This window comes from Temnothorax longispinosus, chromosome 11 (genome assembly GCF_030848805.1).
Source record: "Temnothorax longispinosus isolate EJ_2023e chromosome 11, Tlon_JGU_v1, whole genome shotgun sequence".
Classification (NCBI taxonomy): Eukaryota; Metazoa; Arthropoda; class Insecta; order Hymenoptera; family Formicidae; genus Temnothorax; species Temnothorax longispinosus.
In genome coordinates, this window is record NC_092368.1 from 2,702,028 (window position 1) to 3,745,577 (window position 1,043,550).

The 1,043,550-nt window shown below is 43.2% G+C and overlaps 34 protein-coding genes and 5 long non-coding RNA genes across 100 annotated transcripts; 19 read left to right on the forward strand and 20 right to left on the reverse strand.

The window, feature by feature from the left end:
- Nucleotides 1-62,666: 62,666 nt before the first annotated feature.
- Metro (membrane palmitoylated protein 7-like protein metro) lies at nucleotides 62,667-70,678 on the forward strand. 7 transcript variants are annotated; one of them, XM_071792208.1, is made up of 11 exons: nucleotides 62,668-63,453; nucleotides 64,359-64,645; nucleotides 64,894-65,025; nucleotides 65,491-65,517; nucleotides 66,696-66,863; nucleotides 67,161-67,232; nucleotides 67,309-67,433; nucleotides 67,522-67,658; nucleotides 68,229-68,531; nucleotides 68,868-69,211; nucleotides 69,410-70,678. In XM_071792208.1, the coding sequence occupies exons 1-11, from the start codon at nucleotides 63,411-63,413 to the stop codon at nucleotides 69,584-69,586; spliced, it is 1,815 nt and encodes a 604-aa protein (XP_071648309.1). In that variant the 5' UTR covers nucleotides 62,668-63,410; the 3' UTR covers nucleotides 69,587-70,678. The 7 variants fall into 7 exon arrangements, with proteins under 7 accessions (XP_071648311.1, XP_071648309.1, XP_071648310.1 ...); XM_071792209.1 differs by having other exon boundaries at nucleotides 67,522-67,646; XM_071792212.1 differs by having other exon boundaries at nucleotides 62,670-63,453; nucleotides 68,355-68,531.
- Nucleotides 70,679-72,593: 1,915 nt separating this feature from the next.
- Nucleotides 72,594-93,618, forward strand: LOC139821283 (uncharacterized). 4 transcript variants are annotated; one of them, XM_071792206.1, is made up of 11 exons: nucleotides 74,616-74,733; nucleotides 76,013-76,125; nucleotides 80,783-80,953; nucleotides 82,813-83,191; nucleotides 84,228-84,677; nucleotides 85,657-85,844; nucleotides 89,877-90,006; nucleotides 91,568-91,708; nucleotides 91,916-92,100; nucleotides 92,182-92,393; nucleotides 92,661-93,618. In XM_071792206.1, the coding sequence occupies exons 2-11, from the start codon at nucleotides 76,054-76,056 to the stop codon at nucleotides 92,782-92,784; spliced, it is 2,052 nt and encodes a 683-aa protein (XP_071648307.1). In that variant the 5' UTR covers nucleotides 74,616-74,733; nucleotides 76,013-76,053; the 3' UTR covers nucleotides 92,785-93,618. The 4 variants fall into 4 exon arrangements, with proteins under 4 accessions (XP_071648306.1, XP_071648305.1, XP_071648307.1 ...); XM_071792207.1 differs by having other exon boundaries at nucleotides 74,617-74,733; nucleotides 80,795-80,953; XM_071792205.1 differs by lacking the exons at nucleotides 74,616-74,733; nucleotides 76,013-76,125 and adding an exon at nucleotides 72,594-73,000 and having other exon boundaries at nucleotides 80,795-80,953.
- Nucleotides 93,608-96,171, reverse strand: Wus (TM2 and DnaJ domain-containing protein wurst). Its single transcript, XM_071792216.1, has 5 exons — nucleotides 95,581-96,171; nucleotides 95,119-95,266; nucleotides 94,217-94,581; nucleotides 94,022-94,129; nucleotides 93,608-93,928 (listed from the first exon to the last, which is right to left on the reverse strand). The coding sequence occupies exons 1-5, from the start codon at nucleotides 95,869-95,871 to the stop codon at nucleotides 93,719-93,721; spliced, it is 1,122 nt and encodes a 373-aa protein (XP_071648317.1). The 5' UTR covers nucleotides 95,872-96,171; the 3' UTR covers nucleotides 93,608-93,718.
- Nucleotides 96,172-97,629: 1,458 nt separating this feature from the next.
- Nucleotides 97,630-100,953, forward strand: LOC139822043 (uncharacterized). The gene is made up of 4 exons (XM_071793559.1): nucleotides 97,630-98,336; nucleotides 98,875-99,176; nucleotides 99,485-100,018; nucleotides 100,247-100,953. The coding sequence occupies exons 1-4, from the start codon at nucleotides 97,950-97,952 to the stop codon at nucleotides 100,641-100,643; spliced, it is 1,620 nt and encodes a 539-aa protein (XP_071649660.1). The 5' UTR covers nucleotides 97,630-97,949; the 3' UTR covers nucleotides 100,644-100,953.
- A 250-nt stretch (nucleotides 100,954-101,203) lies between these two features.
- Nucleotides 101,204-103,939, forward strand: LOC139822044 (putative serine protease K12H4.7). Its single transcript, XM_071793560.1, has 10 exons — nucleotides 101,204-101,490; nucleotides 101,571-101,752; nucleotides 101,831-102,014; nucleotides 102,104-102,152; nucleotides 102,214-102,349; nucleotides 102,581-102,647; nucleotides 102,709-102,925; nucleotides 103,014-103,146; nucleotides 103,381-103,550; nucleotides 103,637-103,939. Exons 1-10 carry the CDS (start codon nucleotides 101,296-101,298, stop codon nucleotides 103,744-103,746), a joined length of 1,443 nt encoding a protein of 480 aa, XP_071649661.1. The 5' UTR covers nucleotides 101,204-101,295; the 3' UTR covers nucleotides 103,747-103,939.
- Nucleotides 103,827-111,710, reverse strand: LOC139822046 (alpha-tocopherol transfer protein-like). 2 transcript variants are annotated; one of them, XM_071793562.1, is made up of 7 exons: nucleotides 111,549-111,710; nucleotides 108,403-108,627; nucleotides 107,946-108,105; nucleotides 107,823-107,884; nucleotides 107,325-107,518; nucleotides 104,437-104,650; nucleotides 103,827-104,344 (listed from the first exon to the last, which is right to left on the reverse strand). In XM_071793562.1, exons 2-7 carry the CDS (start codon nucleotides 108,575-108,577, stop codon nucleotides 104,139-104,141), a joined length of 1,011 nt encoding a protein of 336 aa, XP_071649663.1. In that variant the 5' UTR covers nucleotides 108,578-108,627; nucleotides 111,549-111,710; the 3' UTR covers nucleotides 103,827-104,138. The 2 variants fall into 2 exon arrangements, with proteins under 2 accessions (XP_071649663.1, XP_071649662.1); XM_071793561.1 differs by having other exon boundaries at nucleotides 111,450-111,609.
- A 1,270-nt stretch (nucleotides 111,711-112,980) lies between these two features.
- On the reverse strand, nucleotides 112,981-117,121 carry LOC139822263 (uncharacterized). The gene is made up of 3 exons (XM_071793880.1): nucleotides 116,394-117,121; nucleotides 116,029-116,257; nucleotides 112,981-115,704 (listed from the first exon to the last, which is right to left on the reverse strand). Exons 2-3 carry the CDS (start codon nucleotides 116,232-116,234, stop codon nucleotides 114,564-114,566), a joined length of 1,347 nt encoding a protein of 448 aa, XP_071649981.1. The 5' UTR covers nucleotides 116,235-116,257; nucleotides 116,394-117,121; the 3' UTR covers nucleotides 112,981-114,563.
- Nucleotides 117,122-117,320: 199 nt separating this feature from the next.
- LOC139822042 (protein GPR107) lies at nucleotides 117,321-126,236 on the forward strand. Its single transcript, XM_071793558.1, has 10 exons — nucleotides 117,321-117,548; nucleotides 118,236-118,376; nucleotides 119,825-119,982; nucleotides 120,071-120,222; nucleotides 121,627-121,859; nucleotides 121,935-122,068; nucleotides 122,152-122,419; nucleotides 122,868-123,140; nucleotides 123,248-123,420; nucleotides 123,779-126,236. The coding sequence occupies exons 1-10, from the start codon at nucleotides 117,471-117,473 to the stop codon at nucleotides 123,921-123,923; spliced, it is 1,755 nt and encodes a 584-aa protein (XP_071649659.1). The 5' UTR covers nucleotides 117,321-117,470; the 3' UTR covers nucleotides 123,924-126,236.
- On the reverse strand, nucleotides 125,728-209,563 carry LOC139822050 (uncharacterized). Its single transcript, XR_011734431.1, has 3 exons — nucleotides 208,637-209,563; nucleotides 208,053-208,106; nucleotides 125,728-126,632 (listed from the first exon to the last, which is right to left on the reverse strand). It is a non-coding gene; the product is annotated as an uncharacterized lncRNA (long non-coding RNA).
- LOC139822086 (probable G-protein coupled receptor B0563.6) lies at nucleotides 131,086-169,424 on the forward strand. Its single transcript, XM_071793624.1, has 7 exons — nucleotides 131,086-131,464; nucleotides 146,289-146,467; nucleotides 146,665-147,117; nucleotides 165,288-165,437; nucleotides 166,024-166,271; nucleotides 166,650-166,937; nucleotides 167,281-169,424. Exons 3-7 carry the CDS (start codon nucleotides 146,901-146,903, stop codon nucleotides 167,530-167,532), a joined length of 1,155 nt encoding a protein of 384 aa, XP_071649725.1. The 5' UTR covers nucleotides 131,086-131,464; nucleotides 146,289-146,467; nucleotides 146,665-146,900; the 3' UTR covers nucleotides 167,533-169,424.
- On the forward strand, nucleotides 176,760-232,814 carry LOC139822048 (frequenin-2). 6 transcript variants are annotated; one of them, XR_011734430.1, is made up of 9 exons: nucleotides 176,761-176,924; nucleotides 179,704-180,520; nucleotides 204,537-204,561; nucleotides 204,833-204,881; nucleotides 205,128-205,217; nucleotides 205,900-205,978; nucleotides 206,744-206,832; nucleotides 211,884-212,248; nucleotides 229,801-232,814. XR_011734430.1 is itself a non-coding variant. In XM_071793568.1 (9 exons), the coding sequence occupies exons 3-9, from the start codon at nucleotides 180,457-180,459 to the stop codon at nucleotides 212,049-212,051; spliced, it is 564 nt and encodes a 187-aa protein (XP_071649669.1). In that variant the 5' UTR covers nucleotides 176,761-176,924; nucleotides 178,829-179,132; nucleotides 179,704-180,456; the 3' UTR covers nucleotides 212,052-225,147. The 6 variants fall into 6 exon arrangements, 5 of the variants coding, with proteins under 5 accessions (XP_071649667.1, XP_071649668.1, XP_071649669.1 ...); XM_071793568.1 differs by lacking the exon at nucleotides 229,801-232,814 and adding an exon at nucleotides 178,829-179,132 and having other exon boundaries at nucleotides 211,884-225,147; XM_071793566.1 differs by lacking the exon at nucleotides 229,801-232,814 and having other exon boundaries at nucleotides 176,760-177,025; nucleotides 211,884-225,147.
- On the reverse strand, nucleotides 225,717-245,062 carry LOC139822051 (uncharacterized). The gene is made up of 2 exons (XR_011734432.1): nucleotides 244,959-245,062; nucleotides 225,717-227,237 (listed from the first exon to the last, which is right to left on the reverse strand). It is a non-coding gene; the product is annotated as an uncharacterized lncRNA (long non-coding RNA).
- Nucleotides 240,822-247,916, forward strand: LOC139822041 (uncharacterized). The gene is made up of 9 exons (XM_071793557.1): nucleotides 240,822-243,511; nucleotides 243,648-243,755; nucleotides 244,612-245,016; nucleotides 245,195-245,473; nucleotides 245,552-245,676; nucleotides 245,749-245,907; nucleotides 246,049-246,318; nucleotides 246,558-246,809; nucleotides 247,072-247,916. Exons 1-9 carry the CDS (start codon nucleotides 243,403-243,405, stop codon nucleotides 247,408-247,410), a joined length of 2,046 nt encoding a protein of 681 aa, XP_071649658.1. The 5' UTR covers nucleotides 240,822-243,402; the 3' UTR covers nucleotides 247,411-247,916.
- Nucleotides 247,917-248,218: 302 nt separating this feature from the next.
- On the reverse strand, nucleotides 248,219-249,100 carry Hemk2 (HemK methyltransferase 2). Its single transcript, XM_071793563.1, has one exon. The coding sequence runs from the start codon at nucleotides 249,098-249,100 to the stop codon at nucleotides 248,450-248,452; it is 651 nt and encodes a 216-aa protein (XP_071649664.1). The 3' UTR covers nucleotides 248,219-248,449.
- Nucleotides 249,101-249,218: 118 nt separating this feature from the next.
- On the reverse strand, nucleotides 249,219-249,993 carry Snapin (SNAP associated protein). The gene is made up of 2 exons (XM_071793570.1): nucleotides 249,787-249,993; nucleotides 249,219-249,531 (listed from the first exon to the last, which is right to left on the reverse strand). The coding sequence occupies exons 1-2, from the start codon at nucleotides 249,936-249,938 to the stop codon at nucleotides 249,219-249,221; spliced, it is 465 nt and encodes a 154-aa protein (XP_071649671.1). The 5' UTR covers nucleotides 249,939-249,993.
- A 4,416-nt stretch (nucleotides 249,994-254,409) lies between these two features.
- LOC139822487 (uncharacterized) lies at nucleotides 254,410-257,552 on the reverse strand. Its single transcript, XM_071794245.1, has 2 exons — nucleotides 254,970-257,552; nucleotides 254,410-254,839 (listed from the first exon to the last, which is right to left on the reverse strand). Exons 1-2 carry the CDS (start codon nucleotides 255,194-255,196, stop codon nucleotides 254,581-254,583), a joined length of 486 nt encoding a protein of 161 aa, XP_071650346.1. The 5' UTR covers nucleotides 255,197-257,552; the 3' UTR covers nucleotides 254,410-254,580.
- A 134-nt stretch (nucleotides 257,553-257,686) lies between these two features.
- On the reverse strand, nucleotides 257,687-481,285 carry LOC139822486 (peroxisomal membrane protein PMP34). Of its 5 annotated transcripts, none has more exons than XM_071794241.1 (9): nucleotides 265,813-267,651; nucleotides 261,963-262,243; nucleotides 261,815-261,875; nucleotides 260,656-260,722; nucleotides 260,275-260,423; nucleotides 259,739-259,852; nucleotides 258,274-258,521; nucleotides 258,104-258,171; nucleotides 257,687-257,974 (listed from the first exon to the last, which is right to left on the reverse strand). In XM_071794241.1, the coding sequence occupies exons 2-9, from the start codon at nucleotides 262,032-262,034 to the stop codon at nucleotides 257,830-257,832; spliced, it is 924 nt and encodes a 307-aa protein (XP_071650342.1). In that variant the 5' UTR covers nucleotides 262,035-262,243; nucleotides 265,813-267,651; the 3' UTR covers nucleotides 257,687-257,829. The 5 variants fall into 5 exon arrangements, with proteins under 5 accessions (XP_071650342.1, XP_071650341.1, XP_071650343.1 ...); XM_071794240.1 differs by lacking the exon at nucleotides 265,813-267,651 and adding an exon at nucleotides 262,686-263,175; XM_071794242.1 differs by lacking the exon at nucleotides 265,813-267,651 and adding an exon at nucleotides 263,017-263,174.
- On the reverse strand, nucleotides 288,350-289,196 carry LOC139822488 (uncharacterized). Its single transcript, XM_071794246.1, has 3 exons — nucleotides 288,906-289,196; nucleotides 288,666-288,824; nucleotides 288,350-288,524 (listed from the first exon to the last, which is right to left on the reverse strand). Exons 1-3 carry the CDS (start codon nucleotides 288,970-288,972, stop codon nucleotides 288,466-288,468), a joined length of 285 nt encoding a protein of 94 aa, XP_071650347.1. The 5' UTR covers nucleotides 288,973-289,196; the 3' UTR covers nucleotides 288,350-288,465.
- Nucleotides 311,929-472,990, forward strand: LOC139822483 (uncharacterized). 3 transcript variants are annotated; one of them, XM_071794228.1, is made up of 14 exons: nucleotides 311,929-312,073; nucleotides 407,312-407,412; nucleotides 407,504-407,733; nucleotides 409,838-410,031; nucleotides 460,474-460,539; nucleotides 463,401-463,697; nucleotides 463,907-464,262; nucleotides 464,580-464,864; nucleotides 466,551-466,688; nucleotides 466,878-467,061; nucleotides 467,135-467,434; nucleotides 467,567-468,186; nucleotides 468,352-468,867; nucleotides 469,004-472,990. In XM_071794228.1, the coding sequence occupies exons 1-14, from the start codon at nucleotides 312,034-312,036 to the stop codon at nucleotides 469,322-469,324; spliced, it is 3,648 nt and encodes a 1,215-aa protein (XP_071650329.1). In that variant the 5' UTR covers nucleotides 311,929-312,033; the 3' UTR covers nucleotides 469,325-472,990. The 3 variants fall into 3 exon arrangements, with proteins under 3 accessions (XP_071650329.1, XP_071650330.1, XP_071650331.1); XM_071794229.1 differs by having other exon boundaries at nucleotides 311,930-312,073; nucleotides 467,579-468,186; XM_071794230.1 differs by lacking the exons at nucleotides 311,929-312,073; nucleotides 407,312-407,412; nucleotides 407,504-407,733; nucleotides 409,838-410,031 and adding exons at nucleotides 438,578-438,853; nucleotides 445,697-446,122.
- On the reverse strand, nucleotides 473,233-478,715 carry LOC139822484 (G-protein coupled receptor Mth2-like). 8 transcript variants are annotated; one of them, XM_071794239.1, is made up of 7 exons: nucleotides 478,452-478,715; nucleotides 476,081-476,102; nucleotides 475,073-475,989; nucleotides 474,641-474,719; nucleotides 474,397-474,578; nucleotides 474,124-474,289; nucleotides 473,233-473,842 (listed from the first exon to the last, which is right to left on the reverse strand). In XM_071794239.1, exons 3-7 carry the CDS (start codon nucleotides 475,869-475,871, stop codon nucleotides 473,470-473,472), a joined length of 1,599 nt encoding a protein of 532 aa, XP_071650340.1. In that variant the 5' UTR covers nucleotides 475,872-475,989; nucleotides 476,081-476,102; nucleotides 478,452-478,715; the 3' UTR covers nucleotides 473,233-473,469. The 8 variants fall into 8 exon arrangements, with proteins under 8 accessions (XP_071650340.1, XP_071650339.1, XP_071650336.1 ...); XM_071794238.1 differs by lacking the exon at nucleotides 478,452-478,715 and adding an exon at nucleotides 476,720-476,957; XM_071794235.1 differs by lacking the exon at nucleotides 478,452-478,715 and adding an exon at nucleotides 476,652-476,957.
- Nucleotides 481,286-481,331: 46 nt separating the features above from the next.
- LOC139822489 (uncharacterized) lies at nucleotides 481,332-486,933 on the reverse strand. Its single transcript, XR_011734527.1, has 7 exons — nucleotides 486,809-486,933; nucleotides 486,338-486,404; nucleotides 485,595-485,654; nucleotides 485,049-485,135; nucleotides 484,277-484,402; nucleotides 483,982-484,025; nucleotides 481,332-481,423 (listed from the first exon to the last, which is right to left on the reverse strand). It is a non-coding gene; the product is annotated as an uncharacterized lncRNA (long non-coding RNA).
- Nucleotides 486,934-487,679: 746 nt separating this feature from the next.
- Aptx (aprataxin) lies at nucleotides 487,680-489,345 on the forward strand. Of its 2 annotated transcripts, XM_071792448.1 has the most exons (5): nucleotides 487,680-487,840; nucleotides 487,926-488,098; nucleotides 488,177-488,455; nucleotides 488,916-489,049; nucleotides 489,113-489,345. In XM_071792448.1, exons 2-5 carry the CDS (start codon nucleotides 487,989-487,991, stop codon nucleotides 489,271-489,273), a joined length of 684 nt encoding a protein of 227 aa, XP_071648549.1. In that variant the 5' UTR covers nucleotides 487,680-487,840; nucleotides 487,926-487,988; the 3' UTR covers nucleotides 489,274-489,345. The 2 variants fall into 2 exon arrangements, with proteins under 2 accessions (XP_071648549.1, XP_071648550.1); XM_071792449.1 differs by lacking the exon at nucleotides 487,680-487,840 and having other exon boundaries at nucleotides 487,956-488,455.
- Nucleotides 489,346-490,700: 1,355 nt separating this feature from the next.
- Pdk1 (Phosphoinositide-dependent kinase 1) lies at nucleotides 490,701-780,615 on the reverse strand. 3 transcript variants are annotated; one of them, XM_071792447.1, is made up of 5 exons: nucleotides 780,475-780,615; nucleotides 688,428-688,469; nucleotides 495,153-495,392; nucleotides 493,655-495,019; nucleotides 490,701-493,466 (listed from the first exon to the last, which is right to left on the reverse strand). In XM_071792447.1, the coding sequence occupies exons 3-5, from the start codon at nucleotides 495,321-495,323 to the stop codon at nucleotides 493,353-493,355; spliced, it is 1,650 nt and encodes a 549-aa protein (XP_071648548.1). In that variant the 5' UTR covers nucleotides 495,324-495,392; nucleotides 688,428-688,469; nucleotides 780,475-780,615; the 3' UTR covers nucleotides 490,701-493,352. The 3 variants fall into 3 exon arrangements, with proteins under 3 accessions (XP_071648548.1, XP_071648545.1, XP_071648546.1); XM_071792444.1 differs by lacking the exons at nucleotides 688,428-688,469; nucleotides 780,475-780,615 and adding an exon at nucleotides 512,724-512,879; XM_071792445.1 differs by lacking the exons at nucleotides 688,428-688,469; nucleotides 780,475-780,615 and adding an exon at nucleotides 504,756-505,305.
- On the forward strand, nucleotides 676,177-680,328 carry LOC139822364 (uncharacterized). 2 transcript variants are annotated; one of them, XR_011734498.1, is made up of 4 exons: nucleotides 676,177-678,991; nucleotides 679,086-679,350; nucleotides 679,706-679,910; nucleotides 680,035-680,328. It is a non-coding gene; the product is annotated as an uncharacterized lncRNA (long non-coding RNA). The 2 variants fall into 2 exon arrangements; XR_011734497.1 differs by having other exon boundaries at nucleotides 677,174-679,350.
- LOC139822152 (uncharacterized) lies at nucleotides 762,407-773,955 on the forward strand. Of its 3 annotated transcripts, none has more exons than XM_071793755.1 (4): nucleotides 769,390-770,283; nucleotides 770,385-770,586; nucleotides 770,702-770,791; nucleotides 771,185-771,780. In XM_071793755.1, exons 1-4 carry the CDS (start codon nucleotides 770,162-770,164, stop codon nucleotides 771,401-771,403), a joined length of 633 nt encoding a protein of 210 aa, XP_071649856.1. In that variant the 5' UTR covers nucleotides 769,390-770,161; the 3' UTR covers nucleotides 771,404-771,780. The 3 variants fall into 3 exon arrangements, 2 of the variants coding, with proteins under 2 accessions (XP_071649856.1, XP_071649857.1); XM_071793756.1 differs by having other exon boundaries at nucleotides 770,123-770,283; nucleotides 771,680-773,955; XR_011734454.1 differs by lacking the exon at nucleotides 769,390-770,283 and adding an exon at nucleotides 762,407-763,201 and having other exon boundaries at nucleotides 770,385-770,791; nucleotides 771,185-771,243.
- A 1,825-nt stretch (nucleotides 780,616-782,440) lies between the features above and the next one.
- Nucleotides 782,441-783,934, forward strand: LOC139821356 (lysophospholipase-like protein 1). Its single transcript, XM_071792358.1, has 4 exons — nucleotides 782,441-782,708; nucleotides 782,867-782,991; nucleotides 783,194-783,454; nucleotides 783,573-783,934. The coding sequence occupies exons 1-4, from the start codon at nucleotides 782,621-782,623 to the stop codon at nucleotides 783,795-783,797; spliced, it is 699 nt and encodes a 232-aa protein (XP_071648459.1). The 5' UTR covers nucleotides 782,441-782,620; the 3' UTR covers nucleotides 783,798-783,934.
- LOC139821353 (uncharacterized) lies at nucleotides 783,911-794,047 on the forward strand. 10 transcript variants are annotated; one of them, XM_071792348.1, is made up of 7 exons: nucleotides 783,911-784,050; nucleotides 784,897-785,007; nucleotides 785,533-786,915; nucleotides 787,246-788,360; nucleotides 789,610-789,951; nucleotides 790,450-790,684; nucleotides 790,748-794,047. In XM_071792348.1, exons 4-7 carry the CDS (start codon nucleotides 788,282-788,284, stop codon nucleotides 791,562-791,564), a joined length of 1,473 nt encoding a protein of 490 aa, XP_071648449.1. In that variant the 5' UTR covers nucleotides 783,911-784,050; nucleotides 784,897-785,007; nucleotides 785,533-786,915; nucleotides 787,246-788,281; the 3' UTR covers nucleotides 791,565-794,047. The 10 variants fall into 10 exon arrangements, with proteins under 10 accessions (XP_071648449.1, XP_071648453.1, XP_071648448.1 ...); XM_071792352.1 differs by having other exon boundaries at nucleotides 787,275-788,360; XM_071792347.1 differs by having other exon boundaries at nucleotides 785,533-786,507; nucleotides 786,603-788,360.
- LOC139821355 (RRP15-like protein) lies at nucleotides 793,644-795,609 on the reverse strand. The gene is made up of 4 exons (XM_071792357.1): nucleotides 795,480-795,609; nucleotides 794,460-794,931; nucleotides 794,173-794,392; nucleotides 793,644-793,945 (listed from the first exon to the last, which is right to left on the reverse strand). Coding segments are annotated over exons 1-4 (822 nt in total). The 5' UTR covers nucleotides 795,481-795,609; the 3' UTR covers nucleotides 793,644-793,816.
- A 2,112-nt stretch (nucleotides 795,610-797,721) lies between these two features.
- LOC139822457 (uncharacterized) lies at nucleotides 797,722-803,237 on the forward strand. The gene is made up of 3 exons (XM_071794179.1): nucleotides 797,722-798,138; nucleotides 799,587-801,927; nucleotides 802,283-803,237. The coding sequence occupies exons 1-3, from the start codon at nucleotides 797,935-797,937 to the stop codon at nucleotides 802,429-802,431; spliced, it is 2,694 nt and encodes an 897-aa protein (XP_071650280.1). The 5' UTR covers nucleotides 797,722-797,934; the 3' UTR covers nucleotides 802,432-803,237.
- On the reverse strand, nucleotides 801,995-811,334 carry Prp39 (pre-mRNA processing factor 39). 4 transcript variants are annotated; one of them, XM_071794178.1, is made up of 14 exons: nucleotides 811,174-811,334; nucleotides 810,860-810,984; nucleotides 809,958-810,167; nucleotides 809,322-809,855; nucleotides 809,047-809,221; nucleotides 808,721-808,968; nucleotides 808,410-808,535; nucleotides 807,451-807,599; nucleotides 806,776-807,181; nucleotides 806,263-806,427; nucleotides 805,654-806,040; nucleotides 805,270-805,556; nucleotides 804,671-804,937; nucleotides 801,995-804,579 (listed from the first exon to the last, which is right to left on the reverse strand). In XM_071794178.1, exons 1-14 carry the CDS (start codon nucleotides 811,220-811,222, stop codon nucleotides 804,537-804,539), a joined length of 3,171 nt encoding a protein of 1,056 aa, XP_071650279.1. In that variant the 5' UTR covers nucleotides 811,223-811,334; the 3' UTR covers nucleotides 801,995-804,536. The 4 variants fall into 4 exon arrangements, with proteins under 4 accessions (XP_071650279.1, XP_071650277.1, XP_071650276.1 ...); XM_071794176.1 differs by having other exon boundaries at nucleotides 809,331-809,855; nucleotides 810,833-810,984; XM_071794175.1 differs by having other exon boundaries at nucleotides 810,833-810,984.
- Nucleotides 811,335-811,683: 349 nt separating this feature from the next.
- Cog4 (conserved oligomeric Golgi complex subunit 4) lies at nucleotides 811,684-815,140 on the reverse strand. Its single transcript, XM_071794180.1, has 10 exons — nucleotides 814,940-815,140; nucleotides 814,515-814,712; nucleotides 814,049-814,423; nucleotides 813,762-813,970; nucleotides 813,491-813,686; nucleotides 813,179-813,426; nucleotides 812,887-813,109; nucleotides 812,509-812,775; nucleotides 812,257-812,442; nucleotides 811,684-812,083 (listed from the first exon to the last, which is right to left on the reverse strand). The coding sequence occupies exons 1-10, from the start codon at nucleotides 815,000-815,002 to the stop codon at nucleotides 811,826-811,828; spliced, it is 2,223 nt and encodes a 740-aa protein (XP_071650281.1). The 5' UTR covers nucleotides 815,003-815,140; the 3' UTR covers nucleotides 811,684-811,825.
- A 931-nt stretch (nucleotides 815,141-816,071) lies between these two features.
- Nucleotides 816,072-851,776, forward strand: LOC139822234 (uncharacterized). 7 transcript variants are annotated; one of them, XM_071793850.1, is made up of 6 exons: nucleotides 816,072-816,715; nucleotides 817,161-817,355; nucleotides 817,439-817,633; nucleotides 818,092-818,596; nucleotides 818,721-818,780; nucleotides 836,988-841,362. In XM_071793850.1, exons 2-6 carry the CDS (start codon nucleotides 817,170-817,172, stop codon nucleotides 837,416-837,418), a joined length of 1,377 nt encoding a protein of 458 aa, XP_071649951.1. In that variant the 5' UTR covers nucleotides 816,072-816,715; nucleotides 817,161-817,169; the 3' UTR covers nucleotides 837,419-841,362. The 7 variants fall into 7 exon arrangements, with proteins under 7 accessions (XP_071649951.1, XP_071649953.1, XP_071649952.1 ...); XM_071793852.1 differs by lacking the exon at nucleotides 836,988-841,362 and adding an exon at nucleotides 827,982-831,377; XM_071793851.1 differs by lacking the exon at nucleotides 836,988-841,362 and adding an exon at nucleotides 826,989-827,940.
- Nedd8 (Nedd8 ubiquitin like modifier) lies at nucleotides 850,440-852,645 on the reverse strand. Its single transcript, XM_071793861.1, has 4 exons — nucleotides 852,486-852,645; nucleotides 852,367-852,384; nucleotides 851,809-851,921; nucleotides 850,440-851,175 (listed from the first exon to the last, which is right to left on the reverse strand). Exons 1-4 carry the CDS (start codon nucleotides 852,501-852,503, stop codon nucleotides 851,070-851,072), a joined length of 255 nt encoding a protein of 84 aa, XP_071649962.1. The 5' UTR covers nucleotides 852,504-852,645; the 3' UTR covers nucleotides 850,440-851,069.
- A 104-nt stretch (nucleotides 852,646-852,749) lies between these two features.
- Nucleotides 852,750-853,795, reverse strand: E(y)2 (enhancer of yellow 2). The gene is made up of 2 exons (XM_071793860.1): nucleotides 853,554-853,795; nucleotides 852,750-853,320 (listed from the first exon to the last, which is right to left on the reverse strand). The coding sequence occupies exons 1-2, from the start codon at nucleotides 853,598-853,600 to the stop codon at nucleotides 853,080-853,082; spliced, it is 288 nt and encodes a 95-aa protein (XP_071649961.1). The 5' UTR covers nucleotides 853,601-853,795; the 3' UTR covers nucleotides 852,750-853,079.
- Nucleotides 853,796-853,814: 19 nt separating this feature from the next.
- On the forward strand, nucleotides 853,815-855,438 carry LOC139822236 (mitochondrial import inner membrane translocase subunit Tim21). Of its 3 annotated transcripts, none has more exons than XM_071793857.1 (5): nucleotides 853,815-853,974; nucleotides 854,202-854,391; nucleotides 854,466-854,700; nucleotides 854,891-854,990; nucleotides 855,069-855,438. In XM_071793857.1, exons 2-5 carry the CDS (start codon nucleotides 854,205-854,207, stop codon nucleotides 855,216-855,218), a joined length of 672 nt encoding a protein of 223 aa, XP_071649958.1. In that variant the 5' UTR covers nucleotides 853,815-853,974; nucleotides 854,202-854,204; the 3' UTR covers nucleotides 855,219-855,438. The 3 variants fall into 3 exon arrangements, with proteins under 3 accessions (XP_071649958.1, XP_071649959.1, XP_071649960.1); XM_071793858.1 differs by having other exon boundaries at nucleotides 853,819-853,978; XM_071793859.1 differs by having other exon boundaries at nucleotides 853,957-854,082.
- A 656-nt stretch (nucleotides 855,439-856,094) lies between these two features.
- On the forward strand, nucleotides 856,095-869,499 carry Tg (transglutaminase). Of its 5 annotated transcripts, XM_071793843.1 has the most exons (12): nucleotides 856,095-856,564; nucleotides 857,330-857,365; nucleotides 857,500-857,629; nucleotides 864,917-865,266; nucleotides 865,591-865,723; nucleotides 866,138-866,367; nucleotides 866,492-866,805; nucleotides 867,013-867,282; nucleotides 867,366-867,445; nucleotides 867,713-867,857; nucleotides 868,122-868,428; nucleotides 868,532-869,499. In XM_071793843.1, the coding sequence occupies exons 3-12, from the start codon at nucleotides 857,521-857,523 to the stop codon at nucleotides 868,838-868,840; spliced, it is 2,247 nt and encodes a 748-aa protein (XP_071649944.1). In that variant the 5' UTR covers nucleotides 856,095-856,564; nucleotides 857,330-857,365; nucleotides 857,500-857,520; the 3' UTR covers nucleotides 868,841-869,499. The 5 variants fall into 5 exon arrangements, with proteins under 5 accessions (XP_071649944.1, XP_071649943.1, XP_071649946.1 ...); XM_071793842.1 differs by having other exon boundaries at nucleotides 857,330-857,629; XM_071793845.1 differs by lacking the exons at nucleotides 856,095-856,564; nucleotides 857,330-857,365; nucleotides 857,500-857,629 and adding an exon at nucleotides 860,426-860,584.
- A 19,251-nt stretch (nucleotides 869,500-888,750) lies between these two features.
- Nucleotides 888,751-943,959, forward strand: LOC139822233 (uncharacterized). Its single transcript, XM_071793849.1, has 6 exons — nucleotides 888,751-889,630; nucleotides 901,207-901,609; nucleotides 912,225-912,498; nucleotides 923,917-924,084; nucleotides 924,779-924,855; nucleotides 940,962-943,959. The coding sequence occupies exons 1-6, from the start codon at nucleotides 889,447-889,449 to the stop codon at nucleotides 941,449-941,451; spliced, it is 1,596 nt and encodes a 531-aa protein (XP_071649950.1). The 5' UTR covers nucleotides 888,751-889,446; the 3' UTR covers nucleotides 941,452-943,959.
- Nucleotides 943,960-991,060: 47,101 nt separating this feature from the next.
- On the reverse strand, nucleotides 991,061-1,037,612 carry LOC139822232 (uncharacterized). 2 transcript variants are annotated; one of them, XM_071793848.1, is made up of 6 exons: nucleotides 1,036,375-1,037,612; nucleotides 1,017,220-1,017,475; nucleotides 1,012,746-1,013,019; nucleotides 1,009,633-1,009,797; nucleotides 994,002-994,078; nucleotides 991,061-993,612 (listed from the first exon to the last, which is right to left on the reverse strand). In XM_071793848.1, the coding sequence occupies exons 1-6, from the start codon at nucleotides 1,036,862-1,036,864 to the stop codon at nucleotides 993,027-993,029; spliced, it is 1,848 nt and encodes a 615-aa protein (XP_071649949.1). In that variant the 5' UTR covers nucleotides 1,036,865-1,037,612; the 3' UTR covers nucleotides 991,061-993,026. The 2 variants fall into 2 exon arrangements, with proteins under 2 accessions (XP_071649949.1, XP_071649947.1); XM_071793846.1 differs by having other exon boundaries at nucleotides 991,061-993,624.
- Nucleotides 1,037,613-1,042,234: 4,622 nt separating this feature from the next.
- LOC139822312 (uncharacterized) lies at nucleotides 1,042,235-1,043,547 on the reverse strand. Of its 3 annotated transcripts, none has more exons than XR_011734488.1 (4): nucleotides 1,043,500-1,043,547; nucleotides 1,043,276-1,043,385; nucleotides 1,042,901-1,043,026; nucleotides 1,042,235-1,042,644 (listed from the first exon to the last, which is right to left on the reverse strand). It is a non-coding gene; the product is annotated as an uncharacterized lncRNA (long non-coding RNA). The 3 variants fall into 3 exon arrangements; XR_011734487.1 differs by having other exon boundaries at nucleotides 1,043,276-1,043,400; XR_011734486.1 differs by lacking the exon at nucleotides 1,043,500-1,043,547 and having other exon boundaries at nucleotides 1,043,276-1,043,493.
- Nucleotides 1,043,548-1,043,550: the final 3 nt, after the last annotated feature.

Below are 1,043,550 nucleotides of genomic sequence, written 5' to 3' on the forward strand. Positions count from 1 at the left end.
TTATATTCCGAGTATATTGTTCTCGTGGGTTCCCATCCGGAACATAATAAACCGCCATCCGCCCTATCCGTCCATCTATCTACCTATCCGTCTCTCTTTCGCACGGCTGAGTTCTTTTCTTTTTTATTTTTATTTTTTCACTCGGTCTAAAGAGCTTAGCAATGTAATCGGAATATTTTTACGCCCTCCCTTCATTCGCCTATTATTACGCGAACGAATTTCGAATGAATTTTATTTCCGGCTCGCAAGATACTTTTCCGAAGTGGCAAATCTGGCGATCCGCGAACGATATTGGGCGGATCGGATACCGAGAAGCAGAATGACGAGAATCCTCGGAAAAATAAAATACAGTTGTACGCGCATATTTTAAGATCCCTCGCGAGGATTTTAAAATGGCAACGATTTTACTTTCCACGAATTTACGAATATAAAAAATTTGCCGTCTTGTAATCTTTCTCATTTATTTTACTCGCGCAAACATTTTTGCCGTTTGCTAGTTTCGAAGTCTCTACACAATCCAGCGGATACTAAGTTGTGTCGAAACATGAATTTACTTGAAAATACCACGGCGAAATTTTGCCGCGAGTTCCATTCCTACGCGCGCGCTGGATAGCTATTACTTGCGCCTGTCTATATATGCCGGGTAATTTGCGAGAGTAGAACGATTTGTCGAGACAACGTCGCTTATATAAATAATATGTCGTTATGCGCGAAACATAGCGCGCGCGGAGGGGCTCCTCTCGTCCGTGCCGCCGTATTCACGTGTTTTGCCACACACGTTATATAAAGGCATCTTGCGCACGGCTGTATGCGTGCGTGCATACGTTCGCGCGTGTGTGCACGTACGTCCGCGTCTGCGCTCGGCGCATACGCGCCAGAAATAAGCAGTCCGCGACGGCCGTAGGTAGCGCAAGTAAGAATAATGTGTTTATTCGTTAGATTAAATATCGTTCGCGCTTTCTTATTTCTTTTCTTTCTTAATTTTTTCTTCTTAATTTTCTTTCTTTTTCGTACGCGCATCTCGCTAGACTGAAATATATTTTATATGGAAGCTTCCTCGACGAATCTAGATTCGCCACGCTCTAACGTTATTATTTTCGTTGTCTCCCAAATGTCTTTAAAAAAATCGAAATTTGCGAGTACGCCAAACGGCGCGGGTGTGTTTAATCACGCGGCATCCTCGGCGAAGTCGACGTCTTTTTTTTACGATGACACGTGCACTCAATAAATGCATACTGGTGTAATACATACGCACGCGCGTATATTACGAATATCCATAAACGCGGACCGAGAGCCAGCCGCGTTTCGCGCTCGCAGGTGCGCGCGCGGGGCGTATGAATAAAATACGGCTCCGGGCCGAAGATTTCGCCGAGTCGACTCGGTATAACTCGTCTCTGTCGCATTTGCATCCGCATTACGCGAGCGTATACCGCCGGCTTGCGTAATATTATAATCAGCCGCGGGAAAATAAATAACTATGGCGTCTACCTGGCCACCTCTCTACGCGTTTCCTCTCTCTCTCTCTCTCTTCATTTCCCGTCCGCGTCTTCTCTCCCTCTCATTCTTTTTCTTTCTATCTCTCCCCGTCTCTCTCGCCGTCAGATAACTATCTTTCCGTTTCCTGCTGGCGGGCCGCAGTAAATACACATAAGTCGTAGCAACCTACTTGCTATAGTTGAAGAAAAGGAATGAGTCGCGGTCGCGGGAGAAGAAGGGGGGAAGGGAGGAGGACAAAGACAGCGATAACACGTAACTACAACGATTTCCACTTGAATTAAGAGCACCTCGTAAAACGGAATTTATTATTCGCGCTCGGGGGAAAATTTTTGCGGAGCGACCGCTCAGGAAGAAGCTCTTCCCTCGAAAAGGGGAGGAGAAAAAAAAAGAAAGAGAATAAAAGGAAACAAGAAGAGACGGAGAAAGGGAGCGGCAGAAGGCAGAGATCGCGCTGCGGCGTCCGCCTGATTAAATATCATGAGGAACTTGGAGCGAAGATTGCAACGCGCACGGCGGGAAATGATACCCCGTTGTTAAAACCCCGGGAAACGTATAGCGCGAGACTGCTGCCGATTCACGTGAATTCTAGGAATTTCGCCCGAGTTCAGGCCGGAAAAGAGTGCGAGAGTTTTTTAATTGTAGCAGACGCACCCGCACTTCTTTCCTTTTAGTGACCTCTCTCTCTCTCTCTCTCTTCTCAATGTAATTTTTATATAATGAGGCTATAACTTTTATATAATGAGACGTGTTTGTTCAATGTACTTATAAGAGATGCGCTTCTAGGTGCGCTTGTGAGCGCGGCAATATAGAGGTTAACGCACGCGGGAGGGACGCCTTCTCAGGAGCATCAGATGACAAGTCTAGTATAGCCTGAAGGGCGATAAAGGAAGTTCCCGTCCGTATCGCATACACATTTATCAAATGACACGTGATAGATAAAAAAAAATCACACTGCAGCATGACAGGAAGAAATATATCTGATTAGCTAATTAGCTTGAATATATGTTGATAGTAACTGTGTTACAACAATTTAAAGAACTAGTTATAACATTATTTCTTCCGAGAACAGATTTTATCTTTCATCAATAGTCGAATGTATCCTATAAAATTTCAAGTCATTCGTGAAAATTATTAAAAATGTGCCTAATTATTTGTGCAGCCAAGTAAAACGTTACTTATTTCTCACGCCTCCTTAAAGCTTTGTTAGATATGTCCACCTTCGAGACTCTGTTTTAATACGAATATTTTTTCAAATATAATCCTTCCTTCATTTCAAGATGTCCGTATTCCATTATGACGTCCAATTCCCATCGAATTGCCGACTCGGGGATGCGCTTTAAAAAATTCTACCGGCTCGTCCGGCTTTTTCCGGCTAAGTGATGACAATCATTAAACCGGTGAAGCCGTCCGCGCTCCTTCGTTTCGTGGAACCTTGTCAGGTTCGTCCTACTTCGTAGACTTTTCATTAGGGAGGATTCGACTCAGGAATATCATCAGGATACAGCTCTCTCGCATCCAGGCACCTGTTTCTCTCTCTCTCTCTCTCTCTCTCTCTCTCTCTCTCTCTCTCTCTCTCTCTCTCTCTATCTCATATTTTCACCCTCTTTCTCGCTCTCTCTCCCTATTTCTCTTTTGCCGTTTCCCGCACCCTCTCTCCGGCCCTCTCCCTCGTCGCCATATCTATTCCGTGCACTTGCACGCGCTCGCATGCATACGCTCGGCCGCCACGTACGAACGCACAAACGACAAAACACGTATTACGTGTAACTGGAGTCCGCGCTAGAGATCAATACACATAATAGAGGGTATCTATAGCGGGCGCAACCCGTGCTCATTTACTTAATTGTGTTCTATACGGCATAACCGAGGCGTGGTGGTGCAGCTCGTGTAGGTACCCGGCCGCCTCTCTGCTACCCTCCTGCCGTTGCCCCTCGCATTTGCCCCCCTTCCTGCCGCTTCCCCCCTGCCGACCGAGGGAGGAGGAGAAGGAGGAAAGGGGGGAAGGGGGGCCGAGTGTGCGTAATATTCAGACGTATAACGCGCCGGGGCCGCGTAGGTACATTGGCATCAATTTATGGGGGTTGGGAGGGCCGCCCCGCCAGGCTATATATATGCTCCGATAGGGTTGAATATCTCGCGCTTTTGTGCCCCGTCCACATCTCCGCGCTTCCGCCCCTCTGTCTTTTCCATCCTCCCTTTTGCCGCCCTTCGCTCGCCAACGCCGCGCGCCGCTCGCGCTGCTCCTTTCTGATGCGATTGCGTTTCGCGTGTTTTTGTCTCGGCCTCGAAGTTGCGCCTTGCACGATACGAGTGCCATCGAGTGCCTCGCCGAACAAGAACCATTATTTTCCGAGACCGACGAATGCCTCGCTCGAAATGCGCCCTTCGAGCTCATTACGCACAATGCGCGCGACTTCGGAAAAGAGAAGCCGAGTTAGTAAACGCATATTTTACGGTCGGTTAAGGAACTTAATAGATGACTGAACATAAAACTGGGTACGAAAATCTTTCGATTGTCATTTCAAATTATATATAAAAGTCATGTACATATACAGACTAGGAGTTAATTATAACAGTAGATTCTTTAACGAATTTGAAATCGGCTGAAGGAAAAGTTGGAAAGAGATGTTTTGCGTTGCAATTTTTTAAATATCAAATATTTTAATAAAACTCAACGGCTGTGCAGCTATAAGTGTCGTGCAAATCGACCGAGGCAGAATAGCGAATCGCGAATTCGCAAAAATAACGGTCGCGACCGCGACAGCGGACGGGAGTCGGAAGCCGAGCGAGTAAAAGCTCGCGCGACATCGCGAGAATTCGCGCGGCGCGAAAAGGGTCGGAAGCGATCCCGCTTTCGGCGGCGGGCCGGCGGTCGACGACTGCGACGAACAACAAAATGTCGACCGCAATTATGCTGTAATTAACTTGGAAACGTGTGCGCACGTACACGCGCGGCGTACCCCGCACGTACACCGACGGCGCGTCGGCCGGCTTCACAGGTGGTTGGGGATTTTTGTATTTAGCGGTTGGCACCGTCCGACGTTTACACCACGCACCGTCCGGCTGCGTTATATGCATGTTTGCGGTGACGGAAGAGAATTTAAACCAACCACCCCCTTCCGCCTCTCTATAACGCCCGCCGCGCCGCTTCGCAGCCCCCCTCCCCCTCGCGCCGCCGCTACCCCCTCCCCCCGGGGCTGCAAATTCTGATAAACCGTGCCGAAAATTAGTTTGGTCGTTCGCTATCTTATTCCTCTCCATTCGCCGACAGGTGTTAACAACGTGTCGCGGATCGGACGCGGATTATTTTAATCCTTTCGCTGATGTCGACGTATATATCGAGAGTTACGAGCTTATTTCATTTCCGACTTCCTTGACAGATCCACGGCCAATTTCCGAATCGAGAAAGATTCAAGCATATCCGTCGTTGTAGTTATCTAATTATGCATTTCGTACAGTTCTTTCTAATTATAATTTTCTTATTTTACATTAACAGCCTGACTAATAGCTAATCCTTTCCTATTCTTTCACTTGTCTTGAGTGACGTCGTGGAGAAAAGAATATAGAGAAAATGCAAGACAGAGATTTGAATATAATCAATTTATTGTAACTAAAATCGGAGAACGGAAACGCGATTACGGTTATCCAATTACAAGTATTACAGCGAGCCAGTTAATATTATATAATCGAACGTTGAATAACGAAATGTCCCCTTCTTCCTCGTTCTCATTCTTATTCTTCCTTACTCTTATACTGATGGGACAGGAAGACGAGACTGACGTGTTCGCTCTTGGAAAGTAAACAAAGTGCAGTGGTTTACATGTTAAACCGCAGAAAATGGAACGGAAAGAATTTCTCCGACAAATAGCATGAATTTGCTGAGCCATTGGCGTGTACTCCGCGGCAAATAAAGACGCCGCGCCGGAGAAATTCGTAATAAGAGGCTCATTTGGAAAGCACAACGATTTCACGGTCGTACGTCATTGCTTCGTGTACAATATTTCTTCTACCGTCACAGCATGTTAAATATCTAAATATAAGCATCTAAATAAATTTCAATATTTGCTCTACCGTGATAACGGACGAAACTTCATAAAAAGATTATGAACTAAAAAACGAAAATACGAAGAATGTAATAAGTATTGAATTTTTATTTTGCGCGATAATATTAGATACAATATTGAAAGATGCCAACAAATAAAAGCCGATTTAATACTGCTTCTGATTATTTCCTTAATGCAATATTTCTCTGTCCCGCAAAAAATATCAAAATGAGATTTTTCCATAAGAAACGCGATGATTCTTTTAACGCCTCAACAAGAGTCGAAAGCGAGGATGACTAGCGGGTTCAACGCTTCCGAGAGCGGCGGCGGTGGCGGCGAGCGAGCGTTGCTTCCGGTCGGAATTACGGTTTAAATTATGGTTACGACTTGGGCGTTACAATATAATCATATCGCGATTGTGTACGTGGTGTTTATTACATTATTAAATATACATCTCGCTATCATTAGCTATTAAATATATCATTAATACGCGGCGTAATGCCAGAGAGTGGTTCGCAATGCATGCATTCGCTCTGTTTGTCTCTAATATAACTAATATTACTAATATAACTAATGTAATTAGGAACATGGGAGTTGGAAATATCAATAACTTTGCTTATTTAAGACTTAGCAAATAAATGTATTTTGAAAATGTATATAGCTTATTGCAACCTTTTAATACTTATAAGTCACACACACAAACGACAGGATATTTTATTTGAAGATCATTCATTCTTGGTAGCTAAATTTTTATTCAAAATTTACTGAATTTACGTGTTCTTTTAATGTAGGGAAAATATTACATGAAAAATATTTCTTAAAATGTTAATATGCAACTAAAACCTACGATATTCTTATATCCAATCTAAAATTATATGTAATTTACATTGATACTTTTTTTCTCAATAAATGATAGAATGGTAATTACAGATATTAGCAGCAAATACGAATTATAAGATTAAATCTTTATTTTATCTGACATGTAAAATAAAATAAAATGTGTAGCAACTTGAGACAAGACTTTACATAGCTCATTTCGTATAATAATTTAGCTACTTATTTCTTTCATCTATACATACTGTAATTTATTCGGAATAGATATTTATATTCAGAAATAATTAAGTGTCACGTCAAATGTCTCTTAGCTCTTTAAAGGTATTTTAAGTACACTGTGACTTATTTGCCACGTCCGTCCTTAATTTGTGGCGATGAGAAGATCACAAGAACAGCATAAGGTGCATTTTGGTGCTTAAAAGTCGTAACAGAAAGTCAGACGAATATTCTTCTCGTCACGACGAAAGTGTCGACATGCACGAACGATCACATCGGACAGTTGGACACGTCGAGATCGCCACCCCTCCTTCCCCCCCTCGTGTCATGTATACAGGCATGCACGTATACGCGGTCGCGCGCGCACGAGCAGCTCTAGGTTACGCGGATGAACGTCAAATCAAAATGCACAATCCCGGCAAATCATTTCGAATATTTCATAATGGGCGCGAAATATCATTACTCGCCGCCCGTGCAATCCACCCCTTCGTCCAACCGCTACCGCGCAGTCCACCCCTCGCGCAAAGCTCGCGCGAATTCGTCGGTGACCGTGCGTTACGAGCGCACACGAATGAAAGGAGATAGAGGCAGCAGAGACACACACATACACACGCGCGCACACAGTGCAGTGAGAATGGAGAAAGAGGGGAGAGGCATCTATTACGCGTGGAAAGAGGATGGTAGAGGAACGGGGGGATGGGGGGATGGAAGGGCCTCGGTAGGATGAGAGCGGCAGAGGAAGAGAAACGTACGTGGAAACACGCGCGGCGGACGCGAGCTGACGTGAGTATCCGCGGGACGGGGTGGCACGCGGGGCACGCGTGCACGTATACCCGCGTATATCTATATACGTGCGACATACATACGTGCGCGCATACACACGGGGAGAGACACACGCGAACGCGGAGCGGGTACGAGCGAGAGCGCGCGCGATACGGAGTATGCGACCGGGACTAAATTACGTTCCCCGTAACGCGTTTAGCCGCGAATCGCATTGCGAGCGATCCGTATAACCCGAATATCGGCCGCACGCCAGAGATAGGACCGAGGGACTACTCGTCCCCCCCGAAACGAACGAGTATTACATCGCCCGATGCTGATCCAGTCCTCCATTTTGCCGCGGATTCTTCCGGAAACTTCCTACCCCCGAAATTGCTACTTATAGGCACTATTACACGAACCGTCGGGATTAGTTGAGCTGCAGATTAGCGGTTCGCTATCTTTAAAAATTATAACGTGAACAAAGAATTAAGAATTCAATTAAGCGGTAAGCATCATTGCGCTAATCAGATTTAAAAAATCGTTGTTTTTCGTACTAAATTACAATGTTTGAATAAAATAAATATTGGTCTTTTTTAATTAAAATCATAATACGCGTTAATCGATGTTAATAGAAATAATTTTGTAACGTAGACTGAGTTGGTTCGCGCTGACCAACATTGTGACATCAAATTTTAGACGTTACAAGACATAAAGAGGGACTACAGGTCGAGGCTATAAGATATGGAAGGAAGGGAGACACAGAAGGTTGAAACCCTGAAAGCGGGGAGCAACCACTCGAGGATATAGCGCGGTCCGCATTCCAATTCTCTGACACTTGGCCGGAGGTCACTTCTTGCGCATTAAATCAACCTGGGTCGCGATTTCATGAATCGACAATCGAAGTCGCCGAATTCGGATTGCCGGTCGGTCAGACCTGCGCGTATAACAACGATAAGGGTCGGTCCCTCGAATCAATGCGCGTAGAGGGAACAACCAAGAGGCCGAGGCTACCTACATATCTACCTGCCTATCCAGTGCGTACCTACGTACCTACAACCTACAACCATCTCGTTTCTCGGCTGGCGAAATAGCCAGCGGTGGCTGCTGCTGGCGGCAGCAGCAGCACCAGCAGCACCAGCAGTAGGCAGGCAAGCAGCAGCTAGCAACACCGGCTACCTCCTCCACCTCCACCTACTCCATCTCCTCCTGCTGGTTCTCTCCATTTGCCTTCTCCCCCGTGCTATACGGCGCGACCCGTACCCTCCTCCCCTCCTCTCTCCTTCACCGTTCATCTCCTCTCTCGTTCCCTCTGCGCGCGCGTCAACCTCCTCTACATCATCGTCGTTGAAATCACCACCACCATCCAGAGCTACCTACCATACCGCTACCATCACGGCACGGTACACACGGTACACTCCGGGTACTACTCCGGAATCGCATCGCGGCCACTCCAGTTGCATTGCGGGCAGCGCCGAACCGTGCGCGCGTACACACACACACACACACACATACACGCACGAATATGTGTACGCGCGTAGACGATTTCACACACGCGTGTCCACGAAATCCAGACTCGCGGACACGCATATACACTTACGTACTCATACGCCGGTATACGGTCGTACCGAGCGATGCATACGTGCATACGCGTGCGTACACAAGAGCACAACGGCCTAGCGTTGCCCTCTGCCTCCGGCCAGAGATATCGTTAGCATGCCTTGCTAATCACGGACTCGATAATAATACCGTGATTGATAGGACGAACCCCGTCCTCCTCCACCTCCTTCTCTTCCTCCACGTCCTCCTCCTCCGCGGCCACCACCGCCTCGTCCAACCTACCGCCTCCTCGAAACGAGTAACGTTCCACCCCTCGAGAGATCGAGAGGGAGAGAGAGATGAAGGGGGAGAGACAGAGAGAGAAAAAGAGAGAGAGAGAGAGGCCAGCCATTCTCTGTGCCCTTCTGACTTTCTCTCGTCCGTTCTCCTCGTTGATATCCTCCGTCTCTCTTCAGGTTCCTCCAACCACCCGCGCACGATGCCTCTCTCCCCGCGCATACGCGACTTTTTATTTCCTCCTTTATTTCCTTCTCGTCGGCGAGAATGCGTGGCCGCGCGCGACTACGCGAGTCGTGTTCTTACTCAGACGACCCCGTTCACCTAGCGCTCGATCGCGGTTCGCTCGTCAGAGAAAGAGAGAGGAAGAAGGAGCAAGAGAGAGAGTATTTTTATGTAATTCGAACCGATACGCGAGAGAAGCGCGTGAGGTAAGAGCGAGGGAGGGATGATGCACGGCGAATCGTTGATCCGCACTCGAAGACCTCGTGGCCGGCGCGCGTTTTCGTTACATTCCGATCGTTTAATAATCGCGTATCTGCTGCTCGGCAAAAGCTGCCTTTCCTCTCACGCGAGCCGAATCGCATTGGTCGTAATTATATTTCCCCTATTTTTCAACCCCTCGCGCAGGCCCTTAACCCTCTCTCATGTGCTGATTCCATTTTCATCTTACCCAAATGCGGCAAGTAATATAATTTAGCACGATAATCGAATCTCCGTATTATTCGTATATACGGCGTATAATTGAATTGGTGAACAGAATAAGATAAAAAGCTGCGGACGAGTCGAAATATCTGTGTTGTGAAAATTAATCTCCCGATACGGCCTATCAATATTAAATACGCGCGAATTTTTTTTTTCTTAAACAAAGTTGCCGGGTTCTCCGCAATGGCATATGCATGAGAAAGTCAGACTAGATTATAAACGCGACAATCTTAAAAGAGTATCGGGGAGTTAAAGTTAAATCATTCCACTTCTAAAATTTTAAATGAAATGCATTTATGGGTACGTCAAGTTTCAACTTAGGATCTCATTAAAATAATGTCCATTTAAAATTAATTAATGAATAAGATTTTCCCCGTCTATATTTGCATCGCCGAAGCTTCATTCATGAAAACCACGAATAATTCCCGACGTTAAATGGTTTCATAATTAAAATTTTCTCTCGCTTTAAATTTTGCGCCCAGCCCCGCTGCGAATTCGTCGGCCGCGGAGAGTGCACGCGTTTCCACGCGGCACTCGCCTGTTACCGAGTCTTACGAAACACCCCGTGTATTGTTGGAGACCGAATTTTTTCTACGGCGTGCCCTCGATGCCGGGCTATTTCGTTTCTTGCTCGCGATAGCGAGACTTACACACGGCGCGGAATAAGTGGAATACATTTCCTCGCGTATTACTGCATTCTAACTGTTCATCCATTGGATCCCCCGAGCTGCGCTACCTGACTGCGTGTGCGCGAGCGAATCAAGGATCAAGATAGGCGTCCGACGAGCATGTGTGCGGACAAGAGCGTTACGCGCGTACGTATATGTGTGTGTACACGCGCGTGTCTGTGCATGTACGTTTTATACACGGTGGTAGCTGTCTCGTACGAACAACGAGCGCGCGCGCAGGAGAGAGAGAGAGGGAGAGAGAGAGAGAGAGAGAGAACGAGAGTACGAGCCAGCTATGCTGGCTATGATACCATTAGCATCAGTGATTAATGTATGCTGCGGCCTGTTCCACGGCGATGTGCGCGAGTTTCGTGTATACCCAATGATTGACTCGTAGACGAGAGCGGGAGAGAGAAAGAGAGAGACAACGCGAGAACGGCGGAGGATGGGGGAGACGGAGAGAGCGCGCGAGAGAGAACGCAAGGGGAACGGAGATACACTATGAGAAGAGACGCGGCAGCCCCAGGATCGCGGGGCGAAGCTTGCTTCGGACTGTCTCGATAGATCGGCAGGTAATTAATCGCGAAATACCGCGCGCGCGTCATCCGGAAAAAAATCCGCACCGGAAAAAAATTCGCCTCCCGCGAGCTCTCTCCGAGCGAACTCCGCTTCGCATGAAATTAATTTAAAAGTTCAAATATACTTTCGTGAGAATAAAAGTACGTCTGCGGTCAACTATCATTCTTCAGATCGTAATACGGAATTTTCGGGGAATATGTAAAGCTTCGTTTATTTATAATTTAATAAATTTTCTTCGAAACGCGAAAAGAAAGTTAAGTTATTATTTAAAGAGTCGTAAACTTTTCTCTAAATTAACTACGTATATTAAGCATTTAATTTAAGAGAAAGCCTTCCGAATTGCGTAAAGATAAATATTTTAAAATCTTATCAGGGTAAAGATCGCGCTTGAAACACTGAACGCGCGCGGGCATAATCCAAGTAAATAGTTCCAACTAATCCTAACGGTATATAGCAAATCGACTAACTTTATGTTAATTTAAGTTACGTTACTTTACTTTAATTGAACAAATTAACTAACTAATGGCACCAGCGTGTGCCGTTGCATTACCATTATGTCGAGGTAATCTCTTAACATAATATAGCCGAGTATACTAACTCACGTTAACTCTGTATTGTGACATGTTGTTACAAGTGTGGCTTAGATTATCATTCTCAACGCTTCTCGTGCAGCCGGAGAATCGGACGCGAAATCGCCGGCGCATCCAGTAGACGAGCCGGAGTATCCACGCGATGGATTACACGGCGTGTGTGTCCGGCGGAGCGTATAGCGGAGCATTCTGTATTTTAGGCTAACAGAGAGACCGAAGAGCCTTCGGCGACGCGCGCACGGCGCGCGTGGATCGATGCCAGAGAGTTTTGATCTACGATGATCCGGGAGAGATCTTCCCCATGCCGCACGCGCGCGGTGCGCGGCAAGGAACGTGTCCTCGAATAGGTTCCGGCGCGGCGGCGGCGGCGGCGGCGGCGGCCTGGCCGCCCGAGGAGGAGCGGGAATTAATTACCGAGAAACATGCGTTTCCATTAACATGCGCCGCGCGCGCACGAAGAAATTAATAACGCTCCTTTCACGCCGGGGAAAAAGTCAGGCCGCGCTAGATGGATAGGCTTTATGGCTGTCGGTGCTGTATTAACGACTGAGCGTGAACGCACACAGAACGCGAGGAGTATATCTATATGCGGCGCGCGTCGATGCGTATTCGCCTATTCGACCAATCGCGATTACGTCCCACGAGGAGAGAAAAAAAAAGAAACGCCTAACAATAGGCAGACCTACATAGGATTCGAGAACATCGCAGGCTACTTCCGCGATGAGTTCGTAAACATAATTTACAGCGAGATGCCGTTCTAGCGATATACAGAGCGCTCAATTTGCTCCTCTGATGCATCATCTTCTTCATACTATGGATCTTTTTTTTTTAAATTCCGCGAAGAGAGTCAAGAGCCGTTCCCCTTGGTAAAAGTTTTATTGGCTCTTAACTTTTGCACAAATTTTTAACGTTAAACTGCGAGATACATCCCTGCGAGGTAAGATTCGAATTAAAATCGTGTTAAAACAAATTCCAGTTTTAAAGAGCTAAGGAAAGAATAAGATATATATCCAATTTAATTTCATTAAATTTAATTGGTAACAAAAATTTAAGGATCTTATAAAAATTTTTTTAGCATAAATTTACGATATTAGGATTTGCGGTGCGGCGCACGTTGATCACCTCGCGATCATAATATTTCTATAACTCTGTAGCGGTTACGATAATCAGCCGGCGCGTTTTTCCCTCAATAAAAAGAGACGCGGCCTCGTTTAACGCTCAGGTAAAACTGCGGCAGCGTTATAATGCAACGCGCGATTAATACCGAGCCTAATTACGAGATCGGAATGAAGACGCCAAATGATGTCATAAATAATAGGCGCCCAAGCCTACCCTTACTGGGTAAGATATTCGACGTGCCCTCGCGTATCTTCGACGACGGCAATGACGTCAGCGATTAGGTGTCATTTCCAACGTCAAAGTTGTCGTTAATTAATTTGATACCCACCGCGATATCGATTCCGCGTTCGTTACGACACACGCCGGGGAATGCCTTTCCCCGGAAAGGCGCTTTTTCACCGATCTGGCCCGTTCTATAAATCATCCCTTCGACGTGCTTAAAACTGTCTAAACTGTACGTATTTTTAGCCGACGTGGTTCCGATCGATCGTACACGACGCGCTCATAATTCCTCAAACCTCTACGCCACGAATTTTTTTTACACGGATCTTTATTATATTGTCGCGTTTCGTCCGTGATTTCGGTCGCATCTTTGACACCAATTCTGAATGATCCGTTTGCTTTAATACGTGTGCGATCGATGCGGATATTATATTGTCAATTGTGTAACGAAACAACGCAGGGATATACGACAAACGGATTATGCACAATACGCGAATTGTTAATGTATTGTCGCGTATGTCTACAATAATCCGCACGTTAAAATTGATAAAACTGCCGAGATTACTCGGAGATATTTTTCGTCCGCGGCCGCATCGCGTGGGATCGCGTAGAATCCCGAAGGAACCCAGTCCGCGCGGTTCCGACGGGAACGCACGTAAATAATACATAGACCTGGAATTCATGCATTAATATTCAGGAGGCTCAAAGAAGGAGAGAGAGAGACCCCCCGAGCGGCCCCCGCGATCCATAAAAATGTCGGGGCTTCCGAGTGACGGCCGGAAACTGGGAGACGGACAGGGCCAATTGTTTATATTACTCGGTGCAACAACAATGGGGTTCGCCAGTAGCATCGCAACGCCGGTGTGCCGGTAGCGCTCGTATACGCCACGGTGCTTGCATTCCTTTTCCGGCAGTTCGACCGTGCGTCGCTTGACGCGATAATGCCCGACTAATGTCTCTTTTCCCCGTCGCCATTCACGCTCGCCTGATTCTTATCGGGGCCCACCTACGCCACACAGGCCTGGTACACACGGGGGGGACCGGTATACGCGAGATTTCACGTTTTGCCGCGCGCGGCTTGACTCGCGATCCGGCCAAGCTCCAGTGACTTCCACGGCGATCGACTTGCTTTGTTGTAAAACTCCATTTCTTTGAATTCCTGCCGACTTTAAATTGCTGTAGGCATTACGCGTTTGTTTATGGAGAATCGGGGTAATTTCAGAAAATTAATAAACAACATCCGCATCCTATTTTTCTTCCGCAGTCGACATCGCGCTCTTGATATCTTTCTCACGCGAGTCCCCCATTTATACGAAGAATTCATTTGCAATTATTATTAGATTATTATTAGAATAATTAAGATTAAACGTTAATAAAAGAAGCAAACAGTAAACTTGTTTCATATTTGACATAGGTTCTTTGAGTTTCTTAACGACGAATTGATTACGTTGGTAAATGTCATTTAGATTGATATTATCTGAATAGTAAAATTCTGAAGTCAATCTGAACATTAATATAATATCGGTCACGTTGGTATATAATAATTGTGTATAATAATGTATATAGTATATAATAATTGTAAAATGTCCATGCAGTTGCTACGTTGTTATTACTACGCCATAACCTTCCTACGGATCGTTTACTCAAGTAAGGACGGTGCATTCTTCAAGGGATGGACGGAGGACAGGCACGGCCAAAATTTCATTCGTGAAATTTTCACGAGATCGAAAGATCCGACTCAGGGTGAGAAACGAAGGAGACGGAGAGAGGACAAAGGGGTGGAGGAGGGGGGTGGGTAGCCGGAGGGAGAGACAGAGCGAGACGGCGCTACCTTTACGGTAAAGTAAAATCTACAGAGCGCCGGGCGGCTACAAAGCATGGCTGGCCATTACGTATTTATTAACTTTAGAAATTTATAGATGCCTCCTGGGCGCGGGCCCCGTCGGCCCCCCGCGAGTAGCTACGTTCCTGTCCCCCCTTCGTCCCCCGCGCCATCCAACACCCCCCGCGCGCCCACCCCCCGTCACCCTTGCCGCCGTCTCCACGGCGGCGGTCTCCACCCCCGGGGGCGGCCGCCAGCCAGTATTAAAATGAATTATTTAATATTAAACTTGGTAATTTTTAACCGTATTATATCAGAAATTATTTACGCGCCGGCTTCAGCGCGCGGCTATTTCCCGCTCCCTTTACCTCTGCCCTCTTCGGCCCCTCTCTCGTCCCATCTCTTCTTGTATCCGCTATCCCCGCCGTACCCCTCGGCGGCAGCGGGACGCGCCGCCGGTTTTTCAGTAAATCATCCTTCGCACGGTTTCTTCGTGGATAATTATTGCCGCGAGTGCTACCGACGACGCGACGGTCGGTCTTCTTCGCGTCGAGATTTTCTCGAAAACCCGAATTTCACTGTTACTCTCTCGCGCATCTTTCAACTATCCTACCAAGTTAGGACAGAATTTGTTATACATGTGTATTTTTAGCGAGAATGAATTTCTTAAAGTCGTCGATTCACCTCCTTGTAATAATTGATACAGCGCCGATGATATACATTTACAATTCAATTTTCGAACGCGTTCGTAAATTTTTATTCGCGATGTGAGACGTGGGAACGGTTGGAAAATTAATACTTTGCTCTCTTGCAGTTTATTCTGCCGGAGAGCCATCGAATATGCCATGAAAATTGCGCGTGAGGAAAAATAAATTCTGAATTTGTCAATGAATCGGAGGTTTCCGTTACAGCTTGCAAATGGTAAATGGTCTATCCGCCAAATGATTTAACGATTGTGATTGAGATCGCTTCCAGTTCTCAATACTTCAATTGATTACTCTTTACCGCGTGCGGAAATGCAAATTCCTTGATAATACAACAGACAATGTTATTACGCGCTCGGCGACGGAATTATTCTGGCAAATAATAAACAAATAAACGAACGGCCTGCCTATGATCAACCATTGTAGCGCCCGCGATCCCGATGCGTCCCTGTTCAAAGCACGACAGACGCATAAATAGGTTTAAAGATCACAATGGACATACTTTAGGCTAAAAAAAAACATTTCCAGACAATTGAGCATATAATGTAAGAATTGCCATAAAGACAATTCTTAACCGTCAGAATTAAGACAAAAAGTAAATAAATTAAATTTTGACGTGTGTATTCACCGTCACGATATTCACTAAAATTTTTCTCCATTTTAGAACGACATCTTCTTAATTATAATAAAATAAAAAAGGACACGATAGATAATCGTACGAGCGCCATGATGATTACGATAATTACCGTTATCCTTGCTAATATTAATTAAAATCGCCGACAATGTCCAAACTGCCTCTAAACAAATGGGCGAGCACTCGCGGGTCTTGCAGGTCGCGTGATTAGCGCTCGGTAAATATTAGTGCGCACGTACAGACGTGCGCTTACGTACGCGTACGTACACGCCGATCGGAAAATTAGCATTTACGAAGCGTGCACACGCACCAAGGTAAGCGTGCGTGCGTGCGTGCGTACATGCGTACGAGCGCGGAGGCCACACGCTCGGTCGCCCACGTGTATGCGCGCGCGCGAGCCCGCGATATTAATTGTTACGACGGGAAAGGTAAATAATTATTATAATTGTCCGGTATAATAATAGGATTCCGCGTTGGAGTGCCGCTTACATATCGTTCGTCGTAATAAAGCGCCCATGGATTTCGAGCTCTCGTCCATCGATATCAATATACGCGGGGGTGGCGAGGAACGTCGAGGGTTGGTTAACACAGCGTGAGGGAAAGAGAGGGAGAGGGGAGAGAAAGGGTGAGAGCGCCACTCTCGGTGTGCGCGGAACATATATACATATACATACGTGTGTATTCGTATAATTATATATGTATATGTATACACGGGGCGGCTCTCACTACTCGCGCGCGGGTGTATAATGCATATCGAGCGGTTATATTATATGCGCGCGCGCGCGCGCGCACCTAAACGAAAAGCCTAAATATACCGGGCGGCGTGTGGGGATCACGCCTATAGGCGGCTATTTGAGCGATAAACAAGCGTGCACGCGGGTGCGCGCTCGCGCTCGCGGGTTACGCGGGAGGAGGGGGGTACACCCGATGTGTCACACGCGGCGAATGGTAAAATGTACACACATATACCGGGTGGTACGCCTCCATTGTGCAGCCCGCCCCGTCGGTGTATCAATTGTGATTAGGGACAAAGATCCGACGAATTATTCCCGTTCCCGGTCTCTAATCTGATAGCCGTGGCGCTCGTGCGCGCGCACACGTCATTGCATCGATTGTTTCTGCATGTGGGAAATCATAAAGGGCAATGCGTTCCAAGTGTCTTCATTGTGCGATAATAATGAAACGCTAATCAAGTGTATCTGGGCGCCAGCGAGGGCCGTTCCCCCCCCCCCTACCTCGCCGCCCCCGACCCCGCGCTCTCGCCCTGCCCGCCCCTTTCCCGCGACCCCCGCCGACCCGCGGATTAATTACTGGCTTCGCGATGCTTAAATTATTTTCCTCTCGATCGAAACAAACTCACCTATACGTGAAGCGCGAGTAACTCTATCTGCGCGCTAGAGAAATCCCCCTGGATCGTTCATAAATCGAGGACCAATTCATTATGCGAAACGATACGAAACGTACGTACGTACATACGTACTTTCAACCTCTTCCGCTGTAAGCGAGAGATTGAACGTTCGCGATCAGCATTTTGCATTGAAAAATGCGGCTCTTTCCTCTTTCCTCTTTTTTTCTTATCGTGCCGCGCCATCGTCAATCTTGGATGGATCGCCGAAGGTAATTGTGAACGGGGTATCGCAGGGAGTTTTATCTTTTTTTTTATCTCAATCCTTAGATCCTTAGATCATCCGTGTCAAGTTGGACGTAGGATATTCTGACAAATGTCACATAAAAATAAATGACGTGAATAGATAAATTTTATAAATTCCAAACATATTGCGTTGAATTATGCTAAACTGGTTAAATTTAATGATTTATACTTTTTTTTACATAATTTATTATCCATGCTTTAACATTATCATTCGTACTGTTACATATAAATGATGAGATATTTAATAAAATATATTATTGAATTTTTCAAAATTGTATGATATTTTACAACTTGATTAATTGCAAAACTTTTTAAGAACGGAGAAGTACATATTTTTCATTATCGTTAAAATTTTTCAAGATTTATACGATAATTTCAAGATAAAAAAATCTCAAGTTATTAAAAGAAAAACAGTTTTTCAAAGCAAGGCCTACGTTTTATTACCGATTAGCAGGCCTTACCCATCGTCGGGTCGGGAATGGTTATTACTCGCGAACGAGACGAGACCCGCTCGCAAGTGTCTCATAAAAATTCTTAGCCGGTTCACGGAGCCTTTTTACGGCTTCATCGAGCCGTTTCCACGACCGACACCGTAATAGCATTCGGAGGGAGAGAGGGAGAGAGAGAGAGAGAGAGAGAGAGAGAGAGAGAGAGAGAGAAAGAGAGAGGCAGCGAAAGGCGCGCCCCAAAGGCCGAGAATGAAAAACCGAGGGGTAGACGGACGAATCAATCGCAAACACGGGAGGGTTTCGGCGTTTGCAGTGGTGGGTCACGACACTGGGTTACCGGGTGTGTGCACCCTTCATTCGAAGCTGGTGCGCCAGTCCACTCTTCACCCATCGAAATTCGGCGAGGATTCGATGTGCCACTCATGAGAACACGCACACGATCGTGCAACGGTTCGCGCTTGCGGTTTTGCAAATCGAACGGCTTCTACGCTAGTTGTCCCATCTTTTTTGTCGTATTATTTTTATTATGCCAGAATCTCTTGCCAATCTGGACTGATAACTATTTCTCAATTTAAAAAATATTGAAACACCTGTTCCGATGAAAAATAAAAAGGAAGTTCTATAAACGAAGTTTCGATAAAACAAAATAGACGATGGCATCAAATGTTGTCGTTGATTTTAGATTTTACTGATTTTAGTTTGACTAAATTTTAATTTATAGCTTTGCGATGTTATAAAATATATTATAAAAGAAAGTTATAGAGCTTTAGGGAATATTGATTTAAATATGTCAAAGAGTTTACTATTAAATGCCTAGCTACGATAGAAAGACAGCTTTCATAGAAAGAATGCGAGCAGAATACTTTATGAAAGCCCGGCTATTGTCACAGCTGAACATTCTCTTTGGAGAAAAGAATGTTATTTTATTTGTAAGCAACAATGTGCTATTAAAAGAAACTACTTCACACCTACAGAAATAACTGTATAGCGCAGTGAAACATTTCTGATGTATGTGTATAGGAATGATAAAAAAAAATAAAAGAAAAATGCCTGTGTGTATATGCGTATGTGTGTGTGTGTGAAATTTAATAAAATAATTTATAAACTTTAGTATCAATATTCATAGAATACTTGTTCCACGTATCGATTAGATTTGCAAAACAGTACCACGATCCCACTTAAGAACGTACTCACAGCCGATTCTCACGCGGCTTTTGCGTAAGATTCATTTTCATTCCCGCCACGCGGCGGATCAATCGAATCGGCGCGAACCGGTTCGACTCGGCGAGACGCGCGTCGATGCGCGGCGTTGCGTTGCGCGCGGTCTCGGGTCCGCGCGGACCGTAATTTTCCTATCGCGGATTATAAAACCCCGACGATTCTATCCCGCGGGATATTGTTTGTCGAGTAAATATTACCAAAACACTTCTCGCGCGCGGCGCGGCGCGGCGTGCGACCGCGCGCGCGTGGAACCGCCGCGCCGCCGTTATTGCATATGCATCGTATATGCGCGTTGCGCGCGTGGTGGACAAGCTTCCGATATACGAGTTGCGAAACTTTTGGGTTTCCATTTGGCGGCGCGTCCCGATTGGACGAATCGACATTGTCAGAGGGTCACCCTCGGCAGGTCTCCTCGTCCGCCTCCCCGAAAACACGTCACGCACATTCGCGCGGACTTATGGGCATAATTCGTCGGTATTATTTGTGAGAGGGGTCGCACGTGCGGATCGCAGTGGCGTTACCCGGCCGTGTACTGTATTTTCATCCACAACTACGTCATGTTTACCGGCCTATCTTTCCACCCTTTTGTCGCATCCCTTGTTCCACGACGAAATCCCCTCGAGACTCGGTTAAAATTGAAGATCGCCTGGTTCTCAATTCCGGCGAGCTCGGAGGGGGTCAAAGGTGTAGAAATAATAGACTTGTCAAAAGTGAGCGTCAAAATTTATGGGTGCATGTCCATATAATTCAAGTACCTACAAGAAACTGCAGTATAGATTAAAATCTATATAAATCGCATATAGATGTTTGTACAGTTACAATATTCTCAGAATACTTAAGGAAATAATTTTTATTATCCTGACGCAATCGAAGATGGCGGTGGCGGTACTTCCATCATTTAAATAATTTAAAAACATTTTATTCTCTATCGGCATTAATCCTAAATTTTTTTACTGTAGGTATGTAACGCTACGTGGTCGAAATGCCCTTGTTTCATCTCACTCGGCGCATTTAGCAGTCGTCGGGAAGCGACAGTAAGACGTTAGCGTTTCTATTCGTTTTCCAGACTGTTCGCGAACAGACACGGAAACACTGGGCAATTACAAGCATGCGATGCCAGGCAGGAAAGCGACGAGGGAAAAAGAGGGGGATGGAGAAAAAGAAAGAGAAAGGGGATGGTACTCGCAGAAGAAGTGCACAGCCGCCAATCACGAGGTGTCAGCGGCGGCAGGCTGTCATTAGGCGATTAAATTCCCGTAGCAGCCGATCTGTCTTCGTTCGCGTAAATCTTCATCAAGTTTCGATTTTCCGCGCGTTTCGATGCGAGGCGAGGCGAGGCGAGGCGAGGTGATGCGCGAACGGCGCGAAGCGCCGGCGGCGTCTCCGCGCCGAAGGGCAAAAAGCACCGTCACTCCGCGGCGGTGATCAATAATACATCAAAGAATAACGGTGAGAATATCGGGAACGGCTGGCCGAACGTCGCGACGGCTAAAGATAACTCTACGCAGACGTCTCACCTGCGCTGAAAAATACTTTAATGATAAATTCTCTCATGAACTTGGCGCCTATAGAGAAAAATGAATGCCAATTGTCTCGCAATCGTTTCATTTTTCATTGTTACATGCTTCGGTAATCAATTCTGTAATTAACATTTGATTAGAACAGAATCTGATCAAGATCGTTAGTTAAACGGGGTCGTATGTTTACATACATAACTTCTCAATTAAATTTACATAATGTACAAGATTTGCACGAAAAAAAAAAGAAAGAAAGAAATTATATCAGCAAATGATGAGGCGCCAACAAAGCGTAATATTTTAATGCAATTAATAGTTAAAGATAGAAGAAGTCTTTTGTCATTCTGTAATTCGGTAATAATAAAAAAATGCGATGTATGTAGTTATACTTACATCAAAGAATATTGAATGTTCCACGATAATACGGCAGGCTTCGTGTAAAACTTTAAACTTAACGTTATTAAAATATCTTGCGATTGCAACGGGACAAACTATATATTGAATTAATGACGGAAATTACTCGGCGTTATTTACTCAGATAATCGCATAAGCGTTGTTTTACGTTTTACGCACGATGGCGGGTTACGACCTGCATTAATCATTAAATGCGTTATATGCGCATTTAATGATTTATATTGAATCGGCGGAATAGAATTTATACATTGACAATCTGTTTACGCAATAGTACTTATGAATATTTGAATTGTAGACAACCACTCTCAAGGTTGGGCAAGACATTTGCTTTATTATTGTCTAGACTGAAAATTATAATACTGCATTCTTAATTTATGATAATACGGCCATTTTTATCGTATTCAATTTTACTGAATCCACCTTTGACATACTTGTCTGCCATCAAGTTAAGGATACAAATTCCATTTCTGATTGAACGTATAGATTTCATACTGCATACATAGAGGGTGAGCCAATGAGATTTTCCATCACGTTTTTAAATCAGTAACCGACTGATTTTTGCAAAATATCTCGAGGCTGGTAGAAAAATTAAAAAAAAATGTTTTATTAAAATAAATTGCAAATTTTCATTATCTAAATGCGATTTTTCGAAAAAACTGAATTAAAGAAAAAAATACAGTAGCAAAGAAAATTAAAAGATCTCTAAAACGATGTTCTTTAAAAACAAAATTGACGTGTTTCGGTAATTTTGCATAAATCAGTTAGGGTGAAAAGTTTTCATTGGCTCATCCTATATATATATATATACGTGTGCATCTTACAATTAGAAAATTGTCTCCTTCTCGATCATGGTAAATTTGAGATCAATTGTCTCAGCAAAAATTTAATCGCAAACTATCATTATTCTTTTTAAATGTCCAGTATTAAATATCTCGACGATTAAATCTTGCAATTAATTTGCGCGATTATACATATCCAGCCTCTTAACATTTATTAACAAACGAGATTCTTCGCTAGCCCTCTCGAATTTTGATGGTAATCGAATAGTGCGGCATTTTATTCATCGCCACCAACTCCCGAGGCTGTCAGGGTCTCTTCGTTTCTAATAAGCAATAGCGGTTTTAGCTGGAGCGCACGCGTATCTCAGCGGTAATTTACGAGATCCTCCTTCACCGGTCGATCGATCCGTGCCGCGGCGTTGCATCGCGATTCCGCCGCATATAAGCATAAGCGTGCACATACGAGCGTGTTTACGCAGCGGCTGCTTAAAAAGGCGTGTCCTCGGTCGCCGCACGGCAATCACCGCGAAAATTGCGCGGTTTCCAATTGCGCGTATTGAAAACGGCCAACAAACCGTGGACGCTCGGTCGCTCGCTCGCTCGGTCTGTCAAAGAGGGAGGGAGCGAGAAAGAGGGAAAGAGGGAAAGAAAGAAATAGGAGGCCGGGATTCTATAATATTAAAGGTAAATATCCTTGAACGCTCGGTCATTAGAGCGAGCGATGCGTCCCGGCCGGACTCCCGCAATGATACGGTACGGCGTGCGTCTTATGTAAATTTCAAGGCACGCACTTCACCGAGGTAAAGAAAAATTTATGCCTGTCCCGCCGGCCAAGGCCTCGTTTCCTCTTCCTGCGTGTAAAGACGCCCGCGACACGGGTTGGAAAACCCGGAGAAACCTCGTACGCGTAGTATCCCTCTGCGGATTCACGACAACGGGGAGGGGAAGACATTAGTGAGTCCGTCGCCGTTCATTAGGACGTCACGTCTTTCCCCTCTGTCCTCCCCTCCCTTTACTGATAACGGGCTGTTCCGCTTCACGACAATTGTTTTTCTTATGTCTTCATAATTTCACGCGCGGCTATTTTAGCGTGGCTACTATTTCAATGGCTTGGAAGCCGCATAGAGAATAATAGCATTACGTTGCTTCTCGAGCATTTTTATATTCGTTCACTTTGATTCAGTTAATCAAGTAAAATTACCATATAAATCTAGACGCGATAGTCGACGGTGAAAATTAAAGGACATCAATGCAATCAACTCTTTAGATTCTCGTGGAACAAAGAGCACTGTCTACATTCTGTCGATGAATCTCCTTCAAATGCTCCTCGAAACCCTCCGTCCATAATTTCGTCGTTCACGAATGTCCGCGTAATGAGTAATAAGTTTCCATCGTTTTATATGCGGCAGAACTAAACGGAAGAATGAGAAAAGAAGAAAGAGAACGTCCGGCTAAGAGGGAAAGTAATAAAAAGAAAAACACAGAGAGAGAAGAGCGACAGCGGCGGGAAGGAATAGGAGGTGGACCACACGTACATATGACTCGTACGGGACACACACACGTGCATACGCGCGTATACAATCGTCAAGCGAACGTGACCGAGGCGGACCGAGTTCATATTGTAATGCCGAGGTATCCATCCCGCTGCATTATCGTACAGTCCGCGAAAGCAGCCGTGTGCTGCGCTTCCGCGAGCGTGCTTCCCGGCACGGAACGGTCGGTACGTATACTGTGACACGAGCATGCCCCCTCTGTCCCCCTTCGCAAGATGTAACATATATATATTATATATTTCTTCATTGTTCAGAACCCGCGAGAGCAGCAACGAGCTCGAACGCGGAACGCAAGAGGCGAGCTCCTCGGACGCGATCCCTTTCGAACGGCCGAGGGCACACGTGGGGGGGCAAAAGGGATAGCTTTGGGATATGCGAAATATTAAGTCGTAACCCGTCCGTAGCCAGATGGGTGGTCGCGAACGGGTTACATGCACCGTCGCGGGGAAATGCAAAATCGTCGGTACGTGCTCGAGTCCGTCCGTCCGGCGTCCGTCTGTTGGGTCTGTCCGTTCGTACGGGCGCAAAAGTGCATTCGTGTGTGCATGCAGCCGTGCGGCGGATACGGACGACGATTAGAAAACCGGAAATGACGAGCGTGGATCGAGCGAGTCGGCCGGCGCTGGGCCTCGATCGTCTCTCTCCCTCTCTCTCTCTCTCCGTCTCCTTCTTTCTCGACGTGGGATCTCCCATGGTGATCCAGGGGGAGAATGGTAATCAGTCCGGCCGCGACTGTACCGAGATAAACGAATCACGTATTATTATAATGGCCAGTTGCTAAATGGTTTTTTTCAATCCGTCCGTCCATCTCCGTCCGCCTGCGTCGGTCGTTCGTCTCCCATTCTTCTCTACCCCCTCATCCCACCCGTTCGTTCCTTACATAGTCCACCCGACTCGTCCGACCGCCTCGCCATTAATACTTCATTATAACCGTAATGAAAATAATAAGAAAGGCCATTTATCCGAGTCCGTGTAGTTTGCTGTGTTTCTTCCTTTCCTTCTTTCGTTCTCCGTTCGGCTCCGTTTTCTCTTTCTTTCTCTCCCTCCTTCCCCTTTTCGTCCCAGTCGTCCCTTATTACTTTATACATACATTGAATGGGAATCGTGTTCTCGTCCTTGATGAACGACTTGTCCTGTCCCTGATGGAAATCGCGGAACGTTCATTAGACGCAGCGATCGTCTGGATAGTAATAACTTACTAATACTGATAATATTAATAACTTCGTATTTCCGAACGCGATGTTCGCTCGTTCCGTTATTTTTCGATTACCGCCGCTTCAAGTCCGTGTTGCTGCCGTGTTTCCTACGCTATTTATGAATTTCAGAGTATTTTTCAACAAACTTATGCAATACAACGCACAACGTAATCTATTTCACAGAATAATTTTTCCCTCCCTATTTTTCTTTAATGAAGGATATTATGTATTCCGTTTTACAAGTTAGTTTCATACACTTTTCATCTTTTATTTTTGAGAAAATGTATTCATTTTTACTTTGCATTCCATAACACGCTCATTTCTGCGGCGCATTGTTTGAATTCTCGTTTTTCAAGCGTTTGTGTGCAACGCATTCGATTTTAAAATATCATCGTGCGCATCCGTGTAACGCACTCGACTTTGTATCCTTATACATTTTGCCTCTGCGGCATGTTATGATACGTTCAATTTTACATACTGCGCGCCCGCCTGCGTTTGCGCGGCCCGAAGCGTTGTCGTTTCCAGTAATGATCAATGACGACGAGATGGCAACCGAAAAAAATCATCAACCGATGCTCGACAAGGATATCCTGACATTCAACCGGCGCGGCGGAGAAGGCTCAACGAAGAAAGAGAAGGAGAGGGCGGAACGGGGCATTTTCATTAGCATAAGATTCTTTTTAGTAATCTTCGCATAATGCCTCTCTCTCTCCTCTCTGCTGCCCTCCCCACCAGACGGGAAGCGGGAGCGGGCATATGCCAGAGCCTATCATTATAGAGAAGGAATCATTGGATGATCTTAATCATGCGAACCGCTCTCCGTGCCTTCGTGCCGGCCAATCGCGTTGGCTGATTTCGAATAATGGTTTCCAGTGGAGTTGCGCTAAACTCGGAAATGTATATGCTCGGCATCCGAGAAAACTATAACCAACGAACCGTTTCATATCCACGATCGTGCGACTGATCGTCCCAAGTAGAAACTAGAAAGACGTCTTCTGTCGTCTGAGAATAGAAGACCGAAAAAATGTTGTCGATAGTTAGAAAGAAATATTTCCAAACACAAGTAATAAATTGTAACGATAGTTCTATGAGGTCTTATACAATTGTCGCATGTCGCAAAATTAACGTAACGTTGACATATGTAATTAAAGAAATATGAGGAACACTTGAAATAAGAATTTTTTAATATATAGATAGAACTTAATTAAATGATATCATAACACAGGATATTTTTTTCAACTGCACAGAGTCGAACGTTACATCGACTTTAATCCAATGTGGAATACGAAGAAAGCGTATTATCGGGTTCACTTCGATATCGCAGAGGCTTGGATTGCGGGAGAAGAAAACGGATAAGGGAAACAAGTGTCGCGCGATGCGCGGGCAGATACGGTACGACCCCTTTAAAATCAGTCGCGATCCTCTCTCTTTTCTCACTCTCTTTCTCTCTGTCCTTCCCGCAGCCCCTAATCGCGAGAGGTCGAGAGCCTTGACCGTGGCAGCTCGACCTATCTCAATCCGTGGCGCAGGCGAAGGGACGGAGGCCACCGCCGCCGCCGCCGCCGCCGCCGACGTCGCGCCGTAAGGGCTTCCACCCTTAAATTCCGGTCAGGAGCTCTGTGGCCGTTAAGGGGTGGCGTGGATACGGCGCGGCGTGGAGACGGGAAGGAGAAAGGGGGGGCGACGGCGGCGGTGATGCCGGCGGTTTCGCTGCCGTGGAAGTGGAAGTGGCGTGGGACTCCACCACACCGGCCCGACCGCGCGCGTTTCATCCCCGGGAAAACCCGTGAAAACCGCCACTTGTTGCGTTACCTGTTCTCTCTCGGCGTGCCCACGATTGAACGAATATATACGGGGTGAAGTATATACACCGCGTGTATTTGTACACTCGACCATCCCCCTCGTCCCTCCCCCGTCCACCCTCATCACCTGACTCCGCCGAATCGCGCGCTCATATTATATATATAAACGGTCGGCTGGTGTACGATGAAATCGGAACACCGCGAAAAAGTTGAGTTATGTTAATGATGTCATGCGGGTAGGTCGTTTTAATGACCGCCGCGTAATATCGGCTTGCATTTACAAACTTGTTGATCAAACGAGTCGCGCGCTACATTTTTTTTTATTTGCTCCTTTTAGGTTAGAAGCGTAAGCGCCTTCAACCCTGCCTTTGGGTTATATAGCGCAAGTATATAGTTTTAAAGCTGTTATATGATTCTTCCAATCTTCTTGATAAAATTATATATCACACTGATTTTAACCCAATCGTCTCTTCGCGCGCTACATTAATTAAGGGAGGTTTGATTCCTCCTAGATTTGTCCTTGTGAAACACGTGATCTAATAATGAATATAGTATCTATGATCTTTAATAAAAAGAAGAAAAGGACCGAACGGAACGGACGCATGATACGGACGTGACTCAACTGATTGAACGTTATTCATCAGCGTGACTTCACATCTCTTACATATATCGCACGATCGAGAATTCGAGGGTGTCTATTCCCGACCGTGAAGATCGGAAGAGACCTCGAGATTCCAAAAATCGAATCAACGTTCAATGAAAGGGGGACCACGATGCTTTGGCAAAAGAGGTCGAGGGATACGATAGGAAATGAAAAGGGGGGGAGAACGGTAAGCGCGGATTTGCATTCGAAGCGTGCAATTTCTGATATTTTTCGCCCCTTTTTGCGAGGTTCCGAATTTCTCGGCTCGCGTTTTCGATAGGTAGCTCGCGATTCTATTCCCCCCCCTCCCCCCTTGTTCGCCGCCAACCTCCTCCCGCTCGACGTAAGGGGTCCACACCCTACACTTACAATCGGCTAGACGCAAAAAATGTCGACTTCGACGTCGACGTTTCGAGAGTAAAATGCCCTCTCTCTTTCCCTCCGTCTCCTGCTTGTTCACGCTCTCTCGCTCGTCCGCCGTGATTTTCGATATAGGCGCTGATCACGGGGGTAGGTAATATCAGTGCCCCGAGGCCGCCACCGTCCAAACAGCGCGCATATAAGGGCTACGCCGATCATGCTACCGGGTACCGAAGCGCCGAATATCGAAATTACCTCCTTCCTCCCGCCCTTACCGCCCGCCCGCAGAACTAAGTCTCGATCGATATAATCATCGGTCTCTCACCTGCGGCCACGAATCGATACGAGCGCGCGCTCACCGTGTGCTCGTGGAAAAGGTGGCCCATACTCCGCCGAGGGAGCCAAAGCAAGGTTAGGAAGACCAAGGGAGACCACGGCGGGGATGGTGAAGAGGTATCTCGAGAGGAAACCGTTGCCACGAATCCGAATTCCCATTCAGAGAACCAAGTTCCGAATTCCATGATCGAAACTTACCCTTGGAAGATTTATCGACATTTCAAAATTTAAACCTATCTTGGAGCAGTTGAAATTTATGTTACATTTTATTATCTTATGACACATATTTTATTATATACATATATATTATTATATACATATATATTATATATATACATATATATATATATATATATATATATATATATATATAAATACACACATAGTTTTTACGGATTATATCTTTGTAGATTAAAACATATAATATTAGAGCGATTATGATACTTATATTTTTTTACTTTCGTAAATATAGTTAAATATCAGCAGTTCAATTTATTATATAAGTCAAAATCGCAGAGCAATGTAAAATTCACATCTCCCTTCAAATATTGACGCTCGATTAAAAATTAAAATTACATAACGTTGCTTTTAAAAGAATTTACCTTTATGACGATTAAATATTAATGAATTTCATGAAAAATAAAAATCTCGATGTCAGAATTGACAATATCAAGAGGATGGAACTGGACGTCCTACAAAATCCTCATCTCTTATTAACTCTCAGAGACAAGGCGTTGCAATTTTTATCGCTTCTTGTTACAGTATTATCTCATCTATTAGGGATGGCAGACGATAAATAATGTAGCTCCGTACTATTGTAAGCGCGACGGTTCGGTAAATGACGTAAGGAGGTTAATCGAATCCTCGCATCGCGATAAAGAGACTCCGGCTCCTAATGCCTACCAGACTCGATTTCCGAATCGCGACACTTCTGTTATCGATCGGACGTAACACCGATTATTATACACGACGCGGTACACGCGCCTCGCGAGCGTCAAGAGCGTGTACAAACTCGACTTTTCGGCAGCGCATACAAAAAAAATCAGTCCAATTAGTCTGCGATTCATCAGTGCGATAAAAAATAATTTTTCTCGATGCGGATCAGATTTAAAGAACAAAAGACTCGATATAAGTAACTAGAGTTAAATAACTATAGTTAGATAACTCAAACTAGACTTGTATAACTACGGCGGTTTACCGTAATTGAATAACTGCATGTGGTTAACGACCGGCCGCGTGCCTCCGTCTAACTAAACTCTAGCGTCGTGCAATAATTGCGAGCGATACACATTTTACGAACGCGTTGTTCTTAATTATCAACGTCGGAGTCTCCGCGGCGGGAACATTGGCGTGTTTCCGCGATCGCGCTTTGATTCACCGATTATTCAACGGGAATCCGACACACGAATTCTGGGTCAGTCGCGGTTGCATTGTCGACCATAACGAGACAATTGCGACGATACTTGTATACGGTGCAACGCCGCGGCGCACCGCGCGCCCGCGAGCACACAACGTAACCTTCGTTTCATTAAATCCCCGTACGGCCACCAACCGACTTTGTCGGAATAAAAAGTGGGATATTAAAATTGCAAATTAACTTTTGTGGCGATTCCAATCCCTCCTTGCTCGCCCACCACCCCGGCAGCCTCCCTGGCGATTCGCGGTAGAATGTGGTAACGTCGAGAGCCTGAGCCGAGCTTGCGGCGTACACACGCGCGTGCACCTATGGAGCACGCACACGTGCGCGCGGGGCCGCAGAGCACAAAGAGATGTTTTAAAAAGAGCGGCCGTAAAAATTTCATCGTAATAACCTTAGAAATTTTATAGAAATCGTAAATTTGCGGCGCGCTTGCCGTCCGCCCGCGAATACCGGCTGCAATATTTAAACGCCCTTCAGAAATAATTGGCCGACTGGCTGGTTCCGCGGCAAATGGTCCGAATGCGGGAGAGAAGGAGCAAAGGGTTAATTACCGCGTTAAAAAAGAAAGACGAAGAGAGGGAGAGAAAAGAGCTACCTTTGCTACGTTTGCGTCTATGCGCGGGAACTGACGCGAAATAGGGAGGCAAAATTAAAGAGAAAATAGATAAATGGCGGCACATATATTTCGCGTTCTAGAGCGACGATCTCGGGACCGCATTGAGAGACGCAAGATTGCGAGGATAATACAAGGAACACAGGATCGATTCCCTCCCCCCCCCCCAATACGCATCAGGATCGAGGGATAATCCGTCACGATCGAGAGCCACGCTCGAGCCACGATATTCCTCTGGTTGTAAATTCTGCGCGTACGCGCGCGCGCGAACGAAGCGAGAGCGCGAATGCGCGGGATAATGATACGGTATTTCTGGCATTCCGATAATCCACCGCGATAAATCACGCCTAAACGGACGCGCGCGATGCGCCGTAAACACACGTTGCGGAACGCGTCCGTCGGTGCTCCGAAAGTCGACAAGATTGATGATATTTTATAAGTTCGTCGGCGGCGTCGAGGACGGAGGTAACGCGTTTCGCTTCGAAAGGGAATCGGGAGAGCCCGCAACTGGCTCGCGGCTCGATGACTTACTTCGAGAACGAGAATCCCCTTCGGTATCGTTCCGCGAAAGATTATGCGTATATCTTTTACTCCCCCCGCGGCAAAGATCCCTTGTAATTCCTGTTATCGCAAACGGAAAATATGCGAAGACAACGTCAAATGATCCCGTAAGTACAACTTATTTAAATATAATTAAAATATTTTAAAAAGAAAGACTAGACGTTTTTAAATATTTAAATACATAATTCATCTATTCGGAAATATGTACAGAAAATGGGAGATAATATCCATTGTGTTCACTTTGGACATTCTGAATAGATATCGCGATGTTGACAGCTACAGTATAAAATACCGTTTGACGTTCGCACAAAAATGATGCGTTTAGCTACAAGAAAAGAAAAGTCAGCTTACTTGTTATTTATATTATATATATTATATTATATAATACAGTAATTTTGTACATCGCAATGTCTAGAAAAATTTCCAAGACGCAGTTTAAGACTCTTATTCCGTGCGCTGTTTTTCCCTTTTTCGATACGGTCGAACGTAATTTCGAGTGTCCTTACCCTTTGTAAATCGCTCGTAAGGCGCGGAACGAGGAGCGGTCCCGGGACGAAACCTCTTTATCGTTTATGTCGCGGGGATGGAGAATATGTGTGTATATATATATATATATATAATGTTGCGACCGCAAAGACATCGCAGGACATCGAGAACCGACGTCAAACGTCCCGCATTAAATTACATTGCATTTCCATGGCGGATAGACGAGGAACGCGGTGCATATGCATACCTGTCCTTTGTCCGGCGCGATGCACCGAAACGGTGTACCGGGTGGCCCGCCGTGGAATTGTCCGTAGCAGGACTACCACGACTTCAGAAACTATACGGTCGCCAAGGAGGCTAGACGAACGGAAATGACCAACCCTGAACCGAATCAGAATTTTTTTACAACCCAACCAGCTGCATCTGCGAAGGAACGACGATTCGAGGAGATGACGTCCATGTGTTTCGAATACGATTCAAGATGATTCCGAGGTCGTCATGAATCATGCGTTCTCGAAATTTGCACGCACCCTGTAGATCGGGAAGGTATACCGAGAGACGTGCACACGTATACGGGGCGTCTCTGGACACGTGGTAGTTAAATCGAATTCCCCTGCTGTCCTGTCCGCCGGAGACACAAAGCAAAGGTTGCCGGAGTGGATGGGTCGCCCTGGGCGACCATCTAGCAAATTGCGGTATCTAAGTGTCCGCTGGAAACGGTCCGCTTTATCGCTCGGCTCTCGTCGAGAATTTCGAATTTCGGAAAGTCGCTCTCTCGCTCACTCCCGAGGAGCCCGGCTGCGCGCGTGCGGACGGAGGGAAGATTCGCTCTAAATCGTTAGAGTGGCGGAAACCTCAACGGATTTTCATTGCTTGAACCGCGCGTCCCGTCGTAATAATTAATATAAAGTCCCGCAACGTGAGTAGTGGCCAATGACGCCGTGGTGGACGAAATAATTGGATTATTTAATGTGTAATGTTTTTAACAATAAAAAGGAGAGTCAGATGGAGGGTGAAAAAAGATTTTCCCATTTCTCATATTCAGAATATTTGTAAATACAATGGCGCTTAATATATTCCAGTATCTCTAAGAAATATTCTTTAAAATTAGATGGCGTTATCTCGCTTTTTAAATATAGAATTGCTTCTTTGTGTGGTTAATAAAGAAATAATGGCTCCGACGGTGAACATGAATCGAACGCGAGGATGCTCCGTCGGTTTCGTCCCGATACGCTTCCCATCCTGATCCGACAGTGTGTTTAGCATTTAGATGCGAATCGTGCGAGACCCGAGAGTGTGCGGCAAAGGTTTAAAACAACAACTCTTAGCGACAGATCAGGGTGGACGGACCACCGGGCTGGGGTGGGCGAGGGATCATTAGGACAGATTTTCCGCCGCGCGATTCTCTGATTGCCTCACGTACGACGGTTACGCGCGATCATTCGGTTCGATGATAATTCCTCTGGGCACTCCGGCACGTCTGGCTCGGAGACGGGAGTAGGAGGGAAAAGAGGAGGTGGTGGTGGTGGTGGTGGTGCGCTGGTGGTGAACGGGACGGGGCGAGGACCAAGAGGGTGATCTCCTACGATCGCACGCAATTACATGCTGAATCTTTAATGGAACGTTTCGAGCCTGGAATTAGTCGAATGCCATGGAAAGCCATCGCCACGTAATGCAACCGCGCGGTCTCTCTCGCGCAAGAGCGGGCCCTCCTTCTGGGTCTTATGCCTCGGGTACGTGAGCCGTAGACACGGACTACCGTCCATCTCTTATACGAAACCTCTTAGGTGGATGGGAAACCGAACAATGTGGGCGCGGATTCATTGAAACGTCTGACCGAACGTATATTTATTAATCGAGATTTAATTTGAGAGACAACAAGCTATTTTAATCCACTGTTCACATAACTCTATTTATAACTTTACAAATTTCGTATTTTATAGAACTCTATATACGCACTTCTATATTCTTGAGAACTCTTCTTTATTTTTAATAATCTTATATCCTTCTTCTCTGCATCATTTAAATAATTTAAGATTTAAAAGTTTCAATAATACATCATTTCAACTCTTTTACTTTTTTTTCAAAAAAGTAATTTTATCTCCTATACTAATTCATAAATTTCTTCCAAGAGCGTGTAAAGGCAACCACGCGCCGATGAGTAAACGTGTGAAAACGTCGACCGACTCGTGGCCTCGGCCGCCCAATGTACGTCCGCACCTCCTTTTTCTTTCCACGGAGTATTATTCCGGCATTATTCAGAAGATCGGAATGCAGGTGTACAGTTACGGTTACCAGTAAACGCGCCTTACAGGCCCCGCAGTTGACAATGCCGCGACTTCTTGTCACGGGGAGTTCCCCCCCTCCCGCCCCCGTCTTCCTCGATCCTCCTCGCCTTCGTCGTTGTCGTCATCGTCATCCTTTCTCGCCCATTCTTTTTCACGCGCTACTCTCTTTATCCGCGCCAACGTTTCTCCCCCCCCCTACCACGCGACCGCTACACGACGCGCGTGTCTTTAACCTCGTCCACCTTCATTGTCGTGGGTGCGTTTGTAACGTGCGCAACGTGCTCGTACCTAGGACCCACGGCGACAATCGATAACGCCGTCACGATCGCGGAGGACACGCACGCTCCTGTCCCCTTATGTTAATGAGCTCTTAATATTCCGCGCGTCCGACTTCTTCTTCTCCTTCTTCTTCATCTCCCTCATCCGACGCGCTACATCGTCTACACCCTCGTCTTCCGTCCTCCTCGCACGACACGTCTGAGCAATGTTTGCCATTACAAAGCGGGAATTAATTCATCTCTTCTTCGATCGCGTGGCTAAACCCGTTACCAAGTCGTTACCCAACTTTCGGCGGGTTGTCGTTAACGCTTACCAGTCGCGTATAATCGCTTGCGAGAGCTTTCGAGTGAAAGCTCGCGTCTCGAGAGCTTTCAGCTTTCTTATCAAGTTTGATTTTTCATGCTACACTGTTCGTGTATATATGCAGATAAAAATCAACTATTCTTTTCAGGTGAACTAATGCAAAACGAAAGGATAACAATCGCCCCAGGATTACGCAAAAGTTCTTTCGCATAGCGGTCTATGGATTTGACCGATACTTTCTATTCCGAAAACAGAGAGGCCATTCTTCTTGGAAACGAAACGACAAACTTATGTAACAGGCGGGGGCCCGTGATTGCGGCAAATGAAGAATAAAGTTCGCGAAGACAACGAGGAATCACGCGTTCCTGCGTTTAACAGTCTCGATTCCCCGCCTCGCATAAGCCGTTTCTCTCAGCCCTAACTCGCAACGGGCCATTTATCATCGTCCGATAGATCGACCGCCTGCCTCGATCGAAAATTTACCGTCGACGCAATAAATAACGCCGCGAATTACTAGACGTCTTCGCGGCTCGCGAAGTTCAACGCTTCAATGGTTGTCAGCTCGAAATATCTCGAGAGGACAGCCAGCCCCACGAATTCTCATTTGTTTGATCGAAATGTTCGTTAAAGCTTGATTACTTCTGTCGTTTTAAAAAATCTCTCTCTCTCTCTCTCTCTTTCTTTCTCATTGCCAACGCCTATATACAATCTCGCTTGTGGAGGTAAAAATTTAAGCTTTTTTATGTTTTATGTCTCTCTCGTAGAGAAAATATAATTTTATCATTCTCTATTTCCTCTCCACCGCTCTCCTAAATTCGATCGTAATCCTATTTTTGCGAACAGCAATCATCGAAATGCATACGCAAACCATTCTTATAACATGGAAATTTTTGCGGCAATATTTAACAGAGCGCTGTTTATTCAGAAATGCTTCTCAATCAGGAACGAAATGATAACTGACACACTAGTCGGCTTTCGTTCTTCGGGAATCGAAGAGGTTGACAACCGCCATTTGGAGCACGCATACGAGAGAGGGAAAGGGAGAGGGGGGAGAGAGAAAGAGAGAGGGGCAGGCGCGAGGAAATACGCGGGTATAAGTTAGCCGTAAGTAAGTATAAGCGTCGTTCCATCGGATATCTCTCCGGCGCGTTTAAGCCGGTAAGAGACCCGATATCATTAATAATAATTATACAATTACATGTAGGTATACGGTGTATCCAGGCCTCGGTATAGTTTAGTGCCGTGTTATTATCCCGTTCTCGTCTCGAAGGCGGCGCGAGGAGGCACGGCGGAGCAAGGGAGAGGCACCGGCTCTCTGCCCTGGTATAGATATATGTTATTACTTATAATATTTCATCTTCGGAATTGGCGGTTGCGCTTTGTTTATGCCATGGGAACGTCATAGGCGGTTATAACTAAGGGTGGAAAACGAGCCGAGCGCGCTCACCTCGACCGTACCAGTGCCTCACCGCGAAAGGACGAAAGGCGTTGAATCGGGTGCGCGGGTTGCAATGTTGCAAAGCGGGCTGCACCGACCGAGCGACTGACCGACCGAACCAAGCCGTTCTTTTATGCGCGCTGCCCCTTTTGCACCGAGACCGACATTCAAAGAAACGTATTTCTGCGAAGTTATACGAGCGAGGGCTAACGACAGCGGCTTTTTCACCGTTCGCCGTCCGCACGTAGAATTTAATTAAACTTACATACTCTCGTGCGCGCGCGCGGTCAGCCCTGTGCTTTACGTGCGAATTTTTCGTCCAAGAATCGCGCGCGCGCGCGCAACGCGACCGTTTTACAGTTATGCAATCATAATGCACGTAACTAAGCTTTGACTGTCGCTGAATAATGCAGCCAGTTCCACGTACTGCGCTCGCGGCGCAGAAATATTATGTACACAGTACGGCGTCGTGTGTGCAAATAGTAACGCTACGCGCCGTCTTACAATTCGATCGTATCGCCCCACCTTTCCCGGCGAGGATGAAACAGCCGTAACTCCCTTCAATTGTCATTCAGTAATTACTCGGAAAATGTGGAATGAAATGAAGGGCCCCGGGCAGTAACGCGATGAGTCGCACACGAGGGAAAAACCGTGTGAGGCTCGGAACAATGTGTTTATGCTTAGCATAAAGACCATAATTGCAGACGTTCTACGTTGTAACAAAGGTAAAAGAATAATTAGATTGGTTCCACAGTTTTAATATTTTCATGCCGGGAACGAGGGATCCCTTTTTTGTTTCCCACCTTCCCGCGAACGATAATTGTTTCGATTTATATGATTTTCATCGTATACGATTTTACCGAAGAAGTTTGCAGAAATACGAATACCGCGAGGCATTTGAATATGCGAATAGTCATCCGCTGAATGTCTGCACCGCACGAGCACGCGTACGGTATACTTATACAGTGTGTGCCACTTGTACGCGCGTCGCGATACGCTTAGTTTTGCGAACTGACTTTTAAAGAAGTTACTTGTACGCGGCGCGACGCGGGAATGAGATCGGTTCGACGCACGGTGGCAAATTATGGGAATCATCGTGTATTTCCCGCACTTCTGCCCGTCGTAGCGGGGCCCAGGTGTATCATTACTCGCGCGCCGCGATTACCGCGGACTGTCCGGTATCTTTTTGCCGCAATCGGACGCGACGAGTGCGAGAGAGGTGCGCGACGTCAGATACGCGGAAAAATTCGCGGACGTGTGTGCAAGCACGGCCGCAAATGAGACGGCCCCGGTGGTTCGACGAACCGGACAGACGTATATTCGACGGTTTCCACCGGGAAAATTTATAACCCGACTGATTGAATATAGGCGGATGCGTTCCGAGAAGTACTATGCCTGATTAGAAAGCCCGGCATGCACGCGGCAATGCATCTGCAGCCCCGCCCATTCCCGCTCGTACGTTCGCACCCTTTTCTATATGTATATATGAATATATATGCGTTATACAAGGTGGCCCCGGGCGACGCGGCACTCGCGGTATACCGTCGCATATAAAGGTATTTTACGAGATGTAATAAGCCAGCCTCATAAAATTCTTTTGCTCCGAAATTTCGCGTTTTATTTCAGCTTGCACGTGTCCCCGCGCTATCTCGGTGATTACATTCTATATCGACCGTTTTTTTTAGCAATTTTTAGAAACAAGAAGTCAATTGTGTTTTCTTCCTTAATGATTGAACATCGAAACAAACCTTTTCGGATTTTTATCGCGACAGTTACTAAATTTATATCGCCATCTGCGATCGCTAATCAGATTTCTAATATTAATCTCGGCATTACGAAAACAGACACGCAGAAATAGATCACGTTCGATTCAATTGAAAAAATATCAATGTCAGACTCATCGGAAAATCTGACAATCGACGAATGACACGCAGTGTCTAGGACACCCCGTATATACGCGTGCACTCGCGCTCTGGCGAGGGGTGGAAAATGATGGACCTTTCGCGCCGTTCGGAGACTCTTTGAAGTCAATTTCACGGTGGATGTGGAGAAAGAGAAGTCATGGTGTTCGCGCGCGCAAAAGTCGCGCTCTTCCGCGGAGAGTGAGAAAATGACACGCAAAGCCGGTCATATATGCGTGAAAATAAAACATCCTGTTTTCCTCTCTCGCATATTACGACTCGCGAAAACTTCGGAGATGACTCTCATTTTAAGGAGAGGAAAGAATCTCCTATTACTTTGATTACTCTCTACGACTTTCGATTGTCGCGTCTATAAGCTACGTTTTAATTGTCATTAATCTTTTTAATTCAAAGAATAATACTGCTAGATTGAAACATTAACTGATGAATAAGATATTTGGCAGCCATAGGAAAATTAATGTGCTAATATTAATAGGCCAATTTATTGAATATTATTTCTCTGAAATTAAGCATTTAGAACCGCAATTCATCTGTCGCTATAGATGTTCGTCGAGTCAATCGCATGACAGAGCCATCATTCGGAGACATTCGCGCATAGTTTCAACAAACCGGACTGTTGCTTTTGTCGACGTTTAACCTGCCAATTTCTATCGGCAGGGCAAAGGCTAGGAAACGCAGCTAGGTCGATCGAGCTGCATCTAATCGCGCACGTGCGCGCGACAACGACGGCTACCGGCGGCGGCATTTAATCGACAACCAGCGCCGGGGGTTTGCGCGAGTCGCACGATGTAAACTAATTACCCGGCACTTTGCGCACCCTCACCCCCTCTCTGCGTTCTCCGGACATTCTAACTACCCTCGAAATCTTTGGCCGGCGGCTAATTGACGTTGTCGGGTTACTTTTACGAGTGACTGACCGACGCGTTTCCACAAAAGGCGCGATTGCGCGACGCAATTATACATACGTTTAGGTCCGATCGCATACAGCGAGAAACGCAGGATATACCTAACGCTTCTAGCACAAAAGATCTTTTCCTTTGAATTGTGTGTCCTGTCAATTGAAAGTTTACCAAGGAATTCGTGGATAAAGCTGTGCGGAACGCACTGCATCTTATAGAAATTAAGACACCTGTCATTAAAATGTCTTCTAAAAAAAACGATACTTTATTTTATGTGCATCGATTTGGTTCTTAAGTCGAAACATGCAGCTTTCGAAATCTTTCCGTGCATTCTTATTCTACCAAGTATATGCGAGAATGATCTCATTTAATTAATAGCGTAAAAAGATCAAAATAATTGTTTTGTATAATAAGACCATTTACAAAAACGCTGATGTCTTGGGTCAAGTTTGCCCCGCGGGTGTTCGCAGAAGTGGAGATTTTCGACGTATTCTTTTACAATTATACGAATGTTGACACGCATGTTCCGCATGTCCGTCGTTCGAAAAGCGCTCGTAAATAAAGCCGATCGATACAATATTTCACAGCGTGATTATGTAACAATCGCAGTCGTATTCGCGACTATTACGCGCGGCACGATACCCGCGGGTTATCTGAAATCGCTTTACAAGTATACAGCGTCGTTCGGCTTATCGGCGCGCAGCCTCGATAAAATTTGCAGCTCTAAAATCTGAAGCACGCGTTCTCTCTAGTCAACGATTCCGCGTGCGGGGCGCGCGCGCGCGACACCGCAATTCAGAAATCATAAAGATAGCGCCGGACGTCTTCGATCGACGTTTCATGCTTTTTCGAGCGTAAAACACAATGCGGATTGGAATAAAGAGCGGCGACGTGAAAACGGTTTATGGAGGCAAGATTTTTTTGCAAAAATGTAATCTCTGGCTGCATGTCTAGGTGTACGTCTTCTGTGTGCTATTAACTGAATCGTACAAAAATAGTTTTACTAAACTAACTTAATGTGTTTAACAAGTTTGGGAAACAAATGGCTGTATTATGTAAAATTTCCGTCATTTCCCACCCAGAACATTTATATCCACTGTCATAGCTTTCATTCTGCTGTTAATAATTTTTGGAGGACAGACTCTATACATATATATATATATCTCCTTCCTTTGCCATCCTTTTTCTTTGCCTTTTTGTTTTTACCCGGTTGGGCGCGCACACACACGTAGACACACGTATATGTACGTACGCTCGTGCACGATGTACGACGAGGTCTGCGAATTAGGTCAGTTTATCCCGCTAATGGGAAATATAAAGTCGTATGCACAAATACGCGCGTAAATTAAATTTAACAGCCGTCCCGGCGATACGTGTGATTTACCGTTGTGTTTGTGCTTCGCATACAGCCACGAAGTATGTAATAAAATAAACGGCCTCGCGGCGGAGTGGCCGGGGCGTACTTTACAGTTTATCCGGTGAAACCGCGCGGTTACAATAATTTACACGTTTGGCCTCTTTACATTGTGTACGTACTTATGGAAAGAAAGGAGGCGGAACGTCGACAACGACGTAGCAGCAATATCAACGAGGCTGCCGAAAATCACTCTCGAGTCCGCTCGACGAGACGCGATAATTAAAGGTGTCGGTGAAAATGAGGATTCTATATATTCATGAATGTATGCGTATCTCTCTCTTTCTCTCGAATTTCTCAGAACAATCTAAATTTAAATAGGATATAAATTATTAACGGCAAATTATTATTTTCCGCTACTATTTACACACTTTTATCTCTAATGCTTCTAATAGAAGAGATGATAAATATCGCATGCTAAAACTCCCCTTGCTCCCTGGCGCCTTTCGTCGTTTCTTTTTTACTGACGATCGACTGACCAACCGGAAAGAAGCACTACCCCGACGCAGCGCCCTCGTCTCCGAGTGCTCCCATCGCGATTGTTATTGCTCTGCGGGCAGCTGTTGTAATTTCAGGTAATTCGAGCGATCCGGCGGCGGCGGCGGCGGCGGATCGGCCGCGTCGAAGCCGCTCCAGCAGCGAGTTATTTGTTGCTCGGCGAGGTGCGCGCGTAGAACCGATCGAGCGAGCCGCGCCGAGAGGGCGAGCGATAATATTCGCACGGCGAGTGTTATGAGAGAACGCTCATCCGCGTCTGTTATTCTACGAGGAAGTACGCGGACTTGTTCCCGCCGACATCGGCCCACGTCGATTATCACTATGTGATACGTGCGAACGCGCGTATCGATTCTCGCCCTCTACGCGCTTCGCGAAAATATTCAAATTTCTCTGCGGAGGGCAGAGTTCTTCGCCGGGGACTCCGCTGAGAGCGAAGATCCCGACGAGGTGAGAGTACACACGTGATCCGCATATTTTATCGCGCCCGAAAACGCGATGTTATTTAAACAAGAGGAAAAATGGAAACGCTTATTATTTTCTAAAACAACGTACTTTTTAGCAATTAAATCCCTAAATTATGATATATTAATATCATAAATAATTAGAAAGAATTAGATGTAGAAAAAAAATTAAGAACATAATTTTTGCAGTTAGAAGCAATTTCTTAAATTTTGAACAATTATTCAAGTTTAGGGTCATACAGGTTAAAACGCCGATCTGATTTAGAAAGTTTTAAAGCGCCTGAGCTGTTGAAATTTTGAACAATTTTCGTTAATTGCCCAAAGCTGTCTCCAGCTCGAATCTATTTCCATTTCTCCGCCTCTCTTTCTGCTGCTGCCGCATCGTCGTCACGCATCGACGATAATCCGCGATAGAAAATGATCGATAATCCTACGCATGAATATGTCTATACATATATATACATATATACGTCTATATACATACATATATAACTTATGTATATAATTTATATACATAAATAAATTTTATATATATATTATTATATATATATATATATATATATATATATATATATATATATATATATTACGCACGTAATCATTTTCGGCAAGCGTTATCCATTTCAGAAACAGCGACCGGCGAGAATCATTCTATATAATTATATCGCAACGGTGATCATTATATTATTATAACGTCGCAGTGGATACAGCGTTATGTTAATAATAACGATCATTATTATTACAGGGCCATTTCGAAATACGGCACACGATCGTCCTCGCTCGTTCGTGAATGCGCTGCAATGTCTGTTATGTCATTGTCGAGGGACCGGGCGGATAACGCTGTTCATCTTGCTCGCGTATAAACCGAAGTAAGTGCGCACGGGCGCGGGCGCAGGCGGCAGCGGGTGGCGGCGCGTTTCGCCCCGTCGTAAATCGCGAATGATTCCGCTAAATTTCCATCTCGTCGAACGCGAGGTAGGGGACTGCCGGGCGAACCGGCATAGGGGTTGGCTCGTCGATGGTGCCGGTGGATGGATAATGGGCAGGGTGAATGATAATGCCGCGTGCACACCGTGCCTTCCCGCAGCGCATTCCTCTATTTCGGCGTTCGGTTGCGAACGATGCGAGGGCTCGGTCAATCGACTCTACGGGTGATTGAACCATTCGAAATTAGAACAGCTTGAATCTCTTTGGAAAAGAAAATGGAGTAGTGCTCGGAAACTCGGCTCGAGATTTAGAAGGTTAAAAAAATGCGACAGGAAGATATCTACAAGCTATACGTAAAAATGTGTGATTAAAAGGTATTGCAGATACCGCTTCTGGTACTTATGATTTCCGTTAAAAACAATAGTTTTAGAATGCTTATGTAACGCTTCAAGGATCCATAAATGGCACGGATAATAGACGGAATCGCGGAATTAAAGAGATTATCAAGAGCGCTAAGTAAAAATTATGGCCGGCAGTCGTGTATAATTAAATAATAATAGCAGCGTTTATATAAAACCAAGCGCATATACGCTTCTCCGCTGCGTATATACTTATCTCTCTACTCTAAAGAAATCACGCGAAGCGTATCGAACCACCCCGCGCATTTTGATTCTAGGAAGGAAGACGATTTCGCGCAGAAAACACGCCCGATCATAATGTGCCGTTTGCGCGCCTCCTTGCCCTTATGCCGCGTCGGTATAATTTTGATAATTCTGGGTTTCGGATAAGGGCCCGCCTGGAATCCGGCTACCAGTCTTTACTCCGACCGATTTTATTATTCGTACCTTCGGGTCGTACCCGGGCGCATCGATGCATTATCGGCAGCGCGGTAGCCGCATCTTCGGCGATCTGATCGCTCTCTAATTCCCCAACGTCGATCCCTCGATAAGCTCTTCAGACGTTTCGAATCAGACATTTCATATTTATATTTAGTAGAAGTAATGGAGCGCTATAATTATTCGAATATTTAAAATAATAGAATCAGAGTGTATAGAACCGGATTGTAAGATTGCAATCGGTCGATCGTAAAACTACAGTCCGTAATATTTAAAGATTATGCGGAATTATAGAAAACTAGAAGCTTATCTGAGAAATTATTTCGATTACTATTTTTTACGGAAGTCTAACAGATTCGGGTTACTCAAATAAAGACCAAGTAAAATAATTATTCATTTATTCTATTATCCATCACATTATGATCAACTTGGAAGCTCCGAGTAAGTGATTTCTCTTCTTCTTCGTCATCTTCGCGGAAGACGCGCGACATAAACGGGATATAGGGAAGTTAGCAGTCGCTCGTATTATAGAAGAAGTCTATCGAGCACGTAGGAAAATAAACTTTTTGTAGCCATCGGCAGGCGGCGGCGGCGGCGGAACGTATAAAAGTAAGGGATCTTTCAGTAGCCAGTCAGCCACTGCCGCCTTTAAGCTTTCTTTCTTCAATAACTTTCGCCGCGCGAGCATCTTCGCGCACGATATGACGGCGCGGCAAGAGCGTTATCCAGAATGGAGATTTCGTTCGTTTACGGCGAGGGTGACCGATAAATCCCCGAGACATCTCCATCGCGGTCTCCCGTGTACGGACACGACACGTGGAAGACCAGACGCGGGTGTGGATGCGCAAGGGAGAATAAACGAGGGGAGGGCACGGTAAAAGGGATGGGAGATAGGGAAGTAGGGAGAGCGACGAGGAGCGACGCGGTGGATGGAGATCGAGCTGGGTGCACTTAGCCCGCCTTATGCACCGTACCGGTTCTAGCAATGGTCGAGTCGGTCACGAATACCTAATCAATAATTATTACCGCGAAACTCTCTATTTTTGCGAAGAGAAAGAGAGTCGCCCCCCCCTTTTCGCCCGCGCCCGTCCCCTATCACGAAGAGGCCCAGGGACCCCTCTCCTTTAATCTCGCGCTCTCTCTCTTTCTCTCTCTTCCCTCTGCTATCGTCTCGGACTTCTTACCTCCCCAACGCCGTGCACCGTGCCGCCATATTTGCATATTTATAAGGGAATGTAATCGCAGAGCTCGGTTTTCGCCGCTCGTCGCTCGCTGCCATGGAAAGAATTCCCGCAAGATGGCGGAAAGATTCGTGGTAGACATGCGATCCGATTTCCTACTCCACCTCCCCCCTCCCTCCCTTTTCCTCCCTCCCGCCGAGTCTGCACAACCCTCTCCTCTGCGTAACGTATCATCAACCGCGGCCGATCTAGAAGAAACAATCGTCGGTTTGTTGCGAGATCCCGAATTGTGGAGATCCACGGAGGCGGATGAATAAGAATTAGGGATTTTAATGCGTATACCGGACGACTCATTAAACCGAAACTGGAGAATGGCGATCCCGGCGGGGCGGCGAGAGAGACGAGGAGGAGGAGAGAGGAGGATCGCACGGCGCATTAATTTGTTAACGGACCGCCGATAAAGCATAACGCGACGCTACGTTATTCTCTCGTCATCTAGCAACGGTTTATAGACAAATTGATTAATATGCGACTATTACAACGCTAGAAACGCGCGCCCGGTTATTGACGAGATCATTAAGTGCTTGCTCAAGTCCAACAAACTGAATAACGCTTCAAAGTCTATTTTCATAGCATTGCCAAATTTGGAATTATACTTCAAACAAAGGACAACGAAAAATATAATATTGAAATTAGTGACGAAAAAATAAAATGTTAATTATATTTTCAATTCTTCTTAACTTTGATCAAATAAAATCAGCATGTTAATTTTATTCATATTTATAAAATAACAAGACCTTACTCGAAAAAAAAATGCAGCAGTGTGATATAGCGTAAAAGCCTGAAATGTTTATCTTAATTAATAAATAACGCGCAACATCTTTCGTTAAAAATATCAACGGGGCTGTGTTTAATCCCACGACAGATGTAACCTTGCTGCACCGCTGCGTTGTATCAGTATTTGATCGGAATAAGTCCAGCTAACAATGCGCGTATAAATTTATTGAGTCTCAAGCGGATAGACAAAATGCAATGCATTATTCGATGATCTATGGCCTGTGTCACGCCACAATATCGTGACATTTTACCTTATATTGCCATTTGTCTCTGTGAATTACGTTTTCAATGAAAAAAAAAAGCACAAAGTACAAAGTGGGACTCATGAATGAGACCGTCGCACGTCAGGTTCGGGATTCGTCGAGTCTCCTTTTAACACGTTAATTCTACACATCTACCTCAGAAAATATATTTATACGACCCATTAAAAGAGCTCTGCGATATCGTGATACTTGTGCGCGCGCACGTACATAAAACGCAGGATTATACCTTTCTTTACGCTACAATTTACGATACTTTTATAATTAAAATTAATGGTGATGGCTGGGCTAAGAGCTAATGCCATTGGGGGGGGGGGGGGAGAGCGAGAGAGGCCGGGAGCTTCAATTTATCAGACAAGATTACAATTTCGATCGCACAGCGAGAGGAATGCGTAACGAGGACGAGCGCGAACGCGCCCTGTGCCTTCGATATTAATTTATTAATACCCGCGTGACCGAGGATCACGCTAATACGTTATATTATTCGATAATTCGGCGTTAGGGCGCAGATTGAAGTTTGGTTAATACGAATGCCCTCCGCCGCTATATATCGGAGGACATGATTAAAACGTCGGTCGCGCACGGAGATTAGAACGAGTGCCTGTGTGCTTTGATCGTGGACCTATCTTCGTTATCGAATTACCAACACTAATTACTAATATCGACGCTCGTTATTATCGATTAATTTATCTAAATCGTACCTTCCGCTCGATCATTAAGCAAAATGGCGTTTGCTAGCGAAATGCTCATTTTAAGTCATCAATTATGATATATTTTAAGTCATTAACAAATGTAAATTTATATTAAATTTCTCGAAATGAAGAATATAGAGAAGTCAGCGTTATGAAATTCGAACATGAAAGGATTGTACGTTTTCTTCAAGCAAAATTGTATTTTTGTCTGAAAAATACATAAAATTTTTGTCCCACAATACTTCTTAGCCAGTCATCAGTGTATCGGTCTTAAGCAGTATTACGATAGCAGAAATTATTCCACACAACTGGGAAGGTACGAGCACCGGCCAAGAGCAATCTAGCTTGCATCAAGAGACGTGGGCGATTAGCGGCCCCTTCGGTATCGGAGACTCGATGAGGAGGGACTCGACGGGCGACGAGTCTCCTCGTCTCGAGGCTTAACGAGAATCACCCCGTTGACGGTACCGAATCCTCCGACGAGGATCCTTATTTATGCCGGAGTTGTTAGCACATTCTTTTTCACTCGATATATCGACTCGATAAACTTCCCCGTCAATTAGTTAGTCAGTCAGTCAGTCGGTCGCCCGGGTTGGTTAGTCGCTCAGTTGGTCGGACTCGTTCCTTCGTCCGTCTACCGTGGTACTTTCTATCCCCCTATGCGTGTGTCACAATCGATCGCCGGCATCGATCGACCCTGCCTCACGCGTTCGCGTCGTGTGGCGTGTAAACCAGAGAGAGAAAGGAAAACGAGGGGGTGCGTCCGCATCTGTGTATGTACGAGCAGATGCGATAATGGTGTTCGCGGTGCGGGTTATAGTAACATTCAGGAGAAATCAGAAGGAGATTCGAGCGAAAACGTTTATCTGAAGAGCGAAAAATGATCTCGTCAGAACAATCGTAACTGATAATACATCTTAAAAAAAAGTGCCTTATTTTATAATTCTACTAACACATAAATCTTATTCTATTCTGAATTTTCTTCTAGTTTTGTTCTAATCTGTTATTAATTAATTCTTATATGTTATTGTCATTAATGGACTCTAATTAGCTGTAATCAAAACAGTCGATACTCTGAAAAATGAAGAGAGAACCTAAAAAATATGAATAATGTAAGAGAATAAAAAATAATATCAGTTGAAACAAAAATTCAGAGGTACGAAAAGGTGTCCCCATCGAATCGGTATATTATTTTAATATTACACTTTCGTGCCGTAGCCTCTCTCCGCCTTCTCTTCCTTCTCACCGTCTTTATTCGCGCGTGTACGTCTCTAAATCGACTAAATCGCTGGGCCGATTTGGAGGCGAACCGACTCGATAAGTGGCCGCGATAAAGTGGCAGTTCTCTCTCTCTCTCTTTTTCTTTCACTCTCTCTCTATCTCGCCGCTCTCTGAGGGAAGGCTATCCGCCAATGGGACAGCGGATCCCGCTCGCGCCGGCTGCCGCAACAACTCGCGAATAAGCTACTGTATACGAAAGCGGCGAGTCACGATCGGCTCGTTACCGGTTCCCCTCCTTTCTCCTCCGAATCTCCCTCCGATATATCGCGGATCATGAAATCACGAGAATCATCTACCACCGAGAGCCTCCGCCTATCGTTCCCTCCCCGCAGCCCCTCGTCGCCCTCTCGGCTGCCCGCAGCCGCCGCCGCCGCGCCATTCGAGCCGATCATACTGCTTAGCGAGTGCATTCGGCATAATGCATAATTCTATGGCCCGCGGTCTGCGCTTCGACGCCGTTGTTATTGCTATCGGTTGCCGATCGTCCGCGGCGATGATGCCGGTGATTCGCGATTCGCTGGCGAGGGGGGAGAAGGGGGAGGGAAGAGGAGGAGAAGAGGAGGACTTGTCTTCTACTTCGTGAGAGCACCTAGAAGAAGTGGCCGCTCTTTCTTCTCGTATTTATCGTATACGATCACGTACGAATTACCGCGTACCGGTCGACGAGCGCGCGATCCTCCCCCAAAGGGGGAAATCGTGAGAGAGAGATCGTTCCGTACGTTCCGCGAGAAAAATTCGGCCACGATCGACCGCTCGCGGTTTTGCGCGACTCCTTCCTCTCTCTCTCCCTCCTCTCTTCTTGCCCCCCTCGCGAGAATTTTTTTCTTTTTTTTTTTCATCGGTGTAGACGGCGAGTTAGATTCGCGGGTTAGGCTCGGGGTCGAGGAACGTCTCGCTGGAGCGCTTTCGGATGATCACGCGAGGAAAGCTCCTCCCTCGCTCTTTGCACTTTCGCCGAGATGCAGGAATGACTTGTCTTACGGCGCAGCTGCAGCACTATTGCAAATCCAATGCATACAAACGCTTTCTTTTGACAGTTTTGACTCGACAGAATCTCTACGAAAAAAAAGTACTCCTTCAAAGTATTTCTCACATCTGTAATGATCGAAACGTTACGGCTTACACTGAGAAAAAAATATTTTAATCCAAAAAAATATTTATTAGGTGGCTCCTAATAGCATATTTAACAAATAAATGATCATTTTTCAACATTTCGAAATAATTACTATAAGGCTGAGTGCAAAAATATATTAAAAGTATTTCTTAGGCGAAATTGTTGGAACACCTCGGATTTATCATAAATGTACAATTGTGTTATTCTGAATACCGCAATTAACGCGTCACGAATACACAATAGCGTTATAGCAAGCATATATATATTCCGGGAAATTTGGCCAATATCAGGGGGAAACTGCTCCGCTTTCTAGATTCTATTGCGCCGAGTCGCACGAGTCGTTCGGAGCGCGTATGTCGTGCGCGTGCCACGAAATTCACGGTTATCCTTCTAACAACGTGCCCAATCGAATTTCGGCAGGTCCGAGAGCAGCCAGGCACCCCGGGCAGCCAATTCGTACCTCCGGAAATGCGATTTCGATCGACGGCTTGCCCCGTCGCCGCCCGTCGTAATCTAACCTGCAATTCGCAGTAGGCACACTGATTTTTGCTCAGCTGGGGGTCGGCGCTCGGAAGAGGGCTCGAAATCGGCATTCAAAACGTCAACGAGCCCCGGACAAATTGGAGAACAAGTGTCTCGAAAATTATACTTTCGACAGCCAAGTTACGCTTCGTCCAAATCACGGATCGACAAATCGCATTTCACGCGATAAATACTGTTCCAACAGCAATATATTCGTACAATATTAGACAAAATAATATTAATGTGTTATTGGCAAAGTTCGATAAAATTTAATACGTTACAGTTTTTTTTCTTATTAGCATCTATTATCGTCAGTATTAATATAAATATTTAAACAAACGCGAGATTAATATAAGTAAGTGTTGAGATCACAATTCACTTTAGCGTTTAAAAAACATTAAATAATATATAAGCGAGAACAAAAAAATAAACACATATAGTGTACAGAGAAAGAAAAAGAAAAAGAGGCCGCTTTACATCCACAACTGTCGCAAAGTTGTTCTTCAAAAGTCTTTTTTATTTTATTCTTTATTTTGCTTGAAAGCGGATGAAAAATGAGGCATAGGCGACAGAGCGCGAATCTGCAATCGCTAAAACAAACCGTATCCGTAACACGGCAATAAATATTAGTTGGCCCGAAAGTGCCGAAGGGTGTTTCTGGCTTACATCGAGCGGCGCTGGCACTAACGTCGAGGGTGAGGCACAATAGGTGGCGGCGCCGGGGGTGGTCGGCAGGCCCCAGAGATAAAGGGCGATTACTCAGTTAAGAGAGGCGATTACAATATCTATCCCCGATCTAGTTGACCAATAGGAAATTTAGAAAAACCCGCCCGCGGGGCACTCGAGTGGTGGTGCATCTGTCGGGCGAGTCGCAAATTTTCCGGGGGGAACTTTTGGCACTCGCGGCGCAAGCCCTTCATCGCCCGTGGGGTCGCGGACGCGGGGATCCGCTTCTGAGTATCTCGGATAAATTCGATTCCGCGGTGAGAGAGAGAAAGTTGTCGCGGTTTCGCGGCTGGTCGGCTCGACCGAGGCTCGACAAGCTCGAGAAATGCGTAATCGCTCGTAAACCGACGTCGTGAACCTTCTCAACGGATCAATGGAGCCGTGAGGATTGGATACGATATTGCCTTAATAATCCGAGGGCTCTTTGTTCTCGAGTTGCGCGCGTTCATTTTCGATAAAGCGGACTGCCGTGAAGGCACATGTACCTAATGCCTTTACGAAAGCATTGTTTATCCGTGATAAACTATTTTCATCTCCTTCGAAATATAGAATAAAGTCAAATAAATTTTTGGAGAACAATTTTGTGAGAATTGTAAAGCACAGTCCTCTCTCTCTTTCTTTATGTGTATATACTATTTATTTTTTTTATTCTTGCTTATTTTATTTAAATGTTTTTTAATCGTTACATCATGATCTTGTCAACACTTTTAATCTCGTTTTTTTGTAAATATTTATATTCATATTTATGCTAATACTAACTTAAAAAAACTATGTTCTATCTAACAGAAATTTTTTCTACAATTCTTTAGAATTGTATAACTTTAAACTCGCAAGAGCATACTTACAAATATCAAATTGATTTTTTGTCAAATTTAAAGACATAACACGATTAAATTAAAAGAACGCAAAATAAATGATAGAGCACAATACTCTCCGACAGATTTGAAGCTTATTTTAATAAAATTTAAATTAATCAATTTCTATATTAATATTTCTGTGTTAATCTCATCATCAGACATTGACTAAATAATAAATAATAACAAAAATATTCTGTTGTTAGTAACAGCAATAATGTAGGTTACTGAAATCATTATTCTAATCTTAGAGCCAACAATCACAAAACTCTATGAATATCATGTAGATGCTTCCGGTCGTTTCTGTAGTCATAGTGTTGTAACATTACAGCGTTACAGCCTGGAAGGCGCCTCTCTCATCGCTTCTCGGCAATCTCTCTAAGCCAATGAAAAACGCGTCCTCGCTTTTTATGTAAATCAAATAATAATCGTCTTCGCGCATGGAAAGCTAGAAGTGTGTTAACGCCCAGTGTTATGCAAAGGACCGGAGTTCCTATTACTATTTACATACAATCGAATCTATCGCGCATACATTTACATACGGCGTAAATGGGTCGTCTCCGAGCAAGGCTAATGAATATATTATATAAAATATTGTCAAGGGATAAATATATATAACTAGTTCCCTGGCTCTTTTTCTAATTGTCCGAAGCGAAAATCGTCTCCCTCGAAAGGCAATCCGTTCGATCTTTGATCTCACGCTCAAATCGCCTGTCTGATTTTCCCGCGAGATTACTTACTTGCTCGCGAAACATCGTCATCGTGAAACTCCTACCTTTCATGATTTAATCGCCGGCAAGTTACTTTGCTATTTTGTTTTCAGCGTTGAATATTGCTATCGCATTTAGACGTACCTCGTGCGTGTATACAGTGTGTTCCAAATTTACCATCTCTCTCTTTTTATCCAAAATTTGCTCGCAGATTTGTGTTTTAGCACAAATAGTCAAATATGCGCGTCTATCATTTTAGTCTTGAATTTTAAATAAATCTCTAATTTAAACTTCAACCTAAATATTTATTAAAATAATGTATTTATTGCTTGTTTCTCTCTTATTACTTACTTACTAGATTGAATTATCAATAAAATATAACATATTCAAATGTATAAAATAATAATAAAATTTATTGTCCTCTTAAGTTTTTAATTCGCAGCAAGAGCATTGACTGCGAGTTCGACGAATCTATTATTAAAGGGGCAGACGGCGAACCTGGGACAACCCGTATAATTGCTGCTATCTATCAAGAGCGCAACCTGGTAATTTTAAGTAATGTCGCAAGCTAATACGAGTGCTTTGTGCCGCATGAACGTTTCTTATGTCGCGCGGCAACACGGTAATTTCAATAAATTTCAATAATTTTAATTAGTATTCTCGGATAATTGTTATTGCCTGCATGCCACTATGATATTATATGATCTTATGCCGTGACGTACATTCATATGGCAACATTACACCGGCATTGCAGGATTATAATTGCAATAATATTGCATATCTATAGAGTGATATAATATCATAATATCGCGCGCTCTCATTTCTCCACTCGTATGTGCAGTCTGAAAATATTGCTGCAAAACTAAAATTTATAGAAACATGTAATTAACATTTATAAACCACCAGTATTACACAGTTTCTTTATCAAGAATAAAAGTCTTTCCATAAATTTTAAAAAATCATCAATAGGGTAAACTCGGGTAAGATGGCCATACAGGAAAGATGACCAACCCATGTTCATTCGATGTTTCACGGTGAGCTAGATTGAAAGAACATAGGTTGGCCATCTTTCCTGTATGGCCATCTTACCCGAGTTTACCCTATTATGTATAGTTTAACATTCTCCAGAACTACTAGCTTGCAGGTTGCAATATGTTCTAGTGAAAATAAGATAGATTGGCAAATAATAATCGACCGTAAAGAAAACATGCTGTCATCGTTCCCGATTTATTCCTCAGATCCCCGTCAATATATCTTTCGATCTATGAGGATCAACAAGCGGAAATGTCGAGCAGTTTAGGGGAATGGGTGTTCAGTGGATTTGTTTTCGATTGGCTTTTCCGCCGCGAGGCATCACATTGATGGCCAGGAGCGAGAGAAAACGTGAGAGAATGTGACGAGGCGACCGAAAGCGGAGAGGGGTTGGCATAAATATTAATATAATAGCACTGATTGCGCTAGATCGCGGGGATGCGCGCGAGCGTACGACACGTTGCAAATAACGCGCGGCGGTGAGGTGCGGCGAGGAGGGTGGCCCAACGAGTGAGTGGGCGAGAAGAGGAGAGCAAAGGAGAGAGAAGAGCGCGGGTTGGTTATGTCGGTAGCATAGTGACATATCCGAGAGCAACAACGTGATGACGCGGGAGCGAGAGCGTTGGGGTGGCAGGAGGGGGTGGAGGGTCGACGAGAGGAAGAGAGACGAGGCGCGATAAGCGGGGAGGATGAGAGGGAAAGATAGAGAGGGGAAGAGAGCGACGGGAGAAATCGAGAGGGAGACAAACAGATAGACAGATAGATAGAAGAGAGGCATGCCGATGTGGAAGGATGGTGGGAAAGGGAGAGAAAACTGTTCCACGTCGGGCGTCGGGGGAGGGGGGGGGCTTTTCCGGGGGCGGGGATGGCACCACGGGCATTAAATATACACGCTGATTTGTCGTCCGCGGATTGTCACCTCTGATAGCTTTCATTTTGTTGTATATCGGTGCTCGCGCGAGCGCGCGGAGCGCCCACGCTCTCTCGCGCCCCGCCGCGCTTTTCGACGTAATTCGGCCCGCTTGATTGACTTTTGAGCTGGCCTTTATGGCGATATCCGCCTGGTCCCCCTAATCCTCCCCTCGCGGCTCCCTCCTAGGACGAGGACGGCGATTTATCGGACTCACCGCCGCGCTCTCGCTCTCGTTCTGCCCCGCTTTTCGGAACTGAATCCAGGTTCGCCGGGCTCGCGGGTGCCTCTTCGTCAACCAAACGAATGCGACGCCCAGGGCGCGACGTTTTCGGCGACGACACCACGGGGCAAACTGTATATATGTATAGGAGAGCGTGTCAAAATGATCGCGCGAGCAATGCGACCGGCAATGATATTCCCTGGCTTTTTCGGTAAATTTATACTCCAACTCTAACGTCAATCAGTGCAAATCCGGATTATCCGGAAAATACAATTAGCGGCGAATAATGACAGTGTAAACTATTGGTATTCGAGAGAAATTTGCGAGATTGCCCCGTCAATTTTATAGTTGTAGTCGCTATCGTACCAGATTCATGTTAATTTAATGGCAATTTGTTCAACAGTCATGCAGTCGATTTTTTCTTTAACATATACATATATGTATATTTCTTTTTTCGATTTCAATATTCTAACGAGATCCCGAAACGGAAGTTTCGATACGCGCGCACGACGTTTCACGAGCGGGTAATTTCGAAAATCGCAGATGGACTTTGCAAACACAAAACGCTGCTTCGATTCACATAATTACAGAGGCGTTCTGCAAACGAGCATTCGCTGCCATTTGCAATTCATTTACGTGCGGCCGCGTTTCTTTTCTTTTCTCCCCCTTTACCTTTTTTCATTTCATTTCATGAACGGTAAACTCGTTCCGGATTAAATCACGCGGTTCTTATCGGCCTCGCGCGAGCCACCATTTGTTTCCTTAGTTATCCTTATCGCGGCCTGTTTCCACGAGCCGTGCCGCGGTATATTTTATCAACAGCGTCGGTACTCACAATGATTTTGAATAATACGCGGCCGGCCCCCGCCGCATTTGTTGAACGTCCGAAGAATTCCGCTCGTATTGTCCGTCGCCGGAAACATCGCGAGCTGTTTTTCCCCTGCGTTTGTCTTCACGCGAATGACGCGAGCCGCGCACTGTCCGCGGAAATAAATATTCTTAATTGCGCGGAAATTAATCTTGAAACTTTTTTCAAAGCTCTCCGCAAATCTGGGAAATTCAATCGTGCTTTTCACCGGCAGCAGCAATGATTCATCGCCGCTATAATTAAGTCATCAGTCAGCCGACGATGGTTTTGTAAATTTTATATGATTTTTAATTCTCTGATATCTCTCAAGGATGTCTCGAACTTCTCCGCGTTAGTTTCATTTCTCTGAGGAAAGCCGAAAGATCGATTCTTAATTGACCGAGGCATCCGTAGACACCCTGTATATAACTATTATGTATATTTTAGCATTGTATATCGATTATCTCTGCACGTTCGCACGAATAAGAAAATCATCGCTCTTAATTAAATCGTTCGTCAGTCGACTACAACTTTGAAAACTCCATTTTTGTTTGGGTTTTTTTGATAGATATGATTATTGTACATATTTCAGCGTGACATACGTATTATACAATTCTTCCGCGCTTCTATAGAAATGGAAAAATCATCGGCCCTAATTAAATTAGCCCTTAAGTCTATCGATCGGCTATAATTTTAGGAACTTTGCTTTCATCAATATTACTTGACAGTTATGACTATTGTATTATATATTTCAGCATGACACGTCGTGATTCCTCCATGCTTTTACGCGAATAAGAAAATCATCGCGCCTAATTAAATAGCTCGTGAATCGACTGTAATTTCGAGATCTGCCATTGGCTCTTCTTTCAATAAACATGACTTTACATTTTTTATATAAAAGATCGTTCCTCAGACAAAAATATAGACACCATTTTCTAGCTATCGCGTATATAGGTAGAATGACAATTGTAAAGCTAAAAATATAATTACGATTGGCAAAAAATCGCCAGATGAGATGAGCGACTTATGAATAATGCGATTACACGCTGATGAATAACGCGAGAGACTGACATGTCGGCAAACCCCTTCTTCTTTCTTCACGCAATTTAGTCGAGACTGCGGTCTGCGTTAACCCTATCGAGCTCATAATGCTCACTATAACTATCACGTCGCAAAAAAAAAATAAGTTGCCTTCGTTTCAACCCGATGTGGATAATAGCAAAGTAATTTTTTTTTCAGACGACAATTAAATTTATATACTTAGACACCCCTAGATGTCAAATTACTTAACACTCGTAAAATAATACTATCTAATACAAATCGTATCGTATCGTAAAATAGCACTATTTAATACAAATTCATTGAAAACCTTATTGATTTTCGTTAAGATTTCTTTTCTAGAATTTCCAGTATCGTCGATCGTAAAACACCGCCGAGGCTGCGTGAAATTTAATTTTCGTGCAGATCGCACGTCCCGGAGGGGATTTACGCTCGCGAGGCTTTGAACGACGGCGAAACTCTTATCGCGGCGTGTTGCGTCTATGTGAATTACGCGGCGAGTCGCTTTACGTCGCGGCGAGGAACGACCGAGGTAGAGACGGCACGCGAGCCACCACCGGCCACGGCGGCGATAAGCGATTTATTGTTTTGTCATTCTACGCTCCAGATAGCCTGGAATGCGAACTTCATTACTTTGCCATTGTTGCCCGCACGTCGCGCCCGATACGATGTACAAATCGCCATGACCCCTCCGGGTGATCCGCGCTGGTAATTCGCGACAAACTCGTACGCCGCTAATCGTCGAGCTAATCGCCGATATATGCATCTCGCGATCTCGGTCAATCGTTCATTCACCGATTATTTCAAACTACGCATTTGCTACCGCGCGAATTCAGGCGGGAATCTCGACGAGATGATTTCGCATCGGGCACATTGTGTTTCACTTACTAAAACGTAAATCAATCTGGAATGGTACAAAGATTACTCTTTTATACTTTTTCCTATAAGTTTCATAACGTAATAATACTTTATAATATTATGCTTGCCATGCGGCACAAGAAAACGTAGAGCTTATTTTCGTAAACTAATTAAATTGTTCAGAAAATTCACATGTAGAAGTATGTATGAAGATTCTAACGCATTATTATATATTATGTTATCTTATATCTTATGTTATATTAAAAAAAAAAAGATATATATAATGCAAAAAAAGATTGTTATTTATAGATATTTAATACGCAAAGAAATAGTTCACTAGGTCGCAAATTTTGATTTATTTTCATTGAAGACACTGGATCTGAAATCCTTTCATTACTTTGGTGCAAATTTACCCCTGTCGCAGTGCGGTGCATCGCACGCTATTCTTTCGGCTGCCTCTTGGTGAACGGCAGAATAAACGGGGGTGAATTCCAACGAGCGGAAAGTAAGTCAGTCGGGTTTTTAGCCCGAGACACATTTTGTTCCCCACGACCCTGTTGAACGGTCTCTCTGATAACTCTATTTCAAGTGCTAACTCGCGCAAAACAGATAGGGCAAAGTGGCGCGGAGCGGTGACGAGCATCGACGACAATCGACGGAAGCGGACACAAAGGGGGCTGGCTCGGTGTGTCTGAGCCCCCCTTTTGCCATCTCGCGCTGGTCTTATATACGCTCGCCAACGCTCGCGCGGCCGATAGCGCGATAGCGTTGCCGGCGCGGCGCGGTGCCGGTTATTGGAAATAGCCCGGTCGGTCGATCTACCTCGCCGTGAAATACACACAAGTCTAGCGCGCGAGCCTACGTCATACCTTGGCGTGTGTACATTATTCATGGCTATCGGTGAAAAGGGCGCCAGCCGTATTACGTATGCCGCGGGTTATTATGCCCTCTAAATGTTTAATGTGTTTGCCTTCCTTCGCCGGCCACGGACGTGGCTTTATGTTTTAGTAAGTAAATTACTGTTTTTTTTTTATTAGTCCTCCACCGCGTTTATGTTGGTTCAATCGATTCACGGCTCTCTCTCTCTCTCTCTCTCTCTCTCTCTTGCTCTCTCTTTTTTCTATCGCCCCCCTTACCGCGTTCTTTCTCCCCTTTCTCCCCTTTCTCTACATGCGGCGTGTGTATGTGTGCGCGCCGGGGCCAACGTGAATTTTTGTACCGGGGCGCTCGGCGAATATTTAATCGCTCTGTCTTATTCATTTTTAGTGCGTCGTACGCGCCTGCCCCCTTCTTCTCCCCCCTCGCCACGAAATAAGAGCGGCCGCGTACAATGGCGCGCAATGAATTTCAAAGTTCGGCCCTCCTTTCACGGGCCCCGGCCGTACAATGGCGGAAGGAAATAGCGACGATTCGTAATTGTTTTGCAAGTGCCGCCTCTCGCCTGGGTCTCGCCGAGGAAAAATTTCCGTGGCTCGCCCGTGAGATACGCTCTCTCGTAGTTATAACGATACGACAAGCCCTCCTCCACCCCTGCAAGAGAAAACGGTGGCGCGCGAGAGGGACGAAACGACGGAAGGGGTGCTGCGTAAAGTTTCTCGTCGACGCCGGAAGTTCGTTATTTACAAAATTAATATCCGGCAGCTTTTCCTCGGACCTCCGTTAGTCGAAAGGGCGAAGGGGGGGTGGGTCGCGGGTGGGCGATATAAAGTAGGGGGGAGGGGGTCGTTAAAACCGCGATCGCAAAAACGCGCAATGCCGAAACGCGAAGCCAGGCGGAAAGTTTGGAATTTACTGCCCCGACATATTGGCTACGAAAGCACACGAAATTAAGGCTAGTAAAACACTCGCCTGACACGTGCCCAACCCCCCGTGCGTCCCCCTCGCGTGCCTCGCGCTCTGTCACCCCCCCCCTTCCATCCCTTCTCGCCGCGTTGTATCTCGCGAGCGAAATGTTCGATGGTCGCGGGTTTGAACTGTCTTCCGCGCTGGAAAAATTTTCAGCGTGAAATATTTCCGACGACGGACGCGGAAAAAGTCGCGGGGCCGTTTCCGCTAATTCGTCTGAAAGGGCGCCAAAAATGTTTGCCCAGATCTCGATACTCGCCGCCGTGCTCATCCGCGATGAAATAACGGCGACACACCGTGTAAACGCGATTTAATTTTTCACACGACTGTGTGTGTGTGTGTGTCGCGGAGTTTTTTATTTTTCGTTCGCCGCGTCCTTCCTCGTCCGCCGGCAGAAGGGCCGGGGCAGAATGCACCCTTTATTCGCGACGTACGAATGAACCTCCGTTCCGTATACGGTCGGAGCGAACGTCGATATTTTTGTTTGGATTTTAATATCGCGATATTTTCTATAGCAACGCCAGAAACGGACGGCGCATTTTTAACAATGAATCGTGTTTTGCGTATAAATTTGATTTGCCGTACGTTTGAAAGTGTCATCTCTCTTTCGATATCGTCCGACACGGTGCGATGGTCGCCGCCGTAACGCGCTCTGCAAATTTAATATTATCGCTCATCGTCATGCGAAAAAAAACTTGGGTCAATCTATAATATCGAGTTTTTCTTGAAATTTATTCTACTTATATAATCCTGTAAAATTTCCGCAATTATTCTTATCGATTCGGCCGACTCTGGCTACGATATTACTCAATTTAACGACGCGTAAATAATAAATGTTGGAAATCAGTCGGAATTATTAATAATCGTATTGTCTCCAAATTGAATTAATCATAGGGCATTCCGACTTTCCAACAAATGCTCTTGATTTCGAAACACGGAAGCCGAGAGACTGACGCACGTGTTAAGCGGAGACATGGAACCGATGGCGACATCTTTCAGCTGCAGCACGAGCTGCATTTCTGATTCCCGGCGTTGCGCGATAACGCAGACGATCAAACTGTTGCAATCGATTCGCTATCTTTTCGCCGATACAACATTATGAATAAAAAAAAACGAGAAAATGTCACGTTCAAACGTACAAAACAGGCGATTACGGATAAAACTAGAAAATAGGTGCGAGATATGTAATCAATAAATAAGTTGAAAAAAAAAATATTGGAGAAGATAAATAAAATATAATCGGGCTTACCAAAACGATGAGTGAAAAAAGAAGTGGGAGGTGCGAAAATGTGCGAGGAGGCGTCTGTAACAATGGAAAAAGAAAATGTTGTAAATAAAAATGCGGGAAAGTTCGGAGGATGTTCGAGCGAGTAATCAATAACGCCTTATCGATCGTCGAGATGCATACGATTTATTTACAAATGTCACATATTACATTACAGCATTGTCGTGAAAAGTGAGAGGGAAAATTCGCCGTAAAAGAAGGTGGTATTTTCGTAGCCTGTCTTTAAAAGTTTTTTTTGTTTTCTATTTAAAAAAACCGTGAAGCTTAGGAAAAAGCCTGGTGGAAAAATGTGTCGGAATTTTTCATATTATCAATCAGAATTTCTATACGAAAATTTTAAGACTCGGAATTTTTCAGATTTTTTTACGCGAAAGCCAAAATAATGAAATATTTCAGATTTTCAAAATCTGAATAAATATGAAAAAGTCCGCACAATTTGTCAGAAATTCTTACACACAAATACTGAACTATTCCGAAAATCCTCATCCAATTATTTCTGAAAGTATCTGAGAAAGGGGACATATATCTTTTCAGAATTTTTCATAAATCTGAAATATGAGAAATTCTAAGAAAATGTGAGATTTTTTTCACCAGGGAAGAAAGTTAGAAAGTTTCGGAAATAAACCCTGATTTCAATGCGTTCAAAAATAAAAAAAATTAGCGACATTCTTCATATTGATGAAAACTGTTTGAAAGAAACTGAAATTTGCATTTTGTTCGTGTCGGTAATCCGAAAGTTAAGTTGAAGACGCGTAAAAGAAACGTCTTTCTCTCCTTCTTTTTGCATAAAAATTAAGCTATACAAATCACGAAGGACTACGGTATATATCTCACGTTAAAAAAATAAATTATTCTTCTAGCGTGATATATTATCATATTCCTTCATGACCCGCATATATAGCTACGCATATTTACTCACTCTATTCGGTCTGACAAATCTTAATGATTTTCAAACATAGTTACTAACAATTTAAGGACATTAAGACTAATTGGATAAGAACGATTACACTGGTCGATCGTTTCTTCGCCGCCCAGGGTTATTCAGACGAATGAGAAACAGCACTCTTTCTTCGCACGAGAACGTTTTGCGAGGGCGAAACAGCGATCGCCGAGAGACGCGTTTACGCGATCAAAACAAACAGAACCGGCGCCAGGTTTCCCCTCGCACAAAGGCGCTCCTCCGATATTTCGGCGATTTCCGGCTCGCAGAAAATTCTAGATGCGGCCCTGCGCTCCGAACTTGGCGACCGATCCTCTCGGAGAACGTCGCGTCGCGGCGCGGCCTGCGTCGCGGCGTGACGTTTCTTCGTCGTCGTCGTCGGCGTCATCGTCGCCACCGCAAACGCACACGCATTCCTCCGCTCTCTCATTCACGCACGCACCCATACTCTCGCGCGCACGCGCGCGCATCGCGGCGCAACCACTTGTGGATCGCCCGGTCGCACCGACGTGCCGCGTCGGCGGATTGCTGCGAGATTTTTTCGCGGTCGGCGTCCGTCGTCTCTGGATCGGCCGTCGCGGCGACGACGATGACGGCGTCGCCATCGCGCGCGCCCGTCGTCGATCCGGAGACGGACGTCGACGAGCGTCCGTGCGCGCGCGAGAGAGAAAGACATTCGCGAAAATCAGACGGCGTGAGCGCGCGCGCGCGCTCGCGCGTGTGTACGTCAAGCGCACGCCATGTCAAACGCGCGACGGCGGGTTTCGCGGGGCGGAAAGTAGAGTGAAACCGGCGGGCTTACCGAAACTTGGGGGACCGGCACGGATCGGCGAGTCGTGGGAAGCGGCGCCGCGCGATTCGCCGCGCGAGAACTCCCGGGGAAATCAAAACGGGAAGTTGCGGTCTCCCGCGGGAGGCGTGCGGCGAGACGTTTCGCGTACAGACAACTGCATGTACACACGGCGACGGTGGCGCCGCGACGCGGGCGACGCGGCGCGAAGCGCCGCGCGGCGCCGCCGTCGTCGTCGCGATGCCGCGATGCCGCAAGGGAGATTCGGAGAACGGAGAGAGGAGACTGCGGAGTCGCTCTCTCCCTCTCTCTGTCTCGCCTCTCCTCGCAGTCGAGTGCAAACCCAAGCAAGTCTTATGCGCGGATTTTCAGCATCGGCGAAAACGCGCGCAGAAATTTTCGACTCCTGGAGATTTCGCTCGTCCGTCGGGCAGAATATCGCGCGGACGTTTTTACATTTTCATTCATAAAATGGAAAAAAATTAGATTGTTAGACAATAAGATTCATCACACGACGGGACATCTCCTAAACGAGAAATAGAAAGATTGTATCTCGACGGAATACCGACCTTTGCCAGCACAATGGAGCTGATGCGATCAGACATAATCAGATAGCTTTATTTCATTGTGGCGTTAATTAATTTAATTAATATAATGCAATGTTGTTTATTATCGGTTGACGCTTGCTGCGTTACATTCGATTTGGCGAGTCGTTAATAGATGGCGCCACATACCTGATACGATGGCTCGTTCACATTGCCAGAATTGCGCTTGATCGTTCAATTGACAGTTTCGTTTAATAAATATTTTTGTATTTGAGCTCATAAACGAAATTTTTAATCCAAATATATTTCACGCTTTATAGGAACACCCTGCGCTTAAAGAATTCGACTGACTCTATCTCTCTGTATTTCTCCGAATTTTTGTATTCCTTGCTCCGAATTTTGTGTATATATAGTACGTTTCGCTTTAATTTGTAATTGATTGATCACGCAGTTTTGAGATTATTCGTTCAATTCATATTTTTTTACGTTAAAAGTCTTAAACGAGATCACTAATCCAAATACATTTTACGCTCTTTAAAGAATCGGCGAATTCTAACTTATCCTGCATCCACATTTTCTCAATTTATATTTTTTATTAAGGCTTTATGTATGATGTATATTCTCGTATAATTATTATTCTAATCGATCATGCGTTTTAAACGCATTCGTTCAAATAATATTTTTGTGTTAAAGCTTTTAAACGAAATTATTAATATAAATATATTATTATTACGCATTACACGAACGCCATGTGTTTAAAAAAAAACCAGCTTATTTTAAAATAAGCTGAATATAATTATACTACCCTGCATCCGTATTTTTTTAATTTTTATATTTTGTACTTTGCGTATATACGGCACGTTCTGCTCTAATTGTCACAGTAGTCAATTTATATGCATTTATGTTGTCAATTATATACATTATTCGTTCAATTAATATTTTTGTATTGTAGTAAACGAAATTATTATTACGAATACACCTAACGTTTTACATAAGCGTTCTACACATAAAAAATTCACTTGATTTTATCTTATCTACATCCGTATTGTAAAAAACTTCTGTATTTTTTGTTTTACGTACGTAGGGCATGTTCCGCTCTAATTATCGTACTAATCGATCACGCAGTTTTGAATGCATTATTCGTTCAATTAATATTTTCGTGGAAAAGCCCTTAAACAAAATTATTAATACAAATACACTTTACATAAACATTCTGTATTTAAAAAATTCAGCTTAAATTATTCTATCTTATCTACATCCGTATTTTAACATTTAATTTTGCTGATATTTTGTGTACATACATAGGGCATGTTCTGTTCTAATTATCATATCAATCAATTACGTAGTTTTGAGTGAATTATTCGTTCAAGGAACATTTTTGGGACTTATTGCAAAAATTATCCCAGCTGCTATCATATCGATAGAACTTAGCCAGTGCTAACGTGTATTCGTTTATCATTACAAATTGTATTCGAACTAGGAACATTCGAAAATCAGTTCGGCATCCAAAGTCTGGAGAATGACCATGTGGCTCTCGATCGTGTAATTCGCCGTCCCTGCGTGAACGCGAAGATGGGGTCGAGTTTCGACGAGAATCGTCCGTCTCTTTCCGCAAGCCCGCGCAAGACGCAGAAAGAGCGAGACAGAAGCGACGAGGCCGACGAGGCTGTCCGCTCTCGGTCGGGCGTCGGGCCGAGTCGAGTCAGAAACGGAACAGAGGCCGGCGAAGGGTGCGCGGAGCGCATTGTTCGGCGGCGCCTTTCAACATGGCACCGATGCCGGGACGTCGGGAAAACACGAGGGACGTGCGAGCTTCATCGGGGGTGCATTAGTGCCGAGTAGATCATCCACGCGAGGGGGGGAAGAGCTCCTCCGTCAAGCGCGTGAGAGCGCGTCTTCGGCGAGCGCGTCGGATTTCGGATCGGAGTACGCGAAAAAAGGGAGAAAGAGCGAGAGGGAGGAGGGAGAGGGGAGAAAGAGTGGAGAAGAGTGAGGACAGAGGAGATCGTGCCATGTCGAGGAATCGCACGGGGCAGGGACGGCAGGCCAATCCGGTGGCGGTCATCCTACCCCGTGTCGAGTGACAGGCTGCTTACGTAACGGATTATTCTCGCTATGATAACGATACTCCAGACGGCGCGAACGCGACACGTCGACGCGAGGAAGCGGCAGCGACAGCAGCAGCAGCAGCGGCGGGACAGCATCGTCGACGGAAGAAGGGCCGCCGACGCGGCGGCGACGGCGCAGCGCGCGACCCCGACAGAAATACGCCGACCCGGATCCCGATCCCGCTGTCGCCGTCTCTGATACCCGTCGCTCAAACGGACGCCGAGCATCGCGACGCCCGCGTCGTCCTCGCCTCGGGTGCGCGGGGACACGCCTGACCGGGGTGCCGTGCGCGAATTATGACAGCGGCGGTCGTCATGGAAAACGTTAACTGGGACCCCGGTAAGTCGACGGTAACGAGACAGGGAGGAGAAAGCTGCTGAAAACCACCTTCCGAACAATTGAGGGCGATCCGAGATCGTCGAGGGTGTTTTCACGTGCAGCGCGTCGAGAGATAAAAGAGTTATAAGGGACGGTGGGGGTGCTGGAGAGCGGCGCACAGGTGATTTCGACGAAGTTGACTATTGTGCGGCGGCGACGTGTCGATAAGGTTCTCTCCCGTTTGTTTCCGCGCAAGAGACGAGAGTTATTGGAGCGAGTTGTGCGGAGCATAATCCGATACGTGACTGAATAACTCTTCAAAGACATATTAATAAAACGTGTGTCGGCCGCGAGCGTTGTACGTTATAAATATAGAGCGAGGGTAAACCCGAGAGAGAGAGAGAGTAAATAAACGCGACCGCGAGTAATAACGAGGTATTTCAATCGCGACCGCACATTTCCGCGTGCTCCAATTTGTTGAATGGAACGGAGGTCTCTGACGAGTGATCCTACGTTTAAAAATGAATCCGATAGCGATCCGGTATCGATCGGCGCGGTAAATGTCACGAGAAATCCTTATCTTTGAATTAAAATAATTATAGAGACATGTGGCAGAGGAATAGAGTTCATTACACCGTTTCCAATTTTAGCATTTCCGCGTTTAAACGTGGAGAACGTAACTAGCACCATTCGACTCGAATAATGAACGTTTTATACATTTTACGCTGAAGCGTATGTAGCGAAACCTCGAGCGAAACATAATAAAAAAAAAATAATGAAAGATTAAAACGGAGAAATAAAGACGAGAGTTTTTCAAAGTTGCTCCATTTTTAATTTTCTTTATAATCTTACTCGGAGATTGTGCCTTATTTGCCAGCTTTATTTTCTCGTTGCGTTTGTTAGTTTCACTCGCTCCCTTATTCCAGCGTTGTCCAAGTTGCTGAACTCCCTGCAGGAGAACAAGTCGGAAATTCCCAGCTGCACCGAGGAGGAATTCGGATTTCTCAGCGAGCTGCTGCAGTCCAAGGAGCTGAACGCCCTGGTGAACGTTCATAACAAGATCCTCAACAATTTTAAGGACGACAAGTTCTTCCCCGTGCTGTCGAACGCGATGGACATCGACGTCGAGGTGCTCGATCTGCTGTCGACCAAAACGCACGCCTCGGCCGACTACAAGGAGCTATTCCACTTGTTGCAAAAGCCACACATCCAGGTAACGATAGTAATAAGTAAACAACTTTGTATAAGCATATACTTTGCACGATAAGCTGATTTCTTCGAAGGCAATGATATTATTTTAAAAAATCTTGTCTCTCTCTTGTCACAACAAAATGAAACATGATTCCTGGCAAATATTCTTTTCAAATGTCAATTTTTCTTCATGTTTGTAATTTAATAATCGCCTTTGAAGAAATTAATATTTTTTGAGAATGTATATTTTAACAACTTTCTTCATTGAAGGGTCTCCTCTGCGCTCACGATGCGGTGGCGCAAAAGGACTACTATCCAAGGCTGCCGGACATCCCGTTGGAGGTGGACGAGGACGAGGAAACGGTGAAGATCGTTCAGCTGGTCAAGTCGAACGAGCCCCTGGTACGTCAGATCGACCGTTGAGTCGGTCATTTGCAATAACGGTGTCTTTCTGAACGTCTTTCACTCGATTAACCCAAAGAGTGTGAGCATAAGCGTAAGAGGGAGAGAAGGCTTAATTGTCAATTGAGTAGTAGCGTTCGAGTGTACGCGTTTACGTTTTTTGACGAAGCTGTAGGGAAAGAGGGGGAGCAGTCAAAGGTAGATTACTTTTTTTTGCCAGAGCGTTAAAGATTCGTTTTTTTTCCGCCCACACATGGTTGTACATTCGCGTCGCCTTGCATGAGACGCGAAAAACGGTCTCCCCAGTATCGGCGTAGACAGGCGAGTCACGTATCTGCGTAGTTTTCTAACTGTGGATTACTATGAGAAAATCCTCGGGAAGTAACGAGTAGAGCCTCGCGTGTGCGAAGAAAAAGAGTAACCAAGTAATCACGTGTTTCTTTCATCGTCAAACTTGCTTCGAAGGGCGACGCCGGCGTTGAACCGATCGTGGTAAGTCGCCTGAATGCCGTAGAACATGTGCTGAGCACCTGTGATGAACACCTGACTTTACGTCGTACGAAACTGCCCTGTACCTTTGGCCATAATTTCTTTTCGTTTCACCGCTCACTTTAGCGTCAGGATCGGAACCGGTAGAATTTTGTCGCGCGCAACTTTCGTTACTGCGTAGAGGAAACGATAGCGGAAAGTGCGAGCGTTCAGAAACCTTGAATTAATCAAGATCGTTCAGAATTAAACCGGTTTCAATCCTTGCTTCAGCATAAATCTCTAGTCAATTCCTACCTCGTTATCGTGCTGCGATCACAGGACATAGATTCAGCTGTAAATAAAGCGTTTCTCATAAATCTCCATTTCCTTTCCCGCACAAGTTTGGTTGATTTTGCTCTGTTGCCTCTGTTGCGTCCATTGCATACGTCTTGTTTGTGTTGTTCTTTCATGTTTTTGCCTTGTAAATAAAATCTGTTGTATCACTGTATTTGTTGTTATTGTCCCGCATGACTGTATTTTAAGTACATGAAATGGAGTTACCCTTTGGCAAACATTTGGCTTAAAAAAATACGCTCAAATTAGATATTCCCAAATTTAGGCACAAAATTATCTTTTATTTCAAAAGTACGTTCAAAACTATTTATTGTAATTTCCTATTTCTTCTTCGAGCAATTATAATTAAATATTATTACGGGTAACTGCATTTTGCATATATGTTTCTCGAGATGCAATTCAATCTTTGTTAGATTTATTTTGCAGATCATTAAAAATGCCTGTTTCTGTTTATCTCGGGAAACAAAGATAAGAAAGCTCTAAGCAACATGAAATTCCAAAGGAGATTTAAAAGACTCGTCACAGATAATTGATAACTGAGAAAAAACCAAACGTTTTAGATATATTTGCTATACCTTTTGGACATTCATGTTATCGGCGCGCAACGCTCGTCTATTTTTGTGTGCACGATTTCAACGATTCCGATCGGTCGATCGTGGCACGGAAATCGTCGGGCACGCGCTGATCTTAGTATTGCATTTCGCGTCTGCCTTTCCACACATGAGATCCCTTTTATTATTTTTATTTATTTTTTTTTAATAAGAGAAGAAAAAGACGCTCCCTAGTACGCGTTCGTGCGTGAGATGTACAATGCAATGACAATACTAGACTTTATACCTTGATATTAGGGGGCGACCATAAAAACCTGCGAAGAGACTGGCAAGATCGTGATCGCGCGGATAATGCACGGCGGTGCGGCCGACCGATCCGGTCTCATCCACGTGGGCGACGAGGTCTGCGAAGTCAACGGCATCAGCGTCGAGGGAAAGACACCCAGTTTCGTTCTACACATTTTGGTAAGCTAATTTTTCTATCTCGTTACAATAAAATAACGACCAAGTACAAAAAAGTAGTTTAAAGGACTATATACTTCAATCCAAATTTTTAAGTCCGAAGGCCACAAGTAAAGTTGATTGAGAATGTATTCATAAACAATTACTTTCACATTTATTATTTTATAAAATAATATAATTATTATTATTGTATAAAAACATACATTTCGTTATTGACTTGATAAAATATAGCTTTTTTGACTTTTAAATAAACAGATTGTCACTATTGAAAAAAATTTACGTGAATTCGATTTTTTTCAGCAAAACTCAGAAGGGACAATCACTTTTAAAATAGTGCCCGCGGACAGCAAAAGTGGAGTAAGGGAGAGCAAGGTAAAATCTGATGGTCGGAATAACAGTGATAGATTTTTACAATATAAAATTGTGTTAAATATATATAATCATTTAGGTTCGCGTGAGGGCACACTTTTCATATGTGGCGGCTGACGACCCTTATATTCCCTGTAAAGAAGCCGGATTAGATTTCGTCAAGGGTGATGTTCTGCATATTGTCAGTCAAGATGATGCTTATTGGTAAGAATAATTTTTGTTGTTAGCAATTATATGTACATAATCTGAATGCATTTGTGACAAATTATAATGACTCTGGTTATAAATACAGGTGGCAAGCCAGAAGGGAAGGAGATCGAAATATGAGAGCAGGCTTGATCCCCAGCAGAGCTCTTCAAGAACGTAGGATCCTTCTCGAGAGGAAGGAAAAGGAGAAGTCAGACGAAGACAATATAAGTATGTCGATAGGTTTGTTGGTTTGATTAAGTAACTCGCTTGTCTTGATCTCGTCTCGCAATCATTCGTCTCATCGAGTCATCTAACATCATCGAGTGTTTCTCATATTATTAATGTGTTTATATATTGTTATAGCGGCAGATATATATTGATCAATGTTGCACGAAATCCGCAGTTACTGAAGTTGCCGAAGTAGATGCTCGGAGTATATTGACAGAATGTTGCGTTCGGTCACTTTATATATTTCTATCAGAATTAATTTAGATTTATAAAGAACGCATTTGTGTTTAGTTAAACTAAAAGAATCTTAGATTAACATGCAAAATGCCAATATGCTCCGAGAACGCTCTGTTTCTAGGCTGATGTTGTTAATGGAAAGCTTGGCGCTAATATTGGCGTGAAAGTAGCAATGTTGCATAACAAATCGTTCATTAGTGACCACCTCAAGCATACTTTAGGATCAGTCGGTTTTGTGTGCGCGGTAGATTTGTCCCCGAGGTGGTTGCCCCGTTAATTCGGTAAGTCGATCTTGGCTGCGCTTCTTTAACGAATGGATGGCCTGACGACCTAACCGTCGGTTAGGCTTGTGTTCTGTTCCAGTGCCTTTGCCCGCATTGTGCCCCCGTCCCAGTACCTCTTTGCACGCCTCGCCTACAAAGTGCAACTTGCAGGGAACTAAAACTAAAAAAATCATGTATGACGCTGCAGAGAACGACGACTTCGATCGGGAAGAAGTACCGACTTACGAAGAGGTCGCGAAACTCTATCCCAGGCCGGGTCTGTACCGCCCGGTGGTTCTCATCGGGCCACCGGGAGTCGGCAGGAACGAGCTGAAGAGGCGGCTTATGGCAACCGACGCCGAAAAGTACAAGACTCCTGTTCCCTGTAAGTTTATCAAGAAGCTCATTACAACTGATCAAGAAGGGGGAGATTAGCTTGAAGAAAAATTAAATTCACAAATATTGTGGTCACGAATTAAAAACGGAAGAATTATTATATTCAATGAATCTAAAGAATGCCAATAATGAAAGATTTATTAAATCAATGATTGATAAAACACAAGAGCAATTTGCGAAATAAAAGAATTGAATAAAATAGTTTGGTAAATGTATCTTTATATTTAAAATAATTTTAAATATAAAGAGAGAGATATTATAATAGTAAAAAATATTCAATTAATTTATCAATCTAATATTCTTTTTAAACAAATCTTTTTATCAGATACGTCTAGGACACCGCGACCGGGCGAAGTAAACGGCAAGGAGTATCATTTCGTGACTCGGGAGAAAATGGAGGAGGACCTTGAGGCTGGGAAGTTTATTGAGTATGGCGAGTACAAGGGAAATTTATACGGCACCAGTTCTGAGAGCGTCAGCTCGCTCGTAAACGCCGGATACGTGTGTCTTCTGAACCCTCACTATCAAGCCCTCAAGATGCTAAGAACACCGCAATTGAGGCCGTACGTCATATATGTGAAACCGCCGACGTTCGAAGTGCTGAAGGAGACCAGAAACGAAGCCCGAGCGAGGTCGACTTTCGATGAGAACAATTCTCGAGGTTTCACGGCAAGTTGAAAATTTTATATTCACACAAAACGACCAAAAACCATTGTCATTTCTATCATAAATTGAGTTTTTCTCAAATTTAAATAGATCTTTTTTTGCTCGCTGTGTTTTGATGTATTTAACAATAAACATCTTTGCATTTGCAATCTAAGAAAGTACGACAATTGCATTTTATCATCGATCGATATTTTATTACAGGACGAGGAGTTCCACGAGATCCTGCACAGCGCGGAAAGGATAGAGTTCCTGTATTCTCATCTCTTCGACGAGGTGATTGTGAACGCTGACCTTCCCATGGCATTCGAGCAACTAGTCGACGCAATCCATCGAGTGGAATCTGAGCCGCTTTGGGTGCCAGCCTCTTGGGTTCAGTAAAATGATAGTCGTTAAGGTTCGAGGAACAAAACGCCCGGAAGGAAAAACGGAAGAGAAGGGATTTCATTGAAACGCGCGATTACTCGTCGCGGTTTGACGAGATCGAGCGTTTCTCGGCAACGCTCGACGATACTTTAACTCTGTCTCCGCTATAGACGGTTCCCTGAAGAACGCGTGTACTTCTCGTCTATTGTCTCACCGAATTGCAATTTACCATCTAGCGTTATCGCGCCTTTACACTCCTAGAAATTTCGTACCTCGAGCGTTCGCGAGTCTTTATCCGAATTTCGAAAACGAGTTAAATGAAATTTTCTATTATCGGATGCCGTGCGTTCGTTGTTGGTGATCGTTGCCGGTTTCGTACGTGACGATTCACCGATCGCGAAAGAAACGCGACGCGCTTCTCCTCGACTAAATTAAATAATTAAATAGCTAATTGTAAGTATAAAATGTTGAAGTAATTTCGAAGATACGCTCCAAGTGGTTCAAAGTCGTCCAAAGTCCCACAGTTCTTGTTTACCGGGTAACTATCGTAACACTTCAGCGACACTCCGCGCATTCTTAATCTTAGAATCCTTACTGCCAGACGCTTCACCAGCGGCGGGAGATCTCGTATCGCGCAGATCAAAAGGAAGGCGGTAACTTTTCTGATCTCGTCGCGAATCTCTTCTATATTATATATCCTATCGACACGTCGTGAAATTCCAGTTTTGAGACCACAGAAATCTCGCATAACTTGGGATCAATGCTCAAGAAATGGAACTTGTGCCGAGGTTGCTTTGGAAGATGTTCACCAAAGCCAGGAGAGTCACCACCGTGGGACGATCTTTGATCTCGATTGTTGTTAATTGTTGCCAAATAAGTATTGTACCTAGAAACGCGATCGGAATGATCGCACCACTGTACCTACTTATTGTATTTTCCACACTCTTGGTCAGCATTACCACGATATTACTATTTTATGTTACTCTTTTCCATGACAATGGGATGCCAATGAAAGAAAGAGGCTGTACGCTCTATCGAGTTGACGTTGCATAACTCACCCTTGATGTAAACTCTGCATGTTATCGAAATATACCATTAAACTTTGAACGTGTAATTAAGATAACCCGTTTCCTTTCACGTCTTAGATTTAAAGAAGAGAAGAATTAATTATGTACAATTAAACGTTAATCCACACTGCCGTACGTAATATACGTAATACTGTTGCAGGAGGCATGCATTCCCGTGTTTTCCAATCATTCAAGCAAATCATATGAGAAAGCAAATCATCTTTAAATTACAATACCGAGAAAAATATCTTCCGAGAAGCTTCATGCCTGCTGAGTAAAATAGAGAAGGCCTTCGTGCGAGTTTGTTGATAGACAACTGACACGTTTCACGTGCCTTAATTTCGCGTAGTAGTTTCTTTCTGCGCTCATTACTTCCAAGGTCAGTGTCAAATGAGTGACAGGCTGACCCAAAAAAATTACACGGACAATCCAAGTTTTTTGTGCAAAAATAAATGGCCTAGGCACAGTTGTTACCGTCATAGATTTCCGAAACGCATTGTGACACAATTTGACGAAGAAGCGTTTACTCAGTATCTTGTTCTCATCTAAAAAAAAATAGAGAACTGTCGAGTCGATATTTTTTTTACAGCCGAAGTGCTTGTGAACAATTCGATTTAATAGGTTCGATTTAATAGAAATAATATAGAAATCTATATATATAACGAATGAACTTTAAAAAGCTGTTTCATCGATCAGAAATATTCTCTTGTAAATAGCTTCTGACCCTCAGTCGTCCCAGGGTTAATTAATGTGCTGTCCTCATTTTCTTTTTTTGTCGAGAAGTGCAGCGAGAAGCGTAATGAACATCCGTGTCAAAACTGCGACTTACACTTAACCAGCGGGAACTCTTAACAGCCCGTCACGAGCAGGCACGGAAACCACTTTGCTCTTCGCGCCAATGACTTCCTCTCGAAATTACGAGCTCCTTCATTGGAAGCGCCTGCAAATATTGATTCTCGGACGCGGGCGTTCGCGTGCATGAGGAAACTCGCGCTCATACCCGCCGCCGCGCCGCCGAGATTTCAGAATTTCTCGGCCAACTTTTCGCATGCATAAATCGCCGTGTTACTTCACACGTAATGCAATCTCAGGTCGCATGCCTCGTTTTGCGATTCGTTACTGTTGTCTATCACCTTGCCTGCGGCTTTCGTGTATCCGCCTGATTAACATACACGAAATTCGCAAAAATAGCCGCGACGATTGCGGTGCCTGGAATCGAAACTCCAAAGAGAAGATTTTCACCAAAAATTTCATTCTTTGAACATTATATTCATCGTACAATATTCTGTAAAGAAAGCGTGAACTTCTCCGTACTTAAATTTTGTGATTATAATTTTAGATTTCTAAAAATCACCTCAACATTTATTTTAAAAAAATCATTATAAATGATTATAATTAAAATCTAGGTTACATGGTCATGTGATTTAAAATTTATCAGTTATTAAAATTTTTTAGTAAATTTTAACTTTTAATAAAAAATATTTTAATGAATTTAATTTAAATTTTAGTTCAATTTATCAGAGTTGTGTTAAACATATTCAATTAAAATTTATATTAATATCAATGTTATATTAAAATATAAGCATCTCTCCCTCTCTCTCTTTCTCTCTAAAAATACAAATTTCGCTTCCGCAAATAGTACTCAAAACTTACAAAAGGCCGCTGGCAAAGTGTTCCGTGACATTTATTATTATCTCTCGGGAAGGCATAAAATTATCTTCGCGACGGGCCATTGTCATCGTTGTGGCTTGACGACGTGCCATTCGTGGTCGGTCAATCGAAATTTAAAGCTCCGCGGCCCGCGCGGACTCATTACGGAACGAATTTACGCCGCATCGCGCGGCGGCGACACATTTAAACCTTCCTGTCGTCGATGTTTCTCTTAGTTCGACGCGTACCATTGTGCGATCATCGACACGCGCCCACTTTTCACCGGTCGCCTTTATTAATCGCGCCCGATCCGAAGAAATATCCGATCGGCAGAAATCAGAAATAGCATACGCGCTCCTCGCCGGCCGGGACAACACCTTATCGTCCCCGCAGACCCCGCATGAAGCCGCGGCGCTCTCTCCAGATCATCGTTTTAGTACGGGCAGACACAATGCGCGACAATAATTCGGAAGTGATCACCGTTCACGCGAACTACGCGCGTTATATGTGCGCGTTATATTTCCACGATGCGATCACTCGTAACGGCGGATCGAGCGACATCATCGTCTCGACGTTAATGGGCGACTCATCAATCGCGCGGACATCGGGCAACGTTATGTAAATGCTTCTCACCCGACGCACGACAATTCTGGTTAACGATGACACCGATGGCTACTATACGGCGGCTTTTAGCCAGAAATCGATAATCCGGGTAAGTTAAATTTTGGGGATTGGCAAACAACGGGAAACGGTATCTTTGCCAATCGTCTTGCATCCAAGAGAATGCCGAAAAAAAAATCTTAACTAGCGAGAACATAACAAGTTTTCGCTTCCGTCCCTATACATTTACATTCACATTGATTTGAAAATCGAGTACTAAATCACACCTCTGATATAAACGTAAAATAATAAATAATTTGTGTTTGAACGGATATGTTTGTGTATTAAAAAAGAGTATAGTATAAAGTTTAGCAAAAAAAATTCTCAAATAAAGTCTCAATCTCTTTGCTTTTAACGTAATCATACATTTCTCGATGTAAAGAAGATAAAACTGATAAGGATATCAAAAGCACTCCCAGTTTGCAAAAAGCTTTTCGCACCGAAACAACGGAAGCGTCTCCTTGACTAATATCATTGAATTGATTTGCGCTGGATTTACTCAGCTGTCGCGCTTAGAATCAAGCGCGATAACTTCGCTTGCGTGCAATCACGAATCAGGGAGAAGAACCGCGATTCCCGGATTTCGAGAAAATTAAGGTGTTTCAGAAACATTACATTTTCCTATTGCCGACAAGTTTGTTCCGTTCAACGTTAAAAGTTCTCTTAACAGTCCCGACCAAGCATATAATTTTGAAGAAGCGTGAAAGAAGAGTGAAAACGAGTACGAGGGAGAAGGATCTTAATTGTACAGTGGTCACGGATGTTGTATTTTTAGTTGTAGCGGATTCTCTAATTGATCTTGAATCACCGAACGTAGCCGCGAGCACGTGCAACGCGGCGACCGCGTGCCACGTACGACGTAAAAATAGAATGAAAAACGAGAAAATAATTGAGGAGCTTAATTCTGTCTCGCCCGCGCACAATTCCGAACGCGAACGCCGTAATTTCTGCGACCTACTACCGATTTCTGGCCATTGAAGTTCGTAATTGAACACTTTAAAAAGTAGGAATCGGGAAAACGTAGAGACACGAGAAATAAAATTTCCGTACATTGAGAAAAAAAAATAAAGAGCTCCATGACGTCATTTGGCGTAAGGCAGGTACAATCGCGACGATTTCGGATTTCGACTCTTCGACATACGAAAATAATCCACCAACTTGTTCGTGGAGAAAAACGCAAAATTGACGTGAAATTTATTTTTCTATAGGGCTAAAATTAAGTGCGTCAAGATTATAACGATCTCAGTTTCCGTCTGCTGTTAGAACCAGTGCTTTTGTTTTGCTGCCAAATGATGTTGCCCGTTTTAATCAATCTCGAATCCGCCGCGGTCTCGACGTATGTACACGGATACGCGATACCCGCCGTAAATCGCGATGCAATTAGAATACCGCCGCGGGCTTTTACATGTATCTGGGAATGCGACGCGCCGATCCTCGAATTCGCGCGGTAGCACATTCTAATTTTCCATCAGTACGGAGCATCGTAACACCTGGCTGAAATTCGCGCCTGCGTGGACGACGAGGCCTCGCGCTCCAGCCCTCGTGAGAATTGCGAGGGTGCAATTTAAACTTTGGCCCAGTAGCCAATCAACCCCTTGACGAGCGAACGATCCTGAGGGGTCGGCCGGTGGTGGAAAAACGAGCTCGATCATCGCGCGCGTTTCAATATCGCTCGCGCAAATGGTGCGAAGTTCGTCGCCGCCGCCGCGTTGTTTCCGAAGAGAGCCCTCGCGAGCATCGTATTTCGATCGTAACTCAAGAATAGAAGACACCGGTTGCGCAAAGGTAACTGATTTAGAATCAGCCGTGCGCGTTCCGTTCGAATCACCGATCTGTTCACCGACGATCTCCATTTATTTACTTCGATAACGTTCCAAGAGAGTGAATATGGGAATCTTGTTTACTCCTAAGAGATCAGAGCGACGCGATTAATGCACTTTTAAATGTATCACTTTTTATTTGGAATTTGATAACACATTTGTAAACGATAATAACGCTTTGCATAAACGCGCTCCTGGAAGTGATAAGTTCGAGATAACGTTTTATAACTTTTGCGCACGGAGCGGGCGCGTGAAGAATACAAGACTCCACCGCTCTCGTCTAAGGCGCCTAATTATGTGATACGGATTTAGAACACGCATGGCGTACTATCTGGCTCGAGTACAGATACTCGAAAGAATCACGTTTCAGACCGTGACCGAGAGGCGCAACCACCGGGATTAGTCTCTGACAATGAGCCGGAAAGGTCATGTTAAACTTTTCGCGTGACAAAGCCCGCTTTGCGAGTTTCGGTCGCAATTGAATATCCACATATTAACAAATGTGAATAATATGTTTAAGCATTTATAAAAGAATCTTTTTCAATTCATTCATTGACACGTTGTCTGCTCAAAAAGTTTCGTGTGTTTTATCTTGTGCACACCACAATAAAATTTTTATTAAGCATATGACAATAAAATATTGTATACCATGATTAAATAAGGCTATATTCTCTAGGTACTGCATTGAATAACGCATATTTTTACTTTGCATTGTTATCTAGCTATTTACACCATTTAAAATTTTATGTCAGATGACATTTGTTTTCTACAAGCGTTTTAAAAACTTTCGCGCGTCACCAATGATCATCAGGGCGCTGAAGTCAGGCGGTGGTCACGAATGACCTTATCTCATATATGATATTAACAGTCAACGCATTAATATTTAATTAATCGTACAGCACTGTACCATTGTCGTGATCATCCAGTGTGTATCTTGTTAGACAATTAAATACGTTTACATTAATTTGCACGATGCAAATCAACATACAATACAAATTGATTTTCTAGTAAGAGAGAAATAATTTTCAAAGATATAATGTAAAAATATTCAATTACACATGTCGTTGCATGTGAAGTAAATTAAACCTGAAATAAGAAATCTTTCAGAAATTGCTTTTAGGTAAACCTCCGTAACAAAATGTAAATATAAAAAGCTTCAAAAATCTCTATAATAAAATGTAAATAACTGTTAAAGGCGAAGAAGACGTTTGGACAGAATTAAAAATTCAACTGACTTCTTTCAGTATTCCGAAAGAGCCAGATTGCAGCGTGAGCGACCACGGTCATGGTCTTGAGCGGCACGTTTACGGACTCCAGCTTCTTGGCTATCACGCCGTCTAAAATCAAATTTAAACCGGTTAGTAATATGTCTCTTCCGCGAGACACGCTTATATTTATTAAGAGGAGCTTTGAGCTTCGTTAAGACCGCGTGTCGAATCGCGGAGCTGGCTTATTCTCGAGATTACGATCGCGTCTCGAAAATGTCAACGACACGGCGGTGCACGTGACTCTGAAGCGAGCGTCGTTATTATTTCAGCATGATATCGCGTGAGACTCATTAATACTTATTAGTAACTTCGGTGAATAGGCACGTGCGAAGTCTTAATAAGTCGTATCGCGTCCTAGGAAATTATCAATACTTTCCTTCATGCTCGCTATGGCGTGTCGGAATTTGGCCGTCAAATCTGAATTTAATTAGAACTTGCTTACGAAGCCATTAGATAATATTTCACAAATCACTTCTCTTTGTGTATTCTTTTTTTTATTATAAGATATATATATACTGACTCTCTAAGAAGATTATAAGTTTATAATTAAAAATCTTTTTTCTCTCTCCTCCGTGCTGTAGTAATAATTTTATCCTATTAAAACTAATTTTATGTAGAAAGTGAAATAGCGACGTAATTTATGTTATTAATATAAAGAATTAGTATTTAAACTCTTTTTAATATAATTACAAGAGTAAAATACAGTTACTACAGATCATCACAAATGTCATAGTTTAAAGATAAGTAAACGATACAAATAAAATATAAATTAAATTACCAAAGTCCCTTTTTCGTAATACAGAGATCTGTCCGTTTCCCAGGAGTGTCACGAGACTTACGAGTGCAACGTACTCATTTACCCAGTAATTAGCAAATTATATTTTCAAGTGCCCCGAAGGGAGGTAATTCGCGGAAGTTGCGTGCACGAAGGTTTAAAAAAAGAGGAGCGCCTCGCGTTTCTCTCGATGACGCTACGGTCGAATGATTTTCACCGTGAAGTTTTTTTTCACGGGAAGAGGAACCTACATCTTTCTACATTCGAGCTACGTTCCGATGCCGAAATCGTTGGGGGTGCCGACCTTGGCATGAAAAGCATCGCGTCTCTTTTGAGACGGAGCGATTAGAAGCTCGCGTGCTCGGTTTCTGCGCGCCTCACCCTCCCGACGCTCTTATCGGCGCCATATCCCTCTATCATTTGGCGCACGTTCCTCATCCATTTCTCGATCCCCATCAAATACAGTCTTATCTATTCATAAATGTCACTCTTAATCCAAATGACATTTTACACGGTGCAGCATTCCGTAATTGTTTCTCCATACTCCTGAAATATGCATGGCTATCTTCTCGATCATTTAATTTCTCTTGTGGTTAATATCACATTTCGCTTGGAGTAATTAAAAAAACTCAAATTTCCTTTCAGACATTAAAACCCTTTCTCTAACATCTTCCATATATGTAATTTTTATATATAATTTATTACAAACTTAAGTGTTTTATTTCAATTTTATTTTTTTAAACAGATTTCCTCTGTTCGGAAGTTCTAAGAGATTCTGTGCATGTACCGTGAACATAGTAGCGCGTTAAAAATGAAATCCGTTCGATTTCGCATCTTTCGTGAAACGCCAATGGAAACGGCGCGACTAATGACAGATAAGACTTGATCGGCGTTCGAGCTTTCGAGTTACGTATGCCGTAACGTAGTGGCTGCCAGAACGACGGGTTCTCATGCGGTACGGTCAATCAATGTCAGAAGGCACGCACGGCTGAAAGTCAATCAGATGGAGCTTTCGCCTGGCGCTGATCACTGACGTTCCCTCGATGGAGTTACGGCGGCCGAAACGACGCCTGGCGTTTATAAATCAGCGTTACGCGCATCGGATGAGATATCGATCTCGATGTCGAATTGGAGGTCGAGAGTCGGTCTCCCGGCGCATTAAATCCCGGATATTCCTTACGCGAGCCTCGTTAATTCGCAAGTGTACTCGCGGCGCGTCTAAGAGCACACTCCTTCGTTTTTTTGGGTAATTTTAAATATTTATTTCGTCGGGGAGAGAAAGACTTACACTAGGTTACTCAAGTAGGATATATCGCATATCCTGCGTTAAATTTAATAATTGATTAAGAAAACAGAATAATAAATTTCTTTCGCTAGTATAGAATAACAATTCAAGTAATTTCTTTCAATGTTCATGTCGAAAAGACGTTATTTATTGCCAGTCACGGTCGATTTAAAGAAATTACTTGAATTGATTAAGAAAACATTTACGTACTACTTAATGAAGCTATATTACTTTCAAAAAGATTCCAGCTATCATTATAAGAGAGCAGAGAGTCAGTTGTGCGATAATACAGAGAATAATTTTTAAAATGTACGGTATTTATCCGGTTAATATGGGATTAAATGACATTATAGGTGACCACGTGTTCATTCACTCGAGACACGTGCTTTAAGCACCGATGAAACGTGGTAGCTCCCACTGACGTCATATTATTGAAATTCCAGCTGCAATATATGACACCGCAACTAATCTTTCGTCGCGATAGTGTTTCGCTGCTTTGATTAATCAGCTGCTCTTATCATGCCTGCGGTGACGGCGCGGTTGCTGACGGACAAAGGATCGTCCGCGTAAACGAAAACGTCCACCCCGAGAAAATGTCTCACGTAAAATTTGTTGCGCGCAACGAGATCTGCTTTTTTCTCTCCTCTCTCTCTCTCTCTCTCTCTCCCTCTCCCTCTCTCTGTGACAAACGGCGATCGTTCTTCCGGCCATTGATCATCCGGACGGTGGACCGGGGGACAGATGCACGAGCGTCGTATTTTACAGCATCCGATATTGTCCCATACGGCCTGCTCGCGTCGACTCCGACGGAAGCTTTCACGGGAGCGACGCAATTGTTTGGATATGAAACGGTCTATTCAAGGGAAGAGAGAGCAAACACGGCGGAATCGAGCGACGAAAACTCGATAACTGGGGCGATAACTCCGGCGCCCATTTACCATAGTCGGCTCGTGCCAGTTTCGTCCATCCATACGTAACGAGGCGAAATCTCGAGGTCTCTTATATATACATTGGTCGTGTTAACTGTCGTTGCTCTCTCTCTCTCTCTCTCTCTCACGAGAGAGAATCCCCGTCCCAATAAGCTACGCGTAATTGTCGCCAGTTATACTGACCGTGCTTGGCGATTTAGAATTAAACGACCTTTAGGAAAGATATAATCAAGTGTTCTTCCTAGCGATTTTTTTTTTACATTCGAACTTTAAACGCATATTTGTAAAACTACTTAAAATTCTATTTAAAACTAACTTTAAGCGCATTTTTTTGTAATTCTCTTAAAATTATTTAAAATTCTATTTAAAACTCCGTCAGTAGCTATCGGTTATCGAGGTTCATTGAAGTCGGAGAAGAAGAAGTGAAAGAAGACTTAGAATATTGATGACGGAATTTTGGACGTAGCTTACTGCTAAAACTTCTTCTTTATCACATGCTTTCGTCATTCAAAGCCGGTATCGCCGAAAATGTCGAAGGAGATCGATAAGCCGGTGTACATTGGAAAGTTCAAAATATTGGCAGACAGCCAGAAGCTACACGATGACAGGATAATATCGTGCGCTGTTACGACGCCGAAATAACCGCGCGCGCGTTCGGGAGATGAAAGCGCAATTTTATACGGGTACCGTGAAGTTAGATTTAGCGTCGAAATCGTCTCGCTCGCTTTTCACCACGGATTTGGAGAGTAATTTCCGCCAACCGTGAAGTTAACGGCGCGCCGGCGAGTATGAAGGAAAAAAGAGATGGGGACAATTTGATCCGCGAAACGCGCTCTCGTCGGAAGAATTGCAGCATTTGTCTGATTAGAAACCCCGAAAAGGTATACGAATGAAAAGGAAAATTCCTCCTTTTCGAAGGTACGCGCGTCTATTCTGGAAGAACAACCTCTCAAAGAACTCACAATATATTTATTTAAATACCAATTTATTAAATGCCAATTAAAATATTCATATAGTATAATAATAAGGAATAAAATAATAAAAGAGATGGAAAATAATGTAATAAATTATGTAAAAATGTGAGAGAGAGAGAGAGAAAAAGAGAGAGAGAGAGAGAGAGAGAGAGAGATGATAAAAAATGATGAAGCTAAAATAATGAAAGGTAAACACATTATTAATTTTGCGACGAAGCTGCGAATTCAATCTAGAAAGGAATATATTGCGATAATCAATAGAATTTCTCGATCGAACTTTGTCACATGTTGCTCGTAATTTTCAGCGTATGTGTCGATGAGTCGCGGAACAATAAAAAGAAATGTAGGTTGAAGAAGCGATTCCAGCGCGCTTCGGCGGAAATCACGACGTTTGCGTGACAGGAGAACTGATTCGAGTTCCTGGTGATAAAAGTGTGTCTCCCAGTGAGTGCGTTTTAATTTATATATTACAGCCTCCGCAGTGCGCCGTTAGGTTTCTCGGTTTCTCGAGCATAAATCTCGTCCGGGAAAAGAACCTAAACGAATGGCTATCTGTCGGTCCTATTGATAGAATGCTCTTTTCCTTCCTCCCATTGAATTTTACGATCTCTTGAATTATGAACTTCGAAGCACAGAGAAAGGAAAAGTAATTTGAAAATAAATTCCTGATAATTATCGGAGTTCTTTTCTCTCTCTCTCCCTCTCTCTCTCTCGTCTTACATCGAATCTCGCCGCTTCGAGATCGTATTATTATTCCGAGTCATAAAGCGGACTTTCGAATAGCACTTTTTCCAGCCTATCACGGAGACCCGACCTTCGACGATGGTAGGTGGTCGCAGGGTGAAGCATGCGGCGAGCAATGAAACCACCACCACGTCCATGGTCACCGGCGGCGTTACCAATAGGAGCGACAACGTCGTTGTCTCCACTGTACAGCCGACCACCACTCAGCAAGTAAGCTTCTATCTATCTATCTCTCTCTCTCTCTCACTCTCTCCTTCGTCGTGCATCCTCGTTTTCATTACGTCGACGCGCGTATCACGTCGACGTCGACGGGTCGGTCGCGCGACGTCTCGCGGCCTCCGGAGAGCGAAGAGCGCGGTAGTCTATCTCGCGGGATGCGCGACTCCTCCGCAAAGTGTCGCCGCGCGATATCGGACTCTCTCTCGCGCATTCAACGGCCCGCGAAGTTAGACACAACATTGTGAGTTGTGAGCGAGGAAAAAAACTGGCTGATAGGCGGTTTGTGCGGTACACGCGGCGACGCGTATAATAAGCTAGACGCCGCGGCGCGGCGTGGCGCGGCGTCTTCGAGTGAAACGATCTATTATAGATCGATCCCGAAGTAAATTACTCCAGTTTCGATCAATGTTTGGTGCTTAAACGTAATTACGTATATTTAACGTGAGCGGTATTACTATTTTGAGACATTGTTAAATAAGAAAATTTTCCTCTTGTCGCGAACTTGATATCATACTTTAATGTTATTTAATAATAAATTTCAATGGTTTATATAAATATTCACATAATCGCTAGTTATTACGCAGTTGTTAAAGATAGCGTAGAAACTTTTCTTTCATTCAAATAGTAATAGTTTATCGTTTGTTTTGGAAATTCTTAAAAACCGCGCGTTACTTAGAATTTAATTTTTAAAGTACTCGCTGTAGTTACAGACAATTTTAAAATTCAATCGAAAATATTCTATAATTTTTTCATAGAAATTTTCTTATTGCGCAACGAAAACGCTCGTGAACGTATAAGGAAAACGTGAAATGTGACTCGTATATTCGTGCCTTAATAACGCGTGTGTGTATACATACGTGCGCACACGAGGCACCGACCGACGCCGCGAGAGCTTAACTGACATATAAATAGCGCGTTTAAAGAGAGCCGGCTAGAACTTTCCCGCGTGTACGTCTTGCGAACTCGTCAGGAAGGCACGAGTCGCTTTCCGAGGAGGATCGTGCGACTGGAGCGGGTCCAGCGAGCGGATTAGCCGACGCGTGATCGAGGGACGTCACAGATCTCGTGAGAGGAGAATCCCCTTTCGGAGTGCGTGTAATTCGTTAATCTTTTCTTCAGTATTTGCGACGGTATTCGGTGAATAATTCGTGTTGTGAGTGAATAAATTCCTAATATGAACGCGAACTTGGAGTCTCTGTTAACACGGATCACTTATTATGATACGCGTAATTCGTAAATATAACGTCGGTATTCATTACAGTGCGAAGAGAAATTCTGAGCGAACCAAATTGTGCACAACCTTTATAATAGATATCAAGAGAGGAGTTAGATAATGGAGTTTTTGAATTATTTACGCTCAATTTGCAAAGCCTGTTACTAAACAACCCATGTATTATCTAACTCCTCTCTTAATATCTAATTCGAAAATTGTAATGGTGTTTTTGAATTATTTACGCTCAATTTGCAAAGCCTGTTACTAAACAACCCATGTATTATCTAACTCCTCTCTTAATATCTAATTCGAAAATTGTAATATATTAATTTGGCCAGTAGGGTCGAACTAAAACGACTGCTGTTTATTATCAAAGTCATGATTTTGTTAGATTATGTAAAACTAAAATCTTAAAAACTTAGACACAAATTATTTTAATCTTCTTGATAATGAAAGATTTGGAACCTCAAGTTCCATGATAAACAAAAATAAAGTTTATTGGGTAAATTACTGAGTTTACGGATAATCGGGCCGAGTTCTGATCAAGCGAAGTGCGAGGCAGTCGAGGCACCGGTTAATATGTGAATTTCAGTTTCTCTCTCGAGACTAATTTCCGTCGTTTCGTGCGTTTCGGCAGAAAGTCCGGCGGATCTTCGAGGAGCAGGCCAGGTGGCAAGAAAGCGGCCCACGCAGACGCGTGAAATGCACATCATCGGGCACTGCCTATTGCGTAGTTAACAACTACAGCATCGTCGCCTCTAGGGGCGAACTTGCTCGAAATAACCGCGCCGCGAGTGAAACGACGACGACGACCAGCGTCATTACCAAGAGACGAGCGTCGTCGATCGTAAACGGGAGAATCCACAAGGAGGAGACCGCTCGGAGCGGGTTCCTCGCCTCAGAGGAGTCGAGGAAACCGAAGGACGTGCCGAAGGACTCAGCGAGACCGGGAATCTCAAGGGGCATCCAACGAGGTATAATCAAGTCCGCTTCCGTGCCGAAGGATTTGAAGGAAGGTGCGTTGCATAATTTCTAAACTCTCAAATTATACGTCGCCTATTACTCATTAATCTGCTTTATACCCTTTAGTTATCAGTTTTATAACCTCTTTTTATTTTTTTTTAATCAAAATATAATTTTTTTTATAAGAGAAACTCCAACTAATGAGTATCGGTAGACTTTTAATAAATGCACCAATTTTTGCACGGTTATTTTTTATGGTAATATATATCATTTACGTTTTTTGGATACCTAAGCATCGTAAATGTTCGTTCATTCAGGTTGGAAGAAGAGATTATCGTCATCAGCTGTTCTAAATACGTGCCGAAAGCTGCGATAAAATTATTTTCGACGGAAAAGTTAATTTCCTGTACTATCTATATCTCTCTAATGACTACTTGGCTGTGGAAATGCTGACGTGCATGCCGTGATAATTTGTATTTTCGCCCTATTCGCCGCACGCTTTACCTGACGCGAAACAACAATATCTAACGAAAATCACGTATCTTGTAGCTTCTGAATTCTCTATTAGAATCGTAAATGAAACCACACGAGTTATGTAAACACGGTGAACCGGTTTTCGACACGAGACTATAAACAGAACATACTATATTAATTAAAAACTAATAAAATAAGTGTTTCGTTCGATATGAAACAAATCAAGTTAATTATAGTAATCTCTTACTGGAGGATCCAGTAATTCGTTTCAAAGTGAAAGGGGACACCTTTCTATTTATATGATCTAATTTTCTAAGACTCGCGTTTCGTGCACGTCGCAACTTGTCAGCTCAGGCTGGAGCGAAACAAAATAAATGTTTACTTTCGGCCCACGTCGATTCTAACGACGCGCGAAGTTCTGTAAGCACACGCGACGCGATCTACCCCACGATCTGCTTACTTAATATTTTTTATGACAATCAACGATGACGCGAACATCTGCATGCCGCTAAACGGCACCTATTTAAGCCTGCGCTTGCAGGCTGCTGAGGGTACTGCGAGACATCTTGGATAAGAAATAACAGTGGCTATAAGTATAGTGCCGTGACTCCGCAGGTCTTCCAGTGAGGGAAAGAACGTTACAACGGGTACCGGAGGAGGGCATCCTGAAAAGGTCTTCCGCCTTCCTTGCGAGCCTAGCGCATCATCATCATCATCATCATCATCATCCCTCCAGCAAACTCGCCGAGAGGAATTCGCCGGACGACGAGTTAGCTAAGTTTCTCAGGCCGTCGGACGGCTACGAGCTTCGCGGTTCATCCTCGAGATACGCCGGCCCGAAGGGCTATTTCTCGATCTTGACAAACGACGACGACGACGCTGGACTGTGCGCTCTACGGCCGTCACCTAGCGCCCAGACGTTATCGACGAGCTTGAAGAAGAAGGGCGTCGGAGTGAAGAAGTCGGTCTCTTTCAGCTCCGATACCAGCTTCGAGGAAAAACGCGCGCCATACCGGAAGCCTGCCGTCCACGAAGCCAAGGTCTATCGCAAAGGCGTGCTTCAAGGTGAGTTCTGCATTACGTGATGTTTCGCTCGATGACGATTTCGCAAATTTTACACACGGTGTTACAGATAAAATCTTTAACTTACTAATAATAAGAGAATATAAGGCTGTCAAGAATCCAAGCTTGGACCGTATGGCTTTTTGATTCTAATTTGATTGTTTAACTTACTAATTGTAAGTTTTTTAACTTCGACTTTTTTAACTTTATCTTACTAAATTTTTACTATAAATAAAACAACTGTACTTTGTTTTGATAAATAGTTAAATGAAGATTTCATTAGATTAATTCAAATTAAGTTGTTCCTTTTTTTTTTTTCGCTGCTTTATAAATTTTTTAAATAAAAAATAAATTAGTTACTTGAAATTCAATATTACCTTACGTAGCAACGCGATGCAAGATTTTTGGATCATCGCGCTTTTACGCGAGCGACGTTTATTTGCCGACGAGTTTTTATTTGCACAAACTTTTCGCGCTGACATGTACCAACGTCATTTATTAGTGTCGACAAATTGATTCCGACGTGTGACATCACTGATAAAAAGCACCTGATAAGAGAACAACGTTTAAATCTCGATAAATGTTTGTTTCACACTAAAACCTGAAGGTATGTCTTTGATTAATGTGAAAATTGTCGACTAAAAATTCACACAGTAACGTCGCTTTAACGAATTGGAATTTAACAAATTGCGGACACAAAATCGATGAGCAATATATCATCTTCTTTTACGTGAAATAAATGCCGAATAATTTAATACAACGAAAGAGTTCATCTAAAAATATCACAAACTATTAAGCTTGTAATTTATGATCGTGTAATTTATCAATTTCAAAGTATATAGTCTATCGCATAAAATTGGTGTTATTGGTGGTATTATTCAATAATAAACTGTGATATATTGGACAGTTACAATTGCGCAAGTAAGCTAATAATTTATTCGCGATTAGCTTTGAAATATTCAAACAAATATAAATCTTGCAGACCACATACGCAAAGAGACGATCAAACCAAAAGTGCCGCCTTCGTGGGAAATACCCTCTGGGGACCCTACGGCCCTTCTGAGGGCCGCCAGAGAGGCGGACGACACCGGTCTAAAAGAAATTGTCGCGCAGGCGCGGAAAGTAGGCCTGAAAGGTATGGACGTCAACGTGGTCGACAGCAGCGGGAGAGTGAGTACAAAATTTTCTAATTAATTGAATTAGTCTCTAATTGCGCTCCGTAATATAAAAATAGCTTTACAACATTCTCCCTGTCGTTTACTCTCTTAACGCATATAATGTGCGATGCAGGGTGATACGTTTGCGTGTGCTGTGAAAAAATGTGTCTGTAGGTAAAATTATAAAAAATTCAATAGTGCCGCATTATTTGTGGATCGATGGGAAGGAACAGGGAGAAAGCGTGGAAAAAATATGGAAAACGAAAAAATGTACAAAGAACTATTAAACGCGCCGCATATAATGATTGGTTTAACGAATCACGAATTATTTCATCTTTGGATCGGCCTCTGTCTGTCGATCCTATTTGAGATTTCCTTCGAAACTGCATCCTCGGAATGCCAGATCGTGTTTGAGCAAAATGGCTTACGCTAAACGAATTCGACGGATTGGAAAGCCGGCGGCGATCCGTAATTAACAGCGCGCGATTCGCGATCGATGAAAGTGCAATTAAGGCCGAACGAGTCGCGCGCGACGGCAGGAAACAAATTTCGACTCTTCGAATGGGTCTATTTTTAAATCACTCGAGGCTGGGATTCCGCCGATTCGAGGCGCGTGAGTTTCGCTTCTCGCGAGCGTTATGCAAAAATGTATATTACGGCAACTACGGCAACCATCTGCGGGCCGATCGACGATTGATTACGGACGATCGGGAGTTAACAGCGGTGCGAAGTTTCGCGAGATGAACAATTTATTACTCTTCTCACGCATATTACTCTGTTCGTTTCGTTACTTCGATAAAATTAGGAGATAACTATTAATATAAAAGATTTATTATTACAGAAAGATGAAGTACTAAAACACGATTTAATACACATTCGTGAATAGTTTATAACATGAGTAAACAATGTCATATGACTCCTTTGTCGCTTCAAGCGTTTTTCTAAGATCTCTCTGTTAACCTAATGAAAATTTTTAGTGTTTCGTGCTGCTTCGTACTACGATGCATCTCGATCAGATAATCGGCGTAACTGGCATAGTGGAGAACTTTTCTAATTGCTGACGAAACTCTGTATATAATTATACCAGGCTGTTTTCCGGCCAGCCAGCGTGTAAATTAAGCGGCAGGATCGATTCGACGAAACGGATTCGACCGCCAGTCCGTCGCGGATGTCGGCAAAAATTCCACGCTCACGGCTCACGGCGCTTTCATTAGTACCCACGTGCGATCCCCTCGCGCATGTAGCACTTCGTGGAAAAGTACCGAATTGTGTGCCCGTCGGCACCCAAGCTCTGCCCGCTTCTAACGGCAAGCCGGGTGTAAAATCGCGCCGCGAGAGGTACAAGATTGGTTGCGTTCCGAGGGGAAATATATGTATATGATATCGCTCGGGAAAAATGCTGGAACATATATCTCCCCGGTAGATCTAGAATTCATTTTTTTAAATCTTTATTCGCGGTACGCGGAAATTAAACACACACGTTTAGTTAATTTAAGACACTGTATTTTAGAGGTGAGATACATTTTCAAGCTTACCTTCCAATTGAAGTTTGCGGTGAAATAAAGATTGACTGGAGGAAAAATATAAAATATTTAAATGCAATGCATTGCTTGTTACAAGTTTATTTCATAGTGTCATTCTAGGTATAAAAAATCTGAAAAATAAGCTTGACAGAAGTAAACGCGCGCTGAGTGATGGCAGCTCGTGAAGCGATGTGAGATACCGTAATTAACGTCGTTTCGAAGGACGCTCACACGATACGAGAAATTTAACGTCCCGCGATGGTAACACTGCTTACGTTCATTACTATCGAACGATCGCGTTCGAGGACAAGGCCGTGAATTTCGGAGGAGAGAACGCTGTTGTGCAAAGCCTCGCGTTTTTCGAAACCGCGCGCAATTCGGTGCAAATTGGACACGCGCATCTTTTTCCAAACTGACCGATGCCTCATCCTCGCCTCTCGGGATCGATGCGAAAGCACGTGATCTCGATCCCGCGCGGGTGCCTGCGACCGCATTCCGTATATGCAGCGGTGCCGCGTCGCAATTAAAGTCGGGATCGCGCTCCCGTCTCTTCTCCCGTAGATAGAAATGCGGTCGACCTTCGTGGAGTCGCGGCGGACGCCGCCGCGTCTAAGGTCGGGACGAAGGGAACCTAGATGTAGGTGTCCCGTGTAATCGTGACGGACAACCCTGAGGCGCCGGTAACATCGCCGCTCACCAAGGCCACGAGATCGCACGTTACGACGCGCACGTCGCGTCAAGAAATTGCGCTCGCGATCGATCGTTCGCACGCACCGCGAACTTAAAGCGATCGGTTACGTATCAACCCTGATGCGGCATTAGAGAGATATATGTTTACGATTTTCCTTAAGTGACACGAGACAAACGCCGGCGATGATTCAACGAGGCTGGCGGATCAAAGAATTCGCGCGAGGTCAACACGCTACGTGCAGAAATAACTAAAGCGCTGGAAATTATACAGATTTACTTTAATTTACTCATTACTTGTAACAGAATTGTATGATTAGTATTTTTCGATTTTATCTAAATAGTTGAACCTAATCCTGAATTATTTATCAGGATTCAGAATTATATATATGGATTGCCTAAATTCAATTATGGCTTTAGGCAATCATGGATTTAGGAATAAAATTTATATGTAATTTTATTTATACCGTCTAATAATAAAGAAAATGATCTCAGTGGCGATCATACGGCGCAGAGAGATGTGCGCTGTCTAGTGAGCCGGAGGAGTTCAAATCCGACCAAAAATTTCATTTTTTATCGGTTTTTATTCGATTGCCACCTTTCGGAAGCAGGGGATGGCAACCTACCGAGAGTATCTTGTCTAGCTTTCTATATTTAGAGAGGGAACCGATCCCCCAGGTTAGGGGTTAGGCAACAATGAAATAAATCAAACCAATTCCTGATGTAACGATAAGGAGTCCAAAGAAAATTATTTAATATTTTTATAAAACTTTCAAAAAAAGTTCTCATCGTATCAAATATATCCGTATTAGTTTCATTCAATTTTCTGATATTTCCGTCTTTATCTAAATTACGTACGAAGAATTGTACATGTTTCAAGAGATATACAAAATCTAAAATGTAAAATTACAAATAAAATTTTATCCTGAACTTTTTTTTACAAATTATTAAGTAATTGTATCCGTTTAAATAGGCGAAGCCTATACAAATATCCCGGAGTATCAAATATATCATTGAGAAAAGTGTGGACTAACTGTTTAATCGGCAGCTTCTGTTTCGTTTAAAACGAACGAAATAAAACGCGTGGTGTTTGCCGATTTACAATTCACGCGTCGTCTTCAAGGCAAACGCGTCTTCTCCCGAGCATTTGTTGGCATAGTCTGTGTTTCAACGTCTGTTTGTATATCGGCGGGCGCTGACGCAAGTTAAAGCAATAACGTTCAAACGTCAATAGCCACTTAATAAATTGATTCTTAACGGATAGTCCATTGTCCATCTCGATGTCGGGTGGAGGCAGCCAAACAATGCCGAGAATGAGAACGTCTTCCTACGAGATGTCATACTTCTCAACACAATCGCGATATAAAACGCGATATTCAGTCCCTTTTCAATATATTTACACGCGTCAATGGAACGGTGGTAACAATAGGTGAAACGCGGCATTCAAAGATAAATCCGATTAACACAACTCCTATAGGGGATGTAGCGATTTAGCGCAAGGATCGTTTTCTCGATCGGAAAACAATTTTTGTCCAGTCAGCTGACAACGAGATCAGCGAAAATCAGCGAATCCTAATTTAAAACCCGTGTCTCATTCCGCGTTCATATAGTCATCGGCGTGGATTTAAAGGATTACATCCGCGTATAAATGTGTGCCGCGTGGAAACGCGTGGTTTTTTCATGTCACGGTCAAACACGCGTGAAAGAGACATTGACGATACGGCGCGGAGGCCGAGGGGTGAATAATGTTCCGCTCGAAAACGCGAATTTGCGTAATCGGGCGTAAACTTTCGGCGCGGCAAACTAAACCGGGAATTATTTGTTTGCCATTGCAGACGGCCGTAAGTTACATGGCTGGGAACGGCGCGGCGGCGATGCTCGAGCTGGCGCTCTCTTTCGAAGGCGTGGACCCGAATCTGCCCGACAACGAGGGCAACACGCCGCTCCATTTTGCCGCCCAGGCCGGTGAGTGATCGATCACGTATTATGAATATATCAGGTTGCGCGGTTCTGTGAGACCGCGATACGCACGTTGCTGGGAAAATGTGAATGACGCGTTGCGGGAATTCAATATCCCTTTGATCTCTCGCAATTTTCCAGAATCTGGATTTCTGGAATATCCGGTAGTAGAGTCGTGCGAATAATAATGTTAATATAACAGTGTCGCTGCAAACATAAATGTTATCGAGATAAAAGCATCTTAGACTTTGTGAGTTAAATGGCTTAAAGAGATGTTCCCTTCTCTTTCGCTCCTTTCTCTTCTTGGTGCTCGAAATATCGTCTTCGATATAACCGATGTTCCAAAAATGAACTCGGCGAAAATACGCAGAATATAGGATGGCCGCGCTTATTCATAGAGAAAGTGACAAGAATAAGCGTTGCATCAATTGGACGCGCGAACATGGGCGATGGAGTAGGCGTCAAAGGTGTTTTAGTTTTCGCATAGGAATCTCGAAAATGCGTTTATTCGCGCGAGTGAGTTTAGAACATAATTTAGCTCCGTGTTTGCCCCTGTTTCTTTTCCGCTGCGTAATCATCCCCTCTCAGAAGGTGGCAACTGGCCACGTGGCTGCGAAATAACTGTATATACATCCGTCGCAGTCACAGATTAACCATGAACAAAAAAAAATAACAGGATAAAGTGCGGAGGATACTTATTTAGATTTATGACGTGACGTTTAGAGTCTTAAATAAAGTGAGAAAATAACGATTGGGGCCGTATACATATTGAAAGCAAATGATTACGAGATTCGTCCTCTTTGCCTACTTTTCTTCCTTTCACATTTCATAACACTAATTTTTTTTTAATTATATAATTCCTGCAATACAGGATAAAAAAATAGAATATATTAATTTAAAAAATTCATGAAAAACTGATTTAAAAAATTAATTCGTCAAACTAAATCAGGTAATCTCTTGTCTGTCGAACGTAAATGCTCTCTAAGACTTTATATGATCTCGTTATATTTTTATGCAAATGGGGATAATATGCGGGGAATAGCAATAAGTAAGGTAAATGTACCAATGCCTGGGCACGTACCTATGTCTGGACATTTTTATCATTTTAGTCCTTAAATAAGTTATAACGCGAATTAAAATCAAAGAATCAAAGATAAAAATAGTTTTCTTGTATTATGTTTTTATCCTTGATTTTAATTCGCGTTATACTTATTTAAAAACTAAAATGATAAAAGTGTTCAGACATAGGTCTTAAGTGTCCCGGCATTGGTACATTTACCTTACCATAAAAAAATGTTGAAAACGTTATCTTGAGCCCAATGCCAAACCTGCCGGCAGAGTTTTCGCGCCGGCACGAGGATCCCATCGCGTCACATAATCGCCGAAAATAGCGGGAAGCGTCTCGTGCAACAAACAAGCGCAGCTCCGCGATGACGCGTGCCGAAAAATGTTCCGAGCCAAAACACCGCGGGTTATGAAATGTACGAGGGGAAAAACTCGCGAACGCGAAAAAAAAACCGGCACCTATGATGTCAGTACATGTTTTCTGTTACGTATCTGCGGATAGGACAGACCGAGTGCCTCAACATCCTTCTGCAGAGGTGTCCGGACATCGAGGTGGACGCTAGAAATACCTTGGGCTTCACGCCGCTCATGAAGGCCGCCCTTCAAGGTAGAACCAAGTGCGCAAAGATTCTTCTGTTCGCTGGTGAGCAAATAGTTCAGTATAAGTCTTATGTATTTGTTATAAATAAAATAATAATCTGATAATCTAAGATCATAATAGTCTAATATATATTACATATAAATATATAATAATAAATATTTTCAATATTATAAAATATATTATTACGAAGGACCACAAACTATTTCTTAAAATTTACGCCGTTTGAGAATTATTTTCATTAATTTCTAGGCGCAAATCCTACCTTACGCGATCACGGTAGAGGCTTGAGGGCTGAACAATGGGCGAGGTTTTGCGGCAGGTACGTGTGCGCCGAGATGATCGAGAGATTCGCGAGGCATCGTCTGTTGGAGAGAACGACGTCCTGCCGTTGGGGCAGCGAGCCTGAACTGGCTGCAAAAGTCCTGCAGGGAAAGGTACGTAGCGCGATGTCGAGACCTCCTCCTAATCGGATCTCTTTCGTATGCAAGACATAAATCCTACGCAAACTATGCTAGGTAACGCCTATACCCACGACGCCTATGCCGCAACCCTCCGGATTGAAGTCGAAAATAAAGAAAGTTTTCCGCACCACCTCCAGCCCCGATCGAACCTTCTCTCTGGTCTCGCAACTCACCAGCGCGGCTCTCTGCGCGAGCAGTCCGGCTCTGCCGAAGCCCTCACCTGTTGTAAAAAGTCTTCTGCGGCCATTGAGTGTGCCCCAGTTAAGGTACGATACTGATCGAAGAATTAAAACTTCCTGAGTTTCGATCGATACTTTATAATCGCATTTTTTTACGATTGCACAACTTTACAATGCTTCTTAGCAAAATTTGAAACGTTTATTAGAAAATTACGAGCAGTTTAAAAAAATACGTAACATTAAAATGTTAATTTTTGGATATCTTCTTTAAATTACATTTGTCAGATAATAAATATTTCTGATTCTAAGGTAAATGTTAATTCAGACAAGATAAAAGTTTGTGCCATTTTTCAGGGTGACGTTGGTTTCGCAGCAGGACTTCTTGGAGAAGACCTCCGAAAAGTACGGGACGAATTTCACGGACAAGATCGAGAACTCCATCGCGAAGCCACCACGCTCGAAGAAGAAGAGCAAGTAGTCGAACGTAAAGCTTTCGCGGTCACGGGCCGCGTTTAGAACTTCACTTCGCATTGAACACACGCGAGGGGAGATTATTGAAATCTGCTTGACGCTAAAGCAGCAAGACGGACAGAGTGTTTGTGATCTATTCGAGATCATTTACGTGTTATCCGATTCCGTTGTTGCCTGTAACCGGCCGATCGTCGATCCGAAGCCGCGGTCCCTCAAGTAGATAGTAGTTTGTTCGTTTTTACCTCGCCGATAAATATTAGCGATGCATTTCACCCGGAGGACGTTCGCGGAGATCGAAAGGGAGGAAACCTTCGATACTCGATCGCTCCCGCTAAATCACGATTTCCAAGTCGACGGCTGCTGTTGAAGTGTTGTCATGTTTACGGTCCGCGTACTCGAGATTGTTTTCGATGTAAACCGCCGCCGCGGCCGGACGTATAAACATTCGGAACGGTCGAATTTTATTTTTAGTTTGAACTCATAATGGATCGTACGACGTGTGGCGGGACGAGGCGCGGCACGGCGCGCGAGCGCGGTTTACAGGAGATCGTAAAATCACGATCGAAAGATCACGTTGAAGGAGCGTGATGTTCCTCCCGTTGAATGGAATCTCGATTTTTCTTTCCAGGAAACGTGAATGTGTAACTTTAAACAGGCGCCGAAGCAAAGCCTCGGGGGTTTTTATAGATTAAAGTGTTAAAAATGATCGAACGGGCTTGCGATCAATCTATGTCGCAGGTCTCTCTCTCTCTCTAACTTATAATACGCGTTTTACGTACAAGATTTTATATCGATGCAGTTGCTGTCAGATGGTTATTTAAATAAATGTCTTATTAATTAACTATTTGTCTTTTGATTATGGACGATTGAGATACAGAGTTCGGCGTATGCGGAGATTCTTTTGTTCTTTATTAATCCCTCGAATCACAAGCACGCACGGCTCATCTCTCGGAACGGCGATTCCGTCGTTTCCGGCGATTCTTAGCCTGAGACAGGATCTCGTACGCCTGCTGAATCTCCATAAATTTTTCCTGAGCCATGCGCCTTTCTTCGTCCGAACCTTTAACTTTGTCGGGATGATTGTCCCTGGATAGAGTTCGCCATCGCGCCGTGACTTCGTTCTGCGAAGCGGTTTGCGAGAGACCCAGGACCTGCGGAGGATGAGCGAGCGTTAGTGTAAACTAAATACATTTTTTTTTTAAGTAAATTCAAATTTAATAAAATTTCGCGAACGGCTGGCCGACCTTGTAAGCGTTTATCTCGCCTCGAGGATCCGTAAGGTCCACCAGTTGCGCCCACGTTGCCCAGAAGCCTTGATGCTTGGCCTGGTTCCATGTGGCCTCTAGACTCGCCTGTAACAAAAAAAATATTAGTATAAAAAATCTTTTAAGTTTCTTAAAATATAACGCTCTAAAAATTTAACGACCGCGTATACTCACCTTAAGATCCGTCCAGATGGGCGAGGTGAGGAAGTGTCGCACCGCCTCCGACAGCTTTATCTCCTCGCCTTCGCTGTCCGTGACAACCGCGTTGAAGTACAAGTAACTGCCGATGATAGCGAAGAAGAGCATGAGTGCCAAGCCTAAATACGCCATTCGCCGGATGAAGCTTTTTCGTTTCTTCGGTTTCAGCCGCCACTGCTTGCTGAAGGTGTCGAAGCTCAGGCTGGAGGCGATCACCATGACGAAAATCCACATGGTATCGTCCCCGATGTAATACAAGGTTGGATAAAACAGATACGCTGTGGCAAGCGTTATCCATATCGAACCTTGTTCTCTGCCGATATTTCCGACTGTCCATACACCTTTTGAAGTATTAAAACTGAATAAAGGCTTTCGTAAAATGTCTGTGCTTCTAAAATATCCGTTTTCTAATTATTTGCATACGTACATAAATAATAATATATATATAATTATGTATTATTATATATATAAATTTTATAAATAATAAATATATTGTATAATTTATTTTTTTATAATTTATATTTATTTTTATATATTATAATTTAATTATTCATATTACCGTAATATTGATATTCTAAGAATGTAAAGAAAATCTGATTAAGAAATTCTAGATTTAAAGTCTTGAAATGGAAGGTAGAATACTCTGTGTAATCAGACTTGTCAAAAAGCAGGCAAAAAAATCCCTGATATCAGCTTTTCCATAGTTCTTTCCATTTATCACGGATAATATGTTATTTTAACTATCGATATGAGTCACACGTTGTGACCTTAAAGCATTATCTTTCAGAGGAACCTAACACGCGAGAGCGATAAGAAAATACTCGTCGTTAGAATAACGAGTTTTCGAGTTTTCTTTTTCTTTCTAATACGATTCTTACCTAGCGCGATCACGGCCGGTACTAAAATCAGCAAGTGCCTGAAATTAATGCCGTACAATTCCTCCTGCGGAATCGCGCTGTTAAACAGCTCGGCCCATAAGTAGGCGACCGCCGCTTCCGCTGCGAATCGTGTCCCGGCAAACGGCGGCTGTAAAAAAAACAACAAATAAATATAAATCCGATTTCGTCGTCCATTTACAAAATCGTCGGTCGCATTTGCTTCGCCAACGTTCCTTCCATTTAACATCTTTTCCGCAAGACATCGGCAAATAATTTGCGGTTCAATATTTACGTGGGACGCATATAAACGTGCAACATCATCAGTTCTTCGAATAACAACGATGCGGAACAAGGCGCAGCGTGAGCTTGGCGTTAATAAATGTATTTCAAGACTGGCGACGTCAATCGCTTATTCTAAGCCTGCGTTGCGGATTCTACACACGCGCCGAATTATTTATTTACCTTTCGATTAGCTCTGACTTTTCGCTTGAAATCCTCGATGAATGCCGGATCGTCATTCGCTTCGGCCACGTAAGCAGGTATCCTGTAAATGTCCCTGAGAAAACCGCAGCCCACGTAACCGCCGAACGTGGTGATGTATACGAAAGCCTGATCGTCCCTGCCGAGGTACACGTGATGCGCCCCGAAGAGTCCACCGAACAGCCAGAAAAAATAAGCCCAGAACTTGCTTTTCTTCGCACTTTTGTGCTCCCCCTCAGCGCTCAATCCGTTTTCCTTCGCTTTTTCCATCATGTTAGCTTCTGGAGCAACAGGTCACCAACTATCCATTTTGATTCACTATCGATCGATCGCGTGGATGGTCGTCGTGGTCGTAAATTTTACGCACGTGGTAGGAATTTTACGTGTCCTATCCGGATTGTCGCTATCTACGCATCTTCGCGGAGCAAAATAATAGTTTACGCGCAATAATTCTTTACTGTTTTTCTTTTTTTAAACTCAAGTACACTTGTCGGTGGTGTATCGTGGAATGACGGTCATGGTTCCACTGCACCGGTTTCTGGTTCAACGCTCCGCGTCAGGTAACGGTATCAGTTCAGGGACGTAACAAGCAGAAATACGCTGTTCGCGCGCGTATGCCGCGTATGAGTGGGAAGGGGGAAAAGTGGGTGAGAGACTTCTTTTTCTCCTTCTTCTTTTATTAATAAATGGCTATCATGCATCCGCTCAACAATCACGGCCAGGACGACCCAATTGACTTTTGCCGCGTAGCTGCGTAATTTATCCAAAATAGCAAGCCATGGGTGGCTCTTACACAATAAGGTAATGAGTTATGATAACGATGCAGACAAAGAAAGTCGTGATACTTAAGAAAAATTCTCTTCGGGAAAAAACACATTCGACCACGTTCGAGCTCGCCAACCGACTCAGGAGTCAGGAGTCAGGCCTAGATGAGTGGCCTAGACCCTAGACCCTACTAGACTCAGTCTAGACCTAGACAGCGAAGGACCGAAGCACCCATCCGAACCCCGAACTGACCAATCCCGAACAATTGACGATTCACTCTAAATCACTTCCGACAAACGAATGGCAACGCGCCGTAAGTTCCGTGGAGAAGAATACGCCAGGAATGATGAGCCCTTAGCAACGATAGATGAAATAATATACACCAATTAGATTTCGCGATGGTCGGTCATCTTTTGTTTACAAAATCGAATAGCCAAAAAGACCGTGCCGGCGAGAATTACTGAGAACGGTTCAACACAATAATAAGAATATCATGAAGACGCGTGAACGCGAAACTGATACGTCGCGGCGATCCTCTCGATAAATATCGTATTACATCTTACGCTGACGAATAGCATTCTCGACAATTAAATTTCAAGAATAATTTGTCGAGATCAATGCTATTCGTTATAGCGTAAGACGAATATATTATTATATTCTTCAATATTATTCTATTCTGGAACATTTGTATATAATCTCGAACATATATATAGTAATAAAAAAAATTGAGTAATAATCCTGCAATTACTGGGAGGAGAACATAAAATAGCAAATTCAGAAAACGTTCATTAATTTATGAAACTTATAAAAGTATTTATATATTTTATATATAGTCTTTAGTAACAATATTTATTATATAATATAATTACGCGGTTTGTCATGTCAGGCATTCTATGTTAACAATTCTTTTTAAGATGTCTAAAATAATGAGTTTGCTAATCATCATAAGATCATCAATCATATTATATTCCGTAAAGTAAATAACGGAAAGAAACTTTTGTATAACGTTGTTTAAAAATATTCAATTTTTTCGCAGAAATTATTCGTTTGCCGGTAATCTCGATTATTTAAGACATTAAACATTATTGGTTGCATTTGGTCTCGAGTGTTCACTGATGTTTGTGAGCTCTTTTCGTAGATCCTATACAATGATAATTGCCGATATTGGTGATAAAAATGTCATGTATCATTTTTCAACTATATGAAATTCGATTCGCGAATGAACACGGTAGCGCCATCTCTTGGTGTGACTGTGAACGCATTTGCAAATGATATTTTTATTTCCACATACATTATAATTTATATTATAGAAGTCATTTCATATTCAATAACACACAAGTAATATAATATTATCAAATTATCAAATATTCGATAATATCGATATTTAGCAACATGTGTAAACGCTAAATTTAGCATAGAACCATGGTCCCTAAAATAAAAAATTAATACAGAATTTAAAAACTCGTGCACCAAGTGTCGATGTCACAAGTAATATTCTTCGATTAACTTTTATATAATTCTTCAGCATCTTTCCGTTTCAGGACGTGTACCGACGATCACATCATTGATATTGTTTGGAGATCAATATGGCGTCAGACATCGTCGGACCTCGGACATCGTCGTACAACACCAATGTTGATGGTCGGCCGCAGGCTCATTTCAACGTGATCATCTTTGAGTGCTTCGTATGTTGTCGATCGTACTTCGTGCTGTTCCTGAGGATGGAAGAGGGTCGTTCGATAAAGCTCGCTCATAAGGAATGGCGTCGCATCGCGAAGAAGGAGCGTCGCAGGCGTATACGACGGTCAATCGCACAGGAACGTGATGCCAATAAAGAACGTTTGAGGGCAGCACTCGAAAACAATATGGCATATTTGAATTTCTGCGCGGAAGAAGAGAAGCAGAGGCAAGATAAAGAAGCGCAGGAACAAAAGGAACGTGCGGAACGAGAGAGGCTCTGGCTGGAAGAAGAAGTAAATATAATAGTTGTCTTATATCAATTACATATTTTCTTAGCCGATAATTTTTTTATTGGCCTCTAATCTTTTCTTATTATAGCTTCATTAGCTTCTTCGTGTTCAATTTCTAACATCTTGATAATTAAATTTCTGTTATAATAAATATAATTCACTTAGATTCAATGATGAATATTCTTTTTGCATATTTTGGAATTAGGTTAGCCAAAAAGATATAGATCTGTATATGTTTTTATTTTTTATACAATATACCTGAATAACATATATTGTATGGCAATCGATATAACATCTATTGTACGTTTATAATCATTATCTGAAATTCTGAATCATGCGTAAAATTATACCAAATCGCAAAACATTTATTTCTTCAACATGTAAAAATAATAAAAAAATAACTTATGTTTATAAAATAAATAATATAAAACATATATAGTATGAAATAAATATAGAAAAGTATTATTTTTGCAAATAAATAAAGTATTAATATAGTAAGCTTGTAATTCGAATAATTGACTAATGTTTCTTAATTGTCCAGATAAGAGCACAGAAAAAGTGGCAAGTTCTTCAGGAACAGATAGCGAAGGAAGAGCAGGAGAAACGTGAGCAAGAGATGAAGATACGCGAAGAATTCGAGGCAAAGCGTGCGGCATTTTTAAAGAAAAAAGAGGAGGAAAGGAAACAGCACGAGGAGCTACTTCGTAAACAAGAACAATTGCAGAAGGAGATCGACGATTACATCGATAACGGAGTGAAAACGCCCGAAGCTTTGCGCGACGTCGTCGACAATCAGCCTACCAAGATACTCTGCCCATTTTTTACGAAAACAGGTGCTTGCCGGTTAGTACAGATAGAGATATTTACACATGATATGATAATATTATGATTTGTTAATTATTCATAACAATTCTGAATATATTGAAGCGATAAGAATGACTTTATTGTGTCTTTTGCAAGCTTCAAAAATTTTTCGCTTGAAGCTAAAAATTGTTGAAAATTATTAAATTAAAATTAAACTGAACTAAATCAAAATAAATTGGGATTTAGGATTGAAATTTTTATCCAAACTAAAATCAACTTTAGTCAAAATTGTATTTTTATCTTTATTTTCAAAACCCATATTTATCCGTAATTGATTTTTATTTCAGGTATGGAAACGCGTGCTCCAAGAATCATCGTAGAATCTTTTTGAGCAAAGTGATCATGATACCTGGATTTTATTCACACTTTTCTCTCGAGAAGAATTCAGCGGAATACGACACCGACGTGGCGCTCGAGTTCGAGAGTTCGGAAATGCTGCGTCACTATCACGAGTTTTATGAGGATGTGATAGGCGAATTGGAGTCGTTTGGCAGGATTAAGACCCTCAAGTGTTGCCGCAATAGGGAGATTCATTTGCGCGGTAATTTGTACGTTGAATATTACACGGAGAGAGAGGCGGCTAGAGCTTGGAGGAACCTGAAGGGACGTTGGTACGGCGGCAAGCAACTCAACTGCGAGTTCGTCAACATGATATCCTGGAGAAATGCCGTTTGCGGCATACTCGAGTGCCCGAAGGGCAGTAAATTCTGCAATTTTCTTCACACCCTCAAAAATCCGCACAGCAGGTACAACATCAAGAGTTCCCGACGGCCAAAGAACAAACCACAAGACTCGAATAACAGCAAGCGAAGCGAACATAGGTTTGTGTTATTATTTACTCTGTACTAGATATCAAAATCATATCTTGTAGACAAAACTTTCATCTTTATCACATCATATATCATGAAGATAAGGCGTTGATAGAGTTTTTAATTTAACGCGATGCAGAATAATAATTGCGAAAAGACACCGTTAATGTAAAAAAACGGATTAAAAAATAAATTGAATGCAAGTGTCGTTATTTAATTCTATTTTCATTTATTTGTTAGAAGTAAATCCGAATGGGAAGAATCCGATCGAGATGACGGCGAGAAAGATCGCAACTGGAGATGGTCCAAATCGCCAGAGACTGACTTGGATCGCACGAAAGATTCAGAGACGGAACATCCCCATTCCACGAAACGGAAACAATCGCAAAGATTGTCGAGCGATCAAAAACAGAGGAGAAGTGTAAAATCAAGCGTGAGAAGTTCTAAGATCAAAATATCGTCTAAGAAGAAGGGTTACCGATCAGATCGTAAGAGACTTCGTGACAACGAAGATCAGAATAAGGAAGACGCGTCCAACGGTCGCTCTCCTAAAAGGCGTAAAAAGAAATCTCGAAAGAAAGACAAGAAAAGTAAAAAGTCATTAGAAGAAAACACTAAAAAATCAGACGAGATGTAGATCCGAAAGGAAGAAGTATTTAAAGAGATGTTCCCGAAAAAAGAATCCAAAGCTTTTGTGCAGGCTGTAAAGATGTGTCGAGCGGCTGTAATCCTAATACCTAAAAGATAATCTTATCGAAGCGACGATCTCAAATAAACAAAAGGATAATTTTTTATATCATTGCTATCGTTGAATAATGAAGTATTTTTTTACGTAACTATTACGATTCTGTTTGTACAATAGTTCTGACTGAACTGATTCAGTTCCATCTACGAGATGTTGTAGATAAAATATTTTTGTTTGAAATATATGTTACGTAAATCGTGTACTTACTCGTGACACCTCTTATCGCGATATCGATAAGGATACACATCCGTGTTTGCCAAGCAATCAGACGTTTTAATCGATAGACATTCCGTAATCATCGGATTATTTTCGCTCGCAGTTATTTTAATCAAAGTATATTGTTTTCCATTTCCCGTAATAAAAGTAATGCAATAAATGTCGGCATTATCGGTCGTTGATGGGAGATATCGTATCGGTTCGTACCGCTGGTCATGATTGAGGAAAATGGTAAGTATTAATCAGTCACATTTTGGCGTGTATCTAGTGTGCTTTGAAAGATAAACGGAAACGTTCTCTGCTGTGCAATTGCAAAGAGAAACAGGTCATGATCGTATTAAGCGTATTGCTTGTTTTGTGCTCGGTCCATCCCCTCGTAAATGGGGTGGGTTTTCGCGGATTCACTTTTCAAGGCTTGGAGGAGCCAAAGCCGTTAAAAGAATATGCTGATATTATAACTGAGGGTTGGATCACCCAACCCCTTGATCATTTCAACCATCGCGACAATCGCACTTGGTCGATGGTAACTATAATTATTATCGTCAGCCAATCTTGCTTTAAAACATTATTTTTTTTAATTAATACTTGTCCATTGTTCTATAGCGTTACAAAGAAAATTCCGCGTTTCTAAAGAAAGGTGGGCCTATTCTGATTATGATCGGTGGGGAATGGGCGATAACGGACGGGTTTTTGCAAACTGGACTGATGTACGAAATCGGCGTGAAATACCACGGCTTGATGTATTACACCGAACATCGATTCTACGGAGAGAGCAAGCCAACGAAGTATATATTCCATAGCTTTTTCATTGTCTGAAATTTAGAGCCGACTTTCTAAACCGATATTGCACGAAACGAATTTAGGGATACTAGCACGGAGAACTTGCAGTACTTGAACGCCGATCAGGCGCTCGCGGATCTTGCTTATTTCATCGAAACGAAAAAGAAGGAGAAGGATTTAGAAAAGAGTATCGTAATAGTATTCGGTGGTTCTTACGCTGGAAACATGGCGGCGTGGGCACGTCTCAAATACCCTCATCTCATCCAAGTATCGTTTTTGCGCTATATTTTTATTTATATATATTTTTATCTTTAAAAATAGCGGAGAAATAAAATAGAAAAGAATATTTTTCACAGGGCGCCTTAGCCAGCAGCGCTCCGATTCAGGCGAAGGCTGATTTTTACGGTAAATTATTTTATCGACAAATATTTTCTAAGAATATCGGTAAGAACGCTTGATTTCATAGAGTACTACGAGGTCGTGACGAAATCGCTCGGCACGCACAGTGAAAAGTGCACTGAGAGTGTTAAAACTGCATTCGTATCAGTAGAGGAATTATTGGCCAAGCAAGAAGGTCCAGATAAGCTTAAATCTCTTTTCAAGTAAGCTTTAAATTCACGCGTGATTTGTTAATTATTTCCAATAAATTAAATTATAATTATTTCCACAACCAAAAATACATATTAATTATTTCCAATTAATTATTCTATCTATACATTTTTTCTCTTTATTTTATTATACGACCGCGTCGAAGTTAATACTAATTTTATTAATATTAATTGGAAATAATTGTTTATTATTTATTAATTTCTAATTACTAATATCGACTTTAGCTTGTGCGACGTGCCTGACGTAAACTCTGCTGGTGATCTTGGTTACTTCTTGAATACGTTGGCGGAGGTACGTGGATTAATGGGCGTTGCTTTATCTGTCTTGCTATTCATTTTTATTTGAACTTTAGCTGTTTGCCGGAATCGTTCAGTATGACAATATAGAGAACGGTCAAACGAAAATCGCAGCGTTGTGTAACAATATGACGGCGGCGCATTTAGGCAGTCCCCTACAGAGACTGGCGCATGTCTTCTCGACTCAGGACAAGTGTTACGATGTAAATTATAATAATTTCGTGAAGAAGTATCGAGAGATTTCATGGGACTCGCCGGCAGCCACGAGTATCAGTGAGTTGAGATAATTAATAAAAGAATAAATTAAATAGCACATTATATGAGACGCGTTGTACAAGAAGGGATGATTTTTATTGTACAGTGAGACAGTGGTATCATCAGACTTGCACGGAATACGGTTACTATCAGACGACGAGCTCAGATAAATCAATCTTTGGAACGCTGTTTCCGTTAGATTATTACATCAATCTGTGTAACGATTTGTATGGCGATTAGTAAGTACTTAAAAAATGACGACCCAATATCTTTCTCGCTTAAATATTATTTATTTCCATATTCATAATTTGCGCAAATGGTGTGGTGCCTGGTACGCACCAAGATATTTCTTCACAACACGTTCTTCAAATGTGAAACGGTTTTTGTCGTACCAAATTATTTGTCGAAAGAAGTATCGAATTTATTTTTAATTGTTTTTAATTGTGGGAAACGATAACGCTGAGCGATTTTAGCTACAGTGAGGAGACATTAGATTCACGGGTGAGAAGGACGAATATAATGTACGGAGGACAGCTACCGGATTTACACAACGTCATTTTCACGAACGGCGATATCGATCCGTGGCATCCGTTGTCGGTGCTCGAGGATTTAAACGCTTCTTCGCCCGCTATTGTCATTAAAGGTAATTAAGCGATGTATTACAATGCACATTAGAACTTCGTATATTTCTAGCACGAGAAGATAATACGATGTATTACTTTAATGAAGGATCTTCGCACTGCCGCGATATGTACAGCGACGTAGACACGGACACGGATGACTTGAAGAAAGCTAGAGCAAGAGTTCGCGACATAATTGGCAAGTGGATTTCCTCATAAATGTTATTGTCGAACTTCTCACGAGTACGTTCGTTGACGATTCTCAGAACAGGAGGTATAAACCAACGAATAAACGGAGCCACGTTTTTGGCTGTTTATTAATTGTAAGGTATTAACAAAAAAAATTATGTACAACGCTTGATATATGTATATATGTTCATAGTGCAATTATAAATAATACACATCAAACACACACAGCAATACACAGTTATACTGCATTGCGTATTGTTACGTACATAATACAAAAATAAAATTACATCCTTTAAATACCAGGGCTAACCTAAAGTTCCGTGTGATTTCCAAAGTAAATCTGTAACTCGTGATCCCCCGTGCCGCTTATCTCTAGATAGAAAACGTAAGCAAAGAAGTTTAAGTAAGGATTATTTGAAATATCAATCGACCTCGAGTTTCCTGAAAGAACCGCTTATGCCGCACATCGTGGTGTCGTTGGATCCCACGCTGGAACAACCGAATCCTTGCTTCAATGCGGAAACCGCGCCTTCCCGCGCCTTCTCCGAGTATAGCTCGAGGTAGACATTCATCTTATCATTGTTCACTAATGTCGGTTTCAATTTTATTAATTCATCCCGCCATAGATCTGCATCGAAAAGAAAGTTTAGTTCATTATCTTTTTTTTTCGTGACGGAGCAACGTATAATGTTCGAAGAGATTGCAATCTAGGTGAATTACCGATCATCTCCTTCATCGGGATAGTACCGCCGTATTCCTTGGGCAACATGCTCACGTCTAGCTTGCTGTTAATTGCGTCCTCGAGGCTCGTGTATAGCTTCACGCGATTCCTGATCTTCTCGGAGATCAACGACATCCCGAAGTCCAGGGCAAATTTCAGGGAGGGATGCGCGTTGATCCCATGAACTTCTTTGTGTCGCATCGGTACGGTACGCTGGAAGCAAACCATTATTTTTTGTCGTGCTATTTATTTATTATGTTATTTATTAGATTATTTTACTATATATGTATGTACATATATACGATTCCCTCTTCGAGATTGCGGAAACGCGCGATTGAAATACACCGATAAAAACAGACAATTTCCGTATTTCTTGTTTAAAAACGCTGATGATAGAAATTAATTTAAAGTTCTTTTTTTTTATACACTATCGTTCCAATTAGATTCATATTTCGGTTCGTATAGAAAAAAAGAAACACGAGTTTTCTTTTTACTAGCATTGTTATCTCTACCTGATCAATCTATCGAGATATCAATTCTATTTGTATATCCGCGTTTAGTCAGAGATGATCTTTAACAGATAATCAATGTTTAAGAAGAAAAAACTTTTAAATAGCTACACTACACAACAGTAAATATTTAAAAGTGCCCGTGATATCGTTTCTGTATTATTAATTTTGGCAATTCAATTAATTTATTTTTGATAAACTAATTTTCTTCTTTAGTTTATCATGCATAACTTATTATAGTGACAGTGTTATAAATTAAAAGTGTTATAAATTAAAATAAAATTTAAAATAATGATTTATATTTATGTATGTTGCTTAATGTTTATATAGACAGTTTATGAGTTCAAAATTTGATTATACATACACAGAACATATAAAAAAGCGATAAACATTTAATTGATAAGAAATCAAGCTTACATTAAATTTTGTATAAGATTTTACATAATTATATAAAATTGCAAGCTTCAAACAAATAGAGATTAAAGATCAAAGTCGTAATTGTACATTCGTATATAAACACACAAGGCAAGCACTCCATTAAGTTTCACAACTCAGCTACTGTTGAGTTTTGTTGCGTGATTGAATTTTTGTGTTTATCATGTACGTGAACAATGATAATAATTAATAGTGATGTCATCGATACGACAAATTTCTCGTCGAGACGAGACGAGACGAGACGAGACGAGACGAGAATCTCGTCGAGATTTTCGATATATCTGAATAAAAAATGGTTTTTTCTTCATCATTGAAATAAACCCTCGCAGTTTTATAGAAAAAAGGTAAATAAGGGCCACGTAATACTCAAGAAAGCATACACAACTCGAGGAATAACCCTAAACATAAGTAATTTCTTATACAGTCGTTTATTTTAAACAGTTTATTTATTATAAATACTACGCCAATGTCAGAATTCCATAAGGGAATTTCTCTTATGGCTTTCTTGGCTTCAGATTTTTCTGAAGTTGCAACTCCAAATTAACTGCATAACTTTCAATATTATATGGGTCCCATATTATATGAGTAGTAAATATATTTAGATTAGGTAATTATTACATTTATTAATAGAAATAAGGATTAAACGGCAGGAAATTTTATTATCGAATTACGAGATTTTTCGAGACGAGACGAGAATTTGACAAAGTCTCGTCTCGTCCCGTCTCGTCTCGTCTCGTATCGCGGCATCACTAATAATATGAGTACACAGAAAAAAAAGAAATGTTAAATAAAGACTTATATACTTGTATATAAGTAAGAGTCATAACCTTGAAATCAGATATAAATTGCGTTAAACGAAAAAAACTTGTTTGAATAAAGAATATAAAAGAATATAAAAAGATTGTAGATTCTTGAGTATAAATTACGAAATCTGAATTTATTTTCATGAAATCTGTGAAATTTGAATTCATACTTTATAATTTTTTATTATTATTTATAAGTGATATAAGATTTCGAAATATAATTTCACTCGCGGCATAAGTACAAACCGCAGGTACACTTACTAGGACAAACCACAACGTGAACTAAGCACAGTGTATAATGAGCGAATCAACCCAGCATCGCGAAAAAACCAATGAAATTGGATTTAATTTTGTAAAACTTTTCTATATGGTTTTTCTAAGAGGATCTTAGTGTTAGTTAAACAATAAAATATTTATGCGAATGTATGTATATATTTCTATGACTGATTAATTTGCCAGTGCAATTAACAACTTACGTTTCAATAGTTTGTTAGTAGACACTTATTTTCATTCTCTCTGATACTATTTTTCTTATTTAAAAATAAACCTCATTCTGCCTTTCTTAAAAAGACTCTTGAATACAACTTTTAAATAGGCTTTTAACTAGACTCTAATAGACAAAAGTGTCACACTAAAAAACCGGTTTTTATGTTCATATTTTGAGAACGTGATGAAATTTTGTTACGTGACGTCGTCCTTCAGACTCGCAGCTGAATCAATTATGCTTCAATGAAACGAAACGCCGTTTTGCGGCAATTTTAAACATAATCAGTTTCTTGATTAAATAAAATATACAGCAAAAACAAAAAATTATTTGTAGAATACATTAGCATAATTGAAATCAAATGAGGTAAATATCCATGAAGAATTTTAGATGAGATTTTAAAATGACGAAATAATATCAAATATGACGGACAGGCGTAAATATTTAAAGATCTGTATTTGATTTCACAACGTTTAAGTAAATTTATGTAATAGCTGTCCAATTAGAAAGAATTTGCAAGTAAAAAAGCGAATGAGAAATTAATAAGTTTGGATGCTTCCTTTTATTAAATTTATTAATTTAAATCCAAAAATTTTACTTCACCCATTAATTTTCTACTGTTATACATTCATGAATTGCGCAGTATTTAATCTTACCTCGCCGTTCTTCACGATGCGCACTGCTTCTTTGGGAGTGAAAAGCGTCAGATGAGGGAAACTGACGCCGGCACCATCGGCGAAATGCACGAAGCCACGCACTTGATTCTCCTCATCCTCCATCAATGCCTCGTAAGTGATGGCATGGATCTTACACATATCCACGTTCGTGTATTTGTGAGGATCAAATACGCCTTAAACGGAAATTGCATGTACGAGATTAGTAAGTGGGGCAAACGCGACGGAGGGGAAGCGCGCCGAAAATCATTTCGTATAGACCCAGGTATTTCTCATAACAGAATTACGTCATGAAATATCTTTATTACTTTCTAAAGATTTTTGCTCTTGGCAACGAAATAATTATATGATGAATACTCTATTGCAAGAAAACAAATTAACGGAAAACACCCAGAATTTAGGAATTTGCAATTTTTCAATTACTTTATAATAACATATATAATAACATTCAAGCGTACATAAAAAGTAACAAACTTTTACCTGGTCTAGCGATTATAACACGACGGCCTTTCGCATCGCGACCAGGTGCAGCGAAGAGATATCTGAAAGAAGAGATCACAAACGGAGTTCCAGCGTTAACGGAAATAAAAAAAAAATACCCACCCCATTGATAGTAATTCCGCCATATTCGTTTCTGTAATGTCCAAATTATGGAATGCCTGTCGATACACCTGACGGAGCAGCAGGTATCTTTCAATGGCCTCCTGAGCCATCGGGACATTAAATTTTTTGCATCGCAAAAATCTTAGTAAGAATCGTGCATCTAATGAAAGACGATAAATTAGCCAAGCGCCTAATTATCGATACATACCGTATGGAATTGCAGGCTCGATACTGCTCGTTAAAATTTCTACAAGGCGAATCCCTTCGAGTCTTACAAAATCGTGAAGTCATTACGGCTATTTAAAGGCACTTAATTACTATTTTAAAGTAACCGCTGTTTAGTTTAAATATGGTTAGTTAAATTATTGCGGTTTTCATAAATGTTAGATTTGGCAAGACGTAAATTATCTCTACGCGTAATATTCACGTTGATTGTCATTTAATGATATAGCCTCACCGAGACGGCAATTCTGAATGCGCGGATTCATCCTGATCCAATTGCGCATCTGCTCGAGAGCCTGATCTCTGGTGTTCTTGTCCTCCCTAAGCTCTTCCTTCGCTATCTTCTGCGTCTCCGACGAGAGAGTGCACTCATAATTGTCCTCATCGACTGCCCATTCGACTGCTCCCATCTTGCTTTTGTTCGAAAGATGTCAAGTGATTTACTTAAATTTCCAGAGATCTGAAATTTTTTGAGACATTGTGTCATTTTTACATATTCTTCAGAAATTTTGAAACCGTGTGATTTTCGAGTTTTATAAAAATTACATCTCTCAACAGTTATTTCGAAAAGATAAAATACGAATAAGGAAAATAACAAAATATCTGTTTAATTAAAAAAATATAAATTTTTTAATTTGCTGGATATGTTTGTACGTTGTAAATTCTTAATAAAATACATAATGATCCCTCTTTCGGAATTTTGCATTAAGCGTATTTTTAGGTATTTAACGAGAGTTTGTTCCCATTTATCTTCTCGTAATAATTTTCGATTTAATTATGCAAGCGTGACGAGACGTGGTTCACTTTCTTTCAAACCGTCGCGACGCGTCGGACGATACCGTTTAATGACCGGCTAACACAGTTTCCGTTCAAAGTCGCGGTGGACCACGGCGAAGGCGTGAAGACGAAGTGCGCTCGTCTCTTTCACTTCTTTGGAAGAGAGTGTATCGATTACGTCGCCCGGCCGATCGAACGTCGAGAGGTCTCGGACCTTTCGTCAGTTTATGACATAACGATTAGCATCGCGCTTAATCCACGTGCTTGAGTCAGCCTGTGTGTGCACCGGCCCGTTTCGCAATCGCTTTCTCCGATTATGCAATGCGGAGTCAGTTGTTCACCTATCTTTGTTCGCCGAAACAAAATGCCGCGTCGCTCCCGGGAGAATTGTCATTATCATCTCGTCACGTTAATTTACCTGTCCCGCTTCACAATTACGTCGTTTCCAGACATTTATTACAATGGCGAACAACCCCATTTTTCCGCCGTGACGCGAAGCAAGTGGAAAAAAGCCGAGAGAATGAGACGTCTCTAACAAATTGGTATACGCAGTCTGTCTCCTGGCGAGAACCGAGAACCATTTCACAATGGATGTAGCTGTTTGCTTTTTCTCCTCTATGCGTTTACGTTACCGAAAGAAATGTATTTCTTAATTTCTTTCTTGTCTCGATCACTCCCTTCTACTTCTCCAAGCGTGGACCTTCGCATATCGGAGCAAAGGTATATAATTAGGGTTGTATAACTCTGTTGCAATATCACCTTTATGTATCGCAAACTAGATCCACAAAAATCTTAACGTAAAGAATACGTAATATCCGCAATGTTACGTCACCGTTTGAAGAATGGAGTCTGAGATAAAAAGCTTCGGGGCCGGCAAGCATGTGATTGTATCGAGATACACGTCGGATTTCAAGACAGCTCTTAATAAATAAAAAAAAAGAAAAGTGGCAATCACATTGAATCGCCGTATCTTACGTTATATCGGTGTCGTATCCGTGTTCGTCTTACGTCGATGAAACGTAATCGCAACAGCCACGCACAAAGCATGCTGTATTAGGATTATGATAGAGTCGGTTAAGGGTATACTGTGTCTTCCGCGTAGAAAGTGCCACTTATCGCGTTACCGCTCGCGAGCTTTCATCTCTCCGAGCCCCGTCGAGTGCGCGCGTAAGAGCTTCTTTTTTCATACGAGAATATATTACGTTGATTACATCACGCCGGTACTTATATTCATCTTTTCGTTTTCATCTCGGCCCGTAAGAAGAGAGTTTACCGCTCGTTATTACGATACGATCATGTAACCGTTACGGCCTGCCTTCGTGTATTACGAGGATTAGGTCACGGTGTTTACGATCAGTTAATGTTATTGTGTACGTCTAAATGAGCGACGACATGCCGAATCCCGCGCGCTCTTCTTCACGAGCTCGAATTTCCATCAAAATGCCGATTTGCGCCAATGACGATTCCGCGAATGCGTTCCGTATTTTCGACCTTTAGTAACATCGGCCTTTGCGACCAAGGACGGGACAAGATGCTCCGAAGATTGCGATTGAAATTCGCGCGGCGTTAATCGATTCGACAAATTATTCTGGCGAACGTGATTAGAGAACTCGATGCAGACGTCACAGACAATGTCGTTATGTTGTCGCCGTATAATTGATTACTTTCAACCCTTTCGCGTGATATAATTTACGATTATGGCTAAAATGTTAATATTGATATTACATGCGCACGATTTCCATCCTTCAATAAGAGAGAAATTTCACTTATCAACAAAAATGTTCGTGGTTATAAATTTGTAATTTAATATGCGTTAACCCTACATTACTCATGTATAGTTTCTTCAACGTTATATATTCGTATGGGATGTATTTTACACTCCAACATTATATCCCAATTCTTATTGTTCTCTATGACGATTTGCAATTAAATAAAAATTGATAACATTCAATATATCTTTTACATAAAAATAAGTGTAAAAGTTCCTTTTTAATTAGGAACCAATTTGTGCAGTATTTGATTTGTAAAAAAACTTTATTCTGCGAATTTAGTAGATTTCTAAAACTGCGGTATATTTTACACCTCACATGAGTAACGTAGGGTTAAATATAAAAGCCAATGTAAAAGCATCAAACTAAAATGTGCGAAATAAAAGGTAGTCAAATTTTTTGTCAATTTGCATTTTATCTTTTTTTTTACCTTTAAAACAAAATGCCATGGCGTTAAGCGTTCTTGGTTATTAAACAAAAGCGTGTCAGATTCTGATGAAGCAAATTAAAGTGAAATTCTTACCTACTATATTTCCATTTCCAAAACTAAGTTTCTTAAAAGTTTTTATGTTTGCAACTAAAAAAAATTTTTAAATATAGACACTGAAATTTCATTCAGCATCTATGAGAAAAAATAAGCAACCTCTATAGAAAAGACTTGGATTAAGAATAAAATATGCTAAATGTAAGTACGTGCTACGCAAATTAATTCGAAAAATTCTACTTTCACGCTTACTCAATTTGCTTCTTGAGGAACCGCGCGAAATCGAAGCTGCGGAGATCTATGTCTTAAGCACAATCTTATAAAGGTATCCTATAATATGTATAAACGTACTCCGATCGTGGTGCCTCAGGTACACACTTGGAAGCGACTGCCCCACTCTTGCTGGTCAATCGCTCTTTTATAATTTCCAGCGCGTTGCCCTTCCTCCACTCTTTTCCAATCGCGAACGAGCGGTGTCCTCGCGGTTGCCCGCGAGTCCTTCGGGGTACAAGAAGGCGACCTCGCCTTTGTTCCCAACGTACGAATTGAACGTAAAATACAACTTTCCCGTAAACGTCCCGCCGAAGGTAAACTCGTAGACTGTGCTAGTCTCGCTCGTCTTCTACCCTCTTTTATAGATACGTATGCGCGATACTATCGGTTTCGTAATGACCCCCGGTTTGTACCCTCGATCTGGTTCCGGACGCCGATCGTCTTCTCGCCGACTCGATCGTAGGTAGATATATCCGGTTCAACCGGTCGGTTGAAGGTGAATCTCATGCGAAGGTCTTGTACTTCGTACTTTGCAAAGTTTATTTGCTCTAATTGAGATAAATATATGTTTCCGTGCAGCAAAAGTTTTTACAATCAAACCAAAACGTTTTAACGTCTTGCAATAATGTTACACGTGGATGTGCTGCAAAATAAAAAAAAAGTTGCAAAATGCAAAATCAGAAATGAAGTTTACGAGCAGCTTAAAAAAGTTAGTCGGCCGATTGCCTGGAAATAAATTTGCATACAATAGCAAACATTGACCTAAGTGATCACGCTCGAAAAGAGCTCAATTTTATTGTTTCTCGTAGAGCAAAAATACAGAATTAATTTGAAACAAAATTAACTTGATGACGGGAAAAACAGCTATTATCCGTGTCATCTAAACGGATGTAAAAAATAATGTTCGGTAACCAAGCTGAAAATTGTCGAGTCTATCTTCATTCGTCATTCGCGTTTATCTTCGGTGGCACCTCAGCGGCGAAAGGGGCAGCTATCGTGCGTTGGCGTGCGTTGCGCGCAGGATGTCAGTGTCGCCACGATCTTAGCGAATCGTTAAAAAAAAAGTCGAGTCGAGCAAGTACCGTTCCGCGACGAATATAGGAAACGCTCTCCAGGTTCTCCAATTTCGCGGTTTTCACGGGGGAAAGAGCGCCGTAATTGCTATAATAAACTAATCGCGCATTTTCATGAACATATACATACATGAACTTTCTATTTCCCGTCACGGAGAAGCGAAGTAAAGGGGGCGAATTTTGTAAGTGCCGCGATGTAATATACATAGTCTTTGCGTGTTACAGGACGTAACTTCTGACTAGTTGCGTCACATCTCATCGGTGCACGTAAGAGGTAAATGAGAGATACTTTTTTTTTATCCTGCAGACGTAACGTCGCGAAGCGAAAACTCTAACATTGATTGATCCGTCTTTAAGTTGCGTCATGAGGAAATCATAAAATGTGGGCTTAATTAAGGGAAAAATGAGTGGACTGTAACGAAGATTAAGATCAAGTCTTGATGATTAAATAATCTCGTATATTATAGAAAAGTACTAAAAATGCTAATGTGTACAAAGTCATTTATAAAATATTTAATTCATTTCCGCATTCGTCGCCCGCAACTTGCAACATGTAGAAGAATCATTAAATATAAGGGTAATCTCCAGTGATATTGTCACACGCAACTCAGTACTTTAAACGCTTTCTCCCCATCTCTCTATACTTTTACGCCCGAAAACTTTTACTTTACAGAAATATTAAAACTTATTATATTATAATATTATTATAATATTATAATAACGTAATAATCATCCCACATATACCTCGCTTAAGAGATGGAATGCCAATTTTAATGGGTAGTGAAGCTATATAAGGCTTAAAGTGCCAATGGATTAATAATCCGTTTAAGAGAATTATTGCATAGTGAAAATGGTCGAAGGAAAAGAGATTGATTGAAACTATACATATTGGGCTCAGAGTTGTTTGTGTCAAATTACCTTTGAGTAGAAGACACGTAATCTCCCTCAGGACCGAGGGAATTCGAAAAAACCCGCCTGTATTTAAAATGGTCTTAAATATAAAACTATGAATACCGGCCTAAGAGAATTGTATCCTAAAATCAGAAGTTTTATACAAATTGAAGGCACTAAATAAAATCCATTCTGACTATAATCAGATTTATCGGATTTCTAACATAAAATATAAGTAAAATATTCTATAAGTAGTTTTCAAGGCATTTTCAAGATACAATTTGGCACTTAATTCTTTTTCAACTTACTCCTATTTTACTTATTCCTATCCGTTAGAACGGTGACTATACGTAATCGAAAGAAATTCTTTCTTTCACGTCTTGGAAAACATTGGATTTACGTTTACCTAGAAACAATTACTTACAGCTAAGAGGGCGGAAGGAAAAACGCGAAATATAATCGAGCGACTTTTCAGTTGCATAAGATTAATCAGTGGTAACAACGTAACATTTATAGTACGGATATAATATGTCGTTACTTAACGTATGTTAAGTTACTCGCTCACAAATCGTTATGAATCCAAATGCAATTACAGAAAGAAAGTTTCAAAGCCCGCGATATCACATACGTATCGAGAGTCTTAATTCATGTAAGCTCGCTTAATCGCGCGTAACTATATACTGATTACGTGCTTTACCGGACGTAAGCGATATGACATCACATATTATCATCCGCGAAAATCACCGCTCGTCTTCGATATCCACAATCCAGAAGTAATACATACGAAAATTTCATCATGCGCTCGAGCGAACTGTAAACTCATATTCGTGTTCAAGCTGGCTTTCATTAATAAAATTGGCACAGTCCGATCTCTTTAAATTATCGAAATATCGAAATAATTAACCCATTAGAAACGCGTTTCAAAAAATATTCATGCTTAGAAAATATATTCGCTCAAGAGAGAGAGTAGGAACTATCTATATAATCTTAAGATTATCGTAACACATTGTGATCGAAACAGTTACGCGGAGAAGAGATACGTGCTACACAGTCGGGCGTTCGTTAATTCAGTCGTAGAAAGTACAGTAACACTTTATCAGTCTTTATGAGGACCATGTACGATCGTTCTTTATTGTCTACCGTATATCTGAACCTTGTTATAGGCCCTTTTACAACCGGCATTGTTTTGTATCAGACTCCGTTTAACAGCAGCAAATTTATTTTCGGAGAGCGTTAGCCCGCTCTCCACTATTGCATCCATAATGCACATCGATAAGGCGTTCTCGTCCAAAGGAAGATAATAAAAGAATCTGATATCTTTACTAATATTTTCATAGAAAATGTCCTCTATTTTCCTTATACTTGGATATGAACTTACATCAAAATTAAAAACTGCCAGTATGGTCACGAGCTTATCTTTATACGTGTCTTGATACCTTTTAAAAAATTTTGCGACGTCCATCAAATCGCGTTCCTTCAGGTTTTCTATGATAATCAGACCCGGCTGTAAGAAAGGAATATTGAATTCGAACCCAGTCCTGATTGGTGGGAAATACTGTCGAATAGAGTATTTCCTCGGGAAATTTTTCTTTATGATCTCCACCGTGTACGATTTACCAACGCCCGTACCACCGATGAGGGTTATTATCTTCAAGCGAGGTGTATCAGACAGAAGATATTTGCTCAGATCGAATATTAGTGCATCTTGACCATGAATCCGCTTCAATTCGACCACGGCGCTCGCAAAATCACTGCTGTGTTTGCGATCCTGACTCTCACTCATGTATACCGCGAGCGAGAGTACGACTATCACAGTCAATGGTAGAAACATTAAACGTTTGCAGCAAGACATTTTCGACAGATAATTCGAAGAAAACGATCGGATGTTGTCTCTCCTATTTGAACGAATGTTGTCTCTCCTATCTGAACTGACCTTACCTCTCCTATCTGAACTGATGTTGTCTCTCCTATCTGAACTGACGTTGTCTCTCCTATCTGAACTGATGTTGTCTTTCTTATCTGAACTGATGTTGTTCTTCTGATTTGAATCTAATGAGCCCTTCGATTCCTCTACATGCATTTCGCTTCCTTTATTCGCAGCCGAGAATTGTCTTTGTCTCGCATTAGCCTTGTCCAGTATCATGAGGGGAGAAGGCCCCCTTGCCTCTTCAATTTCCATATCCTGATTTTCCATTGGTCTTTTAGCTGATTGTTTACACTGAATGTCGCATAAATTCACAGAGCTGCTGTCGGACATTGAATCTTCACAACTGCAAATGATAATTTCATTTAGCGTTATACCCTTAAGACAAACGCACATTCTAGTCCTCGAATAATCATGTTAACTCTAACTGCGTGTGCGTATGTTCAAATTAAATTCAGTTTCAATTTCACAAGTTTGATTATACATTACTGCTCTAATTAACAGTAAGTTAAATAAGTCGTTAAGAATTAAATTAAAAGAAGCAAAATCAAATCTTTAAAGTAGTCTAAAGTTAGATGTCATTAACGTATCATGCAACAATAAAGCTCTTTTGCTATTCATCTGAGAATTTATTATGATTCCTACTTGAAATAAAAAAAAATATTAGTACCTATAAATCACGGGAAATTCTTCCTTGCTGCGTGTTTTGACTATACTATCCCAATTTTTGTCGTCCAAATTGTCGGATATTCGCACTCGCACTCGGTTGAATTCGTGTCCGTTGAAGGTGTTTGTCCTAGACCACGTGTAATACATCTGCTTCTCGTATTTAGACTCGTTGAAGCCATTCGTGATATTTTCGCAATTCTTTGTCATAATTTAAGAGACCGAAAGATTTCCTGCAAGAGACGATAATCTAACCTAGGATAACCTACAAACCACAATAGCACGTGTTTACAACCCGTCTCTGTTCCACGTCTTTGTCCCGCGCAGATCAAAGTATTCAAAGGAACCTTTAAGAGCCGAGGAGCTTACCTGACTTTCCTTAATTTTCATCGCTCATAAATGGCTAACGCAAAATCGAACGAGTACTCCAGGGTCAGGAATCAGGATGCCAAATGTTCTTTGTTATCGGTGTACAATCGGATCAAGGCGAGCGAGGTGCGGGACGACCAACATTTCTTCAACTCGGCAAATTCGAGACGCAACTGGAGCGGCGAGCTACGCCGACGGCAGCCAGTCGTAAAAACTCTAACCGTCCTAGGCGTTAGACCGATCGTCCTAGACCACTTGGACGACCATGTTCAAATTCCGGATACGCGTACCAGCGACTCGAACCATCATCGATGAGGAAAATGACCAAAAGCTTCGTGAATCCTCGAATCGATATATATTCAGCCTTTAAATAAATTTTTAAAACATGTAAATCAAAATGGGAAGGTCGATGACCTTCTTTCTTTCAAGCTACACTCTCTACACTCTCGTCATTTCCTCCTCTGTCTTTTGAAGCGCGACTCCGTAACTCGACTCTGCTCCGAAATCGAACGGTGCAAACGCGCCCGAAGCGCGAAGCCACGGGGCTATCCGGCCTCGCTGTCCGGTCCTGCGGATGCCACAAAACGGAGTATACCTCACGACCGAGATGCAATCGCGATACAACCTTCAAGACTCGCAGGAAAAAAAAACGAATTGTTTGACGACCGTTTTTCAGGCCGCCGCGACGGCGACCGGAGTAGCCCGCGTTGACGCGTGCGTGCCTCGTGTCGTGACGAAAATTAACGCGTTTACGCGGTCCGATTCGCGCGTTCCCTTGTTTCACAACACCGCAGGTCGCGTTCGGTCTTCGGTGTCAGCACTCAGCAGCAGGCAGCAGCAGCAGCAGCCCAGTCCGGTGGTTCCGACTCCGACCCGACCGCTTCCGGCCGCGCCAGCAGGCCAGCCGGGACCGCCTCACTCCTCAGTTCCTGCTCGCGTATCGACGAGCGAGGGCGAAACGTTTTCCCGACGCGGCGCGCGCCGTTTGCCTCCCTCGGTGATGTGACACCCGGTGGTGGTCGAGCGTAAACGGTGCGGCAGCAGCGTGAGAGAAGCCGAACGAAGGAGAGGACAAAAATGCGGCCGAGCGTTTGCCTGCCGCTTCTGCTGCTGGTGGCCACGGCGAGCGCGAGGATCCACAAGCTGGACATACGGGTTGGTTGCCGTCTCCCACTGTCTCCCAGACGGCGCCCGTCCGTCATTATCGTTATCACGCGCCCGATCGCGCCTTGGGAAAGAGAGCGAGATGCCCGAAAGGCAGCGCGCTCCGAAATGCGTCTACGAGCTCGTCGAATCACCTTATTTATATGAGTCGGCGATTATCGCCGACAAGCGCGGTAGGATAAGATCCTGCGAGAGGAAAGGCGAAAGACGCGCGCGTTACGTTGTTACGCGCGTATCACGGCCATGCGGAATCGACGTGGTGTCATCGGCGATATCGTGCGCGCATCGATAATTGCGGAGCGCGCTACGCCGCTTAACGTCACGAGGCAATTATCGGTCTTATTAATTCTGTTTCTGCGACTGTGACTGGCAGTGACAGTTGACGGACGTCCGGCTGACGCTAACGCGAGGTTCTTTTCGGAGCGAGAATCGTATAGTCCTGGAAAAGATTGTGACGCCGCGCGCAGTCACGGATTATGCTAATTCGCAGGCGGAGCGGTACGTCCCTGGAAAAATTTTCCAGAGAGAGGTGTCGAGGGGATGTCGACCCGGGAGTCGTCGAATCCCTCGCACAAAACCTGTTCCCTTTCGGACGGTTCTTGCCCCAGCTCCTCCTTTCGCATTCTTGAACAGAATATACCTGCTCTCGCTCACGGAAGTGTCGTATTCGTATTTCAGAAAGACGGAAGGCACTACATCACCTTGAGCACATTCGGCTTCTACAAGGGCGGCATCCTGACCGTGAATCTCACCAACTTCAAGTTCGAGCCGACGGACGCCGACAAAAAGTTGACACCGGAAAGCGCGAGCAAGGCCGTGGTGAGTTGCTAATAATATTCGGCTCATAATTTCTTCCGCAAACCACATACGCGTCTTGATGGATTTATGAAGTCGTTAAAGATTTTTTGGGGAAATTTGGAGGCAATGCTTTTTTCAGAAAATTATGGAACAACGAGAATTCCGCGGCAGTAAATGACGAAGGGATCATTCTTTCACATATTTTGATATAAAACATTGCAGCGCTATTTGTAGCGATTGTGTTACGTTAATATCATTATACATATTGGGTAATTTTATAACAAAGTTTTTCTATTAACTTCAGTATAATTATTCATGTTATTTTATGTAAATAGTATTCGTATTATTCTTGTAGGATGATCATCGGAAAGTGAAACTAAATGGCTGTTATTTTCTAACAAATAGACAGGATGAAATGAATTAAGCACTAATCCGCAGAAGAAATCTGTCACTAGCATGTGCAAAAAGAATGTATGAAATTGCAAAAGTAAACACTATAAAAGGCCGTAAACTTGGTTGATTGCATGACTCAATAATATATGTTCAAAAGATTTTGGAGTAAACGGAGTAAGACATTTTCATGAAAAAAGTCTTCAAAGACACACAGTTATTAATATTAGAAAGTGTACTTAATAGTTTCTAAAAGTGCCTCTCGTTATAGCACGAGTTCAACTCGGAGTTGAAACGAATTGTTGCTCCTTTTTTACAACATTTGTTTTTACAAGTGCTCACATGTGTGTCACTTTTTGCACTAACATACTAATAAAAATGATGAGTTTCTTCTACCGTATATTGTTTAATTCATTTCATTATGTTCACCCGTTACAAAATAATAGCTATTTACGTCTAGCAACTTCCCGACGGTGACTATATTCTATAACTAAATTGCTTCGAGTTGTCATTCATAATTTCAATCTGATGTAAAAAGAGAGGTTCGATTCCAAAGTTCACTCTATTTTTACGCTTGATTAAACTTTGATTACGAAGCAGCGACGTTGCAACAATACGTCGTCGCTGTCGTGCAGCAACGGACACCTGTTACCGTCTTCCGCACTCACGAGGAGAACCACCCGCGTTTATAAATAAGCGCGCGGGTATGCGGATGTATCATCGCCTTGTTAGATTCGTGAATGACTTGTTCACGCTTGCAGTGCAGAGCGTGAACTATACTGACGCATGAGACTTATTTATTTGGCGGTGCATGTCATCATTGATTATTATTGTCTCTAAAAGATCCTTTACAAATCGTTATCTATCTTTGCGCGTTATCTATCTAAACCTTACTTCTTATTTACTTAAAACTCTGTGATTTAATTTTATATATCGCTAGAATTTATTAGAATATAATAGAGAACGTCCTTTTTTGGGCAAAATAAAGAAGTCAAGTGTAAACGGCTGTAAAATCATACAATTTATATGAGTTTGTTTTTGTATCGTTCACAATAATGGCATTTTCGTTTTGTTCGCAGTTTGGATTTAGCTTGGGTCGAACGCTCATCGATGCCATTAATCCATATGTGCACAATCATCTGGACAGATGCTTGCTGCAAAATGTTTCGAATCTCAAGACAGAGCAGAAGGATGACAGCTCGATCATCTACTTTACCATGGACTTGAAGAATTTAACGTATGTGTTAGGAAGAATTTAACGTATACGCAATCGCAGGACGTGGCAAATGACGCTGGAGGTTTGCAATTCGATTTTAATATTGCAGAATAGAGGTGAACTGCAGTAGCAACGTATACGCGGCGCACATCTACAGGGATCCCAGCGCGGTGTTAATGTATCGAACAAAGAGGAGTTCGCTGTCAGCGAGATTCAGCGATACCGCGCTCTTCCCACGGAGAAAACGGAACACGTCGCACGGTGAGTCGCGCTCGGCAGTATCGGATCGCGCTCACGAAGCTATTTCTACCCCCCTCGCGCGACGGTAAAACTATGCGAGGTGGCATGTGTCAGCGCGAGAGTAAATATCCGCTAACAAATGTCGGAACGAACGCGTGCGTCTCATCGATTTTTCACGTCAATCCGACGGTATTCCACACGTGTGTAACGTGAGCTGCGTTTATACTTAACAATATTACACAACGTGCGGTACACGTGTCACGGACTTGCAACATTTGGCATATGCTTAACAACGTGATAATTATGCGAGAAGATAGACTGCGACAGATATCTCGTTTAGCTTCCACGCGTTGCACAATCCGGGAGTTGATCTCAGACGTGAGATTTGCCTCGAAAAATTACGATCTAAATGCTATTGCTGTTTGCTATGAATAGAGCAATGAAATCCCTCATCTAAGACATACGCGAAAAACGATGTCTGGTACATGTTATCAGCAATGCGTGTGCTGTATATCGAAAATAAACCATCACGGCATCTGCCAGATATTTTCGACACTTCTCCACCGCCTAATATTAGAAACGCCTAAATTGCAACAGTTAAAAACAGGTGCAAACTGGAGACTTGGCTTATGATCCTGAAACGAGTCATTTGCCGTTAGCCATTAGCAATTATTATTATCCTGACAATTTCATTTCGAGACCCAACAGTCGATTATTATGACACAATATTATGACGCGTCATAGAGATAATAAATATTAATAAATGCGTGATGAAAAGAGATATCTCTTTTAAACATACAATTACTACGATTTCATTATTATGTTTAAAAATGTTTACGAAAGGGCTGAACAACCTCTTTTCGTTCAACAGCTATTGAGATAATTTTATAAGATTTTTAACAGTCTGTATCTCTAAAATGAGGCCAGGCCACTTTGAGACCACATTTTCTTCATAAAACGACCTAAAAAAAAACAACTCGTAAAATATTGGACAGTACCTAAAAAACATGCTATATGAATGCGAACAAATTTAAAGAATTCGGGCGACGAGCGAATTTACGACGATCGAGGCGCATAATCCGCGCATTATTCAGGCGACTGCTTTTAACGATGATCGATGCGGTCACGAGGCGACATCGGTGATCGAACGTCATCGTAGATGAGAGACGCTATAATTAACACAACTCGTCCCCGATCTTATAAATAACGCGAAACTAAGGTATTTTGGAAGACTCGGTTAGGTAACTGTCTCTTTTGCGTATAGTACATCTATCACCGACGATGTCTCGCGTCAGTGCCATTCGCGGACACGCCGACGACTCATCCGAGACAATGACACTTGTTTTCACCATTCGCGCGAGCGGGTTATTACATTCCTTTTTCTTCCAGAAATTCGTCGCTAGATAAAAATTCTTTTCTGCGCAGTGCTCGAGAAGGCCGTCGGTCGCGGCAATGACGGGTCCGGGTCGGACAGCAACGCGTGCTCTCGTCTGAGATTACCGATGACGATGGAGACGACGCCCAAGGGCGAGAGATCGTACAACACGAGCCTCGTCATGTACGTCGCCAGCGAGGAGGAGGAGGGCCTGTACAATCTCTATTTTCACAACTGTCAGAATTATGATAATAACAAGGAACCGCTGCTCGTGGATTTCACGGTGAGATTATCCGGCGAATTGGATTAGGAGATTAAACGATCGTTCGTCACGCTGAAGAAACATTCCTCTCCGTAGGTGGAAATAGCGGAGATTAATAACGACAACTTCCTCAGCGCCGGCGAAATGCCACTGCCGGCTCTGTATTTCACGATGGCGCTACTCTTCTTCTTGTCGGGCTGCTTCTGGGTATTTATTCTTAATAAAAGCAAGTAAGTACAAAACAGCAGAGGAGATATAATAACGAGGCAGCATTAGCAGAACAGAATGTAAACGTGTTACTTTCGCGATGTAGGCATTCTGTATTCAAAATCCACTACTTAATGGCTGTGCTGGTGTACCTGAAGTCCTTCTCACTGTTGTTCCACGGTATAAATTACCACTTCATCCAGACCAAGGGTGAGCACGTCGAGGCGTGGGCGATTTTGTACTATATTACACATCTTCTGAAAGGCGCTGTTCTTTTCATCACTATTGTGCTCATTGGCACGGGCTGGAACTTTATAAAGCACATTCTTTCGGACAAGGAAAAGAAACTCTTCATGCTGGTCATACCATTACAAGTAAACGTCGACGTCTTTTTCTTATTTGTAGTTTAAGTGAAATTTTTTTTTTGATCGATCAATCAGAACCAATCTTTTTTATTAACATGTTATCTGCCCAGTGAGTTTCGTATGTCTTATATGTACACAACAGAATTTTTATCATCTAAGGAATATATTGAGTTATGCACTTTTTGCTTTATATTGTCCAAGAAATTTCTGTTATTCAAAACTTTATGTTAAATAACATTTATTTTAGACGTCGGTCACGGATAATCATTATGGCAGTTGACATCGTTAATATCGATCTCTAAATACATTTCGATTTGAATTAAAATTATTAGTAAACATTCTTCTTTATTATCGAGGCATTAAATGTCAAAATCTAAAAGTGTGCAAATTGTATAATTGTATAATTGTCTGGTACATGATGACCTTAAAGATGTAACAGAAATACATTTCTTCGTAGGTGTTGGCAAATGTGGCTGAGATAATAATCGAGGAAAGCGACGTGGGTAATTTGCGACGCGAGACCTCGCGGGACATGTTCATACTTGTCGATTTGGTGTGTTGTGGCGCAATTCTATTTCCGGTGGTGTGGAGCATCAGGCATTTAGAAGAGGTCGCCCGCACAAACGATAAAGCGGCGATGAACTTGCGCAAGCTCGTGCTATTTAAGCATTTCTATATTATGATAGTCTTCTACATATACTTCACTCGTATTATAATGTACATACTTAAGGTACGTTATTTCGTGATTTACGTTGATTTGCACGTATTAATCTCACAAATATGGTCATAGTCGCAAATCATGAATCCTCCTTTGATGTATTCGGTTTCCCTTCGCAGATTACAGTGCGCTTTGACTATCAATGGCTGGATGAAACGTTCCGAGAGATGGCAACCTATACATTCTTCGTTCTAACAGGCTACAAATTCCGACCAGCGTCCGCAACCACGTATTTTACAGTACCGAGCGATGAAGTAGAGCCAGACGACGAGGACGACAAGACCGACGTCGTGTATGTACCAAATTAATCTGTCACGTGTAAATTCTTATCAATTCTCATTCTCAATTTTTTCCAAGAAAAAAACCCGATAAACTTTATTATATATTTCCAATTTCGAGAGTCCTAAATTATTATTTTATTATATATATATATATATATATATATATAAAATTAGTGCATATTAATACAGCGAAAACGAGAGACTTAACGGGTTCGATGATTCATCGAACGCAGCAAAGTAATATATTTGTGTTTAAAAACAATATTTTGTTCAGGCTTTGAATAATCGCTATGAATAATAACAGCTTCGCTTTGCTCACTTTTTCTTTCTTTGAAATCTTTTTAATATCTCGGTGTTTTTTTTTTTCAGTATTTCCGGTGGTAACGGAATCAACAGGGATTTCAGTACAGTGAGTAAAACACCAAGGGCGGTGAGGTCTGCGACTTCAAAAGTCCCGTCTACTGAGGAGGAGCGGCACGCTCTTTTCCAAAAGTCCTCTCGCGAGTACGACTGAGGATAAATCGTGATAGACCACATCATGCGACGAATGCGCCTATGATTTGCGAATCTCAAGGCTATATTTTGGATTGAAGGGACGAACGAAAGCGCGGCGAAACAAGGGTGAACTGAATGTAAAAATAGAGAGAGAGAGAGAGAGAGAGAGAGAGAGTGAGTGTGTGTGTGTGTGTTTTTCCTATTCTCAAATTTATTTTATATTTTTCAGAGGAGAAAGGAGAAAAAATAAAATATTTTGTATATGTGCCCGCAAATGTACTAGGTTGTTCAAATAGGTGAACAAGAAGTAGGAGTGAGCAAAAGATATGATTAATTGCTGCACAACGCATTACTATTAAATTTTTAGTAAAAAAAATGCAAAATCTTACCGAAATTGATGAAAGACTTAAAAAATAGTTCACAAATGACTGTTTTTCAAGAACCTAGGGTATTTAAATTGTGTAACATATATTTAAACAGAGGACGCAGTAAAAATAAACCACATACTGGCCACTGTACTCGCGAATGTTACTCAACGATAATAGTGTGTGAATCGCGTTAATGATTTATTCAGACAATACACAGGACAATACACGTATAATGGTTCGCAAAATTCAAAATATTTTACAAATTAGTTTTGGCAGTATCGAATCAATTATTCGTGACAACTTAAAATTCAGGAAACTATACACGGCTAAAAAAGTATCACTAATTTGAAATGGGCTTTACTTCTTCACTCTTTATTATTAAAATTTAGCTAGTGATTTTCATCTGTTTTTAAAGCTCGAAACAGACTTAAGTGATCAATGATTCAAAAATAATGTCGAGATTATTAAAAACAAAATTGAATCCATATCCAGCCAGAAAATTTTTTTAAAAAGGATATCAAAAATTTCCACAAATTTGAGAAAAATATCTCGGACTCCAGGGTAAATACGTGAAATAAAAGGTATATTATTTCCCCGAATAAAAGCTCTTTACACTATTAAAAACAAATCAGTCTCATTTATATTTGAACAATCTAATATGTATACCAGTGTGTTGCATACGCGATGAGTAATCGTGTTTACTTATTCACGATCAAGATGCTTCACATTTCGGTTTAACTTTGATTATGCATCTCACTGAACTGCGGATTTCTTGATTCTCTTCCGCTTTCGTTGTCCAGCATTCAATCCAACATTAGTGAGACATTTCTCGTTTAGCTCTTCTTTTCTTTTTACAATTAGTGAGATATTCGATTAGGGTAACTGCTCATCTTAACGTTCCACAATATTACGCAATGTTACAATTCTAACGTGAAAAATGCGAGCGACGATACGAGCGCTTTTTCGACGCGCCTTTTGTAGTCGGTTTTCCGTAGGCATTTAGAGAAACATTTCCATTTTTTTTTCCCATGACAGACGCGCTGAACACTTTCCTGGTACGAGAATCACATCTCGCGCACGATGCGGATACTTTTGTATCGCGATTCGTAATTTTACTTTTAGACAAGCGACCGAATTAAACGGTATACTAAACTTATCTAACAATATGTGTCCTCGCGATATTATGCGATACTATTGTGCTAGAATTAATATAACCGTCAGTGGCGGATCTATTGGTACAATAATGAAGCTTAAGGATTTCTATATAATAATAAGGGTATCAAAAGATTTCTACCACACAGGAATGTGCCGAAACGTATTGTTTCTTAAGTCATGATACGTTTTCAATTTCCTTTTCAGTTTTGTTTATATTAATTATTTTGTTAAATACTAATCAGTTGTCTTAATTACAAATAGAGCTCAAACTATAATATGGACGGACCTTCTTCGTCGAAGAAGAAGAAACTCTGCAAAGATATAGAAGGTTCCTCAGAAGAAACTTCTCTATCTACAACCTCCCCGAAAAAATCCCAAGAAAAATTATCCCCAAGACATTCGGGAAGTTCTTCTCAAGAACAAACTCCCCCAACAGGGACCTCTAGAACAGACCTCCGAATTATATATATATAGATCTGTAAATTCGTTATATATTTGTAAGTCGAATTTTCTTTGAGGCGAGATCTCTGTAGGAATGTTAATCTTTTAGAAACGTCAGAAAACGTCCGCTGGAAATATAGATCCGCGATTGACACTATGGTACTTACTATTACTACATACATTGTACACACACACATTGTCGTTACATTCAGGGTCATGTCTACCTATAAAAACTAGCTGAAATTCCAAAAGACGTTGCCCCATGGAAGGTAAACACGGCCTTGGTTACATCTGTTACTATAACTGTGTCGTATATATCGAATGGGACACGAAGAGAGTTGAAAGAATAAAGCGGATATTTTTATGAATATGCTCCGTTTACTCTGATTTCTTCCCTCTGCTTTATATGTATGCGTTTGTGTATATCATACACGATGAAATATTGTTGGACATATAAAATTTCTTCGCGTCAACAGTCGGACTTAAAAACCCAGAAAGAAAATCATCGATTTAGCAAATCTGTATTTATTTCGAGAAGAAGTCGTGTAAACGATTGAGAATTTTATAGCCGATTCAAGCCGTTTGCTAACGCAAACTTGGCGAAATTTATTTAATAGTCCCTAATACCTACAGCACCGTTATTTTTTCATTTCTTTGCCCGACGTGCACACTTACCCCCTAGATACGTGAGAAATATCCTGATGATGACTGCATCACCAAACTTGCTTCCGACGAGCGGAGGATAATCCTTTCACGTTTCTCGTCTGCAAGAAGAACAAACGTGACGCTCGTTGAGATGAGAGTTTTTCCCCCGTTTCTGGCGAAGAATTGAGATTAATATATATTCCGAAAGAAAGAATCGCCTTTCTCTACCGTCGGACCTTTAAGCCCGTTCGGTGCGTAATAAATTAAATTGGCAACGAGTTAGTCGGCAGCTCGACTCGATCAATTTACATCTTGCGGTGGAAGTGCGGACCGAGGGGCGACAAAGTAGATTTGGAATGACGTCGTTTTCATCGCTTTCTTCGTATACTTACGTACGTTTTTACGATCGCCATAAACGCCGCTTGCGGTTTTGCATTGAAACGCGCGAACGGGGGAATTGTCAGTTCACCTTTGCAAGGCGCGTATAGAGGCGAAAATTAAAGAGATCCTACGAAACCGGGCACTCACCTGCAATTTTCGCAGTGAACATATGGAAAAAGAAAGAAAGAACTTAAGGTGTAGCTGATACAATTTTTACACAGCGGACGTCGTTACAACGTATAGGAGCTGATAAATATTTTATGTTTTGGTTTTGCGACTGATAACTTGTTTTTATAGATCGTATATTTTGTCAATCTACTTATAAAAAAAATATTACTTTTTCGACAAGAGCTATTCGTGTCACGTACGTTTGAGAGGCAAATTTTAGGGGTAAAAAGTACTCAACGAGAAAAGCTAGTAATAATGTCGGGGAAATTAGATGATGTGATTGAACGACGCAATAAATTCCCATTTTAATTCCCATCCCAATTTTAATTAATAAATGTGACGTATATTTCAAGCTGTTTTCCAAAAAAATATTACTTTCACGACATGATATATTTGTGCCAGGGTTAAAGGCAGATCTTAGGGGTACAAAAGCACGATACACCAACGAGGGAAGCCGGTGATAACGTCGAGAGAATTAGGTATCAATGTGATCGAACGACAACATTACACAGTAAATTCTCAAATTTAATTAACAAATGTAGCGAGACTTTCGAGGTTGAATTACAACAGAAGGTGAAGATGGCATCTTCTCCCAGTGTGTCTCGAATTTCGTTTTCGAATTCACCCCAACGTGGCAACGGCTAGCCTTGGTGAGCCCGGGATCGTCTATTAATCCCTAGCTGACTACCCTTTCCTGTCACGCACACATACCTACTGTTCGGCCGCAAACCCTCGCGTACTCGATTATTTCAACGGTCTGTCACAAAATGACAGCAATATTCGACGCGACGGATTTGCGAGTTATTTCGGTCTAATATTGCGGTTGATATTTACATAGCACATTCGCATGTCGAAATAAAACTTGCGAGAGGCGCGCTTTGCGCCTCTTCTTCAGCCTCAGAATTTGCCTGCACCCTCGTAGGCGTCTTGGCGTATGAAATTACATCAATTTTAGGTGGAAAACTACAAGAGAGTAATTAGTTGTTCCTTATAATTCACAGCGGACAGCAGCTCAGTATTTTTCGTCTCGTTAGATTCAATTTCGGTTGAATACCAAGTTAAATTATCCAGTATTATTTTTTGACACTAGAATTACTGACGATTATATGTAATTTCTACTATTTAAAAATACTGTATATATTTTTCTTCATAAAAAAGATGAAAGGATAAAAGTAAATAAATCAATTCAATTATTTGCATATTGTAAAAATCATGAAAAAATTTGAAAATTTAAAAAAAATTATAAGTCAGTCATTTTGATTATTTCATTAGTTCTAGTACATTAGTTCTAGTACAAAGTCGATTTACTCGTATATTTACGCTTTATACTCAGCTTTATAGATATATTATCCTGTCTAAGATCTCTGATCGTAGACTGGTACCGCAATCGACGAGGGACAACTGCAGGATCTCGAAGTCAGGCAGTGCGAAAACGCTGATCAATCTCTTTTCAACACGGCTGACGAAGATAAAGAGGCGTTCTACGATAACGGCCATTTGGATACATGGTTTTGATGCCTTCATGAAACGTATACGACCATTACGATGAAAGAAATATCGATTCTACTTGGGCCTGCAATAGTAACTCATCGTGCCCGGAGACACGTAGAAATCTTTTCGTGGGTTCTCCTCGTCTCTCGTTATCGGCCCCATACTGAGACACGCGGCTTCTTAAGTTCTACTCCCCGTGGATCGAGCACATAATTCTCTCCGCTTTGGCCAAAGTAGCCCTACGTGCCACTCTCGGCGAGATCGAAAATCTTTTCGTGCGAAACACAAATACTACACGGATTCTTGTTGTTACAACGTGTGATAAATAGCGAGCTATGACACGTGTAAGTTAAAATATCTAACAATTATTTTTTTTTAGAGTCAATTGCATATTATCATTACCATTAATTTTTTGCAAACTGTTTCTGTTATTTTATTATATTTCGTTCTCCTTCAGTTGCGGCTAATTGTGAAATACAAAAAAATATATAAAAAGAGGTAAAATTAAACTTAAAAAAAGAGGTAAATTTTACTTGACTATGTTATAGTCAAAGCTTGAAACGCGGCATTTCTAGGATTGACTGGTCAATTCTGCGGAATAACTAGTCAATCCTGTGGAATGACTAAGCGTCTTAAAGCAGTTTCGAGGGATAGACTGGGCGTTAGATTAGTATTTTTATGCGGGGAGGGGCTTTCCCGCCTATTTGTGTATTGTCTATACACACATATCAGCAAACTACTACAAAACTTTGACCAAGACGCTTGGCCGTTCGGCAGAATTGATTAGTCAATCCTAGAATTGCCCGCGGCTTTGACCATAACATATAAACTTATATTTCGAAATAAATATTTCCTTTAAGTAACGTACTTTCTAAACAATTTTTAAATCTGTTAAATTTTGTATGAAGAAAAATGGTAGAAAAATTTAAAAAGATAGTATGAGTCATAAACATCTCGAGAGTTTACAAATGGGGGGCGTCTAGGGATGTCAGAAACATAAACGCACCACTATCACCCCTTCTCTTCATGATCTTATTTCCAACTTTCTCCATTTACGTCATAGTTAGAGCCGCGACTTAGAAAGGGACGTGAAACGCTGAAATTAGCTAATATTCCGAGTTAGAAACTCGCTGGGATTAGTTGATCAAGGCTATCACAGGGGTAGCTGACCCTTTTGTGGAACGCAAGTCGGAATGTGGAAAGTTCGACGGTGGATCATCGAAGAATCTCATGGAAAGCTGCCCTACGCAATTTACCATGCCGATACAGGATGATCCTCTCTCCATGGTCGTTGAGCGAAGGTGGTTACGAGCCATAAATCTCAATCCTTCGCAGTGTAGGGTAACGACGTCTAGCTGTCCAAGTAGCCCAGACGAACATCATTTCGTTCCCCACCTCTCTCTCATTGTAAAAGTTATCGTGTGTCGCGCGATTAAAGTAGATTGCAAGGGCGATCAAACTCGATTGTTAAAGTCTAACACCCTGCGTAAAGTTTTTATCGCAAAACGTCCCGCGCGCGAAATGACACGTTAATTACACGGATAGACGGAATTTCGGGACTTTTAACCGAGATGAGTTTCTTTACAACGATTTTGACGCATTAATTTCCGAGATAAATTGTCTCTTTGCCCTTAGCAGAATGAGAAGGCCACCTATAACTTTGGTATATAACTTGGAGGGTATAACTTGAAATTTATATATATTTTATTCTGGAACGAATTTTCTTGAAATGATATACATTTTATTTCAGAACGGATCCTTGAAATTACATTTTATTCCGAAGCAAAAAAAATTATCTCATACAGTATTCAGCCTTCGATTTTATCTTACTCATCTACTTTTATATGTATGCGGAGCATCTAGAAAAAAGACAGAGATGGCCTTTAAACTTTAGAACCAACTCTCTATTTTTCCTTTTAAAAAAATTTTTTAACTATAAGAAATGGTCCTAAAAAAATTATCCTTCTGTACTTTATTTAAACTACAGATTGGTCACTTAGGACATAATCGCGGAAATTGGAACCAACTACTATGTCGCAAAGCATTCTGCGTAATGAACTCTGTCGAGGAGAGATCTAATTATCATTCTCCCATACTATTTCGCAAGTTTATCCGCGACGCTCTCCGTGATGCGAGGCACTCCCGAGCGTTTCCCAGGCCAGACTGTGGGCGCCGAGCGTATGAATATCAGATAAGAGCTCGCACCGTGAACGAGCGAGTGCAGACGAGGCGATTAGATTAAGGTTTAGTATATTTATAGAACTCGCGGTTCGCGTCGTGATTAGCGTCATCTTGTTATCCCGGCACTTCGTACCGTCATCTCATTAATTTCGCCCCGCCTCGTCGCCGCCGTCGCCACCGATGCCGTTGAGATAAATCCGCACCGATTTTTAGCCGCTCTTGCGTTTTCGCATCTCGGCGAAGGGGACATGTATCTGATCTTTTAACTCCGTACGAGTTTATCTGATTTTACGATCTTCCGGGGGCACTTCCGTATTTCCGATGGTATCGCTGAACATTTCCGCGAGAACCTTAATATCACCAGGAGTGTCGTCCTTTCTTCTATCTTTCTTTCTTCTCCGCCGTGCCGTTTTTCTTGCGAACCTCTGGAGCCGGAGTGCGACGCATGCGTCAGATGGTCGGAACCGTTTGACTCGTGCACTGGCGAAAATTCTCCAGTTGGCGCCGCGACGCGCTCGAAGGAGCTCTCGTTCGTTCGACGAGTATCCCGGGGAAGCGACGACGAACCTGTCGCCTAGTCCCGTCAGTCACGGGGGAAAAAGAAGGGAAAGGTTCTCCAGGAGAAGAGCGAAAGAGAGTACGCGAGAAATTGTTTCCCTCCCCTTTTCGGAAATAGCGCGTGCGATTCAATCGCGAGAGATGCTACAATGCAACCGACACGCATCGCGAGGTAATTATGGCATAATTATTGTTCGGGCCGTTCCGATTCGCCAAATCAATCGGGACGACCCGGACTACAGTTCGGCACGTGTTTTCCAATCGTCGGCGCGCGAAACAATAATGCACATCGTATGCACAGCGTGCGTTTTGCCGCAAAAAGCGATGCAATTTGCCGCAGAGAATGCATGTTAAGCATTTCGCCCTAATTGATGAGAGAAGATTACAGACAATCAATTAATAATGTAGGTTATTAATTAGCAAGCTGCAAGAAAGAGTTTAATTTATTGTTAATTTATTGTTCGTATTAGTGCATGTTTTCTTCCTCGCTCCTTAATTAAGATGATTAAAGACAAACGTGTTAAAAAATTACGATGCGACAACTGTCAGTTAATATCCATTTAATCACATGCCCTTTGTTCCGAATATACAATATATATACGACGATTATTTGTCTCCTGTCATGTAAAAATTCCCGCGGGGACAATTCCATTATCTAAGACCGTCGTCGTTGTCTCGCTTCTATTTTAAACAGATTAATTCGAGTACTACAACGCCCTGTTTCGTCACAGTTTTAATAAATCGAATGAGAAACACCCATTGAAAATATTCGGGCACAGCGCGGAATTTAATTAGCTCTCAACGCGCGTTATTACAAACGACCGCGGCTTGAAATTAATGTTTTAGCCGATATAAAATATTTAAGGGATTACCTCTCCGCACCACGATTGTGTGTCATGTAGCGGGCAAGCGGGTATATGACGCAAATTAAAACGTAACGCGGCTCTCAACGTATGCGGCAGGTCGCACGCGTCCGAATATTCGCGCCGGTGCGGCGCATCCCGCGCCAGCGCGAATATTTATCGTCGTAAAGAAGATTTGCGCGTAAAAATGCATAGCGGCGGTTACTAGAGAGACGTGCGTTGCATCGATGATGCCGCGTAAAATTAGATTCGGCTAAAAGCGCGCCCGACTTTCGGCGAAAATCACTTTTAATAAAATTGCGTGATGTGTATATATATTTAAAATATAATTTAACCACCTGATGTGGTCGCATATAGTTCGAAAATAAAGTTCGACTATCATTCAGCATTGAAGATTGCATGACACAATGAAGTCCATTTTTCTTCATTGATTGACATATCACGATGACAGTTGGGGCGTTGATGTAATAATTGTAATATAAAATCTCTATGAGATCTCTTCTCTCTCTCTCTCTCTCTCTCTCTCTCTCTCTCTCTCTCTCTCTCCTTTTATGCTAACATTGCGTTCCGTAAAGATTGTTAGTGACAATTTACGCTTTATTTGTGCTTTTTCACTTTACGAAGAGAATGCAGTGAAATGTGCACGCTATCTTTTGGCACGCAGAAATGTAACAAATAATTTAGGGATTTAATTTATTGTTCCATTTAAAGATTGAATCCGTTTTCTATGCCTCATTTATTCTGTATCGATTTAAATGCACAATTTCCGGAATGGGATTGTACATTAGGCTACGCGAAAGAGTATTCGATTCCGGAGCGCTATTGTACTTCGTATTAAGTCGAAGCTCTTCACGAGCGATCGAACAGGGACGAAAGAATTTGGGTGATGAATGAAGATTGTTGTCTGGAATAGAGCGAAGAAGGGTCAGGTCGGTATTGCATGTTTCGAAGAGGATTTTCTCGAGTGCGCTTGGCGAGGGGAGATCCTTGTCAGCGCAAGTGCCTCTATTTCGCCAAGTTAAAAAGAAGTTCGCTAGCTTGTCCGTATCATTTGCTGTCCTCGGACGACGATATTTCGAACCCCGTACCATATGAGCTCGTTCGAGGGATGAGACCGCCCGAGAGCGTTCATTTATCAGATACTCGTAAAATATAACGAAGAATGCATGCATCATATTTACTGTTCTAAACGCGGTCCGATATCGAGTACACGGGTCGTCATACTAAACGGATAAATGACGAAAACCGTGGCACACGGATATTGTATACTTGGAGTTACTTTTAATGCAAACGAATGCACAAAATGTAGCACACACCGACACATTTATGTAGTACTACCAGGCTTCAGCTTCGTTCAGCTTGCAGTTATCATCACAATGTTCCGCGTGCTTTCCGATCTCTCGGAAAGCACGACTCGTGTATGGGAGGTCTGCGCTTGTGCACGTACGTGCATACAATAGCGGCATAATAGCGCGGACGAACGATAAGCTAATAAAGTCGGGGTCGGCGCTCGTTAACGTCCCTTTTTTATCGCGAGAACGTGCCCCGCCAAGAGCGTAATTATTACTATCGTGGCGGCGAGACGATTTAATCGTGGCGTCACACTGCAACTTGGACAATCTTACGAGCCGTTCCGATCCTCTCCTGTGTTCCCGTCTGTTCCTCTCTGTACCCCCCCCCCCCCGTGCCGGACTCGCGTTTACGTCTATTCAGAATCCAGCCACGACTCGCGCGGTGGACGAGAAAAAAATTTTTTTTCTCCCCATTTGGTTCTCGCGTCGAACTTAAATTAAAAATGTTGGCAGGTGCGACGTGACGCGAATGAATCCCGCTATACATACACAAATGCGTCAACATGTATTATCTCGATCTGAATAACGACAGACGTTACCGGCAATATTTATACGGTCGAGAGAAAAAAAGAGAAAGAGGTAGAGAGAATAAAGAGAGAGAAAGAAGACATAATAGAAATTCATAACGCTGTCGATGTCGGGGGGCTCCAAGTACGATATCGTGTGCTGAAGAAAAAGGCGGGGAAGCAATAAGGGTTGATTAGATGCCTGGCGGGGGGTTATAATATCTCCGTTCAACGTGACATTATTAATGCATTAAAGACATCGATGAAGAGGTTGAATGTAACAAAAAAAGTCAGTGTGGCGACTGAGAACTTTTTTCCACGAAATGTTATATAATTTCTCTACAAGTTCCCTTACTTTGTAAGTTATATTAGCTTATTTCGCATTGAATAAATTTCTGTCATTTTATTCACCTGTTTTATCGTTCTGTTGTATTTTATAATCCTTTGTCCATTTTTTCTTTCTTATACAAATATTAACAATTTAATTAAATAACGAATGTGGAACAGAGAATAAAAAGAAAGTTTTATACATTTTAATTCTAATTGAAGAATTAAAGTCTTTAACTTTACGTGGCTTTAAAGTAAACGACTACAGAAAGAAATTTTAAAACCAATTTCTTTTTCAGATAATAATATAGAATACACGAAAACAAAATTAATTCCTGTCAATTATTAAAGTTGTTCTTTTTGCGAACTTAAGATTCTGTTCTTTTTTTATTTTAGTATTTAAAATATTAAATTTATTCCATCTGAATTCTGTAACAGATCGATATATATATCTTATCAGTTTGGTAACAACTGTGGTTAGTATTGCGCAACTGGTGCGCGAAATTGTCTTCTCTCGCAAAATCGGGATTTCCCAGACACCTTTTATCAGCGTGAAAAACATTCGTCGTCGTGAAAGCTCACGTAATCACGTTTTAGCCACCATTGAGGATAATTGCTTGGAGCTCTCTAAGCAGATCTAATAAGAAATTCCCGGAGCGCGCCGACCTTGCGTAGCTAATTAAAAACTAAATTTGCTGAAATTTCCCCGCGCCAGCCGGAGTCTTTGCGGACGGTCGTATTCTTGTACGAAATGGAAATGAAAATTCCCCAATTTCCCCGGTCGGAATCTCAACGTCGCAAATATTTCTTATGGAGTCTTCGAACGGAACGACCTCATGATAATTCCAGCAACGAGAAATAATTATACATTATAAAAAATTAGGATCTACATTGGTACTATACAGAACGTGGAATTTGGTAAAAAAATTATTCAATGGATCTTGTGTTACGTAACAACCTTTCCCCATTTACAATATAATTCAATTCGCAGACAGATATGATATATGACACGTATATTTTACGATACACGGAAGCGACATTTTAAAAGGCCTCCCCTCTCAAAAAAATAATTTAGTTTTACATTCGGCACAGATGCGATGAATAGCAGATGTCTTCCGCTGGAAGATGATATTCCGCGGTAAATATACGAGGATGGAGATCGGAGCAGGTGGAACGCCAGGCATCCGATTGATATCCCCGATTCGTGCGGAGGAGGGACAGGATCGAGGAGGGAATGAGAAAACGGTATACCTAGCGTGGAATCTCAAAGCACGGGGAATAAAATCAGCGCCGGGCTACTGCCGCGCGAAAATGCGACTCGCATTCGATTTTTATCACGGCGACCCGAATGTCGATCGATTGAGTTCGAATGTCTTTTCGACGAACGATAGTCCGGATTTAGATCTCAAGATGTTCGAAGAATCGGTCGGGCTCGAGATGACCGATTTGGAATGCCTCAACGTGATGGCCGAATGGCTCGTAATAACGTTTCGACCGAATCTTCTCTCCCCGGCGAATCGTCATCATTATTTCACCCGGTTTCCAGGTCGCTCGTACAAACACGTGATCCCTCTTGAGTTAAGGCATTATCTCTGTGATCATTGGATGTGGAAAGCAATATTCGACGAATATTAGTAACAATACTTCTAGGGAATATTTAAAAAGATACTAGCTAATACTCTAGCTTCTAATTTCTTTTTACGCACTTTGCGTAAATTCTCAATTTTACGCGACACTTCTCAATCAACAATTCACTCGTTTTCGAGCCACGCGCAATTCTTTCTTCGGATAATTCTATGGTTGAAACTTTTGAGGGATATGGGGAGCAAATATTGCGAAAAATGTAACCGCCGTAGTTCACGAGTTCTCGCAAAATGGTAGTCTCCCTCGTTGTTACTCGTACAGTGCGTTGCTCGTATAAAGCATCAACTATGCATTACTCGTTATCATGAAGATGCTGTTTTGGACTAAGGGGATGAGTAACGAACTTCAATGGAAGGGTGAGATGAAGAAAGCTTGGCCTCTCTCTCTCTCTCTCTCTCTCTCTCTCTCTCTCGCCAAAGCTTTATTAATCTCAAAATGCTAACGTATTTAACTTTCCGTGTAACAACAGCATTCTACGGTTGAAAAACGTAAAAGAATCTGTGTGTGTGTGTGTGTGTGTGTGTGTGTGTGTGTGTGATTAAATGTTTCTTTATAAAATATACATAAATTAACGTCAAAAAAGGATTTTTGTAATTCAGCGTTTTCTCCGCATCTCAATGTGTATATTACTAGTTCAAGACCGTCCAATACAATGTCCCCAATACGTGTTCCCGATAGCGGCTTTTAGAATCCATTTATGTCATTTTAACGCTCGCAAGACGGCATCGCTACAATCAGGACGGCAGACGGGCAATAAATTTCATCGCTTTGATGGTAAACCCGCCAGCCGCCGATAATTTTCAACCCCACGTCGCTGTTGAGGTTGGCTCGGAAGTATGACACCATCGGCGGGCTTCTAATTGTAAACAAAACCACCGAGCTATAAATTTGTTTAATTAACACGGCCATGTGACGATGTGACGGTTTAGCTCGCACATACTCCCTCCTATATCTATACCTATAGTCTCCTTCCTCTTTCTCTTCTCGCGTTCTCTCGTACTCTTTCTCTTTCCCGCTCTCTATTCGTCTTTCATCTGACAAAACATACGTGCGGCGGTTCGTTCGTGGAGGCTTTACCGTTCTCAAACCGATTGACACATCAACCCGCTAACGTGTATTTGTTAAATTGATTGGAACGCGATGACAAAGTGTCGCAAATCGTGTCGATTTAACTTTGTAAATAGCCTGCCGAAATTGATGCGATAGCCCCGAATAATACCGAGGAAACGTATAATAACGATCCCGAGCACGTTACATTTCAATAATACGGTACATCTGTTTAAAGAAAGGGAACACTCGGGAGCTTCCTCCCTTTGGGAAAATGAAACTTTACGGCTAAACAAGCGGCAGAAGGAAAAAGAAATAAAGGATCCTTGAAACATAAGTAGGTACGCCTGTTGAATAGACATCGCCCTTTGGAAAAAAATTCCGCTCTCGGATTCCTCTCACTTCTTTACGTTCGAAACTTCGTCTCGAGACGAAAAGAAACGAAGTTGTATTACGGCTAAAATAACACCCTCGAGAGCGCCTTGTTTCCGTTATCCGAACGTTTCTTAAATATGCACGGAAAGTTACGGAAAATTAAAGATTTGTTTTCATGCGCCGGGCATAATGTGACGCCGATAAAACTCGGACGACCGAGCGTCGTCTGAAGATGAAAATTCTCGACGTCGTTGCCGTCGCCAACGCCATCGCCATCGCCACCGCCTCCCTTATTTCGTAAACGTCGCGCTATTTGCCCGGCATTGAAAATTCACCGTTTGCAAGCAACAGCCGGTTTGTCCGACGGTTAAATCGGTTGCCCGATCTCCCCCCTCCCCCCCGAGCCTTGATAAGGATTTTCGCTGTTTCCTCTCCTCTTTACTCTCTTTCTCTCCTCCGGCGTTGGGCGCCCTCGCGAAAATGAGCGCGTCCTTAGCGCCGCCGGCGGGAACGATTCGTTCGTTCAAATGCTCTTAGCATGCAAAACAAAGGGCCAACTTCGTTTCTCCCACACCCTGTAGCGCAATTAGTTCCGCGACGAGGAAGTTGTAATCGCGTTCTCGGCTGTTTGCGAGTTTTGTCCGGGGTCGGCGCAAGTTTTTCCCCGGGATTTGCGGCGCCGCGCCGACCGGGGTATCTCGGCGCACACCCTCCCGCTTCTATTTCTCGTCCTCGCGCGAGTAACGCTCTCATTTTCGAGGCAGGATTATTCTCTGCCGCACGAGGCCGGCGACATGGCCGGGATAGTAGCTCTACTCGCGCGAAAGCTCTACTCCGGGTCGCGAACTTTCGCGGTAACCAGCCGATAATCACTAAGAAACACAAATTTCTCAAATTTCTTCATTATACCGCCTCCCTCTCTTTTTTCGCAAACTCGTGATCGAGTTACTTCCTCCACGGTGTTGCATCCTCCAGTCTTTGCTCGTTAACGGTTCAACGACGGCGATTGGAAGCACATTTTTCTCTTAATTAGCGCTGATCTTAATTATATCGTTTATGAATTATCATTATCTATATTCAAAGATGTTATAACTTTAGAAATTTTTAAATAATAAATTTAAATAAATGCTTATAATTAGATCATAACTATTTATGTTTTAGGTTTCAAAATGTATGTTGCTTTTCCTTTTGATAAAAAAGGAAGTTTTTTAATTTTTCATGTAGGATCCCGTTTTATTATAATATCCTAAATTTGTTTATTTAGCCTATTTGGAAATATTTGAATCTCATAGCAAATGTGACAAGAGACATGCTATCTAAGTTTCCATCGAACAAAATCTCATATTTTAGAACCAATTCCTGAGAATAGAGAGCAGAAAATTCCAATTGCAGCTTTATCAGATTAAGACGCCGACGTTCACGCGCTCGGACAATTTCAGCGTGAAAACCTGACCTCCCGCTTTAATCGGCGTGTCCGCGTCTCAGCCTCGGATGCAACGATTGTCACGACGTCTTAACCGTTTCCACGTCGCGTCGCCTCGTAGCGCCCACCGTTTGCCGTGACGCGTAATCATCCTCCAGTCTCTATCTGGCGCATTATCGATACAAGCGGAGGACAAGTGTTCTCGTTAATTAGCTTCAACGACTTTCCGGTCGACGAACCTCGAGTGGGTCGCGAAATCGCATGCGACGACGCAGCTGCACGCTCGCAAATCCGTCTCGGCGACGTCTTTGCCAATTACGGTCGTGAGGGATTTTACAAGGAATACCGAAAGTCGCGATCTCTATGAGAATTAAAGAGTTAGTAATCGTTATGAGATATACAAGTAGACGTTTCAAGAATCTTGGCGCAATATTCAGAGTAATTTTAAAACATTATAAAATTTATATTATGACTAAAATTCAACTTGTTATCGGCATATTAGTGCATATATTATACTAAAGTACCAAGTGTAAATCTGTTTAAAAAAATCTAAAAAAAAAAAAAAGAATTTATAGGGATTGACATTATTATAGCAAAATGTTAAATAAAAAATGTACGACACAGTATCCAACCGCACTGATGGATTCTGTACAACCGAATGAAAGTACGTTGTCTCTGCTACTTTGGCGCGCATTACATTACTCGCGAGATCGAAAGCGATCCTTTGACAAAGCGACAAGGTGGCGGGTGGCGAGAGAGGCGAAGAAAGGATATCATTATTTGATCGACGTGCAAGCTCGAACACTCTGCTGCGCCAGAGGAGAGATTTTACGATGCGTCTGATATAAAAGAAGATCTCGTTATCCCGTTATCCCCGGTTACTATCGGGGCGACATAATCTTTTCTTCGCTCCCGCCAGCATCACGGTATAAAGTATCACGCGTGATACGGCGCCGTCCATTTCCACATGTCAGACCCAGTGCCCCGTCCCTGTCCATCCCTCTCTTCCGCGCTCATCTCGAGAAAGTGGGACTGTCGCACGTACGATGAAATCGCCAAGTTTTCGCCAGGTAACGTTGTCGTGAAAACTCGCGTCCGCGATATATTCAGGAAGTATCCTCCCCTTCTTTCGAATTCCCTTGACGGATATAACGATCTACGACATTGATAACGCAATCGTTATCAATGAGTGGCAGAGAGTCATGTCGTGAAAGCGCGTTTCGCCGGAAAAAGAGAAGAGACGAAGGATCGTTATTCCCGATTTAACCTGGTTAAGCCTCTTGACTATTGCTCCGTCTCTGTGCGTGCAAGGCGATTATTATGTAACGATGACGAGATGATGAGATTATGAGATTACGAGGGTCCTACCTCTCGCGTAAACCTATTTCCATTTGTTGAGTAAACGAGCACGAGCGACGCTTTATGCGTTGACATCGGTTTTAATTACGCTATCGATAGCTCGATAAGCACCTGCTAAAATATTTTTCCCATATTCCAGCCGCGCCGACCTAATTTCGCGACCGGTGGTAAAGTTTAATTACCACCCGAGAGAGCAGGCAGTTTGAAGGAAATAACGATTAGATAATTTGTTTTTCCAGGGAAAGGGAGAGAGAGAGAAAAAGAGAGAAAGTATTTGATATAAAATAAAAAAAGTTTTAATAAATTTTGAAATAAAAAAGGCTTAATGTAAAATAAAGCTTCAATGTTAACGTCTGCGTTGTACCAAAATCAAGAATCTAAAGGAAAAGTAATAAATAATCGTAATTAACAGACATTTCGATATATGTATACACGGGAATAAATTAAATTTCATCCGCACACGTTCTCCATCGTCTCGCGTACCTTGCGTGATAAATTTTCCTTCCTCGAGACTCCCCGGTACATCGTTCCTCAACTAGCGGAAGATAAATCTCGATCTTTTGTAACACGCGATGTCGCGGTTTATTCATATCACATCGGAGCCAAGCTTTTAGTTTTCAATTATCCGCGACGCCTGTCTGGTCGTTCCACCGAAAGAAACAGCGCGAGAGAGGACGCGCTATCATCGGCGTGGACAGATTTGTTATAAGCAGGCTTTGCCAAGTTTCTCACGATAAACTTCGGTCTAGTATGAGCTTTATGTCGCCTCAAACGACCGTATGAAAGTAATGACGGTACAAGGAAATAAGAGTTGAACGGACTAAAGCCAGAGATTTGCAATAAGCTGCGTGTTTTGAATATACACACAAACACACACATATTTCTTAACTAACCCGTTGTTGGTCTCGCGAGTTTCGTAATGTCTTACTATGTAGGCCACACACAGCAGAATTTTCATTATCACGTAGAATGATATAAATACTGTGCAATATGACTAAATAAGAATTACATTCAATACATTCTAGTCTTATGCACTTATATTTTGTTATCTAGCTATTCATGCCATTCAAAATTTTATATTAAATGCCATGGTATTTATTTTTTCTTACAATTTTAAAAAATTTTGATAACGCTAGTCATTTTGATATTTCTGGTCATGATAATCATCATGGTAGTCAACGTGTTAAATAATGTAAATAATTATTTACATGCAATTGAACATTACATTTACCAAATTAAAGCTGCCGTTAAAATGTAAAATGTTTTTATTACTTTCTAAACATCAAGTATCACTTGATAAGATAAAAATAGGATATGTAGGATCGAGGCACTTATTTTGAAATCACTTTGAATCGCCGAGAGTTTAAGATCAAACACCCTCTACGAGAGAGCATGGAAAGGAGAAGTGTACGAGGAGAGAAGTTTGCAGAGAAAAATGGAGCAAAGTTTCGCGCGGAGAAGCTCGCTAGCGGCAGAGAGTGTTGCAACCTATGCTAACCCAACGAGTGGCGCAAAGACGCGTTGTAAGCGTAAAATCGGCTCGGCTCATTCCCCTGTGCCCCTCACATCGTGCCCTCCCCTCCCCCCATAATGCACACCGACGATTCGGGAGGCGGTGCTCAGTGACGTCCCCGGCGCGGCGGAAGGCGAATGCATAATGCTTGGCATGCCCGAGTTTCCTTCTTTGTCGTTGCGTATTTTAAGTCGCAGCTGCTGCATGGGTTGAGGGAGGGCACGAGGAGGAGGAGGCGAACGAGAAAAGGGGCTAGAGAGGCTCCCTCGGTGCAAAACTTGCGGGAGTTTGTCACCCCGTCACGAAACACGCTCGCGCACGTGGTCGAGGAAATTGCAAAGTTTCCTACGGGACTTTTGCGCCACGTGTCAATTCCACAACGCGGTTGCTTCCCGCCGACGCCCCCCTTTTTCCTCTTACGCTTCCCGTTGTATGTTATGCCAAAATATTAACACATTCGTTGGTGCACAAATGTCGATTTCCGCATTTCCGCGTGTCTCTCGTATTTTTCTAAGTCATCCAGACGATAAATGAAAGCAGCTTCTTTGGAATTTCGAGATGCTTGTTAAGATCTAATAATTCAGTGTGCACATCTTGATCCCTTCGCTACACTCGGTAACTTAGGTACACTTAGGTAATAACCACTGGCTTTGCAACGTAATCGACGAAGAAATGAAAGAGAGAGAAAGGAAAAAAGTGCGAAGGAAAACAAAAAAAGAAGCTGCGAGGTGTCATTTACACGTGTCTATCGTGCGAAATCATATCGATCACAGTTTCATGTTATTTCGTACCTAACTTTCTTTCTCTCACATATGAAGTGCTGTACATTATTAATAAAGTTAAGCCAAGTTAAAAAAATCTGAAGAAAAAAATCGCGCGATCGACGGGAGACGATATCGTATACTGAATTACGCGAGAGAGACCTTCAGACCTTCTCATGAGAAAAAGTGCACTCGGTTTTATTTTTACAACCAGCCCTTCGACTCGCAAACTGATGTTTCACCGGAACAGCTCGTGATTTATCGTCGGAATATTTTTGCAATCCACGTACCGGCCACGCGGACAACAACTGACGCGTGTGTACGCAACGCGGATCGAATTGCGATGTTTTAGCGTATAACGATCGTGCGCGTCACTACGCGATGTACTCCACGCACCACCCACATGCGCATCCTCCGATGCTTTTATACAATTATTACGAACGCGACAATCATAACCATCATAGGAACAATTTCCATCCACGAGATCGTAAACGATCGAGCGGATAAATTCGGCAAAACGGGAAAGGTTGGTCCTCGCGTAAGCGATCGAGAATACCGAGATTTATCACGATTGAATCAAAAGAATGAAAATATGAATCAAAGAGATCAGTTTTGCAAGTAAATTAGGATGAAAAATGCTTTATTCGTCGAAAAAGGAACGGCAGATTTCTTTCAGTTGACAATAACCGGGAGCAATATCGATCTTTGCGAGTTGGGCGCGACGATCGTTCTGACTTGATTGGCAATAACGTGGATAGAGAGCGAAAGCGATTACAAGGGTGAAACTCGAAACGCTTGTCAGGCCACAGACTCGCTCAATCTCATCAGCACGCAAAAAAGTTCTCGCTCTTTCTTTCTCTCCGCCCGTCATCGACTTTTTCTTGATTCTCCGTCAAACAACTCGATTATGGAAACGCGCCGCTCTTCTCAACCTTAAACGGGCACACGTATATTTTTGTTCTACTAGTAAAAACATACCGGAGTACTATTAAAAATTCTAGCTAGTTTTTTTATACAGCTTGATTTGCATTAAGCGTTAAAGTAACAGAACTGACATAAGCACTTTTACTTAAAAAAAAATAATAATAATAAATAAATTGATGTGATTTTTACTAGCATGATATTAGAATTTCAAGCATCTCTCATAAGCATAAGTTTTAGCAATTTTCATCATGCAGATTTCGCAAGATCATAAATTTTTTTAAATATTTCTCTAAAATTATGTTAATAATATTCAAATAGCAATCATACAGTGTAAATTGGTTTTTTGGCGCGGAATAATTCATCCTATCAACCCATTGATTACTCCACAGCTTCTGTTTCGCGCAAATCTCAAAGGTTAACGCGTTCGTAATTTACTTATTAAAAATTTCGTCACGTTTCCGCAAGTTTCGAAAGCGATCTCATCTATCGTCCGGCCCTGTTCCATCAACTCTGAGCCCCGGGCGCAATTTGACGGTCTACCGATCGCGATTTTACAGCTTATAGGTACTCGAGAAGGAGAGTCCATTAAGTTGCGATCATCGTCTCGGTCGCGATTGCACGATCGCGGGGTGAAGAAGGACGTTGTGAAAGGTTCGCCGGGTTGGCGAGGCTAACATATCTCTCTCGGTTAAGTGATCGATAAGCTATCCGTGAAACGGCAGGAAGCACACGCGCGCTGTTGAGCTTATACGATCTTAGAGGGGTGAACGCGCGTGTTCGCGTCGTGAAACGTTTACGAAGCAGAGCGTAAAACGCGCGGATTTACAGGACATTATCCCGAAGTCGGAATCGCAGATTAATCCCGGTGATCGCCGGTATACACGGAAGCTCGAGTAATCTCCGCGCGTTTCGAACGATCTGAGTTCTAGTTGCCATTCTTGCGTTTATTACGACAGGTGGCTAATTATTTCATTTAATATCCCAGTTGACATCATTGTTTTCTACCTCACCAGATGCCTCTTGCAACAAATCGTGTTAGCTCTAATAAAGTTTTGCAAATTAGTTCGTTCTATCTGACAGATATTCGTAATAAACACGCAAATTGTCGTGAAAAACGCGCATTTCCTTTTATCGTCGAAACGGTATATGAAACAAAATGTTTTAAACAAAGTTTTTATGGTTTTTTTTTTGTTTTCTACAACTGTATATTTAGATTTCTCTATCTTCACCCCCATGATGTGTAAAATACCGAAACTTGAAAGATTGAGCAAATTAAATCTCAAACATCCGAATAGACTGTATAATATCTAAAATACGACTTTACTTGAAAAATACGATATAATAAATGAATTCCAATTTATAAAATAACTGTAAACTAAAGATGTTTGCTTTGATTCAGTCTCTGAATGCTTAGAGGAATTCTTAAATCGCTCCTAATCCTAATTGCTTCGTGCGAGTCCAATCTTTCTGATTCTCAGCAGACTAATTTACGGTACGACAGTAAAGCAACTCCCTTACAGTTTCGTTTACGATCCTCAAGGGCTCTACAAGACGCCGGGCACGGTTTGCTACGGGGAAGCAAAGAATAGGCTGCGGACAGCTATCTTTCCGCCTTGGCACTTAGAAAAGGAAATATTTCTTGTCCGACACGAGGATCGATTGCCAGTGTGATAACGATACCGTCACATAATTGCATCCACTTCGCGTTCAATGGCAACATTGTCGTGACACGTTTCGCAATGCTCCGAATATCTCGATACAAATATTTAGACGAAAGAGACAAAATGAGAATGACGCTGCGGCAAAAAGCTATCACACGCGAATAAGAAATTGAAGCGAATATTTTGTTTCCCGGTGTAGAAAATCGATTTGAGGTCAACTCGCGTCGCCCGAAAACTTGGGGGAATACTTTTTGCGGGTGAAGTTCCCGGGGAATCAGGCCAGGAACGTCATCGAAGCGAAACGCGATCGCCGAACTTCAAGTCTTGATCGCAAACTTTGCAAAAATGCACGGTGAATGTGCAAAGTGCACTTCGGTATTTCGTTCCGACGGGCGGATCGGCAAATATACATGTATAGACAGATGCATTAGAGAACGCGTACAGACTGCACAAAGCGTTTCCGTCCGTGGAACTCTGATTTGCGCGAGGACGAGAGACGCGGGGATTATATTCGTTTTTGCGGACGACAGTTGCGCGACAAGTTCCTCCTTCTTTAGGAAAGGGAAATATCTCGCCACGGAAGAAATTGGCGGCGAGACGCGAAACGCCGAAAGCGTCTTGAATATAAACCGGCTGCGGGGGTGTGATTCCGATGCGCGCTGCCTACGAGAAGGCGGTGGTCGCGGAGGCTGGTGGTGAGGGGACAGGAAGTGCTATCCATTTTCGTACGGAATCTGAAATTCAGTCGCGCTTCTTCAGCCGCGAAGTCTCGAAATCTGGAAGTGGAGGAGTCGACCTCTGAATCTAAATCCTCACGTTGCGCTACCGGTAACGATTTCCTTCCTGCGACGAGACGCTTCCTTGGTCGCTCCTCCGCAAGGCAGAGCTACGAAAAATCACGCCCGCGCGAATTCATTAGTGTCCTTTTTGCGACGGGATGTTCGATTTCATTTCCTTATCATACTCCGCATTTTCCCGACTTGGAAACATGGAATTCGCAAAGGGTATACGTGACGAGTTAGACAAGCTTTTCAAATTTACTATATGCACAAAATCCATTTAATCCGTATAATAAAGCATCATTGTGTAACAGGAATAGACTGCGCAATTCATTTTTCAGCCTTTACGCGCGTGTGCTGCTTCGATTAAAATCCTTCGAAGCGCGAGGAGGATAAATATACTCGCTGTGGCGAATGTATCGGATTTGCGGAAATACACACGAACGACCTGTTTGTTTTCAGGATAGCGTGGAACGGCGCAGCTGCCGCACGACGATGGCGGCGTACAAATTGTCAGGAAGAACACGTTCGGATTCCTCGGTGAAATAAGCAACCGCGGATATCGTAAGTGGTAAAGCCGCTTATTCGGGCCGGCGCGGACTTGCTCAGACTTCCTGCAGACTCTTCACGGCGCTACCATGGTAAAATGAAACTCTTGTCGCACCTGTTGCACGACAGGTGTATTTTTGACGGATGCGCGCGCTCTCGACCGGCATGTGATAACCCACTCTCTTGCGACTCGTGCCGTCGAATCGCGACAATCTGACAATCCTGCCCGACAAAAAGGCGTTTCCAATTTTACGCGTTTCGTTTCTAACTTGCTAATCTTGTTCCTAAGTTCGCACGAAGCGTTGTCGCCAGTCACCATCTTGCTCGAAAATCCCGGAAAAACGCGATCGATCTACTGTCTCTCTCTCTACTGATCGGATTAAGTGCAAGTTGCGAGATGAACGCATGGCGAGACTGAACAAATGAGTTCCAAGATGGATCTGCGTGTGCGATGAAACGGGGAAATTTATCGCGAATTGTGAGAGATACTGAAGTGAGAGAGAAAAAAAGCGAGAGAGCGGCAAAATGACGGACCTGCTCAATATAAGCGAGATACAGAATATCTGCCTGCTACCGGAAGACTTGGATATGCTGGAGGATCCTCGAACGCCAACTTTGAGAAGGGTCAGTTACGGTATCGTGTTGCCGGCCATTTGTTGCCTCGGCATCATCGGAAATATCTTGAATCTCGTCGTCCTCACGAGAAGAAATATGCGCGGCACTGCTTACATCTATATGAGAGGTCAGTATCATCAATCTATCTGTTGCTATCTATTCCTTCGCAAAATCTAGTTTTATGTTTCGGTAAATGTTTCCAGGTCGAGAATGTTGTCGCAGATAATAATCAGATCATTATTAAACTGTTGCATAACAATTAAAACTTATAATTTAATATTATCTTACAATATTAATATAAAGTCGCAATTAATTGAAGCAAAATCTTTCTCTGGCGCTTTGTAGCATTAATATAGTATTTATTTGTCACGAAAGCATAGTCATATCTCTTCGAGATTGGAAACAGAATAAAATTATCGACGTCGCGATAAGCATTTTCTCGGCGGTGAGATAGAAACGAGCTTATATAGTAACGAAAAGTAGATCTGAAAGTAGCCTTAACATAATCTTTCTAGACGAGAGAAAAGGGCGAGTTATAGGTGCATTGAAATAAGAGACGACGGGGAGGAGAAAGCGGCGCCGTTAACAGTGTAATACCTTTCAATAGAATTATTCCATGTTTACGTAATATCGGAACTGGAAGCTCGATTGCATTACTTTCAGTGGGGTGCATTATCGGACGCTCAAGAGCGCGCATGTTTCAGTATAGAGAACATCGTTAGCGGCGCGTGTATTTGCGCACGTCGGTCGTCGATTATCCACAATTATTACCTACCGATTATTTTAAACGGAAAACTGAACATCTAAAGAAAAACATTTAAGAAAGAAATGATAAAGATACCTTTGTACATTAAATCATTGTATATACATTAAAGTACAAGGGCCGAGAGAAACCTCATCTTCGCAAGCGCGCGAAGGATGCATTGACAATCTAACGAGGCACGCAATTTCTTTTCTTCTAATATAAATTAAATGGCAATCATTTACGCGCGTTTTTAACGCTAAACTCACTTAAAAAAATTTTGAGCGGAGACCCTTTCTTATTTTAATCTTCCTCTGTTTTGGCAGAAAACATTTTATCCGCAGGAGTAGTTTTCGCTCGCGCCTCATCCTGAAAGCAGCTGTTAGGAAGTAACTTCCGAAACTTCGAAAATTCAACATTATACGCGTGAATTTTTCGTGAAAATTAACTCACATTGGTAGTTAAAGTGTTAAATTGGCGCAGTGAACTTCATGTTAGGTCGAAAATAAACGACGAAATTCTCGATCTCGGTCGATGATTAGACGCACAAGTGAGCTAACTACAAAGAAGCATGTTTATTGTGCGTGAAGATGTGATTTCAGATATATTGAGATGCGCTGCGATTATGCCAATAAAAATCCTACGATCGCGGGTTTCTTGCGGTAACGAGGTGCAAAGAGCACCACCAGCGTTTTGACACAAGGCCAAAGTAATCAGCGGTTTGTTTCCGCCCGAGCCTCCAACCGAGATCCCGAACCACCGTACATATCGCCCTCGACGATCCGGCTCTTTTTTGGCGCCGCGCCATTATTTGTGCTGAACGCCGCCCACGATTTCGACCATTAGCCGCATTTCGCTCTTATTAATAGCCCTTTCATCGTCTCGTGTATTTATAGAAACTTCGAGGAAGGACAATATGTGCTATTGACATTGAACTTGTTGCCACAGCAATCGATATCGACGAATTAATTAGTCGTAAGAAATGGAGAAAAAAATTCATCTACGTAAATTGGAAATGGTATTTAATTTTAACATATATCAATTAAATCTACATATCGGTTGGACTTATTCAATAGCCATACTAGCCATCTCTTCTTCTTTCTATTTTGGTTAAAGATAACTTGATAAGTTAAAATATAAAATATACTCCAAAATATAAAAAAATTCACGTTTTAAAAATGAACACTTTCTTATGCACGTAATATGTATTTTAAGTCTCTACTTTCTACACAAACTTCACTGTCAAAATTGAAACAAACACCGTACAAAATACGTTGCACCTGAAAAACCGTTAATTTATTTTTCAATTTGGAGAGTGGCGGAGATATATCGCGCATACAGAACGCAGTCGCTTTCGGGGAGTAGAACAACGAGGTTCCGGACGGTCGGGTCCGGCTATATGCTTTCATGCACGTTCGCTGCGGCGAGTTGTCTTCCGTAGTTTCCGTCCCCGGAACAGAAGATTCGGCGGTTTTTGCGGCGCCGTCGACGTCCATGCCGGTTACCGGGGCAACGTGGCCAAGCGCATTTGGAGAGGAAATTACTCGGCAATTCGATTTCGGTATTTTCGCCGGGTTGCGCGCGCTGCGTTTCGAATGGAACTGGATTCACGATTCTCGTCCCGGTGGGTCGGCACGTTCCCGAGCCGTGTCTTTATCGCCGAGTCGAGTTCCTTAAGGATTATAGACCCCGGCGCGCCGCGGCCGTAACACGTCTCCGCGTATATGAGGCTTCTTCCTTTCGCTTAACTTAACTCCGCAGCCGCAGTTGTAAAGCTGCGGAATATACGGACAGCCTGGAGCCCTCCACAGGATCGCGCCGCAAGAGCGCAAAGCCGGCTCTAAGTGGTTTACGTTACCGAAGTGCGCTCGCAACACGGAAGCATTGTCTCGCGTGTGCTCAATTTTGCTTAATCTGGTCTCGAGCTAATTTTTTTTCTAAAAAATCCATTTTAGATTACCGTAAATCTAAACTTCTTTACGTGTACATGAACTTTAAAATTCACACATGCAGACGCACTGAGGATAAAAAAAGATCGCACATGTGTGTCGTGCTACATCAGGTATAAATAATAAAAAAAAAGACAAAAATGGTTGGATAATTCTCGGCAAAAAATATCGCGAAATTCGCCATGGAGAATCCAGCCGCTTACAGCTGACATGTTGCTGATTCGATATCGATATCCGGTGGAAATATCCCGATAGGAAGTGTCCGAGTACAAGCGATTGCACGAAATTTCCGATTCACTCGGTTTTCTCGCGCGCGTTGGAAACGCAGTCTTAAGGGGATTTAGAGGATTAGAAGTCGACGAAATAGAGAGAGAGAGAGAGAGAGAGAGAGAGAGAGAGAGACATATAGAGAAGGATATCATGGTGCAACCTTGCTTGTTCCACATCATAGTCGGAGCTTCTTTGCACAGCTCTCTCTCTCTCTCTCTCTCTCTCTCTCTCTCTCTCTCTGGATTCCCTATAGCCGATCTATATCCAGACTTTAATCGCCTTCCTTCGAGCTTCCGCGACGCCGGGCTCAACCGTCCTTGATCCCGGTATCCATCAAGAAACTTGGTATCCGGAGTAGGTGTGCCGACACGTTACTCTTCCGTGAAAATTCTCATCTGCTTTCACCATCAAGCTCATCAAGATTAATGATTTAACTAGCAGTTCGCGAACAACAAACTAATGAAATCTCATTCGAGAGCTCCATAAATAGCACGACAGTCGCCACAAATTACGACTGGCTCGCAGCGCACGCTGAATAACTTCATCTATTACAATCGCTTAGAGTTAGGTAATAGATACGCGTTATATTTTATATGATCGAAATGCACCAAGGCTTTCGTAAGTGTTGCACTTTATTATATAACGGCCCAAGCTAATCGTGCCGATTAAATAATTATAGAAACGGTCGGAGAGAATTTATAAACGATCTTAAGAAATGTTAAATATTAACGTGGCGAAAACATAAAATGTTCACGTGAGAAATGTCTCGCGAGAAGGGACGTTCTGTATGTGTGGCATACAATCCGACTTCATGTATAGGAATGGTGGAATAAAATCCTGAAATCTCATTCCCTCTCGCTGGTGTAATTTGAGTTTCCACTGGTCCACTACTACCCTTGATCTTGTTACCAAGCAAGGAGATACGCAAGATTATCCGCCTACGCACAAAGGAGATACGCAAAGAGACGTGCCTCTCGCGAGATCCGACTCGTCTTTCATCGTTTATCTTATACTGTTGTATAAAGAACATAGAACGCAAGTATATTTTATGGAACCCTCCTGTATACGATGGAAAATATTTTATTTATAGATAAAAATAGTAGGAACAAAAATGTCTAATTATTGACTATCGTAACATTCCCATCAATAATGACATCTGTCAATCATTCTTATTTACATTGTATTACTTCTATTTCCGCTAATTATTTGCTGAAAAAACATTAACATTGCTACTAACTTTTACTAATGTGCTTTTATTAATTACAGTAACTTTTTATTAATAATTTCAAAAGAAATTGTTGAAGATCCTAAATAAATTATTTACGTTGCTACATTTATTTTTCTTATCTTTATTTATTTAAGGACTAACGTTTCCTCGAGCAAACTCATCAAACGCGTTGATCGTCCGTCGGATAAGAATCTTTCGAAAATTGCAGAAATTCGCCAGAGGCATTTCCTGCACGGAGATTTATCGCGCGATAAATAGGATATATCAACGCTATATCAGAAAATTGGGCAGGGAGCGATTTTCGCTATTCTACCAAAATGACAGATAATGGCTTTCGCGTCATCCGTATGCGCATACGTGTTGCACTGTCGTCTTTAGAATTCCGGATAAGTCGGCGCCAATTCCGTTAGATAAGTGAACGCGCGCGTGATGTACTAGCGTCCGTATCCCTGTGCGCGGCCGGAGTGCAGCATCAAAATTCCGGCGGCGTCAAATATCAGAGCGTGGAGCACCGGCGCGGCGGCGGCGGCCGTCACCCGGGCGTGTTGAAGGAGGGGAAAGAAAGACGAGAGTCTTTACGCTCCGTGCACGGCAGCGTCGCGCGCATATACGTGCATTGGCACCGACGCGTATGTAAATAGCGACGTGTTCGTCGCGCGAGGACGAGGATACAGGCAGACAGGATAAGGAGATGCGCGACGCAGGTTGCAACGGGCTACGTGCCTTTGAGCCCGAAAGTAGTGCGAATCGTGGGCTATCAAAATTCCGAAGAATTCGCGGGTGTATGGAGATTCGAGGCGTGCCCCGAAAAAACCGCAAAAAGCCCTCGTCGAAAGATAATCTTCGATTACATCCACGTCACTATCGCGACTCAGAGGGAATCCACTCGCGTCTCGGGCTCCACCATAGATTTTACATCCCGTAACAGCGGGGAAAACATCCGCTGATCGTATACGGAACGACGTCGTTAAACTACGTTGCCGAAAGACGATTGAATAACGGCGCGAGCCATGGCTTCCGCGACTTCCAAGTAGTTTTATCGCGCCACGACCTTTTATCGATACGCCGTTACCATTTTCTCTCCCAAGTTCCGCCGCCGTGACCTATTTCGATTCCGCTGCACTTCGTTTACGAATGCCTCGCACGGCGGGTAAGCGGCCTTCGCTTCTCCTCTCGTTCCGCGCCTATTGTTGTCGCGGCTAACAATAAGTAAAGCCTACAGGCCAGATGAGGTGCAACCTTGCGGCGCGCGAAATTATTTCGAGGTCGAGTGCCAACATCACCGGGCAATTTATTTGGAATGTTCTAAATCTAGAAATCCGAGAACGCGGAAAGGCGTTAAAATGCATGTCTCGTGACGTAGCGACGTAAAAGAAATAAAGAAACCTCTCTCTCTCCAAGTATTTATTGACAGACAAAAGACACCTGTTAACGCGATCTGGTAAAATTCTCTACTTGGAAATTTGCGTTACTCATTTGTAATGTTATAGCGTGAGTCGAAAAAAATCAAACTATGATGGTTCTTTTGTTGAGTAAAAATAACTGGATTTTTCTCGTTTTCTTCGAAAAAATCCTTTGTGATTTGTCCGACGGTTCTATGTTCGATACATCGAGATACAACGAGGGACAAGATAAAAAGGGCCATCTGAGTTTGATTATCCCGCCGAGAAGACAATCAGGTTCCCTACAAGCGTTGATCAAAGGAATTATCCGAAACGGAGAGAGCATCATGTATGTCCGCCTCAAAGTAATTCCTTTAACATGTAACACCTGCGCGCACACGCGTGTGCAGATTTATCGTATTTTTGACACTCCAGGAAACTTCGTTTACACGAATAATGCGACGAGAGTTGAGAGAAAAAGAGAAACGGAGATTCGGCTCCTTGTCACCGCGCGCGTGAAGCAGGCTTATTGCTTTTAACTTTTACGTAAGCGATGGCAATTTAACGGAGGGATTGCGCGTGTCTGGAAAGAAAAGGCAGACGAAATAAAGCGGCACTGACGGTATTACTACGTCGATGTCGAAAGTAAGCATAATAATCTCCTCGCCGATTAATTTAGTCGATGAACGAAGTCTCGCTTTAATAAAATTCTAATGTTCTTCTAAAACGTTTTTTTTATTCTTCGCATTTTATTACCTTTTTCTCAGTCTTCTATAATTCTACCATTTAGAACATTCTAAATAAATCGCCCAGTGACGTTGGTACTCGACCACAAAACAATTTCGCGTAGCGTAAGGTTTTCTCTGAGGCCAAAGTTCATCGAGATCCTCCTATCTTCTTTTATAAAAATATCGAGATTGCGTTCTAATTACAGCAAAGTAATTAGGCAGAGACGTGCGTGACGATTTTACGCGAAAACGGAAAAGATATTTTACTGAGCCACGGTGATTACAAGAGCACCGGGAACGTTATCTCGAGAGACACAGTAAACATTTATAAAGCCGGATAAACCAAAGAGAAACAGAGGGGACAAATAAGGCTTAGCCATCGAACTGCGTGCGCCTGCGTCTCTCAGTCGACAACTCTCCCTTGGAAAAACATTTCATGAATATCAATATTAAAGGAAATCCCCCTTCCCCGATTCTTCGAACAACTCTTCTGACTTCTGGGGCCTGTTGGTCGTGGCGCAAGATCGTTGCCTACTGCAGATTTCTCGCTCGGTTATCACGGAGAAAATCTATTAAATCCACACAGGGGCAGCGGTGTTACAGATCCGAATAACGGCGCGCGGGTTACTTCAGGCTTTATGAATATTAACGATCGCACGTGAGCATTGTCGCCCGCGCTCTCGCCGGAGAGTATTAACCGTCACGTTAAATAACTGGGAGAGCGAGAGCCGCGCGAAATAGCACTCGATGCCGAAATCGATACTGTGAAATCGTTCCAAACGGTCACTATATCGAAACAATCAATTTGCCCGAATGGGAAATACGTGAAGTCGAGAGTTCATGTAAATGTCAATCGAGACAGCTGATTTCGAAATCGTTTCATCACGAATTATGGTGCGTTTCGCGCCGAGTCCACAAGTTGAAGGACGGTCGCGAAATTACCTCGTAATTTGCTATCGTCACGTTAAGATGGATGATGCGTTCACTTTCGCAGGATCAACGTTTAACTTCGCGCGAAAGGTAGGTCAAGACCTGATACCTCTCGTTTCGTAATCCCCTCCGCGTATACACCAATGATGATCGGCCCGATAAGGTAATATCAGAAACTTCGAGCTGTCCTTCTTCATCGTAATATAATCGGACAAGAAGTTGGTAAATCGAGTTAAGGAATCGTAATGAATGCGGAGTATTTGTCACGTAAAAAGCTCTCAGCATTTTAGTGCGGATTCATCTCTGTGAGTATATCTATAATTCGATCACGGAGAAGATTCCTGTACTTTCGCCAGAAAAATTGCAAACTTTTTTGGGTCAAAAACAACTTCGCCGTATTCTTGAACTCGTTATGCGAATAAAATTATCTTCTTCTGTATAACATCTTAAAAATAAAAAAGAAGATACACAAACACAATAACATATCCAGAACTACTTAAACCTAAAAACCGCATTGCTTAATTAAATTACGAAATAAATCAAATGGGGTGTGTAAAATTATACAATTATTACGCAATTATACATTGCGTCTTCGCACACGTATAAAAAAAATGTATCTATTAACAGTACAGTTAACAACAGTCTAATTAAAAAAATTTTGTTAATTCAATATAGTTTTTCATTTTTTAATAAAATGCTATTTATTTCGTTAATACTGTTATAAAATACTGTTATAAAATTAACAAGATTATTTTCAATTAGACTGCTGTTGATACAACATCATTTTTTTCCGCATATAATTCGTCAGATTCACTAACGGGTAATACATTCGGAATCGAGCGACATTAAAAAATGGTTGAAAAAGTAAATCTTAGCTGCTCCTCGGAATCCCAGATCGCAGTAGATTTTGCAATTTATATGCGACGAAGGCCACGTTCGTCTTGGCATCCGGGGGGGGGGGAGGAGGGGGGCTGCCAATAGTCACGTATAGGACAGGTGGCTCGACGTTGAATAACGCAGAATGGATGAGATCGATTCACTCTCCTGGAAATCCGCGTGTCATTTTGACGATGCCCGTTCGCGAGCAGGACAGTCAATTTGACCGGGGAGAAATCTGATGTGGACGAGCACTCTTATCTCGCACCCTTCGATCCGAAGTAACACATCTCTTCTCGAATACGTAGGTGCAATCGTGCGATCGTGTTAGGATCGAAGCGAGAACATTCTTCGCCCATCTTCTTGATAAGAAATATAAGAAGAATAAATTACGCGAATACGCACGGTAACGAGAATCGATCGGGAACAGAATATCTCTACTGAATATGTATCGTCTCACTCGCGGAATTACGCCAGCCGCTGCTGCGTCTCCGCGAAATGATAATAATAATCGATCCGAAATTCATAAATTCATAATGCCTCCCGCAGCGGTGTCGACGTGGATTTAAGGATTCAGTATAGCGCCTGGCGATATATTAAGAAACTGCAGACTACCTGTAGCCCATAAATATTCATGCCCACCCCGACATTACCGCGCAAGATAATAATTAACAATTCAATTTACTTCGTGCCGCTGTCGCGATCGCTTTTTCTTCGCGCCACGGGAGAACCTAATATTGATACGGAAGTTTTCGCACGGAACATCGAAGTTTCTTCTCTTTTTTTTCTTGCAAAAAAACGCACGTTGACCTCGCCTTTATATCTTCAAGGAAAATCAAAGACGTGAGTACGGCTTTGGTTTTCCTTCGTCAAATATCTCGCGCGTTGTATGAACAGCGCAAAGTGTGCATCCCCTATCGCCCAACTTTTGCTAAAAAACGAATCTAGGAAAAACCCTTTGCGCAAACATATTCTCATATCGTCCGACGGCGATAAGAGGTTGGAAAAATTCTCACCGAATCTCTCTCTGACTTTTCCTCTATTCTCTCCTCCACTTTCGCAGTGATAATCCGTTTCAATGCCGTACCCTTTTGCCGCTCTCGTACGATGAAATCGCAGTTATCGCGGGACGATTTATTTGAGGACGCTTATTCACTTTTAAAAGAAAATACGTAATACTTGCTCCCGCGAGTACGATGAAGCATTTCCAGAAGCGGTTAAACAGCAGCGGCGTCGTTCGACGCTTAAGCCGTGCATTTGCATGGCGGCGACATCGCGTTTCAGCCGGCGACTAAGGAGATTCAGTGGCCCCGATCTTAAGGTCGGTCTTAAGGTAAGACAACTCGAGATTACGAGGGACAAACGAATGTTTTACCTTCGTCAGCTCCGTCGTATCCACTGCGCGAGACCTCGCGGATGTAAACGCTGCCAAGCGGGACGCGCTATCGAAAATCCATTAACGTTCACAGACATGCATTGATCGGCACAAAAAAAAAAGATTATCTTAATCCTATCGCGAAGAGTAAAACATGGAGAAATCTTCGCCGTATACGAGAACTCGCATTCCCACTGCTTTCCCGATTTCTATCGCTGAACGCTCGATTCACTCTCGGTCAGATATCGACGTAAGTCACGCGCGGCAAACAAAATTCAGATATGGCACATATTTAACGTTAAATGTGCGGCGAGAATACGGAGTACTCTCTATTCAGGACGTTTCCGGTCTTTACAGTCCCCGATGTATTGCCTCCGTGTGATAATCGAGACCATGCAGACTGCGCCGAGGGACCATTATAGCTTCACTTAACGTTCCACGGCGCGTCATTCCAAGCCACATGCCATACATTTTCACGTACACGGCGAAACCACTGCGCGCAAGTTGCACGTGCGGGTCTTCTTATTTCCGCGCGTATACCGCACATCAAGCCGTCGCGACGTTTATTTACTAACAGAGACTTACCCCGTGAAAGCTCGCGAATTTACACTCTCATTACGCGGATCGCGGAAGGGAAATTACTGGCGGAATTACTTCGAAAGATTCGAAAGATTAAAGCGGCAGAAAACACTCTGCGTTTTTCGCCCGAACAGTAAAATTAAAACAAATGTATTTTTTTTTAATCCAATTGATTTCCAATCGTTTACAGCTCAGGAATTAATCAGAGAATACATGAATAAAAAAAAGAATAAAATACGGAACTATTGTTGGCTATTATTAATTTTCACATATAACTGTTACGATGAAAAGATACGTTCTCCAATTTTAAGCGATCTAAGTTTTCCGACGTGAGATTACACTCGTCTACTTTTTAATTCGATCCGAGTTGATGCTAAGAGGATTAGCGCATTGTTAAAAAGTACGCTACATCTTTCTTGGCGCGGGATACGGTTCAACTTTTCCGAAGCGAAAGAATTCGCGCCACGTTGTCGTAGGACAAGATTCGTCTTCGCCGACGTATACATCCGTCTTGACGTCGTTTAATTTTTTGATATAACGACCAGGAGGAGGGACAGATTTCACGGCGGATATATACGGCGGGCGTCGGTGTCCGATTGCCGGGCGCGATTTAGGACAACGGTTAATCTTCCGGGAAAGTTTCGTCGTGCCGCCCTGACGTTCGCCCAACTTTTCTGACGCCCGACATACTGAAGCGCTCAATCGCGGCTGTCACGTCTTACCGCCGCGCAATTCTTTTTGCTCCGCGAAAATTCCCGCTTTCTCATGGCGAACGACCACGCCGATCGCAATTTTGCGGCGTTGGAACTCATGCACATGGAAACAAGATCGTCCGAAATGCCGGAACTCTCGTCGAAGTAGATAGCGAACGGCTGAAATGACTCGTAACTTAACTTGCGTATATGTTTACGATCGTGGGGGAGGACGAGACTCGACCGTGGGGCTATGAGTTTGCTCGCTGCTGATCTTTCCGGTCGATATTTTCGCCACGAGCTCGTAGGCATATCTGTCGAGGTCGAGTTATTTTGATAAGACCGCCCATAGTTTACCGTTGACGCCGTGTAACTTCATGAAATTACGATTCGGAGAAGAACGGAGGTGAGTAAACTCAGTTTAGTGGCTGGCCAATTACTCGCACGTGGTCATTCGCCGGAAGATTCTGGGAATCAATTTCTTAACATAAAAAATAGAACTAATTTTTGCTGTTTTACTGAAAGAAACACACGTATGAATGACGGTGCGCTGCAAGAAATCTAGATTAATTCTAAACTTCATGGGATATTTTTACTTCCTGGTAAAGGAAAGTTCCAGAGATAAAGATAAAGTGTTCGCACGAAGTTAAATCCATCATCCGGCGCAAGCTTAGCGTCATATCGTCCAGCCGCACCATTATTCGCGCCCTGTCCTGCCTCATGAGTAATAAGGGACAAACGATGCTACACAATATTTCATCAAACTTCGTCTCTATGCAATAAAACGAATCTCACTTCGAAGGGAGGCTTGTAAACCTGCGTATCCGTCAGTAACACGGAGTAAATTGAGCGTCGTAAACGTGGGGAGCGGCGGCGGCGACGGCAGCGGCGTCGACGGCGCGGCGTCCCGGAATCCCGGATATGGATAACGATTTAATTCCTTTCGCACTGGAGTCTATTCCCGGCGGAAGGCCTCGCATTCGCGGAGAGCTCCCCCGGGGGGCGTCGCGCAGTAAAAAGGATAACGAGGGCCGGCGGAGCGGAGAATGCACTTTGTATGCAAACGCACGGAGAACGGTCGTTAATTCCCGAGCACCGAACGAACCGAGCGCGAGCGGCTCGTCTTCTTAGATAACCCCCTCGTTATGTCGAATGACTAGTTAAAACTTCTATATCCGGCCGTCGACTAGCGAGCGTGGCTTAAATCCTACGAGTGGTCGCTCCGACGCACGAATGCGCCAACTCGTTAACGATCCTTTTCTCTCTCATCGTCAGAGGGCGGATCAATTATGTAGTTTTGTGCAAAAAAAAAATTAAAAAAAAAATACTTTCTTGTAATCCCACGTGCGTTTATCCAACCAACAGAAAAATCTATCTCCAAAAGCTTCCCATTGTCTTCTCGATTGTCTCGTACATACATCTTAATCGAATGGATACGAGCATCGAGTCGTTGCACGGCAGATATGTCGTTTCTGCAGACGAGCGCGATGGGAAAGAAAAGAGTTATTGTAATCCCTCGCGCGTCTATCTAAGGACGATTCCTTCGAATGCTCGGAATATCGAGCGATATGCGCGGCAATACTCTCGACGTTATTTCCCCGGAGATGCGTGTCGAGAACACACGCGAATTAAATCTTTCCGCGCGCGCGACGTACACGTATGTACGTCCGGTACGCGAAAGTCGTATATCAACGTATACGCGGTATCGACGTTTGCCTTTTCGCGCGTCGCCGCCGCCGCGACCGCTTGCAATTCCCGAGATCGACGAGCTGGAATCTCTAAACAGTCGCGATCCATCGATCGATTCGTTCCCGATTGATTCGTGCTTTGTGCGAGCCGGAATCCGTCTCCGAGCGAATCTTCGCGTCGCGAAATAGCAATTCGTTCGCTGCGCGAGACATATGCGATTTATCTGTCTGCAAAAAGAGAATCTCGGGGGGGGGGGGGCTAACATACCCCCGTTAATCCGTTAACTTTGTCCGTGTCGTCTGGTGTAAACAGCGATTAAAGAGACGGTGGTGAATCTCGGGGAATCTCGGCGTGAACATCGGTAATGCTCTTTTTTCGTAGTCCCTTGCGCTACGATATTACTGCGGAATGGTTTATTACCGAGTGTGCAATATTGCAGCACTCACCCTCATTCCGCCCGCTACCATTTCTAGTCGTTATGAATTTCCAACGACTGGGTCACTGTCCTGCTTTCACGTATATTAAGCTATCTAAGCCAAATTATCAGAACACAAAAACTTTTGTATGGAATTAATTTTCTAATTATTTGCTATTTTTTGCATTTAAAAGTAATTTTTTTGCTCTAGCTATTAAAAAGTTACGAAGAGCTGGATAGCTTAAGATTAAGCTCTATCCAACTATTATAAAAAAAAACATACACAAGTCAAAGCAAAAAGTTAATAATACCAAAATTATTTGTTATGCAAAAAATGGCAAATAATTAGCAAATTAATTCTATATAAAATTTTTTTTTGTTCTGATAATTTGGCTTAGATAGCTTAATATACCTCCTGCTTTCAACGTTGATTTCTATATCGTTTCAAAAGATCTTATCTACCCGATCTTTTATGCTAATAAATTTTACGGATCGCGGCGAAGAGTGCTATAGATTTTTGTTTACATCCCGTTTACAACAGATCACGATTATTACAACGTTCTATTATACCGTAACGAAAGTTAAATCCAAGACAATATTAACAAAGATTCCGGAGTGTCTAATAACTATTGTTCGGGGATATCCACTTAGAGCAGTTTATTAACTCGAGAATAAATGCAGCGGCTGCACTCGACGGAGATACGAATAAGGTATGGGGCGCGTCGGGCGTCTGCAGAAGTAATGGGAACTTCGTATTACGTGCGTTTTTCAACAGGTGGTGTGAACACCGGCGCGGAGGCGTGGTGAGTACAGCGAGACGTATCGTAAACTGTAGGAAAAAACCCTCCGCTAAATTCAAAGTCTGACTTCTACCGCGCTGCCTCGGATCAAACATCCATTATTTTTTATAAATGCTATACCCAATTTTAACATGAGTCAATAAAATGAAATATCTCTACATTAATTCATACAAATTGTGATCAGATAAATTTGTTTAGAACAATTATGTTTAGGCCTCGATTCGAAGAAGATATGGGATCCAGTCTTAGCCTTCATCCGGGAATAACATCTGGATGCATGTCATGTCGTTGTCATTTATCTGAGAAAATGTTTTTTCTTTCTTATATTATTTCGATCGCAGGACATTGATATTCTATAGATAACACCCGGCCGGTGACATCGGCAGGTTCACCAATATGATAAGCCGCAAGCCGCCTTATCCCATTTTTGAAACTCGCCTACCCCGACCGACCGCGAATCATTCGAGCACGCGTGTACCGTAGCGCTTTTGACATAAATAAATGACGCAATTAACGATCTGCGCGAAAACAGCCGCTTTTATGGAGTTAAAGTATCCGTTCAGGTGCGCGACGTCGTAGTTACGCCGCGGGGATGTTGACAAATGGACGCTACAGCTGGCTTCTCCCTCAGGATTTCGATAAATTAAACATGCCCGGGAGGACGCGATTTGTAAAATGTCGCCGCGGGATGCCGGGCGACAACGTCGCCCGGCGAGACATCGCGACATTTTTCTTCACTATTCCTGTATATTTGTCGGCACACACGCACTCGCTCGGATGCAGGGTGGATGCAAAATATTAACTTCAGACGTGACAACGATGCAGCGTTTTGTACTGCGCGACATGGTATTTGTCAGTTGTAAGAATTTCAGCAATTTGCACGTAATTTGAATGTAACATTATTGAACGAAACGACATTAATTGCATAGAAATATTCGTTCATCAATATTCGCTTCGCTTTATTGAAGGTAATTAACGTGAAATGAATCAAATTGAAATTTTATATCTTTCGAAACTTCATTGAAAAAATACAGTTACCTATCAGCATTTATGTAATCGAATGGATCGATCGTGTACGAGGTCTGACAATAAAATTTGCGAACTCGTCATGGTACAATTGATACATTATTGCTTATCACTATATCCCCAAGTAGTCCCTTTGGGAAGCTACACACTGATGCCAACGCCTTGTCCATCCTTTAAAGCAGTTTTGGAACTGTTGTTGTAAAATGGCCTTCAAAGGTGCCGTCGTGTTACTCTTAATTAATGTCATTAACGTCATAAAGAAGTGCGTTCTTTTCAATGTTTTTTTTATTTTTGAAAATAAAAAGTTACATCGATTCTGGCTCCGTGTGACCCTTTTTTATTTCTAAAGATAAAGGAAACATTGAAAGGAACGCGGTTTAATGACGTTAATGATAATAATTAAAAGTAACCCGACGGCAGGGGCCATTTCACGGTTCCAAAACTGCACTTTGAAGGATGAACAAGACGCTGGCATCGGTGTGTAGCTTCCCAAGGGGACTACTTTGAAGAGGATCACAGTGATAATCAGTAATAAGATATGTAGCAATTGCACCGTGACGAGTTCGTGAACTTTATTGTCAGACCTCGTATTATCTGCGAAATTTAAATACTTCGATTTGTTCGATGATCCGATTAATATAAATACTATTACCATTGAATCTCTACGAAGCACTCAAGACGCTCGTAAAACGTGTCAAACGATAATGCGTTGCTAGCACTTCCATTAGACGCGAAGGAAAAGGGAAAAAAGTTTTAGCCACGTTTTGCAGAACGTAAATCAATGATCTAATACATGACAGCTGTTTCGGGAAAAAAAGATCGGCGTATTTCGTGAGAGTTTCTCGACCTTCGTGTCGCACGCGATAGACAGATGTCTGTGCCAAATGAACTAAATGTGCGTCCTAAGATTTATTTCTGTTCAACGGCTTTATCAATTGAAACTTTATGGATCTGTCACCTCTTTCATCCCCTTTTCTCGTTAGTCAGTTTTCGGTGGACAAATAAGGAAGTGCCAAAATGGGGGAATCGGCCAATCAACGTGATAGGGTTTAGTAAACGAACCGTGGCCCGAAAACAGGTCACTGACACATTAATCCAGTCGCAGCGTCTGCGTGCGTAACGAGCATCGACGCCCACCGACGTCCGCCCGTCGCCTTCCAGAAAAATGGAAAGCACGGACCAGCCGCGGTGGTTTCCGGTAATTGAGGCGCGACGGTCACTTTGAGATGCTGTTCCTCTCATCTTACGCACTTTCAAATTCATTCGTCAAACGGATGTCTCGTTGGACTGGCGACTCTATTCTTCGCACGTAACAAAGGATAAGTCCATGATGATTTTAAGGCTTATTACGACAGCTTATTGCATTAGCTATTGCACATTAGCTTATTACATTATTATATTAATGCGATAAAAGAAACTTCGCGCTTGCGAGAGATTCAGAACGTATAAACTGAAGCAACAATTATTACGTAATTTCTCGATTTTGAAAGTATTTCTGTTACTTCAATTTCAATCAAGAGAGAACGTAACGACTTATATATCATTTTCCGCATAAGTTCAATTTCGTAACTCTGTTCGCGCGTCCCACATAACAAAGGATAAATAATGATACTTTCAAGGCTTATTACGATAGCTTATTACATTAGGTTACATCGCATTATTACATTAATACAATGAAAAAAGAAAATAAGCTTCGCGCACGCAAAAGGTCCAGAGTATAAACTACAGGACAATAATTATAATGCGTATAATTTCTCAATTTTAAAAATTCTATTACTTCAATTTCAATCAAGAGAGAATGCAGTAACTTATTATATACCACTTTCCCCAAATTTAATTTGTCGATAAATAAACGACATTATATAAAGAACTAATGTCGTAACATTATCTGGAGATTGCGTAATTTTAATTAAGTACTCGTCCCTGTTTTGCCAAAGTGGATGCGGTGCTTGACGTCGTATTTGTACACACGTGTTTACTTACGGGTAGAGTTTCGTTCACGCATCAAGAAAGTAATTTGAAGAAAATGACGAAAGCAAGGGAAAGATCCTGGAGGTACTAGACTCTACCCACTCGCCGATTCGCGAAGAGATCGTGAAACCCAATGAAACCTAGCTGGGTTCTTCGTGACTGTTACTGACGGACGGCAAGAAATCGTAATTTAAATGGAAAGATGCAATTTCGCCTTAATGCGACGGCTCCGACGTAAAAGTTTTACGAGCTTCCACGGGCTACGCGTCGCGTAGCCGAGCGGAAAACTCGACTTTCATTCACGCGGCATTAGCCAATTTCCGGGCGATTCTTGCGCGGGCTTTCATACTCCAATGAGCGTGTACCGCATGCTTTAATAAACTTTAGGGAAGAAAAGAAGACCGAGGGAGAACTTTTCTCTCGCAATTAAAGTGTGCCGTTCTACGAACAAAGTGTTTAGGGAAGGCTCTCTATGAGATGGCTGCAGAACGCGAAATGTAGGTCGGTTGGTAACGGAGGCAACGACTGGAGGGGTTGAAACCACCCTTCCTATCCACTGCTCGGTTATCATCGACCACAGGAACGTGCGTTACCAGCAAGCTCGTCGAGCTTATCGGCAGCTGAAAGCTCGAGGGTCGGTACGACAAAGCGAGGGTTGATAAAACTGCCTTGGTGTTGGAGTTCATTCGTCCGTACATTGGTTGAAGATAATTCAGAAATAATTACTGATCTACATTAAACCGAAATAACGCTTATACATTTTTTTTATTCATGTATGTAATTATTAATGATGAAATAATAATTTACTAGAAGTTTTGTCAATTTTATACAAACAACTATTTTAAACAACAAAATGTTTGTTAATGTATCCGAGGAAACTTTCTTTCATCACATTTGTATTCGTATGTGAGCAATTTTCTCTGCAATTTGCGTTGTACGAGGCAGGAGAAGGAGACGTCGACATTTAATTGCGCTCAGGAAATACCGCGGAACGAAACGGTAAATACGAGCGTTAATTGGTCTCAATGGACGGTAAAAGCCCGTAACAGGAGACGAGGAGCAACTAGCGGCGCGGTCGACCGTACGAAAACAGGAAATCAATGAAAATTGGCAAAAAGTGCGTATCCCGTTTCGATTGTCTGAATTCACGAGATATCGATGAAGTTTTAATTTGAGAGTGATACGTGCGGGAAATAAAACTACTGCGCGTTCGTGTGACGCTAACGGTTGAATAACGACTGAGCGAAACGTATGCTATTTTACAAGTGACATTTGGCTAAGAGAACGGAGAATTACGATGAAAGCGTTAACATTTTACGTGACCAGGAACGCGAAGAGTATATAAAACGGTAGAAATGGCTAAGAACATTCAGAGGGATCCCGTAATAGATCCCGAAGAGTGATTTAATCCTATTTCCGTCGTTCTACGCGACGGCTTCCGTGGAGGCGGAATGAAAAATTCTACCACGGTGACAGAATATTTAAAGAAGTTGCGAGAATGATTAAATGAATCGTGCGCAACACTCGCCCGCTGTGTTCCGGGTTTATGAAATCAAGTTAACTCGGTCTCGGGGCCTCCGCTCTCATTTTTCCCTGTCCGATCATCCTCCTTAACTACGAGCTCGGCTCCTTTTTTTTGTTGCAGGTTACTCCGCGGCGGCGCTCCTCGCGATCCTTTTCTGCATTCCTTTCGCGTTGCGGGTGCTCATCCACAAGGAGACTGGGGGATGGAACAGCTGGCTCCAGGCCTTCTACCATGCTCACCTCGAGCTCTTCCTTGGGAACGGCTGCCTGGGTACGCTGAATTTCGCTATCGACGAAAATCCCGCGGAACGTACTGCAAAATTACGCCTGCGAATAGTCCAATCAACTTCCTCTCTCATTCTCTCTCTCTCTCTCTCTGTCTTTTTCTCTTTCTCTCGCTCACTCGCATTTTTTATCTTTCATTAACACTATTCTCGCGGAAACAACTGATCCTCGGGACGGAGGAGAGAATAAATTCATCTGCATTATCCATGCTCTCCGCATCGCTCGTGAAAGAAACAGAAGATCGCTCGTTACGGGAATTCTCGCTCGCGGCGGAAAACTTTTGCTTTCCCGTATCTTGCAACTCTTATAAGTTACAGCGATTATAGCGATTAGAAATTCGCTCTGATGCCAGTACAAAAAAAAAATTAAAAAAAAATAGGGCGCGAAGAGAAAAAGAGCGTTAAACCATTCTGTAGATGATGCGAAACGTGTTGCGAAAATTTTTTGATTGACACTGTAATAGCTATTGTGTGTGTGAAAACGCACAGGTGCCTACGTGACGAAAAGAGCTTTTAAGGCCGACTCGACATAGCACTATATTCGAGAGATATAGGGGTTAATTGTATGCATAGGGGTTGGAGTAATGATGCTTCTGGCATTGACAGTGGAGCGTTACGTAAGCGTCTGTCATCCCGGACACACGCGACCACTCTGCGGACCACCTCACCTAACAGTGGTGCTCATCCCTTTGGTTACATTTCTCGTTTATCTGCCGAGCGTATTTCGAGGTGAAATTACGACCTGCCTGCTGGAACCCGGCGGTCCTCTAATCTACCAGAGGAGAGACAATCAGTCGTTTCTCGACTCGTGGTACTATCAGGTAATCCATATTTCTTTTTCTGCTTGCGAAGTTACCCTTCTCTTCTAACAACAATTTCGAAATAATACTTTAAAGTCGAAAATAACCGAATGTAACGTTATTAATTTGTGTGTCTGTTCATTTATCAATTATTTAAAACATTATTAATACTAGTTATTGTATATGTAGAACGTGCGCCATTCGTCTAAATTCACAAAAGTATCTGATATCCAAAATGAGATCTGACATTTAAATAAAGCAGGTCAGGATTTCTGGAACATTCACAGCGTTATTTAGTTATATTGTGTTTGTGTGTGCGAGCTTAAAATGGTTTACCATCGTATTTAACCTCAAATTCTAATTTTACGGGCCCTTCGTGATCGCGAACATGTATTTCAGGTGTACAAGGTGGTGTTAGAAGTTGTTTTTAAAGTGGCGCCAACGATCCTCCTCGCCGGATTCAATCTGAGAATAATGATAGTGTACAGAAGGTCCTGCGAGCGACGTCGGAGAATGACCTTATCGAGAACCGTCAGCAGCGACGAGGATCCCAGAACTTTCGCCGAAGAACGGAGGCTCATCCTGCTCTTAGGTAGCACCAGCATCCTCTTCCTAGTCTGCGTCAGTCCTATGGTTATCTTGAACGTCACACTCAGCAAAACCAATCTCAGCCATTATCCTTACCAGGTGAGGAGATCCACCCCCAAATATTTTGTACATTGTCTCTCACTTCCGAATGACAATTACCGTTGGAACACATATTCACTCTTGCTTGCAATTTAATATAAATTAACAACGGAGTTGAATTAAAAGTTAATTTACGAAAACAATTCTATTTTTTCTCCAAATTATGTATTTTTGTACTCATCATCGTTTTATTGCTCAGCAAGAATTCTATCAGAATTTATTTTTCCCTACCTTTTCTTTTTTTGAATAATTGATTTAATTATTCCGGCATGTTCTCCCGCCCCTAATACGTGACTTCATCAATTATGAATCCGTCCATTAATTCGCTGCGTTTCGGTTGCAGGTGTTCCGAGCGCTGGCCAATCTGCTGGAAGTGATCAATTACTCGATCACGTTTTACATTTATTGTCTCTTTTCCGAAGACTTTCGGAACACTCTAATTCGTACCCTGCAATGGCCGTGGGTCAAGAGCGACCAAAGCGGTAGGAACCTGCCCATGAAACGTTCCCCGATACCGAGACCAACGACAACCACGACGACCCCGCCAACCACCACAATCGCGACCCCCGGACATCTGGCTCGTGCCAGCGTTTAACACGGATTTTTTGCCATCGATCCTGGCGTCAACCGCTCGGTCGCCAAGCGGTGGAACATAAAGGACTCGAATCTAGCGCGGGAGTCGCGGAACTGACGCACTGTAAATGTCGGGACTGTTTGTGTGTGAGAGCAAAAAATCTGTAAAATAGTCGGGTATCCAAACAACATATACATATGTGTACGCCGATTAAGCACAATTACGTGGGACATTCTCGTTTAGGTGTGCGAGCATAATGGTGATAATAGTAAACTAACGAAAATTTCTTGCGGTGATTAAACAGCTGTTTCTTTGACCGACGAAATAATTACGGCGAAAAGACATTTTATGCCGGACGCTTCCTAACGAATCTTCTTACGAGTCGATCCACAAGAAAGTATTCGAACTATTGTACCGGTGAAGTCCGGAAATAGTTGCAGAGTACCAGAATGGCCACATCTGCGAAACATTCCTGCATACTAACGCGGCTTAAAACCGGGCGTGTCTACATGATTGCTGCTGTTAAATTTGAACGTTTGACCATTCCGGGAACGTCAAATCGACCGACCTGATTAATAGCCGATATCCGATTATCTCTTACTGCGTTGAACGATATGCTCGTTCGGCGATCGCGCGAAAGCGAGCGTGAATACGTGAACGTTGAAATACTCAACTTTGCGAAACAACGATGAAAGTACATAAAGACAAGAAATTCTGCGTAAGCCATCGGGTAAACCCCACAGGACTTTTTCGTGCTTTAAAGTACAAGCTGGAAAAGTTTCTAACGTCATCGACCAAGTTTGCGCGAAAGCGAGGGTTGTGCAAGAGCAGAGAGAAAGATAAAGAGAGAGAGAGACGGAGAGGAAACGAAGTCGCCGCAATGCGTCCGTGTGCATTGCGACGCGAAGAATTTATCAGAATTCGCGCGGAGACGCGGCTACAAGACTTGTGCATCGAGTCGCGAGCGATCGCCGTCGCAGTTGGAAATTAAACGAGAGAGTGCTCGAGGAGCGCCGGGCGAGGCAAGACGAGAAGAAGGAGGACGAGAAAAGGAAAAATCGAATGTGTCAAGTACCTGATCGTACAAGGGAATCGTTCCCACGAGAATCCACGGGAATAACCGAGGCGAAATCGAGGCGCAAGAGACTGCGTTAATTCCGGGATTGCCGGAAACGGAAGGACAAAAGGCGCGCCGAAGAAAGGTGTGCCGCAGCTTCTCCGAACACTTAAAATAACGAATAATGTTGAGAAATATTTTATGCGCGATGAATCATCGTGATTTATTTCCGTGTGAGTGCTATATAATTAAACGCTACCGAGCGCCGATGAGATTACATACGTCTCGTCTTCATTGTGTTATATCGGCATTAATATTTTAACATCGCAATATATCTTCGCCGTCGATAAGCTACGTTCGATTAGACCTAAGCAATTTATGTATAGCGCTCGGTAACGCCGCCCTCGACCCCCCGGGACGGGAATTGAATTTCACAACGAGGAGGATAGCGTATTGAAAGAACAAAAGAGCGTATCGCGATATATACGAGCGAGCGTACGAACCGCTGGCCTCGCCTTACGGATCTAACGAAAGGACCGCAGGCTGATGGCAACGCTAATAATATTCCATCGAACTCTCGCCGAAATAAACCGCTACCTCCTGGTTGCATCGCGTTTCGAAAATAGATGCCGCACTACGGAGAGATATTCTCTCCCCCGGGAAATCGATAATTAAATTCGTCGCAACGGATCCGTCCGTCCGCGCTCGCGGTTCGATGGTAATATTATTTCGCTTATTTGCATACGTAAATCCCAACAAAGTATATTTCGCGACGCGTATCTCCCTTCCCGGACCGGGCGTCTCGTTCGGCAACTTTGACGAAGTGCGCGTGAAGAAATAAATTCGGAGAAACGTCTATTCTGTTTTCAGAATCCCTGGGTCCTCCCCCATCCTTATTATGCAAACGAAACGCGTAAAAGTTGTAGGGAGCACGTATAATTTACCTACAAACTGAGAAACATCGGCTACCCCAAAGTAGTACTTTGATCTTACTTCTTTTATATTCAGCGTTTTTGTCTACTTTATTCTCTGAGAGAGAGAAAAGAGAGAATTACTAATATTTTCTTGGAGCAATTTACCGTTTTTTCGACGATCTGTAAAAATAACCCGTGAGGTGCTTCAGCCAACACGCTCATCACGTCGAATGCGACAGCAACGGCTCGCTGTCGAACCAGATGACGAGTACATGACGAGCGCTCGCTCGGTGTACCTATAGCCTCGCGGAAGAACTCGTGCAAACAGGGCCGCGTCCAATCGTTCCTTTCGATCGATTTTTGCGTCATGCGTCAGTCCGTGAAATTTTGATATTTACCGCGCGCGGATCGATGAGCCATTCTCGCGTGTGAAGCTTCGCGGGGATATAACACGCGCGTTTCCTTGCAATATAGAGCACCGATTAAGCGCGACGTACGGCGGAAGCGCGGCAGGGGAGAATCTCCGGCGGATGGTTTCCGTATTGTTACGGCAAAACCGTTTCCAGCGCAGCGGCCAGCGGAGAAACGTGAAAGGGACTGGAAAGAGGAATCGGCGGGATTTTCGCCGGAGTTAAGTGGAGGCGGTAACCAAACTCCCTCCATCGTTGGTACACCGCTATTTAGAAATAATTTAGACTAATAGCGCGCGCGGTGGTTTGTTTCGACCACTATAAATGTACACGCCCCCGGGTGTGCGAGGTACATCTCACACGTACATACATAATAACGCGCGCGCATAGTAAAATAGATGAATCCTGTCATCGTTTCGGGGGGATAATTTAAGCGCGCGTACGTCCTTCTCGGGAATAACGGAGATACACCACGGCGGGAGAAGTGTGTTACGAGAGCGAATATACTGTATGTCATAATAAAGTTTTGAAATACGTAGGCATCCGAAATATTTACCGTCGACGGTGCCGCAGTGTAAGATACCCGTCAAGTGTCTCTTTTCTGGGAAACAAAGAGAGGAGAAGATACTTCTTCATGCGTCTGGAGAATAAAATCGCCTCGAAAGCAATACTCTACACGATAAAGTGGGGACCGGTCGCTTCGCTGGTAGTGGTTTAATAATGCCTCTATCGTATTTTTTATACGAGGCTGCGGTGATGTGATAAATTTTGCCGCGGGTGATTTATGTGGTTTATTTTTCGATGAGAAAGTCCTACGCCTCGTCCGGCCTCGCCTGTACTATGTAACTTCTTTTGATTCAAAGTTGTCTTATAAATTATGTTTTCCACTTCGTTGTTAGCCATAAATCACCCAAGTTCGAGAAAATATATCTCATTTTGAATGTACGTGACAATTTAAATGCCTGTCTTAATATATTGCAATATCGCGCGACACAAAATTCCGTTCGTTATACGAATCGGGAATGTGCAGATGTGAAAAATCAGTTTGTCAGGGTCGGTTTTATGGATTTGTCAACAACAGTCGCCGCAGATGCGGGACCCACATGCGGAATCTCGTCGGAATCTCTCTGCCGCGGGCAAAAAAGTAGCGGCGACTTGGCGCGCGACGACGCACCGCGCTCCGGAATTTTTAGGCGAAATGGTACCGGTCGCCGGTGGATGGGGTCATCCATGGTGGGGGTTGCTCTTTGGGTGGGCGTCGCTGGGTCGATACAGGGTGGTTTCGTTCGCCGTCGAAGGCACCACGGGGTGAACGAGTACCCTGTCTATCCTTCGGCACCTCTTTCGATTACTGCGAAATCCCGCAAGACTCTTCCTTCCTTCCTGGTGAATTAACTCCTTTAAAAGCGTTTTGCTTATTTATTGTTTGCCAAAGGAGGCATTAATCAAGGATACATTACAAAGGTGGTTTGTCATGTTTATTAATTACATTAATTAATTTTCTTACGAAGGAACGTCTTTTAAAAAGTTCGTAAGAAAAGATAAGCGTCCCTTAAAAAACGAATCTCTAACAAGGTGTCACGAGAGCAGAATTGTTGTCACTTAATTTGTTGAAACTCATAAAAGAATTATAAACGCATAATTAAATTTGAGAAATAATTCGGTGACTAACGATGCGAGTTATTCCGAGCGCACTAATCAAATGAAATTCTATTAATATCGGATATTTGAATACAATTAATTATTCGTATTTTCTTTATAATTAAATGCAGACATCCGTCGCCTCAATTACGAATGTTTATTTTACGTATATATATGTACACGCTTGATTAATAACACAGCTGACAGTACCCATAAACGGACTTACCGTTAAAAATAGTGCTGCTTGAAATTGCGAGACGCGTTCCACGAATAAATTGACGACCAGGTTTAAATCCCGTTGCAGATTGATAAAAGGGAACAAATGGTATCGACGTACATACATGCATAGAATTTCAGGAATGAATATAAAACGACACGACTCGCGTTACGGGTAACGTAATTCGATTGCGCCTCGATATTGCATAATGTAACGCGCGCCGGTAGGGCCGGACGTTCAATAATTATTGTTGGAAATTTATTAGGGTGTAAATGGAACCGCGCCGGCGACCCGGATACAGGCTGCTTATATCGGTGCGCGTACAGCACGGCGCGTGCGAAATTAGCGGTCACGCAAATGGCTCGCGTGTACTTCGCTGCCTGTAGTTAACGACTCTTCCGGTCGGCTGAACCTCTAACGAAGCCGATTTGCTCGTACGCGCCCGCGTTCTCTCGTACGCCGTTGATGATGAAGAACCGACCGCGCCGCTTGGTGGATAGAGACATCCGACCGGAAATAGATCAATAAATCAGAGATCCAGCATCGCCGAAGTGCCATCTGACCCCCGTTCTAATTGCCGCCTGTTGTGAAGACCCGCATGCTAACTCGCAATTGTCCTAACAGTCACGGAACGTAAATGAGATGCATTTACATGCCTTGGAATTGCATATCAGGGATATAGTACATATATTGATTGTATCTATGACGTAATCCGGCCGCCGATCGCTTTTGATTAACAGATAACTAAGAGGGATTAAGGTAAGTAAAAGGATTGATTGTTACTTCTAGCAGAAAAAACGACGCCTAATTGGGAGCTTGCGTTTGACAGGTGCTCGCGAGATACGTAATCTCGCGATTAAATTCACAGGCGAAAAATTAAATTTGCACGTCACGCTTTTTGGAACGCGAGATAAAATTAAATAAAACATACGAAATGAAGTATATAATATAGAAATTATCTTGCTTGCCCTTTACCTTGCCGGGAACTGACCGAGGAGCGTGGAATTTAATGCAAATAAGTGAATTAGTCGGTTAAGCATCGGCAACGCGTGGGTCGTTTGAGTTTGAGAGCTGGTTCTGGAACTCGCGAAATTCGAATCACTCTCGAGCGTGTTTGAAAAGAGACCGACCGCTGCCGTTTGTCTCTCGCTTCGAAGCACGAAGACCAGGCGGACCAGGGCAAACATGGTCAAACAAAGGACCGAACAGACTGCGTAATTCTCGTTAAGTCCCCTAGTTCGACCACGTGTAGCAAGACGAAGATAGTTGGCTGAGTTCTAGCGAAGGCAATTTACCTCGTAATTAACGCGGCTATCGCTAAAGTAAACCGCCGTAGACGCGAGCGCGTCTCCCACGTAAAAGCCAACTGCGGAAAAATTAGACGCGACACGTCGCAGTGACTCGATTCCGCAGGCGCGAAAACTCCCCGCCAGCTGGAAGATCAAATTTTCCTTCGGAGATAGTTAAATGTATTTTTGAGCGACGGGCTAATTCGATTTCTGCGCCAACTTTCGCGCACTTGCGTAATTGCTTTACCTGTTACAGAAATATTCAATAACCGCGACTTTGTTCTCGGCTTAAGCGCTCCGTTTCACAGGACCAGGGAAATACCGGGGTACGGAAATAACGAAAAAAGATAATAATAATAAAATGGAAAATTCAAAACAAGTACATAAATCCGAGCGATGCATCGTGCATGCAGATATTCAGATTGGATACGACGGCGGCGGCGCGGCGCCACAATTCCGACGGTTTCCAGGTGCGGTTCCAGCGCGGATTCCATTTTCCGCTCGGAACACACTCCTCGATTATCGTCTCGCGCTCTCATATCGTCGCCTACCTCGGTTGCTCCCGCAAATAGAATCATATATCTTTCCAAGGAACGGGAGTCACGTTTCCCCGCGATTTATTTCTTCGGCGAATCGAGAAGCTCTTATCGCAATTTTCGCGTGATACTCGGGCGCGGGGAACTTGCCGAAATACCACCGAGATTTTCTTCTGATTTCTTCATCACTTCATACGACAAGAAAAATCCTGTTACCACCGAAATTTTGAATTTCTTGTTGTTTCTCATGGAAAAGAATGACCGCAAAAAGAATTAAGAAGTATTACAATTATGTAACAGCTAAAACTAGCGTATCAACAGATTGTCCTGAAAGAAGAATATAGTAATGTTATTTCGCACGTGGTCGAAGGTATAATCGTATTTAATCGTAGATTTAATTGTGATTCACTAATCCAATATTCCAAGGAACGAAAACATTTGTTATCTTAGAAAGAAAGAAGATTAGAATCGCACATATAGAAATGCGCGTGTGAATATTTATAATTGCTCATAAAGTAAACATATTGCTTCGAGCTTTTGCATTTCTATCCCTTTTCTCGTTAGCGCTCTCCCATCCGGTGGGTCGAAGATACGACTTTAATTTCGTGGAGCGCGCCGAGAGAGCCCTCATTCCCCGCGAGATGCACATTTCACCTTCTTCTCAAATCTTAATAAAGCAGCGACGGGGATGCCATCAAAGATGCATTAAGCAAATAAGAGCGGCGCGTATTAAATAATAAAAAAACTTTCGACGCGGACAAATTGCGGACAGGTAATATAGAAATTAATCTACCGTAAAGCGTGATTCGTGATTCGCACGACATTTGTCACGATACGAAAATATCCTTTTCACGGCGCTGCATCAATTACGGCGAGCGTATTCGCTTTATCAACGTTACTTCTCTCTTGCATGCGCGCGGATCGGGGGACTCGCGCTGAAATTGAGGAATCGTCCTGCAGAGGCGAGCGGAGCGGTCACTCGCTGGGCGAGACGACAAGCGGCAATTATTCATTGTAGGATCGCGATGGCCGTAAACAGTTTGACGAATCGCGCTTTACGCCCGCGCCACCGGCCGGAATGTATATCTGTTATTGTCGCCGACATTGTTGTTGATCGCGGCTCCATTTTCGCGAAGGAGAGGATCATCGACGTTTTTATGTCGAGGACTGCCGACGCGGCGCGGAGGACTGCTGACGTGCTCCACTTTCGTTTACGCTTTGTTCGTTACTGTTCGACGTACGCCATATCGAATACTTTTGTTATTACTCCAGCAGGAGGAGGAGGAAGAGATAGGGGAGAAAAAGGATAATGCTATATTTTCTAGAGACATACATGCTCACGATGATAGCTACTTTCGTGGCTAGTCGATAGAGACAAAATTAAATCAAGTTGCTGCAGTATCTCGACAGTCAGCGAAAAACTACACGAGTTTTGAACGAGGATTTCGCGCAGCGGGCTTGAAGCTATTATCACTAAGAGACAATTAGACGCTGAGAATTTATTACCACGGCGGCACTTGATTGATTACAATTCGCGAAAAAGAGGATTAAAAGTGAAAACATATTACAAAGAAACGTTCCAATCTGTGAGTTACTCTAAAAAGCTGTCAAACATTTTATAATATTTTTTCTAAAATATTATGATTTTCGTTCATCCTAAAATTTCATCTTCCTATTATTATTATATGTTTTTTATTAAATGTAATATTTTATTTATAGCGATTATGTTATAAGTATGGCGTAATGTAAGCAGCCTTTCGAGCATCGGTGATAAAGGTGGAGGTTGAAATAAACCGTTTTTGTCATCGGACCAAGAAATCTGCGGTATCACGCAAACCTTAGTTTCTTTTATTCATGTATCAGCCGGCGAATCCGCGTCGATTGAAATTCATCGCGTTGAATTCATCGTGCAGACTCGGAGAACGATCGACGCGAAAATCCGCTACCGACGCGATATAGGTACCGCGCGAGCATTGGTATCCTCTTCGTCTTCACGTGAGTTCCACTCAATCGAAAAATGTTGTTTCACCGGAGCATCCCTTTTCCCACAAACTCTGCGAATTACGGTAACCGATGGTGTTCTTAAGTGATTGATCTCATCATGATAAAACACCACAGCGAAAAACTGTTGCCGTGTTTCAAAATTGTGCACGTATCACTTTTACGATCCGTATCCTTTCTTGCGCGTATCTCTTTTATTTTGTCGGAATAAAACTATTAATGGGCCGTAGCACGATCGTCTCATTAATCTTTTTCAATTCTCCAGAATATTCTATTTGATAGTGTTTACAGTGATTGATCTCGTATCATCATACATAACCATACCAAAAAAGCTTCTAAAGTTTCGCATTTCTTTATTTTATGCTCGTTGTTCACAGTGTAATATTGTGTATTCTAGTGCAGCATTTATATTTTTCCTTGCCTTTTTCAGTTTATCGGAAATAACAGTAAAAATTCCAAACGCTAAATGACGGACGACCAAAGTAATATTTATTACAGTTCGTGGATAAAGTTGGAAACAAAAACGAACACGACGCCGACAGTGGCGACGATCGTGCAATAAAAGATGATAAATAATAATAAAAACGCGAACTCCTCTCCGAATACGAATATTCGCCCGGGTTAATTTCATAATGGAACTTTACGGGGCGCGCCGGGGCCGAAGTTTCCCCCGAAAGCGCCAAGGGTGCTAACAATATTTGTAAGACTAGAGAGAATTATAGTCAACTGGAAGTGAAGAGGTAAGGGCATCTCGGCGCCGCGGGGAAGGAGACGAAGTGGTAGAAACGGATCCGCGAAAGAGACGGCGGCGCGTGGAGAGATGAAATCAAGGGAGACGGCGCACCACTCGTGCGTGCAGCCGAGACGGAAAAATTTCCAGCGGGGGAAGGAAAAAGAAAAGCGCGGGAGGAAGGAGGACAGGCGGGAGAATTAGTTGAGAAAATCGGGAAAAGAGAGACAAGGGTGAAAACGACGCAGAACGCAATCGACCGAGACGGCGAGAGCGTAGGCACGTACCGAGCGAGAGAGGGAGAGAATGCACGAGAATCGAAGGTGGCGGAATCGGAGGAACCGCTGTGTGGAGGAGAGAACGGGAGGGTTGGATAGTCCGAGCATCCTCCTCGAGGTTCGAGTGGTGCGCTTGCGCCATCGTAACCTCCAATACACTTCCACGTAATGTCATCGCCGAGCCAGTCTGACGCCAGGCGCCGCGACGCTATGACGTCACTGATCCGCGCTTCGCCGACGAACATACCTCGCCTAGCGATTGAGAACTCATGAATGAAATCCTATTTACTATCAAGTATCCGGATAGAGTACTCGCGAGGGAACGCGCCTACGAGCACAGGTTCGCATGAACACCGCGCGAGCGGGACCGTGAGGGGGTTCCATGGTGAACGCCGGGGGGACCAACTGGATACGGTGCTGGTTCGCCAGCTTCCAAGCGCAGTATTATCTGTCCATATTAATCGTGTCAAGTTGCGTGTGACAGAGCCAATCTCCGCGCGAGCCGATTGCTCCGCAATGTAATCGCGCGGCGAATCGATACGGTTCGAATAGTCGAAATACCGATTTACGTCGACAAGCTTATCGTTTGCGAATTATCGGAACGCGATATTCCGGCTATATCTTCATCGGCCTGACCAGTGGTTTAATCTCTCCCAGAGTGAGGGTCCTAAATAGCGATGGTCTGTTGAGAGCGATCACGTTTCGCGAATAACGCGCAAGATTCCCGCCCGCCAGCTGGTTTTCTCGCGCCGTCTTTATTCAGAGCCCCCCCGATGATGTTCTCCACAACCTTATCGACGTTCTGTGCAAAAGTTGTGCGAGTTGTTGGTGCACGCGACGAAAGCTGCGAAGACACGACGCTTTAGTGCACCTCGGAGAGCAGATGTCTCGTCGATATCCGGTTTGTTTTATGAATGGGCTGCTGCGCCAGGAGAGGGCATCTCGATAATCAGGCTTCCGTGGCCTTTCAGCACGAACGTTCTCCAGAGGATTCGCAAGCTGGAGAACGAGAAATTGCTCCCGCGTATTTCCTCGTTTAGCCGCTTTCGCTTCCACTTCACTTTTCACTTGCCCTCGAATCTTTTCTTCACTACCGATCAGCTCGATTATATTACAACGTAATATTATAACGCGTGCTCCAGGAAACGTACGTTCAGGTGTCATACGGCATCAGGTCAAGGGTGCAGCACGACCTCGACCAGAAGTTAATCATTCCACAAGGCTGTCTCTCTCCCTCTCGTCGCGGCCTTCGACGTCCCCGAATTTCGCAGGACCGCCCGTTGCAGTGGCACGTCTCTCATGCAGATCGACTTCCGCAATTTCGTTCGTGCGACGCGGCATGAACAACGCATGAATCAAAATCCCCCCCGGTATCGGGCGCGTTTAAACGAACTTCGCGGGAACGCGACGCGACGAGACACTACGCGCCATCGCGACCGCGACGTGACGCGAATTCGCACCAGCCTGACTGATCTGCATTCGGATTCACGCGGATTCTCCCCGAGAGTGAGATCTCGCTTGGCTGATCGCTCGCTTCCTCCTTTGTCATGCCGCATACGTCATTCAGAAACGAGTGAAATCTCCATGTTAAAGGGAAGAAAAAGGGTGTCCCCAACTTTGCTGTAACTTCATTCCATGACCCGCTCTCTTGCGCGGAGACTGCGCGCGTCCTGTTCGTCCATTGTTATTCCATCCCAAGTTTTTACAAAGTTCCGACGACGACGAACGGCTTCGTGCCGAATCAGCTCGCGGCATGTCGGACAGTATTTTCCATCTTCATTCAATCTCCACGAATCGGGGCTTTTTCCTCTCGGGGCCTTTAGCCGAGAGAATTTTCGTTGGCTTCAATCGCGACTCGATTAATCCGCCCGGACGGTGAGCGCTGAGAAGAGATTGGGGATAGATATAGAAAGCACGGAAAGGGCACAATTCATTATTCACTAGCGCTAATGACGTCGCGATAAATACGCTGATATAATCCTGAATTCACGTTTCTTCTGTCTTATCAATTCGCGCATCGCAAATTAGATTAATAATTACCTCAAGATTTTTTAACAGTAATTTATTGTTTCCCTTGATCATTCCTTACTGCATATTTTAAACGAAGATCTGCCAAACTTTAATTTAATATCTCGCTATTTTGCAAATATTCAAAGAGATTAAATTAAATTCTTTATAGTTAAAAATTCCTTATATCATATAACTTCATAATTTTTTCATACTTTTGTCCTTTTTTATTAATAGTTGAAAAACCTGTAATGACAATAAACGAATAGAGGAGAGGAAAGAGAAACATTGTAATAACAGTTAATCGCTCCCGAGTGACAAACGGCCTGATATATATTCTTTCGTGGCATCCGGAAAACGATAGGATTAAAGGCGGTCGTAGCGGAACAAGGGAATCGTGACAGTGAGAGCTAAGGAAATACATTTAGTGGAAATTCCGTTTAATCTCGGGATAAGGTTGGAGATATCGTAACGCTGTTGGCCTTTAAAGCCCTTCATATAATGGCCCAGAAGGGATTGGCTAGTGCAAGTTACGAAAGTAGTCTGTATCGGTTGTCTGGTCTTACGACCTTTGAAACTTTAATACGCTCGATTTGAAGCGACACTGTATCTTTGCGCGTGACATTCATTTGCATTACACTCGAATATCTCATCATTAGTCTCGAAAGACAAAAATACGCTCATTGTGGGTATTTAACGAGTCCGTTTATTTAGTTTTTAGAGACGAATTTCTCAACTACGTAACCACTTTGATGAACTTTGCAGTAACGTTTCCCAGCCTTCTCCGAGTTCGTCTTAATTTTCCGATACGATCTTTGCGAATTGAAGTTTATCGGCGAATTTTGAAACTTCAGCGAAGAGACCAAACGGTGCGATTAACGATTCCGCAAAACTTATCGCACCGGAAAATTGTCGGTTCTTCCTCTCGACGCTCGCCTACAATTCGCTGTTCAAACGTGATTAAATTTCTAATATCTGGCTCTAATTTTCGCGGTGACGCTTCAAAACGAACGCATCGAGTGTGAAAGAAAAATGGGAAGCTGCAATCCCGTGACTGATTCACGGGAGAGAGCTCGCGTTCTCATTAAAATTCCCCCTTGTCTTCTTCACAGAGAAAGCAATATCATCGAAAAGAAAATCTACGTGAGAAGCATATCAACGAATCGACCCCATTAGCAAGACGGACGCGAGTGATATCGAACATCCCGTGTTGTAATTAAATTGATTATAAAGCGCCCCCCTCGCCTGCCTGCACATCTCGAGCAAATTAAATCAAACTCTATCATTCGAGATTCGGCACCGCCGTGCCCTCGATCGCGACGCAAATTTATCAAGGAGCTCGTGGTTCTTCCCGCGAAGAAAGTTTTCGCCGTTCTGCAAAACACCATCCGCCTTCAGATTGAATTCAGCGAACTTGTCGAAGGCGGGAGGGGAATTGGAAGGAAGACTTCGGCTCAACGGGGGAGGAAGTTGCAGCAGGCGGGGAAACTTATCAAGTGGAATTCGATAGAGTACCTTCGCGGCTACGAAACAGGAGGAGTCGAGAAACTCGGCGGGGAACGGGGAATTCCAGGAAAGACAATTCGCGTGTCTCGCGCCTCGAGAAACTTCATCGTCCAGCAAATCCTTCCTGTCTTCGTGAACCAACGCGGAAACCAGCCGGTCGTACTCCGATCGTTCCCGGTGCATCCGTGAGAACGTAAGCTTCGTTCTGTCGACTGTAATTTAGCGAAATCGGGAGATGCAAGGCGGACGGTGAGAATCCGCAACAAAAGAGATCCAATTTAGAAGCGGAGTCTTGGACTCGGCGAAGAGGAGATTGGTGTAACTCGCGCGCGCGTTAGAACCCGCTCCAAACTACGAAGATGGGTAAGAAGAATAGCAAGCTCAAGCAGGATACCATCGATCGTCTTACCACCGACACGTACTGTAAGTAGCAATAACCTTCTTGGTCGTCGTACTCGCCATATACTATCTCCCTTATCGCATTGTTGTTGTGCAAGTGCGTGCGAAATCGCGTCACGGGCGGATTATATCGCACAACGGAGGCGCGTGTCCCCGATTATCGCGATCATAATAAATTTCCGGACGCGCGCGCGATATTTTCGTGTTCGCCGGTCGTAAACGCCAAGTTAAATCGTCTGGCGCGGTCGTGACGAACGGTTGTGCTCCTTCCAACGTTGCAACTCTTCAAAAAGTGGGTCTTCCGAGTCGCGGATTCTTCCGAGCGAGCTGGCGCGAGGATTGCAGGACCAAAAGATGAACGAGGGGGGAGGGGAGGGCGAGCTTCTCCGGTTTTTCCGACTGACCTACCGCGTTATTTTGGCGATCCAGGTAACCGCGCAGCTTCCAACGTTGAACGACTCACTGTCCCCCTTTTCTCTCTCTCTTTCCCTCTCTCTCCTTATCGGTCTATCGCTTTCTCTCCGCATTCCCTCTGTCTGCACGTTAAACGCGCATCGATCGCATGGTCGTTCAATACGCGCCGCAACGACGACATACCCTCCTTCATTCGATAAAACGCGTTTAATCCATTCCACAAAGTTTGCCTGTCGGAAGCAACGGCACACCGCGCTTCCACGCCACGTGGCTTTGTTTCCGTTGAACGAGAGCTCGATTCGATAGCGAGCGCGACGTCTACAAACCGTGGACTTCTATTTAATCTTTCAGTAAAAAGTTGCGCAATACGGTAACTACATTTACAACCAAGTCTAATATTTACACCATGCGGTTTTACACCAAGCTTGAATAGTCTATAGAACAATCGTGAGAACGGACAGTAACGGCGAAAACCGTTAAAAATCTCGGTAACAAAATGATGAACGCGGGTCCCCAACATTATATAATACGAGTATAATTCTCACGTGAAAATTGTCGCGTCGTTAACGGCTAAATATTCCCGGCCACGGGCGCGCAAAAAATGTACACGGCGGGCGGAGTTCTCGGTGAATTATTCGGGTGAAAATGCAGTGAAGGGCAGGTGCGTTTTTGGTCTGGACATTTCCAAGTGATTACTCTGGCACCAATGATAGCTTTCACGTGAACCCTTATTAGGATTTTCGCCCTCACCGCTGGCAGATCGACGCGACCTCGTGCGCAAAAGCAAATTCAATTAATAAACATCACGGGAACGCGCGGATCGTTCAATAAACGTTTTTGCAAAGCGACAGACCTGACAATGAAATTTTAAGTCAACGTTTTTCTATGTCAGTGCCCTTTCTAAAGCCTCTTGTGACATCGATCGTATCGTGATTAATGATAAGAGGACATCGTCCTTTATGCCCTATTGTTCAGTCATTTGCTCGCATCGTACAGAAAATAATTACTATGATAGATGGGAATATATTAACGCCATAAAGTTTTACATTCATTTCTTAGAATTTATATTATTTTCTCGTTTCGTTTACGATACTTAAAATTTAATAAATACACATTTCTTACAGAAATCTAAAACGCGTACACGCTAAACGAAAACGACATTCCTGTTTCGCACTATTGTGACAGTTTGTAGTTAAACAAAACTTTATCGTGTTATTCAGTTGTTTGCTTGTATCGTACACAGAAAATAATTACTATAATGATGCAAATATATCAGCTCCATAAACGACTATCCTTATTTCTTAAAATTGGCATTGTTTCTTCGTTTTCGTTTACGATATTTAATAGATGTGTACATTTCCTACAGAAATCTGAAACATACGCTAAACGAAAACGACATTCCTGTTTCGCGCCGACAGTTTCTAGTTAGACAATAACTGTGTCAGATATAGACAAAGTGTATGTACAGGATTTCTGATAATCCAGCTGTCATGACTTATTTGTGTCTTTATACTTTGATAACCGTCAATTTATTAACTCGACCGACCGGATGACCTAGTATAATAAAAAGTTGCGTGTACCGAGGAATATCGTCAAGTACACCCGTTGCAAGACCAACTTTATTAAACAAGTATAGCTTCTTGGGTTTGCACCTGCATCAATAATGCGTGCCAACGTATTCTATCACCGAGCCGCACGCATTTAATGTTACACGCCATTGTCGACGTCATCGCGCTTTGATTTCGGGTAAAGTAAATCGTGCCAAACTGAAAGTGGCAACGCTTACGTGAACGCTTACCCCGTTTCTGAATAAGGTACTATCGACGTTGAAATGTTAACTTTGCTCGAACATGGTCGCACAAATATTTATCGACACGCGAGAAAAGTGAGCCAGGTTTCAATCAATTCACGCGCGTGTTTGTTTTGCAATTAATACAAACCCGATAAAGAGCCCTGAAATAACGTTTGCGTCACCACCTTGGTCGTCGGGCACTCCTTGTCGTCGTGATGCAAGAATACGAATTAATTAACCAAAGCGCGACTGTTTGTCGAAATTGATTGAAAGTTAAAAGCGTTTTCAGCCGTTTATGCCGCGCAATGTGTCGAGTCGCGTCGACAAAAAAAATATAATCTCATCCGACAATATTCTCCGGTTTCCCGCTTTTCTTTCAAGCACAAAGAGCGGTTCAACGTGCCGTAAAATTCGTACATCGCGCTCGTTTACCGTCCTGTTTCCGTTATACCCGTGTGTGGGAATAATCCAGGTGCAACTTTACGCAGACCGCCCCTAACGAACATCAAAGCCTTGCTCTGAATTACTTGCAGCTTCTCCAACGACATTCTATTCACTAGCTTGTTCGTAGTGTAAAAAAATAATTTCGACTACTCTTCAATTTGAAATAGTTTATTTTAATTGCCTGCAATCAAATAATTTTTAAACATTGATATTTATAGAATATATAATTCGAGATTTGTTAGACATTCACGAATTTTTATCCAATTTATAATTTTCACCCAAGTTATAAATTCAGAAAAATTTCCATTGTTTCGGAAATATTTATGACATATCCGGTAATTAATACACACACATGAATACACGTTACTTAATAATAATTTATTTGTCAAAATTTATTAGGTTTATAATTCTTCATAAGTAAACCAAATAAATTTCAACAAATAAATTATTATTAAGTATCGTGTATTCATGTGTGTGTATTAATTTTATCAACGCCTTTATAAATATATTATCTGAAATATCTTATAAAAATATAAAAACGTTTTACAATTCTATTAGCTATATAATTACGTACCAGAATACGTAAAGTCAAGATAATAATACCATGTAATCCTTCTTGTCTCGATAAATCAAAATTAATTCTTACAATTACTTTCCTACCAATTTAATATTGTACAAAACGGCTGCTACTATAATGTCAACCTTTATAAGCCCTAAAATAAGATACAAGACACTGGAAAGGATCAGCCAAAAGGTCTAGGCTTGATAGATAGTTTCAATCTTCAGACGCCCGGTCCGAGCCGAGGTCCGAGCTCTTATCTATTAGAGCACCGTTGATACATTTAGAAGGGTCTTTGTCGCGAAGATAGGCACGCCTCGGTGATCAGCTGCGAGGTTGAAAATATCTTCCGCTCTCGCGTCTATTATTCCGCCTGGACGGACAAAACCTTTCAATGATTCGCTCCTTCGATAACTTCCGATTCGTGCACGACTCGTTGTCGGGAGGCGCAACTTCCGAGGGCATTCCAGAGTCCTTTGAGGAAATTCCCATCGCGGAAATTCGCCACGGATTTCGTTATTTATTGCGGTGACGCGTTTTATCGCCGGATTTTTATATTATTTACGCGAAGGAAGAGTCTCTCGCGAAACTTGCTAAACTAGACACGCTCTTGAACTTTAATTGCGATCGTCGAGAGTAGACTTTTAAAGGCACGAATTTAAACTGCGCTTCGCTTTTAGCGTGCTTAACGCGGCGGAAAATACCTGTCTTATCCGAAAACCAATTTCGGAGTCCGCAATTTCTGGACAAGTCGATCGATACGAGAAGGGATTTTCGTGAATATCCCCGTAAAAGTTTCCATGAACGCATGAGTAGCTTCACAGATAGATTGGAGTATGGAAAATGACGGCACTGACTTTATACGAAATTTCATCTGAAATTAGAGAACGACTCAACAATGGATCGTTATGAATCGATTACAAAAATTGGTACAGCGATATCGTCGTCGATAGTTTCTCTAATTGAACGTTAAAAAACAAAATATTGCGAAACAATTGTGCGAAATTAAAACGCTGCTTCGAATTGCGAAACTGGGAAACACATTTAAATGGAAAATATCGATGGAGAAAACATGACATGTAAATTGCAAAACGGGCACGGAACACGAATGCGTGGGATTATAATATTCGTAAAACAAATCGTCACGAGCGGATGGCGCTAGCGGCGCGGTCGGATGTCATCTTGCTGTAACATTTAGTTTAAATTATGCGCTATCGATGCGACATCTCCGCGCCAGCAGCGCACGAACGTCAAGCCCGATGCCTGTCGCGATTTAACGTGATAGCACGAGAGTCCAATAACGGCGATAAATTACTGTCGCGAATTTGTCAGCTGGACGAACATACGAAAGAGAGAGAGAGAGAGAGAGAGGGAGAGAGAGATCCGGTGTTCTCATTACGGAAATAATAACTATGAAATTACAAGTTATTACGGATTACGAGCTCGTTAGAGGCCTGCAGTCACGAGGAATTTCACGCGCGAATGCACCTTTAGCCGGGCATCATCGTCCTTTTGGATTATAAATTCAGACCCGGTTGGTTTAGGTTGATAATCCGATTCACCTTTCGTCGAGCGAGTGAGCGAGCGAGCGAACGACCGGGTTGCACCATGATTGGCGACTGCCTCGCCAATGCCGCAACTATGCTGCGAATAATTAATGATCAGTAAGTATTAATTACGGGAACGGAGAACATGGCATTTCGCGGAAATTGTAGATCCGGCCCCTTGTACATAGGAGGTATAGTAACAATGTTTGAGAGCAGCACACGCACGCGTGGAATCTTTGATAAAATTCAAATTAGCAGGCACCCTTGTGACATAAATGCGAAATACCTAATTGCGGCGTAATGCACCCTTGTTCGCGATTATTAGATTTAGCGCGATCGAATTTACTACAACTTTCTGCTCCCGTGTCACACACTCGCGCAAAAGAAAATTCCGCTAAGCGGATTGCTAAATATAACAAATTATTCCATAGATAAAATTAACCGACAAATTATAAATTGTATGTACATTGCGCGCAAGAAATTTTATCGTCGATTTACAAATATTCTTCCCTCGCCTTCGTGTAATCCTGTAATCCAATAAAATCGCGATGAGTAATGTTAAGCTCGTAACGGCGATCTGATCTTCGCTCTCCGATCCTGTATCACGCATTACGCTACGCGATAACGCGATATCATATATCAGCGACGGTATAAAGAAGTGGCGCATTAACTCTAGTTAACGCTAATGGCTATAAAGCTAATTATATTAGTAATTAAATTTATATAGATTTTAACAAATCGAATTAATTTTAATTCACATTCGAAGCAATCTTAGCTATGTAAATAAGTTTTTATTTTCAAATAAATTTGCCAAAAAAGGATAAGCCGGGTGGGATCGTAGAAACAATCCCACGATTGTCGACGAAAATCCCACCGTTTTCCCGATTAAGCTTCGACATAATCCCGAGCAATAAAAGCGACTTTATTAATGCCACATTTACGAAAAAAGACATTTGAGAGATAACTGTTAATTACCGCGCACAAACATAAAATGAAGTGTGCTACGCAGTATATTGTAATAAAATCGACGATACACACATTTCATAACTGCAATGCACATATAGCTTCGATATAGCTTCCTGAAGCTTCATATACCAAGACAATAGAATTCATCGGTCAACCATGCAATCCTCCTAAAAGAGGGATTCTCACTCCATAGAACAGTCAATATACAAAACACCATAAAATCGCTGGCGCAGCATTATTTTCATTCTGTTATTTATCGATGTCGCTTCGACATTAAATATACATAAAATATTTTTAAGAATAATCAAAAAAAGTTATATTTAAATGAGAGATCGTTTGAACATATTATAGTTTGTATCCGGTAATAATTTCAACTCTATTACTTAACTGCCGCTTATATAAATATTCATTTCGCACATACAAAATACCATTATCTCGTTATACCAGTAGGCTCGTATTTCAAGAAACAATTAAAAATTGATACTTATCCTTTTATTTAACAGTTATCCAAGCATTACCTATTTCATTTCCTATAATAAAACTATCCGATGGCAATTTCGTCCGTAGTTAACATTCGCCCATAAACGCCCGGATACAAACATTTCGCGTCATTACGACCATTGTCGCAAGCTTGAGCACCGTTCACACACTCGCTCAGGAAACTTCCATTTAATCTGCCCATGAAAATCAATAGGCAGTCCGGCGAAACAATGTTTCGCGACTACGTTGCGCTACGAGCGATTACGAGGACCTCGTGCTCGAGTCTCGGCATTCGTTCTCGCAATCGCGTGATACACGCGCCATTATCACAAGCGGCTTATTAATTTATCTGATGCGAGATTACGTCCCTCACTTTTCCTGTCCCGGCTTTATCTCGAGTGTCCCTGATCTACGTTCCTCACGTAGTTTACTGGCGTAGTTTACTTACGCACGCTCGCGAGGTTCAACCGACGACCGGCAAAGTTCTTGCGCGCAATTTGTCTGCGTGTAAACTCGCAGACAAACTGCGCTCGGGTTCTTCGTGATACACGCCCGCGAACCGCGAGGATCTTGCCGATAAACTGCGAAAACTATCATTTATCTTCGGTTTCTCGCGAGATGTTACTCAATTTCTCTTTAGGATCTAGCTAGAGTGCCGCCACGATGGACGATCGGGTATTACGTTACGACAAAGTTTCGCCGTTTTTCCTAGGCAGCCTCCCGCAAGTTCTAACTGATCGACTCACGTATACAGAGGTGTTTATGACCTTATTTAGGAATTTAAAACAAATATCGGGTAAAGCCTCACTGATATTTACTTCATCCCCACCTATTTTACTCCACATCTAACGAGATACCTATAACAAATAAATATCTGAGTTCAGCCGTAAGGGAAAAGAACTTCGCTTTTATCGCCATAGCTCCGACATATCCCTCTGCTTATGGCTTCCTTATATACTCCCTGAGTAGTATTGGATACTTAAATTCGCTTTTATGTCGCGTCACATTACAAAGTCAACGAAAACAATAAATTCGCAGACACTTTTACGGCAGATGTTCGGCTCCGTTCATTTTTCCCGCATCAGCTTTATGTCCGAGCGAAGTCCTTACCCGTCGGACGCGAGAGAAGTAATACTCGGCGAGTTTCGTGCCGACTTCAATCCCCCGGCTTAAATCCCCGCCGTCGAGCGACGGCGAGCAGCGCATCGACCATGAATCATCCAGAAAATTCTCGGAGTCACGTTTCATCCTTCGGGAATCGCGGAAAAGAGAGCTTCGCGTCCGGCAATTTTCCAGGAAGTTCGCGATACTCGCGAAATCGACCGCGGTTTATTTCGGGTCATAGGTATTGAATGTTATTTTCGCTAGTGACCCGGCGCGCTTTTCCTACGAAAGAAACCAGGACGGAAAAATCGAACAAGCGTATCGCGTACAAGTTGACGATACGAAGCTTGGCTCGCGTTGACAAAACGCCTCCGCGACGCGTCGGCGTCGGCGTCGGCGTCGGCGTCGCGCGTTAAAACCGCTGCGATTCGTCGCCGGTGTCCTTTTTTCTTCCCGTCGCGAGAACGGCAGAACGAATACGTTCGCCTGGGTGACCCCCGCCATCCCCCCGCGTCTTTTACCCTCGTCTCCTTCCCTCAGCCCCCTCCGGGATGGAAACGACGATACGTGAAGTTTGCGAACGCTTCCTTTTCCGTCCTTTGCAAACGCGACGTCGACGTCGTCGTCGGTTATTATTCATTTTTACCCGCCGACTATCCCCCCGCCTCGGCACGTCGTCTGTCACGGTGAACGATCGATGCACGTGATGCTTTTTCACTCGCCGCGCACGTCGCCGTCGCCTATGCGCTTGCCAGGGGGTATTATACACGCGTGCGAACTAGACGTCGACGATTATCGGCCGGCCGCATATGTAATCGCTCTGCCTGTCGAGCTTCGCGTTTTGCCGCGAGTTTGTACTCTGTACGCCCGTCAACTTTCCGTTTCGCAATATGAGGTGATTTCTAAATATCTATAAGCTGCGGCCCCGCCTGGATAAAATTAACTTGAAATTTCGCTTTAGCAACATTAATACAGTTGCAGAGCCGCGTTGATATTTACATTGTATTAAAATATTTACATCCACCCACGTATCTAAATAAAGCAAATTTGAAAGTTCCATTTAGTTGATACAAGCAGCTAAATCGAGAGTTCGGAAGCTGTCGGAATGTACGTTCGTGCCATTTCAGTGTACAAATCGACGAGTTCGCCAAATCCGACATGGTCCGTTACGTTCTCTATTTGCATGAGAGAAATACCTGAAGTAATGAAATGACTAAATTGATTAAATTGCAATAGTTTACGTAAGAGATTATAAACTAAAAGTGATGTTTAACAAAGCATCGTTGTCAGACGTTCCATAAGTTGTGCGAATGATATTATATTCCTCCTTATACACCTCCAAAATGAAAATATAACGATTACCGGTCATAAACGTAAAGTATGCTTTATGAAATTGTGTTATACGTGTACAGCCCCGCTGTTCTCTTTCCGAGGAAAATGCTCGCTTCCCTATCACGAAGTGCTCTTATCCTAAATTTTTCAGCCACGTGCGCGAGCGTGCACGGGGTTAATTTAATTTCTCAAAGACATAACAGCCGCGCGGAAAGTGCAAACTCTTGCATGCGCGTCCTTTACACGTCGCTTGTATCCCCGCAGGACGAGTCTTTCGGGGTTACACCTCGTCTACTCTAGGCAACTGACGAGGAGACACGAAATCCCACCGATCAGTTAAGGCAACGATTATTCGAGGATGCACGTAGCGCCAACGAGAGGGCGGGGAACGCCGACGGCAATTATCCCGACGGGAAAATCGAATATCCGTGCGAATAACTACGAGCGGCAACGAGCGAAACACGCTCTCGCGCCGAACGAATCACTTATCGATGCGTGATCCCGCTTAAATGAGCGCTAATTGACTATCGAGCAGTCGTTTCCTTCGCGCCTCGCTCTTCGAACCGGCGAACATGCGGAGGCGCGGCGCAACCAACGCCGAGGAGTTTCGGCCAACTTCTCGCGCGGCAACGGTATATTTCTCCGATGTTAATTTCCAGCCCCTGTAATCTCGTTACAGTCCCGAAACGCTTGGAACTAGAATCTAGGACGGCGCGATAGATACGCGCGCCCGGCTGCTGGGCGGAGGAACCGGATGTACCCCGAGAATCCGCCCTTTGTTCAAACGAGGTTGAATTTATGGGACCGGTTGCCGTAATCCCGCGGGCCCTTGCGCGCACGGTCGTGTACCGAGTGCGCTGATATCGTTCTATTAATGATTCATACATTCAACAGCTCGGCTAGATTAAGCCGTTCGAAGTCTCGGCGTAGCGAAAAAAATAAACGAACGAAAATGAAACGCAGTAGCATAAGAGAGGCATGATTGCTCTTTTCGCATATCGAAACTATGCGAATACAGATATTTCCTTTGTATAGACGCGCGGCTATATAGATTACGCGAAACCGTACGAATATTCGTACGTACATTACTGCACGCGCGCATTTCCATCTCCGATACCTACCGCATGGACGGCAAAGCTATTTCGATGCGCGCGGCTCCGCTCTCTCGCAAAGACCGTTCTATGTACGCTGGAGTACATAAAAGAGATTTACGGTATGCTATATGTGCTTAAGAGACTTTTATTAAACCGAACAAAAATATCATTGTATCTCTGGTAAGTTATAGCGAACGAGTGAAGCTGCATCGGAGAGAGGTAATTGGATTTGAATGGAACTGTCTCGTTTTTGCGCGCGTCCGTGCGCCGCGATACGACGATAAAAATAAAATTATTGCCGGTGTCATTACTACAGCGATAAATCTGCATTTCAATGATACTAAAACAGCGAGATTATCTTATCGGAACCTCAGATTGAGAACACATTGACATTTTTTTTTGTTCGGGTTTTAACATCAGGTTTTAGCATCGACATCGGATGCCGCTATAGGGTAACTTTTTATCCAGAAAGCTGTTTCATGATGAATATTGAGAGATCTGATCCAATAAAGTACATATAACTTTTTCCGATCTGTGGCAAAATAAATGGTACTTGTAACTCAAAGAAAAATATCTGATGGAAATTATACCGTTGTGACTCACGCCGGAAAAAAACAAAAAGATAATTAAGATTTAAAACAGATTGTAAAAATTTTTAACATGGCCTATTTTATTTATACAGCGTAGTTTTGCATATGAGACACAGCAGCGAGATCGCATCTATCTTCATTCATATCTTCGTACGATGTAATACGAACGTAAGAATACACTTATTAGCTTCTCGAAGGAATCCGAAGAATTCCAAGCGCTTTAACGAGCTTAATGAGATCAAAGCGCTCGATTCCTCACGAAGAGAAAAAGTTGGCCTCAGTGCCGTTCGATAGAGGAAATTCGATTACTGAACGTGAATGAGTGGAACGAGTGTATTTCAGGCGAGACGGAGAGAAGAGTCGAGAGCCCAAAGACATCTTCGGGCGTTCGATTTTAATCAAACGATGGCAAAAGCGGTTTCCTTTTATAAGACGTTAGCGTGTTCTTTATATAGAATTATGTTCAATAATGTTAATTAAATATCTATCGAATGTACCAAAAAATCTCAGCTATCTACTGTATATATTCTACAAGTCTGGAAGAGTAATCACTTTATCCATTATCAAACCGCTATATTAAATCGTTTCGCGATGTAAAAAAGGTACAATGGTATCGCGTATTTTTTGCATTTGACTCGGCAGTTATTTCTTTTTCGAACCTTCCACGCCATTTAAAAACCATTAAAAAACGATCGCTCGTTTACACGCGATAAAATTTAGAAATAACAGAAAAAGAGCAGAGCTCTGTTAAAATATATAGTCTTTTAGAATTCGGATAGCTGCTGATCTTCGAGCGATCTTATATCTTATACCTTTGTATGGAAGAAATAAATTAGACAGACGAAACAAAATAAATTATTTCGCGATTAGTGCCGATATCTGTTTGGATGAACGTGAAAGTGATTTTTATTAGCCATAAAATCTAAAATGTCAGGTATTGGCGGACCCGCATGTTCCGTATCGTAATGTTCCGTGGACGAAATGCCGATCACGTTCGATTTTGCGAGCCCCGGTTTCGCAAGGAACATAAAAGCACGATGCACTCGACTGGAATACGAACTGCAAGTCACAAACGATTTAAGGTGGTCGTCGGCGTCGTGGGTCTTTTATCTTTTAGGAAACGCAGAAATGTGCGTAACCGCGGTTATATTTTATCCTGGAATTCCTCCATTTTTACAACCATTTATTTAATATTTAATATCACGCGGCTCTTCCACGACGGACGACATGGAAAATATGATCGATTTTTATTAATGTGTTAATAAAAATGGATAACCCAGTTGTCACCTGAGAGAATTTGTTCTTCATCCCTTTATCGCGAATATTCCCGTGAGTATTTCAAAGAGTAACAATATATCGTTGTTTTGATAAAAATTTTTCAATTTTGCCAATTTTTAAAGGAAACAGACGATTCTGCTTAAAATCTGATGATCTATATGCATGGCGAGAGAATCAAATATTTATAAAATATGCGCTATATAAACAAAAATTATAAATTATTTCGGTAATGCAAAATATTACTAGAAAATGTTACTGAAGTTTTTCTTCAATTTTACAAAATGAGGTCCAAAAGTTTCCGGCTCAAAGGTATTAAAAAAGTGATGAGTAAAATAAAACAACCATTTTTATTTTTCAAAAAATATAATCGCTCTTTATTTCAATGTATTTTTTTAGAACAAGGAATTAATTTTTCTGAACTTTTGAACACTACGGAATCACTTCTTCATCACCCGCCCTATAGCCCCGATTATTTTTTTTATTTTCAAAATTAAAATTTAATTTGCGTGGAAAAAACACCGATGATGAAAAAGTTATTTCCGCAGTATTAAACTATTTCAAGGATAAAAATTTAAAATATATTTTTAGTAATAAATAAAAAAATTAATTTATCGTTCTAAAAAACGTATCGGTACCTATTGAATAAAGATATCGAAAAAAATTGTTTTATATTTTTTATATCCTTGAATCGGAAACTTTTGGATCTTATTACACATATATTTATATATCTCACCTTCTTTCGAAAATTACTTAAAAATCATTGCTATAAAAAGAACGCATTTTTTGTACACATCGACACGATGTTAATTAACATATGCCGCAGAAAATTTCAATATAGATTAATCGTTTTTTTTTAGCCCGCGGTAATAGAAAAATCGCGAGATAGCGTGAATGCGGAATGCATTTATTTTCGGGATGCCAGAGGCAGGGAAAATGGGGCTCGCGTGAAAGGTTTTTTCTAGTTGTTAGAACGTATGCGCCTGCCATACTCGCGTCCTCGAGTGATTTCCAGCAGTAAAATCAGACGACACGGTGCACTCCGGCGTCGATGGAAGGAGCACGATAGCTCCTTATTCTAAGAAAATGGAATACAGATGGGCCGGGCGAAGTCTTTTGCTCGGCGCTGGAGCCGTCTCTTTACTTCTTCTTAGAAATTCCCTTTCCACGCTCCGGCATGACCGCGCAAACACAATTCTCATTTTTATGCCAAGAGTGGAAGATGAAGATAAGGAGAAGAAGGATGACGGACAATCTAATAGAATGAACGAACGAAGGAACGAATGAACGAAAGAAATCGTAGATCTTTTCGCAAAGTTATAGCTATTATTCTTGCTGTGTTTTCCATTCTCTTGAGGTACATTTTTTTTTATAAAAACCGCGTCAAATGCGAGAGGTCTATCGTAGCCGTAAAAATTTTATCGAAAATGTATGAATTTTATCAGAGAATATGGAAATTTTCAATAAGACTCATGCAATATTTTGAGCATGTGCGCATTTTTCAAATGTGGCCATTGACATTCGCCGTCAAATCGCCGATCAGGAACGAATCACATTTTTCTTCGTTCGTTCGTTGCAAACAAAGCATTGCAAACGATAAAACAATTACGTATCAAATCGCGAGTCTTGTAATAATATCAAATCATTGCATAAATAATTATAACTTCACGTTGTGTCAATAATTTGATTTCATGATAACGATACCGTGGTAGTATGTTAATAATTAGGAAAATCATAATAAACAAACTAACTCGATGCCAAATATCTGAAATATCCATACTTGAAGATACTCACACGTATACGAGTCAAGTGAAAAACATGGCCAATTACGCATGTTAATTAATACGCTGGGATTATCCGGTATTTTGTTCGGCGCCTCCCATGCGGCATATTTACACGCACGCTTTCAGCGTGAGTGAAAAATATTAATAAACTCAGATGCAACTCGATACAACAGTTATGCAGGATTACACGCGTTAATTAACGCTACAATAATCACCCTTATATTCTATATTTCACACTCGACATTCTCCGCGTTCAGTCGCAATGCTTACGAACGCGAGAATAATATTACAAATATCAAATCATTTTAATTATAGTGAGTATAAGTGATCGATGTCCCGTGTAACATGTTTCTCGATAAAGTTTTTGTTTCCTATTCATTCGAACCCGGGATTAATTGTAGATTAAAACTGTGGCGTGCCGCTTTTTTTTTTAAATAAATCATGCAGACTCGACCGAAACCTCGATCCATCTCGCTGTCATTAAAAGAGATTGAAAAAAAGAGATTAAAAAAGTTGACTTGGCACTCCGTTTCGTGACACGCTTCTCGCACGTGTGGGATGATATGCGTGCCGCTGTCTTGTCGCGTTTCGAGACAATAGCGATGTGACGATGTCTCGTGTCGCACGGAAGCTTAAACCGCAACGCACACTTCCACCGTCTGTCAAAGCCGCGTTTATGTGTATCCCAGTAATTGGTGGGAGAGCACTTGTGCGCGAGAGAGGTGACGAAGCGGAGCGGAGGTAAGACACAACCGTACGGGAATCAACACGGGCGTAGACGTAGACATAGACATAGATCAACGATTTATCGTCCTGCGAATCTCGCCCGTGTTTGTTCCGCACGCTCGTGCCAAATCGGCAATGGAATTAGTATATTTAACGAGAGATTTTGTGGCTTTCACGACGTACACGCGATCTCGAAATAACACGAACAGTAGCTTGTGCGCAGTTCGATTAATTAACATCATCCGTTATTCATATGCATATATTATTAATAATTAATCGTTTACTATATAGATTGTTATTAACTATTATTCAGCAAATTTCAACAATTACGTTATTGTTTGCAATTACTAAGACTACACTGTAAACTTTGTTAACGATAATAAAAAAATATAGCCGAATCAATATTCCGCAAAAGTAACCAAAGCTTTTTGCGATTTTCCTCGTTTCTCGTTTTTCACTAATAACACGCAGAGATCCAATATACCGCTAGACCGTGCCGCGTACAAGCGCCGACTAGAAATTTAATTTGCCTGACACACCGCATGTAACTGTCACACCATCGCCACGACATTTTATTACGAAATAATATAATAAAATGCATCAGTCGCATTTCCTGTCCGAGCGCAAGTTTACCGCGCGCAAAGATCGCATATAAAACGCGAGAGTCGTCAAAATTTAATTCAATTCGCTTCTATCAACGCGGTGAGATCGTCGTAATTGTGTTACACGATTGCACGAAACACCGTCCCAATTGCGTCCGCGTAAATAGTTCGCACGAGTCGTTACCATATTCTCGCAACGTGTATCGCAATGCGTGCACAATGCGTCCCGTCGGATTCGATCGCGTTACATCCGGGACGGCGCCGTTAATTCAAGCGTTCCATTAAAATGCACTTTGCAACCAGTTGTTTCACGGAAATACACGGAACTGCGAATCTGTTCACATTCAAAATCGATTTACCGAGCGAACTCGATTCAAAGATCGCAACCATTCTTCTTCAATTGACGATGTCGGTGGATTATGCTGAAATTATTCAATTATTTAATTTGTTGAGAAATATTTCAGATTAGAAAAAAAAAAAAAAAAAAACTAAATATTCGGCGAGTAAAGTTTATCCTCAATCAGTAACTACTTTTTCGTTTTAAATTGTTATATGAATTAAAATGTAAATTAAAACATTCCAAGCAAAAGTTGGGCATCACGTGCAATAATATCGCTAAAAAAGTTGCGAGCTACACCGAGCTGTGCTATCTGACGTGAGATAGACTGATGTTACATTTGCTCTTTGCTTAAACCTCTTTGCTTAAACGAGTACGAGATAACGAACCTTGAAAAGTGGAGTTTCTCCTCGGGCTGAGATCGGCCCGCTAATAAGAGGCGTGACTCCACTTTCCCGTCGACGATTTTCCACCATTATCGCCGTCGTTGTTGTCGTAACGGCACGGCGCCGGTTATCGTCGCAAATTGCGGAGGCGTGTTACGCACGTGCACGTGCATCGCATAAGCGAGGCGATCGTGCCGTAAATTGTCGATGCCGATGATAGATAGAAGGCGACGATAGGGTATACTGTAAACGCGCCGGCGACGGATTTGCAGTCTGCATAGCGTAAGAGACGCGGAGGTGCGGATCCTCGATAACGCTCGCGTGGAAATTGAATTCCGCCGGAAACGAAGAGAGACTTGGTTACCCACCGACCAAACTATACACTGTTCGGGCGTCGCATCGGGAGTTGCCAGCGGCGGTGAAACACGATACACGATCAGCGGTGCGCGCGGAATTCCCTGACCGAGAGCCGTTCGTATGTTTTCACGGAGATAAAATTGTACAATTCGCGACCAGCTAGCACTTCCGGGTTTCCCGCGCATAAATGCGGACTAGACTGCATTAATCCCCGGTCACAAAGGATGCGCGCGAGTGTCGAATCCTGCAATGTGCTGCGACAACCCGTGAAAATTTACCGCGCAGTTCGCGCAACGCCGCAGTCCGCATCTCCGACCAGAACACGCGGAACTTCGAAAGTTAACCCTTTACACCCTGCGCTTACTCTGTCCCAATTACGGTGTTCGGAGCGGATGGCGGTGACGTCGTATGCGCAAACTCGTATATATAAACGTAACAACTATCTGTGTATAAATTGTATTTGCACTCGCGTGCATAATGTCCCGAAATTCCTCTCTCTCTGTCTCGCTCTCCCTCCCTCTCTCTCTTTCTCGGTGAAGCTACCGCCGCGTTGCATCGTCGCATCGCCGGGCGAGTCCGTCGTATTTGCGCAATCGTTCACGTTCCCTCGCGTGTGTGCAAACAGAATGCATACCTGTATACACGACAGAGTATGTACAGCCGCGCGACGGATCCGCATTTACGTGCAACCAGGCGTTGTGTATCCCCGCGGAGAAGCTTACGTATCGCGCGTATTACGACGACGCATATTTTGCAGCAACCGAGCATTCTCGTCCGCATTATATCCTTTAAACGAACCACATGCCGCACACCTCCGCGCGTCAATTCTACCGAAAAAAAAAACAGATACAATTTTTTTATCCCCAAAACATTCTATTGTCTCAATACAAAATTGAATCTCTTTTATTTTTATTTTTTAACCATCAGGCAGTACAGTGGGTACGTATAATTTTTACTTAAAAAAACGAGGAAATCTTTCGTTTGCATCCCTCCTGCGCGTATTTTATTGACTTTTCCTCGTCGCTTTTATTTTTGAACTTAATTAGGGAATTAGTTTCTCAAAACAAAAAATATATATATATACATATATATACCCGGATTATATATGTAACTTACGTGGATCATTTTTGAACGCAGGGAACGTCCATCTATTTTTACACGCCCTTTAAATATTTTTTATTGTCAGGTATAAATTACGCATGAGATATAAATAAAGATTTAATCCATTATAAAGCCTCGGAAATCTGGTCTATCAAAAATTTTCGCATAAAAACTGATAAAACAAAAGAGGAGTGATAACCTATATTGCGCGCGTAAATAGTCACATTTAACACGTTAATCGTTAATCCCGGAATAAACGCGCGAATTTTTTCATACGCGATTGCACGAAATGCATTTTACAATCCATTCATAAATCATCATTGTGCATGCTGCATAAAAAAATACATTTTTGTTTCTCTTTTCGTATCAGAGAGATACGCATACAAGGGGACTCTAGTAATTGAGTTACCAGAGTTACAATAACATTCTGAGTTAAGATAGATAAAAGTGGTAATGAAAAATCTTTCATTGTTTAGTATGATCTCTATACCACTATTCTGTGATCATATTTTTTCAAATAATACCAATGCACTTGCAAAATGTAACTGTATCTCTTTTTATGGAATCATATACTCTTTTTAACGTAAATCGATTCTTCTCATTATTCTGCAAATAAAGGTATCAGAATAAAGTAATCGGAAGGTCAATATTTTTCCAAATATTGCATATTTTATATCAAAATTATTTTATTGCATTAAGTGCTGAAATATACCACCGTGACAGTCTAAATATTCTCTTACACATTTTTCTACGGTTTTTATAATATTTTCAAAATGGTCACTAGTTACATTAGAATAAGTTATGGTAATTCGTTCTTTCAAGTTATTCTTTGAAATAAATTGCTGCGAATACAGATTATATCCTTCAAAAACTTTCATAAGAAAAAACTATTCCGATTACCTTACCTTAATATTTTTTGTATGCAGAATAATGAAAAGAATCAATTCACGTTAAGAAAGTATATGATTTTATATAAAAAAAAAAAAAAAAAAAAAAAAAAAAAAACGCAGTTACATCTTTCAAGCGCATAGGTGCATAGTTGGAAAAATTATAATCACCTAACTGAGTTAGAAAGTGAATACAATAAAAAATTTTCCTCTACCAGTTTTTTCAATCTTGATTTAAAAAAGAGCTATAGCCCAGGTCAGTCATTAGAATATCGCAATATTTCGTCGGTCACATCATTGGAACTTGAAATCGTAACATTATCTTCAAGGATAATTCGTTCTAATTAACTGAGAAGCATAACTTATTAATAATTCCGACGACTCAGCACGAAATGGGGGTAATGGTTTTTCGATTATGAGTCTCCGAGACATAAATTACATCTCTCGCAACCGGTCCGGGGGTTAACGAGACTTTAAGGGAGATCGGAGAGACGAGAGACCCGCCGCGCTGTATAGACTTTTAGAGCGATCGCCTTTTGCGTGCGACAACCGTTGACACCGCTCGAAAGTTTTCCCATCTTCATGTCATCGCGCGCATCTCGACCGTGAAGTTTTCGAAAGCTATTCTAATTAACGACCCGACAGCTTCCGGGGACTTCTTAACGCGGTCGAAGAGGACGCAGACTTTTCGGACTTTTACGAGCGATTATCGCAAGGAGGCACGTCACGCGACGGCTAAAAAGTTGCGCAATTATCGCCGGCTGTTCGCCATTTTCGAGTAACGCGTTCGACCGCCCCTCGTCGACACCTTTTAATCGCGCAAAGTTATCCGCGACGGTAACTAATCCACCGCGAAATTTCGCAATGACATTGCGCGAACGCGCGTCCGACATTTGATGGCTTGCAACGACAATCGCTGCTTTTAACAATGCATATTATGGCACGTTCGCAAACGAAACGAACAAACGAAACAACTCACCTCTGACAGTTTTCTGAAATCGAATCGACGACCTCGGAAAACAATTCCGTTGCTTGATCAGAATCACTCGACCGGAACTAGTTCTCCAAGAAAAAAAGTTTTTACGCTTTTTTTTATTTCCGCCACTTCCGCTCGTAAAGAACAGCGCGGTGGCCTGCGAGAAATAACAGCGGAGACAATGGACTCGAGGTCGAAGGAGAAGAGAAAATACCTACGCTATCCTGCATTGGTCGAGATAAAATCACGGGATCGTGAAAAATCGGTCGCTATCAGATCGCATATTTCTTCGCAAATTTGGTTTTTTTTCTCGCTGTTATTCGACCGACAAAGATCAACGAGCTGATTTCGGAGCCACGGGTTGTATTTTATTCGGAAGGATCTGGCCAACCGGTCGATCGGAACTCGGCGCGATGAGTCGACGACGGGGATTCCTCGCCTCCGCCGAGAAAATAAGCAGAGATTACGTTCTCGTGGGATAAAGGCAGTATATATCGAGATGAGTTTTCGGAGCAACTATTTGAAAAGGCGCACTCCTCTTTCCTTCGCCTCTGCTTTTTCTCTTATCTATCGATACTACCACCAGTCCGAATGATTAAATGGAACAACCCCGGAACTCAACGAATTAAAATAGCTCAAGCTAGATAACGCTATTTTTACGAACACTTCTCGTATAAGGTACATTCGTTCGCTCTACACAGTCTACACATAAATCGCGAGGAAAATGGCATAGTTCATAAGAACATCATATTTTTGAAAGCCCTATAAAAATTTCGCTCGTACTCAAATTATCATAAAGTATCAGCTACTCAATTTAATTTTCTTCATTTACGTTAGTAACTTAAAGAGCGACAGGTACAACTGCATGTATATTTTTTATTTCAAGCATATTTTAATAAATTCGGAGCATTCTTTGGAAAATACCGAATTAAAGAATTAAAAACGTATTTATTTAACTAAGTTTTCACACGTGCACGTTGGCATCTAATATATCTCTAATGAGAACTCGAGTTTTGCGAAACCCATAATTTTAGTTCGAACGATGTATTACAGATCGATTACCCTGCGGCGCGCGAAAAATTAAAATTGCAAATAACACATGTCCCGGGAGATTACACAATATATACCGCGCCGCAAACGTACGCGTCCCTAAAATAAGAAGGGTCGTGTTTAAGGCAGTCATTTTGATAAACGCCTCGTACCTACCCGAGACCCGACAGTCAGTTGGCAGGCGCTCCCCTGGTGAAACGGCAAATTTGAATAACGGCGGAGCGTGAGGGAAGCCGAGCTCCGCGCCGGCATTAATTCAAGACACTCCGTGCACCGTACTTACGGCACGCGATTAAACACAGCCTCGTGTCTCGCGTCTCTCGGTACTCAGTGCAACCGCGCAATATCACATGTTTATACATCTGTCCTATATCCTATTTAAAAATTCATCGTACCTCGACGCAAGTTTCCCCCCGATATTTGGCGAACTGCGAACACGAAGCGACTGTGCTTTACGTCGCGTCCATGTACAGATACGAGAAGACCAAAGGATGAGACTACTCTAACCCCCCACCCCCAACACTCTCAACCCCTCTATACCTTATACACCTATCTCTCAAACCCATCCCCCCCCCCCCCCCCATGAAACGAATCGCGAGCAGAAAATATGATATGCGAATACGGAATGTATTTGAAAGCGAAAGAATATCGCGTCAGTTTGCCAAGCACGCGTCGATTGATTCGACAATTTCGACTTTATCGCCAGGACGAGCGCGAACGAAACGGGCGGCCAAAAAAAACGCTAACCTAATTCAACTGCTGGAAAATAGAGCTGAGATTACGTTAGCATGTGGTGACAGAGGTGGTGACAGCAATATCACTGAATTTCTTCGACGGTACCTTTCGACAGTCCTCGACGCTCCCATTTACGAGCGTGCGTCGTTGAGCCGCAGATTAAAAAAACTTGTGCTCGTCGCGACGGAAAACGTGCATGAGTAACTTCCGAGGTTATTATCGAATGCAGAAGAAAGGAGAGACGGGGAAGTGTCTGGATGAGAGAAGCAATGTATGAGGAATATATCTGGAGAAATGGTGGGTGAAAACTTGCAAAAATCTACTGTCCATACAACTTCCTGAACACGTGCGACGGATATATAGCTTTTAACCGAAAGTCTTGAAACCTAAACTACATTGTGCCATCTTCTTACTTTCTTGTGGCAAACGAGAACAGAATAAACGGCATCTTAAAAAATTCCAACTAAGTGGTAGAATAATAATTGTGACAGACGCGTGTTCAATCTAAATATTATTTTTTATTTTGAGCGAATACGATCTTCATTACTTATTCGAGCCCCAACATCTCATAACTCAAAGAAATAAACGACAAGTTTGTTTTTCGTTGATTATTTCTTAGTCTATTTAACTGTTATTTCTTTTTTTTAAGCCATAGTTCATTTTTTTGAAAAATATAAGTGACGCAACTTTTTCATCAAAGCGTCATATTAAAAATTAAATTCGATTTGCTTTTATCGGCTTTTTATAATCTTTAGATCGTTCATTATAGAGTTAATCGCTGATACAAACAGTGCAATATGTAACGCGGCGGCACATGGCCAACAGTATGTTGAATGCTTTACACAGTAGCCTCTAAAATTTGCATTCTCTATTACAATTGATTTTCCCGATATTTCACTGGCACGATTAAATGCGTACGTGCTGCGGTAAAGTAATTTCATATTTAAACGATAAATACCACGGCGGTTTCGGGTGCCGCGGCTAATCCTCGTTCCAAGCGCATTTGTACAAATTAACGCGATAAAGCGGATCATATTATTCAGAGCGGTAAATTTTTTCCCGTTCGAGGAAAAAATTCGCAGCACGGAAGATATCGAGAGATTTACTTAAGGGAAACGTGAAAAAGGCGGAAAATGGAGAATGGTGAACGACGGAGAAAAAGAGCGTTTACATTTTGGTTGGGCGTGCTCTATCTTTTACGCCCAGTAAACCAGTCAGGTTATTAGGTATTAAGTATTAGGTAACTACGTCCAATTAACCATTCTCGGCCTTCAGATCAATTAGCCGATTCGAGTGTATTAACCAAAGAGAGAGTGTAAACTCGCACATTCACGAAAGATAGGTCGTGCATAAGATTTTTTTGTAGCCGGCGCAATATTTTTCTAACTCTGTGGAAATTACTCGTTAAATGAGCCACGAAATGGCTGTTATGCCGCTGGCATATGCGAATAATTGAACGGGCCGCGAGAACCAACGGCGACTCGTATGTCACTCCGAATATCCGCCGCAAATCAATCGCATGAAAAACGAGAGAATTTTCGTTCCCATCGAAGTCGCGTGACCCGTTGCTATGCTATATATATCTCCCAAACTTTCTCGATGAACGATGGTTCCATGTCGGAAATCGCAAAGTGCTCGATGGTGCTCGAGATAAACACGAAACTGATGTCTCCCGAGATACCAGTCGAAACTGGCGGTTAACTGGATAGCCGACCGACGCGAGAGAGGTCCGGTAAGAAGTTGAAAACGGAGCAGCGTACAGAGGATCTCTCAATATTCAGAGGTGTTGCGCATCACGTGCAAAAGGCTATAAATTAATAGTCCGAGTTTAAACAAGTCTTTTTTTGTGGCGTCGCGCACGAAATCCCGGGGAGAATTGTTCCGCCGACAAAACCTCCCACGCGAATCTCATTTGCATAGTTATAGGAATATTTCAGTCGACCATCGCCATCGGGGTCCACCGCCTCGTCAACTCCGAGAAATAACGAACGGTTCGCGAGCTCGTGATCGATCATCGTGACAATCGCCGACGATTTGTCTCGCATAATTACGCGCCTCGACATTCGACGGTTTGTCTAGGGAGTCCAGGTCTCCGCGAGCGGAGATGTCTGACGAAAGAAGGATTTTATTTTCGCGCAGATAAAAATATCCCGCGAAAACAATCTGTCCCGGGAAAAACGCGGTGTCGAGAAACTTCTCGCGCACTTTTATCAGTCCTCCGGGAACGAGAAAAAGTTGCGGAACTACCGCGATCGGAATAATATCCTGATTAGACAAGCGAGAGATCACGTGATATCCGGTACAGTTAGAGTTCTCCTCACACGGAGATGGGGAAGCTTCGCTGCACTGTTTGCGAAAGTTAATAGTATACTTGGGACGACGCAAGATTACCATATAAACCGCAAAACTCTTCATGTTCTCTCGCAGTTCTATCGATCCCGAGCGTTCGCGTCTCCTACGCCCTTTACCCTTTGTCTCTTCCTTCATTTTGCGATAACACATTCGGTTCAGCTGACGTGAGGAGCAAAGCGCTTTGCTTGCGGCACGTGTACTTTAGAGGGTAACCCACCACCTGGTTATCAATTAAGATTGCAATTCCAATAAAACATTTTAGTGAAAAAATAAAATACCTTCGCTTTGGAGTAAACTTCAAAAAAGCATATCGACTACATATCTATTTCCCATGTGTGCAATTTTAGCACGTCGAACCAATATTTTCGCCAAGTTCGCTTTTATCGAAAAATCCCCTTTGACAAACGTGTTCTGCGTGAAATCGAAATTTAGGAAATAAATCGACAAGACGTTTATTAATCTCCCTTCTCAATTTTCCCAATTTTTTTCTTCGACCGTCGCAAAAAAGACCGTTTAATAATCCCTTCGCTTAAATACAGAGGTTCGAAGGGAAACTTTCGTTATTTCAGCAGCGCGCATCCGTCTTGGGGGAACAAACGCCGTTATCGATTGTCTTTCGCGGTGATATCAGTCCCCCCCCCTTCGCGCAAATAAATTCAATCCACCAAACGGATCGCCTCTGCACTGCGACGACCTTTTTCTTTTTTTTTTAATTAGTCAGTTTTAGTTGGGATACATTTTCGTTTCACGTCTGTCCAAGTAAACGTGGAGGAGAGCGTAAAAAAAGAGACGTCCCACTTCTCGTGCGCTGACGTAAAGAGAAACGATTCGGACCCACCCATCCGCGGCGCCGTATAAAAATTTGATCGCTTTCACGGGACAATCGGGTTTTTCAGTGACACGTACCTCCGTACTGAATTTACCGAGTAAATCCGTCGTGCAGTAAATCACACGGCAGTTGATACGAGCTTGGGTGAACACCGGAGAACAATAATTCTCCGCCCCGCTCTCTCAGCGACTCTTTGCGTCGCGCTTTTTCTTACCGGGGGGCACTTTTCACGCGCGGAATAACCCAATTTTGCCCTATACACACGTCGCGCGACCGATAATTAATTACCTCTCCAAATGTTCCTTTTTGTTTCTGTTTCAGTCACCGAGAAGGAGATTCGTCAATGGTAAGGTTCGGCTCTAAGAACGGCAATGGGTTATTTTACGAACTTTCGCTAACTTGGACAGAATGATTAAGGATTCCGCCGACAATCAGAAGAAAATAATTTACGAGAAAACTGATTTAATTTGCCAAATTAAAATAAAAGATTATTCGGACAAGTAAACTTTAAACAATTTTTCCCGTAATTTCCAACCATTAGTAACATTGAAAAATTTTTACGTTAATTTTACTTAAATAAATAATTACTTATACGAGAATTATTATGTATTACGTAGGCACAAAGGATTCCTGAAAGATTGCCCTGATGGATTGCTGACAGAACAGGTATGCATTCTTTATATTAACTGTCTCTTTTCTTTTAATTTAAAAAAAAACCGTTGTTGTCGTGCAAGTAAAACATAAAGTAAAAAATCAAACTGATATACATAACTGAATGAGATACTCAGGACGGAAAGTACATTAATCATATGTCACGTGGCAACAATAACGCAGAAAAGGGTTAATCACCCCACAATAATCAATAGCGAGCAAAAAGCTCGTGATGTACATGGCGCTCGCGTGTGATTTCAGGGCTTCATAAAGATCTACAAGCAGTTCTTCCCCCAGGGTGACCCGTCAAAGTTCGCCTCTCTCGTCTTCAGAGTCTTCGACGAGAACGCCGTGAGTTTCTTGTCACGTGTGTAATGTAAACGTCGTGGTTTTCCGCGCATCCTCATGCTTTTCAAATTCGCGTTCGTCAGCTCGCGTGCAGGAGCGATCACGCGATGTGCTCTCTCGACTATCTTACTCAAATTATTTTCCCTCCCCTTCGCTATACGGCCGCTGCCTCTCGCAACGTCTTTATTTGCCGTTTAACTGCCCGGTTAAGCGTTTATTTAGTCATGACATTAGATAAGAATAGGCTGTTAATTTACATCGCGAGTTGCACGCTGTACAAATTTACGCGCGCGCGCGCGCCAGGACCGAGATAATCCGTATTGATCATCGCGCATGTTTAATCAGCACTGGCCTCGCTTCCCGCAAGCAATCGAGCGAGCATTGACATTCGCATCACGCGTCGAGTATATTTATTGAAAATATTGAGAAATATCGGAGACGGAAATTTTCTTCGGATTTCTCTCATGAGACTATTCGATTTGCGAGCCGGGAGAAAATACGAATACCCAGGAGAGGGAAACCTATTTGCACAACGTATCGGCCGACAGTTGCTCGACTTGCAAACCGATAGCTATCCCGCCTTTAAAGAAACGCGATCGCAAAGTGATCCTCGAATATTCCGCGATCGATAGCGGATAGTGTCTCGCGTGCGACAAAATAAGGATATGTCGAATTGTTGTTTCAGGACGGCACGATAGAGTTCGAGGAGTTCATAAGAGCGCTCTCGGTGACGTCGCGCGGTAACCTGGACGAAAAGCTTCACTGTGAGTATTTCGCCTTTTATCTACCTCGAAAAACGTCCCTCGTATTACCTACTCGAATGTGGGAGAGTTCTCTCGTGCGCTACCTTGTTTACCCATCTACTTTAGGTACCTACGTTGCGGACAATTGCGCCGGGATCGCGCAGCGAATTTTTGATTTACCTAACGTGATTAAGTCTTTAAATTCAACTTTATTTGAGGAAATAAAAAGTTCGCCGCTGATAACTTTGCATAAAAAGAAATCAGACAGCAAAGAAATCAGAATTGGTATCAGAGATGCAGCTCAACTTGTAACTGCTTTTACATTTCGATGAAAATAGATAAAAACTGATAAAATTGCATTCAATTAATATTAAAACGAGATAATCGTTATATTTGATTATCGAGCAATAAATTAATATCCACGTTTCTTCGCAAATTTTATACTTAAGAAGGATTTGCAAATTGCAATCGTTATATAGGTACATAAAATTCGGGACGACCTGAAAGACGATAAAGTCCCTCGATTGAGAAAACTGTTATCAATGAAGGATCACGATCCGAACAAAAGTAAAGAATGAAACATATAGCTGCTTTTCGCCGAGAATGTCGCGATCGGGATATCGTCGGAGAGACAGAACTTACAAGCTCGCGAGAGAATCCTGCGTGAAACGTGAAAGATACTGTTTCTCATCCGAACAAAGCGCACCTTCGGATTTTTGTGTCCTTCCAGAAATTTCAGTAGCAGAAGTCAATCGCATTTTTCTTCCTTTTTCCGTCTCTTTTCAGGGGCCTTCCGTTTGTACGACGTGGATAACGACGGCTTCATCACGAGGGACGAGATGTACAATATTGTCGACGCGATATATCAGATGGTTGTAAGTGCATCCCTTTCAAATTACTTTTCGGCCTGCGAGAAAGCTTTCGAAACGTTTTGTCGTTCGCTTCTCAATTTTGTTGACTCCTACAATGCATCTTCCTATCAATGCCTATCCTGCGATTTTCTCAAAATAACATAACACTATCTCCGCCCTGTTGACGTCATCTGTTACATCTAGTACTGAATTTCACGACAATCACGAATTTGTTAAGTGTTTCTGTCAAGTGTACCTATGTTGTTCGACAAAATGAGAAAATCGTACGATCTATCATCTTAATATTCCATTGCTTATTCGCTTATTCGATACCTATGATTGTTCCGCTTATTTCACGTTTATATCACTGTGTTTCGCCTTACTCGCTATCTATAAGTGAGGTCACGATAGCACAAGATTCCCGTGCTCGCTTAACAACTTGCTAGCTGCGATGCAATCGTATATAATGCATCGCGCGCAACGTGCTCAATATCAAGTCAATATTTTATCCGAATGGGCTCTTTACATGTAACCTAGCGGAAGTTATAATCCTCTTCTGCAGTTTCCGAACGCGGCAGCATGCTACAAGCGAGTTAGCAAACGTAAACTATAATAACGTCACCTTTCCCCCTCGCCGTTGCTCCGGGCGCGACATGTATGCGGCTTCTTTTGAGCTATAATGCATCCTCGTATTATGCAACGCGCACTCTAATCTTTCGTCGGTTGTGACGTCTACCGAAACTTTAAAGCCCGTATTTATTAACCGTTACTCGCGAATCTCGTTTCGAATATCAGCCTGAAATACTCAGGATGACGTTTCATATTTTGGACGTGCCGTAGTTTGATTAGAGGTAAAATGAGAGTGCTTGGATGAGAAGCGAAAACAATTATTCACGTGTGCGAAACCATTAAAGTGTTATACACATTGTTACGATTGTTAGAAGTTTGACACGTTTGCCTCGCAATTATTCGAGGTTATTGATTATTCGATTGGTACGTTATGCACGATTTTATTACGTCATGTTATACTTTGCTTTAATTAATATAACATCAATCTATATTCTATGTAGTAAATAAATTATAAAACTTAAAATAAACGCCGTGTAAAGATAAGTACAATTAGTAATGATTGGCGCTTTTATTAATTCGTTAATTTAATATATCGTGTTCAAATTCAATTCAAAATCTTCTCCTAAGCCCGTTTTTCTCAGCACGAAATGAAAATTAATTAATTCATCACTTACCAATACGATGCGCAGCGGCGAAGTTTTGTGGACTTACGTTGAGACTACGTTGATCTGTAAAATACAGATATAAGATCCAAATTATAGAAACTCCCAAAGTGGCCAAAGTAATTAAGATTTCAAAGAAATAGTTATTGTACAAAATTTCTGTATTCATTTCTCAACTGAATATTCAGTCAAATATAACAATAAATTTATTCATTTATACGCCACTTCTAAAATAAATAAAATTATATATAACAGTAAATTTAATTACTATTACTTCAACAAATAGTATAAATAGGTTAATAATTGCTGTTTCAGTAGAAAAAAATTAGACGTGGCGCCCGTATAATAAATAAGTACCAAATCTGTATATAATTTTCAAAATATCTTCTATAACTTTATAAGATTTTGTGAAAAAAAAATTATTTTCTCTTTTTCAAGTATAAATTATTAAAAAATATAAGATATAAAATCATATGAATAAAAAAATCTCTCTTATTCTTATCTAAATTATCCAAATAAACGAGCCAAATAAACGGGAAACGAGTCAACGATTAAAAGGAAAGATAGATAATATATAAATAATAAATTATACTTACTCCGCAGTTGCTCCGCCGTCGCCCGATGCCTCCCAGGCCTCCTTTCCTCGGTTGCAGTCACAACACTCGCGAAAATACTGTTAATTATGATTTATTAATTAATCGAATATAACAAAGACTACGACACTTCGCGCGAAACTTTTTACGGCACTCTCGAAGTTCAAAAGTCGAGACATGACGCTTACGGCACTTTGCCCATACTTCGAGCCGCACTCTCCAACACATGGAAAGCGTTCACCACGTACGAGCCACTTAACGACTTGTGGCAACGCGGTGTCCGCGCTCCTTTATCAGGATGTCAAATCCTCGAGGGTATCATAAGCCCCCAGCGAGATCGTAATATCTCAGTCGAAAAAAAAAAAGAAAAGGAAAAGAAAACGAGGACCGAGCACGCGACAATTTTGGACAACGAAATATTTAATTATAAAATCCATTAAAAATGTATCGTATTATAGAATTTATTACATTTGAGTGCCGAATATTTCGCTCAGTGTGCACAATTAAGTTAATTATTAATAAATGATCGATAAGTACCTACGGAAAGCGGCGAGTCCCCGTTAATTGAATCGCTCGAGTCGACTGTTCGCAAGCGCGATGCGAGATGAGAGTATGAGAGATGAGATATGATCCGCAAGCGTCGTTAAAGGAGCAATTATTACCCGGAAATGCTCGACGGGACAGCGACTCGCGATCCTCCGCGATCCCCGTTCTTCATAACCTCGATTTCGATTTCAAATCCAACGCGTCGAATAAATCGCGCGATAATTGTTGTCCATAGGCTCGATCACGTGCGAGTCATTAGCCGCCGGAGTTAATTAATCGCTCAAAACGGAAATCGTGCGCGGCAGTAATCGTAACGATCGCGTTTCGAGGGATAATAACGCAGTGACACGCACTACTTACTACCTGTCCGCTTCACTTCAGCGTCGCCGAATGACAACATGGCGGCGCGGCGAGGGGGGGGGGGGGCGTAACAACAAGCGCCAAGGCCGGCCAAGGCCACATACCACAGTGGTCCCAAAACATCTAACGTAAAAAAAACGTTGAAAAACAAACGTGCGTTCCGCTATTTCAAGTTGATTTCGGCAAATATTAATCGCTATAATGTTATCGTCGCGCATTATTTTACGGACTCGTTAGCGTCATTCAAGATAACGATTTCCACTCGATGGGAATTTAATTTTGGAAGCTTATTTGTTATGTTAATTCAGCAAACATGTTGCAATTTATTTAATACATATGCATATTATATATACATGTTAAGTAATTTAATGTGTAATAGTTAAAATTTACTATTGACATGTTTATATTGTTTTTTTCTTTTTTTCAGTAAAAATTTGGACGCTTGATTAAAATTGAATTTGAAAAGAATTCCTAAATTAAAAACAGAAAATTTATCTTTGTTTTAATCAAAGCGATATTCATGTAAATTAATTCGTTATTACTCTTTTCCCAAATATTTACTAGTGAGGATAAAATTATGTAATTTTAATCAATCAAAAATTATGTGATTTATAAATATTGTTATTTTTTAATCGCAAATAAATCAGGATAATGTAAATATTGCTACAAAAAATAATAATTTAATTCGTAATTTAATTTCATATTTACTTCATCCCTCTATTGATTTATTAAAAAATTGGAGAAAAATAATAAAGACAAATTAATGTCCATAAATACTCTTCGATTAAAATAAAAATAAACTTCTCATTCGCTTCAAATGAATATTTGATTGAGATATTGATTGATGTATGTTTATAAAAAGTTAATTTTCAAATAATCGTGATTTGCTCACTGATCGATATGCATGCAATGCGAGAATATTATAGTCCAGCACTATTACTCTACACATAAAAATGAAAATAAAACGATAATAAAAATTAAAAAAAAGTAGTATTCTATAGTCTCTCGTTGCACCAAATTTGCTGAATTCAAATCAACTTGCGTCCATGTAGGTAATCGTGCAATTCTTTATCTGAATATTCATTGAAGTTATTTAAATGCAATTCTTTTCTCCAATCACATTTCTCTTCAGAATTAATTATTAAACCACAAGAACCAAAAAGTTCAGGTTTTATTTTAAGACAAATTTCATTTAAATTTCTCACTTAAGTTTCTCACAATTAAGTTCTTTCTCACTTAAGTTTCTCAGAAACGTTACATTATTAATATTAAATTCTTATAATAGATTTATTAAATTATATTATGTTTCAAGATCGACTTCAGCCGAGAGGATTTCAGCAGAGAAAGAATTATAAATACGCGCGGGTTGAATTTCTTTTTTATCCCCAGACTACACGCCTTAAAGTGCACAGCAAATGCGCATTAGCTTGCAAATTGCAATTTTCTCCGTAATGCTAACTAAATTACCAATACGCACAAAGCCGCGCATGTTCGTGCAGACTACGCACTTGGAGCCGAAACTTTCCACGGAAACTACTTTACTTTCATCGAGACGCGAAAAACTTGCAGAATGTGCAGCGAAAAACCCTTCAAGGGTCCAGTAAAATATCTCCACGCTTTATAGGGCTGTTTTATAGCGGATATTCGCGCCCCGATGCAAATTTTAACGTAAAATTCGATGCGATCGCGGCAAATCCGTCTCGCGACAACGGTTCGCCATTAATCACCTTGAAGTCTCGTTAATATTAATTTCAAAGAGAAATACAGTGACATATAATATTATATGCATACCAGCGGGGCATGCACATGGTAATTCATAAACATGCAGGTAGCGGTCGACAAAGGCGCGCGGAACTGACGGTCGACTTTAGACCAATAAATCCGATCAAGCTGCGTAATACGATTGAATGCAACCGATACAGATCACAATGCAGGCAATTAGCCGATCAACCGATATCAATTAAAACCCACAGGATCAAACGAAAAAATCAATTGAAAAATCAATATCGCAAAGCACCTCGTAATATCGTAAACGACGTAAACCACGGCATTATCAACGATGGATTTTGCGGCAATAAAGCAATAACGTGATAGTTAAATTTTTCGTATCATTTTCCGCGCGTTGTAATGACGATAAAATCTCACGATAATTGGAATTAAATTTCCCATATATATATCACAAGTATAGCATTACGTTTTTAACAACGGACACAAATTCGCTGACAAATTGACGTTTTCCGAAAAACTTTGTTCGGTAATTTCTTTCTAGTTTGAAGAATGACATTAGCAATTTGGTAGTTTTCTCGGCGAAACTCTGAGCGGAGAACAACGTTGAATGTTTCAGGGGCAGCAGCCGCAAGCCGAGGACGAGAATACCCCGCAGAAGAGGGTCGACAAAATCTTCGACCAGATGGACAAGAACCACGACGACAAGCTCACGCTGGAGGAATTCCGGGAGGGTAGCAAGGCCGACCCGAGGATCGTCCAGGCGCTCTCGCTGGGCGGCGAGTAACCCCGATTTTCATCATAGGCGGCGCGCGATCACTTCGAAATCGGGAGTCTCCACGTCGTCGTCGTCGTCGTTATCGTAATTGTCGACGTACGCGAGCTGGGCGAGCCGCTCGTCCTGATAATCGACCGACGAGGAAAAGACCTTGGGAGAGAAGGCAAGTCCACATCCGCGCGGTTTGGCATGCACGTATTTAATAGGTAGGCAATAATGTGTGAGAGCGCGCGAGAGGCGTCAGTTGGTGTTGAGATTTGCGAATATTTTTGGAGAGAGATCTCTCGTCGAAGAGCTAGTACTACTTACTTCTTTTCTACTCTCTCGCCCTATCTCTCTTTCTCTATATACTGTAACTCTCGGAGGAAGATCGGTTCTCGTTCCCCGTTGGTGAACCGATCCCTCCACCTTTGTTAACGATCCGATTTCGAAAATCTCAATGCTAATATAACTGTAGATATACCATAGCGTTTGAACAGTCGTAGCTTTCAAGGAGACTGGACGTGGGCGGATTACATTTTTAGGTAGAGAGCATGCAGAACTTCGATACGAATAAACTGTTAGAAACGATGTATGAACGATGAAGACGTACAAATTACGGAGAGGAGAGAATTCCCGTTCTCGCGGGGGCGTTCTCTCGAAAGCAATCTCTTTTGTCGCGTCGCTCCTCCTCCACGCTTCCGTTATTCCGCTGGCAAAGTAGCGTCACGGTAATACAGGTAACGAGTAAAATTCGAATATACTCGACGCGAGCACGCCGCTCGAATTTCAACGAGGCTCACCGGGGAGGTCATTTCCGATTTGTGCAGCGCGACTCCACATTAGAGAAAATGGGAAGAAAAACGGAAGAGAGAACGGTATAAGTAAAGGGATGGGTAGTGGGTAAATTGCCGCGGGGATAAGCATTCAAATGTGGACAACTGATCGTGCACTGTGCGGCGTTGCATAGCGAATACGACCGCAAACAAAAATTCCAGAGAGTCACAATGAGCTTGTACGTATTTCAATAAAACGTCGAGCGAAAGAATCGAGAGAGATGGGCAAATTTTGCAATGATGAATAGCGCCGTAACAACGGTACTCGGACACTATTCTTCCTCGCCTCTCTTGTTTTCTTCATTTTACGCAACGCGCGCTCTACTGAATTAAGTACCTCGCCATTACGAATTCAATCATCGAACGTAAATATTAATACGGACTTTTATATAACAACTACTTTATGTAACGCTGCCGCCTAGAAGTGTTGCAGATTATTCATTTTCAAATGTCAAAAAGCACCGGCGTCGAGTACTAACGAGCGTTGCGTGCCACTGATAAAATTGCAGTGTCGATTTGACGCCGGACACGGCGTCATTTGCGCGCGATTTCTTAACAAACGGCGGCAACCGTCTCGTAAGAGTATATATCGACTCGCGTTGCGTAACGCGGCGCATTACAACGGCATGGCAAAAATTCGGAGATACGGAGACGATGACTAAGCAAAAGGGGAAGATGAATAATGGTAATCTGCTTTCCGATATTAATGAGCGTTTTACGTCACTTACACGACGAAGTGGCCGGCCTTACAAATCGTCAGCTGCAGCACGCGTATTATCAATGGGAATCTTTGCCGTTTTATAGAATTGCACAGAAGCACGAGAGATGTATTCAAAGTAAATGTGAGAAATAATTATACGTTATTTACTCCTTAATTATAGTTGGAAAAGTTGTGTTATTATTGATTTTACGGTTCTCATAAGAGATCTCCGTCAGAAGCTATGTATCTCAAACAGAATTATACAAGAAAATGGTATTAACAAAAATAATCTTATTAAATACGATTATCGCGTATCATAATATAGCAGTCGATCGTCAAACATTAATGAGCAAAGTTGCATCTGCCTCGTGGATCTCTCGTATTGTTATCCGTGCATCCATTTTTTAATCACAATCTTTTCAATCGCAGTCATTGACGTTCTTGACGCTCCACTTTCGAACTTCAACGACCTAAATCTTCATATTCAAGATGACTCGAGTGGAATAAAGCTAACGATCAATAAAGAAAAGGGTACCCGGCATTTGGAAGTATTTTTACCTAGAATAAAATTACGTGAAAAAGGGACGGAACAGACGGAGGGCAGAAAAAGCGTGGCAATCTACATATTTTGCATAATGGCGATTAATTAATCATTGTAACGTGCCTCCATCGAATATTAAACCGGAGTCGAAGGTAGGAAAAGCGGAAGGGAGAGAAATACCAGATTGAAATGAAGCGTCGAGAGTGATTAAGTTAAAGGAAGCAAAGGTCGCGGTCGGGACGATCTTTACACATCGCGGTAGAAGCGATTAAAACGAACGAGGGGATGATTCACATTGAAAATTCGACTTGATTGACGCAACTGATTTTCTGCAGTCGCACGATATGCGCGGAGGAGACAATAAAGCGAAGCGAGCAGCGAAATACGATAACGACTTGCTTAGTTAGTGAGGACGGCCGCGCGACGTGACATTATTGGTACACGGATTTATCGGAATTTCGGGATCTCCTATTCTCCGATATTAAGGAGAGCGTCAGATGGTCGTCCGATAAGAGCGGGGAAAATCCAATGCGACAGAGCGGGAGCGCCAAGGACGATTAAAGGGAACTAGGTGGGTAGAGGTAGATAGGTAGAGACGCGCCACATCTCGCCGATCGATCCGTTATAACGTTCTGCATTCCGCGGGATACGGTCATACGAATGCGGCGGCTGAGCTTATGCGGAGGAACAAAAGGGAACGCTGGAAGTGCGAGAATCGTCAGGGACGAAGGGGAGGAAAGGACGACGAGAAAAGCAGGACGACAGTTCGCGGCCGACTATGTCGATGGCATCTCTTATAGGTGCGGGATCGCGCGGGGGATGGATTCCTCTCGACGTACAATGAGAAGACTCGGAGGTGCACGATCATAAATCTTGCCACGGTTCGTGACCCTGCACGGAGACCCTTTTTAAAGAATAAACCGACGTTTACACGGGAGCCGGCCAGTTGTCATTGCCGAGGAAATTGGGAAAATATCTCGAGAGGGCAAACGTCGCCCGTGCTCCGGCAGAGATAGCGGCAAGTTAAATAAGCTCCGAAAGGATCGCCCGACGACTTATGAAAAATGCATAGGCACTTGGTCCGGTGCCTCCATGCAATATGTAGCCCGTTGCCACCGAAACTGCATGACGACGCGTCTGGCTTACGCTCTAGCGCGTAAAAATGAAGTTTCCAGGCGAAGCCATCACGGGACAATGGTCCGTTAAGCCCCCCCATTTTCTCTTCAGTAACGCGGCCACCACTTGATTTTGTGTATTACGCGGCGGCGAGAGCGAAGCAATTAAAATTATGAAAACGCAAAAATGAGAAATTAATTTACCCTGTCGGCAAAAAACGAACAAAATAAATAGAAATGCAATCGCGTTAATAAGCGAATTTTAAAATGGGTTTACGACGCGTGCCCCCGCAAGACTTCGCCTGCAGTGGAGAATTAAACATTTTAACGCAAGGATAAAAAGATAAAGTTTGCCGAGGTGAATGAAGAAAGGTCGCCCTTTGGAAGGCTGGAATTCACAGTGCCATTGAATTTTCAAAGCAGCGCCGTATCTCTTTCCATCGCTCCCGCTATCTATTCTCCGATTGGGTGGCTGTAAAGCGAAAGGAGATACGAGTCCCAACCTACATAGGAATGACTCTTTGCGGGGAAAAATGTCGCGTAACCAGCAGCAAAAATTCACAAGCTGAAGCTCGGAATGCCTCTAGAGATGTAAATGCGACGCTGCGAAGCGCATGTTATTACTCTAAATAACGTGCGTAATATATTCGCGTATATTCGCGGGGCGACAAAAATTTCACGCACTGGAAATGGCGCTGGAACTAGAGCGCAAAAATAGACTCGGACATAATAAGCAAATATTAATTTCGCAAGAATGTACTCGCCGTTGCAAGTCCGCGAGAGATAAATCGCCGCTTAAAACCTCACCATTATCTCGCGTGATTTAAGAACCGTTATTCACTTCGCCTCGTGGATATCAAACGTGTGCGGAACAATACAATGAAATTCCATGAATCTTTCCGACCTGTCGTTTTTTCGGGCACTACATTAACATTCGCCGCGGCACTACCCTCTCGTACATCTCGGTATGGCGTGCTCTCACCCCCTTTTTTTTCAGAGCGAACCTGGTACAGCTCAATACAATCTCTCGCACACGGAGAATTATAAATGGCTCGCTCAACATTCGTATTGCAGATAAACAGCACCTTGCCCCGCGCACAGCAACCCCTTTTCACCCGGCGGAAACGAAATAGCGAGCTGTATCGAAATTCTTCGCGAGACACGTTGCGATTCGTCTTTCGTTTGACACTTTTCAGAACGGCTGACGAATTTTTAGCCGCGCCGTAAAAGCCGAGCGCGTACGTCCGGAGTTTAAAATTACGGAATAACGAGAACCAGGCCGGGTCTATATTTCTGCAGTCTTTATCTTTTGTGTGTGTCGCGACACTCCGTGTCATCTCATTTATCCCCGTCGCGCCGCCAAATTCGCAACATCCGACGTCACAAGCATCTGCATCTCGTCTCTCGCCTTTTCTTAATTTTTCAACCGCGCGCGGAACTTGCCGTCGCGTCGTCGTCGGCTCGCCATAAATTCAAAGCGCGCGTGCCTGCACCCTCAACGTCTGCGTTGTATCCAACCCGGCGATTTTACCACCCTCCTTCCTCCGTTCTCGTTTAAGTTCTCACGTGGCAAGAATTTCAGTGACCGTGTGGATAAGTTTATTTCCGGATAAAACTTGAACGACGGCCAGGAGCCTCGACGGTTCTCCAGGCGGTCGATTCGCAAAACTCATTTTCTTCGTAACGTGTGCTCGACGACGACGTTGTTTCCGCTTCCTATTCCTCCGTTAATTTCGTTGCCCGGCAGATTTTCCCGCGAATAAAGATTTACAACCGGCTAAAATTTGTACTATACTTCATCCCTTCCTTTACTTTTCACACGTTTCCATTCGTAAAATTATCGGACATTTTTCGCTACCTTTACCACGAGCATATTTTTCTTTTCACGCTTGCCTTACTTCCACTCTTGTTCCACTCGTTTCCTTATCGAGGGATGCGCCACCGAACGTATACAACGAGCGGCAATGCGGTTAGCGGATTCGAGTTTCGCAGCGAAGTAAAATCGTGGCGATAACAACGGCGCAGCGGAGCGAATTCCGGGATAAATGTTTGCGTACTGCAATACATCAGCAGCCAAGAGCGACGATTAATTACACCCATGATAAACTCGAAAGCCATTACGCCCTCGGCAACTGTGCTCTCGCTCATAGTTCGCAACTGCTTTAAAGACATTTTAAGAATTTGCGTGTACGCGCGACGCTCATTATCCTTTCTGGCATCCTAACGATGCCTCAGGACTTTCATTTATACGATTTCAAAACGCCGTTTGGACAAACAATACCGCCGCAAAGCCGGATCGCGAAATTTGCATCCGGCGACGACGCGCGGTCGCCGCGACCTACTCATAAACAAATATTAACTATTCCTCTCAAACCGGCGAGTCAATCCCTCGAGCGAAACCGAGGTCGCAATCGGCGGCGAAAGGACCAAATACCCGAAATTCGCTGGTAGCGAGGCAACAACGCCCATATGCGCGCGCGCGCGCGACATCGTCACGGTGTGACGTTGGTGTAACTGGTATCAATCACTCGTTACGGATCGGTGCGCCCCATTATTTAGCTACGTCAAATATTTGCCGATACCCATGCGCTTGGACGTGGGGGAGGGGGAGAGTCAGAAAGACACACGCATGCTGCATGTCGGCCTCGGCGAAATGGCGCTGACGTTTTCTCTGCACGCGTGACCGGCATCGCAGAATGACTCCGATATTGGCAAACTTCCCAACGACAATTTTTTTCCCTCCCCTCGCTCTTCTTTTTTTTTGGGTCCAATCGGCATCTCTCTCCAGAGATCAAACTGGAGTAGCGCCATGCGACGATGGAGACGACATTGGCAAATAACGTTCTCCGAGGCACAGCATTAACATTATTACCTGCCATCCATTTCTCCGGAAGCACGAGCTCGCCGCATTCGATCGCGACTATTGGCCGCGATTCTCGTTTACATAATTCGCGGGTCAGGGATTATGATGCATCGTTTCAAGAGAGAGAGATATTTTATCATGTTGCGAGATACGGATTTAAAGTTCCTCGAAAACAACAGTTAACGTCGTCAATCACGGAGAAATGGGAAATTGTTAAACGAGAATTACGAACAAGCAATTCTTTAGCGATGCTTCGATTAATTCGCGACACAATAAAGATGAGTAAACAAAGTTTGGTAAAATGAACGGAATTACCCGTCGCAATAACATCGACTTGTTGACTTCGAGCGTAATTGTGAAAAGCGATGGTGTTTCCGCGACGATATTACCGACGTTAACCTCGCGTCCGTCCCTTAGGATTTATTTGTCATGTTTGCGTCGATCAGGATTTAAGCAAGGACGTAAGCAGATAGTCGCCACGGAACTTCGAGCGCTCTGTAAGGTTCTTAAGTTGAAGTCCCCGACAAGTCGTCCTCCATTCCGTTCAATCATCCCTCGGTCGTTCTCGACTGCGGGTTTCGCGTTCTCGACTCTGTGAGTTTCGCACTCTCGCAGAAGTTAAACCGAAGTGAAGCTTCGAGGTTGTCTAAACCGGTGGTAATCGCGCGCGCGAGCTCAGCCGCGTTGCGTCGGATCGATCCAGAGAATATTTCGTTGCAGCTCCCCTCTGGAAATAACGCTTACGTCTCGGTGGACCGGATACGCGGATGGGAATACCGTATTGGGGGTAAAGGGTATTCAGACCCGCTCTCGATATCCGTTCAATTGAGAGAATTGCTCCGCTAACTTTCGCGACGTTACGAACTTTACAGCGGTGTCAGAGTTTCGCTCCAAATCGTGCCGCGGCATCAAGGAACTCGCGAAGTGCCTGCGGCTGTCAAACTTCAACATTCGAACTACATGTAAACAAATAAATTTCCACGGAGTGCCACATGCAATCTTAATGTTTCGATATCCATCGCTATTTTTCACATTTACGTTTTTTCTGGATCGTCACCTGTCTACGCGACGGACACGCGTACCGCAAATCGATGAAATATAACGTTCCTGTTTCTGCCACTCGCCGCCAACACACGTCTGTCTCTAGCTCTCTCTCCGTGTCTCTCTGCAAAACGACTAGAAACAATATTTATAAACTCAAGGAGATAGTTTGTGCAAAAGCAATAATAGTCGCTTAAAAAACATTTCGAGCGATAGCGCGCGGAGAGAGACGGAAAGTGTTATTCGTGCACAACAAACCACCTCGTCCGCTGACGAGACATAAAGTCGCACAAATGTTGGCGAAACGCCACGTTTTGGTGAAACACGCAATAAGGCGAATCGCTGCCGGGAGAAGCTTTAACGTTTAACTCGAAAGTTGTAACTCGCGGAGCCGCTCTAATTGTCACGCGTGACCCGGCATTTAATCAACCTTAAACAACAAACAACAACGAGGACTTATCCGCAATGTTGGCGCACGCGAATCGCTTCGAGAGCGCGGCGAGTTCCCCTAATACGAATATAAATATTGGCAAAGATCAACACGTGTCGTGCACGCGGGCTGCTCATTAGAACTGCGGAGCTCGCGCAGTCCCGTTTAAATAACGACTATTTCACGACGCGTATATTACACCGGCGAGCAAATTTACCCTACATCCCAGAGTCACGTCGCGAAGATTTATTCGAGAACCTGTCATCGAAAACGTGAAAAAACTCGCTATCATTTCTCGTTTCTTGCACCTCGCTGCTACAAGATGTCGACAATCATTATACAGCCATCAAGGACTCGATCTTTTTTTCATCGCGATTTATCATGCAACATTTAAATTAATGCAAATGTTGTATACTGTAAGTGCGAATAATTGATTCCTCGCTGTAACGTGAAATAAATCAAAATAATAGATAACAATTATAAACGAATTCTTCTTGCGTGAAAATTCTAACAGAATATCATATCCATATATTCTAGAATAATAAATATTCTACTGCGCGCGCGACTTGGATTACAACAGCAAGAAACAATTCGCCTGGGAAGTATGTTCTTCATCGTTCGTACGCGTAGAACTTGTACTTGAGAAATATATTACTGTTACCATCATTGTAGCGCCATAAAAAAAAAATAGTGTCTAGAGAAATATCTTGCGGTTTAAAGGATATTCAACGTTGTCACGGTCGCTTGGATTTACTTGTGCATTTTCAGTCTCTTATACTTTGAAAGTTACTTCGCACGGGGAATTTCCGGACGAATCGTCAGCTCGTTATTTTTATACTTCTACGTTATACGCTAGGGTAAGACTTTAAAAGCTCGACTTCACATTACTATCACTACGTAAGATCTACATTTTTGCTGGTAACACGTACTCTACTCCACGTAAGACTTTACGATATTCTCGATTACATATATATTGCGTAATACGTGCTCACCTCGCGGAACTGTGGACATTGCCCGGTCGGTCGTGAAACACCTTTTTGTATAGCATGCCTCGAACATGATCCTAGTTCTGACAAGCCGGAGTGAGAAACTTTTCGACTTTACGCGACGAGAGGGGCGTATTTTCGCTACCGGGGAAAAATAAGTGCAAACGCGAACGCCGCTGATAGCCGGTTCCGCTCACTCCGGCCTGTCCGAAAGAAATGAATGCAACCGCGTTTATTGCAAAGTCTGCTCCGTAAACGCGGCCTGGATATCACTTGAACCTTAGCAATAATCGTGGAACACTTTGTTACATCGTGGCGGAGGTTTTTAATCGCCGTCGAGCGTTAAGAGCTGGTTGCACCAACATCAATTAACGTAAACCTTAAACGTTTCCTCTCCGTCTTGCGCGCGAAATCTACTGCGAGAGCTCCGCCATGTACTTCGGAAACGCGTACCCTGGATAAAGTTGAAGAATTTTATATTTTTGGCACCGAGTACTTTGGTAACTGTGTCGCGAATTAAGATCTACTTAAGATAAAGCGCGCTCGAGATTAGTTGGAAAATAAATGCTCCGTTATCTTATTTGCACTTGTAAAACTTTACTTTGTCATAACTTTGATTTCATCAGCGTTAATCAAATCCAATCTCCAAATTTATCAAAGGACTCCCATAAGTAGGGATTATAATCCGGCTGAAGATAATGAATCACTGACCTGGAGTTAGTTAAATCAGATTGTCGGTGCAACCCAGTCCAAGTTGCGGACGGCGCGCATACCTAACCCGAGCAGGCTTGGCGACGTGCGAGGGGGATGAATCACTACGGCGAGACGTATGAGACGGTCGAAGAATGCCAACGATGATCTCCCGCGACGGCCACTTCAGTAAAGAGAGCCTCCTTTCCGCAGTTTTTCATTCTTGTCGAGTTATCGCGGCGGTCGAAAATTCTATTTTTCTAACACACGTCCGATTTTGCTTCGACGCAATTCGCAGCGTCATTGCGTCAAAAAATGCAAGACCGGGGGAGCATCGTTGTCGTCGGCCTCGAGCCGGGGGCGAAAGCGATTTTTCGCGATTTTCGTCGCCGGATTTTTATCGCCGGTGTGTCGCGCATCGATCTCTTGGCGGCAACATGTCAGGTGGGAGAAGATTGCGTCAGCAGAGGTAATCATGCGCCACAATAGAGAACGACAGAGAAAGAGAAAAAAAAAGAGGGAGAAAGATTTTAAAAACGTTTAATGAGAAAAAAAAATAATCCATCAGCTTTAACAAGCTTAGCTTTTCCAATATCCGCGGGCACCCCCGTGACCTCTGATTATTTTCTTATAAACGCCGGCTTTAAAACTGTTTCTCTACTCTGGCGCAAATAAGTTAACTCTGCCGATGGGACTCTTGCCCACGACTAACGCGGAGAACGAAAAAATGCGAGGGAAACGGGAAGACAAACGCGCGAGTGTGTATCGGATTAAGTTTTATCGTCGTTAAGGAATTATTAAGTAACAAAAAAAATCGTCTTAAGCAATTTTTACAATTTTCAACGGGAAGCATAAGTGTAAGAGTCGAATCTCGCTTAGTGAAATTTCTAGATGCTTTTCGTGTCAACTGAATTCTCGTAGTGAACGCTTTGTGCGAGCTGAAAGTCTCTCGTAATTCGTGAAGAGGTAGATGAGGCTGATACAGGAGGCCGGAGGAGATAAAAGGCGCGCGACGAAAAGTGCCGGGGAAGGAACACGAAAGGAAATCAAAAAGCTCCAACGTGCCTGCTCCAGGCGATGTTGTCCCATTTTCTCTGCATTTATCTCGGCGCGGCGCGTCTTTTCGCGAGCGGCCATTCAGCGAGGCGTCATTAACGTTGGTAATTAGCGATTAACAGGCACGAGCGTGATCAGAATGATGGAAGTGAGAAAACACCGAGAGTGCGAAAAGTAATCGGCGGCGAAACCCCGGAGGTCATTACGTAACTATCGGCCGGGGATAATTATTCCATTTGTATTCGTTAAGCGGGCTTGCACATTTATTCGAGCGAGATCAGCGCGATATAGAATATCTGTTGCATATCGTTGCGCAGTTTATTCTTTACGATTTAACATAATTTTAACCGCTGGGTCGACTCAATTCCATTTCGATAGCGCTAATGGCTGTGAAATAAGCGTTTTCAATGCAAATATAATCCAGCAAAACAAGTCTCAACGTCGCATTCGTACCTGTGACCGTTTATCGCCGTGTGTATAATGCAACGCGGCAATCGGTTTGAATCCCTTGAAGCGCATTACGATAATTAATTTAAAGCCGCTATACGGTATCGGATTTAATTTCGCCATATTACTGCGCGAACGAGAAATTAGTCATTTCACAGATGGAAGCTTTCCCGTGGACATCTGCACCGCAATCGAGCACGGTATATCCGCCTCCAATTTGCGACAAAGGGCTTTGAGACACGGGTCACAGACACGTCACTGAGGCACAAAGACGCGCTTTCGAGGATAAAGCTGTCGGACGATTGTATCCGCGAGCTGCCGTCCACGCCGGAATTGCGCTTCCCATCACGGCATTCACGGCGGCGGCTGTCACGCGGTCACCGAGATTTGGAATTTTTATCGCGATCTCGCGAACGCGCTCGCGAATCTCACCCGTGGGCCGTGTTTCTCAATGCTCGCGGAAACAAATGGAATGTTTATGGTGATTAGATCCGATCGATTCGAACGCGTACGGCTAGATTTCGATAAGAATTTTCAACATATACGTTCTGTATCTCTGGTCTTCTCGCGTTCGCTTTGATATTCTTATTAATAGCTAGAGATAAATCTCCGTTGCAGCTCTACGTGCCTCGAGAAGGATTGCGAGGCTTAACCTTCTGTAACCTATTTTCCGATTGTTATTGAGCCGCTCTGACTATATTACTCCTCCGGGAAGCGTTGCAGGTTATTTCACAAAGGTACACGAAACGGTATATCTATCGCGGTAGCGTGAAAATAGATATTAGGACGTTATTTCACTGTGAGTTATAGAAGATTGACGTAACAAGAGCGTCTATGCGATTATGTAAAATGTCCAAACCAAAACTGTTACCGTTCCTCTCATTTAACGAATTCTTTAACCATTCTTGAGTCAATTTTTTTCTTAATGAGAATATTCTTAGAGAATTTTCTTAACGAAAACCGTCCTTTTTGAGAAAATGTTTAATTACGGCTTAAAATGACCTTTTAAATTAATATCCACGGGCCGCTAGTCTCATTGACGAAATTCCATTCTTAATTCTACGATAAATTTTAATACAAGGTGTTTAATATTGAACATTAAATAATTTTAAATAAAGATAATATCAGCTATATATTTTTCTTAATGATTAAAACGGTGGAAGAAGTCGTAGATGGAAAAAGTAATGGTTTTGGAACAGTCTCACAATCAGTGTACTAATCCTAAGTTTTACTTATGCGGATTTTAAGTTATAAGCATCCCCGCGTTAAATATACTACTTGGACTGTATTGCGAAATTGCAAAGTGTAAATACGATCGGTCAATACCGTGAATTATTCATATGTTTCCTTCAATAGTCACTTCCGAGGACAAGCGCTCTGGGAGGCGAAAAACCCAACGGAATTGCAATGGAATTGAACAGAGATACGTATTGGGATAAGCGTGAGTTTTTTTTACCGACATTTCTCTCTACAATTACCTTCTCTCACTCACTATTTTTCTCTTACTCTTTCTCTATTTCTCTCACTTGTTTTACGCATCGGCGACCTCGGCGACCTCGAAAAAAGCGGCTTTTTCGATAATAACGTTAACATAAAAAGGAAAAGTATATTCTCTATACTATAGTAAGATATTACTATTCTTAAGCGCTGCGATGCACGAAGGCTATTCTAATGTGTACCGTTATACTTATCGCTACTTGTACCGCTACTATTACCGCTAGTATGTACTCTAACGCTAACTACTGTTACTATATTTGCAGCAACGTGCGAAACTTTTCCGTCTAAATGCATAATACACATTCTCGAGAGACACGCCCATAAACACATACGTATACTGTCCACACGTACACACACGCATACACTGAACATTGCATCCGTTCCGTGCACACGGAAGGAGGAACACGACACGTACACTTAATAAACGTCAACATCATTGTTTTACAAACTTTCTGTGATAATTATTAACAATCACTAAATACGAAGAGAAATACTAAGTACAGAGCGACGAAAATGGAGAAGGAGCGAGATGACGGAAAGTCTAACGAGGGGGAAAGGGGAAAGGCTCGTTTGAACGATAGGCGGGGAGAAGCATGGTGCTCTGATTGAACGAAAGGCGTCTTGTTAGATGATATAAAATTATTGTTCCGTAGTTTGTTGTACAATCGACGATCCGTTGAAATGCTTGTACTTGCTCTGATCCTGCGACAGACAAAAGGAAAAAGAAGAAAAAGCGCGAGAAGAAGAAAGAACAGAAGCAGAGAGAGAGAGCGAATGCAACAAATAACGCGACCTCGAGACGTTGCTCGGTTACCACAAAAATCTAAGCGCATTGTTATTTTGTATGGTCCCATGCGTTTTTTCTAAATGACGACATCGTGACATGCGATATGATGGCGATTAATAAAAATAACTTCAAGCACACATAGCTGTTTCTTTCTTTCGTATTTTTTCGACGCCTGTTCTTCTTGTAAAACCGTCCCAGTTGCCATCCCTTTCTGTAGCGCTATATGATCCTTAAACATGCAGTCTTTGGGCATCCTGTTGATAAAAGTAAAACCTTCCTCACATTATTAAACCTTTAAAATTTATGCGTAGAATATAAGCGCCCTATCTCTAATTAGTATATTTATTTCTAACTCTTTTGTACATTCAGCTCTTAATTTATTCGCACAAAAAGTATTAATTTAGATTTTCTTTAAATCTTAGAATAAACTTTTTCATTTACGTAAACATTAAATTCAAAGGATATTATTTTTAAGAAAACCATAATAAATAAATTTCAAACGTCTAAATAATCAAGAAATGCATTTCGCATGCAATATTGATGCTCTACTCAATACAAAGCGAGTGTGAATATGTCTCTTTAAAAATATTTTCCTTAATCGATTATTTATGTTCGATAAGCAGAAAAACCCTTCGCTTGAACGAGACATCGGATTATCGGGTTTCTCGCAAAAAAAATCGAATGACGCGACTATCGCGTGTAACGAAAAAAAAAAAAAATAAAAATAAAAATAAAAAAAAAATAATGAAACCATTGACTGCGGATGACAGTATCCCGGTGAATGCGCTTTTACACTATCGTGTTCGCGATTCGACCCGGCTTACCGCTTGAGCCGTCGCAAGTGCCAGATGCAACTCGTGCAGCTCGTCCGCGCGCCGAATGTCCTCATTCAGTGCCCGGATCCTGAATCGAATCTCCTGAATAGCCATCTCAGCGATTTTCACTTTCAGCCGCTTCTCCTCGGTCTGCAACATAATCGTACGCTGTAGTCGCGGAATCCCTCGTCCGCGGAATCGCATCGGGGAATCGCATACTTCCAGCCGATGCAGCGTCAACCGGTAATTCAGTTCATCCAGGAGTTCCGATTGGACTGGACCAGCCCCATCCCGATCCCGTAATCGCGCATCTGGAACATACGTTCTAGTGGCGTCATTCGCAGTCCTATCGGAATCATCTCGTTGACTCCGTGACGCCGCATTCTCGCCAGTTTTCGATTCTTCGCGTCTTCCTTTGTGGCACGTCGAGTCCCGAACCGCGTCCCGGATACCAGCGGCAGCGGAATCCTCTTTCGCAAAGTCTTCTTTGGTCGTTAGAGGGATCTTTTTCGCTGATACCGGGCATGAAACTTTGCCGCGGGACGTGAACTTCGATGGCAAAACGGTAGATTCCTCCTTCGCTGGCGCCAATTTCCGGCGTGCTTCAATTGCATTCCTTCGGTTACTAATTACTTCACCGTGATTATCAGTCTGTCGGGGCTGCAGCAAGAAGCAGCGTCCTTTTGCCGTGCCTGCAGCGGTCGAGAAAATGGACTGATCGTCGTCCTTGCGCTTCTTGCTCGACGATGCAGCTGGTGGTTAAACGGGGGAGATGAAATTTTTTGTCGCCAACGACACGCCAACGATTTGTCTGCAATTTCGACTTTCTTTCTTGCGATCTTTTTATTCGGAATATCGCGAAGACGTATTTATTGAAGCAAGAAATAACGTTGATATCTTTCTTCCCGATAAAATGCCATTTTGAATTTCATCGCATAAATTTGATTAAATAAAGAATCTCGCATATGTCATTAACGATCAATAGTAAAAATAAAACTGGATTGCAAAATATAGCGGTGCAGCAACTATTGCTCATTATCATATTGACTTAATGCACAATGTACGGCCGGTCAAAAAAATTGACGTTCAAAAATAAAATTAAATCCTTTCACCTGAAACGACGGAAACGTCGCTTTGAAAAGAGAATCTATCTAGCGACGAGTCGCCCTCGCGTTTTCTTTTCGGATGATTCCTGCTGAAAGGCTCGGGAGTTCTTTCAGGGCAAATCACCGACACAGTCACGCTATTGTCCGAGACGTCAGTGTTAGATACTATCACATCAGTGCCTATTGGTTTCTCTGGTTCACAGTCTATCACACCCGATGACCTTGGTTCTTCGCAAACCTTGCTCGAGAATCTCTTACTCTGCGAAATTTCCGAGCCGGATCGATTCTTTCCAAATGAATCTAAATCTAAAAGTTATAAGCCGTTATAGATGGTCTGTTCTTCTTTTCGACATCCACAGCTTTTTCTATTTTTCTTATATAATGTATTTTCTCAAATTTTATTTTTTCGAAAAATATACAATTTAATGAGAACGATTGTAAATTTCAAATTTCCTAACGACATCGTTTTGCATATGATGTAGATCGAACAAATAAAAATGTCATATATATGTATCGATCGGATAAAGTCGTAAAACGACGGACGACTGCTGGAGAGGTACCCCTTTAATAGCGCGGTTGGTAGTCACGAGGGTCTGAAAGGTCCCCGTGGAGAAAGTCATGACACTCTTTTGATACACTTACGATAAACGAGTAGAATAATAAAAAGAATAAAGAACTCGGCCGCATTATTGAGTCTCGATAAAAGCCGAAACGATTGAGCGAATCTAAAGGGGAAGCTTATCGACTCACGAGTACCTGACAAGTTTAAAGAAGCACGAAATATTCTTTAGAATGACGATAAGCGTGGCGGAGCCGTAATAAGGATAAGGAACGTAATAAAACTTAAGGCTTCTTAAAAACGGCCGAGTATTACCGTGGAAGTGGCTTATCGTCACGAGACACACGCTAAGAAATTGAAAAGTTTAGATATTTTTTCGGAATGTCTTCCATAAAAAAAAACGATGACATTAATGTTAGAGCAGAGTAAAAATCATCATCCCTTTTATGACACATGAACTGTCCATGTAATATGATTTAGTGCTGATAAAAAAAATACTTCCGACGTTCGCGGTTATAATATCACTTTACTTATCATAATTCAGACAATGCATTTTCCGATAGCACCGTGTTAGACCGCCCTAATTTGCGAAAGTGAATAATTACAGGTCGGAAGAGATCATTAGACAGATTAGATGCGTTATTGTCGCGAGGGACCTTTAAAAACAGAGACATTCTCTTAAAGGGGCACAAGATAAGCGAGGAACGTACCGATCGGCGTGGCACTTAATTTCCGGAAGAACGTTTTATTATCCCCATATATCTCACACTGACGACATCCTGGCTCGTCGATGTTCCGTAGCGATGCGTCGAGGCGAGGGGGAACGCAGGGAGCGGTTAGTTCTTTGGCGGTCTTCGTTATTTCGAGATTACCACGCTTTTCGAGAGCTTCCGGATGCGACGCTTCCTCCATCGCGTCTTTCGAAATCGCGCTCGAGTGCTTCTTTACGCCCTGTACAATTTTGCACGAATCGATTTACGAGGAAACGGTGAACTTGTGGTAAGATAACAGCATGATAGAAAACATGAGGAGGAAGATGTAAATGAAGCTTCGAATAACCTTTGGCAAACGTTCAAATATTCTGGCATGAGCATGCCAGCTTGTAACCGTGATTTCAGTACAATATCGCTTTTAAATAAAAATAATTTAAGCGGAAACGATCATCGGACGAAAGTTATCATTCTTTCGCGACATTTAAAGGACCGTTCGATAATATGTCGTACGTCTAACTTATTATCTCACAAATTTATTCTCATCCGTTTCCGGGCGCTTGAGAAATGAGAAATTGAGAGATCTCGAGAGAAAGGGAAAGAGCTGCGATAAGCGAGACAGCCAGACAGCCGAAGACGAGTCCGGAGCCCGAGGGGCCAAGAGGGGAAAAAAAGAAGAGCGTCGTTTAGCGGGCAAATTTCAGGTCGCCCATCGATGCTAATTTCATGGACGAGCGAGAAATCTCCGTGACGGACATATACGGATGTGCCACGCGCGATTTACCGCCTGGGCTCTCCTGCCGTGGTACTTGTAGTTCTGCCAGTACTTCTTCAGCTGCGCCGACGTCTTGCCGATGAAGCCCGCCTGATAGAAGTCCCGCTCGATCGCGCGCCAGATCTCCCGGCGATCAAACACCGACGCGTTCTTGTCGTCCAGCAGTGGCGCGTACTGGCTCATTACGTTCAACAGATGTAGACGTTCGTCCTTGCTGAACTGTTTCCTCCTACGACCGTTGTCCTCTTCCTCCCTCTCCTCCTCCGACAAACGGCACGGCCGCATTCTTGCGAAATCCGCGATCGGCGATACCCCGTCTTTGCCCGGCTGAATTTTCGCACGAATTTTTGCGAACCTCTTCGCGCCTCGACGCCTCTTCCGCGATCCCCGGAGGACTCGCGACTCTCGCGAGTCGCGCAGTCGTCGACCCTAATCTCGGCTTTTGTTTCGACATACAAAACATGCTATCTGCGATGCGCAAATTTTTTTTCCCGTTGCGACGTGCTCGTTATCGGCCGCGTATATGGACGACCGTTTGAAACGCCGCTTGACCCCGCGACGATGGATGGAAGAAGGGAGAGAGCCCCGGCGGCGTTTTATCGATGGTCATATACATCTCCTTCCTTGCGCAATCCCTTCTCGGGATCGTATTTTTACGTTGCGCTCAAATGAAATAATAAGTAGCAACAATTGTAATGATCGTGCCCGCGGGTATTATATAGGCAGGCTATTCATCTCTTCCTCACTTCTTCGTGCTGTATTTATATCCGTATACCTCCGATATTACAGGAGCGTATCGCTGCTATTGTAATTGTATGCCCACAGGACACTAACTTTCTATCGTCCGAACGCGTCTCCAAACGTGATGACTACATCGACGTATCGTTGTTTGCGTAATGTTTGCCGTCCTCGGCTTCCTGAAGAGATCTCGCCGCCGCTGCTACGGGCAAGTAGGAGTTAACGCAATTTACGACAGTTCGGGAAGCAGTTTCGAAAAAAGAGGAGAGAAAAAAAACAGAAAAAGGTTCAGTCAGCTTTGTTTGCACGGGAGAGAAACGGGCATGTAAAACAAATGCAATGAGCGTTCTTTGTCCGTCATTTAAAACGAGAACGATAATTTCTGAGACAATCCTGGGGGGATGTGACGAATCGATCGTCGACATTTCTCGCGGATTTCTTACGTTTACTTCACTCTCGCTTCCTTCTCTTCTTTTTTTTCGCCATGTTCCTTTGTACCGTACGCTATGATCGCAATATCTGTATTCTGTAACCTAGCATCATCCGGTATTCTAAAAGAGCGTCACGAGAAAGTGACAGCGCTCTTTGTGTGCGGCGGTAGTAAGGTCGTAAAGCGTGCGCGGGCTCGCAACCGTCACGACGAGCGGTTCAACAATATATCTGCTGATTAATTACACATTTTCTCCGCGGTCCACCGCCGGCCGGGACTTTGCATAATCTCGGCGAACGACAGGTGGTAACCCAGAAAGCGAATCGATGGACGGATCGGATCCGTTCACGCTTCAGGAACTTCAAAGAAGCCTGCTCGAAAATTCGTCTTTAGAGTCTCTTAGCGCCTCATTCTTTTCCGAGCGAGATTCTCGCCCCCGTGAAATCGAGATATTCTCGTCTCCGTGTGAACCGTATTGCGCAGACCGGAATAATTGGCGCGCGCGAACAATTGCGAGAGAGAGAGAGAGAGAGAGAGAGAGAGAGGGAGAGAGAGACGGCTTGGATATCGGTATTGCGAAATCGCAATCAAACGGATGCCCGAGAATGTGTATGAGATTAACGCACCGAGAAAGTGCGAGGATGTTACAAAGCTCCGTGGTAAACTGACTGCGCCGCGCGAGAGTTTGTATTATACATATCGCGAAATGACGCGAATAAAGCGCCTCGTTGCGAAATTGCGCGTTTTAACATCGCGAAAAATGTTAACTCGCATCGATTTTCAGACAATAAGAACAGCGTCGCAGCACCGCGGAACTTTACGACTTCGTCCTGCTTGCTTGATACGGGTAGTTTCAATCCCGCGCTAATCCCGTTACCGGTTAAAACTCCCTGGATTTTTCTCGTAAATCTTACGGTCTCTATATTCGCACGAGAATAAAAAATCTAAGCGTAAGAACGAGACGTACGAGATTTTTCAAGCGTTGCGGGAAGGCCGCGATTTTAAACGATACAGGAATTTTGCGATTTAAATTAAAGTCATAAATCCACTTTGCTTTATACGCGGAGCGCATGTTACGAAAATAGCATACTGAACATTAATATTGCATTTATCAAAAACATAAAGTTTGACGATTTTTGTTGAATAACATCAATATAAAATATCCGACAAAATAAATCTTACAGAAAAATAAAGTTTAATAAATAACAGGATTTAATAATATGGCGAATGAGATTTCATAAAAATTCCTCGATCGTTCAGAAGTTGACAAACTGACACGAAACGGTAATCCTAAGCGGCGATGAAAGAAATCAGTAAGTGATAAATGAAACTCGGATGAACTGATTAACCTCGCAAAACGATCGATAGAGTTATTTCCATGAAGTAATTACCAGATTTCCGTCGCTGAAAAGTGACAAAAGCCGTCCCGTGGATTTTCGTCGCGAATTAATTCGCGTATCATCCTTCATCGCGATTAGAGAGCAGCCCAGCGAAATTTAACCTACGGGACACGCCGACTAATTCTGAATGAAGACCGCGAATGCGCGATCGCGTTCACACAGCAGGAGGCCAGGAGGCCGCTCCCGAATATCGCGAAGCGAACAATGAGAAATATGATTTCATTAATAACCCACATACGAACGCGTATTTGCAAATCTGCAAATATCGCGTCTGGCAAACTAACCGACGAGCGGAATTACCGCAATGCGATAAAGGCACGCTCTCCAATTGTATTCACTTACAACATAGTACAAACGTGCAAAGTACATGATTAGTTTAAATAAATAGAATTCAATGAGATAGAATATATCGCGGAGATAGAAGCGCTTTCTTCTCTTATCTACTCATCAGTCGGTTGGAGAGCATTTCGCGCGTTTGCAGGTAGCCAGAAATAATTTTCGCGCTTAGCACATTCCAGCGTTCCATATTTGCTCCGGCCCGTGCCGGATGTCGGAAAATTAGACCGGAAGCGATCGGATATTAAGTGCTTGTTAGAACTTGATGATTATCTTGAAACTTGTCCGGAGTGCCGCCGCGCAATTGATAGCAGTTTAGGCACGGCAGCGTCGGTAATTAATAATCTCGGGCAAGGATCGAGAAACGGAGGCGCGCAAGCGAGATCCAATCTCGCCGGCGGCGAGAGTTCGGCTGTGACAGGGACACCGTGTGCATGCAGGGCCCTGTGACGAACGTGATGCGACGTGATTGATGACAAGTGGTTATCACGCGGTGCCGATATGACGCCGCGCGACCGTCGTGCGTTTCGACACGCACCGCGGGACATACGGCGATCCAACCGGATTGTGTAAACGTCCCGGCTGTGTAATGGGCAAGCTAATGCTTTTATCTTACAATTCCGCGCGCACTTTGGTGTGTGAGAACCGTACGTGAGAACCGTAAAATCCGCATGTGCGGCGGAGGCGATCGCGATCGCAGGCGCGGAATAGCGCGGAAAGCGACGGTCCTGAACCGATTCCGTTCGATCGATTCGTTTTTCTGCGACTCTGTATGTATAAACTATAAATATTTACTCTGCAAGATGATCCTAATGTTATTATTGTAAATTAATAATAATTGTTATTATCTCGATCTCGAATAAACATTCTGTACATCTGGATGTCTCGTAATAAATATTGTACATTACAAATTATAATAAATTGAATTTGTTTGCCATGTCGTGTTATTGATCTGTGCGGTTCGCCATAATTTAATGCTAAATGCACCTGTTTAATATCCGTGTCACGAACAACAGTAAACCTTATATAAGAAAAATATATGTATTTATGTATTACAGAAAAAATATATTTGTTTCAACTTTTTTAAAAATTTTGTTATAATTAATTGGCAAGTGACATATGCATTTTTTTGCATTTACTTTTATAAATCACATAAAAAGCAAGATTCAATATAATATATATTTCAAACATATTTCCAGACATTTAGCTACATATATAATACATGTATATATACATTTTTCCCATATAAATCTTTCCTATATATTTTCTATACTAGATTTTATTATCTCCTATTACGTATATACGTAAGACGCATATTTCTTTCCTTCATGCCATCTTTAAATCGTACATTTAAGGTATAATAGCGCGCGAGCCTCACCGACAATTTTTTCTCCGCAGTTCTGCGTGTATGGAGGTAATTGGTGCCAGGGCACGTGATGGTTTTATTATTTGACGTAACGGGGATGCTTGGGAGAGTTATGGTAATGAGGTATAATTATATAGGCACCGGTAATTCGTCGATTATACGATAACGGATACTGTTGCATCTTCAGACCAGCAGCGGGGAACTGTCCCGAAGGGGATAAAATATTGCTGAAATAAAAATATCATTATTCCGAGGAAACCTAACGTGTGTGCAATTTAATTTCGTTATTTAATTTATCCCTGCGTGTAACTTAATTTCCAAACAGAACGCCGCGGCCTTGCATTCGTTGCGCGGCAGGAGAATGAAGCTCATGAAGCGTGAACCCGCGAGTAACCCTAGATTATCTCATTAAATTTATTGAGCGCGCCGGTTGAAACGACGCGACGACGGGGGTTACGAGCCCGATGCGAATTCCGGAAAACGCATGCAGCGGCCGCGATTCCAGACGCGCCAATAAGTACGGAACGTTCCCTCTCGTACGTCCAGTTCCTGGCGGCGATGCGCGTTGCCCAACCGCTAATCACACCGCAGGCCACGGAGAAAATTCTAAACCACGCCGTAAACTTTTTCCCGAACCCGACGTAACAGTGCGCGAACTTTAGTAACGCGCGCACGCGTTTCTCGCGCAAAACCGTCGTGACGTATCGATATACAGCCGCGACGGTTGAGAAGGTTGCAGCGCGCCAAGCGCAGCATCCGATCAACGCACTTTGTCACATTTCGCGAAATTGTTGCATACGCATGCGGTGGAGACCAATGATATTTATCTCCGAAATGCTCTCGCGAAATGCGCCGAAGCGCTAATGACAACTAACGACATATGATGGGCAGTTGCAGCACACAGATGCAGCGATGCACTCACGGTCGCGTTCATCACCCTTGCAAGCGCGATCGGAGGTATTCGCGTGGAAACGCGTTGAATATTTAACGCGACATGATAGCGTGATACCGTGATATTCGGCTGTTAAATTTTTCACGGCACCAGAGAGGCGATTTTTTCGCCACTGCATAATAAAATAAACTTGACAAAATTTAATCGGCAGCCAACGCGCAAAAATACTTTGTCCGACATCGAAATTGGCATGGCTATAAATATATTTTCGTCTGTATTGTTCCTCTGCGTCGGCTTTCTCTTTTATAAAGCCTCCATTCTCTCCTGGTTAAAGGTCAATAAAACCTTAAAATTTGTCACGGTTCTAATCTCCATCAATCCCATACATGGGATGCAAACGTGATTCGCAAATGACACAGGGCCGATTCTCGTAATATCACTTAGCGTTAACTCAATCAATCTGTAATCCTAAGTCGTTTTATACTTCGATCTCTGGAGAAAGCCAGAAAAAGAAATACTAAAAGCTATGTTAACACATATTATTTTAGTCGACTTTAACATATTTTAATATTACATTAAGCAAAGGAAAAGTAACAATAAATTAAAATTGATTATATTATACTAAATCGTTCAAAATTCTCACGCGTTTTGTTTGGCAAGTATCAAAAGAATCTTAGAATGACGTTCATCGTATCAAGCGCATAAGGTGTACAGTTCATTCTTTATTACCTCATTAATTCAAATAACACGGCTGCTATGTGATTACCATAGAATATACCATAGAAAAAGTTTCAAGGCACAATTGCGTAAGAATCGTTATATGATCCATCTGCCGTGTGAATCATAAATGAATTCAGGACGAACGAATTAGGTCTCGTCTGGAAAATTCATTTTCTCCGCAGCAAGAGAAGGCATATCATATTTCACTCGCGCGAAAATATAGGTTCGCCAAATTAGAGATTATGGGTACCCGGAAGAGATCGCGACTCCGTCTTGTCTCCTTGTAAGGGTGACGAATATCCTGGACATAGAAATTCATATATTATCGTCATTATTCCCGAACGTGACTGGTAAAGCGGACTTTCCTCAACACAAATCTCATGAAATGATGTTGGACCGCCGATAATACCGGGCAGATAAATCACTTAACAGTTGTTCATCGATTTTCGTTTATTTCGTGGAGCACTCAAACACTTTTGGAGGATGTGGAATACGCGGAACTATTTTTATACGGAAGGGAATATTCTTGGCCTTTTATTGATGCCCCAAATTACATTTACCTTGCGATGAAAAGTTTTAATATTATTATCTTGAACGGATTAAACTATAAATGAATTAAGTACTGATATACTCTCTCTTGAACTCTATTATTTAGTTCTATATTTTAAAGTAATTAACAATAATATCTTATATATCGTACATAAAATTTCATTTATCTTTTTCATCCCCTTTAGAATGTCTGGTTTACTGTTAAAAACTAACTTCTTTATCGTTATAAAATTGAAATATTTTTACATATTTTTGTCATCATAGCAATATAGATAGAAAAATCATTTTTGTGACTAATTTAATGATTGAAATGGGTAGTTCCGCTTAAATTTTGGCGGAACTTCAAACATGAAATAATTTTGCCTAATGCAATTTCGTCAACAGGTATTTTTTTCATCTCACTGATGATAAAATTACAGCAGACACGGTAAGAGAGATGGCACGCTCTTTCTACAGAGTCTACCTAGGTAAGGGGGTACAATACCTATATAAAGCTTGAATGAAGATGCTCCCAGCTATTCACTCTCACCTTTCTCATAAGCGCGCGCACAACGCAAATCTTCCGGCCGAATCGTGAAGGAAGATCGACTTCAGCCTTGCGGCAATAATTTTCCACGGAAAGGATTTCACTTACAGGTGAGTCCTCAACATACTTATTAAAAATAACGCATACATACATATACACGTTGAAGAAAAAAACTCATACTAATTTATAAATTATTTTATACTCGGTGTTTAAAGAAATCTTAAACATTCCTCATTTATTACTCTTCTTCGTATACACACAACACAATTATCTTATTTTTAAAGTATATTAGTTGCTTTCCATTTACATCAAAACTCAGATAATCCTCACTTGTGATGTCATTCTGTCTTTATTATTCATTAATTGCCAAAAAGGATAGAACGACGTCACAAGTGAGAATTATCCGAGTTTTGATGTAAATAGAAAGCACCTATTGTCAAATTATTTTCATGTTCATAATATGTTAAAATATAAGTCAAAGCGTATTTGTTAACTTTACAGCAGACAGCATTATAAATGTTAAGTAATAAACCGAGATGTTTGCGAGTCATTCCGTGTTTCTTATCCAACAAATCTGACACTAATATTAACAGTATCTTTCATAAGCGGTGCTCGCACGCTTGCACTTTTAAAGATTATTCGTAGATTTCGTTAGGAGAGATCAAGATCTCTGACGTAAACGGATATTTTTTTTAATGAAATTGTTTATTCGTCGCGGCGGTACTTTCCTCGAACATATACGATGTCAAAGCCGCAAACTGCAGTTGAAGGAGAAAAGAGTAGCGAGTGTGAGAATCATTGTGCGAGAGTGAGAGTGAGAAATGATGATTGCTCGTTTTGGTCACCGCATCCTCGAAGAAAGTGAGTACACGTGTGAATATCTACGTATACATATACGTGCGAGCACGGCACGCACCGCACGATGATGGTGCAGAGACTCACTTGTTGCACGCATGTAGATACGCAAATGTCGTGGAGTTCCTCTCTTCTTGTTCCTCAAGTACCTTCGACAACAAACTGTCAAACGCATCGAATATGGGAAAGCAAACAGTAGAATCTTCACCTTTGGCTACAATGCCTACAATAAACACTTCTATTTTTTAAATATCCTAATCAAAGCGCTAAGTAATTTTAACGTAAAGTTAAACTTTGAAAATAAATTTACACAACAAATCATTTCTCTTCTGAAAAAGATCACAAAACATCGCGACATCAAAAACTACGGATAATGACAAATATTCGAATATTCACTTATTAGCTACTGTATCTTTTTACGAAGACCTCGAAACCACCGGAAATAATATTGAAGTTCAAAAGCAAGCGTATTTTATTTTCCATTCGCTACGTGGGAACAAGATAAAATCATATCGCTCGTTCGTACAATAGTAAAAGTTATTTCGCATGTCTTCCGCACAAGCTGACTTCGCGCGGAGATACGGAAGAAAAAAATGATTATTGAAGTTTTCGTTTGCACACGCCTCGTGACATTTATCTTCGCGGATTAGACGTTACGAAACGCAGGAACGGAGGAACAAGAAGAGTTTGCGACATGCTTAGGCTCTATCGTATCTGAATAAAAATATAAACGCAGTGATGCAAGAATGACGAGGTTTTAACCTCTCCAGTATCAAGAGTTATGTCATTATTACTTGTATCAATATAGTAATTATTAATAATAGTTGAAATTGACGCCATTTTTCAGTACATGATGTTCATAATTATAGAATTTGTAATCAAGATTACTACGTCTAAGAAGAAAGAAATTCATCCGACAGTTTATCTCCGTGTTAAGTAACACGATTCGGGAACATAATGGAGTACAAAGAATTGTGAAATACGAGCTATATAAATTCTATAATAAAATTCTTGATGTCGTACGGAATTGATTCGAGAGAGAAATAATAAATAATGACGAAGATATTTCCCAATGCGTTTTCTAATGTGACGTGCACCGTATGGTATCTAATTTAATATTCTAACTACAATTCAACAGATCGCGATGTTACAGAGAAATAAGTTCATCCCTGAAAGAAAATAATTTCGTTTTCATAGAAATCGATGACCTACTTCAAAAATACAACTGCCAACAAAAGATTTTTGACCTAAATGCATCATTTAAATTAAAAGAAGAGCTTTGTGCATGGAGTCATAATTTACGTGTCATCGAAATATATCATTAATGATTTTATTACAAAATAATACAGATATAAATTTTATAGATATTTTTAGATTTCTTTTTTTAAGCAAGAAATTTGAAAATGTTTTCTACAGAGTGAATCGTCAAAATCATCTCGCAATGTTCATAGCATCGTAATTTTGTATCGACATCTTTACGGTATTGACATCCTTTCGCTAGTCACGGTACTTAAAATGCGTTTTCTACAGCACTAGATAATAATAAAGACACGTGTGTGAAGAGCTTGACAAAAAAAGGAGAAAAGAAGGGGACCGCACGGGGAGATGGTAGAGAGAGAAAGAAGGAGAAAGAGATGATTAAACCGTGCTCGTATGTGCGCAAAGAATATATTAAATGTCAATGAACGGGCTTGAAAAACGCGCATGCCTCATCCCAGGAATTTAACACTAAAGTTCACGCTTTCCCAGCCAAGCGTGTACCCAGGGGGCACGTTTTTGCGGTCACTTAAAAAATCGCGATTATATCGTAACGACAAATTATCGCCCGGCGCAGAATCCGCAGCCGAATCTTTTTTTGACGGACGATCGTAAACTTTTTTCTCCAGGACGGCTATTCCTCTTCGAAACGCGAGAGACCGAAAGAGGCTGATAGTGCGTAAATCATTCGGCGAAAGAAAATGTGAAAAACGACGGGGGAAAACGGTGAAAATGTAAGATTCGTCGGTTAACACGGCCAAGGAGTTCCACTCGCGTGACTCTTGCCGTCGCCGAATGTGGCCGTCCGAACGAAAACCCATTTTTTTCCGACTATCGCGCATTATACGGAGTTACGTATTTGGAATTGTCGACTGCTGACATTGTACGGTAGAAATCACGCGCGGACGTCGGTGATTTTTCATGTCGACACGGCCGGTTTCAGCGGCAGGCGGCATTCGCGCGTATGTACGCCGATGTGTATAAGGAAATCGATGTCCCCGTAACCCAGACCTATTGGACGTAACAGTTTTCACTGCGCGAGATCTGAGTCCGGCCACAAACCGCTTGCCTGTAAGTACACTTAAATCGTTTCGTCATTAGCCATTCGTGCCATTAACGTCTAGCATCCGAACAGTTCCCCGCTTGATATCGAATTTAATTTAACATGCTACGAATAATTTCGCGCTCGCCGTCGTTGAAATATTGCGCGTTTCACGGAAAGACGCATCGCCATAGCTTCATCTACCACCTGCTGTTAATACAGTACCGTTGGATAATATCAACTTCATTATATCGTGTATATATACGTATAATATAAAGAATATTTAATTAAAAATCAAATGTGATTTTTGAAGCGAGTTTTAAAATTGATATGTCGCGAGTAGAAGTAGGTCAGATAATAATCTTTCAAAAACATTGTGGAAATAATTATTACTAATATATTAGATTATATTAGACTATACTAATACATTGGAACTTTAATATAAAGAAAATTTCGTTTTATATCATAACAAAATTTAATTTCGTATTCATCTGTTGTGTATGCAACAACCACACAGTGTGAATTATAGTGAGTAATGTAATATTAATTATCTCCAAGTATAAAGCTACATAAAAAATTTTAACATCCTATGTTATATTGGACTTTTATATTAATAGTATTCGTTCGATTCCGGTTATAATCCCTGCCGATAACTAAGCAGTCTACACACATTAAATTTAAAATCAAAATAACTTCGAGTAGCTCAGTTCCACGGCGCGAGACACGGTCCCGCTCGTTACGAAATCTCCATAATAAACGAGTGCTGTCCCGCCTCGTTATTAAAATGCCGACATCGGCAACGAAGCGGCCGGCGATGTGGCGAGACGAAAACCGCAGCATCTCAAGTGCATGCTACACTTGCCTAATCGCGCGACCGCAAACAACAACGTTACGGCTGGACCGCCTGCGCAAAGCTACACGAATTTCGCACGACAATTGCACGATGCGGAGACGCAGACATCAAGGCGGCTGTGTTTCTTTGAGGCACAAATTATGATATCCCAATACGTCGACGGTGTCGGTGAGAATTTCGAAAGAATGCGCCTTCCCCACGCAGCGCCAAAAGAGAGCGCGAGGTAGGGCGGGGTGTTAATTAACGCGTAATTAGTAGCGGCGCGTTAATTTGATTTGCGACGTGACGGGGACCCCAACTAGATCGAGAATATCGTACCGGCGCGGCGCGGCGGTGTACACCACAGCGTGATATTGCGTTCGCCAAATTATAGAAACGAATGGAAAAACTGAAATTGGCGCATAAATCCTCCGCAACGCGCACGCGTCACGAAACCGCAACAATCAACCGTTCGTCGCTCAGCAGTTTAATGATATCGACATAGGTATCAATTACATGTTGCGCGTGTAGCGATTACGTTGAATAGACGCAATTAACAAATGTAATTTTCTCAGACAAGTACGGCAATTGTCGATGAAAATTTACATTCAACCTTAACCCTCAACTAGATGTGGAGTCTCTGATGGGACATCTACTTATTTTACTATGTTTTTTTTCTAGAGAAACAAATAAAGTTAAATTTTGTGCAGAAGGAAACAAGTAGCAAACATAATGAAGAGCTAATATATTATAATTTTTCTTTTTTTTTAAATATAAAAGTATTAAAAGTAGAAATCTTCTTAAGATTTTACAATGTAATGTAATTTATTATTGTGTAATGTACATAGTTAAAGGTTAATTAACTTTGTCTTTTTTTTTTATACTCGAGAATTCGAACTATCGCCACGAGATTAAATTCTTCTCACTGGAATCACATTTTTAAATCGGATTATCTTAACGAGTTTATCTTGCCATCACAGTCTCCACGTGTGTATTCGTAATTTTTATTTGATTAAACCTAATTGGAATCTCTGACTTGTGCAATCGAGTCCAATCCCCTGCTATTATCACAACGAGAATTTCTTTCCCAGCATATACTTATTTTCGTAATGTGTCTATCGTGAGACTCGAGAAAAACTTCACATACACGGTTGCTACAAGGATCTTCGGCTCAAAAGTTTGCGGAATGAGATAAAATCCGCGTGTCAAAAACGTACGTATATTAAAGAAACAGAACTAATCAGAATTCCACGGGGAAATAAATGTTTCTATCTAGCCAATCACAAATATGGAGCTAAAATAAATACTAGAAAATAAAAAATCTGCAACATTATCGATCAACTTAAATGAATAAATGTATAAGGGGAAAAACTCACTGATTTATCTAATTTATCGAACGATAGAGAGATTCCGCGATAAATCTCTCAATGCGTACGTATATGTTTCAACACGTGTAAAAGCAAGCATGCCTGCCGGTATCTGTACGGTCCTCTTAGCCGGCGCGTTGCGACTTTCACCTTTCACCTTGCTCAAGCACGATTCCACTGTTGACTTCTCGATCTTTTACCTTACCGATCCGACGCGGCATCGGCGCTCGGATGCATCAGATCGTACGAGTGCGGGTAGCAACCGAAGGCGGTCGCGTCACGATTCGGTTTCACTGGCGGATCCATGGCATAAAACTAAGGCGATGGAAAGCATCCGCGCGAGGATAGACGATGCTTTCCCGTGTCTCCCATTGGTACAGCATCGGATTAACCGAGAATGACCGTTAGATTTCAAGTTCGTGTAACGAGATAATGACACTCATTTAGGCGCACCTGAAGAAAAAGTTCTTTAACTGAGAAGTCGTGCGAAATCTGCATTTCGTAATGCAAACAAGTAATAATTATCTGTTAAGTCGTGCGGATGATTGAATATCACAATATGTGCACAATATCACGGCTGCAATTATATCGTATTTCAGTAATTATTTTCATACAAGGATTATTATCGCACGAATTGGAATTGTTATTTATTTATTTATTGTTTCTGTTATAATTGCGAATTTGACTGAATTAAATATTAAAATGTTAATAACATCATAATCGTTAATACTGTCTATTTTATTCATACATCAAATTACGAATTTTATTTATGCATCGAGAGAGAGAAAGAGAGAGAAAGAGCGGTTCTGCTCAAATTTTAATTTGTAATAAATATTTTATTTGTTTCATAGGAGACCATATAAAAAAAACGCGACTGTTTACATGCGAACAAAACTCGTACATAAAACTGGATTACAATGTTCCCGAATGCTATAATATTAATTAAGATCACCATGAAAGAATGCTGTGTTACCTACACAAAAGAAACATCCGGATGACCAAAAACACGAGATTAAGTGCTCGTGAACATGACCATAAATTATCCCAACTAGGTAATCTAGAATTATGAGACATGTGAGACAAGAGGGCACGATTATGCCGCTTGTAATCCCTCCTGACGAAACACGCCGCTAACATACACGGCGCAGCACGTGAGAAGAAGCGAACAATAATGGAAACGACCCCAGCTCCAAATTAAAAGATATTCAGCGATCGCGATCCGAGATTAAGGAACGAGCGCCATTACTCGCACGCTAAATTTTCCGCTAAAGCTCTGTTGAAACAATTGCGGTTTCTTACTTTTTTCCCTACGGCGATTAATTTCGCCATGTTCTGGGACCTTGGAGATCATCCAGCCAGTTGCAACTTGGCGGCAGGACAATTATTCTGTACAGTCATCGCGTTGCCGAAATAATCCTTGCCGTTAATCCTTGCGAGAAGGATAAATTTCATTTCGCGTCCGCGATTCGGAACCTTGAGTATATTTCACCGGCAATTACGGTTCCAATTAGAAAACCACCGTAATATATCCTTCGGCGATGCTACTTTCGAAATTCGCGATGGATACGGTCGGACTAACGTAGTCGCTCTTTGTGCAGCTCACGTGCTCCGGCACGCACGTGGAGACCTTGAAGAAACACCTAATGCGCGTCTAAACACATAGATATAACGTGTAAACAGCAATTTTCATAACCGACAACGCAGTTTTTCACGTACGTCGTCCCAGAACACGGAAACCCAGACCTTGAGGAGAAATCACGCACGCGTTCCTCTCTTCTCCCGTTCCTCTTCTCACAATAAGTCATCTCGCTCGCACGGTGACGTCAACTGTCAAAAGCTGCGATCATGGTCATAGATTTCATAATGATCACTTTCTACTTTCGACGGGGAGACCGCCGCATCTACGATTCATCATCCTTGGGTATATACCTTCGTATTCTCTCAGTTGCGAGTCAACGACGCTTGACCCTTCCCAGCATCGAAAGCGATTTCGCGCGGATCACGATTATTTCTATTGAAGCAATTCCGCCCGAAATCGAGAGTATTGACACAGCGACGTGAAGAGAGAACGCGAGTCCTGCCATGTCATTAACTGAAATAAAATTTACAGGCCAAGGATGCGGCTCATCGCGGCGATTCTCGTCGTCGCTCTCTCGGATGCAGCGATGTGCGGTCAAGACTTCGGCGGTCACGCGCTCTTTGTGAGAACCGCGGACGCGGAGCCCGGTAAGAGAAAAAAATTGCGAGAGCATTCTACGAGTCCGCCTTAAGCGCGATCGTCAAAGGAGAAAGAGGAGAGCTAAAGTTGTTGTGGTGATAAATATGAATTTGATCACAAACGAACTGGTTTAACATTCATTAGCACGCTCGAGAGTCCAACGGGCTGCTGCCACGGTATCGCCGGCAGACATGATGGCACAAAATATCCTAGAGTGGATTCACGGCATCTACCAGCAAGGCACACGTAAAAGTAGGTTTCCGAGTTTCGTCGTCGTCGTCGTCGACAGGAAACGGCGCGATGACGGAGCCGTCCCCGTCGGCGTACGCGCAAATTAACGAGTATTCTTTATTCTCATGAATCGAATTTAGCTGTCTAACTTTGCGCGCTGATTTATAGACAGTTCAGTGCCGCTGATGGTCAGAGATGGACGCTAGTACCACGGATATATATTGCGCAAAAGAAAGCTGCAACTATGCGCAGCCGATACCGCCGCACCGATTTAGACGCACAAAATTACTAATCCATAACTTGCCGCGCTACTAATCAATCATTTTAACGTGAAACCTAGACATCACGGAAGTAATGTTCGACGCTGGGATTGGCTTTAATGCACGCTTGCTCCGACCTGCAATATATCGTTTTCTCTTACGAACCACTATTAAATCAATGCACTCTTAATTAACTCCTTAGAACATGCACTTTTCTTTAGCTTCTTGTTTTTCATAATTAACATTCAAAGAGACTAACGAATGCGTATAAACTAAAAGATGTTCACAGACTTCGGTTATTGATAGCTTCAATGAAAACTACTATAAGTATATTTTTTTTAATTTTTATGGCAATCGCTTTCCAATCTTATTTTATCAATTGTAAGCTTCAAACAGTATAATAATTATAATGTAGTTCTCTTAATTTATGTAGTACCTTACTTATTTAGATTTTGTAAATGGTAAATAAATAATTTAAGTAGAAAGAAATCTATTGTCTGTCGTTTAAGAAGTTGGTTTCGCAGTCTTTTAGAATACTTTTCATTGATGCCATCGTTATGTTCATCGAAACTATTACAGTAGATTCTCACTCTCGACAAGCCCACGTATTTTTACAGTTCGCCAGCAATCAGATTCAAATGCGTACTTGCCGCCCTTCAGCACCCAACGACCGCCCGAAAAACCGCGACCCTTCCAGCCAGCTCCTCAACAAAACGATGTAACGGGTTACACTCCTCAGCGGCCGTCGTCGGTCTACACTCCGCCGATTATCGGTTACTCATCCGGGCAACCTTCCACGCCATTTTCTACACCGAGACCAAGCCAACAACCCTCATCGACATACGTGCCGCAAGGCTTCAGAGGCTCCTCGTCCTACAGCCCTCGACCGAGTCAGCCCTCGTACACCAACGCGGGTTCGTCGGCCTTTCCGCCACTGAATCCCCCGGAAACGTCGTCCACTTACCTTCCGCCGCAGCCGCCGTCTTACCCATCGACCAGTCCACGACCGCCTCCTTCCATTGGTAAGCCTCTCTTCTTTATAGATGGACGTACCGGTATAGAATTCACGCATTCAAATGTACAAGAATACTCTGGAAAAAAATTCTAAATATAGTATTAAGTAATGCAGCATCAAAAACGAACTTTGTACATCAAATAAACCGAAAATTACCAGATTTATAGCATTTGGCTGTTCCTTAGGACCCTCAGGACCACCCCCGACAAGAGGCTATCCCAGTCCGACCGGGGGATCTACTTCGACGGGTGGATATTCAACTCCCGGAAGACCATCCCCTCCCTTCACTACACCAGGTGAAGTTGACGCAGGAGCTGGCACTAATGTAGGTACTCCAGGAGTTCCAGGAGGAGGTCCTGGAACTCCTGGAATTCCTGGAACTCCTGGAACTCCTGGAATTCCTGAAACTCCTGGAATTCCTGGAACTCCTGAAACTCCTGGAACTTCTGAAACTGAAACTGGAGGTATATATTTTTTAACTACAGTCAGTATAATATAAATACAAAACGCATGAGCAAATAATTTGCAATTTTATCTTCCAGAGACCGTTGATGACGATCTCAATCATCCCCCGCATATCCACAATCTTGACGTCGAATGCAGTAAAGACATGATGACAATCAATATCGAATTCAATCGAGCTTTTGACGGTGTTATTTATTCTAAGGTAAGTACCAAAACGCTTTCTAACACTAAACATAATGACCGATAATAATGTTTCGATTTTATCCAATTTCAGGGATTTTATATGAACCCGGAATGTACCTACGTAAAACAAAATTCTGGCTCAACGATGTATTCTTTCACTGTGAATCTAGATACCTGCGGAACTCAGTTCATCAACGATTTCGAGGGTGAAGCTGGTCAAGCGTATTTGGAAAACGTCCTCGTATTACAAGTCGGTGTCGAACTAACTAAATTTACTAGCTTGACTTTCTATCTTATCTTCGGATTTTATTTATTAGATTTAGCTCGCAAAAAAATTACGTGATTGAAGATAACTATTAGACTTTGAAATAAAAAATTCTTATTGCTAAAGAATGAACCGGGTATACAAGAAGTCTGGGATACAGTTCGAAGAGTACGATGCCTCTGGGAAGGGAACATCAATAAGGCCCTAATGGTGAATCTCTCAGTAGATATGTTGAACCAGGAGATCGTTACCTTTAGTGGCGATACTGCGACAGCTAAACTGGATATTCAAATCGGCAAAGGACCTTTCGCACCCGCAGCTGATGGACTCGTAAAGATCGGAGAAACAATGACCTTAGTAGTCTCCGTGGAGGGCGATCCTGGTTTCGATCTTCAGGTGCGCATTGAAAATTATCCCAAATGTATAATGATAATTTATATAATAGAATTACCTGTTCCAACAAATAGAAAAATAAACATATATAATTAAATGTCACGAATACGCAAAGAATAATTGCAAGCTAATAATTATTCATCAACGTGTTCTACTTTCATTTTTAAGACAACAAATTTTCATCTAGATTTAATTGCAAATAAGAAATATAAATTAAGCAAACAGTTGTAATTATTTTTAAGGTGCGCGACTGTTTGGCGCGAGACGAAGCCTCGACCAACATGCTGCAGCTCACCGACGAAAGAGGCTGCATTTTGAAACCGAAGCTGTTCGGTGCTTTCCAAAAGACTAAGGACACCGGCAATACAGGCGCTTCTATTATCGGTTATGCGTTCTTCCAAGCCTTTAAATTCCCCGATGTTATGGATTTGTACATCGAATGCAACATCGAGCTATGTAAAACTAATTGCGAACCTTGTCCGGAAGCAAATCAAGTAAGACACAAAAATGAATTCAAATATGTTATATGTATTCGTTAAATTGCCTGTCTTATGTCTCCTCCGCTGAAATCAATAAATAACATTTGCATGACATACTCTAAAATCACCCATTTCGTATAACAGTTCAAAACATTTTTTCATACAAAATTTCATAAATAATTTTTTATAATTGCTTATTTTACGCAATAAATCATAGTAAAAAGATTTACATTTTTCTTTACAGTTTATGTATTATATTTAAAACAATTTGTTTTAGCAAATCGAGCCAGGAAGACGTCGTCGATCGGTAACATATGCACCACCTTCGAGCAACTGGACGAATTCGGTTCTGTTATCAGATCCGGTTCGTGTTGGGCGGCGTTTCAAAGTAATCATGTTAGATGACTTGAGCACAGCGTCCAGTCAGGTCCTAGATAGTATGGAGGAAACGGCTGTTGAAACGATGATAAAAGCGAAAGAGGTCTGCATGAGTAACAGTGGATTTTACACGACCTTCTTCCTTATGTTGAGCACAATCTTCGTCGCGACTATAAGCGCGGTTGTATTATATGTTAAATTGCAACGAATTCGCAGACCGAAATTCGTGGATTCGTAGGATGGTATTATTGTTGTAATATCTTTATCGTAATAATACCAGAAAGTTTACGTAGGAAATGACGAGCGCGTGCCAGTAATCAAATAACTTAAAGCAAGAGGATTATCTTATCGCTTCGTAATCATTCAACCACGAAGAAATTGCTGAACATCGAAAGAAAACATCCTAAAATATTTGAAATAGCTGTTATTCAACAGTTGCAAACAGCAGAAATTTTATTCAGCTTGTTGCTTTTAATATTTATAAATAGATTTTTATAAAACGTTATTTTCATTCAAACAGAAAACTTATTCTGCTCGATGGCAGAACAGAGAAGTAGCCATATTTTACTTATTAATTTATAAATATCTAACAAGCTACTCGTGCAGTCCTCGAATAACGAGAGTGCTCATTTTGTGTAATGCTTGAATACCGATGCGTGGTGGTATTTATTGCGATATTTTAATATCAGCATAATGTAAATCTTAAGTATTCGAAAATAAATTATGATATTTGTAAAAAAGAAACGGCCTTTTTCATTATCTTAAACGAACAATTACTGCTAAAGATATAATAAAAGTATGTGGATAAAAAATATCAGTATTGTTTTAAACTAAAGTCCCTCTAATCAAAGTCTAGCCATACGGCAGCAACTTTTAATTGATTCGCCATTTCTTGGCAAAAGCAGAGAAATAGAAAGAGAAAACGATATGAATGTATATCGCTTCCTCTTTCTCTCTTATATCCTTCTCTCTCGCAGAATTTTGCCAGAACTGTCAAGTTGGCCAGACTCTGATTAGAGGGTCTCTATTTTAGACAATACACTCTGTTATACCTGTATTAATTGCAATTATATATTACATAACAGTAGTTTACAAATAATACAAATAATATTATAGTTATCTACAAAAAGTGCAAGCTAATATAATTTAAATACCTGCAGTTAATCACCATGAATATTAATTAGACTTAGCATATGATTAATAAAATAATAATGCTTTCTTTTACTTCCTATAGAATTAGAAACTTTTAAAATGTCCTATGGATATTACGCGTAATGTTAACTTCTCATTTCCTTGATTTTACGAAAACGTAAAACGTACAAATGCTCTCCTCTTATTTTACGTTCACGAACAATTTCACCAGACATATTCAATTTTTGAAAAGCACTCAAGATATATTCAGGATCATTTTCTTTGATAACAACTAAATAAAACAAGCCTGTATCTGACAAGATTTCGGGAATCGTAGTGAATACCTGTTCCATAACTTGTCTACCATTTTTGCCACCTGCCCAAGTCTTGAATACAAGTCTATCATCTAATACTTCCTTACATTCTGTAACTACATACGGGGGATTGAATAAAATAATGTCAAATGTATATTTTTTAATTTGTATGCAATCTAACAAATTCATTTGAAGGACATCTACGTCGGCTGAATTAACCAGACTAGTTCTTTTCGTGGCCTTACATGCATCAGGATTTATATCAATTGCAACAAAGTGAACATTATGTCTCTTCAATGCCATTGCTAAAGCTGTGATAACTATACCAGAGCCACTACCTATCTCCAAGCAAATCCCTGGCTTTATAGTATGCAGAATCTTTAAATCTGCTTCCAAAGCATCTATTAAAAGATACGAATCTTCAGAAGGCTCATAAACTGTTTTGAGCTCCTCATCAGACAATTTAACCATCGGGGTCTCCATAACTTGTAAGAAAAAATGTAATAAGTTCTTATATAAAACTTATATAAAGTATAAATAATCTTTCAGTAACAATTTGGTCATGATATCTTATCAATTACACAATTAATAATATCAGAAATTATTGCTGCTTATCAGTCTCCGCTTTAGCTGACTCTTCTTTGTCCGCTTCAACAGTTACGCTGCTATATGTAGAACTATTATCTAAGAGCGTCTTTCGTTTGGCAGTGCTCTTCTCGACAGCTTGATGCACCTTGTTCAAGCGCTCTTGAGTGGTCTGCAAGATGTTGCTAACAATGGTGATCTTATGCTTAGCGTTAACAAGTTTTTTTACATAGGAGTCTGTGTCTAGCGGATACTGCAATGCTTCGTTGATCCTCTGAAGTTCCTCCGTTAAGGTCTCAATCCGTTGCTTCAGCTCAATTTGGCATATCCTACCCAGAAAAGAATAGTCATATAAACCCAATAAACTCGTCTTGATATTTGCACGCAACACGCAACATAATTTCGAACAAAAAAAACAAATAGACGAATTAATAAAAGTAGACATTAAACGTTCGTTTAATATTACGTTCCGCAAAAGAATCGTAGACACGATAAACACACAAAATACGATAGTGAAATTAAAGAAAAATCTATCGTTCGTTCATGGGCCCTGCAACGAATCGAAAGGAAATAATTGCGGTTACCTCGTAGCGCGAATTCTGTCATCCAGCTGGTCCACTGTAGGTTTCAGGAGGCTCATGAGACCCTCCGTTAACGCATCTCGCGTAGGATTTTCGCAAAAGTCGTCTATCTTGTCATCGATGGACGTATTATCACTCGCCGTATCGACATCCATGTTGTCAGTGTTGTCAGCGTACGAAATGAGGTTAGGCGGAGAACGGGAGAAGACGAGACGCGCCCGTAAATTTCGATCGATATTACGCTTACGCCACTCGGCGATTGGCTCCCTCTAGCTTCGAGATATATCGATGGGCGAACGTTTCAAAACTTTGAAAGAGACGCAGACGAGTAGAAACGCGTTGGAAAGGTTTACATCTCCTATCGCACTGTGTTTCTCTCGATCTTTATCGCATAAAATACAAGTTTTTACTGCACGAGTGTTTGTTTAAAAAATTCTAGGCGCCTATCTAATAAAAAAACCGTCAGTGAGTAAAATATGTTGCATTGCCGACGCGAGTGCGCGAAAGATTCGTGATTTGTGCAATAGTATTTAATACAGAGTTGATATTAATTGCTGCATGACTCAGGCTGTTGATACAACATTATTTTTTTCTCCGTGTATATTTGCCAAATTTAAATACGTGCCTATAAATTTCAGGGTATATACTTCGCATGTTCTGCGATACAAATAACATTATAATAGATGCATTAATAAATAATGCATCGACATAACATATGTGCTTATGGATGCATTCTCCCGTAAGCACAATAAATCGATAAATAATGATGATGCTCCAGGATTAATTATTTAGCCTAGTACGTCTGATCTTGTCTATCCATTTTAGGGCAACGGATTTGTAAGAAGTCGCATTTATCTATAGTACTATTATATAGATACAATACATAAATATATCTAATATTGGTCTCACAAATTCGTTACCCCATATACTATTATAAAAAATTCGTCACTCACCGATTCGATGCGCAACGGGCGGAGTAATGCGGCCACGTAGCTACGATGATGATACTGTAACAAAAACGAAAGACATAAATTAAAGAGGCGCTGAAAATGATAAATGTTTCAAAAGATACACATAATTTTACGCGCATCTAAATTCGTCTTTCAATTAGATTCACTGATATAATTATCTATTTTCCGAAAAAAATATTTACAAAAATAAATTTTTATAAAATTTTAAATAATTCCTTTTTTTCTAATTATTTTTAGCTTATCGAAATAAAACTCCGAATAAACGAGGAAAAATTATTAATTTTATGCAGATAAAAGATGATATACTCACCCCAAGGTTGCTCCGCCGGGGCCCGATGTCTCTCTCAGACCTCCTCCTCCTCTCAGAGGACGTCAGGCTTCCTCCTCTCACCGCACAGGACACTCGCGAGAAACACTCGCGGATAATAAACTACAATCGCGCGCGGACTAATTTTAGTAAAAGTCTTTCTCGCGCGATACTGTACGGCACTCCCATTTAAGAAAGTCCTTTAGTCCGATTACTTGAACGGCACTCCCGAAGCAAACGCGATAACCCCCGAGGGGCGGGACGAGCAATTATCGCCCGCGAATGTCACGACGAAACTGCAAATCACTCACAACTCACAATTGCCGTACCAGATATACCTTCGCCTCGACGCCCTCGACATCTCCGCCTCGAGCGAGCGATTCGCGCGACACATTAATTCATTCACGACACTTGATAACATACTTGACGCAAATTATTGAGCGCATCGTCGACTATTCCCGCGAAACGAGGAGCAGGAATGCCAATCGCACGAACGAGCGCGCGTTCCGAATAACCAGCACCCACGGCACGGAGCACGGAGCACGGAGCACTTCACACCTGTCCGAAATTCATCCGCGGATAACGGTATTCCGAGCGTCGACGAAAACAAGTAGCGAGGCCGTCTCGCCGATGGAAACAATCGTCCGCGCGCCGACTTTGAACATACGCCTGCTCCGAAATCGGCGGATTCATTCAACGGTCGCGACTGCCGAAGTGCCGCCGAGTGCTGCGTGCCGCGTGCCGCGCCGGCGCGCGGCGGCGGGCGGCGAGAACGGCCGAACATAATTCGGCCGAATTCGGGCGCTCCCGGCTCGACTCGCCACGCGACGCGCGCGCAAATAATACGTTACTCGTTGAACGTCGGTCGGTCGGTACGAGTGGCGGGTCGTTCGTGTAAGTAATTTCTTTCTCGTGAACGAAAAGAAATCCTCCGGTTACAGAGTGTGTTGCAAGTTGAATGTACGCCGAATATTATGTTTCTTTTCGTGTCGACTACAAACGAGTGGACGAACGCCGAGTGCCGTACGCCTGGACGCTCGTAGTACGTATCACCCGGGCCTCCCGCTTTTCCCGGCGGCTGTGAAAGGCCGGGATTGGCCTCTCTCTGCCGATAACCAAGATGGCTCCCGGTGGCACCCTGCCACCTCGACTCGTCACGTCGCAACGCTATTGGCTCGCTCCCGCCTCGAGATATATCGATGGGCGAAATTGCGATCCTCGAACTTCGAAAGCGACGCCGACGATTAACGTACTCGTCGCAATGGCTACTGTGGCTAGTGGAGTCGTGGCTCCGATCCGCTCCGTGTTTCTGGCGGTCTTTAGCGCGTAAAGTGAAGGTCTGTGCCGCAATAATGAATCTCGCGCGGGAGAGATTATCGCGACTGTTCCGCGAAATGTGTCGGATATGTGTTGTGACGTGCATCGCGAGTGAGTATCAGTGGATGTGTGAGCCGAGGAATCGACGAGTCGTATCAGTGAATCAGTGGTGATTCACTGAATTTCGGCGTTCTAAGGCTTCTGATTCCAATTTGGTTCGGTAATCCCTGTGACAGCGAGGTCCTAGACGCGCGTCTGATGAAAAATCCGCCACGGGTAGTGTATATGTTACATCTTTGACGACGCGAGCACGCGAGAGATTCGCGATTCTCGCGATCGTAGTTAACACGTAACCGATAGTAAGCGCTATAATTATCGACAATTGTTTGCATTATTGCACTGGATTATAATTTTGAGTCAATTAGAAAAAGTATGACATGAAGATATACGTGGAGCTACCGGTAGTGACGAAAATAATGGTCCTGTCAATCAGAGATCCGTCAACTTAGCGCCGTGCGACTGTAGCGTTAATCGTAGGATTTTTTATCAGGCTGATCATGCTTGAATTAAAAAGTGCAGTACTTACGTAGAAAGTACTTGGCGATTTTTGCATATAGTAATTAAGAGATAGTATTTTTTTATATGTTTGTATAGTAATTAGTCTATATAGTAATCGTGATCATTTTTCTACATTAGCCACGGTCACCACTAGTAATTGTATTGTAAAATAAAACCACGAAATCGCAATAACGTTGTGCTTGTTATGTCCTTAGATTATATGCATGAAGTAACATGCAGTATTTTTATATGTATAGATGTAGTCATTAATGGCATTCTTGTTTGTAATAATTAACAGTGATTGCGATAATTTTTATTCGCCGTGATCACTGCTGATAGTTGTTTTATAGATTAGAAGCATGAAGTCATTTTAATTAACGTTATGAGATTGCTAATTTCATGAGATTATATATATGCATAAATTAATATGCTGTGTTTGTACATTTAGTAATTGATGGTATCCTTATTTGTAATAATTAGCAGTGATTGCGATAATTTTTATTAGCCATAATCATTGCTGATGACTGTTTTCGTAGATTGAAAGCATGCAATTATTTTTAAGTTAACGTTGTGATTGCTATATTCATGAAATTATATGAATGAAGTAGTATATATTGCTATATGAAGTAGATAAGGGTACTTTTTTGTAGTAATTAGCAGAGATTGCGATAATTTTCTTTATTAGCCGTGGTCACTGCTAATATTGCTCTGTAAATTAAATTTATTTCAGTTAGTGCTGCGTGATTGATTAAAAATTATCTGCATGAATTAGCACGTATAATATTCGCATTCACATAATAATTATAAATAATGTTTATTTCTGTAGCGATTGATAAGATTTATAATAAGGAATAATTATTTTCTGCATTATAAGTGTGAAAAATTATTGCGATTAATGCTATGGCCGCCGCGCTTATAAAAATTAATAACGTATTATATATTCGCGAATTACGAGTTATTGAGAAGAAATATTGCACCATGATAAATGCATAGTATCAGATGTGTTGAGGAAAATATTGAGCAGTCTCATTGTATTGTGCTTAGAATCAGTCAGTGGCGGATTTTTGGCATTCCAAGTATGTGATACCAAATTCTAGACGCGCGCCTTTTATATTTAATAAAAAACCTATCCAATTCCGTGTTTAATTACTACGATTGTGATATTGTGATTTCGGTGCTTTGTGCCTCTATAACGGGATCTGTTGGAATAATCCGAGGAGTAATCTTCGAGGATCGGGAGAGATTGGAACTTCAAGCTGTGTGCTCCAACTACAATTGGTGAGTAAAATAATTGCATTGTGTAATAATGAAAATTATTATATGACCTGTCTGCACAATTTATTATATGCATTTCGTCATTCTCAAGAATTTTATCTTATTAAGCCGATAAGTAAAAAAAAAACTAACAAGAATATAAATACGATATAACAATAAATCTTTAATAATAAATCCGAGTTTTTTTTATAAATTAATGATTTAAATTAAGTTTATGTATATGCTTTTCTATAAATTATTTCAAAGATGTTTCCTATTCTTGTTCTCTGTTCATTGTTATGGAAAAATATCACTTATGGTGAATCAAAATATCGACAAGTCATGTAATAATAACTAATATAGATTTATGATACAATATTGTTGCGTGTATCATTGTTTTGCACGAAGAAAAACGAAAGGCCAGAAAACAATATCGAAAAAGACGTTAAAGAAAGAGAAACTGGTCGTTCGATAAGTTTTCATTCTTGTGTGATTAACTATCGAGGATGGTTTCGTATTATGACTCGCAAGATTTGACACATTATCCTTTTTATTCATCTTGCCGTCACCATAATTAATAGCGTTACAATCCGACGAGTCCAAATCCTCGGAACTCACATCGATAGATTTACGATGCCTCATTGATTTCCTGCATATAAATTACAGCGTATATACATAACTATTTGAACATAATTAAACACAGAGTTTAATTAAACATAGAATTTAATTTAAAAATCAAGGATTTTTTGCATCTCGCGAAATAAATATTTTCTTTTTACCATTTTCTCGCGCTTTCCATTTCGGGAGAACTCCACGATTCGGTCTCGGTGCGTTGATCAACACGAACAGTAGACGCGTATTTATGATCATTGCACGATCGACATTCGCATTTTAACGCTAAGCTTTTTAACAATGTGACGGAGCGCGGATCGTCGCCAGCGCCTGTAATACTCGGCGATTCCTTCGGTGTCGGCAAATCTCCCTCGAATTCCTCATCAGCATCCATCTCTGAACTTTTTTCGGGACACCAAAGATTTCTAAGCGAAAAGTATTTCACTTAAATTGTTGATAAAATTTTTTAACATGTAAAATAACAAATATCTATCTTTTTAAAGACTTGACTTACGAATTTTCATGGACGGTTGGTAAGATGTTCTTGGTTTTTAATTGTTGATAGTTCACTGCATTCCAAGGTTCCCTGTTTGAACTGTTTTTCAATTTTATTAACATGTTATACGTGTTGATTCAAATTATTTGATTATACTGCAAATTGTACAAACGAGATATATTTAATAGGATATTAAGTTATAGTATTAATAGGATAAAAATAAATAATTATTCAACAAAATAGTCATTAATACTTATAACTAAAGATTATTTAGTAACCACTTTTTTATATTTAAAAGAGATCTGATTATATTTTTTATATATAAATGTAAGAATAAGCATTTAATGATCATTAACTTATGATGCAATTAGCTTGCCGATACAAGTTATAATTATTTTTTTACTTTACTCACGTACTCGAATATCAACTTTTCCTCTTCATTGTCCGTGGACGATTTCATATCTGTGGAACACTTTAATTCATTCCACGCTGATAATTTTGGATTCTGTTAATTAAAATTATTTAAAGATTGGCGTACTAAAAAATTAATGCTCTGTTTGATCAAATAAATATGTAATTATACCGGATAAATGCGAGATTCTCCATGTATATGTTGAAAGGAATTAGGTTTTATCGGAAGTTTTATGCGTGGAATTTTGCTGATCTTATTTTGAGGGATACACGATCTTCTATCTTTATCAATTTTATTAAAATTTTCTTGAAATACGCCGACAGTTTTGTTCGCAAGATTTTCGTCATTTTTTGCAATTCCTGACGTCTTTGGAACGTTTCGAGAATGCACCAAATTCTTTTAAATATTACACAAATTAATTGCAAAATTATATAGTATAGCGAAAAGAAAGATTTTATTGGAACGAACTTGGTGAAGGTTAGACGGCGTTTGGCGATTCGTAATAATGCCGTCGCTAATTTCCTGCCCATAATTTTCGACGTTTCGAATAATTTCCGCGGAAGGTATCGACTCCTTTTTAATCTCGGCGACGTTGTAGATCGACGGACGAGTTTTCGCAACCTTTTTTGCTTGTACCTTCGATTTAAAAACAATTCCTCTTTTTTTAGTAGTTACACCTGCTTTCCCGCAAACATAAAGGTTTCTTTTCTGGGTCGGCGCCGACGATTCACCGCTGGGCTCCGACCAACTCGCCTTTTGCGTATTATTGTCGATTTTTGAGTATATGGGAATGTCGGGCTGACTAATTGCCGCCTCGTAATTATAGGATATAACCGGGGTTTTTGATTCCGGTTTACTTTTCGGTTCAATCGTTGAACCGATTGGTTCTTTATTGACCGCATTTTCGCACGTATTGCGACGCAATGATGGATTCATCGTGTCTCCAGCATGACTAATGCTGCAATTAAAATTCGATCTTTGTTATTATTATAAATCATCTTTTATTTACTGACGTATTTCTTTGATAAATTTAATAAAAATGTAAAACTGTAATGCTATAACAAATTGAAGACTATAGTAACAGTGAAAATATTGTAAATGTATGAAATACCTATTTTAACTCACTGAAAGAATATCTTAAGGTATTTAACAAATATTAACATGAATATCTCGTTTATCAAGCTAAAGAAATGTAATGCATTAATTCTGCTTTAAGTTTTTATCTTTGATAATGAAAATGTATATGTTTTCTTTTTAACTACTTACTTGGAAGTCGCGGATATGCAATCGTTAGACCTTGACTGACTTTTCGATGACTTGCGTATTTTAAGCTTAGTCAAAAGTTTTAATATCGCCTCGGATCGCTTGCGATCGATCTTGCGGGAGTATTCGCGACGCGCGGTGACATTTACATATTTCGCACCTTCATCTTGCTGTCCCGCATTTACTTTACGCGTTTGCAAAAGCGGCAACACCAAGTGATTCAACTTGTACCGAAATTGCGGCCGAAAACGATGGTGCGATTTTCGTGAACTCGCCAGTATCTTACGCGAGTATGGTCACATTTTTCTTGGATATACTTCTGCAAATTCTATTGCCCGATTAACCGTTTCTTTTTGACACGTTGTCGTCGGACTCGATAAAGTTACGCGCGTTTCAACGCCAACTCGATTATCGAAATATCGTGACTGCATTTTGTTTAATTAATTTTCGAGTAATTTTCGATACCTTTTTAAAATATATTGATACTGTTGCAAGTTTACATTATTATGCTATGGATTTTCAATCAGTCGGTACATTTCAGAACTACATAATATATTGGCTTTTTTACTTAATAGGGATTTTTTGCTTAATAGAAATGTAAATTACGTCTATTGAAAAAAAATTATGATATGTCTACTGAAAATATGTTACATATTGAAAAAAGAAAGATTAACATACGTTCTTTTTAAACACAAGCTGTTTACCATACTGCATACAGTAAATTCAATGCCATTTTATTATATTTATTCATGAATTATACAAAGAAGATAACATATACGTGGGAATGTACAAAATTTGATTTAAAATTCAAGACTTAAGTTCGCTTCGTAATAATATCGTTATTGGGAATGAATCGTTATCTGAGATAAGGTTTATGCATAAATATTCGGAAAACGAATCGTGCGATTTTCTCGTAAGCCAGGAACATCAAAGCGGCTGTGAGGGTAGTTTGTAAAAGTTTGGCCTCCATCCCTTTGTACAAACCGCTTATTCCTTGCTTCCTGCGTGCAAAAATTACATTCTTACATCACTCTTATAAAAATTGCAACTCATACGACTTTTATTTAAATTGCAACGATAAAATGTAAAATAAATACATCACATATTCATGTGACATTATCTGTACTTACTTTAGAATGTAAAATAGTATTTGCAATGTGCCTGCATCTGGAGGTAGATTAGGATATCTGTCCCCATGCTGAAATTACAATAGTTTAGCAATTTAAACATCGCGTGGTATTTTCTCGGTAGAATTTATTTTTTTCTCAAACAAACTAAGAATGTCAGTAACGTTCGATACCCTCAACTTTGTTTGCACAAGCTGCAAAGGATATGTCATCCATGTGGCAACCGTTTTCGCTGCCGCTCCTATAACGAAGAACATCCATGCCGGTGGTTGAGCACCGCCAAGGGATGCGATGATCCTTCTTTTAATGCTTTCGTATGTCATGAATTGGATGGCCGGATTCGCGACGAGCATAAGACTCGGCATCGTGCCCGCCCACAATTGTCTCAAACCTTCGTACTTCCATATGTGTAGGAGACCATCTGTAAAACGCGATGACACATTAGAAAACAGGCCTAACAATTAATATATTATACATAGACGCTAACGTGGTATTACATGACAACAAATACAATGCAGACTAAGTGTCAGCACAAGAACGTCCGTAACACGTTAAATCCGTAATGTAACTTTTTTTTACGTTACGTCCTTCTTTGTGCGTTGACCTGCAAAGTCCAAGTTTACGTACGGATCTAAATATATGATTGGCACTTAACGTAACGTAACGTGTTACGATTATTCTTGTGCAGAGAGCCTAATCCTAATCCCGTTCGAAATTATCTTTAATTTGGGAACTTATTAGTTTCGAAATTAAATTTGTCTAGTTAAGGAATTCGGTTTTAACATGAATTTTTTTTATTAAGCGGTCTGATAGATCATGGCATACTTTCTTTATAAACTTTTTGAATTTTTGCACTATCTTCAAAATTGAAGGAAATATAGTACACGAAAGTGTGCTGTGACGTCATACTTTATATAAGAAATGACGTCATACCTTTTGAAGTTGCCATCATCAAAGAAACTTTAGCAAGCTATAACTTTCTTTTTAGGTTTTTTTTTTAAATTCTTTTACAAAGTACTAAATATCGGCTTAGATTAATTATGGATACCGCTTAATAGAAAAAAAATGTTAAAACCAAATTACATGTTATGAAAATTAATTATTCTGTTTGGGTCACAAAAAATTATTTACCATCAGAAAGTTATTTGTCTCTGATACATTATTTACACAATTTTTTATCACTCGAGTATATGTATACGTAATTTATGTATACGTCATTTTTTTATATAATGAGATACGATTCAGAAGAAGAATAATAACTCTTCTATCTTATTGATAATGTCACGCACGCGATAAATTTATAATTTATTATTATCTCCATAAAATGATTTATTCCGCGATAACTCAATGCTTATGAATATCACAATTGTTTCAAGTGATAAAATAAATTCGCGACATATGACGAAGAATATTTTCGTGAATGCACATGTTGACACGTGTGATGCATGTATATAGTCAAACAGTGGATATATGCGATGCATTAATATCGTTATGTACGATATTGTTTGATATTTAAATGAATCGTGATTGGAACCGTATTGAAAATACAAGAATAATCGAAAATGAAATTTTCACTCGCACTAACATCAAAACGTCATTATCACTCATCTAAATAAATATTTGAATATTCTAACGTACCGTACAGCGTAGTATATTCGTTGTTATTTCTTTCTGAAGGGAGTCCAATACCTCTCATCTTCAATCTTGTGTTTACAACCCACAGGGGTGTCGTAGTGAGGACATTGATAACACCTGATACGAACATGTATAGATATATAGTGTGCCATGAGTTTCCACCAATGTTACACGTAGCAAACTTTTTCCGTTAAATCGGAGTCTATATTTTCTTGAAGGGAAGTTCGAGTGAATTATTTTTATTATTTCTCTCATGTCAATTTGTTAATTTTCCTATATAATTTAACACCTTTCAGTGTTATTAATATAATTACATATCTTTATTACTAAACCTTCGATTGAAATTCTTTTTAGATAAAAAGTACGTTAAATAAATTGAGAAATATAATTCCAAGCAATTCAAGTATTGCTTATATTATTTTAGTTAGTTTCTACATTTGTTCAATCGCTTGTAACTAAAAAAATTTCAATGCTCTGATTATTTGCGGAAAAAGTTGAATTTTATTACGTGAAACATATACTCTATTGAGAAACGGTACCAGCGATTGATGCAATAAGCAAGTCGCCACCAGCTGTTTGATTCCTTTTGCTTCTCAGTTCTTTCAAGCCGTGGAATGTGTAGAAATAAATAAAGTTACTCGCGCATAGGCTTTGCAGAACAGGAACGATACCTCTGTACAGCGTATACCTTGGAAAAAAAATGAACAACAGTTAAGTTATACCACATGCATTATACGATAATATGGATTAATAAAAAATTTCTTATCCACGTGCTTATACTAGAGTTTGTCAATAATAGAGAAACTGGTTGCTCGACTGGTTTGTCGTAATTTAAGTATACGACGTTTCATTCATCTGTTAGAGACACGTGTCGGGTTTGCTTTAAGAAAGCACATATTAAACAAAGCATATATACGTACGATCCTTCTTTCGCAATGAGCTCTCGTATGATCGCCAATGTGTTTTTTGCTTGGCGTCCTTCTTCCACTGTAAGCAGAAGAGCAGGTTGCTTAAGAGATTATTGAATGAAGCGAAAATGAAGGTTGTGAATAATTATCATAAGAAATAAAATGCGTGTCATAATTTGTGACATAAGCAGTACCATTCTTTACGGTTTTCGTGAAACATTACAACTCATATGTCTCTATCTTTCGCGCGTCGCGTCGTTATAAAATTTATAACACGAACTTATCGTCTTTATATTATTTCACAAATTTCTAAAAAATATACAGAACATATATTATATACATTGTATACATATATTACATGTTAACGTTTGAAATAATAATGAAAATACTTTTTATAGTATTTTATAACACAACACGAGATATATATTTTTATATAAATAACATATATATCCTGCATATTAAACCGAGTTTTGATGATCAATTCGTGTTAAATTCAAAATCAAGATAGAATTTTATTTATAATTTTATACGTCGCGTATTTTAATTTATATTTCTTATGTATCTATATATAGTCTGATTTTTTAATGTTCCACGCGGCTGATAAAATTATAAATGTTTATAAAGTTTTTATCTTGAATTTTGACACAAATTACAAATTTATTCTTTTCAAACGATACATAAAGCAAGTTTTATATATGTTTGAAACGAAGCATTTATTGCTTTGTCTCTCATTATATTAAATTCGACACGGAAATTATGTGTCAATTCATGATGACGTACAAATGCATTTAAATTGATGTCTGAATGAGTAAACGCATGAATAAAAAATGCACCTATAAAACACACGCTTGAAGCCATAAATATCGACAATTAAAAGTGAAAACAAGATATAACATGCATTTAGCATAAAGTTATTGATATGCGAGCATTAATGGCAACGAAATCATGAAAATGGAAACAAGACATAGCATGCATTTGCATAAAGTTATTGATGCGAGCATTAATGTCAACGAAATCATGACAAAAAAGTAGCGCGATACTGTCCGGGAGTGACATCGCATTTAATGAAATTGAAGGCTTGCTTGCTGATGTTTCATTTCAATGCATCGCGGAGGAAACGAGCACATAATTGATTTGTCATGTGTCCGATAGACACGAATATACGGCTTACATTGTAAACGGCTTCGAACGGTATCTAAAGGATAAAAGGCTGCCATTGCGACGACGCTACCCTGAAATGTCGAAATGTCAAAGTTATCCTACGGCGATGGGGTAACACGTGTAGTACGATTTCTATGACGTGTAAAATATACACTCACCGCTGCACCGGATATCGCGTGCACCAACGTGTCGTATGTAAAGATGCTTCTATTGTGTCCGCTGCCACCCATTTTTTACGGCGTTCTCAACGTGAGTTAATGGTCTCGAGAATTGTGTAATATGACACGATAACGGGACAGGTTAACTTGTTATCTCAAGAAGCAGTTTAGCGGTATCGCAGGTAATGCGATTCAAATGGTATTGCAACGACACGTCACCGCATAATATCTCAATCGATCCGATGGCGCTTGTAAAACGTTTTTCTATGAAGTAATCCCTCCTGGAAAGAAACATACCGGATGAATTGCTAAACCACATTATACATTGAGAAATACATTGAGAAAAAGAAAAGTTTTCTAAAATTGAACGCATAATGTTCCAAATCAGGAAATTGTTTTTAAAATTCTTCATTTTGTAATATAATTATTTAGCTCTAAATATAAAATGAAGAGCTATTAGATAATTAATTTTTTAATAGGTAACAAGATTATTTTTATATTTCAAGAGATTTGGTTTATTCTCTATATTTCTCTTCGTAAGAATTTAATTAAGAAACATATTAGAAAAGTATTTTTGCAATTCTTTAATTATTTTTATTTAATTTCTTTATCTACTTCCAATAAAATCAGTTTCTGTTTTCGAAAGTATGTGATTCTAAAAAATAAACGCTTCAATTTATTGATTTTCTCCTGCATGAGACGAATATTTTCATCGTAAGTTACCTTATCGAGTTTATGTATTTGACACAAATTTAAGGAAAATCAGTTGTCCATCGCACTTTACACTATTATATTTATTTTAAAGTTAATTGTGTAAATTGGACGTCGAATTAGTCGCGAGAGATTTCACGATTACACGATACATCGGAGAGCGTTTATCTAGCGCGCGCGTGCGAGTGCTCACTCCGCGATGAACGAACGCACTGACACTGTCTGTGTAATTCCGTGGCACAACGGCACTCTTATATAAGAGGAAGACCATGACACGCGCGTTCTACGTTGGCCTTCGCGCCTCGCGCCTGGCTCGCGACTGACGGTGAGCTGTTTAACGTACCGTCGCGTGCGTTATCTCTCCATGTAAAAAAGTGGGAACGATGTTATAGGTTGCGCGGCTACACTGCCTCTGCGTTCTGCTGTTCATTCACGTTTTGATCCGCACAGATCCGCACCCGAGCGATTGCCGATATTTCGACGTAGTTAGCAGGCGCGTGGAATGGCCAACACGCTTGCGCTCTCAAAGCGCTTCTCTAGCTATAGGAGCGGAGAGGTCGATGTGGCCAACGGCGTACATGCGCATTGAACGGGGAGGTTGATTGTCGGTGGTTTAGCAATTCAATCCTTCTGCGCTTCGAAAACCAGGGAAAAGGGTCAAACGAGATCTCGAAACACGGAAATTGCGCGAAAATACGCGCTGCCTTCTCGAAACGCGACGCTCTGTTTAAGCCCCAAATGTTTATAGCCTAGATTTTAACATTTTTATATGTAATTCAAAGTCACGACGTAAAGCTTTGAAAGACAGAGAGGAGAAGAAATTAAACGGAAATTGCGTGAAGATAACTTCGTTATTCGTTGAAAACGTGACGCTTTGTATTTCAAATGTAAATTTCAGATTTTATACTTTCGTATAGCGTACTGTACATTGAAGTTTAAAAAAAAAATGGAAAATAAGTCAAACGCAATTTTGTGAAGCATAAAAATTACGTAATGCACTTTTTTAAACGCGATAATTCATGCTTTAGAAATGCATTTATGCATATAATTTACTTATATCTTAATATCGTATGTCTTAATGTTAATTTTCGTGTAATTTAATTAATCTGTTATTAACAATTATCCTAATGAACGGGCTAATGAACGGGCAACATTAATATGTACAAATATTAATTAATTCTTATTATATATTAATGCTTAGTCGCACTAGCAATCTCATTAGTAGATAATTAATTAATAATTAATAGTTATTACAATAATGAATAAGCTTTTTACTATTTCCACGTGTCTTTTTTATCTTTTACTGTTTTTCGTGTCTTTCTTAAGTATTTTTAAAAGTATTTTTAAAAGTGCTTTGTAAAGATAAGAAATTTTCACGACTAAGTAATGTTTTCAATATTCTAATATCAGGTTCTTTCGTAATAACAGTTCTTCTGAGAAAAATAAAACGACGCTGCACGTACATAAATATGGGATAAAATTTCAAAACCAATATCATCTTAACAACGTACGTTGGAAAGATGCAAATTGTGTGACGTATAGAGACCTCCAGTGTGTCTCCGCAGTGTCTGGAATTCTCCAAGTTCTCGTCAGAGTTTAATTAAACATTCCACGACAGTGGAATGCGCGCTTAAGTGCATTTACGCCCTTCTCCTAAACCGCTGTCAACGTGTGTGGCGATAACTCTTTTTTCGGAAATCCTGCGATTTATAAATCATTTTTCGAAGCATAAATTTTAGATTGTAGAGGTTGAAAAAAAAGAACATAGCCGTCTTAAATCTCTCGCCGAAAGTCTCCCGCGGGAAATTTTTACATGTTGGCAGTAAAATTAATATTTATGTGTTTATGTTTGTCTAACTTATCCTCCTTAAGAATCAGGTGAAACTGTTTATTAAGATAAATCGTGAATAAACAAAGTGATAAGTAGAAATAAATGAATAAAATTAAGTTAAATATATACATATACAATACTTGTTCACTTTGCCGAAAGATTGATTTTGTTATCTGTGAAATAACGTTATAATGCATCACAAGGATTATAATTATCATAATTTATGAGTGTATCACAAAATAGCTACTTTTTAAAGTATTTAATTTAAAAGTGTAAAATTGTTTCGAAGAAATTAAAATATAAAGTATTATTAATATTAAAAGTTTGCTGGACTCTTAAGAGGTAAATATAATTGTATACGGAGCAAAATATAAGTTATTAAGTCTTTCATCAAGCTAAAAGAAGATTCTAGTACCTATACCTTAACGTCGTATTTTTAACACGGTTACCTCGAGTATACCTATTTCAGTGCATCGTCGCTTTCAAACGAACAACGAAAACTCATTCACGTCTCTTTGTTTCAGTTTTATTGAACTCAAACTTGTATTAGCTTTCGAGTAACAAAAAGGTTTTCTATAGGGCTTTTAATATTGAATAACACGTATTGATTCTTTCTTATTGAAAAAAGCGAGAGAATGCAAAAGGCCATTGTTAATTACGAAAATGCATTTTCTGTTTTCCGAATGTCAATCATGTCGATTAAACATCGCGTCAATTAAACATCAATTAAATGTCAATTAAACGTCAAATAAATATTAATTGAATATCTAATGCGTTTTTGTAACAAGTTTTATCGTTTTGCTTGTAATCACGATCGCTTATCTTTCGTTGAAATTACTTTAATGCGCACTGGAGGTTTCCAGATTTCCGAAAATCTAATGACCACGTGCACAGACCCGTATCGTATTCATCTCGTTATAACACGACTATTTTTATCCCACCATATCGGAGCGCGATTAATATCTGAGAAAATTCGACTAATGAGTTATCGATCAAACCAATAAGATAGAATACTTCGCCGGGGGTGATAATCGACAAATCGTAGCCCGCGGCGCTAATGACGGAAATCTGGTTTAAGTCAATTTCTCGCTCGGGGCGATCAGAGCGAGTGATTTTCTCGTTCCGCGAACCAAAATGTTAATGCAGAAATGGTGCGAAAACGTTCGGGATCGCGGGTTATTTCAATATCCGCTTTATTTCGGGAATGGGTATATAAGTATACGGCTCAGAGAATCGTGCGAGGACGTGGAGAAAATGTTATTTTATTCGATACAAAATGCGAACATGATTGTGCATGCCGCGACTAACCTTTTTTTTCTTGCTTATCTTTACCACTCGCAGCACACGTGTCACGTAACTCCGCCGAATGAAGCTTTGCGCTTGTTTTCGGTCAGAGTCGACTTACGAGCTGCCTAATTGGTCAAGTTGATTGTACCTTAGAGAGTAACTATAGCCGAGTCTATGGGAAGAGAAAGAATACGTATCCACATCTCGAATACTCACACACACACAGAGAGATCTACGTGTCTATAATATTTCATCGTTCGAGATGAGCCGCAGGCAGGAAAAGTATATCTCTGTAAACTAAGACGGATAAATTTCACAAAATTTCCAACAAGATCTTATTCGTTGAGTAACTTCCACTTATCGGATGAATATACTTACCCCTTTTTCGTCACATAAATTCATAGAAGAAAAGCTAAAATTGCGCAGAATATTCACAATAAATCCTCTGTTGTTAACATCAGGCACGGAGCTTTCGGATTTGTAAATCTACATACATATTTTTTAACCTGATTACATTTAAATAATATGCATACGTAACTTGATGATGCGATAATTTTGCACGCGCTCGCCCGATGCATTTCAACAAGTTCGAGATGCGTAGAAAAGGAGGTCGAGATACGGAAATATCGATTGATTTTGTACGCATGTTGGTACATGTAACACGAGTCTCATCGTTAACAATGCGGTCTCGTTGGTCGCGGCGGCGCGTCGAAAGCGGCAAACCGAGCGGCGAACTGTGGACGCGCGAGATACGTCATGAAAGTAACGAGATTAATTTGGAGAACTATTTATCCTCTCTTAACGAAAGTCGATATAATACGTTTATGCATGCGCGAAGAGATTCAGCGGAAGGAACGACGCCACGGTCAAATATTCGTTCCTTGAATCAAGTGCTATTAATGAAATTACAACGCTCTAGATCTCATGCGGAAGTATAAACGTCGCTCCTTCGCGTGTCGGAGCTCGAGTAAGGCTACGATGGGCGCAGTTAACTAATCCGGTAAAAAGCTTTCTCACCGCGTTTCGCAATCTCTCTCATTACTGATACAACGCTGACACTTCTCGACCTCTCACTCACCGATCGCGCAAATTGATCTATTCTTCGTCAAGATTCTTTGTTGAAAGATAATTTCGATAAAAATTTGTACCCAATAAGAGGAATACACGCTCTCTTTCGTGCGATTCGATCATCTCGCTGTTATCGGAGAACCCTCTGATCGAATGTCAAACGATCTCGTCCATGTTAGTCGAGTTATCGATTCCCCGTTTAACGTTTGATCGACAACGATTAATTAACGTAACGGTCGGCTTACCTCTCACTCTCACTCTCTCCCACTTTCTCTCTGTCTTTTTCTCTTGTTCGGTCACATCTTAAGTTAATTATACGTGTTACCTTCGGGACATTACGCTAAAGCTATATTCCATTAATTAATTAAGGCGAGTAGCGTGGTCGGTTTAAATATGATTTCCCCTTGGCGATCTTCGTTCGCGAGTACTCGCTTCGCTTTATCTTCGTATTTGCAGTGAAGTCTGACAATTGTAAACCTGAAAGTTTTAGTCGCATGATTCACAATATCGTGTAAGGTTTCCGTTGGACAAATTTAGTTATCTTTGTTTTTCTCGTTTCGCTAGATATGTGGTGTGTATATGTATATATGTATACATGTACATATAGATTATTTTATTAAAGATTTTAACTAATAATAGTAAGAACCAATTATAATAACTTAATATAAGCAAAAAAGAATATAGAATACCTCGTACAACGATCGTAGTAAAGTTATAAAAGGCAAAGATGCAAATGTTACGATATAAAATAATAATACTCGTTTCCGAAGATCGCTCTCAAACGCGTTATCATATTTCTAGAGATTTGTCCGTGTGCATGAGAGTCGTTTGCAATATCACTGTATCGAGCAGGCCTTCCTGGACTCCGTTCTTCCCGTTCTAAGCGTGATCCTGGATCCTGGCGTATTGTTCTCGTTCCCGGCCGCGAGCGAACACGTCTTCGTCCGCATGATCATTAAGTCCGTCCTTATGCTGGGACGGCGCACGTTTGGCGCCACGACGCCGCAAGCGTCGCTCAGTCGACGTTTTATACTGAGGGTGGCTTTGTGTCGCGGCTGGAAAAACAAAAGCGTCGCTTTTTTAAGCTTTTCAGCCGTCGCGTCCCTCGATTTCACGAGAAGGTAATCCCCGGTTTAATCGATCGCGGATGCGACTCCAGGCGAACAACATCACATCGTTCCACTCTTTGTCAGCTCTAATCGAATTTTCCGCGTTTCAATTACAGAAACGATTGATTAATCGCGACGAAGTTACGCTGTAACGAATTACAGTACATTGTATTGAACGCTGTATATTGAGAATTGTTACGTACCTGCGACGGCGGCAACATGGTTGGCGAGCCAAAAGTGAGCGGTACTTTTCTATGATGATTCGGAGCCATCTCCAGAGGTAGACCGGCCACTACGAATAACTGATAAAAAAGTTCGTCCACATGATAGTTCCGTTTCGCGGAAGCTTCCACGAAGATACAGCACTCGTCCTGACTCACGCAATATTGCTCGGCTTCCTCCACCGTGACGGTTCTGTAACGAGGGCAAGAGACTTGTCAGTAAAATAATTATACGTTACTCAGAGACGCAAACATGAGGCGGTGTTATTCGGGAAAAATTCAAATTCGAGAAAAACGTACTTTACATCTTTATCACATTTGTTCCCCACGATGACCATAGGGACCTTCAGACTGTAGTGAGCCCTTCTGCTCTTCGTGGCACTTTGGGTCGCGCTCATTTTAGTCTCGAGAATCGCCTCTCTCAGTCTGATGGCTTCCTCGAAGGACTCCCGACAGTCCATGCTGAACACCACGACGAAGAGGTCCCCTGCGAAATCGGTTATCGTTTCGAACCTGGCCGAACGTCGTTTGTTCGATCGCGCAGCGAGTATTTATCCTCAAAACGTTGAATCGTTGAATATTAACGTTACGGATAAATATGGTACACGAATCGAACGAATTACATATTTTCTCGGACGAGTTTACTTAATGGTTTTTCTGCGACTCGTGCGCCAACCAGGGTTGCTAAAAAACATGTTTAAAAAGAAAAAACGAAACATGTTTTTTTTTGTTACAAGCGTGTTTTTTAAGTTTTGAACATGTTTTAAACAGGCACGAAAACAAACATGTTTTAAACATTTGTTTGAAACATGTTTTAAGAAACGTATATTTAAATATATCCAATATTGGATTTAAACAAAATTATTGGATTTAAACAAAATGTTGAAAACAACAACCCTGGCGCCAACACGATTTTGAATTTTCGACCCGCTCTCGCACGCTTTATTATACGACATAGGTTGCAATTATCCCGAACCGGACGGAAGTCGCTACACGCCATTGCATACGGACTAATTATAACGGTCACGCGATACGCGTGTGTTACGGATTATGAATATTTATCCTGACGGATTTATTTCCATGATCAGAGGCGCGGCCCGTGTATTTATAAATCCACTCTGTAGACGGTAGTGGCGTAATGATTCCCGGTCTTGTGTCTATGAGTGGCGCTGTTACCGCTTGTTTCCGACAAAAACGCGCCGCGAACAAAAGGGCGAGTAGGATCAACTTGCTGTTCTCGTGGACGGACAAAAAGCTCGTCCAATGGGAAACTCGACGAGTCGAGCGTATAGAACATAAGCTCGGTAATAACGTCGCTTTGCCAACACACACACACCGCTCCACTTGGTTTTATTATCGCATATCCTCTCGCTAAAAGATGCCGCTAAGTGTCGCATATAATAATAACGTTGTCGTTAACTGTGCGTGAATAATATAGAGTCTAAAAAGACCTCAGCATTCTTGTTTTGCCACCAGAAATTTACTGTTATTAACATATTATTATTATACATTTAGTAATTAGCATCATCTACTAATTAACAATGTATAATAATTATAATTATTACACGTCATTAATAATTTCATTACTCTTATTTTTCTTATTAATTTAGCAGAATAGCTTTATATATATTAAATGCATATCCCTCTAATTATCGGTTTGATGACATAAATAGATATATAATGTCACTCTTGCGTGTGAACTCTGCGACTTCTCTTTTTCTATCAAAAGATATAGGTATGTATTACATAATTGAAACACAAAATTGTAAACACCGCTGGTACACAATTAAATTTCGTAAAATTTAATTTAACTTCACGAGATATCTTTGCGATATGCTTATCCTAAACCTGCTACGTAACAAAATTTATTTAACTCACAAATATAATTTCCAAATTTCAAAGACGATCCATTTAGCTCATCCACCTAATTCATTTAGTTTCATCTCATCCACGTGTCGTGTTTTACCGAGGAACTTCTTAGGAGACCCGACCTCCATATTTCGAAAATCTTGTCGCTTCGTGGCTACTACATGGAGCGTCGCGAGACATCTTATTCCCGCGAAACACGCAAGGCAGGCCCGATATTGTCCTCGCCGCGAGATGAAAATATATGTATGTCAGCCATTATGCGGCAAAGTTCGTGTCTTTGGTGTCGAAAGGAATTCTCTCTTCTCGCAACAGCCCGAGCCCCATTCGGAGGCTCATTGTCTTGGAATCGGGGTCATATCGCGTTCCTCTGTATATTCAACCGTATTCCGACAACGGATTCGCGGCTCGCGGAAACCTTTTTTACCCTTTCTCAACGTGTAAGTTGATCTTAGATTAGGCGAGTGATCGCGTTTTAAACAAAATATTTAGTGATGTTTTTCACAACAGTTATTTTACAGTTATATTACAAATATTAGAAAAATTGAGAAACATCTGTCTAAATTATACATCAATCGGGATGCATAAAAAAAAAAGATTTATGTGAGCGTTACTAATGTAATGGTCACGTAAAAGAAAAACGATCGCTCACAGGGTAATGCGCGCATATCTATGCGCGAAATGTTTTTGGCAATCGGCCGATCTGTGAATTATTAAGAGTTCTTGGGTGAAGCGTCGAGAAAAATGCAAACGCGAAACGTGGAGTCGTGACTCGTTTTGTCGAATACGACGGAATTTCCGACGGCATCGAGCGTCGGGCGGAATACAAAACTGAACACGCCGCGATGAAATTCCCATCGCCGGTGGCTCTCTTGATTTCCGCACATGCGGACGGCAATTTAAAAATTCTTTGGATTTACGTGTCTAATTTTACTGCGCGCTCCTACGTGAGGTCAACTTTACTGGTAACATGCGACGATACATCGCGTTTCCAGGCGCATGTAGTGCAATAACTGAGAGGCGAGTATCGGTTCTGTCCGATGCAATTTGTGTAACTCCGCCTAAAACACCGACGGGATAGTCAGATTCCGAGAGCAAACTGCTGCTGCCGAAACTTTCGGATCGCGTTAATTTTGAGGAATGTTTTATTAAAAAAATTTGTTTATACGATTATAAAATTATGAATTATCCTTTCTAATCATAAAATATTTTTACTACGTTCTCAGTGAAATTGTTATAAAGAATTTTGTTGTAAGAATACAGCTAGCAATATAATGGAAGCAAATAAACCAGATTGTATTGACACACTTATCAAATTTTTAAATGCAGAATTAATTTTTTGTCCCAAGTGAGCGTGTCACGCTATATAGTCATTTACAATTGTCTTGGCAGATAGACGTTTTGGGAATTGCATACTATGCATAGATCATAACTTAGATTACGTTCTACGCCGGTCGACATGACGTTTGTATGTATGTATGTATGTATATCCGAGCGTAAATATGTGTTTTCAGTTGGGAGGCCCTGCCCTCCATCTTGACAACCGCGATGCTAATGCAATTGTCGCGCATTCGACAGCATGATACGATATCAGGTTATCGGGTACAGGTGGCAACGCGAGATGACGAGCGACAAGGGAGATCTACGCGCAAAATCAGTGGAGCACAAACGGTTTCGTCGGGTAGCCGCAGGGGCAAGGCTACCGGGTGGCGAAGAAAAGGGAAAGTGGACGAAATCGAGTTATCGAGCGAACGTACCCTCTCATACGTTCTCCCACGTTTTCACAAGCACGTCCTTCGATACTGTCGATCACTTATCGCCGTCTGAGCCGTCTCATCCCTCGTTCCTCAGTTACTCGTTGAATATCCCATTTTCGTTTAATACATTGAATATTGTGGTGGAGATTGGCTATAGTATTGTCTCCCTAATATACAGGCGAAATACAATCAATCGTACTTAAGGGATTATGTGTACCGTATATAGACAGCCTCAATTAGACAAAGTAACATTGCAAAGCCTGTCACCAGTCAGTTTATATTATACTAGCTTGATACCCGTTCTTCGCTACGGTATGTGTGTAACTACTTTAAATAAAAAACCAAGTCGATATCTCATCGGGCCTAAGAGATGTTGAAGAATCGGTGAAAACACATTTTACCCTCTTTTACTCCCTTAGGAATCGAATTTCTAAAAATCCCTTCTTAGTGAGTGCTTATGTTACGTGAAAGGAATATACTCCTCGAATTTCATGTTTTTAGAAGTTTGGGCTGGGTGTTGGTGAGTCAGTCCGTCAGTCAGTCAGTTAGTCAGGACATTTGTTTTTATATGTATAGATTATTATCAAAATGAGAAAAATATAAGAAATAATCGTTTGAAGAGAAAAAGAAGAAATTATGATTTAAAATATACTAATCTCTATTATCCAACTCTTTAATAAAACAATTTTAACAGAACGATACAAACGAAGAAGGAATAAATAGATGACATAAACTATTAAAGTAGCTGCTTTTTTGTATCTGTAGAATTGATTCCGGCCTGAATGCTTAATCTATCAGAAAACGGATTTTTACCGTAACGTTGGATGTATAATTTTCGCCTAGACTTCTCTTCTCTGCAAAATTAATTGCAACCACATGATACTCGTGTAATTTCATATTTGAACTTTGCTGAAATTCCAGCAGTAACAGTTCGACACTCACCCCGGGCAGTCTCCCTCGAACTTTTCCCGTGTGCAGGACGTAGTGAACTATCGTTGTTGAGGGTATGAGATTTCGCCGAGAGTTGTAAAACTTGCGAAGCACGAATCCGACGACAGAAAATGCTCGGTACGATTTTCTTCATAATATCGGTATCGTTCTAGGCATTCTTACGTCACATCGAAGAACGAAAGTTTTCTCGGTCGTCGAGAGAGATGTGTCGGGATAAAAGTAGAGTGTTAATCTTTAGATGAGCCTCGTCTCGTATACACCAACCGCGTTTTCTCGAATGCTTAAAGATTTACGAAACTATATTCGTGGTAGAAAGCATCTTTTTGTGACACCTTCTTTTTTCATCTACCGCAGTCTGGCGTATTTTCATATAAAATGCATCGCAGTGCATTTGCAACACGTCACTCGCTAACGTGCAATTTTTTACATGCTCATACAAAAGTCAAATATCCATTAATTTTTCTCGAACCAATTTTCGCCGCGATAAAAGCGGAATGTCGTTGCCGAGAATGAAAATTTTATATTCCGCGGAAATATGCGTGCGAATACTTTGCGGCATCTTGAATGCAACTAACTTGAAATGGAGCAGCGCATTTCTCCGGGGAGGTAAGCCGATGGACTTACCCGTCAGGAAAGACAATCGTCGCATCGCCGGAAACGGATGGTTTCCGCTTGTATCTAGAAGATCAAGCTGATGAATCTCGCCTCTGATCCTATAAAGTTTCCTGTGAAAATCTTCTATCGTCGGCGTGTAGCTTTCCTCGAATTTGTTGAACAGAAATCTGAAACGTGAGCGGCAACGATTTTATCCATGAACGATTCGTTATTTTAGGCTTCACGGTTTTTTTCTCTCTCTTTCACTCGTTATCTTTCGAGTTTCAAATTTCAACTCCGTTTCCATTTTTTTTTATGTAGTCGATTGATAGAATAGAATTTGATAATTTTATGATTCTGTGTGTGCTGGACGATTTAAAAAATGGCTTAAAAAAGCATTTCCAAAATTTAATCAATGTAAACGTATATTCTCCAAAACAGATACGGGCCCAACGAACGGGGATGGTAAACACGGGATTAATCGTAGCACCGAGTATTTAAAGAGTCACGTTTTTGTGGACGAGAGAATAAGCATCTGTCTCGATTTTTAAAATGGGCTCGTTAGCGATTGCTATCTACGCGCATATGAACGAAAAATTCACTTAGTATGCGGGGGTCACGTAATTGCGGTCAATTTCGGGTGGTCGACATAACTTCGAACTGGCCGAATTTTCGACATTTCGCGGAACCGCGACATTAATCGACGTGCAATATCAGCGGCAGTGGCGAGGGATTTTATCGTCTCCTTAATAACTTGCGGCCACTCTCCGGTTCAATTTGACGATGAGAAAAGAAATATGATTAGGTCGCAATTTTAACAGATTAATTCAATTCGGAAGGATTACGCTTTATTCCCATCAGGAACATGTGGCGGCCAGTTTTTCGACACCCTATCGCACGATGGCAGCGGTCGAATAACAATAGAAAACAGCAATGCGACACGTAGTGGTGGGCCGGTACGGTTCAAAGATTAATTGAATGACATTGTTTCGCACTATTAGTAATCGATGAAGAAAGAGAGCACGACGGGCAGGATTTAGGAGACCGAACGGACGAAGCTTGGGACGAAGCGTACGGAATAGCAAAACATAGGAAGCACAACAGAAGGTATTGGATCGGCTAAGTTCTAATGGGAAAACGTTGAGCACAAGTAAAAGTTAAACACAAATAACTAAAAGATATACAGAAAATAAAATCCTCTATATCTTCACGTAATTAAATTTAGGAGATATACGTAACTAAATTGAGGAAATATTAAAAAAATAAAATATATAGTATCGTATTTACAAAACTACAATGAAAAAATATAATAGAAAATAGCAAAGAAAAAGCTTTGAAGCTGAATGCCGCAATCGATTTCGGGCATTTACCGTGCTACAATGGCGGTCTTTCCAACCCGGGCACTGCCGAGCATAACGAGACGATAGCAGTTGCGCGGCGGCGGTTTGCAGGCGTCCTCCTGTGACGAGGTGGACGCGGGACTCGGGCTGACGGGCATAGCGAGCATTCCATCCTCCGGGCCCGAGGGACCCTGACCCTCCACCAGCTCAGGCTCCGCTTGCGCTCCTCGCCGACCGCGAGCGTTGATTCGATGCTCGGCAGGCTCGTCGGTTGCACTTCCGCTTCTGCAGAGCCTCTGCACGCAGCACAGAAGTCGGCCGCACGCCTCCAGCTGGAGAAAACGAGAATTACACGTCCGTAAATGCGGACACATCAGCCCTTAATACCGTAGTGCGCTTTTGCCACACTCTCGGGACACGTGTATCTGGAAGTTGTGTATATATGTCAAAGTTTCCACATTCCCATTTAATTAGTCGAAATGAGATTCTGGCACTGGAAAATATCGCTACATAAAAGTATTGCCTCTTGCCCTATTTTAAAATTTGCTTTTAAATTGTATATATAAAGATTGGAATATCTTTTTTGTAAATATAATACAAACGTTAACTAATATAAAATAATATAATACAAATATAGTACAAGCGTTAACGGTAATATACAAAAATATTTCAATTGTAGGAGTAGCGTTGTTTGTGTTTCTATTTTTTAATATAAAATTCCGGCAGGTCATTTACATTTCATATCAAGTTTCGATGGGGCGTATCTTTCGCGAGACTGCATCAAATTTCGAAAAACCCACTGTGATTTCGCCTAAATAAACATTACATTTGTGAATTTAACAAAGCGTTACATGATTCTTCGCACGTATTTCACACAACTCAACGAACAATATCTCCAGTATTTTCAAGCTTGAGTTTTCCAATAAATAAGAAGATGGCAACCATGTCCAGACATGCAGACGACATCGTATTCCTAGGAAATCGCAAAGTGCAAGAAGAATGGGATATTCGAGATCCGAGCATGAACGCATGGAACACGAATCCCGATTGGATTTTCTTGAATTGATTCGTGGCGGAAGACTTCGACAAAAATACTTTTATTAAAGCGGCGAAGGAGAATAAAGAGAAGAGGTGAGTGCTTCAGACACATTTCAGTGTCTGTGCGAGCACTCTTGAATATTTTCCTTGCTTTCTGCTCCGACGTTAGAACATCCAGAAGTTGCTTGCAACAACAATGATGGTAAAAATTTATCTTCCCGGAGATTAAGAGAATATAAAATGCGGCTGTAAACCATGGTGCATTTATACTTTTTAATATAATCTCCACAATTATGTGATCTCCGATAAGACCTCGTTGAATGTCGTACTCGATATTCGCATATTTCATATCACATATTTTGACGATGAAGTTGAACGAGAATGCTTGTCATATTGACGAAAAAGCTTAAAGGGAGCGTATATACTAAATAAACGCGGGGAACCTCGCGCAGCAGGATATAGGTATCTTGGGAATTGGAGGGTTCAGGTTCCTCAAATATGTTCAAGAATATTTTAAGATAAATTTGAAACGCTTTGCACATTCTCGCACACTCGCTGCATCACCCGCGCAAAATACATAATATGTCTCGTATTTCAATTAATTGAAAAATATTTGTTCCCGTCTATGTTTTTTTTATTTAAATGGTCGTGTAATAATAAAACATAGAATGAGAGAAAATGCCCATAAACGTCATATCGTTGTAATCAATTTTTTTCATTAAAAGGTACTTCAAGAGGTCAACATTGTCACGTACAGTGGATGTAATTTACGAAAACCATTATAAAGCTATGCCGTTATAAAGTAAAGAGAAATGCAAACAATATTTTGCTCTGTACTTCCTTAAATCGATGCATATTAATTAGAAAAAAAAATAGATTATATATGCTGGAGCTCTCATTTTTTGAAATTTAAAGTTGTTTATCTTAATATAATGCATTAATTCTTCATATCTTCACACATTAATTAAAAGAATAACGTCGGATTTATTTTCATCGTATGAAAATTTACATCTCTTTTGAATACTAAATATTCCTCGCCCGTCAGTGTCAAGAAAGACTTTATTCACGTTCAAGAAGCACGATATGTTGCACACACGATAAACGATAACATTCTTCGCGTTCTTCGGAAAGTTCATTCTTTGACTTGAATATTCACAGTCACGATCTGGTTACAGGTAACTGGTAGTAGAATGCGTTATATCCTTAACGCCGTGAATTTCTAACTTGGTCGCGCTGAATAGCGGACTAATGATTGCAACGAAGCAAGTTCTGAATATCGCTTAACACCGCTTTACGCACGATAGTTTGATAAGACTTGTTAGAGAAGAGACAGAAACGGTGTTACTTCACGAACGATCTAGCGAGAGCTACTTGAGACGTTTTATTTAAGATTTCTCGTCAAAAGAGGCAAAATCAAGTAATGAGCTTCATATTTCATATTTAAAGCTAAAATTTTAATGTTAAGGCTAAATTTGCAAACACTATCCTTGTTAAAATGATTTTTCGCAAATAATATTTAATATTCTGTCATAATGACTCATAAATTATTTCGGTTTCAGGAATATAGAAATTCATTATTACACTGTCATTAAATATTAGTGAATTAATTTTCATTTTTCTAATTTTCTCTAAAATTTGATATAAATAAATAAAAAGGGTTTGCACAAAGAGCGATGCGGATTGTTAAACGAGAATGTTTGTGGACACGTTCCGCTGAAAAATACATGAAGTAAACTTGATGGTCGTCGTCGTTGTTGCTCAGCAAATTTACTTCTGGACAAGGCAACGTGCCGCTTCGTGTACCTCGGTTTCGAGACGATATGCAAGAGGTGAGGCTTTATAAATATTTAAATAGGACACCTGATGCCCGCGTGTCGAGGGTGTGGACCGCAATTATTAAAGCCTCCATTAAAATACGTCGCACGCCTCCTTTACTTTCTCTCTGCCTCTTCAGATACGTAACTCATTCTGAATGAAATTGAACGTAAACCGTGTTTCATCTGTGCCATGTCCCACGACGGTAACTATACGAATCACTTTGATACACTCGTTGTCGTTTAGCAAATGGCCGATATAAATCGTAGGACCGGTTAGAACTTCGTTTTATCTTTATCTCGGACATCGTCCGGGCTCCTATTTGCGGTATTTAGGCCATTAACGCGTCTCTCAACTCTTAAATTTCCGAGCAAGAGCGCAATTACTGACCGCAATTGTTTCAGTGTCGAGGGCTATTGTTACCTCGGTAATGGTTTATTTCTGTTCCGCGCCAAGGAAATGGGGTTACGTTTTTTCGTCGCACTTTAACAATAAACGCGCGGAAAGCAAAATACTATAGGAAGGTTTCGCGTATCGGCGTATAGATCGTCGGATCGTTTCTAGCGTCATGTTTTACTTCCGTGCGAGTGTGACGAGGGAGTGTTATCCGTCTCGAGATACGTCTCCAGTGATATCGACATTTTCTGTACTTTTATTCGCGTATCTGTTCTTTTCGCCGTGCAAATATCTCTCAAAATAAAAGTCGAACGTGACCCTGTTACTATTTTTAGGATTTATGAACGGTTTCAGCAAAGTCGGTTAACTTTAATCTCGGAGATCTACTACATTTTTATTCTCTTCTAGAATTAGATCGAATACATGAGAAATCAAGATTGATATTTTCCTTGACTATTTCTGTACGAAATTCCAGAAAGAGTTCAATTTCCGTTAAATTAGAATTTACCTTTCGCTACCACGAGTTTTTGCCGTTTTATTTTTAACAAGCAAGTAAGCGTTACGTTTCGCTCAAGCGCGAAAGCCGTTGGTGAAAGCGCGAATTAACGTTTTATGATTATATAGATGCGTGAATATCGCCATGTATAATAACTAAGCTGAAGCAGCAATCTTTCGATTGTGTTGATTTTTCTTTTAATTCCTCGGTCTCTGTCGAAAATAGTAGCGATTCTCTAGGCCACTCTAGGGAAGTAACAACTGTCTGCTCGCGATCTGGTTATGAATACTGCAGATGGTAATAGGCAGCCTTTGATGGCACTAAGAGTAGAAACCACGTTAAACTGCAGGGACTATGTAAATGTTACCGATGTTACCACTCGTATTATTATCCCTTATCTATTCCTTCTAATAATTGCTCCGATCGAATCTATACAGATTCGGGCTCTATTTTATCTGATCGATGCATCAGTTGCATATTTTTGCACCAGCGACATTAGAAATTTAGCCAAGGAGTCTGCCAGTAAGGCGTGCAGATTCTATTACAACTTCTTGCGAAAAGATTAAATTAAAAGATAACTGCATGCTGTTAGCTGTATAGATTTCACTATTTAACGATTGTATTAAAAAAATATATCGGTTTCTATGCCTAATACTAGGTCCTATGCCCCAAAGAACACGTTATACTTGCAATGCGTTGGCTCAGTGTATTTCATGTTTACCACATAGTTTCGTATCGCGACGTGGCACAACGCAGGAAAAATGAGCAACAAATATCTACATGCTATGCGTGTGCTATTGATTTTACGATTGTGCGCTACGACAAAGCTCTCGTCAGCACGCGAGGGTTTGAGAAACATTGATCTCTTAACGCCAGCGATTCGACCCACCAGGTTCTGATACAATCGAGCAACAAGGTATATCGGTTGTCCGGACCGTACCAGCAACATCGGCAATCGGATTATGACGACGCTGCTCGCCCGTCGCTCCTCGGCGGGACATGCGTTCGGCGGTATCGGACAAAGTTACGAGTGTATCGCGGAGCGTTATCCTCTTAATGCTACGTGGCTTAATAACACTAAGCGGATTCGCCCGTCAACGTTGGCTAAACATCCATTTAACGATTTAGTGACATAATATTTTCTGGCCGAGCAACCGGCCGAACTCGCGCCTGAGGTATAGGGATTCTCGCGCGGGTTGTTCGAAGCTTGTACGCAGCTTAACGAAATTTATGATAATATGCGCCATTATCACACCGTTTCGAAGCGGTCGATTATACGACGCGACGTTTTGTTTATCGCTGCAACAGAATACATGACAAACGAGCGGAAATTCTGCTGTCCGCAATTGTCCGCCTGCATTTATAAATCGTTTATATCGGGCCACTTGTGTCATTCGTGTATTTTATGATGCACTGAATATATTTAATTTAACGATATATTTTATATTTAGCTACTGTATATTTCGCGTGACAAACGATTAGAACGGTACACTGTTGCTGACAGCGTACCATGATATTTAATTTATTTGTTAATTGCCGCTGTGTATCTCACTCGTTCGATTTGGTACGCGATTAAAAACTTGCTAGCCACATACGCGCGTGCGAGGGCGGACTGCCCTCACATAATCTTTGTCGCGGCGAGAGCAGTGATATTATATAAACCTAGAATTATGCAAGTATATATAATTACGGCATAAACGATTACTACGCCCCATTTAATCCCAGGCTGATACCCTTTACCGCCAGGTCGTTCGTTCTGATATCGCCGCGAGGCAAGATGGTTAAAGCCGCCGGTTAAAAGATATTCTCCTGAGAGGGAAACGCCGGTTTCTTTCCTGAAAATTTTATGTTCGGTTTCGAAATCTCTGGAAAAACTGCCAGGTATCCAGCGCAGTATTTTCAATTTGTTCTCTCGGGTAATACGTAATACTCATGTATATAATCTCCGTTGTTATTAATTTAACATATACACCGAGAGGACGATTTTGCTGAATGTTTAAGAATTTAACTAGGTACAGGTCTGAAAATAATTATGTTCGACTATCAAAATAATTATGTAGGATGCTCAAGCTGGTTGCTAGAATGTCAAAACTTTCCGCAGCATTATCATCGTGCTTTGAGCATTTTGCATAATTATTTTCATAGCTGTATCTGGTCCAACTTTTACGTACTTCAGAAACATTGTTCTTCTCGTATATCATCGCGCGCGTGTGTCCAATAATTCAACGACAATATTGCCAACACGATGTCGAATACTATATCACAGATCTGTCTAATTCACGCGATAATCGAATGAAGACGAATCTCCAGAGTTCTCAATTCGCCAATAAATTGCTCGTCGTAATTAGACGGTACGGGTACGCTGTCCCATCCGTTTCGAGTAGAAAAGTAATTCCGCCTTTCTCTCTCTTTCTCCTTCTTGCTGTGCCTCTCTTTCCCTCCGGCATTCTTGCCACTCGTGTCTCGCGTCGTTACTTAACTCGGGACTAACTATTCGCTAGCGTTTCTACCACTGAGTGCTTTTGCTTGCTCGCGCCGTAATCTGATTGGGCTCTCGCCGACTGTTATTTCATTTGCGAGTTCGAGCCGCGACTATACGCTGTTGTCGCTGGCATTGTTGCTTTCGCTGTTTCACAGACATGTGTTGAAGTATAAGTAACAATCTCTGATAGCAGCAAGGGCTGAGAGCGATTCACGAGTTTACGAGAGCGAGCGTCACATAGATAGACGCACTAGTCTCAACATCAACCGTGATGGCTGAAGAATGCCTGCGCGGTTAACGTGCCGGAAGTAACTTCGTCAGCACCCGCGTATATAATATATACAGGATGTCCCCGAAGTGTTCTACCCACGAATACTCGGTCGAGTTCGAAATATTGCCTAAAAATAATTAGAAAAAAATATTTGGACGTCAACAGAGCTCTCAAGTTAAAAATCTAGATCATTCGTGAGGTAAGAATATTGTCGCGTTACTCTTCGGCTAATTTTAAATGGAGGTTAATTGCGTTAGATATTTAAAGTAGAAAGAGGTACTGGAATCAGATTACGTCTAATTAAATTTTCATTAGATCGTCCCCAGAAAGTGAGATCAAGGAAATCGTGGGCGAAAGGAAGCGCGGACACCCTGTATAGGTCGTACGTTGAACGTGAAATTTCCACCGCGACTATACTCCCTTATGCAAGCGGAAGATTTTGCGTGTAGACTCGGTATATCTGGCATAATATAACATGGAGCGAGGCGCGCAATTTTAGAGGAAACGACGTCGAGACGACGACGCAAGTTTATTTTCAGACCGCGCGTCGCCCGAGTTAGCGAGGGGAGCTTTTACGCGACGATATAATCGACGAAAAGCTCGACACCGAATTTTAACCGACGGTTAGTCACGTCCCGGTAATTAACAGCTTGATTGTCTCTATTGATCGACAATCGCGACTAAACAACCACACCCGCCATACTCTGACTGGACGAGCGCTCTTCGTTTATTCATACGCTTTTGTCCTCCATGTGTACGTGTTGCGTGCGATAGATGGAACACAAAAAAGCACGATGATCCCGCATCGGATGTCGATGATTCGATAATTGACTGTAATCACTCAGCCGAACTTCTGTTGTTTTTAGTTACCTAATATCGAGATAAATCTCCACAGAATCCCGTTAAACGAATTTTTTTATAATATCCGGGCCAGAAGTTTTGGTAAATTAATTTTCGTGGCAGACTGACAAATGTAATTTGTAATTAATCTTTTCTCTTCTTCGTGAAAATGTCGTGGCATCGACAACTACAGAGTTATAAGAGCTTGAAAGTAAGGGACCTTCCTTATGAACTAAGCTTTCGACGGGAAATTGAATAACGAAACTTCATTGTCCATCTAAACTCAAGTCAGGTATACTTTTCTTGAGAATTTTAATTCGAGGTACCAAGATATTCGATATCGAATATTAAAAAGCGAAGGAATTCTTCCCCCTAGGAAATATCGATCGCAAATTCGATAACCAATATACAATGAAAAATAAACTGCGTTAAATTAAGACTTGAAGGTATATGGCAGCGGAGCACACACAAATATTTTTATTATTTACCGTTGTATCATACGCCAGCGTTATTTTCTTGCGACACGTGTAACGAGATAACGATACTGTCCGACCGAATGATTGTCATTTGAACCGAAAATTCGCGTGTCATAACGATCGTAACGATGCAGCGATGCATCGGAAGCATGCACAAAAGCGCATCGCACAGAGACACGGTGCTCGATGTACCGCGAGAAATTTGACGGCGCGGCCTATTGGAAATTTACGTCTTTTTTTTCCCATCGTAAATAGTTTCCTTTCCTCTGTCGGAGTCTCTTCGCCGAACTAAAGCCGAACTTCGTTGCTTTTGTGTGTCCCAGTGGCGTAATCGCGAACCAAGGTTCCAAGGTTCGACGCGACGACGCCGACGTCGTGCAATTGTGTGAATGCATTTACAAGCGTTGCAGATTATCTTCGCGCGCGTAGCCTACTTCCTGAAATAGCTAGAGTTTTCTCCACGACCTCTATCCCGCAGGTGCGATAAATTCGGTTATTGGGTCGAGAAGTCGAGCGGATTTCAGAAATAATATATCCGTACTTTCCTGAGATACTTTGTTCTAGCCAAATGTGTTTTAAACTGAAAATAATCGATATTACACATGCACTTGAGAAAGCAAATCGATAAGTAAACGTACATCTGCGTTTACTGATGTCTATATATGTCAATTGCATCGCCAATCAACTTAATGCTTCCTGAAGTTTTTCGAACAACTTTTAAGACATTTATTATTCTTTGCTCTTGAATGGACGGTATTTAGGTATATTTCAGTTAGAACGAAAGAGAGAAAGAGGAAAGTTTAATTGTTCTTGAAAAGTTTACGTGAAAAAAATATGAAAGTGATAGATTTAACAAAAAAGTGTATATATTTAATCAACTACTAATTGGTAATAATTACATAACTCTCACGACGTTTCAACCCAGGATTCGGGTCCTTCTCAAGTGATCTAACAAACAACAATTAAAATCGCAGCGTCAATGAGTTAGGTCAATACATGTGCCGAATTCAATTCGTGACAAATTGATAGATTTAATTTGATTTCCTGTAGATCTAATATAATAATGTATGGGAGATAGTTTTCGTTCAATCCAGCCGCCAGTATCTCGACTTTATAAACTCGGATATTGTGATTCCAATATTTGTAGCTTATAATTATATTCAAGAGACCTGGTTACGTGTTCGCGCGGCGAAATTCACCAGTTGCAGCGGGGATACGTCTGTTGACGGTGCAACAAGTCGGGTTAACAGCTGTTTCGGGCGCATATAGTTATGTGCACGACGACGCTGGTGCTATGGCACTTCGATTTGGCCCAAGTCCAGGACGAGTTTACGAGGCTTTAGTGAACTTGGGCGTCACGTCTGTTCAATTGCAGATGGTGTTATCAACCGCACAAGCTATAGCAAATGAAGCGCGAGCTTGAATACAACGAGGAATGGCGTTCTCGTTATGATTGCGAAACAATTCTCTCGATGTATGATAATACGATTAATGGTAAATATACTTATTTTAGTTTATGAAACAGAAGACTGCATTCTTTTATATTTCCAATGAATTTGTAAGAAAACAATTACGTCGGTATCTCCCATAACTGGCGAACTGTATGATTACGAATTGTACCTGTGTTTTGGCTTACGTATAAAATTCCGTTCGAAAACCGACCTAATATCTATTGATTATCGAAAAATACGGACATAAGCTTCAGCTTTACAGTCCTTTCAGTCTGCGATATTTCGGAACTGCACTGAAATGTCACGTTTTCAGATACGAGCACGTGTCCTAATGGCTTATTACGAGGCGCATGATGCGACCTACGGCTCGCGAATCAATAAAGTTCGTGCTACACGAGCACATAATTATTAACTCTTTCAAAGCCGCGCGTTTTTCTCGAAGGAGTAAAAAATATTGCGCAGTAGCGATATATGTGTGTGGACTGCGCTATTTGCGGAAGGCATATATAACGTACGCAGTTATGCTATACGTTTTTAAGAAATTATCTCGACCTCTTAGCGGAAAATCTATGTTTTATGATCGGCCGCGAAGTGGATGGTTTTTCTTGTTTTTTTTTTTTTTTTGTAATTAAATCGGTTTTACAGCGAGATGTAAAATTTAGAAAACTGCGCGTTAAATCTGATATTTACGGAGAAGTGACAATTAGCACCCTTTTATATTGCTTTTTGCAGAAATGATATTTTTTATGCCATGCACGCAACTCCATCGTTCTTTAATCCTATGTTTTTTAATTCTCTTATATAAAAGCTCTAAATAGAAAAATATTCGAGCTTTATTGCAAAATAAATATGTGAGAGCTTAATATTTTCATAAATCGTGGGTGTCCATTCATTTTTTAAAGAAACGATGTAGCACCAGCCATTAATTTCACACATTTATATAGAAAATGGACAAAGTTCTAGAACACTGACGTGAGATTGATGTAATCCAATTCATCATATGTCAAATGTGAGAGAGACAGAGAAACATGATAAATCTATACAATCAGAAATAAATACTCCGATCTGTAGTAGAAGAGATTATATGAAATATCGGATATAAATGTTTTTTTTTTACCAAAAATATGATTTTTTGTGAATATTAGCTGAAATTATTGGCCGATAATTAATAACTGGTACCTTTGGAAGAATTTATTTCCTTGCAACTTACAAGGTTTAAGATTTTACAATTTCCACAAAGAGATGCCCGAAAAGTTTCTTCTTTCGGAGCAATGAGATTAAGACATATAAAGAGCCAAAAGCACAAGAGAGCTTGAAAGGATTGCCAAACGGACTGACAGAACATTGAGCAAATAGGAGATCAAATCACGAACTGAGGGCTTTTCCTTCAAGACATCTCTCATCACCAATATATATCACTGAACGGATATATGATATTCGAGCGAACATTAAAGTGGGACGTTTTAACACGTTTAGGATGAACGTTTTAACACGTCTATCACAGTCACTTAATAATCATGATTAATTGAATATTTGCATCGACAAATTGGTTCTTTAAATTTTTCGTTTATTCTTTACGTTTTTTCTTTACTTTCTCCATCTTAAATATTATTGCACAGAGCAAATATATATCTTGTCTCGAATATTACTGAAGAGAGAGAGCGAGAGAGAAAGACAGAAAGTTATTTATATTCCCATTTAAAAAAATTGATTTCAGAGTCAGTAAAGAAAATACTCGATAAGCAATCCGCGTAAACATTAAAGTTCATAAATTACTTTCATAGATATCGACCAATTGGATATTTTAAAAGACTTTTATTAGCGCAAAACTCTAAAATTGCAAGGGCAAAATGATTCACAGTATAGTACGATACAACTAACAAGCATAGACTCGGCATTCTCTTATCACAAATGTCCGCTACTTACCTCAGGAACGTAGACAAAGCGTTGCCGGAGGAAAAGCTGAGAAACAGGGTCCGAGACATACACCGTCGTGAACGTTAAGGACCCGTTGAGGTCCTCGATTTCCTCTTTCGATCTCGTGTCCACGCTCTGGCACTTTTCGCGACTCACTCTCCCTTTCTCTCGCCCTCCTTTTCTCTCTCTCTCTCTCTTCCTCTCCCCCTTTTGCTTTCTTTATCTCTAGCTACAGCGACAAGTGGTAGCTTCGATTATCACGCTTGACTAGCTCTTTCTCCCGGCAGCTTTCTGCCGTGCCGTCACGGTTGGCTTTACGGCTGCGATTTACTAGAGCAAGGCCCGGATACGTGGCTGCCGATATGTCGCAAGCTCATTGATCTCGCGAGACAACTGGGGGGCACGCGAGGATGTGCACGAGGACGTACCCGAGGGTAATCCCGAGCGAGGAGCGAAGCGAAGCGACACCGGTGCGAAACGCTGACTGAACCACTGGCGAGGCAATGGGGGTTGCTCCGTACCGTGTGCTCCGTTTCCCCCTACTGCTCTCACCCTCTCGATCGGCCCTCTCGTTCTCTCGCTCATCTTCTCTCCTCCTCCTCCTCCTTTACCGAGCATCCCTCCTCCCTTTTACTATTTCTCTCTCCCTTTCGTGCGCGCGTTCTCTCGCTCCTCGTCGTGCGCCCCCGCGGCGCGTACAAACCCTACGCTACGCCGTCGTCCTCGCCTGGTTGTAATAGCGTACACACGCAATACAGAGAAGCACCGTCAGCACTGCGCGATCCTGCGCCCTAACTCGTAGGAATATCACAGGCCCGTTCCCTCTCTTTCTCGCGCGCGCGAAAGTCACCGGCAGGATTCGGGCTCTTCTTGTACAGCGGTGGGGATTCTTAATCGGCATAATTTCGCATACCGTTGTTCTTACACCAAAATCACGAATACCAAGTTTCGCGACTTGCCGAAGTTTGAAGAACTGTGTAGGATGATTAAAGTTCTTGAGATAAAGTTCTTGAACAGAAACGAAGACTCACCTACCTTGTCGTGCTGTTTCTGTATATAAAAAAGATCTTTTCACAAAAATTAATATTTTTTTTATTATTAAATTTTTACATATGTTGAAATCTGACGATATATTTTTACCATATTGGCATATCAGCTTTAAATGAAATGGAAATAAAGTAGTGACTTAAAATGTGTGTGTGTGTGTATGTGAGGAAAAACTGTCCCCGAAGTTGTCGCACGTTTCTCGAGGATATGTGAGCAAACCGTTTGCCGTGAGTGGTATAAACGAGAAACATTAAGGGAGATAGCCATAAGCCGAAATTATATGATACGAGGCGAAAAGTCTTCGTTTCTGCGCTATAATCCTCCGACACGGAGCACGGACGAAGGGTCTACTTCCGATACGGAACGCTGAACAGGAAATTTAATGCTAAAAAGTACGGATAAAATATCGAGGGGACGAGAAGAAACGTAAGTCGAGTGACTTGGCGCGTTAGGAAGTGGAGAGTTCTTTCACGGGGCTTCAAAAATAAAACCGCGACGCGAAAATATAAAGGACGCATATACAACACAACGCGAAAATATAAAGGACATTCGAAAAGCTTTCAAAGAACGAACGATTGAAATGCCCCTCGGGCTTTTCCGCGAAGGTTTCGCGCAGAATCGTAAAAAGCAGAAATCTTTTCCCTGCACGATATTAGCTAAATAATCAAAATTGCGTCATACAATTAATCGTATAAAAATTCTTCGCGAGCGTGATTGTTACGTGTGCGCACATATAACATACGCGTTTTAAAGATTTTTAAAAAGATGCAATGGAGTGTCTCAATGTCGAGAACGTAAAAGGAACGCATGATCGTATCTGTAAAACCATCAAACGTCAATCGCTTCTCCTTTACTGCAGCGTTACGAGAAAACTTTACGATTATTCGAGATTTATCACCGCGATTATACGTTTATTATACACACTGATGGAAAAATGGAAAAAAGAACACCATGAAGGGCGGGTATACCCACTACTAAAACGTAACACCCCCAATAGATTTCCATATGTTGTACGATCTTGTCTTTTTATCATGCTTGACCATACGAACGAACCCAGCGATATCGGTACCCCTATTCTGTTAACTTTAACGACAGTATCGTTCTCGTTATTATCGTTGCGCAGGTATATTATATGGTTAAAAAAAACTGCACAATGACAGTATAACGATAACGACATCGTTAAGAGTACACAGGACACAGGTATCGTGGGGATAAAGTGCTCTTTTTTCCATTTCCACTATTGAGTTTATGACGCAAGCGACCGTGGATATTTCAGAAAACGCACAATTTTATAACTTTCTCGGGAAATTCTATATAAATGTTTTTTATATACTTTTATGTTATAAAAATTTAATTCGCGGTTTTACGAAGCCACATCGGTTTGAAACTGGAGTTGGTTCCATAGAAGGGAAGGGGACTCTCGTTGATAACAATATTTCATACATTTATTCGAAACATAAGTCTACAATGGAAGGATATATTATATATATAATGTGTACACATATTGTACTACTGAAATTTAAATAAAAATTAGAGGTATTAGTCGAAGGCCGAGGTATAGCGGATCTTCTGGACTTGCGGATCGTCCGGTCTGTAAACTGAGGTACGAGCGCAATTAGTATTCATTAATTTGACGCTTTATCAGCGATTCTGCTTTATCGACGGACGTTTACGATTGCATAACAGTCGCGGAGCCGAGCAAGCGCTCCGAGAACGAATGTATACTTTCGATTACTTACTTCTCGGCGTTTTGTAATATTTCGGTGTTAAATCGTGCGTCAGGCCGTAATATACCGTGAAACCGGCCGCGCCGCACCCTATTAGCACGAGAGGTGTGGATGCCATTATCACCGGGATCTCTATCCACCCCTTGCGCCAGAAATATTTAACCTTCGTCCCTGGAATGAAACGACGTGCGAATATCTATGCGATATCGTTTCTACAGCGTTTCCAGACAGAGATTGCGTTTCGGTTCTTACAAATGCTGCTCCCACGCAGGATATTGAAATCCTCGGCGGTCTTCCATCGCGTGTTGATTTTCACCATCGTTGCCGAGTCAATCTGGCCCGAGTGTGACACACGAGTCAATCGCGTACGTCAGTATTCGCGGCCGCCGATCCTCGTTGTACACGCGAAAATCGCGGAACGTCACCGATCTAGAGGAAAACGTCCGACCGAGCGTCTTGACCGAGCGCGATCGAGGTTAGGAAAAACGAATCAGCTGTTCCCTCCGCTCTGCGCACCGCGAGTGACAACGCTCGACGTCCTCGACGATAAAGATTGTCGTCGATACTGTCGAGGCACGTCTTTATCCATTCGACGAGCAAATATTTTTACAAAATTATACAAATTATTTTTTTCATACGTTCGAATATTCCCCAAAAATTCCGCGTGTGATTTTCTATCGAATATGATTCGAATGCGCAGATGTGACCTGAGTATTTTATGTCTATATACAAATATATTACGTGAAATATGTTTAATATCTTTGCGAATCACTGTTCACATGCGATTGAAGACTAGATTTGAGACGGTGGCGATAATTCTTCAAGTCTAATAGATTTCTACTCAATATCCATATGATTGATATTTAATTGTAAATTATATGTTTAAATGTTATTTACTCGTGCGAATCTGTCTGGATATTAGATCAGATTTGTTTTTCGAATAATTCGAATAGCTCGCGCGCAATCTCATTTTAACAATATTTTTTTATTTTATTTTATTAATACTATCTAAATCGGGAAGATTGATTTATATTTCGGACAATTTTGGGTCTAGTTTTTTTATTTAACGATATATGTGTGAATTGAATTTCGATATAACAGCGCAGTCCTCTGCTACATATGTATGAAAAAGAATTAATGATTTAATAATTTATTTAATACTTCACACAAATGGACTTTTTCCAATTGATTATCTCGTTCAAACCAAGAACAATTATTTAAAAGACGTTTAAGTTAAAATTTGGAATACTAAAAAAATACTTAAAAGAAATATTAAACATTTTATTATTTAACACAACAGCTAGCTGTTAAGAGAAACATACTTCCTTCAAATCGTAGAGAAGAAAGAGACAGGAGAAACTTTACATTAAATTATTTCTTTTTTCAAAAAAATGTGTCGCATGTATGTCGAGGCTCGTTACCGGCCGAGCGGCCGTGGCGCCATCGCGCGAGCCGAGAGCGAGGCGCCTCGCGCACGGCAGTATGGCCGCCGTCGCGATATCTTTAATTAGTGACAAGTGAATCGTTCCGTGTTTTCGCAGGTCCCGCGGCGAGCGAGGGGAGCGCATCCGACCGCTGCACGCGCGGCAAAGCCTGGCGGACCTCGATGAATCGGTGAGTGACAAAATTCGATCGATTTCACGGTCGCGGGGTCGCCGGTAGGCCCCCGGAGCACGGAGCACCGCGAGCGGCCGTGCCGCCCGTGAAGCCTCGGGCCAGTTTCCCACGCAGTTCTATCCGCGTAATTCGCGAGGACGCGCGGTATCGTCGCGCGCCGGGCGTCGCCGCGCTCTCGCGCGCAGTCCGCGCGTCGGTTGCGCGCGAGATCGGCGAGCGATCTCGACGCGGCGTGGCGCGGCACCGAAACCCGGAACACCGCCGTTCAATTATGTCACATCGCGAATCGCATGAATATTTCCGCGTCCGGAGAGCCCGTCGCGTCTCGCGAGATTGCGAGAAGAACGCGCGAGAAAGCGCCGATTGACCTGACGACGGATAAAAGAGAAAGAGAGAGAGCTTCATTCCGGCGTGTTTATAACCGCATCTCCCTGATTTCGGTCCCTTCGCATTGTCGGAGCGAGAGATCGTCGGTTGGAATGTGCATTCTAGTGAGTTGGCATCGTGCCGCGCGATGTCGCTACGAGGAAAACCGATGGGCGTAAAACTGCATCTCAGCTGGAGGCTGCTCCACGTTTTTGTTTACATATATATAATATTTCTCTCTCTTTCTCTCTCTTTCTCTCTCTCTCTTTTTTTATTTCTCTATTGCGTCCGTCCTGCCCACGCGCGATGCGCGCTAATTGCGAACGATATGAACTGCGTAACAATCCACCAGATTACGTCGGCGAGTTTGAAAAACACGGCTTATCTCGTAATCGTGTTGCAATTTAATGATTCCCGTGATAGTGCTGTATCGGCTGCACGCGATCGTTATCTTAATTGTTAATGGCATTTGCGATAAAGACTGCAGCGAGTTATTTATGACTGGGTGACACTGTTGATTATCACGAGAGTTTAACAATGTGCAGATCTTATCTTGTTATGTTATCATAATCGCGATATTTTTTAGCAGTTTTAAAACTATCGATAAATGACTACGCATAAAATATTCATCAAGTAAAGTGCAATATCACAATTTTGATTTTGGTATGTATTTTTATATAATTTATCTTTTACGTAATAGATACATTTTATACATTTTATAATTATATTTATTTCTTTTTTTTAACATATCGATTAATTGAATCAATTTTAGCTGGATTTGGCGTTTTGTCATCCCCTTTTAAGATTTTCCGTTTTATTTGTTATATATTGTTTTATTGACGTGGAGGAAATAAATTTATTTAAATCAGCCTTGGGCAAAGAATCCATTTTGAAACATCCACGTACGAAGACGCGTAAATTTTGCGACTGTCGTTGGGAGATTGTCAGTTGCGGGCATTTATTCCGAAATATCTTTCGATGCTGAAAATGTCACACGTACAGAATTACAAGCGCGATATTTCTGTATCACGGTATATGTGCCAGAAAATTGATATTTATGCCACGCTATTGTCTTTACATAAAGTTCGTGGATTAAAAATAATGTTCTGGCTTGTAGTACTTTATCACGATGAATAACTTAAGAATAATGTTAATTCGGCCACGTAATTACAGTTGTCTGTATTAAAGAATAGCGTCCTTACGTGCTCAAAAGCAATACGTCTTACATATACAGTCTTATAGATAAAAGATATCTCACTAGGATACTCCGTATGAGAAGTACAGAAGTCATAGCTCGCACTTCTGACTTCCTAAAATGTAAAGAAAAGTGGAGCAAAAATTACTTGCAATAACGCGAACAGTATTTTCTTTCTTTCCTAGCTTTTAGTGTATCGCGCGTTTGATTAACGTTCAATTATTTTTGTGATCAATCTCTGGAGCTTATTGCAAAACAGAAAAAGTCATAGGAATATTATTTAATTATTATATTGCGTATGTCGTTCTACTTTACAACGTTGCCGAAAATATTTAATGAACGAAAAAGGAAGAACAGAAATTGATGCGAAAACTAGGTTTTGCTAAGCGATGATCTTGAGCGTTTCTTGTGCTCGCCGCATAAATTCCGCCAGTCCCGAGGGGAAACCTCTTGGCCTGGCGGAACCTGCGGATCAGGAATTCCGGGATTTTGCGCCGAAAAGCGCATAGCACGTCTCGCGCGCGAGAAAAAGTTGCGCTCGCGTTGCGGCCGACACGTGCTCCATTGAGACCACACACGTGGTTCCAAGTAAACGGAAAGACAAAATGTATCTCTCGCGGCGCTTAGATTTAGTCTTCGTGCTTGGCGTGCGAATGCTTTTCAGTTTCCAATATTAATGCTAGAGGTGCAGGTATGCAGCCATCGAAGAAAGTATTTTTTAAATGCCACCAAGAAAATTATTTTACAAATTCTATTTTTGAATATTTTTTTTACCAGGAATATCGAACGAATAGTTTGCGACTCTTTACAATTTTTTATATGAGTACAGACATCTTGTATTCTCGCGTGTTCGCAGTTTTTATTTTGTTAGGAAATACTGCTGACGAACTTATGTCAGCGAAGATCTCTGTTAATGTACTCGTACGTGAGATCCGTGAATAGATATGTACGTCTACATATTTGATACATGGCACCTAGTCGAACTGATTTATTCATGAATCTGCCTACACGCGGACGCGTTTACACCTGCGAACGCCTTACTGTGAGCGATAAGATTTACGATATGATCCCTCGATTAGTCTCATCACTGCTGTCGGAAGTACTTAACTTCAGAAATCGATTTCCACGAAAAAGATCGAATCTTAATGAAACGCGCGATTATCACAAATTATTCAGAAAGAAAGAAGTTATTATCTCTTATTATAGCAAGTAATTTTTGCTTCTATATTTTTCCTTCTACATTCTTGAAAAATCGAAAATGCGAACTTCGACTTCTGCACTTCTTATACAGAAGTTATTTATTTTCTTGCTGAAAACGCGCCGCCCGAACGTAAAACACGCAAGATCTTATTGTATCTTGCTGGCGTTAATTTAAGACGTGGATAGATCACTCGGATGCGTCGAATAGACGCGTGTAACTATTGGCGCATCTATTAGGCGTCGACGAGAGAGGCTAACACCTGTCCGTCGTGCTGCACTTCACTTACGCTAGAACGCTTTTCCCTTGAGCCTAAATCGCGCTGCAGTAACAACGGCTTAGCTAGGAAGCGCGACGATTTGTCGCGCTCCCCGTTCCTTGGCACAAACGGCACGGCCGATTATTTATTCGTTGCCTGTTACGCAATGACTCGGAGACAGCCGACAAAGCGTCAGCCGACAGTGGAACGATGTCGAGAAAATTGTCGCTAGAACGACAGCAACGAGGTGTCGGGGGTGGACGCGCTTCGTGGAACATTTGAGTTAGATCTGCATCACGGACACAGAATCTTTACGCAAACGTCTTGTCGACGCTTTCGCTATGCTCGCTTTTTGCCCTCGGTGTACAACCGACTACACTCTCCGGCTTAGCGAGCTTAACTCGCGACATTAGGAGCAAGACAATTACGACGAGATGCGCGGAAATGATCCTTCTAACTTCACATAAATGGCTCTTCAGTAGTAAAATTATTTTAATGTGAAATAAGTTATAAAATATGCCAATACTTTATTATTGCTCAATAAATCACGTAGAACAATTGAAAGCGACCGCGGTTGTTGAAATGGAAAGTTTAGAAAATATAATATGCAACATAAATATAAAATGCCAAAGCTTGCGTATGTATTTTTCATTCATATTCACGTTTTTAATGTTCAAAATGATATACGTAAAGATCGCTAATCTTGGTGATACGTTTACGAAATGGAGAAATCGTGTACCGAACAATTCTCTTTTATAGTTTTTCTTCGAAATTTCTGCGTATAAATTAATCTGATTGTTATCCCGTTCGTCGATGTGTTTCACGCGCGAACTCTCTCCATGAGAGTTTACTGAATCGCGGGTGCTTTAAAGCGTCCACTGCGGTAAATCACGGAAATCACACGCGCTGCCAAAACGACAGTAATACTCAGCGGTGCGCCGGTGCGCCTACGCTTGTGCTCGTGTGTGTGCATGTATCTCGCGTAATAATGCACCCCGGCATAATCCGTGCCAGATTCTCGCCACTCTGCCAGATTGAATAAACTTAACGCAGGTGAGGGCCTTTGCGCTTGCTCTGTTCCTCCGATAACATGTGCATGCGGTCTTCCTCGGTTTTAATAACCTTTGGATCACGAAATATACATATATGCAAATTCGCCGGAAACTATAACTTCATATTGTTGTTGTAGTTCTGTATTGATTTGGGACGCGAACTTTGTCGCCGCAATCTGGCGCCACCAATGTCAAAAACTTGATATAAACTTGATGTAATCATAAAAAAGTAGTTAAAAAGATTACTTTTCTATATAATATTTATTTTGCAAAGGAGAAAGATATTTGTTTTTTAATTGAATAAACATTTGCATTGTCTTTCTACGACAAACAGTGTCGTAAAATATAATAATATTTGTGACTTTATTTTTTACTTTTTAATAAATTAGCTGGAAAACGTTTTCGCTTTCTCTCTATATCTTGATTATTTCGTCAAGATAGATAACAACATAATTCATAACGCATTCATAATGCGAAGAATATAATACAATAATTCATATAACGAAGAATATAATACAATTTGATTCAAATATCTCAAAATAGCTCGGTATCTAATTTAACTTTGTATCTCCAAAAGACACTTTGGCTCGGCGAGTCGCGTTTAATAGTACGTGAAATAACTTTGAATACATATAGGCGCAACGATCGACTGCCATTTATCGTCGTAGAGTAAATTGTTGTGGGCGTCGTTGAGAACGAATCTTCTTCGCCTCTTCTTCTCACTTTTCCGTTTCACCGTTCTCGGTCGTTCTCTTGAAACGAGACTGCCACAAATCTCCCTGGTGAAAGGTCAGGCGTCGTTGACCCCGCGAGGTGTATGCGTGCCCGGGGTCCACCGGTAAAATGCGTATTAAATTATTTTCAAATTGGCCCTCTCCGTTTTATCTCTCCTCCCCCCACGCTTTTTCTTCTCGTTTGTCAACGCTCGTGCGGTAATGCGGCGAACGCGATAATGGATCCGTCTGGAGGCCTTAATTCAACGTAATTCGCGTTGTTATTAATTTCGCCGGCCACGAGAGCGTAAAATGCGAGATACACGTCGATAAATCACAATTACCTTGAGAAGCGAACTACGAACTTTTATCGGGCTTGGTCATCGGTGTGGCGGGCCTGTATTTTCGGGTTAACGTCGCTTCTAATTAGAGACTCGTGTTCTGGGATATCGATCACACCTGTCTTCCGCTGTCTAATGTCTCGAATCATTAAAAGAGACACGCGAACCATTGTGACCAGAAGACGCGGAGAGATACATAGGAGTCAGCCTCATGAAGGACGATTTGCCAGATTCCGCGCGAGACCAAAGTCACGGCGTTCCTTCTAAATTCGGCCATAAATCGAGCTGCAAGTTTCCGCTTAGTAAATGTTGTTCCAATTAACGGACTGATTAAAGCTGAGATATGTAGAATAGAATATTTGTTTCTGAATGCCTCTAAAGGGGAGATGCCTTTAAAGAACTCCAAAGAAAGTAACTAATGTACATACGCAAGAGATAAATAAGTTCGAAATTATCCTCCAGTTAAATTCGTTCATACGAATAAGATAATTTCTGAAAATATTTTTATTTACATCTTTTTCTCGTTGTTTCTTAAAGCGCCATTATATCCAAATATTTGTAGACTATTTTAGTCAAATTAATCTTCTGTAATGAATAATTTTTCCGACATGCGTTGGCGCACAACCTTGCTATTAACGCATGTAGTAGTTAAACATTGCAGCTTGGTGCCAAGGTGCGAGAAATTCTCTCGTTACTTATTTATTACATCGCGCACGTGTCTGGCTGTTTATGGAGCATTTTTGGGCCAACTGAATTATTGCGTGCGGGCTACATGAATCTTACGATAAAGATGTTTCGGTTAGGGGATCTCACGGCATGGCGCGACATCGCAATCCTGAAAATTAGAGTCGCGAGTCGTTGCTCAGACCTATATTAGAGAATCCGCGCACCTGTCCGACTTCGTCAACTGCTAGCCCGGATTATTAGCTTCCGAGCGACTGAGCTTATGCGATTTACACCCTGTATGCGGATGAATTAGTTTGGCAGGTGGAAATTACCAGTTTCCGAGGACGGCCAGCTGTTGATTTGTATAATACGCTGTTCATGCAAAATTATTTTACCGGGCATCAATGTAAGACGGCAAATATAAAGTATCGCGGAGCCGTCGGACATGCTTTACAAATTAATTTGTTAATTCGTCGTCTGACATTCGCGGTTGACAGAAGACATCCGCCGGATTTGGAACACTCGGTATATAATCCCATGTATAAAGTTAATCCACCAGAGATACCCGGTTCGAAGCGGCCAGTAAAAAAAAAATCGTGTCCGCGTCTCGTCAATCCTTTTCTCCTCTTTCCCTCTTCTTTGTGCGCCAGGAGGCAAACCAATTACATTATTTATAATCCTAAACTAATCTGATTACATGACGCGGCGCCGCCACGCGTCGTTTGTCCCGTGAGCCGATGGCATCGGGCGTTTCAATTTAGTGCCTGCTACCTCGTTCACGGACGAGAACGCGGGAGAGGCGAAATGGAAGTTGTCTCATATAATTATCAGTGTGAGGCAATTTCGCTCGTCGATATTTATCCCGTCGTTAAAACTTTCGAACGCGTATACGCAGCAAATGCGTTACGTAACACGCCCGCTCGCGCGAGCGGTCGGAAGCGTTTTGAAAATAATAAATAGGTCGTTGCAAAGTTCACGCGAGCTTTCCGCGCTTGTTTTTGGCCACGGAGCCTAACCCCGTGAAATTTTAAAATAAGACCAAGCCTTATTTTGAATGGCCACGATGAAGAAAGAGAGATACATCATTTCGACCGTCAGGCTGTCGACGCAAAGACGTCGGAGAATTAACGACTAGGTCAAGAATGCAAGAGGGGTTTCTAATCGTTTCACACTCGACTGAAGACAATTATTTAAAAAAACAGTCCTCCCATTTTATCGGTGAAAAAAATAAAATTTGATTGTTAAGCGATAAAAAAAGGAGTTATTCGCTTTTGATAATATTAAATGGAGATTCACGAAAGCGCCTCTTGATTAATTAACGCGTACATTTATACAACCGCTTGGATCATTTTAATGTTAATAGATTTTTTAACCATTTTTTTTCCCTATAACTTTTGCAATTAAATAATGCGATAAATGCGATTGACAACTATTTATTCCGAAATCGGCGTTCGTACTTACACCGATTATCGATAATCTCTCACACCGCCTTCGACGAAAGATTTGCGCAGGCCGTATACATAATTCTGTCTCGTTTCTCTCGTTCGACAGGACGTCCCTTTTCGCCGAACTTTTGGTAGACGTAAACATATAAAGTCGGCACGTATAAATGCATCTTCTCGGCTTTTACGATCGCCGGCAGTAAATTCCTGTTGGCATCGGAACGACCGCGTCACGCGTATATGTGCATGTGCATATGTTGTTTTATGCAAAAATTAAGGGTGCGCCTCGTGAACTCGCGACATTCAAAGATCTTGTCTTTTTTTCCAAGGTTTGCTTCGTCGATCCGTCAAGGCCGTTCTAGATTTGCCTGAAACTATTTCTGTGCCGCCACGTTGCGACTAATACGCGAGGAAAGCCTAACGTAGAATAAGACAATTGATGAATTACTGGAATTTTTGATAAAAAATAATATATCTTTTAAAACGTGAATTAATCAACGATTTAATCTTTAATCCTTTTGACGTACATAGATATTTAAATTTGCGAAAGTGAGTAAAATTTGTTAATTAATTTGAAAGTGATTTCTTCTTTTTACGGTAATTACTTTTAACGCAATATCGTTTCTCAGTTACAGAAATGATAATAGCTGCAATTAAATTGTACATATTTTATAATAGTCAGGAATTATTCAATTTTCTCGTGAAAATTTTACTTGCCTTGTATTTTTAATGCGGAAAATTACAGACACTTATTGTCCATCCATAAAGATCGGTACATGTGTATTGCCAATGCTAATGCATTTACGTTTCTAACGTCGCGTATTAACACCCACGCGGTATCGCACGTGCATAATGCAACCCGATGCACAGCCAGTTTAGCGTGAGTATACTCGCGTGCGCACGTCCGATTGTCCGATATTATTTATTTGCCGGTATTTAATTTTCAATACGACATTGGAGAACCGTCGCGCGCGCGCGCGCATCGTTTAATATAACTTCGCTTTTCTTCGCGTACCTTTCTTTGCGTTCGGCATTTTCTACTGAATTTTGCAAAGTGTACGACTAAAATTATTGCAGTATCCCACTCTCGGTAGCGACTGATCGCGGTCTCTTTTCACGCCTCACATATAATTCACGCGATAATACGAAAGGAAATAACCGTGGGTGCTATTTGTCCTCGTCGCGCGATGGTTCGGCCACGTTACCGGGAGATCAACGCCGTAAATCAGGACTTTATTTTCGCGGGAAGAAAGAACGGAGAAAACGATGTGCACGAAGCGCGAGCGCGAGCACGAGCCCATTCAGATTATATGGCCGAGAAACAGATGTTCGGGCCGAGTGCCTTAATTAAGAGGTAATTATTTATCCCACGCCGCGGCGCCGGCCGTGCTACGTCGTGCGAATTTCGTTAATGCGCGCGGCAATTAATACGGAACGGAGTCTCCCTCGTTCTCGGAACAGGAAGGACACCCGCGCGTTATGCAAGCTTTCGCGAAAGTTTTATTTAACTTTTTTAAGCGGGTTTACCGGAGGGGTCACGTCTCTCGACAGATAATAATAAGCGCGAATACACTTGACGAATAATTTAATCCCGTGCGCTCGCAGGTGCCGCGTTCTCGTGAAAGAGTGTATAAAAAGCGCGCTTTATAATACGCCACATGCAGCGTGAACGCGTGACGTAATTTCAAGAAACAAATTCATTGTCAAATTGTCCGAGAGCGAGGGGGACCGTTGCGCGGGGTCGCCCTCGGATCATGAGATATGTGTACAGTGCCGTTTAAAGAAACGCGTAACCGAGGAGAGAAGTGGTAAAAATACTTTTTACGTAATCTCCATATCTTCTATGATACTTCGTTGTTCATGCGGGAGATTCCACCGTTGCTTATTGACAAAAGGCTAATTTTACATCGTGCTTGCTAGCCGAAACCGTGCCCTGCTGCATTCGTTTCTTTCCTCCACGGAATCTTATCTATCGAAATTCTCTCCCAAAAGAAGAAATCGAAAGACGGTTTAATCTTTTATGTATAATACACCCGAGGTATTTCTGCTCGAAATATTCACTTCCTTTATCAACAACGCTTTGGCTATGCATTTACTAATGATATCCGTTTATTAATTGTCCATGAACAATTTTCTATGAACTAATGAACGAATATCATTATATATATATTTCTATTATTTATCTTATGTAAATAAACATTTATCGAAATTAATATTGATTTGATTTACATTAGAACATCTTAATGATTGAACAAGCTATTGATCCGCAATTCATCGTGGATTATCCACGTTTTATAAGCTATATTTCATTCAGCCGTCGTCGCGCGTCGTTTCGATGATACCGTAACCGCGCGATTATGACGGTAATGGGATACTCCCCGTCCATTGTCCATGATCGAATTGGTGCGCATTTCGTGGCCGTTTTATCGCTATTAGCACCTTTTATGTTCACGCGCGCATAATAGAGCGCGATACGGATGAGGTGCCGGTTATTTGCGAATTAATGTCGTCGCTTTATAGGGACTCCGGGGTTGAGCGTCGCGACCTCGCGAGTAATTGGACGTCGCGCGGGTTGACGCTTGATCGTGACTCATCGCGCGTTCTCGCGGATTATCTCGCTCGGCGGCGAGATAATCTGCTCTCGATGAAGCCGGAATACGAAATCACCGCGGCTGAGAACGCGGCGCGGCCGCAAGAAATTACGGGTATTACGCGATAATGACGTGTTAATACGAATTTAATGGCGCGCTCGATATCGATCGCTCGATCGCGTGGTATCCTATCGTGATCTCGCGCGTATTTTACGCTTTATTCCTGTTAACGCAATAAGCTGCTATTATCCTTGAATGATGCGGCTCATGGGCGTTTAACGATCTTGCGTTCAGGATAATGTGATCGCGTCATATTGAGTGAGATATTTCAATAACGATTTAAAGATCCTATAGAGACAAAGATACTAGAATAAAAACGTTTAGAAGATATCGCGATGATAGAGATATAATATTAAAATCATATTCTTTGGCAGCGTCGTATGTAGTTAGCTGACGTTTGGTTATGAATTACGATTATGTCGGAACGAATCGTTGCGTTGCTTCGCTAAACTGTCGCACGAGCCTCTCGCGTTTATTTGTTGTACCGCGCGGCGACGTATCGATACGTGTCGCAAAAATCGATGACGCCATCACACGGGTAATAACCGCGAAAAATCGAGGGGCGGAGACACCGATGACGTTCGTGTTTGTTGTGAATGTCGGAAAGGCGAGGGTATTTCTGACCACGGTGAGTCATGTCGCCCACGCAATCTCACACACGCGAATCGTGACATGCCAGAGAACGAAGGGGGGGGGGAGAGAGAGAGAGACAGAAACACGTACACGTAATTTCGTATTCACCTTGCTGCACTCGCGTGTGCAGCCTCGGGCAGAGCATTTTTTATAGAATTAAAGATTAAGCTCCGTGTATTCACACCCCATATTTATCGCTAAGTACGGCAATTCGGTTTCGAGTTTTATTCGTATCACGCGAGGATCGCAAACAATGTTATCTCGAGCCCAGAATCAAATGATCGTATATAATTAAGACTAAAGACGTCGGACATGAGTGCACGATAACGCAGAGTGCCTCACAAATATCACGCATTATTTCAATTTTCAATAATATTCTGACAATTAATTATTTTTATGTAACCAAACGTAACTGATTAACTTCGAAATAATAAAAAATTATTATTATAAACTACCACTTTTTATCAAACTCTATCTGTGATAGAGTTAATATGTATTACTTGTAAATTTTAGACAATTGCATTTTTCAATAAGGGTATATGATATAATAAACTCGAATTTTTATTTTGCTGAGAAAATGACCAACACCCATACATATTATAGCAAAACTTATAATTATATGCTCTATCACTTCGACTTTCAGTTGAGATAAATAAATCGCGCACGATATATCCACTTTGATTAAGTTTGTACGTGTTCTATATACTTACGAATCATATGAGTTCACTCTTCCTTCGCGTATGCCTTATGATTGTAATCATTCATAGGCAAGGATCACGTTCTCCCTTAGAACTTGCCGCTACCGTGTCTCGAGAAGTAATGCGAGATCATGCTTCACGCTGCTGCGTACCGACCGCGCGACCCGAGTCTCGCCACGCGAATGATAACAACAAAGCGACTTGATAACAGCGCGCTGTACGTCATACAATAACAAAGTAAATTAAATGATGTAAACATACGCCGAATATTCTGCTCGTTTCAATTATCAGTACGCGGTCGAGATGTATGAGTTTCTCATTATTTAACTATTTCGATCCCACCCTACCAATCGTAGGACAGTAAATAAATTTTATTTAAAGCTGTGAACAGTGCCATACGTCATCTTCATAAATTAATAACAATAATAACAGGTAATAGATCGATACGTATGAGAACTTTGATCATTTGGAAACTATTATTGTGACATTTATAGCATTGTTTCGATATTTTGTATCAGAATTTTCTATCCTAATTAGTCTCTAATGTGAGACACTCTGCAGAGAATGTGTAAAAATAAAAGAGAATTTAACTCTTTATATCGAACAAAGTCGAATGATGGATTTTCGCACGCCTGAATGTTTTTCCACGAAATTAGCCGTTTAGGGTTCGTCGAACTCCCGTAGGCTTGCGTAGCGGTACCATAAGCCAGTGCACTTAGTGGCGTTAGATTCCCCAAGAAGATATTAAAAACAGCTGGGTCGCTACGTCCGTACGGTCCGACGTGTCGCTTACAAGCGACGAATTTATCGCCGCTGCCGCGAATTTAAGTGCCACCCTGCCTTCGCGAACGACGTCGCTTCGTCTCTTTCGATAAATAGGCCCCGGCATTCTGAAGCGCGTTTAAAAAATTAATCGGATAACAAACGCTCGCGCTCATCATACGTATTTCTTTATATTAGTGAGAGTTCTTGCAAGATTATAAATTAATACCTTGTATTTTTTTTTACCGCCTTGCTTATTATATCTTTTTATCAGCGACAAGGATAATTTTACAATGTTACACGTCAAATATTGAGCTCTTGCACTTTATTACACTAATATGCAATTTAGCCACTAGTTTTGCTATCTTTTTACGATTTTATGAAGGCAGAAGATTAAATGTTACGATCATCTACAGAATTAAACGAACGAAATCAGAAAACACGAGACAAATTTTTTTCGGAGATTAGCTAACTAATTAGAATTTCGTTTTTTTGAAGCGCTGAGAATGAAAATTTAATCGCAAGTTTCGAAAATTTTAATTTTATGCATGTATTTTCTAATTTGATCAATAACTCAATTATATGTATAAAAACTGATATATATCGAAATTTTATTTTAACTGAACTTATTCCACTTATATCGCTCTACCACTCACGTACCGCGATAACGGAGCCAGTCATCGTACCTCATCATATTACAATAACGAATATAGCGTCCGTTAATGTTCTGGAGACGTCGAGTAGATGATGTCGAGAGGAGTGCGAGAAAGAGCGTATATTCGTGCACGGCGAGTGGATGCTGCTGCACCATTACGTCACGCCATGCCACGCCACACTGCGGTCACCAGATCAAAAGCAAACGAGGTCTCGAGCAGCACCTCGAGGACAATAAGGCGTTGAGTACTCGTGGCCACGACTCGATTCGCTAATTACCCGAAACAGCTTAAAGCGTCGTCCAAGAAAATACGTCGGCGATATCTGGGTCGTTCCGAAAATAACTCCGATACGCATCCACCCGCCTCATCTCGCCCTCCTCGCCCTCCTCTCGCTCTCGGCTGAATGAAACGCATCCTCGTCTCCTGCAGGCATCGCGTCGTCCTCCTCCGTACCACGTTTCCTTTCGTCTCGTCTCTTCGCGCTTCTTTTTTTTTCTCCCTTCTCCCTCCTCACCCCTCCGAGCGCCTTCGCGGCGATTAATTTGCGAGGCCGCTACTTCGGCGCGAGACTCGATAGCTCTTAAATCCGGCACCGTATCTGCGACGTAGAAACCGCTTCTGGTAATGCACAACTCGACTCGGACCATTTGTAATGATGCAATTCGTGATTATCCTTTACGAGGCTGCGATTATTTACGACCGCGAGCGCGCGGCACGGCGCTGCGCGCCTTCTCCGGGCGCGTGAGTTATACCGCGTCGCGCGGTGCCGAGAATTACTTAATTTCCGACGCTGTCGATAAGCCGTCTAAGACGATCGCGAAGAACATAATCGTCCCTCCTGCGTTATTGCAATCGTCGAAACGCGCGAGTGCAACGTATTAATTTCGTCGCAGCTCGACGACTCCTCGCAGCTCTCGCCTCGCATTCACGTCGTGCATGCGCGAGGAGGAAGTATATAAGGATCGGTCGTTTAAGAGAGACGCGCGTTTTACACCCATGGAATCGTTAAAAAGGAAACTCGGTGTACGGTAGTACACAGGGGGAATGTCGCAAGGCTTGACAGGGCGCGCACGTTAGTCATGAATTCTTCCTGAATTATGGCACCACTTTGTCCACTCTGGGAACTGTCTGTCTCTCGTAATAACCGTCGGTGTTTAAATACGAAGAGCGAGAAGAGGAAGCGCCGATCCTCGCGCGGGCGATGTTCGCTCGCAGTCGGGTCGCGGGCGTTCTCTCGCTCCGTTTTTATCGTTACTTCCACACCGTCGTTTTTCCTCGCCCTTTTTCCTCCTCCTGTCACTCGTGCATCTCGCGCGTCTCGTCGTTTTATGCTCACCCTCATTCGGGGACGCAGATCGTTTTGCCGCAATTAGTTTTGCGGCTGGCGCGCGCCTCTAAATCGGGCGGCGATCGTAAATCCGCGCCGACACCGACCCGGAATTCATATACGCCGAACGATGCACCACGGAAAATTGGAGCGTATCGCGATGCGGGGTGGTCGACGTTAAAAAATTGACGCGTTATGTCAGTGAAATTGTGATTTCGGATATTCGTCCGCGATCGCGCGTGTATTTTTGGCAAAGACTGCGGGCTGCTCAACGCGATTCGCGGTTTCTTCGCACTACATGCTTATTCATGTTTCCTGCAATTTTCCGCGTGACAGTTGTCAATGAAGAACTCTGAAGAAGCGTTTTTACAATTGCTCTTCCGTATCTTGTTATAACTATTGTCTTCAATTTTTTAAAACCCCGAGTTAGTCATTTATGAATTTTACAACTTGAATAGAATTTTTTATTTTATGTAATATATGCGACAATATATTATGTAAAATATGCGACTGCTAAATAGAATAAATTTAGTACATCAATTGTGTGTTTTAGAGGGAATTATTGTTTGCTACATGCTATAAATTTTGCGAATACAATTAGGAAAATTTCGCCCGCCACAGTTTGATGAATCTGTGTCTTCATAACGCGCTGAGTGTTCGGTCGTTGACGTGATGTCGCGCGCGGATAATAGTCCGCTCGTATTCGAGAGGGCGGCTCGTGAGAAATTAATCTCGGCATTATATTGCCACGGCGACGTCTGGCTGCCGCTTTATTTCGGACTTTTGGCCCGACCTACTACAAGTATATCTGGCTGCCGAAAGTGTTTAGCACCTTCTTCTTGGATTCTATAATCAACAAAACGTCACATACCGCGAAATGATGTCTCATCCGACTCGACTCTATATTCACCTTGGTGCCCAAAAGCTTTATACACATGGTGTGTCATTGTTGGACACATTTTTTCTACCATATATTTCTCTTCTATGAAACTGCGATTCTTATAAGCAAAGCAGCTCCTCAACTCATCTCTTGGAATTTTTTTTTTCATTAGAAGCAATTCTACGTTCGAACTCTGTACGAAATTTTCTGTACATTGATTCGTTCAATATATGCCGAAACCGTATCCACCGACGGCGATCAAGATGTTATCGAGCCTTCGCCTCTCGACGCGGCGATTGACTGACGTCCCCGTAATTACGGGAAAGGCACGTGTCGCTCCACCAAATATAAAATTAATCCCGACCGCGCCACGAGATATCGAGAGATAACCCTGTCGCACTTTCACACGCTCCTTTCTCACGCCCCCACGTGTAACATCTTTCGAAATCTCGGCGATATATATGCGTATAGATTTTGACAAGCAGAGCCGATAACGCGCATAACGACTATGTAATTTCATCTCTTATTATCATCGCGACAGATCGCTAAGAGCTGTCTGATCAGAAATCAGAACCAGTATGATTCTGATTTCTGAGCTGAAATTTCAATGTTTTACACGCCACACGGATTATTCTTAAGTCTGCTCGTGAAATCCGAAAATGCGCCATTGAGAGCAAATTATTGCTTACAATACGCAGCAATGAATTTTAAATAGTATCGTTGATTTTTAATGTTAAACGCGTTTCCGTGATGCTGCTAAAATCTTTCGAAGAAGATCTTTTAGATCTGTTAGATTATGTCACGCCAAAAGAATATAATTTGGCGAAACAACTTTTATATAGTTTCGTGTATAGATATACAGATAGAAGATAATAAAATCGTAATTAGATCGTCTCACTTCTACCAATTCGCCAGATTAGGTGAAACTCGAATTCCAGTGGAAACATGCTTGTTAGGAACGGCATTTTTGCCAAATATATCTATATAAGGAATCGTACGATTCAGATTACTTTATCTTACTTAACACAAGGTTAATTTACAGCAGCTATTATAGCTAGGGCGTCTATTAACTTGAAACATTAAAACTTTATATATATTCTGAACAAATTTAAATACTTGATGTTTAATAATAAGGATAAAAAACCTATGCTTAAAATTTTAAATCTTCCGAAATTTGATACAAAAGAAACTTAAGTAACTTAAGAATTTTAATACATGAATGATAAGCAGAAGTGAAATTTCGCTAAATATTGTAAATACTCTGTGATATTGAAAATTGTACTCTTCCGTATTAAGCAATTTATTCATGGATGTAACAGCGACGGAAGGGCAGGGGGATGAGCCGTGATCGTTACAAAAACACCCTCGGAACGGTCGGCTGCTGTCCGTTTGATTCACCGTTTCCTGCGATCGTCGTATTTTTGTCCGCGCGTGCCTCCACTTCGTTTCTTTCGGTGCTGTCTCTTGCCTCGTCCTTTTTCCGCACTCTCTCATACCCCCCTCTGCACTATCTACGACCCTGTCGTATTTTCTTACGCCTTCAACCCTTCCTTTTTTTCGTTCGCAACGCTCGGCCCTCCCACGCGACGCGAAGAAAACACCTCGCGTATCCGTGTGCGTGTCTACGAAACGGTGAAGGCATACGCGCGCGCGCGCACGCGTGGAGGTGAACCTTACGTAGGTTTAATGAGCGCTATTATGACCTAGTTGCACTCGACATCGTGCACATAAATCCTCGCGGTACATTAATCCTCGACAATCTCGAACTCTCCCGAGTGGTACCGACGCACGCGAGCAGGCCGCGGAGAATTTATTAATCGTTCAAGAAAGAAAAAACGAAGTCCCCGGCGCAAGAAGAAGGATGATCGCACGCGTCCGGAAGCGATGAGCGTGGACTGCCGCCGCGACGCGAAAAATTAAGAGATCCGTGAGAAGATCTCTTCGCGCAACTCGCGTCCATAAATAAGCGGATGACTCGAGATTTCGGAAACACATTGATATGTTTATTATATATGCCTCATATTTTGAGTCACGGTATAGTACGCTTTTAATCATTAATTAATTGAGATATCGCAGATTATTTACTAATTATGTTAACTACTGCTAATTATTTCATTGGAAATTTGTATATAAGACTGAACGTGGAATTTCCAAGATGTTTTCAATATTCAGGAAACTTATTTCCAGAACGGTATTTAACGAAGTATTTAATTATCTCTCTGCTTAATTCCGCGAACGTTTCTCTGCGTGGGAGTTTAATTTAACTTTAAAGGAGTATTTCGTACTTCTTCGAGCCTTCTTCGAAAGGATCTTCGGTACTACGCCACAAAGATACACGGCGTACAACGAGTAAAGAAAAAAAAAGAAAGAAGAAAAGGCACGACCGCAAAGAAATACAAGAAAAGGTGAAAAATAAATCCACTCTGCCGCTCGCGCCTCTCCTCGCGCCTTTATCTCTCGTCATCGCTTTCTCCCTGGCGGCGTGATTTACACCTGGGTTGTCTTCCTTAATTAGGTTAAGGCTCTTTGGTCCTGCTGTTGCTCGCTCACCAGAAAGGAAGACGAAGGAGGCGGTCTGAGCTTCCGATTCGCCCGCGAAATTTACTCGGCGCGCTCCGCTTGATGTAAAACGTCCGTGGTTCGTTATAACGACTGAAAGACCGCGGAAACTTTACGGAGCTCGCCTAATTAATCGCCTTTCGTTAGTATCCTTTCGTCGCGCTCGCCGGCCGTTATTACGCTTCATTGGTAGCTTTGCCGGGGCCCCGCTTTTCGCGAGAAAGAGAGAAAGAGAGACGTTTAACGAAGCGTGACACGGTAACCGACGACGGTTTAAGTAGTAACCGCCTTCTACGCCCTGGTTGGTCAGCCGTTGCGTACTCGCAGCCACCGAAGGCTGTTCTAGGCCGTTTGGTAGTAACCGTTAGGCAATGCTTCTTGTGCACCGGTTACCTTAAGCGTTCGTCTGAGCGCGCCCGTTGTCCTTGCGAAGATTCGAGCCACCGTGTATCTCCTCGAAAAACATACACGGCGACGTAATCGCCGTTGACCCGTGAACGTAAGAAGAAAGAAGAGTACGAACGCTATAATCACCGCGTGCTCGGGTAAATCTCGGGTTATTTTCTTCTCTCTCTCTCCCTCTGTCTGTTTCTCTCTAAAAGTAATTTCTTTTTTCTTACACGTTGATCGAAAAATACAGCGTTCTGCGTTCATGCGTTTGTAAGTCTGCATTCTTTGCGACGTGTTCACTTCACGCGGGTCGCATTTTTTCGTATGTATTTTGATAGGATTGACGCCACTTTTATGGCACATTAGGTCGTAACTCGTGATACCTCGCCGCTTGATTTACGCGAGACGACCCGTGTGTTTATTAATTCACCGGTAAAGTACGCTGTCTCAGGAGCGCGATTTAGTAAAAGAGTCGACGCGTTAATTCGCGGTAACGTGGAATCTCTGTAGTGCGTCGCGCGTCGGGATAAAAGCGGCGGCGAAGGTAGTCCGGGACATTGCTCGTGCCCGTTGCTCTCACTAGGGAAACTCCGAAATTTATTAACTTGTAAGGTACGTTCTTGCGCCGAGCAACACAGCCACCCAGAACTCAATAAAATGTACTTTCGTTACTTTCTCGCGGTCTCTTTTTCCTCCTTGTTCTCCACGCCGTTTTGGCGCACGCTCGTTTATTTGTTGGCCGCGCGATAAAACTTCTTTCTCCTCTTTCAGTATATCTCTCTCCCTTTCCTTCTTTCCCCGTTTCTTCTTCTCATCCTGGTGGATCTCTCTTTCTTTCTCCGGGATCTTTTCATTTAAACTGTCCGCCGGTCGTAAGAAATAATGCTGGAAAAAGTCGCCGCTTACTCGACTCAGTTACGAGATACCCTTTTTAACGATCGCACTTAACCGTGCCTTTTGACGCTGACGTACGACGTACACAATCTTCGCGATTGCGACGGGAATTAAGCCCAATATAAAAATGCAGTCCCTTTGGTGCTTTGGTGGCTACGTAGATACATCATATACGTTTCTTCGCTTTAAAGCCTTCGCACAAGACTTTCGTATGGTAACGTAGTGTAGCGATACGTTTCTTGTGCGTTGATCCACGTTATACGTTAGGCTACGCTATCATACGAGAGTCTTGTGCGGAGGCTCTTATACTGCACGAGTTATAAGGCTTTCATATATCCTCTCTTTTCTTTCGTTAGTCTTACGAAGCGAAAGAGAGCGAGAAAGATTTGGTCGTGTTGGCGATGTGTAACAAATGTCGTGTTATTGTAAGCTATAGATCAGTAAGTATATACAGATGTTCTAGACGCGCGATCATATGCCTGGATTACGTAAGTTCGCGTTGTAGAAGGTCGGTGGTAGATTTGACAAGCGTCACACTTTTCGAGAATTGTTCTCTCGCTTGCTCGATGTCGGGCGGACGCAAACCGACTATGATAATGGCAGTGCATATGCTTGTCGCAATTCCGTAAAGTATGATCGGTACATTGCCGAACGGCGGCACGGTCTATGGTCAACTATAAAGGCCATCTGTTCGCTTTTAGAGTCTCCTTTATACCAGCATACGGTGACGTCACTCTCGCGCCGAGATAAAACGAGATGGACGCCCGCACTCCGCCACCGCGACTCGCGTAACACCTTGCACTCTTCTTTGTCGTCCCCCCTCCCCCGCGCGTCGCCGCTCTCGTCCCCTTCTGTTTTTCGTGAGGAGCCATCGAATTCTCAACGAGCCACATTGACTGACGCGCATGTTATACGATGGGACTTTAACGAGTGTTCGTCTAATCGTCGTGAACCGCGTTTCGAGGAAAGTCTCACGCGAGACTGCTTTTGGCACGGTTCTTGCCATGAACGTCATTGTCGTTCGTAAATCATTTACTCGCGCTCGTTTCGACGCGTCCGTGGTGACTAGGCGCAATAGTAGTCAACGAGAAGACGATCCGATCGATCGAATTTATTTTTAGGGAAAGCTCGATGTTTCTTCACTTATCCATTATTGCTTCTTTGCGACATTCTTTTATAGCAAAAGTTTTATCAGAATTGCAGTATTTTAAATAACGTACTCTCTCTACAAACAAATATGATTTCTTTGAGGCTCAATTTCTCTCTTGTTTTTATTAAATGGTACATTTAAATGATAGCATTTTATTAAGTGCTATCAATTTTAACCCATCAATTTTATTGAACCTCTTGACTATTATAGCTTCAAATTTTTTGTACTTATCTCGCACTATCGTATTTAAATTACCGAAACTCTTTTAATGAAAAATAATGAATAATTACAAATGACAATGCCAAATGACTTGTGCCATTTGACCGATCTTCAAGAATCGTTTGCGATCTCGTAAAGGCGCGCCGCGAGATTTCGTAAGGCGGCGTTAACGCCTTCCACCGGAGGAATCGATCGAGGCTGGTCGCACGTTGGCGCGATGCCAGCACGGGCATCCCGACGCTTCCCGAGATGGTGGACCGAGTCCGACCGAAGGCAAGCGTCCCGGCGTCGGCGTCGGCGTCGGCGTCGGCACGTCGGACGTCCGTCAGTGCGCGTGTGACATGGCTGCGAAGCGCTACTACGGCGACCTAGACGACGCCCTCCACCTCGCGATGTGAACACACTCGCCCGCGACACCCTCGCCTACGATCCTTGCGCGGCTCCTCGGACTCGCAGCGGTACACTGATACCCAAACCGATACGGAGATGAGTCACAGTGGTCGAACGCTACACAAAAGACTGCAGATAATGCGATCGATCATCGTGTGATTGATATTGATAATACGTCGGAAAGCAGGAAGAGGAAATCAGTATCACTCATAGGAAGATCTCTCTATCTCTCATTCTTTTACGTTATCGTTATCGGCGGTGCGTCGTGCCATAGTTGTACTCACTTATCGGTGATTACAGAAGTTAGTTCTCAATTGTCTGGAGATTCGTGTAGACCGGAATAAGAGACGGTCAGCCCCGCGCGTGACGAAAAATCAGGACGGACATTGTCTCGGAGATTTCTCTCGAGGCTTAATCGTTCGATCGATCATCATGTCGGGTCTCTGATCGTCGAGGCGTCACGGCGGCACGGTGATCGCGTGTCGAGAGACCGAGACGCGTGGACAGGAACAGGCGGAACGATGTAAGAGAAAAGAGTGCGAGGTGAAGCCGAATCTCGTATACAAGATGGCAAGTCGGAAGGGTTGATCCTTAGCAAGTGCGATCCTTGTCTCGCGCGTATGAAGCACAACGTACCATTCCCACAGACAGATGAAGCTGCATTCCCTCGAATCTCGATCGCGGCGAAAACAGTGGGCGACTGTTTTCGAAAAATTGTACATAAATGCACCCATAGAAAGCATGCGGTCGTCAGCGCACATCTATTCCTAAAATCGAACGTTAATCATTTTATTAGTAAGATTCGCCACATTCAGTGCTTTTTCGTTCTCATCTCGTGGCGCCAGAGTGTGAACTATAAACTGTTACGCGGAAAGTCTCCCAACTCTCTTGAAACGCGAACTGCTGCTTATAGCAATATACATCGCCGCTTTGAGTGCCTCAAATCATATTAAGTTAATCACACTAAGTTTCCTCAGCGGTACTCGATGAAGCATAACGCAACTTCGAGCGGGAACATGGACGAGCGAGGATAATCCTCGGAGTCGCGATCGATAATCGATGATCGACGCGGATAGTGCATGTAATACGGCTGCGGGCTGCACGTCGAGACAATTTTCTCTTGTGTCTGACTAGGATAATAATTCGTCGCGCCGCGAGAAGTGCAGAGAGAGAGAAAGAGAAAGAGAGGGAAAGGGGGAGGGAGGGAGGGAGAGAGAGAGAGAGAGAGTGGGTGCATGTGAATGTGCGCGCTCGTGCGTGTCTATGCGCGAAGTGCATAAAGCGACGATGGGATATCGGTGAGATCACGAGGTCACCGCAGAATGCCTGAGCCGAGGGCAAAGCGCTGTAAACACTGTGACGGTACGGTACGCGTGGCTAGCTGGACTGCAACACGTCATGATGAGTGGTTACCTCGCTGACCCTTAACACACCTCGATCGCTTGCGACTAACATCTGTGTCGACTAATAAAGAGTGTTACGTTTGAGCCGAGATTGCGTTTCAATCCCATTAACCCCCTACCGCTATTGTGTTCGTGTGAGAGTTACGGAACGTCGCTTCGTCACGCCGAGTTTTACGCGAAGTCGATGAGTATGTAAGTCAAACGGCGAACTTGGCGTACGAAGTAACATTTCGCTTGACTCTTTATTCGACTTCGTCGCTAAATAAAAATATCTTGACTTTTTTTTAATTTCAAATGAGAAAAACATAATGAAACTGATAAACGGAGAATTTTAACGGGTTGATTACGATAGTACCGTTTAACTTGCGAGTCGTTTATCAGGTAACTGTTAGCGGACAACTTGACTAGATTTTCCACGTTAAAAATCGATAGAAAACGAAAGCTGTAGATTTTTCACGAATGCAAGGGATACCAATCGGAGGATAGTGCTATTTTATTTGTGGGTCATTTATTCCACGACTGCAACCGGACATTTGGACCAGGCTTGAGGCAGACCGAGACGAATGAATGCGTAAAGCGCATTCCGGATCGGGCGGCGACCACGTCCAACTGCACTCCTCCCCCTCTACTCATCTCGTTCTCTTCCTTGGGCTTTTTCTCTTCATCCCTCTGTCTTCGTCGTGTCCTTTTTTCCCGTCACCTCTTGCACTCCATTCTGCCAGTATTTTTACCCACGGTTATTCACCCTCTTATCTGTAGACGCTTGACGGTTGTCCACCTGTACTAATCATCGGTTTTTATATATCAGTCCCGCGTGATTTTATCGCAGTCTTCCGGAAGCTCCGAATATTAAGTGGTATTTACACGCGAATGGTCAACGGAGCTTTTAGGAAAATAGCAGTTATTTTAAAAATTGGATTTGTGAAATCAAGATCTTGGTGCCGGATTAGTCGTTTATTTGAATTTCCTTTGCGATTAAATTCCCCTGTAAACACCGAACCTTACAAGTATGCTAACGATCACTCCGATTCCTGGTATTGACCTACTTACTTTCCTCAACGATTTTACCCCGGGGAACGTGTTCGTTTTCTTTACTGCTGCATCTGTTGGTAGTTTAATAAACACCGTCGCGTCGCAAAGTACGGCCAGACATTCGCCATAAGTGTCAAGTGGCATAGCTTAAAATGCATATCGTTCTTTAACTAGGGAGGGGATTGTTATTTCCAAGGAAGAAACTTCATGGATGACAAATGAACCGTATTTCCGTAGACGCTTCGAAGAACTTATATATATATATATAGGCTGTGCGCTAATCGATTTTCTCGATAGTCGGAAATTTAAGCCAGAAAACTTTCAGCCGAACACAATGATATATGATGTTTGAACAGTCGAACATTTTTTTTCACTCTCGTGGAGAAACTATTCTTCTAAATATCCGTTTTTTTTTAATTAGCTGTTGTAATTATAGAACGCAGTAAAATAGGTCAACTCTCACGTATAAAATGTCATATGTACTTGAACGTATAGAATTTTTGAAGTTTAGATTTTTTTGTGGAAGTTATTCTCTTTTTTCGATAATTCCAATTTCTAAAGTTCGCCCATGTTTCTGCAAACTTATTTAACTTTCATCGTGGATGTGCTTGTCAAAAACTTCACGTCGACATCCCATGAACATAAAACAAACGAACCGGCTCGTTTCGCGAATATAGAAACGATGATGTGATCTTGCTGAAAAAGTTGAAGGTTACATGCTTGAGCTTTGTCTCATACCGAGCGCGTAATATATATCGTCCATTTGCATCCACCTTTTCTCGTATATTTCAAAGAGAAATGGTAATCGAGTGACAGCGAAATTCTATTCTCGTTCTATCAGACGAACTTTTTTTTTATTTCCTCTTCTGTCACACGGTTATATAACACGAAGTTTATTTTTACGTTCTTTTTTTCGCGATGGTCACCGAATTCGCGGACAATAAGTATAAAATGGTTCGCTCCCGTGGGTGTTGACAATCGTACGATCGCGGGATGGATCGTCCGAGCCGGACGAGACGATCGATAAATCTCGATCTAAATTTATCTCCCTCGCGGGAACATGTTGCTCGTAATCCGCGTTGCTTTTTTCGATTTATGGCCAGCGCCTTCCGACTACAGTTTTACAGCTTTGCGCTATTGCATAAACACACATTATCGCACGTTATTCTGTAAATTCATGGCAATTATTCAGCCGCTACAGTGATGGTTATAGCGCTCTCGGGGCACGGCGTCTCTCGTCTTGACGTATGTCGGATTTTTGGAGATTTTTTTTAATTTTTGGACGGTGTGCCGACGCGAAGTCTAACGCCCATCTCACGACGGCATAAAAGTGATTCGTAGATACGCGAATGGCTCATAAACATCGGGTCGAGCAGCTGTCGATGGAAAACACGGGCTATATTTAAGCCTGACCGCGCTGAATATCCCATGGTTAACTCTTTACAATAGATCGGACAGGATTTTATTCCGCTCGGAGCCCGGCTTACGAGATACGTGCGTAATCGGAACGCAGATGTGATTAATCGTTTCCTAAAACCGACATTCCAGCTCGACCGGCGGCAGTCAATAGCAGAGCCAGGAAAGAATGCCGCGTCCAAATATTATGAAAGTAGGTCTAAGAATTTCGGGACATTGACGGCCGGCGCTGCCGCCCACGTCAGCGTAGATTTAAATGGCTTTTAAAGAGCAACTCTTTTAAGCGACTTCGGATATACTGTGTAAACGTTGTAAATCTAGGCCAGTCTAGGCGAGGACGAGATCACGAACGTGCGCTAACAGGTGGATCGTGCATCAATTTTATTCATCCCCCGCCATTATCATCGGTCGGCGGCCGTTTCTGGTCACAACTGTTACGCGTTTGGCTCATTTTTGCGGTACCTATGGACGACATAAGTCGTCACCTAGATCTCGTCCAGCGTGGCCCGACCTTCGGAGGATTCGCGACGAGAGGGTCGTTCGCGGGATGAGAATTTTGGCAGCTCGCGGCTCTGGACGACTCTTTCGATTATTTATCGGTACGGTATGCGCGAAACGTAGGCGGTGGTCCCCCCTCTCTCTAACTCTCTCCCTCTCTACTCCACCTCTTTTCCGTTTTCTGGCCGAGCTCCAAACGGCAGCGACACCCTTACACCTATGGATTTATTTCTCGTACGACGGCTGGGTATACGTGCTAACACGTCTACCATACTGACGCCTTCGAGTGGAAGTCTTACGTGCGAACGCCTACGCACGCACGCGCGGTTACAGGCTTACGCATTACGTCGTCGCGATTACGTGCATCTTTCGCGCATCACGCATCACGTTTGCGGACTCGGATCCACACTCACGACGTTAGTAGAAGTGCACAAAGTGTATTACGAGTCGATATCGCCCGAAACGTTTGATAAAAAAAAATATGTGTAAAGCTAAATTAAATCTTGGCGCGTGCATAAACTAACATATTCAAGAAAATGACTTTTTTGCCTTATCAAACTGTGCTGTTTACTCGGTTTCGTTGGATAAAAATTGCAACAATCTGAAATCTTGGTCGTCAAGGCAAAACAGGAATATAATGAATAATGATACGCCTAACAAAAGTTGCGAAATATAAATTGGAACAGTTGCTGCCACGAAAATAATCCCATAAAATCGGAAGACTAAATATATGCGAATGTCAAACGTATTTGTAGTTGGCTATATATTGTTCACAATAATGTTATTATAATTCGCACATTGCATATTGTATCTATATAATTATCATTTATATAATGTTTTATATTAATTACATTGTACAATATTTTCAATTCTAAACGTTATTTTTGTATTCATCTATAAATTTCACATAAAATTTTATAAAGCTTGACGAACAACTCATTATATGCATAAATTAAAAGAAACAGGAAATGCTCGACGATTACAAAATTATAAATAGAAAGGAATTGAAGGCCTAAAATGAATCAGACGCAAGATGCAATAAAGTATTAATCATCGCTCTTTTTACGACGCTAAAACGTATGCTTTTTTCTGACTATTAAACAACAGTACTTTTATTTTTCGTTCTGACAGCAAGAGCAACGCGTTGAGCTTGCTATTTCCGTCGTCACGATTAGGCTTGTTTATGACGGTGGCACAGAATGAGAGTAATCCCCCCGAAATATGATGTTGGACTCTCGGTATATTTAACGGTGTACGCCGTTGTCGATTGATTCCAATAGAGTAACGTAATATCCGCTGCTTCCTTCCTTTCCCCGTATACTTTCCTGCCTCTCTTTTGGATGCACACGCGCCGCGTTCTTCTGTTGCTCTTGGCAGATACAAGCGTAGTTTACGCTGTAACAGCTGTGCGCGCACGCACTTTGCTCGCGCAAAACATCGCTAATGGACCGACAATCCCGAATCCAGTCGGCTTAGGCGTATATATATGTATATAGTATGCGTTTTATCTAGACGTACTTTCCTTGTATTTTTTTTTCGTCCCTGAAATTGTTATCGACGTATGAAAATAATACGTGAGCAAAAATCTGCACTCTGATTTCGTAATATCTGAATGTTACACGTATAGTAATTCTGTCAGATACATTGTAAAATATTAGTAATGATATATGTAATTTTTAACCCCCTATTGTTCTGTTACGTTGGTACGCAGATTATTCCAATATGATCTTTTTTTAAAACATTAAAGGTAAAACTATAGTCATTGTTTAAATTGAAATTATAGTATTGCGTATGTGTGTGTGAGACTGAATAATAGAAACCATTTCTCTCAAATAACTTTTATATTAATTTCCATCAATAAAATGTCGACTGTGCACACTTAAATTCTACAGAAGTTTACTCTCGTATTAACAACGTGGAATTCAACAGGAAACTTTCGTGAAATAAGAAGTAAAATGGAAACGTTCACGTGCAAACACGCTTTCTTATCTATAAGCTATAGCTTCGTTTTCCGCAATTCGGCACGTTCGATTTTGTCATTGAGCCTCGAACGTTTCCGCACGCGCTGCGGATGGTATCGCGCGGCGTGAATCATCGTATTTATTACGCATGCCAATGAAATTCGGCGTCGGTTCGGTATATAGATATGCTACGTGCAGTGCGATGCGCGCGTGCATATGTGCGCGCATCCGATGTGCCGAAGCTAAACATTCCGCGGAGCATTCACCCTGGCATTGCTGTAAAAATAAACGGATCACCAACGCTGCACACCCGCCTCATCTCCGCAGAGGTCTCTGTTTCATTTACGATACCACTGAACTGAAGGTGACGTTACTCTTCCTATCGGCTTCCTCAAATCGGCAGATGACCTTCGTAGTTACGACATCTCGACAGAAGCTAACAGATATCTTCCGCACCACAAATTGAAGCCACCAATCTTAACAACGGTGTTCAGATCCGGTTCGGGGTAGATTTTGAAATCTTCGGACTTCGAGACACTCGAAAGTCTTCTTTACTTTTCGCCTCCTCTCCTCTAGTCCGGGAAATGCGAAAAGTTCCGCCAGCTTTCACGCGAGATCCGGCAATCCTCTAGTATTTTCCACGAAACACAAGCGAAGAAAAGAATACACTATTGCGTATATGTGCCAAGTGAGTCAGTGAGTTGGATGGCACACACGAAATTAGATCGCGTAGCTATTACGCGCGACCACCGGCGACGTCCGGCTGTTCCCGTCCAATTTGCATCATTGGAACGTACCTGTGTTGATTCAGCGGTTCGACGCGTTTCTTTACGACGTTCGGTCACACCTATTACATTGTCGTCTCGCGTTAATCGAGGCTGTCGGTAATTTTTCGGCGGCGCGACATTTTGCAAATTGCACCGTACTTGTCAAAAGATGCGGTAGCCCCGTCGTTCTGGCTAGACGTCGCCGTTGTCCTATCGCCGTACATCATTCGCTATACTTAGAACGGAATGAGTGCCTTTTGCAGCGGGCAAGAGCGCCGAAGACTACGACTCATCACGCTAATTCACCTTACTGCGAAGTTTTTTTAAAAAATTATATTAGACGAAGATACGTAGAAAAATTTGTAGGAGATTAAATATGTCAAAACAACGAAATCTTAAGCTTTTGTAAAAAAAAAAGTTCTACAGGAGTTATTTAGTTAAAATGCGAAATTTTATTTTATTTATTTTTATTCTTACTAAGGTCTAGTTCGTCAAATTCGACCTTGTCGAATAAAATCGAATAGACATTAATTTTATGCTTGATAATATTTTACTATTTCGAGATGTACAAACATTTAAATGAATCTGGACCGCAAACAGCGCGACAAGAATTAGAAACCTTCTGGCACCATTTTGACGAAACACCCTATATATACCTAATAACGAGACTCCACGAATGGAACAACAACGGAATCCGAGATGAAAAACGATGATTAGACGAGATATGACGACACTTGGCGTGGACTTGGCGAGGAGTCTAGGAAGCGACGCGGCTGTTGTAGCCCTTAATGAGCCCAACGTGAGATCAGTCCAGCCTCTTTAACTCCGTTGCTTCTGTCAACCGTCTCTGTCCGCTAAGAACTTTCACTGTCTTCTTCTTCTACTCGCCCTCTTCGTCCCCTCCTCCGCCTATCCACTCTCTCGTCCGCAGCACGTCGTCCGGAGGATGACCTGGATGGTACCCAAACGAAATACCCACCTTCACTGCTTCCTTTTTCACGAGCCATTTTGGAGAAACGGTTGTCGCTCCAGCTTTCTTGGATTATTACGCTTTAGGACTACCGAGCGGAGATGATGCAACCTTGTTATTACCCTTTGAGACGTAAACAACCGTACATAACTAATTTTTTAATTTTTTTTACGGAACTTTTGCAATGTTCTTGACAAATATTTATTTTAGAGAAATATGTTATATATAAATGATATTTATAAGGATATATTTACTAATAGACATGCATTGCAATAAATGTTATTCTTAACTTTTTTTTTAATATGTATGTCAAATGGTTCACGAACACACGCAGGAAGCAATTTTTTTTTACACATCCATCGCTTGAGAATATGATCGATCGCGTGGTGAATTGGCGACTGAACGCGTTTGCAACGTGCCAGAAAGATGATTGAATAACCTTACGTTCTTCACCGGTAATTCTGTTGAACGGATCGACGTCAGTGCCATTGAGTGCTATCGAGTGCCAATGAACTGATTTCTCCTGATATCCACGTAATCGACGTAGTCTCAAGGGTTGACGCACTCCCGTACATCACACGGCAGGCATGCCTAATCGACTGCAACGTCTATGAAATCAGCAGCTTAATGGAATATTAGGCAATAGGCACAATTTTGCGAGATCTGGCACGGTATTTTGGCGATAAGCTTTCCTATGATCTACTTCCTGTTAGCGTCATTGTATGCACGCTAGCGAGCGGTAAACTGTAGCGACGAATTGGCTGCCTTCCGGACTGCGTTCTAAGTCGAGTTGGTCGACACGAAAGTCGTTTGCCATCTCGACGAACGGAGACGGCCAATTTTCGCGACAAATATTTTCAGGTATTTTTAAGCAGATTAGGCTAGGTAGAACTAAGTGGATAGATGACGGAAATATGAGTTGGAGAATATTTAGAGGACATAAATATCTGGGAGGATACGCGAATTACCGGATGTCGATAATTAGAAGGCATTACACGCATATGGAACCTTGTAAGACTTCCTTTAGGAATAAGTTTAGCGATTTCTCGACGAAAATTTGAAACCGGACACATCTTTCAATTAAGATTATATTTCGCGCTATAATATCTTACTGTTAAACATTTTGTTAAATGCTTTAATTAGCTTTAAAATTAATATTTTGATAAAAGATCCATTTTACATATTCTAATCTATATATGACTTTTTAATTATATATTTTTATGAAAGAATTTCCATTTAATAATTTTGCTAGAGCATACCTATCTACAGCAATAATTGATAAAAGGCCTCATAAAAAAAAAAGAAATATATAGATATCCTGAATGTCCTTGTTTGCCTGTATATCTTGTAACCCCAGTTTGTCAAACGCGTGATGCGAGATAGGTTGTAAATGTTCATTAAATAAAGCCATATATTTCGCATTTTCATAATTCACGGAAACAACTACGCGCAGCTGAACGCCACCCACGTTCATTGGACGTCGTTCATAATTCTTCGTTATTCTCTGTAGTCTTTAACATGGCCCTCAACATTTTGGAGTGCACGACGGTCGTCTATCTTTGACTCCCGCGCGCGCAAATGTTACTTATTATGAGTAACATTGTGAGATAAAAGTGTCAAGTGCCATTCTAGTGAGGGCGAATGAGAGCGGAGCGTGTATGACATATCTGTCATGGTATTTTGGCGAATCGTGAACTCAGGCGCCGCGAAATAAACAAGTTTATCGAGCCGTAGCGTAGCGTGCTCCTAGAAAATTAGACGACGAGGTGTATTCCTGTCACGATGGCAGGTGTACCCTCCCTCACACTGCCCTACGACAATTCTTCGATTTGCTCTAAACTTCCTCTAAATTTACGCCGCGTAATAAGTCCGCATAAACATCGAACAATCATATGCATGTTAATAAATCTCACTTTTTTAGTTTATTACATATTAACACAAAAGAATACATCTTTTAGAATATTATACAAACAATCGCATGAGAAAAAGAGAGAAGTAAAGAGAAAATATTTACTCTTATATTAACTCTTTCAGAACGTAATTTGATTATATAATGCATCTTTTTATAATCTTAATTTAACATATCAATTTTTGTGCTTCTGATATTGTTTTTAATTTGTTTTGATGCTGTCCGAAATTTTCACAATCTCGGAAATAACGGGCGCAGCTTGTCGCAGATCGTAATATTCGTCCGATTTCGTTAAAAGCCTTCATGTGTCTTAACTTGGCTCTCGACTACATTGTTGCTACGAGTTGGCCTAATTTCGAAAGGCGCCGATGTACAAGTTGGCACTAAGTCCATCGCGCGATAATGTTGAAAAGCGTCTAAATTCCCGTGGTCCGTGACAATTTTGAGATCGCATTTTCTCGAATAAGCTCATACTTCACGCATTTTGTGTGAGGATTATGACACGCCGGCGATGCGAGCTTCGTACGTAATTAACCGGGTGTTCGTCGCGGGATCGAGCGGGATTCGAATTCAGGAGTTGCGACGTGTGTTGTGGATGCCGATATAAGCCGAGCCGGTTTCGAAATCCGGCGATTCAACGTGGCAATTCGAGCATCTTTATGCGACGTTCACGAGTTACTGAACACGCCACCCACGTGCGACCGCTGATTCGCTCCAACTCCGACGAAAAACGGGAATTTGTCTCGTTGCCCCGCGCGGGCGCGGTATACACGCGGATCGCCCGCGCCCGCTCCGCACGATTGATGTCTTATGCGTTTATTCGATTTCGCGCGCAGATGGTGCGCGATTAATCAGCAAGAAAATATAAACTCGCGTCACGCCGAGTTACTACGCTTTTAGGAGATGGTCTAATGGCGGGAGCACGCGGAGGACCCTTCGACATTTCACCTACGCGTTAGAGAGATGTTTGCCTGCATTTTCGCGCGGCGCATTGTAAACCGATGAGCTGTTAGCTACGGGAACAACAACTTAACAGATATTTTGAACTTAATGTCGTTTCGCTCGCAACTCGCTTGGGCGAACGTGTGGGTCGCATTGGATACATATCACGTATCGAATTTAGTCGAGCATGAGGTTCAAGAACAGGCTTTAAAATGGAAACTCTGACGTAGGCGAATTTTCGCGTTTGCGTAAGCGGAAGTCGTTTGCGCGATCGAATGGCGATTTACAGTTCTTGAATACACATCGCGAACGATGCAGAAAAAATCTTGCAAATCCAACCGTTTGCATCTGATTTGTAACAACTTAAATTCTCGCATTTATTTCTTTTGAATGGAATATTTGTTACCGACTTTGCCCGTTTATCGAATTTGGTTCAATTGCAATTACGAGAGTCGCTTATCTCGCTCGGCCCGAAAGCTTGGCGAATATTTCGCGTTCGATGCGAGCGGTCGAGCTAGAACCGCTTGCTTGTCCTTGCATTACGGATATTTCCGTCCAGAGTATTAGCCGGTATAAAGGCAGAAGGTCTCCCCTCTGCCATTCCCGGCATGGCCAGACGTTGGCAAACGCTATGTAAAGCGTCCGAGCAACGCCTTTCGTGCCCCTTTTGTGCCTTTAAGCGCCGGCAACGAATAACGTCCCTTTTTCATCATTAATACTCTACATCGTATTTACTTATCGCTAGATATAACTAATCTATATTTAATCACAAGATATTTATTTTTTAATGTAAATCCATATTAATCCGAAACTATCGACTTCTAATAATAGGTATAATAGATAATTATTTTTTATAAAAAAAAGAAATATACGTGAAGAATTATTTGATGGGAGATTTGATCCATTGATTTTTTTCTAGACTAGTATACTTTATACCGTGTCGAAGTTTTATGGTCGATTAGGCAAATTACGGCAAATCATGTAAGATCGCTGTGATGCAACAGTTTGACTGCGACTTGTGACGAGAAAAGTCTTTTGATTATATTTTATTTAATTATTTGTTATCAAAGTCGATATTGCATCGACTTTGTCTCTTCGTCCGAGAGATTCTGTTACTTTTGGATATTATCGTGAGTTCCAATTTGTTCCGCAGGGATGACTGATCTGCACAGTCATTTGGGCTTAGCAAACCCACGGATCCGAGCTCAATATGATGCGGACACTCGCATACCTTTACACGTATATACATACTCATATATATACGTTTTTGCGAGTGATAAGGCAACAAACATTTGAGAAAAAGTGGAAGCGAGATAATTTAATAATTTAATTTAAAAATAAGAAGAATAAGAACTAAATATGGTTAATAAGAAAAATAAACACAAAATATATGTATTTGATAAATGGAGCAGGATAACTAAAGGCAAAGAAGCAAGGAAACTAAAACTAATTTTTTATTTATATCGTTTAATTAGAAAAATAGATTCCTACTTATAGGCGCAAACTCGAAAAGTTTCTCTGCCTTAGCCAATCCTCGCTTAGCGCATCCGTGTGTACAGCCTTTCCAGAGTCTAAATCTGTTTTACAGTGCAGTTAAGGCATTAAATATATTAGACATTAGATATTCCATTAGCGAGTATGTACGTGCGTCTTAAAGTTTGCATTACCATGCTATATGATGCCTATATGACTTCAAGTTAATGAATACGTGTGCAAAACGCGAGCTCAACTTGTCCTCTTTACACTCATTTCTTTCACATTCCGACATTCGGATTCGCTGCAATCGCGATCGCGAGTTCCTCTCGGCGTTTACCAACACGCATTCACAGTTTCAGCAACACCTCGAATCGGTGATAAAATCGTTAAAATATTTCGCAATTATGACAGAGGTACCTACGCAAGTGTAAGTCGATATACTAGTAGATTTAGCTACATTACAATATTAGAAGCAAGGAAATTCCCTCCAAGCTTTTATAAAAGTTAATGTAGTACGATTTAATATGAAAAATATATGTAAAGCATGGTTAAAGTTTTAGAGATAGACTTTCTGATATGCAATCTAAGGCAAGTAAAAATAATGAAAATTATTTTTAGTAATTCTAGATTATACTAGACTGTCAAAATGAACTGTCAACTCTGATGCTTTTTCTCCCATTAATTTTTGTTGTCGTATACAATAACTGATTTATAATTCATGCCCTTTTAATCGTCCGTTATGCAAATTTTTATAAAACGCGGATTATTACAATTTTGTTATACATATACGTAATCCAACTAGAAAATTTTCAGAAATGAGCGTCTCTCGTGCACGTCGTGTTACATGTAGAACGAATGGGTGCGTGGGTATAGTCGCGGTTTCGCTCGTTAAACAGTGATCGATCGATCATTCGCAAAGTAATTCAGGGGCTATTAAGTACATTATCGAGCGTTGCGGAACAAACATCAACGGAACGAGGTCCTCCCCTCGTTCGTCGTTCCATCGCGACCGAGACGAGGCGAGAGCGTGCAAAATTGGGCGAGGCGAAGAGGTGTGAAGGTATGTGATATTTCCTTCGAAGGGGCTTCTTTCCCAGCCGAAAGTAATTTTCTCGCCGTCGCAGCGGCGTCGACGGCGCGCGGCGGCACGTAATCGCGTACGAATTTCAGTTACAGAAAACGGGGTCCGTCGCCGCAAGCCAAACGGCAGTTTCTTCCCGTGATGATCGTTCGTTTCATCGCGATTATTATTTTGCACCGTTACCTCACGGGAGCACCATTGGATGCGCGAAGTGTATTTACGTTTATAATTGCGCGCGGTGTGTTTTTACCGTTAAAAATAATCGGGCACCGCCTGGTATTCGGTGATTATTAATTATCCGACGGTGCGTTTTCATTGAGCGCCCGCAAGGAGCGACGCGAAAAAAAACGAGCATCGTACGTCTCGTATGCAAATTTTTTGGATATACAGAGGCGACTCCGCGCGGCTCTCCGTAATCACGCGAGCGAGCGAGCGAGCGAGCCGCGCCAGACGACTTTTTGGTACAAAGTGCAAACGACTCTACCGACTACTTATACCACCAGTTCGTTCCCGATCGATGTGTAAACGACTCCTGGCAACGACTCCAGTTAAGACATTATCCCGACGGCGCTTTGTAAAAAACACGCCGTTACGAAACGCATTGACGACGACCGACCGGCTTGTGTCTCATCGACGGACGTAATTTTGTACTTTCTTATCGAATCGCCCCAAATTTCGCCGTCCGTATCGCGCGGGATACGAGTTTGATATAGGAAACGATTTACGAGGCAACGCCCGTCGAGCGTGTTATTTTGCAAATAACTTCATACCCTATAAATAAATGTCACTTTCTTTCTCTTTTTCTCTCGACTTATCTCCTGTAATTTGTATTCAACATGATTAATTTAAATCGAGAATTAATTTATATTTTAAGAACGTTTTTAAAATTAAAGACGTAGTTCACGCATACACTCACATGTTATACTTTCTGCTATTTTACATAGCAGAGCTTTCTTTATGTACATCGAAAAGACGTATATAAAGCAGATTTATCGCATTTGCAGTGATTCGCGCGTAACGCGCAGAGCGGAGCGTGTGAAGAATACAGAGAGAATTTTCGAATTACTACCTACGAATGTTCCTGATTCTTCAGGATCCGAGACGTGATCTCATCTGCATGCTCGGATATGCGTTGGCCCCGGGGAACCCACACGCGTTCGAGGATTATGCACGCGCGTGCGTTCCGATGGGAAAAGGAGAGGCGAGAGGCGGACGGAATGGAAAGGGCAGAAACTCGTGCAAACATTTCACTTTGCGGCTCGCCGTGCTTGCCGCGAGCGTGGGCTAATATTTTTATTTAACTCCCGTAACGAGATTGCGCTCGTGAAATCTACGGGAATATTTCTTTTCGCGATGCCATCCCCCGCTATTTTTACGCGCGAACGCGGCCGCGGATTGTTATGCGACGCGTGTCGAAGTCGCGTCGGGTGCGAAAATCCGAGATATATACGTAATTTCAGCATGTAACGCCTTCATGGATTCTGCCGCATTTATTACGTGAAACTTGACACTGTCCGTCGCGTTCCCGTAGACCGCCCGCCATTCGATGCAAGAAATAGAAAATTAGAACATATCGCAGTCTAGGAACACAAAAAAATTTATCGCAATTTTAACAGTCTCGAAAACACGACGATATTTTTTTCGCACAGCTGTAGTTTCTCAACGAACTGAGCCTAAATTCGAGGAGATACTTCTTTCTCGCGTAATCGTTATTCGTTGTTTTTATCTCGTCGTTAAATTATTCTTGTGACTATAGGTATGACGGTCTGTGCTAGATGGTTCGAGTATAATAACTCAATTCGACGTCTCCTCAGAATTTTATTTATTAGCACTTCCAGATATCTTTCTTGCCGGAGATTCGTTATCTGACATTTTTATTCGGTAGAGAAAAGAGGGATAAAATAGCGGCGCGGTGAAATTACTCAACGCAAATAAGAGCGACATTCTCGAACGCATTAATGAAGTCTGGGAATGTATTTTTTTTTCTCTCCGACGAACCATTTACACGTCGCGTTTACGCGTTTTACGGCAGGCGCCTATCGCCGGGCAAAAGATCGATGGACCAACGACAGCGGCCGAATTTAGGTATCCGTGAAGCGCGATGAAATGTGGCGGGCAGGTGGCGTGAAAAAAATGGAAGAGTCTCAGATCGACGATTTCTTTATTCGCCGAAACGCGAATAGGCTCACGGGCGCGAGAGGCTCGACTTTCTCTTATTCATGGGTGAAGAAAAAGCTCCGTAATCGCGCGAGGCGTTGATTTCATAAAGCTGTCGTCGCCGTCGCTCCCCCGTAACAGAAATCACGGGCGATGCACGGCCGCGGTGGAAAGTAAATATTAAGGCAAGAGAGGGGAGAAAGGATTAAACCCCGATACGCCGATAGTTCGGCCGGCTGAGTCATTGTTCATTAATTTTCTTGTTCGCTTCTTCGTTCGCTCTCGACCACTCGTTTATCGTGCCAAAGTATCTCGCGATTCATTTCACTCGCTCATTTTGAGCTTAATGCCTAATATTATCGTATTTTTTAAGTTACGGTACGTATTGATGGTTATAATTAATGAATGAGCTTATGTGTAAACATATCGTCAGATATTAATTACTTTTTTATCTCTATCTATCCGTTACAGTATCAAATGATAAATATTTTTGTTTTTCTGATTTTTCCCGGTAATCTCTAAGTGCCTTATCACTTCCTTGATATTGTATTTAATCATAGGAGTTTTCATCGTAACAGATTATCGCGTTTGATTCAATAATCGCGCGCGATGATGAACGATGGACGGTTGTAGGCAAATGCGAAAGGTGTCGGCAGGGCGAGGAGAAAGAGGAAAGCTATGGGCAGACGAGGAGACGTTGGTCGGTAAGCGCGCCTGGTCCAACTTCCCCCTTGATCCGCCTAGCGAGACCGTTAGGCTAACTTGGGCGTTCTATTTGCGTCTTTGACTTCTTACGTCTCACTCCCCCTCATCTCCCTCCACCTTGCCTGCCTGCCTCCCGTTTTCCTCTTCAGCATCCCTCGGAGAACCCTCCTCGCTCTAGCAACGGCCGGTCAGCAACGCGGTCAAACCCAACCCGAATTACCGTTGCTATCGAGCGGAAAACATCAAAACATTCCTAAGCTTTCGATTCGCTCCGCTTTCACCTGTACGTAAGCACTCAATCTTTGTCACGTGCAGTTTACGCGCGATTCGTCACGCTCGCAGTTTAAAGTGCAGGAAGTATTGACGCCTAAATTTGATAGCAGATGTCAATACATATCCCGTTGAAAGCTCGTACTAAGATCACATTAAGATTATGCGTCAGAGATTTGATCGATTTAGCCGACGTCATGTTTATTTGGTTAATTCCCAACCTCCGACGTGCAATCACAATGCAGTCATCGATGCGTGTTCCGAGACTTAACGCGTATCTTTATATCAATATCTACCGATATCAATACAGCAGGTCTTGATATTTTGTACACGATAATTTCATTGCGGGATTATCATTTCGATTGTTCACCCGAATCATACGCGAAGAATGCTAACGTTCAGGGCAGAAATTTTACAAGCATTCTACGATATCAACGAGCGCGCGAGTCCCCGACGAGTTCGCGTGCGAAGGCGGCGAGATTTCCCGCGGTGCGCGATCGTTACGAAATAACTGGCACGAAACTGGCGGTATCGCGCGCGCGTGGTGAATACAGGTAAAGGACATATAACTCTTTCTCTCTCTCTCTCTTTCGTATGGAGGAAAATGAAATGAGAATAATTTCATCATGCGTGACCGCATCCGTCCAAAATCTGGCCGGCCGTGCGTTGGTCTCTGCCCCATTTCCGCGAAATCGTACATTTTGGTGAATCGCACGGATCGGTCGTGGAGAATCAGTCTGTGGAGAGTAGGTCTTACACGCCTACCTACGTACGTGTGCACGTGCATCTTGCGGTGTATTTACATGTTACGCAATCTCATGCGCGCGAGGGAAAAAATCTGCTTGACCCGACATACAGCGGCCGCCCGCGCCGCAAGTCATCATCCTTTGAGTTTGAAGATGCATACTGCATCTGCAATAATGCACTCCATATATTTATCTAGCGCGTATATCTATCTGTAAGTAAACCATCGTGTTGCATTAAAATAATAAGAAACAATATTATATATTCTGTAAAAAGGTGGAAATTATCATTGAAAAAATTATTGCTTCTCTAACAATTTTTTTCGGTGTATACGGATTTTATACTTCATGTATCTCGGCTTTATTTATTAATTCTTAGTATAATATGATAATAAGTATGCGAGTAAATTTGATTCGGCAAGAATAAGAATGGGTCCGCCGATAACAAATTCAATCGATAGATAGTCGTTGGCCGTTGATACAATTCGTAAATTGATTTGCAACGATATCAAAGAACGCCGCGAGTATTAAATGGGGTAACAAGTGAGTTTCTGTCGGGGCGTTTCGTTCTCGCGGGCCATTGGCAGCCTCCGCGTTATTATTTTAACGTGAATGTTCTGGCGATCGTCACCAAGATAAATAACAACGCTTACATAACGGACATGTAATGACTCCGTGGAGAATGCGTATGTCCGCTCTTAAACGTTCTGTTCCTCACCACGCTTTCCGAGCCCCCGTACTTTGGTCGCGAAATAGCTTTCGGCGATTAATCAGTTCGTTAAATCTGGCGGCGCGATATTCCGAGCTCGCGTCGCGCATGCAGTCATTCAGAATTCTCGCTTTGTGTCTTCAATGACGAGCGCGAAGAAAAAGATTGAGCCGACGGTGTCGCTCTCATAGTATCCGGGTAGTAAGTTAGAAAGGTGCATCCTTGAATGCGGTGAAAAACCGCAAACTAGCCGAGGGAAGAGTTTCTTGAAATTGAGGCGATTCCTGCCGAACAGTCCTTGAGCATGAAATAGAGAAAAACCGCGATCTCCCTATAATCTTAACTCGGGAATGTTAATCCCACGTTGAATGTGTCACGAGGATCGTGAGGTCGGCGATTCGCGCGATCGAACGAAATCGGCGCTTGCATTCGGAGCGAGCGAGTGTATAGAGGAATCGCGCGAAAACACACATTCTCTTTTGGATACATAATGCTCCGAATATAGAGCGGCCGTATGTAAAACGAAAGGGATCCAAGACGCGCGATTCGCGGAGATTAATCGAGCGGAACAAAGTGCTCCTCGGGTGTGCGACGGCAAAACGCAAATATAACCGAAAGATGGCGACCACTTATGTACTACAATCAAACGTGTTTGCGGTTTCGCTGTTTATTGGCATGTGCGCGCGCGTAGTAACCGTTTATCATAACGATGCTCGCTTGCCGGTTCTCTCTCAAGGGACGATGATAATGTTCTATCGCCGATGTTTTCCAAGGATTTTACAACCAGCTCCGTTCTAGAAACGAGACGAACGCGTGACATTCCGTCGCGAGTGAATAATGCGATGTGTGTCGCGAGTGACACCAATCTTGTTAATGTCGTACATACAAATGTCGCTATCACTTTGAGAATCAGCGAAATTCTGTTCAAGGTAGCATAAATGCTTCGGCAGATGATCGTTAAATTTATATCCTTATGACTTTATAAAGTAATACCTATATATACAATCATATCTTCTTTTCAAGAAGGAACACGAAATGATTAGCTGCCATATACTCATACATTCGAGTTACAATTATCAGCTTTCATTACGTCCAGCTTTCAAAGAATGATATACCTGAAGAGTAAATATATCATGAAAATAACATTCGTATTTAATAAAGATATAAACTTATCTAACATTTCTTTCGTTACGTTTCCAACTGAGCGTTCGTTAATATCGGTTCTACTTCTGCCTTCTAAATTTCCGGCACGAGTCTCACAGCTGACTACCGGCGGCTTTGGGACAAGATGATCTTTTCTATTTCCGTATCCGGGCAACGAGTTTGTCAACGAATGACTTTTTATTCGGACACTTGTCAGCCGGCACGTGGGCGTACATGGAGTCGATAAGGTCAGCTTCCGTTAGAAGAGCCGCCATTAGATTCGTCGTAGAAAAAAAGAAATGAAACTGTACAGCGAGCAGGAATGGCTCTTTTCCGTTCCGCGTGTTTCGAAAGAGATCACCGTCCCAAATTCTCTTCCGTGTCGGAAGTCTCGCGTCAGTCAGAGTGCTCCATTTTTCATCGACAGATACAACAAATAGATATAAATTTATTAACTTTGAGTTCTTGTAGCATTTTCCACGACTCTTTAAAAATATGGGCAAAAATGGTTATTTTTAATAACAAAATAATTGATCGTACTTTATTAATCAACTTTAACATAAGAAGTGTTCGTATAGCGAATTGTCTATAAACGTTAGATAATTAAATCAAATGTAATAATGATTTATAACATTGGAATTCTTAGCATTATAATTTCTCTTAGTATATTAAAATATACATTATACACATATTGAAATTTTACTAGTTTTTATCCCAAAGCTATTCTGCCACAAAAAGCAAAAAAATTTTATTTTTTATTGAACATGTATTTAAAAAAGTACCATAGTAGTACCTTTCGCTACGCTCACATATAGCACTGGCACAAAGCGCTTGTCTCTTCTTTTCTATTCCCGTTTCTGTTCACCTGTTACGCAACTAATCCCCAAACGGGGTCTGCACTACCAAACATCCCAGGCACGTTATGCCTAGGACATTCCTTACACCCGCTACGACGTCGAATTTTTAAGCTACTCGTGAAAAATATTTTTGAAAATCTAGATTTTTATGTGCACCTATGCCGCTTATGTGATTTCCAGATTTGCGACGTGTACTTTCGTACACGTTGAGTTTGTCTTTGACCTAAAAAATGCATAGCTGTATATTTCTAGTCAGTCGTCTTATGTCATTAGCAATTTCCAGAAATATCTTGGGCGCGGCGTTAAGACGCAAAGTAGCGTTTCATAAGTAACGTCTGATATATTTTTGCCATTCCGCAGACGGTTTATGATAACCGTCATCAAATCACGGCGTATTTTATCATGATATCCGAACAATAATATCCTTGGCTCTTATAACGATACAATATAAATATGCCTTTCGTTTCTTTCGTTCGCCATTCTGACGGGTCTGATCGTTGTTGATTTTCGAGCACAATCGACTTTTGGTACATTAAACGTATAATAAGAATCGCAATCGGTGACTTCAGAGGAAGGTACAAAGGGAGAGGCGCAATGACGAAGTGGGACGGTGGGCGCTTTCGTGCGAGCTTGTGCTTGTGCGAGTCGGCAAATCGAAGGAGCAAAGGAGCGAGCGCCGTTTAATTCTCGGGTGAGAGAAACGGAGCTCGGTGTGTTACGACCCTGGGCTTGAAATGAACTGCGAGGAGTCAGCGAATTTTCGAGAGAGCGAGTGCCTCGGCTCAATCAGCCCGGCCCGGCGTAATGCCGCCGTCGCGCCGCCGCGCGCAATCCGCCGCCACACGGATGTCATTAACTGCCCGTTCGAATATTAATTACCTGGTCAAGTAGCGCGCACTTATCTCGCGTTCTGCAATTCCTACCTCCGGGTGCAACCTCCTGTTACGTTCGAATGACATAATTATTAAAGCGGCGCAGCAGCAACTAGCTGTTTCGACTATCTCGACGTTCCATCGATTATTGACAATGATATTGTTTAAACTAGTTTGTTTATCTTACGCTTAGTTTCTAACTCTCCATCGAAAATTAAAACAATTTTTTTTCTGAAGAGTAAAAATTGCTTTTTAATTAATTTATTTCAAACTTTGATAAAATCTTTCCTGGTAGCGTAATACATTAGTGTTTTAAAAAATGCGACAAAGTATGAGTATCATTTTAAATATGCACGTACTTCTGTAGGAGAGAGAGGGGCAAAGCAACTGTCGATAGCGTTTTTCTGCTTGCATAGATCTTACGTTGATTAATTCCGAGGGATAACGTTATAAATGATGTGTTCCTCTGGTCGTACCGGTTTTGCAAATGTGAGCGAATATAACGGCGGCCCGTACATTTGCTCCATTTTACCGGCTCTCCGGGGACAAACGAGTAATGGTGTACCGTCGTCGTTATTATTATAACGGGAGGCCATTTATTTCAGTTGTTTACTTTGGGCGTTTGCGAACATCTTCTGTCGTTGCCTCCTACGAAATTATTTACTTCACAAACTCATCGCTAACATTATGACTGCGACACGAAATCAGCGATCGCGGTTGGCTGTTCTACCAGCATTTGCAAATATAATTATAAAGCGGCGCCTCAAGCGACGCTGTTGACTAAGCTGTACTTTGCGCGATTAATATGAAACAAATATCTATCTTGAATCTTTGCTTTTCATATAGTAGACTTAAGATAATTTCTCAGTTAACTTTAACTGAGAATGTTTATCAAATTTGAGATATATATACATCATATACTCTTTTATAATCAACATTATCTTATGAAGCATTTACTTTGCAATTTTTTCATACTTGCTATCAATAATCTACTCATACATGTAGAATTATAATATATTATATTATATCTATGTAATATATTTATAATTCTCCAATATATTTTGAAGTTTTCTGCTTAGTCACCTGTTGGGTTCGATAAAGTCTATTCGATTGGTCGCGAGTGGTCGGCTCTTCAGAATTCACGCGTCAACGCGAATACGTGCGAAATCGAGAAAAAGGCTCGGCACGCCGTTCATTTTTTTGTCCCCTATTCACGTGCCATCGTGACCCCTGCATCGATATGAGAGGATACGACGGGTCAAAGGCGCGCTCTCCTGAGGGCAGAACGAGAGAGGACGAAAAAATGTATGAGGACCGAAGAGAGAAAAAGAAAGAGAGAGAGAGAGAGAGAAAGAGAGGGATGAGTCTCGCCCTCAGGACGCAACAATGCGCTTAATGAACCCCGCCCGGCTTATTACCATCGTATCTCACCGACGGAATACTCGGCTCTCGCTCTTGTTCATTGTTCGATTCTTCTCGATCGTAAACTGTTCACTCCCCGCGCGCCGCGGAACCCCGATATGTGCGACGACGACGACGACGACGACAACAAGAACGGTGATTCAGCTATGCCCATAATAATGGCTAACGAGTATGGCGGCATAGCGCCCGTCCACCAGTCATATTCGCGAATTCCCGGCCGAATTTTGACGACTTTCGTCACACCGTCGCCGCCGGAATGCCGAGTAATTCACGCCGATATACATGCTGTGCTGTCCGTCTCCAAAACGTCGCCGCGCCACGGCCGCATGGCGTACGGTGATTTAACGTCTTGTCGAGAGTGGAGGACCGGTCCGCGCGACGAGAGAAATATCTTATATCGATCGTTGGACTCTCTCTCTCTTTCTCTTTACCTACCTGCTCTTGCGCCCGCGATCGATAATTATTTTCCCTCGTCGGTGAAGAAATCTGTCGTGGTGCCCTTAATAATATTTCAATCTTTCACGCTGCAACCGATATCGCAGAGTTGCGCAATTCATAAATATGACTCGCATGCGTGCGAGAAAATAATATATATTCGATCCATATAGGCCACTCGTTGTATATTTTTATATTTTAGAGAAAAAAATGACCTTGTTTTAAAAATTCTCCATCTTGCATGTAAATCATGTTAAAAAATCGCGCGTATATTTTAAGCTTTAAGTATTTATGGTCCTTAAATCGCTAACGCATTTACGAAGAAACAAGATTTGTATAATCTTAGTAGAATTAAGGGGGATTTACTTCATGAATTTTGTTAAATTTCCACCGCGAAGTCTGCCTAAAAAAATCATGTGATTAATTTTTATGTTAATCTGAAAAAAGTCTTGTAATAGCTGAATAATAATTAACTCAATCGATCATAACGAGTCGCGCGTCACTCGTGTTAGGATTAACGTACATAGTTGTGCGTGTTAACCGAACGGACAGAGTGGGAGGGCAGTTTGGAAGGCAGATAAAAGCGGAGGCTCGTCCAATTGTGTCACCCATCTCGAGACTTTCGCCGGACACGGGGATGAGGCACGGGCTTTACCTCGACGTGGATGAGGAACGATTCACGGGCTGAGGGGAATAGTGCCAAGAAACCAATCGGCCGCCTCGCCCAGCTATTTCGCTTATGCGAACGTGCTCCGGAGAGAGGAGAGAGAGAAAGAAAAAGAGAGAGAATTCCGGCGTCAACGCGCGCCGACAGAAGGCACAGACGGTGTCTGTGAAAATCTCCGCGGGATCTTTCGATCAGTATTTTAACGAGCGAATTATTGGAATAAACGGCTCGCACCGCCTGTCGGATCTCGCGCCTATTTCTAACCAGAAAGCACGATCCGCCGAGTCTCGTTTCCTCGCTTTTTGTCTAGACGAAACGACGTAAAGCACGTGAGATAGGACGGCCGATACGCAGGAAATCGCACATATATCTTCGAATTTATCACGATCGCGCAAAATATTTACACAATCGTGCAAAACAAGTGAGAAAGCGTCTCTTATACGATACGGATTGATTATATTGAAACGCACAATCGCTTCTACGTAATTTCTGTTTTGAAGCGTGCATTGATTTCAATGTGTAAATCGCGAAACAAACAGCGACGTGTTTTCCCGGCTTTGAGAAAATTCCAACGGGCTTGTTCATCTGGGTCGTTGCAACAATGACGAATGACAATTTACAGCTTCGCCCTCTTAAAAATAAGACATGCGGAAATAGAATGACGAAAACAAGTAATATTTTTTATTATAACTTGACAAATTACGTAGAATATTTTTTAAGAAAATACTTGATCTTTCTCACTCGATATATCTAGTTTTATTGTGTCACATTTGACAGAAATGCAACTGTCAAACTTTGAAACATATTTTAAATTAAATGTGTCCTGCAATTTCCAGATTTCTGACATTAATGTATATTATTTGTAACATTCGGATATTTGCTTCTTGGGTAAAAATCGGACTTTCTGCTATATCCGCGATATCGACATTTTATCGTAAAATCGGACGTACATAAATTTTCGATAGAATTAGGCTAGACTATGTCCTTCGTTCCTCAACGAGTTCGGGCAGGCGCGACGTGTCTTCGCAGGGAAAGCCGAGGGGCTCGTTTTACGATTCACAGCGATCGTAAATCAATAGCCGAGAGCTCGCGCGCGATCGGTCGTGATCGCTGCCGGCAGATAATGCGTACCGGTGGTGGATGCGATTTCACGCGTGAGATCGGTACACCTCACGCGGAATCCTGCGCGGAATGTGGCTTTTCTTTTTGCGAGAGACCTGGCGCGGGCCTCGCCCAAGAAAGGGTGCCCGAGGCTCGCGGCGCGCGCGGGACCCGTCGTCTCAGCAAATATGCTCTGCAAATGTCGATTTGTAATGAGTGATAACGCCCAGATACCGATACCAGACTGTCAAGTGACAATCTACTGCCCCGCGATAGATAGATTGTACTGTGCGTTTTATCGCCTCTCAATTTTGTTCACCAGTGATATTTTGCTTTTTACCGATTACCATGGCACTAATGGCGTCGAACAACAACTAGTTCAAGGCAAATGTAGTGTGAAAACTTACAATTAGCACTAAACGTTAGGCAAATTCTAGTCTTCGTACGTAATTATTATCGCCTATCGCGCTTATTTCTTTTTGAATGGAATCGCATTTCGATACGTCACGTTTAAAAAGCGATTAACTTATTTTTCTCTCTGCATTATACAACTGCAATTTGGAAGGGGGACCTTGGTCATTTTTTGACTCAAAATTAGCCTGGATGCGCAGATGTATAGCGCAACTCAAGTGATAATCGAACGTGAAGAAAAATAAATAGGCGCACGCTCGCGCGAGCGTGCGAGTTAAACAATTGTAAGCAAGGCGCTATACGAAAGCCTATTTTCTTCGCTCTAGGCTCACGCATGCGTGAGCCCGAGCGGGATATCGCGTGGGCGTCGTGCTGTAACAACCGAGAGGGCCGCGCACGTGATGGCGCTAGAAGAGAGATATACGAAGGAGGTTGAAGACCATACCATGGTGAGTGTACATTAGCGCGAGGAAATCGTTTCCCATGGCCCGCTTAGCTGGAACGCGAGGCAGCTCCGGCAACCGCGCAGTTAATCCACGGTGTAATTATAAAAGGAGGAAATCCAGATCATTAAGATTATGGCCGACGTTAAGTTGCACCTTGTGACCGGTACTTTGGCAAGTGTATGTGTGCGCGCACGCGTGAATGGCGGTGATGCATGCATCGCGCTTCTATAGCCGAAAAAAAGCAGCGCGCAGCGTCTCCAATTGCGGACTTAATTTCGTCAGCGAGCAAACGGTTCTCCCTACAAGATCGTCATTGATGTCGCAAATTTATCTGCAATTAATCCAATTGTCATCGCTTTTTTCGATGTTGCTTTCGAGGTACAACGATGCTTACGGAATTAAAAATTAAATTCATCGAAATTTTACCGAGTCTAATTTATGTTGGATAAGTAACAAAATGTCATTTCGTTTATTGCAATCGGGTGGAGTTGTCCCAGACCTCGTCTGGCCACGCCGGAATGTTACCACTTAAACGCGAGAAGAACCGATAAATTCTCGATAAACTCCGCTCGGTATAATTTATGCGACTTTGGCTGCACGCTTTGTAACAGTGTTTCGCTCAGGCGTGTGCACGTGAACACGCTCGCGAAAGTGGTTCATGGCGCTTGATTTGTATACCCGGTAGGAAGCGAGAAAAAAAACAGCCATTGGCTTAATGCGCTCGGGCGTGCGAACGAGTCCGCGCGCCGTTCGTATGAATGGAACTTCACTCGTGAAATGTACGAGCGTTTAATTCGCTCGCAATTCGGGCTAGTTGACGCTATAATTTGAACAACTGATAGAACGGACGACAGTGACTACATCGCGGATCGCGGATTAATATAATGTATCGAATGCCGAAATTATTCGACGAGTCGATCGTGTTGTTAACGCGCGTCTCCCCGAGTTCCTCCTCTTATTTTTAGATCGCGTAACAGTGTTCCATCTTCCATCCAGAGTACGTGCACGTGTATGCAGTCGCGGAAGAGAGTCGGATACTCCCTCGGTGTTTCACGTGCAGCAGAGGGTAGAGAGAGGGAGAGAGCTCGGGCTCGTAAAGCGTTCTACGTGCGTCGAATCGTGTTTACTCTGTAAACTTGTCGCTTCCTTCTGTCATCGTCTTCCGCGCCGGTCCGTCGATTCCCGATCCCGCGACTGCATCGATCTCTCGAGCGCGATCCGTTCCGAGGAATCGATTCTGCTTGGCTTTTCTTGCACGTACGGAGAAACCGCGTAGAATCCGGAGATACTCGAGATTAGATTCCCCGGGCAGTTTTGACGTGCAATTTACTTCCGCCGCTGCGATTGGCTCTGCTGCAATAAATTAGCGACATAAGTTTACTCTTCTGGTGTTATCTATATTTTTCATATATTATTTTTTCACAAAATAATATTACAGACTTGACTCTCTTATATATAATTTGCTGTCATGATTTAATTATTATACAATTGTTTGCTAACAATTGTTTTATTTGGTTTCTATAATTCACATGATAATGTTTTACATTAGTAATTAATTTGGAAATTGCGGGTTGGCTAGATTTTTATTTGAGTCTGTTGGAGGATTGATTATTTTTTTGCGTACTCCTTTTTTGTTTTCCAACGACGGAATTTTCTCTCTTTCAGCAGTTTAACCCTTCATTCAAAACCGAGCGTCATTTAGAAGGTATCCGCGTTACCAAGCGCGCGACGACGACATTAGTAGACGTTAGTGCTACTTTCTTGCGTGAAACAATGTTAACGAAGCGACGTAACAAATATTTCTTCGGTCGCTTTCCACGTGATAACAAATTAGCCGACGCTGCATGAGATTGATTTGACGTTTGCGTGACGAATGTTGCGAGGCATTACCGCTAAAGTGCATTCGAAGCCATTTATGGGATCCATCAGACGCTAAAGTCAGGCAATTGCAAGCATAGGAAATATTGAAATCGGTGTCGAAATAATAGAATTTTTATAGAATTTTTAAATATAATAAAATATAGTGCAACGTGAAATAAGATTTTTTTCGAGCAATAATTCACGTGTGTGACATAATCTTTATTACACCAATTAACCATTACGTTATTACCTCACGTACGCAAATATTCGTTATATTCATTCCGCAAAGTTACGGTCATTGTCTTTTATTGTTACATACGAGAGAAGCAACATTGCGATGCGAGAAACATTTGTGCGTGCGCGTAAACGACCACTATTAAAATACCAGGTTAATACGGCGCGCGCTCCGAGGAGCGATATAGATCGTTATCGGTACCGGTACCGAATCGTTCGTATAATTCGCTCGGCATATTAACGTGCATGTTTCGAAAGCGTTTCGTATTAATCTCGAGCATAGGAGGTTCGTTTTATGCACCCGCGGTTACGCAAGCCGCGAGATAACGCGCTCTCGCGATTCTCGCGATGCTGAAACGTTTTATCAGTCGATCTTGCGTTTGCTCGCGGAGGCGTAAGCAAACCGTAAAACGAGAGTAGACACGTGGAAAATGAAAGCGAATCGTGCGTTAGGAGAGTCGGAACTAGCGTGGAAAATTGTTTACGCGACATTAAGCGAGGGCGATTGATCGTTGTATAAACTTTAAAGAGTGAACGTACAAGAAAGAGACAATCTTGAAAAAGTAATATAAAATTTAATATATAATTAAATTGAATATAACACAAAAATATACCCCGTAAAACTTAATTAATTATATAATTACGCATGTAATTGCGCAATATAAAATTTTATAGTAAATTAACGTAACTTCGAAAGTTAATGAGCGGGCATCAACGACGATGGCACGCTGAATAAATGTAAAGCAAAAAGAACACGAAGATGGACCGGCCATTTAGACGCGATCGTTCGACAATAAATTCGCGAGTTTATTCCATTGCATACAGCTGTATTCGATTATTCATTATGTAAGGTAAAGGTACCAATACCCGGACACTTAAGCATAGGAAATGTACCAATACCTGGACACGTATCTGCATGTGTCTGGATACCTTTAAAAAAATATAAATTTATGAAAAGAAACGTTTGGATATTATAACTGAAGTTTCAAACTACAAGAAAAAATACTTTTATCTTTGATTTTAATTCGCGTTATACTTATAAATAATAAAGGTGTCCGGATATAGGTACATGTCTGGGTATCGGTACCTTTACCTTAATTTACAGCGTGACCATCTCGTAGCGCTGCCATAGAGTGCGGACCGCGCGCGGACAGGATTCTGATAATACTTGCGGAGACCTCGTAATCGACCGAATTACGTGATCATCTTTGCGTGGGAGGAGCCGAGTCGAGGAAAGTCTTCAAACAAACGCGGCCGCCGCCTATAGCGATTTTCGGGATTATTTTTTAAACAATCGCGGTCGTGCGAGGAAACGATATCTGGCTTGTGTTACTAGCTTCAATCTGACGTCACTATACGCATTCTATGCGTTATCTTTGTTATTGCGCCCGCCGTTGCAGATGGAGCATTTCATGGGCCATCACTTTTATTATGTGTGTGCGAAAGCATGATTATAAATTTTAAAGTATAAATATTATCTCTATAAGATATACATGCAAAAATATGCAAAATCTCGCAAAACCCACTATCTTAATTTTGATATAACAAATTCTTTGACGAATTTCACGCCGATTTGTTTTTAAATATTCGCACACGATTATCTTTTTTATATTTAAACATCAAATATCTATGTAACTATATCTACATTCAATTAGAATTTATATTCTATTTGAAAGTATTGTCACGAGTAATATCCCATATGTTGGATATTGAGTTTTCTTTATCATGCATTGGCTGGATAATCAACAGTAATTATCGTTATAAGCGTACCGATTATTTAACAAAGGGATATGTATTATACGCCAAGGGGCGCTGATAATTTAGCAATTCATTGACGTGGATCGAAATGCGTGATGCTCGATCTCGATCTCTGGGCCCCGCGGCCCTCTATTATGTCGATGTAGATACAATACGCGCGATGATAGAAAACTATCGAGTGGAAACTAATTACACCGGCTAATTGCTGCCGCTCACATAATATCGCGGGCTGCATTTTCCAGTCACAAAGTGCAACGAAGTCGGCACGGCGCTGAGAGAAATATTGCCCTTACACAACACATATACACAGTCACGGCAATCCAGATCTCGTAACTGATTTATTCGAAAGTTCTCAAAAAATTCTTGATTTACGTACGTGAGAAATAAACCGTGAAAAATGTCGATCTTCCCCCCCAAGAGATAAAGACTCGAGTTGAAAGGATTAAGCGCGATACATTATCAGATCACGGCTTAGCTGTTTCGCGCCGTTGTACGGGCTCTTCGCGAACGATAGGGTCAGGTGATTTTAGCGTAAAGTAGTGAAGCGATCGTCGTTCGTTGGACCGAAGCTCGATATCGCCATCAACGCGGTTCGCGGCTTCCACGGGTGTTCAGGATACTTCTTTCTCGCACACAATAAGATATTTATCGTTCGCGTTGGATGGGGCTGAGGCCCGTGGCCCGAGTCCCCCGAAGTCACCATTGTATCTACCGGGGAGTGATGTATGGCCGTGGAATTGGTAGGAATTGAAACTTGTTACCGCCACGAGGAGGAGATACCGCCGAGATTTAAGCCCTGTCCTTATGCCGCCGCTGCCGCCGCCGCCACTGTCGTCGTCGTCGCCGCCAAGATAACAACCCTCTTTCGCCGTTGCCTGCAATAGCAGTTGCGGCAATGAGCAGCGAGCGTTCCTCTCTTCTCTCGACAAAATTTAGACCGACAAATCCGTCCCTGATGTGCGCTGACCTTCTCGGCTAAATATAAATGAGCTAGTATCAGATAATATCACGCCCTTCTAGAAATAAGATTTTATTGTGATAGGAGAGAGAGGACGCCGTATATACCTACACTCGTAGATAGACTAACTTCGAGAAACTTATTTTAAAATGGAAATTGCGTTTATCGTACGGCAAGATGCGAATCAGACAGCTTTAAATATGCGCTGATAATATGAAGCATCGACAATTTGTTGAGACAATTTGCTGTGATAAACACTTTAGAGCGCCTAGAAATTATGTTTGACTTTACGTCTCGATGTTCCCGGTTTCGATAATGATCTTTCCGAGTCCTTCTTTTTATTTGCGCTCGACACCGCGAAGCCGAGGAAATTTGTACGACCGGTCGTCGTTATAGATTCGGGACAAGATTCCACAGCTTCATTTTTAACCGTCCCGGGGGCCGCGCCAGCGGTTCTCGGATAAAGACGAGCATTTGTTATCGACGACTTCGATCTGGCTGCCGCATTGAGATTGTAATTGGAGATACGTTTTATTGAGCTAACGGTTTAACGCGAAAAACTCCCGGTTTTTCCGTTTTGTGATTTAAGGTTAAGGAATTTAATTAATAGATAAGGCACGAGAGGAAGATTAGTACCGATTAGAAAGTTAATATTTGCTTTATGTTTAGCAATAGCGTGTATTTTTTGACAGGCGACAACCGATAACAAAGTGCTTTGTGTATTACCACGCATGAGATCATCATCCTTAAGGATGGCTAATGTAATCACGCGTAGGCAGGAAGCGTGGGCTCGCGAAGCGGTGCGTGGCGCCGGTATAACCCCAGAGGCGATAGCGAACGAGGAGCCGAAAGCACATTCGCTTAATTAGCAATAATTAGTAATCGTTCGACATTGATCATCGTGAAGCCAATTATCGCCGGCGGGCCAAAGGGAGTACTTGACTAATCGCTGACGCCGCGCCCTTTGCCTGGCCAGATTTATCGAACGATTTATGAATTAACCACTAATCGTTTGACCTTCTTTATCGTCGTAGCATTTAATTAATTATGCCTATCTCTCATAATTGATAAGATTGAAACGACAAAGCGGAGAGGATCTAAAATGCCTTCACAAACCGCGGCACTTTTTACTTTCCTCACCAGTTGCTTTCGCGGAAAAAGCGTTGCAATTTATGTTTTTATCGGCGCGACTGTAAATACGGGGAGTTTATTCGCGTTCCTAAATTGCCGAGTATAATAATATAGAGTCGGTCAGATATCTTGCGTGCGTGGGTGGTGACGTTTGTCACGATTTAAATGTCTGCGCGAGATCGGCCCGCACTATCGATTTTGCTTCGGAGCTGAGAACTTTTAAGGGTCGTAAAACGACGATAAAAAGACCCGATGGTGATATTTTACTATTTTACTAGACGTCCTTGTCGGCCGGGAACCCCCACGTGGAAATCGCGCGATGGAACGTCGCATGAGAACGTCGAATGTTCCGTTATCGTGAAACCGCTCGCTGGATGTATGTCTCCTTTCTTTCCCTTTCTCATTATTCCTTCCTCGATCTAAAATGCATTTTGAAAAATGATGGGACAAAAAGAAATTGGCGTGCGCGCGCACGAGAGAGAACGCACTTGAAAATCCGATCGAGCGATGACTCCTTTCTGCCTTTTTCAGTTCTTCCATTCGGCGCGGCCGCGCACGCCATTAATAACGTATGAATTTTTCGAGCCTCGACAAGACAAATTGGCGCCCAATCGATGGTGGCCTGGTCTCGATTAATCAAAACTCGACCGTGTACGAACGGCTCCTCCGCCGTTCATTATTCTGCTTAATTCGCTACCATGGTAGGTGTACCGTAACGAGTTTTATCGCGCCGACAAAAGTGCCGTTTAATCGACGATATAGTACCCGAACGTTTCGATACCGGCGTACTTTCCGGTCTGCGAATTTGTTGTTTTTTATTGGGCCGCATTATTGGCCGAATTTTATGTAGCGTTTAATCAATGCGATCGATGCTCGGATCGTTATTCCCATCGGTAAATCAAAGCCAGTTTAGAAAATGGATTTATTAAATTTTTCTCTCTTACATAAGATATATTATATTTAAATTTAAAGCAATTAGTGATACCAATGAAAATAATAAGAACAATAACGACAACGTTATAGACATAATAAATAAATTTTGTTATAAATAAATATAAATAATCTCTCTACGCAGAACATATACGTATATAACATCCCGTGTAGAAATGTTCATAAGGCTCTAATAAGGGCCCAACTAGTTAGCCTAAATTATAATTAACATTGTATATGTATATAACATTATGTATAATTTTCTCTCAAGTCTAAACGAGCAAATTATTTTTAACGCAGAACTCTTAGACTATCGCGATTACAATTACAAGATACCTACATACAACAACTAGTTTTTGTTCCCCGCGGTGCCTCCATTTATCAGACGCTCGTCACTTCCGCCCACGACGCCTCTCCTCGCGCTCGCCTTTCCGTGCGATACCAGCACGATCCCCCGCGTACTTATATCCGGCGTGGATCTGATAACGCCGGTATATAAACGTGTTAATGGCACCAGCAGGATGCTGCACGTTATTACCGCATGCTCCAATCCGCGAAATGCCACTCCCGGGTGGGTTACTCCCGTGAACGGGCCTTCCTCGACGTGCGGCGGATTACCCACACGCCTCACGAAAGATTACATTATTTACAAGCGGACGTCTTATCCCGCGGATCTCGCCGTGCCCTAAACAACGAGCTCGGGGTACGCCATGTAAAAGCCATTACCGGCAACTCAATTATCGTTTAAAGGCGCTCCTTCGCTTTTTCGCCCGCGCGCGCTCGTTATTGTTAAAATTTCGCGTCCTCGTCCCCGCCTGCGAACGCTTACTTCGTCGCGGCAACGCGAGAGGAGATAAGCGTTGATTTATGCGTACTCTCCGTCGTTCTCGTCGGAAAATAATTAACATCGCGCAGATCGATCTGTCCATCCGCGAAGTATGAGAGGAGGTGGGGACTGCTTTCAAGTTCTGTCGAGATTCGCGGTCACGCCCATTAAGAATTAGCCGCGGCCACGCTGCCGTACTACGCGACGTATGTGCGATAACTGACGTTTAACGAGCTCGAATTTCGACGCGCGTTATTTCCCCAACGATTTATACGAAGCCCGGTATGTTCTACTCTCTCGCAACATAATACGTTGGATCGCTGGCAGTCTCATATAGTTGGAGAAATAGCGATGTATATCAGTGACAACAAAAAAAGTCATACATATATAAGAGGTGTAATGTGTAATTATCGTAGCACAAGATTAAGTTTAAGGTTTTTCTCTTGTTATAAAACGAAAGAATTATTTTAATACCAGATACTTTAACCCAGCCTTTTTGTCGAAAAATGCTTTTCATGCACATACAAGTAAAATACTTGGACACACAGAAAGCTCTACTTACAATTAGCGGTAGCATGCTGTAGGATATGTTACACTGTTTACAGTATTCGTGATAAGAGTTCGAACAATGGCAAATACGAAATATTTGGCGGATGGGAACGCTCGCGCTGCCAGAATCGCAGACTCCGGTCATCTCGCAGCGATCCGTCAATCTCGCGTGTCGCGCTAGATCGATCCGTCGGGCGATTCGCCGTCACGAAAATCGTATTTATTTCTTTTGGCAGTCCTTTTTCCTCCGGCTACCGTCCCTCAAGCGCGATGCGAACCCGAAATCTCGCGCCGAAGTTCTTTTGTCGGCGCGCTTTCGTTTTCGCACCATTTTTGGCGAGGTCGCTTTCGCCAGTTATTAGTTTAATTTGAGATATAAAGCTGATGTAACTCTTGCTTGCAATTAGTTACCGGCCTTATCGATTGCTCTTTACGAGTCACACGAAGGCCGCCCGTGAGCCATACTTTCGAAAATGTATACTCGCGGGCGATTTATCATCGAGCCTTTGATTACATTTTATGTTCGTTTGTTCGTCCGGCATCCGGTGTAGTTCTGGGGAAAATGGGAGCGAGACGTGATTGGTTTCATCGAGAGCTCAAAGTGTATACGATAGACGTCCGTCGCGCGTTACGAATCAGCCGTCGATAACAGGGGAATGGACAGTGGTGAGGGAAAGAGGGAAAATAATTTAAAGGGCCATAAAAGATAGGACAACGCAACCATGAAATGGTCGCGACTAGTATGACTTACGAAAGTTCAGGGCGCTTACTTATTGCCGGCTCGCCTCGCCCGAATCGTTATTCACGCGATCTTTATCTACCTCACTCAAGATTGACGTTTATTTCCACGCGAGACGGTGGTGTTCGATTTCCTGGTGGTGCTCGTTCCGAACAATCCTTGTAATTATCCACGCGTGCGTGATCGTGTAAAATAAAAGATAAAAGATAATTAATAGATTTCTCTATTCGTTGAAAATAGGCTCATGATAATCTCGGCAATTACACTGAGATACGCTATTCTCGAAAATTCTATTTTGATTATATAAAAAATGTTCTATATTCGCTGCTCTTAGGTATATTTATACAAATTTGATACATGAGATTTTTTTCCAATCACATCAGAAATAAAAAAATTGGAATATATTTTCTAAGAAATTCTGTTCTTGTAAGCTTTCTTTTATACTTTATATTTCCTCCATTGATGTGGCAATCACTCGCGCGACTTTACACGCGCCACGCGCCGCCACGTGGCATTAACTCGACGCGTCTAACGCACGACGTGTTTCTTTGCCGTCGTTACCGATTTACGTGTAAATAATTTACGAGTGTACCGGAAGCGAGCGAGCGAGCGCGCGCGCGCCTAGCGGCAGCGAGAGATTATCTACGAAATACCGTTATTAAGGGAACGTTATTAATGAGGTACCGGGCGCGCGCGTTCGCGGCTGATGTAATAGTGGGTTTTCGAGATAATCGCGCAGGCACACACTCTAAGCGACTCGTGACAGACGATTACGGCGAGCGCAAGGGAGAAGGAGCGAGAGACGACGAAAGCGAGGGTTTCGTGCGAGGCTGGCTGGCTGGCTGGCTGGCTGACTGGCTGACTGGCTGGCTTGGCGAAGGTGTCGGTGCTGGAATGCGGTATTACCATATCCAAACCTGACGTAACTTTCGTTGGGCAGTGACCTAGAGACGATCCTTTCGCGTGCAACTGCGTCTCATTTACGACACCGACTGCTCGGTCGTGCTGTTCGCATTTCACGCGTGCATCCTTGCTCCATTATGTTGTCGTTCTGCGTTCTGATGCGAACGCAGTTAAGCACGCCGGTGAAAAGTGATGCGTCCATGCTGATCCTTCGTTGTATCACGTATTATCACTCTTCTCTTTGATTTTTCATTCAGATTCGACGTCTTATCTTATTTGCTTGCTTTTCTCTACTCTCGATTTTATACTTTGTTTATTACGGCACTTATTCTTCCGCCCGACTCAAGAATCGTTTAAATTTATTTATCGTGTACATTTATTTAATTTATGAATTACTGATAATTAATTAGCTGCTTTTCGTCAAATTTATACGTTTGTTTATGTATCTCTGTATATACGACTCTTATTTCATTATTTATACAAGATCCAAATTAATTTAAGAATGAGAGAATTTTTATTTTTTTCGAGTCGGAGCTTTCTGTTTGATTTCTCGTTTTGCACAATAAACAGTTGCGCTTTGTTACGTAAATGCATCGCGCGATGTACGTGTGACAAAACCCATCAGTTAAATATTCCTCGGTAACTTGGAGTCTAGTGGCGATCTCCGCTCGAAGAGTGTTACGCGCTTGTTGCCATTAATAATATCATCCCGCGAGGTATTGCGACGCTGGCTAGAATCGCTTTTTATTTTCTTTACTAATGCAACAGCTGGTTAGATGACGTCATGCGACTCCTACATACTCGCCAGAGTAGCGATGTACTCAACTGCGCTGAAATCTCACCGTGGAGGAAGATTTCTCAATTCCTGATCTCTGGATTCTGTCCCGATTATCCGTAGTACTTTTCGTAACCACAATTTAGATTCAATTATTATTTATTATCGCACGTTATTAGAAACGCATTTTTATAAAATCACAAGATTAACTTAAAACACTAAATATCACCATAATTGATAAATTATATGATTACCGGTCTTTTACATTTTTTTTTATTTACAAGCGTTAGTATTAGTTGATCAAATAAGAGACGGGAAATGTTTGTCTCCAATTTTTACAATCGGAAATCACAAGTTGCAATTATCGTAGCGAGACGAGATGCCAACTCATGCGCACCGCTGTTTAAGGAATAACAGTTGTTGATATTTTCCCGAGTAGCCATTACTTTGTATCCTATCCCTTCGCTGCCGTACGCGTCGCCCACGGTGTGCCATGCACACGCCAAACTCAAACGTCGCTTCGTCGCTCCGGGAGCCAGTGTTTGTCAGTCATCTCGTCAGGTCCGACGAGTGTTTGCGGTGTTTGCGCAGCCTCGAGTGAGCTGGTTAATGCTCGCGCGATAAATGCAGTCGAGTGATTCTTCGCCGCTCGTCTTCCTTTTCCTCTCTCGGCGCGCTCGCCGCGTCCCGGGCGTCCCGTCCTCCCCGTATCCTTCTCTCGCGGTGAACTCGAGAGGATAACGTTGTACATTTTAAGCGCGCGACGACTTTGATTTATGGGGAAATCGAGCGTACTCCGTGTTTTACGCGCCGGCAAATCCGCGAACACGGGATAATATTTTCTCCCGAGATATCATAATCGCGAGAATCTTTTGCTACTGTTCCGACACGCGTATATATATATGCGCGGCTCTCTGTCTTCGCAACTTCGCAAGTTCGTTCTCGCCCTCGTAAACGCGATATTACGATCACGATTGAAAGCTTAAAAAAGAGAAATAGTTTATAATAATTTAATTGATCAGCAAATGAATAACTATCGATTATTGAGAATTTATGTTTACTTTTGTATGGTAATAAAATTTTATTTATTTTAGTTAGAAATGTAGAAGTTGACAGGAATATTTACTTATAGTCTTACTTTTGGCTATTATGGGGTCTTACTATTTTTACTATTTTTACTATTATAATCTAATGATATTATATGTTAGTAAAACGCTGCTGATATCAATCTCTTTCTTTCTGTTTTCTCACTTACCTTGTATATGATACGTTTAAATTTCTATCTTTATGTAGCAAAAAAGTTTTGAATTACTCAAGTATATTTTGCGATCAGCCATTCACTAATGCATCTCTATCGTATATGGTGCTTAAAAAAGTAGCGTAAAAAAGCAGCTTTTCTTTGATGCGGTTGTTACGAAGGCGAATTGATTCATCGATTCGGAAGTAACTCTCCCGATTGAAAACGAGGCACCGATACCCTCCCTTCCGCGAAATTCGTTATCTGTAGCGCTCAATCATTCCGAGGATCATGTTCCTCGCGGATCGATTCGCGTATGCTACATTCTTCCGATGTGAGAGAGACAGAGAAAGAAGGTCGGTCGTTGTTTGCAAGCTGCAAGCAGGAGGGCAAAAGGAACTCGAGGAGAGGCTTCCTCCCTTTCGCGCTCTCAAAGGCATCGGAGCAGAGATCAGATAGGGCACCTCGGCCCCGCGGCCGGACTACAAAGTGATATCCGACGGAGATATTGTGTGTGTGCACACCGTGTTCGCCGATTACGTAACTCTGCGGCGAGCGACCGCGGCTGATTCACCGCGGGACCGCTCGAGAAGCAGGGCCGGCCTGATGCAGCAAGCAGAGTGCAATTGTGTGCCGAGCCCCGCATCCAGATAATATGCAGGGTGTCATACGCATTATATACGTTATATATAAAATAAACAATATAAATTTTTTTAAATGTAATTATGAATATGATAAATGTGATATATAGTGATACAGCAAAACTGATTTTTTGCTTATTTTGACTTCGCGCGAAATGCGAGGCGAAATGCGATGTTTACGGATACTGTTGCAAAGAGTGTGCACACATATAACCGAAGCGGTAAACACTTGTCACGGTCCGTCCGATTTTAATTAATCAATTTGCATTAATCAGGACGCGTCGCATCGTCAAATAATTGAACTGGCGAAATAAGTTAGCGACCGTCACTTTGACTGACGGACGATGTCGAGTAATTGAAAAATGATGTTCAGATTGGAAGTCGGATTTCGCTCGAACGTTTAATTAACTTTATAAATGGACCTGTTAGGCACGCTGCGATTTTTCACACCTGGCCCAATCTGTCGCGTACTAAGATTTTATTATCAACAGTTTGAACACTACAAAGTCGTCATTCCCGTGTTCTCTTTCTTATAATAAATCATGACGGTAATTTATTATGTGCCAACTAACGCACACAAGGGTTAAATCTGTTCATTTATCGTATATCTCACTCTCGCGATTTAAGGAACTTTTTTTTCCTTAGAGAAATAAGTTAGATAAGTTTTGACATCGTAAATTTTCGGGCCCTAGACAGTGGTGTTCCGTGGAACCTAGGCGATAAAGCGTCCCTGAAACGCGAAAAACAGGATATAAGTATCACGTGGTCTCGTTTCGACGATAGTGGCGCGATCCCTCCTCAGCCTCCTCCGTGAAGCTCTGAGCCGGCGCGGCGCACGGAACGTCGATCTTATCTCGAACCGCGTACATACATACGACTGCGCGTACACGCGATATCTCGATCGTGCCCTCATCTGCATGCCGCGGTAATAATTCGACCGGGGCTACGAGACACGATGCGTTATACTGGTCTCCTCTCTTCGGGCCCGGCTGCCCGGAGAAAACCGGGCCATGGATCGCCCTCTTTATCCTTCTTCCTCCGGTTAGCCTCCCGTCGTCTCCTTTCCTTTTCTCAGCTCGGCTCCGGTTCGGCCCCGACGGATCAGCGCGCATTCAATTACCCCGACAAAATCAGTCGTGATCGCTCCTCGACTCGAGAGGTGGTGGCCATTTATATTAATTCACGCCGGTGATCTCGAGCGTTAATGACAAACACCCGTTTGCCGTGATCTGGCAGCCACGGGCAGGCTGTCGTAACCGATATTTTTTCCTCGCCGAGACGACGCTATTAGACGACTTTCGTCGATCGCAGATTCGCGAAAAGTTGAAGCAACAACGCGTGCGAGACAACGTCAAAAATTTTTATAAGCCTCCTTATCCTTTATTCTTATTGAAAAAAAATAACACTCCAATCTAAAATTAGCATAAAGAAATGTTGTGGGACTGGTTGTCGACCGTATCGATTCTGCTTGTTTCCATCGTCATTCTCCCCGGTTTGCCTAGGCGTGAAATTGGCCCCGGCAACTGCGCGCGATTGTCTTAAAGAACGACGTCGACGCGGCGCCAGACTGCGCGGAAAGAAGCGCTTCTAACTCAACCTTCGTGAAAGCGACTCGTCGCTGCACAGTTTACACAGGCAGGATTGCAGAATTAATTATGCGTCGGGACATTGGCCGCGCCGCGGAAGTGTGTCGGCAATATCATTTAGCGTACTTCCGGCGGAGCGTTTACGACCCTTTTTTACGCGATCATCCGACGCTTGCTGTTTAACGTCCGTACTTGCAATTGGTAATCATGCCCGTTGAAAATCCGATTGTCTGTCACGCCCTTTGCGTTACGCATCGCGAATTTTAACGCAGGTTTTGCTTAAAGACAAATGTAAAATCGTTTAATAACTTTTCTGCCCATTATAATCAATAATTGAAAACAAGCCAAATATAATTGGATAAAAATTTTTGCTATTTTTTTAAAAGATGCTTTTAAAATTACAGTGGCTATTTAATATGATTATATTAAATCTTAATCTTTTTTATTTTATTCTAAAACATTATAAGCTGCCCGTATATTCATTTTCGGTAAAATAATGGATCTATGAAGAAAATTTGCATTGCTAAAATGGACATGTGCTAAAGAAGTTTTGCAATGCTCGAAAGAGCCTGTGAACGTAAACAGAATCATCATTGTTCAGTTAGAGAAATCGCCTTTTCTTTCTTTTCCTGGAGAAGGGTTGTCGACCTCGGAATAATTTTCCCGCGTGGGCGAACGGGGGAAGCTTTCCCGACGCGCTGGCTCTTTCTTCGGCCGGAGTTTACGAGTTTGCGCTTACGAGGCGATTCGCGCGTAATTGTGAATTGATCGGGCGCGCGAGTGTCGACACTTGGAGAAAAAAGAACCTATCTTGAGGAGATGAAAGAGAGGCTAGAGAGAGAGAGAGAGAGAGAGAGAGAGAGAGAGAGAGAGAGAGAGAGAGAGAAAGAGAGATAGAAGTGCGCGTGGGCGTGCTCATTGATAATCCGACAGCTGACGTCTGAACGCGACTAAACGCAACCTCGCGCGATGCAACGTCGATTTCCAACTCTCGAAGACGTTACTGAATTGAATATACACACCACATGTACATAAGCGCGCAATAGAGAAGAAGGTGAAAATATATTGGTTACCTATTCTTTTTTTTATCTTGACTGTTCTCATAAAACGTAAGGACGTAACTTATAAGATTAAACTGCAGGGAACGCGATATGAAATGGGGATTCCAAAGATATGAATACGAATTATATTCGTATACTACATACCAATAAATTTTTATATTTTTTTAAATTTTTCTAAAAAAATGAAAAATTATATTTTGAAATTTCTGCTCACTCGCATATCCTGTTACCTTCTTACGGATGTTGATACATACAGAGCCTGTATTATGAATCTCGATCGCTATGCGCTATTTATTTTGATCTCAGAGGGAGAGAGAGAGAGAGAGAAAGAAAGAGAGAGCGAATCGGCGTTCTCTCATTTGCATTCGCGAAATCTATTTTCTGAAAGCGCATAAGAATTAAACGACCTTGCGAGTAACTCGATTGCGGCCCCGCTTCGAGAGGGAAAGAGGGACGGCATGTCGATCTCTCGAGAACATGCGTGGGTGCGTCCATTGATAGCCTGGTAACCGATGCGTAACCACGACCATGCCGCTACACGCCGATTGATTGAGCCGACCGATTGCGCGCCCCAAGGCGCTCGCACGTTATATGCCGTCCCTTTTACGTTTCTCTCGCTGAGCAAATTGAATTTTCACGAGGGACACACTGTTGAGAAAGCGGAAGAGCGTAAAACCACGGGTATACTTTTTTAATATCCAACCGCGGCTGAGTGAAAATTAAAATTCAGCTCGCGTGTGCACGCACGTTGCGCTGAGCACGCGTATGCAAACCACCTGTCCGCGGCTCTTCCGTCCCGCACTCTCATTTCTCGTTTTTCTTTATCCCTTCCCTTTTTTTTTACGATCCCACCCTCGACTCTTTTCCGGCGCACGTCGCTCTCTTTCTCTCTCTCTTGGTTCTTATCGCATCTTGCGGTTTTGCGGCGGACGCACTCGACGCACGCCCGCCGACCTCTTTTCTCTCGTTGTCGTATCGCGGCATCCTCCAAATTGAAGGGGCATCTTGTACCTTTGTAATGTTAATTGACAAGCTAATTGGACGGTAGAATCGACTCGGTGCAATCCTCGCTCGTGAATGCAGACCTGCAAATTTCGGGCTTCAAAAGCGAACGCGAAACGAACGCGATCTCACGCCGCATCCGTTTTTTCATGTTAAACCTTCATTAACCGGAGTAATCAGGGCGACTGCGCTTGAGAACTGGATTAACGGACGCGCAGCACGCCTCGGTGCTTCGTCGTAATAAACAGATTAAGGGTACCTAACCAATTCCCGAGCTTGAAAAAATAATTACGAAACCGCTACGAGACGGACGGGCGGGGCCTCTGGGGAGGGGGGGAAGACATCGGGGGATTAATCTGACGGCAATATCTCGGTGGAGCAACGGAGAATTAATTTCGTCGGTGCAATTAAGATATCGTCGAAGGTGGACCCTGCCTGTGTGTGTCACGATCGATCGATTACTTCGAGGAAAAGCAGGCCGGACGCGGTATACGCGCTGTCAAATTCGCTAAGTAATATACACGGTCGCGTTGTAAAACCGGAATCGACATGTTATTATGGATACATACGCCGGGCGTCATAAGTGCCATCGCGTATAAAAGTACGATGTATATCTATATATCGATATCGTTCCAGTATACTATTCAATTAAATTTTGATTTTGCTTGACACACATATAACGCAAGACGGATGATCCTATCCGTCAAAGCTAAAGACGTGAACCTATTTTGCGCTGTTCCCTTTATCTAACATGAGTAATCCTTAATTTATCCCTCGGCTTTGTATTTAAGATGTGACACGTGTCAAACGCCGGCTCTCAGTTACCGCTAATACACGTCGCCCATTTCTTTACCGCGGCCGATGATTTATGAATACCTAGACGTGAATTTCTCGAAAAGCGCTCCCCTAGTAACGCGAAGGTATTTATGACGATAATGAAAGTTGTCTCCTTGCGAGATAGACGACGGCTTACCGATCCGACGTAAGCCCCCGACACTTCTCGTTCTTACTTGGGATTTGTCTAATGGGTTGACAAATCGAGGCCACCGACGGTAGCTCGATGCACACACGTACTCTTTGCTTTCGAGCTCTCGTTAGATCGGTAGGGGGAGAATAAGAGAAACGTACCCGTTAAACGCGAGGAAAGGAGGTGTTGAAAATAATGGCCCGCGTTAGCGAAAGGGCTGCTAATTAATCCGGACTAACAAGACGCGGTAACGAAATGATCAAAATACTTTCAAATTCCTTGTCTCGCGTCCTTCGTGCCTCTTGTCAATCGTGCCGAGAATAGATTTTTCGCAAAAGATTGCCTCGATATCGATCGTAACTAACGGCGCAGAAGTTACATTGCAACATTCTTTTGTACGCCGTGTAATGGCACCGTAACAGTTAGATGTAAACGTCAATGACTCGTCATGACCAGCAGTCGATCACCGATTTCACGTTGTCAGATCGGAGACGCTGATAGCGCGTGTTTTGGCATGATCATCCTTCATTAGCATGACTCTACGAAACGCGTCCGCTCCAGGTGGATGCGGATATAAGCGCGGAGAAAGTGAGCTCTATCTAGGAATAAATCGAAAAGGTAGTTAGGCGATCACCGTGACAACTTGATCCGGTGACAGGATTCGTAATAACATTCGAAAAAAAATGTGTGATGTCAAAATATATATATATCAAAAATTCACATTATCGTTGCTTGAATTTGAAAAATTGCTTTTAAACGATATAAAATTTTAAATTTTTTTCTCTTTATATAGACAAAAGAGAATCAATATACGATAATTGCATGTTGCATTACATACACAATCGTGCAAATTTATTTTTTATCTCTTAGAACGTGGAAAATGACTTACATCGTGGTTTTGCTCTACAGCGCAGTCGCAATTCTGAAAACAAGTTTATTAGAGCCGTGCTAAATCGGCTTTTTTTTTCTCTCGCGTAAAGTACGGAGGAAAAAGAAGATCGATCGCCCGAAGGTTACGCCTTTCGTTTTTCGCCATAGCGAGATGTATCGTCTTGCCTATTTAAGGTGGAAAATTCACTCGTTCGTTACTATCGACGCGATACGTGCCATCTGCGTCGAGTATGTTGGATCCTCGACGCGCCGTCACATGCCTGTGTACGCGCGTGTACGTTCCGTTACGTAAGAGAGTGGACATGGGCCTTAGGATTGTAACAGTTACATTAACAATACCGAGAAGCAACTCATGATGAGATCTCGAACGCCGACAATTGCGATAATTTGCGATTCGCGAATTCTTAACGCAATAATAAGGCAATATATTAAAAAAGAAGGAATGTCGTTTAGTCTCACGAAAACTCGATGTATAGTTCATAAAACAAAAAAAAATATATATATATTTGTATATTTTATTTATATATTTATATTTTTGTTTCATATTTTTTCTTTTATAATTGGTTAATGATGCTAACTATGTGAAGTAATTATTATGAAATTTACAGTTTATATAAGAGATGCTAAATTTACTGCACTTTCTTTTATTCAATTTGTAATATTGAATAAAATTAACATTATTGTGACGATTATTGCGCGAACATCACTTTTTCACCTAATTTCTCAACGAGGGGTTTCGCGAGCTAATATATCCTCATTACGTGAACAACGCGATAAACATTAGCAAACTTCTGGCAGCGTTTTAGCGAACAGGCTGTGATTTAATAGTTCTTCTCTCTCCGCACGTGTGTAATAAATATAATTATCGCGCTTACGCAACTATTCCTGTCAGATCACCAGTTATCGTGTGTACCTATTACTCCGGTTGGACAGAAGCTTATTTTTACGCATGTGAACGATCACATCCCTTTGTGTCCACCGACAAAGGCAGTTCTTCTATTTACGGGCGACGAACCTGAATCTATTTTGCCGCTTTATCTACATTGTTATGCCTTTTCTTGCGTTCGGTCGCTTGCCTGGACACCGCCTTGAGATTCGTATGGAACTTGGACCGTCGGCGCCTTGAGCTCCGAACACAAGGGAAGCATAACCCGAACTTGGTAGCAGCGTTGCTGATTGCGCCAGTGGACAGCCATGTCGCGCTTGTGACGAGCGGATCAGCCTGTTTTTCTAACGCAATTGAATTTCGCCTCGCGAGACCGCCATTCCCCCTCGTAATTGATCACCGTCTCTCGCCGTTCCCTCGTGCATCGTATAGGAATTGGACAAGGGAAAAGATTTACTGATCCATTTTTTTTCTGAAAGTCATTATTAAAAAATTTCCCCCGTATCTTGACGTGAGTGATATTGCCACGACAGTTTATTCCATTGCGTGAAATAAATAGAATGATATTAATAATATGCTGTAATGTGGCAGCACGATGCATTCGCAGAAAAAATATATATATTGCACAAGCAGCGAATCGCACAGGCAACGGCCCACTCCGACGATAGGTAGTAACGATTTGTTTTATTTACTCAGAAGATCGAGATTGGTTCGCATCTGCGGCGTCGTGTATTTTCGTTCGCTGGGATACATCGATATACGTCGATATATCTATTTATGAGTGTACGTAAGAGGATTTGGTACGAGCTTTCCTACGCGCGTCTCGCCTTGGCGCGTAACGCCCGAGGTTCATCCCACTGGCATAGGGGCTAGTGAGATTGCTGCACGTGCAATACGGCGGAATTCCGATGGGTAATCCTGAGAGCATACGGATGCCTAAAAGACGTATTTTTAACCGCGCGCTCTCTCATCGGAGAAGCCTGCTTTATTGTCACGCTTCGTCTTCTAGATAAAATGAAATGATCATTTTGTTACCAACATATTCTTTTTATCTAAAAACATATTTCATATTTATCTGAAATATTTTTCCGTGAGCGCGAGAAGAGTTACTGCTTTGAGAACAGCGTTCGTAGAACATTATAAACGCCTTCCAGTAATCGCAGATTTTATCGTGTTTCTCATTTTTTTTCTTGAACGCATCTATAAATTCGCTTTTCGCGCCACAAATATTTCTGAACAATGAATCTTCTTTTCCCCATCTCATTCTCACTTATCTTCTCACGTTCCTTCGACTCTCTCCAGTCTCATTCTTTTTCTGTGGCAGCACGTTCGCTGATTGCGATTTATAATGTCAACCGGCCCAACGCGGCCAGAACCCATTGTCGCGAGATCGAGAGAATCGGTTTCGATCACACACGTATAGGAAGCCATCGAAAACCGCTTGGGCATGTAAATTTCATGTACGCACGTGCGCACGACTGATTCTCGATCTGATCTCAAATCTAAATTTTTCCAGATTAAAATTTATCAGCTTTAAAAACTTATACAAAAGTTTTAAGTTTTTCAATTATTTTTTTATTAATTTTTATTATTTATTATCTTATTATAAAGTTTTATTATTATTTATTATTTATTGATATTTAATTTGCAAAAATCCATGGATTTCTAAAGTAAGTTTAATTTCGGTTCGATAATAACTTTGTCAGAAACACAATTACGCCAAATTGAGCAGAGGATTGACGAGAGACAAGTACGCCAAATTGAGCGGAGAATTGACGAAAGGCATTCATTGCGAATACGTTGATGTTCGGGAAAACTGGATCTTCCCTCGAGCACATCGGCTCGAAGAAGTAGAAGTTCTCCGCGAATGCGGATGTTGGGGGGAAAGGGAGAACGAAAGGGAGGGCGGCTGAGGACGACGAAGAAAAGAGAATGTCGAGAAGAAAGAGAAAGATAAGGAGAGCGAGACCGTAACGCGATGGGTGGGAGGGGGAATAAATTAAAGAACGGGTTCTCCCTCACCGCAGAACCTCATTACGTCCAACTTCATTTGTTTCCATTTTAATCGGGCCTCGTCCAACGGCAGTGGCGGCGGTGGCGGCGGCGGTGGCGGCGGCGGCGGTCCAGAATCCAGTACCAGAAACCAGAACTGCAACGAGTCCCGGCACCGCCGCCGAATGCACCGAGCCGGATTCTCCGGATGACGATGGCCGAGAGGGAGAAGGATGACTCTCTCTGTAGAGTTAGCACCCCGTTTGCAGAATTTCGATATAATATATGGAGCTCTTTCGCCAGAAGCTTTAGAATCCTAATACGTTTAAAAAAAAACTGGCCATTAAATATAAAACTAAATAAGAGATTCTATCTAAAATTTCTAAGAAAACGCCAGAATTTTCGACTAGAATCCCATTTAGTTTTATATTTAATCGCCAAAGTATTACGATTCAAATAAATTTTGATTTAAATAAAGAAATTACGATCAATCGTGTGACGAAAATGTGGAAGACACCCATATTCTCAATTTCCCTTTTTGATAATTATAATTAAAGGCTCTTTCTGAACAGTATCAGGAACTATAAAATTCTTTGTAGAATAAAAAATTTAATTATATCGACATCCTCTCTCTTTTTTTCTCTCTAAAAATGGACTGGCTGAATTTTACTGAAATGGAAAGATATTTGATAATGATACGAGTACATGCATCTTTAATCGGAAATTCTTTTTAGAACTCTATATTTAGAAACATTATCCGCTTTAAGAAAATGCAATTCTTTCGAAAAGCAGGAAAGTGATTACACGTCGACCGTTGCACGACTGTCGACACGTCGCCGCGTAACGGGTATCAAAAATAATTGTCCCATGAATTACATTCCACGTTAATTGGCGGCAAGGATAAATCGCAGGTATAACCTGCCATAGTGTCTTTATTTTCGACTGGGACGCCAATGCCGTTGCCAAAAGAATATACAGTATATATGGTTCCTAAATAAAATTGTAAATGAAAAGAATTTTCATACTACAAGTCTAGAATAAATAAATGCGGTTTAAATCCCGAAATGGGGGTTTGAAAATATGTGCGTGCAATTCTCGACGAATGTTTTTTTATTCGAGAAATAAACAAAGTCCAGACTCGCTAGCTTTCCAGCTCTTCGAGCATAAAAATATAGGTTGAAAAGTGCAATGTCGTGCCCCTCGAATCGGTTCACACGGATGAAGCTGCCGAGAACTTCGAGACAACGCGGTCGCGCATGCGAAGTTAAACGGCCGCGCGAGTCTCGGCTGTATTACGGTCCTAAATGCCATTTTTACGGCCAGGAGAGGCGATCCGTTCCCGTTTTACGAACGGCGACTCCGTGGAGCAAAATGACCCTTAACAGTGTCGGTAACTTTTCTTACGTGGCGGAGGGCCCACGCCGGGACGCAGAAACCGTCTGCGCCGGCACAGAAAAGAGAGAAACGTAGAGACGGCGCGGCGCGGCCGGATAACGAGTCGGTCGCGAAGGCAGAAAGACAAGGGGGGTTAAAGACAATGGGGCAGGGCAAAGGAAGAAGCCGCCTTTATTACAGAGCACGGCCACGATGGACAGTCAAACGGACACCTCCCCGGCCCCTCCTTTATCGGTCCACTTCGCTTTATTACTGGTGGCGAAACGGTCGGCCCAAATTAAGCGCGTTTCGTTAAAGCGAAATTCGCGAATTTTCAACACTCACGCTGCCCCGTAAATCGCGCTCGCGCAATTGACCGCGCTTAATTAGAGCAAATACTCTCTCGGTGCTCTCGACGATTGCTTTTGCAATCGCGGTGACTCGCCGCGCCGCATTGCACCGCCCAAATATTTTCGAAACTGTATTGAGGTACGATCGCATGTGCACTTTGAAAGCACTGATCTTCTTGCGATGGTTATAGCAGTTATATCTATATATTTCTGAAGATTTTAGTGCGCTAGGGAGAAAAGTAAATATAAAAAATAAAATTTCTATCATTATATTTAGCTTATGTAAAAAATTATATAAAAAGCAATATTGTTAAAATAGAAATTGATGTATGAAATTAAGTCTAAACTTCAGTTTTAAATTTTCCTTTTAACACATACAACATTGTGAGTAATTGTGAATTATTGAAAAGTCGAGAACAAGATAATACGAAAGATTATCTTAATTCTCGTTTTATCTCCCGTGCCTTTTAGCGATTATTCTTTTTAAATTGACCACGTTTCTTCGTCCAGCTCCTCTCACGCGAGCCGAAGAGTCCGATACGCCGATGGACGCCTTACTCACGGCTGAATCATCTGACGATTAACCTTGCCTGCCTTAATCAGCGATTAATTCCGCGCGACGAAAGTGCTGCTCTCGACCCGCAGCTCGGTTGCGCGGTGTTTTTACCTGGAAATTGGAACGAAGGGGTTGTACGTGCGTCGAATCGATCAAGCCGATCTCGCGACAGAAATCGTGCGGACCGTGTCGACATGACTGCGATTTCGTAGAACGCGATAATATATACAGAATGAGGTATAGACTCTCTAAGTAAACGGTTCGTCGCATTAGGCCTTAACCCTTTGATGCACATACTTTCAGTCTTATAAGACGTTGTTGAGATAATGTGAGTAATTGCTGTTTTCTATGAAACCAGCAAATATAAAAGCGGAGATTGTCATGTACCTCAAATGTGTTTGTACGCATTCGTGTTAATTAATTGCGATGATTGATTTTATTTTTTTTTACCTGTACGTGAGCGAAAGAAAAATCTATATTTGAAAGAAATGCGAATGCATTTATTGTTTATCAAGAAAATACAATTGCTACTTTCATCATAACTCATAATCCGAAAGTACTTTAGCGGGATACAGTATTTAACGCAAGATCCGCAACATAATGGTGATTAAACGTTCCTAGAATGTGCGTTTTCACCACTAGCTGTTGTACGGTTGCATCAGACACGCAGTTACATTGGATCGAGAAAACTCGCGCGATCGTCGAATCTCACGGTTAGCGGAGACTTCTCGGGTAATAGCCTGTAAACGGGCAAAAGATTGGGAAATTAGTTGAAAAAAAAAATACCGAGAAGGCTCGTGCTGTTGGCGATGACAAAACTTTCTTGGAAACCGGTGAGTCGCTTTCGTACTCGAATCGCTGAGCACACTTGCGAGATTGTGAGCGCGCGGAAACGCGGGGGACGTGAGATTTTTAATCCCGCGACGGGACCATTTGTTGCAGCGTTTTCTTTTGTCGCGGCAAGCGAAGTGCACTGTATAATATGTACGATATACGATATTTTTATGCCGTAAAGTTTGGTGACCGGTTCTGCGAGGACAGACTCTTTTCTCTTACGAAAAGTACGGCGAGGCTCGAGCACTTTGTACCAGCCGCAAATTATTTCCGCCGGTGATGTCCTCCATTGTCGGCAGATAAAAGACCCACCCGAGAATCTCGCGGGACAGCCCCTGGGAAATGTTTTCGAGATCTCCCGGGCTGGACGGATCGTAAATATTGTGAATTTTATTGCGACGCGGACCCAAGGCAGGGCAGCTTCTCGCGACGCGTCGCCGCGAGAGATATCGACGATAAAAAAAGTCGCAGACGCGCGTTACGCGCGTCCCGCGTACGGGATGGAGTTTCGTCCGTTCGTTCATATTGCGATTACGGCTTATTTTATCGGAGGAAGTCCAGGTATGTGTGTGTACGCTGTTACAGACACAACAGACAGTAAAATCAAGTGCTCCAATTTTATGGTGTCGGGATACACCACCTTAACACGTGTTTACTCGTGCAAGTCTCTCGTCTGCGTCTCTGCTCTCCTTTCTCTCTCTTTCCTCCTTTCTCTCTTTCGGCGTGTTCACGCTCGGCTGGGCGTGTGACTGGTCGAGATAAATCGCGGGCCAGTTCGCGCGAGTCCTTTTGACTTTTTCGCCGATAACACGATCGCGCCGGACGACTGCGACTCTCGATACGCGTGCTGGACACGCGTAGATATGCGCGTTTTCTTATGCCGACTCTGCAGCTCTACTTCCACGCTATCGCGTATCGGCATCTTAATTCCGGTATAAATCATTGCCACCGCCGAGGAGAAGCTGTAAATTAATACGCGCGTTCTCGATACTCGTCCCGCCCGCTTGAATTTCGGCGCGATCTCGCGTGTAATTTTGCAAGGTGCATTCCTCTTTTCTCTTCTAATTATAATAATGCGTAGTGCTACATTTTTTAGAATACGCTCCAATAAGAGTTTATATTAAAATTAATTATATTTTTCGCTCTTTTACGCAGAACCAGATATAAAGTTGATTGTCGACGCACGGATGATAATACGTTAAAGACAAAATATATTTAATATTAATCTACGCTTTACACTGTTTTATAGCTGGCAGAAAATAAACATGAAAAAATATAGTAATTCATATACATTTGAAACGTGAAAATTTCATGTACGATATAACGCTTTGGTTATTCTTTTGAAATGGATAGATGAAGAAACAACTTTGGGTTTCCTTGTGTCAAACATCGAAAAGCCGCGAGAAAGATGAGAAAGAAAAATTTTCAATCGTCTTATTTGTGCCCCAAGTCCCGACATTTCGACTAGACGCCCTCGACAGGAGAACTCTTGCGTGCACGACGTCATCGACTAGTTTTACATCGCGCTGTCGGGTCATTTTTTTCCACGGCGCCTTTCCACCTCCGTGAGTACCGATCGTCGCCCACGATCGCTAATCGGCGGCAGTCCTAGTGGCAGTCCGCGCGTCCGATCCTATCCGATCTGGTGGACTACGTCATACAGGTGAATGCGTCGGCGTACCCGAGTCCATTCCGCGGTCGACGGCGTAGCCATAATTTGCCGCTATATAAACAGGTATCCTTGCGCCGTAAAAATATTTTGCTAATGCCTAACGGGTGAACGGAAAATATTAATCGGACGCTTTTTTTCATCTGTCCCGGTTATTAATGAGAAATACACGCAAACAGGATTTCGAAAAAAATTCAATATCGAGATTAAGATCCATGAATTAACGCGTAATTCATTCATAGATATAGTCTAATTCTTGTGTACTTAATTTAAATGAAGCATTGCTCGATTGAAAATTACGAATAATATGTCTAAAGTACGAATATTCGAAGCATCTCGCGTGATTCGCGTTCAATCGTATCTAGTCCACAACATCGCGGTCATCCGTTAGACGCAAATTGCGGAGGCAGTCAATCGGCGGAGGTAGGCGCGGAGGCAGAACTCGTCGCGTGGGTCGTCGCAGAGGCAGTCTCTGCCCTTCTCAGCTTCGGAAGAATTGAGCGCGATACCTCGCGGGAAGTACCACGCGATCGATGCCGATCGGCAGTGTTTAAGTTTTAAGTGTCGCTCTCGAGTCCGCGGGGAAAAGAAGGAGAAAGATAGAGAGAAGAGGACAACGTGCGTTTTCGTGACGATAACGCGCATGGATATCGACGGATCGGCCGGGGATCCGTAGGTTAAAATCTGCGCTCGACCGCGTGTCGGCCATCGTAATCGCGATAAATCACGCTTAAAGGGCCGCCAGTCACTCTCTCGCGGGTGGAATAGTCCGATAATATAATCCAAATGCGTCGGAGTGCAACATCGAATAAGGAGATACGCGCGGCGACTTTGCTCGGCGAGTGTGGCAAAAATCGAGAAAAGTCTGAAATCGGAAAGGAGCGGAGACGCGCGCGGCGGAGACGAGAGGAATAAGGCGGCTGAGAAAGGATCGTCCAATAGGGAGGATCGATCGGTCGAACGGTGGGGAACGTCGTCGCTGCCTACACCCAACCTACGGCCGATCGCTTCAAGGTGACGAGGTATAACCCTCCTATCGGTCCGGCTTCGATCTAAGGCGGCTTCTGTAACACGCGCCTTTCGAAATTAAGCCAGATAGATCTAGGCGCCCGAGATTTTTCAGCGTCGTCGATCGCGGATACGACGAGAGTGTGTACACACGCTGGACTCCGCCACTCGGTAGCCGTGTTTAGAGATACGATCGAGACGCGTGGAGAAAGAACCCTCTCAGCTTTATCGGCCGTTAATGTCGCTTATGATTTACGTTCGCGGCTGATCGACGTTGTTTCTATGAGCGTGCTCTCGTAAACGTGGCTCGTACAATTTTACTTCTTATCGAATACGACAACGTTCTATAATCTTGCTTCCTAACGACCATTTTTTTTTTTTTGAAAATTTTATGCATTTATGCTAATACGTTCGATATTTGCTTTTCGATGCTTACGTAGTAAAACTGCTATGCTTAATTTACATAATAAGTTGGAGTTTGTAATGAGACGAGATATTGTAACAGAATAAGTTTACTACGTATATAGAACGTGAAGAATTTCGAAAAATTACTCGCGAAGTTTATTAGTTGGGCAAATTGAAGGTTCGCGCGGATTGGAACTGTGGAACCGAAACCGATTTGGACCGTTTCCGTGACTCTCATTAAGGCAGATTCCGCGAAAGATAGAAGGCTCGGGAAGTATTCGTGTCGGGTTACATCTTAATTTTCGAATCTCCTGCCGTAATCCACGCCCATCGCGTGCCACGAGGTCGTTAAATCATTAGCAACCGCTGCCACGTGGCCGACGGTTCGGACTCCGAAATGGTATAGCGCACTGTAATTTCTCGTCGGAATCGGAACATTTCGGGGAACATCGGGCGAAGCTGCCGTTGCATTTATTTGCTAGTTACAGTTTAATATACATTAAACCTTGGATGGGACACATCCCACATCATTTTTTGATATTAAAGATACAAAGTATCTCTAGAGACGTGCAGTCGTTCCATTTACAAGTTGTGGGATGGTCTTATTTCGAGGTATTAAACGCCGGAACCCGGAGCAGTCACATCGGATAATCATCGATCGTGCACGGCCGTTTTTCTCGTTATAAAAAAGAAAAAGCTGGATACATCTGCATATAAATTGCGATGCTAATCGCTACGGATTACTCGCGTATGCCTTATAAAATAAAAGCGCGACACACGCGCGAGATATCGAATGGGACTCCTATAACGAGCTAGGAAGTGGAATTTTGATCGTTTCCTTAAAGCGCTCGTTCTTCTGTATATTCTTGAAATATAAATAACCGGTTAAGGCAATTTCACGTTAGAAATTAAATGCTGATTCGATCGACTCGTTAGATAAATTCCGTCGAATTCTCGCGTCGTGACTCCTCCGTCCCCCGAGGTAACCTTTACGTGGAATCGGCACGAATGGTCCGGGAGCTTAATAAACCGCGATCTCGCCTTTCTTTTAATTAGGTCCGATCACGCGATCGCCATCGCGATCGCATTTAAATTCGTGTACAAATATTGCTACACATTCTCTCCCTATCTCTCTATCTCTTTCTCCCGCTCGCCGTAGTCTCTTGTTATTGATGTCGTTCGTTTTATTCTATCCACTGCATGAATATTGATACGGCGCAATTTAACGTAACGGATGAGATCGTAAATCTCAAAGGAAATTAATTAAGGAGTCACGTGGAGTAAAATGCAAGAGTCTGCGTCACGCGCGCGCGCGCGCGCGCGGCCCGAATTGTATGCGCGGAGGTAGCGGGCGGCGACACCTCTCATTTGCACGGGTAATTCTGCAAATCGTAATTGAATTCGAAACCGCGCCGTCGCCCATTCAGAATCATTCGTCAAAGAAATGAATGGGCCGAGAAGCGATTTCTTTTGCGGCGGTCCAGCGCGAATTCCTTCGGCGAGCGCGGGCGGGGCGAAGTGCAAATTGATCGGCGCGTCTATCGTTCCTTACGCGCGATAATCGCGTATTTGCGCAATGTTTCGCAAAAACTGGGAAAAGGCACAATCGATCTTTTGTGGCCCCGCGACGTTAAGGGAGTAAGGATTTGAAGCAATTTCGTAACAATCCATTTCTATTTTGAGCCAATAATTTTTAATTTATGACAATGACATATATTTGACAGATATTTAATAACGACCTTTTACATCTGCAAGAATCGGAACAAGTAGATGTTGAGATAAATAAAATAAAATGTTTATTATATTTTTTTGTACATATGTAATTTGTGTCTGTTACAGGTAAGCATTTATGGGAAAAAGATGAGCGCCTATAAAAGGCTGAAAGCCACATTCTACTTCGGTAAGGTAATACTTTAATGACACGATTTGCATGATGAATACGGTTTCGCGTATCACGAAAGAGTGTACGGGTTTATGCAAGCGATCACCCCAAAACGTCGATCGAAACGCACGCTGTTGCAAAAGCGTGTTGCACTTTCCTTCGAAGAATTCGGCGTATGCGCCATTGTCATTATCCCATATATACGAATATTCCTTTAAGTCTCTCTGTCCGCACGTTCGGGTCCCGACGGGAGATGATAACCTGGCGGTCAACTGACGCCGGTCCCGCGATTGCGTACCGCGAAAACGCAAATATCCGCAAGAATGATGAATTCGCGCGGCTGTCCCATTAATTTTATTCGAACCTTCAATTATGCGGATGCGTTCTCCTCATTCTGCTGTCACATCGCGGCCGTGAGTAGACGTGAGGCAATTCGCAACCGGGCAGATATTCCCTGTCAGACATCGGCCGTAGCGAAAGTTTAATTTGCACCGTCCGAATTTTAATGGATCCCGACATATTGTGTCCCGCGCAGGTAATTCCTGTCGGATTTAAAGGAACCGCCGGTGCCGGGGCCGGCGCGGGGCCGGCGCGCACAACGAGAACTGCTCCCGGTTGCATCGGCAATCAAAACCCCGGGACCCGGGCTCGTTGTGAGACGAGATAAAGTCAATCTTCGTGGCACTTTCGTGGCCGTGTTGCATGCCGCGCCACGTCGTTCCGCGCGTCGCGCCTGCCTTCCCTTCTCGATACGTCGGTCCCGATATCGCAATAACGCGCCGCGACTGATTTCTCCCGCGATCGCTTGTCGACTTTGTATCATTATGCGCAAACCCGAAATTTCGCGACACCGAAACTGTCGGAGACAGCGAAGCATTAAAAGTTAGCCTCCCCTCTCTTCGTCCCTCCTTCCCCTCGAAAGCTCCGCTCCTCGAACGTTCCGATAACCGCTCGCGCGAAGTATAGGTATCGTCGGGGCGATATATTCGATACATCGTAAATTCAGGCGGGTAACGAGGCGACCGTCGAAAGTGACTCGAAATAAACGACAGGAGGAACCCCGCTTCCACCCTGTGTCCTCTCCTTTCCGTTTCCTCCTTCTCGCCTCTTGTGTGCGGCCACTCTGCCGGTGCTCGACGCAGCGGACGGTCGTAAATCAAAAAGCGCGACTCTCCCGAAAACTCTCTTCGCAAGACGGAGGGAGGAGGGAAAGTAGCCAGGGTGCCGCGAGGAAGAGAGGAAACGGGAGAGGGGCTATGAACGGAGGAGGGAGCCGTGGTACGCGGGAGTAGCGTAAAGAGGATCGGAGACGGAAGCGACGTTCCCGCGGGATAAATCATGGACGGCGTAAATTAAAGCGACCGCTTTACCCTCGCGCGCTGCCTCACCACCGTCTTGGCCGTATCTCCTTTCTTTCTTCCCCTTTTTTCTTGGGTTTTTTTTTCCTTTCAAGTGACTTATCGAGCGGGATGCCGAGCCCCCGCGCATTCTCGGAAGCGTGGCGCGGCCGCGATAAATAAAATGCGCTCCGGACAAATTGTATCGGCGTTACAAGCTGTTCCCGAGACGGGCTGTAGCGGAGAGAGATTAAAGCGAGAAATATAAGCTGTGCTTAATTCAATTAGTAGGCAGTAGGCGAGGCAACGTCGCTTCTCGGATGAAGGGAGAAAACATTCGCGAGCGTCGATGGTTTCTTAGATTCGATCGATGAAAGAATAACATTTATACAATGCTGTTCCTAATCTAGATTAATAGTTTTAATGATATCCCTGGTGTTGCATACGCGCGCGCGTATAATATTTATATTTTAAGTCATATGCGTAAGAAGTTGGTAATTATTATTCTAGATCTTACGCTAAAGATTTAAATACATTCAAACGTGCTGTATGTGTTTGACATACATTCGCAATGTTGGAGCATTTCCTGGTATCTTGTGATGTTATTTCATACTTCAAGCAAGCCTCATCATTCCCTTTGCGTGCGCCCGCGAACAAAGGTTTCGGTCGTGCGCAACGTTGAGAAAACGATGCGCACGTTATCGCGTCGCCCCAGGAATTTGAATGCGTGGCGAGGGTCAGTTCTCGTTTTGCGCGCTCGTCTCGGACGCCAGACGTACGTACGGTCGACGCCGATTTCGCATAAATCGGAGAAACCTGCTCTCGCGGGGTTTTATCGCGCGTACGCGGAATGGGAGCGCGATCTTCCCACGCGACCGCAGATGCGTTCTCTCCGCTGCTTTACGTCGCGGCATGGACAAACGACATGTGAACACAACGATCCTCATCCGTCCACCCGTGCCCGTTCATCCTGCTTTCTTCGGCGACGATCGATTCGAGAAACAGCGTATTCTTGAATCCTGTGTACTTTCTTCATAAATGCAACACATTTTAATACGTCTAAGATCGTTGATCATATATAGAAGTAAGGAACGTTAAAAGTTGCATTAAATATTTTTCATGAAATTTAATTTAATTTTCGACAAATTTACGTCCTGAAAACAAAAAGAGAAGTAGATTGAAAAAGAAATAGTATTTACTTTTTTTTTTATTATCCTGTCTAGATAAATTTTTTTCAGAAACAAAAAGATTACACGGTAACACAGCGAAGGAATTATCGTGACTTTAGAAAATGTCACGGCAGGCGCGTCGATACAAAGAGATCGCGGGAACAAAGATCAAAGCGGAGTCGCGCATCTGCATTCCGACAGGATAAGGTCGAGCCTGGCTTAGCTACTCCGGTGTCTCGCACGCAGGTGTCTCTAATTGGTTATTTATAAGCGATTCTTAACCCGGCGCTGATTTACTGCGTTTAGCGGCACGCGCAGATGGGTTTTACACGAGCCAATTACAATCGGCTGATGGCACGATTATCTTAGTCATCGGTCAGCTGGCCGATCTGCCAAAGGAGATCGGTACGAGGATCGGGACGAGTGTTCATGCCGTGTCGAAGGTTCTTCTGCTAAACGGACGTGAAAACGTGTCGTCCTCGATGATGAGGTCGCGATACGTTTTCGGAGCTGTTCGAGGAAATCGCTGACAAGGTTCATCTTCGGATTAGTTTTGACTCTCACGTATTTCAACTTTTCTGCTTTCGATTTCTTTAGTTACATTTGGATATAATTAACAAATTAGCATTATTTTTCAAAGTTCTATTTTGCATGTTATAGATATATGGAAATGTATGTTAAGTGTTAATTGGAATAATAGCCATTAATTTCCCAATGACATAATTTGAGATTATTATATCGTGACGATCGACTAAACTTACATAGATTCCTGAGTGAGCTTTGAATAATATTCTAGTTGCTAAATTGCTAAATGGCGGCGGTCAAGAGTCTCTTTAGGAGACACCTTAGAAAGTCTACGACATCCTGACCGAGAATCGTCGTCTGGCGTGCTTTATGGCTGACTCCGACGTTTCCGACGTCGAGGATCGTTGTCGCCGCGGTAGCGCAAGAAGTCGAGTGATTTAATGGAAATGCGTTCCCACGCATACGCGCATCTTCTCGCGTGTCTCACGTCGCTCTTTTTTCACGCTTGTGTCACGCAGATTCGCGCGTATCGCGTGTGCGGCGCATTCGTCTATTCTATATGCCGTATATGCCGTATTTTTGTACTTGAAGACGTTTGCCGTTATACTATAAATACATTTAGAAAAGATTTATGTCGCATTTATTTAAGATCAAGCGGGATAAATGAATCCGTCGAGCAAATGAGGCAGTGCAATCTTTTGTTCGATAGTTATTATAATGGCAGTAATGATGATATGTAACAATAGTTTTTTAGTTTAATCGTGAACATTCTATGTGAGGCAACTATTAATTTTGTCACCGGAAGACATCGCGCTATTCTACTTACCCGGATTTCGATGACCACAATTTACCTCACGCTTTCTTACCACGCATTTGCCAATCGATTGAATAACATCTTCCCGCGACCTCTCGCTTATGATTCTCTCTCGAATGCGCTTAAGAAGTGATATTTTCATTCATCAATAATTGATCATTGCTCTAACGGGAAACGGCGCATACTTTACGAATAGGATGAATGAAATACGGGACGTGCTCTGTCGCGCTTTAGCATCACAATCAACGATCGATAACTAACTCCTCTTAAGCGGTCAAACGCGTTTTATCGTATCTTCATCTACGCATCCATTTCCTCAGTCTGACCTTCGATTAGCGCACGCAATCACGCACGACATATCGCGCATTAAGTAATGACATTGCTAGTGGGAGGCATAATCTCAGCGATAAAGTCGTCAGCTCAATTAGGACAATTAGCCTTATCATCGTGCCTCGTCCGGACGTCGTTTACTATCATCGTTGAACCGGTATTGAGAACGTCAAACGTAAACTCGATCGCACGCGTTAGCGATCAAATTATCGGCGATTCGGCTCGTCATTCAAACACGGAGTATCTAATTTTGACTAGCGAAATGGTCCCTAATTGCTGCGTAAATGTTTGCTTGAAAACAGGAAGCAATAAATTGTTTCGCTTGTTCCCACATAAAACCTCAGAAAGCCTGCCGTTTCTTTGTGTTAGCGTAATCGGAAACCGATCCTCGACAGATATTATATCGAATGAGATTTCTTTGTCTTTGCAGACGAGACCTTGCGGTGTAATAAAGAAAGCAATTATTTAATGACGGAGAAAATATTTTAAAAACTTCTTAAGTTATCGTTATTCGTTATATATAATTATTCACGAGAAGATAATATTATTCAATTAAAATATCGGTCTGGAATGGATAACCGTTTATCTTAAATATCTTCTCCGACATGAAACAATTTCTAAATTACGTCTCAGAGTACGGTGTAGAGTTAAAGAAATCCTCTAAAGAAATCCCACGCGTGCAATAACCATGATGATTGTTGGAGTTAACGAGGAAGAAATCTTTTCGATGTTTCGGCGGCGGATCGAAGTTGACTTTACGACGTAGCCGTGTTGTATTTCGTAAAAAAGACAATTCCACGCTTGACAGGAGTAACGGTGCCGTGTCGAAGGGCTCGCTGACGTCGCGGCAAAAAGAACGGGCGTTCTTCGAAGATCAAAGCGTCGTCGTGCACCTCGAGTGCGCCGCAATGCGCGACGATGCTCGGGCCCGGGACCCACCTTGGAGTCGGCGATTTCTCGGACAGTAATCGAGCCAGTTACCGCCGGTAAATGACATATAACAACGTTAAGGATAACGTACGAGCGATTCGAACGCACCTATCGCCACCTGCGCTGACCTACAACTCTCCCAGTAGTAAAACACGTCCGGCCACGTGGAACGTTATTCGTCTTGGCGTAAATTATCCATCCATCGCCGTGATACATATTCGAGTCGTAAAGCATATATTAATTAAAATTGATATGCTGGCTTGTGAAATCTTGTAATTGATCTACCTTCAACTAGAATATTAGAAAGCGGAAAAAAATTCATACGTTCGTATATCGTATACAGAAACATGCATGTTGTGTTGGTAAATATACGTTGTAGATTGACAGGTGATTAACATTGGCAGGTGACTTGATGAATTTCCAGTTCGCGATTGCGTATAATCTCGATCCTCTGATTTCGGCTTCTCAATATCGATGTCGCGAGAAAATATTTGCGCAGTCGGATAAGAGATCGGAATCACTTTCGCGGTGACGATATTATTGAAGGATAGACGCGCGCCATCAAAAGGACTAATGAATCGCGTCTTGTACTTCGTCCGAATTCGAAAGTCCTCGGACAGAATAAAGCGCCTCCTTGTCGTCCCCGTCGAGTCGGCCGCGCCGAGATCGGTCCCGAGACTCACTTTCCAGAGCCGGCGAACATCGGCACGGGCACAAGAGAGCAGCTGATCAATAGCTATTGGTCGGCGGGGAGCCGTCGTGTCGCCGGCGCGGTGGCGATGTCGTCAATTTTTTTATTACGACTCCGGACACGAACGCAGGCGCGCACGCACACGAGCGCGTACGTAGGGACGAGACATGCCGCGTGCTTGAAGGAGCTTCTCGAAGGAGAGTTCCTTCACATCGGATTTCACAGATTGCGATTCCGTGATCTCGATTGCCTCTCCGGCTGTATTACTGACTGATACTCTGTATTTATCAAATGCCTTCACGACGCTAGAGAATGATTAACGAATGATTTAAAATGGCAGAGAATGCAAAAATTTTAACTAGCATAGAAAGATCCTGTAATAGATAAAAAGAACGATAAACTTGGATATGAGTTAGAAATCCTTTTATTTCGAAAAGATATTCATACATCTTTTAAACATTTAATTTAAAATAATAGTTCTGGAAGTTTATTGAATCCAATAGAAAGAATGATGCTAAATCTAATTTGAGAAACGTATGTATAATTTATTTCAAACTGCATAATTTATTTTGCTTTATGTATTGAATATTACAAGTTATTACATATCTTAATCCGATTACTGTAATATCGCTTTCGGAAGCTATCGGTCGGGTTGCTCGACGTGCATGCTTCGTCATAGGAATCTACCTTCTAACGAGCATCTGTATACATCCTGCCGAATGCCTCGGCCCCTCTCGTTCTTCCTCGCTTCCTTCGGGAACAATAGCTGATGCTCCAGCAAGGGGGTTAATCTACATACGCAAATTCCAACGATAGATCTTAAGCAGCGAGAGAGAAGGCGACTACGTGTTGCCGGACGTACTCGTGTACGTCTTCAACAATAGGGACCGTCTCGCGGCCCTGGCCGGCATCCTCCTGAAGGAAGGACAATAAGCGCAGCTTGATGGTTATTGTAATCCAGCTTGTGTCTTTCCTCAGGAGAGTCGACAAGGGAGGGGTCAACGCTCTGTGGAAGATAATGAATATTCCCGAGTCTTTAACAATTTTGAAGTTGCTGGAATAATGCTGAAAATTTTATAAGCAGTTCATAGTTTCGTAGAAGCTGAAGCCGGACTTTTCTTACGACTTCGCGATATTATTCTCCGGTCGCGGTTAGTTCGAGCACATCGAGGCCGCGTTTCTAATCGCGTTTTCCCAGCGTCCCAGGTGTGTTGTTACCCATCGCGGATGGCAGGAGGGAGGGGGAGGGAAAAGCGTTTCCCTCGCCCCAGGCCGCGGCGCACGATGACCGTAGGTCGAGGATAGCGCAACGACCTTAGAGGTCGATGCACTTCTCCCGTGCACTCTGTCGGCGTGCGGCGCGGCACGGCACGGCGTGGCGCGGCGTCAAAACAAGACCGGCTGATGCGATGTGCCGGTTCACCTCCGTAACCGGGAACAGTTCCCACCGTCTAGTCATCCGGGTGCTCCCCTCGCGCAAGGGGGAAAAGCGGATCCCTTCTGCCTCCGTTTCTCTCTTTCTCTTCCTCTTTCGTTTCTCTCGTCGTTGCATCTTTTCGCTTCGCACGCGCGCGCGCTCGCGCACGCACTCGCGCGAGCGCTCGTGCGATTCTGGGAAGCTCATGGAGGCGCAGCGCTGTCTGGCCGAGCCGGGGCCCGCTCGTCTGTACCTACCGAGGCACAAATACCCGCAAAGATGCCGGCGGGTGCAGAGAGGGTGAGAAACGGAGGAGGTGGAGATGGCAGAGAAGATGATGAAGGCGAAACGGGAAGGAGAAGGAGAGAGACGGGCGAGGAACAAGTAAAACCAGGCTGACTCGCTTACCCGGCTACCTTGCCGCGTATAGGAGAGATATCTACGGTATAGAAGAGCGAAGAGCCAAGAGGAGCCGCTTCTAAGTAGCTACGTGATCAGTGATAATAACGCGACTTGGAAACGTGGAAGATCGTACTTCCTACCCGCTGACCCCCCTTTTTCACATCGGGAATATGTACAGGGGGTTATATCGTCGGGTTGGTCGGTTGTTTCGGTTCGCGCTACCATTGACGCAGTGCCGTGGCGACTGGGTAGTAGGAGGCATCGCCGCGGGATTTAAGTCCTATCATAGGTGCTCCCGGGAGTGTGCATTCCGAGTTCCCGGAAACCGAGAGCGGAGGTAACGGCCATCGCGTTGCTGCGCGTCCACCTGTTCTTCATCATCTTCTTCTTCTTCGTCGATGTCGATTTGCGCTCTCGCGGAACGATAGCTTTCGCAATAAAACGTCTGGAAGATCGAACGCGACACTCTTAGAGTGCATTTTTACTCGGGGTTTACGATGTTGGTTGCGATTACGAGCCGAGTGAGAGAGGAAAAGAGAGAAAGATACCGGCGGTAATATGATGCAAGTTGGAAACATGAGCAGATAACGATCTGCATCGTTAATTGAGCCGTTGGGCAAGATAATGCTACAAGACAATAAAAAAGGAGAGTATTTTTTTTAGATATAAAGTTTAACATTTTATATTTTTATGTAGCATTATAAAGAATTTAGAATAGGATATTTAAATTGTATATTTAATAATTTCGTAAAGTTTTCTATTAATTCTTATACTGTTAGGTTACTGTTTCCTATAATCAGTCGTATCTACATCGAATAAGGAACGAGCCAGAGATTTCGAAAATGTACTCCCTGGTGCCTCTTAGCGGTACATAGTATGGTAACTGCCATCACTTTTGCGTGATAATTATAGGCTTGCGGTGAGTCGATGAGACGAAATGATTAGAGCGTTAGGATGGTGATTAGCAACTCGGCAAGAAACGAATTCTCGAGGCTACTGATTGGTCGACCTTAAGACCCCGAGGTGCGGTATAGAAGATCCCGCCGAATTCGAAGATCTCATCCTATTTATTAATTCGGACAAGTTAATGTGAAGAAACGATACTTACGAGCGATGGATTTCAATGATCCGTTTCGTGAAACACCTCGGAGTATATTTAGCACCGGCAAATTGACGTCGATCCGAATCCGAGGGGATTAGATACGGTCAAACAAATCGCTCTCGATTATTCTCGGTATGCGTTAAATACGTCCAACTCGCAACGGAGTGTCGGTGTCACCGGCTGCAGTCACGGCTGCAGCATTCTCCGCGCTGAGGAACCAGTCCTGACAAGAATCCCGGTCTCGGCTGATCGCCGGAGCGGAGTATTATCGGGGGCCCGGGCCGGTATTTCCAGCTATATCGAAACTGTTAGGTGCCTTCGATACAATAGGGCGGCGATCGTTTGTATCGAAGGTCTCAGCCTTCTCTTCATCGTCGTCGTCGTCGTCGTCGTCAGGAATATCTAACCGCGCGCTCGCGTTTGCCGATTTAAACCGCGATTTTGCTCGTTGCACGCCCCGAGCCGAGCGGAGTCCCGGGATTCCAGGAGCATCCATCAGGCCTCGTCAAACCAGCCGGATCGGCGCGCATCAGCAGATCGGCATTCATTGGCCACGGACGGAGAAAGAGGAAAGGCCGGCGGAGGACGGCGAACAGACAGACGAAAGGGAGAAAGAAGGAGGCAGGAGGAACGCCGAGAGAGGAGACCTCTCTTCGCGAGAGTCGTCGTTCGTCTACACAAAACCTCTCCTGCCTTCGATTCCCTCCGGTAGCGAGGTCGCATACGGTAGCAGCTTCTCCGCGTCGCGTCGCGTCGCGTCGCGCCGACAAGAAACTGGATAAAAATACGTGGGCACAATCAGCTGACAGATCAGTCGGTGCAGTAAATATTCTCATCGAGCGCGCAGCACGTGAACGTGTCTTGTCAAAACTAACGATATTCTTGTAACCACGGAAACTTCTGATACGACCGACTCTCTATCTTGGACCGTAATTCTGATCTCAGGATTTCCGTTAGTGTTCTTTGACACGTTGACGATGATACCGATCGACGTGGGATGAGAAAGTCCTGGACTTATCTTGCGTGTTTCGAAGTTATTTTGTAGAGAAAGAATTAAAATTATAACACTTATTATTATATTTCATAAAAATTTACTTTGCCCCTAGATAAGTATTTTAATACATATAAGTATCCTTATAGGACCCCATTTCTTCAATTATGTAGTTGAAATTAATTCAGATTTTTTTAAGCGATTGTCTTACTCTGCAAATACCTACAACTCAACCATCAATTTAAAAAGTTTATGAGGACAGTTTCTAAAATATTACAGTTAAAAATATTTATCTTCTTTTAACGAATGTCACAAAACTCGATGTATTATTTCTATTTTTATCTGTCACCCTTACTATTCTACCGTCACAAGACGTTCTTTTAAGACGGTGATTGTTCTAAGATTAATGATAAAAGATCTCGCTCCTTGTTACCGCGTAAAAACGAATCCCGACGTCTGACACTTGACATCCGTGATATTTTGTGACGAAAGTGCGTTCCAGATCCTAAAACGATTTCGTAAGGCCCGCGTCAGCGCGATTCGAAGGAGAGAGAATCGGCGAGGAGCAATCAACGACGACGGTCTGAAAACGGATACGTGGCATTAGGGCGCCTTGATGCGATGATAATGGGTCTGCGTTACTGGGAGCGGTTAGAATCTACGATGACAGGTGGATCCGCTAATCGTTTGATGGTCTCCGCGCGGCGCGACGCCATTACGGTACCACGCAGGACTGTCTGTCACCCTCGTTTGCTCCTCACTGTCGCTGACGAAACCAGCTATGATAGCTGTAATCGCTCCTAACTGCCTGATGGCCGGTAAATGGATGATAATTGTGCTAGAACGGCACGAAGAGTTGCCTTCGCAGCGCGGACTCCTTCGTCACTCGGCTCACCGACCTGTGCGTACGCTTCGTGCTAGAAAGGGGAGAGAAAGAAACGTTCGGGGGGGCTTGCGTGCCTTTCGCACGGTCCGCAGGTATCGCTACTGGCGCCTGAATTCAGTTTTATCCCGTTCCTATTTTACAGATTTTATCGTTGCAGTGTGATATATAGCTATGTAATGCAAAGACAGATTTACTCCTCATCTAGAATGTATTTTAAATTCCTATTACATTTATACTTATAATTTATATATTTTATTTGAAAAATCCTTAATCTTGCAAACTTAATTGTCGTTTTTAATGAAGCTTTCGTTTTGCATTGTTTCGAACTTGCTGGGAAATTATAGTGGCATTTCCCGATCGTTGTATCAAATTTTGCTGGACCTACGCATGCAAAGGATCGTTTCTTCACAAAAAAAAAAAAGAAAAGAATTGTCCGCCAAGTTTATCGCATGTGCGATAACAAAAGGGATGAAGGTGAGAGACGAAGAAGCGCTGTGCGTTATCAAGAAGAGGAGCTGATCCAGACGGTATAACGTTCTTCTGGAGTTCGTTGTCTCTCGAGGCACGTCTCTCCCGAGAATCGTTCGGACTATCTCGATGACTCGTTCCTCGTCTTTACATTGAGCGCAAGGTGGGTCTCCCCTGATCTCGATCGCTCTCTCCCTTCCCGAAAATCCTCGAGAAGTCGAATCAGCATCTTTAATTTGACATGCTCTCGGTAGCGCTAAATGTGATCGATTAAAAGACTTTCTTAGCCATTAGTGCACAGGAAATTTCTTTTTGTAAGTAATCTTTTAATAATAGATGGTTAATGGTTAATTTTTTATTTCTAATCTATTAAATTGCATGTAAGATAAAGATAGTGAATGATGTAGAAGAAGTATTAAATGTTTATTATAGTTACGATTTTTATTCAGATGAAAAATCGCTTATATATACAGTAACAATGTCAATATGATTATAAGGCAGGTGTATACAGTAATTTTAAATGAATAGCATTTATGCGCATAAGTCGAGTAACTTTTTCGACTTTCTCCTACGAATATGCGGCGTCGGAGAGATCTTATTTTGAAGCACGTCCTCGCGATGCGAGGACATGGCCGACGGCAACGTTACGCAACGTGTTATCGAATCGATGAATCTCCGAAGTGTAATCCGCACTTAATTGTGCATTTTGCGATGACACGTCGCAGGCTACCGCGCGATCATGATTTACGCAAAGACTTTTAACAGTTTCAGCCCTCGCGCGTCGCGCATATTACATTTCCATATGCGAGATTTGTTTTTCACTTGACGAATTTCGCATTACGACCTGACACACATTCTTAACTGACGATTCATATTATTGACTGCAGCGCTTATTCGCGCGAGCATTCTTCCACTCTCATCGAGATGAGGATCGGATCTTGAATCGAGACATGTCGACCGATATACGAATTATAATACCGGTATGTCTGACGAGAGACGGAATAAACGCAGGGTGTGACGGCCAGGGGAGTGGCCGCGTTGATCCGAATGAACGTTCGCGACACGCGGTTCTTCGACCTTGAACCGTGTTGCACTTTAACGTCGTTTTTTGCGCGACCAACTTGGCGACCAACGTCTTCTCCTCCGATCAACGTCCCGTAGTCCGCCGCACATCGACGCGGTCTCAAGATTCGGAGCGATTCCCATAAAGCATAAAACGACTGAACGCAGAAAATAGTCCGTCCGTCGTTCTCAGGAGAGATGTTCTTCCCTGTCTCGTCCACGGTGTACGACGTCGTTAGTCAGATCCTCAACTTGATCATTCCCAGAGTCGCGGAAAAACAGAAGAAGAAAGAGAGCAGCCCTCTCTCAGCGGCAATAGCGACTACCTCGTCAGTCGTCGCATCAGTTCGTAAGTCACTTTCGTGTACGACACCCGTTAGATGGGATCTCGACGTGTATCGGTCGTCGATCCTCTCGCAGTCTCCCGGATCGTAAATTCAGAAGCGCTGCCGCGCCGGGGGCATCCGTAGGTACGCGAGGGAGAAGAGTAGCGCGCGCGCGTCCTTTTTTCTTCAGGACGTTGCTCGCGACGAACGATGACGAGGGCGAGTCTCGCCGCTATCGAGTTTTACTTGCAAATCAATTTCTAAACTCGCGACTCGGCCGAGCCCCCGCGTTCTCGTTCGCCGCGGTCGGGGCACGCTATCGTGTTTCAGGGGAGTCTTCCTCTCGTGTTTTATCTGACGTTCGTTATGCCGCTGCCTACGGGCTCGTACATCGGGATCGACATTTCACGTTTGTAACGGATGCTTTACTGCCTCGCGAGCTACTCGAACCGAGCTTTTGATGGATCTCCCTGGTGGGTGACGACGCGCCGAAGGGCCGCGTCCCGCTGACTATCCCTCTTCGAGATCATAAGTCGTCGCGCGAGTCCGGGGGCCGTATTTTTCACCGCGCATTTAACGCTAAATACGACCCGTTCGATTCCCGAAGTTTATCGCCAGCATCGCGTTTAATACGATACATTCGATGCTAAATACACGCGGTTGGAGAACGGATCAAAAACCGCAATGCCGACCAATTTATATATTCGCCATGTGACACGAAACGTTTGCTACCATTTAAGACTTTTATTTCAATGAAAGATAGTCTTGCTTTTGACGGCAATTTCGCACAGCGTGTACACTCAGCCGACGGTCTTTTTTGTAATGCCTTCATCGGATATATATGCATTCGTGAGATCCAAAGAAGAAACGAGGGGCACGCGATTTACTACCCGTTCCTTCGACAGAAGAAGCAGGTAAAAAGGGAAATTACGAGAAGTTGTACAATTGTTCGATTTCGTGACAATCGGTTTTTTTTTCTATCTTTGCGGCATACATAAAAATTTCTTGATAGGATAAATTTATATTGCTTAAACTTATTTCTATAAATGTATCTTTATAAATTATAGAGATAAGCAATATATAAATTATACTCAAATAAATTACCACTTGTTAATAAACATTAATTTTACAGGTGACGCGCTCTTAATTTTACGTAGAACTGAATTATATTTTAGTTTTTTCTCGAAAAAAAATTTTTTTGTATTTATATAGAATCGTAAGATTTTATATATGTTTTTCTGAAGTTGTACTAGAACCTCTTAGTTGAGAGCATTATGATTGAATCGATCATCTTGTGCGTATTAGGAACTTCGCCAAATTTTTAACGCGACCGAATTCCACCGTAACCCGGTTTAAAAACACCGTGAGTCCGCGAGCGAAGGGGTACGTGGAATATCAATCGTTATTTTATTTTGTCGCGAATCGCGCCGAGAGACGCGTGACGTATTACCGCTGCTTGGCACACATTCCACGGACATTGGCCACCGTGGCAGATTCTTATCGACTCGTGTACCACCATCTCCGCTCTTCGTCTCTTGGAAAGGTGGAATCCCGGAAGACACGATAGGGAAGGTCGGGCCGAAACGAGTTTATACGATGTTCGCGCTGACAGCGAACGTATTTTTCATTTGTTATGCGTAGCAACAATGAGTGCCGTATGAGTGTCACAAAAAATGTCATGAGAAAAGAATCTCAATTTATACTCATATATATATATATATATATATATATATATATATATATATATATAATATGATCAAATTCAATCAGCAAAAGGTATTTCTCTCTTTTTTTATGATATTTTTTTCCTCTATTTACAATTCTTTGAAAACCAATTATTTAATCTCTCCTTTTTTCCCACGAAACTGTGAATGCGATAAATCATCGCGAAACCAGTTATATTCCAAGTTAAGATTTTCTAGATGTACTATCTCGGAATTGAATTGAAAATGAGATTACTTCATCATGATGTTCCTATTCTACTTCTTATAAAGTTGCGCGTATGTTGTACTTCGTTCCTACATATTTTTTAGCGAAAGAGGAAAAAAATAGCGAAGGTTCTTTCGGTCGTACATCGATCGCTCTTCTCCGGAGTCATTTTCGAGTCGATCCGTCCCGCCGGCGACGAACGGCCAGTACGAGGATCGTTTACGAATCGTCTCGTTGGGGTCGGCCAGCTTGAAGCTCGCGCCGCTTGGCTCCTCGCGTTCTCGTGGAGGAGGCAGTCGAAGAGGAAGAGGAGGAGACAGTCGAGAGTACCACGGAGGGAACTCGTTTGTTAGTTTTTGCCCGCCTACCCAACGACGGGCAACGATCACCGTAGTTGTTCACCGCGGTCTCGGCCCTGGCAATCATCGATTTTTATAATTTTCCGTATTCGCCGCTTTCAAATTCCAATACCACCACTAACGCGCACATCCCCAGAGACGAACATTCCCTTCACTCTTGCCTCGTATTCTCATGAAATTTCTTCTCTAAGATATCGATCCTGAGGATTTATTATTCGTTTAAGTTTTCTCGTGAGAATGTCATCGTTTATTAGCTTATTTTTAATTATATGATCACACATTCTATATACATATATAAAAATATACATTACATCGTTAGAGGATAGTATTGTGTCAATATAATCTTTATAATTATATACCTATATTCAGGAATTATTAATTGTTGCAACATTAATTTTCTCATTCACGTTAATATGCCACTAGTAATTAATGAATTACAATTTAGTCGTAATTATCAAGAAGTCTGACAAGAATATTTACCAATGGTTTTAGATTTATACATGATAGATAGGAATATGTTGCTTTTACGATCTTCTTCATATATTATGTTCTCAGTTATGCTCTCATTGATATTTCTAAAAAATTAATTTCAAATCTTAGTGAATCATCTATGCTCTCTAGAAAAGAAATTAAATCTTTCAAAAAGTATATATTATATCTGCTGATATTGATATACATTTTGAAAGACGTGATGGAGCTTTTAATGCGAATCTGAACTTGTATCGCGCTCGATCTCCAGGCTGTCGCCCGGAGGAGGTACCGGGAATTTACGAAGAGATCCCTCCTTCCCCCTCTCTCTCTCTCTCTCTCTCTCTCTCTCTCTCTCTCTCTCTCTTGGGGCGACGGTTAATTACAATTGGCAAACGCAGCGCGCGGCGCGGTCGTTGCGGCAATTAGTCATACACGACAACGGCATCGCGGACGTGTAGGATGATCGATAGCGACGCTATCGGCCGATGGGCGCCACGAACTAGCGGATCGCCCTTATGCCGTAATAATCTTCCCCTTCTCGCGAGGAAACCGTGATTAATACTACCTCGCCCACTTAATCTATCGCCGTGAGGCGCTTCCCGGCGATCAAACCGCCGTCTTGTATCCACTTTATACTGCCCGGTCGCGCCTCCGTGCGTGTTGTTGCGAATAGAAAATCGTGATCTTAGATTTGTCCAAACGATACGGATTCATTTGCGGATATATCTCTTCAGTCTCTCTTCGCGCGCGAATAAACCACCAGATAAATCCTCACTGTGAAGATTAAAGTAATAACTCTCGATATAAATTCGCTTCCGCAAAGTAACTCCGTCCGACCGTACGTCGTATTTTTACTCTCGCAATTCGAGCTCGCGAATTTACATCGCATTCGGCCGATCCACTTTCTCCGACAAGCGCGACTTTGTGAGCGCGCGCGTAAGATTTAAGGCGGGCAAGACGAGGGGAGAAAAGGTCGACCCCTTAAAGATCATGGAGCGCGCGGCCACTGGCATGCGTAATTCGGCGACAAAAGTGTATCTCCCGACGGCCAGTAGGTGCGATCATTTAGGTCAGTTGCTTCGTGACGTCTCCGAGCGTGGTTTTCGTGGACCGAGAGAAAAAAAAACAAGCGGCGAGTTCGTTCGTTCGGTCGTGAACCGTGCGAGAGCAAAAGCAAGAGCAAACCGATGGGACGCACGCCGGCGAGCAGAGGTGACCGGCTCCGGGCGGTTTCGCGAGTGCACGCTTGTAACCCGGACTTTTATATCCTGCCTGATGCAATAAAACCCTTCGTCGGCATTTCGGCTTCTGTGCGCTACGACCTGTCCTCCCGTGCTCTTCCCTCCTTCTCTTTTTCCCGCCCATCGCCGTATCTTTTATCGTTCGGATATCATTCACGTTCACTTTACAGATATCCTTACATTAATTTCCGATTTTTTTCCCGACGTTCTTTAATATAATCGACAGAATTTCAACGGGGCGACACGCGAGAAACGTTGGCATAAAATTTTATTTCAAAATTTAAATACTAATTATCACCAATAACATACCAAATAATACATTATTAAATTATACGGGTAATACTCGTGATGGCATCATTTAATTTTTACGCAAGCTGGTCCGTATGTTTCTTTTTCTCGTATCCGAGAGATTTTTATAAATTTAATGGCTAATTGTTGACTCAACGATTAGAGAGTATTACTTAAGTGAGAATCGGTATACTAATTAACATCTTCTCACTATCGATATACGAATTAATTCTTCTTGCGCCGAAATTCTCGGGTTCTCTCCTGAATTTCTCGGAGGCTTTTGCGAAATTCAATTTGAATAATAGATGGAACAGCTGCATCGACCATGCATGTGCTGGCTCATTGCTGCCTCGAAGCGGATTTCTGTAATTACTTAGCACGTGCACACACGGCCCGCTACACCGTATCGGAGTGAAATATCTCTCGGCCGCGAGTGTCTCAGGTCAAGAATCTTGTCGTGTAACGATACGTTCGCACGCGAAGGTTAACACGCGTGACTTTCCCCAAAACTTGCATCGGCGACAGTCTGACGGCGGCCGAGCGGGCGACAAATTTCGCAAAATCCACCTCGCAGTTATTCACGTCTTGCGGGAACTCGTGGGCGGGGGATTTTATGCGAAATCGCGCGTTGACGCGCCGCATCGCGCTGTTCAAATACTTTACATCCTCTTGTTAAGAGAAAATACAACGTACACTCGCCACCTTAACATTCGCGCGATTAATCCTCTACCGAGGTGGAATCTCGCAGGCTCTCGCTAAAAATTGCTATCTTCTCCATGCTTACAAGAGAGAGTGCGATCAAAGCCCAATTTTAAGTTGTAATTTGTAAATAGTATGTACAAATCACAATGTACAATGTGAGTTAATGCAAAACAAACATAACATTTTCCAAAACATTGAGTATAGCTAATTGTGTTTTCAGAATTTTTATAGAATTCTCCAATTCTTCGAATAAGAAAGTTTTTTTGGGCAACGCTGCGAGCATTAATATTAAAACAAAGTATTAAACGATAGCCTCTATCCGCTGAATTAATTTGGAATAGCGAACGGCCCGTCATTCGAATAGTTGCGCCGCGGGTATTGTTCGATCGTCGTAAAAAAATGGGTCAACTGGCAAAGCGAGTCGTCCTGAGAGACAAGAGAACGAGAGAGTCACTCTCACGAACTGTCTCCGAAGCACCTTGGAGGGTCCTCGGTTGCGCGATAGGTGGGTCAACCTCTCGGCCACGTCTCTTCTTGGCCGGCGTTGTTCGTCTCGGTGAGTCATTCTCGGGCCCCGCGGCACTGCGGCCTGGCGCCAACGTTGCGCAACATGTACGCGCGCTGGCCGGGCACCCTTCGCGCGCATCTTGCAGAAGACGCGCCCCGTGCGAGATATCACGCTACAACGCCGCGTTATCCAATTTATCACGCATCGACGGAACTAAAGGTGGATCGCGCGCGCTCTTAATTTACTGCGAAAGCTTTAATCCGTGCGATACAGGTATTGAGAAATTTTTTAAGGCGTTACTTGAAAGATATTCGAAGGCGATCGCGAGAGTAGTGTTTCGTCTCAAGAATTTTTTTTCCTGAAAATCTCCCAAGGCACGCTGAAAAATTATCTTTAATTTATCGAAGAAATATATTATCGTCTCGAGAAATTTAATTTTGAAAATCACACGAGTTTTCGTGCAAATTCTTTGCTTGTAAATCGCTGTTAAACATGAAGTTTTATCTTAATATCATCATCACTCGAGAGATAATTGAAGGCGACCACGAGAGTAGCGCATCTCAAGAATTCTGTCTTGAGAATTTCTCAAGTCATGCCAAAAAATTATCTTCAATTTATCGAGGAAATATATTATCTTCTCGAGAAATTTAATTTTGAAAATTACAAGAATTTTTGTGCAAATTCTTTGCTTGTAAATCGCTGTTAAACATGAAGTTTTATCTTAATATCATCATTACTTGAGAGATAATCGAAGGCGATCACGAAGGTAATGTCCTTCGTCTCGAAAATTCTTTCCTAAGAATTTCTCAAGATGCGCCAAAAATTATTTTTAATTTATCGAGGAAATATATTATCGTCTCGAGAAATTTAATTTTGAAAATTACACGAGTTTTCGTGCAAGTATATACTTCGCTTGCAAATCACTGTTAAATATGAAATTTTACCGTACTATCATCGAGCGAGGATGAGGCGTGATGTAACGAATGTTACAGCGTTACTCGTACGAAGGAGGACGTACGCAGTGATAAACCCGAGAATATATTTTCTTCGTGGTACACCCAGCGCGAGAGAGGTATCTCTTTATGCGAAGCTCGCCTTCAAAGAGCACGATGTTCCAAGGTGGAGGCGATCTTCTCGTCGGTCTCTCTCAGAGAAGGATGGTGATTTGCGCGCTCGCAAAACAATCGTTGTCTTACAGTAATGCGAGACGAGATTACCATCGGCCGTTTACTTTTTAGACTCTCGTTTTTTTTCCGTGCTAGCTAGTAGGTGCGAATTTGCAATTCAGCTTCTTTCGAAATCGCGCATATCGCGCTACGAACGAAGCAATCGTTGTTCGATGGTCGCGCTTTTTACTTTATTTAAAGAGGCTATAATTTCGCGCAAGGTATACAAGTTTGCGCCAGGTTTTGTAATACCTGATTTTTATGACGGTCTACATAACACGCGGTTTTACATCGCCCTTCTTTCGCGCGCCTCTTATTTTACCATGGGAAAATATGCCTTCTTCCGAAGCGGCGCTCGTGCCACTGCTTTTCGTCATGTAGCAATTGATTCTGCGTATATAATTTTTCATGTTAATTCTCGAGAACATCGAAAAGAAAGAAAGATCCTTAGGAGAAAGAAATGTACTTTCTCCGTTGCGTAAAAATTTGTTAAAATAGCCTCTTCGACGAGATGACGAGATTACTTGGCAACAGGAAAGTTCACGATTCAGCCAGTTTACGACAAGAAAAGTCTCCGATGTCCCGATAATATTCCCCAAGATAAATTCCGTTCGTGAAGTTTAAGGCGAGCGGGGTACACGCACTCTCGCACGCAGGAATGGGAGTTCCGAGTCTCACGCCTCCGCTTCGGATGTGGGTTCCGTGAGATTTCGAGAGCCACGCGAACAGCAAGTAACTCGATCGGGCCGACCGGAGAAAAAATAACGTATAATCGTCGGTAATGAGGTCGGTTAGACGGTTAGATGAAAGGCCCTCATCGAACTCGACCTGTATAGGTACGGGCACTGGTTTTTCGGGGCATAAAGTTCATAATTTTTAGTCTCTCGACGGGAGACAGAAAGGAGATACAGAAGAATGACGTTTATTCCTTTCTATGAATAATCTCTTTAAATCTTTTAACAGAAATGCACAATTAAATGCATGAGTAAAAGCAGTTAATTATCTATGGCGAACAGAAACAAGAAACACTCATAATTAATGCTATAAAAAAAATAGCAGCATAACCAAGCGGAAAGATATATTAAAGGGAGAACGTTTTTTTTATGTTAATTATTTAAAAAAAATCGGCGCGTATCTTTTTCTGAGCAAAATTATTCCGCTGAACTCTTGTTAGCGAGAGACTTAGGGTTCGAAAGGAATATAAACTTCGTTAGCTTTCATACAGATCCGTCCCTAGAGGCGCAAACTCTGTTCACAGCGAAGGATTCAACCGTTTATCAGCGGTGATTTCACGACCACCCAAGGGAGCGAACTTCCTTGTGGTAATTGATCGTCTAAAAATGCACCTCACGTTTCCTCGAGCCTCCTGCCCGCGATCGTTCGCCGTGTAAACGTGCTGCACTTCGATCGCTCGAACTTCGAAAGCCACGTGTGCGCCATCGGGGCTAAACAGTTATTTCTCAATTAATCTATAATTTATGCGCGTATGCCGAAGCAAAAGCGCATTTTCACTCGTTTACCCGCTCCGTCCCGGCTCTCTCGACCACCCAACGAACTTTGTAAGCCGCTGCGCGATTCCGTGAGGTACCTAAAAATATTCGGCTCAAGTTTCTTCAGCGAGTGGTTATTATCCCCGTAAGTGAATACGCGGTTTAACGACAGTACTTCGACGGAGAGGTATTGCGTGTTGAGTCGTTTGCATAAAACAAATAGTGCGGGCGAGTTAATTTTCGCGGTCAGAAAACCGCTCATCCGAAATCCGCGCCGAAATTCTCGTGGAGAGAGGAGCGAGTGAGATGAGGGCTGTGCGAGATTCTTTTTACGAGGTGGTTAGGTAATTTATCGGTCTCCTCATTACTGACGAACGAGAAACGAGAATGAGTGGCGGGCACACATACATTACCAGCTTCTTGACTTAGGTAACGTTAGGTGTTAAAGATATTGCAATGAAGCTAGGCGCCTCGAAGAATAATCGCTATCTCTATGTAAGCAGAACCTCTTCATATCGCCCGCAAGATTGAACTGATGAAGACAAACCGTGGGCGAATCCGTGCAAAGTCGTAAAGTTTTGAAAATTATTACTTTTTTAATTATTTTTGGATAATTGGAACCTCCACCAATTATTCAATTATCTTTTTAAACCTGCTCTCATGTATTTATACATAATACGTAAAAAGATATTAAAGCACGATTCCTTTTTCAAGGCGTTAATATATGCAAAAAATTTTTTACAAGAACAATATATCGTCAATCTGAATTAAATATTTATTGCCATGGAGTACGTATGAAGTGTATTAGGGATTATTAGTGATATTGGGATATTTTTCAAAATTCTTTCCAATTTTGTTCGTTTTCGATCTGCTCTCAAAGCTATCGGATGGGGGTAAGACCCCGTGGAGCTGATCGCGAACGGCGAAAGAACGGGCAACGAAACGGGGCCCCGGGGTGGCGATCAGGGACTATAGGTGCTCATAAATCTTGTCTTAACGCTCGGTTTATTACTCGTAATCAAGCAACCATGAATTCTGCTGAAATCACCTACGTTATAGTCAGCGGACGCTGCCTTCTACTTATCCTCCCTTGCGCTCCGGAGCAACCCCTGGCTACGCATCCGCCGGCTTCCGAACTGATTTCAGGATTATAATAGAAGTTTCGCATTTTTGCAAGAGAACTTTCTTTCCACCTCTACTCAAACAGATGATGGATTGTCCGACTAGATTACGTGTATTACGTTAACAGCTGCCAGTCGATTGAGTAAGTTCGCATAAGTTATCATTTTGTATTATATTATACATAGATACCTAATTCGATACGTGTATGAGCTTATTTTAATATTATTGGCGTCATTTCATGGAAATTGAATAATAATTTGACGACTGATAGATTTGAAAGTTATACACTTTGTAGTAATTAAGTTGGCGTCTGAAAAAATAATTAAACATTTAAAAATAGAAATAATTTTTATATTTTATAAAATTTGGATCTCTTTTGTAATTTAAATAATATTGACAGATATTATTTAATAATTACTTAATTAGAAATTCGTGCGATTTGAATGTGTATGGTTTTCTTGATGCTGTAACAAATTACTCGCGAAGAATTTAATCTCTGCCCTAATTATTCATCCGAGAAATGGTTTCATATGAATATCTTCGATTTCACATTTTTATTTGCGGCAGGATTTAATTTCCTGCGGCGTGAAGGCGATGCGTCTAATGATAATGAGGGTTCCGCGGACCTGCATTTATATGCGAGAACCGCTTCGGTTTTTTTTAGCTTCGTACTTTCTTTTTTATCTTCGAGCTTAGAAGAGTGAATTAGAAAAGCTAGGCAGTAGAGTACATTAGTTCCGATTAGTACATTAGTTCCTCCACCTTCCATCGATCTTGATCCCCGCTCCAGATACCGGGGACGAAAAGAGCGTACAGCTTGCGTAACCGCGGGTATTTAATAATCCGCTGCGTGATAAATAACGTCTGTTAACTTGAGTGCCCGTGATCTTCAAAGGAGCCGCGCGTGTTTTTTATCTATCTAATCGGCTGGTGAACTTCGAAACGTCTTGGTCTCGCGCGCACCTTCCTGCCTTCGTCATTATCGCCACTTAGGATACCATAACCGTCTCGAAATTAATTTAATCTATATAAACGACAAATGTTCTAAACGGTGCCTTTCCTGATGAAAGAAGTACGGGGGTGTGTGCGTGGGCGTTTCTCTTTCTCAGTAGATATTCCTTCTCTCTCGACATTCACGAGTAACTTTGCCAAGGTTTTCCAGGTGAGTTAGCGGGAGCGTTACCAAACATCGCCTTTCTCTTTCTCTCTCTTCCTCTCTCTTTTTCTCTCTCTCTCTCTCTCTCTCTTTTTCTTCTTTTTTTTCTTTAGTCAAGATGAAAAACACACGCGTAAAAGTGTTATCGCACGCCTCGTAATCTTTACGGACAGCGCGGCACCGTCGATGAAACGGAGCGACGCGTCGCCTCCCGCGGAGTTTTCGAAATCGGCAAAGCAAGCTCGCCTTTTTTCACACACACGCACACGCACGCACAGCCGCGCCGCCAGCTGAGCTTCGATGGTCATTACCTTTACGATCAATCACACCGCTCATTATGTTTAAGAGCGGCGTTACACGGCGGCCGTGCACTCGCCGTTACGGAGGATCGGCCACGCCGCCGGCCCATTATACACGTCGAATGGAACTTCTTCGTTACTTTGTAATTTCGCTGACGTTATCGGGAGGCTCCTTCCGAGCGAGCGACCGGGATCGTCGTCGTCGATGAATATTACTCGCGATGTCTCCAAATGGACGATCTCTCATTTGCGCCTCAATTACCTCGATCGGGAAAAAAATCTTGAGTTTCTTTAGCATATGCTCGTCGTTCTACATCTAAACTTTTTCACGTTGTTAGAACATGCTTTGAATCCAAATAAGTTCTCTTCGCCGATAAAAAAATGTCGAGAATTCATGTATAAAAGGTGTGAAGGATTATGAGACACTTCCTGCTTATTAGTTGCGAACATTCCGAGCGTGTCTTGCGCGTAGGAATAAAACTGAGAATAATCTGGAGCAGCCTGATGCAGAATGATGGAAGGTGCGACCCGAATCGTTTAGCGTCGCGGAAACCGAGCGACTCGTAAATCAGTAAACTTGACCTTGCAACGCACGTGCGCGCGAGTGCGGCTTGTTTTCCGACGCGATAGTGCCGCAATTAGTACCTGTCCGTGATCAATTAATAATCCCGGCGCGCAGCTAGAGCTCCTCGTCGTCGTGGACGTCTTCTTGGCATTCGACGTACCGTCGTTCGACGAATCCACTAATTAATCCGCGCGCGGACGGCGGATAATGATTAATCACGTCGGTCTTGTTGGAAATTTCGTCGTCTGTCGTTCGATCGGTCGTATTATTATCGATATTATTGTAGTTGAAGAAGGCTCGCTATATGTATCTATACGCATCGTCTTCGACTTTCGATTCGACACGGTCGCCCGCAAAGAATATCTTTCGCCGAATAATCCTCGATCGAAAACTCGCTTGAGGATAATAATTATGGATCTTTCTCTCTCCCTTCCCCTTCGTTACACGCGTCTCTTCCTCTCCTTTCGGCCGGCTCCGCTTAGAAGGCACGCATTAGGAATAATTGTCGGCTGTCACGCGCCTCACCTCGCATCTGACCCCTCCTGTCGTATTTCACTCGATAATAATTGTCGGTGATAATTCATTTTATCCGACGCAAGTGAAGTAAGAGCGTATTTTCCGGCAACGTATTAATTACGACGGGACTTCGCGCCCGGAGATGCCCGGAGATGTTTCGAACGTCTACCCGCGACATTCTCGTCCTTGTTGCAGCGCGCATTATCTTCGACAACGTGGTTATTGTCGACGAACGTTAACGCGCGCCATAACGGTATAAGCGTATAACTCGAAGGGAGCCGATTAAAGGGAGCCAGGATATGGCACGAGCGCGCGATTGCAAATACGCTATTTTTATATATGCGATCAGCGAATCCTCATAATTTCAGACATCTCTATTCGGAGACCGCTTGAGCCGCAAGCGTAATAAGAAGACGAAAGGGAAATAATCGTCTGTCGCGAGGCACGATACCGCGCGGCACGTGACATTCGACAAGTCACGAGCAGGCATTTCCGCAGCGGTTCCGCAGACGTGACACGATCTCTTCCACTTCTTACGTGTTCGTGAGTCGTCCTTCTTTCTCCGTCCTCTTCCCGCCACCCTCTATTTCGTCGGGAAGCAGGTACGGATTGGCTAAAAAATTAATCTGCATATAAAATTTGTATATATATAAGTTTTTCACTTGTCTAGCTTTATGGAAAATGGAACAACGAGTATTTTTTCAAATAATATATTCTTTTCTGCAAGAAATTTTTTATTTATAAAATATAATAGTAATTTTTATTTATAATATGTAAATATAATTTTATATCATGTTTGATATTAATACAAAATTATACATATTAATCGTACGTTATTAATCTAACGAAGTGATATAATATTATACAACAAAAGGTATAAATTACATGTAACGCCGATCCATTAGGTTTTTTTTCTCTTGATTTTTTTTATAAATATTGCTAGGCCGCCCCTGATCGAGATACGGGAGCCCACGTGATATTCGGCATTGGAAATGCACGTCGCGAAACGCACTTCGCAGGCAACTCACGCGCCGTTCGGCGACGATTTATAAACGTTAATGGGTTAATATCGCCGCGCGGTTCTCGGAGGAACGCAATCACGAGAGGTCTCCGGCGGAGAGATATCGCGCATCCGGGGGATGAAGAACGCCGATCACCGAGATAAAAAGAGCGGCTCGATGGACCACGCCATACATAAGTATAATCCACGGCTTCATATTCGTGGCGGAGCGCGGCTACGCGATAAACGCATGATGGATGACGTACAATAAATACCGGAGGCAGGGTTTTTCAGGTTATCTATTATAATGGCATATTATCAATAATTAATCGTGGCGCGTTGCCGACGAATCGAATAAATAATTCAATCGCCGACATTTCTGAGACCAATTCTATCAAAACAGCCCGGGCAATTAGATTTATCGCTTTAACGTCGAACGGAACCGTGTTGAGACACGCGTCAAAGAAGAGCGTTAGATAGAACGGCTCTTATCGCGATTAATGAAAATCCGGGCGAGAAGGTCGTGGGAAAGTCGCCGCCTGTGATCTCGATGGATCGTACGTACGTATCCGCGAACGGAGAGCTGGATCAGGGGTGAGAGGAAGACGATGGCGAAGCGGGGAAAGGGAGAGGATACGGGAATCGCCTCTGGTGGTCAAGCGAGCAGACAGGAATCCCGATACTTTCGTCGGACTCGCGCGTACCTACGCGCGCCACGACAAGCCAGGATCGATACGATCGATACTCTCCCGTCCCGGAGAGAGAGATACACGCTGACCGGCCTCGGATTGATGGATCTCTTCTCGTCGACGTTTTCGTAGTCGAGCCTTCGTAGCGCGCGCCATTGTGCAACCAACGTCGCCGCGCCGCGCGATCAACGCGGGAGAGAGAAATTACCCGAGGCACCCACGGAATCTATGTGGCAGCGTCCTCCCGCACCCGCAACAGCGGATTTAATTGTCCGATCTCTCGAGGCAAACGCCGACGTTTAAGTGCAGTCTCACGTTAGGATCTATCTCTCGACCAGCACTCCAGTTCCTATTCAAACGAATCTGAATCTTGCAGTGTTACAAGTTAAATAAAATAGTATATTTGGAGGGGTAAAAACCAGAGTGGTGTAAGTCAAATATTTTTAAAAATTTGACTTACACCACTCCGGTTTTTACCCCTCTAAATGTACGTAAACTAATACGAAGCAGCCGCATTAAAAAAAAAAAGAGCTATGAATTAATCCCTATAAATGTTCAAGCAAGGGAATCTTGATGCCGTAGACACTTTAAAAAAATGTTAGATATAGGTATATAAGAAAGTTTCGCTCTCAACTTCGCCTTAACAATGTTATTTATAATTGCAAAATGAAGAAAGGGTACGACGTGGATACAAAAAACGGCGGCTTGTTCCGCTCTGTAGAATAACACGACTTCGACATCGTCAACAAGCGTCGAAACTATGATGGCAAACGACGTCGGTCGTGCCGTAATGTTCTACAGAAGAGGATACACCGGGTCGGCGGGAGAAGGATGCGATCAAATCCTTCGAGTCCTACAAAGACGAGTACGAAGATCATTTACGAACGATCGGTAGATCGCAGATAAACCGAGCCGAGCGGACGGGAACGTATCTCCTCGTTTGCGCCGATCACGTCGGACAAACGCCGCCGAGCGTAATGCGCGACGCTGCTTGAGCTCGCAACTAGCCGTGTGCGCGCGCAATCTTTCGAAACGCGACACGTTAACGACAACATTAGCGACGCAACGAGAGTCCGACTTACAGGGAGTCGTGTCCGGTTGATCCCGCGATATGATCTCTCGAAAGAAGAAACGATCACAGGAGAGGCCTACGTGAACCGTAATCGTAAAAGAAATTTCAGGTGCATTTAAAAGTCCAGGTAAATATACAGGACATTTCTAATTTTTCTTGGAAATTCAATCGTGGAATAAATTGTACAACATTTTACAAGTAGAGAATTTTGCGGCGAATTAGAATGATCTGAATTGACAGCAATTTCGTTTTTCAATTAAATTGCTTGATTTTTTAAAATACCTCAGGACCTCTATAACAAATTTCTTACTTTTAACATCTAGTTTTGCGACGCGGTTAAATCGTTATCGGATATGCTGTCGGGCATTTTAGTTGTGTGCGCCAGGTCGGAGTGTCAGACACGCGCAAAAATTGGCACGACAACGGCCGCGCGGTCGCGAAGACGGCCCGGGCGTCTCTGATCGATGGTCCCGTGTAGTCGCAACGCGCGGACTATACGCGGGCCCGATCCTTAACTTGTTAGCCCGGGATTGCCGACCTGTGATTAAGGTAACGGTAGTCATCAATTCGGCCACGTGATCGTTAGGCTGTCAGTCGGCGACCGACATTTAAGCGGCCGCCGCCGTGAAATCGTTCGACGGTAATTTGCCACCGTTCGACGGCTCGGGCGCGAAAATGACCTTTTCGAATTTACTACGGATTCTCGCCCGTATAACTCCCCTGTCCGCTCCGCGTGAATTATAAACAGGACACACTTCGTCGGCTCTGTTGATCCAAACGTGTCGGCATGCGCGACGAAATGCTTCTCGTGAAACTCATTACATCACGTATCTGACGGATAAATCGATGTTGATTATTTTATTTTTATATTTTTTTTATGTATTTAATCACGGTAAATACTCTTTACGACACAAGACAAGTGTGATGTATATCTCTCCAAGATATAAATTATTTTATTTTCTAACGTATTGTGAGTAAAGGCATGTCTATTCTTTAAGTGGTTACGGAGCAACGTGAGGTATCTCAGATAGTATTCTTAAAATAGCTCATACAGCGCTTATCCGCTCGTTTATCCTAATAGCCAGAAGCTTCTTTCACGGTGTCTATAGAGAAAAAGAGTTATCAATGTTATCATTGTAACGAGACGTTAACAAGACACAATTTTTTTTTATCTCTCTTACCCATTTCCTCAGATAAAATCATATTTGCTTCTGTAAAAATCAAATTGTCAAATATTAAATATCTGAAGAATGTCCTAGAATTTTATATAATTATATCTTTTATGGCATAGTTTTGTCAACTTGAAGTCAGTTTCTCTTAATTAAGATCTCTACTAATAATTTCTCTGAATTATAATGGTAATTAACAAAATCTTATTGATCCATTTTGCTTCGTTAGAATATACCCCAATATAATCGTGCAAGAAATACGTCCGGGCATATTGCGCACTTCGATGTAATACAGCGATTAATTCGAAGCGGATCTACGCAGCTGATACAGCCGGATTACATATGAAATCGTGCGCGCATTCAGCATAATACTCCGAACGGAATGCTCGACTAATGACGCGGTGCTACAGTTTATCGATGATTACGATGTGACGAGGGGGATGTGGGCGGGGCGATCAATCGCTGGAAAGCGGATTCCGTTTGCGTTTCCCTTCTTTTTCTTCCTCTTCTTTTTTTTCTTCGTTTTTTTTCCTCACGCACTTTTCGTTTCTGCAAAATGGCCTCCGGAGACGCGCCGGTCGCGCCGATTGGCCGTTTCGTCGCGAATTATGGGCATAACGTGGGCGAGATACGTCGGCCGCGCGCGTTTCTACGGATTTATGCGAGCTCGCCAAACGTCCGGAATGTCATTCGATGTGTTCTCGTACAAACGGCGACGGTTGCAGCGGCCGCGACGTCTGGTCTCTCTCTCTCTCTGTCTCGCAATACCTGCATTCGATTTTCATCGATCGTCCCGTGAGTAACGTGTTTTACGACTCGGAAGAATCTCCGGGGCTATAACTTCATTTCTTCCACGCGGCGAGCGAATCGATTCTCTTTGGTAATGATCGCTTGGCGTCGTTCCGCGCAGTTGCACGTCGACTAATGCTTAATTCTTCAGTTTTTTCACGGGTCAAGTTATCCCGCGATATTTTATGGCGGTGAATAACTCTCCGTTGGGAGAATTATTTCGCGTAAAAGAAATAAACCGCGCGGGATACAAGCTTGTAATTACTTTCTTGGGATTTTTTTTATCACGTAATAATGACGAAATCACGAGAAATCCTATCGATCCGTAGTTTTAATTATCGCCCGTACCTCTTGCAATATTGATACTTTCGATGCAATCAGTCGCCGGTGAATAACGTGCTGCCTTTTTACGCCGAGCGTTTCTTTTTAATCATTTTCCGCCGCGCGATGCGCCTATATACCTCGTATCGATCATGCATTGAGTCGTCGGCGTCGAAAATCGAGTTCGCGCCACCAAATCATTAATCATCGTTGGCGATTAATAGCTATCTGCGGAAATGCGTACAAGCGGGTTTGCAAAGTACAATAGTGTCACGGCGATGATTAAGACACCGCCCTGCGACCCCACGGGATCTAAAGGGCGATTGTGGCATGTATGCCAATTTAAATTGAGACTCTCCAATCGACGTGATCGACGTAATGAAAACCGCGTCTAAGAGTGCGCGGCTAATTTGCATCGGGATGAACGACGCGTTTGCGATGTTACCGCAATAACAGGCGCACTTGCGTATAGTATTGACGGACGCTATTGCGACACTATCTTCCACTCGTCGGTTATCAAAACGTGCTATCCGTCGCTTTTTGACACGGCGTCAACAATCCATCTGACTGACATTTGACGTTTTGTAATTTAGTATGATTTGTTTGCGCATTGAACAGGACGGACAGGTAGATGTTGAAAAAATTAATCTTCAAACTCGCGAGTAGGTCAAAAGTCGCGCAATTGAGCGCGCGCGTGTCGCGCATGGAGAAAAAAATCGTCTTCTTGAAGTTTGATCAAATATATTCGCTTCTTAAAAAGGAATAAATTAATCTTCTTGGTAAATAAATTATTGGATTGTAGAATTACCTTGACGCTTAATTTCAATTTATTAGAATCCGCTATTCCGATTTTTTAAGGCGGATCTTTTTCCCGATGCGAGTAGAGTATTCCTCTTAGCGACTCTTGCGCAAACTTTCCATCAAGGCCGCGGCAAGGCTCAGTCTACTTGCTTAATTTATATGCGCCGTATCGAAGCGTTAAAGGCCGCGTTGAAGCATTACGTACATATATTTAGATTAACGAGGGAGATAGATTATACGGATTTACTTTGTGTACGGAAAATTAATACGACGCCGCAGTGTCTCTACGATACACGTTTAAACGGATGAAACGATCAATCTAGAGTCCCGTGTGAACCCCATTCACGAGACGAGTGCCGGGTGTCAGATAAACGTAACCGCACTTCGAGCGCGCACGGCCGATCATAGATTAAGACACGTGGAATGATTATGACTTATGACAAATGTAATCTAGAACTTGACAGCTCAATCGGCGCGTCCGGTATACCTGCGAGGGTAAACATTGGTGTTCGTGTTCCCCGTGGGGCCTCCGACTATTTAGATCGACCGATATATCGGAGCAAGTTATTCCCCGTTTCAATTCGTCGCTTGCATCATGGATTTTTATCTTTTCAGAAAATTTGTTTGTAATGTAACTCTGTGGATGTGTGCAAGGAGAAAGGCAGTTAGATCAACTTTTATTGAAAATATATATTTCGAAGTTATTCTTTTGATATTATTAATGGAAAGTATATATTATTTTATTAATTATGGAATATTAATTCGCGTTTGTCATTCTTCTTTAAACTGAATAAATTACACTTAGCGGTGCCTCATTGTATATCCATTTAATTTTCTCCCCGCAAAAAAAAACTCGATAATAAGTTTCTTCTCCGACAGGAGGAGGCCTTCCATCTCTTTCTGACCGCGTTTCGGGCTCCTTTTACCGCGGCGTGAATCTCGAAAACGCGCGAAACGGAAAAAAGAACGACGGGAACGGATCCGAAAGTGAGAGAAGACGCGCGAGGGAAGGGAAAGCAAGCCCGGAGAGTTAATTATACGTCGTGCGAAAGAAGATTTATCGGGCGTACATTTTCCACGAGACGCACACGCGCGCGCGAGTCTCCTACGCCCGCTTCGTCTCATCATCATCCCTGCAGCCCTTTCCGGCTCCCTTCGCGTCGGCCGCGTGGGTGTCTCCTGACGACTCAATATTACTACCACAAAACATACACGCGGTCGTTACCACGGGCGAGCCGCGCGGCCATGGGCGTACCGTGGACGCGCGCGTGAAACGAGATAAGAAGCCCGAACGTCTCTCGGTCGAGACAGAGCGGTAGAGAAGTACCGGATGAAAAAAAGTCCCGGTGGATGATGGTGGTTGTTGCGGTCGTGGCGCGACGGTACCTAAACCTCGGCAAGTTACGACAGCGGTAAACCCGCGTCGAGAGATTCAAGAATATCGCGCGGTGCCCCATGGAATATCCTCGACACACACAAGATAAACAATCTCTCCCACGCCGCACGATCGCCGATCGATGCTATAATGAAGAACCTTCCTTCCTTTCTTTCTTTATCTCTTTCTCGAGAAGAGATTTCTCCAACTACGCCTTCTCTCTTCACTAAATAGTTTTCTCCTCGAATAAAAACGCGCGCGCCTGCGTCCGCTCAAGGCACGCGCGCGCGCGCGTGCGAAAAATTCTCCGACGACCCACTTCGCGTTTCTAACGTACCGTAGAAATTTCAGGCGGGAATCGCTCGAATTCCAGGATCCTTCGCTGCTGCGTCGGCATCCTTAGAATTCCTTGTAAAATTACTCGACACACGGATATTGCGCGCTCCTGGGGGCCGCAAGGCGAATAATGCGATTACCCGCTTGAAATATTCGCGTACATCCTTTTGCGCTCGGGAACGCACGGTTAACGAGATACTTCAATTAAGTTTCTGAAATATCCGTAGGACGTGGCAGATTAAAAAAAAAGTGTATAAAAGGAAAGAAGACGTTTTTTATTTCAATACATAATTAATATCTTTTTTCTTACATTTTCAAATATTTCGGCAAATGTTTCAACAATTTGATCAAGTCTCTAGACTCAGCGATGAAAGAAAAAAAATCAAGCTCAGTGAATGTGTTTCGATGGACATCTCAACATTCTCGAAACCATAGAGCAACCTCGTGTTCTTTCGCGAAGAGAAACGGCGATTCTCCCCGGCTATGTAGTGCAGATTTTAATATAATTTGGTTGGATGCCGGCGAGAGCGAATAATCGAGACAGGGTGATGCATGCCTCAAGGTTCATTGTATTGTACCCACGGGGGGAATACGGCATGAGGAAGGTGGAGGAGGAAAAGAAGAAGAAGAAGGGCTCCTTTGTGAAAGCAGTGTCAGGAAATCAGGATTGATATAGGGCTGCGGTAGGTTCGCTCGTAACTTTGTCCCGCGGTACCTGGGACTCGGTCCCGATCCATTAATCACCCTCGTACGAGGCCTGAACTCTTGGGTGATTAGCAGGCGTGAACACCGACTCACCGGAGATATATATGCGATTGGCCGCCATTGTCGACCACCGCGGACGCTCCGCGACGGCGATTGAGACGTCCGTCTTCTTCGTGGATTCTGAAAACGCCGCGGCTGGAATGAAATACACGATTTCACGGCCGGAGCTCGTGCCACGATTCTCATTTGCTTCTTCCTTGTTTCCCGCGTTCCGCAAACAATTGCGCTACCGCAGATATACATACACACACCGTTGGCAACAACACTAAGGACATTGTTGTGTTGTATTGTTAAGCAAAGATGTAGGAGAATCATTTGCACTCATTTCTGCATTGCTTTTTATGAATTTTTAAAACAAATTTCGTTAACATGAACGTTTTTTTCCTCTGAACAACTCGGAAAAGTAATTGTAAATTAATTATTTGTAGTCATTCTGTGTGAGATTTATTGTAAGCATAATAGAGAGTGTTTCTTTTAGGCATATCTTTCACCACAACTGCCAGTTTCAGAAACGTCTCTTTTTCTTCGTAAGAGATATTCATAAGTAGATATTAACATGCATACATTGCGCGATCACAGTAAGCGGAAACGGATATAAGCACAATACGATATTAATCATTGCTTTAAGGCTTGTTTACGATAGCTATGAAAAGCCACGCAGGTTACGCGACGCTTTACGAAAGGGGCGCTCGTTATTCTTATTCGTAAGCGTTACGTCGGTCTTAAGTCATTCCCGTTTGTCCGGCTTCGTGATCCCCCGGGCTCCTAAAAAGAGGCGCTTAATTGTACGGCGATTTAACCGGAGGGGAACCACCCGTGGGGACTGCCAGAGATTCCCGCGAGTTTCGTGGGTGTAACTTACGAGGTAATTAATGCAGCCGTAAGTTGCGAGCCTACCTCGAGGACGGGGCTTGCTTCGTGCTTCTTGATGTGCCCAAAACTATGTTTCTTGAGCACGAATTACGCTGGTCCACTCGCATTACTTACCGGAAACTTACCGTTAGTTTAATGCGCACATTTTATCAATGTAATCGACACGATATAGCCGACGCTAATTTCGTTCTTTTATTTCATTATATTTAAAAGCCACATTTATGCTAGACGTAAATTCTTCCAAATGTTAAAGATTTAGGAGCGCGTGAGAGGTTTTGCTTCAAAATCTCCCGAAAAATTTCTATATGTTAATCGACTCTGTTGGTTTCTTGCGGTCTGATTTGTATTATTTCCTAAACATTGTGTAATGTGTTTTATTCCATTCTATTCTTTTGCGCGCGCGGAAATTGAAATGCGCCGCGCATATCGATCTTTCTTCTATTCCCCATGCATGCGCATCGAGATCAGTCCCATCGCTCTTCCCTGTCTCTCGTCGAACCACCGTTTCAAATCTAGGGCGAATATCCGGGGAACAAGCGTTCTTCGTGGAAGAGCTCGGTCGAAGAAAAGATCGCCCCGCACGATTTTAACGACGAAAGCAGCGGATACAAAAGCACCGGAATTATTAATTAGGCAGGTTCTTATGTCCGCGTCGCGCGGCACGAATCCACGAGGATATAAAATTAGCAATTTTATACCGCCACCGCCTCGGTCGGCCGACCGATTCTCAGACTCGTGCCAATATCGATTATTGGGCGGGTTTCTTGCCCGCCCGCGGGGCGATCTCCCGCGCGATGGAACTTTTTTTCATCCGCCTTTTTCTTTTATTTCTACCCTTAATTACCTTCACGAGAATGACGAGATGCGGCCGCGATGTCTTTCTTCGCCAACTAGTGGGAATGTAATTACGAATTTGTGATACGTGTCCCCCTGCGACGCTTGAAAGCGGTAGGGGTCATTACGCACCGCGTAAATCTCTCGTATCGAGGTATTGCTAGATACCGGATACGCACGGTAGAATGACTTTCGATTCCTTGCGCGATTCTAGAAAAGGATTTGATGGGTTTCGTAGCAGGTACACACCTGGGTCACGCGTGGGCCCACACATGCACGCGCGTACAGCCTATCACGCCTCCTCGCGTGACGTCACACCTGGCTATAATCGCCGGGATTCGTCGGGGGAGGAGAGGAGTGAAAGGGCGAGTGAAAAAAAGGCCTCGATGAAGGGAGAAAAAAGGAGTGACCCGAACCGGTTCACGCCAGGTCAACAGCACGCGCGCCACCCCCGTAAGACCCATCGTACATCGGCTTGATGCGCATCTACCGGGTGTACGAGCATGATTCGCAGTACAACTCTTTCTGGTAGAACTGACTTTGATATTATACACGGGGGAAATAAAACGTCAATTTTATCTTTCAAAACCTTTTATATTGACATCACATTTAAATATTTAAATATTATCAAGAAAATATATAGGACTGCGCGTTGTTTTGCTTGTCGTGCAAGTCATTAGCGTTATTACACCGACTTGGCTCGTCTTATCCGGAATTACGCTAATTATGCGAAACTCTATCCTATCGTAGTCGGTGAAATCCATCGGCGCGAATCCAGAATTATCTGAAGAGACGGGTAAAAGGCCGTTAGTCCGGTTCGATAACAAGTTATTAGTCAAACGTCGATAAGCTCTTCGTCATCGAGCGCTCTTCGTCCCAAGTGATCTCTTCTCCCTCTCCCCCTCTCTCTCTCTCTCTCTCTTTCCCTCTCCTTCTCAGTTTCACTCTTGTTGCGCGATTTCTCCGCCGCTCAATTACTGTAAATACACGGAGTAATAGCCGCGAGATTATTGGCGGCGTTTCGGAAGTTTTTAATGAAAAGGACGCTGAAGCGGCAAGCCTGGTAGCAAATTATTCCGCTCGCAATACGCCGGTCTCCGTCCGCCGAGCCGGCTTTTACTACTTCGGCGCGCATCCTGCCATTTATCATTTGCAACGTGCAATCGAAGACGGAGGGGCATGTGCGTAACGAGAGTGTTGTACAAGGTTTCGAGCTGTGTACGACCGTGCGTGCACCGGTGTCTTGTAGCTGACGCTGGCGAGAGGAGAGCAAAGCGGTGGGATAAGCCGAAACGAGATCGCTATCGAGGCGCCGTTAGGCTGTTTGTCACCTTCTCGCAAGCGCGTGGGTTGCCGTCGCCGTGCTCGCGTAACCGAATATGTGGTGTATGTAGTTTTTTAAGTGGCGTTGTAGATATTCCGATCGCAAGGCGGAGAAGCTTGCGAAGAGCCGATTCGAATTCAGTCTGACTGCATTCGCATGGCAGCGCACGAATGCGTTTACCGCTCAATTCGCGTGCCTCTACTGCGATACTCCGCCTCGTGTCTTCTTTGCGGAATGCATTATAAGTCCGTAAAGTGCATTAAGTATCGCGTTTGAATTTTCAGAGACACATAGGACCCTTGAGAATAGATGACAGTGTAAAGAAAACGTCGGGTTTTATCATTGTGAGATAATAATCGCATGCATTGTTCTAAAATACATATATCAAGCTAATTAGATTATAATCTCTGTAAATATAAAGCCGTAATAAAATCGCTTTGTCACGAATAATGCATGAAAAAGATGCTGCGCATTTTTCAAAATCTACATTTTTGAAAGTAGAAATTAATAAAATTTTCTTAATTTAAAGCAGGAAAGTTTTCCTTATATTAAACGAATTAAGCTCGTATTTCTTTCTCCGTCTTTTCTCTATTTAGACGCTCTCGCGCTATTCTCAGCCCCGATTGTGTCCGTTCACCATTTTTCTTGGACGTTCCCGGAGATGTATCACGAAAATATCGAGGATAAATCGAAAGGTATACCGGTAGCGGTCTATTAGCGAATCGCTGCAAGGCTGTTTGTCATCTCACGCTTGGCTAGCTATGCCGCGGCGTGAGCTCGCTTTGCCGACACGCGACCTACACACGACGGCGCGCGACAGCTCGCCCCGTCCTTTTCCCGCTCGCGTAAGAACAGCGCTCGTCGGACGAACGTCCTTTTCGCCTTTTCCTCGTCTCTCTTCCTGTGCCTCCTTCTCTCTCCCAACCCTCGCGACGAGAAACCCGTCCCTCTCGCTCGCCACCCACCGATCTGACAGCGATGGCATAAGGGAATAAGACGGAAATAAGATACGACACAGCTGATACGCCTTCGCCCACCGATTACGCGCGCTAGGTGTACGTCAGAGATTGTCGATGATGTCATTCTCGACTGTAGATATACTTTCGGTAAGCCAAGTGCAGGACATTGGCTGGCCGATTATAGATACGCGGATACGCGAAGGGCGCCGGCGAGGAGAATTTTCAATGGAGCGTGCAAATTTCATTCTCGATTCGTAACTAGTGCGAGACGCATTTTAATTAATCGGGTGCTTTGGTAATACCTGTAGACAGTCACGACCATTCAGAGAAAATAAGTGTGCAAGGAAATGACGGAGAACTGACGTAAGGAATCAGTTGTGACATGATATAATATGTTTTCCTCAATTTGTCTAGATCTATTTGTCAATTGTCTCAGTTCTTATATTTAATTTTTTGTCTTATTAGTATATAATATAAGAAATAATAAACATATATCTTCTTAGTATCTATATAATCTTAGAAATCTGCTCTTAAATATTGTTACAGAACATCTTTCTTTTCGCGCTTGTCAAATTAGTTGAATACCAATTGTCTTCCATAGAAACATCATCATTGTCATAGCCCATTCAAAATTAATTCTTTGCAAATTGCTTATAAACAAAATAACTGCAAAACAATAATGTGCCGATTATATGGGTCAATCTCAATAAATTCGCTCGATAAACCCCGACGGGACGAAATTCGTGTCGGCGACAAAGTGAAGGGAGGTTTGTGTGTTGTTCGAAGCCGGAGCAAGCTGCGCCAACGATATCAATCATCCCGCGTGACCGAAAGCGAGACTTTCACCACGAACGACGACAACGAAGACGTCGATGCGGCCGGTCGTATAAAATCCTAACGGCGTATACGCTACGAAACTTTTCGATTTGACGACCGTCGAGAGTTCTTCCGTGCGATCACCTCGCGATCGCGCCACCCACGATCCATCATCGCGCTACCATCGCATCGGCCAAGGAGAAATCGCGCGGCGATTCAATGGTATCGTTGATCCGTTCCGCACGGCGGGGATCGGTAGCGCGCTCGATCCGGCCGATCGAACGTGCGCTCGATCAAGACGATCCCCGCTCGCGTCCCGCCTACGCACGATCGACGCGATAGCGAGATGATGAAGAAATAAGCCGAGCGGAAGAAAACGCCAAGTTCGCATCGGTGCCGTCGACTTTTCGTAGATCATCGAATAAATTCAGAAATTTCAGAAGGCGATAAACATTTCACCATACTTTTAACTTATTCTCAAATTTTTACGCATAGTGATATAGCTGACAATTAATGTTATATAATTGAATTATGCAACGTAGTAGTATAATACGTTTACGATATAACTGCATCATTTTTCGCGCTAACATTTAATATCAATTCATTTAATAGAAAGAACTTCGTGATGTATCTCGCTGAGATCTTGTCAGGAGAAAATGCAACGCGAAAGAGCGCGTTAAAAGCTACCACTGATGCGATGCGCCATATTTCTCAGGACGAATTTTATTGAGGAAGTTAGGCGGAGAGCTGGAGAAGGAGGAAGAGAGGAGGGCCGGGAAGTATTGAATTCATCGGTACGCATTGTCGACAAGATATACGAAGCTGGGGGTTACGGGTTAAGTGGGCCCTGTACCTCCGGTAAATAAGTCTCCCCGCTTTCGTACGCGTTTCGCGCGAGCGCGTGTGAGCGCGTCGCTGACCCATGCATGCATGCATGCTCCATGCATCCGTTGTCTCTCGCGTGCCTCCGAGAGTGCATACCGGCCACGATGCGCTCGCACAGGCCAACCGCGCTTTCTCAGGGCAATTTATAATCGTACGGGTTCAATGCGAGCCCGTGTGGGACGCCCGAGAACAAAGAGACACCCCGTAGTAGTAGACGCGCGGCGCGGCGCAACGCGGTGCGGTGCGGCGCTCACTCTCTCGGCGGTCTCTTCCTCCGGAGGAGAAGGATCCCGTCGGGAGTAACGGCGGAACGCCGCCTTCGCCAACATGTCGTTGATTAGTCGCTTGAGTACGCGCACGGAGTACTCGTTAGAGCGATTCTTCGGGATCCCCCGGACGTTGATACCACCCCCGGGACTTTTACTCTCCTGGCTGGCGCGCGGCGCGGCGTCGCGCCCCTCGACTCCAATTAAAACTTTACGACTCTCGCGGCGGGATGTTGAATAACTGAAACCGCGCGTGCTTCGCGTACGTGGTACGTCCCGGGGACGCATTCCGCGATTAATTTGTGTTTCACGCGTCATTATTATCTTTACGGTAATATTTGCGCGACAAACCCGGGGACCGGTTCATTACTCGCGCGACGACGATAAACCTCAGGGCTGATTGTAACTTTAGTTCTGCCATGCTTGGGCGAACGTTCCGACGCGACGCTCCTCGAGATTCATTCCTTAGGCTTTTCCTTCCGGTTCCGCGACGTCAGCTAGCGTCACGTCTATTATATCTATATTTTGCGCACATCAATTGTTTGCTGTAAAAGTGATCGAAAAGATATTTTCAATTTTTTGTCATTATCGAAAATGGTTTAAAGATACGAGATGCGTATGCGATTTCGATAGAGATTGCTGGAAAACCGGCGAGGATAAACGCTGCTGATTTCTGAGATCAGAGATCATACTCGATGTAATCCACGATGAGGCGATCCCGGGAACGATTCAGGGAAAAGGGATCTGCGCGTGGATATTGTTTGTACGTAACTTACATATACAGGAAGGAACAAGGTACAAAGCGGCGGTTCCACATGACCCACGACCTCGCCTCTAATGAGCGGCAAAGCTTGCGGCTATTGTAAGAGAATCTCCTCCTCCCGCGTCGTCTGAGGGCTTCTCTCCGTTTTCTTCGTGCTCTGCCCTCCACCCGAATCCTTTCTCCGGCCTGGCCGTGCTCTCGTACGTTTAACTCGAATACAATAAGGCAGAAGAAAATTCGATCCTCCCTGTGATTCTGCATGAAGGCGCATTTATCATAGCTTATATATGCTAACTTGCTCACGGCTACAAAAGGAGATAAAAAAATATTTTCCTGCAAGAATTGATATACAAACTGCGTCGGAATCTCCGTTATTTTAACAATAAATTTTATAATCAATTTTTTTTTTTATAATCGAGCTCCTTGTGCTAAAATCAGTGCATTATTTTAGGTTTTTTATAAAAAACCGAACTAAGAGTTGTTACCTGTCGACACTCTGTATTCAATTCAATAAAATGTTTTCGCTCGATTCGCGGTTACTTACATCAGATAGATTGGATGTTTTAAAGGATAACGTCTCCGAACCGCGATATTTCGCGCAGAATCTCCGCGAGCCGCGATGACCGCGTGGTCATCGCCAAGAGGAAGATCGGTGATTCCACGAAGCGATCGGCGAGAGGAAAAAAAAGGATGAAACGCAACGGGAGAGAGAGACGACCCGACCCGAGCGAACCCGCGAGCTCGCCGCACCGTTCTTGTCGAGCGAATCGACGGGCGCGGCGAAGGGGAACACCCTGTACATGCCGACGACATTCCCGAAGTGCAGCGCGCAGTTTTTCGCGGCTACCAGTGCAGCGAGTAGCCTGTGACGAGCGAACGAGTGACTCAGAGGCATCGAGGTAGACGCAAGGGCGAAACAACACGCACGTGCTCCCTCGCGTACGCGTCTCTACGTGCATCCATGTACACGTGTATACGCGCGCGCGCTCCGTTCGTGCGTGCGTTGCCGTACGCGCGTGTGCGCACGTACGCGCGCCTGCGGCCGGATCGCGCGGAGCGATCGCGGAGAGGAAAGGAAAAAGGGAGAAGCGCGAGATTTATTTGCCCGAATTTCGATGACCGCCGCCGTTGGCCGCGCCGCTTCCGAAGAATGCATCTCGCATTCGGGATCTTTCGCGGAATATGTCTTACGGTGGATTCCCTCGAGAAGGTTCCCCTCGAGTGCTCGATCATCGCTTTTCCGAATTCGATCCCGCCCGCCACATCTTCAATGTCCGCTTTGCTTAAAGAACGACGTCAAAGACGAGAGAAAATATTCCAAAAAAGAGTTTTCGCGACTTACATTTGAAAGTTATATGTATAATTGTGATACATTCTAGATTTAGAAACGTTTTAACCATCTTATTGGCGCGCCCAGTTTTAGCCTGAAAATTTAATAATTAATTATTATCAGGGGACTTGTGGTCACTATCCCGAGCTGGATCGCAACGATATCCGATAAATCAATATCCGACCAACGATCGCAGACGTGCGTCTCACCGATGATATATCGTTTTGTCGTGGATTCTCTCGAATCGGCGCTATTAGGCCATCGACGTCGCCGATGCTTTTTGTGGGGGGAATCACGCGAGGTTCACCTCGCGTGTCCCATGTGTCCCGTAAACGATGGCGACTAGTACCGCGTTTAACTAATGTGTCGGACCGGTTAGGAGCGTATTGATCAGAGACCGAGGCTAGATTTATGTCGGCGAATGATTCACGGCATGTGATTTACAGCGGATTGTCCGATGCGCGCGCATACTGATTGAGCATTTATGCCGCTCTCCCGGCATCGTAATCATTTATTGGGTTAAGGTGAAATTCTCCTTCTTCCCTCCTATCGAAGGGTACATTCGGATTTATCTTTCTTCTACGGCTTCGTGGCACAACGTTTCGATATGCAAATTCACAGAATGGAAGATTCATCTTTACGGAAAGAAATTAAAATTGATTTGACAGGAAATATCATGTCGAAATACCGCACAGATTTCGAAATAAACCTTGGGCTTTATGTTACTTTCCTCTCTACGTGACGTATTTACTTTTTACATTTCCTGAAATTTGATAAGTATAATTTATTGATGAAATTTTTCGCTCTCGTACAATCGTTACGGAATGGAGAAGTTACATACTCGATTCGCGGCGTTTATGTAAAACCACCAGGCACCAGTCAGTGCGGTTACGTTTTAGAAAGCGCGTTCACCCTAACGGCGTCGCAAAAATCGCGTTTCCGTCGCCGATCGGAGTATTCGAAAGTCCCTTGGGAGCAGCGCTTCTTGTTTTTCATCTCTCGCTCTCTTCGATCCTCGATTACGAAGGCAGGACACGCGTCTCGCGTAGAATGTCGCCGTAACGAAGGGGCCTCTTCTCTTTCTCTGTCTGTCTCTCGCTCTTGTTTCCTTCCGTGCGTCCTCACGAGGATGTGCTCCTCGAGACCGTCCTTTACCTCCTCAGCATCCCACCGGGTGATCCCTTGGTACCGATGAACGTTTAAATTAGGCAGAGAATCCTTCGGAATGCGCGAAAGAAACGACGAGACCGGCATTCCGCGAGGTTTTGATACGCCTTTGGGCGTATCACGCTCGTGGGGCACTATTAGCCCTTATGCGGCAGAGGAATGACTCTTAAGGGCCCGACCCGCGATCCTTCGCGCCGCGGCTTCGAAACTTACACATTTTAAATCCTGTCCAGCGACTAGCGACTTGTTCACGATGACATCACCGCTTTACTATATACATAATTATTTTTCTTTCTTTATATTTATACTTCGTCATGCTATTGTGCATTTAGATTTGTACTCAATTTAATAATGTATGCACTGTGTGACTTTAAATTAAAATAACTTTTTATTCCCTTTGGTTGCAGAGTCTGGCCACAGGTTGGACAGCGGCTCCCCGTTTTGGAGGATTCAACTTGACCAGGACCTTCTGGATACCATCAGCGCGATCTATCCAGAGTGGTTTAAGGTAAGGCCTATTTTACCCTTCCTTCACGCTGTACCAGAATCGACATACTCGTTGAACGAATGCGGGATAACGAGGTACGCTCCTCGTGCAGGATTACACTAACAGTCGAGCAGCGTCGACGTCGTCCCCCACGTCCTCAAGCGTTCCCGGCGCGCAATCCTGCAACGACAGCACCGCCGTGGTCGTCGTCACCGAACGCGGCGGTGAGCACAAGGTCGCCAAAGGCGACACCAAGTCCAAGTCCAAGGCGAAAAAGGCGGACGGCCATAAGGATAAGGACCGGGACAGGAAGGACCCTAGGCGCGACGCCAAGGACGAGAGGTGAGATAATTTGCGTGTGCTGCGCCGCGCCGTATGTAGATTACGCGATGTAGGAAGGCAAAAAGCGTGACTCGCCAGGCTGGAGGAGGCTCAAGTTATATCTACCGAATATTAATAAAACCTCGTGAAATAACGAAATGGAGGAGAATAATCTGAATCGCGTTATCACCTTCTACCAAGACTACTTTCCACGCGAGTATAACCGGTATGCACGCATCCCGCGTACAAACAGAAGTAATAGACGAAGTACGGCGTGGTCCCGATCGCGCGCTGGACGTAAGGCAGGCCGTTATCGCGATCGAGAAATAGACACGTCGTCGCCTCGGCACCTGTCTTGATTATTTTAACAAGCTCCGCGGGCTCCTCCCCGACGCTTTGTCGCGCGTTGCCCGCGTCATTATCTCGGGAGACGTTATTTCTATTAGCTCGCCCCGACCTTGCAGAGACGCAGCAGGAGGAAGACAGCTTGCTAAGTAGCGGGTTATCGCACGAGTCCGGAAAATACCTGAGATCTCGCGAGACTCGCAGGAATTTTAAAACGCGGACACTTCGATCTAATAATAATATTTTAATGATATTAGCACTTTGACTGCCGTGTCACCCATATTTAAGTGACGCATAAGTTTCCGCAAGGTTTTTTATTTATTTCATTAAAAATAATTTTAGTATTTAAAATATTTTAGAAATTATTTAACAGTCAAAAGTAATATTTAATTGTAGTAATATTAAGCAAGAACTGCACAAAATGGTAACATCCCGACTTTTATTAATTAGATAAAATATCTGAGTACTTAATATTTGATTTTAAGTAATAATTAAGTCGGAGTTTGACTAATATTTTTTTATAATAAATTCGTTAAAAGATTTTTTTTTTATTGCTTAAGTAGGAGATAGCAGTATTAGTTCTCATAGTCTTCTCTGAGCGCCTCAATTCGCCGCTGCGAGTTGCGAGATCGCGCGAGATGCTAGGGCCGCGCCGAGCGGACGATTAACCCGCAATTTAGTATCAGTACCGCGTGTAATCGTTACGCGAGAATATAAACGCTCTTAACGACCGGCTTCCTATCTCCAGCTGTGACGAGTAATCTTTTCTCGGAACTTTCCCCTCGGCATCTTAAACTACCTCGCCGGATCGTTGGCTCTCTCGACGCTTTAAAATCTTTAATCGGCTCGCCAACTTCTCTACATATGGATTCCGCGCGAAGCGCCGCGCGCGTAATTTTCCCTGAACTTTTAGTGAGATAAACCGAACGGGCCATATCTTTTGCGTGACATTTCGCTCGCGACGCCTCGTCTATACGCTCGCGCGTACCATCTGGATCCGCGAAGCTCTCACGAACCCATCGTCAGGTCCATCGAGATAAATGTTTTCACCCTTCAATGACCAACAACGCTTCGTTGTTACCCTTTTGCCGCAGAAAAAGCGTGACTCCAATCTTTTCTCTTCTATTATACCAAGATTGTTCGCGAGATGCATCATGTAACGTTTATTTTAACGATATTTACGTCGTGTTTATACGATATTTGCTTTATCCGGGAACGAAAATTATAGGAAGAAATACATTTGTTCTAAAAATATCGCAGAAACTCAAAATATTGTGGAAAGAATTCAATTCCTCGTAACGTTAAATCTTTTTCCATATCAAAATAATATTGTTTATATACTTTGAATTTGTTCAAGCCGGAATCGGTTCGTGGAAATTCTCGACGTGGAAATGACGTATTATTTCTAGATATTTTTAGTTTATTTAAGATCGAGTAGACTCGCGGGGATACACACTCGAGGTATAAACTATCGGACGTAGATATAACTTGACGTCTGACGTTTCTTGCTCGGTGAAGATTCGCCTCGCGCTCGAAGAGAAGGAAAGAGCAACTGTTTCCGACTTTGCTTTCTGATGAAAACGTCGTATACGATCGAGTGTCGATTGATCCGTCATTCCGTCATTCGCGACAAAAACACGCCGCGAAGGACCCGGGGTCCGAGATTGACACTCGAGCTTCGATCGGCAGGCTCGCTCGGTCTCCTCGAGCCGACGTATGAAAGATTAATTCACAAAACGGCGACGTTTTGCTCGTTTCGGTCCGTTCTTCGGACCTGCAGGGACGCTGGAAACGGTAAGAAAGGAACGAAGCCCTCGCCGCAGCAGGATAAAGCAGCGGCGGACGCGGCAGGAAGGAAGGCCGCGAGTGCTGTTCCAGGATCGGAATCGAAGATGGCCGAGGGCAATCAGTCGCCGCCAAAGGCGGAGGTCGACGATTCACCCCTCCAGCACGCCATGGATCGCAACAAAGAATGTGAGTACACATCTCTTTTCAATCCCAAAAATATTAATCTAGCGTAAGAATTTCAAGAAGTAACCGCCTGTGTCGGCCAGATCTTTTACCGAGTTTGTTCAGAGAAACGGGTGTTTGAATCTTTTTATTAAGTTCTTCACAGACACAATGTATATATTTTATTTTCTAAAATTATAATATGTTAGGTATCATTGATCAGATTGCATATCAGTCAATAAAAATAAATGGAAATGATAAAAATCGTCCACGATTATGTACACTTTGTGTACATCAAGTTCCGTATGCCGACATTCGCTATTCCTTCTTGCAATTCGCTTTAACTCTGTCACCGTTTCTCGCGGCGCATCTACTTCCCCCGTTGTAGAAACGGAAGTGTCGCTTCTCGACGTCCGGAATAACTGATGAAAAGACCTAACGGTCCCCCGTCGCGACGATCGCTTCCGATCGAATAATCGCGCGCGGGGCATTCGCTATTATTATGCGATGCAGTCCGAGTGCGATGTTGCGTGCTCGTCGTCGCGGTTACACACTGCGATGTTATACCGAGGTACCGAGCACTTCCTCGGAGAAGGCGCCTATAATTGAAGGGGAAGGCGCGCGGTGTGATGGCTCTTTTTAACATTCGCGGGCAACTTGCCATTATCCCACGGCGACTGTAATCATCCGCTCGTTATTCGGCGCATATAGCTCGCTATGCGGCCCTCGATTATCGATTCGGAATCCGGCGATTTTTTATCCAATAAAGAAACGGCTCGGAGCTTTTATCGTCGTGCAAAATGCAGCTCACTGGCCCATTCGCCATTTCCGCTATACTACTACTACTACCGGCGCCGGCAATCGGCCGATCGTTCCTCAAGCTTAGATCCCCGTTTTGTATTCGGAACGCGACTTCCCACGGGCAGGATAAAAGTATCAGTCAATACTACCGCTATAGTATTCGATATTGTCTTTTTTAAGTGAGAAACACATAAGCGAATAATCGACAGTATCTCGATAGAAGTGTTTTAATTTTGTATAGGAATAATTTTTTTATTGCTATAAATATAATTGTTATAAATATTGAACTTTATATATAATAATTTTTCCACACAGGTCTTAAAAAACTGTAAATTTAACTAAAAAATACTCTTTACAAAATATCTGAGATTAAGCCTGAGATGTTCTTGATATACATCGAATAAATGAAAATGATTTTAAAAAGATTACCCGAAAATAAGCGTGTAAATATCACTCGATGCCGCTTTGAAAACTTCGCGGTGAGTTTCTTCCGCGATGAATCAAACGTGTGCCCAGTTTTTTCATCCACGAATTTCGCGGTGTATAACATATATACGCCGATTCGTCGTGGTTGACTTCCTTGTTAAAGTTACTGGCCATCGCGTGCGCAGTCTTTAGAACGTCATTTTGTCGCGTTTATCGATCGCCTTTTTCTGTAATTACTTGCCATCAGACGCTCTTGAGGCGCTCTCCCTTCACGATCTCCGCGAAGGACGCGCAACGAGAGCACACGCAGCACGCCTGAACAACGTGTATAATACGTACCACTTTTAACGAAGAAACACAATATCCCCGTAGACGGCCATGAAAATCAATAACAGCCTTTTGAAACCTTTTTCAAATAAGATTTTAAAAGTCCCGCATTTCGAAGTAGTTTATCATAAGAAACGTAATTCTATAAAATTGAATGTCCATAAAAGCTTAAATAATCATATTAATGTTCGAGATAGCTTTCTTTTACTAAAGGAAAAGCTACGAATTCATTTTAAAACATTTAATAGTAAATTCCTCGAGAATTTCCCGATATTATCACGGGCTGTTTGGTGAACGAATTTCGATCTGTACGTTGCCCGATCACCTGTACGTGTGCACACACTGTGAAGTGTGCGTGCGACTGTCTACGGGAAAGAGACAGAGTCGGGCATTCGTGCAGACAGGTAGGTGCAGATTCGCGTGTGAGGGCCGTGTACACGCGTGTATATGTATAATATACACACGAGAGACAGGAGGCGTGCCTATTTATAACGGTGATATCATCGCCGATTACCTACGCTTTCGCGTGGACAATCGTAAATTCTCGTAGCAGAAGGGTGCAGGTTGGATGCGTTACCAAATCTCTCGCGATCTTTCTTTTTGTTTCTTTTTTTATTGTCCATATATAATACATGTATAATTTTTATGTGATTATTGTCTCTATTTCTTCGATATCTCAATCACACAGATTGAATATAATTAAAAGGGACATCTTGAATAATCGAAAATTAAATCTTCCTTGTCTAAGAACATCCTTTCTTACTGGCTTTCACGAACTAATTTTATTAATATCTGATCACAGTTGCAATATTATATTTCAAGTGAATAAAAATTATATAATGAAAGAAAAATAAAAGAAAACTTGGAAAAAATAAATTTATCTCTTATTATTATATTTTTTATAAGTATTGCAAGTAATGTTTACTCACAATATTAAGACATTGGTAAGATTATTAATTAAACAAATTATATTCTTTACTTAATTCATATCTATGATCGATTCTCCATTATCCGTATTCTCGTCGATTTATTTCTTAATTGTTTTTCTTTATTTCTCTGAGTTTGCGCGATTTACATAACTTACGAAATTTCAAGTTAGGTCGAAAAGGTAAAGATGTGTCTACACTCTCAATCGTATCTCTATTCCGTAGCGCAGCAAAGCGACGTAATGAATCTCTTAACCGCTCAGTCGCGGGTGTATCGCGTGTACTTGAAACGCGAAAGTACGCCGGTCGCCGATTATGCCGAGCTAATTATCGCCGGCGTATCTCGCCCTAAACGACGACGATGCATGCACTCGTTATACCGGTGCGCGAATTTGCGCGCTCGTTTCGTAATGGGAAATTATGTCAGAATTATGCGCCGTGCATGCACTCGGAGAGGCCTCCTTTCCATCCTGCAAAATCGATAACCTCGAGTAGCTCCGCGACTGCTTAATGAGACATCATTATTAATAAAATGTCTCACGCGACGAGCTCGTTTAGTCATTACAAAAATTAACGCGTTTCTCTTCTTTTTTTGACAACAGCATGGAGATTCGCTATTGTAGATTCTTCAAAGTTGAGTCCTTTTTTAAATTCATAAGCACTTGTTAAAAGTTTTTAGTTATATATTTATGTACTTTATTTATTTTTAAATTCTCCGAAAGCAAGAAATACTTCATGAATAAAAACATATTATATCCTTAACCTATATTTATTAAACGATACCATAAATTAGCTTGCATCTAAGATTTCAAAATAGTTGCTCTGCATTTAAAGATTGTGAAATTCTAATTTTAAATTCGCCAGTGAACGACGAGAAAAGCGAAAGTGCGAAGCATTTTCGTCGAAAACAAATGAAACGAATCGCGCGGAAACGAATTTCAAGACGAATTTCGTGCACTAATTGACGCCAGTGATAATTAGTACGAGACGTTTCGTGGAATTCCGTGTAATTAAAAAGAAGATCCAGCTTCCTCTTCTCCGTAATCCCGCATCGCGATGGCGGAGACCATGCCGATCGTTACGCTTATCTGCTCCGTATCTGTACGAGCATCGGCACGATATGGACGACAAATATATCTCAAACGCGCGCGCGAGCGTCTTAGGAGAACTTTACCAATATTCAGTCTCGCTTCTTACCTTCCGTACGGGTACCGCGCGGCGACCTTCGTATCGTTGCATTTATCAAGGCGGCGATACATGGCCGACGGGTACTAGTTAGCGTACCGAAGAAAAATGTGTTATTAAGATAAGACGCTCTCGGCGATTTATGGCAACAGTTACGTACAGCTACAAAGATAGTTCCGTACTGTTAACTACGCATGTTTTTTTACGTTTTCTGATTCTTGTCTCTGTACACGTTAACCTCTGATGAAGATTAGATAGTCACATCAAGTAGCAAATTATGCTCGAATTATGGACCGTGATACTCCGCATCCACTTTTTATTGATTGTTCGCTACTGACGCGCGGTGTCTCCTTGTATAAGCGAGTTAACTTAACAAGACGGATTTACGGGGTCGTGTCTTTGATGCCGAGCGGTGGATTAAAATCTAGAAAAACCGATTCGATCAGCACGTACCCGCCGTTCGCGCTTTTTCATCTAAACCGTCCGAAAGCGCCGCGCGCATTACCGCGGCGAGTCGACCCGGTTTGCGGATACACGGTGCGCCTTTACTGGATTTAATTATATGACCGCTCTCGTTGGTGACCACTTTGAAAAGTCCACCGGCGGCCAATTACGCGACTCTGCGAAAACCGCGCGTTTTTCATCGCGCCGCGTAAACGGCCCCCCTATACGCAACACAATCGCCCGATTTTCGAGGATCCGCGGCAGCGACCAACGATGACGACAGCGATGACGGTGAAATTAATTAAATGAAAAGCAGGATCGTAACTCTCGGCTTTTGTCGGACCGTAAAACCGGGCCAGCAACGCACTTTTACGGTCTCACCGAGACGCGAGGCGATCCTGAAAACATGCTCGTCACCGAAGTTAACCCACTTCGTATGCCTGCAACCCTCCGGGTGAAGTGTTTTGCCGAACAGGCGTTGCGTGAGTCCTTTAAGAATTTTAATGACAGACCGTGCCTCTTTCTTCGATAATTTCAATAATAACTTGGTTTACTGCTTTTTTATTCTATTTCAGGCCCGTATTTCATATTTTCGTTAATCTCAGTTACTATTAGTATAACAAGATAAAAAGAAACAAAATTTTAGATGTTTTTACTATTTTCGTCAAATATAGACTTTTCACAAAGCGGGGGCAATCTTGTATTTCGACTGTAAACGCGCGTGATTTTCCCGTCGTGGAAGGATCGATCTCCGGCGTCATACTTATAAATAAATCGTGCTTTATCGTTGCATATTCATACGCGCACCGTGGTGCCCCGGGTACTCGTGGGCGAACCGGATCGGAATATGTCGAATCGGAGCCGTTCCGTGGCCAGAAAGTATGCATTGAAATCGGCGAGTGTGCCACGCCGTGACGCCGCACGGCGCCGACGCAAAAATCGGCGCGAGCGCACGCGCGTGCATGCAGGAGATAAAAAAAAAGAGAAGCACAACTCGGTGGTTGCGCGCACGGCCTACGCACGTAACACGTTGCCCCGGCCACGTGCCTTCAAACGGTCGAGAGACGATTATTTCCCTGCGCGGCGGTTTGCCACGATTTTATAACTTTTCGCGCGCGGTTATAAAAATCGTAATATCGACAGCGCGTCATGTGTGTAACGAGCGCAAGTAAACTTTCGCAATCTGTCGAATGACCGTCGTATATTACGAGCAGTAATATTTTATTTATGCATGCATATTTTAAGGGACGTAAAGATTAAAAAAAAAACGAGGTCCGGGTTCAAGGTTTGTCCACCAATTCAGATATTAATATTTAAATATATAATATTTTATAAATATATTGCAGAGATGAGTCGTTTTTTATTTATATGCTAGAAGGATGCAAAATGAATTATAAAATCGAATCCATCTCGTATCATTGGTTTCCAAGATTTAAAACACTATCGCAGCTAAAACGCGCGAGCTATCTTACGAATTTGCAATCGAGTCGCACTCGCGAATCGAGACGCGACAGCGAAAAAGAATGCGTGCATCGAAACGGGACGGCGAATTAAAATTCAGCGGCCAACGGCGACGGAAAACATCGACGAGAGGAAGGAAGTGGCGTTCGTTAGTATTCAAGGCTGGCCACGATCGAACGGCCGCGAGCAAAAGCATGATCGGCAAAGAGGAAGAAGACGAGGGGTAAGGGGGAGAGGGGGCGAAAGAGAGGGATCTCTTGAGCCAAAGAACTCCGGTGACCGAGTGTTAATGTTAACCGCCCGCCACTGCTCAGAATTGATTCTCGCTCGCGATGCCCACGCATAGCGAATTAAACGGGACATCTTCTCTTCCTTCCGCGAGCGATCGTGCCCGGAGACGCCTAATTCGATTGTCCGCCGACACGCCGATTAATACGACGCGCTCGTCGCGCTTCATCCACGTCTCATCTTACCAATTATCTCTACGCAGCGAATACGATACCATGTGTGTAATAGGAGATACCTATAATTTCACCATAGTTAACGTTAACAAATTTACAATCGTAGTTGACGTTAATAAAATTACATCGCGTTTCATTTGATATTTAATATTTCAATCAATATTGCTTGCCTCTACAGTTCAAAACAAATCGTAATAAATTGTAACAAATAATTAAATTGCCATAAATTTAAACAGATAATTTTATGATAAATAAAATACAATAAATTTTTCAATTTGTTGCTAAATAATTACAAGAATTTCGTTAAGTTTTGCGGAGTGAACTTGCGATTACCAAGCTTGTTTTTCTCTCGGCTTGAAAAATAGGATGGCGGCGCACGTTTGACCAGGAAGACCCAGCGATAGAATGGCGCGCGAGTCTCACGACTCGCCGTCGTTTCGTCACCGCGACGATGGGTATAAGCGAAGTGGCCCCGCGTGTCCCCGCAGGACAATTCCACGGCCCACGCGCTATTGTGGTCGCGGCAAATCGGTCGGCCACCTGGCCCGATCCCGGCGCGTCATCGCACAGTGGCCTTCCTCCTCTTCCGTTCGCCGTCTTGTTCCCTCCTTTCTATTCCGCAGGAGATAATCACCGTGCCCTGTACAACTCGAGAAGAAATCTGATGGCTAGAAAAGATTGTTTTCTGCATTACAGTTTGAATTACGAATACGTGTATCTTCACACAATATCGAAAGAGAAAATACTTTTCAAAAAATATCTCAAAATACAACGTATTCGAAATCGCGATTTTCATGAAAGTGCGCGTTCATGAACATTCATTTTTTTTTCTTCTTATTACAGAAATCGACGTATTAATTTCACTCTTTTATTTCATTCAACTCATACTCTCACATTCAATGTACTTTTCTCTCTCTCTCTCTCTCTGACAATGTGGTACCTTCGAGCCTTCGCGCTCTTCCTCGAGGTATCATCTCGCGGAAATTGGAGCGAGCCGCTTTCGCCCGGCTACTTAGAATTCATGTCACTTTTAAGCGCTTTAAACCTGTCACGCCGATGCGGTCCACGGCGGCGATTTCTTTCTGCCGGTCACGGCCGTGCGCACAATTTCCCACATTAGCGTCGTAATGACGGCGGCGGCGGTAACGGCGGCAGGTCGTCCCCGAATCGCAACGTAGTTATTACCATTTCATTACCTCCCGGCGAAAAGGCGGCGAACGACGCGTAAATTACACATCGTGACATAAAGTACGCCCAATTTGCCGCTCGCGCGCGCACGTATACGCGTGCACGCACGCACGCATGCATATACGTGTGCACGCATCATCAACAAATACGCGGGCGGCGCACCTGCTAAGACGTTTCTCGGATATCGCGATTAATTGTCGCGAGTCGCGAAACCTCCCGCGCGATACGACGCTCTCGTCTTCGACACCCACGGCCCGGCCGATGTCGTAATCACACGTCACGCGTGATCTCGATCGATGCGTTTCTCCGGGGTAGCTTCGGTTCGCGCGGCGAGGAAAAAAAGGACGACGAGGAAAATAATTACCGGGCTGCGAATAATTACACGCGTCGTGCGGGAGTCGGGGGAAGCACCGAGGCGAAAAAATGACGCACGACAATCTGGGCTCCTTTTTTTCGTCGTTTTTCCGCTCAATCTTTTTTGCGGACACTTTCACGAGTTCCGCGATTGGGTCGAGAGGCGCGAGAGAAAAAGAAGGAGAGAGAGAATTGACGGAGGCGCGATCCGCGAGAGTTCCCGCAAGAGCCTCGAGTGCGGCGTAGCGCCGTGTTGCCGGTTACGCAAGGGGAAGGGCTTTGATTGAGGCGAGATACAAATTGCTAATTATACGTAATTAGACCCACTGACCCACAATGGGCGACCGGGCGACCACCCGGCATGCCCTCGCGTGGTGCGAAATCACGTCGTAGGATCGTGCCTCGCCTCGCTTTATCCTTTCATCGCTTTTATTCTAGCAATTTTCGCGGTAATATCTTGCAGCACGTGTATCACATTCTACGATTACAATGTTACCATTCACCTGCAGTGTACTCGACACAGGAGATTACAATACTTGATAGAATGATTTTGCAGCGAATTGAGGAGGAAATACACCTGTATATCTCTGTGTATCTCTGGTAATCTTATTTCTAAAACAATTTTTGTTTAAATAGCAGTAGCATTGTGAAAGTAATATTTCACGCGTAATATTTTACCCACATAGTGTCCTATAGAACCTGTCATAACTTTAATAAATTTATCGATGCATTTGTAATTAATTTCAACTTACGATATAGAATGTGTTAACAATTAAATGAGGTTTAAGATATCCCGCGTATTCGCATATTTATATTTGATAAATAATTCTACACTGTAAATAAGGTAGGTTAGCATCAGAAGAAAGCATCGTTTATTTAAAAAATTTTGTATTTGAGCGGATATTTTATATGTAAGCAAGCGAGAGTTGTTTCAAGCATCACCCATCACGTTTCATTATAATCGCCGCGATTAAAATTATGCATGTCGCATGAACAAAGATTGCATTGCAAATTACACGTGAATCATTGATTTATCTCTTGCGTAAAGCACGTTAAGACAGTAAACAGATTCAAAACAGTATTTGATTCCGTGATCGATGCGTGAAACCGTTTTAATCGTTACATCGAAACGGCTGATTTCTCCAGTCGATGCGTGAAAATCGGTTCGGGTTTAATCATCACACGGTACCCTCGGCTCGCGAGCCATTTATACGCCTTTTTCTTCTTTCGTGATTTTAAATTACCGTTCGCGCGTTTACTCATTGATAAGGGCACAGACGCAACTTCGTTCGCATTATAAATTTCGGCCGTTAAACTGCGCATCCTTTCTCCTCGCGCGAAAACGAATTTCGCCACCGAGTGGCGACAGATAAGCTGCGCGTCGCGTTATGGCGTCATAAAGAGACGATTATCTTAATTAACTAGGGAATTGTTTTGGCCCACGCATTTTGCGGCGCGCTACCCACGTGCGCAGCTTTGTGTCAGGGTTTTTGACGTCGCTGATGCGCGCAACAAAGCGCGTTTTTAGAAATTCTTATTAAAAGCAGAGAAATAGAAAATCCGTTTAACGTATGCTGGGGCGCTATTCTGATTATATAGTTTTCTAAAATTAATCTAGAACACCCTGAAACGCTTTGCAAAATTCAGGGCACATGATTTTGGCCTAAACTAGAGGAATATTCCCATTATTTCTTACATATAATGTCTACGTTACGCATATGCCATTTCATTGCAAGTTCACTAATATCCCCGAAGGAATCGAAGAGTTTATGTTTCGTGTAACGTAGTTTGAGAGCTGTTGCTGTAACGTCTAGTAATAGCCTGTGATCAACACCACCGGTCACATCGCAGAGGATACGCGCGAGGTGGTGGAATTAATTACCGCCCACTTTTTATATCGCCTTACCTATCGTTGCGCAATCCAATTAAGCGTCCAATCTCTCGGATTACGGATTACGCAATCGTCGAATAATCTCTCGCAAAATGCCACGCATGCACGCGAACCCGAGCGACGGAGGAGACGATGGTCCCTTACGAAATTGTAGGGATGTTACGTCGCGTCGCGTCGTTAGTCTCGCGCCCGGGGAAATATTTTATTCACGATTTGTTTTCGCGTCGCGAGCGCGCGCGCGCGCGTGGAGAAACGGGAACGAGCGGAGGAGGATGTTTACCTCAGATGAGCTTACGACGAGGCTCGTCGTCGCCTGCTGCTGTCCACGCGCTCGAGTCGCGGTAATGATGGTGCCGGGGACGTCTGTCCTTGGACGGCTAAAGGCCACGTAGGTGGTGTACGACACGCGGAAGATGGAAAAGCCGTTCTCCGCGCGCGCGCGTGTAGGCGAAATGTATCAAGGCTAACACAGGCCGTTCTGTCGACACTTGTCGACCGATCGTGACGTTTAAATAGGTGAACCCGCGTGACAAACGATCGCCATGAATGAACTTCTCTCGAGAGCGAGAAGCTGATTTCTCGCGCTTGACGTGTCCTTCACGTTGGCGTCCGGCTAAACACGTACATACGTACAATTTGATGAAACTAGGTAGCGACAGCCGCATTTCATATCCCTGTTAAGCAAACGAGCACCTGTACGCTTGGAAGGAGCGACTCAAAGAGCGACGTTATAACCCTTTCTTTACGCGAAGCAATTTTGAATACGCCTTCGTCATTATATCCTCCTGTAATTGCGTTGGTTACATCTCGCATATATCGTGTCTCCTTTCACATTCGTACGCCTCGTGCACCGTAACATGTAACAGCGAAGTAGCGTGAAGGTACCCCAAGATATTTTCGTGCGTCGTGATTGAAAGACGTTCCACTCCCGGTGCCGGAGCTTGTATCGCGTGGCGAAACATATCTTTATTACTCCAGTCGGATATGTTAAACGCGCGGGAGAACAGTAAACTGTCGGCATCGGGCGTCTTGTTGCTACTGGCAGGAGAACGCCTTGTATTAACGTCGCGCGCTTTAAACGCTTATATTTTGTTACTCTTATCCAATCCAGATTCCATTACTTGGATACGGTGTAGTGTATACACCGCGTCTGCCCGAATTTATTCCTCAAGAATGATGGCTCGTGCTCAGCATTCTCGACCGTTCAGAATTGCAAAGGACCCCGTACCCCACCTTCGTGTGTTCTCTCATTCCCTTCTGGTCCTCTCTTTCTCTCTCGCGTGGAGATCGGGAGAATGGCGTGAGGGGGAAAGGGAGGTGAGGGCCCGTAATGACTGTACGGCGCAAAAATTTGCAATTAACTTCTGGCGGGCGCGGTGGTGTCGCGTCGGCGTAATTGGTTTTGCAGAAAACTTTTACGTGTTTTCGCGGCATTTGCATAATGTGCGAGGTGAACACGGCCGATCGATCGGTTAATTTAAATACTGAATGCAAAACGCCGCCGCCGCCACCGCGGCGCGTACCGGACGCGCGAGCATCGCCTCCATTAGCTTGTAATTATCGTTACTTATTGCTGGTAAACGCTGGTAGGGCCGACCGGCCGGTCGGCCGACCGGCTGGCAATGCGTGTCGATGCATAGGCTCATAAATTCTCTATCCAAACCTGCGATTCGATCGCTGCGCAGGACACAGATTAGAATAGAGCGCAATAATGATCCATAAGAAGACTTGTTAAAAAAACTTTAGCTTTACTCTTGTCATGATTATTTATTTGTCAAGCAAGAAGGATTCATGCATTCGGGCGAATTGAGTTAGTCGTGAATCGGGAGATATTTTAATTGAAAATAGATAAAGCATTTATTAATATTAAGCAAGCTTTCTAAGAACAAAGAAAATGATAAAAATATAATATAATATAAATAATATAAAATAATATAAAAGAAAAAAAGAAAAGTAATGAAATGGGTAAAATAAATAATATTAAATCGAGATATTGATGTAGGAAAATTTTTGTTACGTTTCCGAACAGTATCTTTCGGGAGGCATAAGCGAGTTTAGGTAATGCGAAGTTCAATATGACATGATCCACGTTTCTCGCAGTCCTCTTCGGACATCTAGGCGACAGGAACGGGAGTAGAAAAGCGGGGTCTGCGTCTCCTCCGTTCACTGGGTCGACAAATATCGCGTTTCATGATTTTGAAATCCGGCGGTACGACGACGGTGAATTTCGTGAGAGCGGGCCCTCCGCGGGTATATCCATACCGCACCGTGTCGGCATGTTTCGCGGTTTGGGCCCTGGGGGACTCCAAAGGCCCGCGTCCGATTCTCGACGGACAGACCGGCACAGAAACAGCGGGGGTCAGAGGGGTCAGCACCGGAGCTCTCTGTGTTCCCGAGGCTTCTCTTGTCATGCGATATGTTGCTCGTACGTTATGATAGTGCGGCGTCGGTGATCCCCGAGGCTTTCTTGTTTTGTCACTGACAATGCTCCGCGCGCGATGCCTTTGTAGCCGCGCCTCTCTCCTCCTCTCCCGGCCGACTTCTTTTCGTTTTGGAAAAGAGAGAGTATCGTTTAAAAGAACGAGAGATATAATAGCGAGACGGCACGTCCTGTTGTCCACGCGTTAGAAATCATCCGGGTGAATATAAACTGTTCGTGTGTCGGGAACACGATCGTTCCTCGCGCGACGGCGCGAGTGTGCGTGGCGTGCGCTCGTGTATTTTTGATGGGTACCTTGGGTAAATGCCAGAAATTCTTTGCCTGACGACGGTCACGCGAGCAATTACTGTTATCGCTCGTACGTATCGCGCGGCTTCCGGGGTTGCACGCGAGATAATCAGCCGTTTTGTCGCGCTAATAAAGTCGCGTACAAAATCGCGATATTAGCGCGATATCAGCGAGTGCCATCTAAATGACGTTTTCTATACGATACTTTTAGAGCGTGTCCGTATCTATTTGCGTTAGAATCGCCATCAGTCTTTCGATCAACGTACGCTCTTAATCTGGAGACGCACAATTTTAAGAAAATATTTTTTTGAAATTGTTTTCTTTTTCTTCGTCTAGAAACTCACTTGTCGGAGAGAACGTAACATGTTAACGGGCAAGTTGTGACACACATCTCGAGAAAAAAAACTATAAATCTAGCGGGCCAAGCTCGTTGCGTTTTCACTTGGACCGACACCCCGTAGACACCTTTATGTCTATCCAAATATGCTGCTTGGTATTGCATAGTACGTATATTCCTCGCGGACGCTGCGGGACGCGAGGGGGAGGATACGATGTGGTAACCGCACGTGGGACCAATGCGGGATGGGGAAGAGATCTGGTACAAATTTATCTTTGTTTCGAACTTTCACGCACTGACAGCGACCGCCGACTCTGCTGGCCGTTCTCAAACTCGGACGTGAGACACCAGCGTTATTCGGACGATATTTTTCTTGCTCTCTTTCACCTCCTCCGTGATCCGTCTTCCGCGGTCTTTTCTTCTACTGATACGTGTGATAGCTGTAGGAACCGACTCAAAACTCTCCCGAATATAAAATCGCGACCAAGAGGATTTAAAGGGATTGGTGGAAATTTCTGAACGTTTTCAGGAAAGAATTAAAAACATCGAATGTCGCATTCAAAATATCTTTGAAGATTAAGAGCGCTATCAGTAAAACCATGGATATTTTCTAGTTAAATTGTTCTTCTTAAGGAATATTAATTCATTATTTCGGGATCATTGGATATTGTTGTTGTTACATATGTTCATTTCTCGAGTAAAGGAAACATTGTCTTATATCGAGGACAGATAAACACGTGCGCATCGGTGGAGTAAAGTATACCGGTGAATCTCTCTCAGCGCGCGGATGCAAAGTTCACTGCGTCGTGGACACACGGTGAACTAGCGGTCGCACGCGGCGAAACGGCGAAAGGGCGGCGAGGGCCGAGGACGAGGGCGAAGAAACGGGAGGAGGATGGCAGGAGAAAAGGTAACGGCAGAGGAAGAAGCCGGGCGGAGAAGGAGAGAGAGAAAGCGGACAAACAGGGATAATAATAAAACGAGATATCTCGTACGTGGGCGGTCGTATTGTTAGCGCAACAAGGTATGCGCGGCGCTTCTGTGTCCGCGCGATGCGCGCTCGTGCGCCGGCTGCGCCCTTAATAAAGGATACGCGTGTGCGTGTGCACTCGCGAGCGCGTTTAATAAGAGGGAGGCCCCGGCGCGATGTGAGTGCGCGGCCACGGAGCTCTCTCGGCCTTATGTAAATCGGTCGGGCCCATCTGCGCGGGGGCCTTCTCTCGTGCCAAGAAGAGAGAGAGAGAGAGAGAGAGAGAGAGAGAGAGAGAGAGAGAGAGAGACGAGAAAAGCCGCACGATGGAAGAGAAGAGGAAGAAGCAGCACGAGCTGCTGCCGGCATCAAAAGCAATGCCGCCACCGCCACCGCCGCGATAAACACGCATTTATTCCGGAGTGTGCTGCATACACACGAGGCGTGGGCGCACGAGCTCGTGCAGTAGCGCATGTGCGCCGCGATAAGGCCGCGTTCACATCGCGTTGGACGTAAATCTTGCCCGTGGAAAATCTCGACCAATACTATTCTCTTCTTGCCTCTTCTCCCATTCGGTTCCTTGGATCCCACGTCCGTTCCGAATCAATCATTTTTAATAATTCTTGATGTAATTTCTGAGAACTTTGTCTGAAATATAGGTAAATTTTATATTACTGTTCTACACAATGGAAAATGGTAGAAGATACTTTTCTTTTTCATGAAGCTTTATTCGATCGTACTCCAACACCATGCGCCTTTTGCGTGAAACGACGTTAAAATCGCACAGGACTAGAGCGCTATCGCGACTTTACATTGCATTTGCATCCTAACCGCTGTAGAAACGCGTGCTGGTGATTCTTCCACGGCCGGCAGATAAGCAGATAGGCAGATGGGTGTACATGTACACGTAGGTAACGCTCAGATAACAAACGACGACTCGAGATGAAAGCTAAGCAGACGCTTTGACCGCCGCGCGACTTTTTCGTTTGAATCGGCCACGCTGATGTGCGATCTTTGTCGGTAAATCCAAGAAAAATCTTCAGACTACTGAGATTTGTTCGGTATCAATTTATAACACGATAGAAGATGAGTCAGGACTTCGTGAAGTAATGAGTTGAATCGCTGAAATTTAATTGGACACAGCATCTTTCGTGAAGTTTAATTATCAAGACCTTGCTTCGACATTTTGATAAAGAATATTTGTTTTATATATACAGACAGAATTTATGACAAATAATATAACGTACATAAAACGCATATATCATAATTTATTTAGTAAAAAATTATCAGGGCTATATACTTTTATCTTAATCCGAGTGAGGCATGAATTCGTTGCATTTGCTCTTCTCCGTAAGATTAATAGGTCAGTTTCCTTGAGACGAAGTGTGACTAAATAACCGCGCTGCACCTCGTGAGTTACGCAGTGCTCTTTCTTCGATCGTAGGCAGTTGTTTGTAAGAAAGAGAGAGAGAGAGAGAGAAAGAGAAAGGCCTTGACCCATCTAGTAAGTCGAGGAATTATCCGGAGCCCACAGAAAGTCCTTCGATCGTTTTGTCATTCAGCTGATTCTCGCTCATATTTTCCACGTTCGGCTTAACAAGCTCCTCCTTGCGCTACTTTCGTAAAAAAAATTCAGCTTTTAATCATCATAATAGCGACTTTTTTTATAGAGGGTGTTAAAAAACGTGTATATATGCAGAATTTATATGGTAAATAATTCATCAAGCTGAATAAAAAACTAATAAATGTGGGTCCAAAACTCGAACTTTTCGGAGTTAGAAGAGTTAGATTTTTTATGTCATAAGATTTGCTCACACAAGATCCACGTGCAGCTTGTGTGTGTCAATGGAATAGATACGTTAAAAAATATTCTGCCATAGAATATACATATTATAAGATTATTACTTAATAAAATAATATTTCTACGATAATTAATATCTATGTTACCTTCTATATAAGTATCACCAAATTTCTACAACGCATCACCAGATTTGCAGCGTTATTCATTTACGACAAATTTGTTCAATCGTTATGGTTTTGAAGTAAAAGTTTATTGACATCAATCCCAGACGGCCCGTGTCCCAGAAACCGCGGGACAAGCGGTTTCGACGCTTCCCGTCGAGGATGTGGCGGTCGCCATCCTCCGCCCGGTACCAGTCTACAAGTGACCGTATCGTAATTGACGTTACCAGTTTATCGCGTGTCGCGCAAGATGACGGTCGACGTGTAAGGAAGCTCACGGCAAAGATAGCATCTCGATAAATCGCGCGCGGTGGTGAAAGCGCGCAGTTTCGGGCGAATTTTCACGATTACCTTCCCGTACGCGCGCGATCAATCTCGCGCGCTCGCTCTGCTCGACACCTAGAAGGTAACTTTCGGAAGCGTAATTAAACGACGCAGCGTGGGTGGTGCTCTCTTACAGCAATTTCCTTTTTATTATCCCCTCTGTTTTTTTTTAAACGTTGCATAAATGCGCGATATGCGACCGCAGTAAAATTTTTCATAATAGATTCCGTCAGCGACAACACAATCGGCCTATTGTGAGGAATCTATAAATACGACACAGCGTTGAAAACAACATGAAACGTAGGCACGTTAACATCACATTAATTTAAATTGTTTATCGGCGACCGCGCCTTCTGCACGTCGAGACATCGTTTAAGAATATCCGACGGAAAATGCGTAAATCTGTCTAGATGTTATTATAACTTGTCTTCTATTCTTATAATTCGCATTTTTCTTTGAGACTGCATCGAGATTCGCGCAAGGGCAATTATGCAAATTAAAAGACGATTTTTGAAGTATATTACGATGCAATTTTTAAGAAAAAGCAGTACAGAAATAAAATTGCTATTTCATACCACCTGACACGCCACAACAACAGCTTGTTCAGCCAACCATCGCGGTGGTCGTTGCGTTCTCCTCACAGCGCCTGATTCGCAACGGTGAGATAGCCGCATTCGACCCCTTCGACAATGTATCGGCAACAGTCGCAACCATTGGCAGCTGGCCAATTGCTACGACGCCAGCTGCCAGCTATGGAGTGGTCTTATCGCGATAGCGAAGAATTAATGCCGCGTTTCGTAGCCGCGGTAAATAACCCGTTCGTTAACGTCGCGCGCGCGCGCGTGATGCTCGCGTTTCCTTCCCGCCGATGGCATCGGGGAAGAAAAATCGCGTGCCAGGCGCATTCTGATCGGTCTGAGAATGCGCTCGTTCGCGAGGTGTTCCCCATTAATTAGGTCACGCCGCGCCGACGGCTGGCGCTTCTAATTAAGCGAAATGTGGTCTACGTGACTCGTCGACGGCCCGATACGCGAAATTCGGTCGCTCGTCACGATCTATGAAACCGGCCGGATTGTATCAATAGCTTTGAAACGGGGACAATCGTGGTATCATTTCGAGGAAATAGAGACGAGAGAGAACGAATTCTGCGAAACGGAAACATTTGTTCTTCAGTTGAGATTAAACGAACGGAGATATCGAGATTTGTCTGCCAAATTTTGACAATCTTCTTAAAGTAATTTTCGTAATTTTTATACAGCTTTATCTTTCTCAAGAAAATTTATGGATATAGAATATAGATATAGGCGCTAAACGAGTATGTATTATCAAGTATTTTACCATCCACATCTAATTAAATCGATCGATCTTCTTGTCATAATGCCCCTTGCATCAACGTCGTTTTAACTCTTTATTGGCTAGTAATCTTGTCACGTCCCCATAAACATCTTTTATCTTAAACACACTAATATTTCAAATGCGTCTCAAACTGCCGCGATAATGTTCTTAATAAGATCAATTAATTAATGAGATGTCATATTTCGCATACCTCCGCTGACGATCATAGGAACTCGCGGAATGCCGACTGGACTCTATTCAATCATCGTCGCGGTATCGATTACGTGACCAATGGAATTTTCTCCGTCGATGAAGATCCACCGGTTGCCTGCTCCGATGCGTATAGAAAAAGCGGAAATGTAATGGAGCGAAAATTAGAGGCGCAGGAAGAGAGAAGATACATATGTGTTTCTTTACAAGAAAATGTACTTTTAAAAGAAAGTAAATTAGGATACGTTCGTAAGACAAAATTAACGATTTTTTTACATAATATTTGTCGACTGGTAAAACTCGCCGCTTAATATTTTATATATCTACATCTTCCAGTCTAGTCTCTACATTAATTTGTAATTTTACTTAGCTAATTTGTTTTTTCATACAAAAATTCAGATCTTAATCATGATCTCGCTTGAGATCGCGCGTGGGATCAACGTTTAACGTCCGTCTCTCGATCGTGCGAAAGAAAGTGGGAAGAATAATGGAAGGCGTCGATAATAAGTTCGTTCGACACGCCGTCGAATTAACGATCGACAAGGCGGTGATTCCTTTGGGATCGCGTTACTTCACGAAAAAGACCGCGTCGCACCGCAGCTGTCCGCCCGTCTGTCTGTCCGCGGTGTGCTGCTTTATACCTTGTCCCGCTTATTCTCGTATTCCTCCTCGCTCTCGGCGCTTCATCGCGAGAGTTCCCTTAATCACTGCCCTCTCATTAGTAGGCGTCAAAGGCACCGACGACGCGGCGTTCAAGAGAAAGGGAGCTCAAGTCGCCTTTCTTCGCGATTCCCTTTAAACTTCGATTCTGCCTTTTTCTGTTGGCGATCGGGGCCCCGTGAAACCGTGCGGCAGGCGGGCCACGTTGAAAGAATGATCTCTTCGGACTTAATGAAGCGTAGGAGCCGCGCGAAAAGTCCCGAAGAGAGCGCAAGAGCGCGCGCGATAAAAAGGTGCACAGCCCCGATGTTACGCCTGTAACATTTTGTGCTTCACGGTCTCGTAGTTCTCGTACCGCCGTCGTCGACTAAGCGAAATGTAAACCGTAGTCCTCAAACAGACAAATTTGTTTTCTACGAAATATATATATGTATTTTTTTATATAAAATTTCTTGTGTAAAATGTATGTAATTTTTTAAAAATAAATAAATATATATGTATGCATATAGATCTGAAATCGCGCGAGACGTTTAATAATGTTATCGGGATCGCTAAAATTGCGTCGCGTGTAAGGGTGCACAATTTTAAACGCATTTCCGGAGATCCGCCACAATAGCGCCGCTATTTTCCCCTCGGTCGCCCACGCGGTTACGCCCTGCTTTACGATTTGGCTCGTCGCGAGTCAGGCGAGTTCGCGAATTCTGGGTTGGGACGAGTAGCGTCTTCGAATAGTCACAAAGAGAAAATAAACTTCCGTCACTCTCTTCCCTCCCTGCCTGCCCGCCGCTCCTCTCCCTACTCCCGCGGATTATGTGGCCTACTGTACGGAGTTAGGAATCTATTCCGAGAGCTATCCCAAGTCCGTCTACGCGACCGATGCGCGCGCGCGCGAACACCGCCGTCTTATTAATGCAACGGCGCTTCTCTCCGCTCTTCCGCGAGTGTATAGTATACTTCTGACGATCAACGGGGCTAACAGCTGCGCCCCGGAGAGACCGCTCCATAATAGAAGAACCATATAAACTCGGAGAACCGTCTCGATCTTCCGCATCTTCGAACTTCTTCTCTGTGTCGCCAAACTTTCCTAAAGGCGACAGAAGTACAAAGTTAACATCGTTATGCGTACTTTCTCATAAAAATAATAAAATAAATAGATAAAAATACGAAAACGTAACTCATGAAAGTTGAAGAAAAATTAGAAAACCCAGAATTCTATAATACATTGTTTTTCAAATCAGTCGTGCAAATTTAGATTGCCTCTCAGAACGATGAAAAATCATCGAGATCATTACACCGAAAATCGCGAGAGTGGTCTCGACGAGATCGAGCGAACCAGGAAAGAATTGGCTTTCGCAGTCGACGTGGTGAGAGCAAGAACGAGAGAATCTCAAAGGTAGCGTGCAAGAGAACGAGTTAGAAAGGGTGGACGACGGGGGGTAGCCGGTAACAAACGACTCGCAAATCCTCGCCGTCAATTTAATCTCGCCGCGAATCCCAGAGAAAATGTTAATAAGGACCTCGCTACCACCTCCGCCACCCTCTTCCGCCCGGCAACATCTCGCGGTACGCGTGTGCTAGCGCGCGTGCAACGACACTTTATTTTCGCGCAAAGATACCGCCGCCAGCCGGCCCCCGACCACGTGGAAATTGTGTGCAAAGCGAGCTGCGCCCGCCGTCCGTTTCTCTTTTCCCGCCTCTCGCCTCTTCCTCTACCTCTTCTCTTCTGCTACCCCTTTCGGCCTTCCACCCTCGTAATTTATCGCGGTTATGCGGCGGACGCGCGCGGTGGAATCTGTACTACGGGGGATAAGAAGAGGAAGGAGGGGGAGAAAGAGAAGAAGAAGAAGAAGAAGAAGAAGAGCGGTTGCCCGAGGGTCCGCAATACTATCGTTTCGCTTCGATCATCCGGCCTCCACCTTCGCCACTCTGCGAGCAGAAGTGATGCAATGAAGAGATCGCACGGTTCGATGCAAAGGAAGTGCACTTCGCACAATACATTGATTTTCGCGCTCGCCGTTCTAATGGCTTTCAGTGGCTCTCGGAGAGAAGCTGAAATGGAAACACGGAATAGTCCGGGGAATCTGATTCGGTGAAATGGAAAGAGAAAATTGCGCAAAAGGGAGACTGGAGGAGATAGAAGTAAAGAAGCGAGAGAAATAAGGCGAACTTTGCTGAAAATATTTTTAGCAATAGTATGTTTCATTGTAATATAAGTATCTTATAGAGAGATACATAGACAGAAATTTGGGAAATTGAACGAATATTTTTTCATTGAAAGTAAGAAGATGCATACTGCTAATGGAATAATAAAAAAAATTATTTGAATTCAAATTTTAGCTTTCGAGTTAAAAATTAATATCTAAAATTATAATCTAAATTTAAATTTTACATATAACAATACGACATTTATTACAAGAAACAGGGTAAAAGAAATACATAATTCTTCACTACCAAATATCACGTTTATAAAACTGTCAGGAAAAGTTCGCATTGTGTCAAAAATATCAGTAGTGTTCCATCCAATTTGTTGATATTTTCCGAATTGTCAATGTTATCATGCGCGTACGTGATAACATTAGACAATTCGGGAAATCTCAACAAATTAAATGGAACTAGGAACACTACTGATATTTTTGACACAATGCGAACGTTTCTTGGTAGTTTTATGAAAATATTAAATAAATTTTTAATTTTTGAGTCCTTATAAAAGCCTGCGCGCTTATTTCATTGTTGCCTAACCCCCAACCTGGAGGATCGGTTTCCTCTCTAAATATAGAGAGTTAGGCAAGATACTCTCGGTGGGTTGCCTGCTTCCAAGAGGTGGCGATCGAACAAAAACCGACAATTTTTGGTCGGTTGGATTTGAAGTCGGATCCTCCGGCTCACCAGACCAGCGCACATCTCTCTGTGCCACGATCGCCACTCATTCTATTTGCCAATAATAAATTAGATTATTTAACTGACGTGAATGCTCTTACACAGGCTAGTAAGAGTTAAATAATTATTTTGTACGAATAAATTAGTGCTGTAGCCATCTTGTGCGCGAGCGTATCGTCCAACACGCGACAATAAATCCGACAGATAAATTTATTAACTGCCGCGCCGAACGCATTGTGGCAAAGATTATTCCGTCCAATTATCAAGGACTCGCTAAGTGTCCCGCGTAGGCGGGTGTAATTGGTTCGCGCAACGTTACCGGCACGGTTTTACGCCGTGACAACTCCCTGAAATGTGTTTTTAGCGGAGTGGATAACGCGCGGCAGGCAGTACGGAAGCGTTATAATATCGCGATACCCGCGCAACCCGGTAAAATTTAATTGCCCAATAAAAAGATCGTCGATGCGGTTTATTGGAGACATCAGTTACACGGCGAGCTTTTATTGCACCGCTGTTACTCCGCGCGGTCGCGCACTCGCTTATCTTGCGTATTGAATGTCGAAATATATTGGCGGTAAATACGTTTTTTATCACGGCGGTATTTTAAGTGCCCTCTCCGCATAACATATTTCCGCCGCGCGGAGCCGCGGATGAAATCATTTTCTCGTCGCGATCGCGCGAGGCCGTACCTCCTAATGTCGCGCCGCATTCAACGATCTCTCGCCATCGCGTCGTCTCGTGACGCCGACTCGAAGTCACGCGTTTTAATTAGGGGAAATTTTTACAAGCTCGTACATTACGAGACTCTCCAAATTGTCGCGGCTGTCCGGCGCGCGGCGGAGACGTGCCGCGTTACACCCACAATTAACCGGCCATGTACCAGCCTTCCTGTTTGCCAGCCTCTTCAACGCTTCCACGTGGTGCGACGGCCATCGATTCTTATCGTGCCCGTAGAAATCTGGCTCCGAATATCGGTCAAGTGCCGTAGAGGATACGTGTTTGGTGCGTGAGAAAAGGTTTCATTCAATCTTCTTCTTCGTTGCACAACTCTAACCGATTCACTCCGTTTGTTAAACAATATCCGAAACGGCACGTAAGAGAGAAAGTTCGCTCGCGTCTGAAATAATTTGCAAGAAAGTCGCGTTGCTTGTTTGTGAGATAATTTTATTACAATGTATAAACAGACATGAAACTGCTGTTTGACTGTCGAAAATTGAAGTTTAATGTATAAAAGCAAAGGAAATATTGCACGAGATAAGGATGACTAATTACAGCGCCGCACGGCTGATATGGAAACTTGCGAGCATTAATGTTAACGCTCTATCACATCGTTATCATAATTAGTATTCGTAAATTAAGTATATAGAAGACGCGACCGTTAAACTTCGCGTCTTATTTTCGGAATATGTTAACTTAATGTTTCATCGCGGAATTTATCTCGCACTTAACGAGGCCTGTCAATTTACGAGCGTCGCGTCGCGTCGTTTGGATTGCTTTTTCGACATCGCGTGTGATTTTGGTAAACCTGTGACACACACCGAACTCCGAGTCACAATGTGTATCAGAAATAACGAAAAAGATTATATTTTAATAATTCGCGACACCGGATTCACGATAGTTCGAAATCAGCCTGTGGCGTTCCGGGTTTAACAATCGCCGCTGATGCAAACGAATGATCAGTTGTTGTTGTCTACCGAACTCCCACGTGAGAAATTACACCGGGGGAACATAACTATATTTATATAACACCGGCGCAACGACGTTGCCCGCGTGATAATGAAGCAGGAAGCGGTTTAGGGGAACGCGTGGGCTTTCGTCGATCAAGCCACGGCGCGGCGCGGTAAGCGTAAATGTTATTCCGTCTGAAATTCGCGAGCGTAAGTCTTTCGACGAGTGTCTCTCGAGGTGACATCGAGATTTCAGCGAGTGGCACTTAAGAATCGAAGCCAGACGCCGGATTATAGCGGACGACAAAACGAGAAGGTGGACGGAACATGCGACGCGCATCATTAGACATTAGTCACGGCGCGGTGTGTACACGTCGATAGGGCCCGCAAGCTCCGTGAGATCCGCCGATAGAAAGATACGATACGGTCAATCCGGCCGATTTGTCAACTCGACTCACCACAAGTCCTATTTCCTTAATCCAGCGCGGCGGAGCCCGATGCGGCGCGTCGGACGCGATCGGTCGACGCGGCTTTTTCTGACTCGCAGACGGAGATCGGCCCGACACGAACGATCAGGGAGAGGATGTGCATATATTAACTACTCGCGATGATTTTTTAATAAAAGAAAAATCGGCTGCTTCACGTCGATACACAGCGGAAGGAGATAATCGATATTGGGCAACGGGGCGATCGAATATTCAATCGCGTCGCGATGTTCTCGGCAGAGATACGCAGGACGATATCCATATATAGCCTCTCGTTCGCGGAGATTCGATAAACGTAAAAATCTAGCGTTTTATTGCGAAAGGTACAAATAAGATATCACCGTCATTCGTCGAAATTATAGTAGGCGACGTAAACATCTTTATGAATATTCAATATGCCGCAATAATTTCGGAAATGCCGGACGTGCCACATATAGGGCCCCGTTCGATGGCGGGCGGGAGGGAGGGAAATCGTCCCCCACAGAGTGTCGCTGGTCACGCGTGGCCCTCTGGCCGCGAGGCCAATGGGACCAAACGTGGGCGAAGCTCAGAGAGACGATATTTCGGCAACCGCATCGGACCCCGATTCGCTGCGTGGGCAGCTCTGTTCAGGAACAACCGAGCGATTCCGAAACCAACTTTTCGACTTACAAAACACACATTGGTGGGCGAAATTGGGACCGATCGTAGACGGGGAGGGACGGAAGAGCACGACGTGTATTTTGACAATGTATATCCGCGTATTCGGAGTCTTGCTTCAATCCAGTATTATCATATCTCGATCGCTTGGACAATCGTTTCCGGTTGCATCGCAACTCGAATGTTTTCTCTTTAAAGACAGCCAAATTGAAGTCCGTAAAGTTGTTTACACATAATCAAGCATTCTCTCTAACGAGCTGTCTATCTATTTTATGCGGATATTTTACTTTAGTGAAATATGGGAGTGTAGAATTAGTTATTTAGGTAGAATCAAAATAATAGTTTTGAAATTAAAAAAAAATAAATTATTGGACAAATTATGAATAGATTATATTAAATTTATTCACTGTAATTCTATTTAGAATTTATATGTATAATATTATCCAATATTAAATATGTAATTCTAAAAAGAATAATATTTAATACTAAAATTCAAAAAGATATACACACACTATATGACACATGAGTGCAGAAAAATTAGAGACCCAACGCGAAGAAAAGGAAGCTAACGTAACAGAAAAAAATATTAAAAAATTTACAATTTAGTTTATAATATGACTTAATTTTGCATATTATCATTAACAAATTAATGTACAAACCAAAGTTTAGTACACTTTTTCCTTTCATCGTCATGTATCTAAGATATTGTACAATTATTTCAACACCGAATCAGATTTATCGTTCTAACATTTTTCTTTATTATCTTTATGATTGATTCTTTCTCCGGTTGCAGTGGCGACTGTATTTCTGGCCGCAGCGGGATACTGATAATGAATACAGAAGCGAGACGTATCCATCATTTAAGTACCAGCCCTCATCACTCGCGCCACGACACGTTTAACCTTTTCGTCGGCAAACCGTTTGCATCGCTAACGTGGAAACCGGATAAATACGCGACTTTTTCGTTGACTTTTCGCCAAGCGTTCGCTACTGACGCGCGCACAAAATAAGAGTCGCCACTTAAAACTTAAAACGCTCCTCGCACAATGAAAGAGTTATTATATTAATTAACCCTTAACGGTTTTCCACAACACGTTGTGTCGCGTTTATTCGGCACTCAATTGAATACGATTTTCATGGAATCTTTGATCGTAGAAGAGACAGGTTGATGATGAATTATGATGAATCAAATCATATGTCCCTGTGTACTTGATTTTATTTAATAAATTCTATTTAATCGCTTGTGCACGTTGATGAAAATTCTAAAATTTCTTTCTTACATCGTTCTTACTTTGTAAAAGGAAAATTTAATTTAAAAACTACATGTAATCAAAAAGATTATGCAATAATCTTATGCAAATTATTTTAAAAACAGCGACTAAAGACTGCTTTTAAGGCTGCTTTTAAAATAATTTGCATAAGATTATTGCATAATCCTTTTGATTACATGTAGTTGTAAAAAAATAAACATCTAATATAAAATTTTAAATGATATAAATATTTTAGATAATAATGTACATAAAAAGTGCGCTATTTAGCACATTTAGAATACAGTCTTATTTAATATAATATTACATAATATTTTATTATTAAATGTTTACAATAATCTCCCCAAGTTCTACCGCGACATACACAGCAAAATATACAAAACTTGTAGATAACGTGTTAAAATATCAGATGATTTTGCAGCAGATTCTTGTATAGCAGAGCTTTCTCCGAATACTCTCGAGGCCAGTTGAGGCTAACTTTTCGCGCTTTCGCCCAAACAGCTGTCCGTTTAAGATTCCATCCGGCTTCCACGGAAATTTCAACTTCCTCGAGGGACACCCGTTCATCAGGGTGACGATCAGGCAATCGTGTCACGTGCCGTATACTCCTTGCTTATCGTGTACCTTTTTCGTGTCCGCCAATGAATAATTACGTTGTGTCCGACGTCGTGCTCGCGCGATGAGTTGCCACGGACGCTCGACGACACTCGTATTTACGGGCCTTCGTTTACGAGCCGCTTTTAAAGCACCTGAGGCTTTTGCTTCCGGTTAAAAACTCTAGTAAGAGGTACTATTTATACGACCATTAGCGTACAATCTCCGTCTACGTTTCTATAAATACGCGGCATCGCGCGGTGCAGTAGACTCGTTTCGTCATCACTCGTCGGCGCGCGGCGACTCTCGTAAAATCCTCCTGACAGTAAAACCTGGCTCTCGTCTCGACAGCGTCTTCCTATTCGCTCTTTGCCGTGTCGTCGCGGGAAAGTCCATAACGCCGCGAACGACTTAAAATTCCACCGGTTTTTAATTCCGTTATTCCGCGCCAATCAAACGAAGTCGAAGACGGAGATTATGATGAAAGATAAAGACATGTCTTCGGACTTGCGTTGTACAAGCAAAGCCTAATTAAAAGGAAGTCCTTGACAAAAATGTTGTAGGTATGAGTGGATAAGAGGCTTAAATTTTTTTCATTGAGATGAAAAAGAGGAAGAGAAAGATAAAAATGCGTCTAAAAGTGTTTTTTGGTTGACTTATTTTTTTTTAATTTAAGTAAATACAAATTTTTATCACTTATTTATTCTTATATATAATAAAGAGACATGAAAAATTAAACTCTTATAACTCTTTTAAATAAATTTATAAAGTAATGTTTAACACAAAACATATTGTCGAAAACATATCTGCAAAGAATGTCTCGAGTTTTATTTCCTACGAGGAATGTAAATATGTATTCCGAAGAGTGTTAATAAGGCACGAGCTCCATAATGCAGCAATCCTGTACAGCGATCATCTCTCGAAGTCATCTCGCGTGCGAATGGCTAAGGGCGCGTGCCTGACCGGTTCCCTTTAAAACTCGCCTCTTCCACGAAAACTTCGGACCACGGGACCATTAGTTCCGCGTCCCCGGTCAGTTGCGTCACGCGAAACTATAAAAGAATGATTTCGGAGCGGATCGCGCGCGGCGTCGTCAATCGCGGTTTACAGCCGGCTGGAGTCCGGTTTCGTGGTGTACGCGCGCGGCGCGCGTTCTCCGCGCGACATTAATCGCTGCGACACATCTCTCTCGTCACACTAATATCTAGCGTATCTTATCTAGCAGTTGTACCTATCTCGTATACCGTTACTCTCTCGCTTTTAACACCGTTAACGCCCACGCGTCGTCGCTGTCGTGCGTTTCCCTTGGCTTTTTCGCGAATCGGCAATCGAAAAATATTTTCCTGGGAAAAGCAAAGATCAAAATCATCTATTTTTGAAGAAATTATTTATTTGTTACGTATATCTACCCCTGTTTTGTATACAATTAATATTCAACTAATTAATTAAAGATCTTTTGATTACGTTGTAGTTAATGTTGAATATTGCACCAATATGAAAGAAGATTATTTGAAAGTAATATGTGGAACTTTAAATACATAAAGACATTTCAAGACGCCAACTAGATATTTTTATAAAGAATCTATCATATAACGAATGACAAACAATACACATTTATTACGTATTTCCTCCAATGATTACGAAGCTAGCAGTCGATGTCGGCTAATAATAGCATCGTTATCGATTTGTACGCCTTGATTGCCGACACTTTCTCCGCGTTCAAAGTGCTAAGAACAACCTGCACAATTGATCCGCCTATCTGCCGTACAAATAGCCCGAATAAAAATCGGCGATTGTAAAGCACCGCGGTGCAGTCACGGCTCGTTATCAATCGTGCGTGGTAGACCATGCGAATTGACTCGGGGCACGCGCCTGGCCGGGGTCGTAGGCCGCCCCTACCTCCTCATCTCGGGCCCCCTTGTGCCCCTCATTTTCCTGCGCCTCGCGAACGAGTAACGTTCGCGAGAGAGATTGAGAAGGAGAGAGAGATCGAGGGAGGTGACCCCACTTCTATTTGGTGCCCGTAGCGGGGCCCGCGGACCCAGTCCTCCCACTCGGCGCTTTTACCCCCTTCCTCGCGGTACTCTCCTGTTCCCTCTCTCGCAAACATCTCCACCACTCTGACCCACGATCAACGGCGGTCCCCCTTGGCCCGCCTATACGCCGCTACGCTCCCTTTGCGCGGGATACGACGGCAGGCCGATTGCATTTACAGTTTCTCTCTCTTTCTCTCTCTCTCTTGCTCTCTCCCGCTCGCTCACCCACTCTCATTCGCTTGCCCCCTCGCCCTCTTTTTGCGCTTTTTCTCTCACTCCGTCTAATTTTCTTCTCATTGTCTTCGTTGCTTCTCTCCTCTCCTTGCCTCCTTTCTCGTTCGCTCGCTCCCTTCTCCCCTTTCTCTCTTTCTCTCTCTCTTTCTGTTTTTCTCCCAACACCCGTGCGATGCGGCCCACACGCGCTCGCGAGTCCCGCGCGCGCTACACAACACACATGGCCGGTCGGCCACTCTTACTTGCGGAGTGTGCGGTCCTACCTCCTGCAGGGGACCGTGTCACGTGGCCCTCAGGCCGCAACGGCACGCAGCGCGCAGCACGGGCTGTGCTCTCTCGTGAGCCGCGCACACGACACCAGTCAGAGACGAACCGAGAGACCGGACCGACAGATCGCATTCTCTCTCCCAAGAAGCGCGTGTGGTGCTTTCTCCCTCCCTCTCTCTCTCTCCGATTCTTTCTCTCTTTCTCTCTCCCTTTCTGTCTTTCTTCCCTTCGCACTCTCTCCCTGTACTACAACTCTCTCCTCTCTTCCTCCCTTTCCGTCCCCCTGTTCTTCGGCTGCGTTACGCGCGCGACATATCACACCCTGAGACTACTCGCGCGCGCCCCCGCGCGTTGTCTCCACCATCTGACGTTCCCGCGGCCACGTGCCAATCCCCCAGTGTTGTGTGTTTACGCGCCGCCGCGAGCCACCGCGAGCCGCCGCGGCGAACCGAGGGATCGTTGGAGCACATTGGAATATTTTTGTGACACCCTGACGCATAGGTGAACACACTTTCGGTGATAGAAGATCGCAAATCTCGGTCGTGAAAAGTGCAATACATTGTCACGTTTGCTCCTCGGCATCATGCCGAGATGAGAACGGGCAGTAGTGTGAATCAGCTGTGTCGCCGTACAGTGCGCCGTCGCGTCGTGGTGAGATGTGCAATCGGTGCTGTGTGTCAGCGTGTTATCGGCGACGTTGTCACGGGTGCGGTGCAGCGGAGGCTGCGACGAGGCTCTCTCGTTAGGACGACCGACGCTCCGACTGGCCTTCACGGATGAAAATGAATGGTGTGCATTCTGCTCGACTCTACGCGACCGATCGATCGTCGTCGGCCTCTGTGAATGCGTCGCGCTCGTACGTTAACGCGTTAAATGTCCCTCTCAAGTGGGACTTGATGAAGATCGACGATCGTCGATAGCGGCATTGAAATCTGCCGCGGCATTCCGGATTGTGCTAGCGACAGTCGATATATTCGATTATTAAAAACGTCATTTAACCGCGGATCGATATTAATTTTGTAAACATATTCTTGGTAATAGAGAGGTATAGAGAGCCATGTATCGTTGTCATTGCCGCAAAGGATGCTCGTAAATAATTAACGTACCAACCAGCGTCGCTAATGGCGAAGAATATCACTTTGGGAGTTTTTGCAATACCGTCTTTCAGATACGGTAAACGTATCTCAATTATATAGATACATTCACCGTCTAAATCCACGTTATCGGTCGAAAGGCGAAACTGCGCATGCATATGTTCACCGTAACGCTATTCCGGCTATTCAGATAACGTCCGATATTATTTTTGAAAAAATAAGGTTCACGATTAGCGTCGACGTCATGATTAGCGTAACGAAATCCCTAATGTGAATTTAGACCGTGAACGTATCTGAATAATTCAGATATGTTTACCGTATCTGAAAGAGGGTATTGCAAAATCTCCCTGTTGACTACCGTCAATCTCTCGTTATGAATGAAAAAAAGAACGGCGCCTGGCAGATCGCGAAGTGCAAATCGAGCGTGGCATCGCGCCTCTCGCCTTGCGGACGCCTCTAGCCTATCGAGAATTTATAGACTTGCCAAGATCGTGACGGCTTTGGTCTTTGTGAAGATGACAGCGGTGGCAACGTGCCGTCGGATGTCGGACACGCCAGGTGTGCTAATTGTATCCGAACAGTGACAGCGGGTCTCTCGCTAGCGTTCCTAGAATCCGGAGGTGGAGTCGCCCGCTGGGGAAAATTGCATTCGGTCGTGATAAATTATTATCGCAGCGGCACGTAATAAAAAAAAAAACGCGAGGAAACCTAACGCCGAGACGTGGCCGCGTTTAAAGTCGGCGAACATTTTTACGGGCGTCGGCTCTGTTGGCCGCTGCGCCAAAAAGGTGCCAGCAATAAAAAGCGCGTATTAAAGCTTAGCCCGTGTCCGCGTTTGAAACTCGTTAAAGAGGCACGAAGCGTAAACTCTTCCCACCTTGACGGTCAACACGCAGGCCAGATAAAATCGGACCGGAGAGCGTTAGTGGACCCGCAGCGCGAGCGCTCGGACCCCGGATTTGCGTCTCCGCGAGCCAATGATGGACTAATGGACCGCGATAATTACACGGTGTTCACGTCGAAGCGCGACGTTTTTAGCGACGTTTCTCTTTTTTCCTCTCCTCCTTTCCCTCTCTTTTTCTCTCTTACCCGGGCGTCGCGCTTCTGACTGAGAACATGGCGCGCATTTAATGAAGCGATTCCTATCGGCACCGGTCGAATCTGATAATTAAATCAAGCGCCGGGCCGCGACGTCGGATATTAATTGAATCGCGGATTCGATCTACCTCGTTTCGCAAACACGTCCGGCAGGCTGGGGCTCGTTCGCGACGGCTCACGATGATCCGGTGCGCGTTTCTCCGTCGCGAGATCGCACCGCCGATTGCGGTCGATTTGGTCACTCGTACCTTCCCTCGCCGCGATATGCTCTGGGCCCTTGAACAAGCGCGGCCCCCCCGTCTTTCGATCTGCGCCGGGGCGTATTAACGGTCTTGTTCGGATAATGGACAAGATTCAAAAGTCTCCATGACTGTTCTCCATTCGGTAAATTAATAGCCGCGATATGATCGTGCCAGTCGTCGTATTCGGGATTGTCAGTCATTCGCGAAAGCGGGAGTATCAGGGAAAGCAAGGAACGTAACGCCATTACGTTGAAAATAATTTTTTCATCGGGTTACTCGAATCGTAGGTTAAAGAATCTTGAATTCCGATACGTTGCATAAAAGGTATAATTTTATACGATTATACATTATTCTCGTTATTATATTTCGTTATGTATTTTTGAATACATATTTTCCCGAATAAAATCGATTCGTCAACATTTTATTTCATCCCTCGCCGTTGATTAGATCGTTACGGGATATTTATTAGAACGTTAGGCGCTTGCTAATGTCGGTCGAACTTTGCCACTAACGTTACTCGTAACGTAACTCAAGTGAATTTAATTACTCGCGCGCCCGTGTCCGATGATACAACCGATGTATCGTTCCTCGAATTAGTTAGCAGATAGTAAAGCAGTAAGAGAGATGAACCGTGATAACCATTTAAATCCGTGTTATTCAATTTCTGACGCCGTACGTCTTGTTTAACGCTTACCGATTGTTCAGGGGAATTTAGTCTCCTCCTCGATGATGTTAATTCTCTCCGGTAATTTTCTTTAAATAGTGTGTCCATTGAAAATTAGAAGAATTAAGATGATTCGAATTATATTAAATAATATGCAGTGATTAATCCGTTAATAGATCCACTGAATTGCATGAATAATTATACAGTAAAAGTTAAAAAACGAAAGTTTATCGCAGACTATGATCATTGATTTAAGAAGAAAATAAATATACAAGACAGAGATGTCACGCTTCGTTTGACAAATCGAGCTAAATTCCCGGAGCGGCGTAATGTTTCTTAATTAATTCGGAGCATTACAGCGTTTATAGGAAAATTCCGAACGTATTAATCGCCAATTAATGTCCCGTCGTAAAAAGATATTGCTGAATGGTTGCGCGGTATCGATATAAAATCGACGTCGACGTCGACAGTTAAAGTATCACAAATCGTGATTCGGCTTCGCCGCGGCACTCTGGGGCCCGCGTCTCGCCTCGCGCGAATAAATTCATACCGAGAGGGGCCGTATAGTGAAAGATCATGAAGATCGGCGCGAGCAGATAAGAATCGACGGTACTCCGGGGGCTGATGGGTCCGTGACGACGAAAAGACTCTTTGGAAATGCGTGTCGAGGCCGCCGCCTCGTGGGAGGGGCCCGACTATTTCTCTCTCCGGCGCAGGGGGTCCGTTCCCTGATTTCTCTTTCGCAACCCTCTTCATGGGGCCGTAACCAACATACCGCGGCCGCTTGTTTATCGGAAAGCGCTCCGAGTCGTCGTACAATAAAAACGTCCCGTAAATTAGCGCCCGGTGACTGTCACGTCGCTCGAGAGCCGCCTTCGTCTGCGGTTGAAATTAATGCGCGCGAATAACACTAAAGATATTGACGATTTAATACTATTATCTGTACTCACGCGGACTGACGTATCTTCTTAATTTAGATTGCCAATAACCATTTAAAAGTTGGCAAATTTTATTACAATCATACTCGCTTGCTTTTTTTTATATTTTTAAGCTTATCCATTAATTTGCTTTCTCAATCTTAAATCTTACTCATTTTTACTTATTTTATTCGAATTGTGTTATTTTTTCTTTTTATATTAGACTGGCGATGGTTGGTTTGATAGTTGATAAATTTTATTAAAATCATACTTTATACATTTGCTCGCTTTGTTTATATTCTTGAATATTTCTTTATTGTTAATTTGCTTTTTTACAATTTTCTGGATCTTTATTTTTGCTTATTTTGTTTAAATTGTTATTATCTTTTTATTAATCGCGCTTATTAGCTTCTATCTTATTTCACAAATGAAAAAAGTATTTTCCTATTAGCTAGAAAACATAAAGAAACGGTATATCCCTCTCGGTATTCGTTTTTCCCTCGCTAGAGAGATATGTAGCTAAATATCCGGCGACGGTATAAAAATAAAAACTAATAGAACGCGCGGGGTTAAACGAGGTTCGCCGTGGCGGCAAGATACGCTGCTCCTCATCTAGATCTGCCACGTTAATTTCGTAACTTGATACGTCATTAAAATAACAAATTGCCCTATTAACCTGGCCACGGTTAATTAGGCGAGGCGTTATAAATGGCAGAAAAGTTCCGCGAATTAATCAATGCTCGATAGGGCCCGATCGCGCGCGCTTCTTCCGCCCTATCGTTCTCCGCTTCTTCTTCTTCTTCTTCTTCTTCGTGCCTCCATCCGTCCCTTAATAACCATAAACGCAATAAGTAGGTTGAAAATGGAGATGAAATAATTTCGTGGACCGACCCGCGGGAGTGTAACATTAACGAACGGCCGGCGGCAACGGGCGCATTATGATAGTAATTACGCTAATTACACGGCGTGTACCACTTGGCTAAGGTAAAGATAGCCCGATAAACTTGATTATAATGACATAATTCCGCCATAGAACGAGTTAATTCGACGATATTGTGATGATTTTAGTAGCTCTACACGACGGGCGAGGAAATTTTTCGGCAATCTCGGTAATATTGCGGAAAGTGATAACCACTAATTTGTATCTTAAAAGAAATCGGCGGAATCCGTCGACGAAGGAAATAATTCGTTTCACCCGATCTTCTTTAGATATCGAGTAATTTTTTCAATTACAACCGAGTATTTTTTTTTTAAACATTACATCGGTCCCACGTAAGGACAACCTTTTTTCCCCGAATATTAAATTTCTTTTCTTTTTTAAAGCAGTCGTTTGAATTAATTGCTGGTACCGTAATTAAGAAGAATTTTACATAATGATCGAATAGTATGGGTGTAACGGTGCACAGAGGAATACACGCGTGGGCGGTTATTTAGTGTGTGGACAGTGCGGAGCCGTCTTTAATAATTTCGGCGATAATTAAATGCCGATGCGTGGGTGCCGGGGACCAAGTCCATGCCGGAGGATTCGACTTCGTTTTGTCAACTTTCACTGCGGATCCTCCACCACCGGTCTTCCTCCGGCCGCAACTTTATGACCTCCTCCGTTACGCTAGTCGTTAAACGACGACGCGACGACCGTCGTGTGCATCCAGTGGCAAAATTAAATTTCACCTCGCGCATCAATACCCGTGTTAATCGCTTAATAATTCCTCGCGCGGCCCGATATCAATTTGTTGATCGGGGGAATTACGTCGAAAGTTCAGTATTTGCCGTGGATTACACGATACAATTCCCGCAGTTTACTGATCAATATCGGTAATGGCGAATCTTCACGGCGGAGATTTCACTTATCGGAGAGACGTATCGGCGCGACACGCAACGTGTTTAAAACCGGCAATGAACGGCCGAGGGGGGGCGGCCAAGGCAGAAATATTCAAAAACTTATTCACCGGCGGTGAAATATTTTTTGTCTCGCTTTCACCTCTCTCGATTTTTCTCAATGAGGAGCCGTGCAGCGTCGAACGCTGCCTCTCACGTTTTCGAAAGTTACGCGGCGCCCGCCCGCCTGTCCGCCGGTCCGCCGGTCCCCGCTCCGGCTCTTTTCACGTTGCCGGTAATTTTACCGTAATTTACGACGGCGGAATGAATCCTCGCCCACGCGCCGAGCAAGGAGAGAACACGACACAACGAGTTCGCGGCGCGGCCGCGTCGCCTCGATTCTATTAATTCGATACGATTAGGCCGTACGACTGCCCACGATTCTTCGCGCTAATTGCCCCGAGGGGGGCTCTACCCCGATGAGAAGTGGTAGGGGTTATCATGGGGATTAATTAAATTGAATCAAGCTTAATTAGCCGTGACCGCTCGTGGTTCATCGAGGTGCGAGGAGGTTCGCCTGGGGCGCACTAAAATGACAAACGGGACGAAAAGTTCGACGATGAATTGAATATTTTCCACGCCATTAATCCTCCTGCGTGGGGAGAAACACGCTTAGTTGAGGGGACGAACGGTATCTGAATAATACACGTAAACTAAATTAAGAAACAATTTTTTACTTATAATTAGAAAATATGGACTGGAATTTAATTAGGACGAGATCTAAATCTCGTTTTAAATTTAGCACAGTCAGTTTATAAAGTTATCTAATTAAAGTAAAATCTAAAGGGTTGCTAGTCAATCTGACACTCTCATATAATACGTAATGACACCAATTAATGACGACTCAATCTTTTTTAACTGACTTATTCGCGCTCGTGTGATCACGCGCGAGGATGCAGATCTCTCAGCTGTGATTCATGTAAATTATGAAAGGCGGACGTAACGCTCGCGTAACAAGCAGTACGAGGAGTTAACAAACGCGCGGCGTGTCGTTCATTTAGCGTGACAATTATATCGGTAGCGCGCGACCCATACACGCGTGTCGCGAGTCGAGTACTGTCCATGAAAAATGTTCGTTTAATGTCATGCGGGGCATGGCCGCATTATCATAATTCGTTTCCCCGAATCGTAATATCGAAGCGATATATGCAAATGAAGTGATCTAACTGATAAAAAATAAATGTGTCGCGCCACGTCAACGTTGCGGTCCGCGAGACACTCGCGCACGTGTAACCGCTGACGCATTAAACGACGATCAACGGATCAAACGTGAAATCAGTTCTCGAGAGCATTGTGTATCCGAGGCCTCTCGTCGGGGAGAAAACGCGCGTGAAATTCGGACCGCGCGCCGCGGTACGAGGCGCAATTGAGACACGAGAGAACGTGGGTGAAAGCGTTACGTCACAAGGGGCGATTGTTTAAAAATACGCGGGATTAATTAATGACTGACTAAGCCGCTGCTGTAAATCCCGATTGCCGCGGTAGGTTCCAAAGCGCACCGTGCAATTTCACAGAGGCTGGACCGACGAAAAAATATTGATCCCGTAAAAAGTTAACGGGCGTTGCGAGGCGTTGAATTGAAATTAAAAAATGACGTTTCTCTATCGTGCGAAAATTGTTGATCACATTCTGTTACCTTATTGTCAAACGTCTCGCGATGCTCGGAGTGTCGATCGTGAACGATAATCGGTGGTTCCTTCTCGCTCGACACTCAGCCGGCATGAATCGTCGACTTGCAGGGTCCGATAAAAGGAGCATCGTTCATCGTTCCGAGGGATGGACCGAAAATGAACTATTTCTCGTCAACTACATTGCGAGACAATTTGTTGACCAATCCTCGAGTCTCGTAATAAACGCGCGACCCTAAAAAAAAGGAGTCAGCGCGTTCATCGTTCCCCCGTCTCATTTCTTGCTGGAGAAGTGTGTTTCGCGGAAAATGTGGGACGAGGGTGTCCCACAAAATGACTCGCACGGTCAGCGCGTGAGGTGTTAAACGCAGTAATATATGTCCCGCCGCGCATGATAAGACGGAAATATAATTTATTGTGCGCGCATCATCACGTATACGAGCGCCATGGTTACCTTGGACACCGAGCAGAAGCCCGAGAGGCAACACTGCGGCCGACGTATGTGCGCCATTTGCAGACGCATCAAACGAGATAAAGGTAATGAATGACACGATTTTTATCTTAATGCCGCATCATGTCGCGAGCGTTTAACGCAGCGGCTTCGCAAAGTGGATAGCACTCTAGATGCGGTATTTCGCCTTTTCTTCACTTCCCTCTTGTCCCTCTTCTACGCGCGGTGACGCGCGTAATTGGGACACCCGTGAGGGCAATTCGCGGGGCAGGAAATAAAAGCTGAGCCAAATGATACCTTTCGAGTGCGCATGGCGTTTTAAAAACGGCCCTCGTTATCCGCCTGACCCGTTAACATCGACAACAACTCGACGGACAATTCCGCGCTCGTTCCGCGCGGAATTTTAAGAGCCGTTATTAAGGCGGTTAATAATTTTTTTTTTTTTGCCTTGCGCAATAATTCATAGCGCGCGTTGCATAAAGGCGGGCAGCGCCGGACAGGGAGAGGGAATGAAACGCGCGACAGAACGTTTTACGCAATTTATGTAACGAAGGGGACCCCTTTCTCCTCCCTCTCTCTTTTCTCTCCCCGATCTTCAGTTATTACTTTCCGCGTCGAATCGTGCGTTCACCTGTCACCACTCGCGGTATAATTGCGCGCGATGAACGCGCGTTCCGTGAAATACGCTCGGCAAAAATATCAGGCTCGGACGGCATCCGAGGAATCCACGAATCAACAACCGACGACGTCTTCGCGATTTCTTGCCACACATCTTTATGTACAAAAAACCTTCCATCGTTTTCACATCAACAATCTGCGTAAAACGCTTGTATAAAACCGTATAGTGCTGTTATTATGCAAAAATGTAAAGTGTATCAACGGTCGGAGAAATTAATTAGGTCCTGTCAGAGCGAGGCGACTGTTATTATCATTATTATTATTATCGCGTTTAATGCGTTCGCTACAGTTTTTTCCTCTCGCTTCGCCGTTTCCAAAAGGGAAATCGGGAAGAGGAGACGACAGGACGCTTACATCGACTTACATACATTACGGAGTTACAAATGTGTACCAACGCAGTGGTTCAAAACTGGTTCGTCCTCCTTCGCCGTCCCTCTCTCCTCGCCGTCGCGCGCGTACGTCCTTGTTGTTTCATGCAAATCGCTCGTTAGTCGAAACACCTGAAATTCCCGTGTGGGACGTGTATATTGTCTCTCTCTTCTCTCTCTTCTCTCTCTCTCTCTCTCCTCTCTCTCTCTCTCTCTCTTCTCTCTCTCTCTCTTTTTCTCTCTCTCTTGACGCGCACTCCGGGCCCCATGGATTATTCATCCCCGTGGCGTATTCGTGTTAAGGTGACAGACTGACTGACGGACTGACGGAGGAAGGAAGCGAAGGTACGAAGGAAGGTACCCTATTGCGCCTCGGGGTAATGGCTGTCCGTCTTGTTCGATCTGTCAGTGCGAGAGGATCTCCCGGCGGATAGAACGTTGAAAATTCGATCCTGCAGTTATAATTATTTCCCCCTGAGAAATAAATTCTACTTCTATTGTAGAAGGTGAATTAACGGAGCCAATTTATTTTACATCAATTTTTTTAATGCACATTTTCCGATATACTTTTTATATATTCTAAAAGTTAATGCGTCGATTAAATGTTTTATTGAAAAGTTATCGTATAATTAAATTACCAGTACTAATCGTTGAAACGTTCAGTCGGTTCTCGATCTCAGATAGAGCAAAAGCAGTCGCGCGAGTGATGTCAGTTAAAACCTTTTCGCGGCATTCGCGCCGAGGAAGGATCCCTCGAAGGCGTGAAAGGGCGCTTACGAAATCGTGCAGGCGCGGGTATGAATGAAGGAACGGCCGCGCGCGCGGCTTCATTCATCCGTGACGCGCACGCAACCGCGTAATCGCCAGTCAAATAGGCGAGAGCGAACGCATTCGATTTCACGAACAACCTTGCTCTATGCCTAGGCAGTTATGGCAGGCGGGCGACTAGGCCGGGAGGTCTCTCGATTATGATAAAGCGCGTGGGCTCGCCCACGCTCGCCCTTCGCTCGTTCATTCATAAAGTCAACTCTCACCGCTCGCGCGCGAGCGTGTGTCTTTCGGTGGCTCTCGCGCTACACCTCATTGCTCGATCAGGCGTGTCGTCCCCCCCTGAATGGTACCGTTTCATCCGCTCAAGATCCGGTCGAAATCCGTCTAGAGAACCGCGTCGCGGTTAAAAAAAAATGATATAAAGCACTTTTGGAAATTTTCTTTCACGATTAATAAAGAATTAGATGAACATCGTCTCGAATATTTGCGAGATTTCGATAAGAATGCGTCATGTCTAATCAAAGATCATATATGATAAACAATGCAGATCTGACAGAATTGAATTTTGCTCCTCCCTCGCGGCTCACTCGATTTCTCCGGAGGAGGCGCCGTTTCCTTGAGAAATGTTCTCCAAGATGAAGCAAGCGACCGATCGCGTTAACGTATGGGTTCCTTTGCACATGGGCCCCACGGCGCGCGGCGCGGCGTGGCGGCGGCGGCGTTACACTCCAAGTCGATTGCAGGTTTCCAAAGTGGTCTCGGAATCGGCGCGCGATTATGCGACCGGTCTATTTCTAGAAACGCGCCGCCGACATACATACTAATTATTTTTTATCATGCCGCTTGTGCCGCTTGTCTTTGGCGAAGCGGCTGAAATAAGAAGCCAAGATAATACAGAGCCGCAGAAGAAGTATCTCGTACGTACCAACTCTCGAGGATATCGCAACCGGGTCTCTCTACAAAAGACAGACAGAGAGAGAGAGAGAGAGAGAGAGAGAGAGAGAAACGGAGTTCGCAGGGGGATACTATTCGATACCTACGATCCGGATAACGCAATCGGGTTTTCAGCGTGCAGGAGGGGGCGGAACGAGGGGAAGGTGACGGGGATCATCGCCGGAGATGCGCGGAGGAGAGGGAGAAACGAAAAGGGACGGCGCGAATCGGAGGGAAGAAGCGTGTCCTGATATCTCGCGAGCGCGAGCGAGACCCGCAGAGAGGCGGAGAAACAATTGGCATTCTGCACGCACGTCCGATCGAGGGACGAAGGGACGAAGACAGGGTGGCGACGATGACACGGGGAGGAGCGGGGTGGATGCACGGTGGCATGCACCTGTGCATTGCCGCCATATACGACGCGGAGTTATGGCGTTTTTCTCCACGTACGGTCGCCGTACAATATGTGCGCTACGTACCTACGTACGTATACGATCGTATCTCAACCGGCGAAACCAACTCCATTTCTGGAACGGTTCGCGTCCGTTCGTCCGTCCATCCGTCCCGTCTATCCGTTCGTTCGTACCGTCTTGCGAGTGAGCCTGAGCGAGCGCGATCTCAGACCGCCCCGAGAGATAAATTAATTGTCCGCGAAGCGTGTGCGTAACAGCGCGCTCGCGCTCACGCATGCACGCACGCACGCTCGCGCATCGCGCGCGGAGAAAAACGGCAACGCGAAGACGGAAGACGCGCTCGTGTTTATTAGACACGCTAGATGAGCTCGCTCAACGCCGTTTTTCCGCCAGCAACGACTCGCTTTCCGCGGAAACAGGGTCTCTCTCTCCTTCTCTCAGTCCTCCGCCGAGGAGCTGCCACTTTTTCGTGGGAAAAGGCACGAAGACGAACGCACTGTTCGATCCTTGTTAATGTGTTTTCAGTGAGAATAAACGCGGAACGCTCATTGGAAATTAGTTGTAAACAAGATTGGAAAGCAAACGTGATGTAATGGGAAGATCTAATGTGTAAACCTCCACATTTGGACGCATTTGTTAGAGAATGATTTATTAAGTCAAAAAATTAAGGTGTATTTCTAACGTTTTCGTCAATTTATGTCAATCTTTCCTATATAATCATTGTGACAGGAAATAATAAAAATATAGACTTGACGCTTTGCTTATTAACATAAATTACAATACTATTATTTATTGAGGTCGAACCAATTTCGTTACTAACGCTTAAATCTAATTATAGTCATTGAGAGGTACACGAAAATACGCAGAAGCCGATCGTGTTAGTTCGAAGAAAATATTAGAACGGTATTCCCTATCTTTTCCTCGCGTTCTCGTATTATTTATTTTTAAATGTCCGAAAATTGGAGCTCGCCAACGAATCAATTAAAAAGACACCGTTATTGGAGAGAGACGGCCACGTGTCCGCTGCCGTTTTACCAAAATGCCAGCCAGTCGGCGTGCTCGAGCAAAGTGTGTACCTACCTGGCGTGTGCCTCTTCTCTTCGCGGCGTAAAGTCGGAACGTAGTTGTGGGTGTAACCAGTTTCCCGTGGGCTTAGCTGTCAAGCCCACGTGGGCCGCCCACGCGGGGCCAGATATATTACTACGCCGCAAGAGAAAGAAGACGGCGCACGCGAACGCGACGGGGCTGCGGGAGAGAGGGAGGGTGGAGCTCGAGGGGGGAAAGAGAGAGAGAGTGGCAACGGACCCTTCAGGAATGAGAGATGCGGCTTGCGACACAGGAAACAGTTTCACCTGGAGGGGCGTGCGGGCCCCTGCGCAGCATCCAGCACACGCCAGCAAACGTGAAACTAAACGCGCGCGGACGGACACGTGGGTGGGCGCGCACGCGCGCGCGATGCATATCGCTTTCTTGACGACCCCGCGCTTTCCGCGACTTCGAAAGGCTTGGGTGATTATCAGCAAAGGCGGCGTCTTAGACTTCTGACACGCGACCATCTAGAACAGTCGCTTACCTCGCGATATTCTATGACGCGATCCGCTCGAGGAGACGCATTCTCGTACCGCGATGATGTATTTGTAACGTTGCGAATTTGTCACGGACGATATATTTTATAAACATCTATTTAAGGAAAAAAAAGTTAGCGAGATCATAGAGTGCTTTGGAGAGCCGGGCATTTTTTCCTTTATTATGTCCGTTTATCTCTAATATTCGCAATTTTGCGCAGTCTGAAATTTAACACCTATTTACGGTTGTCCCGCCTTTTAAGGAATAATGACGATTGCGCGCGATTGACTCTCTAGCTTTCCGATCGGTCGGCATCGCGCGCCTGTTCCTGTAATAATCCTTTGCGAAATCGCGCGAGACAAAAACGTCACATATACACCGTGAGCGAGCTCGCGATGTGATACAGAGTAATACTCGCCAGCAATTTCTTGCAATTACTAATTAATATGCCTCGGGGGACCGACTTTCGCCGTAAGAAGCCGCGTCTTTCGCTGTGTACAGTGACAGGTGTTTATCACTCAAAAACGATTTATTTACCAGCACGATAGTCGAAACGCGACAGACGAACGCTTAAAACAACGCTGATGACCATCTTTGTGTCAGTAAAGGCATTGTCAGTCGGCCCACATGTGATAATTATCGTAACATAAATATCGAACTATTACTCTCGTTGATTTCTGGACTTCTCCTCCAATCGATTTGACATCCAAAATTTAAAACGGTATGCAGCAGAAATCTTAGAGCTTTTGTAACAACCAGGCAACATTATTCGAAATTCTTACTTGCGCTAATAAAGAAATTATCGTCATCGAAAATTTCAAGAAAAAAATACGTCCTTAAGCTCGTTAATAAAAAGTGTTTGTTTTGCATATTTCATTTACAACTTCTCAAAAATATCTGTCCGGGACACATCCGGCACGTATAATGTCAAATGTGCAATGAAGATGAGGATCGTTGTGAAATATCGGACGTAACGGCGAAGTTTTACAAGCTCGAAGCACGATGCAACGCGCCAGACGTCCATTCGGCACCTCGTGCATCGTCGTCGTCGTCGTCTTCCAAGAAGAGCGAACTACCGGAAAAAAAGAAGCATGATATCAAGAAAGAAAAGTAAAAAGATTTGAACGGGAAAGAGACGAGAAGTAGATTATAAAACCGGCGCATTTTCGTGCTGAAAACGTTTTAATCTGCAAAACGTTTCAATATACCGGATATCTAATTTATTTAAGTAGATTTGACGCTTCAATTTTAATAAGATTTTACAAAGCGGATTTGCATCACTATCTAGACGAGCGCCTTATGCAAAATAACGCGAAGTAACTTCGTTAAGGTATAGCATAACTTTTTCATCAAATACAACGCAAATCTTCGCGGCATCCATTTTTTGCAAAAAGAAAAAATGCGAGAACATCGACGGTCGAGAAATGCGGCCGGACGTCGAGGAAACGGCGGAAGAAAAGAAAAAAGTAGGAGATGTCGCGGGAGGAGATCTCGAGCGGAAGGGATCCGAAAAACGCGAAAGAGGAAAAAGGGGAGACGAGCCTCTTGTCGATTGATATAACGCCCCGATTTGCGTAATATACGCTCGGTCGTAAAGCTCCCGGTGATTTATCCCGGTAAATAAATAGATTTTGGTGTTGTTAACCCCGTTTTTAGGAGGGACACCGCGCGCGCGCGCGCGAGCGCGCGTGCCACACACGCGTCTCTCATCCTGGATCCTCCTGGCTTGCGTGCCTTATCATGCGCGCGAGCATGTGGTGCAACGTTTCCCGTGCGTGCGTGGGTCGTATAGGAGGGTAGAACGGGGGGAGAAACGCGCTCGCGCGCGATTAAAAATACTGGTTTCCTCCTCCGTGGGTGAAGGGGAACGGGGAGGCGAGAAATAGAGAGGGAATCGTGATATTTAAGAATTTCGGACAGAATTTACGAGCGCCAGACGGTCGACTCGGCGTGTGTCTCTCTTTCTTTCTTTCGGGGTGAGCGACACAGTAAATGGTGCAGATACGGCGAGATGTCGGATGAACCGATCGTTCCTAGCGGGCCTGACTCCGGAATTCTTTCCACGCCCATCGCACGCGATGATCGCTCGATCCGGGGGCCCGCGCATATACCCGTGTTAAACGGCGAAGTACGAGGGATAAGCCGGAGACCCGTGTAACCACCTGAGACTTGAGAGGCTATATTTCAAAGCGAATTAAATCTGTTATGTCTCTAGGATATTTCTGGTGTAATTCCGAGCAATTAAATAAACGAGCGAGATGCATGTCACACAATGTAGAAATACAGTCCAGCAGATTTTGAAGGAAATTTATGTGAGATTTATTTTAATATATAGTTTAGGATTGCAGGAGAGTGTCTAAAATTGACCAATTGTTCGTTTATTACCATATTACAATTGTATTAAAATGCAGGATGCATCAATACGTAATATAAATGATTATGATGAATGTTAACGTGAATATTAATAATTAACTGTCTTTTTTTTTACATTTAATATCATTTCTTTTCACATTTAATATCAAAGAATCTACACTCACATTTCTTACATAAATTATCTGATATTTTATTATCTCTCTCATGTTTTTAGTCGCAAAAAAATCATAAAGTTAGTAGATCCCGTATCTTTTAAAGGAAATAGTACATTTACTCGCGCGATATAGGCGTTCGATATTGATGACCAACAAAAATAATACCGTTTGCTTTGACCGAACGCATCAGGCATAAATCGATCATTAAGTGCGCAGAAAACGCATCGCGCTCAACGCGCGGATAGATCTTGCAGTAAATAAAAGGGAAAAATGTAAATCCACGTGTCATTATCGCTTCTTGAGAGGGACATTACGAAAGAAACAAGTGCGCACGTCGATTAGAAGGCGTAGCCGGTAGGCGGAGCGTGCCGAAGCCGTGTTAAGCTTACATAGAGCGCTAATATACACGGCGCGGACGCGGACCCGAGCTCTATAAGTCACTTATAAGTACGTATGCGCGCGTGCGTTTGTATGCGTATCGCACGATCGGCGCATTAAACGGCTTCCCTCCCGGCTACCGCGCGCGGCCACGAAGCGATCCATGGCCGCGCGGCTGGAGCAGCTGGAGGAACGTAGGCGCTGCTCCCCGACGCGAAAACGAAATAAATCGCATCTCGCGCGCTGATTATCCTATTAAGCGAATTAACTAGCGGGGTAATTATAAACATATTACACGCGCCTCTCTCCTCCTTCTCGCCGCGACCGAGAAGACACGCGAGTCCGCGCGGAGCGTTTCGTCGCATATGCATATATCGTTCTCACTGATATGGATTTTAGATAATAAGTAATTAACTGTGATAATCTTTGTCGCGGTGGACACAAATATAATTGGATGTAAGATACTTTCAATGCTGATAATCGTGTAATATTACGTATCATCATATCGCATTGTTTATTTCCCCATTTCGTCCATTTTTTTAATCATTATTTTTTTATTTAATTACATTTCAATTCTTTTTATATTTAATATGATTACCATTAGTTTCTATATATACTTTAATGTTTTGCTATGTAATTTTATTTGTTCTCGAAAGAACTTTTCCTAATCATTTTTTAGTTATTATTATCATTTATAAGAATGTGTGTTTGTAGAGAATCAATTAAATCTGACATATGAATGAACGAGTTTGTCGTTAATGCGGTCTTTTGTAAGTTTACGATATCTTTATCCGCAACGCCCGCATGCGAATAGAAAATAACGCGCGAGAATATCAATTAAATATAAATATGCCGTAATGAGCGGAATATAAAGTGCGAACGTCAAACGGACGCCATCGGGCATTCGTCACGACGATATTCACGGTTGCGTACCTTCTAGTCCTTCCCCGCTCTTTGACGTAAGTGCACACAGGCGTGCATTCCCCGCCCAGCTGTGTGCTCGTCGGGAAACAATGGCGGGAAATGCGCCACTGAAAAATTCAACCGGTCGCCGATAAATTCGTCGGCAAATTCCAATTAGTATTCCAATAGGAAGGTCGACCGTCGGTGCCGGCTGGTCAAAATTGAACGAAATTGAAAGGAATTATACTCCAAAACAATTTTGCGACTCGTAGGAACATAATTTTGAGAATTAAGTCGCATTTTATACGCGCTTGAAATTTTAATTGAGAAGACGACGCCGATTTCTTGTATTCCCTTTTTCATTAGAATTGGGCGCGTAAATTAAATATCCCTAAAGTCACGGTTTCCCAGAAGATTTCTCTGACAAATTACCAGGAAATAACAAAAGATCAAAATAGTTCGCGTAGAATGGCTATAATGTTCCTATCGAGGGTTCCGCGTTGATAAAGTGGCCGGTTATTTGGGGAATGGAATATTCCATAGCGTTCGGGAATGTTTACGCTGCTCATCTCCCGAAAATCACGTAGGCGTGGAGAACCACAGGAGCGAGGGGAGGGGGAGAGCACCTTTGGTTTCTATTTCGAAAAAGAAGAAGAGAAAAGAAAAATTGTCACGTTCCGCCCTGTCCACGTGGAAGACGCGTAGAAGAAGAAAGAAGAAGGAAAGAACGCGCGCGATGAAGCGTGAGACAGAGTGAAACTAGAAGATCGAAGAGCGCAAAGCGGTGGACAGGAGAGATAAGCGTTTGTCCATTGGAGAAGAGCGAGTCGGGGAGGATGCCAGAGGAGAGGAGACGACAAGACGACTTCTCTTGCGATCTCCGGGCTCGCAGGCTTTATTTATACCCAAAGCTATACCATATTATTGGACTACCCCCGCCCGACGTAAACGTATCTTTCTGTTTCGTGAGTGTTTGACTTCTATCCACCTCGCGATGACTTCATTAAAAATTATGTGTGCTCGGGAAAATGAAAATCTTTTGGAGTTTCGCGAAATCGCTACGATAATCCATGATTAGCATTTACCTTACGCAAATTGTAGAATTGCGAAGTCATTTAATATTCATAAACTTTTACGCTCAATATATCAACCGAGGAGTAATTTCTATTTATGCACGCGCTACCAGATTTGTTATTCTATCGGGATGCAATATCTCGCGGTCATAAAAGGTCCCCAATAAATACGTCACAATTTAACATGATATACTGCGAAAACTCCCTAATATTCATAGATCTCTCTGGATAATATTGATCTGATACATTCTGCTTGCAAATTGTCCTATCAGAACGCCAATATCCTCCGGTCGTAGAAACCCTCGGTAAATGCATGCGTTAGCATCGCGTTTTATGCGCTTTCTTGCGACACACACGATACACACGGAATTATCGATGCTGAAACGCGGCGGTAATTTGTCGAAATCGGTTGAAGAGCGAGACCGAAAATTGGGGTCAGACCAGCGGGAACGAATTCACGAATATTTATGGGACGGTCGCAGGAATCCGGTGTCTTCCGGAACTCTTTAACACTTTAACGCCGCGCTTAGGATTCCGGTCGCGCGGTGATTTATTTGCCGACCGTCTCATCGTCATAAAGCAAGCGCGTAAGGAACGCGTTAGCGAGATGATCGTAAAATCGACGGTAGCTTTGGGTGGCCTTTACGTTACGTCACTTACGTCCCACGGATTAGAATAATAGCATCGCGAATATCGACCGCAAGTGTCGAATATCGACCGCAAGTGTGCAACTTGTATTGCATTTCAGCGACTTTATTGCTAACAAAAACTTTTACTTTGAAAGTTGATACTTTTATTTTTACTTCTACAAGTTGCGCACAAGCTGTGACAAAAAAGTAAAGTCGCATCAATTGTAACAATACTTATAATGTCGGACAAAGTAATAATATCCGATTATTCTTACGACTGGATCGATCACTACCCGTTGAATTAGCGCGAGTGTTCGTAATGCACGTTGCATCGCGGAGGGAAGAAATGGCCGAAGCGAGAATCAAAGTGGTAAAGGCTGTACGCGTTCGATGCACGTGGGGATAATCGCCTCCCCCGAGGAATGCACCGGCGCAAATCTGCATTCTATGGATGGCGCGAATGCCTGCGGCGTCGCGTGGTTCCCATATCTCACGGCATCCGGAAACTTTGCAATTAACACGAGAGAACTCGACGCGGCCCGACGCGTAGGAGGCCGGTAATGAATTTGGCTCCAAGTGAACACCCCGATATAAATTCTCACGCATAATGCGTGCGTGTAAACGCTCGCGTAAGTAGACCCCCGCGTCTCGAATCGGGAAATGGGATTTACATATAGAGAAGAGTAATACCGTAACATCAATGCGATATTATCGTCGTGAGTTTTATTGTAATCGTAAAAGGTGTTGACTACGAGATTTATCGTGTTTACTGTGTAAACATTTGGAAATGCTGGAATATGATAGATAGCATCAATACTCCGACGTATTAGTCATTCGTATATTTGTGCACGTAAGTGTATATAAATAATGACGGTTGCTCCAAATGGATAGGAACAGCGCAATTTTTACGAAAAAATAAAGAATAACTACTTTAATATTGCTTTGTTAATATTGCATATCTATATTCCATCTCTAAATAATACTTTTCTTCATATATTTTATAAAAAAGACACTCAACGCAATAAAGTTACTTAATTTTAAATGTTTTCGAGCTAATTACTTTTTTACTAGATAACATAGGAGGATCCAGATCTAAATTCGTTGCTGTGAATATTTTCTCCAAAATCTATTCGTGAACCGCGGAATATGTTTCAGAGTTATCTTCTTGAGTTTTGACCTCCCGCCGTCTCGCCATTAATTACGGCGTGTTGAAACTCGATTTCGCGCGGAACTCGGAGGCTGCTCGACCTCATGGGGTTAAGAAATTAGCCATAGCGGCGCAGCGCGATGCGGCATGGCTTACCGAAGCGAAATAACGACAGTAGCTTCCAGAAATGCGAAACACGATGAGAATTCGCATAAGCGCGATCGACCACGAGCCACGAAGTCGTAACCTGCTGTGCCACAGGCTACACATGGGACAACTATGCACGTGCGCAACTATGCACGTGTGTCGTGCTTGAGAAACAGAGAGAAAGAGAGAGAGAGAGAAAGAGAGAGAGAGAGAGAGAGGGAGAGAGAAAGAGAGAGTCATCGTTTGGTCCAGCATATCTCTCGGTAGTTAATGCCACATTGGTCGTTAGCATCTATCTTCTCCGCGTCTCTTATCCTCCCTTCCGTGCTCCAATCTGGATTTACTCTGTTACGTTCTGCTCCGTTTCGCTCGAATTTGCGGCTTATCAAAATCTTCATTACCGATTCTCTCGTTATAAAGTTGGAAATCGAGATTGTAACTATATAATATAACGAATCTTCGATTCATGTATTAATTTACAATGATAATTGTAATTTCTGGAATTTTTTGAAAGACCTAATATAAAAATCTTTAAGATTGTCTAGTATACCTTGAGCTTTTTGGTCCACGAGATATCCTTGCAATTCATAAAACGCGGTCACAATTGCGGCACCGCAGAATGAAGTCGATTGTCCATAAAGAGCGGCGATGTTGTTACGACATATTGTTGAGTTTACGCCGTATTATTAAAGAGACTAGAGTGGAGGTAGAGTGGAGCTGGCAAACTTATTATTTCGCAGCAACCAATCCCCGATCTGATTTAATTCGATGAAACGGAATCGCTAATTAGCGCGAATTATTATTATTACGATGCGATAATCGCGGAACGCGCCGATTCACAATCGGAATCGCGATCAAGTACGAATTATTATAACTGTAGGTACAAGGTGCAAGCAAACACTATGGAATCTTATCAACGCGCTTTAATCGCGATCGTCTTATCCCTTAACGAGCATTCCTGATCGGTATCCCCGTTATCGATCCTGGAAATCACGTTCGGCACGTATAGCTGTACTCGTGATTGCACATTTTGTTGTACAAGATAGCATGGGCGTTTTCGGAGGGGCGGAAATACTAAAATACACGAGGGTCGCATCTATAGCAGCGAAAGCGCGTGCTGGTTACGAAACGAGAAAATATTGTTTTAATCTCGGGACGATTCTAGACACATCATGGTGGAACAAAGAAGGCGGAGCGAGGAGATAAAATGCCAAAGTAGAATCCACTAGAAAGCAAAACTATAAGACGTGGAGACAGGTGCTAATGACCAGTCAGCTAGCGAGAGAAGGAAGCGCATAAAGGATCAAATTCCGTGATAATTTTGTCTTGCTCGACGCGTATGTGTGCGTTATTTACGTAAGAAATCCAAGGCATAAATGCAATACATCACTTCCAAGTGGATTTGCAACGTCGCAGCGAATAAGTTATTTCATGCCAAAGTACAATGTTGCCCGAAATCTGACCATATTTCAGTCCCGAAATAGTGATTTAAGTGTAACTACACGCAGGGAATTTAATTATTATTCATCAATGCCGGCATACAGCGGAAAACACTCGCAACATCATCAAGTATAATTTTCATTCAACGCTGATTAATTCTAACAAGACGTGAGAGATCGAAGGAAAGAGAGAAAGCTGCCAATTTAACATTCGTTGACGATTCGAGGGAACTCAGCTACAAAGTTCAGCGGTAGCGCTAGAGTAACAAATCCCACCGCGGATGAGCCATTATGCTCAAAGGCAATGCGCCAGACATTTCGCCGGCACATTGGCTGCTTTGAATTCAGAATCGCACGGCCATGCGGCCTCCGCGTTTTTGTTCTTTTGCAGGCAATTTATGCAATCTGGCCCGCGTCGTGCGCGTATTTATAACCGCCGGACCCTTTGTGTGTTAATTTGTATTCGGGTATCTTGCGCGGAGAAGAAATCGTGAATCTTCTCGAGCTTTTTGATCGATCCAACGCACCTTCGCATCTTTGCATCTGCATTTCTTGGTTTACAGGAAAGCCAGTACTAATTGGAAAACGTCAACGATGCGAGATTAAAAGTACATGGTGCAGTCATGTTAAGTAACTTAGGTTGAATTTATTTTTCGTTAAAAATATATGTAAAGAGGAAGTTAATATCATATAATATCATATAAAATCTTACTATAACAATATATAGAAAAATCTATCTACGAGCTTTTTTAAGAAAATTGAAATGTTATTTTAAAAGATAGCACATATCTAATGTGTACGATTTTTATTTTGATGTTAATTATGTTATTATTTCTATACAATACTTTGTGCATATTTATAAAACAATGATGCTAATAAAAATAGAATCAAATTAATTTCTTCTTTAACATCCTGTTATAAAGGTTGTTATATTAATAAAATTTAATAAAATAATTAATAAAACAAAAATTGTACATATTATTGTAATAAAACAATAATGCTAATAAAAATAGAATCGAATTAATTTCTTCTTTAACACCCTGTTATAAAAAAATGTTATATACGCCATTTCATCTTTAAAAGGACCAAAAAGACGTGCGTGATATGCGAGAAAAATAACTCGGCAGGGAAAAGATCCGCGCCGCGAGTTAAGGCGAGTGATCGACTTTGATCTCCGCGATTTTTATAGAAGCATCTCGCGTCGCGACTTGAGCTTTCGCGGCTGTCGCGACTCCTCCGCGGAAATCCCACAGAAATTGGAGCGAGATGCCGGCGAGAGACGGGAGGATTTCACGAACGAGCGGCCGCCCCTTCGCGCCGCACCGCGTCTCGCCGAGGTGCAACGCACTCGTTCGAATAAAAGTTCCACGAAGAGGCGGCCGCTCACTCGAATTGGCCCCTAATTTCTTCCCCATAACTAAGGAGGCGCACTTTATGACCGGCGGCACCCTTTTTCTGTTGCAGCGTTGAAGGTGAAGCTCATGCTGAGGCGACCCATCAATCAGCTGGTTGCGCAAGGCATCATGCCACGTAAGTGTTGATCCGCTTGTTTATTACACCGTTTATATACACTTTTTTTCTTTCTGCGCCGCGGAAAATTGCGCCTGTACGACTCGGGGCTGTTAAACCCTCGCCGATGGTTGCGATGGTTGCGATCGCGATCGACGTAACTCTCGTTACAACCGTTATTGAACGTCATTGCCGGCTTGGTCTTTGCGGTCATTAAAAACATCTTCGCTAATACGTGGGATCGATTGATACACGCACGAGTTAATTATCGCGCCGTTCTCAAGGATCGTAAGAAGTATATAGGATTGATATCTAGGACACTTCTAGATTGTGGTAAATTGCTTCGCAACGATTAAACAAATTGACAATTAGCGATCGGTTTTTGTGAGTTTTGAAGCGAAACGAATTAGGTCGCTTTCAAGTCGGTCAATTAATCTCTTGATAATTAAATCAGTCATTCCAGAAAGGACACAAATCGACAAAAAAACAATTAAAGTCTCTTCCGAGAAAAATACAATAAGTTCTATTTTTTTCAAAATATATAATTATGCACTTTTCAAAAATTATTTATGAATATATTTTAGTAGTCACAAAATATCCAGTATTTTGTTTGCATTTTATATTCGTAAAAGATGTGATAATAAGCAATCAATTTTTTGTCGCTCTTTCGATCAATTTTTCCTCGCCGTGTCGTGGGCTAAAATGAACTAAACTCTCGCGGTATGCAACGGCAAGCGTAAATGAAGCAGCAAAAGTAAAAACATTCGCGCGGCGTATGGCGTATGCTCGCTCCCGAAATCCCCAAAGCGATCAACGGTATAAGAGCGGCAGTCTAGTTGCTCGGTAGATTTACGACGGGTACCAAATGTTTACCAGAACGAGAGCACGAGCATTCAGTAATTATTTGGGTCACACCCTAAAATATTGCTCTTGTTACCGTGCGTGCGCGCGCGCGCCGGCGCGTTTATAGCGCCCGCCCGGTATATATCGTCGGGCTGATGAAAATACGCGGTTTGATAGGCCTCGTTCGACTTTACACGCGAAATCGCGTGTGTGCACGTGCATTTCCATACCGCGCAGAGTTCATTCATCTGCGACTTTCTGGGGCTTTAAAGCAAGCCCGCCCATGTACACATCCACGCGCCTGAAAATAATGGCTGTTTTCGCAGAAGCCGATTACGTTATAAATCCATTACTTTCAGAAATTGACAGGTTTCTGCGAAACGTTTTTCGAGATTGGACAATTTCTTCTTTTTTATCACTATTATTCGTGTTTTTATTTACAATATTTGTGTATTTATTTACATATTATTTGAAGATACACGAAATTTAACGTCCTAGTTTCTATTTGCGATTTGATAGATATTATTTTATTTTATATTTATGAGATTAGGTACACAAAAATTTAATTAGTATTCTTAGTTTTATTAAATATGGATATCGGATATGCTGAAAATTATTAATTGAAAAAATAAAACGTAGGAAGTTGTTTGTTACGAATATTACAAATGCAAGATTAAATTCAATGTACTTACGACAGTATTAAATTGCCGTTAAATTTGTTGCTTTTCTACACAGTAAGTCATGCGCCAAATCGTACATCAACATGATCGCCATCGCGAGTACAACGAATAAATACGAATAAGCCTACACGTTTTTCTCTCGATGTCAATCGTCGTGTAGAAACCACAGTCTCTTATTGTATTTGTCGAATCTTGAGTCTATTCCAACCGCGGAAGGGGCGACGTTTATTGCGGCAAATTAACGACGTAGTTCGGACAGTTCGTCCGAGATTAGAATAGGCGTCGCAAGGACGTCAGACGTCTTGGAGCACATCTCATCGGGCCTCTGACATCTCGCTCTCAAAAGGAAATGAAATAACTGATGGTCTCGAAAAGGAGGAGGCGAAAACGCACGGCGACGCATTTCGATCGAGAGAGAGAGAGAGAGCAAAGCAAGAAACATACGTACCCGCGAAGAGATGTAAATTATAGATCGGTTCATAAGCGATTCTACAGCATCCCGCGAATTTAGTACGATCCTCCGCGCGAGAGATCAGAAATCCCTCCCTCCCCATTTCTTTTTTTACTCGCCCCTCGTACCTTCGCGAAAGTACCGTAAATTCCCCGTAACGAGCCGAAGAGTAATAACCGAGGGAACGGCGTTGCATCTCTCGCGGCCGCGCGACGACGCGCAAGAGAATTACATTCACGATTAATCTCGAAGACGCTAAAAAAAACTCGCGCGACGGGGAAAGAGCCCCGCCGGCCCGTGCCCCGTTCCACGACTGGCTGGATGGAAACTTACAAGCGCGCGGTTAAAATACCAGGGCGCCCGTGTATTTTCACATTTCCGCTGCCGACATCGGCGACACGGCGACCGTACGTGCCTTTTATTCCGCGTAATGACGACGTCCGTGTCTGAGTCGCACCGACGCGACGCGACGCGCGCGGCAGCATCCGCGTCCGGAAATAGTGATAGGGACACGCTTCGGGGATCATTTATCCACCGATTTAACGGCGCTGGGGAATGCGGGAGCCCGAAGACGCGTCACGTTGACACCAAAACGGCATCTCTGAGGACCATCATTCCGGAAATTGATATCTGCGTCATGTCTCGTACTGAGAAATTCGGCATTTACTATTTTCTTTTCCTTTTTTTTTTTTAAAGGAAAATCTACTTGGTCGAAAGACCGAAAATTGCGATCTAAAATTACGAATATAAAAGCAATGACAGCCCCTTGAATTTCTCCCGCGATGACTGACTCTCTGTGCTACTCGAAGCAGCTTTCAACGCGATGTCTTAAAATTAATCGCGTCCGAACAAGCAAGTAGAGTACGATATGTACGATATGACACGAATGTTTTTCCTTTCCCGAGTAGCGTTGAAGACGCCACCGGCGTTTCACGAGCAACGGAAGCAGCTGGAGCGAGCGAAGACGGGCGATCTGCTGAAGGCGAAGATTCAGCAGAGACCAGGAAGGGACGAGCTGGTCCGGCAGCACATCCTCGAGGATGTAGGTCACGTGGACCCGAGTCTGGCCGAGCGGCAGCGAATGCTGAAGAAGGCCAGGCTAGCCGATCAGCTCAACGATCAGCTCAGTCATCGACCTGGTCCGCTCGAGCTCATTCAGAAGAACATCCTTCATACTGAAGAGCCCATCGAGAGGGCGGTCAAAGGTATCTCTCTCGCGATAGCCTCTACTAAAATAAAATGATACATAATATATATCAAAAAATACGATATGTGTAAAATCAGCAAGTTTTGCTTATTACGTTAAATCCATTAACGTAATATTATGTCAAATTCAATTTTTACAATCTTGAAGCCTTCTGCTATACCCTACACGGCATCAAGGCGATTTTCCTTAACTAAATTTCTTCTCCAGAGGGTCACATTCCCTTCAAGGCTACCTGCGAGGGACAGGTGACGAAACCCCAGCACCCGGATCATTACATCACTTTCGAGGATGATTCCCAGAGCTCGGAGGGCGCGCCTTCGCCGCAGCTGGAGTCGCGATCGTCGGACGTTCTGGAAACCGCGGCGGCCTCCGCGGGCATCGTCACGGTCTCCCTGAGCATACCGACGACCGGCGGCGCCGTTGTGGTCTCATCGACATCCCCCGTCTTCCAGCAAACGTCGACGGAATCGACGATACAGACGTTCGCCGAGCTCTGCAACACCGTTGTAGGCACGCAGCAGCACCAGCAAGTTCAACAGGGCCAGCAACACACATCTACGCAGGTAAGTTTGGCGCAAGAACAGCAATTGATGCAAACATCAATCCCTTTATTGTCTTATACATCGACATGACACGTGTCATCGAGCTCTGTCTCTCGCACTTGGAACTGCGATAGTTTTTCGAGCTTGACATCTGAACGTCTAAGCGGCAATGAAAGCATTAATCTTCGTCGAACGCGACGAAGATTAATCGCGACTCCTAATTCCGGTATTTAGGAGGTCGCCGGCAATTATGTCGATGGCGATCGATGTCGCGTGTCGGTCGCATTGTGGGAAGTTTGAAAAACCATCAGACGATCTCTCCCTCTTTTAATACATAGGCGAGCCAAACGAATGGTCCGTCGACGACCCTCCTACCATTGGCGCCGGCGCCGAGCCCGATGTCCCTGGGCTCAACGACGTCCAGCCTGAGCCCCCTTTCCAACATCTCGATAGCTTCGCCTCCGGCGCCGCCGCCGGCGGCGATCACCCCGCGGCCCCAGCCAAGCCCGATAGCCGCCACCACGTGCCAAAGGAGCGACGCCCCCGGGAAGGACAAGAACAGAAAGAAGTCGAAGACCAAGAGCCAGCCCAAGACCCGCACGATCAAGTTCCACGAGTATAAAGTAAGTTCGCTTTCAATTTATTGTGTCAACATTTCGGCGACGAGAGAGAACAACTGTGTCATTCTGTGTGACTTGCACGAAGGAGAGCAGGGCGAGAGCGCCTATGTCGTTTTTCTTTTATCACCGGAGTTGCAGAATGATACTGTTGGCTTTCTCGTCTCGGGAGGTATCGATTTTATTACGCGGGGCATTATGTCTTCACAGAACGGCCATTGAATCGCGATGGAAGTTATTAAAGAGTATTCTTGAAGCAATCGAGATTCTGACATCACTGTTCACGCTCACCGATTCATCGCGTGAATCTTTAAACGTAATAGATATTGCGTAAGGCAGTTTGATTGTTGATCGAGAATTAGCACACTATTTTCATTGTTAAATATTTTAAAAAAAAGTTTGCAGTACAGTATTAAATCACAAGCAGTAGTAACTTAAATTGACTTCTACATCATATGCGTTCGAATTCAAGTCAGTTCAAGCTTTAATTTAGTAATTAATTTAGGACGATAATATATTGGTCTGAGAATTAGCGGATATTACTACTGAAATAAGAATTTATAATCCTTCTCTCTTGCCCTGTGTGTACGCTTTCTCTTTTATATAATTCCTATTAATACTTTCGTTTAGTACATAAAAAATTTTCAATTTATGCTTTAATTATTCTTCAGGGTAAACTCGAGACAAAAGATTTTGCGGGAAATGTTCCGCTTAGTCACAGAGGCGCGAGTTCAATAAACGGATGAAACGCTAGGCGTAAAGTAGTTTTCGGTCCAAGGTACGAGCAGAGTGTACACAGAGGCGCGCGATAATTATCGTGTACTCGGGACCGCCGGGTAGCACTACAAACTAGTTCCCGTGGTGAAGTGTGCGCCGGCCAGTGTGGGCTAACGGAGGGCCGCATTTCGGCGTGGCAACCGGCGAGGCAAAAAGACGAGGCGAGCAAAAAGGACGACACGAGAGCAAGAAGAAGTGACCGTGGAGGAGGAGGAGGAAGAGGACGAAGTAAAAACGAGCACGGACCGTGAATCTCGGCTCCCGTGGGCCGCCGCGGAGAGCGGCGAAGAAGCGCAGAGAGCCCCGGCCTCGGGCCCCGAGGGAGTCTCGGAGGGAGATCGTATCGGGTGATTAACTCTCGCGATCTCCCCAGAAAGAGGGGGGAGGAGGGAGAAGACTCGGGGCCCCACCTCGTTAGCTCTGAGTAATTCGAGCGCTAATTGCACCTAAGAGCGAGGAAGCCAGGGAGCGGGCTGCGCGGGGTCTTCTTCCTCGGGGCCCGATAGACACCGAGCCGAATCGAGCCGCCGGGCCCCCGAACAGCTCGCGCGATCCAAAACACCCGAGATATAGCGTGGCCGGTGTGAAAGCGAGCCGGGAATGGGCGTGCAAATGAGGGCGCAGAAAACATCTTGATGTATCATTTATCACTCGGCCCGGCCTGAACCGGAGCTACGTCACCTACCTACCTTGGTCGCCTCTTCACCGATGCACCGGGCGCCAGACAGTGATGTCAGGAAATATATCTCAAATCTGTTCACGGGTCGCGAGCAGGATTACGTAAAGCGAGATGCACAAAGGCGGGGTTTATTCGGGCTTTTGTTCGGGTTGCGAATCGCGTACAACTGTTGCGAACGAATGATCGTAAGCTCACGTTGCATTTTTACGTTTTCCTTACGTAACGATTCTTTATAGGGCCCGCCAAACGCGCAGAAGACGCCGGTGTCTAGCACTTCCGGTCTCGGCGGCGCGCAGCCCGGTGAGACCAGTTACGAGCTGCTTCTACAACAGCAACAGCTGTTCCTTCAATGGCAGCTCGAGTGGCAACACAAGGTGATGATGCGTGTATTATAGCGAAGCTTTTTGCAAGCGAAAAAAAAATTATATTACGTATCCTCATAATTTCATGCAGATAGAACCATTAATTGTTTCTAAAAAAAGCTTATTAATTATATAATTTTTTCTAAATGTTTACTTTTAAAATATATAAAAATACAAGATTAAAAAATCTTTTTCTCTCAGTATCCACAGATCATCTTGCCGGCCGCGCAGAAACCGCTATCGCTCACAAGTAGCGGCGCAAGCGATGCTGGTAGTGTGAGCGGAAGTAGCGCAAACGCCGCCAGCCCGGCTCCGTCGAATTCTTCGAACAATCCTTCGGAACAGCCTCCATTAAGGCCTTTGGGCAAACTTGAAGAGATGAAAGGTATGAATATTGAAGTTGCATCGGAGAAGATCCGTTGGGAGAAGAAAAATAATTTCCCGTATCGCGTTTGCAGTGAGCGACCTCAAGGTGGAACTGAAACGACGGAATCTGCCGGTGTCGGGCTCGAAGCCGCAGCTGATCGAGCGACTGAAACCCTTCACGGAGTCGTCCAGCAACAACACGACCACTAACTCTAATGGACCACATGTGACGCACATGGGACACATCCTGATGGACACGCCTGGCCCGATGGCGACGGACGACTGTAGCTCTCAGGTCAAGAGCCCGGGCTGTATCGTGAAGGATGAGCCGAACAGCCCGCGAACGGCCTCGCCCCACAATAGCGAGCACGACGACCCATCGAGTCCGCCAGGTAAAACGTCATCTCGATATCTCCTTGTTAGATTGAGCGCCACTTTAAGTGTGCGCGCGAGAGGCAATGAGAGACTTTCGAGCGAGGTCGTTGATTCGAGAGACGGCACACGTGGGTGTTTTTACGACGCAGTTCGTGTTTCAGGAGATGATATCATCAAGGTGCAGAGGAAACGAATAGAGGAATTACAACGCGAGCTATACAAGTCGCAGCAACAGCTCCAGCAGATCCGCCAGACTCAGCCGGCGACGGTGCGCGCCGAGAAGCTGGCGCTCCAGCAACACATACACAATAAAATGCAGCAGCAACAACTGGCTTTACATTTGCAGCAGCTTCAGCATTTACAGCAGCAGCAGCAACAACAACAGCATCAACAGCAGCAGCAACAACAGAACCAACAACAGACGCAACAGCAAGCTACAATTCAACAACTTAATGCGAAGGCGAGTCTCGCGGCCTTCTTGCAAGCGCAACCAAACAATGCAACCGCCATTCTCGACTCTGCGACTTTGACCGCGATTAACAACAAGAAAAATCAATCCAAGAACAGTACTACTGTCCAAATACCTACGGCTATCGTTCTAAATCTGGCGAAACCGACCAAGTTAAACGGCTCGCTGCTTGGTGCTCTTGTAGCGCAGGCGCAGGTTCAACAGCAACAGCAGCAGCAACAACAGCAAACAGCTATCACTACTACTGAAGACATTAAACCGCCACCACCGCAATATGACGAAGCTGCTAAGTTACTAAAGGTGCGATTACTTTTTATTATAATTCTACAAAGAGCAGAATTATAATTTTAAAATGAATTTTATGATATTATAATTTTATAATCAGTGTGTATATTGTAATGTTATAGTTTAATTTCTTCTAACGCTTTATTAATTGCTTTGTCACTTGGCGCGTTTTACTTATAGGTCAAGATCGAGCCGGTCCAGAAGAATCACATAAAGAGTCAAGTAGTTGATGACGTGTTGGAGATCCTCATCAAGAATGGGGAACTACCACCAAGTGCCGCACAAGATCCAGCCACTCCCACGACTCCAAATCGCCAACTACAGCAGAATCTGGTCTTTACCGCACCGGCAGACAGTCCAACTCAATCGTTAATCTTTACGGCCGGCAGTCCAATGAGTCCGATCAGTCCGATACCGATGGAAGTGTCTCAGAGCGGTTGTTCGAGCCCGTCAACACCGGCACCACCGCCACCGCCGCCATTGCCGCTAACCGCGTTCTCCATTCAGTTACCCGGCGGAATTCAACAGCTACAACAGCAGGAGGAAATTACCCCCTTCAGCACGGATCTCCTGACATCCGAAGCGGAGCTGGATGCCGCGATGTTGCTTAGTCCTCAATCGATGCAACAAGCTTCTCCGGATCCTCAACCGCCACAAGAAGTGACTTCTTCGGACAATGCAAATTTGGATCTTAAAGTACGTTTCCGTAAAAAGAAATTTGAGAATTAAGAATTAAGAATAGGAAAACTTTTTTTAGCATGTTAGTTAAAATAAATTTTGATATAATCGATAACACATGTGGAATTATTCAAATTAATATTCTATTTTTTAGGAATTAGGATTGGACTTGGAAACATTGGATCCAATGGACTTCGGTCAACTAGACTGCGATATGCCGATGGATATGGATGATCCCGATTGGTTAGATTCCCTGATGCCGCAATCGCCACCACCTTCTGCGATATTGTCATCGCCCAATCATCACTCTACCACTCCGTCGATTAATCTCTCATCCACCACGGATATCTATGACCCGCTATTAGGCAGCAGTCAGTACTCGTTTGATCTCTTTAACATGGAGGACACTGACTTCAAAATGTCGTCCGACCTATCATCTCCGATGACCTGGGACAAGGTAGACTTCGCGACCTAGCCCGAGATACTCTCTCGCAATCCGGCGTTATGTACTTAATCCTCGGCAGGTAATAAAAAATCATAATTCGAAATAGACGAAGAAACAGCGGGCAGAAAGATCGTTGCATTGCCACTTGGTCTGTCCAATGCATTTTATATAAGCCGTTTCGTGACATCCTTGCCTCTGATGCATCTAATCGATATTATATCAAATGTGTACTTATACGCGCGCGTCAAGACGAGAATGTTGATTTCGAAAGCATACCTACTGTTTTAAAAAATACATAATCACGCGCGATCGTTATCGTAATTAACAATTAAGAACGAGAAGGCTGTCAAATTATGGACCAGTGACACGCGTGTCATCTTTCGGTCTTCTTTGATCAATGAATGCTAACGCATGTCGTTCTTTTGATCGATCGTTCCATCAAAAATATAATGTCTGATAAATATATGTAAAGTGTTTCGTCACGCATCTCGTCGTGCGAATTAAAATCTGAAATAGCGATGTGCGTCCATGAGGATGCGGCCGACCATTCGTATACAAAAAGAACGAGGACCTATAAGAAAAATTCCGGGACCGAAATCAACTTTCAAAATTCTCCAAAGAGTCAGCTTACGACAGGTTTTTTAAGCTAGTTTTTACTGTCCAGTCGTGTGTTGCTTGAGTTTTAATAACTGTGAGAAATAGCGTGTGTGTCAAAGCAAGGAGACGAGAGACATTGCGTATATGATCCTCGCGGATAATCCCCTCTTTCCAAATGCCTGCCCCTTTCCCTCAATCATAATTAATCGTAACATAACTGCATAATTATACACTTACAGAATCTAATATAACGATAATTATTGTAAAGATATACATACGCATACATATACATACGTAAACACATATGTAAAATATACTTCTATACGTGCGCCTGACGTCTGCGAGTCGTGTAACGTACGGATACGCGAGTTCGGGGGCCTTCCAGCGCAGCTATACATATTTTCTAAGCCACAGAGCATGTGATGTTAGGAATTATTGCGTATTTTAATCGATAATCATTATAATAGCGATGAAATCGTAGGAAACGGCTGCGCGCGCGAGTGAGTTACACAATTGCCACCGGGATCGGTTTTAGCCACGGCGCGGTCCTTCGATCTTTCCACCGCGACTAGTAATCTTTTTGTTGTTTTGTGACATTCCATGTTTCCAAACTGTACGAACAAGGGAGATCGAAGCCACGCGTATCGCGAGCTGCCAACGCACATCGCACGACGGGCAATCGCTACGCGAATCGAAGGATCTCGTCTCGGAACGTTATGTCAGGCGAGAGTTGCTTTATGCGTTGAAACGCGTCGTCCTGCACTGAAACGTTTCTAAGACGCTTCCTCGAAGACCAAGCGGCTTCGGATTTCGACATAACGACGAAAGACCGCGCTGCCGAGCTCGGTAACAAGAGCAAGTGTATGTGTGTATGTGTGTGTGAGAGAGATGTGTCTTAAAGAGAGCGGGTGCTTGCCTGAGAAAAAGCGAGGAAGCCTCGGATTAATTTTAACAAAATTACATTATTACATTATGATGTTAAATTATATTTCTGGGGTAAAAGTTTCACAAAAATACTTTCAGAAAATGCATAAAAAATATCTGAATGTTATATCTATTTCTAATTTTTTAGATATTTTATCTAAAAGTTTGTATTATTTACAATTTTTAAATATATTGTTGTCTCTATGAAATGTAACAAGTAACGATACAGAGAAGTAAGAATACAGTTTGTTAAAATTACAACCAACTTGAGGTTCCCTTGTACGAGTGCATGTGATACGTTTATATGAGTGCATGTGTCAACGTTTATGAACAGCGATGGTGCTAATCGAAACCCCAATACGCAGCGATTTTTCTAAAAAGAAAAGAAACGTCGCGGTTAATCTTTATTCTTTTTTTAGAGAACCATGTGTAATAATGCCGCAACGTTCCGAATTTTCCTCGCAACCGACGTGCCTCGAAGTGTTGTTTTTCCTTGCGAGCTTTTTTAGTTCCGCGCGGAACTGGTGTTATGTAGTATGAATAAAGAAAGAGAGAGAATGTACTGTATTTAAGTTGTTAGTTTTTTCGAATGAGAGAAAAATTAGTAAAGCGTTTTCCCACAATCTCATTAGTGAAACGGCACATTGGTCCGCGATTGTTACATTTCTTCTCCCGCATTCACCAGAGAAAGAGCACAAAGGAAAAAAAAAGATGCAACATTCCAAACATATTCACGCTTCATGGAGAATTCTAAAGACCTCGAGGTACTGCCATGTTCCGTGTGCGCGAGAGCCTGACAGAGGAGACGAGGAGCGCGAACGTGCGCCGTAACGCATCGCCGAATCCGTCGAGATACGCGCGGAAATAATTAAGCCGGAACTCAATGCATTTAATTAAAGGAACCGGTTCGCCTTCCTGTTCTTCTTCCCTCCCCTGCCTTGACTCTCAGAGCCAGTTGCAGAAACATTCGTCTTTTTTTTTTTATTTTGCTCATAAGCATCGATTCCATAAATTTTATAAATTTCATAATTTATCTGTCGTGCCAAAGGAATCGATCGCTTATATATTCTACAAGTTGCGCGGTCGAAGATATCGTTTTATTCGTAGGAAGGCGGCTTATAAGCTATTGATCAATTTGCAGCGTAGCTGATTCCGCGTAAAAGCCGCTTTTTTAAATCGCGTTTTGCTAATCTGCATTTAAGATATCGCTTCCATATTGCTTTTCCCCGCCGTTGTATGAAGCTTTTAAAGCAAACAACAAACACGGCCTGCAAACTCGTCTGTCACGACAAACGGAACATGGCATCGGGGTGAGAAACGAAGGTGCCAAAAAGAAAAAAATATCCCTTGCTACAAAAGCATCATGTTAGAAAATCATTACACTCCTCACCATCCGTTGCCTCATGACAATAAGGATTTTATTGTTCTCTGTAAAATACTGTACATATATATATGTAAAATATAATGAAAGAGATTGTGTGTGTTTTGTAGTAGCGAGCTTGACATAATGAATTTATTTAGGGTAATTAAAAGGCGACTAATTAATTAAAGATCATATTATATCATAGAACGCCGCGTCCCTATCTTATCGAACTCGCGTCGCAACGTACATCATGCTTGGAGACGTTGCAATCGCGTAATTATTTTAAGTTCGAGTCGTTCATCATGATTCTGCCGATGATTGATCGATCTGTCAGGCTGTGCGAATCTGGTAATCTGTCGTGTTTGGTGCATCTCTGCAGTGTATGTGCGTATACGTATGAATAGTAAGTCTTTATGACTCGCGAGTGCGAATCGAGGACGAAGTAAAGGCAGCTAAGCAAGCTGTAACGTATGTAAACCGATCGCATCTATACATATATACATAGCTTCATCGAGTATATAACAAACCGCGCAATTGCATCGAGGAAAAAACGATAAAAAGATGCAATAGCATCGTACACATACACATAAATACACACACACACATTTGGTATGAACATCGTGTGTGCGCGCGCGCGTGAGGAGTGGTATACATATAAGTTTTTTGTTATTAAGTATCATTGAATTTATTGTAATGATATACTCTTAAGTAACGATCACGTAATTATTGCTAGAGAGAGTGTTATTTATTTTTATTTGTTGCGAATTTATCGATTGCCTTCCATTTGAGTAAAATAAATAAATATAAAGTTATTCGCTAAAGCGTTCTAATTATATTCCCTTAAGATTGTCATGTATAAAGATATCCACATAGGAAAGCTATGACATGCCGATCTTGATAAGTTTGTTTAAAGAGAGAATTATAAAAAATTTCATATAAACTTGATTTTGTGTAAATTCGAGCGTAACTTCCAATAACTTAAATAATCACAAATAATACTAAAAAAGTATTCTTACAATTTGCATAAATAGGTATTTGTATAAAGTTACAAAAATTGCTTAAGAAACTTCTTTATTATTATATATAACATATTAATAGCGATTTACATATATTTATGTAACGTAACAATTCTATAATAACTACATATAAACTTTACGGGACTTTCATGGAATGTTTTACAAATATACAAATCAGTATAGCCAAAGGGAGACATAATAATGTAAGATCAATCCTTGATTGGAGAATTAAATTATGATGCTAATTAACTATTAACATCCATAATAGAATTCTCCTATAATCTTGCATTGGATTCGACATTAGGATCAGTCTGCTGACTGACAGAAGGATCGATATCTTTCATGGATGTTCCCGATGTCGATGAGTTCCGATGGGACATATTCGAGGACGTAGTAGAATGAGTGTATAATGAAACATTCCCAAACGGACCGCGACCCTGCCAACCGAATCGTTTTAGCAACAGCTGCAAGACTTTCTTTTTGCACACGTATACGATGAAAATGACGAAGGCTCGCGAAATGTCTATCATGTAGCTGATATACCAAATGGTCGTCGGTATGGGAATGCTGGTGTTGACGAACCACAATATTACATCCAAACTCCAGCTTACTCCCATCACAATGAACAGCTTCAGATACATACTAAACCTGTGAGCAAATACATTTCTGTATCATTTGTTATTACAGTCATTACTGTGAATAGGATACATAGTGTCTTCTAGCAGTATTAGAAAAACATTTATGAAAACAAATGTTGTTGAAAAGTTATCATATTTTTTCATTTAAACAAGTAACAATATTTTTATCTATACATGGCACGACTATTTTGTTTTATGTGAAAACGGGAAGTATATCGATAAATTGCATATGCAATTTGTCGCGAATTGCATTGGATGAGATTAATTCTTTCGACTATGAATTCTACGGACTTGCGCTTTTTTTTATCGTAGGACCGGCTCTCTGAGTCTCTCAGCTGATGGGCAGTATGTTTATTATGGTACAGAATCGCTAGTGCCGTGGCGATGAAGAAGCAATAGTTGCTAGCAAAAGCGACACCCGTGGGCCCGTAATAATACACTGAGAATGCATCAATCGCTAAAATGGAAAATGGATTCTTCGTATAGTTTTAATTGAAAGTTATATTTATCAAGACTTTAGTAAGATGTTCCACCACCGCTAGTAGAGATTTCATTGTCACTTACGACCGAACCAAAATTTTTTCTTGCACATTTCCGGTCGAATCCAGTTTTTCGGTATGCCGGAAGTATGATCCATGATAGCACAGACAGCTGTGAGAATGAAAGTGACTCCCCATCCATAGATAGAGTATATCATGATTTTCCTTTTCTTTTTCTTTCCGTGTGCAGATTGTAAATCGAGTTTTCTGTGAAGAGCGATTTATATTTAGCCAACAACAAATTATTGTTTAACATTTTGACAGCTTACCTGAACGTCCACCAAATGTCGATGCACATTGCGTTCAACCAAAAGCAAGCCGCTAACATTGAGAAATGAAAAATGTAGGCTGGAAGGAAAATAATAATAAATTAAATAATAATGAGTTAATCGTCATGTATTAGAATTAATAAATAAAACTTATCGTTATTATGCTTCTCTATGAGATTTTCTCAATCTTCCTTTATTGCAAATTTGTAACAAGATGAAAATGAATTTAATAAATGGCACAGTATAATTTCTACAACGTTTAAATAAAAAAATTATTCACACAAATGTGAATTATATGTACACATATATGTACACTTAGAATTTAAATATTATCTATTTTTTAAACTTTTAAAGATCGTATACGCGGATATATCTAGTCTTATAAATAGAAGCTACATTGCTACATTATTATATAATTTACACATGCTGTACCCAATGGAATGCAATATGGCCATTCAGATAATTCAGGGATCTCTTGGATGAAATATATAACCACGTTTGTGGTGAATAACGAGGCGACTTGTACGCGCAACGTATAGCTGTGTAGGTTTCGAAGCTCGGGCAATATGGAATATATCACAAACGTCAGCACCAGGAACGGCAAGGTCAGCAGGAGGTATATGGGTATATATGTTGGAAAGCCAATTTGATCCAAGCAAATAACCGCATCATAAGTGTTCCGATCGAAGGCGCCGAGGCAGTAAGACGTCGATGGAACGAGCTCGCCAGAATCTCGATAATATAAAGAGCCGTTGACGAGAAACGAGTACTCGTCGGGATCAAGAATACGGTGCGCACTTCCTTGCAGAACGCACGGATGGTTGACGGTCAGTTGAAATAACTCGTCCAGCTTCTTACTCACGGAATTGTTTTGATTATAGACGTCTGGAAAAGAGTAATTATTCTGCCCAGCGACGCACTTTTTCCCTGACGTTAGACGATCACCGAAAGGGCAGCAGAGCTGAATGCAGGTCTCGTGGTCACATGCCTCATTCGAATTAATATAAGGTTCGTGCCGCGTTTTGTCGTCATTCTTGGTAGAATTTTCGCGCAAATTGTACACTTCGTCGTCTCGATCTTTCATAGAGTTTACAAAAAGATCATGCTGCACTGTCGGGTTGCCTCTCTGTTCATCGTTGTTTATAGAATTTCTCAGAGACTCCAAGGACTTCGAGGACGAAGCAACGAGCAGAAGCACGTAGCACCAAAGTACGATACTTGGTGGACACATTGTTAAACTATCGATGCGAATTCACAAAACAAACTTGGTCTCGCTTGATAAACAACTATGTGTGTCCAGAGCGAAACTGTCGATTACGGAAACGGGCTGGATTCTGCAACGGTTTTGTCTGAAAAGCAAAGGATCAGCCTATTTTTGAAATGAATAAAACACGCGAATGCATATTAGCATGAAGACTGATTACATCGATAAGAAAGTACCTCGATAAAATAGGTCCTCGATCTACTATAACAAATAATAGAGAGAGACTTTAAACCCCTTGAATGTAGGCAACGGCAATCTTTTTAAAATATCGCACTCCGAGAAGAATACTGTCACAACAACTAAAAACTAAAAACAATTTTAAAAATTCGTAGTTTTCAGGAGAAAGAAAAAACAAATTTAATTCAGTTTTTTTAAATTGTGAGATAACTAACACAATTACAATTATATTTTGTTATGATGAAACTTATATTGTTTCTTGAAGAGGTCTGTTGTGATTCATTTGTGATTTATCAATTCCTTTATAACACTTTTCATCCAGGAAACCGCAACATAACCGGTTTAAAAGAATAACATTTCCGCTTCGTGCAGCGGATTTTGCACATAGATAACACTATTATAGTACGTAGGCAACATTTCAAGTATACTTTTCATGTGCTTAACTCAAAATCGGAATTTTTTAAGTTGTCGCAGTATTCTTCTCGGGATGCGATATGTTATACGTAAAATGTAAAACAATTTATAAAAAGCGTGTGAGAAATCGATTATAAGCAAAAGTCTTATACATACAAAGATTAATTCCATTGAATTAGTGTGGTCTTATTCTAGAATAACGCAATCCTCCTCATTTATAATACCGTATCGAATATTAGAAGTCGCGTCATTCTACGGATATACCATCGCGATGCACAGGATGGATCTGTTTTCTGTTACTGAACTGACTGCACTGATGGTTCAGAGTTTATCTTTTCGACTCGACAACAACACCCACTCCCACTGAGCAGATCTGCCAAGCTCTACGATAAGCGATCAATCATGTTCAGTTATGCCATCACTGTAGCACACGCTTCCTATTTTTTTTTTTACTTTACATTGGAAGGAAAAAGATAAACTCTGAATGCAGCCAATTCAGCAAACAGACCCGATGTGTTGAAATTTCATTTTTCGACATCGGATTATCAAGCAATACGTCAGACAGACGATATTCGCGTAGCGATAAGCCGAGCAGATTCCTTAAATCGGGAATCCCTGTAGACGGACATATATAGCGGCCAGGAATGCGAAGTGAATTCAACGCGAGACTTGTTTAATGCCGTTCTCTTTCAGAGCAGCATCATGTACTTGTAACTTCTCACTCTTGCCGTAATATTGACGATATTTCAATCGAATAAGATAATCTTTCATCCTTTCTCTCTCAGCTAAGAATTACAATAAAACTTTCATATTCTTAACATTTCTATATTCCTCAGAACGACACTTTCATCTTGCATATATGTCATTGGAACAGATTGCGAGCGAGATATAAATGAGGAACGCTAAGAATTTTGAATATGTTGAAAGTATTAAAGAGAAAAATTACTATTGATGATATTTCAATAAATTGCTAAAGAGTTCGTTTGAGCTTGATATGTTATACGAATAAAGAGGTTTACTGTTCGATTCAAATAACGCGCGTTCGTTAATGTAAGGTCAATCTTATAAATTACTAGTCCCGATGAAGAAAACATCGAAGCAATAGCATAGCAACATGCAGAGTCTTCCGGAATTAGCGTTGTCGAAGGCCATTGTCTACAGGCACAGACTTTGTAAGAGCGAAAGCAAACAATACGTTCTCACGATTACTCATGAAATTTGCAAGTTGAATTGCAGCTGGTTATAAATAACAATCCAATAAAATTGGATTGCTATTTGTTAATGCCACTTCTTTCACGTTTTAATGCCGTTGCACTTATTAGTTAATTATAATTATTAACTACGATAATCGCAAAAAATGTATAATCTATCTATAAGCATTATCTATATTTCTATATATCTGTCAAAAATGTATAATCTATCTACGAGATCTATCTACAAGTTTATCTATAAACATTAAGGATATAAATTTTCTTATAAATGTTCGCTAATCGTTTTTGACTAGCTAACGATTGATTTGTTTTTATCATAATTATTTGAACATTTATCATGAATCATATCATGAAACATTTATCAAAGAATCTTATGGTATAATTGCTTGATTATCAGGTTTTCATCTTAACCGGTTTGCGTTAGATAAGGAAATTTACAAGAGAAATATTCTTTCCGGTTTTGCTTATTCATACATACATATATATCTATGCGCACACAAGATTCTAGTTATAGCTAACAAAGTGCCGACAAGAGTCTAGTTGTAGCTAATAAAGAAACGATAATTGCCGTGAAAGATAAAAAGTAAAATAATTAAAAAATTTAAATTGCACATGTTATTTAATAGAGAGAAAAACGAATATTACTCGTATATAACAAATAACGTGGAACTAATGCATAAATATTATTATTTAATAAAATATTATTATTTAATAAAAATCTGTAAAAAAATGTGTATTTGATCACCTTACTGATGCACGTAATATAACTATATATTTGTTAAGAGTAAAAGTAAGAAAAAAAGCTCATTTATCACGGATTTTTTCCGATAAAAACGTGAAGAAATCTCTGAATCAAATACAACACTGTTATTTATATACGATTATGATTAATTTTAAGCTAAATATAACGGCAGATAAGAAAGCGTAAAGTCAACACGTTCGATTCCGCGATTCACTTCCCGGCATACGAGAACAGCGCACGAATATACTCCGGCAAGCAACGAGACATGACTACTAGATAACGAGTAATAGACAGCGTTAAAAACCCGTAGTCTTCCTCCTAGGAATTTACGTATATATGGTGTTCGAAGAAAGAAGCTACCGAGAAACTTTTAACATAGTAGTAAAATAGTTTGATCGATTCAGATCCACATACATTTTATCTGGATTTATATACTATTCTCTTTTTAATATCATCAATTTTTTTATGAAACCATATGATTCTTCTTACATAATTGGCTTCTCCAGTTGCTTTAAAAGAATTAAAACACAATTGTCGAGACATTAATTTAGTTTATAAAATATTTTATATCTTAGTCTTATCTGTTTTGACATAAAATATTTTATATTTTAGCCCAATATATTTTGACATTTGTCTTGTAAAATTCTTTTTTTTTTCCTTTAATCACTACTATTTCCTACTATTATACACAGAATACTGTTATAGTAAGATGACTCAACTGATGTCTATATACATATCATATATCGAGGCCGGTATTCATAGTCGATTCTTATTTCAAGAGCGCAAAGCATGCAGAGATGAAAAATTCAGATAAATGCGAATGACGTAAGATCCGAAAGGGATAAAAAATTTTCCACACAATTAGAATTGGTAAAAATACCTCTTTTTTTTACAAATTATTAAAATAATTTTTCATATAATATATTAATTCAAAATTATTTTTAAGTGATGTAAAACTGATCAATTCTCAAATAATTATCTAGATTACTAACTAAGAAAAAATCTTCTATTTCATAACAATAAATATATAGGTATATTAAGATCTTACGTCATATTACTACTTTAACTAGCAAACTCCAGTTGTCAATTACCTCAATAGATATATTTAATTTATCACTCACCAACCCTGATGCGCAACAGCGGAATTATATCTGCCACGTAGCTGCGTTGATTCTGTAACAAGCAAATTATAAAATCCATATTAAAACAGTGTTCAAAAAATCTAATATTTTAAAACAATTCTTATCGCATCGAACATTTCATTTATTACTCAATTAGATGTTTCCTTAAATAATTATACATTATCCGATAAAGATCTTTACAAAAATCCATTTTTATAAAAGATTAAATTACTCCTTTTCTTCTAATTATTATTTTCAAATCAAATGGTGAAATAAAGAGGCTCAAGAATAAACAAAAAAAATTACTCTTCCACAAAATAAGAAATAATATTTTATTTACCACAAAGTTGTTCCGCTGGCGCCCGATGCCGCTCCCAGGCCTCCTCCTCCTCTCAGGCTGTCCTCTCGGGTTGTCAGCTCCCTCGATGCGACACTTTGCGCGTCGTTATCTCCTGAAGCATATAAATAAATAATTTGATATTAAATAATTCTTACGCACATCAAACTTCTTATTCATCACTCAATTAGACATTTATTTCAATAATTATACATTTTTTGAAAAATAATTTTTATAAAATTTCAAATTACTTATTTCTTTCTAATTATTATTTCAAAACTATAATGAAATAAAACAACTCAAGTATAAGCAAAAATTAAAATTACTTATATATATATATATATATTTACCCCAAAGTTGTTCCGCTGGCGCCCGATGCCTCTCCCAGGCCTCCTCATCCTCTCAGGCTGTCCTCTCGGATTGTTAGCTCCCTCGATGCTCGACACAACTCCACCGGCACACGTATACGCGAATAACTATAATCGCGCGATATTTAATACGTCACTCCCGAAAACGTTACGTAACGACAGAATTTGTTCGTGGAAAAATCGCCCGCGATAACCGCGTTATCTCGACGCGTTCAGAGCCGGACAACTGACTCGATTTGCCCGATTAAGGACTTTTCCCCGCGTGGCCAGTTGAATAGTGTTCGACAGAGAGAAGAGAGATCCTCGAAAAGTAGAAAGCAAGCTTTCTACAATGAGGATCATCTCTCCTCGCCACCGACACGTCATGGTAGCACCCTTCCACGCGCAGTGAAGTCAAATAATCTGGGCAGTTCTTGTTATGCGATCCTGGCACCTTTCCGCACAGGACCACGCACGAGACAGCCGTCACGTCTGAGAACGTGGAAATTGACGCAGTTATATGCTAATTATTTAAAAAGAACGATAATTTACGCGACGATCCCGAAACGCGAATTAACGCCCGATTATTTCCGCGATAACCGCGTTATCTCGACGCGTTCAGAGCCGGACAACTGACTCGATTTGCCCGATTAAGGACTTTTCCCCGCGTGGCTAGTTGAATAGTGTTCGACAGAGAGAAGAGAGATCCTCGAAAAGTAGAAAGCGAGCTTTCTACAATGAGAATCATCTCCCCTCGCCACCGACACGTCATGGTAGCACCCTTCCACGCGCAGTGAAGTCAAATGATCTGGGCAGTTCTTGTTATGCGATCCTGGCACCTTTCCGCACAGGACCACGCACGAGACAGCCGTCACGTCTGAGAACGTGGAAATTGACGCAGTTATATGCTAATTATTAAAAAAGAACGATATTTTACGCGACGATCCCGAAACGCGAATTAAAACGTTCGATTATTTCCGGCGGACTCGGACGGCAGAGAAACGACGGAATTCCGAATAATCCGACGACTTCGAACGACACTCGCGAAAATAAAAAACGCAACGAAATCGTTTATAGACTAAAATAAAACGCAACGAACCGTTTATAGACTTTATACAATCGGCGGCGATTGAGTTTAGTTTCTTTGTTCGTCGATAAAAGCGGAATAGCCTGTAAAAGATAAGATTACTGATACATTTTTCTAGAAATTATCGTCAAAATATCATCACATAAAATTAAATAGTGTATCGTTAAACTTGCAAATGCAGTTCTTTTCCTTTATAGGAGTATCATATCCGCGTACGTTTACGTCGGTACTAGGTTGAGATAGATAGGAATACAAGTAGTAGAAATACGCGGGAATAATGTTATAATTGAAAGCATTATAAACATAATTTTCTTAGCATGTACACCGTAAAAATATAAAAAAAAATGAATTGTAAGGACAAGTGAGGGTAGAATATCACACGTTTTGTTCATATAATTTTAAATAAGTATCAACAAATTTTTAAATTTGTTCGAAACTACTTTTTCAAGAGCTTATATTAGTGAGTACGGAAGTTGGTCTTCCCTTAAGCCAATTATGTCTGGAAATATAATTAAACAAGTTTATTTCTAGCTCATTAGAATAAGATGATCTGAAAATATAAATAAAAAGAGACGCGTTTATATTTGTTTATATTTTAATATACGTTTATATTTTAATATACGTATTGGTAAGTATACTTTAATTTGTGGCACAGAATTCTCTAAGTTTAGAAAAAAAAAACCATAATTAATACATGACTGTTAGGATGTCTGTGAATTATCAACGTAGAGAAAAATGATGCTCAAGATAAAGAGGACTAACTAAATGTACTCTGTTTCTGTTGGACTTCGTGAAATCAATTTATAAAAGATAATTAAGTGTCTCATCGAAGATTAAGGAACCTGCTGCAGGAAGGAACAAATCTCGGATTTTTCGGATTTATAATACTTCTAGTATAAATATTTTTCCATTAATACTTCTAGTATTAATGGGAAAATATTTATTGTAATATTTTCCCTTAATACTGAAAGTATGAGAAAATATTTATTGAAAGAAATTACATTTTCTCTCATAACACATTAATTAATTTTACTCAATTATAGAAATTGCATAATCGTCGTCGTCAATTTATGCCGAAATTATTGCTTCTCGGAATCCGAGTTTAATACATGAAAACTTAGATTTTATTCTGGTTCTGCAACAGGAACCATCAATTTTCAGCGCGCCGATAAGAATGACCCATCACGATGAAAATCGATTCTTCGCTCAGCGATCGCTTTCAAAAATACAGAAGTAACGTGGTCTTCATCAAATACGAATTGCACAACACATAATTGAGATGTATTTAACTAGTATCTAATAACATAGAGAAAGTTAGCGCAAGTTAGAAAATTATCTTTTAAATTAATTTACTGCCTTCAAACTAATTTACCAAATGTGTGTATTTAAATAAGCAAATGTTTTATACTTCCAGCCCTATATTCTAATGAGTTGGAAATACAGATAAGCTTATATATCTCTAGTTTCATATCCAGAATCGAATACCTCACAAGAAGGTCAATTCCTGTACTCATCAACATGAGCTTCTTAATGAGAAAAAAATGTTCTGGATTTTAGTAAATATTAGTTTGCATACAACTGCGACTCCATTTACTAAAATGAAGAAAGTTTTTTTTTTTATTAGTATATGTGTATTCGCCGAGAAAAAAATATACTAATAAAAAGGAAATTTTTCTTTATTTTAATAAATAGAGTCACAGTTTGTATGCAAACTAATATTTACTAAAATCCAGAACATTTTTTTCTCAGTTTAAAAAAACAAAGTTGACCTTTGCATCTTCTGCATATGCATCTATCTCCACCTACAAAAACTATTGACCTCGGATTATGTCCCCCTTTAAATCAAACAAAATTGGTCTACTGCAATTTTTTCTATCTCCAAAAGCAGGCGAGTTAATCAGGTAACTTGTTTTAAATGCTTCACTCTGTGTATATATATATATATATATATATATCCTGTACTAATTCTTTTTGTTAAAAAGAAATCTGTATAAAAGCTTTATATTATTAAAATGCCAATATTTTGTTCTTAATACAACTTTTTTTTTTCTAATCTTCTTTATCTTTCCTTCTTCATCTTCATATTTTAGCAACTTTAGTGCAACTAAGAATTAAGTGTTTCCATAATTTTTTCTTATATTTATGAAACTATTTATCTAGATATAAGTATTTTTTATTATCTGAGTTAATTTCTATTTATCATATCCTCTGTATACCTGTGAGAGTGTAACCTCGAGCATATTAGCATACCAAATTAATAAATACCGCAAAATGAGTCCGAGATAAAATATCTATCATAATTCTTTATAGCTCATCCATTTTAACCTTCCAAGGCCATACGTTTTTTTTAATATGCCCCGGCCACACTGGGTAATCGGCACCCAAACGGATTCAGTCTCATAATTCCAATTAATGTGCACATAAAAATTCATAAAACATCTAATCAAACTATCTTGAAAATATTAGGTTTAAATTTTTGTCTGGGTGGCTGCCGTCCAGTGTGGCCTCGAAGGGTTAAGATAACGGATCCATGAGGTTCTATATTTTTAATACAATTATAATGATATCTTATTCAATATATATGTCAATCAATTTTCAACAGATCCGTTACCTCATTATAATAATGCTTTTTATCACTCACCGATCAACAGTGGAGTTGTCAGCCACGTATCAGGTACGATGATTCTGTAATATACAAACATAAGATTCAAATTAAAACGGTGCTCAAAATAATCAATAATTCAAAAAATAATTTTTACATGTACAGAATTTCTTAATAACTTTTAATTAAATATTTATTAAAATAATTATACATTTTTCAAAAAAGATCTGCATAAGAATACATTTATATATATATTAATTTTTGTCTCTAATTATTATTTTTAAATCAAAATAAAATAATTAATCGAATAATGTTACGCAATCAATAATCCTACCGCAAAATTGCTCCAATGGCGCCCGATACCTTTCTTAGGCCTCCTCATCCTCCTCACGGATTCTTTCATTTGAATCCTTTCTTTTACTCACATCACATAACTGAGGAGTTTATACACAAGATTGATCTGTAACATGCAAAAATATTCAAATAAAAATAATGCTTCTATTTTATATAAACATATTTGAAAAATATTTTTTAGATATATATAAATACAAATTGCTTGCTCTTGCACCAATTTATAAAATATTTAAAAAAAACTAATAAATTAAAAATGGAAGAATAACTTTTGCACACAAGTATCATTTTATTTATAATTTTGACAAATATTTAATAAAAAAATAACGTCTTAATGGAAGTGCTTTTTTATATATCAACTTACATAAAATTTAATAAAAAAATCTAATCCTGATATAATTTAAACTATTAAATTTTAATGATTTAGAAATATATTAATATTAACAAGCAATATTTTATATATATTTGCTAATTTTCAGCAATTTGCTAATATTAATCGAGTCATAAATAACTTATTAAACATTTAAAAAGTATTAAAATATAATCTAAAAGATTTTAAACAATAAATAAGTGGAATACGACCGTATCAGATATACAATCAAATCACGGAAAAGCTGTTAAATTTTGTATTTTTAGACAACGTACCTATTAAACATTAAACTATCACGTTATACGATGAAAACGATATACTGCACAACTTAATAATTATTTTAATTCGTAACAATTAAGAAGTACATAGATTATAAAATGCTCACCTCATCTGTCACACTTGGCCACCTCATCGGCTTCTCCTTGTTTCATCTATCTCTATTACTGTTTCTTCGTAACACTCATGTCTGTTTCTTAAAACAAACAAAATATTGATTACAATTAAACGCAATTACAAGCAATCACTAGAGTACAATAATCGCGTGACTTTACCGTACTTTGTATACGATACTTTCAAAATTAATCACACGCGACGCGTATTTAATTATATTGCGATAGCGGAGAAATAAAAGAAAAAATTATGACACGTTTGTATCAACGATATTTTACAAATAAAAATGCAACGTACTTAAGATAATGGTAAAAAGTTTCTTGCGCGATCGTTTGTGCATGCTAAAAGCGATGCGGCATCGCTATAGATTGATTCATGCGATAGATCGGCCGAACAAGGCTTTCGAAAAATGCGTCCGAACGAATTATTAATATAATATTCGAGCGCCGAATCTATACTTTGCGATAGGTACCATAGTAATATATTAAATGCAATATATTAAATGCAATATTAAATGCAAAGTTAATACATGTATACTCACCAATTAAGTAAGTCGCGACGCCAGTCGTTCCTCAGCCGATCGTCCCGTGCCCGTCGCGTTCTGGAAAAGGAGAACGTATTAACATGGCGTAATTGACATGGCGAAGATGCTTCGTCTCTCGCACGGTCAACTTCTCGCGTTAAAAGCGACGCGGCGCGGCGCGACGGCGGGCGGCGTCACTACGCATCCCCCCAGGTAGCAATTAATGTTTAAAAGACATCATAAAGACATCTTTAGATTTCTGGCATCTTAAAGACATCTTTATGTTGTCTTTTAGGGTCAAAGCACATAACATGGCCTAGCGATATACGACAGTCGTAGTCCCCGATCTGACAGATCAGGATACGCCAAAGCTTGTGCGTTACTTACGTCCACGACTACGACTGTCATATGTGCTTTTGCCCTTTTAGACATTAATGCTACCTGGGCCGCTCTGGACTTTGCGATTATGCATTTGTCGTACTTCGAATAGGAAATACTATGTCCGCCTATTTCTACGATTATTATTTTACATTCGAGCGAATAGGCATATCAATCTTGGCAGACATCCGCGATTTCGCGACATTAAAAAATACGATCGTTACTCTCGCGCGACTGCCCGCGCGACACACCATCGGCCGAACAAGCGCCACGAAACACGTATTTTCCAGAATTATTAAGACCCGAGCGCCGAATCCATACCACGCGACGGATACCGCAATAAATATTAAACGAAAATATTAATACATGTTATATATACTCACCAATTAAATAAGTCGCGACGCCAGTCGTTCCGCACCCGATCCGTCCCGTGTCCGCGTCCGCCGCGCTCTGAAAAGGGAAGGAAAACGTCATCAAGATGGCGGAGGCGTTTCGTTTCCCGCGCGGACAACTTCTCGCGCCAGGAGCGCCACTGCGTCGCTACGCTTCGCGCTCTCAACTCCGCGATCATGATTTTTCCGACTTCGAAAGTCAAATACTACATAAGCTCACCTATTATTACGATCGTTATTTTGTAGCGAATAGATGTACTAATATTTTTAACAGATCATATCCGCGATATTCGCTACACTGGAAAATGCAACCGTCACTTGCCCGTGCGACGCGCCTTCGACCGAACAAGTATCGCGAAATGTGTATTTTCCCGAATCATTGATACCCGAACATTAAATCAATACTACGCGATAGATACCGCAGTAAATAATGCATGCAAGATTAATGAAAGTCACTCTTACCTTAATTAAATGAGTCGCGACGCCAGTCGTCCCGGAGCCGATCCATCCCGTGTCTGCCCGCCGGCCACGCAGCCGTGTTCTGAAAATGATTGAAATGAACGCAGGGGGGAAAACGTCATCATGACGGAGGCACTTCGTCTCCCGCGCGGTCAACTTCACGTTCGATAAGAGCGGCATCGCTACGCGTCCCGTTCTTATATTCGTGTTCATGCATTTTTCTTATTCTAGCAATAAATGCTGTACTATTGCCTTATATAGCCTTATATAGCTCTTTCGCATTAGGCCGGTTTTACAATCAGTCCTATGACGAAGTCGGATATCAGAACGTAATCGATGGTTCAATGAGAAAAATTTGTTTTCAAAAAAGAAATTCTCTCATTGGTCCATCGGCTGCGTTCCGACTACGACTATGACATACGACTTATTGTAGAACCGGCTTTATATAATATATGATGCAAATTAAATATATGCATGTTGAAATTGTAGGTTGTTATCCGCAATACTTCAATATTGAAAAATGTAATCATTTTATCGAATATTCGCTCGATACATTTTCGGCCGAATAAAATCTTACATGCGAACCATCCCGTGTCTATCACGTTTCGTTATAAAAATACGACGAAATATTCGAAGATGCATTTTCGGTCCGGTATCATATGCATATGTGACTACGCGAGTCAAATGGTTAATAAAAGCATTGATCAACCGAAAATATGCAATTAAATTTTAATATTCCACGCACAATATACAATAATTGAGTTTATTAATGTCGCAAAAATAGATTATGTAAAATTACATTTTTAAATCAATAATATATTATACTTTTCAGGTGTAACATCGGGTACATTTGATAGTTTGATACAGCTGCTGGCAACACTGCAGTCAGCTGTTTTCGGAGCTGCCGTTTGTCGGCTAAATCTCATATATATTTTGTTTTCTTAAATTCTTCATTGTACTTAATTCGGGTGTTTCGTTTTTATTAATATAATCCAAAGACGCGCTAGGCATCGGTGTCAGAAGTCAAAGTGCAAAGTATGTAATAATGTAATTTGTCAAACAATAATACGTATTGTAGGTTAGAAGACCTAACCTCGTAATCGGTATTCTGACATTTCAGCTATCAGATGTGACAAGTATTGATCATTTTCCGAGGCAATAACATTTTTGTCATTAATTAGCGATGATTACTCGCGCCGGAAATAAACTTTCTGAAACTGGGCTCATTGCTGTTCCAAGTACTATACTATTATATATCTGTACATACAATATACGTATACAGTTAGATACACAGTAAGTTTAGATGGGTTTCTGACATTATTTAACAATACAAAGACATAGAATTGTGACAATGAAACGTAAAGCCACAAGTTTTACAAGTGATACCAACAAGTCAGCGACTGCGAGTAAACATCATTGGTCGGCTGGTTTACTTAAATCAATAGAGGATCCTGAATGTAAAGTCAAAGAAGACGATAAAATAATTGCCATCAAAGATAAATATCCTAAAGCGCAATTTCACTACTTGGTTCTACCGAAAGAGGACATTCTCTCTATATGGCATGTCAAAAAGGATCACCAAGATTTGCTTACGCATATGCACAATATTGCATGTGACCTGGTAAAAGTCCAAGTGGATCATGAATTCATGTGAGTCTCAAAATAGAACAGTATTAATAGTAATGATAATAAATAAATAAATACCAACCAATTATATAGTGTACACACGTGATTATAAAATAAAATGTATACACGGAAAAAAAATGATGTATCAACAGCATCATTTTTTGTATCAACAGCATCAGTGTTATCGAGACAAAATTTATTGATGCAACATCAATATTAATGAACAAACACATCAGATAATGGTTTCTATAATTTAAATATTTGGTCCAATAATATCCAATTGAATTAACTATTTATGCTTGTGGCAGCTCGTGACGTTGATGTTTAATTGAAGCAACATAATTTTTTTTCCGTGTAGGCTGTGCCTCAAATATATGAAAAAAAATAATACTATAATACTATAAAATAATACTATGTATATAGTATTATTTTTATAAATATGAGATAGTATACATGAATAACAGATAATTTTTAATTCTTGCAGCATAGGTTATCACGCGAGGCCAACTATGCAGAGGCTGCATCTACACGTAATAAGCACGGATTTTAATAGTCCTTGCCTTAAAACAAAGTACCATTGGAATTCTTTTACAACACCATTTTTCTTATATTCGTCAGGTTTGTAATCAGTATCTTTATTTAAATGTATAGTCCTAGATACAGAGGCAAATTAAATTTTAGATGTATGTCGTCAATTGCGCGAAGAGGGCGAAATCAAAAAGGTTTCTCCGCAGAAGTGTACAGACTATCTGCAGACAAAACTGAAGTGTCACAAATGCTCAACACAGCCGAAAAATATGCCAGATTTGAAAAGGCATTTATTAACACACATCGATAAATGAAAACAATAAAGAATAAAATATAGAATGTACAGGTAATTTAAGACTTTTATGTAATAAAAAATATGAATTGTCTCTAGAAAATAATTCTTTCTCAATATCTTTATATCATTAAACAGCTTGCAACCCAGAAATATTTAGTATAACGCAATCGACAAGCAAAAAAAGTATGTTACATTATTATACATATATATAAAACACGAAATGTTTACATTGCATAGGTAAAATAAATTGCTTCTCATAATTATAATGTAATATATGTATCGCAATGAAGAAACTTTTTGGAATAGGAATAGGAAAATTAATACAGGTTCATTTATACGATATTTCGGAAGATTTATTCTGAATAAATTTGATGTTATCCTTAATACATCTTGGCGCCTATAATATCAATTATATCCTAACTATTTACAAAGTCTTCTCGTAGGTTGCGCGAGTGTATATTGACGGTATTTGTGTGTACGTGTATATGTGTGTTGTGTATTAGAATGTGTGTCACATTTAATCTGATACATTTAGTAATACTGCAATCAATAGTTTGAAACGTTTCTGCTGCATCGAAACAGTAGGCATCTGAACATTCGCAAGGCCCTGCTGTTATTTACTTGCGTGTTTCGCAGATCGTAAAAGATTTCGTAACGGTGTAAGAGTTTCGATTTAAGTATACGTCTCCTCTGACAAACTTCTAGCCTAGTTAAATTAGTTGTCTCTTCTCGTAGTGTCACGTAGCGCCTGGGCATTTCTCTTTTACGAAGTCACGTCCAAATCCGATTATTTCGCTATGATATAGTATAGTGAGAGGGGAAGGTCCGAAGCGCACGGACCGAAGGGCGGCAGGAATCTCAGGAATAGTGCCGGACGAACGAACGAGCGTCCGACAACGCTCCTTTGCCCCTTTTTCGGAAAATCAAAACGCGCCGTTGTGTATCCCTAAGACTCGCGCGCGTTTCCATCTGAAAGTTTGCAAAGCCTGCACAAAACATAGGGATCTGCAAAGTTTCTCCACGATGGAAACGACGCGCGCGATCCGTTCTCCCTATCTCGTATACAGGAAAAAAAAACAAGAAAGACTTCGACGTGTGATACGAGATCGGCGATCGGAACTTGAAACGCTTACTCTCTCTCCCCGGAAAAGAAGCACAACGTCGACGTATGATATATTTACACATGCACGGAAATATATTATTTGTTCCTATATCGAAAAATATATTTTTTTAATGTATGACTTCACGCGCGATTAATGAAACGAGATATATATAGATATATATATACATACATACATAATATATATATATATTATATATATATATATATATATATATACCAAAATCTCACGACACATGTGCTTCGTTCACGGTAGACAGATTACGTTGCGAAATTATTGAGGCGCGATTCACCTGAAGCGGAACTTCGAACTAAGGGGGTAATTTTCGCTCTCTCTCTCTCTCTCTCCCGCGATCGGTTCTCACTAGAAAAAGAAAAAAGTGGAGTCTGGCCGGGACGCCGACGGTGGTTGCTCGCCCGCTCTTCGTTTCTCGTCCGCCCGCACCGTACGCGGCCTGCCAAAAGCGGTCATTTTGAGCAAAGCCACTGGGCAAGCGAGGAACAATGCCGATCCGTAAAAGAACGGATCACCATTTTTTCGAACATCGCACGACGAAACACGCGCCAACCACCGACTGCCGCGACCATCCCCCGAATACCCTGTTTATGTCTGCGCCATGCGAGAGAAAGAGAGAGAGAAATATATAAAGAGAACAATAAAGCTTTTCGTCGGCGGAATCGCGACCGAGCCGTACCGAGAATCAACGAGAATTTAAACCTAAACGCGATTTTTACCCTATAAACATTTATACAGTTTCTTTCTCCTAACTAACGCACTATTCACATTATATAAATATTTTTTATATATATACCGCACAATATACCTATATAAATATTCTCATAAGTTTAGTAATGTACAGTTTTATATACAAGATCGGACTACGGCTCGGTCGCGGTATCACGGGTCGAATCGCGCCTCGATTCTTTCTTTTCCTCCCTTATCAACGCGGTAGTACGTATTCGCAGTAAACGTGTATACCTAAAAAACAGCTAAGTCTAACGACAATAGTTGACGTATAATATAGAATATATATAATATATATATATGTACGCAGTAACGTAGCAACAACGCAGTGGTGACGGTAGTAATAGTAATAGTAGTAATAGCGCTATACTCTCTAATAATATATAGTAAATACATAGTCGCAGAGCGGGTGTAGCGAGATAGTTAACTAGTCTGTAATCTCTATGTACGAACGTTGCGGTCCTCGACGCGCGATATTTAAAAAGAGAGAAAAAAAACAAGAGAAAAAACGAAGAATAAATAATTCGAGAGGCAAGTAACAGTAGAAATAAATTAACGAAGCGCGAGGCCGTGTTTAATTAAATACCTAATTTATACATATGCGAGGAAAATAGAATACTCGTAATACTCGTAGCCGCGTCGCCTGTCGCGGCAATAATTACGCGGCCGATAATAATTTTCGCTTGAACGCTATATAAATCATACCGTAAATAATAATAATCGCACTAATGACAACGACTTTAACGAATTGGCGAAAACGCTCTAAGCGAATTTTACTATAGCGCCTCTTAAAGCTATCAAACGAGTCTATATTAGTCTAGAGTCCTTTCTCAGGCGTGTAAAAGTCTTTTGTCGGAAGGGAAAACGAAGCTCTCCTCGTTTCCTATGCCCCTTTTCTCCACCGCTTCCTCTTCGTGTGAACGTGCGGGGATGGAGTGCGATCTCTCCCCTTTCCTTCGATATTTCCCACCTAATCACTGAATCGCACGCTCGAGTCCGCGAGGGCCAGATGACGAGAAGCGTTAATTAACGGCGAGACGAAAAACGCTGTGGTAAGACAACGGATACTTTCCCTTTACTTTTACTTACGTATCTACTATGTTACAAAGTGTGCTTTTACGTGGCCTGCTCTTCGTAGAAACGTTATGATATTTACAGAGAATATTTACGCGAAAGGGGAACGAGAATACGAACGCGGGGGGAAGGGGGATCAACGACGTGACGAAGAATACTGTCTGTACACCGCGAAGAGGGCAAAGATCGCCCAGAATGTCGCGATATTCCGGGGATCCTTTACAGGCGACGTAAAACGGTTTCGTTAAAGCTGCGTAGTGTATCTCGTTATCTTCCACTGCATTTTTCGTGTTCCTTTTTTCCTTTTTATTTTTGGCTAACCACGGGCTAAATTGACGTCTAAACTGGCGCGGCCACGTTACACGGCTGTGGCCGCGCGCGGCTTTTAATTTTAATTTCACCTAGATACGCATCGCGTTTTCATCGCGTGTGTAAATTGGACTATACTTAGAAATAAAGTACTAGAATAGCGCCGTGCGAAGCGTGTTTTGCGCGACCAAGGACGCCTCTGAACGGGAAGATCCTTCCTGGGACACGATCCGGTCTCTTATTTTTTTTTTGTTTTAGTTTCTTTTTTTCCCCAAAAGCCGATTCGTGTGAAAATTTGTGCTTGTGCGTGGGATCCGGATTATGCATATCGCGAGAATTGTAAACATCGAAATTTACGGGTGCGTGAACTTTGTTTTCCTTTGCTTCACAGAGGCGACCTCGATCTCACGCGAGTTACGTCACACGGCAACAGGCGGTGCGAATACACAGCCGAAGCCTTGGCTAAAAATTTCTCTAATCCTCCGTCTTTACTTTTTTTTTCGTGCACACATTGTGCGGTTGTCGCGCGGATGAATGCGATCTCTCTCCAAAGGATCGTCAATAAATAGCGAACGTAAGTGATAATGGAGACCGCGCGACCGTGATTCTCGCGACGACGGAGGTCGCGTTTCGGAATTTTTGCCTAATAAATTTCTGCCTATACTGTACAAGGCGCGCGATTCGGAGCGCGCGAATAAGTCTACTAGTCTACTTTTTACAATGGGCTAATACGTGAACAATCGATTTGCAATCTCTTCTCGTCGGGAATAGATTCGGCCTTAACGATCGCCACTCGCGGACTTTACCACTCGTTACATGTTCTGTCTTTTGGATCTCTCCCATTGTCATTTTAAGCGGTGGTCATCTCCTGCAGGCCGTAACAGTGAACTCGCGTCTCCTCGATTGCTCTGCACCACTCCAACGCGAATCCCTCGGGATCTTCGAGGTAGTACGTCCTGTTTGGCTGTAAACAGAAATATAAAAACTTAGATATGTGTATTTTTAATTTTTTCGTTCTTATATGTATATAGAAATTGAATAGAAACATAAAAGGATACTATTTTAATCCATCTATCCTTTTATTTGAGAGTCGTAAAAGTATCAAATGCCTAATAATTTATTTTGATTTAAAGGTATTCTAAAACCGCTTACCGTGTGGACGAAGAAGATCTTGAAATTCTTTGGCTCGACCCTCAGTTCTGGACTCCAGGGTATCTCGCCCTTGAGCACATTATTGAAAGGATCGACGTAGTATAGGTGTGGTCCGGTGGTAAGAAGGAGCATTCTCCGCCTGGCGAACAGGCCCTTCCTCTTATTAACAAATCCCTGTTTTAGTATGAGATTGCCCTCGACGAAAGGATGCCACTGATTCGTGGTGCGCTGCTTCTCTAGCCGCATCCTGATCTGTTCCGGGGTTAAATTGGCGATGTTGGTGCCGCTGTCGAGTCTGTTATTGGTACACCTTCTCAGTGGCTTGTCTGTGGCCGCGATGATCTCGTTGAAAAACGCGTTGACAGCGCGTTTCTCCGCGCCGGTGGTGTCGTTGTCGTCATCGATGTCTTCGGTGCCCAACCAGAGGAGCCTGGTGAGTTGCTTCTGGTCTAGACCGGGCTCGAGATTATCGGGCACCCTGTACTGCGACCTCAGCTCCTCGTGTTCCGACGTGCCGGGTAGATACGGATAAATCGGCGGCGGTGTCTGCTCGTGAAGGGTCTCGAAATCAACGCCCTCGAAGAAGGGATGCGCTCGGATGCTGGGGTAACCAGCGCCGTGCTCGTCCAGGGCGCCCAGTCGTTGCGTCGGCTCCAGAACGAGAAGCTGATTGACAAACGACCTGGCCAGCTCGCAAAAACCGTCCGGTATATCGTACTCGAGTTTCAGGATCTTCTGGAACATCAGATACTCGCTTCTCGAGCGGAAGGGCGGCAGGCCGGCGACCATCTGGTAGACGAGACAGCCCAGGGCCCAGAGATCGGACGCTCTGCTCACCCTGTTGTTGGTCAGTAGCTCCGGTGACACATACTGAGCGGTACCGACGAAGGAGCCGCTGCGATCCCTGAAACGTGGCTGCTGCTGAGCGTCCGCGGGCGTCTCCGGATCGTCCTTGAGGATCTTGGCGCAACCGAAGTCGGTGATGAGCACGTGCATCTTCTCGTCCAGCAGGATGTTCTCCGGTTTGAGGTCACGGTGAATGATACCGAGCCCGTGCAAATACTCGAGACCGCGTAGGATCTCGGCCGAGTAGAACTTGGTGCATTCGATGTCGAAAGAGCCCACCTTGTTGATATGTGGCAGGAGCTCGCCGTTCTTAGCGTACGACATGACAAAGTATAGTCTCTCCGCGTCTTGGAAGGTGCAAAACAGGCGCACGAACGAGTGCTTGGCGTCCGCGAGCATGTTCAGCACCTCCTTCTCGCGCTTCACGTACTCGGTCTTCTTCTGCTTGATTATGTGACTCTTATCGCACACCTTGATCGCGTACTCCTTGCTGGTATGGATATCCTTGGCAAGGTAAACCTATCGGGGTCAAAGAATCACGGGTTCGTTATTCTTTTCCCGCATTTATCGTATTGTTAAAAATTTGAAATTTATGCTCCTTATTTTCTTTTTAATAAATTCGTGAAAAAAAAACGAGGAGGAAGAGACTTACGGTGGAGAAGCTTCCTTCGCCGATCACCTTGCCGAAGATGAAGTCCTTCGGGGTACGCTTGTGCGTCGGTGGGTTGGTGAGAGACGGGTTCGTGGTCGGTGGAACCCGAGGCGCCAGGGTGCTGGGAGACGCTACCACACCGTTGTTCACGTCGTTCGTCGGTGGAGACATTTTGGACACCGGCCCCTCCACCGTTACTGCCGGCTGTGGCGAAACGGTAAGCGCCTGGTTCGCCACACGCTGCAAAAGAGAAGATGCACGACTTGTCAGGCACACTGTCCGTGATCGTCTGATCCATTTTATTACTCCTCCCGCCGATAACGAATATGCTTAACAGAATCTACAGCCTTGTCGCCTCACAATTTTCTACAGATAGCAGAATTGTAAACTTGATAAAGTGTCGAGTCAGAAGTCACGCGAGACCGAGAATAAATGTCGCCTCACATCTAACCGCGATATTAATCTGAAATTGAGGTAGGTCTAAAATTCCCTGATTGTTTTCTAACTTAATTCTAACTTAATAATTAAAAAAAAAAGCAACCGCGGAGTTCGAGACGTTAGAATTGACCGCCGCCCTTCCGCTAGCGAAAATATTCGCGCTCGCGGGGCACTCATTATCCTTTCCGCTCCGGAAGACGCGAGAGACGCTCGCGCAGAGGAGGCGGAGGAGGAGGAGGCACGGAGCTCCCGTGTCCGGCACTTAACTCCTCTCATCCGCCAACGGTCGTCCGGTACCAGGAAATCACGTACCGGAAGTGTGACGTCACCGACTGGCACGTGGTCATGTCGTGCGGGTCAGAGGATGACGACGACGGAGAGAAAGAGAGAGAGAGAGAGGGAGAAACAGACATCGGTTCACGCGCGTTCTCGCGCCACGCAGAAAAGCAGAAACGCATTCACGCGGGCACGAGCGACCCACACGCGCTGGAAGATCAAGGCTGCACGCGGCCGAAGTCCAAAGTTTACGGGGTTAATCACGCGCGCTTTCATAAGCCGCGCGCGTTTCGCCATTTACATTTACGATTTTATGGAAGCACATCCTCTTTCGATATGCAAATATATATATGTATACAAAAGAAAAAAATATATATATATATGAAGCAATATTGTAGTCGCTAGTTAGACAAGTTGCTGCTTGACATGTTCTGAATACAGAACGGCCTTGATTGTGAGAATTCGAAAGGCCAGCGGGGCCCGAAGACGTATTCGTACGTCCGTTAACAAGGTTGCAATGCAAAACTGAGGGAACAGGAACGACGATTCGGGTGAGAAGGGCAAGAACGTTTTTCCCGCCGGATTTCCCTCGTTACAACGGAAGAGATCATTGTTGGCTACCTCTCTACGAGATGTAGCGCTTAATTGCGACCCGTTTGTGAGATGCTTTTTTATAATGCGCCAAACGACTGGGTGTGCTCTCTCACGCGCGCTCTGGTTCCTCCTATTCACGTAATAGAAAAAGAATCGCAAAGGGATTGGTACTGGAGCGTAAAAGGCATTATAGCCGCGATACAGGTTGAGCAACAGATGTTCCACCTCTGGTACCTGCTCGGTAATCTTGCCGGGGGGTTGAAGACGATTAAATACTGCGTTTAGAAAGAGGTATGAAATTCAATGGCCGAAGGGGTGAAGCCGAAAACCGGCCCGGCGAGAAAGTGCCCGGAGGAGCACTCGGAGTATTTCCGTTCCGCGGAGAGGAAGATGATCATGATCACGCGGGGGTCCCCGTGAAGAAAGATAAATGTCTTTCTTTCGTGCGGTCCTAATCGTCCCTCGTTTCCGGCTCGAAAGACGATCGAGCTCTCTTCTTTCCGCCTGTCATTATCCTTGCACTTCCGCCAGAAAACGCAGGAGACGCTTTGTATACGAAGGATCGCAACAGGTTTCCCGCCGCCCGTGATCGTCGATCCCTTCGCGGTATTCTCTTCTCTTTCGAGAGTCTTCATTGAAGATATTGAAGATATTAAGACGACGAAGATAAGAAGATAAGATTAAAGAAAAATGTAAAATCTAATCTTCATGCTTTGAAAGGCAAGATAGGCGGAGCCACTCCAGGAACCCCGAAGCGAATTTTAATCAGTCTCTTTAATGATTTTATAATCAGTTCTCACGATTTCTATTTAATAGCGTCCGAATTAATATGTCGACAGTGAAATTTGCAATTATTAAAATTTCATTATTTAGTTGCGCGAGATTTTTATACCGGAAGTTTTTCAATTCAAAAGCTACTAGCTGCTCGACATATTAATTAAGGGAAAAATCCCATCAGCTCGGCTTCCGTCGTTACTCGACAAACATCTGTCGTACAATAAACATAAAAGACCCAAACTCATGTACGTATTTCTTGGCTGTTGTTCATGTCATTAATCTTCGCGGATATCTTATCGGGACCAAATAATGATTGAATAATTATGTCTACTCTACTGGAAATCATGGCGTGATGGATGACGTCAAGCCGCGACTGGCGACAATGTTATGCGCGGCTCATTGAATCCAGCTTTACGATTATTTGCGACAGATGGTCGACAAGGAGAAACACTTCCCCCGCGGAATCTTCTTAAGTCCGCACCGACGGCGACGTCGATGGGTCGATACGCAATAATAATAATCGCGGATGACCGGGACGACCGAGTCGCGCGGGAGGGAAAGTAGTATAACGAGGCAGGATACGATCGGTAATTAACTGCTCGCGAGCGGAGATAATCTCGATATACCGTATGATGTTTTTGTAACTGTTTTCCCAAGCCGGGCCGGGGAATGATTTTGGGCGAGAATTGCATAAAGTCGACGGTGATAAACGCGGTCGGCCTCGAACGCGGACGGTTCCTCCTGTTTTATAGCGGGATTTTCTTGCGGCCCGTCGTAATTTCGGGCCGCCGCGCCTCCGCTGGCGCGGGTAACACTGCCAATAAAAAGGAACCCCCCGCCCCCATAAAATCCCCACAAAAATCGTAAAACCAGGACGGACGAACGGGCGTTTCGTGAAAAACACGACCGAGCGTTGTTTGTACAACGGCCGTGCAGGCGAATTAAGTTTTATCACTTCATCGAGCATTCTCGGCTTTTATGATTTTCCCGAGCCGCGGTAATGAAGCGCTTCGCATTTGTTGGAGACGGAACGAGGACGACAATGACCAACGGCAACGAATACCGTATTATTCTGGTGTCAAATTTTTTCTCACAAGCAAGAGAAAGAAAGAGAGACGGTTCTTTAATTTTAAGTGTGTTTCTCCTAAATATTAGGTTATAAATATATAGGATGTACAATATACAAAAGAGAAAAAAATGATGAGGTAAACTAAAGAGATAAATACTGTAATAATTAAAGAAATTGTTGAAGTAGACAAAAGAAATAAAATTTATATATTTTATTTTTTATAGAGTGAAACATTCGTGAACAATTAAAATATATGCTTAAAAATAAGAGCAAATAAATGTGACAAACATCAAATGAAAGCTAAGATAAGAAAAACTGAGCTCTTGCTGATCGAGTTGAAATAAACGTGGCGCCAAGCGCCTCTTAAAGGTATTAATTAATTCCCGTAGAATCAATAATAGAGGGAGTAAGAGTGAAACATCGAGGGAAGGATAAATTGCGACGCGCGAGGAAGCGTCGGATTAGCGGCGGCAAGCGAAAGAAATGTAATAAAAAATATCCGGTCGTGTTGTACAAGTTATAACGGTGTGTGAGCACGGGGAAAATAGAATGAGCGAACGATAAAAGCGGACCGGCGGCGAAAAGCCGCAGGTACGGTAAATAGCGGCGAGATAGGAGCAATAAATACGCAACGCCCCAATTCCGTGCCATTCGTCCCGTCTCTGTCGTCCATCGATCACACTTTTACCAGAGAAAGAAAGGGCACGGTGTAATCTGGGACACTCGCGGAGTACTCAATGGAGAACTAATATGAGCTATCGACGTCACGGAAAATCCACTCGAAATTGGTCGAAAACTTCACGCCCCCCTAAACGTCTTCGTTTTCATCTTTAAGACTGCTTTATAGGCTCAAAGAGCGATCTATATGCTCTACTATTATTTCGATCCTTCTCCTATAATCTAGAAAGGGAGAACGAGTGCCGAGGTAGGGGAATTGCCAGCTGACCCAGACCGATCAGCGAGCCGGGGGGTACCAGCGATCTATCGTCTTCGCGGAGGGCGAAAACGCGTCGTTGCTCCACAGCGGTGGGCCCTTTCCTTTTCTCTCTTTATCTACCTTTTCTCGTTCTTCTTCCCAGGCCGGTTACGAGGCGGGCCCCACGGCGTCAACCATCCGTGTCAGGCCGTCGACCTCGCCGACGAACGTTCGCCCGAGTATCACCGGTCCTCCTCGGCCTCTCTTTCTCTCTCTTTCTCTCTTTCTCACACGTTCGCCTCGAACTCGCCTTGCCCCGCTAGTTTATTTATTTGCTTATCTATTTCTCGTCGTCCCCTCTACCCCCGCATGTCGACGACGACGACGACGACGGAGGTATAACTCAAGCAGCGGCACCAGATACCGGACACTTCGCAAACGCGAGGCCTCGGCTCGCCTCGATCCTCAGGTATCGAGAGACGAGGTGGGGAATTCCGCAGAAATAATCGATACGCGAGCGACAGTCCGCCGTGGAATGACCTGGGAAAGATTTGCTTAGATGGCAGATAGCGTGCGATCCCGCGCGGGGAAAGAGAGAGGAGGGTCTCGCTCTTGAAGTATTTGAAAAGCAATCGGTGGTATTTGAATTTCGGTCGTGAGCAAAGGCCTACCGGCCCCGAGAGGACGTGACCGGCGGCCCAGGGTCCCACAAAATTGGTGCCCGTTATTTATAGAACGAATTCGCGGGGAAACCGTCGGTATCGGTGAAGGACTTAGAGCCCGGCCTCTCTGAGCAAGCTAACATTGAGATTCCACAATTAAAAAATTCGAACTCGTTAACTGTAGAGAATACAAATATTTTTCGTACTATTAATGAAAATTGGAGAAGTGTCACACTGATATAATAAATAATAAATTTCGAGCGTACGAGTGTGGAACTTCTGAATCTATAAATTTCAATAATTGAGTCGTTGTAAGTACGAAAGCAGTACGTGACGAAAATAATGTCCCATTTGAAAATAGCACCGTTGAATCACATGGTACTACTACTCCTGCTGCTGCTACTACTACTATTCTTCTACTATCATCCGCCTCGTGAAATCTCGCGATGAAAAAAAGTTAAGGACTATTCTCGGAGCACGTCGATACGCGAATCTATTTCCGGCGACGCGAATATAAAAGGCGCGCGAGAAAGGAGGAGCAGCGGGAGAAAAGAGAGAGCGAAAGAGAAAAGAGAGGACCCCATAGCGCAAGATCGACCGCGCTTTCCGGTGTCCCTCGCACGCGAGTATTCGCGCGGGTATCCGCTACGCGTCCTTAGGGGCTTCGCCGCAGGACGGAATAAACTATCCGCGCATATCTACTCTCCTCCGTCTCTATCCCCCTCTCTCTCTCTCTCTCTCTCTCTCTCTCTCTCTCTCTACTTTTCTTTCTCTCTCACTCGCTGAATCATCCTGTACACACCATCACTACCAGCGGCATTCCAACGGACATTCTAATTTTAGCCCCGCGCGCGTCTTCTCCCCCCCTCTCTCTCTCGTTCTCCCGCGCGCATTCTCCAGTCTTCTCTACCCTCTCTCTCTCTCTCTCTCTCTCTCTCTTTCTCCTCCATCTTATGGCGTTCCGCGTTCTCTCCCGGTACGCGGGCTTTACTCTTCCCTCCTTTCCCTTTCCCTTCGCGCGGACGGAGGACGAAGGGAGGCAAAGGAGAGTGCGACGCTCTCTATATACTCGCCGCCGCCGTCGTCGTCGTCTGCCTCCTTCCTTCTCTCCTCCCGCGTTTCTCGGACCTCTCTCTCTTACTCGCGCGCGCGCCACTACTCTTGTTTTTGCCGCTCTCGCAGGTAAGGGACTACGCCTATTGGCGCAGGCGGCCAGCACTTTTGCCCGTGAATGAGATGTTTTGCATTCGCAGACGCTGAGAAACATGTCGCGAGCGCGAGCGGGCGAGCCGAGCGAGCGTGGTTAAATTGGATCACGCGCCGCCAATGCCGACGAATAAAATTGTTCGTTCGACGAGGAGAGAACGAGAGGCGAATGGAATTGAATAGAATACAGTTTGCCCGCGCGACATACCGTTCTAGCGCGGCATAAACCCCCGTGTCTCGTCGGAGGCTACGAGACGAAGGTAGTCTTAAAAATAAACATATCGATAGAACAGAAACGAATTATTAACAGGAGAGAAGGATATAAGCGTCGGGATATATTCCTCGCTCGCAAGGCTCGTTAATTAAAAACTCGATTACAAGCGAGAGAGAGCGAGAGAAAATACTTGTTAGACTGAGCGATAAATATTTTTCCAAGCGTGTAAACGAAAGTACGAAGTGCGCGAGTGGTGATATAATAGATAATAAAAAAAGCGAGGGAGCTGTTAAGCCGTCGAGTAAAAATTGCCGATAAGTACAGAGTATAGATCGGCAATATCATGTTCGTAGAAAGGAATGCGATAACGCCACGCGGCATTGTGTCAAGTGTTTGTATCGATCGTAGCCTTTTTTTTTATATTTATCCCGGAGGGGGGAACAGGGAAGAGGAAAGGTCTGTCTCCCGTGAAACGTTACTTGTGAAAACAAAGGTGGTGTTAAAGCTTTGCCCCCGATTCTCCTCAGGTAACGAAATCATTCTCCAATATACATTTCGTTCCGTCGGCTCTTCTTTTAATTAAGGGTCTACGAGGATGAGGAAAACATGTTTTCTGTTCAATGGAAATTCTAAAGCGTGAGACTGGATGCTGCCAAGGGTAAGCGAGCTACAGAGTCTGTCTCACTCTCTCGCTACATGGAAAAGCCGTGTGTGTATGTGTGCGCTGGAGCTTAGAATTCGGGGGATTCTTTGACAGGGCAACAGTCGACCTTAAACACATTTCGACTTTGTTGCGATCCACCTCGAGGGCGGACAATGGTTAGTCTGAGGGTGAGCTTTTCTGTCGAATCGAGGAATGTGCACGCACTCGGTCGGTGGGGTCCTCCGATTCGCAGGGGGAGGGTGGAGAAAGTCAAAAGGCGCGGCAATAACGTTTCTAATACACTTATGTATCGTTATTGCATCGCGACTGCGTGCATCGTGTGTATAGCGTTGGATATTTACGTATTAACGTAACTGCGACATGCGACACCATATGTGAAACAACAAAATATGTTACAAAACTAAACAGGGGTATATTAATTGATTTCTAATTGCGTTAATTCTATTTCTATCATTGTTATGATACGGGAAGGATGAGAAGTATAATCAGAAATAAATATAACGTACATAATGACGTCGGCGAAAGCTAGTGGCGCTCGATAACGCGCGTGGTTCCGTTAGCTTACTCGAGTATACCCTGAATTGTTTTTCAATTAGCATGCAGCTCCCGACGTGAAGGCTGGCGCCCGGAGTTTCCCCGCGTTCCTTGCATCACGGCGGAGCCGAGAGAGCAAAGTTCCGAGAATTATGCGCTATACCCAACCAACACGGAGGCGAAGGCTGGGTGGTCTAATCCGAAGGTGCCACGGGCACGAATCATAATTTCACCCCGCGTTGGTACATTTGCGTTACGATACATCAGCGGGAGACTATTATTCGTAAACGCGCGGATATTTGTCACGCAGTCTTATTTGTATGTTTGCGCCGAGGCGTCCGAGGAGTTACGTAGCGGACAGGAATAATTACGAGAGACGGCCAAATACGTTTCGCAAGTTCGATATCCCGGAGGGGAAAAAAATCTCTCCTTTAACCGCGCTTCCTTCTTCCTCTCGCCGTTCTCTATCTCTCTTCCCTTTTTATTCGCGCGCCGCGCGCGACCGTCACCGAAGATAACGCCGCCTCGCCGGGACGAAGATCGGAGCTCGCCCGCTTCGGAAACCTTTAAAGTGTTTGCTTTCATATGGTATATATCGTATAAACAGCCGTCCGCGGACCAAACATGTTTTTTCGATCGGGATACATCATCCACGGACGCGCTTATACAGCGACATTCTCTCCTCGTATGCGGGCGTGACGGAATCTCGCTCGATCATCCACGGTTCACGTGTCACGATCGCCACGACCTTACGGCCTTCGGTCGGTTTCCATAATCGCGCTCCGGCCTCTCTTTTACCCTTTTTCTCATTAACTTTTATTTTCGGCCACGAGAAAGAAAAATAGAAAGAGAGAGAGAAAGAGGATGTCGCACGCGCGCCAACTGATACTCGGTCGTGACATTCCGCTATCAGACTCGTCAAACGCGCCGAAAACAAGAACGGCGTTGCCGAGCAAAGTTAGAAGGCTCCCCGATCGATTATCGGTATCGGCAAACAACTCGAGAGCGTCCTGACGAATCTTTTCCTTTTTTTTTTCTTTGATTCCTCGGACATCGAATAATGTTTTGCCAGCCGCGAATATTATCGTCTCGTTCGTCGTGTGCGTCCCTCGCTATTTGCTGGTAATGCCGCGCGTTATGTCTCCCAGCTTACGTCACACGTGTTTACGACGCGCTGCATCGGTTGAAGACCTAATTGACGGGCTTCTAAGTAATTTCACGGAATAACATAAATAACCGGGCGATAACGAACGAGACGAGATACCAGGCGGTGATATCCGGCGAATTCGTTTAAAATTAACTGCGCGCAGCGCGCGACCGTAAACAACCTTCGGGGCCGAGTCGAGATTACGCGCTTACAGTTTTCCGAGCCGCCGCTGACGACGACGGACGACGACGACGACGGTGGCGGGCGAATTTATTTAAATTCGAGCGAGTGTAAATTATTCATGCTGCGAGGCAGTATATAACAACCTCCTCTCTTTCTCTCCTTCTCGCGTCCTCGTCCCCCGTTATTTATTTCAGCCGCCCGTTCCCCTTTGTCGCGAAACGGACAAGTTTCCGCTTCTTCCTCGGACTCTCGCATACTTCACGAGCCTGCCATAATCCGCCGCGTAAACACCGCGGAGACGGTCTATACACATTTATATCTGTCGATCGATCCGCGCGCATATACGGGTGTTATCCATCGTTCCGATTGTCGCAATAACTTGACATTGTTATTTTGTTCGCCGACGTTCGCGATGATTCTCGGTGGGCGTCGCGGACGCGCGTCTGTCTCCTCCCGATCGCGAGATATATCTATCGCGGAGTTTTCCCGCCAACCTTCCCGCAGTGCAGGAAGTCGCGGACACTGATCTTCGTACCCCCGCGCTTAGCTAAACAGCCTCGTCATCCTCGTCGCCTGCCAACTTATCACGCGCGTTCTCTCCCGCACTAGCTAACGCGTCCGAGCCAAGTCGGAGGAGCGCGTCTTCTTTCTCGGCGCGTCGCGAGTGACAGACGACCGAGTCTGTCGCGCGGAATCTATCGGGGCACAATTTACGTCGTTCACCACATATCCTTCGGTCTTCCGCCGAAAAACACACTCGAAATCTCGCGCACTATCAACTACGTCCCTCCGTTGTGTCGGATACGCGCGCGCGAAAATCTATCGCGCGGTCCCTTCGAGGAAAAAGAAAAAAGAGCGAACGGGGTGGAAATCGAAGAGGGCGATTATACCCGATACTCGAGAGGGGAGATGGATTCTCTTACCTTGAATAATTTCTTAAGCCTCCGGTAGCCGCGAAGTAATCGCGACACGTACTGCTTGTTGGAATCCAGTTTGATTGATTGAAGCCACAGTTGCGGGAACGAAGATGAAGGACCGAAACCGAAATGACGGGGGGGGGGGAGTTTTGTAGAGCGGGATGAAAGAACTGTTTTTTTCCTTATTATCTTTTTTATGCTGCTTTTTTTTTAGTCGCGGGGATGGATGCGATGTAGACGGATGTAGTTTAAATACTTCGAAAAGCGGATCTGTGTCGCGGTAGCTGATGTTGTCGCTACTGTTGTTGCTGCTGTTGTTGTTAACGATCTGACTACTGTTGGTCGTCACGTCGTCGCGGTCGCCGATCACCGACTGCGTACTCCCGACGACGAGTGTGTTGTTTCTCACGGGTCAGTCTCGGATAAGTTACATATATATATGTCGCCCGTATATTCTCACGTATATATATATATGCATGCGCGGGAACCGAAGAACGAAAAACACGTTCGTGGCCGTTGAGAGCCGTTCGCTTACTGAATCCGACGGTTGGCGTGTCCGGGCTGCTAACCCGCGCTTTCTCCCCACCACGAGGGTTCGCCCGAGTTGGCGGCAAGCTTCTCCGTCCCCCCACCACTTCGTAGGGCACCGACGGCGAGGATCCCACCTCCCACCACCGACGCGAGGGTCTGCATCCGGGAACGGTGGTGGGGCACGGCGTGAGGGGTAACGCGCGCGCTCCCTCCGCTACTCCTCTGCTCCTTCTCTGCCGCCGCCGCCGTTGCCGCCGTCGCAACGCGTCGCGCCGCGCCGGTAATCTTACCGCGAATCGTAAAGCACGCTTACCCCTGCGGTCAAGTGCGAAAATTGCAACGAAAGCATCGAGAGAGAGCCGCCCGTTTCTCCGAATTCCGCGCCGACGAAGGGTCGGAATGCGCGTCGCCCCGGAGTTTCGGGAGAACTCCGCTCGAATTTACAAGTGGTCTCGCGTTAGCGTGAGATTAATGACCCCGACGCGCGCGCGGCGCAGCTGCCACGGATGGAAGCGCAGCGGCATCCCGAAACCCACCCTCCCCCGTGCCCCCCGAATTTCGAGCCGCGACGACGGGCGAACGCCGTAGGGCGTTAAAAGCGAGGCCTCGCTCGTCCCGATACCTTCGCATTATCGATGGTAAACAGCGTCGACTGTTTGTCACCGTCGCCGTTTCGCTCGCGACGACTTTACGTTGCGATTTCGAACGGGCGAGCGCCGGAGGGGAAGCGCGTGTGTGCGCGCCTATCGTATCGTGGACGGTGGTGGGGCCCGACGACGGTTTTCGCGCCCGGCGGGTGCGGCGGGGTGGGGAGAAACCAGGGAAACCCCACGCACGGCGCATGCACCGGTCGCGCAATTGGCGAAGAAGAGGGGGAGGGCGAGCAGGGGGGGTTCCCTCAACCGACGGCGCCAGGATCAAGCTCCCCGTCCCCGCGTGTTCCCTTTTCCACCGCGTCCGGCAACGCGCGGCGGCTGGCTCCTCGTCGGTGCACTCTCCCGCGTTGGAAGGGAGTGCACTGATCACACGCGCGGCGGTACCCTCTCTCCCTGCCGCCCCCCTTCCTCTGCTCCCCCCACCCTTCTTTCGCGCTCACTCTCTCTCTCTCTGTCTATTTCTCGCTCTCTCCTTATCCCGCCAACTCGATGTGTTTGTTTGTTTATAGTCGCGTTCTGGGAAATACCCGATACGCGAGTAACGGAGTCTCATACACGCGCCGTGCCGCGCGCGGCCGCCTGCATTCCCATTCTGGACTTGCATCCGGTCGGTTCTCGGATTCCTCCGAGACTTCGGAAAGCGGCCGGTTGGCGGTATACGCGCGGCTCCGGTCCGGGTCGGAGACTCGAGAGTCTCGATGAACGGACGCTTCCCTTTCTTTTCTCAGCTACCTGTGTGCCGGCGTCTTTCAACTTTTCCGCAGCGACGGAAAAGCTTTTGAATAATAAAAAGTAGACATCGTAGTCTCCCTAGGGAAGCAGGTATATTCTCGCAATGACATTCCAGATTTTTTGACCGCGCCTAAGAATAGAAACGGTTCCGAAAGCAGCAGGGGGTAAACTTACGATACTTTACGCTTTTACCGCCGCATCCTGTGCTATGCCTGACGTTCTACGGTTCCACACGGTTCCCCGATATCCCGTATTCCGATACCGCGCAGTCCAGTTACTCCGGATACGAGCGCGTCCGCTTATAATTTATTAATATAGACGGAGCGCGATCGGGCGCGCGGTCGCAATCGTCAATCATCGTCGATGCTGGCTGCCGCGCGCGCGTTCCCTTCCGTAAATCTTCCTGACGCGCCGATAGATAATCCTCTCGCAGCGGAGTCGTGCGGTCGACGCGCGCGGCGCGGGCGGGCGGGAGGAGTCGCGCGCGTACGAGATCGATAGCGGAGAACGCGCGCCGTGGCCGCTTATCGACTGGCGTTTCTGAAAAGTAGTCCACCTATAATCTCAGGAATGCACTACGTCACCGGCAATCCACAATGTACATACGCGCGCGCGTGCCTGTCTCTGCAGATCGCACGGCAAATATTGTACAATGATGTTGCGTAATGATGCGTAATGGCGATGCCGCGTGACCTATACGAGAGTACATAGCGGGGCCCACATGACGCGACGATAACGTCGAAGATGACGGTTAATTAAGAGCCGCACGTAGAGATGCCGAGAACACGGAAGCCTTACGGAAGGCACGCTTTGCGAGGAAAATCTCTCGGAATTCGTAAACAGGAGAATACTTCCTATTTTTCAAATTTCCTTTCATTTTTACGGATAGTTATATATATATATATATACACCTATGTGTAAAAAACATAAAAATAAATAAATATTATTAAGATATTATATTGACATATATATAAATATATAATTTAGATATATATACAACTTGATTATATAAATTATATATTTGTAAATGAACTTTGGAACGCGTAAAATCCTATTCCGAGATCCTACGTGTTCTTTTTTCGTAACGTCACACTCTCGTGCTCCTAAACAAATATGTACAAGTATGAAGGAGATTTTAGATAATGTCAAACAAAACTCTTGAACTGCGCAGCCGATCTATCGGTTTTCCTGCGGCCGTGGACGCCAGCTGTTCCTCTCTGTTTTTCCACTTTTTATCTAGTTTTTAGACCTGCGGGGAAGGTTCCGCTGTCAGGGGGAACGTCCACGCAACGCAATATATCGGGTCGAACGTTTCCACAGCGGGAAAAAGGGAGAGGGAGTGAGAAGGAGAGGAAAAAAAAGAGAAGAAATCTTCGGGATGCTGCGGCGCGTGCATAACAACGATATATAAACGGCCGGCAATTATTCACCGAACGGTATGATAATGCCTGGTGATTCGCGGAAGAGTCAACAACAACGCCGGCGGATCCTCTCTTGGACTTTGTCGCGCGCTTGTTGCGTAAATAAGATATCGACGTGCAAATTCCACGTGCCGGGGCAATACTATTATTAAATGAGCGGGTCTCGACGACAGATATTAATAATCGTGAGAAATGCAAAGTCATTGAGAAACGCACATCAATCGACGGTTGCCGTAGCTGACAAACTCAGCGATTTCCCTACGTTCGCCATTCGTGCGGATGTAAACGCGTATATTGCGCTTCCCTAGGTTCAAAGGACCCGGAGCCCGCATAACGTTCGCTTTCTGACCACTGACACGTGATAATGAACGAAAAATATGTACGCCATGTGCCTCGGGTCTGCCTTAAAACCATTTAAGAAAGACCGGAAATAACAGAGCAAACACAAAAGAAGAAAGTCCTTTGGATGCTTTTCCTTTCCTTCTGGAATAATCTCTCGGGAGGTCTCTTTGCCAAAGGTATAAGGCTGTAACGCGGAGTAAAGCGGTCAAAAGTTTTCTAAAAATAGTTCCACTGTTTTTATTATGGAGTTGAGGCAAGCCAAGGAAATCAATGCTGACAAGGTCCGTCAGCACGATATCAAGATGTTTTGAAAACAAGAATACGATGAAATATGCTTTGCAAATAACACCATCATGATCTCTCTTTCTCTCTCCCTCTTTCTTCCTTTCTCTCTCTTTCTCTCTCTCTCTCTCTCTCTCTCTCTCTCTCTCTCTCTCTCTCTCTCTCTCTCTCTCTCTCTCTCTCTCTCTCTCTCTCTCTCTCTATGTGTATATATATAATATTAAAAAGATTTCGTGTTTGGGAAAATATTATCGATGATATAATAATATTTTCCCCCGCGTCGCCTTTGAATTCAAAATATTTTTACGTCGAGGGTGAAATTCCCATGTGCGAGGCGTCAACAACTAAATACACTTGACACTCTCTCGGGAGGTTTCCGCAGAAATTTGTCGCGAAGTCATCGAACTTCACGCTATCGTCATCGACGTATACTTTGGCCCGCGCCGTCGCGAGCCAGGAACAACCGCGGACTGTTGTCGTAGTCCCGTAAACGGGGACGGAGAATTATCTCTCCCTCTTTCTATCTTTCTCTCTCTCCGTACAAATTAGCGCGTGAAAATACACTTTTGCGAAATCGGCAATGGCCGGGGCCGCCGTTCTGGTATGTCAATGAACAGAAATCCTTGTTCCCCTTCGGACGATCCCCCGCGATCGCCGTCACATCTCATCCCTTCCCCGCCGCCCTTTCTCTTTCTCTCGATCTCGGCTCTCTCGCGACGACGAAGGCCGCTCGCGACTTTCAAATACGCGCTGTGCGCAGTGAGAACAGTCGAATCATTGTTTGCATGATCGCGTCATTGTCGTCGTCGTCGTCGTCGTCGATCCCCACCTTAATGGGATGATGATAATGCAGACTCCGAAATTCGATCGCGGAATATTTTCGGATGGGGCGCGCGACGCGCGCGGCGGAGAGTCGGTGTCTCGAGATTGTTGCCCCGGCAACGACAATAGGCGGGATTAGCGAAAGGCGACAGTTCGTAATTATCTGACAAAAAAGATGATGCACACACACACAATAACGTAATATTCCTTCTTATTGTATACCCGTGCATCGATGCAAGATGCTTCGCTGCAACAAATGCGAATGCAGGGCGTAAATAATTAGTAAATCATGCAATATCAATCTTTTAATTAATGATATACTATTAATTAATATTGACAATACACATTCTAGTAATATTTGATAGCTGGTTTTTTAATCAGATGTGATAATAACACGGGAAAAACGACAAGAGAGATCATCATGGACAAATTTACGAGCGAGTAAAAATAGGTCACGAAATTTCAGTCGTAGACGACTTTCCTTCGGTTCCGAAAAGAGAGAGAGATAGAGAGAGAGAGAAAGAAACAGGCAAACTGTAGACGCGAGCATCCGCTGGATATGACGCGTAATTAAGGATGTGCGGAATCGGGGTCGTGACTCTATCCTCGGCGGCATCACAATGCGGAAGCGCGTATTTAGCGCACCCGGTATACGCGCGAGCGGACGTCTTCTATAGCGGCTCACTCGTACTCGGGCGTATACATATATATACGTCGGTGTCAGAAAATCTGCTGGAAAATCGGTCACGAGTGACTAATCCGGCCGGAATTCACGCTCGTGGGTTCGCGATTGTTCCGCGGCTCCGAGTCGTGGGAATCGAATCGTCATCGGCCGGGAAACGGCGGGAGGCGAAAATGCATTAACGCGTCATAATTCGTTCGCGGTGTGACGGACGAGAAACGACCGTGTTTTTTTCTTCCTCCCCTGATCTGCAATTTCTCTGGAATGGAAATCCGCGTAAGACGCGCGGATAGATCGCGGAATAGAGTTTTTCGGGGCGGATCTAAAGAGATTCCGATATCCCGTTTTCTGTAGGATGAACAATTACGGGGCCGGCAATTAAGAGGGAATAAATACCTTGACTTACCGAAGAGCGAAATTGGACGTTAATACTCTTTAAACATCGCACAGAGGATATTCCATATTTAAAAAGATAGCCCCCCCCCCCGCTCCCCCCTTAATTGCCACGAGCAACGCACGAAGGTAACTACAGCTCTTCGCGGAGGTCTAGTTGCATCGGTGATTTATTGATGATAATTGTACGGTAATTTAATTCAGATTTGTACGAATTCCCGACGAAACGGGCCAGAATTGAAGTGGTCGAAGAAGCGCCCATAATTCTTTCAACCCCCCACATTAAACTGCTACGCGGATGTACGCGCGGCCGCCGCGCTGTGCGTGAGCGCGTCATTATTCATTTATCAAGACTGTTTATTACGAGCGGGCGAGCGACCGGAGCGACTACCGCTTCGCGAAAGAGGAATAACGTGCCGCGCGCACTTTCTTGCCGACCGCAACATAACTCGAACGTGTAGCGGTCGATCGCCGTAAGGGAGACGTAGGCGAAGAAGGCGGCAAGGTGCACACCGTCACACGACGCTCATGTGTCATAAGTCATAATGATACGCGATAAAATTATCGTAACAATAACTACCTCGCCTTTGTTTGGATCGTCGGCCCCGAAAGAGCGCATTCGAATAGCGCTAAACAAATGCCCGGCTAATTAATGAATGCGCGCGCGCATGCGAGGGAACCTGCACACGCGGAAAAGAAAAGGGGGCCAGCCGGCACGCGGCGCAAATAAAGGCGCGTCCGCAAACACACGGTCGTGCGCAATTGTCATAATAATCGAAATTACGCCGATTGCGACGCACACCGCGCGATCCCGTAGCGGCGATATCACTTCCGCTTCATTCCTCTCTTCCCCGCCATGTTTACGACCGCCATTAACTCCCGCGGTAATTAAAGGCTAATCTCTTTCTTTCTCTCCCTCGGTCTCTTATATAAAAAGTCCTCAAATTCTTCAAAAAACACATCAGATAACATTCGGTGTCTCGACTCTCCGCATGTAATAAATTGTATATACACAGTGCGAATGAAAGTTTGTATCAATTTGAATAAAGTGCACTTTGGATTGTGCAAGACAAAATGCCGCGCTTTTTTCTCTCGCGCGTAACAACGGGACTCGTCATCGACGCGGTTAATCCCGATGCTACGTTGCTGTTTTAGCGTTGGACGCTAAAATTTCACACGTTCGAGTGACATCTACGCGAATCGACATCCGCGGGCGTAAAATTCCGCCGTCCCAATCATCGAATTCCAGAGCGCCGATTGCTCCGGGCACGGTATCCAGGCGTTTACGTGACTAATTAATCGGGAATTCGAGGGAAATCGGTCGCGTTACGATGTGTCCTGATAAACATTCTCTCTCGGGCTCGGGGACTCGGCGATTTATCGATCACAAATCGTACAACGAAGGAGGAACAAAACCGGTCGCGGCTAATTACCGCGACCGCCGCGACGAGTACGGTACGGGTTCGTTGCGTGACCGCGTTAATTCGCGCGTTAATCGCGAGAGAAATGCGACGTGGGGTGGCCGTAGATCCCGATCCTCTTCGGACGATAGTGTCAAATTTGTGCAAGTGCGTCAGTATAAGCTAACATGAGGACCGCTAATCTAAAGTCCATATATTTCCATGGTCATGCACGTTGATGATCTCGTCGATCTTCTAATGTATTTATTTGACTAATGTCCATTTCCACCAACGTAGATTAACTTTAATCTCGTTTTAACTTATTTTTTTTTTAATCTTTCTCTGGCTCTAAAAATTAGAAAAAGATAAAAGTAAGTTAAACCGAAATTAAACTTAATTTACGTTGGTAGATAAGGACATAATGGTTTTAGAGCAAATAGTTTTGGTACACTTCTAGAAAAGCTCTCTTTCCTGATATTCGAAAATACACACCTTGGAAAACGTGATACAACGTAATAATTCTTTGCGATCGAAAAATACGACCATCAACCGTATCGAGACCGTCATGTCATGTCATGCGTGATCGGCGTGACCAAGGAGTGACAACGACGTAAAACAGATCAATCGGCAAAGCCGGTTGTTTGTGATAAACAAGCGGCTGTTTGCAGCCGGCCTATCGATTGTTTATGACGGGCGGGCGAACTCTCACTTACAGCAGCGTAGTAAATTGCGTAGGCAGCGTGAATCATTCTCGTGGGCAGGCGACGATCTTCGGACCTCATTCACTAGTCTCTGATACTCGACGGCGTTGATTACAGTGGCGGTGGTGGCGATGGCGATGGCGACGGGCGACGGTGGTAGCGGCACAGCGGCGACGTTGGCGGCGGTGGTGGCAGCGGCGGCGGCGGCGGCGGCGTCGGAATTGCAGAAATCACGCTTCTTAATTAATCCCCCGAGCGAGCGAACTTCGTCCGGTCGATGGGTCCGATAAGGCGCACGTGAACGAGCTTGAGGGCAGAGAGGGGGGAAGCTGAATCGGCAACGAAATAACGTCTACCGAGTTTGCTGCGCGTTTGCTCGCGCATTACGGCACACACACGCCGGGGCTGCGGAGGAAATGTCTTCATCTCTCGTCTACCTTTCTCCCTCTTCCTCTCCTTCCTTCTCCCCCCCCCCCCGCGAATTAAAAATACGCCGTGCATGTATTTATAGCTGTTGCAATTAAACGTTGCAGCGTTGGCGCGCGCGTTACGTCACCGTGAAAATAATCGACACGCACGCACGCACGGTACGTCGATGTTATTTGCAGGTGCATATTGCGCGCGAGTGTGCGTACCCATTTAAAAAAAATCGCGGCGATTCATTCCAAGGCGGATAAACATCATCAATTAGTAAACTGCGTCGAATTGACACGCGCGGATCACGAAGGAGGAAAAGAAGAATATGGATTTTACGCCGGCGTAAAAATATATACGTAGTGTGTTATTTGCGCGTTAATCGCGTTAAAAACAACTTGCCGGACTAAAATAAGCGCGATTATTGCGCGAACGGGTATCGAGCGGGAAGAGAGAGAAAGAGAGCGAGAGAGAGACAGAGCCGGGATTATCCGGGATCTTTCGCGGAATTGATCCGGTTGATCAATCACCCCTGAGATTTATCGCGACGGACGGGGGCTCATCACTTCGCTTGGAACGCCATTTTGACGCGGAAACGCGACTTTGACGGTCGCAGTTTGTGACGTTTCGCCCAAAGAGAAGTTGCCGCGAAACGGAACGGCCGCTAACGAAACCGTCACTGCGTGTCGACTGTAGTCTCGATCCTTGATTCGACCCTCCGCGGCGCCGACCCCTCAATGGCGCGACTATTTATTGCCGAATCGCCAACGAAAATTTGGCAGCAACTTACTGGGACAATGATGCCACGCCGCGTCGCGCTCGTAACGATCGGGAGAAGTGTGAATAAGAGCGGCAATTAGCGATGTAATTTTTCTGAGTAATTAGCGGGTCAATCTCCTTGAGAGATCAACAGAGTTATCACCGGTTTCGGTTAATCAATAGGTTCTCTTGAGAAACATGCACTCTCCTACACTGCAAATCCAACTCTAGGTCTGAAACTCTTCTTGATGCCGTTTTAAATCGCGTGATTTGACGTATTTAATTATGTAGTATCATGAATTTCGGACAAGATTCGCACAACTAATTCGTACGGTGCACGTCGGTTTTAGTTTACCCCTTCCTTTTACCGCACGACGACGACTGACCTTTCCGCGATGTTATGATTTAACTTTAACGTAATACATAAAGAAGAGCATAGACAATAGATATCGCTAACTCGACAACTATACATGTATAAACAGCTGGCATACGTTTAGCCAACCTCTGGTCTAGAATTAAATATCCTATCGTCATTTAAATCACGATTGAACGTATTAACTTTTAATTGAGTACGATTAAACGTTAAATAACGCAAGAAACATGTATAAAGAACTTCGGTCAAATGTGTCATTTTTAGATGTAAAAATAGCACACTTGGATTTGCACAGCATTTTTATACGCCGGATGGCATTTAGATTTGTAGCGGCTACGTATAGATTCATTAAGATGTCTCCTTGCTTATCAATTAAGATCTGTAATGCGGGATACGATCGTTACTTCTGTTAATAATGGCAAGTTGTTAAGACCCTGACGAAGGGAGATCAAATTGGCGCCTTCTTATTGGCGGTTGCGACCTAATTTCCGCGTCCGCGGATTCACGGGCCCTGAATCGCTTTAATGATGCAGGGGGGGTTTGAGCGAGATCAGGTCGCTCGAAATCCGGCCGAATCTTCCTCGCAATTAAGCCCGATAATTTGGCGGACGTGAAAGGCGGAAGAGAGACTCTCTGCGCGGCGATGGGGCAATTGCAGATCGTTATCGTCGTGACGGCAAAGACATATACCCAAGATACACGGGAGGGATAGATTCGTCGAAACTTGGGTTTGGAGCTTCTGAACACTTCTCGAAGGGAAAAGTATCGGTCTCGGTTTTTTCATAAAAGATGGACCACTGACGTTGCCTTGTTTTTCGCGAAAAAGCGAAACGGAGTAAACGATCCCGTCGCGTCGAAGGAGATCCTCGATCGATCGTGGGTGGCCGCACATTCGTTGCGGTGACTTCCGGTACGTCGCGGTCGGTATAGCGGGTGGACAGAAACGGACAGGTACACCGGGGCGAAGAGTGCAAGACGGGAAAGGCGGGTGGGAGGAAGCCGAGGTGTGTGTACGTGCACATAGGTATACGGCGGCGGCCGCATATAGGATGACCTGATTTGTATTCGCCGGCGGAACGCCGCGTTCGCTAACTCCGACGAAAACCCACATCTTACGGAGTTCCGGCGCCTCTCGCTAGCTATTGGTCACGCTTTGAATGCGAAAGCGACTGAATTGTCTTGCATAGACAAAGGAGCGTGTAATTTTCTGCAAGTCCCCGTGGCCGCACGACGCCGAACCAGGCTGGAAATATCGCTCCGAGCTTTTGACTATCCGCCTCCGGGAGTCGGGGACAGACACGCGCGCGTAAAAATAAAAGACGCCAAGTACTAGCCCCCGCGCTTCCGCTCGACGTTACCTCGACGAAATATTCGATGAGCTATCAGCGACACAAATAACGCGAATTATTCGGTACCCTACTTTTCGAAAGGTCTCGGAACGTCCCTTTCCGAACTAATTCGATTTAACCCTTTAAATATATCAAGACGTGAAACGAAAGACAAATAACTTTGGTTGCAGAACACACGTGATGTACTCACAGTTTTATTTTAATCTGTAATCCTCGATCTTATTCGATTTATCATAAAACAAAAATGCTATTTAAACATTAAGCGTTGTATTTTGTATTATATTTTATCAAAATAAAAATATTGTAAATTTGAAGTTAAGATATAAGTTTTGTAAGTTTTAAAATTCGAGGGATGTTATTTTTAGAGACAAAGCAAGGTATTTGTTTTGTGTTTAAAGAATAGAATATATTAAGAGGAAATATGAAAAAGTATGAAATGATGAACAGGATAATGTTAATGTTAACATTCTCACATTGTGAGTAAGAAAGGTATGAGTGTGTTTATATAAGGTATATTTGTAAATCAAGTAAGTCCACTCCTTGGTTTTTGTTGCTGAAATGGATTAGGCTTCGAGTTTAGCGCGCAAATAATAAGTTTCGTTGTATAAGGATTGTGTTATTTATTTCTATTTAAAGGATATAATTAAGAAGAAACATAGAAAAATAGCACGCGATAAGTAAGGCAGGTATAATGAGTGTGTTTATATTTGTAAACCAAGCTCACTTGTTGGCTTTTGGAACTGAAGTTAAATAAAATCTATCTATCTACTAACAATGCTGACTTTGACACTTAGCGTATGACTCTTCGCGACGCAGTTTATTCATTTCATGCGCATGATTTTTATCAGGTATAACCCGATAACGTTTCGCGTTCGTCTGGCGCGGCGATGTCGAAAATGCGAGTTTCGAGTTGGTTTATAGACCACTCGTCGGCCAGTAACCGATGCGTTTAACGCACCGGGGCGGGCCAGACGGCCTGGAAAGAGAGCGAGAAAATATTTTTTTCTCCCCCTCCCCCATCCCGCTCGCGATATATTTTCTTTCCTGGTCGTTCGGGATCACGCGCGCGGTTTATTCGAGCACCGTGCGTCATCGCGCGCATCTTACAGCAATAACACAGACCGCGATCGAAGAATCGGCGGTGAACGATACTCCCAATGGCAAACAATATGATTGAGCAACGAGTTACAAAGATCGATACGATACACGCGCTACATGCCACACGCGTGAATCGCAATTATTGACGACTTTTCGCGCGCGCCATCGATCACCGTGTCACCGATTCGGACAAACGCTTAATAAATATCTACCTTGACATATTTTGCGAATGAGTTGAGGCGTTGATTTACAGTCTAAGACAGGAGGTAAAGAAAAAAATGTAAATAAGAATGTAAAATAATGATACACAGGCGATTCGTTGCTGCGCTCTCTCGAAATGAACCTCCTGGTGTCGTCTGAGCAATTAACTTGAGAAGAAAAATATATAAATCGGATAAATTCATATATCTAGTCATTGTCCTTTGTGTTTTCTATAGTCTTGTTGTTCGACGAACATCGGGGAAGAACAGAATGCATTTTCGAAGGTCGGGTATCGGGGAGCGAAGTGGAAGGTGCCGAGTAAACAGGGAAAAGAAAAATATTCGAAAAATGTTTTCAAAGAATCCGTCGTACTGCTCCTAGTCAATGTGTCCACTTTCGGACAGCAATTATCGGGGTCGCCACGCCCGCAAGGATATCCAATGGGACATACCTTTGGGCTTTTGCGAGCGGGGCGTGCAAAGCCGATTGCCCTTGTCGCTTGTTTTCCATGAGCAGGTATAAAATTCGGGAGGTTGAACGTGTGCGCTCCGCTGGACGGAATTTTCGGACGGACGGCGAAAATATTTTTCAATGCAAATGCCGGTCAGGTGGGCGCCGTAAATCAAAAGGGAACAAATAGAGAAAAGTATCGCCTATGCATCCTGGCGTCTCCGTTGGTAACGAAATTAAGTCGTAGGCGTGCAAACAAAGGGCAGCGAGGAACGGATCGTGGACGAGGATTATTGTCGAAGGCTCAGATGCTTGAAAGTGCAAATAATTGTCGAGCGAATAACAGTAGGTACTAACCGTTTAAAATTTAATTTTACTGTCAACTAGTTTATCCGAAATGAGCGAATCGAGCGCCGTTCTCGTCGTCCGCGCGATATATCTGAATGAATCCGCGTTTCAGCGGATTATCGCGAAAAGAAGTCCCTCCGCAGTTACTTATTATTAACACCGTAAGAATCACGAGTAAGAACGCAAACAACAGGTTCAATGTTTAATCATTATCTATTTCCAAATTTGATATGCAATACCTGCCGCTATAATAAATAATAACTTATCTTTCTGAGTCACGCGTATTCGTATAAGGCAGCATAACAACGCAGCTGACTCAGACCTCTTCTGCAATAATCGATTTATTTATGAAGCCACTCGGAATTATTTAAGACTCCGCGAGGACCGTAGTTTCGGGAAAAGAAACTAGACGGTAAACTTCATTATTAAAAAGCGAGGCGTGTACAAGATGCCTTTGGCTTGACTCTGATACCTTATTTATAATGCCGTTACATTAGCTGCAGGGTTGCCATTGCGTATTTACGCCGCTCAGCCTCGACGTTGCATCTTTAATGTGTGGCTGCGGGAGCGCGTAAATTCATAACGCTAATCGATGTTTAGAGATCTATATTTTCCGTTTGTTAAGGCGACTCTCGCGCGGCGCCGCGCCGCCTCGACGCTGAGTGGCCCTTGAAATTTTCAGTCTAACACCGTAGACACGCACTCGCGCACGTCGTAATACTTTAAAGCGAGATGGAGCGCGGCGAGGTGCAAAGAGTGGATCTCGAACGCTGGAATCGCACAACCGCGTAGGAATCGTAATAACCGGGCCAACGATACGCGTCCACCGCCACCCGGCGCGGCGGCCGTCCGTATTATCCTTCATTTCTCCCCGGTCGGTCACGTATTATACATTCTTAGACGTTTAATACGCGGAACGACGTGTGCGGCGCGCGATCTTCATTAATTAAATTCGTCGCGCGTCATTCAGCGAGTGCGTCGAACGATAATGCGCGAGAGACGCGCGGCTTCCGCCCGTCCGCGTCCTGCTTTTCGATGCACTCCGACTATTTCATCGGCGGACTTCTCCTTCGAGGAGCGCGCGTCCCGGGGGCTCTCCGTCCTCCCTCTTCTTTCCTTACCTTCCTTTCCCCCGCCACCCCTCCCTCGTCGCTTTAATAATACCATGTATGCAGTCGGCAGAATTATACGCCTGGGAATATAAAAAAATGCGGCATCGCGCTCCAAGTACCGCCAGACACTTTGCATACCGCCGAGAATTCAAGCTCTCGTTTCTAACGTTATATTATCCCATAAAGCATGGTGGTGCATTATGTGCACGCACATACGAAAGTCGCGCGCATGCAACTCGACGCCCCGGCTAAAGAGGCCCCGGCTAATGGCCAACCATAAACAATGACTTCGGTTGTACACACGTCTTACAACGGCGCGGTGCGCGCGACGATTGGGTTAAAGGAGCGCATTTCCGGTGTTTGTATGTACGTCGCGTAGTGGCCAAGATTGGAGCTAGGCAGGGACCCGGTATACAGGGTCGACCCGAGACACACAAGAACACTTGATATCGATCCTCTCGGCACACGCGGTTCGTCTCTCTTCATAATAATATATTGCTTCGTCTGTCGAAACACGTACAGTTCTCGAGAAACGCCTTTTGAATGTTTCGCTGAATGTTTGTGCTCCGCCGAGAGTTTAATCTTAATGATAAGCAAATTGGCGGTTGAGCGCTTTCCGAAGGTATCGACAAAAAGCAACGGCTCGCTCGAACTACGAGAAATTTAATTCGAGAGTTAATCGCCAAAGACATTTGTTTTATTTTTTTTTTGCACGCTCAAAAGACTTAATTATACTACTACGTCAACGGAGGATCTTTTTACTCTGTAATAACACTCTATTCACGGTCGCGACACGCATAATCGCTCGGGCAGAATGAATCGATACGCTGCCGAGAGTCAATAAGAATCTAATTAACGAGGCGGCGATATGTCATGTCGACTTTTTCGACGTCGCGCGTCGCGCCGCCCGAAAATAGACGTTTCTAAATTCCATTCGTTATCTCCAGAGTCGACCTAGGGTTTCTCACGAAAAAACGTGTTTGTTCCACTTAGGATTTTCGGTAAATACCGATTTGCGTTTCGTAACTCGCCGTCGCGCCGCCGGTAGCCCGGCGGCCGATTAGTCCCCACCATACGGATGCAAATATTTACGTTTTTCTAATCGCGATGTCGCCATGACGCGCGCGATAACGAGCTTGTGTCGATCGACAGGGCCCACGGTGTCCAACGCGCACGCGGCCACGAAATCCGTTGTTGCTCGATAAAGCCGAATAATTTACGACGACGCGCACACACATGCGCCTTGCTGTCAACCGGGCAGTTTCCATTTCGTAATCCGAGAATTACAAGAAGAATGTTTAACCAGAGCAGTTTCCGCCCAAGGATCTCTCGGGTTTCTTCCATTTCTCAGATGAAATCAGAAGCGTATCAGCCGTAGCTCTCTGTCTTTCTCTCTCCAACTTTCTTCGCTTATCTGTATTTTTTTGCCTGTCTCTCCTTAGGTATTCTTTTTTTTTCTTTTCAGAAAGAAGATATATTAGGTACATGAGTCGTAGCACATTCATCAATATTAATTTTACGTAAATTTATATAACGCTTTTCAGCGGAGAAGAGCGTTATAATAAATAATAAATAATAATAATAATGTAAATTTATGGCCGTGAAAAATGATAAATTGGATATTAATAAAAATCAAGGGGGGCGAGAGTCTCTCATTAGCGAATTTTGCATAAGAGATCGTGAATTCCCGACTACGTCGTCGGAACGAGGAAAAACGCTGTTTTTTCCATGAGTAAGCCGCGGCGAATCGGTACGCGCTTTATTTCCTGACGCGGTTTTACTTCGCGCTTCTTTCCGCCGCGCGCGATAATCTTCTCGGATCAACCGTGCGGCCACTTGCATCCGCGCGATTATACTTTGGCGGTCGGGGCATCTGGCGCGCGCGGAACAACATCCATCACTTCTAGCTTTCTGGCGCTTTCGAAGCAATTAATCACGCGGCCATTGTTCAGCGCGACCCTCACCCCTCCCTACCCCACACGGATCGTCGCGCGCGGGGTCGTGATAACGCGTTATCGCGATCCAAGGGTGCGTCGCGGAGACGCGTGTATAAATATGTGTCGATAGTATCACGTTAGAGTTCACTTTTCACGCGATCGATTGCTCTCTCTCCCTTTCTCTCGTCCTCGTTGAAACTACCCTACCTACCCTACTACTGGGGCTGATCCGAGTTCGGTCCTGCCCGTTACTGAATTATTTATCGCGTTTTCGGGGCACGAATACGCAGCGATTCGCGCAGTTTCTCACTCGACGACGATGGCACTCGGTGCAGACTACAGGTGCATGCGGTCTACAGCGTGCATCTTGCGACCGCGGATATTTAATGCGCTCACACACGGAACACACTTTAAGCGCACGATGCGCTGCGCGTTACCGTGTTACGTGCATCGTGAACCGGTGCATCGTTGTGCACGTGCAACTACCACGTGGGATTCGATATTGGCCTCTCGACCGCGCGGGGAGAGAAAGGGGAGAGGGTGGAGGAAAACGTTTCTCTCTCCTACCCACCGGCAGCCTGTATTCACGACGTTTACCCGGGGCAAACGTTCGACAGCCACGTGTAAACATGCAAATTGTGTAACTGCCCGCGCGCGTGCACGGCCGGGCTTATAAATTTATACGAGCCTACATAGAGGTCGAAGATGGTTAAATTATATTCGCGTCCATTGGCGCCACGACCCGGGAGCGTAAAGTCGGGTTTTGTTACAAAATCGCGCTGTTAATGATGCAAGCCGGCGCGATTAATGCGACGCGGCATATCAAATTATAACGCAATATTGAGTCATACTGCGACGCGAAATATCGAATTTTCCGTGACAGAGAGAGAGAGAGAGAGAGAGAGAGAGAAAAACAAATATTTTTTAGAAGGTTATTGCCGCTAAAATATTCGGAACATTAAGAAATTTACTTTTTCATGATTGACATAAACCGAATAAGTAACATTTACTTCGCCAGTCAATAATTAACCTAATTAACAGTAAAGACTTTAATAGACTCTACTGGCTATCATTATAATCGTCATGATAATACGATTTTCTAAATTGATGTCATTTCGATGCTTGTAATTTGATGCTATAAATATTAAAATCCGTAATTTTTATTCCATACTGTCTTTCAGATAACAATATGATTATTGATTTTATGTATTCTCTGTATAAATTTGACCTATTACATTTCTTGTAACTTGATAATTTGCATAACACTTTTCATAAACATTTTGATAGCACATTTATCGTAATAAATTACTGCTGTCAGTAGATACTAATTTTGAAGTATTAATAAACGCTCGTGCGCGATTCTAGCTTCGCGATAATAAAATATCTCCAAAACTCTTCCACTGGTGAAAGATTTACTCACAAGTGTCCCGCGCGATTTACGTCAATCTTTCACGTAAACACGTTTATCGACTCGTGATTAATCGATCGCCGTATACTCAATTAACTTTAACGTTATCCGACCACCGGTTTCACGCGCCGCGACAAACGACGTTAACCAAACCGTTCCTCGATTCGACAATCTCGCTCTCGAGGGATCTGGCGCTAGGCGGCGATCTATATAGATTCTCGATTTTAGAGTACGGAGCTTAACACGATTCGGCAATTATTTTATTTTTGGCCGATCGGTCTAAGTATAGAGATACACGTGAACTCGTAGTACAGATCCATAATACGACTGTACACGAGTGTGAGCGACAAGCCAAATGGGTTTCGAGCTCACCTGAGAACACACACCGGCATTCATGTTTACACCCGCGAGTTGTCGAGCGTTTTCATAAAAGTTTCGACTGAACGAGAACGCGCGTCACTTCGAGCATATGGATTTAATGAAGCTTAATGAAACCGAGTGTTTGCAAAATATTATTGGGTCCTCTGGCTGATCGTCGCAAACATGCGCGCGCGCGCGCGCGTGTGCCTCTTATTAATGAGCGGAAAAGTGTTTATCGCACGTGTACACGACGAAAAGACGTCATCGCGCCGATACCTATCACGACGCAGGCCTGCACCTGTGGATTGCATAATTTTTGCTTATTCCGCCGAGCAATTATCAAATACATTTATTTTTTTCCACACATGCGAGAGATAGCACATCGCGTTATCGTTCGCGTCGCGTCGTGCGCGAATGACTGACGCGATGGCTCGATAAGTAAACGCCGGTTAATATAATTTTTAACCGTCGAACTCGACGCGTTATCTCGAGCGCTATTATCTCGCGTTTTATTTTTATCGCGCTCCTGATTTAATTCTAATTCGCTAATTCTCGGTCTTGTCTCAGCGAAATGAAATTTCACATCTACGTGGAAACGTTTCATTAAGGCTACGGTCAACGTGACGCTACAAATGCTTTGGAGCGTTCTTCTTCTCTTTCTTTCTTCATTGAAAGAAAAGAGAAGAGGAATGCTTCGAAGCATTTGTAGCGTTTCGTTGACCGTAGCCTAAGTATACCGTTCGTCTCGTCCCCAACGTGACGTCGCATGTTGTGTTTTGTCACATGAGCGCGTAAAATACTCGTGAATGTATATATACAACCGCGGGCTGATCGCCAAAAAACCGAGCGCGTGCGAGTCTGACGGATGATCTTTAGAAAAATCATATTTGTCAACAGAAAGTTAAAATTATCGTACCTCGTGATTATCCATCAATATAGTCATCATTTCGGGAATAAGTCTGGATCATTGACGATTCTCTGGTCATATGGTTTTCTAATTTATAAGGATACGTGAAATGACATAGATTTAACCCGATAACTATACGAATACACAGTCACATACCTACTTTCATTCACAGCTGACGAAGACGTTCGAAGCGCGGCGCGAAAGAAACGCAATAACTTCGTGACTTTTATGACTCACCGAGAACAGTCTGCGCGACGTCTTCCTGAAGTACGAGGACACATTATGGCACTTCTTGCAGGCCATTGATGGAGCGACGAAGGATATTATACGGCGCGAAATTTTTTTCGTCGGAAACCGCGGATTCGCTGACTCTATGTCTCATCCATCGGTCCTTACGGGAGATCGCGTTGTCGTACGTTACACACTCGCGATCAAGAGGTAATCGCGGGACCTTTTTCTCGATGACCGACGATCACACGTGGACGCGACGTGCGCCGGCGGGTATCTAAGACTCCGTCCGAAAGATTAAGAAATTTACGCGAGAGCATATACGGGATTTCGGTACACACTTTGGCCGAGTTCCAGGATCCAATTTACAAAACGAAACGAGCCAGGATGTTGCGAGGAACTAAGTACGTGACGGCGCGCGGCGAGTTCGATTTCTCGGCGGCCGAGCCGAATTGCTCGGAGACTCGGAGATTCGCGGTGCATCTAACGATACTCTTGCACTATCGTCAAACTAAGCGCCGCCGTCATCGACGGGGACTGATACTCGTAGCGGCAAGCCGGGCAATTAAATATGCCGTTGGCATAGGAAGTTTCGGCGACGTCATCGCGCGCGAACTTACACGTCACACATTTCCGTCACATTTTTATCGCCCCGCGATTGTCGCGGGTAACACAATGGGACGTAAAAGTCCCACAGTCGCCGCGACGTATACAGCCGCAAATTTATGATCCCAGGAACGTTCGTTCGAAGCTCGCCGTAACGATCCATAATCGATTATTTCCAGTAACAACGGCGCAGCAACAATTTTTATGACAATAACAAATTTTCTACTCTGACAATAACGGTAATAACAACAATCTCAGTAATAATAACAAATTTGGAGAGAATTGTACTTTCGCGAGTGGAAATATTTTAAATATCCCACGGAGATCGATGTTACAGATCGCGTTTATCAATGAATCCGCCACTGGGCGTAGCATCGCGATGCAAATTGCAATTCTGCGTGCGCGATTATGCACCGTGCGACTCACGGCCGTCCGTCCGTCGGTGACGACATCCGCGTCATGCGGTTGTCGTGACGAAAGAGCGGCGTCGCCGTTCACGTAAGCGAGAGCTTTGACGGCATCGGCTTCCTCCCACGTCGATTTCTCCTACGAGTGTGCAACGCGAGAGTCTCTTATCGCTTCTCGATTGGGTGGCAGGCTGTCTTCCCGTGGGTGGATATAGGTACCGATGGCTTCTGACAAGAAGGGCCGTGGCAAACGCGTCACAGGCTCCCCGCGATAAGGAGAATTAAGGATAGGGTGGGATCGATTTATTGCTCCGGAGCCTCGACGGTATGCAGGGCGTATAAAGCAACGCGCCTGTAGAACACTAGATTGTACAGTCTCGGATATAAAGATAATAAGGCGAGAAATAAACAAAAATAAGATAAATAGCGAAAATAATTTACAATTATACCAGGGTAACCAAAAACTATATAATGCTCGGAATAATTGAGGGATTACATCATTGAAAATTCTATATGACACGACTTGTTTACGTAAAATTAAGATTAGATATATTAGCGTTTCAAAATACCAGAGATATATCTGTTAGATAAGAGGTGGATCATTTCAAAAGGTGGACCCCAAATTGTTTCGGCCAGCCATCTAATCGCGTGGGTAGAGAAAGAAAGAGCGTGTTTGTTATGCTCTGAACCAACACCGAGAGCGCGTTTACTTTGACAACAGAAAATTCCATTAGCTTCCTGAATATTTCCGGCGGCGGAAATCGTGTAACGCAGAGATACGTCGTATTCACGAACACAGCGCCGCTGAAATAAATTTGTGGGCGGATAGATAGGATTCGATTATTATGCCGCCAACGACGTCAACGGTGTCTACGGCGTATTGGATAATGTTGCGGAGAAAAAAAATCTGTGACGTCAGTCGCCGTACAATCGATGAAACTTTGTTACTCCCCCTCACGAGTCAAACGACGATAACGGACCCTACGTGTATCTAATCTCGCGTGAGAATTAGAAAAATGTCGGATTTTTGTCTTCGGACGAAAAACGTGCATGTGAAGCACAACGGAGTACCCTCTAACACGGGTTCTTGACTCTGCTCGGCCGCAATTCGCGATACGATTCGCGAATGAACGCGCGGCATCATTGTCGGGGCGAAGAGGCGATATCGCCTGCGAAAACAGGATGTTATTCGCCTTTGAAAGTGGAGAGACGTACCGAATCTCTCTCTCTCTCTCTCTCTCGGAAATCGCCAATTGAAAAATAAACAGCGTCTCGCGGCTCTCCAGCGCGGCAGGCACCTATCACGCGCGGCTATCTCCGCAGTGGAAAACTCCCTGCATTCTTCGTGCGTTATCACCCGATTCCGGTCGATTGGTGCACTGGCCGGTCGGTCGCTCGGTTATAAGACGCTCCAATTAATTTTCTTGTTTGCCCCACGGACGAATTCGCGAATCGACATCGCGCAGATGTAGAGTAGATTAGATGTACTAGAAAACTTGTGAGTGTGCTCCGATACATTTTAATTAAATCTTAATTTTTTCGTCCAAAGAAACAAGAGCGAATTAAAACTTGCCGTCTAATATGAGGGTCGTTCTTATAAATTTCTAAACGTCTAAAATATTCGAGGATATTTCTTTAATTAAATGTTGAAGTTTGAATGTTTAAAATTTAAATAGTCAAATGGATTCAAATTCACCTTTAAATTTAATGAAATTGTTAATTTGAATAAAGTTGGGATGTAAGTTATATATAATAATAATAATAATATAAAGTTATATATGCGACGATAATCGAATAATACGGCTATTGAAGTGTTCAGGTCGCATAATCAAACGTGAAAGTCGAGATTAAAATGCTAATTGGCGAAGCACGTAGGTGTGCGTGAAGCAGGCTTACATATAATAGAATAAAAATTAAATTGTGCGGCGATATTATGAAATAGTATCGAGCGACGTGTTGCAACATTTAATCAACGCGCTGCATTATTTGCGCACGTACGTACATTGAATGCGGCTGAAAATTGCCGCGTTACGCTGCAAAATCCGGCAATCCCGGCAAAGTCGCACGATCGGAGTCGCGTAAAATTGAAAATTAATTAACAATCTTGCCGCGGTGCCGCGCGCCCGGTTAAGCGTGGCAAGAAGTCCGCCGGGGTCCGACGGAAAAAACCACCCGGTTACGGTGCATCATGCCGGTTTGCAATTTTGCTGGAGGGATAGAATAAAAAGGCGGGGTGCAGCGCTCGCGCAAGTATCTCGGGGCCCGTCCGTTCGGTGGACTTTCTTTTCCAGGGTTTCTTGCGCGCATAATTAAATTTCTCACGGACAGATCGACTGCGAACAAAGAGTCCCCCGAGTCTCGCGGGGATGCGGCGGAATATGGGAGAGAAAAATGAAAAACCGTATATATAATACACAGACGTTTGAGGGGGGAAAGAGTAGGAGGTGGAGGCGGACGGAAAAGCCCGCTGGCGTGTTGGTGCGACCGTTCGGCGGGAAATTATGTGTCACCGTGTAGGAACGCTCGGCACGGCTTAGACGACAGATAAAGAGATAAGGCCTACTGGAAAATCTATTTCGTGTACTCGGTCCCTAGTGAGTACGACTCGCTCTCAAAACGCCAGCCAGACAGCGATATTTCCTGGTCCATTTCGTATGAAAGCTAACCAAGAGAGAAAAAGGGAGAGAAAAAGAGAGAGGGAAATATTCGTTAAAGTAATAATTTCGTGTATCATCGATTGCGTACCATTTCGTGTCAAAATACCAAAAGTACAAAAAGATTTCAATTATAAAAATAAATATATATTTATATATATATTTAAAAAATTTTAATTATATAATTAATATATAAAATATTTACAAAAAAAAATTCGATGAGGTTAAAGGAGAAGATCGAATTTGAAAATGCGAAAGCAGAACCGATGCATCGTCCGGAAACAATTCGGGTAAGAGGACGCGCGCGAAAGGAACACGAATGTATGACTCTCAATTTTCCTCGGTCGCGCACGAAATATGAAAGTTCTCGCCGATATGGAAATGACAATCCTTTAAGGAGCAACCCCGCCGATTACTGTCCCCTTTCCCGCATATTAACGACGCCGTCGCGCCGCCGTCGCCGTCGTCGTGCGTGTGTTGTTGGCATCGGCTGCCGAACGGCGTGAGTGTACCGCGGCGCGGTCGCTATATTTATCGTAGGAAAAGTCGTCTTGCCAAGTCGAGTAAAGTGTCGCGCGAGAGTATAGCAGCCGATGCACCACCAAGTCGAGAGTGCCGCCGGATAAATCCGGTTCGATGCCAGAGGACGACGACGCGGGGCATAAACATAGCCGGAGACAAACGCGGAGAGGCGACCTCCACAACGGCGCGGAATCGGCCCCGCGCGACAGATCGATTTCGATGATCTCCGCGAAGATCGGATTAGCCCTCGCGAATTAATAGACCCGCGAAATGTCGGGGCCGAAAATATCGGCGATTGATTCCGTGGAAGACTTGACCCGACGACGACGTCGACGACGATGACAACTCGCGTCGTCGCGCGCCTCTCGCCCGGGAATATTTCTGGCGCTTGCGATCGCTCACGATTGCGTCAATTCTCTCGTGTTATGTCTGGCGGACATAACACGGGAATTAATAACCATTAGTCAAGCCCGATGTCCCTCGTATACATATATATCGCCGCGAGTGATACGGAATTGGAGTGGGCTCTTAAATTTTACGGTCAATGCGGCACGTGTGTGTATTCGTGTTATTGTGCCGTCGCGGTAATATATATGAAGCGCGTTTCTAGCGGCGATCTGAAAATAGACGGCGACAATGCATTAGCGGGCTAATAGCGGATTCTGTTCACCGATTTCCGGTCCGTTAATGCCCGAGCGGGTTTCGAATGATGCAAGCGAGCGAGCGAGCGCGTGATCAGAAAACACTCCGGTCTCCGGGTGTGGATGAGACCTTAAAACGCATTCGTAGACCCAGTGAGGGGAAAAAGAGTAAAGATAGCATCGCGGGGTACAACTCTCGAGTTAGTCCCTCGCGGTGCTAAGAGAGTTAGATCGGCTATTTCCGTCAGGTCTCTCTCTCGCGGGGTTCACAAAAGCTGCCCTAAGGCTCTCTCTCTCTCTCTCTCTCTCTCTCTCTCTCTCTCTCTCTCTCTCTCGTGACGTAATACGTCGCCGTGACAAGCAGGTGAAGTCGAGCTTGGAGAACGCCGGGGAATTGTGCTTGGCCAGATTTAAACAGATTCTAGCAGTCATAACAATTATAGATAGAACAACTCCTTTCGGCGAGGGAGCCTCTCTCGCAAGAGCACCCCCTCCTCGAGCCGTTAATCTCCCAAATATGTTCCGTCCGATTGGAGTTGATCGAAAAAGGTCAAACATTAAAAGTACTATCTCGTAATTAAATTATTCTTAAAGTGTTTATATAACTATCGAATTATTTATCGTTAAAGAATGTAAGCGCTTAATATATATACCTTACTTTACACGTGCAGAAACGAAGAATGGATAGAAATAAGTATAAAAGCTGCAGACGATATGGATGCCATGATTGTAAATCAAGTCCACTTCTTGGCAATGTGTGTAAGCTGAAGTTAATAAATTATTATTATTATATTACGTGCAGATATACTGCGAGAGAGAATATCGAGATCAGGAGAAAGGCTCGATAAAGCTCCGACGTCAACAAACTTGCGAGGAGCATTTCGTGAGCTGAAATTCGCGATTTCAACGAGATTAACAACACGGACGCGCGATAATTAACTGAGAAATCGGGCGAAAGTCGGGAAAGCGCATGCTAATCCGTCGTTCACTTAGGTATCGGGATAATTTCAAGCCGAGAGTCGAGAATATCTCGGCGCGATTTGTTTACTTCCGTTTGGGACGAGAGCGTCCGGATGTTCGAGCTGTCGTCACACACGAACCTTGGGATCTACACGGCGATGTATGCGTATGTGTGCCTGTATGTCGCGTGTATGTTAAAATTATACGAGAGCGGATCCCTTCGTGAGCGCGTCTTTCCGTTCCCGCGTAAGGAAGGGAAATTCGAGAACAGACAACGGCAGAGGATACGGCGAACCTTTCGGCGAAGAATTTCTGCATTTTCGATCTCCCCCTGCCGCCCCCGTTCCTGATGTCCATCCCAAGGTCTGAGACCTGTCGAATAAACGGTGTCTTCAAACGGCATTCCCGGGGGCCAAGTGGCGGTTAAATTAAACTTCGTCCCGTTGTCGCCGACCATTTCAAACGCGAGCGTACAGCAATTTTGCGTCGTATCGTGATGTCATCGTGAAGTCACGGATAAATTCGAGAAGCAACATTCTTTCCTCAGCCTTCGAATTCGATTAACTTCGATTTAACAAATGTGCTAATATTAGTAATATTGTAAGTTATCGTTCTTCATGGACTTCACGGTTAACCTTTTGAGATCCCTTGACATTCTAGTTTACACGTGGCTTTATTAATTTTTCACCGTTCGTTAAGAGATATTTCGAAAATTGCGTCACCGATATCTCGCAATGCTATTTTTTAAGAACGTCATTCATCGTACACCGTTTTACTCCGTTTTCATTTCATTGTACATTTTTGTATTGGCCGTTTATTCCTTACCTCTCAACAACTCTCGAAAAGCTAGCTCGATAACGAGATGCATCCGTGATCCTGACGAGGAAGCGCGGGCGAGGCGAATCGCCCGTTCAATTTCGCGCAGCCATTACGCTGGAAACTACATCGCGCGCGATCATTTAATATATAGCTCCGATACGTGTGAGTGCGCCCGCGTTCGAGCTCTGCTCCTGTGAGAGACGACGCTAGGGATATTCGCGGGAAATCAGATCCCTCGGTCTTTTCGACGATTTAACGAGCGCCGCATCGCGCTTAGGAGATGCGGGCTAACGCCGCAGGAGTGAACGGACACACAAACGCCGGTCGTAATAAATACGCTCGCTCTTTTTTCCTCCCCGGAATCCCTCTTCCACCCCCCCCCTCTCTCTCTCTCTCTTTCTCTCTTTTTCTTTCTTTCTCGCTCTCTCGCTCTTTCTCCCGCGTGCGGGCGCGTTCGTCAACCTCGCAATTTCTACCACCTCTCGCTGCATGTGCTCGCTGCCGGGCTATTTTCCACTCGTCACGTCATCTGGCTGCTGCACACGTCAGGGGAGCGTGTGGTACAACCAACAATGTCCGCGAGCACAGGAACCAGTATACATACCGCCATACAGTCGGTGACAGTACAGTCAGATGGTCGTTCACCACGAGGACTCACTATGTAGTACGTTTATACGAGAGCCCGTAAGCCACATCCGGTACACGGTGCATTTCTGCCGCACCGCGCCGTCGCCGTCGCCGTCGCCGTCGCCGCCGCCGCCGCCGTCGTCGTTGCCGCCGCACCGCCACCGCCGGTACCACCGCCGCTGCTGCTGCTGCTGCTGCGTTCCAGATAAATAATATACCCGCATACGGTGGCCGCCGTCGACGGTATCAGCGGTTTCTCGTACTACAACCAAATGCCCCGACAAATCAGCCTCGTTATACGCGACGTCTTTTATTGGAACCCTATTCCGCGGTCGGCGGACGATGGGGCGGTCGGTTTTTCTCCCATGTCCTCATCGAGACGAGATCCCAGCGATGCGTTAAAACCGCCGCGATTTATATCGATATCACTCGTAAGATCCGCGATGTGCGACGAGGCGCACGTACGACGCGCGCGCGCGCTTTGACCGTGACGGCATTCGCGAAATTGTGCTCTCCGCAAGTCAATTTTCTCCCTCGCGGCGCAACGTCGCGCTCTTTGCCTCGCTTGGTAAAATTTGATGAGGTACGTGGATGAGTTCTCGATATCGTCAAGATACGGCAACTAGTTAGATACCCCGTTAAATCTGCGTATCGTTAACATTATTAATTTAAAAGGCTACCTATACGCCCGTGACGTTGTAGACGTATAGCTTCGAAATTGCAGAGGTGTGCCGCTCGCATTCTTAGATAAGTATTCCTCATTGCGGCGCGACGGTTCGCACTTCTGACGACGCGGGGCCGAGGTGCTGAACGGTATCGGTTGTCGCCGGTGTCGTCGCAGAACGGCAAATAATTAGCCAGCAACGCCGGGAAGAGAGGAGCTCGGCTCTCTGCATCGCTTATAACGCGCGTGGAATGCCTCGCGGGCTTTCTGCGGCATTCTCGGACAGTTATTCGAGGCCAACGTTCGAGAGCGCGGCTAGGGAGCCCCGTAGAGAGCGCCGGACGACATCGCCGTTTCCGCCGAGCGGGAAGTCGACGATGACGACGACGACGACGGACGACGACGAGGTCGAGGATGAAGGAGAATAGGGTTCGTTCGCAACGGAGCCCGGTGTACTCGAGTCCGGTATGCGGCGGTATTCTGTAGTTTTCTGACGCGCGGCTAATATGCACGCGCGCATCGATGCGTGCTCGCTAAATAACAAGGTGCTAGGGTAAACGCCAATCAGCAGCCGGGGTAATCGTGCCTTTCATGGATACCGCAGGTCCACCTCCGGCCCGGAGTCCGCTCTCGTCACCCCCTCCTCATTCAGCCTGCCGTCAAAATGATCGCACCGGACGTGTAATCAAACGCGGTGCCGACGTTGTGGGAATACATTTTCGCAAGGGGGTTCTATCGCGGCGGCAAGGAGAGCACGCTGTGAGAGCACACTGTGCGATACGAGACTATACAATCTGAGAGAGACTAGTCGTTAACTCGCGAAATTTTAATCAACCTTCTAAGAGATTGCGCGGAATGGACGTTGGCAAAAAGTTGACCACTGCCTGATGCGATAACACGGACATAAAACAGCCTCTACTTTAAATTTAATTGATGCCAAGTTAAAAAATTGCAGATTAACTAGATATCTGTCTTTATAAAAAAATCCTGTGCAAAATTTTTAAATTATAATTATATTAATAAAAAATATTCTGTATAAATTCTTAGAAATATTTGCTCTTTCAGAACAACCATATATGTACTTATAATTTTTACTTAGCATTCCGTATTCGTCTTTTTAATGCAACGAGTCCTTAACGTTGGATTTAGAGTCCGATTATGAATCAGCGTAAAAATGTCGAGATAAAATTCACCTTCTTTTTCTGAGCGTGATTCACTGTTCGCCTTATCCCACGGTGACCTCGATCCCTCGAAAGCGTTAGCGGGAGCGATCGGCCTCGTCGTAGTTAAATTCCGAGCAAACTCAAAGTGGCTTCGTTTGCATCGCGGTAATTAGTACGGGCCGCGCCGCGCCTCGGCCTTTGGCGCACACCGTTTCACACTCGCACGCGCGGCCCCGAGAACGCGGGTGCGCGTGCACCTGCGCTGTAACACGGCGCTAATTGACACGAATAGCACAGATTGTTCCCCGAGGATGTTTTTCGCGAGACACTTATTGAAATTATCCCCGCGCCACCGTGGCCGCCGCCGCCGTCGCCGCCGCTGCCTCGCGCGTTCCGGCGGAGTAAACAGGAAAATTTCGAAGTTGTGAAAGATGCAGTCGGACGATTAAGCGAGCGCATCGTTTTTAAGCACGTCACGTGCTTTTCGCGTATTACAATTATCCCCGCATCGCGTGTCGCTACGACGGAGTAAACAGGAAACTTTCGAGTGTTGCGAAAGATGTATGCGCGAGTGACAGGAGGAAGTACTCTCCATCCTTTGTGTTTGAGAAGGCGAGAAATCTGGAGCGGAAACGGAGAGCGAGGGCATCTGTTTTGCTCCAATTTGGACATATCTCGTTTAAATCTTATTAATCTTTATTAAAGGATCTAATATCAAATTGTCCCATTTTTCTCAAAAAGATCGATTTAGCTTCTTCGACAAATTGCCCCGCGTACATCCTATAGGACGTACTCGATGCAAACGATATCGCATACACACACACACACTCGTTCGAGATCATTATATAAATATCTTCGTTGCTCGCGCAGCGCAATGGCCGTGCTGAGACAGCGATCGGAAGAGTCTCTCTCTTGCGAAAGATTCTTATGCCACGACCATGTTATCTTTTTTTCTCCTTGAGTTTACACGTATCGCTTCCTATTCACGCTGCAACCGAAGCTACGAAACGGCACGCGATGCGTTCGACCTCCCCTCCACGCTTTACTCTTCCGGTTCTAATATTCAGTCGCGAAAGCGTAATATTTTTTTTTATCCTGGCGAAAGACAAACTGACCGTTCGCTATCCGATTCGGATTCGAGAAGGAGCGAACGTTATATCGCGCAAAATGCCATCATACGATAAACCGATTCCGCCTGCGATGTACCGCGCGGAAGAAGCGGATTACGAGCCGGTTGTAGCATCGCGCGGCTGCAACTCGCGCATTCCAGCGAGGATGAAGGAGAAGAGAGATCCCGCGTCGAGCGTTCGCTCGCGCACTCGAAATGGCGATCCCGATTCGCGCTGACTTCTGTACGTCCTTGGTTCTCCGTTTCCGATGGCTCCGAGGGAGGAGAGTCAGCCCGGCGATTTCTCCTTCTTCTCCTCGATCCTCCTCGTTCGGGATTAGAACGCGGATGACATCGGCTCCCCGTTTGCTTTTGCGGATATTTAAATGCAGTTACGGCATTTACGTGCTTCCTCCGCGCGGCGCGGCGCGGCGCGTCTCCGATTGCATCGGTATTTTCTCGAGGCACATCCGCGCGCTCGCGGACGTCGAGGACGTTTCGCGTCACGACGATTTGCGCGACGTAAGCGATTCCGCCGTGAGCGAGCGGCGCGGCGCGCGGTTTCGCCTTCCGCATACGCCGTATTCTCGAATGCCGTCGCATTGCGGTGTTTTAGGTAGTGGATAAGGTCGGAATATTACGAGGCGCTCATTACGCGCGTTTTCTCTAATCCCAACAGTTTCCGCGACAATCATAACTTGGGCTCACGGCTACGAATATAGGAATGTTACGTTCCGCATGAGCGGTATAAACACGAGTATCGGATGCTTTCGAAGGTTTTATACGGTACATTTTTTTACGGAAGACGTGTAATTCAAATCACACGTCCGTACCTCAACGTTTTCTCGAATCTTTCTATGATATTTTTACTTTTTCCCTGCACGTAGCGTGCCTCGGAAGGAGAGAACTCTCCGTTTCCATTTGAGTGAAACTCACGTTTTAAGAGCGAGATTGAAAGTCGTGTACATTTACGAACAATAGCTTTTTGTACAGAAAACGTTTTTACCTGTGTGACGCATCTGCGGCGCGTTACTTACATACATGTCCTATACGCGAGCGACTGCTTGACTTGATCGCCTTCACAGCCGCCGTGTTCTCGTACGTTTTCGCTGAGAATTCAGTCACTCGATATCACGCGCGTGGCTGACATTTAATCGCCGTCGCCGATTCTAGTCGCTGTCGCTCTCTGCTGTTTTCTCCGCGGGCATTTCGGAGAAGAAGCCGGCCCGAACTCGAACGTCCCATTTGATCGCGTCGCTCGTACACGGGACGTGACCTGCGCGAGTAATATGTGTCCGCCGCTCTTTCTCTCAATCTTTTTCTCTCTCCCATCCCCTTCTCTCTCTCTTTCTCTCTTTCTCTCTCTCTTGGAGAACGATTTTTCCTCGTTTCCCCGTTTTAATCGCACGAGGAAAACGCCGAGGCGCCACGCGCGCGGATTTAGCATCACCCGCTTGGCGCGCGCGGATGCGGTTTCGCATATCCGAATGCTGTTTTTCCTCGTGACGCCGCGGCAAATCTCGGTCAACGTTAACTCTCCAACGTTGGCGCGGGTGACACATGTCGCGCGCCATTAACCGCGTCATGGCCAACGCGGCTGTTATTCGTACTCGCTAATTTAAGGTTCCCCGAGAGGACCTTCTCTTACATCAGAAGGTTTATTTATATCCCTCGCGTAAAATTTCTCGCGGAATCCCCGACCATTATTTCGTTATTTTCATAATTTTACGTAGATATCATATATCCATGTACATTTTCATAATTATTAACCAACTGTAAACGTATTTTTATCATACTTTCGCGTGTGAGGAATCATTCAAATACATGTTTGCTGAAATCTTGAAGTAAATACTGCACCGTTAGAGTTAAAAATAGTGGCTTCGTCGACAGTTCCCCACGATTTACCAAATTATTATTTACATCTCGCTCCCAACGCACGCACACACACATAGAAGGACACGTGTTTCGTTCCGAAAATGCATTCAAGATGCTCGGCAAGATGCTGCGCCGCTGTCTCTTCGGGAGGCAGGAACGCGAGGTTCGCTGCACTTGCCGCCGCGCGCGAGCGCATATCTCGCGTGCACTTTCGTCATCGATGTGCCCCCACACGCGAAAGCCACGGTTTTGCTCGGAGCAAAAGCGAAGAAAACGCCTGGTATCCCGAGAATGCTGTCTAGGTAGGAGCGGCCCTTGCCAGCCAGGACACGCGAAGATCCTCTTAGCCGAGGAGTTAGTCGCTCCGAGCTAGATTCGAATTAAGTTACACAGTCTGGGCGATCAACAAATTTCCCAGCAGCAAAATCGCGGTAATTATTTTAATTGTTATTCCATTTAAAAAATATTAATCAATGGTCAATCAATCATAGCCGCTGAAAATGTCGACTTTTGAAAATGTTAGGAAGCCTATTATGTCATCGATGTCATGACACAAGATTATGTCATCGACATAATATTAATATTTATAATCGCATTTGTATATCCTGAATATCTATGTTAATGTATTTTATGCTAAAATCACGATACGTGATATATGTAAATTAATTTAAGAAGATAAAAAATGATTTTTAGAGATATGTAAATCTGGTTTCTCAAAAAAATCACAGATTTTCTCGAAAAAGTCGTCTCGCAATATCTTTTTGAGGCTAGAGATAAATAGAAACTGCGCCGAGAGAGAATATCTGTCTTTTCTTGAAATGATAATCCATAATTAATTCATAAATCGAGTATCTTAGATCTCCACGTGTTTCCTTAAACAACGTAAAATTCTACATTCCGATATGAGTGGACGATATGATCGATACCGCGCTGGCTGTCAAGCGGAATAAGTCAAAATGAGAATGATGAAGATATTGTTCACGCGAGCCGAGCGATAATGACCGTAAATCAAATTGGGATGGTAAAAAGGCAACTATTTCGAGTAGGCGGCCGTTATAATCGATACCGATAACGTAATAAAATCGCTGAATTATCCTTTTCCCGCGATATAATGATTCATTAAACGTGCCCGATCGAGAGCTTAGTCACGCGTCGCTAAATACATCGTCGTGAGTGATTGTTTATCAGCGAAGGCAGTTGGTAGACGCGCGGCTGCCATCGATTGCCACACATTGATGGATGATGATGGCAATGAAGTCGTTAAAGGTGCATACTCGTCACGGAGGAACGTAAAGAGGAAGGACGAACGGCTCTCGGAGAAGTCGGGAAGTCTCTCTTTGCGAGAGGCGAAGTCGTTCGACTTCGGCCTTTGATCGGCGCGCCACGCGGGGTCGCGTCTTCGTTCCTCCGCGCGACCCCGGCACCTTTAACGGCGGCGGCGAAGTCGTTAAGCGCACTTACACTCACGGGCGAAACTTCGCGCCGTAAACTCCGCGATTTTTGCGGCCGCGTGCAAAACACGGCAACGGGACGCTAATCGACTTCGCGAGACTTCGCCGTGAGTTATCAATTAGCGGTCGGGAGAGCTTATTATTACTGAATACTGGCTTTCCTGTGAAAGTCGTCGGTTGGAAGCTCTTCGGAAGAAAAAAAAAATTGCGCGCCAGATTCATCGCGGCGTTCATCAATTGAGCTATTAATCGATGATGATAGTAATAACGCCCGTTAAAAACGTTTTCTGCCGAGTTTATGATCGTCCGGACAAAGTGGCCTTAAAACGCCCTCGCCGGACCGTTCGTCCGTCGGTATCGCCGGCCATTACGGATGCACAATATCCAGCAATTTATATATTGATAGTTGATGATAGTAATAAAGTCGCTAGACTGCCCTAACCGTGCGCCTAGCGAGCGCCGATGAGAGAGACTGATCCGGGGAACGGGATTGCACGGAGGGGGAGGGGGAGATCGCGCGTACTTTCGCGGGGCGCCCTTTGATCAACAATCATGGGCATCCACAATCTCGCGCAATATAGATCCACGGTTTCCACGAATTTCGCGCATTGATATATAGCGGTGGTGAAGGAAATTGCTAGGTTCTCCGTCCGGCTTTGAGTCTACGGAACCGTCGAAGATGGAGGCGCCAGGTAAATTTCTCAGAAAATTAAGCGCCCCGGTCGAAAAGCGAAGCCTTTCGCCCGTGATAGTAGGCAACGAGGCAAGAGGGTGCGGTGCCCGGATCGACTTGATCGATCCGATCAATAATGATAGTGATAAAGCGCCTTAGAATCCTCCTCGAGTTTAAGACGGCTAAGTGGCGTGCCGGACGAATCTAATATAAAATCGCGACGTTGTATCGATGAGAGATCGTCGTCAACCTATTCGGCACACAACGAAGGATAACAGTAGCGTTAAAATCCAAGGTATCAATTATCGCGGGGATTATCGTCATAAAGTCCTTCCCACCTGAGATTCGATATATCTGATGTGAATATCAGGGAATGGCCAGTTGTGGCCAGCGTCAGTTAACTCCGACCGCACTTTAATCCGCAATCTAACTACAAATTCAAGACCGTAATTTAATTAAGCTTAAATTAATCGACATTGGCGAAACTGGCGTTTAACAATAACGAGGCTGTCGATAGCACGTTTCTGGGCGCGTCCGAGGATTCACTCTGAAGACGGTGCGAAGACGCTCCACGAGGGATCGCACGAGAAATTAAACTTCGCGGAGCAAAGTTTGAGACCCGCGGAATTTCCCTTCGGCCGCACAAAGTAGAGACACGATCGTCGCTGTTTGATGCATCGGCGGATAATAATAGTAATAAAGTTGCGCCGGGTCATCGCGTGCGATTCCTCCGGTCATCGCGATGAGTGGCACAAATCCTCGGCGATTGAAACGAGATTTTCACGCCTCAACCGTTGGAGAGCGTCTTTTCCGACAACAATACAAAGCGGTAGACCGTCGCTGCTGATATATTGATCGGTAACGATCAGTAATAAAGCAGTTAGGTCATCACTGAAGAAGAAGAACGTGTCTCCCTGTAGCAGTACTCGGTTTCCATATCGATCAGCAGAAAAAGCAGAAAATCGACGATACTCGCGAATTTATTTCAGTCCTCTACTCTTAAATTTACGTTTATGTATTGATTAATAATTATAATTATTAATTATGACAGCTAGATGCTGCTGATCAATAACCCTTGAGAAGAGATTGCTTGATGCTTAGAATTTATTTAAAATCTTTAAGGACGTAAATATATAAGTCTTGCAGCAGGAATGAGATAAGAGGCGATTTAACTATCTGAAGAAACTGAATTCAAATTGGCTCCGTGTAGGAACCGGTAGATAGAAGGCGGCCAACAGCTGTGCACAACAAGAATTTCGCTCGCGTTATCGGCAACAAATGCGAGTGTATCGCTTGAAAGCGCTGGAAGCGAGTAGATAAAAAAGAAAAATGCATCCGCGTTGCAATCACCTTTCACACCGGCTTACCTTGTACGTCCGACGAGAATGTACAACGGAATATTATTAAACAATCATTTCTAGAATGCGTTTCCTACACTTGCGAGGTCCGGCACGGCGCGGCGCGGGGCAATCCTTGTCGATAACAGGCGCATAAATTCCGATTAAACGTACGCTATGGTTTGCGCTCGCTCACTTTTACTTTCCGCTGGCCGCAGGAAGAGAAACCGAGTTGCGTGCGAGTTGCCAACGACGACGACGACGACGACAACGACGACGACGACGACGACGACGACGACGAGGATGAGGACGAGGACGAGGACAACAACGACGAAGCGTGTCTCCCCTGCACGTTCGTTCCGTTCTGCGAGAGGAACGACGTACGCGTCCGCTCGCGGAATTCGTCGAATCATCGTCGGCTAAATATAGAATCTCCCGCCATCTCGGGTGTCACTCATAAAAAGAGCAGCGAAAGGCCATAAATGCGCGAGTCTCTCGCGCTGCTGACGGGTGGTGCACCTTAAGCGAAGATCCATCTCGAGGACGATCGAGGAGCGCCTCTTTGAACTCGCTCGCTCGCTCGCTCGCGAAAAACCATCGCGGAAGATGCGGTTCTATCCTTCTCTTTCTCTCTCTCTTTCCCTTTCCGTCTATCCTTCGCAGAAGACTTCGCACAAGAGCGCGACGATACCTTTCATCGCCAACGAGGTAAGAAGTATCTGCGCTGCTGGAGGAGAAGTGAGGAGATCGGTACGGCGACGACGTCGGGGAAAGGTGTGACGGGGGAGGAAGGGAGGAGGGGGAGGTAGATAGATCGCAGATAGAGGCAGAAGTGAGTGGAAAAAGGTGAGGAGAGCGGCGAGCATTTGCTCGACGCGGCCTTAGAAGGTCGCTAGCTCGAGCTAGCCTTCTTTAGCATCCTGCATGGCGCGCGTTCTCTCTCCTCCCTTTTCTCTCCTTTTCTCTCTGTTTGCCTTCTCTCTCTCTCTCTCTCTCTCTCTCTCTCTTTCTCCTTTTCTCGTGATCGTCCGCTCTTCGCTCCTTCTCCGTTTTTCTCGGCGCGCACAGTCGCAAGATCAGACCGCCGCCTATGTATCTACATTGAACTGCAGCCGGCCGTGCACTCGATATACACATATACACGTGTGAACTGACCTCGAGGCTGCCACGGCCTGAACTCGCTCGGTCGTCTCCACTTCATGGAGATACGACCGCGAGCGAGCGAGTAAATGCCGGAGGAGGATGCACCTGCGCCCGAGTATCCGGATGCAAGGTGCACCGGTCGGTCAGAGGCTCCTTTCTTCTCCTTCTTCTTCTTCTTCTACTTCGTGTGGCTTAGGCGTATCTAGCTTTACATGGGCCGTACCCGTGCCGGGGACCGGTCGCGAGAATCGCGCTCGATCAGCTTGGCGTCGCGCTAAGGAAAGGCACGCGTCTCGTTCGAGATTAATTCATAGTTGAATCCCGGCTCCGCTGCTTCGCTAATCGATACAGATAACCATAATAAAAACATTTGTAAATAAATAAGAAAGAAGAAAACAGGAAGAAGAGATCATAGCCAAGGGGCACAAAAGTAGAAGATTAATCTTCATAGGGTGGTTACATCCTCCGAATAAATAAATAAGGCAATTAGTTCGAGTAACAGCGCGGCGTTATCCTTCCGAGCGAAAATAGGCTACTATAAGTATACAGACGTGAGTTACGAAAATACATGGCGCAATATTTTACACTTAATTCCGTATTGCAGGGCTTAATTTAGCTAAGAGCAATTAGCGTGTCATAGACAGCGCGATAAGGACCAGATAAAGGTTAAATACAGCTTACCGTATGCAAAATTACATTCGCGCATACGTTAATTACGCTCGTGCCGCGCTAATTATGAACCGAACTCAACGAGCGATCCTTCGCGTGCGCGAATTAAAAGTGCAAATTAATTAAGAACATCGCGGCGAATGGCGTCGGTTAACGCGAGCGGGATAGACGCGTCGTCGCGAGAATTGCGTACAAAACAATTGGCTTCCTCAGCGATCTGTCCGACTCTAAGTCCTAAAAAGCCGCCTCGACAAGTCGCGGAACATCAAAAATTGACAAAAGATATAACATGGAGAGCAGAAGCAAACGATAATTCGCATATATTAATGATATGGTGCTAATATTACACAATAATTATCCAACGACACGCTTGCTGGGTCCAGCCGCTAGCATCAGAACGCTAAATCAGTAATGTCGGTCGTTGAATCCGACCCTGGCATTAAAATTGAAACAGCCGCCAGTAAAATACATCCGCATTTCCTTTACTTGCGCAATCTCGTCCATGATAATTCGAGATTGCGCAAGGCAGTGTTTGGCAGAGCGACACGATTTTCTTTCAATAAGATAATTTTCCAACAATAGCAAATTCAGAATATTTGAATCATACAATTTCTATGTTTCTTTACAGACACGATGAATAAGTAATAAAATCTAATTAATAATAGATAAGTAATCAGGTTTCTGCATCTTTTCCGAGGACGGCGGATGTAGAGCAAGGAGGTGAAGATAAATAGATCAGGGAGAAAAGAAGGGACGGGTTCCGAATCTGGCAATTAGGCAGGTGATTACTGCCGCAAGGTCGTCGAACTGTGTAGCAAACATACACACGCGGGGGATGATTCCGTGAATCATACCGGATTTCGCTGTGTGGAACCCATGCGTCACCGATTAACGGATCACGAAGAGGTAGAAAAAGAGAGAGAGAGAGGGAGAAAGAGACGGGGAGAGAATTTCGTGCGGCAGGGACGTCTGCCGGTTCTTTGATGGCCGCCCCGGGAACCCGAGGACCGCGCTTGATCCAATCGACGGAAGTGAATTAAGATATCGGGGATGACCGCACTTGCCTCAGCTTTCGGATACAGGATGAATCGGTCGACGCTTACCGTGCGCCTCGTAATTAAGAACCACGAGCTGGGAGCCGGGATAGGCCACGAGACACGGCTCAAAGTACATATGGGGTATCCCTGGGGATCATCGATAAGAGAACAAATTAAGAAAAATGAGACTTGTTTCAACAGCAAAGCATAGATAGTTACGGAATTATTCAACACTGAAGATTAAGACTAATTTCGATTAACTGACAATGAGCACACATTAGATAGAGAAATAAATCGTTTCTTTTTAAAAATAAAAAAAATTATAAATATATCTAATAATCTCAATGTGTTCGAGAATAAAAAAAATTTACAAAAATTATGTATTGTCAATTATTGTCAATCATTTTATCGCAACGTTTTGTTACGAAAAAAGGGAAAAATATAAAATCTTTTGTAATGTGCTAAGATACGTAGCTATGCGTGAAAAGTGACGTATGTCTAGCGATTTTTACGGCGCTATTATCAGCAACATTTTAAAATACGATCTCGTTGATAGATCCGTCAGATATTGTCGATCGACAACGTTGTGTTGCGATCGCGCGAGTCGTCAGGCTTGTTTCTCTTATAAGAGAATAACATGGCGAAACCGGCGGGCGAAATAATACTACCGCGCTCAAAGGAAGCCGATGTTTGCCGATTCATCCACTTTCGCCGACCGGTGATTGGTCATCCGCGAGCGGCACGATCCAATTATCCGTCGATCAATACGGATTCGCGATCCGTATCGGCTCCGATAAGATCGTCTCTTTTCTTGCCTCTTTCCCGTGCGACCAGCAAACGGCCGCGGTCGCCGTTGTTTCCTCGCGCCTCGATCGCGCCTCGATACACATCCGATCCAGTTTCGTGGATCGTGCGAACCGCCTCCTATCGAGTTTCGCACAAATCGCGCACGTAAGCCAGCTTTATGCTCTATTACACGGTGGCCGACTGTGTGCTTTCTATTATAAACGCGGCTGCCTCTTACGGCGCACGGCTCTTATCGCTAACTGCCAACGTGACTTCCTCCCGCGCAGGTAGATCTACCCGCTATCGCAACGGCGATTAACATCCCGGTGTTTGGCGTATTTTTAAAGGGACGCTGCCTTCGAGCGCCTCTTCGTATCGCTTCCCCGGAATAAACTTTGGTATTAAATATGCAAGCAGCTTATGAATAAATGTAGATAACAAATAAACGGTGTAATGTAAGATATAAGTGGAATTTATATAACGTAAAATATAATAAATAAGATGAGAAGAACGAGATTATGAAATATAATAAATGCTTGCAATAAATCATATATTTAATGCCGGAAACTAATTCTTGAAATAATTGTAATTTTATCTTTTTGCGATATACCATTAGTATCGAATTCGATTTGAATCGCTAGAGTCAAACGAAAGAAGTCTCAGAGGAACGTGGGATTAATGGCCGCGCAAAAAGTACAATGGCCCTTTCGATGTTAACGAACGTGTGTGTGAAATCTCCGCGAATTCTTTGAATTATCGTTTTCGATGACGTGTCGCCGAGGTTTGATGACCCACGCCGGAATGCAACACGTGCCACAAAATCGTGGCATTATCGCTGAACACGGCAGAACGATGAACGAGGTGAGGTGGAAGGGGCGATAAAACACAAAAGATGTCCACTAACTTGCCTCTGAATTCTCTTTTTGCCTCGTTACCGAGTGCCACTTTAATATGCACACACGGAAAGCCGCGGTCGGGCGTTTAAATGCGAATCGCAGTTGTAAATTCTCGGTTTATAGCGCCAAGGAAAGGATCCGCCGTCATTCACGGGATCAACCGAAATAATCGGACGTGACAAACATGCAAAAAATGGCCAGAGGACAATAAATAAACCGGCTCGAACATCAGTCATGAAATAATAATTGTCAAACCGACACTTTTATAACACATGACCATTAACGACACTTGAATAATTTTACCATGGATCTTCGAATACATGAATAATGGCGTATCCATTATACGGAAATTTCGTAAGATTTATCGAAGTTTGTGTGAGAAAGCGTCGTGTGTCGCATATGGCGATTAATCTTTGCATCGTTACGTCGTTAAACAGTCGAAATATTTTTCTCTATACATCATTTTATGTTTATATATCATTCCTCGGGGTACGATTGCGACGTCTTAATTATCATTTCGCTGTGAGGAAGCTTTGTAAATATTTAAAAGGACAGACTTCGTGGTTGCAACAGACGGTCCAATGACAAATGTAAAATAAATAAGAAATTTAATACTTTCCTCTAGCACATACCGATTTCTTAACGTGCACTGTCAGGTCATCTTTTTCCTACAGATTCTAGCAGGTGAAGTTGACGTATTTTATCTTTTGATATATTAGATATTAAAAATTATAAGCTTTTAGTTAATCTTTAGTACATTTTATTCAAGTTCTATCAAATTTCTATAAGAAAACAAATTATAGAAAAAAGAAAGTTTTGAAATCTATTGTAGAAACCTAATAATTAACTAGCCGAAATCCTTTAATGATCGGTTCAATGTAATAATTCTATAAACAATGTTTTTTTTTTAAATGATTCTTACAAGATATCAAACTCTGGCAAATTTCGCTTTATCTGTAATGCAATTGTTCCGAACAGCCCTGTGTTAAAAAACCGCGCATTGCCCGAGCTTTTGAGAGTCTCCTCGTGAAAGTCACCGTTCACCGTTCAAGGGGAGGCGACTGACATCGCGATTGCACACGTATACGCACTTGCTTTCCGTCCGACTAAATGACCTTAACACGGCGACGAGTACTTTCCTCGGTAATCTTTCCCCGCCGTCCACACAGCCGCCCGTCATTTGGGATCGGCATCGAGAAAGCCTCGAGAAAGTCACCCACGAGGCGAGCCGAGCCATCGCCGATCATATTTATTCTCGGGGGAGAAACGCCGTTTAGCTGCCCGGTACAGGATCTCTTTTTACTCACCTAATGTCGCCTCCTTTTCCTGGTCATCGGCTCGACCAGAAGTCGAAGGGAGAAGAAGAGTGCCACCACCGAGTCGCACTCGAGTCTAATGTTTAATCGCGAGCGCACTCGCTGCGGCTACCTTCTCCCAGCTACCATCACATTGTCTACGTAGTGAAAGGAAGTCTGGGAGGTGTGTATTGCCGCGGAGCGCGGCGCCGTCTACGGATTTACATAGGAATGAAGCACTTCCTGCTTTTATTCTTGACTCCGGCGATTACGTTCCCGGCTATATCCGCTTTTTCGAATGTATCTCTACGCGAGGCTGCGGCGCGGCATCGCACACGCGCGCGATATTGCAATGCCGTAAATAGAACGGCGCGGTAATAAACCGTGCAGCGCGCTTAACGGGAGAAACGAGCTTCTTACGCGTCGAGTCATCGGACTCGGACTCGGCGGTTTTTGTTGGGCCCTCGCGCGGACTTCGGGCGTCGGAACTGTCGTTAACTCGCCTCGACGCCCAACCCTTTCGGTAACGGCGAAAAGACGAGGAGGCGGCTCGCGAGCGACCGGTCGAGAAGTATAACTGGTCGATCCGTTAGTCCGTCTCGGCGTGGAACCGCGAAGGACTAAGCCACGGCCTTCGGCAAAATACCCGCGAAAAGAGAACCGCGATGAACGAGAAAATAATTTCCGCGATATTAAAATTGCGTCGCATCTATACCGGTTACACAAGCTCTTCGGCAATCTGTTCGGTCAATCGGTCCGATCCTAAGCGGTATCGTTAGCTATCGTCCGGGTTATCGTTAACATCGGAAATGGCGCGTGCATGCAACCGGAGAGATACGTAGCGTAGGTGCGTAGAATCTCCGCGGGACGTGCGATCGTATCTGCCGTGGTATTTAGATCGAGTCAGCCAGCCTCCGGACTCAGTCTGGCGCGCCAACGAGTCAAAGACCTCCTCTTCCATTCGTCCCTCGCCGCCGGAATCCGATCGGAGAAACAGTGGAGGCGTTCATGCGCTCATTCAGCCCTTTCCATTGTTCGACTCGCGCGCCAGGCCCAGCAGCTCCGGCCAGACCTGTCTGACGCGAATTATCGGGGGACCCGATTTAAGTCTGGTTAACGAACGCGCCGACCGGGGTCGACCATCCCCCCGGCCTGTTGAACCGGGCAGAGATGAATTTAGGGCATTCGCACTGAACTGTACTTGATTCGATCTACAGTCTATCAAAAATTTTAACGTATCGGGAATAAAAACGTATGTATATATGAGAGTATAAGTGCGAGATAAAAAATTATAATTCTGAATACGCATTTATGTTGTTCGATGAAATTCATCATCCTAGAAAACTACACGCGAATATGGCTGTATGGCAGAAGGTGCAGATGCGCGAAAGAGGCGAGATCGCTATTACACCATCGGACTCTATCGCGGTCGAAAAATCTCTTATCGGAGAGCAGCTCGGCCGAGACTGCGTTTGATCTCTTCGAAAAGCTGGTGTTTACGTCCTCGTTTAACCGTCCATTGTTCCCGTAACAGCGCGATATAACTGTCTACCGAGAGAAGGCCCCCGTCTAACGGCCGATGTAGGTTATCGCGAAGCAGGATTTAAATCTGACAATGTGCAACCCACTTTCGGGTACGTATGCAACAACGCCGTATTTCAGATTCGCGGGATGGAAATGCGCCCTGACTCCTTCACGCCGGCGAATAATAATCACGCGTAATCTCCGAACGAGATCATAACTTTTGTTTAATCTCCGAGCGAATAGCGGCCAGCTGGTTTGACCAAACGACCCGCTATGCCTACCCCCCGTGTAACGCCGCCTAGAATTATTGTTTTATTTTGCGGCCGTATCTCGCGAAAACTGGTCGACGGCGGCGGTCTGTCGAACAACTACAGCGGGACTCCCGGCCGATGACCGAGCTGTGCCGGCATTATTTAACTAATGAATCGCAGTATAGACTAGGATAGTTCTGCCCTGCCTTGCCCTGCCCTGTCGCCAGCTGACGTTGCTTAATGCCTTCACGATCGACGATCGCTTTTCAGTCGATTCGACCTCCTTCGTTCGAAAAAATTCAAATATAGTCCAAATTACCGCCTATTTACCTATGGGGTTTCTTCGTCTTTGTCGCCCGACCTTCGAGCATATTTCGTGTGCTTTCTCGGCGCGGCATGTCGTTAGTGCCGCACGAATAATTTTCGTCCAATCTTGCATAATATATAAGGCATCGACAAACGAAGTAGATATATGTAGCTATAAATTATTAAAGGAAATGAACAGTCAAAGAGGAAAGTTTCTCAAATATCGCGCTGGCCTAAATTGCCTAGGTCATATGATTAGAACCTTTTAGAATTTAGAATAGAACTTTTATATACTATACATGAAATTTTTGAAATATTTTTTGTTGTAATTTAAGAGAGCGAGAGAGGGAGAAAAATCTTTTTTTAAATTTTACTGTGTTGGCTAATGATTAACTAACATTCTTTGATTTTTTTATTATAACTTGACCTGACCACACGCCTTTGCTTCTTCGGATTTCACAAGTATCGAGCGAATTAAACAGGAAGGTGCCACGTAATTCAGAAGAAAAATATTGTTCGCATATTTTGTTGCAAAATGAGCTACGTCACGGCATGGGCGGCAGCGTGGACAGCCACCTCTTTTGTGTCTGCAACGGAGTTGGCACTTTCCTCGTTGCAGTCTGCGACTTCTCGGAACGCAGGGACGAGGGTCCAGTAGGAACCTGGGTCCGACCGGGCCGGTTGGCCGGCCGGCCAGCCGGCCGGGGCCATATCAAGGTGTACACGGTGTATTTTCTTCTCTCTCTTTCTCTCGTTCTTTCTCGTTCTTCCACACCGATGTATCCGTACGTACGTATGACCCGCCGCGGGGCCGGAGGGTGATGCGGGAAGGATGGGGACCAGTATAGGGTGAGACAGGAGGGGCCCACGGAGGCGAGACAGGCCTTATACGAACGTGGTGGCCATCGGAGGCCCCCTCTAATGTTTGATAGTTGTGTGTGGGCCGCCGGCCCTGGCTGGCCGGCCAGCCGGCCACCGCCGCCGCTGCAGCGTGAGAGAGGAATGCGAGGATGCATAGCCGACTCGTGTTGCCGTTCCTCGAGTGCAACGCGCCCGAACGCGGCGACCGTCGTCGTTCACCATTTCGGACAATCGACAGCGCTCTTCCAGAGCGCCGCGCCGGGTCTCAGAACCCGAGACGCGTGCTCACGAGATACACGCGTGCACGCAATGAGTCACACCTCGCTCTCTGCTGTTGACCTCGGGGCAGCGTTCATCGATTTCGTAATCCGGCGCGAATAAAGGATATATATACGGCCGTTCCGTCTTGTTTTTTCCTCCTTCCATTTTTTTTGTTCCACGAACGTATCGAAATCACTCGCGCGATCGCACGTGCGCGCGCGAATTTTTTATCGCCATTTCTCACACGCCGAGAGACAGAGAGAGAGCGAGAGAGAGCTTTGAGTAACGAAACGAATTGATTTTTGATACTGAAAAAAGAAAGAGTCGTAATAGCGTGCCGTTTATCCTTCGAAGACGCTCTTTCGCGCGCAAACGGTAATATACGACCCTCGGTTTATTCGGTGGAAAAGGAAACAACACGCGATTTATCTCTCTATCGCACTCGTTAGCACGCCGATGATTTATTCGGACAATAGGGGGGAGCTCTAACGGAGCGTTCGGGTTCGGGGCGATTGAGAAGAATACATTTGGACCTCTCCCGGTCGATGACCGACATTTGGAAAGGGTATATGATCGATCTCGCGCCTCAAAGGCAAACGAGGCGGACTCCGTGGGCACGATTGTGCTTCCTTACGTTGTCGGCGGTTGTTTCCCACTGGCCGCGTTCGGTTTCCTTTTCTTCATTTAACGAGCGATAAGATTATAAAGGCCGTTAAAGCCGTTCGATATACAGCATACGCGCCGCACCGAAGTGGCCTAATTGAGCGAGAGACTCTTGTAAAATCGTGGAAGCGGGTGGGCGCTGTTTGAAGCGCGCTACGTCGATGACTCACCGCGCACCGGGGGCTTACCGAGTCGAATTTATCGTCCACGCAGAATTCTCGATCCACGTGAATCTATTTCGCGCATAATAACAACGGCTATCGACTTGCAGATAAGCTATTTCGGAATATTGATAGAGCATTCCCAACGAAAGAAACGCGCGCGTGTGCGTGTCGAACATCCAGATGTTAAATAAATCTGTTTTTCATTAGATAAGCGTGCTCACGGTTGTAGATCAGATAAAGTTATTTATCATATAAAGTATCGCATTATATAGCATGTGTTGTTTACGAATTAATTTTTTCTTTCTTTTTTTGTTTGCAAAACACACACATATTAACATCCGGCTTGGACACGTTCACTATCAAGGCCGATGGGAAATCGGTTTTTTCTAGCACAATCTTTTATTTTTTTCTCATTGTCAAACTTATATATGTGTTGCACGTGACACTGATTTATTAGATGGGAAGCACACGCCACATGTACGAGACAGTTGGCAGCGCGAATGTGTTAATCAAAAAGTGCATGGAAATGTGATGATAATGAAGTAGAATCAGCGGTAAAAAATTCCTATTGCGGACGATCGTGGATTTTTACATACCATCGACTTCACCAAGGTAAATGGAGATAAGCGAGCGTGGATACTGGCGGCGCGGCGCGACGTTTAACTCTCGGCGGTTATCATCGATCGGAAACGCGAAATTGATATACGGTCGCCCCTTCCGCATTCGTTAATAGCTCGATTAGCATAACCGCATAACGCAATTGAATTAGTTTGCGGGCGACTGTTTACTCCGGAGAGCTGCGTATCCGCATTCTCAATCGAGCCAAACGGGAATACCTGATGTCTCCCGCGGCCGTGCCAAGAGCGGGTTTTTTTTCTCTCTCTCTCTTTCCTTACGCCGGATGTATTATTGCGTCCACGAGAGGAGAGCCGGGCTCCTTTCCATGGAGAGCAGCAATCTTGAAACGTTAGGAATTATGATATCGCTTCTTTCTCTCTATCTTTCTCTTTCCTTCTTCTCCTCCTTTCTCTTTCTTTCTCTATCTCTCTTTTCCCTCCGCTGCGAGAAGAGGGCGATATCGTCCTGCTTCTTGAGCCCCGCACGACTCGGACTCTGCCAACTTGGCTTATCGGCACTCGGCTTTTTACTCTCACGCTACGACACCTTTGTGCACTGGTCCAAGAACGATAAATTCTTCCTCATTCGCCAGAGGCGTCCTCGCTCTTTCCTTTCAGATCTTACGTAACCGGTGCGAGACGTCGCGGCGGCGGTGGCGGTGGCGGTGGCGGTGGCGGTGGCGGTGGCGGCAGCGATGGCGACGGTTTCGCTGCCAATTCCATTATCGCTAAATATGTATGCTTCATTATTGTCCCGACGGATAAAATTTCAACGTCCACCGCGCACTGCTTCATCGGGACATCGTATTCCCGGTAGTAGGTGACGTAGGATATTCATCTTAATTTCGTGCTTGAAAGTCGTGATTAAGAATTTGAGGGGTATCTCTCATTCCGTTGGGGGTAATAATTTGTCTCATTTCGGTGTAGAGTTATCATACTTACGCTAATTAAATCTAGATTATTAATTATCATGAGATTGAGAGACTAATTATTGGAAAAGCAATGAATAGTAAAATTAAAGCAATTTAACAAGTTAAATTTCCATTGTAACTGTTTTTATTTATATTAATATTTTCGTTTTTCTTTCAAATAAAAAATGTATCGGAGAATTTTCTCGGTCAATTAATCGTCCGTACGACCGTCGAATCGAATGAGTAAACAAACCTCTCGATCGGAGATTTTGATATCTAGTCTCTCCGTGAATAGAAAGCGTGATAGAAAGCTATGCCGCAAGCATAATAGGCGGTACAAGCAAACTAAGCGTTTCTTTATCCGGTTGTCATTATAATTAGTTGAGATCGTGAGATGCAGGTGACTATCGCCGACGCGATGTACAGAGGATCAGATCACTTTTGACTCAAAGGGAACTCAACGGAAAGGACCATCGCAAAAAATCGACGCGATTGTAGACCACTTTTAGTATAACACGACATAATTAATACGGCAGAAATTATATGTTAAATTTAGATCCGTCTGTAAATATCAGAATTAACGTTCGCGCGATCGATAATTATTTACAGTATCGTTGCTGTGCACGAGAAGTCTTCAAATATGGACTTTATTAGATCGACGATTCGATAAAGATCCATACGGCGGACAGGTCGAATCATCCTCGTCTCGTTTTGATATTTCTTGTCCCCGGTATTGGGAGAGATCAAGGATACGAAGATCCGCTAGCTCGACTTGGTAACAACATAACGTGCTTCGCGGGACATAACGTCCCGATGCTTTTGAAGTCGTCCTTGGCGCGGACGGCATAATAACACGTGTCTTCGTTCATTAACAAAGCTGACTAAATGCCATCGAATTAACGACGGAACTCGGACGAGTCCGCTTCATTCGAATTCCGCCCGAACTTCAACGTATACATAATCATTTTCGTGCACTCGCCGGTAGATAAATTATTCGAGTTAACGCATTCGGGGAATGTCGTTTCGGCATCTCCGTCGGCGGCGTCCCGTCACAGCCGTCCTTCCTCGTTCACGTTAAGTTTTCGATCCCGCAAACATAAACTACCTTGGGTGAACGCGGGCAGATGATCGGCCCGCAGGAATTCGGGACGATCTCGACTTCCATCGGCACGACAACTGGTTCCGCACATAATTATCGTGGGATAAATAACGCGAGAATAATGCGAGGAACCGGTTTCGCGATATACAAAGTTTCCACGTGCTACAAATGAATTATTTACGTCAATGTGTGATTTTTGCAATGCCATTTAAATCTGACCTCTTATTTTTTTGTCCAGTTATCCCCAACAGGGTTGCTAATAACAGTCCTAGTACGAACACCATAGATGAATTTGCAAAAATAAAACAAATTTTTTTTCTATATCGTTTTATGAATAAGTTTGCAAACCGAATCTACGAATTTTTAGTCTCTAAAAAATTAGATTTGCTAATTATCGGCCCGCGCACGTTTTCCCTTGTACATGTCTTCATTTGTACATCGGCTACGAATATCGCGCGCTTCGATATTGATAAATTCACGGTGGTATCCTAATAATCCGCTTGGCCATTAGCTCCGCTAACGAACCGCTGCTGGAGATCAAGGCTGCCGGCAGTACCAAGGCTGATGCCTCCTCGTGCCGATGCACTCGCGTATATACGCGTATAAACGCGCGTGCCGCCCGCCGCCGTCGCGGGCCCGCGCGTGTACTCCGTTCTGCGACGCAGGGCACGCATACGTAGGTGGCGATCGCACATGAAATATTTCAAGGCCAAGTGGTAGCGCGATTTTTCACAGCCGATGGTCTTTGACCGGGCGGCTTGCGAAAGATTAGCGGGTAGTAACTCAATTTCGCTTCAACTTCGTTGCCACGTTGCGGCTATTGTTGTTCTTTCCGCAAAGAAATCTTCGTTCTTCTTCATTTACAAGACGACTTCGGCGAAGCCGTGTCGCGGCTAATTAGGAAATTCCCTGAACTATTTTTAAGACTCCCGGCGCGGCGCTAATTCCAAGCAACCTTGGGCGACGTTTCTCGTTTCTCTCTCCTGTTACCCATGGCCTACGGGAGCTCTCTATGCATCGTAATCTTAATATATGCGGTTTAAATAAATTGTGAAAAATTTTACAACTTCCTCGCTTCACCCGCCTGGCATTGGCCAGGCGAATATAAATGTAATGGCGCATCTTTGCTTGTTGTTCAAGGAAATTTGTTTACTTCGATTTCACTTGCGTAAAAATTTCTTTATCTACTTCCTCGTGATATCTTTCGTGACGCGCGCACGTAAAACGGACGACTTCGAAAATGCACCGATAAGCGTTTCCTCCTCGGCTCTTGTCCACCACGGGTGATATATGTATATGTCATTATCGCTATCCGTATGTCGGTTATGACATTACGATGCATATGCCTATGTACGCGACCAAGGAAACTATTGACGTAAATGAAGATCGATAAGAATGGAATTCCCGTTAGTTATCACTGAGACTATTGACTTGTTCGTTTACACATAATAAACCACTCCCGTGTTAAAATTTGTTTTAGAAATAAATTATATGCTCTTTTGTTATAAATGAATCTTAAGATAATATTAAAAAACAATCAAATTATTGATAAACGATTTAGAGATAATTTCATGGACGTTCAATTATTATTCGTTGCACTAATATATTCAAGATAAAATAGCCCGATAGGTAAATCTCCCTTTCTCAGCATTGCATTAAAAAACTCTGTTGTAAAAAATTAAATTCCTAGAACTTTGAAATAAAATTAAGTAAGACATTAATATTAATGGCCGTGTCATAGATTAATGGTTAATTAGGATGTTAATCTAGTAGATTAGAGAGACTAACGATTAGCAATCCAGAGTTAATTACCATTTAAAAGCTTAAGTGACTAAAGAGGAATTTGCTTTCAACTGTTTTTGACTTGTAATTGTAACCCATGTACTATTTATGCCTCGCGTCGGCTAAGAGGACATCCGCGCGAAATTATTCAGAGAATCTGTCGATAAAATGGAAAGGTGTTTGGAAAACTGAGTTGCATCCTGACATAAGCGGTAGTTTGCGGGCTTGCCCAAGCGGACAAGAGCGAATTCACGACGCTTCATCGCTTCATGAAGTCAATGCTCTTCTTTCTCCCCTTTCTTTTTCTTATTTTATCGCGACTCGACGCTGCTGACACCGCAGGCACAATCCGCACGTAGAGATAGCTCCAGCGTAGCGTACGATTCGCGACGCCGGTAACAATACTCCGGGGGATAAGGTACGACCGCGCGTACCCGTGTTGCACTTGCAACACATACACATGTACATACGAACGCACGTCCGCATGTATACGAGGGGACTCGCGGGTACCGCGAGTACGACACGTGTCACTGACATGATAAAGTCCCGCCGACTTGCCGACGAAGTCACGGGCGAGCCGTTGCGCGATTGAGAGAGTAAACTTATACTACAGAGAAAGAATGCTCGTTAGGATCAGCGAGAGGCTAACACCGTGGGAAATGCCAATTACTGGCTGATCGGAAGGAAGTCTTCGAGCTGGGGATGCTTAGGATCCGCCAGACGTCTTGATTACCGTAAATACGTATTCTTCCTTTGAAGTATCCTCGGATGTTTCCGCGGATTTTTAAAATTTCTTTTAATTTGTTGCAATTTTAGTATATCTAATTCTTTCTGACTTATTCTCAGAATACACATTAATCATAACAATCATAATCTAATTATATATATGTGTATATATATATATATATATATATATATATATATATATATATATTATATATATATATTAAAAGTAGAAACTATATATATATATATATATAGTTTCTACTTTTCTTGACTTATAATAACAATAATAAAATATATATAAATATAAAAAAATGTAATATGTATAGAAAAAATATCAAAACAACTTCTCAAACCACACATATTTATAAAAATTGATGCAAGCATAATTAATGCGTATTATAAAACCGTGTGTGTATATTTGGCTTGTGAGCTCTCAGAGACATACGAGCAATGTGCGCCGAAAGGACAGCAACGCACGAACGAATTACGGCGATACTCGCGAAAACCTGCGTCGGACCAATGACCGGGAATGACGTCGCATACCCGAAAGACGACGCGTCTGGATCGTCGAGGTGGTCCCGCGAAGCGAAGCGAAGCCGATGACCGGCGCAGGCAAGCAAGCAAGCAAGCCAGGCAAGCAGGCAGGCAGGCAGGCAGGTAGGCAGGCAGGCAAGCAGGCAAGCAGACCGGCGGGCAGGCAGGCAGCGTGCGGATGTCGCGAAGAAGGAGCAATAGGGACCCCATAGGCCGTAGTGGATCCTTGGATTAATGGCCAAGGATCGTCTAAACTCTAGGTGAAAGATGCTGCGTAGCTTCGCGAAAGGAACGCGAAAAGAGAGAGAGGGGGGGGAGAGACGCGAAGCAAAACGGCGAGACAGAGAGAAAAGAAGACAGATAGAGAGAAAAAGAGGGGGATGGGAAGGAGGAAGATGCTTGGAGTGGGCAAGACAGGAGAGCGAACGGAGGACATCGAACTGAAATGGCCTCTGGGAGCGCATTCCAGTATTCCACTCTCGCTACCTTAGGCCATCCCACCTCCTCTGTCTCCCCTCCCTCCTCCTCTTCTTGTTCTTCAGCATCCTCGGCGTTTCTCTCCTTCTTATACCCGCACCTCATCCTTTTGCGCTCTCTCATCTCTCTTTCTTTCTTCCTTTCTTTTCTGTCTCTCTACCTTTCCCCTTCTGTCTTTTCTCTCTGTCTCTCCTGCGCCGCTCTTTCTCTCGTCCCGATCGCCGTCCTCCTTCTCCGCCGCGATCTCATCCCTCTCGGACCGAAGCTCAGCATCCTCCTTTGGACTTAGAGTCCTTTTATTTCGCTCCTCCGCATTCTTGAGTTTCCGCTCGCTCGCCGACTCGAGCGACGAACTTTCCTCCTTACGGCGACACTGCGGACGAATCCATTCCGCGGACTTTATCGAACGTCCCTCTTTCTCTCTCTTCCTTTCTCTCCTCTTTCTCCCAGATTCCCCGCGTCCTCTTATGGATCTCTCGATCTTACGCTTACTTTTCGATTAAACCCGGAGATTAAAAATCTCCCGAGGAAAATCTTTTATAAATTTCATGTCGCGAGCGCGGCAGAAACCGGACGCTGAGCATCCGTAACGAGATTCGTGGCTGGCGATGTCTCGGAGATCCTCGTTGGATAACTCGGTTTAAATAGGTCTATTGTTTAAGTTGCCTCCTTTTTTTTATTCACAGTTTCTTACGCATCCCGCCTACAAAGGATTCGCTCTTTCTCGGCCGCGATACGTTTTTAATTCGCGGTATTGTAGAGCCTCCTCGCGCGCCGATTGTCCTGCTCTGTTTGCGTGGATTATTCTTTCGTTACCTGCGGATTCTTCAGGACGTGGCTTAGCACGGTACCGTTTGATAAGCTTAGAATTCTTTTGTCTGTGACTTCGCATACTCCGAATTCCGTTCTCTACATGTGCGAATTACCTAGCGATCTTTAATCAACATATTTTGGATTTATATACATTTATTGAATAACATCTGCATAGTTTTTAAATATATATGTCGCCCAAAAAACATGAATTTATAATTTATTTCTATTATCTATATAATTGTAATTTATCCATTTGTTATATATTATTCGTATATCGATTTAAATTCTCTTATCCTTTCCCTTTAATCATCAAATTATTATTTTTATTGACTTAGCATTCGAGATATTTCTTTTATACCTTTTTTTATTACGGTCCTTCTCATCCTTGCCTTTTTCCCAGAAATCGAATTTTCGCTCCCGATGCCGTATAGATAAACCTATTGCGTAACTTCTATCGAATAGAAGCCAAGTTTCTGCCTCCGACCTGACGATTCTAAATTTTCATTTTCGATTTCATTCTTCGCTCTCTTTCCCCATGCAGTTCAGCATATTATATTCCTTTGACGTCGAAATCGCCTTATTTCGTCCCCACATACTCCAGTGTCCTACCGCTGACGCCGACAATTCTTACCCCTCAGCGTCCTCTTTCTCCAGTGATTTTCCGCGACTGTGTAATCCGCTGATCTCCTTTACAGAGTCGTTGTATTTCAACGAGGTACGATCCGCAAACATTTCTCACGATATGTTACAAATTTGTTTCTCGTTCGCATCGATATCATCGTGCGCGAATATTTATCCTCGGAGTACTTCTATTCTTGTAATTCGTAAAAAGTCAATATCATTCAGAATCGTCTTTCGAAATGCACTCGCTGACGTTCGTTACTTTAGCCTTAGAATGAGAATTGACGTTTGTTTTAGAATGGCAGTTTCCTGCCTTGTACGAGGAAAAAAAGGAAATTGATTTTCAATCAGTGAATACATATTCATACTGTTTTCCTATCGCTGACATTAATTTATTAATGAGAGTCCTACTTGCTGCGGATAACTATTCTGCAATACAATGTGTGGTTCGGATGCGTTAATACAAGGATGATTCGCACTTCTCGTATATATGTTCTTTTATATAAACGAATTCTCTGCGAATCTCTCGTGATTAGTCAAACAAGAGGAAAATTTACAAAAATGTGCGGATTTCGCAGCTGATACAAAAAAAGTGTTTAACAGTCAAAATGACCAAACCATCGGTCTGTTAAAAGATACGCGCAGCGAACACGTCGCTGATAGCATTCTAGCGACTCGCGCCTGGTTGACGCGGACGTAAAATAACTTTTATTACTCCGCCGTTAGTTCGTGAGTTACCGACAACCTTGGCACGTGGAGTAATACCCGCGTGGAGTGAGGAACTCCGAACAATGTTCCGTGCAGCGAAATTAAACTCGACGTCCCTGACTTGGCTAATGCGTGTCGAACTAATACTTCGCTCTGGGAAAACGTTCGCGCACGATCATATGCGCGACTTCGGCAGCTTGGAGACACCCTGTATATTTATCGTCCAATACAATCGAATGATTAACTGGTATATCCGGTCTGAGATATTCCGAACTTTCAAACTAGCGCAACGATGAATTGAAAGCACATTTCACGCTGAAATTCGTTAGAAATACCGTTCCGTGTGGTTCGAGCTTAACGTGTTGCCTCGAGCCACGTTTCAAGCATCGTAAATTTGATTTAGGGGGGATAACCGGGAACAATGTCGATCGGGACGTCGATTAACAATAAAATATCATCCCGCGCTCCCCGCGCGTCAAAACGAAGATTCCGCGGCGGAGGTTGTTCCCAAGCTAATATCTTTACCGGGCACCGAGGGTGTGCGCGCGGAATTTAATGGTCCCGCCAGAAGTTCTCTCCTCGGCGAGATCCTCGCGCGACTTGGCCGGAAGATAAATCGAAGCCGGGACGCTTTTGTCCCCCCCCTTCCCGCCCCTCTCGCAACTTTCAACGGCAATGCCGCCTGAGCGTGGCTTCTGGCTTCGGTTGGCGTTATAAGCCGCGTATTGACCCGCGTGGAAACCCCTTAACAAAAGTCACGAAATAACCCCTTCGAATCCGAATGGCGTCGGTGTTTCAACGGAACTCACCGGATTTCGCAATAATTCCGCAAACAAAGTAAAACGCTAAAATTCCGCTAAAAAACGTAGAACGCGTAAAGATCGAAACGTATTAAAACACTTTGCATAGACGCGAGATTATCTCTCGGCTCTATCTCATTTCGCGAATGAGATAATGAATCGCTTTTATCTCTAAATTTTGTCCGGGATATATATCCTTTGTCGTCTCTCATAGGCAAATGTTGAATCAACAATGCGCAAATAAAACTAGACTCGGCGGCAATTGGTCGTTTGGTTTTTGTTGGTACATGGTGCCGCGCAACGTGACTTTGACGTCATTCCGTGACTGTTATTGCAAAGTCTCTTTGGACTCACGCGTACCAACGTGCCCTTTGCTCCCGTAATATTAAATCAATTTTGTTTCATTTTTTTTTATAAACGACCCACCAATTGCCATCTGTCCAAAAATCGCCGATGCAATCTAGATAATGGATGGTTCAGTGATTACATCATAATTCGAAAACGATCATTTAAAATTCAATTTTCCAAAATGTACTAAAACAGCGATGTGAAATTTGAGGGCGGTCGTTCCTGCGTTTCGTCGTAACGTGCGTTTTCTATCACGAGCGAAGATACAAAAATCGCGTCCCGGCTATGGCACACGGAGCGCAGATTGCCCGCAAAGTTTTTAATTAAATTTCGCGAGAGGCGCGTACCGAGGAAGGTTCGCGCGTCGGTTCGACTATGGTCGTCGCGTTGCGAAATGGTGTTATATAATCATAGGCAATAATTCTCGGTACTTCAATTTAACGGAAACTTTGCGAGAGATAAACGCCGCGCGCGCGCGCGGAGTGAAACCTTCGGGCGAGCCGCGACATTTGCCCCGTTTCTTACGCGTATGCTCTTGTAATAGTTGTGATCTTATCTCCTCACCCTTTCATTTACCTCTGAAATATCTTCGAGTATTGAAGAAGAATGTTTTAATAATATTTGGCGTGTAGCAGAATTTGTTTGTTTCGTGTGCATACTAAAAAATTAATTCTGTCAAAATGTATCAAAAATTCACGTAACTCTTGGATCTTGGATAAATTTTTAATATTTTATTACATAGCTATTATTCAGCGAGACTAAAATGCTTCAAAGAAATTTAATTTCAATTATGTTATCAGTACTTTAGAAATCCAATAAACTGCAGATACCGCGCATAAAGTAACGAATATACATTGACTTTCGTCTCGGGTTGAAGTTTTAACGCGCATTTTGACCCGGAGCAGAAATTTCTGAAGGAATACTCGAAGTAACACACGCGATTGACGTTGCTCGCACGTCATTTCGTGGGAAGTCGGGGAACGTCACGAACCCTTTTCCATCTCTCGTGAAAAGGGCCTCGTTCCGTGCGACTTTCGCGATACGTTTGAGGAGGAGCGGCATCTCTCTCTCTCTCTCTCTCTCGAGCCAGCGGCGTGCACTTCGAGGAATTCCACCGTTAGTTCAGTCATTACCATTCGCTACATGTCGACGGCGGTCAGTCCGCGAGCGCATTTTAGCGTGTTTACGGCACTTTTCGAAGAAACGGTTAGCCTGCTCTGTCCCTCGCCAGCCCGATCGGGAACGGCAACGTGCAACATCGTTTCATTATTGCGATTACTTTGCGAGAGCGGGAAGACACGGTCGAGGATCGCCGCCGACGCGACACGGGGACGAAATACCGTTTCACTTAAAGGCCGAATAATCTGTTATCGTCAGAAAGACACGATCGGAATGTGTCACGCGTATACTTTTTCAGCAAACTCGCGATATATACTCGATAATGAGCTCATTGAGTAAAGACAGTAATTAGGATAATGATATGCAGCTACTTATATCCCAAGATTTCAAGACAATCTTGGAGTTGACAGATATATGTCCCACCTAATGCTGAAAAAAATGTAGATATCTATGAAAAAATGGATAAATTTTTATTTATAGAAGCGTATAAAAATTTTATAAAATGTCACATTACTTTTATCTGTAATAAATTAATTAATTATCCTAGATACTATTTACATAATTAAAGGTATATAACATTTTATCATTGTAGATTTATGTATAAGTAAATTATTACGTGGATTTTAGCCCGAATGCAAAATGGAAGATAATACTGACTCGATATTAATCCTTTAATGTCGAAATCAAGTATCGTTTGAAAGATGATTTCTTGTTACGGATATCGAGACATATAAGCGATATTTACTCGAATGCACCGTATTGACTTGACAAGAGTGAAAGCGTGAAATCTGCAAGAATGTTCATGCTCCTTTATGCCCGTATCAGACTACGGATTGGATTGAAATGGGATTGAATTTGACTAATCAGAGCAAAGTTTACTAAACTTGAGTTCAGTTTTCTCTATTCTGATTAATTAAATTTCAATCCAATCTCAATCCCAATCCATAGTCTGATACAGGTTTTACAAAGTTGATATCAACGGAAGTCATGAGAATAGAGGCGTCGATGTTTACCTTCAAGCGAGACTGCAATTAGTCGATGAGCAAATCGCAATCAATATCCCTAATCGATAATTGCAATCTCTCGCGTTTTGGCGAAAAATGTATATTTATTTGTGGCTGGGAACAAACGCTCGATCGTGTCTGATAAATCGATCATAATTTTAATCAATAGTTTAACTCTGTGTACTTTCTGCTTGCAATTCTGAAGAGAGCCAATGAATCAGATTAAATTAAGGTTAATGTTGGCAAAAATGATTAATGCTCAACACGATTGTGGTAAAAAATACGACACACAGTTATTACACAAACCGATACGATTTCCCATAACGGTTAAGGTAACGCGATGATCGCCGCGCGTCAAGTCGACGATATCGAGTTTCTCCGGCGTGTCACCATCGAAAATTTCAGCCCGGAGGAGCTAAAAGCACCGGGTTACGTTGCGAAACAGGAAATTCCGATTGCGAATCGCGACGCGATGCGTCAATGGTCCCAACGATCGAGAACCACTCTCGAGGGCCCCTCCCGTCGAAACACATGGCCTCGCAGCCGCGCCGTGTCGGCCATCGAGAAATTTATAACGAGCTCATTCGTATACATCTCGCGATGTGGAGTAAATAAGGAGAGACGGGGAACGTCGGCGAGTCTCGAGCCGGGTTTCTCGAAAAACACTCCGAGAGATCACCATCGATTCGCGGCTCCAATCGAGCGCGGCGCGAAGAGCCGGGGCCCCCGATAATCCGACGGTACCCCGGTGATGATGGGTTCGCATTCCTGCTGCTGATCCCCGAGTCAATTTGATAGCGACGCGATGTTTTTCGAGGCGATTCTATTGATTGGCTTCATCAGGATACTTGGCAACTTCTGTCGACGAGACGATGCTTCTCCCCGATAAAATTCAACGTGCGCTGTATCGAAAAACACACGCTGATAGAACGCGACGCGACGTGCAAATATTCAACAGGTTACTTTGTACAATGTCGGAGACGGGAATTCGGACTCTCGGAGAGAGAAAGAGAGAGAGAGAATCTCTGATAAAGGAACTCTTCGAGATATATGATGGTCGGTAAATGGATCGCGCGTATCCAATCCGCGGTTCCGCGTCGATCCTTTTATGTTAAGTGACGTCGCCAAGTCACTCCGTGAGAAGTATAATTATCATAACACGTTCCGTGCGACGTGTGAAACCGCTATTTTTTAAATTCAACCCCCTTCGAACCCGGTAGTGTACCCGGTTTAAGACTGCCACGGAACATAAAATACCAACACAGTCGCAGTCTCTCTTACATTAAAAGGTCATTCCTTCGCGCTTAAAATCATCTAACGCTAAACCGTAAATTCCAGCCAAAATTAACGAGGAATGCAGATTGCGCGACGTGAAAAGGCATCGAAACGACTCTTCGCGAATTGTCCTTCTTGCCGGAGTTGTTCGCCAGATCCGTGAAATTAAGCTCTTCGGCGAAGATTTGGGAAGAAACGCAAACGAAAGAAACGGATCGGCAGCTGCGGCGCGGCGAGTGACAATCATGCGACGGTGGGCATTGTGCGAGAGGCCCTTAAAACTTGTCGATGCACCGTCGGTCGGCGGGAGAGGCGGATTGCGCGCAATAAGGCCCCGCGTTTCGTGGCAGACGCCGTGGTTAACGGATGTGCCGTTACGGGGCCGCATTCCACGGAGCCACGCATGCGCGACGCGACACATTCCATTGTCTTTTACATTCTTCCCGGCCGTTTCTCTCCTCGTCGGTATTCTTAGCACGCTCGCAGCCGCCGTCAGCCGCCCCTAACGCAGAGGCGTAAGGCATGCAGGGTCCCCCTGCATCACCCTCTCCCTTCCCCGTCCGGCCCTTATCGAGGTATCGGACCTGCATCGTCTCTTTGCATCGTCTGGCGGACTCTTTCTCTCGCGAGATTCGCGTCCAGAATCGTCTCGGGAGCGAGCGACACACGAGTTCACGAAAGGGCGACTTTTTTCGAGACACGTTTCAGATTTAGCTCTTTCGCTGGGAAACGATAAATAACGACAGCGAATAAATCGCGATCAAATTTTCGCTAAGAAGAAGCAGATGATCTGGTATTTGTCGAAAAATTTTAAAATATCGCTTATGATGACGCGTGACTCTAGCTTTCAACCCTTCCTATTTGATGTAGCATCGCGGCGCGAGTTATGGTCCTTCTCACTCGCCGGAAGTACGAACGAACGGTTTCCGTGGCCGCTGGGCAGGCGAGGGAAGACGGCCTAGAAAGAAAGACGAGTCCTCCAGGATTCCGAAGGCGGTGGAATTCCGTTCGGCTACATCATGTGCGATTCGCAACAGTGCGTGCAGGTCTCTCTCGTGTTGCTCGCCTTCACGGTTATACAACGCATCCGGGATACGTAAACTTACGTTATGTATAAGCGACGTTTTTGTATAATACAATAATATACGTATATAATAATCATAGTAGTTATATAATACAAAGTAAAAGAGTAAAGAAGGTGAAAAAAGACGCAGCGGGGCAGTACCTACGCACAATACGCAATCTTTGCGTAACTCGTCGGCGAGGCACTTTGATTGCCGATCGAAATAATCGGCTCGCTGAGAACCAGGATATGCTAATGGTCGACGTCGTGCGTGCGTGCGTTCGTGCGCGCCTTTGCGTGTGCGTGCTCATACGTGCCTCTCGCATAACTGATACCGACGGATACCGCGCGGCAAAAACCGGAAATGGCTGAGATAGCTGGGTAACGCCGAGCCGCGAAATCAAGAGATCCGCTCGATGACCTTAACGAAGCGAGCGAGCGAAACGCGCGCCGCTGCAATTTTCGGCCCTCCTTCGTTCATCCTCGATGAGAGGGAATATACACGAGAGGGCCGGGAATTGGGGAAGTCTTCGGCCTGCCAAACGAGGCTCTTAAGTTTTTAGTGCCTCCGGAGAATCGAGCAGTTCGTGAAATAACGCGAGCCGTTTCTTCTTCCTCCAGCGATTTCCTGATATTCAGGATCGGAGGCACACTCGGGAGGCTATGGGGTTTCCACGTCGCTAAACGTACGCGGAAGAGGGGGATGACGAAGAAGACACGCTGTTAAAAGCAAATATAACCCTTATATCGACGGTACGGCGCGCAGAAAAGTCGGAGATAATTCCCCGCTTCGCTCGTTGCGTCGAATCGACTTCGGTTTATATAACAGAAGTTCGTTTATGTAACGTAAGTTGGACAGGAAGATACGCAGCGGTCGAGAAAAGTTAATAAGCAAACCCGTAAAAGTAAATTCGCGCCAAGTGCTCGGGGGACCAACAACAACAAGGTGAGACGGAGGTTCCCACGAAGTGGACCACTCCTTTCGAGGATCACGATCTTTATCTCTCTTCTCTCGTACCTACGAGGCGACCTTCGTGTTCTCACGTGTCGTCAGCGTCGATATTCGGCGTCTCGCGCGGCTGATGCTTGATTTATAAGGGAAGATGTGTCAAAAGTCGAGGGACGAGTTTTGACAGCGATGGCCTTCTATGGCGACGATCGACCCCCGGGTGACTGTCCCTCGTATATTGCGGGACAAGGATTCGGTGATTCCCCCCTCCCACCCCGCTACAACATGCGGGTCATCGTATATGCCCGCTTTATTAGGCGTTATTTAAAAGACAACCTCTCTTTCTCTCCCGGTCGGGCTCCTTTTCTGAGTCAGCGTGATCTCGATTAGCCAAGCGATTGCGGGCGCGCGGCGCGGCGTGGCATGCCGCGCGCTTTACTTGGGGCACAGCACCACGTCCGGGGGCACCGTGTGTGACTCACGTCGGAATCCTGGAGTGGCACAATGGCCTTTGACTATAACGTAGCACGCGCGTGTACCGTGCCCGCGCGCGCGGAGAGGCCAACACACGGCCGCGCGGGTCCGAGACTACGTCCGAGGACTCTGTGCGCCGCGCCGCGCCGCGCCGTGCGGAACGGGGATTTCTCTCGAAAGTATGGGTAATATATCCTCCTTATGTAACGGATTTCGTTAAATATGTCAGTAATTTGCCGCGGCGGCGTACGTGGGCGTTCATACTTCGACCGCGAGTTTCTCAGGCGCATTGTTTCGCGGCGCCGCTTTGCACATTGTTGCAAACGCCGAATTTTCGCGACGCGGCAGCGAAAGCGGGAGATAGCCGCACGGTGATCCACATGCGCACCTACACAAAATACCGAGATCCAATGCGAGATCCCGTCCATCGGGCATACGTGGACAGGTACACGGTACACACGGACCGCGGTACAAGTCCACGGAGCGCAGGATCTCCGTTCGCTGGAACGAGAAACTCCGGAGCGCGCGAGCGGCGCGGTGAAATGTTTTTGTTTTCTGCGTGCGAGTCGTGTCGCGGCCGCATAAGCGGCGTGCTCCTTTCTAGAGAAACGGTTGGCCCGAATACCACCGTTGAAACGGCCTTGCGCGACTCGCGGTAAGAGCTCGGCAAGGCTCTCCGGATTTCTGCAAAGGCAGCGCGTCGCCGCGACTATCTCCCTCCCCTCCCGGCTCCCCCTCCCCCCCCCGCGCGAATTTCAGAGCCGAATACCGATCCGCTAGGAATTGCGCGGCACAGGCTCGGGGACGCGATCGTTTCACTTCGTCGACGGGGTACTATTGTCGAAAGTAGAAGCAATCACCGATAATTTAACTGGAATTAGTAATGATATTTTTCTTTTAACATATTTTATGTGTAAATATGGATTTATACCACGATTTGTATTGATAAATAATATTCTGGTATTAAACACAGATCTTTTTACTGTTTTAAATTAAATATTAATTTAAAATTGTAAATAAGCGTATAAATAAATAAATAAATATAAATATAAACAGTATCGTTTATTTTTTTTCTGCCTCCTGAAATACGTTGTTAATTTGTACAATGAACTTTCCATGTTTTTATTAATTAAGATATTAAGTATAATTAGAACATAATTGTTCGTTTTTCATATTATATGATATTACAATAATATAAAAAAAAATAGCTGCACCTTTTATCCCAATTTATTTTTATTCCTACTCGGTCATAACAACGAAACATTTAATAAATATGTATTTCCTCGAGCAAGAGTGGAATATTTGACTGTACACTATCGATATTTCGATGAATAAAGTGATATTTATTTTAAAATAGCTATCTCTAGTTCTTTTCCAATAATGTTCAACAAAATTCAAACTAACACAATCTGTCCCACTTTCGGCAGATCAAATTTCAAAATATTTTCGTCAAAATGTCCTCCGACAAACTTTAAAAAAGGAACTGATTCGTATGCCGGTAACATGCTTGTAGACAATGTGATTTTACATGTAATATCGTATCCTCTCCGATCTTATTATCTATAATCGATTCTGCAGGCGCAATTGCGGCGAAAGAGGAAGAATGAAATTCTCCACGATTTCGTCATTCTCGCTTCGATCGTCACCTAATCTCGGGAGGACCGTTATCCTCCGCCGCTCCGGAAAATACCGGGAGAGTTAACGCGATATTTTTCATCGACTAAAGATCCGTCGAGAAATTTGACGGAAAATTTCGCGATTGCGTTGCACAGCCATTTGGCTGTCGCGCCCCGGCAAGCACGAACTCGCTGGGAATTCAGAAACGTCAAAGGATTACAGCGACTGGCAGAATCCTGGGGGATTCTCTTCCTCTCTGCTGTAAGCACAATTATCCTCGGATATTAAACGCCATATCCTCGCGATACGGAGATCTAGGTCAGTTGGGGCAAACGTGCGCGACTTGGATCTTAGATCACTTTTTACGACGAACGGTCGGCCGGATTGTGATGTCTTTCATGTTTCCAAGTTGCAAGAAAACTCGCTGGAAGGATTTCCCGGGGAGCTGAGCGGAATATTCGCGCGCGTGAATAATCGATAGTGACCGAAAGACACACCTCTCGGTGGAAAAGAGGCACTATTCGAGATTTAGGTCAGCTGGAGTATGCGATGCATCGCTTTGAAACATTTTCGGACCGCGAAGATGCTGCCGAGTTTATCGTCGCAAAACAACGCGGCGGTCCGTCGAATCCCTCGTGCGAGACACGTGCCGTCGTGGAATCGACTCTCGAAATAAAATGATAGCTCGATCCGCCCGTAGCTGCTTTTTGATTGCTTTTTCGCGCTTTCAAGTTGCTGCATGGCGAGGTCTATCTCTGCGGCAATATTTCGCTAATAAAATCATGTGATTAAGAGCTACCTGTCACGGGTTTTCAACTCTTTCCGATCCATTAATTTTAATAAATTTGCAACGACATTTGCAAACGCATCCGTATACACGAAGAATTCAAAAAATTGTCCTCAATTTCTACAAGATCTCATTTCTGTTTTAAGAGTCTCTCATAGTAAACAGAAGTAAAAAGCACTTTAAAGTTTTCTCCGTTTTACGTAAACTCAATACTAAATTAATTTTATGTTTTCATTGAAAAAGCAATAAAAGAAATTAATTATTATAAAAATTGAAGCTAATATATTAATAGAAAATATACGAAAAGAAAATATTTTAATTATTTATGGATAATATATATTGTATAAAAACACATATTTTAATGCGTCGACCGGAAGAAATCCAGATCCAATTATCACTGGCCGCGCGGTGGCGCATTTTAAAATCCGGCGCTGCAATTACGCGCAAGATATTTATCTCGCTTAAAGAAGAAAGTGTATCATATACAGCGCAACATGCGACGGCGAATAGATTTCTGTAGTTTCATAACTTAGCGGCCGACATTCCGCGGAATTGCACCACTAATAATGGCTATGACATCATCGCGCGCGCCCCCTCTCTCTCTCTCTCTCTCTCTCTCTCTCTCCCCTCTTCCCCATAATTGGCTTCATAAATTAGAAATATTAGATTTCCCTCCGAGCATAGATCCCCTTTGTCATCCGCCGATCTAATGGCCCGTCGATTTACGCCGGTCGGTGTGCTTTCTAAATTGCGTAAAAACCCGCCAAACGGTATCATTACGCTCGCGAATTTATTACGGGCGCAGGAATTCTCGCGAGAGTTTCTGTCGCGAGCCAGGAAGATCTATTCGCCGAGATTCACCTCGCAGACACTCCGCGGTGTGCGCAGTAGGATTTATCCCGCATCTAGCACATGAGATTGCGAAGTGGGTTGAATTTATTTATCTCTATCCGTAGAAATTGCCGCGGATCCCGCACGTATATCGCCGCCGTCGACTCATCATTCATCGCAGATATGATGAACGCATTATTCTGAAATACGTTTAGGTTTTGTCGCTTTAAAATAATTTATCGCATAATCGTTTACTTCTCAAACCGGATTCTAGGCACTCCTTATCCAGTCTCGTCTCTGTTGAACTTTTACAAGTTAATATCTTTGGTATAATTATTGAATTTTACATATTACACGTGTTCAATTATACATGCTTTCCATTAATCGAGTGGACTCGGATAATAATGTTAATAGCACGAATTCTATCGCTTCTCCTTAGGGCTACTAATTTTCACGTGTATCGCACGGGAAACGATCACGTCGTGATGGACAGGTACCGTTAGAATTTCGAGGGTAACGAGTCTGCTGCTAGCGCGATAGATACGAATCTGGCCGCGATGGACCAATCTGTATTAGAGGTCGCCTAATAGCCTTTCTATCCCGCGTCTCGCCGATCGCTGTTGGAAGGGAAAAAAAAGAAACTGAAAAAGAAAAAAAGAACGGCGCAGTACCGAAGACGTTTGATCGACGCGGTATGGAACGGTCTCGGTGCCCCCGGGGCTGATTTCTTTCGACAATGTCGCGCAATAAATCGCGCAAACGCACGCACGTACGTATATACGCGCGTGCGTGCGCGAGAGGCGCACAAGGTGAGCTGTCTGTCGCTCTTTTGAAAGTCGAAACTGAGACGGAATTCACTTTCGCCGCGTCGGTTCGCACGCTCGCCGCCCTCTTTTTGTCAACCGCGTCGTATCTCGTTCTCGAAACTCGAACGGAGACCCGACGCGGCGCGGCATGGCCGCGCGAGGCCTCCGGCGTTTGAATTCCGTCAAGTCTCAACCGCCGGCTTATTTAGGACTTCGGGAAATTGAGGAGATTCCGACTGTACACGCCGATCGCCGCGAGATCAGGGAAGAAGACGCGGCGTATCGTCGCTGACCTCGTAAACAACCGGGGGCCTTAAGTGAGCAACGCCCGTAGTCGATAAGTCGGGGATTTAGCTTCTCTTTCTCCTCCTAAATTTACACGCGGCTGTTTACAACGCGTTTCTAAATGCGGCCTACGCTCGCGACGACCCTCGCAAATCGTAGACGGTTTTACTCACCGGCTGGAAGTCGACCTACCCGTTCCGGGATTGGGACACGTCCCCTTGACCCGCGGCGCTCTCTCGCGTCACGGGAACGAGGGTAAATTAAGGAAGGCTCGAAATAGAGCGACGCGGCATGAATATCTAGCGTATATCCCGGGACACTCCCGTTTGAATATTCAAAAATGACGTCGTTTGCAGGTATTTTTCAACAACGTCGTTATTCGTTACTCTCACCATTATGGTAATGTTAAAAAAAGACCTTCGCGATCTATTTAAAATTTTATCGTCAACTTTGTAATAACGAAGGCATATTTGTCGAAGGCATTATTACTGGTTCGAAAATTTGTTTTACATGGAAAACGAGAGATGTTTTTCTACAATTCGTTGTTCTCAAAATAATCGCGGCATTCTACGAATAGTGGATTAACTAATGTTTTCTAACAATTGTCCGTTAAAGCATTTATTCAAAATAATCAGTTTCACAAATTACACCGTTAAGACGTTTTTGTGCATTTTTCAAATAAAATTAAAGATCTACACTTCAAATCAGCGATAAAAAGAAGAAATGCAAATTTTATAACTTTGCGAATCGAAGTTGCCCTTTAATTTTTGCTGAAGAGTGTATTTGTACAGACGACAAATATATTACATTACGTGACACCTCAAACTTGTCACGAAAGTCTAGACGCTAGACGGTCACTCCCGCGTCTGTTTCTTTAAGAATTAGCGCGTGTCCATAAATAAGTCGGAGTTTCCTGTTATTTGAGTCTTGTTATTCACGTATATGTATGCCGACGCAGTGGCTCTCAATAGCGATCATAACTCGTTTTAATGATGATTTTAGGATTTTTTACGAGCTTCTACTCGATTGTAAATAACTTTCTGCAATGTCGTCGGAGATAACGCGCTTGTCCTTCCACTGCGAATCTTCAATTCCGCAAGACGCTAAATCAGACGAAATCGGGAATTCGGATAAACACGTCCGTCGCTCGACGCGTTTCCGCAAAGTAGCAGCGGCGCAGAACCGCACCGTCGTCGGGGGATCTCTCGCCGATTTCGACGGCGATCGTAAATCTCGATATCGTGTCGCGGGCGCGAGCGACACGTGGTCCCGCATGAGCGGCGACGAAACATGCACTTTCCCGGGGTGCAGGTTTGCGTGAGGGCTTGGGCCGATGCGACGGGCGCTACCAAGCAACCCAACTGGTAAGATTAATGATCCAATATGGGTACCGCGGCGGTTTCAGACGGCGCACGGCGCGGCGCGGCGCGGCGCGGCCGTTCGTGGAAGAGATGAGCCTCGGCCTTGCATCTTGCGCGAAGATCTGCCTCCGCTAATTGACTGCGACCTCTTTCACCGCGCCTCTTCCAGCCGAATGGGCCGAGAGCCGAATGGCGTGACGCGTGTGTAACCGCAAAAATCGCGCGTGCACGCGAAGCCGATCAACGACGGTGGAACGTCGATCTCCAGAGAGTATACGCGTACGGAATACGCTTCCCAAGCTCGGCATCGAAATCCGGAATCGAATCGCGAAATTTAAGATTTTTCCACGTAACGCTGCTGCCAGTCGCAAACCTTGTCGCACGTCGCGCGATAGTTTCGATATGAGCGATCCAATCGTACAATCTAATACGAGATTGCAATCTGTTTGTTCGGTTCGAGTTCTGAGATTCGAAAAGCGAAAGATGAACGATAAGGTGGCCTCGAATAAATTTAAGAGATTACTTTTACATTAGTTCATTCTCGTTGAATAATATTCGCGTGACTGCTGCTATTATTGAACCATGTAAAACACGAAAATAACTCTACATTTCGTCGCAATATTATTTTCGGTCGTTTCTCAGTTCACGCCAACTGTCTAAAATTACTTTTATCGCGTTTTCTTGAATTATTAAAAATAAATTTAATATTAGAGTACCTACGTGTAAGGTGAAAATATATCGCGATCATTTAACGGGATCGAGAAAAATATTACTCTCAAGAAAATCTCGTCGATTTAAAGAAATTCTATTTTTAATCGACATATAGAAAATGTAATAAATGTATATTTAATTGTTACTATTCGAGATATGTTGAAAAATATAAAGTCTTTAAAAGTGTTTATAATTAACTGCACCAAAATATATAAAAAAATTGATATTTCTCACACATCATCATTTTTCAGAAACATTATCATGCACGATCTAGTAGTGATAAAGTCGTTGTCTTTTAATTGGCTAATACTACGAAGCGCGACTGCGGCATCAACTTTTAAAAATAACAAATCGGAGTACGAAGGAGCTTAGCTAGATTTTCTCTAATTGTCACATTTCCTCGCTCCTCGTCCAAGAACGAGTTGCGAAAGGCTGGTGCCAGGCAGTCAAGCCTGGCCAGACAATCGCCTGGTACGCGTGAAAAGAAAAAGAGCCGAGTACTCGGTGGCGGCAATCTATTTATGTAACGCGCAAATCCTGATCTGCATAAATAGCCGGACGTATTACGCAACGTCATATGTAGCGCAGAATTGCCTGGCGCTATACGATGGCTCGTATATAATCGCGGCGTGCAACCCCTCAATAAACCTTTGAGCGCGCTGCGGAAGAAAAACGCCGTCTCGTTTCTCGTCGTCGACCCATTCGCATCCGTCCGCTCCGCGAGATGTTATAAATTTATCCGCGTACGACACCTCCGCAATAAAACCCGGCAATATTTAACGCAACGGCGGGGCGTCGTTACCGCCGATCGTAAAATCATTGTGAATCATCGTAAATGACGTGTCTGCCGATTCGAGAATTCCTCATCATTCGAAGCGATTGAGGCATTTTCAAGCGCGGTCTTTATATTTACGTATTGTGTTGTTTGAAATCGATGAGAATGCAAATTAAATGCTTACCTAATGAACTGTAAATTCAAAATTGTACATGTAATGTTTCTCGTTCGTTATACAATTGGTTAAATAAAATTTATGTACTTCTTTACAAAGGTTATGTACTTTCTTACGTACATTACATCTAATAGGTGAATTATCTTATCTTTAGGTGAATTACCATATTGTATATTACATTATACCGTTTATATCGGTCTATTTCGATGGACAGGAGGAAAGACAATTATTTTTATTAAAAACATTGAAAATGAATTCATTATTTATGTATTATTTCGGCACATGCGTGATTAATAAGTGCACATTTATGCGCTCGTCATAAATATTGTCCCGTCATCGCGAAGCCAACATATGAGTCATCGTCACTGACACACTAACTGACTAGATTGTTATTCACCGTTTACCACGTGTTTCCGCAGAATGCGGAGAGTATGACTCTTTCGCAGAGATCATCCTCGAGAGATACCCTCGTGATGAATCGTCAGTCTAAATTTTCACATGACGATAATTGCTCAGGAAAAAACATGTCTAAAAAAAAAGCGATTAATAATAAATCATCGGCGGTTCCGATAAGATTTTGTAATAAGGCCGATTAAATCCGGCACGGCGTAATACGGCGAGGAAAAACTCGCGTGCGACCCCGTAATTTGTCGTTGCCGCGTAAGTCGCATCTTAAGGCGCACCTGCGTCCTAATTAGGATATTTCGGAAGTCGTGGTCGGCCGACGGCTGCGTTATAAAAGGGGGCTCGAAGGGCGGGAGGGGGAGCAGAGTACCTACCGCAGAACTGCCAGGAGACAAATGGCTCGTTCATTAGTGCGTGCCTGCAATAACGATAAACGGGATGTGTACGGTGAACCTTTGACTTCGGAGTGGCTTCGCGGCGAGCGAAGTCCGTGGAATGCTTCCCCGGACTGGCTCTTTATTGGTGAGAACGACGCGCGTTCGCCAAGTATTTCCAGGTATCTGCAGGTACTGCTGCTTGACCGAGTACACGCGCGTGCAGAACACCGGTAATACTTCGACGAGCGTGTTTCGAGGGATGGACGTTTGCCTTTTCGAATACGAGAGATACTTGGCTCGCATACCTTTCATGTTTCCAGCGCATGATATACGTGCATCTAGACGTATCTTATATTTATGTTGAAATTCGCATTAAAGACAGATAACATTAATTAACAGTAATGCGAAAATAAAAGGTTAATTTTAATTGAGATCCTTTTAGATTCTTCTTCTTTTTTTTCCCCTTCAAGCCGATTCCTGCTTTTAAAACTCGCAGTCTAACAGAATAAATTCCTATAAGTTCCTTTTAAAATCGTCTCTTTCTCGCAGCGTGTAATTAGAGGTGAGAATATGAGTCTATTCCTTCGCCGGATCTCACGGGCGTGAGAGGAAGCTCATTAAGGAATTCATTAACATAATTCATTCGCGGCTTTCGGTGCACGCGAGAACACGGTCCGCGTGTTCCATCGCCTTTACATGTTCCGTCGCAGTTGGAAAGAAAAAAAAACCCGCGAGCGCGCTTCGTCACACTTGGCGCGCGGCGCTCGTTATCGGCGCACACACAATATCGAACTCTCGCGCGTCTCGAAAAATAGAAACGCCGTGCGCGCACACATACGAGCGCGCGCATACGATACAACAGCCGTCCGTCGTTTCCATGAATGAAACGCGCGCCGGATACGCGCGATTCACATGCACGCACACGCCGGCCTTTATCAATCGTAACGAATTCGCACACGCCTCGGCCGCGATGTGACGACGCGGCGCCGATAACGCCGATACGGTTATCGCTGCGACCCGATGTCGCGTCCTCGGCAACGGTTGGCTTAGTTTTATACAATTCCCCGACAGTCCCTATATAGTCTTCTCCCTTATTCCAGCCGAATGCGAAGGGAGCCGGCGCGGTCGCGCAAATTAGATTGCTCTCCCGGCGCGCCACGTGCGTGAACGAGACACGCGACGATACCGAAGGCGGTGGGATCCTATAAATCCTTATAAAAATAAACAAGGGAAAAATGTAATTTTTACTCAAGAAGAAGTAGATACGGAAGTAAAAAATTTAAAAGTAATTCTTGAAAGTGTCTGAGCGAAAAAAAAAGTCGAACCTCCATCCTCTCTTTCGTAAGGCGTATACGCGAGACGTTTGCATAAGAGTCTTCACCGAACGCGTTTGTCATGGCAAAAGGATTACAAGGGTTACATCGCCGTCATCGTTATCCGGCTGCGGTCTCGTGTTACACAACGGACGGGATGCTCAAAACGGCTTCCCCTGCGCACAAATGCTTCTCTGCCGCGTGGAAAGAAGATCTATTAAAAGCGGGGCGTGACTGGAAGACGCGCGCGCTATATTTTTGGCGGGCAAACCCATTGACGGACGCGCGCGTGTTTTAGTCACACGACTTGGTACGGTGCCCGCGGGCGCATGTTTGCGCAATTAATGTATCACCGAAAATCGTGAAATGTCAGAGTGCCCTCTGTCTTCCTTCACCGAGCGACCGTGTCGTGTCGTAAAAATCACGGCGCCCACGATTTTGTTCGCGGAATTTTCGAAGTCAAGGTCGTGTCGGGATAATCGCGCCACGTGGCGCTCGATCGTGGGTGGACTTTGACTTCGTCCAACAAAATTCTATTAGTTTCTTGTAATTTTCAGCGCGACCTTTTGAGAGAGAGAGAAAGACGGATTGTAATATAGGTATATCGGTTGGGATTGAACGGAACCGAAAAGTAATCTTTAGTTGGAAACGACATTCATCGTCTACGTTTTGCAGAATGGGCGGGACTCTCGAGAACAGCGGGACGATTTGCAAGCGAGTGGACTTAACTAATCCTGCTGCTCGTCGCAAAACGGTCGATATCTTCCCGCTTCATTCCCGGAAGGCTATCTGGCCTGCGATTGGCGTTGTACGTGCGTAACGTGTGAAACGAGTTTGCACCTTTTGCACGCATTTTCACGTTCATCGATTCCAGGTATATCCATTCAGCTGAGAGCCGTGCAAATCGCGCGAGCGCAGATACGTGGAAGTTCGCGCGTGGAGCGGCCCTCTCTCATTCTCTATTTTTTTTTCCACTCTTTATCTCCCTCGCGAGCGCAATGCGCTATCGATTCCGCTCCCGTTTCCGGGAAGCGTTTGCACAGCCTCGATCAATATTTACAACGGAGACTCGGAGTTCCGATTGCACGCCCCTTCCGATTTGGCCGGAGTCTCTCGCGAGCGCGCCCGTGATTCTTGGCCGACTTCCGGTGATATTCACAAAGCGCGGACATTGAGCGAGCATCCGGATGCGTAAAGTCGCGTTTATGGCCCCAATGTACTTTATGGGGTTGTTAATGCGATCTCGTCTGTTACCCACCCGTCTGAGGGGACACCGAGCGTTTGCGTCTCGGTATTTAGTGGACGCTCTTATGCAACTCAAGTCCAGTATATGACAATTAAGTAAAAAATAAAATTAATGAATATATTATTATTATATGTAAAATAAGCCTGTTAAAATATTTAAATAAATCTGGCTCATTATAATTTATCGCTGCTTTAACAAATACATGTCTGATATAATGCGACTATGCATGTATCGTTCTTCTCTTCGATATTATTTAACTCCTGATCTAACTTCTCTTTTGTGTTTAAAGATTGACGGAGTGCAGTGTCGATAAAAACTGCGAAGCTCCTTCTTCATCGTCTTTTTCTGCCGCCTTGTCTTCGCGCTGGCCTTTTATCCGATGTCTGTTGTACTTCGTTGCCGCGGAACGTCAATATTGGCGGGAAGTAGGTATCTGTTTTTATCGAGTACACGCCGGTTGCGCTCGATAAGATGTCAGTTTCCTTTCTCGGGAGTTTCCGAGCGCAGGGGCTTGTCTCGCTACGTAAAAAAACGATACGATGGCCTCGCCACGTGCGTTAATTACTGGCACGTGGTACGCGCGCGAGCGCGCGGCCCGACGTAATGGAAAATGGTAATAATAGCAAGCGGCGCCGATAATTAGATGCATGCGCAGGCAAGGTAAGGAAAAAAAAGAGCAAGGCCGCGGCTTGCAACGTGCGATTGCGGTAAATAATCGTGTTATGACATCGCGATTAGAGAAGTAGGAGAATCGACGCGCGCTTCCTTTTCTTTCCACGGAATGCCGGCCCGCGCGATCCGTTTCGAAAATGCGCTATATGGCGCTAACTGTTAACAGCCTCGACATAAATCAACCGGACGACGAAGGCGCTCGTTATTGAATACAGTCATTAAAACGCTATTATACCGACTCCTTTATTTAAATGTCACCTCGGCGAAATCTAATTAATCACGCGTGTCCCGCACTATGCGCCGCGCGCGAGAAGTAATTGCACGCCGCGATCGCGATAAGGAGCATTGATCGTGAGATATCCGAGGTTAGTAAAAGAAAAAGGTAAGTATCCCTTCTCCCCTTTTCACGAGCGCGGCTCTTACTTTCCCCTAAATCATATGCGCGTCGATATTTACTCGGTAACCACGTTTAATGCACGAGCATCAACCGTTAATTTAACCCATGAATTTAATGCTCGGATTGTTGACTGTAATATAAAAAGGACACCTGTCGATCTTATAATAGTTTAAGTATCACTAACCTTTTGTCAGTCGGGTCAGAGTCTTATTAATAAAGATAATATTTTGCTCCGGAAATGTCTCGTAGGGTCAGCAAATGTTCGATGATCCGGCAGAGCGCGGTAGAAATCTCATCGAGTTTTGGTGACATTAATAATTTATGGGTGACCTAACGCGGGACGTGAATACGACGTGACTTATCGGTGAATGCGAATAGAGTAGAAGTGCATCTCTCTCTCTCTCTCTCTCTCTCTCTCTCTCTCTCTCTCTCTCTCTCTCTCTCTCTCTCCGAATCTTTCGCTCGAGGAGCCTGCGAGGGCGGGTGGCAATTTTGGGCGAAAGGACGGGTCTAAAAATGCGCACTGCGACGCGCGTGTAGAACGCGGCCGCGGCGGCACTCTCTCCACGAAGGAGAATTGATTGTTATAGTTCCATAAAATCTGGTACACCGCTCGTTAGTTGATGACCTAGACGGTGGCCTCGCGAGCACGGAATGTGAATCAGCTGCGCGCGGGGCTCCCACGGGCGTTGTTTACAATGCACCGCGCCGTGCCGCGCGACTGAAATGCACGTACATACATGCGCGTGTGCACGCACTCATTATCGGAGCGCGCGGTCAGGTGTACGTGCGTGCGTAGTCAGCGGCCGTGCGGCCACTTGTACGCAGAAAGGTAAATATAGAAAAGTTGTTTACGGCGGATGGAATGACAGTTAACAATAGTCGATGATAAAAACGGATATTAATAGACGCGGATGTATCGGCGAGTAATGCCGCGCAAGCCGGGCGATACTATTCTCGTTGTGATTATGCTACATGAAATCTGCGAGAACGAGGCGAGGATATTAATTCCGCGATATGTCGAGCGCGAAATACTGAAGGATGTGTATTTGAGAATATGTCTATACAATAAAGCGCATTAAATAATTTTATAAAGTAATGTAATACCTCAATATACCTGTGCTTTTATTGAAATTATTTCAAATCCCCTTTTGTAAAATACAATTATAAATTTTTTCCAATAAAATCCTTACACGACGATACACAGAACAATTTTGGTTTCGTAAAAAACAAAGATTAGGCTGAAAGATTATAAGAGAATCGAGTTTTCTCGAATAAAACGTGCAATCGCCATACAAAAAAGATAAGACGGCGAAACATTATGAATTTCAAATAAACCGATATATGCAAATGCGACATTTATAGGTGCGCGCGCGAGCAATCTTCGAACATTACCGATAATATTAATCAGATGCAAACGCGATGAGGCATTGCATTGTTATTTATGTGCGGCCGCCGTTATCCTTGCCGGGTCTCCGTGTCCCTCCGCAATATCTCACGCTTTTCCAAGCGGAAAAGATTACGTCTCGGGTCTAGCGCGGGTTTACGGTTGACCCAGGTCAAGGCGAGGACGTCTATTGTCGCAGCGGAGGTTACGACGCGCACAGGAAGCATCTGACAAGTGCGGACGGTTCTGCAAATATGGAAGGATGGCCCGGGCAGGATCGTGAGAAATGTCGATGCGCGAGGTCGCGCCAGGGTACACGAAACGCCCAGGTGCGATGTGGGACTTTCCGAGAGCGCGATTTCCGATTTTTCGAGTACAAATCTTCCTTCGTGTCGTAGCTGGACGATGTTTGCTCGATTTCTTTCTTATCCGAAGATTTCTCTGAAATACGCGATAATACGAATTACAAGGAAGAAAACAGGACGCAGGAACGAGAACGTCCCTTCTTCGTACGCAATCCGTATCGCACGTACGTACGTGTTTTCACGATTATCGGATTCGTCCATTTCCGTTGTAACGTGAGAATCCATCGTGGATAAGCGGGATTCGTTTCACCGTTCGAGCGGATGTTCCACGAAATGGACGCGCGAGTGAGAAGTCCGGCGCAGTTTACTTTGACATGATTGGCGCCTCGGTCTTCACGGCGTCAATCGAACAGTCACGGTAGGCTTCGAATCGCCGTCATAGGGGCGTGACACGATTCCTCCCACAGATTCCGAGAATGTTATTACTAGCGTTGGGCGTCTACACGTAGTTACGCAAAATGTCTAGACTGTGTGTGTCATGTCGTCATGTCGCACATCGTCCAAGCTGAGAGGTGACTCATTTGTTGTGAAAGTGACGTTTTGCGCGCAATTGTAATATTGCCTCTAAAATTGCCTTTCCATTAGATGGATATAAACGGAAAATGGCTGTTTCTTACTCCTTGCCCGTTGCCACGCAAATCAGCGGTCTAAGGTATCTAGATGTCCGTCACTCAAAATAACAGAGTTAATTAGGGGTAAAATAGGGGTTTAAGCGTGGATCTAGGTATACACAACACGGCCAGATATGCATCACTGATTACACCGCAGAATGCGATCCGATCGGAGCAATTCCACGTGGCGACGCTTAAGGGCAGTAGGTCAGCCCCCGAAATGGTCAGACGTCCTATTGATCCAGGAGAGAGCGCGAGACAGAGAGAGAGAAAGAAAGAGAGCGGTCACGCTTAAGTACCGCCATTGCCGATTACTATTATTTAAATTGGTAGGTCGTTAGCGGGGCGCGATCGCGAGCATAATGATGACGGTTACACGCTTGCTGCTGGAAAATTATTACGTGGATTATTATGGAATATTTCAGGACTGTATCTCGGCGACATTAATATGTGCAACACACTATTAGGTGAACCGCCGCTAGTTGATTTATACGGCGACATTTGTCAAAGGGAGGCAAACATACCTTGCATAATAATAATCTCGCTCAGGACGCGTGCAATATTCATGAAAGTGAGGTGGCGCGGTGTATTTTGCGCGAGGGAAACGATACAAGGGTGGAAGAGAGAGAGGGGGAGAGAGAGAAAGAGCGTACCTACGTAAAATAGAGCCGTTAACATTGGCATATGCAGCCCGGCGTTCGCGTTCGCGTGTTTGCGCGGTTGTATTTAATTGCCGAAACCGCGAGTTAGCGAGCTCACGCTCGCATTTATCTATGACGGCCGAGCGTCACGTACCGTGACGCCAGATCGTAAGTCAAATCACACGGTGCACGCGCCGGGAAGGAATTACAAGCCGAGATATTGAGCGCAGCCGCGGAGGAAAGGAAAAAAAAATCGTTTCAAGACCGCGGCGCGTACAGGCGCCGCCGCTCAATTTACGACGGCCTCTCGCGCCAATTATCCCGCCGCAATTTTTCCGCCGCTCGGATGACAGGCGACTCGCGTGCGCGCGCGTGCCGTACGATAGTAATTACCAGTTGACAATATCGCAGCGCGCGTAATATTGCCGCTAATAACATACCACGTGAACCCGATACCGCGCCGATTTTCGTAATGCGGCGCGATCGAGCGATATATTTAGCAACACGGGAATGGATACTTTCCTTCACGGCGATTATCACGAAGGTACACGAGCTGGTAGCACCGTAGCTACTACCAGCGTAGCTCCATCGGGAATACCTCCCGAGTCGCATAGCACAGTGAGTTTGGTGACTACGACTGTCTATTTGCGGAGCGCGGCGGCATCAGACCGGACGCGACTCATTCCCCCGTGTCTGGGTCGAGTGCAGACGTTCGGCGGCGACCGAAGACGCCTCGAGCCGACACCAACGGCGCGCGTCGAGTAGGTCAGTCCGGAAATAGTCAAGACAATCGAGTTTTCCTATTAGTCAAGCGCGTCGGCTCTTCCTCGAGACGTGAAGGAAAAGCGCGACCGGCTTGCTAATGATCGCCGTTGCGCCCGATAGCGCCATTATAATTGCGACGCGCGTTTATCAACCGCGAGAGACTGCGGTATTATGTTATATCGTGCCGCTATGAGTTCCCGTTAAGCACATTCGTTTACGGTACGACGGGATTCGTTCCGGCCTCCCAGTAAGTCGAGCGCAGTCGGTCGTTACAAAGCGGTCATCGGTTTGTTCTATAACGGATGATAGATTATCGCGAAGTAAAAATAGCATAATAATATTTTGCCTGTATACATCCGACGCAATACGAGTCTTCATATCTGCGTAGGATTTTATGTCCCAGTATCTTTAACAACAGAACTAAATATATCATCGATTATTATTGTTATTAAACGCTATATTATATATGAGATTCTCCAACAAAAATTAAATACACATATATTCTCTAATAAAAATAAAGTATCATTTCAGTTATTTTTATTTCCAATTCGTAGACGATACTTCCTCGTCGACCTAGATTTCTCGCCGTCTCGTGCGTACCGATCTCTAAAACAATTGCTTAAGCTAAATGATCGCAGCAGTTACACGTCTTAAATGTCACCACAGAGAATTATTACCCTTGCACATCTCCCGCTCCATTCCGGCGCCAAAACACGGCGCCTCGTGTGCGGAGACGAGGACAACAACGGATTTCGTCGGAATTCGCTGGCGACCTACTCCTCATTCGCGAATTAGCGAAACGGACGTGGCGCGTGGACATTCCGGTGTCGGAGCTGAGCAGAGTCGAGTGCGCCGCGGACGACTCCGCTATGAACGATACGCCTTGGATACCGAGGTTTGTCGACGAGGCGACCTGGTCTCGGTGCCGCGTCGCGGCTTAGGGACAGTGGGTCAAGTAGGTCGTTCCCGCAACGCTCAGACGGCCCGACAAGCGCGCAAGCGGAGATTACGTAACCCTCGGAGGGAGAAAGTCTGCGCTCTCCTTCTCCTCTCTCCTACCACCAACGCCGCCACCACCGCTATCGCGATCTCCCTCCTCTCCTCCTCCTCCTCCTTCGCCACCACCTCGCACCTTCACCAACGATCGTCTCCTCACCTCAGCCGCGGATTGTTTACAAACAAATCCTCCCACCTTTCTCAATAGCTTTTACGATCGCGTACGCTACAGCCTGGGCCTGCCTCCCTGGATCGACCTGGTCCGTACCGAAGGAACGGTCGACCGAAGCGTGGCGGCAATGTCGCTGCAGCTGGTGGAACTTCACCGAGCAGACTGCATTGCGCAAAATTGCAGGGAGCCAGGAAAGCGACCGGCCAAAGAAAACGACTCCCGCGTCTGAACGCGTCCTTAAGAAACTGTCCAACTTCTCTCCCGCGCCCGCCACACTTCCGTCGTCCCACCATGTCTAACTCGATTCCCGTTCCATTCTACGTTACGTACAGTTCCTTCCCTCGCCTCCTCGCCACCGTTATTTCTCTTGCCGATACTTCTCTTTACCGCCGCCGTCTCCATCCCTCATCTTTCTTGCGCGCATCTCTCTCTTTCTCTTTTCCCCCATCTCACTTAACGCCGCCGCCATCGCGAGCGTTGTCGTTTCAACCTGGAATCAACTGCGAAACTCCTTCGAGAGTGAGATAGGATGAAAAGAAAGGAGGAAGGGAAGGAGGTGGTCGATGTAGAGAAGAGAGACCCGGGGACGAGCGAACGCGCAACTCCGCTTACTTTGCTTTTTACAGTCGCGTTCCAGATTCCCCGGAATCCGGTGCGCGTTCATAACTGTAGTTAATTGTTGTTTAGGTCGCCGGTACCTCTCCGTGGCAATGAGCGGCGGATAAAGACGGAACGCTGCTGACTGTTTCCGGATCGACGGGCTTTTCGCGAATCGATGGATAGAATAAAAATACAATTCAAGTTTTATATCGAAGAAACTTCGAGACACAATGATCTCTCTTAAAATATATTTCTATCATTATATTATTGATTCTAAATTGAAAGATTTTGACAAAAAATTTATCTGACGCTTAACAAATTCTTTAAAAAAATATGAAAAACCTAAACGTAAACACTTTGCGTTTCCTTCTGAATCATAATATAAAAATCTCAACGAATAGTCTTATCGCGTATGATTTATATCTCAGCATGTTAAGTCGTATAAATCATATAGAAACATATTCACAAATTTATGAATCGCGATGTAAAAATTCTTTCAGTAATTTGTTCCGTCGTTTGCGTATGATTTATCTCTTTATATTAAAAGTCAAACGTCGTACAAATGGTAACGCATCATATAAATCTTACTTTAATCTTTATAGCTTCTCAAATCATTGAGGAAGTTAGCAACTGTCTCTTCCATTCGGATTAGATGCCCGTCCGTTCTCACAGCGAGAGAGAAGTCCGCGATCGATCGTTGCATAATTTACTGCGCCGCGAGCGCATGCAGTATACAACGATCGCACGTCGCGAGGAGAGCGCAGTTAGCTCTCGGAAGAAGGGAAGAAGAATGATAAAAAGGCTGAGAAGAAGGAAAGAGAAAAACGAGCGCGCGATCGATACTCGATTACACGCTGACAAACGGAGGAGGCGAGCGGCGGCGAGCGAGCATATCGGGCAGAAGAGGCCAGCCTCGTTAACATCGCAATTATTCGACGCGGCGCATCCGTTTTATCGAGGATTGTGTCGATTCCTCGGAATCTCCTCCGCACGAAAGTCGGCTGTATAAACGTCGTCGATTGCGCGATATTCGCCGAAGAGGCGCGCGATTCCACGTGAACGTCGTTCGTCCTGCACGCAGAAGCCGGACGGACGGACGCGAATGAACGGATGGCCGGACGGGAATTTCACACAAAACATAACCCGCATATAGAAACGCAGACACAGTGGCCTAGACAAGTAGGTCGCGGCGCAGTTCTCCCTGCTCGAGCTCGCGTGCGCGAGTTATATCCACGTGTGCGCGCGTATGTCTATGAAGTGCTTACGTATATAGAGACGTGCGCGTGGCGAGAGAAAGAGCGAAAGAGCGAAGGAAAGAGATGGCTATCGTGCATATGTGTATGCACATGCACGTACACACAGCGGAGCGACGCGATGTACCTACGATATTACGTAAACTAGATGCTCACTAGATGCACCACACGGTTACATAGGTAGGCGCGTACGGGGAAGCAGAGCGAGGGGTTGAAGCCGATGTGGGACGACAGTGGCGCAATTTTTTTTTCCGGATCATCCCCCGCGCGATTTTTCTTCGAGCGTGTGCTGTTATCGATCCTCCGATGCAGTCAGGAGGAAAAGCTATGATTATTATTATCAAGTACTGTTACATATTAGCTTCTCCAATAAAAATATACTATTAGAGATTTTAATAACAATTTCTACTTGTCCTTAAAAAATTTCTTAACTTAAATTTTGAAATAGTCACGAAAAAATTGTGGCTCAGGAAATCGGCTGTATACGTGTAAATAAAAAATAGGTACAATAAAAGCACATATCGATCATACTTCAGGGTTTTTTTTATAATTCTTGCTCCTAACAGCGAAATAGATTTGAACCGATTTATCTTTCCAAGTATCTCGATTAATTTAATTTCAATTATGTGGATAATATACTATTTGTATGTATTAATTGTCGCCAATCGTATGTATTATTTATCGTCCACGCGGGAAAGCGATATGTTGCACCAATGACAATTACCGATCGCGCAATATTAGCGTTCGGCAAATCTAATTCTATCGCAACAGCGAGTTACGACACATCAGCAGCGTCAAGCTAAGTTCAGTGTTAGAGATTTTCGCTGTTCAAGTAGACAGCAATCGAAATTGCAACAGAGCGAAGTTAATGTTCATGCATACTTCTCAATGCTGCAACATGTGTGTGTCGTATTAGCATAACTTCGCCGTTGCGTAGCAATTGAAATTCCTCGTTTGTGCAACAGGGTAGTTCCGGCATAAAGTCCATCGTAGCCTTATTATCGTAGATACGCGAAACGGTGATGTTGGCTGCGACATAGTTGAATCGATTCTTTCTTCCTTTGAGCGTCGAAAGGAGCGCCTCTCTCTCTCTCCCGGACGAAAGTTCCGTTCAGGCGTACGTTTGTTCGCGCTCGAAGATGGCATCGAGCCGTCGTTCGCTCGCATGTACTGCACGTAGGTGCATCGATAGAGTACACACGCACACACATGCGCGCGCACGCAGGTGAGACGTTCGCGCGGGGGGAAAAGGAAGAAGAAGAAGAAGATGCGTATAACGAAAGCGGCGCGAGCGGGAAGAGAGACAGCCGGTTGGTTGGTCGGTCGGTCGTTCGACGCAAATTGTCCCTGTGTGTCGAAAGTTTATGGCGAATTATTGCGTCGCAATATCTAGACGGAGGCCCCGGTTCGCTGACTATCTGGCCTACTTCCATGTTTTTACCCGCGCGCCGATTCGCGAGCGAGCGCACGTATACTCGCCGCGTAAATAGCCGCTCGCGTATACAGGTGCGCTCCTCATTCTACGGCGCCGTTAGGCCAATGAGAGCGCGTTGGTCGTATTGAAATGCAGGTGAGGCCTTTACGGGAGAGACCCCGCGCGCGCGCGTGCGGTTTTCTTGGTCGCGGCGATTCCTATAGACGCAAGCCCGACGATGACAGATGTCAGTTAATCCCTTAAAATATCGCCGATTTCACCCCGGTCGTGAACCTATTGATCGGCGACTATTAATCAAGCTTTAAGCTGGCCTCTAATATTTTAGAATATATATTTCTAGAAAAAAAAGCAACGCGGCATAATCGAGTATCGTTGCAATAGGCGTCCGCAGGATGTTTCGTATAATCACGGGTTTCAAATTTAAAAAAGAAATCAGGCCACTTCTGTCACTTCTCTTTGAAAGACTAAATCTGTCGTTTGAGAACCGAAAGTAATACAGAGCGCGACAATTCGTTTATAGATTAAGTGATCCTCATTGTTTTCACTTACATTGGCCGATACTAATAATAAACCGTTGGAAAATTGTATCAGGCTAGCGTAATGGTTTCTGGAACGGCAGGACGTACGACGACGTAAGCGGTGACCTTTTCAACGATTCGTTAGAATTTAGAGAATCGACGACGGTACGAGAGAAGAGGATCGGCCTCGGCTCACCATCCGACACAGACAGAAGAGAAAGGGTGAAGAAGGAGATGATTGTGAACGACGTATATACCTGGGTGATTGATCGCGTAACCGGTCGTCGCGACGCTTCATGGGAGCCGTAGTCGCGTTTTCTGTTATTTTAGCTAGCGATGTTGACGGAGAACATCACTTAGAATAACTTTTCAAAGGTCGGAAAGCAGTACGGCACGTGTGGGTATCGCGTAAATGTTTTCGTTAATGTGCCGTCAATACGCGAACGTCATTCTCTAAAGCCAAAGCTGAGGTTGCGAATCTTCGAAAAAAACCGATCAGTAATAAGTTCAAGTTTATAAAAACTCCAAGATTATGAAATTAAAAATAAAGAGAATAAAATTTAATTAAAAACTTATAAATTTCAATATTTCCGTCAAGGGGAAATTCACTTGAGTAGAAATTCAGAGTAAATCGGACAAAGAATTCGTGAGTGAAGTAAGTCAAGTACGCGCGCCGTGGAATGTCTCGTATGTAAAATTACCATAAGAGCTATTGCGTTCCGAGCCGACGTAAAAGAGTTAAGAGCCGGTGTTCGCGGTCAACGTCGACGATTGCGAAGAAGAAATCGTGGAATGTCGTATCTCTGCGTATCGCGTATAGCTTTAGGATCCCGCGGCGACGGCGGCGGCGGCTAATACTGCAAATAGTTTCGCTAAAGGGCGAGAACGTGTGCGCGCGGGGATGTGCCAATGTAGCATTGTGTAACTATCAACGTTGCAATGTTGCAAGTTACGAGCGGCCGCCGGTCATGGTTAAAGGATATGATTACGCCGTTATATTCCACGGACGAATCGGTTGAATTTGAAACACACGCGAAATGCCGAGAATAGCTCGGCGTCCCGAAGGATAAGGACGATCGTGGCACGCGAGTAGTCGGCCTGACATTACGTAATTGCCATCGATATTGCCGTAGCGGCGAACAATATGTCGCGAGGAGCCGCGCTCGACGCCTTCGCCTGACTGTCCGCGTCCGCATTCACGTCGTTTCATAAATCGAATCGCCGGAGAAGAAGAGATACACGTGCGGTGCACGCGAACAAAAGAGACCGTCGCAGTTTAATCGCGTAAGACGGCGCGAAAGACGAGGGACAAAGAGTTGGAAGCAGAATTCAATTCACGACGACGCCGGCGCGCATTATTGTTGCGCGTTGTGCAAACATCGGGCTACGTTGTGCTACTTATGTTGCTACGTTACGCATTGTCGAAACAATCGTCGGAATGTTGGCTTCTCCGATGCCGAGTATTCGCGACGTTATCTAGAAAATGCGAGCGAGAATTTCTCGCTTAAGGGTGCCCGCGGAAGGGCACCGATGCTTGCGCAACATTGCGCAATGTTCGTTCGTCAGTGATTGACGCAACACCAAGCCGCGTTACCGAATCAATAATCGCGCGTAAACAAAACAAACTGATACCGCCACGAAAAACAAAATGAGATCCGCGGTATTATGCCGCGGTATTATACCGCGGTATAAAGTAATACAAGTAGTTCAACGAGAAGAAATCTATGGTCGCGGCGTTTGATCACGTATCTTTTTTTAAACTAGGGTGCGAAATAAAATTCTGAACGTATAATGTTCGCGCGAAAGGATCTCATTTTGTTCTACGCGCGTCATTATTGTCATACGATATCTGGCTCTCGCCCAACAATGTTGCGTAACACCCGGCGGTATCGTAATAAACCGCGAACCGTTACTCACACAAAATCACAGCAGACACCAGGGGGGTCCCTATGGATTTTCTACCTACGTAGTTCTTGCCACGTACGACGCTATCCGATGAACGGGAGCATCTCGCTTAGGTTTCATTCAACGGGACCCGTGGCGATTACGCAATATCGTGTAACTCGGCCGCTCGACCAGTGTATGGCGGTATGTAAACGCCGCCGTTACAGCTGGCACAATTATCGCCCGCTATCGATTCTCAATATTGGCAATCGCCGCAATCGGCGGGCGGCCGCTTGATTGTGCTCAACCGCTGTCGTCGTTATCGAGACGCGCTCGAGAACGTCTCTCCTCTCCGTCCGGAACGGCAGAATTACGTAACTTTGCGCATCACCATACGTAGATCTAGGTTGTGCAAGGTTGCGTAATCTACTATGGGACAGAAAGAGAGGAGAGACCGACGAGCACGTACGTAATTATACGAGCGTACTTATCTGTCGATATCAATCGTCATGTGCAAAGCTCTCGGGACTGTGTATTGTAACACGGGATATTCCTGAACGGAACTTTTCAATATTTCTCTTGAATCTTTGGAATTCGTTTTAGAAAGATAAAAATCTACGGAATAAAATATCGTAAATCAAAGTTAGAGAAATTTGAAGTTTGAAAAAATAATCTTAAGAAAAAAAGATAGTTTTTACATATTGCTAGCTCTACTTGTTATCTCTCCAAATCTGAGGTGCATATCTAAAGGGTTTGCTTTTAACAGATCACTCCTGTATTTTCAGAACGATTATATCATGCAGCGAGCATGTTGCAAAAATATCCCTATTCACTCCAACGTTTTTTCCGCCCCTTTAATTCTCCAACCATGCACTTTCAAGCCAGACGTGTTTTTCAAAATGTTAATAGCTTTGAAAAATTCCCCAAAAATTATTATAATATCTTTGTACCTTCGACTAAAAATCAATGTAAAGAAGATTTGGAAATCATTTATTTAAATATTTTTTTACAAGTGTTATAAACTCCGCCTTTTTACGAGTGTTAGAAACTCGTGGGACACGAAAGGGCGGGTTGAAGTGAATAGGGATATTAGTCGCGAAGCGTTAGAGACGCTCGGTGTCTCACCAAACCGCGCGTCTCTAATACACGTTGCCTAATATACGATTACGCGACATATTTTTACGCGACGCGGAAGGAGAAGAAAAACACACCCCCACTTATACCAGGGCGCTCGCAATGTTTCACGGCCGTGCGTAGTGGCGCGGTATTAAGGATTAACGTGTGAGTTACGCACGCCGAGTCGCCGCTACTTCTGGGAAAAAAACACGTGTTTAACACAGTTATTTCGCGCGTACTTAGCCGTATGTTTGTATTACGTTTACATTATGGTCCGCGAGAGACGTAATTCTCGCGCGCGCCGCTCGCGCTGGGCTGTTGTTCTCGCGAGAGAACCTCCGGCGCGGACAAGGGAAAAAAAAAGAAGAAAAGTCCCGTCCGCGCGCGGGGCATAAATTATCCCGGAAGTGATTATCGCGTTGCGCGACGCAGATTACGCGGATGCGCGATAATAGAGCGAGCGTGTTGCATTTCGGATAATAATAGTGCGCCGTTCTCCTGTCTCTGTCTCTCTCTCTCTCTCTCTCTCTTCCCCCCTGCCCCTTTTTTCTCTCCTATGCACCATCCTCGATCGGCGCCTCGATGCGCGTTGCATCGCGCCGTTCTCGGAAGAAAGCCGCTCTCGCATCTCATTACCGACGCCGTTGTAAATAACGGCGATGACGCGCAGGAAATTCCGCGGAGTCCGGCTATTTATAGACGCCGCGATATCGCACGCATTGCGGATGCGGACGATCGTTAGATATCCGCCGCGCCGGGGGATACCCGGCGCAGAGGGAATTACCTTTCCCTGAAAACGTACCATCGACAGGAATATTTTCCCTGTTCGTTTTAAATGTTTGCAAATTAACGTATATCATTCGGCTTTATCTTCGCGTAATTATCTTTTAATGGATACGGGGATTTTAATTGATGGTTAATGGAGATAAAGTGAGCCCCCTGGGGTATTATACGCCAACAATAAGTATGATTTAATAGAGCGTCTTTGCAATATTAAATTCGCGCCTTTAGTTGCATTACTGCGTTTTGTTCCTCTTGATATGCACAACTGACGTGACGCATTTGTCCGCAGTCTTTCTTCATCTGACGTGACAGAATATTATTTCGCTCTCATCCTCATGGACATCGTCGAAGCGAGGACGCGCGAGGACTCGGCATATACATCACTCACGGCGTAACAACAATAGCGATATAACCGGCTAATCGTAATTACATAAGTGTGTCACGTAACAGTTTCAGCATGCGGCCTACCACTTTCCGCGAAGCACGTCAATGGCTTTCTTTTTACGCCGCGCGTGTTTACTTGCGCGAGGTAAACACGCGTGACGCCGCGTGGTTTCGCCACGCGTTCAAGAAACTCTTTCCATTCGATGCACAATAGCTGTAATTTACAGAAGAGGTCCCTGGTCGCCGACTTGGTCTTTGTCGACATTTTACAATCGTTAGAACAATTACTTTGCCATCAAGAGGAATGGAGTTTGAATTATGATGTTACACGATGCACGTATTCATCTTACCTTTTCGAAAAAGCTATTCGACCAAACACAAAATATTAAATATATTAGAAAAGAAAAAAGATATATCCCTAAAATATTGTTTGTGATGTTCTTTCGATCGGTATAGTTACGATTTCTCGATTTTCACCGACGCATCTCGGCACGCATTTAGCGTTGTATTTAGCGCTGTATCCGCGATCCGCGACTTCGAAATCTCACCGGATTTACAACCTCCGTAACTCGCGTATCATGATTATCTCGCATATCGAGGTAATCCGCGTTCTCGAGTGCACGTAAAACTTCGTCGGCCAATCACCATGAAAGATATACAGACAAGAGAGAAGAGAGAAGATAGACGCGCATCATTCAGAACGCGATGTACGCGTTCACTCGTATTTATAGCGATGAATGAAAAGCCGGATGGAAGTACACGGGTCGCTTTTACCATTGCACACACGTCGTCGCGTGCATCCTGTCCCCGTTCGCGTCTCTCTACGGACTCCGCCGCGCCGCGGCGGCGCATCCCCGGCGTTTTCGTCGCGCCGATTCCGGAAAAATGTCAGCCCCGAGCTCCCTGACGCCCCGATCGGGCTGACGCTTCGACTCGGCGAACCGCAACACGTGCACGGAACATCGAAACGAGAAAATGATTTCATCATATGGCGCACTGTGTGTCTTGTTCCAATGGCCCACGGCCACGTGGCGGTACACGAGTCCGCGAATGCTCTGCGTTCTATTTTTTGTTTTTTACTGCGCCTCGACGTTCCTCTCGATTGACCGTTTTTATTGTGATTTTCCCAGCGCATCGCGAGATCTACGCGTATGCGAGACAGAGACATTGTTAAGCTTTTCGAAGCCTTGAAAACGTGGCAATGTATTTAAATTTTTTTAAGTCGCAAAAAAGGGAGTCTATTAAGATAACATTAAATTATAATTGAATAAACAGCAATAATTTATGTTACATACTTATAATTGTTATCAATTAATACTATAAATATTAATTGAAACAATTAGTAATTAATGCGGAAATAACTCGCGATTTCCCATATAATATTCACTTCGAGTCCGATGAGATAATTTTCAAACATTGCACCGTGTGCGCGCGCGCGCGTGAGAAAATTCAATTAAATTTTGCCCCGAGAGCACTTTTTAATCGTATAATGGAAAATAGTCCGCTTATGATGCTCATATATCCAGGCATTGGCGCATAGTTTACTTCCTGAAGATAATGCACGCACAGCAGGCGAAATAAGGTCAACTATCTGCGCAACAGCTCTCTCAATGGAAACGAGTACGTGGCCGTCTGAATGACACGCATCGCGTGTCAAGGCTCTTTTTTTTTTTTAACTTGCCGAGTTGCGCTATCCAGTTCTTCCTGAAATAGCGACGAATTCGTTCTAACGTAACTTGTACGAAACCTCCGACCGAATTACGCAATTCCGTCGCAATCCTACATTTTTCCCCCTTTTCTCTTTATTCAAGCGAGAAAAACACGACGTGATTCTTGCTTTCGATCACATCTACGCGCAATTGCTGCAATTTAGCTTAAATGGTAAAAAAAAAGGTAATTAAAAGAATGAGTCTGCTGTTCGTTAATAAGACACATTTAGCGTCACGTGCAGCCTTTCGCGCGGATAAAGCGTGTAAATTAGCAAGCTGTTACATGATGTAAAACGTAACGAGGCATAATGCGTATCTGTCGTCGCGTGTTTGTCGATTTTCAATCAAGAAAATCTTCCGTATATTTTCCAGACTGTTACACGCCGCTCATCTATTACAAGCACTCTCGATGACTAGGAAAATTCTCTCGCGGACGGAGAAACTGCGCGCGCGCGAGGGGAGGAGATTTATGCTAGTATCGCGCGGCAGGCGCGATGCAATAGCATCTCGAATAAAACACGATCATTACCGCGCCGATGTAATCCGCCCGGCGTTTACGACGAAATAAACATTGCTCGCTGCAGACGGCGCCTCGGTAATCGTGATGATCGACGTCTCCTTGCCGAGAGAGAAGTCTTCTCTCGCGTTGCGGGCGTTTGCGCCTCTATTTTTCACGCGGCGTTAATGCAACGTGTAATGGCCGAACGGATAAAGATTTTTTCGCAAGCTTCGAAATGATACTCCTCGCTCTTATAATCTGTTTTCTTTATCCGCCGTCTATCTTGCCTGTGGCTTTGAGTAAATATCGGACTCCGAGCGCAAAAATAGACAGATGCGGAAACGACCTTTTAATAACGACATTAACTTATTGCTCGACTTATTGCCTCTTTTTATGACCTATTATTATTATTGGAATAAGAAACGTAGCTACGCACGGAATATAATTAAATAAAATATGTAACAATTGTAAGGAGAATATATAAGAGAGAATTAAAATAGATAAAAAAAATATTTTTTCTTTAACTCATCATGGATTTTTTTACGAAATATAAGGGATCTAAACGAGGCTCGTAAGTTTATCGACAAGTTTGCTGTTAGATTCGTCACGTGCTAGCGGCTAACTCGGATCGTTGTCGCAGACAAGAAAAACAAAGGGTTAGATGATCATCCCTTACTGATGAGGTTTCTTCGCGAGCGGCACACCCCAAGGGACCGACTCCGAAGACTGGTCTAGTACCGGTAATTACAACGGGGTTGCCCTACTCCTTTTTGAAGTTGGCACGTCCGTAGAATAAGTTTACCGGCTCAAATGTCAGCGCAGCTTTCTTGGTTTTCCTCGCTGATTAAGCCCCCCGAGATTAACTCCCCTGGACGGAGGTGGAATTATTTCATCTCGAGTTAGTAGCCGGCACGCGAAGCCGTTCCCATTATCTCTCGCGCCAAGTATGTCCGGGGTTAATATCGAGGATGGACTCCTCATCGTCTGTTAACCGTGACGAAATCAGACATTCTTAGGATATCGAGCGAAGTTACGTTATGAAATTCTAGGAGATTTCGTAAACGCGGCTTGTATGTAGCATTCAATAATATTGTGTATATAGCATTGTGGCTACGTAATCCTATTTTTTACTGATAAGGTCTTAAAAAAGATATCGACATGATACGAAAGCTTACAGAGTCATATTTAGTGCTGAACACAATATTTTGTTTATTATTGAATGCAGCGACAATAGACGAATTTATGCGCTTTTATCGATTGCGATTCTGGCTATTCTGCGCATATTTGATAAGAAGCGATGTTTTGGTATTAATCTCTCGCGAAGACCAGATAAAAGAACGGAGACGTGGCGCGTGTGTGGCAACGTTATCATACGCCCGATAACATTACTACAATAATACGCGAGGAAAGACCGATAATATTGATGAAAATAAATTACTTGGTATGTGGAACAATCCGTATACTTCTTGCATTTTCGTTATCTTTTTGGAGCGTATGACGTTATCCCGGTAATTCTCCTACGTTCTATTTTATTCCTCGTTTCTGCGAGAATCATGAGAGTTTTTCGTCTCTCCGGGATTCATCGGGGAGAACCAATATTGCAGCACCGAGTGATTTTAATTTTACACTTAGGGAAATCGACGTTATCGGGTTTGCTCAAGAGGTACAGGATTTGAGGATTGCCCTCATCCCTACACTCTCTGTTTTCGCACTTCTCTCTTCCAATCTTTATATAAGAAATGTATCTAATAATAAAAAAATTCTGCAAGTTCTTTGTGTTTTTCTTTTAATCTCGACTTTCTCTCTTTCAGGATTCTCGCTTCTACATAAAAATGTTACGTAATAATACAGCATGCAGTAAGAGAGTTATATGAATTTTTCTCCCCATTTTTCTTCCCTCGTTCCCTAATATTTAATCTCGTCGTACTAAAGCAGACGAGTAAAACTAAAAATATTCAACATAAAAATCGGGATAATTTGATTATCGTGGCTCCATTCGCAAATTAGAATATCAAATGTCCCAAGAATGCAAGTGACGTGATCGATATCCACAACTATTGCAAAATTAGACTAGTTTAGTCAGAGTTGTGTGCTCGGTGGCGTTATCATTTAGAATTTTCCCCGCGGTAATAAATTTTACTAAATAATGCTAGTATGTTAATGAGACGAAAATGTTTGCGAAGAAAACGGTTCCGGCTGTGGAATTCCATTGTTTAGTATCGATAACGCGTAAAACAGCAAATCGATGTAGTATATACGACAAATATTGGTCTGTTTGCATAATTTGAACGTCGTCATAAAATTTCGCCGCGGACATCCTCGCTATTTCCTTCACGAGGAAACACTCGTCACTTTTCGTCGATAGAGAGTATACAGCTCTGAACAGCGGTATATTTAACGAATATAACGTTCGATGTAAACAACGTGGATAGCGAAATTATGTATCGTGATTTCATCGTATTCCGTTTTGCGCGTTAAATACACGCCGATCGTCGCGCAATTAAAACGTTAATCACAACCAAACGGAATTGCATTAAACGTTAGCAAAGCGAACGTAACAAAAAAACCACACTTATCCGATGCAATTTGTTAAATATTTTGCTTTGATTTTTACGTGTGCGTTTATTCCCGGAAAAATATTTACAAGATCAAACGAAAGAGATTGAATTATCGTTGTTGTATCAATCTTTCCTTTCATCATTTATTCGTGCAACATGTTTCAAACGCAGATTGGCAAAATATTTTCGAGATAAATCACAATGAGAATAAATTATAAAGTATAAATAATCGTTGATTAAATTACGTTATTTTTAGGGGATGATTTTTAAGTTAGATTTTTGTGGAAATACGTTTATTTATAAAAAGATGTGCTATTTTATATAGGTCAAAATGTTTTAAAATATTGATTACTTTTTCATGTTTTCTATCTCTCCAAGAAGAATAGAGGTTTCACAGAGTGACATTCTGTCTGCAAAATAATCGATCCAAAATAAAAACAACGATTGCCTTTATCGTCCACGCAATTTCGTGCACGCCCGCGCGCTTGTGTCACGTAACGCTGTTTGTGCGTGCCCTTTCCGCTTGATATTAGTCGCGGGGAGGAAGAAGACGGAGCACGACCGGAGGAAAAGGTAAACTAGACGATTTACACGAGTAAACGCACGCGTGCCGCCTGCGTGTCGCAGATAAGTTACGCTCGCGGAGTCATTACTCTCTCGCGCGGCTTTCTCTCTTATTCTTCTACGTGCCCTCCCTATCGCGCCTCTTTTTGCCCCTGCACCCACGTGCCCCCAACGCGCAGTGTTGCTCAACCTGGATGTATACACATACCGACAAGACGACGGATTCTTAGAAATAGCTCGGTGAACGGAATTTTCCTCCTGCGTCTACCATGCACGCTCTTCGGTCTGTGTGATTAAAAGTCAGCCTCCTAATTCCAAACTTGCCAACGTACTCTATAAAACAGATCTCTGCCTTTCGTCGCCTGGAACAACAATTTATGATTTAAAATGTAGATGTGTGTCTTGTACAAATTGCATTTATGTGCCTCTTTTAATTGACATATAGTATAGTTATTTTCCAATATCATCATAAATACTTATATGATGGAGGCCAGATTAAGAAAACATTATTGATAAATTTTGTAATACAAGTGTAAGTGTAAGTTTCCTAGTTATTCATTTTATTAATTGTAAGCTTAAAGTTAAAATTACAGCATAAATATTTCGCATGAAATAGACGGCGGTGTAACAAATCTTGCAAAGTCCCAGCGTACCTACAATTGCAACGACAGTTTATCAGATTAACGTCAGTAAAACAGCCTCCACGGTTTTATTGAACGGTTCAATAATCTCGCTGGAGATTCCAGAAAATGGCTTTCTACGTACACACAATGCGTTCGGAAATTGAAAAGATTCGCCACATGTCGCTAAGCTGGAGAAGCAGCGCTATTACGTCGTCCCATTCGAATCCTATTTTCTAGTAACTGGTTTTCCGCGGTCGCAGCCCCGTACACGAGTAGAGGGCATCACGCGGGGCGGCGGACGCGGGCGCCGAGGGTTGAAATATGAGAGACCTATCGCACGCCTGCACCCCTCGTGGATATCACTGCGCGAATTCTAATTTCTAGCTTTCTGCACTCCGTCGTCCCGAGGGGAATTTCCCGGGTGACACTCGGGACCTTCGTCCGTGACATATGCGTTTAAAACACGAAAGCGGCCCCGTGTTCCCTCGACGTGCGTGAGAGTCGCCGTGAGCGGTATCAATGTCGAAAGGAGAAAAAAGAAGAGTCGAAGGTATTCGTGACGAGTTATCGCCGCGCGGTGTTGAGTTCGGTGTTCCGTCGAACACACGAGCGCGCCCCGAACGCGCGAAGGCTTAATGCATGTGGAACGCTTTGTGCACTTCCGTGTACTCCTACGCGGCGGCGATAAAAGGCCCGCGAATGGCCCCGACTGAATGCGGAACGGTCAAGCTAGATCTTAATTCACAACTTCCGCCAGTGCGAATGGGTGCGTTAAAATATTTAGAACGATACTTATGGCCGGCTATAGGTTCATGAATAATCAAAGTCTCGAAGGTGAAAAGTGGGGCGCATTGTCACCTACCGACTCACAGCGAGAAATACCCGTCCTTCGTCAATGTAATTTATAGGCGCTTTTTTCAATTGCGTCGAATCTTTTTATGGAACAATAGTTCAAGAAGAAAGATCTTCCTTTGGATCTACTATTCGACGAATTTGGCGAACGTTCCGCAGCGCTTCGCGGATTAAATCCATTCAAACCACGGGCAAGCCGTCTCTCTCTTTCTCTCGTTGCCACGAAACCTCGTACAACCTAATTCAGAACTATCCTCGCGCGAGAAACTCTCTCAGAGATGAGGCCTCTTCCGTTGCGTGAAATCCTATTTTTTAGTTTTCTGCAGCGGGGACTATTTCAGGCGCGAGTGCTTCTCGCGGGCCGTCGACGAACGGAAGACGGCTTGAAATATGAGAAACGTATCGCGTCCCCGTATTCCGCGCACTTTCACGCTGAACGAGCTACGACGGAGTCGGACGGAGCCGTCGTAACCGCATCGCCGCGAGCAAAGAGCCTGCAGCAGCAGCAGCGCCTAGTGCAACAAGTAACATAATTCAAGGAAAGTTGCGCCGCGTCGATAAGGCAATTATTCGGGCCGCGTAGTGCGCTTCGATGGAACAATGGCTTTTGTTGAATACGGCGAGAGAAGGGCTTACGGGTATAGACGGTGGTCTGGAAGATAAACGTCTTAGGACTAACGCAGGACACGTGTAAAACTCGGTTGTGCTCTCGCGAATGCAGTCGGCGCTAGAAGTTTGAAGTTTCGCGAGTTGATCTCGAAACGGGTGCCGTGACGCGTAAAGTAGAACTCAGCTCCCGACACAAAGGGATGGAGCGTATCATTGTGAAATTGACGTTTAAATACCATGACGTGAGCTGCTTATGTATGTAGTTATAGGTTTTGGAGCGTCAATTAATCAGTTATCCTCCAAGTGAAATAAATTTAATCTATATTTCTAAGGTCATCAGAAAGCAATTTGATTTTGATACGTGCAAAGTGCAAATACAACTGTCCAAGTTAAGCTTGTAATGTAAGATAATTAAATAAAGAAACTGTTATTTTCGTCATTGGTGTTTTTTTATCGCATGTTTTCCTCAACTCAGCTTCCCACGTTCCTCGGATCTGTTGGTCCAACTGCCGGTCCGAAACTGTTCATGACCTCGTTGCGAGACGCGAGAGCGATGCAGCGCGATGCAGAGGTCCGGGGACCGAGAGATGTATTTCGGTGTACGATGTGCGGCGCAACGCGACGCGACGCGGATAATAAGGCGCAGCGGCGCGCAATAAACGGCTTTACGGCGGTTCGAGGAAGATGAGGATTTTATCTCGGCGCCGGCGGTGGCGGCGGCGGCGGCGCGGGCAGCAGCGCGACGGCGCACCGGAATTGATTCGGCCGCTCATATTCGTGAACGAAATTTCGCGGAGCGCCGAGAGCGCGCGGTTGGGTGTTTATTAGCCGCGAGGATGCGCGGAAGAGAGCTAAATCGCGCAGGGCATGATGTAATCTCGAAATAAAATCCGTCGTTTATTACGCTAGACACTCGCGAATATATAAGATCTCTCTCTTTCTCTCTTTTTGCGCGAAAATTCGGCGCGTACGCGAGAAATAATGACAGAGAAAAGAAACACGAAAGAAATGATTCGCGAGCGACACGCAAAAAGCGCAAATCGCCATTCGAATTTCTCGCTGCCTGGGGACGGCCAGCGATGGAGAAATTCCCGACGATCTTTGAGACACGCGTCACTCGAGGGTAGAAAGTTCTTACGTGAGAACCGTTTCCTAGGAGAGCGCTAGTCGGAGATTTGTTTTTGTCGGATTAATATTCACGCTCGCGCGCAGGATTAATAGCACCGTGCGATACGCGTGCAAGGAGCGATAAATTATCGGGTACGTAGCCGCTTGCCCAAGCGAAGAGAATTCCTCTCCACGGACTTGTTTAATCTCCTTCTCGCCTCGCCGACCGTCGCTCTTTCGGACTTCATTCCTAAGTAATTGTTACGACGAGGAAATGAGAGAAGCGAAGCGACGTTCGAAAACGAGCAGCGAGAGGGAAGAGGAGCGTCGAATACCTCGATACGGTGCCGACAAATGATCCGTACGATGATATCCGAAGTAATCGGGCAATCACGTTCGTCAACGAGCGTGATGTTAATAACGATGATTATGACGAAAGTGCCAACTCGGGGGGGGGGGGGGGAGGGGGCACTTGGACCGCGGCGCGGCGATCACGTTTGAACCGGATGAAGTCGTTCGGAATCTCTAGCAGCGGGTCGCGCCGCGGCGCGGCGGACGCGTGATGGATGAAGGTGTTCCAGTTATGTGGATTTCGCCGTGAAGGGGATGATGAATGAATCGCGGCGCGGAGGCGTCCGAGTTTCAACGGTGCGCTCGCAGAGAGAGAAACAGAGAGGGGGCGGAGCGAGGAGCGCACGAGCGAGCGCACGAGCGGGCGCACGAGCGAAGCCCCGTACGCGAGGAGATGAAACGAAGTCGTTCGTATACGGCGGTTAATTGGACGACGAGCCGAATCCGCATGACGGATGACTGTCGCCAGTTAACGAAACCGCACGGTTGAAGTGGAGAACACGCGCGGAGAGTACACGAGACGTCGGTCGGTTCTCTAGCGCCATCAAAGCGCACAGTTCCGTCGACGTGACGGCTATGTTCTCCGTTGCGATATTTCGAAGGCTGGCTGATGTTTATTTACTGGAGAAATCGCGCAGCTGTCTTGTAGCACGTCTCAATTTTTTACAATAATCATTTGGAGAATGTTGAAATTGTTCAGAGATTCTAAAAAGAGAAAAGGCTTTTCGATATATAACTGCGGTATAGAAAAAAAGTGAACGAAAATGCAATTATTGGCATACAAATAAGTAAATAAATATATAATATATATTATATATTAGATATTTGTTTCGGATCATTAACTACACAATTATTAGTAATATGTATTATATATTATATATTGTGTGTATATTATTAATAATTGTTTAATTGTGTTTAATGGTTGTAAGTAAATGCCTAATTATTTACGTCACTAATGATAAACTGACGATTAAAAAGACGGACATATAGCGGCCAGAGATAATGATAACGGCACAAAAATGTCAAACATATCAGTTAGCTTAGGATCAATGCAACGGTATATTATTGAATCTCATAAATACTTAGCGCTCCATTGATCTAGGCGATTCCGACGTTCTGACATTTTAAGTGGGAAAACTTTAACACGTGGCGACATTAACACGTCGAGGTACACCGGAAATTGGGAGACGCCTGAGTCAGACATTAATGCAGCGCATCGAATAGGATTTGTTGACATGCTTGACGTATTCCGCACAATGCGTAAGACCGGCCGCTAAGGTTTCGCTATTATTGGCTGACCGATAGGTTACCGTGTCAATCTGTCTAGACTGGCACGTGTCAATAACTATATATGTCGCTATATGTCCATCTTTTTGATTACTGGCCGCTATATGTCCATGTCTTTGATTACTAGCCTTTCCTAAACACAACAGAAAGTAGAGTAGTTGTGAGAGATAATGCCCGTGGAATTTACAATGAACAATGCTACGCCGTTAGACCGATGCGTCACCGAATAGACAAACTGATCTAGTAAGATAACGTTACGATGTTTGAGCGTAGTTGATAAATCGTAGGTTTAATGCAAGATTAAATATTATACTAAAAGACAATTCTAAAGAACGAATACTTTGTTTCAATAATCCCTAAATTATTGTTATTGGAATAAAAATAATTCATTTCGACATTGCTATTAATACTACAGCACACAAAATAGAATAATGAATGGAAAATATGTATGTAATCATTATAAGTAAAAGAAAAAAAGAAGAAGAGGATAAAAACATAATTCGTGATAAACGTTAATATGCCAAGATGAAAATCGACGATATATGTGAATATATCATTGCCGACAAAGGGAAATAATCAAATAATGTGTCATACTACACCTTATTACGCCATTAATAAATAACATTGGTATTTCTTGCAAAAAAAAACGGAGGAATTCTTTGAAAGCCGCCGCGGTGAAGCATTAATGGGCAAACTGAATTTAAATTTAGCACTGCGAATATTTAAATATTCGATTAAGATCGGCGGAAGTATCGACAGGCGGGCTGGCCACCAGGGAGACACCGAAGGTCTCACGTATTTCGTCCGTCCTCCAAATCTTTCTATATTTAAACTAGGCACGAGTGACCAGTACAGACGCCGAAAAGGATTTCGGAGATCGACCAGTTCCCTTCAGAGAAAACGCAATATTAATGGAACATCGTGATTCGTGTTTTCCGAATTCCACGAAAGGCCAAACGGACCATAAACTCCTTCGGTGTTGAAACCACGGATCGGTATCCGGATAAAAGCACATTGTCGGGGTCTACGTGTCGAGGTAATTCATAAATATTCGCCCGAATCGACGGGAGAAGGGGGAGAGGGAAGGGAGGGTGAGAGGAAGGGGAAACGAGCGAGAGCCTCAGATTTCTTCCTTCTTCCTCTCGCGCGAGCGGCGCGGCGGTCCGGGAAGCGCTTAAGAGATTAAACCGGACGGTTCAAAGTTCTTGTCTCCCATGTAAACACCTTAATGGACCGTAGGAGCGGCTGCACCTGTTGCTCGCGCGCTAAGACCGAAAAATATTTTCGAGATTCCAACAGCCCGGCGACAGGAATTCGCCGTTTCGTACGTTGGATATTGACGGTGGGTATCTTTTAAACGGCCTCTCATCTTCGCGCGGCCAAACTAACGTGAGCCAAACGGCGGATGTGTTAATTAAAATCGATCAGCTTGAATATCACCGAAGTCCACAGTTTCCGAAAATAAAAAACAAATTATGTAACATGACGACATTTAAACGTCATCTTGAAAAGAATGGAGTAATGGTAATATGATATTTTTCTACGCTAGAAATAGCACAGTTGTTATTCTTGCTTGTGAGTAACTTCAATTCTTAGACTTCTATAGACTTCGCAGTTATATACGTCGTTAAGCGTTAGCAATGTAGAAATGTACATAAACGAACGAGCGGAATCTTTCGCGAATGTATGATTCACTAATTGAATCATGCCGACTCCTATAGGATCAACTGCAAGCTTTTTTCTTTTCGCGTCTGATTGACGAAAATTAAATAGGTTTGGGAACACATTGCTATTCGATGCTTTCTAGATTGGGAGATCAATGACGAGCGATCAGTATATACCGTCGAAGTCGTCGTACTACGATTACGGCCCTGCCGCTCGTAACTTCCACGTGATAATTGCGTTGTTGTCGCCGAAAGATGTCTTGTCAGCGTCAACAAGGTGAACGAGGTGACGGATCTAACAATCGTTTTGAAACCGTGAATCATCGTCAGGCCAAGTGGAACCGGTTCCAGTCGGATGATGACGGCAATTCGTCGCTCCTGATAGCTGAATTTCACGTTCCCCTTGGCGTCATACGCGCGAATCTCTACGTGTGTACAAAATGCAGGCGAGAGGCGCCGGTTTTCCGCAACTTAGCTGGAAATGCGTCGCGTAAAAATGTCACGGGTTGTTTACGGACCGCCGCGCGCCGCCGCGCGGGACGACTCGTCGCTAATCTCATAGAGTTTTACAAGCTCGTCGTATCACGTGAACGATAACCAACCTTGTGGCGTGTGGGCACGTGATAACGTCTGCGCAACAAAATGGTTGATACCACAATAACGTACGCAATATCTTGGAAACTTTGTATCACCGATAATCGCGTCGTTGATACGTCATCGAATCTGACGTGTCAACGTTAGAACATCCAGAGGTGAGATACGCGCCACGCCGAAGATCAACAACTTGCTTTCGACGAAACTCGTTGATCTTTGGATTTACACTTGTCGTGAGTCGAGAGATCGAGTATCACAATATAAACGCTTGTGTGTCACTCGCGGTTTCAAGTTAGCGTAAAATTACTATTAATGTCTATTTTAGCAAATCGACTAATATGTGTTAAATTTGTTTCATTTAAATTTTATTTCATCAGCAATAGGCTGAGATATATATAAATTGTATAAAAAAAGACAAATAAATAATTAAAGCAATGTCTAAAAATTTCTGTATGTAGAATTATAATAAAAGCATATAATTACCAGACATCGTCCTTCACAAAAGAAATCCAATCATTTTGTTCTACTTTGCTTATTTATAAATAAAAACAGATTTAATAATCTTCGTCAAGAAACTGTTCAGGGTTAAAAGCTAAGTGGACATATAGTCAACCCTGTTCTCTCCGCTCGCGCGGACTTCTTTCTCTCTTTCTTTACCGTTACAATAATGACGACGAGCTATTTCAGGATCAAGTTCACGACTCGTTGGTATACAAACGATCTACTGAAACAACGACACAACGGAAGTTCTCGATTGTGCGACCAGTCCGCGAATATTCTCCGGTATCCTATAAACTACCACGACTCTCTCTCTCTCTCTCTCTCTCTCTCTCTCTCTCTTTCTTTCTTTTTCCATCGCGTTGGGATTTCAGCGTGTTGCCCGTTTTCCTCTCGTTTCTTTTTCCCTCGTCCTTTTTTTGCGGTTTCGCAATTACCGCCGAGGCCGCTCGAAGCGTCAATTGCGCTAGAGAGTAAATTAGTTTCGCGATTATTTGACTACGTAGGTGGCCGTTCTCTCAGGCGAGACGATGGACATCGGTTAGGCAAAAAAGGCGAATTTAAAAGCGCGCGTTATAGACTTTAAACATTGCTTCTTTCTAAACGTAAACCGATGCCGGAAGTTGACTTTCGGGATTGTCAGTTCTATCCCCGGGGAAAAAAAGGACGGATCTCCAACCAAAGAAAATACATAATTTGTCCATCAAGAGATTTGATAAGAGAGATAACAAAAGTGATGAGCATTAAGATGTAACAATAATAATATTCAATAATAATATCGAAATATAGACAAAAGCTAATATAAAATATTTTTTATCGTTAGCATTAATAAATCTCATAATATCGAATGTTCTCTCGTTTGTACGGAATAATGATTATAATTACACGATTAATGTCAATTTCGATAAAGGCTAAACGGAATATTACTTAAACTGTTAATGTCTACCGCTTCTTTACATATTCACACGTACAGATAATGAGACACACATATATTACTAATAAATGATACCTTCTTGAACCAATAAACGTATTTGAATCTCAGTACCGTTATCAGTTGCAGTTCTCTCAAAGTTCCTACGATAAGCACGACTAATTTTTTCAAGACACTCGGCCAGCATTTACGTTGTTAATAAAGTAAACGCGCTTGCGGTGAGAACCGGTTCGCGTGACTAGGCAGGAAAGAGAGCTGATTAAGTTCGCGGGCATACGCTCGGGTGTAGATAAGCACGCTCGCTAAATTTTGGGAAACGTCGAGCTTTATCGGCGACAGGAAGTCAATATTTTGATAGATACTCGCTGACGCGCGATCGATCGCCGATCACGTTCGTCTTAAATATTTGCGATACGTCAAGTTCTTATAGCTTACGAGTTCCAATGAATTTATTTTGTAATTAATTGCTTTTTATTTATGGCCACAAAAGATAAGATAAATATAAAGTAACAAAGTTGATATGTATTGATTTAATTGCTTGATTTTTAAGGAATTTGACACAATCTCTTAGATATGAGATAAGTACTTCTCGCGAGAAACTTTTCAGGCCGTGAAGAGATTACGACGAAACCTGTGACAAGGTCTTCTATACGGTAACGTAAAAAAGTTACGGTAAACTGTAAAAAAGTTACAAAACAGAAACGTGAGCTTATATGGCGTGCGGAAGCGTTCGCGCGACTATTAAAGAAACACTGAATTCCTACGTAGCGTATTCCCATCGAGTTTCAATGCCATCATACACCGCGACTCGCGAGAGGTAGAACGAGTTTACATGTCCCTCGCAGTATCGTCGTCGTCGTGCGTCTATTATGAGATAATCTAGTCGACCGGTGGTCGGCGGTGCCGTGTGTAATTCTGGCTCAAAATGCCATGAAAAATGAGCTGGAAAAATTGACAGGAAAATTGTGCAAGCCCGTAATTATGTAAATACACGAACGGCAGGACGCCTGGATACCCCACGTAGTGCTGCCCCCCTCTCTCTCTCTCTCTCTCTCTCTCACTTCCTCTTTACGTGTTTGTTGCGCGCCTACTCGCGATATAACGTGGTCGTACATCGTTCTTTCGCGCGAGCGAGTATGCACGCCCACGAGGTACAACGGAGAGACACGCCGTGGCGTAAAACCAACAACCGCGCTAATCCGTAGACCGTAGAAGGCTGAAAGGCCTATTGCGAGGCAATAAGGCCGGTTATGAGTACGTGGGTACATACGGTCGCGGTGTGGGCGCATACTACGCTCGCGCTCGCAAGGACGTTCTTAACTATTGCGGTTTCCTCGACACGGGCGCGCACACGCCGCCCGTACATATACGTCCATGCTCTGCTCTGTCGCGTCGCACGTCACTCCTTCGCTCCTTTTTCACCGGCAGATCGGAGTCGATTTGAGACCCTTCGCGAGCACCTTTCGCTTTTCTCTGTCTGGTTTTTATTTTATCCCGTATAGCGTGACAAATATCAAATGAAATTCCAATTCAAGCAATTCTGGACTCTAATTTTTATGATTAGGGAGATCAATGATCTTAATAAAAATTAGAATGATCGTAATAAATTCCAATAAAATATTAGAAGAATCTAATAAAACGCTGATTATAAAAAATACACAAAATGTTTCGCAAATAATAATTTTCCTCGCACATATTACTTCGCAAGGTCCTCGACGCTGTTTCCCTTCAACGCGTTATATGGGGATCTGCCTGTAAACAGACGACGGAACCGACGATAACGATAAGCCGAATATCGGGCCTCCGAATTTGGCGGTATAGACGACATCCGGCTTCGGACAGACTGCACACGAAAAGCAATCCGGATCCGATCGGATCTGCCGCCAGAATCCGATCGTATTTACATACAATTGGGCGTTATCCGACCGGAATGCGCAGCTAATTTGCATGGTACTATCATCGTCGGCCCGTGACGCGAGGATGGGTCACTTCTTACGTCAGGGAAAGATGTGCATCGGCACTTAATCAGCTCGTTAGTCCAGACAGAGTCTGATGATGGGATATCTAGCTGCTCGTAAGAAGCTCGGATATGACGTTTAAGGAAACCCGACTTTATGTGTTCCAATATACAAACATTATTCACTTATACACTAATATAAAATTAATAACTATAAATAATTCTCATCAGTTGTAATTGATAATGCATATTTTTTTCTCTCTGTGTCAATAATTTAATAAAGAGATATAAATAAAGAGAAGAATGCAAGTGTTAAATCTACCCAAGATAAAATTCTAAGATTAAATGCGATTAAGATCGATAAATTTAATTCGTATGAAAAATAATTATATTCGCGGGGACCTTAGTCAAAAATCGTGCATTAGATTCAGCCAATCTTATCTAAGATCTGTCATTTTGCTGAACGTTTACATTGATAGCCTATCGCACGTATGTACCTTTGCACGTAGTCGATATACAAGTAAATTCCTATTACTATACTATCGATAGCAGATTAAGTAAGCCACTCCTTTCGAGCGTGCCTGAAAATGATCATGTTCCTCGAACGGCCGCTATTTGCAACATGGAACAAACACGACACACAAATATTCCTGCAGAACGCTATCGGGTATTCACGATTACGTGCAATTTATGTGCAATTTTTTTTTACAATTGGTTAGCGCGAAGAAATTCCTTCTAAGATCATCGACTTACTTTTCTCAGGATCTCAGGGCGTCTGAATTTGCGATCCGGCACGCGACCTTTGCGAAAGAAGCTGCCCGTACGCAGAGAAAGAAATCGGATTCGTGGGAAAATACGATCGCTATCAAGAGATCGCTGCAGAAACCCCGGCAACAATCTTGCGAATTTACTGGCGCCTCGATATTCCCCCGAATACGCGGCAGTTACACTCCAACAATTGCACCATAAGCACATCAAAGTGGTTAACCTTTCTGTTGTCGCAAACATCTGTTAATTTTACATTATATTACCGCGAAAACCGGTTTGTATCTGTTGCAGCATTATTTCCTAATCGATCTTATTGCCTTATTGAAAAAAATGTCTAATTATGTAACTAAATTGATCGTAATCTCGCGTACACGTGATCAGGCGCCAGGAATATATAAAAAATAACGCAGATATAATTTTTCTCAATTGGTATGCATTATCTCGAAAACGATAAGTGAATATAAGTGGTGTACATTACGTCATGGCGCGCCATTGCATTTCTTTTTTCGGCGCGGCCACTCGAGGGGCTAAACATCGATAACGATCGAAAGCTTTTGCTTTCTCCGAAAGCGCGCAAACACTCATCGCCCATCGGATTCCTAATTGCCGAGATAATAGCGCCCGTGGGGCAAGAGAAACTAACGGTGCGAAAAATATTATTGCACCGATAGCGGTTTCCTTCGATCTGACATCAGCGCAGTTTTCTAAAGAAATACCGCAAAGCTGTGTACCGTGGCGCGTGATTCATTGAATGAGAGTTTCGTAAAGTATATGCACTGTTAAAAGCGAGTCCTTGAAGCGTTCTCGAAGCCGCCCGAAGAATGCGCGCAATCGACCAACAAAACTTTTGCCGGTAGTTCCGTTAGGCCGCGTTTTGCGCAAGCAAGAACGAACAGAGCTCCTTTTACATGCATATATATGTGTATATAAACATCCTGCAAAGGTCGACCGTCAGGACCAAGCCAAAGCGAGGTCCTGGAAGCGGAGTAACGGTAAATGCTTTCGTTCCCCCCTGGCATCAACGACGGCGACTTTGCTTACAGAATTAAAACCTGTTGTAGCTCAACACTTCGAGTGTATCCAGAATTGAAGACGAGAAGTCTCAAAGAATGTTAACCGCCTATTTTCTACAACTTTCAATATATGTATAAGAAAGCTTCAATCGTTTGTAACTACTATTAGCAACTGATCAGTTTTAATTAGTAATATTAGCAAAAATAGTTGGGAAAAGTTTATAATAGGAAAACATTTTTTCCTTCTTTAAATAAATCTAAGAATATACAGTTAAAATTAAAATTTCCGGAATTTTTCAAGGATTCAGAAATATTTTCCTCGCATTTTAATGACCATCGATTTTTCTGACACCCGACGAACGTCTTGGTAAACAAATCTCGCTTCGTGCACGACCAAGCGGCGATCGTGCATCGAATATGCATCGTTCGCGTTTATTTATCCTGGACTCTGTTTTTCCGCGGTTTCGTTGGAAAGACACGGACTTCAAAACATTTCTCGCGAAACGCGCGCTTTTAGAGCGAAGCGCGCATAAAACCACAATCGTAACTTTTCCTATGCACCTTCCGCGAAACAGTTTCGCACCTCTTTCCTGTGAAACTATGTTTATGAAAAAGTCGATAATGTACGACGTCATCGTGTTTGTATAGAAAGCGCCTAGTGCGTGCGTGAGTCACTAAGTCGCTTCAGTTTTGCGACCAATGAAGTTTCCTTGAAGATGCAATCATGATATTAATAGAATGGCTAAGACAAACACACAACTCTTAAAAGAAAATAACTTTTTACTTTACCTATACACAAAATAAAATACGACTTTTTTAATAGTACTAAATCGATCCTCTCATCAAATCTTCACATTTACAATTGTATAAAAATATAATAGTGAGGAATATTCTTTGCAATTATATAACAAATAATTCTACTAATAAAAACATATTAGCTAAAAATTTGCAGAAATCGATCTGACGGCCAGCAAAGAACAGAAGCACTTGTTCAGAATTACAGAATCCGCCGTGATACACGTGATGCGATTTTCTTAAAGCACGATAAACGTACCACTCTTGGTCTTGTCTCTCCCTCGAATCAGTTGATCGGTCGTGCGCTTATTTCCGCCGTCTGCTCCGAGCAATAAAAATCATTGATTTTCCGTGTGTATTGAGAAGTCTTAGCAGCGACGTATAACTCGCATTGATCGGATTTGCCGATGGCTTTCTACGGATGTCTCCCCGATCTCACCCTCTATTCACGAATCGATTACTGACCGGTCTTAGAGGAAAGCTTCACGGTGGCAATTACACGGCGGGTTTATCAAGCTCGGAAGAGCACTGAGTACGTGGAAGATTTTCTCTTTTATTCGCGGACTTTATCCACGAAAACGAAAGAGAAAGAAAAAGAGGGAGAAAAACTGAAGTAAAAAATGAACGCAATTCAAAGAAGAAAGAAGTGTTATTGTAAACTGTGAAATTTTATTCTTTCTAATTGATGTTTTTATACATTCAGTAATTTGAAGATTAAGAAAGTATCTAATTTTAAATGTATTTATTGATTAATCTATTAATTAACTCTAAAGATCTTTAGCTTTGATTTCTAGACTCATTTAGTAAAATCATATTCTTGTCAAGTTTAAATTAGATAAATAGAAAAGATAGACTAAAGAGGACAAATAATGTTCTTTATAAAAAAAAAATTACAACTTTTCTTTAAGATAGACGAAAGAATATGATGAAACGCAAATAAACGCTTATCTAATCTAAAATAACACCTTTATGCAAATATATATAAATATGTATATAATAAACGTAATTATAGAAAAATTTTACTAAGATAAAAAAATCAGTAAAAAAAAGTGTAATAGATAAGTGATTCGCACTACTCGCGATAAAAAGCTCCGCAGTCCATTATTAACAATGTTTAATCTACTTTACGAGGGAAAAATTTATACTACGCTCTGCGCGATTGTTTGCTTGTCTCAGTTAACTACGTTCCTTTTAGCCGCTTCTCTCAAACGCAGTCGAGAAACTAATCAACGGCACGACTGCGTGCATTATTAAAAATCAAATCACGGAGTGACGTAAAATAATCTCCGCTATGACCCGGTCGCGAATTATCGGTCATCGATGCTCTCGGATCGATTTTTTGCGTCGGCCGATTCTTTTAATGAGAAAGCAATTTGTTCTTGGACTTTGTAGCCTAATAAATCGTAGTTTCACGATGACGTCGCACGATCAGTGAAATAAAGTTACGTTAGATAGATAAATAGATAGATATAAATATTTGTTCAGCACTCTGGAATAAAGCCAACTCCTTCAGCGCTCGACAGAAATGTGTAAAGTGTCCCAGATGATAAATATTTGAAGGACAAGAACGAAATGCGCGACAATAAAATTCTAACAAAACCTTATGTTAAAATTTAACTAAAATATTGTTTCTGCTTGAAATATATTTTACAAATGTATGTTTTGCAGTGAAAATAATAAAAGATAAAAAAATGGTAATTATTTTCATTTTAAACGGTGACATCATTCTCTGTCAGCAAATTGATGATCACTTTTTTTTCTCTCGTTCAAAAAGTTTTGCATATATTTATAAATAAAATAAATATCTAGAAATGAGTAATGACATATCCTTCACTTCTCTCGACATCTCTCATAAACTTCGGCCCATCTGTTCTACATCGAAAACTAGCAGTATCATTTTATGACCGGAGGGAAGACGTACCCTCGAATCGACATCGGTGTTCCCGATTAGTTTCGATTTCAACGAAATTTTGGGGAGTCACGGGCAAGGAGGAGGGTAAACGCGACGACGAGTCGCGACCATCGTGGAGGCATTCGGGGAATTTTGCCAATTAAAATCGACGGACGACACGACGACGCGCGCGATAAAAAGTTCCGACGCGGGGAGGGGGAGGGGGAGGAGGGATGGGTGGGAGGGAAGCTAGAAGTGGGGCCTTCCAGGGCCCTTCAGTGCAAAAGGTACTTGCGAGGAATGTTCTCCGGTACGGCAGTTTCGCTAATTGAAATCGATTATCCGGAACCGTTTTTCCGCAAAGACACGTCTCCGCTACTACCTCCGCGGCTCCGTCTTCCGACCGAGGCGAGGGGGTGAAAACGCCTCATTATTATCGGGAGCGTTCGCTCTCGCTTCGCCGCTCTTCGGATATTCGTACAACTTCGAAATCGAAAAGTTTCTCCCCGTCGGAGCATACGTGTACTCTCTCAAGGCTTGGATGCGGATATTGGAGCTTTCGGCGCAACGATTGTATACCGTCGTTTATTCGTTCCGAACGAATACGAAGATCAGCGTTCATATTGAAAAGTGTAACTCTTACCTAACGTGTAATATTTTATATTATTATCTTCATAAAATAAGCAAAGTTTCGGAAAATATATTTTAGAATATAAATTTGTGATTTTTTTATTTTTGGGATAAGTATCTACTTGTTTTTTTTCTTCTCTCTGTCTTTCTTTTTCTTTCTGCCCTCGCTTGTTTGGAGCAAAATGGTATCATATAATTAATTAAAGTAGGACCTGCATACATGAAATCCTTTTGAAGGATAAAAGCATTTTTTCATGCGGAAGAGAATTTTGCGTGGACGCGACGCGACGCGACGGTGCGGTCTCTCGACAACGACATTTCACGCGACGTGACACCGCGGCGTCCTATCTCACCAAATTTTCTCGCCGTATTCAGCGATCGTTACTGTCACGCGGTCGTTTCCAACAACGCGGTTGACGCCGCAGCAACGTTTCGCGCAACTGGTGTCCAATGACGCGGCGAAAAGGCGAGGACCTCTTGAGAATGCACTTACATTCTGAATCTAACATATGCTCACCTCCTCCGCACCGCATGCACAACACTGTGCTCACTGCTCCTCTCCGCCCGCTCTCTTCATTTCTGCTCCCTTTTCGCCTCCTACGTATACGCCTGTGAAAACACACGCGGGCTCACGCGAGCGCTGACGTACGTAAGCGTATGTGTCGACACTCACGCGATCGCGGGCACACTAGAAAACAAGAGAAGAAGAAGAAGAGAAAGAGAGAGAGAGAAAGAGAAAGGAGGTGGTTAATCCGCACATGTGTGATGACAATCGCGAACCACCTGTTGAACGGCGCCGATACCTACCGGTGCGCCACTCTCTACTTGCTAGCCATCGCGAAAGGAAGCTTTAAATCCGAACCGTATAGTGCCCCGACCACATCATCGTGTACTTCGTTAATCTTTCTCGATCCTGACAACGATACCTCAAACCTCTCGTCACTCGTCGCCCCGATTGACTGTTTAATTCATTCGTACTCCAATTATTGATTACCTAATTGAAAAGAACTCTCGATTTTGCACGCATGTTATAGAAATTATCTTTGCATGTTTCTGAAATTTCGGTATTATACTCGACAACCTTGCTAGAATTTCTTATGAAGATTCCGAGCGACAGTTGAACAAAATTTGGAAGATTCTCGTTAAAAACCAACAACAGTCAATATTAAATTGATTTTAATCAAAACCCCGCTGATTATATCTTTATATTCTGAGATTATTATTTTAAAAACATATTGACATAGATAATAATATAAAATTATACCGTGAAAAACATTAACATCATATTGATTTTAATAATGCCGCGGATAATTCCCAGTTGCGGCGATGCCTTCGAGATTGTTGTCTGCGAAGATGTATCGACGTAAACAATATGAAGTGGAAAATAACATTTTCGATTTATCGATCACGCAGCTCGGTTGTGATTGACCCACGCCAAGCGTGTCTATGACGCGAGATAGTCGAGGCGCCGTGTGGCGCTGATTTCTGCGAAACGCGACGAAGGATGGAGATAATATTTTCAACCTCGAGTTTTTCCACTGCTCACGCGGCAAATTAAATCTTTCGCTACGGCACGTTAAGCCTCTTATAACTCGGTGTAGCAATAATCTTTACCTGATAAAAACACAATGCGTGCGAAGTCTGTTTTTAGAGTTGCGTTAAACTTTGATGGCAGAAGACCTCGATTACATTTCTATTGGCAACAAATCCAGATTGATCAAGCAAAGCAGGCCACAGACGATAGGTAACGCGATATCGGAGTGTCGTGTATATACGAGTCGTTCAATTAGAGATCGATATCGCATCGGTCGGATTCTGACGGAACGGAAGCGTCGGGGTGCTGCCCGTGCGGCAACACGCATAATCGGCGACACTTAAGGTCGATTTCCCGGTGACCACGAAAACGGCATTAACATGCTGGGATCCCTCGATCGGGCTTATGCATATGCATGGCGCATATAACAGGCTTGTGTGCTTCCACAGTGAATTGACGCACGTACGACGCGCGAATGAGAGACGAATGCGGCGCGCGACAATGGCCGGCTTTACGAAAGAGAGGCCATGGAAAATTTCGAGCGTCGCGAAACAATCGGGGAAATAACTATGTGAAGTACTGTTTCGCGCATGTGTGTGGAGCGATAAAAATCGTCGAGTTAACTTTCCTAAATTTAACGAAGGCTAAATGTGGATTCTTGTGCTTTCCGCGATTTGTCGCGTGAGATTAAACTGCTACTTGGAAAAATAGTATAACACTAGCAACATGTACTTACAAGCGAGTTAAATTTGAAGAGAACCGAGTTGTAATCAATAAATTAAATTCAGAAAATTGATTCATCATCAGCGAACTTTTTTGATCTTTAATTTTCAGGTTGTGAATGACATGAATCTTTTCCAATCAAAAATCTCATCGTTCTGAATCAAAAAAGAAATTACGTATTATCATAACTCTTTAAAATGTCTAAGCAAACATTACGATAATTAACAATCAGCCCTCCTGAAAAAAATTTTTGCTAATAGCAAAGGAATAGGTACGGCGTAAAAGTTTTAGCGACTTCTGCGAGGTATCCTGAAATAACGCGAGAAATTTATAATCACGCTAAAAATAGTATCATAAATATACAATCTCTAAAAATAAATCAGACAGCGCTTATCCTCGATAGCCATCGCAACCGATCTTTTATTGCTTATTTGAGCTGGCGCGTTCGAGAATCATGTTAAACCGGTCGTCGATGAGATCGTAGAGGGAACGTTTATCCTTATCACTACGTTTATCCCTATCGTACTATATTATAATGCTCTCTCTGTACGCAACTTAGGAAACTTTAATCTTAAAACATTTGAGCAGGATTACAATATATATCTATTCCTCCTCCCCAATTGATTTACTTTCTCTCCTTTGTACAATGTTAAAATTAAATACTTAAGATATGATTAGATAGTGTACTAGCTATCACCGCGGGAGACTTGGCATCGACACGATGCCTATTTTAGCAAATTATTTACAATCGAAAAAGCTAACAAAAATAATACATAATTTAGATAAATAATGAGGTCACATGGGTACCTTGTTTACGAATAAAATGCACTTCTGTTTTGTAAACATTAAGCAGGTAAACATTGCATCAGGACACGACGTACGCGCATATGCAATAACGCGCTGTTATCAGGGGACGTCCCACGCGTACGATCGCTTATCAGGACTATTGCGCATCACCTGCGGCTTGCCGTCTTTTATGTTATCGAAACGAGCCGGCACGGATTTTCGACGTCCGCGTCCATCTCTGATGACAATGACGACGATGCTTGATCGTAAAACGATATATCGAGAATTTCCCCAGTCGCGCCGCAAGATCGCCTCGTAATATCACCACAAAGTCCTCATCAAAGTTTCTCCACTCTGCCGAAGCAGAGTACCCGGGAACGGAAACGTGCCGCGATGAAGTATCCTAAAAATCCAGCGAAAACGCCCGCCGTCTTACAGCCGACGTAAAACGCGACGGTGACTTTGTGAACCGCTCGTTTCGCCGCTGCATCCTTATGCCGTAAACGCGCGGTCGAATGCAACTTTTTACTTCGCCGTGAAATTCGAGTGTTTCTACGCGCCCGAAGGGAATAAGTCTTTATAAGACATATAATTCTTTAAGCGATAAAACTTTGTGATGAATCAGACACTTTTATGAGACATTCGATACGTTTTTAGATATCCAAAAGTCATTGTATATCACAAATTAAACCGCAAATATTCAAGCGTTATAAAGTTTCTTGCGGAATAAGATTAAATAGTTCTATGACGCATATATATCTTAAAAAAATTTTCAATAAATATTAGAAGAAACTAAAAAAAAGTCTTACAGTCTCATTTTCTATTAATTCTGAAAGAATTTTTAACTTTGCGGGGGGGGGGGGAGAAAAAGATAGAGAGAGAGAGAAAGAACATTAATCAATTAGTAGATAAAAAAAAAAAAAAAAATATTACGATGGTTTGTGTATGGAGCGTGTACAGGCATGCGAGTGGCGTAATCGGACCCTTAAAAGGGTCGAGGTGTGTCAATATTGGAGCAACCTGGATTTTTCCAGATGCCTTGGAATGTCTCATGCATCATCATATCAGGCGTGTATAGATTGCATTCGTTTGCTCGTTAACTATATTTACATAACGTACAACGTATATAATTAAAAAATATATAAATACATATTTCTAGAAATTTTCACCATTGTCGACTATTCACCGTGATTTAAATGAATAAGAAAAAGCCAGGAAAATACGAAATAAGGTATATACCAAGAATTCAGTAACTTGTCTTAAACAAGCTGCCGTAGCGCGTTCTTTTCCATTCGTTAGCTCGGTCGTCTTACGGCACAGTAATTCCTTCACGACGTTACGACGGTCTTAAATTATAATGTTATATACGTAGGTGGAGTTTTGAAGTCGCCGTATATCGACGGTATGGATGAATATCCCCGCGACTTAACAACGGGCCCTCGTATGTTCGGTATAATCTGAAATCTGGAGGTTTCGGGGCGCACGGACGGCTCGTGATCTGAAATTTAAATGTCGCGAGAATGAGTAGGGCGCTGATTCATAGAGCTCTCTAAAGGAACACGAAACGCACGCAGCCCGCAGCACGCTGGGTGAACGCCGGAAATCTGGTTTTCGAAAGCGGCCGTCCACTTTCGGAAGGTGGACAAAGCGGACGACAGGTAGAGATAGAGATAGATAGGCGGCTACATAGAATTTATTGGAATGTGGGCGAGCCTCTTTATGTACGGTTAATGATCACGTTTCGTAATCGTGATGATGATAATAATAATAACAACATTCACGATAGCATGAATTAAACATGATAAGATTAGAACTAGAATGATTTGGCTGTTAACCTTTAGAGGGCGGGAAAAGGACTTAAAGACTTTTTTTTTTTTTTTTTTACTATTTTTCCCTTATTCGATTGCCTGAAAACATCAAATAACCTGTGTTTTTTGGGTGGTCGATATTTCGACCACCCCCGGCCTCTAAAGGTTAATAAGATTAGCTGTGATATTACTAAGTAATGAGAATGTGACCGTTGAATAAGATAAATTGCGTTATCTTAACGGTAATTAAATTACGGTGGCAATGAAAAAATTGGGACCGGGAGAAAGAAAAATCCCCTCAAATTGATAATATAAAAATACTCGGCCGAACTTGGCGACTTTTTTTTAGCGAAGCGACAAACAATCAAGTGTTTACGAGAGATTGTCATCTCGTCGCTGTTACATTCCTATGTGCTGCGTAAGCGAGAACGTGTAAAACAACGCTCGTTCTTATCTGTTTACGTTAGATTGCGCGAGATTAAGCAATCTAGATCAGTGGCGTCGGCGTCGGCTTCTGAGAAACTGCAAGAGAACATCCTAAAAGCGTTGAGAGGTTGGAAAACAGTCATGTACGACGCATTAACTTGGGCCGGCAGGCTAAAAAAAATCGATATTTCTCTCGATACGATTTCCGGCATATTTTTTTACTAATCAGTAAAAAGTACGTATCTTAGATAGTTAAGTAGGAAATAATTATCTATATCGCAACTATATCTCTCAATAGCAGAATTATCTCTGTAGTAACTATATCTCAACAGCAGAAATCAAGCTGAGAAATATCTCGTGAACGGTAATCGAGAACGTGACATTTGTGAGGATGGTGCGTTAATGCAAGATCGATTATTTGATTTTGATTGGTCGGGCTCAGTGTAACGAACCGGTATATGAAAGCGGAAGTAGATTTCAACATGATAGCGAAGATTAATTTGAAGTAGCCGCGCTCCGCGTTATGCTTTTGCTCTTGACCCTTTCGAAGTTTTGTTTTTAAGTGGCCGGAAGACACGCTTGCGCAGTTTCTCGTTTTCGGGTATCGTGCACTAATGACACGCTAATGGCGCTCTAATGACACACTAATGGTGGTGTCTAAAATGGCTTCTATTATTGCGCGACACTCTCGCTACACGCGTGTGTTCCTTCGAATATTCGCTCTCTTCTCACGCCGTTTTCTCTGTCTTCACCATGTCCGCAGGGCAAATTCTTCGACGAGTGACGATGAATGTAAAGAAACGATTGCCGTGACTTTGTAGTAAATTGCCAAAAATGGGATGCTCAATAGCATCAAATTAGCCGCTAGACGAAGATGTTTAGCGAAGATTATTTCTTTGCTCACTAGAATTTTACTCACGCGAAATAAATCTATGTATAAGCGCTAGTATAATATAATAAAAAATAAAATATAAAAAATATAATATAATAAAGTAGATAATAATAACATAAGTACTAAAAATAAATTTATAAATATTAGTATCATTCCTATTATATTCATAACACATACGAGAAGATCATAAAAAATTATTTTCTGAAGAATGTATGTTATAGTTTGACCTTTCAAATCTATAATCTAATAGCATTATACAAGCTATAAATATACTTCAGTTACATAATTTATCAATTTGTATCGAGCATTATATTATATAATATTGATTTTCATTATTATATAAAAGTAGCCTTTAGTTAAGAAAATGAGAAAGAACAGATAAAATATCTTTCATTTAATAATGGACTCATAAAAATATTGAAGCAAAAGAAATAATGAATGCATCTAGATCACAATAAGCATAAAAGAAATAATTTTTATCGAAAAATTAAGAAGTTAGAAGAGTAATTCATATTTAAAAAAAATCAAGTTTAATCCTCGTTTCTACTAACTTATGATAACTGGAGGATCTAAACGCGTTATTTTTCCTCTTTCATCGATTGAACGACTAACATATATGCGCGCGCGTTTGGGAGATCTGGAGATCCGGAAAAATCTATCTCTGGAAATTCCAGCGGGACCAGAAATCCGGCCAATACGTTCTTCTGCTATCAGACGCGCTTATCGCCAGAGACCACACAGAGCGCGCGCGCAAGCTTTGCACCGGACGGAGAGAAGGACGAAAAACGAGAGGCTTATCGTGCTGAGAGAAACCGCAGATTCATTCAAAATTCCCCGATGACCGTGTCGAGCGTTTTGCAAGGCCACATCCTGTGGTCACAAATGTACGGCCGTACGTATGGTCCAGATAAACTTTCGGTTTTAGCGGCTCACAAAGTCACTTCTAGAATACCCGAGCCGGAAATGAGTCGAAATCGCACATCTGAAGAAAGAGCTCCTTCCCTGGACCCCATCATGTCCATGAAAGGAAAGATCTATTACTCTATGGCTAGATATATAAATCCTAAATAAAATCCTGTAAATATATAAATCCTTACTGCATATTCATAAAATTCAAATGTTTCATAAATTTTTAAAAATTATTTAGAAACATTTTATCTTAGGAAAATATGTTATTGCTGTTTCTTCCTCTCCTCTTCTGTATCGTGTTAGAAAGTCTAATGAAATTTTTGTAACATTTAATCGCACGCATAATTTAAATCGAACTATCACGTCGGTCAATATAAATATTAAATATCACATTATAATTTATAATGCGGCAAATGTATAAATAATGACACATTAACATAGTATATGAATCTCAACATATTTAGATTTCAGCTCAGATTCCAGCGATTGATAAATACCTAAGTGTGCTATGTCGACGGCAGATTAGAACATGCGCTCGTTACAGCGTATGTAGTCGCTATCTAAGCCCTAACCGGCTTCGGTGGTTTTCTCCGCTAAAAAATGCGCCCGTTCCTGTATATATCTCTTAACGCACCGATAACTTTGATTTCCTCGTTTTCTTTCGAGCGGGCCGCAGTGCGCGCCGGTTGCGTAAGTGCGCGCGAGTGCGAGCGTGAAGGAATCCGCGAGCTATTTCGAGCCGCGACTCTCGCGAGAACGCGCACGAGACTTTAACGAGCGGCCGGCGCTCGGCGCTGGGTCGTTAGTTAATTCGAAATACCGGCTAATCGCACGTTCCAGCGCGCCGCGCCGCGTCGCGGCGCGCACGGCTTTATCGCCGCTCTGTTTCACGAGAGTAGGAAATCCGCGCGCGCTCGCTCGCTTTACTGCCGAGAACGTACGCGGCGAGCCGGATTCCTCGCGTGCCTTTCAAGGTCTCTCCCGCGATCGGAGTCCTCGGAGCGAACGTCGCGCGCCGTGTCGCGCGTTACATCGTCGAAGGATCCTCGTGATCGTGAGATCGCATATTGACTGTAGCACGACTATCGAAAATGTTCTCTCGTAACGCGTTAAATATCTAACGTATCCCGGTATTCCGAAAGGATTCATTCCCTTTCTGTGTTCTCCATTAGTATATGAAAATTTGAGATTCATGAACGGTATCTCGGCCGTTGATCTGTATTTTGTGCCGAGACGCGACTACACGCGACTACCAGATCGGTGCCCATTTTCCGGCGACACGACAAACTTTTAAACAGGATGAATGGATGCGCCATTGTGCTGCGCGCTCGATAGACAGGATATTATATCTCGCGTTCCTAATCTCGCCGCTTTGGACACGCTAATGCAGCATACGCAGAAATATTCCGTTATTAAACTCGTAAACAAACGTTATATGAGGAACGCAGCTTTTAGCGTTATCTACGGGTCTTACTTAAGTAATCTGACGTATGGTAAGTGCCCGTTCCTTACGTAACGGTGCGCCCGTGCCGACACACAAATGCCGAAGTGTTTAAAATATTAAATGATAAAGCTCGATAGTTATTTGCGTACGACGGAACCCGTAACGTACAAGCTGCGTGCGAGGAGCACCGAAATTTAGACTCACGAAGTGAGTCACAAACTGTAAACGCGTTTAGAGAAGCGATGGCGGAGAGAAAGCCGCCAGCTACTTCGTTTAACATGTATAGAATTAATTACGCAGAATATTTATGGAATACCTTTCCCTTCTTTTTTCTTTTTCAACGTATTAAGAATGCATTACGAATGAAACGTATGTGAGAAGGAAATGTGTAAGAAAATGGTGCCGACGGTGATATTTTTATACGGTGTCCCATGTTAATTTGATGTTTCCGCTTTTACTTCAAATTCTCTTAATTTATTTTTCATATTTATAACTAGGATAACCGAAATCATTAATTAAGCTTTTAATTTAGTAGTTTAGTGGAACCAATTATACATTCTCCCCGGGGTTTGGCGAAAATTTCCGGCGCCGTCGGCGGAACGTAACACGCTTTATCCTGTGAATTAACATTTTATATCTACGCTTCTCAATTCAAAAATAATTCTATATGAACTAAAAGATGTAAGAACGCTAATTAAATCTTCAATTTAGTAATTCAGTCGAGCCATTTACATTTTTCAGAATTGAGTTAACGGAAATTTCCAGTCAGACGTTCCGCGTCGGCGAAATGTAATATTCCTTTTATATCTCGTGAATTAACGCGCGAATTATCAAGTGCGGACGACCAGAAGGTATGGCGAAATACTTATCGGTGAACGGATGCGAACCGAACGCGAGCGATCAGGTCGCTTGATAAAACTCGTCGAAGGAGGAAAGAGAGAGAGAGAGGGACGCATGAGCGGAACGAAATTGAATTGTCCGAACGGCATCGAGTTTCTGCCAGGAATATTTATCGCGAACGCATTACGTGTCCGGTGACATTTTTACGAGACGCGCGCGCGGCGTCTTGTAATCGCGTCGCGCATAATAGAGCCCGGAGGAAGATTTTTTCCAAGGCAGCGCCCGGGAGCGATGAAACGCGGCGCATCGAAATTAGGAGAGGAGCCGGCGAAGAATTCAACGAGAGCCGTTTTCCTTCGTGGGGATATCTTATCTAGGGAATATTTATTAGTTCCAAAAAGTACGAGCGCGCGCTCTCTCGCTTCGGATTCTCGGAAAGACTCGGCGCAGAGAGAGAAAAGAAGAAGAAGGAAGAAAGAGGAAGACGTGGGCTCTCTCACTCGTTTAAATCTCGACGACCAACGCTGTGCACGTAAACGCGCGTTTGTGCAAAAAAAAAGTGCGCGCGCGGATTTGCATGGAATAGATATCGGCGCGTCGCGGAACGGAAAGTACGCAACGAGTGGTAAATATTCCTATGCTTCCCGGAATTACGTTATCCGCGACGTTAACTAATATTGAAATTGCAGAGCGCGGTTCCCTCTGCACACGTCCGCGTTGGTTTCGTATTACGCAAAAAGCTTGACCAAATCCTCAAATAGATGCGCCTCGGCGGTCGTCGTCGTGTTAGCGACGGGGAAAAAAAGGAGCAGCCATAAAAGGAGTATAGCCTTATTATCATGAATTAACATACTACGCGAGGTATTCCTTTCCTTTGAGGATAAATGCCAAATTTATTCGCGTGCGCATGCTATACGCTGGTTAAACATCACGATCGATTGCCTAATCTTCCCGTCTGGCATTCAAATCGTTTCTGAGCGTTAATCACGAGATCACGCAAGAACGAACGTGATGTGCCGACATTTCTTTAATTCTTTCCTCCTGCGCTTTCCTGTTTTACTGTACGATTTTCGCCGTGACAGCCAATATCTAGAAGTCGGGCGTTTAACGGCAATTAACGATGTCAGGTCAATTATACGAGACGATACTTTGCATCGCGAACTTAAGTGGCACATGGTTGTACGAAGTACGACTCCGCGTATCGATTCAAGTTTGCGATACGTTCGGATACAATTACAGGAGCAATTATCTTCAGAAACCACCGACGACGATCGCGAGCAATGGTGATTAACGTCCGTAGCGTTGTGTCCGTGTGACAAAGGGGCCAAATTAAAAATAAAAGAATAATAAAGACATGGTGATTACACTGATACGACTCAACTGCACATTTTGTAATGTTTAACGAAGAAATTATGTTCGTTCTTTTCGCGAATAAAAATATATGAATGTAATAGTTGCAATAAATATAGATGAGTAACATATGTTTAAAATAAAAAGCTAAAATAATTGCATTTATTTAACACAAATAATTAAATAAAAATCTGAAATTCATAGTAAAAATTAAAAATAAATCTGAAATTAAACTACTAAAATTAGACTATTTGTAAAATTTGTATAATTAATAGTTAATAAAAAATATTTTATACATATTTATGGATAATTTCGCTTACTCTGTTAATGAACATGAAAACAAAAGAAGTACGCGAAAAAACTTTTTTTTTTCTTTTTACTAACGCATTAAATACTGTTGTTTGCAGACGACAGTTCTAATTTCCGGTGCCTTCGCATTGACGTAACACGCAACGCGCGAATCACCGAACAATATCTATTATAGCTACGCGAACAATCTCTTGTAACAACTGTCACGTCGGAATCGCGACGATTTGTTGTCTTCATTTTTTCTTTTTTTTTTTCGTTCACTCATTGCCGGCGACAGTCGATTTTGAAGCGAGCTCACGACAATTAACGTCGGTAACAGAAATTTCGGAGACGCTGCGAAAAACAAAGTGCAAGACGACAATAGAATTTCGAAACAAAATAAGCTTTTCGACTATGGCGCTTGCATAGTCGGAGTTCCATTCATTTTCCGGACCATTGAATGTATAATTTTTTCTTACGGATTTACAATGGCAGTAAAACTCCGACCACTATTCACGGCTTACAAGCATAAATTGACCTACCTACCTACCAAAAAAATTCTTAAGATTCTTAGACCCTTCCGGTCGTATGTGTCGATTCATAAAGCGAAGATTTCATTCTTTATTCTTTGGCGCCTCTTTTACAAGAGCGCTTCAAAGACCCACAAGGACAACGAGAATTTATAAAAATAACAATAAAGAAATACTATTGGAGGACTAAACCTACAGTCGAAAAGTGAGTCTGAAAAAATAAGTAGGTGGTCGATGGTGTCGAACGAAGAGGCAGCAGGGGCGGTGGTTCTTTCTAATCTATTGGCACAAAGGATCCTCTGGCAATGTCCGGCGATCTTCTAAGAAGCCGGATCATTTCGGAAATTCGGAGCGAGAGACACAGAACCTCCGCAGCGTGCAGTAAATTATCGGCCGAAAATGAGTTGTTGTTTTAGGTACCGACCGGCCGGTCGGTCCATTTTTTCCCTGGAGAGATATCATTAGATAACACTCGCTCGTTGAAGATTGACATTGGAATGGGAAAAAAAACAACAAGAAACTCCGGATTTCTGAATTCTTTTCTTTTCATACGGGAGAGAAGGCTGTAGCTTAAACGTTAGACCCTCTTAAGTTCCTTGAAGTCTCGTGAATTTCTCATAATTTCGTAAATAAATATTGAACAACGATAACATTTCAAATTCAATGAAGAATATTATATAAATTACAAAGTGATTTTGAAAAACTTATAATTAAAATTTTGATACAATATACAATAAGCATCGAAATAAATATGAATTATAAACACAGAATAGAGAGTGCTCGTTAATATCTATGTAATGAAGTCACGAAATGTCCTAAGGAAACATGAAGATACTCCAAGTCGTAGAACGAGTCGTGTCAATTTCATAAAAGAAAATAGTACCGCGTACTTAAGCCTGACATAGACCGATATGTCATACATAAGAGTTAAGACCAACACCAGCTCGTGCACTAGAATAAACAGCTTCGTGCTCGAGCGGTCGATAGAGGAAACGAGCCTCTGGGCGGCATACACGTTTCAGCATTTAATTATCGCCCATCGCTTAATTATTTTCCTCTCATTGTCGACCGCGCGCGCCACAGTGGGAATGCTAATCACCCGCGATTCTTACGCGGAAATTGCGAAAAGAGGCAAGCAGGAAGTGAGCGAGCGTCTTTCTTTCTTTCTTTCTTTCTTTCTCTCTTTTACGGTGGCATGCGTCGCCGGTACCGTTAGCCGTTGACAAGCCGATGCATCCTGTCGTGAATCACTCGAAAGAGAAAAGGAAGAAGGAAAAAGAAACACGAAGGTAACCATACGAAGGTAATACCGGAAATAATGGTACAATCGTTACGTCACGTCCTGTAAACAGCACTTACGATTTGACGATTCCGTCGGCGGATTGCAATAGAAATAATCATGATTCTCAGTTACACACGAGCGATGTAAGGTTACATCCTGTTGTCGAACGAAACAGTCAGAAGGGAAATTTTTAATTGCAAAAGTTTGCGTTATGTTGGCATTTTTTATTGATAAATAGATAACTGTAATACATACTAAAAATATGTAATTCTCACGAGACTAATAAGAATAAATCGCTACCTATTTCTGTCTATATATAAATTGGGATATTTAGTTACTCGACTATCCCAGAAATTGGTATCTCTTATCTTAATCTATGCAAAATTCTAACAGTTAACTTAACTATTTTTAAACTTTTACAATATATAAAAGTACGTTAGCATACACTGATCGACCATTGGCATTATTATTGTTTAATTTGAATCTTTTGTTTTTAATTCGCAACGCTTTCTTCGAATCGCTCGAAAGATACGTGTCATATTCTGTGATGGGTAGTAAACAAGAAAGCATTACGATCTCAACCGTAAGAGAAAAAAGACCGGACGACATAGCACAGAGAGAGAAACCGAGTCTTGAGAAAAGGTTCTTACGTTGTTAAGACGTGTGGAACTGATAATTATTGAGCTGACCAATGCATATATACATGGTCGGTTGATCGTCCGGTGAAACGTGGTTGCTTGCATTTTAATGAGCCTTCAACTACAGCGTTGAAAATCCGTGATTGTAAAAGTACGCATAATTCCCAATACCGTTCGTGTATTTATATTTAACTATAGCGGAACATATATTCATCGAATAGGAGAGATGTATTCTAAATTTTTTCACCTTTTAATTAAAAAAGAATTAAATAATTTGCTTGTATATAATAGTTAAAATTTGTGAGTACACTAATCAGTTTGTTAATATCAGTTGATTGTTATGGCATACGTATCTATATGTAAGAAATCGAAAGACAAAATCAACTGAGCAATGAAAATCAATATTGCCTGAGTTATAAAAATCAATAGATGACAGAACGATACATAACTAAAAATAATATTATTGCGAGTGTGAGTACGATAATGTTATTCAACACTTTTTATAAAATTTTTTATTATAATCAATATCGAGAATATGCCATTTAAATATGGTATGTGCATACAATGTTTCATTATAATGTTAAATGCACTATTAAATTTATTTTACGCAGGTTATTTCGGAGCACGTCATTCTTTTTATTTCGCTATTATTGGATTATTTTTAAATATTATTAAATAACGAAAATACAAAAGAAGAGGCTACAGAGAGAAAAATAAAATTATTTTACCCTCTCTCTCCTCCTCCCTCACCCTACCTTTCTCTCGTAAATTTGCTTGTCGTTTATCCTGGGATAAAGATATTTTCCGCACAAGTACGTCAACGATGCGTTTCGGTAATTTCAGCGCGCGTAACATCTCGTGACGAATTACTCGGGAAAACGAGTTTACGGCTGGACGAATCGGGCGTTCATCCACGTCATTTTTTCTCGGGCGGAGTGTACTTTCCCGGAATAGTAGCGTAGGAGACAATGCTCTCTAGGAGGCGGTCGACGGAGAAAAAAGGGCGACGATTTCGAGGGGTCCATTGGATCTCCGTAATAACGATTCGTTCTCCTCGTTCTGCGATATAGCGGAAGAACGCGCTTGCTCGTAGGCAATTTTTCAAGTTCCTCGAGAGGTGGAAGCTCCTCGACTTTACCTCCTCTCTTTCACTCTGTCTCTTTTTCTCCTCTCGCCGCTAACACATTCGACTGGAAGAAACAATATTTCCCGAAGCCCGAGCATAAACTGGCCATAAATTTTCCAGCTTCGAGTAAAGAAGGCAGCTTTATATATTCCGCCACGCTTCTGCAAACGCAGTTGCGAACAAGGCTTAACGGGACGCGTCGCTGTGTGAGTATGGACAGCACGGAAACCCTTTGAGAAAGTATCCTGACGGGTAGGACGGTGACGGTGTTATAAGGATGCAAGAACGAAGTCGCAGTAATTTGAAGTCGAGCCCCGCAGAGTCCGTGACCGTGGTAGCAATTATCGAGAATTAAACGTCCGGAGTTCTTGGACGGACGACGAGTTGCCATCACCAGGTAGATGCAAGACGCCCTCCCGACGTCGGCGTCGGTCGGGAAATTTTAATAAGACTCAAAAGTTTGTTTAATAGGAGGTCCCCCTTGACTTTTCTCGCGCGAGAGAGGGATCGTTAGAATACTTTGCGACGAAAGTTCCGCGGTAGTCATTCTCGTAGTGGTGTCCACGGAAGAAAGGCGTATCGATTGGGAAATCGAGAGGCGGCCAGGGTGAAGAGGTGAGGCTATGATTAAATTGGAATTCGGAGATTGGACGAGAGCGCGAATCGAAGGCGCGAATAGAGCGAACGAGCATTATAGTTCAATCACGAAACTAGGTGTCGTAAAGGTGTTCTCTTATCCTATTAGCTATTTCACGTTGAGTTCTGTTCGGTCACAGAAATCAGAAGCAAGAATCATTGAAGTCTCGACTCTCGTGACTCGAGTGCGACACGCTTCATAGGAGTCCGCTTGTTCGTTCCTCGAAACGAAATCCTTGACTTCGGGATTATGCGACAGCTGTGCTCGTCCCAAGTCGACTTTCTGATTTTTTTCCCATTACCGGCTAAATGCACCTCCGTTTTCCAACGGTTCAACAAGTGGCAGGTGCCTCTTACACGGATCGAACACTGACATGGAAATGCCCCGAATGGAACGGGTAGGCGCGACCGTGGCCGAAGATAAATCGTCGTCGATTACCATTTAGTTAGGTTCGCCCGCGTGTACACACGGGCTTTACGTGCCAGTCCATAATTCACGATTTCGAAAGGGACACCGGTAACACTGGGAAAATGGAGATTAGGTCGAGCGCCGTCGAGCGCGGCCAAAAGAAAAGAGAAGCGCCGCGGGGGGAGCTTGCCGAATGGATCTCGAGCTCTCGTTCTCACGCGTATCGTAAGAAATCAAAAGTAGATCCATACCTCAAATCTTATCATATAGTAAATTTGTAATCTCGTACGGTTACATCCGTCGATAAAGAAAAGAGATAATCAAAAAATCTAATGTTGTAATTTCACCATGAACCATCAGATATGACGAAATAAAGATATGGTTCGGAGATTGGTTCCGAAATTTTAAATAACCACGTATGTACATCTCAGAATATCTCAGAAAATTCACCTTTAATTATAATAGCAGATTCTTTTAAATCTTAGACTGAATGGTTTTAGAATGTGGTTTTTTCTAAAACCATGTTCTCTTAACGAATCTTTATACGTATATGTATAGTTATACGTAATTTTATCGCAACTTATTGCAAATAAAAAGGTATGTATAAAATCTGAAAGCTTATCGTGTTAAAGTTCGAATAAACTTTACATTTTCAAAATAGGATTAAATCAAGATTTAATCGAGTTAAAAATATCTAACATTAAGCATTAATAAGTTACATAAGATAATTTTTTTAACTAATCTAAAATATTTTCGAAAAAAAAGTTTCATATTTTCGTTAAAATATATCTTATTAAAATCAAGAGATTGGGGCAGCGTGTATATCGCGTACAACAATATACATTGTGAAGGGTTCATCGTCGAGAAATTTACGAGGTGAGGCGAGAGACGGTTTATCAACCAACAGGTGCTTTCTGTGATCTGCCTCTGGCTGCGTTCACACGTTCGTACTGACCCTATATCCACGCGGACTTCTCGGCCAGGACCCTTGCCCTTGATCGCTTCCACAACGGAATACCGAGAAGTCCGATACTTACTAGAAAAAACGACAGGAGGAAAAGCAAAGCGGATAAAGGAGGATGCCAGTGTCTGAAATAGAAGCGTGCTCCAAAAGAGCCGCCGCGCTGCGAAAACCGACGGGGCAAAAAGAAAAGAGATGAGAAACGCATGGAGGGCACACGGGCAGGTATATTCATTCAGAAGAGCGCCGCATTAAATCCGAGGAGGGCACTCCTACTCAACTTCACCTTTTTAGTTAGGAAGAGAGGACCGTTTCACAGCACGAGCAAAAAGTCAATAATGCCTTGCGTGAGAATCGCACTGGATATAATACGCAGAAATACGAGTTCCCGCGATACAAAGTAACATAATTCATAAGCGAGTGCAATGTGCGGTGAAAGGTGAAATTTTCGGATTTCAGAGTTTGTAAGTTGATGAATTTATCGATAAAAACCAACGAGTCGCGTTTTTAGGCAAAAACAGTATGCTACGATGGTACTTGGGATAAAATATTCGTTGACGACTGTTGTAATCAATTGATTATGGAAATGTTAAGAAAATATTGTTGTGTCGGATAACAAAAACGTGTAGCGTGCCAAAGATTCGCATGGTTCTTCCCACGCGGGCGGTTTGTCTCATCTCCGTGACCCATCTTCGATCATCCTGCGAACGCAAAACCGAGAAGCGCCTGAGGAGGCGATGGAATGAAGGAAAGAGAGAAAAAGGAGAACCGGGACGGGAAGAAAGCCGCGATGAAGGGAATGTTAGGCTAAGAGAGAGAGAGAGGGGGGGGGGGAGAGAGGTCGAACGAGAGAAAGAGGGAGAGAGAGAGAGAGGAGGCAAAAGAATTCCAGTTTGAAATCGGAGTGCTCACCAAAAGCGCCGCGTCGTCTCGCTGCGGTCAGAGGGAGGGAAGGAGAAGTGAGAGAGGGGTCAGGTAGATTCATTCACAAGACCCCCACGGTTTCAACGCGAGTTGCCCCACTCTACAATCTATCCCCGACGTCGGGGCCCCGTCGGGTCCCGTTTTACCACCTCTCGCCGGCGCGGAGGCCCGCGGCGGGCCCCACTCCTCGGGACCGTCGGAGACCACCGGTTCTCGCATACCACTCGTCTCCGCGGCGGGGACCACCAACCGACAACGAGTCGAGAAACTCTCCCGGCCTTCCAGCACGTCGTTTCTTATCCGTCTCTCCCTTGCGAAGCGTAGACCAAACAAAGGAATCCGAGAAGCGGCCGACGACGTAGGAATTTCAGGGGCCTCTCGCGCCATTCCCTCTTCCTCTCTCTCTTCGCAGTCTGTCTGCCCTTTCTGCCCCTCATCTCCTGTCCCCCCCTTTTCCCTCTTCGAAGACGCATCTCTCGTCTACAGTGTTTACGGTTACCTACGCGCAGCTCGTTCGCTTTCTCTCTGTCACTCTTTCTCTCCCCCTTACCGTCGAGAATATCGATGTTGCCCCCCTCTGACTCGCGAATTGTACAGCGGAATCCCTGGCATCCGCCTCGATAATGCGCCTTGGCTCGCGCGTTATTCCGCTTTGTTTTATGCGGTAAGAGGCGCTCTCGCCGCCGCTCTCGAGCCGATAAAAATGACGTGCCGTAACGTTGCGTCGATTTATGTCGGAACCCCGCGCGGGAAAATAATGTCCAATTCGGCGCTTCCGCGGTATTTAAAAGCGACGTGCGGGATCCACGCGTGAGCGAGAGAGCGGAAATGTCGTTGAATTGCGAATTTAAGCGAAACATGACATATAGATGTGGAATACATTTATCTCGATTGCTATATACTCGTTTCGCTGTTTCGCAAAGCAAGAAATTCCACGAAAATTGCGCGATACAAGTACTTAAAGATTCACGTACTGCAAGAAATCGTTTTCCGAGGAAACACGTCCGACGTTCATTCTCCAGATCCCCTAGTGAGTATACGCATTTACCTATTAGTATCGACTTTGTCGCTTTATAGTACATGACATTCCATTAAGCGGCACGCGCGTCGATACGTTGTAATCTAGGTGAAGAGTAATAACCATCCCAGGAGTTCCAACGATGCTGGACAAGCTTCGAAATGCCATTTATTCATAATAATGAAAAAACTTCAATCATCTCGTAATTTATTTTTTCATTTTGTACAGTATAATTTGTATTATGTGTCTAATGTATTTTTAACGAAATACATGTATATTTATTAATTTGATATCTGTATTTAATGTAAAAAATAAAAGCTTTCGACACACAAATAATTGTCTCATTAAATCTTCCTTAACGAGAAGTGGAAGCAGGGAAGAGATAAGCTCGTGTACATTTCGACGTTTCGAAGGAAGCAGAATGCCCGTCGCCAAAACCCATCGGTGCGGACAAAGTCCGGACGGTAGCGACGCGATTCGCCCCTTTTGTGAGACCGAATCCGACGTTTCGGCGTAACGTCGATTGCGAAGTTTTACGACGCATAAAGTCCCATTAAAATCCTTCCGGGGGCGCGGTGTAGAGAGATATTTAAGGACACACGCGCGGTCCGCGAGGCGTTCCAGGTGATTCCCGGCGCGAGGCCAGCCGCTGCCGCGCAATATACATAATGCGATACTCGTCTTCCAGTCGAAAGCGTTTACAGTATGTACATATTTGCCTTTTAGTATCAATTTCACGGTTTTATGGAACATGGAATTCCATTAAGCCGCCGAGCGCCATTGGTACACATCGCGCGCATTAGCCGAGAAGAGTGGCGGCCGTTAGTGGCCGTTGTACGTGTACGTTATTACATCTCGAAAGCGCGATTCGATGGCCCGGAACGGGAGAAGGTTACGACTCAAAGGAGCCGATCTTCTCGACCGCCGTACAATGTATCTCGCGGTATGAATATCTCAAGACCGCGATCGTCCACGAGTTGCGGTTCCCCCCTCCCTCCCTCCCTTCTCCCTCCCTTCCCTTCCCGATTCCGAGCTATCGAATTTTACGAGACTGGCACGATCGACGAGATTAAATTCGCGAGAATCGGTTAAGACTCGCGCGAGAGAGACCCACCTGATGGCGCGTTGTTTGGGCAAGCGCACCCACCACCTGTCGCTCACCTGTAACGCGAGATCGAGTCGATCGTATGCGTATGCACATCCCGAAATCCCATTAAGACAGACGCACGACGCGTGCTCGAGTGCACGTGTACCTATCGGGGGGGAAAAAGGAGCTGACTCCGGATGGTTCCCGGAAGCCAGGTACGGGATACGTGACCAGAATCTCGTAGGGCGGAAAACTGTACGCCTGCGTACGTGTGTTACCATTTCTTTCACACATACGCAACGAATATACGCACGTACACACAGGCGACTGTTACACCGCGCGCATTCCAACGCGACTCCGCCACGCAGACGTTATTTATGTGTGAGCCTATCTTCACGGCTGGCTAGGTCTCGGAGATCCCCTTCAGAAATTTAGGCGCCAACATTATGAGCTGGCCAGCACCCTCGGAGCTATCGAATTATAGTGAACGCGTCCGTTTCCACTCTAATCAGCTCCTCAAATCGGTCGTCTTTTCTTATAGGACGATCATCGCACGTGTGGCCGCAGATTTGTATAATTTCAAGATAATTTAACCGTAGAAAGAGGAGCTGATGCAATGAAGCAAAAAGGACATCCTAGGGTACATATATATTAAAACAGAAAAATGTTAAGTCGATGAATTTATGTATCTTAACAATTGGAATATTATATACTTTATCCGAAGCTTAATTTGTAGTTAAGGACTTCGCTAAAATACCAAATATCCACGTTTGTATTTTAAACCTATAATACACTTTATCTTAAAGAATATCGTGTCATTATTGTGAGAACATGTATCATAATATACATATAATGACACGGTATTCTCTAACATGAAATACTACGTCATTATGTCGTGAGAACGACGGATATTATTAACGATCGAAAACGATGAATGTCCCGTTATATTTCTTAACTTTCGCCGAAACATCCGTTTTCCTCCAAACACGCGATCCGATCGCGCCAACGATCATGTGCGAAATAAAAGATGTGCTCGCCGTTTTAAAGACTTAGGGTGGAAAGTCACGCCGGACGTCGTAAAGAGAGCGAGAGGGAGGGAGGGAGACAGAGAGAAATTACGCCGTTTCCTTGGCAGTTATAGCCCGGCGATGGAGCCTGACAGCCAGACGGCGGTGTCATCCGAGAGACTGCAAAGCGCCGAGAACGAGAGAATCCGAGAAGAAGTTAGACGTTCGCGAAGAGCGCGAACGGTGCATCTGCGGCCGTCAGGATGGAATCGCATTAAAGCCTTGGCGACCACAGCTTCTTTACAATCTCGTCTAGACACCACACCACGCGACACGTAGTGTGTCCACGGCTTTTTTTATCATTAGGATATCGATTCAAGGCCAGACGCCTCGCGGAGCAGACGTGATCTTTCCGGGCGTGTAACTCGCCGTTGCACATCGCGGGACGCCGGTATCACTTCCTCCTGCCCACCCGCCTATTTCTTCCGGATCTCCATGCCTATCCTGCCTCGTTCAAAAACCAATGGGACGGACAAACGCGAAAGAAAACTGGCGCAGAGAGTCAGTGGACTCGGTGGATTAATTAAAGGCAGAATTTATTAGAAGCGATACACGTATAGCTGGCGCGTAGTCCAGGTTGCAATTATCGTTAACGCTCTACTCCTTTACGAGCCGCTAGCTCGTAAGTTACGAGTCGTAAATGTAAATGCGAGATTTGTAAAACGCCACAGCTGCCCCTGCTGCCGGCCGGCGGGGTTATTAGTGCACTTCGGGGGAAAGTACCTTGGATGTAATTAGAGGTGGTAAATTATTATTGCGGACCCGTGAGCCCGCATGTACGCGCGCGTCCGCGTGCATCGCCGGTGCAATTTCTCCTTTTTTTTCTCCTCTCTTTCCTCCTTCCTTTTTCCTTCTCGCGCACTGGCAACTCAACGCGTAAACTCACTTTACCTTCCCCCTTGACAACTTTATTGAGTGAAACCCCTTTCAATTGCGCATTACGACGATATACGGAGTGGATTAAATTGTAACCGCGATAAGCGTCCTCGTGAGGCGTCCAATTATCGTTTTATACAAATCGAATTGGAATAAATCGTCGCTGCCAATCGTCCTTTTGATACGCGATCGCAGTGTGGTCCGGTTATCTTCTTCCGCGTTTACGTTTATTTCGCGTGTTTCAGCGTTCCCGCAATAACGCGTGGTCAGATATCAAACAGATGCACGGCAGCGTGTGCAAGGCACCCGTGCCTCTTGCCGACAGTGCGGTCATCGTGGCGCGGAATGTCAACTCGATCCGATTAAAAGCTAGAAGAAACAGAAGCGCGGTGTCAGGATGGGACGAGCCGCGAGACGCGCGAGGCTTGAAACGTGAGGCGTGACGTGCGACTGCAGGAATCCAAAACGTTTCGACGTGTTCGTAAGTCGCCGAGAGCCGTTTGCTTCCGGCTCTCGATCGCAAATCAATCGTGAATACGATATTCCAATGACGATCGCCGCGACGTCGTCGATCGATGTATGTTACTCTGATAACTACGATTTCTTAATTAATACCTCGTAAAATCGCGTGAGCCTTATTTGTATCTGAAGATAAAATTAAAACTGTACAGACTCGTTTTAAACGATAAGAACTCGTCGGTGCAAAAACGGTATTTCAGTGATTGGGCAACGTGATCTTATTTTTCATCGATTAATTAACCAAAGTAAATTACCAATATAAAGTAGTTTTACTCGTACACGTTAATTTTTTCACTTATAATATTTTCAAGACATTTTATGACTCAATCTATCAAGAGGTCTTAATTACATTTCGTAAATAAGTCTTACTTCAATTTTTCTCTTCTCTCTTTCTGCCATTAGTTCTTCGTTCTGAAGAAACCACCGTCGTTTTCATTCACCTTTTCCGAATTTATCGTATGATGGAAAAAATACTAAAATAAAATTAATCAATACACGATGAAATTTGATACAGCATCCATGTTGACGGATGGAAAACCGATGCGCCGGTTGTCGCGAAATCGGATTCCGGTTACGAAGCGATCGAAATGTTGCTAATCCAAAGCCGATTACAGTCTATGAAATTCTTGCGTCAATATTCCGACAAACGAAGATGACGACCGCGCGTTGGAATGACGGACACCTGTGAATAGCTCGACGTAGAATGACGCCATCAATGTTGGACTTCAATCTTCAATCCTCTTTCCGATATATAATATCATTCGAGATTAGACAGAATTAGCGGGCGATATTGGGACCGCGATTCTTCAGTTAATAACAGAATATCGATTGTCTATTTAATCGAAAACTTCAATCGCGCGCGAGCGTTGAAATTTTACGGTGATCACGGTAATTCACCGTAAGTAATTTAATTATATTTACAAGTGCAGAGGCTCTATATAGCGACGAAAGAGTCAAGGAGAATGAAGTCGACGCCTTCTTGCAGCTCACGTCGGGTAACGATTACTCTTTAAAGAAGCTCTTTGTAGCGGTTGTTTGTCTTTCGGCGCACCTCTCCACGCAATACCTCTGGCGCGCCGCAGGACAGAAAGGGAGAAACGGGAGACAAGGCGCGGCGGGGAGAAAGAACGGAGAGATTCTCGGATAATTCCGGATAACGGTTTTCGCGCCGCTAAACCGTCGTCGAATTACAAAGTAACCGACGCTCGTTAGCCGTATTAGCATTAATTAACGACGGATGGCGGGCGCACCTGTGTGCCGAGGATCACGTATTCCGCGTCGTGCTTTGTCGACGCCCGTCTTGTTGCGGATATACCCGATACCGACGTCGGGCAATTAGAAATCGCGACGACAATTTCGCGATCCGGCAGGTGGTTCGCGAAAATTCACCGGCGCCGATTCCCGCGTGCGAACGTATACGTGACGCCGAGATCCACCGTCTGAAATGTGCCGTGCGAACGCGAGCTGTTAACTTTCTTCCATTGGCGCCTAAGGCCAATTAGACCCCCTTCGTCGGTAATACCCTCGCGGCCGATCGCGCTCGATGGAATCTCAGTGTCTTCGTCGTTTTGAAACTGCGTCGTAAAGTCTCTGGGAAAACCTGTCCGCGATCCACGCGGAAACACTTGCGGATCTTTACACGAGGCACATCGTGCTCGACTCGTGACTATTAACTCGCCGATGTACCTATCCGGTCCCCCGGATACCTTACGAGATTATTATACGCGCACGGTGTAATTTAGAATGCTAATTAATTCCCCGGCCATTACACGACTAAATTCGAGCGGCGCGTAACGTAAGAAAAAAAAAGGCAAGCGCGCGATTTAGCCACTGGCAATCTTTTTATTCGTCGCTTTTTACGTCACGTAAAACGCGGCTTATGCATTATGTCCCGCATACATTACATTTTTACGGTTTTACGTCAGGGATTTGTATATCCGCGCTTAACGGAGAACACTTGTTCATACGTAGAACCGCTCGAAGCCGTCGATATATCGGCAGTGGGAACCGGGCCAAGATCATCGGTTGGCCGGCCCGTGACATCAATCTTTGCCACTGCAGGCTGCGACATACACGCACTCTCGCGCACGCATGTACGTACGTATGCACACACACGGTACATAGCCGTACACGGTACCTACGTGCACGTACGCGACTGCTTATATACGCCGTGCAAATTGCGCAGCAGCTCACCGATTGCACCATCTATGGCAACGGAATTGTCGCGACGTCATGGAATTGCGCGCAACTAGAGAAAGAAGGGCGACCCAGCTGGCGATGAGAAACTTTCCGCTCTAGTCGTAGAATTCTCAAAGCGCGCGATTGTTGTGTGACGTTATACGATTTCACCGCGCGTCGCGTCTTGTCTTCTACGTCGCAATTAATGTCACCGAGTATTTCAGATTGATTGAACGTCGTACTTTCGCGTTATTAGACTTAATCGATTGAAAAATTACGTGTGACGAAAATTATTTTTTCATGTTTAACCGTATAAAAAAGGGCCTATTCGAGCTGTAAATTATTTGTAAGAATTTTAATACAATAAACCCGATTATATAGGTTTTATTTCTGAAAGGAAACATTGTCATCCGTCAGAAGACTTAGCGATAAGAAACCTTTTAAGAAATGCTCGACTCGTCAACGTCGGATGTTAATAACGTTTTCTTAGGGAATAAAAACGGAAAGAGAGCCGAGAAGGTGGAAAATTGGAACGGGAGGGAAGAGAAACAATGAAAAAGAGAGGCGAAGCAAACAGGTAGAAAAGAAGAAGTAGCGTGGCTTGATTAGACCAAGAATTACGGAAGCTCTTTGAGCACGGGGAGATTATGTAAGGCTGTGGTAGCGCCGTAAAAACTGGGCGCAATCGCAACGACTGGCGCCTCCTAATTGGCGTGCCTACGCCGCGTTATGGCGCGATAATAATTGTTTCTTGACGTTTCGTAATAGCGGCTTGCGCTTTTTTCCCCCCGTTTTCTCCTTGAGACTCCCCTCCTGCCTCAACCTCGTCCACCTCATTCCTCCTTCATAACTCTCCCCTTCTCTTCCACTCTCATCCGCGGGGAAGATTGGCGCGAAATATTTCACTACGGCGTGCCATAATTTAATTTCCATTAAATTTTATGATTGCGGCGAAAGAGGCCACGATCGTTCCCCAACGTTACCCGAAACTTTGGAGCAAAGTTTCGCGGGGGGACGGTTGGAATTATAATTAAACAGGCAAGGTGCCGTCGGTGCGTTAGTCGAGCGCAATTAGAATCAACGAAACCTTGTTCTCACTCACATATTTTTTTTAGAAGAAAATCTTGAGCGTATACATATATAAATCTCCCAGATTCGTTGCTCTCTATGAACGTCAGACGAATAAGAAGCCGATTTTTTTCTCCTCGAGAGTTTCATGATAACTTTTATCTCATCGCAGCTTCTGAATTTTCAATAACGCACATTTCCCTTACACATTTTTCCAATTAAAATCGAAAGTTTAAGCTATTCTGTGATATTTTTTATTAATAAATCAATGTTATATATTTATGTTCCTGAAGCACAATTCTTCAAAATCCTTTAATTATTCAAGAGAATATGCAGTGAATCCAGGACACTCTTAATCCCGCATGCAAGAAAGCGGTGCATTTTAAAGAAAGAAGAGCAGATGTGCTCACGGTGAGGTTATTACAAATTTAATCCCCGTGAAAATTTAAATAGTCTATCTGGCACGATGTAAGAAAAGATCTCCTGTTAAACCCGGAAGAAAACTCGAAATGGATGAGCATATGCAACGTGAAAAAAAAAACGAAAAGAACATACGGCGTAAATGTCTAATAAAGTTTTTCTCCTCCCGAGCAGCGGGCTAGCTATTTCATTTTTTTGTTCTGTGCAAATTAAACATTTAGATGTTTAATTGTTCAAATGGTAGATATTGATTCATTCGTTTTATAACTGATAACCACGTTTCCAGAAGAATGAGAATGTTCGAGTTAACGAAACGGAAAAATAATCAATAATCTAAAGATTTTGCAAGTTATTCGAGATATAGATACACGCCTTTTTATGACACGTACATTATCTCACACGCACATTCAGGAATGACATGGGTCAATCGGAAAATGCGTAACGGGAAAGTTAATTACTCGAAGGTACGTGTGACGTAACGCAGACAAGGCACCCGCATTCGCGTCCCCTGTACATCGTTCACAATATTCCTCACAATGCTAGGCATACATGTGACAGGCTTATTAGCAGCCACGTGTATGCCCGCACGTATCTAACGTACTTACACCAGCAGCAAGGTGCCTCAAGGCACCGTGTCGCTGCCGCCGCCGCAGCGCCATTTCCACGAGGCTTTGTTTATCGCACGGCTCGTCGGGGCGAGGATAATGGACCGATCGAACGGATGGAGGGACATTTAGGTTACGCAACTCATGATGCGTTCGATTTTTTCAAGGACGGCGAGCAAGGCGGCTTAGACGCCGCCTTGCGCGCGCCTTGAGCGAAACGACTTTTCGCTCTTCTTTTCATCTCATCGAGAAAATAACTAATTAAAACGCTAGCGAGTTCTTTTTCTCAAGGGAACATGGCACTTTTCAAGTCAGGCGACCGTAGCTGGACAATTTTTAATTAAATCTTTTGTAAAACCATATGAGATAAAAGCAGTTAATTTTAAGAAAAGTAGAAGTGCATAGTATAAAAAATGTTTCTCATTTGAATAAATCTTTTTTAAAAAAATTTAAGAAACTCGTTTACTTTTTTACTTATTATCTTGTTCTTTTTTGTTAAAGAAATTTCTCTGCAACCAAGGCTCTCAAATTAAATTTCTGCTACGGTAACGTTGACGTGAAATTAAGCAAGAATAAAGTGTTGTTATTTATTTACACGACAATTTCTTTAACAACATATCCTACATATTGATACAGGAGAAGAGTCGTTAATTCCGCACGAGTACGTCGAAGAAAAGGGTTCGACTATATTTAGAGTTAACCGATAATGGATAAAAATAATTCGTGTAACATGATACGCGTATAAATACGATAATAACACGTGCGCCAAGGCGAACTGTGAGTCGGACTGAAAATGACGTCGTTACAGAAGATCTCCTTCGCTTTCATCGGTGATCGATGTATCGGGTTTTATCTGATGTTCGTGGGAGGAGACGCTATATCGACGAGGGACGCGTTTCTTTCAAGTTTCTCGCCATATGGCCCGCAAACTTCAGAGAATAATCTAGGGACGCCGGTCGATTTGGGCACGTCCGATAATCGGGCGCGATAAAATCGCCCGGGCCACAAGTTTAAATCAACAAGACAATTTCTCACTCGAAAAAATCCAAGCCGACGAGATGTCTACGAATCGCCCGGGTATATCAACTGACGGCTCATTAAAGGCGCGCTCTTCCAAGGGGACGCCCCCGGGGGTCGTTTCCACTCTTATCGCTATTGATAAGTCCCCCGTCGACGGATGTACGAATGGTTCGATAAGAGGAATTATCGAGCGGCAATTCGGCGTGCAACGGACACGTCGTCTGTAACTCGAGGAGATTCGGAGCTGTGTGTTTGATGCTAGGGAGATGTTTTCCTAGCGGAGCATTCCAGTCGAATTTCCAACAGTATCTTGTTCAAATTTGCATTATGTAACGTCCCGTTACCGATAGCTTTAATCTTTGAATTAGTGACATAGGTCTAAAGTTTACTTTAGACTCGACGTTCCCTAAAATATCTTTGGCAGTGAAATACGTTACTTTGTTTATTCAAGATATTCTTTCTTCAATGATCAATATTAATTCATATTGATGCTTCATAAATCAATGAAATTTTCTCTTTTTATATGTATACATGTATAAAAGAAATTTCGAACGTGCATATTATCCGGCACATTTGATAGCGTCGCATCTCTGAAACTGTGTAAAAATCTCGCAGCTATACGTACAAAGTCCCAGGTAAAATTTAGTCAGCCTTCATAATTAGGATAACAATGTTTGAAGTTGCAGGCGCGCAAATTAACTTTCGTATGTAACGATCTCCCTTGGCATCGCTACATACCTTGGAGAGGTAACGGCTAGCAATATTTAATATTGTTAGTTTAAAAGTTTCGCACTTTGCGGAGGAAAGTTTGGAGCGACCAGAGCAAACGAGTCGGCCCGGCTCGACGCAAAAGATTTCATTTTTGCAATAACAGACTTTTATGCGAGCGTTAAGAAGTGTCGGAGTGAATAAAAAATGCGTCGAGTAATTTCAGATTATTTCGCTCTAGCCGGGAAAAGTCCTGAAATCGCGGAAGCTGAAGCGCACGGATTGAAGAGCGTAAGACCGGGATTGAAAGTCCCAACTATAGAGGGACTTTCCAGATTGGCTCGCCGAGATTATAAAGAAAAGAGAGACGGGGGACGCGTACAAAATTCCCCGGTGCACGGCCGCAGCTGCGGAATCAACGTTTGCACCTGCTCGGTACCGGAGATACAGGCGAGGAGGAGCCCTGGGGCTCCGAAACTCGATTGCGCAAGAAGACCTGACATTGTGCATTGTCCATTGAATATATTTAAAAGGTACTCTCAGATGCGAGCCCGCAATTCGAGAACTCCAAACATCGGCACACGTGTACTTGCAAATAATCTGATTTTCACTCAACAATTATTTATAACTATAAAATTAATTTATCTTTATATTAACAGTAATTATATAAAAATATAGAATTATATATGTAATTTTAGATTGCTCTTAAAGTGAAAATTCATTAACTAATTTTTTATAAACTTATTAATTTTATATCAAACGTTATAATATTGATCGAATTATATGTATGTTCTATCGTATTGTATCGTCTTCTATCGTTTCTTTTTATTTTCGATGTTTAGATTAAACATGCAATTAACTGAAATCGGAACAGATGGTGCATCACGCGCGTCGTATCGAACGTAATTCTCTCCGCTGTCAGACTTGGAGAGCTTTTAAAGACCGGACGTGGTTATAGCTTTCCGAGAGTGCGCGTCGTATTCGAAAGATCTTGAATAAATATTGCTAAGCTACACGACAGTAAAGTTTGATATATTACGATTACGATTGTCGTGCTATTTCCGAGGGACATCATATTCTCATAAAATGACGGTTCAGTTTAATAGAGTTTCGAAACGCAAACGCAAGAAGTGTATACATGTTAAAAACAATAACCAATGTATTATACGCTGGTCAATGACTTCCTCTATTATTCTGTCTCGCTAGTATTCGGTCTCAGACGGGGAACAGATGTCTAGAAAGTTGTCAAATGCGGTTCTTAAAGGATCAGCGACCGCAGAAGGCAGGTGCGACGACCACCGGCTGCCGGTGTCCTGCACACAAGCATTCCCTTAATCCTAAACTAATTTCTTCTAAAATCACAAAGCTCGAGTACCTTTGCGACATTTCTAAAACTATTGAGCCACGCTGTATAAGTCACTAATTAAATTTTACATAATTAGTAGATATAAAATAAAAAATTTTAGTATACTTTGGCGACGTAATTATTAAAAAAAAGCAATTTTTAAGTGCATAAAGATTAATGATCACTAGGAAACAATAGCCCCGAAATTTTTTTTACGATGTACACGTGAAAGAACCGCTGTTGTTCAACAGGGTACACGAATTCGTGGAATGACAGCCGACGTTTTATCAAGCGTTGCCAGATGCGGAGTGTGTCTCGTTTTACTCTTTGCCGGTCGAAGTCGCGCTACGCCTCGGCGCGGTGCGGCGCGGTGCGGCGCGGCGGCGCAGCGGCCGGCGGGCCTCCGAAATCAACTCTTGCACCTGTGCGTGGCACGATCCCGGCGCGGCCGGCAGGTTGCTCACCGTCCGCGGAGTATGCAGGTAAATGCAACGCGCCCGGATGCACAAAGGTTACAAAGTGCCACCTGCCGAAAGCAACCCGGTGCGCGCCGCTGCAGACGAGCAGCAGGCGGCCGGTGTGTAACTATATGTTCCTTTTTTCCCTTCCTACTTTTCGTCCCTCTTTTACTCTTCCTTCATTATCTCGCGACCACCGGCCCCGTACGTATACGTACGTAAGAGCCTCGGAACGAGCCGTGCCCGGCTAGCGATGGCTCCGCAACCGATACTTACGCGCAATTTTCAGGCGCATCACGCGGTACATACAGACGCGCGTCCGAAAGGGTGCCTGGTGCGGACGCGTCGCGCGGACACGTTAATACTGCCGCAGGTCCCGCGAGAGAATTTCAGCAGGCGAGCAAGGATCGATCCCGGACACGGGGAGAAGAAACGGCACACAGGAAATTGCGATATCAGACCGCTCGAGACGACAGAGACCCATAAATCGTTGCGTTGAATATTCTAGAGCTCGACATAAAAAATTAAGCTCTCGTTCGCTGACTTCAGAATGGAATATTCATCGAGGGGTCGGAAGGGTAAGGAGGGGTGGAAAAACGACAAAGATTTTTGTTCGCTATACGTGAATATTCCACGATGCACATCAAACGACAGGGCTGCCCTTTTTCGCTCGCGGAAGTCTATCAGGCGATCGACAGTAAAGTCGCTGCTGCTGCCACACTTCCTGCTTCTGCCCTTTCCCTTTTCCCTGTGTGGAAACGCTGGTCGTTCAACCCTCTCGCGCCGCTGATGCCCCCGATGGTAGGTAAGGACCAATAAAAGTACAATAACTTATGTACCTTCATTTTTACTGCGAGGATCAAAGTGAAACCCCTCGGTTAAATCGCGGCCAAAGTAAATAACGAGCACTAAATTGGGCGTAAAACTTATCTTACGTGCGTTTATCCGTTAACTCTCGAGGGCGCCGGCCAGCCAGGCGGAAGTTTAATAACTTGGTTAACAAAGGCATCGGTATTGGCCCCTCGATATCGATCGCCGGAGATATCGCACGTTAAGCTGAAAGTTATAAGTCTCTCGTTCGTGCAGGTGCATCATTGCAATGTTGTTTACGATACGAACGGGGTTTAAAGGGCAGAAAGAATTTAATTATTATTCCCAGTTTTATTTAACGCAATCAGCAGCAAATAGGCGGTATGACCTGCATAAATACTTGTTCTCGGACGATCATACCCTTTCGTCGCCCGACTTCCGCGATGGATGGTGGACTATTTCGTGCCTCGTCTGGCAAAGGATGGCCTTCTGCCAAATTGAAAAAGTTACGTACAAACTTACGGTCAAAGTGATAAATTAATAGAGAAACGACATGAAGAACGGTGTAAGGCCAAAAAGTAATTCCCGTTGCTTTATTTTAGCCGCGGCAAAAGGTGTTTTTGGAAGAAAAAGATGATACGCGGAATTTATCTCTCGCGTAATTTCTTTGTAAATTTTTCCCAAATGTATACATTAAATAACGAATAATAAGATAGACAATATTGAATGTCAAATTTAATTTAACTTCAATATTACACAACTATACGGCAAAGTTTTTCAATTATTATTGATGTCGTTTCAGTGACTAATAATAATTATATCACACTTATTTAATAATTATTATTATTAAGAGACTAAAATAGGGCGTTCTAAACTAGAACGGCAGACACAATAATCCCGATACTTCCTTAATTTATCAATAAGACTTTTTTTCTTTCGACATACTTTGGAAAATGCTCTAATAAGGCGGAATTAACTCCAGTTGCGGCAGTACCGATCGCGGTCTTCGCGGCGTCTTCGCTCAAACACGTTTATAACGTAATAATCAACGCCGGAGCCGGTAATATATAAACGAGACAAAGTGGTTAATGCCAGGCCGTGCGGCGAAAGCCGGGGTGCATACGCGCGAGTTAGCGTACGTCGCCTAACCGCGAAGATTAGACCGCGGTTTCTTCTCGAGAGAGTTCGCGTCGTGGCTAACGGCATAGCAATTAAAGAAGGGAAACAGTGTTCCGTTATGGGGCCATAATTCCGCGGGATTTTAACGATGGGCTGACTTATGAGCGACGTACGCGCGGCCTCCCATATCGGAACTCTTCGCGAGGTTGCGCGAGAGAAGTGTTGGCGTGACAGCAAGAGGACACTCTTGCGCACAAACCGCGCGAACGAACAAGTTGCGACGGTAATTTTCAGGAGGAGCACGGCGCGGGGTTTGCGTCGACGTTCTCGTCCCTTTATCGGATGATCTTGGGTTAAGGAACCAGCCGGCAGAAAGATGGTTGCAGCAATCAGCGGCGCGGCGGCGACTACATTCGGGGGGGTCACGTGCGTTGCGTGCGCGCCGGCCGCGCCGGGCTAGGGCGATGCACGCGGATGCACAAAGAGCTCAAGCCACGGAGCATGTCCGAAACGGGCCACCTGCCGACAGATGTTGAGTCTAGCGGCCGAGACCCTGGCGCTGCTACCCTCCAACCGGGGCCCTACCCCGCTCTCCCCTCCTCCCCCTTCTCGTTCTACCTGGCTCTCCTTTCTCTCTCTCTCTTTCTCCTCCTTGCTCCTGACGCGTCGGAACCTTCCGATTCTCCGCGCCGAGAACCTTTGTCCGCCACTCTGCCTTATGTGAATCGCATCCAGTACTCTCCACCTGCCTCTGGACCTCCTCCGGATCGCCGTGTTTTCTTCGAGTACAAGAGGCAACGCGTTCGAAGAGAGACGTTCGGATACAGACAGTATTTTAAAGTTTTTAATCCCTGAAAGATCGTTACATATTATCAAAAGCTTTACTGAATTAACAGGAAACATTTCAGGAATAAAGTTATTCGTTTAAAGAACAACTTGGTCGTGCAACATTCTGAAAACTCGAACACCTTTCTCTATGTCATATTTTTGCACTTTGCGGATGGCGTGCAATCGTGGAGGCAGACGTGAAGCATCCCGGCATAACACAAACATCTAATTATTTTTCCGCGAAACGGTCGGAGGTTGGGTTAATTATTGGAAAAACAATAGAGCCTGATACACGGAGGTCGCGTGGAGGAAACACAGAGCAAGGACAGCCGAGCTTAAGTGGGCAAACGGAGGAGAAAATAACCTAGGGTACGCGACGACGCCGGCAGCCTTTGTGTTTACCAGGGCCATCGCGTGACGCCCGCGTTTCGCCTTCGCCCGTAGCCGTGGCGGTTCGCGGATCCCCCGAGTGTGACCCGTAGGTGGATTTCTGTGTGCGGAGAGCGAGCCACTCTAAATTAAATATTGCGTGCTCGAAAAAAATGGCAGTCGTCAACATCTGCAGACCTGCGTGGAAAGGACCTCGAGTCACGCGACGGACGATCTCTCTCTTCTCTCTTTCTTTCTTCCTTTCTCCTCTAACTTCGCCATGACGATCGTTCCTCCCTTTTCACGTTTCGCGAGGTGTCATTGAACGAATTTCAGACTTGGCGTGCCTGCTTTCTCTCTCTCTCTCTCTCTCTCTCTCTCTCTCTCTCTCTCTCTCTCTCTCTCTCTCCCCCCTTCTTCCTCCTTCTCTTCACGCTCCGCCATCGCGCGAGCATCACAGAAAAACAAATTATTCCTGCACGAAGAATGTCGCAGATCTTCGCAATTCCTCTCGTTCGAAACGCCGTCGAATCCCCAACAACGGAAGAGGGTCGGTAAACGCGAAAAGGACAGGACAACAACATTGTAAAATGGCGCGGAGTCACGCGATGGACGCTTACTACACTCGTGTTCGGCTTGCTTTCTTTCCTTCTTTCGCTCGAAACTACCGCGAGTTGTTCGCAAGATGCCACCGTTTCCGGTGTGCGACAGCTGTCCTTCGCCCTGTCGCACGACGAGGTCGACAACATTGACGAAGATGTATCGACGCCGTGTAAGCCTCGGATTTCTCGTTTGTGGCCGAAATGAGAAAGTGTTCACGAGAACGCCTACATGCGTGCGATAGAAAATTGATCGACGATTTTACTGCGATTAAATATATTACACTATCCTTTAATATTTAACAGTGTAATATATTTAATTAACATTATTAATTATTATTTAACATTTTGTTATTTTTAACCATCATAGGTGTCTTTAAAATTTTGACACAAAACAGTATTATTTTAACTATATTGGTTTAGTTAAATTAACATTGTTTCATTGTCCACGCGGAAATGTTAAATCATGAAGTATGTTAAATCATGAATCATTTAACTTAAATTTTAACTCAACAAATAAACCTGTAAGATAATTTGCATCTATCGTAATATTTACATTACTGAAAAAATAGAACTATTAATTCCATTAAATCTGTCTCTCGAGTTCGCAATAAACATTGGTATCGTCACGTTTCCAAATTTTTATATTTTACACAGAAATATCTTCACACACACAAATATCGAGACACTAATTAATCTAAAGTTCTTTATGTTCTATCTCTCATGATCGAGCTAATATCTGATTAAAGCAACGTCCATCGCAATTTCCTAGACGACCAATTACGAAGCCGTTTAATGCTGTCCGAGATAGCCGCGTTTAAAAGCGCGTATATACTTCGGAATCGCGTTTCGCCTCGCTGATGGGAGGATAACGTCTGGAGGAGACAAGGAACGAGATCTTTTCCTCTCCGTTATACTTTCACTTTCTCTTACGGCAGCCTCCTCCGCCGTGTTTTCCATTCCCCCGCCCCTTTGCCTGCCCCCCCATCGGTCGAGATTCACCGGGTGTACGACGCAGTCTCTCCGCCGTCTAGCCTGAAACCTAGGTATTATTTAGACTTTCACCGGTCAAAATGCCCAACTCTCTGGCTTATATATTTGTTATTTCTGCGTCCTTTCGCCTCTCTCTATCTCTTCGAAATGCATCGGTCGCTGCAATTGTAAGAATGAAGCCATTGACTTATAACCCGTATTTATAGGCCTAAAAAACAAAAATAACGATCTCTCTCTATTTAGAATATCTATAAATTCTTTTTATGATTATATAAAGAATAAATATGCACCGTAAGTATATATTATGATGCAGAAAAAAAGAAATTTTTTTTCAGAAAATAAAAAAAATCAGAATTTAAAGATCAGTCTACAATCTTAAGAACCACTTTCGTTTGTAGAGAAAACATTTAATTTTGAAGAGCACTTAACCCAATCGCGAACCGATACATCGGGAATCGATTCCACGATACTTGCGAAATACTTGTACATCCTACGATTAATACGGTGCCATCTTCACCGCTGCCGCGTTCTCCAATCCCTTCGCGATTCACTCGGCCGGCTAGGAGATATTTCGAGATCGCGGAACCACTTTCCAATCTCGCTCGCGAGAAAGGCCGTCGGCTCGTCTAGATTAATAGAGCGTGATCGGAGGAAGAAGGATCGATCGAGAGTTTGCTCGTCGTCGTGTCTGGGACAATACGAATCGCAGCGGTCACGCACGTAGAAAACAACGCTCCGGCGTGGAGGCGTCTCGCCGTCGAGGACGCGAGACGATGATGATATCTCGATATAAATTTTGCAGACGATGACTCGTACCGTCATTGTTCAATCGGTCTGGCGATCGCGAAAAAAAGTCAGCGCTTAATTTGATCTTGCACCGAAGTGAAAGGCCTAATGAGAAATCATTAAAATCTCTGCCTGGAGACGAGAGACGCGCGTCGTATGTAAAAAGCAGTTCGGATTCGGATGCGCGGGCTTAGTAAGCCGAGGGGTCGAAAGGAGGCGAGAGGGGAGAGACTTCTTCGTAGCCGGAGAAGAGGATTCGTGAAATCCAACGAGCCGAGCGGCCGGAACATCCTCGGCCATTTCGACAAAGGGAGCAAAAGGAGACTGCGAGGCTCTCGCACACACAAGCGCCGGCCACGTGCCAGGCAGGTGCGAGAGTGCATGAGGTTTCTCGAATAACAGTCGGCATTTATCTCCTCCCTTTCTCCTTCGCGGCGCGTCTCGGCCGCGAGTGGAGCCTCTTCCCCTTTGTTCCCTCTGCCTTGTGCATTTCGGCTTTTCTCCAGGTAAAGAAAAGAGAAAAAAGATAGAAGCTTGGACAAATAGCGCGGAGTTGAATCGCTTAGAAAACTTCCAGCCGGGGTACCGGGGATCTCCGGGCCACTTCGCTGAAAGAAAACTAACGAGGTGGATTCGTGTATCTATCAAAGGAGAGGGATCACCGCGCGGGGCTATAGATCGTCCGGAACGAGGGAGGGCAGAAGGGGGTTTAGGGCTCTATGCTCGATTCTTCCTGAATCATCGAGCATGAATTCGAGATACGTCAAAGGCTCCCTTGCGGCCATCGGCCGCGTCGTCGTCGTCGTCGTCGTCGTCGTCGTCGTCGTCGTCGTCGTTGGCTCGTGCTCTCGATTCGATCGATCGTATCATTAGCTCTGGGGGCGACGACACGGTGGTCGATACGGTAATACGTCGTAGTAGAAATCCACGCGCTTTATCCGGACGTACACAGAAACGATATCGCGCGGAAATGCCTTTCACTTTCATGAAAGTCGACGAGTCTTTCCCCGCTGATAAAATGTTAGGTAACTAAATTAAGTCGTTACGGGTGTCTGGATCGATTCGAGGAGCAACTCTAGTGAAAAAGAAGAGAGAGAGAGAGAGAAAGGAGGAGGAATGTAATTTGCTAAATGTTCTGTAACGTATATTCCCAATGGATACTTTGTCAAAAGATATGCGACGCAAAGATGTCGAAAATGCAAAAGTATTATACGGATAAAATTACAATTACAATAACATTTGCAAAAACGTCTAATTTTATATGTAGATATAGTATACACGAAATATAATACTAAATTTTTACACTCGTTAATGAAGTGAATGCATAGTCGCATGTTTTGAAAGAAGTTTAATAACAAAGGGTATAAATCTGTAGATTATAAAATTTTAAGTCAAATTTCTTCAAAAAAGAATTTTAATTTGACTAAATAATAATATAATTAGATACTGCATCCATTTGTGCATATCAATTTTAACATTGAGACTCAGAACATATATATAATGTTAAAAATAGAATTAAAAAATATCGAGATATTCATAAAAAATAAAATTAATATGATTTGAATGAAACAGGGATTAAAAACTAGAGGCAGATGGAGGGCTCTTCGAAAGGATGACCTGGCGGGATGCTGAGGCAACATATCGCAGGCACAATGAATTTATTTCTTCATCTGACTCGCGGTGGCTCGGTCACGAAAAGGGACGGGCGCGTCGAGAGAGAGGACCGGTAAAAGGGAACGAGGCGTAAGGGCACGTCGCGACGCGAACGTACAAGAAGAAAAGAAAGTGTGTGGAGCGCGCGCGGGAAAGGAGGTTGGGACGCGACGGGGCAACATCTGCCGGGTGCAACAATCTCGAACACCTGCCGTCTGGTAGTCGCGTGCTCTCGCACCCCGGGGAACAGGGTGGTGGAATAAGACGACGACCGGGCCGATCCTTGCCCTCGTAACTTACTCGAACGAGCCCGGGCGGCGCGCGTTAGGGGGAACGAGCCCAGGACCGGTGCTACGTCGCGCTACGCACAATGGATCTGGCCAGACCGAATCGATTTCCAGCCAGTGTCTGACTGCGATTGTCGTCCGCGGGATACGAGACGATGCCGCCAGATCATTGACACTCGACTGCACTAATCGTTTTTAGCCTTATATAGACGCGAAATAAAAACAAACGAGAAGAGTGCACACTAATTTCGCATTATCCGAACATCAGAAGAGAATTTCTAGTATATTTCTAATAATAATGTAAAGACATTATCTGAATTACTACCGGTATTGCCGATATGGCTAATAAATTATTATTATTAATCGTAAATAAGTACTATATCAGATATTTGATCTAAGAGAGTCTATTAAAATTAAAGAGTACAAATAATTAGATGGCCTAACTAGTTATAGGCTAGTGTAAATAAATTATATCGTCTCATATTATATTAAATCTTATCCGGTACTTGGGTAATGATGAAATTAGTTCCTTCCGACAAATAAAACAGAATAATATAATAATATAAATTATTTTGTGTATGGTTGCTTAATGAATAAAAAAGAGCAATATATAACACCATGAAGACATAATAATTATTTTACAAAACTAATAAACTGAAATTAAACTTTACGTATTTCTTTTTTACCAAGTACCTGCGCGCTAAAGTCAGGTTTCATCTCAGGTAATTACAGGTCAAGAAGCTTATTAGAAGCCAGACTATAAGATTACAAGGCTCGCAAATAAAACATCGTGACAATTATCTGAAAGTATTCGATTGCCCCGGCGCTCATCGCCTGCAACTCGGCCCAAGAAACTAGATCAAGTGGACGATCGATCGCTCTACTTTTCCAGCGCGAGCAAACGGCGTAATAACCGCTAAACGTATTTAGATAACGCTTCACTCGTGACGAAGGTTATTAGTCTATTAGCGGCCCGTTGTAGGCCGGCGAAGCGTCGTCGTTAGGTATCCCAAGGCCGATCTCGAAAGCACGTTTTATTAATCGATTAATCAACCGCCAGGAACCCATCGGGTCGCGGCCGAGTCGCTTTTTCCCGTATTGCGACGGTAATGCGGGGATGACTATAGCTAATGGACACCCGGGTCCGATCAATGATTGCAAAATTACGACGACGCATGGATAATTCCCATTTTTAAACGGCCGTTATCGCGCTGATTAATTGCGACGCTAACGCTCTCGTGTCTGATTCGACAATTTTCTAGGAATGAGTTGCGCGAAACTGCTGGCTTAAATTTTATGCATCGCGCGAGGCACGCGAGTAACAAAATCACTTTACCCCAGACCCGCGTAAAAAACGTCTGAAACGAGCTTCTATCCTACGGAGAGGGAAAGAGAAAAAAAGAGAGAGAGAGAGAGAGGGGGGAAAGGGAGAGGGAAAGGGAGTACGGAAAGAATTCCAAAGAGTTTTCCCCACAGTTATAACCTCGGAAAATTACTTCTCCCTTCTTAGACGCCCGGCGCTTTTATTCGCGCGACCTCCTTCTCGGCTTAGGTAGCCTCGCCGTGTGGCAGAACTTAATCCTGACCCTCGTCCACTAGGCCGTCACACATAGAAAGGCCTATGTATAATTATTTCGGTACTCGGGTCTATTATTATCGCACCGGTGTACGGGCAAAGTAGCGGTCGACGGAAATTTCGTTGCTCGCCGGTGCACCGGTGGGCGGCCCCTCTCTCTCTCTGTCTCTCCTCCCCGATAGGGAGGGAGGACACACATCGGGGCATCGCATAAGGGAAACTCATTACCGTAATGGCATCTACTCGGCGCAATAATCAATTTTCAATTTCCACGAGAGATCACTGCTATTTCCCGGTCTTTGCCTGGTCGGATGGGTAGCCGTCGTCACGCGACGAATCGCAATGGTCACGAGAAGACAGCTTTTCGCGAGGAAAGCATACGCGAAGACAAAGAAGTACTGAAGTACAGCAAACGCGCTTCACGTGATCTTTCCGGGAAACGCGCACGTGATTTCGCGGCTCCTTCCTCCTGCGGTTAACACTGATGTTCTCTCTTTCTCTCTCTCTCTCTCTCTCTCTCTCTCTCTCTCTCTCTCTCTCTTTCTCTTTCTAAAAATACTAGGGCGGCGGGCGCATAAGACACGAAAAGCGCGACGCAGAATCTCTGACATCATCGGCATGCGCTCGGGATCGGCGGCGAGGCCGGTCGGTCGGGCGAGCTTCCGAGACGCTTTTTAAAGGCGGGTTCACGTTATTTTTAGAGGCATTATTCAGGCCAGGTGGCACTGATTTAGCAGTTGTATTATTGGTGTACCGTACGCGCGCGAGCCACACAGCGCAACGATGACGGCGGAAGAAAAGGAGAAAGGGGGGGGGGGGGGAGAGAGAGAGAGAGAGAGAGAGAGAGAGAGAGAGAGAGAGAGAGAGAGAGAGAGAGAGAGAGAGAGAGAGAGAGAGAGGAGAGCATCTTATATAGATCGGATCGCGGCAACTTTTTATTTACTAGGATATTGAGCATAATTAATTTATCTTTATATCACAGGGTCTTTATATCACACTTATTTAATTAATTTATAATTCGTACGTCAATTGCTTCTTGTGACGGCGTGAATGTCAGCGGTTAAATTTGCCGAGAATGGAGAATGACATCTCGGCAAATGGAAAATAATGTCGAGTAATGAGTGTCAAACTTAACGACTAAACAATATCCAAATACGATATATTTCTACTTTTATCACGGGTGCATTTCTATTGCTAAATGCGCAAACTGTTACGTACTAATTCAAGGAAATCGAATCGTCAAACTGACGAGATAAAACGAGAGCGCTTATTTTTCTTCGCGGTAATTTCGCTTCGACCTCGATTTAAGGCAAATTGGCTGGTAGTTATCTATGTTAAACCGTTGTTTTCGCAACCCCTTTAATTTACGTAGATGCACAGCGTGACTTGGAAGCGATACACCTTTCTGTGCGCTCCGGTATGTGTGCCATATCCTTGCACCACACTCGCCGCGAGAAACTAGTTCAGTGAAACCTCGGTTGTAAACATCGTTGGAATCGAAGGTTGCATCCATTACTTAGGCCCATATTCGCAATATCGTTAACTCGAATCTCGTCTGAGGAGCATATCGCTCAAGAACGGAATGTCATATCTTGAGAGACACACGGACAGTTCAATAGTCACATTTCAATTAGAGAATTACCGAGACTTCACTCAACTGAGAAGTGGGAACGATTACTCATACGTGAAACTTGATTTCATGCCACTAATTCTGGCTCGAACTATGTTAGATATTAATTATAGCAATCATTAATTTTAGTTAATGTAACATAAACGCGTTATACATACATTACATCATTTTCGGTAAAATAAAAAAAACTAATAATAAATCTTTAATAATATAACAAAGTATAATATGTATATATACGTTTAAAATAACAAAGAAATAAACCAAACATTAAAAAGGTTAATTGTAATGATGCAATCCTATAATATGTGAGAAGCTGGAGCTACACTGAAAAAAAGATTTGATTGTATTCACAAAATGCTTTGATAAAATTACGCGGCATTATCACTTAGGAATATGTGTCTAGTTCGGAAAATTAAAATCAATTTACAAGTCAAATAATTTTGTCATTCTCTATGTAAATTTTCTAGATGTGTTCAAGTAAATGTTCATTGAGTCATTGTCTTGTAGTTGTCGTAGACTTTGAGAATGTTTAATGAATAGACATTATTTCATCCTGTCAGGCAATTGATCAGAGCTTACCTCATGACGTACACGTTCGGGTTCGTTTATGCCAGATGACAGGTTAATTCTGAAGTTTCGCATCGCGAGGGGATTCTCTTGGTTGGGCCTAAATGAGAATGAACCTGGTTTATTCTCAGACATTTCGGACCGCCAGGAGTGTCTCGAGAATCCCTCTATCGCGTTTATTCCCGCTGAGCGTTTTCGATGGTTACTTAGTAACGGCACTCCGAGTTGGTCTCGACGATGAGTCCATGTGAACAGCGTCCGAAATTAAGTCTCGGACCACCCGCAAACTCACGGTAGGACAAGTATTAATGTAATGTCCACACAGGTGCGGACACACGTCGGTGTGTTGGACGTTCACGTAAAAATAACGCCCGCGCGCTTTCGCGGCGACAGACACTGACAAATTGAAAGATGATCGCCGAACGGGAAAAGAAGCCGCCCCCGGTCTGTCTGACGGGAGTAAATTTTCTTGTACGAACTCGTGAGAAAGAGAAGAAAAAAAAATAAAGCGCACGAGCGAGCGATCGCGCGCGTGGATCCTCGCGAGCGAGGAGCGCGGAGTGGTGCTTGAAAAAATAATATCCGATGTAATCCCTTTTGTTGCGCGACGTTGACGTACGGGGCATGCGAGAGGACAATATTTTTATCGCGCTTATACTAATATTTTAGGAGCGTTCTCTCCTTGAGATTTCGCCGTCGGCTTCTCTCGAGCTGTCTTTCAGAAAGTGTCATTAAGCGAACATCTTTCCTCTCACACATTTCCTGCTTTGCACGGCGCATCTCTCAACTTTGATTCCGTCTCGGTTGAATCAAACAATTTTCGATAGATTGTGAGTATATATAAATAAATATGCATGAATGTCATCTCTTCGGTTGATTATGTCAAGAAGATGAGAGTCAAAGCACGGATAAAATAATAATCTCTGCAATATATTTTACAATGACAGTAAATTTTTATAATCGGAATTATTTAAAAAGTTAGAGACTTAATGTAATCGACATGAATATTTCTATAGATAAACGATGTGATCTCTTATGCATTCAAAATCTACGTTAAATGTCTTAATGCATTAGTCGTGAAACGAATTACCATCGTTTAGACACGAAAAACGCACTCCTATCCGTCTCGTCCAATTTCACGAGCCGAACCAGTCACGTTATCGCGGAGCGACTTGATAGCCCGAACGGAGTCACGGACGCTCTCGCGATTTCGCTTAACACCTATCACCGGCGGCCGTATCCGAGACGAGTGGCTTCCCGCTCCGAAATTAGCATAGTGCTGGCGATAATGAATTCATGATACATAATTTTCACAAATGCGCGCTGTAACGTCGCGCGAACGCAACGGTTATCACTCTTATGCTGAACACCCATATATACCTAGGAATCCGATTAGTTCTCCTAATAAACACACGTATCGCGCCGTTTAATGAGCACTGACAACTCGTTCGATAAATCGCGGTAACGCGGCTCGGAAGCTGAAAGAATATATATTTTGCTAACACTATTGCAGATGCTTATTTCGAGCTTTCCTAATATATCTAATGAAGACAAAAAAAGATAACTTTTCATTATTATAATTTTCAAAATAGAAACTTTGATATCTTTTTTCCCGTCATTTTTTAATTAATATATACTACACATATACGAGTATCGTTTTTCTATACAATATTTATTTTAAATATATTCATAACATTTAAATATATGTACATAATAAACATTTATCAGAAAATGATACTCATGCTAACTTTATTTAGCAATAAAAAGAAAGTTACGATCGCTCGGTGTTCGTTGTCTCTCGTTATTTTATGCGATCATCCGACACTAATGTTCCTCACCCCCTTACCGTCGACTGATGCAACATCAAGATGTCCGTAATAAAGCATGGGGCTCCTTCCTTTCGTCACCAAGTTGCGCTCGGACCGCGTGGAGGTATTAATTCCGTTTACACGAACGGTTGAGTCATGCCCCCATCGTTGCAGATAAGCCACTTTCTAAATGCATTGGTGCCGAGACCATAAATAGCCCACAATGACTCTATCCGCTATGCAATGGGAACGTACCAACTGTACCACGCTGTCCGACGATTTTTGTCCCATCGCCCGATAGACCCCGTTCAAGACACTTGGCTGCTTATGGCGTTATACGCGCGCGTATATATCCATTTCAATGCGCGACGTTAAGTGCTCGTTAAGCGGCGTAACATCGTCGTGCAGAAAAGCTTCCCGCGCACGGAATCCAAAGTCCGCGGCTGAAGGCTTGTTTACATCGCGCTATTTTTGTCGTTCTATTTATGATTTGAGAAATCCGTGCCGGCGCGTAATAAGTATGCGAGAATGAAGGAGCGATTCATTAATCGATGAAATCATTTATTCGCCGCTAACATTGCGACACGGTGTAAAACTCGATATACTTAGTCGATCTTATATATTATCGTCAACAAAGTTTGTGTTTTGTAAACAGGTTTCGAGATTAATGAGACGATTAACGGGCGACGCGCAAAACGTTCTCAGATAGCAATTATCGTCAGATGTTTTCGATGATACATCAAGCCCGTGAAACTGGATTTCAAAACGACTTCTCGTGTTTAGATCGGAGCAGCGTGGAGAGCGCGTTGTAAAAAATCGCATTAATAACGACAGGACATGGGACGATCGTTCGCCCGGCCCGTAATTTATTAGCGTGTATCGTTTCGAGAATGAATTTCTGAAAAATCACGTCCGCCTTTGACTCCGCGGATTATAAATAGCTCGCGTATACGTGTCGGTGTGTGCGTTGTAATTCGCAGTTTATTTAAATATACGCAGCCTTCGAGCTACAAACTAGTTGTGCCATTAATCTGAGCGCACAGATACGATAAATAGAACGGCAGAGAGATACCTCTCCGTTAATCGACACCGATAAATAATTCTATGTATCGTTACGGGTGTATTAAGAACCGTGTTAGTCACCAACGGGGCGACGCACCATCATAATTTCGGCGAGTTTCGAATTTCCTGCTGTTACACAGTCGTGCGAAATTTCCAAGTCGGATCGCACGAGGCATCCTACACGTGGGATTTGCGACCGGGGTCAAGAGAGATGCTTTATCGCAAATGTTTGTCAAAGGACATATATCTCGCGTGTTTACGGAGGCACGCGCGATTCTTCCGCCAATACGTGCAAATTAAGAAATACGTGTTATCGTCAGGCGAGTACGCGGCGGGAAATCGCGCGAACGGGGATATCAAAGATATTTCATCGAGGGAATATGTCCGTCCTGTAAGTCTCGCGCAATCATGCAAGTGTCTCGAATTTTCCACGTGGTGCAACATCGTCACGGCGCCAGCGATGGCGACTACGAGAATCCCAGTGTACTACGCGGAGCCTACTATAATTGCGGTATTTGTGTACTGTAATTTCGTCATGGCGCACTATGTAATTCCCCTCGTAAATTACGGTACGCCTGAAATCTGAATTATAATTTTTTTCGTATCGCCACTTCTTCCCCCGTCTCGAAAAATATTCACTCCACCTCCTCGCGCATACATGCCGATTATCGATCGGTTTATCGATTTCTTCGAGCAATTTCCGTTTTGTTATCTCGCTGCCTCGACTACGATTAATAATCGGCAGGTTAGCCGCATCCCTTGTATTCTGCGTATCTCTGAGAAGGCTTACCTCTCTCTCCTTCCGAGTAATTATTCAATATTAAGTTTGTTTGCATAATTCGAAATACCGTAATTTTCTACCTGTCGGAGTGTATGAGAATACCATCGTCGTCGAGAGAGCAGGCGTGTACGTCGTCTCCGACACCGCCGACGAGCGAGAACGGTACTCGAAAAACGATCACGCGTACACACGTGCGTCGTGTGCGTGGACGTATCGAGGTGCGGCGTGAGTCACTCATTCATGTCTGGGCGAGAGAGTTGGTGTGGTGACGGCGCGGCGGCGACGGGACGTCACACGATTACGTAAGATAATGCGTGTACCGTACGGGGGAGTCGGTGGGGGATAGCCAGCAACGAACAGAGAAAAAGAGAGCGAGACTCACGCTCTGGGAATGCAGGCCTTAAACAACCGACAATAAGCGCGAACGCGGGAATTCGCGGCCGTGTTTTAGAATTCGACCCTCCGGGAGGAAGTACCGAGTTAAAGAAACGGTAACCGCCGCCCTGAGTCTCTATTCGTCTCCCATTGAAGTACGGCGTATCTTCCTCCCTATTAAACATCACAAGAAGCGCGTAATTGTCCGTATTGTTCATTTCATGCAACGAAACTTACACAAAGCTTTCTTATCCTACAGTTATATTTCGGAGATGCTCTAATTGAAGCTAAAACCCTTTTTTTAGGAATGTTAATTCGACATTTAATCGTTTAATGTGAAAATTTCGAGACCAGATGACTTCAATCTGACGAATAAATCATTTTTATTTAGAGAAGAAGAACAAATGCGATTATTATTAAATACGTGCATATGAAAGATAAACGTATTCGCAATATGTAACTATGTATTTCTACTAAAAGTAACATTAAAAGCTGTCTCGAGCTCATTCAAATAACATGCGTATGACTATCATAAAGTAGATATCAATGTAATTTCTTATGTAATTTCTCAAGGTATTCTCGAAATGACATACCACGCAAATGTTATGTACGCTTCGCTGCAGATAGAAAATTTTCCAAGTCATTAATTAATGGCTTATGCATGCCATTATCATATACATATTTAATGAAAAAGAAGAAAAATCACGCAGCAAAAAAGCTATCTGGAACACATAATATAACTATGTTACACAACAGTTCTACCGTGACCGTATATCAATCAAGAAAATAGTTGTAATCTCGTCAGGAACGAGACAGCCGCTTAAAATATGGCTTCGGTAAAAACCAGTTCAAAGTTTGCAACTCTCTAACTCTTGAGACCGTCGCGTTATGCGGTTCTCATCTTCGGCGCAGTTGAGCAACCGCTAAGTTCGCCTTGGATTGCATCAAGGGTCGACCGCCGTCGCCGCCACCAGCCAATTAATGCACTTTTAATGAAACGATTGCGTGCCCGTCGCCTCACGCGTTATTTTTAGATAGCGCCGGTACCAGAATAAATCTCATAGAATCTACGGGGCAAATTAAGAGCAATTAAAGCGACTCGTAGCCAGCCCGGCTCGATCCGTTCACGTCTTTGTCTTCCGTCAGTTCCTGCCTCATTTTCGCGGCGAATGAAACAAGACGCTCGGAGCTCGTGCTCTCTCCCGCGGTAATTCCTTACGTAATAAACGCGGGAACGCGTGCACGAGGTCAAAAGCATCGTTATAGCGTTGCATAGAAAGAGCGTGAGTCACATAACATCTGAAAACTTGTAAACAGATCTTTGTGAAAGACCGCTACGATTTCTTTTAATCTGAAAATAGAGATTTAGATTCCGAGATTTCGCATTTGTATCTTTTCGACCCTTCCTAAATCCATCCCGTGTGCGATCGTCTATCAAAAATATTTAAGTTGAAGAATTTATTCACACAATATCCGATAATAATATTCACTAAGATTTAATAAAGCTCCTGGAAAAATTCTATGTCGTATTCTAATATCATTACGTGTGCTAGAATGTGAGGGGTACAAGCGAATGTTTTGTTTCGTTGGTTTATCGTCTATCCGTGCACGAAATTTCATTGTCTCTGCGGTAATAACGGAACGGGGGGGGAGCTTCGTGTTATCCATGTTACGAGGGGTAATATGAAAAATCGGCTCGCGACCCCTCACGGGTACGGAAAACCGTACATGTCGCCGGATTCTAGGGGGTTGGCAGAACGCCTTCGTGAGAGGCCTAAACCTTTCGTGGCATGCGAGGGGCAGAGAGTAGAAAATGACGAGTCATTCGATTTTACGGCTTTACGGATAACGCGTCTGCTGGTTACGACTCGGAACGAAATATCACAAGAAGAGTTTTTTTTCCCTGATGTATGTGTTACGTCTTCCTTGCGATTCGATATCTCGAATTTCTTCACTTTGTATGTGTACAGCCATGTACACTAGATGTCATAAAGATAAGCATGTTGATGGATGGCGCCTTATGATACGTTGCTTGCCATTTAATTCTGTTAAAACGCTAAATATTTTACATTTTCGTCTCAGCAACATATAAAATCGATATCTACCGGATATTTATTCCATCTACGCATCACTATATCGAAAAGTTCGTAAATTTTAAGTCAATTCTAACACACATAGAAACAGCGTTTGGAAAATAAATTCACTTCAAGTTATATGCTGTTACACAGATCTTATAGCACATATTATAATAGATTCATGTATTTAAATATTTGTGTTAATATTTCTGTATAAAAAAAATTATTTATTTTATAACTGAAAAAGCTAAACTTTTATCACTTCCATGGGACATCACGTCCAGTCGCAACTTTAATTAGATGAAGTCAAGAATGCTTCTTGCCGTGAGAACGCGAGTTTCTCGGTTGTGTTAGGCGCATCATGCATTCATACACGTTGTAGCGTTCATAAGTACATTCATCCTTTATTTTCCGAATTATATGCATACACACGAGCGTTTCTTTGTGCTTTTGTGCTTCCGTTAGCTACGAATTTCGCGATAGAGAAAGCAACGAGTCAGCACAAAGCGAAGTAAGCGGTGGGCAAGATTCGCGTAGGCCGCAGCGAGGAAAGTTGTTCCTTATGTCGGAGTTTGTCTCGCCGTCGCGTCGTAGAAACTTGGACTTCATAGCTAAGCGATGAATTGGCTCGGAAGCACTCGCGCGAGTAGACGCGTGATAAACGTCACTCTTGTTAGCGCGCTCTCGGTGCCGTTCTACTGTTACTCCCACGACCTCATCTGCGACTCCACATGGAAAATTCTTCATTTCCCAACGCGCGCTCGCGAGACTATTTCCCTAAGACAATAATGCAACTCTCTCTCGCCATTTCTCTTCTTATTTAGCACGCGCGTAATCAATTTTCTTTTGATCCTTCTCGTCATATGCGTCCCCGGCATTATACCTACGAGTTTATTTAGTTTTAATTGTCCCTATCCAATTACATCTTCCCTATCGTATATCCCACTTTCTCTCTTTTTCTCTCTCTAACAAATTCTTTTCGCATTGCGATAAACGTGCCCTTCTCTTTTCCTCCCACGATCGGTCCTCAAGGCCATCACTATCTATACCCGCCCCGGCGGTCCCCGCGAAATCTCTAATGCAGGATCCGGATCGGAAATGTGAAAAAGTGCGCGCGCCCCGCGCTCGGTACAAATAAGGCAGCGTTGCATACACACGGCGGCTCCCACATATCGCGGCGTCGTGCACGCCGCAGCGTGTACACGAAACTACACACCAACGACGACTTCCTCTCACGGATCCGCGAATCCATGAATGGTCCGTGGGCTATCAATGGGCCGCACGCTGCTACCCACACGCACTCGACAGGGCCCTCTCTCCCTCTGTCCTCTTCCGCCACTTCCTCCTCCTCCTCCTCCTCCTCCTCTTCCTCCCGCGTGCATGCTCGCGCTCTCACGCGATCGCTCGCGCGGCTACGACGTGTTGCGACGACCAAGGCGACGATGCGTATATGCACGAAATTACACCGCGACCACGTTACTCTTTTCTAGTTTCCTCTGCTTCTTTTTTTCTCTCACGGACGAGCGCCGAGAAGAGAAGATCGCACGCCGGGTTACGACCTCGTCGTTGCGCGACCGTGCGTGCGTGCGTGCGTGCGTACGTACATGCGTATTATTACACGAAGGGAGAGAGAGAGAGCCCGTCGTCCTGGGAAAGACTTTCTCGGGGACGTGCGAAAATCACCTAGATCCCGCTCCCGAATATAAAATAAAGCTCACCATGCGATGGCGTGTCGTGCTTCTTGTATCACTTCATCGTCGGTTGCACGTTTAATATGCATTATTCCGGTACCTGATTCTTTTTCATCCTCCCGCGCGTCTCGTCCCATCCTCCTTTAGATAATTGTACGCGATATTTGATTTTCGATAGCATCGTCGGACTGAATTTACATTAATTTTACTGTATCTCCATAGCAGTTACAATCTCTTAATTACAGAACGCCTCATATTCTTCGGCGCCGCTGCTTTCGATAAAAACAAAGATCCAATCCGCTTATAAAATTTAATGCGCACGTCGTAATTACATTTCGATATATTATTTATATAAAAAGTAACTGTGCCGTAAAGTACAGCCGAGCTGCATTCGTCGCGCATTTAATTGGAACTTGACGAATTCACACAAGACTTTCCACGATCTCGTATGGAACGCTCGGAAAGCGGCAGGCAGGCACCATCCGACGATTCTCCAATTTCATTCTCGCGAGATACTTTCGGGAGCGTGTTTCTCGCGCGGACGAAGCGACGACGATTAAAACGCCCGCGCGCAGTTTATACCGCAGCGAATATATAAGCCCGTGTACGGGCATATTCGAGAAAAGCGGCTACTCCCGAGGGGGAATTTATGGTTTCGACGTTTCTCACAGCGGCCACCGCGAACCCGACTCTAACTCACACCTGCACGCTTCCCGCTTCTCTCTTTCCTGTCTTCTTTCTCGCGTTCCTCGCGGTACTGCCGTACACACCGTGTGTGCGGGCGACGCGGCGGTCAAATCGCACGAAAGGAGTAAACGAGAGCCATAAATAAAGTCCGGCAATATTGTCCGCGCGCACGATGCCCGTCTGATACAATTTTCGGACGAAATAAGCGCTGCCGGCCATTGACGTTGTTGACGTAAATGACGTGCCGATGGAAATTCACTCCGCGTATTCACGGATTCCTTAAATATTGATGCCGGCACGGAGGTGGCCTCGATATTATCGCATATAGCTCGGCCTAAGCATTTCGTACGCGCAACGTCGTCGTGAACGCGATGATGTCTGAACGACGATAATTTAACTATACATGACAACGGCGCGTTCAACGGCCCAGCGATGGAAATTGCGTGCGTGTCAACACCTCAGGCGGAATAATAAAGTAACCTATTGCCGTAACGGAATCAATCAGGCTTATTCAAATGACGAATTATTTATGCAAATGACGTGGGTTATCGCCAAGTATTGACGTCAAAATAGACCTTAGACTCTGTCGAAGTATGTGAATGAAAGTCGTATTCCACAAATAATATATATTATATACCTCTAATGTCGAGGCTTCTAATTATTTCCTCGGGTATCCCTTTTCCGAGTCCCGATAGCGTTTTACGAATGCATGAATCGAATTACGTATTTGCACATACGTTAAGCGTATTGTGCTTTCTAACGTCGTCGCTAATAATTTCCTACAGTCCGAGCGGACGAGCTATTAATAGCGGCTTGATATAGGTATCCGCGCTCGGTCATTCGGAGACACGCGGTGCCATTTGTTGCCGCATTAGCATTACTTTCTACTTGGCATTCGCCTTATAGTACGCGTTGTACGGTGCGCGACTTCTTACTCTATCACGGGCTTCTCTACGGCGCAGGGCGTACGCACTGCGGTACGCCTTTATGGGAACCCCCCCGCGGCACGCACATCGCTTGTCATTTCATGGGAATGACGCGACATGATAAATGACACCGTCGATGCCCACGAAGCGCGCCCTGCTACGCACACGCGCATCCGGATTGCACGAGACAGTAGAGAGAAAGAGAGAGATCGCCTAGGCGCCGGTCCTAAGGCGCTCGTCTAAGGTAATCTTCGGCACGACCCCAAGTCTTTTTATAGCCTCCCGCGACGCGGTATTCGTGAGGATCAAAGCCCGCCACGAGACGCCACGAGGAGGCCCCTGGAAGTACTTTATATGGTCGGATGTGTCATGCCGTGCCGCACACTGCGTAAGATAGCGCATCCAGCCGCGGAGGTTCTCAATCGTGGGCGCTCCTCGAATGCTTTACCGTACGATGTTATGATGAAACGGCATTCTATAAAATGATATATATGTTACTATAGTTTCGAATTTGGATTACATTACACAGACGTAACGACGCAAGTTATTAACCGATTGACGAATAATTGCTGATAAAAAGTTTGGTAAATTTCCATGGAAAATTTTTGGCATGTTTTCCCTGTGTCTTATGCCTTTTCGTAGTCTCCAGAACTTTAGAGTGTAACTACAAGGGATCACGTTTCGGTATCTGATTTCTATTAATAAAATTCAACAAGATCGCTCTAATGGACCCCAAGAATGTCGTCGTCAGCGCGTTCACACGGCTCCGCGCGTCAAATCTCGGGCGGGCCGTGACTACGAAGATTTATCACCGGATAAGAAACGTCAAAAACGCGGAAAGGAGCGAGGAGGGAAAAAAGGGAGGAGGAAAGGAAGAAAAAAAGAAAAGACGAAGGCGCGGGGGAGAGGCGAGAAGCGGACGCGCGCGACAGCTGCGCGTCGTCGACAGCAGCAGGGCGTTGATCCTTAATCCAGGTTGAGTGTATATTCGAAGATTTCGTCGCGGGATCCTACGCAAACACCCGGGGTCTTGCCGGTGCGATCGCGGGGAGAAAGGTGGGCCAGCCAACACTGCCGGATGATAAACTGTCGCGTTGAGTTCGCCGGGGACGAACGGGGGCGGACGAGGGCTGGTGCCATTATTGCCGTGAATGCTCGGCTGCGACGTCGATGTAGCCGCTGGTAGGCTAAAGATTCTCCTCGGAGAGCTCTCTTATAACTTCCAGACACGCGTAACGCGTCGGTCGAAGCCGCGAGACGACGCAGATGCAAAAACTCGACGCGGAAATAGGAAAGACGGAAACGGCAGATTGCTTTTGATTAGCCCAGAATGCCGGCTTGAGAAATCATCTCGCTCCTTGGGTTCGATACAGCAGCGGCCGTATTTTATCAGCTCTAAGAAAGAATTCGTGAAAGGTGAAATTCGGCTGTGTTTCGTTTCTTCACGGTTGCGCGAGGTAATTAACAAAAATTCAAGTTATACGCAAAGACCTTGTTCTTCTTTGACTCATCCTACGTCATCCAATTCCGCGTAAAACGTAAAAAGCAGATTGCGATCGACTGCAGCTGTCGGCGCCAAGTATCTGGCCGTAATATACGCGTAGAATATCTAAACCATCGCTTTGCCAGGCAAGTTTAAGTAAACAAAGCAATGAGAAGCAACGACTACTTACTGTTTGTCTACTTGGCTTGCGCATATAAAGTGATGATTTAGATAGGCTACGTGTAGACCGTCGTTGCCTACACGTAGACGTCCGCCGGTAGACGCGAAGTTACCGTAGCAATTTGTATTCATTCATCGGACGGGGCTTCAACTGCGTCGTCGGTTTTGCGGACGACGATCGGGCGCGCGATCGCGCGTTTCGCCGTCGACGAAGCGAGCGTATCGTAGGTATCGCATCGTATCGCCGATACGCAAATTGCGGTGGAATGCGTCGTGCCGGACCGACGCGCATTAAAACGTGGGAGTATCCGGATCCCGGAGTTTTCCTACAAAAAAAAGTCGCGGCCGCCGGCCCCGTTCCCGCCGCCGCCGCTACGCCGCCGCTCGCCGACGGGGGAATGCGAGAGACGCGCAGAAAGAGAGAAACAGATCGTCGCGACAATACCACCGGAAATTGACGTTTCCATTGCATAATGGCGGACTTCCGCTTCCCCGCTAGGAATGACTCCGTCCGGCTTGTCACTTTTGTAATGGCCTTTAAAAACCTGAATGGCGAGCTCTGGTCTACACGTCGTACGAGTTAGGTGGAGCCACACACTCACTGTTGGTCGCACCCATTCAAGCATGCGAGAGAGAGAGAGAGAGAGAGAGAGTTGAAAAGAGACAGAGGAACGTCGGGAGAGGAAGAAGAAAAGGAGGAGTTCTCTTGGTAATGGGATCGATCGATCCAGGATAGCAGGAAGAAGATTTCGGTCGCGTCTCCTCGAAGTCGGAGATTCGCCGCGTTTTATTTCCGCGCGATTATGTCATTGCCCATTAACGTCGTCCTCCGTGCTGTGATGAGACTTTGGAAAAATAATATTCCATTTACTGGAAATTTCGTTCCTTTTTACATTAATTTTCTTTTCGGACAGAAGAAGAAACGTTAGATTGTTGATACATTACACAGAGGCTACATTACATAGAAATGTAATAAAATGATATTTTCAAAAATATTAAAGGATGCAATTTAAACCAGCACCTTGAGTTAAATAACATTTTGTTATTTTTAACTACCACGTGCGCTGAAATTTTTTATTTTAACACAAAACAGTATCATTTTAACTTAATTAGTTTAATTAAATTAATGACATATTGAAGTAGGAGCAGTGGCAACCAAGGAATTATTAAAAATGATTTAAATTGAGTATAATTTGACACTACGAATTTAACAGTGTATATTAACACATTGTACATATCTATATAAATCAATCAAATCGATGAAGCACAGCAGGGAATAAAGATTCGACGAAGATGTATGAATGTTCTACTTCGTCCGCCTCATTACAAAATCACTATTGCGTAAAATGTAAGAAAAGAGCGGCGTACGTAAAAGCACGTTAATTAACACAGCTGGTTACCTACGTTTGACGAAACTATGTTAATTTACACGGCCCGTTCAGGATGTATTGAAAAGAAATAGAGAGAAATAATGAAGGGACAGCCTCGGTCTGGTCTTCGCGATTAATTAATAGTCCGCTACCAAGGCTCGTTAACCTTGTGACATCATTACGGCTGATTATTCGTGAGGTATTCGTGTCTGATTAAACTTCGAAGGGACCCACCGAGACTTGACAGTTCGAGCGTCGGCGATCCAAACTCGTTCGCGTGGGATTTAAGAACGATCGATTCACGATCCGGTCGGCCGGCCGACGAAGGCGTAATATGTCTAACGAGTAAGTAACGACCAAGTAAGCCGGTGAAATTCGCGTGGTTGCGTGCTGCCGACGCGATGCATCCGGATACGTGCATACGTTCGCCATTCGCCATTCGACCGAACCGTCCACCGAACCGAGACGGTTCGGCGGGCACTTCCGCGTGGGTGACCGGTTCTGATCGCGCGCGCGCAACGCTACTTTTGCTTTTTGGCGAAAACTCGAGAGTCGTGTGCGTCGCCCGAGATCGAGAATTTCTTCGCCTCGGGTGTTGGTTGGTGGACCAAGCCGCGCCGCGCCGCGCCGTCGTTCCACCGAGGCCCAGGGTGTGTTGTCGGTCTATTCAGAGCCGGCGTGCCAACTAAAGTGACACACAAAGGCGACCGCGCGAGCTTGGACTACCGGTCAGGTCATAATAAGGAAGTACGGACAATGCGAGGAACTTCTTTTCGTCATACTGCGCGCCGGCGGTTCTCAATCGCGTGCATAATACCCATACACAAATGCGAGAGATTTTTTAGCGAGCGAGGTCTTAGCGAAATGGAAATCGTTTTCGTGCGGCGCGGCTCGGCGCGGCGCTCGAAGCGACGTAACGCAACCGCAACAATGTAGCGTGTCAAGCAGTCGGCAGTAGCATTCGTGGGACACGATATGTTGTTTACGCGTAATTACAGAAATTGCGAAAGAATGCACTGGACTCTCGCGCGTACCCCAGTGGCTTAAGTCTCTGCTAATGTGGGATTAAAGCGAAATAATAATGCCGAGGGCTTCGGCGAGCCTCAAGAGCACGCGATGGAAATACGAGAAACGATCGCCGAAAGTGGCGAGTTCCGGTGCCGGCGAACAGTGTTCGGGAGAGGAAAGCGAGCGGATCCGGGCGCCTCCGCGCAACTCTGATGGAACTCGATCCAAAAATAAATAAGAGTTCATCAGTGAGCGGACTGAGCTAAATGAGCTTCTGCGAAATCCCTCGGAAGGGCGCGCACGCAATCGTGCGCCGCACGCGAAAAGTACAGACGTATGTTTGTGTGTGTGTGTATGTGTATGAGTGTGCGGGTATATATACGCGTAGATCTCGGTCTCTTATAGGTGGTGGAAAAACGATGCGGAATGCAGCACCGCGAGACAGCGTAGGCGGTGGTGCTCCCTCGCGGTTCTCGTTTGTCGGAGTTCACTTCTGCTAAATCCTCGAAGGTGCGGGTGATATTAGAGCGCGAAAACCGATACCGGTCTGGTCGGAATTTGTAATCGGGAATCGTTACTTCTAGGCTTTCCCTACCCACGCACGAGAAACACGAGCCGCACCATTTTTAGACTAATGACGTAAACGAGGCGTTTATTGGCGATATTCGAAGATTACTAAATTTATAACTCGCTGAAATAAATAAAATGTATAAAATTGTTTATACGCTTTTTAAATTTGTATTCTTTTTCTCAATTTAGAACGATACTACAAAAACTTAAAAAGATATAATTTTATAATAAAATATTTGCGCAATTTGTAATATATTGTTTAAAAATACTGTATGTTTTGTCGCACTTATGAATTAACCATCACAGAAACAAAATCAGTATAAAAGATCGACGGTAACTTCTATAGGTGGATTTTAAAAATCTTTTCGTGCGAGCGAGAACTCCAAAATGTATCCGAACCACGGCGAGATTATTTGCAAGGGGAGTTCTATATTTGCATCGAGAATTCAGAGTATAAAAGTCGTAACATTTTCGCACACTCACTTTCGAGCTCCTCAGGCCAGAAACAGCCATAATTACTTAACAGACGAGAGTTCGTTTCGAGGCAACTGGTTGTGAATGGAGCTTTATGCGAGCCTCGAACGCAACGCCGTGTGTGGTGCGACGCATTCCTGTCCGCATTCTCTCCCGTCGTCTTCTCTTTCTCTCCTTTTCCCTGCCTTTCTCTCTTGATTCGGACATAACCGACGGCCCAATCTCTTTTCTTTCAGAGAAAGGGAGAGATAAAGGGCAGCATGCATGGGAGCATGAAGAAGCGAGAGAGAAGGAACGAGATAGAAGGCCCTGTCCAAAGGCGTTTTTGTTCATCTCTTTCGATTCCTGGAACAAGCTGGTTCGCACCGGACCCCACGGGGTCCAGGCAATGTTTCAATTAGAGACGAGAGAGAGAGGGGGGGGAGAGAAGAGAAAAGAAAGAGAGAAAGAGCGAGGTGTGTTCAGTGAACAGGCCCTTAAAGGAAGCTCAAGCCTTTAACCGTCGGCGTTAGACGGTTGGCCCGCCCAGTTAGGATTAAAAGGCTTTGACGAATTAAGAGGTTCAGAGTTTAAGAGATGTGACTTTTAAAATATAATCGCCCTACAAGGGCGATTTGAATACGTTGAAAGGTAGGCGCTTTATTGCTGTGATACGTTAAGTCAATTAAAAAAATCGGTGAGAGATTGTAAACGCTGAATACTGCTTTCTATCATAAATCTGACGTTTTAACAACCTCCGGCGTTGCTCTCGGTTTTATCAGCGTCATGCACTGTTAAATTCATAATATTAAATTCAAAATTTGAGTTATTTTTAGCCATTCCTATAACCAGTCGCCTGCTCCTACTCCAGTATGTTAATTTAACTAAACTAATAGAGTTAAAATAATAAGTTTCAGCACACATGGTAGTTAAAATTAATTGTTATTTAACTCAAGATATTCGTTTAAATTTCATCCTTTAATATTTAAGTAGTGTAGAAAGTTCCAATTCGCACTCGAAACACCAACATGATTCTCGATAATTTCATTCGTCTCTGCAAGAAAATGCGAACTTTGTGTCTATGTGTCGTCGTCCCGTTTCCAGCCCTTGAATCTTTTTTCGTACACAAACACAGGATCGTATAACGAAGGATTCTCGACTCCGACCGCGAGATTTGCGTTGCTCCACTTCATTCCAAGCTGTTTGCGCATTTACCAATGTCGCGCGTACACAAAGGTGTCGAGTGGCCTATACGGGAACTGTGAGATCAAAGCTCGTTACGATGGAAGCCAAACGGTGGCATCCGGAGGGAGATGCAGACGAGGGAGTGTACAGCCGGGTACAAGCAGCGGTTACAGGGAGATTGCATTCTGCCTGGCAGGAAGACATGGGACCTTCGTGCGGTGAATAATTCTCTAGCAAACCTGTACAGGTGCTCCAAATGCTACGATGATACATTTGATGCAAGAAATGTATCCCTCGTCTATTTACGTATGCATATTGATATTACATTTAATAATGAAAGAGATTCTCTTAATGTTTTATAAAAAAAAAATATCTAAATGGCATTAATAAATATATATAAGTTTATGTGTGTAAATTGCTTCTTTAGTTAAATTGGTCTCTTTAAATAACATAATCTTACTAAAAAATATATGTATTATCTTTATATAAACTATAGATAATTTTATATTTAAAAATGTTCTATATATTTGTTGCTTACAAGGAAACCTCACGAACTCGAAAATTCTGATTTTAATAAAACTTCCCACACATGTAGGGGAAGTAAAAAGATGAATTTAGATATTTTTTGTAGCTGCCTAAAAACGGTTTTAAGGGGTGAAACCACTCCTCATATGTAGAGCGGTTTTTTGCTTTTCTCGATATATTTCGAAAAGTATTCGAGATACCAAAAAATGTTTCAAATAAAAGTTTTATGGTAAAATCTCCTCTATTCAACAACATTAATATAATATTTTTTAAAAATAATTTTTTAAACAAAAATTTTTTTTCAAAATTTTATTAATGTGATTAAATAGAGATGTTTTTACCATAAAACTTTTATTTGAAACATTTTTTTATATCTCGAATACTTTTCGAAATATATCGAGAAAAGCAAAAAGCCGCTCTACGTATGAGGGGTGGTTTCACCCCTTAAAACCGTTTTTAGGCAGCTACAAAAAATATCTAAATTCATCTTTTTAATCTCCCTACATGTGTGGGAAGTTTTATTAAAATCAGAATTTTCGAGTTTGCGAGGTTTCCTTGTTAGAAGCAATTAGATGTTATCGTTTAAATGCCTGCCTCATTTATTTTCGGAAAATATCTATTAATTATACTATAATAATTAATCTCATAATTATTAATATAAAAGCTGTTTCTGAAATATTAATCGTAATTTTTAACACACGTAATGCGTACCTTATAACACGTATAACACGTAAAATATCTTTTAATACGCGTGAAATATATTTCTGATAAAAACGGCACGTATTCCTTTTCCGCGCGAATTTCCGCGAAATTGTGCGTCGTTGCTTCTCATTGTACCTTATTTCTACGCCATGTTCTGACATTTCGCTGCCGCATAACGGGAGAAAGTCGGATAAAGATGAGACGGGGAGGAGTTTAACGCGTGCAGGGTGAAGTAACTTTGGGGATTCGAGTTTCCACGGTCCGGCATTGCGAGATGGATAGGCTCTTTTCCGTTGGATTACCAGCATGGTCCGAGCTCTTTCCATTAACGTCCAGGCTCCGTGTCGTGCCGCGTCGAGACCCGGCATTTCTGACCGGGGGTTTTCGGGCGGGAAAATAAGGAACGAGGCAAAAAAGCGTTTCGTGATCCCCGGGAGCTAAGGGCGAGCGAGGGTGGCTGTTGGCGCGCGTATTCGTCGATTCAATTCAGATCAAAATCGCGGAACGTTGATACAGAGACGATCGGTCGGTCGGCCGGTCGTACGCTAGCTGCATCACGGTGAATGGCCCATTATTTCCTCGAGAAACGGGGGGGTCTTTCGGATTTAGGACAAGATGGACGATAGGCACGATGATCCGAACTAAGGCGGACTGTGGCTGGGCCGATGACGCCGTCGATAACGATCTTGTCGTCATATACCGATCCGTTAACGCGACGTGACCGAGTTTCACGCTCGGCTGTGAGTGTGAAGTTCTGCCTTGGGAATCCCGGCATATCTTTTCGTTGCCGCCGAAAACGTTTCCCGAAGTTATATAAATCTCTATATTTGCGAGAAATCGTAAATCAGTTTACGATTTTACATATTTCTGTCTCAATCATGACTTAAGTCTTTTTTTTCCGGGATATAACGTATATACGGACATGTCTGTGAACTGTGAAATTCGCTGTTACTGAAGCACTGCTTGGACGCTTGCGACGAGCGTTTGTATCCGACGAAAAGGCGATCGGCGACATTCTAAAAGCGATCAGCACGCATTGCTGCAAGGAAATCTCCCTCGTCTCGTCGCGCACCGTTTTCCATTTCGAGTCCGATAGTTGCGGGATGGAGAGACGCGACGCGGTCCGTATTGCGCGTTCCATTGAATGAAGATAGACCACAATGCATCCCGAGTTTCCAGACGTTCCAGGCCGGGCGAGCGGATGGAGATGGACGTCGATAAGTCGAGGGGGATTCGAGAGTGCGATACCCTCGACGATCGGTGAACGGTCACGTTTTATTCCCAGATAGCGTCGCCTCGTGGGACTTTGAGGTGCCTCGAGGTTATCTGAGAGCGAAGAAATTTGTCAAAATCCGAAGAGAGCGTGCGAGAATCGCGTCGAGAACGATACCGGTCGATGAACGCATGTATAAATGAATTTTGTTTCACTAGTTTCATTAGTTTTTTGATAAATGAGTATTTTTCAAGGGCCTCTGAACGAGATGTAGTTCATTTATAATTTGGCTAATTCGATTGGGAACCCCTCGAGGCATAAGTCTCTCGAAAGTTTTGATACAGAAGATAATGGTATTATACATGGTATGATAAAGAAATAAACCATTTCAAGATTATTTAATTAATACTAATTTCCTTTTAATAAATATGAGGGAGTACTCAGTTCTCGAAAATGTTTAAAAAATAGCGTTTTTGTATTTTATATTTTATATGTTTTTCGTAATGTTTTTTCTCAAGGCATTATCTTTAATGACTTTCTCGATTCTGAGTCTCATCTGACCAAATTTAAATAGGTTTATTAAAAAAAATTTTTTTCACACATACACGCTGTTTTCTATCAGTCACTTTCATCTTATAAGAAAATAGTCAAGTATTGCAGACAATACAAAAATAGCTTCTGAACAATTACCCTCGATGCTCTTGCGCAATGCCATGTGACAGACTGTTTCACGATATTCAACGGCACAATCCTGAACTAAGTACCTTCAATTCGCACGAGAGATTCAACTTCTGAAAACTTTCGTATATCCCCCTCGTATCTACACTAATTCTGGCTTACAAAATACTGTTTTTAATTCTTCAATAAAAAAATTATCTATCATAAGCAATGCACAATAATATCCTAAAAATCGCTTTGAATTCCCTTGAGTTATTTAATAGTTTATTACGTTCATTACTAATGAGAAATTAATGTATAATGACTGAGTGTGTAGACGCGCGCGGATTTAGGATATTTTCAATTAGCGGTTTAGCTGCCGTAGAATTCACATCGCGAGTATCGTATCTACACATGAACGTTTGACGAGATTCGCAACGCGTCATTATCCTTCAAGTAGTTTAACGGTACGGATCAGATACGAAACGCCGGAGATAACATTTCGAAACATCAAACGCTAGTCGCGCAATAACCGCGAATGACGCGGCGTTACTATAATGAATGTCGGGATAGGCGAAATTGTTCGCGTATAATAACAACAATTAGATGCGTTACGGGCTCGTTACACGCCGGCAAAGGAGATTAAACTAAATCGCGGGTCCTCTCGACGGCGAAAGGAGAGGCGGGCAACAACGAAGCCAAGTTGATTCGCGCACACAGAAGGCATCCACATGCTGGCGCTCGTTACCTAAGCACTAACAAATGGTTGCTTCCTTCCTTCGAAGCCCAAGGCTGTTCCAGGTCGGCGCTGCCGCCGCGTGTTCAACACGGTGCGAAAGAGCAACGCGCGTTTCTTTCTTCGTTTACACGGGCTTTCGTTCTTCTTTAGGGACAATGGCCATTCAGAGGCATGGAAAGTCACCGGTCACGGCAGGACGAGCCATAGCGTAAATATTTTTCAACATTCCTTCGCGAACGCTTTCTAAAGCTTTCATGCCGCTGGCGGACCGTGAAAACTTCCCCGAGCAAAACGTCGTGAAATCTGACTGGCGCCTCGCCTGTACGACATCCTGGACTGATATTTGTCATTTCATTTAATAGTTGGGCAATTTTTTACAAGCAATGGATTCAATGAAAGTTAGCTAACTTTGAAATTATACTATCTCCATATCAAAATTTGAGTATTTAAATAGATTATAAAATACACGTGTGTGTGGAGGAGGGGAAAAAATAAAGTATCTATAATATTTCTGTGGGTAATCAGCCAAAATAAAATTTTCCTTACACAAAAAAAAATAAAACGTAAACTTATTAAAAAAGTTGTAGAAAGTATGTAGGTATTTTTTAAATCATATAATTATTAAATTACATATATGTAAAAACGGAACGTTTCGACTTCACCGAGTCTTCTTCAGCCGTAGTATAAATAAAAATTACAAAAATTATATAAAATTCTTAAACCTACAGAGCCACATCACCGTTCGAAAGCCTGACAAATACATACTGAGATCTTGTTGTTGCATCTATGAAGTCAAAGGTAAAACCGGAGATAAAATGTAGTCAGCGAATAAAATAACGTAATTGATTCCTCGTTCGGAGGCGAGAATAAATTGGGTCCAGTCCATAAGAATTGTTGCTTTTGTCGTAAGATAATTTTTTATACTTTGACTATACAACCTTGACTATACAACAAAAGCAACAATTCTTATAGACTGGACCTGATTTATTCTCGCCTCCGAACGAGGAATCAATTATGTTATTTTATTCGCTGACTACATTTTATCTCCGGTTTTACCTTTGACTTCATAGATGCAACAACAAGATCTCAGTATGTAATTTGTCAGGCTTTCGAACGGTGATGTGGCTCTGTAGGTTTAAGAATTCTATATAATTTTTTGTAATTTTTATTTTTACTACGGCTGAAGAAGACTCGGTGAAGTCGAAACGTTCCATTTTTACATATATATAATTTAATAATTATATGATTTAACATCCATTACGATTATTGGCCTTTTTCCTTTTTATTTTTATGTAGGTCTTGATGTATTATGTATATAGCCGGCCATATAGAATGGCGATAATAGATCGCCAATGTCGTAGGCGCGTAGCATTCAATCCTTCATGACGAAACGAAAAATGATTTCCCTCGCGTGACAAGGAGTTCCTGTCGACGCGCACGGAGAGATCGAAGGTCGGCGCGAGTGACACTAAAAAATTAAACCTGCTCTCCCCCGTGGCGGACGTAACAAATTAAAAACGATAACGCTTACAAGGGAAAATTCGGATGGCGCGCGCGCCTTTTACAAATAATAAATACACGTACACAAAGGAAACCAAACAAGTAAAATCTTTCCGGCTTACCTCACCGGCGTACACGTTAACGATTCGTCGGCACGCACGTCGTTAAACTTGATTGATTTTCTTATCTGACTCTATTAATATTTATACGCTGTCGTTACGCGCTCTCGAGACCTTGGGTGCGTAGGTTTCCTTATTTTCTAAAAATATATACGTTTCCGGCAGGCATCCGTCATTGTGTAAAAGGCGATCGCAATCGCGCAACGCGATGTTTTTTATATAAACAGTTACATTGTACGTGGCCATAATCTACATGTCGTATTTGCAATCAGATCTCTCCCATCGGGTAGCTGGGAGGCGTTTTATCGGTGCGATTTACGGACATTCGTATCGCGGACAACGCAGAATACATAGAGGACCTTCGGGATTTCGTTGTGGCGTGAAATATAGAATAAAACGCAGTTTTTTCGAAAGAATTTTACGAAGTGCACAGCCTGAATCGATAAACGATACTAGTAACCTTCGTTATATCAGGCTGCGAAAAACACGGCAATATTTTATTTGTTTAGTTTGCTGATATTCTTGCCTGGCCGGCAAGATAAACGTTTGACATAGGGGACCTTCGGAATATCATTATGGCGCAAAAATCGTGCAGCAATAGAAGCACGTTTTTTTTACTGGCCTTGTCTCGTAAAATCTCGCGGGACAATCGTTACGCGCGTAAGCGCTATTGAAAACAGCGATTTTATCCCGGATAACTCTCCAAAGGAACGGCTCGCTTGCATTTCGCGAAAATCTATACATAGATTTATGCACGTTGCGCTAAAAGTCGGAGTAGCGCGCGGAAATAGAATAGAATAGAATAGAATAACGCTTTATTATTAGAGCCATAGAGCCAAAGTTTTGCCAAGGCATACACGCGCGAATTTAGATCACGTATAACATTGTATAATTTGAATGACACGCGTTGCACGTGCAGTCTGATATTCAAATATAAGCACTAGAGGGGCAATAAGTAAGAAACTAAAGCAAAATTGTCGTCAACTTTTTAACTTAAATCGATAGATCGTTTTTCATTCATGGGAGAAGATTCCCGGAAATACTTCACGCTGGTATGCGTCCGAATGTATTCTGCGTTCCGTATTTAACTGGAAAAAAAAGTCAGGAGACTATATAAAAGACGTGGAGTATGAACGGAATGCGAGGTGAACGGTCTCGGACTGTCTAACGAGCCGGAAACCGGACGTGCCGCGTAAGAATCGCACAGAAATCGCGTTCAGCGGACGGTCCTGAACTTGTCGAAGCGGTTCGACTTCCGTTCCAACGTAAGAGCGAGACATTTGATTCCGTTTACTTCTTTCCCCCCTACGTCTCTCTCTTCATCTTCGCTCCTCCTTCTCCGTTCTTTCTTTCATCGACGGAAACCGGAAGTCCGTGTATACGCATTCGCGATTAGCGCAGGCTTGCGTAAACCATTAATGTTTGTCTGATAAACCTACTTTCTTGTAAAATAAACAACACACCTATATAAACCAAGCTGAATAAATTGAAATTAAACCTGAATTAAAATAAAGCTTAATAATTTTTCTCTCTCTGAAGCTTTGAGGCATTAATAAGATGAAGCTATAAACAAAATTATATTCGTATAATACGGCTAAAGTTTCATCGTAAGTTCACAGAACTGGAGAAAAATATAAATATTCTGCGAAGAGGCTTCTCTCGAGAGGATGTGGCGAAAAAATTAAAATGTGAAAAAAAAAATGAAAAGACATCTATTCGCCTTATCGTTCCAGCTACGATATAATCGCCATGTGTGGGAATAACGCGGCGCTTCAGGATGCAACTGCGCGTCCAGGGTGTTACATGCATTGTACGGCCGGTTGATATCGCGGATGCCATCTCGGCACGTATACGTGTACTTTCTAATTCCGTTGCGCGAGAGCCTTCTCGGGGCGCACTCGCGAAGAGAGAAAACAAATTGCCTCATTATGTAAGTCGTTAAAGCTACCTATATTAAAATGCATTGGATTGGTCGCATTGGCAACGACCGCGTGTCTCATGCGTAGGTACACGCGCGTGTGCCGTGTACATACGGCTTGCGGGCGAAGCACGCGCGTGTGTCCCGTGCGCCACGTAAGCGGTCATCTACATGCGAAACGTGGTCGCCGGTGCAACCGAAGAGAAAGAGAGAGAGGCACGAGGGTGAAGGAGAGAGAGAGAGAGAGAGAGAGAGAGAGAGAGAGGGGGGGCAAGGGAGGGTAAAGGAGAGCGCGAGTCGAGAGGATGCGTTTGCACGGCCGGAAGTTGTACGAATTTGTACATCCTGCGCGCGTATCGCGCGCCCCAAACAGTACGCTGCCTGCGAAGTATTTTTTTTTCCTGGAACAACATTACAGCCGTGCACCTATTCATGGCTGCATCGTTTCGCTAACTGGTGACCATTTGTATGCGCGCTACACTGCGAGAGGCCGGTCGGAAAGCCCAAACAATTTCAACGTAACGACGGCTGGAAAGTTCCTGGATCGGTGCACGCGCGTTAACGTCATCGTTAGATCGTGACGCAGGGGTTTATTTTTACAGGAGCGATTTGTGAACAGTATCCTGTAAAAGCCGGTGTACCGTCACATAATTTACGGTCACCCTCGTGTCATATCTGTAGTGCTAAAATACAAAATTTACGTATTAATATTTGAAACTTTTACAACTTCTTCGTGTCCGCTCCGCAAGCTTCGAAAGCCGCGATAACAAAGTAGGACAATTTCTCCTCCGCTTTATTTTCAGAATATCGCAAATATTGAACAGCAGTGATCTCCAGTATAAAAATGATTGAGCAAAATGCGTGAATATTTTATTACGCAAAGAATGACGACATATGTGGGGTGCGCAATATAAAATTACAACTGCGCGCGGTATAGATTCCACTTGAATAACAGTCCTAAAGTCACTGAGAATGTTTTCACTTCATCGGCGAGTCCGATTCGAAACAATAACGCAGAGCCCGGCGCGACCTCGCTCTCGCCTCGGTTTCATAAGTGCAATGCGGATAACGATGTTATTATTCCACCCCGTTTCTTATCGAGTAGGTCATCATCGTCATCGGCGCGCGCTCGTGCTCCATTCATGTCACTCTCCGTCTCATTTCACCCTCGTCGCATCGCGACGATATTACGCACCGGGAATTTCAACGCGGCCGCTTCAATTTCCATTGAATCGAATTTCTTTCACGAGCAACAACGAGATCCGTCTTACGGTCGAAAGACAAAACGCGATCCCTTATTATTCGATACGTACTACGTACACCCGGGATAGCATGTGTAGAGATGTTTACTGATCGCAGTTGTTTCAATTATCGTTCCCGTTCCTTGGCCTCGCGATGACGGCACCGCGCTTCGATCCGCGCGCTAGGCTGGAACGCGCGATTCTTGCCGCGCGGCGTATCACGCGTGCTAATGAAATGCGATGTAAACAGCCGCGATGCAACAATTGCGCCTCGATCTACCGTTATGAATGCTCATCGAGAATCGAGATGAATAGCGCGCGGCCGTATGAAATTTTCTCACAACCGCTAGTTAAAATTTCAATGAGAGACTCCGTTCGAGCCCGTTTTCTCTCGGCGGGAATTTTAACGGCAACGTCGTTCGCAACATTTCAATTTTCAAATGCCTCTTGGCGATTAAGTCTCGAGTTTGCTCCGTTAGAATTACAAGTGATGAGATTTCCTTCAAAATTGACGTGGCGCAGGGAATGATGGTTCGAATATCGACATTACAGTTCTCGTATTCGCGATAATCCAAGAAGATTGAAAGCTCGACGCGAGGAGGACGTGACAAGGACAACACGGTTCATCTCGGGCGCGCGCAATAGCGTTCTTTCCTGCTGTATACTAATCCGCGCGACGAGCGCAAAGCCGACCTCGTCTTATGCAAGTCGTCCGAGCGCGTTACCGCGATAGTCGACTTACACCTTGACCCGCTTCCAAGGCGGACTTAAACCAGACACCCGGTATATACGTGCGTCACGAGCTTAAGCCCAATGAGCGTTTTGCACTTTCACGAGGCACTGTTTCGCAACAGTGACATTTCCGTTGGACCAAACAAATACCAATTAAACGTTTTGCTCACGAGACATGCAGCGAGACTGTCGCAAAACCGCCGGCGGTTCCAATGTCGTTCCGATTAAATTTATAGCACGGTTTAGTCTTCGAGACATTCGTACAAAAAAATTTCAGAGATTATCCGTCAAACGATGACGATGTTTAATTGCGGCGATTCAAACCCCGGAATATATTAACGTACAATTATTATTGTCAATTTGCATTATTATGACTCTGTTTAAGACGAAATACGTCCTATAAACGACAAAATTATGTAAAACATAATATTTACGACGCATCTTTAAAACTGTGCGGAATTGCCAATAATTACGGTTATGATAAGTACGATTACGATCAATCAATGTTTTACAAGATGAAATATCAACGAAAGAAAAATCACGGAAGAAATTAGAAAAATTGGATGTTACGCAAACCGTGGCTGTTATTGTCTGTCTCGCTTTATTCTCTATTTTTTTTCTTCGTCTTTTTCTCGTCTCAAAAAAAGACGATCAATCCCGTATGACGTCGGTCGATCGGCCCGTTCAACAGACCACACTTTTCTCGACTCTTAATTGCCGTGTGCAATTACGATATTTGTCGTGCGTCTGCCTACGCACGCCGATCTCGGCCTCTCGGAGCACCGAGTCTCGTATGTCTCCCCGGCGCGGCGGTGAAATGGAAACAGGGCCGTATAGGTGTCTGGTTTCCACGTCGGCGACACAAACCTCATTAATCTCCCGTCCCACCATTTGCAAGCCGCGCCGTGCGCCGCGCCGTCACCCTGCCGCCGTCCGGACGACGAATGCAACCTCGCGCCGCGGCCCCGGGGCCACTCTCGTCGTCGTCGTCGTCGTTGTCGCCGTCGTACGCACGCCGCGCCGCTCTCCGCTCCGCCTCTCACCGCGAAGCGTAAAAGGCGCGATCTCGCGCGCGACAAAAACCTGCGTCTCGTTTCGTTTCTCCTCTCCTCTCCTCTCCACCCATCCCTCGTCCCATCCCGTCGTGTCGCGTGTCGTCTCGGCTCGTGCCGGCGCGCGCGGCGACGCGATGGAAATAGTTACCGGCGACGTCCGTAAAACGATTTTAAGTGCTATTCTCATCGCCTTCCTCTTCTCTTCCTCGATCCGACGTTCCTTCCGTTGTTGCAATCGCATCTGCGCCGCACGGCGACGGCGACGACGACGACGTTCACCGCGATAGTTTTATTCGCGAACGCGGCTCGAATATCACGGAGTTACCTCTCTCTTGTCATCTCCCGTCTCTCCTGGGCACGCTATACCGTTACATGTGAACATCTACGCACTATCTTTCCAGCGGGTTTTCCCCACTGCTATTCTCGTGCCTTATAATGCCGTAGTTTCCGGCGAAATGAGTACTTTCTGTAATGTTTGAATGAATACGGCAAGTGTAGTTGCAGATAAGCCAGAAGAATTTAGTACTCTAGAGAAATTTAATATTCTACGTCGCATAAAATATTAAGCAGCGTAAAAAGATATGTAAAAAATAATTAATATCTGCGACGCACGGAAAAAAACTAGCAGACAGAGGGAATTTATTAGCCGTAAATATTAATAAGCTAGTGTTTGAATGAATATGCAGTAAATGCCTTGAATACAAGTATAACATAAAGATAATGTTACGAATGTTTTTGTAATATTGCCTTTTACGGTTCTTTAAGGTATGATAAATCATTATTCTATTTTCCGTCATTTTCCGTCGATTACCGGCTAACTAAATAAAGTACAGCGAGGAAAATGATTGATTTGGATTTTAATGATCGCTTCCCGCTTTCTTCGTGAGGCATGCAGCCTTGTTTTATCGGAACGAGATAGGATAATTATCCCCCGATGATTGGAAAATTATTCATTCGCGGTGTATGATGCTTGTCGTGAGCAGAGCCGACCACTCTTGGCGCCACGACGCGGTCGTTATTACTCTCCAGCGGTAACGGCCAATAACGACAGCGCCGTGGCGCCAAGCGTTAACGTTATTCCGCAGCACAGGGTGTTCAGAAACGGAATGTTCGGGAACGGATCTCTCGATATACGTCGACGATTCGTTACTCACTCGTCGGAAGAGATCGTAATCTGAGCCGGGCCGCGGCGCGGCAGAGCGGCGAGCGCGAGAACACGTCCCTACGGAAATGTTGGTGATTTTACTTAATTTTCGATGGCTGACGTAAACGAAATCGGAAATCAGTTATCCCGTTAATTGCACCGGGATTTACGCCCGTCGATAAAAAGCCGAAACGATAACGAGCGGAACGCACGCGTCCCGCCGCCGCCGCCGCTACCGCGCATTTTACTACGTCGACATATAGACAGTTGGTATAATATTTTTGTACCGGCTCCCTCGCCCCGCATTACTTTTTCAGCGCCACGTGGTACCGTTTTCACGGATGGCTCCCCCGAATTTGCATTTATCGCATGTCACGGAAGTCACGCATCGTTAATACGTACGCACTTGTCGTGGTTTTTCTCGTTCTCTTTCTCCCCCACGCTCGCGCTCGGTGCTCCCACGGTGCGGCGCACTCGCGATAAGAGGGCCCGGTATATTTATTATCAGCCGAGGACCGTCGAGGCGAATCGTCGACCGAAAGGGCGAAGCGTCGACATAAATCTAGCGGCACGCGAGAAAAAAAAGGGGGAGAGAAAGCGGAAGAGAAAGGGAGATGGAAGGAAGAGGAGGATACCGTTCTTTCTTCTGGAAGGAAGAGAGGCCACCCACCTACCTCTCAACGAACACGCGAAGTCATTTATTTTTCGCGGTCACTCCCGCCCTCCCCATAGTCCCTGACGTCACCTTTTGTACACCGGGGCCCGGATAAACCGACGGTCTACAGAAGAAGAAGGTTAATCCCCGCCATAACAAATAAATTACCAGACCGAAAGTAAATCAAGACGGATGTTATCGCGGCCTGCATATGTATCGTTTGAAAATTGCAGCGCCAAGGTTTTCCGGTCACGACGCCGGTGGATGACGTGACTTCGACTTCGCTCGTTAATTACGGTTGCCGTTTCATTCCCTCGCATTTCTTATGCAGATGCGCGCAGGTTAGCGCGGCTCATCTCTAATGGGATCGTGAATCGCTCGAATCAATAGAACCGATCATCAAACGTCAATAAAGAGATGCCGTTCGTTAAGACTTTGCTGCACGATGCTGAACTCGATTATTCGCTAACCAGACCAATTTTGGAAGAACAGGTTAACGTAAGTCTCATCTAAAGATATGTGAAAAGGCGCAAAATGCGACAGCAATCCTAAATAAATTATTTTATCTTTATAGTTATTGATATTCATATGCTCATTTTTTCATTTGTGCGAGTAAAAATTTTACGTGTCATAATAAGATCATGATTTATCTATGTATTGAAAGCCTGAGGCAGCTTGTTAATAATAAGTTGACAACAATAAATAATAAGGCGATTGCTTGTGTCCCTCTCAGGATTAAATTTCATTTATTATCAGAGAAAGAAACGAAAAATAAACTAAAGCCTTCCTCCATTATTCTCAGTACTGAGCTATCTCTCGCTAACGTCATCACCGAATTAAGCTCTGATTTCAGGAGGTGTCGTGGCGCCAGAGAGCAGATACAACCGGTCAAAGGCAGATAGTGTTAGTGCCAGGACGTGCTAGGCAGAGCTAAGCGCCGCCGATCCGTACCGAGTCCGCGAGACGGGCTAATGAATTAAGTGTTTGAGTGGCGTCCTAATGATGAAATCACGAGAAATATAACAACATCCTCCAAGAGGGTACCGCCTTGCCGACCCGTAAGTGACAATGATTTGCCTCGTGACTCGTTCCTTCGCGCCCAGTGCGGCGTTCTTCGGAGCACGTGATCGTGGTCTCGTCTCATCGAATAAATTGTGACAAATGAACGCCGGAATTTTCTAGCGAATCACCGAATCACCCACGGAGTCGAGGTTTCAACGAGGAATCCGGCACGCGATCTACCCATGACGTATTTCACGTGCGATTTTTTATTTGATCGTGCGATCGATCTAGAAGCGGAGGTATATATTAGCGCCACGAAATCCTAATTTACGAGAGAGATCACGATATATGTATATTAAGTATATTCCACACGCTATTGTACACAACCATGCGTAAATGATAATAGTGCATACTATATACGTAAACTATTTTTACATGTAATAAATTCAGACAATACACATTCGTCTTTTTTAATGGTTATGCTTTCTCCTCCTTTTGTCTTTTTTCTCCCTTTTTTGAACAAAACTCCTAATCGTGAAAACAAAGATCTATTTATAATTATTTCCTGTACTAGGCATACAAATCATTCTCCAGAGAGTAGCTGGAAAGAGAGAAGCTTCTCGATAGTCGAATAAATTCGCGCTTAACAGAACCGGAACGTTCGCGGGGCGATTCATCTTGCGTCACGATCTCGGGCTGATTGTCTGCGAGCATTCTTGCATTCGAAAGTTCATCGATCGCGGTATTCACTAGCTGCGCGCGATACAATGTGTTGTTGCGGTACGGGGAAGCGCTCGCGTTTCAGCTGAAATTAGCGAGGCGTGCTGTGGGACGTCTTTCTGATCTTTGATATCCCGGCCAGGTTCTCTCCGTTCGGCGATAGATCCGCGCGCTCTCGCATGAACGGGCCCGTCGCGCGAAAGTTACGACTAGAAGGAAACCGGCATTTCAATATCTATACGAGGGGGTTTATCCAACAGGAATGGCACGTCTTACATTACGTGCCACGCCAAAGCGAGCCGTGCCCAACTTCTTTTCGCCCCTCGCGACCAAATCTAAATTCTGTAAATTTCAATCACGCACACCTATGCAATAATTTGCATTTACAATCTCCGTGATATAATTTCATGTACAATATGTATATGAATAAATGAGTTTGTTCGTCCATTAAATGCATTAATTATGCACATTCAAATGAGTATCAAAAGTTGAACATTAATTATGATTAACATCTAACGATAATCACAACGTTGATCCTAAACATCATCAAAATAGGAGATTTATGGGCGAATCAATAAAGATCGATAAGAGAACAATCCATTTGCTAAATCGCGAAAAGATTAATTCTAACTTGCTAACGATTCGTTTTAATTATCTCGAGGGCAGATATATGGAACAAGTCGTAATCGGGTTTACTGTTTCGAAAAATGTTACAATTACCTTGTATTTGTTTTTTTTTATTGCAACATTGCGTAATAACCAATTTCCGGCAAACGCAGTGTTTTGCACACATTCGATTTGATAACAAAGAGCGGTTTAATCATTCAAAAATGTAGTTATTCACCCTTCCGGAATGCTCTTGTAAAAATATGTATGTCTATAAACCACACCAATTCATGTCGACGCGCAGAGATCGAGCGATGGCTGTGTTGCCATCGGTTGCAACCGGAATGCATTCACGCTAATTGAAGAGCACACTTACGCCAGTGGGACGCATACGCCTCGCTATAAATAGCCGTGTTTTGCCACGAGTTTTGCACGTAATGCGTGCAGGCACGCGTGTCGCGATTGACCGTACCGCGCGAACACGTACGTGAAAGCGTAAATGCACGTTGCGCGGATGCACGTTAAAAGGAGCGGTGGCAGCGATGACGTCAGTGGTAGCGAATTGACGTCGTGCAATTGGAACTCGTCGATGCTAATGGGCCTGGTCAAAGGCAAGGCGGCGATAGAAGCGGGTTGCTTCGTCGAATCAGGCCGTGAAAATATTCGCGTATCCATTGTAGTTACTCTCATAAGTAACAATCTTTAATCAAGAAAGATGTGACAATATATGTTCTCAAGTAAACAGGTAATTAAAAAAGTATTTAAATATCGCGTATAATTATTTTCTACATGTATATTGATGTATCGTAGTTTATTTCGAAACGTCCCGCGTCAAAAAGACGATTTGTTGCTTGATTGTATAGATATTTTCTTGGCAACGCACTACCAAACTTTTGTCTCTCTTAGACGGCTATTTATTACAACGAGCACAATAGGAAATACACGGGCGTTTCATTATTTAAATCCATGTCGTGATTTAGATCGGACCTAAATCGCAGCGTCGGACGCGAAAACACGGTTAATTTCGACAGGTGGTGGTACCCAAATACCGCATCGCGGCGATTTTCGATAGAGCCGCTGACAAAGAGTCGAGTTAATCGTCGGCGAGTGCGCTGCGAGAGTACGGTCGATTGGTTTTCCAACGGGCAACGAGTAAATATTTTAAAAAGTGGGTTGTGCTCGGTAATTTGCGGCGTGGACGAGACGCGCACACACGTGCGCGCGCGTCACGTGCACGTGTGTGTGTGTGCACCCGCGTTTTTCCGCCAGTATTTATCCGTGTACGTGTGCGCGGCGGCGCGCACTCGTGTTTCGTTCACGTGGAGGGTGGTAGATCGATTGTCCTTGCCTCTCAAGGCTGCTGCAACCCCCGGGGGGGTTGGGTTGGAATAGAATTTATAGCATACGCCGCTGGCATATTAATAGAACCGACAACAACACGGGCGACACATACAGCGACGGAGCCGCTGCCAATCCAATTTACACGACGCGACGTGACGGTACGCGAATGACGAAAATAAGAGTCGCATGTGACGATGATGCGCCTCGTCGTTGATCGTTTATCGCGAAAAACGCGCGGATATCGTTTCGTCGGGTTTCCGCGACTCCACGTTTTACCTCGATTTAATCCCGTCGTCCCGGAAGAACGCGAGAGGGGGCGGCCGAAGGGAGGGGCCGAGAGAGGAGCGCAAACTGCATCTATCCGCGACGTATCGCACGCGCGTGTTGAACACGCGGGAGGAATTTGCTCGTTATCAACGATGCGCGCGTGCAATAGTTTGTATACGCAGCGCGCGCGGTGCATGTTCCACGTGCGTGTGTGCCCGGGGGCCGAGGTCAGTCGTTAACGTGTAATTAAAACCTTAATCGTACAACCAAGCTCGTAGTCACACGTGGCGGCACATCCTCGTGACCATCGACTAGAAATCAGTGATGACCGATGACGTCACGCGCGGCACACACACCGCGGGCCGCGGTTATACGACAGCGATTCCCCATGGGAAGCCACGACTCCGGCCTGATGGCTCCGCGATTAGCGTAATCGTTGCCCGGTCTCATGGTCAAACCCGTCGCGTCGGCCTGCGCCGCGTTGTACCGCGGGCTTCTCTTCCGGCGCGCGAGGAGTCGAAATGAGATATCATCCGGCCGTTGTCAACGAGGAAATATTAGACAACGCACCGGGCGAGCTCGGTAATACTGTACCAGGATTTTCTTTACAGTATGGCTGCTTGCTTAGATAGAGCAAGCATAAATATCTCAAGCGTTTCTCGCGAGAGGTGACAAGCTGGATCAGTACTTAGGGGACTCTATAATGGGACTAACCTGAGGGAAGGGAGAGGGTAGAGAGGGAGGGGGGAAGCGTTAACATAGTATACGTACTGTGCTATGAATTTTCGTACAGTAATGCAGTATGCGCGCGCGATATATGCCGCGCGACGCATACAGGGAGAGCTAGCTGGCTACGTCCTATCGCGCCTCTCGTGTGTATTTGTACGTGCTAGTCTCGTCTCGCTACTACGACGTATACATCACGCCGGGGTCTGTGACACATACAAGAGAGAGTGCGGGAGGAGATTACTATGCGGGGACTATAAATCGCGCTCGATGCAACGTGCTCGCGCGCTCGCGAGCATTTAAAATGCACTTCATACATCCGTCGGAGCGCGTAACTCGCCGCCCGATGAATCTCGCGTGAATTCGCTTTGGAAATTACGAGTTAATTCGGGCGCGCGTCGACGGTAAAAACGCCCACGGTAAAAAGTCGGATAACTGTTTATAATCAGGTTAAATATCGCTCGTCCGTTTTCGCCCGATACAGCTTCCAATTAAAAATGGAATCGATAATTCGGTATACTTGGGGAAAAAAAAAACTGACTGAAATAGAATATTTATACGACGTTCGCGAGCCACATGGCCATTTTTCGCGTCGCTCTCTGACGTGGCTGATCGTATAGCCAATAATTAGTAGTGCGGTTCGCCAAATGCAATTACTTTGCGGCGGTGAAATTGGCGGGAAATCGCGTTTAATAGTCGCGAGGAAATAAAGAAAACCCTAGCTCCTGGCGGAGAATCATTTTCGTGCATTATGGCGTACCATGACGCATTATGATGCATTATTATGCATCATGACGCATTAGGATGCGCTATTGCGCGTTGGTAGCGCGCTTTGTACAGTGCGGCGATGTTGGCCGGTAATGCCATAAGTCTTTCATAAATTGTATACGGGGTGCTGCGAAAGTATCGTTTTGCCATGACGCTATCGTAGAAAATTCGATAGCGCTTGGTTCTTGATTTTAATACTTATAATTAATCTTAAAACTTAGCTTTTGTATTTCTACCGGGGATATATTCAAATACAGTTTGATCAATAAAACAAACGTCGGAAAATTAGAGTCACGAGAAATCATCATTAAATCGACAACGCACGTGCGTGCGTTCCTTAGCGCATAATTCTTTGTCGATTTAATAAGTGATTGGAATTATTGACTTCCGACAAACTAGTTTCCAGGAAATGCTGCATATTATCGGATTAAAATAATTTTGCGAGTAATACTTAGTAATTGAGTGTAATGAAGTAATATTAAAATACCTTACAGCAGTAAAGTTAACAAAATTGGTGCCGGAGTGCCATGTAACGCGAAGAAATCTAATTGTAAGATAATCACTTTTGTTTGACTACAGCGCATTTCAGTGCATGAAAGCCGTCGATTATGCAAATTATACCTGATAATCTCGCAAAGTTAAACGCAAGGTGTCGAAATCTAAACGTATGTTATTCCGCGCGGATATACACTCAATTTCTGCAGGCTGATTCTGTAACTCTTATATATAACGACAGTTTCATTATCGTTACATTGTTGTTGCGCAGATATTACATATTATACATGGTAAAAAAAAAGCTACGCAATGCAATATAACGATAACGAAATTGTCGTTAAGAGTTACAGAATCAGCCTGCAGCAATATCATGAGATAACGCGCGACAATGTCGGATGCGTAAAGACGCGAGTTCGCGGTGAGACAATGTCGTCAGAGAGAATGAATGAAAGAGAAAGAGGAAGAAAGAGGGAAAGAGAGGGAACAGCATCCTTTCTTTACTCCGACGCAACGCAACGTAGCGCGACGCTTACCCATGCATACATACAGGAAAAGGAGAACAAGATCGAGCCATACAAGGTGACTCGGAAAGAAGGGAAGTCGGTGCGCCCACCCTCCGGAAACGACGTCTAAAGCCTGATGTTAGTGCAGGCTTGCGTGCCGTTTCGAGCAGCGTGTACCGGCTGCATCAAACTGCACATTATTCCTCGCTACTATGTTACGCGGTGTTGCAGCGGAAAATCTCCCTAGATGCGCTGCTGATGCGGCAAGAAATCATTTTCTTTTTCTTTCATCGACTTTATAATACCGTTCGGTAATTTGAATAACACGGTCTCTGTAAGATCTGAATTAATTATCGAGATGTAAAGGTTAGATCGAATTTCAAATAGGCTGTCGCGTTTTCATACTGCATATATGTGTCACGTTTAAATTACCAACGATAGTAAAGCATCACACATTATTTGTAAGCAATTAATATTTTTCTTGTATTTATATTTGACACCGACGAGAAAGAGCTACGATATTATTCTCTCGTGTTCACAACTCAAATTCTGACACCTTTATTTACTGAATTGTCCAAAAAATGCATTCGCGACGTGGCGGTGCCGGCGCACCATTTGTGCGCCATGTCAACGCACCCATGAATGCATCAAGTTTCGCATATACGACACTATTAATTAATGAATCTGCCAAGCAAGAAGCAACTAGAACCGAGAAAGCTCGTTTCCTCCGCGAGTCTCCATTTACTGCTGTTTTTTTTTTTTCTCTCTTTCTCTCTCTTTCGCTCTCCATTTCCTTTATTTATACAGCGTGATTAACCTGTCAAAACTTGTGGCGATCGCGGTATCGGTGACAACATCGAGAATTAAGTATCTTTCGCTAATTACGACCAATTAACAACCAATTCGCGGGATCACTTCTCTTGCCGCAAAAGTAATATCCGCTTAACTGACGCTCCTTTAATTATAATCACTAATTACCGACAATTTTAATCAAGAAGCGCACTGCTAATTGATAGAGCACTTTCCTTTCCTGCAGTATATTTTGGACAAAACTTGCAAAAAGGGAAAGGGATCATAGCTCGCGATCGTCGTCTAAGTGACCCCAAGATTATTATTACTATCAAATTACGAATCGCGTGTTCGAATTCGTTATGTCGTTCGGCAATTAGTTAATAATTTATCACTAATTGCGGCAATCGTTATGGGTATTAACGGGAACGGGACCGTGTTCCTCACCGCGTCTACGCGTATCGTCTAAAAATCGTCACGGTAGTCTAGTCGTTGTGTCACGTCACGGGGCCCTACGCGCAGGCCGTCACGGTCTCGGGACCATGCGGGTCGTTATATTAATTTAGGGCTAGTGCTCATTAAAACCTAACGATAGCGCTCGTTATGCCCATCCGATAACAGCGCGGCGGCACCGATTATTATTCGTCGATTATATCGCGCAACGTTTTGTTTCGCCTTCGTTGCCGAACCCCGAAGCAGGACGGATTACAGGAGGAATTTAACGTCTTGCCTCCTCACCCTCTCCTTCTTTCCCCCTTTTCTATTTCGTTTTTTCGACGATGGCTTTTTAATGCTCAGCATGCGTGGCTCTAATTACCGCTGTGTGAAATCGTATCCGAACACGACGTCGGCTTTTTTTCTCCTTTGGCCTTTGACGCGGTAAATGATTACTCCGACTGCAAATTCTTTTTTAGATTTGACTGATTCGCGAATTATCCATGGTGACAAAAAAATGCTCCGTTTTCGCGATATGGCATTTCTATTTGCTATCAGAATTGATACGTAAGTGTATATATAGGCAAAACGCAGAATTTAATTTATATTAATTAGGACTCTTTCTATTTTTATAACATGAACGATAATCGCGATGGTAGTCAGCACGAGATCTTCGATAGTAATCAAAAGCTATGATAGTAATTTCGAATCCTTGATTTTCAGAAGCAGTCGCTACGCGGAGGTGTTCATCGGCGCACCGGCACCGCTACGTCTTTTACCCCTTCCGTCCCAGCTGCATTCTGCTAGGATTAAGGCCGACGGCATTCCCGGGTTTAATAAGTGTCGCCTGAATGACGTGAATTAGTCCAATATGTCTGAGGTCCCCGAGGTAGCAACAATTCAGGGCCGCTGCATCGTGTAATTAAAATTACTCTGCGCGTCATACTTTACGCTTGGAAGACGCATGCAGACGGGCATACGAAAGGGGTAGAAAATAGGGATGTCGCTGCTGCAATAATTCAAAGACTATAGCGGTGGCTTCTCGATACGCCGCATTAATCAAAATCGAACGGAAAATATTATCGAAAAATACTTTTATATAAACTAGACAGAAATAAATTGTGCAAATATTAGAGAAAAAAGTCCAGCGAAGATTTTATGACTTACGAGTTTGATTTGATTCATGTATTTAAATCCCGATTGTTATCACTATAATATTGCGGTAAGTTAGTCGTAACGGAGTGAATAGTTTTTGAAATACTTTAGATAAGGCGATACAGAAAATATACGTATAAAGTGACGATATTGCGGTCTCAAACACGATTAGTATTTTTAGCCGATTAGTGGATCCGGTAAAGCGAAAATAAGCGCATATACCTCGCGGATATTCTCTAACAAGTAGAAGAGACTCGAGCAGCACTCAGTCTCTCGGAGTGGGCCCTTCTTCAGAGAAGTACCGGGGCGTACAACTGACTGTATGAGCTTCTCTTTCACCGCGTCCTTTGGCCGTCCCAACCCCTTTCAGCCCCTGAGGAGAGCGGCGCTCTTAAGGGATGGCCTACTTTCGCCGTCGATACGCCTGCGATTGCATTTCCCGGAGCCACTCGAAGACGATACACGGCATGTATCGGTTATATTTAATATAAAGCGATCAAACGTATAGAACGTTATACGATATCGCATAGAACGAAGATACGTTATTAAAATAAAAAGAAACGGCGCAAAACTGAAGAGATATCGTTTAAAATTGCTTCTGGCGTTGTAATCGAATAAACAGACATGAAAACTGCGATGTTCTCCATTCACAGATATATTTTTTTAATTCTGAACGCATTAGTAGCGTTACTTTGGCACTCCGACACTGATAGTACTCGCGAAATTATCTCAATCTTAGGCTATCGCTGAATATTGATAAGGACTCACCACTTTAGCTGGAGAACTGCACGCCACGCTGCAATGCTCGATCTGAAAACGAGAAAAATCAAGGTTAATAAAAAAGACTTTATACTTTATTATATTTATGATAATTATTGCTGCGAGAAATAATATACCAAGTAAAAGATTTTAAGAATGTAGATAAAACGCGGATCGCATAACTTATTTGCTAAGCGATAAAAAGAGCGCGTGCTGAAAATTTACTGATCATGGAAATAAGACGCAACAATCGCAAACGCGGGTCAACGAACCTCGAAATTGGATTCGACGCGAGCGCGAATTCGTGTCTTTTTTACTGATGCAGAACGGAAACGAGACGAGGAGGATCGACAGACGTCCACGTGTCGCGAAATTCCTTACGGATGGAATTTGACGATCGTTGACACTCGCGCGCGGACATACATATATCGCGCAAAAGAAGGACGTTTTTCTGCACGGTCAATCCCTGCCCCCTTCCGCCGCTGCCCTGCCTACGTTCGCAGACCCTCGTATTCGACATCAGCGTGCAACGACCGTGGTCGTTGGCGCGTGGCGGTGCTAATGAACTTCGGCAGCATGTTACCCAAAAGCACGTGGTAATTTCGCATGCGTGCGTGAAGGTTTGCGCGGTAATTCCGGAAGCCAAATAAACCAACTTCGGGAGTTTGAATTGAATAAATCATCGTTACAAAACAGCAAAGCGATTCTTTAACCCTCTCTCTCCCATTCCAAAAATGCAAATTTCTAAATACCATTTAACGTATTTTAATATAAGTTTTGCATCCGGATTCAACATCTGTAATGTAATGCGTTAACCCTTCTAATTCTGAAAACAGGCCGGAACGACTGGTGCTCAGTTGAAATTCTTGAGCGAAGGACAGCGATAACAGTATTATTAATTAAATTCCGCGCGTTCGTGACGAAACCGCCAGATGCGTTCCTCAATCGATAAGCAATAAATTAAGCATGGACAGATGCAACGCCTCTAGCATCTACGTTATATTAGAGAAAACACATTGCGAGCTTCGCACGGTCAAAATTCCAAAAATCGCGCGTGTGCTCTAGCAAACACTACTGAATGGATTTCAATAATCAATGGTATCGTTACGCGAATAAATTATTTAACAGTAGTAATTTGTGGTAATAGACGTTAGAAAAAACGTGTTTGAAATATTGATAAGCATGCTCGTCATTCCCATATTTAAATATCAATTTTCTCATATAAAATTTATTTCTGATAGTTTTAACGAATTTCGCTACTTTGGTGAATTATCTCAGTAAAAAGATGGAAATATTTGGTAATAAAAGAAGACAGTTTATAGCGAAGAAATCTTCAAGATTGTAAATTTATTATTCAAATAGCCATCTCGTGAAAAAGATGACTCTAATCACCAAGGAATCTGTCATCATACTTCTCCGTAATGGTCGAACGTTTTCTTTGTAGGAAAGCAACCGAAAAGCAACCGCGATGTCTGTGAGCGCCAGACGACAAAATATCGCATAAGACCGCAATTTCAAGCAATCCTTGTGTATGCGAGCATTTCGGGTTTCTTACGCCATATTTCAGTCGCATCGCCGGCGGAGACGTGACTCTCCTCAAAATCCCTCCGTAATCGAACGGGAATCCAAGAAGAGGACTCAAACAGTCGTCGGTACGTACCGGTGGGGAATAACAATGAAGAGAGACAATAGTAATGGAATTATCTTACGGATAGTCGTTCTCCCGTTGGCAGTACAATCGCCATCGAAACCGAATCTCAAGTGCGTTCTCTCTCTCGCTCTCTCTCACTCTCTCTCGAAACCGGTCCGACTCGAGCTCGTCGTTCATCCGATGGCGCGTAGCTAGGTGCTAATGAACTCTCCGTGAGTCACGTTTTAAAAAAGACAAAGACAGACGAGAGGACACGACCGGCGCGGGCTGCGGAAACGCGAGAATCTCGAAACTCGAAGTGCCGAATACGCAAATCAGCGGCGTTCTCCGCAGCGCGTTCGTGTCTTTTCAAATTCTTTTCTCTTTTTCTACCTTTTTCTCTTTAACGGAATCCGCGCGCGCAGCAAGAAATTCTTTTTGCGCTCCGTGCGTTAATGCTTTTCAAGCGAAAATAGAAGAACTCCTCGAAAGTTCACTAAAGTTTGCGAAAATCGTACTTATGAGCTAGGTTGTTGTTTACAGTTTGATCACGACTTCTTCAGAAAGAAAATATCCGACTCTCTCGCGATGTAGATATTGTAAATTTTAGGAACAATATTTTTCGTTTAAATGGCGAACTTTGTAAACAAACTGCGATAACTTACTTCGATGCAATCAAAAACGGAGTTGGAAATTCGAAACTCGTAATTATCAAGCCGAGAGAGAGAGAGAGAGAGAGAGAGAGAGAGAATTAAATTTCAAGTAAAATTATTTCACAAAAATGCTTGCATTTTTATACTTAAATGATCGTATCTTAAATGGCCGCTTGATCGGACCGAAGCGGAAGGATCAACCGCGAAACATTAAAATACCAATATATCGAAGATGGGCATGGGAAAAAGGGAACACGCCGTAAAAGAATGCGAAATAACGGAGGGGACGGCCGTGCGGACGTTGGAATGAAAAATAATCACTCGATCGACTCGAATTAAAGAGAATCCCTCCGTCGAACATCGATCTCACTTTGGTTACCACCCGTGGGCAGCCGATAGTAATTAATCAGCCCGCGCGGTGCACACCGATAATTAGAGGTACCGATCGACGGGCAATTAATACGCCTCTTAACCGCGATCGGCGATCGATCATGGAAATGTTATTCCCGCGGGAGAGTAGCGGAGAGAGGAAGGGTTGAAAACTCGCGGATTACAGTGACAGCGGATTAACATGCATTAAAGGCGATGGAAGTTCGGGGAAGTAGCTTCTAATGTCAGGCCACGGTAAAGCGAGCGGGCGGTCGGTCGGACTGGCAATTTTCTGCGGAATTAAAAATTTAGAGCTTTCAATTTGCCGACAGCTCATAAGCCACGCGCCATAGTTGAACTTTCGCAAAGTGCTCGCGGAAAATCGAGCGTAGAGTTGATCTAAAAATAATGTCTACGTACAATTAATAGGTATACCTTACCACGTACTTTTTTTTCTCTCTCTCTCTCTCTCTCTCTCTCTCTCTCTCATTCGGACATAACTTTAATCACGGGCATTAATTTTTGACGCGCTTGCTCGTTCCGGGTATCTATCTATCGCGATTCGTAGAACTCCATCCGTGCAATTAATTTTTAACGTCTTGATCGCGAGAACCAGCAGATTCCCTTCTCGCGAAGTTTAGTCACCGTCGAGATGACTCATGATAAATAAGAGGAAAAAGGAGGAGGAGGAAAAATTCGATTTCGCTGATTATAAGAAGAATTTAGCAGTCGTGAAATTATAAATATCAAAAGCGGCGCATACGCTAATTCCAGCAAAGCATAATTCCACTTTAAGTCAAGTGTTACTTTAAAATCGTATCTCCGATTTTTTCGCGACTATTTGTGTCATCCCCATTGGAGAGAAATAAAAATTCATCGAATATTAAAGTCGCCAGGGACGCCTCGTCCTCGAGTCTCTCGACTAGAGGAGCGCCATCGAAATTGACGGCAAAAAGTCTGTCGATCAAACTGTCGAACCCTTTCGAGAGGGACTATTAGCGGCTATATTTTTCCATCGATCGCCCTGAACTCGTCGGAAAAGCTTCTTACCGGAAATAGAAAGTCAAAAAGATTCTACGCGACCGTGGCTGTCCGACATTGTTTTCTGAAAAAATAACGGAAGCGCAGACGTTTCTGGCCGCGTGTACGACGAAAGGAAATACCGAACATCTTTATCTCTTCCCTCCCGCTTTCTTTCTCTTGCCGTTCTTTCCGCCTCTTTTTCTGGGCATGCACCTTCCTCTCTCGTGCATAACGCATCCGCTGGATTCTTCGCTCGCCTTCGCGAGTTCAAAAACCTTTCTACGCGTGCGGCTTCCACGGAAATGGCTCCGGACCACCAGTCGCAAGAAACGTCAAATTTCTAACTTGCAGGAAAAATCTGGCAGATCAACTCTTAACTTGGAGTAAATTCGTGGATGCATTTTGACGCAATTATATATAAATTTAATAAATAAACATAATTTATAGTTGACAGTTGTGCCCATAACTTTTTGCAATTATTATAACGTAAAGTTAAATCTTATATATCATAAATTGTAATAATTTACAGTTCCGTAAATTATTTATTTCTGTCACGCGTCGTATGATTTATGTTATGATACATAGGATGGACGCTTATGGCAAGTGCGCTTTATACATCAAACGCGAATAAATCGGATGTATTTTATAAGTCAAGGAATTCTTTTTGGGGCATCTGAAGTAGATCGCACACCTGATTCCACGGTAATTCGTTATCTTGACAGTTTAAGGGTGAGAGCTATTTCGATTTCGATATCACATCCGCATACGATATTTCTACCCAAAAGTCAATAGCGGCACATAGGTGGGAAGTGCCTTCGATTGAACGTGTCTCACATATACGTCAATCAACATTTTCGAAATAAAACGGTAAACGCTGTTTGCGACTCTATAGTTACGCTCGTTTAATGTTCTAAATTGTTTATCGTATTTGCACCGCTGCAGGTGAAACGCACACAATCTATATAAATTGATTTATAAACGTTTCATAATTTAGTGAATGTTACGGCTAATCGTAATTGTATAAGCTAATGTGGCTGTAAAAATGTGAGGAGTCACTTTCAGGGTGAAATTAATGTCGACGTTATTTGTGACGTACGATTCCCGTACCCGGTGAAAGCGTATCGTCGACCCGAGGAAGCAGTTGAACGCTTCGCAAAAATTCGCGTTTCATATTCGTCTCTCTCGGCATTTCCCATCGTAACAGTTAAATTACTTGAGTCTCGTGGCGGCGCAACTTTTCAATAAAGACGTCTTTCGCTCCACGTGACTCGCGCAATGAATGCTGATCGAGACAAGCATCGTCTGTAAGTAGGAAATAAAGAACGGCGGAGGAGCCGGGAAGGAGATGGAGAGGAGCGGGAAAGAAAGCTGAGAGATGTATAACGTCAGAAATGCCGGTTTACTCGAAACCCAGTACACGAACGCATCGCACCAGACTTCGTGTAGTATTGAGAACTCGGCGGAGAAAGGTGGTCGCGAGGGGAGAAGGAAACCGTAGTGGTTAAACTCAGGCAATGAGAATCCAATGAGGGGATATAAGTCTGCGGTAAAACAGATGCCTTTGAAAATATCGGATACGGAAAACATAAAAGCACAAAACAAACGTCCGCTAATTATTATCGAGATATTGTTATATCGTTTAATACCAAAATATTTCTCCTTATTCAGCGTTTTCGCTTTGTGGATTTCATATCGAATTATCGAGAGTTATTAAATACATTTATCGTCACGGTAACTAAATGTCGAAACGTTTTTGCGAGATCGTGGATCGGAAATAAGTGGATAACGAAAAAAATAAAGCTGTAGAACGCGTCAGCGAGACCCCCGAATAATTCGGAACCCCGCGTCCGTGAACGTGTCCTCCGACTTCGCAGACGTATCTTGAGGACCCAGTAGGAAGGATGACCGTAACGGAGGAGGAGGAAGAAGAAGAGACGAACAGAGGGTGGTTGACGGCGGCATCGGGCGGCTCGAAGCAGTTACCGATACGGCGGGTAGAGTAGGAGATGAAGAAGTAGGAGGACTTGCGCGGGTGGACTTGCGAGGGGACGGAGAGGGGGTCAGTTTTTTCCGTTTTTATCGGAAGGAAAGAGTGGCTCCCCAAGCCCGTAATGGAGTCCAGGCACGTATCCGTCGTGCACACGCCAGCAGAGCCCGCGGCTTTTCCAGTCACCCGACCCACCCCCTTCGTGTCTCACCCTCGCGCTCGAATCCCGCGAATTTCCCTCCCTCTCTCTCTCTCTCTCTGTCACTCCCGTTCTGTTCTGCTTTCACAAATGCCCCTCCCTCCCGCACCTGCACCTGCAAGTTGACAGACCGACATTGGATCCCCTCGTACACGAACACACCCTCGCGCAAGTTACACGACGAGTAAACGCGCTCGTTGAGGTATCTTATAGAATTTCCAGCGCTCGTCCTGCTCGATCATAATCGCCCTTGTAATCCTGCTGGCGATAGAGAGGAAAAAAGATACGCTGAGTGGACAGTACGCGACAGTATTACACGTGCGTCAGTGATACTAATGTTTCCCTGAGTCGACTGAAGGCAATTCAAAAATGCATGCATGAGATGGATTTGACATAAAAAAATCTAAGCGCTAAAATAAAAATAAAAAATCTCTCATTTACTTTTGGATAACATCTATCTTTTTTTCTATTCATTTATATTCATCAAAAATGCGCCGTTCTCATTACAAGTGTTTTTATAAATACCGCTCACTAATTTCTGTCATATAATTTTTCCCCAAAGAAAAGACAAATTTGAAAGAGCATCGCAATCGTGGAATGATGCTTAACATTTGCAACCTACTTTTATGTCATGTCTCCGAGAGATCACATAACAGTTTTTCTCCCATTTGCGTGCTCTCATTATGTTGAAACTAAAAAAAATTGTCGCTGCTTCGGCGGAGAGAAAGAAAGATCGCTCGAAATCGACCTGACGCGAGTACGGTCCTCGCTCGTCGATCATCTTAACGTTTGCGAACGGACGACCAATCGGCCGCATGAAAACTCGATTTGTTCTAATAAACGACCTACGATAAATTTCTCCCACGGCCCGCCTAACAAGGGTCTCTTAACGACTTCATCTGACGACATTCTCCAGTCGTCGAGAAAGGAAAAATCGCGTCGCGCGGGAATGAGCGTAGCCTTAATCGGTAGCAAGCCCAATAGATACAAATAGCCTAACGTAGTTTATGGTAACGCATATGTATATATATATATATATACCTATAGACTCTTTAAAATATAGCACACAGAAAAGAGCCGTAGACTGTGAATTCCACGAGACTCCGCTTTAAGGTTTCAACTTTCCATTTTTGCGCGGTCCCATTCGGGCGAGTATCAATCACTGAAACTTTAATAACTCCATTCCCCAATCAGACTGATAAATTACGGATCGAGCCGCGGAGTCTTGCGATTTCGTTATAGGACGGCAATTTTCGATCGACAATCGCACGCCGAAAGTTCGATTCACGCGGCCGATATTCATTTTTCTTCCCCCGGTCACACTTTTTTCTCTGTTTATACCAATCAAACTTGCTATTTGTCGTAGCTGATAAACTGTACAAGCCTGTCAGCAATATTCGCGCTGGTACGCGGAGTGTAAAGATCCGCTTTTTTATATTTTTTTTTCCGCTTGTCTCGTTGAATGTTTTCGACGCGCGGGACCAGCCGGATTCTATTTGGTGGCCGCTTAAAAAAAAGAGAGAGAGAGAGAGAGAGGGAAAGAGAGAGAAAAAGGCAGAAAAATCGTCCGCACACGCGAAAACGAGGAGCGACCGGAAAAAGAGAGAAAAGTGCGAACGCCCGCGCTGTGCGTCACGGTGAGCTTTTAATACTGCCTGACGAGTGCATGTTTAAAGGCTTACTCGCGCGCGTCATCGACGGATTGTCGTGAAACCGATCGGATACAATAAGCGCCGCATGCAGCGTGATTACGTGAAAATACAGGCGACCGTGCGCGCTCGCGTTTACGACTGTTTCCCAGCAATTTTTTCAGGAACGCTGCTGTCGTGACATCGCGGATTTTATAGACACTATAAAACGTACATATACGCGCATTTAAGCGCGGAGATATACCGCGATTGATTAAGGAGAATGACGTCCGTTTCCGAAGTACGCGCGTAACACTCAAAAATTTTATAACGCCGTTACGCGATTTTACACGATCAGTGATCGCGAATGTCGTGACGTGTTTTATGCGTTTGCCAATTACGCTGATTTCTGTCAGAAGTAAAAAATGTTTCTCGATTTTTATTTATAATTTAGATTTTTAGATATTTAACCTATTAAAAATTATTCGCGTAAATGAGTATCGGACAAAGTTTGAAGTATGAAACTAATGTTATACGTCAAATAAATCTCTCCTATTGAAATTTTATTCTATTAAAATTTTATCTCCATTTAAATTGCACAACAGTATGACTTTTTTCCAGCAATGTACTCGTTCTATGAGAGAAAGAATCCACTAAAGAAACGTTATGAGGTTCAAGCATGGATTCAGGTCGTGGTCGGCAATCTTCGCGATGTCAGATATGTCATAAAAATTCGCTTTGTCTCTGTTTTTTTCGCGCTGTTGCTCGCGCACGACTTTTATTCGCCGGTAGCGGGGAAGAAGAAAACCGGGTGGTTTGTAGGTCGTTAAAAAGGCGATCCCCGGCGCCGGTAACGTCATCTTGGGCCGACATTAATGTCGGTGAGCCGTGAGGAGTACATAATGTTGCGTTAACTCGGCGCCCGAGGGGAGATGGATGAGCGGTACGCGTCGCAACTTTAATTTTTTCCCCCGGGGCGGCGGGGCTGCTTTCGGGTTAACCCGGCTTGCCCACCCCTTCGCCAGCCAGAAGGGCCAGAAGAACTTTTTAAAACGCAAAGTCGGGCGGGGAGGGAAGGACGTTGTAGAGGCAGGAGGGTGGCGGTTCTAAGGATACCGACGACTCTTTCTTTCGGGGAGCGAAGGCGCGGGGTGAGAGAGGGTGCGCGGCAGATATACGTGCGCGACATCGTGAAGCTCGTTATAATGCTCCGCGAGCCCACTTCATTTCATCATTGCCGGGAACTGCGGCACGGGACTGCGGAACTTGACGTACGCGAACTTGCAGAGCAAACGGCGGAGAGAGCCTAATGGCCGCTAACGAAAATTGGACAGCGATGAGTACTTCAGCCGAGTCTCGACCGTGAGAAGCGAAATGGAGGGAGACTCGAGACAGGCTCCGCTCTGCTTTTCAAGATAGTTCGATGATTAAGGCGGCATACGAAAGTATTAATTCGCACGAGGATATTTAATCTACTAAAAGCAATGCCGGTTATTTCGCGCGGCTGGTCCCTCGCGCATTTATCCCGCGTTCCACGCTTTTTCCGCACGGCGACACGGACCCGAGGTCACCATTAATTTCGTTAATTGAATTAAAATTGAATTAAAATTAAATCGAGTTGAAATCAATCAGCGAAATTTCGATCAGCGACACGTTTTGGAGGTTATAAATCCCCGTTATAATACCCCAAAGTAAAATTAGCGATTTGCATAACTCGGCAAATGGCGCCAGATTACGCGATGAAATCCCCAAGGCGCGATGCTTGCGGCAGTGCCCTAACTTTCATCATCAGTCTTCCCTTCATTTTTCGCCCTCCCTATATGGAAGCTCATGGTTTGCGAAAAAAAAGAAAGAAGAAAAAAATAAGAGAGCCGCGCCTGTTCCTTTGCCAATCAATCATTGTCAATCGATCGATCTATCTACGCCCGAAAATTCTTTCTGATCAAAGTGGTGAACGTTGTGCTTTGATAACTTATCTAAGACGGCCGGAATCTCGTCTCCCTAAAGTGATTAAATATCCTGCCTATTTTTTCAAAAAATAATTCATATTTGCTAATACTAAATAATGTATTTAATACAACACTAATTAAATCCAAAATTTACTTATGCTAGCCATTTTTTTATGCTTGTTAAGAAAATGCCGTACGACAAAAATATAATTTCAAATTTGATGTAACTTTCTTAAATATGTATCTCATACTCATAAAAATATCTGTCAATTATTACAGTCGTCTCTAATGAGATATATTTAATTATGCAATAATAATCTATGTGTCGCGAGATCAGAAGAACGGTTGGCGAATTCGAATGTTCGCAACGTCTTTTCGTGATTTAATTTCTCTCTCCGGAAAGGATTTTAAAACCGGAAATACGTGCGTATACAACGTCGCCTGGACGGGGGCATCGCAACCGGCGACCGCACCGTAAAAGCTCACAGGCGGCTATAAAAGCGGACGCGGAGGTCTTTCGCACGTTGCCAAAACCAACCAACGCGCCGAAACACACGCATAATCGGCCGGTTCGATGCACTCGCGTGTCTACATCACGCGGCGGCTCGGGAGCGGGTGGCCGGGCATATGTTATGCGGCGCGAATAAAGACGTCTTCTGTCCATGGTGTACACACGTGATCGGGTTCAAGGTCTCCGAAGAAGATCGAACGGCGCGCACGAAACTCCTATGCGTAGTCGGCGGTTTGTTGCCCTATTTGGCGGCAGGACGGCAGACGGGCCAGGGGAATTGAGGGGGAGGGGAACGGGGAATGAGGGAGCAGAAGGGTACGGTAGTAGCGATCGTAGAAGCGGCCGACGTCGGTCGGAGGGACGTCGGAGGAACGGCACGGCAGCACGCATCTGCGCGCGCAACTTGGCGGGAAACAATAAGGGCCAACAACCAGCAGGAAGCACTCCTTGGCGGGAACGCGAAACGGCGGTGGTACTCAACCTTGCTCTTCGCGGCAACAACAAAGCGGAGAGCCGCGAAGTGGTCATCGCCAGTGCCAGAGGCGTTTCCCGACCATTTAACTACACGATACGCACTGGCGAGCGTAAATTATTCCTGATTAATAAAAATAGCATCAAAGAATACTATTTTTCTATCAATCTCTTCCTTCTCTACACATTCTCACTTATTTATTTTTATTTCCTACATCCCAAATATTTCATTGTTTAAGAAAACTATGGATCCTTTGCGAGTTTCCTTGGTCTGTCCAATAGTGTTCTTTACTATTAGATCAAATATTCTGTTCGATATCTACTTAGATTAGACTGTTCAATACTTAGTTTTAATTAATAAAGATCTAATTAATAATTAATTTCTAATTCTAAACCAATAATTCACGCTTCAGGCGTAAACGAAATAAATATCCGCATTTTAATAATGAAGTTTAGAGTTCAGCTCCGAACGTAATATTTTATTATCGATCTGCATTAATAATGGATGCGTTGTGAAAAGAACATCACGACATGTTTACACGATCCATTAGGATTCATCATTCAAGACGCTGCAAGAGAGTATCTATGCGCGTCGATATGCGAATGATTGGACAATACTCGCTGGACTACAAACGATAATTAAAACGGAGATCGAATGTCACTGATCAATGTGTGACATCCTGTTGGTTGTTAATAAGTGAGCATGGAGGCTTGGCGATGACATTTCGCGGAAGAATACGCGAATTGTATCGAACGAATGGCGTGCGAACGAAAACGACATTCTCGCGTAGAACGATAAAACGAAACGGCGACGGTGTTTGTAAATCGCGAGAACGATACGAAACCTGAAAGATTCTAACTGCGACGGGTCAGGATAAACCCTGAAGGATCGTAGAGGGCGAGCTGTGATGTCTAGACGTGTTTTTTGCCCCGGTCGGCCCCAGGCGGACTGGGAGCTCCGGAAACCTAACGTCCGATCGTCGCGATTCGCTCTTTGTTGTCTGCCTGCACTCGAACCTAACTCAGTTGAGGCAACGATCCCGGGTAAGTAACCCCAGCTTTTAACGATTCGACCTCTCTTTCTCTCCTCCTCACATTATAGTTCTAGTCGTGATACAGCAGAAAACGAAAACTTATTTAACTAATAAGGCTATAGAACGAGGACTAGAAACGTTCAGGCCGCAACCGGGCCCAGCAAAACGGGCGAGCGAGATGAGATGAGATGAGATCGAGCCTGCGCGAAGTACGCGGCTCAGGAATCCGACGATTAATTTTTCGCCGCGAACACAGAAGCGCGGGTACAAAGCAGATCTTCCGAACCCGTTCCCCGGGCGCGCTGCTCACCGACGCGGGCACGCAGACGAGAAGCCCTCGAGTACGTTGCACCAGCAGCGTTGAACGGCGAGGGAACGAGGGGAGGGAAGTCATGCGGTCAGGCACGCCGGTTAGTTAGATCCTCTCTCCCGTCCCGCACCCGCGCGTCGGCCCTTCTCACCCGATTCTCTCTCTCCTCTACTCTCCGCGCCGACAACACGACGTACTACCAACCAGCCGACGCACCGCACATACACGTACACGGTTTACGCACGCACACATCGGCCCGTCCGCTTCGCTCTTCCTTCGCTTTCCTCTCTCCGCCAACCCGTCGCACCGACCTCCCGGCGACTTGGCGGGAAACCAGACACGTGGTTCTCATGGCGTCCATTCTCGAACAAAGGATTCCCACCCGCGGCGTCGTAGTACTACGTCGTCCTACGCCGTGGGCCTCGTTCTCGCCTCGTCTCATCAAAACGAACGTCTCGAGGCGACCGACTAGCCGCTTCCCGTTCGAAAGCGACGGCTTCTTTGACCTGGCAGGGGTGAACGCGTATAACGGCCGTTTCGAATCAGGAGAAGATTCTGTGAGAGTCGGACGTACAAGGCCGAAAATAAAAGTCTGAAGACATGCATCTTTTACCACTTACGTGCTGACTTTTTATTGCTAAATAATTTATTAAGTTTATATAATACTTTAAAAGAGGTTTATGATAGATTAATAGCGCATGTGCTACAAGGCCATAGTATTATATATAAAACAAAATATAAAACAATAGTATAGTATTTAGTAAATTATGATATAATAAATAAATTCGCAAACGAGTTAAAGATTAAGATTTTCTTTGTAGTTTTTAATATTCGGAATATTTGTGACCTTTTAAAGATTAATTGCATTCTATAAGTTGATTTCCTCTATTAAAAAGATTAATAAGAAGTTCTTTAAAAAACTTTAAAGCTTCCTCAGTATTTGGTGCATCGTTATTCCGTCAATAAATCTAGAGCTAATCAGTGTTTTCCAATTAAGAAACAACGAACGCGATTTTCAAGTCAAATTCTATAAAGTTACTAAAGGGTCTAATCGGGTCTAATACGTTTGGCTAAAAAGACCGCGACGAACGCGAGTTAGTGGAAAGGCCCAAAGAGAGAAGTCGCACGAATCCTATCGACCCGGCCGATCGGTTGGAGGGAAGACGATACTCGAGCACGGAAATCGAGGAGTCGAAACGATCGGCGGCGCGGCAGTTTCGATGGAGCGACCGCGCCGACAAGCGTTTCTTCGTTTCGTGGACGGTTAACGTCGGAGCCCGTCGTTTTCAACGGAAATTCAATTAAGGTATAAATAGCTCGGAAGAAAGAGAGAGAGAGAGAGAGAGAGGTCAGGCCATTAAAATGGCCGGCGTACGGTCAATAAGAAGGTATATAACTCGGCGCTTTGTCTGGTCGAGCCGCGCGCGCGATCGTCGTTCTCTCTTTCCGCGCCGCCACGCCACGCCATATACCGCGCCACGGTGTTGCATTACGTTCCACTCTGTGTTCCAGACCTACCGCAATCCCGAACCTTCGGTCTAGACTCGTCGAGACCGAAGAGCGGCGGCGGTCACACGTCGGTCATTCACACGCGTGCGACTCGGCGCCGACCGAGGAGGTGCGACCGGCTCGGCTCGGCTCCTCTCCCCGATCGCGCGCGCGCGCCGCCCTTCATCGACCGCCACCGCGACGACGAGACGTTCTTCGATCGCGTGACAAATACCCCACGACAAAGTGTCTCGTCCCGTCGTAGGTCGTCCCCGCGGGAACCTTGAACTCGTCGGCGATACGTCGCAGTAACGCGTGTCTGCCGGATGCACGCGGGCAGCCCGGATTCTCGGAACGGTTCTCTATCTCGCGCGCGAGGAGAGAATCGCCGAAAGAGTGGGCGCGCCCGATTCTGATTCTCCGCCGAAGGTCGTAGACGATTTTACGTGGAAACGGGCCTCTTGACGGCGCCGGATCAGGTCAGGTGTGAATATTCGCTAATTTGCGCGGGATCAGTCAAAGCGCGCTCGGAAAAGAATATCTACTTCATTTTTGTCTTATAAATATAAACGTTGCATTAAAGTGGTTGAATATAATTTCCTACAATGATTACCTCTATATTTTAGAATACAAATACATTCTGCATTAATTTATGGTTATATAATTTGTAATAATAAAGAATATATATGTAATGGTATGGACTTGAAAATACGAAAGAAAATATTACACGTACGAAACACTCTTTCTCTTTTATCTTTATGATAAAAACCAACACTGACCATTATCGTTCCAAGATTGTTAACTCATATTAACTCATTAGCTAATAGTTTATTTGTCTACGTCTCGAGGATGCGGATCGAGTTATCGCGACGATGCCGCGCTTCTCAGACGGCCTAATAACATTACGTAATTCTAGATCGTAATCGCAAAGCCGAGCGCGCATAATTTGCAAGCGGCAACGACGTGCTCATAATAAAGGGATGATGGAAATCTTAGAAAGGCAATCGGTAGACGGGGGACAGCGGACAGCTTCCTCTCCATCGAAATAACCGGTTCTGGTTTCACGGTCCTCGTCACCTGCGACCTTCTGTCACCGGCGGGCCAACGACACTGCACCGTTTCAAAGGAAGTCTGGTGCCACTTTAACGACCTGCGCCATGTACTGAGGAGGCCTCAGGGTCAGAGGTCAGACGGGCTACCAATACGCATACGCGAATACTTACGAAGTATGGGGACGAGGAGAGACGCAAACGCCTTGCTTTAACATTCGCGAACGCACGGCAGGACCGACCGAGCCGAGCAAAAAGACGAGCAGTCGCCACGTCTCGATTTATATCCTCGAACTTCGAACACGCGTCCCGCTTACAATCGACATCCGTTGAGCGGATATACGCGATGCGCATGCCGAGAGGCAATCGATGATCGCAGATTTATACCATTATTGTCAGTGTTGTACAAATTTTCGTATCAGACAAAGAGACTAATGGCAATTTATTCGAAGAAAGTTAAATTACAGAGATTTCTGAGAGAGACATTCAAAATCAGAAGCTTCTCATAAATCCCTCAGGAACTTCAGGACATTAAATATATAATGAAATCCTGTCTTCCAATTTTTAAATGGATCCTAATATAAAGAGTTGAGTTTCCGTCCTTAATATGATTGAAGAAAAGCAAAAAAATAAAAACGAATAGGTAGATATAAGATCCTATGTATTTTTCATGAAGGAAAAATTGGGTTTCAAAAAAAACTCGTTATTAAAATATGACATAAGGTGATGTAAAGGCGGAATATTCCATACAGCGTTCCCGAGAGAGATTTAATACAAATTATATCGTGATTCGTCTTGAAAAAAGGATGAAGTGGACGATAAAGATCATAACTGGGATTGTTACGGTACTGGTACGACTACGAATACGAATGAGTTATTTCTCCCTACGTCGGCTCCTCCATGCATTCTGCGAGCGAGCATTCTCGATCGCCCATGGGAAAGATTTTCGGGGTATAATGGGACCCCGTTGTCGTCCTCTGCGACGTACGAAGGGCTTTTATTAGGATTAGGGGTGCGCGGGAATTCCGGTGGCCATAATGGATTCGCGAATCTGTCTGTCTGGCCTTTACGTTTGTTCTATAAGGGTTCAACGAAACGAGCTTCGTGGCTGGGGCCATAGCAACGTCTACGCGAGCGAAATTCCGTCCGTACACACGTATACATAAATGCACATATGCAAGTAAAGGCTAATTAATGCCATTCGGCGCCACGTGTTAACGCGACGTGTATTGTATTTGCAAAGGCAACAGGAAATCGTCTGTCGGTGGGCAGGTACATAAACAATTGCCTTAGGGATTCGCGAGACGGGCTGTTTATGTGCAAATCGCCGCTTTGCTTATTAAACACTCCTACTTCACTTCCCAATTTAATAATCAATTCTCGTCTATCTGAAAAAGATATGTTATCGAGAGCTATGCCGGTAAAAATTCAGCCACTTATCTTTATGCGAAGTTTGACGTAATAGCGATGTGAGGATAAGATTATACGCGAATTTTACTCGCGTCCATTTTTTTCGGTATCCTATGACCTAAGACATGGTAACATTGATTGCGGGACGGATTAGCGGATAATAATAGAAGCGGCCGACACTCGAAGGCCTCCGACTCGTCATCGACGACGTGGCAATTTATGTCTCTCGAGCGTGTACAACAAGCTCGCCCGAAGGTGCCTCGGCGAATAGACTGAGCCGCGGAGACCTTCGACGTCCGTTTCACCGTCCTTCTCCATTTCGCAATAGCGAAAGAGCTGGGTTGTTTACCGCTAGAAATAGATAGCCTAGTTAGGTAGTGTACGTTCCCGGCTCTATTCTTGGTACAGGCCAACTTTTTCCACGCGCTCGCGCGCTCGCAGTTAGGCTCGTGTCTAGGTCTCGCGTAACTACGCTACGATTGCCTCACTCGTTCCCGGTACTGGCGTTCCATTATATACGAAGTTACGCCGTATCAATTCCACGATAAATCATTCCGCCGCGCGCCGCCAAGGAATAGGACGAACCCGCCGCGACTCCGCAACCTCGTAAATTAGACGTTCCGCGAACGGCGCGCGACCATTGCGCAGGTATATCGCTTAATCTTTGGACGAGGTTTGTATAACGGACATCTCATGGGCTCTAAGTGGAGTATTAAAAAGAGATAAGTGTAGTAATAAATAAAGAGAATTGGAATAAGTAAATTATGCCATGTTTATCGAGAGAAATCAGCTTACAGCATTGGAAATATGTTATTCAATTTAAGCAGAAAAACTCGTATAAAATTTTACTGAATCAAAACGTGTTTGTATATTACATGAAGAAATACATTTTTATGTTAATTTTTATATACCAAAAAAAAAAGGACGAGTTTTCAACACTGAGATTTCTAAAGAAGTGGGTCACGAGCAATATATTACTTTCGCTTTCACATCCTTCTACCTACTTCCCTCGCAGTCATCTAGGCCTGGCCGATTTCCGTCTTCGCATTCGGCTGCCGTGGCCTTGAGGAATTTTTTCTTTGGACCTAACCCACGGTCCCGCATGTTACGGTCTTTGTTCCGCAGGTCTGATCCGCCGACGGTTTCCGAGAACGCACTTCGCATCGGCCGAAATTAAGGATATTTATTGGTCTGGTGCTACTAAGCGGAATCTGAGAACCCAAAGCGGTCTAGAGAAAAAAGCCGGAATAACCTCCTCCGCCGGTCCTCTCCGAGGTCTTTGTTCCATGGAAATGAGACAACCTTGATCATAAAGCGGGTCTAACCGATTGCGAAACAAGAGAGAGTACCGTGGGGAACGTGTTGTAAAGGCGTTCACGCACCGCGTTTAACGCCACGCATTTATATGTGACAAATAACAGACAGTAAGATTTTCACATTAAACAGGCCTCAGAGTGAAATGATGAAGACTAGTACTAAGCATGAAATGTAAAGACATATTTAAATGCAACGTTCTCTCTTTTGCCTTCTTCTTGTTCACGTAGCGCGAGAATATTATTAAACGAAGAGAGGATCTTTTTTTTTACGATCGCGAATTTTTGCTTATACTTCTACACAGGCAACACACGCGGGGATGACGTCAAAAGTAATTGCATTTCTCTTTCGTTAATGGAAATGCAGTTAATTCTAGGCATACTTTCAAAGAATCCTTCAAGATAAGATCTTAATGGCGCTCCGTACTTCGCGGCAGAAGTAAGGACCTCTCAGACGAAGTCAGTTGATTTAATCACTTAACTTGTTCGTACCAACGCAGAGACACCTTTGAAGTGGAACGTGTCTGATGGTACATCACCGGAGGGACCCTAGCGGCGGCCAAAATCATTTTCTGAAAAGTACCCGGGACAGGCGGTATCAAAGACCGGGAGGAATGTCGCAAGGTCGACGTTATCGAGGAAGAGATGCAAGAAAGCCAGACTGATTCGTACCGTGTACAAGCCGTATATATACCGAAATCTCAAAGTGATTAATGAATGTGCGATGACGAATAACTGATAGGGTTCGCGTGATAAAGATTTCTATTCTCCGTAAAATTAGATGATTTTTCGCGATGGCGCCGCGCGGTGGTGAATAAACGGGAAGAAAGAGAGACAGAGAGAGAGAGAGAGAGACGGAAAGTGGAGCGGAACGACGAGCATTTATATAACGCGAGCGAACAAACGCCGCAATTAAAACAAAGCCTACGGCATTTGTCCGACGCCCCGTCGCGCGCGTTTCCCAACCGCCGCCAAGTCCCACGGGGGCGGCAAACCACCCACGCCGCCGCCCGAGGTGACGGTGAGGGTGGTTTTTGTTGCAGAAAAAGTGAGCGGCAACTTTTTTCGGGGTAACAACGATTATTTCAGACTGGGCGGGGGAACAACGGCGTGGTCTACGATCGCGAAGGGTGACGAATTCGCCGATGTGCGAACGACCCTCTCGCCGTCCATTGTCTTCGACTGCGTCATAAAATAATTAGTTGATTACCATTCTTTCGGGATACGCACACTTTTTTTTTATTACTTGCGGTATACCGGCATAAAAGTCAGTCAACTCGACAGCGGTATTGTTATGGAAATTCAGGCCAATAATAAGAAACCTTAGCAACCTTTTTTTTCCAATATATGTGAGACTCGCGTATGTAATATATCTTGATATAACCGCCGGTCCGAAGTTTACTTTCATAATTTAACTGCTGTCTCTTGAACGCGATTAAATTATAGTAAGCATCGCGTGTTTTATTGAACGTTAAAAAGGGGAGAGGAAGGAGAGAGAGAGAGAGAGAGGTATAGGGTTAATCTAATATATTATCAATGCACGTAAATATTATACCAAATGACGTTCCCTTTTCCGGTATGAATTATTAGGTAAGCACGGTCGCATTCATTACAGCTAGATTGAGGGAAGACTTCCGCCCCTTTTCTCTAAGACGCTATCAATCACTCGGAGTCTCATTACAACAGTATTACAACTCCCGAGCATCAATTAAAATCATCACGGATCCTGCTAAGTGACTAACAGTAGGTTCTTCGGTCATTCGAATACAATGCACAGGATGTTCCGTAAAAATTGACTCATCGCAAACTCGAGTAAGGCTGGCAGATTAAAAAAAAAGTAGAAGAGTCCAAGCAAGGCTGAATCCCCTCGATTAGTCATCCCTGGGTAAAATTAAACAGCCGCTATTAATTACCTTCCACGAAACGGATAGACCATCTGCAAAGCCACGATATCTTGGAACTAATATAATAGCACAAGATAGCAAGATAGCATGTACGAATATATAATTAAGCACATTGCAATTTATTATATCAAAACATTTTTATAAATATTTTTAAAAAGAAGCGTATTGCTTGTCATTCAACGCAGTGCAATATAATAGGACCATCTTCTGTTAAAAAATTAAAACTTTATAGAAGTTTACTGGTCTAAAACCCTTTAATAAATTGATCTACATAATTACAAATCATCTATACAATTTGAATCAAACGTTACCTATGCATATAACATAAATTTTTCAAATTCTCTGTCAAGTTATTTAAAGTTAAATATTATTTGTGTCTTTAATTTTGTACAATATATTTTGGGACATTATTTAAAGCGACGTCTTTATTTATTTTTTATCGTATCTAAATAGCGCTGAGAAATTGTTGCTTATTAATTTTTCCCCTACATTTGCTGATCCACCTGGCACGATCGTCAAATGCGAATCGTATTAAATTCGCCTCGATTCCGCCGTTTTCCCCGCGAAGTAGCTCTCGCAGTGCGCGACAGGAGCCGGATCGAGTTAGCGCGGGTTAAATCACCTTTGTGAAACTGCTCGCTCGCCGACGTGCCGCCCCGTCGGTCCCGACACCCCCCTTCAGCTCGCTTGTTGCTCTCTCCGCGTTCTCCCCATCCCTCTCTTCAACCCCCATTTCGCTACTCGTCGGTACACATGTACGACGCGCTCGGTGTGTTTAGGATAGGTAAATTATAGCGAGCTACCAGCAACTGCCAGCGAAGACGAGCGAGCCCTCGCTTGAGCGCTGAATGGGAGGTCGAGATGGCGGACCTGCGAAGAGGGGAGAGAAGGGAAGAAGAAGGAAAGCAGGAGGGTGTTAATCCGGTTGCTTTATTGCTACGAGAATCCCTCCGGAGCGCGGCACCACGTCTGCCAGCCAGTTCTCCCCTTCTCGGGCTGCGTATCAGGGGGGTTAAGTTCGTTTCCACGTAGTTCGACGACCTACTACTCTACGGGGGTGGCAGCGGTGGCGGCGGTGGCGACGGCGGCGGTGGCGGTGAGAGAAGGAAGAGGGCCAACGGAGTCTCGAATCCCACCGGGGCCACCCCCTCCCCCTTTGGAAACACCACGTCCGTTCGTATGTCCGTCTGACCTCGGCTGACCGACCCGGCTTATTACTGCACACCGACATTATTACCGCGCCCCGTCGCATTTCTCGGGTCCGGAGATTCCGGGAAGCGTCGGGGACGCGCGCGACGCGGTCGCCGATTTCGATGTATGAGGTATCCGAGGCGGATTGCTGCCAGCATGCAGTTTCGTGCCTTGCATACGAAGCTGCGGACGCGCGGCGATGCAGATCGCTCCGGGGAAGGAACGCCGCCGCGGTATGGATTTTATCCCGCGGAACGTTCGACCGGACACAGCCCCCTTTGCTCGTGAAACGTTCCCCTGCGTTAACGTCGGAGGATCAGGAAGGATCGATTTGATCCCTTAACTGCGTTTAAATTTTGTCGACGATTCCGATCAATGGATCCGCATTTACTATGCGCAAGTGGCGATGAAATTTGTGGACGAAGCATATCGCAACGAAATTTCTATTTCGTAACGTGTTATTTTCCACTTATGTTATTTCATTATTTTTTTATGCTAATGATACGATATTAATCATGAGTTCCTGTCGTCATCCATCATTAATTTGACTATAATATAATTACACATGCGCAGCCCCACGATAAACTCGGGTAACGGCGAATTCTGAGCTTCCTTCGTATCCTCTCCCAATTCAGCTCCTAAGTACCATCTGTCGCTGTCCTAATTAGACGGCTTATCAAGTCCCGGCAAATTGCCGCGTGTGCACGACACATTTGTTCGTAGACGCGGAAGGCGCCAAAACAAGAAACATTAGCATACGCAGCACGCAACTTTCTGTTAAAAAAAAAAAAAAATTATCGCTATACTAACAACGCGATAACGTTGGCGTCATTTCCTCTCTTTGCGATCAATCTGTCGGTTTGTTTTTCTGCGTTCTTCAAGAAAATCGACTTCCGTAAAATATTAACAAGTCAAATGTCGACTCGCCGGCCCGGCGATAAAGCGCAGGGATAGCCGCGCGTTTCTCTTTTTCTTTTTTTGTGCGGTAATATTTTTCTATGAAACGTAATGCACGCACTTCGCAAGAGCGCGGGCGGTGTTCATCCGCAGGGACCGGCATATTTATTTCCGCTGTGTTTAACCCGCGCGCGCATCACACACATTCCCGCACCGCAAATGCCGAGTTATGAATATACATTATTTTTCAGTAACATTTTCGCGCATCGCAGACGGCCCGGGCTCCTCCTCGAGGGAGAGCCTCGCGCGTAACCGGCGGTGCGGTATAATTCTTTCTCATCCCGTAATTAGGAAACGGACCCTTTTTTCACGGGGGATATAAATCACGCGAGGGCCGCGAAACGACAAAAAATACGTCGGGTAGGGAGGAAAGGGAGGTCGAGGAGGGACGCGATGTCGGGTCGAGATGGAAAAGCCAGGGCTAAGGTGCGAGCTTGACGGTCCAGCGAGCGAATAACGGGCACGACGACTCCGTTGGAAACGCTTGTAAAAATATACCGCGATAAACTCTCCGCCACGCAGTCGTTCCGTCCGGTGCAATCGCAAAATGCCGGAAAATTACTGGTGTAATCTTTTTTTTAGCCCTCAAACCGAGATGTGAAAAAAGTATTTAATTAGAAATATGCAGTCTCTGAGATTTACCGATGCTTTTACATTATCTTTTAAAATAATGGCGCAAAACTAATCTTGGTTCTCACAATTTGTGGCTTATAAAGATAAATATATATTTATTCTGTAATTAAAAGACTCTTTTCTTAGCGATTAATATTCCTAATATAATAATTGTCAGTTAAGCAATCGTAAAGAAGGAAATATTCTGCGAGGAATACAACCGAATCAATAATACTATTAACTCCTCGTTTTCGCCAATTTCTCTCCTCTCTCGCTACTTCCGCAAACCTTACCACCCTACTTCCGTGTTTGATTATAGCAAATGAATTCCAAGAATCGCTTTGCGCGCCCCAACGGTCATGCTTGTTGCGAACCTCTTCTTACATCACTTATGTCGTGCGAGAGAGTACGGGTTCGAGAACTGCCTTCGTCGCAGGTGAGGGCTGCGAATGGCGGGAATATCGGTAGCGCGTACTGCGAGCGATTCCGAGAACGTATGTGGTCGTCGTATGGTCAGCGTGTACAAATATAGCCGGTGTCTTGCGGGAGTAAATAATACTCCTGGCGACGCGCGCGCGATTTTTGTCGCTCGATCGTGTGGAGTGCGTACACACGCGTTTTAGTTACGCGTGCACGCCTCACTTGACGTTCGCGCGCATGTCTCATGCGCGTAAATCCAAGTAACGAAGTCATGATTCCGTTAAACTGTGTTAATCTCCGTCTACCTGTAGCCGTAAAAGATTTGAGATGCTAATTCACATCCCGTATGTAATTGAGTAAATAAAAGAAAAAAAGAAAAGAAAAATTGAAGTTGTTGACCGATTAAGTAAACCGTGGGAATCATTTAAATTCAACTTTCGTCTGTCTTACGCACAACTAGGTGACTGTATTTGCAATGTCTAACCGGCGAGCGGTCAACGATCGTCGCCGTGTAAAAGTCACGGGGATGCATGTGAGTCATTGTTGCGCCAGACAGGGCGGCTATGAACCGACCAGTCCCCGCACTCGTTAGGGGATGTTTTAATGGGGCGCCGCTTTGGATTTGCCGGTGTTTAATTACAGGGGCTCTCAACTCGCATCTATGTCGTGTCAGCGATGATTTGTCCGAGAAACAACCCAAAACGCGTCGCGCTTATACGAGAAGAAACGTATGTATAGCAACGAATATAGCAGAATGTGACAGTTGTAAATATTTAGATCGCCACGTTTCTCGTGAATTCAGAAATAACGAAAAATCAGCGCAAAATGACGGCCGTTAAAAAGTTTTCTAAGCAGTGAGAAGGGTGGAGCACGACACGGTTTTTGCGCTTGTGCCACGCACCGAAACGCAATAACGCATAGCGCAACGTAAACGCGAGTACTCCACCCTTCTGGAAGGGATGAAGTAAGTGGGCGAGAAGAGAGAGGAGAGAGCGGAGGGTAGACGCGGAGAAGAAGGGACACAGTCAGCGAGGGGAGAGCACGGAAGAGAGAGAGGGAGTGAGAGAGAAAGAGAAGGATGGCGAAGCAAGAGAGACACGATAAGAGAGAGAGGAAGATAGGTACTTTACCACCCCATAAAACGGGGGTGTGAGTGTTGTGTCTGGCGCTGGACCCACCCTAGGGTGAACGCCCTAGAACCCCTGCGCACAGACGATTTTTCGTCTCGTTCCCGTCAAGGCACTTCGGTGCCGTCTACATCCACTCTCTCTCCGCCGCCGATCTCTCCCTCTCGTCTTGTTCTCTCTCTCTCTCTCTCTCTCTCTCTCTCTCTCTCTCTCACTCTTTCCTCCGGAGCTCCGGCAGACTCCGCAAGGTGTCTACACTCTTGGACATAAATGAAACGACAGGAAGGGGGTCGACGGCGGGCTGAGGGGTGTAGGCCTGTTCCACCGGGGATTTTCTATTCCCACAGGCGCGTCTGCGATGTGGCTTAGAGCGCGCCCAGCCGATTCTTCCTCCGCTCCGCCATCGTGCTTCTTTCTCCCTCACAATATGTTTAGATTTATTCGCGCGTGGCCGACACGTTTCTCGCGACTATCGACTGTGTACTCATCGATAACGCCGTCGGTAAATTTCCCCATAAACGGGATCGCGACGAGAAAAGTTGAAACTTTTCTCAGCTTGGAGTTCGCTCGGAGATACAGGGCACACGATGCTCCGAAGCCAGCGATAGAGAATAGAGACACAAAAATTTTAATAATCTTTCAATTTTTCATAGTTGATATTTCCCAAAATGTTTAATTTTCGAGGCACAACTTGTAATAAATAATTAGGGCTTAAAGCTTAAGTATAAACTTTGATAAGCTTTGAATTTTTCGAATTTATATTTTATTAAAATTAAATCTGTTCTCGTCTTATTGCTTTCTGACGCACCATCTTTACTCGTAATTAGACTTAGATATTTTCATTTTCAAGAAAGACAGAGACCGAAAATAAGTGTGAAAAAAACGAATTTTATCCTTCGCTCTTCTGGAAGACAGACTTTCAACCGTGATTCAAGAATTTGAAAGTGTAATCGATTCCGTCGGAAAGCTGGCGGCGGACTAATTAACAGCAGGTATAAGGCGTGAAATTTAGGCGACAATATACCGGGTGGGAGCTCGTGGAATAAGCGCAAAGTTTTCCCGTAAACGAGGCGATTTATGAAAGCGGTCCTAATAATGTAAACGCGAATGCAAAGTAACGCGGTTCCACGCGTGTAAGACTTCTCTCGGCAAGTTTCGCCGGTGTGTAAGCTAAACGAATAACCGCCATAAATATCGTGGAATTTCAACAAGGCCCGCACGCGAAAAGCTTCGATTTATGACCGGCCGTTTTTCCCGTATCATCGTCTACGTCTACGCGCGCACTTCCTATCCTCTAATCGTTATCTATCGCGCTTTAATTATGGAAAATCGAAAAAATACGCTCCGTTATGCGAAGAAGCGCCGCGCGTCACGCGTTTAGATTTATTCGGCTTCGCCGTGGGAATTATATATCGTCGCGTCGCATCGCGTCGCGTCGTCGTCGTCACCCGCGAGGGACGCAGCCATTTTCGTTTGCCCAAAACGCGAATGTTATGATAACGAAGTGGAGTGCCGCTGCTGGGTCGCAGAAGGTCAGAAATTGAGCAAACTGGGGATGCGATATAGAACATGGGCAGGGAGCGAGACAGATCGGTGGTCGAGGAGGGTTGATGGGGAAGGGTCCGAGGACAATCACCCCTTGCGACAATGTGAGCGAGTTGAAAACCGAGTCGGTGCTATATATATACGCGCGTCCGCGGTATGAACCTTCCCATTAGTTCCCGATGCGCACATATATAGCGGAAAGTTTTCAACTTTCACGCAACTAAATGTTTTACATGGCCGTGAACGCTGATGTTAAAGTTACCTCTCGGAACGGAGAAGAGATATTCCAATCGAATTATGACTTGCACGCGCCATTGCGTAAATGCGTATTCCAAGGGTCCGCACAGCGTGCAGATATCACATACACAGTATACATACAGACACCACGCGTCCGCGTGCATACATGTACACAGTTCGATTAAATTCCTTAAAAATTTTTGCGGATCGGACAAACCGTCGCGAGATTACATTTACGAGGAACGCTATATTGAAATTCCGCGTAGCGCGAACTTCTGTCCTGCTTACGACTGTCCACCGCAAAATATACGCATAAGAGATCGCTTTATCTTCCATTCCGCCGCGATTCTATCCTTACGCCTGGCGATAGGTAATCCACAGCACAGGTGCATCGCGAGTGCCGGCGATAAATCGCGCGATTAGCTCACGTACGGCCAAACTGGTTTTCTATGTACATCTAATCCGAACGAGGCAAGGTCGTAAGTCCTTTTAATATTTTTAATGTACCGCTCGGCGGACGTTTATGCGCCTGGAATCCAGCATTTACGCGCAACCGCAATGACAAATGTTATATATAGGCAATCTGTGATCCTCGCGAATTAACTACAAGAATCGTAATGCGTGCCAATTATCGTATAAAATTTTTAAAGCGGCCGGCGATTGAAGAGGGAAAGAGAAAGCGGGAGAGAAAGAGGGAGTATAATTTATTAATATTCCAGAACACAGATAAGAGCGTATATAAAAGAGAAATTTTAGAATGTGTGTACACTATATTAACATAATGAAAGTTAGAAACTATCGTAATTATATCAGTAGATCATTAATAACATCACTAGATGTTCACTTAAATCATAATAGTAATTTAAAAAATAAAGTAATAAATAAATGCACCAAGAAATAAAATTTTAATTCCATTTTAGGTCCCGACTTTAATTAATTAAATTGTCAAATTTTCCTGGATATGCAATCATAAATCGTTAAGATCTTTTTAAACTTTATAAAAGGATTTGTAAAATTTTCGAAAATACTTCTCTAAATGTATCATAATTTTGTGACGTTTTTCGAGAATACTATGAAATATATATAGATCTTTTGAGGAATGCTGTTAGAAGTCCTTCGTCGGCCCTATTTTTAGGTCGAATTCATCGGTTTAAAATATCCGAAGCGGCTTCGAATAACCACTGCGGCGAAACGTGGTAGGAAAAGGTCTCTCCTGCACCGGTGTAACGTTCCACCAAAGGAAGGGACAATAAACGGCTGTGCGTAGGCCATAGACCTGGTTGGGCTTTTGCGCCCTGTTTCATCCCTCCCTCGCCCTCTCGCGCCCACGCCCGGCCTCTTTGCTGTTTGTAAACACAGCCGTGCTACTTTCGAATGCAGCTCCATTTCACCGGCGATGGCCGCCACCATCCAGGGTGCATATGACTTCAATATGACGCTCATGTGTGATGTACGTGTGTCCGGCACTTTGTGCCGGATGAAAATTTAGAGAATCGATTTTTAAGAGCAAAATCGAGGCGTTTGTACACGATATGTCCACGGTAATTTATACAATATCCCATTGCGATAATTCCGCACGCCGTAGCGCCGAATTTCGCGCACATCTGTACCGCGTTCTTGATAGCTACTCGGCGGTTAATGTGCCTGGTTACGGGCGAAAACAGCAATTAAAAAGTTTCGCTAATTTGAACGGCTGCTTACTTAAATTGTCGCGGCAACCTCGATAGCTACGACTCGGCGACGAGTTCGTCGAGAGGTGTCGAGAATCCCGTAATTTATATCACGCTTAACGGCGACGAGTCATCGCAATTTAAGACAAAAACTTGGTATCTTTTGTCCGCGACTTCCCCGAGGGTGTCGCTAATGTATCAAGATTTCGACTGTATTATGCAAACTTAAATGCCGGCCCATTACCGGCGTAATTGCGCAATTACGCCGGTTCTCTTCTCTGCGCGATAATAAAATATATCATGGCGAGATTATATTTCAATATCAGCTACTAAAACTCTATGTTACGGGTACGGGTACGGGGATTTGTGTTGCGTATCATTTTCCTTTCCCTCCCTCCCTGCCTCTATTTTCCTTCGTTTGGAATAAATATATAGTGATCGAGATTTTAATTTCAGGTAAAAAATAATGTCGCAGAGACATGCAACGTAATCGATTGATATAATTATCCGATAGGTCAAATATCCACGCGCGTAACGCGTCTTGTAAAATGCATAAACAGGGCGATTAAAGCGGCACACGGTTACGTGTACGTTTATTACGTAAGCGTCGACGCGTTGAAGTATTGACCTAAGTTTTCACACAAGACCCGTGCGTTCGCTAACTTTTTGCATAAAGTCAAGTCTTCGTACATGTGCACGCCTTTAATCCCTGAACTCGCCTTGAACTTTATTACGAACGCGCGGCGAAGGCGCCTTGAACCGAGCAAAAACGAAAGGTTTCATCGTAGACGCGATGTAGAGGAGATATCGTTCACCGGCGATCGATTCTACAATATTCGCGGTAACGCTATCGGCAGGAAAACTCTACGTAACAGGGGACGATCGATCGTTGCCACCGGACGCAGATAACCTCGTTTCTCGTCTCGCTTCGCGAGCATCGATACATTCTATTCTATCGGTTGTTTGATCTATCGCAAGAATATCATTGATGCTCGCGTTTAAAATCAATTGTGTCAAAAAGAAACAAACGTTCTATGTCTGCGCCTCTGAACAGGAAGTCGTGAGATATTTTGGATTGTCAGGGAATATAATCATTAAAAAAAAAATAGATTATTATACGTAACATGTGCACAAAGTTACGCAACACTCGTCAAACATTCGACAATAGTCTGAGAAATTATCTAGTAGAAAAATTAATATTCGATGATTTCTATCATGATGATGCACGCGGTAGTATATTTCGTATATCTAATTTCAATGAACGAAATTAAAATCGGGTCGCCGCAAAAATTTAACGCAATCGTCTTCTGGAAGGAAGCCAAAGTCCCATCTATGCGGTGCTTCTCCCTCGTTTCCAGCGGCCCGGCTTTGATCTCCATTCGAAGGGTTGCCGAGGGATCCAGCCCCGGATCCGCAAAAGTTCGTCGGATCCGTCTGACTCGGCGTGATTCGAGCTCAAGGCATCGGCCTCTATCGAACGACGAAGTAACGCCGCGCCGCGCCGCCGTCGGGATGGTGGTGGCGATGGTGATGGTGGGGTTTGGCATCGCCGGAAGAGAGAAGTCGGCGGACGGTGTGGGAAGCCGGTGTGCGAGAGGCGCGGAACAAGTGCGAGAGCGAGACGATAAAAAGGGAAGTAAACCAGGAAGGATGGTCAGGGCGTCGGAGGGGTACGCGACGCGGTACCGAGGACGAGGGGGGCACGGGGAAGAGACAGCAGGGGGAGGGAGGAGAACGCGACGAGCGTGGTGGGAGCGACAGCAGCGCGGCGAGCGAGCCCGAGACCCGAGACGCGGTCGGCGGGGAAGTAGAGGGAAGTCCTGGGGATCAATGGACGCAACCCCGCGGGGCACTACACTCTCTTGGATACTACGTAGTAAGCCCGCCACTGCGTAGTAATACTATGCCCGCCGCTACGTACTACGCCCGCCGCTATTACACCGGCCGACCATCCGTCCCCCTCGTCTCCCCGGTCTGTCCCTCTCTTCTTCTGCCCGCCGCTCGCCGACTGCGCACTTTCCCCTCTCGCATCCTCGTGCTGTATTCGCGCAACTTCTCTCTCTCTCTCGCTCTTTCTCTTTATCTCTCGCTCTCTCCCTTTCGCCCCCTTCGTCGGCGCAACACGAGCACCCACGGCCTCCCGCGCTAACTTCGATCCGCCAATGGCGACGAGGCGTAGGTTGCCGCGCGCGGGAAAACTCATCTCTCCACGCATACACGCACCGTCGCGGTTCTCTCCCTCGTCCTGCGCGTCCCTCCCCGTGCACTCGTGGATACGCGGGCGACGGGTGTCGGGTACACATCCCGAGGTGGTGGACGGGCGCGCGGGCGTCGTCCCCCGTCTGGAGATGAGAATTCAGTCTCAAGTATATTCGCCGGTGGCTGCCGGATAATCCGATTATCCGACTACTTCCAGCGATATAAGCTTTTTCTAGCCTTATGGCGAAATGTAATTTCGTCAATTAGCCGGAACTTTATTTTGCCTTACTTCGTTATCGAGTGTGGTTTCGCTGGATCGAGAAGAGATCTGGCGTTTATGCCTCAAAACAATGCTGATGAGACACGATGTGCAATTACAGCGTATGTATCTTAAGCTTACTTGATAGGTCAAGCAAAGAACGCGAATAAAGAAATTTGCTTGAGAATTGTAAACAACACCGCAAGTATGAACGAGCCTCAATTTGTCTCGAAATTGTATCGACAAATCATCTTTTTTTAATAATACATCAAAGAAAAAAAGACGTTTATTTATGACCGTTCACCTTTGCCAACTTGGTCTAGATCCACTTTCTAATGAAAGAACTTAATCTTTCTTTTCGAATGTGAAAATTAAATCACGAATATATTCCTATTGCAAATCGAATTTGATCATATAATTCTTTTAATTAATCATCTCAGATTTTAAATAGCGATATCTGTATGTGTGTAATCATGTACTAAAAAAATTAAATCAAGAATGAAATAAATTTTCGATCGATAATCTTTTAATATAGTTGTACAAAAAGAAGATTATCCCATTATCCCAATTCGTACTGTTGAATGTAGTACTATAATTTGAGCAAGTTTACACAATAATTAAAAATATATATATTAAACATATAATATATATTGCTATTACACTCAAAATCGAACAAAAATGGAAATTATTTAAAGATTAAAACAGATATTAAATGTGATGTAATTTTTAAATACAATTTTAAAACCCTTTTATATGATTTATGTGGTTAATGAATTTGACTTGTATTAAAGTGACGTGATCTTAACCAGATTGTAAAAATGATTCGTATGACTATTTGTAGGCGATGTACGTGTGCATTAGTATTAGTTTCGTACACGCGAAAAACGATATGTATTCGTGTAATAGGTCGTTAATCGGCTTATCGTATTATGCGGGTTGCATTCTTCTCCTGAAATGTAATTTCATCGATTATAAGAGGAGTGTTAATATCAACTCCTGTTTTATGAGAAAGATTATTTCCACGAGGGCCCGCGCATCCGCGTTTTTCTTTTTGCACCGTCTGCGCAGCAGGAAACAAGCACAAACATACGGATAATTCACCGGATTATCCACATGAGGTGCATCCGTGTGCGTTTTCCAACCGAACGACACATGATATTTTCGCCTTGCTATACCTCGATATAACGATTCCCGTTAAAATACTCAACTGTCACCTGTTCGCTGAAGATGATAAAATTACATCTCAATGAGCCAAGCACTGACATTAGTCGCCACGTGAAAAGTAATACAATCAAGAAGCATTTTCTATTCAGAAGGTAAAAATTTAAAGAAAAAAAGATAATACATTGTGCTTGTGTTTTAAAAACCATAAATACGCTCTCATTTGTCCGAGATTATGCAAAAGAACTTACATAAAAACATTTTCAAAATAGTTCATAGCTTTATCATAACGCTGGTTGAGCTTTAGAGAAGAAAGGGAAAAATCTAGAGAAAAAGAGAGAGAGAGTAAAGTGCTTTTACAGCGTTCTGCCCTTAATTCCGCAAGCCCAGCGTCCGGCTTCATCCTTTTCAGATCGGAGTCCTCTTACTTCTTCATCCCGTTCTTTCCGCACCAAGCTTGCGGTTTCTTCAAGAGGCAAGTTAAATCTCCGGGAATTTTTTATCCTATGACCTAACTTTCCGTAATCGCCTAGGTATGTATAAGATGGTTTTCTTTACACGGAACATCAATTTCCGGTCCTTTATTTATCCGGAAGAAATCTGTTATAAATTAAACATGGTCTATACTTTGGATTTTCATGATTTTGGAATAACGGATATGTACGCTGAAGCAAAACGTAATTGAGATTCTTGGATAAATGAAACAATAACAACACACAATTCCTTTGCGGTAAAGTTAATAGTTATTATTTTTTCCAAAATTCTCTACAATAATTATTAAACAAAAGCAATTTTTATACCGATTTTATAACTCAATTTCATCGGATTTCTTCATTGGACAAATTGTATTATGCTCTTCGCCCGACAGTCTCAGTTACCCACTTGATCTCATCTTTTTTTACTACGAACATAGCCGTAATAATATATTCAGCCCAATCGCTTCTACCGTAAATCGAAAGCATCGCCAATTGTTTTCGAGCGGTACTCAGCGTTGATTAAATTTCCACGGTAAATACGTGCGCGCGTGTTCGCCTTCGCTAAAATCGGGGTAATAGCCGCGGTTCGATTACAACGGGACGATAAATATATCCGGCGAATACTTTCGTCGCGAAAATAAACTTTCGATTTTTGCGAGTATTCTGCATATCTACGTCGAGGCGCGAGCGATATCGCGACGATACTTTCTCCGGTGTCTCATAAAAGGGTGCTTCCACGAGAAGGTTTATTACTCATAGCCGAGCGATCCAAGTTTACGTTCCTCAACCCTTAATTCCGGCGTGGCCATTTACCTTCTAGCGTCGCCGCGTCCTCGCTCTCCGGTTTCTTCCCTATCTCCTCCCTTCCCCCAACCACCCTGTCGTCCTTTTTGCGGACTAACTCCGGCCGGAGCTCGCGGTATGACCCCGGCATAAGAATTAACGAAGCGACGATAATTAAGAAAAGAAACTTTATCCTCTCCGTGCGTCTGCCATTCTACAAAATTTTATTATGCGGGATATGGCGGGTTGGGGAAAGACTGCAAAAAGAATGGATATTTTGTGGGGACTGCGCACGCTACATTCTCGAATTTCTCGGTATTTAAAGCCGTCTTTTTCACGAAGGAGCGTGTTTCTACCTCTGAGCAAGTCAGATTACAAGAAAATCTGTGTGAGATACGCGTCATTTACTACCGTATTAAAATTTACGCAGAAGGTTACACAAACTAGATAGATCTGTCAAAAGTTTGACGAATTATTCTAGAATCGGGAAACTCGAATCCGGTAATAATTTCGCTGCGAAAAGAGAACTACAAACGAACCCTCGTCTCTCTTCCTAGCCTCTACTTCTCGAATCTGGTTCTTCCCCATCACCTTTTATTCTCTCAACAACCACTTATCGAAACCAAACTCGAACCACTTCCGATTGATCGATTCTGTATATATATCTTGAGTAGTGATAAAATTTCTTTCCTTTTGTCTCCTCTGACATTTTCCTAGGACGAAGCATCGAACGACTAACGTTTATATCGATGTTATCAATAAGAAATTGTTACAATTTTTATCATTATTATTCAAAGTAGAGAATTAATAATGCAACCTTGTTTAAAATATTAATTTATAATTAAAACAATCTGATATTTTTCCAAAGTGATCTTATCGTAAAAAGTAAATTTATTTAAATAGTAGAAAATATAACAGTTACGTCCTCTCGGTTATTATTCACTTTTCTCCTCTCTCAACTCAGGAGTATATCCTTTTGCAATTCGTAGGTCATCACCACGCATAGTTATTGAATTTTACATGTTATATACATGCGAGTTTCTTTCACTGACTTCGTCGAAAAGACGAAGGGTGGGCCTATGCGGATGGGGATAAGAATTCGACGCGCATAAATTTCATTTCCATACCCTTAAAATTCCCAGATAAAAGGGGCAGCTCGAATGCGCGATCTGTGTTATGATAATGAGCAGCTTCTTTGGCGAAGTCTCCGTTTCTCGCTACCTGATGGAGTAGACGGCACCCTCTTAAGAGCAAAAATGGGATTCTCATCCAGGTATAACCTTCGACTGCTGCGGAAAAATTTATAGCGCCGCGAGCTATCTGATCTCGATTCGCATTAAGAGACATTGGTTTAATTACAAGCTATCGCGGCAATTATAATCTGTCAAGTCAAAAAATATAAAAAGCATTGATATTTCATTTCCATTCACATTTCATTATAAATTTTCGTAATCTCTTAAAAATGTGATTAACAAAAATCGTTACAACGATAAATTTGAAACATTATTCATTTAGATGTACGTAAAACAATTGAAGCAATCGCGATTCTCTCTTTGGTTGTCACATTTCATTATCATAAATCCGGTTATTTTATTTCCGGCGTGCATCAATTAAGCGAGAAAATGGACAGGTACGATTCACACGAGCTTCTCTCTTTAAGATCGTGAGAAAACGGTCTTCGGAGGTGGTGGAGCGCGCTAAGAACGGGGAAGAAGGCACAAATTGTCTAGAGATAGGAGTCAGGCCGACCTCTTAGAAAATAAGAGAGCGACAGAGAAAGGGCGAACGAGAAAGGGGGCAAAGCGAGGGGGGCGAGGAGGTGAGAGATCTCGACTTCCTCTATTACCAATTCATGCCCCTCCATAGGCTGCCGATATATTCAAACCTTACCGAGAAAAGGCCAGTCATTGTGTCGGCCTCTTTGTCGTCCGCGTGCTTTCCTACTTCTCTCGTTATCCACCACCGCCGTTGCTGCTCCTCCGTCTCTCTGAGCATCCTCTCTCGTGCTCTCTCGCCTCCTTCTTTTATACCTCCTTTCCTTCTCAGTCTCGTTTCTCTTCCGTGGAAAGGGGAGGACCGCATTCCTGTGCCGATGGGAGATGCGGCGATGGAAGGAGAAGAGTGCCGAGAGTGGATAAGAGAAAAAGAGAGAGAGAGGAAAGCGGAGAACGAGCGAGAGAGGATAGGGGAAGAAAGATAGAATGAGTGAGGAGTCTGTTATGAGGTCTTTGAATACCGACGCGGGCAGAGTGAGGTATATAGTCGGGAAAGGTGAAACGAAAAAGACGAGGAGCCGGCCGAGAAGGAGGACGGAGAAAGAGAGAGAGGAAAAGGTGGAGGAGGAGAAGGATGAGGCAGAGCAGTTCAATGAATTGGATGGAAAGGGGTTCCTCAACTCGGAAGGAATTAGTAATCGGGCCATCCCAACCGGTGATTCGTTTCCTGCGGCGCGAGATCCTGCAATTTCAAACTTCTCTCGCGTGGAACCACGCGTGGAACGACCGTCACGGTAAACCCGGTATACCTCTCGGAGCATCTTTTTGGCGAAAGAGAGCAATCGATCGTTCGATCGTTGCGCGCGAAATATGCGCGAAACGAAACACGGCGCGGCGCGCGGTTTACAACGCATTTCAGAAACATCGGGGCGTTTATAATAAATATAATCCGCGGTTCGTCGTTCCTGTAGTCTCGTCGTAATCCCGTCGTCCCGACGATGAAATCGCGACGCGACGAAGCACGCCTTCGCCGCTAACTTCGTCGACGATATTCTCCACCCGTGGCAGCAGCAAAAAAGAGGGGAGCACCACGTGAAATCATCGTCTGGCCTCTCAAAACGCGTGGCACGCCTGACAAAAGGAACGACAAGCGTATGTCTGCGTGAATCAGTGGGTCTAGACGTGCGGGGTCATGAACCCGATGCGATACAGCCGCAGCGTTTAAGAAGCTCTTCTCTTTCACCGTTAACGTGGGCTATGCCGAGGATAAATAAAGCAGAAGCGTTTCGCCGCGAGCTACAAATGATGAGTACGCCAGCACCGATATGCGAATGAGAAGCTTACACTTCTAACCCAAACCTACTCGACTTTACCTTTTGAAATGAGACAAGATTGTAAACATTGATGCATTACGTAACTGCTAAAAATTTCCACGAACTTGTCTTTCTTGGTAATCCGCAAATATTTGAATTAATTTGCATTTGTACGTGATACAATATAATTTGGCTTTCAAAATGTAAAAGCGCGGATAAAGACGAGCGTATACTCTTCTTTATAGCACGCAAAATGACATTCAGGATTTCTAGCATTCATCAATACGTATAAAATTATCATACACGAGTGTATCTCGGTGAAATCGCGCAACCGAACACACTCTACGTTACGTAGGAACACTACTAAATCCTCGCGATATTATCAAAACAGTCCTCGCGACAAGCCCGGGCAATGAAACAATCGCATCGTAATTAAAACCGCATCTCGTTAAGCAACGTTCTCATATCCGCTCGCTAGTGTGTCCCGGCAAGGCAGCCGAGAAATCTCTCAGATGGTAAATTCGAGACGCCCTCCGTAACGGCCGTGAATTACGAGTGAGATAATTACGCGCCCTCGCACGAAGGGAGGATTCATCTCCAAACTGCGCTAATTTGCGTCGAACACGAAGCATGAAAGAAGACGAAGAAAACCGCGAAACACTGGTCCCGAAACGGGCAGCTGAGCAGAGATGCGAACGGAGATGCGACTTGGCTAAGAAATTGTTAGCGTAGAAAACTTGCAGAAGATCTCTTGTCTAAATTTTTTATGAGAGGCAGAAGAAAGTCGTGGGTTAAAACTACTTTGAATAATTGTATTTCTTTCGCGACAGGTCCAAAGGTCAAATGACATCAAGAGATAAAATACATTTGCAACCTGTGCAATATTCAGATCATGCTGACCTCATGACCCTTCATCCCGAGGGTTTCTTCCGAGTCCCGATGACCGATCCGCTCCTGGATACGGACGCACCACAGAAATTTATCGCGAAAGTATTCGCAGTCATAACACGGCTTAACGTCCGAGTCGACGGAAGAGAAAGAGAAAGAAAAAAAGAAAAAGGAAAAAGAAAGAAAAAGACAGAGAAAGAGACGGAGAAAGAGAGCGACGAGCGAAGAGAGCGAGAAACTGCAACGATGTGGCGCATCTAAAGTTAGATCCTGCGTCACGGCGAAGAGCGGCGTCCTGCATCGCGTCGGGGCCGGTCGGCTGGTGGCAGGGTGTATTCAGAAAAAGGGTCCGCAAGAGAGAGAACGCGGCGAGGAGCAACAAATCGGCTGGCAGGTTTTAATCGGGGCTCTTCATCTCGCGAGACGGACTAATTAAGCGGAATATGCCTGCAACAAGGTAACCAAACGTTGCCGCTTGAAACTGGTTGCCGAGTTGATCGATCGCGTCGATCCCGAGAGCACGGCTGAAGATCACGCCCGGATCCACGCCGTTTCCCCCCTTCCCACGCGGTCGAAGGGATTATGCTGACGCAGAAAAATGCCGACTAGAGCAATCGGTATAACACTTTCGTGCGCGTCCAGCCGTGTTGCCGGACATCGATAGTAACCGATAACAATTCGTCCCGTCCAGCATCCGTGAACGTTCCGTGATAAATGAGCTGCGGCAGAAGTGATCCGGCTCGACAGCCGTAAAATGTCAGTTGCGTGCAAAGCGGGCGAAGAGGAGAGGCGACAATCTCATTGCATTAAACACAAACATACACGTACGCGCGGCGCGAGAATTTGCAAAGTCGCGTCTCGGCAAAGAGAAACCGAAGGTGGAACACGGGAGGGTTGTTACTCCGGAATAAGGGAAGAAGCGACGACGAAGTAGGAGGAGAGAGAGAGAGATGGAAGACAGGCCAGGATGGCCATTCGCAGACGCTGATGCCTGCCGGATCGTAATACTCGTGAAATAGTATCCTTCTTTCTTCCTTCCGTCCCACGAGGTATAAAGGGTAGCCGGCATAAAGGCGACGCGGCAGTAAAACGTGACACTTGAGGATTTTATCCCGCGGCCAGGATACACGCGTATGTATCCGCCTACCTACACACGCGCAAAATGTCTCCTCGCACACGGAAAAATCGTATACGCGGGTGCGAACGTACGCTGGGCCGGTCGGTCGACCGATCGGGGCGATGCGCTGTTTTGCCGATGACTGCATACGCCCCTCTTTATGCGTTTACGCCTTTACTGCGCCGGCAATACATATCGCGACTATGAGCATAAACCACGCACCGCCGTGCTCGCAACTGGATCCCAATTTTACGGCAAAACATTAGCCGAAACTCTACCTCGGGCAAAACCATCTCTCTTTTTCGTCTCGCCGTTCTCCCTTACTATACGACACACGAGCGTCTAATAGCATAGGAGAAAAAGGGGAACAAATTATAGCGTTATTCCATAATTCCCTCCTGTTCTTCGATTCATCCCCGCGATCTGTTCCGAGACGTCATCTCGAAGCTGGAATCGATACCCGATCTCCGTCGAAACGTTCCGAAACGCAGCGTGACATTAGGTGCTTTATCGTGACACTCGAGAAGACAAGATCGATCGCCGCTCTGAACCCGCCCGCCCGCCCGCGCGCAAGTAACCTAAGAATATCGGCTGAAAAAAGATCTGTTCATCCCCGTAATGGATCCAGCGCGCGGCCGGGAGAGAGAGAGAGAGCGATGCATTTCCTGCAGAAGCATCTCTGCGCGAACAAGCGAGAGCGCATCTGTCACATCGAGAATTCCGGAGTGACGCGACCCAACGGCGCGCTTGAGTGACACTTCCTGGCTTTTCTGCCGCGCGGTTGGAAACGCGGCACGTGGAGCACGCGACCTATTTCCTATTATTAAGACACTGGCCGTCGCGCAGTATTCTTCGCGGTTACGACTTTGATCTCTCGCCTACGGATATATGAGTGACGCTCGTTTTCAAGCCGACCGCGTCAAATATGGCAGCGAGAAGAGACGAAACGTCGAAAGCGAACGCGCTCCTCCCGCGAGGAAGAGAGGATTAGCTCGCGTCAATCTCCGATTCTGGCTCCATAATTAAAAGCCTCCGAGAGTGTTAATTCGTTCCTTCTTATTCAGGGCCTTAAATCTAGTTCGCCGAGAAGGGGATCCCTCCTCCGGCGTTACCAGGTTGAATTAAAGGAGCGATCTCCCGCGCGGAAGGGTGCCAAATCCATTATTTCGCCTAAGTAAGTTATCACGAGATCATCCTCCAGTCTCGCCGTTTTCCTTCGTGGAATATACATTCGCGTCTCTTTTACAGATCTCACCAACATTCACGATTGTAAAGCTGCGAAACTCCTGATTCCATCGCTATTATTCTCTCATTTTTAGGCGTCATTTTTACGAGTAGAAACTTTTTTGACGATTAAAAGTTATGGTCAGCGCGCGAATGTTTCACAGAAGTGTCATAAAGGTAAAAATAATCGTGTGCGGCTACGGTTTTTGCGCCATAAATCGGGAATCGATTCGGAGATGCATAGACTTTTCTGAGGGAGTGATTTACAGTAAGTGTCAGTTTTGGTAGACGAGGCGGAAAGTTCCGTAAAAATTGCGCCGCAACAGGTTGCCCGTACGTACCTGCATGCACCGCCGGTGTATGCACACGTATGCAAAGGGTCTAGAACGTCGCTGTCTATACGCGTGTATACCATACGGTAAATGATATGCTTGCATAACCGTAAGGGGCATAAAAATGCAAGTACGCCCGACGCAACATTCGATCGTTTGCACAGCTCTCCACTGTCGGGGAAACGACGCTGATAATTTTACGAGGATACGAGCGGATCTTTTTATACGCCGAAGCATAAGAATATTCTAATTTCAAGTCCCCAAGGATTTACCGTCGATCAATTACACCCATCTCCCCGCGTTATTACGCGAACGCGAACGCGTTAAAATCACGTCGTTGCGCCGCGGCGATAAAAACCGAAAGGCGACGAGACGCGCAAAAACGACGCCATTGAAATTCAAGTGCGCTGTTTAACGCACCGTCGGGATAAACAAGCGGGCATTAATTCGCGATAAACGCAGTACGCATTGAGAGAAAGCAATCGGACTCGCGATTAAGGGCGTATCAACTTCGCTGGAAAATTATGGGGACTGAAATTGAATTCGTCACCGTCCACCGGCGTGCGATCCGAGTGAAATCATGCTTGCTGCAGCCACGCCAAAAGCATATGACTAATTCAGCGTTGCAACGTTCGTAATTGCGTGTTTCGCTGTGGTCACTCTGCGCGTATATCTATAATACCAACGGCGCGCGCTAAGATGGACGGACGGGCGGGCGGATGGACGGGTGGACGGACGGAATACTTTTTTAAGCCAGTTAAATACAACGTTGCTACGATCTGATGCGTCCAGAAATAGTCTCCGTGTAATAACAGTCTTGCGCCGCAATGTGTATGAGCTGACTCATCGAGAATGCCTACTTTATTGCAAATGCGGAGGTTGTTATCGATGCACTCGAAATAGAACGCGATTCATTACAGATACATCTACGCAATGACTTATTGCATTAGTTTTATGCGCCAAATCTAATTTTGTACAGCCATATATCACACAACTGTCACAAATCTATCGTCTCAATTATATTCGTATAATATATTTATCGATAAACTTGTGCTTGCATCACTTGCATAATGATGCAAGTAAGTATAAAAATGAGAGATATGAGATCTAAGGAGCTTGATTAATTTGTGTATCGCAGTTAAAATTTTATAGCAATCGTTATCATTGTAAATATAACATATGCCTTGTCAAAGTTCACAACTCGAGGGGAAATTCGAGCGAACTATGTACACACACGCGCGCGTGCGAGCGTTATTTTCTTTTTTCTCCTTTTTTTCATCATACATGCAATTCACGTTTCACGCCGCCGGCAGCCCCGATTAAATCTAGACAAGGTCGAAGGGTATATTCGAACGGACGGACAACACGTCAATGCGCGGTCATGGGTAGATGCATGTGTGTCAAGAGTTGGAAGGGAGAATCCGCGTTCCAAGACAGAGCGTCCAACTTCTCGAGCAGCCGAGGCTTTATGGCCAAAGTTGATGGCGGCGATGCACGGATGGACGAGCAAAATGCTCGCCACGTGACATTCTTGCATCCCCACCGACCTCGAACTATGGCGGCTCATATCCGGTGGTGGTTCTTCTTAAACCGTCAGCTGCGAGCCAGAACCGTGTTCTTGTAATCTCATTCATAAGTACCGCGCTTCAAGGATCTAATTTCGTAATTAACGTTGTCACAGCAATTATGATAATTTAATCGACACGAGAAGCAATTTTTAAGCCCCCTAATTTTTTTCGGTGCTCATGTCGACAAGCTATCCAAAATCCGCAGATATTACAGGATTTTAGATAAATATTCTAAGAAATTTAGAATCAATTATTGTTTCTTTAACGAAAAGTAATATTCATCTTTTGTCGTAACCTTTGAATTTAAATAACTCTTTCCCTTTTTCTTACATCTATCTTTTCCTAAGCGATTAAGGTTAAGCTCCAATAAAAATTCTGTTAACTCTGATAGCGGCCCCGCGTGAAGAGCTCAATGGATAACGGTGCGGATTACTCGCGTCCCGAGGACGCACTTCTCTGTATCCGAGTTGATAGTGTGAACGTAAAAGGATACGACACTGTATTATTCTAAGAACGATCGCGCCCTTCTTTCTTTAATATCCAGTCGTTGTTCTCGTCGGTGCGTGTCGCGCCGTTGAAAATTTCATGGTGGAAGCGCCGGCAGCGTTCATCTGGGATTATTGCGAATGAAGAAAGGGAGAATGGAGGCGCGCGCGTTCTCGTGTGTCCTGTCTGAATGAAATCGCAACGGTCGAACACTTCGCGCCTGGCTCGTAAAAAAGTGCAGCGTGTGTATGCACATATTACTACTCGCGGCGTACATGAATGGCGACGATACCGACACGTGCTTTACCGAGACTCGCATATGCTCGCGTTGGCGAAACTGCTCTACGTGGACTGAAAACGTACAATATTGGTCTAATAAAGGCAAAATCCACGGTTACACCGGCGCTACGTTATTGTTCCAGCGCAAAGAGATAATTTCTCGCATATACATACACGAATGTAAACTTGTTAGTCGGTCTTCTGACTAGATCACTGAAATGTATATTAAAAGTAACAGAATAATTGAGATATATTTTTTTTTATGATATCGCAGATTAAAACATTTGAAAAATACATAACTATAGCTTCATCCCTGATTTTCTATCATAGTTCAAAAATTCAGGTTTCAAATGTTGCTAATGAAAAAGAGATCTTAAATTGATAACAAGGAGATGAAATACTTGGGACACGCTATATATAATAATATTAGAAATCGACACCTCTCGATATGAGCACACATCAGCAATGGAATTTTAGAACGTGCCGGTAAAAAATGTAGGATATATGTACGCTCGAGCGAATGCGAGAGGCCAACATGGAAATAGCAGCCGCGCAAATCCGCGAACTGGACAGCGTCGATTAACACAAGATCGTTTTGCTTTATTTGTTTTTCGTTTATCTGCTTTCGAGCACGATAAAAGCGCATCGGCGCGCGGATTCGTATGGCTACCCTTTGACAATGCCAGTCGAATCAATCGCAAATTGCTTTCTCTGTGCCGCACTACCGTCAATTCGACAGTACATGTCGCGCCGTATACACGTAGCGCATGTACGTATCAAAATTTTATAGAGCTCGTATTATTTGACGGTATAAAAAAATATATATATATTCGCCGCGCGCGAGAGAGAGCATACGTGTCTCAAATTTTGATAACGAAATTATTACGAACGACTCTCGGGTGTCCGCTGTATATCGAATTACAGAGACATAAACGCGGGACGAGAATTTGATAGACACTTTCGAGAGACTTCTCGCGCGGTTATCCTGCCGAGAGTGATCCTTCCTCGTATATCCGCGAGGCAGAGTAGCCACTTACGCGCATGTATATGTACGTGGTACATTATGTATCATGCATACATGCATGATTCATGTACGTATGTTAAAGACGCGTGTGGCCGTGTAGCATGTGCGCGTGTATCCCTGATCTCTCCGCGGACGACGTCGGCTTACAAATTGCCAAACTTCTTACGAGAGCTTGTTCAAAAGGTTGAGAAGGGAAAGCAGTGCCGCCGGCAGGATGAAAGGACGGGGAGAGGAGGCACTTGTACGATCCAATATCCGACAAATCTGGTCTCGCGCGCGGGTCAAATTTCTCTTACAATACAAACGAACGAAATAGTACGCTGCACTTGGTATTTCGTATCGACTCTACTCGGGGCGAATGAGATTAAGATTAAATTAGGTTAGACCGAAATAAACAGTGCCATATAATCGTTGAAAATTACATTTTCTCCTTGAACGCGATATTTAAAATTAGTTACTTTCACAAAAGAATATCAAATATTAAAATTGTAGAAAGTCTGTTCAATGTATCAATCAATAAATGTGATTTTGTCATTAACGTTTGTGACATGAATCAGTTATCAAGTTTTACGTAAATTAATTTTTAATTAAGAATACATATTTTATATTTATATATGTATTATATATAAAATCCTAAAAGAATAAAAGGTAAAATTTATATTTTTATCGTATTACATGCCATATATACGTACGTTAAATAAAATGTAGTAATGATCTTTTTCCATTTGCTTCGACATTTTCGTCTGTGCGAAATATGAATTTTAGTAGGCACAGTAGTCTCTTCTGCGTATTCTATGTAGACATAAAATGGCGGACTAGGTATATACGAATAACATACATTCTTGCGCAATGTAACACGTAGCGCGAAAGAAAACAGCTTAAGGTTCCTTTCCGCGCCTTTAAGGGTAGAAGATCCTACGTTAGGGGACTCTACGCTACCAGAGTCTCACCCTTATTCTACCTTATGACTTTATCCAATTCCCATGAATTCTCCCTCGTTCTCTGCAAAGCAGTCGCGTTTCTTCTCCGCGCGGACTTTGCTTAGATAAGATCCTCGGGCGCGCAAAAGTGCGTTACACGCGTTGAATAAGAAACAAGAGGATCGGTCGCGATTACAGGTCGCGAGTAACGAAGACAAGCGATCGTATTGTTTGGCAGAACGTAGATGGAACGAAAAGTTGCAAATTGCAGTAAGTCGAAGGAAAATTTAAGGATCCGCGACCGATTTAGGATCAGCCGAGTCAAAGTTCGTCGCGTTACGCGAGTGACCTTCGCCTTCGTTTACGACTTTCGGACACTTTTCCTCGGGAAGAGGGAGACCCTCCGCCTCCTTTCCCTTCTCTTACCTTATCCTCCCGCAAGTTCGCTCATCGCGAACGTATAAATTTCGACGGCAAGACGCATAAATCAGACATGCGTGTGTGAACGTGCGTATATATGGCCGCGGGCGGTCGGCTGAGCGATTAGAATTCCGGACACGTCGACGAGAGACCTTTCGCTGCAAATACAAGATAGATGTAATCATAATGCGGAAGGCCTAAAACCCCGGGAAGGTAGCAATCAACGCGTTCTCCGGACAAATAATCCATCAAGTCCTCCAATGACGTGTCCTTTCGTCGGCTCTTTCTCTCTCTCTCTCTCTCCCTAGAATCTTGTGAAAAAAAACCGAAGGGGGACACCGGTCAGTTTGATTGGCCCGAATATGCATCGCGCGTTCCACAGGGTGCCTCAAATCGCCTCAACTGTCCACCGATGCGAACTACTCGGAAATGATCGATGCTCGACCGATATTGGATAGCGACATATGGAGTGGCGTATCCCCGCCAGCTTGCGAGCCATAATAGGTGACGGCGAAAGGTTTTTTCGCGCGCTAGAAATATCACGCGGATCGTATGTTAGTTCAGGATCCCTACCTAATGATCCACCGGTAAAGAGAAACGTGCTCGCGAACATCTGTGCGAAATTTTCGAGCCACATTTTTAAATTAGGTAAGCTCACAAGCGTATTCTCGACACATCCAGCAAAGGCTAATAAATTTACGTATTTACGACAAATATTAAGGAAGCTTTTTAGTATAGCTAACAGATGAATGTTTTAAAAATAGAAATTGTACAATGTTCACATGACATTTGACTGTATATGAAATTGTAAAATATAAAACGAAATTATAATTACAAGCTACATATATGATAAGAATAATAAAATGTTCAAACCGAATTGTAAATTAGAGTATTACGTGTTTTGTTCTTTTCGGAGAATGATACGAGAGTTATGGGTTTTATTATGTGTTATTCTTTTCGAAAAACGATACGAGAGTTAAAGCACGGTAAAGTACAGTATCAAGTTGCGTAAATAAAGATACAGCGTAGCAGTCACTTAAGAGCAGCAGATGGATCGAGCGGCAGAGTGAAGAACAAGCGGAACGGAAAACAGAGAGAAGGGGGGGGGCGCGAACAAAATAATGAGGGTAGTCTCGTGCCCTGTCTTCACCCTCGTGGCTCTTAATCAATTATTTTTCAAATCGACTATCCCCACGCGCGACTCACGCGTCTTCATTCCGCTAAAAACGATTCCTTTTAAAAATTGATCCAATGTCTTTGTTTAGCGCACTCCTCGAGCGCCACTTTTTCCTCCCTCACTGAGAGAAGGTAAAGTAGGTCGACGATGCACAGGCGGGTAAGGGCTGCGAGGTCGACGAGTCGGAACTGTCGGAAGGCATGGGAGGGGAACAACAGGACGCGAGGGTGGACGGCAGAAGGAAAGGGCGTGGTGCGATTTAATTCGACGAAGGAAAATCGAACGACGCAATTTCGCGTGGATTAGGATCGAACAGCGCGACGTTCCCTCCGCCGCGATAGGCTTCATTAGACGCCAAGATTAAACAAATTGCGCACGAGAGCGTCGAAATGAAAAACCGGAATGATCTGTTTGATGGCGCTCTCGCACGACGAGGCCCCCCCGTCCGTACGTCCTCATAAGTCTTTGCGACACGTATTAAGAAATTTCGCGTCGCGCGTTTAACGTCGTTAGGATAACTTCGTCGCCGTTAATCCCGCGTATAAAATGAGCTCTGTCACGGGGACCCCGCGGCGGTCTGATACCACGAAGCCAAACTCGTCGCGAATCCGCGAGCGCGTAAAATTCGTAGCGTGGGGAGAAAACGTCGGATGGGTTTATTACGCGCCGTGAATGTTTATTCCAAATAATCCCTGGCGATTGACTCGGACAAATATTTGCACGCCGCTCGGGCTCAACCGAGAAAGGGCGGCGAAACCCGAACAACAAATAACCGGGAAACAAATTAACGCTCGATGGAAAACGAAAGAGGATCGAACAGGATTGTTTCGCCGTTGTTGTCGTCGCCATGCATCGTCGGGCGAAAGAGCTCTTCCTTTTCGCCTATCAATTCCCGCGCGCTCTCTCTCTCATCGAGCCGACGCACTCGTTGTCCGCCAGCGCGAGAGGAACGTAAGAGCTCCCCGGCACATCGGATTCTTCAGTCGTTAGGCGCAGAGGCTGTAATTGACGTGGTCGAATAATGGAGCTGCCGATGGGCACAAAGGGTGGCGAAAGAAGGGTGACTTAAAAACGAGAAAGAGAGAGAGAGAGAGAGAGAGAGAGAGAGAGACGCGGACGAAGCGTGTTGAAGGGTATGTTGGTCGGCCAAGAGCAAAGTTCCTTGCGATCCGAAAGGGAGGCAGAACGTTTTTATCCCGTTTCGAACCCCTCCGTCTGATCAGGAAAGCCTCTCACGACACGAGTGATTTATTCCCTCCATTTCTGGGGATTATTTTATATATCCAGAGCCCCTTTTCCTCTCTCGCCAGAGCACACACCGCGGATTTCCCCGGTCGCCGTCGTCGCTCACGAGACGACTCCCGCCCGACGAAAATCACCCATCGATACGTCCAAGTTCCCTCGATCTATCCGCGGTTTTGTTCGGGCGGGGGAAAAAAAAATTCCACGAACTCCTGACGCAGCGAGTCGCGGTTCGTATTCGTGTCGGGGAAATGGGGACGCGTTTATTAACCCTTATCGGGTTGTCCATCACTGTGTCAGTGGACACGCCACGTAAGAAAACGAGCGTGTAACAGCGAAGTAAAGATCTTTCCCCACAACGTCAAATAAGTTACATAAAAAGAAAACTAGTTCCACGCGATGACATAAAAATTTTTCAGGAAAGTCAATATAATCCGTAAAGTATGAAGATCGCGTGGATATTCGAACGACGCGAGGATTGTTAAGGCAGGATTTAACGTTAAACGCGCGAAATGGATACGAGTCTGCATCGATTGTAATACTACGCGGATTACTTTCGGGAGGACTTGCGCTTTCGCGCTCGGCCGAGAAAGGATCGAAATTTTTCGCAGAAGAGGACGGGTGCGCCATGACGGTGCCATAAGTCCTGAGATTTGAGAGATACCGGCGGCGGGTATCCGGTAAATCACCGGCGATCACTCACGAGATTCCGCGAGATAAGAAGCGCGCGAGCGAGGCGTATCCTGTGCCGTCTCGCCGACGAGATTTCTTTCGCTTCATTTCTATCTTTGGCGCGGAGCCTCGACCGAGCGATCAAGCGCGGCCGGGGATTATAAACGACGGACGGGGCAAAAATAAGCGCGAGAGAGCGTAATGTCGCGGGATCTACTCGTTGAATTAACGATTGACGCACGTCTCTCGCCGGCGAGCCGTGTTTGATGGATTCTTGCCGGTCAAGGCGCGCACGTGCCGCAATACTATTTCGTTATGTCCCGGTTGTATCTGATTATCGCGTTCACCGACTTTCGCGACGCGGCGCGTTCCGCGCAAACCATAAATCTTGCGGCGCGAAAAGGCCGCGCGCGTTGCATCGCCGGACAGAGGCGATATTGCGACGCTTGAACGTCCTCGTCCGCTTGAGAACGCGAGCTTTCTCGATGCGAGAGGACACTCGAATGAGACCCGAATGAAATACTGCGACTCGTAAATCAATCTTGCTAGTTCCATAATGTAACGTGTGACCGTGCGTATACCGTTAACCCATCTCGAGGACAGTTATCTCCTCTGTCGAGGTCGACAAAAACGCTGGCTCGAAAATAGATCAGTAATGTGAATTCGATTTCTAGCTCAATTCCGTTCTCCATCCTGTTCGAATCACATCCTTCAAATGAGTGACTACATCTGAGCCAAGGTGACATTAAATTACGTATGTGTGTATACATTTTGAATTTACAGTTAAATTCTATATATAATCTTTACCTGTTAATAATTTTGAGAAAATATTATACATATATATAGCGTGATTATTATAGAACTTAAATTACGATATTATTGTTAATTCTTTCTTCGCCCATGTTCTCCGACGAATTCTAAAGAAACATTTCTCGTAATTTACAACGAGACGCAACAAAATGGCGTGGTTCCCGCCCCAATAATGTCTACGGCGACAAAAAGCGACAATGCGAGCTAAGTGACCGTTCCCGACCATTATAGCGTTAAAGTGCCGGGAAATGACGTCGCCGTGCGCGCACGCAAGACATCGGTGTATTCATGGCGTTCGTAGGAAGGAAGCGACGCGTCCCGGATCGGGGCGAAAAAGAGGGCGACTCGCAACAAATCATCCGATATCTTGGAAGCCATGCGCGCTCTACGCCAGCTTCGAGCGAACCCTTCGAAGAGAGAGAGAGAGGGTGCCCGGGTGGTAAGAACTTTTCTTATTTACGAGCGAGCTTATTTCCTCGGGCTGCTGCATATGGATATCAGGCCAGCAATGCCTGCGCCGCGAGGATGCGAAGATGGCAATGGGCGAAGCGCGTGCAACTTTAATGGCGGAGCTTCCAGGCCCTTCCGCGTCACTGGTCGATTCGTTCCTCCTGGAGGGCCGCTTATTTGAAAATTCGCGAGGGAACGTACCCAGCGCATATACATATATATATGCAGCATTAAAAAATATATATATTTTACACACACATGCATATATTGTATACATAAATGTTGAGAGAATAAGGTTCCACCGAAACGAAGCCGTGAACGTGAATTGCACAAGTAATAATTTGTTAAATTTATCACTCTCCCCCCCCCCCACACATACACACACACATACATACACAAAAAGCGAGTAAACGGTAATATTTCACACGGGAAGATGCTTCTTGAAAATCGCAAAAAAGCGCGCCCTGATATAATTTGCAAAGAGAGTTCATGAAAAAGGGGCACGGCGACAACAATGTTCTATTTTTTACGGCCAGTTTCCCACGGACAGTTTTCGGCGTTGTCGAGGAATTTTAACGCGACGTTGGCCCGCTGCTTAAGACACTGTTAAACCACCTCACAGTACACTTATTTTTACGACTCAGACTTCCCCTTGCGTAACCGTGAAAACTTTGCGCTTCTTCGTCCGAAAGTCGTCCAATAAAGTCGAGCTACATACTTTAAGGTACTTTAAGGTTTTCCCGTACAAGAGAGTGCACCAGCGAAATCGTGCTTAAGGAAATTAACCTCCGTGAAAAAGCCGACGCGAGTATTTTCGTCAAGCGTGCCATATTCACTTGCCGAAATGAAAATCGTATTTCGCAAGGCGACGACTCCCGCTGAATATCTACTTCCTAATTAGGAAGAAGGTTTTGACATGGAGAGACCGACTCGAGAAAACACGAGGACACGGGAGTCAAAAATGTCTCGAGCCTGATTAAGATTCTCAAAGTTCGAGCAAAATATTGCCAGTAACTCTTACTGATCACTCGAGTCGTTAACTATTGTTGCTTCTTGATAAATCAACTACCGAAGTGAAAATGTTTCATTAGCAAACACGACCGGATACGTGTCTCATTATCTGGATTTTTTTTTTAAAGATTTACTGTTTATCGACATAATTAGAAAGAAAGTTTTTAATAATTTATTTTTAATTCGTATACCTCTAATCGATTTATTTATAAATCGCAATCATCTAAGTTTCATTATCATATGCTTATAAGATTTTTACATCTTATTTTCTGTAATACTGTTTATGAGTTCTTCGAAAACAGAATTAAGCGCCACATCCTGCACGTTTACTTTCGATATTCCTGTCCCTCAATTAATTTCCATCAGCTGCTGTCGACGCGAAACGGAGCAGCCATCGAATTGATCGAGTACAGACGTCGAGAACTACAGATTGATCTCCTTAGAAGGGCTAGAAATTCGTTTCACGGTTAGCGATGGACAAGATTTGTTTGACTTCTGGCAGAAATCCCCAATCGTTCTCGGACAGGAAAAGGACGGCCCCGTTCGTCGACCCGCCGAAATTGGATGCAGGATTTGCTCGTGAAATCAAAAGACATCGTCACGCATTACGGACCGGAGCAAAGAGAGCAAAAAAAAAGAAGAAAGGATATCAAACTTTGGACGCGGCAAGGAGAAAGGAGCAATCTGTATAACAGGCGAGATCCCTTCCCTCATTTTTTTCGATTCCGTAGACGGGCGCAACTCGTCATACATGGCGAATACGGGGGACAAACAAAGAGAAGGGGGCACCAAAACGGCCTTTCGCCGACTCTTTATTATCATATAGATTGTGATCGATAACTCATTGCCTCGGTACGCACTGGTTATCGCTCTTTTCGACGTGAATAACGAGAGAAGCTTGCGACAAACTACTTCGTAAAAATATCCTCTGTAGAAATATGTCCTGCAGAAGGAAATTTGCAGCGAACTTTATAGCGATGTTATTCGTGAAATATTAATTTAATAAACAAGTTGCCATTCGTGTCAGTTTTTTTATCATAGGTAGATGTTTTTCGATAGATAGCAGAAATTTCATAATTATAGCGCCAGAAAAAAATTTATTCGTAACATAATTACTCAACAGTCGATAGGAAGTATTTAATTAATTGCGTGGATCGTAAAATATTGACTCAGCGGTTATTAATTAAAACGGGGATTTCTCATCGACGAAATGGCGATATTGGTGTCCATAATATTTATTGCTGAAATGTTGAAAAATCTCAACGAGATGTGTTAAAAGAGTATATCATCACTAACATTTAACGTATTAGACAAAATGTAGGTAACTAATCAAGGAGGACGAGGAATGAAGCGCAGGATATAAGCGCAAGATTAAATTCTTTTCCAACATAATTTTACATAAGTAGCTGGGTAAATCCCTACGCAATCCTCGAATAAAATTTCTGCAAGGTTGCATGCTAATCCTCTCATCCTCAAATTATTTCCAAATGCTGAAGATGTATTACGTGCTTTTAGCATATGTTAATCTAACAGTCTTCCTAATTTTCATTAAATTATTCCTTAATTTTCATACATCTGTATATCTTTCTTTACTGTTTAATATGTAACAGTATATTAATATTAAATGCACATAGCGATCGATTACTCTAGAAAAAAAATTAATTTTGTAGGCATCTAAGAGTTCTATATACATATGTGTACGTCGTAACGTCGTTATATATAAGCACAAGTTTATCGACAAGATAAAAGGCACAAACGACGTGGACTATTTTACGGGAGCTAATCTCGGTGCATCTTCGATATGGAAACAAATGCCTTTTAATCTCACGAACGTTGCTGCCGCTCGTTTGGTAACGCACTTACGTACGTTTACATGCGCGCTATCTAATGACATTGCCATCCGCGGGCATGTTAGTGGAAGAAACGAACGGGGTGACCGGAGGGTAGCGACGGCAGGGCGGCGTGTAAGAGCGGCTCCCCCGACGTGTAAGGTACGAGTGTAAGGCTCTTAAATGGTTATTGGATTGAGACTCCGCACGAACGAGCGGGAAGTTACTTGGCGATATCCTGTCGCGGTAGGATAGGTCCTCGACGGACAGGGGAAAGGGACGTAAAGGGGTTACAAGCGGCGGGGAGGAAAGGCGAACGGGCATATAAAAGAACGACTCGCCATCTTCAGGGTACACACGTTCGGGGACAGAGAGGACAGAGAGAGAGAGGCAGAGAAAACGGAGGGGTTGAGGGGAGAGCATCGAATGCGGCCGGTTATCTGAGAATTTGTATGCGCTGGATGCAGCCGCTACCGCGCTAAAGTCGGACGATCAAGTTTTCTTAGCGCTTTATTGCGTCGCGCTATCGCTTCATCGGCAAACAGTATGTTAAATATTTAAGCTCGTATTTTCATTCGGCACACTAAAAGTGGCTGTACAGTTCTGGCATCGACTCTGACTCCTTTATCGCGCGGCGAACTACGCATTGAATGTAAAAAGATCGAGATCGTACGAAAACGCCATTTAAACGTAGAGCTCTACATAAATTTTAATAGCAGATATATTTGCACTTTACATCGGATAAATTTATATAGATATAACACAAATGGAATATATAAATATAGATTAATTTACAACATTCTCTTTTAAGATATTTTATATCCATTAAGTACTTATAAATGCTTTGTAAATACATATTGCTCGAGTAATTTCATTTGATCATACTAGCGAAATGGTAGCTATGATACGATGAAAGCGAAACGCTTTTATAACGAAATTTCGGATATCTATCACAGTAAGTACTCTCATTCGACGTAACTACGTATCGTTGTCCTCCATTATTTCTCTTCGCGTCGCTTCCGTTATTTCCGTTCTTTGTGACGGATGCGTGCCGCTCATTAATGAGTTTTTTCATGCGGTCGTAATCGAGAAAGGTACTGTCCCTTCAAAGTATACCGAAACGTCGCCGCAATCAGATACCGTTTTCTGTCAGAAAAGCAGGACGATCTCATTGTGCAGCTACATCGGTCGTCGTGTGTAGCACAACGGAAATATTCGCAACTCTGGGTAATATCTGCAAATGTATCTGCCAAGCCGGAATATCGCGAAAATATCGCGAAAGCCGGGGACGTTCACGTACGTACGTACGTCACCGCGAAAATATAACAAGACAAATCGTTTTATTTTGCACGCGGAATCTGTTTTTTGTTTACGTATACGAGCACGCGATGACCTGATTATGTGAGTGATTAAATCGAAATCGCGAAATCGCGAAACAATGATTCGCAATGTGACTCACGTGCCCACGATCATTATGTAAATGAACGAGAAAACAGTAAAAGCAATGATACGCAAAAACTAATGCATACGATCCGTCACTCAACGCGCGCAACGGCCCGAATTCGCTACGCGCGTCGTTGCACTATATGGCGGCGTCGATTACCCGACGTAATCGCAATCGCGAACCGTTTCTAACGTAAACGCAGAGTCTCATGACGATCGTTAGTTAGTTACCCCGCTGACCCTCCCACTTTCTTCGGAACATCCGAGCGCGACGTGTGTTAGTACCTACATGCGCTCTAACAGCAGTAACAAGCTTCCGCAGCAAACTGTTACCGATATTACTCCAGCACTTAGTTACCAATTTACTCGGTTCGAGACTAGTTGCGAAAGCAGTTTCGACGATCCACGTACGTTTACATGTAAATCCGGATGTAAACCGGAGGGTCATGCGCAGTTATTGCCTCGGCGATCCCGCAACCCCTCTTCTCCGGTCTCACGGTATTGTCGTTCCGGAGTACGTTTTTAGGACCTCATTGTTGTCTAAACTACCCAAATAACGGTGATTAACCGTCTGAAATTTACTTTGACCAAAAATATGCTCTCGTTACGAAAGATGGGCGGATTCGAGCTCCCGTTATGCCCGTTTTATCAATTAAAATTCTTGGCTTTACCGCAGAAATTAATTCCAAAACTGCTGCTAAGGTCGAGTAACATTCCCCTAACATCATAAAGAGTTTATACAAATTTATTGAAAAATTATTTTCAATCTCATTTTTATCTCATTTTTATCTCAACAATAATAAAGTTGATAACGTATTTAATTCTTTATAATCCCATGGATCAGTAAGTAACTAGCTGTAAGCTAAAGAAATGTTACTCGCATAGAGTATTTTTTTATTGTACAAAATAAATATAAAGAAAAAAAGATAGGATTATACAACGATCAAAAAATATATAAATATTTGTACTGCTTATGTGTATTAATATGCAGATCTCACGTGGATACTCCGTTGCAGCTATAAAAGTTAATGGAAAAATTTTCATTTCGTGATTCTAATCGTAGTTTACGCGTAGATACGCTGCGCATGCAAAACACACGAATAAACGTTGCTTCCTCTCATTTCTGCATCATTTATTTAAATCGCAAACGCGTGCCGTCTTAACACGTTACAAATTACTCGGGATGGAGAGGGGCCATTCGCGCCATTGTACGACAAGCGGTCTCAATCCGCGGGGAATTGGAGAAAGACGCGGTAAACTTGCGTCGAAAGTTTCCGCCGAGAATCACGAGCTCGCCAATTAATTCGAGTGGCGTGGCGCAATTAATTTGTTTCGAGCTGCGGATGCTGCTCGTAAAACGTGCAGATAAAATTAATGAAACGGGAACGCGGGAGGGATAACCGCCGCTGCCGCCGCCGTCGCGGTTACTAAAGGGAAACCAGAGCGAAGAGATAGCGAGGAGGATAGAGAAAATTGTGAGTGTACGAAAAACGGTTGGAAGCGCGACGGGACGAAGCTGAACGGACTGGAGGTATACCGTAAATAACATGGAAGCATGAGCGAGAGAGGGATGGATTTATATGCAATCGTTTTTTAACGGCCTTAGAAAACACGTTTTCCATTAAAACACGATTTATCGCGTATATTTATACGTACAAATTAGATATCTCCATTGGAAGAATTATTTACTTATTGGATAAAATAGAAGATCGATTTCGATAAAAAAAAAAAGACGGACGTTTTACTCTTTATACGGGCCGATCCTAATTAATACTTCTTGTACGAAATCACGAAATTGACGAAAAGTATGTCCTCGAGCCGAAAGAAGACGAACGGTCTCTCTCCTCTCTACGCCTGGTTTAAGAGGCATTCCCGAGATTTCCGAGAAAACTCGATGAAACCTCTTTTGTTTCTCGGCGACGAGAGGACAGGGATGGGTGAAAAAGAAGCGAAGTAGGGGGCAAGCAGAGCGGGCCGGGGCTCGCGTTTACTCTGATCGTACCTTGAGCGTAGCGAGTAAACGATCCAATTAAATTTCGCGCTATTGTAATCCGAATGGGCCAAGTTGTATTGCATAAATAAATTCATAACGTTATATCTCTCCGCCTTTCCGCCGCGAGTCTCGCTTCCTTTGTCTCCGGCGCGCAATTTGCCCTCCTTCTCCCCTTGACACAAGGGTGCTCGCCCCCGCAATTTATTTATCTCTGCACTTTCTCTCTCCCTCTCTCTCTCTCTTTCTCTTTCTCCCGTGGGGACGCGGGGACAGCGAAAGACCTCTTCGAATTTGTTTAGTTCTCGAGTGAAGGGTTGTCAGTCTGTCAGGAGACGCCGCCTGCCCGAGCGTGGAAGAAATATCGCGTCGGCGATAACGAGGATATTAAGATCCGGCAAGACGGATATAAATCGCACGGTGGGCCAATTAAAGGGAAAAATCAAACTGATATAGAAAAGGAATATATACGGTATATTATGAAATTGCCATCGATCTAGAATTGTTATCCTAGGTATTCGAAGATAGTTTTCTCATATACTTTTAAAAATTTATATCTCTAAAAATTACATATAATATAATTTAATATAATAGAGCATTCATGTATACATGAACACATACAAAGCATAATTCGATGAACATAAAATAAAATAAGTCTCAATATTTCTCAAGTCGCGTATGAACGACAAAGGAATTATAAAGAACATTCTAAACTCAGAAGTATATTGGAAAGTTTCTCGAAAGAGTACTTGAAAAATATACCTTTCCGAACGGCAATTCGTAACCCGTTGCCCCCGTGTTTTAAATACCGCCTGACCTCTTAAGAGCGCCTAGAGAAAATTGAATCCGCTCCCGGGACAGTTATTTATGCAAAACACCCGCTCTTTATGTGATACACCACGACAAGAGCAGGCCCGTATCCTGCGGGGAGATCGTTACTGACTATCGTAATAGAAAAAATATATGTGTGTGCGCGTGTACGTGTACGTACGTGTGCGCGCGCGTATGCGGTTAAACCGCCAACGGTTGTTATTTTTTCGTCCAAGTACTGAGTAAAACCTCGCCGCGTTCAGCATGCAAATTTCATTTTAGCACCTTAAGTGCCTTCTCTTCTGGACTGAAAAAAAGGCGAAGAGGCGACGAGAAGAAAAACGCGGGAACGATCTCGCCGACATCTTGGCGACTTCGAAGCCTCCGGGGAGAGGCTGCCTGCCGACTGCCTACCGTGGCGCAAATTATTTCCATCCCTAAGAGACAAGGTGGCGGAAAACGCGGGCGATGTTATACGCAGATGTGTCTCTCTATATCTCGCGTTAGAAAAACTGCCGGTATTCGTCGCGCCGAGGTTGTCGCGAGCGCAGCACGGCGTGTTCCTCGCGAAGGGTTACTCGCCCGAAACATTTTCCACGTTTCTCCCCCACAGCGTAGATCGACGTTTCAGACCGAGCCTATCCCACTAACGTGAGTTGGTAGGTGGATCCTGGTGGATCAATAGCCTCTGTCTGGCCTCACCCTCTGCCGCCAGCCTCAGTGCCCTCATTCGCCGACAACTCAACTCCAAACTCATCCCCTCCCGCACCCTCCCGCGCTTCCCACCTATCTGTCTCTCCTCTGGTGCTGTTCTCTCTGTTCCGCCGCCGCGAGACCGCTTTTACCACCCCTATACGCATCCCACAGATACCACACACATATACAACCAGGCACACGTACGAGCGGGGGTTGCGACGTTCGTGGCTTTATAACGGGGGTTGTACGCGGAGACGTATGCTCTCGCGCTCGAGACGAGTCCGTCTGTGTAGACGTAGGCGCGCGCGCGCGAAGTCACGTGTGTACGTGTGCGCGGAGCGTACACGTGGACGCAAAGGGGTGGCCGCGCGCGGGGTGACCCATTTTTTAGCGTTTCACCTGTTTTGTCTTCTCACCCTTTTTACGCCAGAGCCCTACTTTGTTAATAGCCCCCACGCCGGTCGGCGTAGTAGACGCCAGACGGTTTCTCCGATGCGAGAGTAATGGCTGTCGTCGTTTTTCACGCGCGCACTCGCTCGTACCGCGCCGGGTCGCCTCGCGTCGCGTCGCCCCGCCTCGCGTCGCCGCCGGGCGTTTGTAGACGACGAAGGCCCTCCGTAGATGAAAGTAGATACGGCGCGTACGCGACAGAACTTTCGATTAACGATCCCCCAACGTCATCGGCCGGCTTCCGCCGGCGACACGCACCAGATGCGCCGCGACGTAAAACGACGTAGAACGATAATAATCAAGAGAAGGCGAGTTTTGCACGAGAGATACGTTCGGTAGAATAATTTCTCGACGAAGATACCATACGGATTAACGGCAAGTTTAGTAGTATTATTTCCTCGCGAGTACATACATCGCCTTAATTACATTATGATCTCCCTATTGCATCGTCGGGAACATATACTATGGGTACATAAGTGGTGCTTGTTGATAAATAGGTGCAGGGTATATCAGAAGTTCAGTACTTTCTCTTATAACAGATTCTTTGACGAAAGTTTGACGGAAGCCGCGATTCGGCACAAGTTCTTAAATATCTTATAATAATTAAACTACAAATTTTCAAATTCTGTTCAACTTAATATGAAAAAGAGAGAGAGAGCGAGTCAAAGAGTTATTTCGCTATCGATCTCTCAGCAGCCAAGTTTTCTTTAGCTCGGCATCTAATAACTGTACTTAAGGTAAAACGCGCGATATCTGATACATCCCGTATATATGACGATCTTTCCCGATCGACATTTCGCTCTACAGCGGGGCGAAATATCCCTCTATAAAGTTTTTAGTGCGCGTACGAAAGGTTACGCTCGAAATTGAGGCGGAACGGAAGAAGAGACTGACGGAGTGGAGACGGACGGAGTCAGCTCCCGACCACCTTTAAAGTTTTTTGTCATGCGAATGCGAAGCCTTTCTGGACTGATCGTTCGCGCGTCGAACCCCGTGAGTCCGCAGCGACGATCAGATCGTAAAACTCAGTGTCGCGGTAATAACCACGGTAATAACTGGGCGCAATAACACGTACCGTCATACCGGGGGGGGGGGGTACTCGAATGCATGGCGTGTCGAACAAAGTGGAGGAAGGAAGCGAGGATGCGACGCGGGCCCCTACCCTGTCAGAAACATCCCGTTTCCACGTCCCGGTTTTCGCGTTTTCTCTCGTCGCTTACGTTTTCGCGTCAATGCTCGCGTAACCCTCCCTCCCTGCTGCCTTCCGACCCGCCGACCGTACGTCGCGGCGTTACGAAGAGAGATGACAACGAAATACGCCCGAGTGTATCCAAGACAATGAGCGGCGTCGGGCGTGCACGTACAGTAATACGAGGTTTCGTACACGTGCGCCGGAAGTGGGCAGATATCGTGCCGTACCACGTTAAACCGCTCTTGAAACATTGTTGTAAGGTTGAGTCTTGGGTGCAACTTGCCGAGAAACACTCGAGTTTCCCGTTCGCTAATTCCACGAGGCTATTAGCCTCCCCCCCTTCTACTTCTGTTATTTTTATTGACTCTACTATTTCTGTTAGCTCTATTTTTTAATCCTTTTTAGCAGATGGCTTCTTCTCGCGCAAGTTGAAAATTACCGACTAAATATCTTATTTTAAGATTGTTGGAAAACAAAATTATCAATTATCAATTATCAATTTTTTATTTTACCATGTATGTGGATTATTCAAAATGTCTAGAGAGTCAAGATCATTTTAATCAAAATTAAAAGAATTATTACCTAAATTAAAGAAAAAAATATCAGAAAAGCAGCATACGCTTGTTTAGCTAAATGAATTACCGTTAAAGACTCACCGAGAGAAATCGTGTACAATTTTTATAATTATCCTTTAATAAAGAGAATATGCGATATAATGTGAAATTTGATGTATATACGTGGCTACGTGGGTCCGGGCCGAGGTTACGTTCTTGTCTTGATATTCTGGAATACAGTAGGACGGGATCTCTCCGAGTTCTCTCTATAACGTTACTCGGGTACCCATGGCGTTGCGTATTACGTATCACGTAGATACGCGGTATATGCACGCTTGGTATGCATTGGAAACCCAGCGCAACGGGTGCATTGTTACGAGGGGACGCAAGACGAAGGGCACGGGGATCGAGGGCATCGGCGGCGACGACGGCGGCGGCGGCGGCGGCGGCGGCGATGGTGGTGGTGGCGGTTTAGGTCGGTTATAACGGGTTAAAGCGAGAGTGTGGAAGGGTTTCGGCGGTGGAAGTGAGAAGGGAACGATCGGCTGGATTCCAATCAACATTTTACTGCCTGTAAAACTGCCCCATTTCGTAACATTGCTTCGTCGGTGCCGGCGCCCTTAAACTCGGCGCAAGTTCCAGTCTATTACCGTGCCAGCCAGGATTACACTCGCCACTGCGTCGCGCTTTAAGTCGGCCCACCGGAAATAGAATCTACGAATGATTTTTCAAAAGGCGTCGGGAACTGTTGTCGCCGTCGACGCAATACGAAGTTATACGTCCCGATACCCTACGTACAATCGATTCTAACGAATAACACTACTAGTCCATATCTCGGATATCTTGTAGAGGCGTTTCTCTCGAAGTCGAGTACGGTACCTCGTTTGTTCGACGAAACGATATGCAAACTCTACGTCCGGAAACGATCATCCTCGTCTTATCGATCGTTAAACTATATGAATTATGGCAGATTACTAACAGAAAGCAATTGAAAAAGAGAGGCACCATATAAAGAAGACGATTCAATAAAATTCTGATAATCATGATTTTTAAAATAACATTATAATTTAATTTTATTAGTGGGAAAAAAATTTTTTATTACTACGTTATTATATAATATATTACACTAATAATCTTTGTTAACCCCCCTCAATTTTGTTTTTTTACTATCCATAATGTTTTATGTATATTGCGCGCGATAGCACGTACTATTCCACAAAGTATTTAACGTCACGCTTCTTTCAAAAAAACGACATGCGTATCCTCGTGGGAGCCATGGTCCACCGCGAGGCGGATCTGCAAGTGGACGACAGCTCGTTTCGCCCAGTGCTTTTGCGAAAGATCCGTGATGGCGAAACCATTCTCCCTCGGCAACACACATTGTTCCAGTTATTGTGCCATTATCTCCGAGTCACCTCGCTCTCGCGTGCGAGCGGAGAAAAGCAGTGGGGTGGAGAGAAAAAAAGTCTCTCAACCCCGCCCAGAGGAACGCAATCGACGCGACACCATGGATCCCCGGCATAAATTTCTGGTCCCATGGGTGCGGAAAGAGAGATAGCGTCGTCTACCCATCACCGTCGTCTTCCTCTCGTCTCATCGACAGACATGAATAATTTCGAATCAACACCGAGTCCGCGTGTTCCGGCAATCGACGGTACGCCGAACACGAGATAAGTAACGGGCCAGGTAACGATTAAAATTTAATACGGAGCAATTAAGCCGCGTCCAGACTCCGAATCGGCTATGCGAGTCGAAGGATTACAAGATGCTCCGAATATTTCATGAAGATCAAACGAGACGACTTCGGGAAATGTATGTTTGGACTGAAAATGAGATTCAGACGTTCGGCCGTTTTGTTGTTGCCAAGAATTTGCAGTCGCGTAGGAAACGCGGTCGCACGACCCCCTATACTAAGTTCACGGCCCTCGTTACGGTCCCCTTTACGGGCCGTACGTGCTCGGCGGCCCTTCACGTAAAACCTATACGCCGACACGTACGCGAAAATGCGTCGGCGTTTACTATTTTAGATACACCGTAGGAGGCGAGAGAGACTCCACTAAACCGACGAAAGTAAGTCAGTCCGCGAGGGGTAATATATTTTTTATTGTTAATCTACGGTGATTTATGTCGGGGCGTCTCCGTAATGTGCTTTTACCGCGCATCTCTCTCACACCATGGCCGCACCTCGCTGTCGCTTCCCTCATCTTCGGTATTAACCTCGACAATAAGAGAGGTACCTTGCGACCGTCACCTACGACCCATATACAGGAACTCCTAGATTTCCAGATAACTTTATCAGAAAGGAAACCACAAAAAACAGCAATTGCTTCACGTTTAGTGTCAGAAGTCCGAAGCGTAGATAAGTCTTTATTTTTTTCTGTTAATTTTAAATAAAGTCTTCTGTCGTTTTACGTCAAAATCTATTATATTGAAAAAAAAAATAGGAAAATAATATTTTCATTGAAGAAAGAACGACCGCAAATTTATCGAGGAATCCGGGAATAAGAAGGCATACAATAGCCTCGAAATATCCAATATACCGACCCTCGGATTAAGGATCGTTCAGAAGATATCTTCATGCCCAGACACGCGTAACGTAATCTTGTGGTTGCAATTTTCTATCATCGAGCGAAGATATGCGTGCTTGGTCAGTAAGTTAGAATTACTTTGCTCGTAATGTATCTCGTTATGGGGTAAGCACGGTAAAAATACAGCCTGTCGCCGACCCACCCTTTCCGACGTGCGCCAACCCGCGATACCGTCCTCCCTTTCCGAGTTTAATAACTACGCGTGCTTTTTTTTACGATGATTACGCGCGGCTTTTTATCGAAATATACGTTTCTTGGCGTTAGCCCGGCTCTTTCTTTCTCATTTCTACGTTTCCGAAGAAAATCCGGGAAATCCAATCGGCGTCGCCGACTCCCGTTTTATGCGTCGCGACCTCGGGCAATGGGGGACGGGTAAGAGGTCGGTTGTTTGGAGGCAAAGGGGAGAAAACAGTAGGCAGCTTTACGAGACTCCGGGAGTGTAACTCCGGGCGTTTTGTACGTTTCTTACGTTCCGCGTAAAGTTTACGCCACCGCCGGTCGCCAGCAGTACGGTGGAGATACGATTTTAATCCGCTAACAGCGACGGCGCGATTCGTTTGCGTTCACTTGATTTACAAGCCGAGCGTACGAAGCGAGAGTGGAGGGAGCGTAGTATATACGAGCCCGGTACATACACATAGGCGACCACTCGGAATAATAAGCCCGTCGCGCGAGTTATGTGAATGTTAAGTAAGCATCCGTCATAACGATCGAACCGGCCATCACCGTTCAACGACGATCGCCGAGCGGCGGCGACTAAGTACATCAGACGCTCTGTCTTTAAACGGCAAGCAGATGGGCCCAACGATGTAAAACGCGCACCCGACGACAGGAATTTCGCGACGCAAGCGCTACTTCACCCGCGACATAAAGCCGAGTCATTCCGGTATTACGATGAATACGAAACTGCGATATTAGGAGTTATCCATCGCGCATTTTATGCCCCGGCGATGGATCGGCCGCATAAAAATGTAAACAAATTTACATTTATATCTAAAAACTTTGAGCGGGATGATGCATAACGCGTTTGATGGCGCTTAGAATGTGATCCGTGATACTATAGAAATATAATGTCGCGCGGCCGCTGCAAGAAAATCGAAGATTGATCAGAGTAATTAAATCAAGCGGATAAAATGAGGAACGAGAAATGAAAGTGTATCCTGCGGGTTTCTATCGGCAATACGCTCTATACAATGCTCTTTAGACTTTTATCGTTTTCCGATTTTATTAATATGAAATCAACGATCAAAATTTTCAGTAAACTATATAAAGATTCCTTTATAAATAAATTATTAGTCAGAGAGAAGTAGCAAATTATTCTGTTCTTAAAAATTCTAAAATATTTTATAATTGCATAAAATGCTTATCGATTAAACTTAATCTAAATTCTTGAGAACAAACTACGCTTCGATTTTTGTCAAGTCATCAAACAGAAAGCTATCGAATAACGAACGGACATGACCAGCATTTGCAAATGCGCGGGCGAAAATAGCGGGCGTTTCTTACATTTTAAGCGGGAGATCCTACCCGGCGGGTAATAAACTTTGCTCCAATTGCGTCTTTGTGCATCGCATTACGCGTTTCTTCGTAATGAGTGTCTCGCGCAAGGTTATTAGGGAGACAATTCCATCCAGGGAGGCATGACATTCTCCCGTTTGAGGCAACGTTGCAATAGTCTATGCAATTTCCTTCGCAAAATTGATCCGGCCCACGCAAAGGGAAGAAATACTGCGGGCATCGGAGGGGCTTCTTTCGCATCCTGCAACCCCGCGCGTGCCGGCGTCTCAAGGGTGTTGCACACGAGCCAGCGTGGGCGCGGGACTGTGGGCGGGCGGAGCTGATGACCTTCTGCAATCGCGTGGGTGTTAATGGTGCAGCCGCGAAAAAGACGTAGTCTTTAATCAGAAATGTGGAATAACGAGCACTCGGTTGCAACCAAAGCACTCCGTAGGCGTATATGAAATTGACACGATCTGCAGATGTTTAATACAAACTTTTCTCGCATAAATATTCTCGCAATTTCAATTAAGCATCTTGACGTCTCCTCTCACTCCCCGATATTTATGAAATATACGTCGCACTTGATAAGCGTATACAAGAAGAAAATTAATTGACACAGAATATACATAAAATTTACATAATACTTTATTATTAATTAAATACTGTTTGAAATTAAACTCATACAATATTTTGTATTTTTATAAAATTTTTATAGAACATGTTTTATTATTTATTTTTCATCATTTAGGAGAAATCGAGTTATTATTTAAATTTAAATGAAAACTGGGGACAATTGTGTGCGCTGCTATTTGTGTTAGATAGAATATATTCACTTAGAAGGATTTAAATGATTTATGATTCTTTAGCCGCGTTAATATAAACGGACCGGATAAAAGGAGATTAACTGAATAGAAACATACGAAAATTTCCTTAATCTGCCGTTGAATCGAATAATATGGAAAATGTTTCAGCTTAGAAACCACGTTGCAATAATTTTCCATAGCTTATCGTTCTTTGAAAGGATCGTCAGCGGCCGCCCACGGTGAGATTATGACTAGCATTCAATGTGAAAGACGCAGCGAATGCGCGTAAAATGTAAACATTTCCAATGCCGATGCTTAAAACGCAACGAAAAGAATATTGCAAAAGCATGTGCCACTCGAGAGACTTCGAAAGAGAATCTGAAAATTCAATCGCGTTCAATGATCGATGCACGCGTTGTAACGCGCAACTCGTCGCAACCTCGCCGTTCCCGTGAACTCTGAACTTCCATCGTGCTCACGTAACACCTTTCCCACTGACCCGTGAACTTTCAGGTTCGACGCACTCCTCCTGCGCCATTCGTTGTCCCCAGCTGTTTTCAATTATCGGAGAAATTCGTTTACAGCTAACCCTCGCGCTCGCCGGTGGAAAAAGAGCCCCTTGCAGAATGCCATCGTACGTTCGCGTTCCCGCAACGTATCGTGTCGTCGTTGTAAACATTCGCGAAGATATTCCTAGACGTACGACTGATTTATGAGCGCGTAATCCGAGAGAAATACGTATGCGAATCCGACGTTATAGGAAGGCGGGAAACATTGCGACGGTGAAAATAATAAAGCGACGTCGACCGAAGTCTATTTTTATCGCGGAGATATGGGTCGACCGACACGATATAGAATGCCTTATCGATAGTACTTAACTTGGCGAAATAAATGAGCCGCGCCGGCGAAGATGCCATTAGGCGAGCACGCCACAATGACCGGACATTCAATCGACATAATCGTCGTAGTGCGAGATTTTCGGTTCACGGATTTTTCGACGTCCTTTAGTACACGTTGCTCGACTTCCCCCTATATCACAGGCGTCGAGAAGCCGCGGGGCTTAATGCGAGACGACAATAATGCGCCGCATTATTTCCACGTCGCGACGTTATAACCTGCAACAGCGACGGCGATCGCGGAAGGCACGCGATGACCCAGACAGAATGGCGACTTCGCGAACCCCCTTTACGTTTTGCCAGCAATCCGACCTGCCCAGAAACCCCTGCGAGATCAACGCCACCGTGTGTGACCGGTCTCGCACGTTGTGTGTGTCCGTACGGACCTGGAGCTCCCGGAATTGCGCGACAGTACGATCGTTCACGAACACATGTGATTCTATATTTCTCTCCCGCTTCTCGAAATGAAAAAATCACCCTTCGCTGTCAACACGGGCACGCCTCGCGAACAATATGCGAGGATCTTACACGCTTGATTAATAATTAAGAGATCACTTCTGGGCGAGCTTCTGGGTCCAGCTAGATAGCCGCTATCTGGCACGTACCGCGTTCTTAATACGCGCCGAGAACGAAGTTCGCTATGAGTCACGCCTATGTTTGCCACGCAAATTGATACAATGGACGTTGATCTATATCGAGATGGGTGAATATTACCGATGATGCTTATTATTTTCTTATGCCATGCATCGTTCAGCGCTTATGACGCTTATGGAAAGAATAGGCTCATCAACTTTCTACGAGGCAACTGCAAAAATTCTGGACATTGATGAATCGTCATTTATTAAGTCAATCGTAGATATCGTGTTTATTAAAAGATGACGCGTCGTAGAACGCTGCATCTTGATTTGCATCTAAACGGTTAATCAAACTACTATCAACTCCGCTCGATCAGAATTGCCTGGCGTCACCGAAAGCTCGCGTGTCGTCGTCTTACCAATGCAACGCGGAAAAACCACTGTTCGCTTCCAAATACGGGGTCTCGAAGTTCTTCGACAACTTCCAAGATTCCTATCTACCACCCGCGACGCTACTCACAGGATGGAAACTCGCCTAACTTAGGCCATTAGCAGGCTATAGGGTGAATCGTTATTGCGAGTTCGACCAAAGAAGCCGCGACGCGTTATTCGCGACGGAACTCGTGGCTGTTACGGCAGTTACGCTCTTTTTCTGCGACCGCTGAATTACACAAATTTCCCGATCGTCAAACCGACCCACTGACTCCGATACAGCGCGCCGTTAGGACGCTTCCGTTCGCGCGATCGTTTTGCCAGTATTACGAGTGCATTTTCATCAATCTGCCGTTTTAAGCGAATTGCCCCGAGGTCGAGAATTTAACCGGCGCTCCCGCGAGCCAGTTCGTTCTATGGAAGTTTAATGGCATCACGGGATTCGACAATAACATTTCAAACGAGCGAAAAATATAGGAAAATATACGTCCAAATGATGAGATATTTTAACGTGCGACGTCGAGAGATAAATCGTATTAGAGGCCCGCTGAAAATGTCCCAAAGGACAGACGCGACAGTTATCCCTCGATCCCCGGGTCGGCGACCCGCCTCAAAATCCCGTGGCCTCGCATGGGGGTATCGCAGACATTCGTAATTGGACACTTGCTCCCCTGCTCTCCTGGCTTACGCGAATGGGGGTCGATTTAATATAATTTGGGTTGCCCAAGGTTGTCCTAATTTCGGAGCGTTTATGCAAATATCCACGAAGGACGGGGCCGCGTTTCTTAATCCCCCCCCTCTGCGCGCTCCGCCATCTTCTGCACCCTCGACCTACCGATTTTTTCTCATGAGGCACAGTCTTCTCAAGCTTATGAGATTACCGCGATCAAGATCAACGATGGAAAGTTTCACAGGGGATGAACTAACAGATCATCCCTCGTATAATTAAGCTATGGAACATAATATATTCGAAGTTTATTGATGTAACCATTAACGCGGCGACGTAATTACTTTTGCGATAGCATTAACATTTAATATCCAGAGTAAACGAAAGTATATTTTAATATCTCGTTGATTTAAAAATAAAAAAAATATGTAGAACGTAATTTAAGTTGTTGTACATATAATTATTATTAACTACAGAGAAATATTTTTGACAGCGCGTATTTAATATAAAATAAGTGAAATAATTTTTCTACGTTAAAGAATTATTATCGCAATGACCAGAGATTTATAACATTTTATATATAATTACGTATAATAGATTCGTATAATACGTTATACGTATAATAATATAACATATTAGACGTAACTGAACTTCCCGAGAAACGTAATTTGATTTTATAAATATTGATTTCCTCGCTCGTGGATGTTTTTTACACACCATCGATATCTCATCGCAGTATGCGTTATGGGAGAGAGACGTGCCTCTCGTTTCCCGCAGGTCTCTGGGAATTAATCATGATTACGTTACAACGGACGGAAGACGCGGAGTCGATTGAGATTTCACCGGCGCGGGCGCCGCGGTGCGAATTTGTTTTGGACAGCTGCGCTATGCGCGAGGTAATTTCACAATGGCTCTATGAAAGCCAGCGGGAAACCACGGGCATCCGCATTCCCACAGGCGCGTAACGCGCGTGGCAGAGATGTCACGCAGCGAGTGAGCGAGCGAGCGAGCGAGCATGCACGCATGCACGCACGTATACGCACACGTGTTCACATGTACACATATATATCTGCACACGTGCGTGTAGGATCGGCGAAGGCGTGCGAGGTCAGGGCGCTACACAGGACGTGCGTGCTGACGCGGTCGCCGTAGAATCGCGGGAAAAGCGCGGTGTCTTTCCGGCGCGATTGTGTCACCGATTGACCTCGAGACATAATAACTGTCGTGATCGGCGGCAGTATTGACCGAGATAATCTAGATAAAGGGCAATTGCCGTTTAACAAAAGCGTATACATCGACGCTATCGATCGGGCTAATGTCCGAACGTTCGCGTGCGCAGCGAGCCGCCTCGCGCCGCCGATGCGGATGCAGATGCATTTTGCCGAGACTACCAATTGGTAAATTCATTGCGAGCGCGCAACGAACGAGATCAAAAGCGCCACGAGGAAATAAAAGAGATCCCGCGTTCATTTAATAATGCCACGGCGAGAGAGCCGAACGTGCAATAATTATCTGGGTCAGTGGAAGCGCTACTTCCGCAGTATCGGATAGCCTCTCTTTGCGCCGGGAACTGAAAAGTGGATAATTCAAATAATGCACACGTACACACCGGCGAGAGCGTATCTGCCGCGGGCGGCGATCAATGAAAACATTAAATGGTATAAATTATCCGTTTATCCAAAAAAGCGAATGTATCTAAATATTTCAATCGAGCGTTCAATTAACGTCAGTTATATGCAACGAGGAAATCGATGTCCTTTTAGAATTCGAAGTAGAGACTTTCTGCTCGCGTTTTCAGTACGATATAAATACAGAAAAATTGCATGTGCGATAACGAAGTATTATAATTATTATAATAATTCTGAATATAGGTTTTAGCGTTCATTACATCTGAAATTACAGCGATGCTTGATGTATCGTTTCTCGATTTTCGACGATTTCATATAGCGTACACACTTCCGCCCGTAAAAATCGAATCGCGCGGCACGATATTTCTCCTACGGATTCCTATGTGATTGCAGAAGGGTTAAACCGTACGAAATGCCCCGCCTTGGCCGTGTATCAATTTACCGGGCAGTTTGGTCTCGTAAACACGAGACCCCGGGCCGTAACTATATACCATCCCTTGCGGTTACCCCCGCCGTGAGTCGCGTCGCGAGTCACGGTGCAATAAAATTCTAACAATATCGGGGCATCGATTTCTCGTTCGGACATTTCTCCAAGATGAGAATGCAGGCAGCGCCACTTTTACGATTGAAATTCATGCATATGCGTTCGGCACTTCCGTGCATATACACAGTTTCTCTCGCCTTCTCTCTCTCTCTCACTCTTTCTCCTTCCCTCTTTCTCTCTGTTTCCTTCTCTCTCAGCAGGAAAGTTAGCATCGGGGCCCACCCGTCGGAAAATACGCGCCCCGAATTTACGTGTCCTTACCGCGAGCTATACATATTATTCCAGTTCCGGGTTTCCCTCTCCCTTCTTCCTCACCCGGAAGAACACCCCGAGGAAATCTCATCCTCCGGGCCACCGTCTATCTTACGGAACGTGGCAAGTCCTCCGTTTTCCACGAAAGATGCGGATATCATAAGCGAACGAGAATCGGGTCAAACGTAGCAACAACCGTGTAAAATGTATCCTGTCACTTCCTCCGCGAAGACGTAGAGTCTCTCCCGCCCGTTCCGCGAAATCGCTCTTGAACTCTCGACGCGCGTCTTCTTTTCCTCGAAAACTTCTATAACGATAATTGCTCTTAAATTTCGACATACCGCTTTCTTAAAAAAAAAAAAAAATACAGAAAATTTACGCGTGACGCGTTGAACGTTGATGAAGAAAGTTTGGCAATCTTATACGAGAGATTTTATAAAAATGTATTTAGTGAAGACCATCACGCGTATCGGTTGAAGCGTAGCATTATCACGAATCGAGCATTATTTCCGAAGACCGAACGGTGCCAACCGTGATATTACCTGCTACCGGATTTAATTAACACGCGCAGTCTGTAATTCTCTGTGAAGGGAAGTCCGGACTATCTATTTAATTGTTAACTGGCTGGTCGGGACACGGTAGTACAGCGCATTTCCCGGCAGGCAGGGCGCCTCGGCGCCCTGGTCACGACATGAGTTACAGCGTAATCCTTCAGGAGAAGCTCCGCGGGACCGGGTGTTTTTGGAGTGGACGCCAGGTGCGGCGCTGGACGGCGAGGGTAAGAAATGCCCGGGCACCTCCATCGCGCGGCAAGGCAGTGATTGGAACGGCCCGGCCGGAGAGAAACGGCGGTGCGAGGGGGGACTCCGTTTGATGCGAAATTGCGTGACTGGCCCATTCGTCTCCGGCTTATCCTCTGCCACGTGCCCTCCTCGCCTTCCTTATCTGGGAGCACACGCACTTTATCCAATATCGTGGGATATCTTCAATCCAACGCTTGGCGTGCGAAACCGTGCAAGAAATAGCGACGACAAACGATCCATAACTGACAACGCAAATGTGACATTGTGTAATTAAGGTGTGATTTTTAATTTAGATTGAATTAAGCTCTGTACGAATTTTCAACTTTTTAACGCACGCATTACACATTACGTTTCTGTATATTTCTTTATATTCGAATTTCAGATATTAATGTTTATACATGTAAAATATTAAAGAAATAAGAATTTAAATTGCATATTTTGCCGTGTTTATCGTGCTGCTAGATTAATATAAAAAAATATTTCTGTCAAACTTAGTCGTCAAACCACATATCCATACCGATGTTTCAGGTTTATTCGACTGAATGAAGTAATATTTTGGATACAGTCATTTATCTTTTGGGTCAATGGCCAAAGCATGAAGCTCGAACGCGCCTTAAAGAAGAAATTGAGAAGGGGGCCTACCGGGGCAAAATTGCGGGCGAGCACGGGGAAAATGAGGCGTGAAAGGGGGAGTTGGCCGAAAACATTAGGAATGCCCGACGACTAGAAAGGAAATCAAATTTGCTTATGAATGGCGGCGATTAGGACTAATGCTCCCTGATTTAGGCCACGGCATTGTCAAATCCGCCCAGACGTGTCATTGTGATTGAATGGTGGGATGGACGTGGTGTTCCGAGGTCAAATCCGATATTCGTGAAAAGATCGACGGGGGAAGGGGGGGGGGGGAGAAGGGAAACAATGAAGCTCGATATACTACGGGAAGATTACAGAAGATTACGGGATATATATTTAAACGATCTCGAGATAACTTTTTAAAGTTTTACCCCGATCAACTTATTACGTATCGATCGCGCCTAACGTTGGGAAAAGGTATATAGCCACCGGGATTGCCCGTGAAAACCAAACCGCAACCGGGGTGGATCGGAAGGGGACGATCCCGTAAGTACACACACCATATAATCGATCTATCGAGAACGGGAGACCCGACCGAAGGGGTCGCCCGCCAGCCTTATTTTTCTAAAGCACACACGTGGCCGCGTTACCCGGCGCATACGTCGCATTTGAATACTCAAATTTGTCGCCGATAAAAAAAACTGCACCGCGCGGGGGGTTGTACGGGGGAGCCTCGACTAAGTCTGAAATTACGATTCCGTGCGCATTCTCGCGTGCGCCGCCCTTTTGAATAGCACGCGAGACACAAGTGCCGAGCGGATTACGCGCGCGTGTGCCACGTGTCATTTCTAAGAATACGGCTGTCGCACTTGGCCATCGTAAATCCATCCCTCTCCCCACCCCCCCCCCCGCCCCCTGTACCGCACCTCCGACGCGTACTGTCTCTACCACGAAGGGGCACGCCGCGCTAATAATATTCGCACGACGGTAATAATAATTTCGCGGGATTTGCGACGATGATTGCGCCGAGTTTACTGCCGGTTTTCCGCGCGCGGTCCCGCACCTCGTGGGAGATAAATTTCGGTACGTGTCTGGGGAAAATGGACTTAACCCTTAATAAAATTGCATCTCGCGTGTTTTACCTCCCGCGATATTTCCGCCGTAGATCATCCGCCGTTTCGCCGGGCGAATTAGCACGCCCAAGCTGCCGTGCCCGCTGTTCGCGCATGAGTCTGTAAATCTATATAACACGGCACACACGAGCGGGAAGCATATAATCGGACCTGGAACACAATGGGATCTCGTTCCGCCGCGCGCCCGGCATTTCATCTTCCTTTCTTCCGCGGCGAGGCATTATCATCATCGCGGTATCATTTTCCGTCACTCACGGTATCGCCGCGGCGGCGCGCAACCCTCCCGTCCGTCGCTCCTATATGACCGATCCCCTACGGCTAAGCTAGAATTGTCGGGAATCCGAGACTATAATAACAGAGTAAACCCTATGATGATTTGATAACCCAGCGCGCCCGCTTCCGGATAATGATACACTTTACGTCCGTCGAATTTATCGTCGTGACGTTTCTGCTCGTATCTTTAACACCCTTAACGCTCTCGGAACGAGCCGAAGGAGAACACGTGTTCATCAAGGTCCGAGAAACGAAGCGTGTATTGTCGGAGCGTCATCGTTGAATAGTCGTCATCAGTCTCCGGGTTGACGAAATCGACGAGGAAATCGGCGGTGAACCGATACCGAAATCTCAGCAGAGTATCTATCTTTGTGACCCTACAGGAAAGGGTCGACACTAGGGCTTGGAGGGGGCCTAATGACTCTTGGCCACGGAGCAAAAACTTAGGCATTATCCCTGGCGCGGGCCCCCTTCCATCTAACAACGAATTCACTTACACGATCGCGTCCAGGTGTTCTCAAAAATACGGTTTCGGGACCGTACATTACAGAGTGATGTTTTCATAACCGTGAATGACGGAGATGATAACTGTGCTCCGCTGAAATCGCTTAAGTGCTATCTAGGATAAAAAAAATTTACTTTCAGAAGTTGGTTTTGATAATTATAAGTGCTCTTTTACTTGCTCTTTTCTGCGTTTCTTCACAATGGAGAAATATATACAGAATACGAAAAATGCAGCAGTCAGTAACCAAAAAGTTCATTTCGCAATGATCGTAGGAATATAATCCCTTTTTTATGTAACTACTAAAAGTTAAAGGAGAGAGAGAGAGAGAGAAAAAAAAAGAACGAGTGAGATAAAGTTATTGAATTTTTCTTTACTGATGTAGAATGCACTTACCTAAAAATGTTTCTTATACATTATAATCATTTGTTAGTGTATCTAGATTAAGTTAAGAAAGGCGTGATGCATTGTAGTTAAAAGTTGAAGAAGAAAGAAAAAAAAAAGGAAAAATAGTGAGATAACGTTATTGAATTTTTTTACTGGAAAATATATAGTTATCTAAAAATGTTTCTTATACAATATAATGATTTTGCATCTAAAGGCAAGTTAAGAAAAGCGTGACGCACTGAAATGTAAGCAATACTAAAGTTGGAATTTCTTCGAGAATAATAATGTCTTAAAACCTCACGTTTCGTAGTTCGCAAGTACCCGAGCTGCGGGGATGTTCGCGATCAGAGCCGAGTCACCTAATTCTTTAGGAGATTCGAGAGATCGCGTGGTCGTTACCGTTGATTACCGTCGTTACCATCAAATTACCGGAGTCGAGCGCAACGAAATCGTCCGCCGGCATGTGGGTGCGAACCAAGCAAAAAAAAGTCACTACAGCGGGATACGGGCGGTAGGGGAAGTGGGCGGTGGGGAGGTGCAGAATAGGAGGCAGGCGGGCATCGTAGTACGTGAGACCTCGTTAAAAGTGTCCTCTGGCTGCCGACCTTCTGCGCGCGTTTCCAGAGCGAGTCGGATAACGGCGATGTTCCGGCGAGGAGGAGAAAAAAGGAAGGAAAAGCGTAACGGCCGAGGGAAAAGGAATTAGAAGGGGGTTGATCGTTCATTAAGCGACTCGGCGAAACCTTAAAAGCTCGATTACCGGGCTTTATCGCCTCGTAGGCCGACCACGGCAATAACATCCAGTCAATCATGGAAAACAGATTTTATGTCCAATTATGAGGATGTTCGGTGGATGGTCGGTGGCTCCAGGCCTGAACGCGGCGGCAAATATGATCCAGCCCACCATCGCCGGGGGGGCTGTATATGGATCATCGAGGATTTAGTGGGCCCTAAAAATTCCAATTTAGATTTTACGAACGTCTCGGCGCCGGGGTTCGCGATTTGCCAATTGCGCCGGTGGTGACATTTCTATCCACTCCACGGAAAGTAGTCAAAATCATGATGCTTTTACGCGATGATTTTATGCTCCTATATCCCGTGCGTTTATGATCTATCGGGCCACGGGGTGCCGAGGATCACGCGTGCGTTGGGATAATCCTAAGATTAACCACGGTTCCCATTAACTTTTACCGTGGATGTGTCATATCTATTATAAATTATCCTAGAAGTATAAATCGTCGGGAGTGATATCTAAATGAAATTTACGCTCGAATTATTTCTCGCGTCCATGTTACAAATTTCAGCGAGTTCCTCGCGTGCGAAGGAGAGAACGAGAAAGTTAATCTCGGTGTAAACCCCTCGGCGGGCAATGCGGCTCTCCTGCGGAATACGTAAAAGTGTTATTCTTTTCGTTCGCCAGCACTTGAGGCACAATAATGAAGGCCGAGTCGCGAAAAAGTGTGAAATGCAAGTAACTCGGGCCCCATTCATAGACTCGTATTGCGGCGTGGAATAGACGGCACGGACGGCTTCGAAAGCGCGCCCCGTGCTATAGGAGAGCGCGAACCTAACCAACCAACCGACCGACCAACCGACCGACCAACCCCTCCGCCCACGTCAGGTCGGGGGTGGCGTAATACTCGAGGAGGAGAATCGCGTGTATCGACCACTGACGTCATTCATCCCCACTAAACTACGTCACGTATACCCTGCTGCTTCGCCGTCGGCGAGGCAGTGATGATAGTGGTGGTTGACGCAGTGCCGTAGCGAGTTTCTGGAACGGGGTTGAGCCCGGGGTGGGGATTTAGGATCCTAAAACCGAGCGACGACCACCGCGCTTTTATTGCGGGCTCACGGCACGTTCACTATAAACCCGATTATTCGTGTGATTTGACAGACATCAATTTTTACTTATGCCGCAGGCGACGAGAGATAGAAAGCTCAGCGAAAATCCCCACGATGACGGTATAGTCGTACGAAATCAGATGCGTTAACGCCTTTGGGGTTAGCCGACGCGGTCGTACCGTGCGTCGTTTTATCGCGCCACCAGAGATTTCGCGGCTCGTTCCAATGGTCCTTTATTTTAAAGACAGTAAACGCATGGAGAAGTGACGAGTCGTACGACAGTTTGCGCGTCGTTCGACGCTCCGCTGTTCGCTGCAACGCGACGGTGATATAACCGCGGGACATATGCGCGTGGAGCGAGAACACACTTACTTGCAGATGCAACGTTTCAGTATAAAGCGAGACGTATGTTCGCCTTAATAACTGCGCGAGAATACCTTGTGCCGTAATGGAGACGCCACAAGTGATATAGCGCACGTTCCAAGAGAGATCCAATTTAGGGGAGCAATTGTTTTACCCACTTTCGCGAATTTCTAACGGGATGTGCGAAATAATAAAATGTTCCTTATATAGCGATGCGTGAAAAGTTTATGTAAATTGACAATGCGTGTACTTGGCAATGCTTCATGAAAAAATCTTCAGAGAGATCATTTTAAGATCTCTCTGCAAAGTCTGCTTTGATAAATCGCGCGATCGTTCTCAAAGACGCTCGCGAGTTTTTTTGTTCATACTTAAGCGAATATATAAGCCTTGACGATAACAGAGATAAGGGTTACGAATGTGTCGGGATCCGCGGGAGGTGCGAGAACGCCACGATACCACGGCCCTGAACCCGAGGGAGCTTGAGTGCAAAAGTATTGATCGGGCTTCGTCCCCACTCGCAGCTACCCCCACCCGCGTTCGTTCGTCGTCGTCGTACCTTCCCGCCGTAGTTTCTCTCCGCACTTTACCACCCTTCGTCGCCCTTTCCCGCCCTTTCTGGCGCACGCGGGAGGAAGAAGGACGAAGCACGAGGCGCAGCCGCGAGGGACCTGCGGGAGGAGAGGAGCGACTCCGACTTGACGAGGGGGCGAGCGCGGGAAAATTCGCCCTCCATTTTTCTCGCAGGACAGCAACACCGACGCGAACCCTTCTCCGATGCAAGGAAAGGGCCGGGTCTTTTGTTTCTCCTCGCTTCGTTTGTTTTGCTCATTATCCGTCTCTCAGATCGTCGATATTCCATTACGTCCGGCGGCTTCCGAGAGAAAACAATTAAGACGCGGCCGGTTGCATGAATCTTCGCGCTTTTTATCGTCAAATCGAATCGGACGCCCGCGCCGATGAGAAGTGGCGAATATCTGGCTTAAACGTAGCAGAAACGAGACACGGGAAAGACACGTGTAGGCGGGTTAATATTATATTTTTGCTCCTATAGTCAAAATTCGCTACAATATCTTGTAAACTTTATATGTGAAGCTATTTCTTAAGAAGTTTAATCAATAATATTTTAATAATTCTTAATTCGTGGGAAACAATTTATCTTCCAGAAGCGTCAAATTATGACATCTTTAATGAGTAATTAACGCAATTTTAATCGTCATCATTTCATTATTCTCTAGTTTTCTTTCAAGTTATGACCCTCAATAAACGAAGTGACGCTTATCAAAATGATATTATATAGAATAGACAAATAGACGCTAGCAGATATTTCAGTGACAAGCGGCAACTCCATCATCGCGGACAGTGCCGTTATAAATCGCCGCAGTAACCTACAAAGCAATTCGTTTTGTATGTAGAACGCTCTTCCCGTTAGAGCTCATTAGTAATCGTTGAATCCACATAGTTCAACCCTTATTACATTGTAAATGCACTACGCAGAACGGCACGTGAACCACATGCGACACGTGTCGCAATGCCGTGATGGCGCGGTTTCGCTTGATTTCCTCCACTTCTATCGTATGCTTTTTTCCCCCTCCCGCCTACGTTCCTAATTACCGTGATTTAAGTGTCCTCACGTCACGCGACGCGCCGCTCAGTGCGTTTGCGCGAATGCACCTGGCTGCATCACGAAAGGGACGCGCGCGCGCGCACACACGCGCTTAACGAGTGAATTTTCTTTATTCTCGCTGTGCAAAAACTTGAAATATCCGGCGTGCGATAAGCAGAAAATAAATAGGATATTGAAGCGCGGATCATCGCGATCGATCGCGCCGAGTCGAATAATGGGTAACTTCGCGAATAAAACGGGGAGGGGGGGGCGATTTCCGGGCTGCAGGAGCGAACTGTGTCGCTGCATACATTCGCGCAGAGTATATTACAACGTTTCTTGATCGCGATAATGTGACGCCGGCCGCTATCGCATCGGCGAGTGCATTATTCAAAAGTATCTGCGCACAAAGCTACGATGCATCCCCGGCCTAGGGCCCCCCCCCCCGCCGGTATACACCGCGTCGCTCTTTATAATGCGGCGTGTTATTATTTATTGTATTACATTACAGCGCATTGTATCCCTTGTGCGTTATTAATACCTGGGTCGGCGAGCTGACCCGCCGCCATATTAGCGGGTAGAAGAAAAGGGAGAAAGACCAGGGGTCATATAGGTGAATTGAAAACTGAAAAACTGAAAAACTGGAAAACTGGATATACATTTTGCAAACGCATATTCAATGAAATTTTACATAACAATCCGTGCGAGGCGAAAGAATCGCGAAGGTGTTTTGTTACATTCGGACGTTGCTGCGAGACCGTATTATTTATCTCTGAAAATGCAAACGTTAAACATTTCTCAAAATTGTAACAATGTTATCTAATGAGAAAACAATTAAAACAATGAATATTTTTCATTAATAAATCGTACACGTTATTTGTCCTGTATATCTACATTTTCCCGTGCGATAACTGTGATAATTCGTCGCGAGGAAAATCGCGTCACGTTATTTGTCATACGGAATGAGAAAAGAGCGATGAGAAGAAGCAACGGGGCGGAGAAATGCTTTCGTCCCTTAGATGAAATATTTCCGATGACTCGTGCGAAAGCGGACAGTGCGGCACGAAGTAGAATGAAGTGGAATAGCACTTCATCCCGGGCGGATGGATCGGCGAAGCCATAACAGTAACCATAACAATGGAACCTGGAGGGTACCCGCGATTTCGGGTATCGTTTTTTTTCCGCGCGCGTAAGGACGGATAGAAAAGGGCCATCGTCGAGAAACAACCGTACACAACTACACGCCCATAAGGCGTGTCGAGCAACAGCTAATGTCACCTGGTGACGTCCTTAATGTCGGAATAAAACCAGAATTGCGTTGGTCGCCCGAGAAATTCATTGTTAAGATTTGTTATCATCTCTCCCGCGAGAAGAACTCCTGCCGTGCGATTAATTTCGAGCGTGCACGCGATCATCGCGAAATGAACAGCGTCATCGAAAACCATAACGCACGAATATGTCGAGAAGTTTCGCGGATGTAAATATCATAAATTTCGTAAATTTTGTACATTTTCCCGCGTGAAATATGTCCTTTTTGCGGTATCCACGACTCTGAACAGCTTTAATTTCGTTAAGAGCACTCGTAAGGCACCTCGATAAATTCCTGCGGCACCCTGTAAACTTTTAAAGAGAATTTTTTGGGGGGTCTGACCCCATCGTGGATCAGGCGGCAATTGATATAGAGCGACGCCAAAATAACACTCTCGCCGCGGTCGCCCGTTTCTTCCGAGCAAAAACTAGAGAAGGTCACGTGCGAAACGTCGATCAGCCGAAGGGGAACGAGAAATGAAAATTAGACCGTGTGACTAGATAGAAATGCTATGGCACACAATCCACTTTTAGAAAATACGTTGAACAAATGTAATTTCGACTTTGAACGCTAGAATCATATATATACCTAAGAAAATCATATCGAACCAGGAAGAAAAAGATACGTTGCGCTAAACCGTTCGACAGAAACGACAAATCGTTTCACGATGGAGCTCGAAAACGTCCCCACCTTCGCATTTACAAAACTGTAAAGCGACGAGATGCAAAGTGAAGAGAGCGGAATGAAATGCGAGCGAAAATGAAGAGAGACAGGAGTGCGCGCCGCTGCCACTTCGATAGGATCGTTAAAATTAACGAGCATATTCCAGCTGCTTGAAAGTGTCGCGTGCTTCTCTTTTTCTGGCGATTCGTACGGCGAGTAAGTCATTTTCGGGGTCGCGGGGTACGTTTGTGCGAAGGCGAAGACGAAAATAATGTCGCGTCGATGATATCGAGACCGTTAATCCGATATTTTCTAAGATAATGAATACAATGTATCTTTTCATGCCCGTGACACGCGACGTTATACAAGTAGGTAGACACGTGTGCGCAAATACCGTGACATCAAAACGCTGGATGTGCACCGTCATTGAGAATGTTAATTCGATGCAACGTCCAGGTATGCGTCAACATTGAATGCAACGCGGCACAGAGCGCCGTTTCCTACAACAAAGTGTCGACTTCCCGCGGAATGCCTTGGAGCTAATCTTGCCGCGAGGTTTACGTAATAAACAGAGATCTATTAACAGAGTTATATGGTAGCGCCGAGGGGTTTAATAATCTGCACGCGACCACCTTGAAATGCAATTCGCATGCGCGAATACGTTTAGTCAAATTTTTCCATCCAACGCATACGAACGGTGCGTAACGCATAAAAAGCGATATAATTTATGTCGTTCGTTAAAAATTCCAGTTACTCCGCTGAGACATTCTCATCACGCGTAATGCTTTCGCAATATCAATAAAAGCAGGAGTCCCGTGGCGCGTTTCGAAAACGCAAAATTGCGTGAGGTACAATAACTGCTGATACAGTACAAGCACCATGAAAATTACAATAATTCACAATTATTTTACATATGAGATTCCGATATCTGCTTGTTGGTACTCGAAGTAATTCACTGCAAGGAATTTCTAATACATCTATCAAGAATAACGACATAAATCGCGTTTTCGAATTACGCTCTTGGGGCGTATATACGAGCACCCTTTGCGTGGCCAACTGATTTTTATCACCGCGTACGTTACACCGTCAATTTCTTATAATACTTATAGACGGGGTTGGGCCCGCAAGGCTCTCTCGAAAACCTAACGACCCGTGCGCGTAAAACGAGACTGCCGTTGCCCATACGTCGGGCCGGGGGATCCCCGCGAATTAGGGTGCACGCGGCCGAGGAAAATGTATGTGCACGTGCGACGGTAGATATGTCAGGTCGCGCGGTGACGAATATGGTTGTATTACGGGAAAAGGTCCGCCTTTATCGCCGCATTACATGCTCGCATTTATCCGCGTAACCCCCGCCCACGGAGTTCGGGTCGTCGATTCGAACGTTCGGGCCCGAGAACACCTGAACGGCTTAACATTTCTTTCCTTCGCCGGGCTTACGTTAAAGAATGACGAGGGGAATTATAGCGGCAAATGTCCCGCGACTGTCTGAAATGGCCCTTCACGGACTTAAGATATCTCGAGAAAAATGTAGGAGTCTCGCACACACAAATGTACGAATAAAGGAAACGAAGAACGTGATATTTATATTTAAAACGTGATATTTGCGTTAAAAAGCAAAATTGCACAAGCAAAACTGCACATCAGAGAGAAAGAGAGAAAGAGAGCGTACCTGAAAAATTCCAGACACCTAGAAATCTAAGTTTCAGACTTTATATTCCATAATATAGATCTGCGACAAAATAAACGATAAATATCGATTCGAAGGCAATTTAATCGCGAAGATGGAAGAGGAGAGAATCGCGACGTTAAAGGCCGTCGGGGTCGTTTCTTTCAGTGATTCGACGCAAAAAGCACTCGGCATTGTACTCTCCATGCAGCTAAAAGCATTCCAACGAGGGCGAAACGCGCGCGAAGGAAAGCGACCAGTGTATGTAGGTTAAAATCTGTTGATGCACGGCTCATACGTGGGATCACCTTTTTCCTTTATCCACGTCGTCTTCCCTCTTTCTTTTTCTCGCGCGCGGTTTTTTTTCTGTTTCGTTTCTTTTTTTTCTCTCTCTCTTTTCGTCGTCGGCTTCTCGCGCTTCTGAAACGACGGGAACCAAATGGTGGGGTTAATGCGCGCACACGCCACGGGGTGTCGACCAATTTCCGGGTTCAACTAATGCACTTATCAGACGGCCAGAAAGGATCCCGAGAGAGGAAGGCCCGTGGGGAGGAAAAATAATTGAGACGTCCCTCTCTCGTCATCACGGCCGGAGAAAGCGACGCGGCGTGGCTGCGAGGAAGAAGCACGCGGCGCGGTAAGAAGCAAAACGAATTTTAACCTTCCATAATCACGAGCGTACGCATCCTAATTCGGCGATGAGGAACGCCCAACAGAGATTGCTGACGGATCAACAGAGTTGCGAACTCTCGTCCGGGGTAATTGGAAAGTATCCAGTGGAGATGACACCCCCCCGGTGGCACCCTTTGCTTTCGAACAACTTCAGCCGAGAATTAATCTTTCGTTCGTGCCGTAACGCGTTTGTAAACTTCGGCCTAGCTCTCCCCTTTTCTTTTCTTTTTTTTTTTACTTACGCGCTAAAAGTGTGCAACGCGAAAGGATAAAGCGGCGCTCGTGGAACTCGCAGCGGGATCGAGAGCCACCGCCTAATGAATTAGTTTACTGAATTAGGCGGTCATAACCACGGGACATTTGACCGACGCACCTGTCATCATCGCGGTGACTCCTCAAAGACGCTCACGCTTAATTGGTCCTTGCTAAAGGGTTCAAAGAGACGCGGCGCGAAGAAATTGGGAAGGGAATGCAGCTGTCGCGCGTGGGCGCGTTACGATGCGTGCATTTCTTTGAAACACCGTCGTAATTAGATTCCGTCGGAGGACCCAAAGAGCAAGGTCTCGATGAGACCAGCCGCATTACGCGCTTAGCAACCCAAATCCTTAAATCTCGCTTTGATCGAGTTTCAGCGGGAGGAATTGGATGAGGCGGGAGGCCGAGAACACGGGAGGCGTTGTGCGTCTTCGAAGAGTCGCGACACTTTCGACCGCGAATATGTGCTAAATGGAAACTGAATGCGAGTGAGATATTTTAACGACACGACGACATGTACTTTCGCCGCTTCTCGCACTCGTTGAGTATCGACCACACTCGGTACGATCGGCCATGAAATACGACTTTGAATGCTCGCGACAGCGTTATCCGATACGGTCCCCGTCAATAATTATAAGGACACGTGGATTGGTGCAATTTCCTTTCGGCGTCCCCGAAATATCGGGGGACAGCGTTAACGACGAACTGAAATTCCACTAACCAAGTTACGAGAGGACTACGAGATTTCGCGAGATGCTTTTAGCGCCCGTCGTCGTCTCATCCTGCCGGCGCGCGCGGTGACTATTCGCCGAATCTATTCTGAGCGCGATCACGAAGGGTCGCCTCTCGTGCAAGTACCAAAGATGCAACATGATACCGTGAACTCCGGCGCGAGGCTCTCGACGGTGTTGAACGCCGAGGTGTGACGCAGTGACACCGAAAAGACGTCACCGGCGTCGCGGCGACGGTCGCCGCGCGTCGAATTTCTCAGATTACATAAACCTAAATAATCCTGTGAGTCATTCTAATTCTGTCCCGGTGGGGTTGCACCGCTTTCCACCGGTTCCGTCCCACCGCCCCTCTCTCTGTCTATCTATACCGCTCTTAACCCTCCCCTCCTTGCGCATTTTCAGCCTTCATCCCATCCGTTCCCTCCCCGCCGTCTGTCTGGCGCACAAATAGCCGCGACGCGTGTGTCGTCTCTCGCACACACGATGGCCCACTTTTCCACGTGGGTCCTGAAATTAGAGAGCGCCCGACGAAAACGCCGTTTGCCTATTCATTTTCGTCGCAGCCAACGCGCTGATTTCCTGACATCCTTCCCAAATGACATGTTTGGTAGTATCTAATTAAAAGCTCCCTAGATAGCAACGGAATGGAGAAACTTTCGCGCCTTTTGTCTTGCGGCAGAACGCGTGTGAGATATCACCATTCGCGCCCTCGCGTGCATTTTATGTGACGATATTAGATGCCATTCGTAAAAGAGTTTGCGACTTAGATCGCGGATATTTCCCACCGTGGGAGAGAAAGAGAGCAAAAAAGAGGTAGCGTAAAACGTTTCCGATTCACGATGTTCAAACTTTGAAACAGGTAAAATGTTGAACGAACCGGTTAATTGAGAAAGATTACCGTTCGTTACGCAACGGCGACACGAAGACCGCAACAATGTTACTCCGTCGTGTATTTTTGACCGTGGCCGACATGAGCTGCTGCCTACTTCCGGCGGGGAACAATCGTTGGGAAAAGGTGATTTCTTTTGGCTGCGCGAGAGGCTCTCCGGCCGGAAAATAAATAAACGGCGAAACGTCCGCGCATGCAGGATTGCGTGTCGCTGCAAAAATGTAGCGAACATGACTGAGCGACGCTGAATGCATACCACGATTTAGCGATAATGCGACCGGCCATATTTCGTCCGATATACAATTGCGTCGGTGGTAGCCGCGATCGTGAGATTCACTAACTGTCCCAGATATCCTATTCACGGTCCATTTTCACGAGACAACGACGATCAACCACGTGTCACGGCCTCGTGTGCGAGGTCGCGAGTAATGGGAATCGTTACGCTTTAGCTGCAACTCAGCGCAGCCAGGGCCGCAAGGCGGTCGTGAATAAAAAAAAAAAAAAAAAACGGAGAAGCAGTCAAGATTGAAGACTCGTTTCAACGTCGATTGACTTTAACCTTACAGCCATCGAAATCGAGCTTTCCTTTTTTTTTGAACAAGTTGAAGGGGAGAAAAGGTAGAGCTATATGAGTCGAAACTAAACGAGGCTGATGAAATCGTGCAATAAATTGCACTATCAAACTCGAAATCACCAAACTGCAATCTAAATCGTGATCTTAGAGATTACAAGAGAAACAAAACTTAGGCTATTCAGACTTAGCATTAATTGAAGTAAATTCATGTAAGCGGTTCTTAATTTTTAAGGTAAACAGATCGCTAAACAAATCTCTCGATATAAAATTATTTTGAAACGAACATAAAATAAACTGAATTATACTTTTTATATATACTTTTTCAAACGAACGAGTGCAAATACATCCCTGGCGCGTTTTATCAGATTCACACATCGGTATAAAAGTACAGGTCCGACGCGATTCGTAGGGAAATCGCTAAACAGTGGCGTGCAACGATGACGAGAGCGGCATTAGTCGTGATTTTAGTACTCTTTTCGATCTCCAGCGTGAGCTTCGTCGATTCCATGATGCCAGAGAGTCTGGGAAAATTTCTGGGGACCTTCGGCCCGGTTAAACAGTACATTGTTCATATTGCTTAAACGCGCAAGAAAAAAAAAGGATAAATTTTCGTTGGGGTGCCAATCTCGCGTAGTGTAACGACGTGACTTTCCTTTTCAGAGTGAGGATACCTGATTTGCTGAATCAGTTGTGCAATCAGTCGCAGGGTCCTGGCGCGACGATGCAACGCGACGCTTGTTACGGTTGCTTCTACCGTGCCAGCATCTTACCGCAGGGTTACTCTATGCTAGCAGCCATGTCCACGTGCGCCGACACTTATCTCAACAACACCAACTACGGTCATTGCCAGGCCTATTTGCGAGTACGTGCACAAAACGACCGTTCATTCATCTTATTCTCCGATATACGTGTATCGTCATTTCCTGCGTACAAATTTTCCAATTCGTTGCGTCTCGATTTCTTGTTCTTCCCTCCAGAATGCGACCAGTATGCCAAATACACGAAGTCCTACGTTAATATACTGCTCGTTCTTAGAATGCATTCGTCAAGTCAATAAGAACAGTTTGGTAAGATTGAACTCTGAACCAATAGCTTAAGATGTGTTACTCGATACGCTATTCTATACGATTGCCTCTTTTCTCTCATTCTCTTTCTGCGCTTCACCGTTATTCTTGCTACAACGCCTCCTCATTGAATGCTATCGCCTTATATTTTGGTTCACATTACGCACGTTATGCACCCACGTATATCTTTATTTCTATAATATCTAATTAATATTTAAAAAATTAATGTATTTACTAATATATTATTTCTTAATAATTTTAGAATCTTGTTTATTAGCAAATTTTCCACTTATCTATCTTTAATACTCAATTATATTAGAAAGTTTGATGTTAAATAGTAAATATTGTGAATATTTATTGTAAATATTGTAAATAGATATTGCAAATATTATCCAGGCTATAGACGTCAGAGGAGCCAGAGCATCATCGCGAGGAGTAGCATGGCAAGTTGAGGAACGGAGTCTTTTTAAATTGTTGAAAGTTCTAGTGCGGAAAAGCGTCTGCATAATTAAAGAGACTAATGTACCTACAACGACTACAACGACTACAAGGACTACAACGACTACAACGACAGTTCGTCCCGGATCTATCGATCCGCGTAATCCTCTCCAGTAATCTCTACATTTTCGAGGCTGCCACCTTCTTCCTCGTTGGGAATGCACCGACGATATCTCCAAGCGAGATGACGATCGCGCGGACACGGGGAGCGTGTCTAGCGCACGATTCTCCGAATTCTGTAATCACCTGTATTATATTGTACAGTTTTCCCCTTCCGCACGACGCGAGTGTATATTTTTACCGGATTTAAAACCGCACCGCAAAATCTGAGGTAAAAGGTGAAAGTGCCTGACGGACGCAAACGAATTCTCCGCTGACGAGTACTTTCCGCAGCTTAGGGAATGCGTTGGCGAAGCCGCAAGAGTGTTCCCTAACGTCAACAACATCTACGTCAACCTCACGAACGCGCAGCTCTCGCAATTGTTCATCAACACCACCGCCTGCGTGCTGGCGAAGACCCGTTGCTCCTACCTGAATCCGGTTACCGGCGAGCTTCAGGACGGTGACGTCGCCAACAAGTTGCACCTACCCTCGCTGAACGCCATCCTCGTCAACACCGATTACGACATCAACATCGTGCAGCTGCCGTTCCGTTACGGCAGCGTCGACGTGTGCGCCAAGTATAGAAACGTCGAGCAAGCGAGTTGGCCCAGTGTCGCGTGTTAATTTACAAACGGATATTATATCGCGCCAAGTGCCGGGCCGGTATCCACGACGTTAAATGACGCGCGGGATGATTTTACCAAGCGACCGTTGCAGAATGAGATTACCGAGTGTGCCGTTGTTCGCAATAAAGATTTGTTTCCGTTGGCGCCAACATTTCGATCATTTCTATCTCCTGGTTTCTCGCGGCTATTTTAATACGAGCGCATAGCGGTTATGCGGCACGTGCCAAGCAACAAACGCATCCGCATTCCACCTTTGCGATGTCTTTTCCGAGAGCTGCCTGATATTCTGGTTTGATGGAGGAAACAGAGATTGTACGAAGTCAGAAAAGGGGCCACCGATGATCGTAATCTCATTGTTCTCGACAGTGCCGCCGCGGTGATTAGGTGACACGCGAAAATGCTAATAGCGACGAAAAAGTCGGACGAATCACCCGAATTCGCGGGATACGCACCATCGTTCGAAAAAAAGCGACTTGATCTTGCAGAAACACTCTTCGCGTATTCGCGACAATAAAAGAATAATATATATGTTGAATACGCAGATAAGATGCGCGCACATAAAAGGCGCCGAGCGCGATGCATATTATTTTTTCGTGAGAGGAAAGTTTTCTTTTATATCCGCGCACGCGAGAGCGAGCAAGTTTCCATCTCAGGGATCACGCCGCGAGTATTTCCACGTAACTTTTTCGCAGACGCAATCCGCCGAATCCCGCGGGCAAAAAAAAAAGGAACCGATACCGCTCGTAATCTCCCTGTCTCTCTCTCTCTCTCTCTTTCTCTCTTCCTCCCGTCTTGTCGTTTCTCCCGTCAAATCGCGTCCTCATCGTTCTCCCGTGACTGTGCCGATACGCGGAGGTAGAAACGGTGCCGATGCCTGACGAGAGCTCGGCGTGCAAACAACTTCATAACGACTTCGGCCGTCGAGCGTGAAAATTCGCAAATATAAACTCGCCCGGGGATGCAACGCCCGTCGGGCCGCCGTCACGTAATTTTTATTTATTTTCGTCGAAACGCACGGCGGATGCGAAAAACGCAAATAAACGCGCGGGAAGATGCGCGATGAGTCTCTCTCTCTCTCTCGACGGTCGAGCAAAATTTCCCCTCGACATTTAGGTAAGCGAAAAGCTCACCTGCGAAACTTCTCTCGGCGCGCTCCCCGAGTCTTCGCGAAATAGAATTCGCAGCGCAAAGCCGTGACGAGCAAATATTTAAATGACGCTAGTACGATTTCAAGAGTCGTCCATTACGTAGGCGCGCGAGAATGCTCTTTCGTTCAAAATTGTTCGCGCGTGGGCGTGCGGCGTTCGCGGTAGCTTTGCGGAGCAATGCGATGGGCTCCATTTGTGGTATCGATTACACGATGGGTCGCCCCGTGTGCATCTGCGTACTTACGCGAACGAGAGAAAAAGAGCGAGAAGAGAGAGAGAGAAACAAATGAAGAAAAAAGAAGCGGCGTAGATAAACGGGGGGAATCGCTCCATTGCGCGGAGGCGACGCTCCACTTAGCGTCTCTTCCTCGAAATAATTTGAAATATGCAAATACAATTGGTGCACGCATTTGCGTGCGACGCGAGAGTGCGTACGCTCCGGCGAGTGTGTGTATGTATCGCGAAGGAAGGAGAAGCCGGAGGCCGGGAGAGAACGGCGAAGATCCCCGCGCGGGCGGGCGTATATTCGAGTGGCTCACGGTTCAGTTCTCTCGGAGTCAATCTAACTTAACATGCAGATGCAATACGTGGAATTGAGATGGTACAGCGAAGCGACGACGACGGGGGTTTCTGAGTCACTCCTGACATCGCCGTCCTTTCCATACCTTTCCCGCCCTTATCTGCGTCGCACTTTTCTGATCGATAGCCGCAGTTATCGAGCCGGTTATTGATAGTAGACACCGAAACTAAATGCATTTGGTATACTTCAGACAAAGAATTTTAGGTTCAAGATATAAAAAGCTAATACATGCGAGAGATTAGTTGCAATTTTGAACAAAAATGATGCTAGATTTGCAAAGGATGACACTAGCGACATCTAAAATGCACATTTATTGCTAGGATCTTGTTTTATTTCCATTTGACGAAATATTAAATACAATTAGTACTCTCTACCTTCGAGAAGAATATGCCGAAACATATATTAATATACCGAAGAGCTATCCGAGCTTTCTCTTGACAAAGCTCGATGCATACGAACGACACTCGTATATCAATTAAGAATACAAGAGAAATATATCGAGGAATATTCATCGAGAGATTAATTCAATAGCACTCGTGAGAGAGCTTAGCGAATTTCGCTTTCAGACGCAAATAGGATTCATTGAGAATTAAACGCGGGAACATCAAGGCGTATCTAGTCCACAATTTATACGAGTTCCCTTCTCAAATTTCACGTAAATCTTTCGCGAGGGGGGCGCGCCATATCTCGCGATACAATACATTAATCATCGTAATAAATGACGGGGGCTAAAGCCGCGCGCGACTCTTTTCGTGGATATCGTCAGAGACCCCGGCGACGGAAGGCTTCCTTTCGGAAGATAGCTCTCGAGCCGACATCCGCTTTCGAATTTGAAGTAGGTCAGGTCGATTACGTACACCCTGTGTATGCCGCGCCGCCGGAGCGCCGGAGCGCCGTCGCTATTTCCAGCCGATCATCGCTAGGAATGCATCAGCCGCGGGGAATCATCGACAGAACCGTCCGGTGACAATCACCGTACGACCTCGTTTTCGCGAAACCCGACATCGATGACGCCGCCGACGTTTTACGAGAGTGAATCATGCGAAACGCAAACGGCGATTGCGCAAGCGGCGTCATCATTGAGCGCGGAGGCGTCGGTATACGTATATACGGGTTGTAAACAGCGTCTCGATATAGAGAGATAGATAAATAGATACCGATAGATAGACAGATAGATAGATAGATAAATAAAAAAAGGAAAAGAGAGACAGGTAGGTGGAAAATGAGAGACAGGGGGAGAAAGAAGAAACAAAAATCAACCGATATAGAGAAGCACGAGCCACGTCATCGAAGCCACGATTCCCGTGCGTGAAACCGTGCTCTGGACGGCTCTCATCGCGTTTCCATCTGCTCCAATTCGTCACCTCTTTCAGCGTAGAATGCAAATATCCACGGGATACGAGGATTTGAAATCTTTATGGTTTCGACACAAGGGGGGAGAGGCAGAAAATTAAGAAAACTAGAGACTGACAAATTATCAGGTCGTAATTGAGAGAAAAAAATATAGTAAATCTGGTGGAAGTCGAGTCTGCGTCAGTGTTGAGGCAGGGCTGGGTGAATTCGGGACTATTTCGCTGAAGGAAATTAACTAGCCGCGTCGGGAAGGGCATTAAAATGTAATTTAGTATTTCATAAAGCGAGTGATTCTCCGATATAACGGAGATTCCGGCGCAACAATAAAAGAGAAATTGTCGGCTGTTAATCGAAAAGCATCCCGAGTTGGGCAAGTTCCAAGAACACAATTTTCCGTGATCTAAATTCTACATCACATAATCACGATGTAATCTCTCATAACTTAGCGTGACTGCCTGAAATAACGTGCCGTTTCCGCCGCGCACTTTTATCCCATTCTTCTAACGTGTATCTGCTGTTCTTAAGAACGTAATACCTTCTCGTGCAACAAACCTAGACGAGTCGTATGGATGAAATCAACGGAAAAATTGAAGATAACGCGCGGAAAATCATCTTCACGGATCGAAAATCGTTTCCACGCGATCTGGACGATCGTAAGTGATTCGAAACCGTGATTTTCCTTCCTACGTGACGTATTGCCAAACGAAAAAGGATGACCTGTCCGAAATGCGACGGAAGAACGATTTCTTTGTCGATGAAGCTATACTCACAGTGGAATGGCATTGGTGGAATATGCATGAGTGTAATAATGACAGGGTAGACGGTAGAACATCACCACCACGCGGGCAATGGCGATGACTATGTGCGAATGTGCCTTTATATCGGCTGATCTCTCGTCGGAAAACGCTGATGACGATCGCCAGTCCTGCACGCGATCCCAACGCGCGACCGACTATTTTCCCCGACCTTTACCTAAATCCGATTACCGCGCCCGTGCCTCACGTTCGTCAAACCTCGTGGATGTATCCTCTTATCGTTTCAAACGTTAAACGTTTAAAGAGACCTAACAACGCGTGCTCACAGCTCGAATAACGCTAAGAGAAATTAATTAAATTAAATGTATAAGTTCCCAAGTAAATTTTTTTAATAAAAATAATCTATTGAAAGTAATTTTTACATCATGATTCAAATAATTACAGAATTGCAATCTGTTTTAGTTCTTTGAAACGCGCCACTCAATTTCTTTTAACTTAATCCCGTTTTATTTTACATTAATGTCCATTTCTAACAATTTAGATTAACTTTAATCTCGGTTTAACTTACTTTTTATCTCTTTCTAGTTAATATACAAATATACGTATATATAAATGATTATTGTTACATATACATTTTAAATAAAAGTACTTAATTATAAAAGTATTATAAAAGTATATAAATTTACATACAATAATAATGAATTATACATATTTTTATATATTAACTAAATAAAGATAAAAAGTAAGTTAAACTGCGATTAATCTGCATATCGTTATATCTAGTAAAGCATTCGTGTCGATCGCAATTTTTATCATAGATTTAGGCGATTTTAAGTTAATTTTGCAAAAGTTGGGCATTCGATAATCGTGGCGGCATCTACGAGGGGCTTCGCGAAGCGCGGTTCGCGCTGCGATTCCTCGCTAAAAATGTTCGCGCCTGTATTCGAATCGCTCGGATCGAACTGGTTTCGAGTGGAGCCCTCGGATAAACCGGAAATCTTGCTGGATAGCTCGCAGACATTTGTCTAACGTGGTCGCGCAATTTGTCTCTTAATGGCAAACCGGAAATCCCGTACGTTTCGCCGAAGTAAACTAACTGCAATTTCTAATCCAGCCGTACACCGGAGCCGGTGTTTTAAATCGACTGCGATAAATCACTCCATACCGATTTTCCTCCGTGCCGTATAACCACATTGCGATTCTGCGATGGCAAATGCATGCCGAGCGTTCTACGGCGTCTCCGAGGAAACTACGAAGGAATTTAATCACGATATTTGCTCGGGTAAGAAAAGCTTAAGAAACGGAGAGCCCTTCTAGACGGATCTCAGAAACTGATAAATTAAATTCACAGATTAAAATGGATCAACTCTGATTTACTGCCAATTTTACGTTCCGCGAAGAATCGGAGCCACGAAGATGCACATGTGTATACGAAAACCTAGTCGCGTATGAATACAGAAAAATAAACACTACGTAAGCTCATAATTTTCTTCATCGTTGTTTCCAATTTATTTTGCTAAACATCAATTTAATTGATCATTTGAGAGACATTTTAGCGATAGTCGAGGGAAAAAACGCAATTATATTTATTTTGTGTGGTTTCAGGCTACACAGTCGTCCCTCCTAATTATTCCCACAGTGGTCAATCGACCGTTACACGCCTATTAATTGAGGGGTCAATTGATCCGAATTAAGGCGGCGCTCAGCGGATTCAAATTAAGATCAATATCTTAGACCGTAACTGCAACCGCGACAGAGTAATCGTAAATTTCTTATGTCCAAACGATAAAAAACGCAATTTCGCACCTCTGTACGTTCTATACACCCACGATAAAACGCGTTGCTTCAGTATTCCCCAAGAAGAAACCCGCTATTTACATGTGTTTCACGCAAATCTAAATAAACGAAGTCCCATTGACTTTAAAACGGTACAGTAGGTATTGAATTTTGTATTATTATTTTATAAAATGCATTTTTTGTTTAATATTAAATATTGCTAATAATACAAAGTCCCATTCGATTCCAAATATCAAAATATCAAACGAGTCTACAACAATTAACGAATATGTCAATACACTTGACGCTTCCGTTTTATAATTTCAATTTTGAAACTTTAAGGTATATTAAAAAAAAAATTCGCAACGTGTTTCACGCAAATCCAAATAAACAAAGCCATTGACTTTAAAACGGTACACAGCAGGTATTGAATTTTGTATTATTATTTTACAAAATGTACTTTACGTTTAACATTAAATATTGCTAATAAATACAAAGTTCCATTTAATTCCAAATATCAAAATATCAAGTAAGTCTGCAATAATCAAAGAATATGCCAACAAACTTCCGTATTAGAATTTAATTTTGAAACTTTGGGGTATTGAAAGAAAATTGTTGGCTAAAAGTTGTTTTCAAGATGATTTCCAGACAAGGGTGTCGCGTCTCGTGCCTGTGAAGTTGGCATATCGGAGCACCAATCTAAGAATGTACGCAAATTCTTGGCCACAAATCACATCACAGCGCTCGATATCCCCTCGTATTCACCTGATCTGGCTGACATACGTAATAATAATAATATGCAATATGCCCAAAACTCCCAAGCTCCCCAAGCTTGACGACCAATTTTAAAATTTAATGTCTCCTCCGAAAGATAGCCCAGTTTCTCCGCACGAGCCTCACTCGTGCGGGGGATGCAGTTTGGCATAAAAATTTTATGCCAATTTCACAGACATAGATTGCCAGAGGACAGCGTCAATTTTCGTTAATTGTTTATAATATTTTTCTTAGCCCAATTGCAAAATCAAACGCTTGCGATTTTATTGGCTCAAACTTAAAAGTTTCTAAAAAAAAAAAAGATTTAAAGAGCTCCAAGAGTTAAAGAAAAGAATAAGGTACGGTCGCTATGATTAATGAATAATGCCGCGGATGAGTGTGAAAAATGTAGCACATCGACGATGTCATTAGGCGCGACAAGAAGGGTGAACTCGTTTCTTCGTGTAAAGAAAGAAAAACTCGCGGAAAAAAAAAGATTTTAATTTGGAGTTATTGAAATTCTCCGTATATAAATGTTGCATGAATCTTCACGCTGTACTTTCCACCGCGCGGCCTAATCGCCATGATCAACTAATGTAGAGTATGACGAAACCGGTGACGTCACTGACAACGATGACGCCAGCGGTCCCAGCAGCCTCCCGGGGCGCCAAGCGCCGTTTCCCCTGTTGTCCCGCGATCCCGGCCTTATTAATGCTTACTTTATGTCAGACTACTTCGCGCCGGTTTTGCCGCGCCTGTCAATATTGTCGGCGCGCTACATTTATCCAGATAGATCGCGTCTCGACTTTCCGGCGCACGTGGCCGAGCCACTTACAATTAATCCAGCATCTGCGCGTAACAGCCCTTAACAAGAATGTTGCTTCGCCTTGTGCAACATTATGACGCTGTGTGATGCAATCGCGTAGATAGATCGCCATCTGACGTAAGCATCGCGTAATGCCAGCATCATCCGTATTATAGCTCTCGCCTACGTCATACCGCGGGTATGATGTCACAGTCCGGTAGAGAACTTCTGATTACATATTTCGTATAATGCGCCAGGCGTACCTAATCATCGGTATTTATAACGGCCGAGGTGCCCTATCCTAGAAGAAGTATTTCACCGCCCTCGCACATTTTGTGCGACGTTCCTCGATAATTTCGTCATACTCTACATTAGTTGATCATGGCGATTAAGCCGCGCGGTGGAAAGTACAGCGCTCGATATCCCCTCGTATTCACCTGATTTGGCTAGCATACATAATAATAATATGCAATATGCCCAAAACTCCCAAGCTCCCCAAGCTTGACGACCAATTTTAAAATTTAATGTCTCCTCCGAAAGATAGCCCAGTTTCTCCGCACGAGCCCCACTCGTGCGGGGGATGCAGTTTGGAATATAAAAATTTTATATTCACAGACATAGATTGCCAGAGGACAGCGTCAATTTTCGTTAATTGTTTATAATATTTTTCTTAGCCCAATTGCAAAATCAAACGCTTGCGATTTTATTGGCTCAAACTTAAGTTTCTAAAAAAAAAAAAAAGATTTAAAGAGCTCCAAGAGTTTAAGAAAAGAATAAGGTACGGTCGCTATGATTAATGAATAATGCCGCGAATGAGTGTGAAAAATATGTAGCACATCGTCGATGTCAATACAACGATGACGCCAGCGGTCCCAGACAGCCTCCCGGGGCGCCAAGCGCCGTTTCCCCTGTTGCCCCGGGAGGCTGCTGGGACCGCTGGCGTCATCGTTGTCAGTGACGTCACCGGGAAACAGGTGACAGCCGCTGTCAGCGGAGTGACGTCAAGCGGACATCGAACCTCGGGGCCGGCGCGTTTGCGCAGAGCGGCGCGTACGTGGGTACGGGAGATGCACGTACGTGATGTTCGCACGGATGGAAGGCGATGGCCGCACGCGTGAGAAGATTTTTCACGACTGGCGAAGTTGGGGCGATTCGCGTGCGGCGTGACGGCGTGTCATCGCGACGGCGACCGGGGGAGGGATCGCGATGACACCCGATAAAGCTCGCGCCGTGGGTAACCGCGGCCGTCACGTCGCCCAATTTCGTTCCGTATGAAATGTCATGACTCACCGGCGACGCAGAATTGTCGGCCGCGCCTCGGGACAGCTCCCCGCGTCGGCGAGGCCCTTGCCAGGCGATGGTCCCCTCGTCGAAATGCACGCGCACTCACAACACTGCACTCGAATTCGCGGATACGGTCGCGGCCATTTTAGCAACACCGCGACGGAACCGTATGCGTATCACCGCGGCCGCGTCGCGACGCGACGGACATAGTGGCGCAATCTCGCGCGACCGTCGAGAAGACAGGCGCGCGAGCGTTCACGCGACTTCGCTAGATATCGGCGGTCGACTCCGATTCGACTCTTCACGTAATTGCGAAAATAAATTAATTTTACGAAAAGTACAACACTTATAAATCGCGAAACGTCACGTAAATCGAGACACTGAAACGACAAAACACTCGCGGAAACGACGAACGCGCGAATACTCGCGGCCGATATCTGCGATGCGGAGAAAATATATTTGCAATTGCGACACGGACGTTAATTACACCAATTTGAGGCGTGCAAGAACGCGTTAATGCACGACTCGCCGTTAATTAAGTTGATTTTGCGATTATCCCGACACTTCGCGGATGGATAACACCTCCTGTTATCATCGGTCCTCTTGTTACCATCCATCTTGGCCGTTTCGGGTAAGTGCTTCTTGAATTGCCCGGCGAGAGGTCGCTGGTGCGCGGCAAACTTCAAATCGAGCGATCGCGCCAAGCATTGGCGCCAAGCGTCCGAGTGACGCTACGGTCGCGCGTACGTTTCACTTGACGAAACTCTCGCGCTATCGCATCTAATCAGTACAACATGTATCAAAACGGTGATTGTTGTTGACGACAACGATCGCGATCACTGTCAATCGTCACACGTATCACGTACATTTCGATAAACTCGTCCGCGCAATGGAGTTTACGGAAAGTCCGTCGGAGTAATGCTACGATCGCGCGGAGTCCACTTGACGAAACTGTCACTCGCTGGCAAATTATCGTATTATACCGTAATATATCGTGATGTATCACATCCCGCGACGAGGCTACGGCGTACCTGATGATAATTATGCGATCTGGATGCACCTCGACGAGAAAACCACCTGAAGCACCCGCGAGAGCGGTCCCGGCCGGATCGCCGGTCGACTTCCGTCGACGGATCGACATACACTCGCGACGACATACGGTGTTTGATACACCACGACCAAGATATGACACTCTGTACGACACTCGCGATAATCTCTCACGCGCGGGCTCACCTTGGAGCACATCAACTACGAAAATACGGACCGACCCGAACCCGAATCAGCAGCCGTCACGGCGGGTTCGTTACTGACTGGTCTGACTGGAAAGCGACGTTTCGAGAATCGCAATATCGAATCTCGCGACTCTCGAAGTGGTCCGACGCTCGAAGTAACGAAGCGCCGACCAATCACGTCGCGCCCCTGTACACTAGCGCCAGTACATCCATTTTCGAAATTGGCACGTTCATTTTCCGACACTGCCGTTAAAAATTATAAAACATTCTCTGTTGCTTGTTCCCCAAATATTATTCGTTTTGCTTACAAAATTTTTCATGAAGGCCTATTGTCTCGTATTCGGACTTTTAAATTGATAGGAGATACATATCTTTTATTTGAAATAACCCAGACAGTACACATGTCCAAAAGCGGGACATAAGACGTCTAGACATCTTTTAGACAATTAGTTAATATTTATCGATACATGTAAGATATAAATATTTTTTATTGTAATTGGTTGAGGATCAGTTTAATATTTATATCTTATATGTATCGATAAATATTAACTTATTTTATATATTTATATTATATATATTAATGTTAAATATATCTAATAGCCCTCTCTCCCTCTCTCACTTTTTCTCTTCCCGACACTACCGATAAAACATCATTTGCGCGTCCGTGCAGTTTGCAGATGTAGCATGATGTTTTATCGGCAGTGTCGGAAAATGAACGTGGCTACGTAGTACCAATTTCGAAAATGCACTGGCGGTAGAGTGAACTTTACGGGAGATAAACATGCATAAAGTGCAATCAAAACTAATTTGTCATTATAGGCATTGATTAACACAGAATTTACTTCTGTACTTTTGGGGATCGTGATTGATGCTAAAATAAGCATACGAACAATAAGCAATAAATCAGCTCCTTCAAAAGAATGGCAGCGATTGCGAGAATCTCACAAGCGAACGTTGTGCAAGCCACGAGGAAACATACAGCTACTGTATTTTTCTTCCATGGTTCCGGTAAAGTATCAAATAATCTTATACTTGTGTAATATAATAATCTTTCTAATTGTAGTAATGAACGAAAGAATAATTTAAACGTGTAAAATAAAATAATGCAGATTCTTTTGCTGTAATTGCTAATTTCATGTGTGTTTACGTTTACTTTACTTTTGCAGGTGGCACAGCAGAGGATTTAAAAGAATGGGTCGATATTGTTAACAGAGAAAAGCTGCAGTTTCCACACATAAAGTTAATTTATCCTAGTGCGCCCAGCCAGCCTTACACACCTATCAACGGAATGGTAGGATGATGCAATTATGATTAACTCTGGAACACTTGTGACAAAATTATTTATTAATACAGATATAAAACACATATAAAAATATATATATACTTATAGAAATTTTTTAGGTATGTTTTGACAATCCATTAGCCAAAGTTCCAGAGTTAAATTATATCTTCTTTTATAATTTCTTGAGTTGATAAATAAAACCTTGTTATAGATGCAAAATGTATGGTTTGACCGTATAGCGATATCTAATCAAGTGCCAGAATGTCTAGAATCAACCAATTCCATGTGTCAAAACGTGTCAGAATTGATTGACAAAGAAGTAGCTGACGGAATTCCATTTAGCAGAATTGTTCTGGGTGGATTTTCGATGGGTGGCTGTCTAGCGTTACATTTAGCATACAGATTCCGACCTGCCGTTGCTGGCTGTTTTGCTATGTCTTCCTTTTTGAACAAGGGATCTATAATCTATGAGGTAAATATATTTAATAAAATAGGAAGTATTTCACAATTATAGAGCATTGATATAAGTACTTGATTTTAGTTATAAAAGGTTTCCACAAAATTAAAACTCAATATTAATACAATTGCAGCATTTGAAAATGAATCCAGAAAATGGTAAAGTACCACTCGTTCAGTACCATGGTACAGTAGATGCTTTGGCTCCTATTGAATGGGGTGAGGAGAGCGCTAAGAATCTGAAGGATCTTGGAGTGAACGTGAAGTTTATACCGCTGCAAAATGCTGAGCACGAGTTGACCCGTGCGGAGATTAAAAGTTGGAAAGATTGGCTCCTTGATATTTTGCCGGAGAAATAAATTGTTAAATAATAATGTTAAAATCATTGTTGGCGTACTATAATCAAGGCTGTAAAACAAGGTGCACAAGATGTTATATTTGTTTTTATATCTGTTGTTATGTAATGGTAATAAATCGAGTTTTATTACTATAACAATAGCCATATCAAATGTTGAAGGAGTAAATGTAAGGAGATAAATTTAAGAAAGACCCTGACTCCCACGGTGTGACAAGATGAATGCTGTCATTATGTCGTCGTTAAATGATTATATGGTACGTGCATGTCATGAATAATGTTAATTTACAAACTCGATGAATTGGCCCCGACCTTCAAAATATTTAAATCTTCCCACGTCTCGTTAATTCATTTTGTCTCTTACGTAAATTTAATTTTTTTTCAAGCTGCAGGCGATACATTATTTTAAAATTATTTTAAATACACAAAAGGTACTATTTTTTAACGAGTTAAAAAATGTTAATATCGCGCCAAGCTTATAGATTTAAGAGTTAAAAAGACCTATCGACAGATTTAAGATTTAAAGATTTATTTGCTAGCAAAAATGATCGGAGAGTTCATCGTTAAGCGTAATTACGTATAATATTGCCAAAACCGTTTGGACATTGTTCTCTTGCAAATACCTTTATTATTAAATTTAGCTTTCATCATTAAGTAAAACCGGGAATTTGAATAAAATCGATGCTATCCACTTGACCTGCTTTTTACGTGAAACGAACCAGTCCATTGTTGACCACTCGCGTTTATTACGTGCTTTCATTACAGGCAGTCTTTCGCCCAGATCGATCTCTTTTTCGACTTTTACATTATTATTGAACTTATTACATATTATTATACATATTTTTTTAGTGCTAAGCAACATGACGTTCCGTTAACTAAATCCTTAACTAGATTTTTAACTAGATTCTCGAATCCACGGAATTCGCGTATGATACATTTTATGCGAACAAATGTTTGCGAATTGTTTTTTAAATTTTCCCTCGAAACTAGACAAATAAAATTCTTGAGTTTTAAATGTCCAAATTTAATATCCGCCAGTTACTCGGCGATTGAAATGCAATATGCCAGCAGTTTAACATATAAATTGTTTCATTTTTTTGCAGAGCGGATGGGTAGATATATATAAATTGGCGTCAACTTCAATTTGCGTTTGAATGTAACAATCGGATTTTATTACATTAATTTCCCACAATTAAGAAAAGAAACATACTCAGGTAAGTAAATGCTTTTATAGTAATATAACAGATTGACAGCAAATTTGCTCAGATATTGCAACAGATCCAGTATCACCTGTTTTCGTATTAAACTCGGTTTTGCTAGCAGAATAAGCAGCCGATATAAGCAGATGGTCAGCAGAAATCGAACAGAATTTATCATTTCGTAAACATTTAAATAAATAAAATGAAATTTAAATGAATTAAATTTGATGGGATAAATTATTGCTAACTTTATATAGATACTTGTACTTTGTATTTATATGTATGAATATTGATTTTAATTAATTGTTACATTGTTAACTTTGTAGGCACGTGCTTTACACGGCGGCGTATATATATGTATACATATACAAACATTACTGAGTTCAGTCGATTGATTTTATTTTTAACTTTATAATTACATTATACTTTGTTAATACTTTATTGGAGTTTCTAATCGATAAAATTGATAGATCGCGATTTTGAGGACCATCTGATCTTATCCAAGACAAGATCGCTCATATCAAAATCTTCAATTCGCAGTTACATCCCCTACATGGAAATAAAAAACGTGCACCTCCTCGACTTCCCTGCCTTCCAGCACCGACAAGCTAAACCGACGAGGGTGAGGAAGGTGGGATCCGCGCCGAGACGAGTCCACCAGCGCGACGTGTGCGCAGTGAAACGAACGGGGCGAACTGCGACGGGACTGCTGCACCCCGTCGAATGGCTTGGCGGGGTGGTGGGTGGTAGGTAGCCCCACTGGCCTGGCCGCTGGCGTCGTTCTCGCCACCGACGTCGCGTCGTGACACCGACGTTCATGTTTCGTCGTGCTATCGACTCGCGAGAGGGTAAAACACGCGTGTTGTCAATCACGAAAACGCATCTCGCGACGTACTCCTGACGTCGGGATCGATGTACAACGACGAGCGGTCTGTGGAGAACGGGCGTGAAAGGGGAACGAATCGGTGGGTCCCTTGAAGCTAAGAATATCACCGTAGGGTAGGAATCTTTAAAAAGAAAGAAGACACGATATATATATACACGTACGTATGTACGTACACACATTTACACATATAAACATAAAGGGGGTGGTAGCATATTATAAAACGTGGAATCGATACTCGCGATGAGAAGTTCTGCAGAGTGAACGTGTGAACCATAACATTTCAGGAAGAGAAGGGAGCGCGGATGCTCGTGGACGCATGCAAATAAAGTGATTATATGTGGTGGATGTAGCTCGAACGTGTCGCCAAGGGGGTGAATCTGGGTCATCGCGAGTGGATTTCTTCGCGAATAGAACGAAATAGGATTTTGCATTCTACCGAAGGAAACGGATGAGAGTTTTCCAGAGCGGATGCAGTTGAGTATATTACATCGAGTACATTGAAACAGCATTTAGGTCGTCGGAGGGTGGTTTTTATCGTGAAGCGATATAGAAAACTGTTTCAGGCATTCAGAGAGCTTTATTACATCTCAAAATTAAATCCGCTCTAAAACAAATATAAATGTAACACGGTGAGAGGCGTGATGTGTTAATTAATAATTTGTTAATAGTGACAATTACATTTACACGTAATAACATTAATTATCGCGTTCTAATCATGATATAGTATATAAAGAACGCGGGATAATTAGCGGAGAAATTAATGCAGCAAAAAATTGGATCAAGAAGACATTTGTCGAGGAAGCAATTTCTCTGCATCACGTTCTGCAGAGTCCTTTGAGGACGGTGAATAATATCAACGGTAAATAATATGGCGTGTGTTACTCCGCAGTCGATGACGTCAAGGAATGAAAGGCATGTAGACGGTTCGATGTAAAGAGGCTGGGCAACGAAAGTGGATACAACGAAATTTCCCAAAGGACGAGGAACGAATTTCCCAAAGGGAAGAAGCATCGGCAATCGCGTTACAGAGATAGAAAGTGAGAAATAGATTCTCGTAGCGATCATAATAAAGCTTTATCGATTAATCGCTTCGGATTGGGTGCACGTATCTGTTTTTGAACAAGTCTTTTCCGAGAAGTGAGAAATGTGTGAGGCAAATTCTTCATTCATTATTTTATAAGTTTGGAACGAGTCTTTCTCTCAGTTTTTGAAATATTTTCGACATTTATCTTACATGTAAAAAACTTGAATAATAAATCACATTGTGATATTTTAAAGGATGTTAACGAGGAGAAAAAGGAACGTGACGCGATCGATTCTACGTTTTTCGAGAAATTCTTAGTCGCTTTTCTTCTCAATTTTTACAGACGTCTTCAAGATTCCTTTTTATACTTAGGTGACAAATGCGGAGATTTTTTTTTAAGAGAGAGGAGAATCTCCGAACCGATCGTATCGATTTTTCACTTGAAAGACTTTTAACAATCTCGACAAATAGGGCGGATGCCTAAGAAGGGATCCCTGAAGGGATAAATCAAAATAAATCTCAAAGAGAGAAAGAGAGAGGGGTGAAGCGTTCGAAGGGGTTGCGATATATCGAGTGCAGGGTTAACGAGAGGTGCAAGAGAGCCGAGAGAGAAGTCGAGACGAGTGGCGTTCCTCTCGATTGAGAAATAGAGATATCGTCGCAGAAGCAGGTTGATACACACAAAGTGGGGACGTTGTGGAAATGGGTCAAGAGTGTCTCGCCGATGGTAGTGTGGCAGCTTCTACTTAACTTGTCTCACGTTGAATTGTGCTATATCGAACGCTGTAGCGCGGATTAATTGAGAACAGGTCCTCAGGAAAACTGCAAATCCTGACAGTATTGTTAATGCAACACAAGTGAATCGAAATAAGTGTGCTATTATGCGAATTTCAAAAGTCGCGTGATTGCTTTTGCAATCTAACGAAATTAATTAAAGTAAAAGAATTAAATTTTGAATTTCAGAATTAAAGTCAATAATTAAATTAAATTTCAGCTTCCAAAGTAATGCGAATTTTTGCACTCGCTTCCTTATTGTTTTGCGACGGATAAAAAATCCGTATATGGATGTTAATTTTGTAATTAAAGAATTTGAAAGGAGTGCAACAATGCCAAAGAACTAAGTGGTCTGTGCGATTTAATGAACGCGAGATCACCGAAAATACAACGAGAATCACAACGAGGAACGCAAGCTCGATGCGTCGGCGGTGCATCGCACAAGAGATGCGTCGTTTATCGCGGCAGAAACGCATCCGGTCATCGTCCACGTGCTGAAATCCGCGAGTCGTCAATGTGATCGTGTCGTCGCTGTTGTTTCTCTCGAGGAGACATAGTCGTCTCCTCTCAGACTGGCGAATTCAACGAGGCTTCAATCATTTTTTATGGTCTACGGATCGCACAGAGCCACAGAGTCAGCTGCCACCACGGGGATCGCTTGGCTCCACAATATCACCGCTCAAGGTAAATTATCTTTAACGTCTGTTTAATTTTACTTATATAAAAATTGCTTGTGTGTGTAAAGGAATTTTATATAGCAAATCTCATAGATTTTTAACAAGCACGTTGTTTATTCCGTTTTATACATATTGAGAGTATTAAACATAGTTATATTAATTAGATATTGAATTAATAATATACATATTTTTTATCAATTTCTTATCACTTCTACGAAAACATGTAAAATAATGGTCGCGTTATAAATTTTGAAGTTGATGGATTAATTGTAGTAGCCATCATATCATAGTTTAATAATAACAAGTTGCCTACACCATTGCTTTCTCGAGCTATAAGATGGTCAATTTCTTATCAAGTTTTGTCTGTGTTTTTTTAGCGTTATCTTTAATCATACAGAGTGCCGGCCATGGAGATTAGGTGTTGTTGTAAAACTTTAACACGCGAGCGCGCATAAAGATTGATCGACTATGTTCGATGCTTGCCCTACTCTCTCGGTGTCTATGTAATGTATTACGATGATCGCATAAAGCTTTACTTTCACCGTCGTCAAAGGGGAGAAGTATGAAATTCGGCCTATTAGCATAAGAGAGAGTTCACGCATGTAAAACGGTTTTTGTCCACGTTTATGTAATATTCATCGTTATTCATAAGGTATATAACAAACAGGAACTCGAATTTCAAATTTTAATATGTAATTATAGGTGAACAATACATTATATAGTTTAGCTGAAACATTCTTAATAATTTTATTTTAATAATTAATAAAATTCTATTTCTATCTATATTATGCGGATAAAGAAAAAGATTTAAATTAAATGATTCAAGAACTAAGAGAATTCATAGTCTATCAAAAAAATTACAACAAAATTATATAAATTTTTAATAAGTGTTAATTTGTTCAACATTTGCTATGTTTACGCGAGCGTTACTACAAAATTCCGTTTACGCGAAGGAAAGTCCCGTTTACGCGGAGGAATTATCGTAAGTTACTACAGAAGTAACGCTCGCGTAAACATAGTAATTATACGTAATTGAGAGGCAATAATGTATTTTCATTTTAATTCTTTCATCAAAAATATAAAATAATAGAAAGAATGAGAAGATATCCAATCAATCTTTCGTTAAGAAATAACCGATTGTTAAAGATTGTTGAAAAAGAATTTAAGAAATTTTAGATCTGTTAGGACATAATTTTATATATCTATATTCATAAATAAGTATATATTACGATGTAAGGGCAATTATTTAATTGCAGGTGAAATGAGCAACAACGCTGGATTCGGCATCGGCGTCGGCATTCCCGTTTCCAACGGGCCGACCCTTGCGGCCACCCAGCAGGGTCAAGGAGTGGCCGCCCTTATGGTGATGCTCGCCGTTCTGTGCTTCATCTTTGCGTATTGCTGTTGGGGTGCGCCCTTCTGTCGATCCCTATGCAGACGGCATTGTTGCTGTCGCTTGGAAGATCCCGATCCGGATCCACGGTTCGGCGGTAGTGACCAAGCCATGGTAGCGACGCCGACGATCATCCTCCTGCCGCATGGCAGAATGCTTGTCGTCGACGGCACGATTTTCACTCAGTTCCAAACTGATCCCACAGGTATAATTTGGAATTTTGTGCCTCTGGAATTAGAACAGTCACTACTAACAATAAGTAGAGTGAATTGAAATAATAAAATCGGTCATTTAGAAAACAATATGGATGATTAAGTAAGAAACCAAATTAAAGAAATTAAAATAAGAGCCAAATTTATCTGTGAATAAAAGATGATAAAGAAATTTTTGATAGTACGCATATAACAGATACGTTGAGTACAAAATATACAAGAAAAAGCAAACTTTTGCAGTTCTTTATAAAGTATGTATCTGCAATGGAGAAAAACGATCTACATTGTTTTTTAAACGATTGGCAAAATTACGGAGAGTTATGTAGTAAATATATTTTGTATCCTTTGCAATGGAGAAAAACGATCTACATTGTTTTTTAAACGATTGGCAAAATTACGGAGAGTTATGTAGTAAATATATTTTGTATCCTTGCTACGAAATTTTGATAAATTCTTTAAGATAAATAAAATAAATACAAAATTTTTGGCAGGTTTAGACCTGGTGGAACTTGGCGATAGCGTGTTGCGCGCTCAGAGGAATCCGCGAAGCGTAAATCGTCACCAATTACAAAGCAGTCAAGGCAGTATCCTCGAAATGGACGCTGAAACACCTAGCAAGGACAGCTTAGGTTCCGTCGGATGTTTCCCACCGCCTACCTATGAGAGTATTTACGGCAAAGAGGAAACCGACATGCCTCCCTCTTATTCCGACATTCTCTTGCACAGGTACATCATTTTTATATAAACTGGAGAATTAACTGATTATCTTAAATTCACCTCAATCCGTAGATTCGCCAATCTACCGCATGACATCGATATGCACGGCTACTGCCACGACGGCAAGGAGGAGATCGAGATGCAGAGTCTGGACAGTTGTCCGCATATCATTGGTAATCCGCTGAACTCGATGCCCGGATATCACCCTTACGCTACGGTGACAAGTCTGTCCAGTCTGCAGAGCTACCCCCGACGGAACGTTTCGCGCAATCCGTCCATTATCAGCAATCCGCTGGACAACTTTTACGTGGACAACGAGCTCAGTCTCTATCGTCTCAGTCGGGAGACAATGCCGCGGGTCTCCAGTAACGACGCGAACCTCGAAACCTTCCGCGCGTCTCACGATGAGATATCGTTCCGCGTTCCGCTCGACGAGAACGAGAATCATCGGCACGCAAGTCGCAACAATTATCAGGTCGCCGGCAACGAGCTGATGAATACGAGAAATCGCGCTCGCAGCGCTTCCAGGCTGAGCCAGGACAGCCGCAGGAGTTCGTTGAATCGCGACGTAGATCAACATCAGGTTTTCGTCAGGTTGCCCGATCCGGAAGAGATCGAGGCAGCGCGAGACAGACGTGCCGATGAAGATCAGCGACCTTCTCGGACGTACCGCGAGGATCAGAACGTCAGGAATCTACATCTGGATCATCCTCAATTGCAAGACGCGGTCAATTGCAACATCAGTGACGACGATCCCAGATACTTCGCGAGAAACAGGCGACTGGAGAATGAGGACAGGAATGACGACGAAGCCGAGGGAGTTCAATATCCCGACGAGGAGGCTGGTAATTTCGGCGCGCTCGCCGATATTCGCGAGAGCAGAGTGTAATCCGAACTTTTAATTGTGCGTTCGCATTCTTTCGAGCGATTGCTAAAAAGGATATCGTCAGATCCGAAGTGCTTTAAAAGAAAAAAGTGTTGATTCTTTCAAATAAGACATAGTTTAAATTTAAAGAAATATTTATAATAAATAATTTTTATCTTCATCATCTTCATTAAGAACTTGTTGAGAAAGCCACAGCATTCTAATTTGTAATTAATGTTAACGTTCTTCTTTTAATTCCGTAGCAAAGAATTGGTTTCTCTTTGCTCTTTATATCATGCGAATTTGCTTAAACGTTATATAATATTTCGTACGACAGACAAAGAAAGTTGCGCAGAAATTGCAAGACAAATTTCTGTGATGAGTTATTGTTTCAATTATATTTACACATGAACAAGTTGATATGATATCCGGGATTAAAAATTATGGAAATTGAATCGAAAAGTTATGGTTACGACATAGATATTGCATTGTGCAGAAAATATAAGACGATGTTATAATTGTATATGTATATATATATGTGACAATATAATTGTACGTGACAGTCTAGTAAAATTCGTCACACATACACGTACATACACATGGTACATACACACACATGCAGTATTTTTGACAGACGATCGTACAGTATGAAATTGAACAACGATTTTTTCAACGGAATCTTGAAAGTATAGCTCTTACGTATGGTGACTAGAAAGGATTGGAAAGAAAAAAAAGAAAACGTAAACATAATTATAAGTTCTTTTGAGATATGCTGGACGAAAAATATCAAACGGAAATACCAAACAGTTTTTATTCTCTTACAAATTAATACAAATTGTCGATTATGCGATAAATTATGTTACGTAATCGAAATCCTTCTTGATCAAAAGAAAAACATCGATTAAAAGAAATTAGCGAAAGCTGAGCGATTTTCGATGTAAGTTTATGTACGCGAAAAATTGTGTTTAAATCTAACAAACGAATCATAGCAAAGTTAGTTCAGTCCGTCCAGGCTTTAACAAGCGCACTTAAGTTTCACGAGCATAACCGACAGCAATTTAATCATGATTAGCGATTTCCTCCCCCTCGATATTTTATAAGTAAGCTAAGCAGATGCCATAACCATTAAATAGTTGTACCATTAAAAAAATAGTATGCTTCTTATATTATTTATAAAATACACTCTCTTTCCTCACTATTTTTGAATGGTACTATCCATTGGATACATCGAATGATTTTAGTATTTGCGAGAAGTAATAAGACGAACATAAATCTATAGTAACTAAAAAGAAAATGATTAATGGAGGTTTCAGGAACCAAAGAAAGATCTGTATTGAAATTGGGTAATTAGAGATACAGGAAAGTATCAAAACGTCAAATTGTACCAAGCATACTTTTCAGAAAGAGAACGTAACATAACGACGGTTGGCTTTAGATATACTTCTTACATACACATATACGTGTAAGATAATTATAGAAAGAATTATAAAACGTTGTACACACGTTATCACTGTTACCGTGTATCATAAGGACAAATCACTGACCGAGCGGTACTGAGAGAATAAAAATTTTGCATGAAGCATATATAATACTGTGTGCCTTCCTAGTTTTTAGATTGCTAAATGAACAATATAGACAACAAAATTTTTGTTTTACAATAGCTGATCATTTCGACCAAGCTCTTTTTCTTCCTTTGTTTTGAATCTAATTATAATAAAACAATAAGAAACAATTTACTCTGTAAGATATAATGTTATTCTATGGAAAAAGGAATATCTCCCTTCGAATACAAACGATATCAATATAAATAAATGCTTCTCATAACGAGAAACATATCTAGAGTTTCATTGTACATACATATTGTTAATTATAACGAACACCGGATAATAAAACACGGAAGGCCAATTATACGAATGCACAAATTAATAAATTGACAATTTTTTTTAATTCACAATATTTAAAGATAACGCGTCGTTCGATGTGAGAGCGGTCGACTTGTATTCAGCGGATTCTGATTCTCACCTCATGTATGTCTCGGTTTTATACGATTAATTGGAAAGTTGAAGGCTATGAGTAAAGGAATATGAAGTGAATAATAACCCGTTTCGAGGATCCATAGTTAATTCACGAGTCACAATATTTACATGCTTATTCCAAGAACTATCAGTGCAATTGACTATGTACACAAGCGATATCGACATTTTTATGACTAACTACAGTTATCTAAAGAAAGAAAATGTCATATAAAAAATATTCACAGGAGAAAGATGTTATTTTCAATCCACGTCGCTGTCCATGTCCTCAGGAGCTGAAGAATCTTCTTCTTCTATATTCTTCTTGTCCCAGTCTTTCAACTTAGCGCCCATGACAAAGTCATCTCGAAGAACACTCCACATTTTGTGATCCTTAAAACAAACGTATTTCTATTGTTATACACAATTATACATCGCAATGTAAAACAGAATGTACCAATATCAATAAATATAATTATATATGGCCTTGATAAACGCATTAAAATATTTAATGCTTATTAAAAAAAGGATAAAAAATGGTATTACTACTCCTTTTCTACATACTAATGTAAAAATATTAATATCAAATCTAATTTACATGGTAAATAAGATTTACTCACTTTATCTTTATCGTTTGTCTGCCCAACAGGCTTCTCAGATTTAACTGCATTATCAACGGGTATGCTTTTAGTGCCGCCCATAAGGACATCAAGGAAGGAATTTTTGTCAATGCTCTTGAATACCTGTTCGCGTTTTCTTTCTAACGGTCCCGCCTGCGATAATTTCTTTTTAATCTCCATTTGCTGCTGTCTTACCGCATTAAACAGTTGTACGACTCCTCTGCAAAATACATGTATGAAGAATTTATCAACGAACAAAAGACAGAGAAGATTTATAAATAACTTACTTTGTGGCTATCTTTTGCAGCATTCTTTCATGCTCCCGATCTGTAATGGATGGTTTTAATCTGATACCATTCTTCTTCGTTATCCTTCTCGATTTACTCGATGCAGTATTCGCTGCGATATTTGTCTTATCAATAGCTTCTTCCGATTCTGTTTTGATCTCTTCTTTAACGCTATCAATCTCAAAAGAAATATCTTCTTTTCTCTCTTTTACTTTTACATCGCACAACTTCTTTGCCTTTGCCAGTACAAGCGTCTTTTTTCTCTTTGGTTTATTTGTCTTTAGAATCTTTTGCATAACATCAGCCCAGCCTGCATTCGAAGTAGATCCAGCATCATATGACGCCTCGCTCTCCATGTCACCCTCTATTTCTGAACCGTCTGACTCTTTTTCTTCGTAGTCACTGTCATCCTGATTATCGTTCCGTACCAATGCCGCGCCAGCATTGTCTATCTCGTCTGTCTCCGGTTGCACTGCAACGAGATACAAATTCAACTCGGGATTTCATCGAGGTAATTCTCAGAATATTAAGATTGATAACAATTTTGATAGAGATGATGCTCCGTGGCTCCGTGAGATAGCAGTCGACTTTTAGTTGGCGAGTCTCAGGTTTTAGCCCGATCCCATGTATACCTCAGTTTCATACAAGCTTGATAGAATAATTATAAATAAAGGAGTATAATGTATATTCCATAATCTTCAAGGATCCCTGTATCAATGAGAATAACAATTTGATGTGTATAACCTGTGATACTAAGACACTTCTTCTCTATTAGCTTTAATTATATATTAAAATCCATTCAAGTGACTATTTTTTTATTTTATTAAAATATAGATCCCCGAAATGAGTTACCATTCGTGTCTTTCATTCATCCAACCTCCTCTTTGTTCTCCAACCAATCCCTTATAAAATCAAAGGCATACATGGGACAAAAGTCGAAATCGAATGGATCGCTCTCGCATGGAGCCACACGTCTCACGCCTGTATTTATTTAAACAATCTTCTTGTATAGTCGCTTACTTGTAGTCCTTTTCTAATAGTAAAAACGTGGTATTGTTCGACGCACTTGTTCCAGCGGCTCCAAACATAACCACGTGGTCGTGAACTGGAGCCACGAATCAGACGTGTGCTGCCATCCAGCAGAATATTTAACAAATATTTTATTGGTTAACAACGGATAATTCAGTTAGTACGTTGGATAACAGAATTGATCGAGAGTTCACGAGATACTGAAGAGTTCTGTATTATATGGAAAAAAAATTATTATCATAAATAAAATAATTGATCTCTCTCTCTCTCTCTCTCTCTCTCTTTCTTTTTTCAATTTTATGGCTAAAAATATTATATTTCTGTAAATAAACTGTGTACGTTGTTGTAATTCTATGTATAAAAGCATGCAACGTTGCCTCTATGGCAAAGGAAAATAATTGTTGATAACGAGATAAACAATTAGCGCGCGGCAGATATATCTGCCATCGACACCGTTTTGTTCTCTCGTATTATGATACTCCCTCATGTTTTCGACATGACACACTCCAGATTCCAGATATTATTCTATTATATCAACGCGTCACGCGGATTGACGACACATGTCATTGAGAAACGACGTATCGTTATTTTTAGCAGAGCGCACGCTATATAAGAACTCTTGTCTTCTCACGCCGTTCGTTTTCGCAGTTTCGCACGAGGCTACAGACGCGATAATGTATTTGCTGCATGAAATATGCGCTTGTATTTCATAGAAAAATCCAATTAACACGCAATCGTCATAAAAATTGACGTAAAAAGATGAAATCTCAATCAAAATGATATCATCTCAATCCCTTGTCGTGACAATCGAGTGTTACTTGACTTACTTGGGAAAGAAAAGGAAAATGAAATTAATGGTTACGCTTTCCCCCGAGGCATTTACTTTCGTTTACAGAGAATTTATTGCAGCAAGAGCTTTTATTACACTATAATACAGGGCATTATTAATCAAAGAGCAGTGATAAAAACTTTATTCGTAAAACGTATACAGATCGAGACAGAATATGTTAATTTTTGAGCAAATATGATTTTAATCACGGCGTGTTTGCATAGAAATTAAACACGGGAAATCCGCCGAGTTGTAGATATGCAAACACAATTAAATCCGGTTTTAAATCCGCTGAGTTTTCCTTGCATTGTGCGCGTTCGTCAATTGTCTGATTGCGTTGAATCCGGCTTAAAATTGGCTAAATGCACGTTCTCGTTTACCTTGCGCGTGACGTACGACTGGTATTGGCGACTTAGCGCGAATACATATGTTACACACATGTCTTTTTTAATCTCTTTACTTCGTTGACTATTCTTAAAGAAACCGCTGGGGCGGGTCTGCGCGTTCGAGCCAAAGTGAATATTTTGCTCGTAACTGTAAAACTTGCAAGCCTGTTAGAAGATATTAAATAAACGATGTTTGTCAAAATGACTAAAATCGTCAACTACAATGTAGATGTTTCATGAATTTTTTTATATTTTTTTTAATACTTTAAGGGCCGGTTGTTTCAACCTGTTGGTAAACTAACTAATAGTTAAATCATATATGTGTCTTTGTTTTTCCTTCAAATTAAAGAAGGATAGACATATGATTTAACTATTAGTTATATAGTTTGCCAATAGCTGTTGGAAAAACCGGCCCTAAGGTAGTGAAAAATAGCGTTGAATGTGACAAACTCACTTACAGAAGGTATCGAAAAAACGCGGCGTATACTTTAAGGGATATGTACAAATAATTTCTACATCTTCGTTTCGTTTCGTTCTTTTCCTTCAAAAATTCGGAGATATATATGATTCTACTTTAAAAAACCTTACAAAAAATCAAAGAAAGCGCAACTAGAGCAATTCACATTTGTATCGTCTTAACTATTCTAAATTATATATTTTCTTCATCTCGTCTTTTTTTTCTGCATGGAAAATTGGTTTGGTAAGGAAGAAGGAAAAAAAAGGATACACATTGCGTTCTTTTCTCACTTTCATCTCTTTAAAACACATTTGTATGCAATAGATGACGCAAGAACATGCAGTTGAAGCAAACAGATTTATTCCAATCACTCTGTCATCGTTGTTATATATACAAATACAACGCAGAAAAAAATCTGCTCCAGTCAGGTACACCTTCTGCACCTCCTTCTCTCCCCCTTTCTCTCTTTCTCCCCATTGGGCTCGATCGTCCGTCTCCTTCCGTCTCCTTCCGAGTTCCGAGCGCTTGGAAGTCAACTTGGAAGTTGGAAGGGTAATCTCGCACAGCTGAGAGGAGTGAGAGGGACAGACTCGTGGAATTGGCGGCGCCGCGCGCCAGTCAGTCGCTGTCATCGCTGACAGTCCGTGAACCGTCGGTGACAGTGTGACGTGTGACAGTATCGCTTGGACAGTCTCGATCCGTCATTCGAAGGGTATAAGCGCGGTCGATCCGGAGCTGAGAGTCCGAGCTCGCGACGACGCGCGTCCTCGCAAAATGGCAGAACGAAGCCGCGCGGGTTACCTCGCGCTCCTTTATCTCGCCTGCCTACTCGCCCAGGCGGTGCGCTCGAACCCGGTGAACATCCCCCTGAGCCGAGTGTCCTCGCGGCTGTTGGAGAAGGCGTGGAGGGCCCTGAACGACCACTCGCCGACGCATCACCTGTACGCGCACGGCAATCTGATAAACGCGCAGGAATTGGTGAGTCCACGCGACACGCGACGTCGCGGAACTTCCACGGGGAAATCGAAGAAATTCCGATTGCGCGTCCCTCGCAGCGCTTTTGTTTTATTTTCGACGCAGCTGTGTGGCTACTGTGGCTTGCCACAGTCGATGAGCCAATCCCTCTTTGTTTGGTGACGATTGTTATTAGCAGCGAAAATGACTTTGCTCGCAGATATGCGTCGCAAAAGCTGCACGTAGCGTCGAGGGGTAAAGGATAATTTTATCTGTGGAGAGAGTGAAGACGAGATTTCTATCTATAATAAAAATACTGAGTCAGATTATTCTTTGTTTGCCATTGTTTGCTTTTGTTGATGTGACGAGAATTAAATTGTAAATTAAGTTAAATTGCTTAATTGTTATTATCAATGCTGTGAAAATTAAATTGTAAATATCACGGGCGATATACATTGACCAAGATATTTGCTTATGCTATCATTAATATGAAAGACCATAATTGCATAAATTTGTTTTTCTTAAAAATAATTATTTGACAATATTTTGAGCAACGTTATGAAGAAATCTAATAAGATTCTAAAAGTATAAAGGTTCCCCTTTTGTCTCTTACTGCAATAAAGAATGAGTTATACGTATAGAATGCTGGATTCTATTTATAGATAATCTTTTTTTACGGCATGAGAAATATAAACAGCTAGAGGTATCAAGGGCGTCAGGTGATTGCATGATTGCAATGATTCTTTTTATTCGTTTTCCTGGAAAGACACGTTTGATGAATGTTTTCTTTAACAATCACGACGCCGTTTCTGAGATCCTAAAGATAAAGATGTTATTTGCGGGATTCTTCCAAGAGTGCTGCAGTGTTGTGCGTGACATTCAGTTGATGTAGATAATTGGTAAATAATTGGTAACAATTACGTAGTTATTAGTCAGAAGTGAAAAAGTTTGTTTTAGTTAAAGTTAAATCAAAATGTAACTGTTCTGGATTCTTGTATATACCTACCGTTTTATCTCCTTCTTCAGGGTGTTGTTTAAATAAAACTTTCTTCAAAAAACATGGATAAGATAACATTTAATTTTATTTTTAATCGCACGACGTATCAACATTGTAAACTGTAATGTACTGTACTAATGCGTGTCAAGGTGGTATATATTTCTATGCGTGTGTTCGGCAATGATAAACCGAGATAATAACGTTCTGGGTTATCGGGCCAAGTTGGTACTCAGGCCAAGCTGTACTCGGCTGAATGGAACGTGGGAGATGTTACTGCGCAGCAGATTTCTGTTTTTAAGCATAAATATTATCCAGTTTCATATTTCGCAACAGCGAAATAATCGCTGCAATGGCTGGAATTATAAACGAGGCTTATTGTTTTGATCGATAACGATTATATCAAATAAGCCTGATTAACCGTAAGACGATTTGCCTTTAATTCCTCGTATAAATAACTCCGTTATTATTATTGCAGGAGGAGCCGCCTTACAAAGTATACAAATTCACGTATGACCTGAGTCCAATATGCGGAACGGAGTCTTGTCCCAGAGAGGCCTGTACTATCGACGTAAAGCAAGACGAGCGCGGCGACATAGAGACGCTGAATGATTCCATTCAATGCATGTATTTCTATCCAGCCGATGCGCAAAATGACATGTCGCAGGAGCAGCAGAGTTATCAGGAGCAGGAGGAATCTCAGGTCACTCAGGAGAACTTGGCCGAACAGGTGAACAACAATCGAAGCGTGGAATTGGATCATGAGGTCCAGGAGACCGGCGACGAGAACGTCAGACCGTTCATCGCCATGCGCGCTTCCGGCAACTACTGTCCGGGTTGTCCGTACGAACTGAATCCGAATCTGCCGGGTCTCCTCTCCTTCGGCGAGCAAGCGTTGAGATCGATGGACGAGCAGACCGCGAGCGATTACAAGCACAAGTTAATGAGCATTGTGAGGGTCACCCGCTCGGTACCGGTCTCGTCTAACGTGATAGAGTACCAGTTGCTGCTGCTGATAGGCGAGTCCGAATGTCTGAAGAATGCCCTGGAGCAAGAGCAGGAATGTCAGCTGCGAACGACCGTTCCGACCAGGTTGTGCCTGGTCACGTTCGAGCAACGACCGTGGCAACAGACGTCTCTCAGAATTACCAAGAACAATTGTACGGATCCCGAAAACGCGTCTAGCGCCAAGCCGCAAAGAGTGTCAAATTTGGAGAGCGAATCCTTGGTGACGGTCAAGTACGATGAAGGAAAACCGTCTGGCACCGAGATGGCCGACGTCTATGAAAGCTTGAAGGAAATGTTGGACAATTACACCCACGCGCCATCGATGCCGCCCTCGAAGGAGCCCGAGGAAGCGGAGGTGACGGAATCCGCGGTCGTAAAGGTAATGTTGAACAAGAGTCAGGACGACGAGAAGATTTCAGGCTTTACGGATAAGGCGAAGGAGTTCAGAGAATTCTTGGAAGGCTTTGATCTGCCTATCAAGATGGAAGATGCTACAGCTGACACAGCTGGAGCTATGAAAGAAGTCAAAGAAGAGAAATTTCAGCGAAAGAAGGTGGAGGATTTCAAGCTCGAAAAGGTGAACAATAAAGAGGACGTTAATAATAGGCAGAAACGATCGCAGCGCTTGGTCGGTGCTCCCGCGACAACGCCCATAGACGATCCTGAGATCAAATTGTACGCTGATAAAGCGCTGCGCAAAATTTCTGCGGAATCGGACAGTGCGAACGAGCCGCTCATAGTGGAGATCATCGAGGCGAGCGTCCAAGTGGTCGCCGGTAAACTTTACAGGATCAAAGCCAAGCTGGGCACTAGTGATTGCCCAAAGGGCACCAAGGACAACTGCCAGTTGCAGGCAGGAAGCGACGTAAAAGAGTGTCTGATAAAGGTGTGGTCGCGACCGTGGATCGATCAGGATTCGCCCGAAATAACGGTGGAATGTCCCCCGTCAGAAAGTAAGAGGAGGAAACGGTCCCTGCGCGGCGCTAATTACAACAAGAATATGATGCAGATCGTAGAAGAAATGAGGATCGAGCGACTGTTCAACAAATTCGCGGAAACCTACAATCGGGCGTATTCCACGCCGGAGGAGAGAAATTCGCGACTTCAGATATTCCGCGAGAATCTCCATATCATAGACCTGCTACAGGAGTCCGAGCAGGGAACCGGTCGCTACGGCATAAACATGTTCGCCGACATGTCGCGCGAGGAGTTCCGAAAGCGTTATCTCGGTCTGCGACCGGACCTGCGATCGGAGAACGAGATTCCTCTGCGTAAAGCCGAGATCCCGGACGTCGCTGTACCACCCAGCTTCGACTGGCGAAAGAAGGGCGTCGTGACTCCGGTGAAGGATCAGGGCGGCTGCGGTTCGTGCTGGGCTTTCTCAGTGACGGGCAACGTCGAGGGCCAATACGCGATCAAGCACGGTCAGCTGCTGTCGCTGTCCGAGCAGGAGCTGGTGGACTGTGACGATCTCGACGACGGCTGTGGCGGCGGCTTGCCGGACAACGCGTACAGGGCCATTGAGAAACTGGGCGGTCTCGAGCTGGAGTCCGACTATCCGTACGAGGCGGAGGACGAGAAGTGCCATTTCAAGAGCAATCTGGCCAAGGTACAGTTGAACTCCGCTGTCAACGTTACGTCGAACGAGACGCAAATGGCGCAATGGCTGGTGGAAAATGGTCCAATCTCCATCGGCATTAACGCTAACGCCATGCAGTTCTACGTCGGCGGCGTCTCGCATCCCTTCAAATTCCTGTGCAATCCCAATAGTCTGGATCACGGCGTGCTGATCGTCGGATATGGCACAAGCAGTACGTATCACGCTGAAATAATTTTGAACATTGAAAAGTATATATAAATAGGAAAAACACGGCAAAAGAAAGCAGAACTTACGTTGTATTTTCTTTTCCACAAAGATTCAGAGAAATTAATTTTAATCATCGCTCTCGATGATTATGGTTTTACAACTTAATCTTATATTTTTATACCTACTGTTAATAAGTACACATATAATCCAATAATCAAGAATACGTGTTTCACTAATTGTAAGGATCAACATTCTTTTTAAGACGTGCTACATTTTTAACTTATATCTCTTTACAAGTAGCGTTACGATTATTCAGCGCGATAATAGAAACGATATTACATTCAATATTCTCTTTTCAGGCTATCCGCTTTTCCGTAGAAAGCTACCGTATTGGATCGTCAAGAACAGCTGGGGAAAATCTTGGGGTGAACAGGGATACTATAGAGTTTACCGCGGGGATGGTACTTGCGGACTTAACAAGATGGCCTCGAGCGCCGTGGTTATTTAATGCCGACTACGTAATTAAGTTTTTCATGACAATTAACTTATAATCGTTCCGAACGAAGTTATACACTATACATGCATATAGAGATATCCTTTTCTACTAATTAATGTCGAGTTTTAAAACTAAATCCATTCGTTTGCCACATATTTGACGAACGTGACCTCATTATCAATCTACACTATGTATTATAGTATCCACTCGATATGATATTCAGTTTAATTGTGCAAGTATCTGGCAAACGTATGAATCATCTGGAGCCAACTAAGTATATATTGTGCTGATCGAAGCTAAGTTTAATTCTTTGCATATCTATACCGGGATAAAAACGATGTAATCGTTTACGACAATCCTATGAGTTTGTTGAAAAGTTCAAAACTACATTATATATAGTAATTCGCTAATATTTCGCAAATCTCTTTATAAAATAATATAGATAGTACATAAATATTTAAAGTGTGTTAAAATGTGCAATGATGTTGAAACTACAGCAATAGACGATGTTAAATGTTAACTTCGCTAAATTTTAATTGCGTGTGTAAAAATCAGTAAGTAAAAAGTGAAAGTGTAACCCTCCCGCTCCGAGACGCTTTTATATTTTACAGTTTTTAAGTTTGTTGTAGACCGTCAGCATTTTTTAAAAAGTTTTACAACGAATTTCTGACTTTGCGTAGGTCCTGAAGAGTAGTTTTATATGCAATTTATTAACTTGAACAAAGAGCGAAAAAAATAATTTATAAGAAAGTAAACGAAACAAGGAAATAAATAGGAGTTCGATTTTTATTGAACGCAATAAAGATAACTATGCGAAACCATGTCAATTTAATATACCTGGAATTTTTAATATAGGTAAATATATTCAAAACCTAAATTGATGTCGTTAAAATCCTTATAATAATATGTATGTTGAAAATATTGAGAAACGTATCTAACAAAAAAATTAATAAAAATTAATAAAATTTTGTTCTCTTGACGTAACTATGTTGAATTGCAAAATTTATATGAAACCGGAATGATGAAAGTTATTTAATTTCACAGTTTTAATTGTAAGTCTAATTTTAATTATAAGTTGTATACTGGTATATATTAGAAGAGAGAGAGAGAGAGAGAAATACTCAACAGCGGAATAATCGTAAACTTATAAAAGCAATTGTTATTTTATTGTTTCAAATAATCAAAAAATAATCATTTATTTTTATATTGAATTTTTCATTAAATCGCGTTGCGATACTTACCGAATATCATCGAAATGTAATCGTATATTCTACGTGTCAAATCTTCAACAAATCTTCAATAAAAAGAAATCATAGGTTCGAAGCAATACAAAATACTTATTTCAACATTAACGAAGGACATTTTTTAATATCCTTTGCTGAACAGAACTTGTTTAAAAAAGTAATTCCAAAATGGAGCGAACAAATTTAACAAGGAATATAAAGGATTACAATATGCGACGATCACGATTTCTTCGAGAAAAGTAGGTAAGTCTGTCGATTTATATAAATCGACAATGACATATACAAATTTGGATCTACTATATATCATAATATATCCAACATGATGTAGTGTGTCGTAACAGCACATTTCTTAAACTTCATGTAACTTCGTTGACATTATGCAATAGTTTCGAAATCTATAATTTATTAAGAATTATGGATGTAATCTGTGAAATCCATTTCTTCAGATTTAATGCTATAAAGCCGCAACACTTTGAAGTTATGTGAACACACAAAGAGAAAGATTCTAGGAAAACTGTACACCAGTAGCAGGAATTTTACTCATTCATTTTCCCAGTGAATTATTTTATACCTTTAGCTGGCATTTTTTAAACATATTTTTCCTGATATAAAATATTCCAGTAAGAATGATTTGAATCGTTTCTAAAATAAAAACTGCAATAGAATTATTAGTCGATTATTAATATTTTTTTAGTGCAACATAAAATAGCAATATAAACGAGTGCCAGAAGTAAAGTTCTGTGTTAATGATATACAGTTTATTCAATACATACAGTAAATATCCATGCAAGGTATCAATTGCTGATTTATATATAGAGAGAAACGCTTGGCATATAAGCTCTCACATGTCAAGATACCAAGATGCTTAAACAATTAATAATTCTTTCGTCTGCTTCGAAATCGGTAGAATAAAACGCTAGAGAATGTACAGTAGGACACATTTAATGGTATGATAGTCTTAGAGGCGATTATGTGACCGATATTAATAATAATTGTAAGATCCCCACTGATTATAAGGTCCGTAAGCCTGTGGGCCGCCTTGTCCATACTGCCAATTTTGGTAGTTAGCATAATTGGGATCTGATGGAGGTGGGTATTGTTGGTAACCTTGTTGATAACCACCCTGACCGCCGTACTGCCCGCCCTGAAACTGCTGTGGCGACTGATAAGGCCCGCTTGGACCGCTGCTGTACTGGTATGAAGACTGCGAGCCCACGGACGGTGATGGTGGCACATTTGATTGATCGGCTTTCTTCTTCGGAGGCGAAGAATCGCTGTAACGACATCATACACGGCATTATAAGATAATTTTCTATCGCAAGCAATTTCAATATATGTCTATAAGCTCCATAAGCATAAATAAAAGATATATTTGTCAATTTCAATTTGATAGAAACTATATATTAATTATATTTAGCATTATATATTTAGCAACTATATATTAATTATATTTGTTTCACACATTAACCAACGCGTTTGTTGAACTTGTATATTCTATTAAAATATTTTAATTATATTTAATATGTGAGACAATACAACGTTAAAATCACTTAAGTTACTTTGTAAAACTAATTATCTTCATTTTAGATTTTCTATAAATACTTACGTTTTGTTGTCGTCACCCTTCGTCTTTTTCCTCTCTTTTGCTTGCTTGATGCATTTCTGGAATTGTTCGTGAGCCTTCAACACTTGCCGGATGTCGGGGCTGAAGTCTTCCAGGAATTCTACTTTACGTTGCGCAAAAAGCACTCTCTGCTCAAGATCTGCGTGTTCTCTTTCTATGAACATGTCCATGTAGCCTACTATTTCTTGAGTGTCAACTGGCGTTCGTTGCATTGCCAAATCTATTAATTGCAGGTATAGCCTGGGATTGTCTTTATCTTTATCTGTGGCCTATATAAAAAAAATGTAATGCACGTGTTAATTTCACCGAACACAAATCGTCATAATACGTAGTCAAGATCGAAATTAATTTTGTATTTAAACGTACCTTCATCAATACTTTAATTGCCCGTTCAACATCATCCTTGACTTTACACAGGAATCGCGCGTATTTTACAGCAATATTATTAGCGATCGTCCTGTTCTTGCTATTACTAATGTAATTCTCATATAAGGTACACGCCTTCTCCAAGTCTCCACGGCGGCGTTCTAAGTTTATTCGTCGATATGCTACTTGTAGCATATTTGGCAATACGTTATCAATATTCTCTAATATGGCGGCAGCTTTCTCGAAGTTATCCTGACCCTCCTCAAAGATGGCCCATTGCAAATGCAAGTTTGGTTTTTTTGGATGATGTACCATACAAGCCCTCGAATATACATCTCGGATCTTTTCTGTGTTATCTCCCTTCAGCGATTCCAAATAACGCACAAACTACGCAAATAAAAAAACAAAAATACTTATATTATACCACATGATTTTTAATTATACACTTATCGAATTGTAATATAATATAAAAAATTATTAGATATTTTATAAATATTATTAAAAATAAAATGTGATACATCGGTGATTTTTAATTATGTTTGAAGTAGTGACAAGAGAGAATCAGCTTCTATGTAGTAATAATATATTAAGATTGACACATTTACTTACTCGCATCCAAAATTCATCATAAAGTGCACAAGCTATAAGACACCTCTCGAATAAAATGATTATTCGATTCTGATCCTTTTGTTCAATCTCGAAATCTAGGTACTCCTTCCAGTTTTTCAACTGACACCGTTCCAATGGTTTTACATGGAAATATGGTCTCTTTATCTGTTAATTATACATCATACAGTTAGACCAATTTGCTCTAGACTGTAAACTAATTTGAATTTTGTTTCAATGTGAGATTAATGCATCCAAATCTTTTAATTTAGAATATACTTTTCTACTTACAACATAAAACATTGTAAAAGATTGACTTCTGTACTACAACGAATCCACATTTACTGCGCGATTAGGTAGAGCTACGGTGAGGGATCGAAATGAGTGAGAACTTTTTTTTCATTTACAGCAGTGAAACATTTCAACGTATTGAAATTAAGAAGTCTCATTTTTGCTAATAATAATTTAAAGCGTGATCATAATGAACATATATAATTATAATCAAATGTCATGTACCCCTTCCTCATACGACCATCTCGCTGCCACCGCATTGACGTTCGCTTTGTGCATTTTACGCCTGCTGCTAATGATCTTCTCACGGATGGCACGGGTCTCCTCGTCAGTGGGTGGTACCTCGTGGGGTGGCGGTTCTTCACCGGGCGGTGCGTCATCAGCCGCGGATGCCGCGGTGGCGTCGTCTGATTTCAGTAGGGCCTTTACTTCGGCGCGTAGCTCGAGGAAGTCGTCCACACTTAGGATACGATTCGGCAAGTTGGATGATACGAATTCTTGGAAGGCTTCGAAGTGGGAGGTGTAACCAAGAGTAGGTGTCGACAGTAAACGATCGTACAGTGCTGTCACCCTGCTTAAGCGTTTTGCTTCTGACTCCCACTTTATGTAGCTCTCCCAGAGACGATCTGATCTGTTTTACATTAAATTGTTTTACGTTATATTATTGTATTATTATATTATATTTGTTCAATCCACGCTAATTGTTTATCAAAGTAAATCTTTATCAGCATACTAATCAGCTATGTTATATATTAACAGTTTAAGTACTAAAGAAATAAATTGACTTTATTAAATCACTTTTCTGTCGACAAGTACATATAGGAGCAACACCATATAAAGAAATACTATAAAAACTAGAAGATCTATAGGTTCATTAAAAAGAAACTCTAGATTCGTTACCTGAACTCAAGCCCGCAAGCTTGTATGGCTCGTTCGTACTGCTCACGGAGCTTCTCTTCATCTTTTTCGTAAACGGTTTTACAGTGGTTGATGTAATGGAGCCAGAGATCGACGCTTAGCGAAATAGCTTTCAGACCTTGGTCGAACACCTGCGGTAACGGATTCGTGGATCGTATTTAGAACAGTTTACAACTGGGTTGGGCTTATCGGCGGGTAGATCTTATACCTATTTTGCTTTTAGCTTTCGTTAAGCATTACGGTCTTTTTTTTTTTTTTTTAGCAACGTATACTCACATATCGTACGCTTACTGTAAATAAAGAGATTTAATTAACACAGAGATTGCAGAGCATTGTGCATTCACCTTAAGAGTCAGGGAGTGTTCCGATCTGGGCGCCACAGTGTCTTCCGCCACTCTTTCTTGCTCCCACTCTGGCACGTGCACGTGTCCTAAGTCTTTGTCTCTGACTTTGACTTAACACCCAACCCGACATATCTTACTTACATAAAGTAAGAGCGCATATATCTTATGCTTAAGTTTTACAATACTTTCTGTAGTAAGCTATGTGTACAAATGCTTACAGTAAATATAACACAGTTTTCTTTCTTTCTATCGCGATAAAGGCGCTTCGGAAACAACTAGCCATCTCGCTCGACTTACGTATCGTACGATAGAGTACTTGATGTATTCGATATATCGGTAAGATAGTAAAATATGTAATATAGCATTTTTGTAGATATCGCAGGATATTAATTAAATAAGTAACTATTTTGTAAACGAAGAAAGTCGAATAGGTGCCGCAAGACGTGCTATGCTGTTGGAAGGGAAAACCATATTTATGTGCGTGCACACTGCCCACGCGTCTTCCTAACTCGAGCTATTTTCATTAGATTGCGTTAATTATAATGATATCATATAATAAGAGATAGCCTAACGAACATAATATACGATCGGACTCACCGTTTGGACATTTTCGGGGTTGCCCTTCTTCTTCTCGTAATCGGCGAACTTTCTCCAGTAACCGTAGCAATATGGATAACGCTCCAAGAATTTGGTGTAAGCTTCGCGCGCAGCCTCCGCATCGTTCTGTAACAAAAACGACAAAAAATCGAATATTACTTCCAATTCATTAAAAAAATGTCTGTACATCTCAAATATGTCTTAAATTGGTTTGATATTTTCAATTAAATATTAAGGATAATTAAGAATGACTAACACAGACTGAATTTCAAGGTATAAAGTATAAAAACTTGAATGATTTTTTTACTTACTTCTTGATCCACGTATTGTAAGAGATATGTCCATCCCGTGAAATCAGATGGATCTTCATTAACGGCTTTCCAATATTTTTCTAGTTCGGGCAACGTTTTCTTTTTCGGCGATGCTGGCTTGATCTCTTGCTTATCTCCCACCTCCGCATCGCTCGACAAGGCGACCTTCTTTGCTGGTGCCTCGTCATTGTTTTCAGACGTCGGAGAACTGGGATCGTATTCTCCTTCCGCGTTCAATTTACGTTTGGCTAAAAGTACAAGGAACATGTAAGAGGGTCAGTTTTAGACTGTAAAATTTTATAGAACAGTGTAAAAAATGCACTTACTTCCGGCTTCCGCTTTGGTTTTCTTCTCCGGTGTTTTGTTCAACTTCGCCGCACTCTTTTTCTTTTTGTCACTATCCGGTGGTAATTCATCTTCGGACACGGATTCAGTTTCACCTAGGTCTGCTGGAGCAGCAACCGGCAGCTCTTCGTCGGAAACTGCTTCGGTCTCTGGTTCCTGTACATTTAAAGTTATTTATGGTATCAAGTTACGAACTAATTATTATACAGAATCCAGGGAGAATATTGACTATGTATATCAAAGATGTGAAACTAACGCTTCTGACCTTGGCGGCGGCTTCGGTCGGTAATTCATCCTCTGACACAGCTTCCGTATCAGGCTCAGTCTTTTTTGTGTCTTCTTCTTCTTCTTCGTCATTTATGTATTCCTGCACGACTTTGTTTTCAGCTTCAGCTTCAGTTATTTCTATACGCGGCAGAGAATCACTCTGCAACTCTTCCATATCTGGTTCTTCCACCTTACCCATCAGTGTCTCGACATCCTCAGACATTTCTTGCTGCGACATTTCTTCGCCTTCGTCAATTTCCATAACCTGGATCCTGGTAACGGTGTGCGCGGACATGTCCTCTGAATCTACCTCCTCCGCTTCTAGAATCTCCTGTGTCATCGTACTGCCGTCTTCATTAATAACTTCTTGAAAGTCTATCAGCACGCGTTGCTGATTTGAATCGTCATTGCTAACATCCTGACCTTCCATCTCGATGTCCTCACGTTCAGCCAGCATCTCTACCTTGTCCATGCTACTGTCTTCCATAATTATGCCCTCTGATCTTATTATATTGGAATGCCGCTAAAAATAAACCGAGTTTTAAATACAACGCGATACAAAGTGGTAAAATAATAGTGGTCTATTTCCCTAGATTAAACATCAAGAAAAAATGATATTACTTACCGTATCTTCTTCATCCTGCTCTATTTCTTCGCCTTCTTGATTCACATTTATTTCATGTATATTAGCATCTTCAGAGTCCTCCAATTCCAAGCGCAACATAGGAGTGTCTTCCTCGCTGCGCTGCTCGACAATAACGTCCGTTAGACGTTGAACTCCGTTCTCGGGCATACTTTCCATCATGCCTTCTTCCAACGTAGATGTAGTTTCTTCCTGTAATTACATTTAGTTACTTAAAAACTAATGTTTCCATATTATCTCCTAATTATGCAAATATCGTTATCATTTACATACATTAGTTGCTTTCCATTTACACTCGAGTGATCTGAGTTACTCAGTTAAGTGAGTATTTTATACTCAGGTAAAATATGTCATTTTGTATTTACCTGCTTATTTTGGTGACAAACCTATCGCATAATAATACAGGTTTGTAGCCTCACTTTTAATGTGAGTCTGTTAGATTCATTAAAGCACATGGTCTCGATTGTGGATAAAAACTCAGTTGAATCTCACTTGCCAGCATGCAAAAAGAACGTGCATTCAACTGAGTTATGACGTCACAAGTGAGAATTATCAGAGTTTTATGCAAATGGAAAGCAACCATTATACGACATAAAGGATATTATTACAATTCAATATTTTAAAGTTGTATGAACATTATTTCATGCTGTCGTTGTTCTAACAAAATATATCTGATTGATGGATTGTTTGCTCCTCTTTGGATTGCAACTCCAATTATTTACATTAAAGAAAAGTAAACAAAAGGTTTAGCTGACGCTTCGCTATTTCGTTTGTCTTATCGCCAGACGATGAAAAGATCGTATCAGTCGCCGATGACGTTAATCCATGCAACCGGTTTCGAAAGGTCTGACCCTTACCTCAACAACCTCCTCGATCTCATGGACCTTCCTCGGGGAGCGCGTCGCCCGGGCGAGGAGCTTCTTCCCCGACGATTTCTTGGCCACGCTGTCTTTGACCGCTGGCTTGACCGCTGTCTTTCGGGTCCGACCACCCGACCTGGTGCGTCTCACTGAAAGAAATAACGAAATACTTGTATAATACTCCAAGCTGCGCCGAGACGCCGTCTCGTCGAAATGGCGGTCTCGTGGGCTGGGCGGCCGCGCCGGGCGGCACGTCCTTGGTGACGCGCGGTTCCTCGGCAACGACCCGACGATCGATCAGGGGTGATCGGCACGTTACTCGGAGCTTCGTTCTTTACCTGGCTCGGCCAGCTCGACCTCGGCCTCGTCACCGCTCGCTGAAGACATCGTGCTCTCGGTAAAATATCCGGAATGTGTAGCGCAGAACCGCGGACGGATAATGGCGCAATGGCGGCGCAACACTTCGAAACAGGGTTGCCAATCGCAAAACCACGCAAAACACGCAGTTTCATCAAAATCGGAGCTCGGAGCAACGCGCTGCGCGCTCGTCCTGCCCGCTTTTCAAAATCGCAAACATCGGCATCGCGAGACCTGCATTACCGGCGATCAATAGTAGACTACGCGTACCCGGTGTCTTTAAAATAAAAAGAACAATATTTTTTGTTAACGCAATTTGCAGTTTTGCTATCCCTCTACAAAAAATATTAACAATACTTCTATAAGAAAGTTGAATTTTAAAGAGATTCGATTTGCTACATTAACGTTGAATAGGAAGAAGACAGGCTTTAAAGTGAAGATATTCTAAGGTGATTTTGGAGAACATATAATAAGCACATAGGTTTTCTGCATATTGTAATAAATAATGTTTTATATAATCATTCTATGTACATATATAGTATAAAACGTAATATATGCGAATACTTGATCTAGTTGTGCAAGCACATGGTTCGACGGCGTTTCATATCGTAGCGTGACTCAAGGGACAACAAGTCATAGCTTCAGTCTCTTGATGTCTTCCGGTCGGAAGTCTATTCGAAGGGACGCGATACGCCGCACTTCCGACGGCGTTAATCGCCACGCTATCGCGTCCGCGCCGCAGTAGTCGGCCAATTCCTCTACCTTCTCTATACTCAGAATGGTGGCGATCTGCGTTAAACGCGCGAATTTGTCTCTCACCGACCAAGACGTGGCAGCTGCTAAGTAACTGGCTAACGATCTTATTTCCTTGTCCAATATCAGACCCCCTGCCTGAAATGCGCAGATTTCACTTATCAGCATTGCGTTACGAATAAAAATGCGAAGAAATTAAATTAGATTTACGAGCGCAGATTTATCTGCGAGAAATTAGATGAAACTATTCACCACACAGAATTACTGATATAAATGATTATAAGAGGATAGCGTAAATTTAGCGCACGTACCCGATTAAAGGTCGATTTCAAGACAACTTTTTCTAAACGGGCTGTAACTTCCGCGGTCAGAAGTCCGATAAGCGCGTCGTAATTGGAGGTCGTCAAGCTATCTTTGAATCCTTGAAGTAGACCCTCTAGGTTCATGATTAACGTCTGCACAAATGGCTCATCCGTCTCGTATCTCAATAATTCGTCCTGCATATAAATCATTCGTTATATATTTAAAGACACACAAAATCTATTTATCTCTACGGAATATACCTCATTGATATGATGATCTATAGACAGAAACGCATCGAGCCACGGAGTGACTCTGGGCTTTACGGCGCTGACGCGTAACTGTTCCAGGCCGCAATCGATGATGCCACGTAATATCAGTATAACTCCCTTGAGACTGGATAAGCAGCTGTCAATTTTGCCTCTATCCTTCTTCAGCATGTTGGGGAACGTTGCATCTATCTCCGCGCCGAGACTCTTGCACAACGTTTCCACATACTCCGTGCTCACATCGGTGTTGTTTAGGTACGCCTAAACAACAAATGAACGCAAATAATAATTATAGATATGTAATAAAACTGTTTAATAATATATTAATACGTAACGAATAACATGTAAAACTATAGATTTTAAAAAATGTACCAAGAACGTGAGACGGGCGCATTCCGTGTCTGATGTTTGCAGACGGCCGTGCTGTATGCTTGTCTGGAGAGCGCTGTACGCTTGTGCCAGGTCCAGGTAGCCCGCTGGGTAACCCTGACGCAATCTGTTTCTTAATCTGTTCGCAAACTCGCCTTCCAAGATGCCGCAAGCCATATTGACGACAGCACAAACGCCGTCTATACTCCAACTCGACATAGCCCGTCTGCAGGGAAACTAAATTGTGATTTTCAACGATACGCATAAACGACTGCGTGAATCTGACGATATGTACCGTACGCATTTCTGCACTATGAAAAATACATCGTCAACCATGCTGGAAGTCTGCTGATCTGGATCTAGTGCATCCATTCCTAAAGCCTTATTCACACTCTCCTCGAGAAAGTATCTTTCTAATGCGAGATAGGCACCAAGCAGCTCTTGCATGCCGTGCGCCAATTCAGAGTTGTTTATTGTCGTTTCAAATTCGTTAAGCAATTCTGTACGCTGCGCCTCGTCTGTGGTACTGATCTCTATATCATTCTGCAAAACAAGCAACATTGCCAATGTAACAAATTGAAAGATTTACAATTAGTAAAGATTGTACCTTAATCCTTCTCTTTAAGAAACGTATATAAAGTTCTGCCCTCGAATGCATTATAGTTATTTCTCCCAAGAGGAGATCGAGCTCCTTAGGATCGAGCCTTTCAGGACTCGGTTTTCGCAAATACTCATTTATCATTTGTACATTCTTGGATATACATCTATGTTTCGTAAATACTGTAACAATCTTCTTGACCTGTCTGTTTGTAAAAAAAACAATTTTTTTTTAATATGTAGCGTTTTAATATCCAATTTATTGTACGTGCTATTCTTACCTATCGCATTCCTTTTGTAAAATCGAAATTGTCATTAACAGTCGACCAGGGCCATAATAAGTCTCGATGATTGGTTGATGTACTTCCACGATACGTGCAATTCCTTCAAATAAGAGAGTCATGGTGTCGGCAAAAATAACAGCTGCTCTCTTGTCATTACTCTTAATCTCTAATGTCGCTTGTAGATTTTTCTGTGCGGTCTCATGTAGCTAATATAAAAAAATGAAAGATCAGATAGTCTTCAGAACTTGACAAATATAATTTTATATAATTAATATCATACGTACTTTGGTGCACAAGTAACTGCAAAATTTCTTTAATCCCTCCAAGTGCATCCCCAACAATGGGAATATCTTAAAAAATCTTTCAACGGATGCCAGATCTTCAGATTTCACAGCCTCATCAAATTTATGCGTGACAACTGCTCTCAATTCCATCGCGGCCTGTTGCAAAGTGACCAGAGAACTGCTAATACTAGTATGATCACCCGACACATCTTTGGCTGTTCTCTCCAGCAACTGCTGGTCCATTGCTAAATAACGATGAACGTGCGCAGCACCTTGCTCGTAATCCTCATTGCGCAGCGCAGTCGCCACTCCTTCGCTACATAATTGCAAGTCTAGTATATCATTTATTCTACTTTGACACTCGCATACTCTGCTCTGTGAAACAAAATTCTGGCGTTTAAAGTAAGAAATTAAGAAATTATGCGATAATGTATCTAGAAATTATATCTTGACTGTAATAACTTACTCTCGCTAGATCCAATTGCCTCACTTTAGCGCTAACATTCTCAGCTAACTCATTGGTACGAGCGATCATGTCACAAAACTTCTCTCCCTCTGTCCGTATCACTACAACATTCGGCAGTACCTTGCCAATATTCTGCAGCTTTGCTTCCACGTGACATCGTCGGGCAAGGATCGTGTCCAGATTTTTCTTTATAGAAACCTGTTATCAAAATTTACCTTCCATAAAATATACAGTAGAATTTTCGCAAGAGAAATCACAACATATATATAAGAGCTACTTCTTTAACAGTGCAACACATCTAGAGAAAATATCGGAAAATCTTCAGAGAATCAAGAAAATGTCACAGAAATATAAAATCTAACTCGTAGAGATTTGTACCGCACGTAAAACGTTTATTAAAGATTAATATGCGATTGCATTCGAACCTCATCTTCAGACAACTTGTCCAATATTTGTTGCAGATTTTCCTCGTTCACCGGCAAATCCATTATTATCAGCAAATCAATAAACTGACGATTCGACGACTATTTTACAGCGTTCAGGCACTTGACATTTCTCACACGTCACGTATGTATCGCGCCCACGTTGACACGTTTATCGCATTATAAACAAGACATACCATGGTAGACCTTAGGCTGAGTTTCCACTGAGCGCGTCATTCGTCGCGACCAATCAAAATATCCAATTTTATTACATTTTGGGTCTGTTCGCGTTGCTTGCACTTTTTGCACTCAGCATCTTCGCTTTCTCTCTCTCCAACGGCTGAATATATATTTATCTCATTTCAAGTGCAAAAATGTTTGGGGATTTCAAGCAACGCGAACAAGCCTTTACATACAATTGCCAGGATAGAGACAGCGACGCGCACGTTTCTGACGCGTCACCATTGCTCAATCTACGATTCAACAAGAGAAGAAAGTCAACAGGGAGAACATGCGTTTCATTCGCAGCCGTAATTAAAAGTCTTTTCCTTGTACATACATACACTGGGAAGATACAGTGAGAAACGATGTGACATTTGAATGTATTTTTAACAACATACATTTCATCTTAATTAGAGCAAATTAAACCTTTCTGAATAATGTAAAATGGGAAATGTATATTAGACTTGTTTCAAAAAAGGTTTATTTACTCATAAATTATCATGAACATTATTCTGCACTGTTTATTCTGCATTTATACATGATATCTTATTTCTATTCCCTGTTCCTATTGCCTATTGCCCAGTATTGTGCAAGGGGCTTTATAATTAATTAAGAGTCTGGCCATTAGGCGATTTTGTCAAAATCCTACGAGAGAGAATACACATTCAGTATGACGCCTGGCACTGTGCCTGACTGTGCAAGGGGCTTAAGTATTAATTAAAAATTAATAGGCAATTTTTTCTTTTGATCGGACGAAGAAACGCAGAAATTTAATCATAATTCGCGCGCTCCGAGGCAGCGCAGTGAAACGTTGCCGCGGTATCGTCCAATGAGCGCGCGTCTCGCGCGCCTGCCCGCGACCACGTGACGTCGCACGAATCGCGCGCGACGCCGTGGTGGGGAACGGGTAGGATAGGAGGGAGGGCGGTCGGGCTTCCTCGCGCATCCCGTGCGCGTATCCCCCGTACTGAAAATGGCCGCCAGCTGTCACTCGCCTGCGAAGTGTGGCTTGTTGTGAAGGAACACGACGCGGATTCGTCGCGGAACGGCATCTCCGAGCGCGCAGCACGTCGCGGGGACGCGATGCACTTGCGTGACGACACGCGGCACGCTGGCTGAGATCGCACGGGACCGTCGCGAGTGAGAGAAAGAGAGAGGGAGCGCACGAGAGCGACGGCGGAGAGGAAAGAGAAGAAAAAAAAAACGAAGCGAAGAAAAGAAAAGGGTGAAGCGGGGAACGCGAGTGTGCGAAGTGTGCGGTACACGCCAGCGACGGTGTTTGCCTCCGGCGGGTGTCATGAGAGCGCGGCCGTTCGCACTGTTTACAGTTTAAGGTTTCCGCGTCAAGTGCGCGGCTAGTCTCGTGTTTGCCCACGCGACAAACGCGGCAACGCGGGCCGATTCGCGTCCGCCACCTCCATCTCCGCTTCGATCCGCTCGCGCGACACGGTCTCACATTCGCGAGACTATCCCGATACTCCTCGCCCCGCGTGGCTGCCGCCCTTCCCCCTTGGGATTTCTCTCGTTTTGCAACTTTCCCTCGAGGAAACAGTCAAGGTAAATTTTCGTCGGGGTAGCGTCTGAACCCAGAGGTTCTGGATAACCTTTCGGTTACTGCTGCCCGATTTGTGTGTTGACGCTCCGAGTTTTTTTTGCTTCATATGTAGCGATATCTGTGCCTCGTGTTACGTTTTTTTAAAGAAAATTGAATATAATTCTAGTATGTATGTATACACACACATGATTTTTGCAAGCATTTCTGTATGTAGGTAAAGTTCTCCGATGCAACACATAAATGTATTGCTTCAATGATTAATCGTAGAATGAACAATAATTGTGTTGTAAATGAAATAAAACAGATACACGTATTGCTGATTATCTTTACTTTAATCTTATTTAATGATTTAATTTTACATATTTTTGCAAAAATTAGTTGGGTTATTACTTTATATATTCCATTATTGATCCAGGTAGTCTAATAAACTACCTTTTTTACTTTCAGGAAAGCAGAATGGGTTCCAGTCAACAGTTCTCTCTTAGATGGAACAATTATTTGAAACACATTACTTGCGCTTTCGACACGTTAAGGACGGACGAGGATCTCGTAGACGTCACTTTGAGCTGCGAAGGCAAAAGGATCAGAGCACATAAAATGCTCCTGTCAGCATGTAGTACATACTTTAGAGATTTATTTAAGGTAAATGCAATTTTGGTCGATTTGTTAGGTGTGCATTTAAATGTGGGAACAACTTTTTGTAACAGTTATTTGTTATATTACAGGAAAATCCGTGTCAGCATCCCGTCATAATATTCCGTAATGTAAAATTTGATGACTTGGCTGCCTTGGTCGATTTCATGTACCAAGGTGAAGTAAATGTCGTTCAAGAGCAACTGGCGAGTTTTCTCACAACGGCAGAGCTCTTGGCGGTGCAGGGTCTCACAGACGGCACAGGAAAGGACGACAGTTTAGTGGAGGTGAGTTACTAACACGTAAAATGATTAAGGGATTATACAGATCAATATACATTTATTATATATTCACTACTATTTCACGCTGTTTGAAGAGCCATGTCTATCTCTGATTTTGTTATAATTATAATAATAATTTTAATGGAAAGAGAATGTAAGTTCCTTTGCCCCAACCTACATTCTGGAGAACTGGATTTGTTTTATTTTAAGTTCATTTATTGTTAACATTATTTGGAGTTTCTGTCTTCCAAGGAACAACGTAATACTTCAATTTGCTCATTTCCAGTTAGCTTAGGATTGAGTTCATGTTTCGAGTATTTTATTTATATTTCGGTGGAATATTTTTCCACTAAAAAGTTCTAGTACACATGCAGGGTGACGAATCCAAAAATCGAACCTGGATCTTTGACAATTGCTTTAGCACTGAATTATGCCTCTTATTTATATATTATATTACCTTTTAGGATGACTTAGAAATTCCCAACGAGCCTGAAGTTCAACTGCAGAACACTTCCGGTAAATCCACGGGGGATAACAAGAGAAATAAGTCCCCATCGTCTCCGATGCCATACCACGCCGTCGAATTGCAACCCGAAGTGCCGCCAAACAAAAGAAGAAAAATTCGAGAAAGTACGAATGTGAACGCGGAGAAGAATTCGGCAGGGATGAACGCGAAGGATTGCGATGGGAAAACGTCGGAAAATCAGACGGGATCGGCCTCCGATCCGGTTGAAATAATTCCCCTCATGCCGAACTTAAAGCTGGAGATGCCGGAATATCTGGAGCAAGATGGTAGCAGTTGTAGTTATGAAGATCAGAGTATAGGTGACAGTACGCTGAATAAAATCACCATAGACGACACGTCGTCAACCACGCCTGATCACGAACAGAAGCCCGACATCAGTCAGACATTTTACTCGAGTCAGTCGACATCGGACGGTTTGGACGGCAAACATCAGTCAGATGTTGGTAGGTATCTTTTGTACGTTATTTAAATGTCTAGAATTTGCAGAAATATTTTTTACCTTATTTATTTTAATCAGTTTTCAACGTCAGTTTTCACGCAGGCTGATGATTTTGTTTTGTCTGTTAGGACACCTACTATCTAAACCAAGTACTTCGGGAGAAAGGGCAACACAGGATGCGGTACAGGGTAAGTGATTATCCATTCTCTTTTTATTATATACAAATTATATGATATAGTCTGTTGTTCTGCCATTACAATGTAATTACAACACGGAATTGCAACAAATTTGATGAATTAATAGTTGTAGTTAATTATAGATTTATTTAAATTATTATTTATTTAAAGTTTGTGAAAATTAAGGCTATAATTTAAAACAAATTATTAAATCTCAAATTACAGATTGTAATATATAGGAATGACAAATTATTTAAATTCGGTATTTAATCATTCATTATCATTCATGAAATCATTTACAAGCAACATACAGTAGTATGTGACAGTAATGGCAGTCTGACAAACTTCAAAGTTTTGTATCCACATGATCCACATACTTAGTTATAAGTTAGCAATCTTTTAAAAATGTGCATCTATATATATACCTGATTTTAATATATTGGACATTAATATACATATAAGAGAATTTTATGCATTAATTTGAATTATAAACTGCTCTGTGATACACGAAACTGCACTCTAACTTCAGTGGTGATGGATTAATTGCATGTACTGTGGGTACAAAACCAGAACAATAGTATAAGCACCTTGATACATGAAGCGTCAGTATTACTTGGGAATTACTTGGTTTCATGGATTAAGGTTCGGTAACAATTATTTTTCATTGCAATAAGAAGGAAGACAGGATTCCTTCCTGTTGTGATATTGTGATCTTAAGTTTGAGGGGTAGTTAGTTGATTGATTTTTCACATCAAACTGTACGATGGTTTGGTAGCTATGCAGCTTTGCATTACTTATACACGCACACAAATGATAATTAGAAGAGGAGATTAGGTTTTGTGTATATATATATATATGTATATACAAAAAAATATATACATATAAATCCAAAGACAGTGATGTGTAAGATTTACAATAGAAACGTGTATTATTACTTTACAACGACGAATATTTCAAGAAGATATCTCGGGTCTCAATTACAATCTTTCTTTTACGTGGACCTGGTTCTCACTAACATGACAAAATATTTAAAGATAATGAAGAATCGATAACGCTTCTCACAATTTTACAAAAATGACATATTTTTACTTTGTAATATATAACGCTATTAAAAATTTATTAGTTTTTGCAATGCTCTGTGAAATACTGTCAATTGTTGTTTTCCTTTTTGACCTGATTACTCTTGCATTATTAAATGGAATCAGGTTTACAATCTTATTGTAAGCAAATTTCTCAACATTAACGATAAACATATGTGTGATACATTCCCTGCTTTGTAACAGGGAAGACTACTTTTATTTCCACCGATCATATCGAGATTTACCTTTTAATGTACAGAGTGCATGGTGTTTTGGATGTAAATGTATGGTACAGGCACTCGGGTGTAGGTTGAACTGTAGATACTAGTAAGCATTGCCAAGTGCTGTATGTGTGCCGACAATCATCAACATTCCTTTTTTTAATAACTTTGATCAAAGCCACCACTATATTCCTTATGCGCACTAACTGTAAGCATATTTCTGTGTATATACTAAAATAAGAAATACCTTTCGATACTGGTTCAAGGCAACTTCTTCGCAAAAATATCTAATTCGTGTGTATGGCGCGAATCCTATTACATATACACTATGGTTTATTTGCATGTAACGTTAATCTTAAATACCGGATATTGATTTTAAAACGTTAGAACAAAACACTGCGAGTCAAATTTATGGAATTAATATTTTCTGAAAGTTTTGGCGAAGCTTATTTTGGAAAACTTGATCAATATGGTCGAATGTAGGCTATAATTTAAACAAAAAAATTTTTGTTTTAAATACATATATAGTAATCTATTTTTTAATGAAAATACAATTATGCCCCAATTCTTTTAAATACAATTGTTTCGCTAAATGAATATTTCAGATAAAAAAATTTTCCCCTTTACTATTCGATGAGAATAGCTTTGTCCAAATTATTTATTTACTTTTAATTGAATTTATAGACTTATGATTGTACAATAATGTAATCTCTAGTTGAAGATAATCCAAGATGATTTTAACGCAATCGTGCGAAAATAAGTTAATTAATAATTACATATATAATATTTTATGAAAATTATCTCGGACACATAATTGCGAATTTCGTTCGAGTGCTTTTCGAATCAGCTTTCGGCGATCATAACGATCGCTGTATCCGGATCAGGATCGATTAATGTTGAGATTAACTTGCAGAATGTATCGTTAGTCTGTCGCGAGATATACATTTGTGCAAATACGAACTAATTCTGAAGTAGTCAGGTGGTGGTGGTGCTCTGGTGACAGTAGCATGCGCGTGCAATCTTTCCTTAATATTTGGTAATTTAAAAGCAATTCTTTCCCTCCTTGTACGATGCAAAACTCCATATAGTAAGCAGGAGCGTATGGGAAATACAGCGATCAGGATTGAATCGATACTCCTCTGGAATCCGTCAGTTCCGGTATTCTCTGATATTCTTGATATTAGTATCCTATTGGGAAAATAGAGCTCTAAAAATATTAATATTGTGTACAATAGATTTCACATGATTAAACGGGAAATCCATGCAAGTTCAAAGCATAATAGGATAAGGTTGCGTCTCAACAGTTGCACACAAAATTGTACCAAAGTAAACAGATGTTTTCGGATTATTTTGTATTTATGGCCTTGTTAAATGCATATTCGCGCAAAAGTAGGTAAATCTTCCGATGGAAAATGAATCTTACAAAACCGAGACTGATAAAAACGAAACCTACGGCTCGATGTTGATTTGTTTTATAAATGTTAAAATTTCACTTGACGTTCTATTAATAAATATATTAAATGTAAATATATAAGCAGAATTAGTTATATTCGTGCATTATTATACTTTCTTGCTTTATTGGACCATTTTATGTTCATTGTCAGTTAATTACATAGACAAATTAGAATTAAAATCGAACGAAAACGAAATGCATAAATCGAAAAACCGAGACGGATTTCGGAAGAGACTATCGACATCCGGTATATTTTCCGCACGAGACGCTCACGAGTGTGGGGATTGTGAACGTATCTTGACCCGACCCGAAAATCTTTGATTGCAAATATGTATGGCCGGAGAAAGAACGACAAAAAAAAGACAGAAAAGAAAAGAAAGAAATAAGTGGGTGGTTTCGGCAGGTAGGTAATACAAGATCTCAGCAACGATCTAAAGCAGTAGCACGAGTTCTTCTAGTAGTCACGACGACATCAAAACGCTTGTTCCTTCATTTCAAGTGCTAACGTTATTATTCGTTCACGTAAACGTCGTTAACGTCTCCGCGTGATGTGACCCGTTGCGTTTCGCCTCGAAGTCGATTCGTCGCGTGGTCTTTCTCGTTTACCGATTCTCGACTGTGAATCTATATGAGCACGAAGCTGCGGACCCCGTTATTAATCGAATAATGCGATATCTTGGATACCGAATATTTAGTCAGTTAATGTGACTTGATTAAAGAAGATAAATTTCTAATATCTAATTTCTAATATACTGCCATATCTAAGTCGTAAGGTAACATTGGGTTTACTGATCTTTATCTCGCGAGGAGAGAGAAACAGACGCCGTTGGATAAATTCTAGATCGAAATTGATTACAACGATTTTAGGCCAATTGTAGCTTGGGAGTGGGAGGACTAGCATGATTCTGTGATTGAATACGCAGTTGCTTCCTACTGCCAAGGCACTGTTATTTCTTTATTTCCAAGATACTGAATTGTTCTTGAAAAACGTTTCGTCGACACGCGAGTGTTTCGCCGATAGTCCTGCGACTGTCGCGAGATTTGCGTTGTCGAAGTCACGATCCAAATTGAAGGGGGAAAAAAATCAAACGAACACGAGACCGAGAACGGACGATGAGTGCTTGTGCGGAAGTTTGCGTTTCGCATTTGGAGAGGAGTGAGCCAAACTCGTAATTCATCCTATCGCAAGGCAAGCACACGACGATGAACCTACGATAATGGCGATCGACGCCGTCTCTTTGTTCGCGGGAAAAGCGGATCCCGCTTGTGGGGTATCGATCCTCTCCCGAATTGCGCAGCAGGAGGTCGGCGAAGCTCACCGTCGAGAAGCACGGAAGGTTGGATACGCGAGCGTCCTGAGCAATTACGTGCAATCAGCCTCCTCGTTTCAGCGTCATCGACCGCATGAAAAAGAGATTTTTCTCTCGAACCGTAGAAGGTTTTCTCGTGATGGCCGATAGACAGAGAAGGCAAGTCTTCTTCGGAAGTTTCCGTGACGAACAATGAAACTAGATAGACCTCTCGATCGACAAAAAAGAAGGCGATCTAAATTATTTTATGATTGTTTCCACCGTTGTACAATAATCTTGATGATAGATCTATGAAAAGATTGAAAGATTATTCAAGGGAACGAAATCTGAGATGACCCGGAAGCGCTACTAATCCTCATGCGTCCACGTTTCTCCACGTGGATTAATTTCTCCGCATATCCTATTGTATTAATCGAAGAAGAATTGATATCGCTTCACGATGAACTATTCCGAACAAATTTAAGATCGCCTGGGGGTCGTAAAAAAAAAGAAGCATCGTACGAGTTCTCTTCCGGAAAGACACGAGGGAGAGATATTGGAATAATGCGGGAGCCCGCGCATTGAAATCTTAGCACGTGGCGATACCACCGAACGCGCACTCGTAACTCGCGCGTAGCGGTGTAGATCAGATCGCCGATGAGACACACACACTCTGTAGACACGGCTTTTTAGCGGCTACCGCTGCTGCGATTGTGGGATTGTTGTGGTTGGTGCTGGGGGTTGGTGCTGCTGCTGATGCTGTTGCCGCTGGTGCCGTCACGGTTTATATTGTTGCCCGGTGGATGATGTACGGAGAGCTCTTTATTTATTTATTTTTTTTTATAATTGTATAACTATATAACTAATGGTTGCCTGCATGCCCCTACCGCGCCTATTACTTCTTAAGAAAAACTGACTAACCCGACACAGCCCGACCAGGCGTTGTGTTTGTTGTTCTTGTTGTTGGCCACAACACTGTGTTTCTCTCCAGGAGGGTTTACGTACGTATCTGGTCAGCCGCATAGCCTCAGCAAAGCAAACGGCCACGGGAAAGTGTGCGTGCACTGCAAGCAACGCGGCATGGTAACGTCACGCGGCAAGCTCAGGCAGACCCGCTTCAAATGTTGGCCCTGCAATGCCTGTTTATGCCGCTGGCCATGCTTCGTCGACTATCACAAAATGCGTGCGATCCCGCACATCCCGCCCCCCTAGCACCAACCCCGTCTTAGCGCCCCGCCGGCAGCGAAAAAAGACTAACGTGTTCCGTCCGCCCCCCCGCGATCGGACCGATCGTACGGGCTACGAGTGGAGATCGGTATCGGAAAGAGACACAGGCCTCGATACAGGCCCATTACATCGAAAGAGAAAGAGAGAGAGGAAGAAAGGAAGAGAGAAAGAGAGAGAGACAGAGAGAGAGAAAGCTTTGATCAGCCTATATTTATGACCGTGTCACAAGTATCTTTTTTTTTGTTAGATCTTTTTGAACCGTGACAATATTCTTCTTTAAAGCAAGAATTTACCAGCAAGAAGTCAATCTTTATTCCTAAGTGAGATACTGGCGGAAATAAGCAGGGGCGAAATTCGACCTCCCATTCTTTTTTCCCCCAGAATTTCATTTAGGCGCAAGGCAACGTGTATCGTGTATTTCATACAAGATACGAGGATGGTTTGATAAGTTTCAGATGGCCTTACAATCCATTTGGTGACGTGATGACGTGATGCCAGGACAGTTCCACTCTTCGAACCCCCCTCCTCCAGGCTTTCAGCCAGAAGTGACGCGTCACCAAATGGATTGTAACGCCATCTCATATTGCCAAACTTATCAAACCACCCCCGTATTTATGCCAAACTAGTATTTATAACTTACGACGGTTGTATTTGTAATACTATGTATTAGAGTGCTATCTAGACGGAGATAAAACGTTGCGTGCATATTGATTACCTGACATCTCATGAACATCCCGTGCTTGTTAATAATGTATATTATCTTATATGATTTATAGTTACGTTGATTGCGACTAACGATTGCGATCAACGATAGTATGATTTTTGACGAATCACGATATTCAGTATAATGCTGCGCCGTAAGTTACACACGAGATTGCCGTTTCACTCATCGCTCAAGAGTGCAGTCGAAATTATTTTGACGTTTATTTGACAATTCCGCGTAAAGTCCGTCTATTTAAGGAATTAGATACATAAAAGAATAACGTAAAAATATGCTACGTAAGACATATTAATAAAAGCACATTTTATTTCACGTGCACTTTGATAAAGATTGTCAAGTAAAATTAATAATAAAAAAAGCCAATTTAATTTCGACTCTTTTTCCGTAAGACTGTTACATATATAGCCTTATTGATACAAACGTATTCATCAGTTTTATCAGACATCAGATTTACGTGGATATATCCAGGATCTTCCTAGAATCTTATTACTGTGAAGATCTAGATGTAACCGATTTGTTAAGAAAACGTTAAGTACAAAGAAAAGCAATTTCCTATTCGTTAATACAGATTAAGGCAGCTACCACGATTTAATTCGTTACATTTGTAAGATAGTTTCAAGCAACTCGTACGGCATATAACAAACGTAACTGTCGTCCAAATTAATCTGGTGCATTATCCGCTCTGCACACAGCCCCGAAGATCTCCCAGTAGAATTAAGTTCGTCTATTCTGGCGAAGCAAGATCGTTTGGATTTTCGTGTTAGGATCGCGAATTTAACTGTAAGACAAATCAGGTATTGCAGTATTATCGCAAACTTCGCACCAAGTAACTGTGGACTGATTTTTATTAAGAATTTCATTCACACATCGATCATTTTCACCGTTTACACGCTGTTGAAAGAACGAAAGGATTAAAATGTTTTCGATGAAATGATTCTCTTTCTGTCTCGTTTTAAAAATTCAAATTATACTAATTATTACAGAAAATATTTGAAATAAATTTTTATTTCTATTAAAATAATATATTTATCAACATTTGAAGTTTTGTATATTTACAGCAAATTATGGAAAAGATATCCTTTTAGAGAATTTTCCTTTTCTTATTGTTAGACTAAAGTTATACTAAAGTTGAAAATATTTAATTTAAAAGCTCGTTACGTGCTGGAAAATTAACGCGTATAGACAATGAAGTTTTTTTCGAATAACTCTTTTTACAAAATAATTATTACGACTTGTGAAATACAGCCGAGATACACGAAGCGCAACGTGTCAATAAAAGTATTACAGGATTATCCTTAAGTACCCTTATGCCTTCCTTAAGAACTATGTTAGCAACGTTTTTTGAAACGTTAAATTCACGAGAAACGAATCCTTCACTGATATTTTCGGACGCCTGGGGGCTTAACAAGCTTCTGAATCTCTCTTCAATGGTGTCGTGTGTCTTCTGTTTCCTCTGTCTGGTCTGATTAGGCTTGCTCTACTTAGCTTGCGCTTGTCACGCACGTAGGAAAAAGGCGTCAGGAACTGACGAGAGAGACGAGACATGATATCGTCGCTTTGCAAATATTTGGAAGCATTTTCTATCTCATATATTTTTTTTTATCTTGTCTCCTTAAAAGTAGAAATAAAAAAAATTATGTTTCACAGATTACGCAAGATATTTTTTTATTGCAATAAGTATCCGTTAAATATTGTAATGATGCAAATGTATGGCATTTATATTAATGACAATTGCATTAATTTAATTTTACTTACGAGTAGACAACTTGGAAATTTATTATTTAATATATACGATAATAATATGATTTCTTACAAGAAAATGAGGGAAGAAGTATCATCCTTTAAAAAACAAATTGTAATAATTAGTTAAATAATTAGTTTTCAAAGATTAGCAACCGATGTCCACAGCTCGTCACTTCGTGAGCCTTGCCAAGAAGTGCTTCCAAGTCTTTGAAGCAGTCGTTGATGGCGTTGAAATCCTTCTCTCCGACGATCAGCCATGCAGTTTTTCACGGGATGGGTATTAGAATCTAGCTTCTCCGAGAGGGGGAGAGAGAAAACGACGCGCGAGATGGTTGTCGATGGGGGATTTTACGCGCGTTATCATTTTAGCCCTCGAGATTCGGCGCCGGACGGGGGAGAACGCGCGCGCGCGCCGTTTTTACATTCGCCGTCGTTGCGTCAGCTAACAATGCGTGGTGACGTTGTGTGTTTGTTGTTTTCTTTGTAGAACGTGCCGCGGATGGCGACGACGACGACGCCGACGCCGTTTCTGCCAGCGGCGTCGCCGAGCTCGTCCCGGATGACGATTACGGTCAGTCCGACGCTGCGGCGGACGCCGGCCTCTTGTTTCGCTGTAGAATTTGTTGGAAGGGTTTCAAGCACCCGATGTCGTTGACACTGCACAAGGACTTGCACACGGGCCAGACCAGGTGCCCGATTTGCCAGCGCATCTTCAGTCGAAGTTACGACATGAAGGCACACTTGCTGCGCATCCACAAGCGTCAGCACACGTTCAGCGTGTTCGACGTCCAGTCAAACTTTCGAAAGTGATAACATTTTAAGACTCTCTCCTTCTCCCCCGGGCTTCTTTTCCGGGCTCCTCCACCGGCTCGCTCGCGACGGTTTTTCACGCAAGGTTGATCGTTACGCGGAATAGCTTATTGTCGCGAGAAGATATTTTAACGGCAGATTTCTTGTGGTGTTTATAGCCGAGTATATTTGTTAGCAGATATATTATAAGAGGCTTAAGTACTTATATAACGATAGTTAAACGACCTAAGGTATAACTAAGTTTCAACAGAGTGCAAATAACGGGGATTTATTCCCCAGATAGTTTCAAGTTTTAGCAGAACGAGCTCTTAATGTTTAAGGTATTTGATATGTTCGCTGTCAAATAAATTTCGCACCGACGATATTACGTAAAACTAGATTGCAACGTCGTGTAACGTTAGTATTTGGAAATGAAAGAACAAGCAAGATGTATACCCTTTATTGGCATTTGACGAACGAAGCTTGTGCTTAAAGAGAAAAAAGGAAATGAGCTATGTGGTAAGCTAAAAGTTGTTACAACGAATGGAAATTCTCTTAACATGTTGGGCCGAGTGACAGTAGTCCAGTTAAATCGTACGAAAATCTATAACTTATTCTAAATTATTATATATAACATTCTAAATTATTATACATATAGTATAATGGTACGAAATTCGTATGTCTGTTGTAGAATCTCTAAAAGATTTGGTAATCTACCTGAGTAGATGTCTACCTACTAGATCCTACCTAGATACCTACTATGTAGAAGACGAGCATGATGGACCTTCAAGTCCTGTAACACGGAACATATCACGTCATAAGATACAAAAAAAGAAGGGACGGGCTAGGCAGGTAAAGAAACCCTGTAAGAGATGTTGCGAGAACATCACGTTGTTCAAAAATCATAAGCCCGTCGAGGTAACAACGTTCTGTAACGAATGCATTGGCAAGCCCCACTTTTGTCTGCGTTGCTTCAACATAGTGCATCATATTAAAACGCCCGATTAAAAAGTTCCTTCAATTCCTCAAATCTCATTGAGCGAATAATATTCTTCTAGTTGCTCCAACGTATTTTTAAGATCGCACTCTTTATTTCGATACATACATGATTAGATTTTTATGTTTAGATATAATTTTTTTTTTTTTTACAAAAAACGCTGATATTTGTTATGTCCAAGCGTGAATACTTTAATTTTACTCGATGATATGATTACCATGGCAGCGAACATGTTAATATCGAAAGTTAGGATGTTTCAACGAAAAAAATTTGTTATTGTAATAAAAAAGGTTCTCATCGATTATACATAAGGAAAGATTTATTTCAGACTGATAAAAAAAATAGATAACACAAATATAGGTAGGAGATATTTACATCGCTTAATGTACACTGTTTATTTTTTGCAATAGTCTGAATATTAATTTCTAATAGCAAGAGAGGAAGATTAGATATATTTTATTATTTACAAATAAATAACTAGAATTTTTTATTTTTCTATTTTGACATAAACGCTTACAAAATCTTGCCAAATTAATTCTGTATCGATGAAGTATTTTACATTACTTTTGAAACATTCTTTACGAACGAAAAAATTTATATTGATTTAAACGACGTGCCATGAAATAGAAGTATAATATTAAGGGTGTTTAAGATTGTATAATAATGCATTATTCTTTTAATATTTAGGGAAGCATTAAAGCTACATATAACACTGCAAGACTACCATTTATGAAAGAATATTTTGTTCTCTGCCAGTATCGATTTTATTTTTGGTTCGTACTCTGTCATTGCACATTTAATTCTAAACATAATTATTTCTTGAATTTAATATGTAACTCATATCAACAGAGTAATATTAATAGTATATTGATACAGCATATAGTTATGTTTAGTTCTAGATGTGTAATGAAAAGATGGACCATATTTAACCTTTAGAGGACAAGCAGGTTTTTTTCATCACTTTTCATGATTTTTACTTATAACTTTCATGTGTTAATAAAGTGTTATACTACGAAAAATAAGCGATCTCCGTGGAGCCTAAAAATATGGTGATTTGACAAAAAGGGAAAAATTGCATAAAACATTTATATGATTGTAAATTCATGTAAATGATTGTAAATGATTATAAATTTCAAGAAAATTATTATTTATATTCAGTTCTGAATGAAAAATATGGAAATACTTTTTGCGAAATCTTGTTATAAAAATATATTTTGAAATTCAAAATATATTTTGAATTTTGAATTTATTTGCTAAAAAATGCAAATAAATTTATAAGGAGAATTTGTAAGAAAAAAATTTTTATTTACGATGTTTATGCATACATTTAGTAATGTTGCTTTGTATGATATATTTCGAAGTAACGTACACAGAGGCATATCGCACTCACGACACAAACTTTGGTCGTCGACGAATACCTTTTTTTGATACATACTAGATACTACGCATTGGCCATTCACACTTATTTGCCTTAGATTCTCGGAACCACAGAACTCAGCGACTCAAAAAACCCTTATATATATGATATTTTAACGCATAAATAGTGTGAAGCTTAAAAATAGACTTTTTGTCCTCTAAAGGTTAATACAATGTTACAAAACAACAATTAGAGAAAAATTTTCATTTTCGGTCAGGACTGACTGTTGGAAGCCTGATATTATTCGCGTGAATTTTGTGTACAATTCTTTGCCTCAGCAAATCACGCGTTACTTACGGTTTTGAAACGCAGTTTCAACTAAAGCTAGCATAATAGTCACATAATTAATTTAATCACATTAACACAAATCTTTGGAATATTAGAAATATACCTATTAGAGATATCCTGTTTCACTTATTATTATTTTTATATACGTCGCCGTTAAAGACCTTTCTATTATTAACCGGTTGTTGCGATAATTATCACATGCCGCATGCTCGAATTAGTTTAGACACCTACACGGAATGTAGGGTAATCCAGGTTCAAATCCTGGCTATGGTGTAATTTTTCGCAATATATCCTATATATTTCGTATTCTGTTCTATATTCCGGAGATCTTCTATACGGTATATCTCTAATATTCTAAAGTTCTGACCGAGAATAACGTTTTTCTCTAATTGATTGTATATCACAGCGGTCCTATTTCATTTATTATTAATGTTACAAAATCTTCATGACTCAGAGGCATGAACTTCGGGTATTTTACGTTAGAACAGCTTGGAGTGGATATATGTTGTGTATATATGTTCGCCGGAATGTTGCTGTGTCATATATTATTATCTCACGTGTGTCTATAATGATCTTGCGTCGCGCGTTTCGCAGTTTTTTTGTACGTTTCAGTAACAATACTTATATATGTTTAATAAACTGTGTACACGATTTTGTATATTATCGGGAGTGAGCACTTCCGATGCCATCGAGTAATGCTATACGAGTTTCTAATAAAAGGATTGTAAAAAAGAAACTGTACTTCTTGGGCCAACAACTAGCAAGACTATGCGCAATTTAATACATTAATTGGATAAAATTGGAATAATAGCGCGCAGCGAGCGACGAATTAGGAATAAAAATAAATTAACGATAAGACTTCTGGTTTTGTTTAAGATGACGCTGGTTTTGTCGTTAGAATTTCATGAAGTTACAATTTCGGCGAAGAGTTGGTTTCTCTTCGTTAATGTACAGGAGATAGAACTTCGCATGTCTCGGTATCCGCAAGCTTTTTGACATTTTTCGGCACACTCCCAAAGAATTCTCCTTTTCGTTTCTGGCTGGAGGCTTCATTGAATATGCTTATGGGGACTGTACCTACTTACATTGGTTACGAGCTCTTAACACCAGAATCCCGACAATTGTATCAATGTACGGTACACATACTCGACACGGAATGCGTTGGCGAGTACGATGTATGAAGGGCCGACCCGTCGATTAAAATTAACACAATAATATAATTAGGAATATAAATTGCACATTAATGACTTCCTATTACTTATTAGAAATTATCGTTTGGTCAAAACACATACCTACATATACACACATATACACATGCACACTTGTATGACAAATTATTAATTATAGCGGATCTTTATATGAAATATATATTTTTAGAAAGATCAGTGTCGAGTGAATGTACTTTATTATTAATTATTAAAATATGACAAATTAATTTGCTATAAAATATTGTTACACTCGAAGGTCCTTCTTGTAATATCGATTTTCTCAAGTTTACTTCGAGGACGCAGCTGTATTCCATAATTTATTTTGTGATAAATGTAGTGTATTTTTTACACGTTATACATGAACTTGCAAATTTTCACGATGGGTCGTTCCCTCTCATTTTTTCAAATGTATTCCTGACGGCCTGAGACCAAACCTTCACTCATCTTATAAAAAAATGAAGCACGATTTAGTGCGATGCAGCGTAATTAAGTAACAATTAATCATTTAAATTCAACGTTTATATTTAGCCGTGCATTAATACCGCTTATATTATTTATATAAGCACACATCCCGTATAAAACGTAAATGTTTCATTCAATGGTCTTTAGAATTTTTTTGCTTTTTTGCGATTTTGCAATCTTTTAATCTTTTATATACCTAAAAAAAAATTTTCGAAGACCTTAACATCTCTCTTTTAGTTTCTTAGAGTTCTAAATATTAGTATCTTTTGATTCATTGTAATTAGTTACTTTCCTTATCTCTTAAACGATATTTTAAACCGCTATACAAAATTTTATCAATGATTTTTTATTTTTGTTGTTTTTTTAAAGCTAAATTCATTTAGTTCATATTATTATTCTCAGTCTTTAACGTTCTAATATTTTGAATCATGCATATCAGAATCTCGACTTAGAGAAAATCTATCGTTATCGATGTGTGCTTATCGGATATGTCTCATTGTCGTATTTTCTTCGAGAAAGAAACAACAACAATCAACACACCGAAACAACCGAAACCGCGAAACTGATGAGGCACAGAAAAAAAAAAAGACAAGAAAAAAGACCGGAGAAAAAGCATCTCTTCGCGCACGACGAAATTATTACAATAAAAAGTATGAGACCGTGTGTGTATGGGAAACACTTTGGATTGTGTGCGCAGAATCAGAGCACAATTACGGGAAGCATCAACCGCAACCGCAACAACAACAACTACTACTACCACCACCTGTGCCACCTGTGCAGCAAATGAGCCTCGTTCTCGACGGGGTCAGGCGCAGATCTAAGCTGCACTACGTGGTGGAAAGCGGTCGTTGGGTGTGCGACGTCTGCGGCCGAACCTACAATCGTGGCGATTCCTTAGCCCATCATCGCAGTATACACAGGGGCGACACGGTCTGCCCGATCTGTCAGACCGTCTTCACGCGAAAGTACACCATGCGCTGCCACATGGTGAACGTGCACGGAGTCAAGTAATAGATAACGTATAACATACGAACGGCCGCGGATGTTGCGGGTACGGAGGGGGTGGGGGGCGGGAGGGCGCGATAGAGAAACTCGAGGAATGAAACCGCGGACAGAATTCGGGCAGGATATACCTTGACGTCGTTCTAATTTTTAACGTCATTCGCGGAAAATTGGAGCGCCCAAAAAGGATTTTTTTAGGATGCATCCTCTGCAAGGCGATAGATCCCATATAGATGTACTTATATCGTGCACGAGTGTATGATCGACGCCAGTAGATGTAGCATACGTTAATTTCGACCTTGACGAAACACGACTAGTCTTTCGCGAATGGTAGCCGATTACGTAGACAGTCTGGACACGACAGAGATTTGAGATTTTTGGATAATTGGAAATGTACGAAAAGATCTTGAGACTCTCGACATCTGAAATTCGCAAATTTTAGGATCTCGATTGTAAAAGCTTCTGGGTATTCAAGATCTAGTTGGAACGGATTTTACTGCATATTTGTTTAAATAGCAGTTTGGAATTATTTCAACAAGTTGAGCGTAGTGAAATTAAGTCTTTTGAGTTTTTATTTGAGTCTTATAAAGTTTCTTCGAAAAGCGTAACGAAATTATCCTTAATCCAAATTTATATTGCCCTTAGGAATCAAACATTTCGATTGGTATACATTAAAATTTTATATATAATTTTATGTTTATATATATGATACCTTATATATGTTTACATAATTTTTTTTATGCATTTATATATAAATATTATATATATATATTAAAATTATATATAAATCATATTTAATTTCATACATTTATTATAAATGTATATTAGTAAAAAAACAAAGGTTCTGTCAGTGACCACATAGTACGCGACATGTTAAAAGTCTATATATATTTCATCGTACCGGGAGCACAGCAATAAAAAAAAATTAAAATATATACTTAAATGTACGAAAGGATTATTTTCTCCTACAAGTCGATTGTACGCAAATCTTTTTCCACGTGAGTTATTTATACTTTTTTTTTATGCGTCGACGAATGCGTCCACGTATAATGTTATTAATTTCGTACATAACGTTCAATGACTTATAGCCTATTGTTTTGTACGTAACTAAATAATTAGCTGCTTTAATACATAGATCTGAAGAGATTTAGGATCTTGTTAATACGTTTACTAATTAAGGCACAAGATTACAATTTTATTTTCTTCGCGGATAAAAAAGTCTTTTCATTTTCATGCTCATTTTCTTGTTCCTTTAATAATCGACATTCGATATAAATCGATCGCTTCCTGCAGGATTGTATCCATACACGCGGGAAGAATTCGAGACATATGTGTATGTACATATGCATGTATAATAAGTATAAAGATAGGATAAAAAACGGCGAACGAAGTTTACGACGTACGGTACTTAAGTATATCAGAGGAGTTATACTCTACGCAACTAGACTGATCTTATTAAGTGTTATCGAGCGATCTCGATTTAACTGCACAAAGGGGGTTATCATGTTACTACACCACTACTTGGCGAAATCAGAACATCGCGAATATCCGTCGCGAATAAAACGCAAGTCAGCAGCAATGTCTTGTCCGAAGCTTCGTTAGTCCGTCAAACGTGCATAATTTATCTAGGGCGGCAGCTTCCTCCGAGCGGCACGAAATCCATCCGTCGTCCTACCTTCAATATATTCATGTACACTTACGAGACGATTATATCCGCATTGGCATCATATACATATTTATATATATACTGAGTATAAAACTGTTATTTATGTGGATGTCACGTTTTCCGTCTCGGCGCAAAACTTTAGACAATCGTCGATCGCGGTCGGATCGACCGATCTCATCGTTGCGTAATCTAATTGATGTAATTAGTTTATCGGTGAAGAAATTGCGAAAACATCGATACAGAATAGACTCTTGGTGTACAGAATCGAATATCGATGATTACTCTTCGGCAATCTACAAAATCATGTGACACACTCTTCTCAAATTATACGCAGTAGTAACTAATGACGTAAAGTTACACAGCGTATTAAACTTGAGGAGAAAATCATTTATTTTGTCATTTTTTATTACTCTTTATTTCATTGTTTTATATAGCTTCTAACGTAAAGTATCGTAATATAATTCGCAGAGATATAATGAAATTTGATTATTCTAGCGAAAATTGACGTTGGATGAATAATTTTTGTTTTTAATAGCATTTAATACAAAGAAATTTCGGAAACGTCAAAGTAGATAGGTAGCCTCTAAGCCGGGAATTTATTTAAGTTTATCTTTCTAAGAGAATTATTTTACGACGTTTTTAAAATAGAATTTTACTAGTTTACGATGCGATTATTTCCGCTGTAACCGATACAACGCATTATGTGTAAATTATGACACGGTAGAATATACAAAAGATCGCCGGACTTATACATTTTTTTGTACTTCGCGTTCTAAAAATAAAAGCTATTATATCAAAACCGTACGTGCCGCGGAGTTATTTTCTCACTGCATGGAACGATCGAACATTTTCCGGGATTATTTTCCGAAAATCTTCGATCGGCGACACAAACGCAATAATATTTCGATATAACGAATGAACACGATAGAACGTAATTCTTATAGCGATAAATTTTAATTTAGATAAGATTATAAGAATTTAATTTAACTCGAATATACGGGACAAATATTTTAAAGAAATTGACAATTTATAAATTACGAGTCACGCGACGTTTCATTAAAAATAGAAGAAAAAAAGGTTTTAAAAGGATTTTATTTCAGATCTGAGACGACCGAATCTTATGTTATCATAATTCGGACGTGGAATTCGTTATAACGAAATTTTGCGGCATTTCTAGCGGCAGAAATGTCTCTCAATCACAGAACGTACTGAAGATACTTTCATATGGTGATTTCCTCCTGCGTTAGAAATTTCACGAACACGAACGATGCTTCTTTAGACGACGCGAATGTCATGGATTCACGAAATCGTCGACTCCTCGCGCATGACACGTCGCTCCACGTGTGCTAAAGTACAAGCGCACGCAGCAACGCCCGATTAATAGCGAAATTCCAAAGGAATACATGATTGTCGGTCCACTACACATAAAAACATGCGATTGGCAGTATATATATATCTCGTGTCACTTGAACCTTGAGCCTTGATTACTCGGCTTTCAATCACGACTCACGAACTTGGTCCCCGCCCACGTTGTGCATGTTGAAACATTTTATACGTGTTATTCGTTCCTGTTTCCGTTTTTTTCTTTTCGCTGTTGTTCATATTTATGCCGTTGTATATTTATAGTTCACAGTAGCATGATGACCGCTCCGAGAGTATTACAATTACTGCCATTCTGTGTGTCGCCGTTCTCGTGATCACTGTCTCTCTTTCTCTCTCTTTCTCTCTTTCTCTCTCTCTCTCACACTCTCTTTTTCTCTTCCTCCTATTTGTAAGTCTCACCGTGTGCGTTGCCTTTTTTCTTTCTTTTTTTTTCTTTTTGTTATTGCTACTGCTGTTGTTCTCAGATCCGAGTGAACGAGTGGAAAAGTAGGTAGAGAAACGAGAGTGAGACGAGATTCTTACGAGTGTACGAGTAGCTTGCTACTGATATGCGATTTTTCTCGATTTCCTTCTATTCTCTTCTCAACGTCAAAAGGCACCTCTGTACTCGCAGCGTCGCGTGCCGTGATCCACGACGAGGCATTTGTCCTGATTCGATTTATCATATACAATGGGTCTGTTTTCTATTGCGCCGTTTTCTATTGACTGCACTAGTTCAGAGTTTATCTTCTTTCTTCCCATGTGGAGATAAAAAAGGTAAACTCTGAACTAGTGCAACCGGTTCGGCAATAAAAAACAGACCCCGTATATACATGAAACAATAGAACCGATAGGTTTAAAGCAAAGAAAAAGAATTTTTATCTGGCAAAGTGTCGAGATGTTTTTTTTCTATTTTAATCTGTTTTAATTGAACATACAGGTAAATATATGTACAACGTACATTTGCGCATACAAAAATAATTTTTATTTTACATTATACGTGTATTTAATGTAGAGGAAAAAATATTCTTTTCACAATAAAAATATAAAATATTTTAAAATTGTGTCACGTCGTCGATCGCGAGGTATCTCTCGCGTCTCGAGTACTCGGGTACGGGTGACGAGCGATCGGGGAGGGGGGGGGGGAAAGGGGTAAGCGCGTTTCCCGAACACGGAAAACCGGAAGTAGGGCAAATCCGCGAGAGAGCGAAAGCCGCGTAACCGGTGCGTGTGTGTATGTGCGTACGCGCGCGCGCGCGACCACGACGTAGCATGAACGTTTGTGTCTGATTTAGATTCACACACGGTGGTCATCGAACAGCCGTCGCACTCGTGCAAACTCTGCGGTAAATCGTTTTGGAATCGGGACTCGATGTATAAACACATGAATATGCACAAGGGCACGACCCAGTGCCCGGTGTGCCACAAAGTGCTCAGCCGCACCACGCACATGAAGCGTCACCTGAAGAACCGTCACGGCTGGCACAGCGGGGTCGGGACGACCGCAGCGGCCGCTGCTGCCGCAGCCGCCGCCGCTACCAGGGTGCAGGCCCCGGCCGGCGGCGTCGAGACGCCGGCGCCGATCTCCGTGTCGTCGACCGCCCCCCAGACGATCGCCCAGCAGAACGCCAGCAGTACGACGAGCATCGACGCGAACGCGACCTACACGACAATACGCATTAGGGAGAGCAGCGTGGAAAGAATCACCTCTAGTCCTATTCCTTAGTGCGAAGACTAATGCGAAGACCTCACCAAAGAAAGAATCCCGTCGACGCAAGGGAGGATAGACCCGTGATCCTTCGCTATTCGAATATCTGAGTCTTTTACCGTACCGAGCGCGATCGGATACGATTCTTAGAACGTGCCGCGTTTTCGCGCTAAATGTCCCGGTTCGATTCCCTCGGTTGTGATCGTCAGCGTTCTCTCGAAAGCCGCTCGGTAATTCGCTGGGTTCGAAAATGAACCACAGATATTTATTTAATCTGAAAATATTGAGGTTGCTTAACGTTATAAAGTGATAAGATCAAAGTAACAGTAGATTAGACGGTTTTATATATAAAAAGAAATAAAAATATTGAAATTGTTTTATTCAACAATTAAAAGTAATCTTTATTTATTGAAATATGAGAAAGTATCGTAATACTTTTATCTGCACTTTCTGATTTTTATTAAATCAAATTCTATGTCGCTTAATATTTTTTAACAACGCGCTTTAGTAGCCACGGCCGCAGCTAGTCAGACCGCCGCAGTGAAATAAACACGATTGGATGAAACAGTAAAAAGGGCAGGCGTACAGTCCGCCGCAGTGGAACGTTCGCGATTAGGTCAGGCAAGTGGAAAAGGAGAAGCTGCGGTCAGCCATAAACAAAAGCGAATTGTAAGCCGAATTTTAATAAGAATTTAATAAGCATAAGTGCAATTTATACGAGTCGGATCAGTATTGTGCGAAAGAATCGATTTTTCGTGCAGCAGTTTGCTAGGGATAGCCAAAGATTTCGTTTTCGTTTCTGGAGCAACGAATTCGGTCGCTGTCGATAATGATCAATGCTAATCGTAATTGTCATAAGATTGAATATATCGGCGAGCGTGACGATCATTACACGAATTTTTAACGTGCGAACTCGGCTTGCGTGCCATATTTTTCGCGTTCCTCGAGTTTAACTGTTCCGCGGTGCGATTAATATTTTTTTTTTTAAATCGAAGAAGGGGACACGTGCAAGGACCGTAGCAATTTATTATTTGCCGTTGAGCGTCGGGCCTATCCTGCTCTAGTCGTCGACGAGGAATTTATGTTATGCCTGTCTTGAACTTCACAACCTAGTCATTCGTACACATACATATATATGTATATATATGTATCTATATGTGTATAATGCACATAAGAAGGAACACGAAACATTTATACACTCATATACATACACACATACACACATATAGACCATGTGCGTACACATTTTTTGTAACCAAAGACACGAAGGGAGAACAGAAACGATTTATTTTATCTAGTCAAATTCGAAAGTTCAGTACTTAATAGCATAAGGAGGAATGTGCATCTTTTTTCGTGCGATCGATGCGATTCAGCGATGTGGATTTGCTATACCTTTGGATCGTCAATTCGATTTTCACCGGAGGACTGGTGATCCACGCGATCGTGGTAAAATTGCTGAAACAGTGCTGAAGTATAATCTATTACCTCAGATTTTGTTACAAGAACTGAATCGACAAATTTAATTCAGAAAGCAAAAGCAAATTACTTCTATAGATTCGCTGACATTACAATTTCGTAATTATTATTACTTGTAAATTATTCATTTATCGTATATTATTATATCTTTTTAATTCGACATACATTATGTCAAGCAACAGCAACAATATACACATTTGCAGGTGCATTTTTACCATGATCGAAGAGCAACGCTTCAAGATAACATTCGATTAGTTGCCCCGTGTGCCATTACTTTAATAAGTTAAACGTGTCAATGTGTCGAATTTCGTGTTTCACGACGTCTCGACGACCGGCTGAATTTTTCGCCGTCAGTCGACGCGCCATATAACGTTTCCTCGGGTTCTGTTATCGGTCCCAGACCGCGAATCTATGTTCATGATATTACGCATACTCACGTGCACTAGTATGTAAGGTCTCGGAGACTTGCCAAATATCTAATATATCTAATATGTACACGGTACATCCTGATTTTTTTTAATTTTAGTTTTGCAGATGTAAAGTTAGTGTCTCGTACTATATTATATTTCGTTTGTTTATTTTGTTGTCGTTATTGTTTGTTTCTATTTTTTCTTATCAGCTCCGATTTCGCGATGGCATTACATGCAACGAACGGTGCAATGAGCTCATTTTATTTTGCCATTAGAGAGTCTCGGAGGCTCATCGATAGTCACGCCTGTGTATTTTCGCAATTTTTTAATTAATAAATCGATATTCTTGATATTTTCTATAATGATAGCTTTAAATTGTTTTATTTATTTATGTATTACTTTACTGTCCATAAATTAAACAAATTGACTACCTAAGATTATTCGAAAAAAAGCTATATATATACATACATATTTGTAATTTATTTATATACAAAAGATATAGAAGATATATTCACAGCTTTAGAGAGATCTATTATTAAAATTATATTTAAATTAATAATATTAAATATATATAATATTATATATTGTATATAATATTACATATATATATTAAAGTATAATATAGCATATATAACAATAATATTGTATCTAATAAATTATATTTAAATTAATAATATATATCTAATATAAATTATTTTTATGAATTTGTGGACAGTATTGTATGTATAGGTGCAAATTATAATTTTACTTTGTACGTTAGAGGAGAGATCGAATGTGCAGTGCTCATTTTCGCGAAGTGACTATCGATAAGTGACAAGAGATTCTTCCGTAGAGAGGCTATTTTTCGTTTTAGAATGGTGGTTATATCCATCCACACTATGATTTCCGTTTTCGAGAACAATATTTATCGATGACCAAAGGTCATCAGAATCTCTGAACGCGAAGTGGGAATGTACAAATTGACGCTAGTTTACAAATGGGGATGCAACTTAGTGCAATTATATCTAGTTCAAGTGCTTATGAATTAGTTTTCTTCGTCTTTTTCACTTGCCTTGGTGCAATGTGACGAACGAGATGGATTTCGTGTTTCGCAATTGTCTAAGTTGGTTTAGGAAAAGCTTTCGAATTATGCAGAATATTTTTAGTTTTTCAGATTCCACGATGAATTTAAGATTGGATTTTCTTTTTAAGGAACATATAGCATCGGAAAATTGTCTGTCGCAATCTTTTTATGTTTTTAATATCTGAAAGTTTTTATATTAATTAATTTCTAACAAATAAAGAAAATTAAGAAAAGGGGATTACGTGGAGTTTAAAGGAAATTAATTTTTATTGCGAATAATCTGCCTTAATATGTAATCTTATAAATTTATAAATTGGCTTTTTCGTCATTAATTGCGTAATTTTCATGTACGTTTTACAATAATTCGAACGTTGCAGAACGGTGCGCCATGTACGCCACGAACAACGGTTCGGGTGCTGTTAATTTATGCAAACGTTATATTTTATGTTTTTATGTAAATTTTTTTTTTTTTTTATTTAAGTAAGTTACCCCGCGCGGCGTCACTTGTTTTAAATCCTTTCGAGAAGCTATATATATGATTTATGTATACATGCGTATACATAATACATATATGTATATAACTACCCGCGTTTTATTTATACACTTATATACGCATACATATGACATAATCGCGCGCGCGTACATGTCAATCACTCGAGCGACCGGTTGTGTACGCGCGCGTACACGCAAGCACGAAATATTATTTTGTTATATATATATATATATAATATATATACGGATGAGAAAGCGAATGTGCACATTCCTCGGAGAGCCACGAATGCGAAATAAGTACAACACACCGCCAATTAATATTGCCCTAGACGAATTGATATTTCCTTAGTTGATTATTTATAAAAGAAAGAGATGAGACATATATATGTATACATAAAGTATAAAAAAAAAATATATATATAATATATCATTACGTAATCCTATGTTTGGCATTATGCAGGCTAAATAATGTAAGTGGACATATGTGTGAATAAAGTTGGAAAAACTATCAACTCACATAAGCGAGACTCTCCTCTTTCCTTCTCGAGAAACGTCCGGCTTGCGACGTTACACGGTTGCGCGACGTTCGTTTCACCGCTTGAGAATGATCCTCTCTCGATTTAATTAGTTGATTTATTTCCCGAGCACACAAATTGCACGGACAATTGCGCGCGAGATATAAGTGACGATGACTTTTGGAATGGATCGCTTTGCGCTTTCGTTCACGCAGCACACACGTGTCGAACGTGACACACGGTTGGCTAGACGACAAGCTGCGCCAGCACTGCACCCAAGACACCCTCTAATTTCACCTAATCCGCTACAGTTGTGAATCTGAAGCGAGTTTAACTACTACTTACACGTTGCTAACTTTGTGCCGGCGCTTCAGCCAGCAACGCATCGGCACATCGATCATGCCGATTGCTCACCGGCATGTGGAATATATAATTACAATCGTATTTATTACAGTATGTCCGCGATGTATTATAACAATGTTAATTGTTAATATGTTGATGTATTTGTGACGTATATGTTTCAAGCAAGGTTGGGCAAGAAAGTAATCTGATTATGAGTCATACGTAACTAATCATTAATCGAATTAATGATTAGTTATTATGATAATTAAAGTGAAGTAATCATTATTAATGAAGTAAGTGCGGTCAATTCTACTATAATATAATAAAAAATTTTGAGATTAATCGTGTCACGTAAAAGTATTGTACAACTCCATACAATTCATATATAATTTATAAAAGAGCATTTATATTTATCTAATTTTAAAAAGGGGCAGTTTTTTCGAATTATAAATATCTTATCAATATTGATTACTTCAATCGTGATTACGTCATCAATTATCTGTGATAATAATCGCGAAAATAATTGGTTGTTTGCCCAAAACTGCTCTCAAGGATCGGAAATCGGAACCGAATGAGAGAAGTTAACCGGAAAGATATTGTGCATGACAGTCTAACTGTTGTACTGATGTGTAACGTGATTGAATCCGACGCACGGGATTCGATCGGCAGTGGGCTCGATTAACTAAGCTCGGTGAGAGCGGATCAAAGGGAGTAATTCACACACACAAATACACACTTCGAGGAGGATCATCAGTCGATCGCGCGCTCTTCGGGGGCGTCCTACCCGGCGCCTGCTAACACATCGGCCAATACAGTGCACGTTGACCCCACACGTATATGGACCAAATGACTATTCGAACGCGCGTTCCTCGACACACTGCTGGAGCGACCGATCGCGCGATTTTAACCCTTTACCTGCGGGAGCTATTTCACCCGATCCCCCACGAGGCCAGCAAATTGGGAAGAGTAAAATACGTTTACGTGGCTCTATTTAACGATTGAAGTATCGAAATATATTTGAAAATATTTAATCACTCTTATGTGATCATTGACAGGAAACTTCTCCCCCTTTGTAAAAAATTGGATGATAATTTCGTTATTTGAAAAACAGTCAAATTCTAGAAAAACTATTCGACGTTACGATTGGATTCCGCGATAGTGGTGGCTTATCAGAGAGAAAGAGAGAGAGAGAGAGAGAGAAGTACTAACTAGAGTCGCGAGATAAAGGGTTAAAGTTCACGCCCGAGGTCTCTACACGTTGTCATCCGAGTTTCACCAGTAATCGACTGACGATCCCCTCGCAATGGATGGCCTGTGTTAACGTGTCACCACCGTGTCCCCTCTTTCTCCTCCCCCCGAATCGCCCACCGCTGTCCCCTTTCCGCCCTTTCTTCCGCCTGTGATCTCCCCCAACTGACTGTTGATCCCGTTGATAATTGATGATGAGGAACCGGCGGGTCACGTGGCTGTGTTAATGTGTTGCAGGGGGGGTGGGACGCAATCGGAAGCACGTTGGCGATACAACTGGTCAGGTGGTGATGCAGGGCCCGGGGCGTTTTCCGTGCCGACTCTGCGGAAACGTTTACAGGCACCTTGCCTCGCTGACCCAGCACCTCGAAGTGCATCGCAACCAGACTACCTGCATCGTCTGCCACACCACTCTCAGTCGTAGAACCGATCTGCGGCGTCACATGCGCCTGAAACACCAAATACCCTGGCAAAAAACGATCCACAGGCAGCGCAGCCCGAAAAGCGAATTGGACTCGTAGATCACACGCACGCCGCACCCTCTCTCTATCTCTCCTTCTCTCTGAGATAATAGACATCGATCGTCCTGGCGATTCGCTAAATTATTATTGAACGTGCCCAGAGCGGCATCGCTTCTTGCTCCGCTCCCAGCCGCGGATACCTCGTATGCGTTTGCCGATGCGAGAGCTCGCTCTCTATGCCGATTGTGGCGTCCGTCACCTTAACACTACGTTTCTCGAATCTCATCGCGATCGTAGTCTTGATTGATTTAAATTTAGACAGGAAGGATAGATACCAGCGTCATAACTTGTGAAGTTAAAAATATTAATTTTCTTATATAAATAGGGAAAGAAAAGATGCCTATATATTTTTTATTGCAAACTGATGTATTTAGCTGCACTGCGAGGAAATTACGGGTAGTGTTAAGACGACGATCGTCCACATCCACAATTATTTAGAGACGTATCTCTTTTGAGAACGAGGCTCTCGCAGATAAAAACTTACGCGCCTCTTTGCTTGCTAATTTCTTCTCGCGATGCATGCGAGCGAGTATCGTTGAACCTTGGAGGTTCAACGCTCTCTTTGAAGATATATTAACTGATACGTTGCTTTTATTAATTGACACAACTGTTATTGCTAAACAGCGTTTATTTCTCAAGAAAAGGAAGTTTACGGACGAACGCGACGTGATAAATACAATGCGGGATATATTGATCTCGCATCCTCTTCCTCTCGAAAGATAAAGTATTTTAAAGCCGAAATTCTTTTTTATAATTTTTACATTGTTTAAGCATTGTTAAGCACTCGATTGTTGTTACGAGAGCAAGCTGAGTTCGATGAGTGGCAATGTGCTTTGTCTGAACGTGTACATCTTTAATTTAGTCTAAATGCAACGGATTTCCACAACGGAGTACTAAATATTTATATAGCCGTGCAAAAACTGTGCATCTTCGTTGACGCATTTAAACACGCTGAGAGCCGTAGAATCGTCGGCGCTTCGCGCATTCGTTATATCTTAACGAGTATTAAAAAAAAAAAAAAAAAACACGGCGGGTGAATGAAACGAGGGCGAGTCGGATCAAAATTAAAAATTCATGTCCTGGGAAAGGTATACATACCTTGAATGAAACATAAAAGTAAATACTTTCGAGCGATATACATTAGCGAATAATTCGGCGAGCGAGTTTCTTGAATTTAAGCGATTTAATTTATAATTTGCCGATCCTGTTCATCCGCCGTCAAATATATGGAGCGTATCGGGCGTGTAGACAGCGATACTTTGGGTGAGATATCCAAATATTTATGGAGCCTTTCTCTCGCGGGGACGTCGCTCTACGGTTTTGCTGTATATCTTAGATACGCTCCGTACGTGCCACGACTTACTGAAAAGGTAGCGGATAGTTGCGCTTTTCGATATTTGATTTTTTTTGCGAGAGGCGATCGCGAGACGCTCCGCGTCTCCCTCCGCCTCGGTAAATTATCCGCACGCGGGGCCGAACGGCCCCGACTTAGAGGCGTTTTCCGCGCGAAAAATTGATGTGTCTAGCTTCGCTGTACGCGCGTATTTATCTTCGCTAAGTGTGCAGATTGGCGATTGTGTTTAACATTAGCGGACTTGCGCGTATTCGCGCCTTAGGCGCGTTAAGAGGCGAGAATTAAGTGATACGTGTTGTAAGGATCTGAGTATCGTATACGTCGCAGATGAACGGAGGCGGCTCTATCGGACGACAAGGACCTAAAAAGAAGATCTTATATGTGAAAGAAGAATTAAGTATACAATTAAGTACATTAAGGCGCGCGGAAAATCCTCGCACGCGCGGTAGGTCCTGGTAAAGGATTTACCGAACGTTCTTTTACGAGGATTTTTTTACTACGAGAGAAGCCCGCGCGAAAGAGCTTTTTTTTCGGAAAGGATTCATGTCCGTTGAAGTCCTCGAGGATTCCGCCGGTATTTTCATGTAAAGCCCCGTAGTTAGAGTCGCCTCCGGATTAACAAGAATCAGCGGTCTTGAAGGATTCTAGTCATTATTATACGGGACATTAGATTATCGAGATCTCTATCGCTCGTTCACACAGGTATCTATAACGGATCGAAGTTATTTTTTTATACTCCTCGACGCACCCGGGGGCTCTCTCTTCGCGGCCGTTATATCTTCACAGGACATCGCTCCGCAACGTCGTAATCCTCTCTCTCTCTTTCTCTTTCTCTCTCTATCTCTATCTCTCTCTTTCTCTCTGCAGCCACAACCCCCGACACGTTACACGGACTCTGTTTACACGTTTACGTACACCACGTGCCGAAGTTTCTTTGCGAACGATTCTTGGGCTCGGTGTACACGTAAAAAAGCTCGTTTTTTTTTATTGGACCTCTGGTACTACTCCACAATCTTTCCCGAATGATTTTATTATCTCTAATTTTGCGATCGTGCACAAGACTGCCTTCTGCAAAATTGAAAAAGAATTTAAAACAAGATTTTAACACGACAGCCTTATATGTCAAGTGTAGCTCTTGATAAGGAAGCTTTTGTGAATGTACATCGAGCCTCAGCTTCAGCTGTTGAGACAGCGCATAGACAGTGCCTTATACACAAATACCTGGTTTTACATTTTACGCATTGACTTCTCCAGATGTTTACCATAGACAAGATTATATCTAGCGGTGCGAAGCATCCGGAAAGTAACCGTTAATTCTGTTACCGGCCTCGTGTAAACATTGTCTTTGTATTTAAAAAAAAAAGCGCGAAAACAGCGTTTCTCATAACTCCGCGAAAAATCTCGTACACGTTTGTGTCTCTCAAGAAGGAAGGAATCAAGTTTTGAGAATGTGGGTTAAAAATTTTCATTTACTAGACTCGCTGACCTGTGTTATAATTTAATTATAGTTTAAGGTTTAGAATCTCGTTTACTTTTGTTATTATTTCTTTACTTATTATCGATACTCTCGGCAAAAATCATATTATAATTCATACTTCAGTGTAAGGATATTTGAGAGCAAATTTCGAGCATTTGATTTAAATCTTAAGTATAGAGATGCGATCTTACCGAAAAGAACTGCATATATTATTTCAAAGATCGCGAGTAAAATATTGTTTATTTTTGTTTTTACCTTTATTTTATTTTTATCTTTTATTTATTTGTGCGTCGTATTATCGTCGCTTTATTTCCAGCCAGTATCTTATCTGTTCGTGCGATGCCATATAACAATCTCTAATCTCTAAAAGATTAATTATAATCGTTTAATATTTAACATTCTGCGGGGAAACGCTGATTTCGACCGTTCTGCGAAATGCGTCAATATATATCCAAAGACAGATCTGAATATAAGACGTCACCGTTACCGTTGTTGTTGTTATTAAATAAATGATCTACATACATCGGGAGCGACATCGCAAGCGGGGATACCTTATTTTAGCGAGCGCATTCAAGAGTATTATGCAACAAAAGTAGTACAATAACCGAATACAACGCGCGCGTGCGTGCGTGCGTGCGTCTGCATTTCGTTTCGTTTTTCGAGAGTGACATTGCACTTGTGCACCTAACTATTTACTCGTAGGTATAAGTGATCGTAATCATAGTTGTTGATCGTAGCACGAAAATCCGCGTCTAGAAACGGATTTGCCTCATTTTAACTCATTAATTGCCGTTTAGAGAATCGCACTGTGGGATGCAGTAAATTACATTTTTAACGCCCTGAACCAAACGCTATACAAAACGACGTGATAATGATTGGCACTTAATGGGTTAATACAAAAAGCTACGTATGTGAAAAACTTATAAGTATCTATAAGGCCGTACATGACTATCGCGGAAACTGTATCAGGGATCCTCAAATTCGAAATTAACTGAATTTATATATTCAGAAATATCGTTTAGAACATTTTTATATAACTAGTTTATCTATTTTCTATTATTTCCTTGCGTTAAAAATTATTCTGTTAATTTTGATCTATGTCTTTTTTATGGAAGTCAGCATATACAAAAATATTATTTTTTTATATATATGTGTGTGCAGATGCTTTAATTTTTTAATACTCTTGGTAAGATAACATTCTTTTCATAACAATAAGAGAAATATTGGAAAATATAAAAGAAAAATTAAAGTATGTATATTCTTACCATATCTCATAAGAATAAACTCAATTAAAAATGAAGATACCTTGTGCAATGAGATTTAAGTATCCCTGGCAACAGACGAATCGCGATAGGTATTGCGATAAAGAAATTGTACAGGTTGACAACGCATGAGAAAAATAAAAGAAACGTAAAGGATCAAGCCAAACGAATTTCGACAGAAAATCTTGGCCAACGCAGCGGAAAAGTGTCGTATACTATTGGTAAGACGAGGCGTGCGAAGATGAACGAAGGTAAAAATAAAATGATCGATAAGGGTAATAAAATTGTTGGGGGCACGTCAGATACAATTCGCGCAAATCCCAGAAAAATGAACCTTACGGAAACCTTCGGTCTTATGAGGAACACTCGAAACGTGGCCCTTGTCTGCGCGGACATGTTCGTTAGTTAAGAGTTTTGATGCAAAGATTCAGGTAATTAGTTATCTTAGAAAGAGAGATGTAACAATTTGCAGAAATTTAGTACCGATAAAAAGTACATAGACATGGATATACTATGCCCGGCGTACAGGATACATTTTCTATCCGTAAATTTCTAGGATCGATAAAAATAATCAAACAATCTTTCGAGCGACATTAAATATCCATCAATACTGCATCGGACTCTTGTCGAAATTGATTCAAAAATACGATATTTAAATTTTACGAATGAACGAATTTTACATTCTGCTCTTCTTACGACAAAGATCGTTCATACATCGCCTTTATCGATCCTAAAAAATTGTCGACAGAATATGCTACCATTCTGTATGCTGCGATATGAAATCGAGAACGCGCTGTCGCAAAGAAAAAGCTGTTTAACCCTTCGAGGCGCAGTTTTAGCCAACAATTTCGGATTTTCCAGTCGAATCTACCGTGGTGTTCAAACGATGATCGTAAAAGAAGAAGTGGTTTCAGAATAGCGGGCAAAAAATTATTCGTCTCGGTCCGGAAGGGTTAATTCTTTCTGAGAAGAATACAGCGGATGTGTGTGTTGCAGCGAGCTTAGAAATTAACTGTAGATATCGTGAGACACTATCGGTAGCACGAAAAAAAAATATTGCGTTCTCTATTCAGGTACGTGTTTACGTTCGGTATCATAATTGTGAGCTTGTAACTTAATTAAAAGATCGTGTAAGACTACGCTTTCAGATGTTATCGCAGTAATGTAAATAAAAGAATTTCTGATGGACACTCGTGTACCGAGAATTAGTGCTTGATAATTAATATTGCGCTGCGTCCCATCCCTAATGCGTTAATTATTTTTAGTGAAGAACATATTAACAATTTACTTTCAGAAAAAAAAAATCGGATTTCTCCTCCATTATTTTTTCTCCCAAACACTTCAATCAGTTTCACACATTCTAATTATTTAACTTTAATTTAATTTAATTATTTCATTAAATACAGTCTTTTTTTTTATGATCATAATAAGTCGTATCGTATCGCAATCATTGCCATTTCTTTCGACGCTGTCGAAATAATTATAAATTTAGATCGGCGACAAGATAACGATGACCAGCCGGGACTTTTACGGAATCTTATTATGGCCAGCAGGTAATAGAAATTGCTTAACATTTTAGATTATCAGATTTCAGAAGTACGAATTGTTGAAACACTTGCAAGTGCACGATGAACGTTTTGGACGTCGTCGAGTGACGAGACGATACAACTTGAAAAGAAACAGGCGTAGCCAGCGAGATTAAATGCAGATATTATCTCGTTAACGGAAGTGTGATTTAATCCTCGTGTAAATTAATAATTATTTGTAACGTCTGTTGACACTGTTGAACGCCATTCTTTTTCGAGATCGCTGTCGCCGTTGAACCGCGTGTCTACTATACAATTTTAATCGTCGGTGACGAAGAAACGACTTTCTAATTTTCCTGCATTAAGTATTTAACTGGATCGTGGTCATCCTTTTTTTTCAAATCTAGACTTAGCTCACTTGAAATTGACGAAGGAACAAGATTCTGCTGTCGGCGCGACACTTATCTAACTCGCCGGAACTCTAAATCTTCTGCGAGTCACGGACGGGCTCGTTCGTAGACGATCGTTAGCCGATATATTTTACAGTATCTAGCGGGAACGGTAGCCTAGGACGTAGGGCGACCAGAGACCTGGGTAAAGTGAGGAATGCATTTGTAGAGTCGAAGACGGCGATGGCGATGAACGTGATGAGGAACGTCCACACGACGACGTACTGCGACAAGTGCGGCGTCACGTTCACGACGCAGCACGCTCTTCTGCGGCACATCACGTCCAAGCACGAGGAATCGTCCAACTCCGCGGTCTACTGCAACATCTGCCAGCGCGTCTTTAAGACCAAGTGGAGTCGGGCGACGCACAACAGCAGATACCACCGAAACTGATGGCCGGAAGCACGCCGATCCCCACGATGCGAGATACGGTTGTAATGTCGCAACGCCTCGCCTCGCGCGGTGCCCCTGCAACGTATAGTATTTTAGCGAATTGACGCAGCGCGATTCCATCGTTAATTAATAAAATGCTTTGTTCCCTCCGTCCCCATTTACCCAGCTTTTTTCCCAAACCATCGACAAACCTCATTAGAAGGATATAGAATTTTATTGTATTATTACCATTATATACATTATTATGTTAGTATGACTTTTCGATTTAAATAAATTGCGAAATTGCTTAAGTCCTGATTTAGTAAAAAGAAAAAAATATTGAGAAACAGAGCGCTTATCCTTACGTGACACAATCGTTGATTTATCCCTCTTGTCTTTATTTCTTCATTATGATTAATGCTATTTATTTACAAAATATATGAATAATAAAGTTCCAAACCAAAAGTGTATGACTGTGAGGAATTTAGATAGAAAACAATTACAATTGGCTAGAGAGTATACTGATTTTGTAGAAAGTAGTTCTTAATGCTATAGAATTCGAGTCGGGTCTCTCCCGCTCTTTTTCTTACCTAATTTATTTCCTAAAAATATTAGTTTTTCTTTTCAGAAGAAAGAAAATTAATAATGTTTTAAATATTATATTATAATTTAACACTTAGGATTTTATTTATGTACTTGCTATAATTTGTATTTATTATTAAGACTAAATAATTTACTCTGTGTAATAGATTACATAGTTCAATATAACGGTTTCTTTCTCTTAATATAAAACGTTTTTTTAATGCTGTATTTCACATAAATAATTAAATTTCACATTGCAGTATTTAATGTAAAATATATATGGCGTAACGCAGACCTAACAGAAAGGCAACGAGAAAAGTGACATATATGTGCTTTTCCCTTACGTGAGAAATTATTTTAAATAAAAAATACGCACTTTCATTTCATTTTCATGATTAAATTACTTTATTAAATATTTATTTAGGGTTGTAAAGATCACATGACTATGTTATTCTATTTAAAATAACATAGAGTTTGTTCTTCTTGAGCGCATATGCGTGATGGTAAACATTTGTTTCTTTTTTCGCTCTTTTTTCCTTTCTGTGGCCCTCACAATTCTTTAATATCCCCTCGTCGCCGTTTATAAATGAGGAATGTTATATCTGCAGCCTCCTCTCAATGCAAGTACCAAGTGCAGCACCGAACCACCTTGGACTTTATAATCCTGTGCCGTCTTCTCATCGTTCCTGAAACAAAGATATAAACTTCTCTCACATTGCTGTCGATATTTTATTTTTATTATTAATTGATCACGCATGTCTCGATATAATTCCTTAAATAAAATTGACCTTTTTTTTATTAATATGAAATAAATTACAGTTTTAATTTCGAATGTTATACATGATTTAGAAGAAAATTGATTGGTTAAATGAGATTTTTTTTATACGCAATCACTTATTTGTGTGTTTCCGTTTAACAAAAGCTCAGCCTTGAAGTATGCATCGAGAATAATGTATATTGTTGTTAAAGGAACGCAAACGGAGGAATGGAGCATAATGCAGCACTACCCGGAGTATATACCTGTGACCGCTAAAAAGATCTGCGCCACAAGAAAGTGCAGAGTCTGTATGTCAAAGGGCTTTAGGAAAGAGTCGCGTTATTATTGCGTTACATGCAACGTCGGATTATGCGTAACGCCGTGCTTCAAAGAGTTTCACATGAAAGTAAACGTGCGGAAAAATTAGGACTATTAAAACTGCAGTCAGTAAGAGAAACTCGAGATCGCACATTCGACTCTTCGCTGATTCTTCGCAAGTTATAGTTTTGTGTCGCGCAACGCGACCAAGCGTGTCATAAAATCACGATAACTTTATACATACATCTGCTTGCCGGAAAATATTAATCGCTGCTGCTGCGGTGGTATTCCCTCCTTCTCTTCCACTCTTTCTTTAATTCTCTCTACCTTGTCTGTAGGTTCTATGTCTATTTCAATCTAAAGAAATCATACGTTATGTATTAGTTTAACACTGACAATATACTTTTACTTAGATAACATTAACATTAGGACCGATAAATAAGACATTTACGTGAACAGTAACATATAAAGAAATACAGATAGAAAGAGAGAGACGGGACTTCCGATGATTCGAATGTAAGAACTTCCTTTTTGACTGATACAAATAAAAGCTGTCTTGACGCGGTAAAATGTCGATTTTGACTTTACTCGTTTTCATGCAATGTAGCTCTATAATTTTTCGCAATGTTTTAAATCTAGAACTCCTCGAAATACAATTGACGTTTTCAAAATGGGTTAAGATGACGAGATGTCGTTTTCTTTTCTGTGACGCGAGCGAAGCCGGGCCTTTCGCCGATAAAGGACCGCTTTTGTATCCGCGTCATTTGGATCTCGTAAAGCCGTTTGACTTCGGGATACTTGCCTCCTTCCCCGTGAGGGTCTGAAAAAGAGGGTCTGATTAAAATTGAGATCCAGTATCGCGACAAGCCGGCGTGATTTTCAGCCCGAGGCGGAGAGATCGCTCGAGACCAGCATAATTACCTTCACCTTTATCAACATCTTTCGACTATTAATCGACTACGCTAAATTATCACGGTAGTATCAACGCCGCAGAAAGATCAAATCGGGCGACGGATCTACGAGGATCACTGCCGCACTATTATCACCACCGCACGAAGGATCTAACCTAATTCGGAATTGCGGCGAGTCGCCATCTACCGGCGACGAGCGCTATTAACGGACGAAACTACTTGTTTTTATTTTATTACTTATTTATCTTGTGTTGGAGCAGCAAATTAATATTACTTACGAAATTAATCATATTTTATTCATATAATTTGTACATCTAAGAATATATATATAAAACATTTTTGCAAGTTATACTCTCCCTGTTTCAGACACGCGATTAGATTCTAGTCTATTAGATGTGTACTCTAATTACTTGTTAAATATCACATTTTACGCTTCTTACGCATTAGACGCGACGTAACGTAACAGTTATATCTTGTCGCATGGTGAATCGTTAGGAGAGGGTCATTTGCGGAGGAGACTCGTCGCGTTTCAGAAGCATATTTTAACATAATCGCGTCGATGGAGAATTGTCCGCGATCAGTGACGATTCTAACGAAACTATTCCTAACGGTCTGTCACAATTTTCAGCTTCTCCTCCTGAGCCAACAGCTGATTCTTGATCTTCTGCAGCAGCTCCTTCTTCACCGAGTCCGGCACGAGCGTGCGAGCTTTGCTGGTCACCGCGGATAGCAGCGTGTCGTAGGTGACATCGTGACCGTGCTCCTTTACTATCTCCTTCGAGATCAGCTTCACCTGGTCCCGCCATCCGCACTCCACCAGTCTGCGTCTCAACAGCTCCTTCAGCCTGCGAACAAGTTTCACAGTCATGCAGACAATTTCGTCTTCGGTCGACAAACAATTGGGTCCAGAAATATTTGGGAATGTCTCCCCTAAATCCGAAAATTCTAGCTAACACATATCGCGCCATGCAATTCATTTTGTAAGAATAATCTTGAAAGGTTATCAAATGATTGTCTTGTAAGAGTTACTAGAGAGTTAACGATAATCTCGACGTAAAATGTACAAAATTTGTGTTACCCGTCGCGATCGCCAACCATAACCAATCTCTGGTGCGGCGTCTTCATCAATAACCTTGCGTGCGCGATTTAACTCAAAGAGCTTTTTGTTTATTAATTATTCCTTTGCCGCTTAACCTCTCGAGTCGACAACAACAACGAGACGGTTGTTTTGATGCGCGAGACACCGTCGTCCAATCAGCACATTTATGTTCTTAAATTTCATAGAGAACGGTCTCACGGTCTGCCAATTTTAAGCCGGTATTTCAACCTCGAATTCCTTCGGGACGCTGAATGGTTGGGAAGTAGGGAATTTCTGGGACTCTCCGCGTTTGGAACGAATCAGTACGCACTACGCACTGAGATTCTGCTTGTCGTTAGTTTCAACAACGACAACAACACTGCTCCGAATGCTCCGATAATATGCGGCGGTATCTGAACTAGTACGTAAGTTATATGTCGTATAAGTGTTAATAATGATAATGAGAATAACGTAATTTGAATAGACAAGAGATTATTGTACATATTTACATTGGCTTGCTGATACTTTGGTAAAGAACCGGTTAACCTTAAATTAAGAGAGAGAAAAACAAAGTTTTGTAAAATTTAAATTATATATATATTTTTTGTTTTATTAAATGTGTTATTAAAATGTATATTTATATTTTAGAACATGGCGAGAGCGTTAAGTCATATTCTTCAGAGAAGACACTTGATCACCCATATGTCAAGTGTCTCCTACGGTCTCAGTATTGTTCCTAGCATTAAACACAGTGCTTGCTACTCGACAAAGAAATCCGTAACCAAGACTGACTCCAATGAAACCAATAATCAGGTACAGATCGGCACCGCAGAAGTAGGTAAATTTCACACGACCTATGTTTACGTTATTATTGTTACATAATGATTACATCTGTTCCTTCTCCCCTTTCAGTTAAAGAAAACCTGAAATCTGTTGGATATCTTGGAGTAATAGTCGGTGGCGTTGGAGTTACGGCTCTAATACTGTATGCCCTGTTTTCGGAGCTGTTCTCCAGCAAAAGTCCATATGCTGTTTACAGCGAAGCTCGCGTCCGTTGTATGGAACATCCAAAGGTCATGGACATTCTCGGAGCACCTGTAAAGGCTTATGGAGACGAGACTCGACGTGGACGTAGAAAACACATCTCGTACGTCCAGATAAATTTTTTTACAGCATTTTTAATATAAATTATTGATATATATTTTGTACATGTATGAATCCTGCTGCGAGAACGAATTATGATAATAATTCAAATTTCAAAACTTTCAAGAATACTTTTTTAACTGATTTTTGAAAACAAATAAATAACATTTGGACTGTATTTGTTTTTTTTTCAGTCATATGTATTACATTAAGCAAGGCGTCAAGTACATGAGATTGAGATTTTATGTACAAGGAACGAGAAGGCAGGGAACGGTGTATGCGGAAGTGAAGGAAGTAAGTTTGCAAGTTTGCGGGAATCGAGAATGATGTGTGCTTACACATATACGCTCATATGTTCAATTCTAATTACAGAACGCGTCTGGCAATTACGAATATTCATATCTGTACGTAACGGTGAATCATGTTGGAACGATCGTGATAGAGGACAACCAAGACACATCTAAATCGCTGCAAGATCACGAATCTACACTGGACTTTAACTTGCTACTGGATAATCAATAAATGTGCAATATATTGATATGTAAATAGGGTTATTAAAATGTGTATGCGATAAAGTTTGATATATAATTGTAATTTTTTTATTATATATTTTTATCCATATATTTGGTAATACATATAGATAAGATAGAAGATTGCTAAATGTCAATTAATTAAGTCTCTTAAGCAAGATATGAGAGCGCTGATTCAGTCTTCGCAAATAAAAGTCTCCTTTTTTACTTCATATACTTGTGTAACAGCTTTTCTTATACGGAAGGTCTCTTTCTCGGTTCCTGTGAAACTGTTTATTTAGGAACTTTCATCATTTTGCGCTTCTAGTCTAAATTTGATTGAAATAAGAGAGCGTCCTGGCACGTCTTCGCCACGGAAACTGAACTGACTTACGAAATTCAGAGAACAAATTCCTGCGTGGTGTGTTACGTGAGAGCTAAAAATATGTATTATCCTCGCTATCATTTACTCACGTCGTTGCGCGCGTCTGTATTAGTGTACGTCTTATCAGGTCAATAGTTATATTAACTAATATACGCGCGATATAGCAATTTATATATCAAATTATTTTTGCTTCTCTTTGTCACGCTTATCGTTTATTATACTAATATATATATTAAATTGTTCATTAATATGTATATTATTTTGAATAATAATTTTGCGTGCGCGAGTAATCTCTTATCATGTAAAAAAGTTTACATCTGGGAATCGACTGTCCCTTTCCTGACTCAATTTAACTCAATTTTTTACTTAAATCATTTTGACTTAACTTTTTAATTCAACTTGACTATTTCTTAATTTGAGTTTTTATGCCATTAATAAATAACATATTTGAATTAATACTTCACTTTAACGTATAAATCACTATATATAATATCAATTTTTCATTAAGGATAAAGTCCTCTGTGTGATCCAATGTTTCTGGATGAAGATTGATATTTACGTGTACTTGTAACATAATTACTAACATAAATGATAGAAACACAGCGAGCAAAAAACACGTAGGAGCTAACGACAGAGTCATTAACGAGCGCAGCATCTACTTTACTATCTAAAGAGGCGTGTTTTGCAATGTTGCATAAAAGGTGCCTACGTTCGCATATCATTACTGTTAAATGTCTCTAAAAGTTAACTGAAGACTGGCGGGAGATACGTTTGCTCCGCTGCTGCATGGCAGCTGATTTTCACTGACAGTCGTTCGACAACTCGGCACGGAGACTGACACGCTGTTTCAATCATCTCACATTTAACACGCGCTCGTGATGTGCACAGTGATGTGATATCATACAAGTCTTATTTGTGAAAGAAAAATAAATTATTAAAATTAAATAGATTATTATTAGATTATTAAACTGCAGGTACAGAATTATTCCAAAACTATTTTTTAAAAAATTTTATTCTCATGAGAAAGTTATACTTATTCGCTGCAGGAGAAAAGAGAGAGAAAATAAAATAAATATTTATTAATATTTGTTTAATAAATATCGAAAATCTTATTATTACTTATTTCTGATAATACATTGGAAATTGTAAAATTGTGACTTACGATTTTCCAAGGTTATTTAAGTGATAAGAACCTCAATGGTATCAACAATTTATAAAATTTATAAATAGAAGCGGTCTGTAAATTTTATTGTTTATTAAGATAGTGATTTACATCAAAATAGATAATTTATTATATTACGTTATTAATTTATTATCTTTTAATTAAAATAGAATATAATTGCAGTTATGCAATAGAGAGATTATTAGAATAATATTATAAAATAAAATGTTATACGCGATAAGGCATCTTCTTCAATTTATCAATTCTTTACTCTTTCGAAAATATCACCCGATAAAATTTTGCGACATATTTTGAATGAATAGACAATCGCGCAGCAATTTCTTTAATTACAGTTATGCATACGAACGTTAATAAATCGTCTATGTCTCGCTTTGAACGATTCCGCTCGTCCTTGATTAAATGTACTCAATTATAGACTTAAGATTAATCGCAGCAACAACATTTTCTTCGAGTCTTATTTGAATCAACAGACGCTTTAGCTAAACTAAAAAAAAATTATCCACGCAATTACACCACTTAATTATTTCTAATTTTATATCTGTTTAATTGTTTTTAGAGTTTCACGCCTGACGGATGCGGACTTTTCATAAATGTTGGTATTCGAAAGAAGCTTATAAGATTTAAAAAATGATAAAAATTAATAAACATTTTATCAGGCATGATTTATAAAACGCTTGGATTTATGATCGACGAGTAATATCGAAGACATAATTTTTATACGAATAGCGTTCGTACTCGCAGCTAATTATGATGAAAAGGTGTTGCTCGTGCTCATGCCTCTCCGGATTTAGGGCCGTGTTCAGGCCCCAGCAAATCCATCCTATCGAGAGACCGCGACCGCCTTCCACTTCCCATGGTAAGTTAATCCTGTATGTGCTTTAATTATTATTAATTGCTAGTCGAGTAAAAAGAAATCAGATAAAAATTCTGGCATTTTAAAAAATATTAAAAATCCTACATAATATAATTTATGTTAATGTTGATGCCGTAATATCCATGTACTTGCACACTGAGGGTAGGAAGAAATCCTAATTATAATGCTATTATTAATGCTGATTAAAAAGTTCGTGGAAGGAGTAACTTTTCGAATAGATTACGTTCTTAATGTTTTCCCGGGGCGAACTAAATATTCTTGCGGGATTACGATTATCTGCATATCTACCGAAAGTATGGATCGCATTAAGAGAGAGGAGCTTATAAAAAATCGCAAGAGAGATAAGAATATCATCTTTCTTGGGTCCGAATGGCTCTTGCGTGCTCTCGCTTCCGGTACGTGAGTCAATAAATTTTTACAAATCTCTCTCTGACCGACTCGTTTCATGTTACCGAGAAGTGATGAATGATATATTTATGGATATCAAAAGTGAAGTGATTACGCATCTACTATTATTAGCACGATGTCTAATTATTGATAGCCATACAATTATTTGCTCAGTTTTAATTGTCTCTGTCGTATACGCAATTCGTGCGAGAATCGGAGTATAAAAGTGAATATCTCTATTATATACAACGGCATTATTTTTTTCATTCTTTGTCATTATTTTATTTTCATTTCTTCTTCTTTTCTTTACGATTTTTCTTCATTTCGTATTAATTTGGTTTCAAAATGTTTTACAATATGCTGAAAGCATACATACATTGAAAGTTATAAAAGAATGCTATCTTAGAGCGCATAATAAATAGCGATATATCTGTCTATATTTATCCATTTGTTTAGTTTAGAACCAGCAGGATATTATATAAGAATATTCATCAATATTCCCGCGAAAACACATTATTTTCTTTAATCAACAATTGGATTTGTCACGCCGAGCGGTTTTTTTTGCAATGTCTATGCAACGTCCGCGATCAAGTAAATCCCGATAACGAGGAGTATTCCCAGACATATTTGATCTGACACCACGTAGGCAATTGACCCCTCTGAGGACAGAGTTCGCGTGCGCGGGCGGGGTGGAAATCAATTAATAAAAGAGCTAAGATAGTCAAACGTCAGCGGTATGAATCACGCGAGCGCGTAAGATAATGCGGCCTAAAAGTAAATCGTCGTAAACGAGGGCACGTGCCCGCCGGAATGCAAATAATGCAGTGAGGCGCAATGTTTAGCGAGAGCTCCTGATTTTCGCATGTAAACGAAAGATGTGAGAATTATCACAAAATGATTTTATAACTCCTTTAACGCCGGAATTCTTCGAGTTTACGATTTTATTTGCACAATGTTCAAGAATTTTGTTTTATAAAAATAATTTTGAATCATAATAATAATTATATAATAATTTTCAATCAATATAATAATTTTATTGTGACTCTTGAAAATATATACCTTGTTTTTTTTTACACTAAAAAATTCGATCAAAATGCATAAATTAACCCGTTGAGGTCACATGGGGTCCAGTGAACCCCAGGCTTTTTTTTTCTTAAAAGTATACTATTTTGAGAGTAAAACGCACAAAGTTTTTTTGCTCTATCTCAAAAAATTTTGATGAATATTTTTGTGTAAAAAGTCAAATTTCTCGAAAAAAAATTTTTTCCTCGCGTTTTTTCAACATAAAAAAATTTTTTAAATTATTGGATTATCAAGAGGAAGTCATAAATTAATTCCAGTTCAAGGTTTGAGTCAATACATCAAAAAGAACGCAAATAGAAACTGTTGTGGGGTCCATTGGACCCCATGTGACCTCTACGTTACTTTTAGGAGGTGTGACCTCAACGGGTTAAGCGATGTTTAGCTTGCTAGAAAACTTAAAAAAAAAACTTGAATACAGTGGTAAAGAGTTGAACAGCTAAATCGTGCTGTCATTCTTGACATTCCAGTCAAGAAGCAAAGTGCTTTTCCGGCATGCCCTATAAAATCTATTTTCAAAATATTGGTCAAGGACGGTATGTTGTGGCTGTAAGTTTTATGCGACGCGTGCCGAGAAAACGTGTGTTTAGTCAACGATTTTTGGTGTGATAAAAATCACAGACGGTTTATGTTAGACTATATATAACGTATGATGTCATCACGTCTCAAGAAGAAAAAATCGCAAGGCCGGTAGTTTGATATGTAGGCGGTGATTTTATTATTGTGACATAAGTACTATTGAACGACGAAAACGATTGATGAGTTGAGCGGCGATATAAGAGCATAGGTAGAGATTCTTATTCGCTTATTCGCACGCTTGAATGCAATCGTCAACTTGGCTATGAATTCTATCATGTAACACTGATTTTCAATTCGTCAAAAGTACAAAAAAAAAATGAAAAATACATATCTATATATATATATATATATATATATATATATATATATATATACATGTGTACAAAAATAAAAAAATATGGAAATTATGATATTATAAAGTGACGCGAAAAAAGTAGGACAGATATCTTCGTTATCTGCAAGTTTTCGTCTTCGCTTGATAAATTAAGGAAATTTCGCGCTTTTTCCGTTACGTTCAATAAAATAATTTTGTCAAAAAACATAAAAGAGAGAGGAGGTATTGCATTATTTTCTCAGAGTAGAATTGGTTTCTGTATTCCGACTCGCGGCCGAGTGATTTGTAAATAAACGCGGATCCCGTCGATATAATGCGTGATTTGTTCGTTCGAGCACGCACAATTTATCGCGCGCTCTCTCATATGTGAGAAAATATACTTCAGCCAAATGGGAAGTGTCAGCTTCCGCCTCTCTCGCGAGGCGCCGGCCTTCATTATGATTATGTACATTTAAAACGGCATTATTCATTACGTACTCGCGTTCGTCACACGGCGCCATTTATTACGTGCCGAAGATCTACGTAGATGCACAGAATCCGCTAACTATCTTAGGGAAGTAAGTATATTTGTGCGCATTATCATAAATCAATTCTTTGCGCGTTTTCTTGAAAGAAATTTTTATAGTTTACAACTTGACTTGTCAAAATCGTCAAAATTGTTTAAACCTGCGTGACTTTATTACATTAGAATTAAAGTGAGATTACGCAAGTGGCGCGGTGCCGTGACCGTTAAGCGGTGACGTCACTTTCGCCGATATGAGGCTGCGTTATTATCACCATTCTTCCTCGATGTATTCATGAATGAGCTAAATATATTCGAATTATTGACTAAAAATTCAATAAAAAAAATTTACTTTACCACAGAATATTTTATATTTTCAAGTTCATCAAATAAAGCGGCGCACACATTTATTAACGCTGCTTAATTCATTATTTTTCCTTAAAAAAACAACCGCATTATTATTTATATTCTATTAAGTGCCGTGCGAAATACAATTCCACAAAATTCTTCGGTACTTTCCCTCGTGGGTCGCAAGCTGACCGGAAGATTAGTCACGAAAGCTTCGCCGAATGCAGTGCTTTCGTGATTACCCATTGGAGACTGCTCATCAGGGATTCTCTTCGTTAAGTCACGCTCTCTCAGATAACTTTCTTTGTTGACTCAGCTTCCTCTACGTAAATCGACACGACGTGTTTGTCGCGTGTTCTTTACTTATATCTTTTTGCTTCTCATTCTTATATACGGAGATTTACATATCATTATCGCACAGGAGGCAGCGTTTCTCTTCACTACGTACGCACATTGTAAGATATCCCAAGTCCCGACGCATATATCTGTAACCGGAGCATCAAGTTTCTCGCGGACACGAGTATTATATTCAATGTAAAACACGTGATCTCGATAGGAATTCTAATTATAACACTCGGAAGGAATCGACGCAGAAAATGCATCGTAAAAACTGCATCAAGCGTCTTTCCGAGTCCTTAATTATTCATGTTTAGTGGTATTTGTGGCGTAGAAAATATGTAATTTGCATTTTGCGGGTAGCATTTTGTAAAGAAATAAAAAAAGTTTTATTTTTTATTCAATTTTAAATTTAGCCTTAAAATCCCGTTATCTTAAAACGTTATTTAAAGGAGCCTAATTTTAAATTAACTAAAAAAAAAAAAAAAAACGATCGGAAGTGAGAAATCTCAATTTGGAACACCCTGTGTGATCGATCGATATCTTATTTTTGTAACAATACCTACGCACACGTCCGTGATATGTGTCTCGTGACTGAGTCATTTGAACACCATCATTTTCGTATTAAGACCGATGAAGTAAGCTGATTACAATGACAAATGGATCGCGTATTGTTATTTGCGGATTGAATAATGCGACAAGAGTGACTCCGCCTAACGTAGTCACTTGCCGCATTATTAAAATCGTGTGTACTAAAATACGACGTCTAATAATATGTATAATATTTATATTTAAAATATTCTATAATGTTTCCATTTAATTAAAATATATTTCTACTCTGTCTTCCCTTTTTCATTAATATTTCGTTTCTCTTCAAATAACAATCAAGCAGTAATATAATTCAAATTCTTGAGCAACACTCGGCTAATGCAGGCATGACGTCGATCAGTTGCTTTTAATGACGATGTGTCGCGAGAAGCGTATGAATAAAAAATTGTCACGCTGTCATATAAAAGCTGATTATATAAAATAAGAATGAAAGTTATTATATAATATATCATGAATTGAAAACTATCAACGAAGGGTACTGTTTTAAATTCCGCATAATTGTCGCAGATCCCTGACTAATATGGAGCACCACCTTGTCCTCCCTAAACGGTAAACCTCTCTCTAGTTGACCTGAAATCCTACAAACGGTTGTTTGTCCGATGTTGAGTGATGTTTGTTAGAAGTCGGTTTCACCGGATTGAACCGTATCACGTCAACCGAAATGGAAATCGCAAGTAGGCGGTGATAAAGTGATTTCTTCTTACACATGTTCTTTTGAAGAAAAACGAGTTCGTTACATTGAAACGAATGAGTTGAACGAAGATCCGATAGCAAGTAATGGGCGATTTCACAGAGATAGCGAAGCTTAATCACCGCTTCTGTTATTGTGGCGATTTAAATGCGAGAATCTTGTACGACTGCATGTTTTAACACGCATTCCAGGGTAATGATCGACGTTGTTTTCTGATCATTAATTACTAATTACTAAGATACCATTCTAATTTGTGGGATATTTCTATCTAAGGAATCGATTGTTTGTAAATTCTGAAAATGGCCAACATCGCTTTCTTTTAAATCAATGATTTTAATGACCTCTCTTTAATGAGTATAATTTATGAATGTAGGTTTACGTGATTAAATTGATTACGTAGGTGTGCAAGTCCGTAAGTTACGAAATCCTATTCGCATCTTTGTAGATATCGGAATCAATTCGTTGAAGGTAATTTAAACAAAGACTTGCGAAATTTTATCTCAAGAGGAAATATTTATAAAATCTGAATAAAAAGTGAAGCTTGCAAAATTCAAAAGAGAAGACAATTCTTAAAATTTCACATTATATAGAATAATAGAGAATTAAACAAAAAACAATGTTGCAATTGTTTAACATTTGAAGTTACATGGTTGCTGAACCAAATCATCTAGTAATCTAGTTACTGTTATTGTAGAAGATAATCATTGCTTTGGTATTTGCAACTCGTAAGTTACAAATATATCCTCGGACTAGTGTGAGAACAATAGACGTCAGTAATGACGACAGCAAGATTTTTTAAAATTACGTCTCATGGCTCTGAGATATTAAAATCAAGGGTGTGTCACCTTTCTATTACAGTTCGTAAATCCCTACAATTATATCATTATAAGCTTTAAATAAACAATATACATCATAGTTCAAATAAAAGTTACATTTGTTATGTATTATTTGTTATGTGAATTATATAATAATATGTATTTTACTTTTATTCTTTTTATAGTCTGATTATAGCGATCAGAATCTTTAGTTTGTAAAATAAAACTTTCTTATCACTTTATTTTGTCATACATCTTAATAAATACTGGATACTAATAACAAATAATTCTTATCGTTAAATTTTAATATATTATGTAAAAATTCCTGGTACTGTAGAGAGAATAGATTTGCAATCTCTAATTAAAATGTCTTCTAATTAGACGTTATTCAAGAAATTCAAGATAATGGGGCTTTAATCGAGATGTATCGATAACTCGGCCGCGATTGTAAATCGCCGACTAATTTATGGGAACGAAAAGTGGGTGACTCCTACTGACAGCGGGTGTCACCGATGACGCCATTTATGGTCGCGCACGGCGTTGCAGCACGTGCGTCCTTGAGATTGCTCCTAGAATGCAGCGGCCCACCTTAGCTAGCACCTTAGCCAGTTCTTCCTTCCTCCTCGTCGTCGGCGGGTTCTTCAGTCATTCGGTGAACTCGCGTCCGACGCGTTCCTCGTCCATGTATCCAGGATTTCGTTCGCATCCGCAGCCGGGGCATCCGATGCACCCGGACCGCCGCGGGATGTTTTACAGATTCTACGATCGCTACCGGATATTCAACGATCGGCGTACCCGACCGTTTCCGTTCAGATTCTACTGTGAGTCCCTCGCGTTCTCCGCGGATGACAAAACGACAATACGGATTACAGCCGTGTAGAAAAAAATGAGGCACGAACTGCAACCCGTATTCGACGTTCAATTTAATATATTTAGAAGAAGAGTTAAATTTAATTTACTTAACTCTGAGAAGGCGGACGTCGGGTCACTCGTAAGTCGTGACCCATGCCTTGACTCTGTTTTGTCTAGGGTCTAAACTGTGCGGCTCAAGGAGTTCTGTAACTTGAGTAACTTGGATAACTCCCCCATTCATAAGCGATAAGGCAACTTACATGCAAAGAAAGCACTCTATAGGCAGTATTCGGTATAGCAGCGATCAGGAAAGATGAACTTTATTCAGAGCTTCAGTGAAATAGTCGTAATGTCTGAAGGTACAGAAGTGACAAATCAACAAATTATATTAGGTATTGTTCCCATTTTTGAAAAGAGATAATAAAAAACAAATGAAATAAATAACATTCTCACGGTTTTGCAAAATATATAAGAGAAACTTTACTATGGGTCAGAAGTGATCCGGCGTCCGCCTTGCAAGGGTTAAAGAAAAGCTTGATTTACGATTTGTCAAAATAGTCTAGCGAAAAGGAAACGATTCAATCCTCAATCATTGAAGATGCTTCTGTCAACGGCGTAATGTTACTTCATCGGAATAGAATTAATAATAACTTCCACCATTCTTTTTCGTGTTGGTAGTTTTCTTATCTTTTCGTATAGGAGAGTTCGTAATCCTCATAAACGCTGTCATTCGCAGGGGAGGATTTTGGCGTTCCAGTATTGACAATTCACAATGTAGATCCTTGCATCGAAGAGAACGGCGACAATCATCGGACATCCAGATACGAGCTGATGACCCGTCAGGATGACGGAGCAAGACTCGTCGTTAGACGTGGTCAGGAATTTTATCTGCACCTCAGTCTATCTCGGGACTATAATTCTTCTATCGACGGCATTTCTATCGTTTTCACCCTGGACGACGTTCGGACGCCACAACATGGACACGGGACACTGGTGGCGACCGCCCTGGTCCATCCTGGAGAGATTTCCGAAGCTGCCTGGCAGACCACCATAGATGGCAGAGGACCAAATTTCTTGAGAATAAAGGCGAGTCGCAAGCGTTGCTGAAATGCGAGATTTTTCGCTACTGAGAATTTTATTTCAATTAAATTTTATACGCTTGACAAAATAACTTTAATTATGAAACAATTTTATATAATTATGTTATAATTAAAAGTTCTTCTCTCAAAAAGTAAAGTAGACTTGAAGTAAGTGAATTTGCATATTGAATCGGTGATTCTCGCGAATTGCAATATTAAAACCGTTGATATATGTCTTAATTAATTTGGGAACGTTAAGCATGCTCGTATGAAGTAAGAATAGAATTAAAATGGAAAAGACTTTTTGCTAAACGAAATCTGTCATCTTCAGGTTGTGACATCCGCGAACGCGATTATAGGCAGGTGGAAAATGGATATCGACACCAAGAACAAGGAGTCGGAAGGTGCTGTCAGTTACACGATGGATCATCCGTTTTACTTGATCTGCAATCCATGGTGCAAAGGTATGTGTTCGTAGATATTCTAATCAGCGTCTTCCAACGCACGAGCAGCGTCATAATTTATCGAATTGTTTTATTGCTGCTTTATAATATTTTTCGAAAGGACATTCTCGGTCCAAGCAGGTGAAAATTATATTTTAAAACACGTTCGCTCTACCACACGTCACATATGACGCATTAATTCTCGTGAGATATCGACGTCATGCGTGACATATTATGTAACTTGCTCACTTTGCCTATTCGCTACAGTCATGTGTGCATAAGTGAAAACGTGCAGTTTAGTAGTTACACATTGTGTGTAACTACTAAAAATAAAGCATGGTCTGTAGCGGCCGGTTTCCCAACCGCCCGATGATAGCGAACGCGTTAATATTGCCGATTCCAAAGTTTCGCAGAGTATATATGTCTCCCTTTCAGACGACGCGGTGTACCTGGACGGCGAGGCTGAATGTCAGGAGTACGTATTGGCAGAGGACGGTTTAATCTGGCGCGGCAGTCACAATCGCTTGCGGCCCAGCGTGTGGAAGTACGCGCAATTCGAACGAGACATTTTGGATTGCGCCCTGCACCTGATGAACCAGGTCGGCAAGGTCCGCGCTTCCGGCAGGAACGACCCGGTCGTCATAACGCGCTGCCTATCCGCCGCGGTAAGCCATTCGGGAGAGAAAGAACTTTCCCTGCAATATATATATATACTAAACCGTATTTTGAAAAGTGATATTTAAGATGGCGAGCGAAAGTTCCGGGCTGCTAAATGGGATCGATTTCTAGGTAAACTCCCCCGACGATAACGGGGCGGTGATGGGAAATTGGTCGGACGATTACGGGGGCGGCACACCACCTACGAGGTGGATGGGCTCGCAGAAAATACTCCAGCAGTATTACAAGACGAAGAAACCGGTCAAGTACGGACAGTGCTGGGTCTTCTCCGGTGTGCTGGCGACGATCTGTCGCACTCTCGGTATACCCTGTCGAGTGGTGACCAACTATTCGAGCGCGCACGATACTCAGAGCAGCCTGACCGTGGACTACTTCGTGAACGCGGAAGGGAAGATCATGGAAGAGCTCAACAGCGATTCCATATGGTAATTTGAGGGCGGAAAAACGTTCAGCTTTTGTTTAAGTCACGATCAAATGTTGCAAAAATAATGAAAAGCGTGAAACACGCATGAAGCGATTAATCTTATTGTTTGTAATGATCAGTGATGCGATTTGGTTGACGATTTTAAATAAAAATTAGGAAACGTCGATGGCAGTGTAGGTAATAGAACGATCGATTTTTATCGTGAAAGGAATTTCCACGTCTGGAACGAGGTGTGGATGACGCGATTAGATTTGTCGCCGGATTGCTCGGGATGGCAGGTAATCGATGCGACTCCTCAGGAACTGAGCGAAGGCGCGTATCGTTGCGGCCCGGCATCGGTGGCCGCCGTGAAGAAGGGGGAAGTTCTGCGTCCCTACGACAACGCGTTCCTCTTCGCCGAGGTCAACGCCGACAAAGTCTACTGGCGTTACAACGGGCCCACGCAGCCGTTGAAATTAGTTCGCAAGGATATGTACGGGTACGTATATGATGAATTGTCAATCGTCGTCGCGATTATTAGAACTGATCGTATTAAATAATGAGACAATGACGATTTCGCAGCATCGGCCAGCTGATCAGCACAAAAGCGGTTGGGAGATGGACAAGGGAGGACATTACGCACACTTACAAGTATCCAGAAAGTAAGTGGGATTTAACAGAGAATATTTCGCTGTTAGGTTGCTGCTTGCAAATCATTTAGATAACAAAATCTTTGATAACCAACTTGTATCCGTAACGGAAGGCAAAATTATGTTATATTATCGATTACTATTTTATTTGAATTCTCGTAGCGTTGCGATCAATGTAATCGTTCATCTAATCATGAAATATTTATTTAATATGGTGTCTGATCAGCTACTAATGCTAATTATAAGAGCAATATTAATAATCATTTTTAATGTTAATAGAGTCTGATGACGAACGTGGTGCCATGCTGAAGGCGCTGCGCCAGAGCGAGTCTTTATTTAGCCGTTATTATCTCAACGAGGAGTTCAACGACGTCATGTTCACCTTCGAACTGCGCGATGACATCATTATCGGACAGCCATTCAGGTACCTTCATTGAATTATTTTATCATTCCTGCAAGTACTTTTTGAATAATGCAGCAATTACTTAATTCAATTTATACGCCAACATCCAATAATATTATAATATATAAAAATTACATAGAAATATATAGAATTCCTCAAACATATTTTATTTTCCTTTCAAATTTAGCTAAGACATCTCTAGTTTAGACATTTACTTTTAATGCTTTTCTTTGTTTTATTACACTGATTGTGAAATACTTACTCGGAACTTTTCTTTTCCGGCAGCGTGGTTTTACTAATAAAAAATCGGAATTCAACGATGGAATACCGTGTGTCTGTAATTCTGAGGGTGGAAACTGTACTGTACACCGGCCGAGTAGGCGATCCGGTGAAGAGATTGCACATTGACAGGCTAGTCCGACCAGGGGTGCTCGAGGAAATTCGTATGGACGTTTCCTGGGAGGAGTACGGTCCGAGATTGTTGGATCAATGCGCTTTCAACATCGCCTGTCTCGCCACCGTGAAAGACACGAACTTCGAGTACTTCGCGCAGGACGACTTCCGCGTTAGGAAACCCGACATTAAAATCATGGTAATTGTCCGAACACGCGTGACCAACGCGAAAGTGACAAAAGCAAAATAGAGATACGACAAATAGGTGTTTTACTTTGTAAAATTAAATTTTTTTGATTTAGTTGCATAACGACGCAGTCGTCGGTCAGACTCTCCACGCTTCAGCTAAGTTCCGCAATCCGCTGCCGATTCCTTTGAGGAAGGGTAGGTTCCTTATCGAAGGGCCCGGTCTGGATGAGCAATTGAAGTTGAAGCTATCAGAACCTGTCGAGGTGGATGCAGACGCGGAATGTAGTTTCTCCATGATGCCGAAGTTAGAAGGACGCGCCAGGATAGCGGCGAAGTTTTATTCGAGGGAATTAGAGGACGTCGATGGACATTCGTACAATTTTATAGTCAAATCGGCGAAAATAATTAATAATTCTGAATGATCGCAATATTTTTTATGATACTTTAGTAAGTAATGTCGCGTGTCGTTTTTTTATATCTTTATTTTCAATTTATACTTACATTTAGATTTTTACATTTAGTAATAATGTATAATAATGTAATAATAATTTTTCGTGATGTAGGAACAGCACAGTTACCGTAAAATCGTAATTGTAATTATGCAATTACTGACTGCCAAAAAGATTAAAATTAAGCATAATAGTTTACACAAAGTTTTGAAGTTACAAAGATAATTTTTGAAAATAAATTAAGTTGATTTTTTCTTGGAAGGAAAAGAAAAAAAATGTATGTACAAGTTAAAAAATCAATATTATTTACTTCGTCAACAATTTTGTTTCGTATCATAGAAAGTATCAAACTGTGAGAAGCACAAAATATTTATTTATTACAAAGCATCGAGACTCCGAGTACGAACAGACTGTGTGTGTATGTGTGACAATTAGCTAAGTATTGAATTAGCTAAACTGAGATACAATCAAAGCTATTTTTAATGTATATCACATCCTTTCTTCTATTTATCTTTCATGATAGTCATTATTACCTATGTTATCTACGTGTTTATAGAATGTAAAGTCGCAACGTTTATAAACATACGTTATTTTGTACGTGAAAAAAATAATCTGTGACTCATTTTATCAAATTCACGTTTATCATTTCTACCTCGATTGCAACCTGACCTTCTCATTTTACTGATCAACCTTGATGATAATCATGCATCCTTTCGGAACGGTTGACGTTCGGACTACGATCGGTGTGCCAGAGATCGTTCGGGGACGCATTTATCTCCGTAAATTGCGAGCCGCTTAACGGACGCGGATATCATTGAAATAACGACGGGGAATATCGTCGAATGCTGCACATTTCGCGCGATCACGGAGAGAGAAAGAGGGATCCCGCCGCGGCCATACTGTCCTATTTCCTGTCGGATCGTATTGGCACTGCGGGTCCGATGACGAATGACGGACGTTTAAAGCGAACGTCAGTTACTCTTAAGAAGCAACTGCACGAAGGGGATACCGGCCCGAGTTGGCGGCTTCCGCGGTGGGCACCAGTAAAAAATTCAATCGACAGAGACTACCTGGCGGCCGATATTAACGGCCGGCAATCGAGAGGGTCGCTGTGGCGAGTGCGTGATTATTCAGAGAAGAAGAAGACGAAGAGTAAGGACAGGGACGGATACATGTAAAGCTTAATGGAATTTGACTTCGGACCCTCCCGGACCGACCCGAACAATCCTGTTAAACGGAAGTACATATCGACTGTTTAAAGTTACGCAGCGTAGGTTACTTCATGCTCGAAACCTTTCAAAAATACAGAAGAGAAAAATGAGATAAAAAATAAACTTGACTATACAATAATCGCGAATATAAACCATTTTTTTGTAATTTTTCTGTGCCTCGAATAGATATTACAGTAGTGTTTGACATTTCTAAACAAGAGATTTGTGCACATTTTATAAAGTGGTAAAGCAGTTGGTCCATTTAACTGCTCTCTGCTCGATTGTGCTTTTGTCGGAAGTCTTCTAAAGTTATTAGCTTCGGGCGTAAGAGAGAGGTCGCCATTCGCCCCTGAAGAAGTTGAAAAAAAAAGAGGAGAACCTTGCGGGCGTGCGCGCGACAGCGGGATAGAGCAAAAAGGGGATGCGGATGATGATGAGCTCCGGGCTGATACGAGGCCGGGCTGATGCGAACGATGTATCACCATCCGGGAAATTAATGTTGAAATATGGGCCTGGATGAACGATACGCGGCGCGGCGCCCAGGCGGGACCAATGGGGACCAACGAGGAAGCGCGCGGTGGCGAAGAAGAGGATTGCGCGAGGGCCAACGGCGCGGCGTGGCGCAGCGCGGCGGAGGGGAGACGAGATTGTTACGGGATCGATTAATGAATCGTCGGGCGAAATAGTGAGGGGACGGGAATACCGGCGCAGCAAATTGGACAGAGAGTTGAAGGGATGAGTGATGAAAGGAGGCAGGTTGAACGAGCGATTGGAAAGCAAATGTGAAACGCGTGCGCTGAGCTTTTGTGCCTCACAATTGATCGCAAATAAAGCTTTATTTATCTTCCACGGATCGTTCTCGAGTGGTTAAACCGCTACTAGATTGAAAGTGCATCGAAATGCATTTTCGGTCTTTCTCTGCGAATATTGTGATTTACGAAATTGTTCGCGCGTCTTTAAAATTCAAGTACTGACTCTTGAATTATCGCGTTCAACGTTCTCCACGAAGGACAACCTAGCTCCAAACCCTGTCTTTCTGACAAAACCAATTCTTCAAGGGTCGACGAATTCTCTCGGCAGGACAAAATCCTGATTAACATGCGACAGAACGGCCGTACGACGACGAAGCGTCAGGCGGAGGAATCGTGGGAGAGGGTTCAAGGATACGGAGGATGCGCAGAGATGACCGAGGGAGAAAGAGAAAGGAGATACGCAAGATGATAGTGAGATATGTCTAAATACATAACCGTGACATGTGATGGACGTGTTGCGGCCGCTGTCTACGGGGGTCTCGACGAGCGGGGGCCCGGCCGGGGCCCGCGGCACCCCCCGCTACGCGCTATGCATCAACACCCGGGATCCATCCTATTATACCTCATCAAAACAACAAACACGCCTTCCACGTTAAACCAACATCCTTTTGTTCCCATCGAATCCCGCGTATCCATCAGGATCGCCGCGCGAAGGGTACACGTCAGTGACGCGATCTCTTCGACGGGGGGTCCCCGCGGCCGTGAGGGAGAGGCAGGAGCAGGAGGAATTCGAGGAGATCTCGTGAAATGTTATTAATGCCGCGGGGTCAGAGGGATAAGCACGCTCGGGAAACGTCCTCCTGTAGATTTGTACCTGTCTTCGTCTCGTCTCGTCCCCCCCCCCCGTGTACGAGAAACGAACGACGAAAGACGTTGATCCGTGGTAGAAAAGCGCATGCTGCGATATAAATAATCCGGGTGCTCTCCGGCATGCACCCGGCGAATGAGGGGGGACGGGAGCCCCCGGACCGAACGACGGGTTTGGGAAAATTGGTCATCGACTCCGGAATTCTCCCGGATGAGTTATCTCGTCGGAGCGAAACCGTTCGGTCATTTCAATTTGTAGAGACAAAGAGATTTATGCCACTCAAGCGGAGTGTGATATGGTCACAAGGATATGGTACCAATTAATAAAAGACTGTAAAAACCGTAGATACGTCCGTCGGGGCATTAAATGATATTGGTTTACACAAAAATAGAGCCTTATCTCGATAGAGCAGTGATAATATAGATATTTATTAATTTTTACACATCGAGATTTAATAAATAAGTAAATAAATTTTTGTAAAATATATTCGATCGCGCTTGGTGTATTTTAGTACCGTAGGTGATTTCTAGATGGCAGCACATGATACTTACAGGAAAGATTGTAACTCGTGCCAAATAGGCTTGTTCCTACTGCATGGCTATACTTTGTATTTTTTAATAAAAAAAGAAAAAAAAGATTGTAATTTTTTTTCGATGCTGTAACTTTGAAGATTTATTTCTCTGCTAGCAAATTAAATATTATCACTGTATAAATTAATTTCAGATTGTGTTCATATAGATAGCTTGTATATATGTGAAGCATCGACGCTAGAGATAGATTCGCGGCGTCTTTCCCGACGTTGCCTTTTAAAACAAAATAACGCATAAATGTTTATAGTTGCCCGAGTCGCAAAGTCAATTCTTGATGGATAATCACGATTTTATACGAGCTCTCCCGCGATTTCCTACGCACTTTCTCACGCTCTCTCGCGTCTCCCGCGAATAAAAGAGAGAAGCGAGAAATGGCTTCCGAAAGTGTCCGAGCGGAGTCGATCGATCAGCGATGAGGCTCGGCTAGTACCGAGAGCGGCTGACAGTTTATTGCCAATCATATACAACCGTAATCGGGGATGGCATCAAACGCGCGTGACCCCAATAATCCATAATGGCTCACTCGTTATGGTCGACATGTCAATCCGGCCACGTATCTTTTGGCCACGTATCCTCCTTCCGTCATTTATTAGGCGATTAGACACTTCGCGTCGCAGTTCTCGCGCGACAGAATTTCCACCTGGCTATCAAGTCCTGGCGCAATGGTTCTGCCTTATCTTTCATTTCTAATGAATTGACTTAAATTATTTTAAATTATGTTATGCAATGCGAAACGGAATACTTCACCGATTTTAATATATCAAGAGAATATATGAATTCTTTCATTATTTCACACTAAAACTACATTTTTTGATAATTGTTCTTTCCTAAATCTTAGAATTATTTTCCTAAATACTTTTGATTGCGTAAAATGTTCAGCAAGTGTCCGGTTTAATGTAATTTTTTCTCAGCGAAAAGTTAGTAAAGTTCTATAAAAAAAGTTTTTTATAGAAATAAATAATTAATTTTCATAATTAAAATTCGAGATGTAAGATCGCACGAAAAACAAGTGCAATATGTTAAAATAATTTTAGCTAAGTTTTAGAATTATTGATAGCAGAACCACCACTTCTTAACAATCAGGGAGATGAGCATGATTTGTAGGCAACACGGTCTCTCATTAATATTCAAGGATTCTCTGAGAGAGATAACTCGTGGAACATCGATAATGCAAAAAAGTGCGTAATCGTGTAACTCAACGGGCGGCATGGAAATTAAGCGCAATTGCTTTGAAGAAATGAAAAAGAAAACGGAATAAGAATAACGCAAGATTGCGGCCGGTCGTTTTTTTCTGCCAATCTATTGCGAACATTAATCAAGTGGCATTGTCCATTTTATATTAATTAAAATATTAAATGCACGCGCGCGCGCGTGACACTTCACGACGAGATAGTTACCGCGGCGATCGCGCACGTGACTGAATGCCTTCCTGTCATCAGGAAAACTCGTTGCGGTAAAACGTCGTGAAACGAAGACCATCCGTGCTTTTACGTTCCTTTCGTTTATTTTTTAGGTCGTCGCTACTACGCGAACTCGTTCCTTTGGATCGCAATAATGGCCGCAACGTTGATTACGTTTCACTTCCGGAATTATTTGTCTTAAAGGGAGCGGAAATCAAAAGGCGAATTCAAACGCGGCAGCTTAACGGTTCAATGCGGGATGTTAATCCGCGACTAGCAACGTATTAATATTAATCATGTAGCATAATACATTATAATTTATGATAATGTATTCTGTAATAAATAGAATAATATTGTGCGACTATATATGTAGCAATTTGTAACATAATATTGTAATAATTGCGTAGAGAATAATTTTTCATTTCACACGTGATTTTCTATTCCCTTCTTTCAAAGGTATAAAATAACGATCTCTGAATGCCCTGCATATAATTATATCCGTATCGAGTACTTCGATCAGTTTGAAACGGCCCTCATGGGAGGTCGATTTATGGTTCGCGTCCGTTTCCCGTCAATCTGTCCTTCGTTACTTCGGTCAGCGGCTGTGACGGCTGTCTGACAGTTTATTATTTGCACTTCTGCGCTCGCACGGTGACATCCTGCCGATCGCGATTGTTCAAACAAAGGGTGAGAGCGAGTCGACTGCATAATAACGAAGGGCGTAGTAATTTGACGGATTAGAAAATGATATCTCTCGATAAATCCTCCGGTGTCGAAGTTAATCTAGATAAACCTACGTATGTAACAGAGATTCTTAGTCCCGATTACAGCGGTCTACATATATATAATTCACGACGCGTATAATAGCTCGTGAATATTTTAATAAAAAGAATTATATATCCAACTAATGTCCATCTTGCATCTTCGCTCACCGATTTTTGGAGATATAGTTAGGTGGCAGTCCGACCGCAAAGGGTGAAAAATTCATAACGCCCGAGCAACGATAATATTTCCTTCCGCGTATGGAAATTCGCAGTATCGAATTCGGAGGTCCAATTTCCATAGGCGCGTCCGGGAGAGGGAGAAAGGATGTTTACATAGGTAAAGCCGGCAGTTGCGAACGTATTTGCACGAGGATTTCCCCGGCGAGTCGGGGCCGCAGGGCGAATTGGATACTCCGTCGACTCGTCGACGAAGGGCGGCGGCGGGTCTGGATAAGGGTCGTAGGAGGGATCTTCTCCGTCCTCCGCGGCGGCCGGGGGAGAGGGAGCGAGAATAAAAAGGGGGCGAGAAATGGCGCGGATGCCTCATTACGCATGCACCCCGGGCGGAAGGGTCCGAGAGTGAGTGACTGACTGACGGTACCTCCTCGTCGCGCATACACTTATACGCGCGCGAGCGTGAACCGCGCGTCCACGTGCGCGGACACGCCTATTTTGTCGAGTGTTAGGGGCTCGCATACAGAGGACGACCGGTGTGCGGTCGTGCACACGGTGTGTCCTGTGGCAGCGCCGCGTCGTCGGTTTTCATTCTCGCGCGGCGCCGAGGGGTGAGAGCGCGAAATTCCGGACTGGAAGGTACGGGGAAAATCTGGCGACGGAAGCGACGGAGAGAACGCGACTCCGGGGTATCTGATCGTAATTGAATGCCGTAAGTTAGAAAAGAATTTCGACACCGAATCCGACGGATATACGAAGCGATCGAAAAGAACGTCTTATTCGAGCGTCGACTGGCGTTGCTATACGAAAGCGAAGTCACCCTCATGGTCGCGTGGTCATCTTGCCTGTCACGTTTCGTACTAAAGCATATAAGTATCTCATCGCTTAGATCTCATTACTTTTTTACTACGTTAATGTACCAGTCAAAGTTTTGAACTAAAACTGAATCCTTAATTGAGTATATAAAGTCATTGGAACCACATGAGCACCCAAAGAGGATCCCTCTTTCAATACACACGCGTATCTGCCTAAACCCCAACACAAAAATAGCGGCGGGAGTATACAGCAATTCCGACGAAACCGCCACTAAGGCGCGTTACGATCCGCCCTCTGTGCAAACCGTTTCCTCCCTCCCTCCCCCTCTTTTCTTCCCTACCACCCGCCGATCCTTCAACCCTCGACAGTCTTCCTCACCGTTTCCATCTCCACCCTCGTGGCGCCCTAATTGCACCACCCCTGGCAGCTAGTCACTTTACCATAATCTCCTGGGTAATGGGGTCCCGGTGTGCGCGAGCGCGCGCTCACCCCCTCGACAATCTCCCGTGAACGCGCGCGCGTACGTTCGCCCCGTTCGGGGTTGCGACGCGATCGAAGACTCGCTCTTTGTCGGCTCCGGGCAGATTCGCGCGGAAATTGCTTCACCGCGCGCGGACCTCTTCACCCCGAGGGGTGGCAGTCGCGGACAAGTGTCGCGGATCTTTCTTAACGCCAATTACGCACGTTGAGAGACACTTTCTGACGTGAGGATAAAAGGTGAAGAGATGACTTTTTAGCCCAACAAGTCTCACCATAAAACGTATCTGCGACTTTTATTAAATCGAACGTTTACGTTTATGTCATCACATTTATGCTTTATTCTGGTTTGTTTTAATCGAAAATCTCTGTAAGAAAAACTGCTTTTGAAAATGTGTTTTCAATCTTCTTGTCTAGATGCTTTATGTTAAATATTCTAAATTAGAACGCTTAACATCTATAATTGGTTTATGATTATATTATTGATTGATATACAGGGTAAATATTAATAATGTATCAGAGACTGGTAGCTATACAGCATTTAGAATGACAATAGCAACAGCGTAATAAGTGCGACAATAATAATAGACTGTCTGGCGAGCGTCGACGAGATTAACAGGCCCTTAACAAAGTAGCTGATGGACCGCCAAATGTTCCTCCGTCGGCGTCTGGGCTTTTTTCGAAAGAGGATCACTTCCTGACTAGATACCCACAATTACGACCCAATTACGATGCATAATGGCGACACACGGTGCGCGATTCAAAATTGGCGGCAATTTGGGGCGACAAACGATTAGGACACGCGATCTATAACGGAAGCAGCCATCACGTCACGCCAATTATGCCCGCCATTTTCGAGCGAGCCGCGAAGGACCATTGTCGTCGGGTAGATAAAAGAAGAAATCGGGTGACTTTTTTGCGTGTCGCCCGAATGTGGCCGGCGGCCTGTCAAAACCTATCATTTCGCGTTCGCGAGCCTAACCGGCCTGGAAGCCACCGTAATAGGGCCCCGATCGACACAAAGATGGCCGACACAATGGCCGCGAAGTATAACCGGCCGCGCGCGGCCCTTTGCACGCCCGTTTAGCCGCGCTTAAACGGAAATCTTGCCCGCCTGTTAAACGCCGACACGCGATTCCGTGGCATCTGTCGATCGTCTCCCGGCGATACCCGATGACTAGAAGAAGCCGCCCTTGTTGGCGACGAAGCGCTCCGAAAAAACTATGCCACACGCGTTGGGATTCTGTCTTCTCTCTCAAATTGAATCCCGTGAATTCGTAATACAGCCGAATCCTCGGAATCTCTAATGTTTCCGCGCTTCCGAGCCTTTCAACTAGAAAATTCTGAGAGCTCTGGATTTTTATGACCGATCGCGGTTCTGCATTTTGACAATTTTAATTTATTGGTATTCTCAGGAAAGAGATTTTAAATCTTTAGATTCTGTATTTTCAACAATTTGTAAGTGTTCATTACATTATTGGGAAAACAAGTCGTAGGTTTTATGAAAAAATTATTTATATATAAATTATTTATATATCATTCTTTAGTCTAGAGAATTTAATGCTGCAAAATTTTTATATCTCTATTGTATTAAATTATCAGATAATATTCGAAATATACTTCCAAAATTAATGATATCTTAAAGAGACTATAATGAATACTTTGTATTTGCCATCATTTGGTGCGTGGTCACGTTCGTTTCGCTCGACAGTTTCTATTGAACTTTTTTCACGACGCATTATACCTTTTGACAATAATTCACGGTAGCTTTCACGCGACTACTGCGTGCGCGGGGACTCGGGGATGTCCTGGATCGACCGGGGTCTCGGATTTTATTGCGACGGTGAAGGAATGCAGTGGCGCATGTAAAGCCACCGGTTGGGAACAGGTCTGAGGATCACGGACGGCAGTAAAACGCGCAGATTGGATCCATTGTGATTGTTTGTTTTACGACACTCCATAATGATAATAGTGTATATACATACTATAAGTAATAAAGTCTTCACACATCATGTCGCAAAATCTGTGCATACTACTTTCTATCGAGTGACGATAGATGAAAGTTCGCGAATTTAAAAAATCGACAGTACGCTAATAATAGATAAACATAAAATCTTAATTCTCAAAGCGTCAATACTCTGTCGCTTCTATCTGAAAGGGATTTCGGCTCCAAATTAATGTGAAATACGTCTAGGACATTTATTATTAACGCGAGAGGATCTCTCTCTGTTCGTCATTCCTCCGCTTACGCATCGAGGACCCAATTGCGGAGCTAATTGCAACCCCTTCGCGCGTGATTACACACGTGGCGACCCATGAGCGGCGAATTGATCGACGCGCGGCGGTAATAGACACGCGCGACCGCTAAATCCTCGTAAAGTTCGGCTTTTCGGGATCGTGGAGGGGGGGGTTTCGCAGAGGCGCGCGCGATGTACCCGGGCACGGGGGGAGGGTGTAGCTTTCAGGATCGCGTCCGCTCGTCGCTTCGTTCTCGAGGGATAACACGGAACGGCGAAGGTTTGTGGGCAAGGGGGACGGTTTGCACACTCGGTTGACATCGAGATCTAGCGACGTGTCTAATTGGAGCCACTTTAACCACGGGGGCGGGCAGGGTGGGATAAGCCGTGAGCCATCCACCGCCGCTGAGAGATCAGCCCTTCCCCTCTTGGGCTTATAACCGCCCGGGAGATCTTCCGCGGGCCTTCACCCCTCGGTGGTTACACACTGCACGAAATGTCCCCTTTCCCCCTGCTGTAACATCCCTGCCCGTGCTGCCGTTGTGTATCTTACGCTGAATCCGGCGTAAATAATGCCGATTATCCCCCCGGCAATTGTTTTATCGACCGGACTGTCCCGTTCAAAGAGGAATCTACGGGGAGAAGCAGGGTCGAAGCTGGTTGCCGCTTCTTCCCCCTCGGACAAGCCGTGGCACAGATTTACGAGTAATTCTAAACGGGGGCTGGGCGAGGACTCGCAAAGTAAATTTCGCTTGTTTTCTCGTTGGTTCGAAAAAACCCGGGAGGAAAGCGAGACCTCGAGAGAACAGTGGTAACTTTAATTTCGCTCGCGGGGGTGGAAATGCTCGAAATGGCGCGACTGGTCTTCCGCGAATTTATTACGGAGAAAGATCCGTAAACAGCAGATACCCGCGGAACGTGACGTGCACTGTTTGGTAAGTATTTATTTAAAATTAAGATAGTTTTCCGTAATTTTTAAAATTATTCAATCAAGATAATTCCCCGTTTCGACACTTTTTCGAGGTCATTAAATAATTGCGGGTAAGAAAATTATCTCTTCCTTTCTCTTTTTGACGGTTAATTTGATGTAAATCTCGCTCACATTTTTTTACAACCAATCAAAACGTCGCGTGTGAAGATCGCATTATTAATTTTTTAGATCCTCCGGTTTTAATAGTCCCAGTCCAATCGAGGCTGGAGATCGCTTGATGGAACTCGTCGAGCCCGCTCGCTTTTTGCCTCCCGCTAATTATGAAATTACCCATGGAACGTCCCGTACCATCGGGCCCGTTCTCCTTTTCCATCTTCCGGAGCGATATTTGAGCGCGAATTATGCCGGATACTCTCTTCAGCCTCCTCATTATTCCTCTCCCCGCCCCTCCGCCCCTTGTCGTCCTACCGACCGACCTCATCCTTCGTGACCTTTCTCTCCTCGTCGTCCTGGCGTCGAGAAACTTATCCGGTTAATGGCCCGGCCTTGTTCCGTAACATTCGTGAAATTCGCAGACTATTTCGGGCACGGCCCGGCGAGTTATGCTAATTGATTCGCAATTTAAGTCGTAAACAAGTCGCGCGTCGAAAAGAAGTAATTAATATCGACTGGCAATGTTTCAATGGGTGCTTTAACAAAATTCTGTTTAAGATTAACGCGTACTTAATTTATGAAATAAAGAATCAAATCGCTCTTATAAAGTACTACTGTTATAAATCACTGTTTATAAAAATATAAAATGCGATTCCTTCTTTAATTTTCAAAAGTAAACAAAATATCGAAGATAGAGACAAATGACGAAATTTTCAAATATTAAAAAATTTTCATATTTGCAATGTGATACCCAGTGCATTATTTTTTGTTCCGCAGATATACTTGATTTATATTCTATATGTATTAGAACTTTTACATTTTTTACTCACAAACATAAGGAATTTGATAATTACACGATCGGACGTTCCTTGCCTCGCGATTAGCAGCCATAATACCACAATAATTACAGTCTAGCTGAGGTATCACGCGTAAAAAGGGGGGGCGGCGGCGGCTTAAATAAAAAGCAGATTGAGCGGTTGAAGGAAAATGACCGGAGAAGAAAAGTCGAAGTGCTCGTCCTGCGTTCCTCTCCTCTCCCTGATTTCCTCGCCCTTCCCAGGCCTTAACGACTAAATAAGTCCCCTCAATTAAAAAACTAATTTCGATTAGAGTCCCCGGGCGGCCATTTGGCATCGTGTAACTACATCCCGCAGGATAGCAACAACGAAGGGTTGGTAGAGATGAAAGGGAAGTCGCGCTGAGTGCGATATGCCCCGGGCACGACGAAGGGAGGAAAATGATCGGCGTTATTTTTTTATGCCGCGGCTTCTGTCCGTCGTTGTTGCGCTTTATCATCCGTCTGCGGTGGTATTGGTGGCATCCTAACAGCAGGGACACCGAAATTTGACATCTTGGAATATACATTGTATTTTATTATAAGATATTATTCAAGCGACACAAAAAAATACAGTCGAGCTTTATTCGCCAAGTGTATAAGAATTCTTTGACATTTGATATAAAAGGTATGTGAAATAAAATATCTCACACAGGAAGACAAAGGAAGAATATCTGCTATTTAAATGAGTAAAATCAATTTTACAATCCTATTTTACGATGGGCTAATTACTGAAATATCTTCGTAACTATTCAATACATTTTTTCGACGACTTGTATCAAATTAAATAAAATCCGATTATACGAACGATTCATTAAATTAAACAATGTTGGAAATTATTTGGCTTGTATAACGGAGCGTTATTAAAATGTTCAATCAAAGAAAGAGAAGCAAAGAGAAAATCTATACAATCTGATCTGTATGTTCGAGAATTTTGAAGCATTTCCGGAATTCTTTTCGGGAATGGATTTCCGTGAGGCTTTAAGAATTTAATCCCATCCTATAATGCAAGACAACTTCTCACAACTTTTCCTCCGCGTTTCCTCTTTATCGCGTTCCCCCCAGAGACTGCTCCACGCAGAATTTTTCTTCGAGCCACGAAGGAGGCGCGGTAAGCATGCACTTATTTATGTTCGTATTAGTATTTATGTTAGGTGTGCACCTACGGCACCCCGTGGCTCTCAAGCGTGGACGCCTCAGCCGCCATTTGTTATTCTAATGTCGCATTATATATTTGTTTGGGCGTGGGCGGGTGAAGCCCGAAGTGTGAAACACGTTGTAACGCCGGTTCCTCCTGGAATTCCATCTTCCCGTGGGGCTCACCCACGTGACCGTGGGCTTTGTGCCCATTGAAAAGATTTCCGTCGATTTCGGGTGGTATCTATCCGCTCAGCGCGTTTCACTCTCTTTCTCCTCCTCTTTCTGTCTTTTCAATAAAAAGGCGGATTTATCATTTCTCCTACCATTCTCCGAATATATATATTTTACTCTTTTACGATTTATTCTTCCAATTCGGAATATTTCGCTGGAAAATGTTTCGTGCCGATGGATGTCCACGGATGCGTAATAAATTCTATCTTATTCGTTTGCCCCTTTTTCTCCCAAATTTCACGCGTACCAATTAACGTTTTAATCTCTATGCTATGTATTTAATTCTCTCTCTCGCTCTCTCTTTGAGTTTCTTACCGCGTTGACTTATTACATTAATTAAATTATCATTGTTATTTTTTACGCTTGTATTTCTTCTCCGATATTAATCTTAATTACGTATAGTGACTCGCATCGTCGTTGATTTTCATTAGTCTACACATTGGGATGTCAGAGAAAGACCGTGAAAATGAGCGAGTCTACCGCGGCGCGAGATTTTATCTTCGACGTTCATATAATGCGTGAAAAATTCAGCGTCGTGGTATTTCCGAGATTCTCGTCGTTCATTTTTACTGATTCAGTGCGAGCTACACGATAGAGATATGATAAGCAATAGCAGTGGTGCTATTTTTGGTGATATTGTCGTGGAACTTTAATTCGTTCTTATTGCGTTGAGATATCGCTCGTTCTAGGCAGAATCGAGAAGAATGATAAGAATACTGCTTGGGCAAAAATATATCCCCGCATACCTATTAAGACACATATTATTTCGACTGACACAGTCGAGCTCCGATTTAACGTTCCTACACAACTCGTTTCTCCTATTTTTATTTTCAAACCTCTCTGAATTTAGATTAGGTTTGGTAGCGCTATTTAATTAACCTAATAATGTTTGACAATGTTTTATAATATTGTTAGATATACGTGTCGCTTTACAGCGTTTAATGTAAAGGATAATATCGACAGAATTAAGTAATCAGTTGATAAAAGAACAGACGCGCGAATTAATAAGCAGATTAAATAATCCGCTATACCTTCATGATATCTATTGCTCGTATATTTGCATATTTACGTGTGTGGGTTCATACGCGATTGGCGTGCACCAGCGGGCCTAGATAAGCATCGTGCGACGTTTAATACACTGGGCCCCGTGTGCGATCGCCGTGGCAGGTAGACGCGTCTGAATGGGCCCAAGGCAATATACCTACCGGCGTGTGTTGCGCTTATGTAGCAGCAACAACGCCAGCAGGTAGATAGGTAGGTGTGCTATAGTGTACGACGCGGTCCACCGCAAACTTAGGCAGGTATTTAACCCTTTCCAGTCCAGTGACTTCTATAAAGGTAGCCTCATTTCTCCGAAATGGGAGAAACAAAATCACAGAGCACTAAAAGGGTTTTTGAGTTCCGAGTAATATTTTATAATGCGTAGAAAAGCGTTTTCTCTAATTTTATATATATAGGCATGCCACATTGTCGTCTTGTCATCCCCTTTACATTAATTCGTCACGCTATAACATTAGTTTTCTTTTTCGTAGAACGAACTTTTATTTTATTTCTGGATTTTATTTCATCGGAATAACAAATGCGGCGAGGTTCGATCATCAAGATTCATTGATTCACGGTACACGTCGCGAGTCACAACGAAGGAGGTTTCGTCAGCGTTTCACCTCAGGTACTTCGGGGTCGGTCCTGTCTCAGCGTGGTGAACCTCTCACCCACCTAGGCCGAGTTATGGCAGAGCGTACGCCCCGATGGCTCCCATATATCCACATCGTTCGTCGCGGCGTCAATGCGAGGCGAGCACCAAGCGGGCGCGTATAGTGCCACTATTCCCCGATATGATTATGGTTGCGGATATACGAAAGCGAGCGTTCTGTATGCGCCCCGCCATGGGTTATTCATAGGATACATTCCTGCCCCTACACGTGTTCTTACGCCTCTTCTGCCCTATCTCCTTTTTCTTTTTGCCCTATCTCCTTTTTCCCTCCCGGATTTACTTTCTTCTTGTTCTTTGTACTTTCTCCTCTTCGTCCTCTTCACGTTCGCTTTTTGGAACGTATTGTCATCATTTTCCCGCCTACATAATGCGACTTACGAATAAAGTAAGTATTCTCCCAGTCGAGGAGAATGTACTTTATGTGTATTTATTGGCTCTTTTATTTATTGTTAGAAAGTTTCTTCACAATGTGCAGAAATATATTTTATAAACAATGACAGGGAAAGAGAGAATTATTAGCAAAAAGGTATTACAGCAAAACCTTTTTTTTTTTTTTTTTTTTTAATTTAATTTGCTTGGCACGGTATTTGATACTTTAAATTATGTGTTTTCGAATATCGAGATTTAAATCCAGTTTCAGAAATGTAAACAATGCACTAATGGAAATTCACTTATTAACACAAAGTCCAGATGTGATTCAATTAGAATTTAATTAGCATATAATTTTTATTTCCCGGTCAGAATAAATTATAATTACTGCATTCGTATTTTTTGTATAATCGTATTTTACGTTAGAAATTAAGCAAAATGCCTTTCGAATTTATTTTTCCTGGAGCCACGGTTTTCTCACGGGAGACACATTCCCCAAGAATTATGTACACGAGTTCTCATTTTACACGGCGTTATGTTTTACTTTCCGGAGGCTCTCTGAAAAGGGCTGGCGCCACGACAGCTCTCGAGCAAAATCGAGTCCTCTTAGCAGCCCTCGAGTCGTCGGAAGCCCGTGTCTTTCCACGAGTCGCCGATGTCGTCCCTTTTCTACCCTCCCCGCTTCCGCTCGCTCTCGTCATCTCTTTCCCTCTTTTTGTCCCGACCGACAGGATACCCGATGACTTTCCTCCGACATCGTCTCCTCGTTATCGCTGTAAATGGCAATTTCGTCGTTATTATTAGGATTGAGGTTGGGCGGGGGTGACCCGAGTGGAAAGGAACCGTGTGTTTACCCTCTCTGAAAACCACTCGAAAGAGCAGCCGAGAAGCTCGTGCCACGAGAGCACGGAGTTTGTAACTCTGTGCCCGACTGGTTTCTAGCGCGCGGTCGTTTTGAGGGAAGAGGCTCAACCCAGGGCTGAGTTATAGGACTGATTTAAGCGCGCGACTGATAAAGTAAAGTCTCTTTATTGCCTAGAAAAACTCCAACTCTAATTTTAATAGCACATTATTTTCGATTATTTGAACAACGTGTGCGTATATATGTAGTTTTCTTATCATATATCTTCAACATCAGTTATATGGACATTCTACCGTTATCCTTCCTTAATCGCACAAACGCATTAACTATATAATAATTTTATTTCGGCCCATGCTGAATTCGGATTTGGCCAACATAGAGTCTCAGTCGTCATCCTGAATAGGCTTGTTCGTACACGGCTTGTACGATAACGCAAAAGTTGTTAAATAATTTATCAGAGGCCTAAAACGCGCGTCGCGTAACACGCCGATCACCTGGCCAGGGCGCCAGCCGTACGTAGAGAGCCGGCGATAAGATCAGTCTCGCTGGTGTCGGTGTACTCGGCTTCAGGATCGCCACCGAACCCGATCGTTCCGCGTGGGTGGCCTGCCACCTCCTCCAACGCCGCAGCCTTCCACCACCATCGCGGCCGGTGTGGTGTGGCACGGTGGTGTGTTCGCGCAGGCCTCTCTTCTCCTCGGATGATGAATGATCCCCGCGTACCCCACGACCCCCCTCCTCCTCGCGACTCGCACCCTGTCGTGGCCCTACCGGCTCTCCGCGTCCACCTTCGGCCAACGCGCTCGTCCGCCCTCTCCTCTCCACCCCTCCCACTCTTCAGGCCATTCCACCATGATATACCTTCCCCTCTCGCATCCCCCGGCCTCGTCATCGAGCAGCCTCACTCCGGTGGGTTTTCGCTCGCTTCCTCTCCAGCCACGCTCGTTTTATTTCTCGTTTATTTTTCCCACCCGCGAACCGTCGAGATGCAATTTGCATCCGAGCTGCTGCTGTTGCCGCCGCCGTCCCAGCCGGTTGCCGCGAGCAACAACCGGCGTAGAAGCGAGCGACTCACCACCGGGGAAATTGTTTGTCAGGAGAAAGGAAATTTTAGAAAATTCGATCGAGATTGCGAACGTCAATACGAATTGTCCTATTATCTTTACGCAATGAAGCGGGAGAAAAGGAAAATTGACGATATTTGCTGCATATTTCGCTAATAAGCGATCGCTATTGCAAAATTAGTACAAAGTGAATTTTATGCTAGTTTAACTCAATATCACATCGGCGTATTTCACATTAACAGTACCAATGTAATTTATTGTAATAATACTATAATGTAATTTATTCCAATATTTGAAAAATATATATATAATAATGTCATTCAAATTTAGGGGGGGGGGCGATTATATCTATGTTATATTTACATTCGATATTCACGCGTGACGAAATTCATGCTAATAATCCACGAAAGAATCTTCCTGAACTCATATATTATAATCATACAGTTGTAATATTCGATTAACAATGCGTTTCAAGTGAATCTACATAACTTTTGAGAGCGTAGTTAAGTGAATACAGTAGTCCGTTAGATAATGGCCGATTTCGCCACGGATGATGACTGTGAAAGACGACGGTGACACGTCTCGGCAACCGCTCCAAAAAACACTATAGAAGCTACTACGTGGCACGGGGAAGAAGCGAGGTAGGGGGAATTGTTCCGTAGAACTACTGGCTTGTTCCTGTGGTTGACAGGAGAGACTTGACGACTTGCGCGCGAGCTAGGCTTCTCTATCTATCCAGCTACCTGAAAGCATCCGGCACCCGAAAGATGAAGGAAGAGAGAAAGACTGAGGGTGAGTGTCCGGGGACTTCATGTTTTATGCTTTTAGGGGCCCTTTATGCGCTCGACTACGGGGGCACCCAGCATGTCGAATAGAATTCGGAAGGCTGGCTATATACGTGATAGGTATTTTGACATGCCCGAGAAATTAGTATGATAAAGGGACTGGGCAAAAGCGCCTAAGTACCTAAACACACACGCCGTAAATCTTCCCTTCTCTCTCCGCGCTTCTCTCTCTCTCTGCCCGTCTCGCCGGTCCTCTCTCGTCGATCTACGAACAAAATTGTCTCGTCGAGGCCCATTTTGTGGCATTTGATCGATCGAGATGCACCTCAGACGCCAGACGCAGCCTCTAACGGTCCCCATCGCGTCTTCGACGGTTTTATTACCGTTCGTCGTAACGTCTATTTAACTTTCCCGTCCCTCCACCACCACCACCCCGTCTCGTCTTGCTTCTGACGATAATGCTCGCGAAACTCGATCGCGTTTTACGGTTCCCGGCGAATATCCGCGGTACGTGACTTGAGTAAAAATTTACCGCAAAACACTGAGGCGCATCAACTTCTGATGTTGCGAAATGTCGACGGTATCGTTAGTAACGCATGTTCGTCAACTTTTAGTACTTACAAATTAACGATTATTAACGGACGCTATTTTCGATTAATATTTTAAGAACCAAGCTGCAAATGCTAATCAAGAGATTAATCTACTTTTGTGTAATAAATATGGTTCCTCTTCTTTGCATATAACACTGTTAAATATCAAGGGATGAAATTTTAACCAATACCTTGAGTTAGATATAGCATTTTGTTATTTTTAACTACACAAAATAGTATCATTTTAACTCCATTAGTCTAGTTAAATTAAAATTGTTTTATTCAAATTATGACCTATTGAGTAGAAGCAGTGTGGCGATTCGAGCTATAGGAATGGTTAAAAATGACTCAAATTGAGTATAATTTGACACTAGGAATTTAACAGTAAATGTTGTATTTAAAATAGCTTATTGTTAGTATGTTGAGTTAACCCTAGAACTACTAAAGCTGTCAAAATGACTGATTTTTAATTTTTTATCACATTTTAAAATTTTCTGAGATTCTCCGTGACTTTTATTGCAATATATGTAAATGGTCAATTTACTTTCCCCCCTTCATCTTTCTTTCTGAAATATATAAATATACATATATATTATAGTATATTTAAATAGTAGAAAAAGGTATACTTAATCATCGGTAGCTCTAGTGTTAAAGATAGCTAAATAGCACATGAATAAGTATACCTTGTGTAGTAAGAAATAAGTTGGTCTCGTATCATTCTAGAAGATCGAAATCGCGATGAGGATTATCAATCACGTCGCGGATGATGGAAAGGTTGGCGCAAATCCTGGCGTAACGATGGAACACGTGAGTTAGCGTCAAACAAAAAAACTACGGAAGCTGGTCCAAGCGACTCTTTCCAAAGATACGATCTTTTTTCGCGCAAATTACGGCAAACAACTGGCGTAAACGGATTGTCCACTGTCGACGGTTATACCACCCAGCAGGTCCTCATGATTATTCTCGGCACAAACAACCCTCCTCATTCTCCAGAACCGCTCGCGAAAGCTTTTAGCTACGTATTACGTGCCGGCGCGCCGGCGTATCCCCGTCGTACTCTTGGTTTTCGGCTTAAATAAATTCTCTTCACGCTATCGCTGCCTTCTCCGGGAAAATCAACGCGAGAACACCTCCGTCAGAGAGATATAACCGCGTACGTGTAACATCGCTTGAGTTATGATCGCCGAGCGTCTTAATTTTCCTCAAACGAACTCTTATATCCGCTCCTATCTCACGCGAATCAATTTTCATGCTCGACAGAATAACGTTGAAGCACTTATCATACAACACGATGATCCAACGTCAACCGAAACGTTCTCCCGATCTTTGTCTTACTCCGGTAAGGTAAATTATGCAATTAGAGAGCATCTATTAACCCGCGGTTAATAGACCGCGCGGTGGTTTGAGTTGCTCGCGTTAATCAACAGACAGCGAATCATGCAATTCTTGCTCCTCGCAGCCACGTTCTACGCCACTGCGAGTGCGGCGGAGGTACATACGTAGATACGTATGAACGCCGGCCATCCGGCGCGAGAGGTCGATCGATCTCTCTTTCGTCGTTGCGCGGCCACCGTGTCGCTGCCACGCCACTCCGAGATACCCACGTCGCCGTGGGTCGCTAGCAGTGGGGAGGTCCGTGTCAGGTTTTGACGGTGGTGGTGGTGCTGGGGGTAGTGGTGGTTGTTGTTGCCGGTCTACCAGGGTGTGGCGAGAGTGAGGAGAAGCGCCTTTCCCTCACGCACCGCCTTCGCCGGCGTCACATGACCCCGCGGTACGCTCGACGGTTCGACGGGAAGGGCAAGGAGAGAGAGAGAGGCCCGAATGGTTAAGCGTTGCTGTCAACCACCAAGGCTCCGCCTACGAAGCTGGTCGATACTGCGCGCGCAAGGCCTCTTCTCTCGTCGTCGGCTGCGCCACGCTGCGCGAAAACCACCGGGTGCCCTCACGGTGCCCCGGTGGTGGGGTAGTCGGTGCGCGTGGGAGGAGGAACGGCGAGCCAGTGGAGTCCGGGAAGTCGAGCAGCGCAGACGCGTTGTGCGCTGTTACGTTCCTCGTGAAGGTCCAGCGGTCCAGTAATCGACAGCGACGATCAACCGCCGTGACGACGTAGCACGTTTCGTAGCCAGGGTGGATTAGTGGACAATTCGCGGGCAAATTGTATACTATCCGGATAGTCGTCCGCAATAATAAACGGATATCGCGCTCGAAGGGGAGAGGTGTGGAAGCGCCTCTCTCGCTGCCGCGAGCCGTCATGTCGCTACGAAGAAACGCCTGTACCCTGATTCTGTAACTCTTAACGACCGTGTCGTTATGTTGTCGTCGCGCAGGTATATTATATAGTAAAAAAAAGCTGGACAGAAAGAGAACGAAGAGGAGAAGAAAAGACTCTAGAGGAGACCGAGATACTTAATATGCCTTGTCTCAAGTGAGGGTGGTGGTTCTCTCTCGACTTTCCTTAAGGAAGAGAGGAAAGTGGTGGACCTCGCGACGGTGAGATAAAATCATCGAGGGGACGAGAAAGAGGGTAAAGCACCCGCGGATCGATCGGAGTAAGAAGATCGGAGTAACAAGAGACTGAACGCGTACGAGTAAGTGTCGTCGTGCGCGCGAGGAGGGATGCCTACGAAGGGGGAGAGGGGAAAAGCGACGGACTTCAGCATCGCGGCCATCATGGCGCCCAGGGGTCCGTCCTTCGGGCATTACCACCTGCAGGGCATCGGTAACGCTGCTGCCACCGCTAATACCAGCCTAGAATGTCCAACCGGCAAGGGATTCGTTGCTGAGTCAACGCTGGATAATCGTAAGTTCTTTTTTTTTTATGAATATAGGAATCGTCAGCAATTTCTTTGAAAATACCGCTTTCTTGTTATATAATCGAAATATAGGTGCCTAATCTTCCGTCGCAGACAACTAAACGCCGTTTCCTTAATCTTTACGATTACGTATCGTTCAACAAACATGCGGGATCGTAAAATTGAGTGTCGTGGGAGAGTGTGTGTATACCTGTTTTATGACAGGTAGAGAGAATTTTTGGAAAGCGGAAGCAACAGTCATTTCGGAGTAGCTTGATTATCGCGCGATTAGGATTATTCCGTTATCGATAACGTTAATCCTATACGAGTCGTCTGTTATTGACATAGTGAAGGCTGCAGATATAATTCTAGTCAAACGATAAGATAAGAACGTTGACAAACAGGAAGTCTTTAATTGTTTGCAGATATTGGATCGCAAATATTACTTCAAGAGAAGTTGAGAGAGCACACTCTCTCTCTCTCTCTTGTGTTATTGATCGACATTTTGTGAATTTTTGCGAAGACAAGGCTCTTCGATCCAAGATGGAGTCGTTGACATTGAAGCCGATCGCTTTCTTTCGTTCGCTTTGAGCCATTTAACGTGACATTTGTACATTTGACATTTCCGAGGCGCGACAATGGAAAGTGTGAGAAATAAAGTGTCACAAGCAGAACGCGGACGCGAAGAAGCAACGAAGCTGATGGAAATGTCAGACGTTGAAGTGATAAACGCGAACGCTGCTCGTTTTGCGCGTCGCTGCCGGCAGCGATGGTCGTAAACGGTGGAACGCACTTTGCAACATCGTCGTAAAACAATTTAATCGTATCTTCACGGTGTCGTAAGGCACCGTAATGTAGTCCGTCATGAAGACAGGTCCTAATTTCGTACAGTCGAGGACGAAAATGCGCTCAAGAAAATTCGTTTATCTTCATTTTCATTGCGGCTGCCTGCTTTCTTCGCAGTGAGTCAGCATTTTCGTCTACGCTTGTCAATACATAGTCATGAAAGTCTTAATGGCAGTTTTGTGTAGAAGATTAACGAACTCTTTTGAGTAAATTACATAATTCCGTGCGGAAAAGTTGAAGATAGCGCGAGAAGAATAACGATCTTCGAAGAAGTTCTTTACATTTTGTTAGAACATATTATATTATGTTACTTTTATTACATAATATTGAGAAACGTTCAAGAAATATATGGAATTAATTCATTTATAGTAAAAAGCGAGTTAAATGTTCGGTTGCCAAGGAAATTTTGCTATTTGTATGAATCCTGTGTAATATTTTTTCTAAATTTTCATCTTCTCTCTCTCTCTCTCTCTCGCTTTTTATTTATCTACCTTATCAACTACTCTGTTGAAGATGATTATTATTCTTAATAATTTAATTCTAATAATTGTCCGTATGTCTAGTATATTTTGAGAAACGACACGTACTTCATCATGTGTCATCACAGAAAATTCGATTTAGCTAATCAAATCATCTCGCGGTTATTAGTGCCGCAATAAAAGTCTTTTCGGGTTGCCAGAGGTTAAGTTACGGGTTCATCTTAGGGGTAACTGAGTTTACGATTTAACGAGCTTATTTAGAGCTTGTTGGTGTTAGAGTGTACAGCACCTCCCGGCTGTCTACATTACGACGCGCTTTTCTATCCGACGGCCCGCGATTCGTCCGAGAGCGAACGGGCTATTACATTTTCACATCTGTTAACTTCAACGTTTTAGCTATTAGCCTAACTGTTGGCGAAACGTTCAGGCACATTCGAATCCATAATCATATAGTTATCTCCGGTAATATTCGCAAACATTTTCACAAACACAATTTGTATATAATTATTATCTGATTATGATCTAAGAATGTAGTAAGTTATTACTTCATTAGAAAGAACTTTCCTAATCAAATTTTATTAATAAATCAAATCAAATATCTTGGAGGTCCTATTTTCGAAATCACGAAGCTTTTAAAAAATTCCTACCTCTTTAGATTTCTTAAATCCTTCAATAGCAATCTCGGATAATTATTTTTTGGAAGATATTCGAATTCGGAATAAGAACTAATTAAAATTGCGATGGTGAGGTCGGATAAGCAGTGGACTAGCCCAGTTCCAGTATTCCGCTACCATGGTCTAGAAGTGTTGATCGCTGTCTCATTAATTAGGAATACGCGATTCATCGAGCGAGTGCTCCGGAAGAAAAAAAGCGTCGCTCGCTTGGCAGGCCGAGCGATAATTAGCGTCCGAAATAGAGGTCGTACTCATGCAACGGGAACGTCGGGTCACGGCTGTTACCGGCGAATCGCTGCCAACAAATTGCGCGTAAATTTTACCTGTTCGCACCAGAATTAACGAGCGTCTGCTGGACGCGTTAAGCAGATGGTGATCTAGCGAAATCGGATTCTCGAGTCCCCTTCGTAGATTTATAGTGTTTTTCGGTGACGAAAGAAACGCGATGCAAATTGGGCACGGGACTGGTAGCCAAGAAATGTACGTGCAGAACTATATGAGCTTTTACTGTGCTTCACATAAAAGCAACATTTTGCTGTTTTTTCACATAATGCGATTTAATAAATTTAGATAAATGTAATTTTATATAAATTTATATAATATTATAATGTAGAAACACAAACAATATAAATTAGACAATTTGGACAATTTTTTAACAATTACATAGTTATTTAATGGAAACTTTATAGATATAGAGGTTCTTTCTCAGTAGAATGCATTTTTACTTTATTTGGTTTTAAATTATTATACCCAAATCATTTCATGTTGAGAGGTATATACGTAATCTTTCTCTCAACATTTATGAAATTTGAATTTACGTATTTATTATAAATATTTTTATATTGTATACAGGGTGTTTCAGGTTTTTCCCGCCAAACTATGCCGGTATGTTCAATCGATTATAAATCAATCAATTACAAAATTAATTACAAATTCAGTAAAAAGTTTTACCTTCATATAGTTTGGGTAGAAAAATGGAATTACCTTTTTTGTTATTCCTTTCTATATGATGTACTTCGTGCAAAAATTATACGATTGAGCTACAGAATATTAAGATTGACATCTTAAAAATAATAAAAGTAATAATAAATAAAAATATGAGATTAAAAGACAAAAACGGGGCCAAAAAGTAATTGACTAATAAGATTCAAGATATACAGATATTGATGAAACTATATGAAAATACAATAAAATGATATTCATTTATTCAGTGTAGCTTCACTTCGCTGTATTGCTTAAAATATACGAAAATGAAGAGATCTTGATTTTAAATTTTGATACATATTTTAGACATATAGAAGTTTAAATTCCTCTCGAAGGCTTATGTTTCCACAAAACGTTTATAAACGTAGAAATATGCCACACAAATAGAGGAAGATTAAAAATTCTTTAGAGAGCTAAATCAAACTTCTATAATTGAACATTTACGCGCGCATTACTTCCAGTTCTAGAGTTGGTCAACGTCGAGAATGCTCTAGAAAAACGGAAAAGCCAAGTGTTTCGTACATTATAAGAATGCCAGTCTATAAAAGTTTTTAATAGTATACCTAATACAGAAACTGCGTGATGTGACAAAATTCCGTGTGAGGAAAGATACCAGAATTGTAGAAATTCCGAAGTCTCTCCCTCTCGACAAAAGAGTATGTTGTACAATGGAGTTATGATGCCTTTTAGAGATAAAGCGGCGTGAGAGAACTGAACAGTTTAAGAAGAAATTTAAAAAAATATTTTGTCAACTATTTAACTACATAATGGATACTTGTAACATAAATAGGATACCTACTTGTAACATAAGTAGCTGAGAAAGCTAATAAAAATCATTCATTCTCTCTCTCTCTCTCTCTCTCTCTTTCTCTCATAAACTTAGTATCTTGGAAAGACTCAAGTTGGAGGGGGGAGGGATTCTCGGTGGACAGAAAAATTGCATTTAATTATAAAAAGAATTCCTAGACTACCTGTTGCGAAACACGTGAAAAACAATCGGTCGCCGATCGGAAGACGCGCGCGTACACGAATATAAAAATCAAGTAATGCAGCCAGGCGTAGCATTTGTCATCCGCCATTGCGGGACTATCGCCGCGCTACACGTACCTATCAGCATTGCGGAATTATTGTCGCGTGTGTATTCCCTCATGCTTTGCGCCCGATGTGTATAACGATCGATGCACGGTGGCGTAATTATGAAATTACGAGATAAGAAACGTGTTAACGTATTCAAATGGAGATCTCGCGCGTTGATGCGCGTTATCACTTCATTCTCTTTTCAGCGTTCCTGAAAAATGTTTACAATTCACCCTGTTTTCTTTTTTATCTCTAACACTCGCGAAATAGTCACGCGAATACAATTTGCGCTAATTCCACGTAGTATTCGAAAATTTCGCAAAAGAAATTACAGGGCAACGAGAAATATGATAAATACGGTATGCGCGGAGCGTTATCGAGCTTAGGATAAGTTGGGACAAAAAAACTTGCGTTTCTTTCTGTCTCTTATTGTAGTCGCTCATAAGAGCGGTTTTTCCGGTTGATAATCTCGCGCTATCTGCAGGTAGCACGAGCTGGGAGAAGCGTCAGAAAGAAGCGACGATAAGAAGAGACGAAACACGGAGGGACGAAAAATATAAACGTGCGCGCGGGCTCTTCACGTTTTTCCACGCGACCTGCATTTTTGTGCCGCTCGAACGTAAATCGCCCCGGCGTGTTTTTGTCACCGGGCAGAGACTCTCGTCCGCCGCCTTTCAGCCAGTAATCACATTAGCGCACTTAACGACGCCATTACGCTCGCCGCCGGCAATCCGAAGAATTCTTAATCGTCGCCTGCGCTCGCGTCCAGAGGTAGTGGGCGGGCATTAAATACCGGCCGCGCGCAATTAGAGATTCATGACGATCCGCGATACCGGCCCCACGAGAGAGTCCGTATAATCGTTGTCTCCGGCGAGAATCCATTATTTCGCGCGCTCGCGAGAGTAACGCAAGAAGTCGCGGTCGCCGAGTAACGATCGCCGGTTTAACCCAGATTTGAATCGATTACGAGGCGAACCATCAAGCCTGAGCGAGCTCCTCGCCTGTTTCCTTCCTCTTTTTGTCTCTTCTTCCGATCCTTTCCTGTTCCCTGTCTCTCACCTCGCGCGGATCGAGGATCGTGTCCTTTTTTCGTTATATTTTCGTGATCGCGCTTCCTACGTGCGCGCGAGATCCGAAACCGGTTCGCGTATACGATGGAGTGTGGGCATGTATCCCCGTGCTTCCTCGTCTAATTTCCCAGCTAACGAAATCGGATTTCGCTCGTCCTTCTCGCGCCGCGAAGACCCTCGCATGTGCGAAATTAGCGGATCCGTTACAAACCGGTTTAAACCCTCTCCCGCCCTGTATAAGCACGACCTCGGGCTCGGGAGAAGGGTATTCGGATTAAAGAATTACGTAAATTCGCGCGGGTCTCTGATAAGATTGCCCCATGCCTGTTCGCGTATACAACGAACAAAGTGTTTTACGTAACAGTACTCCTCGGACGTGAGATGACCAGCTGTGAAGACCGTGAGGACCGTGAGGATTTTGACGAAACGTGGATGCGACGCGAATTAGATCCACGTCAATTATTTAAATATTTATAGACAAATTTCTTTTTTAAATATCCCGTACATAATTAGGTGTTTATGCCACGGAAAGAACGGTTTTGCTGAAGTATCTAGAAATCTAGCTAGATACAGATCTCTGAAAATAATTTTGTCGCACCATCAAAATAATTATATGTAGAACACTCAAGCAGATTGCTAAAATGTCAAAATTTCTTACCGACCTACTATAGTTATTTTGATGGTGCAATAAAATTATTTTCAGATCTGTATCTATATAGCCAAACCTCTAGACACTGTAGCAAAACCGTTTTTTTCCGTGTGGAATTTATACGAGTAAAACAGAAAGATCGGTAGCTGTAATTACACTAACGAAATTTAATTTTCGACCTTTCCAAACTCTTTGCGGCAACCGTTTCCATATGACGATTGATATTGCGAGAGATATGTGAGATGCACGCTCTGGGTTAACTGGAGATCGAGTGAACTTGATGTGAAAATAACACGACGCGACGCGAAAATAACTCGCTCCAAGAATAGTTTGCGCGTAATTTAATTGTCATGCGGAATCTCTTAAAACTAATCCAATTCTCACAGAAGAACGCCACATATACTCGAAACTCCATCTCCGGCCGGGGATTATAGCGATGTAATTAGCCGCGAGACGGAGCGGAGTTGCGTTCGCGTGATCGAGTAGCGGCGTGTTTCGCGATCTAAATGAAATGCAATTTATTTTTTAACGCGCTCCTCTTTCTAATCCATCGGCGGTATAATGGCGTCATGTTGACGGTTCGTTACGAAACTAGGTAATATGCCGTCCGTTTTACACGCGCGCCGGCGTTTTTTTGCGCCGTTTCCGTCGACACACGTCGATTATTCCTTTTAAAGCGCTCTAATTAAGAGCCATCACACTTCGCCACCGGATCATACCGGCGACGGACGTGAGATAATACGGTTTCCACGGTTATTCGAACTATAATTATCACGATTTTCCGTAGTGTAATCGTATATCACACGTTACGCGCTATATAATTTGAAAATCGTTTTCTCCCTGAGACAGCGATAATCCGCAAATAATCATGGCAGCTAGGTCGTAGCTCCAGTCATGCATGTATGTATAAATAGATGGAGATGGTTAATCGAATTCGCGCCATCGAAAGTCACCGAAATTAGAGCGACTTATCTTGCCCGAAATAGCTGTATGAAGTCCAACCTGATTCACAGAGACTATTCGAGTCTGAATGAGCCGATATACCCCTCCCGGGGTCATCTCTCCCGCGCGGAGCTGGAGCTTGATCTCGATCGCGTACCTGCGGGACGGGGATGTTCTTCTCTTTCCGGAATGAAACGGCGATTCCGGTAACGCGATCGTTCGCCGGATTGCGCCTCGATCCTCTCGAGCGAGTCCTTCGATGCGGGGTCCGGGGCCCGGGTGGTGACAGGATTCTGGGTGGTCTGGGCCGTCGGTCTGCAGGGCAAAAGGAAGCTTACGTCGGTAGCTCGGTCATATTTCTTCTGGTCTTAAAAGATCACATGAGACCACCTTTTCGCGCGCGCACGCGCGCTCACGCACACATTGTGTTACCGCTCCTCCCGCTTCCCCCCTCTCTCTCTCTCTCTCTCTCACTCTCGGTGCAACTCCTTCTGTATATTTGCCTGGTAAGCTTCCGGTCGAGCTTTTATCCTGCCCCGTGGTGTTGCCTTATATCCGCCTATGTCACATTCAGGCACACTTTAAGTCGCCATCGGACGTAACTATAGGTACCTGTTTTTCACGCTATATATGGCTTTCCAGCGACTTTCGTTTGCCACGCTTTTCGTTTTTCTTAATGCTGGAGAAATGAATGAGTCGAGGGGGAAGACGAAATATGTAGGTCATTTGGAACAATAATAAAGCTAGCACCTATGCACAATTCATGGCTTAAAACAACTCGTGCTATTCATATGAGATTTACGAACAGTATGACTAGACACATTCGTCGAGTTCTTTATTGTCGCCTTTAAAATTCGTGCGAATTTATGTGTCAATAATGCGATTTTTTTTGTACAAAATCAAAGAGCGTGAATCACCACGAATTGTACACACAGTCTGGCTAGCATCTTGCGAATAAAGCAGAGAGACAAGGGCTAGTATTTATTTGTTTTGAATAGTTTCTCTTTAGATTCTAGCGAGACACGAAAGTCACGTGAGCTCAAACGATTTGGAAAAAGGAGGAATATTGTTGTGAGAGAGAAAGAATCAAACGGCGTGACTAGAATGATTGGCTAGTTTAACATATTTAGTTAGCATTTTGTACTAAATTGAATAAACTAAATTAAAATAAACAGCATTAATTTGTGCTGTATAAACTGGTGTTTTTTGTAATTATGGAATTAGAAGCTTACACAATATTTACATCTAAAAACGACCATTAATAAAGTATTAATGTGCAAAGAAGAAAATATTGGATATATTTACATAATTTTAATAATACTTTTAAAAATTCTTTTGGGTATCGGACGCTGCGTTTTCTCAAGAAATTTCTTTATCAATTGTTACAACGTGCCGCTGCTGTTTTCACGCAGTACTTTTTATATCTCTATCTATCTTATCTGTCTATGTATCTCTTTCCTGGAAAAACGGAGTTGGTGAACGTGTCGTCGCTGGAATAGCTAGATTTTCAGCCGGAAAGCCGATTGTTCGCAAATTAACGACGTCGCGGCAAGATGCCACGTCCGTGCAATTTCGCCGTGCGTGACGTCGCGGAAGGTCGACGACGACGACGTATTCGCGACTCACGCGAGAGACGCGCGTGTCGAGGTGTTAATTTTAACACACCGGGCTCCTTTTTTCCCCCTATCGAGCGCGCGCGTCCACCGGCTGTTCTCGCGCGCGAGAACTTCTTGCCCGAGAACTGAGCAGAACTCGGCAACGCGGCGATGGCTCAATGAGAAGAAACCGAGCGACTTCGAAACCCTGTGAGAAAAAGAAGAGGAAACGCGTAGATGAGCGCGTATGTGTATTCGTGTATACGCTTACGCTCGCTCGCTCAGGCGCCTCTTTACACGTAACTTGCGAGGCGACGTGACACGCGTGCCTCGCGACGCGAACTACAGACGTGGCCTCCGCAGCGCATTATTATTAGCCGGCAGCGTGTGTGCGTGAACGCGCGAGTGCGTGCATGCGTGCGTACATGCAGATGTGCGCGCACGCAACGCGCGAGCAGAGCACGCGATGCGCGTAACTACGGGGCGCGCGGCGTTCAAGGCGCGCTTCGCCTCTGCTAGCGCTACCAGCAATTCGCGTCGCTCTCGAGGTCGAATTTCGCGCGTTTAACTCGGGCATATTCTGCAAAATATTCCACATACGCGAACCTAGTGCTCTGTTTAATTGCTCGGTGTTCAGGATTGACTAAGAATTTATGTATTCATATTTCATTGTTCTATAATCAAGATCAGTAAGCAGTTATATTTTATTGTTAGATGTTCATGATTCTATTTATGTTAAGGAGTAAGTAATGGTTCAAATTCATATTTATTTTCGTTTCTCTTACGTTCATATTACTTTCGTGTATTATCGTGCTAGCCGCGTGCCTCCGTTCATTTTGACACGGTCGCGGAATCGGCAGCCAATACGGGCATCGCGCCGATGTCTTCCGTTTGGAATTCGGAGCCAGCGGGCTCAGTCTTGCTGTGCTTCTCGTATGAATACGAGCGATCGAATTCAGTACCAGTTATACTCTAAGAAGTCGAAGCAAGTGTCGCGGGAATTGTGTGAGCGCAACGAACTCATTATTCAAATACACGGTGCCATTGAAGTAGCAGCAAAAGTATCTCTAACTGAAACGGTGCATTATTATCTGCTCTACGCATGTGCTCCAGCCAGATCTACTCAACTTGTGATTCCTCGCTCCGACACCTTGCTTCAACCCATTACGCCTTGCAATTCTTGTAATTCTTTTTCAAATTTACATAGCAGTACCTACATTTTCTCAAGGTTCTTCATAATTGTGATTGCAAGATTAATTGATTAAATCGATCAATTTATTTTCCTCTTTTTTTCAAGACGCATATGTAGATATATTTAAATAATAAAAATATGTATATGTTAAGCGTAAGTAGTTCTGACAAAAAAAAACGCTTCCTCCATTTTTACGGATTAAATATGATTAACTGTTAACCAAGAACTCCAATACCTTGAAACGTTAAAAGCGTTCTTTAACATTGAGTTTTTTTCACGAATTTCGTTCTCTCTTTAAAACTACCATATTTTTACTCGCCTAAACTGTCAAGAGTTGTCTTGGAAAAAATTGAAATTTAAACGATTCTCATATTTTGGAATTAAGATGATATATTAAAGCTCTGTCAAATATATGGTTTTCTACGAATTTCAAGTAGCGAGGAAAGATCATCCTGAGGCGGATTAAGAAATCCGGCAGTGGGCGATAAAGGCCGTAAGACAACTCGTTTCGCCTAAACGGAACGCAAATTGCTAAGTTTGCGCGCAACGCGATGTACGAAACGGCGAAAGTAATCGCATCGTTGAATGCGCGTCGTCGTCGTCGTCGTCGTCGCCATTATCATCGAAAATTTAACGGAACCGGTTTGAGCGCGACGAGGGGAGAAGCGATGAAGTGTCAACGTGGTGTGTGACCAGAAGCCCGAAAGAAAACGGGCAGCAACACGTCGAATTAGTGTCCGCCGCGATTGACGAGCGATCGTCACCGCGATCGTCACCGCGTTTTCTGACTTGACGAGCTATGCGGAGCAGAGGCTGTTGGATTATCCCACTGAAAAGCAGAAACTCGCCTCTCCGTTTAATTCCCGTCTCAGCGAAGCGGGAAGAAGCGCGCCCGGTGATTCATTAAGTCGTTAGCGCGCGGAGTCGTTCTCCCCGGAAACGAAAGAGACTCGGATATTCCCCGTTTTTTTTTTTATCGGGGAACCATCTTCATAAACGATCACGGGGTATACCTTGTATCGCGGGATAATTATCCTCCTTCCCCCTTTCAAAAATATTTCAGAGATATTTATTGCGTCTTACGTCGCGTTAACATTGAATGCTATCTTGATACTAGGCGAGCAAGGTTCGGGTTCGCGAGTTCAGTACTAAATACGGCTGTCAGTTCCTCCTCAACCCTCCGATACGCCATTTTCACATTAAGCGAATAAATTCCCCGTATCGGACAGTCGTATCTAGCGCGGTAGCTAAATGAAAATACGAATACGGGGCCCGTAATAGTCTTTTCAGGACAGGCAGGTTTGCGCGGAAGAGAGAAGAGCCGTGTTGTGGCGATCAACGGTTCGTTTCTCGTCGACGACAACCGCGTCGATAAATTTTCCCGTATGTACTACCGCACGTGCGTGTACGCACTCGCGAACAACGCGGCCGGGCGGCGGATCCAATTTGAGATAAACGCGCGCCGGAAGACGCATTGTTCGCGCGGAATAGTACAAATTAACAGATCGATATCGCGGGCCCGGCGCAATTAACATTGTGTACACACCGGCACGACCGGCGGATCGGCTTTCTTGAAAATCTGACGGTTTAATTAGGCGCCGGCCACCACCTTGTGGCAGATGCGGGGCCCGGTCGATTAATTAAACAGGCGGCGGCCCCCCGATATATCGTTCGGGCTCATCTCGCTCATTTAAATCGACGCGGTTCGCGATAATCGCGCGCCTGCTTCGGGGATTTCCTTTCCGCGTCTTGCGCGACGGTCGCGATGGTTGACGCCGTTATTTCGCGATAAATCTCGACCCAATAAGCTCCCATCGGAGCTCCGACACGGCTCGAGACATAATCTTGCTGGAATCGTCCACTGGACGAAAGTTTTAATCAGAGACAGACGATTTATGATCAATATTATAATTACGATGGAAATTAAAATTGCTTGTGAACTATATTTTAATGACAAATGAATAATATTACTTAATTAATGCTAATAATAGGTTTCTCGTAAATCGTAATTCTTATTACGAGATTGCACGTTGGTAACATGTTTAAACGCGATAAATAGGGGATCTTGTATCGCAGGTGTTCAAACTTCGCCGGTGAACATCGTCGCGACGGCGACAGTGGTGACGGAGGAGGCCCTCTTGGGCGATGAGGAGGCTGAAAACTGCGAGGGCGGAAGCGAGAGCACCGAGAAGTCCGCGAACGAGGAGGACGAGGATGGGGACGTCGACGTGGAGGAGTGCAGCAGCGTCGACGACGGGCCGGTCCACGGGGTGTTGGCCGACGATCTCGCCGGGGTTAGCACGCCCTCGCGGAAACGCAGCGCGGACGGCGCCTGCAGTACGGACGAGAAGAAGCAACGTCTAAGGACCAGCTGCAACTCCGACGAGCTGCGTGACGTCGAGTGCCAACTCGAGACCAAGGATCTCTGGGACAAGTTTAACGAACTCGGCACGGAGATGATCATCACGAAGACCGGCCGGTAAGTGACGCATGTCGATCGAGAGATGCGAGAGTATATCGGGAAAAGGTTCCGGTGCGCGTTCGAAGAACTTGTAACGTGCCGTGCTAAGTGCATGAGTAGAGCGAATTCGAGTCGTTGGATATAGGACGAATAATCGTTAAAGGTAACAGGGATACTTTTCATAAAGTTTTTGTTTCCATCTCTTTCCTAACTATTTCGAATAAAGTCAATAATTTGAGCATTTCACGTTTCATAAGGAATCGCAGCGAATTCCACGAAAATATTGAGAATAATGTAATTTATCCATTTAAAAAAAATTTCCGTCTATTTAATTTTACTAAATAAATCTTATGTGTATTATTTATAATATAATTTTATCTGTACAAAGGCTTATCGATTATCTTGATACATACTCAGCAATTTACCTACAAATAACCATGTAATCGCAAGTAACTTTTTTTATAAATTAATGGGATCACAGTCTCAGAGAGGCTGCAGACAAGACAGATCGTATTTTTGACGCGGACAGAACAGAAAGGTTCCCGGGGGAAGGGGGAAGGTCTCGCTCCTTCAACTTCGCCATTCATCAGTAATTATCTTTACGATATCGTAACGCGACTCCATATTCGCACGCTCGTTAATCGGCCGTATTTAAAGACCGCGACGCTTTTAATTCGCGAGCAAATAGCGGGAAAAGACGCGGACAAGAGCTCGCCGGACGTCGAGACGTTGTCGGTAGCACGCAGGGCAGCGACCAACTACGTCAGCGTATATACCTGAACTAATGGATTTCATTGACTGACGTTTTACGAGATATTTAAGGGAGTTTCAAATGTAATTTATCGCGCCCGTTTACGCGCGGACGCGCGCATTTTTATAGGTATGCTAATAAAGTTTCGGCCGGCGAGCCGCAGCTGCGGCCGGGATGCGTGACCACGGTCGGAATTATGAGATATTCGTGTGCGCACGGGCACAGGGTTAGTCGAGAGAGAGAGAAAGAACTAACCATCGGCTGTCCCGACGGTGCGTGCAACGTGCGCGTACAACCTCGAGGCGCTACCGCGATGATCGATGCGCCGCATTAGCGCCCGAAGTTCGCGATCGCGATCGAGGACCCGCGGAACGCCGGGACTCCGTTCTTTAGAAACAACCACCCCGGAGATGCTGCGATCGCGATAAGCTTCCCAGCTAATTGCGAAATACCGCGCGCACCGGACAGACCACATCTTTCGCTCGCCGGCGTCGAAGTGCTTGCGAAACGGACGCGCACTTCGATTATTATTATTAATAACAAGTGCCCAGAAAGCGTTATTCTCAGTCGCGATGAAGAAACATTCCGAATGTTTGCGGGAGATTACCGTCCATTAATTTAGACGTTTAAGTATTGAGATATTAAAAGTCAATATTAATTACTTAAGCAGAAATTAATGTACTCTTTTAGCTGCAACTCCTAATATTATTTCTGGTAATCATCTTCAATTATCAGTATTCGATTCCAATATTCTCTTTCGCTAATATTCTATAATAGAGAGTTAATTTAAAACCACCTGGATTTATGAAGACCTGACAAAATTTCTGCGCCAATCGCAATCTTTTTATAACTCGATTTTTGCGGAGCGTCTCGTTTAATTCACTTAGCCCGCGCATTTTAATTATAATTAAGCGTGTATTAATCATCCGCTCCGCTGGACACCACCGTTTTATTTTACGCAGCGTTTTGCTTCGCGTAGCGCGAAGTTTGTAACGCGACGTGTACCAGCGACGTTATATGGTATATATTTATGCGGTGCAGAAAGTAGACGATAATCCGATAAGCCACGCGGTTGTAACTGCGAATGTGATTGCGGTTAAGCCGCGCCGTGCGCAATTACGAGGCGCGCTTCAAGAATTGCGCAAACAGGTGCCTTCCGATCGAGAATGGCTACGTGGAACCTACTTGCAACATCTTAGAGAGTCCACGGCTCTCTCGAAATATTTCATACATTTGAAATACCGAGGAAGAGGCCTCATTGATAAGATCCACCCAAATTCCTTTTTCATCCTTACGTTCATTTAAATCGCTCGTCAAGCAACAAATTACGTGATCGGAAGCCTGAAGCTATATACGGGGCTTCGAGCGACCGTTCAGATTGCCGCCTTGATAAATCTACCATTGCGCTCTAAAGGCATCATACGAGTTAATTCTTTCTATAAATGTGTACTTTCTTTGCTTCTCCGCCGGCTCGCCGTACCGTGGGCTGTTTGTCGGATAGAAATGTAGCTGTTACCGAAGCGCAACCTTGAGGTGTTACCGACGTGATCAACGTACGAGTGTACCGCCGTATGTCGTGTTTGTCCAGAGCGCGCTCGGATATTAGATGTATTAGATAAGCTCAGCGACTCCGCTATTAACGCCTACGATCCCTCCTCCGCAATGCGCAACAATATGTGACACGTGACATGCGGTACTATTACGTTATCGATAGAGGAGAAAGCGACGTGTTAGATAATTTGCGGGCTGATTCGTTTGACTTCGTCATTGCGATCTCTTCGATCGCGGTCTTCGTCGAAGTATACTCGCGCGATTATCGATGTCTCACGGTTCCACCAGTACGCGGCCAAGAGTTTCCCGGATCTTCAACATCATTGCGAAGTAACGAATGAGCCTCGAATCATATTCTCGAGTCACGACTGATTGACGTGACGTGCTTCTCGCTACCTTGGGGTTCGCAATAAAAGATACAACCGCGCGAGAAACAGCGAAATCGGGAAGGGTATGGTATAGAAGGTAAAAGTAAGCGGCTTCGCGCGCGCGCTATGCAGGAGGTAGAGATGATAATCGATAAGCCGCGCGAGCTTGTAATCGAGAGTGCGATTTCGGATAAGCCGGCAGGCCTCTAATTACGAAATACTTAGCGGCTCTTGGGGAGCCGGGTAATTATCGTTGAATGTAAAGGTGTCGGGGATGAGGGGCCACCTTCCAGCGGGCAGAAACTTCAGAACGCGATCGGCGGACTGCTACATTATAGCAGCGCCCGCGAAGCGTGTGTGTTTACGCCAGCGCGCGGAAAGCAGATGATAATTGGATAAGCCGCGTACGCACGGGATGATTTCGGATAAGACGGACGGCGGCGTAATTACAAAACGCGCCGCGAGAGAGCCCCGGGCGGGGAGAGGAGCGATGATCGCCTGAGAATATAACCCGCCGCAATCCGTGCAACCTTGAGACGTCGTCGTCGCGGGGAAACATGCGCCTGCCGTGTTATCGTCGTCGGGAAGTGGAAAGCGATATCGAGTTTAGGATTTATTTACAATGTTACCTGAACTAATCGCGAGGAGCACGAGTGTGCAAACTTATACTGAGGGGAGAATGGCTCGTGATACGCAATATTTGGCAAATAAGGTTTCTGACACTTGAGTTTAATAACCGTGGAATTGACCGACGAGGAGAGACAAATTGTGGCATTGACGAAACAAAACTGTACGCTTTTGTCAATTCGAAGCGAATAGAATCAGCTGATGTTTGGATCCTTGGGCATTAGGTACGGGAGACGATTTCAAGGGTTCCCGGGGACACAATGAGCTACTGGAGCTTCATTTAAAAAATTCGGAGTAATCCCAGGGTGTGTCGCTGTTCTCTCCGTGTCCTCGGGTCGGGCGACGACGATCGATATATCAAGAACGCAGCAATGCACGAATAGCGTCGTTAGCACGAGGCAACTTGGCACGAAATCCCAGCTGAACGTCAGTCCGCCGAATGACAATACGAATTCGGATTCTACCAATCAGGTGGAATTGTCTGGGGCCCTACGGGGTGCCGAGACCGTGAACTCCTTCGGCTCTTCGTCCCGGGGTTCCTCCTTTCCCACGTTCGCACTCGCCACGTTTCGAAACCATCCCTCTCGCTCCTCTTTTCCTTTATTTATCGCTTCCTTTACGTCCTGTATTTTAACTGTTCTAGAAACGGAGGACACATGTACAAATTGTAAACGGTAAACATTGTCAAAGGTTTGCCGACAAGGGAACAAATCTTCCGGCAGCTTAAAAAAAAGATGATGTACAAACAATCGATTTGCAATTGAAAAGGAAAAAAAGGAATGGTACGAAAAACAATCAAGTGGAACTTAGTACATTATCCTTGAACTGTAAAAACGGCCTTGTGTTTCTTCGAATATCTCGTTCTTTGACGAGTTCAGTTTCGGCGAAAGAACAATATGTTCTTCGTTTTATTATAAATAGGTGTTCACTCGTCAAACGAACCGCGCTATAATTTATCGATGGCGATCGGTTAAACTGCTTTTTGTAGAAACGCGGCGGAGAGCGAAATGGTCGCTCTGCTATCGAGGAGAACGCTATCGTTGCCGTCGTCATCGTCGTCGTCGCGACCATGCGTTTTTTTCAACGTTTAAGTGGGTAACCGTGGACTGTGAACCGCACGGAATAGGAGGTGCGGACGAGCAGGTCAGGAGAGAGACAGGATACCGGCGGATAGAGGGTACTCGTCACGCGAACCCTTCATCAAGGTGCCAGCAACCTACATTATACACTCACACGCGACCCGGCTTGGGACGATCGTGTGCACGTTACACCACGGAGAACATGCACAGAGAACAACATGTCGAGAGAAAGAGAAAAAGAGAGAAGGAATAAAAGATAGAGAAGTCGAGAGATGGTGGAGATAGAGGAAAGGGGGGGGAAGGGAGAGAGAGAGGAGGGAGTAGATAGACATCTCTTCATTTTAGACCCCGTTTTCGCGCGGTTACACGAAGTGCACATAATAAATACGCGGGGTAACAGCCTTAGAAGGCCTCCGACTGGACTAAACACACTAATGCACGTAACGAATACGAGAGATAACATCCTCGGGAGAATTCGCAATGGATTAAGGATGGAGACTGCGTCTGGCATCAAATATATCAAAGCGGCGTATACCAAGCGCGATCAAGACACATTCGCGTGTTTGATATAGCTCCGCCAAAGTTTAATTAATAAATGCGGACTTCTTGCGAATTTATTATTATTATTAAAGTGCCAATCTTACCAAATGTTCTCAGACAAAATATGAAATTATTACAATTTTTTACAAAATATTAATTTCAAGAATTAGAGATGTTCTCAATATTTCCCAGGCTTGCTGCCGGTATTAATATTTTAATTATATTTCTTTCATTTTTGACTGGAATAGAACACCTTTCGACTTTTATATATTGAACCGTCCAACTTCAGCGTATATCGTCTCGAGTTGTCGCTTTCTCTCAGTTACCTCTTTTTTTTTCATATAGGGACAGGAATATCCTGCCGGGCGGTGTCACGATCGTCAGGACGTGAAACGCGCGACAGCCGCGGTATAATTACAATAGGCCGTTCGATCCCACCTGGCGCACGGAGTCGTTAGCTCGGTAAACACATTTTAAGTTTGACTCACGAGTCAGGTCGGATCGGTATAATATCCAGCGCGCTTCCGTAATCCATTTGTACTAACTTTGGCGCAACAGCCCTTTCCTCGGGGAGGAGAAAGGGAGGCAGTCGGGCTCTCTCGTATTCTCCTCCCCCCCTCGTGGAGCGGAAAAGATATACGAGTGGTTCAAGGGGGGGTTCGGAGTGGCTCGGGGGTCGAGGTGTTTCTGCGATTACGGCCTCGTTAGCCACGGGCCATCGAGGGCTTGTTTGTTCCCGCCTAATTTGACGGGAAAATGCTCCGTAATGTCGGACGCGAGGCCTACCGACGAATTCGAGGTGGACGATCCGTTGGCGTCGGAATCAAAAATAAATTAGCCGCAGGTGAAATTAGGACGTCTGTCTTATCGCGATCGTGGAAAGTGATGGTGGAAAACACTTGGATCGGTTAAGTCGCGATGAATAATAAAGGCGGGCCATGTGGCGAGCGAAGGTTTCATTTTAATTATAGCTATTATTATGATCTTAATACTCGAGTTCCTATGATGGTGGCGTAATTGATTGCCGAAGAAATTAATGTAGAGGAACGAATGCACATTCAGATGGACGTCGCGAGTTAATTATAGAGGTGTTTAATATACATTGAAGTTAATGAAATTTAGGGCGTATTTTAACACGAATGAATTGAGGACATATAAAATCTCCATTTCATGTACAGCGTTAAATAAATTTTACATCATGAGACATTTAATTTTTAATATCATTTTCTTTCACGATTTATTTTAAATGTTATTTTTAATTTAAAAATCTCTTTTCAAACTTTAGCTTTACAAAGTTGTTGTTTTGGAGATAAAGCGAAGCGGGAGTGTCAATCCGACACGGTCGCGGCAATTTCGATAGCGATACGCGTTCCGCATTCGAAAGTGACACGCGCCGCACGAATTGACTCGTTCGCCGTGCGATCCTCGTAAAAACATGACTCACTAAGCACGGGATTCATGGGGGTACAAGCGTAATGCGCGATAGGGATCGCAAGGGTGGCGGCGCCTCTCGAGGGAGAGGCGTCGATCGGTTCGCCATCGATACTTAAATAGTTGACGCGCTTATCCGGCAGGGTGGTCGCCCCTAATGGCAATTTTCCGGATGATTTATTGCGTTGTGAACGCAATAACGTTTACGGAAACGCGACGATCGCATAACGACAGAGACACCGGTGAGAATGGCAATGTTGCATGTATGCACGATTGCGAAATTTATTCTTAGCATAACGTGCTCGCGCGCGCGCGTGCAGCAGGTGAAAGTCGAGCACCGAGCACCTCGGAGGAAACGTCGTCCACGTCAAGGCCGGCTTCGGGCGATAAGCGAGTTAGCTGCAGCTGCCTCGGGGTGCAGGGCTGAAGGAGGTGTAAACGACCCTGATGATTTTATAGAGTGTCAACTCGGAGTAATTACGATAGCGCAACCGCAAAATTTTTCGATGGTGGGATTAATAACCCACATTGTGGCAGCGCGCGCGGTCACAGATGGCCGCTGCTCATTTCGTAATATATGCAAAATTACGATGCCTCGAGATATACGAGTACTTAACACTTGTTTTAAGTAAACAACAAAAATAGATTGTTATAATAATTTCTAAGCTCAAAGGGACTCTAGGTTACTTCTATAATTGCTGATTAGATATTATTGTTATCGTGCGACGTGTAACATCGTAATGAATTAAAACATGTTCAAATTGTCTTTTTATTATCCCTAAAATGGATTTTTTATCGCTCAAGGATACGTAATTCCCTAACGTTTTATGTATAAACTTCACGACGTCGTCAGTCAATCGCGATAATTTAGAGTTTTACGTATCAAATGTCACGTCATCGTCGTCGTGAAATCGAGAGGCGAATCTAGATCTCGGGTACGACGGAATCGAATTACAAACGCGGAGAGATGAGGCCGCGAGTCTCCGTCGTCGACTCCGCGAATAAAGAGCTTGCTTCTCTCGCGCGCGCAGAGATGTGTGCGCATTTCGAATGCACCGGTCGGCTAATTCCTCACCTAAGGGCCGACAATCGTGTCGTTAAGGTGCGCCGGATCCCCGGGCGACGTAACAACGATACTATTCAACGCGCGGTTTGGACAATGCGCTTGTTAAAAACCGCACGAACCTAACCGAACGCGTACGTGCCGCGGAGTAAGGGAGGATCGTTTTCGAGGAGCTCGAAACCGCAAAACCGCTTTCCAAGGCGCAGCGAAGTCCGCGTCGCGGGGGACCGTCCTCCGGGGTATTTTTCGGGCCCTACGAATAGACGGCGGCGGGGCACTCGCGTGACGCAAGCCCGGGGCCTCTCTTATCTGCGTTCCCTTAAGGATCCCAATCTCGTTTCGTCCTCGTGAACGAGTCCTGCGGGCCCCTCGGGCCCCTCGGTGCACGAAAAGGAAAAGGACGCCTGTCATCGAATAAATAGATCTAGAAAACCGCGGCAATTACCCTTGCGGTCTTGTCCGCGAGAAGCCGACAGAAACGATAGGAGCGTTCGTGCGGGACAAGGATTCGGGGCGAACAAAAAAGCACGTGCCTTTTTAGCTCTTCCATACGAAAGTAATGAATGTTCTGTTGAAAATTATCGATGTTTTAGTGGGAAACCTATTTTATATAGTTGAACGATAGTGAGATGCCTGCAGACTTGAAAATATATACGTATACATTTCCGCGCGGGAATATATTTTTATACATTCCAACGTACCCCATGTCGGATGCCTTTCCAAGTACAGATATCAAAGAACGAACGAAAAAAATGACAGTTATTTCAATAACATTATTAATCACAATGTTCTCCGATACAATTAAGACATATTGGCAAATTGATCCTTACAAACTTTTAGAGATTCTTGACATCTAGATATAATCTTGTTCCTTAGGATCTCAGATATTCGTGTCTCACGTTTTCTAGACCGTGGAACTCATCAATTTAGCACCGATCATCAATTAATTAATCCTCGCTTTAACGGAAGTACTTACGTAACTGTTTTACGTATGTATGTGAAATTATGATGAATTAGTATAAGACACGTCGATCAATTTCGATGTTTGTCTGGCAGCGTATTATCTCGATGTGTTATCTACTCGCGCGGCTCAGATTAATATCGTGCCGGTCAGTCGCCACATAAGAAGCGCGAGGACCCCGCAGATCTGACTGGACACAAAAAACTGGTACGCAGGTGCTCGCCACGCGATTACAGCCAGTAACACGTGAATTCCCGCGTAGATCAGCACGATCGTCAGACACAGAAAAAGAGGCGACGCTCTCTTCGTTAATCCGTTCAGTCTTGTCATAATCGCACATTTTACGTCATTCAGATACCTCGGTGCTCGATGTTCCGGTGCCCTCGCAGCTGTTTCCTCCGGCAAGGCTATCGTTCTCGTCGGAATCGGCGATTCAATTTTTCTGGGGAGTGCTGACACGCTCGGCTTCTCGGTTCTCGGTCTCGACGGCTCTCCGAGCATCTCCAGTCTTCCCGGCGACAGGATTTGCTGTATGATCGCGGGAACGTCGGTTTCTTTGGCTCGAGGGGTTTTCGGGATTCTGATCAGAGTGATCCTAGTGGAGGATGATGTTCCGGAGATCGACGTATCGTCCGTCGAAGTCGCGGATGTGACGGAAGTGTCCGTCATTAAAGATCTTAGCAGCGTTATTTGAGAAAACTCATCCGGCAAGGGTATGCCTTTTTCTGGCACGGCAGCCCCAGTCATATCGGGTTTCTGACGATGATGACGACGGTGATGATGGTGATGATGAGCCTTTAGTGGATTGCACGGTCCTGGACACACCATTGGCCGACCTCGACAGGTATGTCGAGGCGGATCCATCATCCTCAATCTTCTCTGTTCGATCAGGCTTGCGTCTGACACAAAGATAATTAGAGCGAAATTATGGCGCACACGCATGCATTGTTAAGTTATCAAGAATCACATATATACATATAACACAGTATTTTCTCAAATAAATTAACGAAGGATCTCATATGCACCGAGTAATCGTCATATCGCGTCTCACGTAGTTCGTAATTATGTAATAAATATTACGAAGCGAAATGGCGCGATTGCGTTTCAGAGTAAACGCATTTCTCTATCCCGTACGCCCGGGCCAAGCAGATTTTAGCGATAAACCAGCTGGAACCCAGTTTCTCACTGTGAAAAAAATCGCTATTGACGTATCCGACGTATCTGATCGTTCCCGGAGTTCTTCCACGAAACGCGTAAATCACAGGCACGAGTCCATTGCGTGCGGTCACAGAGAGAACATACATTGTGGGCCGGGTGAAAGCTCTCGGTCGGGAACCCTGGGACGAAGGTCGGGCCACAGTTTTGCCTGCTACGCCGGCGGGAAATCTCCAGCGTGTCTTCTACATCGTCAACGAGGGCGCGTGCGGCCCGACGTTTCTCGAGGTGTTGAAAGGTCAACTGCAGACGCGACCGGTTCAAAGCTGGAGTTCAGCTTTTGTGAACGAAGCCCGAAGAGGAGAGGTGGACGTTTCCTTTGATCGGAACTACCTACAGTTAACCGTAAATTCGGGCTGACCGAGTGAAACACATATTGACGAGAAATAGAAAGAAATATAATAAAGATGGCGAACAAAGAGATTTGATATTTTTCTTATTTTATGACGAATAAATGATCTCTTTAGACCGCACTATTTAAAAAAAGAAGGGCAAGATTATAAAAAAAGCATTTTAACTGTTAAGCAGAAAGTTATACTGCACGCGCGGCGAAACGTTTACGCTGCTGAGAAAAACTTGTTGCAGGCACTGTTCTATAATTAATAACTTCTACCGTTGCGAGACTGCAACGATCGTGAAAGCGGTCACGAAGTGCAAAGGTTTTACCTTGATTTTGCTACGTCATTTTGCGATTACTAGGTTACGTACACCAGACATCAGTTCGTCACGATAAAGATCCAGACTCGTTTTTGTTTGTCGCTTTGAAGTTTTAGAATTCACGCTGACACATTTCACAAATTATATAATTAGTATAATTATCTAGGTTCAAATTAAGTCTTTTTTTATGCTGTTTCAAAACGATTCAACATCGTTTTGTGCAAATAAACTGTAATTAAAGCTAATTAAAAATAGAAGATTATTTGTATATATCTTGTGAGATATAACTTATTTATCGAAATAAACTCCCAATTACTCAGATTAAATTAATTCATCGTGATTATTATTCGCTTGTCATTACATTGTTTCTGTACGTGCATTCTTTCGCAGACGGATGTTCCCGACGTGCCGAGTATCCTTCACCGGACTCAAGTCCGAAGGTCGTTACGCAGTGTTGATGGACATCGTGCCGGTCGACAACAAGAGGTATCGATACGCCTATCATCGTAGCTGTTGGCTGGAAGCCGGCAAAGCCGATCCGCCGGCGCCCGCGCGACTTTACCTCCATCCCGATTCACCCTTCACCGGCGAGCAACTGCGGAAACAGGTTGTTTCCTTCGAGAAGGTGAAACTGACGAACAACGACATGGACAAGCATGGCCAGGTGAGAGGATTATCTAAATCAGCCGTTCCGTAATCAACTCAGGTGTCACCGAGTTCAATTCAAACGATAATTTCTTTCAGACACATCTTTTAGAGCCCTAAGATTGAATCGAAATTAACCGTAAAAAAATATTTGCCTTCTTATATTTATTTCTGCAGCGCCGATGCAGAGTTTTTTAAATACTGAGGCGATATATTATTATTCCCCTTTGCAATTACTCATGTTTATAATGCAAATAGCTATTAATTAACTTCACGGCTATTTTTAATTAGATGTTTATGCAATCTAAATACCTCAGCAATTTTTTAAATAATCTATCACGCGCACAATGCAATTCTAGCAAGGATTTGACGTTAAAACAGTTAAAAACATATATTCAACGCGTCGCCAACGATCGAAGCGTGCAAGATCGATCGCTGATCTCCATATAATCTTCGTAGAATAATTTCGCAAGATTTTCCCCCTCCGGCGACCCGCGCGCAGAAATTGTCGGCGATAAGGCGCTTCATGCACCCCGGCCATTACGCCGTTCTGTAATTTGCGCCTGCCTTTCAGCGGATGCGTAATTCCTGGGCCGCGGCGTATCTCCCCTTTATTTCGGAGTTTAGCGCACAATGGCCGCCGGACGCGAAATGTCGGAACCGTTGGACATGCTACCGCTATTACGTGACGCGGGGAACCCTCTTCCCTGCGCGTTCGATTACGCCCCGGGGATATATAATCCACGAATATAACACCACCGATGATTATTCGGATTTTAAAGAAATTTATATTCCTGGCTAGAAAAAAATATAAAAGAGACTCTAACTTATAGAAGTGCTTTTTTCTTATAGAAAATTTTGATTACTTTGTTTACGATTCTTTGAAATGCTCAATTTAAAATCTGCCAAGTCTTAAATTAGAACATTGTTGAAATAAAAGTTATTTGGACGTTCGCGAATGGTGATACCGCGAAGGACTGTCGCCTCCGTAATTTTAATAAATTCGACGGCTGAACAAGCGACCTGCGGGTCAGTTTAACGTACGACGTTGGCGATGCTCGTAGTGTCGTTTTTCACGCCCTCATATCAATTCCCTCGGTTTCTCTTCTCGCTCGCGTGATCGTTGACGAGTCCTCGAGTGGCCGCGCGCGCCGAAAATGGCCTCGTAAAACGAATGCGTCGGGACATCACCCCATCAGGGTGGGAGCGTGGGCCCGTGGGTTATCATCGGCGCGGGTCGTTAATCGTGGGCGTCGATGTTGCCCGCACGGAACGTACAATATTCCATCCACGCCGTTGTCACCGTCGTCATTGGCCGATTGATGACGAACCAATCTCTTGCTATCCGCGGAAACGTTGTTCGTTCCATCCGAAACGAAAGTGTAATCGGCGGTGTAGGAAAAAGTTTACGTGTAAAATTAAGATAATCGGAAAGTGATTCGAGAGAGGCAGGGTCTGATAAATTTTTCAGCAACATGTAAATCGTGGGGAAGAAGGCGGGCGGAGCCATTTACACACGGTGGGGATTAAGGGAACGAAAATTCCGTCGCGAAATCATGGTCGATCGACTATAATTTCGAGCATTTACGCCGCAAAGTCGCCGTGCCGATAAGCCGATATATTGAGAAGAAAATTTCAGACCGCGCGAACGCCTGTGTACGGCGATAAAACGCCGTCTTCTTTCCCGATAAAGAGACGTCGCAGGCGCGAAGTCGCCGCGCGATAATGAAAAGCTGAAGTTCATGGGAAAGAGGCGGAGTAACGGCCGCAGAACGGCGGCAGAACGGCGGGTATTACAACGGGAAATATTGTTAATTGAATAATCTCAGCAGATAAACAGTTTTAGGTTACATCAAATCAAAAATATTTTTTATACATATGCAGATTCTTTTACATTTTAAAAATATTTATATAAAAAAACTAGATCCGGTATATATAACTTATGTAATAAGCTAAAATGTAGTTAACAAATGTGCTTTCATCAATAAATATTGAGTTACCGAAATTTCAACACAAAGAACCGATTCTTATCAGCTGGATTAGAATTTGCGTAATTGCGTTATACTGCGAATTATTCCGATGACAAAACATTGTCACATTTCTCTTTCGTGCATTTCACATCTTTCATACAGAAGCCTTCGTTGATTCTCGCGTTTTTATGCGATCGGTTCGTGGCTGCAGGCGATGTTCCGTGATTTAATTTGCGAATGAATGATACATCGATTCTTCGTCGACGTGTTTTCCTCTGCTTATTAACGTGGCAACTCGAAACCGCGAAGAATAAATGCGCGAATTTACGGCGCGATTCCCGCCTTTAACGCGAGATTGGCGATAAACCGCGCGAAACTTAATATTCCGCTATTTCTCCCGACGTCCCGTTGTAAACGTTCGATAAAAGTTAATCCTCTGAAATATCTCTTTTATTCCTTAATTGGAAACACGCGTGTCCCGCATCGCGCGGACAAGGACGAGGAACGATCGAGAGATTGCTAAATCCGAGACATATCGAGTTCCTTAAAAACAATGATGATCACGATACAAATAATGCTAACAAGATGATAAAATATTTTCGAGAGATAATTTTATACGTTTAAATTTTTTTCATCCACGAGATCTTAAAAACTTACCACATCGAATCGACTGAAGATTTCTGACGCTGTAACTTTATTGAAATTTTCGATTAATCCTAAAGCGTACAATATAACATACTTTTGACAATCGTGCGAATAATTAATAATTATAATAATCGCTAGAACTTCTCTTGTTTTTAAGTGTCTACAAGATCGCTTTGTAAAAGAAGATCGTTTTCTCTTTTCTTTACTACCCTATTTATCGCAAAGTTATCACTAAATATCGTCAGGGGGGTTAATCCTCGAAGGAGCGTAACAATCTCCCACCCCCGGGGTCCGGAAAATGTCACGGGTCCCTCGCGACCGTAAAAACTGGGACTCTATGGGGAGGACGGCATCGCTCGCCTCGGGAGGGTGCAGCGGGCCACCGGTCGGCAAGAAGGGGGAGAAAAGGGGGGACCCCGCGCTAGCTTGGGAGCATGCCCATAATGTTGCGGGTATTATAGGCGGTTCGTGGCCGGTGTCGTAGGTGGTGTATAGTAGGTAGTACGAAGACGGCGTTGCCTATAAGCTAATAAATTGAACGGATGTTTGCCCCGAGCTTTTGTCATGATGATCACGGGTAGCCCACGCCTGGCCCCGTCGAGCACCTTTTGAATCTCTCTCTCGAGACGGCTCCGGTCGTTTCTGCCTCGCCTCGGTGGCGTGGCTCTCCCTCCACGACGACGCGCGTGTAAACGCGCGCGTGAATGCTTTTCGGAGCTTTATCCGCGAGAGGAGGATAAATCGTAGAAATGATAATCACGATGGGCGATTTCCTGTCTCTTCGCCGCACAGTATTTCTTTTTCTTTTTTTCCTCTCCTCTTTTACTCGGATGACTCGGTAACTGTTGCGATCGCGGTACTTCAACGCGAAACGCGCCTCCATATAATGCCCCGATTTAATGCCGCGTAGGCTTTTGTTAACTTTGCGAAACCTAGCGAAAGATTGTGAGTCCAATGCTTTTTATGAATAGAAAGAGGCAACATAGAGAGAAGTCTTGAGATTTTCAAGAAATTTTCTATGTAATTCTTGACGCACTGTGGCATCTCTCTTCAGAATTATGCTTTTGTCGCGAAATAGTCAAAATTAATTACCTCTTGTATCTAACATTTATTCTTTCCTTCCTTTGAAGAATAGAGAACTCTTTAGGAGAATCGAAATTTTCCTCTCTCTGTAAATGTGACTTCCCGCAAACGCGTTTGTTTCGTTTAATCCGCTGAATATATACATCGTATAATCTTCATGTAACTGAATACAGTTAGTGGCGTTCTACATATAAATCAATGTGACATTAGATACGTGAGGGGAAGATTATTAACAGTTCACGCTTGGATATTGCCGTATCAACTTAATGCCTTATACATGCGTTATCTTTAATGGCGATATATCGCTGCCCGGTATCGTAATGCTCGTCGCGATGTTCGCTCATTGATAAGCCTCGTAAAAGTAGTCATAATACACGTCAGTATATGAATTCTACGGTCTCTCCCCGCGTCGAGAGTGGGCGAATACGCAAATGTAAACTGTCAATAAGCATAAAATAACAAAGTAGATCCGAGAGCGGCCTGTCGGTCAAAAAAACCGAGTGCAATTCCCAACGACCCAACGCGCTTTTCGAGATGTTTGAGGTTCAATCGTTCTTGTAACAATCCTTTCAAAGACGTTTTGATTCCCCGTCACGGTCGATTTGCGTTAAACTGCGATCGGAAACAATTCGTAAGTGCAGTCGGCTCGGAAGGGAGAAAAAAAAAGAAGAAACAGAAACGAGAAAGGGGATTGCTCTCGAGAGGAAGAAGGGAGATCGAGGGGAAGAGGATCGAGCTTCGTGACGGGGAACCCGGTACTCCTTCCCGGTTGTATCCGGCAATTGCCAAACACCCTGTACGCGCGGAGAGAAACACTGGCGAGGAACGGAGAACAGACACACCGGTTGAAAGCGGTCGGTCGAGCCGGGCGAACCACGCAACGCGCCAGTCAACTCAACTCGACGACTCGAGTGGTAGGGAACATTCCTTCGCTACGGCCACTATTTCATCGTTTCGTATGACGCGATATTATAAGACCCCCGCCTGCGCCGACTCGGCTACTACACGGTGGTCCAAAAGCGGCCATCCACCTGCGCGCACGCGTGAGCGCGAGCGAGTTCTCTCCCGCGTCGAACTCTCTTCGGAGATCTTTTTCCTCGCGCTTTCTTTCGCGATGGAACTCGCAGTCTGCGAACGCGAGTATAAAATTTACCTTCATCTCTCCACGGTTGCTCTTGCTTTTTACTCTGCTGGAGTTACCGCTACTTATTTCCGTTACCGCTGTTATTTCGTTAGCTGCTCCTTCATCTAGGAATTTATTCGCGCAGCTGTCAGTTCGACGCGTGTTTTTGCACCGTAGGAACGCGAGTATTAATCCTCCACTTCCGGTCATATTCGTAGCGCCTCCATTACCGAGCGTGGCGTGCGCCATGCTACGCTCGCGTTTTATGACAGAACAGATAAGTAAAGGCCCTCCATATCTCTCTTCACATTCTTCATATTAAAAATAAAGTTTCTAGAAAAAAATATGCAAACTCTGTTTCTTTACATAAATTTTGATTAAGACATATTACTGATTTAATTTTTTTTATCGATAAGAATATAAGCGTTTTAAGGAGTACACAGTAAAGGTGTGTGTGTCTGATTGTGAGAATAGAAAACAATATATAACAATACCGATGGTTCCTGTTCGTCGTACGCGGAAAATATCGGCCAGTTTTATCTCGCCGAACGGTGTGCCGTTTCACCGTTGAGTTTTGAAGAAACCGGTACTTCGCCGAGCGCGGAAAAGAAGTTACCGCGGGAGAGATGTAAAGTTAATCTCCTTGAAATATCGCGGACGAGAAGGATTTGCCGTAATTACCGGTTGCTCGGTAAACACGCGGATAAAGTGCGCGCGGTGCAACGCTGATCGACAGGTGGGAAAAGCAGCGCGCGCGATTGTCCTACACTCGTTTCTCGAAACTGGCGTTGTTACCTCTCCGTGCTCCCGTCTCGTCTTTCCCCCCTTCTCTCGTTCCTTTTTTTTTCGATCCCTTTCGCGGTCTTGCCACGGAGGAGAAAGTCATTTTCGAGCGACGGAATTTTTACGAGCCGACCGCGGAGAGCCGGGCATGGTGTGTATTCAAATCCGCAGTACATAAATAACAGCTAATAAATAAGTACCAACGATGTGCCTATCATATTATACACAATTTAGATTGTTTTGTTGACTGCTGCGAGCAGCGTATTACGGACAAGTTGATTTTGCAATGACGAATCGCAAGCAAATTGCGAATATACGATGGTTCAAGATATTTAAGCCTGACTTTAAGAATTTTTACGGATTTATGAATTTATAAATTTAAATCTCTCCAGGAATTTATGAGTTATTTGGCGATTTAGCAATGTATACATACATGTCTATCTATAATCTTATAAATACATTGATATACAAACTTATAGAGGAATATATGAATAATTAATATAATTCAATGCATCTAATAATCTATTTATGAAGTAAATATTATGTAGCTATTTGCTACGCACAAGTGTGGAAATTAATTTATCCTGATATATGTTCTGGCGTAATATAAAATTGTCAACGTCCTTGAACGAAAAAAAATTATCGCACAGCAGCTCGTTAGGTAGGAGCAATATCGTGTATTAATTCGTATTGTATATTTAATCGATACGAATATTTAATCTATCTTGAAAATATACATCAGGTGCGGTGTATAATTGCTCGATGATAGATCTAAAAATAAACGAAAAAAGAAAACAGCGTAGAGTAAACGCAGCAATCGATTTCTTATGTTCATAATTGACTCGAGGGAAAAAAGCGATCGACCTCGCCGAGTATATCCTAGCTCGGGAAAAGCGTTCTCACGATCTCGCGAGGAGTAAGTTCTCTCGCTTAAGGCATGATATTAGATTTCCTGCCCGCGGGAATGGCCGTGCGAGTGGCGGGATTGATTAAACGAAAAGTTACGCAAAAGAAAAAAGAGGAGAGAAACGCGCGTAACGTTTCGCGTGTGCGTATCTCGCTGCTCGCGCTTGACCGGTGTACTTACGCACCCGTTGCGCGCGCGGAGGGGCCAAACGGAGCGGAGCGGATTGTTGTCTCGACAGGTTGCGGCGGGTTGTCCCACACGCGGCGGCGCGGCGCGCAGAAAACGAATAGGGACACCCCGCGGGACACCGCAACGCGATCGCCTCTCTCGCCATAAAGCTGCTACCTTCGGAAACGACTTCTCGGCGCCTTCCTCGCTGGGAGCCAGTTCCTCGCGGAATTAAATTCGGATCTTCATCGGCCGGAAACATTATTCCAGCCAACGCCTCGCGGCGCGAACGATATTCGCGATGATACCCGGCGCTTCGCTCGATTATATTTGCTCGTTCGGTTTTTTCTTATCTTCGGTTATTCAATCCGGAAACCGGCGAGAGCTTCTTACATTTATCCGACGCGAAACGAGATATTTTTAAATGTAATCAATACCAATGAGAAAAGAGAATCGTTGTTATGGAGTGCGACAAGGAGGAGAAAATCGACGGAGGATTCTGAAACGCGCGATAAGTTTACGCGGCGAGCACGATTCGCGAAACCGCGCGAATTTAACGCGCGTTATAATCAATGAAGTGGCACACCAGACACCTCTCCGCGAAGCGAGGCCTCGCTCAATTACGCCCCTAGGCCGTTTAATTAATACGCCTATAATTCGCGGTCTTTGCGTAATTATATACGCTCACATTGTGGGTACTCTGCGCGTAGATCCGCATAATCCACGGTCTGCTCCGAGTGTCCGGAGGAAGGACAGCTAGAAAGAGAGAAAACGAGACGGAAAGGAAGAGCGAGATCTCGTGAGAAAGGAGGAAAAAGAAAACGAACGATTTCCTTCGTCACAACCGAACTCGCTTTCGCGAGCATTCCAGGCACGCGTGTATGTGCACATGTCATGTGTGCGTGCGTATATATTCCGGACGTCGCGACGCGGCATTTGTTTTTCGCCTGGCCGCGAGATCACCGATGATATTTTTGAAACTGGTTTAATGCTCGCGACAGGTAGCTGAAGCGCGCGAGTTTGTTTCTGCCGGTATATACGCCCGGTAGTGTGGGACTTGCACCACACGGCGAGTCGCGTGTGTGATATTAATACAAAGTTACCGAGGCGAGCACGCTCGGCAGATTCCACCGGTTGTACCCTAAAACGCGGACTTCCTCGCGAAACTTTCGTCCGTCATTTATTCCGCTCGTGACCGCGGCTCGAAAATTTTCGTCCCTACCGCGAGCTGCAGCACGTTTCAGCGCGTTGCATATTTTGCGACAATCCGGATTGCATAATCAGAAGCGTGAATATAGCATCGTTTTCAATTCCGTGTGTTAATAGTCTTACGTTTTTAACATTTTCAAAACCTTTGATTAGAGACTCCGCGAAAGTTATTTTTTTTATTAATTTTGTACGAAACTTCTGAAGTATTTGGGTTCTAAAAATAACCGTGATCATTGGATTCTTTTCATTTGAATCCACAAATTCTCAAATTCTTAATTTGTCAGACTTTGGACCTTCTATCCTTGATTTTTATCGCATCCTGGTATTTATAATCTTTTAAATCATCGAGCGCCGCTGTGACTGATCTCTTCCTTTCATCCGCGGATATATTTAAATTTTAATTTTCGCTACAAAATCGCCACCGGGATATTCCACTATCTGCACTATCTACGGTATACATATCTAGAAACACGTTTGTATTAATTGAGACTCGGATTAACGATCGATCTGGCATTCCGTCGTGATTGCTATCTACCGCGGGCGTGGGGAGAAAAATGCCAATAAATCGCCCGTGTAATGTCGCTATCAACATGTATTACGTGGATGACGCGATCTTTGATAAATCGCCACATGCAAATCACGTCGGAGAGCGGATCGGTTTCTCGGTAGCCTTTCGTGGCTAATTATTACAAATGGACTCTAATCGATTGAACGGGGAGAAAAAAGTATTTGCGTCGTTTACGGCACGCAAAGCGAGATTTTTATTTCCGGAAAACGTTTTTACGCGAGAAACGCGATGATGCGGAAAAACGGGAAACCTCGTGGAACAACACGACACTTTTACATTAGGCTGTTTATCGGTTATGAATCGTTGTATTTAATACTAAATATCGTGTAACTTTTTAGCAATAAAATCTCAGAACATTTGAATCTTTTTTCTAATTCCGAATTTTTTAAGAGTCGTGCAATTCTGGATCGTTTTGTCTTGAAATTTACTGATATTATTTTCACTTCCTCTTTTGTAATATATTAATTTTATTGGATCTTTGCATCTTTTTTTGATAATCAAACGCTTAGTAGAAATATTTTTCTTTTAAAATATGAAATAGTTTTGAACCATAATCATCGTTACCAGGCTAGATGTTTTTATTTCCTAGTAGAAAATTGATTTTAATCGATAGAACCTTTGATTCAGTGTTGTCAGCTGCACATTAAATTATCTCCCTTGTTCGACGCCGATACAATGTGACTATTTATGTATTTGTCTTGAACGCGAATGATCGTGGTGAGGACACGTCCCATCGACGAGGTGCGTCCTTACGATTGTAATCTACAATGTGTCGTAAACTCCTACGGACACAATTCGCCGGAATAAAACGTGCGCCCGCATCGAGCCATCATCCTTTTCCCGCATCCCGCGCGACGACGAACAAAATAAATACGTCGGAGGATGCAATTTGTACTCATGAAGATACTTCACATAAGGGTTAACAATCGGCCGGGTTATGAAGTTATGAATCGATTATAGCCGAATTATAAGAACGATTAGAGAAACAACTGCTCTCATTTTCAGAACAGCTCGACGCGACAACGGGTGATCGCGGTTCAGGCGGAGCCGACGTTTTCCTTTCATCGCTCGTTGACGCATAACGATTTTCCTGATTGAGTAAAGCGATGTTCCCGGGGAAATCGAGATAATCGAGTTTCCAAACCGGCCGAGCTCGTCGGAATAAGTTATCCGATCGGACGTACGCACGACAGGTTTATCGGACGGCTGTGTCGCGCGCGGATACGCGTATCCTCGCGTGCGTGTGCAACCGATCACGTGTGTACATATATGCATAATACGTGACCGTCGCGTCCGTTTGCTGCTCGCGTGTGTGCGTTAGCCGGGGATCGAAGCCGGTCCCGCGCGAACGGGACTTAAAAGTCAGGGCCGGCGAGAAGGGCCCGAAATGCCCAAAGACTCTCCCGGGCCACCTGCAGCCGTTAAGTCTCAACAGTTGCGGTACCGCAGCCGCCTCCATATTTCATATTAGCGATAATATATAAGTCCGGCTACCGTCGCACTCTCCCTTTCCCCTCACGTCTTTTTCTCACTCTCGCGCGCTCGGCCTTCCGTCCGTCCGTCCATCCGTTCGTCGCGAGAGGCCCCGCTTCTCGGTCTCTAGGATCATTCCCCGATGTATGCTAACGAGCCCGTCCGACCGGCTCGATTTCGGTAATTAGCGGCCCCGCCGTGCGTCCGTCGTCTCGGGGTCTATTGAATTCACATCTGTTTCCGAAAGTGTATTTATACAAATGCGCGTACAAGCGATACGGGATACGAATCTCTTCTAATTTTATGATTCCTCTTTACGCCGCGTAATTTACTCGAGAGCGTAATTTGGATATTCTCACGGCTTACAAGATACGAGTATCGCGTTTTATCTTAAATGTCTGATTAGTCTCTTTGTCTCTCTCTCTTACTTCTCTCTCTCTCTCTCTCTCTCTCTCTCTCTCTCTCAGGAGTTAATTTTAATCCGAACCATTCCCCGATTCTAATCACCTTGTACGTCTCGTCGCGCGGATCGTCCCCGAGAAACGGCAAAGGCGGAGGCAAACGCGGGACGCGATGCGCGTGCGGTTGCTCCGGTTGCTCGCGCGTTACATAATACCGTCGCGGGAAATTTGTTTCGTCGCACCACATTGTTTCGGACAGGAAATCGATACGGAACTTCGCCCCGGCCGTAGCGCCGCCCGCTACCTACGGTATCTACCTGCGACAGAGCGTCTCTCTGGGAAGTAGGATTCCCACCTGAAACTTTAACCCACCTATCTGCGCGACTTCTCCAAGTGATAACACGTCATATGAGTCTCGAGATATTCGGGAAAAAACTTGCGCAATAACGGAAACACCATCGCTATTCATTCTTATTTGTTTCATTTGAGAATTAAGGGATTCCGAATCGGGTTTTGCGATAACGAGAACGGATAAAATAATGGTTGCTCTCGCTTAATTTGGAGTGGACCTCGCGGCAGAAATTTAACCAAACGAATTTCCGTTAAGCCGAGCGAATCGGCTTAAAATTCGGTAGCGACTACCACGTTGCCATATGTTGTTTTCTCTCGGCCTCTATATTTATTATCTCTCGTATCCATTAGGAAGATTACACTATGGACCGCTGTGACCCATTTCTAGAAACGTAAAAGTCAAGCGGAGTAAGATAGAGGCGTCCTTACCTTCAACTGATAATCTACTTGCGATAACTGGAGCCAGCGTCCCATCTTGGAATATATTAACGTGCAATTAAGTATAGAGACACATAGGCTAAATAATTACCCAGTAACTTACGGATAAACGGCGACTTAAGGCGCGCGTTCGCACGGAGCGTCGTTGCCGATCGAGGTGATAATCGTATTTTATTGTTATTGGGGGGGATATCGCGATACACACCGCGCCAATCCCGCTCGTGGAATTCATTATGAGAAGACGCGAAATCAATTTTTCGCGCTTAATCCCGTCGCGAGGAGCGATAATCGAACGGCGGTTCTTGTTCGTTGTTGCAGATCGTACTGAACTCGATGCACAAGTATCAGCCGAGGATACACTTGGTCCGCTGTCGACACACCGACGACAGCGGCTCGCAAATCACCGACCTCCAGAAGGAGGAGCACAAGACGTTTATCTTTCCGGAGGCCATTTTCACCGCCGTCACGGCGTATCAGAATCAGCTGGTGAGTCCAGACGTCTCGTCGAATAACAGTCGATTATACAGTGTAGCCGGGTAGCGTTAACTCTCGACAAGCGGACGATTCGAGAAGACCGACGTGAATATCTGCATCGTGAGATTGACGCCATGACTTTCAGCACGGGGAGTTATAGTTCTTCAGGCCTTCAATTTTTTCATTAAGAAGCGAGATCTTCAGTTCATCGCTTTGGACAGGAGTACCAATCTTCCTTTATTTTCTATTTATTAAAAATTTTTTAACGATTATTAGACGATTTTTAATAATAAATGTTTTTTTTCTTTTAATATAAAATCTTTTTCTCTCTACAGTTGTATCTATTTAAACAATTTATAAGAAAAATATATCAAGGGCGGCAGTGTGGTCTAGTGGTAGAGCGCCAGACTCGTAATCTGAGAAACCAGGTTCGAGTCCACTAGAGCCATGTAAACATGGAATGTTTTTCCGAAAGCTGCGCCCCTCCGTGCAAGATAGGCTCTTGTGCGGAGCAAACTGGGCTCCGTCTTTCGGAAAGAGACGTTAAGCCGTTGGTCCAAAGGGTTAAACTGAGAGGAGAAGGGTAATATTGAGTAAAGGGTTGGAAACGTCCCTACAAAACGCCTTGCAACCCTGAGGGGAGACAATAAACGAAATTTACGAAGAAAAATATATCAGACTTAATGGAATAATATGTTTCTTACAGATAACGAGATTGAAGATCGATAGTAATCCGTTCGCCAAGGGTTTTAGAGACTCGTCAAGACTCACCGACTTCGACCGGTAAGTTCGAGCTCACGAGGAAAACGTGACATTAATATTTTCTTGGATATCTACTTAAAATCGAGATCTCGAAAAGGTATTAAGGATTTTCGGCTTGAAATTCGCGCCCTCATATCAGTAACTATAATAATTATAAAACTCGATTAAAATATGCCTCAGCTGACTAGGAGCTAATCTATCTGCGCCGCTCCGTCTCTCCTCGCCGGGGAGTTCCAAACCGCTCGCGCTCGGTCCCGGCGAACGCTTTTCTGCATAGCGGTGTAACGAGCAATCATAGCGTCCATTTATAACGGCCGGACGTTGATCAAGCGGCCGCTAAATTAAAACCTATATTTTCGAATGAAATATCTATAACTCCCGTGTCGGCACGGCGCCGACGTCCTACTGGAAGGGGTTAATTAAAACGCGATTAGAGTGTCAGCGTATACGTCATCCGGCCGACGATTTCCTAGATTTCTTCTCACGCGAATCACCTCCCCGGACCCAGGAACGGATTAATTGCCCTCGAAAAGAGCGCTCGGATGAAATTGCGAGATCGAATGACGATATGGTTCTCCGACATGCGATAAAGACTGATTATCGGACGGCTCTTGAAAATCGCTGTCCGATCGAGGTTTTCCCTTTTCATTTCCTCTTTTATCTCTTCCCAACATTATACGCCCCGCGTTTCAGCTAGCATTCCGCCATTTTACATTTCCGGGACGGGTTTTTGCGCGACCATCCGGCTCGCTTCTTGCATCGCGCTGTTCGCATCGCGAGGATCCGACCTATCGACACGCGGCTCTCCTCTCGATCGTGGCGTCACGGACGATCATTACATCCCATTAGAACGTCGGCACCTTAATCGCGCGCCGCGCCAGAGCTAAATTATCGCTTAGATCTCTCACGTTCGAGGCGGAAATTTACAACAACGTTAAATGCCGAGGCATGCGAGATCAGCCGCCGAAATGGGCGCGCACACGCGGCCGATTTCGAATTATCCGCGATCATCTATCTGCATGAATGACGACGCACCTGCCCGGCCGTGCATTCCTTCTCTTGTCCTCCCCTTTCCGCGTTTACGGCTACGAGGTGGATACACGCATGACGGAGAAAAATATATATATTATGTATATACGAATGTACATTCCTTATGTTCAACGCCGCCGTCATCGCGAGATCATCTTTGATGCCGACATTACGCCGCCGTTGTTAACCGGTGACTGTACGATTAATCGATTATATTATCAATGTTGTTCGCCCGTCATCGTGCCTGCATAATAAAGAGCATTTTATTTTTTGTTTGATATAATTCGTTCGTATTTCAACAAGATATTCGGATTTTTTGATCCCAGAACTCAAACAGACGTGAGAAATCACTGATATTATTCACAAAGGAATCAATTTGGGTTTTATTGATCTTAAGAAGTGAGATTTATTGTTCTAAACTAAAGAGGTCTACATCCAATGGATGTATGAATATGAACTGCAGGAAACATAAGACAAAGATAGATAAAACGTAACTTAAAAAGTCAAGGGATTCTAAAAATTTTTTAAACTAATTTCGACATACAATTTTAATTGGAAGTGTAATTTAGAGATAGAACAAATTAGCATGGTTAATCAATTAATTTTACGCAACAAGACGTATCTCTCTTCACATTGTTATAAACTACGCCATCGTATCAAGATCGAGAATTTTACGTTCGACTTCCATCAGGCTTTTCGCTGGCAGCCTCACCGTTTAAAAATTGATTAGCCTGCTCCGAAAGAAGGTAGGGGCTTCGGTCGCGGGATCTCGGATTCGGTACCATATTTTACGAAAAACCGTCTGGTGCTCTCGCACCGCCCACCGATCCTCAGAAATATATTAAGGAACGCGGCGCGCGTTAAGCGAGGCAGGACTCTCGTCACGCCTCTTCCAATTTGCACGTGATCGCAGCTGGGCCGCTCGGAGATGCCGCACTTTCACGAAAAACTCCCGGTTCGGAAGAGGGCACCTATCTTCCCGCGCGAGATCGTTTCGCGATTAATTAAGCTCATATTTCAGAACGCCGCCGCTCGTAACTCGCGCAATTAATGCGACCGTGTTTTTTCGGTCCCCCGAAAAATCCGCGACATGAAACTCGGCCAGACACGACCGCGCTAATGACCCTCTCGATCGGCACCGAAAACCTTAACGGCGCATTTAAGTGTTGCGATTACCGCCTCATTACGATCGGATAAACAATTTAATTGCGTTTCGCCTCTCGCGGAGCAGGTGTCTCACGACAGGTACGCGAACGGTCTCGCGATCGCTAAAAACGATGAGAGAAGAATAAACAAAAAAAAAAAATGAGAGCGCGCCCGAGAAAGGGTGGAGCAAGAAAAAAAGGAAGAAAAAAAGATACACAATTTATATTAAAGACCAACTAAGACCAACTTAATTCCCGGAGAACATGCACGATGCTTCGGATAACACAGATAAACTTAAATAGAATAATTTTGAATGTAAATTTCTCCGTACGTGAAGCCTTAATTTTCAGTTATTAATTCTTTCCTGTATCCTAAGGATACAGGATAATTATTAAATCTTGGAGGCTTAATTCTGAATTTATGTATTCTGAACAAAGGACGAAACCTAAATTCTTGCGATTTTCAACCGTCAACTCTGAAACTGTAAACTCTGAAGTCTGAAGCTCCTATCTCTCAACTCTTACCTTGTCGCGTGAACGACGTACTTCCGTCACAAATGCATAGTCAAATAGACGCGACATTAAGCGAGCATTAACCTAACGCAGGCAATCTCTCCAAGAATTGCGCGACAAAGTTTATTCGAGATTAAATGGCAGAAGGAGCGGAAGAGAGCGAGGTAACGGAGGAGCCTGGAAACACGGGCGAGAAACGAGAAGCTCGCATTAAGGAGGGAAGAGACGACTTTATTGGGTGTCCGTTATCGATTCGCGGACACGCCGTATATACGGGTCGATTTGCATAAAAACCTTGCATCGCGAGGCTCCGAGGATCGCCGCGAGTCGACGCCGTTAACAATTTAGTGGGCGTTGCTCGCGTCGATGCGCGCTCCGGCTACCGGCGTGTCGTTCTTACTTATTAAATGAAGCCGAACGGCCCGATAACCGCCTGACCACGAGGAGAAGTCAGTCCGCGGCGCGCGAAGAGGCGATCGACCGAGAAAAACCTACGAGCCGACGGCCAGCGGCGAGAGAAGAGGGGTCCAGGACGCGCGCGGGGCACCGGACGAGAGGGAACGACGATAAAAGTAACGCGGCTTTTAATTACGGACCGATTTCAGCACCGTCGTCCCGCTGCGCGCCCTTGGAGCGAATATTATTAAAGCGATGCCCTTCTCCCGGGTGCCGGGTTTATTGTCAAGTATGCGCATCGGATTATCGTCTCGCGCACATCCTTTTTGCTCGCGTCTCCCTGATCGATCCTGCGCGCTCCGCGCGCTTCTCCTGCATCGCGCCCCGTCGCCGTCGCCGTCGCCGCGCCGCACCGGGCAGGCGAGGTCGGTCGTTAAAAAATTAAGTCGCGCGAGCGCGTCCGGCAAAAACACGCGAACTTCTCGTTTACGATTATTAATAGCCGAAGCGCGCGATCTTCCCACTCGCGAACCAGCGTGCTCGCCGCTCGGACGATCTGCGCGTGGCGCGCAGAAGGAAGTTCCCCGGCGTGATGGATCGAGCCATACGTGCGATATTTTCATGTACGAGTGCTACCGCCCTGGGCGTATATCAAAGCGAATTTATGCCGCTTCTCTATTAAAAGGAGGCGTGCGTGGGAAGTGCGGCGGAAAACGCGGGTCCAAGGATCGCGGGATGCAAACACCCGGAGGTCGCGATAAATTTATGATAATGGCCTTCGGACTCCGTGAATGCTAAAATCCTTGGTCTGTCTCTAAGATCTCTAGATCACGAGTGTTTAAGGGTCAGTATTTTTCTATCAGTTATTCTCGGGTTTTAAGGGGCTCGGCTCTTGAACTTGGCGGACACAAAGGATCTGCTTTTCGCCATATCCTCGGATTGAAGCGATAAAAATGTGATATTACGGTGTTTTTCGATATTTACATCCCCAAATTTTTTCATTTTCTAATACATAATCATCTAATTTTATTTAATAAAATTTATTATTCAAAAATCAGCAGTAATAGCAATAATTATATAATAATCTGCAGATGATGGACAATCGTGAGATTTTTGAATGGTTTACAATCGATATGTTTGTGCACGCACGTAGCTTATTCGTTCCATCGGAGCGATTTCATGGCGAATCAAATAACAACGAGCAGCGTGTGCATTTTAATGACTCCGCATCTCGGTTGCACGGGCATGATCTCGCCCCGGAATCACTGCCACACCACGATCCTCCCCAAATCAGCACCTGCCTAACAGGCAGCCGCCTAAATCCCGCACCGTCATTCTAAGACTCGTCCGTTGACTCGTCCGTTATCTTGAGCTCTCGAAAAGTCGATCAGCTTGTCGCTTTGCATTCCGGCATCGGTGAAGAGAATACATACGCCATCGGAGTCGTTAAGCTCCGCCGCTATCGAAAATTATACGCCTCCTCCTTCCCCCTTTCGTTTTTCGAAATTGCTGCACGTGGAAACGTCCCCGTAAAACTCGCTCGAGATAGACTACCGTGGGACTCTGTTGCCGATAAAATCTTCTAGGGTCACCAACACTATCCGACGATAACGCCGTCGCTCTTGGCGCTGGGTGTGCCCGCTTGGGATCCTAACTTTGTTGGTTCAGCGATGCTTCGTAGCTGGTACTAGCATGCGCATAGCCGGCATAGCTGATCAGAAATTATCGATAGGCGAAAATCATTCCGGACGGTCGGGTTATCGCGGAACTAATTTGAGCCACGGTGGTTCGACGCGGGTTCTTTATCAGTTTCATACACCCTCGCCTTACTATTCTCCAGCAATGTTTGCTGGCAAACATTTATTCGTGCAAAGACATAAGAGTTTAGAAATTTGAAATTAATTGTGCGATTCTGTTTAGCGACATATACATATTAAAAGAATAAAAATTATATTTGAAAATGTAGTAATTTGTACGTATCAGCACGCAGCCTTTTAAACGCGGTAATTTATAAATGTATTTTTTAGCTTTGGGTATAAAGCAGGCCGTCCGTGAATAAAGCCGTGAATAAATAATCTATGAATCCCTCCTGGGATTACGTATATCTAGAAGATGTACGGGTATTAGGAATATTTAGCGATCTATGGATCGAGGTAATTCAACTAAAGTGATTTACATTTCCCTAATTACACATTCGATGAATGTAAAAATTCCTGGGTCGAGCGATATTCTCATTAAAGCGAGACGTAATGCACCATATATTAACGCAATACAATAACGCGTTGTCAGGAACGTTAACAATTTACAAATCTATGGCGGATACAGTGCAAATAATTTCGGTAGGCTTAACAGTTTCGCAGGTCGCGTTCGGAGTGTCGAAGGAAGAGGAATTACAAGGCCGAAAGTTACCGGAGTAATACTATGGAGCAATGAAGCTTGTACTGGAATACTAAAGTGTATTAAATTTTGCAGATAGTCTCACAGATAGACGACTGTCCGATCTTTCTAGTCAAAGTCAATGACCATATAAAATACGAAGAATACTCCGAATTAAAGATTAATCAAATTTTAATAATTGTAGCCATGGATAATAGATGGAAAATCATAAATGACTCTTTTGAAGTAACTAACTAGTCACCAACTACTGGTCTACTATCATCAATCTTTATACTCCTTGATCATAGGTCTCTCTTTTAAGGTAGCATGGAGATATTCCTCTTTTATCATAACGTTATAAATTGGAGAAGATACACGTAGCAGTTGCCAGTTGCTATGTGTGGACCAACGGGTTAACGTCTCTTCCGAAAAAACGAAGTCCAGTTTCTCCGGAGTCCTCTCGTTAATTTCTCGTGTGGGGGGTGCAGCTTGGAATTTTAATATTCCTGTGATCACAAGGTAAACTCGCGCAAACCCGATTTCTCGCGGTTTCTGGCGCTCTTACCCAAGCGCAAAAGTTATCGAGAGATTCTCGCGTTCTCCATCAGCCGATGACACCGGCCGTTGCCGCGGTCGCTCCAGATAAGCACGTACGGCCGCGAAGATCGAGAAGGCCGGACCCCTCCGCCTCGACGAGGAACGCCGGCAGTCGCCTTCCACGTTAGCCGTACACGGATGCGCCGCTCCGGCGGCGTCCGGAGTTAATGAGAGAGCGGCCGTACGGAGCAATACGGCGCATGCACCCGCCCACTTCACGCCGGCGCTGATAGATAGATGCCCCTCCGGCCCTCTTTCTTTCACTCCCTCTTTCCCTTTTCTCTGCCTTCCCTTCTCGCGCCGTGTGTTCGGCCTTCTCCTCGCGTACGTGTTCGCGGCACCGCCGTCAATGTCGTGAAAACATCAGCACGGGCAGCCGAGGATCGCGGAACCGCGGCTGCCCGTGCGAAAGCGCGATGGCGGCTGAGAGGCGCCGCTTCGCGGTACAGATTGATGGTCTGGGTCTAGGTAAAGTCGTTAAGGTCTGCGGCGAAAGTTAGGCTCCAAAGTTGCGCAGCGTTGTACGGTGTTGCTTGGAATGATGATATTTAAATCGCTTCGATGTACTCACATTCGAAAAAAACCCTAAATGCATTGTTCGATTCTTTTTCCTATTCATACTTTTTGGACAGAATTATTGTGGAAAATGTTATTTAGCATTCTAACGAAATACGTTTTGTTCAAAATAGGGAATCTTGCGTTAAGATATGCTGAATGTTGTGAAATTTTTGGCCAAACTCGGAAACCTGCAGCGGCTGCAGCTCTAAACGTGAATGAGATCAGTTGATATTTTTTATTTTTGATGATTTGTTATTATAGCTTGCTCATTGCATCTAGGAGATATGCCTTCGCCAGCGCATCTCGTATATTTCGATCGTTACTCACGCGCAGTTCCGCACCAGTCGCAGTCTCGGCCCGGTCGTTTGGGCTCGCGGCTCGTCGTGGAAGCGTCTCAAAGAAAGAAACGGGTGGTAACGTAGGAGAAAGAGAGCGATTCCACGTTCCTCCGGTTCCGGAGGGCAAGAGGAGGGACAGGGCATTCATCTATATTAGCTTCGAGAGCGGACGGCCTGTCATTACCGCTGCCGCTCTGGCCCTCTTCCCCCTCTTCCTCTCCTCTCGAAGTCTCTCTATCTTTTCCGTCTCGCTCGGCCTACCTCTTCTTCGCAGCTCGCACCTTCCCTCCGTCTTTCTTTCTCTCTCTCTCTCTATCTCTTTCTCTCTTTCTCCTCTAATACTTCGACACAACTACCAGCATCAACCCCTCAACGCAGACACCTCCGACCGATACCGCCAGTCTCCTTGCTGGCCCATTAGCGGGCCGCATTATCAAAGTGCCAGAGGGAGACGGACAGAGCAAGTCGCGGGGCACGGCGACGGACAAGGATGAAGAAGGCTCCGCAGAAGAAGAGGTAGAAGAACGAAGAGGAAGGAGTTGGAGGGGAGGAAGACACAGGAGATGGAGAGGCAGCATCAGTGGCCGTGGCTGCTACGGAGCTAATAACCGCCGTTTAAAACGCAAAAACAAAGGTCTCGCCGTGCATCATCGGGGCTTTAGGCCCCAACCGAGGATACCCGCGGGAAGAAGAAAGAGGGACGGCGGGAGGAGGCGGAGCAGAGAGAGAGAAGGTTCCGACTCGCACACATTCGCACACACACACACATACGCGCGCATGCATACACGCTGTATCGGCCGACTATCCGAGGCGTCAGGGTCATTACCGGATCATTACCTACCATACCTACTGTGCGACGACGATGATGGCCCGAGCTTGCGAGCACCACCCCGATAGACCCCCTCGCACACATACACACGTACGTAGATCCCCGTAACACGTATCCACATTTCCACTCACATCTAGAGCTCCGACTCGTCGGGCGTTAACGTCTCGTACCTTTTCTGCGCGCGGGCTCGCTCGTGTACATGCGTATACGCGCGTGTATAGGTGTGCGGCGCACTCGCGCACTCGCACACTGGCTCCTTCGACGGTGCGGCGGTGATCGCGCGTCGGCCCGCTCGGCGGCAGCCGGGTAAATTACAGGCTCGACCGTATTTTGTGTTGTCTTGTTGTTTTTCAACGCGCCGAAAGGAAATGAGCGAGCAAACGCGTCACGCCACCCCGAACCTGCTAATTTCTATTCATATTTTATGGCTATTAATTTCTTCGCTGTTACACTCGCTCTCTACCCGTTTGCTCCCCCCTTTGCCCGCTCTTCTCTACCGTTCTCTCTCTCTCTCTCTCTTTTTTATCTTCGACCCTCTCCGGCACCGTTCTCCTTTTCTGCAATTCTTTTCTTTGCCTCTCCCCAATTCGCGTTTGTGCCCTAACTCTCGCCTCCTCCTGCTCCTCCTCTTTAGTGTCTCTTTCTGTCGGCTTCTGTCCCCGCTTCTTCTTTCCTTTACACCTTTCTTCCCCTCTTTTTCATCTACCTTCTAATATTCTCCCTTAACAGCATTCCATGTCGAAGGAAGAATCCACGGGACTTCTTCAGCTTCGCACTTCTTTCTCCCCGTCGGTTTCCTCTTTCGTCGAAGTCTTCACGCGATATGTCGCTCGCAGAGACATCCAGTACGCCCGTGAGCCGTCCTTTTTCTTTTTCATGGGTTTCACGGCTTTTCGTCTCTCTTCGTGTTCCGCCATCACGAAATCTCCGTCCTGAGCGACGCGACGACAGCTCGCTCGCTGTTGGTACTGTGAGAAGAGTTGTGTTAGCCATAAATCTCTCAATAATTCCAATGTAGCTTCCTCATTTCCTTTCTGTTTTTTTCTCTGAATTTAATCAACCTTCTTTTCGTAGACATCGGCTCACGAGCTTAAATGATCTCCACACATATTATTAGGAAACTTTTTTAGACATTATAGATTATAGCCTACTGATTGATATTTCCTCGCTTTAAAAAAACACCCTTGAAAAAGTTAATTTGATGGTCAGAAAAATGAAATTTTGATTAATCTTCTTAAACTTTTAGATACATGGGTGTAAAGTTGCTACCGAGTCTTGTAATTAAAAATATATTTATAAGAGAAGCAGCTACTTTTTATTAAATCGTGCTAGGGCACTGGTGAAGCTTTCAGTTTCGGATTAGAATGAACATTATCTATTCGATTATATTTGGAATATTGTCTTTTGTTTATCTTCAGCTGGTTTTTTGAAATCGTAGTATCACCAGAATGGCGAGGCATTCCACGAGAGAGTCTTGATAGTCCCTGTGCATGTGGGATGCGTGCGAGAGGAACCGAGATGAGTCAAACCGCAGCATTCGATGAATTACCTTCGGCCATCAGCGGGGTGTAACCTATTATTATCTACCACTTACCTAATGCCCTGTGTCAGCCCCGGGGTAGACGGAGAATAACAGGCTCTCTCCATTCGACGGAATTCCCCGCGCTTTAATATCGCAGGCTATTTCACGTCGCCTGAGCGCGCCGCGCGCGATTTTGGGGAATTTATCGACTAGGTGTCAAAAAGATGATCAATTAAGGGAAACCTTGAAATATCGAGCAGCACGAAGTACCGCGTAAGTTAATTTTGTCATCAAATTAAGATCAGATACGTTCTCCATTTTAATACATATCTTCCTCGCAATAACGTTAAAGTAACGTTATTATTGAACTTTAAAGAAGATTTGAAGAGATGTGTAGGTGATTCGCATTGCGCTATATAACCAGTGCCAAAAGCTAAGAATTAAATTTCATCGCATGCATTTGAGTTCGTTGAAAATCGAGACCTGATTTTAATTCGACACTACCTGCGCAACTAACCGAGGATCTTCTCGTGCGCGATATAATCACCGGTAGCGATTCCCGGCAATTAACATCGGCGGCGGTCACCAGTGCGTATAAGTGATTGCATTCTTATGCCGGCCGGCCATAATTTTATTATTTGCGCGCTCACGGAGCGAGCATGCAGATATTATGTGCGAATTATTAGTGTAAACGCGTAAACTTGCAGCCGAGACGAGGAGAGAGGCGCGGCCCGCGTGTGGATCGCTAATTAAATTACGCGATAGAGCGACGCAAAAGACGAGAAGTAAGGACGGCTTCTCGTCTATACCTAGACGTCGTTCTGCGCGATGATCAGAGACTTCGGAGACTAAGGAGGCTCGCGTGAGAAAGAACGGCGGATTTCGTTTCCCGAAAAAAGCCCCTCCGACGACGGTGCTGAAAAAAGGGCTCCGAGAAATTACGGGACATTAAGCCACGCGAGAATATACCATATTTCCTTGTCAGAGCGGCTTCGGGGAACGAGGAACAGATACATTCGAAAATTACGGATGCGGCTATTAACCGCTAAAAGCCGTCACGATGCCGTCAGTTTTACTCCAATTAACCCTCCACGGATCAATTCCTTTTTTTCTTTTCCCTCCCGATAAGAGAAGTGGACGCAACACACACGCGATTACACATAAAAAACTGTTCTTATTACTGGCTACGTCCAGGAAGTGTTTTTTTCCCTCAATTATAGCTGTCGGCTAGCTTATCCAATTTTAATACTAGTGCGATTGTGCGAGCCAATTAAAGATGCGAGAAATCCACCAGGTATATTAACTTAATTATATAATTCGAAGTCTACATTTTCGAAGTTCTTAGGAAATTAAAAATTTTATGTATCCAGTTTCGCCTGATTAAATTTTCTTAGCCAATAATTTTTCAATGAAAGACAAGAAATTTATATTTGATGATCATGGCGAAGATACTTATTGTAAAATTCAGTTATCATAAGGAGAATAAAGATTTTACATTTTTCAAGCTAAGCAGTACAATCTATAATCGTACACTTTTTGAAGAATAATTGGAGATTTATTTAATGCTTGTTTTGCCATCGAGTTTGCGAAAGGGCAAATGGTTTCTCTCTCTCTCTCTCTCTCTCTCTCTCTCTCTCTCTCACTCTTGTAATAGATTTAATTTGTCCGAACGCTGTGACGGCGCGGTTGGAAAAAAATTCTAGTCGACTATGCCGGATGAGTTTTTTCTTATTTATAGACTGGCCTCTCTCTCTCTCTCTCTCTCTCTCTCTCTCTGTCCTGGACAGCGGCACTCGAGGGGTGTAGCCGCGAGAACGTCATGGACATTTTAATGGGTAACGGCGGTGGCCTCTAATTAGAACGTTTCGACCGTAACCGCGCCATTACGGGGGAAAACGCAGACTCGTCAGATCGATGAGGAATATTTATCGCGGTGTAACAATTACGGGAGCCCTGGCATAGCGCGAATAGTAATAGGCGGCCGGCCCCGGAGGCCGCTCTCTCGCCCGGCGAACGACTGTAATTAGGGCTTTTATTGTCTGTACATAAGGAAGCTTTATGAAAACATTAAGGATATAATTCAAGGCCGGGGAGAGGCGCAGCGCGCTAGCACACTCCGCCGTGAATTGCAGCCTGGGCCTTAATGCACAGGAGACCCGTGTTGCTAGCGCGCTGCGTCATTTCCGTTTTGCGTATGCCACGCACACGAACACGCGACGGCGTGAGCCCCCACTTGTGTGCGAGACGGGGACTGCCTACCTGTTCCTCTCCGCGTATACGAACGATGTAATTTGATTCCTCGACTTTTCTGCGAGCTCCATGTGATTAAGCTATTTTCGAAGCTAAGAGAGATAGCGCGCCGCTGGCGAACGATGAGGATGGTAGCGCGTAACGTCTTCCGCGCCCTGGATTTACATCCCCTATCTTTATTCATCTGACACTTCTGAAACTGTAACTTTATTCTAAAACGAGCATCGCTAGTTTCTCCTTATTACAGTTACAACTATCAAGAAGTATTACTCATGTATCAAGATACAGAACTTTCAAACGAGCCGTGATATTATGTACACATGTACATTGCGCGTAATTTTTTAATACACATTTAAATTACGAGACTGTCGACTGCAGCCTTGCGGAGTCCCTGACACTTACGTTTGAGATCTCCAAGCTGCGCTCGCGTAATCGCGATCGAGATCCACGTTCGGGATCCGCCTAAATCACCGGCTCGCTCGCCCCGCCCTACCCTCCTCCACGCGATCCTTGCTATCCGCGAGATCTCGGATCACGATCGATCCGGGCGGATCGATACACGAGGCAAGTACCCGGGCAAGTATCCGCGGAACTCGGCTAATAGAGTTCGGGCCCTTGACAGCGATATTTCACGAGAACGAGAAGAGGAATGGCCGCGGACGGACGCGCCGGTGTGTGGTCCGGCACGTCCGAGTGGACGGCGATTAGCCCCAGGCCCCCCCTAATCCCTCCCTCGCTCCCCCCCGTCGCCGGTTTCACCCTCCGGGGCCAGGCTCCTTCCTCTTCCACGCAGCCTCTTCCTCTTTCCCGCTCGAAGCTTACTCTCATGCATCCATGTACCATCGCGTGCATACGCGCGTGCGTTTGTGTGTATTTTGCGTGTACCTACGTGTGCGTTATGTGGTGCGAGGGTGTGTGTATACGTACGCTCGTGCGCCTCCTCGGGTGTCGTGTTACGTGCTAAGCGGTACGGCCGAACGGTAACCGAGACGCGGACTGCACACCGGACCCATTGTTCCCGAGGCCTCCCTACCGTCCCTCCGCCTGCTCCTGCAGTCACCGCGTTCCCTTGTCCACCCCCGTTCACGTTCGTCAAGCTCCTCGGACTGGCTCGCGAATGGGTCTTTTGGCTCGAGTCGATTTGCCCTTCGTCGTCTCGATTCGATCGGGTATCAATACTGCACGCGATATAGAATATTACCGGCACCGGATATGAATGACTGTTACCGCTGCATTTTACGCACGGCGATTTTTTGGATCGACTTTTTGCAACATAACGTTAAGATGAAGGCGCTTTTGAATTACATGTAATGTAACTTTTGATAGTAATCGTTTTTGCTTAATTATTCACTCAAGAATTAAGTATAATGTGTTATAGTTCATAATATTTTAGCTACTTAATATCTTCAGAAAATTTCCGAGAAAATTATTTCGATTTTTTTAACTTCGCCTCACACATCTAAATAATAGATACACACGGAGAATTCTATAAGAAAGATATAGAATAGTTAAAGATCTTGCTGCCATTGCGATTGAGTCCCTCCTGGCAGATCTCATTTCTCGCAATTCTCTTTATTTTTCGAGTCTCGCGCAGTCACGGTGGTTTTGTCTCGCCCTCACACCACGGTTTTACGACTTTACGAGTCGGGGCTCTCGTCGTCGACGTGCCGGCTGGCAACTACCGAACGAAGGCTGACCCTTCTCTCCTTGACTGGGTGTCGCCCGGCCTGGTGACCCCCAGGGTAACTAGACCCGCGAGAGTCAGCTCCCCCCCCCCCCCGACTCTCTGGGTCCATGGAGACAAAATCATTACGGGTGCCGGTCGGGATTGAATTGTACGGTCCCGACGACGTCGGTCGCGCGAGATGATGAAGTGCTTTGTCGCGCCGAACGTTCCACGAACGACGATTATTCGACGTAACAGGTTAACCAACAATTTTCTACGAAAAACGCTAATCTTTCTTCTACTATTTTCTGCGATATAATGATTTTTCTGTCGAAATAATAATCTTTTTGTCGGGTTTTTTTTTGGCGCACGTTTGCAAATCGTAAATAGATTTTACGACTATTTCTTACAACGACAGAAAGCTTATATTTTTACGAGACCGCGGATTGAAGACACGGCCTGAAGTTCCAGGGGTGGGAAATAAATATGTTCTCCGGAACCTTTTTATTATGCACGCCCCTAAATTATTTCATGCACGAAATGCTGAGTTATCGAACGCCAGTTACGAAAGGCGTCTTCGGATATCTCGACGGCTGCGGGTTCGCGGAACTGCAGATGATCGATAAGAGGTATCATTCGTGGCCGGCCCATGCTCAAATTATCCAGCAGGATACTGGTATCAAGTTGTCTCTCAACCACTTGACTTCCGAGAAGCGCGAAGAACCGCCAGCCATCCATCGACGCTGCCTTCGTCTTGAAAGATCTGAAGATCTTAAGATCAAGTAGATAGCGAAACTCGGGGCAAATCATTAAATCTGGAAGGATGTTGAAAATACGCAGGACGAACATCCTTCCTTGCTGTTTAAGGGGATCCTAATATAGATATATGGCAAACCAAGTTGGCTCACGGTTTTTCAATGTTCATATCGGAAAGACGTTAATAAAAATTGCCAGTTTGGTCGAATACAACTCCCGTGCTAATTGATAGATATATGACATAGAAAACAGGATTAGAAATGTTGACATTACCGACGTCGAGGAAGTTCAGCCTTTACTTTAGGATCCCCTTAATAGAACTGGGTTTTAATTTTAACAGGAAGAGAACGACACGCTTTGTCTATATCTTCTCTGAATAAAATATTGGTTAAGTTGGATTGCTAGAAACTGACCTCCTCGACGTTAGACATTCATGGGAATTGGTTCACTCTCTATTATAACTCTTCTAAAATTATTAAGATATATTACTGAATTATTCTTCATTCACAACCAGTGTCTGATCTTAATACTAAAAATTACGTGATCCCAAAGGAAAAATGTAGAAGAGTGCCTCCTTAAATTCTACGGATTTATACTGGCCGAAAAGAAGATAGTTAAAGAATGTCATAGTCAATTAAGAAATCAAACGAGTGTAAAATTAAAGTAACGAAGCGGATTATTGGTTTGAAATTTGCTAATCGAACAAAATGAACGTCTCGATCTACCTAGCGTCAAACCAATTCGACACGTTCGCTTTAAATGGCGGAAAACGACTGAGACACTCCTTCAGGCCACATCGAGAATCCATCAAGCATTCTGATTCGCTCCTACGGCCTTTGCGCAATCGGTCTTACCTCGCCGGGCTTGAAATCGAAAGCAATTACGAAGCGCCGCCTCGGATTTGCGATATCGTAATGAAGCCGTAATAATTGAGATAGACCGGCCGATAATCGGCGTGTCCCTACACGCCGCTCCCGCGCGTAATCACGAAAGTAGGAAGTGACTCGCCGTGATTCCGCGCAATGAGACTTGGTCGTTAATTATCGTCGGCGTGAAGGGAAAGAGAGAGAGAGAGAGAGAGGGAGAGAGAGCGGGAAAGAGAAAGAAAGAAATACAGAATGACCCTCTCGCCGTTCGCGACGCGTTTTCATCCGTGATCGGCCAATAATCCGCTCGTTAGCGTTTCTGCCGCGCGATAGTAACGAAGCAACGAAGGCGCGTCCGCGCACAATCGCGCGTAATTAACCCTAATTAAGCCCGTGTCTAACGCACGAAATCATCCATCACGTTTGTTGCTTTGGGGGAGAAAGAGGTTCTTGCGAACGTCGTTCCCCGCACTCTCCCCCTCCCCCCATCTCGCGCGTACGTCTCTCTATGAGAGAAAAGCTCGTCTTAATTACCCGCCATTCTCTCTCTGTCTTGTCTCTCTGTCGACTATGCGTCCGTAAAGGAATCTCATTGATTTACTCCCTTTTAAGTGCTATTAATGCCGATAACGTCGATCGATTAATCAGCCGGCGAGGGCCGGCCTCTCTCGCCTTAAGAACGGACGATTTTATCTCGCTCTGTCTCGCGTACCCGCGGCTTCAGACGATTTATTTGCTCGCCCGGCGCGATCTTTGCCGTTTCGGTCGATTCGCCGCGTGCAGGATCGCGACCTCTCGGTCGCACGATTGCGCGGCCCCTAGTTCGATTCCTCGTCTAATCGCAATGCCGAGCGGACGCCGATTCCCAGACGACTCGTGCGCCAGATTTAAAACAAGTCTTTTACCTGACTGTCTACTCGATTATTCCGTTAATATTATTAATGACACGAGGTGATTTCTCTCTCTTGCTTAATATCTTCGGCATCAAAATTACATTATTACGACTTGAACATTACATCCATAAGTACTGCGATTCGTAATGTATACTTTAAAAAGAGAGAGAGATAATATTTGACAATGAGTCCGATAATGCACATAATAGGCGGAATTTAGCATACATTACGAGACCTATACCAAACTAAAATAAATCTAAAGAAAATCTTCTATACTTGCGATACAAAGTTAGGAAACGAAGAAAGAATTAAGAGATCTACCCTATATATTTCGAATGCACTTGTCATCCATCTATTCCGTACGCTGACGATTCTTGTCCTTTATTATTTCAGAGATCCTATGGAGCTTATGGAGCAGCAATTGGTGAGATGCGGGGTACCCTCGGTAAGAATCTACGAGCATCTCGCTATGCCGTCGCCGCTTATGGTGGCCGCGGCCGCGGCCGCGACACTGGGCGCTCAGCAGCCGTCCGCGCAGCAGCAGCAACATCATCAGCCGTCCGCGCAACAGCAGCAACCGCACGAGAACGCCGGACACGCGTTGCCGCCCTGGTTGTCGCCGGCGTCAACGGCGCTCTTGTACGGCAGGGGTGCTGCCGGCTCGCCGTCGCCCTATTCCACCGCCGCCGTCGCGGCCACCTCCGCCGGCTTCTCGTATCCGACGACGCTGTCGTGGCCCTGGACACCAACACCACCACCCCCCGTCACGATGATCTCGCGACGGTCCTCGCCCACCACCGCGACCAGCCTGAGGTACGTGCCCTATCCACCGACGGCCAGCACATCCCCGCCGCCCCGGACACGCCCGCCCTCCCCCAATTAGCGATCCCCGCTAGCACCGACGACACCGCGACTGCGGAATCATCGTTCCTCCTCCCTCTCTCTGTGATCGCGGAACCAACACCGACATCGGAACTGGAACCGAAATTGTTCCAACACGTTTCTATCTCGCCAGGGGCATGACGGAGCGCGCACATGCATACAATTTATCGTCGTCGATAATCGCGCGTGGCGATATGGAAGTAAGTAGCATCTCGTTGCACTTTTGTTGTAGCGATAAACGAATAAGGAATTCGGGATGGAATCGGAAAATGATGATCAAATTATTCGCGGCCGTAAATAGGATACATAAACATTGAATTGTGCAATGTTACGAATGTAGTTTTATGAGTCTTTATTATTGTTCTTCAAGTTGGCTGGAAAATCAAGTTTATTTGCCATCTTGAAGAAATTATTTTCCAAATATTATTCTTATAGCCTCTGAAAGATCTGAATCTTATTAATTTAATTAAAGTATTTCATAAAACGACATACATCAGTGACAACTCTATTATAACTATTTCAAAGTTCAATTTTTAATCTTTCAGAGTTTTGTTAATTATTGTATTATGCATGTAATTATTATATATTAAGATAAGGTATGTAGATTGAATATGTGTATTTATTATTTGAACATAATGTGTTTGGTATAAATGTACCTTTCTTGTTAATTAATAATTTTTAATTAATAACTTTGTTAATTAAGAATTATCATTATTAGTATTATTATGTTATAATATATTATTATAATTTTATTATGTTGTGTTTATTAATAATATATTAATAATATATTAACAATTTCGTTAATAATAAATGAATGAATATTATTTATACATTTTTAGACCAAACTCTTTTCTGGAGGAGAACCAGGAATATTAGCTTCAAATCCATGATTTTTCTTACATCTTCATGATATTACTTAGTTCCATATCGTATATACGTACAAGAGAGCAACGGAGAACGATGAGTCGTAATGCGTCGCTTGCGACTGCGAGCGTGTTCTTAACATTCATGTTTCCCCTTAACATCTAGGTGCGACCAAAGAACTATCCCTAGCGCCCAGTGTGTTAATCGCGGACCGTCTGTGTGTAACGCATAGATATTTATATAATATAATATATAAATGTAATTCTGTGTATACATGTCGTTCCATTAATATTATTCGCGGGGCGAACGTATTGGCAACGGCCGTTGAAACTCCGTACACGGATTACGCGAAATACCAGGTGTCCTAAGAAATTACAGAACTGGATATGTGCGAGAGTTTGCATATATATTCATTCATCTCACATTCTAAAGATTCGAAAAGTTATATCCGGATATTTGAATGTTCAGGAAACAACGGAATCATACATTGATAGCGAATTCGGGCACTTGCACTAGAGCACACTGAATGCGCACTAAGGCTTGTTTATAATCTGTTCTTATATTTAAAATCGCTTAAATACGCATTTAAAAACTTTGTAGCTAATAAAACAATCTGCATGGATACTGTATAGATCATTTTATTGAGAAGAAGCTAAGAAGTATTTCATAAAGTATTTAAGATGTTCTGTAAATATAAGAATTGACTAACAAGAACAAGCCTTAGTACACACTCAATGTGCGCTATTGCAAGCGCCCGAGTTCGCTATAAGATATCCAAAGATCTAAAGGAGATGTATGGGATCCAAGCATTCAGATACTCGAGGTTGAAGTAACGAATTGTTGTAGTAATGTGATGTGATGGAGATGAGTATGGTTGATGTAAGGTGATGAGATAGGGTAATGATTTATTGTGGTGGTTGTGATGTGATGAAGAACGATATGATTTATGTAAGGTGATGAGATGTATCCCCAAAAATACCATCTGAGTCTCTCTACGAGTCACGGATGGTATTTTTGGGGATACTTCTCTCGGCTAATAACTCCACGAGTATGAGCCCAATTCGATTCTTGGTGGTAGCATCGATCGGCCGATGAGAACAATGAGTATTTTTCGGCTCGCGAGAAAGCGCGTTTGCCTAATTAGTATGGTGCCAGGCTGCCATCTTAGTAAAGGCACTATAGGAGAATCGAATTTCTTCGCAAGTCAATGTTATCGTAAATCTCGACGTCTCGCTGTGAACGGTTTAACGGTAGGACATATCTCGCCCCGTGTCCGCGTAATATCTCATCATAGAGATTTGCGAGTATCAGAGAGGATCAGGGAGTATCTTTGTATTTTAGTTATCGATCTCGATTTGTAAATAATTCCGCGCTCATTAGAATAAACAAGTATCTGTTGTAACGTGACGATTGCGTGTATGTACATGTATGTATGCATGCTAAATATGTAAATGCGAGCGAGTGTGAAATCGTGCGTGAAAGAGAAAATGGTTCGACGTAACTGTATTATATACCGCGATAGTATTAATGCGCATCTTGTCACAGGATGGTGCAATTTGTACATAAAGGAACTTCTATGATAGCAAGTAGTTCAGCGCCATATTTCCTCGATGTAGCACGACGAAAATAAATGAATTTTCATTAATCTATCCGATTATTCAATCGCCTGTACCTTTTGCGTTTCCTTATTAACCTTCTTCCTTTATTATATATATTCTTTGTATATTCTCGTTTATAAATAAATTATTTATCGTTATTGAAAAACGTCTAATTGAGATTATACACTTTCTTTTGACTCAAACCCTAATCAACATTATCCTTAGAATATTATTATAAAAAAATCGATATAAGAAATTCCTATTATAATGAAATTTGTTATCATTAGTTGTTAATTAATTTCCAATTACGTATCAATTTAATGTGATAGATTTTACGAACTTGTTTGACAGATGGCACGTTATATCGTATTAAAAAATTAATAATCATGACACGAATTCTATGATATCAATACCGTCTTTCGATCATACGATCAAGAACTCGCGGAATTTTATACATTTTGCATTTTTTGGTTTCGCGGACGACTCGAGAGAAGAGCCATGGCACGCATCTCTCTCGTCACCCACTCTTTCTCCACCCGGTGTACGCCCTCGTCGCGCCACCCAGGCTTCATCGCACCTTCAACTGCCGTGTAATTCTGTTATACCTATCTGAAATTAAATAAATTCATTTCACGGCCTGTCAGCGAGCAATTATTCTCAGATGCGGCTGCTTTAAGGGCTCGGTTCGTTCCATGACTAACACCTTTTCTCACTTTCTCTCTTTCTCTCTCCCTCTCTCGTTCTCTTGCTCTTTCTTTCTGTCACTCGAACTCTCGGTTCAGTATCGGGAGCATGTCGCTATCGCCATATCGCATTGTACAGTCCTCCTCCCGTTGCTTCACGTCGCGTCGTTGGGCGCGTCGGGTCGCTGCACCGCAACTGTTTCGCGCGATCGAGCGCAGCCGCGGCGACACGAGACGCCCTTTAACCCTCATTCGAACGCGAAGCGAAATATGAAGCGTTAAACCAGATGCCAATAACGAGAACGCACATTGTTTTCTAATGTATACGATGACACTTCCGGCCGCAGTAGGTAACTTAATTAGAAAAGTAACGTACGATCAAGTTGATAAAATTGAGCGATAAGCGACAATGTGCATTATATATTTTCTTACACCTTGTTAACGCTATATTGCATTTTATTGCATATATAAGCAAGTGATATAAAATATTTAGAATCTTACTAAAATATCAAGCTTCAATGACGAAAGACTAGTAAATAATAAATTTATTACCAAAAGAATTTCCAATCCATTTAAATTTCTGTGAAGGTAACCATTTCGGTATATCCTTTTTGAAATTTGACAAACAGGCCAATCTAAAATTCTCATCAACTATGAAAAATAGCTTAATAATACTTTCTTTATTCACAAAAACAAGGAAACCAAGGTTGAACATCTAAATTGCACGTAGGGCGTTCACCAATTATTCCGAAGACATTCAACGAGTACTCGAGAGAGTCTTTTAAGGACCCGTTGAGTTAGCGATGGAGGACGCGGCGCGGCGCGGCGGCCAGGTAGAAGGAATCCACGGTCGGAAGAAACGCGAAAGGAGCAGAGAACGGCGGAGAAGAAGAAGAAGAAGAAGAAGAAGAAGAAGACAACGGTTTCACCGGGGCGCGAAAGCGATCGTGTGTTACGTCGTGATGGGTGGAGCGAGGTGAGAGAAACAGAGAGGCGGCTCCTGAGCTTGTAATTATGTTGATACGAATGATCTGCGGCGAGCCGCAGACCGACGAAGAACAACAGGAGAAGACGAGGAGAAGAAGAAAAAGAAGAATACGAGGCGCGGAAGGAGAAGAGAGGGTGAAGCCTCTAGCGATGCTCACCGGCTGCTCTATACGTACCCCCCATTTTTTCTTCTTTCTCTTTCTCGCTTCCTGCCTTTCTCCCTCATCGATACTTTCCTCCCCTCGTTTTCTCCTCACCTTCTCCCTCTTTCTTAATATCGTGTGTAACGTTCCCTCCGTACATCTACACATTGCTCATCTCTACACGCGACGAGAGAAAGAGAGGGAGAGAGAGAGAGAGAGGACCGAGAGCTTTAGGACCGTGGCGAAACCAGTTTAAGTGGTTAAGTGTAGATGTAATTGATTTCCATTTTACGAGGTTCTCTCGGGGAAGACGCTCCTCCACCCGCTGCGCTGTATCCACTCCTACCCCCGAGCAGTTGCAGCCTGTCCCGCATCCGAGCGTCTCTCCCTTCCTCATGCTCTTTCTCTCTCTCTCTTTCTCTCTATCGCATCTTCCGCCTCACGCTCTATCTCTTCCTCTCTCTCAGCTATATTTTCGTCTTTCCCTTTTTCTTGCGCCAGCCGAACACGCGTGCGACGCATACGTGCGCAACATCGAGCGCATAAATACGCATTAATGTATCGGCGGGTGCCCCTCGACAAGAGAGCGGCTTTGCCGGGCATAATCGTTTTCTCACGCCTCGTTCCGCGATGATTTCGGCGGGAAGGATGGAGGTGAAGTATTAACCCTTGCCCACCTCGTCGTACTTTGCGCGGGAGAGACGCGTTTTCATCCTCCCGCGTTGCAAGTGCGGAAGGGTTAATCGTCGAGATTGCCGGTGATTAATCGCGATAAGATCGCGATGTGAAGTCGATACCGCACGAAGCCGTACGACGAAATTAACAGTCATTTCCTATTTATGCTGATAGAAATTTGATAAATTACGAGAAATATTTATATAACGTACAGATAGTCCCCTAAATGGCAGAAGTTGTAGATCTTAACATTTATAGTACTTAATTATTCACATTTTCTTTACTAACGAAATGATATACCAAAGATAAGATAATCTTTCATCAAAAATTAAGGAATTGAGAAAAGGAAGCCGAGACAAAAGTTAAGAGCGTTACCTTAAACAGGAAATAAACGCATATGCGTTGATGCAGGAAAGATTAGAAGCCACGGGATTGATCGATGAACATTGAAAGTGCTTAGGTTCGTAATGAAGGCCCGGCGGAGCGGCACGCAATTACGCGCGCAGTGATAAAAGTTGGTAACGAATTAGCAGTTTGTAAAAATAACTCTCGCTTCTGACAGCTCCGAGACGGAGAAAGTACGAGTGGGGGCGAGTTCTTACGAGCTGCTCGTTTCGCGTCGCTACAAGTTGTTCTTCGGGGGCGAACGAATTTACGATCGATACCTTAATTGCAATCGAACGAGCTATTTTGAGGGCCGGCAAAGGTTAATGCACCATTAAGAAGCGCGTTACAAAAAGCGATGTCCACGCTCGTTGTCTTCGAACTCTTTCTTCCTCCGATCGTCCGATTTCTTTTTTTTCTTTTTTTTAAATTAAATTCTGTGATACTCGTCATTTTCGGTGATTTGTGATTTCGACAAACGTCATTTATAGCCAGAAAAACAGGTTCTCTAAATAAATGTTTCTTTATTTCGCATGTTATCTCATTTATTTGTTTCAATTTCGGCAACCTTTCACGAACTAGCAAGTAAATCTTTCGTTTGATGTGAAATGATTGGGTTAGTGCCGGTGTCGGCACTGTCAGACAGGAAAAGCAGAAAATTCAAGGAGCTAGCGTCATAAGAAAACGATGCATCGCGCGTAGAAGGGGAGGGAGGGGTGCAGCAACAAGAAAAGAGAACGGGAATAAAGTCGCGGAGGAAGGAGAGGCGAGGGAAAGAGAATGAGAAAGAACGAGAGAAATAGAAGCACTCGACGGAGAATATGTAAATTAGGAACTCCGTGTGAATGCGGAGATTTATGGCGGACCGTACACATTTCTGGGCGCAATAAATATCAGTAAGTAGCAACGCGCGGGACCGCGTTCGGATCGGGTCCTCCGCGCGTTTCTCCTCTCTTTCTCTCTCCGTAAGTATACACACACACATCTCACTAATACCAACGTCCCCGCTAATGTCGCCACCAACCGCGGTTCATCCGCGCGGTGCGCGATATCGCCAGAGAAATGCTGGAAAAAATGATTACGGCCGATTACCGAGATCGGTGAAGACGAAGATGGAGAATTTTCGAGTACCTAAATTATATTTAAACGATATTCGTAGTCTGACTACATTCCTTACGGATAAAAATTATCTTCTCGACATAATCTAACATAAGACACAAAAATATACTTAAATGTTGGATATAAAAGTAAAGAAAAACAGTACACAATAAAATTTATTTCGAGAATTCGAAACATTTTCAAACATTCAAAGAAACCCAACGAAATTCCATCAGTCAAAAATTTGATTATTTTAATTTTAGGTACTACAAGTTAATCTATTTTTAATTAAGGAACATGTAAATAAGATATTCATTACAAAAATAATCTTTACAATGAGCTAGTTAGAAATAGGTATCGTTCTTGGGATTTGTTGGTTTTGGAAGTGACTTTGATAATAGCCTCAATCTAAGAATTCTAATTTCACATTGTCACGATCACCGTTGGTGGGACAAACAACGAGACGAAAGCACGCAGAATCCGAACGGAATGGGACACGAAAACGGAATGGTAGGGCCGAGTAGGAAGAGAGCCGTCGCCGTCGGAGGCTCCGTGGGTGGCTGAGAGATCTCCCTTTCCTTCTCCCTTCCTTCCTTTCGCACGCACGCACGCATACGCTCGCGGAGTCGGCGACGTTTCTCTTAACGCATCCTGCTACTTCGGTAGGTGACGCCCCTGCATCTCGATATCCCCGTAGCTCTTTTTGTTCGAGCGCGAGCCGAACGCAGCTGCGGCAGGAACCGTGAAAACAACCGCAAACCGTGAAAAAGAACGCGTCGATACGATACGATAGTAGAACGAAAAATGCAAGGCTGCGAATTTTTAGGCCGTAATTCTATTCCGCTTATTTTTAAATATTGAAATGAAATAATACGACAAAATAAATTTTCATATTATTTTATTTTATATATCCGACTCTCCAAATATCTTATCGCGCGTTCCATTCGTTAATTTTTGTGATAATTGTGCAAATTCATCGCGCATATATATACATATATATAGTATAATATATATACGTACATTATATATCTATATATGTAACGTATTTTATATTTTATATATATCACATATATCATATATATTGTATATGAGCCAGCAACGTTTCAGGAAGACTTTATTACTCTTATATTATTATACGTTTTACGAGCCACGATACTGAATTTATTCTCATCGACATCGTCAGGTGGTTACGACGCATTCTTTTGCGCTATAAAAGTAACCGTGAAACGCGATCAATTACAATCTGGTCATGCTCTAGCCACAGAAACTCATCGCCGACCGCGATTACGCGAAATCGAGACAAATTCGCGCGTCGTCTTTGTCTAGGGAGTTGCCCTAAAAAAATATTACTACATTTATAAAGTAATTTTAATTCAATATAAAATCAGTGCTTTGGAGAAAACGGCACTTTTAAATTTTATATAAAACTGTGTTGAGAGAAAGAGACCGTGTGAGCAAGTGGCAGACAGAAAGAGAATAATCCAGCACAGTTTGCTAGCCAGTCGACGGATTATTAATTAGCTCGTTTAAGAGATTATGCTGCTCGAACGGCAACTTCGGAGGACCGATGGAAGATGAAGAAGAGAGAATAACGAGAGCGACGATTAACCTCGTCAGCTGGGTCGTTCTTCGCACCTGCTCATACGAGACGGAGAAGAATTAACTGTCCCCGAAGTCAGCCGACTATGATAATCGGACGAGCTATGACCTAGCCTACGGTTTAGAGACGATTGCATAAATAGACTTTTATCGTAGATCAAATTTCTCGAACCAAACGATATTATTTATCACGAAAATTGAATTTTCAGAATGAACGTTATGGTTGTAATAATTTTCGTTAACAGCTGCAGGCACAGAATAATAGATTGCAAAAGATTAATTTTTTAGTACTTAAAAAATTGATGCAAGCATTTACGTGCATTATGAATGCATTGCAACAGACAATTAAGACTAAGAAGCAAATCTATTTTGCAAAATTCTATAAAACAAAAAAATAATTACTTAAAAAATCTCGTTATTATATTAAATATTATACAATGAATATCTTTTTGTTTTATTCTACTTATTTAATCCTATAATACTTCTTATAACGCTCTGAGTTTAGAATAGATTTATATTTGTAAATAAACGGTCGTAATTTTTTTTGTATGGATGCGAAGAATATTCTGTTTGCGAATTTTGATGAAGATTTCTATTTTCGTGTAAAGATGCGAAGAATTATTGGATGCCTGTTCGCGCCAGTCACTGAAAGACAGTGTTAAGTAGACGCACTAAAATATACGTTAATGGTCAATTACGGATACTCTATCTAGATTTGCATTAGTTATATAGTTAGCGGTAAGAATGTCTTTCTCTCTTCAGCGTGCCATCTGTCAGGATCAACGAGTCGTTGTTGCAAACCGTGTCGTAAATGCAGATTTTCTATGATGCAACTATGTGACAATAATGCGCTTAGCGCGGCCAGATTTATAGCCGCTTATGGGATTTAAACTCAACAGATTCGAACGGTTTCGAATTCGCATTCGCGTATCCCTCTTCCGCTCGATACTTCTCCGGCAAATTCGCACATTTATGCTTGGTACGGATATGCATAATTGCGCGTTTCGATAATAAATAATGATAACTATAATGCGCTTGATTTCAACGATCGAGATAAATCAGACTCTACCGGATTTAAAGTACGTGTAAACATAATTTTTTCATGCATTATATCATAAATTATTTTTTAAAAATTATTTTAAATAATTATTTTTATAAAATTCACAATTACGTAAGAAACTAAAAAAGTTTGGAAGTACTAAAAAGATCTTCTGGGTGGCACGGACAGCTTTTTAAAAATCATCGACACGAAAAGTCAAAGCTTCCGACGGTCAGTATATTTTTTCGCTTAAAAAAAAATTAGAATCGTAGTAACAAAAAATTAGAAATTGGCAAAAAAATAGGATGTACGTTACAGAATACGTAAAACGGTACAAAAACGGAAAACTTTTTAAAACTTTTTTCCCGAAAGTCCTTTCCCCGTCGGTCTCTACGCGCGTTTAAAAAGTGAATCTCTTAAAAAGGTTGAAAGGTATGCAAATTTTTACGAATAATTCGCCTCGGACAAACTATGCGAGTCTAAAAAAAAATCTTTGCGGTAGTCGATGTTAAAAGATGGAAAGAAAACGAAAAGAGTCAAATGCCTCGTAAAGAAATATATAATATCGAGATCGGAGATGAACATAGGAGTGACGAGGGTGGTTTATTATTTACAGCAGCCCATAAGGCGCGTCACAATAGCGGGTTTCTTCTTGAAAGTCCGACAATGTCTGTTAGGATTTACGACGCTAACTTTCAGCAAAATCATCAATGGCCAACACCTCCGCCTACGCGTCGTCTTACCCAACGCCAACGGCGTGAGAATACACGCACAAATATTTTCACTATAAATCCTCCTTTTTATCTGCCTGATCAGGTAATATTTACAATCTTCTGACCTAATCCGTACCCGCAAGCAGCGAAAATCCTAATCATGTCATGAATACCTTCTCTACCTGCTTCTACACCACGATTCTCTGGCCTCAACCGCAGCCACTCTTGTTAACTTTTATTTCCTCGCCTATCTCAGCATGTTTTCCTTCCCGGAAATCGATGAACATCGGTATATTTATATCGGAAATTTGTCACACAATCGCTCTTTAATGTAATGATAATAATTACGAATTTTGTAAAAATATTCAAATAGGTATAATCGAAAATTTAATTCCGTTCAAATGCTCACTTTGATGAAATCAATTATTATTAGATAACTGCAGTAATCATAAAGTCATCTGTCCTCCTATAAATGTAAAATTACGTCAGCGGCTGCGAATATATTTACAATATTTTATAATTATTAGTTTTGTGAACTACAAGGTTTCCTCTATTAGATTGATAAACATAATAAGTACGATTGATAAAGATAAAGTTCACCTCATGCTTATAAAATAAATTTGAGACAAGAAAGAATCACGAGACTAATTTCAAGATCTGATAAAAATTCATCTTTCTTCTTACACGTTTATTGTTCAATACAATCGCCATTTAGTACGACGTATTTTCTTAACGCCCATTTTTTCGTACAGGCCATAAAACACTTTCTAGGTTTCACTTGATTTTACTACGTACAACTTCAATACCGAAAAAGACTAGACCTTTTAACACCTTTTTTACTTTAGAAACCTGAAGTTCGAGGTAGTAGGTACTAAATCTTGTCTGTTATACTTATAGGTGCAGAAAAATTTCAAGTCCATCATCGTTTTCGTCTTTTTTCGGCTGCAACGCAAGCTTGCGTTATAAGTAACTTTCATCGGCTTATAAATTGTGTGCAACTTTCTAAATTCTGCTGCCGATCGTCGCTTTATATGCATTGCAGGGGCCCAATTCTGTACACGCTTACCGACAATCGTCGGTGTCGTTAACGGTGTCGGCGCAACTTTTATACGATATGAAAAACCTGCGCAACGACGCTTATCGAACCGATAGTTGTCGGTAAGCGTGTACAGAATACGGGCCCAAAAGAGCTTATAATTAAACGCGACTACATAACGACGAACACAACAAATTGAAACTTTGGACGCATAAACTAGACATTCAACGTGCTTCGAATGCAAGTTACAATGTGCTTCTATCTCATGAAGCTATCTTGTGAAGCGCTAGAAACCTTATTCATCAATCCACTCTCATATAATGAGCTATAAAGTAGAATTAATTCTTTCATTAGAAACGCAATCGAAGTCAAGTAGCCGAGAACTATTTGACGCTCGATAAATTTGTCTTGTAACAATATGAAGCTTAGCGGACTAATCACGACGGGCATCTCTTTCTTGAAGATAATCAGTGCTGTTCCCTTTTCGCGGACGATCCAGCGAACGGCGACGCTTACCCATCGGCCCCGTGGTGGTGGCGATGGTGGTGGTCGAATAATTCGGGGCGGTCGTTAGTATTTGCGATTAGCTCGCTCCGGCGAACCGGAAGGGGCGATTCTCTTCTCCGTGGGATTTCGCGCCTAATCTAGGTTGGATCGGCAAAGCAAAGGCTCGTCGGTCCCCCGGCCAGGATCGCGGAGGTTGCGCAACGTAATTTAGATCGATGATTTAGATTCGCGCCCACGATCGATATCATTACGCGGCTCTCCTTCGCGCGGCGCTCTCTTCCGTCATTCGATGGGAAAGATATCGGCGAGATACCGGCGTAGATGCACAATGCGCTCTTTCTTTTGCCGGCCTCTCTATTTTATGCACTTAGATTTCGTCAAACCATAAGTACAGCATAAACGTGCTGTATTACAAATCAAGCTAGTGTCTATGTTAACAGCTGCTATACCTTCTCAGCAATAAATTCCAAGCTTTTCATCATTATCCCTGTTTGAAGTTTTTAACCATTATATCCCATAAATTCAAGGATACAATAATGTCGACAGGTAAAATTTAGACCTTTATATATACGATCCTTTCTTTTAGCTCTATAACAGGGAACATCCGTTATCTTATACTTCAATATGGTAATTACTCCACCATCACTATGTGTGTACAAACAGGCATTGTGGTATCGAAATAAGTGAGAGAAAATTATTTCAAGACAGAAGGAAAAAGAAAGAGAAAGGCAAAAGGAACACATTGTTATATGATTTAACCTTGGAAAATTCTCGACAGAATTGTTGGGATAATTCATAGTGTCTCTCTGTCTTGACTCATGCTGTGATCAAGAAATAAATTATCCTGCACGATTTGACATAGATCGTTATATGTTCTGCTAATCCTCTAAACAATCTCTGCGAGTATATACGCCCAATACGTGACAAAAATGTTTTCAAATCTTTCGGCTGGCCGCGGCACAAGAAGGTTTTGGAATTTTTTGCGTTGTATGCATGACTCACACATATGCGAATCTTTTGATTTTTCGTGCTTATAATAAGACTGAAAACATTTGTAAAAATAAGTAGAATGAAAAAATTGGCTTATTTCCACGAAAATTTAAATTAAGACTGAGCAAATCTCGAGCTCGTTTCTTAGATATCTATACATGATAATAATAATACAATAAGGAAATAGCGCGGAATGTTTCCCTTTTCTCAATTATTTTTCAGCTAAAATATAAATGTTGAGTGATGTACGATGTAAAGTAGAAATATTTCTTGCAACTTTAAATACAAGATATTAACATTAACATAATTACGCACGTAATATTGTCTTTTTGTGTCCGTGGACAATTTTTATATTACAAAAAAATAAGTAGAAATATATTAAATTGCATGCAGACGCCGTATGTATGGGATTTTCGAGTGAAATTTTCAACACGTTTGGCCCTTGGGTGTTCCTCAGTGGGGTTTCCTGGGTTGTCCACGCGACACATGGAGAGCATCGCGGTCACCATTTATCACGCCGATTTTTCGTGACGATACCTAAACTTTGGGCAGTGTGCCCAAGTCCCTTATAGCCTGCTCGAATTCATTCAAACTTCCGTACCGTTCTATCGACAAATAAAAGCGCGAAAATGTCTATTCACGAATTCATAATTCAACTTAAATCGTCCAGGGAGAATTCTCCTAGGAGGCATGTCTTGTTGTTGTCACACGGCTGACGAGATTTCTATGTTGAAGTTTACATGTTGAAAATTGTTCTTTCATGGCTAACTTCATAAATGTCTCCACGTTTTGACAATAGCCACGGCGATTTTACCTTTTTGTAGTCGAACTAACAGAAGAAATGTTAGTTTTAATAGAAATTCTTTCGACTTAATAATTGATTGAGTTTAATAGAAAAGTAATCAAAGCCCAAAAGATAGAGAAAAAGTTTCATTTTTAACCAATATTTTTTTATTGTTACCTTTTAGTAATAAATTTTAGTTAGAGATTGTTTATCTGAATGTTTCATTTCCAACATTAAATATTTCATTAATGGAACCTTAAATTAAGTTTCTGATGGAACAAAATTGACTTGAAATTAATCAATTGAACAAAGATTTAATAATATATTTGCATTTTCGGAGCTTTCAATTAAATAATATCATATGGAGTATTATTTTATTAAATTAAATATTAAATTAAAATATGAAAGGACACAATTCTAGAACGCTCTATATATTAAACAGAGTCATGAGTTAATAAAAAATATCTACAGATATAGGCACAAAAGTAATAATTTAGAGACACATGCCGGATATAAAAAGCGACTTGGATTTAAATCATTCTTTTAAAAAATTCTTTGATTGCAAAATTTTGCGCAGAAAAACATTCGAAAAATTCACGAGCGAGAGCCTGCCAGAAAGTCCCGGAAAGACCTATCTGACTCCCCAAGGAGTTTCTTTGATCGCATGCTTAACGACGACAGTTGCAACGGACAATGTGATATCTATGGCAATGCAGAAGGCGTGTTTGAGCACAAACACTTTGCGATTTGATCCTTGCAGCGGGGTTCTACAATACCTCGATAAATTCATGGCCACCATATTCAGTCAGTATTGTAAAGAGAAAAAGAATAAAACTGACGATCCTCTTTTGGGAACTGGAAACTCTTTCGACTGCTTTAAAGCAACCTTTAAAGGCTGCTTTCGAATCATTCCTTTACACCTTCTGTGAACGGTGCAATGCAAAGAGAAAAAAATACGCAGTGAATATATTCAGGTAGGTATACGAGACTAACAGCTATAAACATGTCTGTCAACAGGCGTGTTGAAAAGAATTTAGAAAGATTAGCTCTAGATATATTGGATTTATATTTAATTCAGTTGATTAAACTTCGCTTTGTTTTGCGTGGTATTTGAAACAGCTGACATTAATCAAATTTTCTCTCTCTAAACAGAATATTAATCAAACTTTATTTTTCTAAAGTTTCGAAAAACTAGCATCGAGAGTTTGACTTTTCGAATATATAAGTAAAGAATTAATTTTAATAAATTTAATTTAGAATTCAACTTTTTTTGGTTTTTCTTAGATCGTGTAAAATGGCGTGGAAGAAAATTCTAGACATCACTTTTTGGAGAAAACCTTCTGAATGACTCATAGCGCACGCGACTCATTACTTCAGAAAATGTTCAAAGGATATTCCATTGAAAAAATCCTATTTTGAAACCGATCTTTTCATGGAACAAAAAATATATTAACAATGGAATTGGTGTGGTCTTTGTGTGGTACATAACTTCAAAGTCAAAAGTATTTCAATAGATCAGCACGTGTCAAAGATACTGGTAGCTACAGTAGCAGACAATTTAAGCGGCAAATGTTTCCTAAAGAGTTTAGATGAAGCGGCACTAAAAGGTTGCTACCTAGTAGGTAACGTTACACAGAGAAAAAAACCGAAAAATCCGAAAAAACACCCAGTCCGATAAGTTCAACCAAACATTCCACTAATTAACCAAACATTATTTGCTTCAACAATTTATTTAGTTTCTTTAATCAAGAATTAATTAATTCAACTAATGTTCAGCCAACCAACTAAAATGTTTAGTTGAACGTATCGGACCAAATACTTTTTGGGATTAACAAATTTTTTCTCTCAGTGTACGTGCATATACATTACCGCTCAAAAGTATTTACCTTAAAGAAATTTGACCAGGGATAAGTTCACATAAAAATTTTAATGAAAAAGTCAATAATTTGCTATATGTATGTATCGCATAGGTAGTTGTACATGTTATTTAAACAATGTTAAACAATGATTTTACAAGAAAATAACATTATTATTTAAAATTTTTAACATTATTTTAAATATTTATTATTTGAGATTTTTCGTACGCAAAATAATTACATAAAATTAGGAAGTAAGGGATTTTAAGGGATAACAACATAACGTTAATTTTGTATAAAATAATAATGAGTACGTACCATGCAATAATCTCTACTTTAAATTAAGTTTCCTGCAAAAAACTCGAATTTTTTCCTATTTTTTCTGGAGTGGCAAATACTTTTGAGCGGTAGTGCATATGTCTGTGTGTGAGCTATGCATTTAGATTTCATTCATATCATACTTCATTTGACTCTTAATTTAACGTCTTCAGCATGTTATCCGTCAATGTCAGCGAAGAATTGAGAAATTCGTCGCGACCGTAACTTTAATAGAATAGAATAAAACGAATTGGAGGGAAAAAGAACGAGCGTCGGAGAGAAAGAGAGAAGGAGAAAAGTTTATTTTGCCTGGAAATAACGCGCGCGTTGTGAGATACCGCTGAGAATTCGAGATTACCCTGTCGTCCTTCGGAAGCCGTCCAATTTCGCGCAAGCAAGGATTCGAGAAAAGGCGCGGCGGTGGAGGATTTCCCGGCGTTCAAGGAATCGTCACAAGGGCGAATCGTGGAAACTCGCCCTCTTATACCGACGTTACATCGTGGAATACCGCGGAGCAATTGCGAACGTGCGTTCGTTGCGCTTTTGCGCGAAAACGTCACGCCGATTTTTTCTAGACATGCATTGCATATAGATATATTTCGGTTCTCTATTTATTTAAATAAAGTTTATTTCATTCATACAGTATACCGCGGGAGAACTACGCGCGAGTAATAGACGGCTTTCTAACTCCCGTCGTGAATTTGGAACCGGCTTATCCGCCGTCTCGTCTCGGTGAAGCTAGCCAATTTCGCGAAACGGGACTTCGCGAAAGGATACGATTCTCGCAGATAAGCGCGCGTCCGTGACGGAGGAAACTGCGAATTTGATGGTGTGAAAACTTTGATCGTATTTTTTAGAAATTGATTTGAAGAAGTCCACGGCATTTCGCTGTGGACTTTCTAATAGCAATACATAATGATTATTCTTCATCTTCATTGAAAGATTCTTTTCATCGATAAAACGAAACTGCAATCAATAAACGTAAGAACCAGTGTAATATACATTTAAGATATTAAATTTTGCTTTGTTTGAAATTGTAAATATTTGATATATATTTATAATATTTCATTTATGAATTTCTGGGACATCATAAGTATTCTAAATGCTAACCCCTAATGTATTTTAGAGCAAGAATTTAAATTTTCGTCAACAGCAATGTAGGTATTGTTGTATACACAACCACCTATACATATATTTATTAATAAATTCAGCAACATGGAATTCCACATAAAGTTTCACATAAAGTAGCAACTATCCTGAGCTGGTCCCACAAACCTTCGGTGCTCCGTTTTATGTCTCCTCACGGGGCGTTTTGAGGAAAAGTCCGCGCGCGAAATTATTTGCAAACTCTCCCGCGAGCGGCAAGCAGGCAGCAGATAAAGAACCCCCCCCCTCCCTCTCGCGAGAACCGCGTGATACGTCTGCAAATTATTCGAGGAGACGGTAGTAAAACGGGGGTTGGCGTTTACCGAGACGCGCGGCGAGGAGCCACGCCGAAGAAGCGGCAAGAACGAGGGAGGCGGAGGACAGAGCAGGGGGACATCGGGAGAAGGCAAGGAGGAGAGGAGGAGTGTTGCTGGCGTCGCTGCCTCGCGGTGGCGAGAACGCGCGCAAGAAGTGTAGTAATGTCCGCCGGCGGGCAGGCGGCAGACTATTACCACTGCATGAATATGAATGAGACGAGGAGGAGGACGAGGAGGCGGAGGTGGAGGAGGAGGAGGATCAAGAACGGTGGCGGAGGAAGGACGTCGACGGAGAAGGACGTTTGCATGAGAGCGTAGTCGGATCCAACGGAGAACGTTGCTAGTGGCGGAGAGGGCGAGAACTCAGGAGGGAGACCGTGCGACAGGGGGAAGGGACGACGAAGCGCGAGAGAGAAGCTATCGGCACGGCGCGGCGCGGCAGAGCGGAGGGCGAGAGGGAGAAAGGGAACGGGAGAAGAGGCAGCGAGCGGAGAGAGCGCGAAAGGAGCGGCATTCAATTAGTCTCCTAGTAATTAGCCGGGAAATCTTCGGCTTTGTCGGCAAGATCCTCTTCTGACCGATACCCAAGACCCGCCCGGTCGGCCGCGGCCGGTCGGCAAGAACTGCCGCGCGAACGCGCACGCATGCACGCACACAGACACGCACATGTACGTATATACATAGATACATTTGCAAACGTTTGTGTGTGCGTGCGCGCGAATAATATATGTTCCTGCGTGTATGTAAGTCGCGACACATGCACTCGCGCGTGTGCGCGTTTCGCGTGCGTACGTGCATACGTGCCGTGGGGCCCATTCGCACACGAAAGCCCGCGAGAGACGCGAGCGCGCTTTTTATGCGGAACTCTCAAACAGCCCCGCCATAGAATTAGTCGTGTACCCGTGTATTACGCTCGTAAATTGATTTCCGCGCAGCGAAAGGTGAGGAGGCGTCCCTTTAAGGTCCGCGCGCATTCAGGCCCCTTTAAAGACCTCGGCGGCCATCTTGTCACCGTTGTCGAGGCTTCATCGCGTTCATCAAAAGGATCCGATATTTCTTTAAATGATTACTCAAATTCTCGGACGCATCGCGGAAGCTGGTTCAATTTGGAAACGGTCATTTCTCAATGTTTCGTAGCGCATGAAGTGAAGACTCGAGTCCCAGAATGTTATAACTCACGCACTGCAGCTCGTTTAATAGATGACTATATAAACCGGACATGTGTTTATATGCGAATGCGAAACGTACGTTACGAAGGCCATTAATATCCGTACACGACTTCCACGTCTTCCTCGAAGTCTTCCATGGAGACAATGCGGACCGTTTCCAACTCCCCTGACCGATTTTTCAAAGCACCCCGCGGTTATTTCTTGAAACTCAAACCCGTGGTAACCACAAAAGCCTGGACCAGTTTGGACACACAGGGTGCATCTTTCACGAGGGTCGGTCGCGTAGTACTTTGTCAATGCGGGGAATAAAATAATCATTAATGCGGGGCTGCAGATAGACGCGCTAGATCGGTCAGGGGTGGTCTACCCTCGGCCGTCCACGGGTGGCCTCTTCCGTGTCATGTATCACGACACGACGAGCCTAAATAGGTACACGCTGCCAGCCACACACGCACCCACACGCATCCGCCTCTCTCCCTACCTCTCTCTTTCCTACCCTTCCAAGTGTGGGTTCACTACATAGAGCTCTCTCTCCCGGACGAGCCCCGCGCTAACATAACTTCACCCCGCGGCGCGCCAGTAAATCACCGTTAAGGGCTGCTAAATAGCAGCACGCTCTCGAAACCTAGACGCGAGCGCGCGCGTGTGTGTGTGTGTGTGTGTGTGGCTCCGCTTTGCCTCCTGGATGCGAACTTGATGTCCAGGCCCGGAATTGTGTCCGCGCGTCTCGGGTAGCCATTCGACTAGCGCCGGGTCAAAAGCACGCCCCGTGCACACTCGGGGGATGAAGTACTGCCGTCGAGAAGAAACGGCTGTTAGACTCATCGAATGCCGGTTGGTTCCGTCCGGCCGACTCGTTTCCTGCTCCGACCGTGAAACGAGAATTAAATCGCGGAGGAACCGCGCGGAATGAGACTTTCGGGGCTTGACAGCCCCAATCGACGACACGTTCGAGAAGCCCTCCCGCCTTCCTTGGTTCTTTGCTACGCAAGATGGGAAAACGACGGACGAAAAAGACGTTTTCGTATATATATCATCGCTTGACATTTTGATTCAGCGAGAAATTTTAATTAAAAGTTTTAATTAAGAATTCAGCTAGGAATTTTGATACAGCGAAGAACATTATTATATGTGTACAATGCTTATACTAAATTTCTATTATAAGGAATTTCTCGTAAGATAAAAGATTAGCATTCCAAATCAAAGAAAAAAAGCAAAAGAAAATCATTACAGTAATATTTGAACAAATACTACAGTTACAGAAATAACCAATAATAATATAGCACTGCTCGTTAAAATATTGTATCAGTTTGGTTCTCTTATTAACTTAGGTCTATGTCAGTTTCAATTTATGAATTGTGAAAAGAAAAAGAAGAAGCTATTTATAAAGGTAAAACGAGGAGCTGAAGCTGTTTATAAAGGTAAAACGGGAAGTCGAAACTGTTCTCACAACCGCTGGGACATAATAAATGAACTTAACAAAATAACTAACGAACCCGTCGTTTCAGTCACTAGTAGTAGACCTCTCACAGCACTTTATATACATCAGGAGCGCATCTGGAAACGAGACGCGTCTCCGATCGACAAACAGGCTTCCCATGGAAGCGGAACGGAATAGTCGAAATAGTTCGTCGAGAGAACGAGCCGGGCCGCGTTAACGACCGAAACGCGCTACAGATGCGTGGTAATTTACAATGATTATCGACGGGGCCCCATCCCGGGGGGTGGTCTCTCTCTCTCTCTGGAAGGGAAATGAGAGTGGGACGTCGGCACGAGACGCGACGATCAGCGTTGCGTTCCCATGGCTTTAGATTACGTCGCCCGATCCGCGTCGAACCGAGTTTCCCGATTTGTGTGGAACCTGATACCCCTGCGAGAAGGGTCGTGAAATCAAGATATATGGCGCGGCAGAAGCCGAACGGGTGGGCGAGCCACCCTCTCGACGCGTCGTACTCGTCGACGTCGACGTCGATTCTCGTTCGCCGTCGCTATCAATCGAACGTACGTCATTTTTTCCACCTTTCAGCTATATTGGATCAGCCGCGCCGTTAGCGCGATCGATAGTGCGACACGATGCGATCGAGACGAGTTCTCGGGACGTTGTAGTTTGGTGCTCTAACTCGATAAGAATTTGCGTACATATATGTCAATAGCTTCTAAATATCGCAATTGCAAAAGAGGAGGATTTATTTAATTCGCTAAGCTTTATCGTAGAATTTTAGATCCCAGATTACCGTGCAAAATTGTCTTGAATGTTTAAAAGTAATTATGTGATTTGTAATTTAATAAAGTAAAGTAACTTGTATACGTATAAATTTTTCTCACTAAATCTCACTGCAAAAGTTACAAAATCTTAATTAAACGATCAAAACAGAGATAGCTTTAATTGCAATACTTTTAACATACATTTGCCAGTCTTTTAAGCGATCAAAATAGGGATGTTCCCGCGAATCAAGTTTCATCGACAGACGCGGTGAATTGGGGTGCCATCAAATTTGTTAGTGCCCCTCGTTAAATCCGCATTCACCCTCGGCCTGCCACCCCCGCCACCGCGCCACCCTCGAAGTTCGGCTGGAAGGCTAATAAATATCAGCCGGGATACACTTGCTCCCGGGTTTCTCACTCCGCGGACGACGTCGGCACGTGCATCGCGTTCCGTCCCAGATGACACCGTTTTTATTGAGCGTGGCTTGTGCCCCGCGTTTGAGGCAATCATGACCCATGGATAGCGATGCCGTCCTACGAGCGATTACCCGTTTTCGAGGATATTGGCCGAACCCGGGGTGTCACGGGGAATTCATCGAATCAAGCCCTAACTTGTATTGCTCCATTTCGGATCGCGACATCCGAGCGAACTCTCCGACAAATTGATACGTGAAATGTAAGAAAGTAAGCGATATTAATTCCGTCTCACGAATCTTTTACGAGGAATAAAAATGGGAAGTCTCATTTTCTTATTTAATCGTTGCACGACTAAAATTTATTGATTAAGAATTGCGAAAATCAGTTATTCCATGGAGATTAGAAATTCTGAATTTAAGAAGTAAAAAATTAAACTGGGACAGATTCAAATATAAAATAATTAAAAAATAAATTTAAAAACCAGACATTGATTTAAAATTACAAAATTCCAAAACTCCAAATGTTTGCCAAATTAATTATTATAAGAGATGTAAAATTACGTTATTACTTTTCACAAATGTGTTTTCTATGAACTCAAAATGTATCAAAATGTATTGCAGTGGAGATAAAAATTTATTAAACGGAGATTTTATATGACCATGCGCGAAGAGTAATCGAGAAATGGATCGAAAATCGACGCGTCGACTTATATATCTGTGCCGCGTTTAAGGGCAATCTTTCTCGCCTGATGTTTTGAGTTCAAGTGACAGCGGCCGGTTTATCAAAAATTAACTTAACGCGCCACACGTGACGGTGCAGTATGTGCAATCCCACAAAGTGAATTACTGACCGGATACGTCAGTGTGACGTTCACAATGGAACGTGATGCGTTCTTCTTCGTTTTCCTGCAGCGGAGGACAACTGTAGAAATTATTTATCAGTGTGCGAAGGCAAGTGCCTATAAGTGGCTATAAGCCACCCATAAATGATAACCGGCAGCGCAAATTATAAATTGCGTTACCATCTGCTAATCGGAGGCCGCGGCTTATTTTTAATATTAATTTAATGCACGTGTGTGGTCGTCATCGTAGTCATGAAATAATCATCTAACTTGCAATATACTTTCAGTCAACGGATGTGCTTATTTCAACGTCTCTACGTTTTCATAATAAATTTGTTTTATCGATTCATCTTTCTTTGAAATACTACGTCATTAATATTTAATTGTCAAGTATGTGCACAACTTTTCTATAAATACTGTATATACTATACGTCATACACGGTAAGAAACTACAATACAATAGTTTTAATCTACTAAAATATTAACAAATAGGAAATATATTTATACTCGTTCCAAATTGTTTTAAAGGATAAACAGCACCTGACTTTCATAGATAAGCTCTCAAAAAAAATACAAGATATTTTCTAAATACATCTTATCAAAAGTTATTTTAACCAAATAAGCTTGGTATTTTTTATATGATAACTGCCCATATTTCGCCGTTTGTTGATACTGGTATCAATGGGTTTAATCATCTCGCAGCGAACATCTCAATAATTCAATCCGGAAAAGAATAACGTGAGGTGACTGGAACTGGAGGCACGAAAATAATGATTTCATTGTGCTATGATAGGTACGTGTTTCGATCGAGTAATCCTCGGCATCGAGAATCGAACCGATCGCGTCTCTACGCGTGTAGCTAATTCCGATTTAGCACAGATTTTATATACGACGGTCGCGGAGAAGGAGGGTGTAACAATGGAAAGGAGGCGAAGGTGACAATAATCGGCAAGGAAGTTGGCTTCTGCCCTGAAATGATAGTTGCCGGACTATAAGAGAAACTAAAATTGAGCCGCGATCATTTACTTGTCACAACTTTAACGCATGCGAGACAACTCGGACACTGTTTGCAAACTTCTTTGCGTACATTGTGTGAAAACGGATATATCTTTTATCGTCCCATACGAGTAGTCGTTGGTTTAGAAACGCCCCGGCGATGCTGCCGTATATTTTATCGTTCAAACCTTTTGCACTGCTATATCGGGAACGCGACATACAAAATTAATGATAATTTTAATGCATTTCTTATTAAACCACAGATGAAAACTATACAGATGTAAACAATTCTAATCTTTTTATACCTACAGATTGCATTACTCCATTTACCCCATTTTTATCAGATGTCGTTACAACTACTGTATTTGGGCTGAACTAAACTTGGAATTTTTCTACAGTTAAATCAAACTGCATTTTTAATTTTAAGTGTAAATTAAAATTTTGTAAATTAAAATTTTCTGATAAAACTTATGTTATACAAAATGAAATGCAATATGCGTTATCTAAAATATAACATTAAGAGTTTATTAAGCTTTCCGTAATGCAAGCAATCGCAAATATCTAAACTAATTTAATCCATTTTAAATAAATCTATAATATATTTTTTACGTTGGCGTTAAAGAATGCATATGTATACATATTATCGAATAAATCTGTTAACCTGATATAAAGTAAACTTTTCTTTGTCACTCACCGATCCGATGTGCAACGGGCGGAGTTATATCTGCCACGTAGCTCCGATGATACTGCAACACACAAACATAAGATACAAATTAAAGCAGCGTTCAAATGATCAATTTTTAAAAATAATTCTCACGAGCATCAAACTTTTAATTCGACTTTCAATCAGAACATCTACTAACAAAATTATATATTTTTCGAAAAAGATTTTTGCAAAAATAAATTTAAATAAAATTTTAGATGGTTTCTTTTTCTCTATTATTATTTATAATGTCGTGATAAAACAATCCGAATAAATGGAACCAAACTATTAATTTTATACAGATAAGAAAAGTGCTATTTACCCCAAGGTTGCTCCGCCGGGGCCCGATGCCTCTCCTAGGTCTCCTCCACCTCCCGGTTGCACAGGACACTCGCGAAAAGCACTCGCGGATAATATACTAAATCACGCGCGGATTACTTATCAATAAACGTCAAAAGTGCGACTCCCGGCCTCGAGCTAAGATTCCATCATCGAGAATGGGAATCATAAAAAGTTCATTAACTCGGACGGCACTCCCGAAGCAAATGTGTGACGCGATAAACCGACTGCAAGTCACTTTTTTAATTAAATCGACGATGATAAGTATGTCGGTTTTCTCATTTTTGGATTTTTACACTCTTGAAGTACTGGATCCTCCCATCTCGCTATAAGGTCGTACCTGTGGAAGAGAAAATATCGTTAGCTGTAATTTATTAATGTAAAAAATGAGCACTGAGCACCAAATTAATTATAAGTCTTATTTGAGTCGCTCGATTAAAATCAATAAATAATTTACGTGCTATTAATAATTGACTTATTAATATCAATTAATTGCTATATATATAACATACGTAGTATAAAACTACCTATAATAAGAAAGTAGAGAATAAAATCATTTGTATAAAATCAATATCATTTGAGCTAAAGATAAAGAATAGATTAATGCCTCACCGCGCCAATTCTATGTGATTATTCATTAGCCAACTTTAATATCATTTATAGCACGAGAAGCATTGTGATCACAGTATTTTGGATTTTTTATTTTAATTATCTTCCAGAACACGCTATTAAAATATTGTACGGTAATTCCAAATAAATGCTCCGTATAATTATAAAATATTTGTTGCTTTCTTCGTTAAGAATCGAGAAATCTTCATGAGATGACGAAGTGATAAAGAAAGGCGATTATAATTGACCTTTCTAAATTATCTATCAATAGCCACGTGTAATGTACGGTTATTTTTCTGTTTAATGAACGCTTCCATCAGATCGTGCTTCCCTGATCAATGACTGGTCTCAACCTCGTACACTTGTAATCTAGGATCGAGAGGCACGCACGTGGCGGAGGATTAACGTTCGCGAACGGCACGAGCCAGGCCAATGGAGACGAGGGTGACGTCAAAGATCCGTTGACACTTGACTCCACTTGGCCGAAATCGTACCCTGGAAAACGCCTCAATCTAAATGATTAACCGCATTCGAGTCGCGTGAACCTATTCTCGAATTACAGAGTATCTCGGGCAGCCGATGAGAGTGAAACTACCATCTGACATTTCTACACTTTACAGGAAAGCTATTCTATATAATTTATATGATAATAACTACATGAAATAGAGCAGCTTGGTCGTAGCTATCGTGAAATTGTAGAATTTGCGACGCGTGAGCGCAAAAATGCTTTAAATCTATAAAGTAGGTAAGTAGAAAAGTAAATTTTTAGGATCGTAGCTACGATACGTGACAGGTATTACCGTCCTTTTTTTACGGCAACTGAAACTCACTTTTAGAAAAAAAAAGACCATCAAAGTTTTTCATGGACAAATTTGTTCGGGACAGTTTTTTACCGAACGAGCAAATGGACGAATGAATTTCTAAAAGGTGCCGTGTCAGTTTTTCCCTGCGGTGGAGTCAACGAGCATATAGGCACGCCATATTTTTAATACTTGACGTCGACGATGACGACGACGGCGGCGGCGGTCGCGTGAAGGCAGGCGTGGAAAAGTGTACATCGTGCAAAGTGAAGCGAACGTTACGAGGCGCGCAGCTGCCGATGTGTCCGAGTCGATGCCTGTATATTGCCCACAGTCCTATACACGCTCGCAAGCGATGATTTCCTGTCAGAGAACGCGGTGAATATCCCACGTAAATCCACTTACGCGCGGTCGCGGCCTCGCCGCGGCGGCGGCTCGCTGCAACTGTCGTGACAGGAAGAAAGGGTTGCGCCTCCGCTCACTGACATTTATCGTGACACGAAAATGAGGTCGTGCACGGCCAGAAGTCAAGAGCCCTCGCGAAACTCCGCCGCGCCGGTGCCTGCCGGAGCCGGAATATTTGACGCGAGCGCCTCCATCACGGTCACGGCGGGACGCATGTAACTTCGGCGTCCAATCACGTAATTGCGCCGCGTCGCGTTTTTCCCTGGTATTCGTTAACGTAATCGTGAGGATTGCGCGCGGTTGTTGCATTGACAATATACGTCCTACATGCAAATATCTCTTACGTAAAGTCGTTTTCGCGTCTTTTTGCCTTGTACATTACCGCAAGCGTGGAATTGGTAATCTGACTTTGCAAATAAAATTCTTACGGCGTATATTATCTCTCTCTTTATACATATAATTATTGTTAAATGAAAGAATATATGTATCTGTTCTTTTAAAATATTTTGATATTATTTTATACTATAAAATTTTCTATTTTATTTTACATTAGTTATCTCTATAATAACGATTGTCAAGTAAAAAAATTATTTTTTCTTTCTTGTGGAGCTTTCTTGTGGAAACAGCCAATGAGAATTTAAATCGCCAGTGAATAATGAAGAAATAAGCGTAGGTATCGTTTATTCGACCCAACTGGCCAAATTGGGTCTGGATACAAATTATTGATTAGTTAAGCATAATGCCCAAACTACGCCACATCTAATCCCCCTTTTTGACAATCGAACGACTAATTGAATATGTCGTTCCAACACACATTCTTATATTTTAATGGATCTCGACGCACAAATTATTTTTTAGATGTGGCGTAGTTTGGACATTTATGCTTAACTAATCAATAATTTGTACCCAGACGCTTGAAAGGGACCGAAATCTACGGTTAAAACGTAGCGTTTTTTAAATAAATTTGGCCAGTTGGGTCAAATAAATGATACCTACGCTGATTTTTTCTTGTGGAAAACTCGACACGTTGGTTAAAAAAGAATTGACAAAAGTGATCAATCAAGATTTCTAAAGAATTCTAGTACAGAATAAGCAATCCTGATTTATTTTAGAATATTCTGAAGAACTTTACGTTAAATAAACTACATATATAAGTACATACCCTCGCCTATCAATCGCTAATTTACAATAAATGAGCATAGGCATTTCGGTAGGCAAATGGGAGAGAGAAACGCCTCGGGTTCCGCCTCTATAAATAATACGGAAAATATGGAAAAATATACGTACGTGAGCGTACGTGCGTGTTAAAAGGGGCGGAGGAGAGCCGCGACGGAACGGACAGATGGCTCCTACGCCGAAGCGAGAGCGGCACCTTGATTTGTGGTCGAGCATTTTTCAAGCCATTTGGCCGGGACCGCCTATAATTTCCGTCCCGTTGGCCGTCCGCCGGCCGTTCTCGCGTGTTTTCCTGCCTTCTGTTTATTTTCTTAACGGCCGAAATAATAAGCTCTCACAACCGCCGTGCCGTCGCGCGCCATGCCCCGGTCGCATAGGTATTCGCACTTGCAGAAGCGCGGCGGTAAACCGCGTGCACGCGGTCGCCGCGTACATGCGTGGCTATACGCGCGGCAATGCGGCACGCGATCGCGGTCACATCGCTCGCGGAATCGAGCATCACTCGTAACGGCTCGTTTCCGATCTGAGATGATCGGGGATCACGATCTCGCGGCTGCCGCAAACTCCTCGGTGGACGCGAGGAACACGATCCGATTGCATCGATCTTCAAACCTGCGAGTTTCGACGTGTCGCGTAAGATACATTAGTTGCTTTCCATTTACACTCAAGTGATCTGAGTCACTCAGTTATGTGAGTATTTTATACTCAGGTAAGATAAGTCATTTTGTACTTACCTGTTTATTTTGGTGGCAAAGCTTATCGCATAACAATACAGATTCGTAGCCTCACTTTTAATGTAAGCTTATTAGATTCATTAAAGCACATGGTTTCGATTGTGGATAAAAACTCAGTTGAATCTCACTTGCCAGCATGCAAAAAGAACGTACATTCAACGACAATGAGTTATGACGTCACAAGTGAGAATTATCTGAGTTTTGGTGTAAATGGAAAGCAACTATTGTGTAAGGGTCACGATTAACAATGGGGGATAACTATATCTAAAAACTGATAATTGTGGGCAAAATAGACGATCTGTATAGGAACTCGTAAAAAGCCAAGAGCCGAGTGTTCAATGACCGAAAACCATGAAGCCAACGACCGTGGAACGCCCCCGTTCGAATTTCCCAAACGCGGTTGCGCACACTCTGGGTGGCGCGTCTGGTTCTCCGTGGAGCTGTCTGGAAGCGCATTCAAGTGCCGGGCCCATTGATACCACGTAGAATCATTCACGACGCATAAACATCTCGTATTACACGCACCGAGGCGAGGATCGTCCGGTCCGTGGGTCCGGATGCGCGAAGAGCAGAGTCATCACGGTCTCGCGCGCGGCAGCGAGATCGCCGCACAGTCATCCGCACCCCGCGGCACTCCGCCGCCCCATCCTTCCTCCCCCCCCTTCCACCCCCCGTGCCCCTTCGTATAATCATGCCGCGGCACGTCGAGGAACGCCTCGCGTCACTGTCCACACGCAAAATCGTTACGTGCTAATTAACGTTTGGACATGGTGCCGTGCCGAAGCTTCATTGCCTCCAATCAGGCTAATTGTATTGCAATCGTTTTGCTGCGCCCCTCGTCGTTTCTCTCGCATCCTCTTTACGTGCATGCACGCCTCGGCCTCGCGGTCGCGCGAGCGTCGATTATGCTATATCCGCCGATAATCAAGCGTGCAGTTTCACGGCCGGCTCCGGGATGTTTGCCACCTCTCGATGTTTAGAGCGCGATTATTCGTAAACGGCTCGTATTAAAGGCAGGAATATAGGTGCGTAGCGCCTTCTCGGAACTTCACGCATTAAAGAGAGGCAGAGTCGTTCCAAGCGACTCTCCATTGCAAAGGTTTGAAGATATAAATTCCAAATGTATTAAAAATAAAAAAAGGTAAAAGAGAAAAAAGAAATTCAGCCGCAGCGCGCAAAGATTTGGTCGAATTTGGAGAGCGCACGCCGCATCGGGGGCAGCTCGATGCTCCTAATACGCAAAGAGGCGAGAGAATCCTGGAGGATTCGGGCATTCACGTTGACCAAATACAGGCGATTTAAATTCGCGCAACGCGCGACATATTTTTTCGTGAAATGCATACCTCACCCCCGCGTATTCGTAAAAGTTTTACATGAAATCGCGGTAAAACGCTGTCGGGGTGACCAAAAGATACGGCGAGCCATCCGGCACCGCGGGGATGTAAAAAGAAACAAAGGGCACGGACGGGGCTTCCGAGTGTTATTGGACCGAGCCCGATGTCCGATTGCCAATAGTTCGCATCTGTTCGGTCCGCTTGCCCTCCGGGAACGCCGCCTGCGGCGTGCACGGCGTCCATCTTGACCCGAAAGTTACCAAACTGATATACCCGAATCTCCTATATGCTGATACCAATAACTTGAAATTCCTTTCGTGAGCGGAATTTTAAAACGGCCGGGCAATCCCGTCGGCGATTTGACGATTTTATTGCGACGGCATCTATCATCGTGGTCTCCGCAAGAACGGGATCCCGTTACAGTCGCGACTGGACAAATGCGTCGCCCGGCGCTGTTAAAAATACGCGATTTAATTGATTTCGAAGGAGATTTGAAAGGGCAGGGCAACGGGACTGAGGACGATACGCGTTCTCTAGACCGACGGTCTCCTTTGTCCCCTGAGAACGGAGCATGACGATTTAGAATCAGGAACAATATACAACCGCGCGCGGCACGATCCGGCGCGTGGCACCGCGACGCTCCCGTGTAATAGTATTACTCCCAGGACACAGGAGAACGCACAGTTTCCCTGCCGTTCTCCGATTTCTCCCTTGCTCTTTTTCATTTCTTCTTATTGGCCTTAACCCTAAATTTGACAGAAGTAGGAAAAGCGAGGAAGGCAAGCTGAACCTCTAAGCTGAGCTCTTACATCAAGCTAGATGTTTTATATCGAGATAAGCTTTCGTATTTTCTCAGTATCACGCATCGCCTCTTAACATTTTAAATTATATAAGAAAAATTTACTAGTTTATTATGGAGGATTTACATTGCGTCCGATGTTCGACGTACGACGATCTGACATCCAATAAGAAATTTTTGTCTCTAATAATAAATTCTGTTATTGGATATCGGATCGTCGTACATCGAACATCGGACGCAATGTGAATCCTCTATTATATTACACTCCTCCAATTATATTTTTTCTCGTTTAGAGGAAATTAACATCAAATAATTTCAAGCTAGATTTTTAATTGTATAAGCGCGCATCAATTCTAAAGCCAACAAATCTCCCTCGATGCGGATCCCTACATGTATCTCTCTTCGACCCCCTTACAAATTACAGATAACACAGGCACACGTGACCGCCTCTCTTTTTCTCTCACGACACCCCGCGCGCATCCGCCCATCGAATTCGCAAACAGCCCCGTAAAAGATATCGGCTCGCTGCGCGTAGCGACGATCGGGGATGTCGAGGGGGTGCGAGTCTTACACACGCGCCGACAAATTGTTTGGGCCGAGTCAGTTAGTCGCGCCACAATGGAGTGGCACTTGGCAGGAGATCCCCGGCAGTCTCACTGCCTGCGCGCCTCCTCCCTCGTTACAACGCATTACATTTATCTCTCATCCGCGCGTACCCGGCCCTCTATCCCTCGTGTGCGCGTCTGCCCGCCACCTCCCCCGGTATCAGGAACCTGACGCAACCTCGAGCAACTGCGTCACTATGGCAACACGCGGGCTCGCAGAAGGCTCGCCAGGTCTGTCGGATCGCTTTGATTCGTTTGTCACTTTCTAAATGAATCATTTTTCAAAAGATAATTAGGTGCGCGGGAGGTTTAGCTTCCAGCTGACGTCCGGGTGAAGGTCGGGCAAGAGCGCGTGGAAGAGCTAAGATCCAATTAAATAACCGGTCACTAGCAATCGTTAACATCAATCAGAATAATAGATAAATTAAAAATCAGTTATCTTACTCTTAGGACAAAAGCTAATTAAATTATCGATTCAGGGATAAGTGAAAAAGTGCATGTTGTTAAATTCATTATTCTATGAAGATGAACGCATTCTACAAACTTATTTAATATAGCAAAATTTCTGTTGCTCTTTCTCTCTCAATTCAACGTATGCATATATATGTCGCTTGCGCAAAATTTCGAAACTATACGATACTTTAACAGGTATCCGGTATTGGATAGTATGTAATCACGACAGGCGGCGAAAGACAAGTTTGCCTAGCAGTTCTACTTTAAGTTAATTTAATGGATTTTTACTTGGACCAGTTCCTTTTTACTCTTTGGAAGTCGAAGGCATATGCGTCATGGCGTGCAACTCGGCGCGTGCGGCACGTGGCGGAAAATGTAGTGTCATAGTTCGATGATTCTTTTCTTTCTTACCGAAAATACTGGGATAATCTCTCTTGGAAAGAAAGAGTACCTGCATAGCGTACTCTTACCTGACACGCGACAGTATAAATTTATAACATAGACTATAAGAAGCTGCTATTGTTGCTGCCTTTTTTTTCAATCTTTGCTAGTAATTGTCGCCTGTCTGGTTGATTGGTCGCTTAGGTTGGCTAATTGGTCCTGAGTGTTCTTGTAAACACCGGTGCACCTTACGCCGATGATGCCGTCACGGCTTAACGCTCAAGGACAAGCCGGAACTACCACGACGGAAAAGTGTGCGAGAAGCAGAAGCGAGGAAGCACGATTAGAGCGAAAAAATCCTTTTAATCCTTTCAACACGTTCGAACCTCTCTTTTAACAGAAAACCTCAGACTTCTCATAACTTATCTCGACGGAGATACCAAAAGGTTTTTCTCCGGATGATAATTTTAAGACTAGGATTATTTATGAGCAGAATATCTTTTAAGAGATATTTTATACTGTTTTTTTTCTACATATACTATATTAGCTGTATGATAATAAAAGTTCTGTAAAGAAAAGTAGTTTGTTTGTCCCATTATAATCGTTAAACAATGATAAAAGCGCGCGAGACAAATCGACGGCAGGAAGGAAGGAATATTCGGGCTATCTGCGGTGCTTCACATTAAAAATCGATCTATTAAGATATTACGCGTGATAATTCCGCACCGCTTCCGAAAATAACGGCGGCGACGTGGCCCCGTTTTCTCGATTAAAAGGAAAAGGGAACGAAAAGGGGATCGCGAAATTATCTTTCGGACCGCGTCGTTTTATCGTCGCGGACGGCTTTCGGAGCACCTTTTAAAGGTCGCAGGTCGAAAGTTTCGGGATCACGTACTCCTCCGCGAACGCGCGGGGAGCGTACGTGACGCAGATAGCTTTCTTCCATTGGTGCTCTCTATACGACCATCTATGTCGCGATCAGATAGCGAAATCCGCAATTATTTCATAAGAGGCTCCTCCGTTCGTTCTCTTTCGTCCGCTCTCCGCAGTCTTTCTCTCTCGTTCTCTTATTCTTTCTCTCCTGCCGGGACCGCTTCCTTTTTTTCGCGAGTAATGACGGTGGACCCTGTAATCCGCGCGGCTTTTAAATTGCCCGCGGCCGCCGCTGTTGCTGCTATAGCGAACCATTTAGGCAGGTGCCGTGATTCGATCACTCTCAGCGTTACATTTTTCTCCAACGCGCCTTACCGTGACGCGTGTGAGTCCGGGGGACATGTGCAAGATGTCCCAGAAATCGATCAATCCTTCGCCCTGTCGAGAGATTCAAAGTATTCCGAGCCAATGTCTCTTCTCAGCGCGAAATCTTCCTTATATTTTAACATTTGAGTAATTACGTTTCAAATCAAGATCCTAGTAAGTTTCATTTGATATATTAACAGGAAAGTAAAACTTCTTTAATTGCTTCATTCGTTAGGATCTTTTCAGTTTTCGCTTACGAAATCAGAAGCTATGTCGGGACCATCATAATTATTACTATCCCAGTTTCTGGTTATTATTTCCAAAGATGTCGGATTTGAAGAAACACATCTTTTATATAATGTTATATATTTTTTAATCATTATTTTATACAAAGATAGATTGTATAAAATAATGAGCATTATAATCAAGTCGTCGCAATGATTTACGATTAATATGATGGGTATGTTATTTAAATTGCATCAGAAATCCAGTTTCGATGAGGTAATATATCTTTGCCAATGCTTAATATCAGCTTAATGTCATCATAATGACTAAAGATAAGATCGCATATTTTTTACTCGAAATTCATGTACTTTAAATTAATCTTACAGCTATTAAAATCTGTTTAAATTTCTTACACATCTACTCTATATATGAAATTAATGTCTTTTATGCACCAAACTGCTTTATTTTTAATTTAATAAAATTAATTTTATTTTACCATTTTATCAAATTAAAACTGAAAAAAAACGACAGCTATGAATAATAAATGAAAACTGAAGAAGCAGGGAAGTAATTAAAGAAATTAAAAAGACATTGCTCCAAACATATATTGCCACTCGAGTGATTTACCTTATCAAATGTCACTTCTCGCGATTCTCAAGATTTAACTACGCTGGCTAAATTACGCGATCGAATCTTATCCCGAAGCCCGCCCCGAATGGAGATTTAAGGCGCGCCGTCGTCAGGAGGAATTTAATTCGGGAATTTACGACGCGAGTGAGATCTCTCGCACGAGGCACGACGGCGAAATCATGAAAGCTCATTGTCGGATTAAGAAGTCGGCCGAGTTGACTTGCACGAGCAGGTGCAACCTCTGCCTGTTTGTACGACTGTCTGCCTGCCTGCCTGGCGTCGCACGAATTCCGCCGTTATACCGGATGCCTTCTGGCCTTAACGAGCTCAATTATACTTCGCTTAGGGTGATCCGCGGAGTCGATGATCGCGACACGGACGAAGTACGAATTAGGACCACTGGAGTCAGTCAAAAGTTTGAGTTGCTTTCCTCTATCCCTCTTTCTCTTTCCGTGTCTCTCTCTCTCTCTCTCTTTCTTTTCGTCACGAAGGGAACACACCCGTACTGATCATCGTTAGCATGTTGTTGTAGCCGGGACGCAATTTAACGATCATTTTCACGTCGCAATTTCGTGCACCTTTCCGTCCCCCCTAATGTCTTCATAACGCACGGGCCGCGTGAAATCCATCAACGTCGCTCCTACGTTTTATAACGTGACGGTCGCGTGTCCTGGCCGCGAGCGGATTGCCCGCCGCGCCCCGAGTCCCGATGTGCCATAATTTTTTAAGCGCGCGCGCTGCAAAAGTCTCCGGCGAACGCGACTTCGGGGTCTCCGCGGCGTCGAGTCGAGTCGAGTCGAATCGGTTGGATGAAGTCGGGTCGCAAGGTGATTTCGTCACGCTTTCATGGCTCAATTACGACGCTTATAAAATGCGCTTTAATCTCGAATCTTCGCGATTATTCAGATAGAATCTGCGGCAGCGCTTTATAAATTGAATTCCCGTCATAGCATGATGTCAGGAAGTATCGTGTATCTCGAAAGGCCCTGATCGATCCCGTTAAACGGAGAAAAATACGATTAACATTTATTACCGTATCTCCTGAACACGCTCGTGACGCGACCCGTTTTCAGTCTACTTGATTCAAATAGATCCGGATATAGGATCCATTTTTTGCACTTGCTCGTGTTACACTCGAAAATAATTTTACGCGTCATCTTAATTACTTTCACGTAAATGTAAATCCTAATGGTCAAGCAAAAAGTAAATCCACGTAATTAAATGCAAATAATTAGATGTTTTCCATGGCTATTGATTAAATAAAGATCAAGAGGGAAAAATTTTAAAGTTCAAATTTCCAAAATCAACGTTACATTGCGTTATATTCACGCGAGTAAGCAATGGAACGTGGAAATTGATACTCGTGTGACATGGAAATGAGTCTGCTCGAAACAATTATCCTTAGGACACTAATTTCAAAGATATCAGGGGGCTCGAGCGTCTTTGCCCTCTGACCTCGAGATTCTGTGGAGATACTTGTTACTCTAACTCCCCGTTCCTCTCGTTGGACACATTGATTCCTTGGTTCTGTTGTGGGCGGATCCGCGTGTGTCGAGAGATCAGTCCGGATCTCCTCTCCTTCTTCTTTGTCGATCTTGTCTTCGCCGGCTCGGTACGGGTACAGCGCAATGGTAGATCCGCCGTTACCATTATCCGTAATTATCATCAAGTCCACGTCTTTCGCTTTTATCGAGACTCGACGGCGCGGCACGATCAAGGCGGAAAGTCTTGCTGATGTGTCGGTTGCTCGCACAACCAACAAATAATTCAAAGCGAGCGGATAAAAATTTACGTTTCGGTAAAGCTGTGAATTCCTAATCACGTGTTAACATTCTTGACCGCCGCTAACGATCGCGGGTTTGTAAGTTCGCACCGTCTGGCGCCGATAACTCCCACTATCCGCGTGCGGGCGCCTCGAGATCGTTATCCGAGGGGGGGATTATAAAGCCCGAGGACACGTTTCATTAGCTTCATTAGTCACCGCGCGTGAGGGTCGAATTTTTACGATGGAACGAACCGGTACGAACCGTACGGATTCCAAACACTTGTAGATCGGCATGGGATAGTGTCAGGCCGGACGATAACTCGCCTAATTATCGGGACCATGGAAGTCGCCCCGGTACTCCGGTGTTGAGAGACGCGCGCTGGAATTTCGGTAGATACTTTTACACGAGGGCGCCCAATTTATTAGCTGCAAGAATGGGCCCCGTTTGCCAGCCTTCTTCTTCTTCTTCTGCTTTTTCCCGGACCCCAAGAGATTAACTACGGATCTCTCGAAACGTGTTTGTAAATCCATCCGCGATAGGAATCGACGCGCTCGTTGATGTAGGCATGCTTGGCCCTTTAAATTCTTTTCAACACCGGCGCCTATCGAATTTTCTTTTTTTTTTTATGTTTTTTGACCATGTATCGATTGCATTAGACGTCTCTTTTTCTTAAATAACTTGTAATATATTAAAATACGTGTAAATTTCTTACTCTTAATAATTTTTCCAATAATCCAGACAAAACACTTTTTCGATTTTTCGGAAGAATTAAAATTTATAATTATTTTTTAAAGAATTTGAGGAAAGTAACCCACCCAAATGTCATTTACTTTATTTTAAAAATAACTTTCTCGTTCAATTTCTCAGGAACAAAGTAATGCGCATGTATTTTGCCGAGAGGGCAGTCCCGATTTCTCAGACTCGTGCCTACCGGAAGTCGAGAAAACAGCTGACAGCCATTCCAATACCCATCGATTCCCTTAAGCACCGAAACGACTAACTGAGATGTCGGATACTCCGAACTTTATCGAGACAGGATCTACAGTCAAGTTCCGACCAGTTACCATTTAATTTCCTTAGGCGAGCGAAGACGATTCATTTGCATTTGAATACCCAATATTACGTTACGTGAATTCGGCATCCACTCAACGTTTCCCGATCGAAGATTTGACGCACTGTCGACTTCTCTTGTAATTGCGTGTATCTGATAATTCAATGTTCTATATATATCTCTGGAGCTCCTTATTTTATCTATTTCTCTCTCACTTTCGATTTTGCTACGAATTTATCATATTTTTTTTTATTTCGCCCCATTATTTCCTTCATTGTCTTAAAATTTCGAAAATGATGACCCATTAATACAAGGCAGAGTAAGAAGAAGAACAAGATTGTCCATTAAATTGGCTCATAAGTAAATCTAATGACGCTTACGAAAATGAATCTCGTGTGTACGGTGAGGTATATCGACGCGCGGCTCGCTCGTGTTGGTACAGAGTCACGGGCCGTGGATGGACGTCGAAGGGGGGCAGGGTTCATCGAAGGGGGTGAGGGTAAGGTGGAGGGAGAGAACGAGCGGGCGGATGTGTCTGAGGTAATTGAGGCTACGGGTCATCCGGGTCGCAAGAGTCACGAGTCACGAGCGAGCGGCCGCGAACAATGCCGAGCGGGGCCCTTCTTGTTCATCTTCTGCTTTCCTCCTCTTGCTCGCCACCACTCTGCTGTTCCTTCTTCCTTCTTCTCCTCTTCTTCTTCCCTTGGAGGACCACTCGTCTCTTCCGCCGTTCTCCAACGTTCGCCTCTGCGTTCCGTACGAGCGGGCGATTCCGCCGAGCCAATCGCCCCATCGGCATTGCTCCGCGTCGCCTCTGTACTTATTAGATTTGATCCGAGCCGCAGATTAACATTGAAACAAACGTTATTTATGACGCGCGGTATCATTGCGAAACGGGCCGCGGTATGATGACCCGCGATATTCCGCGCCGACATCGTGCTCGCATCGGGGCCCTGCCGGCCTCGCGCTTTCTCTTTACGAACAGCGGCAGAGACGAGAAGGGATGAGAGGGCCCCGAGGGGGATCGAAGGAAGAGGAAACGCCGCGCCGGTCCTCTACGGAAGAACGCGGGTGCAAGTGAGAGAAACTCTTGGATGGATCCGGTAACGCAAACCGCGTCGGGACTTATTGTTAGCGATGGGATATTGGTAATCTCGCGTCAGGATTTTGTTGGTACCGTAAGATTAAAATGGAAAGAAGTAATGAAATTACTTGCGAAATTCTTTCGACTTTCTCTCGATTCTCGATCTGTAATTTGTTCATCCGCGATTATCCAATGACGCGGGTGGCGCAAGAACTTCAACGTTCAACTCGGAAAAACCGGTTACGAGATAATCCGTAAAAATGCTCGCTCTTTCCGGAGATGGCAATGGGACGTGGGGGTGGGAGCGAGGGACAAACAGAATCTCTCCCACGCCACGAGGTCCGGCGTGGCCGGGCAATCGAAGACAAATTAGTGTTGCGTGATGCGCGTTGATTCTCTTCGATAGCGGAACAACGGTTACGTATACACTCAATCGACGATACACAGCCGCAGGACTCGTCCGTAAACGCGTGTGCGCGCGCAATGAGAACGTATCTTAACGATGTACTTATCTAAATGTGCTCGTGTTTAATTTCGAGCGAACTTCAACATAATTTTTATTCCTAATCTAATTGCGAAGATATTCAATGTTGAAAATCAAGGAATATTGAAAAGGACAACACCCGATCAAATTTAATTTAAAAAAATGGCCGCAATCGGATATATTAGATATTCGCATCGTTAATTTACTTTGTAGAATGTCCTTTTCGATATTTCTGAAAACAACATTGTGCGATGTTAATATATGTCTTTGATACCGAGAAATAAAAGTACCTGTACCCTTACTAATTGGATGTAATCTTTGCAAAAGGATGGACGCAAAATTACGGTTGACACAACCCGAAAGGAACTGAATACATCTGTATTTAAGTTGGTTTCGCGTGTCGACCGAATGATGTTAGGCCCCCGGTTCCGCGGAACCGCACTTGCACGCTTCATTTTTTGCGTTTTCGCGCACCTGTTCGACGATAATTTCTCCTTCGACGATACTGGATTGTCACTCTGCTGGCAACGCGCTCAACAGAAGCGTATATGTGCCGCAGAGAGACAGCTGACAGTCAGTTGTGGCATAATTCTTTAATAAAAGCAGTCTTACTCTCATGCAGGAAAGGCCATATCTGAAGCGTGCTCCGCACACTTTATATAATTACTTGTACTCTTGATTATTCACTCCATTTTTTTGCTGACTTAGTGCCCGGTATGTCGTTGTAAAGATTGCAAGCGTGTCATTTATAATTATTTTAAACTTGAAAATTTTTAAGTTCTAATACTTTTCGACTTTTCGATGCCTTTTAAGATTCCCAAATCCAAGATTTCGATGATTTCGAGGCTCTAAACGTGAAAAATTGGCGAGATGAAAAAACGTAATAGCAACGCAAAGGTGCGGTCGATATGGTGAAACATGGGCGGGCGGCGTCAGTTAAACAATCCTGTAGTAAAAGGATGAGCAAACGGACACGTTTGGCGGAAGGAACTGTGTAGCGTCCCTCCGAGTTAATTACTGGCAGTGAGCGTGAACTAGAATCTCTTTCTCTCTCTCTCTCTCTCTCTTGAAACGTCTTGTGCCTTTACCTGTAATTTACGTGCTGGGCTTTAGATAACCGCCGTTGTTGTTTCTCCGTGCATTTCACTTCAGGTACAACGCTTAATTAAACTCCGTGTGTATAGCTGCTGAGACGCGAGAGCGAGCGAGGAGCAAGGATGCTTCTCTCGCCCTGGCTGAAAATCAGCCGGCCGGATAACAGGATTCCGCATCGCGTGTGTCGCCCGCGACAAACAATCAGCGAGCATCCACGCTCCAGTTGTTAGGAATTAAGGCGGTTTCTTCATAAGTATTTTCAAGCACGGCGGATGGAAGGCTATATTCAACTTCGCGGAAAGGTTGGATGTGTCCGAGAACTTCAGATATATACTGCAGATATAAAAAGAAAAAAATCTTCTCAGATCTCTCCAAAAAGGTAGAGGACTACGAACCGTTCGATTCGTAATTTCAGAATGACGAAATAAAGATCTCAATAATTTATCGGATATAAACAGACATTCGTTGACAGACATTAGAAATTAGGTAACACTTGTGTCCGTGCGCGCAAATATGAAAATTGTTTCGATAATCTTGAAAATTCTGCGATATATATATTTATATAAAGATATATCTTTATATAAAGCAATCGGGGGATTGACGGTTAACGTCGTTTTCGTTTGACGGGCTGAATTCGCAAGGAGAGGCTCGCGCGAAAGTGATTCCAGGTGATTTCACGAGCCGATCGTGGCGGATCGCACGAATTATCGGGTTCCTGTTAGTTGCGTGTCGAGTGTTGCGCGCCTTGGCCGAACAGCTCTTCTCCTCACGACAGGACAATTGCCGCGTTTCCTGATATAGTTTGCGCCCTTCCAAGTGTAACGGACGGAAAGTCCGCCGCGGTTGGACGTCGCTCTTCCGCGAAGGGCCGCGATTTTCTTTCCGATCCTTGCACAATCCCGATAAGTACGCGATTCTATAATTCGTCTAATTAATAGGACGTTGTACCAGCCGCAACTATAAACCTATTTGTCTTAGGACAGTATTAAGTACAATAATACGCGGAATTTTTAACTAAATTTATATAATCGAAATTGTGTGTATCACAAGGGAAAGGATCGATCTGTATTTAGATTCTGACATATTTAAGGGCATCGGCATACAATAGGATTAGATAGATATTAGAGAGAGAAAAAAGAGGGAGAGAATTACAAGAATTCGAAGCTGTACACAAATATGCAAACAGTGTACACTCAAATACGTTATTGTGATCGAATGTAACTATATAAGATAGGAAAGCGGTGGCTATATATAAAAAAGAATCAATAGTCACAAAAATGGAGGCGAAACATAATATATGAGCGCACATGAAACGAGACAATGAAAAATGAGCGACGCTTTAAATATACATATATGTGTTACTTCCCCTAAATGCACACGACGGCCGCAGTAATACGAAGGATATCGTGGGGAAGATACACTTCGATATGGGGAATAACTAGAACCTAATACACTATTCCCCTTTATTTCTATCCTATCCGCTCCCCTCGCGTTTAGTGACGATATGTGACAGCTTATTTTCCAAAAGGCGCACCGACAACCCCTAATAGGACCGGTATGCTTCACAAATATAATCGAACGATCACGCTTTATCTCTACTACTCTCGCGTTACTCTTCGAAATCAATCTGCATATCGGAATGACCTTACGCGGATGTTGTTTGCAGATATAAATTCGTCTGTTTCGCGTCCGGCTAGATAAAAATTCGAGAGCTACATTCCGCGTTTTCGCTAGTCAAAATATGTTATTTACACAAGCCAAATGCATTAAATATAAAATAAATAATAAGATTAACAAACAAGAATTAATTTAAAAATTTTCGTAACTGAATAAAAATAAAATTTTAAGTATCTAGTCTTATCTTAAATAAAAACCAAAATTAGAGAAAATTAAGATTAATAATATAATAATTATAGCTGATCCATATTTGAGTTTATAATATTGAGACGTATATAATATTGAGACTGGCAACATACTTCTTCTTCTCGCGGTTTATCCGTGTATAGCGTGCGGAAATTCAGAGAATCGGCCGACTTTGGATTCGCATCGACGAGTGCAGTTGCAATTCTTACCTGCGAGGGGAGCCTGCGCGCTCAGGCCAATCATCGTTGCTCGAAGGAGCGTGAAGTAGGAGGAGCCGAAGGACATCCCCGTTATCCGTGTCCTGACGTGGCGTGCGCGGTGCAAATTGGCAGCTTCCTTCCTGCCGACGCTTGATTCGCCACCATCGAAATCGCTCGAGCGTCGAGATCGAAATCGCGGAGCGGTTACCTCGATCACGGATCTCCTCGGCTTCGATTTACGAGCGAATCAAGCTCACGCGATCGCCGCTCTTGGGAATCTCTCGAGTGGCCCCTATTGTATTGTTAAACAACGAACGCGCGGCATTGCAAATAGTAATCGTGCAATCTGCATGGATTGCCTATGTAAATAAATTAGCGAGGATCCTTGAAGATTGTCGATTGTTACAAAATAATCGCATTAACGGATATCCCTTTCGAGATCTCCTTGGTCTAATTTAAGTCCGTCGCAGAAAATTGTTGATAAATAACGACAAAGCTATGGCGGATCAGTCTTTTCGAGCGAGTAACTTTAGAACGTCGGGAATAAAAGATGGGATCGGACGTGGATGCGTAAATAAAATATCATGTTTTTCTACCGAATAAATAAAGTATTGCGTATCCTGTGTAATGGCGATGTGGATTTAGCGTCGCGCTCGTTACATAACTTTCCGAGCTCGTAATGTTCCATTCGTTACATTACTTTCAGAATTTTTTGTATAATATGAAATGTACGTTTCGTACCCGGGGAGTATACATTTTGCGTTGCGCGTGCTTGTCGTTACACGACGCGAATTAAAATATAAAGATAAAAATTAAGATAAATAAATGGCAATTTACGACGTGATTTGTAATAAAGATGAACCGTAATGTCACTAATGTCCCAAACAACTGATTTATAAAAAAAAAAAAAAAGAAAACAAAACGCGTAAGAACACTATTCTTCATGAATTATACGAGATCCGTCATGGAGATGAGAGTGAACACGTTCCTCCCGTCTTCAGGCTCATCTCCGGAGGAAACCGAGAGCAACGAGAGACTCGACGAGAATCGCTCGCTTCATAGCCGCGGCACAATGGGATCAATATCCCGCTAGGGAGTAAACCCCATAATCCCCCGGCATCTGTGGGCCACCTGCAGTCGTGCGTTTCGTCACGGGTTAGCCGCGCGTTTTTCCTCCGGTGTCACCCGGCCGCGAGGTGATTCTAAATATTTGGACAAGGTGCCGGTTATCCCCTAGACGCGGTCGAATCGACAATTTTTCCCTAATCCGCTTGATCGACACTTAGCAACTGACACTGTAATCCTCACCTTCGCGAGTTTGTAAACCGCCGAGTCCTCTAGTTTCTCAATGTTTTCATTAATTCCAATAAGTAATATAAAATTATATAATAATAATATAATGATCCATTAATTAAGGTACATCAATATGCTAAGATATTAAGAAGAATAAAAAATCAGGACTATATTCTGTTTTCTTGCGTGTCTCATTAAAATTGAGTTATGAACAAAGCGTATTTTTCTATATTTCTGGATGATTTTTAAACTTTCCTATTTATTTTGATGGAATCTCATTGTTCGTTCGTTCAATTATTGTGCGAATACGCAAAGCAAAGGTTGGTTAACTCTGACAGGCGAGTTCAACTTCGAGTGATCGCTCATGATCGACGAGGTGGTATCCTTAGAAACCAAGAGAAATCCCCGAGCTCGATCGATCATGATTCCGACCGGTGACAACCTCGAACAGAGGATTACGCGGTGAATCAAGGACCATAAGGACTTGGTTTATTCTTCGTCGTTTATTCTTGGTCTTTTGCCGTCGTCTCGTAATCTTTTTGAAAAGGGCGGGAAACGTCGCACCGGTCGAATCACAATTCAGAAATCTGTCGCAGGACTCCAAATATTTTCACAGCCACGCCAATCTATTGTCAAGCTCGGGGATTACCTAGAAGAGCCTTACAACCATTTTTGACTTCGCTACAAAGACTTGCCAGTCGGAATTGCTCGACTAACTGTTGCAGTCAAACTTTTGCAGTTCCTAAGTTCTACAGAAAATAAAATTAACGAAAAATGTATCCCGCTTAATTCAATCATCATTAGAGAAATTAGTACTGTGCTGTAATTGAAATCATGATACAATTTTATAATTTGTAATAAAATTCAGATTGTCGTTCTCAAATTTTCTACACCTATATCTGTAAGTAATATTATTTTAGATGATAATTTTGCACCAATGTCATACCATAATTTTCTAATAAGCGACCTCGAAATCGCCATCTCCCTATTCTTGAACCATGCAAGCTACTTCTACGTTGTAACTAACTACTTATTCTACGCGTTGCCCAAAGATATTGAAATTTCTGGAATTTGATAAAAAGATCGCGCGACGTTCACAAACATTTGTAGGACCACTTGGGTGGCAGCGTCGAAACGGATAACGATAGACTCTACCAGCTAACTTTCTTTTCAAGTCAAGAGTATGATCGATCATCACGACACTCGGATTACGTTCTATTCATAAGGACATACTACAAGATACTCTCAGCAGGTAGCCGGCCCGCAGGATACGAATCGAATCACCCGTGAAAGCGTTAGATTCAACGCGGGTAACCGCTCGCGTTTTCCGCGCCCGCCGCCGCAATCGCCCCGGCTAAAAGCGGTCCGCTTAATCGCGCGCGCGCGCGCGCGGTTAAGATTTATTATTTATCCGCAGATCCATTGTCCTTAATTTATCGTGCGTTCCGCTTATCGACGTTTACGACCCTAATGGCGCTCGCTATCCGACGTGAAATCCGCCGCGGCGGGGCTGTTTGAATTTTTCAGGAGCCGAAGCGTCGAATCCGTCGCGGATTTCCGAGCGCTTATTTGGTCTCCGCCGCCGTCGCAAACTTTCCGCGTGTCAAACAGATGTAAATCATTCACCGTGCCGACCGAATTTTAACGACTGCGCCGCTCGCTCGAGCGGTGCACCGAAAAAATGCCGCGTACGCTTTTAGATCGGGAAACAAGCCGTACAATTTCCTTCGGAAAAGAATGCATGAGAAAACGACAAATTTAAAATATTAAAAAACGAGATTTCATTATATTATGTAAAATTTGGAACTAAAAGTAGGAAAATTATTGGAACAGTACTTTTAAGAACTAACTTGTTCATATACGTTTTTATAGAAATTGTGCAGGATTATAAAAAAAAAATATGCGAGATTATAGCAAAATATATCAATATGCGATAACACGAAGTAATATTTTTCACGTCTTTAACCCAATCGATTAACGCAGTTATTTATAGGAGGAGCAACGGAAATCGTTTTGAAACTGAATTTTGCCAAAAAAGAGAAAACGAAAAAGGCAGTTTCGAGAGGAAAGAAAAAAAAAGAAAACGCGACCGGTCGGGCAACCAGAATCGGAATCCGATTCCGATACAGCCGATTGGATGTCGAGTGCGATCGATTTTCCTTCCAGCTGTAAATCGAGATTACTGGCGACGCGCGGTAGGTCCGTGCATGTGAGCGCACGCTCGAGAACGAGCGAACGAACGAATGAATGAATGAATGAACGAATAGAGGTGCCTCTATCTGGCGGAGATGGAAAAGGGGGAGAGGAAAGAGTGCGAGCTCCCTCCGCTGAGGTCGGCTCGGGTTTCGCCCTTCGAGGACCTCTCTCTCTCTCTCTCTCTCTCTCTCTCTCTCTCTCTCTCTCTCTCCCCCTCTCTCCCTCTTTCTCTCTCTCCGTCTTCTTCTCCAACCGTTCGGTAGTCGGGTGGCACCCATTCTATCCACAGACTCGCCTGTTAACTTACCTAGCTCGGGTGTCGCGTAAGCCCGCTCTAACGAGGACCAGGCTCTCTCTCGCTCTTTCTCGACCGCTAAAGAGAGCGTCATTAAAAAGAGCCGGTCGCGATTCGTCCACTTCCAGGGAGGAAATCTAATAATGTGCCTCTTTATCGCGCGGGGTGTGGGTGAAGCTGCCGATGCGTATTTCAATGATGGATCATTTAACGTCGCGAACAGCTTAAACTTTAATTAACCGGCGATCTATGAGTTTCTTAATATTATTTAAGACTGTAACGAGCGTGCGGCCATTATCTGTCGCACGTATACAAAAATGTGGAAAGTAATGAGATACTAAAAGTCAACTGCGGCAATAACGCGACAAATGAATTATAGCGCAACAGCCAGCTATCGCTTTAACAACTTGCTCCATTTACGTTTAGTAACTTATTAAATTCGCATAATGCGCGCGGTCTTGGGCAAAATTACATTTGCAAATTACGTTGGAACGCACCGAGCAGTTAACCAATCGTCCATGCGTCCGTAACGCTATTTGCTAATTTAGAATAATTTGTTATGAGGCAGTAAATTTCTGTCGTTCTCGCATGAGTGGCACTCGAGTAAAAGCGATAACGTTATCACTCTTAATTTACTCTCGCTATCGCGTGCCGTAGCTGATGTGAAAATCGCCGATTAAAACGCGTAACTTTTCAGGACGCTTTCCAATCGTTCGTCGATTTTTCGGCGCGTTCGATAGCGTCCAAACTTTCGCGTGATCGTCAACGAAAATCAATACCACACGACGAGATTATTTCCCGTCGACGACAGGTGTCTCGCTCCCGAATCCCGGGGACTCCCCGCGGAGCCTCATGGCGCCCCGTGCGTCGGCAAATTAATTCGATCAATTAATACATGCTTAAGCGGACGCGCGCGGACGACGCGCATTGGTTAATAACCAGCCGACTGGGTGCCATCTCGCCGAGTGCCGTCATCCCCCGCGCGCATCCGGGAAACGGTGCCCTGGCTCGCACCTACACGGACTCCGAAACGGCGGTAGCGACGGCTGTGCACACGCATGCACACGTACGTACGTGCAGCATTCAATCGATACCAGTGATATCGCCGGACGGCCATTTTTATTTCGGACCGATTATTTTTTCTATTGCTTTCTCTTCTCTCTAAAAGCATTCCTCACATCGAATTCAGAGAAATGTTTTTCTTTCATACATATTCCAATAACCTTTACTTTCTCCGTTTCTATAATATTTCATGTTGCTATTTAAAAGGTGCTATTTTCACACTTTCTAAAACGTGTTTTCTATGGACGAAAATCGTAATTAATTATTTGAAAACTGAGTTAGAGAAAAGGAAACTGTGTAAGAGGGCAGGGGCCCATTCTTCTATAGCTATAGCTATAGCTATAGCTTTGTCGGTAACTTTGTCGCTGTCGCTATCGCTATCGCTATCGCCTATTGTGCAAGAGGCTTTAACAACAGTTTCGTTATTGTTATATTTGCGTTGTGCATATATTATATATGATAAAAAAGTTACGCAACGACATTATAACAACAAAACTGTTGTTTAGAGTTACAGAAATAGGCCTACTGGACATACATAAATTTGGCGTCCCCCTTCCGCAATCGAACAATAGACAGAGTGGCATTTGGCGCTCCCTTGACGCCGGCACTCGGGGCCTGGGCCCCTTTCGCCCTTCCCTCTTCGCACGGCCCTGTTTCAAAGTGCGGAGAAATACAAATGTACATCAATCCTAATGTCGAAAAACAATTTTGTAGTAATATGTAATAATAGAATACCACACTGTGATATTCTAGAATAGATTTAAAGTTAAATTTTCCATAATCAAAACGGAAAGTCTTAATACAAATATACGTATGATACTAATTAATCCTAGCAATATCAATTTTCAATAAACAAACATTTTTTCCATTTTTCTCGTTAATTTAACGCATCAAGTTTAATATACTTTCTGTTAACATATGATTCGAGGGAGTTGACGAAAGTTACGCAAAGTCACAAACCTCGGCGAGCTTGAGATACTGGCGAAAGGGGGTTAGTACCCCGCTTGCGTTTAAGATGCCAACGTAATCGGAACCGGCGATCGAGATTCGATCGAGACCTGATATAATCAGGTTGTTGGCACCTGTGGCGACGTAATTAATGCCGGTGCTAGATGCAGCACCCCTCCTTCTCTCCTTATCCCCTCATCCCTCCTCCACTCCTCATATTCTGTTGTCTCTCTTCAAAGCTCGTTAATTCTCGGCGGGACATTACCGAGCAAATTAGGCAAATCGACTCCCCCTCTTTCTCTCTCCCCTCCGTTCTTTCTTCTTTTCACTTTTCCTCCGTCGGCTTGCATTTTTGTGCCCCTTTCGCTCTCAAACGCGGAATAAAGTAGCCGTGAATCGGCCAGGAAGTGGGCGTTTCATCATGATGTTTCAGAGACATGCAGAGCGAGGGGAAAGAAGGAGAACAAGAAAAAAAAGGGTACGACGAGGTGACTTCGTCGTCCTGGTCCCCCTGCTTGCCGTTGGTTTTCGCAAATTGGCTCTCTCCGCGTTCGTTCTCTTCAGATCCATCTCTTTTTCCGATCTCTTTCCTCTCTCCAGTCGCTCTTTCTCCGGCTTCACCTTCTCGCGGGGATAATTAACGATTTAACAGACACGCTGGATGAGCGGTGCGTGAGTCGGTTAAGCAAGTTGTTATTAAGACTGACGCAGTATCTCTCTGAAGAGGGGGTGAGAGGAGACAAAGAAAGAAAGAGAGAAAGATGAGGAGGGAAAAGAAACGAATGAAATCGGCCTTATAAGAGGAGAGAGAAAAAAAGGAAGAGAAAAGTTTATTATATATCTTAGAATACGAATCCCCCTCCGGGTATTCTATATATAGGGAATTAGATTGTAAAGTAGAAATTAACATAATAAGGTACGAAGTAAGACTGGGTGCGTCTCGAGGCGAGGAGAAATGCAGCAAATACGAAAAAGTAGAAACGAAGCTGTGCGTTGTACGTCACAGTTGAAGGGGTGTATTACTTTAACGAGTACCGTAAGCTATAAAAGTTTGCAAAATACGCGTTGCGTAAAGGAAGATCACAATAATCAAACTGGCAGGTTCGGAAAGCGAGAGGGGGTTTTCAGAAAATCGAATCTTTTTAAACTACCCACAACGATACGTCCGTCATGTTAACATTTCCGTTCAAGAAAAATCGCACATAAATTGCAAGATGGTTAAATTAAGAAATTTGCCGGGAGAAATGAGTTAAATGTTTGAGAAAAAGTACGTCACGGAAAGATGCGAGCGGGGATCGGCGCCAAGGATATACTGAACTGACGGGCGCAGGACGAAGACGCGACGGCGAGACGAGCAAGGCCGTTAATGTTTTGTGTATTCAAATAAAGAGCGGCGGCGATGGGCGCACATTCGCACGCAAGTCGAGACCCGGGCTCGCCCACCGGCTAATGGGTTTATAATGCCTTTATTTCACATTAAAACGCCACCGCCAGCTCGCCGACACCTTGGCGACGATTCTCGCGGTGTGTCCTGCAAAAGATCGTTTTAGACCCGGTGGTTCAATTCACCTTCTGTCCGCGATAATGCGCCGTTCTTGCGCGAAATTACACGGTTGTACAAACACACAGAATCCGCGGCGCTAGAAGAAAACGAAACGCCCAAATATTTTTCTCGAGCGCGAACTCGGAAAGAATCATCTAAGAGAAATAATACAACGAAAAATTATTGAGACCTCTGCATAGTACTTTACACGTCAAACTCAAAGATTGATAATGCAAAAATTTGCTCAAAATAATTTGCCCATGGATAAGCATTTACTATAAATAATAAATTAATATATAATATATAATTTAATATAATAATATAGCATGTTAAACAGCGCCCAAGTTTTAGAGTAAAAAAAAATCCAAAATACGCGTGGAGAATATCCGAACGATTAAGACTTTAGACGTCTGGTGTCCGTGACAAATTTTTCGTAAATTATATTCCCATCAGAAGTCGCTCTCGCGCGGCAAAATGTGTTCCTCTTTAATAAAGCAGAGGCGATTCATGCGCCGTCGTGCCCGGTCTTTTTACCGAAGGCGCAATCGCAATCGCGTGCTTTACGGCGACGCGATGGGAGGGGGGCCCTAATCAAGCGACCGGACATCCTCGATGTTTACGACGACGAGACGTTGCGCCCGCTTTTTCCCTTTTTCGTCGTAACGCTCTCACCGTGTCACTCCTCTCGGCGCGCCGCCACTAATACCGGATCCCGTCGCCCTTTCGTGCCGAACGCGACGCGTGATTTACGACCGAAGGATGGATCGGCAGGCCGACCGGCCGCATGTCTATTCATGCCTAATGCCCGCCTGATACGGCCATAACGACGAAAATGTATTCATTCTGTCCACTTCTCGACACGATGATCGCCCGACGAATTAATAAAGCGAATATCTTGGCGAATGATAAATTTAATCCCAGTTTAGTATGCTAATTAATTATTTTTCAATTGCGGTTGCAATGAAAGTTACGGCTTTCATACATGTTCGCGATCTTAACGGAAGATAAAATAAATATGTGTTAATGATTATAAAGAATACAGCAAGATCAAAACCAGTTTGTAGAAATTTGCTAAAGAAAATGCTCTCAACGATGTGTGTTACTACCCTTGATACACGAGAGAACTTTAAATGCAATATTTATAGGATCAAGTATTATATACGATGCTGTAAAATATGAATTTCAATGTGTTTGCTTTCAAGATCCATAAATATTTCAGCAACTTAAAACATATCAATAAAATATACTAAAATATATGTTATCAAAATATAAATAATTCTTTATCATAATAAACGCGTGTCACGTGTGCTGACGAAAATACCTGGCGAAAATAACGACACGAGAACGGTCTCGTGACCGTGTCGGCGATCAGTCGGTCTCGCCGGTTTGCATTTCCAGCAAATGGTGACTCCTTCATCCCCTAATCGCACGGTCGGCTTGAGGATCGCGTGATGATGCCTTTAAACGGGGCATCCTGTAGCCGGTTAACCGTACAGAACCGACAACATTTGCCTAAGCGTGTACACGCCAGCTCGAGCAGAATCACTGCGAATAATAGTTCCTTACCTCGATCACATCAGATTTACCCACGCCAAGGATGAGAGAGTAGATACTCGAGCGATTTGTCCGTAGGATAATATCTGCGGCGCGACGATAAATAATCTACAAGAGAGAGAAGGAAATGTTTGTGTTATTTATGAGTTAATTATATGATAATGATATGATGTATACTTCAGTACCTCCCGCATGGATTATCCTGCATTAAATTCTTACGAATTCGGGTAATGAAAAATTAAGTCTCTGTTTATCTTTTTAAAAGTTCTTGTAATTTAAACGGGACAATTTTGGGAACGAGTGGAATGTGAAAGAAATGCATGGATAATCAAAGGGAGAATATTCGGGGGGGGGGGGAGAATTTCGGCGACGCGCGATATTCGGTACAAGAAGTTTATTAGGGTTTATTTACAAGGGAGCAGCTTGCACAGCAATAGGTGTATGCGTTCCTCACAACACAAGCATTAACAATATAACGCTCTACACTAACACTAATCGCCGCGGCGATAATAATCCTTTAGGTGTTCGCGGAGAACGCGCGAAGTGTCGCTCGGAGATCCTTAATGATCCTAATTCTTCAACCTCTCATTTACGCTCAACTTAAACGTGAATCGGATGTCGAAGTTCTCGGTCTTCCTTGAACGACTTATCGAAGGTTCGTATAGGTACTTTCAGTCGAAACGCATCTCGTCCAGCGCGCTCACTTCGCTCCCACTCCGCGTCGAAGTATGGAATCGAAACATAAATAACGATAACAATAGCTCGTGATACGAAATATACAGCTTATATTACAAGAGATAGAGGCGTAATTATCTTATATCGCAAGTAGATATATGTATACCTATATACAAGTAGACTTTAGTCGCCGTACAGCTTAGTTGCCCTTAAAGATGCATATACGTGTATTATGTACGGCAATTATGCCGCCTTTAGAACCAGCATGGTTACATATTTACAATCCGTTTGTATTCTTCGCGCGTGCGATCCACCGAAGATCATCTTTGCGGCAGTTCGACCTCGAAATGACGTAACCGTGTTTCTTGCGTACAAAAATACGCGACTACAAAATGAACAAACGAAACATGGAAATATATGGGGTGCATAACGAAAATATTTCCGCTTGAGAAATCATGCTATCCGATTTGGCGTATCATCGCAGTTCCTTCACTGAAAGCAGTCTTGGTGATCAACCTACGGTGCTGCAAGATACATGTATTAGAATAAAACATACAGAATGAATGAAAATTAAGCTTGAAAATCTCTTATTGCCAGCATCTTCTGAAAGTGCAACAAATTTTTGCGCGACGACAATTCCTTTATTCTTATCGATTTCAAAGTGCGTCCCTAGGTGCATCCTGACTACCAGGATCACGGCGGCCCTATCGCTTCCAATCGCTGATCAAGGTAAAGATACGTGTGCTCCTCTCGATCCCAGGGTTCAGTCGGGAGACAACGGAATCGCCGAGTCACGTGAGACGGCTCGGGTCCCCTGCGCCTGCCACCATGCCCGCCAAAGGTCGAAAGTTCAGCCGAGAGAGCATTCAGACTCTCGGAGAACGTGAGCTTTACGTTTTCTTTCCTCTGCTTCGTCTTCGCAGCGCGATAGAAAGACGGAGAGCGACAAATCGCCGTGGCCAACTCGGGAACCTTTGACACCGCACAATTATCGTTGCTATTCACGCCGGATTCTGTACGTTTCATCGAAACCGCGGACACGCGGCGACCTCCTCCTGACGCCTTTCGACGCCGTGCGACGCCGCGCCGCGCCGCGCGACGAAAATCGATCCCCGTTCGCGCAAACATTTCGTAACGATTTGCTTTGTTACGCATCCATAATACGAATGTGAGAATGCTCGTTCATCTTGTATTCTAATGGAATGGAGACCGGCTCCTTAATAATATAATAAAGACAAGAAAATATAGATAATAATTACGATAGATATTGCACTTCTAATGAGAACATTCTATAACTGCTAATAATTCTGGAAATCTAAAAAAATAAGAATTACTTGAAGTAAAGATAATACGATGGAAATCGACTTTCACCGCGCGCACAAATCTTCGTCAGTTCTCCGTGAAAGAAGACGAATTATTGCAAGGCGAATTAATCGCTACGCTTCGGTCTAAGTCGAGAAAAGGAGACTTTCATCACATGGAGAGGAATTAGATTCCTCTATAAAAAAGTCACAACGCAATTCGCGATCCAATTACGCGGAATCTCCTATTTCTGAATGAGAAAAAACCAGCTTTCATCGCGCAGTCTTAGTAAAATATCTCAAACTCCTTCTAGAGTTCCTTCACGAAAAAATCGTGAACCATTGTTTCCCTAATGAAGCCACAAGGGACTACGAGGGCGAGAGGTCTTGGGCCTCCCTGCTGAGACTATCCGTGGGCGACGGCGTCGCCCTTCTGGACGGCGACGGCGACGGCGCAGCCGGCGTCGAGGACTTGGGGACGGTCGCCGTGTGATAGGGCGAGAATCGGTGATGGCCCAGGGCAAGAGGCGACGGGTAGAGCGGCCGGGGGGCCGCCGGGCCCGACGGGTTCTGCTGGGAGCTGGACGCGACCAGCTGCTGTTGGTGATGCGCCGCTGCAAAGATAGTGGATCCGAGCGACGAGGCCCACCAGAAGTGGCCCAGTTGCTGTTGCTGCTGCTGCTGCTGCTGCTGATGCTGTTGCTGCTGATGGCTAGTGCCCGCGGCCGAGGCGCCCGGATAGGCGACCAGAGCGGGGTTGACCAACTGGGCGTAAGGACTGGCAGCCACGGCCGCCGCCGCCCTCAGCAGCATTTGAGAACGCGCGGCCCACAAAGCTTTCTCTTCGAGGCTGAGATTGCTCACGGCGCCCGCTTGGAGCTGCTCCACCTCAAAGGGCAGCCGATGCGGAAACCTCAGCGATTGCTGTTCCGCCAGCATTGACTCCATGGTCTCCCTGAAAGGGAAGCTGCTCCATTATGCATACCGTCGTCTAGCCGCACGATTCTCCGGAAGGACATTGAGCTCAGAACTTTGTCAGCCGTTACAAGCAAAATTCACAAATGGATTGTCCATTCCAGGTTTTTTGTTTAATTTATCTTCTTTTGACATAGGTCTTAGATGCCATTAAGATTAATGATCTCCTTTAAGTCCGGTAGCTAATTGCAATTTCACAGGCTAGTAAATAAACTTAACTCAAAAAAGAAAAAGATAAATCTCTTTTCGTACATTAATATAGAATCTGTTTCAAGCAAGATCAATATGATTTATGTCGTTGCAAATCATTTTATCATCGCAGATTTCATCAAATTTACCGCTATCTAATGTTAGCAAGGAGAAGTTTACCTTTCGAAGTCCGTGAGACGAGAGGAGTCCCGAAACCCCTTGGCGAACGGATTACTGTCGATCTTGAGCTTCGTGATCTGTAACAGGCGGAAAAACGGCCGTCGGTTAGTACATGGCGGACAGGAGATTGGCGAGATCGGAGAGATCCGGAGTCGCCCCCAGACTTGCACTAACATCGACGATCTCTCGCAAATTCCCCGATCTTATTCCCCGGCGCGCGCGACAGCTCGGTTTCGCTCTGGGAAAATTATGTCACCGGACGGCCAGCCAACGGCGCGTGGCGGAAAACGGCCGGCTGTTTCGAAACGGTTCGTTCCATCGATCGGGAGTCAACGGCTCGTAAAATTAGAAGAAGGCGGCGAAGCGACGTACCTATATGAGGCGAGAGGAGGAAGTAGGGGAATCAGGGGGATCGGAGAAGAGATAGGGGAATGTCGCTGATGCACGGGAATCCTCGCGGGCGTTACGGGTGCGAGCCGGGGATCGGGATGCACCGGTTCCGAGATTTTTCTGGCAAATAGTAGCATCGTTGGCTGATTCACCGTTCGAATCGAGAGATCGGATATTACTTTTGACTGGGGTGAGATAAGCAACCGCGATATTGCTCGATATCGAATATCGTATATACGACAGTTAATAACCCTTCGATAAAGTATCTCCTTAGCACAATAGAATTGGACAGTTTTTCAATTTGTCAGCGATGAAAAGAGCTGATAGTGGGAGCTTTCCAGCAAGCGACACAAGTCGACACAAGTGTCATTTTGTCTTTGTTACTCATTGCCAAAAAAGGAAGATAGAACGACGTTTGTGTCGACTTGTGTCGCTTGCTGGAAATCTCCCAGTGTTCGAGAGTGACATGAGAAAAATTATGAGACGTAATGAATTTAATAAATGTATCTGTGTATATGTATAGGCTGTATGCATTTTAACAAAATGTTATTCTAATACACAAAAGGCATTGTTAAGAAGAAAGCTTTTCATTCATTTTCTTCGTAAAATCATAGATTTGTAGTCATGAAAGTGATCCCCTTCTTAAACGCTTGTTCACAAAATAAATGATTTTTCGCTCCTAGTAAATAGTAAATGATCTTCTCCTTTTTTCTTTCCATTTTCTGTATAATGGGTCTATTTTATTCTCATAGTCTATGCCGTGTATTGCTACGTTAGCAGGCAAGACCTACCTCTCACTGCGAGGGCAAAGAACGCTTTGTTCGCGCTCGACACTTAAGAAACCATCACGGTGGTCGACAGGAAGAAATCCGAGAAAGTTTGTCTACGTGTTAGTCTACATATCGTCACGTTTGTAGTAGCCTCTTAAGTGGTTAGGCTGCATTTCCTCTCCCGCTCGTGTGTCCCACCCCTACGAACATCTACCCTAAGTCAGATCCGCACCCCAAGTTTGGTGTTTCGCGTTACCTACAGGCCCACCCACGACGGATGGGACGGATATATACAGGTGGCCTCGTTTCCGAGGTCTCCAACATGAACCATCTAACAGACAGCCTTCGCCTTGCATGCTCCCATTTCGGCAAAACCTTTGAGGACAGATTTCGTTGCCTGATTCCCGGGGGGATACCTGCGTCCGAACTGTTGCGAAGTTTCCAAACATAAAATGTTGTGTTGAACCGACAAAATTTTCCGCGTTTAAGCGCGAAATGCGGCAGCTTTCTTACGTTACACGACGCTCGTGACCATGAAAGATACATTAGTAAATAACAATAAGACAATTACGTTCTACAAACTCGAACAATTTTTGTTGTTTTATTACGACGTGTATCCTCATAATGAGAGGGTACACGTCGTGTATCTTAGTTATTAACCTAATTATTAGTAGTAGTTATTACTAATTTAAAAAAGAAAAATCTTGAAAAACTGCGTACGTCTCAATTGTGGAATATACATAAATCCAAAAATACAAAATATATCATGGATTTATCAATTAAAATATCCATTTTAGCAATATTTTTATGCGGATCTACTCAAAATAAATCAGCACTGTTAAGATAATTAAGGCTGTCGCAAACATGTCGAAAGATAATTACAGAAAATTACGAAATTATTATAGAAAATTAAAGTAAATTTATGACATACATCTTTAAAGAATTAACATTTTCGGTTAGTGTTATAAAGATACGCATATATAATCTTTCTTAATAAATTTGCGGATGCCAAAGGTAATAGTCAGGCTGAAAATCGAGTTGGTAATTGGATGATTAGACGATGCCGTTAATTAACGCCTTCCCACGCGCACTGGCGCTCGGACGAAAGAAAGCATCGGTGGTACCGCATAAAAATGTCAAACAAGCGCAGTGATATCCCTCGACACGAACCCATCTAATTTCCGTCCGGCGAGGCCAGCAGGCATAAATCAGTCTTGTCTTCCGGGTCGAGTGTCACGGACGAGATGCGGCGCGGTTCGTCCGTACGACACGCTCCTGCTGCTTCGACTGCTTGGGGTCTTTCGGGAGACCCTCCCTCCCGCCATCCGAGATGAGACACAACACGCGTGTATTTATTTGGAAAAAGGAGCCGCTTGTCGCAACTTCGGTTACCCGTAGGTGGTCCAATTAATCCGCACTGTCCCAAAACTGGGGAAGCAAACGAGGCATCCTATTTCCACGATAAAAATCCGATTTGAAGAAAACTATTGCAATGCATCGTCATTTCAATATTATAATTTAATACTGTACGGTATTAAAAAATATTCGATGTTAGTAATGTGTAGCAGAAACATTAATTGCATCAATATAGCTAAAGATATTCGATCAATTAATAGACTTTTGTAAAAGTGCGAAAGCTCCTGTCTTTCAGAGAAGCAATAAAAAGATTAAAAAAGAATGCGTGTCTTTATAAATATACAAAAATAAAATAATAAAATTTAAACATAATTTATATTCCATCATCTATATTATTAAATAGAATAGTTTGAAAACTATTCAACATTCAAGATATTAGATAACACTTTCAAAACCAATCCGGTATTCCATGTATCCCTTTATTTAAATACATGTCGTATCTTTTTATTTTCAACAACAGCTTCTAAGGCAAGGGACGAGTCTCGTAATTTACATCTGTAATCTATAATCGACATATATATGAAGCAGCCATCATCCCCATTCACCCGTTATACATTTATCCGATAATCGCGATGACTTCACGTGTCGCGGTAAAGCAATCTGTTCTCAATAAGCCCGTGAGACACGTTTAGCATCTCTTTCCGCGTGTAGCATTGCAAGTGAGAGCGAATGCATCGACGACTGTCGGGACTGGAAGTCGTCGCGCGACTTCCAGTTTATCTGCTCGTCGAAAGCTCGCCGCCGTTTTCGCGTCCTCGGCGACGGAGGACGAGAAAAAAAAGAAGAAGGAAGAGAAGGAAGGGAGGAGGCAGCGAGGGAGCGACGAACGGAGAGTGGCACTCTTGGTGTGTCGAGTGGGTGGTCCAATTACCCTACGGTTTCGCGCTCACGAGCAGCACGTGCAGGCCCCGGTAATAAGACTCTTTCCTTCAAAGCTGAGGCTAAGCCGGTGCTAAGTCCGGGGCCGCCTCGGTTTTAGTTACGATTCCGCTGACATCATTAGCCAAACATCTGGTCCGCCACGACCAGCACCACCACCATCGTCAGCATCGTCGCTCCCTCGACAACATCTCGCCACCTCCGTCTACGTTCTCATCTACATCTTTCCCCTCTCTGTCTGCATTCGCCTCTCGTCATCGGTCTGCCTGACGATTCGCGTCGTCGTCGTCGTCGTCGTCGTCACTTTATGAGCGGATCGCCGGCGATATTCCGTCGCGCGGGTCTTTGAGATCCGCGAGACGAACTATACCGGACGCGAGTTCAGAACGACTTCTGGTCTTTGATATCGGCGCTTTACCGCGTTTTGCCGACCGACATTCTTGTCGAGCTCTTTGCTTTACGGTAGGTCTGCTGGTCGGCAATGGCGTGGCGTTACACTTGCAAATTTCATCAAATCCCACCCTTTTCCTCCCTAAAATTGCTAATCCTCAACTTTGAATATTTTCCTGAAATTTTGCACAAAGTATAAAGTTTATCTCTTGTGTTAGATAAAGAATAGAATTTCGTTATTCTTCGCAGTCTTGATTTGCTGAAAATGTTAGATTTTCTAATCGCTCCTTACTGCAAAACTGTCAAAAAAGCGTTGTTTACAATTTTATGTTAGACAATACTAAATTAAACGGTCACGTTTAGATCGACGTGATATACAGGAGTTGTATCGCGTTGATGGATGAAATTTCCAGCAATGTGGCGTTGAAACCTCGACGCCACTGGGGCGGGCTTTGCAACAAACGCGGCCGACCCGTCGAAGTTATACGATTTCGCTGACACGGCTCGGCCAAACGCTTGGACCACTTCCCAGACCGATTTACGATGTCGGCCGTGTAGCGCGCAGCGAGTGGTACACCACGTGATAAATTCGCCTCGCATGCTCGACGTTCTGCACGGCCCGGTAGCCCCCGAGCCCGATGGCCGAGCGCATCGCCCGCCGCGTGCGAATAAATCCTCGGGGGAGATGCATCCCGAGAGATGACGCTCCGCCACGCACGAGAACGTATGTCGTGTCGGGCACGATACGCGGTACGCGAACGAAACATCCGGCGATCTTTCGCGTTCGCGAGTCATTAGGAAGAACGAGACGATTAACTATAAGAAGACTCTCGAGTGTGGCCGATGTGCGTAATAGAGAAGTTTCACGTGTGGACATGCGTGCGAGAAGAAATAATTATATTAGACGATTAATACTGATAAAGTGCGCGAACTTGTAAATTTTATAAATTTTAAGGCAACATCATATTTAAAATCCTCAAATTATTTATTCTTTATTTTGCCGAAGGAGAGGGCGAGAATATATTTTTCTAAATCCCCTTTTACATATCAAGATTTATGTCCATTTCTATCAACGCAGATTAACTTTAATCTCGGTTTAATTTACCTTTCACCTTTTTCTAATTTTAAGAGTTAGATAAAGATAGAAAGTAAGTTAAACCGAGATTAAAGTTAATCTACGTTGGTAGAAATGGACATTAAACATTTTTACTCAGAATCGAGATACGTCTCGAGTCTCGGAAGGTTGGATAAAAGTTACGAACTCGCCTCGTTATATATATTCGCGACAATGTCCTACCGTCATCACGCATGTCCCTTTGTATGATCCTTTTTGCGGTGCATCGCGTCTCGCGGGAAGAAGCCCCGATCTCATCTTTAAACACCGACCGCCGACGTACGTCGCATACCGCGCTCGCAAAGTAATTTTCAGAATCCTCTCCGCGCCAATCGTACGGAAAGGTGCCGTCGTCATTACTGGCAGCTAATGGGCGCACAGAAAGCCGGGTCTACAGGGTGTCTCGCCGCTATCGAGTCTTCACAACGGATATTTTTACGAGAGGGAAAGAAGTAGAAAGAAAAAGTTTAATATCATCTTACTTCTTTGACGAAAGTTTAAGATGTAAAATATAATTATATGCTAATTATATCCTTTCGCAAATTAACTTTAGTTCGATAGAACACATATCTGTGTATGTTACATGATGGTCTACTGTAAAATTTCAATTAATAATTTTGACTAAATTTCTTCCAAACGATATAAAATAAAATGATTTTTTATATTCCAATTTTGGCGTTATTATTCAATGTTTGTTCAATACGGAGAGAACGTTAAAAAAAATGCGATCCCGCATCGTAAGAAGTAATGATGGGACACCCAGTATACTTGTAAGCGCCGCGGCTTCGACTTTCAAAGCGCGTCACGCGACGAAAACTTCAATGCGAAATTCGCGCGTTTCCAAGGTCCGCGGCGTGGCGGAAAGCAATTTTCTGTTGGGAACGCACGCAGGGCACCGACGTCGGGCCCCGTCGTCGACCGGCCGGCGCGGCGCGGCACGGCGGCCCGAGGACAGATCGGCACGGCCGATCGAAGGACAGGTAGCCAATTACGTCCAGCTGCAGAGCGCCAGGCCAGGATGAAAATTGAGAGAGAATTTGCGAACACGGTGGGCGGAGCGGACCCGGGCGGGCCCGGATATTCCGACGCCGACGTACTCGCGGTTAGCGTGCGGATCCGATTGGACCCGGGACCAGGAAGTCCTTCGCAAAGGAACAAGAGAAGGCGAAGGAAGGACCGACCGGTCGAAAACATCAAAAGCCGAACCCTAAATTTACTGCTTTTCCCTTCACGCAAACAAATAAAGCTCTAAGAATGATACAGATCTGAATTACATTTGGTGTAACAAAAAATGAACATTCCAAAGTGTTCGTCAAATCCATAAATAATATATGCACTTTAAAACTTCTTTTTACACAATTGAGTGACTAATAGGTCTTGTCATCTCACGATATTCTTTTATCTGATACATGATTTAACGTACGTGTAAGCTGTCATGAAGTTATAAGAATTACTTAATGCAAACGTGAGTTATTAACATGGACTTTGCGTTAATAAAAGATTATACGTATAAAGAGAAACGCTTGCCAGGCGCGAGAATTGTATTTTAAAATGATGTGCAATATATTTTTCAACGCCACCGCAATTTATTCCATCTGAGTTATGGCATGTGATCTTCGTGCTCAACGATTAAGATCACCGTAATTGAATAATAAGCAGCTGATTTCTGCCGGCTCCCGGGGCTAACTCGCGGCGTCGTAGATTTTTGATAGGATAGGTAAAGTCGTTAATTGCGCGCGCGCAAGATAGTCATTATGAAAATTTCGAGGAGGCGTGCGTGTTCGAGGCCGATTTAAAATTAAAATCGCTGGCGGAGCGTGCGTGCGAAATGATTAAAGGCTCGTCTAATAACCGCTCGATAACGCCTCGCGCGCGTATTGTTCCGGCGCGCGCTCGTAATCGAATTTGCAAGACTAATTGCGCGAGAGGCGACCGGCGACGCGGCGGATAAGCATCGTAAACTTCAGCTTAGCGCGGAATAAAGTCGGCATTATTTCACGCAACGATAATATTCCGTTTATCGGGGAATGCGCCTGTCGATCGCGTCAAAATGCATGCGTGTACGAGCGCGGCATTGTGCGTTACCGTGCACGCGTTTAATAGCGGCAGCGGTCTTACGTGACGATAAATCATGCCGCGTAATGGACAGCCTGGCGGATTTTAATCGGAAACGGTAGAAACGTCACGGAAACCTACCTACCTACAGAATAAAGCACATAAGCATTGTTATTCCATGTAATAATTTAGATACTAATATATAATGTAATAACGTCCGCTGACGATGGCAATATCATGAATCCTTTACATTTCTAGAACAAATTCTTGCATTTTTGAAATTTATAGAAAATGATGTATATATTATAATCTGTGGCATAATATATTTCAAATATATCTTAATATTTAATTTTTGTATTGGCTACTGCCTAATGCAATTCTAATTTTTTAATACTGAGGGATTATCATGTTTCTGGATTATCAAATGTTGAATGTAAGAGCTCTCGATTAAACTTTCGAATTTTAGAACTTACGTAGATCTTCGCAGATTCTAAAGTTCTTGAATCCTCGAGTTTTCGAACCCTCTAATATTTACATAAGATTTACTCAGATTCTAGACCCTTAACTTCTCGACTTCCTCCGGTTCCTTCCTCTAATCCTAGCATCCTCAAATCCTCAGATCCTCCGATCTGGATCGCGTTAGATCCCCAGATAATATCCTCAGTTCTCGCGATCCTTGAAACTCCTTCGAGGAGCTTACTCGTCGAAGCGTTATCGTCCCCCTTTACGCGTATCCTCGAGACGCACACGCTCGGTAGAGATCGCGCGAAATGAAGCCGTAGGTAATTGAAAGGGATGCTTTCGCACCCGAGGTCCGGGTATCTAATAATAGATTTAATAGAGACACGCTCATATTGAGGAAGAGGGGGCCCCGCGCGCTCACTCGCACTATTTAGTGCCGCTTGTGTGCTCGCGCCGCTACGCTCACTCGCCCATCTCGCCGCCTTTTTTCGCCCTTTGCCGCCGAAACGCCGCTCTGCCGTTACTGGTGACGACTAGCGATAAAATTAAATTATCATACGCCGACTGATTTATAAATACGTCGCGACGGACGCAAACGCCGCGGGCGACGTTTTAATCCAAACGCGACGCCTTCGTCAACGGGGTGGTCCCGAAATCCCGTCCACGCATCATCCATTCGAATTTGGAAAATTTGTACGCCTATAAAATATTTCGGCTATCTTCTTTCTTTGTAATATCAATTATATATGTAATTAGTAAATATTTTATAATAATGTATAGATCACCATCTATGATATTTTAATGCTTCCTGATGAACATCCTGGATAATTATATTAAACATTTTGAATTTAGAAAATTAAAGCATAAATGCGTTTAAACAAGTTATTTTTGTACCTAATTTCGCGGGAAGTTATTATGCGAAAAGATATTCCATTACAAGTCTCGGAGCTATTCATATTTAATAATCAGAAGAAAGAGTCAGAAGAAAGAACACTGATATTAGTCGCTATGTTTCTCATTAAAATTACAATCGAAGAAGGTCTTAAATGTCCTGCATATACACTAAGGAAGAAACGCTTCTATCTCTGACAGGAACGATGTTTTTAGTGTATACTAGATATCGCGTATAATACCGAACTCATGAAAATTCACGCAACCACTTGAGCGTTAATTCCCGGCGGCGGTTAGCAACACGCAGCCGCCGCCTGCTGCCGCCGGTGTCAAAGGGTCCCGAGAAAAGTGTGATATCAACACGATCATTAACGTCGCGTCGACGTCGACGAGCGAAAGCGCGCGTTTTAATTTCCTCACTCACGCAACGCGCGTGTTGTCTTGTCTGGAACGCGAATTAATTAATTCTCACACGCGATTTATCTCGCGCTCTGATATAGTCCGTCCATAGCTTTGAGGGACATCGAATCGCGAGGTGTCTCGCTCCTGAAACGTGGGGCGACGAGCGATATTTAGTGGCGAGATAGGTCGTCTACGAGCGTGAAGACGTTTGGGGCCCGGTGCGGCGCGGCGGATCACAGCGGAGATCCTCGTTGTGCCCCCGTGTCAGCTTCCTCTTCAGCTTCGCCGAGAGCGCGACGAGAGAGGGCGGAGTAGTATTGCGCACAGGCGGGCATCAGGTTCGACGAGGTCGAGACACACAACCGGCACGCCGCCGTGTGTGGCTCCGAGAGGGGGCCCAGCCCTTTCTCTTCTTCTTCTTCTTCTTCTTCCTCCCCATTCTCCTCCTTGTCTCATTTGAACGCGATTATTTATGTTTTCTTTCGCTCGCGCCCGCGCCGACGCCGACGCCGACGCCTGCAGCCACTAAGACCTCTTCAGCCTCTCTTCTGCTTCCTCCTTCCTTTCTTGAACGTCGATCTTCGCTTCCTCGGCCTCGAGAGGAAACGGAGAGGACGCAAACAGAGCCGAGGATTTAAGAAAAAAAACTTATATAAGTGCGAAGAACTCGATTGTTCGACGGTCAGATAATCCAAGAACCAGAAAGATATCGTAGATGTTCCGGATTCAAAAGGAACATAAATTCAAACTTTTTAATAATCCAAAGACAATCTTAACATTAAAAAATGTAAAAATTAGAAAAAAATTTTAGAAAATGTTGTATAGAATTCTTCTTCTTGAAAAATCCAAAATCTCGTGGAACTAAACTTCCTCGCTATTCTCTGTCGCTTCTCGTCTTCCTTTCTTTCTTCCTTCTGCTTCCTCTCTACCTTTTTCTTTTTCCTGTTTTTATTCCCCTCTCTAGCGTTCTGTTTGCTCTCTTTAGTCGGCCCGCTCGGCTCATTTGGTAATGCTCGAACGCGGTGGCAAGTGTCTGAATTATTGCCCGACACATATGGCGATTGTTAAGGGGCATAGTCGCGCCCATATTTTTGGACATTGCCCTACATAGACTAGCGACGGGTTTATGGCGCTGCCGAGCGATTATTTCTGGCGTGTCGTTACATCGGGATTTTATGAATTCAGTCAAAATGTTTACGACACGATTTTATTCGAGTTAAGTGACAAAGATAATATATAATTATTCTTCAATCAATTTAAAATAATTTACACCCACGTTCATACATATTTACTGAAATATCTTTTTAACAAAGAGCCTGATTCTTGCATATTTTGTGAGAAATTTGCATTAACGAGGATTCCTATATATAATCATAAATATGGAAGGAAAACAAAACGACGGAGAACCATTTTGATGACGCCCGATGATGTTTCGCAACCTTGAATGTAACTTCCGCGTCGCGCCGATTGCAAAGCATACCGCGCTCATTTACTATTAATGTGCACTTACGCACCTAATTTACGACAATTTTGCAGGCGGGGGAAATCGCGCATCCTGCGACGAGGATACGACGAGCGTGCGCAAACACGTCGTTAAACGTGTGTCGCAATTACGTCACCGAGTATATCGGATAAAGCGCGCATTGTGCCGGGAAGCACAATTTTACGCATCCGCAGGACACGGCGTCCTGCGACGTACAGAATAATTATTTGTAATCGCGTAATTATCAGGAGTTCTTCTTTATTCCCCGCGTCTCCGTTTTCGCTTTGCGCAATTAGGTACTCGGAACTGAAACGCGTGCGGTCGTCATACGTGTGTTTCTTCTTAATTCTGCCGTGGAACGAGAAGCAAAGTGGAAGAAAGAAAAAAAACATTATTTATTAAATCTTCTAATTTTAAATGATTATTTCAATTAGTTTTGATATAACTGCAAGGTGATCGATCAAGCGTTATATTAATTCAGTTTATAGAGTTGCAATTCCTGTTAAGAAACTCATATTTCACTCGAGACGTACATATCGAAACCCTATAATCGCCTGACTAAAAACTTCTTTAAAATTGCGAGGAAAAAATATGCTAATGGCAAGTAAAAATAATATAAAATGTTATCATTATGTTGTTTTGAATGAAATCATAGAGAAATAAAGATGAATTCACACAGCGGTTCATTCATTTGCTTAAATATCATATTACAATACTCTCATTAATTATTTGACGGATATATTCTTGGCAAATTATATACAGTTCTCAACGCGGCTAATCTTTGTTGACATTCGGTGTTTGATTTAAGCGAGCTCTTACATATTGATCATTATAAGTCAAATGTATAATTCGCTGATCCAAAGACAACAGCTCTAAATAGATATCTCTCCGCACCAAAGAAATACACTACGTAACTTGTGGGCAGTCAGAGAGATTTGAGCTTAATAAAGATAACAATGAGAAGCAGAATAGATGAAAATGGATCGTAATATCGCATGCAGTCGAGAAATGTCGAGCTTGCCGCGCGACGAGTTGGACTTCCAACACGACGACCAGAAATACTACAAAGCGGAGTGCCACTTTGTTGACAAATAAATTTCTAAAAGTGAGAAGTGCCTGGGCACCTTTTCAGAGTAGCAAGAGCAATGAAAGCGAATACAAAGTGCGGGGTTCGCGAATAATAGATGACCACGAAAGCGTCGACTGCGTCGTCGATAAATTAATGCAAAGCAACGAAAAGAATTGAAATCTGTGGAGGTAAAGTCGTTGCAAATAACGAACGGCAGAAAGATACGACTACGACGACGGATGTCGTGCTGACGTAAGTCTGAAAAGTCGAAAACTCTCGTTGAGGACGACAATCTATGACATTGGACATAAATAATCTGATAAATATATTTAAAGAATAAATTCTTCGAAGTGAATTAAATTGGAAAATTCAACTTTTCTTTAATGAAAATTTAATGAAGCAGCATTCTTCTTCACAACGTTTTGATTTCTAATTAAGTTGAATAGCGCAGTGTGTGTGTAATTAAAGATAGATATATTGAACTTGAGTTTGCTCTTGAAATTATCGTTAACGAGACTTCATAACTCATTTGCGTTTCAGAAAAATCATATAGAAGCGAGGAACGCCAAAGTCTCCGACGGAGTCCGGCCGTGGAAGCGTTAGCTCGCATAATGGATGTCCACAACGACGAGAAGGAGGGCGAGGGGAGAGGTGGAAAACGACGAAGAGCACGCTACCATGAGAGAGAGAGAGAGAGGAGGCGACATCAGGGGGCGATAAGGAGCCGGCAGAACGGATGGAGGAACTCCCCGGCGAGCGCGCGGCCGGAGGGAAGGAAGAGAGGCGGCAGTTAGGATATGAATTATGACGTGGTGCGAGCGAGAAAGACGAATCGAGTTGGTCGCATAGGTCGTTACGAGGCTCGAGAAGGGAAGCGCGAAGCCTGCCCGGGGAAGTAGAAGGCAAAAAAGCGCCATCCGCAACGATACGCGGCGGCGCAGGGAAAAAAGGCAGTGCCTCGCTAAACGAGCGCACCCCCGACAATGACTGTGACGATGACTGTGACGACGACGACGACGACGACGACGAGTGACGAGGAACGCGTTAACCGCGACGAATGGCTTTCGAGCCGGCACATACCGAACGGGGAATCCGGTACCAAAAATCGGTAGATTGTACATATGGATATGTATGTACCAGCGCAGATGGGGAGTCCAAATCAAAGCGCCAAGATCGTTTACCAACTCGTGCTGATCGTGGCAATTCACATTTCACGCAAGAACCTCACGAGAGTCTTTTTGTGAACTATAAAATATTTAAGAATCTCCTCGATATTGGTCACAAGCAAAATCGAAATGACGAACCGTGTACTATATTAATCAAATGTAAATAAAATGTTAAAATAAAACTTGACCGTTTACATTGTTGGCGCTGAAATTACTGGCATCATTCATTTTTTTCCACCTGCATTCCACTAATGTTATTAATATTCCCGCTTTATCTTATTGCCTGCAACTATTTCAGGCTCGTATATCCCTGGTAAGCCCATCAACTATCTCTCCGTGCGGTCTTTTTAATATATCGCCGATCCCGATCTTGTCAACAACTGTAGCCTCCTTTTTCACCGAATCTCGGGGGGCTTGTTTCACATTCTAAACAAGTCGTATCTACTTATCCATCTACCATGCAACATCCGCCGTCTGTCGCGCGCTCGACTGCATTTCTACGTCACTAACGCGCATTCCACGATGCACCTCTGTCCTTCTTCATCTCCTTGCTCTTGTTCGACCGCGGTGCCCGTGCCCACCGTCGACGTTCGCGATGATCGCCCACTGCTTCTTTCTCCTCTCCCTCTCTTATCGCTTTATTCTACCCCGTCTATTTTTGAACTCGTTGAAAAGTCATGGAGAACAGCAACTTTCGCACGCGCCGCCATGTTTGTGGAATGCACGTTCTGATCGATGTTGCTGTCAGAAAAAAAAATTCAAGGATTTCTCGCTAATTTACCATATTTCCTTCTCTATAATTTCCCTAACGCAGATCATTAATTAATGATCAATAAAAGATCAGAGAGAACGCCGCTTGAGGCACAAGGAATATTAGAAAATACTTTATATAAACGTGAAATCCTGCGAAGCTTCTCTCTGACTTCTGCTCAGCACGAAAGGGCATTCAACATGCTGGCTATCATCCCGAAAAGGCCTCGATGATCGAGATGACGATCGGTCGACGACATTCGACGCGTCTGTTCAGGAAGACGTGGGGTAAAGAAAAAAAAAGAAACGGCGACACACAGGCAGACGGAAGAAGCTCGGAGGCGACGAGGAAACCGCAAAGAACGATAATGACGAGACGAGAGGACGCAGAAAGCGAGAGGCACAAAAGAGAGGACGCCGTGGAAGAGAAACTGGCCCGAGGTAATTGCCGGGGCGTCTCTTCGCACCTCATCATCATCATCAACAGCCGCGTCGTCCTCGTCGTCGTCGTCGTCGTAGCCGTCGAGGGCCCCCGGGACCACCCGTTAGAGTCCCCAACGCCGATTCCGTCAGTTTTCGTCTGCATCGGCAGACGAAGCGCGCCGTCTTCGTCAAAAGCTTCGTCGAAACGATGACAAGCCTAAGCAACGATCGGACAACGTAGATAATGATCGAACACTCGATACTTATGCGAGAAACTTAATTATATCAGAATTATATCTCATGGTAGATTAGGCGTTAACTCTTTCCTATTTTTAATTGGAGTCACGATTATTGTTATGTATATATTTCATACGCGTTAAAATCATTTCTCTTTAAAGCATCCAAGTACAGATATTAGTTTTTTAATGAGAAACTAAAGAGAAGATAATAAAAAGAGTATAACATTCAAACTCCAAGTAAATATTACATTCGCAAAATAATTAATTTAATTAATAATTTAATTAATAAATTTAATTAAAGTACAAAAGAAATTAGTCGTGCTAAATAAAAATGCGATCGTTCTATAATACAAAGATTTTTGTTCTTGATAACAGAAACAAGCGGCATATCATGCCACGTGCGTCACAGCTCTTCAAGAATTAAAGCGAGGAATTTCGCCCGAATCGAACTCGAGCTGTGCGTTCTCCCTCGGAAAAAAAAGCCTGTCATCCCTCGAGGGGATTCCACGACCGCCGTGCTGCTTCTCGCGGCAACAAGAAGAGAGATCGATTAAACGGGACCGGGATAAGCATCGGAAACGATGCCAGATAGTTGTCCGTTGTCGCCTCTGAGAATCATAGATCTTACCTACGTCGAGGTCCGAAATTCCAGCCGCTCCGCCGCCGCGCCGCGGCGCAGGGGGGGGGGGAACGACGAAACTGAGCCTGCTCGACGGCGCGGCGGCGATGGTGGCGGTGGAACGGGACGCGCCGCGACGCCCGTGGAATGCGAACGACGCTGACCTGGACCACACATGACGCCGCGGTCGGCTCTAAACGACTATCGTGAAATACGATAATGCCCGTCGTTCTCGTGCGCTGAACACGGAATCTGAACTTGGACACGGAAGACGGCTCGTCGAGAGATCGGGACTACGACTGGCAGACGGAGACGGAGGCACTCTACTCTCCTTATGATTGTCTCGACTGTTGCAAGTACGCCTTTTGGTAGTTGCACGCTGTGTTCTAACAATGGCGAGCCTATTTGAGGAATATCACGTTCCTCTGGTATACATCTGTTACCTCGCTCGTCGTAGCCTATTTGTCTATTTGCGAGTCCCACAAAATGTATTCTAAGCTACAGTGTCCTGCATATATCCAACTCTTATATATTACTTAATAAAAAAAATAAAATTGTATTGATTCGAATTCGATATATCATAAATCTATGAAAAAAGATATGTTTCTCACTTCATATAAATTGTGAGATGGGAAATCGTTATCAAATCGCGACAGCGAATATTAACAAGTAGAACGCAATGTATAATGTTTAAAAAAATATTAGCAAAAGGTATAAAATATTTCATGTATCATTGTATTCGATACGCAGAAAGGAAGCAAACGGATCTCTCGATACGCGAGCTCGATACGACAGCGTATCCAGCGGCACTCGTTAACGCCGACGTATCCGCGAGGTGTTACGCCAGTGTCTTCGCTCGCTCTCGACAGAAACGATTATCGAGGATGAAAGAGAGCCGCGGCGGGCGAAATGGAGGAACCAGTCCCGTGCGGCCGAGACGTGGCGAGACGCGGAGGACCGGAGGCGACCGGACGGACGACCGGACAGACGGTTACAGGCCCGCCGTGGCGAAGGAAGGACGGAGCGTGCGGGAAGACGCGAGAGAAAGAGAGCGAGCGGACAAAAAGAAAGGCGGGAGTGCACAACGGTAGCGAGAAACAAAGTGAAACTTACGAGCTGATTCTGATAGGCGGTGACAGCGGTGAATATGGCCTCCGGGAATACGAAGGTCTTGTGCGGCTCCTTCTCCAGGTCCACGATCTGCTTCGCCGTGCCCGAGTCCGGCCGCTTCACCAGGTGGATCCTCGGCTGGTACTTGTGCATGGAGTTCAGGACCAGCTGCAAATTATCGCAACTGTATCGCCGGCGTACAACTAAATTGTGAACATTCGCAAGTAAACGCGGGAGCCCGGTAAACGCGCGATTTTCCAAACAGACGCTTCTCACCCTTTATCTCATCCCTCTGCTCGCGCCCGTCACTGCAATGAAGTGACGGGAGTTTTACAATAGTTATTCGTACGATCTAAAACGTTCGTGGTATGTATCTGATCTTTGTATGCCAAGTGCATAACGCTATAAATGTGTCTGATGTCATTCATCTATAAATGATGCTCTTCAGTTTTCGATACGTTTTTTTATCATTATTTATAAATTATCATTTGCACACGTGAAATTTAAACGACTGTTCTTTCTCAAGTGATATAATTCAAAGAGATGGATGGAAATAACGTTGCAGTCGAGAGATCTCTCGACGCAAAAATCGCGAGTGTCCGATTTCCGTCCAATTAAAGGAATGAAGTAATTGAACGATTCGACTAAACGATATGTATATCGTCAGACAGTTTCACGCGTCTCTTTGTGCTTCGCATTTCCAGCCCTCATTTCGAAGGGCACCATTAGGGTTCTCGAATCGCTGACGGCTCATCTTTTCCCGGTGACGAAGACGCGAGATTACATCGAGTTTCACGTTGCGTTGACTTTGGTCGTTCGGGGATTTGAATCGGCGACGAAGCCGAGGGCGTGCGATAGCATTAACAACAACGGCGGGAAGAAAAAGCGTATGAATTAGGAGCGTCTCGGGGCCGGGCGCGATCCCCGTTACCGTTCAAAAGAATCACTTTGCCCGCGTCTGGCAGCGTGTAATACCCTGAATACAAAATGAGTACCATGAAGAAGCGCTGCCCCGATCGGAGTTCCTATTTACGTCAGTCATCCGATGAATTAAGGGCCCCGATGCGCCGGCGAGAAAGAGGATCTCGGGCTGACAATGAGACGGAAGAAGGGGGGGAGGGGAGGGAGGGGACCGAAAGAAGAGCGAGGTGGGCGAAGACGCGGCTGAGATTCCCGTGTCTTATGACAAACGAGACAACGGACTGTCAAATTATCCCGTGAAGCGACTAAATCGCGCTACGATGAAATTCGTTTTATCGGCGTCATTTTTCTCCTTTTCGTAAACGAGACGTGCGGTGGGTCGCGAGGTTGGTTGAATTTGCGGTGATGACATCATTGATGGCTTTTTGATTTCAGAGCAACGTGAGGAACTGACTCAATTAATTCTCTTTCTCTCTCTCTCTTTCTCACTCTCTATAGATACCATGATATTCTTTCCAAATGCGAATACAATCTCTACGTATTGAAAAATCACTCGTACGTCATCACTTCAATTTTCTTGTAACTTCAAGCCTTTCAAAATTCTCTATAAGCGCTTCGCAATGTCATCACCGTTGAACTTTACCGGCTGCAAAGTCGCTTATGCAAGCCTGGCCGTGTCACGCTGTGTGTGGTTACGGAAAAAGAAAATTATCCGGAGAAAAATGTATTTCGAAACGATGTGAAATGCGGGAGGGTAAGATAAACGCTTTACGCGACAAGGCGAAATGCCGCCGTGTTGCGTTCCACTTTGCTGAACTTTGTTGAACCTAACAATCGATCGCCGGTCGATTTATTAATGCAACAACCGGAGGACGCGGTAGGCGTGCACTCGCTGTCTTCGATGCCGACAATGTCGTACTTTTAGCCGCAGCTGCGCCGAGTAACGCGTAAAAGTTTAATGCGCGAGATGTCTCGGGACGATCGCGTCTACTACCCCTCTCCTCCCTCTCCCCTATTGCGAGAAAATGTGGAAAATTCCCCGTCCGTCAGAAAATGTCGACAGTTCGATAGAGTTCTCACTGCACATGCGATAATGAAAACCAGCTAAACAGGGTGCTGTTTTTTTTTTTTTTTTTTTTTCGAAGACGTGGTTGTTTTTTTATGGAATATTGTTTCTTGAGACATGGAGATTTAGGAAATTTTAATCACTTATCGAATTTTTATCTTTAAAAAATATATAGGTATATCTTTACGGCAATCATGAGATTTAAACATAATCCTAGTAATACAGCAGAATATTTTTCTTAACTGTAAATATCAATATATTAAATATCAACGCTTTTCTATCGATATATGAAACACCCACTTTTTTCAAATAAACTTAAAAAAAGATATTAAAAAGATTATAAAAATTATTCAACGAAATATTATAAAATAATTATAATTTTGTGCCTTTCTATTTTCACACATAAAATTATAATCGATATGTTTTCTTTTCTTATTTATCCTTTCTAATACTAGGGTTACACCTCGGGTTACACCTGGAAAGGAGAAATAAGGTGCAAGCAAATTTTATTCTATCTCACTTATCACCGGTTCGCGGATCATTCAGAACGACGGCAAGGAATTTTACATTCGTCTTGGGAAATCAATGCGCGTTACTACGTAAACGCGCGCGAATCGCGCGATTATTCATCTTACAGTTGTAAGAACTTAATAATAGAGATTGATCTTCGTGGCGGTCTGACAAGTGTCACGAGGAATTAACCGGATGCCTTCGTGCGCGAAATAGACAGTCGAACGAGGCTTATTAATTAATTAATCCAATAAGAAACTTAACACATCCGTCGCAACGCGAATTGGAGTCTGCACTTCGTCGGATTTTGCCTTTTATAGCGAGCCGATATAGAAACGCCGGAAGTACGGAGATAATTCATACAAAATGATCAGCGTTGAACTGCTAAGTTTTTATTCACAACTTCATTGAGTTTGAAAAGCTAATTCGATCAGCGACACGAAACTAATACACTTTCCGTCGTTCCTCCTCTCGTCTTTACTTATTCAACGTCCTTCGAAAATTGACGGAAATTATCATAGCAATTCAATTATTGTGCCAATCTGCGCGAGTTCAGCGATTGATCTTAATGAGACAGGGCGAACGGGGGGATGAGGAAGATTTTTCTAAAGATACTCACGTGCCCATGCCTGTCCATGTCGTTGTTGGTGAGCTTGACTTTCTCGAAGGAAACGACCTGCTTTCGGAGCTGCTCGCCCGTGAAAGGCGAATCCGGATGGATGTAGAGCCGGGCTGGCGCCGGCGGATCTGCCTTTCCGGCCACCAACCAGCAGCTCCTGTGATATGCGTACCGATATCTCTTATTGTCGACCGGCACGATGTCCATCAGGACCGCATATCGGCTGTCCGCCTTCAGTCCGTTAAATGAGACACGACACGTCGGAAACATCCGCCTGCGCAAACACGAACGTATCATCCGTCAAAGGAGAACTCCTTAGAATTCTTATCAAAACTAACAACTACTCCCAAACAGTTTCCAACTACTAACGTAATCGTCGTCCAAATTAATGATAATTTGGTTTTATCAATCGTTTCGTAAGTAATCGGAAATCAAAGCTATTCTTTAAATTCTTAGCAATTCTTTAAATCGTTATTAATTAGCTGAGAAACCATAAACTGTTTTCTAACGATTCTGTTATAAAGCAGTTCTTAGAATAACATTTATGACTGTTAAGTAATAATTGAGACTTAATTGATTCTCCGTCTTCTGCTAATGACAGAACCAGAATTCTCTTTGGATATTTCGAATAAAACAAAAGCGTCGCGACAATCAATGATCCGGGATGGTTCGCGATAATTTTAGGGTTGACTCGCTCACGGTCATTGAAGGAGCACGAGAAGAGAATAAGCGAAGAAAGGGGACCGGCAGAGGAGACGAGGGGGTGACGGGCCCGGACTTGGGATTAGTGGCGAGGGGACCGCGGGGGCAAAGGACCTGGCGTGAATGTTTTGCCTCGGAGGCCAAACATTAATACCGTGTCGGGCCCCCCGCTGCTCGACCACTAAAACGCGGGGACACCCGCCGATCTTATCTACGTCTTCTCCTCGGTCCTTGTCGACTCGGTATGCATTCATCCCGCCAGCGCCACGAGTGTGAGTAATGCTTTTATTTATCAAGCCGTCTTTTGTTAATGAATTGAACGAGGGAGAAGGTGGACCCTCACCCTCGCACCACACCGCCCCCAGCTCCCCTCTCCCTCGTTTGTGCCTGATTTTCAACCCTCCTTCCCCCCTTTCGCACGACCATTTCTCTCGTGACGCGGGCACAAACATCAAGAATGCCTGCGACTTTTTTTCCACCGGATTATCCGCCAAATTCCCGTCTCGCCGAGAGGATGGTGGCTTTATGCAAAATGTGTCAGAAAACTCAGTCTGAGCACCAGGAAACATAGAAATCCTTAAAAATAATAGACTGTCTTTTACACATCTTTTAAACAAAACATATTTACACTGATAGAGATTTTTAAGCCAATTATTCTTTAAGCAGTTATTCTTTAGCGTTTAGCAAATGTTATCGGTATATAAAATTACGGTTATCGGTATATAAAATAAAAATTTAAATTGTATATTCATTAAATGAAATAAAGGACAAGTGTTTATAGTCTTAAATGTATAACCACGATTAAATATAATTCACTAATTTACACGATCAATATTTTACAACTTCGCATTTTGCAACAGAAGTTACATAAAAGTTGCCACAGTCAAGAAATCTATGAGCAAAGCATGAGCAAGGAGGTTGAACTCTGCCCTGAAAATCTCCATAGACAGCGAGAAGCGTAATGGAAGAAAGACAAGAGTAGGGGTCGCCGTGAGGGTAGTTCCAGGACTGCCTAGCGGAAAGTCTAAGGGACGATAAGGGGCGGTAAGTTGACGGCTGAAGGGAGCGCCGACCAATGTCGCTAAGACGCAGATCTAATTACCGACGCACGAGTAGGCGCGCATCCAGCTGGAGGAACGAATCCCCCGCCGAAGGGGAAAACCTACGACGAATAAAGAGCAGGGATGTTGCCCGTCGTGGCGGGCAATTAGGCGCGCGTCGGCCGCGTCGTCCCTCCCATCTTTTCCGCCTCCTTTTTCTTCCGGAAAGTCTCTCGGTTCCTTGAGAATTCCGCCAGTGTTATTCTACGCGACCCATTCTCGCACCCCATCTTGTTAGACCGTAGCTCAGGGCTGGCATTCTTAATCCTCCCTTAATACTTGGTAAATGCGTATAAAAGAAAATTTTGGAACTAAAAAAAAACTAAAAAAGTGTAAATTATACGGTACGGTATTACGATTGTAATTTGTAGTATAATTCAATTAAATGCAATTCTTTCACGATTATCGACCGATAAACAGGATTTTACTTACGTGACTCGCCACATTTTACCTTTTTTTTTTTTTAAATAACGCGAATTGCAATTATGTTAAAAATGCGTTTCTTATTCTACGATCAATTCATCTTATAAGAACATCACATCGATACAAAAGGCTATTCTACCTCGATAGTTAACTTCGCGCGTCCAATGTTAGCATTTCCGTCGTTAAGTCGAAGATATATGTTTGAGAAGGTGGTATATCGCGAGCCTCGAGACAAACCGCGAACATAAAACTTCTCGACTGCCTTCCGCGAATAGGCAGCCCTGAGAGAGATCCCTCCCTAGAATTCTCCCCTCACAGTGTGATCCCACTCGAATCCTCACGCCTCCGATCGCCACCGCTTGTCCCAAGGACCCTTATAAACTGGCATAAGCTCGCCCGGTTTCTACACCGGCCCGACTAATTGACTGACGGTCAATATAGCAATTTAACCCGCCAGCTTGCCACCAGCTCGTTTTCCGCTTTTTATTCTCCTACCTCCCCTCTCCACGAGACCCTCTCCCCTTTCCGTCTATGCCTCCCTGGGCTCAGGTAATCTTAACTCTTTCGCAGTTTTATATTACTGAAGTATATTTGTGTGTGTGTGTGTGTGTGTGTGTGTGTGTGTGTGTGTGTGTGTGTTCTTATCCTTTTATTTGTACGATATGTTGCATTAGGTTACTTTCTTGTTACCCGCAATTGAATTTGTTTACTCACAAAGAGGCTCGCGAGCGGAAATGTTATACGCGTACACGTGTGTTAAAGCTTACATTTCACCTAACCGATTACTTCTTGCTGCGTTTTTATACTCCCGAACCAATTGAGAAGTTTTACGTTTAAGTCTTTACTCTTTTCTCTCCCGCCGTTTCCGAGTTCGTGCTCCATACCGCGTTTATAACGTTTTTTTTTTTTATTCGCGATCTCCAGTCACTTGTTAAATAACGTCGGTTTACCGCAGGATAGATAGTTGCATCGATTCCACTAATATTCTCGCCAATTTTCTTTCTCTTTCCTCTTTCACAAGTCAAATTTTTTCTTAAAAATAAAAATTGCAAAAGGTAATGGACTTTGCTGTGTGACAAAAAATTTACAGCTTTGAAAATGTTATCTTTCTTAAAACAGTGACGAGATCTTTTCGAACTCGTGTCACTTCATATTTTTATCATTACTTAATTCGTATTTCGCCAAGAGTTATAGTTTTCGCATCACGTATTGTAAAAGATTGATCTCAACAAACTTTTAGACTGCTGATTGTTCCCCGAATAATATCGTTCTCTTTCCCCTCTTTCCTCGCTCGATACCCGCGATTAAAGGATCGTAATTTCAATGCGATTAGGACGTTTGCTTATGTTTCGGTGTAACGTGTCAGGCGAGTGACAGCTTGCTCAGGGTAACGACACCTCTCGCCCTAACCCTAGCCCGTTTCTATCGCCGGGTCCCCCCCCGGGAATTTTCGTGGGTGTCGCGTCATGACCCGTGGCAGGACGTGATTGAGTTTGCAGCGACATCGCCCCGGGGGCGACGGCGGTTTCGGGACGAGGACCGAAGGGGTGAGCGGCCGCGAGTAATGAGAAAGAGTCAATCGCCCCGACGTTGTCCAGGAGAGAAATTCAGCCTGCGATGCATTAGCGGTACATCGTCCCGAGGGAATTCCCCGGAGCATCTGGTTGCCTCGGGGATCGCGTTTATCTCCTTCCCCTCCCCTTCCCCCCGAGAAACGAGTCTGGAATTGTTTCCGACTGCGAGCCTTCGATTAATCGTCGCAAAACACGCGCGACACTGTTCCCATTCTATCTCGGCATCAACGTACAACAAAATAACAATCATATCTCGGGCTCTCAAGTATTGTTGCACGCAATTTTATATTTATCGTTCGTTATGTCAACTTTGACGCTGGCGGAGATAACTGCAGATTGCGTGCGATTTGTACGTATTACCGAATCATGTTACACAATGCAGAATTACGTAATATGCATCAGATACTAAAAATAAAGTTGACTTCAAAATTGAAATTGTGATATACTAAATAAAACGATTTAACTACGTGCAATAATTAATAATTGTACGTCTTAACGACATCGTTGAACTTGAAAATTCGACGATCACCGATGGCGTGATTAAAATTTATCGATGTCCAATCTGAAGTGCTCACAGTTATCATCGATATCGACAAATAAACCAGCGTTACGATCCAGATATCGATCAGCCTCTTAGACAGCGGAAGTTGATAATTTAAAGTACTTTAACCTTACCTGCCGGTCTTTGTGATGATCATCTCCGTGCCGAGCTCGTTGAATTTGTCCCAAAGATCCTTGGTCTCGAGGTGGCACACCACGTGCCTCAGCTCCTCACAATTCGAACGCTCCTGGAGCAGAGGATTCACCACCGGCGAGACGCCATTTCCACTCGTGCTTCCGGTATCGTCCGTTTCCGGCTCGTCCTCCGGACTAACTGTCTCCGAAATCGGCGGAGCACCGCGTGCGACCCCAGAACCGCTGGCTTCCCTTTCTGCAATCCATATTTTCGCAATATTCAGTAATTATCGTGCGCGACATTAAAAAAATGTAATATACAGGGTATTTCTAAATTATTTCTAAATTAAAAAATAAAACAGGCTGTAACTCGGAAACAAAGTCATATCGGACATATATTTATATAAACTTTTTTTTTTAATTTTTGTGTCCTGAATTCCCCATCGCAATACTTCCCACTAATTTGGAAACACCTCGTACGTCTGTAAGCTCTATAATATAGTGCTATATAATACTGAATTATCCTCTCCAGAACATACTCGTCGCCGCCGTCATTACTATGAATTATTATCCACCTCACAGCCGCGGTTTTTATATTCGCCATCAGCGCACCGCTGTACACGGGTACACGACCGGAAACGACCGCGAGAGGGAAACCGCTTCCGGCACGATCCGATATAAAAATCGAGGATCGCTGAAGCGTAGTAAAACCTCACTGCAAGCGGAGGCCGATCGCGCTTAAGGACCGACATTTATCACTGCCGTGTCATTGACGCTCGTTTTTATCCGTTCAGCCGTATAGTCACTAAAATAGCAACGACGAACGGGAGTTAACGTGAATGAACCGCGCTCGATGAATATTTAAGAGCCGTTCAATTACAGTTATATCTCGCCGTTTCGCGACGATGTTTTCCTTGCGAGCCGCGGCACTTTCGCCGCCTCGCGCGGCGTACAAAATTAAAAACGAGGCCCGTTCATCGATTCGTAATTTACGGGAGGCCGCCCATTACCGCAAATCGTTATTAATTTTGTCCGAAGGAGCCGACGCGCGCGCGCACATATTCCGATAACTCGATTCTAAATTACGTACGTACAGGCCTCAGAACCGATTAATATTTATCTCCGTACGCTCTTTTATGTTGCGCCGAACCTGCATCCTACTTGCGCCGAGCCTGCAAAGTTTTCAATTCCTCTCGCAAGGAAATTCTCGCGTTTACGTATGTGTGGACGTTAATGAAAAATCGCTTTCGTGACGCGCGATTTATCGCTTATTCGACAACTCTATTAGCGGAATAATGAAGAAAGGGAGTGTCTCCGATTAAGATTTTAATCGGAAATTAAATGAATGTTGAGAAGCTGAAGATGGTTGAACGGGAATAAACGGTGCATCGAAACGATGTCATTCGAGACAACATCGCGAAGATCTCGATACATAATATAAAATTATATTAAACAGTATTTAAAATCAATAACGATATAAATGTTTTATCTACTTTAATTAATCCAGTTTAAATTCTTGTTTTTATTCTTAAATATATATCAAGATATCATCGGACAATTTTCATTGTGCGGCACGGAAATGAGATCGTATCGCGGTTGTGTTAAAGCAACTTGGAAGATACGGCACGAGAGGTGTGAGGTGAGGTTCTGAGAAAATCGCGTTGATTAAAATGACTCACTTGATTAATGCCTCAAATTAACTTGGAGACGTCGCATTAAGGTGTTTTATTGAGGTGTTTTATTTTGCATAGATCGTGCTAATCTGCTGCGTTTATACGCGCAAATGTCCCCGTTTACATGCACGCCGATTCAGCCGCCTAGCGTCGTGCACGCAGTCCCGCGCCGTTCAATCACATCGACGTAAATCTAAGCGTAATCCATTTGGCGGTGGTTATAGGTATCCAGCTATCGATGATAATATATCGTCGCGTCGGTCGCGCGATAAGCGAGCTCCTTCGACAGTTCGGCATCGCGATCGATTATAAATAACGCGCTCTGCGAACGTTCCGCGCGAGAAAAGCCAGCTTTACAATTATATTACGTAGATTGTTTCCGATTTTAATGACGCAAGGGAAAAGTAATCGGCTGATAAAGCGACGTATTGCCGTCGACGGTGATTAATCGTTGCGCCACGACGCACGGGGCGACAGGAAGTCGAGCTCTCTTTTCAAGATACACGCGAATTTCTACAGGATGTGATTGTACGACGCGAAGATTGTGCGCTCGGCGCATGTAACTCGCCGGCGAAGGGTTTATTTTATTATAACGACGGTCAACCGTTGTTAAAATAAATGCAGTTTTAAAACAGATAAAACTTGCACGAAAAAGAAAAATAATTAAAATAGAGATACATTAAATTGATTTCATTTGTCCAATAAAATAGAATAAAATTCTTTTCGACACCACTCGTAGTGAAATCGTGCTTTGCGCAACGTATACGCCGCATCGACGAAAATATCCCGACGTGATATTTTAATAAATTTGCAGCTAATTTTTCGTGGCTTTCCGATAAGGGTCTTCTCCGCGCGCGCAGTTGAGATCAGAGTTATTTATACCTAACGGGAATGCGAGACCCAGCATCTGCCATTTTAACAGGTCCCTTCTCCGCGTAATTCGCGGACACGTATTTACCACGTGCGCCTTCGCGCGAGCGCGTTTCCATGGTAAGAGCCGTCGTTGTACTCGGGGAAACCGTAATAAACTTCGTAATGGGCAGTTACGAAGTACCGACCTGGCTGGTATGTCAGGTGCCGGCTATCAATTTTGCACGTTGATGCCGCGCGCGCGAAGAATTAATTGTCCATTCGGCATAAGGCGAAATCCGGCGCGTCGGTATTATGGCCTCGCCACTTTTCCGGTTTTCTCTCCGCGAAAATCCGCAATTGATCGCCGTACACAACCCTACGTAAACCGTGCACGTTTCTCTTTCCTTACCGGAAAAAGAGCACGTAAAAAAAAATACAGCAAAATTTCAACCTAGCTAATATAATACGATATTCGATAGAAGGGCTGGCGAACTAGACGGGTGTTATTGCTAAAATATTATATTACCTTAGAGCTAGTTCGTTAGCCCTTCTATCGAATATTGTTTTATACAAAGCGAACAGTTAATTATTGTTTAATATAATACAATTGTAAGCTAAAAGCAGGGCGAAAATACCGCGCGAAATAAATACGTACAAGTGTAACTGACTGCCAGTATAACTGAATTTCACATAATTTGATAAATATAATAAAAACGACTGAACAAATATCCCAATATCTCACGATTTTAATGGCACAACAGTTCTTTTCAATGTTACTTCGATTTTATACGAATGTATATTACGCGCGCGGCGAAGATAAATCGAAATATTCACATCGCGATTTTTAGATCTCTTGTACAGGGTAAACGCTCACCGATACACAAACGAGGAAGTAACGCGGTAGTAAATAAAGTCTCTTGGTTTACCTTAAGTTACTGCAGGTTATAATTTCACGTACCGCCGCTTTCCTGGCCGGCATCACGCTAATAACGCTAAACTAAAGCAAGCCCCATCGTAAGTGGATAATTATCCTTTTTCCAGGCGCTACCGCGCGCTCATTACATCGCTCGCCGACCGTGTATGACCGTCGTGCCGTAATCGAGGACATTAGTCATATTGTATTTAATAACGTCTAAACCGCGGCCTGAGATCAGAGAAATGATCCTCGAAGCTTCGGTCGATGTTATTGATCAGCCGCAAAAATGATTGACGGTAATACGTGCCACGAATTATCCAGTTCGATATGTAAATTATCCTCACGTCCTTCGTTATTTCGCCCCGTATATACACCACGCGCATTTTGCGGTAAACGCGGCCATTCGATCGTCGACTACCTTGTGCAAGAGAGAGAGAAAGGAAAAAAATTTAGCTTTACAAAGAAATAAACTCTAAAATCGAATGAGTGCGTCTTGCACTCTTGCATGCATACAGTTTTCCTAGTACAAATTGACATCGTAAGTTATTATAGTACTCTCTGTATAAATTACAATGCATAATGATCGCAATCTCCATTTTGTTCTACGTATTTCGCCTCGCATCGACCAACCTTCCTGCCTCCTGCCTCTGTATCTTAAATGAAATATATTTTATATATTTTATGAAGTATCGAAAGTACGCATTACGATTGATATCGTATACGGCGCATACATTATGTAAAATTATCCCGCGATTACATCTCCAATTCGCTTCACATGGTTATATCGCGCGTTTATATTTCTTGCCTCTCTATGTGCATCTTTACAACACGCGTGATAAATTGTAGAAAATAACGTATACTGAACTTATATCTTCACGAACGTGGACGTATTTATTAAACCGTGCAATATGGAAAGTGTTTAGCGCCAATCCCTGGTTGTTAACCGTTAATACGGCATTAATTTGCGCCTGGGCAAATGTATAATTCCAAAATTTTTAAAAACGATCCGCAAAAGTCATCCGTGAAAGGTGAACTTTAATTCTTCTTAATATAGTAGATTTCAAAATATTTAATTACAGTTTCTTTAAAAAAATTTGAATGTATTTTTGAAAAATGTTCATCGCCCAATTATGGAAGAGTGTAATATGTTTAAACTTTCTAAAATAATACTGGAAATAAATATATCGATAAAGGAGCTTCGAAGTAAAATTTTAAGAGTCAACACAAAATCTCTTGTCGCACAGAAAATTACTTGCCATGTACCATATATTATGTTTTTATTTTATATTGTTATTATCTTAATAATATCTTTCTCTTTTCTTAATGATACGTGCCTCTTTTTCCGACTTTCGAATATTCCTAATTTCTTTATTCCTGACACCCTAAAGAGTGTTTGTCTATTTAGACAAATGGACCGCTTTGGTAAAGGTTAAAAGCAATTTGATCCGATAAACCGGGCGACTTGTTTGCGCAATAGTAAACTCCTCGGCGGCCGCTACACATCGCGGAATATTAGGTACGAATTACCACTTGCAATAACAGTAATCTTCATTCGTCGGCCGGCTTTTAGCCGTAAAACGGCCGCGGAGAGTCCCTTGCGGTCGCCGGGCTCTGTATTTACGTTGCGCTTCGAGCTCTCGCGGCTGCGAACCTTTCAATATAGAAGGATCTTCGTCGGCGGGGATTATCCGCACGCAACTCGTCGTTTCCACCGCAAGAGAGCCGATAACCACAAAGCAATAATTAATTACCGTCGGCACCGATACGCCAATTTATCGACGATTATTACCCGGCGAGAGGGGGCCCGCGTACACCTGCACGAGTCGAGCTACGCGCGCGTTTAACACTCCGCGAAGAAGTTATTTAACAGCCGCGAGATCGAGTACATAAATTCTGAAACGGCCGATCGATATCGCTTCATTAATACAGCTCGATGGGCGTAGCCGGAATTATGGTTACACCCGTGACGAAGAAACGTGAAGTTGTTCGCACAATTCTTTGTTACGGGGATTGTTCTTATTCAAAATTGCATAAAGCATCATTTAACCCTTTCGAGCACATTAAGTATTGCGCAGAGTTTCATTCTCTCTTTCTTAAATTTAATTCTCTATCTTCAGGAATCTTTGCCAAACGTCTTCATTTACAATATTAAAGATTACTCTCGTTAATGCGTTAATAAATTACAATATTATTAACGTTAATAAATTCTTGATCTCGCTCTCATAACTCCAGGTATCTTTATTTCTTCTCAACAGCGACGCGCTGAGATTGAAGGCGAATTGATTTGGAATATTTTGAGAATTAAGGGACTCTTTGATTTCGTTGCGTGCGTGCGCGAGCTCGACACTCGTCGATTAGAAACAATAATCACCGACGACGACGACGTGCATCGCGAGACGCATTATTTCCCAGGAACATCGCGTGGGCTGAAATCGAGCGTGTTTCCTCGCTTAATTGCGGGGAGACAGAGGAGAGCGACAAGGGAAAGAGAGAGAATCGGCGTCCTCGGATATCCGTGATTAAGTTGCCAGCGAGGGTCGCGCGTCTTGACGCGATAAGAGCCCGGCATCAGGCGATACCTGCTGCGTCACGTCGATCGCGGACGTACCGAGGGAACCCGCCGGTTTTTCGAGACGTCGCCAGCACAAATAAGCGCCTGGCAGAAACCAGTGATTTTCACCGGTCGCGCACCGACGTTACGTAAAGCGTCGCAATTGGCGACATGGCGGTTCGATAAAAGTCGTAACCATCTTCTTTGCATCAGACTGACAGTAGACGTTTACCATTGTATTCTCTGGTTTTACATTCGTGATAGATAAAAGAGAATTTAATATTTTTTTTTTATTTTTTTTTTTAAGAGAGCAAACAATTGTATTGAGATGCTCGGTGTTTTATAATCATTCGTCGCACAACAATTTCATCTTCTGGTCCATTCGAATCTAGGAATCGAGCTAGGAAAGTGCTCATGATTACCGAAGCGTTATACAATTGGCACATAATTGGGAAGACATAGGTACACGAGCGACTCGCGGGATCTCGATGTGTGGTCCGCCATCCGCGTATTTTTATTCGACACGATCTACGGCCGTGTTAAACGACTGACGAAACGGATGACGAGCCGCGCGCCGTGGCGGCCGAGTATCTGTTTCCCGGCGGCCGCGCGCGTCTTGGCTCTCTTGGCGAATCTCGCGGCTTTACGGCACGCCGAGTGAGTTACGGTTGCGAGTGCGCACGCGGACGAAGCGGATCAAAGCGCTCGCGGGACAGATTGAAACGGGTCGTGAGCGCGGACGACGATCTACGAGGCTCGCGGTACGAGGGGACTGAACACCAACCTCGTTCCGTTTGATCCGATTGCGCGCGAACGAACTCGTTAGAATCACTAAGCATCGTCAAATTGATGTCTCCACTTCGCGTTTTGATTCCGCAACGTGAATACTCGGCTACGCCGAGTGCAATCACTGATTTTGTATCAATTGAATGTATGAGAAATATCAAAGATTAAGATTTTAAATTAAAATTTGATCTTTAATTTTTGCAAGATAGGGAAAACGATGCAAGGGAGACGCTTTTCAGACATTTATATTTCTTTAAGTAAAAAAAATAAAAAGATTTTCTTTCCCAAGATAAAGTTTCCACTCTAATAAAATATATATAACTCGTCGGTGCTCCAAGAGTTAACAATGTAATTTAACAGCAGAAACGATGGCGATATCATAAATACTTTCCAGCGGAAGTCGACGTCTGTTCGAGGAGACAAGTTTACGAGCGAGCGCAGCGTGCGCGAATGAATTATGATCGTCACCGAAAATCGAAAATATTCACGGCTGACGGGAACGCGCGTTCCGTATATTACGAGGCCGTGCAATATCGCGGCCGTTTCTTCGAATTGCATTTTAATTTAGCGCCGCCGATAACGGGTCCTCCACCGCGCTAATAACACACGGAACGAGCCATCCCTCCGCCCTTCTCCCTTCGAGGTCTAAATATCTAATTAAGATAGCGGAAAGCGTATTAAAAACGCTCTGTCAAGCGTCGCCGGAATTACGCCGACTCATCGATCTGTCATTAATGAAAAGTAAATTAGCAATATAGGCCGGGCGTGCGTTGCGCGCGACCGCGCGAGGGGAAAGACTCTGTGTCGCGGAAGTCTACGTTTGCCGTGCAACGAGGTAAATTGAGTATTGACGCGCCGTATCTGATCGCGCGCGATAGGAGGAACGTCTTCGGATCGATCAATCAATCTGTCGACAGGTAATTAAAACCGGCACCTTGTTTGTTCGCGAAACGTAAATTAATCTGAGCGTGACGCGGTGCGTTCCTTTCTCCGTTTCGGCGAAGATGACGTACTTTTGCGTCGCGCCCGACATCCGCAAAAAATTGATTACGCCATTCGGGGCCATCGACGTCTCACTTCGCGTCAATGTTCGCGAAACAATTCTGCAGAAAGAGAACGGGACTTGAATATATAATTAGAAGATAAAAAAAAGTAGGTATGCGAGTTTAAAATTAACGATACCATACAATAAATGTACAGGAAGATACTGAAGAAAATGCATGGTAGATGACTTTATATAAGTAGCTTTACTAATTAGAAAATAAATAAATTATTGTACTAATATGTTTAATCAATTAATGCGATACTGTCTCTTTCTCTTTCTCTTTCCTAAAGAACTGCAACTTTTTTTAATTACAGAAACTGTGTAAATAATTAATATATTGTATATGCACACACACGTTATATACTTCTAATAAGTATATACGGAAAAGATATATTTGCTCTCTCTATGTAGATGGTATTAAATCAATTTTAATCATGTGACTTTTGGCAAACTTGTAAGTGTACGTAATTTATGATCGGTAAAAAGATAGAAGTTTACATCTTGCGCGAATACACAGCTTGGCACGCAATACGCTTAAAAAAACTGCGATTTAAAAAAAATGCGAACGTAATAGCATTTTAATATCGTCTACTATTGAGATCAAGGCCAGTTCATTACGTTAGTCGACGCAGTCATTATACGTTAATCATCAAGAGTAGTTCACGCCAACATTAAAACGTCATGTTAAAAGTAACCCTTTTTATAAACATAAAATCTCCTATTCCCATGAATTTAAAACCAGAAAATCTAGAGTAAAATCTTTCAAAATGGTCTTTTTTTTTTAATTCGCCACTCAAACTTCTGAAAACTTTTTTGATCCGTTTTCTTTATTCGACGTTCCTCGATTTAAAAATATTCGATTATAGCTATAAAATTTCTTCGTATGAAAATGACAATGGCTAAGAGATAACGCCCATAAGTTGGTACAAACCGCCAACACGCGGAAACGCGAAAGGAAACACGATTGGCAAACCAAGGGAGCTAGCCCGCCGTGTCTCTCTCATATTACATACGTATCTCCTCGATATCACCGCGGAACGAGCGTCAGCGTGGCAGGAAGGCGCTAACAAATGTCGTTCGCGCCTCGTATTTCAAGCACTGTCATTTGTACGTTGCGCCGCGCTCTCGACAGAGGTAACGAAGTGACGATGACTTCGACGATTCCTTCCTTTTCTCTTCCTGCCCGCCTCTCGCTATTATGAAATTGAACCGGTCCTCTCCGCGGATTGTCTGCCGCAAGCGCCGCCGAGTCATTTTAAACGAAATGCGCGCGGTTCGTGCATATTAAAGTGTATCACGCGTCAAATACGAATAATTAAACGATTCTTGACGGTCGCATTGTACGATCCGACACTTAGATTAATCAAATCGTACCTGGAAAACTTTTAATTTAATTAAATTGAACGTTCTATTATCTAATACAATCAATATTTCGATAGTTCGCGTTACAAAAATGTATATATCCATTTATATTTACAACTCCAATCTCTCCGTTATTTTTTTCTAATTATCATCTGCATTTTGCCGGTTACGGGAACGCGGGTGATCGATAGCCTAATCGTTGGTAAGATACCGTGGGCAGACGTGGAGAGAGAGAGAGAGAGGCGCTCTATGATTTCAAAGCGCACAAACCAATCGGTTTTACCCGAGTAAGAACGCAGCGTGTAATCGCGGCTGAACGAAGCATATCGTCATCGTTCGATGCTCGCCGCTGCTTTCTACGAACGGTTTCCATACCCTGGAAAATCGACCGATCGCCTGTCATTACCGGCAATTTGCAAAACTATCGGAACGGAGGAATGCGAATGTAATCTCGAGCTCCATCCACGCCTCTCTAATAACCGCGCTCTGTTACGTTGCGTTTCGCCTTTCGAAAACAACGTCGTCGCTCGTCCATCTCCACGCAAACGTTGTTGTAATGAGTGTAATATCAGCCGCGAACTCTTATCTAACGAACTAAATAATATCTGCGTGTGTGTACCGACGCGAATGAGGTAATAATACGATATGTATGTACATTTATCACGTATTCCCACAGTGTGACGACTTATTCCCGTAACATAACGTAACGCGATATTCCGTAAATTAAAATACAGTGATAAAAAGCAGTTGTCTGCGAAATCTTACAAAACGATTTGCAACTCTTGGCAGGATCACTGTGATCAGGTAAAATGTCATAATAAAACCTTGCGTGGCTGTCGATCGAAGATCATTTCACGATATTTCAACCGTATTTTCACCGCCTTGCTAAAGAATTTAAACCTGGAGATTACTGATTCACATTTCAGATATAGCCGAGAGATTTTCAAATAAAACTGAACACTTTCTGATAACTCGTAATAAAAAGAATCACGTCTAATGAAAGTATAAACCCAATTCTTGTATTGTCATGGTTGGCGTTTATCAACGAAAGGCGTTGATTCAAACACGACGATGTATCTCGGTTGCGATGAAGAGAAGCGGATCGCCGGGACCACCTCGGAGTGGAATCGTCGCACTCGCTCTGACCAAGAGAATCGTCTTCGAAGCCATCGCGTTCGATGCCCGCTCGTGTCAACGATCGTTTAAGTATCCGGCGTGAACCAGGTGGGTGAACCACGAAGTGGGACGACATGAATAAGGGACACCGACTAGATAAATGTTGACTGCACTTTCCGTTGCAGTCAACACTCTCGGCTCGATGTATCAGTTATTGATAAAGAAAATAAAGAATCATATACTCGCTTATGACTCCAAATTATATGTATAATTGTATTATTTTAATTGTAATATGTAAAACTGTAACTGTTACATCATTATTTTTATGCCATTCTAAAGATCAGAAACTAATAGGATAAATAATTTCTAGTGAAAAGAATCGCTCACTAATAATTTTTTAGTTGCATAAAATAATATATATTTTTCATAAGTTATAACGCACGTGTAAGCTCTTATTATTCTTATATTTCTTATAATCGTTGTTATTTATTAATATACCATATTAACATGACGAAATTTACATGTTATTCATTAACTGTGTTAACTTTTGACTCAAAACACGTGCACATCTTTGTTTCTTTTTTTTCACAAACATTTTATTTCAAAGACTCTTCACACGTCGCCCCACCACCACCTGTTTTTTACTCAAACCGACCGATCCGACCGGTCGGAATCGACCGGTCGTAACTTTGCTCTCGGCCGAGTAGCTCTTCCCGCTTAACTAAGTCATTGGCTATTTATTATGGTTGACACTCCGACGAAACCCTATATGTCCCCGTGACGCTCTTTTATTTCGCCGAGCTCCGCGCGACCGGCTCGTGAAAACGAGCTACCGTTTATTCCCGCGTATCCCGGGGATACCTGGGGGCCGTTTGGGAATTAACGCGCTCCACGGACCCGCTTTGTTCGCGTCGTCCGCGAACCCGCTGAGTTTCAATCGAGAATTCGCGAGGCCCCGCACCTGCGCGTGCGTGAAGAAATAAAAGGACAGAGGGGGGCTTAAGGGCCCGCGATTACTCAAAACGCAGGCCCTCAGGTCCCGCGAGCGTCGTTCGAAGTCCGTTCGAAATCGATTCGAAGAAACTCGGCGTCGGTGAACGCGCCGCTTTAATTCTATTAAAATTCTTCACAGTGCGTTCGCCACATTTATGCCGGCCAAACAAGGAGTTTTACAGTATCGTTGACGCTCCAAATAAAATACAACGTTGCGATTGACAATATACTAGCACAAAATAATGGTTTCCAAAAAATATCGTGTTATTACCTTCATTTCTAGCGTCACACATTCATGATAAAGAATATTTTTAAATCTTCGTTGAATCAGAAAGAGAGCGAAGTATAGAAAGAGAGAGATAAATTATATTTATCGCTAAATATACCAAAGCGCTTGTTCTAATCAATTCTGTTCGCGATCGCGCGCGATAAGATATTTGAAGAAACTTCCTGCTTTTCCGCTTCTTACGACTTATCGGTTATCATGGCCTCCGCATTGCGACTTCCTTCAGGGGCGTGTACAACTATAAATTCACTTCTGAATATATACCACACGTTCTCTCAACAACGGGAAAAGTATGGCGACGGCCCAGACCCGAATTCGACCGCGCGTCTCTTCTCTCGCGATATCTCTTGCACGCTCATCGACTTCGGACCAGTTCAGGCAAACTCAAACAAACTCCGGTGTTGAGATAACAATGTTAAGCGGTAAACGCGGGGCCGATAGCGCGCCGAGCTTAATCCCATAGTTATGCCCGATGAATACCGGTTTCCCTGCGGTACGTAACACATCGGATTTAACACAAATGTTCGATAGTAAAAATAAATCTTGCCTAACGGCCGTCGATTCCATCGGTCGACGACACACGGTACTTTCCTCGTTTTAACATCTCATTTAAATTTCTCGCCCGCGAGAGAACGAGCGAGCGAGCGAGCGAGCGAAGGTGCAAGAAAACAAACGTCGCCAAACAACGGCATCAAGCAGCACGAGGACCATCGGATGGACAGATTTACATAAGGACACAGCTATGGCGCATAAGCGTATTTACCAAAGAAACGACCGATCTAACTCGCTTTATTGTTTTTCAGAACTTATATTGAGAATTTCGATTGTTAAGAATCGAATCGTGCTCTCGAGCGATTCAATAATTTATCCCAATAGCGCGATTGCTTGTCTATTCGATGTAACACAAAGATTCGAGCGTCAACCGTTACCTTGGACTTAGAATAGAAAAATAGAAAGCTTGTCTGAATCAATTATTAGGCTACGGAAGAAAGAACGACAACAGCGATCCATTTTCACGATAGAGAAATATTCAATAATCGATACTTTAAAGTATTTTATACTTTCAACAGGTAAACTTTAATTCGTACGTTTATTTTCACACAATAAAAATCATTTTTAGAGTTGCCTTATATTCTTTTAATGAAGAGAGAGATTCAACCAGTTTCTTTCTTTTCCCTTGTTGTTAAAAGTAAAACCTGTCTTTGATTTACGCGACGAATATCGATCTGAATGAAAGAAGTTCAACGCGACGAAGTTTTACGACACGATGAAGTTCGCGGGATCGCAGATTTACTTCGCACACCCTCTCGGCGCGCCCGAGAGTACACACGCCCGTACGCGTCTGCATTTGCGTGTGTCCGCTGCGAGAGGAGAGCCCGATTCATGCCGCCGTTTGCCGGAGTTTATTTGGGAATGGCGGCCCGTTTCCGTGGGTGAATTGCAGCGAGTCCGACCGTAAATTTCGCGCCGCGTAGGATCTTCGTGGGCGATTATTCGCCGCGGGCGTCCAAGATACGCGATGATGAAACCGAACACCATCGGGTCTCGTTCGGACGTCTGGGCTGGGGCCTGGAGAGCGGCCACGGCCGTTTCCAGAATTCCGATGGGACACCTCACCTGGCCGAGCTGATACGCGGTGCACAACGGGTTTTTTTTCGGGCCTCGCCTCGCCCGGGCCCCGCGTGTTCACCACTACGTATTTCACTGCGCACCATCGAAATGTCAATTACGCCCTTCCGGTAGCCGGTGCCGTAAAACGAGATAAACATAGGATAATTTGTCAAATCTATTTAAAACATATCGGCCAAAAATTGACTGTAATATTTATCAAACGAGATTAAATCTTGTGAAGTAAATTGTCCTAAAAATACCTCCGTAATGTGGATATGTAAGATACGTTTGCATAATCATGTTCAAGAATAAACTGTGAAATATTGCGGTGACTGGAAGTGTAACTCTCACATCCGTCTACCGATGCTACAAATTGTTATAAATTACGTTATAAATTTAGGCAAGCCCACTCGAAAATCAAATGTTAATATCTCCATAATAATCTCTCCATTAAGAACACGGTAACATATATTGTCCTAATGTTTACTATTATACGACAGTCACGGATTTTTATGGGTATACTTTTATAGATATATGTGTAATATAAATATGTATGTCTTTCACAATTCGTAGCCATGTACTCGTCACGCAAAGTGAATAAGATCGATTTTCAAAGATTGAGTATTGATAAAGCTAAATCTGAGCATTCCTAGTCATAACTCGGCTTTCATTGACGTATAACTATAACGTTAAATAATTCATTAGTGCAGCGGCAATTTATGTGCAAGAATCGAGTAGTTTCGAATCTTGTTATTCGTCCGCCGTTTCGTTTAATGGACCAGCTCGAAGCTCGACGCTGATCGATTAATCTAAAATTTGTAATTCTATAAAGCAAAATTTGCGCTTGACATGCGAATAACATTCCCAATTAGGCGTGACACGTGTTTTTGAATAATGCAGCGTTTCTTATCTCGTCCGAGAGTAAATTCTGCCTAAAAGTTTCCATAGTCAATACCCCCGATGAAGTCTACTTCGATAGTAAATCACGTCGAATTGACGGAATTATCCTTCACCTATCGCGATGTAAAACTAATAGACACGCGAGCGAATATAAATTGTTGAAATAGAAATGTATAGGTACCTCGCCCACATATCTGAATCGATTATTTCGGCAAGATAACACGTGCTGAAAAGCAACAGAAAAAGAGAAACCTGCTTATTTGAAGAAATGTACACATTTTCACTCGTTTCTAGAAATGCGAAACAGATATCTTAATGATGATTCCTGAAATTCTGCGTTATTATGTGGAGAAGTAAAAGCCCTAGTGGTGTAAGTCAAATTTTTTAAAATATTAGACTTACATCACTATGGCTTTTACCCTTCCATGTATAAACAAGATTTTGTTGAACAATATGTCACGTCTTCAAAAATGTATTTATTCGTTTTAATTCGTTTTAACCTACTACATAATAATCAATTCGATTGTTCTCGCTTACTCATATGCGCCTAGCATAATTGATTTCTATTGAAACAAATCACAATAGGTATCTCGGATACCATTGTCGCGCAAACGAGTTTCTAAAGCGACGAAATGCCGCGGCCAGCAGCCACGCGGCTCATCTCTCGCATAAAATATTCGCGGCTGATTATTTCGCGACAACGAATTTCGACGATTTAGGCGATCGCATTGTTTACCATTCCATTCACGCCAGTGTGTTAAATAATTCATTAATGCCGATATAATTTACGGTCGTTATCCGAAACAGCAAAACATTGACGTCGAATTTGCTATAATCCAATTTCCATTATCAAATGCGTAGTCAGATATTTCATTAACGATTTTCGGAAAAAACTTGGAAAATATTGACGCGCCTAGCTAACTTTAATTAAGTCAATCGCAGGAAAGGCCTGAGTATCGATTTATAAGATAATATTATTATAAATATATCTTTTTATACGCATCGAATAATTAAAAACATTAAATTCGGTTATTTATGTGTTATACAAAATATTATATCCTTTAAATAAAAGTAGTTATATTATCATTATATCGATAGGTTGGAAAATTATTAAACTTAATATTATTCATGTTAACTAATTGCTAAGTAATTAATCAGATAAATTATATATCATAACATAATTCTGAAAATAGTATAATAATGACAAATAATCACAAATCACATGAATTTGTCAAAGTTAAATTAGTAAGACATACTCTCACAAATTCAGTAGCAATAATTAATGTAATTAAATCGAAAGGCTTTTTTTGTCAAAAAAAAAACAGCAAATTTTCTTGTTAAAAAATTCGATTATTTTGCATTGTGAATGAATAGTCCAAGTTTATTTATAACAGAAGAAAGTACAGTCAAATTATTGGTTACTTTTAAAAGAATGTTCACACGTATAAAATACAGCAAAATTATTAGAAATAATGATCCATTTATAGCATAATAATTTCTATTACACTTTTACTATAACGATAATAATTCCCTTATCGTGTACAAAAATTTTCATGCATATCAAGCGACTCTCTAGCAGCTATTTAGGTCGATTCACCTTCCATTTATGAAATATAGCTATCCAAATGTGCGCGACGGATTACGGAGTGACTTCACCGCGCGAATTCCCGCTCCGGACGCCTTTTTCGGTCGTTAAAAGAAACGAAAGTGACGGGCCATTATCCCGTTTCCCCACAAAAACGATCCGCTTTCGTCCCCAGCTACGAGCCGCGGCCCTCGCCGGTCATTTATCTCGATAATGACAGTTCGGAACAATTTCTATATTAGAGGGCCTCATTAGAACGCCGCGCCAGCTTGTAATTTACCTCGTCGACATTTTTACGTCCGCAAATGCACGAATTAAAACGCGATAGCGAACGTGTTTCTACACTCGTCGCGCCTTAGCACTCAGCTCTTTGCTTAATCGCGAATATCATTTAAAAAAAAAAAGATTCTAATTGTTGGCAGGTTCTTGAACAAAGACAAAGCGAAACGATTGTCGAAGCAGTTCTCTGCTAACAGTAGATTTCGTATCATGGAAAAGGATTATCTCTCAAACCTCAATTATCATCAGAAACGTTTTTAAATTTTCTATTCTTATAGCGATATAGTGTAACAATTTAATAAAGCTAATTTTTTTGTGTATTAATAGTATCTCAAACAAGTAAAAGCTTAATCAAATTATACTCAAACGTATCATAATTGTTACATAATTACTTTATCATCAATATTCGCACTAATTATTACGCAGTAGCGCCTCAACGAGATATTATCGGTGCAATATTATTCGTGTTAAAATTTTTGCGATAACATCGAACGAGAGACCATATACAGTTCACGTTGACAATTGTCGGTTCGCAGGTAATCATAGTCCAAGTTTCAACGTGCGTCATCGTCGCTTCCGGAATTAATACTTAAACGCGAGAAACGCCAAGCGGGAAACTTTCCGCGCAATTCACGCACCTCCGTCGAGGAGGTTGTCGCCGTATTTTATTTCCCGGCACCAAGACACGTCCCATTCGTTTCTCAAGAATTTTGCTGGCTAAGAATCAACTTATAAGCGTCTGAAAAATTCACTTTCGCATTGATACTTCGATGGTTTATTAAAAAAAAATTATAAGCGCCGCGCGTGCGCGCCGATAATTGAAAAATATTCACCTAAATGAAAAAAAAGTTTAGAAACTGAGGGGGAAATATAAGACTTCTTTTATATTTCAGGATAGATTATTTGCATTTTCCATAATGTAAAATAATTTATAATTTAGGAATAATTTGACGTTATTTGTCAAACGTTATTCGAATTTTATATAATGTTAAAATATTTAAACTGGGAACGCAGTAGTTCACCGTTCCCTACGTTTCACATATTTTGCAATCGTCGTCGCTCATCCGCACGTCGAGACGCTCCAAAAGGATCGGAATATGAGCAATACGCGCGATAAATGTTAATGGTCGAAAATTAATTGGCAAGTTTTTAACGGGGCAATAAAAATAATGAGCCATGACGGCGGACAGGTAGGCCGGGGGATACGACGCAAAAATCGCGCGATAGACTGGCCGCTCCATTTTCGTCGGGAATGGCCGCATTAAATGTTATGGATGGCCGTACCGAAAGGGGTGAGCGATTTTTCTTCGAGTTAATGCGCCACGGTAAGAGAAGTGCGCCGCGCGAAGAGAGTTATGACTCGCGCAATATCATACCAAAGCGACGTCGCGTCAATGCGTCCGCGAGAAGCGCGATAACAATAAACTTAATAGTGTAATGACACTGCTGGCAGTTAATGAGTGATGATTTCGAGGACCTTAAGTATCTCGCAAGGACTCGAGCGTTAGCGACAAGTGTATCGAACGAAATGACTTGTCACTTTAATAAATAATATTTCAATCCAAATTCAATTCTAAACATTGTTGTAAAACATTGTTAAATGTTACGTTATCATGTTGCGTTAAATAAATAGATATATAAAATATTGTGGAACTAATTATAAAAGCAAAATAATAAATAATTATTACAGTAAAATATTGAAAATTAAGATACCTATTGATTTCGGCGAATTTGTTATTTGAGAAAATTTAACTTTTATTTTTAATGACAGCGCCCATCTTTTATGAGGTATTTTCTAACAATAAAGTCAAAGTTGCGACATTAATTTCAGCGACACAGAGGAGTAATCGTGCGTTGATACACCAACGTGAAATGTCAATTACGCGAGTGTAGACTGATGAGCTTTCGCGAGCCAAGAGAATGACGTGAATTTATATCACGAAATTTTCGGAGAAATTAATGTGATCGAATTTAGAGTTAATATCACTGAAATGTAACCTGCATAATTATACTTTAACACTTTGAATACTGACAGAATAAATCGCTGTCTTGCCACTGCATAAAAAGATTTTATTTTAATGGATATTATTGATCAAAATTAAAATGTTAAAATAGCTTAACTAAAATTCGTGCAAAATGTGCAGATATGCAAAACCGATATCGTAAAATATGCAGATTTAATTGCACATTTGATTGCAAAAAATTATTTGTTGCTTAATATTAGAGATAATTCTGCATCGTGCATTCTTTCCTATTCGCGTTATTTTTATTATGTGTAATTAAAAGAAGAAATGTCACTTATTGGAGTAATACGAAAGTCAACAATGAAATGTGAAGTATTCGGTGCGTGACATCTAATACACGATTCATAATTTATTTAAACAAAAGGAAAATATTTAATGATTCACGTAACAGTAACGATGCAACACTCGATGCGTTGCATCGAAGCTTTCGAAGCCAATTAATTTTTATCGGCAAAACGAGCGTAATTAAGACGCTCGTAAAGTTTACACGGATATTACAAACTGTACGATCGATTGCGAAAGGATTTCATGAAAATTTCAGAAAGCAAATCTGCAGCAATAGCTCACGTTCATACGAAGAAACTGTGCTCATGCGATAATTTATAATAATTTTGATTCGAAATAAAAATAGATGTAAGTATATAGTCGATTATAAGTTTCACACAAACGAAAATCATATCGTACAGTTCTTCGAAAAGTTAAATATATTTATAATAAATTATATATATTAGCGAATGTTTCCATGTTAATTTAATATAAACTTATCAATCAAAGATACATTGGAAAAACAGAATAAACATATTGGAGCATCGAATGCTTCCGTACAAAAGCTATTAAAAAACGAGAGAGAGAAGAACTGATAACTTTTTTCCTGAAAAAGAAAATTTGGGAAAACCACCTGAAATATTTGCTTTTGGTATTTAAGCTCATGAACAAAACCAATAATGTTGTTTTAGGTACAAAATCATCGTTCCCCATATTTTTACACTTGACAATGCGTTTTTAACGGGACCATTATAAATTTCCACCTTCGAATAATCCTCCGAATAATCTTATTTTGCTACCGGCATTACTTTCACCTTCTTTAGGCCACTTCTAAATTCGTTACACTCATTGTTAGAAAGGTTTACTTCGGAATCCCGTTTGAGTTTGACCATTGACTCCAAAGAAACTCACCGTGTTGATGCAACTTGCCTCCTCCGACGGCTTGCTGCTGTGAATGTTTATGATGATGTGGTTGTTGTTGCTGTTGCTGCTGCTGCTGTTGTTGTTGTTGTTGCTGCTGTTGTTGCTGCTGCTGCTGCTGACGTGAATCCCGTGCCATGATCGCAGCGATGCTGAAGTCGGTTGCGCATTGACGGTTCGAGTTACAGTTGTTGTTGAGATTGTTCAGGAGGCTGCTGTTCGGCGACGGACTCGAGCTCTCGTCGCCGTCATCGCCGGCGCACCCGGACAGCCCGGTGGGTACCGCGGGGGCGGCGGTGCCCTCGCCCTGCATCTTTCTGCCCAGGTAGAGGTGATGTCGGGATTCCTCGTCGTCCTCCTCGCTGCCGGCACCTCCGGCACCACCGCCACCGCCGCCGCCACCGCCGCCACCGTCGCCGAACGAGGTCAGTGTCAGTCCGTTTCTCTTCCTACCGGTGAGGCCTCGCGACTCCAGCAACATCACCTCGCGCGCTGCTTCCTGGGCCACGTGGGGTCTATCGACAAACTAGTCGAGGCGCGTCTCGAGGCGGATTCGCTTGACGTCGCGACGTCGCTACGGGCCTCGCGCGTCACGACGATGCCAATGATCGCGACGCTGATGATCGCTGTCCGGAAGACGGTGAGCGTTTCTATCCTCGATACGCAAACACCGCTGAAGCGGCATCAGCATCCTCTCCTCCGAACACGCAAATCAGCTTCGATTTCCCGCTGTCGACATGCGCGCGTATACGCGTGCGAGGAGGTGACAGCGCGCGTGTACGCACGTGCGCGTGGAGGTACAGGAACCTGCGAGCGGAATCGGGCACGGATTGGTCGGTCACGATCGCCGTGTTCGTTGCGCGGCCAATGGAGTACGGGTAAACGTTGAAACTGATCAGGATCCTTATCGGAGCGGCGATAAGAATCAAAGCACACACTAAAACTACGTCAGACAGCTAACCGTGTCGTTTAGCGATTAGGGATAAGCGAATGTGATCCAGAGTAATCGACGCCGGCGAATGATGACTGAAGGAGCACTCCATCAATAGTGCGCGACTCGTGGAAAAGTTACGTCGTCACGGGGACACCAATCGCTTCTCTTACGCGCGTGCGAAAAAGCGAAGCCGCTTGATGTATCGTTTACACTCCAGGCCGCGCGAGCGAAACGTGGCGCGGACAGAGCAGGGAACGACAGACCGACCGGTTGCCCGACAGACTGACCCGCGCCACCGCCGGTCGCCTCTTCGTTTCGACCCCCATCCCCGCCAAACCCGATCGAGCTCGGTCGGACTGAGGCCGAAGGGACGGTAAAACATAAGCGGGAACGAGAGGAGAGAATACCCGGCGGGTGTCGATGGGCGGTTCCTTGGCACGCTCCTCCTCTGCGATCAGCACCCAGCTCCGCCTGCAGGCTCTCCCCCACGAAACCAACCTCGAGGTTCGCCTAAACGTTATTACCGCGTCGTTCTTCCTCTCCTTTCTACTCGTCCCTTCTCTTTCTCTCGCGCCCATGTCAGACCGAAACTGCCAACCGGGAGCCGACGATACATACAAACACGCACGAGCGTCCACAGGAGGAGTCTCTCGGTCAGCCGGTGGTGGTCGTCGCCGCCGTCGTCCTCGTCGTCGTCTTCGTCATCATCGTAGTCGTCATCGTAGTCGTCGCTGCTCACCCAGGTCGTCTCTCCTCGTCCCACGTCGCTTTTTTCCACACTCTCTGTCTTTTCCCACTCCTCCCTCCCTCTCTCTCTCTCTCTTTCTCTCTCTTTCTCTCTTTCTCGCGTCCTTGTCCCATCTTCCTCACGCTTCTTCCTTTCGCCCTCTCCTCTTCCCGCCCCTCCCAAGCGTGGCAACCCGCCCCGCCCGTCGCGCTCGCACGCTCGACGTCCACACGTACAGAACGAGGTAGGGTGGCGGTATTATGGTCTCGTACGCGCCATCCAGCCACGGCAGCTGCCATTTTTTCTTACGAGAGGGGGGCAATTGCTGACAGGGACCGCTTTCCTCCGCGCTAGTATGCCGCGACTCTCGCCTCTCTTTCTCTCTCTCTCATCTTCTCTGCCGCTCTCTCTTTTTCCCTCTCTCGCACTCCGCCGCTCTCTCGAGCGCAATTTATTGTTTTACTGGCGGAGCTTTAAACACGACCGAACGACGGTGGCGGAGGCTTCAGCGCAGCGTCAGCGTCAGCGGCGGCCGCGGCTAACGCAGGTGGGTGGTTAGCTCGCTGCTGGCTAGCTGACTGGCTGGGCGGTGGATAGGCGGGTGGGTGGCAGTTGCTCTGGTGGCTCGTCTCGGCTGGGCTCGTCGAATGGGGGCGTGGGAGTATATCGTCGTACACTTCTCTGGGAAATCCCGTCAACGTCTACTACCGCGGCTATGCCACACTTCGCCGATCGTGCTCTTATTATTTCCCATCTCGATCTCCCACCGCGTATTCTCTATCTTTCGAATCTCGTTCGGTATGATCGGTGTCTTTCAACATTTGCGGATATGCTCGCGAAAGTACGTTGCACCTCACCGATCTCACAGCGATTAAAACAGTCGATTTCCACCAATCGCTCAATCGTCTTTGTCTTCGTAGGATAGCATGCTCCTTATAACACGGGTCACGATATAATCTTGTGTAGAGAGAATGTTTCTACATATTTTATGTTTATATCTCCATCTATCATTATAATCTTTTTATAAGAAAATCTTTACAATTTTTATAACCTTTGTAAAAGTATATATTTATAATATATTTATGAGCTATATTTATAAAAAAAGACAAGATAAAAGTAGAAGCAATTATATTATAATTATAATAAAATGTAATTTCACCTTTATATTATTTAAAAAATATATATAAATGTTATGATTCTAGCATAATACAATCTATAAATGTGTTGAGCTCGATTTAAGTTGAAGACCTGGAAATTCGCTCAAGCATTCATTCTTGATTCTTAACATCGTTATTTGCCGTTATTTCTTAAGAAGCGAAAAGTGAGGTACGCAAAATAAGAAGACCCGAATTAAGATCTTCGCTAATCGTTAAGCCGCATCAATCGCAATCCGGTAGGATCACGGAGAGCTTCGCATCTTCGTTTACGTCCGTATCCACGGAGGACCCTCGAAATCTCCTTTTATCCCTCCCCTTCACGATTCGGCGCGCTATTAACGTCGTTATTGCCATTTGTCGAGGAACCGGCAAGTACGCGTGCGCCAGCAGCTGCAATACCGAACTGCTTTTTCCGCTGGGCGATTCTCCGACAGAAGTATTACGGTAGAAATAACGTTATCCTCGGCCGGAACGAGCGTCGAAGATGAATGGGGGTTGGAGCCCGCTTACCCTGCATCGCCGGCGCTTTTCCTCTGCCCCTCATCCCTTCACCTACACCCCCGGGATATTATTTCGTCGAATATCTCGCGAGTCGTTTCGAACGCAGCATTTCGCTGGAGATAAGTCTTGGCTTTAACCGTTCCGTATCCCCGTAAAAAAAAACCTCGAAATCATTAAATCTCGCGCACGAAGCAAGGCAGTTATATTTTTCTATTACGATTAAATCGTCAATTATAATTGGATTGAATTTCAAGAAGAAAATAGAACACGTATAGCGTATCAAATTTTGTAAGATATATTTCAAATTAATAATTTTTAATAAAACGTTGCGAAAGAATAAAAAATTACCATTGCAATTAAGAAAATTGTCTATATCCCTTAATTCTCGTACGAAATCTCATGAAGCATGCGTGTCACGTTTTCCCGAACGAAATCTTCAAATTATCGGTTGCAATTAAAAGAATTGATGCCGTCGGTAATCTTTCTCGCGGCCAAGCGCGGCGGTGCGAAAACGCAAAATTACCACTGCAACTGCGCAAAATAATTAACGTCGCGCTAAGGCGGTACGAGGCGGTTAACGAAGAGAAGCGGCGCGCTCGAAAATAAGAAGGTATTCGGCGCGCAGGCGGAGGCATATTACCCCGGATATTATTATAATAAAGCAGGAAATTACCTCGTGTGATAAATGCGCGGGTAGCGATGCGGCCTCGTAAATTATATCATCAGCGGATTATCGTAATTACACAGCGCGGCATATCGCGAGTGAAACAACGCGCAATGCCGTCGTGTTGTTGCCGCTGCGGGGGAGAGAGGGAGAGGGAGAGGGAGGGAGGGAGGGAGGGAGAGAAAGAGAGAGAGAGAAAGAGAGAGAGAGAGAGAGAGAGAGAGAGAGAGAGAAGTCTGAAAATCTCGCGATTCGCGCGGTGCGTTCTGCTATTATCCCGCGGGTGGTAAACGTAATCGTTCGCGCACAAATTGCGAGCCGTGCGAAACAGTTAATCGAGGCGTGACGCGATTCGGCGGCCCGATATATTTATGCGCGATCGGATATCGATCCTGCTTTTATCTCAGCGACCGGAAGCGACCGACGCGTTCTCGGTTATCGTGTTATCGGTCCCGACTTTCGACGAGACTGCGCTCAATTCGCGCGCAGTCGCGTCTGCGGCTCGATCGAGTTAATTTAATCTTGAAAAATCTCGAAAAAACTTAAACAGTAGTATCTTCACTTCGAAAAAAAAAACAAAGTAGTAGTATTATACCTCGAAAAAACCTAAGTAACAAGTGGTGGACGTAATCTTTGTATCTCCAAAAATCTCGAAAAAACCTAAGCAGTATTATTTTTATTTCCAAAAAATTATTACTCAAGTGATACACATCACAAAATTACGTTACCTTATCAAAAAATGAGTCGCGCTTCAAGTGATCTATTATTACAATTACAAAAAAGAAATGATATCTCTTTAAATTACAGCGCCAATTACAGAGAACATATATTTTTTGAGATACAAAGATTACGTCTACCACTTGTTACTTAGGTTTTTTCTAAGTATAATATTACTACTGCTTTTCTTCGATTAGAATAAAAAATTGAATCATGAAGAATTACACAGGTAACAGTACAAAATACAAATATTTTATTAAAATATTTAAACCCAACAAGGAATACAAGGTATTTAAATACAAAGTTTATATATGTATTTTAAAGATTTAATCGCATCGCAAAGAATTACAGAGGTAACAGTACAAAAAATAAAAATATTTTATTAAAATACATAAATTTTTCTTGTCAAAAAACTTGGCGCTGCTAGAGAGAGAGAGAGAGAGAGAGAGAGAGAGAGAGAGAGAGAGAGAGAGACCTTTTACAAATTACACACACACACATCGCCCACACCCACTCGCTCGCACATACACACCAGGCTGACCTAATTTTGAGGTCTAGCAGCGCCAAGTTTTTTGACAAGAAAAATTTATGTATTTTAATAAAATATTTTTATTTTTTGTACTGTTACCTCTGTAATTCTTTGCGATGCGATTAAATCTTTTAAAATACATATATAAACTTTGTATTTAAATACCTTGTATTCCCTTGTTGGGTTTAAATATTTTAATAAAATATTTGTATTTTGTACTGTTACCTGTGTAATTCTTCATGATTCAATTTTTTATTCTAATCGAAGAAAAGCAGTAGTAATATTATACTTCGAAAAAACCTAAGTAACAAGTGGTAGACGTAATCTTTGTATCTCAAAAAATATATGTTCTCTGTATTGGCGCTGTAATTTAAAGAGATATCATTTCTTTTTTGTAATTGTAATAATAGATCACTTGAAGCGCGACTCATTTTTTGATAAGGTAACGTAATTTTGTGATGTGTATCACTTGAGTAATAATTTTTTGGAAAAAAAATAATACTGCTTAGGTTTTTTCGAGATTTTTGGAGATACAAAGATTACGTCCACCACTTGTTACTTAGGTTTTTTCGAGGTATAATACTACTACTTTGTTTTTTTTTTCGAAGTGAAGATACTACTGTTTAAGTTTTTCGAGATTTTTCAAGATACAAAGATTTCGTCTACCACTTGTTACTTAGATTTTTTTAAGGTATAATACTACCACTGTTTTTTTTTTCGAGGTAACAACATATACACTACTATGCGTGTACTTGGCGCCTTTCTTTACCTTTTTTTAAAAAAGGTATTTTGTACAGATATCACGCCCTTTTGCAGTATTACGCATTGTATAAACAATATGTACAGGGTGTTATTTCGAGGTATAATACTACCACTTTGTTTTTTTTCGAGGTAATTATATTTACCGCATGTTGTTCCGCCGGCGCCTGATGCCTCTCCCAGACCTCCACTTTCTTTCACGCTGCTCGGGGTGTCCTTCGTGTTTCCTCGATGCGAAGCTGATGCTCCTTCCTGCGCGCGCGTCGATATGTTCTGTAACATAAAATAACAAATCGATTAAATAATTGTCACGCGCATCGAACATCTTATTCGTTATTCCGATTAATCTTTTCCTAAATTACTTCTTCGAAAAAAGTCTCTACGTTAGAATCAACTTGAATCAATTTTTCGATTTATTTCTTTTTACTAATTTATATTTCGAAACACGGTTTAATGTAGCAACTAAATAAAAACAAACGAAAAAAGAGATTCTATAATATCTTTAGAAAAAATAAAAAATAACACTTACCAGAAGTGTTAGTACGCCGATGATGCCCGATGCCTCTCCCAGGCCTCCACCTCCTCTCAGGCTGCTCGAGATGTCCATCGTGTTTTCTCGATGCAAAGCTGATGGTCCTTCCAGCGTGGATATTTTCTGTAACATAAAAAATAATCGAATAGATTAAATAATTGTCACGCTATTCGTTATTCAGATTAATACACATTCAATTTACTTCTTCGCAAAAAAGGTCTCTACGTTAGAATCAACTTGAATCAAATTTTTCAAATTATTTCTTTTACTAATTTATATTTAAAACACGGTTTAATGTAGCAACTGAATAAGCACAAACGAAAAAAACAGATTCTATAATATCTTTAGAAAAAAATAAAAAGCAACATTTACCAGAAGTGTTGATACGCCGATGCCCGATGCCTATCCTAGGCCTCCTCCTCCTCTCAGGCTGCTCGGGATATCAGGTTCGCAGGATTCCCTCGCTGCTCCGATGTCACCTTCTGCGTCGTTATTTTCTGAAATATTCAAATGAACGATTCGATTAAGTAAAGACAGAAGAGATAGAACATTGTTGGACATAAGTGACATAGTACGTAAAAATCAGTTACACTCACCACTTTCTTTCCTGCTGTTCCGGCCGCAAAATCCACCACCACCTCCGGGTC

What these genes read in the sequence shown, in the direction of transcription:
- Metro (XM_071792208.1), top strand. Translation starts at nt 63,411, where the DNA reads ATGACAGCGGCGGTCGTCATGGAAAACGTTAACTGGGACCCCG. An exon ending in AGTCAAGATGATGCTTATTG is followed by an intron (nt 67,434 to 67,521) that starts GTAAGAATAATT and finishes TTATAAATACAG; the next exon opens with GTGGCAAGCCAGAAGGGAAG. An exon ending in CAATATAAGTATGTCGATAG is followed by an intron (nt 67,659 to 68,228) that starts GTTTGTTGGTTT and finishes ACCGTCGGTTAG; the next exon opens with GCTTGTGTTCTGTTCCAGTG.
- LOC139821283 (XM_071792204.1), top strand. Translation starts at nt 74,629, where the DNA reads ATGGTGCGAAGTTCGTCGCCGCCGCCGCGTTGTTTCCGAAGAGAGCCC. An exon ending in AAGACACCGGTTGCGCAAAG is followed by an intron (nt 74,734 to 80,794) that starts GTAACTGATTTA and finishes CACTTTTTCCAG; the next exon opens with CCTATCACGGAGACCCGACC. An exon ending in GCCGAAGGATTTGAAGGAAG is followed by an intron (nt 83,192 to 84,227) that starts GTGCGTTGCATA and finishes GTGACTCCGCAG; the next exon opens with GTCTTCCAGTGAGGGAAAGA.
- Wus (XM_071792216.1), bottom strand. Translation starts at nt 95,871, where the DNA reads ATGATGGAAAAAGCGAAGGAAAACGGATTGAGCGCTGAGGGGGAGCAC. An exon ending in AAGTCAGAGCTAATCGAAAG is followed by an intron (nt 95,267 to 95,580) that starts GTAAATAAATAA and finishes TTTTTTTTACAG; the next exon opens with CCGCCGTTTGCCGGGACACG. An exon ending in GCGAGATAAACGCTTACAAG is followed by an intron (nt 93,929 to 94,021) that starts GTCGGCCAGCCG and finishes CATCCTCCGCAG; the next exon opens with GTCCTGGGTCTCTCGCAAAC.
- LOC139822043 (XM_071793559.1), top strand. Translation starts at nt 97,950, where the DNA reads ATGGCGTCAGACATCGTCGGACCTCGGACATCGTCGTACAACACCAAT. An exon ending in GGCTCTGGCTGGAAGAAGAA is followed by an intron (nt 98,337 to 98,874) that starts GTAAATATAATA and finishes TTAATTGTCCAG; the next exon opens with ATAAGAGCACAGAAAAAGTG. An exon ending in ACGAAAACAGGTGCTTGCCG is followed by an intron (nt 99,177 to 99,484) that starts GTTAGTACAGAT and finishes TTTTTATTTCAG; the next exon opens with GTATGGAAACGCGTGCTCCA.
- LOC139822044 (XM_071793560.1), top strand. Translation starts at nt 101,296, where the DNA reads ATGATCGTATTAAGCGTATTGCTTGTTTTGTGCTCGGTCCATCCCCTC. An exon ending in AATACCCTCATCTCATCCAA is followed by an intron (nt 102,015 to 102,103) that starts GTATCGTTTTTG and finishes TATTTTTCACAG; the next exon opens with GGCGCCTTAGCCAGCAGCGC. An exon ending in GCCGGCAGCCACGAGTATCA is followed by an intron (nt 102,926 to 103,013) that starts GTGAGTTGAGAT and finishes TTTATTGTACAG; the next exon opens with TGAGACAGTGGTATCATCAG.
- LOC139822046 (XM_071793562.1), bottom strand. Translation starts at nt 108,577, where the DNA reads ATGGGAGCAGTCGAATGGGCAGTCGATGAGGACAATTATGAGTGCACT. An exon ending in CATTCAGAATTGCCGTCTCG is followed by an intron (nt 108,106 to 108,402) that starts GTGAGGCTATAT and finishes GTCTTTCATTAG; the next exon opens with ATGCACGATTCTTACTAAGA. An exon ending in GCGGAATTACTATCAATGGG is followed by an intron (nt 107,885 to 107,945) that starts GTGGGTATTTTT and finishes CTCTTCTTTCAG; the next exon opens with ATATCTCTTCGCTGCACCTG.
- LOC139822263 (XM_071793880.1), bottom strand. Translation starts at nt 116,234, where the DNA reads ATGACAAAGAATTGCGAAAATATCACGAATGGCTTCAACGAGTCTAAA. An exon ending in GAATTTCCCGTGATTTATAG is followed by an intron (nt 115,705 to 116,028) that starts GTACTAATATTT and finishes TATCATTTGCAG; the next exon opens with TTGTGAAGATTCAATGTCCG.
- LOC139822042 (XM_071793558.1), top strand. Translation starts at nt 117,471, where the DNA reads ATGCGGCCGAGCGTTTGCCTGCCGCTTCTGCTGCTGGTGGCCACGGCG. An exon ending in TCCACAAGCTGGACATACGG is followed by an intron (nt 117,549 to 118,235) that starts GTTGGTTGCCGT and finishes TTCGTATTTCAG; the next exon opens with AAAGACGGAAGGCACTACAT. An exon ending in AAAACGGAACACGTCGCACG is followed by an intron (nt 120,223 to 121,626) that starts GTGAGTCGCGCT and finishes TTTTCTGCGCAG; the next exon opens with TGCTCGAGAAGGCCGTCGGT.
- LOC139822086 (XM_071793624.1), top strand. Translation starts at nt 146,901, where the DNA reads ATGACGGACCTGCTCAATATAAGCGAGATACAGAATATCTGCCTGCTA. An exon ending in TGCTTACATCTATATGAGAG is followed by an intron (nt 147,118 to 165,287) that starts GTCAGTATCATC and finishes TTTTTGTTGCAG; the next exon opens with GTTACTCCGCGGCGGCGCTC. An exon ending in TCGACTCGTGGTACTATCAG is followed by an intron (nt 166,272 to 166,649) that starts GTAATCCATATT and finishes CATGTATTTCAG; the next exon opens with GTGTACAAGGTGGTGTTAGA.
- LOC139822048 (XM_071793566.1), top strand. Translation starts at nt 180,457, where the DNA reads ATGGGTAAGAAGAATAGCAAGCTCAAGCAGGATACCATCGATCGTCTT. An exon ending in CCTGGACGAAAAGCTTCACT is followed by an intron (nt 205,979 to 206,743) that starts GTGAGTATTTCG and finishes GTCTCTTTTCAG; the next exon opens with GGGCCTTCCGTTTGTACGAC. An exon ending in ACGCGATATATCAGATGGTT is followed by an intron (nt 206,833 to 211,883) that starts GTAAGTGCATCC and finishes TGAATGTTTCAG; the next exon opens with GGGCAGCAGCCGCAAGCCGA.
- LOC139822041 (XM_071793557.1), top strand. Translation starts at nt 243,403, where the DNA reads ATGCGGCTCATCGCGGCGATTCTCGTCGTCGCTCTCTCGGATGCAGCG. An exon ending in ACGGTGTTATTTATTCTAAG is followed by an intron (nt 245,677 to 245,748) that starts GTAAGTACCAAA and finishes ATCCAATTTCAG; the next exon opens with GGATTTTATATGAACCCGGA. An exon ending in AAAACGTCCTCGTATTACAA is followed by an intron (nt 245,908 to 246,048) that starts GTCGGTGTCGAA and finishes TTATTGCTAAAG; the next exon opens with AATGAACCGGGTATACAAGA.
- Hemk2 (XM_071793563.1), bottom strand. Translation starts at nt 249,100, where the DNA reads ATGGAGACCCCGATGGTTAAATTGTCTGATGAGGAGCTCAAAACAGTT.
- Snapin (XM_071793570.1), bottom strand. Translation starts at nt 249,938, where the DNA reads ATGGATGTCGATACGGCGAGTGATAATACGTCCATCGATGACAAGATA. An exon ending in GACAGAATTCGCGCTACGAG is followed by an intron (nt 249,532 to 249,786) that starts GTAACCGCAATT and finishes TTTTCTGGGTAG; the next exon opens with GATATGCCAAATTGAGCTGA.
- LOC139822487 (XM_071794245.1), bottom strand. Translation starts at nt 255,196, where the DNA reads ATGGATGCTGATGAGGAATTCGAGGGAGATTTGCCGACACCGAAGGAA. An exon ending in ATGGAAAGCGCGAGAAAATG is followed by an intron (nt 254,840 to 254,969) that starts GTAAAAAGAAAA and finishes ATTTATATGCAG; the next exon opens with GAAATCAATGAGGCATCGTA.
- LOC139822486 (XM_071794241.1), bottom strand. Translation starts at nt 262,034, where the DNA reads ATGGGTGGCAGCGGACACAATAGAAGCATCTTTACATACGACACGTTG. An exon ending in ACGCGATATCCGGTGCAGCG is followed by an intron (nt 261,876 to 261,962) that starts GTGAGTGTATAT and finishes TCGACATTTCAG; the next exon opens with GGTAGCGTCGTCGCAATGGC. An exon ending in CGAATATACTACGCTGTACG is followed by an intron (nt 258,522 to 259,738) that starts GTACGTTAGAAT and finishes CGCGTTTTACAG; the next exon opens with ATGGTCTCCTACACATATGG.
- LOC139822488 (XM_071794246.1), bottom strand. Translation starts at nt 288,972, where the DNA reads ATGGTGAAAATCAACACGCGATGGAAGACCGCCGAGGATTTCAATATC. An exon ending in CCTGCGTGGGAGCAGCATTT is followed by an intron (nt 288,825 to 288,905) that starts GTAAGAACCGAA and finishes GTTTCATTCCAG; the next exon opens with GGACGAAGGTTAAATATTTC. An exon ending in ATATTACAAAACGCCGAGAA is followed by an intron (nt 288,525 to 288,665) that starts GTAAGTAATCGA and finishes CTCGTACCTCAG; the next exon opens with TTTACAGACCGGACGATCCG.
- LOC139822483 (XM_071794228.1), top strand. Translation starts at nt 312,034, where the DNA reads ATGCCTGAGCCGAGGGCAAAGCGCTGTAAACACTGTGACG. An exon ending in TCTATCCAGAGTGGTTTAAG is followed by an intron (nt 407,413 to 407,503) that starts GTAAGGCCTATT and finishes CTCCTCGTGCAG; the next exon opens with GATTACACTAACAGTCGAGC. An exon ending in CGACCCATCGAGTCCGCCAG is followed by an intron (nt 467,435 to 467,566) that starts GTAAAACGTCAT and finishes TTTACGACGCAG; the next exon opens with TTCGTGTTTCAGGAGATGAT.
- LOC139822484 (XM_071794236.1), bottom strand. Translation starts at nt 475,871, where the DNA reads ATGTGTCCACCAAGTATCGTACTTTGGTGCTACGTGCTTCTGCTCGTT. An exon ending in GCCATATTGCATTCCATTGG is followed by an intron (nt 474,720 to 475,072) that starts GTACAGCATGTG and finishes TTTTCCTTCCAG; the next exon opens with CCTACATTTTTCATTTCTCA. An exon ending in GAAAAAATTTTGGTTCGGTC is followed by an intron (nt 474,290 to 474,396) that starts GTAAGTGACAAT and finishes TTTCCATTTTAG; the next exon opens with CGATTGATGCATTCTCAGTG.
- Aptx (XM_071792448.1), top strand. Translation starts at nt 487,989, where the DNA reads ATGATTACTCGCGCCGGAAATAAACTTTCTGAAACTGGGCTCATTGCT. An exon ending in CAAGTGGATCATGAATTCAT is followed by an intron (nt 488,456 to 488,915) that starts GTGAGTCTCAAA and finishes TAATTCTTGCAG; the next exon opens with CATAGGTTATCACGCGAGGC. An exon ending in ATTTTTCTTATATTCGTCAG is followed by an intron (nt 489,050 to 489,112) that starts GTTTGTAATCAG and finishes ATTAAATTTTAG; the next exon opens with ATGTATGTCGTCAATTGCGC.
- Pdk1 (XM_071792444.1), bottom strand. Translation starts at nt 512,792, where the DNA reads ATGAGGTCCGAAGATCGTCGCCTGCCCACGAGAATGATTCACGCTGCC. An exon ending in ACGCAATTTACTACGCTGCT is followed by an intron (nt 495,393 to 512,723) that starts GTAAGTGAGAGT and finishes TCTCTTTTGCAG; the next exon opens with CGTGTGGCGAACCAGGCGCT. An exon ending in GCGAAGGAAGCTTCTCCACC is followed by an intron (nt 495,020 to 495,152) that starts GTAAGTCTCTTC and finishes TGACCCCGATAG; the next exon opens with GTTTACCTTGCCAAGGATAT.
- LOC139822152 (XM_071793756.1), top strand. Translation starts at nt 770,162, where the DNA reads ATGACGAGAGCGGCATTAGTCGTGATTTTAGTACTCTTTTCGATCTCC. An exon ending in ACCTTCGGCCCGGTTAAACA is followed by an intron (nt 770,284 to 770,384) that starts GTACATTGTTCA and finishes TTTCCTTTTCAG; the next exon opens with AGTGAGGATACCTGATTTGC. An exon ending in AAGTCAATAAGAACAGTTTG is followed by an intron (nt 770,792 to 771,679) that starts GTAAGATTGAAC and finishes TACTTTCCGCAG; the next exon opens with CTTAGGGAATGCGTTGGCGA.
- LOC139821356 (XM_071792358.1), top strand. Translation starts at nt 782,621, where the DNA reads ATGGCAGCGATTGCGAGAATCTCACAAGCGAACGTTGTGCAAGCCACG. An exon ending in ACACACCTATCAACGGAATG is followed by an intron (nt 782,992 to 783,193) that starts GTAGGATGATGC and finishes ACCTTGTTATAG; the next exon opens with ATGCAAAATGTATGGTTTGA. An exon ending in AGGGATCTATAATCTATGAG is followed by an intron (nt 783,455 to 783,572) that starts GTAAATATATTT and finishes ATACAATTGCAG; the next exon opens with CATTTGAAAATGAATCCAGA.
- LOC139821353 (XM_071792348.1), top strand. Translation starts at nt 788,282, where the DNA reads ATGGTCTACGGATCGCACAGAGCCACAGAGTCAGCTGCCACCACGGGG. An exon ending in CCACAATATCACCGCTCAAG is followed by an intron (nt 788,361 to 789,609) that starts GTAAATTATCTT and finishes ATTTAATTGCAG; the next exon opens with GTGAAATGAGCAACAACGCT. An exon ending in GTTCCAAACTGATCCCACAG is followed by an intron (nt 789,952 to 790,449) that starts GTATAATTTGGA and finishes AATTTTTGGCAG; the next exon opens with GTTTAGACCTGGTGGAACTT.
- LOC139821355 (XM_071792357.1), bottom strand. An exon ending in CTGCAAAAGATAGCCACAAA is followed by an intron (nt 794,393 to 794,459) that starts GTAAGTTATTTA and finishes TGTATTTTGCAG; the next exon opens with AGGAGTCGTACAACTGTTTA. An exon ending in AGACAAACGATAAAGATAAA is followed by an intron (nt 793,946 to 794,172) that starts GTGAGTAAATCT and finishes GTTTGTTTTAAG; the next exon opens with GATCACAAAATGTGGAGTGT.
- LOC139822457 (XM_071794179.1), top strand. Translation starts at nt 797,935, where the DNA reads ATGGCAGAACGAAGCCGCGCGGGTTACCTCGCGCTCCTTTATCTCGCC. An exon ending in TGATAAACGCGCAGGAATTG is followed by an intron (nt 798,139 to 799,586) that starts GTGAGTCCACGC and finishes TTATTATTGCAG; the next exon opens with GAGGAGCCGCCTTACAAAGT. An exon ending in CGTCGGATATGGCACAAGCA is followed by an intron (nt 801,928 to 802,282) that starts GTACGTATCACG and finishes TTCTCTTTTCAG; the next exon opens with GCTATCCGCTTTTCCGTAGA.
- Prp39 (XM_071794175.1), bottom strand. Translation starts at nt 811,222, where the DNA reads ATGTCTTCAGCGAGCGGTGACGAGGCCGAGGTCGAGCTGGCCGAGCCA. An exon ending in AGCAGGATGAAGAAGATACG is followed by an intron (nt 809,856 to 809,957) that starts GTAAGTAATATC and finishes GTTTATTTTTAG; the next exon opens with CGGCATTCCAATATAATAAG. An exon ending in ATGATGAATTTTGGATGCGA is followed by an intron (nt 806,041 to 806,262) that starts GTAAGTAAATGT and finishes TTATTTGCGTAG; the next exon opens with TTTGTGCGTTATTTGGAATC.
- Cog4 (XM_071794180.1), bottom strand. Translation starts at nt 815,002, where the DNA reads ATGGATTTGCCGGTGAACGAGGAAAATCTGCAACAAATATTGGACAAG. An exon ending in GGCAATTGGATCTAGCGAGA is followed by an intron (nt 814,424 to 814,514) that starts GTAAGTTATTAC and finishes TTTGTTTCACAG; the next exon opens with AGCAGAGTATGCGAGTGTCA. An exon ending in GCAGTTACTTGTGCACCAAA is followed by an intron (nt 813,971 to 814,048) that starts GTACGTATGATA and finishes TTTTTATATTAG; the next exon opens with CTACATGAGACCGCACAGAA.
- LOC139822234 (XM_071793850.1), top strand. Translation starts at nt 817,170, where the DNA reads ATGGGTTCCAGTCAACAGTTCTCTCTTAGATGGAACAATTATTTGAAA. An exon ending in ACTTTAGAGATTTATTTAAG is followed by an intron (nt 817,356 to 817,438) that starts GTAAATGCAATT and finishes GTTATATTACAG; the next exon opens with GAAAATCCGTGTCAGCATCC. An exon ending in CAAACATCAGTCAGATGTTG is followed by an intron (nt 818,597 to 818,720) that starts GTAGGTATCTTT and finishes TTTGTCTGTTAG; the next exon opens with GACACCTACTATCTAAACCA.
- Nedd8 (XM_071793861.1), bottom strand. An exon ending in ATATTTTCCGGCAAGCAGAT is followed by an intron (nt 851,176 to 851,808) that starts GTATGTATAAAG and finishes TCTTTGTTTCAG; the next exon opens with GAACGATGAGAAGACGGCAC.
- LOC139822236 (XM_071793857.1), top strand. Translation starts at nt 854,205, where the DNA reads ATGGCGAGAGCGTTAAGTCATATTCTTCAGAGAAGACACTTGATCACC. An exon ending in GGACGTAGAAAACACATCTC is followed by an intron (nt 854,701 to 854,890) that starts GTACGTCCAGAT and finishes TTTTTTTTTCAG; the next exon opens with TCATATGTATTACATTAAGC. An exon ending in TGTATGCGGAAGTGAAGGAA is followed by an intron (nt 854,991 to 855,068) that starts GTAAGTTTGCAA and finishes TTCTAATTACAG; the next exon opens with AACGCGTCTGGCAATTACGA.
- Tg (XM_071793841.1), top strand. Translation starts at nt 863,903, where the DNA reads ATGCAGCGGCCCACCTTAGCTAGCACCTTAGCCAGTTCTTCCTTCCTC. An exon ending in CTGCAATCCATGGTGCAAAG is followed by an intron (nt 865,724 to 866,137) that starts GTATGTGTTCGT and finishes TCTCCCTTTCAG; the next exon opens with ACGACGCGGTGTACCTGGAC. An exon ending in AACCCGACATTAAAATCATG is followed by an intron (nt 868,429 to 868,531) that starts GTAATTGTCCGA and finishes TTTTTGATTTAG; the next exon opens with TTGCATAACGACGCAGTCGT.
- LOC139822233 (XM_071793849.1), top strand. Translation starts at nt 889,447, where the DNA reads ATGCCTACGAAGGGGGAGAGGGGAAAAGCGACGGACTTCAGCATCGCG. An exon ending in ATCATCACGAAGACCGGCCG is followed by an intron (nt 901,610 to 912,224) that starts GTAAGTGACGCA and finishes ATTCTTTCGCAG; the next exon opens with ACGGATGTTCCCGACGTGCC. An exon ending in ACATGGACAAGCATGGCCAG is followed by an intron (nt 912,499 to 923,916) that starts GTGAGAGGATTA and finishes TCGTTGTTGCAG; the next exon opens with ATCGTACTGAACTCGATGCA.
- LOC139822232 (XM_071793846.1), bottom strand. Translation starts at nt 1,036,864, where the DNA reads ATGTTGCTGGAGTCGCGAGGCCTCACCGGTAGGAAGAGAAACGGACTG. An exon ending in ATCATCACAAAGACCGGCAG is followed by an intron (nt 1,013,020 to 1,017,219) that starts GTAAGGTTAAAG and finishes GTGTTTGCGCAG; the next exon opens with GCGGATGTTTCCGACGTGTC. An exon ending in ACATGGACAGGCATGGGCAC is followed by an intron (nt 1,009,798 to 1,012,745) that starts GTGAGTATCTTT and finishes GATAATTTGCAG; the next exon opens with CTGGTCCTGAACTCCATGCA.